Source organism: Magallana gigas, chromosome 4 (genome assembly GCF_963853765.1).
Source record: "Magallana gigas chromosome 4, xbMagGiga1.1, whole genome shotgun sequence".
NCBI classification, from domain to species: domain Eukaryota; kingdom Metazoa; phylum Mollusca; class Bivalvia; order Ostreida; family Ostreidae; genus Magallana; species Magallana gigas.
In genome coordinates, this window is record NC_088856.1 from 54,372,663 (window position 1) to 55,362,145 (window position 989,483).

General features: G+C 34.1%; 58 protein-coding genes, 25 long non-coding RNA genes and 1 other non-coding gene across 125 annotated transcripts in view; 39 read left to right on the forward strand and 45 right to left on the reverse strand.

The window, feature by feature from the left end:
* Positions 1–104,012, reverse strand: part of LOC117683192 (E3 ubiquitin-protein ligase TRIM71-like) — a 182,662-nt gene extending 78,650 nt beyond the window's left edge. The window contains exon 1 of the mRNA XM_066083053.1: positions 103,832–104,012. The gene's annotated coding sequence lies outside the window, so the exon portion shown is untranslated. The remainder of the gene's footprint in view (positions 1–103,831) is intronic.
* On the reverse strand, positions 838–8,580 carry LOC105334343 (tripartite motif-containing protein 3-like). The gene is made up of 4 exons (XM_011437740.4): positions 8,320–8,580; positions 3,826–3,955; positions 3,498–3,608; positions 838–2,678 (listed from the first exon to the last, which is right to left on the reverse strand). Exon 4 carries the CDS (start codon positions 2,653–2,655, stop codon positions 982–984), a length of 1,674 nt encoding a protein of 557 aa, XP_011436042.3. The 5' UTR covers positions 2,656–2,678; positions 3,498–3,608; positions 3,826–3,955; positions 8,320–8,580; the 3' UTR covers positions 838–981.
* LOC105334344 (tripartite motif-containing protein 2-like) lies at positions 13,095–15,563 on the forward strand. Its single transcript, XM_011437742.4, has 2 exons — positions 13,095–13,289; positions 13,741–15,563. Exon 2 carries the CDS (start codon positions 14,159–14,161, stop codon positions 15,383–15,385), a length of 1,227 nt encoding a protein of 408 aa, XP_011436044.3. The 5' UTR covers positions 13,095–13,289; positions 13,741–14,158; the 3' UTR covers positions 15,386–15,563.
* Positions 30,654–32,387, forward strand: LOC136274948 (uncharacterized). The gene is made up of 3 exons (XR_010713403.1): positions 30,654–30,845; positions 31,298–31,398; positions 31,610–32,387. It is a non-coding gene; the product is annotated as an uncharacterized lncRNA (long non-coding RNA).
* LOC105334340 (tripartite motif-containing protein 2) lies at positions 34,504–36,720 on the forward strand. Of its 2 annotated transcripts, none has more exons than XM_011437739.4 (2): positions 34,504–34,767; positions 35,013–36,720. In XM_011437739.4, exon 2 carries the CDS (start codon positions 35,032–35,034, stop codon positions 36,655–36,657), a length of 1,626 nt encoding a protein of 541 aa, XP_011436041.3. In that variant the 5' UTR covers positions 34,504–34,767; positions 35,013–35,031; the 3' UTR covers positions 36,658–36,720. The 2 variants fall into 2 exon arrangements, with proteins under 2 accessions (XP_011436041.3, XP_011436040.3); XM_011437738.4 differs by having other exon boundaries at positions 34,504–34,762.
* LOC105334339 (uncharacterized) lies at positions 44,128–45,902 on the forward strand. The gene is made up of 4 exons (XR_010713404.1): positions 44,128–44,353; positions 44,429–44,557; positions 45,449–45,528; positions 45,755–45,902. It is a non-coding gene; the product is annotated as an uncharacterized protein (transcript).
* On the forward strand, positions 57,972–63,898 carry LOC105342625 (uncharacterized). Its single transcript, XM_066083028.1, has 5 exons — positions 57,972–58,086; positions 60,106–60,194; positions 60,372–60,471; positions 60,712–60,806; positions 63,621–63,898. Exons 1-5 carry the CDS (start codon positions 57,981–57,983, stop codon positions 63,807–63,809), a joined length of 579 nt encoding a protein of 192 aa, XP_065939100.1. The 5' UTR covers positions 57,972–57,980; the 3' UTR covers positions 63,810–63,898.
* Positions 63,884–87,797, reverse strand: LOC136274949 (uncharacterized). Its single transcript, XM_066083027.1, has 8 exons — positions 87,361–87,797; positions 86,520–86,561; positions 85,964–86,094; positions 83,604–83,879; positions 69,038–69,130; positions 68,743–68,778; positions 68,581–68,634; positions 63,884–68,480 (listed from the first exon to the last, which is right to left on the reverse strand). The coding sequence occupies exons 1-8, from the start codon at positions 87,788–87,790 to the stop codon at positions 68,307–68,309; spliced, it is 1,236 nt and encodes a 411-aa protein (XP_065939099.1). The 5' UTR covers positions 87,791–87,797; the 3' UTR covers positions 63,884–68,306.
* Positions 87,872–95,328, forward strand: LOC136274957 (proprotein convertase subtilisin/kexin type 5-like). Its single transcript, XM_066083050.1, has 3 exons — positions 87,872–87,987; positions 90,005–93,296; positions 94,872–95,328. The coding sequence occupies exons 2-3, from the start codon at positions 90,276–90,278 to the stop codon at positions 94,911–94,913; spliced, it is 3,063 nt and encodes a 1,020-aa protein (XP_065939122.1). The 5' UTR covers positions 87,872–87,987; positions 90,005–90,275; the 3' UTR covers positions 94,914–95,328.
* LOC136274958 (glutamine amidotransferase-like class 1 domain-containing protein 1) lies at positions 96,544–110,398 on the reverse strand. 3 transcript variants are annotated; one of them, XM_066083054.1, is made up of 9 exons: positions 110,219–110,398; positions 109,875–109,951; positions 109,290–109,395; positions 108,463–108,570; positions 107,643–107,740; positions 107,363–107,456; positions 99,050–99,161; positions 98,734–98,766; positions 96,544–96,635 (listed from the first exon to the last, which is right to left on the reverse strand). In XM_066083054.1, exons 1-9 carry the CDS (start codon positions 110,268–110,270, stop codon positions 96,614–96,616), a joined length of 702 nt encoding a protein of 233 aa, XP_065939126.1. In that variant the 5' UTR covers positions 110,271–110,398; the 3' UTR covers positions 96,544–96,613. The 3 variants fall into 3 exon arrangements, with proteins under 3 accessions (XP_065939126.1, XP_065939127.1, XP_065939128.1); XM_066083055.1 differs by having other exon boundaries at positions 98,724–98,766; positions 110,219–110,390; XM_066083056.1 differs by lacking the exon at positions 98,734–98,766 and having other exon boundaries at positions 110,219–110,391.
* Positions 110,399–111,981: 1,583 nt separating this feature from the next.
* LOC105328550 (ankyrin repeat domain-containing protein 16) lies at positions 111,982–118,062 on the reverse strand. Of its 2 annotated transcripts, none has more exons than XM_034452249.2 (7): positions 117,679–118,062; positions 116,181–116,303; positions 114,438–114,535; positions 113,888–114,039; positions 113,267–113,425; positions 113,044–113,113; positions 111,982–112,740 (listed from the first exon to the last, which is right to left on the reverse strand). In XM_034452249.2, the coding sequence occupies exons 1-7, from the start codon at positions 117,972–117,974 to the stop codon at positions 112,592–112,594; spliced, it is 1,047 nt and encodes a 348-aa protein (XP_034308140.2). In that variant the 5' UTR covers positions 117,975–118,062; the 3' UTR covers positions 111,982–112,591. The 2 variants fall into 2 exon arrangements, with proteins under 2 accessions (XP_034308140.2, XP_065939107.1); XM_066083035.1 differs by having other exon boundaries at positions 113,035–113,113; positions 117,679–118,060.
* Positions 118,063–120,596: 2,534 nt separating this feature from the next.
* Positions 120,597–126,850, forward strand: LOC117683191 (E3 ubiquitin-protein ligase TRIM71-like). Its single transcript, XM_066083029.1, has 2 exons — positions 120,597–120,784; positions 124,718–126,850. Exon 2 carries the CDS (start codon positions 124,741–124,743, stop codon positions 126,391–126,393), a length of 1,653 nt encoding a protein of 550 aa, XP_065939101.1. The 5' UTR covers positions 120,597–120,784; positions 124,718–124,740; the 3' UTR covers positions 126,394–126,850.
* Positions 126,851–134,219: 7,369 nt separating this feature from the next.
* LOC136269749 (uncharacterized) lies at positions 134,220–139,538 on the forward strand. The gene is made up of 2 exons (XM_066083030.1): positions 134,220–134,447; positions 134,931–139,538. The coding sequence occupies exon 2, from the start codon at positions 135,761–135,763 to the stop codon at positions 139,418–139,420; it is 3,660 nt and encodes a 1,219-aa protein (XP_065939102.1). The 5' UTR covers positions 134,220–134,447; positions 134,931–135,760; the 3' UTR covers positions 139,421–139,538.
* Positions 139,539–139,540: 2 nt separating this feature from the next.
* LOC136274950 (uncharacterized) lies at positions 139,541–140,775 on the forward strand. Its single transcript, XR_010713406.1, has 2 exons — positions 139,541–139,761; positions 140,245–140,775. It is a non-coding gene; the product is annotated as an uncharacterized lncRNA (long non-coding RNA).
* Positions 140,776–141,178: 403 nt separating this feature from the next.
* On the reverse strand, positions 141,179–147,369 carry LOC136274951 (uncharacterized). The gene is made up of 3 exons (XR_010713407.1): positions 146,381–147,369; positions 142,895–142,947; positions 141,179–142,289 (listed from the first exon to the last, which is right to left on the reverse strand). It is a non-coding gene; the product is annotated as an uncharacterized lncRNA (long non-coding RNA).
* Positions 147,370–151,263: 3,894 nt separating this feature from the next.
* LOC117683239 (uncharacterized) lies at positions 151,264–151,980 on the reverse strand. The gene is made up of 4 exons (XR_010713035.1): positions 151,898–151,980; positions 151,677–151,787; positions 151,471–151,581; positions 151,264–151,346 (listed from the first exon to the last, which is right to left on the reverse strand). It is a non-coding gene; the product is annotated as an uncharacterized lncRNA (long non-coding RNA).
* Positions 151,981–167,654: 15,674 nt separating this feature from the next.
* LOC117683206 (uncharacterized) lies at positions 167,655–178,263 on the reverse strand. Its single transcript, XR_010712698.1, has 7 exons — positions 178,213–178,263; positions 177,987–178,117; positions 177,574–177,855; positions 170,756–170,848; positions 169,413–169,448; positions 168,784–168,837; positions 167,655–168,658 (listed from the first exon to the last, which is right to left on the reverse strand). It is a non-coding gene; the product is annotated as an uncharacterized lncRNA (long non-coding RNA).
* Positions 170,917–177,101, forward strand: LOC117687060 (uncharacterized). 4 transcript variants are annotated; one of them, XM_066083033.1, is made up of 10 exons: positions 170,917–171,483; positions 171,696–171,876; positions 171,990–172,091; positions 172,338–172,418; positions 172,577–172,761; positions 172,986–173,794; positions 173,950–174,006; positions 174,212–174,404; positions 174,493–174,624; positions 174,745–177,101. In XM_066083033.1, exons 1-7 carry the CDS (start codon positions 171,060–171,062, stop codon positions 173,965–173,967), a joined length of 1,800 nt encoding a protein of 599 aa, XP_065939105.1. In that variant the 5' UTR covers positions 170,917–171,059; the 3' UTR covers positions 173,968–174,006; positions 174,212–174,404; positions 174,493–174,624; positions 174,745–177,101. The 4 variants fall into 4 exon arrangements, with proteins under 4 accessions (XP_065939105.1, XP_065939106.1, XP_065939103.1 ...); XM_066083034.1 differs by having other exon boundaries at positions 174,272–174,404; XM_066083031.1 differs by having other exon boundaries at positions 170,918–171,483; positions 173,933–174,006.
* Positions 178,264–205,733: 27,470 nt separating the features above from the next.
* LOC117680618 (ankyrin repeat domain-containing protein 16) lies at positions 205,734–212,785 on the reverse strand. 3 transcript variants are annotated; one of them, XM_066083037.1, is made up of 7 exons: positions 212,436–212,785; positions 209,105–209,227; positions 208,221–208,318; positions 207,665–207,816; positions 207,071–207,229; positions 206,846–206,915; positions 205,734–206,528 (listed from the first exon to the last, which is right to left on the reverse strand). In XM_066083037.1, the coding sequence occupies exons 1-7, from the start codon at positions 212,729–212,731 to the stop codon at positions 206,380–206,382; spliced, it is 1,047 nt and encodes a 348-aa protein (XP_065939109.1). In that variant the 5' UTR covers positions 212,732–212,785; the 3' UTR covers positions 205,734–206,379. The 3 variants fall into 3 exon arrangements, with proteins under 3 accessions (XP_065939109.1, XP_065939110.1, XP_065939108.1); XM_066083038.1 differs by having other exon boundaries at positions 206,797–206,915; positions 212,436–212,784; XM_066083036.1 differs by having other exon boundaries at positions 205,736–206,528; positions 206,837–206,915; positions 212,436–212,780.
* A 1,973-nt stretch (positions 212,786–214,758) lies between these two features.
* Positions 214,759–220,212, forward strand: LOC117683190 (tripartite motif-containing protein 43C-like). Of its 2 annotated transcripts, XM_066083040.1 has the most exons (3): positions 214,759–214,910; positions 215,488–215,577; positions 218,084–220,212. In XM_066083040.1, exon 3 carries the CDS (start codon positions 218,107–218,109, stop codon positions 219,760–219,762), a length of 1,656 nt encoding a protein of 551 aa, XP_065939112.1. In that variant the 5' UTR covers positions 214,759–214,910; positions 215,488–215,577; positions 218,084–218,106; the 3' UTR covers positions 219,763–220,212. The 2 variants fall into 2 exon arrangements, with proteins under 2 accessions (XP_065939112.1, XP_065939111.1); XM_066083039.1 differs by lacking the exon at positions 214,759–214,910 and having other exon boundaries at positions 215,204–215,577.
* Positions 220,213–229,076: 8,864 nt separating this feature from the next.
* On the reverse strand, positions 229,077–229,805 carry LOC117683230 (major mite allergen Der p 23-like). Its single transcript, XM_066083424.1, has 2 exons — positions 229,676–229,805; positions 229,077–229,228 (listed from the first exon to the last, which is right to left on the reverse strand). Exons 1-2 carry the CDS (start codon positions 229,803–229,805, stop codon positions 229,077–229,079), a joined length of 282 nt encoding a protein of 93 aa, XP_065939496.1.
* On the reverse strand, positions 229,123–327,006 carry LOC136269742 (ankyrin repeat domain-containing protein 16-like). Of its 5 annotated transcripts, none has more exons than XR_010713418.1 (8): positions 326,580–327,006; positions 319,095–319,217; positions 318,257–318,354; positions 317,711–317,862; positions 315,892–316,050; positions 231,358–231,476; positions 229,676–231,095; positions 229,123–229,228 (listed from the first exon to the last, which is right to left on the reverse strand). XR_010713418.1 is itself a non-coding variant. In XM_066083080.1 (7 exons), the coding sequence occupies exons 1-7, from the start codon at positions 326,873–326,875 to the stop codon at positions 315,225–315,227; spliced, it is 1,047 nt and encodes a 348-aa protein (XP_065939152.1). In that variant the 5' UTR covers positions 326,876–327,002; the 3' UTR covers positions 314,459–315,224. The 5 variants fall into 5 exon arrangements, 2 of the variants coding, with proteins under 2 accessions (XP_065939152.1, XP_065939151.1); XR_010713417.1 differs by having other exon boundaries at positions 231,407–231,476; positions 326,580–326,996; XR_010713416.1 differs by having other exon boundaries at positions 231,398–231,476; positions 326,580–326,987.
* Positions 239,016–245,197, forward strand: LOC136274960 (tripartite motif-containing protein 3-like). The gene is made up of 3 exons (XM_066083075.1): positions 239,016–239,122; positions 239,696–239,785; positions 242,993–245,197. Exon 3 carries the CDS (start codon positions 243,322–243,324, stop codon positions 244,666–244,668), a length of 1,347 nt encoding a protein of 448 aa, XP_065939147.1. The 5' UTR covers positions 239,016–239,122; positions 239,696–239,785; positions 242,993–243,321; the 3' UTR covers positions 244,669–245,197.
* LOC136274961 (uncharacterized) lies at positions 252,611–255,624 on the forward strand. The gene is made up of 2 exons (XM_066083077.1): positions 252,611–253,284; positions 253,463–255,624. Exon 2 carries the CDS (start codon positions 253,506–253,508, stop codon positions 254,691–254,693), a length of 1,188 nt encoding a protein of 395 aa, XP_065939149.1. The 5' UTR covers positions 252,611–253,284; positions 253,463–253,505; the 3' UTR covers positions 254,694–255,624.
* LOC117680614 (uncharacterized) lies at positions 262,148–293,929 on the reverse strand. The gene is made up of 3 exons (XR_010713424.1): positions 293,779–293,929; positions 293,093–293,266; positions 262,148–262,231 (listed from the first exon to the last, which is right to left on the reverse strand). It is a non-coding gene; the product is annotated as an uncharacterized lncRNA (long non-coding RNA).
* LOC117688935 (uncharacterized) lies at positions 279,216–280,519 on the reverse strand. The gene is made up of 4 exons (XM_034468047.2): positions 280,229–280,519; positions 279,813–279,944; positions 279,592–279,719; positions 279,216–279,494 (listed from the first exon to the last, which is right to left on the reverse strand). Exons 1-4 carry the CDS (start codon positions 280,387–280,389, stop codon positions 279,469–279,471), a joined length of 447 nt encoding a protein of 148 aa, XP_034323938.2. The 5' UTR covers positions 280,390–280,519; the 3' UTR covers positions 279,216–279,468.
* Positions 285,891–287,649, reverse strand: LOC109617776 (uncharacterized). The gene is made up of 3 exons (XR_004601293.2): positions 287,518–287,649; positions 286,339–286,401; positions 285,891–286,005 (listed from the first exon to the last, which is right to left on the reverse strand). It is a non-coding gene; the product is annotated as an uncharacterized lncRNA (long non-coding RNA).
* On the reverse strand, positions 296,046–309,414 carry LOC105328547 (beta-galactosidase-1-like protein 2). 2 transcript variants are annotated; one of them, XM_066083062.1, is made up of 20 exons: positions 308,986–309,237; positions 307,548–307,837; positions 305,908–306,113; positions 304,065–304,133; positions 303,790–303,885; positions 303,204–303,312; positions 302,527–302,619; positions 302,023–302,104; positions 301,686–301,844; positions 301,171–301,314; positions 300,995–301,087; positions 300,785–300,835; positions 300,635–300,687; positions 300,154–300,303; positions 299,686–299,763; positions 298,748–298,838; positions 298,483–298,570; positions 298,034–298,148; positions 297,190–297,306; positions 296,046–296,545 (listed from the first exon to the last, which is right to left on the reverse strand). In XM_066083062.1, the coding sequence occupies exons 3-20, from the start codon at positions 306,081–306,083 to the stop codon at positions 296,423–296,425; spliced, it is 1,887 nt and encodes a 628-aa protein (XP_065939134.1). In that variant the 5' UTR covers positions 306,084–306,113; positions 307,548–307,837; positions 308,986–309,237; the 3' UTR covers positions 296,046–296,422. The 2 variants fall into 2 exon arrangements, with proteins under 2 accessions (XP_065939134.1, XP_065939135.1); XM_066083063.1 differs by lacking the exons at positions 307,548–307,837; positions 308,986–309,237 and adding an exon at positions 309,317–309,414.
* A 17,030-nt stretch (positions 327,007–344,036) lies between the features above and the next one.
* On the forward strand, positions 344,037–349,487 carry LOC117683189 (tripartite motif-containing protein 2-like). Of its 2 annotated transcripts, XM_066083069.1 has the most exons (3): positions 344,037–344,157; positions 344,725–344,814; positions 347,605–349,487. In XM_066083069.1, the coding sequence occupies exon 3, from the start codon at positions 347,628–347,630 to the stop codon at positions 349,281–349,283; it is 1,656 nt and encodes a 551-aa protein (XP_065939141.1). In that variant the 5' UTR covers positions 344,037–344,157; positions 344,725–344,814; positions 347,605–347,627; the 3' UTR covers positions 349,284–349,487. The 2 variants fall into 2 exon arrangements, with proteins under 2 accessions (XP_065939141.1, XP_065939140.1); XM_066083068.1 differs by lacking the exon at positions 344,037–344,157 and having other exon boundaries at positions 344,292–344,814.
* Positions 349,488–357,990: 8,503 nt separating this feature from the next.
* On the reverse strand, positions 357,991–359,499 carry LOC136274967 (uncharacterized). The gene is made up of 3 exons (XR_010713423.1): positions 359,342–359,499; positions 358,651–358,824; positions 357,991–358,233 (listed from the first exon to the last, which is right to left on the reverse strand). It is a non-coding gene; the product is annotated as an uncharacterized lncRNA (long non-coding RNA).
* Positions 359,500–361,020: 1,521 nt separating this feature from the next.
* LOC117683178 (uncharacterized) lies at positions 361,021–368,692 on the reverse strand. The gene is made up of 4 exons (XM_066083059.1): positions 366,316–368,692; positions 362,441–363,379; positions 362,066–362,251; positions 361,021–361,832 (listed from the first exon to the last, which is right to left on the reverse strand). The coding sequence occupies exons 1-3, from the start codon at positions 367,961–367,963 to the stop codon at positions 362,196–362,198; spliced, it is 2,643 nt and encodes an 880-aa protein (XP_065939131.1). The 5' UTR covers positions 367,964–368,692; the 3' UTR covers positions 361,021–361,832; positions 362,066–362,195.
* A 43,155-nt stretch (positions 368,693–411,847) lies between these two features.
* LOC117683198 (E3 ubiquitin-protein ligase TRIM71-like) lies at positions 411,848–414,700 on the forward strand. Its single transcript, XM_034452209.2, has 2 exons — positions 411,848–411,970; positions 412,972–414,700. The coding sequence occupies exon 2, from the start codon at positions 413,009–413,011 to the stop codon at positions 414,650–414,652; it is 1,644 nt and encodes a 547-aa protein (XP_034308100.2). The 5' UTR covers positions 411,848–411,970; positions 412,972–413,008; the 3' UTR covers positions 414,653–414,700.
* Positions 414,701–420,224: 5,524 nt separating this feature from the next.
* LOC136274975 (uncharacterized) lies at positions 420,225–423,581 on the reverse strand. Its single transcript, XR_010713435.1, has 3 exons — positions 423,469–423,581; positions 422,648–422,764; positions 420,225–422,357 (listed from the first exon to the last, which is right to left on the reverse strand). It is a non-coding gene; the product is annotated as an uncharacterized lncRNA (long non-coding RNA).
* A 998-nt stretch (positions 423,582–424,579) lies between these two features.
* LOC105346528 (beta-galactosidase-1-like protein 2) lies at positions 424,580–429,058 on the reverse strand. The gene is made up of 12 exons (XM_066083425.1): positions 429,051–429,058; positions 428,488–428,596; positions 427,808–427,900; positions 427,468–427,549; positions 426,667–426,825; positions 426,146–426,289; positions 425,972–426,064; positions 425,762–425,812; positions 425,618–425,670; positions 425,139–425,288; positions 424,684–424,761; positions 424,580–424,585 (listed from the first exon to the last, which is right to left on the reverse strand). The coding sequence occupies exons 1-12, from the start codon at positions 429,056–429,058 to the stop codon at positions 424,580–424,582; spliced, it is 1,026 nt and encodes a 341-aa protein (XP_065939497.1).
* Positions 429,059–450,511: 21,453 nt separating this feature from the next.
* LOC117683217 (uncharacterized) lies at positions 450,512–454,727 on the reverse strand. 3 transcript variants are annotated; one of them, XM_034452269.2, is made up of 8 exons: positions 454,157–454,725; positions 453,737–453,778; positions 453,267–453,397; positions 452,427–452,702; positions 451,231–451,323; positions 450,965–451,000; positions 450,804–450,857; positions 450,512–450,703 (listed from the first exon to the last, which is right to left on the reverse strand). In XM_034452269.2, the coding sequence occupies exons 1-8, from the start codon at positions 454,590–454,592 to the stop codon at positions 450,530–450,532; spliced, it is 1,242 nt and encodes a 413-aa protein (XP_034308160.2). In that variant the 5' UTR covers positions 454,593–454,725; the 3' UTR covers positions 450,512–450,529. The 3 variants fall into 3 exon arrangements, with proteins under 3 accessions (XP_034308160.2, XP_034308161.2, XP_034308162.2); XM_034452270.2 differs by lacking the exon at positions 451,231–451,323 and having other exon boundaries at positions 454,157–454,727; XM_034452271.2 differs by lacking the exon at positions 452,427–452,702 and having other exon boundaries at positions 454,157–454,726.
* Positions 454,728–462,267: 7,540 nt separating this feature from the next.
* LOC117683220 (glutamine amidotransferase-like class 1 domain-containing protein 1) lies at positions 462,268–469,354 on the reverse strand. Of its 3 annotated transcripts, none has more exons than XM_066083099.1 (9): positions 469,197–469,354; positions 468,845–468,921; positions 468,230–468,335; positions 466,532–466,639; positions 465,766–465,863; positions 465,485–465,578; positions 464,653–464,764; positions 464,332–464,364; positions 462,268–463,789 (listed from the first exon to the last, which is right to left on the reverse strand). In XM_066083099.1, the coding sequence occupies exons 1-9, from the start codon at positions 469,246–469,248 to the stop codon at positions 463,768–463,770; spliced, it is 702 nt and encodes a 233-aa protein (XP_065939171.1). In that variant the 5' UTR covers positions 469,249–469,354; the 3' UTR covers positions 462,268–463,767. The 3 variants fall into 3 exon arrangements, with proteins under 3 accessions (XP_065939171.1, XP_065939172.1, XP_065939173.1); XM_066083100.1 differs by having other exon boundaries at positions 464,322–464,364; XM_066083101.1 differs by lacking the exon at positions 464,332–464,364.
* Positions 469,355–471,055: 1,701 nt separating this feature from the next.
* Positions 471,056–477,875, reverse strand: LOC117682312 (ankyrin repeat domain-containing protein 16-like). 2 transcript variants are annotated; one of them, XM_066083086.1, is made up of 7 exons: positions 477,470–477,875; positions 475,970–476,092; positions 475,096–475,193; positions 474,550–474,701; positions 473,345–473,503; positions 473,120–473,189; positions 471,056–471,886 (listed from the first exon to the last, which is right to left on the reverse strand). In XM_066083086.1, the coding sequence occupies exons 1-7, from the start codon at positions 477,763–477,765 to the stop codon at positions 471,738–471,740; spliced, it is 1,047 nt and encodes a 348-aa protein (XP_065939158.1). In that variant the 5' UTR covers positions 477,766–477,875; the 3' UTR covers positions 471,056–471,737. The 2 variants fall into 2 exon arrangements, with proteins under 2 accessions (XP_065939158.1, XP_065939157.1); XM_066083085.1 differs by having other exon boundaries at positions 473,111–473,189; positions 477,470–477,873.
* Positions 477,876–479,619: 1,744 nt separating this feature from the next.
* Positions 479,620–485,300, forward strand: LOC117683197 (tripartite motif-containing protein 43C). The gene is made up of 2 exons (XM_066083067.1): positions 479,620–480,204; positions 483,252–485,300. Exon 2 carries the CDS (start codon positions 483,275–483,277, stop codon positions 484,934–484,936), a length of 1,662 nt encoding a protein of 553 aa, XP_065939139.1. The 5' UTR covers positions 479,620–480,204; positions 483,252–483,274; the 3' UTR covers positions 484,937–485,300.
* A 5,320-nt stretch (positions 485,301–490,620) lies between these two features.
* On the reverse strand, positions 490,621–550,045 carry LOC136274968 (uncharacterized). The gene is made up of 3 exons (XR_010713425.1): positions 549,896–550,045; positions 492,283–492,456; positions 490,621–490,882 (listed from the first exon to the last, which is right to left on the reverse strand). It is a non-coding gene; the product is annotated as an uncharacterized lncRNA (long non-coding RNA).
* Positions 497,859–512,188, forward strand: LOC117689677 (uncharacterized). The gene is made up of 5 exons (XR_010713429.1): positions 497,859–497,962; positions 500,361–500,423; positions 500,848–500,886; positions 501,189–501,233; positions 512,075–512,188. It is a non-coding gene; the product is annotated as an uncharacterized lncRNA (long non-coding RNA).
* LOC109618206 (uncharacterized) lies at positions 515,401–516,802 on the reverse strand. The gene is made up of 2 exons (XR_010713427.1): positions 516,380–516,802; positions 515,401–515,560 (listed from the first exon to the last, which is right to left on the reverse strand). It is a non-coding gene; the product is annotated as an uncharacterized lncRNA (long non-coding RNA).
* LOC136274970 (uncharacterized) lies at positions 517,699–532,205 on the reverse strand. Its single transcript, XR_010713428.1, has 5 exons — positions 532,089–532,205; positions 529,628–529,690; positions 529,165–529,203; positions 528,818–528,862; positions 517,699–517,817 (listed from the first exon to the last, which is right to left on the reverse strand). It is a non-coding gene; the product is annotated as an uncharacterized lncRNA (long non-coding RNA).
* On the forward strand, positions 532,232–537,329 carry LOC117687490 (uncharacterized). 2 transcript variants are annotated; one of them, XM_066083061.1, is made up of 4 exons: positions 532,232–532,883; positions 535,042–535,497; positions 535,637–536,807; positions 537,297–537,329. In XM_066083061.1, coding segments are annotated over exons 1-4 (2,154 nt in total). In that variant the 5' UTR covers positions 532,232–532,358; the 3' UTR covers positions 537,299–537,329. The 2 variants fall into 2 exon arrangements, with proteins under 2 accessions (XP_065939133.1, XP_065939132.1); XM_066083060.1 differs by lacking the exon at positions 537,297–537,329 and having other exon boundaries at positions 535,637–536,990.
* Positions 539,901–541,621, forward strand: LOC117687489 (uncharacterized). Its single transcript, XM_066083078.1, has 2 exons — positions 539,901–540,116; positions 540,276–541,621. Exons 1-2 carry the CDS (start codon positions 539,962–539,964, stop codon positions 541,288–541,290), a joined length of 1,170 nt encoding a protein of 389 aa, XP_065939150.1. The 5' UTR covers positions 539,901–539,961; the 3' UTR covers positions 541,291–541,621.
* On the reverse strand, positions 542,451–544,775 carry LOC105328187 (bifunctional 3'-5' exonuclease/ATP-dependent helicase WRN). The gene is made up of 2 exons (XM_011428956.4): positions 544,163–544,775; positions 542,451–543,488 (listed from the first exon to the last, which is right to left on the reverse strand). The coding sequence occupies exons 1-2, from the start codon at positions 544,723–544,725 to the stop codon at positions 542,555–542,557; spliced, it is 1,497 nt and encodes a 498-aa protein (XP_011427258.4). The 5' UTR covers positions 544,726–544,775; the 3' UTR covers positions 542,451–542,554.
* A 12,084-nt stretch (positions 550,046–562,129) lies between the features above and the next one.
* Positions 562,130–564,920, forward strand: LOC136274964 (uncharacterized). Of its 3 annotated transcripts, none has more exons than XR_010713419.1 (5): positions 562,130–562,206; positions 562,651–562,920; positions 563,219–563,584; positions 564,002–564,128; positions 564,707–564,920. XR_010713419.1 is itself a non-coding variant. In XM_066083103.1 (5 exons), exons 2-4 carry the CDS (start codon positions 562,909–562,911, stop codon positions 564,084–564,086), a joined length of 426 nt encoding a protein of 141 aa, XP_065939175.1. In that variant the 5' UTR covers positions 562,191–562,206; positions 562,651–562,908; the 3' UTR covers positions 564,087–564,128; positions 564,707–564,920. The 3 variants fall into 3 exon arrangements, 1 of the variants encoding a protein (XP_065939175.1); XR_010713420.1 differs by having other exon boundaries at positions 562,189–562,206; positions 563,219–563,554; XM_066083103.1 differs by having other exon boundaries at positions 562,191–562,206; positions 563,219–563,547.
* Positions 564,921–565,337: 417 nt separating this feature from the next.
* Positions 565,338–577,768, reverse strand: LOC117683180 (beta-galactosidase-1-like protein 2). Its single transcript, XM_066083426.1, is given in 18 exon segments — positions 565,338–565,451; positions 566,077–566,193; positions 566,892–567,006; positions 567,339–567,426; positions 567,605–567,695; positions 567,990–568,067; positions 568,441–568,590; positions 568,923–568,975; positions 569,072–569,122; positions 569,248–569,340; positions 569,422–569,565; positions 569,937–570,095; positions 570,813–570,894; positions 571,337–571,429; positions 575,644–575,752; positions 576,227–576,322; positions 576,498–576,566; positions 577,532–577,768. Coding segments are annotated over 18 exon segments (1,878 nt in total). The 5' UTR covers positions 577,708–577,768.
* Positions 577,769–587,916: 10,148 nt separating this feature from the next.
* Positions 587,917–603,088, reverse strand: LOC105328572 (uncharacterized). Of its 3 annotated transcripts, none has more exons than XM_034452238.2 (8): positions 602,604–603,088; positions 602,093–602,134; positions 601,615–601,745; positions 600,739–601,005; positions 599,988–600,080; positions 590,562–590,597; positions 590,397–590,450; positions 587,917–590,298 (listed from the first exon to the last, which is right to left on the reverse strand). In XM_034452238.2, the coding sequence occupies exons 1-8, from the start codon at positions 603,031–603,033 to the stop codon at positions 590,125–590,127; spliced, it is 1,227 nt and encodes a 408-aa protein (XP_034308129.2). In that variant the 5' UTR covers positions 603,034–603,088; the 3' UTR covers positions 587,917–590,124. The 3 variants fall into 3 exon arrangements, with proteins under 3 accessions (XP_034308129.2, XP_034308128.2, XP_034308130.2); XM_034452237.2 differs by having other exon boundaries at positions 600,730–601,005; XM_034452239.2 differs by lacking the exon at positions 600,739–601,005.
* On the forward strand, positions 603,078–610,388 carry LOC105328548 (proprotein convertase subtilisin/kexin type 5). 2 transcript variants are annotated; one of them, XM_034452174.2, is made up of 3 exons: positions 603,078–603,241; positions 604,057–607,335; positions 609,893–610,388. In XM_034452174.2, exons 2-3 carry the CDS (start codon positions 604,549–604,551, stop codon positions 609,980–609,982), a joined length of 2,877 nt encoding a protein of 958 aa, XP_034308065.2. In that variant the 5' UTR covers positions 603,078–603,241; positions 604,057–604,548; the 3' UTR covers positions 609,983–610,388. The 2 variants fall into 2 exon arrangements, with proteins under 2 accessions (XP_034308065.2, XP_065939130.1); XM_066083058.1 differs by having other exon boundaries at positions 604,090–607,335.
* Positions 610,389–610,570: 182 nt separating this feature from the next.
* Positions 610,571–615,578, reverse strand: LOC105339264 (glutamine amidotransferase-like class 1 domain-containing protein 1). Its single transcript, XM_066083427.1, is given in 10 exon segments — positions 610,571–610,704; positions 611,575–611,617; positions 611,904–612,015; positions 612,814–612,907; positions 613,107–613,204; positions 613,640–613,698; positions 614,565–614,689; positions 615,161–615,189; positions 615,192–615,236; positions 615,512–615,578. Coding segments are annotated over 9 exon segments (651 nt in total). The 5' UTR covers positions 615,564–615,578; the 3' UTR covers positions 610,571–610,704; positions 611,575–611,580.
* A 182-nt stretch (positions 615,579–615,760) lies between these two features.
* On the forward strand, positions 615,761–617,776 carry LOC105328549 (probable histone-lysine N-methyltransferase set-23). The gene is made up of 3 exons (XM_066083428.1): positions 615,761–615,897; positions 616,275–616,971; positions 617,676–617,776. Exons 1-3 carry the CDS (start codon positions 615,796–615,798, stop codon positions 617,774–617,776), a joined length of 900 nt encoding a protein of 299 aa, XP_065939500.1. The 5' UTR covers positions 615,761–615,795.
* Positions 617,515–710,355, reverse strand: LOC136275110 (ankyrin repeat domain-containing protein 16-like). Its single transcript, XM_066083429.1, has 7 exons — positions 710,087–710,355; positions 709,612–709,734; positions 708,743–708,840; positions 708,201–708,352; positions 618,873–619,031; positions 618,639–618,717; positions 617,515–618,343 (listed from the first exon to the last, which is right to left on the reverse strand). The coding sequence occupies exons 1-7, from the start codon at positions 710,353–710,355 to the stop codon at positions 618,195–618,197; spliced, it is 1,029 nt and encodes a 342-aa protein (XP_065939501.1). The 3' UTR covers positions 617,515–618,194.
* LOC136274963 (ankyrin repeat domain-containing protein 16-like) lies at positions 619,665–623,798 on the reverse strand. Its single transcript, XM_066083102.1, has 3 exons — positions 623,294–623,798; positions 620,849–620,971; positions 619,665–620,060 (listed from the first exon to the last, which is right to left on the reverse strand). The coding sequence occupies exons 1-3, from the start codon at positions 623,590–623,592 to the stop codon at positions 619,955–619,957; spliced, it is 528 nt and encodes a 175-aa protein (XP_065939174.1). The 5' UTR covers positions 623,593–623,798; the 3' UTR covers positions 619,665–619,954.
* Positions 632,079–674,962, forward strand: LOC136269630 (E3 ubiquitin-protein ligase TRIM71-like). Its single transcript, XM_066083070.1, has 2 exons — positions 632,079–632,386; positions 673,170–674,962. Exon 2 carries the CDS (start codon positions 673,193–673,195, stop codon positions 674,825–674,827), a length of 1,635 nt encoding a protein of 544 aa, XP_065939142.1. The 5' UTR covers positions 632,079–632,386; positions 673,170–673,192; the 3' UTR covers positions 674,828–674,962.
* LOC136274969 (uncharacterized) lies at positions 659,780–662,579 on the reverse strand. The gene is made up of 2 exons (XR_010713426.1): positions 661,790–662,579; positions 659,780–660,076 (listed from the first exon to the last, which is right to left on the reverse strand). It is a non-coding gene; the product is annotated as an uncharacterized lncRNA (long non-coding RNA).
* On the reverse strand, positions 690,294–691,319 carry LOC136274965 (uncharacterized). Its single transcript, XM_066083105.1, has 5 exons — positions 691,170–691,319; positions 690,970–691,083; positions 690,749–690,859; positions 690,543–690,653; positions 690,294–690,418 (listed from the first exon to the last, which is right to left on the reverse strand). Exons 1-4 carry the CDS (start codon positions 691,251–691,253, stop codon positions 690,555–690,557), a joined length of 408 nt encoding a protein of 135 aa, XP_065939177.1. The 5' UTR covers positions 691,254–691,319; the 3' UTR covers positions 690,294–690,418; positions 690,543–690,554.
* On the reverse strand, positions 691,958–693,975 carry LOC136274966 (uncharacterized). Its single transcript, XR_010713421.1, has 3 exons — positions 693,819–693,975; positions 693,135–693,308; positions 691,958–692,216 (listed from the first exon to the last, which is right to left on the reverse strand). It is a non-coding gene; the product is annotated as an uncharacterized lncRNA (long non-coding RNA).
* LOC136274974 (uncharacterized) lies at positions 694,535–697,421 on the forward strand. Its single transcript, XR_010713433.1, has 3 exons — positions 694,535–694,633; positions 695,152–695,227; positions 697,285–697,421. It is a non-coding gene; the product is annotated as an uncharacterized lncRNA (long non-coding RNA).
* Positions 694,994–705,024, reverse strand: LOC136274959 (beta-galactosidase-1-like protein 2). Of its 2 annotated transcripts, XM_066083074.1 has the most exons (14): positions 704,986–705,024; positions 704,084–704,176; positions 701,734–701,892; positions 700,299–700,442; positions 700,123–700,215; positions 699,919–699,969; positions 699,765–699,817; positions 698,867–699,016; positions 698,412–698,489; positions 698,027–698,117; positions 697,761–697,848; positions 697,307–697,421; positions 695,990–696,106; positions 694,994–695,359 (listed from the first exon to the last, which is right to left on the reverse strand). In XM_066083074.1, the coding sequence occupies exons 3-14, from the start codon at positions 701,861–701,863 to the stop codon at positions 695,237–695,239; spliced, it is 1,233 nt and encodes a 410-aa protein (XP_065939146.1). In that variant the 5' UTR covers positions 701,864–701,892; positions 704,084–704,176; positions 704,986–705,024; the 3' UTR covers positions 694,994–695,236. The 2 variants fall into 2 exon arrangements, with proteins under 2 accessions (XP_065939146.1, XP_065939145.1); XM_066083073.1 differs by lacking the exons at positions 704,084–704,176; positions 704,986–705,024 and adding an exon at positions 702,065–702,357.
* A 1,869-nt stretch (positions 710,356–712,224) lies between the features above and the next one.
* LOC117683204 (E3 ubiquitin-protein ligase TRIM71-like) lies at positions 712,225–718,305 on the forward strand. The gene is made up of 2 exons (XM_066083072.1): positions 712,225–712,402; positions 716,289–718,305. The coding sequence occupies exon 2, from the start codon at positions 716,312–716,314 to the stop codon at positions 717,911–717,913; it is 1,602 nt and encodes a 533-aa protein (XP_065939144.1). The 5' UTR covers positions 712,225–712,402; positions 716,289–716,311; the 3' UTR covers positions 717,914–718,305.
* Positions 718,306–720,589: 2,284 nt separating this feature from the next.
* Positions 720,590–871,645, reverse strand: LOC117683219 (glutamine amidotransferase-like class 1 domain-containing protein 1). 9 transcript variants are annotated; one of them, XM_066083096.1, is made up of 9 exons: positions 871,511–871,645; positions 870,816–870,892; positions 734,172–734,277; positions 733,232–733,339; positions 732,509–732,606; positions 732,207–732,300; positions 731,345–731,456; positions 731,019–731,061; positions 729,843–730,461 (listed from the first exon to the last, which is right to left on the reverse strand). In XM_066083096.1, exons 1-8 carry the CDS (start codon positions 871,560–871,562, stop codon positions 731,025–731,027), a joined length of 684 nt encoding a protein of 227 aa, XP_065939168.1. In that variant the 5' UTR covers positions 871,563–871,645; the 3' UTR covers positions 729,843–730,461; positions 731,019–731,024. The 9 variants fall into 9 exon arrangements, with proteins under 9 accessions (XP_065939163.1, XP_065939162.1, XP_065939168.1 ...); XM_066083095.1 differs by lacking the exons at positions 732,207–732,300; positions 732,509–732,606; positions 733,232–733,339; positions 734,172–734,277 and adding exons at positions 867,714–867,807; positions 867,982–868,079; positions 869,457–869,564; positions 870,295–870,400; XM_066083094.1 differs by lacking the exons at positions 731,019–731,061; positions 731,345–731,456; positions 732,207–732,300; ... (1 more) ...; positions 733,232–733,339; positions 734,172–734,277 and adding exons at positions 865,737–865,779; positions 866,082–866,193; positions 867,714–867,807; ... (1 more) ...; positions 869,457–869,564; positions 870,295–870,400.
* Positions 720,982–724,985, forward strand: LOC117683183 (uncharacterized). The gene is made up of 2 exons (XR_010713436.1): positions 720,982–723,367; positions 724,044–724,985. It is a non-coding gene; the product is annotated as an uncharacterized lncRNA (long non-coding RNA).
* LOC117683214 (uncharacterized) lies at positions 736,211–737,643 on the forward strand. Its single transcript, XR_010713430.1, has 2 exons — positions 736,211–736,454; positions 736,825–737,643. It is a non-coding gene; the product is annotated as an uncharacterized lncRNA (long non-coding RNA).
* On the reverse strand, positions 737,829–743,962 carry LOC136274962 (ankyrin repeat domain-containing protein 16-like). Its single transcript, XM_066083083.1, has 7 exons — positions 743,525–743,962; positions 742,026–742,148; positions 740,283–740,380; positions 739,733–739,884; positions 739,112–739,270; positions 738,880–738,958; positions 737,829–738,585 (listed from the first exon to the last, which is right to left on the reverse strand). The coding sequence occupies exons 1-7, from the start codon at positions 743,818–743,820 to the stop codon at positions 738,437–738,439; spliced, it is 1,056 nt and encodes a 351-aa protein (XP_065939155.1). The 5' UTR covers positions 743,821–743,962; the 3' UTR covers positions 737,829–738,436.
* LOC117683187 (E3 ubiquitin-protein ligase TRIM45) lies at positions 745,394–750,380 on the forward strand. The gene is made up of 2 exons (XM_066082087.1): positions 745,394–746,150; positions 749,425–750,380. Exon 2 carries the CDS (start codon positions 749,448–749,450, stop codon positions 750,378–750,380), a length of 933 nt encoding a protein of 310 aa, XP_065938159.1. The 5' UTR covers positions 745,394–746,150; positions 749,425–749,447.
* Positions 758,200–760,762, reverse strand: LOC136274973 (uncharacterized). The gene is made up of 3 exons (XR_010713432.1): positions 759,941–760,762; positions 759,727–759,816; positions 758,200–758,474 (listed from the first exon to the last, which is right to left on the reverse strand). It is a non-coding gene; the product is annotated as an uncharacterized lncRNA (long non-coding RNA).
* On the reverse strand, positions 761,429–766,392 carry LOC105345864 (ankyrin repeat domain-containing protein 16). Of its 3 annotated transcripts, none has more exons than XM_066083088.1 (7): positions 766,248–766,392; positions 765,397–765,494; positions 764,851–765,002; positions 764,247–764,405; positions 764,022–764,091; positions 762,121–763,710; positions 761,429–761,687 (listed from the first exon to the last, which is right to left on the reverse strand). In XM_066083088.1, exons 1-6 carry the CDS (start codon positions 766,358–766,360, stop codon positions 763,562–763,564), a joined length of 741 nt encoding a protein of 246 aa, XP_065939160.1. In that variant the 5' UTR covers positions 766,361–766,392; the 3' UTR covers positions 761,429–761,687; positions 762,121–763,561. The 3 variants fall into 3 exon arrangements, with proteins under 3 accessions (XP_065939160.1, XP_065939161.1, XP_065939159.1); XM_066083089.1 differs by having other exon boundaries at positions 763,973–764,091; XM_066083087.1 differs by having other exon boundaries at positions 764,013–764,091; positions 766,248–766,391.
* LOC117683224 (uncharacterized) lies at positions 795,515–797,336 on the forward strand. Its single transcript, XR_010712700.1, has 3 exons — positions 795,515–795,638; positions 796,480–796,653; positions 797,078–797,336. It is a non-coding gene; the product is annotated as an uncharacterized lncRNA (long non-coding RNA).
* Positions 797,700–799,567, forward strand: LOC117683241 (fibropellin-3-like). The gene is made up of 7 exons (XM_066082088.1): positions 797,700–797,730; positions 797,998–798,111; positions 798,286–798,312; positions 798,424–798,534; positions 798,630–798,740; positions 798,865–798,954; positions 799,369–799,567. Exons 1-7 carry the CDS (start codon positions 797,700–797,702, stop codon positions 799,458–799,460), a joined length of 576 nt encoding a protein of 191 aa, XP_065938160.1. The 3' UTR covers positions 799,461–799,567.
* Positions 825,845–837,500, reverse strand: LOC136274953 (uncharacterized). The gene is made up of 8 exons (XM_066083041.1): positions 837,065–837,500; positions 832,484–832,525; positions 830,830–830,960; positions 829,884–830,159; positions 826,933–827,025; positions 826,565–826,600; positions 826,410–826,463; positions 825,845–826,307 (listed from the first exon to the last, which is right to left on the reverse strand). The coding sequence occupies exons 3-8, from the start codon at positions 830,956–830,958 to the stop codon at positions 826,134–826,136; spliced, it is 762 nt and encodes a 253-aa protein (XP_065939113.1). The 5' UTR covers positions 830,959–830,960; positions 832,484–832,525; positions 837,065–837,500; the 3' UTR covers positions 825,845–826,133.
* A 113-nt stretch (positions 871,646–871,758) lies between the features above and the next one.
* LOC136274972 (uncharacterized) lies at positions 871,759–873,409 on the forward strand. Its single transcript, XR_010713431.1, has 2 exons — positions 871,759–871,910; positions 872,597–873,409. It is a non-coding gene; the product is annotated as an uncharacterized lncRNA (long non-coding RNA).
* A 123-nt stretch (positions 873,410–873,532) lies between these two features.
* Positions 873,533–881,080, reverse strand: LOC105337055 (ankyrin repeat domain-containing protein 16). 2 transcript variants are annotated; one of them, XM_066083082.1, is made up of 7 exons: positions 880,686–881,080; positions 877,963–878,085; positions 877,101–877,198; positions 876,666–876,817; positions 874,825–874,983; positions 874,600–874,669; positions 873,533–874,306 (listed from the first exon to the last, which is right to left on the reverse strand). In XM_066083082.1, exons 1-7 carry the CDS (start codon positions 880,979–880,981, stop codon positions 874,158–874,160), a joined length of 1,047 nt encoding a protein of 348 aa, XP_065939154.1. In that variant the 5' UTR covers positions 880,982–881,080; the 3' UTR covers positions 873,533–874,157. The 2 variants fall into 2 exon arrangements, with proteins under 2 accessions (XP_065939154.1, XP_065939153.1); XM_066083081.1 differs by having other exon boundaries at positions 874,591–874,669; positions 880,686–881,077.
* A 6,490-nt stretch (positions 881,081–887,570) lies between these two features.
* LOC117683250 (E3 ubiquitin-protein ligase TRIM71-like) lies at positions 887,571–893,114 on the forward strand. The gene is made up of 2 exons (XM_066083042.1): positions 887,571–888,418; positions 891,263–893,114. Exon 2 carries the CDS (start codon positions 891,286–891,288, stop codon positions 892,939–892,941), a length of 1,656 nt encoding a protein of 551 aa, XP_065939114.1. The 5' UTR covers positions 887,571–888,418; positions 891,263–891,285; the 3' UTR covers positions 892,942–893,114.
* Positions 893,115–898,448: 5,334 nt separating this feature from the next.
* Positions 898,449–900,635, reverse strand: LOC117683237 (uncharacterized). Its single transcript, XR_004597321.2, has 4 exons — positions 900,532–900,635; positions 900,324–900,434; positions 900,110–900,199; positions 898,449–898,561 (listed from the first exon to the last, which is right to left on the reverse strand). It is a non-coding gene; the product is annotated as an uncharacterized lncRNA (long non-coding RNA).
* A 1,298-nt stretch (positions 900,636–901,933) lies between these two features.
* On the reverse strand, positions 901,934–903,486 carry LOC117683225 (uncharacterized). Its single transcript, XR_010713422.1, has 3 exons — positions 903,332–903,486; positions 902,620–902,793; positions 901,934–902,202 (listed from the first exon to the last, which is right to left on the reverse strand). It is a non-coding gene; the product is annotated as an uncharacterized lncRNA (long non-coding RNA).
* A 1,069-nt stretch (positions 903,487–904,555) lies between these two features.
* Positions 904,556–932,566, reverse strand: LOC117683182 (beta-galactosidase-1-like protein 2). 2 transcript variants are annotated; one of them, XM_066083065.1, is made up of 19 exons: positions 932,369–932,566; positions 916,642–916,847; positions 914,121–914,189; positions 913,841–913,936; positions 913,316–913,424; positions 912,203–912,295; positions 911,702–911,783; positions 911,360–911,518; positions 910,622–910,765; positions 910,443–910,535; positions 910,240–910,290; positions 910,089–910,141; positions 909,609–909,758; positions 909,164–909,241; positions 908,463–908,553; positions 908,197–908,284; positions 907,749–907,863; positions 906,957–907,073; positions 904,556–905,428 (listed from the first exon to the last, which is right to left on the reverse strand). In XM_066083065.1, the coding sequence occupies exons 2-19, from the start codon at positions 916,815–916,817 to the stop codon at positions 905,306–905,308; spliced, it is 1,887 nt and encodes a 628-aa protein (XP_065939137.1). In that variant the 5' UTR covers positions 916,818–916,847; positions 932,369–932,566; the 3' UTR covers positions 904,556–905,305. The 2 variants fall into 2 exon arrangements, with proteins under 2 accessions (XP_065939137.1, XP_065939138.1); XM_066083066.1 differs by lacking the exon at positions 932,369–932,566 and adding an exon at positions 917,631–917,671.
* LOC117683194 (E3 ubiquitin-protein ligase TRIM71) lies at positions 918,320–921,102 on the forward strand. Its single transcript, XM_034452205.2, has 2 exons — positions 918,320–918,794; positions 918,952–921,102. The coding sequence occupies exon 2, from the start codon at positions 918,989–918,991 to the stop codon at positions 920,642–920,644; it is 1,656 nt and encodes a 551-aa protein (XP_034308096.2). The 5' UTR covers positions 918,320–918,794; positions 918,952–918,988; the 3' UTR covers positions 920,645–921,102.
* Positions 932,567–932,575: 9 nt separating the features above from the next.
* Positions 932,576–947,410, forward strand: LOC105346529 (HMG box-containing protein 1). Of its 2 annotated transcripts, none has more exons than XM_011455148.4 (13): positions 932,576–932,685; positions 933,833–934,041; positions 936,192–936,319; positions 937,023–937,221; positions 938,049–938,135; positions 938,679–938,815; positions 940,176–940,311; positions 940,812–940,969; positions 942,680–942,818; positions 943,207–943,264; positions 943,792–943,970; positions 944,744–944,898; positions 945,363–947,410. In XM_011455148.4, exons 1-12 carry the CDS (start codon positions 932,671–932,673, stop codon positions 944,877–944,879), a joined length of 1,581 nt encoding a protein of 526 aa, XP_011453450.3. In that variant the 5' UTR covers positions 932,576–932,670; the 3' UTR covers positions 944,880–944,898; positions 945,363–947,410. The 2 variants fall into 2 exon arrangements, with proteins under 2 accessions (XP_011453450.3, XP_034308103.2); XM_034452212.2 differs by having other exon boundaries at positions 933,836–934,041.
* Positions 947,411–950,335: 2,925 nt separating this feature from the next.
* Positions 950,336–951,502, forward strand: LOC136274976 (uncharacterized). Its single transcript, XR_010713438.1, has 2 exons — positions 950,336–950,986; positions 951,404–951,502. It is a non-coding gene; the product is annotated as an uncharacterized lncRNA (long non-coding RNA).
* Positions 951,503–957,390: 5,888 nt separating this feature from the next.
* LOC136269617 (ankyrin repeat and SOCS box protein 10-like) lies at positions 957,391–959,709 on the forward strand. The gene is made up of 3 exons (XM_034452225.2): positions 957,391–958,143; positions 958,481–958,784; positions 959,166–959,709. The coding sequence occupies exons 1-3, from the start codon at positions 958,069–958,071 to the stop codon at positions 959,609–959,611; spliced, it is 825 nt and encodes a 274-aa protein (XP_034308116.2). The 5' UTR covers positions 957,391–958,068; the 3' UTR covers positions 959,612–959,709.
* On the forward strand, positions 957,587–958,061 carry LOC136275111 (ankyrin repeat domain-containing protein 1-like). The gene is made up of 2 exons (XM_066083430.1): positions 957,587–957,939; positions 958,055–958,061. The coding sequence occupies exons 1-2, from the start codon at positions 957,587–957,589 to the stop codon at positions 958,059–958,061; spliced, it is 360 nt and encodes a 119-aa protein (XP_065939502.1).
* On the reverse strand, positions 959,482–968,571 carry LOC109618837 (uncharacterized). Its single transcript, XR_010713441.1, has 3 exons — positions 968,424–968,571; positions 964,418–965,457; positions 959,482–959,607 (listed from the first exon to the last, which is right to left on the reverse strand). It is a non-coding gene; the product is annotated as an uncharacterized lncRNA (long non-coding RNA).
* LOC117683223 (uncharacterized) lies at positions 966,692–968,344 on the forward strand. The gene is made up of 2 exons (XM_066083112.1): positions 966,692–966,840; positions 967,157–968,344. Exon 2 carries the CDS (start codon positions 967,215–967,217, stop codon positions 967,746–967,748), a length of 534 nt encoding a protein of 177 aa, XP_065939184.1. The 5' UTR covers positions 966,692–966,840; positions 967,157–967,214; the 3' UTR covers positions 967,749–968,344.
* Positions 968,572–969,473: 902 nt separating the features above from the next.
* Positions 969,474–974,886, forward strand: LOC136269541 (E3 ubiquitin-protein ligase TRIM71-like). The gene is made up of 3 exons (XM_066083043.1): positions 969,474–969,654; positions 970,238–970,327; positions 972,797–974,886. Exon 3 carries the CDS (start codon positions 972,820–972,822, stop codon positions 974,479–974,481), a length of 1,662 nt encoding a protein of 553 aa, XP_065939115.1. The 5' UTR covers positions 969,474–969,654; positions 970,238–970,327; positions 972,797–972,819; the 3' UTR covers positions 974,482–974,886.
* The last annotated feature ends 14,597 nt before the right edge of the window (positions 974,887–989,483 follow it).

Here is a 989,483-nt window from a genome sequence, read left to right on the forward strand (position 1 = left end):
AAATATACATTTGAAGGCCAAAATTCTCATTTATCAACATTAATTGCAGAATATGAAGATGCAATAAATATCTTGTTTTACTAGAATTTATGAAAATTGGATTTTATTTAAACAAATTATCGTATTATCGAGAAATATCTGCTGTGCTGTGGCACCAAAAACTTGTGATCTTGTAAAACTTTTCTCTGGCAACTTTAAAAAACAATCATCCTCTCTTCCGACCTAATGTTTAAACATTGAATCTAAAGATGGCCAATAACCAAACTTTACATATGAAGTTTCCTAAAGTAACTCACACAAAGTCATTAATTAATCAATTTGCTTATTGAAAATATCATTGATAAAATTATACGACTTGATCATTTATTTTTGTCTTTTAAATTTTTCAGTTTTCCAACTTGAAAGTTACAATTTTAAAAATAAAAACACAAATGTTTTACCAAAATGTAAGCACAAAGTTTAGTGTCCAAATTAAATACATGTATAAGTAGTCAATTGAGTACATTTGTAAATCAAGTTTGTTTTCAGTCAATTGTTCATGTACAATATATTTGACACATGTACATGTAATATTCTGCATACAAGAATTATTTTAGTAGAGTCAAATCTAAAAAATAGATCTAAGCACAGTTAATTTGTTGTCACATAATGGCATACATATTATAATTTTATGCACATACATATAAATATATTGTGAAATATAAGTTTTCTGACATATAATAAATATGAACATTTTATCTATTTGCAATATGAATATATACACATTTCTTTACATAGCATGTGGTCATATAATTCTATACAAATAATACTTTAATGAACATACATTATGACGTAAATATAGTTTTTTGCTATAAAATAAATATGACCAGTTTATCTATATACAATGTATGTACACGGTTTGTTTACCTTGTATATAAACACAACCGTTTATATTTAATTATCTACCCATATTGATTTTACAGATAATTATACACAGTTTGTTTACATGTAATATTGTATTTTTTTCACTTTACATGTGCCATACTCGGTCACAAAGAAGTTGTCTCTGGTGTCTACACATAAACCCCGTGGTTCCTGTAAATTGCAGCTGTTAATGTACCGGAGGAATTGTCCGTTCTGATCCAAGATGTGGATACGGTGTTTGTACCTGTCTGCTATCAGGATCTGACCCTGGCTGTCTGTTGTGATGCCGTGTGGACTAAATGATCCCTTGGTAGTAGAGGGAGGACCATTGTAGGTAAAACGGAGTTTCCCGGCCTGATTGACCACCACTATTGCACCTGCTCCACGGTCAGCCACACAGATATCTAGGTTTTTGTTCTCACTGATGTATTTAGTGTTGTACTCACCAGATGAATAGAGAGGTTGTCCTTTGTCATCGTACTGAATACTTTGTTTCTCTGTGGAGCCAGAGTAACACACAACTTTTGATTGTTCATTATCATCACTGTCCATGGCAACCAGGAGGTCACCAGAGGAGGTACTACAGAGATTGAGAGGTACCCACCCCTGTAGTCTGATTAATGTCTTTATCTTCTTATTCTTCATTTTGTTCACAGTTCCATCCCAGTAATCAGTATAAACTAAATCTCCACTCATTGTCACAGCAATGTCCAGTGGATAGTTCCCTGATTTGGTTTGTACTGACTTCACTAGTTCCCCCCTCAGGTTGTACAGTCTCAGGATTTTGTCATTACCACACACCCACATCTCCTCATCACTCAGACAGGACACACTGCGTAGTGTATATTGTCCATACTCGGTGTGTATCTGTGTGATGATCCGTGGTTCATCAATAAACGGTCTGTCCTGGAGAGAGGACTCAGCACCGGGAGACTCTACTTTGTAGGAGTATTCTTCTGTTTTGATGGATAACGCTGACAGAGAACAAAACTGTTGATAAAGCTGTTCTTTGTTGATATGTCGAGGTGTAAAACTTGGTAAGGACACTGTGAGTTCAGGAGGCAATCTTCTGAATTCATCATTCCTGGATTTGTAGGCAGAGACACGGCTGACATCGTTTGAGTCTAGTAACTTCTTCAGATCAGCAATGCTCTGTGTTATTTCAGAAATGGTATGTTTTATTTCATCTTTTCGTTTGTTAAGGATGTCCAGGTGTTTGGTGACCATATCTTTGAGATCAGATTTCAGTTTTTGTATAATCATGTTTATTTCTCTGTGCCAGATGTCTCCATGTCTGTCGATTTCTGTTGTTAATTTTTGGGAGTTTTCATTCAGAGCAGATTTCTGGACTGGAATAATGGATGCAATCTCTTGGTATTGAGGAAAAATGGATTTCTCTAGTTCTTGTAAATCTTTTTGAATGATTTCTTTCTTGCTGTGAATGTTTTTAGTTATTTCAATAAATATATGGCCATAGTGTTCTTTAGAGGAAGCACATAATGTACATACAGGAATGTCACATTGTTCACAGTAAAGTACACATAGTTTTGTGGAATGTTTTGGACACTTAGGAGTAGATCCTCTCTTTTCAAATGGCAGCACTTTGTGTTCTTTAGATAGATCAGAGAGATGTTCCCCCACACAGGCTTTACAGAGATGTATGTGACAAATGTCACAGTACATAGATGGGCTTGGGGTCTCACAGAGACGACACCGTAACACATTCTGGGCCCAATTACGTGAGGGGTCCATGCTCAGATTCTTTGATTTATGTTCTGAAAAAAAAATCAAAGATAATAAACTAAATGTCTCATTGTGGGATCTAAATTGTATGCAAGATATAGACTTAAGTTAAACAAGAAGCCTAAGGCCTTAACAGTCAGCTGAGTCTAATCGAATTCTGTTTAAGATTCACAGAATCGCAACAGAATAATTTTGTTTACATAACAAAGAAAAATAAACTGATTATTTTAGGCGCAAATATAGTTTTCAAAAACAGGATTCCTTTAAGAAATAAATACAAGGTTAACTTAAAAACTTTCGTGAGATATTAACCCCCCCCCCCCCCACAAAGATTATCAAATAATGTAAATAAGTCCAAAAACGTTTCCTAGTAGATTTGATCACGTGTTAACTAAGGTCAAGTAAAACTCGACAACATTGTCAGAACAATGGCAAACAAATAACAAAAAATTACCCACAGGCCTTGAAGGTCACCTGAGTACCAGAGCTCTTAGATGGACCTGTCAGGGAATCCAATCTTTGCATTTCAGAGCCTAAACCTTAATCCGAGAATCCTCGGATTATATAAACCCTATATTCATTTTAATTTTTTTATAGGACACACAATTATATTATATGTAATGCATACAACATGCATAAGTTTAATGCACAGCATATAATGCATAGGGAATTTAAGTTTTCAAGATAGAGTTAAAAATGTACTAGTAAACTTGTTAATGGACAGCACATATCCAACGGCCATTGGCTTCCCCATAGACTCAAATTACCTAAAATACAATACTGTAAAACCAATCTTTGCTATACAATTTCTAAACTTATCTGTCTTGTATTTCCCTTTAAGTTTAAATCACCTGTCTCTTCATTCAGTCAATCAATGGTGATTCAATCAGTGTGTGCAACCAGAAATCTTGTGCATGGATCAGGCTGGCAGAATAGTATGGTAGATGACACAGACCCTGTACCTGTATAATGAAGAAGATATATCTATATAGGTCAAATTCTTGTCATAATAAACAGAAAATGATTGAGACTTTTTTTTTAGAAATACAAAAATTTATATTCAAGCTTTCATAATTGCGCGGGTTCTGACGTTTTTCTTCAAGTAAATTATTAAAATCGTTAAAAAAGCCAGGAAAATGTCAGATATTTTGGACTAGTAACGCCCATGAAAACTCATACCTTATTTCTTAGATAATAAAGCAAATGTGCTGCAAGGATATCTTTGGACAGCAATTATAATAGATCCTGATAAGCCCATTGGGTTAAAGGACAGGTGTCACAGTATAATTTTCTTCTAAATACATTCTCTCTGAAAAAAAAATAATAAATCAGTTCATAACAATTTTCTCAAGCGACTAGTATAAGATAAGAACACACAGCTCAGTTAAGTGTGCTGGAAATCCCAGCTGCAGCCGATCTCCGAGTTTTGCCGATCTTTAATGAGATAAAAAAAAACCTCTGTGTTATTTGTCAGAGACGACCTAGTCAGCAATCGATTACATAGTAAACAAAGCGATGAACGAGAATTTTTTTTTCAGGGGATACTGAATTTGTTGCCAAAGATGTTTTTGAGCCTTCAATTTGAAATGAATCAGCATCAGATTAAAGTGAATTTATTAAAAACATGATTTTATAGAAAAGTCTAGCTGTATGAACCCTCACCCGAAAACAAAGAAGTGAGATTATAGAGTGTACAAGAATACATGTCGAATCGTGGGTTAATAAGAGTTTGTGAGAAATTTTGGGTACATAAGATACCGGTAATGGAAAATTATCAAAATAATAAGTACATAAATTACACTGAATCTGAAAATTCTGAGACTGATAATAGCAAATTATCATCCTGTCAGTCAGATAAGCAACAACTTCATTACAGATTCTCAATATCAGTTAAAAGTAAAGATGGAAATATGTTTAAAATGAACAGGTGCCCACCTCATCTGTGATCTATATTGATCCAGTCTTGCTGATCCAAAACATTGATTTAAATAACTAAAGTTTAATATTTATCTCAATATTTTTTTCTTATTCAACTTTGAACAGGATGAGTTAGATTTTTATTGTACAAGTATCGCATATATAGTTTTGTATGTGCTATTGTAACTAGGTTTTGACCCGTGCGTGCACGGGTTGACATATTACATATGATATCGGACATTCACGAAATAGATACATCGACACACCGCATTGTTGACATTTACATGTATATAACCAAGATTTAAAACTACAATAATGCTATTAATTTAACTCCATCTGCTTAGTTAGAATAATATGTGTCTCGGGAAATGCCTTTTATATACCTTTAATGTTGCAAACAAATTGCAGAATCGATGAAAAACGAATTTGGAGAAAATTAATGCAGCTGCATTGAAAAAAAACAGTCAAACCATTTATAAAAAACTATTTTGAGGCTGTAAATATCTTTCATCTAAAAATTTAATTCATATTAATGAAGAATTCAACACTTTTTCCAGAGACTTAAATAATTTTATTTTATATCTCTAACTTTTTCACCAACGTTTTTTACTCGCTTCAAATTTACACACCATGTTGACATTTGGAACTCTCAGGATTTTTCATATTTAATGCACTGAGTTAAAGTTACCTCCCGTATTTCCTTTGATGAATAAAATATATAGCAAATTTTTAATGAAAATTTACATGTATTTGTATTATCGTTTCTGAGTTTATCCATGCAAATGTGATATTGTGGAAACATAAACTAAAAAGCCTCCCGTGATTTAGCGTGAATGTAATGCGCATGCGCAAGATTGTAAATTTGAAAAAATCCAGATGAATTCCAGATTTTTTAAAGGAATTTTCGTTGATTATTAATTAGCGAAGCTTGATTGAGAAAAAACCCCAAATTGGTTATCTCCAAGTACCAATGATGTTTGAAATATAGAAAACAAAAGACAGTACTCTTCCGATTTATCGGTATTAAAGCCCAAAGTCAACAGAGAATGAGTCATAGACAACTAAAAAGTACTACTTAAAATGATCGTTATAAATTATTAAAGAAAAGATTAAATTCCCATTGATATTAAAAAAATTTAAGAAGTCTGAGATTAATACATTTCTAAAATTTGAACACTATGTAGAAAAATATTGATTCAGCTTTAATTGAATATGAAAATCGATGATTTCTTTCATTTATATTTCAGTCACAATTTAAAGTCTTGCATACATTAAAATGGCGTGGTATTATATTCAGACAAATGATGAATGCAACAACTCGTACATATCATGTTGCTTAAAGTAAACAGAAAAACCAAAATGATATCAAATAACACACTCAAAAATGAAATTAAAAGATGTTTGATTTGATAATATTAAGATTAAGGTAGACCCCTGATTTTGTGGACCTCAAGAAATTTACATATTTGCTCACATGTACTAATATTTCTGGTAATACCTCTTAATTCCAATCCTTTAATAAGTCCAATAAACTTAATTATTGTTTAGGATCCGGTTACATATCTGGTCATAAATACTAAGTCTCTATCACTAGCACTTATTATGTATTGACAAAACAAAATCTTTTCTTTGCCAATAATGATTTCATATTTTTGTGGGCTTTAACATTTGGGAAATCCAAAATCTGATACATTTTTTCCAATATGAAGTAGATACATGTAGGTCAAATTTAATTTAACAGCCATCACTATTTTTAGACGGAGGCTGTATAACAGCCTCCGTATATAGTGATTGTCATGCCTGTGATTTCAAATAATGAGGATTCCTTTAGCACCATCTAGCGGTGGACGAAACAATGAATGATTATGAGATTCAATGAATAAACATGGTGTGCTTCTTTGTCTCTACCGTATATCGTTCGCGTATTATCAATTAATCTCCCACGGAGAGGCATGGTGTTCTTTACAGCTGCACCCCTCCGCATCTTTTGATTCTTAACCTGCTACACCACTGCATTTTATATTGTGATTGTCATGCCCGTGACGTCAAATAATGAGGATTCCTTAAGCACCATCTAGCGGTGGACACAATAATGAATAATTATGAGATTCAATGAATAAACATGGTGTGCTTCTTTGTCTCTGTCGTATATCGTTTGCATATTATCAATTAATTTCCTGCGGTGACATATCTCTCTTAACAGCTGCCTCCAGTTCCCTCCCGCAAGTGATTTGGGAAGTCGGTGTATTTTACAAGCTGATAAGAGTGTCGTGCGTGAAAAAAAGGTAGAATTAACAAAAAATCTTGTATATAATGCTAACAATAGCTATAATATATATCATTAAAACTGGTACCATATAACTGAACTTGCGTTCTCTGCAGATTCAAAATAAATAACAAAATTAAGTTCATTGTGTTTATTGTGTCCATAGTCTTAACGAGAGAGAGAGAGAGAGAGAGAGAGAGAGAGAGAGAGAGAGAGAGAGAGAGAGAGAGAGAGTTTTTCAGTTATGAAAAAAGAAGTATACGAATTAAACTTCACAAACGCAGTATATCAATCTTTAAATCAAACATCACAAACAGTGTAAAATACATGTACTTCATTTTTAGACAAGTTCTTTTCTATTTGCTTGAAATCAAACATTACAAACATGTACAAAACTTCATTGTTAGGTATGCTTCCTTTCTCTTTACTTGAAATCAAACATCACAAACAGTGTAGAATACTTTATTGTTAGGTATACTTTCTTTCTCTTTGCTTGAAATCAAACATCACAAACATGTACAAAACGTCATTGTTAGGCATGCTTCCTTTCTCTTTACTTGAAATCAAACATCACAAACAGTGTAGAATACTTTATTATTAGGTATACTTCTTTTCTCCTTACTTAAAATGAAACTTTTTCCCTTATCTATGAAGGAACACATGTTGCACCTCGCACGTTGATTTGATTGACAGGGGTAACACGTGGACTCAGACTGAACTGCATGCTGGATTCAACCACAATGTGCTATATTCTTTTGTAGATTTTATGAATATATGATATTAGTATATTTCAAATGAATGTACGTAATATTACGCCTTAAACACTCTCTCTCTCTCTCTCTCTCTCTCTCTCTCATAATAAGAGAATATCTCAATATGCGACACTAATTAATCAAGAAACTCATTCTGTAAGATAGAAAAGGGGAGGGGGTGTTTTTTGGTTATATAAAATAATTTGCAATTTAGATCCCATCTTTTGTCGTCTTGAACAGGTGTGAAAATCTTGGGTTTGCAAATCACTCTGCATAGGAAATAATAGCGACTTAAACTAAATATACACAATAAAAGAAATGTGTACATAATAGTGTGTATTTTTTGAAAAGTAATTCCAGTTGTATACATTTAATAACATGTACAGTTTCCCATGTTATTTTGTGATGCAAAATAATTACACTTTGTGTATAATTAATAATACACAATCAAACTTGTTCAGTGTTTTTTGTGATTGTGTCACCTTCCTTTAAGATTCCGGGTAGGTGAAAGGGGTAACAAATAAAGATACTCGATAGAGTTCTACTAGACAAACATGATAGCAATTATGGAATATATAAATAGAATTGAAGTTGAACCGTTCATATGCAAAATATTGATCTTTACAAAATTCAACTGGAGATAAGTTGAATGCAAACATGTACAATCTAAACTTTCATATCTTGACGACTTTGCTATTACATTATAATACGTAAATAGTTAACTACGACTCTACAAACCTCTCCAACTCAACATGGCGGCATTCCATCTTACTCTCCTCCTGATCTGGCCGTGCCTGCTTAAAATCACGTGACTTGTTTAAGAAATCTGGGTCATAAAGGTTCTACGTGATCTTGGCATAATCCTGTTATTTACTTCGCAAAGTAAATAAGTTAGACGTTGTTGACGTTAACATCAAATCTATCTGGAGACCCGTGTACTCTGTTTCTCTCTTTCACTCTTTCTGTGCCTAATATCTACTCTTCCCAATATGTCATTTCGACTCCTGTCTTTTTCAGTCCGTACAACTTGTATTTATTTGTTCCGTGAAACCCAAACGGCTTAATAATGTAGATATAGATTTAAAGAGTATACAAAAATTTAATACCGACACAAACTCATTAAATAATGTGAAGAAATTGGAATGTATTTACATATGTAACGATTTTTCAAGTTACAAATAAAATAATCATCTAATAATTCGCGAGTTCGCTTACTAACGTTTTTCTACTAATTGTTAGACCATTATTAATCACCTAATTGTCTACGGACTTTTCCGTTTTTTCCCGATTACAACAATTGCAAAGAGCACACGGCGGGTGTGACCGGTCAGCAGACGATGCTCACTCCTCCTAGATACCTGACCCTACCTCCAATCTAATGGAGGTCCGTGTTGGCTCAAGGTTTGTATTTTGACCCTCACAAACAAATCAGATCATCAGCGTTTCGTTTTTCCTATCATGACATTTTCCCGATTTTGACATTTAACTCGGTTATGACATTCCCAATTCTAAAAAGGAGCACACGGCGGGTGCGACCGGTCAGCAGTGGATCCTCACTCCTCCTAGGCACCTGATCCTACCTCTATCTTTTTAAAGGTCCGTGTTGGTCTGCTTTGAATTGGTATTTTGTTTTATGGATTTTTGAGATGGTTGACAGTTTGTTATTGTCATTTTTTATTCGCTTAGGTTTCCTTCATAATAATCAAGTAATAAACAACAAATGCAACAAGGCCTGCGACTACCAATATAACACGCAAATATTATTAAGAATTTACTAGGGCTTACTTTGGTTTTTCGATTAAACAACTAACAAAGAATCAAATTGCAAAAGTCAACCTCTAATCAACTAACTGTAGACTATGGGTTTAAACAAACAATTCTGTTTGCTACCACTCTGCTTCACAACCAATATCAATTCACCAATCCGCGGTCAGTCAAAAGTCATCAAGCTTTAAGACACAATCAAAGTCACAAAAACACTATTAAGTCACCAAGACACAAGTTGCAGAAGCAGGGTTTAGAAAATAAGAGTTAAGTGGTGGACACGCTTTGGCGGATCCAAGTTTGTATATATATTTGGAGTGGAATAATATTGACTAATAACGTAACGAGTGAAGATATTTTAACGGGAATTTATTTTAGAGTTTACATAGAAATTAAAGTTTGACAAATCTTGAAATATTTAATTGAACCAATTCATTTCTTGAATGCGCGATTTTAGTTTTTATTGAAGATCGTTCCAGAACGGGGTCACCAAGAATGCGGGTTGATTAATTAACGTACGCCATTGTGGAAAGTGTAGTGCAAGTTCATTAATATGCATCTGGCAGATACCTTGGATTGGCAACTTTAGCTAACAATTACGAACAAATATGCGCATGTCCTCGCGACCTTAGATTACATACATTTTAGTAGTCTCGTATTGATTTGTTAAGCATAAAATACCAGATTGCCTCGACAACTCTACTGTATATATATGAATGCAATATGGATATGTTACATTAAAAGTTTAAAATTTATCAATTTAAACTTAACTATATCAGTTTATAGTTAAGTTTAAATTGAAATTTTTTAAAACTTTTAATGTAACAGATAGATGATGAGCGTACAGAACGATGACGGACTCCTACCACATTTATTATTCAAAACAGCCTTTAATCTGAAATTAATTATTTTTTAAGTGCTGCCAATTTTTACTTATTTTTACGAGTTTTATAAATCCGAAAAAAAAAATTAAATGCGTAAATTTTCTCTATTGGTTGGGAGAGAAAGAAAAAGAGAGAGAGAGGGGGAAATTTTTTGAAATGGAGTTGTCTGTCCTTTTTTTTCGCGGTAAATTGAACTGAGACGAGCACATGGTGTAGATCAATGATGAAACCCAGATTAATAGGAATAAGTAAAGTGTATATCACATATGAAATAAAAGTAAATGAATAAACACAATCATAATAATAAGGACTCGTTAACAGAAAAACGATTTTCTGATTTGTATGTGTGTTAACTGTAACAAAGTCACGGTGAAATCCCCCCCCCTTTTTTTTTTACCAGAGATGATTTTAATTTTTACGGACATGTCCAATTCGTAAAAATATTACGCGTAAAAATTCAAATCGCCCTATTTTAAGACAAATTCGTAAAAAATCACAGCAGTAAAAAATACCCTTTTACGGTATTGACATATAGAAATTAATTTTTAGAATGTTTTAAAAATTATAATGAAATTTGACTTAGAGAATGAATTTGAGAAAAGAGATAATCACGCATAGATATGAGATTGAGGGCTGGCATTAAATAGATAATATTTGATTTAAAAGATGAGTTTTCAAAAATATAGGTTAAGAAAACCATTTAGAAGAAAATAAATACTCGCTTGATGAAGAACCTCCACGGGATATTATCTAGTAAATGCAAGAAAAAAATCTAAAAATTGAGCTTTATATTTTAGAATTCTTTTGTTAGAAAGAAAAAAACGTCAATCTCTGATCATCTTTAAACTTTTTTTTTCTGATAACAAATAACAACATTAAAAAATGAAGCCACATGCATGCAATTCACCACAGAATCCATTTTGAAAATGCCATCAAGATGAGACGTCTTTAAAATTTGATCAGTGAGATTTTTTTTTTGGTAATGAATGAACACCTTTTTAAATGTCTATTTCGCAGGATTTCAAAATACCAGGACTGTTTGTTTCTTCAATATTTTCAAAGTAAAAACTCGGTAAAACCTTTTCAAATGGTTAAATGTTTAAACCCTCCCCCCCCAAAAAAATAAAACACCAAAAAAACCCACCAAAACACTTAGATTGTTAATACTTATAGTGAGCGCAGCTCGCCGGCGCGCAGCGCCGGCGCGAAGCGAGCTCTACCGGCAAGGCGTGTGTGAATAGAAAATTCGGACTATTTGAACATTCATTCAACGGATTTTTTTGGCGTCAGTAAATCGGACCAGTAATGCATTGTTTTAATCGTCCCTGTAATTATGGTTTCCCATTTCACACTCTCACGAGAACAAGATAAAAGACTATGTACATGCACTGTAAATAACACAACGCCAATTTCCATTACTTTTAAGACTAACGGAGTTATCGTCCTTTCGAGTGACGTCACAATGGATTTCTTACACATTGATCCGACAGAATTTTTCGGAGTCAGTAAATTTCGACCCACAATGCAATTCCTCAATGTCGGCCGATCTCACTAGACTGGATACCATCTCGCGAGAATCAAAGTAAAACTTTTGAGAAACAGATAAATTGTGTAATTTCCAGAACATCATTCTTTTTAAGTGAACAAAACAGTATATTTCGCGTAGTTTTTTTCTAGTGTGTTTTCAAAGAGACAGTCTACACTTGACCGACGTGAACTTTGACGTCACAATAAGGGGAAACTACTCTAAGTAGTAATTGTAAATCAGCTAAAATATAAATACCAAAATCTTCTCAAAATCTTGCAGAGCTAACGAATCGGGACATTTCTTCAGAGATAGGAAACAGCTTTAACTTGCTCTCATTTGGATGAATGCTCACATTTATTGTATTCACTATATTTACGGTAATTTCCAGGAACGTTTTTTAAATGGGGCGTGGCAACTGAACATCATTCAAAAAATCTTCACATGCAAAATGAAAAATAAAATTCTTAAAATCAGGAAAATTCTAATCGGGGTGAGGAATGGGGAGTGCGTGGTATGCCTTTAGCTCTTTAGCTGCTCAAAAGTGTCTTTATTTTCAGTACTATTTACGGTATTACATGCTCCCGGGGGATCCATTTTCCTTTTGTGATCAACAAATTGTTTTTATACGTTAATTTGATTTTTTTTTTAAACGGGGGAGGGGGGATCTGTGATAAGTCAATTTTTATTTGTAAGTTTAGGAAAAATGTCTGCTGCAAGAAAAGAGGAAATAAACTGCAATGTACATTTTGTTAAAATCTTTATTATTCAACAACATTTTATCCGAGATAAATTCTATACTGGCGTGCGACCAGTATATAAAAAATCTGATTAAAATCAGATCTTTGATCCGCTCCAACAAATTCTGATGTCGCTACACTTTGTTCAGCGACTATCAGAATTTCGGAGCGTTACAAAGATCTGATTTTAATCAGATTGGTATAATAAATAAATAAAAAATCTTATGAATTATGAATAATGAAAATTTACTGGAAAAATAGGTATATTTATTTTTTTTTTTTTGCATTAAAATTCATTTACTTTTCGTCACTACTTTTATTTTTCTTGATTTATCAAAATTCATTTTTGATTGCCTGCTGCGCTCGCCCCAACGGTCGCACCGTAAAACATATTATTCATTTATATCATATAAAAACCAATAACGCGGGTTATAAAGTGCAAAACAGTCCAAACCCAATATGTTACTTGTTTTCATGGAAGCTTTTGATGTAAGTTTCAGTGATACAGATAATGTGTTTTTCCTACACATGCCGTACATTTTTTTCCTGTTTGATTTTACATAGTCTAGCAGTATATACAAAACCACTATTTATGGCGCTTGCAAAGTTATTTCCGCAATTGCTAAATGTTCTTGTCATTTTCCGTACGGACACGGAAGGAAAGGTCAGTTCGATTGCCGATTTCTCTACAAAACCGCACACTATCTCATTCTTGCAGAACAGTTATGTCTAGCTTTGTGGTCAGAGGACGGGATTTGTACACAATTGTCTTGGCTTGATTGGAAAAACTTAACCGTACGTATATCTCTTCCTTCTATAGTTAACGGACCATTTCAATGCATAAGAAATGAATTATGATCGGACAATCGGTGATACAACCACAATGTTTTGTTTTGCTGTCGTTAAATGAATACAGATAGCTTGAATAACTCGTCTGTATAGTAAGTTAGGCCATTTTATTGTATCAATATCGCTTATCACTTAAATCGATATCATACTGCATTTAATTCAAATTACAGTATAACGGTTATAGCGAACACGCTTATAATGAATTGACGCTTACAGCGAAGTATATTTCATTTCCCAAGTCTCTATTTCATGTTGTAAACTTGACGGATATAACGAAATAGGCTTATACCGAAGTTAAATAACCTGTCCCTAGCACTTCGTTATACGCGTGTTTTACTGTACATTACATTCTTTGCCTAGTTGACATATAATCGGTTGTTTTTTTTATTTCCTTCAGGTTGATAAAGTAGGCGATCATGGACTCGCGGAGTTGGGCACAGGATGTGTTACGATGTCGTCTTTGCGAAACACCAGCCCCTCCTATGTACTGTGACCTTTGTCGCATACATCTGTGTAAAGGCTGCGTTGGAGAACATCTTTCCGACCAACTCTTACAACACAAAGTTGTTCCATTTAACGAGCGGGGATCGACTATTATATGTCCAAAGCATTCCCCTAAATTGTGTGAACTTTACTGTGAACAGTGTGACAATACTATTTGTGTGCTGTGTGCTTCATCTGAAGAGCATCAGTGTCATAAGTTTGTGGCCTTGATGAAAGCACTTGAAATCCAAAATTGAAATTTACAAACGGATTTGCATGAATTGGAAAATGTTCTTTATCCAAAATATCAAGAAACTGCATCTTCCTTCCCGATGAAGAGGGCTGATTTCAATGACAACTCAAAGAAACTAACGGAAGCTTTTGATAAACATGGCAATAAATTGCATATGGAGATAGATACCATTATCAAAAACAAAAAATCTTATCTTAAAGAAATGAATTTGAAATATAATACTGTCTTAAATAAACAAGAAGACGAAATTACTCGAAAGGTGTCTGAGATCACTCAGACCATTGCTGACTTAAAGAAATTACTGAACACAAATGATTTCAGGCAGGTATCTGCGTACAAATCCATGAATGCTGAATTTAGAAAATTGCCTCCACAAACTTCAGTTTCCTTACCAAGTTTTACTCCACAAACAATTAACAGAGAACAAATTCATCAGCAATTTGGCTTCATGTCAGAGTTAGTTATTAAAACAGAAGAACCAGAAAGACTGCTAATTAATGAACCAAAAGTGATCTCAGTCATCGAAACTGAGTTCGAAGAAAGTAAAAAATTACACAGTGTGTCCTGTCTAAATCAGGAAGAAGTATGGGCATGTGGTCAGGATAATATGATCAGACTTTACAATCTCAAGGGAGAACTAGTAAAGGCAATCCATACCAAGTCCGGAAATAATCCAGAAAATGTAACAGTCACGAGAAATGGCGATCTGCTATATACTGATGTAGATAAAAGAACTGTAAATATAGTGAAAAATTCACACATACAAAAACTGTTACGATTAAGAGGATGGAGACCCTTTGGTGTCACTAGCACTTTCTCCGGCGATCTTCTAGTTGCCATGGACAGTGACGACTATAAACATTCTAGAATTGTGCGTTACTCTGGTTCATTGCGGCTGAATTGTATTGAGGTAGATGAGCAGGGACAACCTCTATTTTCACCCGGCCGTTACATTAGATACATCGGCGAGAATAAAAACCACGATATCTGTGTGTCTGATTGGTACGCTGGAGCAGTAGTGGTGGTTAATCAGGCCGGAAAACACCGGTTTACCTACACTGGTCCTGCAACTAAGACAAAGGGGTCGCTTTACCCATACGGGATCACAACAGACAGCCAGAGTCGGATCCTGATAGCCGATGATAAAAACAACTGCATTCACATCATAGGACAAGACGGAAAGTTCCTCCGCTTTATTGACAACTGTGATTTACACAGTCCGTGGGGTTTGTGTGTGGACACGAACGATAACCTCTTTGTGGCAGAAAAGGAAGGTCAAATAAAAAAAATTCAATATTATATGTAAACAAACTCTCTGTCTATACTGTAAAAATAATGCAGTCTGCTGTATGATATATCATATATTGATCTGTTGCAATGCCATTTATTCTATTGTGAAACGTTTTGAATAGTGTTCTTAAAATAGATGAACCATAATTGTTGAGCGAATAAAATTATTCACCACCAAAAAAAAGTTGTTTGATGGAATGTGTCCTCCGGTAAATACACCGCAAAATATCGAAACATACATGCAATATGTACATAAAAATGAAACAATGCGTTAAATCATAATCATAAGAGAGAAAGAGTACCAGAAAAGATTCTGATGATTAAAATTGTGCATATTTCTCAATAAATCACTATAAATGTAATATGTATTTTCATTTGAAAAAATATGATACAATAAGGTTTTTAAAATTCACTTTACAAGTAATGTTTGTTTAGATCTATTATGGATCATTGTTTCAGTTTTATAGATATAAGGCAATTAAATGTAGATAAATCATCTAAAAATATTTTTTTACGGACCAAAACATATCATGCAAGGGCTCTCAATGTACAATAAGAAGCATACACTTAGTAAATTAATTCTCGGTCTTGCATATCATCTGATGTTTGTTTCATCAAATGTTGTAAGCCGAGTCTAACCGTAAATGTTTGATTATTGATTATTGATATTTTACATATTACACCTACTTTACGTCTAGGCGAAGGCTTGGGTGTAAACATGAAATTAGCTTACATATCAGAAAACGGTGACAGTTTCATTCATACAGTTTTTATCATTCAATATACTTCATTATACAACTTTTATCCACATGAAGAGTTTCATTACAAAACCTACGAAATAATTTTAAAAAATCTAATCAGTTTGATGCTCTAACAGTTTTTGAGAAATTCTACGACTGATTTTTGTTGATAACGCGCAATGAAACCTCTGTGAACGCGCTGTGCTGTTTTGTCATTGTGTCTTTTACTAATTAACAATTCTAAACTATTAGTGAGTCATAGGACTCTTTGACAATTTAAAATTGTTAATAATTAAAAGACAATGGAGTAAAACCTGTGAAATAAGTTAAAACTGTTTGAAATCCTAATAAGCTTCATTTAAGTTTTGATCCATGTTATTGCATCGACTAAATTAAGCTTAAAACTTACGAATTTTGATTCAACGAGTCCTTACTAAATACTTCATTTTCTCGCAGATGGTCTTTTTTGTATAATATAGGCTTTTAAAGCTAAAAACTTGTCTCATCTTGACTACTTTTGCCGTAAATCATCTGTTTGAGGAAAGGCTATATCATTGATAAACTAAGGTTATTTTTTTTTAAAGCTGCAAATACATATAGAATTTTTATATCATTCAGGCTCAAAATTCGAGTACGTTTTAATAAACTTTGTCCTTGATTATATTCGAGTTGTTAAACAGATCATAAAATAGCATTTTAAAGGTTAGATAATTGACTGAATTACAATATTTAAGGTGAACAAATTGTTTTAAGGGTATTTTTTTATTCTATCGTGTTTTATGAATGCAATTAATTTATAACGTGTGTTTGAAAAAAACCCGAAAAATTTACTTAAGTTGAAGGTGTTAATTCTTCCTTTGTTTCATTTTGCAAAAAATATACTTTGTTCATGATATCATTTGGAATTTCAAAAATATAAAAACACAACTACCATGAAGAAAAATATCGAAACAAAGTGTATTTAAAAAATGACAAAGTTTAAATCGAATACTAGTTGTTCTAAATCTCATGAGTATGAAATATGTAATTTGATAAATGTAACGGATATATCATAAATGCAATGTAAATATTTGTTTTTAAAAACATAATAACTGAACGGTTGCGAACACTAAAAAATGTTTTAAAGTGTTAAATATGGCTTTGTTGACTTACACAATTTTTACCTTTGATTATATTCAAATCTCAAAGTGCGTTTAACGATTGTTGACCCTGTTTTAAAAGTTCGGTTTTTTATGACCTAAATGTATATATATATATATATATATATATATATATATATATATATATATATATATATATATATATATATATATATATATATATATATATATCAAGTTCTGCTATTTAAAACTTTTCATAGTCATTGACTATTCTTTTGGTAGTCATTGGCTTATTCTTTTGGTGACCATTGGCTTATTCTTTTATTATTATATATTTTACAACACCTACTGATTTTAACTATCTGGTAGCTTTATTAAGATTTAATTTTATTGAAATAATTACCCACGTGCAAGTTCTAGACATTAAAATGATTCAAACATAATGGTACATGTATATATTTTGGGATTAATTGATAACAGCAATTAGAGTCGATATCTTGCACCGAAAATGACAAAAATCTCCAAATTTGTAGATATAATGCACTTTGACATGACAGTGATAATTCAAGACAAGATCTGGGTTTAAAGTAACATATTGAAGTAGAAAAATGCACATGATTTGTCATGTTGCTCTTTATTACTGAATGTTAATTGTTATACTTTCAATTTTGGTTTTGAATGGAGACAGAATAAGATTTCGAACAGTAATAAGACACTCTTGTAGTTTCACCTTGTACTTTTAAAGCTAACCGCTACCTTCGAATGTACATCCCTACGAACCTGTATATTAGCATTTGTTTAATATCTATTTACGCAATATAACTTGCTACCAATGAAATTATGTCGTCATGAACCCGGTACTTGGTATTTAGGCTACCAACAAAATGTGACCCTCAAGGGCTTAAAACGATCACACATATTAATATCCATATTACTAAGTCGTGTTTGTATCTTATATGAAAATAGTGTTTGCGTGAGAGCTCTAAACGTAGTTATTTTTGCGAAAAGTGACAATTTGAATTTTCACGTGTGAAAATTTTGACGAGAATAGGAAAATTGTCATTGTAGTTAAAATAAACCCGTTGTCAGAATTACAGGAAACACAATTGGATTTAAAGTTACATAGGGAAGTATAATTATAAACATAATCTAACAAGTTGCCCTGAAAACATCCATTACTGATTGTACTTGTTAACGTGTAACTTTATAGTTAAATGATAAAACTTTTTACTTTACTTAAAGTTCAAGCAAGCCCCCCCCCCCTTCCAAAAAAAAAAACCCGTTTAAGAATATTAGCCGTCTTTAACATTTAATTGTACCTTTGGCAACTCTATAAAGTGTGTAAAAGAGCGTAAATATATTGTATTGTCAATCCTTTTGTTACATAAAAAAAGAGAATTCGATTCGTTTATTGATATATTCAGATATAAGCTGATACTACCACTATGTATATTCAAGTGTGTTCAGAAACTCAGGATTTTGAATAAGATCAAAGAAACGACTTCTACTGCTAAAATTTACAATACAGGCAATCATCTCTTCGTCTGTTGTGAACACAAGACCGTCGAAATTCTTGCTGAACGGATATTTAATTGTTACAACTTAATTGTTAAAAAATGTTAGATTGCGCCTATACTTCTTTCAATTTTGTAGACATTGTTGTAATCAGCTAGTGTATCATGTATATAAAAGCCTGGATACACCTTTCCTCCATAACAGTCTTTATTTCATCCGCTTCACGTCAAGCACGTGTGTTGTTGATTTTAAAGACGTATATAAGATTTTTTATAATAAAAACCATAAGTTGCTTTGATATGAGTACTGAAATATATATCTTAAGGCACCCCCCCCCAAAAAAAAAAAACCAAAAAAAAAAACCAAATAAAAAACAAAACATTCTTTCTATTTGCTCACATTAATTGAAGAATATGTAAATGCTTAAAACGTTTGTTTTATCGGAAGTTATTAAAACACAGTTTTTGTTAACAAACTAAATATAATTTTTATGACTACTTTGATAGCAAGATATTGCCGCTACAGAACAGTACTAGTATTACAGAGGCCTTCTTTAGTTTTCATCGGTTGTTGTGCATTCTTGTAAACACAGTGTATTTATACATTTTATGAAATTGTTTCGATACCAATTAATAAATCAAACACAGCAAACAATATGCAGATAAACATATTAAGATATCTAAAAGAAAAATTTATCGTTTTTTTAATAGATTTTCTTTGTTCTACGTTATTTCAGTGTTGTCATTGTGCGTTTATGACATCATGCAAAAATGATGCTTTGTAGGAATTTGTTTTAAAAAATAAAATAACGTTAAAAGTAAAAACGTGCACGTTTTTGAGAACGTAACACAGAATAATGTTATTCACATTGTTAACCTTCTTAATGAGTCTGGTGTATTAATCTTTTGTAATACCCCAAATAGGTAATAAAAAATTAATGTATTTTGATATTTTAAGATGACCCACACTAAAAATCTAACGAAATATATTTTTTAACATGCAAGGTGGAAAATTATAGTACATAGTATATATCACATACAACAGACTTGAGAAAAATCGCTACTGAGTACTTTTTGAATAATAATTACTTTTACGTGCGGAAAATGACAATTTTTATATTATCCTATTGTAAATACATGTATACCTGTATTTTGGAATGGTCCCTAAAAAGAACCAGATTTTCTTGAAACATCGCAAATGTGCTGGAGTTATTATTATAGTTATATATATATATTAAATTATATATCGTTTAAAATAAAGATTTGCCATTGTAGTTTTTAAGTAAAAATCCCAAATTGGCATACTTAGACGATCAATATAAGGCACTTCAAGGTAATATATTCATTCATTTATTAAAAACAATACGCAAAGCATGACAATAATAACTTAATTAATGCATTAAAAATGAGGGATTTTTACAATATCTGAAATCTTCCCATGCCTGAAGCAGCATTTTTTCTAACAACAGAATAACCAGTAATTTAAACAATAGACAATATACGCCTAGACCTTTTAACAGCCCACAGATTGAAACATTCATTAACATAAAGATATTGCGAGTTAAAACAATATTTTCAGAAAATAGCGCTTGGTGTCATGTCAAGCATTTTAAGGAACTCATACGCAGAGTGACCAATCGTTGTATTGCGATGTACAGTTTGGTAAGTGATCCCTTTTTATACCGAATATTGAAAAGTAATGCATTGTAAGATGTAAAATCGAAAATACAGCAATGAGGTGTATCTTTTTTTTTAATTAAATTTTATAGATAAGAGAACCCTGCAATAGGAGGAATTATAAAACATATATCAACCAGGCTGAGTTTTTTATGTTCAAAACCTCATTCAAAAAGGGAAAATTTTGATATGTAAAATAACTTCATTGACTTTAGCGCATATGTTTTTTTCTGAAAAAAAGTATTTTGGAAATTTACATTTAAATTGTGGCACTTAATTTGGTGTTACTTTTTGCTGATAAAATTAACTTACCTTTTATTCGTTTGAGTTAAAGACCTCCTATTTGGACACGATGGCACATTCTAAAAAAGAGTTTGCAAAAAAGGATGTGAATAATTATATATACAGACGCATTTTCATTCTGCATGAAGTACATTCTCAAAACAAAATTATTCATATATAGTCACAAATAAAAAAACTCACAAAAGCAGCACAGACACCTTAAAGTAGAACGAGTATCGCAGTATGATGCAATCCGGATTTTTCAATATCAGTTTGACTTTTACATAATGTTTTTATACATCTAGTGTCGATTTTACTATGCTTCTCTCATGGAAACAACGTCAAAAATAAGCAATTAGACCGGCGTTGTGTCCACTAAATAAGAAATAGAAAACTAGACTCTTGTTGCTATAGCAACAAAAAGGTCGTCCGTTCCTCATGTATTTATCTGTACAAAAAATCCATTTCTCTTGTAAACAGAAAATTGATATAATATATACTGTAAAGGAATTCCCAAAAATTACAAATACAGAAAGACAATATGTCAATTTTTGAGTACTTTCTGTGACGACCGGAAAATACCCCTGATCATACAGAATATAGTAAACATATCTCCATATATTGCTTTGTCTTCCCTCAAAGTTGGAATGTTCAAGTTTTTGTTAGTTATAATTTCTCGTTGACAAATGGTTTTTGTCTCGGGACCAGAAACGAACAAACGAAAGTGATTTAAGAAATTGAAAGGACATATTTAGTATATTTACCTACGATACGTTACTGTTCATCACACTGAGTAAAAAGTTATAAAAAATCTAAATTTAAAAAAACAAAAAACTTCTATTTCTTGAATGCTTCGAGTAAAAACCAGAAGTGACGTACGACCAAATGAAACCCGTTAAACACATGTTCAATCAAATGTCCATTATCCTTAAAAGTTTTGTGTCTTGATCTATCACAGTTTCTGAGATCTTGTGGGTACTTTGTTTTTTAAAAAGAAGGCTACCTGAGATATTTGAGATGTCTCAACGGAAGTAAAACTTTTTTGTCCCATGTGTAGATGACCTTTTGTATTTCTATAGTTAAAATGTTACTTCAATGCTAAATGACCAAAATATTTTTAAAAAATCAAAATTGGGTGTACTTCCTCTGACGACCGGAAGTTACGCCGGATAAAACAAAATAGTGTTAACAAATGTTCATACATAGGTCTATTATCCCACAAAGTTTGGTTGTTCAAGTCGTTACCGTTTTTGAAATCTCATCGAAATAAGGTTTTTGGTCTCAGGACAGGAAATGGACAAGCGGAATGCTCAATGTAAATTGTATTAAATATTTCTTGTATACTTGCATTTTGTATATTATTTCTCATATATCTAACTATAAATATCAAAGGAAAACAGTTAAACTGATAAACAGCTCGATTTGCTTGAACTTTTCCGGTGTGGACTGGAAGTAACGGAAGGCAAACTGAAACCAATTAAACACATCTTCAATCAAATGTCTATCATCCGTGAAAGTTTCGTGTCTTGATCTCTTATAGTTTCTAAATCTCGCAGGTACAAAATGTGTTTTAGAAAAACTACCTGAGATGATTGAGATTTCTCACCGGAAGTAGAATTTTTTGTTGATTTAACATCGCATGTAGAGGTTTATACTTATATATTTAATTTATGAAAAATGAATTTAATGCGTAAAATAACTAGTTTTGAAGTGCTTCCGGTGACGACCGGATGTTACGACGAACAAAACAAAATAGATTAAACACATTTACATACTCAGATCTATCATCCCTCAAAGTTTGGTTGTTCAAGTCTTTACCGTTTTTGAGATCTTGAGGTGACACGCTTTTTCGTCGCGGGACAGGAAACGGACGATCGGAAGTTACGCCGGATAAAACAAAATAGCGTTAACACATGTACAAACATAAGTCTATCATCCCACAAAGTTTGGTTGTTCAAGTCGTTACCGTTTTAGAGATCTCGTTGAAATAAGGATTTTATTCTCGGGACAGGAAACGGACAAACGGAAGTGCTCAATGAAAATTTAATTTAATATTTCTTGTTTACTTGCCTATCTCACATTATTATTTATCAAAGTAACTTAAACAATCGAATGAAATCAGTTAAACGGATAAACAACTTGATTTGTTTGAACTCTTCCCGTGTGGACCGGAAGTGACGGTCGACAAAATGAAACTGGGTAAACACATCTTCAATCAAATGTCTATTATCCGTGAAAGTTTCTTGCTTCGATCACTTTCAGTTTCTGAGATCTCGTAGGTACAAAATGTGGTTTAAAAAAGCCACCTGAGATAATTGAGATATCTCACCGGAAGTAGAATTTTTTGGTTGATATAACATCGCATAGATAACCTATGTTTAGATTTGTACTTATATATTTATTATATGGAAAAGGAATTTAATGCTTAAATCAATTATTTTTAAAGTCCTTCCGGTGACGACCGGAAGTTACGCCGAACAAAACAAAATAGTTTAAACACATCTACAGCTGTAGTTCTATCATCCTACAAAGTTTGAATGTCAAAGTGCTTACCGATTCTGAGATCTCGAGGGAACAAGGTTTTTTGACGCGGGACAGGAAACGGACGACCGGAAATGAATTTTTAAATAATGAAAAAAAAGAGCTCGAGATATTATCAATGTCTATCATCCCTGAAAACTTTAGGGAAATCTATAGAGCCATCTCTGAGAAATTTTGCCGACAAAAAAGGAGAAAAAAAAAAGAACGAAAGAAAAAACATTACAATCACTATAAGGTCTTCCGTTGAAAACGGAAGACTTTTAACTAGACTCTTGTTGCAAAAGCAACAAAAAGGTCTTCCGCTTGATATACATGTATCAATTTAACTGTAAACATTGCTTCTCTCACATAGAAAAAAAGTGGATATGATAATTATTGTAAATGATATATCCAGACGTTACTTACATGTAAAACAACGAGAATGAAAAAAAAAATCAAGTTTTGAAGTACTTTCTGTGACGACCGAAAGTAACGCCGAAATAAACCCAAATGGTAACCATTTGTACAATCATAGGTCAATCTTTCCTCAAAGTTTTGTTGTTCACGTCTCTGCCAAATCTAAGATCTCTTTGAAATAATATTTTTTGTCTCGGGACCGAAACGGACGAACGAAAGTGATTAATAAAAACAAAAGCTGGTATTTCTCGTACATTTGCTTAATGTACATCACTGTTTATCAGGCTAGATGAAATTCCAAGAAAGTCAGTTAAACTTGTTAAAAACAGGATTTGTTTGAATCCTTCCGGTAAAAACCGGAAGTGACAGTTGACAAAATTAAACCCGTTAAACACATCCCCAATTAAATTCTATCAATCATGAAAGATTCGTGTCTCAATCACTTTCAATGACGAAAATCTCGCGGACATCAAATTTGTGAAAAGGAAAGCTACATAGAGATATTTGAGATATCTCACGGGAAGTAAAATTTATTTGCCAATTTAACATTTTATAGATGACATATGTAAGATTGTAAACTGATATTTTCATTTAATGTCAAATGAATAAAACAAATTTTTGAAGTGCTTCCGGTGACGACCGGAAGATACGCCGAACAAAACAAAATAGTGTATACACATGTACATACATAGGTCTTTCATCCCACACATTTTGATCGTTCAAGTCGTTACCGTTTTTGAGATCTCCAGGAATCAATGTTTTTTTGGCTCGGGACAGGAAACGGACAAACAGAAGTGCTCAATGTAAATTGTAACTCATATTTTTTTTGTACTTGCCCTTTCTACTTAATTTTTCACCGACTTCACTACAAATATCAAAGAGAAACAGTTAAACTGATAAACAGCTTTATTTGTTTAAACTCTTCCTGTGTGGAGCGGAAGTGACGTAAGACAAAACGAAACCGGTTAAACACATCTTCAATCAAATGTCCATCATCCATGAAAGTTTTGTGCTTTGATCACTTATAGTTTCTGAGATCTCGTTTGTACAAAATGTGTTTCAAAAAAGCTACCTGAGATATTTGAGATATCTCACCGGAAGTAGAATTTTTTTGTTGACTTAACATCGCATCGATAACCTATGCATAGATTTATACTTATATATTCATTTTATGGAACAGGAATTTTATGCGAAAAAGTAGTTATTTTTGAAGTGCTTCCGGTGACGACCGGAAGTTACGACGAACAAAACAAAGTACATGTAGTTTAAACACATCTACAGCTATGGGTCTATCATCCCACAAAGTTTAGAAGTTTAAGTCTTTACCGTTTATGAGATCTCGTTAATACAAGCTTTTTCAATGCCGTACAGGAATCGAACGACCGGAGATGATTTTTGACAAAATGAAAAATCATCTCGAGATATTGTCATTCTCTTTCATTTTAGAAAATTTCACATAAATCTATCCAGCCATCTCTGAGAAGTCTTGTGGACAAAAACTTGGAAAAAAAATGATAATAATAACTAGACTCTTGTTGCTATAGCAACAAAAAGGTCTTCCGTTCCTCATGTTTTAATCAGTACAAAAAAAATCTATTTCTCTTTTAAAAGAAAATATATGTAAAATATATACTGTAAAGGAATTCCAAAGAAATTATTTCTAAGGTAAACAAAACAAAAGACTAGGTGTCAATTTTCGAGTACTTTCTGTGACGACCGGAAGTTACGCCAAATCATTCAGAACATAGTAAACATATCTTCATACATTGTTTTGCCTTTTCTCAAAGTTTGGATGTTCAGGTTTTTGTTAGTCATAGTATTTCGTTGAGAAAAGGATTTTGTCTCGGGACCGGAAACGGGCAAACGGAAGTGATTAAGGAATTTAAAAAGTAGATATTTTTAGTACATTTACTTATGGTACGTTTCTGTTCATCACACTTAGTAAAATATTTAAAAAATCTTAAGTAGTTAAAAAAGTCTTCTGCTTGAATACTTTAAGTGTGAACAGGAAGTGACGTTCGACGAAATGAAACCCGTTAAACACATGTTCAATCAAATGTCCATCATTCATTTAAGCTCCGTGTCTTAATCTCTAACAGTTTTTGAGATCTTGCGGTTACTTTGTTTTTTATAAAAGAAGGCTACCTGAGATACTTGAGATGTCTCACCGGAAGTAGATTTATTTTACCATGTGTAGATGACCTTTTGTATTTCTATAGCTTAAATGTTATTTCCATGCAAAGTAAACAAAATATTTTTAAAAATCGAAATTGGGTGTACTTCCTGTGACGACCGGAAGTTACGCCGGATTAAACAAAATAGTGTTAACAAATGAACATACAAAGATCTATCATCCCACAAAGTTTGGTTGTTCAAGTCATTACTGTTTAAGAGATCTCGTCAAAATAAGGTTTTTTGTCTCGGGACAGGAAACGGACAAACGGAAGTGCTCAAAGTAAGTTGTATTAAATAGTTCTTGTACACTTGCCTTTTGTAAATTATAGTTCATCGAGCTAACTACAAATGTCAAAGGAATAAAGTTAAAGTGATAAACAGCTCGATTTGTTTGAACTCTTCCTGTGTTGACCAGAAGTGACGGAAGACAAAATGAAACCGGTTAAACACATCTTCAATCAAATGTCTATAATCCATGAAAGTTTCTTGCCTTGATCACTTATAGTTTCTGAGATCTCGTGGGTACAAAATGTGTTTTAAAAAATCCACCAAATTCAGATATCTCACCGGAAGTAGAATTTTTTTGTTGATATAGCATCGAATTGTTAACCTATGTATATATCTATACTTATATATTCATTCTATGGAAAAGTAATTTAATGCAAAAAAATATATTTATTTTTGAAGTGCTTCCAGGAACGACCGGAAGTTACGACGAACAAAACAAAAAAGTTAAAACACATCTACAGCCATGTGTCTATCATCCCCAAAAAGTTTTGATGTTGAAGTCTTTACCGTTTTTGAGATCTCGTTGATACAAGCTTTTTCAACGCGGGATAGGAAACGGACGATCGGAAATGATTTTCGACAAAATGAAAAAAACGCCTCGAGATATTGTCATTATCTTCCATTCCAGAAAACTTCACATAAATCTACCCAGCCATCTCTGAGAAATTTTGCCGACAAAAAAGGAAAAAATAATAATAATAACTAGACTCTTGTTGCTATAGCAACAAAAAGGTCTTCCGTTTTGATATACATGTGTCAATTTAACTGTAAGACATTGCTTCTCTCACATGAAAAAAAGTGGATATGATAATTATTGAGAATGATATATCTAGACGTTACTTACATGTAAAACAACGAGAATGAAACAGAAATCAATTTTTGAATTACTTTCTGTGACGACCGGAAGTAACGCCGAACTAAACAAAAATGTTCACCATTTGTACAAACATAATTCAATCTTTCCTCAAAGTTTGGTTGTTTACGTCTCAGCCAAATCTAAGATCTCTTTGAAACAATATTTTTTGTCTCGGGACCGGAAACGGACAAACGTCAGTGATTAATAAAAACAAGATCTGGCATTTCTCGTATATTCACTGTTTATTAGGCTAGATGAAACACCCAAGAAAGTCAATTAAACTTGTTAGAACATGATTTGTTTGAACCCTTCCAGTAAGAACCCGAAGTGACAATTGACAAAATTAAACCCGTTAAACACATTCCCAATCAAATTTCTATCAATTATGAGAGCTTTGTGTCTCAATCACTTACAATGACAAAAATCTCGAGGATATAAAATGTGTAAAAAGGAAAGCTACATAGAGATATTTGAGATATCTCACCGGAAGTAAACTTTATTTGCTAATTTAACATTATATAGATGACATAGGTAATATGGTAAACTGATATTTTCATTTAAAGTAAAATGAATAAAATATGAAAAAAACTCATTTTTGAATTGCTTCCGGTGACGACCGGAAGTTACGCCGAACAAAACAAAATAGTGTAAACACATGTACATACATAGGTCTATCATCCCACAAAGTTTGATTGTTCAAGTCGTCACCGTTTTTGAGATCTCTAGGAATCAATGTTTTTTGTCTCGGGACAGGAAACGGACAAACGGGAGTGTTCGATGAAAATGAAAGTTAGTATTTCTTAACCATTAGACAACAGGACTTTATTGACTATCAATTTGTCTTACTTTGTTAAACAAAAACAGTAAATCTCTTAAACAACATGGATTGTTTGAACTCTTCCGGTGTGGACTGGAAGTGACGGTTGATAAAATAAAAACGGTTAAACACATCTTCTATCAAATGTCTATCATCCATGTAAGTTTCGTGTCTTGGTCACTTACATTTTATGAGATCTCGCTGTCATAATATTTGTTTTAAAAAGACAACCTGAGATCTTTGAGATATCTCACCGGAAGTAAACTTTATTTGCTAATTTAACATTATATAGATGACATATGTAATATGGTATACTGATTTTTTCATTTAAAGTAAAATGAATATGTAATATGGTATACTGATTTTTTCATTTAAAGTAAAATGAATAAAATATGAAAAAAAACTTATTTTTGAAGTGCTTCCGGTGACGACCGGAAGTTTCGCCGAACAAAACAAAATAGTGTAAACACATGTACATACGTAGGTCTATCATCCCAGAAAGTTGATTGTTCAAGTCGTCACCGTTTTTGAGATCTCTAGGAATCAATGTTTTTTGTCTCGGGACAGGAAACGGACAAACGGAAGTGTTCGATGAAAATGAAAGTTAGTATTTCTTAACCATTAGACAACAGGACTTTATTGATTATCAATTTGACTTACTTTGTCAAACAAAAACAGTAAATCTCTTAAACAACATGGATTGTTTGAACTCTTCCGGTGTGGACTGGAAGTGACGGTTGACAAAATAAAAACGGGTAAACAAATTTTCTATCAAATGTCTATCATCCGTGTAAGTTTCGCGTCTTGGTCACTTACAGTTTATAATATCTCGCTGTCATAATATTTGTTTTAAAAAGACAACCTGAGATATTTGAGATATCTCACCGGAAGTAGAATTTTTTTGTTGATATAACATCGCATAGAAAACCTATGTAAAGATTTGTATTTATATATTTATTATATGGAAAAGGAATTTAATGCTTATAAATAATTATTTTTAAAGTGCTTCCGGTGACGACCGGAAGTTACGCCGAACAAAACAAAATAGTTTAAACACATCTACAGCTATAGGTCTATCATCCCTCAAAGTTTGGATGTCCAAGTGCTTGCCGATTCTGAGATCTCGAGGGAACAAGGTTGTTTGATGTTGGACAGGAAACGGACGACCGGAAATGAATTTTTAAAAAATGAAAAAACAGCTTGAGATATTATCATTCTCTATCATCCCTGAAAATTTCAGGGAAATCTATCAAGCCATCTCTGAGAAATTCTGCCGACAAAAAAAAGGGGGGGGGGAGAAAGAAACAAAGAAAAAACATTACAATCACTTGAAAACGGAAGACCTTAATAAAAATAACATTACAATCACTATAAGACCTTAATGATTAAAGCTAAAAAAAAACACCTCAGTTATGAATACAGAATAATGGAAATTCACGGTGTAAAAAAACATTGATTAACCAGGAACTAAGGTATGCCTAATAACAATAGATTTAAGACCTACATGTATTTTTAGCTAGCAATTTGAGGCTCGCTAAAATGGATTGAATTTAAATGACAAGATGAATCATTCCTAACCTTTGAGTATTGATTAAGTTATCAAATCATAAGTATATTCACAGCGTAATGATCCATATCTCTACAATAATGTATGATTAACAATTACATGTATTTTATATATATTGCAGGAAAATGTGTAAGGGTTTGGATTATCATTAACTACAAGCATCACAATAATCCCTAATACATAATTTACCAATTTTGATTATGAGCTAGTCCTTGATTACAAAATAATAATGTATATTGTTGTTGCTTTTTGCCCCTCCTTTTCCCTGTTTTCCTTAAGCTTAAACTAATTAACTTTTAGAGACAGAGAGATTCCAACATTGTTGACATTCTAAAGCGCTAACCTATAAAGAAATATAATTTTTACGGACATTTTTAAAGGTATACTTGCTATGGAACTTATAGCGTGAGAAGCAATCCGTCAAACATATAATTTTATTTTACCATATCCATTTGTCAAGATATTATTCTATATAATATTTACTATTAATGAAAGTTTAAGTTCATGAAATAAGTGAAATTTGCCAAATAGCCCATAAAAGTAGATCCAGTGTTCTGTGATGTCACACTTTTTTTGTAAAATTTTGAATTCTTTAAAAATTGTGCAAGGTAGTTTTATTTATTTTATGTGAATATAATCACATGGATGTAATTAGAGTTATTGGTAGGTTAAAGATATTGTCGCACTTAATTTTATACTAAATTTCCAAATTTTTATAGATCTGATCTATGCAAAGGGGAAATAACTCTTTTTCTGACTTTTCTCTCAGTTGTATGTTTAAATCCTATAGTTTTTCTTACTCCAACGATTAATTTTAAAATATTTTTGTAATTTTAGTTTTCTGATAAAATTGACATTAAAATTAAACAAGAACAACAAATTTCTGCCTACAAAATTTTACTTTTAACCAAAAAAAATACGGTTTTCTGATGCTAAAATATGCTTTAGTTTATGTTTATCTGGCATCTCAAAAAGTGTGATGACATGTATATTTTTTCTAACAATTGATGACAATTAAGTCTATTAAGTTGATATCAGTTTGGTTTTTCAACTTTCCTCAGAAAATTTTACGAGTATGGAGTTACCTTAATTTTTTTTGTTGTTGATGTATTCTGATATATCAGGCCCAATGAGCGTACAACTTGCGCATAAAATAGATGTGATATGGTTTAAACAAATGTGTATACTCTGTTTTGAACATTAAAGTCTTATTCATCAATAATTGACAATTAGTTTTATAAAGACGGACGTTTTGCCATCATTTTCAATTATTTTTTTTCTTTTTAATTTTTGAGGTTTGGAATTAAGTTGAAAAAATATATTAGATAAATCCACTATTCCAAGTAAAAAAAAAATATGCAAGATAGAAAAATGGCAGAAAAGAAAACATGTCAACATTACGTGTTCATTGCAATTTGTTACTTTTATCATCGAATCTTGTAGTATTCGTTGGAATTGTTAAATACGCAAAGGTGACAAGAGATGAAGCGATATTTTGAATTAGAGTGACGTCAAATTTGAAAGTAAATTTGTTTGTTGACTCTCTTATATATCTATCTATCTATCTATCTATCTATCTATCTATCTATCTATCTATCTATCTATCTATCTATCTATCTATCTATCTATCTATCTATCTATCTATCTATCTATCTATCTATCTATCCATCTATCTATCTATCTATATGTTCAGGGACAAATTGGTTACTCTGGAAAAACAGTGACAGTATTTGGATATGGATTGTTAGACTCGTGTGGACTTGTTTTTTTTAAAGTAAACAAAAAATATATCCTGACCGGCAAGTACTCTTTAGTAGTAATTACTTTAACAATATTTGAAATTATAAACCATTTACTCTTTAAAAAAAAGATATTTATTTAATAAAAAGCATAGTAAAGTAAATGAAAAGGAACACACTGAAATAGACACATAACTTCAATTTTATTCTATGTTTTTTTATGTCCTTTTTTACAGTAAGCAAGTACAGTACGCCAAACAGAATGATGCTAGGTACTTATTATGAGCCAACAACAGCTAATCTGAATAGATTTAAGAAATATGACTGCTCTTGCAAGGTAAGACCTACAATCGTTTGAATGCATAGTATTCACTTCTCACTATTAATTTCCAATTAATTTAAACCCGCCAGACAGTTTTGTAGCAAACTAAAATGTGAAAAACATATGATTTAATATTTAAAAATATGAATGGATAAATGAAAATAACTCAAATATTTGGAATTTTTAAAGATTTATATTTAAACATCTTGTAAAAACTTTTTTTAAGGTCGAGGTTAATATTCCAGAACAGCCTTTCTTTGGAGAACCTGCTCCCATTGGAGACAAATGTGTGATCACAGAGCGTGAATACAACTGTCATTTTGACGAGGGCTACTGCGCCCGACGACCATCTAACAGTTATGGACCGAGGTCACCTTGTCAATGGGTTGCTCCTACCACACCGTGTCCTCAATAATCAGACCGATAATATCAGACTCGTAGAATATTATTTCACAAGAATTAAAAGGATCGCTTGAAATAATTACTCTTTAATAACTACATTTACGACTGTTTTTGCCTGTGATAAATGTAACACTATGAGTCGCTTGTGTAAAAGATAGTAAAATTCATTTCCTCAATTAAACCTTACTCTAACCCTAACCCTGACTATTTAAAATTTGATAGTACAATTGCTTTAAGTTATAAGGAATCATTCTGTGAATATTATTAGATGACCAAGTACGGACGTGATTCAATCTATCATAAAGCCCTTTGAGCTTTGTTTAATTTGATAACGGTATTTAATTACCTCGAAATACTTGATATTGATTCCTTATTCCTTAAATTTTTTTTAGGTCCGAACTTATTGTTCTCAGATAAAACATACTCAGAATGCCGTTATTAAACAATGTGCTCTCTATTTTATCTTTTAAAAATATGTGAAATCAAACAGCCCAGTATCTTCATACATTTATTTTGAAGTTTGGTATCCCTGTATCATTTTGTTTAAAGTTTAGCAGCACTAAATTGAACAATGGTTTAAAAATTTACAATTACTAGTTCATCGTTGGATATGTGTTTCTTCTTATCTCTCTCTCTCTCTCTCTCTCTCTCTCTCTCTCTCTCTCTCTGACTGATAAGTAATTGAGAATAAAGACAATTTATTGATATCATTTCTGTCTTTTTAAGATTAAAAGGTGAACAATCTTTTTGATTGTTTTGATTGTAACAATCGTTTTGACTACATTTGGTTGCCACATAAAAGTGTTGATACTGCTTTTATATCAAACACCAAGTACTGGTTTTTATTACAAATCTTTCAAGTAAACAAGCATCATCAGCAAAAGGTAGTTTGATTAATACAAATCTTGTTGTCATAACATTTTATGTGTATGTTACTTCATACCAAGAGCAACACGTTAAAAAGTATATTGTTCAGAATGTAGGAATTATCTTTGTTTTGTCGTGCTATTGTGTTAATTACACGATTTCTAACTATTGCCATACGGCGAGTTATATCTTTGCAAAAATGTAACAAAGTCCAAACCATAGTCTATGCTTTGACATATAGTATTCTATATGAATACATATTCGTACATGTAACAGATATTAACCCCCCCCCCCTAAACTGTCATTAAAATAAATTGGCAAATACTATTATAAAAAATAAATTAACATGAACGAATAACACCTTTTTATTGTTAGTAGACATGTGCTGCATAAAAAAAACCAAACTAAAGTTACCTTGTAGACTATTTGCTCTCGAACAATAAGATGTCTTTTCACCTTCCACCAATTTTTTAAAATTATAGTATGGATATAACCGTGTTAACTCAAACCGTTATCCTTTCAATGCTAGAATGTAGTTTAGAAATAAAACAAGTACGGTAGCACCGTCTTCAATCAAAAATGGACATATAAAACATAGGAAAGTAGAGATGAAAAAATGACAAAAACAATCTGTCAACCATATCAAAAATCAATGAAATTAAATACAAATTCAAAGCAGAGCAACAGGTACCTCTAAAAAAGATAGAGGTAAGATAAGGTACCATGGTGGAGTGAGCATCCTCTGCTGACCGGTCACACCTGCCGTGTGCTCTTTGTCGTAATGGAGAAAAACAACAGGAAAGTCCGTAGATAATTAGGTGATTATTTATGGTCTTATAATTAGTATGAAAAAGACAGTCAGCATGCGTTCTGACAGCCCGTTCTGACATGCGTTCAGCATGCGTTCTAACAACCCGTTAAGAGATGCATTCATAAAGAACAAGCTTTAAAGAACGTTGATGCATAAACATTCACATCCAGGTTAAGTCAAATGAGTGTGTTCCTATTGATACTGTTTATGTAAAATTTATGCATTTGTCAACGATCGACTGAACATGGCTACCATCATTTTTTTATCGAAGTTTTATCTATTGTAGGTTTATATAACTTTTTAATATATCTATATAATGAGACAAAAAGTTGTTACATAGAATATCGATGCTTTTCTTTGTAAGGAATTTTGTATAAAAGCGATAAGCTTAAACTTAACATGCAGAGGTAATAACATCGCTAAAACTCAGAGTGAATGCAAATTTATATCTCTTACATATGCAACTTTTTTTGTAGACAAAGACATGTTAATTTATTTTATAAATAACAAGATATAAAAAAAACAACATACCAACAATATCCTTTGAATCACTGAATAAAAATAATCCCAAACAATTATGATGTTACATTGATAAATATTTCATGAATTTGTCAGACAATTTTTCGGGAATATGAAACAGTAAAAGAAAAATACATGTAATGGCCTTTTAATGAATGAAAAACCTACTTTGTTTGGCCCCCTATGCTTCAATTCACTAGTTCAATACAGTTAATGACTAGTGATCGGTTTTGAATAAGAACGTATGTTTCACTACAAAAAAATGTAAATAAAAAGACAGGCGGACATGAAAATTATGAAAATTATTTATAATATCTGCGTTTAAAGTGTGTTATTAACCTATTGCTGCACTTTTCCTGATTAATTTGTTTCTTCCTGCTACATCTTAAATAATTCATCTATTGTATAGCATACTACAAACAACCAATATTTTATTATCGCTGTCGCTACTAGAATGGTCTTGTCAGTTTCCGTATCTTAACGTAATCAGGAAAGGGCTGTTGCCAGTTTCCCTATTAAAACCAACGATTTACTGTTCTGATAGAACAGTGTGCTCTATGATACTTAATTAAGAACGTGATATATACGAGATCGTTATGTTGTAAAAGCTTTGCTGTGAGTTTGTGTCTCGTTTTTATAGTTTCTGGACGAGTGATTAGTAAAAGCAATCATGAATTCTATTTCTAATGAAAAAGAAGGAACGTTTGGTGTATCATCCATGGATTTTTCAGTGTTGTGCTTTAAAGTTATACTAAATAAAATGGCTTTTGCGTGGAAAATGTAAGGTACTATATAGCTAGAGTGACACTTGTGTATTAGGTTTCCCGTTTTAGATTAATTTGCATACACATAGTGATATCGTAAAGTCAAATTACCGTCAAATAAAATGAATATATTAATTGCAAGTTGTGTTGCTGTCCTAAATTAATTTCAATATTGTTTAATTGTTACATCGTAATGTCTTTATTTAGATTGTCTATGCATTGTTTGCTAGTTGACATCAGTGATAATATTTTTTTCCTGATTTCAGATTGATAAGATAAGCAACCATGGACCATCGTCATTGTGCCCAAGATGTTTTACGGTGTCGTTTATGCAAAACACCAGCCCCTCCTATGTACTGTGACATTTGTCACATACATCTATGTAAAGGCTGCGTGGGGGAACATCTATCCAACCAACCTTTACAACACACAGTTGTTCCATTTAACGAGCGTGGTTCGACTATTATATGTCCAAAGCATTCCCCTAAATTGTGTGAACTTTACTGTGAACAGTGTGACAATCCCATTTGTGTGCTGTGTGCTTCATCTGAAGAGCATCAGTGTCATAAGTTTGTTGACTTGACGAATGCACTTGAAAGGCATAAACAGATTGTACAACAAGATTTACATGAATTGGAAAATGTTATTTATCCGAAATATCAAGAAATTGCATCTTCCTTCCCGATCAAGATGGCTGATCTCAATGACAACTCAAAGAAACTGACGGAAGCTTTTGACAAACATGGAAAACAATTGCATATGGAGATAGATACCATTATCGCAAATTTAAAATTTGATCTTGAAGAAATGGATTTGAAATATATTACTTTCTTAAATGAACAGGAAGACGAAATTACTCGAAAGGTTTCTGAAATCACTCAGACCATTGCTGACTTAAAGAAATTACTGAACACAAATGATTTCAGCCAGGTATCTGTGTACAAATCCATGAATGCTGAATTTAGACAATTGCCTCCTCAAATTTCAGTTTCCCTACCACGTTTTACTCCACAAACAATTAACAGAGAACAAATTTATCAGCAGTTTGGCTTCATGTCAGAGTTAGTTTTTAAAACAGAAAAACCAGATAGACTGCTAATTGATGAACCAAAAGTGATCTCAGTCACCGAAACCGAGTTCGGAGAAAGTAAAAATTTACATAGTGTGTCCTGTCTAAATCAGGAAGAAGTATGGGCATGTGGTCAGGATAATATGATCAGACTTTACAATCTCAAGGGAGAACTAGTAAAGGCAATCCATACCAAGACCGGAAATAATCCAGAAAATATAACAGTCACGAGAAATGGCGATCTGCTATATACTGATGCAGATAAAAGATCTGTAAACATAGTGAAACATTTACATATTCAAAAAATAATCAAGTGTTGGGGATGGAGACCCTTTGGTGTTACTAGCACTTCCTCCGGCGATCTTCTAGTTGCCATGGACAGTGACGACTATAAACATACAAGAATTGTGCGTTACTCTGGTTCAATTCTGCTGAATTGTATTGAGATAGCCGACAATGGACAACCTCTCTTTTCATCTGGCCGTTACATTAGATACATCAACGAGAATAAAAACCACGATATATGTGTATCCGACTGGTACGCCGGAGCAGTAGTGGTGGTCAATCCGACCGGGAAACTCCGGTTTACCTACACTGGTCCTCCATCTAAAACAAAGGGGTCGCTTTATCCGTACGGGATCACAACAGACAGCCAGAGTCGAATCCTGATAGCCGATGATAAAAACAACTGTATTCACATCATAAATCAGGACGGATGGTTCCTCCGCTTTATTGACAACTGTGATTTACACAGTCCATGGGGTTTATGTGTTGACACAAACGATAACCTCTTTGTGGCAGAAAAGGAAGGTCAAATAAAGAAAATTCAATATTATATGTAAACAAAGTCTGTCTATATATAATGTGAAATGTTGTATAAACCAATAAACTGTTTTGAAAAACGATATATTACATCTAATAAATTAAGACTGTTGGCAAATGAACTAATGCCTGCACCAGAGTACTTGCGTACACCTTTGGTATTCCAACACGTGTGAGATCATGTCCATAAACTATAATTAAATTGTACCTAGTAAGTAATTATTGTGAAATTAATTAAAATTCTGCTTTCATTTTCGATAATCAAGCCTGAAATAGCAAAAATGAGATAAAGGTGGTGGACACGTTTTGGCGGATCAAGGCAGGGGTAATTTGCATCAAAATATATGCGTGCAATGAAGTAATATTAAATAATTTAGCTAAGAGTGAATACATTTACTGGGAACTTATTTAGAGTACACATATAAGTTAAGATTTGACAAATGTTGAATTGATAAAATGAGCCAATTCGTTTCTCAAATTTGCGATTTTAGTTCTGATACTTATTCACTTGCAAAACACGACCCCTGGCGATTGAATGGGATAGCACTTTCCTGCACGGGGTAACAAAGAACGCGGGCTGACTAATTATTGTAAGGCGGAAAGTGTAGGCCGAGTTTTTATGCTTCGCAGTTTGATACTTTGGATTGGACTGCGATAAATAAAAAAAAATGTGAAAAAATAAACTGGAATAATTTGATGCAATGTTAGTTTTTTAGGGTAAGAAGTAGTGTAGGGCGAGTTAACCATCAGGTAGATACTTTGAATCTGACAACTTTGGTTTAACATATGCAAATGAATATGCTGACACTATCTTTTTATATAATTTCATACATTTTAATATTATGGCAGATTGGTAATCAACCTTGGACATTGATTTGTTAACAGTGAACAGATTGTGTTTCTGATAAATGATGTAGGCATAAAACGGTGAAGTTGAATGGGGTGACCCCCCTTTTTTTCAAAACAGACTTTTATTTAAATTTATGATCAGAAACAATTATAATAATACAAATTATATCACGTTTGCCTTTAAAAACAAATTTAGAGAAAGATGTACTAAATATCTACGCACTGGTTTGATTTAAAATTAAAAAAAAGTTTATTTTTTGAGTCAGATGCAAAGTTTAGAAAAGCAACTGAGAAGAAATCGGTCAAAGTATATACAAAAATGATTTAAAAAAATATCGTCTAACATATTAAGTATTGTTTCAGTTTGTGTTGTGTTTATTCCCGCGCTTGCGCGGGGCTTCTTCTAGTTTGTTTTAAATTTATGTTAAGCAAATAAGTGTAAGTCCCATGGTCTTGCCAATGTCTTATGGTTCTGCTAAAGGCCAGTTTTTTTAGCCGACGTCTATTGCTCAGGCGAAACTCAGATAATCCGTCTGTTTAAGATACCTCGCGCCAACGTGCGATGATAAACTATACCAAGTTAATGTCTTCTGTGTTGAAAGCTGCATATGACAAAGCCCGGTGATATTGGAATATCAACAGTAGTTACTGTTAAGTTATGTTGACTTCCTTTGAAAAAATTTAAATGATATACAACTATTGTTTATACACTTATTCTAATAGAGCATTAGAAATCCGGTGTAAACGACATCGAACCTGGACTCGTTCTTTGTACGTTATTAAATAAGGTGTGGTATGGAAATTGAAAAACAAATTGGAAACATATACACTGGTCTATTTCGTTATATTCTGTACTGATAAATAACACGTTATGATATTTAGTGTGGAATTGTACATTCATCATTTGCTTTTCTCTGCATGATAAAGCACCACCAATATCAACCACTTGCCGTTTTAATATAGGATGCCTCCACAAGGTACCAATAACCTGGTACATTTCATTTTTTAAACTACAATGTACATTTATTTTCAGATTAACATGTAATTCTCGACATTTTCTCTGCTAATGTGCAGGGCCTTGATTTATTTTCGTGTATTATACACTTAATTTGCCTCATTTTTTTCAGGCCATGATTCTAGAAACCGTGGGAGTAAGACCGCTGGTATTGTTTGTAATGCACGTTGTATGGGTACACTTACAGAGTCACAGTTTACATTGTCAAAATGCTCCATTCTTTATTAAATTCCTGTTTATTTCCGTTTTTATTCAAACTCCATTGTTCCTTGCATAAAAACACTTCTCGCCATTACATAATAAGCCACCTGTTGACTTGTCGCGTGGTCAATGTTTGTTTAACAATTTCCGGTGATTCATGCACTTGTGTCGGACCCAGGTTTATCGGCTATTTGAAAAATATGTCCATCGTATATTTTCCGTTATGCAATTACTGTTCTCAAAAATGAAAATGAAAATCAGCACCATAATCACGATCAAAGAGGGTTAACATATTTCAGAAGCAAGACCTAAAATTAATCCAGTGCAACATTATTCTCCAAATCAGATGTTGCCTAATCCGGCCAAATTTTTCAGAACCACCCTCCGCCGATTAGACAAGTTTTACTGTATTGTGAAGTAAAATATTATGAAAAACCAAACCTTGTGTTATACGTATTTTACGTAAACTTACTTGCAGTGCCTCATGAAACTTCTTCAATCTTCACTTTTAATGTGTTAATTCTTCTCTTCTAATAGCCCTTCAAGATTTAAACAGTTCTCCGTAGATGAATTGAACAAGCATTGTTAACCATCAGAATATAGCCCACCAATAAGAAAATTTATTTATAGCGAGCGCAGCTCCCCGGCGCGCAGCGCCGGCGAGCAAAGCGAGCTCTAAGAACCAGTGTGCGCGGGAAAAAGAACGAGCTAAACCTACAGTTCATCATACAAATTTTTTTGTCTTCGTCCCATAATGCTCTCTAATGTTTTCACCCGTGGTCCTATGCCAAAAATGGCCGACTTTTAACGTGTAATTTACGGTGACTTAAAGTTTAAAGACACGTTTTGAGTGCTGCATATGCTTTGGCTAGATTCAAAAGATTTGTTATATGCTTCCAACCTTCGTATTGAGTGGAGAAACGCAAACAAAGACGAACAAAATCATGGATGACGTCACAGTGCACTCGCGCTATATTTCCCGCGATAAATTTAGAGGTGGATTAAACATCTGTAATGAGTGTACTAGCTATTTCAGTAAAGACTGCGATAACTGCCTCATTGACATATGATTTGTTTTTAATTTTTTTTTAATATAGAGATTATATAAATAAATACTAGCAAGAGCCATACTTTACTGTCATATCGATCCATTTTTAAGCTAATTGTACATGCATGTACAGAAGGCAGGTATACAAGTATATGAGTAGGGAGGAAACAAACAATAGGACATTTTGAACTAAATAAAAAGGAAAAAATGAAAAAAAAATAAACAGTTAAAAAATTTATGTAGATATTGCATATAGTCTGGCCATTAAATTTAAGTGGGATATTACACACCTACAAACAGGGGTCAGGCTCTCTCTCTCTCTCTCTCTCTCTCTCTCTCTCTCTCTCTCTCTCTCTCTCTCTCTCTCTCTCTCTCTCTCGGGGTAGGGGGTTGCGCTGTATGTATCATAACCATTAAAATTAATACCTTAACCATACTTATTGTAGAGAAATACTCTCTCAAAAATTCTTAAACGTTCGTTGATACCTAAATAACACTAGGTCGACAATGATGCAAGGTATTTGTAATTTTTGCTGCGCTCGCCAGAACGGTAGCACCGTAAAACATATTAAATTTTGAAATAGCTTTACAGAACTGTCCAGAATGCTTAGTAATCTTTATTACGTTAACTTAGCCCACCCCCTCTTTTTCAAATATGTAATTAGCCCGGTCTGTGATGTATATTCTTATGAATACTGCAAACAAATTCAGTATTGCACTAAAAAACATTAATGTATATTGGGTAACTTCCTTTGAATACAAGTACAAGTTATACACTTATTTAAGTAAAAAAAAACCAAACAAACAAAAAACTCTAAAATCTTGATATTTTGAACGCTTAAGTTTTTCATTGGTCTAAAATGTCACCCTTTTATTTTATAATGGAACGTGACAATTGAATAAATGTATTTGTCCCAATGGTGATGATTAAGGTTGATGATTTGTCCCAATGGTGATGATTAGGGTTGATGCTTTGTCTACTTATCTCGAAATTTTACATTATTCAATACCGAAACTGTTTTTGATGGGTTATTTTATTTGCAGTAGTTTTTCCTTTAAAACTCTTAAATTGGAGTAGCCTCGCTTTGAAATTACCTCACTGTGTTATGTCTGGAGCAAAATAAATGTGTCAGTTTCCAAAATTGCACAAACCTCTGAAACGTATATAATAAAAAAGCATCAAAACGTTGAAAGTAAACAAGGGTTCAGTGAAGATTTCAAAACACCATACAAAAGAGAACAGTGAGATTGAGAATTTTAAAGAGTTCGACCGCGTAAAAAATTATTGAGATGTAAAGTAACTATTAGTAATTCATATATTGACATGAATCATCGCTTTTTGTTGATAAGATACAACTAAAACGATGCTTCAGATAGTTTCTGATAGTCAACATCTAGGTAGTTTTTGGAAATATGTTGTAAATCCCATCGGTGCCAGTTGTGCCCCATTGTTAGCAGACTTATTCTTGTATTCTTACGAAGCAGAATTTATTAAAAAACTTGTACATGAAAAAATAAATCACTCGCTGTAGCCTTCAACTGAACATTCAGGTATATTGACAACGTATTATCAATTACGAATTATTATTTCCATACTTACGTCGACTCGATATATCACAATGAACTTGAAATAAAAGATACCACTGAGTCTGCGTGATGTGTTGCATATTTGGATATTTTAATGGAAATGGACATTAATTGATGTTAACCTAACAACAAAACTTTATGATAAACGCGATGACTTCAATTTTTCTATTGTCAGCTTTCTTTACTTATGTAGCAATATACCTTCGGCACCTGCGTAGTTTTTGTCTCTCATCTTATTTGATATACAAGCGCATACTCTTCGTATGAACAGTTTCGAAGGGGAGGCAAGCTACTGACAAACAAGTTGAGAGAACAGGACTATCAACAGCCTCGTTTGAAGACATCTTTTCGTAAGTTCAGTCGGTACAACGACTTTGTAAGCAAATACAATCTTCCACTGGGTTGCATACTGACTGCGGATTTTCATACTAATTGTTAGACCATAATTAATTACCTCATTGTCTACGGAGTTTTCCGATTGTTTTCCCGATTACGAAAAGAACACACGGCGGGTGTGACCGTCAGCAGAGGATGCTCACTCCTCCATGGCTCCTGATCCTAGCTACTTTCATCTTTTAGAGGCACGTGTTGCTCTGCTTTGAATTTGTACTTCGTTTTATGGATTTTTGAGATAGTTGACAATTTGTTATTGTCATTTTTTCATTCTAAAAAAAAAGGCCAAAAAGATAGTCGAACTCTATTATAGCTTGTGTTTGCATACGTACATGCACGAGTTGCACTAAATAGTTTTGCGCATAATTGACCACGGGGGTGTCATGGTCTGAATTATATTATTGTTGTAATGAGTTGCAAGGAGACAAGATACGGTGGCATTTGCAGGCAAGTATTTTACACACTTTTTGCAAAGTGGCGCTCCATATTTATTTTTATTATCTTTTCCTTTAATGATTCACATATTATACTGTATTCATAGGGAGTTGTTTCTTTACGTTCGTCATGTATAAATGTGACTAAATTGCCCTATGATATGCTTCATACGGCGAATGTGTATTTATATTTATTCACGGAGATTTTTTCCCTCAATCATCATTGGATTAAAACATAAGTCCAACTGTTACTCAATCAATTTTAATATTTCTTCAATATGTTCTCCTGACAATATTTTGGAATCCGTTTTCACTTTTACTTTAGTCAAGATACATATACAGATAGATAAATTATAAACGGCTTCATGTAAAATCACATGTTATAAATACACTACTTCTTATACACCCCAAATGTTAAAACATTGTAGTCAATTAATCACAAATCTCAGAAGAGATATTGATTATAGTTTTTAAACGCCTAGAAAGAAACACATAAACATTATTCAACACCAAAATCAATCTAAATACTCAGAAAACTATTTTAGGGTTTGCTATTTATATTTTCCTTGTTCGTTTTCCTTGTTTACCCTAATCATGTTATCAGAGCGTCAACAAGTATTAAGATAGCTAGCATTGACAAAATAGTACGTGTCATAGTGGTTTACTGAGTTAAATGAACAATTCTTGCCTTTAAAGTCAGTATGAAGGTAAAATAAAAATATTACGCTTACATAATCAATTAATCTCTCTATTAAAAAGTATATAAAAATGAATAAAAATTAAAAAGTCTAGTTTATTTTCGATTAGAATGTTACATTAAAAGAGTATCTTTTTTTCATGCAATGGATACATCTTTTTTCATTTCTTTAAATATCATGTAGATTAATGACATTGACAGAATGTTGGCGTGCTGAACGACATGCTTATTGCTGCAAAATTAATTGGACTTAACAATGATTTGTCACTTTCCCATGGTAAACGTTTTAGAATACGGAGTACAAAATATAAGCAGAGCAAATACGGACTTCTAGTAAAACAGAGGTAGGATCAGGTGCAATGGAGGGTTGAGAATCTTCTGCTGACCGGTCACACCCTCCGTGTGTCCTCGTTATCGGGAAAACCGAACAACCTGTTAACAATTAGGTAATTAATTATGGTCTAGAAATAAGTATGAAAAACGTCAGTCAGTATGTAATCCAAGAATGTATTTGCTGACAAGGTCGTTGCATTAACCATAGAACTTACAAAGCGATGACTTCAATAGAGACTGTTGATAGACCTTTTTTATCAACTTGTTTGTCAGTAGTATGCTTCCCCTCAGAAACTGTTCATACGTAAAGCATAATTACAAAAAGGGCCTGCTAACAGTTGGGCGTTATTGGTACCAATGGGAATTCAAACAGATAGTTTGAAGATCTGATTTCCAAATTTACATATATGTTCTCTATCAGAAACACAAACATCTTTTTAGTGAAAACTTCAAAGAATTTGTGTACAAAATCCAAATCGTGTTTAACAAAATAGTTTTGCAAATGACCGATAACAAGATAAGTAATTCTACGTGATCCGTTTCATTAAAAGATTATTAACATCAAAACTTAAGACATTTTTGAAAATTTATACACCCCACAAGATATATTAAAGTCTAGTCTTTTTGACAGCAGTAGTGGTAAGTTTCATTAAAAGAACATCCCTCAATGCTGTCAAAAAAGGCTGAAATTTAATATATCTTGGGGAAGGGGGTGGTTGTATAAAGTGTCAAAAATGTCGTAAGTTTTGATGCTAATCATTTTTGTAACATATTGGGATTCCGTTGCACAGTACTCTTAAAGTTTCCTTTACTGCTGTTAAAATTTTGGTAAGAGTAAAAGATGAGGCTACGTAGAGTGTTTACTAGAACCCGCTGTGTACCATTGTTTAAAAAAAACGGAAATAAGAAGCCATTGATATTTGATATTGCCTCAATATTGCTCTCTTAAACATGTTCAAGTCTTCAAAAAATGCTCTTTGCGTCCTCTGTATTAGAAACGTCTATGAATAAAGCCGTAGACTTTCCCAGAAACATTGAAAGTTAACCAGTGTTTTTAACATTTTAAAACGTGAATTTTAACAGGCTGGAGTTTGAAACATCCATTACCACACAGTTACTTCACTTTGTAACATTTGAACATCATTTCTGGAAATGAAAGGTTAGAATTGCGTCATCTCATTTTCATCAATAAAACGCTCCTTTTCACAATCGTTTACATTAGTCACGATTTCAGGTTGGAACAAGTTAAACACGATGCAGAACTTTGTACCATTGCTAGCGTTAGCCAATCTGATGTTTGTAGTGTACGGGTGTGAGCCGTATATTACAAGTGACCAAACTGTGTACTGCGAAGCTCCTTTAGGTAAGTGTTTTATTGTTTTATTGTATTGATCATCGATTAATTTGAGTTATGTCTTAACAAAATGAAGCCTGAAAAAAAACGCCAACAAACTACAAACAATAGATATGAACATTAACTGTTAAATAGGTCTAAACACATTGCCAAATGTAATTGCTAAATAGGAAGATATAATGGCCATACAAATGGAAATATTATCAATGAATGCAATTAAAAACGCTAAATAAACTAAAACAGTCAATTTACATGAACTATTAGTTAGCAAATAAACGTGTGTCATATTGAGTAACTTTTACTTAATATATGAATATATATCATTTCAAAGTAAGATCTAAGATGTTGACACATAAATGATAATTTTCCGTTTTTATTCACAAAGACAAACTTCATAGATAAAAAAAATGAAAATTAAAGACGTAATTTGCTTATTTAATATTTTGTTTTCATTACAATCCCCAGAAAGGCCAAAACTAGTAAAAACATAAAAAATATTACTTTATCATTAAAACACATGTTCACAAAAGTTACTTAATAAGAAACATTTTAATAATTATAAGTATATTGATTTTAAATTTTTATTGCTCAGCATTAATATATATAACAATGCTTTTGTTAAATATAAAATGAATCGAAAGTTACAATTCAACAGTGATTATGTCATCGCTACACTCAAAAGTTGTATCAAGGTTTATTTTGAATATCACCTGATAACAAAATAACTAATGCAAAAACAAAATTCGGACCTGAAATGTAATTCAAAATGTCAAAATTGTTACCTGTAATGTAAATCAAAATTTATAGTTTTCTTGAATTCTTTCAAATATGAAAATCAGTCTCCAACATAAATGTCTGCGTAATTAGATTATGTTATCTACTTATTCTTATTATTGACAGTATTCGTTGGAGTTGTAAACTGTGCCAAAATAGAAGACAGAGACGCAACATTCCGCGTTAAAATTACTTCTAATATCAAAGTAAGTTTCATCGTTCTCTTCTTATAACGTGTAATTTATCTATCTATCTATCTATCTATCTATCTATCTATCTATCTATCTATCTATCCATCTATCTATCTATCTATCTATCTATCTATCTATCTATTTATCTATCTTTCTATCTATTTCTATCTTTTTATCCATCCATCCGTCCATTTATTCATCCATCCATCCATCTTTCTATCTATTTTGTCTTTCTTGTCAGGGACAGGTTGGCTATATAGGTAAAACAGTAACGGTCATTGGATATGGAAGAGGCCATTCCTGTGGACCTACCGTACTGGACGTCAACCGGAAATACATATTTACCAGCAAGTTCTTTTTATTTATATAATAAATGACTATTTACATTTTTTTTCTATTAAATTTATAGACAACCTCTTCATACATTTAAAGGACATTGCCACAATTTGAGATCAAACTTGATTCTGTTTTTGCTTTTTTTGGTTTGAATTATTTACTTTTGCATTTTAAATGATTGACTACAAGTCAAATTACAGGCGGGATGCAAAGATAAGAAATGATTGTTATGTAAACAAAACTGGAGTATTTTATTTGCTTACAAATAATGCAAATAACAAATAATCATTTCTTTAACAAATTAGACAAACAAGATCATTTGATCCAGTATATCAAGTAATTATATTTTATACGAAACAAAACCACAACGTTCATTAAATACCTAACCAATACCATATGTGTGTAAAAAATAACAATACCAGAAATCTTTTTTTACATAACAAGGTGTTTCTTTGTATTGTGTTTGTAACTCAAACTTCTCAATTCTCAATAATCATTTTAAAACCCCAATTTTCCATAAAAGATTTTAACAATAGGAAAATGAAATTTGAAAAGTTTAAGCGGGATTCATGTCCAGGCCTTCTTAAAAAAATAAAATAAAAAGAATTCTAACTAACTTCGAAACAGAAAAAATGGGAAATAAATATACAAAGAATGCTAAATTGCCCATGGATTAGACCAAAATTTATTTTTCTTTTATTTCAGTTAGTCGTTACAGTTCGCCCAACAGACTTGAGATATATGAATATTTTGAAGCAACGCTAGAAAATCTGAACAGATTTAGTAAATTTGACTGCTCCTGCAAGGTGATAAAAAAGTTTTATCATTTAATTCAAAAACACAGGAAATGCATGGAAGCCATAGGATGTTTAACATTTATAACAATTGTCGAACCCTTTTCAGGTCGAAGTTGATCTTCCGTATCAGCCACTTTACGGAGAACCTGCTCCCATTGGTGACAAATGCCTGATCACTGAGCGTGAATTCGACTGTCATTTTTACGAGGGCTACTGTGCCCGACAACCATCTAACGTGAACAGCTATAGACAGAGGTCACCTTGTCAATGGTTTGCTCCGAACACACCATGTCTTTAAAGAACTTGTCAACACTTGAACATTAAAGTTCTACGAAAAGTAAACAATAATAACTTAACAAATAAGATCTTTGAGTTATATCTAGTCGCAATCTCATGTTTTACCATAAAAATTCAAAATTGATAATAGGAAGGAATGCGGGAAATTCCGTTCTGTTTCAATCAACAAATACGTTTTCTTTATGTCTATGTTGTTTACATGCATCAGATACTGTAATACAAAGTAGTGAAATTACTACGGATTCTAGGTTATTCAGAAATAAAACATTCTCATTATCCTTGATGCTTTATTTTTAATTCAATTATTAATCACTATCATAACGGAAAAAAACGCCACCAAGTATTAACACGGTAAACATTAAAATTTGACCTTTCAACTTACCATTTCAGTAATGCGTGTGTACTGATATAATTTTAATGATTCAAAATGCCAGAACACGTTTCGAGGAAGTTTCCAGACGGGGATATAGAACGTCTTTCTGATATTTTAGACCATATTACTATTATAGGGAAAAAATTATACACCAGGGTATACTCTTTGATTAAAATGTTCATGCAATAGAATAATTTTTGTTGAATTAATTCTATATTGTTTAACTTGTAAATAAATCCATTTTGAAATAGTTTTTAAACGCGCTACAGTACAGACCAGAAGTTTTCATAGTTAAGTATATATATCGTCAAAGTTTTCGGAGGTGGGTGATATGTATTTGGAAAACCACGGTGTGGTGATTTGGAAAATCTGATTGCACTTTGTAAAATTAACAGCATCAAGATGTTTTCATAAAGGTCACCTAGTTGTAAAACTGAAAAATAAGGATTAAAAAATCGTGCTAGATATTACCTCAATTTTTAATCACCTACTTTTGAAAGTTGATATACTGCTTTATATATGTACATAGATAAATCAACATTCAAAGGAAGCAATATTCGACTAAATTCAAGTTTCTTTCGAAGACTAATCGACGATTTTATACTAAAATGACCATTGCGTCTCGAATATGCAAGCTAATGAATAACTGTTACAAAAAGATCCCTTAATTTTTATTAATTGTCAATTACATCAACTTTAAATATAATGTCAAGCAGTGTTTTGAACTTATAAAACAATGACAACATTATTTTCTTTTTTTTAAATTCATGTCAACAAACTACAAATAGTTTCTGATTGATGAAAAAGCGAAAAGAAAATATAACGATAATTGATGAAATATAATACAAAACAATTATTACCAAGAAAAACACCGACGCGACTTGTAAGAGTTGTTTTTCTTTATAAATGAAAAGCATTATCTTTATAATTATAAACATGTAAGCAAATTATTTTAAATTCTTCATGGTAATTAAAAAGCACAGGATGAATTTCTGCCATTCAGTTAACTGAAATGTGACTGATCGGTAACTGAAAGGTGACTGAATGGCATAGTTATGCCATTCAGTCACCTTTCCAGATCATTCAGTTAACATTCAGCTCACTGAATGGCAGAGGTTTATCCTGTGAAGTGAAGTAAGGTCATCAATAATAGCAATTTTGTACACACGAATATTAAAAGAACTGTTATACTAGCAATCATTAATACAGATAAAAATATAGGGATTGTGAATACGAGTGTGCGTTACTAAAACGCAATATGGAAAATATTTTAATGTTTAACTATTTATTGCTTCATCGTATTGTATTTTTACGAACATTGAATGATACTCATGCACTGTGCCTACTGTTTACCTAAATATATTTAATATTATTACAAGGCTACATTTATTCATTGTAAATAAATACTTTTCAATACTAAAACAAGAAAAAAAAATACTTTTTTATAAAAATCGTTTGACACAACAAATATTAGACACATTTCTTCCAAGTCAATAGAGTATAAGTAGGGTTTACATATTCAGGACGTTGTAGAAAGAAACTAAGTGAGTTTATTTCTTTATTATTTTCGCTTTCCAAGTGCAACAGATAGTACTTTGAAGCTATAAAGATAAACAGAAGACAATGAGCATGACATTAAAGTTATAGATGTTCGTCTATTTGTGTAAAAATTGTATTTGATTTTATTTGGTATTTGTTGTTTTTTTTTGATCGAGTGTCAATTGTCAGTTAAATTTAAAACTGTAATACGCTTCTCACATGATACCAATTTTGAAAAACAGATGGTGTGAAATTTGATTTAAAATTGCTACCAATGGGACTATGCTTAACACACACAATGAAAAAAGCTATATACATTTCATAAAATTGTGGTTAAAAATATAACCCGTTTTAGCCTGTTATAATTTTACATTTTAATAGCACGTACAAGATACATGTATCATCCTTTTGATCGCTAAAGAAAAAAAAAATCATTTCTTCTATAAAACAAATGCGTAAGTAGGAGTTCGTCTTAAGTGAATTATCATTTTAATGTCATTTTAATGTCACATGTATCAAACAGTAAAAGTAAATAACTTTCTATCCATTTATGTAATTCGTTGTATACCTACGCCAGACTCTAACTAAAAAAACTTTTTATGATATGAGTGTAATTTGACCCCCATACTTCGCCATTTTTAAAAGTTTGTTATGTACATTAAATCATTTTGTGTATTTTTAGACTATTTGATATAATAAATGTATTTTACATTTTATTTGATTCATCTGCACTCACTGGCAGCATACGACGTTAGACAAGACGCTCTTTTGTAATCATATGACAGTGAGGGAAAACGTAACGGATTAGACGGGCGATTTGTTCCTAAGTCAGTCAAGAATTGACATTTTTCTTATATGAATTTTGAATTGAAAATATAGAACAATTTTGAACAAGAAAAAAGATTTTGACAGAGAAATTTAGTTTTAATAGATACATCTTTGATAAAATATTTTGTTTGTTTTAGCAAGATCTCAGTGTTTTCTGAATGAAATCTAAATTACATTAGTCGAAATATGCTAAAAATGCAAAAAAGGCAGGAAAAGGTTAACTTTTTGATGTAATTTCTAAAACTTGTACGCTTTTAGATCACATATGAAAATCATGAAAAAGACTTTAAAAGTTTATATTTACAAAGGAGGCAAAAGTGTAAAATAAATTGATGTTCATCTTAAGTTGGCATTTATATAGTCCTTTAATATAAATTTGGATTATCCAAAAAAGAACCAATTAAAATATGTCGTAAACAATATGCTTAAAATAGCATCTAGAACAATACATTGTTGTTAAAATCCATACAAATGTATTGTAAACAAACATGTTTGTATGAAAAAATAACAACTTTGTTTTCTTTTCTGTAAAGGCTTAAGCATTAAATATTTAATTTGGCACTCTTTTGATAAGATTTCTTATTGTAAATGTTTGAACCGAATAGAATACCTTGTGGAAGGGTAGTATGACTGGTGTGGCTGAAAAAAATGACACAGGTGTACTTCGTTGGCGCAGGTTTTATACTTAGATAGAAATGTGATTGTGATCAGATGACAGAATTGCTCCGTAGAACGAGATCTGAAGTGAGAGATTTTGTTGATGTGAGTCATGTACAAGTGAACACCGCTACAAAAGAACAAGTGAAGCTGGTAACGGTAAAACTAGTGAAACTGCGCAGAAAATTAAAGTCTTCTGTTAAAGGTACAGTTTCTAACCTATCACCGACCGCATCGTATTGGTTACTCAGTAAAGATCGAAAACACTGTCCAGTTTTTGTTTCCAACCAAGTTTTATATTTTTAAAAGCGCAATATTTTTAGAACTAGATTGTGACAAAAGACATTTCGTGGCTCCATTCAATCGACCTCGAAAGAAAATGACAGTCAGAACCCAACACAGTAGAATAAAAGATTTAGATTATCTAAAATACATGTCAACAAATTTCATCCAATACAGAATGATAGTAATTTCAGTTAAATTTTTTGTATTCTCACACAAAATCACTAATTATCCGCCAAAAATGATACAAAATATTAAACAATAAAAATAAATTTATAAATACTTAATTGAAAGGCTTTGCATTTTCTGTCGAAGGTTTTTTTAAAATCAATAATGAAAAATTACTATCGCTATGTTAAGCAGATAGGATTTTTTGCCGACGTGTTTAACAACATCTCGAAAGAAAACAACTGGTTATGGCAAGTAACTTGAGAAAATTTATCAATTTATTTCCATTCCAATAATCCTAGATCAAAGGCAAAGACATGTTATCTGGGTTAAGTCCTCTGTAGCTTGTAGCACTATTCATAAAAACATTTAGACTTTGCATGTTAGTTTGAATTTAAGTTATCATAGGAAAAATTATAAGCGATTTTCACGAATGCATTTGTAATTTATTTGACTTAGTTTTCTCTTAAGTGAAACCCCTTTCCTAGCAACGATCACAATACTTTTAAAAAGTATAGAAACATGCATCAAAAATCCCAAATTCTCATATTCAAAGTGATAATGTGATAGATTCAATGTGTCAAGCACAGTTCGAGTTGAGTCTGAGTAAGGGAATTGTTACAAAAATGTGTATCGTTAGACTTTTGCAGAATTAATTCTATTCGTGTGTTTTAGGTAATAACTATATTTGTGCAAAATAATTGTTTAGAGAGGTTCAATTTAGGTGTTCGTGTTCTATTCTATGCATTATATGACATTTCGCAGTTTAAAAGTACAGTTTACAATAGAGGGTAATGGCTATTGAAAAACAACAACGCATTGTATAAGCAAATTTCTCGTAAAAAAAACTGAACACAATTTCAAGTTGTCATTTACAATAGAATTAAATCATCAGGTTTATTTTGTAACAGAGGCTACATGCGCTTTTATTGGGGGGGGGGGGTTAACATGACGTTTTTAGAGCATTATTTAGATATGTTTTGATGTCATTTATTGCACTGATTGATATTAGTTTTACACATGATAACTATCATTTGCACTATGTTTTTAGATTCATACAAATGACTTGTTATCTTTGATGTGTGCATTTGTAAAGTATATTTAAATGTAATTAAAGTTTGTGTTAAATGTCATCTTGGTTTTACGGCAGCATTTGTTCATCTAATAGCTACAGAATTTGTTTATGAAGTTTTTATATTGATTGTTGATTTTAATCACCAAAACCGATAAGATATATCGTCTAGAACATATATGTTGAAATGAAATGTTAATTTGATATTTTAATTTATTGAGATCATTATAAACAAAAATCTGAAGTAAATGTAAAGGCCGCGTTTTATCGAACGTGTGGAATAGAATTCATAAAAGCTATGTCTATTCCTGATATAATTAGATCAGTTTTTGTTTTTGTTTCATTTCTTCTACTTTTTCATCTCATACTTATGCACAGTAAAGTTAAAATATAAAATATTAGTCATATGCTCATGGGATGTAAATTGGTTGAAAGTGGTATCATAAAAAGCGAGGATAAAGATACAAATCCAAGAGAGATACCCTCATTGTGATTTCCAAATTTGTTTTTAGGTAAAGTAAAGTAAAATATTGTTTTATCAGTATCTAATCTAGTTTTTATATATGTTCTGCACGTCATTTTTCATTTCATTCATTTTTCTTTCACAATGAATACTAAATTTTATTTATTGCCAAGTTGATATTCGGTTTTACGAAAATAATTGTACGATTAAATAAAGAATTTGCTGTTTGCTAATTTTTGTAAAAACTTTATTGATTTTTCCATGGTGTTCTTAGTTTGATGCGGGGACATATTAAATTTTATATATTTTTTTTTTAAATGACACATTAGTATATATGTACTTTTATTTTGGGTGTTTATTCTTTTGTCAGTATTAAATTAGACTATTCATAATATTACAACAGTTTTGATTAAATTAATTAATGATGAAACATGCTAACAAATAGCGGTGCAAACGCCTAATAGTTTTTCGTTTCACATTCGATAATATATGTATTCATGCTAACCAATAGTGATGCGAACGCCTAAAATTTTTTGTTGTAAACTCGATAGAATATGTATGTCTTCGAGGTCATCAGAATAACTTAACACAAATGACAAATGAGGGCTCTAATTTTCAACCCACCTTGAAAAGGTCCTGAAAGATCACGAAGATTACCCACAATGTTGTAGAGGAAATTAAATTGTACATTAAATATTTTTGTCATAAGTTTTAAATTTTTTTTAATATGATACAGCATTCATTGATTAAATTTGGATGAAAGTTTAGCTTGATTCCCATCAATATTAGTTTTAGTAAAAAAAAACAACTATAATGCGTCTTACGTTCATATTTTATTCCTTTTCCTTTTATAATGTAACTTTGTTAAATTCATTTTCTGACACGGCTATGCCTTTCTTTTTTTATCACATAAAGATTAAGATAAACATTTTATGAATAAACACATCATTTTCATAAATATTTTTTTCAAAAGATATTGATAATTCTTTTCAAAATTCCATAATCATCCTTTACATTCTTATGCATGTTTTTCTTATTGACAGCTAATCAACGGTTTAATTCATATAATAGATACAATTGTTTAATGTTCAAAAGCATACATCTGATTTATAATTAAGTACAGCTTCATGATATTAAAGGACTAAGTGCGGTTTTATGCAATTTTTGCCCCCAAAATCAAAGTTCTAGAAAGAGCTTTAAAATAAGGTGAAAGATAGTTAAAATCATATTGGAAATAAAGGTGTAAAAGGTTATCACCACAGTGACGTCATAATGTAGAAATGACGTCATGAATATTGCATTATTTTGATAAATTGATGTTTTGTGGCAAAATATGGGTGTTTTCCGATGAGTTTTCGACTGGGAAATATCGAGCGCAGGCTTGCTCAAGTACCATTTTTTAGTATGATATGTAAAACTATCTGAAGAAAAACATATGTTAAAATCGCAATTGAGCAGACCTGCGCTCTATATTTCCGGATGCAAAATATAGAGCAAAAATGAGAATATCTTCATTTGTTTGCAAATTTGCGGGAATTAGGTCATTTAGGTGACGTCATAGATAAGCAGCGAGTGAGCAATGATGACTAAAATAAAGATTAAAGTAATAGGCATCCTCTTTACAAGGATTTGTGAAGATTTCATTTTTATACGATACTATTTAAAAATTGGTTGAAATCGGGGGCAGATATTTGACCATACCGCACTTAGTCCTTTAAAGGTTGATCGTACTTCTAAATGAATATAAGTTTTTTGAAAAGTGAATCAATGAATTATTTCAAAAGTTTAAGAGCTAATCCATTTAATCAATTAATAATTTTAAAATTAATTTGAAGAACTTTATTTAAAATTTCATCAAACACATGCTCTGATTTTGGATATATAATTTTATTGAAAAGAAAGATGGGAAATATATACAAGAAATCTAATGATTGCAATGAATTATATTTAAATTTGAATTTTAAAAACACATACTTTTTCCTATATGTAATCTGTCCGTTAGACTTTTGGGATTCTGACGGTTTTATTTAAAAATTTCATTTAAGTGTAAAAGTAAACGTCTTTACATTACTGAATTAATTGATTATTTTGTTCTGTCTCAAAATGAAATCGAAATATGCATTTTGTCAATTCAATGATATCTTTTCGAAACAAACGGCTTAACATTTTGTATCAACAAATACCAATCATTAGTGCCATTCAACATGGGAATTAAATCTTCACAGGTGACCACCTTTGTGAATGACGCTGCTTTTTCACGAACCATACGTTTAATTCTATTTATTAATATTTGAAATGTTATTTTTCAAGTAGAGACATTGCAAACGATTTACAGTGCACTCATTTCATATTAATCAAAGACATATGTCAGCTCCTTAAATGAACAAGATTTATACCTTAAACATTTTTAATAGTATGTGCATACCTAATATGCTTTTAAATGCATCATAAACATAGTAAAACGTCTGGATTATCTCTAACAAATGTTATCTACCAATGGTAGAGATTTGATTCTGATTATGACGTAAATTAAAAGGTCGCCTACTGACAATTTGTTAAACACTTTCTTAAATACACTTAACTTAATATGATTTTGTGTTTTGTTAATGAGATAATGATAAATCCCCGTATACTTGATCTTTATTAGGATCTACCAAAACGTGATATACAATATTTCAATTTATTCTAATTACATAAAGAAGAAACGAATCTGAATATTTTCTCTGTAAAGATTTATATCTAAACAAAAAATATGTTCAACGAATCGATATTTGTTTTAACCTGACATTTGAATTCACTTAGTAGTAAGAAGGAGCAAAGATCCTAAACCAAAATTGTGAACCTTATAGCCCAAAGGTCAGGGCTTTGATGTTTGGATGGGTTTTATTGGTAATATAGTAAACGAATATATCACTTCTAAAATCTTTTCTCTACTATTTTGTAAAAGAAGGATAAAAAATTCCACTTTGAGTAAAAAAGAATTTTCAAATATTGATATAAAAAATTATATATAGATATATTTAAAAAAAAAAAGACATAAGAAAAATCACTTTATAGAACTACTTATAGGTATTCAAAATGTATGCTGAATATCTTAATAGTATTTTATTCATTAAATAAATGTAACATAGTACTGTATCGTATGTTTCCATTATTGGTAAAAGTTTTCATTCTTAATCACAATTTTCACAAAGAAAAAATGTTCATGCATGTGGATGCATTAATGTTCTTTAACACGGATTACAAAAACTGGTAGTAAATGTAATATTTATTGTATTGCATCAGATGTTATGTTACATGCGTAAGATTAGAAGCTTGCATACATCTACTACAGGTAGAACAAATTATTTTAAAGTATTCGTCCAATTCAAATTTAAGAATAGCATATACGCATTTTGTGTAGTTTTTTTTATGGTTTTATAGTAAACAAATCAAAGAAACAAAGATGGCCTTGAGGATGAAAAAGAAGAAAGAAATTAAATTATAATCCTAAAGTTGTATTTTTAACTATTCTCAAAAAATATCAATTCGTTTACGAAATTTATATTACCACATAAAGTATTATTAACATTATTCATTCATTTTATTTTATTGTGACTCAAGTCTATCAGAAACTTCTATCAGCGATCCATAAGTCTCAATATTTTTTTTAAATTCCCTCTCTTCAAAAACATCAATGTGAAAATGTTATTTATATAAAAGCATGTTTTTATTTTTTATGAAAAAATTAATGAAACCACAATACAATTAACAAAAGTTCTTAAAATATGAAAACGATAATAAAAATTTGTTGATTACTTCTAAAGATTTCTTTTGTATAAGCATAAAGCATTAATAAAAAAAAATTTAAAAAAAGACATTTTGTGAAGAAAAAAATTGTAAAAGCATGCGTAATGCAATTAAAGTCCATATTGATTATCCTATGGTTCACATTTTTGAAAATTTTATTTCTCAAAGTTCAATAGTTACAATAAATACCATCATAAAATAGTCGAAAGATGCTATGCAATTTCAATTATTATGCTTCAGATTTTATGTCAACATAACGAAATCACAATTTTAGAATAATAAAAAAAACCCTTTATTTCTAGTTAATATTTTTATTACATATGAATTATAAGAAATGCATTTTTGTTTTGTTTAAAAGGCATACATAGAAGAAAACAACCTAATACAATTAAGTAGCTTGTAAACATTCATGTACTTTGAAATTTTGATCATTTTTCGAAAAATTAGTAGCGAACACACTAATCAATGGGAACACACAATGGGATCTCTGCGCAGAGGTGCACAATCTTGAATTGGGTCCGTCGTCCTTAATATTTGTAATATGTTTATGCATTCATTTTACATTAATGTTTATAAGCTAGGCTGCATGTACTATGTTAATGTATACAACTTAAAAATTTTAACAAAAAACTGGTTTTTTTTTCATTTTATTTAACTTAGTTGGAATAATAATATTTGGCCGAGGGTAAAGAAATTTGATTTTACGAAATTAATCTTTTACAATATCAGGTCTTATTGCTCCTTGTTTTTCATAATTATTTCAAGGGTGTGTTTGTGTGCAATTTAATTGATTTTACGTGCATGATATTTCAGTATTGTGGCTAATTACAGAAGCGCAAAGAAAAAGAAAGAATGGATTGCATTTCATCTGATATTTTTTTCAATTTTAAATTGATATAAAAATTATCTGACAAGCATTGATCATACATGTATCAAAACGAAACTTGCCTTATATTATTCAAAATGAAACTTGCCTTATATTATTACTTGTTATTATAATTGCCTGTGATTTCAGCATTGCATTACATGTGTTTTTGCTTATTATAAGTGGTTGTAATTATTTTTCAAAAGGAGAACATATATGAATCAAGCATTGATCATTTATTTTCATAAAAACAACATTAGGGGAAATACCATCCTCATAGATAAGTCTAATTAAAAGTATTTGGAGTTATTTCTATTGAATTATGTCCTTAGCGATCTGTTAGAACTATAAAAGCAAGTATTAAAATAGGAAATAAACAGATTAAAGAAAGCAACAACGATATTTTTTTTTTAATCAATGACCTGCAAATTTGTTTGCATTTCGGTTTTTTTTATCTGTTTTGCATTAAACTGCGATGTGTAGAAGCAAATATCAATTCCTTGGCTGTAAGAGGCAAATAATTAGGTCAGTGTGTTAATACATTAATTTTATTTTTTTGTATGTAATAGGGCACGTCCTATTTAACCGCAATATGATGGAGCAACTTAGTCATATAATTTCATTCTGCAGTTATATGAGTGTATGCTTTATGAAATTAAATTAATATATTTAAGACTGCAAAACCGTATCACAGAATTTGAAATGGATGTTTGGTTTTGAATTTTTTGGGGGGCAATATTTAAATTCATAAACTGAAACTCATTTGAAACCAATTTCCATAAAAGTGAAATAACTATCATATTAAGACAAACTGATTACATTGATTTACTGTTTGACAATGACCTTAAACGTATCGCTTCTTAGTCGTGTAGTTAAATCTAATAATTTAAATTTCAACGAAGTAAAGAGATGACAGTTTTCATTGTGTAGGAAGTGACAGGCCTCATATATAAGGCTGATCACTCAAGTGCCTAGATCTTAGCTCGTTTGAAATCCGGAAGATGACACCACTGCACTTTTTCATTTTACTTTTATTTTACAGTGAAATTAATTCTTCCTGTACGGATCCAAGACATGATCAACAATATTATTGCGGTGTTCAGAATGGCAAGTACTTTATCAATTGCACTTATGTTTACTAAATTTCTACAATTTAGACTTAACATTTTAATGCTAAAAAATAAATAGCGTTAGAATCTACAAAAAATATAACGTTGGGATTAATCCAAACTGAATAGCTGATTAATTATTTCATAAAATGTATGGCTATTTTAAGTACAGAAAAGTAAGACAATTTTATGAAAAGAAAATAAGTTTCAACTTACGTTTACTTCGGCCTTTGTTCTGTAATTAACAAACTCTTGTCTTGAGGTGCGTAATATTGCTTCTACATACTATAAAGAATCTGACCGCAAGGACTGATAATTCGAAATTATTTTAGCCACAATAAAACTGCAAGGTCACTGTGGTGGACCTAGTCTGCATAATTAATTGTTGCATAAAATGTAGCTCATCATTGTTGGCATTTGGAATATGTTGGATTACTCAATAGCGCTTATATAATTGATATTGTAAGTCCACCAACTCCACCTGAATGTAGAGAATATTGTTAATAGGATCGGCAATTAAACACTAAAAGAGAGACCAGTCCCCATGATCATGATCAAGTAAAAATTTATATATTAACTTATTGTCTTGTGATTAAATAAAATAGTATTCAACTATGTCCATTTACATTAAAAAAAAAAACAACAAATTTAAGCGTTGTTTAATAATGTGCTCTAATTTCATTTATGTTTGAAACTTTATGTAAAAAATGAGTGATGATCCCAAGGCCTAATATAAAATTTATGTTAGGTGCAGGAGTGAAATCGACCTGCAAAGTGTAGTCTCCATATAAATTAATTTATTTTCAATTTGTATTCATTTATCTTTATTTGATGTTCATTTAAAATTGTTCTTAAATGGTCAAAATTTATTATTTCGAATAAGTCGCGAATAACTTTGTTTAAATATGACTTCAATTGTATTGTGTATTTTTGACTGTGTTATGCTTTCTTTCTTTAGGATAATGCTTTAATGGCACAACTCATGCCTAATTTTATTTCCAAAGTCATGCATAGTTGACTCTCTTGTCACATATAGTCGGCACATATTTAGTGTAAAATGTCCAGAAATATTTTTCATGATTAAAAAAATCAAAATGCAACGATGCATATATGCATGTGTCGACAAACTTATATAATTGCTTTAGAGATTTTATGGTCAGCTGTCAAAAAAGTAAGCATTGAAATACAAATATAAAGTGACAAGAATGAGTATCGTGAGTAATGGTTAAAACACGCTAGGCTAGGTTCCCTTTTAGATGCACTTTTAAGCGTTCACTGTGTATCATGTTATTAATTTTGTATCGATAGCGCAATTTAAATGATAATGCATTCACTTTAATTCAGAATTCATTTAGACAGACAAAAATGTTAGCAAGATAGATTCAGTTAACTTTGATTAACGTAAACATTCCATCAAAAATTCATGCATACAATGAAATATTAATCACAATTAACCGCATCTTATTTTTTTTTAATAACTTTTGTATTCAAATGGTTTATTTTGTTTAAGAAATATTCAAATATTGTACCTTGAACTGTAGATTTAAAAGAAAAGAAAATTAAACAACAAATTATTCAATATTATAAAAAAAACTAATAAAATTCAATAGCAAATATCTATAAGACAATTTTATTTATACAAGACATCTGTTTTATGCATACGGTCAAAATTTTGTAAAACGTCTATGAAATAAGTGATAACATATATAAATACAACCATTACTTATTATATATCACTAATGCATGGATCGTTTTTAATAACTATAAAACAGCTCAGCAATGCTTTATTTTAATCTGGAGATGTTTGTTATCATCAAATCTTATTCATTTAAAAGTTAAAAATAAGAAAGTATAAAGCATGTTTATAATTCTTTGAAACTGTTTCCTACTTACATGAAGTTTTACAAGCAAGGCAATTTGAAACCATTTCACCCGTGTTTGTGTTTTTTATAGTTTAATATAAAAAAAAAAATACCATCCCCTCTTTACTTTAAGATACTGTATTTCGTTTTTTCAGTCTTTACTGCAGTTGTTGATGCTGCCCGGGGCCCACTTGGCGACCCTTTTGATAGGAAGTATCGTGTGACCGTCAAACAAGTTTTTAAAGTAAGTGTTAACTTCAACTGAATGTTGTACTTTTTTTCTTTAGATGTCTAATGAAAAATGTCATGCAGTCATTCTTGATCATAATAACAAGATACCTTTGTTCATTTCATATCTGTATCTCATATTTTTAATGTTTTAGGTATTTTATATTAATTTGTCTTTTTGCGCATTATTCAGGGAGATGACGTTGCTCCAAATACAACAATAAATATCTATGGCAGACCACATTCTTGTGGCCCAACTATTTTAGATTTAAGACGAGAATACAATATCTACGGTAAGTGTCTATTATATATTTTAAGTGTTGTTAAAATATGAGTACACTTGAAATGAAAACTTTAAGTATTCATTGAAAGTAAACAAAATGTTAAGGTTGGTAATAATTTGTAATTCTATTAGACTGATACATCTATTGAGGAATCAAGTTCCGTCAGAGAGATTTCCTCCGAAAATGTCAGTAGGTCCTCTGTTGTATTGATTTATTGATTAATTCCTCAATCTCTTCCTTATGATTCAGCAAACAAAAATGGTCCACGATTGGAAGTTGTCAGTCATGAAGAAGTTCCGCCAGCTTACGTAGAGCGGTTGAAAATGTACGACTGTACCTGCCAGGTGGGAATGTTTGTATTGTATTAAATTGTATTAAAAGACCTTTAAGAAATTTGACCCTGATAAACGCCAACTGTTGTATCCCTGTTTAGCAATGACAAAGTAAGAAAATGCACTCAGAAGAACCTTTGTTTCTGGTGTAATTAGATTCATATATTTACATCCACGTTATAAAACAATATGAAGAAAAAAAGGTCAAGGATTTTTTAAATCTTCCTGGTGACTACTTTATGCATTTCATATGTAAAACTTAAGAATATTTTTTATGATCAAGTCGAATAAACTACAATGTGTACATTCTATTGGTATCTTAAACCCGGTCAAGTTGTTTTGAAAAGTTAATTCTTGACTGTTTAATTATACCTGTAGCATTCTAATATCTTTCACATAAGAGGCGGCTAAAACGAAGGAAATAGTATCATTTAATATATTAATCAAGCATATTATTAAGTTAACGATTGAATCTGATCAATCAGATTAGGGTGAGTTAACCATGCATCGGACACATACCTTGGATCGGACACCTTTGTTTATAAATATACAAATAAATGTGCATGCGCTCATGTGTTGTTTCGTATATTCCTGAATTAGAACTAATGAACTTTATAATTATTAAGACGTTGACAGTTACATTTTCAAAGAAATAGTAATATAGGCATCGTAAAATGACGTCAATTACGCTATCATTGAAAATTTCGTTACGAAGATTTTACACTAAAGCATTATTTGAATTACTGAAAATGCACTCTCTGCGTAAAATACGTAGAAAGAAGTAAGTTTTGAATCAAAATTTGATTAAAATAAGTCAAAGAAATTTGAACAATTAATGTCAAGGTCATTTTTGCTCCATATGTTCATTTCACCATGGATCGGACACAAATCAACCATGAATCGGACAGTTTTCAGTGCATGAATTCTTTTAATAATATGGAGATTATGTGCCCTTGTGTTCCTTGTGATATACTTTAAATGTGAAGTAAAATAAAAATTTAAAAAATAATTGATATTAACATTTTTCTCAGACCACTTAAAATTCGAGTTTTACGGACACAGCATTTTTTAGTCCAAAGTTCCTCTATAAGCTGGCACGATAAAGAACCCCTTATGATAAATATTCTTTTAAACAGTAGCACCAGTCTAAATTCCAATGTATGTAGATTTGAGGAATTACATTAAAAGAAATCTGAATAGCAATTGAATAAATTTATTTTTCCGAACCTTTGTGTTTTTGCATTAAAACCAGAAAATGTTAGTTTTAATCTCTACTTTTTTTAATCTTTAGCTGTCCGATGCATGGTACATATTGTCCGATCCATGGTGAAATAGTTCAACACTTTGCTTTATTTTCTACATTTTTAACAATTTCAAAATTTATTCTCCAATAATTAAGCAAGGGGAAAACCTGTAACTTTTTAAAAGTTTTATTTATATTTTGACGGTATTTAATGTGTGAACGAGGGGAAAATCCAAAGGTGTCCGATGCATGGTTAAATCACCTTATAATTTAAAGGTTATTCTTGATAAAATTGGTTAAATAATACTTATAATTTCTTAATTTGTGAGAGTATTAAACCTTGCGATAATATCAGCCTAAAATGCAGAAAATAAATGTCTTTAGTTTATTTGATCTATTTGTTGCACCATAGATACCCAGCAAATACAAGACTGTATATGAAAAAAAAACAATGATAAACGAGAACTTTTGATTTAGAACGAAAGATATTAAGGGAAAAAGTACGTTTTTGTGTCAATTTATAACATTCTACTTTAAAATATTGTTTTCAATCCAGAAAATTTATGATACATTAATTTTTATTAAAAAGAGTTACTAAAAGCACCATTAAATTCGTAAAAGTATTTAGTTGCCATATTGTTTTGGATCGCTCGTCAACTTCTTATTACGATCGATTGCTTTCTAGTCAAATTGTAAATTCTTCTAAATGTAGGGACTAAACTTTACATTTAAAAAAATCAAAAAAGAGAATTTCTAATACATTTATTTTTAAAAAGTGTATTACTAAACGTATTTAGTTGCCATATCTTTTTTGATCGCTCGTCAACCTTTTATTATGATCGGTTGCTTTTTATTCACGATGTATATTCTTCAAAATGTATAGACTTTGTATTTAAAAAATGAAAAAAAAAGAGAATTTACCACTAAAATTGGCGCAGGTGGTGCTGTTGCACTTTGCTCTCACATTAAATACTGCGTTATTCATACAAATTGCATACTAGAGTGCAGAAACATGTATTAGTTTCTACAAAAATACACTCCGTTCAAAGGCCTCGCTATCACTACTGTACATTCAGCAACAGGGTATGGTTGCGCATTTCCGATGATGTAACAACACTATATTCTACAGTTACAGAGGATTTTTGAAATATTTTTGTCTGATTTTCAAAAGGTTTTGTCTTTCATAGGATTTTTGTAATGTAACAGTGCATTGTTTTTCATATTTTCTTACGCGTGTCTGCAAATCGTTTTGTCCTATGTACATGTAATGTGCAACTAAGCTAAGAAGCATGATTTATAAATACGGTATTGTTAACATTAATGTAATTCTATTTTTATGTAACAACCAGACCTAGTGTATGCAGGAACTGATGTTTATCGTACTGTAAATTTTTCCCCTCACATTAACTCGGTAAAACGTTATGTATTCTTTTATAAAAATGATTAGATATTCGTGTATCCTATGATTCTTTAAGCTGAGATTACACTCTTCTAAACTTTCTGTTGGACATAAACCAGTGAATGATTTTAGATTGATTGTTAAGAACACCGTAAGTTTTTACTTTTTATTTATCCATGTACAGATTGACATACATAAGCCAAGTAATCCAAGTTCTGTGAATTACGAAGACGCCCCAGATAAATGTGTCGTTGCAACGCATGGAAGAGATTGTCAATTTCGAAATGGATACTGCAAGAAAACAAATAACCTGTGTTCGTGGGAACTCTTCCCAAGTGCGTTACAGACTACAAACTGTGTTCAAGTTTTATGAACCATTGCCAATTCATAGGACAATGAACAATAATACTCAATTCGGTGAACGTAAATTGTATCATTGATCATATTTTGTCTCATTTGTTTTCTTGTGATAAATAATAATTGTTTAACTACATTAAACATACAATAAATTGAATCTACAAACACATGATTCGTTGTATGAAAAATGATAATATGTGATTATAATTTTATTGTGTAAAATAGCATTGATATTGAAAAACACAATTAAAGAAGACATATCTAAGTGTCAGCTAAATGCCTTTAATGATATTTAAAGACAGCAGAATGTTCCCAAAGCTCGCTCTGGCTAATAATTGTGTCTTTGCATAATAATCAAACTTCACGTAGAAAATATTTTAAATATTTAAATATAAGGAACTCTTACTTTATTAATTATATTCATTTCTCAGTAAAGTGTCTATCAAACAGACAATGCACATTTTATTCCAATATTATATTCCCCATGCCCCTATTTAGTGAATTTCAAAGTGATTCAACAAGAAGAAATTTAAAATTTTCAGCCTACGGAATCAAAGTTTACGTCTGATACTAAATGACCCTAGATGTATAGAGTTAATTAAGATCAATTAAGCATCAAATTAGTATTTTATTTAAGCCTGACACATTTCGACACACACATTGTTATCAAATAAAAAATTGATTATAGAGAGTGAAATTTTAATGAAATGTTTTTTAACGATACACATTTTCTTTCTAAATTTTATTTAGGACAGACATAGACATAAACATTGTAAATATAACAAAGTAAAGAACATAAAAGCCAGTGTGTGTAAAACACTAATTGTCTATAAACCAACGGTCAAATTCGATACAATAACGTTTGTAATATCATATTATAAAAGCATACAGTGATTGTTTAAAAAGTATCTATCTTATCAAAAAATAGAAATGAAAACATTGAGCTTTTGAAAAATCTTTTTGATATCAAGTTCTGCTGTTTGAATGAAAGTAAAATTTAGTGAACGGAACCAATGACGTCTTTAAGAATGTTCGATTTAACATTACTAAGCTCATCATTTTCGAATTTATTATCATTAAAAGAAAAACAAAATGTGTTTTTACACCCAGTTATACCTATAAAACACATGATTCATTGTATGCTGCTCGACATGCATGTTTATTAGACTTTTCACTAAATTAAACTTTAATTCTTCCTGAAAGAAATTTTGCACTGTAAAAGTGCAGCTTTTGGAACAGGCTAGATATATTTATGCAAAAAGATGAATAAATTTACTAATTCCGACCACATGTGTACCACTATCATATGGTGTTTATAACCCAATCAATTGGTTTATCTCTGTCTTAATAACATCAGTGAAATAGATATCATTTGTGTAACCAAAATAAACGTCTTGATTGATTTATGATGAATGGCACGTCAAGTGATTAATGTACGTAAACATACTTCTGATGGAAAGGGGGGGGGGTCACTGTTCATTGACGTAGATTTTGTCGACATTGTAGTGATATATTTCAAAACATATTATTCACTTTATCACTCTTAAAGCAGCGTCACTCAAGTACTCTTGAATTTTAGATTATCTTTCTTTGCTGTGTGAATGTCGTCTTAAAAAACAACCTATACTAAAGTGTTTAATAACAACACACTCTTATACATAACAGTAATAGAACTGCATATAATGAAAGTAAAATTGATAAATCCTGTTGATATCAAGTTCTGCTGTTTAAAATATAAACAGACATATTTCGGTTTTTTTTTCTAAATTAAACATATGTATATTGAACAACTTTTTATAAAACATTTAAATCAGACATCTTAAGAAACTAAATCTCACAATGATAGGTATATAGTGCATTCTATCTCATGTAAGCTTTGTGTCTATTTAATACAACTCTAGCATTAATTTATATCTTAATAAAAGAATAACGAACGCAAACATTTAGTAATACTTGTATCTGACTAAAAGGATGAACATAACGGCTATAGATATCAACAAAACGGATAATAAATATATAAACTATATTTCTATGCATTGTAAATGCTTATTTAAGGCCTAATTTTCAAAGCATAAATTTCCTCCCTGCCACTCAACATTGCCATATCCACTCCGTGGTCATTAAAGAATCGTAATTACCTATTTTCAGAATTTAAACATGTTTATCAATATTTCAGAATTTAAACATGTTTATCAATATAACATAATACCTGTTATATCTATCTTAACCTTAAACAAAAAGATCAAAACCAATCATTAACTTTAATAATGACCAGCTCAATGAACAAATTTTAGAGGATTGACATCGATTACCTTACGGCATTACGTGAAATCCCAACTAATTAGGCTTTCCAGGTGTTATAGAGCTGTAAAAAAGCGTTTATCATTATTTTATTTTTTAATATTATTCAAACTGATACAAGTATTTTTTCCCACCGTAATAAATACCATTACTTGCTTTAAGAATAAGAAAATAAATATATATATTTCAAAAGTTCTACATTAACATTCTTTTTAATATTTGCATTAAATACGTATCATTCAAATAAAGCAGTGTGATGATAAAAATATGGACATTTTATTTTCCCCTGTCTGTAAATAGCATAACATATTTATTATCTAATGAAGTTATTAATAATTGTTTAAGAAAACATGACAATTTTTAGAAATAAGATAAAACAAAGACGGTGTTCTAGATCCTGACATGTACATTTTCTCTGGAGAAAGGTATTGTAACGGTAATACTTGAAATCTGTTAGACCATACCAGTGCGGCAACAATGATCTTTTTTGTAAATGAAATCCAAAATCATTGAAATTGGCTTTCTGTACCCAAACAATACTGCTTAAAAAAAGGAAAAATGCAATTTGGTTTTATGAGTCCCGGATAAGAATGCAATAGTGACAGTGATGCCTGAATTTCCTCGACTTCTATTTTATGCTTTAGGTAACAGACGCAAAATTTCTATGATTGGTGAGAGAGAGTATACACACACACACACAGAGATAAAGAGATAGATAGATAGAAAGATAGATAGATAGATAGATAGATAGATGATAGATACACTCCAAAAATATATAGTATAAATCCACACACGTAGTATTATATTGAAAAAATCACAACACTAATATTAAATAAATAATAAATAGTGTCAACCTTATAATACCTCTCATTTGTTTAAGATTTGAAAAAAAACATGTACATGGTGTAGAATAATTCAATGTAAATTATGATGGTGCTTCAGAAATTTATGATAATATTACAGTAAACAAAACATTAAAAGTATAGTGTTTATCATCATATCAAAATATCTAATATGAAATTACAAAAAAAGTCAGGTTTCGGTGCTAAAATGTTTTGAATGTCTTATTTTACCACAATAATGAGTTAGTGAAAATCACATAGCCGACATCTTGTGGGTAAACAATCAGACTTGAAATGGCGAATGTTAGTACCTGCTGCTATTTCTACATATACATAAGTCATACAGATTTGTCATAACAATAATATTTTTTCCAAAGAAAATACATTTCAACCAACATGTGTATTTATATTGTAAGAATAAAGTAAACACAAAATAGGGATCTTAACATTTATGGACCGTATATCATTCTGCTGCACTTTAAACACTATTGATCGTGCTAATATGTGTATGTGGTTCACTTTGAAAAAGAATACACATGTATTTTGCATGAGTGATGTAAAACATCCAACGAAATTAAATGTAAAAGCACTATTCCTGAAAATGAAAACAAAGCTTTGGTATTATATTTCCAAGTATTCCCTAGTGTTTGATAACCCTTGGTTTATATAAACTGTGCTTAGCAGATAAAACATTAACAAACCATCTCCTCCATCTCTTTGCCACATACGTTGTACATAATGCAAATTCAAAACTGATCAGGTAATATTTTCTTTAATTCTAGCTTCCATCACACCCGTAAGAATCACCAAAGAAAGAATGTCATTGTTTGGATAAATATAGATGATTGTTATAATTGTAAGAAGCATATATGTAAATGTAATTCAACAGTCGAATATGTAAGTTATAATTCATCTACGCTTTGCTTCAATCAGCTCCAAAAAATAGCAGCCGGCTTTCTGCTCACATAGAGTCAACAGGTAATCAAATATTTGCAGACAACAAAAAACAAATTTTACAAGTCATAGTTAGAATCAAAGTAAACATTGCTTGATCTGGATTGAATTTGATGACCAACACAAAGTTTGACCATCGTCATCTTCCGCGCTGTATATAGTTTATGGAAATTCTTGTTATAAATACCTACAAAAGGCATGACTTTAAATGTTCCCTGTCTCCGAAGCGGAGAAAATCAACTCCGCCATACGTTGGAATCGACTTACTCATACTTTTTTGTCTACTCTCTGGCGTGATGGATTATGTAAGGCGTTATTGTCAGTTTTGTTAAATTAACAAACTGTACAGTCAATCAGACATATACAAAACAAAAAAACCATCTTTCATTGTGCTTCCTTTCAAAGTGTTATATGTATTAATCATCGAAAAATAAGTCTGAAACAATTTGGGGTTCAAGGTACTGGCAAATACATTTTTTCTGATAATAAGTGTTATGACGATCATACTTGTACTCCTCCAAACCATGCCATATTGCTAATTCTTTTTGTCTTCTGTAAATGAAATCCAGTATAATTGAATCAGCTATCATCTGCAAAGACATTCATGCAAATACTTGAAGCATTTGAAATACTACTAAACACTAAATTCATTTTAGTTTTATTTCATTAACTAAAGTTAAAGCTCGGTACCTGTATTTCATCTTCATCCTTAATAATCCGTTTTAGAGTAGAAATGCAAAATGTCTATAGCAAAACAAATAATTTGCCAATCAGGAATTATGCAAGATGGAATAAACAATTGATAAATAATTTGAGTTTAAATAAATTATTTTTATAATGATGAGGTCGTACCTTACATGGTTCTGTGTCGTAGTGAAGGATGACTATCTAAATGTTAAAAACGAACATCAGGTCATTTTTTTTTATCAAATTTGACATAATTTGACAAACTTTATTATAGAATAAAACTAAAACGCAGAGGTAAGGAAATTATGTACGTTTAATGTTTACCAAAATGAATCGATTAATTTCATAATGTTTGTAAAGCGCAACGTATTTAATTGGCTTTTGTAGTAAATGATTATATTGGTCATAAGGTTTGCTAGCAGATTTTTAAATGGTGTATATTTATGCTCTACATAATTACCTCTTCAGGGGATCTCAAAAGTGGAAGAACCTTCATCGTTTTGTAGTTTTTACGCAGATATTTCCATGTTATTGTACTTAAAAGAGTTTCACTCTGCATAAAATAACAATATGAGTAGCTTGTTGTATGACAGTAATAATTATCTTACGAATAAACAACAAAATAACTTCATAATGTATACATTTTCTTGACATAAAATTTTGATAATTCTGTTTTACTTTCATGTCATTATCTTAAAAATAAATGATCTTTTTTTTTTAATTTGATCTCTTTTTCTTTTAAACTAATTTTAGGTGTTACATTATTAAAGAAATATTAATCATTATTCATTAACATATATACTAGTCATATCAGAAATTGTATAAATGGCGTTTTGGCAATAAAAAATGAAACAATTCAATACAGTTCATATTGTATATTATCGCTCCTTCCACAGCAACTACTAACTCTAAAGAGTACTGAAAGTGCCTTTTTTACTGATAATTTATGATATTTACTGATATTTTACTGTTATTGCTGAGAATTGCTGATATTTTCTGATAATTTTACTGTTATTACTGATAACTGCTGTTGGTTCTGATATTTAAGGTCAATATGTATTGATGCTTTTGCTGTGAGTTCTGATATTTACTGAGGTATGCTTGTGTAACTGAGAGTTGCTGATAACAGCTGAGAATATTCATTAACAGTCAGGGAATTATTAAGAGATTACGTTTAATTATTGTAACATCCAAATTGTTAAGATGTTATTTAAAATTAACGAAAAACAAATGCCGGGCATTTTCTGAAAAGAAAAATGAAAGATATAAGTTTTATCAACAGTTATTTCTTTTTTTTACAATCACTAAAAAATAGAATTGATTATTTTTGTTTCCAACGAAAGACCTTATTGGTTTCGTTATTGTTATCTTTTGGTTTCTTTATCCCTATTATTAAGGTCTTCCGTTTCCAACAGAAGACCTTATTGTTTTCGTACTGTTTATTAAGGTCTTAAGTTTTTTTCCGTGTGTTCGTGCTGTTTCTTCTTCTTCTTATTTTCCACAAATTTTGTGCACGCGATTTCTTAGAAACTATTCGGCCGATTTTAACCATTTTTTCACAAATGATTGCCAGAGGTCATAATTCTAGACGAAATTTTGATATTTTGAAATCGTCACTTCGAATACCGTGTTACAGCCGATTTTCTATTTTTTACGACCTATTTTGTACAGAGCTGATCTCAGAAACTCAGAGATATGAATACGAAAATTTCAGGATAGGTAGTCTATAGTTTGAAGTTGTGCACTTTTATGTTATTTTACGCCAGTGGCGCTATTTCTTGGACTCGCCTAGGCACGAAAATTGGGTACGAATTTTCATTCAAACTTTTCATTCGTTTTGATCGGTATCTTTTTATCCGTTGATATTTTGTTACAACATATATAACAAAAGGGGTAGAGAATCAAAAGTTCTTTTCTAATAAAATCAAGAAAAAGGGCTGGCCCCTTTATTTAGGGGCCAAGACACTAAGACACTTGTAAATTCTATTACGAATAACTTGAACATGATAAAGATTTTGTAATGCATTATAGAAGCAAAGTTGTTGATCCTAACAATATCTATCAGAAAAAAATCATTACCACGCCCATTTATAATGTAAGTAGTGATTTTTAGGGACCTAAGTACTTAAACTTTGACGCAATATGTCTAGAGAAGGAGACATATTTTGTTAAGCATTGTAGAAGAAAAAATGTCTGTATCGATGATTCTAATCGATTCCACTTATCAAAACACCACAGTAGGTCCCCATTAAGGATATAGAGGGCTACGCCCATAAAATATTCAATCATTTGTATCTCAAAAATGAACAACAATGTTCAGAAAAAGGGGCTGGCCCCTCAAATTAGGAGCCAAGACAATCGTAAAGTCTATTACATATACCTTCATAAACGATCAAGATCTTGTAATACATTATAGAAACAAAGTTGTTGATCGTTAGAATATCAGTTTGGAAAACTCACTGCAACATCCACTGATGACGAAATTATGGATTCTAAGGGACTAAAATCTTAAATCTTTTATATGCTGTATTTGAAAAAGCAAAACACTTTGTTAAGCATTTTAAAGGATATTGACAATCGTATACATTATCTGAAAGGGAGTGGTTGAGGGGGAATTCTGAAATTTCACTGTATTTTAATCGTATCGTTTAAAAATTGAACGGAAGTCCTACTCGTTACTCAGAACGAGATCATATCTAGTTATTATTAGGGTCTTCCGTTTCCAGCGGAAGACGTTATTGTTTTCGTTCTGTTTCTTCTTCTTATTTTTTCCTAAATTTTGTGCACGCGATTTCTAAAAAACTATTCGACCGATTTCAACCTTTTTTTTTTTTTACAGATGTTTGGTCATGATCTAAACTTCATACGTATATGTCATTTTTTTCATAGTCACTTCCGGTACCGAATTATCGTCCATTTGGTAATTTTAACCACCCATTTTGTGCAGCTATAAACTCGGAAACCATAAGAGATACGACTATGAAATTTTCAGGATAGGTAGTCTATAGTTTGAAGTTGTGCATTAATTTTTTGTTTTACGCCAGTTGTGCCATTTTCTGGAGCTCACCGAGGCACGAAAATCGGGAACAAATTTTCATTTAGAATATTCATACGTTTCGATCTGTATCTTTTTATCAGTTGACATTTTGTTAAGACTTATATAACAAAAGTGATAGAAAATTAAAACTTCTTTCAAACTCAATCAAGAAAAAGGGGCTGGCCTTTTTTTTTTGGGGGGGGGGGGGGCAAGAGACTCGTAACGTCTTTTACAAATTACATAAAAACGATTAAGATTTCGTAATGCATTATAGAAGCAAAGTTGTTGATTGTAGCAATATCTATCTGGAGAACTCATTGCAACGCCCATTTATTACGTAATTAGGGATTTGTATACATTATCTGAAAGTGTGTGTGTGTGGGGAAGGGGAGGTGTAATTCTGAAATTGTATCGATTATTCATAGCATGATTTAAAACAAAAATCGCAAGGAAGACCTACTCGTTACTCGTAACGAGATCGTATCTAGTTATTTTTCTTTTTTTCTTGCAAATTTTGTGCACGCAATATTTAAAAAAAGGCTCGACTGATTTTTATGAAACTTTCAGATATGAGAGATAGTGATCGAAACCTTATAGGGTTTTTATTAAATTGATAACGTCACTTCTGTTTTAGAGATATGGACGTTTTAGCGATTTTTAGAGGGATGGCTTGTTACTCTAACTTCTTCTAAACTATGAAAGACATTGAGTTCAAACTTCCAGGGATAGTAGACAAAAGATTGTAGATCTGCAATTTTATTTTCATTTTGATCTGGCTTGAAAGGCGCCGAAGCTCGCCTGGACCCGAAAATTGAGAATTAAAAAAAGTTTTTCTAGTTTTCTTTGTTTATCTTTTTTCTGAAAAATATTGTTATGTAAAAAAGTATATATTTACAGGACCTTACATTTGAAATCAATGACAAGGGGCTGGCCCCTCAAATTAGGGGACTAATGGTCTCTAAAGTCCTTAATAACTGTAGCGTTTTACTGAGGGATATTTTGTGAAATGTTATAAAAGCAAATATGTTTATCTCACAGTGATGTATCCAAACAACATAATGATTTTATCACTTGTTACGTAATTAAGGATTTTTAGGGGGCAAAAGTCTACAATTTTAATCACCCATATTGCAGAAATTTTAATCACCCATATTGCAGAAAGGAAAAAATTATTTATAATTCAATACAGAAGAAAAGTTGTTTAAAATAATGTTGTTAATAATATGCAACCATCAAAATTTCGTTAAACGGCCCCTAAAAGATGATAAGGGATCGGCCCTAAAACCTTCTTTTTCATATATCTCAAGAACGGCAACGACAGGAATGTATCTAAACGTTCAAAGTGAATTATATCAAACTACTATAAAACCGCATGTTACCTTTACATAGATGCTGCCGTTAATGCTAGACGTACAGCATTCATTCATATTAAAAACCAGTATCAAATAATGGGCAGTTTTAAAGCTTATTTTTAAGTAAAAGACTATTTATAATCTAGTGGTTTAAAGACTCTCCATGCTACGTGTAAACAAAGAAATTTTAATGCATGTAAAACCAGCTTTGCGCAGGTGAAAGATCAACACAATTTTAGAATAGTTTACGTAAAATTGGTAGAGAATATAAGTACTAATGTGATATGTGCTTGGGAAATTTACGGATTCACCCCGATTTTTGGCAAATCCCTTTTGATAAGTAAAAATGTGCATTTTTTGATGATTTTGTTGGTTATTTCAACAGTATCTTCCATAAACGAAATATATATTTCTTTCATAAGCAAGAACTTCAAAGTATATGACTAAATAAAGGATTTGTTTTAAAGATATGTATGATTTAATGTCAATAATCACCTATGCCGATGCGATTTAAATAGATCATTTGCAATTTTAGGTTTCGCCCGTCACGTGATTACAAAGAACATATGATGTCAAAAAAATGCATCAAATATAATGTTTAACATCGGTCTCAATAAATGTAACATAGATTTTAAGAGATACTCTCGGTCAAAGTATTTTTGCGATGATTCAAATGATATCTTTTTCCAGTCGTATTTTAGCATCGGGACGCCTTAACATTGCTACGGAAATTCTAAATACTTGTTGAACAAAATGTGTTAAGATTAAAATGGCCTTTTATTTAATATTAAGAAATAAGGTGCTGACCCCTCAAATTTGGGGATCAAAGGGCTCTAAAGTCTCATATCTATAGCCCTTTACTGAGGGATATTTTGTGAAATGTTATAGAAGCAAATATGTTTATCTTAGAGTTATGTATCCAAGCAATTCAATTATTTATCATATGTTATGTAATTAGGGGTTTTTAGGGGCCAAAAGTCCAAAATTTGATCACCCATATCTCAGAAAGAAAAAATATTTTAAAATGCAGTACAAAAGAAAAGTTGTTCAAAATGATGTTCTTAACAATATGCAACCTTCAAAATTTCGTTAAACGGCCCCTATCATGAGATAAGGGATCGGCCCCTAAAACCTTCTTTTCCATATATTTCTCGAGAACGGTAATGAATTTCTAAACACTTGTTGAACAAAATGTGTTCAGAATTAAATGACCTGTCATTTGATATCAAGAAAAAGGGGCTGGCCCCTTAACTTAGCTAGGGGACCAAAGGGCTCTAAGTTCTTTTATCTTTAGTCCTTTACTAAAAGCTATTTTGTAAAACGTTTTGGTTTTTTTTTTAATTATTATTCAGTGGTTACTTGTCTACATGAAAAGAAAAAAAAGAAAAAAATAGAAAGTGTAGGTGACAAAAGAGAAATAGAAAAGAATAGTCATATTGAAAATAAATTAGATGTCGGCATCAAAGATACCTTTCCAACTATCCCATAATTTTTCAAAATATTGTAATTTACAAGTTTGTATTGCAGCATATCTTTCATTATTGTATTATAGTTTTAAATGACAAAGGAAACCAATCAAGCATGGAATCTTATTTAACATAAGACAACAAAATATATATTGTTTCATATAAAGAATTATAAAATCAATGACTTTGTTATGAAAAGACAATGGAAGTTGGCTAAGTATGATATTAGACCTATTAAATCCGACTCCTTCAGAGGTATTTCCGTAAATATATAAACTAAGTTCACTCCACAGGGCATGTATTTTCTCACAGGAAATAAAAACATGTATAATAGTTTCAACATTACTTTTACAGAACCCACATCTGTCAGTAGTTTTGATATTAATTTGTTTTAAGGTAGAAGCCAACTGGAAGAATTTTGTGTAAAATTCTAAAATAAAGCCATTGTACAGAAGAATCATTGGTAGTTTTAAAACAAATCTTAAAAATGTCACATACAGTAAGATCTTCAACATTATAATCTGTTAGATCTGTTTTCCATTTGGTTACAGCAATTGGAACAACTACATTTTTATTCAAAACATTATAAATAAATAATTTCTGTACACTTTTTATGGGGAATAACTGTTTGAAAAAAAAATGGTATACATGGATTAGAATTTTTTTAAACAGAAGTCTTGTCAATATAAGACATTTTGAAAAAAAAACTTTAAAATTGCTGTTTTACACTATTGTATTGCATTGTACATATAACCTTGAGATTGTATTTACATTTAAATTCCTCAATATCTAAACAATTACAATTTTCATCATAAAAATCTTGTATAACCTTTACACCGGTCTTGTAACAGGCTTAAATAAAAACATATTTATTTGCTATGTGTATGTTTGAGTTGTACCACACTGGGGTATTTAAAAATTTTTCTTTTACCTTTAGATGATCCTGATAAGCAGTAATAAAACATAACCATGAATTTAACACATCTTTCCAAAAATCATTGTTTACCTGGTGTAAACATTCAATTACAAAACTATCACCAAAATCAAACAATTTCTGTAAAAAATCATTTCCATCAATGGTAAATAAAAAATCCATCCAAGATGTGTGTGATTTTGTAAGCCTTTTTATCCAAGAACACTTACGAGATGTTATCAAATTGTTAATGTCAACCATTTTCAACCCTCCTGACGAAAACTCCTGAGTAATGACTAACCTCTTAACTTTATCAATCTATGATTTCCACAAAAATTCAAAAATAGTTTTGTTAAGGTATGAAATTGTTTCTTTCTTTAGATTTTAGATTTGTAAAAAGTTATTAAAGCTGAATAAGATCTAATACGTGTTTATATCCTAACAATATAATGATTTTCTTTTGCGTTACCTAATAAGGGATTTTGGGGGTCAAAGGTTAACAAGTTTAATCTTTCCTAGCTTAATTGGAAGAAGTGCAAGTATTTAAAAAAAGCAATGTAAGTTTTACTTATAAAAAGCAATACAAAAAGCATAAGTATTTCACTCCTTTAAACATATCATGCTTTGTTCTCGAAAATCAAAGTCAATGGTGTCATGTTTCTTTCTAAAAATCGGACAGAAGACTTCCTCGTTGCTCGCAACGAGATTGTGTCTAGTTCTTATTATTATGTACATTGTATGTGGTTATTTATCTTAATGTATATTTTTTTCCTACTTGTTCTTATTCCAAGTTTTATTTTATCTGATTAAGGTACATCAATAACCTAGACATATTTTTAAGATACTGTCACAATATAGCGATTTAAATGTTTTGTTAAACTGTTTTTATCGTTCGATTGGGTTGTATAACATCGTAGCTCAGTAATTAAAGTATTGGGCCTCTGAACCGCAGATCATGAGTTCGAATCCGCTTGTAGCTTTTGTTCATGTTTACTGAATCAAATTTTCGAAAATGTAATTTTTCATTCAGAATTGAACATTTTTTCCTATTGAACTGATATACTTCTTATTCATTATAAAATCTATCTTTATCAAGTAATTTTCTGCTGATTTGAGAAAATATTTTAAGGTGTAGTGAGTCACCTTAACACAATTCAGCAAATGAATAAATTGCATGTAGAAATTATAGAAATGCTATATATCCCATCCCCGTGCGCGAATCCATTCGATACTACAGTGTTACATTGTATATCTAGAACATTCCATTCTACATTTGTAAAAATCTGTTCATGAAGATTTTATCACTTAATGTAATTGATAGATACTTGTTCATCTAATGATTCTCAAATTGGAGCGATCATTTTTTATTTATTGGACCGCGTTAAATCTATACTACTATATTAAAATATTAGACTAGAATTTTAGGGCTTTAATACCGACAAATCGGAAGAGTACTGTCTTTTGTTTTATATATTCTAAACATCATTGGTACTTGACAAATACCGATTTGATTTTATTTTTTTTTTCTCAATTAAGCTTCGCTAATTAAGAATCAACGAAAATTCCTTTTAAAAATCCGGAAAACATCTGGATTTTTTTTACAATCTTGCGCATACTCATTACATTCACGCCAACTCTCTAGGCTCCTTAGCTTTTGTTTCCACAATATCATATTTGCATAGATAAAATAAAAAAACGATATTACAAATACGTGTAATTTGTCATATTCTGTTCATCAAAGGAAATACGGGAGATAACTCTGACTGAGATCATATAAAATGAAAAATCCCGAGAGTTCCGAATGTCAATATGGTGTGTAAATTTAAAGCGAGTAAAAATGTTGGTGAATTTAACATGAATTCAGTTTTTAGATGAAAGCTATTTACAGTCTCAAAAATTTTTGTTGTGAATAATAATTTGACTTATTTTAATGCATCTTCATTAATTTTCTCCCAAATCGTTTCTGAGCAATTCTGCAATTTTTTGCTACATTACGTGTATACGGGAGGCATTTTAACTGTGGTGAAGGCCTGTACCGAGACACAGTTAGATTTACTACTAAGCAGAGTGTAGTACGTGAAAGTAATAGTATTATTGTATAGGCTTAAAGCTTGGTTATGTAAATGTCAACAATACTGTGTTTATGTATCTATTGCGTAAATGTCCGATATCATATGCAATGCCAACCCTTGCAAGCACGGGTAGAAGTCTAGTATAAATAAAATTAAGATGATTTTATCCTGGCCATAATTATTTATTTTGTTTCCAAAATAAAATCAAACACGTTTGTTTCACAGTGTATTTCCCGGCCACATTTGTTTAATCTGAGGTTGCAAGACATATACACAGGTGGCCAGTTTTCAAACCTTGCCGCTGTCACACCGTCGTGTATATAGTCTGAACGCTGTCTCTTAGTTCTGAGGGTCTCTTGATCCCAGACATACAAAAGATTTTTTTTCTGCATGCTTTTAAGCGTGGACATTAATTATATAATCATTGATTTATTAAGGAAAATCAGTTAAATTGTGTGTCCTTGTTTTCCAAACTTATATAGCCTCTGGTCATATTACCGCACACTAGTACATGAATAAAGTATTTGTACGAGAGAGAGAGAGAGAGAAAGAGAGAGAGAGAGAGAGAGAGAGAGAGAGAGAGAGAGATTAAATATTCTCAAGACAATGGTTAGCTCTTTACGGATATTACGTAATGTCATACACAAGGTGTCAGACTGACAATTTACAAGGTTGAATGGGGACATTTAAACTACCTGATCTGCTGAAAGTATGTATACTATACACAGATACTGCCTCGCTAATCTTTCTGTAAAGTACAACCTCAAAGACATTTTGAAAACCTGACTGGGCATCTTCTCTATTTTGACAAAAAATGATCATGTTAAGAAATATGGGTTTTTTTATTGTTGATAAAAAATTGTTCACTGCATTTAAAAATCAAAGTTCTTGTAGAGTCTGCCTTAAGTTACCAATTTTTGACCGGTGTAATGAAGAATAATGACCCCCGTAGAATAATGACCCCCATAGCTGAAGAATAATTGGATTTTTCTGAAGAAAAAAGACCCAGGGGTTATTTTTCTTCATGTTAAACATGAAGAAAAATGACCCCCGTAAAAAAATGACCCCCCCCCCCCCCCCGTAAACATGAATAGAAATTGGTTACCCCGTATCCAAGAAATGACTTTGAAATTATTTAATTTTTCACTCTGTTCAACTGATTTTGAAGTTATAAACACCAAACTTGTAAATAAATCGCTGTATATAGTTTTTCATATCCGTAGCAAGCACACGCAAAACATTGATTGTTAACAGTTACGTTCCTTTTCTCGTCGACATACGGCGGGAAATGACGCAAATAAAGAAAAATTCATACACAATGAGGATATTGTGTGATAATTAACGAACAATAATCATGAAAGAATAATTGTTGTAATGATATTATCATATTTATTGGTGAATGAATTGTCAATCGAAGAATGATACATGTATATATCTTTATGGAAAAAGACTAAGGGGCAGGTAACGTAAGAATATGAATACTTCTTATTTACATTTCTTGGGGAAAGTGATTTTTAAAAAAATCATTCTTCATTAGTTTTGTTTTCTTCTACGTAATACATGAACATCAATATTCTAAACATTTGTTGTAATGCTGTTTTGTGATCATGAATAGACTTTATTCTTTTGGAGCAAATTTGTGAAGAGTACCTGACTGTAGTAAATCTAAATAGATAATAAACACTGATCGATTATAATAAGAAAAGATTGTTTCTAAAAGCGTTGATAAGAGGTTAGGGCCCATGTTAGGGGTTTATATTCTGCTTGATTTTGATCACACGATCTTTATTGTATCCAAAATTACCAATGCTCATACAAACTATTGAATCATTAATCATCTTGATATTAACTAAACTAAAGTATGCCGAGGATAAAGTAAAATATTTTTTCTGTACGAGTACTCTCAGTCATTTGACGATTTTCCTTATTGGCCGTTAACCATTGCTTCTTCGCCTTTGCAACTTCGCACTCTCGCCTTCGAAACTTCGCGCTTTCGCCTTTTTAGCTCACCGAGACGAAGTCAATGGGAGCATATGCTATACCCCCGGCGTCGGCGTCCGGAGCGGGTTAAAGTTTTAGTTGCAGCTCCTGTATCTAAGCTATTACTTGTCCTCTCTTCACCAAATTTACATGAATGGTGCATCTGGACCTACTGAATCTGGTTCCTAACTTTCAGATGCTGGAGGAGGTTAAGGTTTTTGGGAGCAGATTAAAGTTTTTTGATGATGGTGTCCTTAAATAGCAATATCTAAGTTACTGCTGGTCCGTACTTCACCAAACTTGCATGGATGGTGTGTCTTATGATACTGATGCACCAGACCGGCTTGAGTGCTGAATCTGAGCTATAGGTTTCGGATCATGGAGGAGGTTAAGGTTTTTGGAGCTGGTTAAAGTTTTTGTTGCAGGTGCCCTCTAATTATTATGTCTTAGTTACTACTGGTTCTAACTTCATTAAACTTGTATGGATGGTGCGTCTTATGATACTGATGCACCTTGACAGGCTTGAATGCTGAACCAGAGCCAAAGGTTTATGATTCTTGATGAGGTTTAGTTTTTTGGAACAGGTCACATGTTTTATAGATCATAGCTTGCATAGTTGATTTAACTATATTATGAATGAAACGTAGAGGTTGCTTTAGATGCAGAGCCTGATCTCCATTATCAAGGATGCTAGAGAAATCTCCTACCTCACTCAAACCTGCTTGATAGAAAGATGAGGTTGTTGTTAAATAATATAACATGATTCCTATGATAAAGTATTGTATGATATGAAACACTATTGTTTAATAGGATACAATATAATACCATATGTTATATTGTAAAATGTTATCTGATACGATAAAATATTGTATCATTTTTTTTTAAATATTTTATGATATGATATTGTATCGTGATATTGTTATGTATATAATTGATTTTTATGATACAAGCGCATTATTGTATCATATGATACAATGTGTATAATATAATTGTATTATATAATATTTTACTTTATCCCATGATATTGTATCATTTGATATGATACAATGTTGTATCAAATTGTATTATATAATACAATATCGTATTATGTATCAAATATGATACAGTATCATACAATACAATATCATACTATGATATTTACATTTACTCTCTTTTATTAATTGCATTGGTTGATTTGAGTGATATTTACGCACAACACAGAAGACCCAATCACCAAATCTGGTGCGGATGAATACATTTAGAATTCCTTCAGTATTTCTCGAAGAACAGGAACTGACTCTTCTCGCGACTTCAAACCGGATAACGACCTTTTATTATACTTACGCTGATAAATATTTCATTGATGTAAATATATTTTTACAGTTAAATGAATTCAGTTGATTAATTTCTTAGTTTACCAAGAGCAAATTCATTAAATTACAGAAAGAAAAATAAAATTGTGTTATTAGAATTTAAAACGCTGTGCACTATTTTTGTCAGCATATTTCGGCTGTTCCAGTGGCCATTCCGTTAATTTCGCATAACTCGTTGAATAAGACAGCTTTTTAAAAACAAATCATATTTGCAGGAAGGAAATACATGTTTAAAAAACGTAAATATAAGCATTTAATCATTATTTTTTGAAAGATTAGGTCTTATAACTGCAACGAAGAGTGAAAAAAAAATTTCAATGCGCGCTAGCGCGCGTTATACAATTTGTATGCACACACCGTTGCAGTTATGAGACCACATCTTTCAAAATAAATGATTCAACGCTTAATTATACAATAAAATATTATATGTTTCAATGTTATGATGTATTATTGCAATATGATATTGTTTCATATAATACTAAATTTTATTATGTTTTATGATATTCTATTATTTGATCAAATACAATTATAATGTATAACATAATACAATGTCATATCATACGTTACAATATCATGTCTCACAATTTTTTACGGTTTTATATGATATATATTGTAAGTATGATAGGATGCAATTTTAATTTTATATTATTGTATTGATTAGCATATGAACATATGCTTATCATACAATTTTTTAACAGATTATATACGATATTGTGTCAAAAGAGAATCCATGAATATCCAAGAAGATAAAGGATGGTTTTCATATAATATGATAAAGGTGGTCTCATAAAGGTGATGCGTCATAAAGGTGATGCCTCGTCTCGGTGAGCTTTGTAATCTGTGATGAGATATGTTTTGTAATTGCGGAGCTCTCCATCGTTAAAAGGGTTCCGAGGCATATTTTGGAATTTTTTTTTTTTTATAAAATCAATCAAATTAAATTTTCCATGGGGATAGGGTCCGGACTCCCTCTCCCGTTTTACTGCGTAAAATTATTAATATTGAATTTTCCGGGGGGCGGACCCCCTCTAGATCCATGCATGAGCAAGGAGTGTCGCATAATGAAATTAGAATGTTGCTGTGTTTGGTCCACATTAAACAGACGGCTGGTAAGTGACAGGAGTCTGGAAGTGCATATGTACACATTATGGCGGACATTAAATTTTGAGTGGAGTAGATAATGATTAGGCCAGCACTGGTAAAGATATATGTTACATGTACACATTAAAATATTTATAAACATTCATAGTAAGCGCGTGGCCTAGCGCATGCGTACCAATAATAGCATGAATTAATCGGAAAATCTTGGCGAGTACGGTGCCTGTATTAAATTCTATGTAATCGACCGAGACTTGCTGAATGCAATCAAAAAAAGCGATGGCGAAAGTGCGAAGATGCGAAGGCCAGAGTGCAAAGTTGGGAAGGAGCGATAGTAGTAGGATTTTAATTTTCTAAGATATACCCCTTCTTTCACTTTAAGTTTATTTGAATATAAATTATAATTTCTGTTACTTTCTGTTAACTGCAGCAGTAAAAATTACAATAGTGTAAAGAAAAAAATATACTGAAAAACTTTAATCTACAAGGGGGTCATTATTCTACAGGGGTCACTTTTCTTCATGTGGAGTGTGCTCATTTTTATGAAAATGACACTTATTCTTCAGGCAAAGGGGTCATTTTTCTACGTAGAATAATGACCGGGGGGTCATTTTTCTGCGTAGAATAATGACCGGGGGTCATTATTCTACGTAGAAAAATGACCCCCGGTCATAATTCTACGGGGGTCATTATTCTTCATTACACCGGCTTTCTAATATTAAGTCTATAAAGTGATCTGTGTGCTTCCGAAGTTCAAACAAGCTATATGCCAAATAAATTAAAAAGAATATATAACTATATAAATTAATAAAACACAAAATAGTGTTAATACTAAAATATGTGTTATTTGTTAATCAAAAGACAATGTTTTGGGATTAAAACATTTTAATTAAATGACAGCAATAATTAGTACCAACAGAAATCTCAGTAAATATCAGTTATTATCAAAACTCACAGCAAAGGCATCAGCAAATATCATTAAATATCAGAACCAACAGCAATTATTACTAACAACAGTAAACTTATCAGTCAATATCAGCGATTCTCAGCACTAACAGTACTAATATCAGTAACTATCAGAAATTATCACCAAAAACTGGCACTTTCAGTACTTTTTAGAGCCAGTAGTAAGCTCCGATAGGATCCGGAAGTAGTTCTAATAGTAAGGATTTTGCAATTTTAAGTACATACATGTAAAAGAATGATGTCTTAACCATGTTTTCTTACTTAGTGATGCAATTTAGTTCTTTCAAAGACTTATAAATATCTATGAACATTGTGTAAACTGATATTCTTACTGGTGTGAAAAATGGGATGAATCGGTCTCGGCAATAGTAATTGGTTGCAAAATCAATACTAGTAAACGGTTAGTTTTATGAAATATAAAATGTGTAGTTTAAAGCAAGTTTGTTGCAAATTTTATGTTATTTCAATCGATCGCGAAGAATTTGAACCAGATAAATAGCATATTGTTGGTGCCGGAGGATCGTGAATAAAAATTTGTCAAAGGATGTTAACTATAATGATTGTTAAAGCAAACATGTTTCAAAAAGATGTTTCCCATTCAGCTTCTATTCAGCTTTGTTTTAGCACAAACAACAGTTATTATAATCAGTGTGACAAACAAAATTTAGAAATAGTTCACCATTTCAAAAATATGTGTACTATGATACAAAATACCGGTCAATCGGTCGGTTTGAATAGTGGTTAACCAGTATGACTGTTTTAAAACATTTATTAACGATAATTGACATACCTTTGGTACAATATTTCGAAAACAGCAGTGGACCATCAATGATACTGCGACAATGGGAACAATAACAAGCGTAGAGCAAACACCAGCTAGTGTTGCTTCTGTTATATCTCTGACGATGACAAGATAAACCAAGAGAGGCAACACGGCAAGAGCTGGAGCCCCCAACACGAGAAACCACCACAAACGAAACCAGAATATGTCAGTGTACAAAAAGTGCTTTTTTGTAAACGTGCTTGAGTTCAACTCCTCCACTATTTTACTGGACAATTCATCAATCTAAATGCGTAAGATATAAAAAAAATTACAAACCATTCAATTTTATTATAATTAAAAATGAAATTAAAATATACGTACTTATGAATCTGTGCGTATATGTGTGTGTTTTAGTACAGTGTTGTTCTTGCGCATGCGCATTGCATTCACGCATGCTCTTTAGTTTATGCTTTCACAATATCACATTTGCATGGATAAACTCAAAAACAATAATGCAAATACGTGAAAATTTTCATTAAAGAATTGCTATATATTCTGTTCATGAAAGAAATTACGGGAGATATTCTAACTCGTGCGTTTAATATATGAAAAATTCCGAGAGTTCTGAATGTCAACATGGTGTGCAAATTGATGTATCTATTTCGTAAATGCCCGACATAATATGCAATGTCAACCCGTGCACGCACGGGTCAAAGTCTAGTTTTCTTTTACTCTGATTATTCTCTATGTCCAGAGAAATGTGGTTACGTATCAAAATTGATACAGAATAATCAAGATTTATGATTTATGAAATTATAAAAATTTCCGGGTTCTAATCCATGGAAAATATTTATATTTTTCCCAAGGCGGAAGTATTGGAACACCTCACACATTTCTTACGTTATAATCCGGGGTACTCTCATCTCTACTGCAAACTTCCCATAGACTTTTTTACTTTGGACTGTGTTATTAAATCTGAAGGTAAGGGAATCATTTCAAATCAAATAATCTGGGGTTTTTTTTTTTTACATTATAGTGAATGGATGTAAGTTGGATACAAAAGGTATATATGATTATCGAGATTTTACGTAAAAGGTGGTGGAAGAGGACGCTTGGAACAAAGTATACCTCGAAAATCTTAGATGAATTTATTTGAACGTCATTCAATTCTATTATTTTTGGGTTTTTTTCTTTTGTTTTTCTTAAAACAGCAGCTCGTTTAAAAGTGTTTAAGGTTGGTTTTCACATGAATGACGTTAACTCTGATAATTCTGTACACACCTCATTGAAAATATGAAATAAATATTACCCGATAAGCTTAGAATTATGGTATACATCTTAAAGCAATAATATTGCATTAGTAGTGGACTTTATTATTTGCTGCATGTTTAAAAAGTTTTTATTTATAACTATTATATATACGCTTTAAAATATTGTATTTGTACGTGCACTTTTGCATTTTAACACAGGTTTTAAAGTAACGCACTCATAAGTTCAAAATGAAAATCATTGCATATCGTCAAATTCATTGAATGAAATGGGTGTATTCATGTTGTAAAAGTTGCAGAAAAAATGAGCATGTTGACCAATATTCTTTAGATTTCTATGTGCATCAAATATAAGTCAAAATTCAATAAATATCATAATCCAGTTAAACATTAAATACAAAATTCGTAAACTAAAGAATTTTCAAATTATGAATACGTTTGGGATATTTATACCAAACATCAGCCTTAAAACACGTATTAATTACTGGTTATGTCTATATTAAAAAGTTTATTTGTTCAAAGCGTTTTATTTTTTTTTTATATGTGGTACTTTCTTTATCAAGGGAACTTGTATTATTGAAACCATGTTGGTAATTTCATGAAAGTTCTTTTTTTTTCATTATAATATGTACCAACAATCATCATATTAAGTAGCTAAATGTAATTTTTCTGATGATATTTGAATATATATCTTAACTAATAATGTGTTACCAAAAAAATATTAAAACAATTTTGATAACATTAGGTGAATTGTAAAGTGCAAATTTAAAGTAACTCTATGTAAGAAGCCTCTTTGACATTGAACTCAACGTTATTTTTTAAAAAAAGAACTGAACTTTATTTATTTTACAACGATTCATAAGCAAGTTATACAACTTATATTAATATCTTTCGTTGGCACAGATGTTAGCGCGAGGGGGTCATTGGTGTGGGAAGAAGCCGGAGTACCCGGAGAGAACCCACGTGTCCAAGTGGGCGACCACCATACCCTATCACATACCACCACTGTCGATCAAGGGGATCGAACTCGGGTCGCAGCGGTCACTACGCTACTTGGACACCTTGTTGTCTTTTTGTAATAACATACCTAGTTTATACACCCAAATATATAATACGTACCTGTAGAGATCGAGTTTTATCCTTCACTCTTTTGCGTTCATTTCTATCTTCAAAGAAACGAGTTACAGGAATGCACCTCACGTCTCCCTGTATTCTTCGGATAACTCGCAACGGCATACCGTTTGACATATCTGAAAACATATATGCACAGACAAGTTTGTTTCATTGAATGACCCTTTAACCACAGCCAAGTCGTGGTTCAAAGATTCCTTTTTTATTACAGCACATTTCAGTAATCCTACGAAATTTAGTGTAAGAACATTCAATTTTTAAACCTTATTTATGTGAGCTAAAATCTCAAATAAACTTCCTTGTTTACATTTTGTCAGGCTTGCTTTTGTTTTGTATAGTAGGTCAATTCATTCGTTAACAATTTTTATTTTCAAGCAGTCGTGAGATTGTTCAGAGTCAATTGAAAATCTTTAAATAAAGGAAATTACTCTCAAGTAATAAGGTTTAAATAAATAATGAAAACAATTAATGTTATAATGATGAACAGTTGATTTTCAACTAACATATAACTTGTGGTTCCTCGTTTGAGTATAAGATCACTTACCTTGAAAAGAGATTACATTTGGAAGAATGCACCTTTCGTTCGCTGAAAAAAAAATGCACTCATAAAACACATATTTAACTTGACCTTGTTGATATTTTTTTTTTATTACTGAAAATGTGACAAGCTGACAAAACAGGCACCTGATCGAGTAAAATTGTAAGCGTGTGAGTATACACATACTCCTTTATATTAAAAACTTCTTTCAAATTATTGTGTAACCAAATTATAATCCATCTTTATATCAAAAAGCGATGTGTTTTATCCAGTGTTTGTATTAATTTTTATGCGTTTTATTTTTCTTCGGAGCTAAATCTACACAGAGAGCATATACTCCATGAACTAGGACAGACTTTTAAGCATTTCAAGTTATTTTGTTTACCTTTTGATTTTTAAAGAGTTGGCTGTTCCTTTTATGCGACATTCCAATCAACCATGATTTTTGTCTCGTTAATAGCTTTTTTATGTAATTTTTCTTTAACACTAGCTTCTTTTTAACCGCATGAACCACCATTTAAAACACGTTTGTACTCTGAGATATAAATCGATCATTAGGATTCTATTCAATGTAAAAAATTTAAATGAATTTTACCCTCAATCAATATCAAATTTCATATATATCTAAAGATCAACACTGATACCTAGATAGAAGCCGACCTATATTTAGTTCGTATATATAATAACAATTTAATCCCACTAGGTATCCTTTGATTATGTGCAATTCGTCTATGGTTTGGTGACTATTTAAACCATTCGCAATAAATTAATGTACAGAATATTATCAAAATATTACTTGGAAGAACATATAACTCAGAATAGCATTACATCAGCTAAAATTACTCACCCCCGAAAAGGCAGGCGTTGTAAATTTTGCATGCTATATCAGTGTCATTAAATGTTCCGTCGACATAGTTAATAGTCTGCAATTCCCGAGGCATTTCAATAGGCTCCAGTAATACAGGTATCAAACTGTTCTCACACTGTTTATGTGATGCCATGATTCCGTATAAAATTTCCATTTTGCAAAGTTGACTTTCTTTGAATTTCTGAGACACGAGATAAACTATTTTCATGCTCTTCTCGATGCCATCCAAAATGTTTTCCGTTACATGAACTCCAGGTTTGAAGTCTCTTAAGTGATATAAACACTTGAGCTGGTATTTGTCTTCCAGTTTCTGTAACAAAGAATAAGCTCGTTCTTCATCTTCTTGACAAAAAGACAAGAATAAATGAAAACCTTTTCCGTATGGTAAGGGAATTGGTGATACGTCCATTACTGGTTCTTTCTATAACCATAAGTTGCTAAGAATAACAAGTACTTTCGATATCGCCTTCGTGGAATTATACTGGATATTCCAAAGGCTACGTTAACGTTTTATTCTCTTTTTGTCACAGAGTGATGATGAAAACAATGTCTTTCTATGGAATTTTTGTGGTGGGTTTGATTGTTGGAGTATTTATAGACTGCATGGTAAGTTGTTTACACACATTAAACATCACCGTGAAAACAGTATTTTATAATTATCAAAATCAAGAAATTGTTCTGTGTTTTGTGTATTATGTCAAATAGTCTAAGGAAATGTTAAACTGATCTATATAGATCAGTAAAACTATATATACTGTACATGCAGTTATTGTAAACATACAATAATGTTCCTATATATATATATATATATATATATATATATAATAAAAGAAAAAAAGCAACACTAACTGCAAAACATAAGCGCTTTCATTGTTAAAAATCTTCAGACGTTTTACAGTCGTTAAAACTATGACGTCATAGTTTTAACGACTGTAAAACGTCTGAAGATTTTTAACAATGAAAGCGCTTATGTTTTGCAGTTAGTGTTGCTTTTTTTCTTTTATTATATTTTTACCGGACACTGAGAAAATTCTTTTGTGATTTGGATATATATATATATATATATATATATATATATATATATATATATATATATATATATATATATATATATATATATATATATATATATATATATCCAATGGGCCTTTGCCAATAATTGTAATTGTGTTTGTGCCAATAAAAGATTTGTATTTGTTCCAATACTAAAACTTGTGCAACATATATATACCCAAACTGAATTTCCTTCAATTGATCGCATATTGTTGAAAAGAAACTTTTTACTGACAAAGCAACCGTCAGCCGATTTGATATTTACAATTTAAAGAACGACAGAAATTGACTTTCACTTTTTGCATACCTATAAAAACCTATTCATTTTTAAAAGCATTTATAACACACACGTCATTTAACTTATTCATAAAGAAATCTTTGAATAGATTATTCAATATTAAATATATCGTTTGACTTAAACTTAAATGATTCAACGGAATCATATTAACAACCATTAAAATGACACCCAGGTATATGCATTATAATGGAATATTCAGTCACTAAGCAACATGGCTTTTTATTTGAAGTTGTTCTAATTCTCCTTTATAATGTTACGAATAATCGTTTCATTTTTAATGGTTATGAAGGTAAGATATAAATCAAATTTTAAATTATTTACATTCCCACTCCGATTGGGTTTTCGAAGATTGGTGAAGTCAGTAGGTTTCTTCTTGAATGACAATTTTTCTATATTCATTTGTTATCGACAATTCTTTTTAAAAACCAAAAAATAATTAACGCGACATTTTCATTTTAAATGAATGGCAATATTCATAAATCTGATTTGTAAAATGTTTTGATTAATGTTAGGCGATTTAATCATATCAAAAGATATGTAGTCCTTCATTTAATGCAAATGAGTAAGAATTAAGTAAATATAACTGTTAAACATTGATAATTTGAATGTTAATCATTTTGTTTCTCTATGCATATAATAGTTGTCTTTCTCAAAGGACTAAGTGCGGTTTTATGCAATTTTTGCCCCCCAAAATCAAAGTTTTAGAAAGAGCTTTAAAATAAGGTGAAAGATAGTTAAAATCATATTGGAAATAAAGGTGTAAAAGGTTATCACCACAGTGACGTCATAATGTAGAAATGACGTCATGAATATTGCATTATTTTGATAAATAGATGTTTTGTAGCAAAATATGGGTGTTTTCCGATGGTTTTTCGACTGGGAAACATCGAGCGCAGGCTTGCTCAAGTACCAGTTTTTAGTATAATATGTATAACTATCTGAAGAAAAACATATGTTAAAATCGCACTTGAGCAGACCTGCGCTCTATACTTCGGAATGCAAAATATAGAGCAAAAAATGAGAATATCTTCATTTATTTGCAAATTTGCGGGAATTAGGTCATTTAAGTGACGTCATAGATAAACAGCGAGTGAGCAATGATGACTAAAATCAAGATTAAAGTTATAGGCATCCTCTTTACAATGATTTGTGAAGATTTCATTTTCATACGATACTATTTAAAAATTGGTTAAAATCGGGGGCAGATATTTGACCATACCGCACATAGTCCTTTATTGACCACTAATTATCTATTGGTATACTGTTTTAAAGGTTGTAGGTATGACACAATGCGTCTTTCCGAGAGGATTATTGAATGGACGATGTGTTCAGTGTCCAGTGGATACACTTTATGAGTATGTAGAGTCGTATACCTACCAGAAGGTTGGAAACTGGTATTGGGGACATAACATCAAAATCGACCAAAGTTATTACAATTGTGTACAAGAATGTTCTCCAAAACATCCACATATCGATTCAAATAGGATGTGTAAATCCGGATGCACAGGTGATAAAATGCAGGTTGGACACAGGAAATTCTGTAATGATGAAAACATTAACGATGGTTTCTGCTATGTTAATGATTGTCCAGTACATTGCAAATGTTACCTTATGCAATGTTTTACAAAGTGTCCGCATTTTACAGTCAGTTATAATAATAGCTGTCTGGTTAAATGTTTCGATGAAAAACCTTAATATTTTAAACGGCGAATGCGTTAACCAGTGTCCAGAGGGATACGTTTTAGACATTGGAGTTTGTCAAATGACATGTTCAAATGGTCGGTTTCTTTTCAATAAAACATGTGTTGATAAATGTCCAAGAAGTATGGAGTATGTCGATGAGGACCGATGTGTTTCAGAATGTCCTTTTCAAAAGCTGTATCAAAATACATTATGTGTAAATAACTGTTCAGAACAGTTTGTTCGCGATGGAAGAACTTGTAAAACAGAGTGTTCCAAAGGTCGCTTTAAGTATAATCGAATATGTATGGACACGTGTCCCGATGACACACTACAAGAGCATGAAAACTGTGTTAAAAACTGTTCCAGTGACTTTTTACTATATGCATCAAAATGTTTAGAAACTTGTCCTCCTAATCATTTCATAGATAGAGCAAATAACGCGTGTGTAATAAGGTGCGAGGGATTTAAATATCATCAAATGAATAATGTTTTTTGCTTGAGTGATTGTCCTGAGAAAACAGCCAGATTAAATTCGACATGCGTTACCCATTGTCCAAAAACTCAACCATTTTTATACAACAAGTTTTGTTTTGCAAAATGTCCAGTTTCGTCCAGATTTTTCGAATTAAAGGTAGAAACAGGACATATAACATATGTTTGTGTGGACAAATGCAAAAAATACACATCTTCAGTCAGCAACATGTGTGTCGATGCCCGCTCTGTGGGGAAAGTCTTGTTTAGAGAGACTTGTCAAGAACAGTGTCCAGATTCAGATCCCTATAAAGTACATATGCCTGCATCCCTTCACAAACAACCTAATTTAACCTCAATCATGACTCTCACAAAACCAATTAACGCCTTTGTGATATGCGCGAAAGAATGTCCATCAAACTTTGTTCGGGACAATGGTGATTGTTATTTCGAATGTCCCACTATCAAGAAAAACATGACTTTTAACATGACATGTGTCCATCATTGTCCTGAGGATTACCCGTTTGTTTTGAAAGACAAAGAAAAAAATAGAAACATTTGCAAAAATCTGTGTGAAAAGGTGCGTTTTCAAAATGAATGCCTAGATAAATGCCCAGATACTTCTACATCGATACATGGAGGACAATGCGTACAGTGTGGCCAAATCGGGATGTATGAAGAAAACCAACACTGTGTAAATAGCTGTAAAGTTGTACAATTTGAAAATCGATGCTACAATACATGTCTTCCAAATGCTAAATTTGCACTTAACGGAACTTGTGTTCAGACATGTCCTTTAAACGCTAGCAAAATAGACGAACAACAACAGGATCTAGGCAGCCTTCTTGTTTGCAAGGAAAAGTGTCCCACAAATAAATTCACTTTTGGTAACCATTGTGTGTACAGTTGCCCGCAAACTAAAAGTCTCCCACTCAATGGCATATGCACGGCATGCCACGAAATTGGAAAATTCGACGATGGATCCATATGTGTTGATAAATGTCGACATCTACATTATGAGTTTCGCTGTGTTGATCATTGCCCCTATAAATTTAAGATATATAACAAGTCATGTGTCCGCAATTGTCCAATAGTGGCACCTTTGGTCGGTACGATTTTTGATAACTACACTCGCATGAATGAACAAGGATGTGTAAGGAATTGTAAAGAGGGTGAATTTATTGAGGAAAACAAATGTGTGTCCTGGTGTTTCAGACGCCAATTTATCTACAATAATACATGTGTAGAAAAATGTCCTGCGGAAGCTTCCTTTATCTCAGATAAATACATCAATTACTACGTTACAAATAAAGAGTGCTTAAAACACTGCAAAGACACACAGTATTTATTAAATTTTACGTGTTTTGAGAAATGCCCGCAAGGGTTCTATGGACATAAAAACCAGTGTATTGAAAAATGTCCAGAAGATTCTCCGTATATAAATCATGGACATACATGCGTTGAATATTGTCAAACCCTACGTAGAGGAATGAACTGCCTTGACACCTGCCCACAAGGAACTTACGAGTTCAATAATACTTGTGTGCATAATTGTCCTTCAAGCAAACCATATAATTACAAGAGTAAATGTGTGGATATTTGTCCAAATTTCATGATAAAGAAAATCTGTTATGAACAGTGTCCTTATGGACTAGTGGGATATCAGAGGAAGTGTCTTCTTCATTGTCCAACCGAAGCTAAATATAGATACAAATGGGAGTGTTTCATACAATGTCTAAATAATACAATACTTAATTTACAGAAATATGCTTGTTTCGATTCATGTCCAAATGGAAAGATTAAGTACCAGCAGTTGTGCTATGATCAATGTCCATTGCAAGCACCATATTATGTCAAAGGGGAATGCGTGGAATTTTGTGACGGTTATTTAAAAGGATCGAAGTGTCTTGAACATTGTCCACATGGGGATGTTGTTTTTGAAAAAAATTGTTTACTAAAATGCCCAAGGGAAGCTTCGTTCCTTGATAAGAATATCTGTGTTAGCTTTTGTCCACATTTTTATGACAACAATTTTAATTGCATAAAGGAATGTCCAAAAAATACATTTCCACATGGAAAGCACTGTACAACTGATTGTCCGCAGTATCTTCCTTTCACAAACGTATTCTATAATGGAAATAGAGAATGTGTAGAAAGGTGCGACACTTATGAATTAGCTACCGAAAATTACGAATGCATCTCAAGTTACACATGCTCTGGCGTTATATATGACGACACGTGGTGTTTCCAGACATGCCCCTCGCATACCTATGTAAAACGATCGTGGGGTAAAAACTTGTGCATCTCACTTACACCAGTGTATACAATGATTATTATTTTATCTCTTATTATATTAATAAACATAGCCTTGGGAGTTGAAGTTTGTTGGCATTATAACAATCCAGAACAGGTAAGAGTTTTCTTTTTCCCGTTTGTAACTGTTTATATCTTTCCTATAATGTTTATACCTTTCTCAATTAATATACATTTGTTGTTTGCACAAAAGAAAATATATTTTTTTTATATCTAATTTTTATGCCTATGATTTATAATTAACAAAACAATGAACGAAAGATCAATAATATGTATTCAATATTTTGTTTTTGTTGTAAATATGGAATTTATTTCATTAGTAAAGCAAACATTCTATGTTTTAAAAGCGTGAGGCCAAAGTAAAAATATTTAATCAATCCTGTCAAGCGAGTAAAAAATAAAATGTACACTAGGACAAAAAGAGAATCATCTGTTGAATTAGTTTTCTTTGGTTCTTTTTGCTCTTTGCTGACTATTCAAAACAATATGCTGCATAAAATGTTTATACATTTTCTCTGTTTTGTTAAGGAGGTTGGCACCTGAAATACAAGTAATGTCAATCATCCAAAAACATCTTGGATATAACGATGGGGACCTAAAATGATCATTTATTCTATTTGCGACCAACGCCACATGCCATTTTTTTTGGAAATGTAGGGCCCAAAACAGAAATGACAATTTTCCTGAAATTTTTGCTAAAATTTGATATGGAAATTGATAATTTGAAGAAAACAAACAAATATATATATATATATATATATATATATATATATATATATATATATATATATATATATATATATATATATATATATATATATATATAGTTTGAACTATAGTTGAACACATGTAGTGATTATAAAAGTAAAATCTAAGTCAAAGTTTAAAAATCCTTGCTTTACTGGTGGCTTCAAAGGCCAGTACATAATGAACATAACAACAGATGTTACAACATTTTGGAGTAATTAAATTATAACGCAAATAAAAACATTTCTAGTAAAGTCATCTTTCCAAAACTTTGCATACAAATAGAAATACATTTAATGTCTCAGGTAAAAATAAAAATGGGGTTTTACATTTACCATACTGGTCAAGATCTAGTAAATGATTTCAGATTTCAAAAAGTATATTTGGTGCTAGAGCCATTAAAGTGTCATATAATTATTCCTGCTTTTTCTATTTATAAAAGGGAAAGGTCGAATATAGAGCATTTTCTTGGAATTCTTTTTGAAATCCTGTAAAAAAAGAAAAGAAATCGTATTTATAGAGATTGTTGAGACTGTAATACTAATTTTGTCATAGCCTTTGGATTGGGGAAGGGGGGGGGGGGGGCTCAGACCTTCAGTCGCAAAAACTTTGGGATGGGTGGGTGGGGGGTCAAAAGATTTATACACAAAATGCTATGTGGCAAGTTTGTTGGAAAATGGAAAAGAAATTCTGACAAAGCCAAACATTTTTCAAAACTAATATAGACGAATGCATTGACAAATTATCAAATACACGTCAGTCTAATTAAAACAATTAAAAACGTTATTAAAATTACTTTAGCTCATTTAAGTCCAAAACAATTTTTGATAAAATATCAATTTTATATCATTAATAAACAAACAATAGTTACATTATGTAAGAAATGTTGATTTGTTTTTCAACTTCTGCATTTTATTTAATGTAGTGGCTACAAGGAAAGAACGCATCAAGAGCAACTCATTCATGAAAGAGATACACGCATACCCTTACGTTTCTGGAATGTACATGTATTTCTGAGAGCGGACGATCTTCGTGTTTTACAAGCTGACGAGGATAAGAGTTATTTATATCATTTATACAAATATGTGCAAAAATCTTTTCAAAGTAATGTGTATAAATTAAACAATGGCCTGTTAAGAGGATTAAGAGGAGTCTTTTAAGTCCATGATTAATTTATATACGAACATCCATTCTTCTTTACTTAGTTGTGCAATTCTTCGGTACAAATCTATATAACAGTGACTGTCTGTAGTTATATGCATTTTTACATATATCCTTAATAAGTTCTAAAAACATTAAATGCATTTCATACATGTATAAATCTCCTTTTAATCGATAAACTTCTACCTTTGTACATGTATGTGTAATTGTATACATGTTTGTATAACCTCGCTACTGATTGTTACGTGTATATTTAAACTCAAGTGTGCATCTCTTGTCAGTTTTAAAAGCACTTTAATCATCACTTAATTCTTTAACCATTGGTTTATTATTTAATTCATAATAGATTGTTCATTTGGATTTATCATATTTATATTTAACGTCTGTTCAAATTTATTTCTGTATATGCTTTGTTATTATATAAATAGTGCCTGTTTGGGAGGGTAACAGTTGAAATTGACACCCCGAGAAAACCATTGTCAACCGACGCGAAGCGGAGGTTGACAATGGTTTTCGAGGGGTGTCAATTTCAACTGTTATCCTCCCAAACAGGCACTATTTATTTTGTTATACTAAATGTCTTTTTTAAAAATTTTAAGAAAATTTTACTGCTTTTATATAGGAATAACGTGAATTCTACGGCGAACCGTACGCGCATAATTTTCGCGCATGTAACATTTTTTAATGTTACCCGTTGCCAAGTGCGTTGCTAACGCTGAGGGTAATAGTAAATATTATTAACTGCGTCTTAACCAATCAGATTTCAGTATTTAACATGAAAGTATAACAAAGATACATGTTTATCGATTGTAGCTCATGTTGTTAAGGTTCCATTGTGTATACTGTGGTAATGTTTTCTTATTCGAGTAATATTGACACTTTAAGACTTATTAAATTTGTCCTTATAAAAGGCAGATTGGCGGTACAAATAAAAGATTTCCGAATAATTTATCAAACATTGCTGAGGATCGGATATCATTAACACATAATTTGTGTATGTATTATTTTATTTTTTCACACATCTATACTAGTACACATGTAAAAATAATCCATGCACCTAGACATACCTCACGCTTCAAAGTATTTAAAATCGCTGTCAAATTGATGTTTTATTATTGTTATTTTTTTCAGAAAATAAATTTTAAGGTTCTTCAATCTTGATTCTTCAGGTATTATTATCATCCTAATTTCTGAAACGAACAATCTTATTTGAGCTCAAATGGGCACCGTTTACATGTGAAATAAACTGCTGACAACTGTTTCAAATAATATTCTATAATTTAAATTAACAAGATAATTAGTGGTTATCTTTTTACAAGTCACCACAACTGTAACGTGTCTCTAAAACTAAAAGGCAATGATGTTTATCACTTCCAAACGTCTTTTGAGGGCATCATGATCAATAAAATGTGCGCCTCTTATCCAATGATACTCAGTTTCCTGTTTCACTCGGTTTATTTCTATGTTGGTCAATTGTAGTTTGTAAACATAATATGTACGGTAAAGTTATGCTGGTGAAAGAGGCAACCTATAACGATAGAAATTAACATTGACAAACTGTTCATTGTGGTTACAAATATAATCCACATATTAAACTTATGAATTATTTTTTGTCATAAAATGCTTTCGTAAAAATACATCATTTTCAATATTGTTTTTGGCAAGTCATTTAACATAATCTAAGTGACAAATTTATCTATATAAAAAAAAATTGTTTCTTTTTTAACTGGAAATAATTATGTACACTGCATTAAATGTATTGACTTATATTGTCAGCTTCAAATTAACATTCAATTAAAAAAACAAAAATTACAAAATGCATGCAGAACAATAGTAAAAATATACCATTCGCTTAAGTAAGACAACAAAACTACTCTATTCACAAACACATTTTTTTTCTATGCTTTGATATTTTAAAGAAACCAATAAAATAATTTTTTACTAAGATTATAAATATTTAATGAGGGGAGGTAAATCGTCTATCGTCCAAATTTATGTTGTCATCTGATTTGAAAGCCGTTAAAATTGTAAAGACACCTTATATTTTTATATATTTTCACAAAGATAAATGAAGAAAACATAAGGATCGATGAAGAACGATACTGCAAAAATCCACTTATGATTTTAAGCATTTTTAGTTATGACAAAAATAGAAATATTCTAAAGACTATGACAGTCGTATTCTGCCTAATGTTCCAATGCCCTTGAATCAAGATTAATACAGAAAAAAAATTCCAGTGTCTTTTTTTCTGATAAAGATGTACTGTATCATCATCGCTTTTGAAAATTCTTGTAGTATTACTATTTAAGAGTCAAATAATTACTTAAATAATTTGGGTATCGGTGGGTTTCAAGTGTCAAGGTAAGATTTCAGTGTCAATGTATATTTGATGTCAGGTATTTTGGATATTTTAGCTGCCAAGGTACGTAAGAATTTAAGTAATATACGAGGGTGGTTCGAAAACTATTGAGACATTTTCTCTTATTCTTTTAGTAAAAATATAAACTCTTGAAATTTCACCAAAACGTAAATCCGGATAGAGTTTATCAAATGAATGTAAAAAGCTTCTTGTCCATGGCATAAATATAATTATCATTCCTGGTAATGTGACAAACATGCCTTCGTTTAGTGACCCGGCGCAACCGCAAGGTTTCCGCAACGTCATTTTAACGATTCTTATTGCTCCAGTGTTTTAAACACCTTTCAAGCGAACGGAAATAAGAATTGTTCTTTATTTCTTATCTTTTGTTTTCATTTCAAGATGTCATCACTTACATTTTCTCTCATGCTTGATTTTTAAATTTTTTTTTTTGGGGGGGGGGTTGATCGAGTTAATTTTACCCGAAAGTCTAATGACTGTGAATTTCTCCTGCAGTCATTTTGTACATATTTTTGAATTGTTGACAAGAGTTAGTATGTCAAAAGTACTTGATAATATTAGTCCCCTTGTCTTAATTCTAGTTAAACAATCAGTGAAAATAAAATATATGATGAACTGAAGCTCTTTATCCCTTGCCATCGTATAGTTTTTGTTTGGGTGGCCGTCTTCTTCTGAGATTTCCACCAGTTTGATGAAAATTCGCTCCACGTCTTGACGTCAAAATTTAATGTAAATTGTTGTCAGATTTCTATTGATTGGTAAATATATTTGCACCATATCCGTATTTCAACTCGAACATCAGTGAAACTTGATCAAAAGATAGTCGAAAAGAATAGCAAAATGAACATATTTAATTTTAATTATTTAATCATTAACTATAATTCTACGGACACTTACATGTATAAAGTAAATTATCAAGTTTTTCTCAGAGTTCATGGCTGCGCCGGGTACCCCGACCATCGACTTGTTTATCTACCGTCGTAAACAAAATATTAAATATTCTTTTAATATTACTTTAATTATTTCTTGGGTTTTGTCAGTGTTTATGCCAATTTTAACCAAAATTCGTCACTTAGAAAAGGAAATTTTTGAGTTGTCTCAATAATTTCCGAAGAACCCTCGTATGTGTCAAGAAGCATGGTTGTTTGATTGTATATGTGCTATATAGTTCAGGTCTTGGTATTAAAGTCTGCAGTGTAAGAGTTATATTTCATACTTATGTTTGGTATGCTTACATGTTATCACCTCATATCCCTGCTGCCTGATACTGCATGTTTACTACAGAAATCCAAATAAAGCATGAACCAAAGCTAAATAATAAAACTACTGTACAAAAAATTAATAAATACAAGCCTGTTATATCACAACATTTATTTATTTCAATCTCCGTAAAAAGACCTTGTAAACAATGAAAAAAACATCACTCAATAAAATGTGCAATAACAAATGAAAGTAAAAAAAAGATCTACAGAATAAATATGAAGCAAATAAGGTACAAAATATGTAAGGGGATCAAAGTCCTATTGCATAACGAAAGGTGGGGTGATGAATCTGTACCTACTTTTGCGCACACATTAGAGTCAGATTCTGTACAGCCATCAGGGTGGAGTGAGCGTTTTGTCCTGTTATAAGATGTCTGTCAATGATTACGTGTACAGCATCCATCTCACTATCTGTGGAGAAAAGTGAAAGTACAGAGAAACATGATTATAGTAATTCAACAGGAACATTTAGTTACATAGTAATTCAACAGGAACATTTAGTTACATAGTAAATCAACAGGAACATTCAGTTACATGTACATGTATTATGATTTTTTATAATACATAATGATTTGTTTTATCTGATTTTGTTTAGTTTATCAAAATTAGCATAAAACTATATGGTTTACATTTAAAAGTAAATCAAAACAAATGCAATATAACCTGTGTTAGCATATCTACAAATATGCGGACTAAGTATGTGTAAAGTTTACACTTAGATTGTTCACTGTAACCTTGCGTTACTGTAGTCTATATACACATGTACTGTCTCTGTAAGCTTGTACTGTAAATTCCTAATTAAACGCAAATATTAATATCCGCGTAAAATCGCAAAAAGCACATTCGCGGATTTTAGAATCTTGCCATGATTGTTTTTTCAGAGTTGAGAACAATAAGAAATAAGGTAAAAAGTTTCGCATTTGTGTTTTTATCTTCTAACAATTTATAACAAAACAGCTTGATCGCGAAATTAAGTACTCACGTAATATAAGGAATTTACAGTTACTGTATTTATGGGGCTGGGAATGAAAAGGTCAGGACTAACCACATTTAACTGTATTTAAAAGGTCATATTAAATGCAATTCATCTACCTGGTTTGAAAGGTATCATGACAATATAAACACTACAGAGCTTACACCGATCTTATTATAATAAATGGATCTCATTCCATTGCCCAATCAAGCAATGGAGGGAAACTTTAATATGAGCAAATAAAAATGACATTTTAATGCTTTCTTATCTTTCTTTTAAGTTTTTATACTATCTTCATCTTGTGGTACATCAACTTATTTCTATATGTGCCATAGGCGTCGGAACCGGGGGGGGGGGGGCTAGGGGGGGCTTTTTTTGCAAAGTTATACCTTACCATAAGAAACATAGCATGATAGAGGGTTCAGCCCCCCCCCCCCCCCCCCCCCCCCCACTTTTTCTCGCAGGATTACTTTCAATTTGCTTCCGATGCCAGTGTGTGCACAGATTAAGGAAGGAGTCTTTTCATTATCAATAATAAGAAATGCATGAAATTTTGACACAGTCAAACGGATCATATTACTTAATGATTCTATCAGTTTAATTAAATTTGACCTTTTTGTTTTCGGATAAAGGTCAGGTCAATGTCACTACCTTTTCCCTCAACGTAAAGAATGATAAAAATAAGTGTAGCTCTTTATAGTTCTGTAGACATTTGTTTAAGATTTGAAGATTCAAATCTTCAATGAAATCATAGACCATGAGAGTGTCTATCAGCTTATATTACTAAATTGGAATAAATATTTATATTAAAATTGATATTGCTTAGCCCGAATTTCCTCTAATTTTCTTAAATTTTGAAGAAATTTTGATTTTTTTTTTATGCTTCCAATAATGAAATATTTCTAATTTTTATGTATTATGAAGACTTTATATAAAGATATAAATTGACAGAAAAGCTAATATATTGACCATTTCATAAGAGAGAAAACTGATTTTAGTGATTTTTTCACAAAAATCAATGTATAGAATGGGCGCTTTAAAAAGCTTATAAAAATGTTATTTGATAGGCAAATCATATTTTAAAAACATGTTCTGAAACCCAAGTATCATATTATTAGTTCAAATTAGTAAAAAAAAATCCAACCTTATTGTTATTGTTTTAAAAATGCTAAAACAGACTCATTAAGGTCTTCCGTTTCCAACGGAAGACCTTTCTATTATTGTGCGGGAAAAAAATTAAGATTATTCTTATTAGGGTCTTCCGTTTCCGACGGAAGACCCTCTTGTTATTCTATTGTTTCTTTTCCTTATTATTATTTTATTTTTTATTTTTTTTCTGACTTTTTTCGAACGCTATTTCTCGTGAACTACTTGACCGATTTGCATGAAATTTACAGGACATGTGGAGCATCAAAAGTTCTTATTATTATAAAATTTCTGGCTAATGACGTCACATCCGGTTCGAGATTTTGAGGATTAAGTGAATTTTTAAGGACCATTTTGTCCACGTAACTTCTAAAAAACTAATTGCGATAGAAACGTGAAAATTTCAGGGATAGTAGATGAATGTCTGTAGATGATCCTATTTATTTGATATTTTGAAAAATGCGCAAGGCGGCGAAGCTCGCCCGAGGTCAAAAATTGGCACCAATTTTTTTAACGAAATTTTCGCACATTTTCGGCCCTAGCTTTTAATGTGTAAATATTTTGTTAAGACATGTAATGCAAAAGTTGTTTAGATTAACTAGGACTTTTATTTGATTTCAAGAAAAAGGAGCTGGCCCCTCAAATTAGGGGCCAAAAGGGCTCAAAAGTATTTTTGCAATAACTGTTTACTGAAAAATAATTTGTAGTCGATCATAGAACCAAAAGTGTTCATTGTACATCTGTTTATCTACAAAGTACCATACCTAAGTCATATGTTACGTAATTATGGGTTTCAAGGGGCCAGAAGTCCAAAATTTTGATCTTTAATATCTAGAAAAGGAGAAATATTTTGATAAGCATTGTAGAACTAAAAATACTTAGAATAATGTTTTTAACAATATGCTACCTAAATAATTTTTGTTGGTGGCCCCAGTAAGGATTTTAAGGGTCGGCCCCTAAAACACATTTGTTCAGATATCTTTAGAACGGTCAACAATTTCCGAACACTTGTTTAACAAAATGTGTTTATATTTACAAGACCTTTTATTTGATATCAAGAAATAAGGGTTGGCCCCTCAAATTAGGGGCCAAGAGGGCTCTAAACTCTTTTTAAAATAACTCTTTACTGAAAAATAATTTATTATCAATTATAGAAGCAAAAATGTTTATTGTACAGCTGTTTATCTATACAGTACCATACCTAAGTCATATTTTACGTAATTAGGGGTTTCAAGGGGCCAGAAGTAAAAAACTTTGATCATTAATATCTAGAAAAAGAGAAATATTTTGAAAAGTATTGTAGAACAAAAGTTGCTCAAAATAATGTTATTAATGATATGAAATCATTAAAAATGTTGTTGTTAGTGGCCCCAGTAAAGAGTTTAAGGGTGGGCCCCTAAAACAGAGTTGTTCGGATATCTCTAGAACAGTTAGCAATTCGTGAATACTTGTTGAAAAAAAATATGTTTGTTTTTCGAGACCTTTCATTTGATATCAAGAAAAAGGGGCCAGCCCCTCAAATAAAGAGCCAAATTTTCATAATAACTTATTTTAAAGCGATAATTAGTTATTAATCATAAAGCAGAAAATACGAGCTTATTATTCATAATTCAAAACTGAAATCCGTTCTAAAATCGGACGATGCAATACAGAGATATAGGGGTTTAAAAATTGATTTTTCCGGAAATTTTGATTCCACATTCTTGGTTAAGAAAATAGTTTTATGTTCAGAGTTAAATTAACTCGTACCTAAAATTATTCGATAATTGTTAAATCGTACTTTTACAGATTCGGATTTGTATTTGTTAAGTCGTTCTTGAAATCGATAAGGTTTGTTAATTCGTACTTTGCATCATTCGGATTTTGTTAACTCGTACCAAGAATAATTCGATTTTTTTGGTCTTAGTTTCTTATGTTTTTTTGTTTAAGAACCCTGCTTCTTACAGGAACTTCTAGCTTTACTTTCGACATTACCGGAAGACCCACTCGTTGCTTTGCAACGAGCTTTGCTCTAGTTTTTTTTTTATTTTTTTTTTCCTAGACGCGAACTTTGAGGCTTCATATCGTGCTCATTTCTGAACGGTTTTTGCTCCAATTTTTAGGGCTAATGTACTTTACAAAACACTATCTTAAGCAATTCATAAAATGTAGAATTCCCTTTCCGTTAAAGAGTTATTCCCCTTTTAAATTTTTTTAGGGCCTTTTGTTTCCAGACAAAGGCTCCGAGACTATGATAGCAGGGAATTGGAATCCAACGAATTTGAATAACAGAGACATTGTAGTTGTGCACATCTGTTTTTGTTTTTAGATTACGGTTTTTATTTAGGATAAGGTAGGGGGTCAAAAAACAGGATTCAAAAAAGTGCAAAAATTTAGACATGTTTTCCTTTATATCTTTTGAACGAAAAACATTTTGTTAAGACATGTAGAATAAAAGTTGTGCAAAATATCAAGGGCTTTCATTTGACACCAATAAAAAGGGGCTGGCCCCTTAAATTAAGGGCCAATGGCCCCTAAAAAATTTCGCTTAATAACTCAAAAACGGTTAGGATTTTGATATGGCTGTCGCTTGAAAAGTTGTTTGTTGGGATCTCATGAAGGTCGTTTCAATGTTATTTTGTAAGTGGTTTGTGTAGTATGAGTGTAAAAAGCTTTACATGTTAGCATGTACCTGTTTTTATTTGACAAGTTAACGAAAGACTTTGTGCGTACAACTGGCATGAAGTTACCGCAGAAAGTATGCTGGTTTATACAGGAGGCATTAATTCATAAGAATTTTTTTTTTTAGAGTACATGCTTTTTTTTAGGAGTTTAAGTCGTTAAGTTCTTATAGTGCACAATCCTTAAAACCGGGAATTGGAAAACAAAACATTCTTTTTCTTTTCTAGTAAAACACAAAATATGGAATGAAAAAATATATGCATTACCTTTTTGTTATAAACATCATGCATTCAAAATCTACCTTGAATCAGAGCTGTGTGTGTACCATTACGTAAGCTCTCCCTCGCCCGCGGCCGAGAAAGTCGGTCACCGTGGTCGCGGCTGGACTACCTAGCGGTCAGTGGTTATCTAATACACGAGAGTTGCGTCTCTCATATATGAATTTATTTAGCCGCGAACTCAAGATTTGTTTTAGTTTTGATTACACAAAATCTTTTGTGGATTAAACGATTGGATGTCAAGTAAGAAATACATGTAGTTCATTTAATTAATAAAAGCAATGTCATTCTCTAAAGCAATAATAGGCATAGATCAATTGTGGGTTTTTAGTTTAAAATAAAGAACTTCTATTTGATAGAGTAAGGTCATTATACTGCAAACTTTTCAAATCTTCCATGGTTCTGAGCTGTGCGTTTCTGTGCGTTGTACCTTTACGTAATCTATCATTCGCCCACGGCCGAGGAGATCAGCCACGGCTGCATTACCTAGCGGTAAGCGGTTATTTAATACACAAGATTCGCACACCGCGACTTACACTTACATGCATATGAACGTGTTTGAGTTAATATAGCCGTATATACAAGAACTGTTTTAATTTTATGTTATAAAGGTTTGTCCTACTTGTATATATTTAATTAAATATTTGAGTGTAAATGAATATTAATGAACGATATTACTCCATATCGGAAAAATCGTTAGACATAAACTAATGGTTGGTTGGTTTATGTAAACTACTTTAAAAACTGTATAATTAATGTTTTAAATCAACATCCCCCACCCCACCCCCCTCAAATATTAAACCTTTAAATAATGATCATCCCTCGCACATGGCTGAGGAGATCCGGCGCGAGTGGTTAAGTGATCCGCGGTCGGTTCGTGTTCTTCTACATGTACCTTATGACGCGTTTATGTTTCATATTTTGCACGGACACAACTTTATTTTATTATGTTTTCAACTATTATATAAGGAATAAGGAATCATTCTTTGAGTATTATGAGGTGATAATTTCGGTCGGGGTGTGATCAAATCCAATAAAGCCCGAAGGGCTTTATGATAGATTTGATCACACCCCGACCGAAATTATCATCTCATAATATTCAAAGAATGATTCCTTATTACTTATATTTATATAATTTTAAGCAATCGTACGATTATATATTTAAATACTAATAAGCAAACACCGCTGGCGCCTCGATTTGGCGTCATTTGTATTATGGGTTATATAGTACAAAATCAATACGTAGTGTTATCACAGGCAAAGACACTGGAAAATGTAAATATATTGGTTTAAGATAAAGTTATTTTACTTGCACAGTTGATTAAGCATTGATTTATACGATAGCGTACAAGGTAGTTTAAAAATCAAATCAAATTATAATCAAAGTTCCATGTTACATGTTTGCGGTAGGTGCTAGCACGATAAAGGAATGCCCTGAATTGAGGCATTCGATGATTATTTTAGAAAATATTCACATGAGTTTAAACAACTTTAGATTAGATTCTATCGGTGACCGGTCACATATTAATCACTTCTGTAGTTTCATTGTGAAAGCGAACTCATTGCTGCCCCCCCCCCCACTCCTCCCGCCCCGCTGACAGGTGCTCGCGCTGGATTTTTTTTATTGGAGAAAAGATCAAGATCTGTCGAAATTCATTTTTGGTGGTTTCTTCTTATGTGTAACATTTTGTTTCACTTTCCCACCCCTTTGTTTATTCGGCCAGTCTGTGTTAATTCAATTGCCGCATGCGACCGAGAATCTTGTGCCGCTTCAGCGCACACAGCTCAGAACATTTATAGCCCCAGGTCATCAATTGTTATGTAATTGAGTAACAGTTGGAAGGGTGATTTTACTACATAAAATAATAAAATCATAATATAATCTATTTTAATTGAGTACCATGCGTATAGATTCCCATAATAATTAATTTCTTTATTTCCTTTCAATGTTTACATTTAATTTTGTTCAAATAATTAATAAATTTCCTATCATTTAAATTGTGTGCTTTATCAAATTTTGATTCCGATTACCTTGAAGTCATTAATTTTCCATTGCCTTTTGACAAAAGAGAAACGCCTGACCATCCAATGAAAACAAATACACAGAGTTTGATTGACAGGTTCAGCCAGGTGCAGGTCTCGCCCGATGTCCGAGGTTATGTGTGCTGCTTGTACACAGCCGAATGGTCTCAGTAAGAGTTATCGATGTAAATAGATAATAAAAATGCATGCTTATCAAAACATGATCGTGCAAGTTAAAGTTGATTAAGGTTTGTTCCAATAGAAATCATGTTTCGCTAACTGTATTTAATATTTTTTATGTATAGCGAATTTTAATATTGTTTCAGTACTGAAACATCGCATGAAAACGTTAAATATACATGTACTCTGTAACTAGTCGTCTTTTAATACATATACCTTTCTTTTGTTTGTTAAAAATTCGTTCAATTTTGTTAAAGTAATGTAAAACACGGGCGCCATTTTGAAACAATTCACTTGTCAGAGAGTTCCGAATGAAATCTGATGAACGTTTCAAACGGTTCTAGCACGCTTTGCTCGAAACGATTTGCACTCTTTGCCCGAAACGCTAATCGGTTTACATGAAACTCTAAAAGGTTTACACGAAACGTTTCTCGCACGTTGGCCGCACGCTTTTTTGGTGTAGTAGTACGTTTTAGGGTCTGTAAATTTTGTCAGCACGCAATTCTAAACTTGCACATAGTCTTCTAAAATTTAGAAATATTTTAATATAGAAGTTATCTTTGAGAAAAGTTTACGTGTTTTGTAGGCGAGTTCAGTATAAAAAAGAAATACAATTCCTGACATGAATCATGAGTACATACTGTTTAATGTTTATAACAATGCTTGCTACCCTTTGAAAATTTAACTCGCCATTAAACATGATCTCATTTTTTAAACAATGTTTGAAACGATTACATAAACTCTGCTCGACAAATAGTTTTCCTAAAATATTTTCTTCCTTTCTTTTTTCAAAACACGTTTTATATACAGACTTTCAATTACAACACGTTTTTATAACAAAAGCAGAACTGAAAGTATAGTCATTATAATTGTAACATATATTTTCAACTCGCAGCAACAACGGAAGACCTACTCGGGGCTTTGCCACGAGCTCTGCTCTAGTTATATATATAATCGGCAGAAATTCTGAATTGCGCAACGTGATATTTTCCTACGCCAATATTACGCCAAAAATATAGTCCTTGTTCCATTTTAAACATTGATTACATTTTTCTATGCCAAGTTGTATGATAGTAAAAAAGAAAGAAAAATATACTATTCTAATTTCCTTTCATCTTGATTTAATGAACAATTAATCAAATTTACGTTTGACAAGTCGAAAACCAGAAAAGACTCCTCCCTTAAGAGAAAATACACTCAGACAACTACCTAATTATAACTTTCCCTGTTATCATTCATTTCTATCATGTGTGCTAATTAGGATTACTTACAAGGATATATATTTGTAATATATATACACACTGTTATATTGTCTACTAGAGTTAATGAATGGTTATAATCTATATACACACTGTTATATTGTCCGCCCTGATCCTTGATAAAATCTTCCACAATGACAGGAAGGGAAGAGAACTCCTGGGTCCTGGCAAGCTCAAACACAGAGGGCTGGACAAAACAACAGTCAAAATCGTTCTCAATAATATCAGTCTGTGTTTACTATCTTCAATCATTATTTAATTTTCTGAATAATATTTGGCCTTTCTGACCCATTTACATCAAAAGATTAATTTTTCAATTATGATATTCTCTCTCTCTCTCTCTCTCTCTCTCTCTCTCTCTCTGTGTACCTACCCCAGTCATACTGTAGTTCTTGAATCCCCAGGATTTACCATCGGGTGACATAACACAACAAAGGGCTGCAACTCCGCTTCCTATTGCACAAATTGGTTCTGAAAGATAGTTAAATAATCCAGTGAAATTAGCATGATCGAGATCTTTATTGTTTAAATATATTACATAAGATTTGAAAGATTCACAATTATTATGTATTATAAAAAACATTCAGTCTAATCAAGTTCAGATCCTCTGATCCAATGAACCTTGTGTAGCAGTGAGTGGATTGAAATATCTTTAAGTTATTTTAATCAGATTGTCAAAAATCTATCTTTGACAAACAACGGGACTTTTAAATATGTTTAAACACATTTTAAATATGTTTGGCACTTGGATGATCCATGATTTTCTTTTGTGTTTTGATGATGACAGGCATAGAATATATCAATGAATTGACAATTACTTGTGGTATAAAACCGACCTGGTTATTAACATTTTATAATATAATCAAGAGTAAAACAACAGTATATCAAATCTTAAATCCATGGTGTTGAATAAGTTAGAAATAAAATAATTTCACTTTTTTAATAATAACAAGTGTTACCATGATAATAATATTTAAGTGAGTAGAACGATGTAGATTCTTTTTTATATGCGCCGAGTACTTAATTCCACAATTCAATCATTTTGCATCAACTCTCTCTCTCTCTCTCTCTCTCTCTCTCTCTCTCTCTCTCTCTCTCTCTCTCTCTCTCTCTCTCTCTCTCTCTCTCTCTCTCTCTCTCATTTGATGATAAATATTATTCAGCAAATAGATGAAATTAGGTGTGCTTCTTACTTTTCTCCCTGATGAAGTGGTTGACAATCTGACTGAGTTCAGTGTTACTGGCCAAGTCATGGACTGCTCCAGGGGACGAGGGAATCAACAGGGCAGAGTATCTTGCCGCTAGAGAACAAAAAATAACCACTATTATACCATTAATTAAAACATGTATAACTGGGAATCGTAGAGTTCACATGACTGTACATCTACTTATTAAATAGGACAGAGTACCTTGCCGCTGAGGAACGAAAAATATATTACAGCATCATACATGTACACGTTTAGAGGGGGGATTCAAAGAATCTACATGACTTATGTCTACTTATCAAACAGGGCAGAGTTCATTGCTGCTGAAAAAATACAAAAATACTTTACAGCAGTACAACAAGGAGAATCCTGATGCATTATGTGTTGTCTAGTGTATAAACCTGACTAATAGGGCAGAGAACAATGCTGCTGAGGAACAAACAAATACATGTACATGTATTATATTACTGTACATTGCATTACAACAAAGAGAGTCACAGAACCATGATGTACACTGTGTAACCACTTAATCATGATTTTAGTCCTAGTATTTGGCCACTTAATATTGAAAAATAGTTTTCAGGATTAAAAAAATCTGTTTCAAAGGATATAATGTTAAATAAGCCACTAGATAAACATGTACATGTAGATGAGGCTGGTCTTATGGACAACTGTGTATAAAGGTACTCGGGTAGAGGCAACTCAGTGAACTTATTCAAAGTCTATAGGGTTGGATGAAACTGTACTAGCTCTTACAGTCAAAAGTTTAAAGGAGAATGGGATTAAATAAGGTGATTAAGTACACCTGTACTTACAGTCCACTGTTTCGAATGCTATGGGGTTGGATGAGGCTTTACTCCTGAACTCGTTGAACCAACGTCTATTGTTGTCATCCTGCTGAACGTACTCCACATTCTTCCCCTGAAACATGACATGATTTCATAATGGAGTAAAGGCTCAGGTTATAAGTACACCATCCAATACCTCAATATTACTTGTTTACATTTTTAAGAAATTAGAGGGGGTGATCTAAACAAGGGTGAAGCTCAAGATGCTTTTATTAGAAAATCAACGCTGGTTTACGACTAAGCCAAAGGTTAACCAGTACCTAGCCTACTATATGCACTATTATGCATGTGATTTCTCTGTAGGCTACATTTGTATGTGATCTGTACATGAGTGACAGAGTCTATATATCAAGATTTATTACTTATAATTCTTCTTTTTATATGTAACTAAATACAGTGACAGTTGAATAGCAGTGCTGCATGGTGGTCAGGTGGGAATCGTGGGATTGTTTAAGGAATGTCAGATTTATTTCACTCTATTCTTATAATCCTTCAACATCCTTCAAGTGTATGTACATGGCATAGAGATAATGGTTACATTGTAGAGCTTACGTGTGGCGAGGCTAGCTGTATGGAGAAGTTGGAACTGGCAAGTGTGTAAGCCTGGATAAATGACTGAGCCGATACACCTGTAAACACAGACAAAAACAGGATTTACATATACCATGTTCAGACATAAAATAGTATACACTCTTTACACTAAAATACATTTGACAGCTGTATGCACATACATGTATATTTACTGTAAATAGGGGGACCCGCCCACTCTTGACCGACAATATTATTGTTTTGAAGCGATACTTCTATGATAAACACTCGCTACAAAAACAACATTTAACCTCTCCATACATTATTTTGGTTTGTGTGTTTTCTACAACTGTAACTCAGATTCTCACCTTCAACCGCTGAACTTAAAACCATCAAACAATGTAGTCTGGGCGCAGACATCTTTCACAAATGGAAACTCGAACCCGATATAAATACATATAACAATGTGCTGTTGAAAAAAAAATTCAACACAAGGAACCGTTACAGATGAGACGTATTTTTAAAGCTCTTACATCTAATAAAGTGTTTGGAGTTTAATAACTCCATAAGGTAGAAAGATAATTTTTGTACGGAACTTTTTTTTTCGTTTTAGCGTGCGTTTGTTTACTTCTGGTTTCGCTTTCGGTTTGAAACATAATGAATGCACAGAGCCCATGTTCATTTGACTGGACAGACGGTTTGGAAAAATTCCCTGTATACTGTAGAAAGGAGGATGGAGTACAAGGAAAGGATTCAATGGTAAACTGATTTGTATTGAACACTGTCAGTGGAAGTGAAGCCCTCACGATATTTCTGCCACTTGCATCTACAATCTTGTGGTACAATTGAGTGTATTAAAACTTTTGCCCATAGACACCTGACGTTATATATCAAATATATATCCTCTACCTATTAACACGTGTATTATTAGGTAGAGAGTATGTATGTTTTATAACGTCAGGTGCCTGTATTTTTGTCATACTGAAAACGTTTGACTTCACTGATCAACATTAAAAATTTGTTAAGAAGACATGATGTTAAATGGCCTGGGATCACTTAACCAACATTTTCATTTTTTTTTTGTCTTAAGATTGTTAATATAGTAAATTAATATGATATGTATTTTTAGTTTCAGTATGTGAAGCACAACATTCCCGGTCCAGGCATTGATAAGGAAAAATTCCTTCCTGTTTTTATCGGTTGTTCCTGCCATGAGTGTATCAGTGACTGCCCTTGTGTGCAGAGATTTGGTCAGAATTACACTGAAGATGGTAAACTTAAAACTTCATATCTCGACGCAGACGAACACAAGGTGATGGTGGAATGTAACGGTAACTGCAGCTGTTCTCAAACGTGTGTAAACAGGGTCGTACAAGGTGGAGTAAAAGTGAGAGTCGAGTTATTCTGGACAGTAAGCAAAGGAATAGGGGTCAGGACTCTGGAAGATTTAGATCCCGGTGCGTTTGTCTGTGAATATGCGGGAGAAATCATCTCAAGTGACGAGGCTAGGAAACGGAGCCTAGCTCAACGGAAAGAAGACATGAATTATATTATAACCGTTAACGAACATTGCAAGAGTGGTGTGATAAAAACTCATGTAGATCCTAGAAACTTTGGCAATGTCGGGCGATTCCTCAACCACAGCTGTGATCCTAACCTAACAATGCTCCCAGTACGGATTGATTCTGAAATTCCATTACTTTGTTTGTTTGCAAAGAGGAAAATAAGCTCAGGAGAAGAGTTGAATTTTCACTACGGACTTTCCTCAGGAGATGAGAGAACAGTTTATTCGGACATTGATGGAAAAGAAAGTGGCTTAATACCATGTAACTGTGGTTCACAATCGTGTCAGGGTTATCTGCCCTTTGATAAGACACTATTTGATGATTGATGATAAAAAATATACTATAACTTTATATATTAATTATCAATAAATTCCAACACATCATAGAGTTGTTTTTTTAGCTTTAAATTATATTTAATATCCATGGCAGGATGATAAACCATGGTGTTCAAGTTTTTTGTTTTTAATACTGGATATTTTCTAATCTGTCAACTCTGGCATAAATATTAACAGTGCATGTATTATACAAACATTCAGTTTTTTCTACAAACAAATCTTGCTACAAGCTATCATTTTTTTTATAAGTTTATTCATAAAAAATCAATGCACATGTATAAAGTTAACATTGGTTAACATAAATATAGAATACACTGAAAAAAAACCCACAGACTCAATGTAATGAGAGAAGGAATTTTGTCTGAAGTCTAACACTGTGTAGGGGTATTCAAATGCATTCAGTATTTAACTTTGAATTAAACTGAGGTTTTCGGATGTATGAATGATGTCTAACAATGCTGTTTATCCTTATAAAGTTGCAGTATCAGAAGAGCGCATCAATGTACACACAATTTCAATTCAACAGCAACTGTATGGTCTAAAATTCCTCCTAATTCAGATTTTCCTGTTGATTTACAAAAAAATGTCTCCCATTTAAAAAAAAATGTGAGTACATGTTTACACATCTTTGCAAAACATCAATGAAGTCAAAACTTTGAACTGCATCTCTATGGTTTTCTTCCAGTAGTAAATGCTGCCTGCTACAAGCTTTGGTGTAAATCAGATTTTCAACATTCTGTCGTGCTATGGGCAGGGATCTAATTCATCCTTGCTATGGGCGGGGATCTAATTCATCCTTGCTATGGGCAGCAATCTTATTCATCCTTGCTATGGGCGGAGATCATACTTCCTGAAACAGACTGCAGATGTCTGGTTTCCTAGCCAACATGCCTTGTGTGAGGCTAGAGTTATCTGCCCTGATGATGGCTCCGTTCTCCAACAGATATCTACAAGTCTCTGAATGCTGACCACCTGCTGCAATGTGTAATGCTGCAAGGAAGAAGTGTACAAACTGATCATAATGCTTTTAACAGTTGTGTATTGAGTAGTGCTTCACATGACATTACAAAAATTACAAATTACAGGTAATTCATATAAACACATGAAGTAAAATATGATGTTACTAAAAAATAATGTTATTGAAAGTTTACTGCTCAAAAAATTGAGATAATCAATGTATACATATAAAAGTATAGATATATGAATTGCATGTCTTAATATTGTTTTAGAAGCCTGTAAATATGAAATAATTCTGTATAAAACCTTGCTTTGTTGACCGTGTACCTGTTCTACCTTTCGTGTCGGTGACATTGACATCAGCTCCGGCACACACCAAGTAGGAAATTACACCGAGTTGTCCTTCCTTAAACAAAATAAAAGTAGTTTGAATTGTATTAATGTTCCCTAACCCTTACTCCACCTCTCCTTACTTTATTTTGACTTTCAATCTAATTTTTTTTCCTTGCAAGCAATACCAGTGGCTTTAGAGAATTCAGTATTTAACACTAATTAGTACCTTGGCTGCAACAAACAGTGGCGTGAACCCTTTTGATGACCTTGAGTTGATATCGACCTTTAAGCTTTCCACCAGGAACTTCACGGACTTCAGACATCCCCCCTGAGTGGCCAGGTGGAGGGGTCCCAGGCCGGCATTGTCCTCACGACACAGGTCACCCTGTCAAACCAAAAACACACAACAAAATGACAACTCAGGTCACCGTGTCAAACCAAAATAATGATGACATACATGTAGCTGTATAAGATACAAGGCAGAAAAAATACTTCAAGTTCTTTTACTTGATATAATTTGGTGAGTTATCATTCAGTATTAATGGTCACTAGTTTAATAGATGTGTTGTTAAACAGACATCAAACTTGAAGATATTAAGATGGTCAGTAGCTGACAAGTGTTTTTAAGTTATTCTTTTTAATCTCGTTAAAATCATGAAACAGTCATGATCACATCAACTTAAAAAAGTGAATAGATGGAATTTGCACCGTCTGTATAAATTTTGTGAGATGATATCATTTAACCAAAAAGGTCTAAGACTATTGTTAATCTGCTTTTGTGCATGCATAAATTTTCAAAATGTTACTGTACAACTATATTTAGTTCAGGCTTAACATGTTTCCATACCTTTTGTGTTGAGATGAGAGTTTGAGCGACCTCCACATGGTCTGATTTAATGGCGTCCATCAGCGGTGTACTTCCTGAGCTATCCGTGGTGTCCACAGTAAACGGCCCGACGTTTAACAGGAAAGTCACCACGGAGTGGCAGCCATGTAGAGCTGGAATATACAACCCAGTAAGTGTACCCCACTACAGAGCTAAAGTTACACATAGAGTACAGAAAGAGGAAATACACAACATAGAGGACAGCCATGTAGAGCTGGAATATACAACACATCTAGTAGATTTATCCCATTACAGAGCTAGTTAAACATAGAGTAGAGAAAGACACTATAAAGTGGCAACCATGTCATTTTAAAACGAATCACAAATGCATTCATGTTTTATAGCATTTACATCATTAGTCTCAGAGTACACATTTCGCTTTAATCAACTGTTACAAGTACATGTATGTACTGGTATATATAATTTGAAAAATGAACTTGTGTTAGGGATCGCAATAATTCACAAAAATCCTTTGTTGAAGTGTATGACTTAGCATTTTATTTTTATTGACCTGCTGTATGTAGCGGGGTCCTCCCGTTCTTGCTGGCAGTGTTCATCACAGTGTTGTTATGATCATAGAGAAGGCGGACAATACCCAGGTGTCCTTCCCTGAAAACAAATATATTTTTAATGAAAAAATTACGGTAACTTAAAGAGAGACTGCTACAGTGGTCTACTGGTCTGAGAGCTACAGTACCGATCAGACCCACCCTAACAGAAAGTAAACCCCAACTAAACCCTGGGTTTACTTTGTGGGTTTACTCCAAGTTTAATAGTCAGAATGGACCCAGAGTAAACCCCGATCAGAAATATACCCCTTAAAGCAGACGCTTCATGTGTATTCGGAATATACAAGGGGCAGGAATTACAGGCAGTAAGATGGTAAAATAAAAGACGGGTCTGCTTCAACCACACTTTAGTGCTTAAAGTTGACCCTAAAAGCAATTCCCTTGTAAACCTAAAGTAAACCTTAAGTAAACCCAAAGTAAACCCCGAGTAGACCCAAATTTCCATGAAGCTGAATTCAGGTTAGTCAATTGTGCTGGAGATAGTTAGATTGATCCCTGGCCTTGACAGACCTAATTTGTAGATGGATTTTAAAGATGCGAAGCTCTCCCTTGAGTTTCTTTAAATGGTGGGCAAATGGCCCCGAGAGCCAAGTATACATGGGTTTAATTCTAAAGACCTGCACCCGCAGTTAGTAATACAGCGTACTCCGGATATATTGAAATTCAGGGGACCATGCAAATTATTTCAATATATCCGTATTTCAATATAAGCAAAATTGACTAACGAGAAGCCGCCATTTTTGAAAGTTCAATCCCGATGGAAGCATAGAAAACCAAACCCGAACAAATTATTTGGTAATCATTTAATCTATTAATCTAATCTAATCTATTACAGTGAAAAGATTAGTAATAATACATGGAATATTAGTCTTTGAAAGTTTGATTAAAATTATATCTGTAAGTTTTGTGAGTTTCATTTTGTTACTATCTTAAACCTCATCATAATCTCCGATCGCATTCTTTTACGTTTAGAGAAAAATCACCAGACTCTAACGCTTCAAATACTGTTGAACGCTGCTTGTGTATCATCTGAAGTGAACTCGCGATATCTCAAAATCCTTAGCTGTTTTGAATTTAAGCTTTGTCCTTCTATCAACAGCCATAACTAGTTCATATTTAGTGTCCGAAGATAAGGTTTTTCATTTCCATGGGGTTTGCATATTATGTTTAGCCTCAATACATCCATATACATAAAAACAAAAAACTCAACAGTGAATAAATTTCACGTTTTAAAAGAAGTATAAAATTACATGATTAGAACTTATAAATCAATTCACACCTTTGTATATCAACCGGTCAGTCTGGCATAATTACTTTCACCAACTGTGTCGACAGCCGCCTTGGAGTACTTCAATATAACCGTTATAATAACAACTAATTATCACCTATGGGGACCGATCAGTGCCTTCAATATAAGCGATATTTCAAAATAGCCGATTTCATTATTTCCGTTGAATCAATGCAAAGAAATTGAGAAGCAAAAACTGGGGATTTATTTCTATTTCAAAATAAGCGGAATTTTAAAATAAGCGATTTCAATATAAGTGGAGTAAGCTGTATATCAAAACTAATGGAAGAACAAATTACAGTCAATCCAATCTGAAAGTAAAAATGATCTGTTATATATGGGAACTTAAGAAGGTCAACATTTCACAGAGGAACTACATGTAGTATGAGCTACAAACCTGCATGCAATGTGGAATGGGGTCCATCCATCTTTGTTCTTCAGCGATACATTCGCACCAGACTTCAGAAGTTGTTGGATAACCTTAATACTGTCCTTTGTGCAGGCCAGCATTAGAGGTGTCCTGTAATAATATATTCTCAATCTGTATAACTACTTGTACATTGGGTTGGGTATACATTGTTCGTTTCATCAGATTTGTATGGCAATGCTTATCTACCATTTGCTAGTACCCTACGTATCAAATATTGAATAAATTTAAAGTTGGTTTAAGTTATCACAGAGAAAAATGATAGAGTTTATTTGCCAATCTTGGACTCATTCCATGGGAGTTCACATTTACCATCTACAGTTACTCTAAAATCATTGAATAGTCAATCACCTTGGTTCCCAGTCACCGTGGAAATGAGTATCAGTCACAATTTTCCCTGATTTTTTACTATAGTCTGTCCCAAGATATCCTGAATACAGATTTTGCTTAATTGCTTCATATTTATAAATACCTCAGGGTTCAAATGAATGAAAAATTTCGAAATACAATACAAAACAATGCTAAAAAATGTGATGTCTACGAGGATTTTGTATTTAGTATGATAACGTTGAAAAATTATGTGATGTATTCTGAGTGTATTCCGAATGGAGAAAAGATGTAAACAATACCCATTATAAATCTCCGTAAGGAATCTGTTTTTGTTCCAGTTAATTTTTCCGAGTGAAAGATAATAATGTGTCGATGAAATTATTTTGGAAATTATCCCTTTCAACTATTTCAATTTGAATGCACTTCTTTCACAGGTATGTGTATTTTTATTAAAAATCGTCCAAATGTGCTGCATGAATATCTTGGGACAGACTATTAACAATCACCATGGTTCCTGGGCTCTGACCCACTCGGTACCATGGTCTCTGGGTTTACACTAGATAGAATGTTCTATCGTTAAAATGACAGATGTCCTACGGACCCGGTTTAACGATAGAATTCATCCCATATACTCGCTTCGTAGCAAATAAAAAAATTATATCGCGCTGTATTTCACCTAAATTTTCATATGATTGGTCTCAAATACCTACAATGTTGCTCTTTTAGAATCTGATATTACCACATTAACTGTTTTGCAACGAAACCACTGCCACTTTTAACATCACGTTTGAAAATTCGCTGTTTGTGGTCGCCATGTTAATGATAAAATCCGAGACATTCCGAGTGCGATTTCCGACAAAATGGCAGGCAAATTCAAACGTGTATTTTAACAAAATACCTTGGTAAGACTCATGAAATGGATATTTTGAGGAATAAACTACATATGCATGTTCATTAAGGTTTGTTATGTATAAAAATGTGATTTTCCCCTGCAGATTATTTTTAATGGACTTAAAATTGACACGAAGCTGATCCGCTTCACGGCTGCTACATTGCAAGTATATGGGATGAATTTTTACTGTGACCTGAGCGTAGCCTTGTCACGGTAAGATTATTCTTTCTAGGTTTATACACTCACCAATCAGCCCTCTTTAGGCTGTCCACCTGCGCCCCGAACTGGAGTAATATCTGGACGCATTCCAGTTGACTCGCTTGAGCAGCCTCGTGTAAGGGTCGCTTGCCGTCAAGGTTGGATATTTCCACATCGGCACCGGAGAGTAACAGGTGCTCCACGAGAGCCGCATGGCCACATCTTGCAGCAATGTGCAGGGCAGTGTCTCCTGATTTTTCGTACGACGTATTCAGCGGAATTTCTGGGTTTTTAAAGTAATCTAAGTCACCATGTTGAGCTGCTTTGAAAAGATCATCTGTCATAACAGAGTGTGGTATGATTCTTGAGAAAGGAACTATGCAAGTATTCACTGTATTGACCAACTCACCAAGTTCGCCGCACCAATCTTTCAAATTTTATCGGAAATAAAAATAGGTCGGTTTGATGAAAAACCGAGCACTGTAGCTACCATTTTCCCGGTTTGTCATCTAACTGAATTTGAGAATTTGTACCTACATATTATAGGTTGCACACCAACTAATTTTTACTATATATTCTTACCAAAATTACGCAACTTTAGATACGGGTAGCGAGTTTAAAACAAACTTCTGGGAAAATTCTTCTTTACAACTTTTTTTTGGTGCGAGAAAAGGTGGGGGCAGGCCCCCCCCTGCCCCCCCCCCCCCCCCCCCTACGTGCCTGCTCTTTTGGAATTAAGTGGACAGAATGTAGGCTATGTTTGTCCACCTCTCGAAAAAAAAATAATTATAACCCTGTGCTTCGTTTGTCTGCTAAAACAAATGGTACATAGAGAAGATGAATAATATTGAATATTTATTGAACGATTACTATCTTATAATGGAGCCCTGCTCCAACATCAGAATCACCGACCCTGTAGCCATAACTTGGTAGAAGCCTCTTCATTTATCATCAGCATGTGCTTGTTTATCCACTGATTGTCCAACAGTTGACAAAGAAGATTTTGTTAAAAAAAATATGAATTGTAAAATTTTTACCCTAAAACATTATGGCCCCTGGGGATGGTAGTCATGAATTGCACAATTTATGCTCCACTATAAAATATATTGTATAAACTACAAAAAGAATGTATTATTATACGATTTATTAAGTAAAAGAATTCAATCACATTTTTATAAATATTGTGCCCCGAGAGGTTTTAACCGCATTTAATGTCTGCCTATAGCATGTCAGGATGCATGCTGTTTAATCAGCACATGAAAGATTAACGATCTAATATTTACTTTGGTTGGGGGGGGGGGGGGTTTATGTTATGTATAAGCATACTGGCTTGAACACTTTGAGTACAAGTAGACCAGTCTAATCGACTGTGCAGGCACCGTCCCTTGGTACTCTCTGTTTTCAGGCCACTTTGTTTCTGTATAGCTGTTGTATTCACTGATGTGTAAATCCTATACATATATTTCATTGTATTAATGAAACATTTTGCATATTGTTGCCTGGACATTGTGAGCAGTATTTCATTCATTATTTGTTATAATCATGATATTATTATTATTTTCTTTTTTTTTAATGTATATGCCCCCTGAGGGCCCTTGATTGGTGAATAAATAAATAAATATATATATATATATAAAGACTAACTGACGAAATAACTTATGAGTGAGCATTCACAATCTAATTAGAATTAGATCCTTCACGCTCCTGTCAAATACGGTTGCGTGAAGGATATAATTTTAATTAGATTGCAGGCACGTAGCATCGTTTTTGAAAGTGTGTGTTTGTGTGTGTTGGGGGGGGGGGGGGGGGCAGCAGACTCATCCAAAAAAAAAGGGGGGATAAAAAAAAAAGGGGGGATGTTACCAAAATCCTGAAAATCCTAATACGTTGGGGGGGGGGGGGGTATACAGGGTCACAGAAAAGTGGGGGGCCAACTCCATGTAAATTCAATTTTTTGAATGTAAAAAGAAAAATCTTTGCTGCGTGAAAAAGTGGCTGCCCCCCCCCCCCCCCCCCCCCCCCCGATGCTACGTGCCTGCTATTGATCATACTTAGCTGTTTCCTGCATCCCCTCTACCCCACCCCCACCCCCGATGCTACGTGCCTGGATTGGGGCATTCATAACTAACGTTATATGTTGCAACATTTACTGGTACATGTATACATTTGCAAGACTCAGATTGACAAAAAAATGTCGCAAAATAAACTAAATTCTTGGTTTGTCTATTTGAAAAAATCCATAATTTGATAGTACATTACGGATTCTTAAAGATATAATTGCAGGTAATCGGATAAAACCTATCTATGCTTCAATTATTTACATGATTTATTACTTGTATTTAATCAGGGGCGAAACATCTCAGAGCACGCGTGTAACGAGGGCGAAACCACCCAGTTCCTCTTATATAGAGACAGAGGACCAGTCAACAGACAGACATAACAGACGACAGTAGACCTGACGTGACGAAGTCGGAGAAAAACTAGGTCTGGAAGAAGAGATATAGAGACCTACACATCAGGGAGTTAAATTTTATATACCAACTCATAAGATTGGAGTCACAAAAGTGTTCTTCCGATCACACACATATTATAACATCAATTCTGATATGTCAAACGTTATGTTGAAGTTCATAAGCCAGACTTCATGTCTGTCGGCTAGTACATGTTTATCATGATACTCATTAACCTTTTCAATTTAACTAAGATGAATTAGATTATCTTTACTGTCCTTTAACAATTAACTATATGTAGCACAAAGTATCATGCGCGGATCCGGGGGGGGGGGGGGGGGGGTACGAGGGATATTTTTTGGCAGCGCTTAATGCTTGTTTCATACAGGAGGTATTCTAATGTGTATAGAAAATAGACCTCCTGTCTAAAACAGGCGCATGTGGATGTTTTCGGTAATTTCACTATGTATAACTAAGAAATGAAAAAAAACAACGAAAAGAGGGGATGTTTCGGACCCCACCCCACCCCCCACCCCGATCAGCGCATGATGTATTGAATCTCGTTTTGGGGTTACCCGGAAGTTTGATTTAAACCAATCACGTGATTTTTACAGGCTGCCAGGGAGAACCATCAACAAGGAAGTGTAAACAAATGGTAAACATTAAAGATATGTCGCCATTTTGAGTTAAAGGCCTTTATAAAGGTGTGTATAGTTCGTTAAATGCGTTAATTATTGTCAGCTGTTATTTTCTGATTGTTGAAAATTTAAATCTAATGCTTATAATCTTTAATTTGTTTCCATTGAGTATAAATGTTCTATATCAATGAATATTGCTGAAATGTAACAGCTTACTTTAATTGAAAATTAATGAAGAAAATATGAACAGATGTTTTGTTTGAATAACAAAAATGGACAAAAACAGCAACCTGTAGCATTTTTTAGGTCACCTGAGTCACTCAGGTGACCAATTGCAGTTGGTCTTCATTCGTCATCATAACTGTGTGTGTCGACCGTCATGCCTGCATTACACTGCATGTCTGCATTAAATAAACAATAAATCAACAAATTTTAAAAATCTTTTCTACACCGATACATACATGTATGAAGGAAATGCATGGTTATGATGTATACATAACACCCTCTACCAAAATTTTGAAATTCATTGCCCCTGGGTCAGGGGTTCAGACTCTTAAGGGTGGGGCGAAAATGACCATATAATAAAAATGTATTACATCTTAGAAAATCTTCCTCTTTATATAATCTCATACATGTATATATAAATGGTATATTAATTTTGTTAAAACTAAATTGTGAAATTCTTGACCCCTGGTCAGAAGTTTGGGTCCTAGAAAGGGGCCAATATATAGCCATATAGTGAAAATGTATTAAATCTTAGAAAATATTCTTCTTTATACTAGCTCCAACACATATGGGGAAAAAACTAAATGCATGGTTACTCATGAACTCCTTTGCCTAAATTGTGAAGCTCATGGCCCCTGGGTCAGAAGTTCAACCCGTAGGTGGGGGGAGGAGGCGGCAATATGGCCATATAGAGTTAATGCATATTGTGTTTTTGTCCCCCGCCGCAACGCGGTGCGGGGACATAGAAATGCCGGGCGTCCGTCCGTGCGTCCGTGTGTCCGTGCGTCCGTGTGTCCGTCCGTCACACTTTTTTGTAAGCGCTCTCATGCCTACAAATTTTGACGGATTTTCATTAAATTTATACCAAATGTATATACCACTATTACCTTGGTCAAGTTCGAAAATCAGCATTGGTCGATACTTTTTGTTGGAGTAATGAGACTTTGACCGCAATAATGACTCTGTTTTATCAAAAAATTGACCTTGTAAGCGCTCTCATGCTTACAAATTTTGACGGATTTTCACTAAATTTATACCAAATGTTTATACCACTATTACCTTGGTCAAGTTCGAAAATCAGCATTGGTCGATACTTTTTGTTGGAGTTATGGTACTTTGACCGCAAAGTACCATAACTCCTTTTTGTTGGAGTTATGGTACTTTGACCGCAATAATGACTCCGTTTTATCCAAAAATTGACCTTGTAAGCGCTCTCATGCCTACAAATTTTGACAGATTTTCATTTAATTTATACCAAATGTTTATACCACTAATACTTTGGTCAAGTTCGAAAATCAGCATTGGTCGATGGACTCGATACTAGTATACTGCTTGACCGGCGGGGGACCCAGGAATTCTATTCTTGTAAATTCTTCTTCTCTACTCTCACACATCTGTATGAAAAACTGACTTAGTAATTATAATTAAAATTATAAATTTCATGTCCCCTGGAGTATGGGTTTTGACTGTAGGGCCTAAGTGGATGTTTAGTGTAAAAGCATATATAATGTTTAAAAATTATTTTCTCTACTCCCACTCACCTGTAAGGAAAACTGAGTATAGAATTTTTTTAGACCAGGAAGCCCACTATGAAAATCATAAATTTCATGTCCCCCGAGGTAGGGGTTCTGACTCTAGAGCAGGGCCAAAATAGTCATATAGTGTTCAAGCATTTAAATGTTTAAGAAAATAGTCTTCTTTTAGACTTTACTTCTGCTGATACTGAATAAAAGCTGACTGCATTATCATAAAGAAGGAAAAAAGCCATCTATCATTTTTTTTTTAATTTCATGTCTCCAAGTGAAGGGATTTGAATCTAGGGCGGGGCCAAAACTCTCATTTAGTGTATGGGGTAGAGGTTCTTAATGCAGGGTGTGGCCAAAATGGTCAATTAGTGTTAATATATATAATGTTAAAAAAAAACATCTGCTGACACAAAAAAAAACTGACTGCATATTTAGAAAAAAAACTTAAAGCTGTCATCTTTAATGATATATTATGTCACCTACATATACATGTAAGGCAAGGGTTATGGCTGAGGTGGGGTTATAAATTTGTCTTATTATGTTCTCCTTCGTTTCACTCATCCGAACATAGAGTATTTCTATTCTAAGTATTTTATAAATAACAACAACACAGGTGTTAGAGTGAGTGAGCTATCAACCAGTTTATTCGCCGTAATATACAATCAGCATGCGACTTTAATAGCGATGAACTGGAATTAGGCCCAATAATTGTATATTTCCAAATATATCTACAAAATACAATGTAAATTTCATATATAAATACATATCAAGAATACTTCATCATATCCACATGTACCTATAAACAAAAACAAAAAAATCGTGTTCGAAAGGGTTGATTGCTCTTCGATGACCTGTCTTTACCTGATCGGTTCTATATATATACTACAACCAAACAACTACTTGTATAACTGCGCTAAAAGAAGTAGTCCGTAAAAAATACAACTTACAGAAATTTATTTATTTTATTCTGCTCAGGAATTTCTATGAAAGAAATAAGCAAATTCCCATTTTTAAAAAAGAGAAAGAATGAAGCTTCTATCAAAGTTAACTTAAGACATTGTAAAACCATTTGGAAAGAGTTCAGTTTATCTGTGAAAACATATGCACATAAAACATATCCTGAAAGTTTACAAATATGGGGAAATTATTTAATATCAGAATCTTGCATCTTTTCAATATCAGGTCATGCACTCTATTATAATTGTAAGTTTTTCGCAAAAGTTATAGGTTTCATTGTCCTTTTTGAAAGACTTCAGGTAGGGAGGTGGTCTGTACAATATTATAAATTTTCTAATCCAGAATTAAACTTCACTAAATACATATATGAGACTTAAACGAGTTTGTATGCGGTACTCATGCAGGTGACCGTCAAGGCCTATTGGCCTCTTGTTTATTAAAATAAAATCTGAACTGTAAAGGAATGGAATATTTATTAGTAACTAATGAAAACTCTATTTAAAAATTTATACAAAAATATATCTTTTTTTAAATATGCTACTATTTAGAATTAATATAATGAAATATGGTAACAAAATTTACAACAATTAAAGTAAAAAAAAAAATGCAAACAAATATATGTGTACAATATATTTTAATAGTAAAGATTGTTTGAATTTGTTTGATGCAGTAGTAAGTTTTAAAAGCAATTATCTATTATGAGATTTTTATGAAGACAAAATTAATGCACTTTTTAGAACTCATATTCATATATTTACATTTTCCAGTGTCTTTGCCTGTGATAAAACTACGTATCAATTTTGTACTATATAACCCATAATACAAATGACGCCAAATCGAGGCGCCAGCAGGGTTTGCTTATTCATATTCAAATATATAATCGTATGATGGCTTAAAATTATATAAATATAAGGAATAAGGAATCATTCTTTGAATATTATGAGATGATAATTTCGTTCGGGGTGTGATCAAATCTATCATAAAGCCCTTTGGGCTTTATTGGATTTGATCACGCCCCGACCGAAATTATCACTTCATAATACTCAAAGAATGATTCCTTATATAAATCTGTCTTTCAATAATGAAGTTGAGTTTCAAAAGAGATTCAGTGCTTCAAATTTATAAAGTTTAAATAAAAGGATAATGTATTTTCTCCTTAAACAGTTGTGTTGTTATTTGAAGCAAGATGATAGAAACATTTCTGTTAAGACTTTTTCTGATCTCATCTCACTTATTACATGTAAGTTTTATTGTATATATCATTAATCCAATTTTTGTGTTTATTTTTCAGAACATGAATAAAAGTGTCTGACCATGGACCCTGAGTACAACCTTCAGGATGTGTTACGGTGTCATCTCTGTGAGACCCCGGGCCCCCCTATGTACTGTGTCATTTGTAACAAATATCTGTGTAAAGCCTGTGAGGGGGACCATTTATCTGATCAATCCAAAGAACACAAAGTGGTACCATTTAAAAAGAGGGGATATACTCCAAAGTGTCAAAAACATCCCTCAAAAATATGTGAACATTACTGTAAACAATGTGACATTCCTATTTGTGCAACATGTCTTTCCTCTGAAGAACACAATGGCCATCAATTTATTGAAATAACTAAAACCATGGACAAGAAGAAAGAAATAATTCAAAAAGATTTACAACAACTAGAGAAATCCATTTATCTTAAATACCAAGAGATTGCATCCATTATCCCAGTCCAAAAATCTGCTCTGAATGAAAACTCCCAGAAATTAACAACAGAAATCGACAAACATGGAGAAGACTTGCACAGAGAAATAAACACCATTATCAGAAACATGAAATCTAACATGGAGGAAACGGACACCAAACACCTGGCTGTCTTAGACAAACAGGAAGATGAAATTAAACACACCATTTCTAAAATCACACAGACCATTACTGAACTAAAGACGTTACTGGACTCCAATGATGTCAGCCGTGTCTCTGCCTACAAATCCAGGAATGATGAATTCAGAAGATTGCCTCCTAAACTCACAGTGTCCTTACCAAGTTTTACCCCTCAGAAGATCAACAAAGAACAGCTTTATCAACAGTTTGGTTCTCTGTCAGCGTCATCTATCAAAATAGAAGAACATGGCTACACCATGGAATCTCCCGGTGCTGAGTCCTCTCCCCCGGACAGACCGCTCATTGATGTACCACGGATCATCACACAGATAAACACTGAGTGTAAACCATTATACAATGTGTCCTGTCTGAGTGATGAGGAGATGTGGACGCGTGGTAATGACAAAATCATGAGACTCTACAACCTCCGTGGGGAACTAGTGAAGTCAGTCCAAACCAAGTCAGGGAACGCTCCATGGGACATAGCAGTGACAAGGAGTGGGGATCTAGTTTATACTGATTACTTAGATAGAACTGTGAACATAGTGAAGAATACACAGATACAGACAGTGATCAGACTACAGGGGTGGGTACCTCGCGGTGTCTGTAGTACCTCCTCTGGTGACCTCCTGGTTGTCATGGACAGTGATGATGATAAACAAACAAAAGTTGTGTGTTACTCTGGCTCCACAGAGAAACAAAGTATTCAGTACGACGACAAAGGACAACCTCTCTATTCATCTGGTGGATATAACATTAAATACATCAGTGAGAACAGGAACCTAGATATCTGTGTGTCAGACGCCCGTGCAGTAGTGGTGGTCAATCAGGCCGGGAAACTCCGCTTTACCTACACTGGTCCTCCCTCTACTACCAAGGAATCATTCTATCCACTCAGCATCACAACAGACAGCCAGGGTCGGATCCTGACAACAGACTACTACAACCACCGTATCCACATCCTGGATCAGGATGGACAGTTCCTCCGCTACATTGACAAACGTCATTTACAGGAACCATACGGTTTATGTGTGGACACCAGAGACAACCTCTTTGTGGCTGAGTTCACAGGTAAAGTGAAAAAAATACAATATGTCTAGAACATTACACAGCAGTGTAACATTGTTTATATGTATTACATGTTGACAAACTGACTGTATATATTATACTTGTTTGTGTATAACAGTTAATTATCTGTATTATATAATTAGTTTATGTTAATAAATAAACACCTTCATATATTCTGTACATACCAACAATACTATTGTTTAGTTTCTCTATGTAAATCGTAACAAACTCATTGTTTTTGTGCAGTGATTTTAATGGTAAAAAAAATGACAGCATAAATATTTTACTTTCCAAACAAACTATTATATATACATGTGTGTGTATATATATATATATGCTTGTCATTAAAAGTTGAAAAGAATACAATCAAACATTCTGTTTAATGAACATTGTATATCAAGAATGAGAACAAGTGAATGTTTGAAGAAAAAAACCCATTTAATTTATGTCATTCTGTTGGATGAGTATATCATTGTGTATAATAAATGATTTGTGTACAATTATGTGATCTTATGTTTTAATTATTTTTATTACCTAATCAAAGGGATTTTGTTGTTTTATTACAAATTAAATATTTGCATTAAATATAAAAAAATAAATTGAATTTTCAGATTTAATTGGATGGAGCAAAATGTCTGAATGTTGGTATTATCAGTTGGAGATTTTAAACTCTGTAACATTTAATTCTAAGACTATTTTGAAGCAATGCTGATTGTTGCATCTGAAATGGAAAAAACATCCTCTTTGTCAATGGCCAGGTCTAATCAAGAAGTGAGCAATCTTGTTAGGTTATGGATCGATGAATTATTTTAGCCATACCCTGTAAGCAGGTTGCCCATTGTTATAGCATGACCCCTGTATATTTCCAGTTCAAAAGGTTGATGGGTCAATAGGTTAATATGTCAGTAAGTGTTCTGTCAAACTATTGTATTTTAAGACTTTAGTCATCGATGTTGGTAAACATTATGAAGATTAAACATGCTGACAAGTGGATGAGGTCAAAGGTCACAAGAAGCATAGGCGTGGGAACCCGGCGGGGGGGGGGGGCCTCAATATTTTTGAGGATTAGTCTAGCCCCCCCCCCCCCCCCCCCCCACTTTCAATTTGCTTCCGACGCCAGTGAGAAGTAAGACGAAGGGTTAATAAAATAGCACAATTACTCTTCATTTCAGTGTAAAATGCATGCGCGGATCCAGAATTTTTTTCCAGAGGAGGTCCGAGTCATATTTTCGGCAAATTTACTATATAAGTAAGAAATTTGAGTTTTTCAGGGGGTACCGACTCTCTCCCTCTCTCTATCCGCGCATGAAAAAATACAGAAATGTTAAAATTCACTGTTTAATGCAAATAAAAAAAAAACCCAGAGTCAAATTTACGAACTTATTTATTTTTTCTACAAAGGTTCAAATGTGCTGCAAATAACATTTCTGATGTATACAGGGTAACTGCAACAGGGATTTGAATGACTTGTTCAATCAAAATGAGCCTATACCAACGTATGGGCGGAGATTATAGAATAGTTGGCAATGAGGTTCTAGACAAGATTTTGGCGCAAACGGTGTCAATATGTTTGGAGTACTAAGTTAAAAGACTACAAAAGTCGATGTTTTGCTAGATAATAGAATTCTGATAGAAATGTTAGATATGTTATGGTATCAGGCACGTAGCATCGCTTTTCCAAGTTGAAGGGGACCAAGACTTGAAAAAAAACCCAGAAAACTCCGCTAATTTTAATCCGTAGGGTTCGGGGGGATGAGGGCTTTATTACAGGATGTAACTACGACCTTCTTGAACTGTTATAATGCTTTTCAATATAATTTCTATATTTTCTTACAGTGATAGAAAAGTAGAGACACAAGTTTATTTTTTGAATTATATAAGTAACTCTAAGTAATATGTCAGTAGGCAAAATAAGTTTAACCCCCCCCCCCTCCCGTAGCTATGTGTCTGATTTTATTTTTCCTGTTTCATATCTGCGTTTATCGTTCTTTTTCTTAGTGTTTCTGTGCTACATTTGTCTTATGCTAATAAATTCAAGATATTGTTATAAAAGACATTTTGGCTAAAATGTTTGATCGGACATAAAAAGTAATATTTGATACAATATTCGCTATTAACCGTAGTATATCATTTTCATTCCTCATTTCCTTATTCTCTTATCAATTTTTTACATACTTCCAAAAAAGTGGGGGGCCAACTCCATCATTATTCAAATTTTTATATGTGAATTTAATAAAAAAAATCCTTGCTGCGAGAAAAAGTGGGGGGGGGGGCGCCAGCCCCCCCCCCCCCCCCCCCCCGATGCTACGTGCCTGATTTTTATTTCAACAAAACAAAAAACCAAAGTGCTCTGATTAAGTTTTATTAAAATGTATGTAATAGGAGTTATCTCTCTTTGATCAGTCATGCAAATTAAATTTACGTTTAAGTGATATAAAGTAAAACTCGCATATACCTAAATGTAATCTACAATAAAAGGGTGAAAAATTCGACAAGAGCTTCAATAAATGAAAAGTTGTACAAAACTTTATATGATAAATGCAAACTATTTCCACATCTTTCCTCGTTTAATAATTTTAGACAAATATCAGACATTTGCTGGGTAAATTGACTCGAAATACCCCACGTGTTAGACCCTGGGAATCTTTTCCAAACTGCCACCCCTCCTCCAAGTACGGAAAAAAATCATTTAAAAATTAACTTAGTTTATTTCCGAAAGCTGCCTTTTTTGGATCTGAATTCGATATTCGACAAATCCAGCATTCAAAAAAGTATTCAACAATTTTAATAGTTTGCAGGGATATTGAGATGACACGTGCGCCCTATATATGCCAAGATATGCTTTCCTTAACTGCATCCACAAAATATACGAGAGTCAATTCAAAAATAAACGTAGACAATGTTGCTGTCTGTTTTATATTTTCCACGACAGGCATGCTCAACACTTTAGTTTATGCAAAAAAACATTTATTATATTGTTATCCGAAGCAGAATATTTTGTCGCAACGATGCACGATCAAGTCTAAAACATGACGTCAAGACACACACAGTTTGCCACAATACACCTATGTACCTAATCTATATACTAGTACATGTATACCCTAAGTATATTGCATTGGCTGATCTAGAGGACATTGGAGGGGGGTTCCGGGGTTTGAACCCCCCCCCTTCCTCTGGGACTTTTTTTTTCAAAAATGTTGATGCTTACCTAAAGATGGTTTTTCCTACCTTAAATATTTAATTACTGCCACTATCTTAAATAAGATCGTTTAATGCAATTGCAAATTAAACGCACTTAATTGATTTTCGACAAAATAAGGGGCGAGGTTTTTGGTAACCTTTCACCAATTACTGCAATTATAAAGAGGGGCACACATGGTGGGTTTCTCCTCTTACTCAAGCAGCCATTCCCAGCGTTTCTGCACTGAAAAGAACTGTTTTTAGACTCCAAGACAAATGTTATGCCTCCCATACAAAGAAAAGCGCCATGGCCAGTTCCACCAAGGCAAGAGCAAAGACCACCAGAAGTCTCAAGCAATTGAGTAGACGTAGAGGAAGGACCCTAGCTGCCGTCCGTCACACCTCAGTGTAGTCCACAACTGGTACCTTGTTCTCCGCCACATAATTTTCTGGCGGCCTCCATATAATTTTCTGGCGGCCGCCACATAATTATCTGGCGGCCGCCACATAATTATCTGGCGGCCGCCACATAATCATTTGTCGGCCGCCAAATAAAACCCGGCTTCCTGATGTGCGCGCATGTTTTAATGGGAGCTTTTTAGGAAGTTGTGGATACACTCTAGTTTATTAGTTTTATTAATTATTTCTGAAACTTGACATTAAATATCCATTGCAGAGCTTAGGATTTTGAAAAACTGGTTGAGTTGAATGTATAGAAGACTTTGTTGTTAGAATCTAGAATGAATTTTATAATACTTTGACGAAATGTGTAATTGCTGTAAAACAGTAGTGTAAGTTGTTTTTATGTGTAGTGGATTTATCCCGTACTGAACCCCAGTGTTTTGATAGACTTTTTATTTTTATCCCGTATGGAGCCTTCTATTTTTCAGTTTGGCATTGGTCAGCATAATAGACTCAAACTGGGTCATTCTACCCGCATTGCTAGGGCTTTTTAAGCACCCCTGCGAATGTTATTGTCATTTAAATTTTAGACCACGTGGTTAAATTTAACCCTTTAAGTTTCGCAGTAAAAATCGTGCTTCGTGTTTATAGTCTGTTTCCTATAATCAAGGTACTTGTAGTCAAATATAGGTTTATTGATTTTAAACTTTATCCTTATTAATTGGTGGATAAAACGTGTTCTAAAAATAAATGTGACAATACAAAAAATAGGGTTTTTTTTTACTGCTGTTGCTGTTGCAACAACTAACATGCATAGAGGAGATACCCCTAGGAATTGATTTGCGATCCGCGCCTGATCTTGTAATAACATCAAGAGTGAAAGAGACTATTCTATTTTATGCAGAATGTTCCTTGAGAATGGCTCGATATAATAAGTTTTTATGCAAAGCATTCACCCATTACTTTTTTTAAAAACATGGTATTGCACACAACAAGCATCAAAGATGGCTATGAATTTATTTAGCAACCCATTGTTTATATTTTCAACCACTCTACACGTGGTTGAACATGAACGATAACTCTGTTCTGAATATCATCGTTTAATTAAAAAAAATAACTGACAGATGGTGAAATAAGACATTCATCTTAAAAGATTTTGATGTTTTGTAATAGATGAAAGTAGGATATGATGTGAAAATCAACCAGTACTTACGTATTTCGAGAATACTATCCGAACACTTATACTTCCGCTCGAAATTTCACAGGAACTGAACAAATCTCGGTGCGCGGGGGTGTTAAGGAAGCATATGGATTCTGAGTTACATGTAATTTTGTGAAATCACAAATCTTAGTTATTATGTACATATTCAATTATCTAAGCAACGAAACGTAGACCAAAAGCAAATAAAAATACTGAAGTCAATTTTTTTTCAGAAATTAGTTTGTATTACGTAGATTTACACATTGATGACGTCATGACTAAAAGTTGAATGTCATGTGAATTTGATCGGAAAGCATTATAAACATATTCAAAATATAACTAATCTAAGAACTCTAATAAAATATTGTGGTGTGATTTATTGAGAATGGAACATAAGAATACTGGGAGAGATGATAGTTTTATCAATCATTCGCTAAAAGGTATGTAAATTTGCTTTTATTTCTCGGCCAGGCTTTCCTCTGTCGTTGTTTACGATATAAAAATCCGACTAGAACAACACTACCCCGCATATATTGAACTTGGAATTTTATATGTATCGTTAGTTTGATCAATGCTTAAATTGAAAAGTGCTGCTAGAATCCCATGTTGTGTGTTGTTTTGATGCAACTTGCCGTTTTCCGTACAAACTTCATAAAAGTTGGGAAGGTTTTACGAGAACCGAGTGAATAACTATTGAATTAAGAAAAACATAGGATTCTAGCAGCAGTTTTGATTAAACTGAGATGTTTTGCCTCCACTTAGTATGTTTATTTTATTTTGGAAACCACGGGGTAGTGTTGTTCTATCTCATTTTATGTTAAGGAATATACGTAAGCTATTTATAGTTGTCACGTGATAATGCACCAATGTGGCAGTAATGTACTACCCGATTTTATTGCACTGACATCTATTTCAAAGGATAATACTAAGTTTTTGATCGTATTCAAAATAGTTATTTGATTTCACGATTTTGAATATAACAGTCAAAATAAGACGCTAAATTGCCCATATGCTTCCTTAACACCCCCGCGTGAAGTCTCGTGAACTTTCATTCGAGCACCTCTGGATTTATTACATTCTTAGCAACGATAAAGAAAACATTCCGAACACATTCGCAGGGGTGATAAGGTTTAAAATTGGCAGCTGGACAGAGCGCACGATTTCCCCACACGGATCTGACCACGTGTGTGTATTGTAGAGTTTTGGTTCTTATCTTTGAATACATGTAGGTCAAAATATGTGTTTTGACACTTCCCCTTCCCCTGTATCTTTTGCCATGTGAATTTATGTGAATAATGTTTATAAAATGATTATAATGTCATATGTGATCTAGAAGAGTTGAATCTTATATTTAGGGTTGTTAGAAAATCACTTGTTATTTATGCATTATTCATATTGTTATAAATTGTTACCGTGTTTACAGAACAGAGGAAATTCAAAATTATATATTGTTATACGTTTACAGTCTATGTGGTTGTATTTAAAAGGCTATTTATGTACTTACGGGGTTGTAATATCATTATCTATTTGTATCTTTATCCTCCTGTTTCTGTAGTTCCTCTTTATTGAGTATTTTACTTGTTATTCTTGCACATGTATGCATTTCGGTTTTGCTGTGTCGAAGTTGACCTCTACTTCCGGGTCAAACTTCCTATTTTAGAGTTCACCCTCATAAATATTCATACCCGGTGAATTCCATTGAAATATTGACATCGTAAGTAAACAAAAATCGTATTTTTATATTGATACTTGATAAGTTGAATGAAAAGTAGTGTTTTTAAAGTTTAACTTTAATTGTTTGTGATTTTTATTCATAGAACTATGTTATTTGGGGTGTATTCCGTTTACTGTTAGCAAAATCTGTCTTTAGTATACGAATTTTAGAAGTGATAGGGTTTAACGGATATGAACGGGGTATATATAGCGCGAATCCGTTAATTTTCGTTAGTCTGCAATTTGGGGGGTTTTAAAGATGTAAGTAATTTATTTTATTGGAAATTTAATTGGGTTTAAGAGATTAGGTTTTGATCACATATTTCCATAATTTGGAAATCAGATCAATTTATCTAAAGTTAATTAGTGAATTAAAATTAATTAAGGTCATATTTTCAGATTAATATCTGAATCAGATCTTATAAACTTCTTTTGTGGGAATTGTTGTCAGTGTTTATATTTAAATCAGGATAGGTAATTTTAGTTAGGCCTAAGTCACATATTCAGAATTTTTCTGAATCAGACCAATTAACATTAAAGTTGTTGTGAATTTACTAGGGTATAAGTTATTAGGGTATTTCAGTGAATAAAAAGGGCAGGAATTTAATTAATGTTGTTTTGAGGAGGCTATCTATTTATTTATTTCTGTCTTGTAAAAGATAGTTTGTGTATCAATAAATTGTGAAACTTTACAGCAGACTCTTTATTTTATTTACTTATATTTGGGTTGGGTACTTGCCAGTAAAAGTACCTGGTGTCAGAGGAACAAATCAAACCAAAGTGTAGCGTTAGCACGTTACAGTATTTTATTTTGTAATTGCCTGGTAACTAAATCTCCAGACGGGGTAAGTTTGCTTTTATGTATTTCATTTTCACTTTTTTAACTCTTAAAGCTTATACGCAGGACAGTTAAGGCAACATTTTGCTTTTAAACAGCAGTAAAAGGAGGTCGTTTTGCTTTTGTCTATTCATTTCTGCATTATGAATAGTTCTAAACTATTTTGGGTGTTATTGTAAAGATATGGGTCTCCTTTACTTGACCATGTCTAAATTTGTCGGTCACGTGACATTTTAGGGTCACGTGGGCGTCTTTTAGACAAAAATCGTCAATGCTAAAATGAGACAAAAAGTTCAATGGCAAGGCAAAGAAATTTAAGAGTAAGTAATATGGCAACATATTCAAAATTATCCAAACATCATAGAAATCAATGCTCATTCAGTTGTAAAGTTTACTAGTTATGTATATTTCTTTAAAAACTGGCTACTTGTTCCTAAAATAGTGCATTTTTGTATATTTTCATTAAGATTACAAAGTAAACCTTCATCTATCAACAAATGAGCATCAATTTTTATAAAGAACTCGTTGTGACAATCACTGTTCATATCGAACACACCCGATTTTATTTTTCCCATAATTCTTTGCAACGTGCTTGGCCGACCCTAACAATAGGCGCTAAGTTATACCCGGCCGAGCTGTCCAGCAATTAAGACGTGCTTAGTGTGTGAAGGGGGTATCGTGTTAGAAGCCTGTGTGGCATGTTTTAGTTTCACAAGTTCAGCATTTGACGCGGACACGGATAGCTGACCGTGGTAAGTATTTATTTAGTTTGGTGTAGTTTATTTGTAAATTTTTGCCTTTTTATTAGTATTACGCAGTCGTCCTATAAAGTCACCTTGACCATTGTTCACTGTAGAGTTACCTGTGTGTTCACTGATGTGTGACTTTAGCGAGAGTGTTTAAATGGAATTCGTCTTTTTCTATAGTACAGTTTTTGCTATTGCTGTATAAAGAAACGGTGATTTAAAGGGCTATTTTCTATGCGTTATTTTATTTTACAATTTATGGTCACTTTTTCCACTTAACTACTTGGGCGGAAGTGCGTCACCGGAAGTCTCAGACGCCATATTGTTTACTGTAAACAAATAACTTACAATATTTTGAGATGTTGCCTTTAATATAATACTATTTATACATTATCATAGTTTGATACTATCAGTGAGATACTTATATGATGTATTATACAATATTGTTTTTATTATGGTGTTATGGTGTCACTTGTACACTTATTGTAGTGTCATATTGTTGATGTTGAGAAGATGAAGATGTGATGGTGTAGATGATGATGTTATGGTGAAGTCGATGACGATGCGATGTTCATGTTGATGACGACGATGATGTTATGGTGATGATGACGACGACGATGATGATGGTCATGTCGATGAAGATGATGTAGATGATGTCGTTCATGGTGACGTCGGTGATGATTATGAAGTAGATGATTATGGTGATGACGATGATGTCTTTTATGACTATGGTGTTGTAGTTGATGATGTTGACGATAGTGTCGATGATTATGATGGCGATGGTGATGATGATGATTGTGGTGACGAAACTACTCTAGTTGTGGTTGTCCGTAGTTGGTCCAGGACTACAGCCCCGGAGATTCGGACACTCTTCTAATTTATTTTTGGTCATTTGTATAAACATCATATTTTTTCTTGTTGAGTGAAAGGTGTGTGAGTGTTTGTGTGGTTTAGTGTTTATATTTCTATCTTTTCTTTCTTTCTCTTATTTTTTTTGTTATTAAATTTTGTTAAATTTAAGATGTCTTGTTGTTGTTTGGAGTAGCCTCCGCTCATCCCGTTACAATTGGTGGCAGCGGTGGGATGAGTTGACTCCTCCAGATACTACAAGATATCTTTATAAGTGAACAGTTGCCAAGGTTTATTTTATTTTTCATTTTTTGATCTTTTTTGTAGTACATGTAAGAGCAAGTGTAGGTCGTTGTTTCCTTTTCCCTTGGTGAGTACATTACGTTAGGCAGATTGTTTTGTTAAAAGTTGAGAAGTTAGTCCCTTTATGAGATAATTTTGAGGTAAGTTGGTCTGTCAGTCAATGCACCATGTCTACTGTCAAGGAGATGCTGGAGCTACTTGAAGTGGGGACCAAGATGGGGATGAAGGATGAAGACCTTCAACAATTCGTGAAGGACGAACAGGCCAGAATGCGGGACGAACGTGAGAAACATAGAGTCGAGAGACAGGAGGAGAGAGACCGCGACTTCAAACTACAGATGGAGAATGAGCGCGCCGCAAGAGAACATGATGAGCGAGAGCACGCCCGATTGAGAGAACATGATGAGCGAGAGCACGCCCGATTGATAGAAGAAAAGAGACATCAGCAAAAACTAGAAGAACTGGAACTTGATCACAAACTGCAACTCGAGAGATCTCACATGAATCCGAGTGTTGTGACTAAAGAGGAGAAAGAAACTTCTCAAGTGATAAAAGGACCAAAACTTCCTCCGTTTGAGGATTCGAAAGACAACATTGATGCGTACATTCAAAGATTTGAGATATACGCAACAACGCAGAAATGGAATAAAGACACGTGGGGGACTCATCTTAGCGCATTACTCAAAGGAAAGGCACTGGATGTGTTCGCAAGACTCTCACCCGAAACAGCACTTGATTTCAACGAGTTGAAGAACGCCCTGTTGAAACGATTTGACATGACGGAGGACGGTTTCCGCAAGAAGTTCCGATTTTCAAAACCAGACGGAAGTGAAACTTTTATGCAATTTTCTACCAGACTGGACAGTTACCTTGAGCGGTGGATTCAGCTGTCTAAGACTAACAAGACATTCGATGATCTGAAGGACTTGTTCTTACGTGAACAGTTTTTATTGTGTTGCTCGAAAGAACTTGCCTTATTCCTAAAGGAGAGGATTCCTACTTCGATCCAAGACATGGCGCGATACGCGGACCAGTTTGCTGAGGCCAGAACAGTGACATCCTCTTCACTTACGCAAAAACCGCTCTTTGACAGACGACAGCAGTCCGATAGACAACCGCCGTACAAAGATTCCGTGCAACAAAACCAATCTGGAAATGCAGTGAAGTGTTATGAGTGCGGACGACAAGGACATAAAGCCTTTAACTGCAACTTCCGCAAAAGTCCGAATAACAGGCCGTTTAATTCGAGCGAGAAACAAGAAACAACACCGAAACATACTTACCCTAGTGATTTTCAACGTGGGTCGTACAATAATGGGAACCATGGATATCCAGGACGCGGTAGAGGTCGCCAAGGAGCCGCGAGTGTCGTCGAGAAACATGGAAACTTACCGTGTGTTGGTGATTCGGTTGCTTTCTGTGAAACGGAACTGCCAGTTGTGGAGGGATGTGTTGGCAATAAACTAGTGACTGTGCTAAGAGACACAGGTTGTAGTGGTGCCGTTATTCGTAGAGAACTGGTAAACGATGATCAACTAACAGGGACATCTCAACGATGCAAGTTAGCAGACGGTCGTATTATTGATTCAGATGTGGCTAGAATTGATGTCGATACTCCTTACTTTACCGGAAGTGTTGATGCTTGGTGCTTTGATTCGCCTTCGTACGATCTTATTCTTGGTAATATTCGTGGAGTAAGGAAACCACATGAACCAAATCCAGCCTGGATTCATTCCGTTGAAAACATAGCAGCTGTTGAAACGCGTGCGCAACTGAAAAAGAAACAGTCTCCATACAAACCATTGAAAGTACCGGAAGCAATACGGGATGTATCGCCGGAGGATATCTTACAAGAACAACGAAACGACGAGACACTGAAAAAGTTATGGAGCTTAGCTGAGAGTGGACAGCTTAAACATTTCAGTGACGGCGGATTTTCAAAAATATGTGAACGGAAGCAAATGTTGTTCAGAGAATTTTGCAGTCCCAAAGTGTCCAGTGGAAAACTTTTCCGACAGTTAATCGTTCCTCGGAAATACAGAACTATCGTTATGAAGATAGCACATGAAACGCTGATGGGTGGTCATCTGGGATCAAAGAAAACAACCGACAGAGTAGTGTCCGAATTTTACTGGCCAGGAATTCAGTCAGACATTAGACGGTTTTGCAGATCATGTGACGTGTGTCAGCGGACTATTCCGAAAGGAAAAGTACCTGCAGTACCGTTAGGACAGATGGACTACAAGATCGATATGGGAGGCAAGCTGAAAACTTTCCACGCAAATCTTCTTAAGAAGTATGTTGAACGAGATACATTGAACTGTGGTGTTTTGTCAACATGTGCAATTTCACTCATAGACTTTAGTGACCTAGATGATGATGAACAACAGGACTCTATTCTTATGCCACCTGTTACTCAAACCGAAACAGCAAAGGACATAAAGTTTGCAGACAGACTAACACCAGATCAGTTGGAAACTGCTAAATCACTGTGTGATTCGTTCTCAGATGTATTTACGGATATACCTGGAATGACGAACTTAGTGGAGCATAAGATTGTTGTGACATCGTCTGAACCTGTGCGTGTGAAACCATATCCAATTCCGTTCAGTACAGAGAAAACAGTTACAGAAGAAGTTCAGAAAATGCTACAGTTGAATGTGATTGAGCCATCATCTTCCCCTTATTCAGCTCCAGTTGTCATAGCTCGGAAGAAAGATGGAACGAATCGATTTTGCATTGATTATAGACGACTGAACTGTGCTACGGTATTTGATGCAGAACCAATGCCCAGTCCAGAAAGCATATTTTCCAAAATGACCGGAAAGAAGTTTGTGTCAAAGATAGACTTAAGCAAAGGATACTGGCAAGTACCGATGGCTGACGAGAGTAAGCCGCTTACAGCCTTTTCCACACCATCCGGATTGTACCAATTCAGGACAATGCCGTTTGGTCTTGTAAACGCGCCGGCAACATTTAGTCGTATGATGAGAAAACTACTTCAAGGTATGAACGGCGTAGAAAACTTTATCGATGATGTCATTGTTTTTACAGATACCTTTGAAGAACATCTACACATACTGAAGACTGTGTTCGAACGACTCAGAGATGCGGGACTTACGGCCAGACCGACAAAATGTTTCATCGGATTTGACAAGATTGACTGTTTGGGACATATGGTGGGCAACAAGTGTCTAGAACCAGAACAGGACAAGATTGATGCAGTCAGAAATGCGCCAATACCACAAACCAAGAAACAGGTTCGTGCCTTCCTAGGCTTAGCAGGATTCTACAGAAAGTTTATTCCGAATTTCTCTGCGATAGCCATTCCACTTTCTGATCTTACGAAGAAGGGCCAACCAAATAAAGTTATTTGGACTGAAAGTCAGCAACGAGCTTTTGATACATTGAAACACATGTTATCAGAAAGGCCAATATTGAAGTTGCCAGAATTTAATGAAACCTTCATTTTACGCACGGACGCTGCAGATGATGGGATAGGTGCTGTGCTGTTACAGATGGAGGATGACGAGAAACTACCCGTAGCATACGCCAGTAGGAAACTTCAACCAAGAGAAAATGCATACGCTGTTATCGAGAAGGAGTGTTTGGCGGTAGTGTGGGGAATACAGAAGTTCCACCAGTACCTTTATGGACGCGAGTTTCTACTTGAAACTGATCACCAACCCCTGACCTACCTTAACAAAGCAAAGACAGAGAACTCCAGACTGATGCGTTGGGCTTTGCAGCTTCAGCCATACCGCTTTAGGATCATTGCAATCAAAGGAAGCGACAATGTGGGTGCGGATTACCTGAGTCGTCAGTGAGATGTATAGTAGACAGTACAGGTATGTATATAGGTTTTATTGTAAATACGTGAGAATTTTCAAAATTCAGTGATTGTTTATTTGAAATTGCAGGACAATTTTTTAAGGGGGGAGGTGTGTGACTCACTGTTCATATCGAACACACCCGATTTTATTTTTCCCATAATTCTTTGCAACGTGCTTGGCCGACCCTAACAATAGGCGCTAAGTTATACCCGGCCGAGCTGTCCAGCAATTAAGACGTGCTTAGTGTGTGAAGGGGGTATCGTGTTAGAAGCCTGTGTGGCATGTTTTAGTTTCACAAGTTCAGCATTTGACGCGGACACGGATAGCTGACCGTGGTAAGTATTTATTTAGTTTGGTGTAGTTTATTTGTAAATTTTTGCCTTTTTATTAGTATTACGCAGTCGTCCTATAAAGTCACCTTGACCATTGTTCACTGTAGAGTTACCTGTGTGTTCACTGATGTGTGACTTTAGCGAGAGTGTTTAAATGGAATTCGTCTTTTTCTATAGTACAGTTTTTGCTATTGCTGTATAAAGAAACGGTGATTTAAAGGGCTATTTTCTATGCGTTATTTTATTTTACAATTTATGGTCACTTTTTCCACTTAACTACTTGGGCGGAAGTGCGTCACCGGAAGTCTCAGACGCCATATTGTTTACTGTAAACAAATAACTTACAATATTTTGAGATGTTGCCTTTAATATAATACTATTTATACATTATCATAGTTTGATACTATCAGTGAGATACTTATATGATGTATTATACAATATTGTTTTTATTATGGTGTTATTGTGTCACTTGTACACTTATTGTAGTGTCATATTGTTGATGTTGAGAAGATGAAGATGTGATGGTGTAGATGATGATGTTATGGTGAAGTCGATGACGATGCGATGTTCATGTTGATGACGACGATGATGTTATGGTGATGATGACGACGACGATGATGATGGTCATGTCGATGAAGATGATGTAGATGATGTCGTTCATGGTGACGTCGGTGATGATTATGAAGTAGATGATTATGGTGATGACGATGATGTCTTTTATGACTATGGTGTTGTAGTTGATGATGTTGACGATAGTGTCGATGATTATGATGGCGATGGTGATGATGATGATTGTGGTGACGAAACTACTCTAGTTGTGGTTGTCCGTAGTTGGTCCAGGACTACAGCCCCGGAGATTCGGACACTCTTCTAATTTATTTTTGGTCATTTGTATAAACATCATATTTTTTCTTGTTGAGTGAAAGGTGTGTGAGTGTTTGTGTGGTTTAGTGTTTATATTTCTATCTTTTCTTTCTTTCTCTTATTTTTTTTGTTATTAAATTTTGTTAAATTTAAGATGTCTTGTTGTTGTTTGGAGTAGCCTCCGCTCATCCCGTTACACTCGTAAAAGGGAAGAAAATCATACCAAGTTTAATAATATCTATAGCCGTCTTGCACTTGAACTTTTGCATTTAATTTCTCAATTTAGAAGTCCTCTCAAATCAATACACATTTCAAACGCACAAGTGATCCCAAAAGGGGAGGTAACCCTTTGAGCGATAACTCTTTTGATATAGGCGCGATGTCATTTTATCACATAATCCGAATTAATTTTAAGATATGTTTCAACAGTACATTATGTAAATGGTTATTTAAACATAGTGCTTCTGTTTTATTTATTTTAAAAGAGACAAGATGGTTACGATGAATCGTCCGCATTTCCTCTGTTGTTTCATGGATGTAAACAAAAAACCGTTGTGTATCAGTTCTCTTGGTTAACCGCATTCGCGGAGTTATTGGTTTCTTAATATTTTTTAAGTAATGGGAGAAAAAAATATAAGAGCTAATTGTACACAATTATTTGAGGGATTAGATGTCAACAGAGACAAATGAAGCCCCTGATATTAATATACTAACTAAATTGTTCTCATAATATATATTAAAAAATAAGATATGGAGTATTTTTTCATTATTTATGTGCAGCCTTTGCCCAATGACTGCATATTCTATAGCACTGCTTGGGTCTGTTAATATTATTCTGGGGAGGGGGTTCAAAGGGGTAACTTTATTCTGTTTGCCAGGGGCCAGGTACCATGGTGTTTTACTATGTCAATTGTGAATTAAATTAGAATTTGCCACGGGGACTATACATGTAGATCTGCCCATGTAAGAGGCCTTTTTCCCACCCCCCCATAAGCAATCATCAGTATTCACCTTTGTATTACACATGTTACACTTGTAATTTAAACACTCATTAAAATTGACTTTCATTTTTATTCAACACATGCAGAATGATTAAGATTAAGAAGAGGGCGAGGGTTAGCATATCTATTCATTCACAAAATAAATTCTAAACGCTCATTTCTCATTACCGAGAAAGGAAAGAGAGTGTGTAAATCCTGCAACAAGGCGATCAAAAGCCATTTTTGGTTCACATCAATATATTGAATTTAAATAAGTCTGAATTATCCTATGTGAGAGACTCTCTCTCCCGCCCATTTACATACCATCCCCTTTCCACTTCTCAAACAAAATTATATATATAGAAACAATTATATTTGGTTCATTTGTTTTATTAATTCAAGAAGATAAAGGGACCTTCTGAAAAAAAATTCTGTGACAACATTTTAACCTGACATATGCATGCAAACTCAAAATTGCAATTTCTTTTTATGATGTTAATGTGTTTATTGTATGACTTCTTAGTTCTGGTCCTCTTCTCTCTTCAAAAACACAGTCTTCCTGTTCCTAAAGTTCAGGTTTTTCTTTCCATCATTTCATCTTGTATATGACACCAGGATAAGGGTGCGGGTAAATGATCACCAATAAGAACATCATTTATGTAAATCTCAAGACAAAGCAGGTACCAACTAAAATGAAAATTATATATATTTCAGTAAGTTTAACTTGTTATCAAAATGGCTGAAAGACTGAAATGGAGGATTTTCTACAATTTGATAGTCAATGGAATTTATTTATCTTAATAAACATTTCATTATGTTTAGATGTGCATTTAATTTTGCACAAATTCAAATTATACAGCTTTTCAGTTCGATCGATTTGAAATTATTCGCATCCTCACCCCTGATATGTGCATGATATTAGTTTAATTGCACCCCTTTATTTTACCCGGCCTGACCTTAAAAATGCACCTCTCTCTCTCTCTTTCTCTCTCTCTCTCTCTCTCTCACACACACAACTGAATCAGATTTGATTGGTTGATATCATATACAGAAATGCTGGTGCAGTCAGTGTGAATTAAAACATACCATGTATTGTTGATTTGTTGATGAGCAATATTCAAAATTGTAGATTAATAAATAACATAGGTTTATATCAATCATTTTTAAACTTTAAATGAAACCATTCGTACTTGAAAATACTTTTTTAAATTGAATTGTCTCATAAAATAATCAGATTGGTCATTATTTCAATGATAAATTATTGAACTTATACATGTATGTTATTTACTTACATTTTCTTCCAGCCTTTTTTTTTTCAAATCAGTGTGACGCTTTTCAAATTACTCTGCAAATAACAAAATATAATTATGAGAAGTCATACAATTTAATTTACATGCATATAAGGACATGTCAACAGTAATTTGAACATTTTTGTGAAAAGTCTACATATATTATGCATGGATGGGTAAAATGACCAACACTTCAAATTTTATTTGAAAGTTACATATGCACATTCTACACAAACAATACCATATATGACCATGAAGGGTGTTGCTAAAAAGCGGAACGGAAAACGGAACGGAAAGCGGAACGGAACGGAACGGAAAAACTTATCTAATGTTATTTACTTGATAGATTTGTTAATCATGCTAAACACATATGCTTTATGTCATTTTTAATACATTTTTTTTTAAATTAGGAATACTGAATTATTTATTCAAGAATAATATTATTAACAGTACATGCATTGACCACTATATTGAATTCTGTCCCAAAATATCCTCGATTCCCACCTTGCTGAATAAGTCTATACCTAAGGGTTCAAGCGTTTCCTTTCAGAAGCATGAACAATTCTCATCATTCCTTCTTTAAAACGTCAATCCTCTCTAGCTCATCAGCTGGTTTCAAAACACGGCTATAAATAAAGAAGTCTACAGGGTTTTGCATTTCAATAGACCCGGATGATAACGTTGAAAAGTTGTGCAAGGTCTTCTGAGTGACTTCCAAATGAAGAAAAGGTGTCAACATTTCCCATTATAAATCTCCGTAAGAAATCTGTTTTCGATCCTGTGAATTTTTCCGATTAAAATGATAATGTGTCAATGAAGTTTTCTTGGATATTTCTCGTTTCATCAATTTCAATTGCATCTTTTACAGGTATGTGTATTTTTTTAAAAACCATCCAAATGTGCTGCATGAATATTTTGAGATCGACAGACTATAGTCCCAACTTATAATCGGAAAATCAAACCAGGCAACGTATAGAGCTCTCTATTCGGATCATATGTATATATCTGCAGGAATGAACAACTGCCAAGTAATGCAAACGTAAACAAAATTGCATAGCTAAAAATACTAGTTTCACTAAGTACCAGGTATTTTAATGTATTTTATTTTGAATGTCGTCGCCGTACGGTTTTTTTCATCCTAATGATACTGTATCGCCTGTATGATTTAAGATCGTATAGAACCCCCAAAATTCAGTGTTGATGTAACTACATACATATATACATCATATTTGAAATATAAAAATACTCATAAAACACATGAAACGCTTTTACTAAGTGCCTACGTTACGCTTATGCCAGCAATACCATACAAGAAAAATAAGTAAAAAGTTACAGCAAACTTACTCGTTTAAACATGTTAATATTTCTCAACTCGTAAACATTTCGTACTCAACTAACGCCAATTGAATATAATGCTACATGTATATTTGATAGACACTTATAAGAATATCAATAAGACAGCCACATGTTGATAATCATTCATTAGATATGAATACATGATACAAAGTAAATCGTTTCTGGTCAGTCTATACCCTTTTAAAGCGATAAACGTGATATGATGTTTTCCGTTTTCCGTTCCGTTCCGCTTTCCGTTCCGTTTTCCGTTCCGCGTTTTAGCAACACCCGACCATGAAAGTAGATTCCTCATTCGGAGAAAATCAGATGGAGACATGCAGTCATTTGTTTATTATCATTTGGGTTCTTTTTATTACCAATAGTACAGCATCATAAGTATGAACCCAGGTGACAAGATTTCAAACAGTGTTATGGTAGTAATATACTGAGTTCTAAAAACAAACTAGTAATAATTAAGAATTAATGTGCATAAACATCTTAATATATCAACTGGATGAATGTGTAAAAAATACAAATGAACTGTCATGGAAGAATTTTTAACACAGTAGAAAGGTGTTATTGATCAGCTGTTCATCAATTTCCAGGAAATGAAATCAGCAATTTTTAGCCTGCACTGTACTGATTTTCAGAAAATCAAATCAGCTGTTTTCACACAGTCTTTGTATTGTTTACTTACAAATTGAAATAAAAACAAACAACTGTGTAAAGCTAAATATTGTCAGTACAAGTACTATGAACTGATTCGTGTCGATTGGTGAAAATGATCAACAATTTAACGGACTGGCAATAAAGATTTACAGTCAAGTCGTACACAGACCAACTCGTATACAGGTCAACTCGTATACAAAATTTTTCGCATAAAAAAACGAAAGTCAACTCGTATACAAAAATTTCAGCATGAAAAACTAAAAGTCTACTCGTATACAAAAAATTCCGCATATAAAATAGGTATGCTAAACCGAAAGTCAACTCGTATACAAAAAATTCCCGTACATTCATATACAATGAAAAATTGATATGAAAAATTACAATTCAGCTCCAATATTAATTAGTTTAATTAACCAGTATGTCTTTTTAAAGTAGGCAATAGATTGCTAGCCGTTTATCTGTCTATTTAATTTTAAATATGTTTTTATTGAATATTACAAAAGTCACATATATATATATAATTATTTAAAGAAATTTCATATGTGACTTTAATATTCACTTTTCACTCATTATATGAACAAACAATTTTTTAACTTATAAATCAATGGTATATTATTTACAGTTCGTCGACAGGAAACACACAGGTTCGTACCCTGTTGAAAGAAGTTTGGGAAATGACATATAAAAACGGAAAGTTGGATATATTTTTTTCAAACAAAATAATGAGGAGTATCTTAATTAGCCTTTGAGAAGACATCCGTTTGGAGAAGCAAGAAACACCGCACCGCACTTGTTGTTTTAACAATTATTGTTTTGATGTGTAGAAATAATTACCAAATAATAATGATTGGATTTACACAATTAATAATCGTTAATTTTTGTTGTAATTTCACATCGTTACCGAGTTTAATGATAATGCACAATTATACATGTATGAATTTACTAAGTTTTGTTCCTAACTTTTTGTATACGAGTTGACTTTCAAATTTTGGTGATTTTTTTGTATAAGAGTTGACTTTCGGTTAAATATACGGGGATTTTTGTATACGAGTTGACTTTCAGTTAGGTATACGGGAATTTTTTTGTATACGAGTTGACTTTCAACTTTTGGTGATTTTTTTGTATAAGAGTTGACTTTCGGTTAAATATACGGGGATTTTTGTATACGAGTTGACTTTCAGTTAGGTATACGGGAATTTTTTTGTATACGAGTTGACTTTCGTTTTTTTATGCGGAAATTTTGTATACGACTTGACCTGTGTACGAGTTGGTCTGTGTACGACTTGACCGGACACCGCAATAAAGCTACATGTACAATGTACATTGTATAGGCCTATAAATGTAAACAATGCAGTCTCTCCTCATGTTTTGAACGAAACAACATATTAAGTCGATCAGAAATGCATCAACAGTATAAAATTACAATAAAATAGTTATTGAGCTATCTGGTATATTACAAATACACTGTATATCTATTCTACATACCTGATAAATCATCAAAAGATCGCCATCATCGGGAATACCCGCTACACGTGTTTACATCGTCTGACGAGCGCTTTTGGGACGCAGATTCACACCCATACGACAGATGCGTTATGGAAATTCTTCGTATATTCACAGGGGCTCGTCACGAAGTTTTTTCAACCTTTTATATATACCACCTCTATACTATAAAATACACAAGGGAGGAATCAAAACTCGAAAAAATCGCTACCTCCCGATTTCGGTCGCCTCGCATTAAGTCTTCTCGGACGTTAAACCCTGCACTCTAGGTATCATTAGATCGGGAAAGGACCATAGTTTTTAGGAATACCTGCAAAATTTAAACATTGACAACAATTTTAGAAGTTTTCACGCATTTTCTTCCAGTTTACTCTCCGGTGACACTTTCTTCGATCAGATGTTGCGCACCAAATTTATTCATGCGCTCTCATTGGTTAATTTTGTTGATCAAGATAAATCGTACGTTGACTCGTATTTCAGAGGGATATTCAAATGATGAGTGAAGAAGTTCTTATTACGTGGTGAGTATATGTATTAATTTTCATATTTATGTAGAAATATTTTAACCATACCTCGGACATTCGGTAGGACGTGACTATGTATTTCTTGCATCAAAGCAAGTTTAAATATCGTTTGAAAATCCCTCTAAAATACAAGTCCGCGTACGAGTTATCTTGAGCAACATTGAATTGACCAATGAGAGCGCGACATCTGATCGAAGAAAGTGTCACCGGAGAGTAAACTGGAAGAAAATGCGTGAAAACTTCTAAAATTGTTGCCGATGATTAAATTTTGCAGGTATTCCTAAAAACTATGGTCCTTTCCCGATCTAATGATACCTAGAGTGCAGGGTTTAACGTCCGAGAAGAATTAATACGAGGCGACCGAAATCGGGAGGTAGCGATTTTTTCGAGTTTTGATTCCTCCCTTGTGTATTTTATAGTATAGAGGTGGTATAAATAAAAGGTTGAAAAAACTTCGTGACGAGCCCCTGTGGTATATTCTGATTGTTGTAAACTTATAAAAACACACATGAGTGATTCGTAGTTATATTTTGCTTATGGAGTATTAAATAAGCCTTCTCCTTTAAATCCATTCATTACTTTCCAAATGAAAGCTGAATACTATAAAACTAGTAAATAACAACACATTGTGTGGAATTAGCAACGACACGCTGCAGCTATTTAATATTTGGCATATTAAAGGTACACACACATAATTATGGCATAAAATTGGATCACATGATTTATTTATTTTAATAAAACAATTCTGAAAATTTAAACTTTCCGCTGTATACGTGTAGTCCTAAACTGGTATTTAACACCTGAGCAATTCTTTATATAGCATTGCTATAATAAACCGGTTCTTAAGAACCAGGTGACACAAACAGGTATTCGAATGAAAACCTTATATATCCGGATAGTTAATTCATTATTATAACAAGTAGAAATTGATTTCTGTCTAATTCGTCCCTCAAACGAAAGAAATCATATGTATTTTATGCTTAAACTGCTGTTTTCGGTATATGTTCTATATATGGTAATACAGAGGCGGGGCGTATATTATGACGTCATAACTCATTATCCCTTCATTAGCATATCAAAACGATGTGTTGCCTTATCTGTCCTGCGTATAAGTGCCACTTTATATTACTATAAATAGCGGACAAGAGTTGCCACGTGAATGTTACCTTAGCGTTGTATGTTTAACAGTGCCACGTGTATGCCACGTATATATCGCAATATTTGTGCATTATAGGCTAATAGTGTCATGTTTTGTTTAGATATGTAGTATATAGTGTAGTTTAACTACCTGTGCCGTTTGCTATGGTGTAAACATATATTTAAGTGTCGAGAGTTCACTTTGTTTAAATGTATTATACGGAGACCAGTTAGGGTCATTAATACATTGTACTCATGTAAGCATTATAATTAAAGGTCCCGGGGTTAGTCACATTCTATGCATGGACGAGGCTCTGTGTATTGGCCTGAGAGGTGATGGTGACTGACGGCCTATGGTGGACGACCGGAAGAGTTTCCGGTAGTTTATTACCTGGAGCAGGTGAACTGGTGGACACCTTGGATACAATGGACGATGATTCAGGGTAGCATGGTGATGGACGGAGATAGGAGGATTAGAGCCTAAGGACCGTCTCGCGTCGTATCTTGCCGACTCTTTATTGTATATTTGTAATTTTTGTATATAAATATTTTATTGTACATTGTATTGTTGTTGTTACTGATCACAGGCTCGGTCATGGTGACAGTAATTGTTCACGTTTTCCTCCATTATGTTCCAAAAATTATGAGTTTGAATTAGTTATTTTAATTTATATGTAGTATGCTAAAGTTCGGCTTTTTGCAATTGCCTGATTCTTTGTCATAGTTTTGCGAAATCCCGACCGGGACTGTTCTTCATAATTGTAGAAAATTGACACAACGGTATATTATGTGAAATAAGACCCCAAGAAAATTTATAAAAAACTACAACTAACTGGGAAAATCAAACCAACTATAATTAGGTATATAATTGAAATCGTTATGTTTATTTATTGTGTGATCAAAGGGAAAATCTATAAGTCGGACGGTATCTGTTATACAAGGTTTATAGAAACTCCGAAAACTCTCAAACTGTTGAATTACCGAACAAAGAGATGAAAACGTGAACAATTACAAATTCAAACTTTCAAGACCCCACCTTTCAGTGCTCTCAGTACTTTGATTTACCCAGAGAGACTGTGGCCGATTACGGTCTTTTTATTGTACTGCCTTTCATGTGATTTAGAATAAGAGTTTAACAACACAGTCATAGATGGATCTGCTTTCATTATAATATTGCCTGTACTAGCTGTCGTGGTCAATAAAGCTGACTTTAATCTGCGTTGGTAAATTCTTATTATACCAAAATTAAAACATATAGAAGGCAGTGCGTTCCTTTACTTATACATGTTTACTTAACATTCCTCTCAAGTTTAAGTTTTTTAATGTTAAGATTTCCTGAACGGGTGTTTAGTTCAGTTTTAAAAGTTCAGAATCAACTCTTAAATACCATGTTTTACAACAAACATGTATAATACAAGGCACAAAGTAATATAAAAATCATTCTTACTAGATTCTAACAACAAAGTCTTCTATACATTCAACTCAACCAGTTTTTCAAAACCCCAAGCTCTGCAATTGATATTTAATGTCAAGTTTCAGAAATAATTTATAAAACTAATAAATTAGAGGGTATCCACAACTCCCTAAAAAGCTCCCATTAAAACATGCGCGCGCATCAGGAAGCCAGGTTTTATCTGGCGGCCGCCACATAATAATGTGGCGACCGCCAGATAATAAGTGGCGGCCGCCAAATAATTATCTGGCGGCCGCCAGATAAAATATTTTTCTTAGTGGCACCAACGGGCTTCCGTATCACTGTGACTGTGATAAGACGATATAAAGATATGAGGATGCTTATAAGTAAAATAACTAAACGTAGCCTTGTATTTCTTGAAAACATTCTTATTTTTCCTCTGTACTTCTATGTTGAACATAAGTATTGGTAAGCGGGTCACCGTTTTAACAATTTTGAGTCTTCGTTATTTTAAAATGCCTGCATTATAATTTCACACATTTAAGCAGTGTAGTTAATGATTAGAAGGTTTTCAAACATGTTTCCCAATCATTTGAATGTTGTACTTTGAAACAATCTTGAAGCACCAGTATTGGTCCGGGTGTCATGCTTTTTAGTAATTTAGAATCTAGACTATCTTATGATGCTTGTATTAGTAATCTCACAAATTTTAGCACTGTGGTTCTTTAGAAGATTTTAAAACATGTTCCTTATATATTTCTATGTTGAACTTTGAACCCCTCCTGGGGCCCCAGTATTGGTCTGGGGGTCGTGATTTTAACAATTCAATTAAAGTCTACGCTATGTTATGATGTTTCTAAAGTAATATCACAAATTGTTTGAGAAGATCTGAATTTCTTTTAATAATTCCTTTCATATTTCAAACCTCTCTTGGGGCACCAATTTATTGGTCCGAGGGTCCAGTTTTAACAATCTAGAATCTGAGGAAGCTTGCATAGTAATACCACAAATTGAAGCATTGTAGTTCCTTGGAAGATTTTAAAACATATTCCCAATATATTTCTATGTTAAAACTTTGAACCCCTTTTCGGGCCCTGGTATTAGTCTTTAACAATCTAGAATTTTCACTAGATATGCAAGCTGCGGTGTAAATATTGGCATTTCCGGTGCAATTGATCTTGAGAAGAAGATTTCTTAAAACACGCGCCCTAAGACGGCGGATGCTAGGTGACCAGAAAAGCTCACTCGAATCTTCGGTTCAGGTGAGCTAAACAACTTACCTTTGCCTCTTCTTTATTCCATAGATAAATACGTCACAGAAGGAAAGAGTTGCCAGGACCAGAGCAGACAGTAGGCAAGATACCCAAGCTGTTGTCATGGGGAAAACAGAAATCAGAACAAACAATATCTTAATTTATATTAAGCGTTAGACTCATAACCAAGTTTCAATTATATAGTGCCCTGTCCCTAAGATGCATTAATTGTACTATCACATGATTCTGAATTCAATTTGAAAAGAAAGAGTACTTTTGAGTAAGATACACATTCATGGAAGTTGATAGATTTAGATAAATACCGCATACGAACGAGAATAAGTTAAATATTTTGTTGACCAATGTTTTCTTTTTTGAAGGGAACACGTACATTGTACTATATGTATTTATTTTTACTAAATGTGTCACGACCGCTTATGTTTGCAATATAATACTTTTATAAATATGTTGAATTATTATACTCCTTTGAGTAGAATTATGAATATCAAGTAATAAGTTAAGAATCGTACGGAAGTAGCGAGCAGTTCCTAACTGGAGATTGAAAATCGAGCACCTGACCACGTTACAGTTAGAAAAGGAGCACTCAGAACTGGACACGGCTATAAAAACGGGTAAACACATGATTTTGTTTACATAAGAAGTACACACACAGAACATGTGCCCACAAACTTTTTTAAAGTCAGTGTCTCAACATTTAGTAACTGATAAACTTAATCAACCAACCTGATGAGCAAGTTATGCCACTGAAACCGACGTCACGTGAGCAGTGAAAACTATTGACGTCATCAGTACAGTTCCCATGGATACACGGTGAGCTGGCACACTCATCGACATCTATAAATGGAAATAGAAGATCAAACTATATTATGACTGCAAATACATGTACATAATAATTAAGTGGTAGAGGTATATATTTGTTTATCAAATACTTGATTCACAATGAAGGCCTGCATATCCTGCATCACACAGACATCGGTAGCCATTGACGTTATCGGTACAGTTGCCATGGATACATGTTGAACTTGCGTATTCGTCAATATCTGAGTTTGAAAAGTAACAACAAAATACATTTGTACATTCTAATATGCGAAGTTGAGGTACGGTAGGTAAGGTAAGATAGCTAAGTGCAAAACTGTAAGTTATTCATTACCAGAAGTACAATCTGTTCCAGTAAATCCTGCCGTGCACACGCACGTGAAACCCCCGAGGTGAGGTAAGCAGACTTTAGTATGGGAACAACTTACAAGGGTTTATAAGACAAAAGTCAATCGGTGTAAAAATAGAATAACAACATAATTATGACAATAAATGATAGGAAACGGGAATATCTTATACAGTAAGAAAACTGAACAACTAACTTGACCCGCAATCTGAGGCCGGGTCGTAACCATGGATACCAGTGCACGTGTAGTTTGCTCCACTCTCAACGCACGTCCCTCCATTATAGCAAGGTCGGTCTGCAATCAATGTTTGAATGAGAAATATTTTTTTTTCATAGCCTTATACAGGCACGTAGCATCGATTTTGAAAGTGGGGGTGGGGGCAGACTCATCCAAAAAATATTGACCAAAAAAAAAAAAAAAAGGGGAAAAGGCAGTTCCCAAAAAATCTTCAAAATCCTAATCCGTGGGGGTGGGGGGAGAGGAGGGGGGGGGGGGAGGGGGGGTTGGCGTAGATTCATAACTTATAACTTCGATTTCTCTCATTTCTATTTCAATTGTTATACATACTCCCAAAAAAGTGGGGGGGGGGGGGGGGGCAACCCCCCCCCCCCTGATGCTACGTGCCTGATACACTATATAATAAAATCTTTAATGATGTCAAGGAAGTTCCTATCATGCACGTAGCATCGTGTTCGTGTGTGTGTGTGTGTGTGTGTGTGTGGAGGGGGGGGGGGGGGGGCTGATCCAAAATCCTTTCAAAGAATAAATTTTTAAGCTAAAAAAATATTCTTCATTTAAGATACCATTCCGTGGAGGGAATGCACAGTATCAACCTTTAATTCTAATATCAATTCCATATCACTATGCTGTATCCTCCTAAAAATAAGCAGCCCACCCTCAGCCCCCTGATGCCAACAGTATTTATACCAGGTACATGTATGCTGAAATTATCATGAACTTACAGCAATTAATAAATTATACATGCATGTTACGAAAGAGATACAAATAGGTAGCTAGAGTAGATTCAGAAAAAATATGAATCCTTTATTTATTCTTTCATACATATACATTTCATCTCTCATGTAATGTACATGTTAAGAACAGTTCGGCAGATTGTATTTATAGTTGCACAGTTTCAGCTTCCGGTCCCATCCGGTGTTTCCCTGGCACTGTTTCTGTGTCGCCCTCCTAAACGAACACACGTAGTAATTCTGGCAGTTCTTGGGGTCGGGGAACTCCCCGAAAGTGGAAGGGCAGGAAAAAGATTTGGAGTCTATAGAATGAAAATAACCGTGTACACGATTTCAGACTTGTGATATGATATGATGAGTAAATTAAAATTATTAAATATTTATTTTATTTTCGAAATATGTATTTTTATCCTCAAAAATGGATAATCACTTATATTATTTCAGACTTGTAAATTTTTTTATAAGACTTGTACTATTGTATTACACGTAATTTAAAATGTTCAAATTTAAACTTCTTTTATAGATGACTTTAGAAAGTACTATATGATTTCAAAAACTTTACATTTTCCATGGGGGAGAGGTCTGAAGATGCAGATATATAAAGGGAGTGTTTCTGATAGATGCACCAATGACCCCCCTCCCCCCCCCCCCTACACCACCCCCGGAAAAAAATCATGATTCGCGCAGGAATGCGGCTATACTCTGTCCCGAGTTTTTGCTTCCATTTGATATTTCGATTATAGTAAATACCTTTGTGCTCAAACTACGTTCATCCATTAATATGAAAAATGTCCATATTATCTGTTTTGAAACGCCCCCTCTATACCGCTTCAGGTTTTAAAACACATCTCAAAATACGGGGATTTTGCTATGCATCAGCCATTAAGAAGCCCGGATGATAACGTTGAAAAATTGCGCGAGGTGTCCCGAATACTTCCGAATGGAAAAAAGATGTAAACATTTCCCATTATAAATCTCCGTAAGAAATTTGTTTTCGTTCCTGTGAAATTTTATGAGTGAAATGGGGTAATTGTCAATGAAGATATCTTTGATATATTCCCTTTCATCGATTTCAACTGTACTTCTTTCACAGGTATGTGTATTTTTATTAAAAATCATCAAAAATTGATGGAAGCAATAACTTGAGACAGACTATAGCCATATATGAAAACATATGTCGTTTAAAATGTCTGTAAAAAACCTTTGGTGTCGTCTTGGAGTGTACAGTTAACAGTGGCCGCGTCTACACACGAGGAGTTGGCCTGACTCCAGGCCGTGCCGTACACACACGTCATGTTCAGCAGGTACCCGTGGACACACACCTGGTACATGGTACAATCGCTAGGGTGCGGGCTGAAGCTCCCGTGGCTGCAACCTTTGGTTAAAGGCATTTAATCTTGATGTTGCAATAAATCGTTATGTCGTAATTTGCGTTTTGGTGAAAACAAAATTATAAATTGTTATATATTTGTTGGTGGTAAATCAAATGTTGTAATTTACGTGAAAATGTTTATTTTCTTTCCTACTTATAATTTATACAAATTGTTTTGTTAAATAGATCGACATGCGCATGGTCTGAACTTGCTGGTGTAATGAAGATAAAACACCAATGATTTCGAAATTTCATTTATACTGGTAATCTAATTGCATCTAGAATCAATAGATAGTATTAAACTTGATTTTATTTGACTGATATATTGCTAATGCATGCTGAATTTACAAGAAAATATAACAAAAATGTTTTAAAGTTTTATACTAAAGACTGTCTTGCTAGAAATGTTTCGTTTTCTGAATATATACGTATCCAATGCAAGTATTGCGGTTATACTTCGGTTTATTCACAACAACATGCATGTAATGTTTTCTTTATGACCTTTACCATACCTTTTGTTTGTCCTTCCACAGAGCAGATTAAGCCAATGGTAAGGACGCACGCTACCAGAACAAACCTCATCTCACCGTCACTGAACATCATCCTCAATTTGTATCAAATCTAAACTAACGTGGGGTTTTTATACTGAGGGTGTTCGATCAGCAATCCACGCGTAACACGTGTTTATCAAAATTGTATGTAAACTATCAGTGTGGGGAATTTATGACTTAGAAATTTTACAATTGTACATGTACAACATATAAACCTAAGTATGTGTAAATACAGTTCTTTAGATTCGAGCACCTCAATAAATTGGTGCATATCATTGGTAGATGTTTGAACAGCTATGGACGTCAATAAATTGGTACATATCACTGACAGGTGCTTCCGTGTAAACAGCATGGACGTGCACAGATCTGATGACATCATAAACTGTATTGGCCAATATATCCCTGTTGGTAATATATTCATACACCATGAATTCTGCTAAATGTGTATATAAATATAATCTTCACTCGTCAATGTTTGATTACAAAATGATTACAATTGGTAAAAAATGCATGACTTTATCATTTGTTAATTTTTACTTTACATGTAGTTTTGAATATTTATCACTTTAATACCGCAGAAGTAGAGATAATAAACAAGAAAAAAATGTACTAAACACCAATGATAATCAGCTAAATTATCCAGTTTATCAAAATGTCATACATTCTATCAGTAAGTAATTTCCAGATAGCAAAACACTTGAAGTCTGATGAAAACAACTGTAGAAAGCCAGGCACCTACAAACAATGTAACTCAGTGTGGTGTATATGTCAAGGGCGCAATGATGGCAAGTATATTAATTATAACGATTCAGTGTGATGAGTATAATTAATGTTTTCAATGTATTTGTGTTTATATTGATCATGCAGGGTAAATCAGGGTTAGCTGATATCTATCCGGGTCCGTGTGTGATAGATCTCAGGGGAGGGGGGGGGGGGGTATCCGAGGGATAAATATGTTTGCTGGGGAGAGGGGAGGGGGTGGTTCCAAAGCATATTTTTGGTATTTCTACTATGAAGACATTTTACTTTGCTAGTGGAGGTCTCTTTTAGTCCCCTATAGAAATGTACACGTGTTTGTTTAATTCATAGAGGTAGGCACCTGTTTTATTCCATATAACAAATCAACCAAAATTAATTGTATTAATTCTATTTTTTTTTTTGGTTTGCATAAATGATTATAATAATTTCTAAGAAATAATAAATAATATATATAGTGAAATAAAAATGCCGGTTTAAAAAAAAATATTTATAAAATATAAACATCTTTTGTTTATTTTTTGTGGAATTCATAAAAAAATTAACAAAACAAGAGAAATTAGTATGCGGTATCGATCAATACAGAAAGAAATAGCATAACCAGCTCACACGGGTTATGCATTTTTTCTGCAATATCGCCACCTTTTTATCCCGCATGAATTACCAAAGAAAGCATTTCACTGTTTAAATGATCCAAGGTCTTTGCAATCATACTATTTGTAGACCCTTAAGGCTAATAGAGCTAAAAGAATTGAGGGAAGCAGTTTCTCCACTGTTTTGATAAGGCCGACAGTCGTACTCTCTTGGAATGGAGCGATATTTTATAAGTTGATCGATCAACATGCATCAAGCTATTACAAATAATACATTACCACAGATATACAGTTTAACAGTTTAATGAAATTTTTCAGATGTGAAGTTAGAAACAAATTTTTAAGGTACACAGTAATGTACTTAAAGTACATAATTGGAAAGTCAATTTGTATTCAATTATCGGCAAGAGACAAAAATCTTGTTAAAACTACAATTGAAACAAATTTCAACTTTCATAGCGTTTAAAACACAATTCTGATTGTATCAAACATTACACTTCTAGTTGACTGTAACAAATACCGGTAGACAATGAACTAAAGGAAATTGACGTTCCATATTTTTTAGTTTTATTAACAGTTTTATATCAGTACCATGTAAATGATAGATTATAGAGGACTTAATATATATGCATGATATAAAAAAAAAGTTTGGGTATTTACAATTTATCAAATTCAAATATTGGTACAACTTTCTATATATTGTATTTCTATTATCAAGATTGTCGAAAATCGTACATAACCTTGAAAAGTATAAAAGTCTTAAGTTGCTTTAAAAACACTGTACAAATTTGGACGGTGTAATGAATATAGTTCATTGGAAGACTGGTCCATAATTATAGAGCAGTTTACCGAAAATGTCTTTAATCATACGTACATTGTCGTGTATATATACCCTCTGTGAATTCAGGAGCAAGCTTTTGTCTGATCGTAGAGTCCGATTCAATTTGCAGATATTTGCAGTTGCTGTAAATACACTGAAACAAATCCAAGATAGATACTCTTCTGTATAAAAGACCCCATTCTACTGGAAGGCAGTGCAGATCAACAACCATTGGAATAACAAGATGTCCTTATTTCTATGTAACAAGTCAAAGTGCAGTTCCTTCTTCTAAAGGATTGAAGACAGTTGGATCATCTGCAGAAATAAGAAAAAAACAATACTCGATGATTTAATAATGATTTTAAAAAAGATAACTAAACACGTCTAATAGTGCGAATTAAAAAGAAGGGTAAATTTAAATCAAATTTATTTGAATAACGTTTACGTGTTATTCCACATGAACCTATTATGGCTATGGTTTGATGATAAAAAATTTAAGATTGAAATAAACAAAATCAGTAGTTGCAGTTCATATGAATAAACATACCTGTACATGTAGGTCGATTCCAGCTGTATATGTTAAAGAACGTGAAAAAAAAAATAACGTGTGGTTTTGAGAGCTAATTAGATTTGTACCAAAAACATACATCTGTCAATGTTAGAGCTAATTTCTTTCTTCTTACTCTACTTTGGAGTTGGACACGACATCCCCATCAGGAAAATGTGTGAATTCATCTACAAAAAGACATAAGTTAACTACATTTGGTTAGTATTTATTTTGAAATTAATTGCGATGATTGGTATATGCACTTTTTAAACTGACATACAATACCACATATATATCAAATGTCTTTTAAAGATATGTTTTATATACTAATAATTCTTCTTTTTTGTTTAATGATTATAAATTTATCAAACTAACCTGTCGGAGTTTCTTGTTGGTGAATATACCTATAAACATGTAGCTTGTTGTTGTACTCTGATCCAATAAATAAATGGTGAGTATTTACATCATACCCAAGGCCCCATGGTGTGAATGTCCCTGCTTGTTTATCATTACAAAATTGAGATTACATGGATGTTCGATATATCCATACTATAGTAGTAGGTAGAAATTCTTGTTATTTATTTTCCAACACTTACAAACAGAAGGATTCCAAAAAGAGAACGTTAGTCAGAAGCGAAACAATTCTTTGGCGATAAGAGGGTACCATCTGCATTAATACCAATGCATCGACCAGTTTCCACAGTTGATTGAATAGCTACCATTAGTTCCCCACTCAACACCAACTGAAGCTACACATGTGCTTGAAAATCATGTCCGAGCCCTTTCACACCCCCCCCCCTGCCGAAACAACTGGCATCAAAAATTGAAGTGACCTCGTATTTTTACAAAGGTGGGAAAATCAGGCATTTTACACGTTGTTTTTCAAATATGTTAAAAGTTATACTGTATGTAATTTCACGGCGTGTTAATTTAGAATGATTTTCTTGGTTCTAATTTGTGCAAATATGCATGTCTATTCACAAGACAATGGAAACTTGTTAATATCATGACGACCCGAGAATGTATACATGTATTCGTTTAGGGAACCCTGCCTTTTGGGGGAGGGGTTGGAAACTGCCGTTATATCACTCAATTTTAAAGAACTACCGTGCATTTCCATATAAATTAGCATTGTCAGACTAATAAAACTAATGCGGGTGCTGAATCATAGCTTAATTAATATTTCACTTTTATATTGGCGTTTTAGGGGCATAATTTTATAGATTCTTTATACCATACAAGCGTCTAAATAACTCATTTTACACAAAATTCGTTTTACATAGAAGCTTTGTTGGTTTACGACGATAAAACCAACTTTCTGGATAAGCTGCTGTATATTTTGCTGGGGCGGTTTGGACGGTCCGATACACTGTAATCGGGTCGCTGTTTGATGTTCTACGAAATATCAGAGGCAATCTGGGCTAATTTTGTATGCGCCATTGACAGCAAAATAAGAGAGGTGCCGGTGTAACGAAGAATATTGACCCGGGTTGAAAATTGACCCGGGGGGTCATTTTTCAACGTTGAAAATTGAGACCAAAATCGTGAAATTTATACCCGGGGTCATTTTTCAACGGTATAAGAAAGATTTTTCTAAACTCTGATGACCTCGACCCGTTGAAAATTGATCCTGTTGAGAATTGACCCAAACCTCAGAGTTTTGATATGAACTGGAACTTACTCTACACGGTTTAAATGTACAATCATGCACATATTTGAAAGTTTCAGTTTTAAAATGTACATACTGTCCGATACTTATGCGGACGTGGCTAATTTCTTTTAGGCTGATATGTCCAATTCATCATTTAGTTTTTAGATTGAAGATATGATATCCATTTATTATTACAATACTATGTAAATAAAGCTAAGAAGATGACCGTTTGCTTCGGAATGGAGCAGGCGAGTAGGGCTAGAATACTTTTTGACATAGATGACATGGTTTTCATTCCCTCATGTGACAGAATTTTAAGTTTAAACTTGTCAAAATCTCTGATAAATATATATAACAAACGTTATCGTCACTTTTAATGCAATTCAACAGAGCTCTATTCGACAGGCACCTGACGTTGTATATTTTTCTAATAACTGAAAATATATAACCTCTATTCTGCTTTTTTGGGTAAAGGGTATATATATTTATATCAAGACAAAAGGATATAATGTCAGATACCTATGCTTAATTTGAAGAAGTCAGAATATTTCACTGACAAAATAATAAATGAATGGTTGTCATATTTTTATCCTTTTTCATATATACTGTTTTTTTTATACGTATATATACAGCATATACATAATTACACATGTTTTTAATTTTTTACGACTTAAAACTAATTTTTCATAAACTCGTCTGATTAACTATTTTGAAGCACCATCCAATTTTCTGCATATACAGTTATAGTTCTTCTTAAAAATGCAATTTATTTCTATTATTTTGAGTTTTCAATTCAATTATTTACCTGTAAATTAGAAACACGGGCAACTGACGTGATATATTTTCTCAAAATTAAAAACATATACCCTCTACAGCAAAAATGTTATGAATTTTAAAAAAAGTAGGTTTGCATCTAAATATACAGTCGGAGGATTGTTGATCTAATTATATTAATGGTATATACATGAAAAGGTATGCGAAAAGTATACAACTGATAGATATGTTGTTTGGAGCAGCTGTATCAAGGAAAAATCCGAATTGCTTAAACATGTACAAATTGAAGCAACCAGGACAGTGACAGGGATCATAGTTAATTCTTCTAAAATAATTTTATATAGTGAGCTTAATTTGGAAACCTTGCAATCTCGAAGGGATAACCATAAATTAATTATATTCTACAAGAATATGAATGGTTTAGCACCACCAGATATGTTAATTTGAATTCAATCATATTTTCTTACTGAACATGCATATAATCATAGATCAAATTAGTTTTTTTACTATCTACCACTATATACTTATTACAATAGCTTTGCTTCGTCTACATGTAAATTATGGAATAATCTTCATGCAGAAAAGAAAATTTCATCAACTTTATCTTTCTTTTAAGTCAAAACTTAAAAAACAAAATATACCTAGAGCTTACAAACCTTTCAGTTAAGACAATAGGAACTATTATTTTACGTCAATTACGGAATAAAGCTAGTAAAGCTTACTTATTTAAGGATTTTTTTATCTGATGTGAGTCGATGTTTATACTGTGGGTCTGAATCTGAAGAAAATGTGATTTTTCCCCTGGATATCCAAGATACACTCAACAAAGAGACGAACTTTTTAAACAACTTATTGACATTAGTGTACCATTTTATATGAACTATATACTTTATGGTAGTTCTGATTTTTCATATAGATAAAATTGTAAAATTGTCTCCCATGTTTATACTTATATTAGATCTCCAAAGCGTTTTTGATTCTCTTAAGGTACACTGTTTAAACCTATTTAAGTATTATACCTGTATATTTACTTAATATACAGTTCCCTTTTATTTACTGTTCTTTTCAAATGGGCTGGATCATGAAAATCTCATTCTTATTTTTGTATCCCTACAAGCAGTTATAAATGAAGGTGATATGTTTGTTAATATAGGTGTGAGTGAACATGTCTACCAACAATATGTCATACAATCGTATATGATAAATATTCAGATAATTATTTAATATTCAAGTACCTCATGTCTTATATACATATTATACACACATTTAACACGTTTAAATTAAATTTATAATGTAGGTGGCTGTGATAGGAAGGTCAATCATCTATTCCAACGCTGCTGTATGATCTTCTACTACTTATTTCTTTTCAAAAAATGCAATTTACCAATTTATTGACGAAAACAATTTCTGTTAGTAAATTTATGATAAATTTTTGTGATCAAAGCAATTTAGAAACTTTAAAGCAAAATTCTATTGTCATCCTGTACAAAAATTAGGTTGCTAACTTGCTACAGATTCCATGAAGCAGAATTGTTAATGCCTAGAAAAATTAGCGATTTGATGATATTTAGTTACATCAGAAGTTATTTTAACGGAACAAATAAAACGCCAAAAATCGGATTCAAGATAAAGTTACTACAGCATTGTTCATGAAAGAGTACAATCATGTTAGCATATCATCATTTTGTAAACTGTTATTGGCTGGATGGGTGTGAATACAAAATTCAGATAGTCACAGTTTTAAAAAACTGAGTGGGTGCAAACACAAAAATCTCAATATGACATACTGTAATATTTTTTATTTACACCCACTCAGAAAATTCACAATGAACAATATCAAAGTTTTAATTTACTGTGTGAATGTAAAACCAAAATTAAATAATATGACGTATTGTAATATCTAAAATTATTTATATTTGTACACTTCTCTAGCAAATTAAAAAAAAGAGTTTTACTGAATTGAATATTTTAACGTGTAACCATGTATACTAATATTATTAAAAAACATATATTTCTTTAAAAATATATAGATATCACACAAAACATCAATTATACGCGATAAGTTTATTATGAATAAAATAGTTATTACATGTACATATTTAAAGGGATACTATGTAAATTCAAAAAATAATTATTTAAGTCTCATTTTAATCCCCCCCCCCCCGTTGAAACCTGTAAATCTAAAGAATAAATATATAAAAACTGATAATTTTTAATTAAATAAACTCAAGTTATAATATTGATTCGTTAATTTGTGCTTCTTTCCTGTTGAATTTTGAACCGGTTTCATGATCAAAATTCCACGATGCGGGTCAATTTTCAACGGATTAGGGTCTTTATTCAACACCTTTGGTCTCAATATTCAACGTGGAAAAATGACCCCCGGGTCAATTTTCAACCCGGGTCAAAATTCTTCGTTACACCGGCCACCAAGGCTCATTGTTGGTGAATTCTAATCTACACAAATCGATAGAACGCCAAAAAACTCCACTTTATGACTTAAAACACATCATAACAATTTTCCTTCAGGTTGCACAACACTATTAATTTTTACTATATATTTTTACCAAAATTACGCAAGCCATGTTTTGACGTGAACCTTCGGAAAAATAGTGTTGTGATACCTACCTCTTGTAAACAAATGGAATAGAACTTTATACAACGGGGTAACCGCGGGTTGACTAATTAACGACATGATGAAAAACATAGAACGAGTTCATCAAGCTTCGCGGGCAGATTCCTTGAATAGGACATATTGCGCGGGTTATCATTTAGTATATCGTTTAAAGAATGGTGTCCACATCACAGTAGGATAACCGTCGAAAACGTATCAATCCGCCTGAGGTTACCTTTGAGTTTTGTACGATATAATAACAGTTTAAAGGTCATGTGACTGTTTTCTATAATGAATAGCAAAAAATTAACTTATAAGGAATGAAATTAATAGCTACCAAATTTATACTACATGTAATATGAACTGGGTTGGGGAAGGCGTAAATTGGCCCAACCCAACAAAACTAAAATGCTTTAGATGGTAAAAGGCACTTTATTGAACTTTAGGTCGGTATGGGTGATTTCTGGGAATCCAAAAACTACACCCGAACAATCCGAAACCTAATTCCTCTCTCTTGACAATGGTGTATAACACAATATAAATAAGAATTGAAAACAATAGAAATTAGCACTTAAGCACGAGTGACATATGTCATAGAGTAAAACTTTAATATGAGTGAGTCAATTAAATCAAAGGTGAGGGTAAGAGTTAATAAAATAATTAAGCAATTATAACTGAAGTGAATTATTGTCTTGTACAAAGGGAAAGGCATATTTATGAATAGATAACAGTTACTCAAATTTCACTCCATGATAATAGAATGAGTATCTTTTGAATCCCTTCCTTATATATACATGTATAATAAATTTAAGAAACGTTTTCAAATATTTTTTTTACAAGTAAATTCTTATTATAGAGTGTGAAATTGATCTGGAAATATTTTTTCAGCATATTATCTTTTTTATGTTATAGAAGACATATATAGAGAGAACAATACGGTTTGTTCCCTGTTTTGCACACATTCGTAAAAATGTGTGCGAAATGGGAATTTGACCAGGTGAGATAATTGCTTAATTAATTGCTATAGTCTATATCCCAATTCCTGCAAGGGCAACTGACAATAAATAAAACATATCTACTCGCAATTTATATTTACATTTATTTTATGTTACAATATAACTTGCATAAAAGCACATTTACATAATAATTACCATCCATATTCATGAATTTGATTTCAGACATCAGTTTGGTCATGAACAATTTCATTATTTTTTATTTAAATAAGAAAGATTATTGCAAAAATCTTGAATTTGTAGCACCTTTGTTTATATTACTGCCTATAGGAAATACATATACACACTAAAAGTTTGAAGAGAAAAATTGTATATTAATAGTTAATTATTGCTTTTGCTGACATAAATGGAGGAGATGTGTCTAGTGAAAACGCTGCTTAATATTTTTCATTTATGTTGTTGCTTGAATAATCGAAGAAATAGACGAACTGTATGATGATAAATCGGCAATTTTATATGCTTCAAAAACTGTAAAGATTATGTCACAAAACCTATCGACATAATTCATGCATTTTCAGCCTTTTTCAGTTTGAGTTATATCGCATCAATATCAAAATATTATTTTTGTCAGATTTTTTTATGTATTTAACCTCTGATTTGAAAAACTAGAAAGTGACCCGCCATACATGTATACTAAAGCGGTGATGTCATAAGAACTAATGTCAAGGTCGCTACTTCAAAGATTGAAATATTTTGTAATAAAGATCTGTTTTCTTTCATCATATTCTTTCTGTTGATACCAAACAATCAATTATAAACATGCGTTTTACATAATTTGCAAATCGATTGTAAAAAGAGACACGGAGTACCCATATGACTGTCCATGTAGTATTCCCCTTTATCATATAATTATCCATTGAATCAGCTTCCAATTGGCTTTGGACCAGCAATTTTTCCTGATTCATTTTGTTTTATATTCAAGGTAAATGGACAAAATTTTTAAAGTCAAATCATCTAATCATTATTTTTTTTTATCAGTGTGCGGAAATTAGAGGCTTTTTAAATATATCATTATCTTTATTTTATCAAACGAAAAAAAATGGTGATAGTAATTAGACCTAAAACACAACACAATATCTATATTCTTCTTGTTTTATCGTTAAGGTGCTGACAAAACACAGGTAAATATCCAAGTAAAATCTTTGACCGAAAGCAGACTATAATTGCTATCACAACACAAATCACACCTATTGTTCTATACCCAATTATCAAATGTGTGCAAAACGGGAACACACCGAACAATACATACCCTTTTCCATATCACAGCCAGTATCAGCCCGAGACTCTAATATCAGCCCAATGGGTGTTATTGGTCGAAGGTCAATACAGGCTGTGATATGGAAAAGAGGTATCTACTATTCATATCTATTACATACTTAGCGTTCCATAGTACGAATGATCGTGCGAGTCAGAGGGGGTATATACCGTTCATTCGACGCTCTTCAGTAGACATAGTTGAAAGCGAGAGAACATGCTGCCCAAAAAGAAACAGAGATGCAGCAGCATTTATTTTTATACCTTAATATGATTATTCTATTATATCTGATTGGTCTAGAAAGTCACGTGACAGGGCGATTTCATAGGAATGAAAAAGCCGATATGAGCATACGATGTAAAAAAAAACATGATTAAATCAAAAATATTTAGTCATTATGATTCTCTTTATATCACAAAACCAATTTAACTATCTATGATTCGAAATTATGAAAGAAAAGAGAGACAGTTAAAATAGGAAATCAAACAATCACGACCTTGAATAATTGCGTTTGAAAAGTCAAATCAATGTTTATGAATCAACGTATTTTGTTTAATCATATGTTGTAGGTATTATAAAACGTTTATTGCATTAATGTTCATATGGCGAAGCCCTCGGTAAATATAATTTTTCTTGGAGTAATAAATCTTCTTATATTGTCAATTGTGGTCTGAAACAGAGATGCTTATACAGGGTAAATATACTAGTGGCATATTGAGGCTGATAAGTCGTGCAATGATAGTAAAACATAATTGCAAGATTACATGAGACATGTTGCCCAACAGTTTATGGTCACAGAACACACGCATATACAGCAACGATTCATCTTACGACCTTTAAAAATCGTGCATCACTCTTGCGAGTACACAAAACGTTGTAAAACGTTCGTACTATTGTTCGTGCGTTACACTGCGATGATTTGGATTGCATTCGGTCGCGTCTGAATAGTGTGCATCTCCACTATTTTAAGGAGACTTGATGCGAGCACTAAAACGCATGCAACGAATGAAAGACCCCGTGCAACGTATGCTAGAGCTCGTGCAACATATGAGAGAGCTCGTGCGAATCTAAAAAAAATCCGATCGCAAAGTGTTGTAAAGTGCTCGTGCGCCAATTGTGAAAAGGGCTTAAAGTGCAGCAACTACGACGGGCAAGGAAGTTAAACAGCGAAAAATTTGAATTTATATTCCATTCCTACAAACGTTGAACCACTCTGGACAATACTGTTAGCTTTCGATAATTTGCTGAAACACGAAACTATTTTAAAATATAAGTTAAAATTTTCATTTTGCCAAACCTTAATCATTTATTTATATAATTATATTTCTCATACCACATCAAAATATAAAAAATGGCTTGTTAAGATACATTTGAATCTGTATAGAAATTAAAATGTGATACAGTAATGAAATCTGTATCTCATGACTACCTACCTGGGGGTTTATGAATGATAAAAGGGGCATGGTCACGATTTCGGTCAAATTCTATATTTATGTTTTTATTATTAACAATGCTATAAAAGAACATTTCTAATGGTCAAATAAAATTTTAGATTATAAGCGAAATACAGAGCTCACAATTCTTTGTCATGTAAACAAGACTCGTGCCCTGTTTTTGTTTACATAGGTTCAATATACCAGTAAAAATCTTTTTCCAGCTTATTTGTTTATCCTTTTATTTATTTTAGGCATAGATAAACAGTTCCAAACGTTTAACACATTCGGTTTAGGTTTAAAACTGAAATTTTTACTTCAACATTAAAAATGTAAACAAATGCTTTGTTTACATAGCGAAGACTTTCAAGCTTTTAAAATTTTTATTGCTATTAAGTATGCCTTTCTAAAGCATTGTAAATATTAAAATTAGAAGAAGAATTTTGACCAAAATTGTGATCATGCCCCTTGAATATAGACTTTTTAATCAAATCGTTAAAAAAAACTTTAGATTTAGAAACTTAAAAAAAATATAATAAAACACTAGCGCTTTCTAGACATATTCTTTATTGTAAATGAAATACTCAGTTTTTGATATGCATTTATCTCCGATATTTTGAAACCTTTTAAACCTTTCATTTCTTTTGTTTTACCTCATGGATGTAACTCTATCTGTATACAAGATGCGTAAACAGTTTGTTTTAAAATAACTTTAAATTTATCTCGTCAATGTTTATAGAACAAATTATTTTTATAATTCTTTCTGTGTGTTATTAATTTTTTGATTATTAAAATTAAAACTGATGACTGTTGTATATTGTGCTTCACTGATATAGAAGCTATATCGCAATTTTTGTTATTGTTTAAAAATATTACCTCTGTGAAGACATTTGTTATGTGGGTTTTTTTTGCATACATACACAATAAATAGTTAGTTTTAATGTTGTCAATATAATGTTAGGTGAGACACCATTTAATTGGAAAAACAAAGCAATAAATTTTATCATATTTTGTTGAGTATTCCTCCCCCCCCCCCTTCTTTTTTTTTTTTGGAGATTTTTTGTTTTTGTACGGTTCTTATTAAGGTCTTGCGTCTTCAGCGGAAGACCTTACTGTTTTTGTACTGTTTCTCATTCTTCTATGTTATAATTTTTCTTCTTGGTAGTCACCCTTAATTTCTCAGCCATTTCTCAATCGATTTTAATGATGTTTACAAGGATGATGTCTTAGGTGAATGTCTCTTTGCATCCCTTAAACAATCCATAGGGTTTTTAGGATCATGTATTGTATGTTACAGGCAATAAATAAGGTTTATTAGATCTGACCCCTGGGGTCATCCCCACCCCCACCCCCACCCCCCCCCCCAGGAATTGGAAATGACCATATATCTCAGAAACTGTTAGAATCTTGACCCCTAAGCCATAAATATTCTTGTTCCACGTGTTAAGGGACATCAAATGGTATGTAGGTCATGGGCCCTGGGGTGGCCCTGACCCTCTCAAACAGGAAATCCCCAAATATCTTTAAAACGGTCGAGATCCCCACCCTAAACCATATATATTCTTGTTCCTTGTGTCAAGAGCCATCAGATGGTATGTAGGTCATGGGCGCCGGGGGTAGTCCTCCTGACGCCCCTCGAACAGGAAGTGCCCGAATATTTTGAAAACGGTCGAGATTTCCCCACCCTAAACCCTATATATTCTTGTTTCTTGTGTTAAGGGGAATCAAATGGCATGTTGGTCATGGGCCCCCTCAAACAGAAAGGGTCCGAATATCTTGAAAACGGTTAAGATCTCCACCCTTTAACTATATATATTCTTGTTCCTTGGGTCATATTGGTTCACCAGATATATAGTAAAGGACCCTTGGGGAACATTATGATACCTCAGAAATAAAATAATCAAGTTCTAAATCTTTTTGCCTGTAAAGTTTGACCCATGTGGGTCATCCCTACTCCCAATGATGGCCTCGGTTGTTTGGGAGACTTTATAAATGCCCCGATTATAATTACATCTTGTTTTACTTTAATTTTGAACGACAAATATGTGAATTTTATAAATTGATCTATCTAAATATAAGGTGTACGTTTTATATAAAAGGACCAGTAATCTTCTTAAAAAAGATTCCCTGAATAAATAACTACTTGAAGTTTAAAGATGAACAAACAAATAAATGGAATGGCTTACAATGTTATGATTAAAATAAATTGTGATATTTATCCCTTTATTTATAGAATAAAATCATCTGATAGAATATGAGGTTCTAAATACTGACAGATACATTTTTTATGATAATAGGTATTATGGCGCTTATACTTGAAGCTCCCTAAGCCATACGGTGTAGCCAACAAAGTTTGGTTATTGTTGATGAATTCTTCTATAAGAGATTTTGCCTTTTTCTGCAAAAATGAATATGAAATTGAAATCAGAAACAAAAATATAGATTGAATCATAGATATCAAAGGCGTAATAAAAGAGCTGTGTTCGAAAAGTTTGAATGTCAACTAAAGCAAGAAAGAGGTACCTGTATTTCCTCTTCATTTTCCAGTTTTCGCTTTAAAGCACAGATACAGAAATTCTACGAAACAAAGAGAATTGTACGATATAACACAAGTAACTAAAAATGATAAGTTCAACGAAATAATTTTTTAAAGCCATCCATCTTAGGTTCATTTTACGAGTATTCTACAGATTCTTATTTAGATTAACTTTTGTGTCTAAAAAGACTATTACTACTTTTTTGTAAAATAAACCGAGAAATCGCAAAGGGGGCTGAGAGCTTTTACGGTCAAAACCTATAAATGAATTCAGATCGCCTTTTCCAAGCTAAATTCCTAATTAGGTCATTATTGATTTGTTCCTATATGACTATTAAGAAAGAATGCAGAAAATAAAACATTTTCTTTACATTTCATTTAAAATAAGTATTCATAAATAATGTGTCTGGGTAAAATAATATTATAATAATATATCTTGATTTTCAAAACAGTTGTAATCATCCCACATAATAGTGTTTAAAGTGAAAAAATGAAAATGCATATTGAGAAAATTTCAGTTAAACATTCATAACCAATTCTAGTGGATATCGCATTGCAAACATTTGGATAGAACAAAATGAATTTATCGAGTAAAAAAATTAATAAGGTCTCGTACCTTGCATGGTTCTGTGTCGTAGTTAAGGATAACAATCTACAATAAAATTATTTTCACCAAATCACTGTCATCGTTTAATGTTCAACTCTAACCTAATGATATAACCAACTACTGAATGGCCAAATATTAATAACACGTACATTCAGATTAATCAGCATTTTCATACCAAATCATCAGTAAAGTGTATCTTTTAATCATTGTATATTTGTTGATCATAATACATGTACAACCTTCACCAATGATTATATAAAGATATAGAATAGAAACAAAATCGTTTAAAATGTTACTTTAATAATTTGCAATAATTCATTATTTTTACCATTTCTCAGATCTTACTCAACCACGGTATAGCCGACAGTAAATATCCATTCCGCGAATCGACAAAACCCATTATAACCAAGACAACTCTTAAATGCTCAACTGACATGAGAGTTTAAATAAATAAACTTTTTATGTTTACTTTAAAAAAATAGGAATGATATAATCATTGTTATGAAGCTTCTTTTGATTACATTCAGATATTCATACATATCTTTTTTACATACGACGCACGTGCAAAACACCAGTTTGACACTTTAATCTTTTTAATCTGTGCTAATTAGATTGTCATGACCATTCTCAAAACAAAGCAGTAGACATAAGACACAATTAATGTTAGCCTTGTAAAAAAATACCATGATTCATTGATGTAATATTATGACAAGTCAGATTACCGATCAAACACAACTGAAGTCTGATTTATATTGAATAAATTTGTACTCTACAATTCAATCGTAATGTCACACAATGGGACCAATTCAAACGTAATGTCAGGCAATATACCGCGCTTCTCATGAATACTGTATTGTACAAAAAGATAGATCAATATTGATATAAATTATGAAGTTCTACCAGTAAGCCAAAGATCAACTAATGACGTCGTTGACTATCCTTATCTCATGGTCTATAAAAGCAATTATCTTCAGAATTAATATAACAATGTATTTGGGTTTTTACATCTGAATTAAAACAGGTAGATATTCCAGTTTCTTGTAACTGCACCTCCCCTTGCTAAGATACGTATTTTTTCTCTCAACTCCAATAAAAATTTAGACTCAAAACCAAGAAATAGAGACATGAAGTAGATCTACTGGTTCTCACTAATGTGCCAGACTCAAAATAAGTCCTCAATCCGAAAGTAACTGTAAATACCGATTGGAAAACACAGCGGGAGCTAGATGGAATGTTTGGATACTGCCGACAAGTTTTTTTTTCTTTTTGCCGCGGTCTGATTCTTATAGCTTGCTTCGCTGCCCGGCGAGCTGGGCTCGCTAGTAGTATTTGTATAAATCAAAATCCGTTACCTCTTCTGAAGAACGTAAAAGGGTCAACACCTTTAATGTTTTGTAGTTGTCATGCAGGTACTTCCCAACGATGCGGTTCAAAACTGTTTCATCCTGTTCAATACACAGAATTATTTATAAAGATCTAATTTATATGATTTATAATACAATTTCAATGTTTAAGGATTTCGATCCCTAATAGCTTACTTCCTGTTAAAATCCCGAAAATTACCGATGATTGAAACATCGGTAATCTTCGGAAGATGTTAGAGTTATCGTTCTTGTTAACCGGAAGTCGTAGAGTTACTGTTCTTGATGTAAACACATGGCTGCTCCATTTGAGAAGACGAGGGATAAAAAAGGCCGGTTTGCCGCAAATAAAAAGAAAAGAGTTGTATCTGTACCACGTTATGTGAGAAATGAACATTCTTATACTTCTGCGAATATATCAAGAACGGATCAGCCGGAACATGCCGAAGGAGACGACAATTGGAAGGAAGGTAGACGAATTGTTGAGTTTGGTGTTCTACTATCAAATCTAAGACACTGTGAGGCTTGTCGCCTCGGACCGGTAGCTTTGACCTACGACAGCGTTGTAGGGGAACTCCAGAAAGGGCTTGGTGGTTATTTATACGTTAAGTGCAGCAATAATGACTGTAACCACGTCAACAGAGTACCCTACGGTAGCACCCACCGTGTTAAAAAACTAGGCATGCCCTGCTTTGCTGTCAATACGAAACTTGGAACAGGTAAATGATATTCACAAACACATACATGTACATACAAATGAATAAACATTTTTATCTTTTTTATTTTGTTCAGTATCCCATTACCATGTAACTATCATCTTATAAAATACAGTACATGTATAAATCTGCTGTTAGAAGATGGGCATAATTTACTTCCTACACACAAGTTATTTCAAAACACATTGTTAAATACATTGTATGATTTTTTTCAGCTATGATTGACAGTTTAGGTGGTCCAGATAGAGTAAATAATGTTTTAGCTGCACTGAATTTGAAGCCTATTAGTCAGAAAAACTTGAAGATGATTGAGAGAAGAGCAGGGAACTTTGTTGAATCTATAGCCAAGTCATCTATGTCCAAGGCAGCAAAAGATTCTTTTGAACTTGAGATGGAGTAAGAAATATTCTTTATTTTGGAAAAATCATATGTGTGATTTGCAATGTTTTAAAAAAGTTCATAGTTGGGGTCATAATATAAACCTAATTATTTTGTACATTTTTAATTAGAGATGTGGGTAATGAGGAGTCAAAGAAAGCACAAGAAGAAATGGGAGAGGAAATAGATGGCTTAGGTGTCAGTCTTTTTCATGATGCATCTCCAAGTGTAAAGTAAGAATTTGACATTAATTTGTGACAATGTAACAAGTTTTTGTACAGTTATCGAGTTTTTGTAATTGTAATTGTTCAGGATATACCTTATATTAAAAAAAGCATGTACATGATTGTTTATAAGTCAAAAGGCGTTGTAAATTCAAGTTTGTGAAGTCTTGGAAACTGGATGAAAAAAAATATTGAAAAATTAAAACATTAGAATGAAAAAAAATTATGAAAATTAAAACAATTTATTTATTTCAGAAAGCTAGTGTGTCGAGAATCTGCTGCCTTACAGTCACCTGAACTTTTAAAGGATGGAACTGATGTACCCGGTTCATCAAGGTAGAATCCCCCCCCCCCCAAAAAAAAAAACCAGCAAAAAAACATTTAGTTTGAAACAGTATGGTCCTATAGAATTTGGTGTCATTTATTTTTCTTAAAAGCCTATTACAATAAGTACAACTAGTAATAAAACATCTGAATTACACTATATTTTTTAGGACAGTGAAGGACATATTTAAAGGTAGAGCTAAGTTGAAGAAAAGAGCTCCCTGTCAGCCTTCACAACAGCAGTCTCTGAAGTGCAAGAAAAAACTAGTATCTAAATTCCCAACCAAGACCAGATCTGGCATGTCATGTGCAGTAGATACAGCATGGCAAAAACGTGGTTTTGATAGCCTCACCTGTAAGTTTAGCATTTTTTTTTAAATGTCCTGTCATAAACAACTAAAATCTTGAAAGATAAAAAATGCTCATATCAAACCCACATATTTTCACATGAATGTTTTACAGTAACCATGAATAATCTCTATTCATAAATTTCCACATTTGTAATACATTTTTAATGGTATTTTAAAAATACATGATTTATTGATCAAGTATTATTATGATCATTTTCATTTTTTGCAGCACATACTTTTTTTATGAGTAAAGCCAAGTATGGGAAAAAAGTTGTGAAAACAGTTGTATCTCACAGAACTTGTGGCACCTGTAAGTGGTGGCAGAGAAACCGTCCAGGTCAAGAAATCAGAAAACACAGATGTGTTCACAATCACACTGGAAGTGCCCGCCTCATGGAAAGTGTAAGTGGTGTGCAGGGTATAAAAGAACTTATAGATTCGGGTACACCTGTGGACATTCTTGAAGGAGATGGAGACAATACAATGATTTCTAGAATCAAAAGTGAACTTGGAATAACTATGAAAAAACGATTGGACAAAAATCATGTGATTAAGAACATTGGAAAAAGACTCTACGCACTTCATGGAACCAAGGGTGTGAAACTAAGTAAAACAGTTATCGTGCATCTGCAGAAATGCATTAAATATGCCCTTGCAAAAAATCAAACTAAAGACGACTTGGAAGAGAATCTGAAAGCTATATTGCCTCATCAGTTTGGGGATCATTCTTGCTGCGCTGCTCGCTTTTGTGGATTTAAACGAAATCCTTCTGAAAAGTACATCCACAGAAGTCTTCCTTACAAAGCAGCTTTGAAAAACGACCAACTTCGTCAGCATCTGCAGCCCATTTTTGATCAAGTGTCAGCACGAGCAGCCCAGTATGTGGACCTTGGCTCTAGTCAGCAATGTGAACATGCGAATAAAGAAGTCACCATGAGAATACCCAAGTCTCTACACTATGGCAACTCTGATGCGCTTGACTTTAGAGTACATGCGACAGCAGCCTTCATAAATGAAGGGAGAGGGTACATTTCAAAGGTAAAATTGCATAATTTGTTTGTTTTATTGTTCAATTTTTGTTTAACTAACTTTTATTGTTTGTTTTTCTGTTGAATTTTTTACAATGTTGGTTGGTTTGAATTTATTATTTTGTTGTTATTTATTAATCTTTTTTAGCATCATGTTGGTTTCAGCATCTAGCATCAGGTTGATTTCAACAACTGTCATCTCGACCACATTCATTGTAAACTGTAAGTGTTCTAATTGTAAAATTCTAGTTCATGTATTGATAATAATTTTTTTGAGCTTGGTATTACCTGGTACTTTATTTACACTTTATAACCTTTTAACTTTCTTAAAGATTTTGTTTTAATCTCAGCAAGGTAAAATGAATTTTATGAAACATACTGCTTAAAAAAAATAATGTTGGTAATATTGTAATTTTTTTTTGAAAAGGTAAATGAAAAAGCTGGTTTGTCACCTGGGAAGTTTACCAAGAAGTATGCAGCAAAACAGTTAAAGCATCGTCTGCAGGCAGAGGAGAGATCCAAGCTACCCTCAACAAAGAGAAGAAGAATCCAGTTGAAGCAGGAAAGAAATAATACGCAATGTGCATTTCAGGCACTCGAGGGTGACACATATCAATCAGGTATGTTTTATTTTAAATTATACATTGTTTTTATAAAACCAGAAGTTTATCAACTTCCATTCTTATCACATTAAAACATTTTTTCTAGAGATAGGATTAGAGGATGAGGTTGACATTGTACAGATACCGGATCCTGTTCCTCGTGGTGTCTTTAAACCCATCACATTATCGAGTGGATCTCCCTCCCTTGTGGTATTTGATTTAGAGACCACTGATCTGAGTAAGTTTATATAAACCAGAGGAGAATAAAAAGTTCCATATTTTAAAAAAAAATGTAGACAATAAATAAAACATAAATAAAAGTGTTTAGAACTTATGAAAATATTTTTATTCAATTCAGTTCGAGGAAGACAGATGCCACATATTACTCAACTTGCTGCAGTTGAATTGGATACGGGATCTCTGTACAACACATATATTCTTCCAAAGGTGCCCATTTCAGAGGAAGCAATGAACACGACTGGCATTGTAGTGAATTCCGACTTAGAAAAAATGACTGTCCACGGTAGGGAGGTTGATGCAGTTAACATTATATCTGGACTAACAGAGTTTGTGGAATGGATGAAGAATTTTTCAAATGTTATATTGGTAGCACATAATGGAAGGAAATTCGACTTCCCTGTACTTATGAGTACCTTACGCTGTTTAAACATGACAGACACACTGCTTCCTGTTGTTTCTGGGTTTATTGACTCCCTGAGTGTGTTCAAGAAAGCCTTTCCTGGACAGCAGAATTACAAGCAAGAGACACTAGTGAAAGCGGTACTCAACACCAGCTACGCTGCCCATGATGCTACAGAAGATGTTAAAACCTTAGGTTTGTTGATGAAGCAGACCAAGTTATTAGGTCCTGAGATCTTACAGTTTAGTTTTCCACCAATTTCTGTTCACCAAGGCCTTCTTTTTAGCAACGAGAAATCAAAAAACATAACGTCATTGCATGTTTTGATTGCTAAAGGTGTTGTGAAGCACAACACAGCAGAAAATATTGCAGGTTCAGGCTTGAACTTGTCCCACCTTCACAAGATATTTCAGAGAGATGGCGAGGATGGACTTAGAGCTACATTTGCTCAGAAAAACTCTGAAGGCCAGGCCCGGGTTTCCTCTACAAAGCGTGTTCTTGACTCTGTTATTCCAAAACTTGTGGAATATTTTGAAAAAAATGATGTAAACTGACATTATGAGAAATTGCAGATGATATTTTTGCAACTATTTTGTGAACTATATGCATTACTCTAGTTTCGTTGTTGAATTGGATACAGGATCTCTGTACAACACATATATTCTTCCAAAGGTGCCCATTTCAGAGGAAGCAATGAACACGACTGGCATTGTAGTGAATTCCGACTTAGAAAAAATGACTGTCCACGGTAGGGAGGTTGATGCAGTTAACATTATATCTGGACTAACAGAGTTTGTGGAATGGATAAAGAATTCTTCAAATGTTATATTGGTAGCACATAATGGAAGGAAATTCGACTTCCCTGTACTTATGAGTACCTTACGCTGTTTAAACATGACAGACACACTGCTTCCTGTTGTTTCTGGGTTTATTGACTCCCTGAGTGTGTTCAAGAAAGCCTTCCTGGACAGCAGAATTACAAGCAAGAGACACTAGTGAAAGCGGTACTCAACACTAGCTACGCTGCCCATGATGCTACAGAAGATGTTAAAACCTTCAGGCCAGGCCCGGGTTTTCTCTACAAAGCGTGTTCTTGACTCTGTTATTCCAAAACTTGTGGAATATTTTGCAAAAAAAATGATGTAAACTGACATTATGAGAAATTGCAGATGATATTTTTGCAACTATTTTGTGAACTATATGCATTACTCTAGTTTCGTACAGTAATTTGTAATTAATTTTTTTTTGAAGGTCAAGATTAAATTTATTTACATGAATGTCAAGGTTAAAAATAAATACCCAGTATTAGGTTTAATAGATTGAAAAAAAAAGTGTAAAACTTTTTTGTAGTATGCTGTGATGATATAATTTTTGAAGGTTTTATCAGTAATAGTTTTAAGTAAAGGTCGTCAAATTTAAAGGTCAAGGTCATTGAAAAACACCTCACTCAGTTATTTATGACATTGCTTCTTCATCATAGTTGTGATTATATATTATATTTCAATTTTTATACTTTTTTACTTATTTTATGAACATAAGTGATTTTGAAATTTTTGGGGGTGGGGTTAGGAATTTGTCAATAAAAAAAGTTTTCTTTGGTAAAAGTTTTCAAAACTGCTTTTATTTTTCTTTCTATATAATGTGCCATGTATTCATTACAAAATATCTTATGTCAACTCTTTGGTTTTCCTTACAGAAATGCACATATGATCAGTTGTAATATTTCTTTTATCAAAATAATTGAAGTTAATCTGACACAATCTCAGTTTTTCAAAGTTATTGGACAGTAAATGCTTCTAAACTTTTTCTTAACTAAAAAATGCATTAAAATGTTTTATACAAATCTGTGTAAAAACTGAATTTGATATCAATTTGCTCAAAAATGTGATGTTGTATTGATGTTTACTACTACTCATTATGACATTATCATATATCAATATATTTTGGTCAGATAAAAAAAAAATCTGGATAAATTTGTTTATTTATGAAGTATGTATTGAGATATTATTGTTTTGACCCAAAAAAATCACTTTTGAAAATTTTTGTATTAAATTGTATTACGGGCTGAATACCTTAATATAAGTGTTCGAATGTTGAAGTTTCAATGAAATCATAACGCAATGCTGGGTTTGTCTTCAGACATTGAAGACAAACAGAAAAAAACACTATGTAGCTAAAGAGAAATATGTCTTTCAACTAAATTTCAAATCAAAACAGCATCTATTCTGACACATATGCCAGTTCATGAAACACTAATAATATAAGAGCTAGAGGCCATACTTGTATAATTATTTTGTTTGTCAATAAACAAATAATGTACTTGTTTATCTTTTATATAAAAATGAAAATGTAAAATTGAACAAGTAAAGGACTTATTTTTAATCAGAGAATATTTATCTAAATTATCATTCATGCTTTTATTTCTATCTAAACCACAGTTCGATCAGACGGAGACATTCCGTACATGTATCTGTATAGTATCATGGAAAATAAGTTTTGCTTCATGATAGATACTAATTATATAATAAAAATTTGGAAGCGACATACCTTTAACGTTTTTTTCTTGACATAACAACAGTAGATAATAATAGAAATTGCGACTATGGGCACAACAACAAGTGTAGAGCAGGCACCTACAAGAATCTCTTCTGTTATGTCGCCTTCTCCGGAGATAAGAAAAAGCAGGAGCAGAATCGTGGCTAGACCCTAAACCCCTAAGGTGAGAGAACACCACAACCGTCTCCAAAACGATTGTTTATGTAGGAAGTAGTTTGTAGTGTACCTGCATGAGTTCAACTCTACCACGACATTGCTGCAAAGCTCATCAATCTATAATAGTGATTAAAAATCGTAACATGTGATAAAAATATCAAACACAGTACTTAGAAGGATGTGTTTGTGGGTGGGTGGGTGGACGTGTGTGTGTTGTTGATTATCAGCTAGTTATACAAAGAACGTACTTGTTGGGATCGAGCTTCATCATTTATTTTCTCGCGTTTCTCTATATCTTCAGAAAAATAAGTCAAGGGTATACCCCAGTTATCAGTGTCCTTCCTCCGGATAACTCGCAATGGAGTCCCATTTGCCAGTCCTTTCAAATATTAAAAGAAATTGCTATTTCATGACAGTTGTAAAGTTAAACTTAGCTTGAAATACAAAACTGTTTAAAAATACGTATTCTCTTACCATGAACTTGGATTATGTTTGGTAAAATGCAGTTTTCAGTAACTGAAAAAAAATATGTACACTTGAATAACATTTAATAATGAGCATAAGTCAATGTTAAAAAAAACAAAAAAACAAAAAAAACAAAAAAAACAAAAAACAAAAAAAAAACCCCAAAAATTATCTATTATTTCCAATGATTTAAATGGTGTTCATCTATTTGTGATAATGTGTGCATACGCCATATAAATAATGTAATAGCAACATTTTTATTTTAAAATGAAATTGCTTGCAATATGCAAAAAGCTTTAAATGATAGTCGTACAGTTCGCTACTTGCAGTACTTTGTTTACTCCATCGAAAGGAACGTTCTCTCAAAAAAAAAATTTAATAAATCATACGTAAATGAGCTGCTTAGTAAAACTGAGTTATTCAATGAACCCAACCTAATAATTTTAAATAAAGCGCTTTTTTGAAACGAACGTTTTATTTAAGAAAACTTTATTCGAAGTTTCATTAATTTACATTATTCAAATAAGGTTGTCAACTTCAAATTTAAACAAAATCTAACCTCCAAAAAGACATGCATTATAAACCTTGTTTGCTATGTTTGTTTCTTTTGAAGTTCCGTCAACATAATTTAAAGTTTGTAATTCCCTGGGCATTTCAGTTAATTCCAGTAAAACTGGAATCAAACTGTTCTCACACTGTTTGTGTGCCGCTGTAATTCCATACTCGACTTCCATTTTGCACATGGCACTTTCTTTAAATTCCTGAGATACAAAGTATACTATGTTCATACTCTTTTCTATACCATCCATAATATTTTTCACAACAGAAATTCCAGGCTGAAAGTCTCTTTTATGATATAAACATTTCAGGTGGTATTTATCTTCAAGCTCACTTAACAAAGAAAATACCCGTTCTTCATCATCATCACAAAAGGAGAAGAATAAGTGATAAAGTTTTCCGTAAGGTAGATGAATGGGGGATAAATCCATTGTTATTTTTTGTAGATATCAATTCGTAATACTAACAAACTTGTTATATTAGTAACTAAGAATAAACGGGTAGTTTCGATAATACATACGTGGTATATTTCACAATGTTTGGAAATTCCAAAGTCTACAATAGTTTCTGTTTAGTCTTTGAATACTAGAACTGTAAATCGCAACCAAAATGTCTTTCTACAGCATAACAATACTGAATCTGATTTTTTTTGGTTTTAAAGACTGCATGGTAAGTTACATACATGTAATTATGAATTATTTGATATCATGAACAAAAAAATTGATTGTTTACTTCGAACTTCAGCAAGATGTTTTGCGAATATTATTAACTTCACTCTATTAACTCGTATTTTATTTTTTTGAGAGGTGGGGGGGGGGGGGTTGTTATGTTTGATTATCAATGTGAAAATCAATATTTGAAATCAATATGATACTTAATAAAAACTCATGAAGTTGTAGAGTGATAATTATAACGGAAATACCTAATTTTCTTCTTAACCTATATATCGTCGCACTCTTTATATTATTCGCTTCATAAACCGGCGCACAATAGAATCAAAGTTTTAAACTTTGGGCATTTAAATTGATTCATACATGAAAACTCATTATTTTAAGATGGTTTTTTTGGATTAATGTCACAATTGCCGGTGTAAGATTAGTCTGTCCCGTGTAAGACAGCAGTAAGCTATTTTTTTCCACGGAGAACTGGTGATGTTTTATGGGGACCTATATGTAACTAGCCACTTGTTGAATATCAATAATAAGAAATCCCTCTTTACAGTTCAATTTTTAACATTCCATCTAATCAAGAATAAATTTAAGGTTATGAAACTTTTCAATCTTTGTTCTGGTTTCTGATTTGTGTGTCAATTGGTCAGATAAAATGAATAATATTATCAGAATAGTTGTTGAAATATATCTCTTATCATATATAACCAGATCCATATATAAAAAAATATAAAGCATGTTACAGTGTGTGTGTGTGTGTGTGTGTGCGTGCGTGCGTGCGTGCGTGCGTGCGTGCGTGTGTGTGTGTGTGTGTGTGTGTGTGTGTGTGTGTGTGTGTGTGTGTGTGTGTGTGAGAGAGAGAGAGAGAGAGAGAGAGAGAGAGAGAGAGAGAGAGTGTGTGTGTGTGTCTGTGTGTGCGTGTGCGTGTGTGTGTGTGTGTGTGTGTGTGTGTGTGTTCCTTTTAAATATTAACTACTGCGATGTATTCCTCAATGTTAAGTGCGAAATTTATATTTTTGGAATTATTTTTGGTAAGGATTTAATAAAGTGTCTACAGTAATTTTTGTTGCATACATAGACACATATAAGTTCACTCAATAATTTATGGTAAATAATACAGAAACCAGGACCGTTGCCAATGCCATTGAAATTATATATGTGACGCGAAATTTAAAGAATAAAGGTTACTTCTTAAAGTAAACTGAAACATGCGATTTTATCGTCATTTAAAAAGTGTGTATTCTTACTTTTTGTGTAATTATTATCTCTCCTTTTTTTGGAAAGGCACCATGCATTTATCCAAGAGGTATTTTAAATGGACGATGTGTAGAGTGGTGCCCAGTGGATACACTTTATGAGTATGTAGAGTCATATACCTACCGGAATATTGATAACGTATATTACAGACACAATATCAAAATCAACCAAAGTTATCACAGATGTGTTGAAGAATGTCCTCTCAAATATCCATTTATCGAATCCAATAGAATTTGTGCGTCAAGCTGTTTAGAAAAGAAAATGGAAGTCGGACATAGGAAATACTGTAGAGATGATAATATAAACAATGGTTTTTGTGATGTAAACGAATGCCCAGATCGTGAATTTAAATGCTACTTTATGCAAAGCTTTACAAGTTGTCCCGATTTCACCGTTAGTTATAATAACAGCTGTGTGATTGAATGTTTTGATGAAAAGCCGCTCATTGCCAACGGCGAGTGTGTGAGACAGTGTCCAGAAGAATATGTTAAAGAAAATGGGATGTGTCAAATTACTTGTTCGAGCGGTCGATATCTTTTTAACAAAACATGTGTTGATAAATGTCCAAAAAGTAACAAGTATATCAGCGAACTTTTGTGCGTTTTGAATGCCCTATTCAAAAGGTAATTGAGGACAATGTGTGCGTGAAAAACTGTTCAGAACGGTTTGTTCTTGATGGAAATGTTTGTAGAACAAAATGCCCCTCGGGTCTTTTTGAATATGAAAAATTGTGTGTAAAAACCTGTCCAGACAGTGCATTCTTGGAAAACGAAAAGTGTGTAGAAAACTGTTCTATTGGATTTTATCGATTTAAATCTCATTGTGTATCAAATTGTCCTCCGAACTATTTCATCAACGGATCAAGTAAAACCTGTGTTAATAAATGCGATGGTGTAAGTTTCTATCAAAACTACAATGTTTTCTGTCTTGGTGACTGTCCTGAGAATACAGCTACATTCAATTCTACATGCGTAACTCATTGTCCAAAAAGTCAACCATTTTTGCATGAAGGATTCTGTCTCGCAAAATGCCCTGTTTCATTCAAATTTATTGATAAGATAATAGAAACAGGCAACAAAATAACATACGTTTGTGTAAACAATTGTAGGAAATACATATCTCTTATCAGCAGCACATGCGTAAATGCCTGCTCGTCAAGGGAAGTTTTATTTGGAGTGACTTGTCAAGACCAATGTCCAAAGTCAGACCCCTATAAAGTACATCTGCCTGCAACACAATTGAAAGGAAAACTTAACATAACCTTGTCAATAAACGTCTCAAGTCCAATTAATGCCTTTGTTGCATGCGCAACACAATGCCCATTAGATTTTGTCATGGATAACGGCGAGTGTTTTGAGAGTTGTCCTGCCTCCAATAGAAGTATGGTTTTTAACTCGAGTTGTTTCCAACATTGTCCGAAAGATTTTCCGTTTATTACAAGAGAGGACAACAAATCTATTTGCACAGAACGCTGTGAAAAGTTGCAATTTCAACGTAAATGTCTAAATAAATGTCCAGACTCACACACCGTAATATACAGAGGAGAATGCGTTCTGTGCAGCGAACTTAATATGTTTGAACAAGACAAAAAATGCGTCAACAGATGTGACATTGTGCGTCATAAGAGCCATTGCTATAATACCTGTCCACGAAATGCTAAGTTTGTGTACAATGGAACCTGCATTGAGTCATGCCCTCAGAATGCTAGCAAAGTAAATGAGCAGCTCCACGAACACAAACCTATTAGCCTTCTTATATGCAAGGACAATTGTCCTACAGATAAGTTCATTTTTGGAAACAAATGCGTATCAAATTGTCCAAACTCTAGCCGTTTACCTCTTAATGGTAAATGCGTCGCGTGCCACGAAGTTGGAAAATTCGACGATGGATTAAAGTGTGTTGATATATGTGAAACACTACACTATAATAATAGTTGCGTTAATAGATGTCCTAGCTATTTTAAGATTTTCAACAAGACATGTGTCAGCACTTGTCCAAAAACAGAACCTTTTATTAGATTAAAGCATTTTGAATATTTAAACGTGTACGCATATGCATGCGTTGAAAAATGCGATAACGACGAATATCTATATGAAAAAGAATGTAGAAGGTATTGTCATATTAATGAGGCTATTTTGAATAACTTCTGTGTTAAAAGCTGCCCTACAGAAGCACCATATATCTCAGATACTAATATATCTAGAAGAGGTCGTAAAGAGTGTTTAATACACTGTAAAGATTCAGACTATTCACTAAATTTTACCTGTTTTAGAAGGTGTCCAAATGGGTATTATGGATATAAAAACCAGTGTTTTGAAATATGTCCTAATAACTCTCCGTATACCAGTCAAGACGGAAAGTGTCATTACAAATGTCCCACACTACGTCGAGGATTAACTTGCTATGATAAATGTCCACGAGGAACATTTCAGTTTAAGCAAACTTGTCTGCAGAATTGTCCTTCTGCGAAACCGTATCATTACAAAGACAAATGTCTGAAATTTTGTGAAAGCTTCGCATTACAGAGAACATGTTATAAACAGTGCCCAAATGGACTATTTGGATATAATAAGAAGTGTTTTCTACAGTGTCCACCCGATGCTAAATATAAATACAAATGGGAATGTTTTATGGAATGTCCAAAAAACACTTTACACGGTTTAATAAATTTCACATGTTATGACTCATGCCCGATTGGACAACTCAGATATCTTCAAAGGTGCATTGAAACATGTCCAAAGAGATCGCCATACTATTTCAATGGTGAATGTGTAAGATTTTGTGCCGGTTATTTGGATGGTTTGAAGTGTTATAAACAATGCCCAACCGGTAAGTTCGGTTATGCCGGAAAGTGCGTTCTGAGGTGCCCAGAGAGAGCCTCCTTTGTCGACAATAACAGGTGTGTCAGCTCTTGTCCGTATGTTCATGACGGCAAATTTAATTGCATGAAAGCATGCCCTGCATATTACCATCAGCATGGAAAGCAATGTAAATCTGGCTGTCCTCCATCACACCCTTTTACACGCTCTAATTACCAATCAAAATGCTTTGACAGTTGTTCTTTTAATGAACTTGCGACGGAAAACAAGGAGTGCATCTCACGTTCAAAATGTTTTAACTTCGTATATGACATTTGGTGTCTACAAAAATGTCCCTCTCAAACATATATACTCCGATCGGGGGATATAAGGCATTGTAAATCTCTAACAGCGGTTTATATCATGATTTGCATTGTATGTGTCTTGGTGATCATCACCATGATCTTTTGGATGAGAGTGGTTTACCATTGCATCAAAATACGACAGGTATGTCTATATCAACAGTGCTACTGCATAAAAATTACGAGTACTATTTATCTTTCAAAGTCTTGCAAAATATTGCACCCGGGATTTTCTTTAGAGAGATTTTAATAAATACTTATATTCATGATATGTAATGAAATCATATGTCTTTGCTATCATCCAAGAAATAGACATCTTCTGATCGTGAGTAACTTCTTTTGGTTACTGCAAAAATTCAGACGTTCGTAACACATGTAATTTCGTGTGAATTAAAGAACACCAATTCAAATATCAGGTAAAATAAATTTTGTTATACTAGTAATTATTGAATGGTGTCTCATTATACATGCACACATGTGCGTTTAAAGTCTAAATTACATTGTTGTAATCAACCGCAATCTTTCAGACGCAAATTTAGACATTTTTAGGGAAAGGGGGGGGGGGGTCCGTTCCGATGGAATGCCGATGATGGCATATTCCGGTAAATTTACTATGTGGATTTAAAGAATTTGAATTGTCCATGGGGTGGGGATTCAGATCCTCCCAATCTAGACTCGCAGGGCGGGGCATATCTTAATAAATTTACTTTGTGGATTTAAACAATATAAATTTTCCATTGGGTGGGGGATCTGGACCCCCCCCCCCCCCTCTAGATCCACGCATTGAACCAATGAGAGAACAGATTCCACTGACTGAAACTAAGATTCAACATAGATAACATTCACAAAACCTTGATTACCCTTGGTCATTGTTACATTTAAGATCATCATATACCAATCAATTTACCCTTCTTGATACTGTCAGTTTTACAGAGTGTGATCCTATTTTCAAGATCACCACACTGTGGTTTTCCAATTCCATATCACCACTCTCTGAAACTGATGACGTAATACGCATTTGATAACGTCCGCAGTTTAGCGCGTTTTAAAAGTTTGCGTTTCAAAATAGTTTTGTTGTGTAAGTAAACGTCATACAGTTGATTTTAAATGATATGTAATGAAATCATATGTCTTTGCTATCATCCAAGAAATATACATCTTCTGATCGTGAGTAACTTCTTTTGGTTACTGCAAAAATTCAGACGTTCGTAACACATGTAATTTCGTGTGAATTAAAGAACACCAATTCAAATATCTAGTAAAATAAATGTTGTTATACTAGTAATTATTGAATGGTGTCTCATTATACATGCACACATGTGCGTTTAAAGTCTAAATTACATTGTTGTTGTAATGTGTAAATGAGTCCAGTCGCTTCTTTGCTTGTCAATGCAAAATTAAAAGGCATACAATTTTTCTCAATCACTAATTAGATTTATATTTAATATCAAATGTCCCTACTTTGGGTAAATCAAAAGTGAATCTAGAATAACAAATGATTTGCAATGGAGGAGGAAAACCTAACTTCTGCTTAACTATTAGATAGACAAGTTCCAAGGACAGGTCGGCTCTATTCGGGCCCCTAACCCTGGCACTTGCTATCTTCCCTGACAAACTGTCAGTAATGTGTTTTACAAACAACTCTAATATACAATACCACAAAATAGAACAGCTTCGGCTCTATTCGGGCCACTGATCTAATTGTGTGGGTCCAGAAGTTTAATATAGTGTTTCTGTTACCTTCTCCTTCCACTGCTCAAACAGGAATGACCCCGACTCTCAGCTTCTCTCACTTATATACACATGGGAGAGTCCACTGGAAAGGGATGTCGGGTTATTCCATTATTAACATTGATTTATAATAGGACAAAATTCTTTACATTACCCACGCCTCTGGGTTAATTCGTCCCGAATGACAAAACATTTAAAACTTTTTTTTTTGTTCTTTTCTTTTTATTCAATGTTATCCACAAAAAAATGCAAACTTTAAAACTGCTTAAAAGTGGTTAACAAGTACAATGCTCATAACACTATCTGTGTTGAAGATGACAATTCAAAATTTAAAACAAGATCAATTGCTCTGTCGTGGTTTCTTTAATGTCAACCTCGCCCTCTCTGTACTTCCTGACAGTCTTTACTGAAATTTCTCTTCTAAACTCTGTTTGTGTACTAACGTCAATCTTCGCTTTCTTCGTTTGACAATCATCTACGTTGGGTTTTCTGACATCATCTGCTGATGTACGTTTCCCTGGAAGAGAAGGGGGTCGTTTTCTTGCGGAAAACACGGCCCACCATGAGATCCGATATCTCTTTATTGACTGTTTCTTTAATCTTATTTCCATCACTGGCACAAGTAGTTTCCGTTGAAAGTAGATCTCCTGGGTCTTGTGACAACCATTCTTCATCTTCTGATTCGTCCTCACTTGACACAATATTATTGGCATTTTCAGTGTTCTTCGCCTTTTCCGGGACTTCGTCTGTTTCAACCAGCTTCTGGCCCAATGCAATAGGACTTTCTGTCAATCCAGTGTGCGCTCTCTTCATATGTCTTCTGACATTACACTCTTTCTGGGACGTAAAATCGCAAAAATCACATGAATGCTCCTTCATTGCACACTCTACCACATGGGTGGAAAACTCAACATCACCATGGAAAACACTGGAACACATTGGACATTTCCTTGTCCCGCTTCTCTTTGTCATCTTTGTCTTCGCCATGCCTTTAAATCTAAAACGACAAAGAAAGAACATTAGGTATCAGTATTTAGTATGGCATATAGTATATAATATAATAACCAGTCTCATAATCTTTTAACCATACAGGGGGTCTTCTACTACGAAACTGTCTTGCAGGCAGTTCTTTTTCTTTGCAAGATTGTTGCTCAGTTTCATACTTCTGCTGTTCACTGACAACAACACTCTCGTTTTTGTAATTTGTATTTTCTATTTGAGCCTTTGTATTGTCGCTACATGTTTGATCTTGGAATGTTTCCTCTTTCTGCTCTTCAACACAGTCAGCCGTTTCACCAACTAACGTTTGTGGTCGTTTCAGTCTAATTCTATCAACATGTATGACTTGATTTGACTCACGTTGACCACAATTCACTTTGTATGTAACATCTGACATTTTCTTTATGATTCTATATGGTCCACGCCAATAGCTGGTAAACTTGGGCGACTGACCTGACTTCGTTCTTGGAAAATACACATACACCTCATCATTTTCCTTGAACTGTCCCCAGTTTAATTTCTTGTCATGGTAATGTTTTTGGCGAACCATAGCTTGCTCTGTATTTGCTCGGACAGTTTTATGTGCATTTTCAAGTATATCTTGCAATTGCCAAACCCATTCATTTTGAGGAACTGGTTTAATAGCGGAAGGTACATCATACATGATATCCAAGGGAGTGCAAACCTCTCTTCCAAGCATCAATGAATTTGGCGAAAACCCAGTTGTTTCATGGATGGTTGACCTATATGCCATCATGACATACGGTAAATGTTCATCCCAATCTGTATGGTTTTCATTTACAAAATTGCTAAGCATAGTTGTTAGTGTTAGATTGAAACGTTCCACCATACCATCCGATTGGGGGTGGTATGGTGTTGTATGTGTCTTTCTGATGCCCAACAAAGAACACATTTCTGAGAACAACTTGCTTTCGAACTGTCGACCTTGGTCCGAATGGATAACTGCTGGTGTGCCAATTCGACAGATCACTTCTTCCACAATGACTCTAGCTATTGTGATGGATTCCATATTTGGGATTGCAAAGCTTTTTGTCCACTTTGTATAATAGTCTGCAACTACCAAGATGTATTTGTTACCTTTCTTTGTTAAAGGTAACTCACCCAAAATGTCTGTCGCTATCCTTTCCAAAGGATCACCAGAATGTACTACTTTCATGGGTGCACATTTGGTAACATTGTCAGTCTTCCTTTTAGAACATAATTCGCACCCCGCTATATACTGACGCACATCTCGCTGTTAACCTGGCCAGTAGTACCTACTGCGAATCTTAGACAGTGTTTTCTTAATACCGAGATGTCCTGCTGTTTTCTCGTCATGATATTGGGTAAGAACTGTACGTCGCTCGGAGAATGGAACTATATACTGATAGAGAGTCTGATTAGACGACATATCTTCCCATTTACGACAAACAAGATTATCTTTGATGCACAATCTGTCAAACTGAGAAACCAGTGACTTCAGATAATGGTTTTCTGGCGATACTTTCTTAACACTTGGAAATGAACCTCCCTCTACCCATGCACGCAACTTCTGGAGATCATTTTCATTTTTCTGAGCCAACAACAATGACTGACCTTGCCCAATTTGGTTACAGTTTAGATTTTCACCTTCCCAATCACTGTGGTATCCGCACTGTTTACAAGGTAGTCTGCTCATGGCATCAGCATTTGTATGTAGCCTTCCAGGGCGATGTTCTATTCTGAAGTTGTATGTTGACAGTACATCGATCCAGCGTGCAAACTGTACTTCTGGGTTTCTGAATTGCATCAACCACCTGAGGGAACTATGGTCTGTTCTGACCAGGAATTTTCTGCCATAGAAGTAGTGCCTAAAATACTTGACAAAGTATGTCACTGCTAAAAGTTCCTTTCTAGTTACGCAGTATCGTCGTTCAGATTTTGACAAGCATCGACTGGCGTAAGCACAAACTCTCTCCTTACCATCGATTACTTGAGAGAGAACAGCACCTATGGCTTTGTCGCTAGCATCAGTATCTAAGATGAAATCCCTTTCAAAATCAGGATGTGCAAGTATTGGTTCATATGTTAGGAATTGTTTCAATTTGTCAAATGCAGTTTGACATTCCTCTGTCCACTTGAACGATTTGTCGTTTGTTGTCAAATCATGCAATGGTTTTGCAATGGTAGCAAAATCCTTCACAAATTTCCTGTAATAACTACAGAGACCAATAAATGACCTTACTTCTGTAACATAAGTAGGGACCTTCCAACCCTGAATTGCTTTGGTCTTGTCTGGACTTGTAGATATTCCATCTGAAGATACTATATGACCCAAAAATTCAACTTGTCTTGCAAAAAGAGTACACTTTTTCGGTTTCAGCTTCAATCCTGCACATTCTAACCGATTAAAAACTAGGGACAAATTCTTTACCATATCCCCAAAGTTCTTTCCAAAGACTATTATGTCATCTAGATAGATAAGACACATTTCAAATTGCAGTCCACGCAGAACTGTTTCCATCAACCGCTCAAAGGTTGCCGGAGCATTGCACAAGCCGAATGGCATTACAGAAAATTCAAACAAGCCTCGTCTAGTTGTGAATGCTGTTTTCTGTTTGTCTTGAGTGTCAACAGCAACCTGCCAATATCCTGAACACAGATCTAGAGTGGAAAACCATGTAGCACCCCTAAGCTGATCAAGAGAATCGTCTATCCTTGGCAAAGGATAGGCATCGTGTTTTGTAACATTGTTCAGCTTTCTGTAGTCTATACAAAATCTGGTGGTACCGTCCTTCTTTTTAACCAAAACTATATTTGATGCCCACGGACTACTAGATGGTTCAATGATATTTCGTTCCAACAAATCGTCGATATGTCCATCAACTTCTTTTTGCATATGAACAGGTATTCTTCTTGGGGCTTGCTTGATAGGAAGACTGTCTCATGTGTTAATTTTATGTTTAATTATGTCCGTCCGCCCTAAATCTCGATCAGACTTGGCGAAAGATGCGTGATAGCGCATAAGAAACTGACGAACAATCTCCTTATTTTCTGCTTCCATGTTCACAGTTGACCGTTCAAAGAGATCTTGTAAATGAACAGGCAGTTCCAGCATGGTAAGATCATCACTACCTTTTTCAGATAAAGCCATTACCTCAAACACTGGGTTCAACTCGGCAATGAATGTATCTTTCCTTAAATGTGTTACTTCATTGTGAAGATTCATAAGACGCACAGGTACTTTGTTTTCTGTGCTCCTGGTCACAAGAGTTCTCGCCACCAATGCTCTATCAGAGTCACAAAACTGTTTGCATGGTTCCACTATGCCAAGTATGGGGGTATTAGATTCTACGTTATTTACATTGCAGTATGTCATCACTTCACTCTTTGGTGGTATCCCTAGATTTTCACAAAGACTTACTCTGAAGCAACCAATTTTGCCTCTGTATTGACATGCAACTGCTTTTTCTACTTGACCAAACTTCAGTGTACACTTTTCCAGGTCCACTGCACACTTGTTAAGCCTTAGGAAATCTAATCCCAAGATTCCATCAACATTCAAATCAGCGACTACTATAGTATGGTCGAACAGCATTCCCTGTATAGAAAACTGTACCTCTTGTGTCACATAAACTTTTAATGGCGTACCATCTGCTATCAAAATATCTGTACTTAGCTTACTGAGTGGCTTGTCAGACAAAACATCAGCAATCATGCATTTTGACACAATGGTGACCGTTGCTCCTGTGTCTACCAAAAACCTTAACTGTTTGTCATACAGTCCTACCTCAATGAAGATACCTGACTCACCAGCTTTGTTTATGGCCTCTGATGCTCCACAATTAAGTTGTGTTAGATTTCCTTGGGGTTGTTCTTTGCTGTCTGTACATGACATTTCGCTTGGTTGCCTACCATGCTTTTGTCTTCGCTTTTGACCAGCTTGTGACGCCAGAAAATCTCTGCATTTGTTCTTCATATGGCCTGGTCTGCCACAAAAATAGCATTTAAACGTTCTGTTTTGCGTTGCGTTTTGTTCTCTCTTGTCTAACCTTGGCTATGAGGACAAATGCCCATCCTGCCTCTCTTTTAGTGATTTAACATCTTTCTTTAATAAGGATAAGGCATCTGTTATATCCTTTAACACCTTTTCAGTATTACTTTCTTTGACTTCACTGATGTCTTTTTCTGCTGCTCTGACATATCCCTGACTTTCCTGCATCTTTTTGTCAGCACTCTGAAAAGCTTGTAACTCAACCGCATGGCGCACAGCATCATTCAAATCTACTGGCCGCGCTTGTTTTATCCTCAACCTCATGTCAGGATCTCTCAAGGCATCAATGAACTGCTCTTTAGCCAGTATTTCCTTGAGATCAACTGTTGCGGTTGGGTATGCCAAATTTGTCAGTCTACGAACATCCTGCCCTAACTCTGGAAGAGACTCTACAGCCTTCTGTTTTCTCTCCCGCAGTTGAACCCTATATAATTCCGTCTGGTTTGTAGGTGCAAACCTTTGCTGTAGTGCTGAACACAGTGCATCGTAAGTACGCTGGTCGTTTGATGGCAGGTTTCCCAACACACCTTGTGCATTTCCCCTAAGAGATACTGCCAAATACATTCCTTTTTCAATCAATAACCAGCAATTCAACTCCTCACATACCTCAAAGTGTGACTTGAAATCACTCCAGTTCGTACTACCATCAAACGTCGCAGGCTTGATAAAATTTCGTTTTTGGTCGGCTTTATGAGGCAATTCAACATTTTGTGTCCTGTCTCTTTGCATATCGTCTGTAATCATGTTTTCATTATTGCGTGCCACGTGTCTATGACTGTGTATGTTTGGTGTATGCTCATGTTGATGTTGGCGTGTCATTTCGTATCTGTGTTCATCTTGGTTTGCCATATTTCTCTGGCCTGCCAAATGACTAGCCAAACCTCCATGGTCTGCCAAACGGTTAGCCCTTTCACTTTGGATTGCCGTTTGGTATTCATTTAGTCCGGTTATCGCACTTTGGCGAGGCATATGGTCTGCCAATTGACCACGACTTACATTTTGGCGAGGCATATGGTCTGCCAATTGACCACGACTTACATGCCGTTCAACTACTGGTGTTGAATGCCTATCTCTTGTCAACTCAAATTCCAGCTTATGTATCTCATCCTCTAGAAAGAATATCTCATCATCAATCAAATCATTTACGTTAGATGCCATGCCAAACAATATAAATTTGGCGAGCCAAAATAAAAATCAACTTAATAAATGCAAATAGTATAGCCAAAAAGAAATCAAACAAAGAAACGACCACCGCTGCCACCAAATAATGTAATGTGTAAATGAGTCCAGTCGCTTCTTTGCTTGTCAATGCAAAATTAAAAGGCATACAATTTTTCTCAATCACTAATTAGATTTATATTTAATATCAAATGTCCCTACTTTGGGTAAATCAAAAGTGAATCAAGAATAACAAATGATTGGCAATGGAGGAGGAAAACCTAACTTCTGCTTAACTATTAGATAGACAAGTTTCACCAAGGACAGGTCGGCTCTATTCGGGCCCCTAACCCTGGCACTTGCTATCTTCCCTGACAAACTGTCAGTAATGTGTTTTACAAACAACTCTAATATACAATACCACACAATAGAACAGCTTCGGCTCTATTCGGGCCACTGATCTAATTGTGTGGGTCCAGAAGTTTAATATAGTGTTTCTGTTACCTTCTCCTTCCACTGCTCAAACAGGAATGACCCCGACTCTCAGCTTCTCTCACTTATATACACATGGGAGAGTCCACTGGAAAGGGATGTCGGGTTATTCCATTATTAACATTGATTTATAATAGGACAAAATTCTTTACATTGTAATCAACCGCAATCTTTCAGGCGCAAATTTAGACATTTTTAGGGAAAGGGGGGGGGGGGGGGGGGGAGTCCGTTCCGATGGAATGCCGATGATGGCATATTCCGGTAAATTTACTATGTGGATTTAAAGAATTTAAACAATATAAATTTTCCATTGGGTGGGGGATCTGGACCCCCCCCCCCTCTAGATCCACGCATTGAACCAATGAGAGAACAGATTCCACTGACTGAAACTAAGATTCAACATAGATAACATTCACAAAACCTTGATTACCCTTGGTCATTGTTACATTTAAAATCATCATATACCAATCAATTTACCCTTCTTGATACTGTCAGTTTTACAGAGTGTGATCCTATTTTTAAGATCACCACACTGTGGTTTTCCAATTCCATATCACCACTCTCTGAATCTGATGACGTAATACGCATTTGATAACGTCCGCATTTTAGCGCGTTTTAAAAGTTTGCGTTTCAAAATAGTTTTGTTGTGTAAGTAAACGTCATACAGTTGATTTTAAAAAGAGTTTTGTAATTAAAACTTTTGATGAACAAGGGTATATAATAAATGTATCATAAAAACAGTAAATTGATCCAAAAAATAAACGGATTGCTATGATATCCATGAAACCCCCTACCCGGCCAAGTTGTGAAATCCATGGTCCCTGGTCCCTGTTTCCGGCGGTTGTAGGGCCTAGGCGGATCTGATATGACCATATCTATTGTAAATAATTATATCAAAATTTCTCTGCTCCTATATACATATCCATGTACATTTGAGAAGAAAAGATGGGTGGATGTTTAACCTTTAGATATGTTCAATACTTAAAATATGTTGACTCAAACAGCATTTACATTTCTAAATACTTGTATCCAAACAGTGTCATTTTTTATAACTTCAAGTCCTTTTTTATAGAGTGGGTCTGTGCACTATATATTTCTCACAGTCTACATTAAGTCTAATGGAAAACAAATCGATTTTAATCAACAAAAACATGGAGAGATAACCAATTATACATTAAAATATCATTTTGTATCCCAACGATCGAACGTTTCGAATAATTAATACAAATCCGTAAATTCGTGGCCAAAGTCACACATACACTGTAGTATATTTATACAACCTACTTATGTTGTGTCTGGAATGGTTCAGTGGCTAGAGCAGCATCAGACTTAAACTAACTTATATAAATAGGGTTTTATGATGTGGGTTTGAAAGCACCATACTTTAGGGCAATATTTTCCCCTATAGTTTGTTAAATATACATGTATTAAAAACTGACTATAGTTAGAATTTGTGGTTTTGCAAACTTATATCATATTGGATAAGTTTAATTGAAAAAAAAAAACAAATTCAAAATTGTATTTATTTAACGACTAAACTAAATGGGCAATTGCACTATCTATTCCCCCATCTTCTTCATGGTAATGATGATGTCCACGAAGTCCTCTACCTTAACTGTGAAATTCATTGTGTCTGGGACAGGGGGACAGGTCCTAGATCAATATAGCCATTTAGTGAAAATGTATTAAACCTAGAAAATCTTTTTCTCTACTCGGGTGGGGGGGGGGGGCTAAATCCATGGTTATTATGTTCACGATGTCCTATGCCTTAATTGTGAAATTCATGGTCCCCAGGACAGGGTTCAGGATCTAGTGCGGGGCCATGCAATATAGCCATTTAGTGGAAATATACTGAATTTCTTAAAACTCTTAAAAATCTACTTAAATTGTGAAATATATGGTCCCTGAGTCGAGATTTTGGCAATAAGACGACCCTAAATGAGTATGACAAACGCTAAAAATGTTCGTTTTCATGACATTGAAACGAATTAGCACTGAGGAAAATCATCTTGTAAAAGAACTCATATCGGTATTTTGAACCAATGTAAACAAAAATATGGCACAAGCTTTGTTTACATAACAAAGAATTATGAGCTCTGTATCCAACTCTTTGACTGACTAATGTTGGTTAATCATTAAAAATACATTCCCCTTTAATATTGTTTATATATTAACTGCATATTTTTTTTAACAGGGGGACAAGCTGGAAATCTTTAACTCAAAAAATCTGGATTGTAATGATGAGGCAAATCTGCATAAAATGACAGAATTCATTCAAACGTGAAATATTCGACAGCAGAGGTTTGGCAGTTTCAGAGAGAAACCGAGTGATAGAGAAACATTTGCGATATATGGTTTAGGAAAAACATCTTTTTTCATTTCCAGGTTTTTGGTACAAGATGAGAATAAAATTACGAGGGATTTAATATCTGAGCTCAAAGTTCAAGTGGGCTATTCTGATCACATTTTGTCTGTCGTCGGTCGGTCCGATTCTCCGTCTGTCTGTAAACTTTTCACATTTTATACATCTTCTCCAGAACCACTGGGCCAATTTTAACCAAACTTGGCACAAAGCACTCTTAAGCAAAGGGAATTCAAAGTTGTGAAAATTAAGGACCATGCCCTTTTCCAAGGGGATATAATTAGAAATTATTGAAAAAATTGAGCAATCAAATTTTTACATAGGATTATATAGAGTAAATCCTTAATAATCTTCTTCTCAGAAACCAATAAGCCAGGAACGCTGAAACTTGTGTGGAAGCATGATCAGGTAGTGTAAATTCAAAGTTGTGAAAATCATGACCCACGGGGGAAGGGTGGAGTCACAATGGGGGGTCGAATTTTTATATCGGAATATAATATTTTATCTTTAAAAATCTTTTTCTCAGAAACCAATCAACGATGAAAGCTAAGTCTTATGTTGAGGTATTCGCATGTAATGTAGATTCAAGTTGTGAAAATTATGAACACGGGGGTACGGTGGGGGTTGAATATCTACATAGGAATATAAAGAGTAAATCTTTAAAAAATCTTCTTCTTAATAACCAATCAGCCAGGAAATCTGAAACTTAGGTGGATGCATCCTTAGGTAGGGTAGATTCAGGTTTGTTAAAAACCCATGAGGGTAGGATGGGGTCACAATGGGGGCAAATTTTTACATAGGAATATATAGAGAGAAAATTCTTTAAAATTCTTCTTAAAAACACTTTTGACTAGAAAAGATGCAACTTAAGTGAAAGCAACCTTAGTGTAGATTCAAATTCCTCAAAATCAAAATCTTGAGAAGGCATGAAGCCACATTGGGAATCCAATTCTACAAAGAAAATCATTTCAATTATTCACAAAAACTGAAATGTTATCATATATGGTTTTAACTATTTGCAAGCATTTTGACATATTGTTGATTTTTTAAACGATTAAACTTTTGCCCCTTGACGATTCCTGGGCCTCACAAGGGGTTCAGAGTTTGATGTAGGTTTATATCCCATCTATAAACAATTCTTTAGGATCTTTTTTTAGAACTACAATGCTCGATATATGATATAACTATAAAATCATCTGGGACTGGATCATAAACACAAGAATATTCGGGGGGGGGGGGGGGGTTAGACTTTTATTTTTTTATTTATACAGGATTTACATGTAATATACCACATTGTCCACATATTTTTATTATGACTCCATTAAGCTGATTTTATCATGCCTACTGTTAGAAAAGGGCTTGATTATAAATATAAGAATTTTCAAGGAGGAAAATGGATTTTTATTTATACACGATCTCTATGTATAATTATACCACATTGCCCAGATATTTTGTATCAGGACTCCAATTAGTTGCTTTTATCATGCCTTGTATTGCCCAGGTGAGCGATGTGGCCCATGTGCCTTTTGTTCAGTCTGGCAATTGAAAACCTAGACGGAAGTCGCATTTATTTTTCGCGAGTCTCTCCTTATAGAAATGATACAGATAAGAAGTGTCATTATTTGCAAGAATTAGACTTTATTTATTCAAATTTCAACTTTTTCCAATCTTAACTGTTAATCATCGATTACTACGATCACGTCGAGAAAATGTCATCTTTGACGTCACGGAACCACGTGACATACTCTGATTGACCCGAATTTAAATTTAAGCACGATTTAAGACATGTTGTAATAGAATTAAGTAATTTAATAGGAATTTACACTGAGTTGTTGTTTACACGGATCGACTGACTTACGATTGACCGAAAAAATCATAAAAGAACTATTTAAACATTAATCAAACACCTCAAATGACGTCTTCTCCGTATATTTGATAGCCATGCATGTATTATTAATACATAAAGTAGCCAATGTTTTAGACAGTTTCCCCTTTTATAGTTACGTTTGTGAGCTTTTCCAGTGTTTATGTTTTTCGGATCGTAAAGTCTATATTCATACATTGAGTTATTTGTTATTTTTATGCTCATTAATTGTAAATTTTTCATTTTACCAGAGTCTCTTCTTAAAGATAAGGTTGTGGAGGTTATCTGTAAATGATTTGAGGAAATATATATTATTTGTATATGATGAAGGTATGAATAAATATCTTCTTACTTTCGCTTTACCTGTTGTAACCAAGGGCTGATGCATGTTGAATATTATAAGTCACCACGTGATTTCTCACCTAAGGTAACATTCTTTAAGGAGGTTGGCACCTGAAATAATAGTAATGTCAATCATCCAAAAACCAATTGGACACAAAGATGGGGACCAAAATATTCATTTATTTTATTTGTGACCCATGTCACATGCCATTTTTTAGAAATATTGGGCCCCAAACAGAAATGATAATTTTCCTTAATTTTTGGCTGAAATTTGACATGGAGATTGATAATTGAGAAATCAAACAAAAATTTATAGTTTGAACTATTATTTATTAATGTTTTATACAGTATGAAGTTGAATGCATTTAGTGACTAAAAAAGTTAAATCTATGTCAAAGTTTAAAAATTCTTGCTTTACTGGTGGCTCAAAAGGCCAGTACATAATGAACACAACGACAGGTGTAACAAAATTTTGTAGTCATCAAATTATAACGCAAATAAAAAAAATTATAAATCTTTCTAAAACGTTGCATACAAATAGACATACATTTAATGTCTCCTTTAAAAGTAAAAAAAAGTAGTAGTCACACCTCAAAAATTTGAGATATAGTTTGAAATAAGCTAATTTTAGGCCAAAATTGGAGTAGGGAAAAAATTAACTCCAATTTTGTATGAAATATAAGCTAGATATTCCAAAATATATCGATAGAAATATCAAAATATTGTTCAAATATGTTTTTAGAACATCATGAATATATCGTAATACACAAACTATCAAGGTTTGCTCTGTGTTGAAAATTAAGAAGCTAAAGTAACAGTAGACTAAAACTAGTGAGTTCTGAAAATTGTTCATTTCATTCTTGAAAACCTTCCGCCACAAAATATAGTCCCTTACTAAACTCTGTTAAATGTAGTTTTTTAAAATTAATTTTATTCAATAAAGTTTATTTGGCATTGTGAAATATAAATATACTACTAGAATTAATGTGATGCATTATTTTCAGACTAGAGTTTACCCAAAATGGCTACCCAAAACCTAAGGAGCGAACCTCTTTCAGACAATTTTTTTAAAATTCTTTGTACAAGAATATGGATATATTCAAACAAGACTATGTTTAAAAATATGGTAAAGCGTTTGACAAACCTGTTATAAATTACTTTTCTTCTGTTATTTTTATAATTATTATAATGATGCCAACTTTCCTAATACTCGCGATGTTTGGCAAATGGATATTGTTGTTGAAAATAATATAAAGTATTATTAAAAATAAATTTTAAAAAATGCCTAGTTCAATAAGATTTGCTAAATTCTGATGCTCCAACCACCAGTCCATTAATATTTTTTGTCACAAAAGAATGCGTTATTCAAATGCTATATACATTTTGCTACTTTGGCCACGAGTTTACGGGAATTGTTTTCCCGCAAAACGTCCAATATGTGGGATACGAAATGGAATTTTGAATACAAAATACAAAAACAATTTTAAAAATGAATTAGGATTGACATAACATTCGATATTTTTTACTATATTTTGGAATTAGGCACGACAAAAATGGACCTATAACAAAACAAAAGAAATTCGAACTAAATTTTTCAGATTTCGCTTTCCGCTAAAACATGATTGGCAGTACACTACTATAAAAATTGTAAGATTGCATTTTTAAGTCAATATAATTTTGCATATTTTCTGTTTATTATATTTCACTTGTTCATGCAGATGATCTTATGGCACACAATGCAAAAGTATTGAAAAATTACGAAAAACGATAAAAGACACAATATCTTAAACATTTTCTTAATTGACCTCATAAAATTTTCATGTCAGCAGAATAAGGTCAATATAAGAAGTTCAATACTTTAAATGTTGAAGTATTTTCATCATTCAGTTTTCTGTAGAATTGAATAAAAAATGGGCAGGGATTTGAGATCTGATAAAGAGAATTCAAACTGGAATTTTTTTTTTTAAAGTGACACGATGACTCAAAATAGATGTTTTATTTTTTTATTATGACAACGGAAATAAAAAAAAAAAGCTACTCGAAATTTCATCATTCGGAAGGTTTCACGCGTCATAAGTCATTGCATATCAATTTACAGGTCATTAAACCTCATCCGAAATCGCACATGTAAACAAATCGAGTTGGTTTGGACATTGGTTTATTGTCACGTGGTTGCGATTTCTGTCTAAACATATTTACAATGGGATTGACACCCTGAAAAAAGAATTGGAATTGGAAGCTATTCGGTGTATGTGGTAAGAAATATGCATTAATAGAGAATGCATCTTAATAAATATATAGTTCTTGAAGACCTCATGTTTCAATGAGAGGCTTCTGGCTCATGATATATGCCACGCTGCAGTATTTACATTCCCCTGTACTTGCGTGGCAATGAAGCGGAAGGAAAACTAAATAAAGCGTTGGCCCAACGCGTAATTCTATTTTTCTCTTTTAAGTTTTATTAATTTACTTTGAGACACCGTAATTTTTCAAAAGTTTATCTTTTCATATGATATATAAGATATGTGGAAATCGTGTAAAAATTCGATTTTTGCTGAACCATGGGTTTGCGTCACCGTGTACCTTAAAATGTTCACTAAATCGTTTTTTTATTACTTATATTTCATTTTATCACTTGCAAATACAATGTGTTAGCCTAGACCTTGACATTTAGCTATTGCATCAAAAATAAACATTCAGACTGTAATGTGTCTTTTTAATTCACATAGATTTTTTAACAGAATCAATTATATGTTATAACTGACAGTAATTCCTTTAAAATGTTATTATACCGAGCGCAGTGAGAGGCGGGCGAAGCCCGCCTCGCGAAGCGAGGATTAATGGTAACACGTATATATAAGAAAATCAGTGAAAAATGAAAGTTGAATCAGGGGTACTAAGGCCAAAAAAAATTTCTTCCAACCCTGGGCGCCGCCATGTTGGCAGCCAATTTGTTTTTGAAAAAAGTTAGTTCGATCATTGATTGACTGGTACTTATCGATGTTTATTGCCCCAAAACTCGATTAAATAAGTTCCAATGTTTCAAAAGAAGGTAATTTGAATTAAAAGAAATTAAAAAGGAATCAAGATAAGTTTCAATAGTGCTTCAATCAAGACACACGACTTGTTCTATGTATGTCTTATCAAATTATCAGATGGAAAATAATAACATCAACGTCAAGGACCTGATCTTTTAGATACTGAATAAAGTATTCAATTTTATTACATTGGCATTCATATGAATTAAATTGACGAACAATGAAAGAAGAAATAAAAAAAAAATTCGGAATCACGTAACTCTCTTCGGCTATTTCCGAAGACAAAACTTGAACGTTTTACGTCTGGATATGACGTCATAATGTAGACTGAGCACGCGACGATTAGTTTAACTTTGACGAATGATTTGAGTAGGCAACCATATGCTGGCGAATCCTACTGTGTGCGTTTTTAATAGATTTTATTATACAAAAATCAAACTGCACTGTGTTAAATCTGCGCTCGGTCCAACGGTCACACCGTTTACATATTAAGACATGTTTTAATACCGAGCGCAGCGAGAGGCGGGCGAAGCCCGCCTCGCGAAGCGAGGATTAATGGTAACACGTATATATAAGAAAATCAGTGAAAAATGAAAGTTGAATCAGGGGTACTAAGGCCAAAAAAAATTTCTTCCAACCCTGGGCGCCGCCATCTTGGCAGCCATTTTGTTTTTAAAAAGTTAATTCGATCATTGATTGATCACTACTTATCGATGTTTGTTGCCCCTAAACTCGATTAAATAAGTTCCAGTGTTTCAATAGAGGGTAATTCGAATTAAACGAAATTAAAAAGGAAACCAGATAATTTTCAATAGTGCTTCAATCAAGAAACACGACATGTTCTATGTATGTCTTATCAAATTATCAGATGGAAAATAAAAACGTTAAGGTCAAGGAACTGATCTTTTACATACCGAATAAAGTATTTAATTTTATTACAGCGGCATTCATATGAATTAAATTGATAAACAATGAAAGAAGATATAAAAAATAGTTCGGAATAACGTTACTCTCTTCGGCTATTTCCGAAGACAAAACTTGAACGTTTACGTCTGAAATATGACGTCACACTGAAGACTGAGCACGCGACGTTTAGTAAAACTTTGGCTAATGATTTGAGTAGGCAACCAGGCGGATCCTACTGTGTGCGTTTCAAATAAATTTTATTCTACAAAAATCACACTGCACTGTGTTAAATCTGCGCTCGGTCCAACGGTCACACCGTTTACATATTATTAAATACATCAATTTTATGGAGTTGGAGAAAAACACATGATATATCGTATAGTGGTTTAACGAGGCCGGGTCTAATTTGTTCTGCCCTAGATTTTTGGACGAAATTTTTTACATGAATTTCTGCTGATATAATTATTATTTTAAGATTAAAAAATAAGACATTTACCACACCGTTTGTTTAGGGGGTCATCTCAAAGTTTGTTAATCTTTAACATAGGACCCTATGGGATTTTGCTTGAAATGTATCAATTTTACATTTTTTTTAAACTTCTGCCCTAGGGATTCCTTTCCCTGCTCTACGTGTTTAAGTTATTGCTAAAAGACATCAAATGGTCAAATAAAAAAAACCCGTTTACCTCCTGGTTTGTTCCAGGGGTCTTATCAAAGTTGATTTTTGTATGCCAAATTTCCCAGATTTGTCAAAGAATGGCTATTTATTTTTTTGACAAAGGCGGAAAAGATGATCTATATAGTATAATTAAAACATTCAGACATATTTAAGTAATAAAAGAATATATAACATCACATATTAAGGGTCATTAATATAAAATACATGGTTACTGTTTTGAAATATATGAATTAAGCTATACTTAGGCGGGTTAAGAAAACGCAACAGAAGGCTAGGCTTGCTGAAACCACTTCACGTTTTCGACCCGACCCCAAATATAGCTTATACTTCGAGACATTTATGTTTATTCCACAATATAACATTAATTTTACGCATCAAACGAGCTATTTTCATCAAACTTCGCTGAATATCTGCAGTTGAAACTATCACGCCATGGCGTCAACCAAGCAAAAAGATGACGTCACAATACAAATGAAACGCTGCGCGAAAGCGTGCGTACTCGTTCTGTACTCGGCCTCGTTAAATCTATAACGTCATGGAAAAGTATATGACGTCACATCTTTATGACGTCATGGTATACAGACAGAGCAATTGCGATTATAGCGAGCGCAGCTCGCCGGCGCGCAGCGCCGGCGCGAAGCGAGCTCTACCGGCAAGGCGTGTGTGAATAGAAAATTCGGACTAGTTGCACATTCATTCAACGGATTTTTTGGGCGTCAGTAAATCGGACCAGTAATGCCTTGTTTTAATCGTCCCAGTAATTCCCTGTAAATATGGTTTCCCATTTCACACTCTCACGAGAACAAGATAAAGACTATGTACATCATGCATTGTAAATGAAATAATTCCATTACATAAGACTAACAGAGTTGTCGTTCCTTCGAGTGACGTCACAATGGATTTCTTGCACATTGATCCCACAGAATTTTTCGGAGTCAGTAAATGTCGACCCACAATGCAATTTATCAATGTCGGACGATCTCACTAGACTTGATTCCTTCTCGCGAGAATTAAAGTAAAACTTTTGAGAAACAGATAAATTGTGTAGTTTCAAGAATTTCATGCTTTTTAAGTAAACAAAACAGTATATTTCACTTAGTTTTTTTTTTAAAGAGACAGACGACACTTGACTGACGTAAACTTTGACGTCACAATAAGGGGAAATTACTCTTAGTAGTTATTGTTAATCTGCTGAAATATAAATATCAAAATATTCTCAAAATCTTGCAAAGCTAACGAATGGGGACATCTTTTTTTTTTTAATAGGAAACAGTTGTAACCTGCTCTCATTTTGATGAATGCTCACATTTATTTTATTCACTGTATATTTACAGTAATTTCCAGGAACGTTTTTTTTAAAAGGGGGCGTCATTCAAAAAATATTTACGAGCAAAATGAAAAAGAAATTCTCAAAATCAGGGAAATTCTAATCCGGGTGAGGAATGGTGAGTGCGTAGTATGCATAGGCGTCGGAACCGGGGGGGGGGACTTTTTTTTGCAAAGTTAGACTTAACCATTAGGCACAAAGCATCATAGGGGTATTAGCCCCCCCCCCCCCCCCCCCCCACACACACACTTTTTATCGCCGGTAATGTAATTGTTCCTAAATTCACCTTGAATGATTGAGAAGTTGGAGAAATAGGCATACTAGCCCCCCCCCCCCCCCCCCCGGATTAGGAATTTCATGATTTGGGGATTAAATCTGCTCAATGGAATCTTAATTTTCACATTTATTACATCCTCCCGGGGGGGGGGGGTCCAAAACCGTTTTTCTTATGTGATCAGCAAATTTTTTTTTATACGTAAATTATATTTTTTTTTTAAACGGGGGGGGGGGGGGGGCTCTATGATAAGTCAATTTTTTATATGTAGGTTTAAGAAAAATGTCTGCTGCAAGAAAAGAGGAAATAAACTGCAATAAACATTATGTTAAAATCTTAATTATTCAACAACATTGTATCTGAGATAAACAATCTTATAAATTATGAATAATGAAAATTAACTAGAAAAAATAGGCATGTTTATATTTTATTTTGCATTCAAATTCATTTACGGTACGTTGATTCTTTTATTTTTATTGATTTATCATAATTCATTATTTGATCACATGCTGCGCTCGTAAAACATATCAGAAAAATAATTGCAGTTCCTCCGTATGGACTTACAGTGGAAAAGAACAATGCATATTCAAATATATATATATTATTCTTTTTTACAATTTATCCTGACCTCTGACCTTTACGTCATTTTATTCGACCAAGGTACACTTTTTATTTTGAGGTTGTCCGATGTCTCTACGATGTTCAAAAGTTATGTGTTTTTAAAACATTAAGAAACTTAAAGGGGAATAACTGAAGTACTGAACCTTTATATACACACTCTTTCACACATGAATTTGAATGATGTCGTTCTATTTGCTCAAATTCACTCTCAATAAGAAGTATTTTCCGTTTCATGTTTTTCTTTGCAGTAACGGATTTTTAAATTTTTCAGTTTAAGTTTTCCCGGTCCAGGCATTGATAAGGAGGAATTCCTTCCGGTCTTTACCGGTTGTTCCTGCCATGAGTGTATCAGTGACTGCCCTTGTGTGCAGCCAGAGATTTGGCCAGAATTACACTGATGATGGTAACGCAGCGATGTTAAGGCGTCCCGATGCTAAAATAAGGCTGGAAAACGATATATACTTGAATCATCGCAAAAATACTTTGACCGGGAGTATTTCTTAAAATCTATGTTACATTTATTGACAACGATATTAAACATTATATTTGATGCATTTTTGTGACGTCATATGAACTTTGACGGGCGAATCCTAATATTGTAAATGATCTATTTAAATCGCATCGGCGCAGGTGATTAATGACATTAAATCATACATATTATTTTTTAAGAAAAATCCTTTGTTAACTCATATACGTTGAAGTTCTTGCTTGGGAAAAAAATAGATATTTCGTTTATGGAAGGTATTGTTGAAACATTCCACAACATCATCAAAGTAATGCACATTTTTACTAATCAAACGCGATTTACAAAAAATTAGGGTCAATCCGTAGGTTTCCAAAGCACGATTTACATTGGTATCTATATTCTCTACCAATTTTACGTAAACTATTCTAAAATTGTGTTGATCTTTCACCTGCGCCAAGCTGGTTTTACATACATTTAAATTTCAGTTGTTTACACGTAGCAGGGAGAGTCTCCAAACCACTAGTTTATAGGTAGTCTTTTACTTAAGACAAAACTTTAAAACTGCCGATTATTTGAAACTGGTTTTTAATATGAATGAATTCTGTACGTCTAGCATTAACGGCATCATTTATGTAAAGGAAACATGCGGTATTATACTGCTTTGATATAATTTACTTTTAACGTTAAGATACATTCCCTGAGAACTATCGACAGGAATGCAGATCGTGACGTCAAAGTTAATTATGACGTCATATCGTATGAAGTACAGGCAAGTGACTTTCTACATATTGCTGTAAAATCCATCGGGAAGCCTTCTTAACATGTCCGCGAAACTTAAAACTTCTTATCTCGACGCAGACGAACACAAGGTGATGGTGGAACGTAATAGTAACTGCAGCTGTTCTAAAACGTGTGTAAACAGGGTCGTACAAGGTGGAGTAAAAGTGAGAGTCGAGTTATTCTGGACAGTAAGCAAAGGAATAGGAGACAGGACTCTAGAAGATTTAGATCCCGGTGCGTTTGTCTGTGAATACGCGGGAGAAATCATCTCGAGTAACGAGGCTAGAAAACGGAGCCTAGCTCAACGAAAGAGGACATGAACTATATTATAACCGTTAACGAACATTGCAAGAGTGGTGTGATAAAAACTCATGTAGATCCTAGAAACTTTGGCAATGTCGGGCGATTCCTCAACCACAGCTGTGATCCTAACCTAACAATGCTCCCAGTACGGGTTGATACTGAAATACCATTACTTTGTTTGTTTGCAAATAGGAAAATAAGCTCAGGTGAAGAGTTGACCTTTCACTATGGACTTTCCTCAGGAGAAGAGAGAACAGTTTATTCGTACATTGATCGAAAAGAAAGTGGCTTAATACCATGTAACTGTGGTTCACAAGCTTGTCAGGGTTATCTGCCCTTTGATAAGACACTATTTGATGATTGTTGATGAAGAATATACTAGTATAACATGATATATGAATTATCAATAAATTCCAAAACATCATAGAGTTGTTTTTTTAGTTTTAAATTATATTTAATATCCATGGCAGAATGATAAACCATGGTGTTCAAGTTTTTTTGTTTTTAATACTGGATATTTTCTAATCTGCCAACTGGCATAACTATTAACAGTATACATGTATTAAACAAGTTAAGCAATCAATTTTTCTACAAAAAAATATTGCTACAAGCTATGATTTTTTTCACGTTTATTCATAAAAAAATCGATGCACACGTATAAAGTTAACATAAATATAGAATACATTGAAAGCAAATCCCCCACAGACTCAATGTAATTAGAAAACAAAAATTGTCTGAAGTCTAACACTGTGTATGGGGTATTCAAATGCATTCAGTATTTAACTTTGAATTAAACTGAGGTTTTCTGGTTCATGAATGATGTCTTACAATGCTGTTTATCCTTATAAAGTTGCAGTATCAGAACAGAGCATCAATGTCCACAAAATTCTAGTTCAACAGCAACTGTATGGTCTAAAATTCCTCCTAATTCAGATTTTCCTGTTGATATAGAAAAAAATGTCTCCCATTTAAAAAAAATGTCAGTACATGTTTACACATCTTTCCAAAACATCAATGAAGTCAAGACTTTGAACTGCATCTCTATGGTTTTCTTCCAGTAGTAAATGCTGTCTGCTACAAGCTTTGGTGTAAATCAGATTTTCAACATTCTGCCATGCTATGGGCAGAGATCTAATTCATCCTTGCTATGGGCGGGGATCATTCTTCCTGAAACAGACTGCAGACGTCTGGTTTCCTAGCCAACATGCCCGGTGTGAGGCCGGAGTTATCTGCCCTGATGACAGCTCCGTTCTCCAACAGATATTTACAAGTCTCTGAATGCTGACCACCTGCTGCAATGTGTAATGCTGCAAGGAAGAGGGGTACAAACTGATCAAAATGCTCTCAACAGTTGTGTATTGAGTAGTGCTTCACATGACATTAAAAAATTACAAGTTATAGGTATTTCATATAAACACTTGAAGTAAAATATGACGTTACTAAAAATGTACCGGTATATTGTTATTGAAAGTTTACTGCTTAAAAAATTGAGATAATCAATGTATACATATAAAAGTATAGATATATGAATTGCATGTCTTAATATTGTTTTAGAAGCCTGTAAATATGAAATACCAGTAATTCTGTAGAAAACCTTGCTTTGTTGACTGTGTACCTGTTCTACCTTTCGTATCGGTGACGTTGACATCAGCTCCTGCACACACCAAGTAGGAAATTACACCGAGTTGTCCTTCCTTGAAACAAAATAAAAGTAGTTTGAATTTTAGTAATGTTCTCTAACCCTTACTCCACCTCTCCTTACTTTATTTTGACTTTCAATTTAATTTTTGTTCCTTGCAAGCAATACCAGTGGCTTTAGAGAGTTCAGTATTGTAACACTAATTAGTACCTTGGCTGCAACAAACAGTGGCGTGAACCCTTTTGATGACATTGAGTTGACATAGACCTTTAAGCTTTCCACCAGGAATTTCAAGGACTTCAGACATCCCCCCTGGGCAGCCAGTTGGAGGGGTCCCAGGCCGGCATTGTCCTCACGACACAGGTCACCCTGTCAAACCAAAAACACACAACAAAATGACAACACAGGTCACTGTGTCAAACCAAACATAATGATGACATAGCTGTATAAGATACAAGGCAGAAAAAATACTTCAAGTTCTTTTACTTGATATAATTTGGTGAGTTATCATTAAGTATTAATGGTCACTAGTTGAATAGATGTGTTGTTAAACAGACATCAAACTTGAAGATATTAAGATAGACAGTAGCTGACAAGTGTTTTTATAAAGTTATTCTTTTTAATCTCGTTAAAATCATGAAACACAGTTCATATTCACATCTAAATTAATAAATAAATTTTGCGAGATGATATCAATTAACCAAAAAAGTTTAAGACTATTGTTAATCTGCTTTTGTGCATGCATAAATTTTCAAAATGGAACTGTACAGCTATATTTAGTTCAGGCTTAACATGTTTTCATACCTTTTGTGTTGAGATGAGGGTTTGTGCGACCTCTACATGGTCTGATTTAATGGCGTCCATCAGCGGTGTACTTCCAGAGCTGTCAGTGGTGTCCACAGTAGACAGCCCGACGTTTAGCAGGAAAGTCACCACGGAGTGGCAGCCATGTAGAGCTGGAATATACAACCCAGTAAGTGTACCCCACTACAGAGCTTAAGTTACACATAGAGTAAAGAAAGAGGAAATACACAACATAGAGGCCAACCATGTAGAGCTGGAATATACAACACATATATAGTAGATGTACGCCATTAGCCCATTACAGAGCTAGTTACACATAAGAGTAGAGAAAAACACTATAAGGTGGCAACCATGTCATTTTAAAACAAATCATAAATGCATTCATGTTTTATAGCATTTACGTCATCATTCTCAGAGTACACATTTCGCTAAAATCAATTGTTACAAGTACATGTACTGGTATATATAATTTGAAAAATGAACTTGTGTTAGGGATCGCAATAATTCACAAAAATCCTTGTTGAAGAGTATGACTTAGCATTTTATCTTTATTGACCTGCTGTATGTAGCGGGGTCCTCCCATTCTTGCTGGCAGTGTTCATCACAGTGTTGTTATGATCATAGAGAAGGCGTACAATATCCAGGTGTCCTTCCCTGAAAACAAATATATTTTTCATGAAAAAATTATGGTAAAATAAAGAGAGACTGCTACAGTGGTCTACTGGTCTGAGAGCTACAGTATCGATCAGACCCAACCTAACAAAAAGTAAACCCCAACTAAACCCTGGGTTTACTAAACTTTACTTTGTGGGTTTACTCCAAGTTTAATGACCCAGAGTAAACCCCGAGTAAACCCCGATCAGAAATATACCCCTGAAAGCAGACGCTTCATGTGTATTCGGAATATACAAGGGGCAGTAATTACAGGCAGTAAGATGGTAAAATAAAAGACGGGTCTGCTTCAACCACACTTTAGTGCTTAAAGTTGACCCTAAAAGCAATTCCCTTGTAAACCTAAAGTAAACCTTAAGTAAACCCAAAGTAAACCCCAAGTAGACCCAAATTTCCATGAAGCTTAATTCAGGTTAGTCAATTGTGCTGGAGATAGTTAGATTGATTCCTGACCTTGACAGACCTAATTTGTATATCTTGAATAGCAATTATTCCTTCTTATTTAAGGCACTCAGGGTGAAAAAAAAAACAATTTAAAGATGCAAGGCTCTCCCCTGAGTTTTTTGAAATGGTGGGCAATTGGCCCTGAGAGCCAAGTATACCTGGGTTTAATTCTAAAGACCTGCATCCGCAGTTAGTAATATATCAAAACTAATGGAAGAACAAAATACAGCCAATCCAATCTGAAAGTAAAATGATCTGTTATATATGGGAACTTAAGAAGGACAACATTTCACAGAGGAACTACATGTAGTATGAGCTACAAACCTGCATGCAATGTGGAATGGGGTCCATCCATCTTTGTTCTTCAGCGATACATTCGCACCAGACTTCAGAATTTGTTGGATAACCTCAATACTGTCCTTTGTGCAGGCCAGCATTAGAGGTGTCCTGTAATAATATATTCTCAATCTGTATAACTACTTGTACATTGGGTTGGGTATACATTGTTCGTTTCATCAGATTTGTATGGCAATGCTTATCTACCATTCGCTAGTACCCTACGTATCAAAAATTGAATAAATTTAAAGGAAGTGAACATGAAAAAATTATCAAGGGCTCAAATTTGTCTGTTTGATGTGTATAATGATATCTGAAAACCGTTTAGACAGAGCTTTCCTCAGTAAAAAGATATACCACTTAGAATAACTAATTCTTGCAATCCATGAGCGCTGCCATATTGTTAAAATCATTACCTCCCTGCTGGGTTATCTCTAAGCATCTAAGAGAGGGCAGCACTGATGCTGCCGTCAGTGAGACACATTGCATTTTTACACACGTGTAGTAACAGGGATAAAATGCCATCATCAAAATGTGAATGGAAACTTGAAAGGAATGTAAAGAGTTGTCATTTTAAACAGTGTTTATGGAGAAAGATTTTGGATCTCATAATGATGCATTCCCACCAGCAGTTAATGTGACATGTAAATAGAATGGAATGTCCGTGGATCAGTGTTATTGTGACCTATTTTTTCTTGCACTCGGGAATTTCTTGTTTATGAGTTTGAACATTATGTGTGCTACATAAATGAGCACACAAGGTGCATTGCACAGCATCCTGACTTTTAAAAAGTGTCTTAGTCCTGTTATTCTTTTGACAACATAAACAGAACCGGCGTACATATCATCAAGATCTTATGTAAAAAAAAAAAACAAATCAGAAAAATTTCCAGGGCATTTAAATAAAAAGTAACGGTAAGAAACCCCACATGGAAAATGGAATTACAATTTTATATTAATTTAAATTGAAATCTAAAAACAGCATTTTATTTATGTAAACACTGACCGCCACATGCATCTCCGTACAAACATCTGGAATGTGATGGTCTTATATTTCACAAATTAATTTATCTATATTCATTTTTTGTACAAATCATAAATAGTTATCTGAGGTTCATTTATAGAAATGTACTAAATCCTTGTCTTCTCATGACAGTACACAAAATTTTTCTTCACATCAAGGCATAATTTTTCTCCTCAACTTTTATTAACTCTGTACATAAACACTGGCCTAGTTCCAACATTGACCCAGTCACCAGCAGCAATGTGGCTCATCTACGTCAGAGAACAGATGTATGCTGGGGAATAATGGATTACCTCCATAAACCTTTCACTGGGAGTGTTAAATTGATAAAATCTCTTGATAGAAATAAACAAATAGGTAACAGACCTCATTTTTAAGTTTCAAAAGGCTTTTATAATTTATTAAGCAACAATTATTTTTTTCATGTTCACTTCCTTTAATGTTGCGCGGGGGTGTTAGGGAAGCATATGGGTAATTTAGTGTCTTATTTTGACTGTTATATTCAAAATCGTGAAATTAAATAATTATTTTGAATAAGATCAAAAACTTAGTATTATCCTTTAAAATAGATGTTATTGCAATAAAATCGGGTAGTACATAACTGCCACATTGGTGCATTATCACATGACAACTATAAATAGCTTACGTATATTCCTTAACATAAAATGAGATAGAACAACACTACCCCGCGGTTTCAAAAATAAAATAAACATACCAAGTGAAAGCAAAACATCTCAGTTTAATCAAAACCGCTGCTAGAATCCTATGTTTTTCCTTATTCAAAAGTTATTTATCCGGTTCAAGTAAAACCTTCCCAACTTTTATATAGTTTGCACGGAAAACGGCAAATTGCATCAAAACAACACACAACATGGGATTCTAGCAGCACTTTTCATTTTAAGCATTGATCAAACTAACGATTAGTATAAAATTTCAAGTTCAATATATATGGGGTAGTGTTGTTCTAGTCGGATTTTCATATCGTAAACAACGACAGAGGAAAGCCTGGCCGAGAAATAAAAGCAAATTTACATACCTTTTAGCGAATGATTGATAAAACTAACATCTCCCCCAGTATTCTTATGTTCAATTCTCAATAAATCACACCACAATACTTTATGAGAGTTCTTAGATTAGTTATATTTTGAATATGTTTACAATGCTTTCCGATAAAATTCACACGACATTCAACTTTTAGTCATGACGTCATCAATGTGTAAATCTACGTAATACAAACTAATTTCTGGAAAAAAATTGTCTTCAGTATTTTTCATTTGTTTTTGATCTACGTTTCATCGCTTAGATATTTGAATATGTACATAATAACTAAGATTTGTGATTTCAAGGAATTACATGTAACTCAGATTCCATATGCTTCCTTAACACCCCCGCGTGGTTTAAGTTATCACAGAGAAAAATGATAGAGTTTATTTGCCAATCTTGGACTCATTCCATGGGAGTTCACATTTACCATCTACACTTACTCTAAAATCATTGAATAGTCAATCACCTTGGTTCCCAGTCACCGTGGAAATGAGTATCAGTCACAATTTTTCCTGAATTTTTACTATAGTCTGTCCCAAGATATCCTGAATACAGATTTTGCTTAGTTGCTTCATATTTATAAATACCTCAGGGTTCAAATGAATGAAAAATTTCGAAATACAATACAATACAATGCTAAAAAATGTGATGTCTACGAGGATTTTGTATTTAGTATGATAACGTTGAAAAATTATGTGATCTATTCCGAGTGTATTCCGAATGGAGAAAAGATGTAAACAATCCCCATTATAAATCTCCGTAAGGAATCTGTTTTTGTTCCAGTGAATTTTTCCGAGTGAAAGATAATAATGTGTCGATGAAATTATCTTGAAAATTATCCCTTTCAACTATTTCAATTCGAATGCACTTCTTTCACAGGTATGTGTATTTTTATTAAAAATCGTCCAAATGTGCTGCATAAATATCTTGGGACAGACTATTAACAATCACCATGGTTACTGGGCTCTGACCCACTCGGTACCATGGTCTCTGGGTTTACACTAGATAGAATGTTCTATCGTTAAATGACAGATGTCCTACGGACCCGGTTTAACGATAGAATTCATCCCATATACTCGCTTCGTAGCAAATAAAAAAATTATATCGCGCTGTATTTCACCTAAATTTTAATATGATTGGTCTCAAATACCTACAATGCTGCTCTTTTAGAATCTGATATTACCACATTACTGTGACCTGAGCGTAGCCTTGTCACGGTAAGATTATTCTTTCTACACTTTATACACTCACCAATCAGCCCTCTTTAGGCTGTCCACCTGTGCCCCGAACTGGAGTAATATCTGGACGCATTCCAGTTGACTCGCTTGAGCGGCCTCGTGTAAGGGTCGCTTGCCGTCAAGGTTGGATTTTTCCACATCAGCACCGGAGAGTAACAGGTGCTCCACGAGAGCCGCATGGCCACATCTTGCAGCAATGTGCAGGGCAGTGTCTCCTGATTTTTCGTACGACGTATTCAGCGGAATTTCTGGGTTTTTAAAGTAATCTAAGTCACCACGTTGAGCTGCTTTGAAAAGATCATCTGCCATAACAGAGTGTGGTATGATTCCTGAGAAAGGAACAATGCAAGTATTGACCAAGTTCGCACCAATCTTTCAAATTTTATCGGAAATAAAAATAGGTCGGTTTGATGAAAAACCGAGCACTGTAGCTACCATTTTCCCGGTTTGTCTTCTAACTGAATTTGAGAATGTGTACCTACATATTATAGGTTGCACACCACTATTAATTTTTACTATATATTCTTACCAAAGTTACGCAACTTTAGATACGGGTAGCGAGTTTAAAACAAACTTCTGGGAAAATTCTTTACAACTTTTTTTTGGTGCGAGAAAAGGTGGGGGCAGGCCCCCTGCCCCCCCCCCTTCTCCCACTACTTGCCTGCTCTTTTGGAATTAAGTGGACAGAATGTAGGCTATGTTTGTCCACCTCTCGAAAAAAAAATAATTATAACCCTGTACTTCGTTTGTCTGCTAAAACAAATGGTACATAGAGAATTCGAAGATGAATAATATTGAATATTTATTGAACGATTACTATCTTATATTGTTATACTTTCATGTTAAATACTGAAATCTGATTGGTTAAGACGCAGTTAATAATATTTACTATTACCCTCAGCGTTAGCAACGCACTTGGCAACGGGTAACATTAAAAAATGTTACATGCGCGAAAATTATGCGCGTACTGTTCGCTGTAGAATTCACGTTATTCCTATATAAAAGCAGTAAAATTTTCTTAAAAATTTTAAAAAAGACATTCAGTATAACAAAATAAATAGTGCCTGTTTGGGAGGATAACAGTTGAAATTGACACCCCTCGAAAACCATTGTCAACCTCCGCTTCGCGTCGGTTGACAATGGTTTTCTCGGGGTGTCAATTTCAACTGTTACCCTCCCAAACAGGCACTATTTATATAATGGAGCCCTCCTCCAACATCAGAATCACCGACCCTGTAGCCATAACTTGGTAGAAGCCTCCTCATTTATATAATTATCATCAGCATGTGCTTGTTTATCCACTGATTGTCCAACAGTTGACAAAGAAGATTTTGTTAAAAAAAATATGAATTGTAAAATTTTTACCCCAAAACATTATGGCCCCTGGGGATGGTAGTCATGAATTGCACAATTTATGCCCCACTATAAAATATATTGTTTAAACTACAAAAAGAAAATATTATTATACGATTTATTAAGTAAAAGAATTCAATCACATTTTTATAAATATTGTGTCCCGAGAGGTAACCGCATTTAATGTCTGCCTATAGCATGTCAGGATGTTGTTTGATCAGCACATGAAAGATTAACGATCTAAAATATATATAAAGACTAACTGACGAAATAACTTTTGAGTGAGCATTCACAATCTAATTAAAATTATATCCTTCACGCTCCTGTCAAATACGGTTGCGTGAAGGATGTAATTTTAATTATAGATTGCAGGCACGTAGCATCGTTTTTGAAAGTGTGTGTTTGTGTGTGTTGGGGGGGGGGGGGGCAGCAGACTCATCCAAGAAAAGCCCAAAAAGGGGGGGGGGGTATAAAAAAAGGGGGGATGTTACCAAAATCCTGAAAATCCTAATACGTTGGGAGGGGGGGGGGTATACTTTTCACTTTAATCTTTATTTTCAATTTAATTTGTACAGGGTCACAGAAAAGTGGGGGGCTAACTCCATGTAAATTCAATTTTTTGAATGTAAATTTAAGAAAAATCTTTGCTGCGTGAAAAAGTGCCTCCCCCCCCCCCGATGCTACGTGTCTGCTATTGATCATACTTAGCTGTTTCCTGCATCCCCTCTACCCCACCCCCACCCCCGATGCTACGTGCCTGGATGGGGCATTCATAACTAACGTTATATGTTGCAACATTTACTGGTACATGTATCAAATATATTATTGCAAGACTCAGATTGACAAAAAAATGTCGCAAAATAAACTAAATTCTTGGTTTGTCTATTTGAAAAAATCCATAATTTGATAGTACATTACTGATTCTTAAAGATATAATTGCAGGTAATCGGATAAAACCTATCTATGCTTCAATTATTTACATGATTTATTACTTGTATTTAATCAGGGGCGAAACATCTCAGAGCACGCGTGTAACGAGGGCGAAACCACCCAGTTCCTATATAGAGACAGAGGACCAGTCAACAGACAGACAGAACAGACGACAGTAGACGTGATGAAGTCGGAGAAAAACTAGGTCTGTGGAAGAAGAGATATAGAGACCTACACATCAGGGAGTTTAATTTTATATACCAACTCATAAGATTGGAGTCACATAAGAGTTCTTCCGATCACACACATATTATAACATCAATTCTGATATGTCAAACGTTATGTTGATGTTCATAAGCCAGACCTCACGTCTGTCGGCTAGTACATGTTTATCATGATACTCATTAACCTTTTCAATTTAACTAAGATGAATTAGATTATCTTTACTGTCCTTTAACAATCAATTATATGTAGCACAAAGTATCATGCGCGGATCCGGGGGGGGGGGGGGGTACGAGGGATATTTTTTGGCAGCGCTTAATGCTTGTTTCATACAGGAGGTATTCTAATGTGTCTAGAAAATAGACCTCCTGTCTAAAACAGGCGCATGTGGATATTTTCGGTAATTTCACTATGTAAACTAAGAAATGAAAAAAAAAATCGAAAAGAGGGGATGTTTCGGACCCCACCCCACCCCCCACCCCGATCAGCGCATGATGTATTTAATCTCGTTTTGGGGTTACCCGGAAGTTTTATTTAAACCAATCACGTGATTTTTACAGGCTGCCAGGGAGAACCATCAACAAGGAAGTGTAAACAAATGGTAAACATTAAAGATATGTCGCCATTTTGAGTTAAAGGCCTTTATAAAGGTGTGTATAGTTCGTTAAATGCGTTTAATTTGTTTCCATTGAGTATAAATGTTCTATATCAATGAATATTGCTGAAATGTATCAGCTTACTTTAATTGAAAATTAATGAAGAAAATATGAACAGATTTTTTGTTTGAATAACAAAAATGGACAAAAACAGCAACCTGTAGCATTTTTTAGGTCACTCAGGTGACCAATTGCAGTTGGTCTTCATTCGTCATCATGACTGTGTGTGTCGACCGTCATGCCTGCATTACACTGCATGTCTGTATTAAATTAACAATAAATTAACACATTTTAAAAATCTTTTCTACACCGATACATACATGTATGAAGGAAATGCATGGTTATGATGTATACATAACACCTTCTACCAAAATTTTGAAATTCATTGCCCCTGGGTCAGGGGTTCAGACTCTAGGGTGGGGCGAAAATGACCATATAATAAAAATGTATAACATCTTAGAAAATCTTCCTCTTTATATAATCTCATACATGTATATATAAACGGTATATTAATTTTGTTAAAACTAAATTGTGAAATTCTTGACCCCTGGTCAGAATTAGTTTGGGTCCTAGAATGGGGCCAATATATAGCCATATAGTGAAAATGTATTAAATCTTAGAAAATATTCTTCTTTATACTAGCTCCAACACATATGGGGAAAAAACTAAATGCATGGTTACTCATGAACTCCTCTGCCTAAATTGTGAAGCTCATGGTCCCTGGGTCAGAAGTTCAACCCGTAGGTGGGGGGAGGAGGCAGCAATATGGCCATATAGAGTTAATGCATATTGTGTTTTAAATTCTTCTTCTCTACTCTCACACATCTGTATGAAAAACTGACTTAGTAATTATAATTAAAATTATAAATTTCATGTCCCCTGGAGTATGGGTTTTGACTGTAGGGCCTAAGTGGATGTTTAGTGTAAAAGCATATAATGTTTAAAAATTATTTTCTCTACTCCCACTCACCTGTAAGGAAAACTGAGTATAGAATTTTTTTTAGACCAGGAAGCCCACTATGAAAATCATAAATGTCGTGTCCCCCGAGGTAGGGGTTCTGACTCTAGAGCAGGGCCAACATAGTCATATAGTGTTCAAGCATTTAAATGTTTAAGAAAATAGTCTTCTTTTAGACTTTACTTCTGCTGATACTGAATAAAAGCTGACTGCATTATCATAAAGAAGGAAAAAAGCCATCTATCATTTTTTTTTAATTTCATGTCTCCAAGTGAAGGGATTTGAATCTAGGGCGGGGCCAAAACACTCATTTAGTGTATAGGGTAGAGGTTCTTAATGCAGGGTGTGGCCAAAATGGTCAATTAGTGTTAATATATATAATGTTTAAAAAAAACATCTGCTGACACAAAATAAAAACTGACTGCATATTTAGAAAAAAAACTTTAAGCTGTCATCTTTAATGATATATTATGTCACCTACATATGCATGTAAGGCAAGGGTTATGGCTGAGGTGGGCTTATGAATTTGTCTTATTATTTTATTCTGCTCAGGAATTTCTATGAAAGAAATAAGCAAATTCACATTTTTAAAAAAGAGAAAGAATGAAGCTTCTATCAAAGTTAACTTAAGACATTGTAAAACCATTTGGAAAGAGTTCGGTTTATCTGTGAAAACATATGCACATTAAACATATCCTGAAAGTTTACAAATATGGGGAAATTATTTAATATCAGAATCTTGCATCTTTTCAATATCAGGTCATGCACTCTATTATAATATTGTAAGTTTTTCGCAAAAGTTATAGGTTTCATTGTCCTTTTTGAAAGATTTCAGGCAGGGAGGTGGTCTGTACAATATTATAAGTGTACAATATATTTTAATAGTAAAGATTGTTTGAATTTGGTTGATGCAGTAGTAAGTTTTAAAAGCAATTATCTATTATGAGATTTTTATGAAGACAAAATTAATGCACTTTTTAGAACTCATATTCATATATTTACATTTTTCAGTGTCTTTGCCTGTGATAAAACTACGTATCAATTTTGTACTATATAACCCATAATACAAATGACGCCAAATCGAGGCGCCAGCAGGGTTTGCTTATTCATATTCAAATATATAATCGTATGATGGCTTAAAATTATATAAATATAAGTAATAAGGAATCATTCTTTGAATATTATGAGATGATAATTTCGGTCGGGGTGTGATCAAATCTATCATAAAGCCCTTTGGGCTTTATTGGATTTGATCACGCCCCGACCGAAATTATCACCTCATAATACTCAAAGAATGATTCCTTAAATATTCCTTATATAAATCTGTCTTTCAATAATGAAGTTGAGTTTCAAAAGAGATTCAGTGCTTCAAATTTATAAAGTTTAAATAAAAGGATAATGTATTTTCTCCTTAAACAATTGTGTTATTATTTGAAGCAAGATGATAGAAACATTTCTGTTAAGACTTTTTCTGAACTCATCTCACTTATTACATGTAAGTTTTATTGTATATATCATTAATCCAATTTTTGTGTTTATCAGAACATGAATAAAAGTGTCTGACCATGGACCCTGAGTACAACCTTCAGGATGTGTTACGGTGTCATCTCTGTGAGACCCCGGGCCCCCCTATGTACTGTGTCATTTGTAACAAATATCTGTGTAAAGCCTGTGAGTGGGACCATATTCTCTCTGATCTATCCAAAGAACACAAAGTGGTATCATTTAAAAAGAGGGGATATACTCCAAAGTGTCAAAAACATCCCTCAAAAATATGTGAACATTACTGTGAGCAATGTGACATTCCTATTTGTGCAACATGTCTTTCCTCTGAAGAACACAATGGCCATCAATTTATTGAAATAACTAAAACCATGGACAAGAAGAAAGAATTAATTCAAAAAGAATTACAAGAACTAGATAAATCCGTTTATCTTAAATACCAAGAGATTGCATCCATTAACCAAGTCCAGAAATCTGCTCTGAATGAAAAGTCCCAGAAATTAACAACAGAAATCGACAAACATGGAGAAGACTTGCACAGAGAAATAAACACCATTATCAGAAACATGAAATCTAACGTGGAGGAAACGGACACCAAACACCTGGCTGTCTTAGACAAACAGGAAGATGAAATTAAACACACCATTTCTGAAATCACACAGACCATTACTGAACTGAGGACGTTACTGGACTCCAATGATGTCAGCCGTGTCTCTGCCTACAAATCCAGGAATGATGAATTCAGAAGATTGCCTCCTAAACTCACAGTGTCCTTACCAAGTTTTACCCCTCAGAAGATCAACAAAGAACAGCTTTATCTACAGTTTGGTTCTCTGTCAGCATCATCTATCAACACAGAAGAACATGGCTACACCATGGAATCTCCCGGTGCTGAGTCCTCTCCCCCGGACAGACCGCTTATTGATGTACATCGGATCATCACACAGATAGACACCGAGTGTGGAGGATTATACAGTGTGTCCTGTCTGAGTGATGAGGAGATATGGATGCGTGGTAATGATAACATCATGAGACTGTACAACCTCAGTGGGGAACTAGTGAAGTCAGTCCAAACCAAGTCAGGGAACTATCCACACGACATAGCAGTGACAAGGAGTGGGGATCTAGTTTATACTGATTACAGTGATAGAACTGTGAACATAGTGAAGAATACACAGATACAGACAGTGATCAGACTACGGGGGTGGAGACCTTGGGGTGTCTGTAGTACCTCCTCTGGTGACCTCCTGGTTGTCATGGTCAGTGATGATGATAAACAAACAAAAGTTGTGTGTTACTCTGGCTCCACAGAGAAACAAAGTATTCAGTACGACGACAAAGGACAACCTCTCTATTCATCTGGTGGATATAAATACATCCGTGAGAACAGGAACCTAGATATCTGTGTGTCAGACTATGGAGCCAGTGCAGTAGTGGTGGTCAATCAGGCCGGGAAACTCCGGTTTACCTACACTGGTACTCCCTCTACTACCAGGGTATCATTCTATCCATACGGCATCACAACAGACAGCCAGGGTCGGATCCTGACAGCAGACAGTAACAACCGTATCCACATCCTGGATCAGGACGGACAGTTCCTCCGCTACATTGACAACTGTCATTTACAGCATCCATGGGGTTTATGTGTGGACACCAGAGACAACCTCTTTGTGACTGAGTACAACACAGGTAAAGTGAAGAAAATACAATATGTGTAGAACATTACACAGCAGTGTAACATTGTATATATGTATTACATGTTGACAAACTGACTGTATATATGATTCTTGTTTGTGTATAACAGTTAATTATCTGTATTATATAATTAGTTTATGTTAATAAATAAACACCTTCATATATTCTTTACATACCAACAATACTATTGTTTAGTTTCTCTATGTAAATCGTAACAAACTCATTGTTTTTGTGCAATGATTTTAATGGTATAAAAATGACAGCATAAATATTTTACTTTCCAAACAAACTATTATATATACATGTGTATATATATATGCTTGTCATTAAAAGTTGAAAAGAATACAATCAAACATTCTGTTTAATGAACATTGTATATCAAGAATGAGAACAAGTGAATGTTTGAAAAAAAACCCATTTAATTTATGTCATTCTGTTGGATGAGTATATCATTGTGTATAATAAATGATTTGTATACAATAATGTGATCTTGTTTTAATTATTTTTATTACCTAATCAAAGGGATTTTGTTGTTTTATTACAAATTAAATATTTGCGTTAAATATAAAAAAATAAATTGGATTTTCAGATTTAATTGGATGGAGCAAAATGTCTGAATGTTTGTATTATCAGTTGGAAATTTTAAACTCTGTAACATTTAATTCTAAGACTATTTTGAAGCAATGCATCTGAGATGAAAAAAACATCCTCTTTGTCAATGGCCAGGTCCCATCGAAGAAGTGAGCAATCTTCGTAGGTTATGGATCAATGATTTATTTTAGCCATACCCTGTAAGCAGGTTGCCCATTGTTATAGCATGACCCCTGTATATTTCCAGTTCAAAAGGTTGATGGGTCAATAGGTTAATATGTCAGTAAGTGTTCTGTCAAACTTTTGTATTTTAAGACTTTAGTCATCGATGTTGGTAAACATTATGAAGATTAAACATGCCGACAAGTGGATGAGGTCAAACGTCACAAGAAGCATAGGCGTCGGAACCGGGGGGGGGGGGGGACTAGGGGGGCTAAGCCCCCCCCCCCCCCACTTTTTTTTGCAAAGTTAGACCTAACCATTAGGCACATAGCATCAAAGAGGGTTTAGCCCCCCCTCCCACGGATTAGAAATTTCATAATTTGCATGGGGGGGGGGATTTGGGTAGAGAAACCAATTTTGGAAGTATAGGTATACTCCCCACCCCTACAGAATAGGATTTTCATGATTTTGGGAAATATATTTTTTCCTCAATATTTTTGAGGATTAGTCTAGCCCCCCCCCCCCCCCCCCCCACTTTCAATTTGCTTTCGACGCCAGTGAGAAGTAAGACGAAGGGTTAATAAAATAGCACAATTACTCTTCATTTCAGTGTAAAATGCATGCGCGGATCCAGAATTTTTTCAGGGGTACCGACTCTCCCTCTCTATATCCGCCCATGAAAAAATACAAAATGTTAAAATTCACTGTTTAATGCAAATTAAAAAAAACAGAGTCAATGTGTCAAAATTTACGAACTTATTTATTTTTTCTACAAAAGGTTCAAATGTGCTACAAATAACATTTCTGATGTATACAGGGTAACTGCAACAGTTTTGAATGACTTGCGTTATTTTTTCAATCAAAATGAGCCTATAACAACGGATGGGCGGAGATTATGGAATAGTTGGCAATGAGGATCTAAATAAGATTTTGGCGCAAACAGCTGTCTATAGTGTCAATATGTTTGGAGTACTAAGTTAAAAGACTACAAAAGTCGATGTTTTGCTAGATAACAGAATTATGATAGAAATGTTAGATATGTTATGGTATCAGGCACGTAGCATCGCTTTTCCAAGTTGAAGGGGACCAAGACTTGAAAAAAAAAAACCAGAACAATCCGCTAATTTTAACCGTAGAGTTCGGGGGGAATGATGGCTAAAATGTTTGATCGGACATAAAAAGTAATATTTGATACAATATTCGCTATTAACCGTTCCAAGGGGGTGGGGTTGCGGAATTATTTTGCATTTTAAAATCGTGTCCATTGTTAATATATTTTCACAGTAAACACGAACAAATATATTATCTTATTCTTTAGTATATTATTTTTATTTCAACAAAACAAAAAACCAAAGTGCTCTGATTAATCAATTTGATAAAACCTTTATTAAAATGTATGTGATAGGAGTTATCTCTCTTTGATCAGTCATGCAAATTAAATTTACGTTTAAGTAAATACTTAAATGTAATCTATAATAAAAGGGTTAAAAATTCAACAAGAGCTTCAATAAATGAAAAGTTGTACAAAACTTTATATGATAAATGCAAACCATGTCCACCACTTTCCTCGTTAAATAATTTTAGACAAATACCAGACATTTGCTGGGTAAATTGATTCGCAATACCCCACGTGTTAGACCCTGGGAATCCTTTCCAAACTGCCACCCCTTCTCCAAGTACGGACAAAAATCATTTAAAAATTAACTTAGTTTATTTCCGAAAGCTGCCTTTTTTGGATCTGAATTCGATATTCGACATATCCAGCATTCAAAAAAATATTCAACAATTTTAATATTTTGCAAGGATATGGAGATGACACGTGCGCCCTATATATCCCAGGATATGCTTTCCTTAATTGCATACACAAAATATACGAGAGTTAATTCAAAAATAAATGTAGACAATGAACATTGCTGTCTGTTTTATATTTTCCACGACATGCATGCTCAACACCTTAGTTTATGCAAAAAACACCAAGATTATTATATTGTTATCCCAAGCAGAATATTTTGTCGCAACGATGCACGATCAAGTCTAAATCATGACGTCAAGACGCACACAGTTTGCAATAAAACACCTATGTACCTAATCTATATACATGTATTACCCTAGGTATATATTGCATTGGCTGATCTAGAGGAGAGGGGAGGGGGTTCCGGGGTTTGAACCCCCATTTCTCTGGGACATATGATTTTTTTAATGAAATTTTGATGCTTACCTAAAGATAGTTTTTTTCTACCTTAAATATTTAATCACTGCCACTATCTTAAATAAGATCGTTTAATGCAATGGCAAATTAAACGCACTTTAAAATTGATTTTCGAAAAAGTAAGGGGCGAGGTTTTTAGTAACTTTTCACCAATTACTGCAATTATAAAGAGGGGCGCATATGGTGGGTTTCTCCTCTTACTTAAGCAGCCATTCCCGGCGTTTTCTGCACTGAAAAGAATTGTTTTTAGACTCCAAGGCAAATGTTATGCCTCCCATACAAACAAAGAAAAACGCCATGGCCAGTTCCACCAAGGCAAGAGCAAACACCACCAGAAGTGTCAAGCAATTGAGTAGACGTAGAGGAAGGACCCTAGCTGCCGTCCGTCACACCTCAGTGTAGTCCACGACTGGTACCTTGTTCTTGGAATGAGCGTCCACATTTTTGGCGGAAGCTGATGCAACCCAAGGGGCAATGGCCAAGGATCCGATAGAGTTGCAAATTAATAAGGATAGTTCAGCGCGTCGAGGAAATGGCTTTGGAATACATGAATCTACACCATCTGAAAATGCTTCCACACAAGAATATTTTTCTCTAAAAATTCTTATGTAAAAAAAAAAACGCCCCCCCCCGCCCCCCCCCCCCCCTTGTAGCCCCATCCTACTCCCAGTGAACATAATTAAACTGGAATCTACACCACCCGAGAATGCTTCCACACAAGATTGTAAATTGTAAACATTGTAAATTGTGTTAACATATATAAAGGCCTACTCTAAAGGGAATATAACATAGTAAATTCAAGTGTACGTTGCTTAAATGGTAAGTTGACGAACTGAAATCAACATTTTGGAAAATTAGAGGAAATTGACTTTCTATAATCTCTAATAGATTAGTACATGTATATCGGATCTTGAATTTTATTGCCATTGGAACTTTTACACCATCAACATTACCAAAGATTAAGAGCGTACTGGATGGTTACCCGAGTTACATGCAATTAGATGTATAAACAGTAAGATTTAGCAATAAGATGTAGCATGAATGTAGACATTGTATACACACGTTGTATTCATTTTATTTTTACAATATTTTATACCGATAGCAAAAAAAACTTCAAATGGTTTGAACAACTGTCTACATTAGTATCATCGTAATCTCTCTCTCTCTCTCTCTCTCTCTCTCTCTCTCCTCTCTCTCTCTCTCTCTCTCTCTCTCTCTCTCTCTCTCCAAACTTGCGTATATATACTTTTATAATAACCTGAAACAAATTAGAAGCATAAAAAAATAAATATAGAAGAATGTACATCAGTTATTTCCATTATTTTATTTTTTTTTGCAAATACTGGGTAAGCACCTTATAAGGCAATCTAAAACATACAGGCTGTTATATTTTTGGTTTAAACATTTATTTCAATGACTTTATTTTCAATTTAATTTAGTCATAATTGATTTTAAGTTTTTGTCTTGGTTTTGTTCAATTCAAACAAACTAAATTGCAACATCTACGTAACTATTTTAAATTAGATTTCCGACTATAGCCATATACTGTAGCCTAACTGTAATCCTCCCAAACTTTTTAACTTTCAAAACTATAGATTTGTACATCAATTTCCTGATTGTTGCCATAGAAATAATGTTTAGCTACGTTTCAACATGAAACTCCACCCAACCCCCTTAAACATTTTCACAAACATGAGTTACAACAAAAAGTAATGGATTTTTCAGAGTAACCTAATTTTGTAATTTGAAAATTCGGGTTTTAAAAATAAGGTTTAGATTCACTATGCACAAAACGTAGTCACGTCCCTAAGCTTGTAGATACATCTAATGTTATCTTGTCATAGATAAAAAAGACACAAGATTCTGTGTCATGATTTATTACCATTTTGTCTAAAAACAATGAAGTCAAATCTCTTTTTAGATTCTCCCAAAGTCGTATCCTCGAATGGAAATGGAGAGCGCTGTTCTTTTGACAATCTAAGAAATGAAAATTAAATAATCTTGATTTATATACATGACATAGCTAAAACATCGGTACAGAAAATTAATCATGATATTATTAAATTAAAGATGTATATTGCCAATCTTTGCAAATATCACTTTTCTCTGTTCTAACTAAATCTAGATCTATAGAGAAAAAACCCCAAATTTATCAGATAGCTTCAACTAGCACCAGAGTTCAAAACTGTGCGCAGGCTTTAGAAAGCTTTAAAACTCAATTTTTTTTTACTAATATTTACTACTTCACAGATGCGTACCTTCAAATTCCTGATCTTTACATACAGTGTATAACAATTCACGAATTACTGAATCTGTGGTTTTAGATTACTAGTATCAATGTGGAGGGACACTCATAAGCTGAACAATAATCTCATGGGCCAAATAGCTAACCGGAACCAAGTTTTTGTAATATTCTATTTCGAAATGTTTGAATAAGAAACTCTTTGAAAATATTGTCAAACTCTCGGCCAATATTAATTTCCTATACCCCAAGGTATCAAAGAAAACTAAAATGTAAAATGAACTATTAATGATTATTAAAAGTGAGAGGTCACTGTGACCTTGATAAGAGGATATAAAGATATGAGGATGCTTATAAGTAAAATAACTAAACGTAGCTTTGTATTTCTTGAAAATATTCTTAATTTTCCTCTGTACTTCTACGTTGAACATAAATTAAGTTACGCGGGTCACCGTTTTAACAATTTTGAGTCTTCGTTACTTTAAAATGCCTGCATTATAATTTCACACATTTAAGCAGTGTAGTTAATGATTAGAAGGTTTTCAAACATTTTTCCCAATCATTTGAATTTTGAACTTTGAAACCATCTCGGAGCACCAGTAATTGGTCCGGGTGTCATGGTTTTTAGCAATTTAGAATCTAGACTAAATGATGCTTGTATAGTAATCTCACAAATTTTAGCATTGTGGTTCTTTAGAAGAAGATTTTAAATCATGTTCCTTATATATTTCTATATATAATATATATAAATATAATATATTTTATAAAAAAATATATTTCTATGTTGAACTTTGAACCACTCATGGGGCCCCAGTATTGGCCTGGGGGTCGTGATTTTAACAATTTAATTAAAGTCTACGCTATGTCATGATGTTTCTAAAGTAATATCACAAATTGTTTGAGAAGATCTGAATTTCTTTTAATGATTCCTTTCATATTTCAAACCTCTCTTGGGCACCAATTTATTGGTCCGCGGGTCAGTTTTAACAATCTAGAATCTGAGGAAGCTTGCATAGTAATACCACAAATTGAAGCATTGTAGTTCTTCGGAAGATTTTAAACATATTCCCAATATATTTTTATGTTAAAACTTTGAACCCCTTTTCGGGCCCTAGTATTAGTCTTTAAAAATCTAGAATTTTCACTAGATATGCAAGCTGCGGTGTAAATATTGGCATTTCCGGTGCAATTGACCTTGAGACGAAGATTTTTTAAAACATGCGCCCTAAGACGACGGATGCTAGGTGACCAGAAAAGCTCACTCGAATCTTCGGTTCAGGTGAGCTAGGCAATTTACCTCTGCCTCTTCTTTATTCCATAGATAAATACGACACAGAAGGAAAGAGTTGCCAGGACCAGAGCAGACATTAGGCAAGAAACCCAAGCTGTTGTCATGGGGAAAACAGAAATCAGAACAAACAATATCTTAATTTATATTAAGCGTTAGACTCATAACCAAGTTTCAATTAGAGTGCCCTGTCCCTAAGATGCATTAATTGTACTATCACATGATTCTGCATTCAATTTGAAAAGGAAGAGTACTTTTGAGTAAAGATACACATTCATGGAAGTTGATAGATTTAGATAAATACCGCATGCGAACAAGAATAAGTTAAATATTTTGTTGACCAACGTTTTCTTTTTTGAAGGGAACACGTACATTGTACTATATGTATTTTTTATAAATGTGTCACGATCGGTTATGTTTGCAATATAATACTTTTATAAATATGTTGAATTACTATATTCCTTTGGGTAGAATTATGAATATCAAGTAATAAGTTAAGAATCGTACCGTAGTAGCAAGCAGTTTCTAACTGGAGATTGAAAATCGAGCACCTGACCACGTTACAGTTAGAAGAGGAGAGCACTCAGAACTGGACACGGCTATAAAAACGGTAAAACACAAGATTTTGTTTACATAAGAAGTACATACACAGAACCTGTGCCCACAAACTTTTTTAAAGTCAGTGTCTCAACATTTAGTAACTGATAAACTTAATCAACCAACCTGATCAGCAAGTTATGCCACTGAAACCGACGTCACATGAGCAGTGAAAACTATTGACGTCATCAGTACAGTTCCCATAGATACACGGTAAGCTGGCACACTCATCGACATCTTTAAATGGAAATAAAAACATCAAACCATATTATGACTGCAAATACATGTACATAATAATGAAGTGGTAGAGGTATATATTTTTTTATCAAATACTTGATTCACAATGAAGGCCTGCATATCCTGAATCACACAGACATCGGTAGCCATTGACGTTATCGGTACAGTTGCCATTAGTACATGGTGAACTTGCGCATTCGTCAATATCTGAGTTTGAAAAGTAACAGCAAAATACATTTATACATTCTAATATGCGAAGTTAAGGTACGGTAGGTAAGGTAAGGTAGCTAAGTGCAAAACTGTAAGTTATTCATTTCCAGAGGTACAATCTGTTCCGGTAAATCCTGCCGTGCACACGCATGTCAAACCCCCGAGGTGAGGTAAGCAAACTTTAGTATGGGAACAATTTACAAGGGTTTTAAAGACAAAAGTCAATCGCTGTAAAAATAGAATAACAACATAATTATGACAATAAATGATAGGAAACGGGATTATCTTATACAGTAGTAAAACTGAACAACTAACTTGACCGGCAATCTGAGGCCGGGTCGTAACCATGGATACCAGTGCACGTGTAGTTTGCTCCACTCTCAACGCACGTCCATCCATTATAGCATGGCGTTGCAAAGCAAGGTCGGTCTGCAATCAATGTTTGAATAAGAAATGTTTTTTTTTCATAGCCTTATACAGGCACGTAGCATCGATTTTGAAAGTGGGGAGGGGAGGGGGGTAGACTCATCCAAAAAATCTTGACCAAAAAAAAAGAAAGGGAAAAGACAGTTCCCAAAAAATCTTGAAAATCCTAATCCGTGGGGGGGGGGGGGGGGGGGGCGTAGATTTACAGCTTATATCTTCGATTTCTCTCATTTTTATTCCAATTGTTATAATTACATACTCCCAAAAATGTTGGGGGTGGGCAACCCCATGATAATTCAATTTTTACTATGTAAATTATTTAAGAAAATTATTTGGTGCGAGAAAAAGTGCCCCCCACCGATGCTATACGTGCCTGATACACTATATAATTATTTCTTTAATGATGTCAAGAAAGTTCCTATCATGCACGTAGCATCGTGTTCGTGTGTATGTGTGTGTGTGGGGGGGGGGGGGGGTCTGATCCAAAATGTTTACAAAGAATAAATTTTTAAGCTAAAAAAGTATTCTTCATTTAAGATACCATTCCGTGGAGGGAATGCGCAGTATCAACCTTTAATTCTAATATCAATTCCATATCACTATTCTGTATCCTCCTAAAATATGATACGGTGGGGGTGGGTGTGGGATGCTAGATATCCTGCCAACAGTATTTATACCAGGTACATGTATGCTGAAATTATCATGAACCTACAGCATTTAAAGGGGCATGGTCACGATTCTGGTCAAATTTCATTTTTCTGTTTTTATTATTTGCAATGCTTTAGGAATGCATTAATTTCTTATGATCAAATGAAATTTGGGTGCCATTGGTTGAGTTTTATGCAAGACACAGGGCTTCAATTCTTCGTCATGTAAACAAGGCTCGTGTCCTGTTTTTTGTTTACATAGGTTCAATATACCATTAAATAATCTTTTAAAGCGGGTTTGTCTATCTTATTATTCATTTTAAGCATAAATAAACAGTTCCTAACGATTAACACATTCATTTTAGGTCTAAAACTGGAATTTTCACTCCAACATTCAAAATGTAAACAAACGCTTTGTTTACATAGTGAATAATTGTAAGCTCTGTAACTCGCTTATAACTCATCAAATGACACTCAAATTTTGGTTGCCTATTGGAAATGCCTTACTGAAGCATTGTAAACATTGAAATAAAAAAAAATGATTTTTGGCCAAAATCGTGACCATGCCCCTTTACTAAATTATACATGCATGTTACGAAAGAGATACAAGGAAAGGTAGCTAGAGTAGATTCCGAAAAATATGAATCCTTTGTTTATTCTTTCATATTATATACATTTCATCTCTCATGTACATGTACATATTAAGAACAGTTCAAAAGATTGTATTTTTAGTTGCATAGTTTCAGCTTCCGGTCCCATCCGGTGTTTCCCGGGCACTGTTTTTGTGTCGCCCTCCCAAACGAACACACGTAGTAATTCTGGCAGTTCTTGGGGTCGGGGAACTCCCCGAAAGTGGAAGGACAGGAAAAAGATTTGGAATCTATAGAATGAAAAATAACCGTGTACACGATTTCAGACTTGTGAAATGATATGATGAGTAAATTAAAATTAATAAATATTTTATTATTTTCGAAATATGTATTTTTAACCTCAAAATGGATAATCAGTTATATTATTTCAGACTTGTAAATTTACTTATAAGACTTGTACTATTACACGTAATTTAAAAAGTTCAAGTTTAAACTTCTTTTATAGATGACTTTAGAAAGTACTACTAGTATACGATTTCAAAAACTTTACATTTTCCATGGGGAGAGGTCTGAAGATGCAGATATATATATATATATATATAAGGGGAGTGTTTCTGATAAATCCACTCCCAGCCATGCCCCCCCCCCTACACCACCCCCGGGAAAAAAATAATGATTCGCGCAGGAATGCGGCTAGCTATATATGAAAACATAATATTGTCATTTCTTTAAAAAACCTTTGGTGTCGTCTTGGAGTGTACAGTTGACGAGGGCCGCGTCTACACACGAGGAGTTGGCCTGACTCCAGGCCGTGCCGTACACACACGTCATGTTCAGCAGGTACCCGTGGACACACACCTGGTACATGGTACAATCGCTAGGGTGCGGGCTGAAGCTCCCGTGGCTGCAAGCTTTGGTCAGAGTACGTTTAATCTTGATGTTTCATCAAATCGTTATATTGTAATTAACGTGTGGGTGAAAACAAAATTATAAAATTAATTGTAACAGTAATATATTTATTGGTGGTAAATCAAGTTTTGAAATTTACAAGGAAATATCATTTTCTTTCCTCAGGAGAAGAGAGAACAGTTTATTCGTACATTGATCGAAAAGAAAGTGGCTTAATACCATGTAACTGTGCTTCACAAGCTTGTCAGGGTTATCTGCCCTTTGATAAGACACTATTTGATGATTGATGATAAAGAATATACTAGTATAACATGATAAATTTATTAGTATAGCATGATATATTAATTATCAATAAATTCCAAAGCAAAGAGTTGTTTTATTATTTAAATTATACATAATATACCTAGCAGAATTATAAAGCTTGGTGTTCAAGTTTTTTGTTTTTAATACTGGATATTTTCTAATCTGTCAACTGGCATAAATATTAACAGTATACATGTATTAAACAAGTTATAAAGCAATCAATTTTTCTACAAAAAATATAGCTACAAGCTATCATTTTTTTCACGTCTATTCATTAAAAAATCGATGCACACGTATAACGTTAACATAAATATAGAATACATTGAAAGCAAATCCCCCACAGACTCAATGTAATTAGAAAAAAAAATTTGTCTGAAGTCTAACACTGTGTATGGGGTATTCAAATGCATTCAGTATTTAACTTTGAATCAAACTGAGGTTTTCTGGTTCATGAATGTTGTCTAACAATGCTGTTTATCCTTATAAAGTTGCAGTATCAGAACAGGGCATCAATGTCCACAAAATTCTAGTTCAACAGCAACTGTATGGTCTAAAATTCCTCCTAATTCAGATTTTCCTGTTGATATAGAAAAAAATGTCTCCCATTTCAAAAAAATGTCAGTACATGTTTACACATCTTTCCAAAAAATCAATGAAGTCAAGACTTTGAACTGCATCTCTATGGTTTTCTTCCAGTAGTAAATGCTGTCTGCTACAAGCTTTGGTGTAAATCAGATTTTCAACATTCTGTCGTGCTATGGGCAGAGATCTAATTCATCCTTGCTATGGGCGGGGATCATACTTCCTGAAACAGACTGCAGACGTCTGGTTTCCTAGCCAACATGCCCGGTGTGAGGCCGGAGTTATCTGCCCTGATGACAGCTCCGTTCTCCAACAGATATTTACAAGTCTCTGAATGCTGACCACCTGCTGCAATGTGTAATGCTGCAAGGAAGAAGTGTACAAACTGATCAAAATGCTCTCAACAGTTGTGTATTGAGTAGTACTTCACAAGACATTAAAAAATTACAAGTTATAGGTATTTCATATAAACACTTCAAGTAAAATATGACGTTACTAAAAATGTATATTGTTATTGAAAGTTTACTGCTTAAAAAATTGAGATAATCAATGTATACATATAAAAGTATAGATATATGAATTGCATGTCTTAATATTGTTTTAGAAGCCTTTAAATATGAAATACCAGTAATTCTGTAGAAAACCTTGCTTTGTTGACTGTGTACCTGTTCTACCTTTCGTATCGGTGATGTTGACATCAGCTCCTGCACACACCAAGTAGGAAATTACACCGAGTTGTCCTTCCTTGAAACAAAATAAAAGTAGTTTGAATTGTATTAATGTTCCCTAACCCTTACTCCACCTCTCCTTACTTTATTTTGACTTTCAATTTAATTTTTGTTCCTTGCAAGCAATACCAGTGGCTTTAGAGAGTTCAGTATTGTAACACTAATTAGTACCTTGGCGTGAAACAGTGGCGTGAACCCTTTTGATGACATTGAGTTGACATCGACCTTCAAGCTTTCCACCAGGAATTTCACGGACTTCAGACATCCCCCCTGGGCAGCCAGGTGGAGGGGTCCCAGGCCGGCATTGTCCTCACGACACAGGTCACCCTGTCAAACCAAAAACACACAACAAAATGACAACACAGGTCACTGTGTCAAACCAAACATAATGATGACATAGCTGTATAAGATACAAGGCAGAAAAAATACTTCAAGTTCTTTTACTTGATATAATTTGGTGAGTAATCATTTAGTATTAGTGGTCACTAGTTGAATAGATGTGTTGTTAAACAGACATCAAACTTGAAGATATTAAGATGGTCAGTAGCTGACAAGTGTTTTTACAAAGTTATTCTTTTTAATCTCGTTAAAATCATGAAACACAGTTCATAATCACATCTAAATTAATAAATAAATTTTGCGAGATGATATCAATTAACCAAAAAAGTTTAAGACTATTGTTAATCTGCTTTTGTGCATGCATAAATTTTCAAAATGGAACTGTACAGCTATATTTAGTTCAGGCTTAACATGTTTACATACCTTTTGTGTTGAGATGAGGGTTTGAGCGACCTCTACATGGTCTGATTTAATGGCGTCCATCAGCGGTGTACTTCCAGAGCTGTCAGTGGTGTCCACAGTAGACAGCCCGACGTTTAGCAGGAAAGTCACCACGGAGTGGCAGCCATATAGAGCTGGAATATACAACCCAGTAAGTGTACCCCACTACAGAGCTAAAGTTACACATAGAGTAAAGAAAGAGGAAATACACAACATAGAGGCCAACCATGTAGAGCTGGAATATACAACACATATATAGTAGATGTACGCCATTAGCCCATTACAGAGCTAGTTACACATAAGAGTAGAGAAAAACACTATAAGGTGGCAACCATGTCATTTTAAAACAAATCATAAATGCATTCATGTTTTATAGCATTTACGTCATCATTCTCAGAGTACACATTTTGCTAAAATCAATTGTTACAAGTATATGTACTGGTATATATAATTTGAAAAATGAACTTGTGTTAGGGATCGCAATAATTCACAAAAATCCTTGTCGAAGAGTATGACTTAGCATTTTATCTTTATTGACCTGCTGTATGTAGCGGGGTCCTCCCATTCTTGCTGGCAGTGTTCATCACAGTGTTGTTATGATCATACAGAAGGCAGACAATACCCAGGTGTCCTTCCCTGAAAACAAATATATTTCTCATAAAAAAATTATGGTAAAATAAAGAGAGACTGCTACAGTGGTCTACTGGTCTGAGAGCTACAGTACCGATCAGACCCACCCTAACAGAAAGTAAACCCCAACTAAACCCTGGGTTTACTTTGTGGGTTTACTCCAAGTTTAATGACCCAGAGTAAACCCCGAGTAAACCCCGAAAGCAGACGCTTCATGTGTATTCGGAATAAACAAGGGACAGTAATTACAGGCAGTAAGATGGTAAAATAAAAGACGGGTCTGCTTCAACCACCCTTTAGTGCTTAAAGTTGACCCTAAAAGCAATTCCCTTGTAAACCTAAAGTAAACCTTAAGTAAACCCAAAGTAAACCCCGAGTAGACCCAAATTTTCCATGAAGCTTAATTCAGGTAAGTCAATTGTGCTGGTCAGGAGATAGTTAGATTGATCCCTGGGCTTGACAGACCAAATTTGTAGATGGATAGCAACTATTCCTTCTTATTTAAGGCACTCAGAGTGAAAAAAAAAACAATTTAAAGATGCGAAGCTCTCCCCTGAGTTTTTTGAAATGGTGGGCAATTGGCCCTGAGAGCCAAGTTTACATGGGTTTAATTCTAAAGACCTTCACCCGCAGTTAGTAATATATCAAAACTAACATGACTAATGGGAGAACAAATTACAGTCAATCCAATCCGAAAGTAAAATGATCTGTTATTTATGGGAACTTAAGATGGTCAACATTTCACAGAGGAACTACATGTAGTATGAGCTACAAACCTGCATGCAATGTGGAATGGGGTCCATCCATCTTTGTTCTTCAGCGATACATTCGCACCAGACTTCAGAAGTTGTTGGATAACCTCAATACTGTCCTTTGTGCAGGCCAGCATAAGAGGTGTCCTGTAATAATATATTCTCAATCTGTATAACTACTTGTACATTGGGTTGGGTATACATTGTTTGTTGCATCAGATTTGTATGGCAATGCTTATCTACCATTCGCTTGTACCCTACGTATCAAATATTGAATAAATTTAAAGTTGGTTTAAGTTATCATAGAGAAAAATGATAGAGTTTATTTGCCAATCTTGGACTCATTCCATGGGAGTACACATTTACCATCTACAGTTACTCTAAAATCATTGAATAGTCAATCACTTTGGTTCCCAGTCACCGTGGAAATGAGTATCAGTCACAATTTTCCCTGATTTTTTACTATAGTCTGTCCCAAGATATCCTGAATACAGATTTTGCTTAATTGCTTCATATTTATAAATACCTCAGGGTTCAAATGAATGAAAAATTTCGAAATACAATACAATACAATGCTAAAAAATGTGATGTCTACGAGGATTTTGTATTTAGTATGATAACGTTGAAAAATTATGTGATGTATTCCGAGTGTATTCCGAATGGAGAAAAGATGTAAACAATCCCCATTATAAATCTCCGTAAGGAATCTGTATTTGTTCCAGTGAATTTTTCCGAGTGAAAGATAATAATGTGTCGATGAAATTATCTTGGAAATTATCCCTTTCAACTATTTCAATTCAAATGCACTTATTTCACAGGTATGTGTATTTTTATTAAAAATCGTCCAAATGTGCTGCATAAATATCTTGGGACAGACTATTAACAATCACCATGGTTACTGGGCTCTGACCCACTCGGTACCATGGTCTCTGGGTTTACACTAGATAGAATGTTCTATCGTTAAATGACAGATGTCCTACGGACCCGGTTTAACGATAGAATTCATCCCATATACTCGCTTCGTAGCAAATAAAAAAATTATATCGCGCTGTATTTCACCTAAATTTTCATATGATTAGTCTCAAATACCTACAATGTTGCTCTTTTAGAATCTGATATTACCACATTAACTGTTTTTGCAACGAAACCACTGCCACTTTTAACATCACGTTTGAAAATTCGCTGTTTGTGGTCGCCATGTTAATGATAAAATCCGAGACATTCCGAGTGCGATTTCCGACAAAATGGCAGGCAAATTCAAACGTGTATTTTAACAAAATGCCTTGGTAAGACTCATGAAATGGATATTTTGAGGAATAAACTACATATGCATGTTCATTAAGGTTTGTTATGTATAAAAATGTGATTTTCCCCTGCAGATTATTTTTAACGGACTTAAAATTGACAATGATCCGCTTCACGGCTGCTATATGCAAGTATATGGGACGAATTCTTACTGTAACCTGAGCGTAGCCTTGTCACGGTAACGATTACGGTACATAGAATTACCGAAATACCCGGGATTTACCGAAATACCCAGTGAAAACACCGAAATACCCTTCAAAAACACAAAAATGCCCATTATTACGCCAAAAATAGTGTATGTTTAGTATTGTATATAAATAGTTATTGTATGTAAAGTTAATTTTTTTAATAAATCAGCCGATTTTAGTGGTTATTGACTAAAATGCAAATCAAAGATTTCGCTTGGCGTTGACATGTTATATTCGTGTGCGAGAGAAAGGAGCAATTCTGATAGAAAAAGGAATATTTATAGTATTATCATGTCAAATTATTATATGATATTACAAAATAAAAGCTGATAAACTGTTATTTTTAATTCTTAGTTATTTCATTCTGGGAAGAAAATTTCACACCTCTATTCGAGTGAAAAGCAATTCATGCAAGAGTTATCGTTCTTATCCCAATGTCTACACATGTTAAAAATCGCTATTTATGTCAAAATACTTACATTATCAAACTGAAAATTTGGGAAATACATTTAAACACTTAGATTCAAACTATGATGTTAAATATTTGTGCTCAAATGAGGCATTTTGGTGTTTTTGAAGGGTATTTCGGTGTTTTCACTGGGCATTTCGGTAAATCACGGGTATTTCGGTAAATCTAGTTACCGAAATTAGGCGAAAAGTTGTGATATTGATTAATAGTATCCCTCTTTACAACACAGACAGTTTTATTTAATTCTTATTCTATGATCATGTACACAGTTGACTGGAGAAAAAAATAATGAAAAAATCATATCAGGCAATAATAAAGGTATGCGACAAGCGTAAAAGCGTACACATGTATATTCCTTGGGCGTTTCGTATCTATAGACGTGTTGATAAATCTTACCCTGTATTTCTATCATAAAACGCTTCAGTGACAGGCGTAATAATCAAAATATTAAATTCTGATAGAAAACAAAACTTTGTCAAAGTTAAAAGGGATGACATACATATTATATCATACTCGTATCACCCGACTTCTTATAATATGATGAATCAATAGCAGCAATAAGTAAAGTTATGAACATAATTATAAGGCAAAATGTTAAGTCTATATGATTATATTCATAAATTATTTTATACAAATAAAAATGACATAAATAAAATGGCAAGCGTGCATATTAAATCGACAGTCGTAAGATTTCTACATAAGAATTCTCCCTTTATTTTTAAGCCATTTGCAATTTTTTTCCTTTTTATCTATGCTTGCTATTTAGTAAAGTAAAATAAAATACTAACGTAAGAAAAATATCAAATCATCTTCAGGTAAACGGTGGGCGTATGGATTCCGCCTATATTTACCCATGGTTTTTTTCTCATGTTGTGTTAATTCAAAAATGTGGTAAATTTTAATTAATCTGATCATTTATCAAGTTAGAAAACATAAAATATAAATAAAAAAATTAAAATCATCCACCGGGTAAGCGGCAGGCGTGTTCTCTTCTCGGCGGGCGTATGCATTCTGCATAAGAGTTATCTACTTTCCCGATTTTCACTGATTTTGTGTTAATTGATGAATTTAAAGTCAAGTTATTATTTCTATTATCGTTTATTAAGCTAAGTAAACTAAAATATCAAAGAAATAATTAAAATAATCCATCACATAAACGGCATGCGTATACATTTTCTTGGCAGGCGTATGATTTCTTCGTAAGAGCTACCAGCTTACCCGATTTTTACTTATTTTGTGTTAATTAATTAATATAAAATCAACTTTTGATTTCTATTATCATCTATTTAGTAAAAAGAAATAAAATATCAAAGAAAAAAGTAAAATAATCCATCAAATAAACGGCAGGCGTCTAGATTTCCTCGGCAGGCGTATGAATTCTACGTAAGAGTTATCTATCTTTACCAACATTGAACATTTTTGCTAATTTTGTGCTAAATAATCAATATAAAGTCAACATTTTGTTAATATGATACTTAATTTAGTTAAGTTAAATAAAATATCAAAGAAAATATTAAAATAATCCATCAGGTAAACGGCAGGCGTGTGGTTTTCTCTCGGCAGGCGTGTTTTCCCCGGCAGGCGTCGGCAGGCGTGTTTTAGTATGACCGCTCCACGAGAGCCGCATGGCCACATCTTGCAGCAATGTGCAGTGCAGTGTCTCCTGATTTTTCGTACGACGTATTCAGCGGAATTTTTGGGTTTTTAAAGTAATCTAAGTCACCATGTTGAGCTGCTTTGAAAAGATCATCTGTCATAACAGAGTGTGGTATGATTCTTGAGAAAGGAACTATGCAAGTATTGACCAAGTTCGCACCAATCTTTCAAATTTTATCGGAAATAAAAATGGGTCGGTTTGATGAAAAACCGAGCACTGTAGCTACCATTTTCCCGGTTTGTCATCTAACTGAATTTGAGAATTTGTACCTACATATTATAGGTTGCACACCAACTAATTTTTACTATATATTCTTACCAAAAGTACGCAACTTTAGATACGGGTAGCGAGTTTAAAACAAACTTCTTGGAAAATTCTTCTTTACAACTTGTTTTTGGTGCGAGAAAAGGTGGGGGTAGGCCCCCCTGCCCCCCCCCCCACTACGTGCCTGCTCTTTTGGAATTAAGTGGACAGAATGTAGGCTATGTTTGTCCACCTCTCGAAAAAAAAATAATTATAACCCTGTGCTTCGTTTGTCTGCTAAAACATATGGTACATAGAGAAGATGAATAATATTGAATATTTATTGAACGATTACTATCTTATAATGGAGCCCTGCTCCAACATCAGAATCACCGACCCTGTAGCCATAACTTGGTATAGAAGCATCCTCATTTATCATCAGCATGTGCTTGTTTATCCACTGATTGTCCAACAGTTGACAAAGAAGATTTTGTTAAAAAAAATATGAATTGTAAAATTTTTACCCCAAAACATTATGGCCCCTGGGGATGGTAGTCATGAATTGCATAATTTATGCTCCACTATAAAATATATTGTATAAACTACAAAAAGAATATATTATTATACGATTTATTAAGTAAAAGAATTCAATCACATTTTTATAAATATTGTGCCCTGAGAGGTTTTAACCGCATTTAATGTCTGCCTATAGCATGTCAGGATGTTGTTTGATCAGCACATAAAAGATTAACGATCCAATATATATATAAAGACTAACTGACGAAATAACTTAATTATGAGTGAGCATTCACAACCTAATTAAAATTAGATCCTTCACGCTCCTGTCAAATACGGTTGCATGAAGGATCTAATTTCAATTAGATTGCAGGCACGTAGCATCGTTTTTGAAAGTGTGTGTTTTGGGGGGGGGGGGGCAGCAGACTCATCCAAAAAAAGCCCAAAAAGGGGGGGATAAAAAAAAGGGGGGATGTTACCAAAATCCTGAAAATCCTAATACGTTGGGGGGGGGGGGGGTATACTTTTCACTTAAATCTTTATTTTCATTTTAATTTTTACAGGGTCACAGAAAAGTGGGGGGCCAACTCCATGTAAATTCAATTTTTTGAATATAAAAAGAAAAATCTTTGCTGCGTGAAAAAGTGGCTGCCCCCCCCCCCCCCCCGATGCTACGTGCCTGCTATTGATCATACTTAGCTGTTTCCTGCATCCCCTCTACCCCACCCCCACCCCCGATGCTACGTGCCTGGATTGGGGCATTCATAACTAACGTTATATGTTGCAACATTTACTGGTACATGTATATATTGCAAGACTCAGATTGACAAAAAAATTTCGCAAAATAAACTAAATTCATGGTTTGTCTATTTGAAAAAATCCATAATTTGATAGTACATTACGGATTCTTAAAGTTATAATTGCAGGTAATTGGATAGAACCTATCTATGCTTCAATTATTTACATGATTTATTACTTGTATTTAATCAGGAGCGAAACATCTTAGAGCACGTGTGTAACGAGGGCGAAACCACCCAGTTCCTCTTATATAGAGACAGAGGACCAGTCAACAGACAGACAGAACAGACGACAGTAGACGTGATGAAGTCGGAGAAAAACTAGGTCTGGAAGAAGAGATATAGAGACCTACACATCAGGGAGTTTAATTTTATATACCAACTCATAAGATTGGAATCACAAAAGTGTTCTTCCGATCACACACATATTATAACATCAATTCATATGTCAAACGTTATGTTGAAGTTCATAAGCCAGACTTCATGTCTGTCGGCTAGTACATGTTTATCATGATACTCATTAACCTTTTCAATTTAACTAAGATGAATTAGATTATCTTTACTGTCCTTTAACAATTAACTATATGTAGCACAAAGTATAATGCGCGGATCCGGGGGGGGGGGGGGGGTACGAGGGATATTTTTTGGCAGCGCTTATGCTTGTTTCATACAGGAGGTATTCTAATGTGTATAGAAAATAGACCTCCTGTCTAAAACAGGCGCCTGTGGATATTTTCGGTAATTTCACTATGTATAACTAAGAAATGAAAAAAAAACGAAAAGAGGGGATGTTTCGGACCCCACCCCCACCCCCCACCCCGATCAGCGCATGATGTATTGAATATTGTTTTGGGGTTACCCGGAAGTTTTATTTAAACCAATCACGTGATTTTTACAGGCTGCCAGGGAGAACCATCAACAAGGAAGTGTAAACAAATGGTAAACATTAAAGATATGTCGCCATTTTGAGTTAAAGGCCTTTATAAAGGTGTGTATAGTTCGTTAAATGCGTTTAATTTGTTTCCATTGAGTACAAATGTTCTATATCAATGAATATTGCTGAAATGTATCAGTTTACTTTAATTGAAAATTAATGCAGAAAATATGAACAGATTTTTTGTTTGAATAACAAAAATGGACAAAAACAGCAACATGTAGCATTTTTTAGGTCACCTGAGTCACTCACTCAGGTGACCAATTGCAGTTGGTCTTCATTCGTCATCATGACTGTGTGTGTCGACCGTCATGCCTGCATGACACTGCATGTCTGCATTAAATTAACAATAAATTAACAAATTTTAAAAATCTTTTCTACACCGATACATACATGTAAGAAGGAAATGCATGGTTATGATGTATACATAACACCCTCTACCAAAATTTTGAAATTCATTGCCCCTGGGTCAGGGGTTCAGACTCTAGGGTGGGGCGAAAATGACCATATAATAAAAATGTATAACATCTTAGAAAATCTTCCTCTTTATATAATCTCATACATGTATATATAAATGGTATATTAATTTTGTTAAAACTAAATTGTGAAATTCTTGACCCCTGGTCAGAAGTTTGGGTCCTAGAAAGGGGCCAATATATAGCCATATAGTGAAAATGTATTAAATATTCTTCTTTATACTAGCTCCAACACATATGGGGAAAAAAATAAATGCATGGTTACTCATGAACTCCTTTGCCTAAATTGTGAAGCTCATGGCCCCTGGGTCAGAAGTTCAACCCGTAGGTGGGGGGAGGAGGCGGCAATATGGCCAAATAGAGTTAATGCATATTGTGTTTTAAATTCTTCTTCTCTACTCTCACACATCTGTATGAAAAACTGACTTAGTAATTATAATTAAAATTATAAATTTCATGTCCCCTGGAGTATGGGTTTTGACTGTAGGGCCTAAGTGGATGTTTAGTGTAAAAGCATATATAATGTTTAAAAATTATTTTCTCTACTCCCACTCACCTGTAAGGAAAACTGAGTATAGAATTTTTTTATACCAGGAAGCCCACTATGAAAATCATAAATTTCATGTCCCCCGAGGTAGGGGTTCTGACTCTAGAGCAGGGCCAAAATAGTCATATAGTGTTCAAGCATTTAAATGTTTAAGAAAATAGTCTTCTTTTAGACTTTACTTCTGCTGATACTGAATAAAAGCTGACTGCATTATCATAAAGAAGGAAAAAAGCCATCTATCATTTTTTTTTTAATTTCATGTCTCCAAGTGAAAGGATTTGAATCTAGGGCGGGGCCAAAACTCTCATTTAGTGTATAGGGTAGAGGTTCTTAATGCAGGGTGTGGCCAAAATGGTCAATTAGTGTTAATATATATAATGTTTAAGAAAAACATCTGCTGACACAAAATAAAAACTGACTGCATATTTAGAAAAAAAACTTTAAGCTGTCATCTTTGATGATATATCATGTCACCTACATATACATGTAAGGCAAGGGTTATGGCTGAGGTGGGGTTATAAATTTGTCTTATTATGTTCTCCTTCGTTTCACTCATCCGAACATAAAGTATTTCTATTCTAAGTATTTTAAAAATAACAACACAGGTGTTAGAGTGAGTGAGCTATCAACCAGTTTATTCGCCGTAATATACAATCAGCATGCGACTTTAATAGCGATGAACTGGAATTAGGCCCAATAATTGTATATTTCCAAATATATCTACAAAATACAATGTAAATTTCATATATAAATACATATCAAGAATACTTCATCATATCCACATGTACCTATAAACAAAAACAAAAAAATTGTGTTCGAAAGGGTTGATTGCTCTTCGATGACCTGTCTTTACCTGATCGGTTCTATATATACTACAACCAAACAACTACTTGTATAACTGCGCTAAAAGAAGTAGTCCGTAAAAAATACAACTTACAGAAATTTATTTATTTTATTCTGCTCAGGAATTTCTATGAAAGAAATAAGCAAATTCCCATTTTTAAAAAAGAGAAAGAATGAAGCTTCTATCAAAGTTAACTTAAGACATTGTAAAACCATTTCGAAAGAGTTCAGTTTATCTATGAAAACATATGCACATAAAACATATCCTGAAAGTTTACAAATATGGGGAAATTATTTAATATCAGAATCTTGCATCTTTTCAATATCAGGTCATGCACTCTATTATAATTGTAAGTTTTTCGCAAAAGTTATAGGTTTCATTGTCCTTTTTGAAAGACTTCAGGTAGGGAGGTGGTCTGTACAATATTATAAATTTTCTAATCCAGAATTAAACTTCACTAAATACATATATGAGACTTAAACGAGTTTGTATGCGGTACTCATGCAGGTGACCGTCAAGGCCTATTGGCCTCTTGTTTATTAAAATAAAATCTGAACTGTAAAGGAATGGAATATTTATTAGTAACTAATGAAAACTCTATTTAAAAATTTATACAAAAATATATCTTTTTTTAAATATGCTACTATTTAGAATTAATATAATGAAATATGGTAACAAAATTTACAACAATTAAAGTAAAAAAAAAAATGCAAACAAATATATGTGTACAATATATTTTAATAGTAAAGATTGTTTGAATTTGGTTGATGCAGTAGTAAGTTTTAAAAGCAATTATCTATTATGAGATTTTTATGAAGACAAAATTAATGCACTTTTTAGAACTCATATTCATATATTTACATTTTCCAGTGTCTTTGCCTGTGATAAAACTACGTATCAATTTTGTACTATATAACCCATAATACAAATGACGCCAAATCGAGGCGCCAGCAGGGTTTGCTTATTCATATTCAAATATATAATCGTATGATGGCTTAAAATTATATAAATATAAGGAATAAGGAATCATTCTTTGAATATTATGAGATGATAATTTCGTTCGGGGTGTGATCTAATCTATCATAAAGCCCTTTGGGATTTATTGGATTTGATCACGCCCCGACCGAAATTATCACTTCATAATACTCAAAGAATGATTCCTTATATAAATCTGTCTTTCAATAATGAAGTTGAGTTTCAAAAGAGATTCAGTGCTTCAAATTTATAAAGTTTAAATAAAAGGATAATGTATTTTCTCCTTAAACAATTGTGTTATTATTTGAAGCAAGATGATAGAAACATTTCTGCTAAGACTTTTTCTGATCTCATCTCACTTATTACATGTAAGTTTTATTGTATATATCATTAATCCAATTTTTGTGTTTATTTTTCAGAACATGAATAAAAGTGTCTGACCATGGACCCTGAGTACAACCTTCAGGATGTGTTACGGTGTCATCTCTGTGAGACCCCGGGCCCCCCTATGTACTGTGTCATTTGAAACAAATATCTGTGTAAAGCCTGTGAGGGGGACCATTTATCTGATCAATCCAAAGAACACAAAGTGGTACCATTTAAAAAGAGGGGATATACTCCAAAGTGTCAAAAACATCCCTCAAAAATATGTGAACATTACTGTAAACAATGTGACATTCCTATTTGTGCAACATGTCCTTCCTCTGAAGAACACAATGGCCATCAATTTATTGAAATAACTAAAACCATGGACAAGAAAAAAGAAATAATTCAAAAAGATTTACAACAACTAGAGAAATCCATTTATCTTAAATACCAAGAGATTGCATCCATTATCCCAGTCCAAAAATCTGCTCTGAATGAAAAGTCCCAGAAATTAACAACAGAAATCGACAAACATGGAGAAGACTTGCACAGAGAAATAAACACCATTATCAGAAACATGAAATCTAACGTGGAGGAAATGGACACCAAACACCTGGCTGTCTTAGACAAACAGGAAGATGAAATTAAACACACCATTTCTAAAATCACGCAGACCATTACTGAACTAAAGACGTTACTGGACTCCAATGATGTCAGCCGTGTCTCTGCCTACAAATCCAGGAATGATGAATTCAGAAGATTGCCTCCTAAACTCACAGTGTCCTTACCAAGTTTTACCCCTCAGAAGATCAACAAAGAACAGCTTTATCAACAGTTTGGTTCTCTGTCAGCGTCATCTATCAAAATAGAAGAACATGGCTACACCATGGAATCTCCCGGTGCTGAGTCCTCTCCCCCGGACAGACCGCTCATTGATGTACCACGGATCGTCACACAGATAAACACAGAGTATAGAGGATTAGGCGGTGTGTCCTGTCTGAGTGATGAGGAGATGTGGACATGTGGTAATGACAAAATCATGAGACTCTACAACCTCCGTGGGGAACTAGTGAAGTCAGTCCAAACCAAGTCAGGGAACGCTCCATGGGACATAGCAGTGACAAGGAGTGGGGATCTAGTTTATACTGATTACTTAGATAGAACTGTGAACATAGTGAAGAATACACAGATACAGACAGTGATCAGACTACAGGGGTGGGTACCTCGCGGTGTCTGTAGTACCTCCTCTGGTGACCTCCTGGTTGTCATGGACAGTGATGATGATAAACAAACAAAAGTTGTGTGTTACTCTGGCTCCACAGAGAAACAAAGTATTCAGTACGACGACAAAGGACAACCTCTCTATTCATCTGGTGGATATAACATTAAATACATCAGTGAGAACAGGAACCTAGATATCTGTGTGTCAGACGCCCGTGCAGTAGTGGTGGTCAATCAGGCCGGGAAACTCCGCTTTACCTACACTGGTCCTCCCTCTACTACCAAGGAATCATTCTATCCACTCAGCATCACAACAGACAGCCAGGGTCGGATCCTGACAACAGACTACTACAACCACCGTATCCACATCCTGGATCAGGATGGACAGTTCCTCCGCTACATTGACAACCGTCATTTACAGGAACCATACGGTTTATGTGTGGACACCAGAGACAACCTCTTTGTGGCTGAGTTCACAGGTAAAGTGAAAAAAATACAACATGTCTAGAACATTACACAGCAGTGTAACATTGTTTATATGTATTACATGTTGACAAACTGACTGTATATATTATACTTGTTTGTGTATAACAGTTAATTATCTGTATTATATAATTAGTTTATGTTAATAAATAAACACCTTCATATATTCTGTACATACCAACAATACTATTGTTTAGTTTCTCTATGTAAATCGTAACAAACTCATTGTTTTTGTGCAGTGATTTTAATGGTAAAAAAAATGACAGCATAAATATTTTACTTTCCAAACAAACTATTATATATACATATATATATATATATATATATATATATATATATATATATATATATATATATATATATATATATATATATATATATATATATGCTTGTCATTAAAAGTTGAAAAGAATACAATCAAACATTCTGTTTAATGAACATTGTATATCAAGAATGAGAACAAGTGAATGTTTGAAGAAAAAAACCCATTTAATTTATGTCATTCTGTTGGATGAGTATATCATTGTGTATAATAAATGATTTGTGTACAATTATGTGATCTTGTTTTAATTATTTTTATTACCTAATCAAAGGGATTTTGTTGTTTTATTACAAATTAAGTATTTGCGTTAAATATAAAAAAATTAATTGGATTTTCAGATTTAATTGGATGGAGCAAAATGTCTGAATGTTGGTATTATCAGTTGGAGATTTTAAACTCTGTAACATTTAATTCTAAGACTATTTTGAAGCAATGCTGATTGTTGCATCTGAAATGAAAAAAAACATCCTCTTTGTCAATGGCCAGGTCTAATCGAAGAAGGGAGCAATCTTCTTAGGTTATGGATCGATGATTTATTTTAGCCATACCCTGTAAGCAGGTTGCCCATTGTTATAGCCTGACCCCTGTATATTTCCAGTTCAAAAGGTTGATGGGTCAATAGGTTAATATGTCAGTAAATGTTCTCAAACTATTGTATTATAAGACTTTAGTCATCGATGTTGGTAAACATTATGAAAATTAAACATGCTGACAAGTGGATGAGGTCAAAGGTCACAAGAAGCATAGGCGTGGGAACCCGGCGGGGGGGGGGCTCAATATTTTTGAGGATTAGTCTAGCCCCCCCCCCCCCACTTTCAATTGCTTCCGACACCAGTGAGAAGTAAGACGAAGGGTTAATAAAATAGCACAATTACTCTTGATTTCAGTGTAAAATGCATGCGCGGATCCAGAATTTTTTTCCAGAGGAGGTCCGAGTCACATTTTCGGCAAATTTACTATATAAGTAAGAAAATTGAGTTTTTCAGGGGTACCGACTCTCCCTCTCTATATCCGCGCATGAAAAAATACAGAAATGTTAAAATTCACTGTTTAATGCAAATAAAAAAAAAAACCTAGTCAAATTTACGAACTTATTTATTTTTTCTACAAAGGTTCAAATGTGCTGCAAATAACATTTCTGATGTATACAGGGTAACTGCAACAGGGATTTGAATGATTTGCGTTATTTTTTCAATCAAAATGAGCCTATACCAACGTATGGGCGGAGATTATAGAATAGTTGGCAATGGGGTTCTAGACAAGATTTTGGCGCAAACAGTGTCAATATGTTTGGAGTACTAAGTTAAAAGACTACAAAAGTCGATGTTTTGCTAGATAATAGAATTCTGATAGAAATGTTAGATATGTTATGGTATCAGGCACGTAGCATCGCTTTTCCAAGTTGAAGGGGACCAAGACTTGAAAAAAAACCCAGAAAACTCCGGTAATTTTAATCCGTAGGGTTCGGGGGGGGGGATGAGGGCTTTATTACAGGATGTAACTACGACCTTCTTGAACTGTTATAATGCTTTTCAATATAATTTCTATATTTTCTTACAGTGATAGAAAAGTAGAGACACAAGTTTATTTTTTGAATTATATAAGTAACTCTAAGTAATATGTCGGTAGGCAAAATAAGTTTACCCCCCCCCCCCTCCAGTAGCTACGTGTATGATTTTATTTTTCCAGTTTCATATCTGCGTTTATCGTTCTTTTTCTTAGTGTTTCTGTGCTACATTTGTCTTATGCTAATAAATTCAAGATATTGTTATAAAAGACATTTTAGCTAAAATGTTTGATCGGACATAAAAAGTAATATTTGATACAATATTCGCTATTAACCGTAGTACATGTGTATATCAATTTCACTCCTCATTTCCTTATTCTCTTATGAATTTTTTACATACTTCCAAAAAAGTGGGGGGGGGGGCAACTCCATCATTATTTAAATTTTTATATGTGAATAAATTTAAAAAAAATCCTTGCTGCGAGAAAAAGTGGGGGGGGGGGGGTGGGGGCAGCCCCCCCCCCCCCCCCCGATGCTACGTGCCTGATTTTTAATTAAAAAAAACAAAAACCAAAGTGCTCTGATTAAGTTTTATTAAAATGTATGTAATAGGAGTTATCTCTCTTTGATCAGTCATGCAAATTAAATTTACGTTTAAGTGATATAAACTCGCATATACTTAAATGTAATCTACAATAAAAGGGTGAAAAATTCAACAAGAGCTTCAATAAATGAAAAGTTGTACAAAATTTTATATGATAAATGCCGTATTCCCGAAGATCCACCAGTATACAGTTCCAGAGAAATAAACCAAGTGATGAAGGATTCCGTATTTATTGGACGAGATTCAACGATGGCAACATTATAACATTTTAACAGACAGACATTTTACGAAAAAGTCGGATATGGCCAGTAGTGGCCTCCGGACTCAAGACTCTGGGTGAGTCGGACGTGGCCGAGGCTGGCCGCCGTATTCCAGACTGCCGATTGACAATTGTACATAACTATTTATAAGAATATGAACAATAAGTATAAATTGACAAGTGATGACATAAGTAAGCTGAGTGAAAGGTTTACAAATATAAAATAATTAAATAAACTCGATGAGTCTTTGATGTCCAAGATATGAAAAACTGATAATTGCAGAATGTTGTTTGAAGAGATTAACAGTCCTTGAGACATGGCACTCTGTCTCTTTGAAATTCAATCAAACTAAATTGCAACATCTACGTAACTATTTTAAATTAGATTTCCGACAATAGCCATATACTGTAGCCTAACTGTAATCCTCCCAAACTTTTAAACTTTCAAAACTAGATTTGTGCATCAATTTCCTGATTATTGCCTTTAAGTTTGAAACAATTTTTAGCTATGTTTCAACACGAAACTTCACCCAACCCAGGGTTGGAAATTCACAAAAAATAGCAGCCAGCCACAGGGCTGGCTACTTTAAAAAGTTACCAGCCCTGCCCAAAATCTGCCAGTCCTGATAAAAAAGTTCATTATAATGAATGAACTATACATAAAGCTTAATATTTACATCTGTAACACAGGCCCCTCGAAATCTTTACTTTTACAAGTATTTGAAACCATATCTAAACATAACCCAAAGAATGCTTATTATTAAGTATGACATGCTTAAAAAAATTAAACTATTTATCTACATGTACTATATAATTATAAACCCTCTTTTAGAAGCCAGCTAACAATGTCATGATCATGAACTTTCTAAACAATTTCAAAGATTGACAATAATATGATATCAAATATTGAAAGGGATTAAATTAAAACAACTGTAAATAAATGTGATAAAAATTTATTTATTCGGTCAGATGCACTCCTTTTAACTTCTAATTGTGTTTTGGTCTCACAACACTATTTTTCTGTAGGTTCAATTTATCATGGTCAAAGCAAAATAATTCCAGATTTCTCGTTTGTTTTGAGGTGTTTTCTGCCAGTGACAGGGCTCTATTTTCAATGAGATAAAAACGGTTAAAACGCATATGTTTTCCGCTTTTGTAAAAAGACGAGGTAACTTGATATTCTTATGCCAATTACTTGCACAGGGGATGAAAATGCTTGTACTTGATTTTCAACCACATGAGTAACTTTGATGTCTCCGAGTAAACTTGTGTCTTTGTGTTTATTTGCTACTAAATCGTTTATGATTTATTGTTTTAAAAGTTGTAAAGGGAGATTTCGCCAGAAGACTGTTTAAAAGTTGTACCCACATCTAAATATGCGTAATTTTGGTCAGAATATATAGTAAAATATAATAGTGGTGTACAACCTATTCACCCTCGACATCGTTTACAATAGAGCTTCCCATGTGTTTCAACTGTACATCGGCGTCTTTTGTTTTGGTTGTATACTTTTTTTCCCCTTAGCGTCAATCAAGGAACGCTTTTTGGGAATCAACAAACTCAAAAACTTGCGCATCATCTAGCATGTTGCTTCTATTGCAATAGTGCCGAACAAAATTGTATTGCGAATACTGGTTGGCTATAATAATCATTCAGACCAATGAGCGAATAGATTACAACTTGTAGAGCTTACCTAATTCTCAAAGAAACCTAACAACCGACATTGTCTGTACTTTTTGTGAATGAGGTAAATAACTTAAAATAGAAATTGTCGGTTTTAAATTAGGAACTGGCTATTAAAATTAGCCCGACCGCCGGGCTGTCTTTTGAAGTTTCGCCCCCGCCCGCCTAAGAAACAGACCGTCTCGGGCGGTCGGGCGGGCTCTTATTTCCAACCCTGCCCAACCCCCTTAAACATTTTCACGGACATGAGTTACAACAGAAAGTAATGGTTTTTTCAGAGTAACCTAGTTTTGTAATTTGAAAATTCGAGTTTTAAAAATAGGGTTTAGATTCACTATGCACAAAAAGTAGTCAAGTCCCTAAGCTTGTATGTAGATACATCTAATGTTATCTTGTCATAGATAAAAAAGACACAAGATTCTGCGTCATGATTTATTCCCATTTTGTCTGAAAACAATGAAGTCAAATCTCTTTTTAGATTCTCCCAAAGTCGTATCCTCGAATGGAAATGGAGAGCGCTGTTCTTTTGACAATCTAAGAAATGAAAATTAAATAATCTTGATTTATATACATGACATACATTGTAGCTTAAACATCGGTACAGAAAATTAATCATGATATTATTACGTTAAAGATGAATATTGCCAATCTTTGCAAATATCACTTTTCTCTGTTCTAACTAAATCTAGATCTATAGAGAAAAAACCCCGAATTTAATAGATAGCTTCAACTACATGTAGCACTCAAAGTTCAAAACTGTGCGCAGGCTTTAGAAAGCTTTAAAAATCCAATTTTTTTACTAACATTTACTACTTCACAAATGCGTACCTTTAAATTCCTGATCATTACATACAGTGTATAACAATTCATGAATTACTGAATCTTTGGTTTTGGATTTCTAGTATCAATGTGGAGGGACACTCATAAGCTGAACAATAATCTCATGGGCCAAATAGCTAACCTGAACAAAGTTCTTGTATTATTCTATTTCGAAATGTTTGAATAAGAAACTCTTTGAAAATATTGTCAAACTCTCGACAAATATTAATTTCCTATACCCTAAGGTATCAAAGAGAACTAAAATGTAAAATGAACTATTAATGATTATTAAAAGTGAAAGGTCACTGTGACCTTGATAAGAGGATATAAAGATATGATGATGCTTCTGAGTAAAATAACTAAACGTAGCTTTGTATTTCTTGATAATATTCTTAATTTTCCTCTGTACTTCTATGTTGAACATAAGTATTGGTAAGCGGGTCACCGTTTTAACAATTTTGAGTCTTCGTTATTTTAAAATGCCTGCATAATAATTTCATACATTTAAGCAGTGTAGTTAATGATTAGAAGGTTATCAAACATGTTTCCCAATCATTTGAATTTTGAACTTTGAAACCATCTTGGAGCACCAGTATTGGTCCGGGTGTCATGGTTTTTAGCAATTTAGAATCTACACTATCTTATGATGCTTGTATAGTAATCTCACAAATTTTAGCATTGTGGTTCTTTAGAAGAAGATTTTAAAACATGTTCCTTATATATTACTATGTTAAACTTTGAAACCCTCCTTGGGCCCCAGTATTGGCCTGGGGGTCGTGATTTTAACAATTTAATTAAAGTCTACGCTGTTTCTAAAGTAATATCACAAATTGTAGTTTTTGAGAAGATCTGAATTTCTTTTAATGATTCCTTTGATATTTCAAACCTCTCTCGGGCCACCAATTTATTGGTCCGAGGGTCCAGTTTTAACAATCTAGAATCTGAGAAAGCTTGCATAGTAATACCACAAATCGAAGCATTGTAATTCCTTGGAAGATTTTTAAACATATTCCCAATATATTTCTATGTTAAAACTTTGAACCCCTTTTCGGGCCCTAGTATTAGTCTTACACAATCTAGAATTTTCACTAGATATGCAAGCTGCGGTGTAAATATTGGCATTTCCGGTGCAATTGATCTTGAGAAGAAGATTTTTTAAAACACGCTCCCTAAGACGACGGATGCTAAGCGACCAAAAAAGCTCACTCGAGTCTTCGGTTCAGGTGAGCTAAACAATTTACCTTTGCCTCTTCTTTATTCCATAGATAAATACGACACAGAAGGAAAGAGTTGCCAGGACCAGAGCAGACAGTGGGCATGATACCCAAGCTGTTGTCATGGGGAAAACAGAAATCAGAACAAACAATATATTAATTTATATTAAGCGTTAGACTCATAACCAAGTTTCAATTATAGTGCCCTGTCCCTAAGATGCATTAATTGTACTTTCACATGATTCTGCATTCAATTTGAAAAGAAAGAGTACTTTTGAGTAAAGATACACATTCATGGAAGTTGATAGATTTAGATAAATACCGCATGCGAACGAGAGTATGTTAAATATTTTGTTAACCAATGTTTTCTTTTTTGAAGGGAACACGTACATTGTACTATATGTATTTATTTTTACTAAATGTGTCACGACCGGTTATGTTTGCAATATAATATTTTTATAAATATGTTGAATTATTATATTCCTTTGAGTAGAATTATGAATATCAAGTAATAAGTTAAGAATCGTACCGTAGTAGCAAGCAGTTCCTAACTGGGGTTTGAAAATCGAGCACCTGACCACGTTACAGTTAGAAGAAGAGCCCTCAGAACTGGACACGGCTATAAAACGGGAAAACACAATATTTTGTTTAAATAAGAAGTACACTCACAGAACATGTGCCTACAAACTTGTTTACAGTCATTGTCTCAACATTTATTAACTAATAAACTTAATCAACCAGCCTGATGAGCAAGTTATGCCACTGAAATCGACGTCACATGAGCAGTCAAGGTCGGAAAAACACCTCGAATGTATTACCTAAGCGTCCATGACAACCCCCCTTTTTATAAAACTTGGTATAAATACAACACATTTTACAATCTGTTGAGATGTGAGCTATACTTCATTAAAGTAAACGATATACACTAAAATATGACACAGAAGCGACATACAAGACTGTCTAGCCGATACTTATTTTAATGGGAAGCGACTCCATTTTGTATAAAATTCTAACATCCGGTGATGTTAATACATTCGAGGTGTTTTCCGAGCTTGCCGGAAAGGCCCGAGAAGTTGCCATTGATGAGCAGTGAAAACTGTTGACGTCATCAGTACAGTTCCCATGGATACACGGTAAGCTGGCACACTCATCGACATTGATCTATAAATGGAAATAAAAACATCAAACCATATTATGACTGCAAATACATGTACATAATAATTAAGTGGTAGAGGTATATATTTGTTTATCAAATACTTGATTCACAATGAAGGCCTGCATATCCTGAATCACACAGACATCGGTAGCCATTGACGTTATCGGTACAGTTGCCATGGATACATGGTGAACTTGCGCATTCGTCAATATCTGAGTTTGAAAAGTAACAACAAAATACATTTGTACATTCTATTAATATGCGAAGTTAAGGTACGGTAGGTAAGGTAAGGTAGCTAAGTGCAAAGCTGTAAGTTATTCATTACCAGAAGTACAATCTGTTCCGGTAAATCCTGCCGTGCACACGCATGTGAAACCCCCGAGGTGAGGTAAGCAAATGTGACGGGTAGTTATTGGGGGTTTCAGCCACCCCCCCTTTTTTTGTTGATTGATATGTAATGTAGCAAGGGAGATAACTCCAGCGTGGAAGTCCGGAATACGGGGTGATGGGTTTTAACTCTTATATCTGCTGAAACCCGCCAAATAAATGTAACAACAGAATTCTCCTCTTCTTGTTTTTAGGTAAGAAACTGGTTTTATAACCTCAATCCATGTTCAGTACTATTTTCTTGATTGACAATATGTTTATATGTAAACATGCATGTCAATAGAATGGTTGTAAAACATTTTGTACCTTTTAAGATGCATTTTGCGAAGGTAGCACATGTATATGTACCTAGTCACGTGTCTATCGATCTAGTTAAAGAGCAGTAATTGGTTATTATAAAAGTATTTTCAATGAATATGTACATTATATCAATAGGGTAGATACGGGAAATTTAGTGGTAAAGATTACTTTAATATTTTTCTTGAAATTGTACATGGTAAATATGTTCCGGAATTTAGTGAGTTTTATCGTGTAGGTTTAGGTTTTAGCTTGCGTAAACTGTTTCCGGTTTGAGATAAATGTACACAAACACGAGAGGCTCCATATTTTGTGTATTGCTACTAGTTTAAATCCTCAGACATAATGACACGATTGTTAAAATTGATTAAGACAGTTTATATGAATATATCAGTAAGTTATCCATTTATTCTAGTCTTTTATTCTAGTCAGTTTATTTTGTAAATCCCCTAGACAAATTGAGTTGATTGTTTACAAATTCAGCGATTGTTTGTGATAAGTTTTAACTCTTATATCTGCTGAAACCCGCCAAATAAATGTAACAACAGAATTCTCCTCTTCTTGTTTTTAGCATCAGGACTGGGGTAACATTTTGGGGGCTCGTCCGGGATCCCATGATGTCGGAAAACATAACAGAGGAGATGCTGGAGGTGCGAGCAAAGCTAATGATGGCGCCATTAGAAGTCCTGGCAGAAATTCTGAAGGAATTTGGGGAGCCAGTGGATTCTGCGAAGGGGCGTTTCAAGGTGGCGATGCAAGCCGACAGATTTTTTATGAAGGAAATGGAGGGTGACCAAGCACAAACAACATTGTTAGCTGTGAAATTTGCATTAGAGAGTCCTGGCACATCAACAGACAAAACCGTGAAAATAGAAGCCTCTAATGAACCAGCAAGTACAAAGACTGAAAGTACATCAGCAGTGAAATTACATAAGGATTTTAAGATCAGTGGGCAAGTGGATTGCAAATCAGGGATTTCGTATACCAGCTTAATTAGACAGATTGAAACTGGTAAACAGAAGGGATACTCGGATGTGGACATAATAGATGGTGTAATAAAGGCAGTAGTCCCATCGTCAAGCCTGCGCAGCTACTTAGACGGAAGGCCAGACATAAATTTGGCAACCCTTAGAAGCATCCTTAGGGGACACTATGCAGAAAAGAATGCAACCGAATTGTACAGTGAATTGGCTAGTGCCACACAAAATCCAAAGGAAACTCCGAACGATTTTCTCCTGAGGGTTATGGATCTACGTAACCGAATCCTTTTTGCATCACAGGAGGATAGCCATGAACTCAAATACAGTCCAGAACTGGTGGCTGGACTCTTTAGACGGACCGTCTACACTGGACTAAGAGATACAACACTGCGTCATGAGATGAAAGCACATTTGGACAATGTGAAAATAACAGATGCAACGTTAATGCATGAACTGAACCAAATTACCATACAAGAGAGTGAAAGACATAACAAACTGCAAGCCAAACATTCAGTGTCTCAAATCAATTCTAACTCAGTGGAAATCAATGCTGTGAAAGAGGAAGTAAAGAATGATCTTGCCAGTGAAATTAAGTCACTAAGGATCGAAATGACAGCATTGAAGAAGATGGTTGAACAATCTCCGAACACAGCAAAGGCTCAACCAACACCTTCACGAAGCGGACCACGATCCTGTACAGATTGCCAGTCTGTCGGCAAGCGTTGCAATCATTGTTGGAACTGCGGTGGATCTGGACATCGTCGACAGGAGTGTCCAAGCAAGAAGTTCAAGCTCTCGGGAAACAGCAGCGGGTCGACCTAGAGGGACAAAGGGCGGCCCAACAAGAAAGTTGTCCCAACAACCGTCTAGAGCATCACCACAAATTTGAGAAATATGAAGTAAAGGAAATAAAAGGAAAAGTTAATAACATTGGGCCTAACCTTGTCAAACTTGTTAGTAAACCATGTCATGTATGTTTATTTTTGAATGAGAAACCTGTAAAAGTGTTATGGGATACAGGGGCTCAAGTCTCCCTTATGAACAAGTCATGGATTGGTAATCATTTTCCTGAATTGTATACGCATGTAAAGAATGTTGAAGACTTTTTGCAGTTAAAAGATGTTTCATTAGTGTCTGCATCTGGTTCAGATATACCTGTTGAAGGTGTTGTAACTGTTATGATGAAATTGTCAGAACATTGTAATGCTGTTCAGGTGCCTTTCCTTGTCACTAGTGTATCGAGCAATGAACCAATATTGGGATACAATGTCATACAACATTTATTACAAACTGTCCATAGTAATAATGCAATTGATCTGCTCAGACTTACTCTTCCTGCAGCCAATGAAGCACAAGTCAACGCACTCTACAAAGAACTCAAAGACAATGAAGATGAAACGCTTGGTACGGTAAAAGTAGGACGTCGGAATATTGTCGTCCCACAGCAGTCATCCATAGTCGTTAGTGTACCATTCAAAGGCAGACAACTCCAGCCTGGTTGTGAGGCTCTTTTCGTCCCATCTCACCAACTCGATGCATTGGGAATATCAACTCAGGAAATGCTTGTGGAGGTAAAGCCAAACCACGCCGGACGTGTGAAATTACTGTTGTGTAATCCTTCCAAAAATGACTCTGTCTTGTCTAAAGGTACTTTGTTAGGACGTTTTGAAAAGATTTGTTCATCCATTCCCTTTGGAATAGCAGGCTCGAGTAGCGACCATGTTCAGACCACAGTAAACCAAGTGAGTGCTGAGAACGATCCACCTGTTGATCTAACAGATTCCCCCCTAAATACAGAACAGAAAAGAAGAGTGGAGAGTTTATTAAGGGAGGAATGCAAAGCATTTACAGTCAATGATGACGACATTGGATGTGCTATTGATTTAGAGCTCGGATTGGAGTTGATGGATAAGGCGCCAGTACATAGTTCTTACATGGCCGTCCCTAGACCTCTCTACCAAGAAGTCAAGGACTATATATCCAACTTACTGCAAAAGCACTGGATTCGCCGATCAACTTCACCATATTCCAGTCCAATTGTTTGTGTGAGAAAGAAAGATGGATCACTCCGCCTATGTGTAGACTTTCGGAAGTTGAATGCCAAAACTGTCCAGAACCAGCACCCAATTCCACGAGTCCAGGATGCTCTTGATTCTTTGGGTGGAAGTCAATGGTTTTCTCTTCTTGATCAAAGCAAAGCATATCATCAGGGTTTTGTTAAGGAAGAGAGTCGGAAGTATACGTCGTTTGTGACCCCATGGGGACAGTACGAGTGGAATAGAATTCCATTTGGACTCACTGGTGCTCCAGGAATTTTCCAAGCCTACATGAATGAAGCTCTTGAGGGATTGAGGGACAAATGTTGTCTACCATATTTGGATGATATACTGGTTTACAGTAATTCATTTGAATCCCATTTGAATGACTTGAAGTGCGTGTTGACTCGTATAAGGGAAAAGGGTTTGAAACTGAAACCTAGTAAATGCCACCTGTTTCAAAAGCAGATACGTTACCTAGGTCACCTAGTCACCACGCAAGGACATACTGTAGACCCTACAGACCAAGAGGCAGTAATAAAGTTGAAGGATCAGAGACCTAAAACAGTTAGAGATGTAAGAAAAATAATGGGTTTTATTGGTTATTACAGGAGTTATATACCCAACTTCTCTCGCAGAGCTAAACCCATTTATGATTTGTTGAGGAATGAGAACGTCCCAACTCAATCCAATAAAAAACAGAAGAAAATGAAGTCACAGACATCCGGACAGAAGGGGTCATCAGTGCACATTACTTGGACGACTCAACATCAGAACATCTTGGAAGAGCTCATTGACATCCTACTCCACCCACCAGTGATGACATACCCTGACTTTGATAGACCATACACTCTACATATTGATGCATCACAAATGGGCTTGGGAGCGATTCTCTACCAGAAGCAGGACCATGGAAAGTTAGCAGTAGTCGCATACGCATCCAGGACGTTGACGCCTGCTGAACAGAACTACCATCTCCACTCAGGGAAATTAGAATTCCTCGCACTCAAGTGGGCCGTCACTGAACGATTTCGTGATTATTTATATTACGCTCCTCACTTCGAAGTGTACAGTGACTATAACCCTTTACGATATATTTTTACGGCCCCAAAGTTGGATGCTACTAGATTAAGGTGGGTGTCCATGTTGGCAGATTTTCGATTTCACATCCATTATAAGCCAGGTGTGAGAAACTGTGACGCCGATGGACTCAGCCGCATGCCACTTGATGTATCTCAGTTTACCGAAAGGTGTTCTCCAGATACAATTGATGCCATTGTGTCAGCAGTGAGACTAGATGAGCCTACCTGTAGCAGCATTAGCACACCTGTCAAGGAGGCTGAAGCAGTAGAAGAGCAGTTGATTCAGGGGGCATCCCTACCTATCATTGACAACAGTACTCTGGCAAAGGAACAGCGCAATGATGAAGACATAGGTACAGTCCTACTCTGGGTTCAGAAGGGGGAAAAACCTACCAAGCAAGTAACAAAGGGATGGAGCCCAGCTGCAAAGTGCCTACTGCGTGAATGGGCCAAATTGAAAGTAGAGAATGGACTGTTGAGAAGAGAAATTTCATACCCACGAGAGGGAATAATTCAACAGGTAGTGCTACCGAAATGTTTTCGGAAACTAGTTCTGAAGCATTTACATAATGATTTAGGACATTTAGGAGCTGAAAGAGTTTTGAGCTGTGTGAGGGATCGGTTCTATTGGGCTCATATGAGTTCCGAGATAGAGCGGTATGTCACTCAGGAGTGTCAGTGCATTAAGGACAAAAAGCCTCATGCCCAACGCAAAGCAGCACTGCAGCCAATTACCAGCACTTGTCCGTTAGAACTTGTGTCAATTGATTTTCTCCATTTAGAGCGCTGCAATGGTGGTTTTGAGTATATACTTGTTGTGATGGACCATTATACCCGCTTTGCACAGGTGTATGCTACAAGGAACAAGTCGGGAAAAACTGCTGCAGAGAAGATCTTCAACGACTTTGTGCTAAAATTTGGGATGCCAAGCAGATTACACCATGATCAAGGACGTGAATTTGAGAACAGATTTTTCTTTGAGATGCAAAGAATTTGTGGGGTCAAAGGCTCTCGTACCACACCGTACCACCCACAGGGGAATGGACAAGTGGAACGCTTTAATAGGACGCTATTACAGATGTTGAGGACTTTAGAGCCATCTTGGAAACTGGATTGGAAATCACATCTGAATAAAGTTGTTAATGCCTACAACTGCACGAAGAATGAAACCACAGGTTATTCACCATTCTTTCTAATGTTTGGGCGACACCCCACATTACCCATTGACTTGGTATTTCCAGAACTGCAACAGCCGACTAGAAAACAGACCTATTCCCAATATGTGGCTCAGTGGAGAGACCGCATGGAAGAGGTTTACAAATTGGCATCGCAACAAGCAGGAAGAATGACTGAAAAAGGAAAACAACAACATGACAAAGGACTTTTGAGTGCACGGTTACATCCAGGAGACCACGTCTTAGTGAAGAACCTTTTAGAGAAGGGAGGTCCTGGAAAGTTAAGATCATTCTGGGAGCAGGATATATATGTTGTTGTGAAGCAGGTGAATGAGGAGACACCAGTTTATGAAGTGAGGAAGAGATCCGGACAGGGTGGAATAAGGCGACTTCACAGGAACCTCCTGAGACAGTGCAACTCTCTACCAATAGAGTCCATGGATAACGACAGGAAATCCTGCAGACCAAAAAAACCCAGCAAACAAGACGTCCCAGTCTATGACGCTGACAGTAGTTCCTCAGATTCTGATGGATTCATTGAGATTACTGAAATCCCTCTAAATCCGAATGCCAAACCATTCACTCCGCAGCAGTGCAGGACAGGAAGTGACTCTTCAGATTCAGTTGTTGAAGTGAGGAATCCTACAGACAACCCCGTGGAACCTGTGTTGATTTCACACAGTTCAGCGGATAGTTTCCAGTCAGCTCATAGTTCAAGTGGTCTGGATGGTGGGGAAGATCCATATTTGCATGACGAACTAGTGGAAACAAATACCCCGGGTAACAGCGGCTCCAGTGGAACCGAAGACCACAGGTACAGACCAAGAAGAGCAACTAAAGTTCCCAGGAAACTCACATATGACCAACTGGGAAAACCATCGTTTGTACAAACCCTAAAAGTGGACTGCGAGATATTTGTGTAAAGTTGTGTTTTAATTTTTCTGTTTATACAGAGACTGCACTTTGTGATGATAAAGACTGTTCAAGTAGTATTTACTACTATCAGTGTGTTTTAAAGAATTAACATGGTGATGAAAGAGACTGTTTTAAGTAGTATGTACTACTCTGAATTGTAACCTCAGTGTTTTAGTTTCATATCTTTGTTTCTTTAAAGTCTCCGTTTGCAATTTGGCCAATTGTAAACATATTTGGTGTGTAGACTAGAACATATGTTACAAATTGAATGACATAGGTCAGTTGAATAATTGTGATTTTGATTGTCATGACAACAAATTTGATTTTCAGTGTTTTATTTTGTAAATGTCGGGGCGACATTCAGTTTTGAAGGGGAGTGTGTGACGGGTAGTTATTGGGGGTTTCAGCCACCCCCCCTTTTTTTGTTGATTGATATGTAATGTAGCAAGGGAGATAACTCCAGCGTGGAAGTCCGGAATACGGGGTGATGGGTTTTAACTCTTATATCTGCTGAAACCCGCCAAATAAATGTAACAACAGAATTCTCCTCTTCTTGTTTTTAGGTAAGAAACTGGTTTTATAACCTCAATCCATGTTCAGTACTATTTTCTTGATTGACAATATGTTTATATGTAAACATGCATGTCAATAGAATGGTTGTAAAACATTTTGTACCTTTTAAGATGCATTTTGCGAAGGTAGCACATGTATATGTACCTAGTCACGTGTCTATCGATCTAGTTAAAGAGCAGTAATTGGTTATTATAAAAGTATTTTCAATGAATATGTACATTATATCAATAGGGTAGATACGGGAAATTTAGTGGTAAAGATTACTTTAATATTTTTCTTGAAATTGTACATGGTAAATATGTTCCGGAATTTAGTGAGTTTTATCGTGTAGGTTTAGGTTTTAGCTTGCGTAAACTGTTTCCGGTTTGAGATAAATGTACACAAACACGAGAGGCTCCATATTTTGTGTATTGCTACTAGTTTAAATCCTCAGACATAATGACACGATTGTTAAAATTGATTAAGACAGTTTATATGAATATATCAGTAAGTTATCCATTTATTCTAGTCTTTTATTCTAGTCAGTTTATTTTGTAAATCCCCTAGACAAATTGAGTTGATTGTTTACAAATTCAGCGATTGTTTGTGATAAGTTTTAACTCTTATATCTGCTGAAACCCGCCAAATAAATGTAACAACAGAATTCTCCTCTTCTTGTTTTTAGCATCAGGACTGGGGTAACACAAACTTTAGTATGGGAACAACTTACAAGGGTCTTTAAGACAAAAGTCAATCGGTGTAAAAATAGAATGACAACATAATTATGACAATAAATGATAGGAAACGGGATTATCTTATACAGAAATAAAACTGAACAACTAACTTGACCGGCAATCTGAGGCCGGGTCGGAACCATGGATACCAGTGTACGTGTAGTTTGCTCTACTCTCAATGCACGTCCCTCCATTATAGCATGGCGTAGCAAAGCAAGGTCGGTCTGCAATCAATGTTTAAATGAGAAATGTTTTTTTTTCTTCATAGCCTTATACAGGCACATAGCATCGATTTTGAAAGTGGGGAGAGGGGGGGGGGGGCAGACTCATCCAAAAAATCTTGACCAAAAAAAAAGGGGGAAAAGGCAGTTCCCAAAAAATCTTCAAAATCCTAATCCGTGAGAGGGGGTTGGGGGGGGGGGGGGGTTGGCGTAGATTTATAACTTTTAACTTCGATTTCTCTCATTTCTATTCCAATTGTTATACATACTCCCAAAAAAGTGAGGGGGTAGGGTGGGAAACCCCATGATAATTCAATTTTTACTATGTAAATTATTTAGGAATATTATTTGGTGCGAGAAAAAGTGGAGGGGGGCAGCCCCCCCCCCCCCCCCCCCCCCCCCCCCCCCCGATGATATACGTGCCTGATACACTACATAATAATTTTTTTAATGATGTCAAGAAAGTTCCTATCATGCACGTAGCACCGTGTTCGTGTGTAGGTGTGTGTGTGTGTGTGGGGGGGGGGGGGGGGCTAATCCAAAATCTTAACAAAGAATAAATTGTTTAACCTGAAAAAATATTTTTCATTTAAGATGCCATTCCGTGGAGGGAATGTGCAGTATCAACCTTTAATTCTAATATCAATTCTCCATATCACTATGCTGTATCCTCCTAAAAATATGATATGGTGGGAGTGGGGGTGTGGGTGAGGGCTCACGAAAAAAAGTTAATGGAGGAGAGCAGCCCACCCTCAGCCCCCTGATGCTTAGATATCCTGCCAACAGTTTTTATACCAGGTACATGTATGCTGAAATTATCATGAACCTACAGCATGTAATGGGGCATGGTCACGATTTAGGTTAAATTTCATTTTTCTGTTTTTATTTGTTGCAATGCTTTAGGAATGCATTTCTAATGATCAAATGAAATTTGGGTGCCAGTCGTTGAGTTTTATGCAAGACACAGGGCTTACAATTCTTCTTCATGTAAACAAGGCTCGTGTCCTGTTTTTTGTTTACATAGGTTCAACATACCATCAAAAAATCGTTCAAAACTGGTTTGTCTATCTTATTATTCATTTTTAAGCATAAATAAAGAGTTCCTAACGATTAACACATTCATTTTAGGTCTAAAACTGGAATTTTCACTCCAACATTCAAAATTTAAACAACCGCTTTGTTTACATAGTGTAGAATTGTAAGCTCCGAACTTGCTTATAACTCATCAAATGACACTCAAATTTTGGCTGTCTATTGAAAATGCCTTACTGAAACATTGTAAACATTAAAATCGAAAAAATGATTTCTGGCCAAAATCGTGACCATGCCCCTTTAATAAATTATACGTGCATGTTACGAAAGAGATACAAGTAGGTAGCTAGAGTAGATTCAGAAAAATATGAATCCTTTATTTATTCTTTCATACATATACATTTCATCTCTCATGTAATGTACATATTAACATATTAAGAACAGTTTGGCAAATTGTATTTATAGTTGCACAGTTTCAGCTTCCGGTCCCATCCCGTGTTTCCCTGGCACTGTTTCTGTGTCGCCCTCCTAAACGAACACACGTAGTAATTCTGGCAGTTCTTAGGGTCGGGGAACTCCCCGAAAGTGGAAGGGCAGGAAAAAGATTTGGAATCTATAGAATGAAAAATAACCCTGTACACGATTTCAGACTTGTGAAATGATATGATGAGTAAATTAAAATTATTTAATATTTATTTTATTTTCGAAATATGTATTTTTATCCTCAAAAATGGATAATCACTTATATTATTTCAGACTTGTAAATTTCTTTTATAAGACTTGTACTATTGTATTATACGGAATTTAAAATGTTCAAATTTAAATTTCTTTTATAGATGACTTTAGAAAGTACTATATGATTTCAAAAACTTTACATTTTCCATGGGGGAGAGGTCTGAAGATGCAGATATATAAAGGGAGTGTTTCTGATAGATAATTTCACATGCAACAATGACCCCTCCCCTACACCACCCCCGGAAAAAATTCATGATTCGCGCAGGAATGCGGCTATACTCTGTCCCGAGGTTTTGCTTCCATTTGATATTTCGATTATAGTAAATACCTTTGTGCTCAAACTACGTTCATCCATTAATATGAAAAATGTCCAGATTATCTGATTTGAAACGCCCCCTCTATACCGCTTCAGGTTTTAATACACATCTCAAAATAGAGAGTCTACGGGGATTTTGCTTTGCATCAGCCATTAAGAAGCCCGGATGATAACGTTGAAAAATTGCGCGAGGTGTCCCGAATACTTCCGAATGGAAAAAAGATGTAAACATTTCCCATTATAAATCTCCGTAAGAAATTTGTTTTCGTTCCTGTGAAATTTTATGAGTGAAAAGGGATAATTATACCCGCACTTTCTAAAGAAAGTTCGGGTATATTGTTGTTACCCTGTTCCGTCCGTCCGTCCGTCTGTCACGTTTTACTTTCTCAAACTGCTCTTACATCTTATAAACCAGCAAACTGAACTCTTGGAGCTTGATTTGGGGTATCATGTAGTTTTGTAAAAAGGTTTCAAAAATTCTCTGTTAGTCCTGGGGGTCAAATAATTGGTAAAAAATGGCGTTTTTTCACAAAAAACCTTCTTCCTCGAACTCCTCCTACATTTTCAACAGTAGAAAAATCATCTTTTGGAATACGTTTTAGGGTATCCTATAGATGCGCAAGAAGGTTTCGGAATTTTCAATTTTGTCCTTGGGGTCATTTAATGGCTAAAAAATGACGTGTTTTTTTTTACAAAAAAACTGGTTTCAAAAACGTCATTTTTTTTTGGCAGTAGATAAATGATCTTCTAGAATATGATTGGGGGTGTCATATTGAGGTTGATCAGGTTCCAGAATTTTTTTCTTTTATTAAGGGGATCAGTGGGCAACAAAAAATGACGTTTTTTGGCCAAAAAAATATGGTTCCCAGAACTCCTCTTACAACTTTAGGAGTAGCTACGTCATCTCTTGGGATATAATTGGGGCTGTCCTATAGATGTGCAATAAGGTTTTAAAAATTTAAATTTCATCCAGAGAGTCAAATAGTAGCAGAAAATTGACGTTTATCACTAAAAAACAAACATTGATCCAAGAGCTCCTCTTATGATTTAATGGATAGACAATCATATCTTGGGATATGATAGGGACTGTTCTATAGATGTGCAGTAAGGTTTTCAAAATTTAAATATCATCCAGGGAGTCAAAAAGTAGCAGAAAATTGACGTTTATCACTTCAAAAAAACATAGATCCTAGAACTCCTTTTATGATTTAATGGATAGACACATCATATCTTGGGATATGATAGGAACTGTTCCATAGATGTGCATTACGGTTTTGAAAAATTAAATTTAAACCTGAGGCCCATTACCTACCGGTACATACCTGTTGATGCCCTTTAAGGATCAAGAATATATATGGTTAAGGGGTGGGGATCTCAACCGTTTTCGAGATATTCGTGCACTTCCTGTTCAAGGGGGGTCATGACCACCCCCGGGGCCCATGACCTACATAACATTTGATGCCCTTGACATCAGAAACATGAATATATATGGTTTAGAGGTCATGATTATAACAGTTTCTGAGATATATGGTAATTTCAAATTCCTGGGGGGTGGGGATGACCCCAGGGGTCAGATCTAATAAACCCTATATATTGCCAGTAACAGCCAATATATGATTATGAAAACCCTATATTATTATCTTTGTCCGTTTTCAAGTTACCATTTACAATAGAGTCTACGATTCTTCCTACAAGGTTCAATGTTAGACCCCACACCCTTTTGACACCCCCTCCCCCTCTCCCCCGAAAAGTGGTTGTCTAACCCAAAATGAGAAAAATCAAACCAGGGTGCACAACTAGATATGCAGGCCTATCATATCCTAGAGTTTTGTACAATTCTGTTCAGCCATCTCGGAGAAACAAGTTCAGAGCAGGAAAGAAGAAAAAGAAGATGAAGAATAATAATACATGTATTAAGAACCGTACAAAAACAATAGGTCTCCAAATTTCATTCGGGAGACTTAATAATATAGATTAAATAGAGATAGGATCATCAAACATCAATAATTTAAAGATAATTGACAATTTCTGATTCTAAGGGGGTCAGGATGACCCCTTCGGGTCATGACTTACATGCCATAATGATCTGATGCGCCTGCATGACCTAAGGAGGAATAATATCTTTGGATTTAGGTGGGGATCTCAATGGTTTTTATGATATTTAATAATTTATAGGAAGAGCACTTGGGATCATGACCTACATACCATCTTAAATGCCTTAAATTGAACAAAAAAACAATAATATAATATGTACATGATATATGATTCAATTTAAGAACCCAGATATAGATCATCAATCATCTGTTTTGTAATACTTCCTATGTATATATACATGTACATGTATTAGTTTGTGTTTTCAACTTTTGTTCTATACTATTCATGTTCATGACTGTAGTATGGCTTAGTCTTATTTTAAATTACATTAAAAAATAGTCAAATATATGACTTGGAACCCCCACTCCCAAACAAACTCAAATATAAACTGTTCTCTCCCCCCCCCCCTCCCTTGTCGAATGATCTATTAAAATCAAAATATAATTTGGGTGTCTAAAAACTTTTATAAACTGGTTAAAAAATGTTATTCTTAAAACCCCCTTAAAAATATCTTAAAAATAAAAAATAAATCTTTTTAAAAAATCTTAAAAATATGATCAGAGGTCATATTTCTACCTTGGGATCAATAAGTAGTATTCATTGACAAGTTAAAATTAATAACAATAGATGATTCAAATTATAAATGTTTATACTCCACATTCACCCCCCCCCCTCCAATCTAACCTGGTTATAGCGAGCGCAGCTCGCCGGCGCGCAGCGCCGGCGCGAAGCGAGCTCTACCGGCAAGGCGTGTGTGAATAGAAAATTCGGACTAGTTGCACATTCATTCAACGGATTTTTTTGGCGTCAGTAAATCGGACCAGTAATGCATCGTTTTAATCGTCCCAGTAGTTCCCTGTAATCATGGCAATTTTTATCACTTCACACTCTCACGAGAATCAGCAAGACAAATTTAGACAGTAAAAACAATAACGATGTAAGCGACATACAGTCGAACGAGACTGCAGGTATCACAACACTATTTTTTCGAAGGTTCACGTCAAAACATGGCTGAGTGAAAATAATTCCCGAGTTCCCCTTCGTTTTTAGAAGTTTTCCGCCAGCGACAGGGACTGTACTTTTTTTTGAGATAAAAAACAACATGTAAAATGCCTAATTTTCCCACCTTTGTAAAAATACGAGGTCACTTGAATTTTTGATGCCAGTTGTTTAGGCAGGGGTGTGAAAGGGCTCGGACATGATTTTCAAGCACATGTGTAACTTTGATGTAAACAAACTCTCGTGCCTTTGTGGATGGCTGTGTGTTTTTTGCTACTAAATTGGTTAGGAACAATTGTTTTAAAAGTTGTAAAGAGGAATTTACCCAGAAGTTTGTTTTAAACTTGCTACCCGTATCTAAAGTTGCGTAATTTTGGTAAGAATATATAGTAAAAATTAATAGTGTTGTGCAACCTGAAGGAAAATTGTTATGATGTGTTTTAATTCATAAAGTGGAGTTTTTTGGCGTTCTATCGATGTGTGTAGATTAGAAATCACCAACAATGAGCCTTTGTGGCCGGCACCTCTCTTATTTTGCTGTCAATGGCGCATACAAAATTAGCCCAGATTTCCTCTGAAATTTCGTAGAACATCAAACAGCGACCCGATTATAGTGTATCGGACCGTCCAAACTGCCCCAAAATTATACAGCAGCTTATCCAGAAAGTTGGTTTTATCGTCGTAAACCAAAAAAGCTTTTATGTAATACGAATTTTGTGTAAAATGAGTTATTTAGACGCTTGTATGGTATACAGAATCTATAAAATTATGCCCATAAAACGCCAATATTAAAGTTAAATATGAATTTAGCTATGATTCAACACCCGCATTAGTTTTATTAGAACCTGACAATGCTAATTTATATGAAAATGCACGCCAATTCTTTAAAATTGAATAATATAACGGCAGTTTTTCAACCCCTCCCCCCAAAGGCAAGGTTCGCTAAACTTGTACATGTATATATTCTCGGGTCGTCATGATATCAACAAGTTTGCATTGTCTTGTGAATAGACATGCATAATTGCACAAATTAGAACCAAGAAAATCATTCAAAATTAACACGCCGTGAAATTACATACAGTATAACTTTTAACATATTTTCATAAATCAGAGGCCACCGCGAGCACCATGGTTTTAATAATCGCTCATAACTTTTTGATATAGCTACAGAATTCAGTAAAACTTTCCACATGTGTTCCACAATAAATGTTTTTGTGTTTTCAGATTTTATTTTTGCGAGTGTAAAATAATAGATTACTTGCAGGTATCACAACACTATTTTTTCGAAGGTTCACGTCAAAACATGGCTGAGTGAAAATAATTCCCGAGTTCCCCTTCGTTTTTAGAAGTTTTCCGCCAGCGACAGGGACTGTACTTTTTTTTGAGATAAAAAACAACATGTAAAATGCCTAATTTTCCCACCTTTGTAAAAATACGAGGTCACTTGAATTTTTGATGCCAGTTGTTTAGGCAGGGGTGTGAAAGGGCTCGGACATGATTTTCAAGCACATGTGTAACTTTGATGTAAACAAACTCTCGTGCCTTTGTGGATGGCTGTGTGTTTTTTGCTACTAAATTGGTTAGGAACAATTGTTTTAAAAGTTGTAAAGAGGAATTTACCCAGAAGTTTGTTTTAAACTTGCTACCCGTATCTAAAGTTGCGTAATTTTGGTAAGAATATATAGTAAAAATTAATAGTGTTGTGCAACCTGAAGGAAAATTGTTATGATGTGTTTTAATTCATAAAGTGGAGTTTTTTGGCGTTCTATCGATGTGTGTAGATTAGAAATCACCAACAATGAGCCTTTGTGGCCGGCACCTCTCTTATTTTGCTGTCAATGGCGCATACAAAATTAGCCCAGATTTCCTCTGAAATTTCGTAGAACATCAAACAGCGACCCGATTATAGTGTATCGGACCGTCCAAACTGCCCCAAAATTATACAGCAGCTTATCCAGAAAGTTGGTTTTATCGTCGTAAACCAAAAAAGCTTTTATGTAATACGAATTTTGTGTAAAATGAGTTATTTAGACGCTTGTATGGTATACAGAATCTATAAAATTATGCCCATAAAACGCCAATATTAAAGTTAAATATGAATTTAGCTATGATTCAACACCCGCATTAGTTTTATTAGAACCTGACAATGCTAATTTATATGAAAATGCACGCCAATTCTTTAAAATTGAATAATATAACGGCAGTTTTTCAACCCCTCCCCCCAAAGGCAGGGTTCGCTAAACTTGTACATGTATATATTCTCGGGTCGTCATGATATCAACAAGTTTGCATTGTCTTGTGAATAGACATGCATAATTGCACAAATTAGAACCAAGAAAATCATTCAAAATTAACACGCCGTGAAATTACATACAGTATAACTTTTAACATATTTTCATAAATCAGAGGCCACCGCGAGCACCATGGTTTTAATAATCGCTCATAACTTTTTGATATAGCTACAGAATTCAGTAAAACTTTCCACATGTGTTCCACAATAAATGTTTTTGTGTTTTCAGATTTTATTTTTGCGAGTGTAAAATAATAGATTACTTGAAGGAAAATTGTTATGATGTGTTTTAATTCATAAAGTGGAGTTTTTTGGCGTTCTATCGATGTGTGTAGATTAGAAATCACCAACAATGAGCCTTTGTGGCCGGCACCTCTCTTATTTTGCTGTCAATGGCGCATACAAAATTAGCCCAGATTTCCTCTGAAATTTCGTAGAACATCAAACAGCGACCCGATTATAGTGTATCGGACCGTCCAAACTGCCCCAAAATTATACAGCAGCTTATCCAGAAAGTTGGTTTTATCGTCGTAAACCAAAAAAGCTTTTATGTAATACGAATTTTGTGTAAAATGAGTTATTTAGACGCTTGTATGGTATACAGAATCTATAAAATTATGCCCATAAAACGCCAATATTAAAGTTAAATATGAATTTAGCTATGATTCAACACCTGCATTAGTTTTATTAGAACCTGACAATGCGTATTTATATGAAAATGCACGCCAATTCTTTAAAATTGAATAATATAACGGCAGTTTTTCAACCCCTCCCCCCAAAGGCAGGGTTCGCTAAACTTGTACATGTATATATTCTCGGGTCGTCATGATATCAACAAGTTTGCATTGTCTTGTGAATAGACATGCATAATTGCACAAATTAGAACCAAGAAAATCATTCAAAATTAACACGCCGTGAAATTACATACAGTATAACTTTTAACATATTTTCATAAATCAGAGGCCACCGCGAGCACCATGGTTTTAATAATCGCTCATAACTTTTTGATATAGCTACAGAATTCAGTAAAACTTTCCACATGTGTTCCACAATAAATGTTTTTGTGTTTTCAGATTTTATTTTTGCGAGTGTAAAATAATAGATTACTTGAAGGAAAATTGTTATGATGTGTTTTAATTCATAAAGTGGAGTTTTTTGGCGTTCTATCGATGTGTGTAGATTAGAAATCACCAACAATGAGCCTTTGTGGCCGGCACCTCTCTTATTTTGCTGTCAATGGCGCATACAAAATTAGCCCAGATTTCCTCTGAAATTTCGTAGAACATCAAACAGCGACCCGATTATAGTGTATCGGACCGTCCAAACTGCCCCAAAATTATACAGCAGCTTATCCAGAAAGTTGGTTTTATCGTCGTAAACCAAAAAAGCTTTTATGTAATACGAATTTTGTGTAAAATGAGTTATTTAGACGCTTGTATGGTATACAGAATCTATAAAATTATGCCCATAAAACGCCAATATTAAAGTTAAATATGAATTTAGCTATGATTCAACACCCGCATTAGTTTTATTAGAACCTGACAATGCTAATTTATATGAAAATGCACGCCAATTCTTTAAAATTGAATAATATAACGGCAGTTTTTCAACCCCTCCCCCCAAAGGCAGGGTTCGCTAAACTTGTACATGTATATATTCTCGGGTCGTCATGATATCAACAAGTTTGCATTGTCTTGTGAATAGACATGCATAATTGCACAAATTAGAACCAAGAAAATCATTCAAAATTAACACGCCGTGAAATTACATACAGTATAACTTTTAACATATTTTCATAAATCAGAGGCCACCGCGAGCACCATGGTTTTAATAATCGCTCATAACTTTTTGATATAGCTACAGAATTCAGTAAAACTTTCCACATGTGTTCCACAATAAATGTTTTTGTGTTTTCAGATTTTATTTTTGCGAGTGTAAAATAATAGATTACTTGAAGGAAAATTGTTATGATGTGTTTTAATTCATAAAGTGGAGTTTTTTGGCGTTCTATCGATGTGTGTAGATTAGAAATCACCAACAATGAGCCTTTGTGGCCGGCACCTCTCTTATTTTGCTGTCAATGGCGCATACAAAATTAGCCCAGAACACTGTGCCGGATAATTATGCCAGTGCCAAGGTGGCATTTTTGCACCCGCTTAAGATGCAGTTTCGGAAAAATCCATGTATACCAAATGATAGACCATTGTCTTAAGAGGATAAAACCACTTTTGTATTTAGTGTGTTTCACCTGACAGGTGAGATATTTACCTTTAAAAATTAATATCCCATCGGAAAATGATAATTCCCATAGGAGAATTGGCTCTCCTACAGGAAATATTGACAATCCTATAGGATTTTTTGAAAGTCCTGTAGGAATTATATTTCCTGTAGGAGACTGGTAATTCCTGTAGGAATTTGATTCAGACATGTAGTTTTCCTATAGGATATTAAGTTTTCCTATCGGATTTTATCAAATCCTATCGGAATTGAAATTCCTTTAGGAAGTTCTTGTATTCCGATAGGAAATTTCAAATTACCTATAGGAATATTGATTTTCCTATGGGAAAAATTATTTTCCTATAGGAATTTATTTTTGAAAGGTAGATATCTTACCTGACAGGTGAGATACACTGATAACAAAGGTGGTTGTTAACTCTTTAAGCAATGGTCTACCATATGGTATATTTGAATTTTTCGATATATGTAGCTTAAGCGGGTGCAAAAATGCCACCTTGGCACTGGCATAATTATCCGGCACAGTGTTCCAGATTTCCTCTGAAATTTCGTAGAACATCAAACAGCGACCCGATTATAGTGTATCGGACCGTCCAAACTGCCCCAAAATTATACAGCAGCTTATCCAGAAAGTTGGTTTTATCGTCGTAAACCAAAAAAGCTTTTATGTAATACGAATTTTGTGTAAAATGAGTTATTTAGACGCTTGTATGGTATACAGAATCTATAAAATTATGCCCATAAAACGCCAATATTAAAGTTAAATATGAATTTAGCTATGATTCAACACCCGCATTAGTTTTATTAGAACCTGACAATGCTAATTTATATGAAAATGCACGCCAATTCTTTAAAATTGAATAATATAACGGCAGTTTTTCAACCCCTCCCCCCAAAGGCAGGGTTCGCTAAACTTGTACATGTATATATTCTCGGGTCGTCATGATATCAACAAGTTTGCATTGTCTTGTGAATAGACATGCATAATTGCACAAATTAGAACCAAGAAAATCATTCAAAATTAACACGCCGTGAAATTACATACAGTATAACTTTTAACATATTTTCATAAATCAGAGGCCACCGCGAGCACCATGGTTTTAATAATCGCTCATAACTTTTTGATATAGCTACAGAATTCAGTAAAACTTTCCACATGTGTTCCACAATAAATGTTTTTGTGTTTTCAGATTTTATTTTTGCGAGTGTAAAATAATAGATTACTTGAAGGAAAATTGTTATGATGTGTTTTAATTCATAAAGTGGAGTTTTTTGGCGTTCTATCGATGTGTGTAGATTAGAAATCACCAACAATGAGCCTTTGTGGCCGGCACCTCTCTTATTTTGCTGTCAATGGCGCATACAAAATTAGCCCAGATTTCCTCTGAAATTTCGTAGAACATCAAACAGCGACCCGATTATAGTGTATCGGACCGTCCAAACTGCCCCAAAATTATACAGCAGCTTATCCAGAAAGTTGGTTTTATCGTCGTAAACCAAAAAAGCTTTTATGTAATACGAATTTTGTGTAAAATGAGTTATTTAGACGCTTGTATGGTATACAGAATCTATAAAATTATGCCCATAAAACGCCAATATTAAAGTTAAATATGAATTTAGCTATGATTCAACACCCGCATTAGTTTTATTAGAACCTGACAATGCTAATTTATATGAAAATGCACGCCAATTCTTTAAAATTGAATAATATAACGGCAGTTTTTCAACCCCTCCCCCCAAAGGCAAGGTTCGCTAAACTTGTACATGTATATATTCTCGGGTCGTCATGATATCAACAAGTTTGCATTGTCTTGTGAATAGACATGCATAATTGCACAAATTAGAACCAAGAAAATCATTCAAAATTAACACGCCGTGAAATTACATACAGTATAACTTTTAACATATTTTCATAAATCAGAGGCCACCGCGAGCACCATGGTTTTAATAATCGCTCATAACTTTTTGATATAGCTACAGAATTCAGTAAAACTTTCCACATGTGTTCCACAATAAATGTTTTTGTGTTTTCAGATTTTATTTTTGCGAGTGTAAAATAATAGATTACTTGCAGGTATCACAACACTATTTTTTCGAAGGTTCACGTCAAAACATGGCTGAGTGAAAATAATTCCCGAGTTCCCCTTCGTTTTTAGAAGTTTTCCGCCAGCGACAGGGACTGTACTTTTTTTTGAGATAAAAAACAACATGTAAAATGCCTAATTTTCCCACCTTTGTAAAAATACGAGGTCACTTGAATTTTTGATGCCAGTTGTTTAGGCAGGGGTGTGAAAGGGCTCGGACATGATTTTCAAGCACATGTGTAACTTTGATGTAAACAAACTCTCGTGCCTTTGTGGATGGCTGTGTGTTTTTTGCTACTAAATTGGTTAGGAACAATTGTTTTAAAAGTTGTAAAGAGGAATTTACCCAGAAGTTTGTTTTAAACTTGCTACCCGTATCTAAAGTTGCGTAATTTTGGTAAGAATATATAGTAAAAATTAATAGTGTTGTGCAACCTGAAGGAAAATTGTTATGATGTGTTTTAATTCATAAAGTGGAGTTTTTTGGCGTTCTATCGATGTGTGTAGATTAGAAATCACCAACAATGAGCCTTTGTGGCCGGCACCTCTCTTATTTTGCTGTCAATGGCGCATACAAAATTAGCCCAGATTTCCTCTGAAATTTCGTAGAACATCAAACAGCGACCCGATTATAGTGTATCGGACCGTCCAAACTGCCCCAAAATTATACAGCAGCTTATCCAGAAAGTTGGTTTTATCGTCGTAAACCAAAAAAGCTTTTATGTAATACGAATTTTGTGTAAAATGAGTTATTTAGACGCTTGTATGGTATACAGAATCTATAAAATTATGCCCATAAAACGCCAATATTAAAGTTAAATATGAATTTAGCTATGATTCAACACCCGCATTAGTTTTATTAGAACCTGACAATGCGTATTTATATGAAAATGCACGCCAATTCTTTAAAATTGAATAATATAACGGCAGTTTTTCAACCCCTCCCCCCAAAGGCAGGGTTCGCTAAACTTGTACATGTATATATTCTCGGGTCGTCATGATATCAACAAGTTTGCATTGTCTTGTGAATAGACATGCATAATTGCACAAATTAGAACCAAGAAAATCATTCAAAATTAACACGCCGTGAAATTACATACAGTATAACTTTTAACATATTTTCATAAATCAGAGGCCACCGCGAGCACCATGGTTTTAATAATCGCTCATAACTTTTTGATATAGCTACAGAATTCAGTAAAACTTTCCACATGTGTTCCACAATAAATGTTTTTGTGTTTTCAGATTTTATTTTTGCGAGTGTAAAATAATAGATTACTTGAAGGAAAATTGTTATGATGTGTTTTAATTCATAAAGTGGAGTTTTTTGGCGTTCTATCGATGTGTGTAGATTAGAAATCACCAACAATGAGCCTTTGTGGCCGGCACCTCTCTTATTTTGCTGTCAATGGCGCATACAAAATTAGCCCAGATTTCCTCTGAAATTTCGTAGAACATCAAACAGCGACCCGATTATAGTGTATCGGACCGTCCAAACTGCCCCAAAATTATACAGCAGCTTATCCAGAAAGTTGGTTTTATCGTCGTAAACCAAAAAAGCTTTTATGTAATACGAATTTTGTGTAAAATGAGTTATTTAGACGCTTGTATGGTATACAGAATCTATAAAATTATGCCCATAAAACGCCAATATTAAAGTTAAATATGAATTTAGCTATGATTCAACACCCGCATTAGTTTTATTAGAACCTGACAATGCTAATTTATATGAAAATGCACGCCAATTCTTTAAAATTGAATAATATAACGGCAGTTTTTCAACCCCTCCCCCCAAAGGCAGGGTTCGCTAAACTTGTACATGTATATATTCTCGGGTCGTCATGATATCAACAAGTTTGCATTGTCTTGTGAATAGACATGCATAATTGCACAAATTAGAACCAAGAAAATCATTCAAAATTAACACGCCGTGAAATTACATACAGTATAACTTTTAACATATTTTCATAAATCAGAGGCCACCGCGAGCACCATGGTTTTAATAATCGCTCATAACTTTTTGATATAGCTACAGAATTCAGTAAAACTTTCCACATGTGTTCCACAATAAATGTTTTTGTGTTTTCAGATTTTATTTTTGCGAGTGTAAAATAATAGATTACTTGCAGGTATCACAACACTATTTTTTCGAAGGTTCACGTCAAAACATGGCTGAGTGAAAATAATTCCCGAGTTCCCCTTCGTTTTTAGAAGTTTTCCGCCAGCGACAGGGACTGTACTTTTTTTTGAGATAAAAAACAACATGTAAAATGCCTAATTTTCCCACCTTTGTAAAAATACGAGGTCACTTGAATTTTTGATGCCAGTTGTTTAGGCAGGGGTGTGAAAGGGCTCGGACATGATTTTCAAGCACATGTGTAACTTTGATGTAAACAAACTCTCGTGCCTTTGTGGATGGCTGTGTGTTTTTTGCTACTAAATTGGTTAGGAACAATTGTTTTAAAAGTTGTAAAGAGGAATTTACCCAGAAGTTTGTTTTAAACTTGCTACCCGTATCTAAAGTTGCGTAATTTTGGTAAGAATATATAATAAAAATTAATAGTGTTGTGCAACCTGAAGGCAGCTCCCTGCACACCATGTGACTATCACTGTGACGTCACTCACAAAGTGAAAGTAACAGGATGTAAACATTGCTAAAGCAGTAAGATTTTCTCACATATATACGTGTATTTTTACACACAAACGTATAAGATTAATAATATTTTATACGACCAACTTCAAAGTAACATAGTTGTGAATGTGATCGTTATATATTAACCATGTTAACGTATATAACCTGGATACCCCCCCCCCCCCCCAACACACACACCGAGCTGTTCGTTAATTTTAAAGGCAGGTTGAAAACAAGAGTTGTTTGCTAGAAGAAACTTTATCATAAAATAAATTGAAAAATTTTGTAATTTGATGTAAATATTTGATATAAAACCTATGTTGTAGTGCCCCCCCCCCCCCCCCCCGCCGAACATCCCCAGCAATCCTCCACTTCTAAAAGCACACAGTATCTTTTGCATGCATTCAATAACTTCTCATTTAATGCCTTAATTTTACACAGTGTTAATGTTGTGAAGTAATGCGGTTTATTATCGCAAATCCAACAATTGTTTACCAAACAAGAAGTACAACATACGGTAATGATCAACTGCATTTAGTGTAGGTGACAATTCAGTTGCAATTTGTTTTAATAAGTTAAAATTATTTGGTAAATGTATTCTAAATGTGCCCTGAATATATTAAGTAATGCATTAACATATGCAGGGAAGGTATAAACAAAATCCCCTCAGTTTATTGTTAACAAATAGTCAGATAATACATGTACTATGTTAGTGGGAATGTGATAAATTGAATGTTAAAGGTGAACACCGCTCGTAAATAGGCACCATCACACAGATACCTGGTATATCAACCCTTTGATTTTGTTATACTCGATTGCACACCTGAAACTCGTGACTGACATGTAGTATTCCTTTCGTGGTCTTTGGATTTTATGCATTTATTATTCTATGTGCATATTGTTTGTAAATAATGCATTGCCCAATTTATTTGATGTTAGTATTCATTTGGCTTGAAAAAAATGTGTAAAATTTGATAATTTCATCGCAACCGAATAACAAGGCGAGACAAGATGTGTGTCCACACAGGTGAGACCTCTACAGTGAAGTACTTTAAACTGTTCAGAGGTCTGCCCCTTATATAAGGGTTGTTGGGACATAGTGATGAAAAAGAAATATGGCCAACAGTGCCTTACACATATTTAACATGAATGTGCAGGGGATATACATATGCACTTCTGTATTTTAAGCATCGCCTGAGGAGGTGAGAATAAATTAATCGAATCCTTGGCTAACAAAGAGGATTAAGATGGTGCAATATTTTTGCCTAGCTATTGGTCTGAAGTGCAAAATATTTATTTAAAAGAAAATTTATTTTAAACAAGATCAAGGCCTTATGAGTCACTTGAGCATAAATGCAACCATGTTTAGGGTTCATAGAATAGGAATTTCATAATTGAATTATAATAACTGATTAATAATTATTTTCATGCAATATAATCAGCAAGAGGTAAATATCTTGCTCAAAAAGATTCTCAGAGTGATGATGGATCAAACAAATTAATTATTTTGATAGTTCAAATGTAACCAAGCAGTCAAGACAAGATGTTGGTAGTGAATCTGATGAATTTATTCATATAAAGAAAAACAGCTTTGACATACAAAATACATTACCTTAAAAAATGGGGAAAAAATGTTAACAGCTTCAAACTTAAAAAAGTTTTGTTATGTAATCCTTTTGGGGTTTTTTTGGGCTCTTACACAAGATAATGTACTTTTAAATTGAAAACAATCCATTAAGTTTGAATTCAGTAAAGCCTACTTGCTCATCCCTCTGGTGCACTTAGTTTGCCTGCTAGATATGCCAGGTATTACATTTTTTTTTACAGGTCAATGCATATTCCCCATAAGACCAATCGCCACTGACCCTCTCCCCCAATTTCATTTAATATCTTACACCTTCTACTCATTATTAAAGATATTGCAGTGTAAAATAAAATATAAATATTACATCGAGAAGATTAAAATGTCTTTCATGCCGAGTTATATTATTCAAACACAACAACAGGTGGATTGATACTTTTCTGCTTTAGTCTGATTGTGATATAGGCAACTTAATGCATTGGCTGTGCTGTGCAGATTATCTGATTACAAAAATAAATTGAACACGGTCAACATACCCTACTAGAAATTGGCAAATCTTAATGGCAATTAGAAACCTTATGAGCTAGATTTTGATTTAATGTAACTTAAATTGTATAATCATTGAGCTTAATTTCAAGTAAGCTGATGGAAAAAAATATATTTAGTTGATATTTCTTAATTCTCTGTAAATTACAAATACCCGGTACATGTACTGATATACATGTATTACATACTGATACTTAATTAAATGTTCTCTTTGGGCCTCATCAGTCAGGTAAGAGAACATATTTATAACCTGATACCTTCTTGGTGCAAAATTGATTAAATAAATTTGAAATATATATTGTTCTTTTATCACAAAATTTTCTTTAAATTACTAGTATACGTATCAATATTATACCAAAAAATTTCAGAAAAAGCACCAAGAAGGTTTCGGCCCTTATAAAAAAAACAACTGAAAGAAAATGTTCTCGACCAATATTAGGAAAGTTTCTAATCATGGCTGCTGGTTTGGAAGCTTATCAAATATTCATAAAATTTAGCATGATTCACTGTATAAAGACTTTTACATAAACATGTATATACATATTGATATATAAAGAATTTTTTTTTTTAGAAATGTTACTAAATTTAGTACAGTGAAATTAATTGAAAAAAAAAGGAAATGGAAATGATATGTATGTACAGAAGTTGTTTTCACCATGGATTTGTGTTATGTTAAATATACAGAAACATCATAAAGATAATTATGTGCATTAACTTTCCAAAGAATTTCAAAGAACTTGAAACAATAGATAAACAGGCAATACCATACGTCAATTTTATTTGTGTGTCACACAATATGCAAAAAAAAAAAAAAATAATAATATGGGTAAATTTGGAACTTTTTGAGTCATTATTGCAATTTTAATTACAAACAATATAAAAATATATAATTTTTGCTTATTCTAATTTTTTATGCTGTGAAAGTTATTACAAAAAGCTAAAAATAAGATCATCATAAAAATAATTGGATATATTTATATATTTACATTTGCAAATATGTTTCCTTATATGAATCTATAGAATAGCGAAAACGTTCAATTCTGTATGAACGTTTTTGTGACATCGCAATGATCATAGCACGCGCTTATCGCTTATCAGTTGGATTATTGTAAACATAAAATCTAGGTAATATTAATAGTTCTGAACGATTTGTCTTTCTCAAATGTAAATATATGTAATAAACAGCAATGTTAAAAAGTTCACTGGGATATGAAGTTGGTTGGTCACATGATCAAATCCTGTGAAGCCTGATGGGCTTCTAAGATTTAATCATGTTACCAACTAACTTTATATCCCAGTGAACTTTTTAACATTGCTGTTTATTTCTTAAATATACCGAATGCAATGTACATCAAATAAATATGAAATGATACTGAAACTTTTAGAAAACAAAGGGCCTATCAATGGTTCAGGAAAAAAAGCATGCAAAAAAAAAATGAAAGAAATAACCTTAAATCAAGTACATGTACTAGTGATATATCAAGCATTCAATTTGACCAAACAAGACAAAAGAATTTGAATAAAAGGTACTGAATGCATAATTTATTATTCGCATTTAATTGGATAAGAATGATCCATTGCAAATATTTGATTTTAACATGGAGAAAAGAACTGTGAAATCTGACAGTAAATACTAACTTCTAAAAGTCACTCACTTGTCTCATTAATATTTATAATACCTGTACATGCAAAGTACTTGGTTTAAAGTTAATATATTAAAATATAGAACCATAAATTAATTCAAACAAAAAACAACTAGCAAAATGAACAATAACTCTAAAAAACAACAACATTTCTGAAGACTAGACTACCAAGTTTCTATTAAACACAAAGCAAAAACTATTAACAAAAGAATGACTTCAGATAGACACTGTCCTTTCAACCTTGCCAGCCTACTAAGGATTAACTTGCTGTTCTATCATCCACTTGCTATCATCCACTGCAAGAAACTTATCCTAATCCAAATCCAAACTTATGAACTAAACCAATCTGAGAATGAAGCAGAACAGGGGCCTAGTACGTCAGATGAACACTGTCCTTTCACCCTTGCCAGCCTACTACAGGACTGACTTGCTGTCCTACTATCATCCTCTACAAGAAACTTATCCTAATCCAAATCCAAACTTATGAACTAAACCAATCAGAGAATGAAGCAGAACAGGGGCCTAGGACGTCAGATGAACACTGTCCTTTCACCCTTGCCAGCCTACTACAGGACTGACTTGCTGTCCTACTATCATTCTCTGCAAGAAACTTATCCTTATGAATTTACCCACCCTGAAAACAGAAATTGATGTATTGAAAATCAAACTACAAGACTCTTCATTTTATCCCAATTCACACCCCATCTTTGTCTGCAGGATCTAGAAGAAAAAAGGAAATACATGCATATATTTTTCAAATCTATATTTCAATAGATGAAATAAAAATACAATTAAATTTCATCTAAAAATTAAATACCATTTCTTTGGTCTTCTCTTGTGAACACAATGACCTGTTTCTTGCCATTGATGGTGGTTACAATCCTCCTACCAAGCATAGAGGGAGGCACTCTCATCCATGTTGGCTGCCCCAAACCAGTTTCAACACTAGATTGAAGTATATATATATAGTAGTTAAAAATATTATGTTTGAAAAAGCTCTCTGAAGTAGGTAAAGTACAAATGATATTTAAAACATACCTGAATACACTTTGCTGTGGTGCAGGTTGTGTAGGAAGTGTATTGGTTGTCGGTGGAACCAGTCTCAGGGGAGGATACGGAGCCACAGATGGTCCTGGCAACGAAACTGGCACTGTGGAGTCTTGAGATGATCTAAATAGTTGAAAAAAGATATTAAAAATCATTAATATATACATAAATGAAAATACCACAAATGTCTTTGAACAATTACAAAAAAAAACCTGCTCGACTACCGGTAATACAGTAAAACATGGTTATAATGAACATGCAAAATTGCTAATCCCTGGCACTTCGCTATAAGCGTTTTTTACTGTGTATATCACATCATCTTAAGATTTGAAATTATTATTTTGGCATCATTCACACTGAAATTTTATGTTTAAAATCATTCTTGAAAGAGAAGATTGAAGCCATACCCAGAGACATTAGGAAGAAGGTTCCTCATTTCTTCCTCTGTTGGTTTTCTTAGACGGGGTTTTGGGATCCGACCAGGCTTTTTGACAGTTGGTCTAAATCTAGGCTGCAACAAATTCTTAGCATTAGAAGAAATTTTCTCTGTCTTTTTGAAATCTTTCATAGAATTGTGTATTTGATTGCTACCCTCATTTGCTGCAATAATATGGTCTAATGCACTTAAAATATTGTCTAGTCTGTGGTTTTGAACTGATGGGTTGTTTTTAATCTGTTCAGCTATTGTGTTTAATTTCTGTTCAATGTGCTGTATCTTTAGTTCAGTACAATCACGTGTAGATGTTGAAGAATCAGTGTCCCTGCTACTTGCATATTGTTTTGACGAAAAGTCTGTATTGGCATTAGATGGATGATCTTTATGTGAATTAAGGTTGGCAAATGCATGTATTTTGTGCAAATGTTTACAAACATGACCATTTTTGTAATCCAGACAGGAGCATGAAAAAAGATGTTTACAAAGGTCGATGCAAGGAAATGTTTTACACTTGTTGAAGCAATACTTCTCACTGCATATGTCAACTAGTTTCTTTATGTCATACGTTGAATCAGATGAAGTAACTGTAAAAAAAAAGTCACTGATTTGAAAAATACAGGAATCTTCAATTTCTAAACTTCTCTGATGACGATCAAAATTATTAATATTTTCACCAGAGGGCAAATTATAACTTAAACGACGAAGTCTTGTCATGAACAGATTTTTTTCAATTTGTAAGAGGGTATCAACCAAAACATCAATCCGTCTATTGCGTTTTCCTTCAAAATATATAGTTTTAAGTTGATTGTGAAAACTTTCTACAAACATATTTGTATGAACATTTCCAAATTCCCCACTTCGAAAACATTTTGCCCAAATTTCTTTTCTGCTCAGGTAAAAATTCTGAAAGTAATGTAAAAATTCTTGATTAGATTCCTGAAGTTTTCTCAACAATTCCTGGACATAAGAAGAGAATAGATTTTCAGACTGTGCTTGTAAACAAGCACATAAATAAGTATAAATTTCTGCTTGTAATTCCTCATCTTTAATAAGTTGTCGAATCTTTTTTTTCCAATTTTCATGAACATGCCAATGACAAAGAAAATGTTTAAGGTCCCCCCCAAAAACTTTCTTCGCAGCATTCCAACCTGAATTGTCGTCATCTGTCATCAGTATATTAACTTTAGTATTAGGAGATTTCATTTTGACTGAGTTCAAAAAGACAGAGATTACATCCTCACTCTCTCTATTGCTAACACAAAATGCCACAGGATAACCATGCCTAAATTCATCTAAAACCAAGAGAGTTATCAATTTAAAAGAATAAACATTTGTCTTGTGGGTTGAATCCATACAAAGTATAAGTGAAGCAAATTTTTTAAACATTGCAAGCTGTTGTTTAGTCATTATTGCAAGCATAAAATCTTCCTTCTGTAGACCTGTCAATGGATCGTCAATGTTCTGCTGTTTGTACACTAATACTGGATTGTAAATTTCATTTCTTAATTCATTAACTTTCAAAAAGGTTGAAGTTGCATCGTCAGAATGTCTCATTACAGATGAGTCAACAATAGTTTTCTTTAAATTGTGAATAGTTTTCCTATCCAACAAATGATAGTATTTTAATTTACTTAAGTCGTCACGTTCGTTGCGTTAACCTACATTTTCTCGTATTCTGTCAAGTATAGTGTTTATTGGTATTTTCAGGGCTAACATTGTACAAATCTCGGACTTGACAGAATCTGGTAAAGGCAAAAATTTGCTTTCTTCAAAGGACAATGAGTGTGTATGCGATTTGATATACTTTACCTGAACAGATCCATCTGACTTAACTTTAACCGACATCCTCGAAGGACACAATTTCTGAATTTTGCAAGACCCTTTGATATTTTCTTTGCGTTTTCCTAAATAACTTTTACCCTTTTTTAAGTGAATACGTTTGACCCCATCCCTGTGACACACAAGAGTATAGGACTGACTGCCATCTTTGTTTACTTTATTTTTCCGCTGCTTTACATATCTGCTGTGTATTTTAATACTCTCCTGCTCTTTAAACTGTTCAAATAAATCAATACTTTCACAAGTTAGACTTTCAACATCTATACATGCTCCATGAAAATTTCGAAGGTGATCAACTAATGTATCCACATTATGAAACTTCAAAGCACATGTGGATATAGAACACAATATTTTTTGGCCATTTTCTTTCTCATGAGCCAACTTTTGGTGACGCATCATAGTTGCTTTGTTGTAAAAACTTCTATTGCACCTAGGGCATTTTGTCTGAGACCTTGAACTATCACCTTTGTCAACATACTCTCTACCATATGAATGTTCAGTATTTTGATTCTGTACTTTGTGGCTTTTAATATCTTCCAGCACATCTAAACTAAAAGGTTTGCAAGTTTTGGCATCAGATCTCCAATTGTAACTGCTTTTACCCGTATTATTGTCTGAAACACTGGCAGTGTTTTGCGATGACCCAGTTGGAGCTGTGTGTTCCTTTAATGCTGGATTTTCTATTACTGATTCATAATGCCCACCCCCAGCCCGTGTCCAAACCAAATGAATAATATTACCTGAGTTGTGAAAATTGTGTTCTAAAGTATTAACCACTGGATTTTGAGAATCCCCTCCTATAGTTACAAGTATGTTCAAATTTAACACTCTTGATAAAGCTAGTATGGATTCCTGCCCAGCAAATGTTCCTAATTGTCTTAAATTATTTAGATACCTGGTAGTTTCTGTGTCAGTCATGGGTAATCCATTTTCTCCATACAAATAAAACCTAAAGTCATCTAAGTTTTCCTGGATATGATTCACAGCCAATTCTCTCAATGCATAATGATGGTCTTCAGTGCCATATAAACCAAAACTAACAGAACGAAACAAACAGTTACCATCTCCCTGAATATGGGCCCTATACAAACCGTACTGATGCAAATATTCATCCTGTTGAATTACTTGCATTTGGTGTTCATCAACATTTTGAAGTTCTATTGTCTGAGTTTTACTTATTTCATGCAAAATGTTTTCTGTTGACTGAAGTTCCTAAGAAAATAGAAAGTAATCAAAATAAATATGATGCATCAAAAAAACCATTTGTAAACAACAAAAGAAATTTGAAACATTTGATTCACTTTTGTTCAAATAAGAAAAGTTTTTTGTTGAAGATAAAATGGTGGAATTTTCTATGTAATTTTCATACCATGAATTAACAAGACATTATAAGTTAATTTAAATCATATAAATGAGAGAAAAAAAAATTATAAGGCATAATAATTATAATAAATATATACTTTGTTTTTGTACTTCAAACAAAAATAGATTAGTTTGTTAATTTAAGGCAGTGACAAATATGCTATAATCCATTAGTCATACAAAAAGCCATTCAACTCTGGCAGTGATGGGAATTGAACCCATGTCTTAGACTGTCCATACACTACCTGTCCTGATGTTAGTTTGGTGCAGCAAAATATTATATTATGTTAGAAAGTTGCAAAGAATTTGGTAAGCAAAGTGTAAGCAAGACAAGGCAAGAAAAGGAAGTGATATAAAGTAGGCTAGTGCTTTAAACTTTATTAATGTATGCAGGGATTAATCTAGGGCATATTTTCAGCCTATATTCAGTACCCCCCCCCCCCCCCCAAAAAAAATGAGAAGATTTCCCCTAAATCTCCTCTTTTCCCCATTTGATAAGTAAATATTCTCCCTTTACTATATAAAAAGCTCATATATTATTGTTTTTCTTTTTATTGTGCTTATAGCTACTCCAAATGGGGTTAAATATGTAAGTTATGTGAGCATTTGAATTGTGTGAGCATTTTATGTTCTGTTAAAGGTCATAAAATGTTAAAATTCAATTACAGCCAGGTGGCTTTGGCCCTCTGGTCCCCTGAACAGGACTCTAACCCCAGACTGATTTTCCCAAAATCTCCAGAGAGGGTAGTTTTCCCCAAAACCTAGATTAATCACTGGTATGACTGATTTTACACCATCAATCTATAAGTATTTTTTAAGATAAACAAAGCACCGTGAGTTCCAAGTAAAATGTGCATAAAAGTGATAAAAGGGTGCAAGATAAATACATCTAAATATTGTTATTTCTATATATCAAGTGTTAATGTACAAAAAGAAAGCAGAAGACAAATAAGCAAGATAGAGTTATATATAATTATGGGGATCAAACCCAAATCTTCTTCTTCATAATCCTGCAATAATTTCAAACATCTTCATAAAAGTTACTATTCCAATCTTATCAAATCTTATCAGCAACATATTTGTTGTTCAATCACAAAAACATAACAAGAGTTACATGGGCCAAATTACTCACCTAAGCAATTATAAAATCAGTTTTATGGAGTCATATAAAAATATATGAACAATGTAGTAAAATAATCATGAATACAAAAGATTTCTTTATGTTAAATACTGAGTCCCTTTTGTAACAGGGTGATTTCATAGCCATATCACAAATATTGGACATTGCAGTTCTCAATAAGATCTTAAACATATCGAGAGACAAATAAGCCTTGACGGTCACCTGAGTACCATAGCCCATACACAAACTTGTCGAGGGGTCTCATATATGCATTTAATTAATTCTCAATCTGGAGTAGAAAAATTATAATATCGTAATGTTGACCACCTCCCTGCCTAAAATCTTTCAAAATGGACTATGAAATCTATCATTTTAGCAAAAAACTTCAAGATCATAATAGAGTGCATGACCTGATATTGAAAAGGTGCAAGACTCTGATAGAAAATAATTTTCTCATATTTGTTAACTTTCAAGATAGGTTTTATGTGTTTATGTTTTCACAGATAAACTAAAACAAGGTGGCTAGTAGACATGTTTTATTTAAAAAAAAAAACAACCTCCCATCCCCCATCCCCAGGGGCAGACAGAAACTTTCCTTGTGGGCATTTACAAAAAGAAACAGCTTTAAAAGGTATAATATGTTACTCACTTTAGCTTTTGAACATTCAACCTTCACGAACACTCATACCATCTTGCATTTATACCCAAATCATTTTACATGTACTGCTTATCAGTGATTTTGGTTATCCAATTATTACTTTACTACTAACAATTCTATTTGTTTATTTAGAAGGTTCAAAAATGGTTTTTGTTTCAAATAATAAAAGTACCTGCATAACTCCTTTGATCATACAACTTCTTAATTACATTTATACATCAGAACCACCCTCCACTGGATTAGACAAGTTTTACTGTAAATGCTGCTATGGGTTAAATACATTTAATGCATGCCCAGTGTGAATTATTATTTGTTTAAAATTGAAATGTAATTATTTACAATTATGAAATAAAAAAAGTTTACTTTGACAACAACATTGCACAAATTTTGATCAAAAAAGCCCAGGTGAGCTAAGTTACATCACTCCAAATTTGCCAGCATTTAAGTACCAAAAATATCCATTATTTTTTAAAATTCACAAACAAGTAACATAACTTGGGACAGTTTATCCTCTTTTATGAACTGCTCCAGTTTTGAAAGCATAAATTGACCCTTGTTATGTTATCAAGTATAACAAAGGTAGACATTAGATTCTTACCTTTAATGCAATTATGTACTTGGGTGAATATATGCATCAAGTACTGTAGACTTATAATAGACTAAAAAGTAATACATGTATTTTTTAAAAATATTTTTCGACACTTACTCCCTTATTACGACTACTTACTTGTAACTGGGCATCTGTCAATAAAGGTGGCAAAAGGTTTTCCTGTAACAAATAATTAAATATTTAAGGTGTGATAAAATGACCACTGCATTTACCTCAGTGTTAATTTTCCTTCTAATTATTAGCTTATATTCATTTAAGGAATGAAAGGCTAAATGAGTTTTCTTTTGACACCACAAACATTGAACACTGTCACAAAATTCACACTTGTTGATGTTACAGTTGCTGTTCCATTAATTGGATGTAACTGTCAAGATGTAACAGGACTTTTGAAGTATAAATCACATTTACAGACATGGCAAGACATTTAAAAATATTAATTCATATTAATGTATAGTAGTACATGTATTAGTATACCCAGTGTCTGGACTTTACCTGAGACAGGAATGGCAGATGCAGATCTTCACCAATGCAGTGGACAGGAGTCAAGAGAGCAATCTGTTAATTATTAACCAGCAAGAGTAACAATACAGGACTTTTTTTTTCACTTACAAATTGACTGCAATTTAAAAAATAGCAGGAGATAACAGGTATTGATACTATATACAAATAACATGGATTGAGACTATATATACTAATATTTTGAAACAGGAATAAAGAAATAAAACCATAAACCATCCTTCAAGCCCCTGAGATGGCTCAATTCTCCATCCTCTATTTAATTTGCTGTTTTGGTTTGGTGGGTTTTTTTATCACACTTATGCTATGTAGGAACATTATTTTCAACCAGACACATATAAATTTTAGTAAGGTTCTGCGCTAATTCTGGTAATAGCCATTAAACCTAATAAATTTCACCTCACAAGTTTTTGTTTCATCTAAATAATGTGTGCTGTTCTAATAAGATACATGCGTGACATATAAACAACAAAAAATGTTTACAAATATTCTTTCTTCCCTCTTACCATAGTCCAATGGAACAGACTGCCGGACAGTGTTGTCGCACTTTCAGATGTTGATCATTTCAAACTGGAGGTGGGCAAATTGAACCACCTCAGGCCTTAATTTTGCAAAAGTGCTTTTATGCCTTTTAGTTGTAGATACTATTTATCTTATCTTTTATCTTCACTAAAATGTAATAATATTACTATCCCCTTTTCATCCTGTTGAAATCTTACTTTACTCACTTCTATTATTCTTTTAACAAGCAGCGCACCCTACTCAGAGTACTCAGAATTGAGGGCGAGTAGTATCGAGAGATAGATAGAGATAAATAATAAATAAATAATAATTATATAGCTCATGAAAAAGCTATAGATATACTCGTTTGTAAAATCAACAAAAGAATATAATCCAATATAGTAAATCACTGAAATAGATTTGAATTTATGTATTCTAAAATATAATTTTAATCAATCACAAAGTAATCAAACAACTTAAGTTTTTTCTTCAATATTTTTTTTTGTACATGCCCATGTACCGGAGATATGGCAAAATAAATATTCCTTAGCTATAATGAAAAAATAAATCAATAGTTTCAAAGAAACAGATAAATATTTTTCTGTTTTAATAACTAATTACAATTAAATGACACTTGATTAAAATTGAACCTACCAAGAAGAAAAAACCTTCAAGATTCATTTCAGTTCGTCTACCCGCCATGTTGAAACGAAGTGAAAGAAGAGAAAGCGGAAGTCTGAGTGCGCATGCGCAACTGTGTAGCAGGGAGCTGCCGAAAGTTGAATCTCATACAGTCAATGTTACCTCTAAAGTTCACCTCAGTACACTTTCAATCAAAAATAATCGTGTGACGTCACAAACGTTTACACATTGATCCGATATATTTTTTCGGAGTCAGTAAATTTTGACCCACAATTCATAGTACCAATGGTTTCCAACCTCACGTTCCAACATCACGTTCTCCCGAGAATCAAAGTAAAACCTTTGAAAAGTTTATAAGATGTGTAATTTTAAGAACATCATGCTTTTTAAGTAAATAAAACAGTATACTTCGCATACTTTTATTTCTCAGGGGAGTTTTAAAGAGTAAGACGACACTTAACCAACGTCAGCTTTGACGTCACAATAAGCACTGATAAGGGGAAATTACTCTAATTGAAGTTATTGTAAATCTGCTGAAATGACCAAAATCCTCTTAAAATCTTGCAAAGGCTAAGATAAAGAACAGCTGACGAATAAGGACATTTCTTCAGATACAGGAAACGGTTGTAAATTGCACTAATTTGGATGAATGCTCACAAATATTTTATTCACTATAATTACGGTAATTTCCTGAAACGTAACGTTATACGTAGCAGCGCCTTTTTTTAAAGGGGGTGGGTGGGTGGATGGCAGCCTCATCCAAAAAATCTTTGCAAGCAAAAAGAAAAATAAATCATGAAAATTCTAATCCTTCAGCTCTTTAGAAGTTCAATGGTTTCTTTATTTTCACTTCCATTTATTACATGGGGGGGGGGGGGGGGGGGGGGGGCAACACCATGTTCTTTTAACATGATAAGCAAATATTTTTAAGCGTAAATTAAAAATAAAATTAAACATGTATAAATTGACGAAAATGAAAAAAATTTTAGCATGGGGGGAGCTCTATGATGAGTCAAGTTTTATATGTAAGTTTAAGAATAAATGTCTACTGCAAAAAAAAGGGGGAAATCAATCAATCAATCATAATCACAATCACTTTAAAAGAGGAGATGCAGTGCAATGAATATCTATATATTAAAATCTTTATTATTTAACAACATTGTATCTGAGATTAAACTATTGTTCTACATATAAATAAATAAATAAATTAAATCAAGTCTTATAAACTATGAATAATGAAAATTTACTGAAAAATAGGTATGTTTTATTTTTTGGCATTCAAATTTCACGTTGTTAATTTTATTTTAATATTTATTATAATTCATTGTTTGATCACATGCTGTGCTCGCCCCAACGGTCGCACCGTAAAACATATTAAAGATTCAGTCTTCTTAATACATTCTTACATGTGTACAGTAACAAATTTTAAATGATTGCTTTTTCTCTCGTGATTCACATTAACATTTTGGAAATTGCTTAATTCAATTTTTAAGATTTATAAACAAAATGTTATAAGCATCACTTCCATGTGTATTCGCCTATTTGTGGCAATTGTAAAGTCTCCTAAACAAAGCAGTGACATCATTAGGCTAGGATCACATGGATCAAATACTACTGTATAACATATGAATTAGGGATGAGGATCTCAGATCTCAGAAGTTAACAAAATATAGTGTATCATATCATTTCCTATTTCATAAAGGCGGGGGGGGGGGGAGGGGAGGGGGGGTTTAAAGACAACACCTGGGGGTCATTAATGTACTTTACACCATTTGATGCATCATAATGACATTAGAAGATATTTTGTATTTTCCTGTTTCGTAGGGTCAGAACAGTCCCATAAGGTCATGACCTACATTGTATTTGATGCATTATAATACATTAAGACAGAAATACTCCTTCCTTCCTATTATAACTCATATAAAAATGATAAGTATAAGTGTCTACACCTAGTCCTACTTACATGTAATACACAAATTTAATAAGAAATTGTTTATACAGGGTCAATATGGGGTCAACTCAATAGTGCATGCAGTCTGACAAATGAAAAAAAATAACTTTTGCAACTAAAATGACAGAAACTTTACAAATGCGATAGGATAGGTAACGATGATAAGCTTATTTAAGGTATTCGATGTATATATAATGTAGGGATATTGAACAATTTTGAATCATTTTAAAATAGTTAAATATTTATTGCTAGATAACTATGAAAGTGAAATGAAACAAATTCACATGCCAAACAACATATAAGAAGCCAGTCATTTTGCACCTTAAAATTTTTTTAAGAGTTATCTCCCCTTGATGGAAAACGGAAAATTTTAATTTTGTCAAAATATCTGAGGTAAATGATTCATTTTATTTCATATTTCAATAGAAAGAAAGTTTATGCATGTATTAACCAAAAGAGTTTGACAATTTATAAGTTACTTTTTACAATATCTTAATAAAACATACCTTGCCCATAGACTTCAATGCAAAATTCAAGGTTTAATTTATTAGTTAGTCGGACCATAATTAAAATTTCAAAAATTCCTTTGGTGGAGTATTTTTATTTGATAACAGCTTCAAAATGATATCATGATTAAGAATATCCGACCGTTCATTTATTAGGTGCAAAATGTGGTCGTTATACATCGAATACGATAGGTAACGATGATAAGCTTATTTAAATATTAAAAGATGATGATACAGTATGCTGTCAAAGGGAGATCACATTTAGAAAGTGAAAGTAGAACTTATAATATATTACAGTGAGGTCGCCTTTATCGAATCACTAAGTAAATTCGCGTTGATAGTACGTAACCAAGCCCGAGTTAAATTCATAATACAACATTGTTTTATTGTACCATACTTGACTCATAACATCATATATTTCTTTCCCAACAACCAATGATTAAAAAAAAATTATCGCTGTATTTTGATGAACGATGTTTTCTCCTTTAGCGGATCATTTTCTCCATTACCGAATCACGTGATATACAGCTGATTAGTTTTTGTTAGGGACAGTGTCGAAATATTTTTTTTAAGTTTTAATATGCTTTAAAGCATGAATAAGCAAAATGGAAATGCTAATATTTTGTTTCATTTTGAGTTAAGTGTTCATTCTATTGAAACCGACAATTCATGAAAAAATAACAATGAATTCAAAGGTAAAAAAAATGACTGCATGATTTGTAAACTTTGATCCACCAATTTATTAAAAATCAATTAGTTTTTAGTCATTGTAAGTCATCAATATTGTCATCAATATTGTATATGTATGCTGGCATCTCATTATATTGTGCTACTGCTACTACATGTATTATGCTTACCTAAATTGGTCAAAATCATAATGATAATCCAATTAAAACACAGTAATGAATTCCTTTAGCTGATCTTAATTAATCCTTTTCTGCATACGGAAAACACAGACATGTATGTATGGGTGTTGCTAAAACGCGGAACGGAAAACGGAACGGAAAGCGGAACGGAATGGAAAATATCATCACGTTTATCGCTTAAAAAGGGTATAGACTGGCCAGAAACGATTTACTTTGTATCTTTTATTTATATCTAATGAATGATTATCAACATGTTGTTATCTTATTAATATTCATATGAATGTCTATCAATTATAGCATTGTATTCATTCGGCTTTAGTTGAGTACGGAAACGGAAAAATCAAATGTATACGAATTGTGAAACATTAACATGATTAAACGAGCAAATTAGCTATAACTTTTTACTCATTTTTCTTATATATGGTATTGCTGGCATATCAGCGTAACGTACGCAGTTGGTAAAAGCGTTTTATGCGTGTTTTGAGTATTTTTATATTTCAAATACTAGTATGATGTACATGTATATACTTACATCAAAATTGAATTTTCGGTGTTCAAGACGATCTTTTATCATTCAGACGATACAGTATCATTGAGATGGAAGAACAAAAAAAACCGTAGGACTGACGACATTAAAAATTAAAATACAGTAAACATTAAAATACCCGGTAATTCGTGAAACTAGTAATTTGTGAAACTAGTATTTTTAGCAATGCAATTTTGTTTACGTTTGCATTACTATAGTCTGTCCCGAGTTTTTGCTTCCACCACTTTTTGCTTGTTATTTCAATAACAGTAAATACCTTTGTGCTCAAACTACGATCAACCACTTATATGAAAAATGTTCAGATTATCTGTTTTGAAACGCCCCCTCTACCGCTTCAGGTTTCAATACACATCCAAAAATTGAAAGTCTACGGAGAATTTGCATTGCATCAGCCATTAATAAGCCCGGATGATAATGTTAAAAAATTGCACGATGTATTCCGAGTGTATTCCGAATGGAGGAAATATGTAAACATTTCCCATTACAAATCTCCGTAAGAAAATTGTTTTCGTTCCTGTGAAATTTTATGAATGAAAAGGGACAATTGTTCAATGAAGATATCTGTTGAAATGCAAAACCCCGTAGACTTCTTTATTTTTAGCCGTGTATTTATACCAGCTGATAAGCTAGAGAGGACGTTTTAAAGAAAGAATAATGAGAATGTTTAATGCTTCTAAAAGAGAATTGCTTGAACCCAGAGGTATATATAAATATACAGCAAAAAGTGAATCGTGGATATTTTGGGACAGAATATTGTGGTCAATGCATGTACTGTTAATTTTGAGGAAATAAATATTCTTGAATAAATAATCTAATATTGCTAATCTTTCAAAAAAAATTAAAAAGGTACATAAAGTATATCGTTTTAGCATGATTAACAAATCTATGAGGGAAATAACATTAGATAAGATTTTCCGTTTTCCCTTCCGTTCCGCTTTCCGTTCCGTTTTCCGTTCCGCGTTTTAGCAACACCCATGTATATATACACGTGAACCCATCTAATCAAAGAGCTGGGTGAAACTAGTACCCGCTAATGAGACATGCAGACCTGTGTTGTGTACGTAACTTCAGACAAAGATCAGTCATTTGTAACATGCATGTATTTTTATGACCTATTCCTCAAATCCACTTGCACTATTTTATTAGTTAAATAACAGCTATAAGGTGGTGCAGGACACCTGCATATTGTGATGTACATGTATACTTTCTCTTGAGATAAACAATAAAGTATATTAAAATTGATTAAATATTTACCCCCCAAATAATGTTACCTAACATTGAAGCGCAATGGGTTTGAGCGTTTACATGTCTGTAAGAGCATTGGGGTCCAAGTTCTACCCCAAATTGCACATAAAGTGCTGCTCATGTCACGATGTGTATTATCATATGGGAAGGGATGTCATCCTTCAGTTATGAAAATTATAAATTTTAATTGTATTACCGGAGCTTGCATATAGCCTTCATTTTTAATTAAACTGGTACAAAACAGTGTTATTTAGGGGCAAACACATGGTGCGGGTATTACTGTCTAATGACAGCATCTAGTTGTTCAATGAAGATATCTTTGATATATTCCCTTTCATCGATTTCAACTGTACTTCTTTCACAGGTATGTGTATTTTTATTAAAAATCATCAAAAATTGATGGAAGCAATAACTTGAGACAGACTATAGCCATATATGAAAACATATGTCGTTTAAAATGTCTGTAAAAAACCTTTGGTGTCGTCTTGGAGTGTACAGTAAACAGTGGCCGCGTCTACACACGAGGAGTTGGCCTGACTCCAAGCCGTGCCGTACACACACGTCATGTTCAGCAGGTACCCGTGGACACACACCTGGTACATGGTACAATCGCTAGGGTGCGGGCTGAAGCTCCCGTGGCTGCAACCTTTGGTTAGAAGGCATTTAATCTTGATGTTGCAATAAATCGTTATGTCGTAATTTGCGTTTTGGTGAAAACAAAATTATAAATTGTTATATATTTGTTGGTGGTAAATCAAATGTTGTAATTTACGTGAAAATGTTTATTTTCTTTCCTACTTATAATTTATATAAATTGTTTTGTTAAATAGATCGACATGCGCATGGTCTGAACTTGCTGGTGTAATGAAGATAAAACACCAATGATTTCGAAATTTCATTTATACTGGTAATCTAATTGCATCTAGAATCAATAGATAGTATTAAACTTGATTTTATTTGACTGATATATTGCTAATGCATGCTGAATTTAAAAGAAAATATAACAAAAATGTTTTAAAGTTTTATACTAAAGACTGCCTTGCTAGAAATGTTTCGTTTTCTGAATATATATACGTATCCAATGCAAGTATTGCGGTTATACTTCGGTTTATTCACAACAACATGCATGTAATATTTCCTTGATGACCTTTACCATACCTTTTGTTTGTCCTTCCACAGAGCAGATTAAGCCAATGGTAAGGACGCACGCTACCAGCACAAACTTCATCTCTCCGTCACTGAACATCATACTCAATTTGTATCAAATCTAAACTCACGCGGGGTTTTTATACTGAGAGTGTTCGATCAGCAATTCACTCGTAACACGTGTTTATCAAAATTTTATGTAAACTATCAGTGTGAGGAATATATGACTTAGAAATTTTACAATTGTACAACATATTAACCTAAGTATGTGTAAATACAGTTCTTTAGATTCGAGAACCTCAATAAATTAGTGCATATCATTGGTAGATGTTTGAACAGCTATGGACGTCAATAAATTGGTACATATCACTGACAGGTGCTTCCGTGTAAACAGTTTGGATGTGCACAGATGTAGATATACTGTTCTGATGACATCATAAACTGTATTGGCCAATATATCCCTGTTGGTAATATTTTCATATACCATGAATTCTGCTAAATGTGTATATAATCTTCACTCGTCAATGTATGATTACAAAATTATGGTTAAAAATGCATGACTTTATCATCTGTTAATTTTTACTTTACATGTAGCTTTGGATATTTATCATTTTAATATCGCAAGAGAGATAATAAACAAGAAAAAAATGTAATAAAAACCAATGATAATCAGCTAAATTATCCAGTTTATCAAATTGTCATACATTCTACTAGTAAGTATTTTCCAGGTAGCAAAACATTTGAAGTCTGATGAAAACAACTGTAGAAAGCCAGGCACATACAAACAATGGAACTCAGTATGATGAATATGTCGAGGGCGCAATGATGGTACGTATATTAATTTTAATGATTCAGTGTGATGAGTATAATTAATGTTTTCAATGTATTTGTGTTTATATTAATCAAGCAGGGTAAATCAGGGTTAGCTGATATAGATCTGGCTCCGAGTATGATAGATCTCATGGGAGGGGGGGGGGGGGGGGTGTCCCGAGGGATATATATGTTTGCTGTTATGTTTGAGGGTTATCTACGTTTGCGCTGAAAGAGGGGGGGGGGGGGGGGGTCAAGGCATGTTTGGTACTTTTACTATGGAGACATATTTTTTTTTCTAGTGGAGCTCTGATTTAGTCCCCTATAGAAATGCACACGTGTTTGTTGTTTGTTTAATTCATAGATGCAGGCACCTGTCTATCTTCCATATAACAAATCAACCAAGATTGATTGCATTGATTCCATTTTTTTTTTTGTGTGTGTGTTCATAAATTCCAGATTTTCATGGATTTTAAAAAATAATACCTGGTATATAGTGATATAAAAAATGTGAGTTTTTATAAAATATATTTATGAAAATAAAAAGTCTTTCATAATTTTTTTTAATATAGTTCAACAGAGAAATTACAAAACAAGTAAAATTAGTAAACGGTATCGATTATAAATGCAACGATAGCGATTAGTACGGAAAAAATGAACATAACTTATATTTTTCTGCAATGTCGCTACCTTTATATATAGCATGAATCACAAAACAAGATGTTTTATTGTTTAAATGATCCAGAGTCTTTGCAATCAAAACAAATACATATATAGTACACACATGCAGTCTCAAGATAAGCCATATAAAGTATTGTAACAGTTGCATTTAAGAAAATTTATTACGATAAAAAGCATTCAATCATTCCAACTTTGAGGAATATCAGTACCTAGCGATGTGGCGTGTACCTGTACCGATGTAACCTGACAAGTTCTCAAATCACATGCAAGGTGTGAAACTTAATGAGACTCACTTCACCTTGAAATAGTTTATCAAATCAGCAGAAAATTACTCGATTATGACATAATGCATGATTGGTAAGAAATTAATTAAATAATAGGCAAAAAATGTGCAAAAATTTGGATAAAAAATTATTTTGAAAATTTTAATTTATAAAATGTGAACAAAAGCCCCCTCGCAGATTCGAACTCACTATCTGTGAACAAGAGCCCGATACTTTAACCAATGAGCTATGACGATATTCAACCAAATCGATTGAGTGTCTTAAACGTACATGTTTCGGTGTACATGTGATGTACCTTAATTGACAGACACTATCTTTTTAACGCTATTAAAATTACTGAAGATACATGTATATACAGGTCTGGGCTCTACAGAGGGTCTTTAAAAAGGAGTTCTAATGGATTTTTTCTGATGTCTACTTTGCGATTGTTTTTGTTGTTGTTTTTTTTTTTTGCAATGGAGGCTTTACTGCAAAACTTTACAAAAATAGCATCCTTCAGAAAAATTCAACTTTACGGTATTTTAAATAACAAAATTGCAATTCTAGTCTGGCTTTCTTTTGTTCCCCTACTTCTTTATTACTCAGTATATTGTGCTCAATCTGTAATCAAAATACTACTAGCTAACACATCATACATTAAATGCACTCAATTCAATGAATGCGATATTTCATCATTCTAAATGTTAACATGCAGCAAATATTCATTTGATCATATTATACAGACATTCGATGCAAAATGTCGATATACAACATTTCAAACAATTCGTTAAATACCACACTTTTTTTTCTTTTTTATCATTCAACCCCCTCCTGTCAGGGTATTTTTAAATCAGACTCAATGAGGTCGGGTTCGCGAAACAGACTCTGTTTGGTCGGGTTGGTTATACAGATTCTGTGGGGTAGCATGCAGAGTCGACTTCCTTAGTGACCACTTTCTCTCCCAGCAGAGGGGCATCAATAAAACTGACAGTACCACATGACTCGTGCTGCTCGAAAATTAGGATCTAAAAAATATAATAGATTATTTAAAGAAAAATTATATTTCTTTCATCTAAAATGAGAGCTATTCAAGAAATCGCAAACTATAAAAGCATAAACTAAGCTACATGTACACATTCTTAAAAAATGTACATTAAGCGAAAATTAAATTCACCAAACTGAGTTTTTTACTTGATTTTGACATGCAGTCATTGTTTTCAATTTGTTTTCAACTACAACTGTGCTACTGTTATTTACAACGTAAATATGAACATTTTAAGGTGGCTCACAACACCTTGATATATTTTCTCAAATTAGCAGACATTACTTGATTATGATAGATATCATAATGGATAAGAAATATTTAAGTCAAATAGACAAAAATATGTGCAATTTTGGATGAAAAATTACTTTTACGAAAATTTAATTCAGTAAACATGAACAAAAGCTCAAGGTGGATTCGAACTCATGATCTGCGGTTCAGCAGCCCAATACTTTAACAGCTTAGCTACGACGATATACAACCGAATTGAAAGTCTTTAGATATAAACAATTTAACAAAACATATAAATCGCCATCTTTTGACGTAGTGTCTTAAAAAGTATAAGTCTGGGTGTAGTGAGGTACCTTAACAAAGAAAATGAAAATTAACTAACTTATTCGTACGTACCTCATTTTGACCCTGTTTCAGCAGCGGGGCTGGAATATACAGGGTCCTCGTGGGCCCGACTTTCCAGTATCTCCCCAAGTTAAAGTTGTTCAGTATCACGATGCCTTTATTCCAACCCTGAAATACATAATACACACAGTTTTTGCATGCACAGATTCAGAGAATTTTTCCCGGGGGGGGGGGGATTCCGAAGGATAATTGTGTTTGCCAGGAGGGGTCCCTGTGGCATATTTGCGATAATTGTACTTAAATCTTATAATTTTCCTTTTCCAGGTGAGGGGGGTACCGCCCCGCCCCCTCTAGATCCGCGCATGCGTTACAATATAATTAAGAGGGCAGAATGGTTATTGTCATTCTTAATTTCCTTTGTAGAAAAGCTCTGTGTAGAGATAAAACAGAGCCTTTATTTCAGAACTAAGATATAAGGATTTTTTATTTACTGTTAGCTGTTAGTTTATAACTACAACATATCGTATGTGAAAATCTGCGAAAGACCTGATGATTATTGTGTTGTGTACCCAGCCTCCTGCAAGGAAATTTTCGAGCTTGTAAGTGAAGATAAAAAGAAGACTTAAAATAGAATAAAAAAATACAAATAAATTAAAAATCATCACAAAAATCTCCGTTAGGTATTGTTGTTATACATGTTTATGTTCGTTTTTGTTTTTTGTCAATTGGTTGTTTTTTGTCAGTTTGGTTGTTTTTTGTCAGTTTGGTTGTTTTATGTCGTTTTAACCTACATGTATATGTATTTAATTTGCTATTTTTGTTTTGTAAATCTAAAATATTTTCTTTAATGTTTAAATATTATGTGTATTTTGGAGAGGGGCTGTTCAATATTTACCTTCATATCAAGAAAAGTATCACATGGAGACGAATCTATATGTAACGTTGTCTTGGCAACTAGAGGTCCCCTCACACCCTCCACAGGTGACTTCCAATTGGAACAACGATGAAGGCTTATATAGGGAATAAATATCAACGAAACATATATATAACTACCGTACTAAATTTATCGTATGCTTTTGATTTTAAGATATGAACGATGATTTATTATCATTAGTATTTAATATTGCATCCATTTCCGGTTCAGCGCCATCTACACATACTGTCACTCACAAGATTTCTTTTGGATCGATGTTTCTTACCTCAATTATTTAAATCTACTTTATAATAAAACAATTTTTTAAAGTGTTCATACTTCATTTAACACTTTATATACATTTATCATTTCCTTGAGTGAATAAAAGCAATACAAACTAAACTTACTTAAAAATGAAAATTTCAACTTACCTGTCAAGGAATTTGGATTTGAAATCTAACGGAAAAATTCGCCATTGCTTGATTTCCTTTTCATCCAATTTTACATATCCACAAATGCCTTTGATACATAATAACGTTACATAACCAGTTTATAACCCTTTATATTTTGAAATCCATCAAATACACAAAGGTCATGAGCCGTAATGTAACATTTGAGATACTGACGGAAGATTTAACAGTGAAATTTTCAATATATTATATTTTAAGCATATATGTTTCGGTAAAGGCGTTTTACCTTTCCTCTCTTCGTTGAATCTATTAGATCCAAACTCAATATAATTCACTCGCCCGTGGTTTTCCACCAAGATCTCTAAACTGCTCCCATCCTAAATCAAAGTACTGAAAGTACTGAAAAGCGCTAACCTAGCTTGGTTCTGAGAAAATTTACTGTGTGCAAGCGTAGGCGGAAATGAGCCTTATTGAAATTTTAATTTATGTTTAATAAATATCAATTTAAAGTATCGAAGGCCAGATTTCTTTAAATATATGTTACTTTCTGAAAATGATGTGAATTAAAGCTGAACACGACTTGTATATGGATACTTGCCTGAAAAAAGATATGTTAAAATCACGAATTATACCTTTTGAACAGTAATTTATCACAGTTTTTTACATTTTCTTGCAAAGAATCGATTATATTTTTCTATATTTTAGCTTCTGAATACGCACTATATTTTTTCATCACTGCGTAGCATCCCGTGCTGATGTACGTAAGCCCCGCAAACCAATCGTATCTACTCGGCCATTTCCGTCACCCAGATAACTGGTTCCCTATACCTCTTACCAGTTTAAATGATGTATATTTCTGCTCATAGAGGGCAGTTATTCCTTGCACCGGAAGTAGAAGTCTAACGACAATAAAGCGCTGAGCTATGCTTAGCGCTTTAAAAAGCAGACAATTTTCATATTCATCCTATTTTATTCAGTCTAAGCCACAACTGTAAACTTTAAGCTTACGTAAGATTAACTTAGACTAAAGACCCATTGCAAAATGATAATATAATAAGATGTTATTCGAAAGAGATCTAGAGCTGATTTGCTAGAATCCACAGTTAGCCCTAGCTTATCCAAAATCTTACCGTCAATGCTATGTCATCAAACATTCGAGTTTCATAATCTAATAGCATACATGAACTACTTAATTTTAATATTAATTGTCTGAAGCGTACATACTGAGATCTGTCCCAAGTTGATCTTTTTATCTGTACTCAGCCAGTCGAGTACGGCTTTCTCCTCCCCATTGACAAAAACCTTCAAACGGAAAAAAAGATATCTTGTAATCATAAAACCAAACTAAAGCAAACCAATGTTTCTGCGTGGTCGATGCTAAATCATTAATTATATTGATGAATATACACATTTAAAATATAAAAAAAAAATCAGAAAGCAAAACTAATAAACACAAAAGTTTTAATGTGCTGATGATAATATCATAATGATGATCATAACGATATGGGTGGCACGGGTGGCTGGTTTAACATTATTTCAATATAGGTAGCTAATATTTTCAGATACTAGTATTTTTAATATTCTCAAGATTCAGGTTTGTTATTAAATCATTTATTCTGGCATCAAGACGGGTCCATCTACGGGCTATGATACCCAGGTGACCATCACGGCCTGTGAGCCTCTTCCTTTTACCTGTGCTCTGTCTTTGGGTATGTCTGTAAACGATAGTTCCGTTCCAGCCTGGATCTCTGCCTGGTATAAGATATAACCGAAACATTGGCCATAGCCCTGGTGGTAGTCAAGGTTCTCCATTAACGCCGGTTCTGTAGACGTCATTGGGGTCTGAACATCAAATGTAAATAAATGTCAATAAATACAAAAATTCACTCTAAATAATATGTTTGTATATGTAAACGTTTTGACATGTATGACTACAAAATATTGATGTACATGTTAATCTTAACATTATAAAAAAAGTTCACGTTACATTTAATCTATATTTTTGGTTCTTTTTCATTTGATGAAATTCGTGGCGACCTATACTAAGCTCTGCTACTATAGAAATTACAAGGTGCGATTTATCAACAGACATTAAGAAATCACATGTTTAGTAGTGAAAAGTATCATTAGTGGTCATTTTAGAAGATAGCTTAATGTTCTTTTTATTTCTTACCATTAGAGATAAAACTGTCCTGAAATCTAGATACTGGGATACTGCTATTTTACCTGCAAAAAAAAACGTGCGTGAAAACATTCGTAAAATAGCAACAAAGATACATCCCTCACATGATTTTTCTTATAGTTTTCAAAACAATAAACATACCGTAAGCTTTCTTTGGTAAATTAGGAGGAATTTCTGGCAAAGATGTTATTCCTGGAAATAGATACATGGAATGCTGAAACTTAAAAAATCAAAAAGAAAAAAGAAAATTGACTTTATCAATGATGATACAAGGTCGTCTTGATTTAAGTACATAATGTTGTAGAAATCTCCAAGACCTAACACCTTCATATAAAGGTATTCATGCATTACCCTGGGGTTTCAGCCCTTTCTCCAGGATAATTTCTCTTGCTCTCATATACTTTGGAGTGATGTCCCCTGCTTCCGACAATGGCGCGTCATAATCTGAAACAAAAGCAACATGATAATACTGGCCAAGAAAGAAAAATAGTGAACGGAAAAATTGTCCTATATATTCATGTACGTACCATAGCTGGTGACGTCAGGTTTATAGTGGGACCCCTCGAAGTAGTTTGCTCCCGCCATAAAGCCGAAGTTGGTCCCTCCGTGGAACATGTACATGTTGAAGGACCCCCCGGCGTCTAGCACCCCCGACAGACACGCCTCAAAAGCTGTCAAAAAATCGTCCATTTATACACCCATGTACATGACTATGACGTTCTAGACTCTCTTCAGAAACTCAATTTTAATTCGCTTTTATCATAATTGCTAACTGATTTGTACTGTAAAACATGTCTACAGCAAACGCACTTACAATGTGTTAACGCTTACGATGAAGTCAATTTATTTTCCTCTACTGTAAAAGCGTATGGCTAACTCAATGGATAAACATGTAATGAATATTGTTTAAAACGAAACGACATTGTTTGTTTGCAGCACTTCACTAAAAGTGTGTTTTACATGCATCATAAAAGGTTAACTTTGCACAAGCCATTCCTTTAATGTAATACATGTATAGATGATATCGTGATAGTCCGATTACCAGGGATATCTAGTCCTTTGTGGGGCTGTCCCCAGTGGTCAAACCAGCCGGGCCAAAACTCCATCACCATCAGAGGAAATTCGGGACTCCATTCCCGGATCATCCGGAACAGTTTGCTTCCGTCTTCCATGGAGGGAAAGTTAGCGGTGGGCAGGGCGTCTAAACATGCGATCAACAACACGGGAAAACGTAAAATCAGCAGTAATCGTGTTAATTCATTTGAAATTCGAGTAAACCATTATTATAACACATCTTTTCTAGAAGGGACATGCAGAATCATCGTTTAAAAGTTTAAATAACAATATATCATAAGTGGGTTTACTTTATGTGTTCATACATTTATAAAATGGAGCTCTCTTTAATCCAAATATATTCTCTGACGTCAAGAGGAGTTCCTTAATCCCATTGTTTAGTAGGATCTACAACAATAAAGAAAAAGTAGTAGTAACAGCAAATTAATAACTTTAAACCAAACAGGCGCGTAACATCGCGGGGGGGGGGGCTGCCCCCCCCCCCTTTTTGTTTCTTAAATTTACATACAAAAAAAATAATAAACATGGAGTTGGCCCCCCACTTTTATGTGACCATGTAAAAAATTGTGAAAATAAGGAAATTGAAGTTAAAGGTATACTACCCCCCCCCCCCCCCGATTAGGATTTTCAGGATTTAGGAAAGTATCCTTTTTTTTTTACCTTGTCAAGGTTATTTGGAAGAGTCTGGCCCCCCCCCCCCCCCCCACTTTCAAAAATGATGCTACGTGCCTGCAAAATACTATCCTTTCTCATTCTTAGTCTTGCTTGACCTTGATCTCAGCTTGAAAGGTCATGACCTCTTGACCTACCTCTCTAATGGTGTGTAGGTGATCAACCTCGGTGCTATAGGAACCAAACTCGTTCTCTACCTGCACGGCTATGATTGGTCCACCATTAGAACGCTATTGATAAAAAATACATGTATCCCTGATGATAAACAATAACAGAGTCATTGTATGGACATTTGAGAACCAGACTTACTGGTAGCAGACTTACTTTATGGGGTAAAAAGTTAAACAACGCTTTTTAACCTTTCAATTTTAAGTTTCGCTAGTTTTATAAAGTAAGTAAACAACTGCATTGTACACAGTAAGACTTACTTAGTATTATTAGTTACATGGTTTGTAGTTGACCTAATATGGTTTATACATGGTCAGTAAATTCCATATACGGCGAGAGCGGAGCTTGAGCCCCAATACAGAATTTACTGACCATGTATAAACCATATTATGTCAACTACAAACCATGTAACGATTATCTCTTACCCACTGCCTTTGTTTTAATGATAAAAAGTAAATAAAACAATGGAAATCAAGCTGTTATAATAAAATTACAAGTTTTACTTTGAGTATGAAACCTGACGTCATAATGCTCAAGGGGGTAACATTTTCTACTGACTATGTATGAAATATACATAGTCTCCACGTGACTGCCGTTAGCCAATGATTTTCTTACAATTTAGCAGGAGGTAAGATATATGTCGTACCTGTAGGTCGGTGATTCTGGGGATCAGATCATTATAGAAGCGTCTGACGGCCTCTACGTAAGGTGGATAGTTGCTCCGTACCTTTATGTCAGGGTCCTTTAGCAGCCAACTAAAAGACGCAAGTGTAAATACAACAAACACAAAATACAAGACAACAAACAACTAACCCTATAAAAGGTTTTGTGAAAATCTTCAATTTCAGTTTTAATATTTTAATATTTTTTGCATTGCATATTATTTTTATGTTATATATAAAAAATAGAAAAAAAAAAGATTTGATTTGCAGGTAAAAAGTATATCTGATCATATAACACGTTATACCTTTATATATAGTCTTAAGTCTAGCTATTAGAAATCCGCTTACCTTAATCATTCCCTTTATTTCTTGGTGTAAACTTATCGGTATGTATTCTTTTCTTCTCCAAGTAGAAATTTTACTTTCCCATTTCTTAGGTAGACAATTTACCTGGACATTCCATGTACCTGACCAATTCAATTCTCGGGTAGATACTTTACATGACCAGTTCTATTTTCCAGAAGATAGTTTACCTGACCGTTTCTATATCCAGGTAGATATTTACCTGGCCTGGGCATTCCTCCCCAGTCCCACTCGGCACAGATGTAGGGGCCTGGTCTAAAGATCACAAACAACCCCTCCTCCCCCGCCTGTCGGATGAACTCCCTGTTGTGGAAATATGATTATGGCATGCATTGAATCTCAGAGACGTTACATGTATGTGATCCTTTGTTGAGATGTAGAGTTAAGAGAGAGAGAGAGAGAGAGAGAGAGAGAGAGAGAGAGAGAGAGAGAGAGAGAGAGAGAGAGAGAGAGAGGGGTGGTAGTTGTTAGGTCAGACAAACCTGACGTCCAGAATTCCGGAATAATTAAACTCCCCCGGATACTCCTCGTGTAGGTTCCATGGTACATACCTACAATGTCAAGGTTGATTTATAGATAGACTGAAGCATATTTCACATGCATGTATATCAATTAGAGTGTATCACTGTATTGTATTATACTTTCATGTTAAATACTGAAATCTGATTGGTTAAGACGCAGTTGGTAATCCGTTCTATTACCCTCAGCGTTAGCAACACAGCGTAGGCAACGGGTAACACAACGAATTGTCACATGCGCGTAAATTATGCGCGTACGGTTCGTCGTAGAATTCACTTCATTTCTTTTTTAAAGCAGTAAAATTCTCTTTAAAATAAAGACATTCAGTATAATAAAATAAATAGTGCCTGTTTGGGAGGGTAACTGTTGAAATTGACACCCCTCAAAAACCATTGTCAACCTCCGCTTCGCGTCGGTTGACGATGGTTGTCTTGGGGTGTCAATTTCAACAGTTACCCTCCCAAACAGGCACTATTTATATAGTGTTATATCATTACTTGACTCGATAGTGTTTGGTACGTACAGGTGGTTTGAACATGTTTTATTGTATATATACCGGTAATATACAATGAGACTGAACACAAGTTCTAGCAACTTACTAGGTTCTCACCCTAATACAAAGAATTTACAATTGTCAAAAAACATGCCCTTAATAACGTGTTGTTCAAGTGAAGTCTCAGAAAAAAAATCACCAAAACAAAAAAATATTAAACAAACGCAAAGGTTAACAAGAAATGCAAAAAAAACAGGGTAGTGGAAATGGAGCAACTACTTTTGGAAAACTGTCCATTTGAAGGAGTACTAAAGCACAGTTGGTAAATAAAAAATAACAAGAAATATATACAAAATGTATGCAGACAGAGAAGTTGCATAAAAAGGATTAATTTGTGTGTAGATGAAGAGCAAATTGTGATGAATGATTCCTTATCTTTGCTTATATCTTATTAAATGACATGTATATTTTTAAACCTACAGAACAGTGCTATCTTTAAAAGAAAATACAAGTATTTGTAACAGTGTGTAATGATTGTATCGCAAGAAAGGCATCACAACATTGTAATTTTATCCCTGCTTAGTTTATACCAGTGTAATTTTTTGTCGTTTTTGTTACATTTTTATTTATTTATTGTTTTAGGTTTTTCAATGGACATGTTCCCGATAAGAGCTTAATTTTTTTTTTCCATTTTAAATAGACAAAATGCTTAACAGAGCTTTTTTTAAAAGATCAACTAAAATTTGAATGTCAAGTTTCAAGCGGGATGCATAGCATTTTATATTTTGTTAGTAAACAATGCTCGTGCCATGTTATTGTTTACATTTAGGGTTCTGGATACAAAATATCACTTTCATAATTAAATAAGATGTAAAACAAACAGAAGAGATTGTTTATTTCTGTGTACATTTAACAACGATTAGAACAAAAACATTTGAAATTTTTACTTCTATGCAACGAATGTAAACAAACGCATGCCACGAGCTTTGTTTTAAATTAGAGAATTGTGAGCCATACATCTGGCTTACAACACAGGTGCTTGTGGACTGAACCGTGCACTACACCCCCCCCCCCCCACTCCTTTCTATTTTTTTCCAATTTCTTTTATCAATTATCGTTAACAACCCCTTATTTATGTCTCCAGTCAAAAAAGAAATATCACGACTCTGTGGCATTTTATATTCACACTCGTTTCCCCTATATATAAAACAAATAGGGGAAACGAGTGTGAAATCAATATAAAATGCCACAGAGTCGTGATAACTCTGTTATTTTTCGGAAGGGGGGGGGTTGTATAAGAATATATAACTTACGTTTCCACGGTGTTAAGTCCACACGCCCTCATCTTCCGGAAGCGGTCCCTCCAGTAGGCCGGAACTACCCGGAAGAAGTGCATGGTCCCGCTAAAGATCCGCAGGGGTTTCCCGTCCAGGATAAAGTTCCCATCCTTGAACGTCAGGGCACCTGTGCTACAGTAGACCTCGGTCATTCTGGGTCAATCCTCGGAGGAAACAGATATCTAAAGGAGCACATGTGGAAAACATTGGGATTGTGTGTAACAAATCTTTTGAGTCTCGCCAAAGCAAATGCGGTACTCAAAACGTGTCTTCAATCTTTAAGACACCGTAAATTAAGTTAAAAATTAAGTTAAGTTAAGTTAAGTTAAGTTAAGTTAAGTTAAAAGTCGGCCATTTTGGCATAGCACCACGGGTGAATCCATTAGAGAGCTTTATGGGACGTAGACAACGTTCTTTTTCCCGCGCACACTGGCTTACAACTCGACAGCTGACATTCAAACTTCGATTATAATTTAGAAAACCTTTATTAAGCACTGTTACAACGAAAAAGAATCGAGAAAATTAAATTTAGCTCAAATCATTACCATGCTCCTACGATTGATGTGATATGGAACTCTTGTATATATTAATGTTGATAAAAGTACATGATAATCAAAATACTTTCACCTTTTTAGAATTTTTAAATTTTACAGTACATTTGAAGTTGACTTTAAAATATTTTAAAATTTTTGGGAAAAGTAAAAATTATTAAAGCCCCAGCGGTATGGAACTCATGACAGCTTCGTGGTAATAAACCTCTAACCCACTGCAACTACGCTGTTAAGTAACAATTCTGTGGGAAGGAAATTTCATAAAGGAGATGGGGAAATAAGATGGCGCAAATGCCCATTCGGTTTAGTAGTGAAATACAATTTTGAATTTATTTTTCCCCAATTAAATCTATTCAAATATATTATAATACAATTTTTCAAAGGCAAAATTTCTAACTACAGTCAGTTCTTAATATATCTAACAGAAAATAAGAAAAAAAAAATATTGTCGGAAATTTTAGTGGTATCGAACCCGTAACATTAAAACCCTAGATATATAATGTTAGCTTATGCCAGGTACTCTAACCACTGAGCCATTTCAGACACAACAAAGTGGGCTTTTTAAATATGTGTGACTCAGGCCACGAACTACCGGACTTGTATTATTTTTTCAAAACGTTCAATTGTTGGGATACAAAATGATATTTTTAATGTATAGTGTGTCATCTCTCCACGTTTTTGTTGATTAAAATCAGTTTGTTTTCCAATAGACCTTAATTAGACTATGAGAAAAATATGGAGCACGGACCCATTCTATAAAAGAAAATGCTTTGAAGTTCTAAAAAATGACAGTATTTGCAGCTTTTGATACGTATACGCCTGTTTGAATCAACATATTCCAAGTATTGAACATACCTACAGGTTAAAAATCAATGATTTGTTAAATATATATTGTTTTAAATGATTTTTAAAAAATCCATCAGATTTATTTATACTTTAATTTTTCAGTAGCCTGTCCGACCGCGTATGGGCATTTTACACGCCTTATCCACCCATCTTCTTTAAGTTATACTTGAGTTTAATGTTTTTTCGTAGGAATTAAGTTACAATATATCCTATACCAACTTTAAAATTGTTGTCTGTGTTTTGTTTTTTCTTAATATGTTTTGTGTTGATCTTTTTTTCGGAGGGGGGATGTGGATAAATTATGTTTCCACCGTGTTAAGTCCACACGCCCTCATCTTCCGGAAGCGGTCCCTCTAGTAAGGCGGAACTACCCGGAAGTAGTGCATGGTCCCGCTAAAGATCCGCAGGGGTTTCCCGTCCAGGATAAAGTTCCCATCCTTAAACGTCAGGGCACCTGTGCTACAGTAGACCTCAGTCATTCTGTGTCAATCCTGAGAGGAAACAGATCTCTGAAAGAGCACATGTGGAAAATATTGGGATTGTGTGTATCAGGCATGTACAATATTATGCAAAGTTACATAAGACTTGTTAAGAACTTAAAAAATATAAATTCTCATAAAAATGTTTGCTTTTGAAGAATCTTAATATCGGTAAAGGATAATTGATAAAGAGCGCTTTTAAGGGGAGAGAACATTAATTCATTGCCACCTGAATTCCCAGCACCCCCCCCCCCCCCCCCCAACACACACACACAGAAACGTTTTGTCACAGCCAAAACTTTCTTATTAAATTTACATTTAAAAGTGAAAAATAAAGGACCCCCCCCCCCTATCCCCACTTTTTGGGACCATGTGAAAATTGAAGAAAAAACAAGAAACCGAACAGTGAAATTGAGGGGAAACTAACCCCCCTTTCCCCCTCTCTTTGCTTGTAAAGATTCTTGGGTAACCCCCCCCCCCCCCCCCCCCACACACACTTTCAAAAACAATGCTACGTTCGTGCCCAAGAGAGGACATTTATCTTTTCGTTCAGTTATGTCAAGGCCATGGCGAAATGTTTGTGTAGTCAGGAATATGCACATTGTGAAGTAATTCGAATGTTAGAGCATATATACATACACGTGCGCGCGTTGACTAGAACCCTACACAATGTATTACCAATACAAAACAATAGAGTCAGACTCTTCAATGAAATTCACTTCATTTCCGTTTGTTTTGTTCTACTATTCTTTTTTTAATTCTGCACGTATGGACACTATTTATGCTATGTGACAGGAGTAAATAAAACAGTGTGACATGTCCTACCTTGTGTTGATTCAAACCCCTATCTATGTAGGTCAGACAAGTTAGTTAAACTTGTGCTACATTTCTATAAAGGTGTACATGCATGCACATGCATTACATTTTTTAGTCATAAGCATTTTTCAATTTTTTGTTCAATTTGATTTACGTCTCTATTAAATGAATAGTCAAAGAAAACACAGCGATACTGGAGTAATCAAAAAAGACATGGAACTATTTTGCAATACAAAGAATAATATTTTTAATTTTCAGCAATTTTATTTTTCTTCGTGAGTTATATATATATTGGAGAGAATTGATCAGTCTGTAAAACGTATTTTGTGTATAATTTGGCTAAAATTGTTAACGATAAATACAGTATTTATTTTATGTTATATTGTCCGCTGTGATCCTTGATGAAATCTTACACAATGACAGGAAGGGAAGAGAACTCCTGGGTCCTGGCAAGCTCAAATACAGAGGGCTGGACAAAACAACAGTCAAAATCGTTCTCAATAATATTAGTCAGTGTTTACTATCTTCAATCATTATTTAATTTTCTGAATAACTTTTGACATTTCTGACCCATAAATTTACATCAAAAGATTGATTTTCCAATTATGATACCCCCCTCTCTCTCTCTCTCTCTCTCTCTCTCTCTCTCTCTCTCTCTCTCTCTCTCTCTCTCTCTCTCTCTGATATGCATACCCCAGTCATACTGTAGTTCTTGAATCCCCAGGATTTACCATCGGGTGACATAACACAACAAAGGGCTGCAACTCCGCTTCCTATTGCACAAATTGGTTCTAAAAGATAGTTAAATAATCCAGTCAAATTAGCATGATCGAGATCTTTATTGTTCAAATATATTACATAAGATTCAAAAGATTCATAATTATTATGTATAAAACATTCAGTCTAATCAAGTTCTGATCGTCTGATCCAATGGACCTTGTGTAGCAATGAGCAGATTGAATGATCTTATTCAATCAGATTGTCAAAAATCGAACTCTGGAAAACACTTTTAAATATGTTTGGCACTTGGGTGATCCATGATTAACTTTTGTGTTTTGATGATGACAGGCATAAAATAAATCAATGAATTGACTATCATGACTTATGGTATAAAAACCACCTAGTTTATAACATTCTATTAATAAGAGATCAAGAGTAAAACAACAGTATATCAAATCTTAAATCCATGGTGTTGAATAAGTTAGAAATAAAATAAGTCCACTCCTCTAATTATAACAAGTGTCTCCATATTAATATTTAAGGGAGAAGAATAATGTAGATTCCTCCTTATATGCACCGAGAATTTAATTCCACAATTCAATCATTTTGCATCAACTCTCTCTCTCTTTCTCTCTCTCTCTCTCTCTCTCTCTCTCTCTCTCATTTGATGATAAATATCATTCAGCAAATAGATGAAATTAGGTGTGCTTCTTACTTTTCTCCCTGATGAAGTGGTTGACAATCTGACTGAGTTCTGTGTTACTGGCCAATTCATGGACCGCCCCGGGGGACGAGGGAATCAACAGGGCAGAGTATCTTGCCGCTGAGGAACAAAAATATACCACTATTACACCATTAAACATGTATATTATTTACATTATCCAGTGTCTTTGCCTGTGATAACACTACGTATCGATTTTGTACTTTATAACTCATAAAGCCAAGCCAGCAGGTTTGCTTATTTATATTTAAATATTTAATCGTATGATGGTTTAAAATTATATAAATATAAGTAATAAGGAATCATTCTTTGAATATTATGAGGTGATAATTTCAGTCGGGGCGTGATCAAATCTATCATAAAGCCCTCCGGGCTTTATTGGATTTAATCACGCCCAAACCAAAATTATCACCTCATAATACTCAAAGAATGATTCTTTAATAAATGGGAATTGTAGAGTTCACACGACTGTATATCTACTTATTAAATAGGACAGAGTGGCACTGAGGAACGAAAAATATATTACAGCATCATACATGTACACGTTTAAAGGGGGGGGGGGGGGGGAGTCAAAGAATCTACATGACTTATGTCTACTTATCAAACAGGGCAGAGTTCATTGCTGCTGAAAAAATACAAAAATACTTTACAGCAGTACAACATGGAGAATCAGGATTCATTATGTGTTATCTAGTGTATAAACTTGACTAATAGGGCAGAGAACAATGCTGCTGAGGAACAAACAAATACATGTACATGTATTAATCTATATTACTGTACATTGCATTACAACAAAGAGAATCTAAGAACCATGATGTACATGTGTAACCACTTAATCATGATTTTAGTCCTAGTATTTGGCCACTTAGGATTGAAAAATAGTTTTCAGGATTAAAAAATCTGTTTCAAAGGACAAGATGTTAATTAAGGTCACTCAGTAAACACTGTCATCTATTTTTCAGTACACCTGTACTTACAGTCCACTGTTTCGAATGCTATGGGGTTGGATGAGGCTTTACTCCTGAACTCGTTGAACCAGCGTCTGTTGTTGTCATCCTGCTGAACATACTCCACATTCTTCCCCTGGAACATGATTTCATAATGGAGTAAAGGCTCAGCTAGGTTATAAGCAGGCATGGGCAGAATTACTCAAAAATGTAATCGATTAATAATCGATTACATAGGGGGATAAACAATTTTTTTTAATAAATATTTTATAAATTGTATTATAAACAACACTTGAATAGCATTTTTTCATACAATATGCGCAGCACAATATGTTTATGTAAAGAGTAATCGAAAGTAATCGAAAAAGTAATTATAATTGCACTGAATCGATTAAATTATGATTACAAGTAATCGAAAATCTCTTCGATTACATATTACTGTCGATTACTTGAAAAAGAGTAATCATTACAATCGATTACGATTACGTTTACCCCATGCCTGGTTATAAGTACACCATTCAATACCTCAATATTACTTGTTTACATTTTTAAGAAATTAGAGGGGGTGATCTAAACAAGGGTGGAGCTCAAGATGCTTTAATTAGAAAATCAACGCTGTTTTACGACTGAGCCAAAGGTTAACCAGTACCTAGCCTACTATATGCACTATTATGCATGTGATTTCTCTGTAGGCTACATTTGTCTGTGATCTGTACAGGAGTGACAAAGTCATGAATCAGGAATACAATCCATAGAGTTCATAACATTTACATCTATATATCAAGATTTATTACTGATAATTCTTCTTTTTTCTATACTAAATACAGTGACAGTTGAATGGCAGTGCTGGTGGTCAGGTGGGATTGTTTAAGGAATGTCAGATTCATTTCACTCTATTCTTATAATCCTTCAACATCCTTCAAGTGAATGTACATTGCATAAAGATAATGGTTACATTGTAGAGCTTACGTGTGGCGAGGCAAGCTGTATGGAGAAATTGGAACTGGCAAGTGTGTAAGCCTGGATAAATGACTGTGCCGATACACCTGTAAACACAGACAAAACAGGATTTACATATACCATGTTCAGACATAAAGTAGTATACACTCTTTACACTAAAATACATTTAACAGCTGTATTCACATACATGTTTATGTTTACATATATTGTAAATAGTGGGGACCCGCCCACTCTTGACCGACAATATTATTGTTTTGAAGCGATACTTCTAAGATAAACACTCGCTACAAAAACAACATTTAACCTTTTCATAGATTATTTTGGTTTGTGTGTTTTCTACAACTGTTACCCAGATTCTCACCTTCAACCGCTGAACTTAAAACCATCAAGCAATGTAGTCTGGGCGCAGACATCTTTCACAAATGGAAACTCGAACCCGACATAAATACATGTAACAATGTGCTGTTGAAAAAATTTATTTAGCACAAGGAACCGTTACAGATGAGACGTATTTTTAAAGCTCTTACATCTAATAAAGTATTTGGAGTTTAATAACTCCATAAGGTAGAAAGTTAATTTTTGTGTGGAATTTTGTTTCGATTTAGCATGCCTATGTTTACTTCTGGTTTCGCTTTCGGTTTGAAACATAATGAATGCACAGAGCCCATGTTCATTTGACTGGACAGACGGTTTGGAAAAATTCCCTGTATACTGTAGAAAGGAGGATGGAGTACAAGGAAAGGATTCAATGGTAAACTGATTTGTATTGAACACTGTCAGTGGAAGTGAAGCCCTCACGGTATTTCTGCTACTTGGATGTACAGTACATCTACAATCTTGTGGTACAACTGAGTACATTAAAACTTTTGCCCATAGACACCTGACGTTATATATCAAATATATATCCTCTACCTATTAACACGTGTATTATTAGGTAGAGAGTATGTATGTTTTATAACGTCAGGTGCCTGTATTCTTGTCATACTGAAAAAGTTTGACTTCACTGATCACCATTAGAAATTTGATGTTAAATGGTCTGGGATCACTTAACCAACATTTCCTTTTTTTCCCTTAAGATTGTAAATATTATACAGTTGTTGACTGGGGTCGAGGGCAACAGTTGATCTGTCGGACCGGTTCGCAAACTGTTGCCCAAGGCCGAACGCCGCGGACAACAGTTTGCGAGCTGGTCCGACAGATCAACTGTTGCCCGAGACACAGTCAACAACTGTTTTGTTATACCCTTTCTAATCAATAACACGTTTTCGCGGAATGTGACGTCACCGGTCAACAGTCTTTTTTAACAGTCAATTTTAACATTTCCAATCTAACAGTTCCAGTCCAACAGTCAAAATGTTGAACTTTTTTAGGTATAGAGTTATATAGTAACTGTTTTACAGGGGTACAACAAAGTAAAATATGATATGGATCTTTAGTTTCAGTATGTGAAGCACAACATTCCCGGTCCAGGCATTGATAAGGAGAAATTCCTTCCTGTCTTTACCGGTTGTTCCTGCCATGAGTGTATCAGTGACTGCCCTTGTGTGCAGAGATTTAGCCAGAATTACACTGAAGATGGTAAACTTAAAACTTCTTATCTGGACGCAGACGAACACAAGGTGATGGTGGAATGTAACAGTCACTGCAGCTGTTCTAAAACGTGCGTAAACAGGGTCGTACAAGGTGGAGTAAAAGTGAGAGTCGAGTTATTCTGGACAGTAAGCAAAGGAATAGGAGTCAGGACTCTGGAAGATTTAGATCCAAGTGCGTTTGTCTGTGAATACGCGGGAGAAATCATCTCAAGTGACGAGGCTAGAAAACGGAGCCTAGCTCAACGGAAAGAAGACATGAATTATATTATAACTGTTAATGAACATTGCAAGAGTGGCGTGATAAAAACTCATGTAGATCCTAGAAACTTTGGCAATGTCGGGCGATTCCTCAACCACAGCTGTGATCCTAACCTAACAATGCTCCCAGTACGGGTTGATACTGAAATTCCATTACTTTGTTTGTTTGCAAATAGGAAAATAAGCTCAGGAGAAGAGTTGAATTTTCACTACGGACTTTCCTCAGGAGAAGAGAGAACAGTTTATTCGGACATTGATAGAAAAGAAAGTGGCTTAATACCATGTAACTGTGGTTCACAGTCTTGTCAGGGTTATCTGCCCTTTGATAAAACACTATTTGATGATTGATGATAAAGAATATACTAGTATAACATGATGTATTAATTATCAATAAATTCCAAAGCAAAGAGTTGTTTTTTTTTATATAAATTATATATAATATACCTAGCAGAATTATAAAGTTTAGTGTTAAAATTTTTTGTTTTGAATACTGGATATTAGAAATTTTCTAATCTGTCAACTGGCATAAATATTAATGCAGGGTTGTCTCTAGCTGCAATAATGTAGCCCTCTCCGATTTTTTATATCTGATTGCAGCTAGGTTGTCTCTAAAAATTGAAGTAGAAGGAGGAAATGAAAAAGTAGAAGGTGGTCAGGGGGTCTTGCTTATACATGTAGCTACATTGTGTTTGAAATGCAATAATAGATGGGTAATTAAGGCAATATAGGTGGGGGAATTCCCGGCCTCCCGGGTCTTAGAGACAACCCTGTACATGTATTAAACATGTTAAGCAATCAATTTTTCTACAAAAAAAATATTGCTACAAGCTATCAATTTTTTCACGTTTATTCATAAAAAAATCGATGCACATGTATAAAGTTAACATAAATGTAGAATACATTGAAAACAAAACCCCCACAGACTCAATGTAATGAGAGAAGGAATTTTGTCTGAAGTCTAACACTGTGTATGGGGTATTCAAATGCATTCAGTATTTAACTTTGAATTAAACTGAGGTTTTCTGGTTCATGAATGATGTCTAACAATGCTGTTTATCCTTATAAAGTTGCAGTATCAGAACAGAGCATCAATGTACACACAATTTTAGTTCAACAGCAACTGTATGGTCTAAAGTTCCTCCTAATTCAGATTTTCCTGTTGATATAGAAAAAAATGTCTCCCATTTAAAAATAAATGTGAGTACATATTTACACATCTTTGCAAAACATCAATGAAGTCAGAACTTTGAACTGCATCTCTATGGTTTTCTTCCAGTAGTAAATGCTGTCTGCTACAAGCTTTGGTGTAAACAGATTTTCAACATTCTGTCGTGCTATGGGCGGGGATCTAATTCATCCTTGCTATGGGCAGCAATCTTATTCGTCCTTGCTATGGGCGGGGATCATACTTCCTGAAACAGACTGCAGACGTCCGGTTTCCTAGCCAACATGCCCGGTGTGAGGCCAGAGTTATCTTCCCTGATGACAGCTCCATTCTTCAACAGATATCTACAAGTCTCTGAATGCTGACCACCTGCTGCAATGTGTAATGCTGCAAGGAAGAAGTGTACAAACTGATCATAATGCTCTCAACAGTTGTGTATTGAGTAGTGCTTCACATGACATTAAAAAATTACAAATTACAGGTATTTCATATAAACACATGATGTTACTGAAAACGTATAATGTTATTGAAAGTGTACTGCTCAAGAAATTGAGATAATCAATGTATACATATGAAAGTATAGATATATGAATTGCATGTCTTAATATTGTTTTAGAAGCCTGTAAATATGAAATAATTCTGTATAAAACCTTGTTTTGTTGACCGTGTACCTGTTCTACCTTTCGTGTCGGTGACATTGACATCAGCTCCTGCAGACACCAAGTAGGAAATTACACCGAGTTGTCCTTCCTTGAAACAAAATAAAAGTAGTTTGAATTGTATTAATGTTCCCTAACCCTTACTCCACCTCTCCTTACTTTATTTTGACTTTCAATTTGATTTTTTTTCCTTGCAAGCAATACCAGTGGCTTTAGAGAGTTCAGTATTGTAACACTAATTAGTACCTTGGCTGCTACAAACAGTGGCGTGAACCCTTTTGATGACCTTGAGTTGACATCGACCTTTAAGCTTTCCACCAGGAACTTCACAGACTTCAGACATCCCCCCTGGGTGGCCAGGTGGAGGGGTCCCAGGCCGGCATTGTCCTCACGACACAGGTCACCCTGTCAAACCATAAACACACAACAAAATGACAACACAGGTCACTGTGTCAAACCAAACATAATGATGACAAAGCTGTATAAGATACAAGGCCAAAAAAATACTTCAAGTTCTTTTACTTGATATAATTTGGTGAGTTATCATTAAAGGAAGTGAACATGAAAAAATTATCAAGGGCTCAAATTTGATGTGTATAATGATATCTGAAAACCGTTTAGACAGAGCCTTCCTCAGTAAAAAGATATACCACTTAGAATAACTATTTCTTGCAATCCATGAGCGCTGCCATATTGTTAAATTCATTACCTCCCTGCTGGGTTATCTCTAAGCATCTAAGAGAGGGCAGCACTGATGCTGCCGTCAGTGAGACACATTGCATTTTTACACACGTTTAGTAACGGAGATAAAATGCCATCATCAAAATGTGAATGGAAACTTGAAAGGAATGTAAAGAGTTGTCATTTTAAACAGTGTTTATGGAGGAAGATTTTGGATTTCAGAATGATGCATTCCCACCAGCAGTTAATGTGACATGTAACTAGAATGGAATGTCAATGGATCAGTGTTATTGTGACCTATTTTTTCTTGCACTCGGGAATTTCTTGTTTATGAGTTTCAACATTATGTGTGCTATATAAATGAGCACACAAGGTGCATTGCACAGCAACCTGACTTTTAAAAAGTGTCTTAGTCCTGTTATTCTTCTGACAGCATAAACAGAACCGGCATACATATCATCAAGATCTTATGTATAAAAAAAAACAAAACAGAAAAATTTCCAAGGCATTTAAATAAAAAGTAACGGTAAGAAACCCCACAAAGAAAATGAAATTACAATTTTATATTAATTTAAATTGAAATCTAAAAACAGCATTTTATTTATGTAAACACTGACTGCCACATCTCCGTACAAACATCTGGAATGTGATGGTCTTATATTTCACAAATTAATTTATCTATTCATTTTTTTTTTACAAATCATAAATAGTTATCTGAGGTTCAGTTCACAGAAATGTACTAAATCCCTGTCTTCTCATGACAGTACACAAAATTTTTCTTCACATCAAGGCATATTTTTTCTTCATAACTTTTATCAACTCTGTACATAAACACTGGCCTAGTTCCAACATTGACCCAGTCACCAGCAGCAATGTGGCTTATCTACGTCAGAGAACAGATGCATGCTGGGAAATAATGGATTACCTCCATAAACCTTTCACTGAGAGTGTTAAATTGATAAAATCTCTTAATAGAAATAAACAAAAAGGTAACAGACCTCATTTTTAAGTTTCAAAAGGCTTTTAAAATTTATTAAGCAACAATTATTTTTTTCATGTTCACTTCCTTTAAGTATTAGTGGTCACTAGTTGAATAGATGTGTTGTTAAACAGACATCAAACTTGAAGATATTAAGATGGTCAGTAGCTGACAAGTGTTTTTAAGTTATTCTTCTTAATCTCGTTAAAATCATGAAACAGTCATGGTCACATCAACTTAAAAATGTGAATAGATGGAATTTGCACTGTCTGTATAAATTTTGCGAGATGATATCATTTAACCAAGAAGGTCTAAGACTATTGTTAATCTGCTTTTGTGCATGCGTAAATTTTCAAAATGTAACTGTACAACTATATTTAGTTCAGGCTTAACATGTTTCCATACCTTTTGTGTTGAGATGAGAGTTTGAGCGACCTCTACATGGTCTGATTTAATGGCGTCCATCAGTGGTGTACTTCCTGAGCTGTCCGTGGTGTCCACAGTAGACGGCCCGACGTTTAGCAGGAAAGTCACCACGGAGTGGCAGCCATGTAGAGCTGGAATATACAACCCAGTAAGTGTACCCCACTACAGAGCTAAAGTTACACATAGAGTAAAGAAAGAGGAAATACACAACATAGAGGCCAACCATGTAGAGCTGGAATATACAACACATATAGTAGATTTAGCCCATTACAGAGCTAGTTACACATAGAGTAGAGAAAGACACTATAAGGTGGCAACCATGTCATTTTAAAACAAATCATAAATGCATTCATGTTTTATAGCATTTACATCATAAGTCTCAGAGTACACATACACACTAAAATCAATTGTTACAAGTATATGTTCTGGTATATATATATTGAAAAATGAACTTGTGTTAGGGATCGCAATGATTCACAAAAATCCTTGTTGAAGTGTATGACTTAGCATTTTATTTTTATTGACCTGCTGTATGTAGCGGGGTCCTCCCGTTCTTGCTGGCAGTGTTCATCACAGTGTTGTTATGATCATACAGAAGGCGGACAATACCCAGGTGTCCTTCCCTGAAAACAAATATAATTTTAATTTAAAAAAATACGGTAAAATAAAGAGAGACTCCTACAGTGGTCTACTGGTCCAAGAGCTACAGTACCGATCAGATCCAACCTAACAGAAAGTAAACCCCAACTAAACGCTAGGTTTACTTTGTGGGTTTACGCCAAGTTTAATAGAGTGGACCAAGAGCAGACGCTTCATGTGTATTCGGAATATACAAGGGGCAGGAATTACAGGCAGTAAGATGGTAAAATAAAAGACGGGTCTGCTTCAACCACACTTTAGTGCTTAAAGTTGACCCTAAAAGCAATTCCCATGTAAACCTAAAGTAAACCTTAAGTAAACCCAAAGCAAACCCTGAGTAGACCCAAATTTCCATGAAGCTTAATTCAGGTTAGTCAATTGTGCTGGAGATAGTTAGATTGATTCCTGACCTTGACAGGCCTAATTTGTATATCTTGGATAGCAATTATTCCTTCTTATTTAAGGCACTCAGAGTGAAAAAAAAACAATTTAAAGATGCAAGGCTCTCCCCTGAGTTTTTTGAAATGGTGGGCAATTGGCCCTGAGAGCCAAGTATACCTGGGTTTAATTCTAAAGACCTGCATCCGCAGTTAGTAATATATCAAAACTAATGGAAGAACAAAATACAGCCAATCCAATCTGAAAGTAAAATGATCTGTTATATATGGGAACTTAAGAAGGACAACATTTCACAGAGGAACTACATGTAGTATGAGCTACAAACCTGCATGCAATGTGGAATGGGGTCCATCCATCTTTGTTCTTCAGCGATACATTCGCACCAGACTTCAGAAGTTCTTGGATAACCTCAATACTGTCCTTTGTGCAGGCCAGCATTAGAGGTGTCCTGTAATAATATATTCTCAATCTGTATAACTACTTGTACATTGGGTTGGGTATACATTGTTCGTTTCATCAGATTTGTATGGCAATGCTTATCTACCATTCGCTAGTACCCTACGTATCAAATATTGAATAAATTTAATGTTGCGCGGGGGTGTTAGGGAAGCATATGGGTAATTTAGCGTCTTATTTTGACTGTTATATTCAAAATCGTGAAATTAAATAATTATTTTGAATAAGATCAAAAACTTAGTATTATCCTTTAAAATAGATGTTAGTGCAATAAAATCGGGTAGTACATAACTGCCACATTGGTGCATTATCACATGACAACTATAAATAGCTTACGTATATTCCTTAACATAAAATGAGATAGAACAACACTACCCCGCGGTTTCAAAAATAAAATAAACATACCAAGTGAAAGCAAAACATCTCAGTTTAATCAAAACCGCTGCTAGAATCCTATGTTTTTCCTTATTAAAAAGTTATTTATCCGGTTCAAGTAAAACCTTCCCAACTTTTATATAGTTTGCACGGAAAACGGCAAATTGCATCAAAACAACACACAACATGGGATTCTAGCAGCACTTTTCAATTTAAGCATTGATCAAACTAACGATACGTATAAAATTTCAAGTTCAATATATACGGGGTAGTGTTGTTCTAGTCGGATTTTCATATCGTAAACAACGACAGAGGAAAGCCTGGCCGAGAAATAAAAGCAAATTTACATACCTTTTAGCGAATGATTGATAAAACTAACATCTCCCCCAGTATTCTTATGTTCAATTCTCAATAAATCACACCACAATACTTTATGAGAGTTCTTAGATTAGTTATATTTTGAATATGTTTACAATGCTTTCCGATAAAATTCACACGACATTCAACTTTTAGTCATGACGTCATCAATGTGTAAATCTACGTAATACAAACTAATTTCTGGAAAAAAATTGTCTTCAGTATTTTTCATTTGATTTTGATCTACGTTTCATCGCTTAGATATTTGAATATGTACATAATAACTAAGATTTGTGATTTCAAGGAATTACATGTAACTCAGATTCCATATGCTTCCTTAACACCCCCGCGTGGTTTAAGTTATCACAGAGAAAAATGATAGAGTTTATTTGCCAATCTTGGACTCATTCCATTGGAGTTCACATTTACCATCTGTATTGTTTATTGGCTAAATTCAAATGAATTATAAGCTGTTGAAACATATGTACATAATTATAAATATATAATGCTACACTCTATCCAATCAAAATCAAACAGTTCGCTATTGACGTTAAACAATATTCAAAAAAAATATTATTCATACATGTACATTCATAGGAGGAGAGACCCTATAAATCAATAAATCAAATGATTATAATAATGATAATAATGATAATAATAGTAATATTAATAATAATAGTGATAGTAATAATACATCAGTTGGATGTACTAGTTATCCGACATCCCGTTTTTTACCTGCCTCACGCAGAAACATTGCGAGATGGCACAATTGTTTGCGATTATGAATGGCAAGGAGTTGAACTAACTTAAACATTGAAGGACGAGACCAGTAATATTTTTTTAAATACAATACCCGTAGACTTTTATAAAATGGACAGATAAGTATGAAATGGAATTCATCCTCGACTTCACCTAAATTACAATATTTACAGATACGCATCGATCTGACAGTTCCATTATATCGGCCTTGCTCTACCAAAAGCATATGCGATGACAGTCTATATTTTGTTAAAAGGACAACAAGGTTTTCCGGAATATTTTTACTCAAATAAAATTGTAACGAAAAAGTGTCAGGCAGATACTTGTACAATAAACATTTAGAGGATGACTCAAAAAATGCGTCTCTTTCCTGAATAAAAAAATCAGACAATCTCTGCTTTACAATTTTTAAGAAAACATTAGTGTTAGCCACATTTTGTGAAAGCCAGACCTCATGCATACCCAGAGATACTAATAATTCTCTGACATTAAAACACCATGTATTTGGTATCAACTGTGAGACCATTTCCTCATATACATTGCGTAATATACAATTTTCTGTTTTAATCAATTTCAACCAATACTTAATGATACGCAATTTACGTATAATACTCATAGGTAGACGACCTAACTCTGAATAAACCATAAAGTTTGACGTACATTTTTTAACTTTCAAAATTCTTTTACAAAAATTTGTGTGAACTCGTTCTATTTCATCACCAGAGTGAAAACCCCATATCTCGGAGCCATAGTTAAGAACGCTAGATACATAGGTGTCAAAAATGCTTAATTTAGTCTCAATATTTAAATAAGTTTCATTACATAGTTTTAGAATACCAAACATACATTTCCTACCCTGCATTGCAATTGTTTTCTGTGTAACATTAAAATTCCCATTAAAATTCAAATTGATTCCTAAATAATTGAAACAATTAACAACCTCAACATGCTTTTGGTCATAGGTCCAAAAATCATTTTTACACATTCTACCCGCATGTCGAAAAACAACTATTTTAGTTTTATCTGTGTTCACACCAATATTCCAATCATTACTAAATTGATACAATTGATTCAACATACCCTGTAGACTCTCCCTTGAATTAGCTATTAACACAGTATCATCAGCATACATTAAAAGAAAAAGCGAAAGGTCTCTGAAGTCAACAGGTTCACAACAACTTCGGATAAGATCCATTTCAAAATCATTAATATATAATGAAAAAAGAAAAGGCGACAAAGCCTCTCCTTGCATAAGTCCAGTTGTTGACGAAAAATAATTTGACAGTTCAGACTTATATCTGACACATGATTTTAACTCACAATAAATATGCTTAATAATACTTAACAACTTTCCCGTGACTCCATTTGTAGCAAGTTTGTATAATAACTTGTTTCTATTCACACTATCAAACGCTTTTCTGTAATCAACAAAACAACAATATAATTTCTTTTTCTTTTTCAAATATAAAGATACTAAACTAGTAAGTGCAAAAATAGCATCTGTGGTACTATGACCTGGCTTAAACCCAAACTGCGCATCGCTTATGATACCATTGTCGTCAGACCAGCGAAGTAATCTATAGTTCAACACTGTGGTAAATATTTTTGCCAGATTACTAACAAGAGTTATTCCCCTGTAATTGTTAACATCATTGGTGTTTCCTTTTTTAAGAAGTGGAATTATTACACCTATAGACCAGCTCCTTGGGAAAGTACCTGCATCCAAAATTTTATTAAAAAGTCTAACTAAAACTGGTAAAAAAAACTCTTTAAATTTAACAAAATATTCATTTAACAGGTGATCTGTTCCGGCAGCTTTACCACATTTTAATTTTTTTAATACTGAAAGTAATTCCTCCTCATCTATGGCTTTATCTAATTCACTAAAAACAGTATCAGTACTCCTCTGCTCAAAAAATGGACTTTCAATGTCTACAATATTTTCATCTACATTACAAACACTCTTAAAATATTGATAAAAAGCATCTAAATCTAAAGAGCTTTTAATTGTTTTTCTTTTCTTGAAAATCTTGTAAAACTGTTTTGGGTTGTGCTTTCTTAAATAGTTGAGTTTATTACCTTCGTGTCTGACAAACCTATTTCTAGTTCTAAGTACATGCTTTTTGTAGACACGTTTGTTTTCACATAAAGTGATACGATTTTGAACAGACCTTTCCCAATTAAAAATACGTAAGGAGCTTTTATAAACTTTACGGAGTTCTTTACACTTGTCATCGAACCATGGCTTATTACTACTGGAAGACTTAATGTCAATAGACGATCCACCTAAAAAGTTGGATACACTACAAAAAGGCATAAAAACACTGTTTAATATACTAGTGAAATTATTTACAACCTGATCTATACTAAGGATCCCACAGTCCATTTTTTCAAAAAGACTGTAAAAATCAGACACTTTACTGTGTAAGATAGATTTTATGGACTCAAAAGCTTCCTCATTCCATCTGTACACACTGCCTGCCGTTACATTACTACAGAAAATGTTATGATTGTCATAGCGTTGGTAGTTTTTAACATTATGAATACACACTTCAACTGGAGCGTGGTCTGACCATTCATTAAAATCTTTAACAGTAAAACTCTCGATGGCATCAAAATCATCCTTACCAACTAAAACATAATCTATGACACTCGAACCTAAATGGTTAAAAAATGTATATTTGCCCCGCGTGTCCCCGGAAACCCTGCCATTACATATTCTAAGACCAGAGGCTCGACATAATTCGAGTAATTTACGACCAAAATTATTGACATGTTTGTCTTCCGATCTACGTGAACAAGTATAATCCTTATCATATGACAAAAATGCAGGCATGTTATTTAACAAATTGTTAGCCAAAATATCATATTCAACATAATCTTTTGATTCACCCACACGACTATTAAAATCTCCAGCTAATATGATAACACCCATATCACTGTACTTCGCAATATCGCATAATAGAGTGTCAAAAAGGTCAATATCATAAGTAGTATAGAATACACTGTTTTCATGTGCAATGTAAACAAAACAAATATAAACGTCATTTTTATATATACCTGACAATTTTACCCATACCATACTGTCACCAACATATTTACAAACTGAAAAGTGAGGTAGTAGTTCGTCTCTTACCAGAATTACCATTCCACCCCCTTTGCCTCTGGTACGTGGGTACATAAAGGACGCATAACCTTGAGTAAGATGAGACAGGTCTAAAGTAGACTCACTGTTTACCCAACACTCTGATAAAAATACAATGTCATACGAAGAAAGAAGTTTACAAAACTCATGTTCACCTAACTTCTTTTCCAGACCTCTGTTCACGTTCCATGACACGATTCGGAGCGGTGGTCTATCCTCAGCGTCCCCCTAGCTCTGGGTGGGTGTCGGCGCGTCAGTACTACCTTGCGCGATTAACTGGTCCTCGCCTTCCATGGGTTGATCTTCAGGTGTACCCTTGTCCATATTACCGATCGGTGGCGCAGTCACAACGTGACTTCCAAAATACGTTGGATCCTCTGTAGGCTCTGTCTCGGGGTCGTAACGCTGACCGTTGACGTAAAGCGTATCTCGAACCATCTTCACATTGTCGCCACGGCTCCTATGGTACCGCATCGCGGGGTATAGCTCCCTCCGACGCCTCTCAATAGAGGTGGGATACTGTTCTCGGATTCCGTAGCCCGTATTGCGCAACCTGTGCGACCTACTCCTGACAGCGATTAAGTCTTTTTGGTAGAGAAATCGGGCAACAATCGGTCTATCTTGACCGCGGACGTATCTGCCAAACCGGTGGACGTTTCCGAATTGAATATGCTCGTCGATGCCTAGCTCATAATACAGAAAGGCGCGAAGCTTATCTTCCGTATCCTCATCCTTGGTCTCCCCTCCGATGCCAGTAAAAATGAGGTTCATCTTCATTGAACGACACTGTAAATCGGTAATCGATGCTTCGAGAGCTCTATAATCCCGTCTCATACTGTCTAGACTTTTACATAGCGACTCTATTGTTTTCTCGTGTCTCTTCAGGTCTCTCTCGTGATCGGTGTTCACCCCCTGTTCTTCTAGCTTTTCAACTCTCGCTGAGATTGCACTCACCGCCGCCGAGTTTTCCGTTAGCTTTCTTTCAACATCACTGATCCTGTTATTGAACTTTGCAACAGTCGCATTCACTTTTTCCAGTTTTTCTTCAATATGATCGATTTGGTCTAATTTAACTAACTTTTGCATAATCTTATCGAGTTTATCATTCTGTTCATTTAACTGAGAAATAATATCCCCACTAGGTTTTGTAGCCGCTTGAGTCTTTGGTGTCGAGGTGGTGGGTCCCAGGTGATCCGTTTTATTGGCTACATTTGGTTTAGTAAGTATCGGTGTCCCGTAAAGAACGTTGCTGGCCACACTGATGATGCTGCTTAACATAGACGAGTCATGGCTTTCCTGATCGGGCACCTGTGAACATTGCTCACTGCCGCCATTCTCGCCATTCTCACTACTGTCGGAAGTTTTACTTTTTCTTTTCCTTTTTTTGTGTTTATGTTGCCCCATTACACTTAAATATCAATGTTAGCACCAGCCAAATCAATAATACTCACTTAAGAGGAATGTAGATATGGAAAATAAAACTCCACAGCCGACAGGAAAGGTAAACTAGCTCCGACCCGGGAGCTACTCAAAACACGTCCGACCACCTCGACGACCACCATCTACAGTTACTCTAAAATCATTGAATAGTCAATCACCTTGGTTCCCAGTCACCGTGGAAATGAGTATCAGTCACAATTTTTCCTGAATTTTTACTATAGTCTGTCCCAAGATATCCTGAATACAGATTTTGCTTAGTTGCTTCATATTTATAAATACCTCAGGGTTCAAATGAATGAAAAATTTCGAAATACAATACAATACAATGCTAAAAAATGTGATGTCTACGAGGATTTTGTATTTAGTATGATAACGTTGAAAAATTATGTGATCTATTCCGAGTGTATTCCGAATGGAGAAAAGATGTAAACAATCCCGATTATAAATCTCCGTAAGGAATCTGTTTTTGTTCCAGTGAATTTTTCCGAGTGAAAGATAATAATGTGTCGATGAAATTATCTTGGAAATTATCCCTTTCAACTATTTCAATTCGAATGCACTTCTTTCACAGGTATGTGTATTTTTATTAAAAATCGTCCAAATGTGCTGCATAAATATCTTGGGACAGACTATTAACAATCACCATGGTTCCTGGGCTCTGACCCACTCGGTACCATGGTCTCTGGGTTTACACTAGATAGAATGTTCTATTGTTAAAATGACAGATGTCCTACGGACGCGGTTTAACGATAGAATTCATCCCATATACTCGCTTCGTAGCAAATAAAAAAATTATATCGCGCTGTTTTTCGCCTAAATTTTCATATGATTGGTCTCAAATACCTACAATGTTGCTCTTTTAGAATATGATATTACCACATTAACTGTTTTTGCAACGAAACCACTGCCACTTTTAACATCACGTTTGAAAATTCGCTGTTTGTGGTCTCCATGTTAATGATAAAATCCGAGACATTCCGAGTGCGATTTCCGACAAAATGGCAGGCAAATTCAAACGTGTATTTTAACAAAATGCCTTGGTAAGACTCATGAAATGGATATTTTGAGGAATAAACTACATATGCATGTTCATTAAGGTTTGTTATGTATAAAAATGTGATTTTTCCCCTGCAGATTATTTTTAACGGACTTAAAATTGACACGAAGCTGATCCGCTTCACGGCTGCTACATTGCAAGTATATGGGACGAATTCTTACTGTGACCTGAGCGTAGCCTTGTCACGGTAAGATTATTCTTTCTACACTTTATACACTCACCAATCAGCCCTCTTTAGGCTGTCCACCTGTGCCCCGAACTGGAGTAATATCTGGACGCATTCCAGTTGACTCGCTTGAGCGGCCTCGTGTAAGGGTCGCTTGCCGTCAAGGTTGGATTTTTCCACATCGGCACCGGAGAGTAACAGGTGCTCCACGAGAGCCGCATGGCCACATCTTGCAGCAATGTGCAGGGCAGTGTCTCCTGATTTTTCGTACGACGTATTCAGCGGAATTTCTGGGTTTTTAAAGTAATCTAAGTCACCACGTTGAGCTGCTTTGAAAAGATCATCTGTCATAACAGAGTGTGGTATGATTCTTGAGAAAGGAACAATGCAAGTATTGACCAAGTTCGCACCAATCTTTCAAATTTTATCGGAAATAAAAATAGGTCGGTTTGATGAAAAACCGAGCACTGTAGCTACCATTTTCCCGGTTTGTCATCTAACTGAATTTGAGAATGTGTACCTACATATTATAGGTTGCACACCACTATTAATTTTTACTATATATTCTTACCAAAGTTACGCAACTTTAGATACGGGTAGCGAGTTTAAAACAAACTTCTGGGAAAATTCTTCTTTACAACTTTTTTTTGGTGCAAGAAAAGGTGGAGGCAGGCCCCCCCCCTGCCTCCCCCCCTTTTCCCACTACTTGCCTGCTCTTTTGGAATTAAGTGGACAGAATGTAGGCTATGTTTGTCCACCTCTCGAAAAAAAAATAATTATAACCCTGTACTTCGTTTGTCTGCTAAAACAAATGGTACATAGAGAATTCGAAGATGAATAATATTGAATATTTATTGAACGATTACTATCTTATAATGGAGCCCTCCTCCAACATCAGAATCACCGACCCTGTAGCCATAACTTGGTAGAAGCCTCCTCATTTATCATCAGCATGTGCTTGTTTATCCACTGATTGTCCAACAGTTGACAAAGAAGATTTTGTTAAAAAAAAATATGAATTGTAAAATTTCAAGTTTACCCCAAAACATTATGGCCCCTGGGGATGGTAGTCATGAATTGCACAATTTATGCTCCATGCACTATAAAATATATTGTATAAACTACAAAAAGAATATATTATTATACGATTTATTTAGTAAAAGAATTCAATCACATTTTTATAAATATTGTGTCCCGAGAGGTTTTAACCGCATTTAATGTCTGCCTATAGCATGTCAGGATGTTGTTTGATCAGCACATGAAAGATTAACGATCTAAAATATATATAAAGACTAACTGACGAAATAACTTTTGAGTGAGCATTCACAATCTAATTAAAATTATATCCTTCACGCTCCTGTCAAATACGGTTGCGTGAAGGATGTAATTTTAATTATAGAGTACAGGCACGTAGCATCGTTTTTGAAAGTGTGTGTTTGTGTGTGTTGGGGGGGGGGGGCGCAGCAGACTCATCCAAAAAAAGCCCAAAAGGGGGGGGGGGTATAAAAAAAGGGGGGATGTTACCAAAATCCTGAAAATCCTAATACGTTGGGGGGGGGGGGGTATACTTTTCACTTAAATCTTTATTTTCAATTTAATTTGTACAGGGTCACAGAAAAGTGGGGGGCCAACTCCATGTAAATTCAATGTAAATTTAAGAAAAATCTTTGCTGCGTGAAAAAGTGGCTGCTCCCCCCCCCCCTCCCGATGCTACGTGCCTGCTATTGATCATACTTAGCTGTTTCCTGCATCCCCTCTACCCCACCCCCACCCCCGATGCTACGTGCCTGGATGGGGCATTTATAACTAACGTTATATGTTGCAACATTTACTGGTACACGTATCAAATATATTATTGCAAGACTCAGATTGACAAAAAAATGTCGCAAAATAAACTAAATTCTTGGTTTGTCTATTTGAAAAAATCCATAATTTGATAGTACATTACGGATTCTTAAAGATATAATTGCAGGTAATCGGATAAAACCTATCTATGCTTCAATTATTTACATGATTTAATATGTTTTACGGTGCGACCGTTGGGGCGAGCACAGCATGTGATCAAACAATGAATTATAATAAATTAATAAAATAAAATTAACAACGTGAAATTTGAATGCCAAAAAATAAAACATACCTATTTTTCAGTAAATTTTCATTATTCATAGTTTAATTATAAGATTTGTTATAATTTATTTATTTATATGTAGAACAATAGTTTAATCTCAGATACAATGTTGTTAAATAATAAAGATTTTAATATATAAATATTCATTGCACTGCATCTCCTCTTTTAAAGTGATTGTGATTATGATTGATTGATTGATTTCCCCCTTTTTTTGCAGTAGACATTTTTTCTTAAACTTACATATAAAACTTGACTCATCATAGAGCTCCCCCCATGCTAAAATTTTTTTTCATTTTTGTCAATTTATACATAGAAAATCGACTTACCATGGATTTGCCCCTCCACTTAAAAAAAAATAATTAATGTTTAATTTTATTTTTAATTTACGCTTAAAAATATTTGCTTATCATGTTAAAAGAACATGGTGTTGTCCCCCCCCCCCCCCCCGCATGTAATAAATGGAAGTGAAAATAAAGAAACCATTGAACTGCTAAAGAGCTGAAGGATTAGAATTTTCATGATTTATTTTTCTTTTTGCTTGCAAAGATTTTTTGGATGAGGCTGCCATCCGCCCACCCACCCCCTTTAAAAAAGGGAGCATGCGCTAGACAGATGAGAGTGGGATATTCAACGGACTGAGAAAATTAGAAATATGTAAGTTTTACTCATTTGTGCCTAATAGTGAAGGGTGAATTTTGCATTGACTGTGTTTAATGGACATACATTCGAAGATTCGCATGGAATTTATAGTGTATTCTACCCGAACACCTGTAATACTTTCTTAGCCAGGTGAGTCTACGCTCACCCCCGCACGCACGCTTTTCACTGTTTCATTGTTTATACCCTTGGTCGCTGTCCTTAACTTGTTTTGATTATGTCTTAAGTTGAAGACATAATTGAAGAAAGATACATATCATTACTAATCCTCTGGACGTTCCGAATGTAGATTTATATGTCCAAGTGTAGTATGTATAACATGGTTTTTGGGTGAAGATAAACTCGAACAACAGTGCCCAGCCAAGCGTATAGCGAACCAAAACAAAACAAAAGTGTACTGTGAACCTTCTTTGTGTAGTTTTTGTGTATCATATGTATGTATAAACTCGAGCAACAACCAAAACGAAAACGATCGGAATTCCGCTCCTCTGACTCTGAACCGTCACCAAGCACAACTCACTTGCACAAAAAAACGAAAGAACATATGAACATAACCCCAGCCATGTCACTGCACGGATCCATGCAGGACCCCAACCAAGTTCCTCAGGGCTCCTTTACACCAATGTCACCCTACCATCCACACCTCGCCCACATGGTACATCCCGGGACATTTCTGTCCTCTCCACCAAACACAAACGGGGTGGGGGTGGGTGTGCCTCAGCAGCAGTCCCAACAATCGGTACTAACAGACATCGATGTACAACGAATAGCAGTAGCTGTCAAGGGTCTCTTGGTTACAGAGCTAAACAACGCTATAGAACCGTTAAAAGATCAAATGATTTCATTGCAAAACGAAAATGAAGCTCTGAAGCACGAGATTGACAACCTAGAAATGTACAGCAGACGCAGTTGTGTCAGGGTCTCCGGCGTATCAGAGGAGTGTGAGGATACCGACCAAGTATTGTTGGACATCGCCCAGAAACTCGACGTTCCCCTAAAGCAGACGGACATTGAGGTGTCCCACCGGGTGGGACCAAAAAATCCGGCAAAACCAAGGCAAATCATTGCCCGTATCAAAAATTACGAGCTACGTCATCGCCTCCTCAAGTCGAGCAAAGACCTCAGAAACGTTACGGGCATGGACAAGGTCGCCATAAACCAAGACCTTACTAAAAACCGAAATAAGCAAGCCTACGAGGCTAGGCAACTCGTTAAAACCAGACAAGCCAAATCAACATTCGTTTGGGACGGAAAAATCTTCGTTATCGATTTTCACGACCGCAAACACAAGATCCTTAACCCGAAAGACATGAGCAATTTCCTTGCTCATATTGGAGGACGACAAACAGCGGACGGTTAAATCCTTCTCATGGTGAACTAACGCACATGAATTGCCACGCACATGATCGTTGTAAAAATCTTGGTATTTTTGGATCCTAAGATCCACTCATGATATTATATTGTGAAAAGCATTAATGTATGTGTTCAAATCGTATTCATTACTAACTCTTGACAAATTCTAAGTTTTTCATAAATTTGTTACAGTTATTACAAACAAAATCCTTTGTCTATAGTCAAACCCTTCATTACAGCACTCAAAAGTAAATAAATGTTTACTTTTGATTTGAATGTACATATTTTCCTTATTTTATTTTTCCTTTGGTTATATATTGAGTTGGAAACACAAAAGAAACCTAGAGTATCAACCTTAAGTGAAGTCACTGTTCTACATATCAAATTTGTATTACTTTTCCGTTTTTGTCAGCTCTGGATCCTGTGTAACCCCCCTTTTTTATTGTTATATGTATTTTTCACGCCAACTACCTAAACCATGCCAGTAAATAGTGTCACACACAGGATCCGGACAGGGTTATACAACGGTGCTAAAAAGAATAATGAGTATATTAATTTGCTTACTATTTTGATGGTCAACCTACTACTTAAGTTTGGGCCAAAATCAATATCACTAATCATATTAATATTATGCATATTACCTACACACACGACCATAATGCTACGTAATAACCAAAACTCAGCAAAATCAAACAACGAATCGAAATACTACGACTCCCGCCTTAACATGCCCCCACATAAATATACATCATCACTCACATGGACAATGACAATAATATCAATAACTATCTATATTTTACTTTTACTTTGCGGCGACATTGAACAAAATCCAGGCCCCCCAGTGATAGACCATGACAACGACAGCTCTCTAGACTCTCTTGATGCATACCTAGAGAAATCAGTTACTCTAATACACCTCAATGTTCAAAGTATATGTAACAAGCTTGATATAATTCAAGCAGAATTTGGGGGATTCGACATTATTACGTTAAACGAAACTTGGTTAGACAATAATACAACTTCTGAAACTCTAATGATCCAAGGCTTCCAAGAGCCATTTAGGCGCGATAGACGAGACGATAGATATGGTGGTGTGATGATATATGTAAATAGTAATATAATATGTAAACGCCGAACAGATCTAGAAGTTAACCAAATCGAATGCATCTGGGTCGAATGCTTAATTTACAAGAAAAAATTTCTTATTGGAACTTTTTACCGTCCACCGAATGCCGATAGGGAAAAATGGAATCTAATTGCATATTCTATGGAAAAAGCCAAAAACACAAACATAGAAAATGTACTAATCACGGGCGATTTTAATGACAATCTCCGCAACTCAAAAAATTGCAAAATTAGTGGCATTATTAAAGACATAGGAATGACTCAATTAATCTCAAATTCAACACATTTTACGGAAAATTCCGAAACCATATTGGATTTGTTAATCGTAAACGATACGGAAAAGATTGATTTCTTTGGGGTGGGTGAAAATGTACTTCCTAGCACTACACGCTACCACTGTCCTGTATATTGTGTTTTAAAACTTCCCAAATCATACACAAGGACATTCACAAGGAAAATTTGGTCGTTTGCTGAAACAAATTTTAATGATTATAAAACCAGCTTGCAAAATCAAGATTGGGATAGTATAATTTGGGATGATATAAATCAAGTCTGTAATGAAATTACAAATAAAATACTAGATTCTGCGTCAGCAAATATACCAAATAAGGTAATCACTTATCGCCCTAGCGACCCCCCGTGGCTGCACAATACAGTCCGCAAAGCAATAAGGCAACGCAAACGATTGCACAAAAAAGCAAAAAAAACGAAATCTCCAGCAGACTGGGTTAAGTTCAGAAAAGCTAGAAATGAATGTGTAAACAAAGTAAGGAATGCAAGACAAACATACTACTTAAAACTAGCAAACCAAATCAAATCAAAAAACCTGTCTCAAAAAGAATGGTGGTCATTATTGAAAAGAGTTAGTAATATTAAAAAACTTAACAAATCTTCTTATCCTCCTATCAAATTAAATGAAAATAGTACACCGACAAGCGACGATTTTGAAAAATCAACTATATTCAATACATATTTTTGTCTACAGTCACAAGTCAATGACGAAAATACTGATCTACCAGATAACCCAAATATTACTTCGCAGAGCACTATCGATAGAATCGTTATTTCTTCTCAAGATGTTAAGGACACTTCACAAATGTTAAATACTAGCAAAGCTACCGGCCCTGATAACCTAAATCCAATGCTTCTCAAACAAGCTCCATCAGAACTTACATATCCTCTTACTAAACTCTTCAACCTTTCCCTTCAAAACTCATCCTTCCCGAGTCTATGGAAAACTTCAAATGTTGTCCCAGTATTTAAAAAAGGATCAGCTAATATTGCGAGTAATTACAGACCCATCTCATTGTTAAGTGTACTTGGAAAGTGTATGGAAAGATGCATCTTTAAGCACATATATAATTATCTTCATTCTAATAACATATTAATTCCACAACAATCTGGATTCCGTCCAAATGATTCCACAATAAATCAATTACTATGTATAACAAACGACTTTTATCGGGCTATTGATCAAGGCAAAGAGATCAGAGTGGTATTTTTTGATATCAGTAAAGCTTTTGATAAGGTTTGGCATAAAGGTCTATTGTATAAACTTGAAAAAATAGGTATACGAGGAAACTTATTACTTTGGTTCCGCAGTTATCTCCATGATAGAAAACAATGTGTTGTTATTAACGGATCTCGATCAGAATTTATGAATGTCAAAGCAGGAGTTCCACAAGGTAGCATTCTAGGTCCACTCCTCTTCCTTATTTTCATAAACGACCTAGTGGTTGATATCGAATGCAACATCAAACTTTTTGCCGACGACACTTCAGTTTACATAACTGTTGAAAATCCATTTACGTCCGGAACTTTACTAAACTCTGACCTTGAAAAAATAAACGAGTGGTCGAAAAAATGGCTGGTATCCTTCAATCCTAACAAAACGGAATGTATGACTATTTCCCTTAAACTAAAGAAACCTTTTCATCCCTCATTAATATTCGACGATGTCCATCTCAAAGATGTAGAATCGCATAAACACCTCGGAGTAACTATAAGTAGCAATCTATCGTGGAACTTGCATATCAATGAAATTCTATCTAAAGCATACGCGAAATTGGGCCTAATGCGCAAGGTAAAATATATACTAGATAGAAATAGTCTTCAAAAATTGTACTTCTCCTTTATTAGACCAGTCCTGGAATATGCCGATATTATTTGGGATAATATACCAGAATATCTTAGTTTAAAAATCGAGAACATTCAGCTTGAAGCGGCGCGAATTGTGACAGGGGGTAATAAACTTGCCTCCAAAACTCTCCTATACAAAGAAACAGGCTGGGTTCCTTTATCTAAGCGTCGGGAAGACCATCGGCTTATTCTTTTGTTTAAAATGTTTCACGGCAAAGTTCCCAATTATCTATTAAACCTTTTGCAGACTCAGCTACTCTCCAATGAATCACATAATACACGAAGCACTAACTCAATACGAGAAATCTACGCAAGAACTAAGCTATATTACGACTCTTTTCTTCCCAACACCATACGACTTTGGAACACAATACCAAGCAATGTACAGAACAATCCTTCCATACTAAGCTTCAAAAAATATCTAAACAAAAACAAGATAACTGTTCCCGAATACTATCATATAGGGTCTCGCATAGGTCAAATACTCCACTCTCAACTACGTTTAGAATGTAGTACTTTAAATCTTTATATGTTCAATAGAAACCTTTGTCCATCCCCTTTTTGTTCGTGTGGGTCAGTAGAAAACACTGATCATTACCTTTTGCATTGTCCAAAATATGCTACAATACGAAATATAACAATAAACACACTTGCAAATTCTACAGACCCTAACTTACTACTCTACGGATCTAATTATCTAAGTATTGTAGAAAATGAACAAATTTTTCACACCGTACAAAGATTTATACTTGAGAGTAAAAGATTCAGCAATCATAATATCACGTAGAATGTTGTACAATAATAATACCTTTTTTCCGGGTTGCCTGTTTATCTTATTCCCACCACTTATATTTATATTTATGACAATAATTAATGGAAATCGGAAAAATCCTACGGTATCTCTATGATGTGTTAGCATGTATTGAGTTAAAATTTTACTGAAAACGTACACATAACTGGTGTAAGAAATAAAGCCACTTTTTCTTTTTTGTATGGCTGTGTTTGAACATTAACACGCGACTATGTATACTATATTTCTGTTCTGGTGTTTAACCAACGAATATATTGTAATATTCTTTTCATGATATTTTATTTTGTTGACTTTTTTCATTACCTTATAAAACGTGTTTCCAACTTTGACTTTTGACACATTTTCCTATTTTGTTCCTTGTACTTACATTTCATTCCACACCTCTCATTTCTGCAGTGTATGCAAGAGAGGGATTAATATAAGCCCTATGGCTTGTTTCCCGATCTTACTATTGTAATTTATCATCATGTAAATGTACTTGAATCTATAATGAATAAATATTGTTTAAACTAAAAAAGGGCGCTGCTACGTATAACGTTACGTTTCAGGAAATTACCGTAATTATAGTGAATAAAATATTTGTGAGCATTCATCCAAATTAGTGCAATTTACAACTGTTTCCTGTATCTGAAGAAATGTCCTTATTCGTCAGCTGTTCCTTATCTTAGCCTTTGCAAGATTTTAAGAGGATTTTGGTCATTTCAGCAGATTTACAATAACTTCAATTAGAATAATTTCCCCTTATCAGTGCTTATTGTGACGTCAAAGCTGACGTTGGTTAAGTGTCGTCTTACTCTTTAAAACTCCCCTGAGAAATAAAAGTATGCCAAGTATACTGTTTTATTTACTTAAAAAGCATGATGTTCTTAAAATTACACATCTTATAAGCTTTTCAAAGGTTTTACTTTGATTCTCGGGAGAACGTGATGTTGGAACGTGAGGTTGGAAACCATTGGTACTATGAATTGTGGGTCAAAATTTACTGACTCCGAAAAAATATATCGGATCAATGTGTAAACGTTTGTGACGTCACACGATTATTTTTGATTGAAAGTGTACTGAGGTGAACTTTAGAGGTAACATTGACTGTATGTCGCTTACATCGTTATTGTTTTTACTGTCTAAATTTGTCTTGCTGATTCTCGTGAGAGTGTGAAGTGATAAAAATTGCCATGATTACAGGGAACTACTGGGACGATTAAAACGATGCATTACTGGTCCGATTTACTGACGCCAAAAAAATCCGTTGAATGAATGTGCAACTATATAGTCCGAAGTGAAGCAAAGTTATATTATTCATTTTAATTTTATCTAGTTTATTTCTTTCTTTAACGTATGAACTTTGTTTACTAATTGATATTAACTCCTCATCTCTGACCTAAATTGTATTTGTTGAAACATAGTGAGGAGTTATTTTAAAGAGAGGAGTTGATTTTATTATTAGGAGTGAATTATGCACGTGATTGAGGAGTTATTTTAGAGACGTTATATATAAAGGGAGATTGGCTGAAGTTCAGTGCGGGTGGTTTTATCTAGCAGAGTAGTAGGTTAGAATTGCACAAGTTTTGAATGAATTTATACATATGTTTCTTGGATTATTACCTTTTATTAAAATTGTGAGAACCACGCAGACTTATTCTTTAAAAAGGAGAAACGTTGAGAAAATAGAAACGCTACAAGTGGTGGCAGCGGTGGGATACAATTTTAATATTGGTAATTATGGATTAAAGTGAAAATTTTTATATAATTTGATTAACTTTTGACGTGTGGAATTATTATTATTTTTGGAGGGATTTATTAATGCATAGTGCATAGTGATGGATTATCAAGGACGACAAAGATTTGTGAACTATTATGACATTGTAGAAAATGGAAATTTTATTCTCCTTGGACAAATTAACGTAAGTGACCGACGAGAGTGTCCCAATTGTTTTGTTATGTTCAAGACCAACGAGAATCGTCACTACATTATTACAGCAATCGGAAAGAAAAGTGAATTTTACAAATGTCCGTTCTGTGGCTGCAGAATTAAAGCATTTACAGAAACACGTGTGGCGTACCGATAAGCTTTCTGTGAATTCTTCTAGATTTAGTTGTTTGAATAGTAGTAGAACTTAGCAAGCTGGATATTTTTGTAAGTGCTGTTTTAGTGACACATGTTGTTTTACTTTGTTTGTTGCATATGCAACCAGAAAATAGTGACATGATGACTACGCCTCGAGGAACAACAAATATTCCGCAATCTTCACCGCGTACTGCCGTGCGTCGGAACTTGTTAACGGAATTCAATGAAGTTGATTCTCCTGTGTGTCCGATGTACAGAGAAGATTTGAATACCCCCTGTGTAGAAACAGAACTAGCAACAACCGAAGGTACCGCATATGTGAGCAATTCAACAGGATGGGGACAACTAATAGGATTTTGGTTCGGAGTGATTCCTATTTTTACAACTCTGTTGTATGTTGCCTACCAGTTCTTTCCTGGAGGAATAGTAATGTGGGCTACACGAGAACTGATCATTGTGTTAATGTTTGCGATTACTTTTGTGATATTAATTAGTGTAGTGTATAAATGCTGGAAATCAACTGGAAGATCAGGTGGAGGATATCGACAACGTTCCGTGCGGGGTGCGACTCCAAGAGGTAGAAGTGATTTTCTGGCAACTCCAGAAGTTACTAACCAGACTGAAAGTAGTGTCAACATTCCAGTCAAAAGGACATTTTCCGGAGATGGATCGACTACCTGGACTGAATTCTTCAGATATTTTGAGAACGTTGCTAATTTAAATCAGTGGACTGTACAAAGAAAGAGGGGTGTGCTGTTAACTACTTTACGTGGCCAAGCAGAGACATATGCTTAAGGACTTCCAGACAACACCATGGGCAATTATCAGCATTTGACAGAAGCTTTAAATCAGAGATTTGGATATACAGCTCTGAAGGATAGTTACATTGCTGAAGCAAAATTACGCCGAAAACACGTTAATGAGACATTTAGAGATTATGGACAAGCGATTGAAGATTTATTCAGAAGAGCTTATCCTGGAAACAGAGCATGCGTCGATGAAAACAGTTTAAAAACGTTTCTGGATAACTGTTCTGAAAATGAGGAGTTCCGAATGTCAGTTAAGAGGACGAGGCCGAAAACAATTCAGGAGGCAGTTACATCAGCCATGCAAGAAGAGTGTATTCGGGTAGGCGAGGAACGGTCATTGAAAAATTCTAAGACAGTTAGAAGGGATATCTACACAGTCAACCCAAAACAACTATCCCATGGAATTGATAAAAGTTATCAAAATGGAAAGAATTATAACACCAGAAAGAGATGTTATACCTGTGGATCATTAAGTCATTTGAGAAATCAATGTCCTAGTACAAATTCAGTTGCAAGGAGGGAGAATGGCGGAGCAGTTCCCCAGGGAAAAGACGCGCCGCCGAGGCAGTAGGCCATGCTACGTAGACTGGCCTGGTGCTAATTCTGATAACGATTCTTCATCTTCTAATTATCAAAGAACCACAACTAATGACAAACTCGTTGATAATGAAAATGGAAGAGATGTGTCAGTTAAGAGGACGAGGCCGAAAACAATTCAGGAGGCAGTTACATCAGCCATGCAAGAAGAGTGTATTCGGGTAGGCGAGGAACGGTCATTGAAAAATTCTAAGACAGTTAGAAGGGATATCTACACAGTCAACCCAAAACAACTATCCCATGGAATTGATAAAAGTTATCAAAATGGAAAGAATTATAACACCAGAAAGAGATGTTATACCTGTGGATCATTAAGTCATTTGAGAAATCAATGTCCTAGTACAAATTCAGTTGCAAGGAGGGAGAATGGCGGAGCAGTTCCCCAGGGAAAAGACGCGCCGCCGAGGCAGTAGGCCATGCTACGTAGACTGGCCTGGTGCTAATTCTGATAACGATTCTTCATCTTCTAATTATCAAAGAACCACAACTAATGACAAACTCGTTGATAATGAAAATGGAAGAGATGTGACAGAAGAATCTGAAGATTTCCCATCTTGTTATAAAATAAATGCAAGTAAAAACAAGAGAGGATTCTACGTTGATGGACTGATACAAGGTACATTTGTTACGTGGAAGGTAGACACTGGAGCGAAAAATACCTTCATAACAGAAGATATATTTAATAAAATTCCTCCAGAAAATCGACCAGTGCTGGAGCCAGCTAGAAAGAAGTTTGTGACTGCAAGTGGCCAAGATTTATATGTACTAGGAATAGCGCATATGACGTTAAACTTTGATGATTTTGAAACGGATTTAAGGGTATTCGTTGGTAGAGTTTCTCAGAATTTATTAGGAGCAGATTTTTATTCATATTTTAGATGTAATTGGGATCATGAGAATGGGGGATTGTTTGTTAAAGTTCCTGGTAATAATGCTTGTCTTAGACGTACCAACTGGATAATAGCAAGTCAGGACATTTCTGTGCCACCAGGACACGAAGTTGTTATCCAAACGGAATTCACTTACCCGGAGAACAGTGAAGGAATACCAGTTGTGTTATCAGAGTTTCTGCATAAACATAAGTTGCTGGTTGCAAGAACTCTGTTAAACGCAAGAACATTTAACGGATATTTAAGATTGTTTAATCTGGGAAGAGCAGTAGTGACAGTAAAACGCAATGCTAGAATAGCAATATTTTCTCCTGTTATTAAAGTTTCTAATAGTGAACGCCTGAATTCAGAGGAAGTTCATTTAGTGGAGGAAAAGAATCCAAAGGAATTACCTGCTCATTTAATTCCTGTGTATGAAAAAGGTCGGATTTACCTCTCTGATCAAGAGGCAAGTTTATTTAAGAAGTTTCTGCAGAAACGCGTTGCTACATTTGCTGATCCTAATGGACGCTTAGGACAGACAACTTTAGGAGAACATCATATTGTTCTGAATGACGAACGACCTTTTAAGGAGGCATCGCGGAACATGCCTTTATTTAAGCGTGATATTCTGAATAATGAGATTCAGAAATTGGAGGACTTGGGAATAATAGAAAAATCCCATAGTCCGTGGTCATCTCAGCTTGTTTTGATGCAAAAGAAAGACAAAACATGGCGCGTATGTGTGGATTATCGGAGACTCAATTCGAGAACGATAAAAGACGCATATCCAATACCAAGAATAGATGACAACTTGGACGCTTTAGTTGGATCGATGTGGTTTACCTCCCTAGACTTAAACATGGCGTATCATCAAGTACCGATGTCGGAGAGAGATAAGGAGAAAACAGCATTTGCGACTCCCAGAGGAGGACTTTACCAATATAGCGTCATGCCGTTTGGGTTGTGCAACGCCCCGGCGACATTCCAAAGGATAATAGAAAAAGCTCTTTGTGGATTACAGTGGAACATTGCTGTTTTATATCTTGATGACATTATTGTGTTTGGAAAAAGTTTTCAAGAACATTTAGAAAATCTTAATCAAGTTTGTGACAGACTGGACTCAGCAAACCTTAAATTAAAGCCATCGAAATGCTTTTTCTTCAGACAGGAAGTAGAATTTCTGGGACATGTAGTTTCAAGATATGGTGTGCACACAGACCCGAAGAAAATAGAAGCAATTAGGAACATACGAATTCCTAAAAACGTAACAGATTTACGAAGATTTTTAGGAATTATGTCATATTACCGGAAGTTTGTCAAAGGATTTGCAGAAACAGCTAAGTGCCTTCATGCTTTAACTAAGAAAAATTGAGTATGGAACTGGACGCCGGAATGTGATCATGCTTTTCACGAACTTCGAGATAAGCTTATACATTCTCCTATACTTGGATATCCAGATGTAGATGGTGGACCATTTGTGCTAGATACAGATGCTAGTAATGATGCGATTGGTTGTGTTTTGTCACAAATTCAAAATGGTGAAGAAAAAGTGATGCAGTATGCCAGCCGAACTTTGAATTCCCATGAGAAAAACTACTGTGTAACGAGAAAAGAAATGTTGGCTGTTGTTTTTTTTATAAAACATTTTAAGCATTATCTTCTTGGACGGGAATTTATTTTACGTACTGATCACGGTTCCTTAACCTGGTTACATAGGTTTAGAGATCCAGATGGCCAAGTGTGTCGGTGGTTACAGCAGTTATCGGCGTTTGATTTCAAAATTATTCACCGACCGGGAAAACGTCACAGTAATGCAGACGCTTTATCGCGTTTACCGTCAAATTATGCAAACGACAGTGAAGAAGTTTGTAGACAGTGCAATCGAAAATTAAGTGACATTTATGATGGAAAGCAGCAATCGCATATACACGAACTAAGGAAAGATATCAGTGAAAGTGGAATATGTGACCAAGAAAATATAATTTGTAATATTGTGAATTTATTTAGTGAGGACCATTGTTCTGAAGTAAAAAGCAAGAAGAAAGGACGCACGGAAAATAGACCAAAGCGAGCCATAAGTGTTGAGATGCCAGTAAACGAGTTATCGTACGAGAACATACGTAAGGCACAAGAGAATGATGACGGAATATTTCCTATTTTAAAGTTGCTTAAAATGGGAAAAGACAAACCCTCGTACCAGGACATTTCACATTTACACCCAGAGTGTAAATTTTGGCATGCACGTTGGGAATTGTTACGAATTCATAATGATGTTTTGTGTATTCTTTGGACAGAAAAAGATGAAAATAGACTGCGTATTTGTACTCCGAATAGACTTCGCGAGGATGTGATGTGGTATTTACACGATGCGCCTACCTCAGGACATATGGGAATTTACAGAACGCAGCAAAGAGCTTCATTTTCATCATATTATTGGCCGGGGATGAGACAAACTGTTCGTGATTATGTGAAGTCCTGTGAAGTATGTGAAGAACGGAAAAATCCTGGAAGAAAAAGACGACATTATATGGAAACCTATACCGTTGGTGGAAGATTTGAAAGAGTTGCAGCAGATATAGCAGGACCATTTCCTAAAACCGCAAATGATAATGTGTACATTATAGTTATATCGGATTATTTCAGTAAATTTGCGGAAACATTTCCAATACCAAATATGGAAGCAAAAACGATAGCTAATGTATTTTTCCGGGGCTGGATAAAAAGATACGGATGCCCATACGAATTTCACAGTGATCAAGGTGTACAGTTTGAAAGTTTAGTATTTAAACATTTGTGCTCTATGTTTGACATAGCGAAAACAAGAACAACTGCATTCCATCCAAGATCTGACGGAATGGTAGAACGACTCAATCGAACAATTAAAGATATGTTGTCTAAGTATATAAATGTGAAACAAACTGACTGGGACGATTATATTGATTGTGTTGTGATGGCATATAACTCATCAGTTCACGAAACGACTGGAATTACGCCTTTTCGCATGATGTTTGGTTCGGAGATGACTATACCCGTAGATTTACAAACGGAATCTCTGGAAATCGGAAAAGGAGAGAAAATATCGGAAACAAAATATGTGAAAAATTTGTGCAAAAATTTGGAGCTTGTACATAAATTCGCTAGAGAGAGAACTTCGGGAGCAGTGTGCAGACAAAAGAGACATTATGATAAAACAGCTGTGCGAAAAACTTATAATGAAGGTGATATTGTACGGAGATTTCAGCCCAAACAAATTGTTGGCACAAAACTTAAATTAGCTCGAAACTGGACTGGACCATGGATTATTACGAAAAAATTAAGTGATGTGTTGTTTGAAATTAGACATTCGAGAAAATCTAATCCCGTCATTGTCCATGCTGACAATATAAAATCATTCCAGATACGAAAAACAGCAGAGTTAAAACTGAAGCACCTCCTCAAATTCAAAGAGATGCCGAGCAAAACTGTCAACACGCCTGAGCTGGATCCCTCCTCAAATTCAAAAGATGCCGCCGAAACACCGCGCGTGGGAAAAGCTAACGCGCCAAAGACAAACCCGAAGTTGTGTATTCCAATTCAAGATCCTCCTCGAACTGACCAACCACGTGATCAACAGACCGTGGGTATGCCTAAGAAAACTATGCGGGGAAGAGTCATTCGCAAGCCAAAAAGATATTATGAAGACTGTATTATGTGATAAATGTGGAATTGTTTTTACCAGATTGGATAATTTTAAAAGACATTTCAACCATCAACACAAAGAAAATGTAAACTTATTTCAGTGCATGTTTTGTGATAAAGTTTTTAAGCGAAGAGAAAATCTGCGCAGACATTTTCACAATAGACATTATGATTACGATGAACAGCTGATAAATGATTTTGATTTGTGTTTTTAACTGTTTATTCCAAAAATCATGGATTTTAACGACAGAATTATTAAAAACCCGGATTACAGTGACATTTCGTCAGATGAGAATGAAGATGACTTTAATCAAGACAGTGACACTATTGCTTATTCTAACGATGAAAAATCTATGGATTTCATCATGATATCAGATGAAGAAGAAGACGATCAGCAGGAAGTGTACGAAGATACTCGTGAGGTTGTTGTGACACGATCAGTCGAACTAAGTATGACCAGTGTTTCGGTTATAAAAGATGGTGAGGTGATCAATGAACAAAGAACGATGGACATTAATGTTTGCGCAAACTTAGATAGAGAAAGTGCGAACATTTTAGCGCAAAGAACTTTGGAGGAAATTTCAATTTTTCTAGCGGAATTAAAGAGACGGAATTCAAATCCCGAGTGACATTTTGCATATATGTATATATATATATATGTATATATATCAGACTATTTTTAGTAATTGTATAATATTTTGTTTTGTTTTGTTTATCAATGTTTATTATTGTTTTGTCGGAGTCAAAACTTGTGCAGGGGGGAGTGAAGCAAAGTTATATTATTCATTTTAATTTTATCTAGTTTATTTCTTTCTTTAACGTATGAACTTTGTTTACTAATTGATATTAACTCCTCATCTCTGACCTAAATTGTATTTGTTATTTGTTATGAAACATAGTAAGGAGTTATTTTAAAGAGAGGAGTTGATTTTATTATTAGGAGTGAATTATGCACGTGATTGAGGAGTTATTTTAGAGACGTTATATATAAAGGGAGATTGGCTGAAGTTCAGTGCGGGTGGTTTTATCTAGCAGAGTAGTAGGTTAGAATTGCACAAGTTTTGAATGAATTTATACATATGTTTCTTGGATTATTACCTTTTATTAAAATTGTGAGAACCACGCAGACTTATTCTTTAAAAAGGAGAAACGTTGAGAAAATAGAAACGCTACAGAATTTTCTATTCACACACGCCTTGCCGGTAGAGCTCGCTTCGCGCCGGGGCTGCGCGCCGGCGAGCTGCGCTCGCTATTACTTGTATTTAATCAGGGGCGAAACATCTCAGAGCACGCGTGTAACGAGGGCGAAACCACCCAGTTCCTATATAGAGACAGAGGACCAGTCAACAGACAGACAGAACAGACGACAGTAGACGTGATGAAGTCGGAGAAAAACTAGGTCTGGAAGAAGAGATATAGAGACCTACACATCAGGGAGTTTAATTTTATATACCAACTCATAAGATTGGAGTCACATAAGTGTTCTTCCGATCACACACATATTATAACATCAATTCTGATATGTCAATGTTGAAGTTCATAAGCCAGACTTCATGTCTGTCGGCTAGTACATGTTTATCATGATACTCATTAACCTTTTCAATTTAACTAAGATGAATTAGATTATCTTTACTGTCCTTTAACAATCAATTATATGTAGCACAAAGTATCATGCGCGGATCCGGGGGGGGGGGGGGTACGAGGGATATTTTTTGGCAGCGCTTAATGCTTGTTTCATACAGGAGGTATTCTAATGTGTATAGAAAATAGACCTCCTGTCTAAAACAGGCGCATGTGGATATTTTCGGTAATTTCACTATGTAAACTAAGAAATGAAAAAAAAAACGAAAAGAGGGGATGTTTCGGACCCCACCCCACCCCCCACCCCGATCAGCGCATGATGTATTGAATCTCGTTTTGGGGTTACCCGGAAGTTTTATTTAAACCAATCACGTGATTTTTACAGGCTGCCAGGGAGAACCATCAACAAGGAAGTGTAAACAAATGGTAAACATTAAAGATATGTCGCCATTTTGAGTTAAAGGCCTTTATAAAGGTGTGTATAGTTCGTTAAATGCGTTTAATTTGTTTCCATTGAGTATAAATGTTCTATATCAATGAATATTGCTGAAATGTATCAGCTTACTTTAATTGAAAATTAATGAAGAAAATATGAACAGATTTTTTGTTTGAATAACAAAAATGGACAAAAACAGCAACCTGTAGCATTTTTTAGGTCACTCAGGTGACCAATTGCAGTTGGTCTTCATTCGTCATCAGACTGTGTGTGTCGACCGTAATGCCTGCATGACACTGCATGTCTGCATTAAATTAACAATAAATTAACAAATTTTAAAAATCTTTTCTACACCGATACATACATGTATGAAGGAAATGCATGGTTATGATGTTAAATAATACATAACACCCTCTACCAAAATTTTGAAATTCATTGTCCCTGGGTCAGGGGTTCAGACTTTAGGGTGGGGCGAAAATGACCATATAATAAAAATGTATTACATCTTAGAAAATCTTCCTCTTATATATTATCTCATACATGTATATATAAACGGTATATTAATTTTGTTAAAACTAAATTGTGAAATTCTTGACCCCTGGTCAGAAGTTTGGGTCCTAGAACGGGGCCAATATATAGCCATATAGTGAAAATGTATTAAATCTTAGAAAATATTCTTCTTTATACTAGCTCCAACACATATGGGGAAAAAACTAAATGCATGGTTACTCATGAACTCCTCTGCCTAAATTGTGAAGCTCATGGCCCCTGGGTCAGAAGTTCAACCCGTAGGTGGGGGGAGGAGGCGGCACTATGGCCATATAGAGTTAATGCATATTGTGTTTTAAATTCTTCTTCTCTACTCTCACACATCTGTATGAAAAACTGACTTAGTAATTATAATTAAAATTATAAATTTCATGTCCCCTGGAGTATGGGTTTTGACTGTAGGGCCTAAGTGGATGTTTAGTGTAAAAGCATATAATGTTTAAAAATTATTTTCTCTACTCCCACTCACCTGTAAGGAAAACTGAGTATAGAATTTTTTTAGAACAGGAAGCCCACAATGAAAATCATAAATTTCATGTCCCCCCAGGTAGGGGTTCTGACTCTAGAGCAGGGCCAAAATAGTCATATAGTGTTCAAGCATTTAAATGTTTAAGAAAATAGTCTTCTTTTAGACTTTACTTCTGCTGATACTGAATAAAAGCTGACTGCATTATCATAAAGAAGGAAAAAAGCCATCTATCATTTTTTTTTTTAATTTCATGTCTCCAAGTGAAGGGATTTGAATCTAGGGCGGGGCCAAAACACTCATTTAGTGTATAGGGTAGAGGTTCTTAATGCAGGGTGTGGCCAAAATGGTCAGTTAGTGTTAATATATATAATGTTTAAAAAAAAAAACATCTGCTGACACAAAATAAAAACTGACTGCATATTTAGAAAAAAAACTTTAAGCTGTCATCTTTAATGATATATTATGTCACCTACATATACATGTAAGGCAAGGGTTATGGCTGAGGTGGGGTTATAAATTTGTCTTATTATTTTATTCTGCTCAGGAATTTCTATGAAAGAAATAAGCAAATTCACATATCTAAAAAAGAGAAAGAATGAAGCTGTCTATCTAAGTTAACTTAAGACATTGTAAAACCATTTGGAAATAGTTCAGTTTATCTGTGAAAACATATGCACATAAAACATATCCTGAAAGTTTACAAATATGGGGAAATTTTTTAATATCAGAATCTTGCATCTTTTCAATATCAGGTCATGCACTCTATTATAATTGTAAGTTTTTCGCAAAAGTTATAGGTTTCATTGTCCTTTTTGAAAGATTTCAGGCAGGGAGGTGGTCTGTACAATATTATAAATTTTCTACTCCAGAATGAAACTTCACTAAATACATATATATATGAGACTTTGACAAGTTTGTATGTGGTACTCATGCAGGTGACCATCAAGGCCGATTGGCCTCTTGTTTATTAAAATAAAATCTGAACTGTAAAGGAATGGAATATTTATTAGTAACTAATGAAAACTCTATTTAAAAATTTATACAAAAATATATCTTTTTTAAATATGCTACTACCGTATTTAGAATTAATATAATGAAATATGGTAACAAAATTTACAACAATTAAATTAAAAAAAAAAACGCCAACAAATATATGTGTACAATATATTTTAATAGTAAAGATTGTTTGAATTTGTTTGATGCAGTACATGTAGTAAGTTTTAAAAGCAATTATCTATTATGAGATTTTTATGAAGACAAAATTAATGCACTTTTTAGAACTCATATTCATATATTTACATTTTCTCGTGTCTTGATAAAACTATGTATCAATTTTGTACTATATAACCCATAATACAAATGACGCCAAATCGAGGCGCCAGCAGGGTTTGCTTATTTATATTTAAATATATAATCGTATGATGGCTTAAAATTATATAAATATAAGTAATAAGGAATCATTCTTTGAATATTATGAAATGATAATTTCATCGGTCTATCATAAAGCCCTTCGGGCTTTATTGGATTTGATCACGCCCCGACCGAAATTATCTTCTCATAATACTCAAAGAATGATTCCTTATATAAATCTGCCTTTCAATAATGAAGTTGAGTTTCAAAAGAGATTCAGTGCTTCAAATTTATAAAGTTTAAATAAAAGGATAATGTATTTTCTCCTTAAACAATTGTGTTATTATTTGAAGCAAGATGATAGAAAATTTTCTGTTAAGACTTTTTCTGAACTCATCTCACTTATTACATGTAAGTTTTATTGTTTATATAATTAAACCACTTTTTGTTTGATTTTTCAGAACATGAATAAAAGTGTCTGACCATGGACCCTGAGTACAGCCTTCAGGATGTGTTACGGTGTCATCTCTGTGAGACCCCGGCCCCCCCTATGTACTGTGTCATTTGTAACAAATATCTGTGTAAAGCCTGTGAGGGGGACCATTTATCTGATCAATCCAAAGAACACAAAGTGGTACCATTTAAAAAGAGGGGATATACTCCAAAGTGTCAAAAACATCCCTCAGAAATATGTGAACTTTACTGTAAACAATGTGACATTCCTATTTGTACAACATGTCTTTCCTCTGAAGAACACAGTGGCCATCAATTTATTGAAATAACTAAAACCATGGACAAGAAGAAAGAAATAATTCAAAAAGATTTACAAGAACTAGAGAAATCCATTTATCTTAAATACCAAGAGATTGCATCCATTATCCCAGTCCAGAAATCTGCTCTGAATGAAAACTCCCAGAAATTAACAACAGAAATCGACAAACATGGAGAAGACTTGCACAGAGAAATAAACATCATTATCAGAAACATGAAATCTAACGTGGAGGAAACGGACACCAAACACCTGGCTGTCTTAGACAAACAGGAAGATGAAATTAAACACACCATTTCTGAAATCACACAGACCATTACTGAACTGAAGACGTTACTGGACTCCAATGATGTCAGCCGTGTCTCTGCCTACAAATCCAAGAATGATGAATTCAGAAGATTGCCTCCTAATCTCACAGTGTCCTTACTAAGTTTTACCCCTCAGAAGATCAACAAAGAACAGCTTTATCAACAGTTTGGTTCTCTGTCAGCATCATCTATCAAAACAGAAGAACATGGCTACACCATGGAAACTCCCAGTGCTGAGTCCTCTCCCCCGGACAGACCGCTCATTGATGTACCACGGATCATCACACAGATAAACACCGAGTGTAAACCATTATACAGTGTGTCCTGTCTGAGTGATGAGGAGATGTGGACGTGTGGTTGTAATGACAACATCATGAGACTTTACAACTTCCGTGGGGAACTAGTGAAGTCAGTCAAAACCAAGTCAGGGAACTATCCAGAGGACATAGCAGTGACAAGGAGTGGGGATCTAGTTTATACTGATGACAATGATAGAACTGTGAACATAGTGAAGAATACACAGATACAGACAGTGATCAGACTACAGGGGTGGAAACCTCGCGGTGTCTGTAGTACCTCCTCTGGTGACCTCCTGGTTGTCATGTACAGTGATGATTATATGCAAACAAAAGTTGTGTGTTACTCTGGCTCCACAGAAAAACACAGTATTAAGTACGACGACAAAGGACTACCTCTCTATTCATCTTATGGCATTAAATACATCAGTGAGAACAGGAACCTAGATATCTGTGTGTCAGACATTGGCGCCCGTGCAGTAGTGGTGGTCAATCAGGCCGGGAAACTCCGGTTTACCTACACTGGTCCTATCTCTACTACCAAGGAATCATTTAGTCCACTCGGCATCACAACAGACAGCCAGGGTCGCATCCTGACAGCAGACTGTAACAACGACCGTATCCACATCCTGGATCAGGACGGACAGTTCCTCCGCTACATTGACAACTGTCATTTACAGGCTCCATGTGGTTTATGTGTGGACACCAGAGACAACCTCTTTGTGGCTGAGTACACAGGTAAAGTGAAGAAAATACAATATGTCTAGAACATTACACAGCAGTTTATATGTATTACATGTTGCCAAACTGACTGTATATATTATACTTGTTTGTGTATAACAGTTAATTATCTGTATTATATAATTGGTTTATGTTAATAGATAAACACCCTCATATATTCTTTACATAGCAACAATACTATTGTTTAGTTTCTCTATGTAAATCGTAACAAACTCATTGTTTTTGTGCAGTGATTATGTATATATAAATTATGCTTGTCATTAAAAGTTGAAAAGAATACAATCAAACATTCTGTTAAATGAACATTAAGAATGAGAACAAGTGAATGTGAAAAAAAAACCATTTAATTTATGTCATTCTGTTGGACGAGTATATCATTGTGTATAATAAATGATTTGTATACAACTATGTGATCTTGTTTTAATTATTTTTATTACCTAATCAAAGGGATTTTGTTGTTTTATTACAAATTAAATATTTGCGTTAAATATAAAAAAATAAATTGGATTTTCAGATTTAATTGGATGGAGCAAAATGTCTGAATGTTTGTATTATCAGTTGGAAATTTTAAACTCTGTAACATTTAATTCTAAGACTATTTTGAAGCAATGCTGATTGTTGCATCTGAGATGAAAAAAACATCCCCTTTGTCAATGGCCAGGTCCCATCGAAGAAGTGAGCAATCTTGTTAGGTTATGGATCAATGATTTATTTTAGCCATACCCTGTAAGCAGGTTGCCCATTGTTATAGCATGATCCCTGTATATTTCCAGTTCAAAAGGTTGATGGGTCAATAGGTTAATATGTCAGTAAGTGTTCTGTCAAACTATTGTATTTTAAGACTTTAGTCATCGATGTTGGTAAACATTATGAAGATTAAACATGCTGACAAGTGGATGAGGTCCAAGGTCACAAGAAGCATAGGCGTCGGAACCGGGGGGAGGGGGGGGGGCTCAAATTTTTGAGGATTAGTCTAGCCCCCCCCCCCTTTCAATTTGCTTCCGACGCCAGTGAGAAGTAAGACGAAGGGTTAATAAAATAGCACAATTACTCTTCATTTCAGTGTAAAATGCATGCGCGGATCCAGAATTTTTTTTTTCAGAGGAGGTCCGAGTCATATTTTCGGCAAATTTACTATATACATGTAAATAAGAAAATTGAGTTTTTCAGGGGGTACCGACTCTCCCTCTCTATATCCGCGCATGAAAACATACAGAAATGTTAAAATTCACTGTTTAATGCAAATTAAAAAAAACCAGAGTCAATGTTTCAAAATTTACGAACTTATTTATTTTTTCTACAAAGGTTCAAATGTGCTACAAATAACATTTCTGATGTATACAGGGTAACTGCAACAGTGATTTGAATGACTTGCGTTATTTTTTCAATCAAAATGAGCCTATACCAACGGATGGGCGGAGATTATAGAATAGTTGGCAACGAGGTTCTAAATAAGATTTTGGCGCAAACAGCAGTCTATAGTGTCAATATGTTTGGAGTACTAAGTTAAAAGACTACAACAGTCGATGTTTTGCTAGATAACAGAATTCTGATAGAAATGTTAGATATGTTATGGTATCAGGCACGTAGCATCGCATTTCCAAGTTGAAGGGGACCAAGACTTGAAAAAAACCCAGAAAACTCCGCTAATTTTAATCCGTAGTGTTCAGGGGAATGGGGGCTTTATTACAGGATGTAACTTACGACCTTCTTGAACTGTTATAATGCTTTTCAATATAATTTCTATATTTTCTTACAGTGATAGAAAAGTAGAGACACAAGTTTATTTTTTGAATTATATAAGTAACTCTAAGTAATATGTCAGTAGGCAAAATAAGTTTACCCTCTCCCGTAGTTACGTGTCTGATTTTATTTTTCCAGTTACGTATCTGCGTTCATCGTCCTTTTTCTTAGTGTTTCTGTGCTACAATTGTCTTATGCTAATAAATTCAAGATATTGTTATAAAAGACATTTTGGCTAAAATGTTTGATCGGACATAAAAAGTAATATTTGATACAATATTCGCTATTAACCGTTCCAAGGGGGGGGGGGTGGTTGCGGAATTATTTTGCATTTTAAAATCGTGTCCATTGTTAATATATTTTCACTGTAAACACGAACAAATATATCATCTTATTCTTTAGTATATTATTTTTATTTCAACAAAACAAAAAGTCAACGTGCTCTGATTAATCAATTTGATAAAACTTTTACTAAAATGTATGTGATAGGAGTTATCTCTCTTTGATCAGTCATGCAAATTAAATTTACGTTTAAGTGATATAAACTCGCATATACTTAAATGTAAACTATAATAAAAGGGTGAAAAATTCAACAAGAGCTTCAATAAATGAAAAGTTGTACAAAACTTTATATGATAAATGCAAACCATGTCCACCACTTTCCTCTTTTAATAATTTAAGACAAATACCAAATATTTGCTGGGTAAATTGACCCGAAATACCCCACGTGTTAGACCCTGGGAATCCTTTCCGAACTGCCACCCCTCCTCCAATTATGGAAAAAAATCATTTAAAAATTAACTTAGTTCATTTTCGAAAGCTGCCTTTTTGGATCTGAATTCGATATTCGACAAATCCAGCATTCAAAAAAGTATTCAACAATTTTAATAGTTTGCAAGGATATGGAGATGACACGTGCGCCCTATAATATATGCCAGGATATGCTTTCCTTTATTGCATCCACAAAATATACGAGAGTCAATTCAAAAATAAACGTAGACAATGTTGCTGTCTGTTTTATATTTTCCACGACAGGTATGCTCAACACCTTAGTTTATGCAAAAAACATTTATTATATTGTTATCCGAAGCAGAATATTTTGTCGCAACGATGCACGATCAAGTCTAAAACATGACGTCAAGACACACACAGTTTGCCATTATATAAATAGTGCCTGTTTGAGAGGGTAACAGTTGAAACTGACACCCCGAGAAAAACATTGTCAACCGACGCGAAGCGGAGGTTGACAATGGTTTTCGAGGGGTGTCAATTTCAACTGTTATCCTCCCAAACAGGCACTATTTATTTTGTTATACTGAATGTCTTAATTTTAAAGAAAACATCACTGCTTTTAGATAGGAATAACGTGAATTCTAAGGCGAACCGTACGCGCATGATGCAACGGGTAACATTACGAATTGTTACATGCGCGAAAATCATAGGTATATTGCATTGGTTGATCTAGAGGAGAGGGGGGGGGGGGTAGGGGGGTTCCGGGGTTTGAACCCCCCTTTCTCTGGGACATATGATTTTTTTTTCAAACATTTTGATGCTTACCTAAAGATTGTTTTTCCTACCTTAAATATTTGATTACTACCACTATATTAAATAAGATCGTTCAATGCAATTGCAAATTAAACGCACTTAATTGATTTTCGAAAAAATAAGGGGCGAGGTTTTTAGTAACTTTTCACCAATTACTGCAATTATAAAGAGGGGCACACATAGTGGGTTTCTCCTCTTACTCAAGCAGCCATTCCCGGGGCTTTCTGCACTGAAAGAATTGTTTTTAGACTCCAAGACAAATGTTATGCCTCCAATACAAACAAAGAAAAACGCCATGGCCAGTTCCACCAAGGCAAGAGCAAACAACACCAGAAGTGTCAAGCAATTGAGTAGACGTAGAGGAAGGACCCTAGCTGCCTTCCGTCACACCTCAGTGTAGTCCACGACTGGTACCTTGTTCTTGGAATGAGCGTCCACGTTTTTGGCGGAAGCTGATGCAACCCAAGGGGCAATGGCCAAGGATCCGATAGAGTTGCAAATTAATAAGGATAGTTCAGCGCGTCGAGGAAATGGCTTTGGAATACAAGAATCTACACCATCTGGAAATGCTTCCACACAAGAATATTTTTAAAGATTTTTCTCTAAAAATTCTTATGTAAAAAAAAAAAACGCCCCCCCCCCCCCTTGTAGCCCCATCCTACTCCCGGTGAACATAATTAAACTGGAATCTACACCACCCGAGAATGCTTCCACACAAGATCGTAAATTGTAAACATTGTAAATTGTGTTAACATATGTAAAGACCTACTGTAAAGGGAATATAACATAGTAAATTCAAGTGTACGTTGCTTAAATGGTAAGTTGACAACTGAAATCAACATTTTGGAAAATTTGAGGAAATTGACTCTCTATAATCTCTAATAGATTAGTACATGTATATCGGATCTTGAATTTTATTGCCATTGGAACTTTTACACCATCAACATTACCAAAGATTTAGAGCATACTGGATGGTTACCCGAGTTACATGCAATTAGATGTATAAACAGTAAGATTTAGCAATAAGATGTAGCATGAATGTAGACATTGTATACACACGTTGTATTCGTTTTATTTTTACAATATTTTATACCGATAGCAAAAAAAACTTCAAATGGTTTGAACAACTGTCTACATTAGTATCATCGTAATCTCTCTCTCTCTCTCTCTCTCTCTCTCTCTCTCTCTCTCTCTCTCTCTCCAAACTTGCGTATATATACTTTTATAATAACCTGAAACAAATTAGAAGCATAAAGAAATAAATATAGAAGAATGTACATCAGTTATTTCCATTATTATATTTTTTTTTTTTGCAAATACTGGGTAAGCAGCTTATAAGGCAATCTGAAACATACAGGCTGTTATATTTTTGGTTTAAACATTTATTTAAATGAATTTATTTTCAATTTAATTTAGTCATAATTGATTTTAAGTTTTTGTCTTGGTTTTGTTCAATTCAAACAAACTAAATTGCAACATCTACGTAACTATTTTAAATTAGATTTCCGACTATAGCCATATACTGTAGCCTAACTGTAATCCTCCCAAACTTTTTAACTTTCAAAACTATAGATTTGTACATCAATTTCCTGATTGTTGCCTTAGAAATAATTTTTAGCTACGTTTCAACACGACACTCCACCCAACCCCCTTAAACATTTTCACGGACATGAGTTACAACAGAAAGTAATGGATTTTTCAGAGTAACATAGTTTTGTAATTTGAAAATTCGAGTTTTAAAAATAAGGTTTAGATTCACTATGCACAAAACGTAGTCACGTCCCTAAGCTTGTAGATACATCTAATGTTTTTTTGTCATAGATCAAAAAGACACAATATTCTGTATCATGATTTATTACCATTTTGTCTAAAAGCAATGAAGTCAAATCTCTTTTTAGAATCTCCCAAAGTCGTATCCTCGAATGGAAATGGAGAGCGCTGTTCTTTTGACAAATTAAAAAATGAAAATTAAATAATCACGAAATACTGAATCTTTGGTTAATTTTGGTTTACCAGTATAAATGTGGATGGACACTCATAAGTTAAACAATAATCTCATGGGCCAAATAGCTAACCTGAGCAAAGTTCTTGTATTATTCTATTTCGAAATGTTTGAATAAGAAACTCTTTGAAAATATTGTCAAACTCTCGGCCAATATTACTTTCCTAAACCCCAAGGTATCAAAGAAAACTAAAATGTAAAATGAACTATTAATGATTATTAAAAGTGAAAGGTCACTGTGACCTTGATAAGAGGATATAAAGATATGAGGATACTTATAAGTAAAATAACTATACGTAGCTTTGTATTTCTTGAAAATATTCTTAATTTTCCTCTGTACTTATACGTTGAACATAAGTATTGGTCGGCGGGTCACCGTTTTAACAATTTTGAGTCTTCGTTATTCTAAAATGCCTGCATTATAATTTCACACATTTAAGCAGTGTAGTTAATGATTAGAAGGTTTTCAAACATGTTTCCCAATCATTTGAATTTTGAACTTTGAAACCATCTTTGAGCACCAGTATTGGTCTGGGTGTCATGGTTTTTATTAATTTAGAATATACACTATCTTATGATGCTTGTATAGTAATCTCACAAATTGTGGTTCTTTAGAAGAAGATTTTAAATCATGTTCCTTATATGTTTCTATGTTGAACTTTGAACCCCTCCTGGGGCCCCAGTATTGGCCTGGGGTCGTGATTTTAACAATTTAATCAAAGTCTACGCTATGTTATGATGTTTCTAAAGTAGTATCACAAATTGTAGTTTTTGAGAAGATCTGAATTTCTTTTAATGATTCCTTTTATATTTCAAACCTCTCTTGGGTCACCAATTTATTGGTCCGAGGGTCCAGTTTTAACAATCTAGAATCTGAGGAAGCTTGCATAGTAATACCAGAAATTGAAGCATTGTAGTTCCTTGGAAGATTTTAAAACATATTTCCAATATATTTCTATGTTAAAACTTTGAACCCCTTTTCGGGTCCTAGTATTAGTCTTTAACAATATAGAAATTTTACTAGATATGCAAGCTGCGGTGTTAATATTGGCATTTCCGGTGCAATTGATCTTGAGAAGAAGATTTTTTAAAACACGCGCCCTAAGACGACGGATGCTAGGTGACCAGAAAAGCTCACTCGAATCTTCGGTTCAGGTGAGCTAAACAACTTACCTTTGCCTCTTCTTTATTCCATAGATAAATACGACACAAAAGGAAAGAGTTGCCAGGACCAGAGCAGACAGTAGGCAAGATACCCAAGCTGTTGTCATGGGGAAAACAGAAATCAGAACAAACAATATATTAATTTATATTAAGCGTTAGACTCATAACCAAGTTTCAATTATAGTGCCCTGTCCCTAAGATGCATTAATTGTACTATCACATGATTCTGCATTCAATTTGAAAAGAAAGAGTACTTTTGAGTAAAGAAACACATTCATGGTAGTTGATAGATTTAGATAAATAACGCATGCGAACGAGAATAAGTTAAATATTTTGTTGACCAATGTTTTCTTTTTTGAAGGGAACACGTACATTAATTGTACTATATGTATTTATTTTTACTTATTGTGTCACGACCGGTTATGTTTGCAATATAATACTTTTATAAATATGTTGAATTATTATATTCCTTTGGGTAGAATTATGAATATCAAGTAATAAGTTAAGAATCGTACCGTAGTAGCAATCAGTTCCAAACTGGAGATTGAAAATCGAGCACCTGACCACGTTACAGTTAGAAGAGGAGCACTCAGAACTGGACACGGCTATAAAAACGGTAAACACAAGATTTTGTTTACATAAGTAGAGTTTTGAAACTTTTTTAAAGTCAGTGTCTCAACATTTAGTAACTGATAAACTTAATCAACCAACCTGATGAGCAACTTATGCCACTGAAACCGACGTCACATGAGCAGTGAAAACTATTGACGTCATCAGTACAGTTCCCATGGATACACGGTGAGCTGGCACACTCATCGACATCTATAAATGGAAATAAAAAATCAAACCATATTATGACTGCAAATACATGTACATAATAATTACGTGGTAGAGGTATATATTTGTTTATCAAATATTTGATTCACAATGAAGGCCTGCATATCCTGAATCACACAGACATCGGTAGCCATTGACGTTATCGGAACAGTTGCCATGGATACATGGTGAACTTGCACATTCGTCAATATCTGAGTTTGAAAAGTAACAACAAAATACATTTGTACAGTCTAATATGCGAAGTTAAGGTACGGTAGGTAAGGTAAGGTAGCTAAGTGCAAAACTGTAAGTTATTCATTACCAGAGGTACAATCGGTTCCGGTAAATCCTGCCGTGCACACGCATGTGAAACCCCCGAGGTGAGGTAAGCAGACTTTAGTATGGGAACAAGGTTTTCTAAGACAAAAGTCAATCGCTGTAAACACAGAATAACAACATAATTATGACAATAAATGATAGGAAACGGGATTATCTTATACAGAAATAAAGCTGAACAACTAACTTGACCGGCAATCTGAGGCCGGGTCGTAACCATGGATACCAGTGTACGTGTAGTTTGCTCCACTCTCAACGCAAGCCCCTCCTTTGTAGCATGGCGTTGCAAAGCAAGGTCGGTCTGCAATCAATGTTTGAATGATAAATATTTTTTTTCATAGCCTTATACAGGCACGTAGCATTAATTTTGAAAGTGGGGGGGGGGGCAGACTCATCCAAAAAATCTTGACCAAAAAAAAAAAAAAAGGAAAAGGCAGTACCCAAAAAATCTTCAAAATCCTTATCGGGGGGGGGGGGGGGTGTTGGCGTAGATTTATAACTTATAACTTCGATTGCTCTCATTTCTATTCCAATTGCTATACATACTCCCAAAAAAGTGGGGGTGGGCAACCCCATGATGATTCAATTTTTACTATGTAAATTTAAGAAAATTATTTGATGCGAGAAAAGTCCACGCCCCCCCCCCTCCATGATACACTATATAATAATTTCTTTAATGATGTCAAGAAAGTTCCTATCATGCACGTAGCATCGTGTATCGTGTTCGTGTGTGTGTGTGTGGGGGGGGGGTGATCCAAAATCTTTACAAAGAATAAATTTTTAAGCTAAAAAAATATTCTTCCTTTAAAATACCATTCCGTGGAGGGAATACGCAGTATCAACCTTTAATTCTAATATCAATTCCATATCACTATGCTGTATCCTCCTAAAAATATGATATGGTGGGGGTGGGGGTCAGGTCTCACGAAAAATATCCTTTGCGAAAAAAAGTTGATGGAGGAGAGCAGCCCACCCTCAGCCCCCTGATGCTTAGATATCCTGCCAACAGTATTTATACCAGGTACATGTATGCTGAAATTATCATGAACCTACATGTACAGCAATTAATAAATTATACGTACATGTTACGAAAGAGATACAAGTAGGTAGCTAGAGCAGATTCAGAAAAATATGAATCCTTTATTTATTCTTTTATACATATACAGTTCATCTCTCGTGTACATGTACATATTAAGAACAGTTCGGCAAATTGTATTTATAGTTGCACAGTTTCAGCTTCCGGTCCCATCCAGTGTTTCCCTGGCACTGTTTTTGTGTCGCCCTCCCAAACGAACACACGAAGTAATTCTGGCAGTTCTTGGGGTCGGGGAACTCCCCGAAAGTGGAAGGGCAGGAAAACGATTTGGAATCTATAGAATGAAAAATAACCCTGTACACGATTTCAGACTATCAGATATGATGAGAAATTGAAATTATTATATTTTTTTTTACGAAATACCGGTATGAATTTTCAACCTCAAAAATGGATAATCAGTTATATTATTTCAGACTTGTAAATTTATTTATAAGACTTGTACTATTACACGTAATTTAAAATGTTCAAATTTAAACTTCTTTTATAGTACTATATGATTTCAAAAACTTTACATTTTCCATGGGGAGAGGTCTGAAGATGTAAATATATAAGGGAGTGTTTCTGATGGATCCACTCCCACCTATGCCCCCCCCCCCACACACACCATCCCCGGGAAAAAAATTATGTTTCGCGCAGGAATGCGGCTAGCTATATATGAAAACATATGTCGTTTAAAATGTCTGTAAAAAACCTTTGGTGTCGTCTTGGAGTGTACAGTTGACAGTGGCCGCGTTTACACACGAGGAGTTGGTCTGACTCCAGGCCGTGCCGTACACACACGTCATGTTCAGCAGGTACCCGTGGACACACACCTGGTACATGGTACAATCGCTAGGGTGCGGGCTGAAGCTCCCGTGGCTGCAACCTTTGGTTAGAAGGCGTTTAATCTTGATGTTGCAATAAATCGTTATGTCGTAATTTGCGTTTTGGTGAAAACAAAATTATATTTAATTGTTGGTGGTAAATCAAATGCAATTTACGTGAAAATGTTTATTTTCTTTCCTACAAGTTTATACTTTATATAAATTGTTTTGTTAAATAGATCGACGTGCGCATGGTCTGAACTTGATGGTGTAATGAAGACAAAACACCAATGATTTCGAAATTTCATTTATCCAGGTAATTTAATCGTATCTAGAATCAATAGATACTATTGTAGACTAAGTATAAAACTTGATTTTCTTTGACTGTTATATTGCTAATACATGCTGAATTTAAAAGAAAATATAACAGAAATGTTTCAAAGTTTTATACTAAAGACTGCCTTGCTAGAAATGTTTCGTTTTCTGAATATATACGTATCCAATGCAAGTATTGCGGTTATACTTCGGTTTCTTCACAACTACATACGTGTAATGTTTTCTTTATGACCTTTACCATACCTTTTGTTTGTCCTTCAACAGAGCAGATTAAGCCAATGGTAAGGACGCACGCTAGCAGAACTAACTTCATATCACCGTCATTGAACATCATACTCAATTTGTATCAAATCTAAACTCACGCGGGGTTTTTATACTGAGGGTGTTCGATCAGCAATTAACGCATAACACGTGTTTATCAAAATGTTATGTAAACTATCAGTGTGGGGAATTTATGACTTAGAAATTTTACAATTGTACAACATATAAACCTAAGTATGTGTAAATACAGTTCTTTAGATTCGAGCACCTCAATAAATTAGTGCATATCATTGGTAGATGTTTGAACAGCTATGGACGTCAATAAATTGGTACATATCACTGACAGGTGCTTCTGTGTAAACAGTTTGGATGTGCACAGATGTAAATATACTGTATTGGCCAATATATCCCTGTTGGTAATATATTCATATACCATGAATTCTGCTAAATGTGTATATAAATATAATCTTCACTCGTCAATGTTTGATTACAAAATGATTACAATTGGTAAAACTTGCACGACTTTATCATTTGTTAATTATTACTTTACATATAGTTTTGGATATTTATCACTTTAATATTGCAAAAGTAGAGATAACAAGAAAAAAAATGTACTAAACACCAATGATAATCAGCTAAATTATCCAGTTTATCAAATTGTCATATATTCTGTAAGTAAGTATGTTCCAGGTAGCAAAACATTTGAAGTCTGATGAAAACAACTGTAGAAAGCCAGGCACCTACAAACAATGTAACTCAGTATGATGTATATGTTGAGGAAGCAATGATGGCATGTATATTAATTTTAATGATTCAGTGTGATGAGTATAATTAATGTTTTCAATGTATTTGTGTTTATATTGATCATGCAGGGTAAATCAGGGTTAGCTGATATCTATCTGGGTCCGTGTGTGATAGATCTCGGGGGAGGGGAGGGGTATCTGAGGGATATATATGTTTGCTGGGGAGAGGGGAGGGGGTGGTTCCAAAGCATATTTTTGGTATTTCTACTATGAAGACATTTTACTTTGCTAGTGGAGATCTCTTTTAGTACCCTATAGAATTGCACACGTTTGTTTAATTCATAGAGGTAAGCACCTGTTTTATTCCATATAACAAATCAACCAAGATTGATTGTATTAATTCTATTTTTTTTTTTTGGTGTGCATAAATGATTATAATAATTTCTAATAAATAATATGTAGTGAAATAAAAATGCCGTTTTTTTAAAAACATTTTATGAAATATATACAACTTTTGTTCATTTTTTGTGGAATTGAGAAAATAAATTAACAAAACAAGAGAAATTAGAATACGGTATCGATCAATACAGAAAAAAATAGCATAACCAGCTCACACGGGTTATGCATTTTTTCTGCAATGTCGCCACATTTTTATCCCGCATGAATAACCAGAGAAAGCATTTAAAAGACCCAGAGTCTTTGCAATCATCCTATTTGTATAACCTTAAGGCGAATAGCGCCTTAAGCGAAAAGAATTGAGGGAAGCAATTTCTCTCTTGTATACCTTAAAGGGCGACAGTCGTACACTCTTGGAATGGAGCGATATTTTATAAGTTGATCGATCAACATGCATCGAGCTATTACAAATAACACATTAACGCAGACATAAAGTTTAACAGTTTTATAACATTTCTCAGAAACAATTTTTAAGGTACAAGGTAATATACTTAAAGTACTTGATTGGAAAGTCAATTTGTATTCAATGATCGGCAAGAGACGAAAATCTTGTTAAAACTACGATTGGAACAAATTTCAACTTTCATAGCGTTTAAAACACAATTCTGATTGTATCAAACATTACAGTTCCAGTTGACTGTAACAAATACCCGGTACCGGTAGACAATAAATGAAGTAAAGAAAATTGACGTTCCATTTTTTAAAAAGTTTTATCAACAGATCGTACACATCATTTTTATATCAGTACCATGTAAATGATAGATCATAGAGGAATTAATATATATGCATGATATAAAAAAAAGTTTGCAAATTTACAATTTAGCAAATTCAAATATAGGTACAACTTTCTATACATTGTATTTCTATTTTCAAGGTTGCCGAAAATCGTACACAATCTTGAAAAGTAAAAAAGTCTTAACATTGGACAATTTTAGTGTAATGAATATAGTATATTGGAAGGCTGGTTCATAAATGAAGAGCAGTTTACCGAAATTGTCTTTAATCATAAGTACATTGTCAAGTGTATATACCCTCTGTGAATTCAGGAGCAAGCTTTTGTCTGATCGTAGAGTCCGATTCATTTTGCGGATATTTGCAGTTACTGTAAATACACTGAAACAAATCCAACATAGATACACTTCTGTATAAAAGACGACATTCTACTGGAAGGCAATGCGGATCAACAACCATTGGAATAACAAGATGTCCTTATTTCTATGTAAAAAGTCAACGTGCAGTTCCTTCTTCTAAAGGATTGAAGACAGTTGGATCATCTTCAGAAATAAGAAAAAAACACTACTCGATGATTTAGTAATGATTTTAAAAAAGATAACTAAACACGTCTAATAGTGCGAATTAAAAAGAAGGGTAAATTTAAATCAAATTTATTTGAATAACGTTTACGTGTTATTCCACATGAACCTATTATGGCTATGGTTTGATGATCAAAAATTTAAGATTGAAATAAACAAAAATCAGTAGTTGCAGTTCATATTATTTAACATACCTGTACATGTAGGTCGATTCCAGCTGTATATGTTAAAGAACGTGAAAAAAATAACGTGTGGTTTTGAGAGCTAATTAAATTTGTACAAAAAAACTTACATCTATCAATATTAAAGCTAGTTTCTTTCTTCTTATTCTACTTTGGAGTTGGACACGACATCCCCATCAGGAAAATGTGTGAATTCATCTACAAAAAGACATAAGTTAGCTACATTTGGTTTGTATTTATTTTGAAATTAATTGCAATGATTGGTATATGCACTTTTTAAACTAACATACAATACCACATATACTAGTACATCAGATGTCTTTTGAAAATATGTTTTCTATACTAATAATTCTTCTTGTTTGTTTAATGATTATTTATCAAACTAACCTGTCGGAGGTTCTTGTTGGTGAATATACCTATAAACATGTAGCTTGTTGTTGTACTCTGATCCAATAAATAAATGGTGAGTATTTACATCATACCCAAGGCCCCATGGTGTGAATGTCCCTGGTGGTCTTATCAGTAGATGTGACAGGAACTGACCGTCCCTGTCTATCATCTGTACTGTGTTGGATTTACCATCACACACCAGTATGTGTGACAGCGCGTCAGTACAGATTCCACGTGGCTGTAGTCCTGATCCTGATGGATGTCCTGTGTAGGAGAAACGATGTCTTCCTCCACGCTCTGTCACCACTACAGCTCCAGACTCAAATAACACATAGTCAGACACCACGACATCCCCATTGTTGTTCTCTGTTATATAGTTAGGTTCTCTATACAGTTCCAGTCCAGTGTTGTCGTATTCTATGGTTTGTGAGTGTTGTCGGCTCTTGTTGTACCGGGTTATCATGCCTGTCCGTGTAGGATAGTTAAACATCCCGACTAGTAGATCTCCAGTGGACAGGGACCAGTAAACACACCGTGGTTTCCATGTAGATTTTGTTCCTCTTAAAAATATGGTGGTTTCCATATCATTTGACAGTTTGTTGATGTTATGCATCCTATCTATATATATCAGTTCACCCTCACTGTTTACTGTGTGTAATCCAGAATAATTCAGATATCTACATAAATCCTTTACACGACATTGAGTGTCACCTGTTGTGTTTGTCAAAATAAAATTGTGATCATCACTGACCCAGACCAGTTTTGATGATATACAGGAAATATGATAACAATGACGGACACCTGGAACTCTGAAAGAATGAAGTAACTCGGGAGAAGAAAATAGTTTTAGCAGACACTCGTTCTGTTGTTGTGGTTTTTCTCTCTCATTGGTTCCATTCCGTGATTCCATCCCATCAAAAATGTCCGGATTCAGATCTACAACATCAGGCAGTTTGATATAACATATTGATTAAAAATTATGGTTAAAACACAGTATATAGATATCGATCCATGCAATATGAGAGGACCATTTACTTTTGGTATTTATTTCACAAAGCGATATCTCTTTGTCAGCTCATTGATATCAGCAACATCAATATTGTCAGACTTTAAGGGGAATGTGTGGCCATCTTATATATCTGAGGATAAGAATGTAAACATTTCAACAGGTTTTTTTTTCTGCGCGAAACTGACCAAAACTGTTGCCAAAATATACCAAAGCAATAAACATGAAGTCCTACATGTCATTTTGTTTGAAAAGTATGTATACAAGAACAGGACAATGCCTTTTACAGTACCGATCAGACCCAACCTAACAGAAAGTAAACCCCAACTAAACCATGGGTTTACTTTCTGGGTTTACTAGAGTGGGCCCAAAGTAAACCCAGAGTAAACCCCAAGTAAACCCAGAGGGGACACAGAGAGTAAACCCCGATCAGAAGTATACCCCTGAAAGCAGACGCTACATGTGTATTCGGAATATATAAGAGACAGGAATCACAGGCAGTAGGATGATAAGATAAAATACAAGTCTGCTTTACACTTCAGTGCGTATAATTGACTCCAAAAGCAATTCTCGAGTAAACCCAAAGTAACACTGTAAACCCCGAGTAAACCCAATGTAAACCCTAAGTAGACCCAAATTTTCAAAAAGTAAACCCAAAGTAAACCCAGAAAGAAAACCCGGGGTTAAGTTGGGGTTTATTCCGGTGTTAGGTTGGGTCTGATCGGTACTGTAGATCTCTTCGAAAAGCTGTCGAACTGCGCATCTACAGCCTTTTTTTGAAGATTTAAAAATCTGAAAAATATGAAGGAGGTTCATTGGTGTCCTCTCTACAACCATTTGGTGAAAAAAGGTCTAAATTTGCATATTTAAGCTGGAACTTTATCCAAAAATAGGGTACCATATTTTTAAGATGCGCCTCAAAACTATCAATACCCACAAGATATATTTGTCTGTGTATATGGACAAACATTACAGATACATTTTCATTGAAATATAATGCATACTTTTCAAATTAAAGACAATCACTTTTAAGGACCCCTTCCGCACTTCTAAAAAGAATTTACTTAAGATTATACTTAAAGAACTGGGAAACAAACCATTAAACAAACAGGTATAAAAATGTATATCGAATAAAACACAGATTGTTTTGAATTGACATTTATTTATTTTCTATGAAAATATAACGTTAATGTGTTTCCATAGACACAGAAGTTCTAAGTACATGTGTAGACTGAACTTTTCTTGTTCTAAAAATAGATCCCATGCCGACTGATAAAAATAGAGTACCTTATTTTGAGGCAAAGTTACAACATAAATGTGAAGGATTTATACATTTTCTCAACAAATGGTGGTAGAGAGGACACCAATGAACCCCCTTCATTTTCTAAATCTTTAAAATAAGTATGTAGCTGTACAGTTCGCTAACTGTTCAAAGTGATAAAAAATGCAGTGTTCTGTTCTTGTATGCATAATTTGCAAACAAAACAACATGTAGAATCTCATATTGTTTGCTTTTGTATCTTTTGGCAACAGTTTTGTTCAGTTTCGGGCAAAAACAAGCCAGTTCAAGAAATGCCTACATTCTTACCCTCAAGTGTGCAAGATGGTCACACATTCCCCTTAAAGCTGAAGACCGCTCGTAAATAGGCACTGTCCGCCATATTTCTCTTTTACCACCGTTATCCATTCAAGCCCTATATAACACCCCTGCGAATGTTATTGTCATTTAAATTTTAGACCACCTGGTTTTATTTGACCCTTTCAGTTGCGCAGTAAAATTCATGCCTCGTGTTTATAGTCGATTTCATAGAATCTAGGTACTTGTAGTCAAATTTAAAATCTATAGGTTTACATCTCCGCTAGTTAAGGGTTTCCGATACACTACGCTTCTCATAAACATGGAGGTTTATTGATTTTAAACTTAATCTTCATTAATTGGTTGATAAAATGTGTTATAGAAATAAATGTGACAATACAAAAAAATAGTTTTTGTCTGCTGTTGCAACAGATGATATCCCTTAATAAAGATCCCCATAGGATTAATTTTCTATCCGCGCCTGACCTAGTAATAGCATCAATAGTGAAACAGACTATAATTTTTTATGTTCCTTGAAAATGGCTCGATATACTAAGTTTTTATGCAAAACCGACACCCATTATTTTTCTAAAAACATGCTATTGCACGCCACAAGTTTCAAACATGGCTATGATTTTATTAAGCAACTCAATGTTTATATTTTCAACCACTCTACTCGTGGTTGAACACGAACAATAACTCGGCTCTCAATATCATCGTTAATATTGATAACCACTAGATGGTGAAATAAGACATACATCTTAAAAGATTTTCATGTTTTAACATAAATCCAAGTAGGATATGATATGTAAACGACCAGTACTTACGTATTTTGAGAATATTATCCGAAAACTTATACTTCCGCTCGAAATTTCACAGGAACTGAACGAATCTCGGTAAAGTCTCGTGAACTTTCATTCGAGCACCTCTGGATTTATTACATACTTAGCAACGATAAAGAAAACATTCCGAACACATTCGCAGGGGTGTATAAGCTGGAGACCTCTTAGCAGTTTAAAGTATTTTGCTGTATTTACGAGCAGTGTTCAGTTTTAATTAAGGCAGATACTACATTTGTCTTCTGTGCATGTCTTTTTCCAAATTAGCATCATTGTTTATATGGTTTATTGCAAAAGATTTTACCGAAAATCAACGGTCTCAATAATGGATCTTTTCAATATGGAGACGTGCACATTAATAAGTTGATAACTATAGACATGCAATGTATTTATAATAAAACTCAAATGATGTTGATAGTCAAAAAGCAATAAAAACATATACTAGACTTACTTGTCAGAACATTCCGACGATCTATATATCTGAAAACACAAATTTTGTTGTTGTACCATGATCCGACAAAAAGACGGTGAGTGTTGACATCATAACCCAGGCTCTGTGGTCTAAATATTCCTGATGGTCTTATCAGTAGATGTGACAGGAACTGACCGTCCCTGTCTATCATCTGCACTGTTTTGGTTGCATCATCACACACCAGGATGTGTGAAAGCGCGTCAGTGCAGATTCCATGTGGCAGTATTCCTGATCCTGATGGATGCCCTGTGTATGAAAAACGATGTCTTCCTCCACGTTCTGTCACTACTACAGCATCAAAGTCAGACACCACGACATCCCCATTGTTGTTCTCTGTTATATAGCTTGGATATCTAAATAGTTCCCGTCCTGTGTTGTCATGAAGTATGGTTTGTGTCAGTTGTCCGCTCTTGTTGTATCTAGCTACCTCGCCTGTCCGTGTTTCCTCAATATACATCCCGACCAGAAGAGTCTCAGTGGACAAAGACCAAAACACACACCGTGGTCTCAAAAAAGAACTTGTGTGTTCTACAAACGTGGTGCTTGTTTTCATATTCTTTGAAAGTTTTTTAATGGTATATTGTTCATCTATATAAATTAATTGACTGTCATTGTTCACTGTGTGTGATCCGTCACCAATATATATATCATCACTACCCAAAATTTTCACATGCTGTGAAGTGAAAGTTTTTGTGTTTTTCAAGATCAAATTCTGAACATCACTGACCCAAACTTGGTTTGATGTCACACAGGAAATGTGATGACAACCATCAACACCTTCCACGTCACAAGACTGATGAAGCACAGGAGCAGACATCAATTTTAGCAAATATTCATTTCCGACGCGTTGGTTTCTTCTCTCTGTTATGTTGGTTCCACTCAGTGACTCCATCACATCCTCCTTTTTCAGTGACTCAGTCATGGAGAGCTGACTGGTGTGGAGTGTAAGATGTATCTGGCGGAGAATTGTCTTTATGGATAAAAGGAAGTGTAGCGGGCGGATTGCTGACTTTTCATATCTTTGTACATATCTCTGTAGGCTGACAATATGTCTGTTCATTTCTATCTTCTGTTCTAAACATCTGTGTTTAAAATCAAAGTCACCAAACACATTGTAAATGGAATCCTTTTGCATGTCATTAATAAAATCCATCAGTTTTTGGGCTTTTGTTAACATCCCTGATTGATAAAAGGAGAATTCTGAACAAACGGTTTTGATATCATTTCTAGTTTTTGTCAGGAGATCAAGTCTATAAAAGATAACCTCACTTCTAATGGTGTGAATAGTTCCTCTGTGTTGTTGTCGCTTTGTTTCATAAAGTTCTCGTGTGCTTATAATCTTGTGATACTTATGCCCAAAGCAAAAATCACACACGGGAACTTGACAATATTCACAGTACATTCTATAAAGATTTCTGGGATGTCTTACACAAAATTCTTGCTCTGAGATGTTGTTGGATTTATCACGAAATGTCATAACATTATGGTCTATTGTTTTGAGGTGCATCACCTTGTTTTCCTTACACTTTTTACACAGATCACATGGACACACTTCACAATAGTACTCTGTGGTCTCCGGACACGCAGAACACTGACGAACTTTATATGCTGCGCTCGCTGTTTCCATAACGTTGAGGGCTAGGTCCCAAATTCAAAACTTGTTTAGCAAAAATAGGGTATTTTTGAATTAGGTCTATCACATTCTTTCAGAACAGTTTCATAATTTTATAATTTCTAAGGGCCTGTCAATTAAACAATATTAGGATATTTTCATAAAAATACAGCACGTTGTTTTAACCTGAAAAAAATATCGAATAATAATTTATTAATTTAACAAAAAAATGCGCGTTTCTTTTGGGACAAAGTATAGGAAATCAGAGAGAGAGAGAGAGAGAGAGAGAGAGAGAGAGAGAGAGAGAGAGAGAGAGAGAGAGAGAGAGAGAGTGACTGCTAGCACTGCATTCTCTTTGAGCGCGTTTGATCATCAACTTCACCTAGAATTGATTCACGAAAGTAAGGAAATACTTTTGAAGTGCAAGTCCTTGATCTCTAGATCTTTCCCACTCTTTCTCTGTTAAACTTGTACTCTTGCTTTCTTTCTTATTGTTAACATATCATTCAGAATACTCTTGAACACAAAGTGTAACTGTTTTCTTTCTCTTTCTTCTCCATCATTTATGTACACTTGCTCTTCTTCTTTTAAATCTTTCTTTCCCAGATTTTTCAACTGAGCATTTCAAATAAGCACATTCATTTTTGGGGGGATTTAAACCTTTAACGATAGGAAACTAACATTTTATGCTGAAAGGGAGCTTCAAAGATGTTCATAGTAAAAAGTCGAAGCGAACATAGATACAGTACCCGCAACGTTATTTTTTACAAGATAAACGCGGCGCGTCTTTGAACCACAATGAACCACAATGAACCGTAATGAACCACAATGAAACCACAATGAACCACAATGAAACCACAATGAACTTGTATTAAGTAAATACGGTCATAATATGTTGGAATAATGACTACAAATGATTTTAAAAAATCTATTTTATGATTTTCAGGTAATTGCTGTTCAATTTTTAATAAAAAGTAGCTACAATTATATAAAAATATGAGCTATATTTTTTAGAATTTCATTTTGCTGCCGAACGCGCTTTTATGTTGATTCTGCTTTTAAATAAACCTTCATGATATACAAAATTAAATTTTAAAAAATATTGTTTATTTACTATTAATATAAAATGGAATTTCTAGGGAAACATTTTTGTATAAGACACAGTAAGACAATATTTTTATATTATGATTCTTAGTCATATTATCTCTCATTTAATTTTTTTTTTACACAATCCATATCAACAGAAATATATAATTAAATATATTAAATAAGTTTGGAATTTATGTAAATAAATTAAAACAATTTTACAACGAAAATTTCCAACGAAAAAATTACCGAACATGCTGGTTTGGTTACGTTTATATAACATATCTAATAAATGTAACCTGTATTACGGTATGGATATTCTGGGTAGACTTCTAATAAGTAATCAAAGTACATGTGCGTGTATTATCATTCAAATATTATACAAGATAAATATAAAATAGGTATCGTTACTTCAACGACACATTTCATGGCCGTAAGGTTACTGGAATAGTAGGCGGGGCCTAATCTAAACAAGTGTTAGTTACCTGGAGTGTCCTGGGTCTACCTAGATGCGTGACACTATACACCGAGAATTACGCAATAAATGATAAATATGGCGCGGAAGTCATCATATCCGTTGATTATAAATTTAGAAGAAAAATAAAATATAAAAAGAGATAAAATGAATTTTAATTTTAAATTATTCAAATAGGTTCGAATTAATATATTAATTAAATTGACTTAAAGTAATCCGAGTATCGCGCTACGTCATAATACGGATTTTACAATATTGGTTCGACTTTTACAAAGCGTTTTTGATACCCGGTATTGATTTTGCTTTACATCGCTGTTGTAAACAATGGCAATAATAAGCAATTAGAACGGTAATATGTGTATTCTATGAGAGATAGAAATGATTAATGTTGAGAAACTCGATTTTGTTAAAGTAAAATGAAAAACGAAGTTTCTGATTAACCAGGATCTCAGGTATGCTTATCTTCTTTGTTTTGACCCCCCCCCCCGAATTTTTCGTTTTCTTTTACTAAAACCGGTTTGAGGACGTTAGCTATCGGCAGGCATGTTCACGAAACTTTCCTGACTTAGGACAAAAGCTAGGAACATCGTAAGATCAATGTCAGGAACATTTTAAGTTAAGATATCCTAGCCTAATAAATGATTCTTATTTTTTCACATTTATTCGTACAGGTAGAATTTGAGAGACTTGTGCAGGGATAAATCAATAAACTTAAGAATTGATGTATCACGGCAGCTTTCGGCTTATTTATTTGTACAACATGTGTATTCTTTGAGTGTAAATAAAACGTTTATACTCTTGTCAGAATTTAGCGTTACCTGTACAAATACCAATTTCCCTTTAGTCTACAATATATAGAATACTAGTACACGTACGGGTTTAATAAGAAATAAGTTGTAAATTAACTCGAAAATAAACCGGCGCCCATAAATACAATTTATTCAACATCATGAATTTTTTAAAAGACTAATTTTTAAAATGAAGCGATAAAATTTAAGAATGATAACGCATGGCTTATATAAACTGGTGTTGAATTACTCTTTAACCAAGGACATTTGCTCTAACTTTAACAAATGATCTCGAAAAAATGGTCTTCACAATGGCTTGTGGAATTTAATTCATCCAAATAAAACTGGAAATGTAAACTTTACTCGTTCAGATACAAGTAGATCACACTCTGATATTTCCTTTGGTCATACAATAACTTAAATAGATCGGGGGCAAAGCCACTGTCATCTTGGACTAATTATTTAATCAAATGGTTTGTGTGTGTGCACTGGTACTGGTCTCCTTCTTAAGTGACATGTTGCTCCTTCAATACTTTGTTTGTCTACTGACACACAACGTAAATATTTCCTTGGCATTTTTTCCTTTCTTATATAAGCGTTTTACACGATTTATTTCCCAATCTTCTTTACTTTATCTGATGTTTATTACGTCACAGGAAATTTAACATTTATTTCATCAATCGTAAGGTATTGTGTAAACTTTACAAGATATTGATTATATATACTGTTTATCCTCAGGTATTAGATACCTTTAGAAGTGTACAATACTTCTTGGAAGACAAAGTTTTTTCACACCTGTTGTTTTTACCTGGCCATGAATACACGAGAGCTACATTGACGTGTGTATACTAAACACAGACCTCAAACAGATGTCGTGATTATTGTGAAAGAACTCTATACATTAAATTTGATTAAAATTGATTAATCATGCTCAACATGTGGGGATCAAGATGGATCCCATGCAAATAGAAAAGTAAAACAAACATATTAAATTCACACACACAAAAAATTATCCTAGAGGCCCCCCCCCCGCAAATTCAGTTTAGCGGGAAAAAAATTAGGATGAATAGGATGAAGTTTTATTTATTTGCATTGTTTGCAGCTATTTCTCAATCGTTTTATTTCCAATTTTTCTATTGCGAATAAGAGATTCTGTGTGTGTGTATATATATATATATATATATATATATATATATATATATATATATATATATATATATATATATATATATATATATATATATATATATATATCTCATACGTGTGGTGTATATTACCCGTGTGATAAACCTTTGCTATATCACACGGGTGATGCTATATCAAATACTTCCGGTCGGAACTACTTTTGACACAGCCCCTCGCTTCAACGCTTCAGTGACCTATTTTCGAAGATTTGCGAGTACTTTCAACATATAACTATATCTACTACAAAAATTAATATAAAATTGATTTTGTCAAAGATTTAAATTACAAATACGAAGGTAAACACATAACTGCGTAGCACAGGCGTCGGAACCGGGGGGCTATTTTTGCAAAGTTATTCATAACCGTAACCACAAGACCCTTTTTTCTTGTTTGACAAGATTTTTGATAAATTTAGCCCACTTCCAACTTTCAATTTGCTTTGTGAAGTTTATAAAACTACAAACTACGTTAACTATCAAGGAGTTCATCCTGACGACGCGATGAAAACAGAGCGCTCTGGTTGTGTTTATATACAAAAACTTACCGAAATAATGTTTCACAAGATTTTTATTCCACCACCAGTAAGCATCCTTATTCACTATTTTCAATTTCGAATCATAAGGCTAGCCTAGTGTTTATATCAACATGCATCAACAACTGTTCCTCGTTCGAGTCAATTCAAACTAACGAGCATTCGCAACTTTGTGTATGTCAACGAACTTGATTATTCAAGTCTTCTAATCGAAATTTCGATTTAATCAAGTGAATAAGCTCTAAGAAAAATCATTTAGAGCTAATAAATTATTTTAAGGTTTATTTCAGTGAAACTTTACATTAAAACAGTTAGATTTATCTCAGGAATGACGTACTAAATTGTATTGCGCAAGGTCACAATAGCCGCATAACACAACGTTGCATCATCGTTTTTAATCTTTGGAAAAAAAAACAATTTGGGTCACACAAGGGACTGTCTCAAAAGCTTCATAATATAAATCAAATTGTATGAGATAAATAGAACATCTATAATTGTGTGATTTTATACTTGCTTTATCCAACTCGTTGAAATGGTTATATTCGCTCGGCAAGCCTCGCAAATATATACACCATTTCAACTCGTTGGATAAAGCAAATATAAAATCACACAATATAGATATCCTCTATATATATATATATATATATATATATATATATATATATATATGATAGGATTCACGCACGATAGGATATGATTAACGCACGATAGAACAGTATACACGTACGATATGATAGGATTGATACACGATAGGAAAGGGCTCCGATAAACGATGTTCATGATAAACGTATAACTACGTTAAACGATCTTCACGACTAACCTGATAATGGCAGAATTTGAGAAAAAAACTCGTACAAATCAAGATATACAAAACATTTCTTGTTGTCAACAAATGCCCAGTTGTTGTAATCGCTGCATCATTTATATAATGTATTAAAATGACCAGTTATTGATTTTCTTAACAAATAACATGAAATTAAGTGATCCATTATTTGTATTGTTAACATTCTTTTCAATAGCGAAGAACCCAGCCGATCGCCGCGAACAATTTAGCCCGAGAGCAAATAACACGGAAAATAGCGGACTCAATGAAAATACAACTCCTGCTCTAAATAAATATAAAATCTAATACATTTATTTCTGTATAAAAAATGATGCATTAAAATAAATTATTAACACAGATTCACATTCCGCGTACGATTTGTTGACATTGTTTTCATTACCGCACACCAAAGCCGATCGCCGGGAACATTTTAGTCCCAGATCAAATATCACACGGGAAATATACATGTAGATGGTTCAATTAAAATAATACTTTTGTTTTAAGTAAATATTTATTATATAATAATAACTTTTCTTCCTAGAAACAATGATGCATTCTAAACGAATTACGTATTAAAGCTATACACGCTATAATTTGCGTCAATTTTGAATAAAGGGGAAAATGTATGTGTTTGATTACTAATAAAAGTTACCTTTATTCTGTTAATTATAATGCTCAATTCGATCACATAACAAATATATCAAATATTAAACAATAAAAAATATTTATTTTCCTGCCAGGAAAGTAATGCCTCCTCGTGAATATCAATCTATCACGTGATATCGACAGCTAAATTTAGCCTATCATACCAAAACTGGTGAAGGGTCAACATCTTCATAATTGTGATAGTTTCACAAAGGAAAGGATATTTTCAGTAAAGCATAAATTTGTCCGATATACGAGTACAAACGAAAGAAAAAAATACAAGCCTGCGAGTAGATATGAATACTTCCTTTAAAAAAATGACGTAGACCTGTGTTTTTCCCCAATGTGCTATTTATAGATCCTATAAGTGTTAATGCAGAAGTAAGGGTATCGTGAATGGCAAGCGTATTTTACTCATTATACATGTATGTATTTCAAATTAACAACTGTTAAGCATATTAAAAATCAAGTTGGATATTTAATTAGGCAAACAATAACGACCACCTAGTTCTCCGCGGACATGCGCAATGAGGTCGGTTTGCTCTTCCTTCATCAATATTCATGAAAAGGTATATTTTCCTGGCAGGAAAATAAACAATTAAAAATCTATATCTTTGTAACGAGATGGAATTCACCCTTGTAATTTACAGATTAAGGATAACTTTTATAAGTAGACAAACACATGCGTTTTCACTGTCATTCAAAATTGACGCAAATTATAGCGTGTATAGCTTTAAACGTCGTTATACATACAAGTTAATGTTTACACAGTTATACAGTCCGCGTACGATGTAATATATTCGATATACAGGTAAATATGTTACCTTGTTCCTAAGAACTTCGATTAAGTTTACAATTTTTCCACTTCCACTGCTTAAAGGTATAATTTACATGTACTACTGATTAATTTGATTTAAATAATTGAGAATTAAGTATCAGGATAGAATGCTAGATAGGAATTTACATTTTTTGTTCGATAAATATCCGTATACGGTGCATTGATTGACTCGTAACTTTGAAATAACTTAACTTGTTTTTAAAAAGGCATAAAACGAATAACACGATAGGATAAACGGAAAAACTGTTAAAATTAAACGATAATCCTGATAGGATTAACGCACGATAGGATAGGATTAACGCACGATAGAACAGTATCCACGCGCGATACGATAGGATTGATACACGATACGATAGGATAGGATTGTAAAGAATAACGTTGAGGGTACTGTACAACGGTTATCCAATCTTAACAAGGATACACAGGTTATCCAATCAAACAACGATACAACGGTTATCCAATCAAACAAGGATACAACGGTTATCCAATCAAAACAAGGATACAACGGTTATCCAATCAAACAAGCATACAACGGTTATCCAATCAAAACAAGCATACAACGGTTATCCAATCAAACAAGCATACAACGGTTATCCAATCAAACAAGCATACAACGGTTATCCAATCAAACAAGCATACAACGGTTATCCACTCAAAACAAGGATACAACGGTTACCCAATCAAAACAAGCATACAACGGTTATCCAATCAAACAAGGATACAACGGTTATCCAATCAAACAAGGATACAACGGTTCTCCAATCAAAACAAGGATACAACGGTTATCCAATCAAAACAAGGATACAACGTTTACCCAATCAAAAAAAGGATACAACGTTTACCTGATGCAAAGAAGGATACAACAGTAACACAATCAAAACAAACACAACTGTTACCCATCAAAACAATTTATGTCAAAAAACCAATATTATGATACATTTAAAAATTTATTTCTATATCTGTAATCATTTAATAACAATTGAGAATATATAATATTAAATTCTGAAAACTGAATATTGTACCCCAAAAAAATGAAATCATAATGACAGAGAAGGACGGGTAATTCATATGAAATAGCTGCCTTGCAAGGCAAGAAAATAGCCTCGAAAATTATGTATGTTGTAGAAAACATCTTAAAGTTGTATGCTAAAAAGCAAAAACGTCATGGACAAAGTGGTTTACCCTGCACAGTTCTGATTCTTCTTAGGAAATTATTCTATAATGTATATGAATGACACACAAAATCAAACGTATGATAGCAATAGATCTCCTGAGTGACCAAGAAAGAAAAAAGAAAGGTCAGCTGCCTTATGAACAATTATTGATATGAGTGATTTACTGCAAACTTCCTCTCGATTTCTGAATATTTGTAAATTTTTACTTATTTAAAGACCTAAAAAGAGATCGCACAATTCTTCACAATAGTTCGCGTATTAATTAAACTTAAAAGACAAAATACATACATATAAATAACATATGCCAAACAAATGCTGAATAGAAACAGCTAAGAATTCGATTGTTCAGCTACTTAAATCAATACTTGGTAAAAATCTTTATAATGTGACGGACAGTATAGTACACAAAGAATAGTATGTTTGATACATTTCTTTAAAATACCTTATTGTTTAACTTTCTTAACTTTTTTCATTAATATGAAAAGCAATATTCTGAGTTATCGATCAACAGTATAGACCTCATATTAGAAGTTGACGTTTTTATTATAAAAGAGTCTATTAAAAAGAAAATAACACACTGCTGCCTATATTTATTTAAATGGACCTGCTTTAGAGTTTCAATCGATCTGTTTTCATTTCTAGTGTCATTGAATTGAATGTGTAGTTTTCGCTTTTATTTCTCAGAAGCTTTGAATAAGTTTTATTTCCCGGTGTTTAAACCAGATTTTCCGAGTATTAATCAGGATTCTTCAGTATATAAATAAGAAAAAAGAAAAAGTGCTATAGGGAAACACCAAACTCGAAACAACAAATGTTTCCGTGATCAGTTTATGTTTCGCTTTTATTCAATGTGTCTCCAGGTGTTATGATTTTTAGCAGAATTAATTTGTCCAAAAGAAATAAACAAAAAAAAAATATTGAAATGTCATGTGTTATTAAAGATGGTTTGTTTCCCATACTTGAGTTACTTAATTCAAGTTCTATATCAGATACCAGATCCCCCCCCCCCCCCCCACACACACACACATACGCACAATCAATGAACTTATAGTAACATCGATTTCTTAACACTAAAAATAATGCACTTCAATGATCTAATATGTATGATTTCAATCTCTTGAGGAGTGCTTAAATAAATAAGAAATAAGATAGTTTCCATCTTACCTGAACATGAACACTCGTCATTCACCAATACGTCTTATTTGATTAAATGCCCGGCCTGCAATACTGCGCTTTAAAACATGGTTGTGACGTCAATTCTTTGTGGACACTTTCAGCAATTTCAAAGCATTATACAAATAAAATGATATTGGACTGGTATAAGAAAGGATGACGCTACATAACTTTGTTATATTAAGAAATTTAGTAGAAGGTTAAAGCGCGAAGCGGAACATTGAGTTCAAAATTATTTACAAATTTCTAGAACAAAACAATTTAGGCGCGCTTTGTGTCACTCGATGTCATAAAACGGTACTAGGCAGCGAGGAAGGCGTCCTTATTAAAATAGATGGGGCACTTTGGAATTTTTTAAACACTTTTTCCTATGAAATGGGAATTGATTTTGAATCCTAATCCATGTAACCGGCCACGAGGCATGAGTAGAAAAAAGGGAGATAACAATTTTAAACGTCTGATTCTTTTGCGATTTGGAACATATAGTGGATAACAGTATGTTTCATGAATGACAATTTAAAAGGGATAATTGGAAATATATAAAAAAGAAAAACAACTTCTTTAACTGTCCCAAACTGAATTCTGAATCTTTATGTTTTTCACAATACACACCGAATTGTAGTAGGAACGTGTCGAATTCTGAATTTCCTTTTGTAACGCATGTGTCTAGTTCAATTGGAATTTCTGGGCCCTTTCCTAGAGGGAAAAAAAACCTCGAATGTAGAAAGTAGGCCTTCATCTGTTGAGATGAATGAAATATGAGCTTGATGTCATTGAGTTTAACAATATACTTAAAGAGGTTCGATTCTCTTAAGGAAATTTACGTATTTACAGAGTTAAGTAAGTGACTAAATTTTGTTGCAGAAGGTTTTCAAGAATAAAATAAACATTTCTTTTTAACTCAGTCGTTTTTGGGAGTTGATTTTTAATCAACTCTCCTATGCAGTCACGCGGACAAACCGAAAGTGAAAAAGTGTTTGGACCCAATCACTTAATCAACACCGCTAAAAAGAAATAGTACTTTAAAATAATCAATAATCGATAAATTCGACGAAATGTATTCGTTTGTCTTATTTCCCTTTAGAATATGTATCTGAAAAGCTTGAAAATATTCAGAATTTGAAATGATACGATTAAATTCGAAAGTTATAGTAGTTGTATATATTCCTACGAAATCAGGTCAATCCAGAGGAAGTCTCGTTCAACCAGACGCTCGGCTGTCTCCGTAAATTTCCGACGAGCAGGGTTTACGGAGACAGCCGAGCGTTCTGGTTGAACAAGACTAATAGAGGCACCGAGCGCTTCCCGGGTAATGGAATTCGGCAAAATTCGGCTGATTCCGTAACGTTAACCTACATAAAAATCGGCCGAAAGATAAAATATTCGAATTTATAAAAATGGTTAATAATTGAAATAAAATGAGTAATTTCGGCCAAAAAAATTTACTGTGTATAGCGTTGATTTTTAGAATGACAATAGTTTTGGAACTATTTCCATTCGACACATATGTGTACGCCCCATGCTTTATTTTCCCGCCAAGCTTCGAAGACAAGACGACATTCTCAGACTCAGATTTGTCAACGTATCGTTCGAGGTTTCTCAACGGAAAGGTTTGTGTTTTATGTTTGTTTTAAATGCATATGAAACTGATTGTCTTAAAGTTATTTCGTTACATTTCTTACATGAAAAGTGAAGTTTGTAACAGTCAACAATTAAGCCTTTCTAAAGACACAGTCGCCACTGTTATTGTCATATACCATTTAGCTACAGCTACAGGCATAAGAACTAAAATAAAGAGTTATATTTTAGATATAATATTGTGCTGTTGACGAGGAAATCTTTATGTTGATTGAGGCTTTGCATACGAGTGATAGTCTAGAGTGTGTGTTTTAATGCTTGAAGTGATGATATGTGAATTGCTTTGTTTTTCTCGTGGTGATTATAGACTTTCATTGGGGTAGATAATCCAGAAATTCAGTCATGGAAAACCTGTTTTAAGGTATCTGATGTACAATTGACCAAAAAATGATGCCTGGTAAGGTAAATATTCATTGTACTTGTTTGATAGGGAAGGATATGTAGTTTCTAAAAATAGATGTTTTTCCCGCCAAATCACTATGGGGAAGTAATTCTACCTCTGCAAATCACGCATGGTAAAATACTACTTTTCTTTGTTGAAAACATGTGTAATCATTAATAATATTTATCAATAAAAATTGCCAACATATTATAATAAAAATAAAGTTTTTAAATAAATTGATTACCTTTATCAATATCTTTTTTTATTTTTGCGAATTTTTTTTACAATGACCATGACGACTCACGCGATTTTTACTTCCCCCCCTCCCCCCCCCCCCCCCCCCCCCCGTCAGCCGTCGCATTCATAATCCAACGCATATTCCCGTTACCTGGTAATTTTTCTGTTTTCTATTCATTTACGATTTAGAACTTGTAATTTTAGAATAAAAAATCTGAATTGTTCAGTTTCTTTTTCATTCAGCAAAATGCTTGCACAAAAAATATTGTTACTACTACAACAAAGTCGTGAATTGCGTGTTACATTGTGTGTAAAGCGTTACGAACAAAGCGTACGAGAACCGTGTGAAATGTTTTATAAGAATGTATTCCAAACCTTTTACTCGTAGAAAACAATATACATTGTATTATCTTTTACTCAAAATTGTATTTTTGTTTCAACAAAAAAAAATTAAGTCAGTTTTAAAATGGAGACTGCCGATAAAGTCTGACTACGATGTTTCCGTATCGGTACAATTGTGTAATGCACAATACATCAACATGCTTTACACAGTTATAACAAAATATGAATCAACCATTAATGACGCTGTGATGTTGTTATGAGCATGCATTTTTCACACGATAAGATTAAGTACAAATACCACACATAACATGCATCGGACATCGGCTATCTGGCTGAACCTGTCAATCAAATTTCGAGCATTTGATTTCATTGGATGGTGACGCGCCTTTTTTATGCAAACAGCAAAATGAAACGAATTGACTTTAAAGCAATCGGAATCAGTATCTAATAGTATTATTTGAATGATATAAAATCCAGCGATTTTGAAAAAGAGTAAATAATGTACCGTTCATGCACATACATGTAATATGAAATGCGAGAGAAGAAAATTGTTTGGAATCCCAATGAAAAAATGAATCAATGATTAGAAATTTCATTATTTGACTCTTGTTAACTTGATTTACGGAAAATAACAAGGATATGTTTTAACACAATAATTACAATAAACGTGTACAGGCATTTAAACCACGAAATCCGTATGAATGGTACTTATTAAAGTAGCAAATACGCCGTTATACAAATATTAGATCCGAAACACTCTGTTTGTATAAAGAAATTAGGTATACAAAAAATTGAACAAATTGAATAGGGCCATACGATTACCAGATTACCCCAATTCAAGTTATGCACAGCCACAATATCTACGAAATCCATGATTTAAATGACCTACTCAGTATTTTTCGACGAAATACGTGACTTGTGCACTGCAACTTTTACTCTATATATTAGATTGTTTCTTCACGTTATTGCAAGAGCGCCGCGGGAAAAAAATAACGTCGTACAACAGCAAATGACGTAAAGCTGCTACAACGTCACAATCACCGTAAGGGGGGAACGTTAAAATAACTCGTTTTAAAATTAAGAAAAAAGAATATTGCTTGACTTTATGCATCAATTGTTTATTCTTTATCGTTTATTATGTCAGATCAAAAATAGTGCGACTTTTGAACATTTATTTCAAGCTCCGTAATCTACCGAGCTCATCCCGGAAAATCCCGAGCTCTCTGGCTCAATTGTACATCGGATACCTTAAATCATAAGCAGATATTTATGTTTACCAGTTTTTACAAGTGTATTCATTATTTAGAATTTGGGTGTGTACACATAAATTATCCACATTTCACTCGTCATAGAAAATGGTAAAATAGAAATGCACAGATGTATATCTTGGACATTTGATAATAAATGAACTGCAAGTGTTGTATGTCAGGGAGATGAACTTTCAAGAAATGAACAATCAAGAGATGAATGAACAAGAAATATGAACATTGACACAAGAAATATGCTCTTACCATGCTCAAGATAAATCTCAATTGAAGGCAAAGTAGTTTTGAATTAATATCTTGTGCAAGAAAAGTAACAAAGTGTGGTTATTAACATGTTTCAGGAACTGAGGTGTTGAAAGTGACCATATATTAATCTTAATGGATGTATCGAGACGTGATAATTAATGTCGGGATATTCTCTATTGAGATCTGATTTTCATTAACTTGCACTGACTGATGGTTGATTCCTGTAGATCAATAAAGTGCAGCATATTTATGAGTTCAGAAGACCATTAATTTATTTCAAAATTATCTTTGTTTGATCAAGATTATTTATTCAAGTTAAAGTTATACTCCTGTAAAAAGAACTGAGGGGTTCACATTGCACTGATATTTCCCCTTAACATTGTACTGATAATTCCCCTTAACATTGCATTGATATTTCCCCTTAACATTGCACTGATATTTCCCCTTAAGATATATAACAGTTGGGGTTGTATAAAACAAAAATTCAGATAACTGCTGTTAACTTGGACATAAAGAATATGCATGGAAAGGCAATATTAATATTTTCCTTGTCGTGTGACTTTCCGACTGCTGTGGAATAGTTTGTGAACCTCTGGTTGTTAAACCAATTCAAAGTCGAAAAATAGCTTAGCTTAAGAAAAAAACATCCATGTTGTGTTAAGAAATAGTTGACAGAAATTGGAATTTAAATAAGTGTTAAAGAGAAATAATTAGAAATGAAAAGAAGTTGTAACTTTTCATATTTAGATAATGAAAGCCTACCAAAAAGGTCAAACTTAGAAGCTGATCAATATTCCGAATTAGGATTAACAGATGTTCAAGAACATAGTGTAGAAAGATATGAAGTTGTTGAGTCATTAAATACTTCGCTTGCTCATAATGTCATTTTTGAAAGAAGTGTTTTTGGCAGTTTTCACCAGGGTTCTGATAATTTTTCAGAGACAAGTAGGGGCCGGCAATGTGTTGCAAATGCATTGATAAGCATTCTGTACAGAGTTGCAAGTAAAAACACAGTTTTCTTTTGGGATAAAGAAGTAATTGATTACCTTTTAGTTGAAGGAGATTCTCTTTATAGGCAAATGAGGAAATACTGTTCACATTCATATTTGAATCCCGAGGACATTCCTCGAAAAGTGTGTTTTTATTCATGCCTAACAAATTCCTCCATTTCAACAACATTTGCGGGAGATATCGTAAACACATCTTCAAATGAATTTCCCTTTGTTTCATTGAAAACAGCATTAAATCTCTGTTTGAATGAAGCACCTCATGCTTGTATATTTCTTTGTAAGGGCGTTGCTTTAACAATTCATTATTCTGATACTTTTTTCCACGTTTTCGACTCCCATGCTAGAAACATTTGGAATAAGAATTCAACACAGTTTGAAGTTTACAAATTCAAGGTGCATATATTGAAGGACAAAAAAGCATTCAAGAGAAATGGCCCGATAGTATGTTTGTCTCATAAAAAACTCACCCGTTCAAACAAACTTGTTTGTAACACTTGTGGTACAACAGATATTCTGTCACAAGTCAATGATCATTGTGTATCCACAGAAAGTTTGTCAGAAGGTAATGATTACAGTAGTTCGGCAGAAATTTTGCTCCAAGTTAACGATTATAGTGCATCCATTGGTATCTCATCTCAACCTAATGGTTGTGGTAGTTCAACAAAAATTTCATCAGAAATTAGTGGTCCTGGTCAACCAGTGGAACAATCAATAATTGTTGATTTCCATAAATCTGTACAAGAAGGACCTATTCATGTATGCCAATGCTGTAAACAAACTTGGTTCAAAGAAAGTGTTTCGAAGGCTGTAAACATACCTGATGGCATCCTTCAGCAGTGCCAGGTAAGGAAAACTGATATAGTTTGTCGTACATGTAAATTGTATTTTAAAACTAATAAAATACCCCCATGTTCAGTTGCTAATGGTATGGCTTTTCCATCAAAACCAAAACTGAACTGACTGAACTTGAAGAACGACTTGTTTCTCCAAGAATTCCATTTATGCAGCTCAGAGAAAAACCCAGAAGAGGACAGTTAAGCATTAATGGAAATGTTGTTAATGTCCCAGCAGATGTCACTTCAACAGTTAAAAAATTGCACAGGATGATGTCAGAAAATGAAACTATTGCATTAAATTTCAAGCGCAGCTTAAGCTTCAAGCATTCTGTGGCCAGTGAAAGAATAAGGCCAAACAAAGTCTTTGTTGCAGCAAAGTGGCTAGTTGAAAATAGAGTTTTGTATAGAAGTGAAGGAATTGAGGTAAATCAGAGTTGGGTTCATTCATTGAATACTGAGGAAAGCAATATTACAAAAACAAGCTCTCTAGGAAATATTGATTTAAGCACAAGTGTTAATAATTCGGCAGGAGAGTCAAGTCTTCGAAAAAGTCAAAATGAGATAGATTCATGGACTGAAGACCCTGATCTTGATGACAGGCCCAGTGGAAATACTGATACCGTTTTGCAGAGTGTTGATTTTCGTGAGTTTAATGAAGTGTTGAATGTTGCACCTGGTGAACACAACAATCCTTTAAGTATGTTTCAGGATATTTTCTCTGAGTTTCTGGCATTTCCTACTATATATTGTGGAGAAGCTAGGCCAGACAACAAGTCTCGTAAAGTACCTTTGCATTACAGTACCATCTGCAAATGTGAATTGAGAAATGTTGACAGAAGATTTGCAAAGTGCATTCCAAATATCTTTTACAAAGCAAAGAAATTACAAATAAAACAAATCCAAGACAAAGTCTCGCTAGCAATTAGAAAATGTAAACTGCAAGGGAAGAAATTCACAGTAGCAGAGGTGTTGGATTCCATTACGGTAGACAAAATGGTTCATTTAAATGAAGGATATCATGTGCTGCGCAACCTTCGAGGTTCCCCGCCTTATTGGGAAAAAGCAAAAAAAGATGTTTTTGCTATGATGAAACAGTTGGGCATTCCCACTTGGTTCTGCTCTTTTTCGGCTGCAGAAACGAAATGGATTCCTCTCTTAAAAACACTGGGCAAACTCATTGACAATGTGACATATACAGAAGATGACATAAATAACCTTTCTTGGGATGCAAAATGTAGGCTTATAAAGTCAGACCCAGTAACTTGTTCAAGGTACTTTGATTACAGGTTCCAGAGATTTCTTCATGGAGTTTTGTTGCACAAAACACATCCTGTTGGGGAAGTTGTTGACTATTTTTTTCGTGTGGAATTCCAACAACGTGGCTCTCTTCATGTTCATATGCTCTTGTGGGTGAAGAATGCACCAAATGTATCTTCTGATTCTTACGAAAAAAATTCGCAGTTTGTTGATAGATATGTCTCTTGTTCAAAAAGTGGTGCAGATCCAGTTTTGGTTAATTACCAGACTCACAGGCATGCCAAGACGTGTATGAAAAAAAAAAAACCTATTTGTCGCTTCAATTTCCCAATTCCTCCTATGCCTAAAACCGTTACCTTGTCCCCTTTAGAAGATGAAGCTGTATTGCCAGAAGCAAAAGCAAATTACCAAAAGGTTTGCATGCTACTTAATTCAGATGAAATCAAAAATACTGATATGGACTTCAAAGAATTTTTATCAAAATTAGAAATGGACTTTGAGACATATACGTTGGCCATTAGATCATCACTGACACAAAGTAAACTTTTTTTTAAAGAGACAGCCATATGAAATTAGAATCAATTCTTATAATTGTACCTTGTTGAAAAGTTGGCTTGCAAATATGAATATACAGTTTATCCTAGACCCATATGCATGTGCAACATATATTGTTTACTATATCTCTAAGGGTCAGCAAGGGATGTCAAACTTGTTGAATAAAGCATGTGAGGAAGCTCGAAGAGAGGATTCAGACATAAGGCAGCAAGTAAGGCACATAGGGAATCAGTTTTTGTCCCATGTGGAAATTGGAGCTCAAGAGGCAGCTTATCTTGTGTTACAAATGCCTTTTCGCAGAACTTCCAGGTCTTTTGTGTTCATCAACACAAGTCCTCCAGATGAACGAGTCATAATGTTAAAGCCTAAACATGTACTGGAAGACATGAAGGAAGACAGCACTGACATTGAATCAAGCAACATTGTGAAACTCTATCAACAGCGACCAAAAAGTATTGAAAAGTTGTGTCTAGCAGACTTTGTATCTAAATTTTCTGTAAGATACAAAAAAAGGGAATCAAATCCTAATTTGATAAGTACAGATGATCTGCCAGAAACAGAATATATAGAAGATACATCAGATGATGTTGAGGATGATTCTGTGGACTTTGAATTACAAAAAAGTTACATGTTTAGAAATGGAACAGAAATAGTTCAAAGGAAAAAACAATGTATTTTAAGATGGGTGCACTTTGATGTAGAAACAGAACCTGAAAATTTTTACAGAGAACTACTGATGTTGTTCACACACTGGAGGAATGAAGTTAAGGACTTGAAAGGAAACTGTCTGTCTTTTGAAACTATGTATTTAAACAAAAAAGATGAAATAGATAGCAAAAGGGGAGAATATGAACCAAGTCGTGTTGTTGTTAACACTATAGAGGAGGCATTCCTGATGGGCAGTTCATTGGAAAATGATTGTCTTGATTTTGTGCACCTGAAAATGAGCATAATGAGCTTATTGACAGAGATAACGGTGATAGGCTTTGTCAAAAGTATGGGTGCTTCAACCCTGATCAAAATATGCCAAATTATGATATAGGGATAGACCTTGGCATAACAAGAAAGCAGCTTGAAAATGAACAAATCACTCAGTGGGGAGAAATAAATGATGATGATTACAGACAATTATTGAGAAATTTGAACAAGCAACAAAAAGAGTTTTTATACCATATTTTGCATTGGGTGAAAACAAAACCAGATCCACTCTATGTGTTTTTGACAAGAGGTGCAGGTGTGGGGAAAGGTGTTGTGACAAGGGCTCTCTACCAATGTTTACTGAAATATTTTTCTCATCTTACTTTGTGCACCAACAGGAAAGGCTGCTCACAACATAAATGGTGCAACCATACACTCATCATTTTGCTTACCAGTTGGGCAAGGTTTCAAATATAAGCCCTTAGACATGCAGCAGTTGAACATTCTTAGGTCTAAATACATGCACCTTAAAGTTATCTTCATTGATGAAATATCAATGGTTGGGCATGGCATGTTTAATTTTATTAATTTAAGATGGCAAGAGATAAAAGGTTGCAAATTAAAAAATGCTTTGGTGGAGTAAGCATTATAGCAGTCGGTGACCTTTTCCAGCTTAAGCCAGTAATGGATGGTTGGATTTTCTCACAACCATGCCAAAACTATGGACCTTTAGCGACAAACTTATGGAGAGACAATTTTCAGATGTACGAGTTAACAGAAATAATGCGACAAAAAGATGATAAAGAATTTGCTGAGATTTTGAACAGATTGAGAGAAAGAAAGCATACCACAGATGATCTTGCAAAATTAAAAGGTGCTTTGACTACTAATGACAGCAAACTTTCCAACATTCCTCATCTTTTTGCAACAAGGAAGGAAGTCTTTGGTTTTAATAAAAAAATCTTTTCACAGTCCTCATCCGAGATGAAGGTCGTTATTAAAGCTATAGATTGGGTAATTGGGTGTCCTAATGAAGCATTGCATCCAAGGATATTGTGCAAAGTTCCTGATGACAATTCGAAGACAATGGGTCTAGTATCTGATTTGCAATTGGTTATTGATGTGCCTGCAGAAATTACCAACAATGTTAATGTACAAGATGGTGTAACAAATGGATCACCTTGTATTGTTAATTTGGCTATCTTGTTCAGGACTCTGAAAGAGTAAGCATTGTTTGGGTGGACTTTCTTGAGGAATCAACAGGACAAAAAATCCGCACCGAACATTTCAGGCTTTATCATAATGGGATAGAAAGATCTTGGACCCCTATTTTGGAAATAACAAGGATATTCAAAATTCAAATAAATGGAGTATATCAAGTGAAAAGGCGCCAGTTCCCGTTGCAACTTGCTGTGGCCAAAACAATACATAGGTCTCAAGGGTCAACCATGCAGAATGCAGTTATCCATTTTGGAAATCGGAAAATTGATCATATTCATTATGTTGGTCAAAGCAGAGTGACACATATAAGAAATTTACACATACTTAGCTTAAATGAAAGCAAAATCAAAGTATCTACACTAGTATTGGAAGAAATGGATAGGTTAAGAAGTAAGTCACAAATATCTTTAAGCCTTGAAAGCTTTGATGTCCTGCCTCTATCAGTCACAAAAGTTGTATTTTACAACGTAAGGTCACTTCATCGTCATATGGTAGACCTTAAGAAAGATTTTACTTTGTTATCAGCAGATATTTTAGCTGTGTCAGAAACAAGACTTGGAGAGGCAGATGAAATTGACATGTACTCTTTAACTGGATTTACTACTTATCGCTTTGACTACCCTGGTACAGCACACAGGCCAGCTTATGGTTTAGCAATCTTTGTAAAGCAGTCTATACTGGTTAGAAATGTGTTCAGGAACCTCATTCACAATATTCAGGTTTTGTCGTTAGAGGTAGCTTGTGCTCACAAATGGTTGTCAATAAAGTTTTTGTATGTTCCACCAAAAACTTCAATTTCACATTTAAAGGAACTGTTAAGAAGCATAATAAGCAATGAACATTTTTCTCAGCCAATTCTTATAGCTGGTGATTTCAATTTTGATTCACATGTGTCTAAAGCTCTTGAGTGTTTCATGCTTGAAACATTTAATCTTAGATATTTAGAGACAGGTATAACAACAGACTATAATTCTGTGCTAGACCAAGCTTTTACAAATGTTGGAAATGCTGCTCTTCACTCATGGGGAACTTTGGAGTCCTATTATTCAGATCACAAATATTCATATGTTTCAATTAAACAAGAGATCAAAACTGTTCTTTAGTTAAAAGTGCTTTAAATGATATCTCCATGCTTAAAAAATCCATAGACAATTCTAACAAATTGTTTATTACTTTCATCTGAAACAATATATATTTGACCTACAAACTGCAAATTAAAAAATGCTTTTGTATTCTCTTATTGCAAGACTGAATTTTCAAATATTTACAAAACTTTAGTAATGGTCAATATAAAAAAAATCCTTTACATTGTTTCAATTTTAGCTTTTATATGCATTAAAATGTTGCATTTTTGTTTGAGCAACAACTTTCATTTTAATAGCTTCTTTATTTTAATATGAAGTATTTCAACATTCATAATGCTCTTCTTATTCAAAATAATTGATACTTTTTGTTCCAATAAAATGTACTCTAAATTTGATTGTTTAAAAAAAAAGCATTTTGAATTAATACAATTTAACTTTTCAGATGTTCAGCATCAAGAAACTGAAGGCTTCAAAGCCGAAGCCATATTCCAACTCACTTAAAGTAAAAGTGATTGCGGTCGGTGATAAGTCGACGTACACAACAGCCGATGGTAAAGAAAAACAGCTTGTTCCACTTGGGGTTGCAGATAAAGAGGACTCTATAAAAGTGTCCTTGTATGAAGTTGACAAATTACCATTATTGAAGGCAGGAGAATGCGTGGTTCGATCGAACTACGTATACAGAGCGGACCCTCATCCAACAATAGTGGTCACTGCAGTGACCAGAGTCATGAAAACCTCAGCCTTTGCGGTTCCAGAAGATGTCAAATTAACAGCAAAGGCAATTGCAAATCCTGCCCCAGCCAAAATCATAACGATCCACGATGCCAAAAAGAGCCCTATCAAATCCTTGGTATCGATTAAAGGACGAGTTATTTCGGTTTGTTTCAATACCTCTTCAATTTTAAATTCAATTTCTTAAATTTGTGAATATAAAACCTTTACCTGAATCTTTATCAATACATTGTTCAGAAGATTTTTAACAAGTTTTAAATAATTATGTCATTTCAACAATTTACTTTACTATATTTATCAAAATTTTATTTTTTTGACAGGGGGAAATAATTCGAACAGTACAAGTAAGAGGAACAGATGTCCAGGTACGGAATGTAAGGGTAAAGGATGGAACCAAGGAAGTAAAGGTGGCATTATGGCGTGACCAAGTCGATGGGTGCAAAGTTGGAGAATTCATAGAATTCTCTAATTTGGTGACCAACTCGTACATGGATGAGGTTTCCTTGTCAACAACACAAAGAACAAAAATACAGGTATGTTTTTTTTAAATACCCATGCAAACCATGTTTAAGGGGATGTATTAGAATTACTTTGTCTTTATGTATGTAGACACTAATTTGTCTCCCTATAAACTATTAAATCACAGCATGGATGAGTCTTAAATTATGTATATATTCATGTATGTTGAACATTGCCTAAAGATAAGTGCTTTAAATGATATCTGAAGATAATCACCTGCATTTTTATTAAGATGAAAAACATTCATTAGTTTGTAACTCTTTTCTTACCTTATTCTCTATATTGTACACTGATCATGAAAAGTAAGGCGGCTTACCCTTGCAATTTTTAAAATATCTATTCTAAGTTTACCAAAATTCTAATTTAATATTCAATTAGTTCTAATTTAATATAAAAATTTGGTCCCATTAATATTTCTTCTGCTCATTTCTATAACTCAAAATATGTGAACATTTGTGATTTCAAACTGTAATTTTGATGAAATGTATACAATTTCATGTATATACTTTATATGTACATTTTTTTTACTAATTTGAATGAATTTATGATAGAAATGTTATTACATCACTTGAGTCACTCACGTGACCTATTGCAATTGGTGTTCATCTGTTGTTGTCGTGATGTGCATCTTGTGTATCACTTGAACTTTTTGCCTTGAAAAGCTGTTACTTTAATGAAAGCCCTCTTTGTTCACCAGACCCATGTACGATGTGTATACATTCCCCAGATACACATGTGTCTGGAGCAGTAGCTTCGTTAGTTTACCTGTTTACCTGTGTCATTGTTTGGAATCATTCGTGTGTGAAGGGATATAATGTAATCAAAAAATGAATAATGAACATAGATCTGCCAATGCAAGCGTTTTAAGATATCATATTCATCAGTAAAAAGGCGACGGGAATAGCAAATTTTAAAATCCTTTAAAAAGAAGTCTGACTGTAACAAAATAATTACGGATACAGATTTCTAAACCTACAGTACTTACAATAACTAGTTACGTCAAAACATCACACCTATATCAATCATTTTGGCTGAAAAATCTTATTTATTTTGTATAGCTTGTAAGAAAATCTTCCTCTGAAGCCTCGTTATAGCCTAATTCTATTTTCCCTTGATTAGATTTCTCAAAGCAGGTAAAAATAGCCAGTTTGAACCAGCATAACACCCTTATTTTTGCATCAATTTTTTGCATGAAATTCTTGTAAATAAATTTAATGACATAAGTTTCACTTAGGCTGGGCTGCAGGTACCCATCAACAGTCATTAAAAGAGACCTATAAAAGGTGACTTGAAGAAAACGTCTTGTTTGATTTTTCATAATGAACTTCATATTTTGACTAATTAATGCAAATCTTGAATACTTCATTTTTTTTTCTTAAATTCTAACCAATTGCTATGTGGTTAGCTTCATTGTTGTCAAAATTTGATGCCAACTTCTCTTGACCATCTCCGATCCTCAGCAATGTTTAATAACTCCAAATTATCCGGATTTCTATTATCCATAGCATAAATCTGAATTTTATACAGACATTTGAATTATTATTTTAGTGTTAGTATTACCATCAGTCACACCACTACATGCTTTGTGTAGTGGATTCACAAGGAGCTACTTATCAATGAGTTATACCCGCCAGTGCACCAGCACTTTTTTTTCACACTTAGTCTCGTTTATTCCATTAAATCCATCGTAGGCAAATTTGCAATAACTTTGTTAAATGCTTTGATACCATCTAAAAATTTCATTTTATTTCATTTCACTTATAACGTTTAAAAGATGTGTAACACTTTTATGATGAAAAAAATACTTTGAGGCTGAGGATCAAATCCTCAATATTTGTTTCTAAACTTTAAATGACTCAATTATAAAACAATGCAAAATACTTATAAAAAATTGTATTGAAGATAATAAATTACAATTGAAAGGTGTACAAAAATGCATTTTAATTGAATTATATTGTAATATGAACAAAGGATCAAGTACATTACACACAAGATGAAGTGAATTTGTCTCTGAAATTATGAAAGTTTTTAATTTGTTTAATATTTTTTAACAAAAAATTTGTGAATTTTATTTGCAGCCATGTGATGCTCTCCCATCAATGCTAACAGGAACACTCATTGCCTATGAAAAATCTGAATTTGGAGTTTCCATTATGGTGGAAGACGGAGACAGATTTCAGACAGTTGGTATCCCCATAAATATGGTCCGTGACGCTCTCGAATGTGATGAGAATAGTGTTGAAGACACTTTATCCATTAGAATACCATTCAGTGTGGCAGTGGGAACCACAAACGGAATTGTCTCTTCATTTGCTTTAGTGTGAACTTTTTATGCACTGTTGGTGATTGCCATCCTGACCATATTTTGGGTTTTTTGCTTTATGATTATGCTTTTTCATGTATATTCAGTACTTTGCTGTATACTGTTAATTAAGATCTGAACTCAGATAAATGTTATGTTTAAATACTTTTCTGTATTTGAAATGCACGTTGTGCATTTTGAAATGTTGGAGAATTTTAGCACTTATTTAAACTGCTTGTTTTTTAAATTTTTGTTGTCACTAGATATATGATAGAGAATATTTTGCCTTTTGACATTCTGTAGTTTATTGCTTATAATTAAGCACTTCATTGTTACAGTCTGTATGACTTATCTGTTTTAAGTCAAGTGCAATATGAACACATCATTCACTGTATGTTCTGACACATTCCCAACAGCGTTTTACTCCTGGTTCATTTATTTTTCAAAATTCAAATGCACATTCTGTTTCTTTTCCATTATTATAATCTACAATTTTGCTGGACAAATTTTTCATCTAAAAAAAATAATTTGCTGCTCTATAATGTAAAACACCATGCATGCATCCACAATTTTGTTTGATGTAAATATTTTAGTGCTTTTATTTTTTTTTCAAATATTGGTAAATAATTCTTGTTTATTTGCTCTTCTCTATTAAATTTCTTTTTATACATTTGTATTTTAATACATTTTGATCAGGTGATCTGTTAATAAGTGCTCTTCAATTTTCAAAGGCTTCATTTTGTATTGGGACACAAACAACAAAAACCTAAAGCTTTGTTTAGTATGTACATGTATTAAAATCAAAGCATCACTAAGCCATATGTTAGAGGTCCTCAACATGTACCAATATACACTATTGTCACTATTTTCAGCATTCCTGAAATTTCTGTTATGATTCTCTATTTTCCCAATCATGTTGCTTTAACTGGACATACTTAAACAGATTACTCGTATTTTGCCATGTAATACATGCATTTAAACAAGTTGATAAGTTTTAATTGCAAAAAGTTCTCATTTATGATGATTTGGCTTCTTTATGTAAAAAAAAATATTATTTTGTTTTACATCTGCAGTATATACAAATTTTTTTATACATTGATTCTTTTTTATCCAAATACCATACTAGTCATATCAAAATCTGTCCTCTTGGGTGATTTTTAGTTTTATAATTTATTGATCTATTGCATTGTTTCAAATGCACTACCAGTATTTTTCTTAACATGTAATATTACATGTTTGCTGGTTTTTTTTTTTGTATTTCACCTATAAAACTACTGCCCTTTTATTAGTTATCAAGCTTTAAAATTGAACACATTGTATAATGTGAATGATTAAAACAGGGAAAATAGTTATTGAGGATTTTTATAAGTTCTAGAACAATAAAAAAAATTAGAAATTCCTTTATTTTGAATAAACATAATTCATTTTTTATTAATTTGAAAAAAAAATATTTGATCTTCATTCTGTTTAATACAGATTGATCATAATTCAAATAGTTTCCACTGAATACCAACTACAGTTTTATCATGATCTTTTAATTTAAGATACATGTAATATTGCTGACTAATTTGTTTATATTACAGCCAATTGTTTCTGTTTTTGTTCTGATATTATATAATTACCAATGTTCAATTATATTCCTGTTCACTTTTGAAAGCTACACAGACTGTTTTTCAGATGGTTTTCGGTCTTCCATACCTCATACCATCTCTGAATAAATTTGGTTTAACTGTTGATGATTGTTGTTCTACATATTTACTGGAATCATATTTAGCATTTCTCTCAAAATACATATTTTTCTCCTCCAAAAAAGTAAAAATCATGAAACGTTTTAATACGCTTCTCCCAATTGGGATGAGCTTAATCTTGATCAGGAATATTTCTAACTTATGGGTCAATGTCAAAGCAAACTTCTTTGAAATTCTTCTCATTCTATTGTCCATTATTTCAGCAGGACCCTTTGACAGGGTAACCATTTCAATGTTGTCTAGATATTAATGAACATGTACTAGTCCAAACATACCACTGGTATTAAATTTATGCAAGATCAACTCCCATTAGTACTTTCAGTACTTTGATTGAGTACTGTAACTGTCAGTGGCGTCGGAATCAAATTGAAAGGGGGGGGCTAGACTAATCCTCAGAAATCTTGACAAAACCCAATTCCCCCAACCATGAAATTCCTTTTCCGGGGGGGGGGGGGGGGGAGGGAGGGTTAGTACACCTTAATAACTCCAACTTCTCAATTTTTCAATATGTTTTCAAGGTCAATTTCAGATCAATTATGTTTACTGCAAGAAAAAGTGTGGGGAGGGGTTGAAGCTTCCTAATTTTCAGTAGACTCTTTACAGATAGTGTATGCGTTAGGATATCTTTATTTTGTTCTGAAAAAACTATTTAAACAATATTTAAACATTTCGATCGGCATATATTGGCATATTCAGCTTTTGTATCATAAAGGTCTAGAAAACATTAACTCCAATTTTTGCCTAAAATCATCTTATTTCATGCCATATCTAAAAATTTACATAATCAACCCATACTCTTATTTTTATTTTCTGAATTTATATGATTTTTCCTACATTTCTGTTATGATTAAACTAAAAGTTTGGGACTTTTAAATTAGTTTTTACATGTTGAAAATTTAAAGACATAAATCAACGTTTTTACAGTGCTTAATGTCAATATTTTAATTAGGTGATGAAAATGTGAACCTTTTCTTTATGGTAGTTTTAATTTTATTTATTTTAAATAAAATAAATATGTATTTGATGCCATGGTTTATCCGATAAAAGAAAATAGAAGGAAAAGAGTTTTATCTGTAAATTGCATTTTCAGTGCAGATAGGTCATGTTAAATGCACCGTAGTGTCGAAAGAAGCATATAGACCGCCAATTTTTGTTTTGCATTTGCAATTTGTCTGCACCGCTTGGTGTGTCATAGGACCGACGACATCCAAAAAATAAGCATTCAATGCTTATATTCATATTTTGATACTAAAACCTATTTGTATGAAATATTGTGTATTGCCGCTGTAAAGCCATTATTTGCACTCTTAGTCAGAGATATAAAACATACATGGAACAGCCATATAAACACAACTACTTTTTATACATAAGAACGTTACATAGGAACTGGTTTAAACACAAACTATTTTAAAATTGATCAAATACATAAAGGCTATGAGCCGTAATGTAAAATTTGATTGACTGATAGAAGGACACAGACAAGTTTATTTTGTTTTGAGAAGTATAAAATCCAAGAGAAAAAAACGGTTACAAAAAGATTTACAAGAATTAGAAAAAACAAACAAAAGTTGTGTGTTACTCTGGCTCCACAGAGAAACAAAGTATTCAGTACGACAACAAAGGACAACCTCTCTATTCATCTGGTAGATATTACAACATTTAATTTAGGGAGCCTAGATCCTTCACATGGCGTCGTAATTCTATACATATCATGAATTCAGTTGAAGATTACGCCAAGTGATGGGCAAAATCTGAAAAAGACGACATCGATACCTTGTCAGAATGTGTTAAAAGTATCAGATGTATATTAAATTAATCTCGTATTAAACGACTGAGAGGTCAAATGAAGACCATCTATCCTTCGGTTTTCAATAAAGCAGAAGTGAGAAAAGAGCTAGATAGATTGCACGATCAGTATATACTGGTCCCTGCTGATAAGGCAAGTAACAACATTGTCTTTGTTTGTAAGCCAAATTATATTAATTGCATTTTCAAAGAACAAGTTTTCGATTCTACACATGGTAGTCCTACTTACACTCATAGCAGCCTTTCCAAGCAGGAAATACGTCAAACTCATAAATTGGTTATGGATATCTTTAATATCCCCAATAAACAAAATGAATTTGATTTACCTTTTTTATACTGGATTCCGAAGCTTCACAAAAGTCCTTACCAACAGAGATATATAGCAGGTTCCAGTAAATGTTCTACCAAACCTCTCTCTTTACTCCTTACTAAAATTCTTACAGTAATGAAGGAGAAACTTCATGAGTACTGCATAACAATATACTCCAGAAGTGGTGTGAATCAGATGTGGATATTAAAAAACTCTAAAGAATTATTAGAAACTTTGAGATTACAAAATCTTACCAAAATCAATAGCTTAACGTACGATTTTTCAACGGTGTATGCAACCATTCCCCATGAAAAATAAAAATCTAGGCTTTTGATATCATGGCTATTGGTACTTTGCGGAACGGAACGGAACGGAACGGAACCAGTTAAGAGGCCCCAAAAGGGGAAACAAGATTTTTTTTAAACGTCATTATTTCAATTTAACTTATCGTAAATGGAAGATTGTTTTACAAATTTTGCTGTTTTAATGAACTGTGTATTACATAAAATATGCTACTCACTGCTCTATAAGTCATTACACGCTTCTTTCCCGAGAAAACCTAAAGTCACTAGTTGTTTTATGATGTTTGATTGACACTGTAAATATAAAGTTGAGGTTTAAACCAAACTCAATTAATCTGTGTGTGTAACGTCGATGAAAATTACTTAAGTAATCTTTCTTCTGAATAGATTTCTTCTGATTCCGTTCCGTTCCGCAAAATACCATTACCCGTGTGGATATTGGTATTTAACGGAACGGAACGGAACCGTTTAAAAATTTTGAAATATAAAATATATCATAACAACTACTAGCTGTTTGTTTATTTCTATGTTTTTTGGAGATAAATGAAGCAAACCAACAAATCATTTCATCAATTCAAACATCTTGCATATGTGCATATCACTCCTGTGTTGTGTACAGCTATAACTTTTATTTCATCTATGATACTACATTACTTACACGGATGATATTACTAGTTTGTCCATTAAGCTAGCAATAACGCAATGTGTAACCCATATTACGTAGAATTCTAAAATATAACGAGCACATTCGCAAGGAAAAAGTTTAATATTCATCACTTACCTTCTGTCTGAACAATTTTCTTCTGGTTCCGTTCCGTTCCGCTAAATACCATTACCCGTGTGGATATTGGTATTTAACGGAACGGAACGGAATCTTTCAAACTTTTTAAATAATGGAAAATATCATAACAACTACTCACCGTTCCTTGAATGTTTTATCAGATTCTTTAAAGATGAATGAGTCTATCAATCAAATCAATTCAGTCATCTTGTGTATTTGCTGATTATTAATTTCAGCGTTTGTGTGCGTGTGCTGCATACAACAACAACTCTGTTTTCATTTTTTTTATCAATTTCATATCATTGTCACGGCAGAACTAACTAGTTGGTTAATTAAGCTAGCAAAAACACAATGCTTATATCAAGTGGAATCATATTATACCAAAATCATTCGCAGCGCAGGGATAATATCGATAAAAATACTTGATAGTCTTATTTGAAATAAATTTGAATGAATGATGATATAACAAATGTTGTTACCATACTTATAAATAATTTTCTTCTGGTTCCGTTCCGTTCCGCAAAATACCATTACCCGTGTGGATATTGGTATTTAACGGAACGGAACGGAACGGAACCGTTTAAAAATTTTGAAATATAAAATATATCATAACAACTACTAGCTGTTTGTTTATTTCTATGTTTTTTGGAGATAAATGAAGCAAACCAACAAATCATTTCATCAATTCAAACATCTTGCATATGTGCATATCACTCCTGTGTTGTGTACAGCTATAACTTTTATTTCATCTATGATACTACATTACTTACACGGATGATATTACTAGTTTGTTCATTAAGCTAGCAATAACGCAATGTGTAACCCATATTACGTAGAATTCTAAAATATAACGAGCACATTCGCAAGGAAAAAGTTTAATATTCATCACTTACCTTCTGTCTGAACAATTTTCTTCTGGTTCCGTTCCGTTCCGCAAAATACCATTACCCGTGTGGATATTGGTATTTAACGGAACGGAACGGAATTTTTCAAAATTTTTAAAATGTGAAACATCTTTTTACAAAGGCAACATTTATTCATTATATAATAAATTATTTGATTTTTTTAGGAAGAATTAGCTAGTTGGTTAATCAAGCTAGCGAAAGACAATGTTTACATCAAGTCGAAGTTTATATCAAATCCATTTGCAGGGTTATAATCATTTTTAAAAATAAATACTTGATAGCCTTATGAGTGGGCTAACTTATTAAGTTGGGATTAGACTTTAATTGCGCTTCCTTGAATTAAAATTCTGGGAAGGAATTAGACAGTCCTTGTTAGAGAAACTCGAAGATTCTAGGTCAAACTGGATATACATGTATATCTTGAAAGACTGCCCAAAAGTATCGTCTACATTCACGGGCCGGTGTCTTCGGAATCAGCTTAGTGAGATTGGAGAGAAAATTCATTGGCAGTAGTTTGCGACAGGACCATGAAATTCAGAGTGCAATCTTGCAAATTACAATTTTAAGTAATAAGTAGATTTGCAATCGTACAATGTAAGTACTTTGCTATAATATATAAGCTTCTCTCCGCACATATGCATACAGACATGAAAATAAGCGTGCAAACTAAAAATACACTTGCCTATTATCATTCTTCTGAAAACTACATAACCCGTATTTTAATAGATTGTGTATTCACGTTTGACCTAAAATAATATTCCGCTGGCTGACTTTCTTAACTTTCTTTTTAAAAAGCTAACCTATATAGCTTGTTTGTTATACATTGAAATGAATAATGATATAACAAATGTTGTTACGAAACTTTTGAATAATGTTCTTATGATTCCGTTCCGTTCCGCAAAATACCATTACCCGTGTGGATATTGGTATTTAACGGAACGGAACGGAATCTTAAAAAAAAAATAATGGAAAATACCAAAACATCATTTTGGGATATAAGAAGCAAGCTAACATACCATTTCATTAATATAAAATTATAAATATCTTGTGTGCTTATCTTGTGTACAACGTTAACTTTTATTTCTGTTATGTCTTGTGCATATCTTATTTTGATTACTACATGTATTTTGTACGAAAGATTTTGTGTACGACTTGTTTGTTTATGGATGGAGTACCACTGCGCCATATTTCTAAACGCTCGATTACTACAGTTTTTTGTAAGCCTTGATTTCCACTGTGTAAGTGTTTTGACTGTTATAATTATGTATTATTAATCTTCTAGTGATGTAATTTACCTCTGTCTTTATTGTCAACTATGCTTAGTTTTGCATATTCTTGTTACCGATGGATTTTAGTTTACCATGTGCTTCAAGTATGGTGCGCCATTTCGTCGACAAACATTACATTTTGAACTTGATAATTACGTACTGTCAGTTTAATAAAGTAAATTGATTACGGTTTTAACTCATTATTTTCTATTCAATTAATGAATTTATTTATAGAATATATTTAAGATATGTTGCATTACTTAATTCTATGTGAAAGGTTTATTGAATTGTTTATCTATGGAAACCAATACCTGTCATTTTTATTTGTATTTTGTTTATTACAGATTCTTATTGCATTGCAGTTATATGTCAATTAAAATCTTTAATGCTTATTTTATGTCACATTTTGCACGAGAATACTTTAATCACAGTGGCTTGGTTGTTGGATAGTGAATTTCCTAATTATTTGTTCCCGAAGAAAAAATTGATTAAAATTGGTAATCGTATGTGTATTTTTGTGTATTGCAATAAATAAATTCACCGAACCCCCCCCCCCCCCCCCCCCCCCGTTTCAATCATGTTAAAAAAAGTGTATTCAATGCACATTAAAAAAAGTAAAGGGACGACACTCGCCATTTTGGATTTATAGGGAGTCCTCATTTCGAGCTATGTTTTAAACAAGTTCTTCCGTTTCTCCAACGATTTCTGACGATATATAGGTTGTAAAATGTTAAAATTACTTATTCCTATCGTCTGACTACATCTGTACGCTGCATAATAAACACACCTTTCCGAAATGTACTAGATACTTGCCAAACTTATCGAAAGCAACGGAAGTTTACTTTTGAGTGACGTAAATTCTCCATATAATCACTGAGATGTTCCGAAAATGTATGATAAATCTAGAGAGAGCAAAAATTCCGCGAAAAGATATTCCTCTTGGTTTATCCAATGCTTTCGGATCTCCTCAGTGATTACATGGAGAGATTGCATCAACTTCCGCTGCTTTCGATAAGTTTGGCGAGTATCTAGTACATTTCGGAACGATGTGTTTATTATGCAGCGTACAGATGTAGTCAGACGATAGGAATAAGTCATTTTAACATTTTACAACCTAGATCTCGCCAGTAATCGTTGGAGAAATGGAAGAATTTGTTTAAAACATAGCTTGAAACGAGGACCCCCTATAAATCCAAGATGGCGAGTGTCGTCCCTTTATTCTCTTTATATTTATAAATATTGAATAATTTAAGAAAATATGCGGCAAAAATATCTTGGGACAGATTATAATAAGTAATAGTATGACATGCCATAAGGGTAATCAGTTGTCGTTGTGATTCAAGTCTGTATGTTGATCTAGCGTTGGTGTGTGATTTGTGCTTTGAATTCATTTGTCTTTATATGTATATTGTAGTTTCTACCGTCGATGAGAGATTTATTTATTGTACATTGAATACACTTTTTAAACATGACTGAAACGGGGGGTTTCAGTGAATTTATTTATTGCAATACACAGAAATACACTTAAGATTACAAATTTTAATCAATTTTTTCTTCGGGAACAAATAATTAGAAAATTCACTATCCAACAACCAAGCCCCTGTGACTTTAATGATATGAAATCTCTGTTTTAAAGTTCGCACATATATAATTGTTTTCCCTTGGACTGAAATGTCACACTTTCATTGGTTTAAACATAGCACGTGCACATATCTCTATATTTGTTCGGTGAGAAATAATACTAGTATTAGGCAATATGGCCGTCATTGGCCGACGCTTCGTTACTCATTTCGACATTTCATTGAATTCAATACATAAACCGCATGCCGTAAGTTCTTAATGTATTTGGAGTAGTTGCCCTTTGAAATTCATTAAAATTAGAGTAGTTGCCCTTAGAATATTGACGTCACATTGTTTTGTTTGGAGGGGAGCAAAATGGCAGCGTCGATATTTGATAAAATCTCTGCAGAGGAAAGGGAGAAAACATTTAAAATTGAATAGGAACAAAACATTGTAAGTAAACATGGGTGAAGCAAAGATTTTTAAAGAGTATCTGAAAGGTGAGATTGAAAATTTTGAAGAGTTTAAATGAGTTAAATTGCACGAGATGTTAGACATCTTGTACATGGCTTTGCGTAGATCATCGCTATTTGTGAATAAACATGTCGCTTGATAGTCCTTGGGAAAACAAAACACTTATTAGGTTAGTTACTGATTCACTACGGAAATATATGGGGTTGATCAATCTCATAGATGGCGAGGCGTAGTGAGTCAGTAACTAACCTATAGTCTGTCCCAATATTTATGCTGCATATTTGAACGATTTTTAATAAAAATACACATATCTGTGACTGAAGTGCAATTAAAATCGATGAAAGGGAAAATTCCCAAGATAACTTCATTCACACATTATAATTTTTCCCTCATAAAAATTCACAGGAACGAAAACAGATTTCCTACGGAGATTTATAATGGGGAATGTTGACATCTTTTCTCCATTCGGAAATACTCGGGACACCTCGCGCAATTTTTCAACATTATCATTCGGGCGTCTTCATCTCCTTGACAATGGAAAAACCTCGTAGACTTTATATTTTCAGCCGTATATTGATACCCGACAAGCTAGAGGGGGCGTTTCAAAGGGGAAATCTTGGGATTTTTTCATACTATTGAATGAACATAGTCTGAACCAAGAGGTATTTATAAATATTGAATAATTTAAGAAATTATGCGGCAAAAATATCTTGGGACAGACTATAATAAGTAATAGTATGACGTGCCATAAGGGTAATCAGTTGTCGTTGTGATTCAACTCTGTATGTTGATCTAGCGTTGGTGTGTGATTTGTGCTTTGAATTCATTTGTCTTTATATGTATATTTTAGTTTCTACCGTCGATGAGAGATTTATTGGCCAATAAATACATTTCCGAATATTTTGTTTTATTATAATTCTATGTTAATTTCTGAAAGCAAGTTTTCGAGATTGTTTGTGCATATATGCGTCTGTCTGTCGGTGTATACACTTGTCTGTACATGAGCTTTTTTATCTTCAGTATGTGACTGTGTCTATATTATACTTATATTCTAAATCTCAAATGAAGTGAATATATGATGTGTATGCACTGTAAAACTATATATATAAGATGATGTGAATAACTTGTACATGAAAGTTCGAATAAAAAAAAATACTGAAATCTTATTGGTTTAGACGCAGTTGATAATTCGTTATATTACCCTCAGCATTAGCAACTCCCTTGGCAACGGGTAACACACAAATTGTTACATACGCGTACGGTTTGCTGTATAATTCTCGTCATTTCTATGTAGAAGCAGTAAAATGCTCTCTAAAATTAAAACATTCAGTATAAAAAAATAAATAGTCCTGTTTTGGAGGGTAACAGTTGGAATTGACACAATTGAAAGTATTAGATAGGCGTACATATTAACATCCATTTTAATAAAACTTGATTTATATACAACACAATCTATGATCTGTTGAGATCTGACATAGACTTCATTAAAGCCAACGATATATCCTAAACTATACCACGAAAAACGACACACAAGGCTGTTAAGTCTATCCTTATTTAAATGGGAAGCAACTCCATTTTGTATAAAATTCTAACATCCGGTAATGTTAAATAAATGCATTCATGTTTTTTCCGAGCCTGTCGGGAAGGCCCGAGAAGTTGCAATTAGACTGCATTGATTAGTAACACAAATTTACAAGCGGAATACAGAGACACATGATTAAGCACATTTAATCAACATTATGATAATCTGTCTCTTGCTGTATCATGGATATGAAAATTCAGTGACATGCAATCCATTTAATGTGCACATTATATTTTTAACATATAAAGCATGTAAATGTATATTTTGCCATGATCAGTGGCAGTTAATCTCTATTATAAAACTGATCGTACGAACAAAGCCCTGTGATGGCTTTAAAAAAATGTAAAAGATTCCGTTCCGTTCCGTTAAATACCAATATCCACACGGGTAATGGTATTTTGCGGAACGGAACGGAACCATGAGAAAATTATTAATAAGTATGGAATCCATATTCTTATATTACTATTTATTTTAATGTATTACAAATAAAGACATCAATTATTTTTGGAAATTATGTTATCCCTCAGAATATGTTTGATATAATATAAAATTCTACTGGATGTAAACATTGTGTATTGTTAATTTGATAAACAAACTCGTTAAATCTCCCGTAAACTCCCGTAACAAATACATGTTCGTTATAGATTGAATAAATGCCGTGCTTGTTATGATATTTTCCATTATTTAAAAATTTTTAAACGGTTCCGTTCCGTTCCGTTAAATACCAATATCCACACGGGTAATGGTATTTTGCGGAACGGAACGGAACCAGAAGAAAATTATTTATAAGTATGGTAACAACATTTGTTATATCATCATTCATTCAAATTTATTTCAAATAAGACTATCAAGTATTTTTGTCGATATTATCCCAGCGCTGCGAATGATCTTGGTATAATATGAATTCTACTTGATATAAGCAGTGTGTTTTTGCTAGCTTAATTAACCAACTAGTTAGTTCTGCCGTGACAATGATATGAAATTGATAAAAAAAAATGAAAACAGGGTTGTTGTTGTATGCAGCACACGCACACAAACGCTAAAATTAATAATCAGCAAATACACAAGATGACTGAATTGATTTGATTGATAGACTCATTCATCTTTAAAGAATCTGATAAAAAATTCAAGGAACGGTGAGTAGTTGTTATGATATTTTCCATTATTTAAAAAGTTTGAAAGATTCCGTTCCGTTCCGTTAAATACCAATATCCACACGGGTAATGGTATTTTGCGGAACGGAACGGAACCAGAAGAAAATTGTTCAGACGGAAGGTAAGTGATGAATATTAAACTTTTTCCTTGCGAATGTGCTCATTATATTTTAGAATTCTACGTAATATGGGTTACACATTGCGTTATTGCTAGCTTGATGAACAAACTAGTAATATCATCCGTGTTGAAATAAAAGTTATAGCTGTACACAACACAGGAGTGATATGTACATATGCAAGATGTTTGAATTGATGAAATGATTTGTTGGTTTGCTTCATTAATCTCAAAAGAACATAGAAATAAACAAACAGCTAGTAGTTGTTATGATTTATTTTATATTTCAAAATTTTTAAACGGTTCCGTTCCGTTCCGTTAAATACCAATATCCACACGGGTAATGGTATTTTGCGGAACGGAACGGAACCAGAAGAAAATTATTTATAAGTATGGTAACAACATTTGTTATATCATCATTCATTCAAATTTATTTCAAATAAGACTATCAAGTATTTTTATCGATATTATCCCTGCGCTGCGAATGATTTTGGTATAATATGAATTCCACTTGATATAAGCATTGTGTTTTTGCTAGCTTAATTAACCAACTAGTTAGTTCTGCCGTGACAATGATATGAAATTGATAAAAAAAAAATGAAAACAGAGTTGTTGTTGTATGCAGCACACGCACATAAACGCTAAAATTAATAATCAGCAAATACACAAGATGACTGAATTGATTTGATTGATAGACTCATTCATCTTTAAAGAATCTGATAAAAAATTCAAGGAACGGTGAGTAGTTGTTATGATATTTTCCATTATTTAAAAAGTTTGAAAGATTCCGTTCCGTTCCGTTAAATACCAATATCCACACGGGTAATGGTATTTTGCGGAACGGAACGGAACCAGAAGAAAATTGTTCAGACGGAAGGTAAGTGATAAATATTAAACTTTTTCCTTGCGAATGGGCTCATTATATTTTAGAATTCTACGTAATATGGGTTACACATTGCGTTATTGCTAGCTTGATGAACAAACTAGTAATATCATCCGTGTAAGTAATGTAGTATCATAGATGAAATAAAAGTTATAGCTGTACACAACACAGGAGTGATATGTACATATGCAAGATGTTTGAATTGATGAAATGATTTGTTGGTTTGCTTCATTAATCTCAAAAGAACATAGAAATAAACAAACAGCTAGTAGTTGTTATGATTTATTTTATATTTCAAAATTTTTAAACGGTTCCGTTCCGTTCCGTTAAATACCAATATCCACACGGGTAATGGTATTTTGCGGAACGGAACGGAACCAGAAGAAAATTATTTATAAGTATGGTAACAACATTTGTTATATCATCATTCATTCAAATTCATTTCAAATAAGACTATCAAGTATTTTTATCGATATTATCCCTGCGCTGCGAATGATTTTGGTATAATATGAATTCCACTTGATATAAGCATTGTGTTTTTGCTAGCTTAATTAACCAACTAGTTAGTTCTGCCGTGACAATGATATGAAATTGATAAAAAAAAATGAAAACAGAGTTGTTGTTGTATGCAGCACACGCACATAAACGCTAAAATTAATAATCAGCAAATACACAAGATGACTGAATTGATTTGATTGATAGACTCATTCATCTTTAAAGAATCTGATAAAAAATTCAAGGAACGGTGAGTAGTTGTTATGATATTTTCCATTATTTAAAAAGTTTGAAAGATTCCGTTCCGTTCCGTTAAATACCATTATCCACACGGGTAATGGTATTTTGCGGAACGGAACGGAACCAGAAGAAAATTGTTCAGACGGAAGGTAAGTGATGAATATTAAACTTTTTCCTTGCGAATGTGCTCGTTATATTTTAGAATTCTACGTAATATGGGTTACACATTGCGTTATTGCTAGCTTGATGAACAAACTAGTAATATCATCCGTGTAAGTAATGTAGAATCATAGATGAAATAAAAGTTATGGCTGTACACAACACAGGAGTGATATGCACATATGCAAGATGTTTGAATTGATGAAATGATTTGTTGGTTTGCTTCATTAATCTCAAAAGAACATAGAAATAAACAAACAGCTAGTAGTTGTTATGATTTATTTTATATTTCAAAATTTTTAAACGGTTCCGTTCCGTTCCGTTAAATACCAATATCCACACGGGTAATGGTATTTTGCGGAACGGAACGGAACCAGAAGAAAATTATTTATAAGTATGGTAACAACATTTGTTATATCATCATTCATTCAAATTCATTTCAAATAAGACTATCAAGTATTTTTATCGATATTATCCCTGCGCTGCGAATGATTTTGGTATAATATGAATTCCACTTGATATAAGCATTGTGTTTTTGCTAGCTTAATTAACCAACTAGTTAGTTCTGCCGTGACAATGATATGAAATTGATAAAAAAAAATGAAAACAGAGTTGTTGTTGTATGCAGCACACGCACATAAACGCTAAAATTAATAATCAGCAAATACACAAGATGACTGAATTGATTTGATTGATAGACTCATTCATCTTTAAAGAATCTGATAAAAAATTCAAGGAACGGTGAGTAGTTGTTATGATATTTTCCATTATTTAAAAAGTTTGAAAGATTCCGTTCCGTTCCGTTAAATACCATTATCCACACGGGTAATGGTATTTTGCGGAACGGAACGGAACCAGAAGAAAATTGTTCAGACGGAAGGTAAGTGATGAATATTAAACTTTTTCCTTGCGAATGTGCTCGTTATATTTTAGAATTCTACGTAATATGGGTTACACATTGCGTTATTGCTAGCTTGATGAACAAACTAGTAATATCATCCGTGTAAGTAATGTAGAATCATAGATGAAATAAAAGTTATGGCTGTACACAACACAGGAGTGATATGCACATATGCAAGATGTTTGAATTGATGAAATGATTTGTTGGTTTGCTTCATTAATCTCAAAATAACATAGAAATAAACAAACAGCTAGTAGTTGTTATGATATATTTTATATTTCAAAATTTTTAAACGGTTCCGTTCCGTTCCGTTAAATACCAATATCCACACGGGTAATGGTATTTTGCGGAACGGAACGGAACCAGAAGAAAATTGTTCAGACGGAAGGTAAGTGATGAATATTAAACTTTTTCCTTGCGAATGTGCTCGTTATATTTTAGAATTCTACGTAATATGGGTTACACATTGCGTTATTGCTAGCTTGATGAACAAACTAGTAATATCATCCGTGTAAGTAATGTAGTATCATAGATGAAATAAAAGTTATAGCTGTACACAACACAGGAGTGATATGCACATATGCAAGATGTTTGAATTGATGAAATGATTTGCTTCATTTATCTCAAAAGAACATAGAAATTAACAAACAGCTAGTAGTTGCTATGATATATTTTATATTTCAAAATTTTTAAACGGTTCCGTTCCGTTCCGTTAAATACCAATATCCACACGGGTAATGGTATTTTGCGGAACGGAACGGAATCAGAAGAAATCTATTCAGAAGAAAGAATACTTAAGTAATTTTCATCGACGTTACACACACAGATTAATTGAGTTTGGTTTAAACCTCAACTTTATATTTACAGTGTCAATCAAACATCATAAAACAACTAGTGACTTTAGGTTTTCTCGGGAAAGAAGCGTGTAATGACTTATAGAGCAATTAGTAGCATATTTTATGTAATACACAGTTCATTAAAACAGCAAAATTTGTAAAACAATCTTCCATTTACGATAAGTTAAATTGAAATAATGACGTTTAAAAAAAATCTTGTTTCCCCTTTTGGGGCCTCTTAACTGGTTCCGTTCCGTTCCGTTCCGTTCCGCAAAGTACCAATAGCCGATATCATCGACAGTTGTTTCTTCAATAAAAATGGAAGTCGTAAAAATGATTTCCTTGTCATTGGAAATTAAAAAAATTATCTTCTTAAAAGCCATTCTGATTGCACACACAAGTACTCTGAAGTTGACATTAAAAAGATGCTTGAGATTCTTTAAGAAAACATCTCTGTAGTTTTTATAAATCATCGATGGGGACCAATTGCTAGCAGATCTATTTTGTTTTCTTATGAAGCAGAATTTAATCAAAAACTTGTACGTGAAAAAAATAAATCACTCGCTGTGGCCTTTAACAATTAACAATTGTTATTTCCATTCTTACGTCGACTCGATATATCCCAGTGAACTTGAAATAAAAGATACCACAGAGTCTGCGTAATCTGTTTTATATTTGGATATTTTACTGAAAATGGACATTGATGGTAACCTAACAAAACTTTATGATAAACGCGATGACTTCAATTTTTCTATAGTCAACTTTCCTTAATTATGTAGGAATATGCCTTAATCACCTGCATATGATGCTTTTGTTTCTCAGTTAATTCGATACGCAAGGGCATGTTCTTCATTTGAACAGTTTCTAAGGCGAAGGGACCCTAATGACAAACAAGTTGATAAAACAGGACTATCAACAGTCTCGTTCGTTCTATGGTCGATACAACGACCTTGTCAGCAAATACAATCTTCCACTGGGTCGCATGCTGACTGACTTGTATTTCGTTTAATGGATTTTGAGAAGTTTGACGGTTTGTTATTGTCATTGTTTCATTAAATCGTCAGTGAGAACAAGAACCCAGATAATAGTAGTGGTGGTCAATCAACCCGTGAAACTCCGGTTTACCTACACTGCTCCTCCCTCTACTACCAAGAGATCATTTAGTCCACTCCGCATTACAACAGACAGCCAGGGTCGCATCCTGACAGCAGACTATAACAACGACTGTATCCACATCCTGGATCAGGACGGACAGTTCCTCCGCTACATTGACAACTGTCATTTATTCACACCATGGCGTTTATGTGTGGACACCAGAGACAACCTCTTTGTGGCTGTGTTAACAGGTAAAGTGAATAAAATACAATATTACATGTATCACATGTAAACAAAATGTGTGTATGTACTTAATGTAAACAGAATATGTTTATATACCACACATAAACTGATTTATCTGTGTGACAGTGTGTGTACTATGTACAAATGTAGATAGTATGTGTATATAGTAATAATGTTATCTAATTGTTCGCATGTATTTCATGTACATAACAAAAACAAGTGTATGATACTGTAAATCTATATAAATAAATTGTGAGTATATGTAATTAAAGACTGTTGGATTGTTACGTCAACTGCATTTAAATGAAATGTTTGCAATGCTATATAGCTGTTTTATATAGGGATCTGAAATGCATGGCCACTGAAAGTTTAACATACAGACGTCCCAATAAAAAAGATTTCAGACACAGACACATACCCTCTACCTAATAATTACACAAGGTATAACTATCGCTGCCATCTTGGATGACTGTATCATCAGGTAAAAAGGTATATATTCTTTTATTATGTGAAAAATACATGACATCAGGTGCCTTTGATTTCAGACTTCATATCTCTAGTTTTTGTTTCATTATACATGAATATAACTTCAGAATGTAAAAAATAATCATTGAAAAAGGAAAAATACTAAGGTACGTTGCATCGTTTTTTAAACAGGGAGGGGGGCAGACTCGTCTAAAAAAAAAATTGACAAGCCCAAAAAATAATCTCCAAAAGCCTATTCCGTGCCCGGGGGGAGGGGGAGAGCTGGCATTGTATATTATAAACGTCTTTAATGCCACATGTCTAAAATTTCACGATTTCCTTTGTTAGTACCTATCACGGTGTTTTTAATTTTACGGCCAATCGGTTTCAATTCAAATGAAGATTGGAAAACATATATGATACGCAATGAACATATTACCATACATTTTACATTATTTTTCTTTGGCATCACGTTAAGTTACTGTCCTAAATCCGTTAAGAACTATTAAAAAAATAATTTAAGTATTTTATCGAAGATAATACACACTATTGTATATTGCGCACCCAACATTTTAAGCATGAAAATTGAGGGGGGAGGGGGGGGGGTAATATGTTCAAAATCTGTACAAATTTATAATCAATTAATCTTAAAAGATCTGCTCAATGTGAATGCCAATTGCAAACAACCTGCAGGGTGTACAGGAATCTTTGGAGATGTCAAAAATAATAAGTGGCAATTAGGGCACGTCTTCACAACAATGGCTTCGATAGGGCCGCAGAGCTTAGGGGTGCTAAAAGATAAAGGTAAATCGAAGGTTCCGCTATAATTAGTTGTTTAATTAACATTAATCATACATAATATTTTAGCTTGAGTTTTTAAAATTGCTATAATTACGACAGGGAATTGGTTATTTAGGCCCCACTCAGGGACACATCTATCCATAACATCTGTAACGGCAGCATACACGAAGATTGCAATTACACAGTGAATATTCACGGTGGCTTAATGTTCACGGAAAAATGTCTGACTGTGAACATAGTGAAATTAAAACACCATAATGTTTTCCACGTCTACAGTGTCTATCTATAACTTCAATTTCAATGCTTCCAAAAATGTAGGGGGGGGGGGGGGACTCTATAATAATTCAATTTTTATATGTAAAAAATTAGTTGCTAATTAGTTGCTAAGGGGAGGGAGCCAGTCCCCCGCCCCCTCCCCCTCCTCATGGTACGTGCCTCATACTACATGGGTATGTAATTTCAAGACTATAATAAATGTTTGCATGAAATTGACATACGTATTACAGGTTTATTTTAAGATTATAATTATGAAACTGTTTCTAATTCAAATCCAGACACCTCAAGCACAACAACAGTTATATCCGTCATTCCCTTATTTCAAGAGATAATTTAATATTTTTCTTTTGGTGAATGAAAATAAATAAAATATTGTATCAGTGGATGTAACTTTTCATCAAAACTTTCCTGTCATTATTTTACATTCATTAAAAATTATAAAACTCATTTCACCGTAGCAAGATAATCAAAATCTTAGCAGATTATTCAAGGAATTGGTCGAGACATGGTTGAGGCAAAATCGGAGATTTCCGCCTTAGTATGGAACGGGATTTTCATTTAAGATTACAACCACTGACACCTGACGTAAGAAACATTATTTTAGTTCTGTACAATCGTATTACTTGTATAAAAAGAAATATCTTAAGGTCTGGCGCCGGTGTTGAAAGCAACATATAAAATGAATGATTTCCCTCTTTTGTAAAAAAAAAATTGAAAGGGCTCTAGCTTGAACTTATTTAGCGCACATGGCATGATGCACTTGTTACTTCGATATATGAACAAATTATCTGGCCTTTTTAGATAACGTTGAATGAAAATGCAAAATTTACAATGTAACAATTGCATTTGTTTATTGAAAGTTGATAAGAATTTGATAAAAAAATATATATACTTTTAGAGGTAGGGCGGCAGAAACAGTTATGTCTACAACAGCAATTTTGAGAAGGTATGCAATTGCAGAACATTTGGTGGGGGGGGGGCATCTAGTAGGCCCACTTTCATAACCGATGCAACATGTACAGGTATTTGTTGCATGCCTGTGAATAAAAAACCATATTCTCCTCTCTCACCATCTCGTTCTGGAAGCCAGTGGGCGAAAGTACACTGTCTGGGTATGCATATTGATCATATAGCGGCCCATCATATAGGTACTACTTTTTAAATGAAGTACCAATTCCAATTGATGAACATTAAACCAATAAAATGCTTTCTTTAGTGATTCATGAGGAATATGAAGGTGACGACATTGAAGAAAAAATACATAACCAGCGTATGTAATTTTTCTTCAATGACCGCTACCATCATAACTAACATTTTATTGTTTATACTAACACCATTCTTTTAACAGATTAATAAATTGATTGTAAAAAGTAAGTGAAATTCACTTAATTACTGTTAAATAACTGTACATCAGTACATTAGCTAAAAGAAACAGTCAAATCGTCTACTATGGGAATTTTAGTCTGATATCATCATGATAATTTTGTGACGTCCGTGATTTTTCTCATTACTAACTTTGGAATGGATGCTCGGGACAACAAAATGGCATATGGACATGTGCCATCCTCTAGTCTACTGATTCAAAAGACGTAGTGAAATGTTTGTGTAGTTATAATAATTTGGAATAAATCAATATACGTTAGTTCGGTTGAAGAAGCTTGCAATATCGTTTGAAGTATACACAAACGTATAAGTACATAATTATGCAATAACGTCGTATTCTCTTCAGATATGCATAATACTCTATAGTCTGTTTTCTATATTTTGTCAATGACGTTACATGTACATCTAACCAATGCCCTAATATGTATATATTTACTATCAGTGTTAATTTCATTTATGTTTGCATCGGAAATTTAAATCTGGGACGTTTAATTTTCTATGCATACATTTTGTTCAACTCTTTAATTTAAGTTTTTACCTGCGTTTGTTATTTATGTTCTGCGATTTGAACAACAACGTAACGTGTTATGTTTATTAAGTATGTATAGTATTTCTAGATCATAAACAAATTTATAATGTTGTTTAAATTGATGCATGCATTAATCAATGCAAAACATTCTGAAAGTGTTTATCACGAGATTGAAAATTTAAATCGTAGAAAAAACCTCTTGAAACAATGCTTTTATATCATGGTTTCATAGGTTGTTTGCTCACATACCAGAAGACTGGTCCTATAAATTCAGAACGCTTGTAAATCTTTTACTTCGATCACGTGATCACTACTATGACGAGAGAGTCCAGAAAGATAAATACAATCCCCGCCATGTTGGATCGCACAGGCTTGTTGTTTCTCTCTTAATCATTGATCCATTTTCTCGAATGACGATATAAATCGTGTACTTTGTGACATAGGTTTGTACATTGTTTTCCTGAAAAATTATTTTACAATCATTAAAATATTGTCTTTAAACAAATTTGTCACAATCAAGAATTTCAATGTGACCTTTCTTCGCGTTTTCTAATGCTTTTTTACATATTATATGTAATTATTGCGACTTAAATGTATATTTTGTCACTGCACATTATGTGTCGTTATCAGATGGTATATATACTCTATATATCATGTACGTACATAAACATGCAAACACAGATGGGCTTGTATATATATAATATATTGTATATTATTAAGGGTTTATCTACATATTAAAAACTACGTGCATGCAAATCTATATTTGTATATCATTACGTATGAATAATATTTGTAGATCATAAACATATTAAAATGTGGTTCAGATTGATGCATGCTTTGATTAGTCGATTACTCCAAACATGCTGAAGATGTTGATCACGTTGTTGAAAATAGCGAACACACGTTTCGCGGTCCTTGCGGGTACTGGTCCAGAAGTCATTGTAGATAATATGTATGTGCATGCTTTATACATGCACAGGTGACATACAATATATTGACAATAACTTCCAGTGCCCGATGCCGTCCTTATAATCCTATTCAGAGCGCGCATGTAAATATGCCGGTAGCTATTTACTTTTCGTCGATCACGTGATCACTATCAAGACCAGGTAAATGCATTACCCGTCATGCTGTATCGTACAGGTTTATTGTTTCCTTCTTATCATATATAAATCATTGATTCGTGTTCTCTTGGTAAACCGTGTTCTTTTTGACACAAGTTTGTACATTGTATTCCTGGAAAGGGGTTGTACACAATCATCAAAATACTGTCTTTAAAACAAATTTGTCACGTTAAAGAATATCATTGTGACATTTTTTCGCGCTACCTATTACTATAATACATACATGTAACATGTAATTACTGTGAGTTAAATATGTCCGTTGTTTTACTGCTCATTATTTGTTTTTATCAGATGATATGCATTACGTATCTGTCTTTCAGAATTCTATTTAAACCCATTCCATCATAGTGGCTGACCATGGACCCCTCTCGTAATTGGGCCCAGGATGTGTTACGGTGTCGTCTCTGTGAGACCCCGGGCCCTCCGATGTACTGTGACATTTGTCACACACATCTGTGTAAAGCCTGTGTGGGGGAACATCTCTCTGATCAATCCAAAGAACACAAAGTGCTGCCATTTGAAAAGAGAGGATCTACCCCTAAATGTTTAAAACATTCCACAAAATTGTGTGAACTTCATTGTGAACAATGTGACATTCCTATTTGTTCACTCTGTGTTTCGTCTGGTGAACATTTAGGACACGTACAAATTGATATTGTTTTGAAAAGTTTTGAAACCAAGAAAAAACACTTACAAAACGATTTTCAAGAATTAGAAAAAATCATTCATCCTAAATACCAAGAGTTTGCTAATAACATCTTAGTTCAAAAAGCTGATCTGAAAAACAACTCTCAGAAATTGGCAACAGAAATCGGCAAACATGGTGAAGCCTTGCACAGAGAAATAGACATCATTATTCAGAAACTAAAGTTTGATCTAGATGATATTGACTCTAAACACCTGGCCATCCTAAATAAACGGGAAGATGAACTCAGACGAACCATTTCTGAAATCACACATACCATTGCTGAACTGAAGAAGTTACTGGACTCTAATGATATCAGCCGTGTCTCTGCTTTCAGATCCAGGAATGATGAATTCAGAAGATTGCCTCCTAAACTCACAGTGTCTTTACCAAGTTTTAACCCCAAGAAGATCAACAAAGAACAACTCTATCAACAGTTTGGTTCTCTGTCAGCGTTATCTATCAAAACTGAAGAACATGGCTACACCATGGAATCTCCCGATGCTGAGTCCTCTCCCCGCAGACCGCTCATTAATGTACCACGGATCATCACACAGATAAACACCGAGTATGGAGGATTATGCAGTGTGTCATGTCTGAGTGATGAAGAGATATGGATGCGTGGTGATGGGGACATGATGAGACTGTACAACCTCCGGGGAGAACTAGTGAAGTCAGTCCAAACCAAGTCAGGGAACGTTCCATGGGACATAGCAGTGACAAAGAGTAGGGATCTTGTTTATAGTGATGTCAAAAATAGAACTGTAAACATAGTGAAAGATACACAGATACAGACAGTGATCAGACTACAGGGGTGGAAACCTCTCAATGTATGTAGTACCTCCTCTGGTGACCTCATGGTTGTCATGGACAGTGATGATAAACAAACAAAAGTTGTGTGTTACTCTAGCTTCTCAGAAAAGGAAAGTATTCAGTACGACGACAAAGGACAACCTCTATATTCATCTGGTGCCACTAAATACATCAGCGAGAACAGGAACCTAGATATCTGTGTGGCAGACGCCCATGCAGTAGTGGTGGTCAATCAGGCCGGGAAACTCCGGTTTACCTACACTGGTCCTCCCTCACTTACCAATGGATCATTTAATCCACGAGGCATCACAACAGATAGCCAGGGTCGGATCCTGACAGCAGATTATTACAACACCAGCATCCACATCCTGGATCAGGACGGACAGTTCCTCCGCTACATTGACAACTGTCATTTATACCTTCCATGGGGTTTATGTGTGGACACCAGAGACAACCTCTTTGTGGCTGAGTTAACAGGAAAAGTTAAGAAAATACAATATTAAGTGTGTATACATTGTTTATAGAAGTAGATTGTACAGACATATGTTTATCACAAGCCTCTGAATTTCTATCTAAATTTGTATTTAGAAATACGACTCTGAATTTCTAATAAGCCGTTATATATATATATATATATATATATATATATATATATATATATATATATATATATATATATATATATATATATATATATATATATATATATATATACACATATATATATATATATATATATATATATATATATATATATATATATATATATATATATATATATATATACACATTTCACAGCTTATTGGTAGAAATTCGTAAGTCTATAGAAGTAGATAGTTCTCTTACTATATTAAATATACAAAAGTACATTATTAAGCAAAGGAGGAGAGCTAATTCTATCACTAAAAAGAAATGTTGGTAATACCAAGTGTTTTACAGTACAGGAATCTTGAATGAATTGCCACTGAAAGTTTAATGTATAAACCTCCCGAGTCCAACTAAAGAGATTCGATCTTTGACCAAAGAGATCTCAGACTTGATGTTTCCTGCAGGTTGTTCATTTTTCATCGTAAGTAATGTCAGGCGGAAAAATATCATTCAGAAATGGAGCTAGAATTTAACTGTATGTAACTTCAAAACTAATAAATGCATGGCATCCGAAACTTTTTTTTTTATGATCATTTTTAATATAATTGTATCTAACTGAAATCCAGACACATCGATTAATAACAACAACAGTCCTATCTGTCAGTCACTTTGTTAATAATTATTGTTTCTTATAATTTGTGGATGAACGAAAATTACGATTGCATCAGCTAGTGCAGCTAGGGTAGCGTTTAATCGAAAGTTTCGTGTCATCTTTTTATCCTTTTAATTAAAAATGAATAATTAATTTCATAGTAGCAAGATATTCAATACAGGTACTTAAATAATAATATTTACTATGTACGAAGTCGTTTTCATAGGTTCATTACATTTTCTTGAACCTCCATAGGATAATGATGAAGACCACTTTTTCACAGTTTTAAAACATAGTCAGCACGTGTTTGTCTAATGTTCTCTTTTTAATGATTTTTGTACATTATATATTAAGCTTACGTTAAAATGAGATCAATAGACAAACATGCGCTTATGGTTAAACAGAGAAAAAAACTGTTTCTTCCTGTGCCTGCGTTTTCTGTTGTAAACGGTATAATTTGACCTGTTAAATATCATATAATTTTTGGTGTTCTTAAGGTCAGGACGATGATTTAGCTACCCGAGAAGTACAATTTTCACCTCGCCTCCGGTTCGGTGAATATTCGTGTACATCGAAAAAACAGCAATTTTTTCTTTCAATATGATTCAGCGACGATCTGATAAAGACTTGTTATCAAACGAAGATATTAGTTTGAAGCCAAAGACGAACAAATTTTAAAACGCGATTTTTAATTGGGCGATCTATTTTTAGTACAAAGTAGAGAAAATCAAAATTTGATGTAATATTGACCTCCTTGGTCACGTGCACGTGAATATAACTTTTTTTCTAGATTGTTGGATATCAGCCAATCAGAGAGCTAGTAATTAATCAATAATATGGGAATATAATTTGCAATGTAATTTATTACCCCGGGTAATTTTGTGAATATTAAACATCAGCCACGTGACATGTAACGTAGCACTCATTCTGCTTGGTGATATTTTTGTTTGGACTCGATTCCAATCTCAATTTTATTGGTCCTGTGCGTTTATGATTAATCTACTTTTTAATTGTTTTTGAACATGTAAATTCTTGACATCAGCCATTGGTTTACGATTATCAATGGACATTTATACCGGCCGATATCAGATATTTTGTATTAAAACATCTAAAAAAAAATGGCAACATGCCGAGAGAGAGAGAGAGAGAGAGAGAGAGAGTGTGTGTGTGTGTGTGTGTGTGTGTGTGTGTGTGTGTGTGTGTGTTTTCCATTAACTTTAGAACAGCTATTCTTATTTTATACCACTCATCGCAATATTAGTTCTACCCACATATATTTATGAATCTAATTCTCAATTAAGGGCAGTTAAGTCTTAATTCCAGATATCTGCAGAGCAGTAAGAGTAAGAAAACAACGAATTATTTTATTGCAACGCAGTTTGTATTGGAAATAGACCAAACTCTAGTAAAATTGAGCAAAGAATAAAGGTAACAATAGTGACCGATAAGGACCCAAAATATGGCGTCAAGTGCAGCCATTCTTTATATTAATTAAAGTAGATTCGTTCTGCACTTTTTGACATACATTGATATAGTTTTTTTTAAATATAATTATAAATAAGAAAGAAGGAAAAATAATAGAGAAACACCAAAATGGAAACACGAAATGTGTCTTTGATCAGTTGACGTTTCGCTCTTATTAAATATATCCTTCTTAAAATTTTAGCGGATTTTTTTTTTCATTCTATAAATAAATTTAAAAAAGAAACACTGAAATGACATGTGTAATAAAGATGGGATATTTGTATTGAAATAATTTACAATTTTTAGAACAAATCAAAAAAGGCACACTTTGTATCACTAGTTGTCATACGATCATACGACTACATGCAGTGAATAGTTGGTTTTGAATTTAAACCCCATCTAATGAATCCGAACAAGCTTTAAGACGCATGAGTAGAATATAGTGAGTTAACAATAAGAGGGGTTTGATTCTTTTGCTAATTGGAACATAAATAATTTTACGAGTTACGATTAAAAATTGGTTAATTAGAATTTTTTAATGAACCGTTCCGAACTGAATTCTGAAGTTTTAAAATTTTTCACCATACGTTACGAATTGTAGTAGGAACAAACTTTCTTCAAAGCCTGCGTCAAGTTTAATTGGAACTTCTAGGGACTTTCCTGGAAGGAAAAAAATCGCTGTAGTACTTGTAAATAGGCGTTTTATCTGTTGAGAAATTTTAAATATGAGCCTGAACTGCCTCAACTATATGCTCATGATTATATAACATAAGAGACATAGAAGGCTGTTTAGTCAATACTTCAATTGATGATGAGCGACCCAAATCTGTAAAAATATTTTTATATTCAGGAATATCATTTTTTAAGCTTTTGAAAAAAGAAAGAAAATAACTTTTGGCGTCCATATTTGTTGCAATTTTTGAGGTCCAATGATAAATTTGTTCTCAAAATATATTTCCATTTCTTGTAATCTTTGTTTTAACCTCTGACCGCCCATTTTATTTAGTATATTTGCCATCCGCACTCGTAATTTATTCATATGGCAAGTAATACAAAGAGTGAACATTTTCTGTGTGCAATTTTTGTGTTTTCAGTAAGATATAAGACTGTAATGGTTTATTGTGATAGATACTGAACTGTTTTGTTGCGTAAATCCCTTATTGACAATTGAGCTCAGGTCTTTCAGAATCGTTGCAGAATTTGTCAATTTAATTCCCGTGCCTTCTACAATACATTTTAAACTTATGTTTCTCATTATATGACTGTTGCATAAAAATTTATTTTCAGATAAAAATGAATGCTTATACCTATAACATTGGTGGTGATAAAATGTTCATATTAATTAAAAGTGTGATAATCAAGAGGTTCCAAATTTATCAAAGTCCTAAATTGAGCAATTTCACAATAAACAAAAGTACAACTTAATCTAACAAACGTGTAATTAGGAATATCAATCTCTCCACATGTTTACTCACACACTTTTAATATTTAACAATTTCGCCTACTTTTAATAAAACTGACCAATTGAGTTGAATTATAAAAGAATTCTGCAACAGAAAGCAATAACTCCGATCACATTTTGAGAACAGGAAATAGTCATTCTAGCCATGAACAACTCAAATAAACATAGTTCTCAGACCCAATTCTTGATTTGTAAGTAATTATGAACAATGACATTGATACTATGATGAATGGATAGGAAATGTTAATATGAATACTACTATATGTGTGAATTTCTTTCATTTAGTTCGGATAATCTATGTTTAAAATTAAAAGGTTGATAGAGCCAAACTTTAGATATTAAATAAATCAGTTTACAAATGATAATTGAAAATGTGGTCATTAATAAACCCTACAACACAAAAATAAAACAAGGTACATAAATCAAAATTATCCATGTTTAATATTCAACAATTTTATGCATTCACTTCCTTTTCTCTTTTTTTTATTTATTCATTCTGTCAATGTATATAAAATCATTGAAAATTATAAACCAAATTATCCTTTCAACGCTAATAACTCACCTCCTATATGTAAATGGTAATTAATCAATATGTCGATCCAGTACCATAGAATTAATTACATGTATAATGAATGTTTATCAAGTTAAAACTATTCATTAATCGCAGCCTGGTTTCACGCATAAATAAAAACGTTAAAAAGAGTTTTGCCAGCATTTATTTAGAGGCCAAACAAACAGATTCTTTAGATGTTTTTAAAATATCTGCGTTGCATTAGATTGAGGGGAGCAAGGTTATTAAATTAGGATTTCAAGGAATAGAACCAACAATTTCCAAAAAAATCCATTTGGAATTTGAGAATTGTTTACCTTAAATTGTGGTGATATACATTACATTTATTAAGACAACATTCCTGACTGCTGATACAAAAAACCTGAGTCAGAATAAAAAAGCGTTGCACATTCAATAAACATGGTTCTTGTTTCAAGGCACCATGCAGTTATATTTACATTCGTTTTAAAATATAATCTTTCACATAAAAAAATCTCTTCTTTAAAAAAAGATCAGGCACAACTTTTTAAGGAAGTTCATACATTTTGGAAAAGGGTAATACAGTACAATGAAGCAGGGGAAACCTTAATATACAATGTACCCTCTACCTTAAAATACACAAAGAACACATTGCTGCCATCTTGGCTTTATTATAAAGTGTCAAATCAGGTAGAATATTTGCTTAAAGACCATCAATAACGTTAGTTTGCGATCCTCTCCGTCTTTTAATCAGTTCTTCAACATCTTAATTTATAACCGATTTAACATAAATGCACTTCACCTGTCATTTGTAAAAATCACACCTTAATTGGCATCAACTGCAGTTTTATAAAGGGACTACATTGCAGAACAAATACATTATATGGTACACGCATACAGTCTTAAGATAAGACATATAAGTACTGTAACAGTCGCATTTAAGAGAAATTATTTCAGATAACAAGAGGCCCATGGGGCCACATTGCTCACCTGAGCAACAATGGGCGTTCAAAACATATTGTGCCGTATGGTCCCTCGGTAAAATAACAAAAAATAAATATTGTAAAGTATTCGAATTTTACACTTATTTTTGCATACACGTAATCTTTGACATTGTACCTTCATGAAATACTATTTTTTACCAGAATAAGAAATCCTACGCAAGATATAAAATTAAACATTTGGTAGGAGTACACTGTTTAGTTGTTAACTTCCAATTCCCTATATTTTCGTTCTGCCCCCCCCCCCCCCCCCCCCCACTTTGTAAAGCGGTCAAAATATATGAAAGCATATACGTACATTTTTTTCATCAACTACTTACTAGTTATTGTATTTTTAAAAAATATATAATAGTTATTGTTTTTTTATTTTACAAATCCTACATGTATAGATGTGAAGAAGAAAATTGTACCTCAATGTGCTAAATTTCTCAAAATAAAAACATTCAAAAATTTTATTTGTCTTCTCCATTATAATTAAATGACTGTTATTTACTTCGCGTACAAACCAGGATAATTTTCCGCTGTGATTTTTTCTTAGGAATAGCGATAATTACTTTATCCCTGCAACAGAAATGTGTCAGAACTATGGAAACTGTTTTAAAGATGTCGTTTTTATTTACCCGTGTCTGAAAAACTATCAAAATTGATGTAGATTTCACATTATTTATTGTATAAAGAGGGGGCCCCAGAGAGTAGGTATATACAGAATATCATTCTTTATTTTGTTTGTACAAGTATTTAACATAGGTACTCTAATTCATATAGAATTTCTAATGTTCAACCGAAATTTCAGCGTCAATCGTAGAATTATAAGCAAGATACAGAGCTCACAGTTCGCCTAGGTTTGAGTCATATTTTGTTCACATGAGTTTATTACATTCAGCTTAAGATTTTTAACTTGGTATTTTCTACCAGTTCACAAACAGTCAAGGATCACATGTACAGTAGGAGTAATAATGACGAAAAAAGGTTAAGTTTACAATACAATAAGTTGTTAAAGTTGGTTTCTGGAAGAACAGACTTTGAAAATTTTCTTAATAAATATTGACATTTTGTTTACTTTTTTAATCTTTAGTTTTTAAGATCTGTGTACAAACATAGAATTGTGAGCAAATCTCTGTATCTTGCTTATAATTCGAAGCTTAACACTCAAATATGGTTAGTAAATAGAAATTGTAAACAATTAAACGCAAGAAACATGCACTTTAACAAATAAAGAACACAATTTATTTTTTTGAAATGAATCATATATATACATGTATATACCTACATATTTCCGACAGCGATATCAAACTCTATTTAAACTGAATAAACTCGAGAAAATGCCGAGCATCTCAACAAAACCTATTGCATTAATCTACCATTACGCAAAAGATAATGCCGAATATTACCGATAGAATGAATTGTATTTCAGTACGTTTTTGTTATATCAGATTTTGCTTAATTTGCGCAGGTAAACAGTTAACTGTTTGATTTACCGAAGTGTCTGTTTGATTTGATACGTAAAAATCACGAAATACAGACGATAGTTCCCAGGTTACAAAGCATAAATAATGAAAACGAAACGAAAATCAGAACAAGCTAACACCAACGTCATGTGTGAAAATTGTCAACGCATTGAAATATTTAGCCTCAAGTTACTTTACAAAATCGGCACCAATATATTTTGCACGTTTCAAAAATGTCCCTTCATTCGCGAACTGTTGCACAACAAGCAAATTCATCATAGTCAGATCGACCCTTTTTCGTATAATGTCATGGCTGCTTTAAACAAAGAATCTCGTTTTAGAGGTATGGAATACGAGTCTTGGTAAAATGGGTATGCAAACCCGGGCCGTGGCAAAATAAAAGCCGGGGCAGATCGGCAATCGTCAATTCCAAATACGCATTATTTTGCAGCAATATTTACAGCAAATACAAATTTTGAAAAATTTAATTCAATGTATGTGAACAAAAGTCTCTGGTCTATATGCAATGGAGGCTTTACCGCAGAATTTCGCGAGAATAGCACCTTGCAGATAAATTCAGTTATACGGTATTTCAAAAACAAAATTATAATTCTAGTCTTGCTTTCTTTTGTTCATCGTCTTCTTTATTACTTGGTACATTGTGCTAAATTTGAAATCAAATATAAACAAATCATACAAAAGATGTACTCAATTTTAAAAATGCAATCATTCATCATTCAACATGTTAACATGCGACAAATAAATGTACTTTTTCTATTTTCGTTATTCAGTTGATCATATACAGACATTCGATGCAAAATGTTGATATAAAACATTTCAAACAATTCGTTTAATACCACACTTTTGTTCTTTTTTATCATCCAACCCCCTCCTGTCTGGGTATTTAATCAGACTCTTGAGGTCGGATTCGCTATACAAACTCTGTGTTGTCAGGTTGGTTATACAGACTCTTTGGGGTAGCATGCGGAGTCTACTTCCTTAGTGACCACTTTCTCTCCCAGCAGTGGAGCATCAAGAAAATTGAGAGTACCACAAGATTCATGCTGCTCGAAAATTATGATCAAAAAAATATTATAGTTTATTTAAAGAAAACTTTTAATTTTTTCATTTATGATGTGAGCTATTCAAGAGCATTTCAAATCTATAAGCATTAACTTATCTACAAAATTAATATAGAAAAATATACGTAGAGCAAAAATTAAATTCATCAAACTGAGTATGACTTTTTTTTACTTGATTTTGATATTCAGTCATTGTTTTTAATTAGTTCTGTTATTTACGACATTAATATGAACTTTTTAACAAAGAAAATGATTGACCAACTTATTCGTACCTCATTTTGACCCTGTTTCAGCAGTGGGGCTGGAATATACAGGGTCCTTGTTGGCCCGACTTTCCAGTATCTCCCCAAGTTATAGTTGTTCACTATTACAATGCCTTTATTCCTACCCTGAAATAAACAATTCACACGGTCATTGAATGCACAGATCCAGGATATTTTCCGGGGGGGGGGGGTCCAAAGGATAATTGTGTTTGCCAGGAGGGGTCCCCGAGGCATATTTGCGATAATTTTACTTAAATCTAATAAATTTTCATTTTCCAGGTGAGGGGGGTTCCGCCCCCGCCCCCTCTAAATCCGCGCATGCGTTACAATATATTTAAGAAGGCAGAATGGTTATTGTTCTTATTCTTAATTTCCGTTGTAGAAAAGCTCTGTGTAGAGATAAAACAGTACTTAAAATTTCAGAACTAAGATATAAGGATTTTTTATTTACTGTTAACTGTTAGTTTATAACTAAAACATATCGTATGTGAAAATCTGCGAAAGACCTGATGATTAATTTGTTGTGTACCCAGCCTCCGGCATGGAAATTTTCGAGTTTGTAAGTGAAAATATAAAGAAGACTTTAAATCGAATAAAAAATACAAATAAATTAAAAATCATCACAAAAATCTCCGTTAGGTACAGTGTATTGTTGTTATTCATGTTTATGTTCGTTTTTATTTTTTGTCAGTTTGGTTGTCTTATGTCAGTTTGGTTATGTCGTTTTAACCTATATGTATTTAATTTGCTATTTTTGTTTTGTAAATCTAAAATATTTTCTTTAATGTTTATATTATGTGTATTTTGGAGAGGGGCTGTTCAATATTTACCTTCATATCAAGAAAAGTATCACATGGAGACGAATCTATATGTAACGTTGTCTTGGCAACTAGAGGACCCCCACACCCTCCACAGGTGACTTCCAATTGCAACGATGAAGGCTTATATAGGAAATAAATATCAACGAAACACACACACACACACACACACACACACACACATATATATATATATATATATATATATATATATATATATATATATATATATATATATATATATATATATATATATATATATATATATTAACTACCGTACTAAATTTATCGTATGCTTTTGATTTTAAGATATGAACGATCATTGATTATCATTAGTATTTAATATTGCATCCATTTCCGGTTCAGCGCCATCTACACATACTGTCACTGACAAGATTTCTTTTTGATCGGTGTTTCTTACCTAAATTATTTAAATCTACTAGATAATAAAAAGGCTTTTAAAGTGTTCATACTTCATTTAACACTTTATATACATTTATCATTTCCTTGCGTGAATAAAAGCAATACAATCTAAACTTACTTAAAAATGAAAATTTCAACTTACCTGTCAAGGAATTTGGATTTGAAATCTAACGGAAAAATTCGCCATTGCTTGATTTCCTTTTCATCCAATTTTACATATCCACAAATGCCTTTGATACATAATAACGTTATATAACCTGTTTATAACCCTTTATATTTTGAAATCCATCAAATACACAAAGGTCATGAGCCGTAATGTAAAATTTGAGATACTGACGGAAGATTTAACAGTGGATTTATCAATATATTATATTTATATATATATATATATGTTTCGGTAAAGGCGTTTTACCTTTCCTCTCTTCGTTGAATCTATTAGATCCAAACTCAATATAATTCACTCACCCGTGGTTTTCCACCAAGATCGCTAAACTGCTCCCATCCGAAAAATGCAGCCAATTTTCATATTCATCCTAAATATTTTATTCAGTCTAAGCCACAACTGTAAACTTTAAGCTTACGTGACATTAACTTAGACTAAAGACCCATTGCAAAATGATAGTATAATGTTATTCGAATGAGATGTAGATCTGGTTTGCTAGAATTCACAGTTAGCCCTAGCTTATCCAAAATCTTACCTTTAATGCTATGTCATCAAACAATCGAGTATCATAATCTAATAGCATACATGAACTACTTAATTTTAATATTAATTTTAATATTAATTGTTTGAAGCGTACATACTGAGATCTGTCCCAAGTTTATCTTTTTGTCTGTACTCAGCCAGTCGAGTACGGTTTTCTCTTCCCCATTGACAAAAACCTTCAAACAGAAAAAAGATATCTTTTAATCATAAAACCAAACTAAAGCAAACCAATGTTTCTGCATGGTCGATGCTAAATCATTAATTATATTGATGAATATACACATTTAAAATATAAAAAAATCAGAAAGCAAAACTAATAAACATAAAAATTTTAATGTGCTGATGATAATATCATAATGATAATAACGATATGGGTGGCAAGGGTGGCTGGTTTAACATTGCTTCAATAGGAAGACAATATTTTCAGATACTTTAAACGATCTTAAGATTGTGGTTCCATTTATAAAACGTTTTATTCTGGCATCAAGACCAGCCCATCTACGGGCTATGATACCCAGGTGACCATGATGGCCTGTGAGCCTCTTCTTTTTACCTGTGCTCTGTCTTTGGGTATGTCTGTAAACGATAGTTCCGTACCAGCCTGGATCTCTGCCTGGTATAAGACATAACCGAAACATTGGTCATAGCCCTGGTGGTAGTCAAGGTTCTCCATTAACGCCGGTTCTGTAGACGTTATTGGGGTCTGAATATCAAATGTAAATAAATGTCAATAACTACAAAAATTCACTCTAAATAATATGTTTGTATATGTAAACGTTTTGACATGTATGACTACAAAATATTGATGTACATGTTAATCTTAACTTTATAATAAAGTTCACGTTACATTTAATGTATATTTATGGTTCTTTTACATTTGATGAAATTCATGGCGACCTATACTAAGCTCTGCTACTATAGAAATTGCATGGTGCGATTTATCAACAGACATTAAGAAATCACATGCTAAGTAGTGAAAATTATCATTAGTGGTAATTTTAGAAGATAGCTTAATGTTCTTTTATTTCTTACCATTAGAGATAAAACTGTCCTGAAATCTAAATACTGTGATACTGCTATTTTACCTGCAAAAAAAAACGTGCAACAAAACATTCGTAAAATAGCATAAAGTCCCTCTCATAATTTTTCTTATAGTTTTTAAAACAATAAACATACCGTAAGCTTTCTTTGGTAAATTAGGAGGAATTTCTGGCAAAGACGTTATTCCTGGAAATAGATACATGGAATGCTGAAACTTAAAAAATCAAAAAGAAAAAAGAAAATTGATTTTATCAATGATGAAACCAGGTCGTCTTGATTTTAGTACATAATGTTGTAGAAATCTCCACGACCTAACACCTTCATGTAAAGGTTTTCATGCATTACCCTGGCGTTTCAGGCCTTTCTCTAAGATAATTTCTCTTGCTCTCATATACTTTGGAGTGATGTCCCCTGCTTCCGACAATGGCGCGTCATAATCTGAAACAAAAGCAACATGATAATACTGGCCAAGAAAGAAAAATAGTGAACGGAAAAATTGTCCTTTATTATCATATGTACCATAGCTGGTGACGTCAGGTTTATAGTGGGACCCCTCGAAGTAGTTAGCTCCCGCCATAAAGCCGAAGTTGGTCCCTCCGTGGAACATGTACATGTTGAAGGACCCCCCGGCGTCTAACACCCCCGACAGACACGCCTCAAAAGCTGTCAACAAAATCGTCCATTTATACACCCATGTACATGACTATGACGTTCTAGAATCTCTTCAGAAATTCAATTTTAATTCGCTTTTATCATAATTACAAAGAGATTTGTACTGTAAAACATGTTTACAGCAAACGCGCTTACAATGTGTTAACGCTTACAATGAAGTCAATTTATTTTCCTCTACTGTACAAGCGTATGGCAAACTCAATGGCTAAAAATATAATGACTATTATTTAAAACGAAACGACATGGTTTGTTTCGGGCACTTCACTAAAGAGCGTGTTTTATATGCATCATAAAAGGTTTACTTTGCACAAGCCATTCCTTTAATGTAATACATGTACATGTAGATGATATCGTAATGGTCCGATTACCAGGGATATCTAGTCCTTTGTGGGGCTGTCCCCAGTGGTCAAACCAGCCGGGCCAAAACTCCATCACCATCAGAGGAAATTCGGGACTCCATTCCCGGATCATCCGGAACAGCTTGCTTCCGTCTTCCATTGAGGGGAAGTTAGCGGTGGGCAGGGCGTCTAAACAGGCGAACAACAACACGGGAAAATGTGAAATTAGAAGTAATCGTGTTAATTCATTTGATTCGTGTAAACCGTTATTATATTACACATTTTAAATTTTCCAGAAGGAACAAGTAGCATCATCGTTTAAAAGTTTTATTAAATAAATTTCATAAGTTTGTTTACTATTCTATACTCTGTCCCAAGATATTTTGGATTCACGTTTGGCTTAATTGTTTGATATTTATTATTACCTCAGGATTCAAACGATGTTCATTCAAAAGTATGAAAAAATTCCAAGATTTCTCAGTCAAAACGCCCCTGTAAGCTTATCAGGTTTCAAAACAATGCTAAAAAATGTTATGTCTACGGAGATTTTGCATTGCAGCAAGCCCGGATGATAACGTTGAAATATTTCGCGATGTATTCCGAGTGTATTGATGTAAACATTCCCCATTATAAATCTCCGTAAGGAATCTGTTTTCGTTCCTGTGAATTTTTCCGAGTGAAAGATGATAATGTTTCAATAAAATTATCTTGGAAAATATCCCTTTCAACTATTTCAATTGCACTTCTTTCACAGGTAAGTGTATTTTTATTAAAAATCGTCCAAATGTGCAGCATAAATATCTTGGGACAGACTATAGTATGTGTTCATACATTTATAGAATGGAGCTCTCTTTAATCCAAATATATTCTCTGACGTCAAGAGGAGTTCCTTAATCCCATTGTTTAGTAGGATCTACAACAATAAAGAAAGAGTGGTAGTAACAGCAAATAATAACTTTAAACCAAACAGGCACTTAACATCGCAGGGGGGGGGGGGGCTGCTATTGACAGGGGGCTTTTTATTTTACCTTGTCAAGATTTTTTTGGAAGAGTCTGGCCCCCCTCCCACTTTCAAAAATGATGCTACGTGCCTGCAAAATACTATCCTTTCTCATTCTTAGTCTTGCTTGACCTTGATCTCACCTTGAAAGGTCATGACCTCTTGACCTACCTCTCTAATGGTGTGTAGGTGATCAACCTCGGTGCTATAGGAACCAAACTCGTTCTCTACCTGCACGGCTATGATTGGTCCACCATTAGAACGCTATTGATAAAAAATACATGTATCCCTGATGATAAACAATAACAGACTCATTGTATCAACATTTATGACATTCTGGAACCAGACTTACTTGTAGCAGACTTACTTTATGGGGTAAAAAGTTAAACAACGCTTTTTCACCTTTCTTATTTTAAGTTTCGATAGTTTTATAAAGTAAGTAAACAACTACAGTGTGCATAGTAAGACTTACTTAGTAGTAGTAGTTACATGGTTTGTAGTTGAACTAATATGGTTTATACATGGTCAGTAAATGCCATATGGAATTTATTGACTATGTAAAAACCATATTAGGTCAACTACAAACCATGTAACGATTATATCTTACCGACTGTCTTTTTTAATGATAAAAAATAAATAAAACAATGGAAATCAAGCTTTTGTAATAATATAATAACAAGTTTTAATTTGAGTACGAAACATGACGTCATAATGCTCTAAAATAACATCATAATGCTCGAAAGGGGTAATTTTTTCTACTGACTATGTATGGAATATACATGGTCTCCACGTGACTGCTGTAAGCCAATGATTTCTTACAATTTAGCAGGAAGTAAGATGTATTGACGTACCTGTAGGTCGGTGATTCTGGGGATCAGATCATTATAGAAGCGTCTGACGGCCTCTACGTACGGGGGATAGTTGCTCCGTACCTTTATGTCAGGGTCCTTTAGCAGCCAACTAAAAGACGCAAGTGTACATACAACAAACACAAAATACAAGACAACAAACAACTAACCCTGTAAAAGGATTTCGTGAAAATGTTCATTTTCAGGTGTTTTTTTTTTGTTATATATGTATTAAATAGAAAAAAAAGAATAATATGATTTGCAGGAAAATTAACAAAGTATATCTGATCATATAACACGTTATAATTTTATACATAGTCTTACCATAAGAATTTCCCTTACCTTACTCATTCCCTTTATTTCCTAGTACATGTATAAACTTACCTGTAGGTATTCTTTTCTTTTCCAGGTTGAAATTTTACTTACTCATTTCTTAGGTAGAGACTATATACCTGGACATTCCATGTACCTGACCAATTCAGCTTTCGGATAGATACTTTACCTGACCAGTTCTATTTTCAAGAAGATAGTTACCTGACCGTTTCTATTTCCAGGTAGATATTTACCTGGGCATTCCTCCCCAGTCCCACTCGGCACAGATGTAGGGGCCTGGTCTAAAGATCACAAACAACCCCTCCTCCCCCGCCTGTCGAGAGAGAGAGAGAGAGAGTTTATTAGAAAGAGAAAGCGAGGTTATGAAAGACCAAGAAAAATCATAAACAATGAGACACACTAAAAATAAAGTCAGAGAGAGAGAGAGAGAGAGAGAGAGAGAGAGAGAGAGAGAGAGAGAGAGAGAGAGAGAGAGAGAGAGAGAGAGAGAGAGAGAGAGGTATGTTAGGTCAGACAAACCCGACATCCAGAATTCCGGAATAATTAAACTCCCCCGGATACTCCTCGTGTAGGTTCCATGGTACATACCTACAATGTCAAAGTCAATTAAAGATAGACTGAAGCATATTTCACATGGTATATCAATTACAGTGTATCACTGCATTGTGTTATATTATTATTACTTGACTCGATAGTGTTAGGTACGTACATGTGGTTTGAACATGTTTTATTGTATATATAATATACAATGAGATCATTGTAAATATGATATGCAATGAGATCATTGTATATATAATATACAATGGGATCATTGTATATATGATATGCAATGGGATCATTGTATATATGATATGCAATGAGATCATTGTATATATGATATACAATGAGATCATTGTATATATGATATGCAATGAGATCATTGTATATATGATATGCAATGAGATCATTGTATATATAATATAAAATGAGATCATTGTATAAATGATATGCAATGAGATCATTGTAAATATAATATACAATGAGATCATTGTAAATATAATATACAATGAGATTGAACACAAGTTCTAGCAACTTACTAGGTCCTCACCTTATACAAATAATTTGCAATTGTCACAAAACATGCCATTAATAACGTGTTCGAGTGAAGTCTCAGAAAAAAAATCAACAAAACAAAAAAATATTAAACAAACGCCGCGAAGGTTAACAAGAACTGCAAAAACAGGGTAGTGGAAACGGAGCAACTACATGTACTTTTGGAAAGGAGTACTTAAGCACAATTGGTAAATGAAAAACAACAAGTAATATATACAATTTGTATGCAGACAAAGAAGTTGCCTAAAAAGGGTTATTTTGTGTGTAGATGAAGAGCAAATTATAATGAATGATTCCTTATCTTTGCTTATATTTTATTAAATGACATGTTGTATTTTTAAATCTAGAGAACAGTGCATTGTATATTTAAACTGATTTAATATCTGTAGAAGAAGTAGTATTATAAAATAAAAGTACTGAGTTCACTTTCACTAGAATAGTGGAGAAAGTAGAATAGCGTCCCGAATGTTCAGAGTAAAGATTGTAAAGACGATAAAATAAAGAAACTGACACCGAACGCAGGGAAACTCAAGACCTGTCGACTGTTTCATTGACGTTGCTACTAAACCGTTAGACACTGGGATTGGTGATGAACATTACGAAGCACATGTATACGAGTATTTGTAACAGTGTAATGACTGTATCGCAAGAAAATCATCACCACAATGTAATTTTATCCCTGTTTAGTTTATACCAGTGTACTTTTTTGTCGTTTTTGTTACATTTTTATTTATTTCTTGTTTTAGGTTTTTCAATGGGCATGTTCCCGATAAGAGCTTAATTTTATTTATTTTTCTATTTTGAATAGACAAAATGTTTAACAGAGCTTTTTTTAAAAGATCAACTAAAATTTGAATGTCAAGTTTCAAGCGGGATACATAGCATTTTATTTTTTGTTAGTAAACAATGCTCGAGCCATGTTATTGTTTACATTTAGGTTTCTGGATACAAAATATTACTTTCATAATTAAATAAGATGTATAACAAACAGTAGAGATTTTTTATTTATGTGTACATTTAACAAGCGATTAGAACAAAATCATTTGAAATTTTTACTTCTATGAAACGAATGTAAACAAACACATGATACAAGATTTGTTTGAAATCAGAGAATAGTGAGCCATACATCTGGCTTACAACTCGACAGCTGACATTCAAACTTCGATTATAATTTAGAAAACCTTTATAGAGCATTGTTACAACGAAAAAGAATCGAGAAAATTAAATTTAGCTCAAATCATTACCATGCTCCTACGATTGATGTGATATGGAACACTTGTCGTTATTAATGTGGATAAAAGTATATGATAATCAAAATACTTTCACCTTTTTTGAATTTTTTAATTTTACAATACATTTGAAGTTGACTTTAAAAATGTTTTAAAAATTTTTTGAAAAGCAAAAATTATAAAAGCCCCAGCGGTATTAATTTCATGACAGCTTCGTGGTTATAAACCTCTTAACCACTGCACTACGCTGTTAATTAACAATTCTGTGGGAAGGAAATAACATAGAGTTATACTTGAATTTAATGTTTTTTCATAGGAAGTAAGTTACAATTTATCCTATCTATACCAACTTTAGAATTGTTGTTTGGTTTTTTTTTTTTGGGGGGGGGGGGTTCTTGATATTTTTTTATTGTTTTGATCTTTTTTTCGGAGGGGGGAGGTATAAGAATATATAAATTACGTTTCCACCGTGTTAAGTCCACACGCCCTCATCTTCCGGAAGCGGTCCCTCCAGTAGGAACTACCCGGAAGTAGTGCATGGTCCCGCTAAAGATCCGCAGGGGTTTCCCGTCCATGATAAATTTCCCATCTTTGAACGTCAGGGTACCTGTGCTACAGTAGACCTCGGTCATTCTGGGTCAATCCTCAGAGGAAACAGATCTGTAAAAGAGCACAGGTGGACAATACTGGGATTGTGTGTATCAAAAATGTACAATATTATGCAAAGTTACATGTATAAGACTTGTTAAGAACTTAAAGAATATAAATTCTCATAAAAATGTTTGCTTTTAAAGAATCTTAATATTTGTAAAAGAAAATTAATCGATAGCGCTTTTTAAGGGGAAAGAACATTAAATCATTGCCACCTGAATTCCAGCACCCCCCCCCCCCCCCTTCCAACACACACACAAACATACACAGAGACTATTTGTTTTTTCTCAATTAATTTTACATTAAAAAAGTGAAAAATGAAGGACCCCCCCCCCCTATACTTTTTGGGACCATGTAAAAAATAGAAGAAAAAACAAGAAAACGAACAGTGAAATTGAAGTGAAACTAACCCCCCTTTCCCCCTCTCTTTGCTTGTAAAGATTCAACGATACCCCCCCCCCTCCCCACTCTCAAAAACAATGCTACGTAGGTGCCCAAAAGGGGACATTTATCTCTTTCGTTCAGTTATGTCAAGGCCACGGCGAAATGTTTGTGTAGTCAGGAAAATGCACATTGTGAAGTAATTCGAATGTAAGAGCATATACATATACATGCGTTGACTAGAACCCTACACAATGTATCAACAATAGAAAACAATAGAGTCAGACTCTTCAATGAAATTCATTTCATTTCCGTTTGTCTTGTTCTGCTATTCTTTTTAAATTCTGCACGTATGGACAATATTTATGCTAGTCTGTGATAGGATTAAACAAAACAGTGAGACATGTCCTACCTTATGTTGATTCAAACCCCTATCTATGTAGGTCAGCCGAGTTAGTTAAACTTTTGCTCCACATCTATGAAGACGTACATGCATGCGCATGCATTTCAGTTTTTAGTCATAAGCATATTTCAATTTTTTGTTCAATTTGATTTACGTCTATTAAATAAATAGTCAAAGAAAACGCAGCTAATATCCAATGAAAGAGATACTGGAGTAATAAAAAAAGACATGGAACTATTTTGCAATACAAAGAATATTTTGAATAGGCGACAGCAATTTTATTTTTCTTCTTGAGTATATATATGTAAGAGAATTGATCAGTCTGTAAAACGTATTTTGTGTATAATTTGGCCAAAATTGTTAATGATAAATACAGTATTTCTTTTAAACCTTGTTGTTATCTGATTTTTATTTTTTTTTCCTGGTTCATATTTTTATTTTTTTATTTTTGCATTCTCTTTAGATACGTTGTATCCTTGCCCCAGGTCCCTGTTTGTAGGTGTTAAATTTCCTATATTCTAACTTAATGGTTTGACAATATGTTTATATTTCTCTTTAATTCTTTTTTATTCATTTCAAAATAACCTACTTTTTTAATCTTCCCTACATATAATTAATGTACATGCATTGGATAGATATGACAGTAACGTATGGTTCTTGCAAGTATATATTTAATCTCTCTATCAAACAAAAAACAAAAAACACCATCTGAGGCAGTTATGCAGTCTATTCTTAAAAGTTTATAGTCTATGTTTGATCCACCGCTAAATTTATCGCGGGAAATATAGCGCGAGACACAATGTGATGTCATACGTTAAAATCTAAAAATGGAATTATGTGAAAAATGTCTTGGGTCTCAACAAAGTATAGGTGCGTTCAGAGTTCACGAGATTATTACCAACGGCAAATTCGGTCACCAATGCCTACAAATGGTTCCCAATGGTAGCAATTGGTTACCGTTGTTGACATTGGTGTACCTAATTTCAATTTCAAATGAGGTCACCAAATCTACCAGCAGCCTAGAGTTTAGGCAAGTTTGGTAGGTGACGTCATTACGCTAATTCAACAGCGCGGGTTATAAGATGCCTTTATATACTGATGTAAATAAAGACTTTAGAATAAGATATATGCATATCTTATTGAGTGAATTTTTTGAAGACAATCTACGACAACCGAGGGCTTCTAAAACCCGCTTCTTTACCCAGAAACATTATATTATTATAGAAAGTATGTGATAGAGAACCGGCATTTTGATATTCGAGCTTTGACTTTCGGTAGGAGGTTACTATTTCTTGCATCAAATCAAGTGAAAAGGATGTTGATATCGAGTGAAAAATGCACCGTTGTCGATTTCAAAGATCCATGGCTGAGTGACCAACAAAGAAGTTATTGATAGGCTTATGTCCCATTGCTGTTTAATACAACTTCCTAAAGTCCAAGCTCTTGTTAAAATTGATTCTAATTCATATACTTTTTTGCTGGCGTTAAATATTTCCTATCAATTTTGCAATTAATCTTTACTTTTTTGTATTAATGATGGATTGGTAGTCATTTTGTAGACTTCTTTATATAATTGGAAATTTAACAAAATTGTCATCAAATTTTTGTACTATTATGACTTTTTAAGCATAATAAATCACTCAGTGAATCTGTTTCAAAGAAAAACAGCCACACTTCACAGAGGAAAGGTATTTTGTTTTGTTTTCAACTGTTTTATAAATATGTTCAGATGGTTACAATTGTGATAAACTTTTGGATTTTTGATGCTTGTCGATTGTAATAACAAGTCACTCGTTACATTTAAGCAGGCTGAAGAACGTATTTTAAACCAATTCTTGGTTGTTGTTTTTGTTTGGGTTTTTTTGCGAAGCTTCAAGAAAATCGACCATCTGGTTCTTTTTAGGGACCATCTCAAAATACAGGTACATTTACTGTTGGAATAAAAAGTAAATTGTCATTTTCTGCACTCTAAAGTGATGAAAAATATTACAATAGCAATTTTCCTCAAATTGTAATGTGAAATTACTTCTATAATTTTCTACCTTATATGTTCAAAATACTTAAATATGCTGCCTGTTTTTAAGTTGGAGACAATTAAAAACACTTAAAATGCACCAAATTTTGCTATACATTTTTAAAAGGTATTATAAATGTAGATTGGTATAATGAATCTATTATAAAATTAAGAAAAATAACTCCGACAAGATAGCTTTACTCTGTGTTTACCATTTCAACAGCGTACGATTTTTACTCCTTCTCTTGTGTCATATTTTAAAACATACTCCTTCAAAGATTCATTTTGTCATAAAAGTTATAAAAGCACAATGGCAACATTCAGAGTTTTGAAAAATTCTTTTAAAAATCTAAATATTGTTATCCGTATTTTGTTTATTGTTTTCAATTTTATAAATGATATGAAATAAGTCATAAAAAGTATAATACACTGTATTTACTAGAATGCCTCAAAACATGCAACTATAAAGTTACCCTCCTTAAAAATAACTTTTTATACATGTACGAATTGTTACATATTTCCAGCAAAATCGTTGTCTGAATGAACAGTATATTCAAGTGCGTAAAACATGTAAGACCAATTCAGACACCAACATTTCAACGGCACTATTTTTTCCCCTCACATCCATACTTAAAGTGTCTGTAATTAAAGACAAATTAAAGACTTTTTCTTACATGTAAGACTATTGTCACTCGCAAAAAAAAAAAACTGCCATCAATATGGAACACGTGCCAAAAGCATCAATTTCTTGTTTTGAGGTTTTGTGTCTAGTAAATAATTATATTTAGTATTGTTTTAATTTATCTGTGCTATTGTTGAGTAGACTTCTAAAATTTTATAAAAAAGTATCATTTTTCAAGACTTTCAAATATTCTTTTTATCAGGATGAACACTTAATGTTTTTAAAAAATAATGTATTTATTTTTACAATTTTATATTGAAAGGTATTGATTCTTTCAAAGGTTTCGGGAGCGACAAGATGCGTTTTTCCAAAAGGAAAGTTGAATGGACGATGTGTGGAGTGTCCAGTGGATACACTGTATGAGTATGTAGAGTCTTATACCTACAGTGCTATTACTCCGGATCATTGGTATAGGAGGCGGATTATCCGGAACGACCAAAGTTATCACAAATGTGTCAAAATATGTTCTCAAAGATTTCTTTTTATTGGCTCCAACAGAGTATATGATTTGAGTTGTAGAGGAGAAGAAATGGTGGTCGGAAATAGAAAATTCTGTAGAGATGATAACGTTAATAATGGTTTTTGTGTAATTACGCATGTCAAGTACACGGATTCAAATGCTTTTACAGGGAGTGTTTTAAAAGATATCCTGTTTTTACTGTCAGATACAATAATAGTTGTGTAATTGAGTGTTTAAATGACAAACCGTACATTTTTAACGGCGAGTGTGTTAGCCAGTGTCCCAAAGATTACCTTTTAGACAAAGGAGTTTGTCAGCTGACATGCTCATACGGCCAGTTTCTTTTTAATAAAACTTGTGTTGATAAGTGCCCAGGAAGAATGGAGTTTGTCGATGACCACTTATGTGTTTCAGAATGTCCAACTCAAAAGGTTATTCAGGATAAAAGGTGTGTGGATAATTGTTCGGAGCAGTTTGTTCTCAATGGAAGATCGTGTACTACAAAGTGTCCCTTGGGTCTCTTTGAACACAATAAAACATCCGTTAAAACTTGTCCGAACGGCACATTTAAAGAATACAAAAAATGTGTGAATAACTGCTCCAGTGGATTCTATAGATATGAATCACATTGTGTTTAAACATGTCCTCACGACAATTTCATAAATGAATCAAATAAGCTATGTGTCAACAAGTGCGAGGGTCTTAAATATTATCAACAGAAAAATATGTTCTGTTTGAATGCCTGTCCCGAAAAAATGGTCGAACTTAATTCGACATGCGTATCTCATTGTCCCAAAAGTCGACCATTTTTACACAAGATGTCATGTCTTGCAGAATGCCCGGTTTCGTCCAAGTATTTTAAACAGAAAAAAGAACCAGACAACATCATCACTTATACTTGTGTGGAAAAATGCAAAAAATACACATTGGCAATCAGCAACATGTGCACTGATGCCTGCTTTTCAAAGAAGGTTTTGTTCCAGGGGACTTGTCAAGAAGAGTGTCCAGATTCTGATCCTGTGAAAGTACATTTGCCTGCAACACATGTAAACGAGCTCAATTTGACAACGTTTGTAAATTTAACAAAGCCGATAAATGCATTTGTGATCTGTGCGAAAGAATGTCCATCAGATTTTGTTCGAGACAATGGCGAATGATATGTTGAATGCCCCATGGCCGAGAAAAGTAAGACGTTTAACTTGAGTTTTATCCAAAATTGTCTCGAAGAGTATCCGATTATAATTAAAGAAAACAATAGGAGTATTTGTACAGACCGTTGTGACAAATTGCGTTATCAACAGTTTTGCATAGACCAGTGCCCAGACTCTCATAATGCTATATACAGAGGGGAATGCGTACAATGTAGTCAAATTGGTATGTATGAAAAAAATCAACAATGTGTAAATAGATGTGAGGCTGTTAATTTGGAAAATCGATGCTACAATAATTGTCCCCAAACTGATAAATTTATGTATAATGGAACCTGTCTTCGTTCTTGTCCTTCAAATGCTAGTAAGACAGATGAAAAGCATCGGGAGCCAAACAACTTTTTTATTTGCATGGAAAACTGCCCTTTTGAAAAATTCACTTTTGGAAACAATTGTGTATCCAAATGCCCCGACAGCAAACGACTCCCAGTTGATGGTGAATGTATGGCATGCCATGAAGTCGGAAAATATGACGATGGATCAAATTGTGTTGATATATGTCAGAATCTTCATCACGAGTATCGCTGTGTTGATAATTGTCCTAAACAATTTAAAATATTCAACGAAACATGCGTTCGCTATTGCCCCAAAATAGCACCTTTTAGCACTTCGATCCATGATTACAATACAAACATTATTTAATATAGGTGTGTTAAAAGTTGTCATAAGGACAAACCATACCTAAACAAAAACAACTGTGTAGGATGGTGTGAAGATGACTACTTTATTTCATACAAAACGTGTGTGAAAAAATGTCCAGTAGGCGTCCCCTATATCTCAACCAACTATGTTAAAGATAAATTAAATAAAGATTGTTTAAAACACTGCAAGGATTCAGATTATTCACTGAATTTTTCATGCATGTGAAAATGTCCAAAAGGACTCTTTAGTCATAAAAGACAGTGCCACCACAAATGCCCAAATGATTTTCCGTATACCAGTCAAGATAACACATGTGTTAAGAGCTTTACTACTCTTCGCCGAGATACGAGGTGCTTCGACAAGTGTTTAAGTAAAACATTTCAATATAATGGAACCTGTGTGCAGAAATGTCCTTTCAGTAAACCGTATAATAACAAAGGAAAATGTGTGAAGGTTTGTCCAAATTTCTTTATAAAGAAAACATGTTTTGAACAATGTCCCTATGGGCTAGTGTGATATCATAAGAAGTGCCTTCTTCAGTGTCCACCCGAAGCCAAATATAGATATAATTGGGAATGTATTTTAGAATGTCCAAAACATACTGTTCAGAGTTTGATTAAATATACAGTGTACATGCTTTGACACATGCCCGCATGGACAACTCAAACATCTTCAGAAGTGCGTTGGTATATGCCCAAATGAAGCACCATATGATTTCAAAGGAGAATGTGTGAGATCTTGTGCCGGTTATTTGAAAGGTTTTAAGTGTTACAAGCAATGCCCAAATATGTTTTCCTTTGCCGGAAAATGCATTCTGAAATGCCCCAAAGAAGCTCCTTTTGTAAATAATAAGGAGTGTGTACACGCATGTCCGTATGTCCACGATAGTCATCTGAATTGCATGAAAGAATGCCCCGAACATACTTATCGGCCAGGGAAGCAATGCAAAGCTGGTTGTCCACCAGAACGTCCTTTTTCAGGTACTCTTTTTAATCCAAAATGCATGGATAGATGCGGTAAATATGAGCTCGCCTCAGAAAACAAGAAGTGCATTTACCGTTCAAGCTGTTCCACTTTTATATATGGCATGCGGTGTTTACAGAAATGTCCACCTCATACTTATCTACTACACTCGAAAGATGAAAAAAAATTGCAACTTGCTAATTACAGTCTATGTTATGGTTGGCATCTTATTCTTCATTGTGATTATAGCCATTGCTTTTGTGATACGAATTTTTTACCATTGCTGCAAAACTCAAGGGGTAAGTTTTTTCTTCTAAAATTATACAAAGAAATTGACGTGCATAATTTGAAGCATGTTTTAATAGTCCCATCAGTTAATAGCCACGTATACTTTCATTACTTATTAGGTTTGTTACTAACTATCTTCTGAAATCTATCGGGTTGATCAATCTCATAGATGGCAAGGCAAAGCCGAGCGGTCTATGAGATTGTTCAACCCTACACATTTTTGTAGTTAGTCAGTAACAACCCTAACATAACTGTTTTGTTTCCCCGCGGACTATCAAGTGACACATTTATTCATAAAAATTGATGATCTTTGAAAACCCATGTACAAGTTGCCTAACACCTCGTCCAATTTTACGAATTTAAACTCCTCAAAATTATTAATCTCACCTTTTAAACACTCTTTGATAATCTTTGCTTCACCATTGTTACTTACAATGTGTTGTTGCTTTTCAAACGTTTTCTACCTTTCCTCTGTAGATGTTTGAGCAGATCTTGACGCTGCCTTTTTTCTGCTCCAGACACAACAATATGACGTCAAAATTCAAATAGCTACTACTGTAATTTTAAAGAGCTCAAATACAGCTACTCCAAATAGTTTAAGAATTTAAGAAATGAAGTTTTATATCAAATTATATGAAATGTTGAAATGAGTTCGCGAGCGTCGGCCAAAGACGGTCATATTGCCGAATATTAATTCTCACAGAAAGGACTTGGAGATTTAACAGACAGTCACGTCCTATGTTTAAACCAATAAATGTTTGGCATTTCAGTCTGAGGGCAAACAAGTTATGAGAAAGATATTGTTTATAACTAACCTATTATATTAAGACTACAGATTAGGTGTTTTGTCTGCCATTGTCAGAATATGAACGAAGTATAGAGCCGTTATTGTAAAAATAATATATTCATTAAAAATGACACAGCCTATATAAATTCATTTGTTTTTACATTAAACATTCTTCCCACGATTTTCTTAATCAGAATCTTTTATTTTCTTTTACAGAACGAACAATATAGAATCTTAAACTCGGAGGATTTGGAATGTGATAACGAGCCAAGTTTAATAACATTTTTACTATTAGTTAGTACCTTCAGCAATAAAAAAGAAAGAGAGAAATTTATATTGATGGACAGGTAACACATTCACAAAACATTGAAAAACATTTTTACTTGTACATGCTATAAAATGTCAGCAGTTTTCCAGCTAATCTTTCCTGTTTCACAGCTATTGTACTATCAATAAACTGTTAAGACCCGTGAGCCTAATATAAAGCCTCTGATCAGAAACATTTGGTGTAACGTTAGAATCGGACCATGGTTCAAAGTCGCTGATTATATAAACAAACATCATTTCTAGGTCTCCTTTATCGAAAAATCATTGTATATTTTAAGTTTTAATTTTAAGCCTGTAAAGATTTGTTCAATTATTATCCATAGTGATTCCGAATTGTCTATACATGCTCTTTTAGCTGTTATATGTATAGAGATGATTGCTTATCTACTGACATTGATTCAAATGGACAATGAATGTAAGAGATTTCCTAAATCATATTGTTGCATATAGTACAAAAAAAGAAATTTATACTTAACATTCTTAAAAATCTCACTCAAATTGAATTTTAGAAAATCAATAATAACCTTTTGGGTAATTAAGTAATTTTGATCAGCAAGATTAAAACAACTGAATCTTAGATTAGCCGGATCTCTGTGCATTTTCAACCATTTCTTTTACTTTACTGAATATTGAGAATCTAATTATTTTTGTTGAATGTCTGGTTGACAGTTATTTGCTTAATCAAAATTAAAGTTTCAAATGAAGTTAAATGAACTAATTTTTATATTTATTAATTTTCCATTATCTTAAATACCATAAAATTTTTAATAACATTATTGTGAAAATTAATGACTTGAATATTTTGAAAAAATATCTTGTCATCCTATGTGTTTTTATCCGCTGTAACTTAAACTGGAAAACTGTATTAATTGAAGAAAGTTGGTTTTTTAAAAGAAGAAAATCGCTTTATGTCACCTGTCTTTTAATGAAAAGTAAAATCTGAGCACCTATCGCATACATGTTGAAAAACGTATTTAATTTCACAATAATATTGTATTACACGATATTGAAATATTTTGGGTTAATCATATTTTGTTCTTCGATTTTTTTTTTATCATGCATTGATTTGTACTCGAAAAGAAAAAATAAACAGGAGGTCTTTTTGGTCTTGTTACGACTTCGCCGTATTTTATACATCGAACATATAACGAATACATTTGTTGAAAAAGTACCCCCTCATGAGACTTTGAGGCAACGTTTATATATATATATATATATATATATATATATATATATATATATATATATATATATATATATATATATATATATAACAGAATGCGACAGTCCAAATTAAATAAATTGTTTACTGTTAGTGCTTTCAGCCATGTCGGCTCTTCAGACAGTTATACATGTATACAGTATACATGTATAATTGTCTGAAGAGCCGACATGGCTGAAAGCACTAACAGTAAACAATATATTTAATTTGGACTGTCGCATTCTGTTTTATTAATTTAGATATGTTTTGCTGCACCAAGGCTTAATTTATCTAATATGTATATATATATATATATATATATATATATATATATATATATATATATATATATATATATATATATATATATATATATATATATATATATATATAATCCAAAATGAGTAAAGTTAATCCACACAAGTAATAAATAATAAAAAATAACAGAAAGCCGATTCAAAACTCTACCGGTTTCATTATAATCTTCAGGAGTTTTGAACAATCACCATAGATACATAAGATACATACATTTCAAATGATCATTGTGACGTCATATAACATCAAGTATATGTTGCGCTTTTCAGAGTTCATTATGACGTCATAGTATAAGCGTTTTGTAATAGTACGGGAAAAACATATAATATATTCAAATATTCTATAATTGTACAAGAAAAACATAAAATATATTCAAACATTCATAATTATAATGCATTCAGTTTTGGTTTATATAATGAAATGAAATGTTTTTCTTTTGTTTCACGCTCTTTTTCGGTTGTTGCTTTATAAAATTTATAGATAGGACACACTGTAAAGTTCGGAAAAATGTTCTTGGCACAGTTTCTGATATGTCCGCTAACAGCCGTGCACTGGTATTTTGTTTCACGAATTTGTTGTCGGTGGACGGTCATTCGATGTCTGAGGGTATCCCCGGTTTGACCAATATAATTTTCTCCACATCCTGCACATGTTATAACGTAGATAAGATTGGAACTTTCACATGTAATAGAGGAATGTATATTAAAATTTCTGCCGTTTTTGAACTTGAATTGGTGGCCTTCTTGTAGGTAAGGGCAGGTTGCACATCTTGGCTTCTGACATCTACGGACATCTGGTGTTTCTTCGATATTTTCAAATTTGGCACGGGTTAAAATCTTTTTCAGAGACGGACTTTGTCGTTTACTTTTGATGATCTGAAATTTGTTTAAGACTTCATTCATTTTTTTATCACGTTCTAAAAGTTGAAGGTTGCTTTTTATAATTTGGTAAAACTCTTGATTTTTCGGGTTGTGTGTTGAGACGTATGGAATAACACATTTTTCTGATTTATCTTTTATCTGTAGTAGCTCATTTCTATCATGGCATGTGGCTTTTTTGATTCCATGTTCAACTAGTGATTTGGGGTAGTTCCTTTGTTGTAGCAGGTAGCGTAGTTCACTTAGTCTGTAATTCAGAAGATTTTTGTCCGATATTATAGTATAAAGGCGCCTGGCTAAATTATAAGGTATGTTGTTCTTAATGTGTTTTGGATGGCACGAATCATAAACAAGGTATTGTTTGGTGTCCGTAGGTTTATAATATATATCAGTAATAATCATGTCCTCTCTTTTTATGATCATAACATCAAGAAATGGGAGTTTTTGTTCGCTACAGTCCATTGTAAATTTCAAATGGTTGTTTAAATTGTTTAAAATATTGTAAAACCTATTTAATTCATCCTTGGTTTTAGTCCAAATTATAAAACAGTCGTCCAAAAACCTTTTCCATGATTGTTGTATGAAAGTTTTAAATTCAACACTAAATTGGTCCTCCAGGTTTTTATATAACTTTTCCTTCAGAAATCCTAGTACAAGTGTAGCATAGGTTGGGGCAACTTTAGTTCACATAGCTGTTCCAAGTTTTTGTTTATACGTTATCCCATCAAAATTCATGAAATTGTGTTCCAGAACGAATTTTAAACTTTGTAAAATGAAAGGCTTGGTGAAACGGTCATGGAGTAGGTCTGGAAATTTGTCGATCCAGTGTTCAATAGCTTCTAGTTCGAGTTCATATGGGATGTTAGAATAGAGGTTGGTCACATCAAATGATACTAAAATGGCATCTGGTTGAACGTTCTCAGGAATGGAATTTAAAAAATCAACGGTATCTCTAATATAGCTTTTAACTTTGGACACGTACGGTTTTAATAATAAATCCAATAAATTGCTGATCCTATGCGTCTCACAAGATGGTCCTGCAACTATGGGTCGCAGTTTTAAATCCTCAGGTTTTGAAACACATACATATGTAGAGAATGATTCTTCACACAAGTTGCTGATAATCTGACTTTTATGAACCTTCGGGAATCAGTAAAAGTTGCTTGTCTTAACATCAAAAGATAACAAGTAATTTATTTCCTTTTTTGTTAGTTCTTGTCCATATTCCTCTATAATTTTACTTAGTTTGTCCATAACATTTTTTGACTGGTGATTGGCTTGTTTTTCATAGTAAAGTTCATTTTTTAATATGGAAAGACACAGGTGCTTATAATGATCCCTGTCCATTATAATTACTGCATTGCCTTTGTCAGCTTCTTTTATGATAATATTGTTGTCCTTCTTTAAATTTTCAATGGCCTCCCAGTCTGATCTTCCTGTATTATCAAATGGTTTTTTTTCTATCAACACTGTCCTTAGGAAATTTGGAGATATAATCAATGAATTTATCAAGGTTCTGGTTTCTACCTCGAGGGGGAACGAAATTGCTAGGGTTTGAAACGATGGATTCATCAATGCATTCCTCGTCTAGGAAAAACTCTGCTAATCTTAGTCTTTTACAAAATGCTTCAATGTCGTTTGTCATTTCCTCTGTATTATTCCTACGTGGGGTCGGGGTAAATTTAAGCCCCTTTTCAAGAACTTTAATTTGTTTTTCTGTAAGTGTTTTATCAGACAAGTTTATAACTTTAACGTCTCCTTGATTAGCAGTAGTTGAACTTTTTTTCGCTACGTAATTTGGTGTTGCCTTGGGCCGAACTCTTAGCAATAGAAAATTGGCTTTGATGACTTACGTACCGATGAGGCCTTTCGTGAAATGGAATTCTTGGTCTTCTGCTGTAGGAATTACCAAATCCCTTGAATGTGTTGATTGTAGGTCTGTTTTGATCTTTTGAATTGCGATTTTGACCGTCATTAAAGTTGATTCTATTGGGGTAATTTTCAGAGCTGTTTCTCGAAGACGTGGTAGCTCTTTGATCGTTCCAGTGGTTTTTTCTTGGGAAGTCATCCGTGGTTTTTTTGAAGAAAGGATTTTTACCGCTGAATTCTTCTTTAAATTTTCTTTCAAATGCTAATAGCCATTTTTCGGATTTTTGCTTTCTGGGTTTACTTTGGGTTTACTTGTTGAAAATTTGGGCCCACTCGGGGTTTACTTTGGGTTTACTCGAGACTTAATTTTAGAGTCAACTTTACGAACTGAAGTGTGAAGCAGACCTGTTTTTTTTATCTTCTCATCCTACTGTCTGTAATTCCTGCCCCTTGTATATTCCTAATACACATGTAGCGTCTGCTTTCAGGGTATACTTCTGATCGGGGTTTACTCTCTGTGTGCACTCTGGGTTTACTTGGGGTTTACTCTGAGTTTCCTCTGGGTCCACTCTAGTAAACCCAGAGTAAACCCAGAGTTTGGTTGGGGTTTACTTTCTGTTGGGTGGGTCTATATATATATATATATATATATATATATATATATATATATATATATATATATATATATATATATATATATATATATATATATATGTGTGTGTGTGTGTGTGTGTGTGTGTGTGTGTGTGTGTGTGTGTGTTATATTCAGTAGTGTATTCTCACTATATAGCTCTATATAGACTTATAGTCAATAATTGTAATATTAGCTCGTCCGAAAAATATTGACCGGTCAAATTTTTTTTGATATTGACCGGCTAGGAATAATATATAGAGAACATTCCCTGTATTTCAAATAATCGCCTCTGATTTGTTGATTCGTAAACGATGACGTAAATAACTCTTCGCGACACCAAAACAAGGTGACGTCATAATAAACAGTCAGTCAAGGCAAGTAAACAACGGACGCGCAACGCGACAGTTTGCTATCATAACCGACATAAGGATTTGCGAATAACTGTGAATTAAAATCAAATAAAACATATGTATGCTAATTCTTACGGTCGGCGGAATATCACCAGTGACCGTTTGATGCTGAGGATATTTTGGAAATGAACTTTGCACAAAATTGAATTCGTGAATTCTTTGTTGAGCTGAAAAAAATTACGGCGATCTGTTTTCAATATACTTTCTTAAATTTTGGTTTGCTTCTTCATATTACAAAACAAATATTGACTGTGTTTTCGGGCAGCATTGATTATATTAGCCCCCTTTAATTTATGAGATCTCTTGCTATGTGTGGTTTAAAAAGTAGAACACTTATAGTCGGAAAAAAGGGAAAATATTTTTAGATTGTAGACTTTAGATTAAAGGTATATTTTCTTATAATTAAAAGAGGTATAAATAGTGGGTGTATAATTTAAGACAAATTAACAAAATACATACCATTAAATAAGTAATTGTAGCACATAAAACAAAAAAACTCTTAATTTAATCTTTGTTGCTTGCTATATTAATCAATGTTCGTTTTAATGTTTATGAACGGATATAGAGCAAATTTGCCACCAAAAGAGATTATTAAAAAGGGAACAAATACAACTCTGTAATTTTGTGACTCAGTATTTCTTTGTACATTGTTAGATTTAGTTGATGCAGTAACGTTCTTTAAAAGGTTTCCAATTTTATCCGAAACACAAACATTTAATATTTTGATAAAGCAAAAATTATTGTATGATAATTGTAAATTGTTAATTTAAGATATTGATTAAGATTTGTTTTTAAAATTTCTAATATATGCAAAGTTAACGCTTTTAACAGCAAAATTAACAAATGCTGTAGGACATTGTCATTTCAGGGATATTTGTCATTTCAATACACTTTCGTCTTTTAGCGCACATTTTCATGCGTGTCTTGCAAAAAATGAACTTAATTTCGAAAGTTTCGAATCTCATTTATTTCGAAGAGCTACAATAAAGGATTTGTAAATCAGATTTTAAAAATTAAATAAAAACTTTGAGATAAGTTTTATTTATTTACATGCACTACCACACGGTAAATTATAAATTTAAAACATTAAAACATGCATTATCTCTGAATTCATAGGTGTAATATTGGTGCGAAATATTTACCGATGGGAGAAAGATCAGCTGAGTTTCTGATGAGTGACATTAAGATATCGATGAAGAATTCTTTTAAATCATGAATATGACTGGTTTTGTCCGTTATAAAGTATAGAAAAAAGTGTAAACCTATGTCTAATAACATTTTAAAAAAATCACTGTATATTCCAACTAACCCGGACATCAGGAACATTAACAATTAACTTGGTTCTTCAATCGATAAGATTGTATAAATTATTTGATCTATTGGTCACCCCATATATATAATCTACATAGATTTTGCTTACAATGCATTGTTCAAAATCTAAATTCAGTTTAATTAACTAAAAAGTCAATGAACGAGAAGGCAAATTCAGACTTGTTTTTATTTTCTATCTACAAAATTCCTTTAGAGATGAACGGAAGTCTTACTGCAAATAGACTGGAAGTCAATGAAACACCTACTAGTATTTAATATGCAAGACATCTGTGAATAACCCGTCCAGATTTTGACCTCGGCTCGCGCATGAAGTTCGGTATTTTTCAGGTGGTAGATTGTTGAAATAAAATTCACAACTTTTCAATACTGGCACATTGCGTTTGGGAACTTTACTTTCGATTCAACCTTCAACCTCTTCTATTGATTAATGAACCTGTCCACCAACTGAATTGTCGACGGCGTTGTGCATTCAGTTACGTAACTCATTCCACAAATCACTATCACTATTGAACCCGAGCAATAATATTTTGATAAATAAAGCTATTTGTTTATTTTCTTTATAGAATTTGGTTTATACATAGAGAACTTAAAACGATTTAATGCGGTTTTTTTTATAATATATATTTACTGAAATGCATTAAAAGTTTCTGTACTATTTTCTTACGCGTAGACTCAATTCATGTGTTCTGTGCGTGCCTTCCAGTTTGAGACTTCGACTGACAGTGAACTAATAGACGGGATCAATTGACCCCGTCTAAAAATGACAATTTTCTCCACATGGTAATTGTAAAGTATTGCCTTTTGCAAAGAACTTCGTGTCAACTTGGTCCTAATTTTGACTAACTTTGAGACCTCAACTCAACACAAACTTTTATTTTATTTATATTTTTTTTAATAATAAGAATAGTTTACAAAACAAATCAAACCATAAACAAAAAATAAACAAACAACACGTCAAATACATCAATATATGATATTCATTTCATACTGACTGTATTGATGTTGTAGATACTTGGTGTTGTCAACGCATGCAGCCATTGCTTTGTAGTCAAAAACTACTCTTGAAGATATAATATTTGAGAATTTAACAACTGATCCAATTTTTTAACAAGAAATTAAATATACGAAGAAAGGATTGTATAAAGGCTTTGACAAGTGCTCTAAATCAGATGTAATAATGGGGAGAATGCACCAGAAAAAAATATTTACCGTAAACTTGACAAAGAAAAGGATTATGTAGATATCAATTAAACTGAGCCTACCAAAAAAAGAATTCTTCAATTTTTTATGATAAGAATAAGATTTGTTTTCAAGACTGAATGTAAGGGTACTAGTATGTCCTTAAACTGATTTATCTCAAAAAAGGGTGACCAATACATCGTTGGTAATATATTAATGGCGATGTTATTGGCAGGGCTGTTACATGTATCAATAGGTACTCGAACAAATCAAATCTGGGCAATGTATCGCCATATTATGAGCATGTCTCATTAGCTACATAATTTCTAATAAACGACACAAAATCTCCTCTTTCAACAAGTTGCTAAACGATAAAAAATGCAGAGTGATAAAATCTAGGGTATAATTTATATTTAAAAGGTCAACTGCTCAAGTGCATGTAATTGTGCGAATCTTGGATGGGTTATTTTTACAAATATATCCGCGCATGCCCTTTTAGAACCCATCTTCACTGTTATATCTTTGATCACAATATAAGCTATGGTCACTTTAAATGGGTAAAAGGCTGTTAGAAGAACACATATGTATACAATAATAACTGTGTTATGTGAAAGAAATAGAATTTTTACAAACAACAAAATATGTCACATAGACAATCCTTTCATCTCTTATAGAAATGATTTTCATAACAATAATTTAAAGTGCTTATAGCACTGTAAGGGGTAAGATTTTTCAATAAACTTCACTCTGTACGGAAAGTATCCGGATGGGTTTTATGGACTAAAAAACAGGTCCTAAACTATATCCCACTAATTTCCGTATCTTAACCATGATAACCTATGCGTTAAGAGCTTTTATAGATTACATCGAGGTATAAATTGTCACAATTTGTGTTTACATTGATCATTTTCGTAAATAGAATATTTGCATATACAGAAAAATGCATTTAAAAAAGAGGCTTTTCCTCTATAGAGTTACTTTTTGTATTTTCACGTGGACAATTTCATTTGCATGAAAGAATGTCAGGAATACAGTTACTTACACGGAAAACTTTTTAAAACTGGTTGTTTGAATTTTTTTTCTTTAAGAAAATGCATTGACACAGGTCGAATGCTTCAAAAAATGCAATGATCTTTAACTTTCTACAAAACAAAGCAATTCGATTTACAGACTAGACTGTATTTGTTTTATATGACGACATATTGTGTTATCAGAAATATCCCTGTGACACTATATACTTCGATCAAGGTAACAAAAACGTGTTACTCATTGATGCCAGCTTACGTAATGATAGGCATTCTATCGTTTTTTGGGAGTATTACCATAATTTATGGAATTTAAGTCGTTTACCATTACTACAAAGAAGACGTTAATTCTGTATCTTTTTTTGTACCAATCTGTTGTTACTAGAGTGTTGTAATTATTTTTTAAAGAACACTTTTGTATTATGTGATTGAATGCGCTTTTGACAAAACATTAACTTGTTTCAAGCGTAAATAACTAATGCTAAATAATTAATAATTGAATTAAATTAAATAAATAAATAATAATTATTTTATCGATAAAAATTGAGAAAGTTACTTAAGTAAATTCACATAGATTTTATTTAGTTATGACTTTTACACAACAATATGTAGGTCAACACATCATCAAAGTTCATAAAAAGAACAGATCAATGTATAATCCTGTCCGAATTGATATTTATATAGTATATAAATTTATTTATATTATTATATATAATAATTGAATAACATATTTTTAGGGAAAAAAATAGTTAAATATGCTTACTTATCTATCAATAGCAATACAATAAATGTGATAGGGATTTGTCAAAGTTACTGTACAACAACAGTTAGGAGAGATACTTGTAAATTCCAAATGGCATTAAAATTCTCAAATTGAAATAACTGATGGCGTATTACAATGCCTTTAATTCATTTTATAATTTAGGTAAGTGACTGATCTTAGTTTAACATAGAAACGTAACAGTTAAAATGTCTGTATTAATTAAGCTTTACATGTATAATACAGTATTCTTGAACAAAGATCAAAGAAAACATATATATATATATATATATATATATATATATATATATATATATATATATATATATATATATATATATATATATATATATATATATATATATAATAGTATATAACACTTTATGGAATACAAGACAACAAATCATAAGTCCATTTATACTATAAATATATGGTGTAGGCGCAGAAATATATAATATAAAGTAATTTTGATATAAAAATTATTTTCGCCTAATAAGGCGCCCCAGTCAAAGTTGATTAGCAAAAACTCATTGCGATATAATGTAAACACAATCGTAATTTGTTTGTAAAATATTAACGTTAACTAATTTGATTTTGTCATTGTTTGCAAGAAATAAACAAATTAAGCATTTTAAGCTTATTAATGATTTCTTCCTGTTGCTCTACTCTCAGAAGAATATTGGGTCCCTAAATGCCGGACCGCATGTGTGAATAAGTAAACAGAAAGAAAGCGAGCAGCTAAAAGCTTATTCAACATAAAAAACCGGTGAAAACTATAGTAGGTCATTTGTTTTAGCAAATACGTAAGATAAACGAATACCTTTGAAATTCATCGATTAGCTTCATCCAATTGCACCCACATTAGTTTACAAAAGTTTTAGTCTTGGAGATAGGTTTCATTTATCGTAAGACATGTAGAGTGTTTGGACATTTTAAAAACACAAAAAGATACACTGTGTTTCAGTTTTCTTTGTAATAAGCATTAATTATTGGAAAACAAGTCTGAAAGAAGACTCGGCTCAAGGCACTGGCAAATACATTTTTTCTGAAAATAAGTGTTATGACGATCATACTTGAAGTCCTCTAAACCAAACCAGTTAGCCAATAAAGTTTGATTTCTGTAAATGAAGCTCAGAATAATGGAATCAGCTTTTATCTGCAAAGAAATGTATGCATATAGTTGGAGCATATATCAATGTGTTGAAAATTAAAATCATTTTTCTTTTATTGAATCAAAACTAAAGGGTAAACCTCACCTGTAATTGGTCTTCATCCTCAATTCTCCGTTTTAGTGCAAAGATACAAAATTTCTGTTAAAAAATCCAAACATTATACTAATCATAAAGTGGCTGAGATCAAATTAAAAAATTATTTAACAAGTAATTGAAACTCAAATATATTTCATAGTAATAATTACCTTACATGGATCTGTGTCATAGTTAAGGATGACAACCTACATTTGAAAGACGTACTTCAAGTCATTTTATCTTTTATACAAATACGATTTTTGGAAAAAAATAAAATGCAGGATGCAAACAAAGAGGACAAGAAAGAAATTTTATCTATTTAAAATGTTAACCAAATTTGATATTATATAGTCAAACCAATTGATATGAAAGAAATATATATATATATATATATATATATATATATATATATATATATATATATATATATATATACCTCTTCAGTTGATCTTAAAAGGGGAAGAACCTTCAATGTTTTGTAGTTTTCACGTAGAAATTTCCATGTTATATTAATGAGAAGGGTTTCTCTCTGGAGCAAATAAAACAACAGTATGACTATTTAGTTATATGACAATAAAAATATCTAATGAATAAAAACCTTAGTGGTTTTGCATGTGAAACGTAGAGCCTCATATGTCTATTCAAAAGCAAAATTCTTAGAACAAAAAAAAGGAGACAGTTTAACATTAAAGTATTTACGTGTATAGCTCTGCTTATAGAATAAAGAGAGTACTTTGAAATAGACATGTTACTCGGATTTTCGCCGACATTGGGTGGATAGGGTTTGGTTTCTTTGAAGATGTCGACTACGTTTCTTCAATATCGGATGCCCTATGTTTGTGTTAATATCTAACGATTTAAACAAATAAGAATTTACAAAAATAATATATGTACATAATATTATAATTCTCAGATTAGGATAACAATAAGATATATTTTAAGATCAGATTTGGAGATAATGAGCAATGTTCGAACTTAAAAGTCCAAAGAAAAATTACAAATCAGGAGCAGAGGATCAAGTGCCATGGAGGAGTGAGCATCCTCTGCTGATCGACTAATAATGGCCTAATAATAAGCATGAAAAAGTCAGCATTCGACCTATCGTAAGATAGTATTTGCTGACAAGTTCGTTGTATCGACCATAAAACTTACAAAATGACGACATCAATTAGACTGTTAATGGTCCTGTTTTATCAACTTGTTTGTCAGTGGCTTGCTTCTTTTAAGAGACTTTTTATACGTAGAGCATGCCTTAGCGTATCGAATAAACAGAGATACAAATTTCAATATGAAGGCGATGAAGGTATATTGCTACATATTATACTAGGTAAAGAAAAGTTGACGATAGACAAAATAAAGTCATCGCGTTTATCATAGAGTTTTGTTGTTACCCTAAATGTCTTTTTCTAGTAAATTCTGACTAATAAACGAAAAGAAATACCAGTTACAAGAAAGCCAACGTTGAAACAGTGTATTTTTTTTTTACTGAATTCGCTCCTGAACAGATTGTACATAAAATAAAATTTAAATCGAAAATAGCTCAAAAGTAGGCAAAATTGTATTATATTTACATTTAGAGATAATTCTTCTGTGTTTTCTCTTCCAAGGATTTTTTAATGAGAAATGACCTACCTCTGGTACCTTGAAGCTGAAACAACAGCAGACAACGATAGATACTGCAACAACGGAAACAATTACAAGTGTAGAGCAAACACCTGCTAGTGTTTCTTCTCGTATATCTCCGACGATAACAAGAAAAACTAGAAGCGGTAGCACGGATAGAGCAGGTGCCCCCAACACGAAAAAGCACCACACACGAACCCAGAAACTGCTATTGTACATATAGTAATTTGTTGTAAACTTGTCTGAGTTCAACTCCTCTATAATTTGACAGCATAATTCATCTATCTGAAAAAACATTATATCGACTTACTATTTAGACAATTTCAACAACTATTAGATTATCATGCACCATGTATCTTAATCAGTCTACTAGTGTATTGTGTAATGTATAACTGTAAGCTTGCGTTTTGATTTAATGCAGTCATGGATCTTTTTACTGAAAAGTTGAGAGCCCTCTCTATTCCATTGCTCAACTAACTGAACTTTCAGGCGCCTACAGTAAAACCGGTTTGACGTCACCTACAACCTCCAACTTAATAGAGTTTTGCCTACAAATATCAACATCCCAGGTTCTTTCCGCTGACAGTAGTTAACATGTCACTACTAGAAGTTGGCATCAAATGTAACAGGATGGTTAGGGTTAGGATAGAAATAATCGTTTAACCAGGTGATCCATGCATTACATCTTGATATGATACGACTATTCAAATCAAGTTACGTATGGGATCCGACAGAAATTGCGCTAGAATTATTTTTTTCTGCATGTACCTTTTACAAAATAATATTTTCATTGTACTTGTACTTCAACATTTGTTCATTCACATGTATATGCAAATATATTGAACCTACTTGTCGAGATCGAGCTTCATCTTTCACTCTTTTGCGTTTGTTCATATCTTCAGAAAAACGAGTTTCAGTGATACACCAAACAGTCTTTTCTATTCTTTGGATAACTCGTAAAGGCATACCATTTGACATGTCTGACATAAGCAAAAGAAAATTGTTCAATCCAAAAGCCCCTGAAGTTTGCCTAGTTGTTAAAAAAATAAATTTCTTTTAATTATTTTTGTTGTAATTCTATGTAATTGTTTAAAGAAATAGATGTTAATTTCCTAAATTTAATCATGTGGTTTTGTTTCAATGTTTTCTATTTAGAAAGACACCCAATCAAAACTCCTACCAAAACTTACTTATCACTCATAATCAATCGTAGATCTTTTAGAGGCATTTTTTTAATTTAAAACTAATTTAAATTAAAAATCCATAATGGCTTTAAACTTACACTATGCGGTGTAAGTTGAGGCTATGAAATTACTTACCTTGAAATGAGATTACATTTGGGAGAATGCAGCTTTCGTTTGCTGAAAAAAAACTCCTGCATTAATTTTCGTTACTTATTTCCGCAATTGTATGCTCTCTGAGCGATAGTCGATGGTTTTGATTCACATCAGTATAGAGATTTTAAATTATGTGTATGTATTTTAGGTCAAAATGCATATTTACCTACATTGATTAAATATTTATATAATTACATAATTAACAAAAGACAAGAGTTGAGTACCTTATATTTATTTATCTATATAAATATATTTATTTTTTTATCCAAAAATGTATGGTTAGATTGCATTGATATTTCATATATGATGTCTTTCGAATATCATGTAAATATAAGCAACAGTTTTATCAACGCCTAGTAATGAAATTTCTTAATCATCAACATATTACAATTTATTGCGTACCTCCGAAAAGGCAAGCGTTGTAAATCTTGCTCGCTATATCAGTTCCCTCTAATGTTCCATCAACATAGTTAATAGTTTGTAGCTCCCGAGGCATTTCAATTGATTCCAGTAAAACAGGAATCAAGCTGTTCTCGCATTGTTTGTGTGACGCCGTGATTCCGTATAAAGTTTCCATTTTGCACAGCTGACTTTCTTTGAATTTCTGAGACACGAGATAGACTATCTTCATGCTCTTCTCGATGCCATCCAAAATATTTTCCGTTACATGAACTCCAGGTTGGAAGTCTCGTATGTGATATAAACATTTCAACTGATAACTGTTCTCCAGTTCCTGTAATAAGGAATATGCAATTTCTTCATCTTCTTGACAGAAGGACAGGAATAAGTGGTAACTTTTTCCGTATGGAAGAGGAATCGGTGATAGTTCCATGATCATATAACTACGAGTTACTAAGAACAACACCTACTTTCGATATCCTATTCGTGGAACCGATCATGTTGTTTGGAAATTTTCCAGGCTATGTAATTTACTCTAACGTCGTCGAGTAAAAAATCGATAACAAACAAAATGTCCTACTACAAGATTGTCGTTGGTGTGATCTTTGGAGTTTTTAGATATTGCATGGGAAGATATTTATACACATTAACAATTTAAATGATTTAAATTTCTGAAATACTGTTATACCCAAGCCATGTATTGTTTATTCGCTTGACTAATTTTTTTAACTTACATAGCAACCATGAGTTGATATAGTCTACTCAAATGCTAGATATAATCTCCATTGTGTCATAACATACAGGTTATTCTTTTTTAATGTGATCTTTAACTAACTCACTTATCTTAAAGACGTTTGAAAAAGATAGAGCAACACAAATGACTTAACACGATACATCATGGACCCCCAAAAACACAAATACTCTCAAATGTTGAAATAATGCATCAAAATATTCCTTCAGGAGACTGGTGTACAACAAACTAATCATCAGATCTGTCTTAAACTTTGGCATATGATATATGGCCATAAACTCAAATCTTTAGCTTTAAAATTTGATCATTTTTCTACAGTGTATATCTTTGTGCAGAGGCGAGTTCAACAGAGCAAGCGCTCGCGAGCGCTCGCCAAAATTCCCTATACCCGCAACACAAATTTTGGCGAGCGATCGCGAGCGCTCGCTCTGTTGAACACGCCTCAGATTTCATCTTCTTAAGTAGATTAAATAATTCTATAAATAGACTCGACCATCGAGTCCTCTTTGCATATTGACAGGCGATATGCAACGAAATTAGATCATCGTTTTGTTTGTGCTAACTTGTAATGAATGATAATCATTAATTTTGTTATGGTTTCTTTGATTAACTGAAAATCAACACTTTACTGTTTTATAGGCCTTGGATTTGACACCATGCGTCTTTCCGAGGGGAAAGTTGAATGGACATTGTGTGGAGTGTCCAGTGGATACGCTGTATGAGTATGTAGAGTCATTTTCCTACCAACTCGTTGTAACTGGATTTTGGAGGCATCACATTAAAAAAGACGAAAGTTATCACAGATGTGTTAAACAATGTCCTCCAAAATATCCGTATATTAGTTCCAGTAGAAAGTGTTTATCGAACTGTTCGGGTAATAAGGTGCAAAGAGGAAATAGGAAATATTGTAGAGATGAAAACATTAACAATGGCTTCTGCAATGTTAATGATTGTCCTGTGCAAGAATTTAAGTGTTACTTTATGCAATGTTTGACTGTATGTCCTTTTTTCACCGTCACTTACAATCATAGCTGTGTGATTGAATGTTTTAATGATAAACCGTTTATTATCAACGGCGAATGTGTGAAAAAGTGTCCTGAACGATATGTTTTAGACAATGGTGTCTGCCAAATGACTTGTTTAAATGGTCGGTATAATTTCAACAACACGTGTGTTGATAAATGTCCTAGAAGTAAAGAATATGTCAGTGATAACGTATGTGTTTCAGAATGTTTACATCCAAAAATGTTTCAAAATAATGTATGTGTAGATACCTGTTCAGAAAGTTTTGTTCTCGACGGAAGGGACTGCAGGACAAAATGTCCCTCCGGTCATTTTGAGTATCAACAAAAATGTGTAAAATTCTGCCCAGAAAGTACACTGGAAGAAAATCAAAAATGTGTAAAAAACTGTTCTAGTGGATTTTTTCAAGTTGATTATCCTGAGAAAACAGTTGAAGTCAATTCGACATGTATAAGTCATTGTCCGAAACGTCAACCGTTTTTACATGGGAAGTCATGTTTCTCAAAATGTCCGGATTTGTATAGCTTTGTAGAAAAGAAATAGGACCGGACAATTCATTGACGTATATTTGTGTAAAAAAGTGTTTAAAATACTCATCTTCAGTAAGTAACTTATGTGTTGATGCCTGCTCTTTGGGTGAAGTCTTGTCTCAAGAAATTTGTCAGGAAGAATGCCCAAATTCTGATCCATATAAAGTACATCTGCCAGCAACTTTATTAGAAGGAGAATTAAATATAAGCACATCTTCTTACATAACAAATCCAATCAATGCATTTGTAGTTTGCGCCACGGAATGCCCATCAAACTTTGTCAATGATAATGGTGAATGTTATGTCGATTGCCCAAATGCCAAGAAAAATATGATTTTTAATTCAAGCTGTTTGCAACATTGTCCTGAAAATTACTCGTTTATTATAAAAAAGAACAACACTTATTTATGCACAAGCTACTGTGAAAATTTACGCTTTCGACACACATGCTTAGATAGATGTCCGAAATCTCATCCAGCAGTATATAGAGGGGAATGCGTACAATGTAGCCAAATTGGAATGTATGAACAAAATCAAAAGTGTGTTAACAGATGCGACGTTGTTCGTTTCAAGGACCATTGCTACAATTCATGTCCACAGGTTGCTAAATATGTGTACAACGGAATTTGCATTGAGTCATGTCCTTCAAATGCTAGCAAAGTAGATGAACAACATCATGGTCTATACCGACTCCTTGTTTGTACTGATAAATGTCCTGTTGATAAGTTCATTTATGGCACAAATTGCGTATCCAATTGTACGAATCCAAATACTGCACTACATAGAGGGGAATGCATACAATGCAGCCAAATTGGATTGTATGAAGAAAACAAAACTTGTGTGAACAATTGCAACGTTGTACGTTACAAGGACCATTGCTACAATTCATGTCCACAGGTTTCTAAATATGTGTACAACGGAATTTGCTTTGAGTCATGTCCTCCAAATGCCAGCAAAGTAGATGAACAATATTCTGAGCAATTAAACATTTTTGTTTGCATGAAAGCGTGTCCTTCAGATAAATTTTTGTTTGGAAATCATTGCGTACACAGTTGTCCTGATAGCAAACGTCTACCAATTCAGAGTAAATGCATGGCATGTCATGAAGTTGGAAAGTATGACGATGGATCAAAATGTGTCGATGAATGTCCAGACCTTAGGAATGAGTTTCGCTGTGTATCTAAATACTGCCCTCAAAATTTAAAGATATTCAACAAAACATGCGTTCCTCATTGTCCTGCTATGGCGCCCTTTGTAAGTGACATAACTAGTGGTTATCTATCTCAGTTTGAATGTGTTGAAAGCTGTAAGGATAAAACATATATGAAAAACAATAGATGTGTACAATGGTGTGGTTATGACTTTTACGTTTACAACAAAACGTGCATCAAAAAGTGTCCGGATGACGCGCCATTTATCTCAACTTTGGAGGGCTATATTAACAACGACGAGTGTCTACAGCAGTGCAAGGAATCATATTTTTCTTTAAATAATACGTGTTTGAAAAAATGTCCGGAAGGGTACTTCGGTAACGCTCACCAATGCATTCGAAGTTGTACATCAAAGAATCCGTATAGGTATGGTAATATGTGTGTGCAAAGTTGTCGTACTCTTCGCATAGGAATGAACTGCTACGATAAATGTCCTCCTAAAACATTTCAGTATAATGATAAATCGTGTGTGCAGGATTGTCCATCAATAACACCATTTAATTATAAAGGCAAATGTGTACAGGTTTGTCCATATTTCTTGATAAAGAAAACCTGTCATGAAGAGTGTCCTTATGGACTAGTGGGATATCAAAAGAAGTGTCGTCTAAAGTGTCCAACCGAAGCAATATATAGATACAAATGGGAGTGTTTTAATAAATGTCCAAATAATACCATACTTAATCCACTGAAATCAGCATGCTTCGATTCATGCCCACTCGGAAAGTTAAAGTATCAGCAGATTTGTTATGATCGATGTCCATTGCAGGCGCCGTATAATTTCAAAGGAGAATGTGTGAAATCTTGTGACGGTTATTTGGATGGTTTCAAATGTTATAAACAATGTCCAACAAGAAGGTTTGTTTTTAATGGAAAATGCATTCCAAAATGCCCCCAAAACGCCCCTTTTGTAGACAGTAAGACGTGTGTGAGCTCTTGTCCGCTTTTCCATGACGATAATCTGAATTGCATCAGAAAGTGTCCTAAATATTCTTATCCACACGGAAAACACTGTAAAAATGGCTGTCCATCATCTCTCCCTTTTATAAACCCTCGTTATGATCATGATGAATGTTTAGAAAAATGTGATAGTCTCAAATATGCTACAGAAAACTACACTTGCATATACCATTCAGAATGTACTGCCTTTATCTATGATGATATGTGGTGTTTTCAGAAATGCCCCTCTAATGCCTTTATACTACGATCGAAGAATAAACTTTGTAAATCTCTGAAACCAGTCTACATAATGATCTGCATTTTATCCGTAATAGTTAGTATCAACGTTGTATTTGGAGTGAGAGTTCTTTGCCATTACATGAAAATGCGATTGGTAAGTTTTTATCACGCACTATACAGATTATCACTACTAACATTTTGTGGATTAAACTTACTAAAAAATATTAGTCACATGTTTCTAACATTATTATAAAACATATGTTGTATCTCAAAGAGTAACCACAAATTAAAAATTGCATTAAGCAATAGATAAGAAGGGAAATGTGATTAATATATTACATCAATATAACAAAAGTTTATAATGTTGTAGCAAGAGGACGCTATAATAACTTTCACCTATAGCATCTGTTACATTTTTGCCATTTGAATGGAAATACGCCCTTATAAGTTTCATATACAAACCAAATGAAGAGGTTTTTTCTTTTTGTTAATTTTATCAGAAAAATTTTATATTGTCGTATAAATTTACAAACAGGAGCAGATTATATGGCAATCTTTTATTTTCTTCAAATTGTAACTTTCGTACTGGAAATGGGATCATTTATTGAATGCAATATTCATAACAAGAATATAAGTCGTTGAAGTTAATAAATACACTGGAAAATGTTTGGTGGCAGGGGATAGTTTCGAAGGAAAGACCAAAATCAAAATTTTGAAATAAAAGGAAAACCTGAGGTTTGGCTGGTTATTTGAGGGATATAAATTGCTAGAATATTTATTGCATTCATTTTGTGGATAGAGGAGCTCATGTCAATTTCACTGATATATGACACTTTAATACTGGTAGCACTTTTCATCAGATATGGAATGAAAATGCGAAACTGGCCAAAATTTTCACTTTCGGTTTTGTGCTTGAAAAGTAGGATGGGTTCAGAACACGAAATGTCACTCGAAAGGAAAGTGATAAACCCCCCCCCCCCCACCCTCACCCATCAATTGGTGATTATTTGCATGGGTATACATTAAGCTACCGTTCATATGGTAGTTTGTGGCAGTTGCTTGGGACTGGAGCGTGGTGCTGGACCCGTGAAAATGTGAAAAAAGGGCAATTTTTCAGAAAATTTTAAGACCGTCCCTGGCTCTTCTATATAGTGCTTTATGTAAGTTGTACTTGTTTTATTCTGAAATGTTTAAAAATTCTCAAGAGTCGGGACCATGTGTCCCCTGCATGTAAACCAATTTTAGAAAATTTAAAAATCCACTAAAAACTAAATCACATATATAACACTATCTGCCTCACATTTCCTCGACCAAAAAACTATCCCATGCCACCTTTTCAATGATCAATATCAGGGCCCAATATCCAAAAAAAGAGACTCAACTGGATATATATTATATTCTCTGGTGTATATGAAATACATTGAACTTTTACTCATGATGTTGCCTATAAAATTAATATCACATTTCTCTTCAAGGATAAAAAACAGAGAATCGTCCGGTCGGAGAATGCTGGCTTTACCGAAGAGGTCAACCTACTTGAAATTATTGAAACGTGAACTTAACACCAACAATGAGAGAGAGAGAGAGAGAGAGAGAGAGAGAGAGAGAGAGAGAGAGAGAGAGAGAGAGAGAGACAGGCATAGAAATTGGGACTCTTTCCTTATCTAATGGAATATAAAACCCTAAAGCTCGTTGTTACATTTTAAAAATCATGGAGGATTTACAACGTGTCGTTTTTGTAATGATTTTACATATTGAAGAAACTTCTCATTGTGTGCCTATTTTGACGAAACAATCGAAATCATGATCCACTCTATATGTGCATGTTTTCTTTACGAATATTTGTATATTTACATGTAAGATGGTAGTTTATCAATGTAATTCGAAGTCTTTAGAATTTACATCAAGGTTATCCTGATCGTTAATTTTCATTTGATTTTTTCTTGCGCGTCCGGTTGTTCCCTAATTATAAAACGTATCATCTATCTATCAAACCGATGGCTCATTTTGTCAAAGTCAAAGAAAAAATAGATGTAAACTTTAAAAAAAGTTATATGATAATGGGCATTTAACGTGGTACGTGACGGAACAGATTACTTTATGTTTATCAAAAATCTTCCCTATCAAGACAAAGTATATACAATTTCAGATAGCAAGCTCTTCTGATAAGAATTCTGAAGATAGAGACAGTGTGTGCAGACAAATTGAGTAACGCGCGTTAACCTATAACCTACCCAGTCGTGTTATGTTGTTTAAAATGCCTTAGTTTCTCTTTGCTTCAACGCCAAGGGGATTTTATTAATTAAAAACACTGCATTACTTTATACATGTATCGATGGGATAATTTACTGTGTTATGCCTGTCACCTTTTTTTTTTAAATCCAATCACTCAAATATTCAGATTCTTCAGAAAAATCCAGTTTATGATTGGACCCCCCCCCAATCGGCCCTTACCCTCATATTTTTTTTCGATTTTGACAAAATATTGGTTTTCTCCTTTCAAATAATTTTGCTTTGTAACACAATTTGCAATATATGCTATGAATGCTTAACAATGGGTTTTATCATGTTCCTTTTTTTTTTTTTTAGAAAAATACAATACAAAATAAATAGTCCATCGGCCTTTTACATTTTCGTGTGTAAAAAAAAATGTACGAACGTCAGTTTGTGTTTGGGCACGTTTAATGTGAAATGTGTGAACTCTATTATTCTTACTGCAATTTTAGATGTTACGGTGCCTGATTAAGATGGTATGGGACACTTCCATTTTTTGACGTACTATTTATTGAATAAACAATAAAATAAAGTGTAATTTTATAAATAATTTCTTTCCCAAAACTGTAACCCAACAGCATAGCGCAGTAGGTTAGAGAGTTCACCAAGAATCTGAAATTCATGAGTTCGAAAAACGCTTGTATTTTTAATTTTGTTTACTTTCCAGTTATTTTTTAAACGAAATTTAGTTAATTATTGTAAAATGTGAAAATTCTAAACCGGTGAAAGTATTTTAATTACATGTATAATGTAATTTAATCCAAAATCAATATATCGACAGATGTCCCATACCACCGCACCTCCGTGTTTGATATTTTTGTGCACGTTCATTGTAATATATGTTAACTCTATTATTCTTATTGCAATTCTTATGTATATCTGTTAGCTAGGTTTGTCAACTTTCCATACGAACCAGCATTTTAAATTCGCCATCAATAATGTATTACATGTAGTACTGAATGTAAAAAAAAATGCTAAGCATCACTACAAATAAATATGTTCAACATACCTGTATATACTAGTTTTTGGTTTAATCTGTCATTTTGACGCAAATATGAATCACTAAGTTTTAAGATCTCTTTAGTTGATATGTACTAGATGTATTTTATTATACATTTACCTTCTTAAAAACAAATAATTAAGACAGGCTTGAACACACAAAACTTTTAATTTTGCTTTATTTCCTGTTTAACAAACTGAGCAGAAAGCGCCCTTGGTATTAAAAACATCAATGTAAACATAGGTAATCACAGATTACAAAGCTCACCGAGACGAGGCATCACCTTTATAACTTAAGGCATCACCTTTATGAGACCACCTTTATCATATTATACAAAAATCATACTTTATACTCTTGGATACTGTTTTGACACAATATCGTATATCATATATTAAAAAATTGTATGATAATCATATGTTCATTTCATACGGTATTATAAGACACAATGTTTATCAATACAATAATATAAAATACAATATTGCATCCTATCTTACTTGCAATATACAATCATATAATACAATAAACTACTGTAATAAATAATGAAACAATATGAGATTGTAACATATGATATTACATTGTATTGTGTATAACACTATTACATTTGATCACATAATACAATATCATATCACATAATACATCACAATATTGTAACATATGATATCATATTGTATAAGATAGTATATTGTATTGTATGAAACTGTATCATATTTTATACATATTATGATATTGTATCATATGATACTATATATACCTGCAACAAAAAATTTAACCAGGTCCGGACGCCGACGCCGACGCCGGGGGTATGGCATAAGCTCCCCCCGACTTCGTCTCGGTGAGCTAAAAACACTTTCTTATGTGTTGTCATCAACTGAGCAACCCTGCTATTTCTATTTGATCATATTGAACAAGCTTATGCCAAACTTGTTTTTCATTTTTTGTTTCATTTCACAATATACAAAGCCACACAACGTTACGAACATGATTGTGCTGAAACTTTGCTCCTTTTTACAACGCAGAAAACAAACACAAAACAACTGATCATGACTCAGGTAAACATTGTTTATAAAGATTGAATAAATGTACGAAACAAAGAAGATTTCTAATTTTTTAACAAAACATTCTTCAGTATTTGCGTGTTCCAGTGTCTTTGTGGCTGATACGGATGAGTCCAATACATTTCCTCAATGACACAAATAACGTACATGTGGGCAGCAAGCGGGGTTTGTATTATAATACGAAATGAAAATAGTTAAAAATGTCTATAATTTAATATGAACCGTACAATTGCTAAAAACTGTAGAAATCTAAATAAAAACTTAAAGGAATCACTTTTTGAAATTTTTTTGAATTTTTTTTTATTATGAGGTGGTTATGCCGTGATCAAATCGGATAAAAAGCCCTTTTGGGCTTTTAATTATTTGATTTGATCACGACCAACCATAAATCACCAATTAATAATCAAATTCCTTAACTAAAGTCGTTACATTTCACTTAACCTTGCAATCACCATACACCTGGTTACCGACAATGGTCCATTTTAAGTATCACAAACAATATAAGCGTACAGTATGGCCATCGGTTTCTTGTTTCACGTTGCGTTTGTTCCAATTTTGGTCAAACTGTACATGTAGTCAACATAATGTGTAATGTTATGCTGGTGAGTGGGGTAGTCTGTAACAATAGAAACCATTAACTAAGATACACAGCAAACAATTTACAGAACAGAACAACAAATATATTTTTCAAAAAAGCGCTTTAGTAAAAGATTTATAAGCAGGTATTTTTTAGAATAGAGAAAGATTATGAATTTATTCAATAATTCAGCAATGCAATGTTATATTACCATCATTTTTAAATTCTGTAGGAAGCTTTACCAGTACAAACATATACACACAGGTAGATGAGGAAAACCAAAGATAATGAGAGATGCTGCTTTTATCAACTTGTGATCAAGGTATGACACTTTTTAGCAAATGTACTTCTTCCAGAAGAACTTGTTTGTTTATTATAATGTTTTTTACTTTAAGTTTTTATTTTTTTCACTTTTTCAGATGAACGTCGGGTGTCTTATAATTGAGATGTTCGGTAGGACAATTAAGTGGCATTTTTACAGGTTTGGGGCTATACAGGTGTTACATACGTCAGGTGTTGGGTATGAAAGGTTGCCATGTATTTAGTATGTATTTTACTTTCTTATGCTTACATGTTATCACCTCATATCCCTGCTGCCAGATACTGCATGTTTACTACAGAAATCCAAATAAAGCATCAACCAAAGTTAGTGTATCAAAATATAAAACTAAAATGAAATAAAAATAAAATACAAGCCAGATTTATAACGACATTTATTTCAATCTCAACTAAAAAAAGATCTTGTAAACTCCAACAGTAAAAACATCATTCAATAAAAAATGCAATAACAATGAAAGTAAATAAGGATATACAGATCTATGTTCACATGAAGCAGACAAGGATACGGGGATCAAAGTCCTATTGCATAACGTGAGGTGGGGGGAGGGTGAATCTGTACCTACTTTTGCGCACACATTAGAGTCAGATTCTGTACCGCCATCAGGGTGGAGTGAGCGTTTTGTCCTGTTATGAGATGTCTGTCAATGATCACGTGTACGGCATCCATCTCACTATCTGTACAGAAAAAAGGTGATAGTTTAGTTTATTGAAATTAACGTAAAACTTCATGGTTTACATGTAAAAGCAAACCTAAAGTGAAAATGAATATACACATTATCAGTGTGAACATACTTATCAATACAAATATATATATGTATTAGATTGTTCACTGTAATCTTGCTTTACTTCAGAGTATATACACATGTACTTTCTCTGTTAGTCGATCTGTATAATGACTGGGCTGGGAATGATAATGTCTGAACTAACCACATTTAACTGTATTTCAAAAGTCACACTAATTGTGATATTCATCTACCTGGTTTTATTGATAACATGACACTGCAGGACTTAAATGGATCTTATCCATTGCCCAATCAGGCAATGGAAAGAAACTTTAATATGAGCAAGTTAAAATGAAAAATGTATTTATCATATGGCAATTAAATGCTGTCTATAGTTATCTTTAAAGTTTCTAAAATGTCTCCCCCCCCCCTTATTCTTCTATATTCTTCTATATGTGCACAGGTTGAGAGATAAAACAGAAAACAGACAACAACTATTAACCTTCCATGGTAGCTTTCACTTCCATCATGTACTGTATGCTAATTAGGATAATATATACACATTGTTATACTGTTATATTGACCACCTAGACATTATGAATTGTTATAATCTATAAACACACTATTATATTGTCCACTAGAGATTAGGAATTGTTATAATCTGTATACAGACTGTTATATTGTCCGCCGTGATCCTTGATAAAATCTTCCACAATGACAGGAAGGGAGGAGAACTCCTGGGTCCTGGCAAGCTCAAACACAGAGGGCTGGACAAAGTAAAAATTGTTTTTAATGCTATCAGTAAGTTTTACTATCTTTAATCATTATTTAATTTTCTGAATAACTTTTGACATTTCTGACCCATAAATTTACATCAAAAGATTGATTTTTTCAAATTATGATACTCTCTCTCTCTCTCTCTCTCTCTCTCTCTCTCTCTCTCTGTGCGCATACCCCAGTCATACTGTAGGTCTTGAATCCCCAGGATTTACCATCGGGTGACATAACACAACAAAGGGCTGCAACTCCGCTTCCTATTGCACAAATTGGTTCTGAAAGATAGTTAAAAAATCAAGTCAAGTTAGCATGATAATGGTCTTTATTGCTCAAACATATTACAGAAGATTGCAAAGATACATAATCATTATATATACAAAACATTCAATCTTATCAAATTCTGATCCACATATCTAATGAACCTTGTGTAGCAATGAGCGGAATAAATGATCTAATTTTCATCAGATTGTCAAAAATCTAATTTTGAAAAACAGCTGGGCTTTTAAATATGTTTGGCACTAGGATGATCCATGATTAACTTTTGTGTTTTGATGATGACAGGCATAGAATATATTATATATCAAATAATTGACGATTACTTGTGGTATAAAACCCACCTGGTTATAAACATTTTATAATATAATCAAGAGTAAGACAACAGTATATCAAATCTTAAATCCATGTTGTTGAATAAGTTAGAAATAAAATAATATCACTCCTCTAATAATAACAAGTGTCTCCATATTAATATTTTTAAAATGAGAAGAATAATGTAGATTCCTTTTTATATGCACCAAGAATTTAATTCCACAATTCAATCATTTTACATCAACTCCTCTCTCTCTCTCTCTCTCTCTCTCTCTCTCTCTCTCTCTCTCTCTCTCTCTCTCTCTTGATGATAAATATTATTCAGCAAATAGATGAAATTAGGTGTGTTTCTTACTTTTCTCCCTGATGAAGTGGTTGACAATCTGACTGAGTTCTGTGTTACTGGCCAGGTCATGGACCGCCCCAGGGGACGAGGGAATCAACAGGGCAGAGTACCTTGCCGCTGAGGAACAAAAATATACCACTATTACACCATTAAACATGTATAAATGGGAATCGTAGAATTCACATGACTGTATATCTACATATTAAATAGGGCAGAGTACCTTGCCACTGAGGCACGAAAAATATATTACAGCATCATACATGTACACGTATAAAGGAGGGGTTGGGGTCAAAGAATCTACATGACTTATGTCTACTTATCAAACAGGGCAGAGTTCATTGCTGCTGAAAAAATACAAAAATACTTTACAGCAGTACAACAAGGAGAATCAGGATTCATTATGTGTTATCTAGTGTATAAACTTGACTAATAGGGGAGAGAACAGTGCTGCTGAGGAACAAACAATTACATGTACATGTATTATATTACAGTAATTACACAATTCACTTAGGATTGAAAAATAGTTTTCAGGATTAAAAGATCTGTTTCAAAAGATATGATGTTAATTAAGGTCACTCAGTAATTTAACACTGTCATGTATTTTACATGCCTATAGAGATATACATGTAGATGAGGCTGGTCTTGTACTTATGGACCACTGTGCATAAAGGTCAGGGTTAGACACTAATGGTAGCCTGCTAGCCCGGTAGCCCGCTAGCCCGGGACAACTGAAACTTGAAGTCGGACTACCAAACAAGTCATAATGGGTGTCCTGTGGGGCTCCTGAAATTTTAAATACCATACTACCACTGAAAGCAATGTGTTAATATATTTAAAATGTAATACATAAATTCAGAATATTCGCTACTGAGATTTTGAATCGTCGGTGTGAGATAACTCGGTCTCTCTACTATGTTATTGTTTTGACATTGTTTTGGTCCAATCGACTTACCACAAATCTTGATTATCAAAGTGTTTGAAACGTTTGTGAATAAACAGAGTGAAACGTTTGTGAATTAACAGAGAATCCAAGCGGTGCATCGACGTAGACAATGGATTTGAGAAAAATATGACATTACTTGGAGGATCAAGAATACCACCGATGGTTCTACCACTAACTTAACAGGGTGTCAATTTTCATATAAAGATTTGGCAGTCTTATGGGTTCTTACTCTTTAGAATCTCTTTATTCAGGAACAATAGATGGATTCGCATGATAGAAATCTTAAATTGGTACCAGTACTTCTTTTAAGTAAAAATTTGACAGATAAATATAGGTCTACTTGCCTATATAGAATTTGATTCTTCCATTAAGGTAAACAAAAATCATCTTACTTTTAATTAATAAAGTTACAATTTGTCTCAAAAATTCAGCCAGAATGCAGGAGGTTTTTTTCCAAAATTGTTCCAGGGGTGGCCCTCAGTAACCCCCCCCCCCCATCCCCCCAGAAGGAGGGAGAAACTCCCTCCCACACCTACCCACCATATCGCTCTGCAACTCGGCTAGCAGTAAGAATTAAAATTTGGTAGCCCTGCAGGCAATTATGCATTTTAAGTTAGTGTCTACCCCTGAAGGTACTCGGGTAGAGGCAACTCATTGAAATTATTCAAAGTCTATGGGGTTGGATGAGACTGTACAAGCTCTTACAGTCAAATGTTTAAAGGAGAATGGGAATAAATAAGGTGTTTAAGTACACCTGTACTTACAGTCCACTGTTTCGAATGCTATGGGGTTGGATGAGGCTTTACTCCTGAACTCGTTGAACCAGCGTCTATTGTTGTCATCCTGCTGAACGTACTCCACATTCTTCCCCTGAAACATTACATGATTTCATAATGAAGTAAAGGCTCAGGTTATAAGTACACCATCCAATACCTCAATATTACTTGTTTACATTTTTAAGAAATTAGAGGGGGTGATCTAAATAAGGGTGGAGCTCAAGATGCTTCAATTAGAAAATCAATGCTGTTTTACGACTAAGCCAAAGGTTAACCAGTACCTAGCCTACTATATGCACTTTTATGCATGTGATTTCTCTGTAGGCTACATTTGTACGTGATCTGTACATGAGTGACAGAGTCATGAATCAGGAATACAATTCATAGAGTTCATAACATTTACATCTATATATCAAGATTTATTACTGATAATTCTTCTTTTTACATGTACTAAATATAGTGACAGTTGAATGGCGATGCTGGTGGGAATCGTGGGATTGTTTAAGGAATGTGAGATTTATTTTTCTCTATTCATATAATCCTTCAACATCCTTCAAGTGCATGTACATGGCATAGAGATCATGGTTACATTGTAGAGCTTACGTGTGGCGAGGCAAGCTGTATGGAGAAATTGGAACTGGCAAGTGTGTAAGCCTGGATAAATGACTGTGCCGATACACCTGTAAACACAGACAAAACAGGATTTACATATACCATGTTCAGACATAAAGTAGTATACACTCTTTACACTAAAATACATTTAACAGCTGTATTCACATACATGTTTATGTTTACATATATTGTAAATAGTGGGGACCCGCCCACTCTTGACCGACAATATTATTGTTTTGAAGCGATACTTATAAGATAAACACTCGCTACAAAAACAACATTTAACCTTTCCATAGATTATTTTGGTTTGTGTGTTTTCTACAACTGTTACCCAGATTCTCACCTTCAACCGCTGAACTTAAAACCATCAAGCAATGTAGTCTGGGCGCAGACATCTTTCACAAATGGAAACTCGAACCCGACATAAATACATGTAACAATGTGCTGTTGAAAAAATTTATTTAGCACAAGGAACCGTTACAGATGAGACGTATTTTTAAAGCTCTTACATCTAATAAAGTATTTGGAGTTTAATAACTCCATAAGGTAGAAAGTTAATTTTTGTGTGGAATTTTGTTTCGATTTAGCATGCGTATGTTTACTTCTTGTTTCGCTTTCGGTTTGAAACATAATGAATGCACAGAGCCCATGTTCATTTGACTGGACAGACGGTTTGGAAAAATACCCTGTATACTGTAGAAAGGAGGATGGAGTACAAGGAAAGGATTCAATGGTAAACAGCTTTATTTTTAACACTGTCATTGGAAGTGAAGCCCTTACGATATTTCTGCCACTTGCTTGTACAGTACAAATGTACATCTACAATCTTGTGGTACAATTGAGTATATTAAAACTTTTGCCCATAGACACCTGACGTTATATATCAAATATATATCCTCTACCTATTAACACGTGTATTATTAGGTAGAGAGTATATATGTTTTATAACGTCAGGTGCCTGTATTTTTGTCATACTGAAAAAAGTTTGACTTCACTAAACAACATTAGAAATTTGTTAAGAAAACATGATGTTAATTAATGACATTACTTAACCAACATTTTCATTTTTTTTTTGTCTTAAGATTGTAAATATAGTAAAATATGATATGGATCTTTAGTTTCAGTATGTGAAGCACAACATTCCCGGTCCAGGCATTGATAAGGAGAAATTCCTTCCGGTCTTTATCGGTTGTTCCTGCCATGAGTGTATCAGTGACTGCCCTTGTGTGCAGAGATTTGGCCAGAATTACACTGAAGATGGTAAACTTAAAATTTCTTATCTCGACACAGACGAACACAAGGTGATGGTGGAATGTAACAGTAACTGCAGCTGTTCTAAAACGTGTGTAAACAGGGTCGTACAAGGTGGAGTAAAAGTGAGAGTCGAGTTATTCTGGACAGTAAGCAAAGGAATAGGAGTCAGGACTCTGGAAGATTTAGATCCCGGTGCGTTTGTCTGTGAATATGGGGGAGAAATCATCTCAAGTGACGAGGCTAGGAAACGGAGCCTAGCTCAACGGAAAGAAGACATGAATTATATTATAACCGTTAACGAACATTGCAAGAGTGGTGTGATAAAAACTCATGTAGATCCTAGAAACTTTGGCAATGTCGGGCGATTCCTCAACCACAGCTGTGATCCTAACCTAACAATGCTCCCAGTACGGGTTGATACTGAAATTCCATTACTTTGTTTGTTTGCAAATAGGAAAATAAGCTCAGGAGAAGAGTTGACCTTTCATTATGGACTTTCCTCAGGAGAAGAGAGAACAGTTTATTCTGACATTGATAAAAAAGAAAGTGGTTTAATACAATGTAACTGTGGATCACAATCTTGTCAGGGTTATCTGCCCTTTGATAAGACACTATTTGATGATTGATGATAAAGAATATACTAGTATAACATGATACTGTGGAATCATTTAAATTCGTGGGGGCCAATTTTCGTGGATTGTAGGTTTTTTGCTTATTTGTGGGGATGTAATTTCGTGGATGTGTTAGTTTTCAGTTTTAATAACTCTTTCAAATCTTGTTTTCATGGAGGACGTAAATTCGTGGTGGAGGGCTACCCACGAAAATCACGAAAATTGGGCCACCAGGAATTCTAATAATTTCACAGTATATTAATTATCAATAAATTCCAAAGCAAAGAGTTGTTTTTTTTATTTAAATTATATATAATATACCTAGCAGAATTATAAAGCTTGGTTTTCAAGTTTTTTGTTTTTAATACTGAATATTTTCTAATCTGTCAACTAGCATAAATATTAACAGTGCATGTATTAAACAAGTTAAGCAATCAATTTTTCTACAAAAAATATTGCTACAAGCTATCAATTTTTTCACGTTTATTCATAAAAAAAAATCGATGCACATGTACATGTATAAAGTTAACATAAATATAGAATACATTGAAAACAAAACCCCAACAGACTCAATGTAATAAGAGAAGGAATTTTGTCTGTAGTCTAACACTGTGTATGGGGTATTCAAAGGCATTCAGTAATTAACTTTGAATTAAACTGAGGTTTTCTGGTTCATGAAGGATGTCTAACAATGCTGTTTATCCTTATAAAGTTGCAGTATCTGAACAGAGCATCAATATCCACAAAATTCTAGTTCAACAGCAACTGTATGGTCTAAAATTCCTCCTAATTCAGATTTTCCTGTTGATTTAGAAAAAAATGTCTCCCATTTAAAAAATATGTAGTACATGTTTACACATCTTTGCAGAACATCAATGAAGACCAAACTTTGAACTGCATCTCTATGGTTTTCTTCCAGTAGTAAATGCTGTCTGCTACAAGCTTTGGTGTAAATCAGATTTTCAACATTCTGTCGTGCTATGGGCAGGGATCTAATTCATCCTTGCTATGGGCGGGGATCATACTTCCTGAAACAGACTGCAGACATCTGGTTTCCTAGCCAACATGCCCGGTGTGAGGCCGGAGTTATCTGCCCTGATGACAGCTCCATTCTCCAACAGATATCTACAAGTCTCTGAATGCTGACCACCAGCTGCAATGTGTAATGCTGCAAGGAAGAAGTGTACAAACTGACCAAAATGCTCTCAACAGTTGTGTATTGAGTAGTGCTTCACATGACATTAAACAATTACAAATTACAGGTATTTCATATAAACACATGAAGTAAAATATGATGTTACTAAAAACGTATAATGTTATTGAAAGTTTACTGCTTAAGGTGGGTCCCTACTCAGAAGGTCATCAATTTAGCAGATATAATAAGCTTTAAAATCGAAAACGATATTTATTCGGATTTACCGTTTTTTGCCCTAATTTTTAATGTTTAATTGATAATTCTGAGTTTGATAGAAGCAGTCAAGTGTAAATAATGTCTACAAGTAGATAAAGGTTTTGATCTTATTGAGTCCAATAGTTGGAAATCGTGAATTTTTGTACTGAGATTTTAGTATGTTTGTGTCTATATATACAACGGAAAGGTACTGTTTATCCAAAAAATTAATTTGTACTCAATACATGTAGTTTTAAAAGAAGAATTTTAGGGTTTATCTAAGCAAAGAAATAAAATGCTGTTTTCTGATGTATTTTTAAATTGTGTTCGTTACACTTTTTTAGCTGCATTTGATAAGGGGGTATATGTGTTCTAAAGGTCGTAGAAAAAAAAGAAGCATGTGAAGTACTATATTTTTTTTTGCTTTTTAGTTGCAGTAGACATAAATCTAATATTTTAAAGTTTAAAAAATGGTGTTTAACCATAAAATTTTTAAGATAAGTTAAAAAATGTGAAATTATGTAAAAATGTTGAAATAGCAGTTTTGTAACATTTCATTTTAAAATTCAATTCTAATCAATCAAATAATGATAATCACACTTGTTATTACTTTCTTATATATTTAATGATTAATTAAAACATTTGAATCTTTGTTTTGCTTTGATATTTTTTTTAATATTAGCCAATTAATGATTTTGGTTGAAATCATGTGATCGAAGAAGGGGGTATTCATCTTCTGGAGACTCTAGTGATAAAAGTAAATAGTTAAGGCATGTATTTTTTGGGCTTTTTTATTACATAAGGTATTATTCTACTTGATTAATGAAAAAAAACCTTACTTTAACCACAAAAATCCTGAGTAGGAACCTACCTTAAAGAATTGAGATAATCAATGTATACATATAAAAGTATAGATATATGAATTGCATGTCTTAATATTGTTTTAGAAGCCTGTAAATATGAAATAATTCTGTAGAAAACCTTGCTTTGTTGACCATGTACCTGTTCTACCTTTCGTATCGGTGACGTTGACATCAGCTCCGGCACACACCAAGTAGGAAATTACACCGAGTTGTCCTTCCTTGAAACAAAATAAAAGTAGTTTGAATTGTATTAATGTTCCCTAACCCTTACTCCACCTCTCCTTACTTTATTTTGACTTTCAATTTAATTTTTGTTCCTTGCAAGCAATCTCAATGGCTTTAGAGAGTTCAGTATTGTAACACTAATTAGTACCTTGGCTGCAACAAACAGTGGCGTGAACCCTTTTGATGACCTTGAGTTGACATCGACCTTTAAGCTTTCCACCAGGAATTTCACCGACTTCAGACATCCCCCCTGGGCAGCCAGGTGAAGGGGTCCCAGGCCGGCATTGTCCTCACGACACAGGTCACCCTGTCAAACCATAAACACACAACAAAATGACAACACAGGTCACTGTGTCAAACCAAACATAATGATGACATAGCTGTATAAGATACAAGGCCAAAAAAATACTTCAAGTTCTTTTACTTGATATAATTTGGTGAGTTATCATTAAGTATTAATGGTCACTAGTTGAATAGATGTGTTGGTATACAGACATCAAACTTATATATTAAGATGGTCAGTGGCTGACAAGTGTTTTTATGTTATTCTTTTTAACCTCGTTAAAATCATGAAACAGTCACGATCACATCAACTTAAAAATGTGAATAGATGGAATTTGCACTGTCTGTATAAATTTTGCGAGATGATCTCATTTATCCAAAAAGGTCTAAGACTATCGTAGCTGCAGGACTGTAGCTCCCGGTCTGAAAATTTCGGACGGACGACCTGGGAGCTACAGTGCCTCCCATAGTAAAAAACTGCAATTTACTGCGCACAAAAAAATGCGCTTGTTTTGGACCGATTAATCTCATTTACGATCACATTCTGTACAAATATTTGATCCCAAAAAATTCCTCGGACATTTTACTACAGATATCATCACTTCACTTGCCTCTGATATTCTTTTAAACACCATCAGCAGCCCTGTAAATTAAAGTGGTGCAAGTTTGTTTACATTTAAAAATGGCGACTCTCGATCTCGACGTAAATTAACATACTTCATTTTCCGAGGTCGGTTATCATTTTCAAGAGAAAGTCTGAGGCAAGTAAAGTGACGATTTCAGTAGTAAATTGGCTGAAGAATTTAATGGTACTAATTTTTTTTACAGAATTTGTGTGAAAATAAGGTTAATAAGTCCAAAACTAGCGCAATTTTTTGTGCGCCGTAAATTGCAGATTTTTACTATGGGAGGCACTGTAGCTCCCAGGTCGTCCATCCGAATTTTTTCAGACCGGGAGCTACAGTCCTGCAGCTAAGACTATTGTTAATCTGCTTTTGTGCATGCATAAATTTTCAAAAGGTAACTGTACAGCTACATTATATTTAGTTCAAGCTTAGCATGTTTCCATACCTTTTGTGTTGAGATGAGAGTTTGAGCGACCTCCACATGGTCTGATTTAATGGCGTCCATCAGTGGTGTACTTCCTGAGCTGTCAGTGGTGTCCACAGTAAACGGGCCGACATTCAGCAGGAAAGTCACCACGGAGTGGCAGCCATGTAGAGCTGGAATATACAACCCAGTAAGTGTACCCCACTACAGAGCTAAAGTTACACATAGAGTAAAGAAAGAGGAAATACACAACATAGAGGCCAACCATGTAGGAATATACAACACATATAGCAGATTTAGCCCATTACAGAGCTACATGTAGTTACACATAGAGTAGAGAAAGACACTATAAGGTGGCAACCATGTCATTTTAAAACAAATCATTAATGCATTAATGTTTTATAGCATTTACGTCATCATTCTCAGAGTACACATTTCGCTAAAATCAATTGTTACAAGTACATGTACTGGTATATATAATTTGAAAAATGAACTTGTGTTAGGGATCGCAATAATTCACAAAAATCCTTGTTGAAGAGTATGACTTAGCATTTTATTTTTATTGACCTGCTGTATGTAGCGGGGTCCTCCCGTTCTTGCTGGCAGTGTTCATCACAGTGTTGTTATGATCATAGAGAAGGCGGACAATACCAAGGTGTCCTTCCCTGAAAACAAATATATTTTTAAGGAAAAAATTACGGTAAAATAGAGAGAGACTGCTACAGTGGTCTACTGGTCTGAGAGCTACAGTATCGATCATACCCAACCTAACAAAAAGTAAACCCCAACTAAACCCTGGGTTTACTTTGTGGGTTTACTCCAAGTTTAATAGAGTGGACCCAGAGTAAACTCCGATCAGAAATATACTCCTGAAAGCAGACGCTTCATGTGTATTCGGAATATACAAGGGGCAGGAATTACAGGCAGTAAGATGGTAAAATAAAAGACGGGTCTGCTTCAATCACACTTTAGTGCTTAAAGTTGACCCTAAAAGCAATCCCCTTGTAAACCTAAAGTAAACCTTAAGTAAACCCAAAGTAAACTCCGAGTAGACCCAAATTTCCATGAAGCTTAATTCAGGTTAGTCAGTTGTGCTGGAGATAGTTAGATTGATCCCTGACTTTGACAGACCTAATTTGTATATCTTGGATAGCAATACTTCCTTCTTATTTAAGGCACTCAGAGTGAAAAAAAACAATTTAAAGATGCGAAGCTCTCCCCTGAGTTTTTTAAATGGTGGGCAAATGGCCTTGAGATCCAAGTATACATGGGTTTACAAATGTAATTCTAAAGACCTTCACCCGCAGTTAGTAATATATCAGAACTAATGGGAGAACAAATTACAGTCAATCCAATATGAAAGTAAAATGATCTGTTATATATGGGAACTTAAGAAGGTCAACATTTCACAGAGGAACTACACGTAGTATGAGCTACAAACCTGCATGCAATGTGGAATGGGGTCCATCCATCTTTGTTCTTCAGCGATACATTTGCACCAGACTTCAGAAGTTCTTGGATAACCTCAATACTGTCCTTTGTGCAGGCCAGCATAAGAGGTGTCCTGTAATAATATATTCTCAATCTGTATAACTACTTGTACATTGGGTTGGGTATACATTGTTCGTTTAATCAGATTTGTATGGCAATGCTTATCTACCATTTGCTAGTACCCTACGTATCAAATATTGAATAAATTTAAAGTTGGTTTAAGTTATCACAGAGAAAAATGATAGAGTTTATTTGCCAATCTTGGACTCATTCCATGGGAGTACACATTTACCGTCTACAGTTACTCTAAAATCATTGAATAGTCAATCACCTTGGTTCCCAGTCACCGTGGAAATGAGTATCAGTCACAATTTTCCCTGATTTTTTACTATAGTCTGTCCCAAGATATCCTGAATACAGATTTTGCTTAATTGCTTCATATTTATAAATACCTCAGGGTTCAAATGAATAAAAAAATTTCGAAATACAATACAATACAATGCTAAAAAACGTGATGTCTACGAGGATTTTGTATTTAGTATGATAACGTTGAAAAATTATGTGATGTATTCCGAGTGTATTCCGAATGGAGAAAAGATGTAAACAATCCCCATTATAAATCTCCGTAAGGAATCTGTTTTTGTTCCAGTGAATTTTTCCGAGTGAAAGATAATAATGTGTCGATGAAATTATCTTGGAAATTATCCCTTTCAACTATTTCAATTCGAATGCACTTCTTTCACAGGTATGTGTATTTTTATTAAAAATCGTCCAAATGTGCTGCATAAATATCTTGGGACAGACTATTAACAATTACCATGGTTACTGGGCTCTGACCCACTCGGTACCATGGTCTCTGGGTTTACACTAGATAGAACGTTCTATCGTTAAAATGACAGATGTCCTACGGACCCGGTTTAACGATAGAATTCATCCCATATACTCGCTTCGTAGCAAATAAAAAAATTATATCGCGCTATATTTCACCTAAATTTTCATATGATTGGTCTCAAATACCTACAATGTTGCTCTTTTAGAATCTGATATTACCACATTAACTGTTTTTGCAACGAAACCACTGCCACTGTTAACATCACGTTTGAAAATTCGCTGTTTGTGGTCGCCATGTTAATGATAAAATCCGAGACATTCCGAGTGCGATTTCCGACAAAATGGCAGGCAAATTCAAACGTGTATTTTAACAAAATGCCTTGGTAAGACTCATGAAATGGATATTTTGAGGAATAAACTACATATGCATGTTCATTAAGGTTTGTTATGTATAAAAATATGATTTTCCCCTGCAGATTATTTTTAATGGACTTAAAATTGACACGAAGCTGATCCGCTTCACAGCTGCTACCTTGCAAGTATATGGGATGAATTTTTACTGTGACCTGAGCGTAGCCTTGTCACGGTAAGATTATTCTTTCTAGGTTTATACACTCACCAATCAGCCCTCTTTAGGCTGTCCACCTGCGGCCCGAACTGGAGTAATATCTGGACGCATTCCAGTTGACTCGCTTGAGCGGCCTCGTGTAAGGGTCGCTTGCCGTCAAGGTTGGATTTTTCCACATCGGCACTGGAGAGTAACAGGTGCTCCACGAGAGCCGCATGGCCACATCTTGCAGCAATGTGCAGGGCAGTGTCTCCTGATTTTTCGTACGACGTATTCAGCGGAATTTCTGGGTTTTTAAAGTAATCTAAGTCACCATGTTGAGCTGCTTTGAAAAGATCATCTGTCATAACAGAGTGTGGTATGATTCTTGAGAAAGGAACTATGCAAGTATTCACTGTATTGACCAAGTTCGCCGCACCAATCTTTCAAATTTTATCGGAAATAAAAATAGGTCGGTTTGATGAAAAACCGAGCACTGTAGCTACCATTTTCCCGGTATTCCTTATAACTGAATTTGAGAATTTGTACCTAGTCCTACATATTATAGGTTGCACACCAACTAATTTTTACTATATATTCTTACCAAAATTACGCAACTTTAGATACGGGTAGCGAGTTTAAAACAAACTTCTGGGAAAATTCTTCTTTACAACTTTTTTTTTGCCTGCCCCCCCCCCCCCCACTACGTGCCTGCTCTTTTGGAATTAAGTGGACAGAATGTAGGCTATGTTTGTCCACCTCTCGAAAAAAAAATAATAACCCTGTGCTTCGTTTGTCTGCTAAAACAAATGGTACATAGAGAAGATGAATAATATTGAGTATTTATTGAACGATTACTATCTTATAATGGAGCCCTCCTCCAACATCAGAATCACCGACCCTGTAGCCATAACTTGGTAGAAGCCTCCTCATTTATCATCAGCATGTGCTTGTTTATCCACTGATTGTCCAACAGTTGACAAAGAAGATTTTGTTAAAAAAAATATGAATTGTAAAATTTTTACCCCAAAACATTATGGCCCCTGGGGATGGTAGTCATGAATTGCACAATTTATGCTCCACTATAAAATATATTGTATAAACTACAAAAAGAATATATTATCATACGATTTATTAAGTAAAAGAATTCAATCACATTTTTATAAATATTGTGCCCCGAGAGGTTTTAACCGCATTTAATGTCTGCCTATAGCATGTCAGGATGTTGTTTGATCAGCACATGAAAGATTAACGATCTAATATATATATAAAGACTAACTGACGAAATAACTTATGAGTGAGCATTCACAATCTAATTAGAATTAGATCCTTCACGCTCCTATCAAATACGGTTGCGTGAAGGGTATAATTTTGATTAGATTGCAGGCACGTAGCATCGTTTTTGAAAGTGTGTGTTTGTGTGTGTTGGGGGGTGGGGGGGGGGGTGGGCAGCAGACTCATCCAAAAAAAGGGGGGGTAAAAAAAAAAAGGGGGGGGTGTTACCAAAATCCTGAAAATCCTAATACGTTGGGGGGGGGGGGGTATACTTTTCACTTAAATCTTTATTTTCAATTTAATTTTTACAGGGTCACAGAAAAGTGGGGGGGCCAACTCCATGTAAATTCAATTCTTTGAATGTAAAAAGAAAAATCTTTGCTGCGTGAAAAAGTGGCTGCCCCCCCCCCCCTGGTGCTACATGTACGTGCCTGCTATTGATCATACTTAGCTGTTTCCTGCATCCCCTCTACCCCACCCCCACCCCCGATGCTACGTGCCTGGATTGGGGCATTCATAACTAACGTTATATGTTGCAACATTTACTGGTACATGTATATATTGCAAGATCGACTCAGATTGACCAAAAAATGTCGCAAAATAAACTAAATTCTTGGTTTGTCTATTTGAAAAAATCCATAATTTGATAGTACATGAGGGATTCTTAAAGATATAATTGCAGGTAATCGGATAAACCTATCTATGCTTCAATTATTTACATGATTTATTACTTGTATTTAATCAGGGGCGAAACATCTCAGAGCACGCGTGTAACGAGGGCGAAACCACCCAGTTCCTCTTATATAGAGACAGAGGACCAGTCAACAGACAGACAGAACAGACGACAGCTAGTAGACGTGATGAAGTCGATATAGAGACCTACACATCAGGGAGTTTAATTTTAGTTACCAACTCATAAGATGGAGTCACAAAAGTGTTCTTCCGATCACACACATATTATAACATCAATTCATATGTCAAACGTTATGTTGAAGTTCATAAGCCAGACTTCATGTCTGTCGGCTAGTACATGTTTATCATATGATACTCATTAACCTTTTCAATTTAACTAAGATGAATTAGATTATCTTTACTGTCCTTTAACAATTAACTATATGTAGCACAAAGTATCATGCGCGGATCCGGGGAGGGGGGGGGGGTACGAGGGATATTTTTTGGCAGCGCTTAATGCTTGTTTCATACAGGAGGTATTCTAATGTGTATAGAAAATAGACCTCCTGTCTAAAACAGGCGCCTGTGGATATTTTCGGTAATTTCACTATGTATAACTAAGAAATGAAAAAAAAAAAAAACGAAAAGAGGGGATGTTTCGGACCCCACCCCCCCCCCCCACCCCCCATCCCGATCAGCGCATGATGTATTGAATCTCGTTTTGGGGTTACCCGGAAGTTTTATTTAAACCAATCACGTGATTTTTACAGGCTGCCAGTTAGAACCATCAACAAGGAAGTGTAAACAAATGGTAAACATTAAAGATATGTCGCCATTTTGAGTTAAAGGCCTTTATAAAGGTGTGTATAGTTCGTTAAATGCGTTAATTATTGTCAGCTGTTATTTTCTGATTGTTGAAAATTTAAATCTAACGCTTATAATCTTTAATTTGTTTCCATTGAGTATAAATGTTCTATATCAATGAATATATTGCTGAAATGTATCAGCTTACTTTAATTGAAAATTAATGAAGAAAATATGAACAGATTTTTTGTTTGAATAACAAAAATGGACAAAAACAGCAACCTGTAGCATTTTTTAGGTCACCTGAGTCACTCAGGTGACCAATTGCAAATGGTCTTCATTCGTCGTCATATGGTGTGTGTCGACCGTCATGCCTGCATGACACTGCATGTCTGCATTAAATTAACAATAAATTAACAAATTTTAAAAATCTTTTCTACACCGATACATACATGTATGAAGGAAATGCATGGTTATGATGTACACATAACACCCTCTACCAAAATTTTTAAATTCATTGCCCCTGGGTCAGGGTTCAGACTCTAGGGTGGGGCGAAAATGACCATATAATAAAAATGTATTACATCTTAGAAAATCTTCCTCTTTATATAATCTCATACATGTATATATAAACGGTATATTAATTTTGTTAAAACTAAATTGTGAAATTCTTGACCCCTGGTCAGAAGTTTGGATCCTAGAACGGGGCCAATATATAGCCATATAGTGAAAATGTATTAAATCTTAGAAAATATTCTTCTTTATACTAGCTCCAACACATATGGGGAAAAAACTAAATGCATGGTTACTCATGAACTCCTCTGCCTAAATTGTGAAGCTCATGGCCCCTGGGTCAGAAGTTCAACCCGTAGGTGGGGGGAGGAGGCAGCAATATGGCCATATAGAGTTAATGCATATTGTGTTTTAAATTCTTCTTCTCTACTCTCACACATCTGTATGAAAAACTGACTTAGTAATTATCATTAAAATTATAAATTTCATGTCCCCTGGAGTATGGGTTTTGACTGTAGGGCCTAAGTGGATGTTTAGTGTAAAAGCATATAATGTTTAAAAATTATTTTCTCTACTCCCACTCACCTGTAAGGAAAACTGAGTATAGAATTTTTTTTAGACCAGGAAGCCCACTATGAAAATCATAAATTTCATATCCGCCGAGGTAGGGGTTCTGACTCTAGAGCAGGGCCAAAATAGTCATATAGTGTTCAAGCATTTAAATGTTTAAGAAAATAGTCTTCTTTTAGACTTTACTTCTGCTGATACTGAATAAAAGCTGACTGCATTATCATTAAGAAGGAAAAAAGCCATCTATCATTTTTTTTTTAATTTCATGTCTCCAAGTCAAGGGATTTGAATCTAGGGCGGGGCCAAAACACTCATTTAGTGTATAGGGTAGAGGTTCTTAATGCAGGGTGTGGCCAAAATGGTCAATTAGTGTTAATATATAAATGTTTAAAAAAAACATCTGCTGACACAAAATAAAAACTGACTGCATATTTTAAAAAAAAAACTTTAAGCTGTCATCTTTAATGATATATTATGTCACCTACATATACATGTAAGGCAAGGGTTATGGCTGAGGTGGGCTTATAAATTTGTCTTATTATTTTATTCTGCTCAGGAATTTCTATGAAAGAAATAAGCAAATTCACATTTTTAAAAAAGAGAAAGAATGAAGCTTCTATCAAAGTTAACTTAAGACATTGTAAAACCATTTGGAAAGAGTTCAGTTTATCTGTGAAAACATATGCACATTAAGCATATCCTGAAAGTTTACAAATATGGGGAAATTATTTAATATCAGAATCTTGCATCTTTTCAATATCAGGTCATGCACTCTATTATGATTGTAAGTTTTTCGCAAAAGTTATAGGTTTCATTGTCCTTTTTGAAAGATTTCAGGCAGGGAGGTGGTCTGTACAATATTTTATATTTTTTACTCCAGAATGAAACTTCAGTAAATACATATATGAGACTTAAACGAGTTTGAATGTGGTACTCATGCAGGTGACCATCAAGGCCGATTGGCCTCTTGTTTATTAAAATAAAATCTGAACTGTAAAGGAATGGAATATTTATTAGTAACTAATAAAAACTCTATTTAAAAATTTATACAAAAATATATCTTTTTTTAAATATGCTACTATTTAGAATTAATATAATGAAATATGATAACAAAATTTACAACAATTAAAGTAAAAAAAAAAAAAAACCGCAAACAAATATATGTGTACAATATATTTTAATAGTAAAGATTGTTTGAATTTGTTTGATGCAGTAGTAAGTTTTAAAAGCAATTATTTATGAAATTAATTAATGCACTTTTTAGAACTCATATTCATTTATTTACATTTTTCAGTGTCTTTGCCTGTGATAAAACTACGTATCAATTTTGTACTATATAACCCATAATACAAATGACGCCAAATCGAGGCGCCAGCAGGGTTTGCTTATTTATATTTAAATATATAATCGTATGATGGCTTAAAATTATATAAATATAAGTAATAAGGAATCATTCTTTGAATATTATGAAATGATAATTTCGTCGGTCTATCATAAAGCCCTTCGGGCTTTATTGGATTTGATCACGCCCCGACTGAAATTATCTTCTCATAATACTGTGGTTTCATTAATTTTCGTGGGTATCAATTTTCGTGGATTTTCTGAAAACCACAGTTTCAAGGATACGTAATTTCGTGGCCAATGATCCTATCAATACAAAAGGTTAGTTGAAATTGAACTTCAATGAACATTTAATTTCGTGGATCAACTTAACAACGAAATCCACGAAAATTGGTATTCAACGAATATTGATAAAACCACAGTACTCAAAGAATGATTCCTTATTCCTTATATAAATCTGTCTTTCAATAATGAAGTTGAGTTTCAAAAGAGATTCAGTGCTTCAAATTTATAAAGTTTAAATAAAAGGATAATGTATTTTCTCCTTAAACAATTGTGTTATTATTTGAAGCAAGATGATAGAAAACTTTCTGTTAAGACTTTTTCTGAACTCATCTCACTTATTACATGCAAGTTTTATTGTTTATATAATTAAACCACTTTTTGTTTTATTTTTCAGAACATGAATAAAAGTGTCTGACCATGGACCCTGAGTACAGCCTTCAGGATGTGTTACGGTGTCATCTCTGTGAGACCCCGGGCCCCCCTATGTACTGTGTCATTTGTAACAAATATCTGTGTAAAGCCTGTGAGAAGGACCATTTATCTGATCAATCCAAAGAACACAAAGTGCTGCCATTTAAAAAGAGGGGATATACTCCAAAGTGTCAAAAACATCCCTCAGAAATATGTGAACATTACTGTGAGCAATGTAACATTCCTATTTGTGCAACTTGTCTTTCCTCTGAAGAACACAGTGGCCATCAATTTATTGAAATAACTAAAACCATGGACAAGAAGAAAGAAATAATTCAAAAAGATTTACAAGAACTAGAGAAATCCATTTATCTTAAATACCAAGAAATTGCATCCATTAACCAAGTCCAGAAATCTGCTCTGAATGAAAACTCTCAGAAATTAACAACAGAAATCGACAAACATGGAGAAGACTTGCACAGAGAAATAAACACCATTATCAGAAACATGAAATCTAACGTGGAGGAAATGGACACCAAACACCTGGCTGTCTTAGACAAACAGGAAGATGAAATTAAACACACCATTTCTGAAATCACACAGACCATTACTGAACTAAAGACGTTACTGGACTCCAATGATGTCAGCCGTGTCTCTGCCTACAAATCCAGGAATGATGAATTCAGAAGATTGCCTCCTAAACTCACAGTGTCCTTATCAAGTTTTACCCCTCAGAAGATCAACAAAGAACAGCTTTATCAACAGTTTGGTTCTCTGTCAGCGTCATCTATCAAAACAGAAGAACATGGCTACACCATGGAATCACCCGGTGCTGAGTCCTCTCCCCCGGACAGACCGCTCATTGATGTACCACGGATCATCACACAGATAAACACAGAGTATGAACGATTATACAGTGTGTCCTGTCTGAGTGATGAGGAGATGTGGGTGTGTGGTGGTGACAAAATCATGAGACTGTACAACCTCCGTGGGGAACTAGTGAAGTCAGTCCAAACCAAGTCAGGGTACGGTCCACATGACATAGTAGTGACAAGGAGTGGGGATCTAGTTTATACTGATGCCTATGATAGAACTGTGAACATAGTGAAGAATACACAGATACAGACAGTGATCATACTACAGGGGTGGAGACCTTGCGGTGTCTGTAGTACCTCCTCTGGTGACCTCCTGGTTGTCATGGTCAGTGATGATGATAAACAAACAAAAGCTGTGTGTTACTCTGGCTCCACAGAGAAACAAAGTATTCAGTACGACGACAAAGGACAACCTCTCTATTCATCTTCTAGCATTAAATACATCAGTGAGAACAGGAACCTAGATATCTGTGTGTCAGACAATAGAGCCCGTGCAGTAGTGGTGGTCAATCAGGCCGGGAAACTCCGGTTTACCTACACTGGTCATCCCTCTACTACCAAGGAACCATTCTATCCATACGGCATCACAACAGACAGCCAGGGTCGCATCCTGACAGCAGACAGTACCCATAAAAACCAGCGTATCCACATCCTGGATCAGGACGGACAGTTCCTCCGCTACATTGACAACTGTCAATTTCGTGGTCCATGGGGTTTATGTGTGGACACCAGAGACAACCTCTTTGTGGCTGAGTACCACACAGTTACAGTGAAGAAAATACAATATGTCTAGAACATTACACAGCAGTTTATATGTATGACTATATATTATACTTGTTTGTGTATAACAGTTAATTATCTGTATTATATAATTGGTTTATGTTAATAGATAAACACCTTCATATATTCTTTACATAGCAACAATACTATTGTTTAGTTTCTCTATGTAAATCGTAACAAACTCATTGTTTTTGTGCAGTGATTATGTATATATAAATTATGCTTGTCATTAAAAGTTGAAAAGAATACAATCAAACATTCTGTTTGATGAACATTAAGAATGAGAACAAGTGAATGTGAAAAAAAACCCATTTAATTTATGTCATTCTGTTGGATGAGTATATCATTGTGTATAATAAATGATTTGTATATAATTATGTGATCTTGTTTTAATTATTTTTATTATCTAATCAAAGGGATTTTGTTGTTTTATTACAAATTAAATATTTGCGTTAAATATAAAAAAATAAATTGGATTTTCAGATTTAATTGGATAGAGCAAAATGTCTGAATGTTTGTATTATCAGTTGGAAATTTTAAACTCTGTAACATTTAATTCTAAGACTATTTTGAAGCAATGCTGATTGTTGCATCTGAAATGAAAAAAACATCCTCTTTGTCAATGGCCAGGTCCCATCAAAGAAGTGAGCAATCTTCTCAGGTTATGGATAGATGATTTATTTTAGCCATACCCTGTAAGCAGGTTGCCCATTGTTATAGCATGACCCCTGTATAGTTCCAGTTCAAAAGGTTGATGGGTCAATAGGTTAATACGTCAGTAAGTGTTCTGTCAAACTATTGTATTTTAAGACTTTAGTCATCGATGTTAGTAAACATTATGAAGATTAAACATGCTGACAAGTGGATGAGGTCAAAGGTCACAAGAAGCATAGGCGTGGGAACCGGGGGGGGGGGGGCCTCAATATTTTTGAGGATTAGTCTAGCCCCCCCTCCCCCCCCCCCCCCACTTTCAATTTGCTTCCGACGCCAGTGAGAAGTAAGACGAAGGGTGAATAAAATAGCACAATTACTCTTCATTTCAGTGTAAAATGCATGCGCGGATCCAGAATATTTTTTTCCAGAGGAGGTCCGAGTCATATTTTCGGCAAATTTACTATATAAGTAAGAAAATTGAGTTTTTCAGGGGGTACCGACCCTCCCTCTATATCCGCGCATGAAAAAATACAGAAATGTTAAAATTCACCGTTTAATGCAAATAAAAAAAACCCAGAGTCAATGTTTCAAAATTTACGAACTTATTTATTTTTTCTACAAAGGTTCAAATGTGCTGCAAATAACATTTCTGATGTATACAGGGTAACTGCAACAGGGGTTTGAATGACTTGCGTTATTTTTTCAATCAAAATGAGCCTATACCAACGTATGGGCGGAGATTATAGAATAGTTGGCAATGAGGTACTAGATAGGATTTTGGCGCAAACAGTGTCAATATGTTTGGAGTACTAAGTTAAAAGACTACAAAAGTCGATGTTTTGCTAGATAATAGAATTCTGATAGAAATGTAAGATATGGTATCAGGCACGTAGCATCGCTTTTCCAAGTTGAAGGGGACCAAGACTTGAAAAAAAACCCAGAAAACTCCGCTAATTTTAATCCGTAGGGTTCGGGGGGGGGGGGATAAGGGCTTTATTACAGGATGTAACTACGACCTTCTTGAACTGTTATAATGCTTTTTAATATAATTTCTATATTTTCTTACAGTGATAGAAAAGTAGAGACACAAGTTTATTTTTTGAATTATATAAGTAACTCTAAGTTATATGTCAGTAGGCAAAATAAGTTTACCCCCCCCCCTTCCCGTAGCTACGTGTCTGATTTTATTTTTCCAGTTTCATATCTGCGTTTATCGTTCTTTTTCTTAGTGTTTCTGTGCTACATTTGTCTTATGCTAATAAATTCAAGATGTTGTTATAAAAGACATTTTGGCTAAAATGTTTGATCGGACATAAAAAGTAATATTTGATACAATAATCGCTATTAACCGTAGTATATCAATTTCACTCCTCATTTCCTTATTCTCTTATAAATTTTTTACATACTTCCAAAAAAGTGTGGGGGGGGGGGGGGGGCAACTCCATAATTATTCAAATTTTTATATGTGAATTTTTAAAAAATCCTTGCTGCGAGAAAAAGTGGGGGGGGGGGGGGGCAGCCCCCCCCCCCCCCGATGCTACGTGCCTGATTTTTATTTCAACAAAACAAAAAACCAAAGTGCTCTGATTAATCAATTTGATAAAACTTTTATTAAAATGTATGTAATAGGAGTTATCTCTCTTTGATCAGTCATGCAAATTAAATTTACGTTTAAGTGATATAAACTCGCATATACTTAAATGTAATCTACAATAAAAGGATGAAAAAATCAACAAGAGCTTCAATAAATGAAAAGTTGTACAAAACTTTATATGATAAATGCAAACCATGTCCACATCTTTCCTCGTTTAATAATTTTAGACAAATATCAGACATTTGCTGGGTAAATTGACTCGAAATACCCCACGTGTTAGACCCTGGGAATCTTTTCCAAACTGCCACCCCTCCTCCAAGTACGGAAAAAAATCATTTAAAAATTAACTTAGTTTATTTCCGAAAGCTGCCTTTTTTGGATCTGAATTCGATATTCGACAAATCCAGCATTCAAAAAAGTATTCAACAATTTTAATAGTCTGCAGGGATATTGAGATGACACGTGCGCCCTATATATGCCAGGATATGCTTTCCTTAACTGCATCCACAAAATATACGAGAGTCAATTCAAAAATAAACGTAGACAATGTTGCTGTCTGTTTTATATTTTCCACGACAGGCATGCTCAACACCTTAGTTTATGCAAAAAACATTTATTATATTGTTATCCCAAGCAGAATATTTTGTCGCAACGATGCACGATGAAGTCTAAAACATGACGTCAAGACACACACAGTTTGCCATAATACACCTATGTACCTAATATATATACATGTATTACCCTAGGTATATTGCATTAGCTGATCTAGAGGAGAGGGGAGGGGGTTCCGGGATTTGAACCCCTCTTTCTCTGGGACATATGATTTTTTGGGAGTTGATTTGTAATCAACTCTCCTATGCAGTCACTCGGACAAACCGAAAGTGAAACAGTGTTTGGACCTCAGCATAAATCATTGCTCCTGACAAGACTTAGTTCTTGAAAATAATTGATGAATTCGATGTAATGTATGCTAAAGCATTGTTTTTCAAGGAAACTTATTGACAAATACCTTAAAAATAGTCAGATTTTAAATGGTACGAACAATTTAAATATTTTTGTAGTCGTATGTATTCCTACGCCAGAGTTCAATATAGTCTCGTTCAACTCGACGCTCGGCTGTTTCCGTAAACCCTTGTCGGAGATTTACGGTGTCAGCTTTATTGCTTGGATCCATACAATTTTCGAGAAATATTTCTACCACTGATACATAGTTTGATTGAATTAATTTTATCTTTAAATATTATTTAACATGATTCATATGGAGGTTTCTCGACATTCTAGTCGAAAAAATTCATATAATAAAAATATGCATAATTCAAATTAGAAACTACGTATACATGTACTTGTCATGCAAAATAACATATCAATGATTTTAAAATAAATAAACATCGACAAAATCAACTCCCGTCAGTTCTTCAGTACTTTGTTTCTTCTTAAATTTTGATGCTTACCTAAAGATGGTTTTTTCTACCTTAAATATCTAATTACTACCACTATCTTCAAAAAGATCGTTTAATGCAATTGTAAATTAAACGCACTTAATTGATTTTCGAAAAAATAAGAGGCGAGGTTTTTAGTAACTTTTCGCCAGTTACTGCAATATTAAAAAGGGGCGCACATGGTGGGTTTCTCCTCTTACTCAAGCAGCCATTCCCGGCGTTTTCTGCACTGAAAAGAATTGTTTTTAGACTCCAAGACAAATGTTATGCCTCCCATACAAACAAAGAAAAACGCCATGGCCAGTTCCACCAAGGCAAGAGCAAAGACCACCAGAAGTGTCAAGCAATTGAGTAGACGTAGAGGAAGGACCCTAGCTGCCGTCCGGCTGGTACCTTGTTCTTGGAATGAGCGTCCACATTTTTGGCGGAAGCTGATGCAACCCAAGGGGCAATGGCCAATTAAGGATCCGGAGTTGCAAATTAATAAGGATAGTTCAGCGCGTCGAGGTAATGGCTTTGGAATACATGAATCTACACCACCTGAGAATGCTTCCACACAAGAAGATTTTTAAAGATTTTTCTCTAAAAATTCTTATGAAAAAAAACACCAAACGCCCCCCCCCTTGTAGCCCCATCCTACTCCCGGTGAACATAATTAAACTGGAATCTACACCACCCGAGCATGCTTCCACACACGATTGTAAATTGTAAACATTGTAAATTGTGTTTACATATATATAGGCCTACTGTAAAGGGAATATAGTATATTAAATTCAAGTGTACGTGGCTTAAATGGTAAGTTGACGAACTGAAATCAACATTTTGGAAAATTAGAGGAAATTGACTTTCTATAATCTCTAATAGATTAGTACATGTATATCGGATCTTGAATTTTATTGCCATTGGAATTTTACACCATCAACATTACCAAAGATTTAGAGCATACTGGATGGTTACCCGAATTACATGCAATTACATGTATAAACAATAAGATTTAGCAATAAGATGTAGCATGAATGTGGACATTGTATACACACATTGTATTCATTTTATTTTTACAATATTTTATACCGATAGCAATAAAAACTTCAAATGGTTCAACTGTCTCCATTAGTATATCATAATCTCTCTCTCTCTCTCTCTCTCTCTCTCTCTCTCCAAACTTGCGTATATATACTTTTATAATAACCTGAAACAAATTAGAAGCATAAACAAATAAATATAGAAGAATGTACATCAGTTATTTACATTATTATATATTTTTTTTGTAAATACTGGGTAAGCACAAATATACAGGCTGTTATATTTTTGGTTAAAACATTTCAATGAATTTATTTTCACTTTAATGTAGTCATAATTGATTTTAATTTTTTTTTCTTGGTTTTGTTCAATTCAAACAAACTAAATTGCAACATCTACGTAACTATTTTAAATTAGATTTCCGACTATAGCCATACTGTAGCCTCACTGTAATCCTCCCAAACTTTTAAACTTTCAAATCTAGATTTGTACATCAATTTCCTGATTATTGCTTAGAAACTATTTTTAGCTACGTTTCAACACGAAACTCCACCCAACCCCCTTAAACATTTTCACGGACATGATTTACAACAGAAAGTAATGGATTTTTCAGGGAGGGGGCTGATCCAAAATCTTACAAAGAATAAATTTTTAAGCTAAAAAAAATATTCTTCATTTAAGATACCATTCCGTGGAGGGAATGCGCAGTATCAACCTTTAATTCTAATATCAATTCTCCATATCACTATGTTGTATCCTCCTAAAAATATGATTTGGTGGGGGTAGGGGGGAGGGGATGTGGATGTGGGTGTGGGTGATGTCTCACGAAAAATATCCTTTGCGAAAAAAAGTTGATCGAGGAGAGCAGCCCCCTGATGCTTAGATATCCTGCCAACAGTATATATACCAGGTGCATGTATGCTGAAATTATCATAAACCTAAAGTAATTAATAAATTATACATGCATGTTACGAAAGAGATACAAGAAGGTAGCTAGAGCAGATTCAGAAAAATATGAATCCTTTATTTATTCTTTCATACATATACATTTCATCTCTCATGTACATGTAGATATCAAGAACAGTTCGGCAGATTGTATTTATAGTTGCATAGTTTCAGCTTCCGGTCCCATCCCGTGTTTCCCTGGCACTGTTTTTGTGTCGCCCTCCCAAACGAACACACGTAGTAATTCTGGCAGTTCTCGGGGTCGGGAACTCCCCGAAAGTGGAAGGGCAGGAAAACGATTTGGAATCTATAAAATGAAAAATAACCGTGTACACGATTTCAGACTTGTGAAATGATATGATGAGTAAGTTAAAATTATTACATATTTTTTATTTTCGAAATATGTATTTTTATCCTCAAAAATGGATAATCAGTTATATTATTTCAGACTTGTAAATTTACTTATAAGACTTGTACTTTTACACGTAATTTAAAATGTTCAAAGAAATTGGGCGCACAAGATTATAAGTTTGCAGGAATCATCGACACGAATCAATAGTGATTAAAATGTCTATATAACCTGGAAAGGCTATGTACAGATTTGAACAAAAATTAATTACTCAAACTATATCATGTTGAGGGTTGAAGTACATGATTGTCTATTTCGGCTATTAAAAAAAACCTCACAAGCTTTCTAAAAATGGCAATGACAGGGTAAACCAATAACTAGGGTAGTTATATTGGAAATGTTAATACATACATATTTTAATTCATTTATATCGTATATCTTAATAAACTAGTACTAAGAACAGAAAATAGTGTTCATACGGCAGAAATCAATAACGGCAAATTAAAATATACCGGTATTCTATAATTCAACATAATGTTATATCAACATACATTTAAAAACAAAAAAAGTTTTAAAAAAATGAAAAAGGAGTCACCGGTAGGATTTGAACCCCAAACACCGCATGTATGTATTCACTAATCCAGGACGAAACCATTGAGCCAGTGCGTGACTTAACAATGTGCGGTATAAAGTATTGTTTAAAACAACATTGTCATATCCATGGACTTTGTTTTTTATCCTCCCAAAAATATTTTGAAAAAGTACATAATTAGTCATCTCTGGGTAATCTCTCCATCTTTTTTTAAAAAGCGACATCTTTAATGTTGAAATATGTCATCTTTGAACGTTTCAAATTTGTGGAGAGAAGACCCAGAGACAATAAAATCATTTAAAAACAGCTGTAAATAAGTATGATTTTGCATGAATTGTATCGTGTTGCTATATTTAGACCCATATTATGATAAAACCTTTTGCATTACAAACATTTTTCTACCCATTTCACGTCCAGCAGAAACCAAATAACGGTTATAATTCGGAAAATGTGCAAAATTAATGATGAAATTTCCACTCTCCTTGTGCGCCCAGATTCCTGCCGAATCTACATCTTAAGCGCCCACTTTCTTTAAACTTCTTTTATAGGTGACTTTAGAAAATACTATATGATTTCAAAAACTTTACATTTTCCATGGGGAGAGGTCTGAAGATGCAGATATATAATGGGAGTGTTTCTGATGGATCCACTCCCACCCATGCCCCATCCCCCCACACCACCCCCGGGAACAAAATCACGATTCGCACAGGAATACGGCTAGCTATATATATGAAGACATATGTCGTTTAAAATGTCTGTAAAAAACCTTTGGTGTCGTCTTGGAGTGTACAGTTGACAGTGGCCGCGTCTACACACGAGGAGTTGGCCTGACTCCAGGCCGTGCCATACACACACGTCATGTTCAGCAGGTACCCGTGGACACACACCTGGTACATGGTACAATCGCTAGGGTGCGGGCTGAAGCTCCCGTGGCTGCAACCTTTGGTCAGAGTACGTTTAATCATGATGTTTCATAAAATCGTTACATTGTAATTAACGTTTGGGTGAAAAGAAATTTCAAAACTAATTGTGAAATATTTGTTGGTGATATAAAATCAAATATTGAAATTTACAAGGAAATATCATTTTCTTTCCTACTTATTATAACTTATATAAATTGTTTTGTTACATAGATCGACCTGCATGGTCTGATGAAGATAAAAACACCAATAGTTTCGAAATTTCATTTATCCTGGTAATCGCATATAGAATCAATAGATACTATTGTGGACGAAGTATTAAACTTGATTTTCTTTGACTGATATATTGCTAATACATGCTGAATTCAAAAGAAAATATAACAGAAATGTTTCAAAGTTTATTACTTTTAAAGAGGCAGTCTACCATAGAACCATGCAAATGGCTATCAATGGAAGTATATCGAAATTTCATGAGACTTGACACAGATATTCATGATAACCTAACTTGATTATAATGAGAATGATTTTTATTACATTACATCAGTAACTATGGAAACGGATGGCACTTGGGTTTTCCCCTTGTTCTATTTATAGAACTTTTGAAAAATTAGACAGCATGCAATTCTTTTTAGTTTACTGGAAATATTACACACTGCAATTGAATGAAACCCGTTTCTTCACATTGTGAAAACCCATAGGTATTCTGAATAATAAGGAATTTAAATTTCTAAACACAATACACAAAGATATGTGGGCCTTAACTTCATGAAAATACTGAAATTTTACCAAAATTGACCTATTTGCACTAAAACTGGCATAACTGCCCAAGAAACGCATCAATTAATATAATATTTTGTCAGCTTATATGGTCTTTATTTGTCTTTAATCTGGTTGAGGGAATTTGGTTGCAAATGAAATTCAGTGGAAATTTTGGGGGTTGGGTGGATTTGGGAGGGGGTTGGGGTGGACATGGTGCACTTTTATCTAGGGTAAGAAAAATGCTATTACATAATTATTTAGATTTTCCTTGCCAAATAAAACAAGTAGTAATGGAGAATTAAGTAGTCTTATAGATTAAACACACAGAGTTACTATGAATTGCCCTCAGGCGGGGGGGGGGGGGGGCTGCAATTGAAAGGAAACTTGGACCATTAAGTTTGTCACCTAACAGCGACGCGCAGTGGGTTAGAGGGTGTACTACGAATCTGTAAGTCATGAGTTTGACTCCCGCTCTGGGTTTTTACAATTTTTACCTCTCCAAATATTTTTAAAAGCTCTTTTTTGGTTAAATATTGTAAAATTTGAAAATTTTAAACCGGTGAAAGTATTTCAATCATAATGTACATTAATCCATATTAAAATCGAATTATGTCCCACAGCACCTCAATTTATATAAGCATCCGCTTTGACATAAAACTGTTAAAATACAATAACAATGGATTTCATGTTACATGTATTCAAATTTAAATGAATGTACATATCAATCATTTTTTTTATCATATACATTTGTATTTTTGAGCAGAGTTTACAACATAAGTATATTGTTAAGATGATATCTGAGAAGAACACAGCAAATAACAATCTTTTATAACTTAATAAATATAAACCTGTTTAATATTCATGGATTATTTGTTACAGTTATAAACTTCAAAATGTACATATAACCACCTGATATGAAAAAAAAATCCTGAAAAGCCTACATGTAACACTCATTTATAAGAAATACTTGTAATGAGCCTTTGCTTCAAATGGAGCAAAAAGCAAAGACCAAATTATTGCAGTTATTTTCATGAAATATGAAAAGCCATTGTTTACAAAGCTATGAAATAAAATATGCAATACAACCAAATTTCAACCTACAATGAATACATCGGAAAGAGAATTTTAATTTCAGAAAAAAAGATACAAAATCAGTGAATTGAAATATTTATTATTCAGTTACATACGAAAAAAAGACAGAGATGTGCAATTAATTTAAATTTAGAAAGTTATCATCATCAATTAATACATGTATCCCTATTAGCCAAATAACATCATCAATAATACATGTAGTGCTATTTGTCAAGTAAAATCATCAATTTATACATGTAGCAATAGTGGACAACTATTATCAATTAATACATGTATCACTTTTGGCCAAATAACAACATCAATTCATACATGTAGTGCTATTAGTCAAATAAAATCATTAATTTATACATGTAGCCGTATAAGACATCTATTTTCAATTCATATGTGTAACACTGTTAGACAAATACATGTATTACCATCAATTTATACATGTAGCACTAATAACCAAACACCAACAATTCACACATGTAGCACTTATCTTTTAGTCAAATAAAATCATAAATTCATACATGTAGTGCTATTGAACAACCTTTATCATCATTCATACATGTTGCACTAAAAGCTAAATAACATTATTGATTCATACATATAGCACTGATAACCAAACAACATCAATTCATACATGAATCACTATTTGCCAAATAACATCATCAATTTAAACATGTAGCAATTTAAGACAACAATGATCATTAATTCATGTATGTACATGTTTCACTATTGGCCAAATAACATCATTAATTCATGTAGCGCTGTTAGCCAAATACATGTAACCTCATCAATTCATACATGTGGCGCTACTAGTCTAAGAACATCATCAATTCAAACGTATAGCACAATTAGCTAGCCAGGTAACACCATCAATTCACACTAGTGCTATAAGTCAACTTTTATCATCAAATCATTCATAAAGTTTACATCCTCAACTGATACACGTAGCGCTATTGGCCAAATAACAATCAATTCATATCTGTAGCGCTATTAGTACAAAAACATTATCAATTCATATATGTGTAGTGCTAATAGAGGACTAACATCACCATTCGTACATGAAATGCTATTATAGAACAGACAACATCAATTCATATATTAATTATGTAATGTTTTTAGCAAACTTACATCATCAATTCCTTCTTGTAGCACTATTAGACAAATAAAATTATCAATTCATACATGTAGCACTATTAAATAACTAACATCATTAATTCATACATGTAGAGCTACTAGCCAACATTCATACATGTAGCACTTTTGGCCAAATAACATCATCAATTCATACAAGTGATGTTAGACAACTCTTATCATCAAATCATTAATGAAGTGCTATTATCTAGCTTACATCCTCAATTGATACATGTTTGTCTATTAATGGCCTAAAATAATCAATTTATACCTGTAGCGCTATTAGAAGACTTACGTCATCAACTCATACACATGTAGTGCTATTAGAGGACTAACATTATATAAATAGTGCCTGTTTGGGAGGGTAACAGTTGAAATTGACACCCCAAGGACACCATTGTCAACCGACGCGAAGCGGAGGTTGACAATGGTTTTCGAGTAGTATTTAACATATGAATTCATGCATGTATCACAATTCTCTTTGAATACTGAAGTTGATCAAGATTCATAGATGGCTGTGATTTTACAGGGGAGTACTTTCCATATGACAATAATTTCACAGCTTCATTTAAGATTTCATGCTCTGTTCTTTCATCTTTGGACTGATCAGACCCCACAGTTTTCTGAGATGACAGAAGATCAAAATCTGAAAATAAATATATACCGGTATATTCATTAAAATATATGTATTCAAAGTATTAGACTAAACTCAGCTGTTGGATACACACATATATGTACCACTATAATACACATGTAAAGCATTGACAGCTTTAATAACAACTATATGACATTTCAGAAAAAATTATGCATTGTAAAATTTACATATGATAATCATTTCAAGTGGCAGCCAATCTTTGAATGACCTCGATCCCTAAGATGATCACAGTGACTTTTATCTACATTTAGCATTGTCCTTGTGCCTGAATCACATTTAAACTCATTGAATTGTAAAACTGAAATTCAACCATACAGTTCAAGAAACATATATACCACCCATGCGGCAATAATGAAAAGGGTCAAAAAATTCATATTTGGAATATCTATGATAATCTATGATAATAATGCCAAGTATGCGTCATTAATCATCTTGTACATCATGTAATATTTTTTCACTGTTATACCTCTTGGGTTAGCGTCCATTGCTTCAGAATCTGTAGTTCTCTCTAATAAACAGCATATTTCTACAAAAGAGTACATTTAATGTATATCTAATATACCGGTAATGTATATGTAGTCTATATATTAACAAAAATATAGCCAACCCATATCAAAAAAAGTTACAAAAAAGTCATGACTTTTGAAGGCTTAAATAGTTACAAAAAAGTCATAACTAAGTCATGCAACTTTGGAACCACTACTTCTAATCGGTTCCAAAGTTGCATCATTTAGTTACTCTGTAATTAGGTACAAAAAAGTCATGACTAAAATATAACTATCAACAATTTATTTCATAAAAGAAATCAAGATCAGGCACAAAATAGTTATAAAAAAGTTACAAAATAGTTATGTTTTAAATAAGAACAAATACAGGTATACTTAAGTTATACATTTAGGCACATATTAGTTATATTTTTAGGTACATCAGAGTTATACAATGAGTTACATTATAGTTATAGATATAGGCACATTTGAGTTACATTTTAAGGTACATTAGAGTTATACTTTGAGTTACATTATAGTTATAGATATAGGCACATTTGAGTTACATTTTAAGGTACATTAGAGTTATACTTTGAGTTACATTATAGTTATAGATATAGGCACATTTGAGTTACATTTTAAGGTACATTAGAGTTATACTTTGAGTTACATTATAGTTATAGATATAGGCACATTTGAGTTACATTTTAAGGTACATTAGAGAGTACATCATCGGTGACCCACGTGTGATTCACATCGATTCTCTCCATCATCACCCGTGGGTCACCAAGAAAAAAACGAATCTTACTATCTGCAACCTTAGGACTAGGCCTGCCGCGCATGCGCGAAATTTTGTAAACATCCTGTAGTTCGAGTTTGTTCAGATAGAATCGAGAGTATGTCGGTATGTTATGCTACATCCATTTTAATGATATATTACACATAAACCTTATCTTAAATAATAAATAAACATTGTTGGTAACACCGTGATCTATATAGTGTACCCTTTTCGATCTCGAATGACCCTGAACTTGTAATATTTATAACGTAAGCATAAACCAGGGACGTATACATGGTACATTCATCCTTGCATAAACGTAAGCATCGCAAGAAATATTATTATGTTTATAAGGCTTAATTTTGATAAGGGACTCGTGCATACACATACATTCCTTATAAATTAACAAGTAGAATGAAGAATAAGATATTTATTTCAAATAATGAACCCACAGGGTGTATAACAAACATAAAATATATTTGGAATTTGATGACATAACAAATGAATCTTACTATCTGCAACCTTAGGACTAGGCTAATGCGCATGCCCATAAACTGGTTCATTCGCATATCTCTTCTACTTTCAACATGGCGCCAGCTATGAAGTTGCAAAGATTTGAAGTGATGATTTTCTTGATGGTTAGTTATTTATCTCAATTGTTTATAGATTTAATTGAACAAAAACATTAAAACAAGCTTTACACTATCTTTTAATGATGATAAATTGTACGTATATCAGTTAAACAATGTAGTTTCAATGAAATAAGTTTTACGAAGCGACCGTGGGTCTCGAGAAACATATAAATGGTATAGGCCTAGTCATATATGTGAATCAGTGCAGGCAAACTTTAGAACATAGATATATGTATGCAAACATATACAATTACTTATGTATTACGTCATATATACGTATTTAAATGCAGAGAGTATATGCATCCAAGAAATCAATTAAGGTAATTAAACACTATAAGTATATTATGTACTGTTCATGTACATATAGTTTAATTGTACTACAGGCCTCTAAATTTCTATCAATAAGCTGCTTAAAGGGCATATCGCATGTTTCTAAAGTATACGACATTATACATTTTTTGGCATCCTTGTGTATCTAATAATTACTCCTAACAGTTTGTTAACGGTATAAAAGCGGTAATTAGCCATAATATCAATTTAAATTAGAGCCCCGATCGTTTAAAAACTCGTTAATTAGATAGCGTGTCACGTGGTACAGTGACGTCACATGCGACCTTCTTCGAACAGCTGATTGTAAACAAATTGTAGGATTAGCATTATCTTCTTTAAATTTTGACATTCATTCACCATATAAGTTGTTTTTTTTTACATGCTGACTAATTAAAAGAATCTTATTAATCAGTCGTACATGTTTGAGCCACTAGTACGGATAAAAAACGATGATATTGCCGAAAAAGCGACGATGAAGTCGGCAATGATGATCAAATTGATCGACGTGTAAACATTGTAAACACAACTTAGTAAGGATTGTAGCTCAAATAAATCTGTTAAAGGTGTTTATTTATTAAAATCTACAACAGTCTTGGTTTTTGGCGTTCCTAACGACTCAGAATGTTCATTATTGTAAAACTGTGGTGCACAAGAAGTTTGTTTCTTCGGCAGTAACTGGTCACAACTTTCTAAGGTTGTTTACTCTATATTACACTGGATTATAAAAACAGGCAAGAACGTTTTCCTTAATTATTGTTTATTTCTGTAAGATCCCATCTCCGTATTTTTTTTATCCATTTACGTATAAATGTATATCAGCAAACTTTGTCTATTTCTCGCGTAAACAATCAATATCGACAACTCGATCCATGACTTCTCCCACAAAAAATAAAACTCACAGAAATCTCACCTACCGTACTAAAATTATGATTTCTGCAGAGGTGAGCTACATGTATGAATGAAGAAATCATGTATACAAAACAGATGCATACATGAATGTATCGTTTGACAATAAGAAAAAGAAAACAGCTAATGAAGCGAGGCGGTATCCAAAATGGCGTCCCCTCTCGTTATTTTTATCCGATGAACTTGCGTTTTGTACACAGGCGTAACTTCTATTTTTTTCTTTTTGAGAAATAAATACGATTTATTTATGAAACTATAAATACAAAAATGTACCATATAATTAATAACATATGAATTGAATGTTTATTTATAAATCCTCTCGTCGACAGATAGACCCCTATTTGTCACAAGATTTCCGCATACTTTCGTAAGGGAAACTTAAAAAAACAACAGTCCAAATCCCCATTTTCGGTGGCTAAATCACCCGCAGGAGGCACAGAACACCATCATGTCCCGTTATCGGCAATTTAATAGGTGATATTTAGTTTAATTGTCGGTTAAATCTAATCCGATTACAAATATGGCTAACAGCACCTTCTCGCTCGAGGTCGCATATGACGTCACACATCATGGCGGGTAGATCGAGAGAGAAAATATGCATATCGCGACATTTGAATTTCATCGCTTTCAAACTCACGAATTAGGCAGAATATTTTATGAAAACGTTAATAAACTTCATTTTTAACGAGTATAGAATGATTTTATTTAAAAAATTTCGAAAATTGAAAAACATGCGATATGTCCTTTAATGTAGGAGAAGAGAAGTATTTATACCCTATCTGTATTTGTATTTATATATAGATAGGGTATATATGATCTATATGATTATCTTTCTCTTCTACATTTATCTGCTTATTTATAGAAATTAAGAGGCCTGTGATTGTACAGAGTATTTGTCTCTAGGAAGTTAATTACAATCAAAAGTGGCTTTCACTTCATAGTTTTATTATTCATTTATCATAATCATTTCACATTACTGGGAATCTCCTATCAATATGTCATTGTATAACATGGTATACATCAAACAGTCAATATATCTCTGAAGGGTTGCTGTCTCAAGTTCACAGTTGTACGGTCTTGTAACCTGCCAAATAAAATGGGACCAGAGTGTGTTTGTGCCTCGTCACTTATTGTTGTCTTTAAATATTTAAAAAATACTGTTTAATAGGTAGTATTCCAGATAGTTACAGTGGACGGAATGATGGAAGGCAGTGGAGGCTTCTTTTTGCCTGTATGTATTAGAATTATTCAATACTAAATCTGTATATTCTTATTCCTTGTCATAACAAGTATAAAGTGTTCAAGTGGCCTCATATCTGCCAGTTTTATACTTAAATCTAGTCAGTAGTGTTCTAATACAAAATTAAAAGCTTCGTTTTCTGACAATAAACTGTCAGGTTAAAATAATATTATCATTAATAACATAATTAATTAACCTGATTGGATGATAGTTTACTGTCAAACATACCAGTAATTATAAGTTATAAATAATAATTTTAAACGTTTACATTGATAGTATTAACTTGACTTGTATCTTATCAAGTTTTTATCCAAGAGAATTTATTTACATTGGTTTTATTTCCTAAGGCTTAAAGTATGTGTGTCTCTCTTATTTTGTATATATAACTCTACTACTTGGACTACTTTTATTACAGAATACTGGAATGGGGTCATTGCAGGAAATTCTACCAGAGGTTTGTTACATGCACCCCTATCCCATCAGCTAAAATTTAAAGTCATATAAACATAATCTGTGTAAATCTTTCTCCTGATTGAGTTTTAAATGTGTATTGTCTTGATTTCTATGCTGCATGTTAATATTGTATTGATATATTTTTATTTAGATTTTCTCTCCTTTACTAGTTCTTTCAAAACACTAGTTTACAAACAGATAAGATTTTTAAAAAAATTATTTTAAAAAATACAAATGAGTCATTGTGTAGCATAAACTACATGTATCCAGTATTCTTATTATTCTTCCATATTTACTTAATAGACAGATAGGCCTGCTGAAGATTTCCCTATGAATAGATCAACACAGGTGAGTATTACAGTTTTGCATGTTCATGATTTTATATCAGGATTATTGAAACAATGAAACTTGATGGAATAATTTGCTATTTTGCAAAAATGGCGTAGACATTAATGCAAAAATAACTTATTTCATTAAACAATTGTGATATCATCCTGATATATTTCAAAAACCATAGTCCAAATAAATCGTACATTGATATATATATATGTACAGTGTACTTGTGACAAGGTTCTGTGGGCTTTCTGATCACTTTTTGTTCAGCGTTTGTTGCTCTTTTAAATTAAAATATTACCTGAGTCCCTCAGGTTATGTATTGTTACCAATGTTTTAATGCTCCTACAAACAAATTTTAGTGGAGTATATTGGAATCAACCTGTCTGTCTGTCTGTAGTCAATTTTTTTGTCATATAAAACTTGAAAACTTCTCCATAGAATCATAGACTTTAACCTCACCTGAGCTGTACGCTCAACTGGGCTATTCTGATCGCTTTAGTTCTAGTATTTGTCCATCTGTCTGTCCTAACTCCTGACTTTGTTCACTTAAAACACATTGGCCTATTGTTTTATCCCAAATTACAATTTTTTTGTTGCTAATTTGACTTATAATACTTCTTATACATCATGATATAGTGATTTTCTGCTGTTTTAAGGAAGCTCAATGTCAACAAATTAATATTGATATAAGTTGCAGAACTTGCTTATCAATCATTGTAAAGTAAATAAAGTTTAGTTCTAAAAAAAAAACCCAAAACAAAGAATTTTTTTCATCATAAAAATTATATTTTTCTTTCAACCTTTATATTGAAATGATATAAAATGAAATTTTTAGATGGTATCCATGCATTTTACAAAGTTATTGCAAATTTGCCTATTTAAGATATGGATATAATGGATTAAAGAAACAAGTTGAGTTTTAAAAATAGTAATAATGGCTATCTATACCAACAGGTTTATAAGTGGGAGTGCTCTGTGGATCTACTTCGCCATGCATGTAGTTGTGTGACTGATGGTTATATTAGCAGTAGAATACTAATTAAAATTGTCTGTATAAAAGTCAGATTTATGGTACAAATTAATTTAGAGTTATCGAACATTGCTGAGGATTGAAAATTGTTAAGTATCAATTAAAGAAAAAATCCATAAATTTTGACTATTTCATTAAGGTATTTTCCTATAGTTAGCTAACTTAGATGAAGTTGGGAGGAACTTATGCTATGCCCCTGGTGTCGGTGTCCGGACCTGATTAAACTTGTTGTTGTAGGTCTTGTATCTAAGTTATTACTTATCATATATCCACCAAGCTTGCATGGATGATGCATCTGGACCTACTTATGGACTTGGATGCTAAACCTGGGCCATGAATTTCAGATGCTGGAGGAGGTTAAGGTTTTTGAAGCAGGTTAAAGCATTTGGAGCAGGTGCCCTCTGATGATTATATCTTAGTTAATACTGGTCGTAACTTCACCAAACTTGCATGGATGGTGCATCTTATGACACTGATGTGCCTGACAGGCTTGAATGCTGAATCTGAGCCATAGGTTTCATATGATGGAGGAGGTTATGGTATTTAGAGCTGGTTAATCTTTTTGAAGCAGGTGCCCTCTGATGATTGTATCTGACTTATTACTCGTCCTAACTTCACCAAACTTGCATGGATGGTGTGTCTGATGATGCACCTGACAGGTTTGGATGCAGAATAAGAGCCATAGGTTTCGGATGCTGGATGAGGTTTAGTTTTTTTGAACAGGTCACATGTTTTTTAGATAATACCTTGCATAAGTAATTGAACTAGAATATAAATGAATCACAAAGGCAGCTTCAGATGCAGAGCCTGATCTCCATTCTCAAGGATGCTAAAAAAATCTCCTTCCTCACCCAAACCTGCTTGATAGATGTGTTTGTTCTTAAATGATATAACATGATACCTATGATATAGTATTTTATGATATGATACACATATATTTTTATGATACAATATTATATCGTATATTATATTGTAAAAGGTTATATGATATGATATTGTATCAATTTTTTGTTTAATATGATATTATATCATGATTTTTGATATTCCACTGTGTGTTCTTACGCCACGTGACGTCATAGTTAATCATTACGTAAGTTTAGACGGTTGATTGGCGTAGAATGAAAAAGTAAATAATTAATTCAGTTGAGGGGTGTTGAGATATAAATTTGAAACATTTAATGTTGTTTCAGTTATTTGCCATGAATTCATAAAAAAATGTTAAAAAATGAATGTCTGTTTGTTAAACTTCAAGGAACTTTAATTCCATGCGTAACGTTGTTGACGTGTTGTAAATAATGTGTTGTGCGGCTCACAATCACAATTTTTACAGAAATAGCTGGGATAAACAAAATACTTGGTAAAACATGTGATAAAAAGAATCTCTCATGATTTGCGATGGTATATGATTTTTATCCAACGAGTTGTGTGTTTTCTATCCCCTTGCCAAGGCTCGGGGATAGAAAACACACAACTCGTTGGATAAAAATCATATACCATCGCAAATCATGAGAGATCCTATATATATAATAATGTATCATATGATATATTGTTTTCCCTTGGACTGAAATGTCACACTTTCATTGGTTTAAACTTAGCACGTGATTGGCTCATATATCTCTATATTTGTTCTGTGAGAAATAATATTAGGCAATATGGCCGTCATTGGCCGACGTTTCGTTTACTCATTTCGACATTTCATAGTATTTAATACATAAACGGCATGCCGTAAGTTCTTAAAGTATTTGGAGTAGTTGCCCTTTGAAATTCTTTAAAATTAGAGTAGTTGCCCTTAGAATATTGACGTCATATTGTTTTGTCTGGAGCAGAACAAATGGCAGCGCCGAAATTTGCTCAAATCTCTGCAGAGAAAGGGAGTTTCCGGCTCCGCCTCCGGCTCGTGCACTATGTATAAAACCCTGACTACTATTTAGGCATAGTACATGCACAACACAACACTATTATATAAATATAATATCATATGTAACAATATTTTGATTTATTATGTGATATAATATTATGTCACATAATACAATATTTTATCATAATTTAATTCTGATTGTAACGCCTCATTTGATTAACTTAACAAATTCATATATATATCGTATAACATAACTTGCCTACATCACAATACGATGTGCATGCGAAACGTATTAATCTGCTTGACGTTACGTTTAAATTTTGTACAGATTATCATATTTAAACTAATTAATGGGCTTTATTATTTGATTTAAATAGAAGAAAATTAAATTATAACCCCTTAGGAATAATTTTAATTTCTACCTATGTTATACGAGTTATTTATACAAGTATAACATAACTTGGAACAATTTAGGATTTTTAAATCATAAACTGCTCCAAGTTTTGTTATATCGTATAACATAGGTAGAAATTAAATTCATTTCTTAAGTAATCATGTACTATGATATTGTATTATGTGATCAAATACAATAATGTATAACATGATACAATGTCATATCATGTTACAATGTCATGTTACATCATTATTTATTACAGTATTATATGGTAATATATATTAGTATCATAGCATGCAATATCATATATTATTGTATTGATAATCATTAATATCTTACAATACTGTATGAAATGAACATATGATTATCATACAATTTTTTTTAACATATGATATACGATATTTTGTTAAAACAGTAACCATGAATAACCAAGATCATTAAGAATGATTTCATATAATATGATAAAGGTGGTCTCATAAAGGTAATGCCTCGTCTCAGTGAGGGTTGTGATTTGTGATTACCTATGTTTATATATTATTTGCTTCTTTATGGTGATGGTCCCTAATATTGTTCTACTAATCTCTAAATTCTTTAATGGTAGTGTATGGAAAGTCATAGACATGGGTTCAATTCCCATCACCACCATAAATTATTTTGATGTTGTTTTACTCTGGTGATGGTTTTTGTGTATAATTTATTCAATTTTGTCTACTGAAGTTTCATTGAATTAACAAATTAAAAATTTTTGAGGCATGATTTTGCCAATGTATAATGGTACATATATTTTATTATAGATTTCGGATCCTGACTCTCTAATTAGTAGTATTAATAATAATGAGGTTATTTTGCAAGTGGTAGATAATTCTGAGCGAGAGAGAACCCGACAGGACGAATATCTAGCTTCCTATGGACTATATAGACAACCTATCATAGGTGACGGAAATTGTCTTTTTCGGTCTGTTAGTCTGGCACTCTTTGGAAATCAAAATCACCACCAAGAGCTTAGAAATATTGCAATAAATGAGATAGAGCAAAATTTAGGCTTATTTAGAAATTTCTTTTTTCATGATAATGGTAATTCAATGTTGGATTCAGAAATTCAGCAGGAATTAAATAATCTTAGACAACTAGCTACATTTGCTGGACAAGAGTCAATATTGGCTTTATCTAGAAGATTAGGAATTACCGTATATACTCGCCTATAAGTATTGTTCGCCTATAAGTCGGTTGCCATTTTTCAAGTTTATTTTCAAGATTTTGCCATTGACCTTCTTATAAGTCGGGTAATTTTTTCTGGATAATCAGTCTACAGATTGCCAATCAAATAAGCACATTTTATCAAGCATGACTATATTCTAGATAAAAAATATTGGTGTTTGACCCCTCTGTTATCATTTCTAGATGCAATGCATTTTAAAAGTGTTGTGTTCAGTTAAGACATCATAACTTTCGATTTTGGAGGCCATTTTTTTTTTATTGATACACTGATGAAAACTTGGTGCAAGCTATAAAAATATTTAAAATACTATTGAAAATAAAATGACAGTGATTTTGATCCCCTGTTGATTGATTATGATGGTATAGCCCCTTTTAAAAGTGGTGTGCTAGCTTGTGTTGTTTTAGGTGACATGCCACCTACAGCCACCAGTATAGCTGTTATCACCTCATGTGTAATTTATTATGAATAATTATAAAACGATCTTTATTTTTTTTAACAGACCAGCAATTATTCTTGTGTTTAATTTTTTAAGTATTAAACAGAAATTGCTGTTTTGTAATCCCACTAGATCGCTTTTAGACGCCATGTTTTTTAATAGTTTTCTGTAAACAGAGTTATCTTTCTTGAAGTTTGTAACTTACGATTTTGGACGCCATTATATTTTTTAAACACTCATTACAACTAGATTATAGCTCAAAAACTATTTTAAATGCTACTGGAAATAAAATGACAGGGATTTTATCCCCTACTGACTGATTAGGGTTGGCAATTAGCCTCCTAAACTCAGTGTTGGCTTGTGTTGTTTTAAGTACAGTTATACCTACAGCTATTATCACCTCAGGCGTAAATAATTGCCTGTTTAAATAAAAAATACTATCGAATACACCTTGTTCATATTTTAAGAAATACAGTTGAAACTTTCAATGTATTTATTAAGTGTTTATCCTTTTAGTAATTAAAAAATAAAAATGTCAAGTATAGGGATAGCAAGTCAAAAGTTGGAAGCAAAATGGCACCCAAAAACGAAGTTTTACTCAGTGGAAAAATTATCTGATTGTATGTCATGCCTATAAGTCGGACCCCTACTTTTTATTCAAATGTCTACTCCCAAAATACCGACTTATAAGCGAGTATATACGGTAATGTTTTAGTTACTGTTGGTGGTGATGTTGACAACCAAGACATAGTTACATTAGAACATGACTTTAGCAACTCAGTTTCTAGGATTCATTTAGTTTGGACAAGAGCGGGGGGAGGACATTATGAAACCGTGACTGAGGCTATTCCTATCCATCAAGAAATATTTGTGCCCTCAACTGCAAAAAGTTTTTATCATTGGAATTTAGACCCCTCAGCATGCAAAAAGTTTGATTTAGATTCTTTGAAAACTAAAACACAAGAGACGAATACTAATCAAACACCGGAATTGCCAAGACAGACAGACTATCTAAAGACAGTTCATTCCTATGACAAAATCCCACATGACAACCAAAAAAATTCTTTCAAAAATATGTGTAGAATTTGCAAAAAAACTTTTCATGATAAGGCAAACTTGAACCGCCATGTGAAGAATGTGCACGAAAAAGAAAATCAATGGAGAATGTCATGCATTGTTCCATCATGTGACTTATCATTTTTCCATGTTGATGATCTAGTTGGCCATTTAATAAGTTCTCATGAGGCAGAAATCGAAATTGAAAATCTAAATTTTGAAAATGTAAATACTTTTGAAAAATTTTTGGCTGATGAATCTTTGAATAAAAATACAAGATATGTTTTGCACCGACCAAAAACCCTCAATAAGGATGGTTCTCAAAGGTACACTCTTGTTTGTCATAGGGATGGCAAAAGACGTATTAATGACTCCAAAGATAGACAGAGAAGGGAGAATAAAAAGGGGTCTTGCAAACTAGATGGAGTGTGTTTATCCAGATTTTCTGTTTTAATAACCAGGGAGGGAACAGTTAAAGTAAAATATATTAAATCTCATACCCATTCGACAAGTTTTGAGGAAAGTAAATATCTACCAATTCCGGATCATATCAAGTCAGAAATTACAACTATGTTAGCCTTAAAAATTCCAATTAATACAATTCTGGATAAGGTTAGGGAGAAATTCAGTGACAGGAACAACCGTGACGACTTGACAGACATGAAACATTATCATTTGATTGACAGAAAAACAATTCACAACTTAAAGCAAAAAATAATTGACCCTTCTGTTATCAGACATAGTGACGATGCTACATCTACTTATTTGAGAGTAGATGCTTTACAGAGAGAAAAGTTTAATCCTGTTTTAGTGTTTAAACAACAAAATGTAGATGACGAGACAACTGGACTTAGTAAGGAAGACTTCATGCTGGCTATTATGACTAAACAACAACTAGATATGTATGAAAAATTTGCCCCCATGATTCTTTGCATGGATTCCACCCATAAGACCAATATATATTCATTCAAGTTAATTACACTTTTGGTTATTGATGAATTTAGACACGGATATCCGGTTGCAATTTGTATTTCCAACAAAGAAAATGAGCAGGCTATATCTTTATTTCTAAATGCAGTAAAAAGAAAATCTCCACAAACAAAAGTAAACATTTTGATGACAGATGATGATATTGCTGGGTGGAATGCAGCTAAGAGTGTTTTTGGACCAGATCTGCAACATTACCTGTGTATTTGGCACATTCACAAAAACTGGCGTCTTAAAATTCAACAATATATAAAAGATAGGGAACAGCAAGCAGAAATTTATTGTTTGTTATGTGCTGCAATGGATGCTAAAACCAAAGTTTTGTTAGATAAATACTTGGATATTTTAGTGCAAAAATTATCGTGCACAAACCAGGCTTTTCTTAAATATATTAATGATTTTTACTTTTGTAGAAAGGAAAAGTGGGCAATGTGTTTTAGAACTGGTGAATATTCTAAGGTAAATACAAACATGTTTTTGGAAAGCTTTCATAATCAGTTGAAAACTGTGTACTTTGAAGGGAAACGAAATCGTAGAATAGATATACTTCTTGAAACATTGTTACAGATAGAAAACAACTTGTATTTCAAGCATTTGGCCGCTAGCAAATTTAGCATCCCTTCAGACGAAAATATTCAGACAGCTGATAGACACAAGAGTAGTTTTGAAATTTCAGATTCCTCAGTTTCTCAAGTTAATGAAAACACATTTTCAGTTATGTCAAAAGGCAGCTTATATACAGTTATTGTAAATTCTAAAAAATGTTCTGAAAAACATTGTTACTCTAAGTGTAAAAAGGTACCATGTGTAGATTTGTGTCGGCATATTCTTGTTTGTAACTGTTTTGACTATGGTGAAGGAAACATATGTAAACATATTCATAAGGTCCAATCATTACTCTTTTGGGATAGAAACAGATGTGAATCAGATGATAAGTCAGAAACTTGTATTCAGACAAGCAAAACGGTCACAAGTCCATCACAGGAAAACTCTTATGCCTCCAGCAACTCACAGTCTATGAAGATTAGAGGTATACAAGATAGGCTGAATGAAATTATGTCTCAGGTCAATAATAGCCCCTTAGTTCAGCAACATAGGCTAGATAACATAATTACAGCATTAGATCACATCATTTCTGCCAATAATGGATGTGAAAAACTTCCAAACTCTCTCAAAGAGTTTAAGAAAACAGAAAAAATGTCATCAGTAGCTAAAAATGTGTTACAGCCTCGTTTTAGGTCAACAAATAAAAATCCTGGGAGAAAAACTAAAAAACCACTGAGCAAACCATCTCAACAAGAAAAAGATCAGTTAATAGGAAAAATTAATCAAGAGATGGAACAAGAACCCAGTTATTCCCAAGGTCAAAGGTCAGGTCCCTCTGTAGCACCATATCCACCTTTAAGGCTAGTTCCAACTACTGAACCCACTGTTCTTCAACCACAAAGTCAAGGTCCAATTATAAATCCCACTACAGCTCAAGGTCTACCATCTTGGTTTAGAATTCCTCCTTCCTTATATAATAAGAAGATAACAATTAAACAAAGTGATGGCAAAACACAAGATATAGTTTTTACAGGTGGTCAAAACAGTACAAATGTAGAATAAAATCTTTGTTGGCTTTTAGGGATGACATAAGACTGATGTAGGTGACACGAAAATGACCTATAGTAGGTTTTTCTCTCTCCAGATTTTGTTGTTATCTCCTTTGTGGGCGGCAAGGTCTGGAGGATGACAAAACAATACAACAGACTAGAACTCTCTCTCTCTCTTCAGACTTGTCTATCATTTCATTTGTTTACCATTCTTGTTGTTTTGTTCTTGTGTTATTTTTGTTCAAATGTTGAAAATAATTACTTTATTTTCATTTCTAGTTACTTAACTGCAGGTGTTGACTTGAATAATATATGTGTATTGATCTTTCATGGTTTAAAAAGTTTGTGATAGATGGTTGACATCTGTAACCAGCATCATGTCAGTCCAGTAGCAGACTGGCAATGGTGAACAGACCAGTGCTGAGTTGCAGCTTGTTTTTCCAAATTTTAATGTGCTCCAAGTTAACAGTTAAAAACAAAAATAAGTTTCACCTGCCCGTATTTGGCATGCAGATTTGTTAGTTTACTAACATTGTTTTAGGTTTAATTTATGTTAATTCCCTACTAACCAGGCCCCTTATACAGTTCAAGACTACATGTAAAGATTCACTATTGTTGCTTCTTTTTTTCCAGAAGTTGATAAATGCTTTGACTTTATAACACAGATTGATACATGTATAAGTTTTAAGACGTCAATAGCCAAATGGAGATAAATACAGTTATTGGTGTGCACTTTTTGTGTATGTTTTCTGTCTGATAGATAAGAGTATGGGCCGAAACTTTCCTGGTTGCATAAAATCATTTTAAAGAGTAATGAATTTATTAAAATCTACCAATAAGTTTTATTATGATAATTTGATATGCATTTGGAATTGGGGGGGGGGGGAGGGAGGGTTGTTTTTTTTAATATTATTAAACGGAACCAGGAAGGTATCAGGGAATTTTTGATAATTTTTAGTGTAACAGTTTGATCTCTTACCTGACTGATGAGGCCCAGAGAGACAAATTGTAACACACATATATTAACAGCTTTAATATTATAATCTATTTTTACTTTTTATATTAAAGATTAAAAGATGATTGGCAGTGTTGATAAAAACAAGAAGAATAGACATCTTCAGTGAAATTTTACCAAAAAAAATTGTTTTTAAGGTCAGACGACACGTTCCTCGAGAATCTTTTTGTATCTCCTCGTAATGAAGAGTTCCAATAAAAAATATTAATTTCATAACTACTTTTAAAATGATCAAAATTTACGTGGATTTGATTAAATGTCTAGATGGTCGAGTGGTTAGAACCGTGGCCGCTCACTGCCAGTAGCGTAAAGGTTTTAGAGGTCGTGAGTTCAAAGCCCCGCCCTGGCGGAGATATAGTTCTAATATAGTGAATTTCGCTCTGCTGCAGATTTATTTATTTTTATATCAGCAATTCAAGTGTATTTTCAAGAAGATTATATAGGAAATTGCATACTCTAGTATTTTGCAGAAATGCCTGGTAAGGTACCCTAATTTTTTGCAAGAAAGCTTGTCAAAGTAGTAGTAAACCATTAACAAATTCCTGGAAAAAGTTATCTAAAATTGAGGAACGTGTCGTCTGACCTTAATTTATGGACGTTCATTTCGAAATCATAATTTCATTGTTCAAAGAAGGATATATGCTTTTAATTATTTTATACGAATCATTTTGTACTTTTTATGAGAGAGTGGAAAATATGTATTAGTTGCAAGTAAACCAATGTAGAGTTTAGAATTTGGTGTCAATAAATACATGATAATATGTAATAAATCATGTCCAGTAATGTCAATAAAACGTTTAATTTTTTTGATATAATTTTGGAAAATAAAAAACAACTTTTGTTCATGTTATTTAAACCTATAAGCTATAATTGTATAATGTACAATACACATTTAACACTACAAAAAGTCAACATTGATGTGATGGTGCATTTTAAAAAAAAAATAGGTTAAGCTGAAAGTATTTGCAGAAAAATCATTCATTGATAATGCATATTAGGGTCATCAAAGCTGTATTTCCTATTATCTGTATACATAAATGAATTAAATACAAATGCATGTTCATGTTTGTATATACATGTATTAGGCTATATGCAAGTATTCATAATTAAAGTTAGTGTCCATAGGTAATGGCCTTTAAAAAATATTATTTACCATGAATATGTCTTAACACGCATAAAAGATTAATTATACTTTGGGAAAATATAGGAAAGTCAAACTGTTCTACATGCATTCATTTATGTTTAAATAATTTCCTTCCACAGGCTACCATCAGACTCAGGTGAAAATATGGATCATCTCAATCATCTGAATAAAAAATATTGCATTGTGAAGAGTTACCAATAGTTTGTTTGAGAATAATGCCATACTTTGTCCTATTTATCATATGAATAAATTTATTGTTTTGATATGCATATCATTATACATATCATATTGGTAATGTTCTCAGAATTGTAAGTTCAGAGACAAGAGAAATAAACCAATCACAAGCTGTGATACATCATAACCACATCTAACTTTGAGAGGATCTGGATTATCCCGGCAAGATTAAAAGAAGAGATAATATATTTGATCAGAATGACAAAGTGTTGAATAAGTCTAATGAGTGCTCTTTGGAGGCTGATGATGTAATATCTGAAATTTTTAATCTTTTATGATCCAATGTGTCAGATATTCTGATACATCATCAAATTGTTATTTCAAATTCTTCTGCAGATAGAGAAATTAACAATATTAAAGAGTATGAAGGTGGCAATATATTGCAGAAAAAAATACATAGCCCACATTATTTTTTTCTGCAATGATTGCTACCTTTATAGCCCACATGAATCGTCAAAGAAAAAAATGTTTATTTATAGGTAGACTTAGGTAACTGCTATACTTTATACATATCGTCAAACATTGTTATACATGTTATATATTACTTTAATTTCTTTGCCAGAAAATATTTTTATTCTTGTAATACTTTTATTTTAAATTACAATGCCCAGCCCCCTTAATAAAATGGTGCGATATGCTACATGTATATCCATAACATTTTTTTAATAGATCATACATGTAAACAAACCGAGCACAATGTTTCTTTTTAATAAGTCAATGATATATTTGTTATGTCATCAAATTCCAAATATATTTTATGTTTGTTATACACCCTGTGGGTTCATTATTTGAAATAAATATCTTATTCTTCATTCTACTTGTTAATTTATAAGGAATGTATGTGTATGCACGAGTCCCTTATCAAAATTAAGCCTTATAAACATAATAATATTTCTTGCGATGCTTACGTTTATGCAAGGATGAATGTACCATGTATACGTCCCTGGTTTATGCTTACGTTATAAATATTACAAGTTCAGGGTCATTCGAGATCGAAAAGGGTACACTATATAGATCACGGTGTTACCAACAATGTTTATTTATTATTTAAGGGTGTATTCTGCTCATTCACGAAAAAAAACCTACATCAAACTTTTTAGATGCTTATGATTTTTTAAAAGTACTATTCCTAAGGAATAAATTGAAAACAAGAAAAGTGTATGTTCGTTTTTATTTAAGAGAGATCCGACCCTCAGAACATGGGCCAAAAATGGTGTATTGAAATTCTCATATAAATAGCAATTTGACCAGAAATTCCCTCTAATTTAGAAAATAAAAGCAGATTTCAGTTTTGCTTACTTAAAAACATCTCGGAGTTTATTTTTGGACAAATTTAAAACTATGAAATAACTTTTTTTGATAAGTTATGCCCAAAAATGTGTGTTCCCCAAGTAAAATTGGAGCATGTTTTTCGTTGCAAATATGGTAAATAAACCTAAGTAAGACAGTTTTCTAGAATTTAACTTTTTATGAAAGTATTTGTATACTTTCTTTACATATTATGGTTCCAACTGAAGGCATAAAAAGTGGGGGTTAGTGTGCATATAAGAAAAAAATATTGTTGGTTACATCCCCACCCCCTATTTCCATTGAAGCATTTTATGGTAACAAAATAAGCCATTTTTGCAGCAAAACATACACTTTTATTCGCCAAAATTTTAAAACTGGTGAATTTATCTTCAATAACAAATGTAATTATGTAAAGTTAAGTATTTAAAGAATATATAGTAGACATACAACAAAATAAACTTTAAAATAATCATTAAAATAGTGCTTATAAACCATCTTCTGGGTGTGACCTTGACCTTGGTGTGAATAGCATGGAATGAGATAAGGTATTTCTTGCTAATTATATGTTCTAATTCATCAAAGTTTTTAAAATAATGTAATAATTATGAAATTAAAAATTCATTGGTATTTTTCTTTGAAAAAAATAGCAGCTAGATGCATAGATTTTGAATGACAGTGTTTTCTCAATGAATTCAAGCAATGACATGGAATGAAAAAACTGCAACTTCAAAATGGATTGATGTTTGATCAATAAGTTTTAACAAGTATATACATTCTAGGTCAGAGCATATATTGATAGTTCATATACATACAATTACATGTATGATATATTCTAATAAACTGTTTACTTAGATTATATTGTAAATAAACACACATCAATATATGGTTGCATTACAATACTGTCTTGTCTATTGATATAAGAAGTTGCACGTTACTTCATCTGATCAGTTGAAAAACATTTGTTTTATGAAAATTCCCTAAATGACAAAACCATTCCATTCAGGTAGCTAGAATATAGACATAAATTGAACACTTTATAGCGATGAGTGATTCAAAATATACTATCAGTAGAATTTATCAATTTATCTTTATCAGGATTATTTTTTTTTGGAGGGGGGGGGGGGGGTGTTGTGTTGTGTTATATCAAACAGTACATACATGTTCTGGAACTATTAACTAGTTCAGGTATAATGAAAATCAAAGGCAGTATATACACTTCTGATATAATGAACTTTAACTATCACTTCTGATATAATAGGCTTTAACTATCACTTTTAAAAGTATATCCAAAATGTTCAGCAAGCGAATGTACTGATCTTTGATGACTTTGTTACTCTTGGTCCACTTCCAAACTCTTTTGACAAAACTTGTTGTGTGCCCTCTTCCTCTACTAAATGCTATTAGAACTGCATAGTTCAAGTCACTGACAGCTATTTTTCTATCCATACACTAAGTGATTCTCTTCATTGACAACTGTTCATGTGAAAAAGTTGCACTTAGCAGAGAGAATGATGCCTTCTAACTGTTCTGTGAATCAAAATTGACTGATCATACAAGTCTTTGAAGGGATATGACAGTAAAGCATCATGAGCAGCATAGTTACAATGTAAGAAGATGAAACTAAAGTATGTCGGGTATAAGATGGCAACCTTGGGAATTGTGACCTCAACAGAAGCTTTGTATCAACAAATCCTGCAACATGTTTTTTAAAAGCATCCATCTTTCCAACTGCTAAGTTAAACATGGTGTTGACTAAAGCATGGCCGTCTTAAGACTTGATGCTATGCCCAGTAAGACTTGATGCTATGCCCAGGAAGACTTGATGCTATGCCCAGTAAGACGTGATGCTATGCCCAGTAAGGATGGCTCAATGTCCTTGTCAATGAAGTCAACGAAGTACTCTAAAGCAGAGGAAATTTGCTGGATTGAACAGGTTTGCCTCTGTGGAACATTGACCACCTTTCACAGTTAGGACTGTCTCTTCAGATGCAGAGGAAGAAATTGGAAATTTTGTTTGGACAAAACAGTGCCAGTGATCTTCTCATCATGCTGCAGCTATCTGGATAACTTGCAATTACCACCTGTTAAACAAAAATCAATACATAATAAGCAAAATTATGGTTAACTTGCTAGTTTTCCGCTTTAGACTAGATAGGCAGAAAAAATGACATTTTAAAGGTTAAATGTCCATGCCCTTGTGTACCAAGTTAATCATTAATTCGCCACATTTAATATTTATTGTGACTTATATTGTATTAGTGCTGCAAAAAGTATAGTACATACACACAATGCTTTAATTTCTTAGACTCTGTTGTATATCTTTACTATAAATATATATGATATACAAATGTAGCTCTACATGAAAATAGACATTTTATTATATAAATTTAAATGCAAGATTCTCAGAAAAAATATTGACCATTTATTTATTGATGATTTATTTTAAACTATTGACTGGCTAGAATATATTTAGAGGATCATCTTTAAAAAAAAAAACCCTCAATAAATCAATACTGATTTGTAGATAAGCTGCCTCCTTTCATATTTCTTTGACTGCATTTGACTTGACACTATTAAAAATGATAAAACTGAAGAATAACTTTCTAGCTATTATTTCCTGTTTATTAGCAAGGTTTATTTCTATTGTAGACTTGCCGAAATAAAAATAAAATGAAAATAGTTACTATATAAACATTCAAATTTTGTGTTTCTCATAAAATAGCCATTTCGGTAACCTCATGGGCCGCCATATACACATGTATCGCCTGCTTGTTTTGATCTATAAGATTATCATATATATATGCAATACTTGAGTTTGAAGAAAATTTATATGATGGGCATAGTGTAGCATAAACGTTGCCATTTTGACTATACTAAGTGTAAAAGCACTGACGACTTACATTTTTGCTGTAAACTATCTCGATTTCCTCTACTGGAATTTCCTCTGACTCATTTCGCTCGTTAGTTGCAGTTCTAAAATAATTTTTTTGGCGATTATTATGTTTGAATTTTTTCCCCATCTTTCCTCGTCTCTCAGTTGTCATTTTCGGAGGACTCGTACTGCTGTTCACATCGCTTTGAAACGAAGCGACCTTTTCTTCTTTCGGATTTCCCTCTCCATTGTTGTTCGCGCCGACTATGGTATGTCGTAAATGACATAATTTTACATATTCCTTTGTCACTTATGCATTTAATACGGGTTTATTGTGTAAAAGATGATTCATTTAATTTATTGTAGAAGTTTTGTTGAAAATTGTAAGAAGTTGAATTTTACGACATGTTCCTCTATTGAGACCCACTTGGGGTAAAAATTGATGACAAGAATACACCCTTAAGATAAGGTTTATGTGTAATATATCATTAAAATGGATGTAGCATAACATACCGACATACTCTCGATTCTATCTGAACAAACTCGAACTACAGGATGTTTACAAAATTTCGCGCATGCGCGGCAGGCCTAGTCCTAAGGTTGCAGATAGTAAGATTCATAACAAATATATCATTGACTTATTAAAAAGAAACATTGTGCTCGGTTTGTTTACATGTATGATCTATTAAAAAAATGTTATGGATATACATGTAGCATATCGCACCATTTTATTAAGGGGGCTGGGCATTGTAATTTAAAATAAAAGTATTACAAGAATAAAAATATTTTCTGGCAAAGAAATTAAAGTAATATATAACATGTATAACAATGTTTGACGATATGTATAAAGTATAGCAGTTACCTAAGTCTACCTATAAATAAACATTTTTTTCTTTGACGATTCATGTGGGCTATAAAGGTAGCAATCATTGCAGAAAAAAATAATGTGGGCTATGTATTTTTTTCTGCAATATATTGCCACCTTCATACTCTTTAATATTGTTAATTTCTCTATCTGCAGAAGAATTTGAAATAACAATTTGATGATGTATCAGAATATCTGACACATTGGATCATAAAAGATTAAAAATTTCAGATATTACATCATCAGCCTCCAAAGAGCACTCATTAGACTTATTCAACACTTTGTCATTCTGATCAAATATATTATCTCTTCTTTTAATCTTGCCGGGATAATCCAGATCCTCTCAAAGTTAGATGTGGTTATGATGTATCACAGCTTGTGATTGGTTTATTTCTCTTGTCTCTGAACTTACAATTCTGAGAACATTACCAATATGATATGTATAATGATATGCATATCAAAACAATAAATTTATTCATATGATAAATAGGACAAAGTATGGCATTATTCTCAAACAAACTATTGGTAACTCTTCACAATGCAATATTTTTTATTCAGATGATTGAGATGATCCATATTTTCACCTGAGTCTGATGGTAGCCTGTGGAAGGAAATTATTTAAACATAAATGAATGCATGTAGAACAGTTTGACTTTCCTATATTTTCCCAAAGTATAATTAATCTTTTATGCGTGTTAAGACATATTCATGGTAAATAATATTTTTTAAAGGCCATTACCTATGGACACTAACTTTAATTATGAATACTTGCATATAGCCTAATACATGTATATACAAACATGAACATGCATTTGTATTTAATTCATTTATGTATACAGATAATAGGAAATACAGCTTTGATGACCCTAATATGCATTATCAATGAATGATTTTTCTGCAAATACTTTCAGCTTAACCTATTTTTTTTTTAAAATGCACCATCACATCAATGTTGACTTTTTGTAGTGTTAAATGTGTATTGTACATTATACAATTATAGCTTATAGGTTTAAATAACATGAACAAAAGTTGTTTTTTATTTTCCAAAATTATATCAAAAAAATTAAACGTTTTATTGACATTACTGGACATGATTTATTACATATTATCATGTATTTATTGACACCAAATTCTAAACTCTACATTGGTTTACTTGCAACTAATACATATTTTCCACTCTCTCATAAAAAGTACAAAATGATTCGTATAAAATAATTAAAAGCATATATCCTTCTTTGAACAATGAAATTATGATTTCGAAATGAACGTCCATAAATTAAGGTCAGACGACACGTTCCTCAATTTTAGATAACTTTTTCCAGGAATTTGTTAATGGTTTACTACTACTTTGACAAGCTTTCTTGCAAAAAATTAGGGTACCTTACCAGGCATTTCTGCAAAATACTAGAGTATGCAATTTCCTATATAATCTTCTTGAAAATACACTTGAATTGCTGATATAAAAATAAATAAATCTGCAGCAGAGCGAAATTCACTATATTAGAACTATATCTCCGCCAGGGCGGGGCTTTGAACTCACGACCTCTAAAACCTTTACGCTACTGGCAGTGAGCGGCCACGGTTCTAACCACTCGACCATCTAGACATTTAATCAAATCCACGTAAATTTTGATCATTTTAAAAGTAGTTATGAAATTAATATTTTTTATTGGAACTCTTCATTACGAGGAGATACAAAAAGATTCTCGAGGAACGTGTCGTCTGACCTTAAAAACAATTTTTTTTGGTAAAATTTCACTGAAGATGTCTATTCTTCTTGTTTTTATCAACACTGCCAATCATCTTTTAATCTTTAATATAAAAAGTAAAAATAGATTATAATATTAAAGCTGTTAATATATGTGTGTTACAATTTGTCTCTCTGGGCCTCATCAGTCAGGTAAGAGATCAAACTGTTACACTAAAAATTATCAAAAATTCCCTGATACCTTCCTGGTTCCGTTTAATAATATTAAAAAAAACAACCCTCCCTCCCCCCCCCCCCCCAATTCCAAATGCATATCAAATTATCATAATAAAACTTATTGGTAGATTTTAATAAATTCATTACTCTTTAAAATGATTTTATGCAACCAGGAAAGTTTCGGCCCATACTCTTATCTATCAGACAGAAAACATACACTAAAAGTGCACACCAATAACTGTATTTATCTCCATTTGGCTATTGACGTCTTAAAACTTATACATGTATCAATCTGTGTTATAAAGTCAAAGCATTTATCAACTTCTGGAAAAAAAGAAGCAACAATAGTGAATCTTTACATGTAGTCTTGAACTGTATAAGGGGCCTGGTTAGTAGGGAATTAACATAAATTAAACCTAAAACAATGTTAGTAAACTAACAAATCTGCATGCCAAATACGGGCAGGTGAAACTTATTTTTGTTTTTAACTGTTAACTTGGAGCACATTAAAATTTGGAAAAACAAGCTGCAACTCAGCACTGGTCTGTTCACCATTGCCAGTCTGCTACTGGACTGACATGATGCTGGTTACAGATGTCAACCATCTATCACAAACTTTTTAAACCATGAAAGATCAATACACATATATTATTCAAGTCAACACCTGCAGTTAAGTAACTAGAAATGAAAATAAAGTAATTATTTTCAACATTTGAACAAAAATAACACAAGAACAAAACAACAAGAATGGTAAACAAATGAAATGATAGACAAGTCTGAAGAGAGAGAGAGAGTTCTAGTCTGTTGTATTGTTTTGTCATCCTCCAGACCTTGCCGCCCACAAAGGAGATAACAACAAAATCTGGAGAGAGAAAAACCTACTATAGGTCATTTTCGTGTCACCTACATCAGTCTTATGTCATCCCTAAAAGCCAACAAAGATTTTATTCTACATTTGTACTGTTTTGACCACCTGTAAAAACTATATCTTGTGTTTTGCCATCACTTTGTTTAATTGTTATCTTCTTATTATATAAGGAAGGAGGAATTCTAAACCAAGATGGTAGACCTTGAGCTGTAGTTGGATTTATAATTGGACCTTGACTTTGTGGTTGAAGAACAGTGGGTTCAGTAGTTGGAACTAGCCTTAAAGGTGGATATGGTGCTACAGAGGGACCTGACCTTTGACCTTGGGAATAACTGGGTTCTTGTTCCATCTCTTGATTAATTTTTCCTATTAACTGATCTTTTTCTTGTTGAGATGGTTTGCTCAGTGGTTTTTTAGTTTTTCTCCCAGGATTTTTATTTGTTGACCTAAAACGAGGCTGTAACACATTTTTAGCTACTGATGACATTTTTTCTGTTTTCTTAAACTCTTTGAGAGAGTTTGGAAGTTTTTCACATCCATTATTGGCAGAAATGATGTGATCTAATGCTGTAATTATGTTATCTAGCCTATGTTGCTGAACTAAGGGGCTATTATTGACCTGAGACATAATTTCATTCAGCCTATCTTGTATACCTCTAATCTTCATAGACTGTGAGTTGCTGGAGGCATAAGAGTTTTCCTGTGATGGACTTGTGACCGTTTTGCTTGTCTGAATACAAGTTTCTGACTTATCATCTGATTCACATCTGTTTCTATCCCAAAAGAGTAATGATTGGACCTTATGAATATGTTTACATATGTTTCCTTCACCATAGTCAAAACAGTTACAAACAAGAATATGCCGACACAAATCTACACATGGTACCTTTTTACACTTAGAGTAACAATGTTTTTCAGAACATTTTTTAGAATTTACAATAACTGTATATAAGCTGCCTTTTGACATAACTGAAAATGTGTTTTCATTAACTTGAGAAACTGAGGAATCTGAAATTTCAAAACTACTCTTGTGTCTATCAGCTGTCTGAATATTTTCGTCTGAAGGGATGCTAAATTTGCTAGCGGCCAAATGCTTGAAATACAAGTTGTTTTCTATCTGTAACAATGTTTCAAGAAGTATATCTATTCTACGATTTCGTTTCCCTTCAAAGTACACAGTTTTCAACTGATTATGAAAGCTTTCCAAAAACATGTTTGTATTTACCTTAGAATATTCACCAGTTCTAAAACACATTGCCCACTTTTCCTTTCTACAAAAGTAAAAATCATTAATATATTTAAGAAAAGCCTGGTTTGTGCACGATAATTTTTGCACTAAAATATCCAAGTATTTATCTAACAAAACTTTGGTTTTAGCATCCATTGCAGCACATAACAAACAATAAATTTCTGCTTGCTGTTCCCTATCTTTTATATATTGTTGAATTTTAAGACGCCAGTTTTTGTGAATGTGCCAAATACACAGGTAATGTTGCAGATCTGGTCCAAAAACACTCTTAGCTGCATTCCACCCAGCAATATCATCATCTGTCATCAAAATGTTTACTTTTGTTTGTGGAGATTTTCTTTTTACTGCATTTAGAAATAAAGATATAGCCTGCTCATTTTCTTTGTTGGAAATACAAATTGCAACCGGATATCCGTGTCTAAATTCATCAATAACCAAAAGTGTAATTAACTTGAATGAATATATATTGGTCTTATGGGTGGAATCCATGCAAAGAATCATGGGGGCAAATTTTTCATACATATCTAGTTGTTGTTTAGTCATAATAGCCAGCATGAAGTCTTCCTTACTAAGTCCAGTTGTCTCGTCATCTACATTTTGTTGTTTAAACACTAAAACAGGATTAAACTTTTCTCTCTGTAAAGCATCTACTCTCAAATAAGTAGATGTAGCATCGTCACTATGTCTGATAACAGAAGGGTCAATTATTTTTTGCTTTAAGTTGTGAATTGTTTTTCTGTCAATCAAATGATAATGTTTCATGTCTGTCAAGTCGTCACGGTTGTTCCTGTCACTGAATTTCTCCCTAACCTTATCCAGAATTGTATTAATTGGAATTTTTAAGGCTAACATAGTTGTAATTTCTGACTTGATATGATCCGGAATTGGTAGATATTTACTTTCCTCAAAACTTGTCGAATGGGTATGAGATTTAATATATTTTACTTTAACTGTTCCCTCCCTGGTTATTAAAACAGAAAATCTGGATAAACACACTCCATCTAGTTTGCAAGACCCCTTTTTATTCTCCCTTCTCTGTCTATCTTTGGAGTCATTAATACGTCTTTTGCCATCCCTATGACAAACAAGAGTGTACCTTTGAGAACCATCCTTATTGAGGGTTTTTGGTCGGTGCAAAACATATCTTGTATTTTTATTCAAAGATTCATCAGCCAAAAATTTTTCAAAAGTATTTACATTTTCAAAATTTAGATTTTCAATTTCGATTTCTGCCTCATGAGAACTTATTAAATGGCCAACTAGATCATCAACATGGAAAAATGATAAGTCACATGATGGAACAATGCATGACATTCTCCATTGATTTTCTTTTTCGTGCACATTCTTCACATGGCGGTTCAAGTTTGCCTTATCATGAAAAGTTTTTTTGCAAATTCTACACATATTTTTGAAAGAATTTTTTTGGTTGTCATGTGGGATTTTGTCATAGGAATGAACTGTCTTTAGATAGTCTGTCTGTCTTGGCAATTCCGGTGTTTGATTAGTATTCGTCTCTTGTGTTTTAGTTTTCAAAGAATCTAAATCAAACTTTTTGCATGCTGAGGGGTCTAAATTCCAATGATAAAAACTTTTTGCAGTTGAGGGCACAAATATTTCTTGATGGATAGGAATAGCCTCAGTCACGGTTTCATAATGTCCTCCCCCCGCTCTTGTCCAAACTAAATGAATCCTAGAAACTGAGTTGCTAAAGTCATGTTCTAATGTAACTATGTCTTGGTTGTCAACATCACCACCAACAGTAACTAAAACATTACCGTATATACTCGCTTATAAGTCGGTATTTTGGGAGTAGACATTTGAATAAAAAGTAGGGGTCCGACTTATAGGCATGACATACAATCAGATAATTTTTCCACTGAGTAAAACTTCGTTTTTGGGTGCCATTTTGCTTCCAACTTTTGACTTGCTATCCCTATACTTGACATTTTTATTTTTTAATTACTAAAAGGATAAACACTTAATAAATACATTGAAAGTTTCAACTGTATTTCTTAAAATATGAACAAGGTGTATTCGATAGTATTTTTTATTTAAACAGGCAATTATTTACGCCTGAGGTGATAATAGCTGTAGGTATAACTGTACTTAAAACAACACAAGCCAACACTGAGTTTAGGAGGCTAATTGCCAACCCTAATCAGTCAGTAGGGGATAAAATCCCTGTCATTTTATTTCCAGTAGCATTTAAAATAGTTTTTGAGCTATAATCTAGTTGTAATGAGTGTTTAAAAAATATAATGGCGTCCAAAATCGTAAGTTACAAACTTCAAGAAAGATAACTCTGTTTACAGAAAACTATTAAAAAACATGGCGTCTAAAAGCGATCTAGTGGGATTACAAAACAGCAATTTCTGTTTAATACTTAAAAAATTAAACACAAGAATAATTGCTGGTCTGTTAAAAAAAATAAAGATCGTTTTATAATTATTCATAATAAATTACACATGAGGTGATAACAGCTATACTGGTGGCTGTAGGTGGCATGTCACCTAAAACAACACAAGCTAGCACACCACTTTTAAAAGGGGCTATACCATCATAATCAATCAACAGGGGATCAAAATCACTGTCATTTTATTTTCAATAGTATTTTAAATATTTTTATAGCTTGCACCAAGTTTTCATCAGTGTATCAATAAAAAAAAAATGGCCTCCAAAATCGAAAGTTATGATGTCTTAACTGAACACAACACTTTTAAAATGCATTGCATCTAGAAATGATAACAGAGGGGTCAAACACCAATATTTTTTATCTAGAATATAGTCATGCTTGATAAAATGTGCTTATTTGATTGGCAATCTGTAGACTGATTATCCAGAAAAAATTACCCGACTTATAAGAAGGTCAATGGCAAAATCTTGAAAATAAACTTGAAAAATGGCAACCGACTTATAGGCGAACAATACTTATAGGCGAGTATATACGGTAATTCCTAATCTTCTAGATAAAGCCAATATTGACTCTTGTCCAGCAAATGTAGCTAGTTGTCTAAGATTATTTAATTCCTGCTGAATTTCTGAATCCAACATTGAATTACCATTATCATGAAAAAAGAAATTTCTAAATAAGCCTAAATTTTGCTCTATCTCATTTATTGCAATATTTCTAAGCTCTTGGTGGTGATTTTGATTTCCAAAGAGTGCCAGACTAACAGACCGAAAAAGACAATTTCCGTCACCTATGATAGGTTGTCTATATAGTCCATAGGAAGCTAGATATTCGTCCTGTCGGGTTCTCTCTCGCTCAGAATTATCTACCACTTGCAAAATAACCTCATTATTATTAATACTACTAATTAGAGAGTCAGGATCCGAAATCTATAATAAAATATATGTACCATTATACATTGGCAAAATCATGCCTCAAAAATTTTTAATTTGTTAATTCAATGAAACTTCAGTAGACAAAATTGAATAAATTATACACAAAAACCATCACCAGAGTAAAACAACATCAAAATAATTTATGGTGGTGATGGGAATTGAACCCATGTCTATGACTTTCCATACACTACCATTAAAGAATTTAGAGATTAGTAGAACAATATTAGGGACCATCACCATAAAGAAGCAAATAATATATAAACATAGGTAATCACAAATCACAACCCTCACTGAGACGAGGCATTACCTTTATGAGACCACCTTTATCATATTATATGAAATCATTCTTAATGATCTTGGTTATTCATGGTTACTGTTTTAACAAAATATCGTATATCATATGTTAAAAAAAATTGTATGATAATCATATGTTCATTTCATACAGTATTGTAAGATATTAATGATTATCAATACAATAATATATGATATTGCATGCTATGATACTAATATATATTACCATATAATACTGTAATAAATAATGATGTAACATGACATTGTAACATGATATGACATTGTATCATGTTATACATTATTGTATTTGATCACATAATACAATATCATAGTACATGATTACTTAAGAAATGAATTTAATTTCTACCTATGTTATACGATATAACAAAACTTGGAGCAGTTTATGATTTAAAAATCCTAAATTGTTCCAAGTTATGTTATACTTGTATAAATAACTCGTATAACATAGGTAGAAATTAAAATTATTCCTAAGGGGTTATAATTTAATTTTCTTCTATTTAAATCAAATAATAAAGCCCATTAATTAGTTTAAATATGATAATCTGTACAAAATTTAAACGTAACGTCAAGCAGATTAATACGTTTCGCATGCACATCGTATTGTGATGTAGGCAAGTTATGTTATACGATATATATATGAATTTGTTAAGTTAATCAAATGAGGCGTTACAATCAGAATTAAATTATGATAAAATATTGTATTATGTGACATAATATTATATCACATAATAAATCAAAATATTGTTACATATGATATTATATTTATATAATAGTGTTGTGTTGTGCATGTACTATGCCTAAATAGTAGTCAGGGTTTTATACATAGTGCACGAGCCGGAGGCGGAGCCGGAAACTCCCTTTCTCTGCAGAGATTTGAGCAAATTTCGGCGCTGCCATTTGTTCTGCTCCAGACAAAACAATATGACGTCAATATTCTAAGGGCAACTACTCTAATTTTAAAGAATTTCAAAGGGCAACTACTCCAAATACTTTAAGAACTTACGGCATGCCGTTTATGTATTAAATACTATGAAATGTCGAAATGAGTAAACGAAACGTCGGCCAATGACGGCCATATTGCCTAATATTATTTCTCACAGAACAAATATAGAGATATATGAGCCAATCACGTGCTAAGTTTAAACCAATGAAAGTGTGACATTTCAGTCCAAGGGAAAACAATATATCATATGATACATTATTATATATATAGGATCTCTCATGATTTGCGATGGTATATGATTTTTATCCAACGAGTTGTGTGTTTTCTATCCCCGAGCCTTGGCAAGGGGATAGAAAACACACAACTCGTTGGATAAAAATCATATACCATCGCAAATCATGAGAGATTCTTTTTATCACATGTTTTACCAAGTATTTTGTTTATCCCAGCTATTTCTGTAAAAATTGTGATTGTGAGCCGCACAACACATTATTTACAACACGTCAACAACGTTACGCATGGAATTAAAGTTCCTTGAAGTTTAACAAACAGACATTCATTTTTTAACATTTTTTTATGAATTCATGGCAAATAACTGAAACAACATTAAATGTTTCAAATTTATATCTCAACACCCCTCAACTGAATTAATTATTTACTTTTTCATTCTACGCCAATCAACCGTCTAAACTTACGTAATGATTAACTATGACGTCACGTGGCGTAAGAACACACAGTGGAATATCAAAAATTTATCCCATGAGTGATATCCACCGTATATTGGGATAAACATGTGATAAATTGCAATATCATATGAAACAATATCATGTGATAAAAAATATCCAATACAATATCTTATAAAACAATATTGTAACATAATTTACAATACTATACATCACAATATCATGATACAATATAATATCATATTAAACAAAAAATTGATACAATATCATATCATATAACCGTTTACAATATAATATACGATATAATATTGTATCATAAAAATATATGTGTATCATATCATAAAATACTATATCATAGGTATCATGTTATATCATTTAAGAACAAACACATCTATCAAGCAGGTTTGGGTGAGGAAGGAGATTTTTTTAGCATCCTTGAGAATGGAGATCAGGCTCTGCATCTGAAGCTGCCTTTGTGATTCATTTATATTCTAGTTCAATTACTTATGCAAGGTATTATCTAAAAAACATGTGACCTGTTCAAAAAAACTAAACCTCATCCAGCATCCGAAACCTATGGCTCTTATTCTGCATCCAAACCTGTCAGGTGCATCATCAGACACACCATCCATGCAAGTTTGGTGAAGTTAGGACGAGTAATAAGTCAGATACAATCATCAGAGGGCACCTGCTTCAAAAAGATTAACCAGCTCTAAATACCATAACCTCCTCCATCATATGAAACCTATGGCTCAGATTCAGCATTCAAGCCTGTCAGGCACATCAGTGTCATAAGATGCACCATCCATGCAAGTTTGGTGAAGTTACGACCAGTATTAACTAAGATATAATCATCAGAGGGCACCTGCTCCAAATGCTTTAACCTGCTTCAAAAACCTTAACCTCCTCCAGCATCTGAAATTCATGGCCCAGGTTTAGCATCCAAGTCCATAAGTAGGTCCAGATGCATCATCCATGCAAGCTTGGTGGATATATGATAAGTAATAACTTAGATACAAGACCTACAACAACAAGTTTAATCAGGTCCGGACACCGACACCAGGGGCATAGCATAAGTTCCTCCCAACTTCATCTAAGTTAGCTAACTATAGGAAAATACCTTAATGAAATAGTCAAAATTTATGGATTTTTTCTTTAATTGATACTTAACAATTTTCAATCCTCAGCAATGTTCGATAACTCTAAATTAATTTGTACCATAAATCTGACTTTTATACAGACAATTTTAATTAGTATTCTACTGCTAATATAACCATCAGTCACACAACTACATGCATGGCGAAGTAGATCCACAGAGCACTCCCACTTATAAACCTGTTGGTATAGATAGCCATTATTACTATTTTTAAAACTCAACTTGTTTCTTTAATCCATTATATCCATATCTTAAATAGGCAAATTTGCAATAACTTTGTAAAATGCATGGATACCATCTAAAAATTTCATTTTATATCATTTCAATATAAAGGTTGAAAGAAAAATATAATTTTTATGATGAAAAAAATTCTTTGTTTTGGGTTTTTTTTTTAGAACTAAACTTTATTTACTTTACAATGATTGATAAGCAAGTTCTGCAACTTATATCAATATTAATTTGTTGACAATGAGCTTCCTTAAAACAGCAGAAAATCACTATATCATGATGTATAAGAAGTATTATAAGTCAAATTAGCAACAAAAAAATTGTAATTTGGGATAAAACAATAGGCCAATGTGTTTTAAGTGAACAAAGTCAGGAGTTAGGACAGACAGATGGACAAATACTAGAACTAAAGCGATCAGAATAGCCCAGTTGAGCGTACAGCTCAGGTGAGGTTAAAGTCTATGATTCTATGGAGAAGTTTTCAAGTTTTATATGACAAAAAAATTGACTACAGACAGACAGACAGGTTGATTCCAATATACTCCACTAAAATTTGTTTGTAGGAGCATTAAAACATTGGTAACAATACATAACCTGAGGGACTCAGGTAATATTTTAATTTAAAAGAGCAACAAACGCTGAACAAAAAGTGATCAGAAAGCCCACAGAACCTTGTCACAAGTACACTGTACATATATATATATCAATGTACGATTTATTTGGACTATGGTTTTTGAAATATATCAGGATGATATCACAATTGTTTAATGAAATAAGTTATTTTTGCATTAATGTCTACGCCATTTTTGCAAAATAGCAAATTATTCCATCAAGTTTCATTGTTTCAATAATCCTGATATAAAATCATGAACATGCAAAACTGTAATACTCACCTGTGTTGATCTATTCATAGGGAAATCTTCAGCAGGCCTATCTGTCTATTAAGTAAATATGGAAGAATAATAAGAATACTGGATACATGTAGTTTATGCTACACAATGACTCATTTGTATTTTTTAAAATAATTTTTTTTAAAATCTTATCTGTTTGTAAACTAGTGTTTTGAAAGAACTAGTAAAGGAGAGAAAATCTAAATAAAAATATATCAATACAATATTAACATGCAGCATAGAAATCAAGACAATACACATTTAAAACTCAATCAGGAGAAAGATTTACACAGATTATGTTTATATGACTTTAAATTTTAGCTGATGGGATAGGGGTGCATGTAACAAACCTCTGGTAGAATTTCCTGCAATGACCCCATTCCAGTATTCTGTAATAAAAGTAGTCCAAGTAGTAGAGTTATATATACAAAATAAGAGAGACACACATACTTTAAGCCTTAGGAAATAAAACCAATGTAAATAAATTCTCTTGGATAAAAACTTGATAAGATACAAGTCAAGTTAATACTATCAATGTAAACGTTTAAAATTATTATTTATAACTTATAATTACTGGTATGTTTGACAGTAAACTATCATCCAATCAGGTTAATTAATTATGTTATTAATGATAATATTATTTTAACCTGACAGTTTATTGTCAGAAAACGAAGCTTTTAATTTTGTATTAGAACACTACTGACTAGATTTAAGTATAAAACTGGCAGATATGAGGCCACTTGAACACTTTATACTTGTTATGACAAGGAATAAGAATATACAGATTTAGTATTGAATAATTCTAATACATACAGGCAAAAAGAAGCCTCCACTGCCTTCCATCATTCCGTCCACTGTAACTATCTGGAATACTACCTATTAAACAGTATTTTTTAAATATTTAAAGACAACAATAAGTGACGAGGCACAAACACACTCTGGTCCCATTTTATTTGGCAGGTTACAAGACCGTACAACTGTGAACTTGAGACAGCAACCCTTCAGAGATATATTGACTGTTTGATGTATACCATGTTATACAATGACATATTGATAGGAGATTCCCAGTAATGTGAAATGATTATGATAAATGAATAATAAAACTATGAAGTGAAAGCCACTTTTGATTGTAATTAACTTCCTAGAGACAAATACTCTGTACAATCACAGGCCTCTTAATTTCTATAAATAAGCAGATAAATGTAGAAGAGAAAGATAATCATATAGATCATATATACCCTATCTATATATAAATACAAATACAGATAGGGTATAAATACTTCTCTTCTCCTACATTAAAGGACATATCGCATGTTTTTCAATTTTCGAAATTTTTTAAATAAAATCATTCTATACTCGTTAAAAATGAAGTTTATTAACGTTTTCATAAAATATTCTGCCTAATTCGTGAGTTTGAAAGCGATGAAATTCAAATGTCGCGATATGCATATTTTCTCTCTCGATCTACCCGCCATGATGTGTGACGTCATATGCGACCTCGAGCGAGAAGGTGCTGTTAGCCATATTTGTAATCGGATTAGATTTAACCGACAATTAAACTAAATATCACCTATTAAATTGCCGATAACGGGACATGATGGTGTTCTGTGCCTCCTGCGGGTGATTTAGCCACCGAAAATGGGGATTTGGACTGTTGTTTTTTTAAGTTTCCCTTACGAAAGTATGCGGAAATCTTGTGACAAATAGGGGTCTATCTGTCGACGAGAGGATTTATAAATAAACATTCAATTCATATGTTATTAATTATATGGTACATTTTTGTATTTATAGTTTCATAAATAAATCGTATTTATTTCTCAAAAAGAAAAAAATAGAAGTTACGCCTGTGTACAAAACGCAAGTTCATCGGATAAAAATAACGAGAGGGGACGCCATTTTGGATACCGCCTCGCTTCATTAGCTGTTTTCTTTTTCTTATTGTCAAACGATACATTCATGTATGCATCTGTTTTGTATACATGATTTCTTCATTCATACATGTAGCTCACCTCTGCAGAAATCATAATTTTAGTACGGTAGGTGAGATTTCTGTGAGTTTTATTTTTTGTGGGAGAAGTCATGGATCGAGTTGTCGATATTGATTGTTTACGCGAGAAATAGACAAAGTTTGCTGATATACATTTATACGTAAATGGATAAAAAAAATACGGAGATGGGATCTTACAGAAATAAACAATAATTAAGGAAAACGTTCTTGCCTGTTTTTATAATCCAGTGTAATATAGAGTAAACAACCTTAGAAAGTTGTGACCAGTTACTGCCGAAGAAACAAACTTCTTGTGCACCACAGTTTTACAATAATGAACATTCTGAGTCGTTAGGAACGCCAAAAACCAAGACTGTTGTAGATTTTAATAAATAAACACCTTTAACAGATTTATTTGAGCTACAATCCTTACTAAGTTGTGTTTACAATGTTTACACGTCGATCAATTTGATCATCATTGCCGACTTCATCGTCGCTTTTTCGGCAATATCATCGTTTTTTATCCGTACTAGTGGCTCAAACATGTACGACTGATTAATAAGATTCTTTTAATTAGTCAGCATGTAAAAAAAAACAACTTATATGGTGAATGAATGTCAAAATTTAAAGAAGATAATGCTAATCCTACAATTTGTTTACAATCAGCTGTTCGAAGAAGGTCGCATGTGACGTCACTGTACCACGTGACACGCTATCTAATTAACGAGTTTTTAAACGATCGGGGCTCTAATTTAAATTGATATTATGGCTAATTACCGCTTTTATACCGTTAACAAACTGTTAGGAGTAATTATTAGATACACAAGGATGCCAAAAAATGTATAATGTCGTATACTTTAGAAACATGCGATATGCCCTTTAAGCAGCTTATTGATAGAAATTTAGAGGCCTGTAGTACAATTAAACTATATGTACATGAACAGTACATAATATACTTATAGTGTTTAATTACCTTAATTGATTTCTTGGATGCATATACTCTCTGCATTTAAATACGTATATATGACGTAATACATAAGTAATTGTATATGTTTGCATACATATATCTATGTTCTAAAGTTTGCCTGCACTGATTCACATATATGACTAGGCCTATACCATTTATATGTTTCTCGAGACCCACGGTCGCTTCGTAAAACTTATTTCATTGAAACTACATTGTTTAACTGATATACGTACAATTTATCATCATTAAAAGATAGTGTAAAGCTTGTTTTAATGTTTTTGTTCAATTAAATCTATAAACAATTGAGATAAATAACTAACCATCAAGAAAATCATCACTTCAAATCTTTGCAACTTCATAGCTGGCGCCATGTTGAAAGTAGAAGAGATATGCGAATGAACCAGTTTATGGGCATGCGCATTAGCCTAGTCCTAAGGTTGCAGATAGTAAGATTCGAAAAAAAACAGTGTGCTTTTAATTATATATGCAAAAACTCTTTGACCTTTATCTTATCCAATGAAATCTCCCTTTACATTTATCGATGCTCTTCTGTATTGGGAGATACGTTAGTCGATACACATGGGAGGTCAATGGCGGAAAAAGGTACCGAGAAAATATGCGGCTTATGTAGAAATACAATTAAAGATAAAAAATCGTATAGATTAGTGTCAACACATGAAGATTTCTCAAGGATATTCAAAGAACTCAGTTTAAATGTTAAAAATTATGTTTGCAAATTTTGTGTAAATAAACTTAATAGACTCGTGACGATCGACGACGATATCAAAACAAGATTGACAAAACTGTACGAGAAGAGAAACGAACTATTTTCAGAAATAAAGGAAACTGTTATTAGTAAAGCGCATTTACGTACACCTGTTAGCAACAAACGAGAAAGGCAAAAGAACACACCAACACCACGGAAGCCAAAGATCAGACGATTGTTGCCATTCAATTCCCCTGAGGTTAGGGCTGCACCAATTGATAAACCTCCTGCAGAGCGGTCTATTTTACCGCATGAAAAAGAGCCGTGGATCAAACGTTTGGATCAATCTAGCACAAATGATGCCTCTACGCAAACAAAGACTTACCATGAGAAAGACTTTGATGTCAAAGTAAGTTCAATTATATTACTTACAAATAAGGAAAACAAAAAAATTGCACACACTAACATTATGTACATGTAACATATTTAACAGTTTTTATTCAGGCTTCAGGTTATATGCGCAAATTCAGAAATTTTCCAGGGGGGGGATGTCCGAAGGATAATACTGTGTTAGCCGGGTAGGGGGTGTGGTGGTCTGAGGCATATTTGCGACAATTTTGCTGTATTAATTAAATAAATATTTATTTTCCAGGGGTTGGGGGTCGCCCCCCTCCCCTCTAAGTCTGCGCATGAGGTTTTCTGTTTCAGTCTAAAGACAAAGAAAATAAGCACCACCTTCAAATTTACCTGGTCAGTGTAACCCTGTCAATCAACTGAATTGATCGAGGCCCCAGATTGGATTATAGAAAATGATTGACATTTGTTTAATCGTCCTATGTATACCATGTCTAGTGCTCATGACAATCATGCAATTAACTTATGTCTTTTGATGCTTAATGTGACGCCATGTCTTTTAGCACTATGACAAGAAAAAACTAGTGTTTGACAGAGACTAATTTTTCTGCTATTGAAAATAGTAATTAAAAATTTACTTGTACTTGGTTATGTACAATACCAAACGCGCTGATTACCAGCAGTCTGTCAAATTCACATGACGCCGATCATCCATGAAAACGTCCTTTTATTAATAAAGATCTTGAGAATATAGAGAACATAGAATTAAATTGAATCAAATATTGCGTCCACGATTTATAACCTTAGTTATCATATTTCTTTGAAAATATCATCACGAGCCGAAACCAGAAAGGGAACAAGTACAGACAACTCTGGTACATGCGTTGTGCACTTTAGCAGCTGATCCCCAAAGTAATACAAACATACGCTTATCACTATTGAGTTGTAAAAGTCAAAAAGGTTAATATATAAAGATTTGGCCTCCATTTGCTGATTTGACTCCCATTTGGTGGTCAATCGCCCATGTGATACATGTACTTCTAATATGAATTTATCTACCTAATGGTGGTTTAACTTTTTTTCATCTCAAATTACATATTTTTGGGCATTATGTCAAATAATAGGACAAGTAATTTGGCAAGTTAATTTTAAAATATTACATTAAATATTCTCTTTTTAACAAATTATTTGTGTGGGTTTATTGAACATGCATTTAAAAATATGATCACATGACATGGATTGCATGCAGGAGGTCGTTATAAATCAATGTGTCTGTGTTTGTTCATACGACTGATTTTTTTCGGAATAGGACATAATCTCAGTTATTTTGACTTCTACTTTCAATTTCATCATATGGAAATTTCCGAAAAATGAAATACATGGAAGAAAAAATACAAAACAAAGATCTTCACAGACAGACATACCAAATGGGGGTTGAGTGGGCCGGGGGTCAAACCTGATAAATGGATTTTTCGAAAACTTGGGAAAATGGTTAAGGATGTCAAATAGAAAGATTACAATTTAAGTAACACATTTGTCTTTAATTTTTTTAATTATTCTTAGTAACTTGTTATTTTGAATTTTAATTGTTGATTTAAAAGTTTAAAATTTTTAAATAGGTGTATTTTAAAAGTGAGAGCACATGGCTTAGTGGTCATGGGCGTTAGGCCAGTAACCGAAAGGTCGCTGGTTCAAACCCCGCTGTGGTCAATTGATGTTGTGTGTTGTGCACTTAGACAAGGCACTTTATATACATTGCCACCCAGCTGAAATTGGGTACCAGCTTACGCTGGGGGTTAACCTGCGATTGACTGGTGTCCCATTCAGGGGGAGTCCAATGACTCTCATCCGCTTAGCACCACGGAAACCTGGGATAAGCACCGGCCTTATGTGCCTTCATGGCACGGAGAAGGATTTAATTAACTAACTTATTTTAAAAGTGAACAATTTTTTTTTAAGTACATGTTTATTGATATATTTGGCCAAATTAATAAAATATCCATGTTCCTCACTTTCACTAATTTGGGGTTGGCTGCCATTCAATCCGCTTGCGGTGTACCTATATTCTGTCTAAAACTATAGTTTTTCGATGAACCTTTCAGTTATTGAATCTTTGAATTTTTGGTGCTACACAAAACAATGAAGCCCATGTGTGATATCTCCATTCTGTGGAGTGGTTACATATAAAGTAAATTTGACTATTTTTTTTTCAGATCATGGCAAAGTATGGAAGTAGTCATAGATCATCAATAATTTCTGATCCCACCCAGCAAGCAATATGTAAAGCTATGCTTAATGGTAGGACGAGTTTTGTACACCATATGATGAAGTCAGACCAGTACAAACAAGCTGTGTTGCAAGAAGTGTGTAAGCACATACACAAAGAAATATGTGAAATTTGCAGAAAAGAAGAAAATCAACTTCACTATCATACAGAAATTGCAGACTGGGAGAGTCTTTTGCATTATTTAAAGGGAAAAGCCCCTGTCACTGTTAGGCTCTTACAAAGTGTTTTATTGAAAGATGCATCAGAACAAGAAGTGAAAGGTCATAAGGTTATAAGCCTTTGCACAGGATTTTCAGTCTTTTTGTATAGCAGAAACCACACTCTATCAAGACTGCAATACACAATTGGACTGCTGTTGGATCAATGTGGAGCCACAAAAGAGGTAGGTTGATTATTTGGATAGTTTTATTTTTCATCTTACATGTATTGAAGGAAAACAAAATATTAATTTCTATCTCTTTAATTACTGTTGTTTCAGTGTTTGATATTGTACATAGATTGAATTTTTATTTTTTATATAGGCTATATCTATATTGCATGACCTAGGATTCTCGGTTTCACCAAGTGCATTGCATAGGAAAAAAAGAGACATAGTTCTGAAACAAGAGGAGAGAATTGACAATACAGTTGAAAGATATGTGTCCGAGAGGCGAGATATTATGACTTGTGAGAAAATCATAAAGGACTATGAAGACACAAACTATCAGCTGACTGAAAAAGTGGAAGGTCCAATTCAAAGTCCTAGAATACCAGTATGCAACATGCACTGTACTTTGTTATCAAATGGGTGTGGTGCACAACTGAATGCTTTTACAACTTTAGAGCTTTGGGATTGCTCCAGAACAGCTTTTTCAAGTACAAAGCTTTCAAGTGAAGTTACTTTTTCAATGAATTACAGAAACATGCACACTACTAGTGCCATGCAAAAACCAGAGACTGTAGTTTTTGATACAAGAGTGAACAAGGTGTCCAACACAGAGACACTTAACTCATCAGGAAATCAAGAAAACCTTGTGGCATATTTAAAGAAGAAGATGTTAAGAAGAAAAGACAATCCATGCATACCCATTGAAATTCTGGGGGACAATGTCGACATTCTCATTACTCCTGCAAATATGACTTCAGACAGACAAAGGAAATCATGGCATTGGTTTCTACTTCTGGCTACCCAGAAGAGAATAATTGATCAGGAGCTCCCTACAAATAAGCCTGTAGCCGACATAGAAACAATCAGTAGTTGTGTGTTTTTTCCATCTAAAGTGGAAATTCTTGATTTTCAAAGAAATATCCAATTTCATGTTGCCCGAATCTTATCAAATTTTATTGGAGAACTCAAATCATTCGAAAAACTTCTTCCAAACTATATACCACACCCACAAATTGAAAAAACGTCCCAGAAATCTGTGTTTATAAACTGTGACTTAATTGACGAGAGTGAAAATTCTTCCGATGGAATGATTAGAATAATGCAGAGAGTTCACTCTCTAGCTGTGCCATTCATTGACGGAACCGTTGAAAAAGTAGTTCTAGGAGGTGATGTTTTGACAAACGAACGTGCTATGAGTGCACAACAAGCGATGAGAAACAATGAGTCAAGCTATGAAAAGCTTCTTGGTGTAATACATAGACCTGAGGGACTGCACAGACAGATGAATTTTCTGATGGTATCATGGGTTGTAGTTGGTTATCTTTGTGAGTTTTGTTTTGTTCTTTCATCAGTTTGTATAAAGTTTTGCATGTTAAGAGAAATTTCAATTTCAAATCTTATCATACATCATGATTTCATAAATTTTAATTTGCTTTGCAAAAATTTTCATGCAAGACTTTATTAAATGTTTCATATTTTTTAGTTCTTTATTCTAGCTTGCAAGTTGGTTCAAATCATTGTATCTCAAAATTTTTCTTTCCAAAAAAAGGTTGGATAAACAAATATATTAAAGATAAATTCTAATTATAACTCACCAGAACATAAATAATATCAAATATCTAGCATTTTGAATAAGCTCTTCAATTTAGGTATTGCTTGTTTTTAATTGATAATTGATAATTTAAAAGAGAAAATTTTTTTGGAGGGGAGAGGTATGAGATCAACAACTAGATTTGGCCAAAGTACATGAATTAACTATGGTATTTGTTATTGTCATTGTTTGTGTTTACACATTTTTATTCCATTGTGTTTAGAGATGTTTCACCATTGAAGTTTGAAGGTTACAGTTTTTAGCTCACCTGAGCCAAAGGCTCAAGTGAGCTTTTCTGATCACAATTTGTCCGTTGTCTGTCGTCGTTGTCGGCGTTGGCGTTGTAAACTTTTCACATTTTCATCTTCTTCTCAAGAACCACTGGGCAGATTTCAACCAAATTTGGCACAAAGCACCACTAGGTGAAGGGGATTCAAGTTTGTTCAAATGAAGGGCCACGCCCTCTTTAAAGGGGAGATAATTGAGAATTATTGAAAATTTGTTGGTATTTTTCAAAAATCTTCTTCTCAAAAACTATTCGGCCTGAAAAGCTCAAACTTGTGTGGCGGCATCCTCAGGTAGTGTAGATTCAAGTTTGTTCAAATTATGGTCCCCAGGGGTAGGGAGGGGCCACAATGGGGGGATCAAGTTTTACATAGAAATATATAGACAAAATCCTTAAAAATCTTCTTCTAAAAAACTATCAGGCCAGAAAAGCTCAAATTAAAATGGGAGCCTCCTCAGATAGTGTAGATTCAAGTTTGTTCAAATCATGGTCCCCGGGGGTAGGGTGGGGCCTCAATGGGGGGATCAAGTTTTACATAGGAATATATAGAGAAAATCTTTAAAAATCTTCTTCTAAAACATTATTAGGCCAGAGAAGCTCAAATCAAAGTGGAAGCTTCCTCAGGTAGTGTAGATTCAAGTTTGTTCAAATCATGGTCCCCAGGGGTAGGGTGGGGCCACAATGGGGGGATCAAGTTTTACATAGGAATATATAGAGAAAATCTTTAAAAATCTTCTTCTAAAAAATTATTAGGCCAGAAAAGCTCAAATAAAAGTGGAAGCTTCCTCAGGTAGTGTAGATTCAAGTTTGTTCAAATCATGGTCTCCGGGGCTAGGGTGGGGCCACAATTAGGGGATCAAGTTTTACATAGAAATATATAGAGAAAATCTTTAAAAATCTTCTTCTAAAAAACTATCAGGCCAGAAAAGCTCAAATTAAAATGGAAGCATCCTCAGGTAGTGTAGATTCAAGTTTGTTCAAATTATGGTCCCCGGGGGTAGGATGGGGCCACAAGAGGGGGGTCATGTTTTACATAGGAATATACAGAATTTTTTTTTTAAAATCTTCTTCTCAAAAACTATAAGGTCAGAAAAGCTTAAATTTGAGTGGAAGCATCCTCAGATAGTGTAGATTCAAGTTTGTTCAAATCATGGTCCCTGGGGGTAGGTAGGGGCCACAATTAGGGGATCAAGTTTTACATAGAAATATATAGACAAAATCTTTAAAAATCTTCTTCTTAAAAACTATCAGGCCAGAAAAGCTCAAATTAAAATGGAAGCATCCTCAGGTAGTGTAGATTCAAGTTTGTTCAAATTATGGTCCCCGGGGGTAGGGTGGGGCCACAAGAGGGGGGTCATGTTTTACATAGGAATATATCGAAATTTTTTTAAAAAATCTTCTTCTCAAAAACTATAAGGCCAGAAAAGCTTAAATTTGAGTGGAAGCATCCTCAGATAGTGTAGATTCAAGTTTGTTCAAATCATGGTCCCCAGGGGTAGGGTGGGGCCACAATTAGGGGATAAATTTTTATATAGGAATATATAGAGAAAATCTTTAAAAAAAATTCTTTTCAAAACTTTATGGCCAAGAAAGCTGAAATTGTAACCATCCTCAGATAATGTAGATTCAAGTTTGTTCAAATCATGGTCCCTGGGGGTAGGGCGGGGCCACAATGGGGGATAAATTTTTATATATAGAGAAAATCTTTAAAAATCTTCTTCTCAAAACTATAAGGCCAGGAAAGCCCAAATTTAAGTGGAAGCATCCCAAGATCGTAAAGATTCAAGTTTGTTTGAATAATAGTCATGGGGTATGGTGAGGCCACAATGGGGGATGAATTTTTACATAGGAATATATAGAGAAAATCTTTAATATCTTCTTTTTAAAGACTATTTGGCCAGAAAAGCCTAAACTTGTGTAGAGGCATCCTCGGATAGTGTAAATTTAAGTTTGCAAAATCACAGTCCCTAGTGATAGGGCTGGGCCGTGACGGCAGTTTGAATTTTTACATAGGAATATATAGAGAAAAATCTTTAAAAATATTCTGGGAAAGTTTTCGGTCCAAAACTCAGTACTTAGTGTGAAAGCACAGGTTATGCAGATTTAAGTTTGATGAAACCATGATTCCCTAGAGAAAAGGGGGGCCACGAAATGGAGGGGGGGGGGGGTAAATTGGAATAGAGAAAAATCTTCTTTCAGGTACAACAACAAAAGGGGCTTGGTATTTACCCAAAAAAAGAGGTGGATAAAAATTGACAGATTTTCTATTTTTTTTAGCAAGATCTACTGTACTTAGTTGTCAAGATATTTTGATACTGCAATGCTAATTTGATCAGAATTAAGGCAATTGTTGCTCAGGTGAGCGATGTGGCCCCTGGGCCTCTTGTTGGTTTACTAATTTCTTGGGTAAGTCAATTTGTTTTGGCAAACATCAGGTATCAAAATGTTTATGTAAAAAACATGTTGATTAATTTATTTATTTTTTGGAAACATAGAACTAGGTAACGATTAAGTTAAAATTTTTGTATCAATCATATATTACAAATATTATACTTGAGTAAGCAATTTAACAGTATAGTGTTGAAAATCAATATGTGTCAGCATGTCAGGTTTAGATATTTTCAATTTACTTCAGAGTGTATATCAAGAGTTTTACAAAGAAGAAAGCAGCAGCGATGGGGGCAGTCTCTATCAACTTAGAAACCTAATCAACAGGAGAAATGTATCTGGAGCAGAGCAGGTCACTAAAGATTTCAGGTAATAGATATGTTTGTATTATCTTTATGTTTAAAAACATAATTTTTCCATTTTATGTTTGCTTAGATACTTTTATGTTGGCCAAACAAGATTATGTGCAATTTGTCCAGCTATAAGCAAGATACAAAGCTCAAAGGATTTTCTTTATTACCTATTTAGGTCACACATGAACTTTGTGGTGGATGCAATGAGTGGATATGTGGTTGCAGCATTTATGAGCCTACACAGCATGAATGATATGGATGACAAACCTGGCAGCTTTCCATTATTCTCCCTCATGAATGAAAATCAGAAAACAGACTGGTTATATGATCAAGCCGATTTAGTAATGGATGTTCTAGGAGTTAAAGATACAGCATATATAGATGAGCTAAACGAAAACATCAAGCAGTTAGATATAGACTGTAATAAACTTTGTGAAATGAAGAGTGCAACTGGTTTTCAGTGTGCATTGTGTGACAAACACTATGTAACAGAGGGCCACTTTAGGAATCATCTTAAAAAGAAGCATCAATGGCAGTTCCATGAGAGTACTTTGACAAAAAGATCCGACAGTGTTGTATCAAGTTTTATAAGGATGGCTCTATTGCTAGTCGACACTTGTGATGCCTACAGGATGGGAGACGGTGAACGTTGTCTTCGGAATGCTAAATTTGAATGGATGTATGCAGGTGCGCTTGGACATACTAAATATAAGTTGTGGCTGTGGAGATATATTGCCTCTTTTGTTGCGATACTCAGCCCAAAAGAAAGTTTCGAATATAAATGGAACATATGCCAGAATTTGATGGGAGGAGTGGACCAAAATATACCGAATGATAACTGTGTGGAACTACAGATCAAAAAGATAAAATCTCAGCTGAACACACAGGGTTCAAACAAGTCTTTCAATTCTGCCAAGGTAGTTACAATGTCCACACAAGTTATTGATAATATGAAACAAAAACTTATGCAAGTAAACAATACAGTGAGAGCTGGGAGGAAAAGACCACAGGTGGACAAATCTGTGGATATCGGTCGAATTGCAGAATGTGTACTCAAAAATGGACACGGTGTTGTAAAGGATTGGCCATCGTTCAGTAAATTTAAAGACCCACTATCCAAGCTTGATCCTAAATCCTTGCATCAGTGGATGGGCACGCAGAAGAAAATTGCTTCTAAATCGCTGCAGTGAAATGTTAACATTGGTCCTTTTTCACCTAGACTCTCTTGTATGTTTTGACTGAATATACATGTCCATATGTTATGTGTTACACACAATATCAATATTACAAAACTTATTGCATTGCAGTATCTTATTATCAATTATGTGATATGAATCAGAACTATTTCATTGATACACATATCTGACTGTATGAATATGTTGCAGTGATTTTCAAATTAACTTATAATTTATAAGGATTAAAATCTCTAATCCTTGGTAATCGTAAAGTTGCAATGTTTACTTTGACCAATAAGTATGACCTTGTCCTTTATGCTAAAGAAAATAAACCAATTAAATTTTATGTTGTTGCTTTGAATAGGTCAATACATTTGCAATTCCTCTTGGGTAATTTCTATACCATGTACCAGGTAATGAAATACATGTACTAGAAACTCTTCCAACAAAAGATATTTCAGTTGGAAAAAATCTGGTAATCCCTCATTTAATTTTGAAAAAAAAATGCATGCAAGTGTATTAAAATATTTTACTACATGTACTTTTATTAGGACGAAAAGATATCGCACAAAAAAAAGTTTCATCGCTCCCAGTTATTTTTTCCATCTGGAATAGCCTTTAGCCTCTTGAGTAATTTTCAATGTCAAACAAGTTGCATTGGATAAAGTAAAGAAATAAATCTGGCTAATACAGGAAAAAATGTATGGAAGGGTTAGAAGGCACTTTTTATATGTTTTTTTTTAAGGTAGGAGAGGGGAAATATTTAAATGTGAAGGTGGGGTAAAATGGAAAGTGCCTGTCCCTTTACATTTATTCTTGGAATAGCCACATTTATTCTTGAAATAGTCAAGAAGAAAAACTAGAAACATTGTTTCATTCAGCTAAATCCTTCCATGATTTCTAGTTCATCTGTTATAAGTTGAAACAGGAATAGACATTAACAGTTACTAAATGCAAGTGTTTAGAATTATTAAAGCACGAGTATACTGTGTAGCAAAAAATATATTTAAAAAATCCAGTTCACCCCTATCCATAAAAAAAGTAAGGGTTTTTCTTTCAGAGGAATGTGCCCCCCCCCCCCATATCCTTCCTCTAAAATTTTTTAGCAACTTAATTTTTGAAAAGCCATTTAGAATTAATGTCTATCCCACTAAAAACAAGTTGTGAAATCAATGTTCAAGTGATAAAGAACAAAGTTTAATTCATAGATTTAAATGGTTTATATTACATGTACATTGTTTTAAATTTTATAACAGTGAAACATTGGAAAAAAGCTTTCTTACTCCAACTCTGGATATGTATCATCTATATCAAGTACATCATCACTTTCTAAGTCTGTGCTATCTGACATGCAAGAGTTGTCATCACTAGAAACATCATCACTTTGAAATAAAAAATATGGATGTTGATACAGTTCACAACAGTCACCACTGCAATTACAATTTTGGGAACATATATCACAACATAAATGTTTTACAAGTTCTACATTAGGAAGCGAATCATATGATTCCAATATTTGAAGTCTACGACACTTATCTTTATTTTCAATATATGTCTTCATGTCAGCTTCAAGTTTATGAGTATGTCTACTATTATAAAGAAGCAGATGTAAGGACTGACTACCATCACGGCCAGCACGACCAAGCTGCTGAACAAAGCTATCCATATCTTTAGGAGGACTATAATGTACAACATTGTTTACTCCTTTGTAATTCACTCCCATACCTGCAGCACTAGTAGCAATTAAAACTCTAATATTTCCATTATCATCATTCATGTCCTCTCTAATTGTTTCCTTAACATTTTCAGATGTACATGAATGAAACATATTAACAAATTCCATTACAGAGTTGTCTAACACCATTAAAAATGCAGTGTATATGTCTGCACAAATTTTTATGCTTGAACAAAAAATAAGTGTTCTTGGACAGTCTTTTTTTCTCGTAGATAAATCATGTGTCAACCAGCCAAATGTTTCATCGATGGGCACAGTGTTTTTTAACTTTTGAACAAATAACTTTATGTTCTCTCTATCAGGACTGTCAATAATGTCCACACAGTTGTTTAAAGCCAGTCGCTTCTTAATCACTTTTCTTGCCTCCTTGCTAGCAGTGGCTGTAATCACTAGGGCTGGACAACTTATCAATGACCTGATCTCACCTGTCCGTGAAAACCATTCCCTGAAAGCTTGTCCATGTTTTGTATTTTCACCCCTAAAAATAAATTAATAAAAAAAAGTAAATACCTCTTAAGTTAAAAGTATGGTACATGTACCAGTAATACAAATCCTACACACATTCAATTTTTTATCTTTAATTTTTGAAACTTGGGCCAAAATAATGAAGCACTCTGAGACCACTGCATGAGCAGTATATATTCCCTACTGGAATCCCCCATTCCTCCCATTTCTTACTATTTATTAGTCCCCTACAGGTTTCACCGTAGCCTTCCACGCTTTTTTCCTCTAAGCGTTTAAGGAATAAATTAAACTTCCTATGTAGGTTCAAGTTGTCAAACTACAGAACAACTTTTGTTTCGTTAGATCGACAGATGATATCCGAGAAAAATAATTATTTACATACCATATTATGGGGATCAAAATATAAGAAACAATAAGATATCCACCTTCAAGTTATTGCCACAGATTTCCTTGGCAAAATAATACTGTTTGCATTCATATAATTTAATACGTAATTAGTATAAATTAATTTGGCCGAGGTGTCAACATCTTGGTGTTGCCAAGGTGGCAACACTCATTGGCCGAAGTGTCTGTCTGCCAATCAATATCCCCCTTCAAAAAACACCTCTCCCTCTTTTGAATTTGTTATGCCATTGCCCTTTCAACATAACTTGTAATAACTACTGTTTAATATTTTTATATACTTACCAATGAACAAGAGTGTGGGCTTCATCCACAACGAATAATCTAAAGGATTTGGATCCTGACAACATATCCCGCCATTTATCGTTCTGCAGTATAGCTTCTGGTGACGAAAAGACAAATTGGTATTTACCGTCGAGTATCGAGACATCCTCAGACTTGTCTTTGCCAATGAATGTGGCGGTAAACCCCTTTGATGCTAAAAGATCCGTCTGTTCCTTCATAATGGACAAGAGGGGACTGATAATAAGAACTTGTGGTTGCACATCCAATGAATTGCTATATTCATAAAAAATAGGGAAGGCCATGTAGCACAAAGACTTCCCACCACCTGTCCTAAGAGAGAGGAACACATCCTTCTTTGCCAAAAGACTGTCGATAGCTTTTTCTTGTTCTGCGCTCAATTTCTCTACTTCAAATATTTCCTGCAATGTTGTTATGCAGGGCGCCGCCATTGTTACTGTACTTCCAAATATCGTCAGTAAGGCGTTCAGTAATTGGTTTGATATTTTCAGACTCTCCGAGTAAAAACTTGCTCGGGTGCAATTTGATTGGTTTATTAGGTTCATGCATAATTCATGAGAATCACGCGAAGTAACTTCGAGACAACCACGGGTTTGAGGAAACTTGTGGACTCAAAACCGTGGTTTGCGACGATGTTTGAGGAAACTTGTGGACTCAAAACCGTGGTTTGCGACGATGATATTAACAAAAATATAGCCAATTAAATCTTATTTCTGATTTTCATACACAATATCTAATGTACATATACAAGTATCAATTGGATATCCCAAATGTTGATTAGTTGAACTCTCAATAGACATATTGTAAAATAACTAAATATAAAGTGTAGATGATTAAAGATTTTTAACCATTAAAAGACACTGTTATTATCAGTTAATCTAATGTTGTCCAGCTAAATAAGTTTTTAGCATGAATACAAACTATAATGCTATCTTGATGGGACAAATACATTAACCATTTGAAATTCCCTTTGATTTTTAAGACATTTTTATGTATAAACCTGTTTTTCTCTTAAATACTTAAATGAAAGATCCAGGCCTGGCATGCCCCCCCCCCTCCCCCCTAAATATCTTTGGACAACATTTGTTCTTACATGTAGTACTCCTCAACTCCTTTGTATTTATATTTTCTGTTTCATATGTAATGTACAACAAAGTTTTATGAGTTGAATACATCATAATAATTCAGTCAATCAATTGTGTAAAAAACACACCTTTCAACTCCTCCTTCAGATCTGTATTAATCTTGATACAGTTTTCTCTCAATGCGTTTTCTGCGAACACCTATTAATGGTAAAATTCCAAACATCTGATCATTCTGATGTGTCAATTATGCATTAATTTCCCCGTAAACGTTGGTTCATTTAACAGAGTTTTTGTTCATAATCAAAACAATAATTTATCAGTGACAACAGGTAAGGAAATTGAGATCAAGCATGGGTTTATAAAAGCACTAATTCATTCCTTGAATAATAAAAATAGGTTTTCAAATTTGTATGAGTATTTCAACAAGTAAATTTTAAGTTTAGAACACTATACCACTATAAAAACTGAACTGTATATCTTTTCCATAGATATATAGTCTAATCAAATTGGGAGGGGGGCAGTTTTAATCTAATATTGATGTGCATTTATTTTATGCATACATACATGTAGTTTGTCCTAGCAATATTTACTGGTACACATAAGAGTACTGTTATATAAATATTTTTGGTTTGTTAAGAATTATGTCATTGGGTAAAGGCAATTTTTTCTTACCAGAACCAGTTGGAAAATGTGTGCTCAGCTTCATCCATATCTCTCGGCTTTGAATGAATGTAATTCCACTCGCGATTATGCCAGATTGAGATTGTTTATGTAGTGAATGACACCATGTTCTCCTTTTCCTTTTCCACTGAATTTCATATTCCTGCCTGTGTTTAGCACATGTACGCCCGCTGAAAATTGACAGCCTCAACCCATGCACACCAGCACGATGATTCTGGTATTTGTACAAAATCTGACTCAGAGGTACATTTAAAAAATCTCAAGTGTGCTGAAGTGTTTTTCTTACAATCCTAAAGTATATTATCTGCTTTCTCTTTACAATTTTCACCAAAACTACATTTCAAACCATCCATTTTGTTGACATCTGGCTTTCTCCAATCATTCTTCTTTATCTTCTTTACACGAGAGTTCCACAAAGGGAGATAATTTAATTTGTAAAAATCCCGAATTTAAACACCGGAATATAAGCTTAATATTTATTTCTTCTTCTTCTTCTTCCAGTAATGTGCCTGGCACCAAGGTTGGGCATTATCGCACATGATTAAAAGGTTAAAATCATGCTGAGGAAGGCCTCGTTAAAATCTGGTTAAAATCTTCAATTATTACAATGGGTAGGATCTGGGGCTGATTCGGGCTTTGAAGGCCTCGAGTGAATCAGCTGTCACTATGGCTGGTGAAAGTGAGTTCCAGATTACTACTCCGGCTGGAAAGAAGGAGTCCTGATAACATTTTAAGTGGCAAAATGGTTGTAGGAACCTCATAGTATGTCCTCTAGTATTACAGCTGTTTACAGGATGTAAATGACTAGATGGTATGTCGATGTATCCATTCACAATCCTGTACATCATGGTGGCTCGTGATGTTATCCGCCTGGACTGCAGGGTATCAAGATGGAGATGATTGAGCATGGATGTTACGCGGCTCTCCCTGCTATAGTCGCCCATGATGTATCGTGCAGCTCTTCGTTGTACCGCCTCTATCTTATTGATGTGGGTCTTGTTGGTATGATCCCATACTGTAGAGGCATATTCCACCTGAGGTCTCACTAGGGTCTTATAGCTGGTTGCCTTGATGGACCGTGGGCAACCAGATAGGTTGCGACTCAGGAAAGCAGTGGTGTTGTTGGCTTTCCTGGTAATGTTGTTAATATGTGGTCCCCAGTTGAGCTTGTTGTCGATGGTAACACACTTAGGTACTTTGCTTTGGTGGTGAACTGCAAAGTTTGGCCATGGATGGAATAATTGGCTTCGATTATACGCCTTTTGTTGGTGATGCGTATTACTTCACATTTCTCTGGGTTGAAGCTCATCAGCCACTCAGACTCCCATACTTGTAGTTGGTTTAAGTCTTCTTGAAGAGTGATTGTGTCCTCCTCATTAACTATCCTGCGGTACAGCAAGCAGTCATCAGCAAAGAGCCTTGCTGTTGATTTGACTCGGGATGGTAGATCATTGATGTATACCAGGGACAGTAGTGGACCAAGCACTGTGCCCTGGGGTACTCCAGATGTTACAGGAGCAGCTGATGACATCTCTCCATCAACAACCACTTGTTGGCTTCTGTCAGATAAGAAGCTACTGATCCACTCCAGGGTCTGTCCTCTCACACCATAGTGCTCCAGTTTGAGGGCTAGTCGATGGTGGGGGACTTTATCAAAGGCTTTGCTGAAGTCAAGTAAGACTGCATCTACCTGTTGGCGTTGGTCGAGGCTACTTGCTAGATCATGGATAGTTGTTATCAGTTGACTTTCACATGATCGTCTCTTCCTAAAACCATGTTGCTGGTCTGAGAGGATGTTATTTCTCTCCAGGTGATTGATGACATGGCTATGGACAATATGCTCTAAGGTCTTACAGCATATAGATGTTAGAGACACTGGACGGTAGTTAGATGCTCTGGATTTGTCTCCTTTCTTGAATAATGGTGTGACATATGCAGTTTTCCAATCATCTGGGACTTTCCCTTGGTCTAATGATGATTGGAATATGATGGTTAGTATAGGAGACACTGATGTAGCCATTGCTTTCAAAAATCTGGCTGATATGTTGTCTGGTCCACTAGCCTTGTTTGGGTTCAGGTTTTGCAATAGTTTGAGGACACCTTTTTCTGTGACTTTGATGTTATTAACCCCTGGATAGGTTGATTGGCCAAGGTCCAGCAGGTTACTAAGTGACTCCGTATGGAAGACAGATGAAAACTGTTGATTCAAAATCTCTGCCTTTTCCTTTGGACTGGAGTGAAGCAAACCCTCATTCCGCAAGGGGGAGACACCTGAACTGTCACAGCGCTTACTCTTGATGTACGAGTATAGCTTCTTGTTTGAATGGCCCTCCTCGCCTAACATGTTGTTAATATATTTGAGGTATGACTTTCTACACTCTTTTCTGTTGGTACTCTGGGCCTCCCGATATTTTCTCCAATTTCTCCAATTTGCAACCAAATTCCCATTCAAATATATTTTTTTATGGATAATTCTATTGTTTGAACCAAGAAACTCTAAATTTAAAACGATTCTTGAGGTTTTATATCCTACTAAGAGAAGTAGTGTGTTTTGGAAATTACCTACTGTAGTTTCATTAATTTTCGTGGGTATCAATTTTCGTGGATATTCGGAAAACCACAGTTTCAAGGATACGTAATTTCGTGGCCAATGATCCCATCAATACAAAATGTTAGTTGAAATTGAACTTCAATGAACATTTAATTTCGTGGATCAACTTAACAACGAAATCCACGAAAATTGGTATTCAACGAATATTGATGAAACCACAGTATCTTATTATAATATTTGATCATCTAGCTTAAAATCAACGAATGAATTAAAAAATATGTGTGCACCAAATCAAAGGTATTTTTATCAGATGTTATGTGAATCTGACTCCATGTATGATTAAACTCTATTTAATACTTAAATGACTCTATGAAATTAGCCTTATTCATGCATGAAATTTATTATGAATAATGAGCTAAAAATAGAAATGGTCTTATCTGGGGGATTTCAGTGGTGCAGATAAATTTAACCATGAAAATTTGATAAAATAGACAATATACTTTAGATATATCCAGATAAACTATGAAAATTAATCTACACCCTTCATTATAAAATTTTGATTTTGCATGGTTCTATCGTAGACTGCCTCTTAAGACTGCCTTGCTAGAAAAGTTTCGTTTTCTGAATATATGTATCCAATGCAAGTATTGCGGTTATACTTTGGTATATTTACATTATCCAGTGTCTTTGCCTGTGATAACACTACATATCGATTTTGTACTATATAACCCATAATAAAAATGACGCCATATCGAGGCGCCAGCGGAGTCTGCTTATTAATATTTAAATATATAATCGTACGATGGCTTAATTAAAATTATATAAATATAAGTAATAAGGAATCATTCTTTGAATATTATGAGATGATACTTTCGGTCGGGGTGTGATCAAATCTATCATAAAGCCCTTCGGGCTTTATTGGATTTGATCACACCCCGACCGAAATTATCACCTCATAATACTCAAAGAATGATTCCTCACTGGCGTCGGTAGCAAATTCAAAGTGGGGGGCTAGACTAATCCTCAGAATTATTGAGAAAAAAGTAATTCCAAAAATCATGGAAATCCTAATCCGTGGTCCGTGGGGGGTACCTACACTTCCAAAAGAAAGAAAAAAACTTATCCAAAAACTTATCCGGGGGGGGGGGGGGGGGGGGGGCTAGTATGCTTCTGAATCCAACTTCTCAATCTTTCAAGTTAAATTAAGGAACAATAATCTTTCCTGCGAGAAAAAGTGGGGGGGGGGGGGCTAAACCCTCTCTCATGCTATGTTTCTAATGGTTAGGTATAACTTTGCAAAAAAAGCCCCCCCCCCCCGGTTCCGACGCCCATATTCCTTATTCCTTATTCATTCACAACTAGATGCATGCAATGTTTTCTTTATGACCTTTACCATACCTTTTGTTTGTCCTTCCACAAAGCAGATTAAGCCAATGGTAAGGACGCACGCTACCAGAACAAACTTCATCTCACCGTCACTGAACATCATCCTCAATTTGTATCAAATCTAAACTTACGCGGGGTTTTTATACTGAGGGTGTTCGATCAGCAATCCACGCGTAACACGTGTTTATCAAAGTTTTATGTAAACTATCAGTGTAGGGAATTTATGACTTAGAAATTTTCCAATTGTACAACATATGAACCTAAGTATGTGTAAATACAGTTCTTTAGATTAGAGAACCTCAATAAATTAGTGCATATCATTGGGAGATGTTTAAACAGCTATATACGTCAATAAATTGGTACATATCACTGACAGGTGCTTCCGTGTAAACAGTATGGATGTGCACAGATGTAGATATACTGTTCTGATGACATTATAAACTGTATTTGCCAATATATCCCTGTTGGTAATATTTTCATATACCATGAATTCTGCTTAATGTGTATATAATCTTCATTCGTCAATGTATGATTACAAAATTTTGGTTAAAAAGGCAGGACTTTATCATTTGTTAATTTTTACTTTACATGTAGGTTTGGATATTTATCACTTTAATATTGCAAAAGAGATAATAAACAATAAAAAAAATGTACTTGTAACAAACGAGTATGGCATAGATGTACTTCGTTTATTGTTGATATTATTATTATTATGGTGACGCTCCTACAAAACATAATACACATATAAACTTCACAATCATAAAGCATCACAATTGATTCAATTACTATAATGACACATATGTTCAAGTACGAAATATTGTTTTTCTAATTATCTTATATTTAATAAATGATGGTCATAAAAAGAAATAACCCTATTACAATATTGAATATGCAATGTTGCAGATTAAAAATATACTCTGACAATATGTAAATGCCATAGTCAATAATTTCTCAAGTACACATGTACCTACCCTAAATAAGGGTGAAAGGAACTGTATTACATGTACTGGTAGATAATATCTGAAACAAACCATTTAGACATGTAACTATGCAAAATATGCATGTCTATAATTGTATAAAAATATATGTAAAATCAATATCACTGTACCCTTTTCAAACATTAGTCTGTATTCAAATCATGAGTACAATTCACTGTGAAACCTTTAAACTTTGTAAACTTTCTTGATAATTTCAACATATACTCTCATCTGTGATACAATGATTACTTTGATATAATTACTGATAAAAAAACTAACTTTACTTCAATACAATATAGTAGCAGTACAATTATTTTACTTACAAAAGTTTTCTCAACTCACAACTGGCCTCAGCAATGGTCACAAACAAAATGGCTATTGTCCGAAATTTATAATCTCTATGATAATTGAAAATCTAACAAAATCAATTTCTTTATAAAATTGCTTTCAAAAAAAACTATTAATATCCATACACTATATGAAAAGTACCTTACATTATCATATTCAAAATAATACTAATTCACATATGTGTTCAAAATGTTTAAACCATTTTCCTATAGATTAACTAACAATATTATGATGTAATAAAATAAAACACATCTTGTTACATAAGCATCCGTAGCCTACTGGATAAGACAGTGGTCATCACTTCCAGCGGCCAGGGTTCAATCCCCAGTTGAACCTCTATATTTTTTATTTGAATTTTTAAACTTATATATAAAATATGTATTTAAAAAATATAAGATATACAATTCTTCATCTCACATATTCCCCCACTTTGTTATTGCTGCCCTCAGCAATGGAACAAATTTTGTTATAAAACAGGATGAATACATTATGAGGTGAGAAAAAAAATTTCCAGTCAGTCATAAAAAAATTCATTCATATGAACAGTTTATACAGCATGAAAGTAATACACAATTAATACTGTTTCCACGCTTCATTCAACTTTGTTGCCAATGCAGTTCCTAAGTTAACAACTGCATCACTAAGTTCTTGAAAGTTTTTGTTTTGAATCACAGTCCTTTGTACAGACACAGTAGATTTAGGAAGACGATTCGGATTTGAATGTTTTCCAGCGGTAGCTCGCGTGGAACGTCTTGGCAGAACAGTTGGCTGTTCTGTATCACTTGCTGTATTTACTGTTTCTTCTTCGATATCTTCATTTTGGTCGCAATGCATCACCTTGAAATAGGAATCTTCCTCATCGGAGTCATCAGAATTTGTAACTGGAATTTCCACATCTGGTTCCTCTGTAATAATTTCACCGGTGTTAAGAATTTCTCTTCTGTTCACATTTTTCACTGGTCCTGAACCATCTGCTAACTGAATAGAATATACGTTATCACTTAATGCACTAATGACTTTATAAGGAGTGGGGTCCCACACATCTTGAATCTTATTCCTTCCTTGCACACGATTTCGGATTAACACTCGGGTTCCTACAGGAATAACACTTTCTTTTGCACTTTTGTTATAATGTTCTTGTCTTCTCTCTGCATTTTCCTCTAAATTTTTCCGTGCGTGATTAAATGCAATTCCAAGTTTCTCTTTATGGTTGGAAAGGTACTTATCGATGCTGTCTGGGTCTGGAGTAGATATTCCTAACAAATGGTCAATGGGTAACACTGGTTCACGACCGAACATGAGAAAATATGGCGTATATCCAGTTGACGAATGAATTGTTGAATTGTAAATGTACACTAATTCTGGTAGATGTTCCGTCCATTTCCGTTTCTGTTCTGGTGATAAGGTCTTTAACAAATTATGCATAGTTCTGTTATATCTTTCAACTTGTCCGTTTCCTTCCGGATGATATGGGGTGGTTCTACTTTTGGAAACATGATACATATCACAAAGTTCTTTGACGATGGAACTCTCAAAGTTTCTCCCTTGATCACTGTGAATTCTCCTTGGTATGCCATAATGGAAAAACCACTCTTTGATAAGAACTTTTGCCACTGTCAGTGCTTTTTGGTCTTTCGTCGGAACAGCTTGTGTGAACTTACTAAAAATGTCTGTCATGACAAGCACATTCTCTCTGCCATCAGATGAAGGTTCCATTATAGTAAAATCTATCGCTAAAATGTCCTGTGGCTGATATGCTAGTAAACTAGTTATCGGTGTTCGTATAGATGGAATAGGAGCTTTGGCTACCATGCATCTTTCACAGCTTTTACAATACAGTTCTACATCTTTCACCATGGTTGGCCAGTAGCACCGTTTCTGAATTAACGATAGTGTTCTTTCACATCCCTGATGTCCTGCATGGTTATGGAGAGATTCTAACACATGATCCTTCAATATGGTTGGAAGCACAAGTTGAGTTATTAATCCAGTTTCCATTTCTATGGTTCGATACAAGATATCTTCTTCAAACTTTAATTTGTCTCTTTGTTTCAGAAGTTTCCTAACGTCTTTGTTTTCTTGCTTCAACTGTACTGTAGTCGGTTTGGTAGAGGACCTCAACCAGTAAATAACACGGCTAATCAATGGATCATTCTGTTGTAATGACGCTATTTCTGCTGTTTCATATCCTGGTAACGTTGATGTGGCATCTATTCTTGATTCTGCATGTATGGCGTTAACAGAAGTAGGCGTAACAGATATTTCCTTCGATAAATCCATCAATGGGGAACTACACACGATACTCTGAACTGCAGTTTCAGAATGACATGTCACAGTCCTAACTTTTGGAATAGGTTTTCGACTTAATGCGTCAGCATTTCGATTCGATTTTCCAGATCGGAATTTCACCTCAAAGTTGAACTGTGCTAATTGGCTAGCCCATCTCATTTCCGTAGCTCCTAACTTTGCAGTCTGAAGATAACTCAATGGATTGTTGTCCGTACAAACTATGAATCGAGATCCAAGTAAATAATCACGAAACTTCTCTGTTACGGCCCATTTCAGAGCAAGTAGCTCTAACTTCATGGAACTGTAGTTGTTCATGTTTCGTTCTTGCGGTCTAAGTGTTCTTGATGCATAGGCAATAACAACTTTGCCATTTTCCTGTTGTTGTGATAACACGGCACCAAGACCATCCATACTTGCATCAGTTTCTACGATGAATTCACGTTTAAAATCAGGATATCCAAGTACTGGCGAAGATGTAAGTTTCTGTTTTAGAGTTTCGAATGCATCATCACATTCTTTTGTCCACGACTCTGGAATGGAAATCCGTTTCACTTTCTTTTTCTTTGTCGACTTCTTTCCACCAGATGTAAGTTCATGTAAAGGTCTTGCGATTTTGGAAAAGTCTTTCACAAAGCGGCGGTAATAACCAGCCATTCCCAAGAAAGATCTCAATTCTTTTTCTGTAGTTGGTTTAGCCCACGATTTCACAGCTGCTGTTTTATCTGGGTCAGTAGAAATTCCCTCAGATGATACAATATGTCCTAAATATTTAACAGATTTTTGGAAAAACCAGCATTTTGAAGGTTTCATTTTGAGTCCATGCTGTTTAAGTTTAGAAAACACAATATCGAGTCTAGCAAAATGTTCTTCGATAGATTTTGAGAAAACTAAAATGTCATCAAGATATAATAACAGAATTTCAAAATTTTCTTCACTAAAGCAAGCCTCCATCAGTCGCTGGAAAGTGGCTGGACTGTTGCACAGGCCAAAAGGCATGCGAAGGTATTCATAGAGTCCTCCGGTTCCAACTCTGAATGCTGTCTTGGGAATTGATTCCTCATCCATCTCCACTTGATAGTATCCTTGTGCCAAATCTATGGAACTAAAGTACTTAGCACCATGTAACATTTCAAGAGTCTCTTCTATCCTCGGGAGGGGGTATGCATCTTTGATGGTCTTCTTGTTCAATTGTCTATAGTCGACACATAGCCTTATACTTCCATCCTTCTTGCGGACAATAACGATGGCTGATGCGAAAGGACTGTTACTTTTTCTGATGATTCCTTGATCCAACAGCTTACTCAAATGTTGTTTCACTTCCTCCAATTGATTGGGTGGAATTCTTCTATGTGGTACACGAATGGGTATTTCGTCAGTTAATTTGATCGAATGTTTAACTAGAGATGAATGTCCCAAATCAGAATCATTTTGACAAAATGCATTGGAATGTTTCTTTAATAAAGCGTCAAACTGTGCTTTCTGTTTTTCAGTAAAGTCTACATCACCAATGTGGAATTCTACATCAGATTTCACATTTATATTGTCTTCTGCTTTTTCATCGATATCACAATGATCCTCTGTTGACTTTACTATTTCTACTTTATGCAAAGTTCCAATTCTGCTTTTGGGTTTTAGCCAAATATCTTCGTTTCCTAAATTTAAGACACGAACAGGAATCTTTCCATTCTTTACCTCACTTAGTGTGTCTATTACAGAAATATTTCGTGGTAATGATCCAGTTGCTCCTTGAATCGCTTGAACAGCTGCTACCATTTCTTCTCCTCTCCGATTTTGACGCGTTGAACCAATGACGACTTTCATTGAACAAGCTGGAATTAAAATGTCTTCTTTTCCTGCCACTTTCACAAATGATAACCGATCACAGTTCTCTGTTAAATCAAACACTGTTGATATTCTGTTCCAGTTTTCTTCTTCTTCTCTGTTAATGTACGCAGGTGTAGTGTTATCAGTTTTCAAAACACGGTTAACATATTTCAGAATATTGCATCCCAGAATTCCTTGGACAGAACTGGAATTAGTATTTTTGGATACAAGAAATCCAACACTATGAAAAACACAACCAAAAAGTTCAATGTCAAGTTCTACATAGCCTATGTATGGAATGACAGTATTATTTGCAGCAACTAGTTTCAGGAGTCTTTGAGTATCTCTAAGTTCAACGTTTGGAAAGAATTTTCTATATACAGTTTCACTCAATGTAGAGACTTCTGATCCCGTGTCTAATAAAAATGTTACATTAACTAGTTCATTCAGTTTTACTTTTGTTGTAGGACACTTTGAAATACTGATTTCACTTTGAATGCTTTGGTGTTGTAAATCTGTTTCAGAGTCTTTCCTGAGTGGCCCCTCATCAGTTAGACTCCCCACTGAGAGGGTGTGCCTTTTGGGTGATTCATTGGTCCTTCTTCTTTTCCACGATTATAATATCCTCTTCCGCTATTATAATATCCTCTTCCATGTCCTCTTCTGTTAGAGTAACCTCGGTAGTTTTGGCCCCTGTATCTTGGAGAATAGTTTGGTTTCTGTTTTGTCATGGACATCAGCATATCTATTTGTTTCTGTTGGTGTTCTAACATGTTTTGTTGACATTTCACAAGTTCTAACAGATCTTCGCTGATCGGAGTTTCAGTTGATACTTTGTTGACTTTAACTGATGGTGTATCATCAACCCACTGTAGCATCCTCTGTCTGAATTCAATAAACGGTAATTTAGGGTTTTCAAATGCAAATCGACGCACTTCTCTCTTGATCTGTGAATCCATGATACCATCTATGAATTTATCTGTCACAACTTTGTCCATGGTTTTCATATCACAACCCTCTTTCTTCGCAATCAATGACGCTAATTTCATGAGAGCCAGAGAATATGTTTCTAATGTTTCACCATCGTTCTGTTTTCTCTCGTAAAATTTATGACGAAGTTGAGTTACAGTATCTTGCACTTTATAAGTGTCTTCAATGATTTTAAGAATATCCTCTGGAGTTTTCTTCAGTTCTGCTGGTCTTAGACGAACTTCTGTTTTAGCAGATCCAATGAGGTGGTCATTGATGAATTCAATTTTTCCTTCTGTTGATGGAATACTCAGTATATGTTCTCTCATATCCATTAGCCAATCGTCCACATCCGGATCACTGTCATTTTCAGGTCTTCCTGCAAACTTACTCAGTTTTCGTTCAGATTTGATGTATACGGTAGGCTGTTTCTGCTTCAGTTGACTTTGGGCAAGCTCCATAAGTGTAAACTTCTCTTTCATTTTCTTAAACTCGGCCTCAATTGCAGGATCCATCGCTGATTTCACAAACACTATAAACTATAGTAACAAAATGTTCCTCGACGTCACCAAATCTCTATCCTGATTCGATGTCCCAGCTCTTCATAAAATGTTGTAAGTTCCTCTCCTCAACATCAGTGAAGAAGTCTGGTGAGCCATCATCGAAATCCCACTTCTGACACCATTGTAACAAACGAGTATGGCATAGATGTACTTCGTTTATTGTTGATATTATTATTATTATGGTGACGCTCCTACAAAACATAATACACATATAAACTTCACAATCATAAAGCATCACAATTGATTCAATTACTATAATGACACATATGTTCAAGTACGAAATATTGTTTTTCTAATTATCTTATATTTAATAAATGATGGTCATAAAAAGAAATAACCCTATTACAATATTGAATATGCAATGTTGCAGATTAAAAATATACTCTGACAATATGTAAATGCCATAGTCAATAATTTCTCAAGTACACATGTACCTACCCTAAATAAGGGTGAAAGGAACTGTATTACATGTACTGGTAGATAATATCTGAAACAAACCATTTAGACATGTAACTATGCAAAATATGCATGTCTATAATTGTATAAAAATATATGTAAAATCAATATCACTGTACCCTTTTCAAACATTAGTCTGTATTCAAATCATGAGTACAATTCACTGTGAAACCTTTAAACTTTGTAAACTTTCTTGATAATTTCAACATATACTCTCATCTGTGATACAATGATTACTTTGATATAATTACTGATAAAAAAACTAACTTTACTTCAATACAATATAGTAGCAGTACAATTATTTTACTTACAAAAGTTTTCTCAACTCACAACTGGCCTCAGCAATGGTCACAAACAAAATGGCTATTGTCCGAAATTTATAATCTCTATGATAATTGAAAATCTAACAAAATCAATTTCTTTATAAAATTGCTTTCAAAAAAAACTATTAATATCCATACACTATATGAAAAGTACCTTACATTATCATATTCAAAATAATACTAATTCACATATGTGTTCAAAATGTTTAAACCATTTTCCTATAGATTAACTAACAATATTATGATGTAATAAAATAAAACACATCTTGTTACATAAGCATCCGTAGCCTACTGGATAAGACAGTGGTCATCACTTCCAGCGGCCAGGGTTCAATCCCCAGTTGAACCTCTATATTTTTTATTTGAATTTTTAAACTTATATATAAAATATGTATTTAAAAAATATAAGATATACAATTCTTCATCTCACATACTAAACACCAATGATAATCAGCTAAATTATCCAGTTTATCAAAATGTCACACATTCTATCATTAAGTAATTTCCAGGTAGCAAAACATTTGAAGTCTCATAAAAACAACTGTAGAAAGCCAGGCACCTACAGACAATGTAACTCAGTATGATGTATATGTAGAGGGCGCAATGATGGTACGTATATTAATTTTAATGATTCAGTGTGATGAGTATATAATTAATGTTTTCAATGTGTTTGTGTTTATATTGATCATGCAGGGTAAATCAGGGTTAGCTGATATCTATCTGGGTCCGAGTGTGATAGATCTCATGGGAGGGGGGGGGGGGGGGGCTGTTCCCGAGGGTTATCTACGTTTGCTGAAAGAGGAGGGGGTGTTCAAGGCATGTTTGGTACTTTTACTATGGAGACATATTTTTTTTCCTAGTGGAGCTCTGATTTAGTCCCCTATAGAAATGCACACGTGTTTGTTGTTTGTTTAATTCATAGATGCAGGCACCTGTCTATCTTCCATATAACAAATCAACCAAGATTGATTGTATTGATTCCATTTTTTTTTTTTTTTTTTTTTGTGTTCATAAATTCCAGATTTTAATGGATTTAAAAAAAATAATACCTGGTATATAGTGATATAAAAAATGTAAGTTCTTATAAAATATATTTATGAAAATAAAAAGTTTTTCATAATTGTTTTAATATAGTTCAAAAGAGAAATTACAAAACAAGTAAAATTAGTAAACGGTATCGATTATAAATGCAACGATAGCGATTAGTACGGAAGAAATGAACATAACAAGCTTTCGCGACTTATATTTTTCTGCAATGTCCCCACCTTCATATCTCGCATGAATCACAAAACAAGATATTTTATTGTTTAAATGATCCAGAGTCTTTGCAATCAAAACAAATACATCTATAGTACACACATGCAGTCTCAAGATAAGCCATGTAAAGTATTGTAACAGTTGCATTTAAGAGAATTTATTACGATAAAAAGCATTCAATCATTCCAACTTTGAGGAATATCAGTACCTAGCGATGTAGCGTGTACCTGTACCGATGTAACCTGACAAGTTCTCAAATCACATGCAAGGTGTGAAACTTAATGAGACTCACTTCACCTTGAAATAGTTTATCAAATCAGCAGAAAATTACTCGATTATGACATAATGCATGATTGGTAAGAAAATTAATCAAATATTAGGCAAAAAATGTGCAAAAATTTGGATAAAAATTATTTTGAAAATTTTAATTTATAAAATGTGAACAAAAGCCCCCTCGCAGATTCGAACTCACTATCTGTGAACAAGAGCCCGATATTTTAACCAATGAGCTATGACGATATTCAACCAAATCGATTGAGTGTCTTAAACGTACATGTTTTGGTGTACATGTGATGTACCTTAATTGAAAGACATTATCTTTTTAACGCTATTAAAATTACTGAAGATACATGTATATACAGGTCTGGGCTCTACAGAGGGTCTTTAAAAAGGGATTCTAATGGACTTTTTCTAATGTCTACTTTGCGATTGTATTTTTTGTTTTTTGGGGTTTTTTTTTGCAATGGAGGCTTTACTGCAAAACTTTGCAAAAATAGCATCCTTCAGAAAAATTCAAATTTACGGTATTTTAAATAACAAAATTACAATTTTAGCCTGGCTTTCTTTTGTTCCCCTACTTCTTTATTACTCAGTATATTGTGCTCAATCTGTAATCAAAATACTACTAGTTAACACATCATACATTAAATGTACTCAATTCAATGAATGCGATATTGCATCATTCTAAATGTTAACATGCAGCAAATATTCATTTGATCATATTATACAGACATTCGATGCAAAATGTTGATATACAACATTTCAAACAATTCGTTAAATACCACACTTTTTTTCTTCTTTTTTTCAACCCCTAGCTGCAATAATGTAGCCCTCTCCCGATTTTTTTTTTTTTTTTTTTGGGGGGGGGGGGGAGAGGGCTACAACTCCATAGGATCTCCGTAATGGTGCAAGTGCGGGAGTGATTCACTCCCGCAACGATTTCGTCTCAAATCGTATATAAATGACAATAACATCTGCAATTCTTACCTGAACTCAAACATTGTAGATGTCTATGGCATAAATTAATCCAAAAATATCAGATATAGTCCATATATCGGTTATTTTCGTGTATGTCAACAACGCAAGTTGAATTTGTCCGCCATGTTTACTGACCTTGACCGGTTTTATTTTGGGACAACCAATGAGAATTTAGGAGCGGATCTTGAACTGAATCTAGGAATTCCCCTAATTTAAACATAATTAACACGGTAAATATGAATTTTCCATTAAATACCATTTCCTTAAATGATGTTTTAGTGATAGAACGAGGTAAGATCGATTATTTATACTGACATTCACGTTATCAAGCCCATCAAAACTCCAAGCGTAAATCCCATAAAATCACGCGAGAACTGTCATGGCTGCTGAAAAAGACAACTGGTAAACATGCTGATGTGTTTTATCTGGTTTTGATTTATATACGGTTAGTTTGTTCAATCTGAATTAAAAAATCATTCTATCCAAAGAAAGTCAAATATAAAATCGATCTTTTCAGACCGAAGTCAGCCGCATTAAAAAATTAATTTTGCACCATTACGGAGATCCTATGGAATTGTAGCCCTCTCCAGTAAACATCAGATATAAAAAAATCGGAGAGGGCTACATTATTGCAGCTATTCAACCCCCTCCTGTCAGGGTATTTAATCAGACTCATGAGGTCGGGTTCGCGAAACAGACTCTGTTTAGTCGGGTTGGTTATACAGACTCTGTGGGGTAGCATGCAGAGTCGACTTCCTTATAGGAATGAGAGTACCAATGCACCGGATGTTGACATCAGAGAAGTGTTAATACAAGATTGAGCCGAGCAGAAAAAGGTAGGGCTTAGGTGATTGGCTGAATAAGTTGTTGAAATAATGATCATTTTAAGGTAAAATTATCAGTGTTTAAATTAAATGATGAAATGAGGAAGTACTGCAGAGAGTAAAGAAATTAGAGGGGTTAAAGTGGGAGGTGGGTGTCATTTTAGAGACTTGGGTTAATTTGCTGCGGATCACTGTAAGTTGTAAACAAGTTCAATTTTGACCTATAAACGCCATGGGACCATATATATTTCTTGTGATTTTGTGTCAGTGCTCGGAATGAACTTTCAGAATTTACCAAGGATATGTCTGTAAGTAATATAGCAAAGTAGCTAGGGGTGTTTAGGTTAACATTGAGTTCTATGGGAAATTAATTGGTACTCTTTTTCCTATAGAGAGCCTATTTTCCCCTTGTCGTGTGACTTTTTAAGGATAAATAGTTCCATAGGAAGTTTAGTTCTGTTGATATTTGATCATGGAAGATTTCTTTGAACAGTTGAGACTTAGAATTTTGGAAAAAAGTGAAATTCAGGGGGGACCAGGGGGGTGTTTTGTATGGAAAGGCGCCACCACTGCCCATGGGTATGGAGTGTTAAGAGTGAGATGGCCAGAGGAGGGACCAAAGTTTGAGAGGGTTCATAGGGCTATTCTTATGGCACAGATGCGCTTGACCCGATCACAGTTTCCAGGTGGAAACCTGGAGGTCAGCCATCTGTGCCATAAGAAGCTTTGCGTCAACGCCGCCCACCTCGTCCTGGAGACGCATGAAGTGAACCAGGAGAGAAACCACTGCAAAGCACAGGGGTTCTGTTGCAGGGCCCACCATCCCCATTGCATTCTACCATGTAATTAGTTAATATGTATTGTAATACACAATTTAATCATATTTTGAATAATTATGCTCAGAATGCCTCTTCATTTTCCCTCGGGCTCGGGATTCAGAGAGCATCATATTTTTCTGGTATTTAATTTCCTCTTGATGCTTTTCATATAACTTGTAGAGTTTTTTACGTTTAACCACCCTTTTTGTTTTGTATAGAGTTGATTTCTGATATTTTTTACTAGTTTCATGGTTTTTTTGAATGTCTTGTAGAGACTTGTCCACCGAGCCTCCACTGGGTATGGCACAACCCACACCTGCACATAAGCTGCAGATGGAGTCACCTGGACCATTATTTGAAGAGTGAGCAGCACTATGAGCCCTACCCGCAAAGTTGCGAGTAAAGGTGACATTACGAGGTAAAGATCGCCGAAGAGTGCGATTGAAGCTTTCGACCTTCTGAGAGTTGCTGTTCTTGATAGTTTTGTCCAGAATGGCTGGAGACAACCTCTTTGAGATGCAAGCACGAAGCAAGTTCTCGTTCTCCGAAGCGTGAGGTATTTCAAAAGTTGAACCTAGATATGTACTTTTGCTTACCCAATTAACTATTCCCCCATTACATACTAAAGAATGTTTCCTGCATAGAGCATGATCACCCATGTAACACTGCACAATTGCATCCACAGCATATGAGAGCTTGTTTTTCATCTTATGGCCATCACCAGCATACATGTCATACGCTTGATTGATCTCGGCCGTGCATCTATCTACTGCATCGAGGGCAAAATTATGCAAAAGTTTGGTTTTCTCAGCTTTCGTTCTGCAGGGCATGACCTGTAAGAGCTTTTCATCTCTTTTTATAGATTTCCTGATACTTTCGGAGAGATGCCGAGTATCCAGGTAATGCACTGGCTTGACCTTGTACAGCCCATCCTTGAAGAGGGAGTCTGCAGCCCGCCCAGCTGAGCTGTCTGGATCAGTTGTTACCCCCTTAACCTCGATACCATCTTCACAGAGAAGTTCGGCCATCCCCTCCCTAGCCCATGTAAACTCATCCCCTATAGTATGCTGCATGGGGAGGTTAGCGCCGCACTCCCCCGGACTACAAGAGTGGTTAGCAGATGCCGCATCCCGTAAGTGACCGTGCTTTGAGCAAATTTTATTTTTCGTTATCAATTTGATAATTTGATGTTTTGCAGTTACATTTTCAGCGACAGAGTAGACAGTCTGTGTTGCCGGCTGGAATGGCGTCTCACCGACCCCCGAGTACAAGGGGTTGTTGTACATGCCGTCGCACTGCACGTCTATAGACTGCGGCGACTCTTGTCCCCTAATGGTGTTGACGTCAACCAACTGGCGACACCTGCGACTCATGTCAGCTGTATTTAGGGTCTCAATTTTAGCCAAAACTTTGTTACTGGTCTTTTGCAGGGACTTACGGGAAGGAGCAGGAGTGTTAGTGGAAAGCAGTATTTTCCTCATTCCATCATTACCAAGGGGTGTTTGGCTCAGCCCGACCTGAAGGGAGTAATTAAGAGAAGCTGGTTTTCTGCCGGGTGCACTGGTCTCTACTTCTGTAAAGAGGTTGTGTCTCTTCGATGTGAAGGGACACATGCCGCATTTGAGCCCCATCCGTGTGGCAAGCCCTCGCCTTTCCTCGGTGGCCAGGTTCCAGGTCAGGGATCCATTGCAGCCTGGATTCTGCTCCTGATGGCTCCGAAAGGCTTGGTTCCACAATGCACCGGTCTTCCCCAAGTGCAGTAATCTGTTAGAATCTGTCTCCGCTCTACAATAATTGTAACTGATGTTTACATAGTGTGTAACTGTGTGTGTTGTGAAGATGGGGAAAATTTATTTTAGAGTTACCCCCCTTAGACTAGTTGTAAATTTTGTAGATTTTTGAAAATAATGTAATTTTACATAAACTGCTTTGAAACCCATTTTTCTGATACACGTGAGGTGAATGATTTATAAATACATGTTTTATCACCCCAGATTACATGTAGTGACATGTAGCCACATGTAAAACTGAAAAAATGGACCTACTGTCCGAGAGCCCCATTTTATTGGCCATAAAGGGTTCTAATTTGTAAAAAAAAATGTTAATTTCACAAAAGTTTATGTAAAATTGTGATTTCTATTCATTTTAGCTGACAAAAGATGACTTACTGCTCAAAATTCTGGTCTTGATGATTTTTCACTTCACTTTTACAGGCATCCCCCCTTGGTCTCAGGAGATGGTAGTTTCCCGGACGCTGGACCATTTCCTCCCTCTCTGATGCAGATGGGGGGTTGTTAACCAGATCTGTCATCTCAGAAGACAACCTTTTATATGTAGCTGGTATGTAAGCCTCCTGGCGACTTTTTTTCCCCTTGTTATGAGGGAGATTTTGGGCTTTGAATCCATAGGAATGTCCTTTTTGAAATTTTGGCATGGTGAAAATTAAGCCTTTTCTGAATGCAAATTCTAAATTCCTAATTAATTGTTGATGCTGTTTCGCACTAGGGAGATTAAGCTGTTATACTGTATCCGAAAATTGGGCTATTGTTTATCTGTGAATGATTTATGTAGCAAAAGATGGGGGCACCGGCTATTATTTTAAGCTCTGCCATGTAGGGGGGTGGTAAAAGTTTTATCTCCTATATTAACTGCAGGGGGTCAGAGATAAGGGATGATTTGCTCATCAGCTTTCCAAATAGTAAACAATTCATAAGAATACAAATTTTTACTAATTTACTCAATGTAAAATTCTTAATTTTGCATCTTAAATTGACATTTCAGTCATTTCGATTCATTACTTGAAATCTGGGTAGAATCCACCCTTATTGAAAAATCATATCCAATTTGTTCATAACACCCTTAAGTACAAACAAACAAACACATTCATTCAAATTTTACATGTATTTTATTTCTTACAGACATCAAAAAGCAGTTTATTCATTCTGGATTTCACTGTCGGTCCACTCTCATCATACGATTGCCGAGGGAGAGAGCCTCGTACTCGGATGAGCACAGCATACATGTCTCTGCAGATCCAGGACTCATGTTTCACACACAATAAGAGGTATGTATAAGGTTCATGAAAAACACAAATTTGCCTAATTCTGAGGTGAGTAAAATTATGAGTATAGGAATGAGAGTACCAATGCACCGGATGTTGACATCAGAGAAGTGTTAATACAAGATTGAGCCGAGCAGAAAAAGGTAGGGCTTAGGTGATTGGCTGAATAAGTTGTTGAAATAATGATCATTTTAAGGTAAAATTATCAGTGTTTAAATTAAATGATGAAATGAGGAAGTACTGCAGAGAGTAAAGAAATTAGAGGGGTTAAAGTGGGAGGTGGGTGTCATTTTAGAGACTTGGGTTAATTTGCTGCGGATCACTGTAAGTTGTAAACAAGTTCAATTTTGACCTATAAACGCCATGGGACCATATATATTTCTTGTGATTTTGTGTCAGTGCTCGGAATGAACTTTCAGAATTTACCAAGGATATGTCTGTAAGTAATATAGCAAAGTAGCTAGGGGTGTTTAGGTTAACATTGAGTTCTATGGGAAATTAATTGGTACTCTTTTTCCCTTAGTGACCACTTTCTCTCCTAGCAGAGGGGCATCAATAAAACTGACAGTACCACATGACTCGTGCTGCTCGAAAATTAGGATCTAAAAAATATAATAGATTATTTAAAGAAAAGTCAATTTTTTTTCATCTAAGATGAGAGCTATTCAAGAAATCGCAAACTAAAACCATAACCTAAGCTATATGTACATTAAGCAAAAATTAAATTCACCAAACTGAGTTTTTTACTTGATTTTGTACATGCGGTCATTGTTTTTCATTTGTTTTCAACTACAACTGTGCTATTGTTATTTACAATGTAAATATGAACCTTTTAAGGTGGCTCACAACACCTTAATATATTTTCTCAAATTAGCAGACATTACTTGATTATGATAGATATAATAATGGATAAGAAATATTTAAGTCAAATAGACAAAAATATGTCCAATTTTGGACGTAAAAATTACTTTTACGAAAATTTAATTCAGTTAACATGAACAAAAGCTCAAGGCGGATTCGAACTCATGATCTGCGGTTCAGCAGCCCTATACTTTAACAGCTTAGCTACGACGATATACAATTGAATTGAAAGTCTTCAGATATAAACAATTTAACAAAACAATTAAATCGCCATCTTGTTACGTAGTATCTTAAAAAGTATAAGTCTGGGTGTAGTGAGGTACCTTAACAAAGAAAATGAAAATTAACTAACTTATTCGTACGTACCTCATTTTGACCCTGTTTCAGCAGTGGGGCTGGAATATACAGGGTCCTGGTTGGCCCTACTTTCCAGTATCTCCCCAAGTTAAAGTTGTTCACTATTACAATGCCTTTATTCCAACCCTGAAATACACAATTCACACGGTCAATGAATGCACAGATCCAGGACATTTTTCCGGGGGGGGGGGGGGGGGTCCGAAGGATGATTGTGTTTGCCAGGAGGGGTCCCCGAGGCATATTTGCGATAATTTTACTTAAATCTAATAAATTTTCATTTTCCAGGTGAGGGGGGTTCCGGCCCCGCCCCTACCACCCTCTAGATCCACGCATGCGTTACAATATATTTAAGAGGGCAGAATGGTTATTGTCATGTAGAAAAGCTCTGTGTATAGATAAAACAGTTACTTTAAATTTCAGAACTAAGATATAAGGATTTTTTATTTACTGTTAACTGTTAGTTTATAACTAAAACATATCGTATGTGAAAATCTGCGAAAGACCTGATGATTAATTTGTTGTGTACCCAGCCTCCGGCATGGAAATTTTCGAGTTTGTAAGTTCAGTTTGTAAGTGAAGATAAAAAGAAGACTTAAAATCGAATAAAAAATACAAATAAATTAAAAATCATCACAAAAATCTCCGTTAGGTACAGTGTATGTTTATGTTCGTTTTTGTTTTATGTCAGTTTGGTTGTTTTTTTTTTGTTTAATGTCGTTTTAACCTTCAAGTATTTAATTTGCTATTTTTGTTTTGTAAATCTAAAATATTTTCTTTAATGTTTATATTATGTGTATTTTGGAGAGGAGCAGTTCAATATTTACCTTCATATCAAGAAAAGTATCACATGGCGACGAATCTATATGTAACGTTGTCTTGGCAACTAGAGGTCCCCTCACACCCTCCACAGGTGGCTTCCAATTGGAACAACGATGAAGGCTTATATAGGAAATAAATATCAATGAAACATTATTATAACTACCGTACTGAATTTATCGTATGCTTTTGATTTTAAGATATGAACGATCATTGATTATTATTTGTATTTAATATTGCATCCATTTCCGGTTCAGTGCCATCTACGCATAATGTCACTGACAAGATTTCTTTTGGATCGGTGTTTCTTACCTTAATTATTTAAATCTACTAGATAATAAAAAGGCTTTTAAAGTGTTCATACTTCATTTAACACTTTATATACATTTATCATTTCCTTGAGTGAATAAAAGCAATACAAACTAAACTTACTTAAAATGAAAATTTCAACTTACCTGTCAAGGAATTTGGATTTGAAATCTAACGGAAAAATTCGCCATTGCTTGATTTCCTTTTCATCCAATTTTACAGATCCACAAATACCTTTGATACATAATAACGTTACATAACCAGTTTATAACCATTTGTATTTTGAAATCCATCAAATACACAAGGGTCATGAGTGGTGATATTAAATTTGATTGACTGACAGAAGGTTTAACTGTAGAATTATCAATTAATATAACATTTTAAATATTATATTTTGGTAAATCCGTTATACCTTTCCTCTCTTCGTTGAATCTATTGGAACCATACTCAATATAATTCACTCGCCCGTGGTTTTCCACCAAGATCTCTAAACTGCTACCATCCTGAAAAAGCAGACAATTTTCATATTCATCCTATATATTTTATTCAGTCTAAGCCACAACTGTAAACTTTAAGCTTACGTGAGATTAACTTAGACTAAAGACCCATTGCAAAATGATAGTATAATAAGATGTTATTTGAATGAGATCTAGATCTGGTTTGCTAGAATTCACAGTTTGCCCTAGCTTATCCAAAATCTTACCGTCAATGCTATGTCATCAAACATTCGAGTTTCATAATCTAATAGCATACATGAACTACTTAATTTTAATATTAATTGTTCGAAGCGTACATACTGAGATTTGTCCAAATTTGATCTTTTTGTCTGTACTCAGCCAGTCGAGTACGGCTTTCTCTTCCCCATTGACAAAAACCTTCAAACGGAAAAAAGATATCTTGGAATCATAAAACCAAACTAAAGCAAACCAATGTTTCTGCATGGTCGATACTAAATCATGATGTTAATGAATATCTACATAGAAAACAGAAAAAAATCAGAAAGCAAAACTAATAAACACAAACATTTTAATGTGCTGATGATAATATCATAATGATGATAACGATATGGGTGGCAAGGGTGGCTGGTTTAACATTATTTCAATATAGGTAGCTAATATTTTCAGAAATTTTTAATATTCTCAAGATTCGGGTTTGTTAATAAATCATTTATTCTGGCATCAAGACCAGCCCATCTACGGGCTATGATACCCAGGTGACCATCACGGCCTGTGAGCCTCTTCTTCTTACCTGTGCTCTGTCTTTTGGTATGTCTGTAAACGATAGTTCCGTTCCAGCCTGGATCTCTGCCTGGTATAAGATATAACCGAAACATTGGCCATAGCCCTGGTGGTAGTCAAGGTTCTCCATTAACGCCGGTTCTGTAGACGTTATTGGGGTCTGAACATCAAATGTAAATAAATGTCAATAAATGCAAAAATTCACTCTAAATAATATGTTTGTATATGTAAACGTTTTGACATGTATGACTACAAAATATTGATGTACATGTTAATCTTAACATTATAAAAAAGAGTTCACGTTACATTTGATCTATATTTTTGGTTCTTTTTCATTTGATGAAATTCACGGCGACCTATAACTAAGCTCTGCTACTATAGAAATTACATGGTGCGATTTATCAACAAACATTAAGAAATCACATGTTTAGTAGTGAAAAATATCACTAGTGGTCATTTTAGAAGATAGCTTAATGTTCTTTTATTTCTTACCATTAGAGATAAAACTGTCCTGAAATCTAAATACTGTGATACTGCTATTTTACCTGCAAAAAAACGTATAAGAAAACATTCGTAAAATAGCAACAAAGATAAAGTCCCTCTCATAATTTTTCTTATAGTTTTCAAAACAATAAACATACCATAAGCTTTCTTTGGTAAATGAGGAGGAATTTCTGGCAAAGACGTTATTCCTGGAAATAGATACATGGAATGCTGACTTTATCAATGATGACACCAGTTCGTCTTGATTTTAGTACATAATGTTGTAGAAATCTCCAAGACCTAACAACTTCATGTAAAGGTGTTCATGCATTACCCTGGGGTTTCAGGCCTTTCTCTAAGATAATTTCTCTTGCTCTCATATACTTTGGAGTGATGTCTCCTGCTTCCGACAATGGCGCGTCATAATCTGAAACAAAAGCAACATGATAATACTGGCCAAGAAAGAAAAATAGTGAACGGAAAAATTGTCCTTTATTATCATATCTACCATAGCTGGTGACGTCAGGTTTATAGTGGGACCCCTCGAAGTAGTTTGCTCCCGCCATAAAGCCGAAGTTGGTCCCTCCGTGGAACATGTACATGTTGAAGGACCCCCCGGCGTCTAGCACCCCCGACAGACACGCCTCAAAAGCTGTCAAAAAATCGTCCATTTATACACCCATGTACATGACTATGACGTTCTAGACTCTCTTCAGAAACTCAATTTTAATTCGCTTTTATCATAATTGCTAACTGATTTGTACTGTAAAATATGTTTACAGCAAACGCACTTACAATGTGTTAACGCTTACAACGAAATCAATTTATTTTCCTCTACTGTACAAGCGTATGGCAAACTCAATGGATAAAAATATAATGACTATTGTTGAAAACGAAACGACATTGTTTGTTTCTGGTTCTTCACTAAAAGTGTGTTTTACATGCATCATAAAAGGTTAACTTTGCACAAGCCATTCCTTTAATGTAATACATGTATAGATGATATTGTGATAGTCCGATTACCAGGGATATCTAGTCCTTTGTGGGGCTGTCCCCAGTGGTCAAACCAGCCGGGCCAAAACTCCATCACCATCAGAGGAAATTCGGGACTCCATTCCCGGATCATCCGGAACAGCTTGCTTCCGTCTTCCATGGAGGGGAAGTTAGCGGTGGGCAGGGCGTCTAAACAGGCGAACAACAAAACGGGAGAACGTAAAATAAGCAGTAATCGTGTTAATTCATTTGAAATTCGAGTAAATCATTATTATAACACATCTTTTCTAGAGGGGACACGCAGAATCATCGTTTAAAAGTTTAAGGTAACTATATACCTATAAAATTATGGGTTCAAAGTTAAAAAACTTAACTGTTTTTAACTTATTGGACTTGAATTCCATCAAAAAATAAATAAAATATATATGTATCCATACTATTTAAGATGTAAGGTAATAAAAACCAAAGGCTGAAATTATAATCTTAAAATCACACTTTTTCTTGTTTAAAAATTAAATAAAAGTGGATGGATACTTGTTTATATATTTAAATTTATTGCTTACTATGCCAGAAAACTAAAATTAATTAAAAAAAAAGAAAACATTGTTTACATTAGAAAAATTATAGCATTTAGATATATCACTTAGAGAAAAATAGAAAAGAGTTATTTCCCTTTGTCATTATTGAATTATGTCGAATATAAGGATGAAAAACGCTTATAAAATATCTCCAAGTAAACACTGATTTGAGTTTTTGATGTGCACCTATAATAACTTATAAATTACAAATCTACTTGCAAGAATTTTAATGAATTCATGGTTTATGTAAAATGTATGACGTCACAGGAGGGTGGATTTACTTTAAATAACAATATTTCATAAGTTAGTTTACTATATGTGTTCATACATTTATAAAATGGAGCTCTCTTTAATCCAAATATATTCTCTGACGTCAAGAGGAGTTCCTTAATCCCATTGTTTAGTAGGATCTACAACAATAAAGAAAGAGTGGTAGTAACAGCAAATAATTAACTTTAAACCAAACAGGCACGTAATATCGGGGGGGGGGGGGGGGGGGGGGTGGGGGGGGCTGCCCCCCCCCCCCTTTTTTCTTAAATTTACATACAAAAAAATTAATAAACATGGAGTTGCCCCCCCCCCCCCTTTTTGGGGGACCATGTAAAAAATTGTGAAAATAAGGAAATTGAAGTCAAAGGTATATACTACCCCCCCCCCCCCCTCTTCCAGTTAGGATTTTCAGGATTTTGGAAAGTAACCTTTTTTTTTTCCTTGTCAAGATTATTTGGAAGAGTATGTGCCCCCTCCCACTTTCAAAAACGATGCTACGTGCCTGCAAAATACTATCCTTTCTCATTCTTAGTCTTGCTTGACCTTGATCTCAGCTTGAAAGGTCATGACCTCTTGACCTACCTCTATAATGGTGTGTAGGTGATCAACCTCGGTGCTATAGGAACCAAACTCGTTCTCTACCTGCACGGCTATGATTGGTCCACCATTAGAACGCTATTGATAAAAAATACATGTATTCCTGATGATAAACAATAACAGAGTCATCGTATGGACATTTGAGACATTTTAGAACCAGACTTACTGGTAGCAGACTTACTTTATGGGGTAAAAAGTTAAACAACGCTTTTTAACCTTTGAATTTTAAGTTTCACTAGTTTTAATATGTTTTACGGTGCGACCGTTGGGGTGAGCACAGCATGTGATCAAACAATGAATTATAATAAATTAATAAAATAAAATTAACAACGTGAAATTTGAATGCCAAAAAATAAAACATACCTATTTTTCAGTAAATGTTCATTATTCATAGTTTATAAGATTTGTTATAATTTATTTATTTATATGTAGAACAATAGTTAAATCTCAGATACAATGTTGTTAAATAATAAAGATTTTAATATATAAATATTCATTGCACTGCATCTCCTCTTTTAAAGTGATTGTGATTATGATTGATTGATTGATTTCCCCCTTTTTTTTTGCAGTAGACATTTTTTCTTAAACTTTCATATAAAACTTGACTCATCATAGAGATCCCCCAATGCTAATTTTTTTTTCATTTTTGTCAATGTATACATAGAAAATCGACTTACCATGGCTTTGCCCCTCCACTTAAAAAAAAAATAATTAATGTTTAATTTTATTTTTAGTTTACGCTTAAAAATATTTGCTTATCATGTTAAAAGAACATCGTGTTGTCCCCCCCCCCCCAGCTAAAGAGCTGAAGGATTAGAATTTTCATGATTTATTTTTCTTTTTGCTTGCAAAGATTTTTTGGATGAGGCTGCCATCCACCCACCCACCTCCTTTAAAAAAGGCGCTGCTACGTATAACGTTACGTTTCAGGAAATTACCGTAATTATAGTGAATAAAATATTTGTGAGCATTCATCCAAATTAGTGCAATTTACAACTGTTTCCTGTATCTGAAGAAATGTCCTTATTCGTCAGCTGTTCTTTATCTTAGCCTTTGCAAGATTTTGAGAGAATGTTGGTCATTTCAGCAGATTTACAATAACTTCAATTAGAGTAATTTCCCCTAATCAGTGCTTATTGTGACGTCAAAACTGACGTTGGTTAAGTGTCGTCTTACTCTTTAAAACTCCCCTGAGAAATAAAAGTATGCGAAGTATACTGTTTTATTTACTTAAAAAGCATGATGTTCTTAAAATTACACATCTTATAAGCTTTTCAAAGGTTTTACTTTGATTCTCGGGAGAATGTGATGTTGGAACGTGAGGTTGGAAACCATTGGTACTATGAATTGTGGGTCAAAAAAAATATGTCGGATCAATATGTAAACGTTTGTGACGTCACACGATTATTTTTGATTGAAAGTGTACTGAGGTGAACTATAGAGGTAACATTGACTGTATGTCGCTTACATCGTTATTGTTTTTACTGTCTAAATTTGTCTTGCGGATTCTCGTGAGAGTGTGAAGTGATAAAAATTGCCATGATTACAGGGAACTACTGGGACGATTAAAACGATGCATTACTGGTCCGATTTACTGACGCCAAAAAAATCCGTTGAATGAATGTGCAACTATAGTCCGAATTTTCTATTCACTCGCTAATATGTTTTACGGTGCTACCGTTCTGGCGAGCGCAGCAAGAATTACACATACCTTGCATCATTGTCAACTTATAGTTTTATTTCGGTATCAACAAACGTCAAAGAATTTTTGCTCTACAATAAGTATGCCAAAGGTACTAATTTTAATGGTTATGATACATACAGCGCAACCCCCTACCCAGAGAGAGAGAGAGAGAGAGAGAGAGAGAGAGAGAGAGAGCCCTGTACCTGTTTGTAGGTGTGTAATTTCCCACTTTTAAATTTAATGGTCTGACTATATGCAATATCTACATAATTTTTTACCTGTTTATTTTTTCATTTTATTCCTTTTTATTTAGTTTTAAATGTCCTATTGTTTATTCCCTCCCTACTCATATACTTACCTGCCTACTGTACATGCATGCACAATTAGCTTAAAATGGGTCGATATGACAGTAAAGTATGGCTTTTGCTAGTATATATATATATAAAATCTCTAAATAAAAAAAAGATTAAAAACAAATCATATATCAATAAGCAGATAAGGCAGGTATCGCAGTCTATACTGAAATAGCCAGTACACTCATTACAGATGTTTGATCCACCTCTAAATTTTTCGCGGGAAATATAGCGCGAGTGCACTGTGACGTCATCCATGACTTTGTTCGTCTTTGTTTACGTTTCTCGACTCAATACGAACGTATGGAAGCATGCAACAAATCTTTTGAGTCTGGCCAAAGCATATGCGGTACTCAAAACGTGTCTTCAAACTTAAAGTCACCGTAAATTACGCGTTAAAAGTCGGCCATTTTTGGCATAGCACCACGGGTGAAAACATTAGAGAGCATTATGGGACGTAGACAAAAAATTTTGTTTGATGAACTGTAGGTTTAGCTCGTTCTTTTTCCCGCGCACACTGGTTCTTAGAGCTCGCTTCGCTCGCCGGCGCTGTGCGCTAGCGAGCGCAGGCTCGCTATTACCAGATTTGTGTTTACTTTGTGCACTACAATTTGGTTAGATAATCGAATATATGCCAATTATCAAACTTAAGGCTTTCATGTGATTATTTCTTTATCTGGGCAGGATGACTCTAAATCCTTCTTATCCTAAGTGTGATGGACTAAGGTACCTTAGGCTAAGCCCCCACCTCCCCACCCCGGTTCCGACGCCTATGCTACCACTGAGCATTAATAAAATGTTAAACAGATTTATTAAAATATTTTGATAAACACAAAGCCGTTTGGGTTTTTTTCATGTAAATACAATTATGTTTTATCATTCCTTTACCTTTTAATAATGATCATTAAAATCAGTAAACAATAGATTGTGTGTCTTTGTTATTTCTCATTTTCTTCCTTGTTGTTACCTGTGTTTTAATCATTTTCCTCTGTGACATCAATTTTGTTTTTAATCTTTTTAATTTTTGTATGCTATATAGCGTTGTAGACGTGTGCCCTCACCCTTTTCTGGTGTGTGATATCCAATATTATTGAAAGGTTTGACCACGTATGCAACTATAACAAATACATGTACAATGTAGATATTTTAACAGTTTATTTTTTTTCTTTTATTTATTCATTCAGTACAAAATGACGTGGCTGCACGTAGATCTAATAATGATTGGACTTCTCTGTTTTAATTATTTTTTGTCACCTACCTACATGTAACGTATGCATATATGATTGGATCAATATGACAGTAAATTTAGAATATGGAACTTGCATGTGTATTTACTAAGCATAAAAATTATCAAAACAAAACTTATTAGCCAAAGAGACACCATTGACACTGATACTGAGTACTTCCTACACGTTACATCCAGATGCTTGATCCACCTCTAAATGTGTCGCGGGAAATTAAAACGCGAGATCACTGTGACGTCATTCTTAACTTTCTTTTGCTCGACAGTTTTCGTAAATTGTCGGACAAATTCGGGGAAGGAAATGACGTCATATGTCAGCAAAAGTTCAGATAGGTACATTTTTTTAACGTAAGCATATATGCATATGTGCTGTTTACTTCAATTTTATAAAAGGATTTTTTATTGTTTAATGAAAATGATGTATGCGATTTAGAGGTAAGAATTTTCCTTAGAAACGCTTCCTGTTCCACCATGTTGCTATGCACCGCAAAGGATCATTGGGATAGTAGAACTTTTTCACGTGGCCTCATAAAAATTTCTTTGAACAATGTGCAGATTTCAACTCGAATTTCCTCCGTACGTACACGTTGTCTATGGAGCTCGCTTCGCGAGCGGCGCTTCGCGCCGCCTCGCTGCGCTCGCTATTATTAGTTACATGGTTTGTAGTTGACCTAATATGGTTTATACATGGTCAGTAAATTCGATATGGGGCGAGAGCGGAGCCAGAATTTACTGACCATGTATAAACCATATTAGGTCAACTACAAACCATGTAACGATTATATCTTACCCACTGCCTTTGTTTTAATGATAAAAAGTAAATAAAACAATGGAAATCAAGCTGTTATAATAAAATTACAAGTTTTAATTTGAGTATGAAACCTGACGTCATAATGCTCAAGGGGGTAACATTTTCTACTGACTATGTATGGAATATACATAGTCTCCACGTGACTGCCGTTAGCCAATGATTTTCTTACAATTTAGCAGGAGGTTAGATATATTGAGGTACCTGTAGGTCGGTCATTCTGGGGATCAGGTCATTATAAAAGCGTCTGACGGCCTCTACGTACGGGGGATAGTTGCTCCGTACCTTTATGTCAGGGTCCTTTAGCAGCCAACTAAAAAGACACAAGTGTACATACAACAAACACAAAATACAAGACAACAAACAACTAACCCTATAAAAGGATTTCGTGAAAATCTTCAATTTCAGTTTTAATACTTTAATTTATTTTGCATTGCATATTATTTTTATGTCATTTATTAAAAAAAATAGGGAAAAAAATGATCGATTTGATTTGCAGGTAAAAAGTATATCTGATCATATAACACGGTATACTTTAATACATAGTCTTACCATAAAAATTACGCTTACCTTACCCATTCCCTTTATTTCCTGGTATAAACGTACCGGAATGTATTCTTTTCTTCTCCAGGTAGAAATTTTACTTTCCCATTCCTTAGGTAGACACTATACCTGGACATTCCATGTACCTGATCAATTCAATTACCGGGTAGATACTTTACCTGACCAGTTCTATTTTCAAGAAGATAGTTTACCTGACCGTTTCTATATCCAGGTAGATATTTACCTGGGCATTCCTCCCCAGTCCCACTCGGCACAGATGTAGGGGCCTGGTCTAAAGATCACAAACAACCCCTCCTCCCCCGCCTGTCGGATAAACTCACTGTTGGGGAAACATGATTATGGCATGCATTGAATCTCAGAGACGTTACGTGTATGTGATCCTTTGCTCAGATGTAGAGTTAAATTGGAGAGAGAGAGAGAGAGAGAGAGAGAGAGAGAGAGAGAGAGAGAGAGAGAGAGAGAGAGAGAGGGGGTAGTTTTTAGGTCAGACAAACCTGACGTCCAGAATTCCGGAATAATTAAACTTTCCCGGATACTCCTCGTGTAGGTTCCATGGTACATACCTACAATGTAACGGTTGAATTAATGAAGATAGACTGAAGCATATTCCACATGCATGTATATCAATTAGAGTGTATCACTGCATTGTGTTATATTATTACTTGACTCAATAGTGCTAGGTACGTACAGGTGGTTTGAACATGTTTTATTGTAATTATAATATACAATGAGGTCATCACCACATTGTAATTTTATCCCTGTTTAGTTTATAGCAGTGTTCTTTTTTGTCGTTTTTGTTACATTTTTTTATTTATTTATTTCTTGTTTTAGGTTTTTCAATGGGCATGTTCCCGATAAGAGCTTAATTTTTTTAATTTTTTCCAATTTGAATAGACAAAATGCTTAACAGAGCTTTTTTAAAAGATCAACTAAAATTTGAATGTCAAGTTTCAATTAAGCAGGATACATAGCATTTTATTTTTTGTTAGTAAACAATGCTCCTGCCATGTTATTGTTTACATTTAGGCTTTCTGGATGCAAAATATCACTTTCATAATTAAATAAGATGTATAACAAACAGAAGAGAGTGTTTATTTATGTGTACATTTAACAACGATTAGAACAAAAACATTTGAAATTTTTACTTCTATGCAACAAGTGTAAACAAACACATGACACGAGCTTTGTTTTAAATCAGAGAATTGCGAGCCATACATCTGGCTTACAACACAGGTGCTTGTGGACTGGTCCGTGCACTACCCCCCCCACCTAACTTCTTTCTATTTTTTTTTCTATTTTTTTTTTCGATTTCTTTTATCAATTATCGTTAACAACCCCTTATTTATGTCTCCAGTCAAAAAATAACAGAAATATCACGTACGACTCTTTGGCATTTTATATTCACACTCGTTTCCCCTATATATAAAACAAATAGGGGAAACGAGTGTGAATATAAAATGCCACAGAGTCGTACGTGATATTTCTGTTATTTTTCGGAAGGGGGGTTGTATAAGAATATATAAATTACGTTTCCACGGTGTTAAGTCCACACGCCCTCATCTTCCGGAAGCGGTCCCTCTAGTAGGCCGGAACTACCCGGAAGTAGTGCATGGTCCCGCTAAAGATCCGCAGGGGTTTCCCGTCCAGGATAAAGTTCCCATCCTTGAACGTCAGGGCACCTGCGCTACAGTAGACCTCGGTCATTCTGTGTCAATCCTCAGAGGATACAGATATCTAAAAGAGCACATGTGGAAAATATCGGGATTGTGTGTAGCAGGCATGTACAATATATTTTGCAAAGTGTCATAAGACTTTTTAAGAACTTAAAAAAATATAAATTCTCATAGAAATCTTTTATTTTAAAGATCTTAGTATTTGTAAAGTATAATTAAAGTATAATTAATAGATAGCGCTTTTAAGGGGAGAAACCATTAAATCGCTACCTGAATTCCCCCCCCCCCCCCATACAGACCTTTTCTCGCAGCAAGAAATTTCTTAATTAAATTTATATATAAAAAGTGGGACCATGTGAAAAATTGAAAAAACAAGAAAATGAACAGAGAAATTGAAGTGATAATAACCCCTCCCTTTCCCCCTCACTTTGCTTGTAAAGATTTTTTGTACGAGTCCCCCCTACTTTCGAAAACAATGCTACGTATGTGCCTGAGAGGGGACATTTATCTATTACGTTCAGTTACACCAAGACCACGGCGAAATGTTTGTGTAGTGAGGAAAATGCACAAGTAATTCGAATGCAAAAGCATGCATACACATGCGTGGACTAGAACCTACAAATACAAAACAATAGAGTCAGACTCTTCATCAATGAAATGCATTTCATGTTCATTTCTCTTGTTCTACTTTTCTTTTTAAATTCTGCACGTACGGACACTATATATGCTAGTCTGTGCTAGGATTAAATAAAACAGTGTGACATGTCCTACCTTGTGTTGATTGAAACCCTTATCTATGTAGGTCAGACGAGTTAGTTAAACTTGTGCTACATATCTATAAAGGTGTACATGCATGCACATGCATTACATTTATTAGTCATAAACATATTTTAATTTTTTGTTCAATTTGATTTACGTCTATTAAATAAATATTAGAGAGAATAAATCAGTCTGTAAAACGTATTTGGCCAAAATTGTTAACGATAAATACAGTATCTATTTATTTTTTAACCTTGTTGTGATCTGATTTTTCTTTTTTTTCCTGGTTCATATTTTTATTTTTTTTATTTTTGCATTCTATTTACGTACGTTGTATCCGTGCCCCCAGGTCCCTGTGTGTAGGTGTTTAATTTTTTATATTCTAATTTAATGGTTTGACAATTCGTTTTTTTCTCTTTATTCTTTTTTATTCATTTCAAAATAACCTATTTTTTTATCTTCCCTACATATAATTAATGTACATGCATTGGATAGATATGACAGTAAAGTATGGTTCTTGCAAGTATATATTTAATTTCTCTATCAAACAAAAACAGAAAACACCATATGAGGCAGTTACGCAGTCTATTCTTAAAAGTTTATAGTCTATGTTTGATCCACCGCTAAATTTATCGCGGGAAATATAGCGAGACACAATGTGACGTCATACGTTAAAATCTAGAAATGGAAACATGTAAAAAATGTCTTGGGTCTCAACAAAGTATAGGTGCGTTCAGAGTTCACGAGATCGTTACCCACGGCAAATTCGGTCACCAATGTCTACAAATGGTTCCCAATGGTAGCAATTGGTTACCAATGTTGACATTGGTGTACTTAATTTCAATTTCAAATGAGGTCACCAAATCTACCAGCAGCCTAGAGCTTAGGCAAGTTTGGTAAGTGACGTCATTATGCTAATTCAACATGGCGGGTTATAAGATGCCTTTATATATTGATGTAAATAAAGACTTTAGAATAAGATATATGCATATCTTATTGAATGAATTTTTTAAAGACAATCTAAGACAACCGAGGGCTTCTAAAACCCGCTTCTATACCCAGAAACATTATATTATTATAGAAAGTATGTGATAGAGAACCGGCATTTTGATATTCGAGCTTGGACTTTCGGTAGGACGTTACTATTTCTTGCATCAAATCAAGTGAAAAGGATGTTGATATCGAGTGAAATATGGACCGTTGTCGATTTCAAAGATCCATGGCTGAGTGGCCAACAAAGAAGTTATTGATAGGCCTATGTCACGTTGCTGTTTAATACAACTACCTAAAGTCCAAGCTGTTGTTAAAATTGATTCTAATTTATATACTTTTTTGCTGGCGTTAAATATTTCTTATCAATTTTGCAATTAATCTTTACTTTTTTTATATTAATGATGGATTGGTAGTCATTTTGTAGACTTCTTTATATAATTGGGAATTTAACAAAATTGTCATCAAAGTTTTGTACTATTATGACTTTTTAAGCATAAAAAAATCACTCAATGAATCTGTTTCAAAGGAAAACAGTCACACTTCACAGAGGAAAGGTATTTTGTTTTGTTTTCAACTGTTTTATAATTTAATTCTGGGTGTAACGCGCTTTCTGATTGGCTAAAAAATTATTTTATATCGTATAAAGAATGTTGCCTACGTCATAGTAAGACTAACGTCAAAAACGTATCAATACGCCTGACGTTACGTTTGAATTTTGTATAATTTTACGTCATTTTAAAGGTCAAATGACCGTATTTATCTACAATGAAGAGAAAAAAAAATTAAATTATAAGCAATGAATTAAATATTTATTAGTTTTATACGATATAAAATGGTTTGAAACAGTTTACGCTTTTTTATTAACCGCTTCGCGGTTTATAAAGCGTAAACTGCCTCAAACCATTTTATATCGTATAAAACAAATAAATATTGAATTCATTCCTTAAATAAATATGTTCAGATGGTTACAATTGTGATAAACTTTTGGATTTTTGATGCTTGTCGATTGTAATAACAAGTCACTCGTTACATTTAAGCAGGCTGAAGAACGTAATTTAAACAAATTCTTGGTTGTTGGTTTTTTTTTTCGAAGCTTCAAGAAAATCGACCATCTGGTTCTTTTTAGGGACCATCTCAAAATACAGGTACATTTACTGTTGGAATAAAAAGTAAATTGTCATTTTCTGCACTCTAAAGCGATGAAAAATATTACAATAGCAATTTTCCTCAAATTGTAATGTGAAATTACTTATATAATTTTCTACCTTTTATGTTCAAAATACTAAAATCTGCTGCCTGGTTTTAAGTTGGAGACAATTAAAAACACTTAAAATGCACCAAATTTTGCTATACATTTAAAGTATTATAAATGTAGATTGGTATAATGGATCTATTATAAGATTAGGAAAAATAACTCCGACAAGATAGCTTTACTCTGTGTTTACCATTTCAACAGCGTGCGATTTTTACTCCTTTTGTCTCATATTTTAAAACATACACCTTCAAAGATTCATTTTATCATAAAAGTTATAAAAGCACAATGGCAACATTCATAGTTTTGAAAAATTCTTTTAAAAATCTAAATAATGTTATCCGTATTTTGTTTATTGTTTTCAATTTAAAAAATATGAAATAAGTCATAAAAGTATTTTGTTTATTGTTTTTAATTTTAAAAATATGAAATAAGTCATAAAAAGTATAATACACTGTATTTACTAGAATGCCCAAAAACATGCAACTATAAAGTTACCCTCCTTAAAAATAACTTTTTATACGAATTGTTACATATTTCAAGCAAAATCGTTGTCTGAATGAACAGTATATTCAAGTGCGTACAACATGTAAGACCAATTCAGACACCCACCAACATTTCAACGGCACTATTTTTTCCCTCACATGCCATACTCTAAGTGTCTGTAATTAAAGACAAATTAAAGACTATTACTTACATGTAAGACTAATGTCACCCGCAAAAAAAAACATATTGAACACATCAATATGGAACACATGCTGAATGCATCAATTTCTTGTTTTCAGGTTTTGTGTCTAGTAAATAATTATATCTAGTATTGTTTTAATTTATCTGTGCTATTGTTGAGTAGACTTCTAAAATTTTATAAGAAGTTATATCATTTTTCAAGACTTTCAAATATTCTATTTATCAGGATGAACACTTAATGTTTTAAAAAATAATGTAATTGTTTTTACAATTTTATATTGAAAGGTATTGATTCTTTCAAAGGCTTCGTGTGCGACAAGATGCGTTTTTCCAAAAGGAAAGTTGAATGGACGATGTGTGGAGTGCCCAGTGGATACACTGTATGAGTATGTAGAGTCTTATACCTACAGTGCTATTAATCCGGATCATTGGTATAGGAGGCAGGTTATTCGGAACAACCAAAGTTATCACAAATTGGTCGAAGTATGTTCTCAAAAACATCCTTTTGTTGGCTCCAATAGAGTATGTGTTTCGAGTTGTACAGGGAAAGAAATGGTGGTCGGAAATAGAAACTTCTGTAGAGATAATAACGTTAATTATGGTTTTTGTGTAATTAACGCATGTCAAGTACACGGATTCAAATGCTATTACATGGAGTGCTTTAAAAGATGTCCTGTTTTTACTGTCAGTTACAATAATTAGCCAGTGTCCCAAAGATTATGTTTTAGACAAAGGAGTTTGTCAGCTGACATGCTCATACGGCCAGTTTCTTTTTAATAAAACTTGTGTTGATAAGTGCCCAGGAAGAATGGAGTACGTCGATGGCCACTTATGTGTTTCAGAATGTCCAACTCTAAAGGTTATTCAGGATAAAAGGTGTGTGGATAATTGTTCGGAGCAGTTTGTTCTCGGTGGAAGGTCGTGTACTACAAAGTGTTCCTCGGGTCTCTTTGAATACAATAAAACATGTGTTGACACTTGTCCGAACGGTACATATAAAGAATACAAAAAATGTGTCAATAACTGCTCCAGTGGATACTATAGATATGAATCACATTGTGTTAAAACGTGTCCTATCGACAATTTCATCAATCAATCAAATAATTTATGTGTCAACAAGTGCGAGGGTCTTAAATATTATCAACAGAAAAATGTATTCTGTTTGAATACCTGTCCAGAAAAAACGGTTGAAATTAATTCGACATGCGTATCTCATTGTCCCAAAAGTCGACCATTTTTACACAAGATGTCATGTCTTACAGAATGTCCTGTTTCGTCCAAGTATTTTGAACAGAAAAAGAACCAGACATTATTATCACTTATACCTGTGTCGAAAAATGCAAAAAAATACACATTGTCAATCAGCAACATGTGCGTTGATATCTGCTCTTCATGGAAAGTTTTGTTCCAGGAGCCTTGTCAAGAAGAGTGTCCAGATTCAGATCCTGTGAAAGTACATTTACCTGCAACACATGTAAATGAGCTCAATTTGACCACTTTTGCAAATTTAACGAAGCCGATTAATGCATTTGTGATCTGCGCGAAAGAATGTCCATCGAATTTTGTTCGGGACAATGGCGAATGCTATGTCGAATGCCCCCATGCCGAACAAAGTAAGACGTTTAACTTGAGTTGTATCCGAAATTGCCCTGAATAGTACCCGATTATAATTAAAGAGAATAATAGGAGTATTTGCACAGACCGTTGTGACAAATTGCGTTATCAACAGTTTTGCATAGACCAGTGCCCAGACTCTCATAATGCTATATACAAAGGGGAATGCGTACAGTGTAGTCAAATTGATATGTATGAAGAAAATCAACTATGTGTGAATAGATGTGAGATTGTTCATTTTGAAAATAGATGCTACAATGATTGTCCCCAAACTGATAATTTATGTATAATGGAACTTGTCTTCGTTCTTGTCCTTCAAATGCTAGCAAGGTAGATGAACAACACCACGAGCCAAATAACTTTATTGTTTGCATGGAAAACTGCCCTTCTGAAAAATTCACGTTTGGAAACAATTGTGTATCCAAATGCCCCAACAGCAAACGACTCCCAGTTGATGGTGAATGTATGGCATGCAATGAAGTCGTAAAATATGACGACGGATCAAAGTGTGTTGATATCTGTCAGGATCTACATCATGAACATCGCTGTGTTGATAATTGTCCTAAACAATTTAAGATATTCAACAAAACATGCGTTCGCAATTGCCGAAAAATAGCACTTCTTATCAATTTCATCCATGATTACAATACCCACATTATTGAATATAGGTGTGTTAAAAATTGTCATGAAGAAAAACCAAACTTAAACAAAAACAACTGTGTAAGGTGGTGTGACTTTGGGGATTTTATTTTAAACAAAACATCTGTAAAAAAAATGTCCAGAAGACGCCCCCTATATCTCAAACAATTACGTTAAAGATACGTATAATAAAGATTGTTTAAAACACTGTAAGGATTCAGATTATTCACTGAATTTTTCCTGTATTGGAAAATGTCCAAAAGGACTCTTTAGTCACAAAAGACGGTGCCACCATAAATGCCCAAATGATTTTCCGTATATCAGTCAAAATGACACATGTGTTAAGAGCTGTACCACTCTTCGCCGAGGTACGAATTGCTTCGACAAGTGTCCAAGTAAAACATTTCAATATAATGGAACCTGTGTGCAGAAATGCCCTTTCAGTAAACCGTATGATAACAAAGAAAAATGTGTGAAGGTTTGTACAAATTTCTTTATAAAGAAAACATGTTTTGAACAATGTCCCTATGGGCTAGTGGGATATCATAAGAAGTGCCTTCTTCAGTGTCCACCCGAAGCCAAATATAGATATAATTGGGAATGTATTTTAGAATGTCCAAAAAATACTTTTCAGGGTTTGGTTAAATATACATGCTTTGACACATGCCTGCATGGACCACTCAAATATCTCCAGAAGTGGGTTGGTATATGCCCAAAGGAAGCACCATATGATTTCAAAGGAGAATGTGTGAGATCTTGTGCCGGTTATTTGAAAGGTCTAAAGTGTTACAAGCAATGCCCAAATATGTTTTCATTTGCAGGAAAATGCATTCTGAAATGCCCCAAAGAGGCTCCTTTTGTAAATAATAAGGAGTGTGTACACGCATGTCCGTATGTCCACGATAGTCATCTGAATTGCATGAAAGAATGCCCCGAACATACTTATCAGCAAGGGAAGCAATGCAAAGCTGGTTGTAAACCAGAACGTCCTTTTTCAGGTACTCTTTTAAATCCAAAATGCATGGATAGATGCGGTAAACATGAACTCGCCTCAGAAAACATAAAGTCCATTTCACGTTCAAGCTGTTCCACTTTTATATATGGCATGCGGTGTGTACAGAAATGTCCACCTCATTCTTATCTACTACACTCCAAAGATGAAAAAATTTGCAACTCGTTAGTTACAGTCTATGTTATGGTTGGCATCTTATTCTTAATTGTGATTAGAGCCATTTCTTTTGTGATACGAGTTTTTCACCATTGCTGCAAAATTCAAGGGGTAAGTTTTTTCTCCTAAAATTATACGAACAAAATGACGCGTATTTTTTTTATATATATTTTAAAGCATGTTTTAATAGTCCCGTCAATTAATAGCCACGCATACTTTCATTACTTATTAGGTTTGTTATTAACTATCTTCAGAAATATATCGCGTTGATCAATCTTATAGATGACAAGGCGAAGCCGATCGGTCTTTGAGATTGTTCAACCCTATACATTTTTGTAGTTAGTCAGTAACAACCCTAACACAACTGTTTTGTTTCCCCAAGAACCATCAAATGAAACACTTATTCATAAAAAGCGATGATCTACGCAAACCCATGTACAAGATGCCTAACATCTCGTCCAATTTTACTCATTTAAGCTCTTCAAAATTATCAATCTCACCTTTTAAATACTCTGCGAAAATCTTCCCTTCACCAATGTTTTGCTGCTTTTCAACTTTAAACGTTTTTCTACCTTTCCTCTGCAGATGTTTGAGCAAATCTTGACGCTCTTTTTTTCTGCTCCAGACACAACAATCTGACGTCAAAATTCAAATAGCTACTATTGTAGTTTTAAAGAACTCAATGGACGGCTACTCCAAATAGTTTAATAACTTAAGGAATGAAGTTTCTAGATCAAATTATATGAAATGTTAAAATGAATACGCGAACTTATCTTTCGTGTTTCACAGCTATTGAACTATTTCATTTTATTTAAACCAAATAAAATTTTTCACCGAAAGGACTTGAAGATATATCAGGCAACATATATCCTATGTTTAAACCAATGAAAGGTTAGCATTTCAGTCCGAGGGGAAACAAGTTATGAGAAGGATATAATAGGTTAGTTATATACAATATCTTTCTACAGATTGTGTGTTGTGTCTGCCATTGTCACAATATGAACGAAGTATAAACCCGTTATTGTAAAACGAATGTATTTATTAAAAAATGACATAGCCTATATAAATTCATTTGTTCCTACTTCTAACATTCTTCTCACGATTTTTTTAATCGTAATCTTTTATTTTCTTTTACAGGACGAACAATATAAAATGTTAAACTTGGAGAAGTTGGACTGTAATAACGAGCCAAGTATAATAATGCTACTAGATTTTTTAATATTGGTTAGTACCTTTAGCAATAAAAAGGTCAAAGAGAAATTTATATTGAAGGACAGGTAACACATTCACAAAACATTGAATTACATGTTTTCTTGTACATGTGATGAAATTTCAGCAGTTTTCATACTAATCTTTCGTGTTTCACAGCTATTGAACTATTTCATTTTTTAAAAACAAACAAAATTTCGTTGGCATTTAATTTCGTCATATCATAATCTCGGTTAAATATTCGTCATAGATTTTATTTAGTTGGTTTATAATGCCAACGAAAATAAAGAAATATATATTTTAAATATGTATATATCGTATCTTAGTTCTCAATCAACTTTACTTATGTTATAATGGGAATCATAAGAATTTGTTAGGGATCAATTTTCGTGGGTACCTATCATCAACGAATTAACATCCTCCACAAATTGATAAATTGGTGTAGTAAAATCATATTTCCTTTTGTAAGTATAAGAATATACACGAAATTACCTTTCTACAAATCGGTAAAATTTAAGCAATCCCCGAAAATTGGTCTCCGCGAATTTTTAATGATTCCATAGTTCAGGAAAGCTTGTGAACTTTGTTGTTTTCATCTCAGTTAATTATCGGTGTATTATTTTGTTAATATCTTGTATATTCCTGTATGCTGTCTATGCTGTTGTTTATTGCCTAGTAGCATTCATACATTATCTTATCGACCGTTTATACATTTAAAATATTTCTGAACAACTCTCTTTTTAATGCAAAGGTCAAAATAGTATTTCAACAAAATGTTATGTGATGTTTTTGTTATAATTGTAAGATATTCTTTTATCGTTTATTTAATTATGCTTGAAATGATCTTAATTAGTTTTAAGGTAACAATTACGTCGGAATCTACAGATTTGTTGCACAATGAAAAATTACTTTATTGTCCATTACAAATACCTACAGTGATAGACATAACATACAAAATTTCTTTCTTTATACACAACACTATGAATAATAACATAATACATTTCAATTACTAATTGTCTATTGAACATTTCTAAAACTTTAAAATCATGTTGTTTTATTGTGTTTATATAGTCTTTGCAAGAAAAGTTGACTATGGAATTAATTTTACTACAATTTGTGATACGAATATCAGTGTAGATCGAACGTATTCCATTCAGATCTGGCTTCAACTTCGCATACGTCTGTGCAGTTTTTTTTTATATTTTTATACCTGTTCATATGTAGATAATATAACTTTTTAAAGTATATTTGTTTCGTATACACAAAATAAACATTACCAGTAATATTGATAAACAGCAGAAGGAAAGTGGCAAGAAAAATGTTTATTATTGAAATTACCAGAGTTTTCCGCTACACTTCATGATAATTCTTTATATCAGTTTACTTGAGTCACAAGATCTGAATGAATTCTTAAAACATTAAGTAAAGTTTGATTACAAACAAAGAAGTATTATATCTCTATATCTTCCTTATAACTCGACTTAAATCATTTAAAATTTGATATACATGTACATGTAGCAGTGGAAATGCCCAAATCATGCCCAAGTTTCTATGACAGATTTTAAAAAATGACAATTTTCTCCACATGGTAATTTTAAAGTATTGCCTTTTGCAAAGAACGTCGTGTCAACCTGGTCCTAATTTTGACTAACTTTGAAACCTCAATTCAACACAAACTTTTATTTTATTTAATTTTTTGATAATAAGAATAGTTTACAAAATAAATTAAACCATAAACAAAAAATAAACAAAAACACGTCAAATACATCAATATATGATATTCATTTCACACTGACATATATACTTGGTGAAATACTTGGTGTTGTCAATGCATGCAGCCATTACTTTGTAGTCAAAAACTACCCTTGAAGATATAATATTTGACAATTTAACAATTGATCCAATTTTTTTAACAAGAAATTAAATATACGAAGAAAAGACTGTATAAAGGCTTCGAAAAGTGTTATAAATCAGATGTAATAAAGGGGAGAATGCACTAGAAAAAAATATTTACCGTAAACTTGACAAAGAAAAGGATTATGTAGATATCAATTAAACTGAGCCTACCAAGAAAAGAATTCTTCAAATGTTTTATTATAAGAATAAGATTTGTTTTCAAGACTGAATGTAAGGGTATGTCCTTAAACTGATTTATCTCAAAAAAAGGTGACCAATACATCTTTGGTAAAATATTAATGGCGATGTTATTGGCAGGGTTGTCACATGTATCAATAGGTACACGAACAAATCATATATGGGCAATGTATCGCCATATACTGAGCATGTCTCTTTAGCTACACAATTTTTAATAACCGACACAAAATCTCCTCTTTCAACAAGTTGCTAAACGATAAAAAATGCAGAGTAACCAAATCTAGCGTATAATATATATTTAAAAGGTCAACTGCGCAAGAGCATGTGCAAATCTAGGATGGGTTATTTTAAAAATATATTCTCGCATGCCCTTTTAGATCCCGTCTACACTGCTATATCTTTGATCACAATATAAGCTATGGTCACTTTAAATGGGTAAAAGGCTGTCAGAAGAACACGTATTTTTACATTAACAACTGTGTGGTGTTGTGTGAAAGAATAAAATTCTTACAAACAACAAAATATGTCACATAGACAATCCTTTCATCTCTTATAGAAATGATTATCATAACAATAATTTAAAGTGCTTATAGCAATGTAAGGAGTAAGATTTTCAATAAACTTCACTCTGTACGGAAAGTATCCGGATGGGTTTTATGGACTAAAAAACAGGTCCTAAACAATATCCCACTAATTTTCCGTATCTTAACCATGATAACATATGTGTTAAAATTCTTTCATAGATTACATCGAGGTATAAATTGTCAGGATTTGTGTTCACATGGATCTTTTTAGTAAATAGAATATTTGCGTATACAGAAAAATGCATTTCAAATAGAGGCTTTTCCTCTATAGATATTAAAAACTTTTTGTATTATCACGTTGACAATTTCACTTGCATGAAAGAATGTCAGGAATATAGTTACTTACACGGAAAACTTTTTAAAACTGATTGTTCGCAATTTTTTTCTTTAAGAAAATGCATTGACACAGGTCAAATGCTTGAGAAATTGCAATGATCTTAACTTTATACAAAAAAGCAATTGCATATACAGACTAGACTGTATTTGTTTTATATGACGACATATTGTGTTATCAGAAATGTCCCTGTGACACTATATACTACGATCAAGGTAACAAAAATGTGATTATTATTGATGCCAGTTTACGTATTGATAGGTATTGTAAATTCCAAATGGCATTAAAATTCTCAAATTGAAATAACTGATGGCATATTACAATGCCCTTAATTCATTTTATAATTTAGGCAACTGACTGATCTTAGTTTAACATAGTAACGTAACAGTTAAAAATGTCTGTAATGATTAAGCTTTACATGTATAATACAGTATTCTTAAACAAAGATCAAAGAAAACTCATATTATAGTATATAACACTTTATGGAATACAAGAAAAGAAATTATTAGTCCATTTATACTATAACTATATGATGTAGGCGCAGAAATATATAATATAAAGTAATTTTGATTTACAAATTATTTTCGCCTAAAAAGGCGCCCCAGTCAAAGTTGATTAGACATATAAAACTCATATTGCGATATATTGTTAACAATATATTGTTAACACAGTCGTAATTTGTTTGTAAAACGTTTACTAATTTGATAATTGAGCATTTTAAGCTTCTTAATGATTTCTTCCTGTTGCTCTACTCTTAGAAGAATAATGGGTCCCTAAATGCCGGACTGCATGTGTGAAGAAGTAAACAGAAAGAAAGCAAGCAGCTAAAAGCTTATTCAACATAAAAAAAAAACGATTCCAACAAATTTTAGAAGAGCTTCAATGACGGTTCAGTATCGATGAAAACTATAGTAGGTCATATGTTTTAGCAAATACGAAAGATAAATGAATACCTTTGAAATTCATCGTTTAGCTTCGTCCAGTTGCACCCACATTAGTTTACAAAAGTTTTAGTCTTGGAGATAGGTTTCATTTATCGTAAGACATGTAGAGTGTTTGGACATTTAAAAGACACAAAAAGACACAATGTGTTTCAGTTTTCTTTGTAATAAGCATTAATTATCGGAAAACAAGTCTGAAAGAAGACTTGGCTCAAGGTACTGACAAATACATTTTTTCTGAAAATAAGTGTTATGACGATCATACTTGAAGTCCTGTAAACCAAACCAGTTAGCCAATAAAGTTTGCTTTCTGTAAATGAAGCCCAGAATAATGGAATCAGCTTTTATCTGCAAAGACATATTTGCATATACGTGGAGCATATCAATGTGTTGAAAATTAAAATCATTTTTCTTTTATTGAATCAGAAGTAAAGGGTAAACCTTACCTGTAATTGGTCTTCATCCTCAATTATCCGTTTTAGTGCAAAAATACAAAATTTCTGTTAAAAAAATCCAAACATTTTAATAATCATTAAAGTGTCTAAGATCAAATTAAAAAAAATTGTTTTACAAATAGTTGAAATTCAAATTTATTTCATAGTATTAATTACCTTACATGGATCTGTGTCATAGTTAAGGATGACAACCTAAATTTGAAAGAGGTACTTCACGTCATTATTCTATTTTTCATTCAAATGTGCGCAGCTATGTTAAGGCTGCCCGATTTTAAATTTTACAGTGATATGTAAAAAGTCACTTGTCTGTACTTCATAAGATATGACGTCATAGTTAACTTTGACGTCACGATCTGCATTCCTTTCGATCGTTCTTAGGGAATGTATCGTAACGTAATAAGTGATATTCATTGTGCATAACAAAACCGCTTCATTACTTTACATACACAATGTTGTAAATACTAGTGATACTAAATCCCCCTGCTACGTGTAATCTAATGAATGGTGATATGTATATGCATATAAACAAGAGGCCCATGGGCCACATCGCTTACCTGAACAGCAGTTCCTTGTAACATTCTATGTCGTAGCATATGCTTTTTCTATTTTAAACATTGAACCCCTTTCTGGGGCCCCAGTATTGGTCCGAGGTTTATGGTTGGCTTTAACAACATAAATAGTAACATAGGAATAACTAGAGCAGAGCTCGTGGCAAAGCCACGAGTAGGTCTTCCGTTGTTGCTGCGGGTTGAAAATATGTGTGATATGGTGTCAAACGATTATAATGACTAAACTTTCAGTTCTGCTTTTGTTATGAAAATGTGTTGTGATTGAAAGCCTGTATATAAGACGTGTTTTGAAAAAGAAAGGAAGATAATGTTTTCGGAAAACTATTTGTCGAACACAGTTTGTGTAATCGTTTCAAAAGTTCTTTAAAAAAATGAGATGTTTAATGGCGAGTTAAATTTTCAAAGGGTAGCAAGAATTGTTATAAACAGTATGTACTCATGATTCATATCAGGAATTGTATTTTTTTTTAACCGAACCCGCCTACAAAACACGTAACCTTTTCTATTGGATAACTTCTTTATTCAAATATTTCTAAGTTTTTGAAGACTATGTGCAAGTTGTTGAATTATTACGTGCTGACAAAATTTAGTAATTAGTAAAGATTGATGGCTTCCCTGAACTTTTATACAGGGAAATGTGTGTCGTCCGATATTATTCAATGATACGAGTAGACTTGGACATTCAAAATAATATATAATCAGCTAAAGAAAAAGATCAGCGGGAGAATTTATGCAAAAGCGAGCATCTAAATTTTACACCAGATGGTGCTGTTTCATAGAGACGCCGCTATGTAATTAAATAACCTTATTAACAGAAATGAATATAACTTCTCTCGACAATGTAATAATATGCAAAATCGTTATTTTTATGTCCGTGGGTTGACTAAATAAATTGAAAAAAAAACTTCAATTGCGCTTGCGTAAATTGGAATTCTGGGAAGGAATTAGACAGTCCGTGTTAGAGAAATTCGAAGAAGTTATGAAACTGGTCAGTTTCTAGATCAAACTGCGCATTGATGTATTAAAGGACTATCATGGGTATCGTCTGTACCCACGGTCCGGAATCTGTATGTGCAGTCATACATTGTATGTACATCGATACACCTTTACCTCCCCACCTACAGACATACAAATTAGGGTGCAACCTTCATATACACATGCATAGTATTATAGTGCTGGAAACTATTTATCTTGTATTTTAATATATTGGGTATTCATTGTTCAGCTAAAATTAGTATTCCACTGGCTGTAGCTAACCTTGTAAGTAAATTAAGTTGCATTACAACCTCATAATACACAACTTCAATTAAAAGTTTTTTTTTTTAAATCAATTTTCATACAATTAGCAATAAATAAAATCACCAATAACGCACATCTATCTCACTTAAGTGTAACTCTGAGAAGCGCATATATATCTGGGAGGCAGATATGTCGCTATATTATAGTCTGCAAGTCAAGTGAATTATCATGGTCTTTAAAAGAAATAAAAAATCTGTCGACACTTGCAGTACTTTGATGATTTCTATTGCGATTGACTGCATTGCATAATGTAGTCGTATTTCCCAAGAACAAAATGTCCTTCGACTTCAAACTTTTGATTATAATACATTATGAATTATTATGTTCATAACTATAGAAGTTTAGCGTGTTTAACAGGTTAATTTATTAGCCACATTCTCAGGTTACGATTTCACATCTTCAATGTGAAGATGATTGACTTCGAATAATAGACTTATTGTTTATAAAAGCACCCTTCCAACTGTTACTCAATTACATATGTTCTGAGAAGCGACACAAGATCTTCGGTCGCACGTGGCGATTGAATTAACACAGACTGACCAAATTAACAAACGTGTGGGAAAATGAAACACGTTGAGGAGAAAATGTTACACATAAGAAAAAGTGACCAAAAATGATTTTCGACAGTTTCGGGGATCTTTTCGCCAATTTAAAAAAAATCCAGCGCGAGCACTTGTCAGCGGGGCGGGATGAGGGGGGACGCAGCAATGAGTTCGCTTCCACACTGAAACGAGCAACCATGTAGAAAAGACTACAGAGTGATTAATATGTGACCGATAGAACCTAATCTTAAGTTGTTTAAAACTCATGTGAATATTCTTTAAAATAATCATCAAATGCCTCAATTCGGGACAATTCAGGACATTATTTTATCGTGCTAGCACCTACCGCAAACATGTAACTTTGATTATAATTTGATTTGATTTTTAAACTACCTTGTACGCTATCGTATAATTAAATCAATGATTAATCAACTGTACAAGTAAAATAAATTTATCTTTTCATCTTAAACCTATATAATAGTTGAAAACACAATAAAATATAGTTCTGTCCGTGCAAAATATGAAACATGAACGCGTGATAAGGTACATATAGAAGAACACGAGCCGACCGCGGATCACTTGTGCACTCGCGCTGGATCTCCTCGGCCATGTGCGAGGGATGATCATCATTTAATAGTTGTGTGTGGGGGGGGGGGGTTAAATTTTTTTTAGATATACAAACCAACCATTAATTTATGTCTGACGATGTTTCCGATTTGGAGTAATATCGGTCATTAATATTCACTTACACTCAAATTTTTAATTAAATAAATACAAGATGGACAAACTTTTATAACATAAATTTAAAACAGTTCTTGTATTTACGGCTATATAAACTCAAACACGTTCATATTCATCTAAGTGTGCGTTGCGGTGTGCGAAACTTGTGTATTAGATAACCGCTTACCGCTAGGTAGTGCAGCCGTGGCTGATCTCCTCGGCCGTGGACGAAGGATAGATTACGTAAAGGTACAACGCACAGACACGCACAGCTCAGAACCCAGGAAGATTTGAAAAGTTTGCAGTATAATGACCATATTCTAACAAATAGAAGTTCTTTATTTTAAACTTGAAACCCACAATTGATCTATGTCTGATATTGCTTTAGATTGAGAATGACAAAGCTTTTATTAATTAACTGAACGATTTCTGAAATGACACCTAATCGTTTAGTCCATAAGCTTTTATGTGTAATTTAACTAAAACAATTCTTGAGTTTGCGGCTAAATAAACTCATATTTGAGAGATGCAACTCTCGTGTATTAAATAACCGCTGACCGCTAGCTAGGTAGCCCAGCCGCGGGTACTGGTCAACACGTATTACTTTTTACCCTCATATTATGCAATACCCGAACACAAAAACAGTTTTATGAGATCAATAAAGTCACAAACAACATTTTTGCAGCGACGCCCATATCGAAAAATTTACCGTTTTAGAGTTATGAGGCAAAGACTTTTAAGGGATCTAGACCCCTCATTTTAGGGGCTAGCCCCATTTTTATGGTATCAAAGGAAAGCTCTTAATATTCTGCACAACCTTTGTTCTATATGTGACTAGAAAAAAATTACAACTAAAAAGTTATTGAGCAAAGATATAAGCAAAATTTAACATTTTTTGAAACATAAATTTTGATCTTATTTTTTAAGAAGTAAACGTGGGTTAATCAAACATGTAAAACTAGGAGGACAACGTTCAAGATGTCTACATTAAAGTAAATTAAAACTACTTGCTACGGATCAACTCGGAGCCTTTGCAGGTACACGAGACCCACTAAAAAAATATTCAAAGGGGAATAACTCAAAACCGGAAGTAACGATTACACAATCTTTTGTTCTATAGTAAGCTATTGTCATTTCCAATAAACCCTGAAAATTTGAATAAAATCTAATGACAAACAAGCGAGATATTACAGTTAAAAGAAACGTCTAGAAGAAAAAGAAGAACTAGAGCAAAGCTCGTTGCAAAGCAACGAGTGGGTCTCCCGTTAATGTCGGATGTAAAGCTGGAAGTTCCTGTAAGAAGCAGAGCTCTTAAACCAATAACAAGAGTGACTAAAATAAAAAGATGAAAATAATCGAATCATTCCTGGTACGACTTAACAAAATTCGAATGATTTTAAGTTCGAATTCACAAAAACCTTTCTGATTTCAAGAACGACTTAACAAAAAAATCCGATGTGTTCAAGTACGACTTAACAATTATTTTTGGTACGAGTTAATTTTATTTTGAACATTAAGCTATTTTCTAAACCAAGGACGCGGAATCAAAATTTCCTGAAAAATCAACTTTTAAACCCCGATATCGTCCGATTTTAAAACGGCTTTCCGTGTTAGATTCAGCTTAATAACCTTTACAAAACACATATCTCCTTTTCAAGATAATACTGATCAAAGTTTTTGACTTCTGGCCCCTTGAAACCCCTAATTATGTAACATACGACTTTAGTATAGTCCTGAATAGATGAACAGCTGTACAATGAACATTTTTGCTTCTATAATTAATAACACATTATTTTTCAGTAAAGAGTTATAAAATAAAGACTTTAGAGCGCTCTTGGCCCCTAATTTGAGGGGCCATTCCCTTTTTCTTAATATTGAATAAAAGATCTTATAAATATAAACATATTTTGTTTAATAAGTTTTCAGAAATTGTTGACCGATTTGGAGATATCTGAACAACAGTGTTTTAGGGGCCGACCCTTAAACTCCTTACTGGGGCCATAAACCATAAATTGTAAGGTACAATGTTCTAAAGAACATTATTTTAAGCAACTTTTGTTCAACACTGCTTTTCAAAATATTCTTCCTTTTTCAAGATATATAAGATCAAAGTTTTGGTCTTCTGGCCCCTTGAAACCCCTAATTACGTAACAAATTTTTAAAATAAGGTATTGTGTAGATAAACTGCTGTACAATGAACATTTTTGCTTCTATAATTAATGACAAATTATTGCTCAATAAAGAGTTATCATTAAAAGACTTTAGAGCCCTCCTGGCCCCTAATTAAAGGGGCCAGCCCCTTTTTAATTAAACAAAACAAAAGCTCGTGTAAATCTTAACAACTTTTGCATTACATATTTTAACAAATTATCTACAGGTTAAAAGATATTTCGCAAAACGTGTTAAAATTTTGCCAAAAATTTTGGTGCCAATTTTTGACCTCGGGCGAGCTTTGGCGCCGTGCGCATTTTTCACAATGTTAAATACAGAGGATCATATACAGACATCCATCTACATATCCTTGAAAGTTTCACGTTTCTATACCCTTTAGTTTCGGAGGAGTTACGTGGACAAAATGGTCCTTACAAATTCACAAAATCTTCAAAATCTCAAACCGGAAGTGACGTCATCAGGTTAAAATTTTATAATCGCAAGCACGTTCTATGTTCTATCAGTCCTGTAAATTTGGTGAAAATCGACCAAATAGTTTTTGAGTTATAGCTCTCGAAAAATGTCAGAGGAAAAATATAGAATAATAATAAAAAGAAACCGTAGAATAACAAGAGGGTCTTCCGTTGGAAACGGAAGACCCTAAAAATAATAATGAAGAATTTCCAACAGAATCAGTACAAGGTCTTCCGTTGGAAACGGAAGACCTTAAAAATGTGTAGCACTGCGGCGGGACCGCACGTACACAGCCTGAAAAACTGAACGTAGAAGAGTTCCACTTTAAGAGGTATACCTCTCAGACTGTACAGAACATCAAGAAAGATAACTCTTGGTTCCACTACATTAGAGTTTACACAATTTGAGGATCCTTGCATAGTAATCTCACAAACTGTAGCATTATAGTTCTCGAGAAAAAAAAATTAAAATATTGCAGCTAAAATTTTCAATATATCTTTCTATGTTAAACTTTGAACCCCAGCTTGGGGTCTCAGTATTAGTCCAGTGCCAAAGCTTTATTTATTTGGAATCTACATAAATATTTAAGGATGCTTGCATAGTAATCTCACAAGCTGAAGCATTATAGTTCCCTAGAAAAAGATTTTTAAACATTTTCCCTCTATATTTCTATGCTTAACTTTGAACACCTCTTTGGTCCCCAGTATTAGATCGAGGGTCACGGCTTTTATAATTTCGAATCTACACTATTTGAGGATGCTTACGTAGTTATCTGACAAATTGAAGAATTGTAGTTCTCGAGAAGAAGATTTTTAAAAAAAATCCATATACACTTCTACCTTTAACTTTTAACCCATCTTGGGTCCCAAGTATTAGTCGAGGGGTCACTATTTTAAAACTATCGAACCTACATTATCCAAAGTTGTATGCATGATAGTAATCTCACAAATTGAAGCATTGTAGTTCTCGAGAAGAAGACTATTTAGCATGTTACCTTTATATTTCTATAATAAACTTTGAGCCCCTCTTGGGGCCCCAGTATCACTATTTTACCAATTAAGAATCTACATAAGCCAGGGATGCATGCATAATAATTCCACAAACTATAACATTGAAGTTCTTGAGAAGAAAATTTTTAAGCGTTTCCTTTATATTTTTTAAAAATGTTTATATTTTGAACCCCTCTTGGTGCCCCATTATTTGTCCGGGAGTCACATTTTTTACAAATTGAATCTACATTATTATAGGATGTACAGGTATGCATAGTATTATCCGAAACGGTTGCATTATAGTTCTTGAGAAGAATATTTTAAAACATTTTCCTATATATATGTTAAAACTTAAACCCCTCCTGGGGCCCAACTGTTTGTCCGGGGGTCACGATTTTTACAATTTAGAATCTTCACTATATATACAATCTTTTGTGTAAATATTGGCATTTTTGGTGCAGTAGTTCTTGAGAAGAAATTTTTTAACCATTTTCCTTTGCAGTTCTTTGTTAAACCTTGAACCCCGCCTGGGGCTCCAGTTTTGGTCCGAGGGTCACGATTTCTACAATTTAGAATCTTCACTATACATATCAAAGGCCGGAACGCCCAAAAGGCCTCGAGCTGACATTTTCTTTAATATAGGTATCATTAATTTAAATTTATGTACCAATAGTCGTATATCAAATATTTTGTGTAACTAAATTCGTACATATTATAGTATTTATTGCCAAGCAGACACAAATACACATAAAACATGGGTTCATCAACAAGAGTTCACAATAGCCCTCGCATGCACCGGGACACATCCGTCCTCGACCAGGGAGCGCGTGAGATAGAGATCCCTGCACGCTGCCTGAGTTAGGTCGTACGTACAATAAGTCCAAAAATATCACAATATGCAACTATATTTTTATTTGCAATTTTAACATCACCATGTGATTGTATACTCAGTATATTTCCTTATAAAATACGTAGTGATACATTTGTAATACAATGAATCATAACTCATCATGGTTAGAAAAAAAAATCGAAAAAATTTCAAAGTTCAAAAATAAATTATCTTCTTTCTGCTTTAACACTCTTTGAACACATTTTACGGGTTGATCATTTGTATACGAGGGAAAAACATTAACAGTGTTTCCCTAATTATAATAAAACATACTTTTATATATTCAATTCCCGTGTAAAACAAGATTATCTTTGGGGTGGTTGTTTACAAATACGTCCACACCATGCGTTGATCTGCTGTATCTATAATGCTCAAACAAACTAGCTGCAATATGCAACAAAATCACAAGATAAATTTATCGCTTACATTTATTTTGGAGACCGTGCCCGATAACAAATAAATTTACATATTAATTTTTATTTTTATCGAGCACGGTATCCAAATAAAATGTAAGCGATAAACTAAAATAACATTTAGTGAATTTTTACACCTTATCGTATTCATCCGTCATTTCTTGATTAAACAACCTTATATTCTTATGCAATGAGTTGTCAATAATCAGGGAGACACAGTTGGGTATTTTAGTGCACAATTTAGTTGAATATATGGAACAAAAGTCATGTAAACATTTTTCTATGTATTTCTATGTTAAACTTTGAACCCCGCCTGGGGCCCCAGTTTTGGCCTGAGGGTCATGAGTTTTACAATTTAGAATCTTCACTATATATACAAGTTTGTGTGTTGATTTTGGCATTTCTGGTGCAGTGGTTATTGAGAAGAAGATTTTTTAAAAACATGTTTCCTATGTATTACTATGTTAAACTTTGAGCCCCGCCTGGGGCCCCAGTTTTGGTCCGAGGGTCACGATTTTCACAATTTAAAATTTTTCACAATATATACAAGCTTTTATGTAAAAATTGGCCTTTCTGGTGCAGTGGTTCTTAAGAAGAAGATTTTTAAAGACATACACCCTATATTCACTGTTTCGCAATGATCTCCCTTTTGAAAAGGGCCGTGCCTTTTATTTTAACAATTTATAATTCCCTTTCCATAAGGATGCTTTGTACTAAATTTTGTTAAATTTGGCCCAGTGGTTTTTGTGAAGAAGTCGAAAATGTGAAAAGTTTACAGACGGACGAACGGACGACGGACAACGGGTGATCAGAAAAGCTCACTTGAACCTTCGGTTCAGGTGAGCTAAAAACAGTTTGGCGCAAGTGAAAGATAAAAACAATCTTAATATATTTTACGTGAAATCGGGAGAGAAAATAAATACCAATGTGAATCTTGCTGGGGGAAACCTACCGATTGACCCGATTTTGTGTAAATCGAGCCTAAAAGGTAAAAATGTGCCTAATTTCGATGGCGGTGCGACATGTTTTGGCAATATTGCAAATAAACGAAATATTTACATGAACCCCCAGCAAGAACTGCAAAATACATTACCTATTGAAGGATTTTACATAAAAATATTTTTTATTTAATGTCATTATTCGCTTGCGCCGATGCGATTTTTATAGATTATTTACCGCTTTAGAATACACCCGTCACGTGCTTAAGAAAAATATATGACGTAACAAAAATACATCAAATTTAGTGTTGGATGTCACTGTTAATTTGTGTAATAAAAGTTTAAAGAAACTCGCTCGGTTAAAGTTATAATTTTTCGATAATTAGAATAGTATCATTTTTCTATATATATTTGGCTTCGGACAGCCTTAACATAGCCGCGTGATTTTTGGAAATACATAGTATTGGAATTTTTTTTAAAACGGCAATGCATGGCACAAATAAAGAGAACAAGAAAGAAATTTATGTATTATTGATGTTAACCTAATCAGATATATTACAGTCAAAACAATAGATAGGAAAGAAACATATATACATACCTCTTCAGTTGATCTTATAAGGGGAAGAACCTTCAATGTTTTGTAGTTCTCACGTAGATATTTCCATGTTATATTACTGAGAAGAGTTTCTCTCTGGATCAAATAAAACAAGAATAATTATGACTTATTAGTTATATGACAATAAAAATATCTAATGGATAAAAACCTTTGTGGTTTTGTATGTGAAGTGTAGAGCCTTATATGTCGATTCAAAAGCAAAATTTTCAGAACCAAAAAAGAAAAAAGGAGAGAGTTTAACATTAAAGTATTACATGTATAGTCATGCTTATGGAATAAAGAAGGGAGTTTGAAATATACATATAACTCGGATTATCCCCGACATTGGGTGGATAAGGTTTGGTTTCGTTAAAGATGTATACAACATTTCTCAAATATCGAATGTCCTATGTCTGTGTTAATATCTAACGATTTAACAAATTAAAATATACAAAATATACAAAATAGTAGTTTCTTTACTTTTTATACCTAATATGATAATGCTCAGATTGGGATATTTTAAGATCAAGTTTGGAGATAATGAGCAGTGTTCATTATTTACTGTATTTACTGTATTCGCCCCTGCAGAGATTGTACATCAAAAAAATATATATATAACTGAAAACAGCTTAAAAGTATGCAAAGTTGTATTCCTTTTTTTATTGAGAGATAATTTTTTTGTGTTTTCTCTTTTTATTTTCTTACACAAAGATTGTTTTATATCTTTTAAGGAGAAATGACCTACCGCTGGTACCTTTAAGTAGGAACAACAGCATACAAGGATAGATACTGCGACAATGGGAACAATTACAAGTGTAGAGCAAACACCTGCTAGTGTCTCTTCTTTTATGTCTCCGACGATGACAAGAAAAACTAGAAGCGGCAGCACTGATAGAGCAGGTGCCCCCAACACGAAAAAACACCACACACGAACCCAGAAACCTTCATTGTACATATAGTAATTTGTTGTAAACTTGCTCGAGTTCAACTCCTCTACTATTTCACAGCATAGTTCATCAATCTAAAAAACATTATATGTACATACTATTTAAACAATTTCAGCAACTATATGGTTATCATGCACAATGTATCTTTATCAATCTACTAGTGTTTTGTGTATTGTATAATTGAAAGCTTGCGTTTAGATTTGATACAGTAATGAATCTTTTTACTGGAAGGTTGATACCCCTAGGCCTCTAGTTCTTCAACTAACTGAACTTTCTGGCGCCTGTGGTCGAATCGATTTGACGACACATACCCCCAACCTAAATGATTTTCGCCTACAAATATCAGCATTCCAGGTTCTTTCCACTGACAGTAGTTATCATGTTACTACATCAAATGTAATTGAACGGATAGTGTAAGGATAAAAATAATAAAGTGCATCGTTTAATCAGATGATTCATGTCTTACAAACTCGATATGATACGACTGTTCGAATTAAGTTATTGTTATACTCAAATTTAATTACGTCTTTTCGAAACACCCTTATATTCGGAATATGAATCTCAGTTTGATATGACACACCGCTGGAATTAGTTGTTTTATTTCGTGTGCCTTTTCGAAATTTGTGTTTTCGTATGATTTGTACTAGAATATTTGTTCATATAAGCAAATGTATTGAACCTACTTGTCGAGATCGAGCTTCATCCTTCACTCTTTTGCGTTTAGTCATATCTTCAGAAAACTGAGTTACAGGAATGCACCAAACAGTCTTCTCTATTCTTCGGATAACTCGTAAAGGCATACCATTTGACATGTCTCACATACAAGCAAAGAAAAAGTTTTAATCCAAAACCCCCGAAGTTGTCCTTATTGTTAGATAAAAATTAGTTTCTTTCCATTTTTGGTGTAATTCTATGTAATTGTCTTAAAAGAAATGTATTATAAATTTCTTCAATGTAATCATGTAGTCTTGTTACACAGATTTCTACCTAGAAAGGCATCCCATCTAAAATCACCCCCCCCCTTCCAAAAAAAATCACTTATCACTCAAAATCAATCGTAGATCTTTGGAGACATTTTTAAGAAACTAATTTTAATGAAAAAGTCATAATGAAATTTTATTTACACTGTTGGGTATAAGTGAAGGCTATGAAAACACTTACCTTGAAATGAGATTACGTTGGGAAGAATGCAGCTTTCGTTTGCTGAAAAAAACTATACTTCAGAAATCATGCATTTAATTTGAGATATTTTGTTTTCGTTGCTTATTTCAGCAATAGTATGCTCTTTGAGAGATAATTGATAGTTTTTATTCACATCAATATAGAGAATTTAAACTATGTGTACATATCTGAGGTCAAAATACGAATAGATCCCTTTTCAATATAAATGCATAATTATTGACCTACACTGAGTAAATATTTGTATATTTACTACAACATGATTAACTAAAGAAAAGAGTTGAGAACATTTCTAGAAAGATTTTTATAGGTTTGTCTAACAATGTATGGTTAAATTGCATTGTTATTCCATATACGATATCTTTCAAAAATCAATTAAATACAAGCAACATGTTTATCAAGGTATAGTAATGAAATTTCTTAACTATTAACGCGTTACAATTCCTTGCATAAACACAATATGAGAGACAATGCATCGGTTGGAATAACGTACCTCCGAAAAGGCAAGCCTTGTAAATTTTACATGCTTCATCTGTCCCATCTAATGTTCCATCGACATAATTAATTGTCTGCAACTCTCGAGGCATTTCAATCGGCTCCAGTAAAACAGGAATCAAGCTGTTCTCGCACTGTTTGTGTGACGCCATGATTCCGTATAAAGTTTCCATTTTGCACAGGTGACTTTCTTTAAATTTCTGAGACACGAGATAAACTATCTTCATGCTCTTCTCGATGCCATCCAAAATGTTTTCCGTTACATGAACTCCAGGTTTGAAGTCTCTTAAGTGATAGAAACACTTTAGCTGATATTTGTTTTCCAGTTCCTGTAACAAAGAAAATGCAATTTCCTCATCTTCTTGACAAAACGACAAAAATAAATGATAAGTTTTTCCGTATGGTAGAGGAATCGGTGACAGGTCCATGATCAGTTACTCCTGTAACTATGAGCTACTATAAATAGCACTTACTTTCGATATCACCTTCTTGGAATAGATCATGATGTTTGGAAATTCCCCAGGTCATGTTATTTTCTCTTTCGTTGACGAGTAAAAAAATCATTAAAAAACTAAAATGTTTCCCAACAACATGATCGTCGTGGGTTTGTTTGTTGGAGTGTTCAGATGTTTCATGGTAAGATATTCATATGATTATATGTATGCGGCAATTTGAATTATCTAAATTTCTGAATTAATAGTCCAATCCACACTTTGCAAAAGTTGTTCCCCTTTGCGGGGTCAACCCAAAGGTCAAAAGGGAAAAAACAACTTTTCCCTTCTTTATGCAACCAAATATTTGGGTGCCCTGTGAAGAAATCTCTCAGAATTTAATTTATTCCTTCAATGTGTGAGTTGCCCCAACTTGGGGCAATCCCAATTCACAGCGGAAACGGATTTCTAATGTCAAATGACGAAGTTACAACCCTCTAAACTACAAAGGCTACAGTGAGAAATATATGGGTTTTTTACCCAAAGATGGCGGCCAAGCGACATATTTTTTGTAAAGTGTGGAATGGTCTATGTTATACTTCTGCCATCTTTGCTTATACATTAAATTAACCAGACATAGCAACCATAGGTTGATGTTTTTATACAACTAAGTTATGACACATGATAATCTGTGTTGCACAATTAGTCTACAAAAATATAAGATATAAGCTGTAATAACAAAGGTAAAATTATTCCAATTATATCTTTATTTAGATCATCTTAACAGCGTTTAAGAATTTGATTCAGTGACTCAAATGACTCTACACGATATTTTATGGACCATTATTCTAAAAATGTCGGAAATATTAAAATATGCCTTAAATTACCGACAGACGAAACGCAGTAGGATTTGACAACATGGTTATTTTTGTGCTAGGTTCAATAATAATCATATTATTTTTTATGTTGATACCAATTATGTTTTTTATACTTAAAAATCTAAACTATACTATTACAAAGGCTGCGGATTTGACACGATGCGTTTTTCCGAAGGGATTGATGAATGGCCATTGTGTGGATTGTCCAGTGGATACACTTTATGAGTATGTACCGTCTTATTCTGACCAAATCGTTGGAACTGGATTTTGGAAGAAAACCATTACTAAAGACGAAAGTTATCACAGATGTGTTAAAGATTGTCCGCCAAAATATCCATATATTAGTTCCAATAGAAAATGTGCATGGGGCTGTTCGGGTAATAATGTGCAGAGAGGTAATAAAAAATACTGTAGAGATGAAAATACAAACAATGGCTACTGCAATGTCAATGATTGCCCTGTGCAAGAATATAAGTGTTACTTTTTACAATGTTTTACTGAATGTCCTGCATTCACCGTCATTTATAATAACAGCTGTGTCATTGAATGTTTTGATGATAAACCGTTCATTGTTAACGGCGAGTGTGTGGAACAGTGTCCAGAAGGATAAGTTTTAGACAATGGTGTCTGTCAAATGACTTGTTCAAGCGGTCGGTATCTTTTTAACAAAACATGTGTTGATAAATGTCCCTGGAATAAAGAATACGTCAATGATGGCATTTGTGTATCAGAATGTCCACTTCCAAAGCTGTATCAAATTAAGATATGTGTAAATAACTGTTCAGAAAGTTTTGCTCTCGACGGAAGGAAATGCATGACAAAATGTCCCTCCGGTCATTTTAAGCATCGACAAAAATGTGTAAAAACCTGCCCGGAAAGTACATTGGAGGAAAATCAAAATTGTGTAAAAAACTGTTCTAGTGGATTTTTTCAAGTTGATAATCAATGTGTTTCAACATGCCCGCATGATTATTACGTCAAAGAATCGAGTAAAACGTGTGTCAAAATGTGCGATGGTGTTAAATTCTCTAAAAACAATAATGTGTTTTGTTTGAACGAGTGCCCTGAGAAAACAGTTGAAGTCAATTCGACATGTGTAAGTTATTGTCCAAAACGTCAACCGTTTTTACATGGGAAGTCATGTTTCTCAAGATGTCCGGATTTGTTTCGATTTGTAGAAAAGAAATTAGGACTGGACAATTCATTGACATATATTTGCGTAGAAAAATGTACAAAATATTCAGCTTCAATCAGTAACTTATGTGTTGATGCCTGTTCTTTAGGTGAAGTTTTGTATGAAGAGATTTGTCAAGAGCATTGTCCATATTCAGACCCTTATAAAGTACATCTTCCTGCAAACTCCTTAGAAGACGAACTCAGTATAAGCATGTTTTTAAACTTCACAAGTCCAATAAATGCGTTTGTAGTTTGTGCTAAGGAATGTCCATCAAACTTTGTCATGGATAATGGTGAGTGTTATGTCAACTGTCCTAGTGCCAAAAGAAATATGATTTTCAACTCAAGCTGTCTCCAACATTGCCCTGAAATGTATCCGCTCATCATCATAGAAGACAATAAAAATGTGTGTATGAACCATTGTGTTGCGTTGCGTTTTCAACAGACATGCATAGATCAATGTCCGAGCTCACATTCCGCCATACATGAAGGAGAATGCATACGGTGCACAGAACTTGGGATGTATGAGCAAAACCACAAATGTGTAAATGAGTGCGACTTTGTTCGGTTTGAGAACAGTTGCTACAACAAATGTCCTCAAAATGCAACATATATATACAATAAAACGTGTGTTAAAGCATGTCCTTCGAATGCTAGTACTATAGATGAACAATATCGCGAAGGATACAACCATCTTGTTTGCACGGACAAGTGTTCTTCAGATAAATTCATTTCTGGAAACAACTGTGTAACTAGCTGTCCAGCCAGCAAGCGTCTACCATTCAATGGTACATGTATGGCGTGCCACGAAGTCGGAAAATATGACGACGGATCAAATTGTGTTGACGAATGTCCAGACCTCCATCATGCGTTTCGTTGTATATCTAATTACTGTCCTAATGACTTAGCAATATTCAACAAAACATGCGTTGCGGATTGCCCTGTGACAGCACCTATTAAAATTGGTATTGGTTGGAGTTCCCAGTCTCCATATAAGTGTATTGAAAGTTGCGAAAAAGGGAGATTTCTTTATAAAAATAGATGTGTATATAGTTGTGAAAATCCTCATCAATTCATTTTCAACAATTCATGTGTTGAAAAATGTCCTCAGGATGCTCAATTAATTTCAAAACATAGAAATTACGATGATGTAAAACTGTATTGTGTATCACAATGCAAGGAAACGGAATTTTTATTTAATTTTACGTGCGTAGAAAAATGCCCGGATGGGTACTACAGTAACAGACAGCGATGCATGCAAGGTTGCCCTACTAACAATCCCTATAAATACGATAAACGTTGTGTGCAGAGCTGTCAATCTCTTCGTGTTGGCATGAATTGCTACGATCATTGCCCTCACCGAACCTATCAATATAATAAAACATGTGTACAGAATTGTCCTTTGATTAAACCATTCAAGTACAACGACAAATGTGTGGATGTCTGCCCATTTTTCTTGATAAAGAAAACCTGTTTTGAGCATTGCCCAAGTGGGTTAATGGGATATAATAGAAAGTGTCTTCTACAATGTCCAGACAAAGCTAAATATAGATACAAATGGAGGTGTTTCAAACAATGCCCAAACAATACCATATTTATTTCAATGACTTCTACATGCTCTGATTCATGTCCACATGGAAAGCTAAAGTATCAGCAGAATTGCTACGATCAGTGTCCAATGCAAGCGCCGTATAATTTCAAAGGAGAATGTGTTGAATCTTGTGACGGCTATTTGTACGGTTTGGATTGTTATAAACAATGTCCACCAAGGCTGTTTGTTTATAAAGAAAAGTGCATTCCTAAATGTCCAGAAAAGGCTTCTTTTGTACTTAGTAGAAATTGTGTTATTTTCTGTCCGTTTGTCCACGACGCTCACCATACCTGTATGAATAAATGCCCCGAAAACACATATCCTGATGGAAAACGCTGTAAGAATGGTTGTCCACCATCTCTTCCGTTTACGGACTCTATTTACGAATCAAAATGCATTGAAAAATGCAGGAATTACGAACTTGCTACGGAAAGCAACAGGTGCATTTCAAGCTCAGACTGTTCCAGCTTCATATACTACTCATGGTGTTTTCAAAAATGCCCATCAAACATTTACTTACTTCGTTCGGGAGATAAAAAATATTGCAAATCACTGATACCAGTTTATATCATGATTGGTATCTTATCTTTCTTTGTGATTACAGCCATATCCTTTGGGGTTAGAGTTTTCTACCATTGCAACAAACTTCGACGGGTAAGTTTTTTAATTATTAGAAGTTAAAACTCATTTTTAGAACTCACTTTATGTTCATACTTAATGTTTAGAACAATTCATTACACTTTTCTATACGAAAGTTAAGACATATACACGTCTTCTTTACATGGCACGCCAAATTCACAAAAATAAGCTGATCATAGTTTCGCAGTCGATAAACTAGGTTAAAGGGGCATGGTCACGATTTTGGTCAAATTCTATTTTTTTGTTTTAATTATTTACAATGCTTTAGAAATGCATTTCCGATGACAAAATGAAATTCGAGAGTCAGTAGTGAAGATATATGCAAGATACAGGGCTCGCAATTCATGTAAACAAGGCTCGTGCCCTGTTTTTGTTTACATTAGTTTAATATACCGGTAAAGTTCTTATTCAAGCTGATTTTCCCATCTTCTAATTCCTTTTAAGCATAAATAAACAGATCTTAACGTTTACCACATGCATTTTTGGTCTCAAACTGGAGTGTTCACTTCACTTCAAAATGTAAACAAAAGCTTTGTTTACATAGCAAAGAATTGCAAGCTCTGTAACTCGCTTATAACTCAACGAATGACACTTAAATTTCGGTTGCATATTAAAAATGCCTTACTGATGCATTGTAAACATTAAAATCGGGAAAATAATTTTTGACCAAAATCGTGACCATGCCCCTTTAAACAGAAAACTACAGTTAACGACGATAATCTGTATTTCTTATCTGTAAACCAGAGTTCAGGGGATCATCTGTTTCGGTGGTGTTAAACTATAATTAACACTGAAAACAACCATTTGCGATTGCAAAATACATAATTCATCTGATAAATATAGTATCACGATTGGATGTGAAACTATGATTAACAACTCTTAACCATAGTTAACGAATGCAAATTATAGTTTACAGATGTGAATCTATATTTATCAGCAAAGTCTTTCGTTAGCGTTATTTGCAGAAAGATAAACTTCTGATCATAATTCGTTAACTATAGTTTGCAATCGTTTAATATGGTTTTGCTGATGAAAACTATAGTAACCGAATCGTTAATTTTAGTTTACGAGTAGTTAACTATAGTTTACGGTTCGTAACTATAATTAACAATAAAATATTGCTAACGATAGTTTAGCCTCCAAAAACTATAGTTAACAGTCGATAAACCTAGTTAACCATCTGTGAAACTTATTTGCACTCCTTTAATCTATATTTCACATCTCTCAACCATAGTTAACGCGATCATCTCTGTCTCAGGAAGTGTAAAACTATAATTAAGACTGAAAACAACTATAGATAACGAATGTAAAATATAGTTTACAGATGTGAATCTATATTCATCGACAAAATATATTGTTTACGTTATTTGCAGACAGATAAACTTAGATTATTCATTCGTAAACTAGTTTACAACTGTTAAATTTAGTTTTACAGATGAGAACTATAGTTATGAATCGTTAACTATAGTTTGAGGTTACTAGAGTTACCAGTCGATAAACCTAATTTATCAAATGTGAAACTTTGTTTAGCTCATTTTTGTGTATTTGGCGGGCCATATATTTAAGGAATGTCTTTCTACCACACGTTAAGTACGAACAAGCGTATGGCAATCGATATGAGACCTCATTTTCTAAAGTTATAAATGTGACCAGCGGTATCTTCTCTTTCTAACTACCTGGCAATCAAGGCAAGCCACAAAACACATGCACACTTCACAGTCTTTGACAGTGTTTGAGTTAGATGCATATGATAGGATCAATGCTAGCAATACACATAGTTTATAAATATACATCTTTTTTTTTATAATGATAATAATTCATCAATAACTGTCTACTAATATCATTTTTGATGTTTAACACAGTAGTGAGGTATTGAGCCCAAGCTTCGACAAGGGCGGATTTGAAAATTTAATATTAAAATTACTGTATACAAGGAAGCATTCGTCGTTCCACGTTTTATTTTCGCCCCTTTAGCACTAGTTTTCAACGGGCAAATTCAAGACTTACCAAATTTAAAACATTTTTTTTACTGTAACAATTTTAAAGAGAGTCTATCACATAACTGTGTCTGAGCAATTTGTGTGTGTGTGTGTGTGTGTGTGTGTGTGTGTGTGTGTGTGTGTATATATATATATATATATATATATATATATATATATATATATATATATATATATATATATATATATATATATATATATATATATATATATTAACACGCGTTAGTTTGGTTTTCTTATCTGTATTCAAATTTTTAATCGAGCAATTGTTGACAATTATATAAATATAACAAATAAGGAAACATTCTTTGAATTTTATGAGATGATAATTTCCGTCAGGGCGTGATCAAATCTATCATAAAACCCTTTCAGGCTTTACTGACAGAATTAAATCACTCCCCGATCAAAATTATCACCTCAATATTCCCAAAGAATGATTCCTTATTCCTAAAATATAATATGCATAAGAGAGAGAGAGAGAGAGAGAGAGAGAGAGAGAGAGAGAGAGAGAGAGAGAGAGAGAGAGAGAGCTATTCATTCAATATTACTTATTGGCTTCTTGTTTTTTAAAGGGCGTAATTAAGAACAGGATCCAGCCTGGGGATAATGGCGACCCTACCGAGGAGGTAAATTTACTACAAATGGAAGAAACGTGTTCGTAACGTCAGCAATACGTGTGTTTCTAGTGCCGGGGAGAGAGGCATGCAGTACACGAATCAAAACAGTGACAGAATGTACTGCAACATTTATTTGAACATGTATGCATTCCATCAAAGTATCATAATATACCGAAATGATTCACATAGGCCTATTTTTTCACTTTATGCTTTTTGCACAAACCATTGTTTTAGGCTCGAGAATCAAGGAATTAGAATGTACCAGTATTGTAAATAAATATGCTTCGTTAATAGCAGCCGTTCTATCTGTGATTGTGGATTTCTTGTTTTGATAGAATGTTTTTTAAGAAAATGATATTAGGAGATTTTATTCATTTTATCTACTATTTACCAATACATTGAATGCTCCCTTAGAGATCCGTGTACATGTATTAGCTCTAAACTTTACTTCAACTTTTATAAAAGAAATAATGTACTAAACAATTCCAATATGTGTGTTCAAAATTTCAAATAATGCATACACATGTATATATATTTGTTACAATTGTATGACTTGTCCTTATTATTATAGGCACTGGTCTTTTCCGATTGTCCATGGATTGCATCGCATCACACGAAAAATAAAAACATGCTAAATATGGTCACTTGTACGATTCAGTTTCTTGGTTCAAAGTAACTAGAACATTAATATTTCAATGTTGGTCAATGGCAGCAAGAGTTGTTGTTTATGTGATGTGTAAAGTTATGCTGGTGACCGAGGAGGGAACCTATAACAATAGAAATCATTCAGTGCCACTGTAAATCATTGTAAGTGCTTTGAGTCTCCTTTATTGTTAAATGGTACACATTATTAAAACAATTTAATTATCACTTAGATAATGTATTGATATATTTATTGTAATTTTAATTTTTTTTCAGTAATCTTTTTTTTCCACACCAATGTTTGAGAAAATAAAAAAAATGGAAAACATGGAAAAAATGAATCAGATATGTTTGCATTGTTGGATTGATAAACAGAAAGATCCAACTGTAAAACAAAGAACAGCAAATTAATAAGGGGATAAAGGAGTGGTAAACATTTTGCCAACAACATTCAATTCTCAATTCACGGCAAATTCACAAATATTCTTTACTTAAACAAAAAAGCAAGTCATAATAAGTGTTTCAGGTTATGATTTGAAGTGCATGGGTTTACTAAATATATAACTTATAGTCTTATATAATAGGTATCAGAGCAGTTGTAATGTACTTATTATTAAGTACAATGTAGTATACCGTCTTCCTAATTATGCTGAATATGCTTAAATTTTTATGGTACAAAGTATTTACACAGAAAGATTTTGGAATATGGTTAATCGATTCCAAACTGGGGGTGGGGGGGATTTTTGCGCCTTATGTTTCAAGTCGTTGTATGTGATGCACTTTACATAAACATGTAGCTCTGTGTTATGCCCATACAGCTACAGATGTGTAGGTAAGTCAGGAACTGAGTAAGAGTCATATGTCAGATTTAGGGTAAAATAGGTGTTAAGTGCCACAGTTGTTGGATTATATAGGAATCATGTAAGTCAGGTCTTGGGATTACAGACTGCAGTGTAATAAGTACTTCATTTCATACTTATGCTGGGTATGCTTACATGTTATCACCTCATATCCCTGCTGCCAGATACTGCATGTTTACTACAGAAATCCAAATAAAGCATCAACCAAAGTTAGTGTATCAAAATATAAAACTAAAATGAAATAAAAATAAAATACAAGCCAGATTTATAACGACATTTATTTCAATCTCAACTAAAAAAAAGTTCTTGTAAACTCCAACAGTAAAAACATCATTCAATAAAAAATGCAATAACAATGAAAGTAAATAAGGATATACAGATCTATGTTCACATGAAGCAGACAAGGATACGGGGATCAAAGTCCTATTGCATAATGAGAGGTGGGGGGATGAATCTGTACCTACTTTTGCGCACACATTAGAGTCAGATTCTGTACGGCCATCAGGGTGGAGTGAGCGTTTTGTCCAGTTATGAGATGTCTGTCAATGATCACGTGTACAGCATCCATCTCACTATCTGTGGAGAAAAAAGGTGATAGTTTAGTTTATTAAAATTAACGTAAAACTTCATGGTTTACATGTAAAAGCAAACCTTAAGTGAAAATGAATATACACATTATCAGTGTGAACAGACTTATCAATACGAATATATATATGCATTAGATTGTTCACTGTAATCTTGTTTTACTTCAGAGTATATACACATGTACTTTCTCCGTAAGTCGATCTGTATAATGACTGGGCTGGGAATGATAATGTCTGAACTAACCACATTTAACTGTATTTCAAAGGTCATACTAATTGTGTTGTTCATCTATCTGGTTTGATAGGTAAAATGACAGTATACACACTGCAGGACTTAAATGGATCTTATCCATTGCCCAATCAGGCAATGGAAAGAAACTTTAATATGAGCAAGTAAAACTGAAAAATTTATTTATCATATGGCAATTAAATGCTTTCTATAGTTATCTTTAAAATTTCTAAAATGTCTTCATCATGTGCTACACCCCCCCCCCCCTTATTCTTCTATATTCATCTATATATGTGCACAGGTTGAGAGATAAAACAGAAAACAGACAACAACTATTAACCTTCCATGGTAGCTTTCACTTCCATCATGTACTGTATGCTAATTAGGATAATATATACACATTGTTATACTGTTATATTGTCCACCTAGATATTATGAATTGTAATAATCTGTAATCACATAGTTATATTGTCTCCTAGACATTATGATGTGTTATAATCTGTATACACACTGTTATATTGTCTCCTAGACATTATGATGTGTTATAATCTGTATACACACTGTTATATTGTCCACCGTGATCCTTGATAAAATCTTCCACAATGACAGGAAGGGAAGAGAACTCCTGGGTCCTGGCGAGCTCAAACACAGAAGGCTGGACAAAACAACAGTCAAAATCGCTCTTAATAATATCAGTCAGTGTTTACTATCTTCAATCATTTTTTAATTTTCTGAATAACTTTTGACATTTCTGACCCATAAATCTACATCAAAAGATTGATTTTACAATTATGATACTCTCTCTCTCTCTCTCTCTCTCTCTCTCTCTCTCTCTCTCTCTCTGATATACATACCCCAGTCATACTGTAGGTCTTGAATCCCCAGGATTTACCATCGGGTGACATAACACAGCAAAGGGCTGCAACTCCGCTTCCTATTGCACAAATTGGTTCTGAAAGATACAGTTAAAAAATCAAGTCAAATGAGCATGATCGAGATCTTTATTGTTTAAATATATTACATAAGATTTAAAAGATTCACAATTGTTATGTATTATATTACTGTACATTGCATTACAACAAAGAGAATCAAAGAACCACGATGTACATGTGTAACCACTTTATCATGATTTTAGTCCTAGTATTTGGCCACTTAGGATCGAAAAATAGTTTTCAGGATTAAAAAATATGTTTCAAAGGATTTGATGTTAATTAAGGTCACTCAGTAATTTAACACTGTCATGTATTTTACAGGCCTATAGAGATATACATGTAGATGAGGCTGGTCTTGTACTTATGGACCACTGTGCATAAAGGTCAGGGTTATACACTAATGGTAGCCCGCTAGCCCGCTAGCCCGGGACAACTGAAACTTGAAGTCGGACTACCTAACAAGTCATAATGGGTGTCCTGCGGGGCTACTGAAATTTTAAATACCATACTACCACTGAAAGCAATGTGTTAATATATTTAAAATGTAATACATAAATTCAGAATATTCGCTACTGAGATTTTGAATCGTCGGTGTGAGATAACTCGGTCTTTCTACTATGTTATTGTTTTGACATTGTTTTGGTCCAATCGACTTACCACAAATCTTGATTATCAAAGTGTTTGAAACGTTTGTGAATTAACAGAGAATCCAAGCGGTGCACCGACGTAGACAATGGATTTGAGAAAAATATGACATTACTTGGCGGATCAAGAATACCACCGATGGTTCTACCGCTAACTTAACAGGGTGTCAATTTTCATATAAAGATTTGGCAGTCTTATGGGTTCTTACTCTTTAGAATCTCTTTATTCGGGAACAATAGATGGATTTGCATGATAGAAATCTTAAATTGGTACCAGTACTTCTTTTAAGTAAAAATTTGACAGATAAATATAGGTCTATTTGCCTATATAGAATTTGTTTCTTCCATTAAGGTAAACAAAAATCATCTTACTTTTAATTAATAAAGTTACAATTTTTCTCAAAAATTCAGCCAGAATGCAGGAGTTTTTTTTTCCAAAATTGTTCCAGGGGTGGCCCTCAGTAACCCACCCCCCCCCCACCCCCAAGAAGGAGGGAGAAACTCCCTCCCACACCTACCCACCATATCGCTCTGCAACTCGGCTAGCAGTAAGAATTAAAATTTGGTAGCCCTGCAGGCATCCATGCATTTTAAGTTAGTGTCTACCCCTGAAGGTACTCGGGTAGAGGCAACTCATTGAAATTATTCAACTTATTCAAAGTCTATGGGGTTGGATGAGACTGTACAAGCTCTTATAGTCAAAAGTTTAAAGGAGAATGGGAATAAATAAGGTGTTTAAGTACACCTGTACTTACAGTCCACTGTTTCGAATGCTATGGGGTTGGATGAGGCTTTACTCCTGAACTCGTTGAACCAGCGTCTATTGTTGTCATCCTGCTGAACGTACTCCACATTCTTCCCCTGAAACATGACATGAATATTACTTGTTTACATTTTTAAGAAATTAGAGGGGGTGATCTAAACAAGGGTGGAGCTCAAGATGCTTCAATTAGATAATCAACGCTGTTTTACGACTAAGCCAAAGGTTAACCAGTACCTAGCCTACTATATGCACTTTTATGCATGTGATTTCTCTGTAGGCTACATTTGTATGTGATCTGTACATGGGTGACAGAGTCATGAATCAGGAATACAATTCATAGAGTTCATAACATTTACATCTACATCTATATATCAAGATTTATTACTGATAATTCTTCTTTTTTCTATACTAAATACAGTGACAGTTGAATGGCAGTGCTGGTGGTCAGGTGGGAATCGTGGGATTGTTTAAGGAATGTCAGATTCATTTTACTCTATTCTTATAATCCTTCAACGTCCTTCAAGTGTATGAACATTGCATAGAGATAATGGTTACATTGTAGAGCTTACGTGTGGCGAGGCTAGCTGTATGGAGAAGTCGAACTGGCAAGTGTGTAAGCCTGGATAAATGACTGTGCGGATACACCTGTAAACACAGACAGAACAGGATTTACATATACCATGTTCAGACATAAAGTAGTATACACTCTTTACACTAAAATACATTTAACAGCTGTATTCACATACATGTTTATGTTTACATATATTGTAAATAGTGGGGACCCGCCCACTCTTGACCGACAATATTATTGTTTCGAAGCGATACTTCTAAGATAAACACTCGCTACTAAAACAACATTTAACCTTTCCATAGATTATTTTGGTTTGTGTGTTTTCTACAACTGTTACCCAGATTCTCACCTTCAACCGCTGAACTTAAAACCATCAAGCAATGTAGTCTGGGCGCAGACATCTTTCACAAATGGAAACTCGAACCCGACATAAATACATGTAACAATGTGCTGTTGAAAAAATTTATTTAGCACAAGGAGCCGTTACAGATGAGACGTATTTTTAAAGCTCTTACATCTAATAAAGTATTTGGAGTTTAATAACTCCATAAGGTAGAAAGTTAATTTTTGTACGGAACTTTTTTTCGATTTAGCGTATGCTTACTTCTGGTTTCGCTTTCGGTTTGAAACATAATGAATGCTCAGAGCCCATGTTCATTTGACTGGACAGACGGTTTGGAAAAATATCCTGTATACTGTAGAAAGGAGGATGGAGTACAAGGAAAGGATTCAATGGTAAACTGTTTTGTATTGAACACTGTCATTGGAAGTGAAGCCCTCACGATATTTCTGCCACTTGCTTGTACAGTACATCTACAATCTTGTGGTACAATTGAGTGTATTAAAACCTTTGCCCATAGACACCTGACGTTATATATCAAATATATATCCTCTACCTATTAACACGTGTATTATTAGGTAGAGAGTATATATGTTTCATAACGTCAGGTGCATGTATTTTTGTCATACTGAAAAAAGTTTGACTTCACTGAACAACATTAGAAATTTGTTAAGAAAACATGATGTTAATTAATGACATTACTTAACCAACATTTTCATTTTTTTTTTGTCTTAAGATTGTAAATATAGTAAAATATGATATGGATCTTTAGTTTCAGTATGTGAAGCACAACATTCCCGGTCCAGGCATTGATAAGGAGAAATTCCTTCCTGTCTTTACCGGTTGTTCCTGCCATGAGTGTATCAGTGACTGCCCTTGTGTGCAGAGATTTGGCCAGAATTACACTGAAGATGGTCAACTTAAAACTTCTTATCTTGACACAGACGAACACAAAGTGATGGTGGAATGTAACAGTCACTGCAGCTGTTCTAAAACGTGTGTAAACAGGGTCGTACAATGTGGAGTAAAAGTGAGAGTTGAGTTATTCTGGATAGTAAGCAAAGGAATAGGAGTCAGGACTCTGGAAGATTTAGATCCCGGTGCGTTTGTCTGTGAATACGCGGGAGAAATCATCTCGAGTGACGAGGCTAGAAAACGGAGCCTAGCTCAACGGAAAGAAGACATGAATTATATTATAACCGTTAACGAACATTGCAAGAGTGGTGTGATAAAGACTCATGTAGATCCTAGAAACTTTGGCAATGTCGGGCGATTCCTCAACCACAGCTGTGATCCTAACCTAACAATGCTCCCAGTACGGGTTGATACTGAAATTCCATTACTTTGTTTGTTTGCAAAGAGGAAAATAAGCTCAGGAGAAGAGTTGAATTTTCACTACAGACTTTCCTCAGGAGAAGAGAGAACAGTTTATTCGGACATTGATGGAAAAGAAAGTGGCTCAATACCATGTAACTGTGGATCACAATCTTGTCAGGGTTATCTGGTTATCTGCCCTTTGATAAGACACTATTTAATGATTGATGATAAAGAATATACTATAACATGATATATTAATTATCAATAAATTCCAAAGCAAAGAGTTGTTTTTTTAATTTAAATTATATATAATATACCTAGCAGAATTATAAAGCTTGATGTTCAAGTTTTTTTTTAATACTGGATATTTCTAATCTGTCAACTGGCATAAATATTAACAGTATACATGCAGGGTTGTCTCTAAAAATTGAAGTAGAAGGAGGAAATGAAAAAGTAGCAGGGGGTCTGGGGGTCTAGCTTATAGCTACATGTGTTTGAAATGCAATAATAGCTGGGTAATTAAGGCATTATAGGTGGGGGAATTCCCCACCTCCCGGGACTTAGAGACAACCCTGTACATGTATTAAACAAGTTAAGCAATCAATTGTTCTACAAAAAAATATTGCTGTTCATGTTTATTCATAAAAAAAATGATGCACACGTATAAAGTTAACATAAATATAGAATACATTGAAAGCATATCCCCCACAGACTCGATGTAATTAGAAAAAAAAAATTGTCTGAAGTCTAACACTGTGTATGGGGTATTCAAATGCATTCAGTATTTAACTTTGAATTAAACTGAGGTTTTCTGGTTCATGAATGATGTCTAACAATGCTGTTTATCCTTATAAAGTTGCAGTATCAGAACAGATCATCAATGTCAACAAAATTCTAGTTCAACAGCAACTGTATGGTCTAAAATTCCTCCTAATTCAGATTTTCCTGTTGATTTAGAAAAAAATGTCTCCCATTAAAAAAAAATGTGAGTACATGTTTACACATCTTTGCAAAACATCAATGAAGTCAAAACTTTGAACTGCATCTCTATGGTTTTCTTCCAGTAGTAAATGCTGTCTGCTACAAGCTTTGGTGTAAATCAGATTTTCAACATTCTGTCGTGCTATGGGCGGGGATCTAATTCATCCTTGCTATGGGCATGGATCTAATTCATCCTTGCTATGGGCGGGGATTTAATTCATCCTTGCTATGGGCATGGATATAATTCATCCTTGCTATGGGCAGGGATCTAATTCATCCTTGCTATGGGCATGGATCTAATTCATCCTTGCTATGGTCGGGGATCTAATTCATCCTTGTTATGGGCATGGATCTAATTCACCCTTGCTATGGGCAGGGATCTAATTCATCCTTGCTATGGGCGGGGATCATACTTCCTGAAACAGACTGCAGACGCCATCATGCCTGGTGTCAGGCTAGAGTTATCTGCCCTGATGATGGCTCCGTTCTCCAACAGATATCTACAAGTCTCTGACTGCTGACCACCTGCTGCAATGTGTAATGCTGCAAGGAAGAAGTGTACAAACTGATCAAAATGCTCTCAACAGTTGTGTATTGAGTAGTGCTTCACATGACATTAAAGAATTACAAATTACAGGTATTTCATATAGACACATGAAGTAAAATATGATGTTACTAAAAAGTATAATGTTATTGAAAGTTTACTGCTTAAAGAATTGAGATAATCAATGTATGCATATAAAAGTATAGATATATGAATTGCATGTCTTAATATTGTTTTAGAAACCTGTAAATATGAAATAGTTCTGTATAAAACCTTGCTTTGTTGACTGTGTACCTGTTCTACCTTTCGTATCGGTGACGTTGACATCAGCTCCTGCAGACACCAAGTAGGAAATTACACCGAGTTGTCCTTCCTTGAAACAAAATAAAAGTAGTTTGAATTGTATTAATGTTCCCTAACCCTTACTCCACCTCTCCTTACTTTATTTTGACTTTCAATTTAATTTTTGTTCCTTGCAAGCAATACCAGTGGCTTTAGAGAGTTCAGTATTGTAACACTTATTAGTACCTTGGCTTCAACAAACAGTGGCGTGAACCCTTTTGATGACCTTGAGTTGACATCGACCTTTAAGCTTTCCACCAGGAACTTCACCGACTTCAGACATCCCCCCTGGGCAGCCAGGTGGAGGGGTCCCAGGCCGGCATTGTCCTCACGACACAGGTCACCCTGTCAAACCAAACACACTTGATATAATTTGGTGAATATCTTTCCTTGTAAAGAGTTATCATTAAGTATTAATGGTCACTAGTTAAATAGATGTGTTGTTAAACAGACATCAAACTTGAAGATATTAAGATGGCCAGTAGCTGACAAGTGTTTTTAAGTTATTCTTTTTAATCTCGTTAAAATCATGAAACAGTCACGATCACATCAACTTAAAAATGTGAATAGATGGAATTGCACTGTCTGTATAAATTTTGTGAGATGATACCATTTAACCAAAAAAGTCTAAGACTATTGTTAATCTGCTTTTGTGCATGCATAAATTTTCAAAATGTAACTGTACGGCTATATTTAGTTCAGGCTTAACATGTTTCCATACCTTTTGTGTTGAGATGAGAGTTTTAGCGACCTTTACATGATCTGATTTAATGGCATCCATCAGTGGTGTACTTCCTGAGCTGTCCGTGGTGTCCACAGTAGACGGCCCGACGTTTAGCAAGAAAGTCACCACAGAGTGGCAGCCATGTAGAGCTGGAATATACAACCTAGTAAGTGTACCCCACTACAGAGCTAAAGTTACACATAGAGTAAAGAAAGAGGAAATACACAACATAGAGGCCAGCCATGTAGAGCTGGAATATACAACACATCTAGTAGATGTACACAATAAGCCCATTACAGAGCTAGTTACACATAAAGTAGAGAAAGACACTATAAGGTGGCATCCATGTCATTTTAAAACAAACCATAAATGCATTCATGTTTTATAGCATTTACATTCAGTAGACTCAGAGTACACATTTCCCTTTAATCAATTGTTATAAGTACATGTACTGGTATATATAATTTGAATAATGAACTTGTGTTAGGGATCGCAATAATTCACAAAAATCCTTTGTTGAAGTGTATGACTTAGCATTTTATTTTTATTGACCTGTTGTATGTAGCGGGGTCCTCCCGTTCTTGCTGGCAGTGTTCATCACAGTGTTGTTATGATCATACAGAAGGCGGACAATACCCAGGTGTCCTTCCCTGAAAACAAATATATTTTTAATAAAAAAATTACGTTAAAATAAAGAGAGACTGCTACAGTGGTCTACTGGTCTGAGAGCTACAGTACCGATCAGACCAAACCTAACAGAAAGTAAACCCCAACTAAACCCCGGGTTTACTTTGTGGGTTTACTCCAAGTTTAATGGAGTGGACCCAGAGTAAACCCAGAGAGTAAACCCTGATCAGAAATACATGTATACCCCTGAAAGCAGATGCTTCATGTGTATTCGGAATATACAAGGGGCAGGAATTACAGGCAGTAAGATGGTAAAATAAAAGACGGGTCTGCTTCAACCACACTTTAGTGCTTAAAGTTGACCCTAAAAGCAATTCCCATGTAAACCTAAAGTAAACCTTAAGTAAACCCAAAGCAAACCCTGAGTAGACCCAAATTTCCATGAAGCTTAATTCAGGTTAGTCAATTGTGCTGGAGATAGTTAGATTGATCCCTGGCCTTGACAGACCTAATTTGTATATCTTGGATAGCAATTATTCCTTCTTATTTAAGGCAAACAGAGTAAAAAAAAACAATTTAAAGATGCAAGGCTCTCCCCTGAGTTTTTTGAAATGGTGGGCAATTGGCCCTGAGAGCCAAGTATACCTGGGTTTAATTCTAAAGACCTGCATCCGCAGTTAGTAATATATCAAAACTAATGGAAGAACAAATTACAGCCAATCCAATCTGAAAGTAAAATGATCTGTTATATATGGGAACTTAAGAAGGACAACATTTCACAGAGGAACTACATGTAGTATGAGCTACAAACCTGCATGCAATGTGGAATGGGGTCCATCCATCTTTGTTCTTCAGCGATACATTCGCACCAGACTTCAGAAGTTCTTGGATAACCTCAATACTGTCCTTTGTGCAGGCCAGCATTAGAGGTGTCCTGTAATATTAAATATATTCTCAATCTGTATAACTACTTGTACATTGGGTTGGGTATACATTGTTCGTTTCATCAGATTTGTATGGCAATGCTTATCTACCATTCGCCAGTACCCTACGTATCAAATATTGAATAAATTTAATGTTGCGCGGGGGTGTTAGGGAAGCATATGGGTAATTTAGTGTCTTATTTTGACTGTTATATTCAAAATCGTGAAATTAGATAATTATATTGAATAAGATCAAAAACTTAGTATTATCCTTTAAAATAGATGTTAGTGCAATAAAATCGGGTAATACATAACTGCCACATTGGTGCATTATCACGTGACAACTATAAATAGCTTACGTATATTCCTTAACATAAAATGAGATAGAACAACACTACCCCGCGGTTTCAAAAATAAAATAAACATACCAAGTGAAAGCAAAACATCTCAGTTTAATCAAAACCGCTGCTAGAATCCTATGTTTTTCCTTATTAAAAAGTTATTTATCCGGTTCAAGTAAAACCTTCCCAACTTTTATATAGTTTGCACTGAAAACGGCAAATTGCATCAAAACAACACACAACATGGGATTCTAGCAGCACTTTTCAATTTAAGCATTGATCAAACTAACGATACGTATAAAATTTCAAGTTCAATATATACGGGGTAGTGTTGTTCTAGTCGGATTTTCATATCGTAAACAACGACAGAGGAAAGCCTGGCCGAGAAATAAAAGCAAATTTACATACCTTTTAGCGAATGATTGATAAAACTAACATCTCCCCCAGTATTCTTATGTTCAATTCTCAATAAATCACACCACAATACTTTATGAGAGTTCTTAGATTAGTTATATTTTGAATATGTTTACAATGCTTTCCGATAAAATTCACACGACATTCAACTTTTAGTCATGACGTCATCAATGTGTAAATCTACGTAATACAAACTAATTTCTGGAAAAAAATTGTCTTCAGTATTTTTCATTTGTTTTTGATCTACGTTTCATCGCTTAGATATTTGAATATGTACATAATAACTAAGATTTGTGATTTCAAGGAATTACATGTAACTCAGATTCCATATGCTTCCTTAACACCCCCGCGTGGTTTAAGTTATCACAGAGAAAAATGATAGAGTTTATTTGCCAATCTTGGACTCATTCCATGGGAGTTCACATTTACCATCTACAGTTACTCTAAAATCATTGAATAGTCAATCACCTTGGTTCCCAGTCACCGTGGAAATGAGTATCAGTCACAATTTTTCCTGAATTTTTACTATAGTCTGTCCCAAGATATCCTGAATACAGATTTTGCTTAGTTGCTTTATATTTATAAATACCTCAGGGTTCAAATGAATGAAAAATTTCGAAATACAATACTGTACAATACAATGCTAAAAAATGTGATGTCTACGAGGATTTTGTATTTAGTATGATAACGTTGAAAAATTATGTGATCTATTCCGAGTGTATTCCGAATGGAGAAAAGATGTAAACAATCTCCGTAAGGAATCTGTTTTTGTTCCAGTGAATTTTTCCGAGTGAAAGATAATAATGTGTCGATGAAATTATCTTGGAAATTATCCCTTTCAACTATTTCAATTCAAATGCACTTCTTTCACAGGTATGTGTATTTTTATTAAAAATCGTCCAAATGTGCTGCATAAATATCTTGGGACAGATTATTAACAATCACCATGGTTACTGGGCTCTGACCCACTCGGTACCATGGTCTCTGGGTTTACACTAGATAGAATGTTCTATCGTTAAAATGACAGATGTCCTATGGACCCGGTTTAACGATAGAATTCATCCCATATACTCGCTTCGTAGCAAATAAAAAAATTATATCGCGCTGTATTTCACCTAAATTTTCATATGATTGGTCTCAAATACCTACAATGTTGCTCTTTTAGAATCTGATATTACCACATTAACTGTTTTTGCAACGAAACCACTGCCACTTTTAACATCACGTTTGAAAATTCGCTGTTTGTGGTCGCCATGTTAATGATAAAATCCGAGACATTCCGAGTGCGATTTCCGACAAAATGGCAGGCAAATTCAAACGTGTATTTTAACAAAATGCCTTGGTAAGACTCATGAAATGGATATTTTGAGGAATAAACTACATATGCATGTTCATTAAGGTTTGTTATGTATAAAAATGTGATTTTCCCCTGCAGATTATTTTTAATGGACTTAAAATTGACACGAAGCTGATCCGCTTCACGGCTGCTACATTGCAAGTATATGGGACGAATTCTTACTGTGACCTGAGCGTAGCCTTGTCACGGTAAGATTATTCTTTCTAGGTTTATACACTCACCAATCAGCCCTCTTTAGGCTGTCCACCTGCGCCCCGAACTGGAGTAATATCGGGTGGACGCATTCCAGTTGACTCGCTTGAGCGGCCTCGTGTAAGGGTCGCTTGCCGTCAAGGTTGGATTTTTCCACATCGGCACCGGAGAGTAACAGGTGCTCCACGAGAGCCGCATGGCCACATCTTGCAGCAATGTGCAGGGCAGTGTCTCCTGATTTTTCGTACGACGTATTCAGCGGAATTTCTGGGTTCTTAAAGTAATCTAAGTCACCATGTTGAGCTGCTTTGAAAAGATCATCTGTCATAACAGAGTGTGGTATGATTCTTGAGAAAGGAACAATGCAAGTATTGACCAAGTTCGCACCAATCTTTCAAATTTTATCGGAAATAAAAATAGGTCGGTTTGATGAAAAACCGAGCACTGTAGCTACCATTTTCCCGGTTTGTCATCTAACTGAATTTGAGAATGTGTACCTACATATTATAGGTTGCACACCACTATTAATTTTTACTATATATTCTTACCAAAGTTACGCAACTTTAGATACGGGTAGCGAGTTTAAAACAAACTTCTGGGAAAATTCTTCTTTGCAACTTTTTTTTGGTGCGAGAAAAGGTGGGGGCAGGCCCCCCCCTGCCCCCCCCCCCCCCAACAACGTGCCTGCTCTTTTGGAATTAAGTGGACAGAATGTAGGCTATGTTTGTCCACCTCTCGAAAAAAAAATAATTATAACCCTGTGCTTCGTTTGTCTGCTAAAACAAATGGTACATAGAGAAGATGAATAATATTGAATATTTATTGAACGATTACTATCTTATAATGGAGCCCTGCTCCAACATCAGAATCACCGACCCTGTAGCCATAACTTGGTAGAAGCCTCCTCATTTATAATCAGCATGTGCTTGTTTATCCACTGATTGTCCAACAGTTGACAAAGAAGATTTTGTTAAAAAAAATATGAAATGTAAAAGTTTTACCCCAAAACATTATATGGCCCCTGGGGATGGTAGTCATGAATTGCACAATTTATGCTCCACTATAAAATATATTGTATAAACTACAAAAAGAATATATTATTATACGATTTATTAAGTAAAAGAATTCAATCACATTTTTATAAATATTGTGCCCCGAGAGGTTTTAACCGCATTTAATGTCTGCCTATAGCATGTCAGGATGTTGTTTGATCAGCACATGAAAGATTAACGATCTAATATATATATAAAGACTAACTGACGAAATAACTTATGAGTGAGCATTCACAATTTAATTAGAATTAGATCCTTCACGCTCCTGTCAAATACGGTTGCGTGAAGGATATAATTTTAATTAGATTGCAGGCACATAGCATCGTTTTTGAAAGTGTGTGTTTGTGTGTGTTGGGGGAGGGGGGGGGGGCAGCAGACTCATAAAAAAAAAGGGGGTGGGGGGGGTAAAAAAAAAAAGGGGGGGGGGGATGTTACCAAAATCCTGAAAATCCTAATACGTTGGGGGGGGGGGGGTATACTTTTAATCTTTATTTTCAATTTAATTTTTACAGGGTCACAGAAAAGTGGGGGGGGGGGGGGCAACTCCATGTAAATTCAATTTTTTGAATGTAAAAAGAAAAATCTTTGCTGCGTGAAAAAGTGGCTGCCCCCCCCCCCCCGATGCTACGTGCCTGCTATTGATCATACTTAGCTGTTTCCTGCATCCCCTCTACCCCACCCCCATCCCCGATGCTACGTGCCTGGATTGGGGCATTCATAACTAACGTTATATATATGTTGCAATATTTACTGGTACATGTATATATATTGCAAGACTCAGATTGACAAAAAAATGTCGCAAAATAAACTAAATTCTTGGTTTGTCTATTTGAAAAAATCCATAATTTGATAGTACATTACGGATTCTTAAAGATATAATTGCAGGTAATCGGATAAAACCTATCTATGCTTCAATTATTTACATGATTTATTACTTGTATTTAATCAGGGGCGAAACATCTCAGAGCACGTGTGTAACGAGGGCGAAACCACCCAGTTCCTCTTATATAGAGACAGAGGACCAGTCAACAGACAGACAGAACAGACGACAGTAGACGTGAGTAAGTCCGCTGATACTAAAACAAGTCCCACGGGGAAAACAAGTCCCACGTAAGTCCCACGTAAGTCCCACGGCAAATGCAGCTATATATCGATATAATTATGATTGATTATGATTAAATGTGATAAAATAATTATAATTCACACAACAAAATATTTTTATAAGCTTTTATTACGGATTTATCGACGAAAAATCAAAGATGTTGGTAAAGGTAGATAACTCGTACGTAGAATTCATACGGTAGCAGAAGAAATCTATATGCCCGCCGTTTAATTGATGGATAATTTTAATTTTCTCCAACAAAATAAAATCTAATAGCAGTAAAAAGTTGACTTTATATTCATTAATTAACACAAACTAAGTAAAAATCAGGTAAATAGACAACTCATACGCAGAATGCATTCGCCCGCCGAGAAAAGAGCACTCCTGCTGCTTACCTGATGGGTTATTTTAATGTTTTATATTTTCTAACTTAAAAATGATCATATCAATAAAAAAAATTATTATGCCTTCACTGAGGCTTTTATGATAAATTATAATACAGTGAAAGATTTAAGAACTAGTCTATACGAAACACACAAGCCTGAAGGAATGTACATGTGTACGCTTAAATTACCCTTGTCGAATACCTACCTATATTAATGGATATGATTTTTTCATTACCTTAGTGTTTTTTTTAATCAACTGTACGTACGAGGGTTGTTAGAAAACTTCGCGGACAGTGATTTACGGCAAAATTACTGTGAACTTTGTAGGATGGCGTATTTTTATTAAATGACTACCATTTGAAAATAAGTATGCAAAAAATCATGTGAATTTTATTTTTTTTCCCAAAAGATACAGCGATTTTTACTTTGCGTGAATTAGATTTACGGAGCAACATTTCATATTTCCACGAAGTCAGGTGACGTCAAACAACTGAAAGTCAAACATGTTACTCTTTTTCAAAGTGAACACCTTTCAGTTCCACACACTTTTTAAGATATTTAACCGATTTATAAAATGCACGTTCATACCATTATTTGTCAAGCATTTGTATAATGCCTTTTGTGCCATATCGTAGATCATTTAGGTCCAAAAATTTCTGTCTACACAGTTTCGACTTCAGATGAGGTAAATAAGCGAAATCTATAAGTGCAAGATCCCGGCTGTATGGGGGGGGGGGGGGGGGGGAGGGGTGCTGCAAGGGCTAAAAAAAACCCAGTTTTTCCATCTTTTAACCTCTGTGATTCAAGTTGTAAACGTTTTTCCTATAAAAAAAAATAGTAGCATTCATATATGAACCCTTTGGTCTCCATCGGAGATTTTCCTGCGTGCATACAAAATTAAATGACGGCCCGGTGCTCCAAGATGTCCATAAATATAACAGACGTCAAAGTTTTTGACTCATTTTTCAAGCGTTGTTCGTCCAAGTTCGGCGATAAAACGGTCAGAAATTCTTCAACTTAAAACTTTCATAAATTGACCCTCATAAGTTATTGTGATGTCATATGAAATAAATAAAAATAAAAAATATTTTTATGCACTTCAACGGTACATTTTCTTAATAAGGAAAAATGCGTACAAAATATAAAAAATTTAAAAAAACCTGACATGCTCCGTGAAGCATATTCATCAAATAATTAAGCTGTATATTTTTTATGGTGCATTTAAAACAAACAAAACGTTTCATATTTCTTAGAAAATAAAAGTTAAATCTGAAAAGTTTCGCTAGTATCATGTAAATAGTCCGCTCACAAGTCAACTTGTCCGCGAACTTTTCTAATAACCCTCGTATACATGATTATTATTAATATTAAAACGTAATAAAAACCATCCGTTTATCCAGAATATTTTTGAGGGGTATATTCAGGTTTGTTAAGGGAGGGGATCGAGGAAATTTAAGAAATTTAATTTGTTCCACGGGGGCGGAACTCCAACTCCCCCTCCCCCACCCCCGAATCCCATCTAGATTCAGCTCATGAAAAGTATGTGATCGAAAATCATCTACAAAGCCAAAGAAAAATTCTTACATCTTCTCCAAGTTTTTCAAGATGTAAACAGTTACTAACATTGTACAGAACTGATTGTGTATATACGAAAATGTGCGTGCACTTTGCTTTAAACGTATATTCTTTCTCCATATAAATTTACTTAAATTATGAATTTTGGAGAACAAATAATTATAAAATCTGGAATGCTTACACAAGTACGTTAGCCTGTTCTTTTTCATTTCTAGATCTAAGACTTTCACTGCCTAGTTCACTAAACTATATGTAAATCTTCAAGTCCTGATTTTGTTTCTAAAAACAAACATTACATACGTCATTTATAAGACTGTAGCAAAATTTTACATTGCATGATATCAGTGTAACGAATGTAACCGGGTATATTTTGGTTTCAATTTTCAATGGAGGAAAAAAAAGCACCCGGTTCTATGTTTAACGTTGTAAAATGATTCAACTCAATGACATGGCAATCTTCTTGGTTAATATATGTCTGGTATGTTTCGTAAATAATAGTGAATTATACTTTCCTTTACAAAAACAATTTTGTTTTTCTGTATTTTATAAGCTTCTCGAAGATAGTAACACACGTTTAAATGTTTATGGTTATGAATGTACTATAGAAATTATACTTAAGTTTGACTAGTTAAAACACTGATGGCTTATAATATTTTTTGATTAAGTGTTCAGTGTAAGTGTACATGAGATATATAAAGATTGAGTGTTATTCGTCTTCAATTTCATATAGATTACGTAAAGATTACATATAAGTTTTAATTGGGTGTCAGAAACTCTGATAATTCTGTTGCATGTAGCGACCTTGCTCTATCAACGGGAATAATAAAAGTGGACTGCATAGTATTTTGAAACATAACTTTTTTGTGTTTCGTAGATCTACATTTGAGAGAGAGAGAGAGAGAGAGAGAGAGAGAGAGAGAGAGAGAGAGAGAGAGAGAGATGGTGTGGGGGCTGTGTACACGTTGTGCTTCACGGTCGTCTCCCAATATACAGGTAGGTAAAGGTCTATTGTTTCTTAAGCGACAAAAAACCGTTCAATTCACACAGAATATACAAGAAACTAACACGTGTATATATACACGTGTATAGGTAGAGCCAACGATTACCAATCATCTTTGGACATGTAGCCCCCCCCCCCCCCCCCCCAAATATTATAGTAAAGTAGTAAAGGAAATAATGAGCAAGTTATTTTGTAATTAGTAAATGATTTATAGAGATAAAAAAAATACATTAATCAACTTGTTCGTGTTCAGATTGTGGTCCCGCTTCTTCTTTTTTTTTCTTTTCTTTTTTTATACAAAACTCTGCGTGTAACCGTTTGAGGGAAAGTGAAGTGATAATTGTTTGTCGTATGAAAAACATATACACATGTCAATAAATAAATGTATATACATTAAAAAATCAATAATATTTGGTAATGCAGCCATGCATTATTCTTGCATTATTCTTGACTTTCTTTTATCAGGGACGTATATACGTCCCTGTTTTTATCAAATGTAAAACATTTCTCGACCTTCGATTCATTCTGTTCAGTGTGATTCATTAAAATTGTCGGAATGACATTTTGCTTTTCGAACATTTAGAATGTGAATGTTGCAGTGGAACTCTTACCGACTCGCTACAAAAATATTAAAATATGTCTATCAGTTTGAAAATGATTGATATATTGGCACAGATTTTTTGTGCATGTCCTATAGCTATTTATTTATTTTCCTACACATTCAATCCCGTTTGCTTGATAGTTTTCTCTATACATGTATTTTAATTGTATTGAAAATATACATGTACTAGAACAGTTAAACGCAGGTTCAACTACATATATGTATATATATAAGTATTTTTCTCTCTCGATGTTTGTATGGTTTTTCCGTTCATGAAGAGAGAAAGAAAGAAAGAAAGAAAGAAAGAGAGGTGGAGGATGGAGAAGACAGAGAAAGAGATGAAGTGAAAGAAGGAGGGAAGACAAAGAAAGAGAGAAAGAAATGCATGTTTATAAATTTAATATGTATACAAGTACATACTTGTATACATATACGCTTGTGTGATTCTAGCTGTTATTATGAATAATTCGATAAAATAAGAAGTCGAAAACATTTATTTCAGTAGAAAGTTACTTTTAACATATGTATAGATTTCCATCGATTTCCGAATAAATTGGGGGAATATAATGGAAATTTCGAGAAAACAGCTTGATTCCTTCAGCAAACAACTATATATTTATACTTGTTTTCAAAGCCTTCTCTTTTATCATAAGGGTTTCGAAAAATATGACGATCTCTGCTGGTTTCTATTTGTGAAACACGATTTTTCATTCATCGTGTAGAAAAACACATTTAAAACCGAGTTGGTCTTTAGACCCAAAGATCGTGGAACAGTCTCGTGAACGGTAAACTGCCGTAGACTAGAATGCATGTTCTTGCTGACAAAAACAATTTGATAACAATACATCTATATGTTAGTATAACTCATGAACTTCCATCAAATATTTATTTCAGTCATCATTCTTTTTTCTTTTCTTTTTTTTTTGGAGCAGATGCAAGATTTTTTCTTTTACTTTTAGGAAGATTTTTACCACTAACAGACTTTTCATGAGCTGATCTAGATAGGATTCGGAAGATAGGGTGGACCCCCCCCCCTTCGGAAAAAAAATCAAATTTCGTAAATTTTCATCGTAAAGTGACCAAAAATATGCCTCGACCCCCTCCCCCGACAAACCTGAATACCCCCCCCCCACCCCCCAAAAAATACCCTGAATGAACGCATGAATTTACTGGGTGGGTTTAAATACAAAATTTACACATGTCGGAAATTTTGTATTTACACCCACCCAGTAAATTCAAAATTTACAACATGACAGTTCTTAGAGAGAACAGAACTGGGTCAAACTTAAAAGGAGTGATATATATACGGACTATATAAAACTCGTATCACCCAACTTCATGTAATATAATAAATTAATCACAGCAATAAGTAAACTTCTCTTCTGAACATAATATAAGGCAAAATGTTAACTTTACAGCCATCTGAAATAATTTACAAATAAAATGACATAACTATAAATGGCAGGCGTACATTTTAAATCCACAGTCGTAAGAATTCTGTGTTAGAGATTTCCCTTTACTTTTAAGTCATTCGCGCTTTTTTTTTCTTCTAAATTTGCGTAAAGAAATTAATAATTTTATCTATGCATTTTTTAGTACAATGAAATAAAAGACTAACATACAAAAAAAAAAAAAAAAAATACAATAAAAAAATAGCAATTAGTTGTTTAGATTATGGATTCTGCGTAATTTTTTTTTTACTTTCATGATTTTTACTAATTTAGTGAGTGTTAATCAATAAATGTGGTATTTTTTTTTTTATCAATATTAATATGATCATTTTTTAAGTTAGAAAATAAAAGTAAAACATTAAGATCGCCCATCAGGTAAGCGGCAGGTGTGCTCTTTTCTCGGCGGCGAATGCATTCTGCGTATGTGTTGTCTACTTACCCAACTTTTACTTAGTTTGTGTTATTTAATGAATATAAAGTCATTTTTTTTTATTGCTATTAGATTTTATTTTGTGAAAGAATATTTGAATTATCCATCAATAAACGGCGGGTATACAGATTTCTTCTGCTGCCGTATGAATTCTACGTACGAGTTATCTACCTCTACCAACATCTTTGATTTTTCGTCGATAAATCCGTAATAAAAGCTTATAAAAATATTTTGTTGTGTTAATTATGATTATTTTATCACATGTAATCATAATCAATCATAATTATATCGATATATAGCTGCATTTGCCGTGGGACTTATGTGGGACTTACGTGGGACTTGTTTTCTCCGTGGGACTTGTTTTAGTATCACCCGAGTAAGTCGGAGAAAAACTAGGTCTGGAAGAAGAGATATAGAGACCTACACATCAGGGAGTTTAATTTTATATAACAACTCATAAGATTGGAGTCACAAAAGTGTTCTTCCGATCACACAAATATTATAACATCAATTCATATGTCAAACGAACTGTTGAAGTTCATAAGCCAGACTTCATTTCTGTCGGCTAGTACATGTATGTGTATCATGATAACGTTACTCATTAACCTTTTCAATTTAACTAAGATGAATTAGATTATCTTTACTGTCCTTTAACAATTAACTATATGTAGCACAAAGTATCATGCGCGGATCCGGGGGGGGGGGGGGGGGGGGGGTACGAGGGATATTTTTTGGCAGCGCTTAAGGTCAGACGACACGTTTCTCAATTTTAGATAACTTTTTCCAGGAATTTGTTAATGGTTTACTACTACTTTGACAAGCTTTCTTGCAAAAAATTAGGGTACCTTACCAGGCATTTCTGGAAAATACTAGAGTATGCAATTTCCTATATAATCTTCTTGAAAATACACTTGAATTGCTGATATAAAGATAAATACATCTACAGCACAGCGAAATTCACTAAATAAGAAATATAACTCCGCCGGGGCGGGGATTTGAACTCACGACCTCTAGAACCTATACGCTTCTGGCAGTGATTGGCCACGGTTCTAACCACTCGACCATGTACAAATATAACCAAATTCAAGTAAATTTTGATCATTTTTAAAGTAATTATAAAATTAATGTTTTTTATTGGAACTCTTTATTACGAGGAGATACAAAAAAGAATCTCGAGGAACGTGTCGTCTGACCTTAACGCTTGTTTCATACAGGAGGTGTTCTATTGTGTATAGAAAATAGACCTCCTGTCTAAAACAGGCGCCTGTGGATATTTTCGGTAATTTCACTATGTATAAATAAGAAATGAAAAAAAAACCGAAAAGGGGATGTTTCGGACCCCAATCCCCCCACCCCGATCAGCGCATGATGTATTGAATCTCGTTTTGGGGTTACCCGGAAGTTTTATTTAAACCAATCACGTGATTTTTACAGGCTGCCAGGGAGAACCATCAACAAGGAAGTGTAAACAAATGGTAAACATTAAAGATATGTCGCCATTTTAGAGCTAAAGGCTTCTATAAAGGTGTGTATAGTTCCTTAAATGCGTTAATTATTGTCAACTGTTATTTTCTGATTGTTGAAAATTAAAATCTAATGCTTTTAATCTTTAATTTGTTTCCATTGAGTATAAATGTTCTATATCAATGAATATTGCTGAAATGTATAGGCTTACTTTAATTGAAAATCAATGAAGAAAATATGAACAGATTTTTTGTTTGAATAACAAAAATGGACAAAAACAGCAACCTGTAGCATTTTTAGGTCACCTGAGTCACTCAGGTGACCAATTGCAGTTGGTCTTCGTCGGTCGTCATGTGGTGTGTGTCGTCCGTCGTGCATGCATGACACTGTCTGCATTAAATTAACAACAAATTAACTAATTTTAAAAATCTTTTCTACACCCATACATACATGTATGAGGGAAATGCATGGTCATGATGTACATGAAACCCTCTACCAAAATTTTAAAATTCATTGCCCCTGGGTCAGGGGTTCAGACTCTAGGGTGGGGCCAAAATGACCATATTATAAAAATGTATTACATCTTAGAAAATCTTCTTCTTTAATCTCATATATATATATATATATATACCGGTATATATATATTAGTTTTGTTAAAACTAAATGCATGTTTATGATGTCCATGAAGTATTTTACCTAAATTGTGTAATTCTTGACCCCTGGTGAGAAGTTTGGGTCCTAGAACGGGGCCAATATAGCCATATAGTGAAAATGTATTAAATCTTAGAAAATATTCTTCTCCAACACATATGGGGGAAAAACTAAATGCATAGTTACTCATAAACTCCTCTGCCTAAATTGTGAAGCTCATGACCCCTGGGTCAGAAGTTCAACCCGTAGGTGGGGGAAGGGGGCGGCAATATGGCAATATAGAGTTAATGCATATTGTGTTTTAAATTCTTCTTCTCTACTCTCACACATCTGTATGACAAACTGACTTAGTAAATATGTTAACTAGGATGTTCTCTACTAAAATTATAAATTTCATGTCCCCCGGAGTATGGGTTTTGACTGTAGGGCCTAAGTGGATGTTTAGTGTAAATGCATATAATGTTTAAAAATTATTTTCTCTACTCCCACTCACCTGTAAGGAAAACTGAGTTCATAATTTTTTAGACCAGGAAGACCACTATGAAAATCATAAATTTCATGTCCCCCGAGGTAGGGGTTCTGACTCTAGAGCAGGGCCAAAATAGTCATATAGTGTTCAAGCATTTAAATGTTTAAGAAAATAGTCATCTTTACTTCTGCTGATACTGAATAAAAGCTGACTGCATTATTATAAAGAAGGAAAAAAAGCCATCTATCATTTTTTTTAATTTCATGTCTCCAAGTGAAGGGATTTGAATCTAGGGTGGGGCCAAAACTCTCATCTAGTGTATAGGGTAGAGGTTCTTAATGCAAGGTATGGCCAAAATGGTCAATTAGTGTTAATATATATAATGTTTAAAAAAACATCTGCTGACACAAAATAAAAACTGACTGCATATTTAGAAAAAAAACCTTTAAGCTGTCAGCTTTAATGATATATCATATCACCTACATATACATGTAAGGCAAGGGTTATGGCTGAGGTGGGCTTATAAATTTGTCTTATTATTTTATTCTGCTCAGGAATTTCTATGAAAGAAATAAGCAAATTCACATATTTAAAAAAGAGAAAGAATGAAGCTGTCTATCAAAGTTAAGACACTGTAAAACCATATGGAAAGATTTCAGTTTATCTGTGAAAACATATGCACATAAAACATATCTTGAAAGTTAACAAATATGGGGAAATTATTTTATATCAGAATCTTGCATCTTTTCAATATCAGGTCATGCACTCTATTATGATTGTAACTTTTTTGCAGAAGTTATAGGTTTCATTGTCCTTTTTGAAAGATTTCAGGCAGGGAGGTGGTCTGTACAATATTATCTATTATGAGATTTTTATGAAGACAAAATTAATGCACTTTTTAGAACTCACATTCATATATTTACATTTTCCAGTGTCTTTGCCTGTGATAAAACTACATATCAATTTTGTACTATATAACTAATAATACAAATGACGCCAAATCGAGGTGCCAGCAGGGTTTGCTTATTTATATTTAAGGTCTTCCGTTTCCAACGGAAGACCTTACTATTATTCTGAAAAATTTTCAAATTTCTTATTAAGGTCTTCCGTTTCCAACGGAAGACCTTATTGTTATTGCTTTGTTTCTTTTTCCCTTTTATTAGGGTCTTCCGTTTCCAACGGAAGACCCTCTTGTTATTCTTCGGTTTCTTTTTAGGGGTTGAAATTTTGTTGCTTTTTGTATTATAACCTTTAAACTAAAAATATTTTGTTAATACATATAGAACAAAAGTTGTTTAGAATAACGAGAGCTTTCATTTAAAATTAAGAAAAAAGGGCTGGCCCCTATAATTAGGGGTCAGCAGCTCATACACGTATTTTTCTGATAGCAAAAATCGTTATCATTTTATGAAAAAAAATTAATTCAGTTATTGTTAATATATTAAATAATGTCATTTGGTATCAAATTAAACAAGTTCTGTGCTATATTTTTTTCAAATTTCATAAAACAAATATGTGAGAATCGTACATGAACGAGTTAATATGTCTACCTAGACACACAAGCGAACAAATGCCACATTAAGGCCCAGGCATTTACTGCATTACGTTGTGTTGCGTCTTAGATAAATTGTTGTGATTCAATTTCATTTTTTTCATCTATATCATTTATGAATTCAATGAACACACATTATTTAAACGTTCTATGTGCAACTATTTGTCGGGGCGCCCCTGTTTGTAACCCCCGCGCGCGCGCCAAATGTAAACAGTAACGAACGGCATTGTAGAAAAGAGAGAGCCGTAATGCAGAAGAGAAGTTGTGTATTCTTTCGGTGTACACATGCATTTTCAATTTACTGTGAAACATATGAACATGCACAGGGAACAATACTACATATTTGTTTAAGGAGGATATTTTTCTCGTGTGAATCGTTTACGAGGAAATTTTGACAGCCACACTTCTGTCGACGATCAGCCGTTGATAAGCTACGAGTAATAAAGGAGAAAAGATGGACATTAAAGTGTGTGATTTATGTGGATGTTACTGAAGAAGGTGAGGCTTTTACTCCTTTTAAAGTTTCTTGTTAACTGGTTAAAATTTAGTATATAGTATAGATGTACATGTAAGTACGTGCACACTGTTATATGTTTTTGTTATGGTGTGGGTGTTTGTTTACTAACGTGTAATTTTTACATGTTTCATGGATGATGGAGACTCGCTCGAGGTTCATGGGGGACTGGAAAGGGTAACTTAATTTATCTATTTAAAAAAATAACAGATTGTGAATTTTCAACTCAAAATTCAAAGCAGGGTCTAATTAGAAACATATCATATATTTTTGTGCAGAAAACTCCAAATGTAGTCATGAATACCCTGTAGACATAACTTCAAGTAAATAAAATTGTATACTTCAGACTTCAGAATTAAAACATGACTTTAATATCTTTATGATGCCAATCATTGTATCATTAAAGAGGTTTAGCAGACCAACGGGTACCCGGTACATGTACTTGTACATGTAGGTTACAAGTTAGAACTATGCCTACCATTCTACCATTTCACATAATTTTTCTTGTTTAGCAGTTATGATGTGTACTTAAATTGTCCTTGTTAATGTTTTAAATGTAATTTTTTATTCTCTTTTTTTAATCTGACTACTGGCAGTACTGGCGTGCAATCAGTTCTCGCCGAGGACCATTTCTCGCTGGTGCACTGTTATTTCGTATTTTCGTATATAATTTTATGTGTTGATAAAATGACGTAACAATGCACTGGTGAGAAATGGTACTCGGCGAGAACTGATTGCACGCCAATATTGATTAATTACAGACAAAAACTGAAGGTTGCGAGTGTTATTTTTTATTGAACAACATTGTTTAAAATAATTCTTTATATATGTGACGATCAGACCAGTTTGAATACCAGTGCCAGATAGCTCAGTTGTTAGAGCACCTGACTAGAGATTCAGGGGGCCCAGGTTCAAATCCCGGTTTGGTCCTTCATTATTTCTACCATCCTGTTACAATATTGGTGTTGTGACCAACCCCTGGAACTAACAGGTTAACTCGATCCTGCCAGGGATGATCTTCGAGGGTGAAGATCATTTAAGGGGGAGGAATGTGACGGTCAGACTGGTTTGAATACCGGTGCCAGATACATGTAGCTCAGTTGGTAGAGCACTTGACTAGAGATTCAGAGGGCCAGGTTCGAATCCCACTTTGTTCCGTCGTTATTTCTCCCATCTTTTACATATACATGTATATCAGATATATGACAGATGATTAAGAGTCATCACATGTTTTGCAAGATGCAATAAGTGTTAAAAACCTTTACTTTACAACAGAATACATTTAAGTGAATATTTATGTTCCTTGTTATTATTTGGTGTGGTTTTCTTGACAGTGTCGCATAAACAATTTACCCGCTCCTAAAACACAAACTTTCTTTTTGTGGAATCAGCTTACCGCTGATTGGCTTCTGTTGCGGCAGACAAATAAGATATGCACGCACAAAACACAATGAACTTATCAGAGAATGAGTTGAGTTTATTTAAACTGTTGGAATTTGGGTATTTTTTAAAAAAATGTATACTTGTGACAAAACATATATGTGGTACATACAGCTGTAGCTTTATGAAGAAAATTTTGGTTAGACCATATGTACCTATCATGCAAGTAAATGATATTTACAAAAAACTTGCAATTTATGGCGCACGAAATATACGGTAGTTTTATAAAGATTGACATACATGTAATGTACCACATTCTGTGAAAAATAATCTATTAAAAATTCTTCATTAAGTTTACTCATACATGTTTTATGCTTATTACACGTAGTATTGTTTTTAAAACATGTAATTTATAAGAAAATAAACAAAAACCCTCGCAAAATTTATTTGCCAAAAAAAAAAAAAACACAGTAGAATTGATAAAAAATGGTATACCAGAAGCTAATACTAGTACATGTACTTTGACGCTGTTCGGTGGGTAATATTCGTTTGTAATTGACTGTTGCACTATAAGTACGGTAATAAACTCTCTCTCTCTCTCTCAAACTCTCTCTCTTTCTCAATTTGATAAGTGTTTATACCTATGAAAATTTTTTAATATTATATTATGACTTGAGATGCAAATTTTTGATCTTGTACTGCCTAAATGTTATGTCATGTATTGGGATATGTCATACTTATTACACTGTATGGTCAGTGTATTTTTTACAGAAATACTATGCATATGTTAATGTAAACACAGCTATTACTAGTACATGTATGTAAACACAGCTAATTATTTTTTTTATTTATTTCAGCTCAAAACGGACTCTTGTTACCACATGGCTTTTACCGGTACCTGTTGATTCTTGTGGGTCAGCTCCTGAGATTAACCTGTCACCTCTATCCACATGCATATTCCTTGTGTTCTACAGACTATTTACCGGTAATTCAAATTAAATCCGATAATGCATGAACAATAATGGAACTTGAAGAAAGCATCATGCCATGTTGTGGTTTGTGTTTGATAAGAAATTATGAAAACAAAATTAAGGCTGTTTAAAGAAATTCATAATTGCTGTGAAAATTTGTTTTTCAATAAAAGTATACAATTATGTTTCCTTTATTTTTTATTTCATAAAGATATTTATGTGTTTACATAATTGAACCCCCCCCCCCCCCCCTTCTATTTAATTGTCTGCATTAAGATTACATGTAGGATATGTAAATGTACATTTGACTTTGAAATAACATCTGCTATGATAATTACTTTTGAAATGAACAAGAAACAACCTATTTCTACCTTTCTAAGGTATATATGCATAAAAAAGTAGAAAAGCATGTCAAATTTGAACATTTTTCATTGAAATCAACTCTGTCTCCAGCTACCTGGGTGTGTTTGAATTTAATTCTAATTTAAGGCAGATGTCTAACTTGTAGGTTGTAACTTACTGTTTTAGCATGGTTAGAAGGAGACTAGATATCAGAATAGATTAGATATTCACTAAATATGATTGTTAGCTTACTTTTTTCATGAAAACAAGAAATCACAAGCAGGACAGCTGTCTATTTGTTAATTAAAATGGTACAAATCATACAATAAACAAATAAAGATCAAATTTTAGAATCATTGATGATTGTTTTCAAATATGTGTGAGAAATTACTCAAGGAAATTGCCACACGTTTCATAAAATTAGGTAAAACATTTCAAACCATGACTTTTTATGAAAATCAAAAGATTGGGGGGTGGGGGGTATACATATAAGGGTATTTCTAAGTGATGTGAAGCTTTTATCATGATTATATCATGTAGGCATATGTTGTATTGAATAAGGTTTCTTTTTAAAGGTGGTTGAACAAAAGTTGACCTCTAAAAGGTCAGGTAAAGATGTTTTACTATGGAGAACCCTGTAAATCTGTGTTTACTAAAGGAAATTGGAAATGGTGGGTTCACTTAAATGGCCATATTTTTATAAAACCTCAATGGAATTGGCAATATGTGGTATTCTTTTTCTCAGAATTGCATTAGCTTTCTTATTCTAAGACAAACCGTCTTTTCATAAAAATGTTAGTGTACTAAGTTAAAGGTACAAGGAACAGTTTCGGATAAAGTACTGTCAAAATTTTTGTAAAATTGAGAGTGACTGTACTTGAAGGTTTATCATTGTTGCGTAGATTCATGAAATGAATTTTAATGATTATCAATAGTTAGAGGGATGTCTCTTGTTGGAATTGGTAAGCAATATTAAGGCTCCTAATTTTAAGTACATGAGAAGCAGAAATAAATTGTGAAACTTGCGGCTATGACAGATATGTTGACTTTACAGTGAAATTGAAGGTTACAAACGGGAGGTTATATAACATGAAATGTAGGTGGATGGGATATTATATGCCTATTTAGTATTTACTGGGTATGAGGACAATAGCAAGTTTATTGTCCCCCAAGACAGCAACTATTTAATGAGGCAAAGCCAAGGGAAATAGTTGCTGTGGAGTGGGACAATAAACTTGCTATTGTCCGAATAGTCAGTTAATTGGTATTTCATTATACAGAAGAAAACTTTATTTGTCAGCGATGCAGAATTTCTTGATGATAAACAAATTAGAGTTAAATCAAACTTTGTATTTAATGCGGCGATCTTATTAGGTCAGAGGTGTTCCGAGTTTAAGGTGATATGGGACACTTCCATGTTGTGACGTATTGTTTATCGAAATATAAAACAATAAAATGAAGTGTAATTATATAAGTACATGTAGTTTCTTTTCAAAAATGGTCACCTAACTCCTTAGCACAGTGGGTTAGAGGGTTTACTAGGAACCTGTAAGTCATGAGTTCGAATCATGCTGGGGTTTTTACAATTTTTACCTTTTCAAATATTTTTAAAAGCTATTTTTTGGTTAAATATCGTAAAATTTGAAAATTCTAAACCGGTTTTCAATTATATAGTACATGTACTTTAATCCACATTAATATCGACAGATGTCCCATACCACCTTAAAAAGGAGGGAAATCAAATTCTGCTGATGAATAGTTTTGATGACTATTCACCATGGGCAGTTAGCATGGATACTATTTTAAATTAGATAAAAAGGCATGTTTATGCGGGCGCCTTCTAGTGATCAATTTGTCCGTCTGTCCATCCGAGATGGCTTGACAGGAGCATAGCTTCTCTCCCCTTGGCCCAATCTGGCTCATACCTCATCCACAGGGTTCCTTTGGTTGAAGGATGTGCAGTGACCTTGAACCATGTTTTTAGGTATAAGGTTAAGGTCATAGCAGAATTATATATATAAAATCCTTGTCTGGGGCATATCTTTTTTCCCTTTGGTCCAATCTGGCTAATACTCACAGAGTGTCTCTATGGTTAAACGATGTGCAGTGACCTTGCATGAAATTTCTAGGTAACGGGTGAAGATCATATCAGATCATGCAAAAATCCTTTTTTGAGAGCATGTATAATTTCTACTAACCCCTATTTGGCTCAGACTTCACATAAGCAGAGCTTTTGAGTAAAGGGTGAAAGGGTGTGTAGTGACCTTGAACCTATTTTCAGTGAAAAGAAACTGTGAAGGTCATAGCAGAATTATATTTTTAAAAATCCTTGTCCGGAGTATATCTTCTCTCCCTTTGCTCCATTCAGCGTCATACTTCACCCACATGATGCCTTTGATCAAAATATATGCAATGACCTCGAATGATATTTGTAGATGAAGAGTCAAGGTCATATCAGATCACACAAAAATCCATATTTTAAGAGCATAGATATACTCTCCTTTTAGCCCCTATTTGGCTAATATTTTACCTTTACAGAGTTTATTGGTTAATGGCGTGCAGTGACCTTGAACCAAGTATGTCAGTGTGAAGGTCATAGCAGATCTTTTTAAAATTAGTTTTAGACAGTAGATTATTTTCCAATTATGCTTAATCTTGGTCAGATTGAACAAATATGCATGTATGTTAGGGGGAATGAAATTGAATTAAAAGTTCTTTGCCAGCTGGAAAAATTTCAAGTTATAGGTCAAGGTCAAAGCAGAATTCTCTGAAATAACATAAGCGGGGCCCTTTGAAATGTTCACCATTTCAATGTTGTCTGGTTCATAGTAATTTTACATAAAAAATATTCACAGAGGTACAGTAAAGTAAACTTTACATCGATAAGTTTCTGACAATTAATGACGCAACGAGCACACAGTACGAAAGGTCAACCCTTTGAAAAGCAGTGAAGTGGAAAATTTGCTCAGAATTATGTTTTAAACAAAATTGATTTTTTACGTTAATTTTAAATTTGCATTCTGGGTTAAGAAAAAAGATGTTAGTTCAAGGTAAAGTAAACTTGTACCTAAAATGAAGTACGATGTGTTAAGTCGTACTTAAACACATTGTTTTTTTTTGTTAAGTCGTTCTTGAAATGGTTAAGGGGTTTCGGTTAAGTCGTACTTAAAAACATTCAGATTATGTTAAGTTGTACCAAGAATCATTCGATTTTTTTTATCTTTTTGTACTAAGGTTTCTTTGTTACTAGATTAAGAACTCTGCTTCTTAGACGTACTTCTAGCGTTGCTTTCGACATTAGCGGAAAACCCACTCGTTGCTTTGCAACGAGCTTTGCTCTAGTTATTAGGGTCTTCCGTTTCCAACGGAAGACCCTCTTGTTATTCTACGGTTTCTTTTTCTTTATTAGGGTCTTCCATTTCCAACGGAAGACCCTCTTGTTATTCTACGGTTTCTTTTTCTTTATTCTTATTAGGGTCTTCCGTTTCCGACGGAAGACCCTCTTGTTATTCTATTGTTTCTTTTCCTTATTATTATTTTATTTTTTATTTTTTTTCTGACTTTTTTCGAACGCTATTTCTCATGAACTACTCGACGGATTTGCATGAAATTTACAGGACGTATTGAGCATCAAACGTACTTGATATTATAAAATTTCTGGCTGATGACGTCACTTCCGGTTTGAGATTTTGAGGATTTAGTAAATTTTTAAGGACCATTTTGTCCACGTAACTTCTCAAAAACTAATTGCGATAGAAATATGAAACTTTCAGGGATAGTAGATGAATGTTTGTAGAAGATCCTATTTATTTTATATTTTGAAAAATGCGCAAGGCGGCGAAGCTCGCCTGAGCTCGAAAATTCGCACCAATTTTTTACACGAAATTTTCGCACATTTTCGGCCCTAGCTTTTAATGTGTAAATATTTTGTTAAGACATGTAATGCAAAAGTTGTAAAGATTAACTAGATATTTCGTTTGATTTCAGAAAAAAGGGGCTGGCCCCTCAAATTAGGGGCCAAAAGGGCTCTAAAGTATATTTGCAATAACTCTTAACTGAAAAATAATTTGTTATCAATTATAAAACCAAAAATGTTCATTGTACATCTGTTTATCTAAACAGTACCATGTCTAAGTAATATGTTACGTCATTAGGGGCTTTAAGGGGCCAAAAGTCCGAAATTTGATCTTAAATATCTAGAAAAGGAGAAATATTTTGATAAGCATTATAGAACAAAAAATGCATAAAATAATATTCTTAACAATATGCTTCCTAAAAAAATTTTGTTGGTGGTCCCATTAAGGATTTTAAGGGTCGGCCCCTAAAACACATTTGTTCAGATATCTTTAGAACGGTCAACAATTTCTGAACACTTGTTGAACAAAATGCGTTTATATTTACAAGACCTTTTATTTGATATCAAGAAAAAGGGGCTGGCCCCTCAAATAAGGGGCCAAGAGGGCTGTAAATTCTTTTTTAAAATAACTCTTAACTGAAAAATAATTTGTTATCAATTACAGAACCAAAGATGTTCATTGTACATCTGTTTATCTATATGGTACCATACATATGTCATATGATACGTAATTAGGGGTTTCGAGGGGCCATATGTCCAAAACTTCGATCATTAGTATCTAGAAAAGGAGAAATTTTTTGATAAGCATTATAAAACAAAAAATGCTTCAAATAATGTTCTTAACGATATGGTATCTAAAACATTTATGTTGGTGGCCCTGGTAAGGAGTTTAAGGGTCGGCCCCTAAAACACAATTGTTCGGATATCTCTAGAACGGTCAACAATTCGTGAATACATGTAGAACAAAATATGTTTATATTTACAAGACCTTTCATTTGATATCAAGAAAAAAGGAGTGACCCCTCAAATAAGGGGCCAAAAGGGCTACGAAGACTTTTCATAATAACTTATTTTTTGCGATGATTTGTTATTAATCAAAATAACAGAAAATAAGAGCTTATTATTCATAATTCAAAACTGAAATCCGTTCTAAAATCGGACGATGCAATACAGAGATATAGGGGTTTAAAAATTGATTTTTCCGGACATTTTGATTCCACATTCTTGGTTAAGAAAATAGTTTTATGTTCAGACTTAAATTAACTCGTACCTAAAATTATTCGATAATTGTTGAATCGTACTTTTACACATTCGGATTTGTATTTGCTAAGTCGTTCTTGAAATCGATAAGCTTTGTTAATTCGTACTTGGAATCATTAGGATTTTGTTAATTCGTACCAAGAATAATTCGATTTTTTTCGTCTTAGTTTCTTATGTTGGTTTAGGAACCCTGCTTTTTACAGGAACTTCTAGCTTTACTTTCGACAATACCGGAAGACCCACTCGTTGCTTTGCAACGAGCTTTGCTCTAGTTATTCTTTTTTTTCTTTTTCTGACTTTTTTGGAGCGTTATTTCTCAAAAACTACCCAACCGATTTGCACGAAATTTTTAGGAGTGATAGAACATCATCGTCGCTACATATTATTAATTTTTTGCATGATGACGTCACTTCCGGATTCAGATATAGACGATTTTGTAAATTTTTAAGGGTCATTTTGTCCACGCATCTCCTCCGAAACTAATCAAGATACAAGCTTGAAATTTTCAGGGGTTGTAGATGAATGTCTGTAGATGTACCCCCTTGCTTCCAATTATGAAAATTGCTCAAGGCCTCGAAACTCGCCTGAACCTGAAAATAAGCACCAAATTTCTCCACGAAATTTTTGCACATTTTCTGTAATACCTTTCGATGTGCACATAATTTGTTAAAACATGTAATGCAAAAGTTGTTTCAATTTTCACGAGCTTTACTTTGATATCAAAAAATAGGGGCTGACCCCTCAAATTAGGGGCCAAGGGGGCTCTAAAGTCTTCTTACAATAACTCTTTACTGAACAATAATTTGTTATCAATTATATAAGCAAAAATGTTCATTGTACAGCTGTTTATCTATACAGTATCATACTTAAGTGATATGTCACGTAATAAGGGGTTTGAAGGGGCCAGAAGTTCAAAACTATGATCATTAATATCTGAAAAAGGAGAAATATTTTTAAAAGCAATGTAGAACAAAAGTTGCTTTAAAGGGTGTTCTTTACAATATGCTTCCTTAAATGTTTTTGTTTATGACCCCATTTAGGAGTTAAAGGGTCGGCCCCTAAAACACATTCGTACAGATATCTCGAGAACGGTTTACAATTCATGAACACTTGTAGAACAAAATATGTTTATTTTAGCGAGACCTTTTATTTGATATCAAGAAAAAGGGGCTGGCCCCACAAATTAGGGGGTACAAGGGCTACTAAGTCTTTTTATGATAACTCTTTTCTGACCAATAATTTTATATTTATTATAAAGCAACAAAGCAGCTTTTATTAAGCTTAATTAAAAACTGAAATCTGTTTTAAAATAAGACGATGCATAACAGAGTTATCGGGGTTTAAAAATTGATTTTGCCGGAAATTTTCTTTCCGCTTCCTTGGTTTAAAAAATAGCGTAATGTTTATAGTAAAATAACTCGTACCAAAAATAATTGTTAAGTCGTACTGAAAACTATTCGGATTTTTTTGTTAAGTCGTTCTGAAATCAAAAAGGTTTTTGTTAAATCGTACTTAAAATCATTCGGGTTTTGTTAAGTCGTACCAGGAATAATTCAATTTTTTCATCTTTTTATTTTAGTTACTTTTGTTATTGGTTTAAGAGCTCTGCTTCTTACAGGAACTTCCAGCTTTACTTCCGACATTAACGGAAGACCCACTCGTTGCTTTGCAACGAGCTTTGCTCTAGTTATTATTAAGGTCTTCCGTTTCCAACGGAAGACCTTATTGTTTTCGTTCGGTTTCTTTTTCCCTATTCTTTTTTTTTCTTACATATTTTGTGCAGGCGATTTCTCAGAAACTACCTGGTCGATTAACATGAAACTTTCAGATCTGATAGATATTGCTCTGAACCTTATTGGAAATTTTTTTTAATGGTGACGTCACTTCCGGTTTTGAGATATTAACAATTCAACGATTTTTAGAGGGTCGGCTTGTCCTCGAAGGTTCTCATAAACTGAAAAAGATATTGAGTTCAAAATTTCAGGAATGATAGTCCAAAGAATGTAGATTTGCAATAGGGCATTTATAGTTTTTCAGCGCAAAAAGCGCCGAAGCTCGGTGGGGCTCCAAAAATGAGATAAAAAAGCGTTGTGATTTTGCATGGTTTTCTTAATTTATCTTTTTTTTCCGGAAATATTTTGTTAAGACATGTAGAACAAAAAAGATTTATGTTTCAAAGATCTTTCATTTGACATCAAGAAAAAGGGGCTGGCCTCTCAAATTAGGGACCTAGAGTTCTTGAAAGTATTAGCTCTATAACTCAAAAACGGTTAAGATTTCAATATGGCTGTCGCTGCAAAATATGTTCATTATAATCTTTTTAATGTCGTAACAATAATATTTTGTTCGTGTATTGCGTAATGTCAGTGCAAAAAGCTAAACTTGTTACCATGTATTTGTGTTTTATTTGGCAAATAAACGGGGTATTTTTGCGTATAACTGACATAAGGGATACCAGTTTACATACGGAAAGTGTATAAACATTTTAGTTATTAAGGTCTTCCGTTTCCAACGGAAGACCTTGTACTGATTCTGTTGGAAATTCTTCATTATTATTTTTCTTCTTCTTTTTCTTCTAGACGTTTCTTTAAACTGTAATATCTCGCTTGTTTGTCTTTAGATTTTATTAACCGGGTTTTCCAACGGAAAAATCCGGTTATTAAAATGGTGAAAATGGCGGGCGGGCGGGCGGGCGGCTGCCAAAAGGGTACCCTCATTGTACGGATAACTCCTCCTACAGTTTTCAAGATAGGAAGTTGTTCTTTTGCAGATCAATTGTACATATATCAGAGGTGTGCATATTGCTAGGATTTTGATTTCCGATAATTTATCGAAAAAATACCAGCTTTTGAACTTAGTCATTTTTGGGCAAAATATTGCATATAGGGTACCCTCATTGTACGGATAACTCCTCCTACAGTTTTCAAGATAGGAAATTGTTCTTTTGCAGATCAATTGTACATATATCAGAGGTGTGCATATTGCTAGGATTTTGATTTCTGATAATTTATTGAAAAAATACCAGCTTTTGAACTTAGTCATTTTTTGGCAAAATATTGCATATAGGGTACCCTCATTGTACGGATAACTCCTCCTACAGTTTTCAAGATAGGAAGTTGTTCTTTTGCAGATCAAATGTACATATATCAGAGGTGTGCATATTGCTAGGATTTTGATTTCTGATAATTTATCGAAAAAATACCAGCTTTTGAACTTAGTCATTTTTTGGCAAAATATTGCATATAGGGTACCCTCATTGTACGGATAACTCCTCCTACAGTTTTCAAGATAGGAAGTTGTTCTTTTGCAGATCAAATGTACATATATCAGAGGTGTGCATATTGCTAGGATTTTGATTTCTGATAATTTATCGAAAAAATACCAGCTTTTGAACTTAGTCATTTTTTGGCAAAATATTGCATATAGGGTACCCTCATTGTACGGATAACTCCTCCTACAGTTCTCAAGATAGGAAGTTGTTCTTTTGCAGATCAATTGTACATATATCAGAGGTGTGCATATTGCTAGGATTTTGATTTCCGATAATTTATGAAAAAAATACCAGCTTTTGAACTTAGTCATTTTTTGGCAAAATGTTGCATATACATGTAGGGTACTCCATTTCACTGGATAAGGGTTGACATGGATTATGGATGCAGTTTACATAAAAGAAAACCCGGTTTGCTGTCACATTGACAGCTTTTCACTTGTTCAAATTTTTAGGGTTTATTGGAAATGATAATAGCTTACTATAGCACAATATATTGTGAAATCGCTACTTCCGGTTTTGAGTTATTCCCCTTTAAATATTTTTAGTGGGTCTCGTGTACCTGCAAAGGCTCCGAGTTGATCCGTAGCAAGTAGTTTTAATTTACAAATCTTTAATGTAGACATCTTGAACGTTGTCCTCCTAGTTTTACATGTTTGATTAACCCACGTTTACCTCTTAAAAAATTACATCGAAATTTATGTTTCAAAAAATGTTAAATTTTGCTTATATCTTTGCTCAATAACTTTTTAGTGGTAAATTTTTTCTAGTCACATACAGAACAAAAGTTGTGCAGAATTTTAAGAGCTTTCATTTGAAACCTTAAAAAAGGGACTAGCCCCTAAAATGAGGGGTCTAGATCCCTTTAAATCTTTGCTTCATAACTCTAAAACGGTAAATTGTTCGATATGGGCGTCGCTGCAAAAAATGTTGTTTGTGACTTTATTGATCTCATAAAACTGTTTTTGTGTTCGGGTATTGCATAATATGAGGGTAAAAAGTAATACGTGTTGACCAGTACTCGCGGCAATTTGGCCAAGTGAACGTAACTCTCCCTCGCCCGCGGCCGAGAAAATCGGTCACCATGGTCGCGGCTGGGCTACCTAGCGGTCAGCGGTTATCTAATACACGAGAGCTGCGTCTCTCAAATATGAGTTTATTTAGCCGCAAACTCAAGAATTGTTTTAGTTTTGATTACACATAAAAGTTTATGGACTAAACGATTAGGTGTCAATTAAGAAATCGTTCAGTTAATCAATAAAAAAGCAATGTCATTCTCAATCTAAAGCAATATCAGACATAGATCAATTGTGGGTATCAAGTTTAAAATGAAGAACTTCTATTTGATAGAATATGGTCATTATACTGCAAACTTTTCAAATCTTCCTGGCTTCTGCGTGTCTGTGCGTTGTACCTTTACGTAATCTATCCTTCGTCCACGGCCGAGGAGATCAGCCACGGCTGCACTACCTAGCGGTAAGCGGTTGTCTAATACACAAGTTTTGCACACCGCGACGCACACTTAGATGAATATGAACGTGTTTGAGTTTATATAGACGTAAATACAAGAACTGTTTTAAATTTATGTAATAAAAGTTTGTCCATCTTGTATTTATTTTATTAAAAATTTGAGTGAAATTGAACATTAATGAACGATATTCCTCCAAATCGGAAACATCGTCAGACATAAATTAATAGTTGGTTTGTATATCTAAAAATTTTAACCCCCCCCCCCAAATATTAAATGATGATCATCCCTCGCACATGGCTGAGGAGATCCAGCGCGAGTGGACAAGTGATCCGCGGTCGGCTCGTGTTCTTCTACATGTACCTTATCACGCGTTAATGTTTCATATTTTGCACGGACAGAACTATATTTTATTATGTTTTCAACTATTATATAGGTTTAAGATGAAAAGATAAATTTATTTTACTTGTACAGTTGATTAAGCATTGATATAATTATACGATAGCGTACAAGGTAGTTTAAAAATCAAATCAAATTATAATCAAATTTCCATATTACATGTTTGCGGTAGGTGCTAGCACGATAAAGGATGTCCTGAATTGTCCTGAATTGAGGCATTTGATGATTATTTTAAAGAATATTCACATGAGTTTTAAAGAACTTAAGATTAGATTCTATCGGTCACATATTAATCACTCTGTAAATTTTCTACATGGTTGTTCGTTTCAGTGTGGAAGCGAACTCATTCCTGCGCCCCCCCCCCCCCCCCCCCCCCTCCTCCCGCCCCGCTGACAAGTGTTCGCGCTGGATTTTTTTTAAATTGGCGAAAAGATATCCAGATCTGTCAAAAATCATTTTTGGTGACGTCTTCTTATGTGTAACATTTTCTCCCCAACGTATTTCATTTTCCCACCCGTTTGTTTATTCGGTCAGTCTGTGTTAATTCAATCGCCACGTGCGACCGAAAATCTTGTGTCGCTTCTCAGAACATATGTAATTAAATAACAGTTGGAAGGGTGCTTTTATAAACAATAAGACTATTATTCAAAGTCAATCATCTTCACATTGAAGATGTAAAATCGTAACCTGAGAATGTGGCTAATAAATTAACCTGTTAAACACGCTAAACTTCTATAGTTATAAACAGAATAATTCATAATGTATTATAATTAAAAGTTTGAAGTCGAAAGAAATTTTGTTCTTGGGAAATACGACTCATCAAAATACTGCAAGTGTCGACAGATTTTTTATTTCTTTGAAAGACCATGATAATTCACTTGACTTGCAGACTATAATATAGCGACATATCTGCCTCCCAAAAATATATGCGCTTCTCAAATTACACTTAAGTGAGATAGATGTGCGTTATTGGGGATTTTATTTATTGCTAATTGTATGAAAATTGATAAAAAAAAAACAACCTTTTAATTGAAGTTGTGTATTATGAGGTTGTAATGCAACTTAATTTACTTACAAGGTTAGCTACAGCCAGTGGAATATACTAATTTTAGCTGAATAAAGAATACCCAATATATTAAAATACAAGATAAATAGTTTCCATAAATACTATGCATGTGTACGTATATGAAGGTTGCACCCTGATTTGTATGGATGAAGGCGGGGAGGTAAAGGTGTATCGATGTACATACAATGTATGACTGCACATACGGATTCCGGACCGTGGGTACAGACGATACCCATGATAGTCTTTTAATACATCAATGCGCAGTTTGATCTAGAAACTGACCAGTTTCATACATTCTTCGAATTTCTCTAATTTGTCTAATTCATTCCCAGAATTCCAATTTACGCAAGTGCAATTGAAGTTTTTTTTCAATTTAATTAGTCAACCCACTGACATAAAAATAAGGATTTTGCATATTATTACATTGTCAAGAGAAGTAATATTCATTTCTGTAAATAAGGTTATTTAATTCACTTTACATAGCGGTGTCTCTATGAAACAGCACCATCTGGTGTAAAATTTAGATGCTCGCTTTTGCATAAATTTTCCCGCTGATATTTTTTTTTAACTGTTTATATATTATTTTGAATGTCCAAGTCTACTCGTATCATTAAATAATATCAGACGACACACATTTCCCTGTAGAAAAGTTCAGGGAAGCCATCAATTTTGACTAATTACTAAATTTTGTCAGCACGTAACAATTCTAAACTTGCACATAGTTTTTTAGGCGGTTTCGGTTTTAAAATCAAAGGCCTGAAGGGCCACAATGGCGTCGAGTTAAAGTTAATTTGAAGAGTAAAAACCTAAATAATTTTTTAAACAAGTGAAAAGCTGTCAATGAGACAGCTAACTGGGTTTTCTTTTTATATGTGAACTGTATCCATAATCCATGTCAACCCATATCCAGTGAAATAAAGTACCTCATATGCAATATTTTGCTAAAATAAGACTAAGTTCAAAAGCTGGTATTTTTTTTCATAAATAATCAGAAATAAAAATCCTAAAAATATTCACACCTCTGATACACGTACAATTAATCTGCAAAAGAACAACTTTTTATCTATAAAACTGTAGGAATAGTTATCCGTACAATGAGGTAACCCTATATGCAATATTTTGCTAAAAATTGACTAACTTCAAAAGCTGGTATTTTTTTCACAAATTATCAGTAATGAAAATCCTAGCAATATGCACACCTCTGATATATGTATAATTGATCTGCAAAAGAACAACTTCTTATTTTGAAAACTGTAAGAGGAGTTATCCGTACAATGAGGGTACGCTATATCATATGCAATATTATGCCAAAAAATGACTTAATTTTTTTTTCATAAATTATCAGTAACCAAAATACAAGCAATTTTTTTTCATAAATTATCAGTAACCAAACTCCTAGCAATAAGCACACCTCTGATATATGTATAACTGATCTGCAAAAGAAAAATTTCCTATCTTGAGAACTGTAGGAGGAGTTATCCGTACAATGAGGGTACCCTATATGCAATATTTTGCCAAAAATGACTAAGTTCAAAAGCTGGTATTTTTTTCATAAATTATCGAAAATCAAAATCCTAACAATATGCATACCTCTGATATATGTGTAATTGATCTGCAAAAGAACAACTTCCTGTTTTGAAAACTGTAGGAAGACTTATCCGTACAATGAGGGTACCCTATATGCAATATTTTGCCAAAAAATGACAAAGTTCAAAAGCTGGTATTTTTTTCATAAATTATCGAAAATCAAAATCCTAGCAATATGCATACCTCTGATATATGTATAACTGATCTGCAAAAGAACAACTTCCTATTTTGAAAACTGTAGGAGGACTTATCTGTACAATGAGGGTACCCTATATGCAATATTTTGCCAAAAAATGACAAAGTTCAAAAGCTGGTATTATTTTCATAAATTATCGAAAATCAAAATCCTTGCAATATGCATACCTCTGATATATGTTTAATTGATCTGCAAAAGAACAACTTCCTATTTTGAAAACTGTAGGAGGACTTATCCGTACAATGAGGGTACCCTATATGCAATATTTTGCCAAAAAATGACCAAGTTCAAAAGCTGGTATTTTGTTTTCCATAAATTATCAAAGAAATTTTTTTTCAAAAAAAATAGAAAATGTTATTTATCACATAACTAATAAAATTACAATTCATTACAAATTTGCTCACCTAATTCTTAAAAAGTTTTGAATTTCAATTGAAAATTTAAGTTTATAGTAATATCTTAGGAGTTAAAATTTTTTTAGATTTTTTTTCTCTATTTATATGGAAATAAATATTTAAATTATTATTGTGTTTAATTCTATATATTGTATACTGCTGATAACCACTCTGTCTCTTATTATCAATTTCATCTAAAATTCACAAGGATCCAAATGACACGGGCCGAAAAGATCGGGGGTAGATAAAAGAAAGCACCCATTCACGTTGTTTACAAAGTGAAAGTAGTTCACTAGTTGGTTTATGTAGATGTACTTATCGCTCGATTAGGAAGTTTTGTTTCTACAAGATCAAACATTTGTGCATTGTCAATTTTCGATATGGATACAAAATCATCTATTTTGCAGGCTAGTACTTTTCATAACCAAATTGAGTATGTAAGCCCAGCTATCGCATGTGTCTCGGTGCTAGTGTATTCATCCGCTGAAACCGAGACATATTGTTTTCAATAAAATGTGAACATTTTTAAAGACGGCAACCATTTCGAATCTGCAAACTTGTTTTGTTGACGTACAGTTCTGCTCGAAATTGAAGTATGTCATCTATTTTTCTTGAAACACATACGAAAACTTTGCACTCATTTGAGTTGTTTGGCTCCTAAAAATGTAACTTCCGGATGTACGATCCCTAGATGGCTTTCGAGCTTCGCTCGACGCCATAAAAAATACAATTCCTGATATGAATCATGAGTACATACTGTTTATAACAATGATTGCTACCCTTTGAAAATTTAACTCGCCATTAAACATCTCATTTTTTAAAGAATTTTTGAAACGATTACACAAACTGTGTTAGACAAATAGTTTTCCTAAAACTTTTTCTTCCTTTCTTTTTCAAAACACGTTTTATATACAGACTTTCATTCACAACACGTTTATATAACAAAAGCAGAACTGAAAGTTTAGTCATTATAATCGTTTGACACCATAGCACATATATTTTCAACCCCCAGCAACAACGGAAGACCTACTCGTGGCTTTGCCACGAGCTCTGCTCTAGTTTTATAGTGAAACACATTATGGATAAAAGAACTGCTTCTATGCAATGCATTTGAGTCGCATTTAAAATCTAGCTGAATTCCGAGCTGTGTATGTGAACAATTACGTATCTGATCCCTTGCCTGCGGCCGAGGAAATAGGTCGCGGCTGGACTAGCGAGCGGTCTGCCGTTATCTAATACACAAGATTTGCGTCTTTCTGTAATGCACACATTGGTTTTATTTATGTAGCTGCAAACTCAAAAATTACGATTTTAATGATTTTGATAGTAAATAAAAAGATTATACCTTTACCTACTACCACAGACAAGTGTACATGTACTAGCTTGCGTTCGGAAAGTGTTTATAAACAGTTTAATTCTTTTCTAGGGAAACACATAATGGGTAAAAGAATTGCTTCTATGCAATGTATTTGAGTCGCATTTAAAATCTAGCTAACTGTATTCCGAGTTTCATGTATGTAAACAATTATACGTATCCGATCCTTGCCAGCGGCCGAGGAAATGGGTCGCGGCTGGACTAGCGAGCGGTCTACCGTTATCCAATACACAAGATATGCGCCTTGCTGTAATGCACACATGGGTTTATTTAAGTAGCTGCAAACACAAAGACATCAGATTTTAAAGAGTAAATGAAAAAGGATTATACCATTACCAACGAAGTATTGCTGTTTTGCTCTCGTAATTAAAAAAAAATAGATAGTATGACTGTCATTGAAAAAAAGGCGTTCTTTGTGATCTTGTCTATGTCATGAAATAGTTTTTTTGTTGGAAAATAAAATTCAGTTATCAAACTGCAAACATTTCAAACCCACCACGTTGAGTGTACAATATCATAACGCGGGCCGAGGAGATGCCGCGCTAGTGGACAGCCGATTCGCTGTAGGACACATGCTTCTCGTGTTTATACGTTATCACACATTCCAATGCTCATTGATTCGTTGTTATTTTCATTTCCAATTATATTGGTTAACGATGCCACAAACCATTGATTTAAATCATAGTTCGTATAATAAAGGAAAAAGCTGCCACCAATGAATATAATACGTTTTACAGTCGTACGATTTGAAATGTAAATAAATTAACTTGTGTCCTTTTGTGACATTTTGCTGCTGAGAATTAAATGCATTACACTACCAATTTCAACAAAATATACGCGATATTCAAATAAATATCTGTAATCCATGATAATGTGATACTTCATTTGGCTAACAAAATATTAGAATTTTGTATGTGTCATTATGAGAGAGAGAGAGAGGGAGAGAGAGAGAGAGAGAGAGAGTTAAGCAGGATGTAGTAAGTAAAAGTTGAAATATATTTAAAAAGCGTTTGAGATAAGGCAGCTTAAGAAGTAAAATGTTACATGCTTGCGGTAGGTACGGGCACAATAAAACTAACCATTTTTAAACAAGTTGAAGTTTTATTTATTCAGGCCGTTAAATAATAAGGGTCACAATATTGGTATAACCTCTTCTCAATGGTAGTCAGATTCATTAAAAAGCATACTCATTGCTGAATTTATTCATTTACTAATTATTTTTTTTGATTCTGAAAGAATATGTGAGTTTTAAAAATGTACATTCATTGTAAAAGTTTTGATTGTATTCGGACAGTTGAAGATCGAGTAGCGAACACATGGTTAAAAATACTACTTAGTAGATTAATTCTCTAATACAAATCGAATTGGCTTTAAAATTTGCATATTCAAGCACACTTAAATAGTTAATACATAAATTATATATAATTATATTAATAAAAACGTCTGTATGCTGTATTATGTATTTTACTGTCTGATTAGGACTGTTCTTCCCCAAAAAGAAGCGCTCTGCAATCGCGTAAAAACGTTCTGTTAAGTACAACACCTGATTGGAGTACATGCTTATATACATTTTTTTTAAAAATGTGTACGTTTAACTAAGCGAAATTGTAGATCTCATGGAGTCAATAGGCAAATCAAATTCACCAATCAGGCAATAGCAGTTATCTAATGCCTATGATTGATAATTTTACAAGGTAAATTAATACATGTCAATATGAATTTTAAAGCACCCCCTGCTCCCCTGTTCAAAGCTCCCGTTACCTGCATTCTTTTATTAACGATTTTTGTGCACACATTTATTCGGTAATGGCTCAAATTTTGTTACACTGGCCCGATAAGAAGATGAAAGGATGACCCCTAAAATTTCTTTCCAAAATATTTTAAGAACGGTCTCAAATTTCAAACACTGGTTAGATAACATATAACTTATTTTGTACAAATCTTATGTGCATGAATAACAATGTTCCTGTAACTTAACAAGCAATGACACTTTTTTAGATCTGATAGTTTCTGAATTGATCATTAAAATAAATTATGTTAGACGGCCCATGCAGTAAGTTCTTCTAGTCGAGTTTTTCGTTCAACAGCACATCGATTGTGAAATTTTAGCGGGGTTTACAGGGTGAAACGACCACGAATTTTGACAGATTTGGCTACAAAGAGTTTAAAAGAGATGGACACAAAACACAGATGCGATTATATCTTGTAGGAGATAAAAAATGATTAATCTATGTTTGCCATAAATACAAATTTTTATTAAAGAATATTTTAACATTTGGATCCGCCGAATATTTCCATTTCCCTTCATGGTTTGGTGCCTGATTTGAAATAACGTTTCGAGGTATAATAAGTTGAGAAATTTCTTTAAGCTGCATGTTCCGATTTGTCGGCCATTACAGTATCAAATAATTTTCCTTGCAAACCAAATGAATGATCTTACAAAGTTATAGACGTATTTACACGGAATTGCTCTCCTTTCAACGTTAGAAATATTCAAAGTAAATAAAAATAAATTTTGGGCATACAACCCCCCCCCCCCAAAAAAAAATTCATCATTGGAATGTTTAAAAAAGGAAACCGTTGGGTTTCATCCTCCGAATGATTGGGTTTATTCATCCTGCATGTTTTGCAATGATTATTAACAACGTAGACATCAAAACTATTAATGAACAAATGTACACTGCTTTAATCTTGTTTAAAAAGTCATGCCGTATATTTTATGTGTAATAATATATTATATAAAAAAGACAGATTACAATCATACTAGCTTCGACGTAAGGGGACAGTTTAATATATTGGATTTCATCGATCTTATTTACGGTACCAATTTTCATTTAATGTTTTTTTTCTTTGAAACAATAAATCCATAATGGAATACATACAATGGAATTACTTATTGAATAAAAACATCGTTATTGATAATTTTTCAAACATCCGATTTACCTGAAAAGTGCATGCTAAACCGTAAATTGTTAAACAAAACATCAAAAAGTCAACAGGTGGCTGAATTACCTAATGGCGAGAACTGTTTTGATGCAGGGAAACAATGGATAAATATTAATATAAACTAGAGCAAAGCTCGTTGCAAAGCAACGAGTGGGTCTTCCGTTAATGTCGGAAGTAAAGCTGGAAGTTCCTGTAAGAAGCAGAGCTCTTAAACCAATAACAAGAGTACCTTAAATAAAAAGATGAAAAAAATGGAATTATTCCTGGTACGACTTAACAAAAACCGAATAATTTTACGTACGACTTAACAAAAACCTTTCCGATTTCAAGAACAACTTAACAAAAAAAAATCCGAATGTGTTACAGTACGACTTAACAATTAATTTTTAGGTACAAGTTAATTTAACCAAGAACTTGATACTAATTTCTTAACCAAAAACGCGGAATCAAAATTTCCGGAAAAATCGTTTTTTGAACTCGTTTATCTCTGTAATGCGTCGTCCGATTTTAAAACGGCTTTCAGTGTTAGATTCAGCTTAATAAGCTCTATAAAACACATATTCATTTTTGATTTGATCAGAAAATTCATTTTTTCGAAAAATTTGATTCCCTTCTGGTTTCGACCGGAAGTGACAGATTTTCATTTCCAGCCTTATTACAGAGGTAAATCGATTAAATCATAACCATTGAAAATTTCAAGCCTCTATCTTTAAGCGTTTTTGAGAAACGCCGCGGACAAAATGACTTTTTGAAAATTTTAAAAATGACGTAACGTAAAAACAGAAGTGACGTTTTCAAAGAAACTTCACAAACTTTGAGGTATTATAGTTGCACACAACCTCTGAAAATTTCATTAAAATCGGTTGTAAACTTTTTGAGTTATAAAGCCAAAAAGGAGTCAGAAAAAAAAATAAAAAGAATAATAATAACTAGAGCAAAGCTCGTTGCAAAGCAACGAGTGGGTCTTCCGTTAATGTCGGAAGTAAAGCTGGAAGTTCATGTAAGAAGCAGAGCTCTTAAACCAATAACAGAAGTAACTAAAATAAAAAGATAAAAAAAATCGAATTATTCCTGGTACGACTTAACAAAATCCGAATGAGTTTAATTACGACTTAACAAAAACCTTACTTATTTCAAGTACGACTAAACAATTATTTTTGGTACAAGTTAATTTTACTTTGAACATTACGCTATTTTTTAAACCAAGGACGCGGAATCAAAATTTCTGGAAATATCAATTTTTAAACCGATATCTCTAATGCATCGTCCGATTTTAAAACGGCTTTCAGTGTTAGATTAAGCTGAATAAGCTCTACAAAACAGATATTCATTTTTGACTTGATCAAAAAATTCAATTTTTCGAAAAATTTGATTCACTTCTGGTTTTGACCGGAAGTGACTGATTTTCATTTCGAGCCTTATTACAGAGGTAAAACGACTAAATCATAACCATTGAAAATTTCAAGCCTCTATCTTAAAGCGTTTTTAGAAACGCCCTGGACAAAATGACTTTTTAAAATTTTTTGTTTAAATGACGTAACGTAAAAACGGAAAGGGCGTTTTCAAAGAAACTTTAGGATCTTAGAGGCATAATAGTTGCACATAATCTCTCAAAGTTTCATCTCAATCGGTTATAAACTTTTTGAGTTATAAAGCCGAAAAGGAGTCAGATACAAAAGATGTCACCTTTGACCTTCCAAACTGTGCTTGTTGCACCATCAAATGTCAGAAACTTAGAAATGTAAAGTTTATTATATTTCTGTGAATATTTCCTATGTAAAATTACAATGAATAAACATGCTATTCCATCTAACTGTGAAATAGTTTCTATGCTACATTCACCAGCAGCATACGATTTCCCTTTTTTTAAACTCGGAACACCTCTGGTATAATCCGATCACAGCATTAAATTCAAAGTCCGATAATTCTAATTTGTTTATCATCAAGAAATTCTGCATCGCCAACAAATAAAGTTTTTTTCAGGATAATAATTAAGATACCTATAGCTATTTACTGACAGAAAGACAGACTGAGACTGTTGTGTTGTGTGAGGATGACAGACAGTTTATTGTCCCCCTCAACAGCAACTATTTCACTTGGCTTCGCCCATGAAATAGTGGCTGTCTTGGAGGACAATAAACTTGCTATTATCCTCATACCAAGTGAATAGGTATATAATGTCCCATCCACATAAATTTCGAGTTATATAACCTCCCATTTGTAACCTGCAATTGACAAACAGTGTAAAGTCAACACAACAGTCTTAGCCGCAAGTTTCACTATTCAATTCTCATGTACGTATTAAACATTAGGGGTTTTCATATTGCATACCAATTCCAACAAGGGAGATCCCTCTAATGATGATCTTTAAAATTCATTTTATGAATCTTAGCAACACTCATAATCCTTCAAGTGCAGCATCTCTTAAGGTGGCTCAAAACACCTTGAAATATTTTCTCAAATCAGCAGAAAATTACTTGATTATGATAGATATCATAATTGATAAGAAGTGTTTAAGTCAAATAGGCAAAAAATGTGCAAATTTGGATGAACAATTACATTTTCAAAAATTTAATTCAATAAACAGTAACAAAAGCTCCAGGCGGACTAAAACTCAAACGCTTTAGAAACCCAATACTTTAACCATTAAGCTATGATGGTATACAACCCAATCGAACGATATTATGAGTTCAACAAAATATTTAAATCGCCATCTTGTGAAGAAGTGTCTTAAAAAGTATAATTCTAGGTGTAGTGATGTACCTTAATTTTACAAAAATATTAACGGATACTTTATCCGAATCGTCCCTTGCTACCTTTAACTTAGTACATTTTATGAACAGATGTCTTTGTCTTAGAATAAGAAAGCTAATGCAATTCTGAGAAAAAAGTATACCACATATTGACAATTCCATTGAGGTTTAATAAACATATGGCCATTTAAGTGAACCCACCATTTCCAATTTCTTTTACTCAACACAGATTTACAGGGTTCTCCATAGTAAAACATCTTTACCTGACCTTTTAGAGGTCAATTGTTGTTCAACCACCTTTAATAAGAAACCTTATTCAATACAACATACATCTACATGATATTATCTTGATAAAAGCATCACATAACTTAGAAATGCCCTTACATGTATACCCACCACCTATCTTTTGATTTTCATAAAAAAAGTCATGGTTTGAAATCTTTTACCTAATTTTCTGAAACTTGTGGCAATTTCTATGAGTCATTTCTCACACATATTTGAAAACAATCATCAATGATACTAGAATTTGATCTTTTTATGTTTCTTGAATGATTTGTAGCATTTTAATAAATAAATAGACAAGTATTCCTGCATGTGATTTCTTTTTTCCATGAAAAAAAGTAAGCTAACAATCATATTAATTAAATATCTAATCTATTCTGGTTTATTGTCTCTTTTTAACCATGCTAAAACAGTAAGATCAACAAGTTCAACATCTGCCTTAAATAAAATTAAATTCAAACACACCCGGGTAGCTGGTGGAGGAGAAATCCATTAAAAATTGTTTTTTTTTCTACTTGTTTATGCATATATACCTTAAGCGGGTGAAAATAGATTGTTTCTTGCTCATTTCAAAAGTAATTATCATTGCTGGTGTTATTCAAAAGTCAAATGTACATTTACATATCCTACATGTAATCTTATGGAGAAAATTGGAAAGAGTTGGGTGATTTTTCAACTATGTAAACACATCTAAATATCTTTATAAAATAAAAAATGAAGGAAACATAATTGCATACTTTTATTGAAAAACAAATTTTCACAACAATTATATTTCTTTAAACAGCCTTAATTTTGTTTTTCATAATTTCTTATCAAACATGAACAAACCACAATAGGACATGATGCTTTCTTAAAGTTCCATTATTGTTCATGCATTATCCGATTTAATTTGAATTACCGGTAGATAGTCTGTAGAACACAAGGAATATGCATGTGGGTAGAGGTGACAGGTTAACCTCAAGAGCTGAAACCACAAGAATCAACAGGTAAAAGCCATGTGGTAACAAGAGTCTGCTTTAAGCTGAAATTAAAAAAAATAAATTACGGTAGCTGTGTTAACATACATGTACTTGTAATAGCTGTGTTTACATTAACATATACATAATATTTTTGGAAAAAATACACTGACCATGCAGTGTTATAAGTATGACATATCCAAATATATGACATTAACATTTAGCCAGTACAAAAACAAAAATGTGCATATCAAGTCATAATATCATAACATTAAAATAATTTCTTGGGTATAGACATATCAGATTGAGCGAGAGCAGGAGTGAGCGAGAGAGTTTGTTTTACTTGAAGTGCGACAGCAATATTTCAATTCATAAACTACAAACTTTAGGAATATTACCAATCCAAACAGTGTCAAAGTATAAGCTTCTGCTACGTGTATACCATGTTTTGTCAATTCTACTGTGGTTTATTGCGAATAAATTTAGCGAGGGTTTTTTTCTTACAAATTACATGTTTTAAAAACAATACTATGTATAATGCGCATAAAAATGAGGGATTAATAATACATGCTCATTTTAAAATTCAATGCATTTTGGATTTCTTTTACAAGATCGAGATATTTTTGTCACAAAATTAAGTTGCCCTCTGACAGTTTCATGAGTCTTTGCCAAGATTAAAAGAGAGAGAGAGAGAGAGAGGGAGAGAGAGATCTGAGGCACATGCAGTAAAAATTATTTACATACTATGTTGATGTGATATGCATGTAAAGCTTACCTAAAATGAATCAATATGTATAAAAGATAATCTAATCTCTCAAATTACAATGATTCTGTGAAATACTTATATCTTGAGAAGACTGTTTAATAGATATCATGGAACATTGACCTAAATTCTGAGCTTGATATAATATGAAATTTGAGACTTTACATGCCTGTTACACAAGCAATAACCATATATAACAGAGAGCGAGACAAAAGGTCTAATTTTAATTAGATTGAATAATTACTTTGTCAAATATATTTATTTAATTAAACACAAGCCTGAGTTTTTTAATTTATAAATTAAGTGAAGGCGATATGGTAAAGATCTGCTATAAATATTTAAGGTAAAGTTATCATCATGCAAACATGCACTCTAATTACAACATTCTATTCTTGTGTACCCGAGGACTCCCACCGCTTTTAATTTTAAATTCTTCATGCAATTTACTACTGATATCCTCTCTTCACTTGCCTCGGATAGTCTTTTAAACACCATCACCAGTCCCGTAAATTCATGTGGTCCACTTTGTTTACATGTAAAAATGGCGACTCTCGATCTCGATGTAAATTCAACATACTTGATTTTCCAAAGTCGGTAGCGTGTTTCGGAGAAAGTCTGAGGCAAATAAAGAGGCGATATCAGTAGTAAATTGCATGAGGAATTTAATGGTACTAATTGTTTTCACAGAATTTGCGTATAAATAAGGTAAATCAGTCCAAAACTAGCGAACGTTTTTCTGCGCAATAAATATACATGTACAATTTTTTCAATGGGTGGCCCTGTAGCTCTCCGGTCTGTCATTATTTTTTTCCCGGAGAGCTACAGTTCTGCAGCTACCGTGAAAATACACTGGACAGATAATATTCTGAGATTCCGCTGACTCTAACGCCCGCTTTTATATTGTGACGTTCTTCAAAAGCGGAGGTTAGCGTCAGAGGAATCTCGGATTAGATTGAAAAGTGCAAATAATCTGAAAAGAAAAAGTCAATACGACATATCCTGTATTGAAAAATACCTTTATAATCTGTCATACGTTAGTTGAGCTGAAATTTCCACTATCGACGTCTTGCAGGCCTTGCTTCTTTTAAAAATGTAGACACACCGCTATCAGCTGTTTGTTCGCAGTCAAAACATGGCGAGTTGAAATGGGGAATCGTACGATATAATTATTTCGATTATAACTAATAAGACTAATAAAAATTTACAACGTAATTATCGATCGAAATAACGAAATTGTATCGAAAAACACTTTATTTAACTATTAAAAAACAGAGTCCGGTTTTATGACCTGCACGAATTGTTTTCAGCAGGAGTTACTTTCAGTGTGAATTTTACACTATTTTTTAAACCAAGAACACGGAATCAAAATTTCCGGAAAAATCAATATTTAAACCCCGATATCTCTGCAATGCATCATCCGATTTGAAAACAAATTTCAGTTTTGTATTAAGCTTTGCAAACTCTACAATATGCATATAATTTTGTGTTTTATATATAGTTTAATTATCAGTACGAATTGTTTTCAGTAGAAATTACTTTCAGTGTGAAATGTGCACTATTTTTAAAACCAAAAACACGGAATCAAAATTTCCGGAAAGATCAATTTTTAAACCCCGATATCTCTGAAATGCATCATCCGATTTGAAAACGAATTTCAGTTTTGCATTTAGCTTTGCAAACTCTACAACATGCATATAATTTTATTATTCGCTTAAAAAAATGAAAATTCCGAAAAATTAGAATCACTTCCGGTTTCGACCGGAAGTGACAAAATAATTTTTTTTGTAAATTTGCCATAAGTAAATCCACAGATTTACAATCACAGAGAATTTCAAGTCCTTATAAACAACCGTTTACGAGAAAAGTCCTGGACAAAATCACTTTTTGAAATTTTTAAAAATGACGTAACTAGAAAACGGAAGTGACTTAATGATTGAAAGTTTAAAATCTTCAAGGGACAACTATTTAACATAATTCCTGAAAATTTCTTGCAAATCGGTTGAATAGTTTTTGAGATATAAAGCAAAAAAGAAGTCAGAAGGAAAAACAAGAAGAATAATAATAATAAAAAAAAACAATAGAATAACAAGAGGGTCTTCCGTTGAAAACGGAAGACCCTAATAATAGAAAGAAACAATAGAATAACAAGAGGGTCTTCCGTTGGAAACGGAAGACCCTAATGAGAATTTTATTTTTAAAGAAAATTGAGCATTTTGACAGAATAATATGCAACTCTGTACGTGTAGCCATACAACAGGGATAACAAACGATATCGGCAGTCTTACTCTCACAGTATCCTGAATCACGGCCTGAAAAAAATTGGGTGAACTAAAATCTAATTATCTAATTTTTGCAATTCATAACAATACTTTACGGTATTAAGTGGACGGACTACGGGAGATAACTCTCACTAATTACATGTATAAGCAGTAGGCTTTTTCATTTCGCCGGTTAACAGAATAGACAGGATCCGGATTGCACAAAAAAAAATTAAACAAAAATTATGGGAAAATGTCAAGGGGCTGAATAATGTCGCAGGATTGGGCAGCATGCCGTAATACACAACATCCGGATTCAACGAGTTTCAACATGTACATAATTTTTTCATTGAAATATGGCTTAACTGACCGGGAAAACTACTGCAACGTATATTATTGCACACATACTTAGCATAACCATCGTTTACAAGCGTACAATTATTTTATTGAAAATCGGACCAAGCAGCTTTAACATTAAGATTTACATGTGTAAGACACTTTATTTGTCATGTGCATGATCATGTGCATTAATTATTTTCAATACCTGCTTATTCTTCACAATGATCTCCAATTCCATTCACAACTGCTGTCATTCAAAATCACATGAATTAAACAAAATTTTAAATTTTGTGTAGATCTCAACTGTTATATATCCAATAAATCTATTGATTTTATCATGTATTACGTAATTAGGTAATAACGTTTTAAGGGGTCAAACTTCATTCAGAAATTACCATTTTTCCTTCGTAAACATTCATAGGATCGAAAACAGATTTCCTACAGAGATTTATAATGGGGAATGTTTACATATTTTCGGAATATCTAGCACAATTTTTCAACGTTATCATCCGGGCATTATAATGGCTGATGCAAAATGCAAAATCCCCGTAGACATTTTTTAGCCGTGTATTTAAACCTGATAAGCTAGAGGGGGCATTACAAAAAGGAAATCTTGGGATTTTTTCATACTATCGAATGAACATCGTCTGAATCAAGAGATATTTACAAATATCGAATAATTTAAGAAAATGTGTGGCAAAAATATCTTGGGACAGACTTTAGGTATAATACGTTTATATATCCTTACAATATAATGATTTTCTCATGCATTACCTAACTAGGGATATTAGGGGCCAGAGGTAAAAAAATTAATCTTTTCTATTTCAATTGGAAGAAATGGAGGTATTTAAAAAGGCAACGTAAGAGAACTTATAAAAAGGCTTACAGGAAAGCATTAGTACTTCACTCCTATTTCCATATCATGTTTTGTTGTCGAAAATTAAAGTCGATGACGTCATTTCACCTTCTAAAAATCGAACGGAAGACCTCCTCGTTGCTCGCAACGAGATCGTGTCTAGTTTTTTTTCTTTTTCTTTTTTTTCTGACTCCTTTTCGGCTTCATAACTCAAAAAGTTTTCAACTTATTTAAAGGAAACTTTCAGGGATTATGTGCAATTATAATGCCTTAAAGATGTTAAAGTTTCAATAACAACGTCACTTCCGTTTTGACGTTACGTTATTTTTAAACTTTAAAAAAAGTCTTTTTGTCCGCGACATTTCTCAAAAACGCTTTAAGAAAGAGTCTTGAAATTTTCTGTGGTTATGAATTTGGCAATTTACATGTGCAATAAGGCTGGAAATAAAAATCCGTCACTTCCGGTCAAAACCGGAAGTGAAACAAATGTTTCGAAAAAATGAATTTTCTGATCAAATCAAAAATGAATATGTGTTTTATAGAGCTTATAAAGCTGAATCTAACACTGAAATCCGTTTTTAAATCAAACAATGCATTAAAGAGATATCGGGGTTTAAAAATTGATTTTTCCGGATATTTTGTTTCCGCGTCCTTGGTTTAAAAAATAGCGTAATGTTCAAAGTAAAGTTAACTCGTACCAAAAATAATTGTTAAGTCGTACTTGAACACACTCGGATTTTTATTGTTAAGTCGTTCTTGAAATCAGGAAGGTTTTTGTTAAGTCGTACTTAAAATCATTCGGATTTTGTTAAGTCGTACCAGGAATAATTCGATTTTTTCATCTTTTTATTTTAGTTACTCTTGTTATTGGTTCAAGAGCTTTGCTTCTTACAGGAACTTCCAGCTTTACTTCCGACATTAACGGAAGACCCACTCGTTGCTTTGCAACGAGCTTTGCTCTAGTTATTTTTTTTTCTTACGCTTTTTTGTACAAGCGATTTCTTGAAAACGGCTTTACCGATTTTCGTGAAAATTTTAGATCTTGTAGGTATTGATAAAAACCTTATATATAATTTTTTATTTTAATGACGTCATTTCCGTTCGGGAGATATTGACGTTTTAATGATTTTTAGAGGGTCATTTTGTCCTGCTATCTCCTCCTAAACGAAAAAAGATATTGAATTTAAATTTTCAGGGATTGTAGACAAAAGATTGTAGATGTGTTTAAAGGCATTTATGGTTGTCTGGCTTCAAAGGCGTCGAAGCTCGCCTGGACCCGAAAATCGAGTTTGAAAAAACGACGTCATTTTTAATGGTTTTCGTTCTTTATCTCCTTTCCTGAAAATATTTTACTATAACATATAGAGCAAATAAAATTTATATTTACAAGAGCTTTCGTTTGATAACAAGAAAAAGGGGCTGGTCCCTCAATTTAGGGGCCAAAAGGGCTCTAAAGTCTTTCTTCTATAGCCCTTTACTGAGAAATATTTTGTAATATGTTAAAGAAGCAAAAATGTTCATCTTTCACTAAAAAAAACCATACATTATAAAAATTTTATTCTGCATTACGTAATTAGGGGTTTTAAGGGACCAGAAGTCCAAAACTTCGATCGAATATATCTCAAAAAGGACAAATATTTTGAAAAGCAATATAGAATAAAAGATGCTTAGAATGATGTTTTAAACAATATTCAATCATAAAATGTTTCGTTATCTGGCCCCAATATGGAGATTAGGGGTCGGCCCCTAAAACGTCCTATCCCAGATAGCTCTAAAACGGCAAAGAATTTCTAAACACTTGTTGAACAAAATATGTTTAATATCAAAAGAACTTTCGTATGATGCCTAGAAAAAGGGGCTGGCCCTTCAATTTAGGGACCAAAAGGGCTCTAAAGTCTTTCTTCCATAGCACTTTACTGAAAAATATTTTGTTATATGTTTAGGAAGCAATATATTCATCTCACATTTATTTAACAATATATTATAATTATTTTATCATGTGCTCCGTATTAAGGGGTTTTTAATGGGTTTTAAGGGGACAGAAGTACAAAACGTTGATAACATACCTCAAACAGAACAGATATTCTAAAAAGCATCATTTTGAAAATCAATATAGAATAAAATGCTGCGAATGATGTTCCTAACAAAATTCAACCATCAATTTTTTTTATTGTTGCCCCGATAAGGAGATAAATGGTCAAATATCAAAGTCAAGGTCATATAACCTTCAAAAAATCGCACGGAAGACCTCCTCGTTGCTCGCAACGAGATCGTGTCTAGTTATTTTTTTTTTCTTCTAGACGCCAACTTTGATCCTTAATATCTCGCTCGTTTGTTCACCGATTGTTTTGAAATTTTCAGGACTGATAACATGTCGCGTGATGTTGTCGTTGCATATTTTAGTTGAGGAAAATCCCCATCTGGTATTGAGTTATTCCCCTTTTAGTAAAAATTTAACGACTTCTTTTGTCCAGGGGGGTTTAGCTATAACGATGACTGGCAGAGTCTCAAAGATGGGCTGGTTTGGAAGCTAATACATTGAATTTGTGCGAGATATATTTTAATTATTATTTAAATGCAAATAAAAGGGGTGGTATAGATGTTGAAACAAAGGTAAGAAAAAAAATCAAAAAAATTCGCGTATTTTCCGTGTTAGTTTTTTACCTGATAAAAATTTGTTATAACATGTATTTTAAAAGATCTTGGTCTTACCAAGACCTTTCATTCAGTATACAGAAAAAGGGGCTGGCCCCTATAATTAGGGAGTTAGATGCGTCAAAAGTTTCTTGTCAATAACTTGTAAAGGAATAAAAATTTCTAATGCATTATTGAAGCAAAGTTGTAAAGAAATTAATTTTGAATCCTTCCGTGGTATTCAATTTAATGTTTTCGTAATTTATAGCCAGTATTTGCAGAAACAATTGTTGTCAGTTCGGTCCATTTTTGTGGGGGTGTGCACGTTTAGGAGGTTATGAAAGGGCTTTTTGTAATGCACTAACTGATACATGCAGCGCGCAAAAACAATTCTACATAAAGTTCCCAAATGTTTTTATTCATATGTACATATTCATTTCATAATGATGAACCTCTTTGACCTTATTTTTGTTGTTTGTTTCATAACTGTGCCCCTTTCTATATTTAGATGCATTACGAGACTCAGGTAACCGATCGATAGAAGAGTCGCTAGCTGTATTCAGGCCGTCGCCTTGACGACAGTGCATATGCTTGTAGAGCTGGACGTACACATGTTTAACGCCCCACTGTGTTACTGTAACAGAGACATTTTGAATTGTTTCAGTACTGGGAGATGTGTTAATAAAATGGTTCGAATGCATGGTAATTAAACTCAACTTTTCTACAGTACGTATACACGGCCGTCATATAAAGCACAATGTGTATTACTGACATGACAAATGTACGCTGGCAATTTAAACGAACGCGGGATTGCTCCCGATAGAACATTTCTTTTAAAGCAAAACAAAATACTGATTTCCGATAGATATAATATTATCATCGTGGAGATGATTTTAAAAAGTGAACTTAATATTCGTATACGATAATATTTGAATCCAAGCCCGCTATTTTTAAGTAACGGGTATTAGGGATATTAATTATGACTTGCCCCGCGTTTCACGTTTTTTACTTGCAATGCATCTACAAACGAAAATACCAAACAACCTTCGGCAGCAATTTATAAATTATTTATTACATACTAGTACACAATATTAAAGAGATAATTAACTAAATTGTGCTTTATAATTGTACTCGCTATCATCCGTGGAAATAATGGCATGGAAAAAATGTTGTTCAATGTTTATAAAAAACGATGTAGCCTTAGCAATCGAAAATAATTAACAAACTGTATATTGATAGATTGACACATTAACAAACATTCAGACCCGCAATGTATTTTTTGCAAATTCTATAAAATGTAGACTCAATAAGTGAATTTTTCCGTTTGGGGTATTTTGAATCACATGTGTACACTATGTGTACATGTACATATAGATTAATAGCCATATAGATAAACACTTTCAGTGTTGAATTTTTAAAAGATATTTTGTATTTGCAATGCAATGCAATGCAAGGGCTAATAAATTCGAACAATGTACATACGGTAGGGATCGAACTGATACTGGTTCTGCTTGTTCTACAAACAGCGAATGAAATGTAAAGTATTAGGGTGTTATTTTTTAAACAAATAAGTATTGCTCTCTTAAAACCTTGCATTACTAAACAAAGTATTTCATCGGAAGCATTATTAGTTACCTTAGCTGCATATATGTAGCTTTCCGTCTGGAAAAATTGAGTACCATCCGAAATTTTTCATACAAGGGCTATACAGACTTGCAGCTAACATTACCTTAGAATTTGCCGCTGTTCATAAATTCATTAAAAGACGCGCAGATTCAAGTGGTTATATGTCGTTTGATATGGGATTTATGATGTCTATTTATATTATTTTAATTAAGGACAGACGGACGAGACGTTCCTCAATTTTATATAATTTTCCTTGATATTTCATTCCTTATTTATTAACATTTAAACCTGTTAATTCCAAAAAATTTCGAGCGGAAGTATAATTGTTCGGATAATATTCTCACAATACGTAAGTACTGGTCGATTTTCATATAATATCATTCTTTGATTTATGTTAAAACATCAATCTCTTTTAAGATGTATGATCATCTTAGGAATGTACATGTATCCAGAGGCGGATCCAGCAATTTGAAAAGGGGGGGGGGGGTTCCATTTGATAAAAACCAATATGTGCAAAATTCATCATTTGTCAATAAACAAGGACTTTTTGAACGTTTTCCGTGCGTATACAACTGTATTTAATAAACATTTATCTCATCACTATTTAATTCACATCTATTTCAACAGCAGAGTGCACTGCATTATTAAGCGTTTTGCCGTTTAGGTTTAGGTAAGGAAGATTTGCATAATATCTAACCTAAAAAAACTCAAGTCTCCAGCAATGAGAAAGTGCGTCTATGTTTGATAGAAAAGAAACACTAAGAAACAAAAAATAACTCAGAATAATTACGACAAACTATTATAAAAATTCATATTTTGGTAATTTTTTTATGTCTTTGATGTTTATAAATTCTTAACTGTTTATCGATTTTGATGTTTAAAATAAAGGTCTAAATGATAGAATATGACAAAAGAATGGGAATAATTTATCTGCTGAATAAATGATGCGTGTGAAATGCAATGGTAAAAGCTATTGTCGTCCCAGGGAACTTGATGTGACCTCTGTAATGGGTGCGCTACATCATCTGGCACTAGTACAAATGCGATCATATTTAGAAAAGTTTTGGAAAGGTGGGCATTTTAAATAAAAGTAAATATTCCAATTATATGAATTTATATTTGTTTTAATTAATCCAAACTGATGATTCTTTGTTAATGATGATAATTCAACACAAACTATTACTTACATTGTACTACTTAGACAATGTGTATCATCTTGTTGCGATGACACCTCCCTCTTTTTTTTTTTGACCTTTCAAATATGGCAATCTATTTTTAAATCAGGATTACACACGTGCAATGTGAAAAGCCCTTTTAATTGAACACTCTTGCTCATTGTTGCTTATTACATCCCATATAACGTTTTCATCAATTATGAATATAAATGTTGACACATTAAAGATGCATCGTCAGGCAATTATTAATTCAAGCTTGTGGATGCCCCCCCCCCCCTCCCCCCCACACTTTTTCTCACAGCAACTAATTTTTTTAAAATTTACTTATAAAAAATTGAATTATCAAGGATGTAAAAAAATTTATATAAAAATAAGGAAATTAGGATTGAAATTGAAGTTATACACATACTACGCCAGCCCCCCCCCCCCCCCCAGCCCCCCCCCCCCCCCCCCCCGGATTAGGATTTTGAAGATTTTGAGAAAGTCTTTTTTATTTTTTTTATTTTTTTGCTTGTCAAGATTTTTTGGATGAGTCTGGCCCCCCACTTTCAAAAAGGATGCTACGTGCCTGCATAAAGATAACAATATTCAAGGGCCTTCCGTCATTTTCAATCCATGATAAACATAATAAAAAAGACTCTCAAAATAAGAAAATAGACGCAAAGTAAACTGCATTCACGGCATATGTTCACATTGTATGATGTGTCTCAAAATTCCTATTTTGGACTCGTCCACTATAACTACGAAAAAATTAATGAATGAGACATTCTGATTCTGGCGCGGAGTCTTGTAAATGAAATTTCCATTGATCTGACTGGATTTTTCCGTGAGGGTCGGGGTAGGTATAAAAACAAATTTAATCGTTCAAAGTTTTGAATTGTTAACAACGATATATCAGATCGAATGTTTTAGAACGATTTATAAATCCAAAATACAGTCATTTTTAATCGGTTGACGCGTGAGCATATGTATTAAGTAGGCGGGCATCCTTACACCCTATTAATTGAAGACAAATGAAATCGCGTCCAGCAGAACTCCCTGGCATTTTAGTGTATGTTATTATGAATTTATGATTTTGTTTGTTAATAACAATTCAACATCAATTATTAATTAACAATGTACACTCTTGTACGCTAATACACAATTTTGTTGCGATGACCCCCCTCCCCCCCCCCCCCCCCCGGCCATTATACCTATTTTTAAATCAGGATTACACACGTGCTTGCATGTGCAGAAGACAATCTGGAACTTAACTGATAACTATATCATCTCTTTGGAAATTTATTTCTCCGTAAGCAAATACGTGTAGTAACTGATACATGCAATTGTGAAAACCATAGAGGAATGCATGATCTGCGCATAATAACTAACTGCTTGATACAATATTTCTTTTTTCCAACATTCCACTTCATAACGGAAATTACTTATTTTCTTTATTCCCCTTTTCAATAAACAAAACAAACCAACAGACCAAATTGATCCAGATAAATATAATTATCATAAATAAACCTAAAAAACAAACAACACTTTCATCCTTCACCCACAATATTGCCTTTTCGATATTTGTCATCGTGGTAGATCCGTGTAACCATGCGCGGATCCAGAAAATTTTTCCAGGGGGGGTCCGAAGGATAATTGTGTTTGCCAGGGGGGTCCGAGGCATATTTTCGCGATAATTTTACTATGTAAATTTAATAAATTTTCATTTTCCAGGGGGGGTCGGGACCCCCCCGACCCCCCCTCTAGATCCGCGCATGCGTGTAACAATCTATTAAGTAGGTGCTTGCACGACATAGAACCGGCCCTTGCTGATCAACGTTTTCATTAACGCATATAAAGGAAAAAAAAATATTTAGATTTTTTCTTGGATTTATTTTGATGTTAATAAAAAAGAGAAGAAATTAGTTCTCAGTCTCACTTTATGCTTGTTTGTTAGCGGTTAATCTAAGTTCATTTTGTATATCCTTTTGTAATTTAAAAATATGCGATGTAAATCTTTTTTCCATGCAATATTTCGTATAAAACAACGAAGAGTAGTATCTTGAAACTTCATTCAAAATTTTATTAGACCTTTATTGTAAAATGCTAACATTGAAAATTGTGCCCGATTTCTTTTTTTTTAAGGTAAAACTTTATTGATTAAAAAAACCTGATTCTTTGAGACAAAATAAATTGACATAATCAGTTTGACATTCTCTAAGTGCAGGTCTGTAGCTCTTAGTCTGAAAAAGAATCGGATGGACGACCTAGGACCCTGATCGTCCATCCAAATTTCTTGAATATTGCCATTTCTTTCGTACGCGGACGCATGTTGGCCGAATACTCAACGAGACTAAATGGTTCGTATTTTAAGTTTTAACTGCGTTTAAAGGTAATATTGGAATTCCGATAATTTTGAAAATGATTTATTAAATAAAAATGGTTAAAATTACCGTTAAATTACCGGCATCGGTCTTCCCCATGCGCGAATCTAGAAGAGTAGGGTGAGGGTTCCAGACCCCACCCCACCCCCCGCAAAATTTCTTTCCATTACATGTACAATATAAAATTACAAAAATATGCCTCGGACATCCCCAGGCAAACTTAAATAACCGTCAGACACTCAACCCCCACCCCAGGAAAATTTTTCTTATCCGCGCATGCCCCCCTCCCTCCCCCCCCCCCCGGTCAAAAAACAAAATTATTCTTCAGAACCCCCTGTAAAATTTCCAGGATCTCCGCATACATTCTAAAAGATTCATTGGCCCTTGCTTTTGATAAAAAATGCGAGTAAAATGTTTGGTCTTTTTACGTTCATACCAGTCATACCCACTGTGTGATTATAATCGTCGTCCATATTCTGTGTATATTGAGTCAATTATGATGATTAGATAAGTTTCTCAAAATAAAATGCACATGCAAAAAAACAACATGCGGCGAATCAAACTTCAGACAACTTTTAAAGATCTGTATTTGCTTATATGCATGTACTTTGTTTCTATTACACAGTGTTTATACATCTAATATTGCACCATGGTCAGGTATCAATTTTTGTATTACGTCACAAGTATGACGCAGCTACGACGGAAGACCTAATCGTTGCTTGCAACGAGCTCGTCTCTAGTTAGATATATAATCGTATGATGGCTTAAAATATTAAAATATTATGAGATGATACTTTCGGTCAGGGTGTGATCAAATCTATCATAAAGCCCTTTGGGCTTTATTGTATTTGATCACGCCCCGACCGAAATTATCACCTCATAATACTCAAAGAATGATTCCTTATTCCTTATATAAATCTGTCTTTCAATAATGAAGTTGAGTTTCAACAGAGATTCAGTGCTTCAGATTTATAAACTTTAGATAAAATGATAATGTATTTTCTCCTTAAACAATTGTGTTGTTATTTGATGCAAGATGATAGAAACATTTCTGTTAAGACTTTTTCTGAACTCATCTCACTTATTATATGCAAGTTTTATTGTAAATATATATTATTAATCCAATGTTTGTTTGATTTTTCAGAACATGAATAAAAGTGTCTGACCATGGACCCTGAGTACAACCTTCAGGATGTGTTACGGTGTCATCTCTGTGAGACCCCGGGCCCCCCTATGTACTGTGTCATTTGTAACAAATATCTGTGTAAAGCCTGTGAGGGGGACCATTTATCTGATCAATCCAAAGAACACAAAGTGGTACCATTTAAAAAGAGGGGATATACTCCAAAGTGTCAAAAACATCCCTCAAAAATATGTGAACATTACTGTAAACAATGTGACATTCCTATTTGTGCAACATGTCTTTCCTCTGAAGAACACAATGGCCATCAATTTATTGAAATAACTAAAACCATGGACAAGAAGAAAGAAATAATTCAAAAAGATTTACAACAACTAGAGAAATCCATTTATCTTAAATACCAAGAGATTGCATCCATTATCCCAGTCCAAAAATCTGCTCTGAATGAAAACTCCCAGAAATTAACAACAGAAATCGACAAACATGGAGAAGACTTGCACAGAGAAATAAACACCATTATCAGAAACATGAAATCTAACGTGGAGGAAATAGACACCAAACACCTGGCTGTCTTAGACAAACAGGAAGATGAAATTAAACACACCATTTCTAAAATCACACAGACCATTACTGAACTAAAGACGTTACTGGACTCCAATGATGTCAGCCGTGTCTCTGCCTACAAATCCAGGAATGATGAATTCAGAAGATTGCCTCCTAAACTCACAGTGTCCTTACCAAGTTTTACCCCTCAGAAGATCAACAAAGAACAGCTTTATCAACAGTTTGGTTCTCTGTCAGCGTCATCTATCAAAATAGAATCTCCCGGTGCTGAGTCCTCTCCCCCGGACAGACCGCTCATTGATGTACCACGGATCGTCACACAGATAAACACAGAGTATAGAGGATTAGGTGGTGTGTCCTGTCTGAGTGATGAGGAGATGTGGACATGTGGTATTGACAAAATCATGAGACTCTACAACCTCCGTGGGGAACTAGTGAAGTCAGTCCAAACCAAGTCAGGGAACGCTCCATGGGACATAGCAGTGACAAGGAGTGGGGATCTAGTTTATGCTGATTACAAAGATAGAACTGTGAACATAGTGAAGAATACACAGATACAGACAGTGATCAGACTACAGGGGTGGGTACCTCGCGGTGTCTGTAGTACCTCCTCTAGTGACCTCCTGGTTGTCATGCACAGTGATGATGATAAACAAACAAAAGTTGTGTGTTACTCTGGCTCCACAGAGAAACAAAGTATTCAGTACGACGACAAAGGACAACCTCTCTATTCATCTGGTGGATATAACATTAAATACATCAGTGAGAACAGGAACCTAGATATCTGTGTGTCAGACGCCCGTGCAGTAGTGGTGGTCAATCAGGCCGGGAAACTCCGGTTTACCTACACTGGTCCTCCCTCTACTACCAAGGGAGCATTCTATCCACGCGGCATCACAACAGACAGCCAGGGTCGCATCCTGACAGTAGACCATAACAACCACTGTATCCACATCCTGGATCAGGACGGACAGTTCCTCCGCTACATTGACAACTGTCATTTAAAGCGTCCATTGGGTCTATGTGTGGACACCAGAGACAACCTCTTTGTGGCTGAGTGGTTCACAGGTACAGTGAAGAAAATACAATATGTGTAGAACATTACACAGCAGTGTAACATTGTTTATATGTATTACATGGTGACAAACTGACTGTATATATTATACTTGTTGGTATATAACAGTTAATTATCTGTATTATATAATTAGTTTATGTTAATAAATAAACACCTTCATATACCGTATTCTGTACATACCAACAATACTATTGTTTAGTTTCTCTATGTAAATCGTAACAAACTCATTGTTTTTGTGCAGTGATTTTAATGGTAAAAAAAATGACAGCATAAATATTTTACTTTCCAAACAAACTATTATATATATATATATATATATATATATATATATATATATATATATATATATATATATATATATATATGCTTGTCATTAAAAGTTGAAAAGAATACAATGAAACATTCTGTTTAATGAACATTGTATATCAAGAATGAGAACAAGTGAATGTTTGAAGAAAAAAAACCATTTAATTTATGTCATTCTGTTGGATGAGTATATCATTGTGTATAATAAATGATTTGTATACAATTATGTGATCTTGTTTTAATTATTTTTATTACCTAATCAAAGGGATTTTGTTGTTTTATTACAAATTAAGTATTTGCGTTAAATATAAAAAAATAAATTGGATTTTCAGAATTAATTGGATGGAGCAAAATGTCTGAATGTTGGTATTATCAGTTGGAGATTTTAAACTCTGTAACATTTAATTCTACGACTATTTTGAAGCAATGCTGATTGTTGCATCTGAAATGAAAAAAACATCCTCTTTGTCAATGGCCAGGTCTAATCGAAGAAGGGAGCAATCTTCTTAGGTTATGGATCGATGAATTATTTTAGCCATACCCTGTAAGCAGGTTGCCCATTGTTATAGCATGACCCCTGTATATTTCCAGTTCAAAAGGTTGATGGGTCAATAGGTTAATATGTCAGTAAGTGTTCTGTCAAACTATTGTATTTTAAGACTTTAGTCATTGATGTTGGTAAACATTATGAAGATTAAACATGCTGACAAGTGGATGAGGTCAAAGGTCACAAGAAGCATAGGCGTGGGAACCCGGCGGGGGGGGGGGGGGGGGGGGCTCAATATTTTTGAGGATTAGTCTAGCCCCCCCCCCCCCCCCCCCACTTTCAATTTGCTTCCGACGCCAGTGAGAAGTAAGACGAAGGGTTAATAAAATAGCACAATTACTCTTCATTTCAGTGTAAAATGCATGCGCGGATCCAGAATTTTTTTCCAGAGGAGGTCCGAGTCATATTTTCGGCAAATTTACTATATAAGTAAGAAATTTGAGTTTTTCAGGGGGTACCGACTCTCTCCCTCTCTCTATCCGCGCATGAAAAAATACAGAAATGTTAAAATTCACTGTTTAATGCAAATAAAAAAAAACCCAGAGTCAAATTTACGAACTTATTTATTTTTTCTACAAAGGTTCAAATGTGCTGCAAATAACATTTCTGATGTATACAGGGTAACTGCAACAGGGATTTGAATGACTTGCGTTATTTGTCAATCAAAATGAGCCTATACCAACGTATGGGCGGAGATTATAGAATAGTTGGCAATGAGGTTCTAGACAAGATTTTGGCGCAAACGGTGTCAATATGTTTGGAGTACTAAGTTAAAAGACTACAAAAGTCGATGTTTTGCTAGATAATAGAATTCTGATAGAAATGTTAGATATGTTATGGTATCAGGCACGTAGCATCGCTTTTCCAAGTTGAGGGGGACCAAGACTTGAAAAAAAACCCAGAAAACTCCGCTAATTTTAATCCGTAGGGTTCGGGGGGATGAGGGCTTTATTACAGGATGTAACTACGACCTTCTTGAACTGTTATAATGCTTTTCAATATAATTTCTATATTTTCTTACAGTGATAGAAAAGTAGAGACACAGGTTTATTTTTTGAATTATATAAGTAACTCTAAGTAATATGTCAGTAGGCAAAATAAGTTTAACCCCCCCCCCCTCCCGTAGCTATGTGTCTGATTTTATTTTTCCTGTTTCATATCTGCGTTTATCGTTCTTTTTCTTAGTGTTTCTGTGCTACATTTGTCTTATGCTAATAAATTCAAGATATTGTTATAAAAGACATTTTGGCTAAAATGTTTGATCGGACATAAAAAGTAATATTTGATACAATATTCGCTATTAACCGTAGTATATCATTTTCATTCCTCATTTCCTTATTCTCTTATCAATTTTTTACATACTTCCAAAAAAGTGGGGGGCCAACTCCATCATTATTCAAATTTTTATATGTGAATTTAATAAAAAATCCTTGCTGCGAGAAAAAGTGGAGGGGGGGGGGGGGGGGGGGGCGCCAGCCCCCCCCCCCCTCCCCCCGATGCTACGTGCCTGATTTTTATTTCAACAAAACAAAAAATCAAAGTGCTCTGATTAAGTTTTATTAAAATGTATGTAATAGGAGTTATCTCTCTTTGATCAGTCATGCAAATTAAATTTACGTTTAAGTGATATAAAGTAAAACTCGCATATACCTAAATGTAATCTACAATAAAAGGGTGAAAAATTCGACAAGAGCTTCAATAAATGAAAAGTTGTATAAAACTTTATATGATAAATGCAAACTATTTCCACATCTTTCCTCGTTTAATAATTTTAGACAAATATCAGACATTTGCTGGGTAAATTGACTCGAAATACCCCACGTGTTAGACCCTGGGAATCTTTTCCAAACTGCCACCCCTCCTCCAAGTACGGAAAAAAATCATTTAAAAATTAACTTAGTTTATTTCCGAAAGCTGCCTTTTTTGGATCTGAATTCGATATTCGACAAATCCAGCATTCAAAAAAGTATTCAACAATTTTAATAGTTTGCAGGGATATTGAGATGACACGTGCGCCCTATATATGCCAGGATATGCTTTCCTTAACTGCATCTACAAAATATACGAGAGTCAATTCAAAAATAAACGTAGACAATGTTGCTGTCTGTTTTATATTTTCCACGACAGGCATGCTCAACACTTTAGTTTATGCAAAAAAACATTTATTATATTATCCGAAGCAGAATATTTTGTGGCAACGATGCACGATCAAGTCTAAAACATGACGTCAAGACACACACAGTTTGCCACAATACACCTATGTACCTAATCTATATACTAGTACATGTATACCCTAAGTATATTGCATTGGCTGATCTAGAGGACATGGGAGGGGGGTTCCGGGGTTTGAACCCCCCCCCTTCCTCTGGGACTTTTTTTTTCAAAAATGTTGATGCTTACCTAAAGATGGTTTTTCCTACCTTAAATATTTAATTACTGCCACTATCTTAAATAAGATCGTTTAATGCAATTGCAAATTAAACGCACTTAATTGATTTTCGACAAAATAAGGGGCGAGGTTTTTGGTAACCTTTCACCAATTACTGCAATTATAAAGAGGGGCACACATGGTGGGTTTCTCCTCTTACTCAAGCAGCCATTCCCAGCGTTTCTGCACTGAAAAGAACTGTTTTTAGACTCCAAGACAAATGTTATGCCTCCCATACAAAGAAAAGCGCCATGGCCAGTTCCACCAAGGCAAGAGCAAAGACCACCAGAAGTCTCAAGCAATTGAGTAGACGTAGAGGAAGGACCCTAGCTGCCGTCCGTCACAACTCAGTGTAGTCCACAACTGGTACCTTGTTCTCCGCCACATAATTTTCTGGCGGCCGCCACATAATTATCTGGCGGCCGCCACATAATCATTTGTCGGCCGCCAAATAAAACCCGGCTTCCTGATGTGCGCGCATGTTTTAATGGGAGCTTTTTAGGAAGTTGTGGATACACTCTAGTTTATTAGTTTTATTAATTATTTCTGAAACTTGACATTAAATATCCATTGCAGAGCTTAGGATTTTGAAAAACTGGTTGAGTTGAATGTATAGAAGACTTTGTTGTTAGAATCTAGAATGAATTTTATAATACTTTGACGAAATGTGTAATTGCTGTAAAACAGTAGTGTAAGTTGTTTTTATGTGTAGTGGATTTATCCCGTACTGAACCCCAGTGTTTTGATAGACTTTTTATTTTTATCCCGTATGGAGCCTTCTATTTTTCAGTTTGGCATTGGTCAGCATAATAGACTCAAACTGGGTCATTCTACCCGCATTGCTAAGGCTTTTTAAGCACCCCTGCGAATGTTATTGTCATTTAAATTTTAGACCACGTGGTTAAATTTTACCCTTTAAGTTTCGCAGTAAAAATCGTGCTTCGTGTTTATAGTCTGTTTCCTATAATCAAGGTACTTGTAGTCAAATATAGGTTTATTGATTTTAAACTTTATCCTTATTAATTGGTGGATAAAACGTGTTCTAAAAATAAATGTGACAATACAAAAAATAGGGTTTTTTTTTACTGCTGTTGCTGTTGCAACAACTAACATGCATAGAGGAGATACCCCTAGGAATTGATTTGCGATCCGCGCCCGATCTTGTAATAACATCAATAGTGAAAGAGACTATTCTATTTTATGCAGAATGTTCCTTGAGAATGGCTCGATATAATAAGTTTTTATGCAAAGCATTCACCCATTACTTTTTTTAAAAACATGGTATTGCACACAACAAGCATCAAAGATGGCTATGAATTTATTTAGCAACCCATTGTTTATATTTTCAACCACTCTACACGTGGTTGAACATGAACGATAACTCTGTTCTGAATATCATCGTTTAATTAAAAAAAATAACTGACAGATGGTGAAATAAGACATTCATCTTAAAAGATTTTGATGTTTTGTAATAGATGAAAGTAGGATATGATGTGAAAATCAACCAGTACTTAACGTATTTCGAGAATACTATCCGAACACTTATACTTCCGCTCGAAATTTCACAGGAACTGAACAAATCTCGGTGAAGTCTCGTGAACTTTCATTCGAGCACCTCTGGATTTATTACATTCTTAGCAACGATAAAGAAAACATTCCGATCACATTCGCAGGGGTGATAAGGTTTGAAATTGGCAGCTGGACAGAGCGCACGATTTCCCCACACGGATCTGACCACGTGTGTGTATTGTAGAGTTTTGGTTCTTATCTTTGAATACATGTAGGTCAAAATATGTGTTTTGACACTTCCCCTTCCCCTGTATCTTTTGCCATGTGAATTTATGTGAATAATGTTTATAAAATGATTATAATGTCATATGTGATCTAGAAGAGTTGAATCTTATATTTAGGGTTGTTAGAAAATCACTTGTTATTTATGCATTATTCATATTGTTATAAATTGTTACCGTGTTTACCGAACAGAGGAAATTCAAAATTATATATTGTTATACGTTTACAGTCTATGTGTTTGTATTTAAAAGGCTATTTATGTACTTACGGGGTTGTAATATCATTATCTATTTGTATCTTTATCCTCCTGTTTCTGTAGTTCCTCTTTATTGAGTATTTTACTTGTTATTCTTGCACATGTATGCATTTCTGTTTTGCTGTGTCGAAGTTGACCTCTACTTCCGGGTCAAACTTCCTATTTTAGAGTTCACCCTCATAAATATTCATACCCGGTGAATTCCATTGAAATATTGACATCGTAAGTAAACAAAAATCGTATTTTTATATTGATACTTGATAAGTTGAATGAAAAGTATTGTTTTTAAAGTTTAACTTTAATTGTTTGTGATTTTTATTCATAGAACTATGTTATTTGGGGTGTATTCCGTTTACTGTTAGCAAAATCTGTCTTTAGTAGACGAATTTTAGAAGTGATAGGGTTTAACGGATATGAACGGGGTATATATAGCGCGAATCCGTTAATTTTCGTTAGTCTGCAATTTGGGGGGTTTTAAAGATGTAAGTAATTTATTTTATTGGAAATTTAATTGGGTTTAAGAGATTAGGTTTTGATCACATATTTCCATAATTTGGAAATCAGATCAATTAATCTAAAGTTAATTAGTGAATTAAAATTAATTAAGGTCATATTTTCAGATTAATATCTGAATCAGATCTTATAAACTTCTTTTGTGGGAATTGTTGTCAGTGTTTATATTTAAATCAGGATAGGTAATTTTAGTTAGGCCTAAGTCACATATTCAGAATTTTTCTGAATCAGACCAATTAACATTAAAGTTGTTGTGAATCTACTAGGGTATAAGTTATTAGGGTATTTCAGTGAATAAAAAGGGCAGGAATTTAATTAATGTTGTTTTGAGGAGGCTATCTATTTATTTATTTTCTGTCTTGTAAGAGATATTTTGTGTATCAATAAATTGTGAAACTTTACAGCAGACTCTTTATTTTATTTACTTATATTTGGGTTGGGTACTTGCCAGTAAAAGTACCTGGTGTCAGAAGAACAAATCAAACCAAAGTGTAGCGTTAGCACGTTACAGTATTTTATTTTGTAATTGCCTGGTAACTAAATCTCCAGACGGGGTAAGTTTGCTTTTATTTATTTCATTTTCACTTTTGTAACTCTTAAAGCTTATAAGTGCCACTTTATATTACTATAAATAGCGGACAAGAGTTGCCACGTGAATGTTACCTTAGCGTTGTATGTTTAACAGTGCCACGTGTATGCCACGTATATATCGCAATATTTGTGCATTATAGGCTAATAGTGTCATGTTTTGTTTAGATATGTAGTATATAGTGTAGTTTAACTACCTGTGCCGTTTGCTATGGTGTAAACATATATTTAAGTGTCGAGAGTTCACTTTGTTTAAATGTATTATACGGAGACCAGTTAGGGTCATTAATACATTGTACTCATGTAAGCATTATAATTAAAGGTCCCGGGGTTAGTCACATTCTATGCATGGACGAGGCTCTGTGTATTGGCCTGAGAGGTGATGGTGACTGACGGCCTATGGTGGACGACCGGAAGAGTTTCCGGTAGTTGATTACCTGGAGCAGGTGAACTGGTGGACACGTTGGATACAATGGACGATGATTCAGGGTAGCATGGTGATGGACGGAGATAGGAGGATTAGAGCCTAAGGACCGTCTCGCGTCGTATCTTGCCGACTCTTTATTGTATATTTGTAATTTTTGTATATAAATATTTTATTGTACATTGTATTGTTGTTGTTACTGATCACAGGCTCGGTCATGGTGACAGTAATTGTTCACGTTTTCCTCCATTATGTTCCAAAAATTATGAGTTTGAATTAGTTATTTTAATCTATATGTAGTATGCTAAAGTTCGGCTTTTTGCAATTGCCTGATTCTTTGTCATAATTTTGCGAAATCCCGACCGGGACTGTTCTTCATAATTGTAGAAAATTGACACAACGGTATATTATGTGAAATAAGACCCCAAGAAAATTTTTAAAAAACTGCAACTAACTGGGAAAATCAAACCAACTATAATTAGGTATAAAATTGAAATCGTTATGTTTATTTATTGTGTGATCAAAGGGAAAATCTATAAGTCGGACGGTATCTGTTATACAAGGTTTATAGAAACTCCGAAAACTCTCAAACTGTTGAATTACCGAACAAAGAGATGAAAACGTGAACAATTACAAATTCAAACTTTCAAGACCCCACCTTTCAGTACTCTCAGTACTTTGATTTACCCAGAGAGACTGTGGCCGATTACGGTCTTTTTATTGTACTGCATTTCATGTGATTTAGAATAAGAGTTTAACAACACAGTCATAGATGGATCTGCTTTCGTTATAATATTGCCTGTACTAGCTGTCGTGGTCAATAAAGCTGACTTTAATCTGCGTTGGTAAATTCTTATTATACCAAAATTAAAACATATAGAAGGCAGTGCGTTCCTTTACTTATACATGTTTACTTAACATTCCTCTCAAGTTTAAGTTTTTTAATGTTAAGATTTCCTGAACGGGTGTTTAGTTCAGTTTTAAAAGTTCAGAATCAACTCTTAAATACCATGTTTTACAACAAACATGTATAATACAAGGCACAAAGTAATATAAAAATCATTCTTACTAGATTCTAAAAAAGTCTTCTATACATTCAACTCAACCAGTTTTTCAAAACCCCAAGCTCTGCAATAGATATTTAATGTCAAGTTTCAGAAATAATTAATAAAACTAATAAATTAGAGGGTATCCACAACTCCCTAAAAAGCTCCCATTAAAACATGCGCGCACATCAGGAAGCCAGGTTTTATCTGGCGGCCGCCACATAATTATGTGGCGGCCGCCAAATAATTATCTAGCAGCCGCCAGATAAAATATTTTTCTTAGTGGCACCAACGGGCTTCCGTATCACTGTGACTGTGATAAGAGGATATAAAGATATGAGGATGCTTATAAGTAAAATAACTAAACGTAGCCTTGTATTTCTTGAAAACATTCTTAATTTTCCTCTGTACTTCTACGTTGAACATAAGCATTGGTAAGCGCGTCACCGTTTTAACAATTTTGAGTCTTCGTTATTTTAAAATGCCTGCATTATCACTGTCGTGTATCCGCGCCGGTAGTGACATGTTTGGATAACGTGAAAATGGCGTATCATTTGCAAAAACAATGAGTGTTGTGTCTTTTTTCTATCGACAACGAGGTAAATATTAATTGAAATATCGTAATAGTTATTCATATTTTTCTGAGGGTTTTGCAGTTGAAAAAAGTGTGCGTTATTTTTGTTCATCGTTAATAAAAACGACCTATTTGTAGGAATAGCAATGGTTAATGTGTCATTTTAACGCTAAAACCAAGAACTATTTCTAGATTACGTAGATAATGTAACACATACTAAAAATCTGAAGCAGCCAAAATTAATTTTAAACATTACATTAACCAAATAAAATCAAACCAATGTCTTTTTAATACATTAATATGTATAAAAATAGCAATAACTTCATGCACCTGCTAAAGAAGTAGCACGGTTTGGATAAATAAATTATTCCGGTTTGGATGCTAAAATATATATTGTGGAAATGGTACGGTTTGAATAATAGAAAGTTAAAGCATTTTTGATATTTTAGACATAAATAGAGCAGTTTGCATTTTATCGGTGTGCAACCGAAGATGCATCTTTTTAAAAAATAGTGGACCATTCAATTACACAGCATGTAAAAGATGTATTTAAAGTCAGGTAAAAAGAACTTAATATACAGACGGTGAATTTTTCTTCCCTACCCGACATTTTTATAAACGTGATGAAACCAAAATGCTTCCACATGTTCGAAGGGGAAAAATTGAAATTGGACTAAAACTGGATGACTAAGTTCATTTCTTTAGACAAGCATGTTTTTTTTCCTCTGATAAAATGGCATATTTAGTATATAATTGATCAGAAATTGATTATTTAACGCATAAGGAATCATTCATTGATCGAGTATCATGAGTTGATTATTTTGGTCGGGGCGTGGTCAAATCCAATAAAACTTGAAACGAAATTATCACCTCACAATATCCAAAGAATGATTATCCTTAATATATTAATTTATTTCCTAGCAATTGTACGATTAAATATTTGAATATTAATAAGCAAACGTCATTTGAATTTTTTGGACTGAGTATGAACAAATTGATATATAGTGTAATCACATGAAAAAACACTGAAAAATGTAAATATAGTTATATCAATTTTTTTTTTACTGACATCCCAAAAGAATACCTTCTTTAATTTTGAATTATAAAGAAAATCTGAGTTAAAACTTGAGGAACACAATAAAATGTAAAAAAAAAAGTTTTTCACCTTTAACCTAAAAAGCAATACATCATATAAACACCTTAACAGACACCTATCTACTACTTTTATGGCAAACGACTGTATGATGTGTTTTTTATAGTTATTCTAAATTGATATTTATAATCGTGAGGTAAGTTGAACGGAGAACGTGCTTGGTAAGAATATTATGAAAGTGAGCCTCGTTGACATTCAATACCAAGCCTGTACATCGCTAAACGAAGAAAATTCTACGATTATTTCACTCCCAGTGATATAATACAAAGTACCATAGATGTCTGCCAAGTCATAGAACCATTTTAACAAGACCTTGGACTTTCAGTAGGACGTTGCTATCTATTTCTTGCGTCAAAACAAGTTATATACACCGACTGCATAGTCTTAGCTCAAAAGCCAGACAAATCTTGTTGATTTCAGAAAGCATGCAATGAAATAAACGCCTAGGTCACATTGCTGTTTGACAGCAACTACCCAAAGTCCAAGCTCTTGTTAAAATGGTTTTATATTTACTCTGTTGTTAGAAATAGTTGGTCCAAAAAATTCAAGTGATGACGAGACCTAAATATTTACATTCTACTGTGTTTTTCCATTAAATTCCGTGATGTTTAAATGCCTCTAAATGCAACAAGTAGTGAAAGGTCAAATTGACGAGTTTTATTATGACGTCACAAACGTTGAACGCTGTAAACTGCAACGTCACAAGCGAAAATCAAAGTTCACGCTTGTGGCTGTTACTGTGGCTCTTCCATTAATATTAACTTACCCTTAGGATAAGATAGGAATTTTAAGGTATGAATCACATTTGCAGACAAGGCAAGAAGTTAAAAAAATGTAAATATAAGCATTAAATCATGATTTTTTGAAGTATACACTCTCATAACTGCAGCGGTGTGTGCATACAAATTTTCATAACGCGCTAACGCGCGTTACTCAATTTGTATGCACACACCGCTGCAGTTATGAGAGTGTATACTTCAAAAAATCATGATTCAATGCTATAATAAACGCCATATTATATGTACATTTATTCAATCATAATTCTCACCAGAAAATCAAAACGATAAATACTTATCAATGTATATCAAGAAGTTTAGGTGACTCATGCGGGAAATGAAGGTGGCGTTACTGCAGAAAAGGTACAAAACCCACGTTAGTATTTAACATGAAAGTATAATGAAGTTAAAAATTTGCCAAAGCGCAGTTGTTAGGCTGTTGCAAAACTAAAAAGTTGTTTGGGAACGTTTCCATTTTTAAAAATAATAGACAAGTACCGGTATGATGTTTGGTAAGTTAAATACTCTGTATCAAAAGTGAATTCTTTTTCATTTTCATGAAACCCATACCAGGATACCAATAAAAATATCCACGTTATCACGGTTTGTTCTGTGCAGTGTATCTATATATTATATCGTTTCAATTTTAAAAGAGAAAAAAAATATTTGTATCAGATGATTTTACAGACTTTAAACTTTAAAGTTGGTATAATTCTGTATTTGGCTGATCTCTTTTGATTTTTTCACGTTTTCAAGTTTAAAGCCGATAACGTTATAGAATCATAACTTAATTGAAACTGTCGTAAACAAATGTTTTTTCTGTGTCGGTAAAGATTTTGGTAAGACTGAATCTTTCGAAATTAATATGAATAGAAAATTATACAACAGAATTAACATATATGTAAAGCACTCTGTATGCAATTTTTATAAGCCAATTGCAAGTTATTTGGAGCTTGTGTAAATTTGAAATTCAAATTACGGTATATTAAGTTCTGTTGACTTAAATGCACGAGTCTTAAATAACGTGTATGTTTATTTTTTTAAACAATGTGACTTCAAATGTCTATCACATGACGATATCCATAATACTGAAAGCATGCTTTGCAGTAAGGGCATGTAAGTCGCACAGTAGCGATGCTATAACCCCTTTGCGAAGGGATAATTAAAAGAACTGTTTAAACTCGCATATTAACCACATCCAAACCGTATCAGATGCGTATCCAAACCGTTCCTATTTTGAAAAACAAGGTCATCCAAACCTGTTCCGTTGTTCACAATTAATCGACATAAACTGCTTATTTACATAATTTTAACATGAACTTCGTAGAACTTAAAGATTTTTTATGCTTTTAAATAGATCTGACGATCTTTTTAATGTAAAAGTAGACAATGTTAGCCTTAAATAACACGAAAACTTATCAAGAAGCAAACAGAGCCACCATTTTCACTTTATCCAAACACGTCACTACCGGCGCGGATACACGACAGTGATGGATCTGCTTTCGTTATAATATTGCCTGTACTAGCTGTCGTGGTCAATAAAGCTGACTTTAATCTGCGTTGGTAAATTCTTATTATACCAAAATTAAAACATATAGAAGGCAGTGCGTTCCTTTACTTATACATGTTTACTTAACATTCCTCTCAAGTTTAAGTTTTTTAATGTTAAGATTTCCTGAACGGGTGTTTATTTCAGTTTTAAAAGTTCAGAATCAACTCTTAAATACCATGTTTTACAACAAACATGTATAATACAAGGCATAAAGTAATATAAAAATCATTCTTACTAGATTCTAACAAAGTCTTCTATACATTCAACTCAACCAGTTTTTCAAAACCCCAAGCTCTGCAATAGATATTTAATGTCAAGTTTCAGAAATAATTAATAAAACTAATAAATTAGAGGGTATCCACAACTCCCTAAAAAGCTCCCATTAAAACATGCGCGCACATCAGGAAGCCAGGTTTTATCTGGCGGCCGCCACATAATTATGTGGCGGCCGCCAGATAATAAGTGGCGGCCGCCAAATAATTATCTAGCAGCCGCCAGATAAAATATTTTTCTTAGTGGCACCAACGGGCTTCCGTATCACTGTGACTGTGATAAGAGGATATAAAGATATGAGGATGCTTATAAGTAAAATAACTAAACGTAGCCTTGTATTTCTTGAAACATTCTTAATTTTCCTCTGTACTTCTACGTTGATCATAAGCATTGGTAAGCGGGTCACCGTTTTAACAATTTTGAGTCTTCGTTATTTTAAAATGCCTGCATTATAATTTCACACATTTAAGCAGTGTAGTTAATGATTAGAAGGTTTTCAAACATGTTTCCCAATCATTTGAATGTTGTACTTTGAAACAATCTTGGAGCACCAGTATTGGTCCGGGTGTCATGCTTTTTAGTAATTTAGAATCTAGACTATCTTATGATGCTTGTATTAGTAATCTCACAAATTTTAGCACTGTGGTTCTTTAGAAGAAGATTTTAAAACATGTTCCCTATATATTTCTATGTTGAACTTTGAACCCCTCCTGGGGCCCCAGTATTGGTCTGGGGGTCGTGATTTTAACAATTCAATTAAAGTCTACGCTATGTTATGATGTTTCTAAAGTAATATCACAAATTGTTTGAGAAGATCTGAATTTCTTTTAATGATTCCTTTCATATTTCAAACCTCTCTTGGGGCACCAATTTATTGGTCCGAGGGTCCAGTTTTAACAATCTAGAATCTGAGGAAGCTTGCATAGTAATACCACAAATTGAAGCATTGTAGTTCCTTGGAAGATTTTAAAACATATTCCCAATATATTTCTATGTTAAAACTTTGAACCCCTTTTCGGGCCCTGGTATTAGTCTTTAACAATCTAGAATTTTCACTAGATATGCAAGCTGCGGTGTAAATATTGGCATTTTCGGTGCAATTGATCTTGAGAAGAAGATTTCTTAAAACACGCGCCCTAAGACGACGGATGCTAGGTGACCAGAAAAGCTCACTCGAATCTTCGGTTCAGGTGAGCTAAACAATTTACCTTTGCCCCTTCTTTATTCCATAGATAAATACGACACAGAAGGAAATAGTTGCCAGGACCAGAGCAGACAGTAGGCAAGATACCCACGCTGTTGTCGTGGGGAAAACAGAAATCAGAACAAACAATATCTTAATTTATATTAAGTGTAAGACTCATAACCAAGTTTCAATTATAGTGCCCTGTCCCTAAGATGCATTAATTGTACTATCACATGATTCTGCAATCATTTATAGTCTGTCCCAAGATATTTATGCTGCACATTTGGGCGATTTTTAATAAAAATACACTTACCTGTGAAAGAAGTGCAATTGAAATAGTTGAAAAGGATATTTTCCAAGATAATTTCATTGACACATTATCATCTTTCACTCGGAAAAATTCACAGGAACGAAAACAGATTCCTTACGCAGATTTATAATGGGGAATGTTTACATCTTTTCTCCATTCGGAATACACTCAGAATACATCGCGCAATATTTCAATGTTATCATCCGGGCTTGCTGCAATACAAAATCTCCGTAGACATCACATTTTTTAGCATTGTATTGAAACCTGATAAGCTAACAGGGGCGTTTTGATTGAGAAATCTTGGAAATTTTTCATGCTTTGGAATGAACATCGTTTGAATCCTGAGGTATTTATAAATATCAAACAATTAAACCAAACGTGAATCCAAAATATCTTGGGACAGAGTATAATATTTATTCGTTTGATGAAATATCGGCGCTTCTGATTGGTCGAAAAATTTCTTTGATACCCGCATCAATAAAATTTTTGCCGGATCTACTTTTCTCAACTGCTCTGATCTAACACTATTTATAGAACGGGAATTTCCAAGATAAACACTGTCAACAAAATGTAAAGTTGTGCCTGTTTTATTGTTAGCAAACAAAATGCAACCTTGTGAATATAAAAACTTGAAAGTTTAACCTTCAAAAATAAACAAAACACATTACTTGATTCACGAAATGGAAAATTAAGCATCTTCTCACGATTTCGTCTGCTTGAGATCAATCAACATTTACAGCGAGGCTGGCTGTTCCTTTTCCAGGAATATTATAACGAACATATATGCCTATACACTTTCACGGTAACACTGCTGTTCAAATTTGGTAACGATAATTTTTAAATTTACACACGGACATGATCGGTCATCAGAATAAGCGTCGTAAAGAAAAGCTATGAGTAATGCATCAACTCCTTCGGCGCATTCCAAGCAGCAGATATACCATTTAAGTACATCAATGGCTATCTAGTTACCACACCGTTTACAAAAGTCGCTTATGCATACTATTCTTTGTCGACATATTAGCTATTTTCGTCCACGATCGCCTTTACTTGGATGGTTATGTCCAGTTGCATATATTCCAGCGATCTCACATGAAAACTAGTTTTATCACGAGTTTTTCTGCACAATGAATCAAGCTATCGCATGTATTTTCCTTTCGTTTTCAATTCAGCCGGCTCAGATTTTAACACACTATTTGTGTTTAACCCATTAAATTTGCATCAGCTGAAGGCGCATCCATTTTGAATATTGTTGCTGTTGTTGTTTTGTATTCCTACGCGCCGCTTCATTTACATTATTTACATTTTTAATCAATGACACTTCACATTTTTTTTATTTGAAAATGTTTTATTAAATGATAAGAAATGAATATAATAATTTTTCTATTGATCGACGTATCAAAGAAAAAATTGACCGGAAAACTTTTTCATCAATGCGCTACGCGCATTGATGAAGTTTTCCGGTCAATTTTTTCTTTGATACGTCGATCAATAGAAAAATTATTATCTTCATTTCTTAATTCAATTTGAAAAGAAAGAGTACTTTTGAATAAAGAAACACATTCATGGTAGTTGATAGATTTAGATAAATAACGCATGCGAACGAGAATAAGTTAAATATTTTGTTGAGCAATGTTTTCTTTTTTGAAGGGAACACGTACATTGTACTATATGTATTTATTTTTACTAAATGTGTCACGACCGCTTATGTTTGCAATATAATACTTTTATAAATATGTTAAATTATTATATTCCTTTGAGTAGAATTATGAATATCAAGTAATAAGTTAAGAATCGTACCGTAGTAGCGAGCAGTTCCTAAGTGGAGATTGAAAATCGAGCACCTGACCACGTTACAGTTAGAAGAGGAGCACTCAGAACTGGACACGGCTATAAAAACGGGAAATCACAAGATTTTGTTTATATAAGAAGTACATACACAGAACCTGTGGCCACAGACTTTTTTAAAGTCAGTGTCTTAACATTTTGTAACTGATAAACTTAATCAACTAACTTGATGAGCAAGTTATGCCACTGAAACCGACGTCACGTGAGCAGTGAAAACTATTGACGTCATCAGTGCAGTTCCCATGGATACACGGTGAGCTGGCACACTCATCGACATCTATAAATGAAAATAAAAAATCAAACCATATGAGGACTGCAAATACATGTACATAATAATTAAGTGGTAGAGGTATATATTTGTTTATCAAATACTTGATTCACAATGAAGGCCTGCATATCCTGAATCACACCGACATCGGTAGCCATTGACGTTATCGGAACAGTTGCCATGGATACATGGTGAACTTGCGCATTCGTCAATATCTGAGTTTGAAAAGTAACAACAAAATACATTTGTACATTCTAGTATGCGAAGTTAAGGTACGGTAGGTAAGGTAAGGTAGCTAAGTGCAAAACTGTAAGTTATTCATTACCAGAAGTACAATCTGTTCCGGTGAATCCTGCCGTGCACACGCACGTGAAACCCCCGAGGTGAGGTAAGCAGACTTTAGTATGGGGACAAGGGTTTCTAAGACAAAAGTCAATCGCTGTAAAATAGAATAACAACATAATTATGACAATAAATGATAGGAAACGGGATTATCTTATACAGTAATAAAACTGAACAACTAACTTGACCGGCAATCTGAGGCCGGGTCGTAACCATGGATACAAGTGCACGTGTAGTTTGCTCCACTCTCAACGCACGTCCCTCCATTATAGCATGGCGTTGCAAAGTAAGGTCGGTCTGCAATCAATGTTTGAATGAGAAATATTTTTTTCATAGCCTTATACAGGCACGTAGCATCGATTTTGAAAGTGGGGGGGGGGGGGGGGGCAGACTGATCCAAAAAATCTTGACAAAATAAAAAAATTAGGGAAAAGGCAGTTCCCAAAAAATCTTCAAAATCCTAATCCGGGGGGGGGGGGGGGGGGAAGGGGAGGAGAGGGGGGTTTGTGTTGGCGTAGATTTAAACTAAGTAACTTATAACTTCGATTTCTCTCATTTCTATTCCAATTGTTATACATACTCCCAAAAAAGTGGGGGGTGGGCAACCCCATGATAATTCAATTTTTACTATGTAAATTTAAGAAAATTATTTGGTGCGAGAAAAAGTGGGGGGGGGGGGGGGCTGATCCAAAATCTTTACAAAGAATAAATTTTTAAGCTAAAAAAAATATTCTTCATTTAAGATACCATTCCGTGGAGTGAATGCGCAGTATCAACCTTTAATTCTAATATCAATTCCATATCACTATGCTGTATCCTCCTAAAAATAAGCAGCCCACCCTCAGCCCCCTGATGCTTAGATATCCTGCCAACAGTATTTATACTAGGTTCATGTATGCTGAAATTATTATGAACCTACCGCAGTTAATAAATCATACATGCATGTTACGAAAGAGATACAAATAGGTAGCTAGAGTAGATTCAGAAAAATATGAATCCTTTATTTATTCTTTCATACATATACATTTCATCTCTCATGTACATGTACAGATTAAGAACAGTTCGGCAAATTGTATTTATAGTTGCATAGTTTCAGCTTCCGGTCCCATCCGGTGTTTCCCTGGCACTGTTTTTGTGTCGCCCTCCCAAACGAACACACGTAGTAATTCTGGCAATTCTTGGGGTCGGGGAACTCCCCGAAAGTGGAAGGGCAGGAAAAAGATTTGGAATCTATAGGATGAAAAATAACCGTGTACACGATTTCAGACTTGTGATATGATATGATGAGTAAATCAAAATTATTAAATTTTTATTTTATTTTCGAAATATGTATTTTTATCCTCAAAAATGGATAATCACTTATATTATTTCAGACTTGTAAATTTTTTTATAAGACTTGTACTATTGTATTACACGTAATTTAAAATGTTCAAATTTAAACTTCTTTTATAGATGACTTTAGAAAGTACTATATGATTTCAAAAACTTTACATTTTCCATGGGGGAGAGGTCTGAAGATGCAGATATATAAAGGGAGTGTTTCTGATAGATAATCTCACATGCACCAATGACCCCCCCCCCCCCACACCACCCCCGGAAAAAATTCATGATTCGCGCAGGAATGCGGCTATACTCTGTCCCGAGTTTTTGCTTCCATTTGATATTTCGATTATAGTAAATACCTTTGTGCTCAAACTACGTTCATCCATTAATATGAAAAATGTCCAGATTATCTGTTTTGAAACGCCCCCTCTATACCGCTTCAGGTTTTAATACACATCTCAAAATAGAGAGTCTACGGGGATTTTGCTTTGCATCAGCCATTAAGAAGCCCGGATGATAACGTTGAAAAATTGCGCGAGGTGTCCCGAATACTTCCGAATGGAAAAAAGATGTAAACATTTCCCATTATAAATCTCCGTAAAAAAATTGTTTTCGTTCCTGTGAAATTTTATGAGTGAAAAGGGATAATTGTTCAATGAAGATATCTTTGATATATTCCCTTTCATCGATTTCAACTGTACTTCTTTCACAGGTATATGTATTTTTATTAAAAATCATCAAAAATTGATGGAAGCAATAACTTGAGACAGACTATAGCCATATATGAAAACATAATCATATGTCGTTTAAAATGTCTATAAAAACCTTTGATGTCGTCTTGGAGTGTACAGTTGACAGTGGCCGCATCTACACACGAGGAGTTGGCCTGACTCCAGGCCGTGCCGTAAACACACGTCATATTCAACAGGTACCCGTGGACACACACCTGGTACATGGTACAATCGCTAGGGTGCGGGCTGAAGCTCCCGTGGCTGCAACCTTTGATTAGAAGGCATTTAATCTTGATGTTGCAATAAATCGTTATGTCGTAATTTGCGTTTTGGTGAAAACAAAATTATAAATTGTTATATATTTGTTGGTGGTAAATCAAATGTTGTAATTAACGTGAAAATGTTTTTTTTCTTTCCTACTTATAATTTATATAAATTGTTTTGTTAAATAGATCGACATGCGCATGGTCTGAACTTGCTGGTGTAATGAAGATAAAACACCAATGATTTCGAAATTTCATTTATACTGGTAGTCTAATCGCATCTAGAATCAATAGATAGTACTAAACTTGATTTTATTTGACTGATATATTGCTAATACATGCTGAATTTAAAAGAAAATATAACAAAAATGTTTTAAAGTTTTATACTAAAGACTGCCTTGCTAGAAATGTTTCGTTTTCTGAATATATACGTATCCAATGCAAGTATTACGGTTATACTTCGGTTTATTCACAACAACATGCATGTAATATTTCCTTGATGACCTTTACCATACCTTTTGTTTGTCCTTCCACAGAGCATATTAAGCCAATGGCAAGGACACACGCTACCAGCACAAACTTCATCTCTCCGTCACTGAACATCATACTCAATTTGTATCAAATCTAAACTCACGCGGGGTTTTTATACTGAGAGTGTTCGATCAGCAATTCACTCGTAACACGTGTTTATCAAAATTTTATGTAAACTATCAGTGTGAGGAATATATGACTTAGAAATTTTACAATTGTACAACATATTAACCTAAGTATGTGTAAATACAGTTCTTTAGATTAGAGCACCTCAATAAATTAGTACATATCATTGGTAGATGTTTGAACAGCTATGGACGTCAATAAATTGGTACATATCACTGACAGGTGCTTCCGTGTAAACAGTTTGGATGTGAACAGATGTAGATATATTGTTCTGATGACATCATAAACTGTATTGGCCAATATATCCCTGTTGGTAATATATTCATATACCATGAATTCTGCTTAATGTGTATATAATCTTCATTCGTCAATGTATGATTACAAAATTTTGGTTAAAAAGGCATGACTTTATCATTTGTTAATTTTTACTTTACATGTAGTTTTGGATATGTATCACTTTAATATCGCAAAAGTAGAGATAATAAAAAAGAAAAAAATGTACTTAACACCAATGATAATCAGCTAAATTATCCAGTTTATCAAAATGTCATATATTCTATCAGTATTTTCCAGATAGCAAAACACTTGAAGTCTGATGAAAACAACTGTAGAAAGCCAGGCACCTACAAACAATGGAACTCAGTATGATGTATATGTCGAGGGCTCAATGATGGTACGTATATTAATTTTAATGATTCAGTGTGATGAGTATAATTAATGTTTTCAATGTATTTGTATTTATATTGATCATGCAGGGTAAATCAGGGTTAGCTGATATTCATCTGGGTCCGAGTGTGATAGATCTCTTTGTGGGGGGGGGGGGGGGTCCCGAGGGTTATCTACGTTTGCTGAAAGAGGGGGGGGGTTTCAAGGCATGTTTGGTACTTTAACTATGGAGACATATTTTTTTTCCTAGTGGAGCTCTGATTTAGTCCCCTATAGAAATGCACACGTGTTTGTTGTTTGTTTAATTCAGAGGCAGGCACCTGTCTATCTTCCATATAACAAATCAACCAAGCTAACACATCATACATTAAATGTACTCAATTTAATGAATGCGATATTTCATCATTCTAAATGTTAACATGCAGCAAATATTCATTTGATCATATTATACAGACATTCGATGCAAAATGTTGATATACAACATTTCAAACAATTCGTTAAATACCACATTTTTTTCTTTTTTAGCATTCATCCTTCTCCTGTCAGGGTATTTAATCAGACTCATGAGGTGGAGTTCGCGAAACAGTCTCTGTTTGGTCGGGTACGTTGGTTATAAAGACTCTGTGGGGTAGCATGCAGAGTCGACTTCCTTGGTGACCACTTTCTCTCCCAGCAGAGGGGCATCAATAAAACTGACAGTACCACATAACTCGTGCTGCTCGAAAATTAGGATCTAAAAAATATAATAGATTATTTAAAGAAAAGTTTTCATCTAAGAAGAGAGCTATTCAAGAAAAAGCATAAACTAAGCTACATGTACAAATTTAAAAAAAAAAATGTAAATTAAGCAAAAATTAAATTCACCAAACTGAGTTTTTTACTTGATTTTGACATGCAGTCATTGTTTTCAATTTGTTTTCAACTACAACTGTGCTACTGTTATCTACAACGTAAATATGAACATTTTAAGGTGTCTCACAACACCTTGATATATTTTTTTCAAATTAGCAGACATTACTTGATAATGATAGATATCAGAATGGATAAGAAGTATTTATGTCAAATAGACAAATATATGTGCATTTTGGATGAAAAATTACTTTTACGAAAATGTAATTTAGTAAACATGAACAAAAGCTCAAGGCGGATTCGACCTTATGAGCTGCGGTTCAGAAGCCCAATTCTTTAACAGCTTAGCTACGACAATATACAACCGAACTGAAAGTCTTTAGATATAAACAATTTAACAAAACATTTAAATCGCCATTTGTGACGTACTGTCTTAAAAGTATAAGTCTGGGTGTAGTGAGGTACCTTAACAAAGAAAATGAAAATTGACTATAACTTAATCGTTATACCGTACCTCATTTTGACCCTGTTTCAGCAGCGGGGCTGGAATATACAGGGTCCTCGTGGGCCCGACTTTCCAGTATCTCCCCAAGTTAAAGTTGTTCAGTATCACGATGCCTTTATTCCAACCCTGAAATACACAATACACACAGTTTTTGCATGCACATTCAGAAAATTTTTCCCGGGGGGGGGGGGGGGGGTTCCGAAGGATAATTGTGTTTGCCAGGAAGGGTCCCCGAGGCATATTTGCGGTGATTTTACGTAAATCAAATAAATTTTCATTTTCCAGGGGAGGGGGGGGGGTACCGCCCCCGCCCCACCTCCCTCTAGATCCGCGCATGCGTTATACAATATATTTAAGAGGACAGAATGGTTATTGTCATTATTAATTTCCTTTGTAGAAAAGCTCTGTGTAGAGATAAAACAGAGCCTTTATTTCAGAACTAAGATATAAGGATTTTTGGGAGTTGATTTTAATCAACTCTCCTATGCAGTTACTCAGACAAACCGAAAGTGAAACAGTGTTTGGACCTCAGCACAAATCATTGCTGCTGACAAGACTTAGTTCTTGAAAATAATTGATAAATTCGATGTAAAGTATGCTAAAGCATTGCTTTTCAAGGAAACTTATTTATAAATACTTTGAAAATAGTCAGATTTTAAATGGTACGAACAATTTAAATATTTTTTGTAGTCGTATGTATTCCTACGCCGACTAGAGTTCAATATTGCGTGGATCAATACAATTTTCGAGAAATATTTCTATTACTGATACATAGTTTGATTGAATTAATTTCATCTTTAAATATTATTTAACATGATTCATATAGAGGTTTCTCGATATTCTTGTCGAAAAAGTCCAAAAATTCATATTATAAAAATACGCGTAATTCAAATTAGAAATTACATGTACTTGTCATGCAAAATAACATATCATAGATTTTAAAATAAATAAACATCGACAAAATCAACTCACATTAGTTCCTCAGTACTTTGATTTATTTACTGTTAACTGTTAGTTTAAACTAAAACATATCGTATGTGAAAATCGGCGAAAGATCTGATGAATAATGTGTTGTGTACACAGCCTCCGGCATGGAAATTTTCGAGTTTGTAAGTGAAGATAAAAAAAAAGTCATCACAAAAATCACCGTTAGGTATTGTTGTTATATATGCTTAATATGTTCGTTTTTGTTTTTTGTCAGTTTGGTTGTTTTATGTCGTTTTAACCTATATGTATTTAATTTGCTATTTTTGTTTTGTAAATCTAAAATATTTCCTTTAATGTTTATATTATGTGTATTTTAGAGAGGGGCTGTTCAATATTTACCTTCATATCAAGAAAAGTATCACATGGAGACGAATCTATATGTAACGTTGTCTTGGCAACTAGAGGTCCCTTCACACCCTCCACAGGTGACTTCCAATTGGAACAACGATGAAGGCTTATATAGGGAATAAATATCAATGAAACATTATATAACTACCGTACTGAATTTATCGAATGCTTTTGATTTTAAGATATGAACGATCATTGATTATCATTAGTATTTAATATTGCATCCATTTCCGGTTCAGCGCCATCGATATCTACACATAATGTCACTGACAAGATTTCTTTTGGATCGGTGTTTCTTACCTCAATTATTTAAATCTACTAGATAATAAAACAGGTTTTTAAAGTGTTCATACTTCATTTAACACTTTATATACATTTATCATTTCCTTGAGTGAATAAAAGCAATACAAAGTAAACTTACTTAAAAATGAAAATTTCAACTTACCTGTCAAGGAATTTGGATTTGAAATCTAACGGAAAAATTCGCCATTGCTTGATTTCCTTTTCATCCAATTTTACAGATCCACAAATACCTTTGATAGATAATAACGTTACATAACCAGTTTATAACCCTTTGTATTTTGAAATCCATCAAATACACAAAGGTCATGAGTGGTGATATTAAATTTGATTGACTGACAGAAGGTTTAACTGTAGAATTATCAATTAATATAACATTTTAAATATTATATTTTGGTAAATCCGTTATACCTTTCCTCTCTTCGTTGAATCTATTGGAACCAAACTCAATATAATTCACTCGCCCGTGGTTTTCCACCAAGATCTCTAAACTGCTCCCATCCTAAAAAAGCAGACAATTTTCATATTCATCCTATTTTATTCAGTCTAAGCCACAACTGTAAATTTAAGCTTACGTAAGATTAACTTAGACTAAAGACCCTTTGCAAAATGATAGTATAATAAGATGTTATTCGAAAGAGATCTAGAGCTGATTTGCTAGAATCCACAGTTAGCCCTAGCTTATCCAAAATCTTACCTTCAATATTAATGCTATGTCATCAAACATTCGAGTCTCATAATCTAATAGCATACATAAACTACTTAATTTTAATACTAATTTCTGAAGCGTACATACTGAGATCTGTCCCAAGTTTATCTTTTTATCTGTACTCAGCCAGTCGAGTACGGCTTTCTCCTCGCCATTGACAAAAACCTTCAAACGGAAAAAAGATATCTTGTAATCATAAAACCAAACTAAAGCAAACCAATGTTTCTGCATGGTCGATGCTAAATCATTAATTATATTGATGAATATACACATTTAAAATATAAAAAAATCAGAAAGCAAAACTAATAAACATAAAAATTTTAATGTGCTGATTATAATGTCATAATGATGATAAATATATGGGTGGCAAGGGTGGCTGGTTTAATATTGCTTCAATAGGAAGATAATATTTTCAGATACTTTAGACGATCTCAAGATTGTGGTTCCATTTATAAAACGTTTTATTCTGGCATTAAGACGGGTCCATCTACGGGCTATGATACCCAGGTGACCATGATGGCCTGTGAGCCTCTTCTTTTTACCTGTGCTCTGTCTTTGGGTATGTCTGTAAACGATAGTTCCGTACCAGCCTGGATCTCTGCCTGATATAAGATATAACCGAAACATTGGCCATAGCCCTGGTGGTAGTCAAGGTTCTCCATTAACGCCGGTTTTTTACACGTTATTGGGGTCTGAATATCAAATGTTAATTTATGTCAATAAATACAAAACTTCACTCTTAATAATATGTTTTTATATGTAAAGGTTTTGACATGTATGACTACAGTACATTCGTGTACATATATTTACATTAAGTGTATCTCCCCTTATATTTGCATCTGAAATCTGCGACGTTCAATTTTCTATGAATACACTTTGATAATTCATGCGCCATGAGCACAAATTTATAAACATCCTCACGTGTTTTGAGTATATCTATTTCTGTAAGATTAAATGAAACTTTCAATCTAGATCTGAAATCTAACGGAAAGATTCGCCATTGCTTGATTTCCTTTTCATCCAATTTTACAGATCCACAAAATAATACCTTTGATAAATAATAACATTACATATGTTTATTTTTGGATGTCCTCGGTCCTATGACACACCAAGCGGTGCAGACAAATTATCATACAACGCTAACGAGCAGTATTCAATTTCTCTGCACCGCTTGGTGGGTCATAAAACCGATGACATCCAAACATAAGCATTCAATGCTTAAGTAAGTCTTAACATTAAGAAAAAGTTCAAGTTACATTTAAGTTATATCTATGGTTCTTTTTAATTTGATGAAGTTCATAGCGACCTAAGCTCTGCTGTTAGAAATGACATAGTGCAATTTATCAACCGACATTTAGAAATCACATGTTTATTAGTGAAAATTATCATAAGTACATGTAGTCATTTTAGAAGATAGCTAAATGTTCTTTTATTTCTTACCATTAGAGATAAAACTGTCCTGAAATCTAAATACTGTGATACTGCTATTTTACCTGCAAAAAAAAAAAACGTACAAGAAAACATTCGTAAAATAGCAACAAAGATAAAGTCCCTCTCATAATTTTTCTTATAGTTTTCAAAACAATAAACATACCATAAGCTTTCTTTGGTAAATTAGGAGGAATTTCTGGCAAAGACGTTATTCCTGGAAATAGATACATTGAATGCTGAAACTTAAAAAAATCAAAAAGAAAATTGACTTTATCAATGATGACAGCAGGTCGTCTTGATTTTAGTACATAATGTTGTAGAAATCTCCAAGACCTAACACCTTCATGTAAAGGTTTTCATGCATTACCCTGGGGTTTCAGGCCTTTCTCCAAGATAATTTCTCTTGCTCTCATATACTTTGGAGTGATGTCTCCTGCTTCCGACAATGGCGCGTCATAATCTGAAACAAAAGCAACATGATAATACTGACCAAGAAAGAAAAATAGTGACCGGAAAAATTGTCTTATATTACCATGTACGTACCATAGCTGGAGACGTCAGGTTTATAGTGGGACCCCTCGAAGTAGTTTGCTCCCGCCATAAAGCCGAAGTTGGTCCCTCCGTGGAACATGTACATGTTGAAGGACCCCCCGGCGTCTAGCACCCCCGACAGACACGACTCAAAAGCTGTCAACAAAATCGTCCATTTATACACCCATGTACATGACTATGACGTTCTAGACTCTCTTCAGAAATTCAATTTTAATTTGCTTTTATCACAATTGCTTACTGATTTGTACTGTAAATCATGTTTACAGCAAACGCGCTTACAATGTGTTAAGGAAGGAGTCTTCTCGTTATCAAACATATTTCTTATAATAAGAAATTAATGAAATTTTGACACAGTCAAACGGATCATATTACCCAATGATTCTATCAGTTTTATCAAATTTGACCTTTTCGTTTTTGCATAAAGGTCAGGTCAAGGTCACTACCTTTTTCCTCAGCGTAAAGCATGATAAAAATAAGTATGGATCTTTGTAGTTATGTAGACATTTGTTTAAGATTTGAATATTCTATTCTTCAATGAAATGAGAGAATATCAGAATGTCTATCAGCTTATACTACTAAATCGGAATAAATATTTATACTAAAATTGATATTGCTTTGCCCGCATTTCCTCTAATTTTCTTAAATTTTGAAGAAATTTTTATTATTTTTTAATGCTTCAAATAATAAAATATTCATGATTTTTATGTAAAATGAAGACTTCATAAAAAGATATGAATTGACAGAAAAGCTTATATATTGACCGTTTTATAAGAGAGAAAAACTGATTTTAGTGATTTTTTCAAAAAAATCAGTGTATAGAATGGGCGCTTTAAAAAGCCTATAAAAATGTAGTTTGATAGGCAAATCATAATTTAAAAACATATTCTGAAACCCAAGTATCATAACATTAGTTTACATTAGTGAAAAAAATCCAACATTAATGTTATTGTTTTTAAAATGCTAAATCAGACTCATTAATCTGCAGCAATTCTGAATTGCGCAACATGTGATATTTTCCTACGCCAATATTACGCCAAAAATATAGTCCCTGTTAGATTGTAAACTTTAATTACTTTTTCTATGCCAAGTTGTATGATGATAAAAAAGAAAGAAAAATATTCTATTTTAATTTCCTTTCATCTTGATTTAATGAACAATTAATCAATTTTACGTTTGACAAGTCGAAAACCAGAAAAGACTCCTTCCTTAACGCTTACAATGAGGTTAATTTATTTTCCTCTACTGTACAAGCGTATGGCAAACTCAATGGATAAAAATATAATGACTATTGTTTAAAACGAAACGACATTGTTTGTTTCTGGCAGTTCACTAAAAGTGTGTTTTACATGCATCATAAAAGGTTAACTTTGCACAAGCCATTTCTTTAATGTAATACATGTAGATGATGTCATAATAGTCCGATTACCAGCGATATCCAGTCCTTTGTGGGGCTGTCCCCAGTGGTCAAACCAGCCGGGCCAAAACTCCATCACCATCAGAGGAAATTCGGGACTCCATTCCCGGATCATCCGGAACAGTTTGCTTCCGTCTTCCATGGAGGGGAAGTTAGCGGTGGGCAGGGCGTCTAAACAACACGAGAAAACGTAAAATAAGCAGTAATCGTGTTAATTCATTTTAAATTCGAGTAAACCATTATACATGTATATTACACATCTTTTCTAGAAGGGACATGCAGAATCATCGTTTAAATTAAATAACAATATTTCATAAGTGGGTTTACTTATATGTGTTCATACATTTATAAAACGGAGCTCTCTTTAATCCAAATATATTCTCTGACGTCAAGAGGAGTTCCTTAATCCCATTGTTTAGTAGGATCCAGGCTTGGGGTAATGCTAAATGTAATGGTAATGCATTGCAATGCATTACATGTTTTCAAAGTAATGCTAGTAATGTGTAATGCCACAAAATTAGCATTACAAGTAATGGTAATGTAATTCATTACTTTCCAAAATCTAATGTAATGCTGGCATTACATGGCATTACTTTGCATTACAATGCTTATTTATGCGTGTTCACTTTAAAAAATGTGATGAATAAATGAATACTTGAAATTGAATTTGACTAATTTATTTTTTCCGAAGAAAGAAATAATTCTTGAGATAAAAATGTTTTAATTGTATTATTAAAAAAAAGATTTTTAAAAATTCATTTTTGAATTGTTAATATTACTAAATATAACAGCACAATTTCATAACATTTTTAAGAGTGTTGTTATTAAGAGTTTTTAATCATTTAAACAATTTACTCCAATTAGTTTGCACTTCAATAAGAAATGTGTTAACAACACACTATGCCCCCCAGGATAATCTAAGTATCAAAACAATCTATTGTTATAAGAAGTGCTAAACTCCCCAATCCCCTTCCCTTCGCTATGTCCCAATAGAATAGGAGACAGACATGCACCTATGAAAGCAAAATGAATGCACTGTCCATCCATGATGAAAATCAATATCACTTCCAATATTACAACCCATTTGAAAATAATTTTACTTACTTATTCTCTCTCTCTCTCTCTCTCTCTCTCTCTCTCTCTCTCTCTCTCTCTCTCTCTCTCTCTCTCTCTCTCTCTCTCTCCTGTATATTAAGTACACTGTACATTAGTTTGGACTGATAGAAAATACAAGATTCATGTATTTTTTCTATTATTGCACTTGATATATCCTAAGATAAAGATCGTCAAACAGTACTTTTCAGTCCAAGCTTCGACTGCTCCTGTAAAACATTTATTTAGTATAGCTGGGAAGATTTTCAAACTAACAGGATGCAGTTAAAAGATCATTAGATGAACCCTTTGAAACTTTGATCATAAAGTGCAACAGCAATCTTTTGTCTTAAAGTGTCCTCAATAGAAAGAAATACGATTCAAATACAGTATCTTAAGAAATATAACCCGGAAAAACCATCTGTTTATGAATTAATACAATTAAGTGTCCAAAATTATAAAGATTTGTGTAATCTGGGGAAATATCTCTATTTAGCTTTTGATAACACATTATTCCTTAAATTGTTTTTTGTTATGCATGTAATTCTGTGTCTCTATTTCGTATCCTACATTGTATCAAGCCAAATGTCTATAAAAATCATTTTACTTATGTAATATGTTGTTCATAATGCCACAAGATGAATACATATTGAGCAAATAAAGAATGACTCTTGTATATATAGTCATTGAATTTAAACCTGATACTGAGCTGAGCTGAGCTGACCTGTAGATATGTTAAATAGTGTTTTATATTTGAAACATTTGCAAAAACTCTTTATTAGCTTTACTTTTTTAAAACAAAGTAATGGTAATGGTAATGCATTACTTTACTCATGTAATGGTAATGTAATGCATTACTTCAAGAAAATCAAGTAATGGTAATGGTAATTTAATGCCCAAATTCATGAAGTAATGGTAATGTAATGCATTACTTTACAATGTAATTCGCCCCAAGCCTGGTAGGATCTACAACAATAAAGAAAGAGTGGTAGTAACAGCAAATTATTAACATCAAACCAAACAGGCACGTAACATCGCGGGGAAATTGAAGTTAAAGGTATACTACCCCCCCCCCCCCCCCCGATTAGGATTTTCAGGATTTTGGATAGTAACCTTTTTTTTTTTTACCTTGTCAAGATTATTTGGAAGAGTCTGGGCCCCCTCCCACTTTCAAAAACGATGCTACGTGCCTGCAAAATACCATCCTTTCTCATTCTTAGTCTTGCTTGGTCTTGATCTAACCTTGAAAGGTCATGACCTCTTGACCTACCTCTCTAATGGTGTGTAGGTGATCAACCTCGGTGCTATAGGAACCAAACTCGTTCTCTACCTGCACGGCTATGATTGGTCCACCATTAGAACGCTATTGATAAAAAATACATGTATCCCTGATCATAAACAATAACAGAGTTATTGTAATGTATCCCTGATCATAAAAAATAACAAAGTCATTGTATGAACATAAGTGGCATTCTGGAACCAGACTCACTGGTAGCAGACTTATTTTATTGGGTTAAAAACAACGCTTTTCCACCTTTTAATTCTAAGTTTCACTAGTTTTATAAAGTAAGTAAACAACTACATTGTGCATAGTAAGACTTACTTAGTATTATTAGTTAACTAATATGGTTTATACATGGTCAGTAAATGCTATATGGAATTTACTGACCATATTATGTCAACTACAAACCATGTAACGATTATATCTTACCGACTGTCTTTTTTTAATGATAAAAATAAATAAAACAATGGAAATCGAGCTTTTATAATAATATTACAAGTTTTAATTTGAGTACGAAACATGACGTCATAATGCTCTAAAATGACGTCATAATGCTCAAGGGGGTATTATTTTCTATACTGACTATGTATGGAATTTACATACACAGGGAAAAGTGGCTCGCAATGAAACATAAGATATACATTTTCGCATGAATATCGTGCAAAAATTTAATCGTATGATATTCGCATGAAAATTATGTCAAAATCGCATGTAGTTTTCGCATGAAATTCATGCGTGTTACTTTTCGTCTCTTTCTCATGCGAAGAATTCACGTGAACTTCATGAGAATTTCATGTGATATTCATGTGAGCCACTTTTCCCTGTGTAGTCTCCACGTGCCTGCCAATGATTTCCTTACAATTTAGCAGGAGGTAAGATATATGACGTACCTGTAGGTCGGTGATTCTGGGGATCAGGTCATTATAGAAGCGTTTGACGGCCTCTACGTACGGGGGGTAGTTGCTCCGTACCTTTATGTCAGGGTCCTTTAGCAGCCAACTTAAAAGACACAAGTGTACATACAACAAACACAAAATACAAGACAACAAACAACTAACCATATAAAAGAATTTCGTGAAAATCTTCAATTTCAGTTTTAATATTAATATGTTTTGCATTGCATATTATTTTTATGTTATATATAAAAAATAGAAAAAAAAGAAAGATTTGATTTGCAGGAAAAAAGTATATCTGAGCATATAACACGTTATATAGAATAATACATACCTTTTTCCATATCACAGCTTGTATCAGCCCGAGACTCCAATATATCAGCCCGAGGGCCGAAGGCCCGAGGGTTGATATTGGTCGAGGGCTGATACAAGCCGTGATATGGAAAAGGGTATCTATTATTATATTTATTACATACTTAGTAATAAATTTAAAAAGAAAACCCATCAACTTAAACAAATTGATTATTCATATTATTTGAATAAGGTCTGGACATGTACATGTATTTATTTTGATAAAAATATGAGTTAATTTTGTTTTAACAAACATGAAGCTTCATAACGGAATTTCATCAGGTTTTAAAAGTTGACTGCTTTAAAACATTTGCTAGCATTTGAAGTTTTCAACTGCACTTAAAAATGTCGATTGTAACTGAAAATGTTTTATTTTTCGTCTGTAAACATGCAAAAATGCCGAAGCGAAAAAAGGCAGAGGAGTTCCGCAAGGGGTGTGATACGGATCCGTATCAGCCCTGGAGGGCTGACAACCTGTCTCAGCCCCGGAGGCCGATACGGATTTTGTGATGTCATCTGTATCACATGTGCAAAAAACCGGTATTTATTACTAAGTATGTAATAAACTTTAATACATAGTCTTACCATAAAAATTACGCTTACCTTACTCATTCCCTTTATTTCCTGGTGTAAACGTACCGGTATGTATTATTTTTTTCTCCAGGTTGAAATTTTACTTTCCCATTTCTTAGGTAGAGACTATACCTGGACATTCCATGTACCTGAACAATTCAATTCTCGGGTAGATACTTTACCTGACCAGTTCTATTTTCAAGAAGATAGTTTACCTGACCGTTTCTATTTCCAGGTAGATATTTACCTGGGCATTCCTCCCCAGTCCCACTCGGCACAGATGTAGGGGCCTGGTCTAAAGATCACAAACAACCCCTCCTCCCCCGCCTGTCGGATAAACTCCCTGTTGGGGAAATATGATTATGGCATACACTGTAATCTCAGAGACGTTACATGTATGTGATCCTTTGTTGAGATGTAGAGTTAAAAGTTGGAGAGAGAGAGAGAGAGAGAGAGAGAGAGAGAGAGAGAGAGAGAGAGAGAGAGAGAGAGTTTAGGTCAGACAAACCTGACGTCCAGAATTCCGGAATAATTAAACTCCCCCGGATACTCCTCGTATAGGTTCCATGGTACATACATGTACCTACAATGTCAAGGTTGATTTATAGATAGACTGAAGCTTATTCCACATGCATGTATATCAATTAGAGTGTATCACTGTATTGTAATATATACAAATAGTATGGAGACAAAGAAGTTGCCTAAAAAGGGTTATTTTGTGTGTAGATGAAATTATGATGAATGATTCCTTATCTTTGCTTATATTTTATTAAATGACATGTATATTTTTAAATTTAGAGAACAGTGCATTGTATATTTAAAGTGATTTAATATCTGTAGAAGAAGTAGTTTTATAAAATAAAAGTACTGAGTTCACTTTCACTAGAATAGTGGAGAAAGTAGAATAGCGTCCCGGATGTTCAGAGTAAAGATTGTAAAGACAATGAAATAAAGAAACTGATACCGAACGCAGGTAAACTCAAGACCTGGCGACTGTTTCATTTAAGCAATAGTTGACGTTGCTACTAAGCCGTTAGACACTGGGGAGTGGTGAAGAACTTTACGAAGCACATGTATACGAGTATTTGTAACAGTGTGTAATGATTGTATCGCAAGAAAGTCATCACCACATTGTGATTTTATCCCTGTTTAGTTTATACCAGTGTACTTTTTTGTCGTTTTTGTTACATTTTTATTTATTTTTTGTTTAAGGTTTTTCAATTGGCATGTTCCCGATAAGAGCTTAATTTTATTTTATTTTTCATTTTAAATAGACAAAATGCTTAACAAAGCTCTTTTTTTTAAAGATCAACTAAAATTTGAATGTCAAGTTTCAAGTTTAAATTTTTGTAACGTAAACAATGCTCGTGCCATGTTATTGTTTACATTTAGGTTTCTGGATACAAAATATTACTTTCATAATTAAATAAGACGTATAACAAACAGTAGATATTGTTTATTTATGTGTACATTTAACAAGCGATTAGAACAAAAACATTTGAATTTTTTACTTCTATGCAACGAATGTAAACAAACGCATGACAGGAGCTTTGTTTTAAATCAGAGAATTGCAAGCCATACATCTGGCTTACAACTCGACAGCTGACATTCGAACTTCGATTATTATTTAGAAAATGTTTATAAAGCCTTGTTACAACGAGAAAGAATCGAGAAAATTAAATTTAGCTCAAATCGTTACCATGCTCCTACGATTGATGTGCTATGGAACACTTGTCGATATTAATGTGGATAAAAGTACATGATAATCAAAATACTTTCACCTCTTTTGAATTTTTAAATTTTCACAGACTTCAGACATCCTCCCTGGGTAGCCAGGTGGAGGGGTCCCAGGCCGGCATTGTCCTCATGACACAGGTCATGATGACATACATGTAGCTGTATAAGATACAAGGCAGAAAAAATACTTCAAGTTCTTTTACTTGATATAATTTGGTGAGTTATCATTAAGTATTAGTGGTCACCAGTTGAATAGATGTGTTGTTATACAGACATCAAACTTGAAGATATTAAAATGGTCAGTCGCTCACAAGTGTTTTTAAGTTATTCTTTTTAATCTCGTTAAAATCATGAAACACAGTCATAATCTCATCTACCAGTACTTAAAAATGTGAATAGATAGAATTTGCACTGTCTGTATAAATTGTGTGAGATGATATCATTTAACCAAAAAGGTCTAAGACTATTGTTAATCTGCTTTTGTGCATGCATAAATTTTCAAAATGTAACTGTACAGCTATATTTAGTTCAAGCTTAACATGTTTCCATACCTTTTGTGTTGAGATGAGAGTTTGAGCGACCTCTACATGGTCTGATTTAATGGCGTCCATCAGCGGTGTACTTCCTGAGCTGTCAGTGGTGTCCTCAGTAAACGGCCCGACGCTTAGCAGGAAAGTCACCACGGAGTGGCAGCCATGTAGAGCTGGAATATACAACCGAGTAAGTGTACCCCACTACAGAGCTAAAGCTAAAATACATAGAGTACAGAAAAAGGAAAAACACAATATAGAGGGCACCCATGTAGAGCTGGAATATACAACACATATAGTAGATTTAGCCCATTACAGAGCTAGTTACACATAGAGTAGAGAAAGACACTATAAGGTGGCAACCATGTCATTTTAAAACAAATCATAAATGCATTCATGTTTTATAGCATTTACGTCATTAGTCTCAGAGTACACATTTCGCTTTAATCAATTGTTACAAGTACATGTACTGGTATATATAATTTGAAAAATGAACTTGTGATAGGGATAATTCACAAATAACCTTGTTGAAGTGTATGACTTAGCATTTTATTTTTATTGACCTGCTGTATGTAGCGGGGTCCTCCCATTCTTGCTGGCAGTGTTCATCACAGTGTTGTTATGATCATACAGAAGGTGGACAATACCCAGGTGTCCTTCCCTGAAAACAAATATATTTTTTATGAAAAAATTATGGTAAAATAAAAAGAGACTGCTACAGTGGTCTACTGGTCCGAGAGCTACAGTACCGATCAGACCCACACTAACAGAAAGTAAACCCCAACTAAACCCAGGGTTTGCTCTGTGGGTTTACTCCAAGTTTAATAGAGTGGACCCAGAGTGTACACAGAGAGTAAACCCCGATCAGAAATATACCCCTGAAAGCAGACGCTTCATGTGTATTTAGAATATACAAGGGGCAGGAATTACAGGCAGTTAGATGGTAAAATAAAAGATGGGTCTGCTTCAATCACACTTTAGCGCTTAAAGTTGACCCTAAAAGCAATTCCCGTGTAAACCCAAAGTAAACCCGTAGTGGACCCAAATTTCCATGAAGCTTAATTCAGGTTAGTCAATTGTGCTGGAGATAGTTAGATTGATTCCTGACCTTGACAGACCTAATTTGTAGATGGATAGCAACTACATTGTATTCCTTCTTATTTAAGGCACTCAGAGTAAAAAAAAAACAATTTAAAGATGCGAAGCTCTCCCCGGAGTTTTTTAAATGGTGGGCAATTGGCCCTGAGAGTCAAGTATACATGGGTTTACAAATGTAATTCTAAAGACCTTCACCCGCAGTTAGTAATATATCAAAACTAATGGGAGAACAAAATGCAATCAATCCAATCTGAAAGTAAAATGATCTGTTATATATGGGAACTTAGAAGGTCAACATTTCACAGAGGAACTACATGTAGTATGAGCTACAAACCTGCATGCAATGTGGAATGGGGTCCATCCATCTTTGTTCTTCAGCGATACATTCGCACCAGACTTCACAAGTTCTTGGATAACCTCAATACTGTCCTTTGTGCAGGCCAGCATTAGAGGTGTCCTGTAATAATATAATCTCAATCTGTATAACTACTTGTACATTGGGTTGGGTATACATTGTTCATTTCATCAGATGTGTATGGCAATGCTTATCTACCATTCCCTAGTATCCTACATATCAACAATTGAATAAATTTAAAGTTGGTTAAAGTTATTACAGGAAAAAAATGATAGAGTTTATTTGCCAATCTTGGACTCATTCCATGGGAGTACACATTTACTGTCTACAATTACTCTAAAATCATTGAATAGTCAATCACATTGGTTCCTAGTCACCATGGAAATGAGTATCAGCCACAATTTTCCATGATTTTTCACTAAACAATCATCATAGTTACTGGACTCTGACTCACTCGTTACCATGGTCTCTGGGTTTACACTCACCAATCACTGAATCAGCCCCCTTTAGGCTGTCCACCTGCGCCCCGAACTGGAGTAATATCTGGACGCATTCCACATCGGCACCGGAGAGTAACAGATGCTCCACGAGAGTCGCATGGCCACATCTTGCAGCAATGTGCAGGGCAGTGTCTCCTGATTTTTTGTACGACGTATTCAGCGGAATTTCTGAGTTTTTAAAGTAATGTAAGTCATCATGTTGAGCTGCTTCTGTACCTACCATTTTCCCGGTTTGTCATCTAGAGAATTTGTACCTACATATTATAGGTTGCACACCACTATTAAATTTTACTTTAAATTACGCAACTTTAGATACGGGTAGCGAGTTTAAAACAAACTTCTGGGAAAATTCTTCTTTACAACTTTTTTTTGGTGCGAGAAAAGGTGGGGGGCAGCACCCCCCCCCCCCTACTACGTGCCTGCTCTTTTGGAATAAAGTGCAGGCACGTAGCATCGTTTTTGAAAGTGGGGGGGGGGGCAGACTCATCCAAAAATTCTTGACAAGCCAACAAAAAAAAGGAAAATTTTAAGTTTCACAAAAAAGGTGCCTATAGCCTATAGCATGTCAGGATGTTGTTTGATCAGCACATGAAAGATTAACGATCTAATATATATATATATATATATATATATATATATATATATATATATATATATATATATATATATATATATATATATATATATATATATATATATATAAAGACTAACTGACGAAATAACTTATGAGTGAGCATTCACAATCTAATTAAAATTAGATCCTTCACGCTCCTGTCAAATACGGTTGCGTGAAGGATCTAATTTTAATTAGATTGCGGCACGTAGCATCGTTTTTGAAAGTGTGTGTTTGTGTGTGTTGGGGGGGGGGGGCAGCAGACTCATCCAAAAAAAAGCCAAAAAAGGGGGGGGAATAAAAAAAAAAGGGGGGGATGTTACCAAAATCCTGATAATCCTAATACGTTGGGGGGGGGATACTGTTCACTTCAATCTTTATTTTCAATTTAATTTCTACAGGGTCACAGAAAAGTGGGGGGCCAACTCCATGTAAATTCAATTTTTTGAATGTAAATTTAAGAAAAATCTTTGCTGCGTGAAAAAGTGGCTGCCCCCCCCCCCCCCCCTGATGCTACGTGCCTGCTATTGATCATACTTAGCTGTTTCCTGCATCCCCTCTACCCCCCCCCCCCACACCCCCGATGCTACGTGCCTGGATTGGGGCATTCATAACTAACGTTATATGTTGCAACATTTACTGGTACATGTATCAAATATAGTATTGCAAGACTCAGATTGACAAAAAAAAAAAGTCGCAAAATAAACTAAATTCTTGGTTTGTCTATTTGAAAAAATCCATAAGTTGATAGTACATTACGGATTTTTAAAGATATAATTGCAGGTAATCGGATAAAACCTATCTATGCTTCAATTATTTACATGATTTATTACTTGTATTTAATCAGGGGCGAAACATCTCAGAGCACGCGTGTAACGAGGGCGAAACCACCCAGTTCCTCTTATATAGAGACAGAGGACCAGTCAACAGACAGACAGAACAGACGACAGTAGACGTGATGAAGTCGGAGAAAAACTAGGTCTGGAAGAAGAGATATAGAGACCTACACATCAGGGAGTTTAATTTCATATACCAACTCATAAGATTGGAATCACAAAAGTGTTCCTCCGATCACACACATATTATAACATCAATTCATATGTCAAACGTTATGTTGAACGGTTCATAAGCCAGACTTCATTTCTGTCGGCTAGTGCATGTTTATCATGATACTCATTAACCTTTTCAATTTAACTAAGATGAATTAGATTATCTTTACTGTCCTTTAACAATTAACTATATGTAGCACAACGTATCATGCGCGGATCCGGGGGGGGGGGGGGGGTACGAGGTATTTTTTGGCAGCGCTTAACGCTTGTTTCATACAGGGGGTATTCTAATGTGTATAGAAAATAGACCTCCTGTCTAAAACATGCGCCTGTGGATATTTTCGGTTATTTCAGTATGTATAACTAAGAAATGAAAAAAAAAAACGAAAAGAGGGAATGTTTCGGACCCCACCCTACCCCCCACCCCCCACCCCCACCCCGATCAGCGCATGATGTATTGAATCTCGTTTTGGGGTTACCCGGAAGTTTTATTTAAACTAATCACGTGATTTTAACAGGCTGCCAGGGAGAACCATCAACAAGGAAGTGTAAACAAATGGTAAACATTAAAAATATGTAGCCATTTTGAGTTAAAGGCCTTTATAAAGGTGTGTATAGTTCCTTAAATGCGTTAATTATTGTTAGCTGTTATTTTCTGATTGTTGAAAATTTAAATCTAATGCTTATAATCTTTAATTTGTTTCCATTTAGTATAAACTTTCTATATCAATGAATATTGCTGAAATGTATATCAGCTTACTTTAATTGAAAATGAATGAAGAAAATATGAACAGATTTTTTGTTTGAATAACAAAAATGGACAAAAACAGCAACCTGTAGCATTTTTTAGGTCACCTAAGTGATTTAGGTCACCTGAGTCACTCAGGTGACCAATTGCAGTTGGTCTTCATTCGTCATCATGACTGTGTGTGTCGTCCGTCATGCCTGCATGACACTGCATGTCTGCATTAAATTAACAATAAATTAACAAATTTTAAAAATCTTTTCTACACCGATACATACATGTATGAAGGAAATGCATGGTTATGATGTACATAACACCCTCTACCAAAATTTGGAAATTCATTGCCCCTGGGTCAGGAGTTCAGACTCTAGGGTGGGGCGAAAATGACCATATAATAAAAATGTATTACATCTTAGAAAATCTTCCTCTTTATATAATCTCATACATGTATATATAAACGGTATATTAATTTTGTTAAAACTAAATTGTGAAATTCTTGACCCCTGGTCAGAAGTTTGGGTCCTAGAACGGGGCCAATATATAGCCATATAGTGAAAATGTATTAAATCTTAGAAAATATTCTTCTTTATACTAGCTCCAACACATATGGGGAAAAAACTAAATGCATGGTTACTCATGAACTCCTCTGCCTAAATTGTGAAGCTCATGACCCCTGGGTCAGAAGTTCAACCCGTAGGTGGGGGGAGGAGGCGGCAATATGGCCATATAGAGTTAATGCATATTGTGTTTTAAATTCTTCTTCTCTACTCTCACACATCTGTATGAAAATCTGACTTAGTAATTATAATTAAAATTATATATATCATGTCTCCTGGAGTATGGGTTTTGACTGCCTAAGTGGATGTTTAGTGTAGATGCATATATAATGTTTAAAAATTATTTTCTCTACTCCCACTCACCTGTAAGGAAACTGAGTAAAGAATGTTTTAGACCAGGAAGCCCACTATGAAAATCATAAATTTCATGTCCTCCGAGGTAGGGGTTCTGACTCTAGAGCAGGGCCAAAATAGTTATATAGTGTTCAAGCATTTACATGTTTAAGAAAATAGTCTTCTTTTAGACTTTACTTCTGCTGATACTGAATAAAAGCTGACTGCATTATTATAAAGAAGGAAAAAAGCCATCTATCATTTTTTTTTTGATTTCATGTCTCCAAGTGAAGGGATTTAAATCTAGGGCGGGGCAAAAACACTCAATGACATATATGGTGTATAGGGTAGAGGTTCTTAATGCAGGGTGTGGCCAAAATGGTCAATGAGTGTTAATATATATAATGTTTAAAAAAACATCTGCTGACACAAAATAATCAAAGTACTGATAGTACTAAAAAGCGCTAACCTAGCTTGGTTCAGAAGGAAATTTACTTTGTGCAAGCTTAGTTAGAAAGAATCGATTTGATTTTTCTATATTCCAGCTTCTGTTTAGGCAATATATTTCCTCATCACTGCGTAACTGCAATGATGTATATAAGCCCCACACCTTACATTGTAGATTCACAATAGGCGGAACTTTATATTCACAATAGCCCGTGCAACTATGTGCGTAAACCCCTGAATCTGGTTCCCTAGCCAGTTTAAGTGATGCATATTTCTGCTGATAGGGGCAGTTTTTTGATGCACCGAAAGTAGACGTCTAAAGACAATAAAGCGCTTAGCTATGCTTAGCACTTTAAAAACTGACTGCATATTTAGAAGAAAAAAAAACCTTTAAGCTGTCATCTTTAATGATATATCATGTCACCTACATATACATGTATGGCAAGGGTTATGGCTGAGATGGGGTTATAAATTTGTCTTATTATTTTATTCTGCTCAGGAATTTCTATGAAAGAAATAAGCAAATTCACATATTTAAAAAAGAGAAAGAATGAAGCTGTCTATCAAAGTTAAGACATTGTTAAACCATTTGGAAAGAGTTCAGTTTAATTTATCAATGAAAACATATGCACATAAAACATATCTTGAAAGTTAACAAATATAAGGAAATTATTATGCCTCCCCCCCCCCCCCCCCCGTTTGAAAAAGGCTGATCTGTCTGGTGGTCTTTCGGTCGGTCGGTCCACTAACAGTTTCCGTTCATTTTCTTCGCAGAGAATGAGCATATTGAAATGAAATTTGGTATACAGGTTTATCATGATAACATCTAGGAGAAGTTTGATATTGAGTACGATCGGGCAATTATCGACAGAGTTATGCCCATTGGACATAAAAAAATTCCAATTATTTGCCGTTTCCGCTTATTTTCTTCGCAGAGGATGAACATATTGAAATAAAAATTGGTATACTGGTTTATCTAAATAATATCTAGGTCAAGTTCGATTTTGGCTACGATCGAGCAATTTTCGACAGAGTTATGGCCCTTGGACATAGAAAAATTCCAGTTATTTGCAGTTTCCGTTCATTTTCTTCGCAGATGATGAACATATTGAAATGAAATTTCGTATACAGGTTTATCATGGTAATATCTAGGTCAAGTTTGATTTTGGATATGATAGAGCAATTTTCGACAGTTATGGCCCTTCGACATAGAAAAATTCCAGTGATTTGCAGTTTACGTTCCTTTTCTTTGTGGATGTTTCCAAGGGAGGGGGGCATAAGTGTTTCACAAACATCTCTTTTTTTATATCAGAGTCTTGCACCTTTTCAATATCAGGTCATGCACTCTATTATAATTGTAAGTTTTTTGCAAAAGTTATAGGTTTCATTGTCCTTTTTGAAAGATTTCAGGCAGGGAGGTGGTCTGTACAATATTAAGAATTTTCTACTCCAAAATAAAACTTCACTAAATACATATATATGAGACTTAAACAAGTTTGTATGTGGTACTCATGCAGGTGACCGTCAAGGCCTATTGGCCTCTTGTTTATTAATTAAAAATAAAATCTGAACTGTAAGGAATGGAATATGTATTAGTAACTATAAAAATTTATACAAAAATTTATCCTTTTTTAAAATATGCTACTATTTAGAATTAATATAATGAAATATGGTAACAAAATTTACGGCAATTAAAGTAAAAAAACAAAAAGAAACGCAAACAAATATATGTGTACAATATATTTTAATATTAAAGATCGTTTGAATTTATTTGATGCAGTAGTAAGTTTTAAAAGCAATTATCTATTATGAGATTTTTATGAAGACGAAATTAATGTACTTTTTAGGACTCATATATTCATATATTTACATTTTCCAGTGTCTTTGCCTGTGATAAAACTACGTATCAATTTTGTACTATATAACCCATAATACAAATGACGCCAAATCGAGGCGCCAGCAGGGTTTGCTTATTCATATTCAAATATATAATCGTATGATGGCTTAACATTATATAAATATAAGTAATAAGGAATCATTCTTTGAATATTATGAGATGATAATTTCAGTCGGGGTGTGATCAAATCTATCATAAAGCCTTTCTTGCTTCATTGGATTTGATCATGCCCCGACCGAAATTATCACCTCATGATTCTCAAAGAATGATTCCTTATTCTTTATATGAATCTGTCTTTCAATAATGAAGTTGAGTTTCAAAAGAGATTCAGTGCTTCAAATTTATAAAGTTTAAATAAAATGATAATGTATTTTCTCCTTAAACAATTGTGTTGTTATTTGAAGCAAGATGATAGAAAAATTTCTGATAAGACTTTTAATGAACTCATCTCACTTATTATATGTAACTGTTATTGTTTATATATGAATTAAACCAATTTTTGTTTTATTTTTCAGAACATGAATAAAAGTGTCTGACCATGGACCCTGAGTACAACCTTCAGGATGTGTTACGGTGTCATCTCTGTGAGACCCCGGGCCCCCCTATGTACTGTGTCATTTGCAACAAATATCTGTGTAAAGCCTGCGAGAAGGACCATTTATCTGATCAATCCAAAGAACACAAAGTGGTACCATTTAAAGAGAGGGGATATACTCCAAAGTGTCTAAAACATTCCTCAGAAATATGTGAACTTTACTGCAAACAATGTGGCATTCCTATTTGTGCAACATGTCTTTCCTCTGAAGAACACAATGGCCATCAATTTATTGAAATAACTAAAACCATGGACAAGAAGAAAGAAATAATTCAAAAAGATTTACAAGAACAAGAGAAATCCATTTATCTTAAATACCAAGAGATTCCATCCATTATCCCAGTCCAGAAATCTGCTCTGAATGAAAACTCCCAGAAATTAACAACAGAAATCGACAGACATGGAGAAGTCTGGCACAGAGAAATAGACGTAAAGACGTTACTGGACTCCAATGATGTCAGCCGTGTCTCTGCCTACAAATCCAGGAATGATGAATTCAGAAGATTGCCACCTAAACTCACAGTGTCCTTACCAAGTTTTACCCCTCAGAAGATCAACAAAGAACAGCTTTATCAACAGTTTGGTTCTCTTCTGTCAGCGTCATCTATCAAAACAGAAGAACAAATCTACACCAGGGAATCTCCCGGTGCTGAGTCCTCTCCCCCGGAGAGACCGCTCATTGATGTACCAATCTACACCAGGGAATCTCCCGGTGCTGAGTCCTCTCCCCCGGAGAGACCGCTCATTGATGTACCACGGATCATCACACAGATAAACACCAAGTGTTTTCCATTATACAGTGTGTCCTGTCTGAGTGATGAGGAAATGTGGACGCTTGGTGGTGACAACATCATAACACTGTACAACCTCAGTGGGAAACTAGTGAAGTCAGTCCAAACCAAGTCAGGGAACACTCCATACGACATAACAGTGACAAGGAGTGGGGATCAAGTTTATACTGATTACAATGATAGAACTGTGAACATAGTGAAGAATAAAAAGATAAAGACAGTGATCAGACTACGGGGGTGGATACCTCGCGGTGTCTGTAGTACCTCCTCTGGTGACCTCCTGGTTGTCATGGGCAGTGATGATGATAAACAAACAAAAGTTGTGTGTTACTCTGGCTCCACAGAGAAACAAAGTATTCAATACGACGACAAAGGACAACCTCTCTATTCATTTGGTTACATTAAATATATCAGTGAGAACAGGAACCTAGATATCTGTGTGTCAGACTTTTACAACTGTGCAGTAGTGGTGGTCAATCAGGCCGGGATTCTCCGGTTTACCTACACTGGTCTTCCCTCTACTACCGAGGGATCATTTATTCCATTTGGCATCACAACAGACAGCCGGGGTCGGATCCTGACAGCAGACCATAACAACCACCGTATCCACATCCTGGATCAGGACGGACAGTTCCTCCACTACATTGACAACTGTCATTTACAGCATCTATACGGTTTATGTGTGGACACCAGAGACAACCTCTTTGTGGCTGAGTTATACACAGGTAAAGTGAAGAAAATACAATATGTCTAGAACATTACACAGCAGTGTAACATTGTTTATATGTATTACATGTTAACAAACTGACTGTATATATTATACTTGTTTGTGTATAACAGTTAATTATCTGTATTTTATAATTAGTTGATGTTAATAAATAAACACCTTCATATATTCTTTACATACCAACAATACTATTGTTTAGTTTCTCTATGTAAATCGTAACAAACTCATTGTTTTTGTGCAGTGATTTAAATGGTAAAAAAATGACAGCATAAATATTTTACTTTCCAAACAAATTTTATATATATATATATGCTTGTCATTAAAAGTTTAAAAGAATACAATCAAACATTCTGTTTAATGAACATTGTATATCAAGAATGAGAACAAGTGAATGTTTGGGAAATAAAACCATTTAATTTATGTTATTCTGTTGGAAGAGTATATCATTGTGTATAATAAATGATTTGTATACAATTATGTGATCTTGTTTTAATTATTTTTATTACCTAATCAAAGAGATTTTGTTGTTTTATTACAAATTAAATATTTGCGTCTATTTTGAACTGCCGGTCAATAGACTGCGATCTATTGGACCAGCAACGTATATCAGAACGCGTGTATCTTATAGTGTTGACCTTATAACTGTAATTTTAAATATAAAAAAAATTAATTGGATTTTCAGATTTAATTGTAATTGTAACATTTAATTCTAAGGCTATTTCGAAGCAATGCTGATTCATCTTTTCAGCTGAGGTGAAAAAAAACATCCTCTTTGTCAATGGCCAGGTCCCATCGAAGAAGTGAGCAACCTTCTTAGGTTATGGATCGATGATTTATTTTAGCCATACCCTCTAAGCCGGTTGCCCATTGTTATAGCATGACCCCTGTATATTTCCAGTTCAAAAGGTTGATGGGTCAATAAGTTAATATGTCAGGAAGTGTTCTGTCAAACCATTGCATTTTAAGACTTTAGTCATCGATGTTGGTAAACATTTATTTATGAAGATTAAACATGCTGACAAGTGGATGAGGTCAAAGGTCACAAGAAGTAAGACGAGGGGTGAACAAAATAGCACAATTACTCTTGATTTCAGTGTAAAATGCATGCGCGGATCAAAAATACAGAAATGTTAAAATTCACTGTTTAATGCAAATAAAAAACAAAACAGAGTCAATGTTTTAAAATTTACGAACTCATTTATTTTTTCTACAAAGGTTCAAATGTGCTACAAATAACATTTCTGATGTATACATGGTAACTGCAACAGGGATTTCAATGACTTGCGTTATTTTTTCAATCAAAATGAGCCCTAACCAACGGATTGGCGGAGATTATAGAATAGTTGGCAATGAGGTTCTAAATAAGATTTTGGCGCAAACAGCCGTTTATAGTGTCAATATGTTTCGAGTACTAAGTTAAAAGACTACAAAAGTCGATGTTTTGCTAGATAACAGAATTCTGATAGAAATGTTAGATATGTTATGGTATTAGGCACGTATACATCGTGGACCCCCAAAAACTCTAATACTCTCAAATGTTGAAAGTATGCATCAAAATAATTCTTCAGGAGGCTGGGTGATCAACAAACTAGTCATCAGATCTGCCATATGATATATGGCCATAGACTAACATTTAGTAAAGACAAAACTAAAATTTTCAGCTTTAAAATTAGATCATTTTTCTACAGTGTATATCTTTGTGCAGATTTCCTCTTCTTACGTAGATTAAAATACTGTAAATAATTGACTCGACCATCGAGTCCTCTTTGCATATTGACAGGCGATATGCAATAAAATTAGATAAAGAACATCGTTTTGTTTGTGCTAACTTGTAATGAATGATAATCATTAATACTGTTATGGTTACATTAATTATGTTTCTTTGATTAACTAAAAATCTACACTATACTGTTTTAAAGGCCTTGGATTTGACATCATGCGTCTTTCCGAGGGGAAAGTTGAATGGACATTGTGTAGAGTGTCCAGTGGTATGTAGAGTCATTTTCCTACCAACTCGTTGTAACTGGATTTTGGAGGCATTACATTAAAAAAGACGAAAGTTATCACAGATGTGTTAAAGAGTGTTCTCCAAAATATCCGTATATTGGTTCCAGTAGAAAGTGTTTATCGAACGGTTCGGGTAACAAGGTGCAAAGAGGAAATAGGAAATATTATAGAGATGAAAACATTAACAATGGCTTCTGCAATGTTAATGATTGTCCTGTGCAAGAATTTAAGTGCTACTTTATAGAATGTTTGACTGTATGTCCTTTTTTCACCGTCACTTACAATCATAGCTGTGTGATTAAATGTTTTAATGATAAACCGTTTATTATCAACGGCGAATGTGTGAAAAAGTGTCCAGAATGATATGTTTTAGACAATGGTGTCTGCCAAATGACCTGCTTAAATGGTCGGTATAATTTCAACAACACGTGTGTTGGAAAATGCCCTAGAAGTAAAGAATATCTCAGTGATAACGTATGTGTTTCAGAATGTCTACATCCAAAAATGTATCAAAATAAGTTATGTGTTGATAACTGTTCAGAAAGTTTTGTTCTCGACGGAAGGGACTGCAGGACAGAATGTCCCTCCGGTTATTTTGAGTATCGACAAAAATATGTAAAATTCTGCCCAGAAAGTACACTGGAAGAAAATCAAAAATGTGTAAAAAACTGTTCTAATGGATTTTTTCAAGTTGATAATCAATGCGTATTAACTTGCCCGCAAAATTATTTCGTCAACGAATCGAGTAAAACATGCGTTACTATATGCAAGCAGGTTAAATATTACGAAAAAAATAATACTCTTTGTTTGAATGACTGTCCGGAGAAAACAGTTGAAGTAAATTCGACATGTATGAGTCATTGTCCGAAACGTCAACCGTTTTTACATGGGAAGTCATGTCTCTCAAGATGTCCGGATTTGTATAGATTTGTAGAAAAGAAATTAGGACTGGACAATTCATTGACATATATTTGTGTAGAAAAGTGTTTAAAATACGCATCTTCAGTAAGTAACTTATGTGTTGATGCCTGTTCTTCGGGTGAAGTCTTGTCTCAAGAAATTTGTCAGGAAGAATGCCCAGATTCTGATCCATATAAAGTACATCTGCCTGCAACTTTATTAGAAGGAGAATTAAATATAAGCACATCTTCTTACATAACAAATCCAATCAATGCATTTGTAGTTTGCGCCACAGAATGCCCATCAAACTTTGTCAATGATAATGGTGAATGTTATGTCGATTGCCCAAATGCCAAGAAAAATATGATTTTTAATTCAAGCTGTTTGCAACATTGTCCTGAAGATTACTCGTTTATTATAAAAAAGAACAACACTTATTTATGTACAAGCTACTGTGAAAATTTACGCTTTCGACACACATGCTTAGATAGATGTCCGGGCTCTCATCCCGCAGTATATAGAGGGGAATGCGTACAATGTAGCCAAATTGGAATGTATGAACAAAATCAAACGTGTGTTAACAATTGCGACTTTGTTCGTTTCAAAGACCATTGCTACAATTCATGTCCACATGTTGCTAAATATGTGTACAACGGAATTTGCATTGAGTCATGTCCTTCAAATGCTAGCAAAGTAGATGAACAACACCATGGTCTATACCGACTCCTTGTTTGTACTGATAAATGTCCTGATGATAAGTTCATTTATGGCACTAATTGCGTATCCAATTGTCCGAATCCGAATACTGCACTACATAGAGGGGAATGCATACAATGCAGCCAAATTGGATTGCATGAAGAAAACAAAACTTGTGTGAACATTTGCAGCGTTGTACGTTTCAAGGACCATTGCTACAATTCGTGTCCAAAAGATGCTAAATATGTGTACAACGGAATTTGCTTTGAGTCATGTCCTCCAAATGCCAGCAAAGTAGATGAACAACATTCTGAGCAATTAAACATTTTGGTTTGCATAAAAACGTGTCCTTCAGGTAAATTTTTGTTTGGAAATCATTGCGTACACAGTTGTCCTGATAGCAAACGTCTACCAGTTCAGAGCAAATGCATGGCATGTCATGAAGTTGGAAAGTATGACGATGGATCAAAATGTGTTGATGAATGTCCAGACCTTAGGAATGAGTTTCGCTGTGTATCTAAATACTGCCCACAAAATTTAAAGATATTCAACAAAACATGCGTTCCTGATTGTCCTGCTATGGCGCCCTTTGTAAGTGACATAACTAGTGGTTATCTATCTCAGTTTGAATGTGTGGAAAGCTGTAAGGATAAAACATATACGAAAAACAATAGATGTGTACAATGGTGTGGTGATGGGTTTTACGTTTATAACAAAACGTGCATTAAAAAGTGTCCGGATGACGCGCCATTGATCTCAACTTCGGAGGACTTTATTTACAACGCAGAGTGTCTACAGCAATGAAAGGAATCGTATTTTTCTTTAAATAATAAGTGTTTGAAAAAATGCCCGGAAGGGTATTTCGCTGACGCACACCGATGCATTCGAAGTTGTACATCAAAGAATCCGTATAGATATGGTAATCTTTGTGTGCAAAGTTGTCGTACTCCTCGTCTAGGAATGAACTGCTACGATAAATGTCCTCATAAAACTTTTCAGTATAATGATAAATCCTGTGTGCAGGATTGTCCTTCAATAACACCATACAACTATAAAGGCAAATGTGTACAAGTTTGTAAATATTTCTTAATAAAAAAAACCTGTCATGAAGAGTGTCCTTACGGGCTGGTAGGATATCAAAAGAAGTGTCATCTAAAGTGTCCATCCGAAGCAAAATATAGATACAAATGGGAATGTTTTAAAAAATGTCCAAATATTACCATACTTAATCCACTGAAATCAGTATGCTTCGATTCATGTCCCCATGGAAAGTTAAAGTATCAGCAAATATGTTATAATCGATGTCCATTGCAGGCGCCGTATAATTTCAAAGGAGAATGTGTGAAATCTTGTGACGGTTATTTGGATGGTTTCAAATGTTATAAACAATGTCCAACGGGAAGGTTTGTTTTTAATGGAAAATGCATTCCGAAATGCCCCCAAAACGCTTCTTTTATAGACAGTAAGAGGTGTGTGAGCTCTTGTCCGTATTTCCATGACGATTATTTGAATTGCATCAGAAAGTGTCCTAAATATTCTTATCCACACTGAAAACACTGTAGAATTGGCTGTCCATCATCTCTTCCTTTTATAAACTCTCGTTATGATCATGATGAATGTTTAGAAAAATGTGATAGTTTCAAATATGCTACAGAAAACTACAGTTGTATATACCATTCGGAATGCAGTGCCTTTATCTATGATGATACGTGGTGTTTTCAGAAATGCCCCTCTAATGCCTATATACTACGATCGAAGGATAAACTTTGTAAATCTCTGAAACCAGTCTACATAATGATCTGCATTTTATCCGTAATAGTTAGTATCAACGTTGTATTTGGAGTGAGAGTTCTTTGCCATTACATCAAAATGCGATTGGTAAGTTTTTATCACACACTATACAGATTACTACTACTATTATTTTGTGGATTAAACTTACTGAAAAATAATAGTCAAATGTTTCTTACATTATAATAAAACATATGTTTTATCTCAGAGAGTAACCAAAAATTAAACATTGCATTAAGCAAAAGATAATAAGGGAAATGTGAGTAATATATTGCATCAATATAACAAAAGTTTATAATGTTGTAGCAAGAGGACACTATAATATCTTTCAAATTTTAGCATTTATTATATTTTTGCCATTTGAATGGAAATGCGCCCTTATAAGTGTCATATACAAACCAAAATGAAGAATGTTTTTTTCTTTTTGTTAATTTTATCAGACAAGTTTTATTTTGTCATATAAATTTCCAAATTGGTGATGAATTTATTTTTTTCAAATTTAAACTTTTGTACTGGAAATGGGATCATTTAAGGAATGCAATATTCATAACAAGAATAAAAGTCGTTGAAGTTTATAAATACACTGGAAAGCGTTTTCAATTATCAATATCAGGATCCAATTTCCAAAAAAAAAGACTCCAACGGATATTCACTGGTGTATATGCAATACATTGAAAAGGGAGGGTTACACAAACATTACATTAAGAACTTTTACTCAGGTGAATGATGTTGCCTATTATATTGATATCACATAAATAAAAATAAGGATAAAAAACAGAGAATCGTCCGGTCGGAGAATGCTGGCTTTACCGAAGAGGTCAACCTACTTGAAATTATTGAAACGTGAACTTAAATATCAACAATAAGACACATGCATAGAAATTGAGACTTATCTAATGGAATATAAAACCCTAAAGTTCGTTGTTACAATTTTAAAAATCATGGAGGATTTACAACGTGTCGTTTTTGTAATGATTTTACATATTAAAGAAACTTCTCATTGTGTGCCTATTCTGACGAAATAATCGAAATCATGATCCACACTAAATGCACATGTTTTCTTTACGAATATGTGTATATTTACATGCAAGGTGGTAGTTTATCAATGTAATTCGAAGTCTAAAGAATTTACATCAAAGTCACCCTGATCGTAAATTTTCATTTGAATTTTTCTTCCGCTTCATTGTTCCCTAATAATTAAACGTATCATCTATCTGTCAAACCGATGGCTCATTTTGTCAAAGTCAAAGACAAAAAAGATGTAATCTTTAAAGGGGCATGGTCACGATTTTGGTCAAAAATTATTTCTTTACAATGCTTCAGAAAGGCATTTTTAAAAGACAACTAAAATTTGAGTGTCATTCGTTGAGTGATAAGCAAGTTACAGAGTTTACAATTCTTAGCTATGTAAACAAAGCTTTTGTTTACATTTTGAACGTTAAAGTGAAAACTCCAGTTTTAGACCTAAAATAAATGTAGTAAACGTTAGAATCTGTTTATCTATGCTTAAAACGAATAAAAAGATGGAAAAATTAGCTGAAAAAGAACTTTAGCTGGTAAATTAAACTAATTACGTAAACAAAAACAGGGCACGAGCCTTGTTTACATGACAAAAAATTTTGAGCCCTGTATCGTGCTTTAAACTGTACTAATGACTCTCAAATTTCATTTGGTCATTGGAATGGCATTCCAAAAGCATTGTAAATAATAATCAAAGTACTAAGAGTACTGAAAGACGGGGTCTTGAAAGTTTGAATTTGTAATTGTCCTGGATTTCCTCGAATATGCTTCCAAAATTTATAAGTTCGATTTAGTTGCTACATTCAATGTTCATTCGGCTTTTTTGCAATTGTCTGATACTTGGTCTAAATTTTACTCAATCCCGGCCTTCATAATTGTAGAAAATTGGCACAACGGTATATTATGTAAAATAAGACCCCAAGGAAAATTTTTAAAATTTACTACTGACTGGGAAAATCAAGCAACTATATCAAAGTAGATAATTTTAATCATTAGATTTATTCTATTTTGTGATCCAAGGGAAAATCCACAAGTTGGACGGTATCCGTAATAAAAGTTTTATGAAAACCCCGGAAACTCTAAAACTGCTGAATTAACAAACAAAGTGAACATTTGTATACTGATAAGAAACACAGGCACCTGACGTTAGAAATATTTTTTTTTACAATAAGATTCCAAGAACTTTGACAATAAGAAGCTTTGTCACGGTCGCCATTTTGATATTTAAGACCGACTTATCTGACACGATTTTCTTCATTTGCGATTCCTGCAAAATTAATAGGTAAAAATAAATCCGTTTTTGTGTAAACTCGTGCATCACCTTCACGAATTACAACCTTACTTTGAGAACTACAAGAACAACAGCAATCTTGTGTAAGTCATTAATTTGAACCTGATAGTGAACATGAACATGAACCTGCAAATATTTTAAGCATGTTTTATTTATTAACTATTTACAAAAACTCTTTATTTAGTTTTTAAATTACTTTTTTAAAACTTATTGACTTTTCACAAAGTAATGGTAATGCATTACTTTACTCATGTAATGGTAATGTAATGCATTGCTTCAAGAAAATTAAGTAATGGTAATGGTAATTTAATGCCCTAATTCATGAAGTTATGGTAATGTAATGCATTATTTTACAATGTTATTCACCCCAAGCCTGTTTCCAAACAAGCCGGAAAACATGAACATTAACAGTTAACTTGATTCTTCAATCGATAGGATTGTATATATTATATGATGTATAAGTCTTCCAAAATGTATAATCTATTATAGAGTTTGCTTACAATGCATTGTTTGAAATTTAAATTCAGTTTAATGAACGAAAGAGCCAACGAACGAGAATGCAAATTCATACTTGTGTTTATTTTCTTTGTACAAATTCCTTTAGAGACGAACAGCAGTCATACCGCAAGTAGACTGGAAGCCAATGAAACACCTATTTAATTTGTAAAACATCTGTGTATAACCCGTCCCGATTTTAACTTCGGCTTGCGCATGAAGTTTGGTAGTATTAAGGTGAACGATTGTCAAAATAAAATTCACAACTTTTCAAAAATGGCACATTGCGTTTGGGAACTTTAATTTCGATTCCACCATCAACCTCTTCTATTGATTAATAAGCTCATACACCAACTGAATCGTCAACGGCGCTGTGCATTCAGTTACGTGTTCCCGTTCCACATTTGAACCCGAACAAGAATATTTTGATCAATTAAAAACTATTTGTTTATTTTCTAAATTGAATTTGTTTAAACACAGAGGACTTATTTAATGAGTGTTTTTATAATTATACATATTTACTGAAATGCATGAAAACTTTCTGCACTATTTTCTTACGCGTAGACTCAATTCGTGTGTTCTACGCGTGCCTTCGGGTTTAAGACTTCGGCTGACAGTAAACCAATAGACGGGGTCACGTGACCCCGTCTAAAATCAGAAAAATAGAATTTGATCAAAATCGTGACCATGCCCCTTTTAAAAAAGTTATATGATATTAGGCATTTAACGACAATTTTATCAAAAATCTTCTCTATCAATACAAAGTACATGTAAATATAATTTCAGATAGCAAGCTCCTGTAATAGACAGAGTGTGTGCAGACAAATTGAGTAACGCGCGTTAACCCAGTCGTGTTATGTTGTTTAGAATGCCTTAGTTTTCCTTTGCTTCAACGACAAGGGGATTTTATTAATTAAAAACACTACATTACTTTATACATGTATCGATGGGATAATTTGTATATTATGCTTGTCACCTTTTTTTTTAAATCCAATCACTCAAATATTTATTCAAATTCTTCAGAAAAATCCAGTTTAGGATTGCAATAGACGTTGGACCCCCCCCCCCCCCATCGGCCTTACCCCTCATTTTTTCGATTTTGACAATATACTGATATTCTTCTCCTTTCAATACATTTTGCTTTGTAACACAATTTGCAATATATGCTATGAATGCTTAGCAATGGGTTCTATTATGTACCTTTTTTAAAGAAAAATACATTACAAAATAAATAGTTCATCGGCCTTTTACATATTCTTGTGTAAAAAAAAATGTATGTACGTCAGTATATGTTTCATAGTTTTGTGCTAGTTTAATGTGACATGCGTGAAATCTATTATTCTTATTGCAATTCTAGATGTTACAGAGCCTGATTAAGATAGTATGGGACATCTCCATGTTTTAACGTACTATTCTCGAATAAACAATGAAATAAAGTGTAATTTTATAAATAATTTCTTTCCCAAAACTGTAACCAAACAACGCAGTGCAGTAGGTTAGAGGGTTCATTAAGAATGTGAAATTCATGATTTCGAAAAAACGCTAGTGTTTTCAATTTTGTTTACTTTCCAATTATTTTTTAAACGAAATTTAGTTAAATATTGTAAAATGTAAAAATTTTAAACCGGTGAAAGTATTTTGATTACATGTATAATGTACTTTAATCCAAAATCAATATATCGACAGATGTCCCTTAAGGTTTTGTCCATACGTACGTATTTGTTTGATATTTTTGTGCAAGTTCAATGTAATATGTGTTAACTCTATTATTCCTATTGCAATTCTGTGTGATAGAGTACCTGACTAATTAAACTGTCCGTGCATTCTTATGTATATCTGTTAGCTTAAATTTGTCAACTTTTCGTACGAACCAGCGTTTTAATTGTCAACGATTAATGTATTACAAGTAGTACTTAATGTAAAAAAAAATGTAAAAAAAAAAATGCTACGCATCACTACAAATAAATATATTCAACATACATGTATATATATACTAGTTGTTTGTTTAATCTGTCATTTTGACGCAAATGTGAATCACTAAGTTTTAAGATCTCTTTAGTTGATATGTACTAGATGTATTTAATATACATGTATTTTCTTATAAACAAATCACTGTTAATTTTGCTTTATTTCCTTTAAAGGGACTTGGACACGATTTGACTTAAAATTTTCAAATTTTATTTTTCTATTTTCACTGTTTATACTGATAAATATAGAAGTTTATAATGCTCTGTCAAAATCTGAAAGTCAAATATAAAGTTGAAAGCAAGATACAGAGTTCATTATTCTTTGTTTTGTAAACAAAGCTCGAATATTGTCATTTTTTACATATGCGTTGTATTGGTGTAAGTTTCAATCAAATGTATCTTTCTTTTGTTGATAATAGTGTATATGAAGATATTGAATAGTTTAAATTGTTTTTTTTACATGTCATTTTGTCGAAAAAAGGTAAATCTCTACATTACATTTTTTGTAAACAACTATAAGACTCGAGCTTTGTTTACATAACAATCAATTCTTACCTCTGTATCTCGCTTGTAACTTGACTTTAACATTCAATATTTTGGCCAATCATTTAAAATGCACCAGTAAACAATTTTATACATAAAAAATAAAAATAAAATTTTTGATCTCAAATCGTGTCCAAGTCCCTTTAACAAACTGAGCACAAAGTGCACTTGGTATTAAAAACATCAATGTAAACATAGGTTATCACAGATTACAAAGCTCAACGAGACGATGCGTCACCTTTATAAGGCATCACGTTTATGAGACCACCTTTATCATATTATATGATAATCATAATTTAATCTTGGATATTCATAGATACTATTTTGACACAATATCGTATATCATATGTTAAAAAAATTGTATGATGATCATAAGTTCATTTCATACGGTATAATAAGATACAATGTTTATCAATACAATAGTATAAAATACAATATTGCATCCTATCTTACTTACAATATTCAATCATATATTACAATATACTACTGTAATAAATAATGATACAATATGAGATTGTATCATATGATATGACATTGTATTGTGTATAACATTATTGTATTTGATCACATAATACAACATCATATCACATAATACATCACAATATTGTAACATATGATATCATATTGTATAAGATAGTATGATATTGCATTGTATGAAACTGTATCATATTTTATACATATTATGATATTGTATCATATGATACTTTATAATTTGATACAACATTGTATCATATCATATGATACAATATCACATGATATAGTAAAATATTATATAATACAATATCATATTATACAATATTGTACCATATGATTGAATATTATATATAAAAATATCATATAATAGGACAATATCATATAATAGTACAATTTCCAAGTCCTTTAAGTCCATAATTAGGTCCAGATGCATCATCCATGCAAGTTTGGTGAAGATAGAACAAGTAATAACTTAGAAACAGGACCTGCAACAAAAACTTTAACCAGGTCCGGACGCCGACGCCGACGTCGGGGGTATGGCATAAGCTCCCCCGACTTCGTCTCGGTGAGCTAAAAACACTTTCTTATGTATGTTGTCATCAACTGAGCAACCCTGCTATTTCTATTTGATCATATTGAACAAGCATATGCCAAACTTGTTTTTCATTTTTTGTTTCATTTCACAATATACAAAGCCACACAACGTTACGAACATGATTGTGCTGAAACTTTGCTCCTTTTTACAACGCAGAAAACAAACACAAAACAACTGATCATGACTGTAAACACTGTTTATATAGATGGAATAAATGTACTAAACAAAGAAGATTTCGCATTTTTTAACAAAACATTCTTCAGTATTTGCGTGTTCTAGTGTCTTTGTGGCTGATACAGATGAGTCCAATACATTTCCTCAATGACACAAATAACGTACATGTGGGCAGCAAGCGGGGTTTGTATTATAATACGAAATGAAAATAACTAAAAATGTCTATAATTTAATATGAACCGTACAATTGCTAAAAACTGTAGAAATCTAAATAAAAACTTAAAGGAATCACTTTTTGAATTTTTTTTTATATTATGAGGTTGTTATGCCCTGATCAAATCTGATAAAAAGCCCTTTTGGGCTTTTAATTATTTGATTTGATCACGACCAACCATAAATCACCAATTAATAATCAAATTCCTTAACTAAAGTCGTTACATTTCACTTAACCTTGCAATCATCATACACCTGGTTACCGACAATGGTCCATTTTAAGTATCACAAACAATATAAGCGTACAGTATGGCCATCAGTTTCTTGTTTCACGTTGCGTTTGTTCCAATTTTGGTCAAACTGTACATGTAGTCAACATAATGTGTAATGTTATGCTGGTGTGTGGGGTAGCCTGTAACAATAGAAACCATTAACTAAGATACACAGCAAACAATTTACAGAACAGAACAACAAATATATTTTTCAAAAAAGCGCTTTAGTAAAAAATTTATAAGCAGGTATTTTTTAGAATAGAGAAAGATTATGAATTTATTCAATAATTCAGCAATGCAATGTTATATTACCATCATTTTTAAATTCTGTAGGAAGTTTTAACATTAAATATGCACCAGTACAAACATATACACACATGTAGATGAGGAAAACCAAAGATAATGAGAGATGCTGCTTTTATCAATTTGTGATCAAAGTATGACACTTTTTAGCAAATGTACTTCTTCCAGAAGAACTTGTTTGTTTATTATAATGTTTTTTTACTTTAAGTTTTTATTTTGTACATGTACATTCACTGTTTCAGATGAACGTCAGGTGTCTTATAATTGAGCTGTTGGGTAGGACAATTAAGTGCCATTTTTACAGGTTTGGGGCTATACAGGTGTTACATACGTCAGGTGTTGGGTATGAAAGGTTGCCATGTATTTAGTATGTATTTTACTTTCTTATGCTTACATGTTATCACCTCATATCCCTGCTGCCAGACACTGCATGTTTACTACAGAAATCCATTAAAGCATCAACCAAAGTTAGTGTATCAAAATATAAAACTAAAATAAAATAAAAATAAAATACAAGCCAGATTTATAACGACATTTATTTCAATCTCAACTAAAAAAAGATCTTGTAAACTCCAACAGTAAAAACGTCATTCAATAAAAAATGCAATAACAATGAAAGTAAATAAGGATATACAGATCTATGTTGACATGAAGCAGACAAGGATACGGGGATCAAAGTCCTATTGCATAACGAGAGGAGGGGGGTGAATCTGTACCTACTTTTGCGCACACATTAGAGTCAGATTCTGTACGGCTATCAGGGTGGAGTGAGTGTTTTGTCCTGTTATAAGATGTCTGTCAATGATCACGTGTACAGCATCCATCTCACTATCTGTGGAGAAAAAAGGTGATAGTTTAGTTTATTAAAATTAACGTAAAACTTCATGGTTTACATGTAAAAGCAAACCTTAAGTGAAAATGAATATACACATTATCAGTGTGAACAGACTTATCAATTCGAATATATATATGCATTAGATTGTTCACTGTAATCTTGTTTTACTTCAGAGTATATACACATGTACTTTCTCCGTAAGTCGATCTGTATAATGACTGGGCTGGGAATGATAATGTCTGAACTAACCACATTTAACTGTATTTCAAAGGTCATACTAATTGTGTTGTTCATCTACCTGGTTTGATTGATAACATGACAGTATACACACTGCAGGACTTAAATGGATCTTATCCATTGCCCAATCAGGCAATGGAAAGAAACTTAAATATGAGCAAGTAAAAATGAAAAATTTATTTATCATATGGCAATTAAATGCTTTCAATAGTTATCTTTAAAATTTCTAAAATGTCTTCATCATGTGCTACACCCCCCCCCCCCCCCCCCCATTCTTCTATATTCTTCTATATGTGCAAAGGTTGAGAGATAAAACAGAAAACAGACAACAACTATTAACCTTCCATGGTAGCTTTCACTTCCATCATGTACTGTATGCTAATTAGGATAATATATACACAATGTTATACTATTATATTGTCTACTAGACATTATGAATTGTTATAATCTATAAACACACTATTATATTGTCTACTAGAGATTAGGAATTGTTATAATCTGTATACAGACTGTTATATTGTCCGCTGTGATCCTTGATAAAATCTTCCACAATGACAGGAAGGGAAGAAAACTCCTGGGTCCTGGCGAGCTCAAACACAGAGGGCTGGACAAAATAGTCAAAATTGTTCTCAATAATTTCAGTCTGTGTTTACTATCTTCAATCATTATTTAATTTTCTGAATAACTTTTGACATTTCTGACCCATAAATTTACATCAAAAGATTGATTTTCCAATTATGATATTCTCTCTGTCTCTCTCTCTCTCTCTCTCTCTCTCTCTCTCTCTCTCTCTCTCTCTCTGATATACATACCCCAGTCATACTGTAGTTCTTGAATCCCCAGGATTTACCATCAGGTGACATAACACAACAAAGGGCTGCAACTCCGCTTCCTATTGCACAAATTGGTTCTGAAAGATACAGTTAAATAATCAAGTCAAATTAGCATGATCGTGATCTTTATTGTTTAAATATATTACGTAAGATTTAAAAGATTCACAATTATTATGGATAAAACATTCAGTCTAATCAAGTTCTGATCGTCTGATCCAATGGACCTTGTGTAGCAATGAGCAGATTGAATGATCTTATTTAATCAGATTGTCAAAAATCGAACTCTGGAAAACAACTGCACTTTTAAATATGTTTGGCACTTGGATGATCCATGATTAACTTTTGTGTTTTGATGATGACAGGCATAAAATATTGACCATGACTTATGGTATAAAACCCACCTAGTTTATAACATTCTAAGAGATCAAGAGTAAAACAACAGTATATCAAATCTTAAATTCATGGTATCAAATAAGTTAGAAATAAAATAATTTCACTCCTCTAATAATAACAAGTGTTTCCATATTAATATTTAAGTGAGAAGAATAATGTAGATTCCTCTTTATATGCACCGAGAATTTAATTCCACAATTCAATCATTTTGCTTCATCTCTCTCTCTCTCTCTCTCTCTCTCTCTCTCTCTCTCTCAGTTGATGATAAATATTATTCAGCAAATAGATGAAATTAGGTGTGCTTCTTACTTTTCTCCCTGATGAAGTGGTTGACAATCTGACTGAGTTCCGTGTTACTGGCCAGGTCATGGACTGCTCCGGGGGACGAGGGAATCAACAGGGCAGAGTACCTTGCCGCTGAGGAACAAAAAATAACCACTATTATACCATTAAACATGTATAAATGGGAATCATAGAATTCACATGACTGTATATCTACTTATTAAATAGGGCATAGTACCTTGTCGCTATGGAACCAAAAATAACCACTATTACACCATTAAACATGTATAAATGGGAATCGTAGAATTCACATGACTGTATATCTACTTATTAAATAGGACAGAGTACCTTGCCACTGAGGAACGAAAAATATATTACAGCATCAAACATGTACACGTATAAAGGGGGGGGGGGTCAAAGAATCTACATGACTTATGTCTACTTATCAAACAGGGCAGAGTACATTGCTGCTGAAAAAATACAAAAATACTTTACAGCAGTACAACAAGGAGAATCCTGATGCATTATGTGTTATCTAGTGTATAAACTTGACTAATAGGGCAGAGAACAGTGCTGCTGAGGAACGAACAAATACATGTACATGTATTAATTAATATTACTGTACATTGCATTACAACAAAGAGAGTCACAGAACCATGATGTACACTGTGTAACCACTTTATCATGATTTTAGTCCTAGTATTTGGCCACTTAGGATTGAAAAATAGTTTTCAGGATTAAAAAAATCTGTTTCAAAGGATATGATGTTAAATAAGCCACTAGATAAACATGTACATGTAGATGAGGCTGGTCTTATGGACAACTGTGTATAAAGGTACTCGGGTAGAGGCAACTCAGTGAACTTATTCAAAGTCTATAGGGTTGGATGAAACTGTACTAGCTCTTACAGTCAAAAGTTTAAAGGAGAATGGGATTAAATAAGGTGATTAAGTACACCTGTACTTACAGTCCACTGTTTCGAATGCTATGGGGTTGGATGAGGCTTTACTCCTGAACTCGTTGAACCAACGTCTATTGTTGTCATCCTGCTGAACGTACTCCACATTTTTCCCCTGAAACATGACATGATTTCATAATGGAGTAAAGGCTCAGGTTATAAGTACACCATCCAATACCTCAATATTACTTGTTTACATTTTTAAGAAATTAGAGGGGGTGATCTAAACAAGGGTGAAGCTCAAGATGCTTTTATTAGAAAATCAACGCTGGTTTACGACTAAGCCAAAGCCAAATGGAGCACCATTGAATATCCTCAATCGAAATGCTGGACAAAACAAAAAGGGCATCAACATGTAAAATAAATTCTCCATCTTCCTATACAATTAATGTTTACAAATATGCCCCTTTAACAAAAACGTCAACCATCAAAGTCCAATGTTTATCTCAGACTATCATACTAAATGACAAACAGTAAGTACAAAGGTACTGACACATTTTTCTACAGTTTCTCAATTAGTTTTTCCATGATTTTATTTTGGTTCTCATGCATTTCCTTAAATGCATTCAGGAACTTCTCATCCCTTTCCTTAAGATATTCTGTGAGCTCGTTACTACATTTCCTCTTCTTTGGGGGATCTTTCTCAGTGCATGAATTTTCTTCACTGTTATTTGTTTCCACTGCCCCTAGAGAACTCATTAGCAAAGGTGGATTAAAGCCAGGATCGTCATGTAAGAGATCATACATTTCTGACTCGTGGAGAAATGGTTTTATTCTTTTGTTTCCGGTCTTTTTTTTCTCTGCAATATAATTTCTATATGATCTTCTCAGAGAATAAAACTTCTCTCTACATTGTTCAGGACTAGGAATTTTTTAGGATTTCAGTGCTTCTTTTAATTCCTTTGCAACTCCGTTCCACATGTTCTTTGTAAAATTTTCCTTCCTTTCCTTCCGAGCTTTTAAAACTGTTAGCAGTTCTTTCGTGTCAGAAAATCTCCATTCATATCTGGATTTTTCAGTTTCACTACTATCTTCCAAATCAAAATTGGCTGGCGTGGTATCCTCCGTGTTATTTTCTTCCACTGTTTCAGGATTTTCTTCATGTTCTATCCTCGGGTGTGTCTGGTCCTTTGAATTCAAATTGCGCAAAACAACTTCTGGAATATGTACTTTTCCATTAACAAAACAGATATAAACTGGATCTTCAGGTAAGTCACCAGGTAGCATTGACGTTAGATCTTGAGTCACCTCTTTTAGATCTGTAATTATTTAAATAAACCTTTGAGTAATAAACGCACGCAGAGTCCTATAACCATATAACACGTAGGCCTATAACTTGACTATAACCATGATAACATGTGCAAACAACGAGTAAGTCAAAATTTAGAGTTTCTAAAGACTTTTAAAAGCCATTTTACCCCTTTCAGCTAACATCCTCTATGAAATCATAACTCAATTGCGTTTCTTCGAACATTTCCACAATTTCAGAGTTAACATTTTAAATATCTTCACAATAAACTTCATTTTCGATTAGAAATGTATGTTATAACGTTACAGTAGGCCTATAACAGAGATGACAGATTTGCATCAATGAAATGTACGGAATTACATCTTTTACTATACTTACGATCAGATAGATATTTCACGTCCTCTCCTCTTATTATAAATTTTGCAATTTTCTCTCTAATTTTCATTTGGAGTGGAATAATTTGCGACGAAATGTCGCACACGCTACTAGGCACGTTCGTCGCCATTTTTATCGGTGACACTAATTAACGAAAATCCCGCGTTGGTAAATCTACCGCGAATGTGGTTGGCCTGCAGAATCGGTTACCAATAAAAATTACCATTGACATACTTTGGTACCAATGTTTTGCCAATGGTAGATTTTTCTACCAATATCAACCAATGGAAGAATTGTGAACGCACCCGATGTAGTCTGGGCGCAGACATCTTTCACAAATGGAAACTCGAACCCGATATAAATACATATAACAATGTGCTGTTGAAAAAAAAATTCAACACAAGGAACCGTTACAGATGAGACGTATTTTTAAAGCTCTTACATCTAATAAAGTGTTTGGAGTTTAATAACTCCATAAGGTAGAAAGATAATTTTTGTACGGAACTTTTTTTTTCGTTTTAGCGTGCGTTTGTTTACTTCTGGTTTCGCTTTCGGTTTGAAACATAATGAATGCACAGAGCCCATGTTCATTTGACTGGACAGACGGTTTGGAAAAATTCCCTGTATACTGTAGAAAGGAGGATGGAGTACAAGGAAAGGATTCAATGGTAAACTGATTTGTATTGAACACTGTCAGTGGAAGTGAAGCTCTCACGATATTTCTGCCACTTGCATCTACAATCTTGTGGTACAATTGAGTGTATTAAAACTTTTGCCCATAGACACCTGACGTTATATATCAAATATATATCCTCTACCTATTAACACGTGTATTATTAGGTAGAGAGTATGTATGTTTTATAACGTCAGGTGCCTGTATTTTTGTCATACTGAAAACGTTTGACTTCACTGATCAACATTAAAAATTTGTTAAGAAGACATGATGTTAAATGGCCTGGGATCACTTAACCAACATTTTCATTTTTTTTTTGTCTTAAGATTGTTAATATAGTAAATTAATATGATATGTATCTTTAGTTTCAGTATGTGAAGCACAACATTCCCGGTCCAGGCATTGATAAGGAAAAATTCCTTCCTGTTTTTATCGGTTGTTCCTGCCATGAGTGTATCAGTGACTGCCCTTGTGTGCAGAGATTTGGTCAGAATTACACTGAAGATGGTAAACTTAAAACTTCATATCTCGACGCAGACGAACACAAGGTGATGGTGGAATGTAACGGTAACTGCAGCTGTTCTCAAACGTGTGTAAACAGGGTCGTACAAGGTGGAGTAAAAGTGAGAGTCGAGTTATTCTGGACAGTAAGCAAAGGAATAGGGGTCAGGACTCTGGAAGATTTAGATCCCGGTGCGTTTGTCTGTGAATATGCGGGAGAAATCATCTCAAGTGACGAGGCTAGGAAACGGAGCCTAGCTCAACGGAAAGAAGACATGAATTATATTATAACCGTTAACGAACATTGCAAGAGTGGTGTGATAAAAACTCATGTAGATCCTAGAAACTTTGGCAATGTCGGGCGATTCCTCAACCACAGCTGTGATCCTAACCTAACAATGCTCCCAGTACGGATTGATTCTGAAATTCCATTACTTTGTTTGTTTGCAAAGAGGAAAATAAGCTCAGGAGAAGAGTTGAATTTTCACTACGGACTTTCCTCAGGAGATGAGAGAACAGTTTATTCGGACATTGATGGAAAAGAAAGTGGCTTAATACCATGTAACTGTGGTTCACAATTGTGTCAGGGTTATCTGCCCTTTGATAAGACACTATTTGATGATTGATGATAAAAAATATACTATAACTTTATATATTAATTATCAATAAATTCCAACACATCATAGAGTTGTTTTTTTAGCTTTAAATTATATTTAATATCCATGGCAGGATGATAAACCATGGTGTTCAAGTTTTTTGTTTTTAATACTGGATATTTTCTAATCTGTCAACTCTGGCATAAATATTAACAGTGCATGTATTATACAAACATTCAGTTTTTTCTACAAACAAATCTTGCTACAAGCTATCATTTTTTTTATAAGTTTATTCATAAAAAATCAATGCACATGTATAAAGTTAACATTGGTTAACATAAATATAGAATACACTGAAAAAAACCCCACAGACTCAATGTAATGAGAGAAGGAATTTTGTCTGAAGTCTAACACTGTGTAGGGGTATTCAAATGCATTCAGTATTTAACTTTGAATTAAACTGAGGTTTTCGGATGTATGAATGATGTCTAACAATGCTGTTTATCCTTATAAAGTTGCAGTATCAGAACAGAGCATCAATGTACACACAATTTCAATTCAACAGAAACTGTATGGTCTAAAATTCCTCCTAATTCAGATTTTCCTGTTGATTTACAAAAAAATGTCTCCCATTTAAAAAAAAATGTGAGTACATGTTTACACATCTTTGCAAAACATCAATGAAGTCAAAACTTTGAACTGCATCTCTATGGTTTTCTTCCAGTAGTAAATGCTGCCTGCTACAAGCTTTGGTGTAAATCAGATTTTCAACATTCTGTCGTGCTATGGGCAGGGATCTAATTCATCCTTGCTATGGGCGGGGATCTAATTCATCCTTGCTATGGGCAGCAATCTTATTCATTCTTGCTATGGGCGGAGATCATACTTCCTGAAACAGACTGCAGACGTCTGGTTTCCTAGCCAACATGCCCGGTGTGAGGCTAGAGTTATCTGCCCTGATGATGGCTCCGTTCTCCAACAGATATCTACAAGTCTCTGAATGCTGACCACCTGCTGCAATGTGTAATGCTGCAAGGAAGAAGTGTACAAACTGATCATAATGCTTTTAACAGTTGTGTATTGAGTAGTGCTTCACATGACATTACAAAAATTACAAATTACAGGTAATTCATATAAACACATGAAGTAAAATATGATGTTACTAAAAAATAATGTTATTGAAAGTTTACTGCTCAAAAAATAAAGATAAACAATGTATACATATAAAAGTATAGATATATGAATTGCATGTCTTAATATTGTTTTAGAAGCCTGTAAATATGAAATAATTCTGTATAAAACCTTGCTTTGTTGACCGTGTACCTGTTCTACCTTTCGTGTCGGTGACATTGACATCAGCTCCGGCACACACCAAGTAGGAAATTACACCGAGTTGTCCTTCCTTAAACAAAATAAAAGTAGTTTGAATTGTATTAATGTTCCCTAACCCTTACTCCACCTCTCCTTACTTTATTTTGACTTTCAATCTAATTTTTTTTCCTTGCAAGCAATACCAGTGGCTTTAGAGAATTCAGTATTTAACACTAATTAGTACCTTGGCTGCAACAAACAGTGGCGTGAACCCTTTTGATGACCTTGAGTTGACATCGACCTTTAAGCTTTCCACCAGGAACTTCACGGACTTCAGACATCCCCCCTGAGTGGCCAGGTGGAGGGGTCCCAGGCCGGCATTGTCCTCACGACACAGGTCACCCTGTCAAACCAAAAACACACAACAAAATGACAACTCAGGTCACCGTGTCAAACCAAAACAATGATGACATACATGTAGCTGTATAAGATACAAGGCAGAAAAAATACTTCAAGTTCTTTTACTTGATATAATTTGGTGAGTTATCATTCAGTATTAATGGTCACTAGTTTAATAGATGTGTTGTTAAACAGACATCAAACTTGAAGATATTAAGATGGTCAGTAGCTGACAAGTGTTTTTAAGTTATTCTTTTTAATCTCGTTAAAATCATGAAACAGTCATGATCACATCAACTTAAAAATGTGAATAGATGGAATTTGCACCGTCTGTATAAATTTTGTGAGATGATATCATTTAACCAAAAAGGTCTAAGACTATTGTTAATCTGCTTTTGTGCATGCATAAATTTTCAAAATGTTACTGTACAACTATATTTAGTTCAGGCTTAACATGTTTCCATACCTTTTGTGTTGAGATGAGGGTTTGAGCGACCTCCACATGGTCTGATTTAATGGCGTCCATCAGTGGTGTACTTCCTGAGCTGTCCGTGGTGTCCACAGTAGACGGCCCGACGTTTAGCAGGAAAGTCACCACGGAGTGGCAGCCATGTAGAGCTGGAATATACAACCCAGTAAGTGTACCCCACTACAGAGCTAAAGTTACACATAGAGTACAGAAAGAGGAAATACACAACATAGAGGACAGCCATGTAGAGCTGGAATATACAACACATCTAGTAGATTTATCCCATTACAGAGCTAGTTACACATAGAGTAGAGAAAGACACTATAAAGTGGCAACCATGTCATTTTAAAACGAATCACAAATGCATTCATGTTTTATAGCATTTACATCATTAGTCTCAGAGTGCACATTTCGCTTTAATCAACTGTTACAAGTACATGTATGTACTGGTATATATAATTTGAAAAATGAACTTGTGTTAGGGATCGCAATAATTCACAAAAATCTTTTGTTGAAGTGTATGACTTAGCATTTTATTTTTATTGACCTGCTGTATGTAGCGGGGTCCTCCCGTTCTTGCTGGCAGTGTTCATCACAGTGTTGTTATGACCATAGAGAAGGCGGACAATACCCAGGTGTCCTTCCCTGAAAACAAATATATTTTTAATGAAAAAATTACGGTAAAATAAAGAGAGACTGCTACAGTGGTCTACTGGTCTGAGAGCTACAGTACCGATCAGACCCACCCTAACAGAAAGTAAACCCCAACTAAACCCTGGGTTTACTTTGTGGGTTTACTCCAAGTTTAATAGTCAGAATGGACCCAGAGTAAACCCCGATCAGAAATATACCCCTTAAAGCAGACGCTTCATGTGTATTCGGAATATACAAGGGGCAGGAATTACAGGCAGTAAGATGGTAAAATAAAAAACGGGTCTGCTTCAACCACACTTTAGTGCTTAAAGTTGACCCTAAAAGCAATTCCCTTGTAAACCTAAAGTAAACCTTAAGTAAACCCAAAGTAAACCCCGAGTAGACCCAAATTTCCATGAAGCTGAATTCAGGTTAGTCAATTGTGCTGGAGATAGTTAGATTGATCCCTGGCCTTGACAGACCTAATTTGTAGATGGATTTTAAAGATGCGAAGCTCTCCCTTGAGTTTCTTTAAATGGTGGGCAAATGGCCCCGAGAGCCAAGTATTCATGGGTTTAATTCTAAAGACCTGCACCCGCAGTTAGTAATACAGCGTACTCCTGATATATTGAAATTCAGGGGACCATGCAAATTATTTCAATATATCCGTATTTCAATATAAGCAAAATTGACTAACGAGAAGCCGCCATTTTTGAAAGTTCAATCCCGATGGAAGCATAGAAAACCAAACCCGAACAAATTATTTGGTAATCATTTAATCTATTAATCTAATCTAATCTATTACAGTGAAAAGATTAGTAATAATACATGGAATATTAGTTTTTGAAAGTTTGATTAAAATTATATCCGTAAGTTTTGTGAGTTTCATTTTGTTACTATCTTAAACCTCATCATAATCTCCGATCGCATTCTTTTACGTTTAGAGAAAAATCACCAGACTCTAACGCTTCAAATACTGTTGAACGCTGCTTGTGTATCATCTGAAGTGAACTCGCGATATCTCAAAATCCTTAGCTGTTTTGAATTTAAGCTTTGTCCTTCTATCAACAGCCATAACTAGTTCATATTTAGTGTCCGAAGATAAGGTTTTTCATTTCCATGGGGTTTGCATATTATGTTTAGCCTCAATACATCCATATACATAAAAACAAAAAACTCAACAGTGAATAAATTTCACGTTTTAAAAGAAGTATAAAATTACATGATTAGAACTTATAAATCAATTCACACCTTTGTATATCAACCGGTCAGTCTGGCATAATTACTTTCACCAACTGTGTCGACAGCCGCCTTGGAGTACTTCAATATAACCGTTATAATAACAACTAATTATCACCTATGGGGACCGATCAGTGCCTTCAATATAAGCGATATTTCAAAATAGCCGATTTCATTATATCCGTTGAATCAATACAAAGAAATTGAGAAGCAAAAACTGGGGATTTATTTCTATTTCAAAATAAGCGGAATTTTAAAATAAGCGATTTCAATATAAGTGGAGTAAGCTGTATATCAAAACTAATGGAAGAACAAATTACAGTCAATCCAATCTGAAAGTAAAAATGATCTGTTATATATGGGAACTTAAGAAGGTCAACATTTCACAGAGGAACTACATGTAGTATGAGCTACAAACCTGCATGCAATGTGGAATGGGGTCCATCCATCTTTGTTCTTCAGCGATACATTCGCACCAGACTTCAGAAGTTCTTGGATAACCTCAATACTGTCCTTTGTGCAGGCCAGCATTAGAGGTGTCCTGTAATAATATATTCTCAATCTGTATAACTACTTGTACATTGGGTTGGGTATACATTGTTCGTTTCATCAGATTTGTATGGCAATGCTTATCTACCATTTGCTAGTACCCTACGTATCAAATATTGAATAAATTTAAAGTTGGTTTAAGTTATCACAGAGAAAAATGATAGAGTTTATTTGCCAATCTTGGACTCATTCCATGGGAGTTCACATTTACCATCTACAGTTACTCTAAAATCATTGAATAGTCAATCACCTTGGTTCCCAGTCACCGTGGAAATGAGTATCAGTCACAATTTTCCCTGATTTTTTACTATAGTCTGTCCCAAGATATCCTGAATACAGATTTTGCTTAATTGCTTCATATTTATAAATACCTCAGGGTTCAAATGAATGAAAAATTTCGAAATACAATACAAAACAATGCTAAAAAATGTGATGTCTACGAGGATTTTGTATTTAGTATGATAACGTTGAAAAATTATGTGATGTATTCTGAGTGTATTCCGAATGGAGAAAAGATGTAAACAATACCCATTATAAATCTCCGTAAGGAATCTGTTTTTGTTCCAGTTAATTTTTCCGAGTGAAAGATAATAATGTGTCGATGAAATTATTTTGGAAATTATCCCTTTCAACTATTTCAATTTGAATGCACTTCTTTCACAGGTATGTGTATTTTTATTAAAAATCGTCCAAATGTGCTGCATGAATATCTTGGGACAGACTATTAACAATCACCATGGTTCCTGGGCTCTGACCCACTCGGTACCATGGTCTCTGGGTTTACACTAGATAGAATGTTCTATCGTTAAAATGACAGATGTCCTACGGACCCGGTTTAACGATAGAATTCATCCCATATACTCGCTTCGTAGCAAATAAAAAAATTATATCGCGCTGTATTTCACCTAAATTTTCATATGATTGGTCTCAAATACCTACAATGTTGCTCTTTTAGAATCTGATATTACCACATTAACTGTTTTTGCAACGAAACCACTGCCACTTTTAACATCACGTTTGAAAATTCGCTGTTTGTGGTCGCCATGTTAATGATAAAATCCGAGACATTCCGAGTGCGATTTCCGACAAAATGGCAGGCAAATTCAAACGTGTATTTTAACAAAATACCTTGGTAAGACTCATGAAATGGATATTTTGAGGAATAAACTACATATGCATGTTCATTAAGGTTTGTTATGTATAAAAATGTGATTTTCCCCTGCAGATTATTTTTAACAGACTTAAAATTGACACGAAGCTGATCCGCTTCACGGCTGCTACATTGCAAGTATATGGGACGAATTCTTACTGTGACCTGAGCGTAGCCTTGTCTCGGTAAAATTATTCTTTCTAGGTTTATACACTCACCAATCAGCCCTCTTTAGGCTGTCCACCTGTGCCCCGAACTGGAGTAATATCTGCACGCATTCCAGTTGACTCGCTTGAGCGGCCTCGTGTAAGGGTCGCTTGCCGTCAAGGTTGGATTTTTCCACATCGGCACCGGAGAGTAACAGGTGCTCCACGAGAGCCGCATGGCCACATCTTGCAGCAATGTGCAGGGCAGTGTCTCCTGATTTTTCGTACGACGTATTCAGCGGAATTTCTGGGTTTTTAAAGTAATCTAAGTCACCATGTTGAGCTGCTTTGAAAAGATCATCTGTCATAACAGAGTGTGGTATGATTCTTGAGAAAGGAACTATGCAAGTATTCACTGTATTGACCAAGTTCGCCGCACCAATCTTTCAAATTTTATCGGAAATAAAAATAGGTCGGTTTGATGAAAAACCGAGCACTGTAGCTACCATTTTCCCGGTTTGTCATCTAACTGAATTTGAGAATTTGTACCTACATATTATAGGTTGCACACCAACTAATTTTTACTATATATTCTTACCAAAATTACGCAACTTTAGATACGGGTAGCGAGTTTAAAACAAACTTCTGGGAAAATTCTTCTTTACAACTTTTGTTTGGTGCGAGAAAAGGTGGGGGCAGGCCCCCCCTGCCCCCCCCCCCCCTACGTGCCTGCTCTTTTGGAATTAAGTGGACAGAATGTAGGCTATGTTTGTCCACCTCTCGAAAAAAAAATAATTATAACCCTGTGCTTCGTTTGTCTGCTAAAACAAATGGTACATAGAGAAGATGAATAATATTGAATATTTATTGAACGATTACTATCTTATAATGGAGCCCTGCTCCAACATCAGAATCACCGACCCTGTAGCCATAACTTGGTAGAAGCCTCTTCATTTATCATCAGCATGTGCTTGTTTATCAACTGATTGTCCAACAGTTGACAAAGAAGATTTTGTTAAAAAAAATATGAATTGTAAAATTTTTACCCTAAAACATTATGGCCCCTGGGGATGGTAGTCATGAATTGCACAATTTATGCTCCACTATAAAATATATTGTATAAACTACAAAAAGAATGTATTATTATACGATTTATTAAGTAAAAGAATTCAATCACATTTTTATAAATATTGTGCCCTGAGAGGTTTTAACCACATTTAATGTCTCCCTATAGCATGTCAGGATGCATGCTGTTTAATCAGCATATGAAAGATTAACGATCTAATATATATATAAAGACTAACTGACGAAATAACTTATGAGTGAGCATTCACAATCTAATTGGAATTAGATCCTTCACGCTCCTGTCAAATACGGTTGCGTGAAGGATATAATTTTAATTAGATTGCAGGCACGTAGCATCGTTTTTGAAAGTGTGTGTTTGTGTGTGTTGGGGGGGGGGGGCAGCAGACTCATCCAAAAAAAAGGGGGGGGGATAAAAAAAAAAGGGGGGGATGTTACCAAAATCCTGAAAATCCTAATACGTTGGGGGGGGGGGTATACAGGGTCACAGAAAAGTGGGGGGCCAACTCCATGTAAATTCAATTTTTTGAATGTAAGATCTCTACCCCACCCCCACCCCCGATGCTACGTGCCTGGATTGGGGCATTCATAACTAACGTTATATGTTGCAACATTTATGGTACATGTATATATTTGCAAGACTCAGATTGACAAAATAATGTCGCAAAATAAACTAAATTCTTGGTTTGTCTATTTGAAAAAATCCATAATTTGATAGTACATTACGGATTCTTAAAGATATAATTGCAGGTAATCGGATAAAACCTATCTATGCTTCAATTATTTACATGATTTATTACTTGTATTTAATCAGGGGCGAAACATCTCAGAGCATGCGTGTAACGAGGGCGAAACCACCCAGTTCCTCTTATATAGAGACAGAGGACCAGTCAACAGACAGACATAACAGACGACAGTAGACCTGACGTGACGAAGTCGGAGAAAAACTAGGTCTGGAAGAAGAGATATAGAGACCTACACATCAGGGAGTTTAATTTTATATACCAACTCATAAGATTGGAGTCACATAAGTGTTCTTCCGATCACACACATATTATAACATCAATTCTGATATGTCAAACGTTATGTTGAAGTTCATAAGCCAGACTTCATGTCTGTCGGCTAGTACATGTTTATCATGATACTCATTAACCTTTTCAATTTAACTAAGATGAATTAGATTATCTTTACTGTCCTTTAACAATTAACTATATGTAGCACAAAGTATCATGCGCGGATCCGGGGGGGGGGGGGTACGAGGGATATTTTTTGGCAGCGCTTAATGCTTGTTTCATACAGGAGGTATTCTAATGTGTATAGAAAATAGACCTCCTGTCTAAAACAGGCGCATGTGGATATTTTCGGTAATTTCACTATGTATAACTAAGAAATGAAAAAAAACAACGAAAAGAGGGGATGTTTCGGACCCCACCCCACCCCCCACCCCGATCAGCGCATGATGTATTGAATCTCGTTTTGGGGTTACCCGGAAGTTTGATTTAAACCAATCACGTGATTTTTACAGGCTGCCAGGGAGAACCATCAACAAGGAAGTGTAAACAAATGGTAAACATTAAAGATATGTCGCCATTTTGAGTTAAAGGCCTTTATAAAGGTGTGTATAGTTCGTTAAATGCGTTAATTATTGTCAGCTGTTATTTTCTGATTGTTGAAAATTTAAATCTAATGCTTATAATCTTTAATTTGTTTCCATTGAGTATAAATGTTCTATATCAATGAATATTGCTGAAATGTAACAGCTTACTTTAATTGAAAATTAATGAAGAAAATATGAACAGATGTTTTGTTTGAATAACAAAAATGGACAAAAACAGCAACCTGTAGCATTTTTTAGGTCACCTGAGTCACTCAGGTGACCAATTGCAGTTGGTCTTCATTCGTCATCATGACTGTGTGTGTCGACCGTCATGCCTGCATTACACTGCATGTCTGCATTAAATTAACAATAAATCAACAAATTTTAAAAATCTTTTCTACACCGATACATACATGTATGAAGGAAATGCATGGTTATGATGTATACATAACACCCTCTACCAAAATTTTGAAATTCATTGCCCCTGGGTCAGGGTTCAGACTCTAGGGTGGGGCGAAAATGACCATATAATAAAAATGTATAACATCTTAGAAAATCTTCCTCTTTATATAATCTCATACAAGTATATATAAACGGTATATTAATTTTGTTAAAACTAAATTGTGAAATTCTTGACCCCTGGTCAGAATTAGTTTGGGTCCTAGAACGGGGCCAATATATAGCCATATAGCAAAAATGTATTAAATCTTAGAAAATATTCTTCTTCATACTAGCTCCAACACATATGGGGAAAAAAACGAAATGCATGGTTACTCATGAACTCCTCTGCCTAAATTGTGAAGCTCATGGCCCCTGGGTCAGAAGCTCAACCCGTAGGTGGGGGGAGGAGGCGGCAATATGGCCATATAGAGTTAATGCATATTGTGTTTTAAATTCTTCTTCTCTACTCTCACACGTCTGTATGAAAAACTGACTTAGTAATTATAATTAAAATTATAAATTTCATGTCCCCTGGAGTATGGGTTTTGACTGTAGGGCCTAAGTGGATGTTTAGTGTAAAAGCATATAATGTTTAAAAATTATTTTCTCTACTCCCACTCACCTGTAAGGAAAACTGAGTATAGAATTTTTTTTAGACCAGGAAGCCCACTATGAAAATCATAAATTTCATGTCCCCCGAGGTAGGGGTTCTGACTCTAGAGCAGGGCCAAAATAGTCATATAGTGTTCAAGCATTTAAATGTTTAAGAAAATAGTCTTCTTTTAGACTTTACTTCTGCTGATACTGAATAAAAGCTGACTGCATTATCATAAAGAAGGAAAAAAGCCATCTATCATTTTTTTGTAATTTCATGTCTCCAAGTGAAGGGATTTGAATCTAGGGCGGGGCCAAAACACTCATCTAGTGTATAGGGTAGAGGTTCTTAATGCAGGGTGTGGCCAAAATGGTCAATTAGTGTCAATATATATAATGTTTAAAAAAACATCTGCTGACACAAAATAAAAACTGACTGCATATTTAGAAAAAAAAATTAAGCTGTCATCTTTAATGATATATTATGTCACCTACATATACATGTAAGGTAAGGGTTATGGCTGAGGTGGGGTTATAAATTTGTCTTATTATGTTCTCCTTCGTTTCACTCATCCGAACATAAAGTATTTCTATTCTAAGTATTTTATAAATAACAACAACACAGGTGTTAGAGTGAGTGAGCTATCAACCAGTTTATTCGCCGTAATATACAATCAGCATGCGACGTTTAATAGCGATGAACTGGAATTAGGCCCAATAATTGTATATTTCCAAATATATCTACAAAATACAATGTAAATTTCATATATAAATACATATCAAGAATACTTCATCATATCCACATGTACCTATAAACAAAAACAAAAAAATCGTGTTCGAAAGGGTTGATTGCTCTTCGATGACCTGTCTTTACCTGATCGGTTCTATATATATACTACAACCAAACAACTACTTGTATAACTGCGCTAAAAGAAGTAGTCCGTAAAAAATACAACTTACAGAAATTTATTTATTTTATTCTGCTCAGGAATTTCTATGAAAGAAATAAGCGAATTCCCATTTTTAAAAAAGAGAAAGAATGAAGCTTCTATCAAAGTTAACTTAAGACATTGTAAAACCATTTGGAAAGAGTTCAGTTTATCTGTGAAAACATATGCACGTAAAACATATCCTGAAAGTTTACAAATATGGGGAAATTATTTAATATCAGAATCTTGCATCTTTTCAATATCAGGTCATGCACTCTATTATAATTGTAAGTTTTTCGCAAAAGTTATAGGTTTCATTGTCCTTTTTGAAAGATTTCAGGCAGGGAGGTGGTCTGTACAATATTATAAATTTTCTACTCCAGAATTAAACTTCACTAAATACATATATGAGACTTAAACGAGTTTGTATGCGGTACTCATGCAGGTGACCGTCAAGGCCTATTGGCCTCTTGTTTATTAAAATAAAATCTGAACTGTAAAGGAATGGAATATTTATAAGTAACTAATAAAAACTCTATTTAAAAATTTATACAAAAATATATATTTTTTTAAATATGCTACTATTTAGAATTAATATAATGAAATATGGTAACAAAATTTACAACAATTAAAGTAAAAAAAAAATATATGTGTACAATATATTTTAATAGTAAAGATTGTTTGAATTTGTTTGATGCAGTAGTAAGTTTACAAAGCAATTATCTATTATGAGATTTTTATGAAGACAAAATTAATGCACTTTTTAGAACTCATATTCATATATTTACATTTTCCAGTGTCTTTGCCTGTGATAAAACTACGTATCAATTTTGTACTATATAACCCATAATACAAATGACGCCAAATCGAGGCGCCAGCAGGGTTTGCTTATTCATATTCAAATATATAATCGTATGATGGCTTAAAATTATATAAATATAAGTAATGAGGAATCATTCTTTGAATATTATGAGATGATAATTTCGTTCGGGGTGTGATCAAATCTATCATAAAGCCCTTTGGGCTTTATTGGATTTGATCACGCCCCGACCGAAATTATCACCTCATAATACTCAAAGAATGATTCCTTATTCCTTATATAAATCTGTCTTTCAATAATGAAGTTGAGTTTCAAAAGAGATTCAGTGCTTCAGATTTATAAAGTTTAAATAAAAGGGTAATGTATTTTGTCCTTAAACAATTGTGTTATTATTTGAAGCAAGATGATAGAAACATTTCTGTTAAGACTTTTTCTGATCTCATCTCACTTATTACATGTAAGTTTTATTGTATATATCATTAATCCAATTTTTGTGTTTATTTTTCAGAACATGAATAAAAGTGTCTGACCATGGACCCTGAGTACAACCTTCAGGATGTGTTACGGTGTCATCTCTGTGAGACCCCGGGCCCCCCTATGTACTGTGTCATTTGTAACAAATATCTGTGTAAAGCCTGTGAGGGGGACCATTTATCTGATCAATCCAAAGAACACAAAGTGGTACCATTTAAAAAGAGGGGATATACTCCAAAGTGTCAAAAACATCCCTCAGAAATATGTGAACATTACTGTGAGCAATGTAACATTCCTATTTGTACAACATGTCTTTCCTCTGAAGAACACATTGGCCGTCAATTTATTGATATAACTAAAACCATGGACAAGAAGAAAGAAATAATTCAAAATGATTTACAAGAACTAAAGAAATCCATTTATCCCAAATACCAAGAGATTGCATCCATTATCCCAGTCCAGAAATCTGCTCTGAATGAAAACTCCCAGAAATTAACAACAGAAATTGACAAACATGGAGAAGACTTGCACAGAGAAATAAACACCATTATCAGAAACATGAAATCTAACGTGGAGGAAACGGACACCAAACACCTGGCTACACTTAATCAACAGGAAGATGAAATTAAACACACCATTTCTGAAATCACACAGACCATTACTGAACTGAAGACGTTACTGGACTCCAATGATGTCAGCCGTGTCTCTGCCTACAAATCCAGGAATGGTGAATTCAGAAGATTGCCTCCTAAACTCACAGTGTCCTTACCAAGTTTTACCCCTCAGAAGATCAACAAAGAACAGCTTTATCAACAGTTTGGTTCTCTGTCAGCGTCATCTATCAAAACAGAAGAACATGGCTACACCATGGAATCTCCCGGTGCTGAGTCCTCTCCCCCGGACAGACCGCTCATTGATGTACCACGGATGGATCATCACACAGATAAACACCGAGTATGGAGAATTATACAAAGTGTCCTGTCTGAGTGATGAGGAGATGTGGACGCGTGGTGATGACAAAATCATGAGACTCTACAACCTCCGTGGGGAACTAGTGAAGTCAGTCCAAACCAAGACAGGGAGCACTCCACGGGACATAGCAGTGACAAGGAGTGGGGATCTAGTTTATATTGATTACATGGATAGCACTGTGAACATAGTGAAGAATAAAAAGATAAAGACAGTGATCAGACTACGGGGGTGGACACCTCTCAATGTCTGTAGTACCTCCTCTGGTGACCTCCTGGTTGCCATGAACAGTGATGATCCTAAACAAACAAAAGTTGTGTGTTACTCTGGCTCCACAGAGAAACAAAGTATTCAGTACGACGACAAAGGACAACCTCTCTATTCATTTGGTTACAGTAAATACATCAGTGAGAACAGGAACCTAGATATCTGTGTGTCAGACGCCCGTGCAGTAGTGGTGGTCAATCAGGCCGGGAAACTCCGGTTTACCTACACTGGTCCTCCCTCTACTACCAAGGGATCATTTAGTCCAGCCGGCATCACAACAGACAGCCAGGGTCAGATCTTGACAGCAGACTGGTACAACAACCGTATCCACATCCTGGATCAGGACGGACAGTTCCTCCGCTACATTGACAACTGTCATTTACAGATTCCATGGGGTTTATGTGTGGACACCAGAGACAACCTCTTTGTGGCTGAGTTAAACACAGGTAAAGTGAATAAAATACAATATGTGTAGAACATTACACAGCAGTGTAACATTGTTTATATGTATTACATGGTGACAAACTGACTGTATATATTATTCTTGTTTGTGTATAACAGTTAATTATCTGTATTATATAATTAGTTTATGTTAATAAATAAACACCTTCATATATTCTTTACATACCAACAATACTATTGTTTAGTTTCTCTATGTAAATCGTAACAAACTCATTGTTTTTGTGCAGTGATTTTAATGGTAAAAAAATGACAGCATAAATATTTTACTTTCCAAACAAACTATTATATATACATGTATATATATATATGCTTGTCATTAAAAGTTGAAAAGAATACAATCAAACATTCTGTTTAATGAACATTGTATATCAAGAATGAGAACAAGTGAATGTTTGAAGAAAAAAAACATTTAATTTATGTCATACTGTTGGATGAGTATATCATTGTGTATAATAAATGATTTGTATACAATTATGTGATCTTGTTTTAATTAATTTTATTACCTAATCAAAGGGATTTTGTTCTTTTATTACAAATTAAATATTTGCATTAAATATAAAAAAATAAATTGGATTTTCAGATCTAATTGGATGGAGCAAAATGTCTGAATGTTTGTATTATCAGTTGGAAATTTTAAACTCTGTAACATTTAACTCTATGACTATTTTGAAGCAATGCTGATTGTTGCATCCAAGATGAAAAAAACATCCTCTTTGTCAATGGCCAGGTCCCATCGAAGAAGTGAGCAATCTTCTTAGGTTATGGATCGATGATTTATTTTAGCCATACCCTGTAAGCAGGTTGCCCATTGTTATAGCAAGACCCCTGTATATTTCCAGTTCAAAAGGTCGATGGGTCAATAGGTTAATACGTCAGTAAGTGTTCTGTCAAACTATTGTATTTTAAGACTTTAGTCATCGATGTTGGTAAACATTATGAAGATTAAACATGCTGACAAGTCGATGAGGTCAAAGGTCACAAGAAGCAAAGGCGCCGGGGGGAGGGGGGGGGGCTCAAATTTTTGAGGATTAGTCTAGCCCCCCCCCTTTCAATTTGCTTCCGACGCCAGTGAGAAGTAAGACGAAGGGTTAATAAAATAGCACAATTACTCTTCATTTCAGTGTAAAATGCTTGCGCGGATCCAGAATTTTTTTTTCAGAGGAGGTCCGAGTCATATTTTCGGCAAATTCACTATATACATGTAAGTAAGGAAATTGAGTTTTTCAGGGGGTACCGACTCTCCCTCTCTATATCCGCGCATGAAAAAATACAGAAATGTTAAAATTCACTGTTTAATGCGAATTAAAAAAAACCAGAGTCAATGTTTCAAAATTTACGAACTTATTTATTTTGTCTAGAAAGGTTCAAATGTGCTACAAATAACATTTCTGGTGTATACAGGGTAACTGCAACAGTGATTTGAATGACTTGCGTTATTTTTTCAATCAAAATGAGCCTATACCAACGGATGGGCGGAGATTATAGAATAGTTGGCAACGAGGTTCTAAATAAGATTTTGGCGCAAACAGCTGTCAATAGTGTCAATATGTTTGGAGTACTAAGTTGAAAGACTACAACAGTCGATGTTTTGCTAGATAACAGAATTCTGATAGAAATGTTAGATATGTTATGGTATCAGGCACGTAGCATCGCATTTCTAAGTTGAAGGGGACCAAGACTTGAAAAAAAACCCCAGAAAACTCCGCTAATTTTAATCCGTAGTGTTCGGGGGGATGAGGGCTTTATTACAGGATGTAACTTACGACCTTCTTGAACTGTTATAATGCTTTTCAATATAATTTCTATATTTTCTTACAGTGATAGAAAAGTAGAGACACAAGTTTATTTTTTGAATTATATAAGTAACTCTAAGTAATATGTCAGTAGTCAAAATAAGTTTACCCTCTCCCGTAGTTACGTGTCTGATTTTATTTTTCCAGTTACGTATCTGCGTTCATCGTCCTTTTTCTTAGTGTTTCTGTGCTACAATTGTATTATGCTAATAAATTCAAGATATTGTTATAAAAGCCATTTTGGCTAAAATGTTTGATCGGACATAAAAAGTAATATTTGATACAATATTCGCTATTAACCGTTCCAAGGGGGGGGGGGGGTTGGGTTTCGGAATTATTTTGCATTTTAAAATCGTGTCCATTGTTAATATATTTTCACAGTAAACACTAACAAATATATCATCTTATTCTTTAGTATATTATTTTTATTTCAACAAAACAAAAAGCCAAAGTGCTCTGATTAATCAATTTGATAAAACTTTTATTAAAATGTATGTGATAGGAGTTATCTCTCTTTGATCAGTCATGCAAATTAAATTTACGTTTAAGTGATATAAACTCGCATATACTTAAATGTAATCTATAATAAAAGGGTGAAAAATTCAACAAGAGCTTCAATAAATGAAAAGTTGTGCAAAACTTTATATGATAAATGCAAACCATGTCCACCACTTTCCTCTTTTAATAATTTAAGACAAATACCAAACATTTGCTGGGTAAATTGACTCGAAATACCCCACGTGTTAGACCCTGGGAATCCTTTCCGAACTGCCACCCCTCCTCCAATTATGGAAAAAAATCATTTAAAAATTAACTTAGTTTATTTCCGAAAGCTGCCTTTTTGGATCTGAATTCGATATTCGACAAATCCAGCATTCAAAAAAGAATTCAACAATTTTAATAGTTTGCATGCAAGGATATGGAGATGACACGTGCGCCCTATAATATATGCCAGGATATGCTTTCCTTAATTGCATCCACAAAATATACGAGAGTCAATTCAAAAATAAACGTACACAATGTTGCTGTCTGTTTTATATTTTCCACGACAGGTATGCTCAACACCTTAGTTTATGCAAAAAACATTTATTATATTGTTATCCCAAGCAGAATATTTTGTCGCGACGATGCACGATCAAGTCTAAAACATGACGTCAAGACACACACAGTTTGCCATTATATAGATAGTGCCTGTTTGAGAGGGTAACAGTTGAAACTGACACCCCGAGAAAAACATTGTCAACCGACGCGAAGCGGAGGTTGACAATGGTTTTCGAGGAGTGTCAATTTCAACTGTTATCCTCCCAAACAGGCACTATTTATTTTGTTATACTGAATGTCTTAATTTTAAAGAAAACATCACTGCTTTTAGATAGGAATAACGTGAATTCTAAGGCGAACCGTACGCGCATGATGCAACGGGTAACATTACGAATTGTTACATGCGCGAAAATCATAGGTATATTGCATTGGTTGATCTAGAGGAGAGGGGGGGGGGGGGGTAGGGGGGTTCCGGGGTTTGAACCCCCCTTTCTCTGGGACATATCATTTTTTTTCAAACATTTTGATGCTTACCTAAAGATTGTTTTTCCTACCTTAAATATTTGATTACTACCACTATATTAAAGCTGCTTGGTCCGATTTATTTTGTAATTACAGTATCAAAATTTGTTCCATACAAATCATTTATCTCAGAAAGTTATGGACTTTCTCCTTTTTACACCAGCAGAATCAGTCTCCTTTCAAAGTTAGAAATATTCAAAGTAAATAAAAATAATTTCTCTTTGGGCAAACGAAAAAACAAACCAAAATGCATCACGGGAATGTTTAGAAAAGGAAACCGCTTGGTTTCGTCCCCCGAATGATTGGGGTTATTCAACCCGCATGCTATGCATCGATTGTAAAGAAAGCAGACTTTGGAAATATTAGCGAACAAAACGTACACAAGTTTATTTGTAATTTGTCTGATCATTTCGACCTTTATTTAGAGCGATGTCAAAGTCGTAATACAACCATTCCCGTCTCGTCGCCAGGGGTGAAATTTAACATGAGGCGAAATAACGCGGTACCTTTTAATGTCGTTTGTTTTGTTAGCAAATTTTGTACGTATTTTTCTTCATTGAAATTTGGCATAATTGACGGGTAAAACTACTGCAATGTCTATTATTATACATATATTAAGCATAGCCATCGTTTAAAAGCGTGCATAAAATTTGATATAAAATCGGACCAAGCAGCTTTAAATAAGATCGTTCAATGCAATTGCAAATTAAACGCACTTAATTGATTTTCGAAAAAATAAGGGGCGAGGTTTTTAGTAACTTTTCACCAATTACTGCAATTATAAAGAGGGGCGCACATGGTGGGTTTCTCCTCTTACTCAAGCAGCCATTCCCGGCGTTTTCTGCACTGAAAAGAATTGTTTTTAGCCTCCAAAACAAATGTTATGCCTCCCATACAAACAAAGAAAAACGCCATGGCCAGTTCCACCAAGGCAAGAGCAAAGACCACCAGAAGTGTCAAGCAATTGAGTAGACGTAGAGGAAGGACCCTAGCTGCTGTCCGTCACACCTCAGTGTAGTCCACGACTGGTGCCTTGGTCTTGGAATGAGCGTCCACATTTTTGGCGGAATCTGATGCAACCCAAGGGGCAATGGCCAAGGATCCGGAGTTGCAAATTAATAAGGATAGTTCAGCGCGTCGAGGAAATGGCTTTGGAATACATGAATCTACACCACCTGAGAATGCTTCCACACAAGAATATTTTTAAAGATTTTTCTCTAAATATTCTTATGTAAAAAAAAAAAAAAAACGCCCCCCCCCCCTTGTAGCCCCATCCTACTCCCGGTGAACATAATTAAACCGGAATCTACACCACCCGAGAATGCTTCCACACAAGATTGTGAATTGTAAACATTGTAAATTGTGTTTACATATCTATAGGCCTACTGTAAAGGGAATATAACATATTAAATTCAAGTGTACGTGGCTTAAATGGTAAGTTGACGAACTGAAATCAACATTTTGGAAAATTGGAGGAAATTGACTCTCTATAATCTCTAGTACAGTAGTACATGTATATCGGATCTTGGATTTTATTGCCATTGGAATTTTACACCATCAACATTACCAAAGATTTAGAGCATACTGGATGGTTACCCGAGTTACATGCAATTACATGTATATACAATAAGATTTAGCAATAAGATGTAGCACGAATGTTGACATTGTATACACACATTGTATTCATTTTATTATTACAATATTTTTTACCGATAGCAATAAAAACTTCATATGGTTCAACTGTCTCCATTAGTATCATCATAATCTCTCTCTCTCTCTCTCTCTCTCTCTCTCTCTCTCTCTCTCTCTCTCTCCAAACTTGCGTATATATACTTTCATAATAACCTGAAACAAATTAGAAGCATAAACAAATAAATATAGAAGAATGTACATCAGTTATTAACATTATAAAATATTTTTTTTGCAAATACTGGGTAAGCACCTTATAAGGCAATCTGAAACATACAGGCTGTTATATTTTTGGTTTAAACATTTATTTAAATGAATTTATTTTCACTTTAATGTAGTCATAATTGATTTTAAGTTTTTTTCTTGATTTTGTTCAATTCAAACAAACTAAATTGCAACATCTACGTAACTATTTTAAATTAGATTTCCGACTATAGCCATATACTGTAGCCTAACTGTAATCCTCCCAAACTTTCAAAACTAGATTTGTACATCAATTTCCTGATTATTGCCTTAGAAACAATTTAAAGCTACGTTTCAACACGAAACTCCACCCAACCCCCTTAAACATTTTCACGGACATGAGTTACAACAGAAAGTAATGGATTTTTCAGAGTAACCTAGTTTTGTAACATGAAAATTCGAGTTTTAAAAATAAGGTTTAGATTCACTATGCACAAAACGTAGTCACGTCCCTCAGCTTGTAGATACATCTATTGTTATCTTGTCATAGATAAAAAAGACACAAGATTCTGTGTCATGATTTATTACCATTTTGTCTAAAAACAATGAAGTCAAATCTCTTTTTAGATTCTCCCAAAGTCGTATCCTCGAATGGAAATGGAGAGCGCTGTTCTTTTGAAAATCAATCTAGAGAAAAAAAAACCTGAATTTATCAGATAGCTTCAACTAGCACTCAAAGTTCAAAACTGTGCGCAGGCTTTAGAAAGCTTTAAAAATCAATTTTTTTACTAAAATTTACTACTTCACAGATGCGTACCTTCAAATTCCTGATCTTTACATACAGTGCATAACAATTCACGAATAACTGAATCTTTGGTTTTGGATTACTAGCATCAATGTGTGTGTGTGTGTGGGGGGGGGGGGGGGGCACTCATAAGCTGAACAATAATCTCATGGGCCAAATAGCTAACCGGAACAAAGTTCTTGTATTATTTTCTATTTCGAAATGTTTGAATAAGAAACTCTTTGAAAATATTGTCAAACTCTCGACCAATATTAATTTCCTATACCCCAAGGTATCAAAGAAAACTAAAATGTAAAATGAACTATTATAATGATTTAGGTCAATGTGACCTTGATAAGAGGACATAAAGATATGAGGATGCTTATAAGTAAAATAACTAAACGTAGCTTTGTTTTTCTTGAAAATATTATTAATTTTCCTCTGTACTTCTACGTTGAACGTAAGTATTGGTCGGCGGGTCACCGTTTTAACAATTCTGAGTCTTCGTTATTTTAAAATGCCTGCATTATAATTTCACACATTTAAGCAGTGTAGTTAATGATTAGAAGGTTTTCAAACATGTTTCCCAATCATTTGAATTTTGAACTTTAAAACCATCTTGGAGCACCAGTATTGGTCCGGGTTTCATGCTTTTTAGCAATTTAGAATCTAGATATCTTATGATGCTTGTATAGTAATCTCACAAATTTTAGCATTGTGGTTCTTTAGAAGAAGATTTTAAAACATGTTCCTTATATATTTCTATGTTAACTTTGAACCCCTCCTGGGGCCCCAGTATTGGCCTGGGGGTCGTGATTTTAACAATTTAATTAAAGTATACGCTATGTTATGATGTTTCTAAAGTGATATCACAAATTGTAGTTTTTGAGAAGATCTGAATTTCTTTTAATGATTCCTTTCATATTTCAAACCTCTCTTGGGCACCAATTTATTGGTCCGAGGGTCCAGTATTGATAATCTAGAATATGAGGAAGCTTGCATAGTAATACCACAAATTGAAGCAGTGCAGTTCCTTGGAAGATTTTTAAACATATTCCCAATATATTTCTATGTTAAAACTTTGAACCCCTTTTCGGGCCCTAGTATTAGTCTTTAACAATCTAGAACTTTGACTAGATATGCAAGCTGCGGTGTAAATATTGGCATTTCCGGTGCAATTGATCTTGAGAAGTAGATTTTTTAAAACACGCGCCCTAAGACGACGGATGCTAGGTGACCAGAAAAGCTCACTCGAATCTTCGGTTCAGGTGAGCTAAATAATTTACCTTTGCCTCTTCTTTATTCCATAGATAAATACGACACAAAAGGAAAGAGTTGCCAGGACCAGAGCAGACAGTAGGCAAGATACCCAAGCTGTTGTCATGGGGAAAACAGAAATCAGAACAAACAATATCTTAATTTATATTAAGCGTTAGACTCATAACCAAGTTTCAATTATAGTGCCCTGTCTCTAATATTACTTATTGGGTTCGTTACTGACTGTTTACAGAAATTTGTGGGGTCGGTAAAGTCCATAGAAGGCGAGGCGGGGTTTGATATGTAAACAAACAAAAGATAATATATAACGATTAAATTCATAGCATAATTCTCTAATTTTTTACCTTCCTCGTCAGTTGTTTGTTCAAACCTTGATTGTAGGATCATAATCATAATATTACGTCACGGGCAAAGGGGGATCACTTTAGATATTTTGGGGCTTAAAATTAAAGGTATGGTTGAACGTTTGTGTAAAAAATCAGCTCAAATAACGTTACGTCCGCCATGTTGCCGTTTAAATTTTGACGCTTGCCCTGTAAAGAAATATATTTACATTCTACTGTGTTTTTCCATTAAATTCCGTGATGTTTAAATGCCTCTAAATGCAACAAGTGGTCAAAGGTCAAATTGACGAGTTTTATTATGACGTCACAAACGTTGAACGCTGTAAACTGCAACGTCACAAGCGAAAATCAAAGTTCACGCTTGTGGCTGTTACTGTGGCTCTTCCATTAATATTAACTTACCCTTAGGATAAGATAGGAATTTTAAGGTATTAATCACATTTGCAGACAAGGCAAGAAGTTAAAAAAAATGTAAATATAAGCATTACATCATGATTTTTTGAAGTATACACTCTCATAACTGCAGCGGTGTGTGCATACAAATTTTCATAACGCGCTAACACGCATTACTCAATTTGTATGCACACACCGCTGCAGTTATGAGAGTGTATACTTCAAAAAATCATGATTCAATGCTATATTATGAGGCAACCACGTGACGCGATTCATCCAATGACGTCGAGACATTCTAGTCCGAGGCAAAACAAGATGCATTAATTGTACTATCACATGATTCTGCATTCAATTTGAAAAGAAAGAGTACTTTTGAGTAAAGAAACACATTCATGGAAGTTGATAGATTTAGATAAATAAAGCATGCGAACGAGAATAAGTTAAATATTTTGTTGACCAATGTTTTCTTTTTGAAGGGAACACGTACATTGTACTATATGTATTAATTTTACTAAATGTGTCACGACCGCTAATACTTTTATAAATATGTTGAATAATTATATTCCTTTGAGTAGAATTATGAATATCAAGTAATAAGTTAAGAATCGCACCGTAGTAGCAAGCAGTTCCTAACTGGAGATTGAAAATCGAGCACCTGACCACGTTACAGTTAGAAGAGGAGCACTCAGAGCTGGACACGGCTATAAAAACGGAAAAACACCAGGTTTTCTTTACATAAGAAGTACATACACAGAACCTGTGCCCACAAACTTTTTTAAAGTCAGTGTCTCAACATTTTGTAACTGATAAACTTAATCAACCAACCTGATGAGCAAGTTATGCCACTGAAACCGACGTCACATGAGCAGTGAAAACTATTGACGTCATCAGTACAGTTCCCATGGATACACGGTAGGCTGGCACACTCATCGACATCTATAAATGGAAATAAAAAATCAAACCATATGAGGACTGCAAATACATGTACATAATAATTTAGTGGAAGAGGTATATATTTGTTTCTCAAATACTTGATTCACAATGAAGGCCTGCATATCCTGAATCACACAGACATCGGTAGCCATTGACGTAATCGGTACAGTTCCCATGAATACATGGTGAACTTGCGCATTCGTCAATATCTGAGTTTGAAAAGTAACAACAAAATACATTTGTACATTCTAATATGCGAAGGTTAGGTACGGTAGGTAAGGTAAGGTAGCTAAGTGCAAAACTGTAAGTTATTCATTACAAGAAGTACAATATGTTCCGGTAAATCCTGCCGTGCACACGCACGTGAAACCCCCGAGGTGAGGTAAGCAGACTTTAGTATAGGAACAACTTACAAGGGTTTCTAAGACAAAAGTCAATCGCTGTAAAAATAGAATAACAACATAATTATGACAATAAATGATAGAAAACGGGATTATCTTATACAGAAATAGAACTGAACAACTAACTTGACCGGCAATCTGAGGCCGGGTCGTAACCATGGATACATGTGCACGTGTAGTTTGCTCCACTCTCAACGCACGTCCCTCCATTATAGCATGGCGTTGCAAAGCAAGGTCGGTCTGCAATCAGTGTTTGAATGAGATATTTTTTTTTCATAGCCTTATACAGGCACGTAGCATCGATTTTGAAAGTGGGGGGAGCAGACTCATTGGCGTAGATTTATAACTTATAACTTTCTCTCATTTCTATTCCAATTGTTATACATACTCCCAAAAAAGTGATAATTCAATTTCTACTATGTAAATTTAAAAAAATTATTTGTTGCGAGAAAAAATTGGGGGGGGGGGGGGCAGGCCACCCGCCCCCCCCCCCCTTGATGCTATACGTGCCTGATACACTATATAATAATTTCTTTAATGATGTTAATAAAGTTCCTATCATGCACGTAGCATCGTGTTCGTGTGTGTGTGTGTGTGGGGGGGGGGGGAAACTGATCCAAAATCTTTACAAAAAATAAATTTTTAAGCTAAATAAATATTCTTCCTTTAAGATACCATTCCGTGGAGGGAATGGGCAGTATCAACCGTTAATTCTAATATCAATTCTCCATATCACTATGCTGTATCCTCCTAAAATTATGATATGGTGGGGGTGCGGGGGTGTGGATGAGGTCTCACGAAAAATATCCTTTGCGAAAAAAAGTTGATGGAGGAGAGCAGCCCACCCTCAGCCCCCTGATGCTTATAGATATCCTGCCAACAGTATTTATACCGGGTACATGTATGCTGAAATTATCATGAACTTACAGCAATTAATAAATTATACATGCATGTTACGAAAGAGATACAAGTAGGTAGCTAGAGAAGATTCAGAAAAATATGAATCCTTTATTTATTCTTTCATACATATACATTTCATGTCTCATGTACATGTACATATTAAGAACAGTTCGGCAGATTGTATTTATAGTTGCATAGCTTCAGCTTCCGGTCCCATCCGGTGTTTCCCTGGCACTGTTTTTGTGTCGCCCTCCCAAACGAACACACGTAGTAATTCTGGCAGTTCTTGGGGTCGGGGAACTCCCCGAAAGTGGAAGGGCATGAAAACGATTTGGAATCTATAGAATGAAAAATAACCGTGTACACGATTTCAGACTTGTGAAATGATATGATGAGTAAATTAAAATTATTAAATATTTATTTTATTTTCGAAATATGTATTTTTATCCTCAAAAATGGATAATCAGTTATATTATTTCAGACTTGTAAATTTATTTATAAGACTGGTACTATTACACGTAATTTAAAATGTTCAAATTTAAACTTCTTTTATAGATGATTTTAGAAAGTACTATATGATTTCAAAAACTTTACATTTTCCATGGGGAGAGGTCTGAAGATGCAGATATATAAATAAGGGGAGTGTTTCTGATAAATCCACTCCCAGCCATGCCCCCCCTACACCACCCCCGGGAAAAAAATAATGATTCGCGCAGGAATGCGGCTAGCTATATATGAAAACATATGTCGTTTAACATTTCTTTAAAAAACCTTTGGTGTCGTCTTGGAGTGTACAGTTGACAGTGGCCGCGTCTACACACGAGGAGTTGGCCTGACTCCAGGCCGTGCCGTACACACACGTCATGTTCAGCAGGTACCCGTGGACACACACCTGGTACATGGTACAATCGCTAGGGTGCGGGCTGAAGCTCCCGTGGCTGCAAGCTTTGGTCAGAGTACGTTTAATCTTGATGTTTCATCAAATCGTTATATTGTAATGAACGTGTGGGTGAAAACAAAATTATAAAATTAATTGTAATATATTTATTGGTGGTAAATCACGTTTTGAAATTTACAAGGAAATATCATTTTCTTTCCTCAGGAGGAGAGAGAACAGTTTATTCGTACATTGATCGAAAAGAAAGTGGCTTAATACCATGTAACTGTGGTTCACAAGCTTGTCAGGGTTATCTGCCCTTTGATAAGACACTATTTGATGATTGATGATAAAGAATATACTAGTATAACATGATATATTAATTATCAATAAATTCTAAAGCAAAGAGTTGTTTTTTTTTAATTTAAATTATATATAATATACCTAGCAGAATTATAAAGCTTGGTGTACAAGTTTTTTGTTTTTAATACTGGATATTTTCTAATCTGTCAAATGGCATAACTATTAACAGTGCATGTATTATACAAACAATCAGTTTTTTCTACATGTATTAAACAAGTTAAGCAATCAATTTTTCTACAAAAAAATATTGCTACAAGCTATCAATTTTTTCACGTTTATTCATAAAAAAATCGATGCACATGTATAAAGTTAACATAAATGTAGAATACATTGAAAACAAAACCCCCACAGACTCAATGTAATGAGAGAAGGAATTTTGTCTGAAGTCTAACACTGTGTATGGGGTATTCAAAGGCATTCAGTATTTAACTTTGAATTAAACTGAGGTTTTCTGGTTCATGAATGATGTCTAACAATGCTGTTTATCCTTATAAAGTTGCAGTATCAGAAGAGCGCATCAATGTCCACAAAATTCTAGTTCAACAGCAACTGTATGGTATAAAATTCCTCCTAATTCAGATTTTCCTGTTGATTTAGAAAAAAATGTCTCCAATTTAAAAAAAATGTCAGTTCATGTTTACACATCTTTGCAAAACATCAATAAAGTCAAAACTTTGAACTGCATCTCTATGGTTTTCTTCCAGTAGTAAATGCTGTCTGCTACAAGCTTTGGTGTAAATCAGATTTTCAACATTCTGTCGTGCTATGGGCAGGAATCTAATTCATCCTTGCTATGGGCATGGATCTAATTCATCCTTGCTATGGGCATGGATCTAATTCATCCTTGCTATGGGCATGGATCTAATTCATCCTTGCTATGGGCAGGGATCTAATTCATCCTTGCTATGGGCATGGATCTAATTCATCCTTGCTATGGGCAGGGATCTAATTCATCCTTGCTATGGGCGGGGATCATACTTCCTGAAACAGACTGCAGATGTCTGGTTTCCTAGCCAACATGCCCGGTGTGAGGCCGGAGTTATCTGCCCTGATGACAGCTCCGTTCTCCAACAGATATTTACAAGTCTCTGAATGCTGACCACCTGCTGCAATGTGTAATGCTGCAAGGAAGAAGTGTACAAACTGATCAAAATGCTCTCAACAGTTGTGTATTGAGTAGTGCTTCACATGACATTAAAAAATTACAAGTTATAGGTATTTCATATAAACACTTCAAGTAAAATATGACGTTACTAAAAATGTATATTGTTATTGAAAGTTTACTGCTTAAAAAATTGAGATAATCAATGTATACATATAAAAGTATAGATATATGAATTGCATGTCTTAATATTGTTTTAGAAGCCTGTAAATATGAAATACCAGTAATTCTGTAGAAAACCTTGCTTTGTTGACTGTGTACCTGTTCTACCTTTCGTATCGGTGATGTTGACATCAGCTCCTGCAAACACCAAGTAGGAAATTACACCGTGTTGTCCTTCCTTGAAACAAAATAAAAGTAGTTTGAATTGTAGTAATGTTCCCTAACCCTTACTCCACCTCTCCTTACTTTATTTTGACTTTCAATTTAATTTTTGTTCCTTGCAAGCAATACCAGTGGCTTTAGAGAGTTCAGTATTGTAACACTAATTAGTACCTTGGCTGCAACAAACAGTGGCGTGAACCCTTTTGATGACCTTGAGTTGACATCGACCTTTAAGCTTTCCACCAGGAATTTAACGGACTTCAGACATCCCCCCTGGGCAGCCAGGTGGAGGGGTCCCAGGCCGGCATTGTCCTCACGACACAGGTCACCCTGTCAAACCAAAAACACACAACAAAATAAATGACAACACAGGTCACTGTGTCAAACCAAACATAATGATGACATACATGTAGCTGTATAAGATACAAGGCAGAAAAAATACTTCAAGTTCTTTTACTTGATATAATTTGGTGAGTTATCATTAAGTATTAATGGTCACTAGTTGAATAGATGTGTTGTTAAACAGACATCAAACTTGAAGATATTAAGATGGACAGTAGCTGACAAGTGTTTTTATAAAGTTATTCTTTTTAATCTCGTTAAAATCATGAAACACAGTTCATAATCACATCTAAATTAATAAATAAATTTTGCGAGATGATATCAATTAACCAAAAAAGTTTAAGACTATTGTTAATCTGCTTTTGTGCATGCATAAATTTTCAAAATGGAACTGTACAGCTATATTTAGTTCAGGCTTAACATGTTTTCATACCTTTTGTGTTGAGATGAGGGTTTGAGCGACCTCTACATGGTCTGATTTAATGGCGTCAATCAGCGGTGTACTTCCAAAGCTGTCAGTGGTGTCCACAGTAGACAGCCCGACGTTTAGCAGGAAAGTCACCACGGAGTGGCAGCCATGTAGAGCTGGAATATACAACCCAGTAAGTGTACCCCACTATAGAGCTAAAGTTACACATAGAGTAAAGAAAGAGGAAATACACAACATAGAGGCCAACCATGTAGAGCTAAAATATACAACACATGTAGTAGATTTAGCCCATTACAGAGCTAGTTACACATAGAGTAGAGAAAGACACTATAAGGTGGCAACCATGTCATTTTAAAACAAATCATAAATGCATTTATGTTTTATAGCATTTACATCATCATTCTCAGAGTACACATTTCGCTAAAATCAATTGTTACAAGTACATGTACTGGTATATATAATTTGAAAAATGAACTTGTGTTAGGGATCGCAATAATTCACGAAAAATCCTTGTGGAAGAGTATAACTTAGCATTTTATTTTTATTGACCTGCTGTATGTAGCGGGGTCCTCCCGTTCTTGCTGGCAGTGTTCATCACAGTGTTGTTATGATCATACAGAAGGCGGACAATACCCAGGTGTCCCTCCCTGAAAACAAATATATTTTTAATGAAAAAAATTACGCTAAAATAAAGAGAGACTGCTACAGTGGTCTACTGGTCCGAGAGTTACAGTACCGATCAGACCCACCCTAACAGAAGGTAAACCCCAACTAAACCCTGGGTTTACTTTGTGGGTTTACTCCGAGTTTAATAGAGTGGACCCAGAGTAAACCCAAAGTATATACAGAGAGTAAACCCTGTTCAGAAATATACCCCTGAAAACAGACGGTTTATGCGTATTCGGAATATACAAGGGGCGGGAATTACAGGCAGTAAGATGGTAAAAAGACGGGTCTGCTTCAACCACACTTTAGTGCTTAAAGTTGACCCTAAAAGCAATTCCCGTGTAAACCTAAAGTAAACCCAAAGTAAACCCCGAGCAGACCCAAATTTCCATGAAGCTAAATTCAGGTTAGTCAATTGTGCTGGAGATAGTTAGATTGATCACTGGCCTTGACAGACCTAATTTGTAGATGGATTGCAACTATTCCTATTTTATTCTTTATTAAAGATGCGAAGCTCTCCCTGAGTTTTTTAAATGGTGGGCAAATGGCCCTGAGAGCCAAGTATACCTGGGTTTAATTCTAAAGACCTGCACCCGCAGTTAGTAATATATCAAAACTAATGGGAGAACAAATTACAGTCAATCCAATCTGAAAGTAAAAATGATCTGTTATATATGGGAACTTAAGAAGGTCAACATTTCACAGAGGAACTACATGTAGTATGAGCTACAAACCTGCATGCAATGTGGAATGGGGTCCATCCATCTTTGTTCTTCAGCAATACATTCGCACCAGACTTCAGAAGTTCTTGGATAACCTCAATACTGTCCTTTGTGCAGGCCAGCATAAGAGGTGTCCTGTAATAATATATTCTCAATCTGTATAACTACTTGTACATTGGGTTGGGTATATGTCATGGTGTGTAATTTTGAGTAACGTGTTTTAGAGTTAACTCATGCCAGATGACAATTAATTAGCGAGGGTCAGTCTACTCTCCTAATTATCCCCAATTAGTCAATGTAATTGTTCTGAGTAATTATCATGAGTACTGTGCCTCACTTTCATTAATTATCTTTTAGAATATAAATACAGTTAGAAATTTATTCAATTCAGTCAGAAACTTTCGACCGCTACCTCATGTTGCTTATGTCTTTATACTGACTATCTAGTTGACTGTCCACCAGTCTGTCAGAAAGACTAAGCAACATCGAGCTAAATTTCAATCTGACTCATTTCGGCCGCTACCTCATGTTGCTTATGTCTCCATACTGACTATCTAGTTGACTGTCCATCAGTCTGTCAGTAAGACTAAGCAACATCGAGCTAAATTTCAGTCAGACTCTTTCGGCCACTATCTCATGTTGCTTATGTCTTCACACTGACTATCTAGTTGACTGTCCACCAGTCCGTCAGTAGACTAAGCAACATTGAGTTAAATTCATTCTGACTCATTTGGTTTTTTTAAGAAATATTTATTTTTATCCTGTTCTTTTGACTTTATTCTATTTGATTCTTGTTGATATTTTATAAGTTAATTAAAATCACTTAATCAATAAATTGTGAAACCTGCCTTCGAGTTATAGCTCTATGCATATTCGACTTAGAGGTCAATTTAAGCCTATTTACTAGGCTGACCCCCTGTCTCTTGGGTTGGGCCTATACAAGTTAATTCCCCTTATTCTATAGTGCCCTTTCCCCTCGGTGACATATACATTGTTCATTTCATCAAATTTGTATGGCAATGCTAATCTTCCATTCCCTAGTACCCTACGTATCAACTATTGAATAAATTTAAAGTTGGTTTAAGTTATTAGAGGGGAAAATAATAGAGTTTATTTGCCAAATTCATTCCATGGGAGTACACATTTACCATCTACAGTTACTCTAAAATCATTGAATAGTCAATCACATTGGTTCCCAGTCATCATGGAAATGAGTATCAGTCACAATTTCCCCTGATTTTTCACTATAGTCTGTCCCAAGATATCCTGAACACAGATTTTACTTAATTGCTTCATATTTATAAATACCTCAGGGTTCAAACTATGTTCATTCAAAAGTATGAAAAATTTCCAAGATTTCTCAGTCGAAACGCCCCCGTTAGCTTATCAGGTTTCAATACAATGCTAAAAAATGTGATGTCTAGGAGGATTTTGTATTAATTGCAGCACGCCCATATGATAACGTTAAAAAATTACGCGATGTATTCCGAGTGTATTCCGAATGGAGAAAAGATGTAAACAATCCCCATTATAAATCTCCATAAGGAATCTGTTTTTGTTCCTGTGAATTTTTCCGAGTGAAAGATAATAATGCGTCAATGAAATTATTTGGACATCATTCCTTTCAACTGTTTCAATACGAATGCTTTTCTTTCACAGGTATGTGTATTTTATTAAAAATCGTCCAAATGTGCTGCATAAATATCTTGGGACAGACTATAAACAATCACCATGGTTACTGGGTTCTGACTCACTCGTTACCATGGTCTCTGGGTTTACACTCACCAATCACCCGTCTTTAGGCTGTCCACCTGCGCCCCGAACTGGAGGAATATCTGGACGCATTTACTTAAGTTGACTGGCTTGAGCGGCTTCGTGTAAGGGTCGCTTGCCGTCAAGGTTGGATATTTCCACATCGGCAACGGATAGTAACAGGTGCTCCACGAGAGCCGCATGGCCACATCTTGCAGCAATATGCAGGGCAGTGTCTCCTGATTTTTCGTACGACGTATTCAGCGGAATTTCTGAGTTTTTAAAGTAATCTAAGTCACCATGTTGAGCTGCTTTGAAAAGGTCATCTGTCATAACAGAGTGTGGTATGATTCTTGAGAAAGGAACTATGCAAGTATTGACCAAGTTCGCACCAATCTTTCAAATTTTATCGGAAATCAAAATAGGTCGGTTTGATGAAAAACCGAGCACTGTAGCTACCATTTTCCCGGTTTGTCATCTATTTGCCACTATTAATTTTACTATATATTTTTACCAAAATTACGCAACTTTAGATACGGGTAGCGAGTTTAAAACAAACTTCTGGGAAAATTCCTCTTTACAACTTTTAAAACAATTGTTCAGCCATCCACAAAGGCACGATAGTTTGTTTACATCAAAGTTACACATGTGCTTGAAAATCATGTCCGATCCCTTTCACCCCCCCCCCCCTCTTGCCGAAACAACTGGCATCAAAAATTCAAGTGACCTCGTATTGTTATTTTTACTAAGGTGGGAAAATCAGGCATTTTACACGTTGTTTTTCATCTCATATAAAAGTACAGTCCATGTCACTGGCGGAAAACTCCTAAAAACGAAGGTGAATTCGGAAATTCTTTTCCCTCAGCCATGTTTTAAACCTCCGAATAAATAGTGTTATGAGACCTGCACCTTTAGTGAAATAACTGTTTTTGTTTTTAGGTTTCAGGCACGTAGCCTTGGGCAAGGGTTTTTTTGAGAGCATGTATAATCTTAACAGAGAAACTGAAGGTTTAGGGATACTACCCCCACTCCATTCAATTCTCCATTGAACATTTTTGGAAAGGAATCTGAAAATTTACTCAGAATCTCGTGTAATTATAGATCGATATTAAAAGACAATCTGCGAAGTAAAATACATGGAAATACATATATACACAGGCACGTAGTATTTTGAAAGACTCATCCAAAAAATCTTGACAAGGAAATAATAAATCCTTGCTATGACAATTTGTCAAAAATGGCATTAATTGGGTCAAAATGGCGGTCAAAATGGTCGACAGGCAAATTCTATAATTCTCTTTAGTCTTAAAAATTGTCTTAAAAATTGAGGTAACAAACGATTATAAATTGGTTCAGCATAACATTTTATCATAACCATGGTGTGCTGAGTCCAACAAAATATGTTGATCGCGATAAATAGTTTAAATGGTGGACAGCCAGATTTCATCATTTTTCTTCTCACAGTCAACAATACAAAATCACAAATTGGTCTAGTAAACATACATGTATTTATCATAATAAGGTTGTGCCAAGTTTGATGAAATGTGTTGGTCTTGATGAAACACGTTTATTTTGTCAAAATGGCAATTTAAATTGGCCATGTATACTACTAGTAGTAGCCAAATTTCATTAATCTCTACTAAAGGCCTCTTAAATAGGGAAAATGTTTGAAAATCATAATTGCAATACTAATGATGTAACTGACAATCAAATTTGAACACTTGTATTAATAGAAAAAACTCCACCAGCTTTTTATTTGGAAAAAAAAAATTAAAATTCTGTTTTTCCTTATTAATCTACAGTATATAATTATGTTCTTTATACAATCTTTTTTTTTTTAATGATAAGATTGTGATTTCATTTTGTAACTGTTTTTACCCTGGAAGTAGGCACGTTTACATTCACATATAAAGGTTCTGCAACCTGTGGGGCAGTTGCAAGCTATCAAATCTAAGGAAGCTTTAGGTATAAGATCTTAAGGTCATTTGTTCCAGCAACAAACAACCAACACTTAATTTTCTTTTATCCCATCGGCTGGGCATGGTAATATGGGCATGCTTATATATATATATATATATGCCTGTCTCCCTATCATTACCTTGGTGTGTGTTTGTTTCATAAGCATCCTAAGTTGGGACATATTCCCGGGCTTTGAATATAGGAAGAAAGCAAATCAAACCGTGTCATTGACAATGTGTCTTGGTTATCCATATAACTAAAGAACTTCCCGAACTCTTTGATTTTCTAGTCAGTTAATTCCCCTTTTCTTTCTTGTTTCTGTTCTCTTATTATGTCAATTTTCTCGATATGCTGTAAATATAAGAAGTTGTGTCACACCAGATCAATGAATGAAATGAAAAAAGTGCTAATTCAAAGTTCTATAAAAGGGGAACATTTTCTCTTCAACAACATTGACAGGGATGTTTATTAGCTTTAAAGAGGTCCATACATCCATCAGCAAACTTAGTTGTGAGGATATGTTGCAAATTAACGCTGGCATGGTCTAGCATAAAAAAGCCTCAACTTTTCCTCTGAATATGGACACCCATTGATATACTTTCCTCAGCACATTTGGCCAAACACATGTTAACAATTTTGCAAGAGGTTCTCTTATCTCTTAACGAATACATAGACAGCTTGATAATTAATCTTTATACAATATATAAATTGTCCCTAGTAATGTTAAACAGAGTAAAATTCTTTGGGTTGCCCAAAACATATTGCGCATACTTATTACTATATATAAAGCTGTTAATCTCAGCTCATTTTGAATCACGAGCTTTTCCAGTCTATATGATGATATATTAGTTAGAAAGAAAGGTATTAAAGGAAGAGGCAGACATATACTAGAATAGTTCTTCATGTCACACACTGTTCCTAAGTACCTGATTGTATCTCTGTTATCATATAAGCTTATGACATCGATGTCTTTAAAGCCTAAACACCATTTTATAGTGCAGAAATATTTCTCTTCTCTCAAACTTTGCTTTGTAAGCATTTGTTGTATTTCACGAACGTGCAGGTCGAAGAAATCGGTACTTAAAGTGTAATTTTAAAACCCCCAGAAAGGTTCAGGAACAAGACAGATATTGAAAAGCATTTACACAGAATGTTTAAATAAAATACCGGTATACGCTTTAATAAGACAAAACGTAAAAAAAAACAATTTTTAGTAAAATGTAGAACTGTTCTTTTTCTTCGTTAAGGTGTTCCAATCTAATTTTTATGTGCATATTTGTATAATGTTATACTTACACGGTTCATCCCCGTAAACGGCTTTAAATGAGAAGTATGAATTCTGGCTGTCGGCCATTTTGAAACGCCATTTTGACCCCTCCCCTCCCCCCCCCCCCCCAAAAAAAAAACACAATTTTTGGGAGTTGATTTTATTCAACTCTTCTATGCAGTTACTCTAGCGAACCGAAAGTGAAACAGTGTTTGGACCTAAACACAAATAATCACCGCTGACAAAACGTAGATCTTGAAAATAATAGATACATTCGGTGTACTGTATGCTTTACAAAAATGATTGTTTTTCAAAAGAAACGTATTTATAAATACCTTGAAAATAGTCAGATTTTATATAATATGAACAAATTAAATGTTTTTTGTAGTTGCATTTATTCCTACACCAGAGTTAAATATAGTCTTGTTTAACCAGACGTTCGGCTGTCTCCGTAAATCTCCGACAAGCAGAGAGTCTCTCTTGGTTGTCGGATCTTAAAGGAGACTGCCGAGCGTCTGGTTGAACGAGACTAGAGTTCAATATTGCTTGGGCCAGACGTGTACAATGTTTATAAACATTTCGATTTCTGATAAACAGTTTGATGGAATTAATTCTATCTTTAAATATTACACAACATGATTCATACGGGTTTTCTCGAAATTCTTGTCGGAAAAGTTCGAGAATTCATATTATAAAAATGTGCAAAATTTAGATACAGATTAGAACCTACTTGCCAGGCAAAATAACATATCGTTAAGTTTTAAAATTGATAATAATCAATAAAATCAACTCCCGACAGTACTTCAGTACTTTGATTGTAAAAGTAAGCATCTATCGTCAAACTCGGTATATCCTAATTATGAATAAAAACTTTTTGTTGGACCGGCCTATAGTTGTTTTAATGCTTTGTTTCTTGTTAAAACCTTTAATAGAAAGTGATGAAATCTGGCTGTAGGCCTTTTTAAATCGCCATTTTGACCTTTTTTACGGAATTTCAGTCATAGCTAGCTCATTTCTGAAGACTCAGTATGTCTTAGTTATATTGAAAAACTTTGCTTGACCAAATTAAACTTGTTGGTCTCATCCTTTTTCCTGTTTTAAGAGACTTTAAAGAAAAAAAATATGAAATCTGGCTGTCCGCCATTTTGACATAAAAAGCATCGCTTTAGTGGAAACCAGCATGATTACTCAGACTTAGCACGTCTTATTTATGATTTGAAAATTTATATAAAGAATTATAATTGTTTGTTTCTCGCTTTTTCACCATTTAGGAAACTAAAGGGAAAAAATAAAAATTCTGGATGTCCTGTCCACCGTTATAAATCGCCATTTTTTAAAGATAATTTACGACTTTTTCTTAAAAATGGCATATTATTCCTGACTATACACACCTAAGTTATGATTAAAAACTTAGCTGGACTGAATATGCATTGCTTTCTTCACGCTTTATGTCTATTTTAGAAATATAAGACGAATTAACAAAATTTTGTTATCCGCCATTTTAAATCGCCAACTGAATTTGACCTAATTAACCACCTTTGTGGAAAGCCAGCATACTTTGTAAGACTCAGCACACATTGGATATGATAAAATACTATTTTGGATCAACTCAGTAGTGTTTGTCATTATTTTTTCCCATTGAAGAGACTTTAAGATACAATTTTGAAGATTGGCTGTCCGCCATTTTGAATCGCCATTTTGACATTCATTATCGAGGGCCAGCATATTATTTTAGACTCAGCATACTTTAATTATGATAAAAATCCATGCTGGACCAAATAATAATTATTTGCCGTTAAAACGAATTTCTAGAGCCCTTTTTTAGAAATGAGGACTAGACTAATATTATTGCAATTAAGACTCATATTGACAAAAAATGTCGCAAAATAAACTAAATTCTTGGTTTGTCTATTTTAAAAAATCCATAATTAATGATAGTACATTACGGATTCTTTAAGATATAATTGCAGGTAATCGGACAGAACCTATATATGCTTCAATTACTTACATGATTTATTACTTGTATTTAATCAGGGGCGAAACATCTCAGAGCACCCAGTTCCTCTTATATAGAGACAGAGGACCAGAACAGACGGCAGTAGACGTGATGGAGTCGGAGAAAAACCTGGTCTGTGGAAGAAGAGATATAGAGACCTACACATCAAGGAGTTTAATTTTATATACCAACTCATAAGATTGGAATCACAAAAGTGTTCTTCCGATCACACATGTACACATATTATAACATCAATTCATATGTCAAACGTTATGTTGAAGCACAGGCACCTGAATTTTTATCAATCAGTCGCTTAATAAGTCATATATCGAAAAATTCTACCCCTACTATACATATAAATACATATATATTTACATATAGTAGGGGAAGAATTTTTCGATATATGACTTATTAATTAGCGACTGATTGATAAAAATTCAGATGCATGTGGTTGACGTTAATAAGCCAGACTTCATTTATGTCGGCTAGGTAGTACATGTTTATCATGATACTCATTAACCTTTTCAATTTAATTAAGATGAATAAGAGTATCTTAACTGTCCTTTAACAATTAACTACATGTAGCACAAAGTATCATGCGCGGATTCGGGGAGGGTGGGGGGGGGGGGGTACGAGGGATATTTTTTTTGACAAGCGCTTAACGCTTGTTTCATACAGGAGGTGTTCTATTGTGTATAGAAAATAGACCTCCTGTCTAAAACAGGCGCCTGTGGATATTTTCGGTAATTTCACTACGAATAAATAAGAAAAAAAAACCGAAAAGAGGGAATCTTTCGGGAGCCCCCGCACCGATCAGCGCATGATGTATTGAATCTCGTTTTGGGGTTACCCGGAAGTTTTATTTAAACCAATCACGTGATTTGTACAGGCTGCCAGGGAGAACCATCAACAAGGAAGTGTAAACAAATGGTAAACATTAAACATATGTCGCCATTTTAAGTTAAAGGCCTTTATAAAGGTGTGTATAGTTCGTTACATGCGTTAATTATTGTCAGCTGTAATGTTCTGATTGTTGAAAATTTAAATCTAATGCTTATAATCTTTAATTTGTTTCCATTGAGTATAAATGTTCTATATCAATGAATATTGCTGAAATGTATCGGCTTACTTTAATTGAAAATTAATGAAGAAAATATGAACAGATTTTTTGTTTGAATAACGAAAATGGACAAAAACAGCAACCTGTAGCATTTTTAGGTCACCTGATTCACTCAGGTGACCAATTGCAATTGGTCTTCATTCATCGTCATGTGGTGTGCGTCGTCCGTCGTGCCTGCATGACACTGTCTGCATTAAATTAACAATAAATAAACTAATTTTAAAAATCTTTTCTACACCCATACATACATGTATGACGGAAATGCATGGTTATGATGTACATGAAACCATCTACCAAAATTTTGAAATTCATTGTCCCTGGGTCAGGGGTTCAGACTCTAGGGTGGGGCCAAAATGACCATATGATAAAAATGTATTACATCTTAGAAAATCTTCTTCTTAAATCTCATATATATATATATATATATATATATATATATATATATATATATATATATATATATATATATATATATATATATATATATATATATACTGGGTCAGAAGTTCAACCCGTAGGTGGGGGAAGGGGGCGGCAATATGGCCATATAGAGTTAATGCATATTGTGTTTTAAATTCTTCTTCTCTACTCTCACACATCTGTATGAAAAACTGACTTAGTAAATATGTTTACCAGGATGTTCTCTACTAAAATGATAAATGTCATGTCCCCTGGAGTATGGCTTTTGACTGTCGGGCCTAAGTCGATGTTTAATGTAAATGCATATAATGTTTAAAAATTATTTTCTCTACTCCCACTCACCTGTAAGGAAAACTGAGTAAAGAATTTTTTAGACCAGGAAGCCCATTATAATAATCATATCATGGGGATTTTTATGTCCCCCGCGGTAGGGGTTCTGACTCTAGAGCAGGGCCAAAATAGTCATATAGTGTTCAAGCATTTAAATGTTTAAGAAAATAGTCTTCTTAACTTCTGCTGATACTGAATAAAAGCTGACTGCATAATTATAAAGAAGGAAAAAAGCCATCTATCATTTTTTTTATTTCATGTCTCTAAGGGATTTGAATACTGCCAACTGCATATTTAAAAAAAAAACTTTAAGCTGTCATATTTAATGATATATCATGTCACCTACACATACATGTAAGGCAAGGGTTATGGCTGAGGTGTACGAAAGCCGAGAAGGATCATTCGAGATTCGAGATTCAAAATACGAGATTCGAAATATCCTAGCGACATCAAACTGTTCTAAATAAAACTCATCCGTGCATGCTCTTATATACAAATAAATGCTATGTTCACTTCTCCCTACCAAACTATATAATAATGCAGTGTGCTTCGCGAATCATAGTGATTTTGTTTGCCCTGGTGCATTTCCACCTGATGCGTTTGAACCCTGGGGTATTTCACCACCAGTAATAGTTTAAAAACCGGGTTTATTCACCCCTTTTGTGTAAAAATGCGGTTATGGTAGAGAACTTTAAAAGCGTAGCTAATTTTTCCTGTGGGGGGGGGGGGGGTCCTAGGCCAATTTTAAATAATTTTACTATGTAAATTTGATAAGCTCCAATTTTCCCGAGGAGGGGGTCCAGATCCCTTGACCTTCTCCCTTCTAGATCCGCGCATGAAGATTAGTACATGTATCTAAATAATCTAATTATAAATAATCAGTCCGGTTTCACCAATAAATATAAGCATTACTTATCGTTTTTATGTATGCATACAGTCATACACTAGTACTATGAAGATAAACAAATCATTGAGATATTATCACATCATACGGAATTAATAATTAATACATTTTTTTTTCCTTTTCCTCAGTAGACATCTTACTATGAGTCTTAATTTTGGAATTGTTTTCAATATAGAAGGATACCTACTCTCTACAATTAAAGGTAGGGATGATAGGGTGCCAATTTGTTTACATTGCCGAATTCTTGTGCAGAGAACAGTAAATTTTTTTAAAAATTTGATTGTGCATAAATATTTCAAAATTAATTGTTGTACATGTATTTTGTTATAATTTATTCATTGAGAAAGAATAAAAGGTACAGACAGGCATATGTATCACAACCAAGTTAAGTTTCTCTGTAGTTTCCTACCCCCCCCCCCCCCCCCGCACCAAAATTAACAATAATTACATATAAATCATACAAATGTTTACTTTGTTTATAAGTTAATCTCTTAAGATGTAAATAAGCACTGCAAACAAAGATGTGTGTGTATTTAATTCACTACTACATTACACTTAGCCAGATAAAATGTAATCAGGGTGAAGCTACAAGGGGCGAATGGTGCAAATTTACCAATTTGTCGCCATACACACAGAACATCAAATAAAGAAACTGTGAGTGGTGTGTGGAATGCATAAAAGATGGCGGCAAATTATCTCAAATAATCAGTGCAAAAAACTAACAAATAGGCTGTTATTTGTTACCTATCCCGCAAAAACATTGATAAAAAATGTTATCGTCACATAACATAGCCGATTAAGTTAATGTGTACATATGGTCAACGTACATGTGATTCTAATATACAAGAAAGCGGACGTATCAGGCGGGGATCCAGAAAATAAAATTTCAAAAATGATCGGTTGAATTACATTAAATGCTTTGAAAATTGTATTAAACTATCGCACGGGTCAAAATGCATATTAGAAGCTATGTACGGTGTAATATTGGAAACGTTCATTTTATATCAATATGTAGTATTACCTATTATAACAAATGAGAGTATTGTCACCGTGTGAAAAATACTTATTTCGAGTGACATAATGTTTCTTGATTTAGTGCTAATTATTTCTAATTAGACCTTCACCGCCGGACATTAACATGTCACCTGTTATTGAACAAATTATTAATCCTGTGTAATCCTTTTAAATAATTATCTATTGTGTCAAGAGTAACTCTCTTTATTTACATCTGTATGTATGTTTTACCTATAAATTAGTCGTTATCCTCAATGATCGTCAGTTGGAGACTGGACCTTGTATTGTCCATGCCGACTGCATAGATCGTGTAGAAACGACAAGTTTGGATCGTTAATAAATCGTTATTAGATAAACCGACTTGTGTATTTCTACCGGTCATATTTGGTGGAGAATTCCTAAGGGTAAAGATACCCGGGGCTGCTACAAATACTTTGTAGTAGTCGGATCCCAGTACCTACTCACAGCAGCGAGCAATCCCCAGTCCATGGATTTCTTCTTCCCCCTAAGCCCTGCGTGGATGCATCCAGTCCGGCCGCGCTTCCCTCTACAACCGTGTGGACGCTGCGGATTAAGGCATGGATGGAACATCTGCAGCGCCATTTCATCTCAATGTTTCAAGTGCGGTAGAGAAGGACATAATGCGCGGATGTGCAGAACTAGGAACTCCGGAGCTGCCATCAACGCCGTCTCTTCTATTCCAACTCGCACAATTGGAACGCAAACAGAAGAAGTTGGGAAAAGAAAATCGGACAGAAAACGAGCTAGGGATAAAGAACGCATAAAAGAATTCAACAAAAATCGAAATGAAAGAAACAATTTACGTGAAATGCCTTTTGCAATCGTAAATGTTAATGAAATTCATAGTGAAATGATAGAAACAGAAATCGAAAAATATAGGCAGCTGGCGGCATCCAAGAAAGCAGAGGCGGACTTTTGGAAACGTAATCGAAAAACCCTCGAACGTCAAATGTTGGAAAAAGACAATACCATCAAGAAACAGAATGAAGAACTCGGTGCCCAAAAAGAAGATCTGGCGGGAGCGAGGATAAAACAAGCAGAGCTCCAAGTCGCATTGCAGGCTTTACAAGACAAACTTGAATTAATGCAATCGAAAGAAGATAAAAAAGCATCATCAGAGAGAGCAAGAGCTTCATACCGCGCTCAATACGGACCAAAACATCATCCGGGACAACATTTCCAATTTTCCGATTGCCCATTCATGTACCGGAAGTGCTACCGGGAGTGCAAAGAACCATCGGAAACACGAGGACGTGTTTCAGGGGGCGAGAGGGTATTGTCACCGTGTGAGAAACACTTATTTAGAGTGACATATTGTTTTTGATTTAATGCTTATTAGTTCTTATTAGACCTTCACCGCCGGACATTAAGATGTCACCTGTTATTGAACTAATTATATATCTTGAGTAATCCTTTAAATTAAGTATTGTATGTGTCAAGAGTAACTCTATTCATTTACACCTGTATGTATGTTTTACCTATAAATCAGTCGTTATCCACAATGATCGTCAGTTGGAGACTGGACCTTGTATTGTCCATGCCGACTGCATAGATCGTGTAGAAACGACAAGTTTGGATCGTTAATAAGAGGGTATTGTCACCGTGTGAAAAATACTTATTTCGAGTGACATAATGTTTCTTGATTTAGTGCTAATTATTTCTAATTAGACCCTCACCGCCGGACATTAACATGTCATCTGTTATTGAACAAATTATTAATCCTGAGTAATCCTTTTAAATAATTATCTATTGTGTCAAGAGTAACTCTCTTTACTTACACCTGTATGTATGTTTTACCTATAAATTAGTAGTTATCCACAATGATCGTCAGTTGGAGACTGGACCTTGTATTGTCCATGCCGACTGCATAGATCGTGTAGAAACGACAAGTTTGGATCGTTAATAAATTGTTATTCGACATACCGACTTGTGAATTTCTACCGGTCATAGTATAACACAACTGCCACAAGCAATACATGACCTTTACCGGCACCACCTCCCTCCCCATAAACAAAATGAAACAATTGTCGTTTTATTTGCTAAAATGTGTGTGGTACAAGATTGGATTTGAAAAAAGAGTCGTACTTTTAAAACTAATTTTGTCGAATTTTTTAGATTCATTTGGTTATATTCTAGTCCAGTTAGGTAAATAGATGCACCAGCGCAGCTCTAATATATATAATCAGGCCATAAATTCAAAATATTTTCAAAAATTAATAGCTTTAAATCTAGTGGATAAAAATAAGGAAAGCAAGTCGAACTCGATGAGTGCTAATACCTGTGTTGAATGAATGGTACAGTAGGATATGTGCAAAAAAGTCCCGTCTACTCTTTCCTATCCTATATTTATTGGAATATTAAATCCGATTATAAGAGTCATAAAAACCAAGTACGGATATGTACCTGTTTATCGAAAGTAAAGCTACTCATAATTTATCTACAGTGCATCGTTATGGAGCTACACAGAAAGTTTTATATTAATTTGCCGAGCCAAAAAAAAAAACCCCTGGAAAACGAAGAGAAAACAAAGTGGGGACAGAATAACTGACAAATTAATCAGGACTATATAGCCCCCCCCCCCCTCTTGAAATGTGTATACTGAAAACAGATTATTGAGTACAACATCCGCACACAATTTAAAGAAAATTTCATGGTTTTTTAAAATCATTTTCGCTAGCTAATGTAAGACATCACATATTACCCAAACCGGGCCCTCACGGAATAGGAAATGCATGCTAGGTGATGAGAGAGAGAGAGAGAGAGAGAGAGAGAGAGAGAGAGAGAGAGAGAGAGAGAGAGAGAGAGAGAGAGAGAGTCGATGTAAATCACAGGTGCGCTAGTACTGTTAAAATTAAAAGCTTGCTAGTTGGTCTGTCCTACCCTAGCTACCTCCTCTCTTTTCACCTTTTAGAGGCTTAATTATTGTCTATATTCTAAATCAAAATTGAATTTGACACTACAAAACTCTCTCTCTCTCTCTCTCCTCTCTCTCTCTCTCTATCATGTCGACAATGGCATTGCCATACCCTACACTACACTATTATTATCTGGATTGTTGGCGTTGAAGTTGTATATCATTATATCTTCTAGGGTTTTAAACTTTATCATAACCTATATTTTGACATGTCGATTATTTCATTGAGTTTCGTTTCATAGCTAAAAAAACCACACTCAGTTTTAATTATTTAGATTAAACAGATCTTTCTTCGCGAGCCTATTTTACACAGTTGGGGCGAATACAGTTCGGGTTAAAATTGTTCGGGGGGAAATACACACAGGGCAAACAAACCACTAAGATTCGCAAAGCCAACAATTGAATCCACTAATTGAATTGTTTATACTGTGTAGGGTTAATTCATCAATGCCAATTTAACCATTTTATAACCACCATATAAGAGCTATTATGACATTTATTTGTAGGAAAGAGCATGTACGAATGATCTTTATTTAGAACAGTTTGATGTTGCTAGGATACAGGTTTCAGATCCATGATTTGATTGGTTTATTTAAATATTGAATCTCGAATTTCGAATCTTGAATCTCGTATATCGAATCTCGTATTTTGAATCTCGAATCTCGAATGATCCTTCCCGGCTTTCGTAGAGGTGGGTTATAAATTTGTCTTATTATTTTATTCTGCTCAGGAATTTCAATGAAAGAAATAAGCAAATTCACATATTTAAAAAAGAGAAAGAATGAAGCTGTCTATCAAAGTTAAGACATTGTAAAAGCATTTGGAAAGAGTTCAGTTTATCTGTGAAAACATGCACATAAAACATATCTTGAAAGTTAACAAATATGGGGAAATTATTTAATATCAGAATCTTGCATCTTTTCAATATCAGGTCATGCACTCTATTATGATTGTAAGTTGTCCTTTTTGAAAGATTTCAGGCAGGGAGGTGGTCTGTACAATATTACAAATGTTCTACTCCAGAATTTAACTTCACTAAATATATATTTGAGACTTAAACGAGTTAGTATGTGGTACTTATGCAGGTGACAGTCAAGGCCTATTGGCTTCTTGTTTATTAAAATAAAATTTGAACTGTAAAGGAATGGAATATTTATTAGTAACTAATGAAAACTCTACTTAAAAATTTATACAAAAATATATCTTTTTTAAATATGCTACTATTTAGAATTAATATAATAAAATATGGTAACAAAATTTACAACAATTAAAGTAAAAAAAACCGCAAACAAATATATGTGTACAATATATTATATTTACATTTTCCAGTGTCTTTGCCTGTGATAACACTACCTATCGATTTTGCACTATATAACCCATAACTTCAAATGAAGCCAAATCGAGGCACCAACGGGGTTCGCTTATATTTAAATATTTAATCGTATGATGGTATACAATTATATAAATATAAGTAATAAGGAATCATTCTTTGAATATTTTGAGATGATAATTTCGGTCGGGGTGTGATCAAATCTATCATAAAGCCCTTTGGGCTTTATTGGATTTGATCACACCCCGAACGAAATTATCACCTCATAATACTCAAAGAATGATTCCTTATTCCTTATATAAATCTGTCTTTCAATAATGAAGTTGAGTTTCAAAAGAGATTCAGTGCTTCAAATTTATAAAGTTTAAATAAAAGGATAATGTATTTTCTCCTTAAACAATTGTGTTGTTATTTGAAGCAAGATGATAGAAAAATTTCTGTTAAGACTTTTTCTGAACTCATCTCACTTATTATATGTAAGTTCTATTGTATATATTATTAATCCAATTTTTGTTTTATTTTTCAGAACATGAATATAGTGTCTGACCATGGACCCTGAGTACAGCCTTCAGGATGTGTTACGGTGTCATCTCTGTGAGGCCCCGGGCCCCCCTATGTACTGTGTCATTTGTAACAAATATCTGTGTAAAGCCTGTGAGGGGGACCATTTATCTGATCAATCCAAAGAACACAAAGTGGTACCATTTAAAAAGAGGGGATATACTCCAAAGTGTCAAAAACATCCCTCAAAAATATGTGAACATTACTGTAAACAATGTGACATTCCTATTTGTACAACATGTGCTTCCTCTGAAGAACACAGTGGCCATCAATTTATTAAAATAACTAAAACCATGGACAGCAAGAAAGAAATCATTCAAAAAGATTTACAAGAACTAGAGAAATCCATTTATCTTAAATACCAAGAGATTTCATCCATTATCCCAGACCAGAAATCTGGTCTCAATGAAAACTCCCAGAAATTAACAACAGAAATGGACAAACATGGAGAAGACTTGCACAGAGAAATAGACACCATTATCAGAAACATGAAATCTAAGGTGGAGGAAATGGACACCAAACACCTGGCTACACTAAATCAACAGGAAGATGAAATCAAACACACCATTTCTGAAATCACACAGACCATTGCTGAACTGAAGACGTTACTGGACTCCAATGATGTCATCCGTGTCTCTGCCTACAAATCCAGGAATGATGAATTCAGAAGATTGCCTCCTAAACTCACAGTGTCCTTACCAAGTTTTACCCCTCAGAAGATCAACAAAGAACAGCTTTATCAACAGTTTGGTTCTCTGTCCGCGTCATCTATCAAAACAGAAGAACATGGCTATACCATGGAATCTCCCGGTGCTGAGTCCTCTCCCCCAGACAGACCGCTCATTGATGTACCACGGATTATCACCACCGAGTGTAGACGATTATACAGAGTGTCCTGTCTGAGTGATGAGGAGATGTGGACGCGTGGTGATGACAACATCATGAGACTGTATAACCTCAGTGGGGAACTAGTGAAGTCAGTCCAAACCAAGTCAGGGAACCGTCCACAGGACATAGCAGTGACAAGGAGTGGGGATCTAGTTTATACTGATTACGATGATAGAACTGTGAACATAGTGAAGAATACACAGATACAGACAGTGATCAGACTACGGGGGTGGATACCTCTCCGTGTCTGTAGTACCTCCTCTGGTGACCTCCTGGTTGTCATGGACAGTGATGTTGATAGAAAACAATCAAAAGTTGTGTGTTACTCTGGCTCTACAGAGAAACAAAGTATTCAGTACGACGACGAAGGACAACCTCTCTATATATCTGGTAAATATAACAGTAAATACATCAGTGAGAACAGGAACCTAGATATCTGTGTGTCAGACTATAGAGCCCATGCAGTAGTGGTGGTCAATCAGGCCGGGAAACTCCGGTTTACCTACACTGGTCCTCCCTCTACTACCAAGGAATCATTCTATCCACTCGGCATCACCACAGACAGCCAGGGTCGGATCCTGACAGCTGACAACAACTACCGTATCCACATCCTGGATCAGGACGGACAGTTCCTCCGCTACATTGACAACTGTCATTAGAATCCATACGGTTTATGTGTGGACACCAGAGACAACCTCTTTGTGGCTGAGTACTACACAGGTAAAGTGAAGAAAATACAATATGTCTAGAACATTACACAGCAGTGTAACATTGTTTATATGTATTACATGTTGACAAACTGACTGTATAAATTATACTTGTTAGTGTATAACAGTTAATTATATGTATTATATAATTAGTTTATGTTAATAAATAAACACCTTCATATATTCTTTACATACCAACAATATTATTGTTTAGTTTCTCTATGTAAATCGTAACAAACTCATTGTTTTTGTGCATTGATTTTAATGGTAAAAAAATGACAGCATAAATATTTTACTTTCCAAACAAACTATTATATATACATGTATATATATATATATATATATATATATATATATATATATATATATATGTGTGTGTGTGTGTGTGTGTGTGTGTGTGTGTGTGTGTGTGTGTGTGTGTGTGTGTGTGTGTGTGTGTGTGTGTGTGTGTGTGTGTGTGTGTGTGTGCTTGTCATTAAAAGTTGAAAAGAATACAATCAAACATTCTGTTTAATGAACATTGTATATCAAGAATGAGAACAAGTGAATGTTTGAAAAAAAACCATTTAATTTATGTCATTCTGTTGGATGAGTATATCATTGTGTATAATAAATGATTTGTATACAATTATGTGATCTTGTTTTAATTATTTTTATTACCTAATCAAATGGATTTTGTTGTTTTATTACAAATTAAATATTTGCATTAAATATAAAAACATTAATTGGATTTTCAGTTTTAATTGGATGGAGCAAAATGTCTGAATGTTTGTATTATCAGTTGGAAATTTTAAACTATGTAGCATTTAATTCTAAGACTTTTTTGAAGCAATGCATCTGAGATGAAAAAAAACATCCTCTTTGTCAATGGCCAGGTCCCATCGAAGAAGTGAGCAATCTTCTTAGGTTATGGATCGATGATTTATTTTAGCCATACCCTGTAAGCAGGTTGCCCATTGTTATAGCATGACCTCTGTATATTTCCAGTTCAAAAGGTTGATGGGTCAATAGGTTAATATGTCAGTAAGTGTTCTGTCCAACTATTGTATTTTAATGTTAGTAGACATAATAAAGATTAAACATGCTGACAAGTGGATGAGGTCAAAGGTCACAAGAAGCATAGGCGTCGGAACCTGTGGGGGGAGGGGGGACTAGGGGGCATAGCCCCCCCCCCCACTTTTTTTTTTGCAAAGTTAGACCTAACCATTAGGCACATAGCATCATAGAGGGTTTAGCCCCCCCCCCCCCCCACGGATTAGGAATTTCATGATTTGCATGGGGGGGGGGATTTGGGTAGAGAAATCTATTTTTGGAAGTATAGGTATACTCCCCACCCCTGCAGATTAGGATTTTCATGATTTTGGGAAATATATTTTTTCCTCAATATTTTTGAGGATTAGTCTAGCCCCCCCCCCCCCACTTTCAATTTGCTTCCGACGCCAGTGAAAAGTAAGACGAAGGGTTAATAAAATAGCACAATTACTCTTCATTTCAGTGTAAAATGCATGGGCGGATCCAGATTTTTTTTTCCAGAGGAGGTCCGAGTCATATTTTCGGCAAATTTACTATATAAGTAAGAAAATTGAGCTTTTCAGGGGGTACCGACTCTCCCTCTCTATATCCGCGCATGAAAAAATACAGAAATGTTAAAATTCACCGTTTAATGCAAATAAAAAAATACCAGAGTCAATGTTTCAAAATTTACGAACTTATTTATTTTTTCTACAAAGGTTCAAATGTGCTACAAATAACATTTCTGATGTATACAGGGTAACTGCAACAGGGATTTGAATGACTTGCGTTATTTTTTCAATCAAAATGAGCCTATACCATCGTATGGGCGGAGATTATAGAATAGTTGGCAATGAGGTACTAGATAGGATGTTGGCGCAAACAGTGTCAATATGTTTGGAGTACTAAGTTAAAAGACTACAAAAGTCGATGTTTTGCTAGATAATAGAATTCTGATAGAAATGTAAGATATGGTATCAGGCACGTAGCATCGCTTTTCCAAGTTGAAGGGGACCAAGACTTGAAAAAAAAAACCCCAGAAAACTCCGCTAATTTTAATCCGTAGGGTTCGGGGGGGGGATAAGGGCTTTATTACAGGATGTAACTACGACCTTCTTGAACTGTTATAATGCTTTTTAATATAATTTCTATATTTTCTTACAGTGATAGAAAAGTAGAGACAAAAGTTTATTTTTTGAATTATATAAGTAACTCTAAGTAATATGTCAGTAGGCAAAATAAGTTTACCCCCCCCCCTTCCCGTAGCTACGTGTCTGATTTTATTTTTCCAGTTTCATATCTGCGTTTATCGTTCTTTTTCTTAGTGTTTCTGTGCTACATTTGTCTTATGCTAATAAATTCAAGATGTTGTTATAAAAGACATTTTGGCTAAAATGTTTGATCGGACATAAAAAGTAATATTTGATACAATAATCGCTATTAACCGTAGTATATCAATTTCACTCCTCATTTCCTTATTCTCTTATAAATTTTTTACATACTTCCAAAAAATTGTGGGGGGGGGGGGGCAACTCCATCATTATTCAAATTTTTATATGTGAATTTTAAAAAAATCCTTGCTGCGAGAAAAAGTGGGGGGGGGGGGGGGGCAGCCCCCCCCCCCCCCTCCCCGATGCTACGTGCCTGATTTTTATTTCAACAAAACAAAAAACCAAAGTGCTCTGATTAATCAATTTGATAAAACTTTTATTAAAATGTATGTAATAGGAGTTATCTCTCTTTGATCAGTCATGCAAATTAAATTTACGTTTAAGTGATATAAACTCGCATATACTTAATTGTAATCTACAATAAAAGGGTGAAAAATTCAACAAGAGCTTTATTAATGAAAAGTTGTACAAAACTTTATATGATAAATGCAAACCATGTCCACATCTTTCCTCGTTTAATAATTTTAGACAAATATCAGACATTTGCTGGGTAAATTGACTCGAAATACCCCACGTGTTAGACCCTGGAAATCTTTTCCAAACTGCCACCCCTCCTCCAAGTACGGAAAAAAATCATTTAAAAATTAACTTAGTTTATTTCCGAAAGCTGCCTTTTTTGGATCTAAATTCGATATTCGACAAATCCAGCATTCAAAAAAGTATTCAACAATTTTAATAGTCTGCAGGGATATTGAGATGACACGTGCGCCCTATATATGCCAGGATATGCTTTCCTTAACTGCATCTACAAAATATACGAGAGTCAATTCAAAAATAAACGTAGACAATGTTGCTGTCTGTTTTATATTTTCCACGACAGGCATGCTCAACACCTTAGTTTATGCAAAAAACATTTATTATATTGTTATCCCAAGCAGAATATTTTGTCGCAACGATGCACGATCAAGTCTAAAACATGACGTCAAGACACACACAGTTTGCCATAATACACCTATGTACCTAATCTATATACATGTATTACCCTAGGTATATTGCATTAGCTGATCTAGAGGAGAGGGGAGGGGGGTTCCGGGATTTGAACCCCTCTTTCTCTGGGACATATGATTTTTTGGGAGTTGATTTGTAATCAACTCTCCTATGCAGTCACTCGGACAAACCGAAAGTGAAACAGTGTTTGGACCTCAGCATAAATCATTGCTCCTGACAAGACTTAGTTCTTGAAAATAATTGATGAATTCGATGTAATGTATGCTAAAGCATTGTTTTTCAAGGAAACTTATTGACAAATACCTTAAAAATAGTCAGATTTTAAATGGTACGAACAATTTAAATATTTTTGTAGTCGTATGTATTCCTACGCCAGAGTTCAATATAGTCTCGTTCAACTCGACGCTCGGCTGTCTCCGTAAACCCTTGTCGGAGATTTACGGTGTCAGCTTTATTGCTTGGATCCATACAATTTTCGAGAAATATTTCTACCACTGATACATAGTTTGATTGAATTAATTTTATCTTTAAATATTATTTAACATGATTCATATGGAGGTTTCTCGACATTCTAGTCGAAAAAATTCATATAATAAAAATATGCGTAATTCAAATTAGAAACTACGTATACATGTACTTGCCATGCAAAATAACACATCAATGATTTTAAAATAAATAAACATCGACAAAATCAACTCCCGTCAGTTCTTCAGTACTTTGTTTCTTCTTAAATTTTGATGCTTACCTAAAGATGGTTTTTTCTACCTTAAATATCTAATTACTACCACTATCTTCAACAAGAGGCCCATGGGCCACATCGCTCACCTGAGAAACAAGCGGTATGATAAAATCAGCTCAATGGAGTCATAATACAAACTATCTGGACTATGTACAATAATTCATGTAAATCCTGTATAAATAAAATCCATTTTCCCCTGGATATTCTTATGTTTATAATCATTAGTCCCTTTTCTAACAGGATGATTTTATAGTCATATCATATGTTGAGTATTGCAGATCTAAAAAAGATCCCTAACAATAGTTTATACATGGGATATAAACGTACATCAAACTCTGAACCTTCTTGTGAGGCCAAAGAATTGTCCTGGGGCCAAAGTCTTAACAATTATAAAGAATCATCTGGCTGATTAGTTTCTGAGAAGATTTTTAAAGATTTACCCTATATATTCCTTTGTTAAACTTTGACCCCCCCCCATTGTGGCCCCACCTTACCCCTGGGGATCATTATTTTCACAACGTTGAATCTACACTACCTGAGGATGCTTTCACACAAGTTTCAGCTTTCCTGGCTGATTAGTTTCTGAGAAGAAGATTTTTAAAGAATAACTCTGTTTATTCCTATGTAAAACATCGAACTCCCATTGTGGCCCCAACCTACCCCCAGGGGTCATGATTTTCACAACTTTGAATCTACACTACCTGAGGATGCTTCTACACAAGTTCCAGCTTTGTCGGCGAATTAGTTTCTGAGAAGAAGATTTTTAAAGATTTACTGTATATAATCATATGTTAAACTTCGATCCCCCATTGTGGCCCCAACCTACCCCCAGGGGTCACGATTTTCACAACTTTGAATCTACACTACCTGAGGATGCTTCCACACAAGTTCCAGCTTTGCCGGCGAATTAGTTTCTGAGAAGAAGATTTTTAAAAATTTACTGTATATATTCCTATGTTAAACTTCGATCCCCCATTGTGGCCCCACCCTACCCCCGGGGGTCATGATGTTCACAACTTTAAAATTTACACTACCTGAGGATGCATCCACACAAGTGTCAGCTTTCCTGTCTGATTAGTTTCTGAGAAGAAGATTTTTAAAGATTTACTGTATATATTCCTATGTTAAACTTCGATCCCCTATTGTGGCCCCACCCTACCCCCAGGGGTCATGATTTTCACAACTTTAAAATTTACACTACCTGAGGATGCATCCACACAAGTGTCAGCTTTCCTGTCTGATTAGTTTCTGAGAAGAAGATTTTTACAGATTTACTCTATATATTCCTATGTAAAACGTCGATCCTCTTTTGTGGCCCCACCCTACCCTCGGGGGTCATGATTTTTACAAATTTGAATCTTCACTACCTAAGGATGCATCCACACAAGTGTCAGCTTTCCTGGCCGATTAGTGTCTGAGAAGAAGATTTTTAAAGAATTACTTTTTATATTCATATGTTAAACTTCGACCCTCCATTGTGGCCCCACCCTACCCCCAGGGGTCATGATTTTCACATCTTTGAATCTACACTACCCGAGGATGCTTCAACACAAGTTTCAGCTTTCCTGGCCGATCAGTTTCTGAGAAGAAGATTTCTAAAGAGTTACTCTATATATTCCTATGCTAAACTTCGACCCCCCATTTTGGCCCCATCCTCAGGTGAGCTAAAAAGGTTAAGTTTACAATTCAATAAGTGGGTTTCTGGAAAAAAAGATTTTGAAAATTTTCGTAATAAATATTGACAATTTTTTATACTTTTTTAATCTTTAGCTTTTAAGATCTGTGTACAAACATAGAATTGTGAGCAAATCTCTGTATCTTGCTTATAATTCGAAGCTTAACACTCAAATATGGTTAGTAAATAGAAATTGTAAACAACATGCACTACATGTATAACAAATAAAGAACACAATTTATTTTTTCGAAATGAATCATATATATATACATGGATATACCTACATATTTCCGTAAGCGATATCAAACTCTATTTAAACTGAATAAACTAGAGAAAATGCCGAGCATCTCAACAAAACCTATTGCATTAATCTACCATTACGCAAAAGATAATGCCGAATTACCGATAGAATGAATTGTATTTCAGTACCCCTACATCAGATTTTGCTTCATTTGCGCAGGTAAACAGTTAACGTAACTGTTTGATTTACCGAAGTCTCTGATTGATTTGATACGTAAAAATCACGAAATACAGACGATAGTTTCCAGGTTACAAAGCATGAATAATGAAAACGAAACGAAAATCAGAACAAGCTAACACCAACGTCATGTGTGAAAACTGTCAACGCATTGAAATATTTAGCCTCAATTTACTTCACAAAATCGGCACCAATATATTTTTCATGTTTCAAAACTTCCCTTCATACGCGAACTGTTGCACAACAAGCAAATTCATCATAGTCAGATCGACCCTTTTTCGTTTAATGTCATGGCTGCTTTAAACAAAGAACCTCGTTTTAGAAGTATGGAATACGAGTCTTGGTAAAATGGGTATGCAAACCCGGGCCGTGGCAAAATAAATGCCGGGGCAGATCGGCAATCGTCAATTCCAAATACGCATTATTTTGCAGCAATATCTACAGCGAATACAAATATACTAGTCCATCAAATATCCTGAAATTTAATGAGATTGGCAGATTAATAACTGCCAATCTTTTGTTTTGCCCAGGCAAAGTCTTGCCTACCCATTTTACCGGATGCCGAGCCCGATTGAAACACGCCTTTCCTTTATTATTATTTTCGTAATAACTTCGATTTGAAACAAAATTATCCCTTAATTTTTGCAATTTATATTTTCCTTCCCATAAGGATAATTTATGCTAAACTACGTTGAATTTGCCTCGGTAGTTCTTGAGAAGAAGATTTTTAAAAATGCACCCCCGTTTTTACGGTTTCAAGGTTTTCTCCGCTTTGAATACAGATCGGACTTTAATTTTTGCAATTTATATTCGCCCTCCCATAAGGATGCTTTGTGCCAAATTTGGTTGAAATTGGATAAGCAGTTTTAGAGAAGAAGTTCAAAATGTAAAAAGTTTACAGACGGACAGACGGACAGACGGACAGTCGGACGGACGGACAGACGGACGGACGGACAGACGGACGACGGACAAAATGTGATCAGAATAGCTCACTTGAGCTTTCAGCTCAGGTGAGCTAAAAAGATCGTTTAATGCAATTGTAAATTAAACGCACTTAATTGATTTTCGAAAAAATAAGAGGCGAGGTTTTTAGTAACTTTTCACCAGTTACTGCAATTTTAAAAAGGGGCGCACATGGTGGGTTTCTCCTCTTACTCAAGCAGCCATTCCCGGCGTTTTCTGCACTGAAAAGAATTGTTTTTAGACTCCAAGACAAATGTTATGCCTCCCATACAAACAAAGAAAAACGCCATGGCCAGTTCCACCAAGGCAAGAGCAAAGACCACCAGAAGTGTCAAGCAATTGAGTAGACGTAGAGGAAGGACCCTAGCTGCCGTCCGGCTGGTACCTTGTTCTTGGAATGAGCGTCCACATTTTTGGCGGAAGCTGATGCAACCCAAGGGGCAATGGCCAATTAAGGATCCGGAGTTGCAAATTAATAAGGATAGTTCAGCGCGTCGAGGTAATGGCTTTGGAATACATGAATCTACACCACCTGAGAATGCTTCCACACAAGAAGATTTTTAAAGATTTTTCTCTAAAAATTCTTATGAAAAAAAAACCAAACGCCCCCCCCCCTTGTAGCCCCATCCTACTCCCGGTGAACATAATTAAACTGGAATCTACACCACCCGAGCATGCTTCCACACACGATTGTAAATTGTAAACATTGTAAATTGTGTTATCATATATATATGGACCTACTGTAAAGGGAATATAACATATTAAATTCAAGTGTACGTGGCTTAAATGGTAAGTTGACGAACTGAAATCAACATTTTGGAAAATTAGAGGAAATTCACTTTCTATAATCTCTAATAGATTAGTACATGTATATCGGATCTTGAATTTTATTGCCATTGGAATTTTACACCATCAACATTACCAAAGATTTAGAGCATACTGGATGGTTACCCGAATTACATGCAATTACATGTATAAACAATAAGATTTAGCAATAAGATGTAGCATGAATGTGGACATTGTATACACACATTGTATTCATTTTATTTTTACAATATTTTATACCGATAGCAATAAAAACTTCAAATGGTTCAACTGTCTCCATTAGTATATCATAATCTCTCTCTCTCTCTCTCTCCAAACTTGCGTATATATACTTTTATAATAACCTGAAACAAATTAGAAGCATAAACAAATAAATATAGAAGAATGTACATCAGTTATTTACATTATTATATATTTTTTTTGTAAATACTGGGTAAGCACCTTATAAGGCAATCTGAAATATACAGGCTGTTATATTTTTGGTTAAAACATTTCAATGAATTTATTTTCACTTTAATGTAGTCATAATTGATTTTAAGTTTTTTTCTTGGTTTTGTTCAATTCAAACAAACTAAATTGCAACATCTACGTAACTATTTTAAATTAGATTTCCGACTATAGCCATATTGTAGCCTCACTGTAATCCTCCCAAACTTTTAAACTTTCAAAACTAGATTTGTACATCAATTTCCTGATTATTGCTTAGAAACTATTTTTAGCTACGTTTCAACACGAAACTCCACCCAACCCCCTTAAACATTTTCACGGACATGATTTACAACAGAAAGTAATGGATTTTTCAGGGAGGGGGCTGATCCAAAATCTTACAAAGAATAAATTTTTAAGCTAAAAAAAATATTCTTCATTTAAGATACCATTCCGTGGAGGGAATGCGCAGTATCAACCTTTAATTCTAATATCAATTCTCCATATCACTATGCTGTATCCTCCTAATATAATATATGATATGGTGGGGGTGGGGGAGTGGGTGTGGGTGAGGTCTCACGAAAAATATCCTTTGCGAAAAAAAGTTGATCGAGGAGAGCAGCCCCCTGATGCTTAGATATCCTGCCAACAGTATATATACCAGGTGCATGTATGCTGAAATTATCATAAACCTAGAGTAATTAATAAATTATACATGCATGTTACGAAAGAGATACAAGAAGGTAGCTAGAGCAGATTCAGAAAAATATGAATCCTTTATTTATTCTTTCATACATATACATTTCATCTCTCATGTACATGTAGATATCAAGAACAGTTCGGCAGATTGTATTTATAGTTTCAGCTTCCGGTCCCATCCCGTGTTTCCCTGGCACTGTTTTTGTGTCGCCCTCCCAAACGAACACACGTAGTAATTCTGGCAGTTCTCGGGGTCGGGGAACTCCCCGAAAGTGGAAGGGCAGGAAAACGATTTGGAATCTATAAAATGAAAAATACCCGTGTACACGATTTCAGACTTGTGAAATGATATGATGAGTAAGTTAAAATTATTACATATTTTTTATTTTCGAAATATGTATTTTTATCCTCAAAAATGGATAATCAGTTATATTATTTCAGACTTGTAAATTTACTTATAAGACTTGTACTATTACACGTAATTTAAAATGTTCAAATTTAAACTTCTTTTATAGGTGACTTTAGAAAATACTATATGATTTCAAAAACTTTACATTTTCCATGGGGAGAGGTCTGAAGATGTAGATATATAAGGGGAGTGTTTCTGATGGATCCACTTCCACCTATGCTCCCCCCCCCCCACCGGAAAAAAAATCATGATTCACACAGGAATGCGGCTAGCTATATATGAAAAAATATGTCGTTTAAATTTCTGTAAAAAAAAAAAACCTTTGGTGTCGTCTTGGAGTGTACAGTTGACAGTGGCCGCGTCTACACACGAGGAGTTGGCCTGACTCCAGGCCGTGCCGTACACACACGTCATGTTCAGCAGGTACCCGTGGACACACACCTGGTACATGGTACAATCGCTAGGGTGCGGGCTGAAGCTCCCGTGGCTGCAACCTTTGGTTAGAAGGCGTTTAATCTTGATGTTGCAATAAATCGTTATGTCGTAATTTGCGTTTTGGTGAAAACAAAACTATAAATTGTTATATATTTGTTGGTGGTAAATCAAATGTTGTAATTAACGTGAAAATGTTTAATTCTTTCCTACTTATGATTTATATAAATTGTTTTGTTAAATAGATCGACATGCGCATGGTCTGAACTTGTTGTAAATAATTTTTTATCCAAATTTTTGCACATTTTTTGCCTATTATTTGATTAATTTTCTTACCAATCATGCATTATGTAATAATCGAGTAATTTTCTGCTGATTTGATAAACTATTTTATGGTGAAGTGAGTCTCATTAAGTTCCACACCTTGCATGTGATTTGAGAACTTGCCAGGTTACATCGGTACAGGTACACGCTACATCGCTAGGTACTGATATTCCTCAAAGTTGGAATGATTGAATGCTTTTTATCGTAATAAATTCTCTTAAATGCAACTGTTACAATACTTTACATTGCTTATCTTGAGACTGCATGTGTGTACTATAGATGTATTTGTTTTGATTGCAAAGACTCTGGATCATTTAAACAATAAATTCTTGTTTTGTGATTCATGCAAGATATGAAGGTGGCGACATTGCAGAAAAATGTAAGTCGCGAAAGCTTGTTATGTTCATTTCTTCCGTACTAATCGCTATCGTTGTATTTATAATCGATACCGTTTACTAATTTTACTTGTTTTGTAATTTCTCTGCTGAAATATATGAAAAAAAAATTATGAAAGACTTTTTATTTTCATAAATATATTTTATAAGAACTTACATTTTTTATATCACTATATACAGCTGATATACCAGGTATTATTTTTTAAAATCCATTAAAATCTGGAATTTATGAACACAAAAAAAAAAATGGAATCAATGCAATCAATCTTGGTTGATTTGTTATATGGAAGATAGACAGGTGCCTGCATCTATGAATTAAACAAACAACAAACACGTGTGCATTTCTATAGGGGACTAAATCAGAGCTCCACTAGAAAAAAAATATGTCTCCATAGTAAAAGTACCAAACATGCCTTGAACCCCCCCCCCCCTCTTTCAGCAAACGTAGATAACCCTCGGGAACCCCCCCCCCCCCCCCAAATAAGATCTATCACACTCGGACCCAGATAGATATCAGCTAACCCTGATTTACCCTGCATGATCAATATAAACACAAACACATTGAAAACATTAATTATATACTCATCACACTGAATCATTAAAATTAATATACGTACCATCATTGCGCCCTCGACATATACATCATACTGAGTTGTAATGTTCATAGGTGCCTGGCTTCCTACAGTTGTTTTCATCAGACTTCTAGTGTTTTGCTACCTGGAAAATACTGATAAAATGTATGACATTTTGATAAACTGGATAATTTAGCTGATTATCATTGGTGTTTAGTACATTTTTTTCTTGTTTATTATCTCTACTTTTGCGATATTAAAGTGATAAATATCCAAAACTACATGTAAAGTAAAAATTAACAAATGATAAAGTCGTGCATTTTTTACCAATTGTAAACATTCTGTAATCAAACATTGACGAGTGAAGATTATATTTATATACACATTAAGCAGAATTTATGGTATATGAATATATTATCAACAGGGATATATTGTCAAATACAGTTTATGATGTCATCAGAACAGTATATCTACATCTGTGCACATCCAAACTGTTTACACGGAAGCACCTGTCAGTGATATGTACCAATTTATTGACGTCCATAGCTGTTCAAACATCTACCAATGATATGCACTAATTTATTGGGATGCTCGAATCTAAAGAACTGTATTTACACATACTTAGGTTTATATGTTGTACGATTGTAAAATTTCTAAGTCATAAATTCCCCACACTGATAGTTTACATAAAACTTTGAAAAAAACGTGTTACGTGTGGATTGCTGATCGAACACCCTCAGTATATAAACCCCGCGTAAGTTTAGATTTGATACAAATTGAGGATGATGTTCAGTGACGGTGAGATGAGGTTTTTTCTGGTAGCGTGCGTTCTTACCATTGGCTTAATCTGCTCTGTGGAAGGACAAACAAAAGGTATCGTAAAGGTCATAAAGAAAACATTACATGCATGTAGTTGTGAATAAATAAGGAATCATTCTTTGAGTATTATGAGGTGATAATTTCGGTCGGGGTGTGATCAAATCCTATAAAGCCCGAAGGGCTTTATGATAGATTTGATCACACCTCGACCGAAATTATCATCTCATAATATTCAAAAAATGATTCCTTATTACTTATATATATAATTTTAGGCCATCGTACGATTAAATATTTAAATATAAATAAACAAACCCCGCTGGCGCCTCAATTTGGCGTCATTTGTATTATGAGTTATAAAGTACAAAATCGATATGTAGTGTTATCACAGGCAAAGACACTGGATAATGTAAATATACCGAAGTATAACCGCAATACTTGCATTGGATACATATATTCAGAAAACGAAACTTTTCTAGCAAGGCAGTCTTTAGTATAAAACTTTGAAACATTTCTGTTATATTTACTTTTAAATTCAGCATGTATTAGCAATATATCAGTCAAAGAAAATCAAGTTCAATACTTAGTCTACAATAGTATCTATTGATTCTAGATGCGATTAGATTACCAGGATAAATGAGATTTCGAAATCATTGGTGTTTTTATCTTCATCACACCAGCAAGTTCAGACCATGCAGGTCGATCTATGTAACAAAACAATTTACATGTATATAAATTATAAGTAGGAAAGAAAATAAACATTTTCACGTAAATGACAACATTTGATTTACCACCACCAATTAAATATCTAACAATTTATAATTCTGTTTTCACCAAAACGCAAATTACGACATAACGATTTATTGCAACAACAAGATTAAACGCCTTCTAACCAAAGGTTGCAGCCACGGGAGCTTCAGCCCGCACCCTAGCGATTGTACCATGTACCAGGTGTGTGTCCACGGGTACCTGCTGAACATGACGTGTGTGTACGGCACGGCCTGGAGTCAGGCCAACTCCTCGTGTGTAGACGCGGCCACTGTCAACTGTACACTCCAAGACGACACCAAAGGTTTTTTTTTTCACAGAAATTTAAACGACATATTTTTTCATATATAGCTAGCCGCATTCCTGTGTGAATCATGATTTTTTTTCCGGTGGGGGGGAGCATAGGTGGAAGTGGATCCATCAGAAACACTCCCTTTATATATCTGCATCTTCAGACCTCTCCCCATGGAAAATGTAAAGTTTTTGAAATCATACAGTCCTTTTTAAAGTCATCTATAAAAGAAGTTTAAATTTGAACATTTTAAATTACGTGTAATAGTACAAGTCTTATAAATAGATTTACAAGTCTGAAATAATATAACTGATTATCCATTTTTGAGGTTAAAAATACATATTTCGAAAATAAAAAATATGTAATAATTTTAATTTACTCATCACATCATTTCACAAGTCTGAAATCGACTACACGGTTATTTTTCATTCTATAGATTCCAAATCGTTTTCCTGCCCTTCCACTTTCGGGAAGTTCCCCGACGCAGAGAACTGCCAGAATTACTACGTGTGTTCGTTTGGGAGGGCGACACAAAAACAGTGCCAGGGAAACACCGGATGGGATCGGAAGCTGAAACTATGCAACTATAAATACAATCTGCCGAACTGTTCTTAATATGTACATGTACACGAGAGATGAAATGTATATGTATGAAAGAATAAATAAAGGATTCATATTTTTCTGAATCTACTCTAGCTACCTATTTGTATCTCTTTCGTAACATGCATGTATGATTTATTAATTGCGGTAGGTTCATAATAATTTCAGCATACATGAACCTAGTATAAATACTGTTGGCAGGATATCTAAGCATCAGGGGGCTGAGGGTGGGCTGCTTATTTTTAGGAGGATACAGCATAGTGATATGGAATTGATATTAGAATTAAAGGTTGATACTGCGCATTCACTCCACGGAATGGTATCTTAAATGAAGAATATTTTTTTTAACCTTAAAAATTTATTCTTTGTAAAGATTTTGGATCAGCCCCCCCCCCCCCCCCCCACTTTTTCTCGCACCAAATAATTTTCTTAAATTTACATAGTAAAATTGAATTATCATGGGGTTGCCCACCCCCCACTTTTTTGGGAGTATGTATAACAATTGGAATAGAAATGAGAGAAATCGAAGTTATAAGTTACTTAGTATAAATCTACGCCAACGACCGCCCCTCCCCTCCCCCCCCCCCCCCCCGGATTAGGATTTTGAAGATTTTTTGGGAACTGCCTTTTCCCTAATTTTTTTATTTTGTCAAGATTTTTTGGATCAGTCTGCCCCCCCCCCCACTTTCAAAATCGATGCTACGTGCCTGTATAAGGCTATGAAAAAAATATTTCTCATTCAAACATTGATTGCAGACCGACCTTACTTTGCAACGCCATGCTATAATGGAGGGACGTGCGTTGAGAGTGGAGAAAACTACACGTGCACTGGTATCCATGGTTACGACCCAGCCTCAGATTGCGGGTCAAGTTAGTTGTTCAGTTTTATTTCTTTATAAGATAATCCCGTTTATTATCATTTGTTGTCATAATTATGTTGTTATTCTATTTTTACAGCGATTGCCTTTTGTCTTAGAAACCCTTGTCCCCATACTAAAGTTTGCTTACCTCACCTCGGGGGTTTCACATGCGTGTGATCGGCAGGATTTACTGGAACAGATTGTACCTCTGGTAATGAATAACTTACAGTTTTGCACTTAGCTACCTTACCTTACCTACCGTACCTTAACTTCGCATATTAGAAATGTACAAATGTATTTTGTTGTTACTTTTCAAACTCAGATATTGACGAATGCGCAAGTTCACCATGTATCCATGGCAACTGCTCCGATAACGTCAATGGCTACCGATGTCTGTGTGATTCAGGATATGCAGGCCTTCATTGTGAATCAAGTATTTGATAAACAAATATATACCTCTACCACTTAATTATTATGTACATGTATTTGCAGTCCTCATATGGTTTGATTTTTTATTTCCATTTATAGATGTCGATGAGTGTGCCAGCTCACCGTGTATCCATGGGAACTGCACTGATGACGTCAATAGTTTTCACTGCTCACGTGACGTCGGTTTCAGTGGCATAACTTGCTCATCAAGTTAGTTGATTAAGTTTATCAGTTACAAAATGTTAAGACACTGACTTTAAAAAAGTTTGTGGCCACAGGTTCTGTGTATGTACTTCTTATGTAAACAAAATCTTGTGATTTCCCGTTTTTATAGCCGTGTCCAGTTCTGAGTGCTCCTCTTCTAACTGTAACGTGGTCAGGTGCTCGATTTTCAATCTCCACTTAGGAACTGCTCGCTACTACGGTACGATTCTTAACTTATTACTTGATATTCATAATTCTACTCAAAGGAATATAATAATTTAACATATTTATAAAAGTATAATATTGCAAACATAAGCGGTCGTGACACATTTAGTAAAAATAAATACATATAGTACAATGTACGTGTTCCCTTCAAAAAAGAAAACATTGCTCAACAAAATATTTAACTTATTCTCGTTCGTATGCGTTATTTATTTAAATCTATCAATTTACATGAATGTGTATCTTTACTTAAAAGTACTCTTTCTTTTCAAATTGAATGCAGAATCATGTGATGTTACAATTAATGCATCTTAGGGACAGGGCATTATAATTAAAACTTGGTTATGAGTCTAACGCTTAATATAAATTAAGATATTGTTTGTTCTGATTTCTGTTTTCCCCATGACAACAGCTTGGGTATCTTGCCTACTGTCTACTCTGGTCCTGGCAACTCTTTCCTTTTGTGTCGTATTTATCTATGGAATAAAGAAGAGGCAAAGGTAAATTGTTTAGCTCACCTGAACCGAAGATTCGAGTGAGCTTTTCTGGTCACCTAGCATCCGTCGTCTTAGGGCGCGTGTTTTAAAAAATCTTCTTCTCAAGATCAATTGCACCGGAAATACCAATATTTACACCGCAGCTTGCATATTTAGTCAAAGTTCTAGATTGTTAAAGACTAATACTAGGGCCCGAAAAGGGGTTCAAAGTTTTAACATAGAAATATATTGGGAATATGTTTAAAAATCTTCCAAGGAACCGCAATGCTTCAATTTGTGGTACTACTATATGCAAGCTTCCTCAGATTCTAGATTATTAAAACTGGACCCTCGGACCAATAAATTGGTGCCCAAGAGAGGTTTGAAATATGAAAGGAATTATTAAAAGATATTCAGATCTTCTCAAAAACTACAATTTGTGATATTACTTTAGAAACATCATAACATAGCGTAGACTTTAATTAAATTGTTAAAACCACGACCCCCAGGCCAATACTGGGGCCCCAGGAGGGGTTGAAAGTTCAACATAGAAAAATATAAGGAACATGTTTTAAAATCTTCTTCTAAAGAACCACAATGCTAAAATTTGTGAGATTACTATACAAGCATCATTAGATTGTCTAGATTTTAAATTGCTAAAAAGCATGACACCCGGACCAATACTAGTGCTCCAAGATGGTTTTAAAGTTCAAAATTCAAATGATTGGGAAACATGTTTGAAAACCTTGTAATCATTAACTACACTGCTTAAATGTGTGAAATTATAATGCAGGCATTTTAAAATAACGAAGACTCAAAATTGTTAAAACGGTGACCCGCCGACCAATAGTTATGTTCAACGTAGAAGTACAGAGGAAAAATAAGAAAATTTTCAAGAAATACAAAGCTACGTTTAGTTATTTTACTTATAAGCATCCTCATATCTTTATATCCTCTTATCAAGGTCACAGTGACCTTTCATTTTTAATAATCATTTATAGTTCATTTTACATTTAAGTTTTCTTTGATACCTTGGGGTATAGGAAATTAATATTGGCCGAGAGTTTGACAATATTTTCAAAGAGTTTCTTATTCAAACATTTCAAAATAGAATAATACAAGAACTTTGTTCAGGTTAGCTATTTGGCCCATGAGATTATTGTTCAACTTATGAGTGTCCCTCCACATTGATACTAGTAATCCAAAACCAAAGATTCAGTAATTCGTGATATGTTATACACTGTATATAAAGATCAGGAATTTGAAGGTACGCATCTGTGAAGTTGTAAATATAAGTAAAAAATTGATTTTAAAAGCTTTCTAAAGCCTGCGCACAGTTTTGAACTTTGAGTGCTAGTTGAAGCTATCTGATAAATTCGGGAGGGGGGGGGGGGTCTCTATAGATCTAGATTTAGTTAGAACAGAGAAAAGTGATATTTGCAAAGATTGGCAATATACATCTTTAACGTAATAATATCATGATTAATTTTATGTACCGATGTTTTAGCTATGTCATGTATATGAATCAAGATTATTTAATTTTCATTTCTTAGATTGTCAATAGAACAGCGCTCTCCATTTCCATTCGAGGATACGACTTTGGGAGAATCTAAAAAGATATTTGACTTCATTGTTTTTAGACAAAATGGTAATAAATCATGACACAGAATCTTGTCTTTTTTATCTATGACAAGATAACATTAGATGTATCTACAAGCTTAGGGACGTGACCACGTTTTGTGCATAGTGAATCTAAACCTCATCTTTAAAACTCGAATTTTCAAATTACAAAACTAGGTTACTCTGAAAACTCCATTACTTTCTGTTGTAACTCATGTCCGTGAAAATGTTTAAGGGGGTTGGGTGGAGTTTCGTGTTGAAACGTAGCTAAAATTGTTTCTAAGGCAATAATCAGGAAATTGATGTACAAATATAGTTTTGAAAGTTTAAAAGTTTGGGAGGATTACAGTTAGACTACAGTTTATGGCTATAGTCGGAAATCTGATTTAAAATAGTTACGTAGATGTTGCAATTTAGTTTGTTTGAATTGAACAAAACCAAGAAAAAAACTTAAAATCCATTATGACTACATTAAAGTGAAATTAAATTCATTGAAATGAGAGAGAGAGAGAGAGAGAGAGAGAGAGAGAGAGAGAGAGAGAGAGAGAGAGAGAGATTATGATGATACTAATGGAGACAATTGAACCATATAAAGTTTTTTTTGCTATCGGTATAAAAATTGTAAAAATAAAATGAATACAATGCGTGTATACAATGTCTATACTCATCTTATGCTCATACAATGTTCATGCTCATCTTATTGCTAACTCTTATTGTTTATACATGTAACTGCATGTAACTCGGGTAACCATCCAGTATGCTCTAAATCTTTGGTAATGTTGATGGTGTAAAATTCCAATGGCAATAAAATTCAAGATCCGATATACTAATCTACTAGAGATTATAGAAAGTCAATTTCCTCTAATTTTCCAAAATGTTGATTTCAGTTCGTCAACTTACCATTTAAGCCACGTACACTTGAATTTAATATGTTATATTCCCTTTACAGTAGGTCCATATATATATGATAACACAATTTACAATGTTTACAATTTACAATCTTGTGTGGAAGCATTCTCGGGTGGTGTAGATTCCAGTTTAATTATGTTCACCGGGAGTAGGATGGGGCTACAAGGGGGGGGGGGGGGCGTTTTTTTTTTACATAAGAAGTTTTAGAGAAAAATCTTTAAAAATATTCTTGTGTGGAGGCATTCTAAGGTGGTGTAGATTCATGTATTCCAAAGCCATTTCTTTGACGCGCTGAACTATCCTTATTAATTTGCAACTCCGGATCCTTGGCCATTGCCCCTTGGGTTGCATTAGCTTCCGCCAAAAATGTGGATGCTCATTCCAAGAACAAGGTACCAGTCGTGGACTACACTGAGGTGTGACGGACGGCAGCTAGGGTCCTTCCTCTACGTCTACTCAATTGCTTGACACTTCTGGTGGTCTTTGCTCTTGCCTTGGTGGAACTGGCCATGGCGTTTTTCTTTGTTTGTATGGGAGGCATAACATTTGTCTTGGAGTCTAAAACAATTCTTTTCAGTGCAGAAAACGCCGGGAATGGCTGCTTGAGTAACCCACCATGTGCGCCCCTCTTTATAATTGCAGTAATTGGTGAAAATTTACTAAAAACCTCGCCCCTTATTTTTTCGAAAATCAATTAAGTGCGATTAATTTGCAATTGCATTAAACGATCTTATTTAAGATAGTGGTAGTAATTAAATAATTAAGGTAGGAAAAACCATCTTTAGGTAAGCATCAAAATTTTTGAAAAAAAAATCATATGTCCCAGAGAAAGGGGGGTTCAAACCCCGGAACCCTCCTCCCCTCTCCTCTAGATCAGCCAATGCAATATACCTAGGGTAATACATGCATATAGATTAGATACATCGGTGTATTATGGCAAACTGTGTGTGTCTTGACGTCATGTTTAAGACTTGATCGTGCATCGTTGCGACAAAATATTCTGCTTGGGATAACACTATAATAAATGTTTTTTGCATAAACTATGGTGTTGAGCATGCCTGTCGTGGAAAATATAAAACAGACAGCAACATTGTCTACATTTATTTTGGAATTGACTCTCGTATATTTTGTGGATGCAATTATACTGGCATTTAATGGGCGCACGTGTCATCTCCATATCCTTGCAAACTATTAAAATTGTTGAATACTTTTTTGAATGCTAGATTTGTCGAATATCAAATTCAGATCCAAAAAAGGCAGCTTTCGGAAATAAACTAAGTTAATTTTTAAATGATTTTTTTCGTACTTGGAGGAGAGGTGGCAGTTTGGAAAGGATTCCCAGGGTCTAACACGTGGGGTATTTCGAGTCAATTTACTCAGCAAATGTCTGGTATTTGTCTAAAATTATTAAACGAGGAAAGTGGTGGACATGGTTTGCATTTATCATATAAAGTTTTGTACAACTTTTCATTTATTGAAGCTCTTGTTGAATTTTTCACCCTTTTATTATAGATTACATTTAAATGTATGCGAGTTTATATCACTTAAACGTAAATTTAATTTGCACGACTGATCAAAGAGAGATAACTCCTATCACATAAATTTTAATAAAAGTTTTATCAAATTGATTAATCAGAGCATTTTGGTTTTTTGTTTTGTTGAATTAAGGAATGAAGTCAATATTTATTTGTTTTTTGTTTTTTTGAATTAAAGAATGAATTCAATATTTATTTGTTCTATACGATATAAAATGGTTTGGGGCAGTTTACGCGTTATAAATCGCGAAGCGGATTATAAATAAGCGTAAACTGTTTCAAACCATTTTATATCGTATAAAACTAATAAATATTGAATTCATTGCTTATAATTCAATTTTTTAACTCTTCATTGTAGATAAAAGCGGTCATTTGACCTTTAAAATGATGTAAAATTATACAAAATTCAAACGTAACGTCAGGCGTATTGATACGTTTTTGACGTTAGTCTTACTATGACGTAGGCAACATTCTTTATACGATATAAACCAATTTTTTAGCCAATCAGAAAGCGCGTTACAACCAGAATTTAATTATTTAAAAATAATATACTAAAGAATAAGATAATATATTTGTTCGTGTTTACTGTGAAAATATATTAACAATGGACACGATTTTAAAATGCAAAATAATTCCGCACCCCCCCCCCCCCCCCTTGGAACGGTTAATAGCGATTATTGTATCAAATATTACTTTTTATGTCCGATCAAACATTTTAGCCAAAATGTCTTTTATAAATTGAATGTATTAGCATAAGACAAATGTAGCACAGAAACACTAAGAAAAAGGACGATGAACGCAGATACGAAACTGGAAAAATAAAATCAGATACGTAGCTACGGGGGGGGGGGGGGATAAACTTATTTTGCCTACTGACATATTACTTAAAGTTACTTATATAATTCAAAAAATATTTGTGTCTCTTCTTTTCTGTCACTGTAAGAAAATATAGAAATTATATTGAAAAGCATTATAACAGTTCAAGAAGGTCGTAGTCCTGTAATCAAGCCCTCACCCCCCCCCCCCCCCCCCCCCGAACCCTACGGATTAAAATTAGCGGAGTTTTCTGTGTTTTTTCCCCCAAGTCTTGGTCCCCTTCAACTTGAAAAGCGATGCTATGTGCCTGATACCATAACATATCTAAATTCTGTTATCTAGCAAAACATCGACTTTTGTAGTCTTTTAACTTAGTACTCCAAACATATTGACACTTGATTGTTGTTTGCGCCAAAATCTTATTTAGAACCTCATTGCCAACTATTCTATAATATCCGCCCATACGTTGGTATAGGCTCATTTTGATTGAAAAAATAACGCAAGTCATTCAAATCCCTGTTGCAGTTACCCTGTATACATTAGAAATGTTATTTGAACCTTTGTAGAAAAAAAAATAAGTTCGTAAATTTTGAAACATTGACTCTGTTTTTTTTGTTTTTTTTGCATTAAACAATGAATTTTATTATTTCTGTATTTTTTCATGCGCGGATATAGAGAGGGAGAGTCGGTACCCCCTGAAAAACTCAATTTTCTTACTCATATAGTAAATTTGCCGAAAATAAAACTCGGACCTCCTCTGGAAAACAAATTCTGGATCCGCGCATGCATTTTACACTGAAATCAAGATTATTTTAATTGTGCTATTTTATTCACCCTTCGTTTTACTTCTTGTGACCTTTGACCTCATCCACTTGTCAGCATGTTTAATCTTCATAATGTTTACCAACATCGATGACTAAAGTCTTAAAATACAATGGTTTGACAGAACACTTACTGACATAGTAACCTATTGACCCATCAACCTTTTGAACTGGAAATATACAGGGGTCATGCTATAAGAATGGGCAACCTGCTTACGTGGTATGGCTAAAATAAATCATCGATCCATAACCTAACAAGATTGCTCACTTCTTTGATGGGACGTGGCCATTGACAAAGAGGATGTTTTTTTCATCTCAGATGCAACAATCAGCATTGCTTCAAAATAGTCTTAGAATTAAATGTTACAGAGTTTAAAATTTCCAACTGATAATTAAAACATTCAGACATTTTGCTCCATCCAATTAAATCTGAAAATCCAATTTATTTTTTTATATTTAAAATTGCAGGTCAACAAAAATAATTAAAACAAGATCACATAATTGTATACAAATCATTTATTATACACAATGATATACATGTACCCATCCAACAGAATGACATAAATTAAATGGGTTTTTTTCAACAAACATTCACTTGTTCTCATTCTTGATATACAATGTTCATTAAACAGAATGTCTTTTTTTAATGATAATAAAAATAAATAAAACAATGGAAATCAAGCTTTTATAATAATATTACAAGTTTTATTTTGAGTACAAAACATGACGTCATAATGCTCTAAAATGACGTCATAATGCTCGAAAGGGGTATATTTTCTACTGACTATGTATGGAATATACATGGTCTCCACTGTTGTTAGCCAATGGATTTCTTACAATTTAGCAGGAGGTAAGATATATTGACGTACCTGTAGGTCGGTGATTCTGGGGATCAGGTCATTATAGAAGCGTCTGACGGCCTCTACGTACGGGGGATAGTTGCTCCGTACCTTTATGTCAGGGTCCTTTAGCAGCCAACTTTTAAAAGACGCAAGTGTACATACAACAAACACAAAATACAAGACAACAAACAACTAACCCTATAAAAGGATTTCGTGGAAATCTTCCATTTCAGTTTTTTTGTTATATATAAAAATTAGAAAGAAAAGTGCAGGAAAATTAACAAAGTATATCTGATCATATAACACGTTATAATTTTATACATAGTCTTACCATAAGAATTGCGCTTACCTTACTCATTCCCTTTATTTCCTGGTATAAACTTACCTGTAAGTATTCTTTTCTTTTCCAGATTGAAATTTTACTTACCCATTTCTTAGGTAGAGACTATATACCTGGACATTCCATGTACCTGACCAATTCAGCTTTCGGGTAGATACTTTACCTGACCAGTTCTATTTTCAAGAAGATAGTTACCTGATCGTTTCTATTTCCAGGTAGATATTTACCTGGGCATTCCTCCCCAGTCCCACTCGGCACAGATGTAGGGGCCTGGTCTAAAGATCACAAACAACCCCTCCTCCCCCGCCTGTCGGATAAACTCACTGTTGGGGAAATATGATTATGGCATGCGTTGATGTAATCTCAGAGACGTTACATGTATGTGATCCTTAGTTGGTTAAGTTGGAAAGAGAGAGACAGAGAGAGAGAGAGAGAGAGAGAGAGAGAGAGAGTTTATTAGAAAGAGAAAACGAGGTTATGAAAGACCAAGACATCATAAACAATGAGACACACTAAAAATAAAGTCAGAGAGAGAGAGAGAGAGAGAGAGAGAGAGAGAGAGAGAGAGAGAGAGAGAGAGGTTAGTTGTTAGGTCAGACAAACCTGACATCCAGATTTCCGGAACTCCCCCGGATACTCCTCTTGTAGGTTCCATGGTACATACCTACAATGTCAAAGTCGATTAAAGATAGACTGAAGCATATTTCACATGGTATATCAATTACAGTGTATCACTGCATTGTGTTATATTATTATTACTTGACACGATAGTGTTAGGTACGTACATGTGGTTTGAACATGTTTTATTGTATATATAATATACAATGAGATCATTGTAAATATGATATGCAATGAGATCATTGTATATATGATATGCAATGAGATCATTGTATATATGATATGCAATGAGATCATTGTATATATAATATAAAATGAGATCATTGTATATATGATATGCAATGAGATCATTGTAAATATAATATACAATGAGATAATTGTAAATATAATATACAATGAGATAATTGTAAATATAATATACAATGAGATTGAACACAAGTTCTAGCAACTTACTAGGTCCTCACCCTTATACAAATAATTTGCAATTGTCACAAAACATGCCATTAATATAACGTGTTCAAGTGAGGTCTCAGAAAAAATTTCAACAAAACAAAAAAATATTTAACAAACGCCGCGAAGGTTAACAAGAACTGCAAAAACAGAGTAGTGGAAACGGAGCAACTACATGTACTTTTGGAAAACTGTCCATTTGAAGGAGTACTTAAGCACAATTGGTAAATGAAAAACAACAAGTAATATATACAAAATGTATGCAGACAAAGAAGTTGCCAAAAAAGGGTTATTTTGTGTGTAGACGAAGAGCAAATTATGATGAATGATTCCTTATCTTTGCTTAAATATTTTATTAAATGACATGTTACATATTTTTAAATCTAGAGAACAGTGCTATCTTTAGAAGAAACGTTTTATAGATAAAATAAAAGTACTAAGTTCACTTTCACTAGAATAGCGGAGAAAGTAGAATGGCGTATCACAGTCATCGTCCCGGATGTTCAGAGTAAAGATTGTAAAAACGATAAAATAAAGAAACTGATACCGAACGCAGGTAAACTCAAGACCCGGCGACTGTTTCATTTAAGCAATAGTTGACGTTGCTACTGAGCCGTTAGACACTGGGAGTGGTGAAGGACTTTACGAAGTACATGTATACGAGTATTTGTAACAGTGTGTAATAACTGTATCGCAAGAAAGTCATCACAACATTGTAATTTTATCAGTGTTTACTTTCTACCAGTGTACTTTTTGGTCGTTTTTTGTTACATTTTTATTTAGTTCTTGTTTTAGGTTTTTCAATGGGCATGTTCACGATAAGAGCTTAATTTTATTTTTTTTCCATTTTAAATAGACAAAATGCTGAACAAAGCTTTTTTTTAAAGATCAACTAAAGTTCATATGTCAAGTTTCAAGCGGGAGGATTAGAATTATATTTTTTGTTATGTAAACAATGCTCGTGCCATGTTATTGTTTACATTTAGGTTTCTGGATACAAAATATGTTGACTTTAAAATATTTAAAAATTTTTTGGAAAAGCAAAAATTATAAAAGCCCCAGCGGTATTGAATTCATGACAGCTTCGTGGTTATTGCTAGCGTTCTCGAGAGCTAGCAACTACGTTAGTCTTTTTCACTGGAATTCGCTTGCTCGACTCCATAGTGGGGGATTCTGGGAAAACTGCACTATTGTAGATAAACTGTACCATTTGAATTTCGTTTTATCATCTTCACATGAAGTTTTGTGTTTTATTGTAAATGTCAAAAAGTAACAGTAGCTTAGGTCTTATTAAGCAAAGTGTAATTTTAAATATTATAATACATAGCTAGCTTTAAATTAAATTCCTCCAAGCTCGGAAAACCGTGAACCTCGGAGATGTTTTCCGAGCTTGCCGATTGCTACAAAACAGTACCATTAGTCTTGAAAATTTTCACCTCGAAATTGAAATTAAAGTAGATACATAATGATTAAGGCACAGACAGTGATCTATGACATTGCCAATGTGAATCCCACTCTATAAAAAATTCACAATTCTAAATTGAAACTCCACTCCAGCATAATTCCAGTACACCACTGTGCCTTCCTATTGTTAATTAATCGATTCAGAAATTTAAACCAATGTTTTAGAGATCTGCTTCTGTGTTTTATGATTGCGACAACGCTAGCTCACCGATCTTTTTAAAAGATAAGCTTGTAAACCTCTAACCCACTTCACTATGCTGTTAGGTAAAAATTCTGTGGGAAGGAAATAACAAAGAGTTATACTTGAATTTAATGTTTTTTCATAGGAAGTAAGTTACAATATATCCTATACGAACTTTAAAATTGTTGAGTTTTTTTTTTTTATATTTTTTTGTGTTGATCTTTTTTTCGGAGGGGGGATGTTGTTTAAGAATATATAAATTACGTTTCCACCGTGTTAAGTCCACACGCCCTCATCTTCCGAAAGCGGTCCCTCCAGTAGGCCGGAAGTAGTGCATGGTCCCGCTAAAGATCCGCAGGGGTTTCCCGTCCAGGATAAAGTTCCCATCTTTGAACGTCAGGGCACCTGTGCTACAGTAGACCTCGCTCATTCTGTGTCAATCCTCAGAGGAAACAGATCTGTAAAAGAGCACAGTGGAAAATATTGGGATTGTGCGCAGCAGGCATGTACAATATTATGCAAAGTGTCATAAGAATTGTTAAGAACTTAAAAGGAATATAAATTCTCATAAAAATGTTTGCTTTTTAAGAATCTTAATATTTGTAAAGGATAATTGATAGATAGCGCTTTTTAAGGGGAGATAACATTAAATCATTGCCACCTGAATTCCCAGCACCCCCCCCCCCCCAACACACACACACACACACACACAAACACACACACACACACACACACACACACACACACACACACACACACACACACACACACACACACACACACACACACACACACACACACACACACACACACACACACACACACACACACACACACACACACACACACACACACACACACACACACACACACACACACAGACTATTTGTTTTTTCTTAATTAGATTTACATTTAAAAAGTGAAAAATGAAGCCCCCCCCCCATCCCCACTTTTTGGGACCATGTGAAAAACAGAAGAAAAACAAGAAAACGAACAGTGAAATTGAAGTAAAACTAATCCCCCTTTCCCACTCTCTTTGCTTGTAAAGATTCTACGATACTCCCCCCCCCACACACACTTTAAAAAACAATGCTACGTACGTGCCTAAGAGGGGACATTTATCTTTTTCGTTTAGTTATGTCAAGGCCACGGCGAAATGTTTGTGTAGTCAGGAAAATGCACATTGTGAAGTAATTCGAATGTTAGAGCATATACATACACGTGCGCGCATTGACTAGAACCCTACACAATGTATTACCAATATAAAACAATCTAGTCAGACTCTTCAATGAAATTCATTTCATTTCCGTTTGTCTTGTTCTGCTATTCTTTTTAAATTCTGCACGTATGGACAATATTTATGCTAGTCTGTGCTAGGATTAAACAAAACAGTGAGACATGTCCTACTTTGTGTTGATTCAAACACCTATCTATGTAGGTCGGCCGAGTTAGTTAAACTTTTGCTCCACATCTATGAAGACGTACATGCATGCGCATGCATTTCAGTTTTTAGTCATAAGCATATTTCAATTTTTTGTTCAATTTGATTTACGTCTATTAAATAACTAGTCAAAGAAAACGCAGCTAATATCCAATGAAAGAGATACTGGAGTAATCAAAAAAGACATGGAACTATTTTGCAATACAAAGAATATTTTGAATAGGCGACAGCAATTCTATTTTTCTTCTTGAGTATATACATGTATATGTAAGAGAATTGATGAGTCTGTAAAACGTATTTTGTGTATAATTTGGCCAAACTTGTTAACGATAAATACAGGTGTTTTTTTTAACCTTGTTGTTATCTGATTTTTTTTTTTTTCCTGGTTCATAATTTTATTTTTTTATTTTTGCATTCTCTTTAGATACGTTGTATCCTTGCCCCCAGGTCCATGTTTGTAGGTGTTTAATTTCCTTTATTCTAACTTAATGGTTTGACAATATGTTTATTTTTCTCTTTATTCTTTTTTATTCATTTCAAACTAACCTATCTTTTTTAATCTTCCCTACATATAATTAATGTACATACATTGGATAGACATGACAGTAAAGTATGGTTCTTGCAAGTATATATTTAATCTCTCTATATATCAAACAAAAAACAAAAAAACACCATCTGAGGCAGTTACGCAGTCTATTCCTAAAAGTGTATAGTCTATGTTTGATCCACCGCTAAATTTATCGCGGGAAATATAGCAAGACACAATGTGACGTCATACGTTAAAATCTAGAAATGGAAACATGTAAAAAATGTCTTGGGTCTCAACAAAGTATAGGTGCGTTCAGAGTTCACGAGATTGTTACCAACGGCAAATTCGGTCACCAATGTCTACAAATGGTTCCCAATGGTAGCAATTGGTTACCAATGTTGACATTGGTGTACTTAATTTCAATTTCAAATGAGGTCACCAAATCTACCAGCAGCCTAGAGCTTAGGCAAGTTTGGTAAGTGACGTCATTATGCTAATTCAACATGGCGGGTTATAAGATGCCTTTATTTATTGATGTAAATAAAGATTTTAGAATAAGATATATGCATATCTTATTGAATGAATTTTTTGAATACAATCTAAGACAACCGAGGGCTTCTAAAACCCGCTTCTATACCCAGAAACATTATATTATTATAGAAAGTATGTGATAGAGAACCGGCCTTTTGATATTCGAGCTTGGACTTTCGGTAGGACGTTACTAGTTCTTGCATCAAATCAAGTGAAAAGGATGTTGATATCGAGTGAAATATGCACCGTTGTTGATTTCAGAGATCCATGGCTGAGTGGCCAACAACGAAGTTATTGATAGGCCTATGTCACATTGCTGTTTAATACAACTACCTAAAGTCCAAGCTCTTGTTAAAATTGATTCTAATTTATATACTTTTTTGCTGGCGTTAAATATTTCTTATCAGTTTTGCAATTAATCTTTACTTTTTTGTATTAATTATGGATTGGTAGTCATTTTGTAGACTTCTTTATATAATTGGGAATTTAACAAAATTGTCATCAAAGTTTTGTACTATTATGACTTTTTAAGCATAATAAATCACTCAATGAATCTGCTTCAAAGGAAAACAGTCACACTTCACAGAGGAAAGGTATTTTGTTTTGTTTTCAACTGTTTTATAAATATGTTCATATGGTTACAATTGTGATAAACTTTTGGATTTTTGATGCTTGTCGATTGTAATAACAAGTCACTCGTTACATTTAAGCAGGCTGAAGAACGTAATTTAAACCAATTCTTGGTTGTTGGTTTTTTTTGCGAAGCTTCAAGAAAATCGACCATCTGGTTCTTTTTAGGGACCATCTCAAAATACAGGTACATTTAGTGTTGGAATAAAAAGTAAATTGTCATTTTCTGCACTCTAAAGCGATGAACAATATTACAATAGCAATTTTCCTCAAATTGTAATGTGAAATTACTTATATAATTTTCTACCTTATATGTTCAATATACTAAAATATGCTGCCTGTTTTTAAGTTGGAGACAATTAAAAACACTTAAAATGCGCCAAATTTTGCTATACATTTAAGGTATTATAAATGTGGATTGGTATAATGGATCTATTATAAAATTAGGAAAAATAACTCCGACAAGATAGCTTTACTCTGTGTTTACCATTTCAACAGCGTACGATTTTAACTCCTTCCCTTGTGTCATATTTCAAAACATACTCCTTCAAAGATTCATTTTGTCATAAAAGTTATAAAAGCACAATGGCAGCATGCATAGTTTTGAAAAATTCTTTTAAAAATCTAAATATTGTTATCCGTATTTTGTTCATTGTTTTCAATTTTATAAATGATATGAAATAAGTCATTAAAAAGTATAATACACTGTATTTACTGGAATGCCCCAAAACATGCAACTATAAAGTTGCCATCCTTAAAAATAACTTTTTATACATTTACGAATTGTTACATATTTTAAGCAAAATCGTTGTCTAAATGAACAGTATATTCAAGTGCGTACAACATGTAAGACCAATTCAGACACCAACATTTCAACGGCGCTACCCCCCCCCCCCTCACATGCCATACTTTAAGTGTCTGTAATTAAAGACAAGTTAAAAACTATTACTTACATGTAAGACTAATGTTACTCGCCAAAAAAAAACCTGCCATCAATATGGAACACGTACTGCATGCGTCAATTTCTTGTTTTGAGGTTTTGTGTCTAGTAAATAATTATATTTAGCATTGTTTTAGTTTATCTGTGCCATGTTGAGAATACTTTCAAAATTTTATAAAAAGTTATATCATTTTTCAAGACTTTCATATATTCTATTCATCAGTATGAACACTAAATGTTTTAAAAAATAATGTATTTGTTTTTGTAATTTTATATTGAAAGGTATTGATTCTTTCAAAGGCTTCGGGTGCGACAAGATGCGTTTTTCCAAAAGGAAAGTTGAATGGTCGATGTGTGGAGTGTCCAGTGGATACACTGTATGAGTATGTAGAGTCTTATACCTACAGTGCTATTAATCCGGATCATTGGTATAGGAGGCAGATTATTCGGAACAACCAAAGTTATCACAAATGTGTCGAAGTATGTTCTCAAAAACATCCTTTTGTTGGCTCCAATAGAGTATGTGTTTAAAGTTGTACATGGGAAGAAATGGTGGTCGGAAATAGAAAATTCTGTAGAGATAATAACGTTAATAATGGTTTTTGTGTAATTAATGCATGTCAAGTACACGGATTCAAATGCTATAACATGGAGTGCTTAAAAAGATGTCCTGTTTTTACTGTCAGTTACAATAATAGTTGTGTAATTGAGTGTTTAAATGACAAACCGTACATTTTTAACGGCGAGTGTGTTAGCCAGTGTCCCAAAGATTACGTTTTAAACAAAGGAGTTTGTCAGCTGACATGCTCATACGGCCAGTTTCTTTTTAATATAATTTGTGTTGATAAGTGTCCAGGAAGAATGGAGTTTGTCGATGACCACTTAAGTGTTTCAGAACGCCCAACTCAAAAGGTCATTCAGGATAAAAGGTGTGTGGATAATTCTTCGAAGCAGTTTGTTCTCGATGGAATGTCGTGTAATACAAAGTGTTCCTCGGGTCTCTTTGAACACAATAAAACATGTGTTGACACTTGCCCGAACGGTACATTTAAAGAATACAAAAATGTGTCAATAACTGCTCCAGTTGATACTATAGATATGAATCACATTGTGTTAAAACGTGTCCTACCGACAATTTTATCAATCATTCAAATAATTTATGTCAACAAGTGCGAGGGTTTTAAATATTATCAACAGAAAAATATATTCTGTTTGAATACCTGTCCAGAAAAAACGGTTGAAATTAATCCGACATGCGTATCTCATTGTCCCAAAAATCGACAATTTTTACACAAGATGTCATGTCTTGCAGAATGTCCTGTTTCGTCCAAGTATTTTGAACAGAAAAACGAACCAGACAACATTATCACTTATACCTGTGTCGAAAAATGCAAAAAATACATATTGTCAATCAGCAACATGTGCGTTGATGCCTGCTCTTCATGGAAAGTTTTGTTCCAGGAGACTTGTCAAGAAGAGTGTCCAGATTCAGATCCTGTGAAAGTACATTTACCTGCAACACATGTAAATGAGCTCAATTTGACCACTTTTGTAAATTTAACAAAGCCGATAAATGCATTTGTGATCTGCGCGAAAGAATGTCCATCGAATTTTGTTCGGGACAATGGCGAATGCTATGTCGAATGCCCCACTGCCGAAAAAAGTAAGACGTTTAACTTGAGTTGTATCCGAAATTGTACTGAAGAGTACCCGATTATAATTAAAGAGAATAATAGAAGTATTTGCACAGACCGTTGTGACAAATTGCGTTATCAACAGTTTTGCATAGACCAGTGCCCAGACTCTCATAATGCTATATACAAAGGGGAATGCGTACAGTGTAGTCAAATTGGTATGTATGAAGAAAATCAACTATGTGTGAATAGATGTGAGGTTGTTAATTTTGAAAGTCGATGCTACAATGATTGTCCTCAAACTGATAAATTTATGTATAATGGAACCTGTCTTCGTTCTTGTCCTTCAAATGCTAGTAAGATAGATGAACAGCATCACGAGCCAAACAACTTTTTTATTTGCATGGAAAACTGCCCTTCTGAAAAATTCACTTTTGGAAACAATTGTGTATCCAACTGCCCCGACAGCAAACGACTCCCAGTTAATGGTGAATGTATGGCATGCCATGAAGTCGGAAAATATGACGATGGATCAAAATGTGTTGATATATGTCAGAATCTTCATCACGAGTATCGCTGTGTTGATAATTGTCCTGAACAATTTAAAATATTCAACGAAACATGCGTTCGCAATTGCCCCAAAATAGCACCTCTTAGCATTTCGATCCATGATTACAATAAAAACATTATTGAATATAGGTGTATTAAAAGTTGTCATAAGGACAAACCATACCTAAACAAAAACAGCTGTGTTGGATGGTGTGAAGATGACTACTTTATTTCAAACAAAACGTGTGTGAAAAAATGTCCAGTAGACGCCCCCTATATCTCAAACAACTATGTTAAAGATACATTTAATAAAGAATGTTTAAAACACTGCAAGGATTCAGATTTTTCACTGAATTTTTCATGTATGGGAAAATGTCCAAAAGGACTCTTTAGTCATAAAAGACAGTGCCACCATAAATGCCCAAATGATTTTCCGTATATCAGTCAAGATAACACATGTGTTAAGAGCTGTACCACTCTTCGCCGAGGTACGAGTTGCTTCGACAAGTGTCCAAGTAAAACATTTCAATATAATGGAACCTGTGTGCAGAAATTTCCCTTCAGTAAACCGTATAATAACAAAGGAAAATGTGTAAAGGTTTGTCCAAATTTCTTTATAAAGAAAACATGTTTTAAACAATGTCCTTTTGGGCTAGTGGGATATCATAAGAAGTGCCTTATCCAGTGTCCACCCGAAGCCAAATATAGCTATAATAGGGAATGTAATTTAGAATGTCCACAAAATACTGTTCAGGGTTTGATTAAATATACATGCTTTGACACATGCCCGCATGGACAACTCAAATATTTTCAGAAGTGCGTTGATACATGCCCAAAGGAAGCACCGTTTGATTTCAAAGGAGAATGTGTGAGATCTTGTGCCGGTTATTTGAAAGGTCTAAAGTGTTACAAGCAATGCCCAAAAATGTTTTCCTGTGCAGGAAAATGCATTCAGAAATGTCCTAAAGAGGCCCCTTTTGTAAATAATAAGGAGTGTGTACATGCATGTCCGTATGTCCACGATAATCATCTGAATTGCCTGAAAGAATGCCCCGAACATACTTATCGTCAAGGGAAGCAATGCAAAGCTGGTTGTCCACCAGAACGTCCTTTTGCAGGTACTCTTTTTGATCCAAAATGCATGGATAGATGCGGTAAATATGAGCTCGCCTCAGAAAACAACAAGTGCATTTCACGTTCAAGCTGTTCTACCTTTATATATGGAATGCAGTGTTTACAGAAATGTCCACCACACACTTATGTGCTACATTCCAAGGACAAAAATAATTGTAAATCGTTGATTTCAGTTTATATCATGATTGGAATCTTATCCTTCATTGTTGTGGTAGCAGTTGCTTTTGTGATGAGAATTTCTTACCAGTGCTTTAAAATACAGGGGGTGAGTTCTCTTCTCTTATAAAATTCCTGTTGTGTTTTACATGATATTTCATAGTTAAATGCTTTTCTTTACTAAACTTGACATGGGTTTCCTTGTTGATCTACTTGAAATAGAACGTTGCATTTAAAAAATCTTCAAGATCTGTTTAATTGCAACTCACATATTAATGACGCAGACATTGAAAATAATTTTCCATTCAAACTACATGTAGTTTATCACAATTACTTCCAATTTTCAATTAATTGATACATGTATGTATTAAAAAGAATAATATAAATAATGACTGAAAAAAAATCTTTTTTTTTAAGCATTGTGTGCATATATTTTTCTTTTATTCTATATAAGACAATCTATTTCTCTTTTTAATTTCTCAACGTCAGTTGTATAAACATTCTCAACCCTTTTTCATAACTGATGATTTTCCTTTTCTTTTACAGCAAATCCTAAACTCGGAAAAGTTGGACTGTAACGACGAGCCAAGTATATTACTGTTGCAAGATTTCTGTCTATTTTTTGTTTTCCTCAACAATAAAGGAAAAGAGAATTTTATATTGAAGGACAGGTGACATAATCACAAACATTATTGCACTACATTTTTGCATCATGTACTTTAAGTTATTTTGTGCAGCTCTGGCTTTAATGAGGCCGAGTAAAATTCAATTACAAATACGTTTCTGTAGCTTTTATTTAATTCATGAATTTGTTGGTATGTCATTGTAACAAAGTATATTGATTTTTGTAATGTATATACAGAATAAACATTGTCAGTGATATTGATATTTATAATAGAAATTGTATCTTTATATGTCGCTTGTGATACGATTCATAATATTCAAAATTCGATCAAGCTTTAAACATGATCAAGCCATGTCTGTTATTATGCATTCATTCTAGGGATGGCAATTTTCTCTACGTCGTTAGTATAATTTTTCCCTCTTCCAAAAAATATGTGTCAACATTGTTCTTCTTTAGACTATACTTTAGAGATTTAAATTAAAAACTAACTTTTTATTATATTTTTTAACATAATTATATGTTGGTTAACATTCCTGACTACCATGAATGCGATCTAGTGTCGATCAAAGTTATACGGAAGCGTATCGGGGCCTACACTTTCTGTATTATAACTAATAGGTAAGACACACAATACACAAGTGTAAGCATCGATACGCTTCCGTAAAGTAAAGGACGAAATTGAATAGCGAGTAAAAAGGTTAACAGCATTCGAAGTACATGTTTCAAACTAGAAATTAAACTCTGTGATTGTTTATGTATTTCTATAATTTCTATGCATTGATCAGTCATTATTAGTTTGAGATTACCTTATACAACTCAAAAGAAGTTTAATTTTCTATACAGCTTATTCAGGTAATTGTGATATTTAGTTTTTCCCTCTGGAAACGAACAAGCGCACTTATCTGAAAACAAACGAGCGCACCTATTTAAAGTCACAAGAAATAAGTTTTATCGCTGAATTTAGTCTATATAAATAGCACGAACCTTTAAACATAGTAAGGGTCAGCCAACATTCGTGATTTTGTATAGTAAATCGAGGACGGGCATTCATTTCAACGCCTTTCTTTACTGTCAGCCTAAACGTGTACAAACTTATGGAAAAGACAAACGACGCATCTATATCTATACTACTATATTAAAATAAAAGACTCGAATTTTTGGTCTTTAATACCGAGAAATCGGAAGAATACTGTCTTTTGTTTTATATATTTTAAACAACATTGGTACTTAAAGATTATCAATTTATTTTTATTTTTTCTCAGTTAAGCTTCGCTAATTCATAATCAACGAAAATTCCTAAAAAAAAATCCCGGAAATCACCTGGATTTTTTGGATTTTACAATCTTGCGCTTGCGCAATACATTCAGGCTAACGGGATCTTTAGTTCATGTTTCCACAATATTACATCTGCATGAATAAATACAAATACCGTAAATTTTCATTGGACTTTTGCTATATATTCTGTTCATATATAATAATGATTTCTTATGAGAGAAAGTATAAAATAACAAATATACATTTCAACTAAGTACTTACTTTTGTCTTCGTGATGACAAAAAATATTTGATTACATGCAAGAAAGTTACATTATATTTGTAAGGAGAGTGAAGATAGAATATGTTTTATCGTAAAAATGAATAATGTCCTACGAACCCAGTTTTACGAAGAAAATACGTGTACGTTGGTGAAAAGGTATTGAATTCTTTCATTCTATGGATGGAAATATTTAGTTGAAAGGTATTTGCAGTCTCAAAAAGATTTGTTGTGATGAATTTGACTGTTAATTTCAAGGCAACTTCATTAACTTTCTCCAAAATCGTTCCGGAGCGATTCTGCAATTTTCTGCGACATTACGGGTATAAGGAAGGCATTCTAACTGTGGTGAGTGCCTTTTTTTCCGAGACACATTTAGATTAATCAAACTAAGGAAAGCGTAATGAAATTAATAGCATAATTGTTGGCTTAAAGCTTTGTTTTGTAAATGTCAATAATAAGGTGTGTCGATGTACCTATTTCGTAAATATCCGATATGCAATGTCAACCCGTGCACGCACGGGTCAAAGTCTAGTTATACATTAAGTAAACTCACGTGAAAATAAGAAAGAACTATATATGAGTTAAATTTGGCCCCCATAATTCGCCATTTTTAAAAGTGTTTCGGGTAAAATAAATGTTATGTTATATTTTAGAAGATTTGATGTAAAATAAATTTTTCACCTATTTATTTATTTTAATTGCACTCACTGTCAGTATATGACGTCAGAAGTGACGCTATTTCTATATTGCAATCAAAATTGGCCAACAATTTACATTTTTCATATCGTTTTATGAATGGGAAATATACAGCGCATGCTTGAACAAGGAAACTTTTTTGTCACTTATTAGCCTTAGATAGATACATCTCTAATTAAAATATTTTGTTTGTTCAAGCATGCGCTTTATTTTTTCTGAAAGAAAAATTGCTTGAAAATAAGCTGTTTTATGCTAAAAATGCAAACATGGTGGAAAAATTGTGGTCTTTATGATGTCATATTTCTAAATTGTGGGCAGTTGTATCGAAATGAACATTATGTAAAAACATCACATATACATATACAAAGAAAACAAAGGATTACAGTAAAATGATGATGTTCATTTTAAGGGGGAGGGGCATTTTAGGCTCATATCATATATAGTCCTTTGTACAACATTATGTTGGTACTTAAGAAATGAAAAGTTTATGTGAAGCTAAAGGCTTTTCCTATTGCAAGCGAGAAGTATTACCCGCGTGACCCAAGTTTAACCCACGTTCTATCAAGGAAGGCGTTTGTCAAATGTGCTCACTGTAAAACACTGACACTTAATTCGTTTTCCATCGACTTTGTACGGTCAGAAATGTTTGTTTTATCACTTTGTGACTTCAAAGTTCTTTTTGATTTTTTTCTCCAGACATAAAATATAATTAAGTTTGATTCAGCACACGCGTCAATCGATCCACCAACATACTAGTTCATTTCATTTATCAACAGAAGTGCGTTGAAAAATTGTCCATCGCATATGCCATATCATTTAAAAGGAACATGGGTTTGATCATGTGATTGATATTTGGACGGTCTGAAGTGTTATCAGCAATTTCCAAATTGCTTGTATATGCTGGAAAATGAATTTCACAATGTCCAAAAAACTCTTTAATAGCGAGCGAAGCGAGCTCTAAGAACCACTGTGCGCAGGAAAAAGAACGAGCTAAACCAAAACAAACAAAATTTATTTCTTGTCTACGTCCAATAATGCTCTCTAATGGTTTCACCCGTGTTGCTTTGCCAAGAATGGCCGACTTTTAACTCGTAATTTACGGTGTCTTAAAGTTTAAATACACGTTTTGAGTACCGCATATGCTTTTGCGAGATTCAAAAGATTAGTAACATGCTTCAATACCTTCGTATTGAGTCGAGATGCGTCGTTAACAAAGACGAACAAAGTCATGGATGGCGTCACAGAGCCCTCGCGCTATATTTCCCGCGATAAATTTAGATGTGGATCAAACATCCGTAATGAGTGAACTAGCTATTTCAGTATAGACTGCGATACCTGCCTCATTGAAATATGATATGTTTACATTTTTTTTTTAGCATAGAGATTATATAAATACATGTATATACTAACAAGAGCCATACTTTACTGTCATATTGATCCATCTTTAAGCTAAATGTGCATGCATGTACAGAAGGCAGGTAAGTATATGAGTAGGGAGGAAATAAACAATAGGACATTTTGAGCTAAATAAAAAGGAATAAAATGAAAAACTAAACAGTAAAAAAAATTATGTAGATATTGCATATAGTCAGTATAGTCAGAGCATTAAATTTAAAAGTGGGGAATTACACACCTACAAACAGGGACCCTCTCTCTCTCTCTCTCTCTCTCTCTCTCTCTCTCTCTCTCTCTCTCTCTCTCTCTCTCTCTGGGGGTAGGGGGTTGCGCTGTTTGTATCGTAACCATTAAAATACTCTCTCAAAAATTATTTGACGTTCGTTGATACCTACTTGTTACTTTTTTTTACCCCTTTTTTACGACTACAATTTTAAATGTATGAAAGAAGGTCCAAAATTTGGTTACAATGTTACAATGGAAAACACTGTAAAGCTGGTTGTTAATATTATTTCCCATTTCTAAAATGTGTATTTCTATATGTTGAATGCGTAGAAAACTGCTATAGTCTTTAGCTTGCTTAAGAAACCAACATTTACATCTAAAGATTAGACTGCGTAGACTTTAAAAATAGCGACATATGGTGTGAACAGATGCATCTGTGAAACCAATATACCACACGATCCAGAAAAGAAGAAGAAGAACAGTTTACATAGTAATATGTATTTCGTCTATATTTGTAAGTATCACCATAACTCTTAGAATCCGAGCTGTTTACAATTACATAAAAATAAGACGAGTACGTTTTAAAATAATAACAATATTTCTTGAACACACATTATCTTAAAAAGCAATGGTCTAAACTATAGACTGTTATTATAGAGTAGTTAAAGTAGTGGGTTTTTTTTTGTTTAATAAAATGTCTTCTACAATAGAAAGGAAAAAGTACTCATAATTTTAAGATTTGATAAGAAAAGAAGCTATTCTAATCACAATTTTTATAACAACAATGAAAAACATAATAACATAATGTATATCAACAAAAGATTACCTTAATAAAGTGAATACTCATAATAATAGATTGTTTATGGAAAAAAGTCATATATGATATTGCGTTTTATTGAAAATGCATTTTAACATATCAAGAGCGTCAAAATGACATTCATGCTGTTAACATAAGTTATTTTTTAACTATGATTTTCACAAGAAACTGATGTTCGTGTACAGAGCTTGGTGTTTTTTAGAACAAAAATCAAGCCAAATACAACACCGTTAAGTGACGTTGTTTATCAAATATGGATAATTGATTTAACAAAATATCAATAATTAAAAAAAAAACAACAAGAATTTACGTCAAGTCAGTCTGCGCTTGCATTAATATTACCTATACATATTTCATTGAAACGTTTAATGTAAGAGAATAACGTAAAAACGATATTTCAGAGCACTTAGTTTTTTCTGCCTTATATTCCTTTCTCAAAAGATAAAAACTATCTAGACTTTAGTATATATTTTTATCCATACTTTTTACAAATATTGGTTAAGTAGCGCTTTGCATTTAACATGTTGCATTGTTTTCCTTATTATTTTATATAGATATACACTCGTGGGAATGTCTCTAATATATATTCCATAGGTATGTCCACCTCTATTATAGTGAAGCAGACTGTATTCTTTCTTCCATATTTCGATTTATACATTTTATTTTTTTTTAATCAGAAAAATATTTGGTGTTTTTTTTTATTTCTTTTTGTTTGTTTACACATCTCATATGTTTGTTACCCAAAAGAGAGAACAAAAAGCATTTTTGCTTGTTTTCTAATCTGTTTGTATACTTTGTTAATTTGTTGTCCGTGCGTATTGATAAATTCAATAAAAGGTTGCTTATACTAACTAAAGCCTTGTTAACGAGGTTCGTTCCTCTGTTTTTAGGTAGCCATATTGGATTACCTCCATTCTGAAAATGCTGCATCATATATTTATTCTGCTTTAGAATAAAAGATAAAATTGCTACAAAAACGACATTTATAAAAAAATAATATGTACATCCTAAAATTTTTAAAATATGAATCTAATGTTTAAATAGTTGACCTTAATCATAAGTAAGATATTAAATGCCCAAACGGAAAAATGGATACAATGTTAAACGAAGCGTAACTGTTCTTCAAAATTGCTCAAATCGTGCTCACACTTTTTTTTGATATATAAATCTTTATTCTCTTTTTTGTGTTCTTATAATTGGTGCATGTGTTGCTAAAAACTCACAAAAAACGACGGGGAATGCCTCGTTTGACCACAGAAAAGCGTGGCAGGGCAGTTGGTATGGTCTCCGCAGGTTGCTCCTTTAGAGAGGTTAGAATTGATTTTTGTTTAACGATTACCTGTGATATTGGCTAAAAGTGATGCAGCATGCTTACCTAATAAAAGAAATGTCTTTTTTTTAGTAGTCACAGTGTACAATTGGCACCACACGTAAATTGCAAGGTTGTACCGGAAATTTGTACAAACCGGAAGTGCGAGTGACCGAGAAAGAATTTCAAAGCGCTGCGTAATTACTAAGCGACAAAGACAGACATATCGCATTTATCCGAGCAAATGGAGGCCACACCTGATATTGATATGTGAATCACATAATAGAAGGTACCAATGTTTCATAAACAGTACTAAAAGCAACTGGTCAATAAGTTTGCAACAAATGATGTTTAATTATCTGTATTATAATAAACTATTAAAATAATATACTAATTTATCTTTGTTAAGTTCAGATCTAAAACAATTAAAGAAATAGTAAGTGGTGCGTTAGCAATTTTGCCTAGTGTATGGGCATATTTAGCTTATATTTCATAAAAGTCTAATATAAAAATTGACTCAATCTCTGCTAATATTTGCTTATTTCATGCCATATCTTAAAAATTTACATAATAGACCAATACTTTTGATTTTTGTCTGAATTTGTAAAAATTTTCCGACATGCTTGTTATAATATAAGTAAACGTTTAAAACTTTTAAATTATTCTATTGCTTGTTGAATTAATAATGACTAAAAACAGCAAATTCTTAGTGCAAAAAGGTCAAAATATTAATTAGGTGATGAAATTTTGAACATTTCCTTTATTATAGTTTAATTTTATTTACTATAAATCGAATAAATATGTTTTTGATGCCATGATTCATTCCGATGAAAAAAAATATAGAAGAAAAAGCGATTTATTTATTAATTGTACTTTCAGTGCAAAAAGGTCATGTTAAATGCACTGTAGCGACGATAGAAGCAGATAGATCCCAAATTTTTGTTTTGAATTTTGGTTAGGCGGTGAGTGTAGAATTTTAAAAAATACTTCAAAAAAAACATTAAGACTTTTGAAAGCAGGATCCAACCTCATTATAATGCAAATATTGCAACATTAGTAAAGAGTACACATAAATTAAATTTTAACCAGGCTTGGGGCGAATTACATTGTAAAGTAATGCATTACATTACCATTACTTCATGAATTTGGGCATTAAATTACCATTACCATTACTTGATTTTCTTGAAGTAATGCATTACATTACCATTACATGAGTAAAGTAATGCATTACCATTACCATTACTTTGATTTAAAAAAGTAAAGCTAATAAAGAGTTTTTGCAAATGTTTCAAATATAAAACACTCTTTAACATATCTACAGGTTCATGCTCAGTATCAGGTTCAAATTCAATGACTATACAAGAGTCATTCTTTATTTGCTCAATATGTAATCATCTTGTGGCATAATGAACAACATATTACATAAGTAAAATGATATTTATAGACATTTGGCATGATACAATGTAGGATACGAAATAGAGACACAGAATTACTTGTATAACAAAAAAACAATTTATGGAATAATGTTGCGGTTATTAAAAGCTAAATAGAGATATTTCCCCAAATTACACAAATCTTTATAATTTTGGACACTTAATTGTATTGATTCATAAACAGATGGTTTTTCCCAGTTATATTTCTAAAGATACGGTATTTTAATTATATTTCTTTCCACTGAGGACACTTTAAGACAAAAGATTGCTGTTGCACTTTATGATCGAAGTTTCAAAGGATTCATCTTTTAACTGCATCCTGTTAGTTTGAAAATCTTCCCAGCTATACTAAATTAATGTTTTACAGGAGCAGTTGAAGCTTGGACTGAAAAGTACTGTCTGACGATCTTTATCTTAGGATATATTAAGTGCAATAATAGAAAAATACATGAATCTTGTATTTTCTATCAGTCCAAACTAATGTATAGTGTACTTAATATACAAGAGAGAGAGAGAGAGAGAGAGAGAGAGAGAGAGAGAGAGAAAATAAGTAAGTAAAATTATTTTCAAATGGGTTATAATATTGGAAGTGAAATTGATTTTCATCATGGATGGACAGTGCATTCATTTTGCTTTTAAATGTGCATGTCTGTCTCCTATTCTATTGGGACATAGAGAAGGGAAGGGGATTGGGGTGTTTAGCACTTCTTATAACAATAGATTGTTTGGATACTTAGATTATCCTGGGGGCATAGTGTGTTGTTGACACATTTCGTATTGAAGTGCAAACTAATTGGAGTAAATTGTTTAAATGATTAAAAACTTTTAATAACACCACTCTTAAAAATGTTATGAAATTGTGCTGTTATATTCAGTAATATTAACAATTCAGAATGATTTTTTTAAAAAATCTTTTTAATAATACAATTAAAACATTTTTATCTCAAGAATTATTTCTTTTTTCTTAAAAACAAATTCAGTCAAAATCAATCTCAACTATTCATTTATTCATCACATTTTTTAAAGTGAACATGCATAAATAAGCATAGTAGTGCAAAGTAATGCCATGTAATGCCAGCATTACACTAGATTTTGAAAACTAATGAATTACATTACCATTACTTGTAATGCTAATTTTATGGCATTACATATCACTAGCATTACTTTGAAAACATGTAATGCATTGCAATGCATTACCATTACATTTAGCATTACCCCAAGCCTGATTTTAACTACATTTGTTTTTTTTTTTTTTTGGGGGGGGGGGGTTCATTCAAGTCAATTAAATTTAGTTGCTGTGGGATAAAATGATATTCCATACTCTAGCAATACAGCCGATAGATACCGATGCAAAATTTATATTAACGGTATTAATAAGCTTGTTAAGTTAATATCTCTACACACACGAAAAACCTAATCTTTTTGCTAAGTCTTGTTGCATTTAAAAGCTGTAGAGTGAATCGGACACATAAAAACACCAAAAGACACATCTTTGATGGTGCTTCAAAACAAAGCGTTATGGTCATTAATTATCAAAAAACGAGTCTGAAACAAGCCTGGGTTCAAGGTACTGGCAAATACATTTTTTCTGATAATAAGTGTTATGGCGATCATACTTGAAGTCCTCCAAACCAAACCAGTTTGCTAATAATGTTTGTCCTCTGTAAATGAAAGCCAGTATCATGGAATCAGCTTTTCTCTGCAAAGACATTTATCCAAATACTTGTAACATTTCAAAGTCTATTGATAACTAAATTCATTTTGTTTTTCTTCTATTGAATTGTAAGTTTAAGCTTAGTACCTGAATTTCGTCTTCATCCTTAATATTCCGTTTTAAAGCAAAAACACAAAACTTCTATAAAAAAACAACATTTTAGCAATCACGAAATGCATAAGATTGAATTAACAATTTGGAAATAGTTTAAGTTTCAATTAGTTTTGATAACAAGTTCGTACCTTACATGGATCTGTATCGTAGTTAAGGATGACAACCTAAATTTTAAAGGCTTACTTTCATTCTTCATTCAAAAAAGATTTTTGAAAATTAATGAAATTTTAAAAAACTACAAATTGGTAATGTAGGACGAAACAACGAGCAGAGGAAAGAGATGTACTATTTTTTAACTAAATGTATTCAAATTATATTCTGAATAATTCAATTCTATCATAAAAATATGTCAGTCATCATAAGATATATATTTATTTCAATTTACTTTTTTTAACCTTGTATTACATGAACAAATAAACAAATGATAGGATAATGATGCACTTCTTCGATTTTTGGCGTGACCATTGGACTTTGGAGTCTTACACATATATTTTACCTCCTCAGTTGATCTCACAAGTGGAAGAACCTTTAACGTTTTGTAGTTTTCACGCAGATATTTCCATGTAATTGTACTGAGAAGGGTTTCTCTCTGCATAACAAAGATAACAATATGAATAGTTTTTCGTATAACAGTAACAAATATCCATTGAATAAACAATGTTAAGTTTTTACATGTTTGAAGCATATTTTAGATAAGTTTTTTTTATAAAACATGCGAAAAGGTTGGGGACAGAGGATGTACCGTCAAATGCAATAGTACCTTAAAAACGTTTTATTTCATTATGTATACATTTACATGAAATGCATTTTTAAAGTTGTGTTCCATTAATATGGCCTTATCTGAAAAATTAATAAGAGATTTTTTATTTAAATTTCTTATCATAAGTTTGAAAGATTACAGTAATAAAGAATTATTTATCATGGTTACTTAAACAAAACTTGAATTATTTCAGAAATTGTATCAATGGTGTTTTTGACCAAAAAAAAATAACCTTTTCGTACAGTTTATTCCTATGACAATTATCGCCCCGTAACATGCGTCCTTGTTATCGGTCTAATAGTAAATACTCTACAATTTTAATGTACATACTGGAATGTTAAGCCAGATACAAAGGAGACAAAGATGGAAGAGACTCCGGGATATTTTATCCTATTTTCTAGAAATGTCAGATTATTTCACTTGAGAATCAGGCAGATAGAAAATTAGTTCATAGACTCTCCCTTAAGCCTATAATTAAATTGTTTTCTTAGAGCACTTTGAGCTGCAATTCGACAAATTTGTTTTGCTGCAAAAACATGCTCATATAATACATCATAATGCAACTTAAACATGTATGATAAATGAGATGAAAACAAATCCTTACATCATATCTATACAATAGAATATTTAGCAAATTTTCATAAAGGATGACAAAAATGTAAATTTGCTTCAGTCTAAGCTTTTTAAGGTCAAGATCTAGTAAATAAAAGGTGCCTAAAGGTTTTAACAATTTAAGATTTGGTAAACACAATTCTGTGTTAAACTGTAATTCTCAATGAAATGTGAAGGAAATAAGAATAGCATTTGGTGATAACGAACCGTGTTCAAATTCAAAAGTCGAAAGGAAAATTACAAAACAGGAGCAGAGCAAACACGGATCTATAAAAAAAAATAGAGGTGGACCCAGGTGCCTCTATTGACCGGTCCCACCCGCTGTGTGTTCTTTGTCGTAATCGGGTAAAACGGAAAAGTCCATAGACAATAGGTATAGTCTAACAATTATCATAAAAAAACGCCAGTCAGTTTGCAACGCAGTGGAAGATTTATATGCCGACAAGGTCATTGTATCGACCTTAGAACTTACAAAAAGATGACTTCAAACGAGACTGTTGATAGTCCTGTTTTATCAACTTGTTTGTCAGTAGCTTGCTTTTCCTTATAAACTGTTCACGAAGAGCATGCCCTTGCGTATCGAATTAACTGAGAGACACAAATTTCGGAGTATTGTCCATTTTTCATTAATCTAGAATGATTATTGTCTCTTAAAAAATAGAAATTGACCCCCTCCAAAAATGATGCCAAATTGAATACAGATATAAGGATTTCTTTTCCGAATATTAAAAATAGAATGTATAAAAATTGTTTCATTTTCTACAATATTCTTTATTCTTTATAATAAAGTACGGAAAAAAGATTAATCATATTAATTATGACGTCGTAATGGTTATAGCACCATAAAGACACAAGAATCGAGTATTAGAAATTGACTTTAAGGATGACCTTTTCTCAGGATAAAAAATATTTCACTGAAGATAATAAAAAAACCATTTATTAGGTGTTATAGACCGTTGCTTGTAGTGTTAGTTTTCACTTTTAACAAAGTAGGTCAATGACTTACTTATTTAGTTTATGGTCATTAAAATCTTCTTGAAAATTAAAAAAAAATCCTAAAAATGTTACACTGTAGTTGAGATGTTCTTAATTGTGAAAATAATGCAAATTATTCAGCATTTTTAAAATTCAATTTCATTTAACAATGAACTACAGTTTATGAATGGTAACGGCACTCATTAGATACAAAGCATTAATTTTTCGCTAACAATTTTTAGAAACATTTCAATCCGACTTTCCTCTATCCGTTTTCAAATCCCCATCCATTTTTGATTCAGTTTAACAAAAAACTGAATGATGATAACACTAAAACATCTATAGTATTAAACCACTTAAACTGACCTTATTATTTATATGAGGTCAATGATAAAAATTTTGAGATATTGTGTCTGATTGTTTTTAAGCTTTTTATAATATTTTTGCATTGACTGTCATTCAATTATCTTAATGAATACCTGAGATAATACCAACAAAAAATTTTATTCACTTACCGAAAAAACTCTTACTTTTATTAGTATTTTACTGCAAAAATGTGTCAAAGGTAAAACAAAATCTAAAAAAATTAGTTCGAATTTCTTCTGTTTAGCTATAAGCCAATTTTTTCAGCGTAATTCCATAATAAAGTAAAAATATCGAATGTTATGACTATAATAATTCATATTATAAATACTTTTTTGTGTTCAGAGCAAATTTTAATTTTGACAATTAACTTTATTTGAATTTGACAACTCAAACCCTGAGTAAAGAACATCCTTAATTGCTTTTTCCAACAACATAAAATATAAATATGGCTTACGAAAGTTTTAACATCAAACTTTTGTTTCTTATTTTGTCTTGTTCAATTCAATTCTACGTTATTTTTTTTTTACTTAGGCATGAAAATTGCAGCTCATATTACTGAAAGATTTTCTGAATCTGCTCCTAAACAGAGAACACACAGTAAAAAATGGTAGAAATATACAAATATATATATATATATATATATATATATATATATATATATATATATTGGTTCTTCACGTGCTAACTGTTGTTGCGTTCATTTCCTTTTTGAAAATTAATGATAAGTTATATACCTTTGGTACAAATTGGCAGAACCCGCAGTAGACTATGATAGATACTGCGATGATAGGAACAATTACAAGTGTAGAACAAACACCTGCTAGTGTATCTTCTGTTATATCTCTGACGGTCACAAGGAAAATCAAGAGTGGCAACACGGCAAGAGCTGGAGCCCCCAACACGAGAAAACACCACAAAATACGCCAGAATATGTCATTGTACAAAAAGTGCCTTTTTGTAAACGTACTTGAGTTTAAGTCATCGACTATTTCATTGCACAACTCATCAATCTAAAAATTTAAGATAATAACAAAATATAAAATATCAATTATGTAACATTCATTATAAATACTACTGATATATTATATGCATATGTGTGCTTGAATTTAAAAAAGTTTTTGATTATGATTTGAAGTGTAAATCATTGTTTCTCAGACGAATTTACATTAAGGTCATTCAATTCTTTCTTTGTTTCTGTTTTGTCTTTAGTATAAAAACAACTAGTTAACTGGATAAATAGCTTTGGAGCAAGATTTATTAGGATGTTTACTAGCTCTTAGCTAAGAAAATAAAACCAACAATTCAATTTCAAGGTTATTCCACCCATTGTTTTTGATACAATAGAAATTATGGATAGATCACATTATTTACTAGTCAGTGAGCAAACTTGGATTATAAATATCTTACTACTAAATGTTGGCCTCAACCCCTGTATTATATTACTGTTTTGTATCTTTAATAATTTTTATGACCCATTGACAAGTTAGAAGGTTTTTCTTTGTGTTTGATATTTAAATCAATATTTTGGCTAATTCTTTGTTAAAAAAAATATAAAATTATGACAAGTTTAAGGTGCCCAGTTTAAGCTGCACTATGTAGGAAGTTTCTTTAAGATTGGATTTTGATGCATTGTTTTATACTAGTATACTTTGTTTATTTACACAGATATATGAAACCTACTTGTCGAGATCGAGCTTCATCTTTCACTTTTTTGTGTTCATTCCTATCTTCTAAGAATCGAGTTACAGGGATGCACCAAACAGTACTCTTTATTCTTCGAATAACTCGCAATGGCATTCCGTTTGACATATCTGACAAATATAAAAAATACTGTTTGTTTCATTCTTATGTCAATTAACTATTAACGTAGCCAGGTAAGATTTGAAGATTATTTTCTTGACATTCAACTTAAGAAATTCTACAAAAAGTTAGTGTCAAATAAGATAGCATGTCGATATTGTCATTTTTTGGATGTTGATTTTAATCAAATCTCCTATGCAGTTACTCTGGCAAACCGAAAGTGAAACAGTGTTTGGACATAAGCACAAATCATCACCACTGACAATATTTAGTTCTTGAAAATAATGGATAAATTCGATGTAATGTATCTTGAAGCATTGGTTTTTAAGAAACTTATTTATGAATACCTTGAAAATAGTCAGATGTTAAATAGTACGAACAATTTAGATATTTTTTGCAATCGTATGTATTCATACACCAGAGTTCAATAAAGTCTCGTTCAACCATCGGCTGTCTCCGTAAATCTCCGACAAGCAGAGTCATTCTATATCTAGAAGTCTCGTAATCAAGTTATCACGTGACCTGGTCCATACAATTTTTTGAATATTTCAATAACTTATACATAGTTTGATGGAATCAATTCTATCTTTAATCATTACACAACACGATTCATACGAGGGTTTTTCTCAAAATTTTTGTCGGAAAAGTCTGAGAATTCATATTATAAAAACGTGCGTAATTCAAAGACAGATTATAAACTACTTGCCAAGCAAAGTAACATATCGTTGATTTTAAAATAAATAAAAATCGATAAAATCAACTCCCGTCAGTACTTCAGTACAGTAAATTTTCCTGTTTACATTTTGTCAGGCTGCTGTCGGTCCGAATACAGTCTGTCCCAAGTTTTGTCCGTATATAGTCCGTCCCAAGATATTTATGCAGCACATTTGTACGATTTTTAATAAAAATACACATACTTGTGAAAGAAGCAAATTGGAATCCAGGAATATTTCCAAGATTTTTTTACCTCGTAAAAATTCCCAGGAACGAAAACAGATTTTTAACGAATATTTATAATGGGGAATATTGACATCTTATCTCTATTCGGAAGTCACTCGGAATACCTCGCACAATTTTCAACATTATCATCCGGGTACTTTCATCTCTTTTGTAATGTAAAATCACCGTAAATCTTTTTATTTGAAGCCGTAATTGAAACCTGAAAAGCTAGAGGGGGAGTTTCAAAGGGGAAATCTTGGGAATTTTTCATACTATGAATACGTCTGAACCCAGAGGTATTGTAAATGTAGAATAATTTTAGAACATATGCGGCAAAGATATCCTGGGACAGACTATAGTAAATCAGTTTATCTGTTGGCTTCTTAGTAGAGATCGTACAAAGCCTTATAGGAATTTTTTTTTGAAAATTCATTCTAATAAAGAAAGTGTTCTTCAAGAGGGAGAAGGTAAGACTTTAATGAAAACATTAATGTAATAATGAAAAAAATTGAAAATTAAAATACAGATAATGAACAGTTGACTTTGAATTAAAAAGTCATAATGTAAACTCCTTGTGTGAGTATTAGTCACTTACCCTGAAAGGGGATTACGTTTGGAAGTATGCAGCTTTCATTCGCTGAAAAAAAAATAAAAAATGAAAACTCTATTCATAATGCATGCATTTCAACTAGGGATACCTTGTTTTCGAAATTATATATTATTGGCATGAATTTACATTAACCTGTTATTGTTTCCTTTATTTCTTAAAACTTCATATGTTGTTAACTGACAAACTAGAATTCTACCCGATCTAGTCAAACGACCTTCTTGTGAATATGTACACACATTCCTTTATCTTGGAAAGAACTTTCAGATGCATTTTTTGACTAATTAAATATCAGTTTTAATTCAAGTAACGATTATAATTTTTTTAATTTAATCACCGTTATCGTTTATATACTTCTTGTATTGACTTGTTATTTCTTCAAAACTAAAATTACATGGACTCCGTGGACTTGTGCAGATGACGCCAGACTTCTAAGTAGCTGTAGTTATCATGATAAATTCCAGCTATAGACAATAATTATAATTTACGCACTTTTAATAACTTTATTCTATGAATAATTGATTAAATGATTAAAGGATAGAAGAAAATATAAACAGTAACATATTTTTATAGGTGTTTCATGCGGGCTATGACAGTAGTATAGTATTTCTCAGTCACTATCACTGATGATATCCGTGGGTTGCCGCTGGACTTGCCTGTCGCCTCGTCTAGCACATGTCCTCTCTCGCTGGCTGCAGGCGGTAGAATCCTCGCTCGTGCAGATTCCCCGCGTGGTGACGTCACGGGTTAATAGATAGCCCGTACGGGGAACGAGTCCACAAACACTACACTCCCCTCCGTTTTCCTTGAGGGGAGTAGGTCCACATCTAGAACCACGGGACCACCAAATAACAATGGGCGTGGGAACGCCATCCCAGCAACAGCCGGGATAACTTCCAGGGAACCAAGTCCCACCTGCGGTAACACCAATCCCAGCAACAGCCGGGATACTAAGTCACTAGAGCAGGGCCCGTCCAAATGACAAGGGCCTCTACACACAAAAAGGATAATCCAGGGACATTCCAAGTCGTTCTTAGGTTACGGGTTCAGTCCGGGAAGGGCAGCTCTACTACGTCTGATCCACGAGACACGCCCTGCACAATCCAGATGGCGACGGCATCTCCCGTGCGTCTGTCACCCTAGTCTGGACACCAGAAGGGAGATACTCCAAGTTTGGTGCTGCTCCTAAAGGCTGTCCTCTTCCAACTGACTCCCTAGCAAGGGAGTTCCTAGTTGCAGGAACATGGACATCCTCAACCGCTGTCTCAAGACTGCTTCCTGGTATGTTCAGCTTGGCTGTACTGGCAGTCCGAGCTGCCATGACAAACAGATCATTCGAGACGGCCCCCTGGGTTGGGGGCCAAGAGTCTCCCACTATGTCATCCTTGCCCTTGGCCTCAGGGCACTTGGATTCCGTAGGAACCACCTTGCTGCTCAGCACTTTCAGCCGACAATTACTGTCCATTGGAGTAACTTCCTCTTCAGGGACATCAGGATCTGTGGAGAAGGACTTCAGCAAGTTTGGTCTCCTGTGTCGCATCCTACGCCTACCACGCTTCCTCCTGCGCCTTATGTTGGGACAAGGGGCGTCCTTGTCCACAACACATGAGTCATCTGCAGGGTGCTTCCTTAAACTGACCTCATCATCCTGGGTTAGTAAGCACACAGTGCGAAGCTGCCCCCTGGGCGCTTGACTGCAAGTCTTGGTCTCTTCATCTGCAACTCCTTGACAGGCACCACGGCTACGCAGGGAGTGATCTACAACCTCCTCAGCGCTTCCTTCCGCCTTCCGTCTAAGGACAGCAGGACATTCTTTACGGAAATGCCCAGTCTTTCCGCATCTGAAACACTGACCTGTCCTTGGGCCAGGTTGCCATCTAGGGAAACAAGTCGTCGGGATCCCAAGCCGGACCGAATCGAGAACTTCCTTTAGGGTCTTCTCAAGATGCTGCACTCGGCTTTTCAACTCCCGTATCTGACTCTCGGCTTTCCCATCTCTTTTACTTGACTCCTCATCTACAACCAAACTCCTCACTGCATTGTAGCCATTGCATGAGGGTCTGCCCCGTCGGGAATGCCGGTAGAACTGCATCCGGTCTACAGCCTCATCGACAGTCTTGGGCTGGCCATCCAGGGCATACAGGCCTGCCTCCCGGTCCTCTGCCCCATAACACAGGCGGGGTATAGCCTGAGTGTGAACATCCGGTAGCTGGGGGAAGGCACGAGTAGCCAACGTCAGTACTCGGTCTGACCACTGCCTCAGGGACTCACCACTGTTTTGGACTGCTGACTGGAAGTTGAGCTGGTGGGCCAAATCAGGTGCTGCTGAGCCAAAGCGCTTGTCAAACTTCCTCAGGATGTCGGCGAAGCGCAAATCAGGGCTGGTCTCCAGTAACAGAGTGTAGTACTCACTAGCGGTTCCTTCCAGGAAGAAGCAGAACTGGTCGTGTTGCTCACTCTCTGTCCAGCGCTGGCTTCTTGACAATCTAACAAACTTGTGCAGGAATGGCTTCCAGCTGGATCTCCCATCAAAATGCAGATCCTTATACCTCGGCCTACTCCAGGTTGTCGGAATGTGGTAGCTGGTGGGCGGTGCAACAAACTCTTGGAGGTTGTAGCGCGCTGCAGGGGTCTGCACATCTCCAGGTAAACCATAGGCTGCTGCTGGTCTCCACGAGTATTCCGGGGGATGGATATACGCTGCGGGTATCCGCGCGTAATCCGAGGGACATTGAGACGCTGCGGGAATCCGCGCGTGACTTACATTAAAAGGTCTTTCAGTGGTGGGGGGCATATATGTATGTGCCATTCTCCCCCCTCCTTCACCCCCAAAATGACAAGGTTGGGAGGGGACCTCAGGTATTAATACAGGATAACTACTAGGCCAATGATCCGAATACCGGCCCATAACAAACGGGCCTGGCGAATACCGATCATCTTGATGGCCACCACTGAGCTGAGACTGTGCATCTGGGAAAGTGGGGTTCTGGGTGGGTGGAACCTGGGGCTTTAAGTCAACTGCCTGAAGTGGTCTATCATACTGCTGCCCCTGACCTACATCCCTAGACTCTGGTGTAACCCCTTGTGAATAGACAGGTTGGCTATCTGAGGACTGGCATCCGGGCCGTGCTGACGGTGCAGGCCCGGTGGGCATTGGATAACTGGGGGTTGAATCCCGGGTAGTAAGGGGGTCAAAATCCAACAAATTTGGGGTTTGCCCCTGAGGCTCAGGTGGGCATAAAGTAGTATCCCTGACAGTAGGTGCCTCCCCAGGGTTAAGGGCCACATGGGAACATTGTGACATGGGAACCCCTAAATAGTCACTAGGTGGAACAAAGTCCTCAACACCAACTGGCGAACTTAAACCCTTGGCCGACAAACAAACAGGATCTATAGTTTCACCCCTCCCCCTCTCAAATCTTTCAAGAGACTCGACCCCAACATGGGGAGGACCTATGTGATCACTGTGGGGTGCTCTCTCAACATAGCCTACCCTAACATGACCTGTAGTGCCTAAGTCTTTGGGTTGCTTAACAATACTTACGGGATCTGGCCCGTACACACAGCCGGGCCTAATATCCCGTGACAACTCATCCCTACCCTGAGCCATAGACATAAATCGGGGGGATCTCTCATCCAACCCCAAAGCAAACAGAGCCTCTTCAAATGACATGATGATAAATCAAACAAGTAGCACAAACAAAGCTAAAACTGGCTCAATGTTTACAAAAAATAACAGGAAAGCTGACCACGCGAGGGCCCCCAAAATGGCGGCCTCAACGCGATTTACTCAAACTCCCTAAACAAAATGATACAGGCTTACTCTACGGGAAAAAAAATTTCTCGGAATTAACTGGCAAGTCCAGGGCCTCGAGTTGGGCGCCAATATAGTATTTCTCAGTCACTATCACTGATGATATCCGTGGGTTGCCGCTGGACTTGCCTGTCGCCTCGTCTAGCACATGTCCTCTCTCGCTGGCTGCAGGCGGTAGAATCCTCGCTCGTGCAGATTCCCCGCGTGGTGACGTCACGGGTTAATAGATAGCCCGTACGGGGAACGAGTCCACAAACACTACAGTAGCAATCATTGCAAGCATTGTAACAGCGGTTATGTATTTTGTCTGCCACCTTCCTTCTTACCCGCACCATAGAAAGCATTTTGATAAAAAAAAAAATGTACGTATCTGCGCTCTTAGAGATAAATCAATAGTTTTGATTCGAATCAATATAGAGAATTTAAAAGTCTATCGCCTTCGATCAATATTAGGTGTAGTATACATGTAAATCTAATGATCAATACCGATCCAAAGATATTGACCTACATTTAATCTGTAAAATATGACATGATTTACAAAAGACACGCGTTCTTTATTTAAAACAAGTTATTCTAATTACTACCGGCAAGGTATGCTTAGATCTTGTGCTCGATGTCTTTTGAAAATCCTTAGCAAAGGCGCAACAATATATTTAAACGTATAGAGTACGTATTATATCTCACTTATCAAAACCTTACTTTGAAATAACATAAAACACAGAATGAAAAACAATACATCAGCTGGAATTGCTCACCTCCGAAAAGGCAAGCGTTGTAAATTTTGATGCTATATCTGTTTCACCGAATGTTCCGTCAACATAGTTAATAGTCTGCAACTCCCGAGGCATTTCAATCGACTCCAGTAAAACTGGAATCAAACTGTTCTCACATTGTTTATGTGCCGCCATGATTCCGTATAAAATTTCCATTTTGCAAAGTTGACTTTCTTTGAATTTCTGAGACACGAGATAAACTATTTTCATGCTTTTTTCGATGCCATCCAAAATGTTTTCCGTTACATGAACTCCAGGTTTGAAGTCTCGTATATGAAATAAACACTTGAGCTGGTATTTGTCTTCCAGTTTCAGTAACAAAGAATAAGCTCGTTCTTCATCTTCTTGACAGAAGGACAAGAATAAGTGATAAGATTTTCCGTATGGTAAGGGAATTGGTGAAACGTCCATTATTAGTTCTTTCTGTAACCATAAGTTGCTAAGAATAACTAGTACTTTCGATATCGCATTCGTGGAATCAATAATTATACTGGATATTCCAAAGGCTACGTTAACGTTTTATTCTCTTTTTGTCACAGAGTGATGATGAAAACAATGTCTTTCTATGGCATTTTTGTGGTTAGTTTGATTGTTGGAGTATTAAGAGGCTACATGGTAAGTTGTTTACACATATTAAGCATTATCAAATAATGTAATGCAAAAACAATACTTAAGAACTGAAGCAGGTGTTTTGTATTTTGTGTATCAATTTTTGAATACTGGTACTTAAGCAATATACATATATACGTAAGCTGATTATATGTTCTTCAGTTTATCGCATATTGTTATAACGAAACTTTTTACTGACAAAGAAATCCTTGGCCGATTTAATATTTACCATTTAACAGACGAAAAAAATGACTTTCACTTTGTCCATACCTACATGTATATAAACCCATTCATTTCTAAAAGCAATCATAACACATAAGTCATTTAATCAACTCAAAGAGTAATCTTTAAATAGATCATATATCGGTTAAAATTAAAAATTAAACGGTTCAACATAAGTAAGGTCTTCCGCTTCCGCTGTTCCTTTAAGGGACGTGCAGATTCAAGTAGTAATAAGTCATTTGACATAAGGATTTATAACGTCAATTTATATTGTTTTCAATAAATCTATTTCATTATTTTCAAACTTTTCAATTAAATGAAAGCAGTTATATGTTATATGGCATAAGGATAACACTATCCAACGCCTTTCCGTCATTTTCAAGCAATGAAGGGACTCTCAAAACAAGAAAATAAACGCAAAGTAAACTGCATGCATGGTACATGTACATGCATGCTCCAGAGAATTCACGTTTCTATTTTGGACTCGTCCACGGTGCAAAAATTATTTGAATGAGACATTATGGTGCGAAGTCGGACTGTCCTGTTAAATGAAATTTCCATTGGTTACAATTGATTCTTTCATTGGATGGGGTGTTATTCAAAGTTTTGAATTTGTTAAAAACGATATATAGGAGCGAATATTTTAGAAAGGACTTATTTATCTATCACAGTCAATTTTTTAATCGGCTGAAGTGTGAGCGTGTACATTATAGTAAGACACGAAACTTACACCCTATTCAAGACGAATGAAATCGTCCAGCAAATAGAAAACACTTGGCTCCGAATTAAAACTGCCTGCCATTTTAGTTCTTTCTGTTAACTTTCCAGACTGTATGTAAATCTACACTTATAATTTTGTTTATTAATAGTAATTCAACATCAATTATTGATAAACAATGTACATTAATCAATCAATAAACAATCTTGTTGCGATGACCCCCCTCCCCCCGGCCATGATAAATATTTTTTTTAATCAGGACTACATACGTGCTTGCATGTGTTAGTATATAAATATTGCCTGTTTGGGAGGGTAACAGTTGAAATTGACACTCGGGGTGTCAATTTCAACTGCTATCCTCCCAAACAGGCACTATTTATTTTATTATACTGAATGTCTTAATTTTATATATGTTTTTACTGCTTTTATATAGAAATGACGTTAATTCTACGGCGAACCGTACGCGCATAATTTACGCGCATATAACAATTCGTTGTGTTACCCGTTGCTAAGTGTGTTGCTAATGCTGAGGGTAATAGAACGGATTATCAACTGCCTCTTAACCAATCCGAATTAAGTATTTAACATGAAAGTATAATAAAAGTCATGCAATGTTAACTATCAGTTACCGATATAACCTCTTTGGAAATGTATCTCTCCTTTAGTAAGTAATAACTGATAATTGTGAAAACCTTATAGAGTAATACGTGATCTGTGCATAAGAACTGCGGTGATAAAAGATTTCTTTTTTCAAACATGCCTTTGGTCTATGATAATAAGAAATCATGCTGGAATTTCAAATGGGAAATTACTCCGTTTCTTTATCCCCCTTTTCAATAGAGAGAGAGAGAGAGAGAGAGAGAGAGAGAGAGAGAGAGAGAGAGAGAGAGAGAGAGAGAGAGAGAGAGAGAGAGAGAGAGACTGTCCTTTCAGATTGATATCATAGTATCGATAACTCCGTTTGTGTACAAATCGAATATATATACATTATTAGTAGAGTATACTAACAAGAGGCCCATTGGGCCACATCGCTCACCCAAGCAACAATGACTTTATATTGGCAATCAAAAATATTTTGCCATATGGCCCCTTGGTAGAATAACAATTAAAAAAATACCGTAAAATATCCAAATTTTACACCTATTTTTGCATACACTTAATCTTTGACATTGTACCTTTATGAAAAACCATTTTTACCAAAAATAAGGTCCTATGCAAGATATTAAACTGATTAAAATTTTGTTTGGTAGGAGTTTACGGTTAACCTCCGGTTCTCTTTATTTTAGCCCCCCAACCACTTTACAAAGAGATCAAAATATATGAGAGCATATAGGTACATCTTCTCCCTCTGTTACTTACTAATTAATGTATTTTATTTTCTAAAAATTTCTATACGTGAAAGAAGAAAATTGTACCTCAATGCGCTCAATTCTCGAATCAAAAACATTAAAAAATTCAATTGCTCTTCTCCATTATAAATGACTGTGTTTTACCTGGCGTGAATTCATTTCGTATGACGTTTCATAACCTTACTCACTTGACTGATGAATAAACTATAAAATTGAACAATGTTGTCACATGATAATTAAGTCAATGTACTTACAGGCATATTGCTCTAATGTACTAAGGCCCATCCATTATTTTCATCTTCATTTTAAAAAGAGAACAAATGGCTACAAACAAAGATGCTTTCCCGCTGCAATAATTTTAAAGAACAACAATAATGTTTTTATCCTCATAATAATAATGTGTCAGAACTATGGCATCTTTTTAAAAGACTTTGTTTTTATTTACTTGTGTTTAAAAAACTATCAAAATTGGTGTAGATTTTATATATATAATTCATTAAAGAAGTGGCATCAGAAAGTAGTTGCTGCATATCATCCTTTTAAGATCAATTCTATGTAAGAATCAATGATTTATAAAAGGGCCTGGCCACGCATAGTCACCAGTTTTCCTTATATTTCATACATGGACACACCTAGGTGTAAAACGCAAAAAATCCACTATTAGTTGGTTGCTGGGGGTAACCGTTGCCATGGTAATCGAGGCTAAAGATGGGAAAGTAGCAAAACTAACCTACTTTGAAGCCATATTAGAAGGTTTTGCCAACTAATGTAAACTATCAAAGACATAAAACAGTCTTTGTCCTATTTTCAATTATTTAATTATTTAAGAAAATTGATGGAGAAACCAATACTTTTAAAATGTTACCATGGAAACCGTTACAAATTTTTGAAATCAGTTTTCTGCGGTTTTTTAATAAACCCAAATAGGAAACTGTTAAATTTTTACATCCATATCAATGTCCATGCAATATATATTTTATCATGAAAATTGACATCTGTTGCTATGGCAACAAGGCAAAATTAAGAAAAACTGAGAAATTGACGATTATTTTGATATGCTTTCATTCCTGATTTTAGAATTTATTTGCAATTGTTTTAGTTGGAACTTTTAAAAATGTATCTTAATTTTCATTATACACCACAAAAATCTTTGTTATGCAACAGAGAAGTGTCGTTGCTATGGAAAATTAAGTTGCCTAAAAAATCACACAGATTCTTACTTTTTGAAAAGTCCATAGCAACGTCAGTTATTTTCAGAAAATATCAGATTTTTTTCAAGTGTCATTAAAGTTAAGGACATACTTTATTTTTTTCTCACCATTTGATTTTATATATTTATTCATTATAAGTGAATAATATCCATTTAAAGATGCCTAGAAATATTTTCCTTATTTTTAAGCTTGTTACCATAGCAACGGTTCTCAATTTTCACATTTAGATTTTTAATTGCACAATCATAAAAGTGTTTACCAAAAAATCCAAAAATTGCAATTTTTATTCAAATTAGATGAAGAAAACAGTTTTTAAAATTTCTTTTTAGTAACCATGGAAACACTCTAAAAATATGCGTTTCTTCATGAATTTTTTTCTTTCTTTTGAAAAATGACAACAAATTGATATAACTTATTCTACCCTGGAAACCACAAGTTCTGCACATTACTCACAATATGTTCTCAAATAAGAATTAACATGCCATTTTTACATCTTTACCCTCAGTTACCATGGCAACAGGATCACATAGCAACAAACAATGGTGTAAGGCTTTTTTACTCACCAAAGTCTATCAAATTGTCAAGTATGAAGAAAATCCGTGACTATGCGTGGCCACCGAATTTTGATTCTTACATAGAATTGATCTTAAAGCAATACATTTCTAATGATTAACCAAAATATCAGCGTCAATAATAGAATTATAAGGAAGATACAGACCTTCATTTGGTTTGAGTCATGTTTTTGTTTACATGAATTTATTACATTCAACTTAAGATTTCTAAACTTGGTATTTCCATGACCGCAGCGTGTAAATTTATGTTGTTTCAAAGAAGCAAGTTTTTACATCAAAGAGGTTTTTCCTTTAAAAAAAACAAGAAATCGAGCACAATATTCAGTGTTCTTATGTTACAATTTAGGTGTATAATAAAATTGTGTGCAAAGTTCTAAGTTACAACTCTTCATTGTTTTATCCGAAACGTTGCATGGAAAAAATATTTACCGAGCATTGTTATAAAATACAAAAAATATGCTAAATGAGCTTAGATTTACAGTTTACAAACAACCGTAAAAAGAGACTGAGAAAACTAATTTCTTCTTATTTTTTTAATCAAAAGAAATTCAAGATAAAATCAAAAGATATAATTTCTCTTTATGAGTGAATGAAAACACTGACCAGCAAGGGGTTCTATGTCGTGCCAGCGCCTACCTGATCCATTGTAACATGGGTCTTTCGACTGTTTAAAAAGCTTGCTACTTTCTTTTTGGGGCTTTTTTGTTTGTTTTCGTTTTAACCTCACCTGAGCTGAAAGCTCAAGTGAGCTTTTCTGATCACCTTTTGTCCGTTGTCCGTCTGTCCGTTCGTCTGTTCGTCTGTAAACTTTTACATTTTGAACTTCTTCTCTAAAACCACTTGGCCAATTTCAACCAAATTTAGCAAAAAAACATCCTTATGGTAAGACAAATATAAATTGCAGAAAGGAAAGACCGATCTTAATTCAAAGCGGAGAAAACCTTGAAACTGTAGAAAAAGGGGTGCATTTTTAAAAATATTCTTCTCAAAAACGTAATATTTTATTCCTTACGCGTACACAGATTGGTCGAATTCTCACTGAGACAAACTGGTTCGTATTTTATCTTTCACCTGCATTAAAAGGTAATATCGGCATTCAAATAATTCTAAAATGATTAATTAAATAAAAATGATTAAAATAACCAAATGAAAAGATCTCGGTCCTCCCCCTCCCTGGAAAACCACATTATTCCTCAGAACCCCCTTTAAAAATTTTCAGGATCTCCGCAAATACATGTAACTATTTTTTAAAAGAATCATTGCCGCGTTTGATTAAAAATGCGGGTAAAATGTACTGTCTTTTGATCTTTATACCGGGCGTATTCACTGTGTAAATATAACTGTCGTCCATGTTATTATGTCTATATTTTGACAATTATGATGATTAAATAAATTTCTTAAAATAATTTGCACAGCAAAAAACAACATGCGTATAATCAAACTATAGACAACTTTTAAAGATCTCTAATTACTTATACAGTATATTACAATTAGTAGTTATGTTCTTGTCATCAATCGTCTCGGCAAAGATGCACAAAAATTTGTACAATGTTCGAAGAAGAGGGGGCCCAGAAGTTAAAAAAAAGATGTCTATGCTTTAGTATTATAGGAAAAAGACATTACACCAAAAGTAATTTAGATCCAATCAAGTGATGCTGCTTTAGAAATAATTGAAATGGTACCGATATGTTTACATATTCAATACGATGAACAGGATAAATAACATTTCTGAACATGCATCTCTAAAGAGTTTACAAGACAGTTATGCAAACATAAAACAATCGATACAAATTTTAAAAATGAGTTCTAGACAATCCCCGAGCAACTGATAAAAAAATGACTAACCAAACCCAAGAGTCCTATGCCCAAGATAGTTTCATCCCATCTAAGACTAAAATACATGTATAATCCTAATTAGGCTTCATGCATTATTAGGAATATGATAACACAACATATCGATAGTACATGACAATGTATGATCGTATATTAATTAACTTTACTGTATATATACTGTATATAGCATTAGTTTGTTTACTAAGGGTCTATACATCTAATATTGTAACATGGACCGGTTTCAATTTTGTATTACGTCACAAGTATGACGCAGCTGCGACGGAAGACGTAGTCGTTGCCTGCAACGAGCTCGTTTCTATTTCATTGTAATAACTTTGAAAAGACATGAATACACCTTCTCTATATCAAATACAGGCGAAAAATTATCAGATTATTAATGGAATTTCCAGACACTTAAGACCGGGGAACATTAACCGGCAAGATCGGAAATATACAGATTACGTCAATTTTACCTGTTTCAGTCAAAACATTTAAAATGGGCGGGAACAAATAACCGCGGAAGTTTGAGAAAACAATGGATTGAAACTACAGTTGTATTTTCAACCAACCCATTTCTAACTTGCTTAGCTATATGAGTTGAAGCGATCGAAAACATTTTATTAAATATCAGCAAAGCGATTGATAAACATTCTATATCATCAATAAGTATATAAAGGTAATCAGCAAGTATGAGAAAACTCCAATTCGGGAGATATTTAACTCAAGGCAAAGCATTGTCTGATGACATCAGAATATAAGTCGTCACAAGTGTGTAGTTAGATAAAAACTTAACGCCCATATCTATTCTTACAAATATACCTAGCAAAAATGACTACATATTTTAATCTGGGTATAATTTTAATTTATTCAGTCGGAAATTAAACTATTCTCCTCACGGAATAAACCCCGTTTCAACAATGGCCCCACTTGATTTCATACTTGTTACGATTGATTCTCTGAAGTCATCGGACACAGCTTTACTTTGCGTACAATATCCCAAAATGTGGATCTTCCTATATTTTCTGATTATTAAACGTATATATATATGCTAATGGATGATGAAAAAAACTTTATCAATCGCTTTGCTGATACTAAATAAAAGATTTAATTTTTATAGTAAGTTAGAAACGCTGAGGTGGATCAAAAATACATTTCATATTACAACAGTTTCAATCCAATGTTTCTCAGACATCCGCATGAATTTGTTTCCACCCATTTCAAATGTTTTGACTGTAACAGGTAAAATTGACGTAAGCTGTATATTTCCAGTTATTGTTCCGCGGTCTTAGCAACAAATGTGAAGTTTAGAGAAATCAGTGGCTTTCTTTTTAAATGAGAATTTTACCTATATGCTAAACTATTTCCTATTGCATTTCTTTTAATTAACAAGAATAAAGAAAACATTCAATTCCCTACAGTAATAATTGGAGCTCTTATTTTTGTGAAATAAATGTAAATCCTTGTCAATCTGTTTTCTTAATGTTTGTGCTGTTACCAAAGGAAATTTTGATGTATGATTCCAACCATTGTTGGTATACCGTATTTTACAATAGGAGTTCAGCAATACAGTTTTGCATATAATTACATTTCGTTATTACAAATAGTAATCTGACTTGTTTATAATACATACTATGGTGTTTGTGGTAAACCATAATTACAAAATGACAAACACTGCCATTCACTTTCGTTAAACGCCCCATTCAATTTTGATTTTGAATTTTTTGTTTTTTAAACAAATGACATTTTAGATTCGACATAGATTTATAATCGGTCAGTGGTCCAAATCATTCTTAATTTCTAGGACAGATGAAGATTAAATTTATTTCTCAGATATTTATTCTAAAGACACACAATACAGAGTGACTGGCATATATATTAGTACATAGTTAGCTTGATTTCAATACATAAATTAATTGTGCTCATTTTCGTTATAATTTACAAATACTGACTGTGGTTGAGGCAACATTGATTATATTAGCCCCCGATCGACGAAGTATTGCCCGACGCGAAGCGGAGGGCAATACATTCGTCCTAAGGGGGCTAAATAATATAATCAATGTTGCCCGAAAACTCACTCAACATTTGTGTTGTTATACTAGTATGAGGAAACAAACCAAAATTTGAGAAAGGATTTGAAAACAGTTCATTTTCAAAATATTGTCGGCATCAAACGGACACTGGTGATGTGTGCATATAAATTTTCATAACGCGCTAACGTGCGTTACTCAATTTGTAAGCACACACCGCTGCAGTTATGAGACTGTATGTTTCAAAAATCATGATTCAATGCTATAATATCTATTATGATAGCAAACCGTCGCATTGTGCGTTCGTTGTTTACTTGCCTTGACTGATTGCCTATTATGGGGTCAGCTTATTTTCGAGTTGCGAAGAGTTATTTACGTCATCGTTTACGAATCAACAAATCAGAAGCGATTAATTAAAATAGAGGAAATATTCTCTGTATATTATTCCTAGCCGGTCAATATATATAGAATATCACACTGTTGTTCTGATCTCGGCCCTGGTATCAGCCCGAGCGGTTGGTATCGGCCCAAACCCGAAGGGCGCGAGTCGATACCATCCGAGGGCTAATACCATGGACGAGATCAAAACAAAAGTGTGATGTTTTTTATATCGTATATCTAAACAAAAAAGACTGTTATTCAAATTCAAATTCCAAATAAGGAATATAATTTATCATGAAAAAATCTATAGATTATTCTTTGTTTTTATTTCTTTTTATATGTGTTAAGAACTGTAAGAGTTGTCGGACTTTGTTGACAAACCATCGTTGTTTGAAATACAGTAGAAAGGAGTCTATCATTTGAGATGAAACACTATCTACTAGAATTCAAAATTATCGAGAGAGAAACTTCCATCCTACGCAACTTTGTAATGAGTCAAATTCTTTCACTCGGATTTCGTATCGTAAGATTCCATTTATAAAAATTCATTCTGTTATATCAAGTTGTTTGAGAACGTTCATAAGCGCGTCCATTACTTTAATCACTTAATTTTTACAATCTTAACTCTGATTTTCTAACATTAAGTCTCGTTCCATCCTTCTTTGTACCTCCATAATTTAAATGTTGAGAGATATTCAATACAGCTATTATTCTAAATACACAACCGTTGTGTAGGTAACATCCCTTACTTAGATACATATCACTCTTTGGTGCTTTTTTGTATAATTATTTTTCAATGTTAAAGCAATAAATAAAAATATTCAGACGTGTAAGGTGATGCGTATAATTTATTTGTTATTCTATCGTTATTTCACAAACTAGTCTTAATTTAAAGCAGAGATATTTGGGGATAGCGATTTTAAATTTGAGGGCAATACACCCCCTTTACGACGGGCTTACACAGAGAAATATCAGCCCCGAGGGCGATACAGCCCTAGCTTTTGGTTGCAGTCTCACCTAGTCAAAAGACGTGTATCAGGGCTGATACACTACAAGGTATATGATATTAAAATAATATTGACCGTTCAATATTTTTTCGGACGAGCTAATGTTACAATTATTGACTTCTCGTCTATATAATGTTATATAGTGAGAATATACTACTAAATATAACAATGAAGGATATCTCAGCATATTGTCCAGTTAGATGAATGTACAAACTTAGTAACTGATGAGAATTTGTTTCGATTTTTTTTTCTAAAATTGGATCGGTGCAAATTATTAAGAGTAAGTATGAGTGCCAAACGTTAAATAAAATGCGCTACACAAATAACGTATTTGTTGTAAATTTAATGGTTGTTTTTATTATCTCTGTTTGTTCCTCTTATGTTTTAAAATTAGATTGTGCATATTGTTTTAAAGGTTGTAGGTATGACACAATGCGTCTTTCCAAGAGGGTTATTGAATGGACGATGTGTGGAGTGTCCAGTGGATACACTTTTTGAGTATGTAGAGTCGTATACCTACCAGTTTGTTCAAGAATGTTCTCCTAAACATCCATTTATCAACTCCACTAGAATATGTATATCGAGTTGTTCTGGAAGTACAATGCAGGCCGGACAAAGAAAATACTGTGATGATGAAAACATTAACATTGGTTTCTGCAATGTTAATTACTGTCCATTAAACGATTTCAAATGTTACTATATGCAGTGTTTTACAAGATGTCCGAATTTCACTGTCCGCTATAATAATAGCTGCGTAGTTAAATGTTTTGATGATAAACCGTTCATTTTAAAAGGCAAATGTGTTAGCCACTGTCCAAAAGGATACGTTATAGAAAATGGAGTCTGTCAGATGACATGTTCAAACGGTCGATTTCTTTTCAATGAAACATGCGTTGATAAGTGTCCCAAAAGTAGGGAGTATGTCGATGAGAACCAATGTGTTTCAGATTGTCCAACGCAAAAGCTGTACGAAAATACATTATGTGTAAATAACTGTTCAGAGCAATTTGTTCTTTATGGAAGATCTTGTAAAATTGAATGTTCCAGTGGTCTCTTTAAATATAATCGAATGTGCGTGAACAAATGTCCAGATGATACTTTACAAGAAAATCAAAACTGTGTTGAAAACTGTTCCAGTGACTTTTTTCAATATGCATCAAATTGTTTAGCAACTTGTCCTCTTGACAATTTCATCGATAAATCAAATAACACATGCGTCAACAAGTGCGAGGGATTTAAATATTATCATAAGAATAATGTGTTTTGCTTAAATGATTGTCCAGACAAAACGGCTAAAGTACAGGTAAATTTGACATGCGTTTCCAATTGTCCCAACACTCAACCGTTTTTATATGACAGGTCGTGTTTTGCAAAATGTCCAGTTGCGTCCAAGTTTTTCGAACTAAAGAGAGAACCAGGCAACAAAATAACATATACTTGTGTTGACAAATGCAAAAAATACACATCTTCCATCAGCAATATGTGTGTTGATGCCTGTTCCTCAGGAAAAGTCTTGTTTCGAGAGACTTGTCAAGAACAGTGTCCAGAGTCAGACCCTTTTAAAGTGCATTTGCCTGTTTCACTGCAACAGGAACCCGATTTAACCCTCATCATGAATCTCACAAGACCAGTTAATGCTTTTGTGATCTGCGCGGAGGACTGTCCATCAAATTTTGTTCGTGACAATGACGAATGTTATCTTGAATGTCCCAATGACAATAAAAGTAAGATCTTTAACATGACTTGTTTCCAACAATGTCCTGAGGAGTACCCGTACGTAACTAAAGAGAAAAATAGAAATATTTGCACAAATCATTGTGAAAGATTTCGATTTCAACAGGAATGCTTAGATAAGTGTCCAGACACCTATACATCAATATATAGAGGAGAATGTGTACATTGTAGCCAAATTGGGATGTATGAAGAAAACCAACAGTGTGTAAATAGCTGTAAAGTTTTTCAGTTTGAAAGTCGATGCTACGATAAATGTCCTTCTGAGGCTAATTTTGCATACAACGGAACTTGTGTTCGAACATGTCCTTTAAACGCTAGCAAAATAGATGAACAAAAATACGATATATATACCTTATTTGTTTGCATGGATTCCTGTCCTACGGATAAATTAATTTTTAAAAACCATTGCGTGTCTAGTTGTCCAAACTCCGATACTGCAATATACAAAAGAGAATGCGTACTATGTAGCCAACTAGGGATGTATAAAAACAACCAACACTGTGTAAATCGTTGTAAAGTTGTTCAATTTGAAAATACATGTTTAAACAACTGTCCTCCAGATGTAAAATTTGCACACAACGGATCTTGTGTTCAGATATGTCCTCTAAATGCTAGCAAAGTAGACGAACAGCAACACGATGTAGGCAGCCTTCTTCTTTGTACGGAAAAGTGTCCTACAAATAAATTCACCTTTGAAAACAATTGTGTATTCAGTTGTCCGCAATCTAAAAGTCTCCCACTCAACGGTATATGCACGGCATGTCAGGAAGTTGGAAAATTCGACGATGGATCAAAATGTGTTGATAAATGTCGACACCTTCATCATGATTATCGCTGTGTTGATTATTGTCCTTATAGATTTAAGATATATACTAATTCATGTGTCCGCAATTGCCCATTAGTAGCACCTTTGCTTGGTTTAATTTCAAATAACTACACTCACAGGAATGAAGAAGGATGTGTTGCAAATTGTCGAGAGGGTGAATTCCTTGAAGAAAACAAATGTGTGTCTTGGTGTTTCAGTCGCCATTTTATCTATAATAATACATGTGTTCAAAAATGTCCTACAGGTGCGCCCTTTATCACAGATAAAAATCTTAATTACTACATCAGAAATTATGATTGTCTAAAACAATGTAAAGACACACATTATTCATTAAATTTTACTTGTTTTGAGAAATGCCCGCATGGGTTTTATGGGCATAAAAAGCAGTGTATCAAAAAATGTCCTGAAGATTTTCCGTATATCAACCATGAACATACATGCGTTGAAAATTGTCAAACCCTTCATCAAGGAATGAATTGCTATGATACGTGCCCACAAGGAACATACCAGTTCGGTGAAACTTGTGTGCATAATTGCCATTCGAGCAAACCATATAATTACAACAGTAAATGTGTGGATGTTTGTCCGCACTTCTTGATACAAAATACCTGTTATGAACAGTGTCCTTATGGACTAGTGGGATATCAAAGGAAGTGTCTTCTAAAGTGTCCAACCGAAGCCAAATATAGATACAAATGGGAATGTTTCGTACAATGTCCAAATAATACCATACTTAATTTACAGAAATATTCTTGTTTCGATTCATGCCCTAATGGAAAGTTTAAGTACCAGCAATTTTGCTATGACCAATGCCCATTGCAAGCACCATATTATGTCAAAGGGGAATGCGTGGATTTTTGTGACGGTTATCTAAAAGGATCGAAGTGTCTTGAGCATTGTCCTCATTTTTATGACAACAATTTTAATTGCATTAAGGAATGTCCCAAAAATTCATATCCACATGGAAAGTTCTGTAAGACTGATTGTCCGCAGTCTCTTCCGTTTACAGCATTGTTCCCAAGTATAAACAACAGATGTGTAGAAAAGTGCAATAATTATGAATTAGCTACCGAAAATTACAAATGCATCTTAAGTTCACAATGTTCTGGCGTTATATACGACGACACGTGGTGTTTTCAGGCATGCCCCTCGCAAACGTATATAAAACGAACAGATGGTAAAAACTTGTGCATCTCACTGATACCAGTGTACTTAATGATTTGCATTTTATCTCTTATTGTATTTATTAACATAGCATTCGGAATTAAAGTTTGGTGGCATTATTACAATCCAGAACAGGTAAGAGTTTTCTCTTTTTTCGTTTGTAACTGTCTACATCGTTTTATGTGCATAACTTCTTTTTTAAACAACATACATGTATTTTGCGCAAAAGAAAACAAATATTTCTTTTCATATAATTTTCGGTCAATGTTTTTAATACAATAAACAATCGGTTCATATTCAATATTTTCTTGTTAAAAAAGGAATTTATTTCACGACTGACGCAAAATTTCTACATTTTAAAAGTGTGAAACGAGTACGAAAATAAAGGTTCAAAAGGACAAAAAGAGTATCCTTTATTTATTTAATATTCTTTGGTTTTATTTTTTTCTTATTTTGCTCTTAGCCCACTATCTAAAACAATAACGTGATGACTTCAATATTTCTATAGTCAACTTTCTTACTTACTTATGTAGCAATATACCTTAATCACGTGCATATGGAATTCTTGTCTCTCTTAATTCGATACGCAAGGATATGCTCTTCGTATGAACAGTTTCTTAGGCACCTATCAACAGTCTTGATTAAAGTAATCTTTTCGTTCGTTCTATGGTCGATAAAAGAAACGACCTTGTCAGCAAATACAATCTTCCACTTGGTCGCATATTGACTGACATTTTTTATAAGTATTGTTAATTACCCAACTGTCTACGGATTTTTTCCGTTTTTCTGATTGTGAGATATTGTAAGAAAAGTGAATTTTATTCAATTTCTGTTTTTTATGTAATTTAGTGGCTGCAAAGGAGGGACAAATCAAATGAAACTCATTGAAACATATTTTATTATAAACCAAAATTGTGGTATTAATAGAAGAAAGAGATACATCCACAACCAGAGAAGGTCGCTCTATTCCATACCCTTACATTTCGGGACTTTTTCTGGAAAGTACAGTCTGTATTTTTTGAAAGCATTTCATCTTCATGTTTTACAAACTGAAGAGAATTGAAGTTTCTTTAATCATCGGAACAAACTACAGCAAAATCATTTAACATTTTAAAGTGATGTGTTTTAACCAATATCCTGTTCATTAAGCGTCTTTGAACTTAATATGTAATTTTCTATGAACTTATGAACTTCTATACTTTAAAAATTGTTTAAATCATTGGTACGTGTCTACGTAATTGTGTTGTCTGTCTGACGGTTTTTTGCGTTTTTACATATATCCTTGATAGCGAGCGCAGCTCGCCGGCGCGCAGCGCCGGCGCGAAGCAAGCACTACCGGCAAGGCGAGTGTGAATAGAAAATTCGGACTAGTTGCACATTCATTCAACGGATTTTTTTGGCGTCAATAAATCGGACCAGTAATGCCTTGTTTTAATCGTCCCAGTAATTCCCTGTAAATATGGTTTCCCATTTCACACTCTCACGAGAACAAGATAAAAGACTATGAACATCATGCATTGTAAATAAAATAATTCCATTACATAAGACTAACAGAGTTGTCGTTCCTTCGAGTGACGTCACAATGGATTCCTTGCACATTGATCCCACAGAATTTTTCGGCGTCAGTAAATTTCGACCCACAATGCAATTTATCAATGTCGGACGATCTCACTAGACTTGATTCCTTCTCGCGAGAATCAAATTAAAACTTTTAAGAAACAGATAAATTGTGTAATTTCAAGAATATCATGCTTTTTAAGTAAACAAAACAGTATATTTCACTTAGTTCTTTTCTGGGTTTTTTTCAAAGAGACAGACGACACTTGACCGACGTGAACTTTGACGTCACAATAAGGGGAAATTACTCTAAGTGGTTATTGTAAATCTGCTAAAATATAAATACCAAAATCTTCTCAAAATCTTGCAAAGCTAACGAATGGGGACATCTTTTTTTTTTTAAATAGGAAACAGTTGTAACTTGCTCTCATTTGGATGAATGCTCACATTTATTTTATTCACTATATATTTACAGTAATGAATTTCCAGTTACGTTTTTTAAAAGGGAGCGCGGCAGCATTATTCAAAAAATATTTACAAGCAAAATGAAAAAGAAATTCTCAAAATCAGGGAAATTCTAACCCGGGTGAGGAATGGGGAGTGCGTAGTATGCATTTAGCTCTTTAACTGCTCAATGGTATCTTTATTTTCACTCCCGGGGGGGGGGGGGGGTAATCATGCTTTTCAAGTAAACAAAACAGTATATTTCGCGAAGTTTTTTTTCAGTGCGTTTTCAAAGAGACAGACGACACTTGACCGACGTGAACTTTAACGTCACAATAAGGGGAAACTACTCTAAGTAGTTATTGTAAATCTGCTGAAATATAAATATCAAAATCTTCTCAAAATCTTGTAGAGCTAACGAATCGGGACATTTCTTCAGAGATGGGAAACAGCTGTAACTTGCTCTCATTTGGATGAATGCTCACATTTAATTTATTCACTATGTTTACGGTAATTAAGGTCTTCCGTTTCCAACGGAAGACCTTTCTATTATTGTGCGGGAAAAATTATTTTTCTTTTTTTTTTTTTTCTTCCTAGACGCGAACTTTGAGGCTTCATATCTTGCTTATTTCTGAACGGTTTTTGCTCAAATTTTCAGGGCTAATGTACTTTACAAAACACTATCTTAAGCAATTCATAAAATTTAGAATTCTCCTTCCGTTAAAGAGTTATTCCCCTTTTAAAAATTTTTAGGGCCTTTTGTTTCCAGACAAAGGCTCTGAGACTATGATAGCAGGGAATGGGAATCCAACGAATTTGAATAACAGAGACATTGTAGTTGTGCACATCTGTTTTTGTTTTAAGATTACGTTTTTTATTTAGGAAAAGGTAGGGGGTCAAAAAACAGTTTTCAAAAAATTGCAAAAATTTAGACATATTTTCCTTTATATCTTTTAAACGAAAAATATTTTGTTAAGACATGTAGAATAAAAGTTGTGCAAAATATAGAGGGCTTTCATTTGACACCAATAAAAAAGGGCTGGCCCCTTAAATTAAGGGCCAATGGCCCCTAAAAAATTTTGCTTAATAACTCAAAAACGGTTAGGATTTTGATATGGTTGTCGCTGGAAAAGTTGTTTGTTGGGATCTCATAAAGGTCGTTACAATGTTATTTTGTATGTGATTTGTGTAGTATGAGTGTAAAAAGCTTTACATGTTGACATGTACATGTTTTCATTTGACAAGTTAACGAAAGTCTTTGTGCGTACAACTGGCATAAAGTTGCCGCAGAAAGTATGCTGGTTTATACAGGAGGCATTAATTCATAAGAATTTTTGTTGTTGTTGGAGTATACCCTTTTCCTTTAGGAGTTAAAATTATTGTTGTTAAGTTCTTGTAGTGCACAATCATTAAAAACGGCAATTGTAAAACAAAACATTCTTTTTCTTTTCTAGTAAACTACAAAATATGGAATTAAAAAACTCTATGCATTACATTTTAGTTATTAACTCCATGCATTTAAAATCTACCTTGAATCAGAGCTGCATGTGTGTGTGTACCATTACGTAAGCTCTCCCTTGCCCGCGGCCGAGAAAATCGGTTACCATGCTCGCGGCTGGACTACCTAGCGGTCAGCGGTTATCTAATACACGAGAGTTGCGTCTCTCATATATGAGTTTATGTAGCCGCGAACTCAAGAATTGTTTTAGTTTTGATTACACAAAATCTTTTGTGGATTAAACGATTGGATGTCAAGTAAAAAATAGTTCATTTAATTAATAAAAGCAATGTCATTCTCTAAAGCAATAATAGACATAGATCAATTGTGGGGTTTAAGTTTAAAATATATAACTTCTATTTGATAGAGTAAGGTCATTATACTGCAAACTTTTCAAATCTTCCTTGGTTCTGAGCTGTGCGATTCTGTGCTTTGTACCTTTACGTAATCTATTCTTCGCCCACGGCCGAGGAGATCAGCCACGGATGCATTACCTAGCGGTAAGCGGTTATTTAATACACAAGATTCGCACACCGCGACTTACACTTACATGCATATGAACGTGTTTGAGTTAATATAGCCGTATATACAAGAACTGTTTTAATTTTATGTTATAAAAGTTTGTCCTACTTGTATATATATTTAATTAAATATTTGAGTGTAAATGAATATTAATGAATGATATTACTCCAAATCGGAAAAATCGTTAGAATAAACTAATGTTTCGTTTGTTTAAGTAAAGTACTTTAAAAACTGTACAATTAATGTTTTAAATCAACACCCCCCCCCCCCCCCTCAAATATTAAACCTTTAAATGATGATCATCCCTCGCACATGGCTGAGGAGATCCGGCGCGAGTGGATAAGTGATCCGCCGTCGGTTCGTGTTCTTCTTCATGTACCTTATGACGCGTTTATGTTTCATATTTTGCACGGACACAACTATATTTTATTATGTTTTCAACTATTATATTGGTTTAAGATGAAAAGATAAATTTATTTTACTTGTACAGTTGATTAAGCATTGGTGTATACGATAGCGTACAAGATAGTTTAAAAATCAAATCAAATTATAATCAAAGTTCCATGTTACATGTTTGCGGTAGGTGCTAGCACGATAAAAGAATGTCCTGAGTTGAGGCATTCGATGATTATTTAAAAGAATATTCACATGAGTTTTAAACAACTTTAGATTAGATTCTATCGGTCACATATTAATCACTTCTGTAGTTTTTCTACATGTTCGTTTCATTATGGAAGCGAACTCATTGCTGCCCCCCCCCCCCCCCCCCCCGCCCCCTCCTCCCGCCCCGCTGACAGGAGCTCGCGCTGTATTTTTTATTTTTTTTGGCGAAACGATATCAAGATCTGTCGAAAATCATTTTTGGTGGCTTCTTCTTATGTGTAACATTTTGTTTCACTTTCCCAACCGTTTGTTTATTCGGTCAGTCTGTGTTAATTCAATCGCCACGTGCGACCGAGAATCTTGTGTCGCTTCAGCGCACACAGCTCAGAACATATATAGCCCCGGGTCATCAATTGTTATGTAATTGAGTAACAGTTGGAATGGTGCTTTTACTACATAAAATATAAATAAAAAAATCATCCAGAAAAAATGTTACCGTAACTCAATAGTCAATACCAAAAATAAAAATCCGTATGATTACAAACTGAAATCGGTTTTTCAGTATTCGGCGGGATTTGATTTTTCTTCTAACATTAGTATTTTTATTGGTTTCAGAGAATACGATGTAAAAATACAAACAGGAAATAAATCTGATATTATTTACATTGATAATGTTGAAAAATATTTAAAATTAAATTAGTCACATTCGTTAGAAAACAATGTTATACAAACATCCGATAATTTTTTTCCTATGTCGTATCATTCGCGTAAATAAATATGTTCTGTACATATCCATGTACCTCAGAAAAAATTCAAATGATTAAACAAAAAAGAAAGTTGTAATTACTATTTCGGATTTTTTTCAAAGTAATTTAACATTGTATTGAAAAGAACAAGAAATAAAAATGATTTAAATTTTTGACTCAATCTTCGTATATATTACCGGCGCTCCTTACATGTATAACGGCGTACAGTGTATATAGATTATCATGATCTATTTGAATTAAGTTCCATTCGTAAAGATTCCCATAATAATTAATTGCATGACTGTGTACATTGTAGGCAAATCCCTGTGCGTTTATTACGTCTTGTTTTCCGTTAACAGTGGTTTAAGTAATTAAAATAATTACTTGTAAAAATATCTGTAATCGGGATTCCAAAGAACTTACTTCCCGCAATTCATAGAAATGATCAGTATGTTTTCTTTCTATGTTTAAATTTAATTTTGTTCAAATAATTAATAAATTTTCTATCATTTAAATTGTGTGCTTCATCAAATACTGATTCCAATTACCTTGAAGTCATTAATTTTTCCATTGGCTATTGACAAAAAAAGAGACGCTTGACCATCCAATGAAAACAAATACACAGAGTTTGATTGACAGGTTCAGCCAGGTGCAGGTCTCACCCGATGTCCGAGGTTATGTGTGTCGCGAGTGGTCTCAATAAGAGTTATCGATGTAAATAAATTAAAAAAGATACATGCTTATCAAAACATGCTCGTGTAAGTTAAAGTTGATTAAGGCTTGTTCCAACAGAAATCATATTTTGCTAACTGTATTTAATATTTTTTATGTATAGCGAATTTTAATATTGTATGACTGTAGTCATTTTACCGGTAACGAATCAGTATGCGGTTTCTCGTGCATGCAACTATTATTATCGGAATTCCAAATGTTTTTATTTTTTGTTTAAATCGCGTTTCTTTGTCCTTCTAAACTGTATCAAACCCGAAAAAATAAAGGATGAATTACGGAGACAGTAATTTCAACACCCCCTCCAGTTTCCTAGTTTTGAATTCGTTTCCCAGTATCGAATTAAGCGCCCTTTATCACTTCTGACCGAATATTTTGAGGCGAATTAATTTCAAAAATATTCTAGAGGTACATGTTAATGGACTTATAAATGAACAAGGAAAAACATTTGTGGGAATATGTCATTTAAACAAATTATATGATCGTTATTTTTATCATACCGTTTTCCGGTCAAATTGAAACTGGACTTGAACAGTTTTCATTTCCGTTACTTTATAATATTGAATTTTCATACAAACACTTTATAGTAGTAATTGATGATAAGTAGTTGCCATTTTCCTTTGTTTTTCCCGTATATCTATCAATTTTTGCAGCCAAATAATACTTCTGTCGCAATGAACCGTAACTAGGAAAACTACACGTGGTTCTATTTGAAGTCGTAATTTCATTCAAAGCTCCATTATTATTTGATATGATGTATTATCTTTTTAAATGAATTATATTTACTAATTATTCACGAAATAGGGATCAATAACAAACTTATTTTCATAGTTAGGCTTAATTGTTTTCACACTTTCGTTTTTTCTGCTTTGAACATCCGGCAGCCCATATCTGGGGCACATTTTTAATTTGTAAACAATTCGGTAAATAATCGTGCAAATGGCAAACACTGATATAATATTTATTTCTATGTTATAATCACCTAGCTAGAATTTTTTAAAACCTCAACTTTGTCTTCCACCAATAATTTTTCTAAAAATTATTCGATACTGGCAAATATTCGTTACCGGTAAAACTGTACCAGTACTGAAACATCGTATAAAACGTTATATATACATGTACTCTGTAACAAGTCGTCGTTCAATACATATACCTTTCTTTTGTTTGTTAAAAATAAATTCAATTTTGTAAAAAGATAAGTATATCATTTCTTCTAGATTTTTTTTTCATGAAAATACCTACAAGAGAGTTTTGCCAATCACAAACAGTTTAAAGTACATGTAATGTAAAACACGGGCTCCATTTTGAAACAAATTGTCAGAGAGTTCCGAATGAAATCTGATAAACGTTTCACACGCTTTGCTCGAAACGATTTAAACGCATTGTCCGAAATTCTGCACGCTTTGTCCGAAACGCTAAACGGTTTACACGAAACGCTTCACGATTCACACGAAACGCTAAACGGTTAATACGAAACGTTTTTCGCACGTAAGTCGCACGCTTTTTTTTGTTGTAGTAGTACGTTTCAGGGTCTGTAAATTTTGTCAGCACGCAACAATTCTAAATTGCACATTGTCTTCAAAAATTTACAAATATTTAAATAAAGAAGTTATCTTAGAGAAAAGGTTACGTGTTTTGTAAACGGGTTCGGTTTAAAATTAAAAAAAAACCCACAATTCCTGACATGACACATGAGTACATACTGTTTATTACAATGCTTGCTACCCTCTGAAAATTTAACTCGCCATTAAATATCTCATTTTTTAAATAATGTTTGTTACGATTACATAAACTGTATGCGACAAATAGTTTTCCTAAAACATTTTCTTATTTTCTTTTTCAAAACACGTTTTATATGCAGGCTTTCAATCACAACACGTTTTTATAACAAAAGCAGAACTGAAAGTTTAGTAATTATAATCGTTTGACACCATATCACATATATTTTCAACTCGCAGCAACAACGGAAGACCTACTCGTGGCTTTGCCACGAGCTCTGCTCTAGTTTTTAGGAATGTTTTTTCAAAAGGGGGCGTGGCAACATCATTCAAAAAATCTTCACAAACAAAAAGAATTTTTTTTTCTCAAAACCAGGAAAATTCTAATCGGGGTGAGGAATGGGGAGTGCGTAGTATGCCTTTAGCTCTTTAGCTGCTCAAAAGTGTCTTTATTTTCACTACTATTTATTACATGCTCCCGGGGGATCCATTTTCCTTATATGATCAACAAATTTTTTTTATACGTAAATAGATTTTTTTTTAAATGGGGTAGGGGGGACTCTGTGATAAGTCAATTTTAATATGTAAGTTTAAGAAAAATATCTGCTGCAAGAAAAGAGGATGTACATTATGTTAAAATCTTTATTATTCAACAACTTTGTATTTAAGATAAATTCTATATTGGCGTGCGACCAGTATATAAATAAATAAAAAATCTTATGAATTATGAATAATGAAAATTTACTGGGAAAAAATAGGTATGTTTTTATTTTGCATTCAAATTCATTTACTTTACGTCACTACTTTTATTTCTATTGATTTATCATAATTCATTTTTTGATCACCTGCTGCGCTCGCCCCAACGGTCGCACTGTAATACATATTAAGTTCTTAAAGTATTTAATGCATTGCATACATGTATAAATCTTCTTTCAATGTATAAACGTCTACCATTCTACACTGTGTGTGTAATTGTACATGCATAAACTCGCTAATAGTTGTAACGTGTATTTGTAAACTTAAGAGTGTATGTCTTCTCAGTTTTAAATGCACTTTTTATCATTGGTTTTTTTATTTTAACCATTGGTTATTTTTTTTAGTTTATAATAGATTGTACATTTGGATTTCTTTTCAAATTAGTTAAGTGGACATCATATCGCAATTTGTAGAAAGACATGTAAATCCAGAGGCCTTAATAAACAAGTCTCCAGCAATGATAATGCGCTTTTTTGTCAAATTTATTTGAATAGATGCTTCGTTATAGATACTTGTGTCTCGATTGTAGCTTACGTTGTTAATGTTCCATCATGAATATATTGTAGTAATGTTTCCCTTTTTAGCTCACCTGAGCTGAAAGCTCAAGTGAGCTATTCTGATCACATTTTGTCCGTCGTCCGTCCGTCCGTCTGTCCGTCTGTCCGTCTGTAAACTTTTTACATTTTGAACTTCTTCTCTAAAACCGCTTATTCAATTTCAACCAAATTTGGCACAAAGCATCCTTATGGGTGGGCGAATATAAATTGCAGAAATAAAAGTCCGATCTGTATTCAAAGCGGAGAAAACCTTGAAACCGTAGAAAAAGGGGGGTGCATTTTTAAAAATCTTCTTCTCAAGAACTAATTAGTTCAATTCAACGTAGTTTAGCATAAATTATCCTTATGGGAAGGAAAATATAAATTGCAAAAATTAAGTGCTAATTCTGATTCAAATCTGAGTTATTACGAAAATAATAATAAAGGAAATGCGTCGGGCTCGGCATACGGTAAGAATTACCTACGGTAAAATGGGTAGGCAAGACTTGGTCTGAGCAAAACAAAAGATTGGCAGGTATTAATCTGCCAATCTCATTAAAATTTCAGGATATTTGATGGACCAGTATATTTGTATTCGCTGTAAATATTGCTGCAAAATAATGCGTATTTGGAATTGACGATTGCCGATCTGCCCCGGCTTTTATTTTGCCACGGCCCGGGTTTGCATACCCATTTTACCAAGACTCGTATTCCATACTTCTAAAACGAGGCAGCCATGACATTATACGAAAAAGGGTCGATCTGACTATGATGAATTTACTTGCTATGCAACCGTTCGCGTATGAAGGGAAATTTTTGAAACATGCAAAATATATTGGTGCCGATTTTGTGAAGTAAATTAAGGCTAAATATTTCAATGCTTTGACAGTTTTCACACATGACGTTGGTGTTAGCTTGTTCTGATTTTCGTTTCGTTTTCATTATTTATGCTTTGTAACCTGGGAACTATCGTCCGTATTTCGTGATTTTTACGTATCAAATAAAACAGAGACTACGGTAAATCAAACAGTTAACAGTTTACCTGCGCAAATTAAGCAAAATCTGATGTAGGGGTACTGAAGTACAATTAATTCTATCGGTAATTCGGCATTATCTTTTGCGTAATGGTAGATTAATGCAATAGGTTTTGTTGAGATGCTCGGCATTTTCTCGAGTTTATTCAGTTAAAATAGAGTTTGATATCGCTGACGAAAATATGTAGGTATATACATGTATATATATGATTCATTTCGAAAAAATAAATTGTGTTCTTTATTTGTTATACATGTAGTGCATGTTTCTTGTGTTTAATTGTTACCCTACAATTTCTATTTACTAAACATATTTGAGTGTTAAGCTTCGAATTATAAGCAAGATACAGAGATTTGCTCACAATGTTTGTACACAGATCTTAAAAGCTAAAGATTAAAAAAGTAAAAAAATTGTAAATATCTATTACGAAAATTGTCAAAGTCTGTTCTTCCAGAAACCAACTTATTGAATGGTAAACTGAACCTTTTTAGCTCACCTGAGGATGGGGCCACAATGGGGGGGGGGGGGGGGTCGAAGTTTAACAAATGAATATATAGAGTAAATCTTTAAAAATCATCTTCTCAGAAACTAATCGGCCAGGAAAGCTGAAACTTGTGTGGAAGCATCCTCAGGTAGTGTAGATTCAAAGTTGTGAAAATCATGACCCCCGGGGTTAGTTTGGGGCCACAATGGGGGGTCGAAGTTTAACATACGAATATAAAAAGTAAATCTTTAAAAATCTTCTTCTCAGAAACTAATTGGCCAGAAAAGCTGAGACGTGTGTGAAAGCATCCTCAGGTAGTGTAGATTCAAAGTTGTGAAAATCATGACCCCCGGGGGTAGGGTGGGTCCACAATGGGGATCAAAGTTTTACATAGGAATATATAAAGGAAATCTTTAAAAATCTTCTTCTCAGAAACTAATCAGCCAGGAAAGGTGACATTTGTGTGGATTCATCCTCAGGTAGTGTAGATTCAAAGTTGTGAAAATCATGACCCCCGAGGGTAGGGTGGGGCCACAATGGGGGATCGAAGTTTAACATAGGAATATACAGTAAATCTTTAAAAATCTTCTTCTCAGAAACTAATTGGCCAGGAAAGCTGGAACTTGTGTGGAAGCATCCTCAGGTAGTGTAGATTCAAAGTTGTGAAAATAATAACTCCTGGGGATAGGTTGGGGCCACAATGGCGGGTCGAAGTTTAACATATGATTATATAGAGTAAATCTTTAAAAATCTTCTTCTCAGAAACCAGCCAGGAAAACTGAAACTTGTGTGGAAGCATCCTCAGGTAGTGTAGATTCAAATTTGTGAAAATCATGACCCCTGTGGGTAGGTTTGGGCCACAATGGGAGGTCGATGTTTCACATAGGAATAAACAGAGTAAATCTTTAAAAATTTTCTTCTTAGAAACTAACCAGCCAGGAAAGCTGAAATTTGAGTGAAAGCATCCTCAGGTAGTGTAGATTCAAATTTGTGAAAATCATGACCCCTGGGGGTAGGTTTGGGCCACAATGGGAGGTCGATGTTTCACATAGGAATAAACAGAGTAAATCTTTAAAAATTTTCTTCTCAGAAACTAATCAGCCAGGAAAGCTGAAATTTGAGTGAAAGCATCCTCAGGTAGTGTAGATTCAGAGTTGTGAAAATAATGATCCCCAGGGTAGGGTGGGGCCACAATAGGGGGGGGGGGGTCAAAGTTTAACAAAAGATATAGGGTAAATCTTTAAAAATCTTCTCAGAAACTAATCAGCCAGATGATTCTTTATAATTGTTAAGACTTTGGCCCCAGGACAATTCTTTGGCCTCACGAGAAGGTTCAGAGTTTGATGTACGTTTATATCCCATATATAAACTATTGTTAGGGATCTTTTTGAGAACTGCAATACTCAACATATGATATGACTATAAAAATCATCCTGTTAGAAAAGGGACTAATGATTATAAACATAAGAATATCCAGGGGAAAATGGATTTTATTTATACAGGATCTACATGTATTATTGTACATTGTCCAGATAGTTTGTATTATGACTCCATTGAGCTGATTTTATCATAACTATTGTTCCTCAGGTGAGCGATGTGGCCCATGGGCCTCTTGTTTGTGTTTTATTGTATATGGCATTAAATCAATTTAACCCTTAACTTGTGTAAGTATTTTAAACACGTCTATACTAGAACACATGTTAAAATAATCCATGCACCAAGACATTCCTCAAAGATATATCTCACTCGTCGAAGTATTTAACATTGCTGTCAAATTGATGTTTTATTAAAAAAAAATTCATAAATTTTGAATAAGTTTCTTCAAGTATTGTTATCATCCTAATTTCTGAAACGAACAATCTTTCTTGAGCCTTTAACTCAAATGAACACCGTTTACATGAGAAATAAACTGCCGACGATCCAATTAAAAATACAGGTATAACTGTTTCAAATAATATTCCATAATTGAAATTGACAGGATGATTAGAGATTATCTTTTCAAAAGTCACCACAACTGTAACGTGTCTCTAAAATTAAAGGCAATGATGTTTATCACTTCCAAACGTCCATTGAGTGCATCATGATCAATAAAATGTGCGCCTCTTATATCCAATGATACTCAGTTTCCTGTTTCACTCGGTTTATTTCTATGTTGGTCAATTGTCGTTTGTAAAAATAATATGTACGGTAAAGTTATGCTGGTGAAAGAGGCAACCTATAACGATAGAAATTAACATTGACAAACTGTTCATTGTGGTTATAAATATAATCCACATATTAAACTTATGAATTATTTTTTGTCATAAAATGCTTTCGTAAAAATACATCATTTTCAATATTGTTTTTGGCAAGTCATTTAACATGCTCTAAGTGAAAAATTTATCTATAAAGATTGTTTCTTTTTTAACTGGAAATAATTATGTACACTGCATTCAATGTATTGAGTTATATTGTCAGCTTCAAATTAACATTCAATTAAAAAAAAACATTCTGTTTTACAAAATGCATGCAAAACAATAGTAAAAATATACCATTCGCTTCAGTAAGACAAGAGGCCCATGGGCCACATCGCTCACCTGAGGAACAATAGGTAAGACAACAAAACTACTCTATTCACAAACAATTTTTTTTCAACGCTTTGATATTTTAAAGAAACCAATAAAATAATTTTTCACTAAGATTATAAATATTTAATGAGGGGAGGCAAATCGTCTATCGTCCAAATGTATGTTGTCATCTGATTTGAAAGCCGTTAAAATTGTAAAGACACCTTATATTTTTTATATATTTTCACAAAGATAAATGAGGAAAATACAAGGATGAAGAACGATACTGAAAAAATCCACTTATGATTTTAAGTATTTTGAGTTATGACAAAAATAGAAATATTCTAAAGACTGTGACAGTCGTAATCTGCCTAATGTTCCAATGGCCCTTGAATTAAAATTTATACAGAAAACAAAATTACATTGGGTTTTTTTCTGATAAAGATATAATGTATCATCATCGCTTTTGAAATTTCTTGTAGTAATACTATTTAAGTGTGAGGTAATTACTTTAATAATTTGGGTATCAGTGGGTTTCGGGTGTCAAGGTAAGATTTCAGTGTCAATGTATATTTGTTGTCAGGTGTGTTGGATATTTTACCTGCCAAGGTACGTAAGAATTTAAGTAATATAAGAGGGTTGTTCGGAAACTATTGAGACATTTTCTCTTATTCTTTTAGTAAAAATATAAACTCTTGAAATTTCACCAAAACGTAAATCAGGATATAGTTTAACAAATGAATGTAAAAAGCTTCTTGTCCATGGCATAAATATTATTATCATTCCTGGTAATGTGACAAACATGCCTTCGTCGAGTGACCCGGCGCAACCGCAAAGTTTTCGCAACGTCATTTTAACGCTTCTTATTGCTCCAGTGTTTTAAACACCTTACAAACGAACGGAAATAAGAATTGTTCTTTATTTCTTATCTTTTGTTTTCATTTCAAGATGTCATCACTTACATTTTTCTCATGCTTGATTTTTTTTAATTTTTTTTTTTTTTTTTTTTTGGGGGGGGGGGGGGGGTCGATCGAGTTCATTTTACCCGAAAGTTTAATCACTGTGAATTTCTCCTGCAGTCATTTTGTACATAATTAGAATTGTTGACAAGAGTTAGTATGTCAAAAGTACATGATAATTAATCCCTTTGTCTTAATTCTAGTTAAACAGTCAGTGGAAAGAAATATGATGAACTGAAGCTCTTTATCCCTTGCCATCGTATAGTTTTTGTTTGGGTGGCCGTCTTCTTCTGAGATTTCCACCGGTACCAGTTTGATGAAAATTCGCTCCACGTCTTGACGTCAAAATTTAATGTAAATTGTTGTCAGATTTCTACTGATTGGTAAATATATTTGTACCATATCCGTATTTCAACTCGAACATCAGTGAAATTTGATCAAAATTTAGTCGAAAAGAATAGCAAAATTAACATATTTAATTTAAATTATTTTATCATTAACTATAATTCTACGGACACTTACATGTATAAAGTAGATTATCCAGTTTTTCCTCAGAGTTCATGCCTGCGCCGGGTACCCCGACCACCGACTTGTTTATCTACCGTCGTAAACAAAATATTATATATTCTTTTAATATTACTTTGTTTAATTATTTCTTGGGTTTTTTCAGTGTTTATGCCAATTTTAACCAAAATTCGTCACTTAGAAAAGGAAATATTCGAGTTGTCTCAATAATTTCCGAAGAACCCTCGTATGTGTCAAGAAGCATGGTTGTTGGATTGTATATGTGCTATATAGGTCAGGTCTTGGGGTTAAAGACTGCAGTGTAAGAGTTACGTGTATATTTCATACTTATGCTGTATATGCTTACATGTTATCACCTCATTTCCCTGCTGCCTGATACTGCATGTTTACTACAGAGATCCAAATAAAGCATCAACCAAAATTAATGTATCTAACAACAATGTGGAAGGACAAAGAATCAAATGAAAAGAAGCCTGTTATTTCACAACATTTATTTTTTTTTAATATAAAAAAAAAATCTTGTAAATCATGAAAAAAAACCATCACTCATAAAATTGCAAATAACAGTGAAAGTAAATGAAGATATAAATGTACAGATTGATGTTCACATGAAGCAAATAAGGTACAAAATATGTAAGGGGATCAAAGTCCTATTGCATAACGAAAGGTGGGGTGATGAATCTGTACCTACTTTTGCGCACACATTAGAGTCAGATTCTGTACCGCCATCAGGGTGGAGTGAGCGTTTTGTCCTGTTATAAGATGTCTGTCAATGATCACATGTACAGCATCCATTTCACTATCTGTAGAGAAAAATGAAAATACAGAAAAACATGATTATAGTAAATCAACAGGAACATTCAGTTACATAGTAATTCAACAGGAACATTTAGTTACATAGTAAATCAACAGAAACAATCAGTTACATGTACATGTATTTTGATTTTTCATAATGATTCGTTTTATCTGATTTAGTTTAGTTTATCAAAATTAGCATAAAAATATATGGTTTACATTTAAAAGTAAATCAAAACAAATGCACTATAACCGGTGTTAGCATATCTACAAATATGCAGACTTAGTATGTGTAAGAGTTTACACCTAGATTGTTCACTGTAACCTTGTGTTACTGTAGTCTATATACACATGTACTGTCTCTGTAAACCTGTACTGTAAATTCCTAATTAAACGCAAAAACTAATATCCGCGTAATTTTTTTAGAATCTTGCCATGATTGTTTTTTCAGAGTTGAGAACAATAAGAAATAAGGTAAAGAGTTCTGCATTTCTGTTTTTATCTTCTCGCAATTTAAAACAAAACAGCACGATCGTAGAATTAAGTACTCGCGTAATATAAGGAATTTACAGTTACTGAATTTATGGGGCTGGGAATGAAAAGGTCAGGACTAACCACATTTAACTGTATTTTTAAAAAAGGTCATATTAAATGCCATTCATCTACCTGGTTTGAAAGGTAACATGACAATATATAGGGCTTACACAGATCTTAAATGGATCTCATTTCATTACCCAATCAGGTAATGGAGGGAAACTTTAATGTGAACAAATAAATATTACATTTTTTAAATGCTTTCTTATCTTTCTTTGAAGTTTTTACAATGTCTTCATCTTGTGGTACATCAACTTATTTCTATATGTGCACAGATTAAGAGACAATTACAAAATTATAACTTTCCCTGTTATCTTTCATTTCTATCATGTGTGCTAATTAGGATAACTTACAAGGATATATATTTGTAATATGTATACACACTGTTATATTGTCTTCTAGAGGTTATGAAGTGTAATAATCTGTAAACACATTGTTTTAATGTCTTCTAAAGATTATGAAGAGTTATAATCTGTATACACACTGTTATATTGTCTACTAGAGATTATGAAGTGTTATAATCTGTAAACACACTGTTATATTGTCTACTAGAGATTATGAATTGTTATAATCTGTATACACACTGTTATATTGTCTACTAGAGATTATGAAGAGTTATAATCTGTATACACACTGTTATATTGTCTACTAGAGATTATGAAGTGTTATAATCTGTATACACACTGTTATATTGTCTACTAGAGATTATGAAGTGTTATAATCTGTATACACACTGCTATATTGTCTACTAGAGATTATGAAGTGTTATAATCTGTAAACACACTGTTATATTGTCTACTAGAGATTATGAAGTGTTATAATCTGTATACACACTGCTATATTGTCTACTAGAGATTATGAAGTGTTATAATCTGTATACACACTGTTATATTGTATTCTAGAGATTATAAATTGCTATTATCTGTATACACACTGTTATATTGTCCACCATGATCCTTGATAAAATCTTCAACAATGACAGGAAGGGAAGAGAACTCCTGGGTCCTGGCCAGCTCAAACACAGAGGGCTGGACAAAACAAAGTTAAAATCTTTTTCAATAATATCAGTCTGTGTTTACTTTCTTCATTCATTATGATTCTGACCCATGAATTCACATCAAAAGATTGATTTTCCAATTATGATACTCTCTCTCTCTCTCTCTCTCTCTCTCTCTCTCTCTCTCTCTCTCTGATATGCATACCCCAGTCATACTGTAGTTCTTGAATCCCCAGGATTTACCATCGGGTGACATAACACAACAAAGGGCTGCAACTCCGCTTCCTATTGCACAAATTGGTTCTGAAAGATACAGTTTAAAAAATCAAAGTACTGAAGTACTGACGGTAGTTGATATTATCGATTATCATTTAATCAAAATCAACGATATGTGATTTTGCATGACAAGAGGTATCAGTAATCGAAATATTGCTGAGAAAATGTATGTACATGTATTCAGGCAATATTGAACTCTTGTCTTGTTCAACTAAACGCTCGGCTGTCTCCGTTTATCTCTGACAAGCAAGAGAGACTCTGTTTTGTCGGATATTAACAGAGACAGCCAAGCGTCTGGTTGAATGAGACTACATTGAACTCTAGTGTAGGAATACATACGACTTTAAAAATTATCTAAACTGTTTGTACAATTTAAAATCTTATATTTTCTTGGTATTGATAAATAAGTTTTCTTGAAAAACAATGCTTCAGAATTTATCGATTATTTTCAAGAACTAAGTGTTGTCAGCAGTTTTGATTTGTGCTTAGGTCCAAACACTGTTTCAGTTTCGCTTTGTTCGAGTAAGTGCATAGGAGAGTTTATTAAATTCAACTCCCAACAAGTCAAGTTAGCACGATAATGGTCTTTCTTGCTCAAACATATTACAGAAGATTGCTAAGATACATAATCATTATATATATAAAACATTCAATCTTATCAAAATCAGATCCACATATCTAATTAACCTTGTGTAGCAATGAGCGGATTAAATGATCTAATTTTAATCAGATTGTCAAAAATCTTATTTTGAAAAACAACTTTGGCACTAGGATGATCCATAATGAACTTTTATGTTTTGATGATGACTGGCATAAAATATATCAATGAATTGACGATTACTTGTGGTATAAAACCCACCTGGCTATTAACATTCTATAAAATAATCAAGAGATCAAGAGTAAAACAACAGTATATCAAATCTTATATTAGTGATGTTGAATAAGTTAGAGATAAAATAAATTCACTCCTCTGATAATACATGCAACAAGTGTTTCCACAATAATATTTTAAAAGTGAATAGACTAATGTAGACTCCTTTTTATATGCGAGTACCTAATTCCGCAATTCAATTGTTTTGCATCAACTCGCAAGAATATGAAATTGCAAATGCCAAATTTTCATCATAAATTTATCTTGTATACATCTGTTAAAAAAAAAAAAAGCATGATTTTTTAATTTTTGAAAAGCAATTCATGCGATTTTATGTGAATATTAATTCCTTGTGTTTATTTAAGAATTTACAGTATTTGCTCTCTCTCTCTCTCTCTCTCTCTCTCTCTCTCTCTCTCTCTCTCTCTCTCTCTCTCTCTCTCTCTCTCTCTCTCTCTCACACACACACACACACACTGGATGATAGATATCATTTGGTAAATAGATGAAGTTAGGTTAGGCATGTCTCTTACTTTTCTCCCTGATGAAGTGGTTGACAATCTGACTGAGTTCTGTGTTACTGGCCAGGTCATGGACCGCCCCGGGGGACGAGGGAATCAACAGAGCAGAGTACCTTGCCGCTGAGAAATGAAAAATACATTACAGCATCATACACGTTTAAGGGGGTCAAAAAATCTACATGACTGTATATCTACTTATTAAATAGGGCAGAGTACATCACTGCTGAAAAAATTGAAAAAAACAGGAGTACAACAAGGAGAATCATGATGCATAATGTGTTATCTAGTGTATAAAATTTACTAATAGGGCAGAGTGCAGTGCTGCTGAGGAACAAACAAATACACTTTATTGTATAATTATATTACTGTACATTGCATTACAACAAAGAGAGTCACAGAACCATGATGTACACTGTGTAACCACTTAATCATGATTTTAGTCCTAGTATTTGATGTACATGTGTAACCACTTAATCATGATTTTAGTCCTAGTATTTAATGTACATGTGTAACCACTTTATCATGATTTTAGTCCTAGTGTTTGGCCACTTAGGATTGAAAATAGTTTTCAGGATTAAAAATCTGTTTCAAAGGATATGATGTTGATTAAGGTCACTCAGTAATTTAACACTGTCATGTATTTTACAGGCCTATAGAGATATACATGTACATCAGTACATGTAGATGAGGCTGGTCTTATGGACAACTGTGTATAAAGGTACTTGGGTAGAGGCAACTCAGTGAACCTATTCAAAGTCTATGGGTTTGGATGAGACTGTAAAAGCTCTTACAGTCAAAAGTTTAAAGGAGAATGGGATTAAATAAGGTGATTAAGTACACCTGTACTTACAGTCCACTGTTTCGAATGCTATGGGGTTGGATGATGCTTTACTCCTGAACTCGTTGAACCAGCGTCTATTGTTGTCATCCTGCTGAACATACTCCACATTCTTCCCCTGAAACATGACATGATTTCATAATGAAGTAAAGGCTCAGGTTATAAGTACACCATCCAATACCTCAATATTACTTGTTTACATTTTTAAGAAATTAGAGGGGGTGATCTATAGGGTGGAGCTCAAGATGCTTCAATTGCCTACTATATGCACTATTATGCATGTGATTTCTCTGTAGGCTACATTTGTATGTGATCTGTACATGAGTGACAGAGTCTATATATCAAGATTTATTACTTATAATTCTTCTTTTTATATACACTAAATACAGTGACAGTTGAATAGCAGTGCTGCATGGTGGTCAGGTGGGAATCGTGGGATTGTCAGATTTATTTCACTCTATTCTTATAATCCTTCAACATCCTTCAAGTGTATTTACATGGCATAGAGATAATGGTTACATTGTAGAGCTTACGTGTGGCGAGGCTAGCTGTATGGAGAAGTTGGAACTGGCAAGTGTGTAAGCCTGGATAAATGACTGAGCCGATACACCTGTAAACACAGACAAAAACAGGATTTACATATACCATGTTCAGACATAAAAAAGTATACACTCTTTACACTAAAATACATTTGACAGCTGTATTTAAATTTAAATTTAAATTTAAACATATTTTATTGAGTAATCAAATGGATTAGGCAACAGGCAAAGCCTATATAAACCCTCTCCAAAATACAAAGTCAAGAAGTGGTGTTATAAAATAATCATAGAATATAGTATATAGTATGTAGTATAATTTACCAGTTTACAGAGTGATATACATTTTGAATACTAATATACAAAGATAAAGATATAATATACAAGATTGTATACAAGACAAAGGATAATTGGATAATAAATAATAAGCTTGACTTTTGTCATATGATGATAAATTAACTTGTTGTTTTACATATACACAACTGTACATGAACACATGAACACAGCTGTATGCACATACATGTACCGGTATATATAACTGTAATAGTGGGGACCCGCCCACTCTTGACCGACAATATTATTGTTTTGAAGCGATACTTCTATGATAAACACTCGCTACAAAAACAACATTTAACCTTTCCATAAATTATTTTGGTTTGTGTGTTTTCTACAACTGTAACTCAGATTCTCACCTTCAACCGCTGAACTTAAAACCATCAAGCAATGTAGTCTGGGCGCAGACATCTTTCACAAATGGAAACTCGAACCCGACATAAATACATGTAACAATGTGCTGTTGGAAAAAAAAAATTATTAAGCACAAGGAATCGTTACAGATGGGACGTATTTTTAAAGCTCTTATATCTAATAAAGTGTTTGGAGTTTAATAACTCCATAAGGTAAAAAGTTATTTAATTTTTGTACGGAACTTTTTTTTTCGATTTAGCATGCGTATGTTTACTTCTGGTTTCGCTTTCGGTTTGAAACATAATGAATGCACAGAGCCCATGTTCATTTGACTGGACAGACGGTTTGGAAAAATATCCTGTATACTGTAGAAAGGAGGATGGAGTACAAGGAAAGGATTCAATGGTAAACTGTTTCGTTTTGAGCACTGTCAGTGGAAGTGAAGCCCTCACCATATTTCTGCCACTTGCTTGTACAGTACATCTATACAATATTGTGGTACCGTTGAGTGTATTAAAACTTTTGCCCATAGACACCTGACGTTATATATCAAATATATTTCCTCTACCTATTAACACGTGTATTATTAGGTGGAGAGTATGTATGTTTTATAACGTCAGGTGCCTGTATTTTTGTCATACTGAAAAAGTTTGACTTCACTGATCACCATTAGAAATTTGATGTTAAATGGTCTGGGATCACTTAACCAACATTTCCTTTTTTTTTCCTTAAGATTGTAAATATTATACAGTTGTTGACTGGGGTCGAGGGCAACAGTTGATCTGTTGGACCGGTTCGCAAACTGTTGCCCAAGGCCGAATGCCGCGGACAACAGTTTGCGAGCTGGTCCGACAGATCAACTGTTGCCCGAGACAGTCAACAACTGTTTTGTTATACCCCTTCTAATCAATAACATGTTTTCGCGGAATGTGACGTCACCGGTCAACAGTCTTTTTTAACAGTCAATTTTAACATTTCCAATCTAACAGTTCCAGTCCAACAGTCAAAATGTTGAACTTTTTTAGGTATAGAGTTATATAGTAACTGTTTTACAGGGGTACAACAAAGTAAAATATGATATGGATCTTTAGTTTCAGTATGTGAAGCACAACATTCCCGGTCCAGGCATTGATAAGGAAAAATTCCTTCCTGTTTTTATCGGTTGTTCCTGCCATGAGTGTATCAGTGACTGCCCTTGTGTGCAGAGATTTGGTCAAAATTACACTGAAGATGGTAAACTTAAAATTTCTTATCTCGACACAGACGAACACAAGGTGATGGTGGAATGTAACAGTAACTGCAGCTGTTCTAAAACGTGTGTAAACAGGGTCGTACAAGGTGGAGTAAAAGTGAGAGTCGAGTTATTCTGGACAGTAAGTAAAGGAATAGGAGTCAGGACTCTGGAAGATTTAGATCCCGGTGCGTTTGTCTGTGAATACGCGGGAGAAATCATCTCAAGTGACGAGGCTAGAAAACGGAGCCTAGCTCAACGTAAAGAAGACATGAATTATATTATAACCGTTAACGAACATTGCAAGAGTGGTGTGATAAAAACTCATGTAGATCCTAGAAACTTTGGCAATGTCGGGCGATTCCTCAACCACAGCTGTGATCCTAACCTAACAATGCTCCCAGTACGGGTTGATACTGAAATTCCATTACTTTGTTTGTTTGCAAATAGGAAAATAAGCTCAGGTGAAGAGTTGAATTTTCACTACGGACTTTCCCCAGGAAAAGAGAGAACAGTTTATTCGGACATTGATCGAAAAGAAAGTGGCTTAATACCATGTAACTGTGGATCACGTTTGTGTCAGGGTTATCTGCCCTTTGATAAGACACTATTTGATGATTGATGATAAAGAATATATATACTATATTAATTATCAATAAATTCCAAAACATCATAGAGTTATTTTTTTAGTTTTAAATTATATTTAATATCCATGGCAGGATGATAAACCATGGTGTTCAAGTTTTTTTGTTTTTAATACATGTACTGTTTATTTTCTAATCTGTCAACTCTGGCATAAATATTAACAGTGCATGTATTATACAAGCAATCAGTTTTCTCTACAAACAAATCTTGCTACAAGCTATCATTTTTTTTTTACAAATGTATTCATAAAAAAATCATTCCACATGTATAAAGTTAACATTGGTTAACATATTAAATATAGAATACACTGAAATAAAACCACAGACTCAGTATAATGAGAGAAGGAATTTTGTCTGAAGTCTAACACTGTGTAGGGGTATTCAAATGCATTCAGTATTTAACTTTGAATTAAACTGAGGTTTTCTGGTTCATGAATGATGTCTAACAATGCTGTTTATCCTTATAAAGTTGCAGGCTCAGAACAAAGCATCAATGTACACACAATTTTAGTTCAACAGCAACTGTATGGTCTAAAATTCCTCCTAATTCAGATTTTCCTGTTGATATAGAAAAAAATGTCTCCCATTTAAAAAAAAATGTGAGTACATGTTTACACATCTTTGCAAAACATCAATGAAGTCAGAACTTTGAACTGCATCTCTATGGTTTTCTTCCAGTAGTAAATGCTGTCTGCTACAAGCTGTGGTGTAAACAGATTTTCAACATTCTGTCGTGCTATGGGCAGGGATCTAATTCATCCTTGCTATGGGCGGGGATCATCCTTCTTGAAACAGACTGCAGACGTCCGGTTTCCTAGCCAACATGCCCGGTGTGAGGCCAGAGTTATCTTCCCTGATGACAGCTCCATTCTCCAACAGATATCTACAAGTCTCTGAATGCTGACCACCTGCTGCAATGTGTAATGCTGCAAGGAAGAAGTGTACAAACTGATCAAAATGCTCTCAACAGTTGTGTATTGAGTAGTACTTCACATGACATTAAAAAATTACAAATTACAGGTATTTCATATAAACACATGATGTTACTTAAAACGTATAATGTTATTGAAAGTGTACTGCTCAAGAAATTGAGATAATCAATGTATACATATAAAAGTATAGATATATGAATTGCATGTCTTAATATTGTTTTAGAAGCCTGTAAATATGAAATAATTCTGTATAAAACCTTGTTTTGTTGACCGTGTACCTGTTCTACCTTTCGTGTCGGTGACATTGACATCAGCTCCTGCACACACCAAGTAGGAAATTACACCGAGTTGTCCTTCCTTGTAACAAAATAAAAGTAGTTTGAATTGTATTAATGTTCCCTAACCCTTACTCCACCTCTCCTTACTTTATTTTGACTTTCAATTTGATTTTTTTTCCTTGCAAGCAATACCAGTGGCTTTAGAGAGTTCAGTATTGTAACACTAATTAGTACCTTGGCTGCTACAAACAGTGGCGTGAACCCTTTTGATGACCTTGAGTTGACATCGACCTTTAAGCTTTCCACCAGGAACTTCACGGACTTCAGACATCCCCCCTGGGTGGCCAGGTGGAGGGGTCCCAGGCCGGCATTGTCCTCACGACACAGGTCACCCTGTCAAACCATAAACACACAACAAAATGACAACACAGGTCACTATGTCAAACCAAACATAATGATGACAAAGCTGTATAAGATACAAGGCCAAAAAAATACTTCAAGTTCTTTTACTTGATATAATTTGGTGAGTTATCATTAAAGGAAGTGAACATGAAAAAATTATCAAGGGCTCAAATCTGTCTGTTTGATGTGTATAATGATATCTGAAAACCGTTTAGACAGAGCCTTCCTCAGTAAAAAAGATATACCACTTAGAATAACTATTTCTTGCAATCCATGAGCGCTGCCATATTGTTAAATTCATTACCTCCCTGCTGGGTTATCTCTAAGCATCTAAGAGAGGGCAGCACTGATGCTGCCGTCAGTGAGACACATTGCATTTTTACACACGTTTAGTAACGGAGATAAAATGCCATCATCAAAATGTGAATGGAAACTTGAAAGGAATGTAAAGAGTTGTCATTTTAAACAGTGTTTATGGAGGAAGATTTTGGATTTCAGAATGATGCATTCCCACCAGCAGTTAATGTGACATGTAACTAGAATGGAATGTCCATGGATCAGTGTTATTGTGACCTATTTTTTTTTGCACTCGGGAATTTCTTGTTTATGAGTTTCAACATTATGTGTGCTACATAAATGAGCACACAAGGTGCATTGCACAGCAACCTGACTTTTAAAAAGTGTCTTAGTCCTGTTATTCTTCTGACAGCATAAACAGAACCGGCGTACGTATCATCAAGATCTTATGTATAAAAAAAAACAAATCAGAAAAATTTCCAGGGCATTTAAATAAAAAGTACCGGTAACGGTAAGAAACCCCACAAAGAAAATGAAATTACAATTTTATATTAATTTAAATTGAAATCTAAAAACAGCATTTTATTTATGTAAACACTGACTGCCACATCTCCGTACAAACATCTGGAATGTGATGGTCTTATATTTCACAAATTAATTTATCTATTCATTTTTTTTTTACAAATCATGAATAGTTATCTGAGGTTCAGTTCACAGAAATGTACTAAATCCCTGTCTTCTCATGACAGTACACAAAATTTTTCTTGACATCAAGGCATATTTTTTCTTCATAACTTTTATCAACTCTGTACATAAACACTGGCCTAGTTCCAACATTGACCCAGTCACCAGCAGCAATGTGGCTTATCTGCGTCAGAGAACAGATGCATGCTGGGGAATAATGGATTACCTCCATAAACCTTTCACTGAGAGTGTTAAATTGATAAAATCTCTTGATAGAAATAAACAAAAAGGTAACAGACCTCATTTTTAAGTTTCAAAAGGCTTTTAAAATTTATTAAGCAACAATTATTTTTTTCATGTTCACTTCCTTTAAGTATTAGTGGTCACTAGTTGAATAGATGTGTTGTTAAACAGACATCAAACTTGAAGATATTAAGATGGTCAGTAGCTGATAGCTGACAAGTGTTTTTAAGTTATTCTTCTTAATCTCGTTAAAATCATGAAACAGTCATGGTCACATCAACTTAAAAATGTGAATAGATGGAATTTGCACTGTCTGTATAAATTTTGCGAGATGATATCATTTAACCAAGAAGGTCCAAGACTATTGTTAATCTGCTTTTGTGCATGCGTAAATTTTCAAAATGTAACTGTTCAGCTATCTTTAGTTCAGGCTTAACATGTTTCCATACCTTTTGTGTTGAGATGAGAGTTTGAGCGACCTCCACATGGTCTGATTTAATGGCGTCCATCAGTGGTGTACTTCCTGAGCTGTCAGTAGTGTCCACAGTAGACGGCCAAACGTTTAGCAGGAAAGTCACCACGGAGTGGCAGCCATGTAGAGCTGGAATATACAACCCAGTACGTGTACCCACTACAGAGCTAGTTACACATAGAGTACAGAAAGACACTATAAGGTGGCAACCATGTCATTAACAAATCATAAATGCATTCATGTTTTATAGCATTTACGTCATCATTCTCAGAGTACACATTTCGCTAAAATCAATTGTTACAAGTACATGTACTGGTATATATAATTTGAAAAATTAACTTGTGCTAGGGATCGCAATAATTCACAAAAATCCTTGTTGAAGTGTATGACTTAGCATTTTATTTTTATTGACCTGCTGTATGTAGCGGGGTCCTCCCGTTCTTGCTGGCAGTGTTCATCACAGTGTTGTTATGTTCATAGAGAAGGCGGACAATACCCAGGTGTCCCTCCCTGAAAACAAATATATTTTTAATGAAAAAATTACGGTAAAATAAAGAGAGACTGCTACAGTGGTCTACTGGTCCGAGAGCTACAGTACCGATCAGACCCACCCTAACAGAAAGTAAACCCAAACTAAACCCTGGGTTTACTTTGTGGGTTTACTCCAAGTTTAATAGAGTGGACCCAGAGTAAACCCCGATCAGAAATATACCCCTGAAAGGACGCTTCATGTGTATGCAGAATATACAAGGGGCAGGAATTACAGGCAGTAAGATGGTAAAATTAAAGACGGGTCTGCTTCAACCACACTTTAGTGCTTAAAGTTGACCCTAAAAGCAATTCCCGTGTAAACCTAAAGTAAACCTTAAGTAAACCCAAAGCAAACCCCGAGTAGACCCAAATTTCCATGAAGCTTCATTCAGGTTAGTCAATTGTGCTGGAGATAGTTAGATTGATCCCTGGCCGTGACAGACCTAATTTGTAGATGGATAGCAACTATTCCTTCTTATTTAAGGCACTCAGAGTAAAAGAAAGTAAAAATGATCTGTTATATATGGGAACTGAATGGTGGGCAATTGGCCCTGAGAGCCAAGTATACATGGGTTTACAAATGTAATTCTAAAGACCTTCACCCGCAGTTAGTAATATATCAAAACTAATGGGAGAACAAATTACAGTCAATCCAATCTGAAAGTAAAAATGATCTGTTATATATGGGAACTTAAGAAGGTCAACATTTCACAGAGGAACTACATGTAGTATGAGCTACAAACCTGCATGCAATGTGGAACGGGGTCCATCCATCTTTGTTATTCAGCAATACATTCGCACCAGACTTCAGAAGTTGTTGGATAACCTCAATACTGTCCTTTGTGCAGGCCAGCATTAGAGGTGTCCTGTAATAATATATTCTCAATCTGTATAACTACTTGTACATTGGGTTGGGTATACATTGTTCGTTTCATCAGATTTGTATGGCAATGCTTATCTACCATTCGCTAGTACCCTACGTATCAAATATTGAATAAATTTAAAGTTGGTTTAAGTTATCACAGAGAAAAATGATAGAGTTTATTTGCCAATCTTGGACTCATTCCATGGGAGTTCACATTTACCATCTACAGTTACTCTAAAATCATTGAATAGTCAATCACCTTGGTTCCCAGTCACAGTGGAAATGAGTATCAGTCACAATTTTCCCTGATTTTTTACTATAGTCTGTCCCAAGATATCCTGAATACAGATTTTGCTTAATTGCTTCATATTTATAAATACCTCAGGGTTCAAATGAATGAAAAATTTCGAAATACAATACAATACAATGCTAAAAAATATGATGTCTACGAGGATTTTGTATTTAGTATAATGATAACGTTGAAAAATTATGTGATGTATTCCGAGTGTATTCCAAATGGAGAAAAGATGTAAACAATCCCCATTATAAATCTCCGTAAGGAATCTGTTTTTGTTCCAGTGAATTTTTCCGAGTGAAAGATAACACTTTGGTTACAATGGTTAGGAATCTATTACATGATAAAATCAAATTCATCATTAATATTACTGATACTGAAACGGAGCGGCCAAGTTACCGCTTCCGATTGATAACACTATGGTTACAATTACCAATAATCTATAACATGTAATGTAATAATCAAATTCGTCATTAAAATACTGATAGTTGGACGGAACGGAAAAAATAACCGCCTCCGATTGATAACACTCCGGTTACAATGGTTAAGAATCTATAACATGTAATGTTATAATTAAATTGATCATTAAAAGTACTGATACTGAAACGGAGCGGCCAAATTACCGCCTCCGATTGATAACACTCCGGTTACAATGGTTAAGAATCTATAACATGTAATGTTATAATTAAATTGATCATTAAAAGTACTGATACTGATACTGAAACGGAGCGGCCAAATAACCGCCTCTGATTGATAACACTCCGGTTACAATGGTTAAGAATCTATAACATGTAATGTTATAATTAAATTGATCATTAAAAGTACTGATACTGATACTGAAACGGAGCGGCCAAATAACCGCCTCCGATTGATAACACCCCAGTTACAATGCTTAAAAATCTATAACATGTAATGTAATAATTAAATTGATCATTAAAATACTGATACTGAAACGGAGCGGCCAAATAACCGCCTCCGATTGATAACACTCCGGTTACAATGGTTAAGAATCTATTACATGTAATGTAATAATTAAATTGATCATTAAAAATACTGATACTGAAACGGAAAAAAGAACTTAGATCACACCACCTAAAAATCAACATTTACATAATATATTTTGTAATGAATAAATTCACTGTGTAAGAAATACATGACTGATTGTTTTAAACAAAAATCAATATCTACAGACATTTAATTTTTTTTATTGAATACATTTGTAATATAGATGATACTAAGAAATTTCTGTTTTCACATCAGTAAACTAAGGGCAATTAGTAATGCCCTGTTTAACATTGACTGTGAAAATCAGGGTTAGTTGATGAATTAGTAGTGACTAAGGCTACTTTTCACTGTTTCTCTAAATTCCAAGAATTAAAATAATTCCGAATTTAAATAATACTCTGTTCTTTATATAACAGTTGTAACTGGGTCAAAGGGTTGGACTAATGCCTCCACAATACACAGAAATACAGGACTAAATTTATTTGTCATTTAGCTATTCTTACAATTACAAAACATCTCATCTATAAAATGTATGAACACATAAAGAATTAAATTTAATAAATTGGATCTAATTCAAACTAATAATGGCACTTTACAATTTTTATTCTACATGTATATATTTTAATATTATAAACTAACTTCATTGTGAATATCAGTGGGCCCCTATAAACTATTGTGGGCTTGTATAACTTGAAAAGTTGGGAGCCCACATGTCCCCTGGGTTTGAAAATGTTATTTGCAACCCTGTGGACCCGGTTTAACGATAGAATTCATCCCATATACTCACTTCGTAGCAAATAAAAAAATTATATCGCGCTGTATTTCACCTAAATTTTCATATGATTGGTCTCAAATACCTACAATGTTGCTCTTTTAGAATCTGATATTACCACATTAACTGTTTTTGCAACGAAACCACTGCCACTTTTAACATCACGTTTGAAAATTCGCTGTTTCAACTTTGTGGTCTCCATGTCACTTAATGATAAAATCCGAGACATTCTGAGTGCGATTTCCGACAAAATGGCAGGCAAATTCAAACGTGTATTTTAACAAAATGCCTTGGTAAGACTCATGAAATGGATATTTTGAGGAATAAACTACATATGCATGTTCATTAAGGTTTGTTATGTATAAAAATGTGATTTTCCCCTGCAGATTATTTTTAATGGACTTAAAATTGACACGAAGCTGATCCGCTTCACGGCTGCTACCTTGCAAGTATATGGGACGAATTCTTACTGTGACCTGAGCGTAGCCTTGTCACGGTAAGATTATTCTTTCTAGGTTTATACACTCACCAATCAGCCCTCTTTAGGCTGTCCACCTGTGCCCCGAACTGGAGTAATATCTGGACGCATTCCAGTTGACTCGCTTGAGCGGCCTCGTGTAAGGGTCGCTTGCCGTCAAGGTTGGATTTTTCCACATCGGCACCGGAGAGTAACAGGTGCTCCACGAGAGCCGCATGGCCACATCTTGCAGCAATGTGCAGGGCAGTGTCTCCTGATTTTTCGTACGACGTATTCAGCGGAATTTCTGGGTTTTTAAAGTAATCTAAGTCACCATGTTGAGCTGCTTTGAAAAGATCATCTGTCATAACAGAGTGTGGTATGATTCTTGAGAAAGGAACAATGCAAGTATTGACCAAGTTCGCACCAATCTTTCAAATTTTATCGGAAATAAAAATAGGTCAGTTTGATGAAAAACCGAGCACTGTAGCTACCATTTTCCCGGTTTGTCATCTAACTGAATTTGAGAATGTGTACCTACATATATAGGTTGCACACCACTATTAATTTTTACTATATATTCTTACCAAAGTTACGCAACTTTAGATACGGGTAGCGAGTTTAAAACAAACTTCTGGGAAAATTCTTCTTTACAACTTTTTTTTGGTGCGAGAAAAGGTGGGGGCAGGCCCCCCCTGCCCCCCCCCCCTTTCCCCACTACGTGCCTGCTCTTTTGGAATTAAGTGGACAGAATGTAGGCTATGTTTGTCCACCTCTCGAAAAAAAAATAATTATAACCCTGTACTTCGTTTGTCTGCTAAAACAAATGGTACATAGAGATTTCGAAGATAAATAATATTGATTATTTATTGAACGATTACTATCTCTTATAATGGAGCCCTCCCCCAACATCAGAATCACCGACCCTGTAGCCATAACTTGGTAGAAGCCTCCTCATTTATCATCAGCATGTGCTTGTTTATCCACTGATTGTCCAACAGTTGACAAAGAAGATTTTGTTAAAAAAAATATGAATTGTAAAATTTTTACCCCAAAACATTATGGCCCCTGGGGATGGTAGTCATGAATTGCACAATTTATGCTCCATGCACTATAAAATATATTGTATAAACTACAAAAAGAATATATTATTATACGATTTATTTAGTAAAAGAATTCAATCACATTTTTATAAATATTGTGTCCCGAGAGGTTTTAACCGCATTTAATGTCTGCCTATAGCATGTCAGGATGTTGTTTGATCAGCACATGAAAGATTAACGATCTAAAATATATATAAAGACTAACTGACGAAATAACTTTTGAGTGAGCATTCACAATCTAATTAAAATTATATCCTTCACGCTCCTGTCAAATACGGTTGCGTGAAGGATGTAATTTTAATTATAGATTGCAGGCACGTAGCATCGTTTTTGAAAGTGTGTGTTTGTGTGTGTTGGGGGGGGGGGGGGGGGGGGGCAGCAGACTCATCCAAAAGAAGCCCAAAAAGGGGGGGGGTATAAAAATCAAAGTACTGAAAGTACTGATAGGCGGAAGCATGATTGCAAGTTGTCAATGTCATAATGTTATTATAACTATTTCCTCCTTAAGAATTAGTTGATAACAGAAAACACTATTCTAATATGTCAGTTAAGGTATATATATGTAATAAATGTGGAAATACTCAGTTACTGCACCAGATTAGTCTAGATCATGCCTTAAATAAAGATTATATGAGAAAAGCAATTGAAACATCAAAACATTTATTTTGTTAAGTACATTCGTATAACAGTTCATACTGATATGCAAGCTGAAATTACAGGTATGCATTTTCAATTATTATGCTGATATATTAAAAATGTTCATTTTGACATCTAAATGATGAAAAAATATTATAGTATTAATATTCAGTAAAAACTGAACATCTGAAACTGCAGTATTTCATTCTTTATAATTATGTTTCACCAAAATACAGAAGTTACATTTGTACATCACTTGATTACAGTATTTTACACAATCAAGTAGTCTGTGTGTCACTTTGCTTACATGAGAAGCAATAGCCATTGAGAAATCAGCTTTATAGAATTATACACAAAATATCTGGTAGTGTGTAGTAAAAAAGGTAATCAATAAAGAAATTTTTAAGTTTTCTTAATATATTCTAAAGTTTAACAGTAACAGGATGATTTCAACGTCATTTTATATGTGGAGAATTGCAGACCTCTAAATGATCCTCAGATTGCAGTTCATACATTTTGTTCACAAATGTTTGAAACTTAGAAAGAATGTATTTACTTACTGTAATGTACACCAAACATATTTTACAAAGATCAAACATATATGCAAATGTTGAGAATTACAATACAATGTAAAAGCCCAGTAATTTATGGATAGCTATAGATTGATATTCAATAATGTACAAATATGTGTCCTGTACAATTGCTTGATGTTTTACTGTCAAATCACAATAACTTTTTAAGTTTTTAATTTTATTACTAAAGGAATCTCTAAGAGAACTTCCCCCATTACAGAACATAGACTTCCAAAGAATCCCTTTATAGCTGCATGCCGTAAATGTGTTTTTGGAAAGCGTGTAATCCTGGTGTGTGCCATTTGTGGTAACAACAATTTTAATTCACTAGTGTTGTCTTGCATCCATTATACCAATGACAACTGTCTTTTTCAGCAGGATATTCTAAACTGTGTTGATGAAAAATAAATAATGGATATGTTATCAAGCAATATTTCATTACAAAATACTTGACCTCCAATAAAGAAAACATGGATTTAAAAATAAAATAAATCTATAAAATATTTTGAATTTATGTCTGTTTTACCTTAAATAATTGATTTTCAAAAGTATACATGTATTTTGCAAATAAAGGATGAGATATATAAGAAGATCACAGGATATGGATTATCAATATTTGTAAGGTTATTTCGATATATTATATACAATTAATGGAAAATGAAGTGATTGAACTGTAAATGAAAGTTTAATTTTTTTCTCCAAAATTCTACAGTTTATAATTGCATTTAAAACAAGAATATTTACTACATTATTAAAGATATGACAACAAGATATCTGTTATTCAATGCTCACTAGTGATACCCCTGCTCTGATGTGTATACAAAAAAGCATAGTTAACATTACATGTAAGGGGAAGTTGACATCAAATATTTTGAAAAATGAATCCTACCGTATGGCATGCCTTAATTAACAAAGACTGAGTTAAAATTTCAAGCATCTGCGATTGTTGCTGAGATATCTTTGACAAAATTTGTGTTATAGACAAACAGACACACAAGGGTAAAAAAAATATACCCCCTCTCCTTCCGAGCATGGGTATAATTAGTTCATACTTAAACAAGAAAACCAGATAGAATATCGTAATTAAATTTAGTTGTATTTACTAACCTTGACAATGGTGTTAAGGCCATTAAGATGAGGATTCCAGCAAACTTTTTAGATGCCCTGCTTCCATTTAGAAGTTGCAAACATGCAATGTTTGTCCCTCTTTAAAAGTGCTGAACTGGGAAGAAAACCCTGCATTTACAGCATCCGTCTTTTTCTTTGTTTTGCTTGAAGTTTGCTTAGCGCCCAAATTTATATATAATTAGCAACTCTCCCCTTCACCAGAGATGAAGAATGATGTGGGGCTCTCATTGTCTCCTCTTGTCAGTTAATGTTAATCAGTTTCTTTACATTCATCTGAAAGAACATACATATGTAACAAATATATATATGTTAGGTCATTATCTACAACCATTGTCAGGTATATAATTGAGTCTTTTTGGAATTGCAATTAATCATGAACATGGTAGATCAAAGACATACTGGTATATAGTCCAAGTTCTCATATTTTAAAATTAAAAAAAAAAAACATGCAGTCATCAAAATTATCATATAAATTATGATGTAAAGAAATTTCCATAGGAAATTTTAGTCACTTTCATTATATAGTAATGATAACGTAATTCTGAGATACAAGTAAATACAGTAGATAAAAGGATAAATCATGTTAATTTTATTTAAATGTTCAATTAAATATCTTTATAATAGCCTATCTGGAATATTTTTTATATCAACCAATCAATTGCATCTTGTATGATACCTAAAAGATATATTTGAGATATTATTAGAGAAAATCCATTTGCATTATTCATGAGTCATTTTAAAACCAAGCTGAATATTGTAACTTTTTGTAAGCAAAATGAATGGACCCTATATCACACAGTGCAGTACGTAACGTATTATAAAATTATCATATGAAGATATAGATCTGCAAAGATGTCACAAAATATTAAAGGTTTAAAATAAGGAAACGTACGTTATCTTCCATTGTATGCGATTCCATTGTGCTAAATTTGAATCCTATACGCCTCGCCATGTACAGTATTCATGCATAACTATAGACCGACATTTCAGAATTATCGATGAATGCTCAACACAAACAATATAGATTCTTTCATAAAATTTATGTACTTATCCGAGATTTCTCTGATTCTAACCTCCGCTTTTATATAGTGACATGTCTCCCCCGCACGTCACAATATATACAAGCGGGGATTAGAGTCAGAGGAATTTCGGATTAGGAATGTACCAGTTCCTCGATCAACATGATCAAGAAAACGTTATCACCATTATTTCAACATGAAAATCTAAAATGATGAAGCAAACGTTTATACAATGAGAAATAACACATTAGTTACCTAACTTACCTTACGTATATATGTCGAAGATGGACAGTCACCAGTTGTTCTCAACGTGGGTTTGTTGACAAAAATTTTACACTGCAATTTGCAATATTGTCTGAGATTACTACGCGAAACTTTAGTATGTTTACAAATAATTTATAGGCATGATATCATTCTAAAAATCTTTTTAAATAGAATTATACACACCGTTGTTTTTTTAAAAAAAACATTCATTACCTGTTCCCCTATTAATTTTTCCATATGTACTCATAAACACGCAATTTCAAATTGAACTATTTTTCCCTCGCAATTCCATCTACACGCATCAGACGAATGCTGGAGAAAACGTACCCAGGAGAAAACGTACCCAGGAGAAAACGTACCCAATTTATAGGGTACGTTTTCTCCAGGAGAAAACGTACCCGGGTACGTTTTCTCCAAGAGAAAACGTACCCTATGAAAATAATAAATAATGGTTTTCATGGATATTCTTAAATGAAACAAAATAAAATATACAATGAACATTTGTAGCATTTGTTGCTGTTGTTTTTAAATGCATAGTCACGTACTTAAATTATTAAGACAATAATTTGTAACATATGTGTATACACGAAGATGGCCTGAGCAGTTTAATTGGTCGACAATTAATACACCATAAACGAGACCGTTAAATAATTAGTTTTTATTGCAATCTCATTTGGAGAACTAAATGATGAGTATCTCAAGAAGTCGATATCGCGTTATTTTTTTTTTTTTTGCATTTTTTGAAATTTATCTATAAAACAAAGTTGCTTAATAAAACCAAGTTCACATGGAAACTACTACGAAATGTAACAGTCAACAGTCAATTTGCTTCTGACGCCACTGACATGCTGCTCAGGTATTTAATTGATTATCACTATAATTAAAATCAGGGGATCTCGCATGGAGAAACTCAAATCGGTAAGGCTACCGATAAATGGATAATTAGAAGAAATAGTCAGATAACACTTTATGACAGGTCATTATTAAATTCGTACTAAAATAAAAGTTAATTGCTACAATTATCATAAAGATATTATTCATAAAATGAATAATATATTTCTATACATCTATGCATTGAAATATGCATTAAAGTAGCATTTGAAAATTATTTAATATGTCCAACCCCTTTAAAATTATAAAGTATTAAATTCATATATCTATAAAACTCTTACATTTCTGTATATTTATTATGCAAAATAGTATTTAAAACTATTAAGTAGTATAATTATGATTTTCATAGGGTACGTTTTCTCTTGGAGAAAACGTACCCGGGTACGTTTTCTCCTGGAGAAAACGTACCCTAGAGATTGGGTACGTTTTCTCCTGGGTACGTTTTCTCTTGGGTACGTTTTCTCCTGATACCCATCAGACTCCGTGCTTATCCTTTGTTTATGTCGTATACCATCGCAAGAGTTATCGTTCGTTCCTGTACTATCAAAAACGTAAACTCATAGATCTGCCACTTGCTATCTTTCTATTAAGCATTTTCAATGGATAATTAAAACGATGAAGTAAAAATTTAGAGACATACCACAGTCCTATTATCAAAAACGATGTTTAAACGAACGGTCGAACGGTGGTGGTGGTGGTGGGAGGGGGGGGGGGGGGGGTGGGGTGGTAGAGAGTTGTATGCCCTTAGTTGAAATAACATCCGATAGATTTACCATGAAAAAGGGCAGGAATTTGACCTTTGACGTAGAAGGTCATAAAAGCAATTGCAATAGGCGCTTCCGCCTAAAAAGGGGGGATGTTACCAAAATCCTGAAAATCCTAATACGTTGGGGGGGGGGGGGGTATACTTTTCACTTAAATCTTTATTTTCAATTTAATTTGTACAGGGTCACAGAAAAGTGGTGGGCCAACTCCATGTAAATTCAATTTTTTGAATGTAAATTTAAGAAAAATCTTTGCTGCGTGAAAAAGTGGCTGCCCCCCCCCCCCCCCCCCCCCCCCGATGCTACGTGCCTGCTATTGATCATACTTAGCTGTTTCCTGCATCCCCTCTACCCCACCCCCACCCTCGATGCTACGTGCCTGGATGGGGCATTCATAACTAACGTTATATGTTGCAACATTTACTGGTACATGTATCAAATATATTATTGCAAGACTCAGATTGACAAAAAAATGTCGCAAAATAAACTAAATTCTTGGTTTGTCTATTTGAAAAAATCCATAATTTGATAGTACATTACGGATTCTTAAAGATATAATTGCAGGTAATCGGATAAAACCTATCTATGCTTCAATTATTTACATGATTTATTACTTGTATTTAATCAGGGGCGAAACATCTCAGAGCACGCGTGTAACGAGGGCGAAACCACCCAGTTCCTCTTACATGGAGACAGAGGACCAGTCAACAGACAGACAGAACAGACGACAGTGGACGTGATGAAGTCGGAGAAAAACTAGGTCTGGAAGAAGAGATATAGAGACCTACACATCAGGGAGTTTAATTTTATATATCAACTCATAAGATTGGAATCACAAAAGTGTTCTTCCGATCACACACATATTATAACATCAATTCATAAGTCAAACGTTATGTTGAAGTTCATAAGCCAGACTTCATTTCTGTCGGCTAGTACATGTTTATCATGATACTCATTAACCTTTACAATTTAACTAAGATGAATAAGATTATCTTAACTGTTCTTTAACAATTAACTACATGAAGCACAAAGTATCATGCGCGGATCCGGGGGGGGGGGGGGGGGTACGAGGGATATTTTTTGGCAGCGATTAACGCTTGTTTCATACAGGAGGTATTCTAATGTGTATAGAAAATAGGCCTCCTGTCTAAAACAGGCGCCTGTGGATATTTTCGGTAATTTCACTATGTATAACTAAGAAATAAAAAAAAAAAAACGAAAAGATGGGATGTTTCGGACCCCACCCCCATCCCCCACCCCGATCAGCGCATGATGTATTGAATCTCGTTTTGGGGTTACCCGGAAGTTTTATTTAAACCAATCACGTGATTTTTACAGGCTGCCAGGGAGAACCATCAACAAGGAAGTGTAAACAAATGGTAAACATTAAAGATATGTCGCCATTTTGAGTTAAAGGCCTTTATAAAGGTGTGTATAGTTCGTTAAGTGTTAATCATTGTCAGCTGTTATTTTCTGATTGTTGAAAATTTAAATCTAATGCTTATAATCTTTAATTTGTTTCCATTGAGTATAAATGTTCTATATCAATGAATATTGCTGAAATGTATCAGCTTACTTTAATTGAAAATTAATGAAGAAAATATGAACAGATTTTTTGTTTGAATAACAAAAATGGACAAAAACAGCAACCTGTAGCATTTTTTAGGTCACCTGAGTCACTCAGGTGACCAATTGCAGTTGGTCTTCATTCGTCGTCATGACTGTGTGTGCCGACCGTCATGCCTGCATGACACTGCATGTCTGCATTAAATTAACAATAAATTAACAAATTTTAAAAATCTTTTCTACACCGATACATACATGTATGAAGGAAATGCATGGTTATGATGTATACATAACACCCTCTACCAAAATTTTGAAATTCATTGCCCCTGGGTCAGGGTTCAGACTCTAGGGTGGGGCGAAAATTACCATATAATAAAAATGTATAACATCTTAGAAAATCTTCCTCTTTATATAATCTCATACATGTATATATAAACGGTATATTAATTTTGTTAAAACTAAATTGTGAAATTCTTGACACCTGGTCAGAAGTTTGGGTCCTAGAACGGGGCCAATATATAGCCATATAGTGTAAATGTATTAAATCTTAGAAAATATTCTTCTTTATACTAGCTCTAACACATATGGGGAAAAAACTAAATGCATGGTTACTCATGAACTCCTCTGCCTAAATTGTGAAGCTCATGGCACCCTGGGTCAGAAGTTCAACCCGTAGGTGGGGGGAGGAGGCGGCAATATGGCCATATAGAGTTAATGCATATTGTGTTTTAAATTCTTCTTCTCTACTCTCACACATCTGTATGAAAAACTGACTTAGTAATTATCATTAAAATTATAAATTTCATGTCCCCTGGAGTATGGGTTTTGACTGTAGGGCCTAAGTGGATGTTTAGTGTAAAAGCATATAATGTTTAAAAATTATTTTCTCTACTCCCACTCACCTGTAAGGAAAACTGAGTATAGAATTTTTTTAGACCAGGAAGCCCACTATGAAAATCATAAATTTCATGTCCCCCGAGGTAGGGGTTCTGACTCTAGAGCAGGGCCAAAATAGTCATATAGTGTTCAAGCATTTAAATGTTTAAGAAAATAGTCTTCTTTTAGACTTTACTTCTGCTGATACTGAATAAAAGCTGACTGCATTATCATAAAGAAGGAAAAAAGCCATCTATCATTTTTTTTTTAATTTCATGTCTCCCAGTGTAGGGATTTGAATCTAGGGCGGGGCCAAAACACTCATATATAGTGTATAGGGTAGAGGTTCTTAATGCAGGGTGTGGCCAAAATGGTCAATTAGTGTTAATATATATAATGTTTAAAAAAAACATCTGCTGACACAAAATAAAAACTGACTGCATATTTAGAAAAAAAACTTTAAGCTGTCATCTTATGTCACCTACATATACATGTAAGGCAAGGGTTATGGCTGAGGTAGGCTTATAAATTTGTCTTATTATATTATTCTGCTCAGGAATTTCTATGAAAGAAATAAGCAAATTCCCATTTTTAAAAAAGAGAAAGAATGAAGCTTCTATCAAAGTTAACTTAAGACATTGTAAAACCATTTGGAAAGAGTTCAGTTTATCTGTGAAAATATATGCACATAAAACATATCCTGAAAGTTTACAAATATGGGGAAATTATTTAATATCAGAATCTTGCATCTTTTCAATATCAGGTCATGCACTCTATTATAATTGTAAGTTTTTCGCAAAAGTTATAGGTTTCATTGTCCTTTTTGAAAGATTTCAGGCAGGGAGGTGGTCTGTACAATATTATAAATTTTCTACTCCAGAATGAAACTTCACTAAATACATATATGAGACTTAAACGAGTTTGTATGTGGTACTCATGCAGGTGACCGTCAAGGCCTATTGGCCTCTTGTTTATAAAAATAAAATCTGAACTGTAAAGGAATGGAATATTTATTAGTAACTAATGAAAACTCTATTTAAAAATTTATACAAAAATATATCTTTTTTCAAATATGCTACTATTTAGAATGAATATAATGAAATATTGTAACAAAATTTACAACAATTAAAGTAAAAAAAAAAAAACGCAAACAAATATATGTGTACAATATATTTTAATAGTAAAGATTGTTTGAATTTGTTTGATGCAGTAGTAAGTTTTAAAAACAATTATCTATTATGAGATTTTTATGAAGACAAAATTAATGCACTTTTTAGAAATCATATTCATATATTTACATTTTTCAGTGTCTTTGCCTGTGATAAAACTACGTATCAATTTTGTACTATATAACCCATAATACAAATGACGCCAAATCGAGGCGCCAGCAGGGTTTGCTTATTCATATTCAAATATATAATCGTATGATGGCTTAAAATTATATAAATATAAATAATAAGGAATCATTCTTTGAATATTATGAGATGATAATTTCGGTCGGGGTGTGATCAAATCTATCATAAAGCCCTTTGGGCTTTATTGGATTTGATCACGCCCCGACCGAAATTATCACCTCATAATACTCAAAGAATGATTCCTTATTCCTTATATAAATCTGTCTTTCAATAATGAAGTTGAGTTTCAAAAGAGATTCAGTGCTTCAAATTTATAAAGTTTAAATAAAAGGATAATGTTATAAACAATTGTGTTATTATTTGAAGCAAGATGATAGAAACATTTCTGTTAAGAATTTGTCTGAACTCATCTCACTTATTATATGTAAGTTTTATTGTATATATCATTAATCCAATTTTTGTGTTTATTTTTCAGAACATGAATAAAAGTGTCTGACCATGGACCCTGAGTACAGCCTTCAGGATGTGTTACGGTGTCATCTCTGTGAGACCCCGGGCCCCCCTATGTACTGTGTCATTTGTAACAAATATCTGTGTAAAGCCTGTGAGGGGGACCATTTATCTGATCAATCCAAAGAACACAAAGTGGTACCATTTAAAAAGAGGGGATATACTCCAAAGTGTCAAAAACATCCCTCAAAAATATGTGAACATTACTGTGAGCAATGTAACAGTCCTATTTGTGCAACATGTCTTTCCTCTGAAGAACACATTGGCCATCAATTTATTGAAATAACTAAAGCCATGGACAAGAAGAAAGAAATAATTCAAAAAGATTTACAACAACTAGAGAAATCCATTTATCTTAAATACCAAGAGATTGCATCCATTATCCCAGTCCAAAAATCTGCTCTGAATGAAAACTCCCAGAAATTAACAACAGAAATCGACAAACATGGAGAAGACTTGCACAGAGAAATAAACACCATTATCAGAAACATGAAATCTAACATGGAGGAAACGGACACCAAACACCTGGCTGTCTTAGACAAACAGGAAGATGAAATTAAACACACCATTTCTGAAATCACACAGACCATTACTGAACTAAAGACGTTACTGGACTCCAATGATGTCAGCCGTGTCTCTGCCTACAAATCCAGGAATGATGAATTCAGAAGATTGCCTCCTAAACTCACAGTGTCCTTACCAAGTTTTACCCCTCAGAAGATCAACAAAGAACAGCTTTATCAACAGTTTGGTTCTCTGTCAGCGTCATCTATCAAAACAGAAGAACATGGCTACACCATGGAATCTCCCGGTGCTGAGTCCTCTCCCCCGGACAGACCGCTCATTGATGTACCACGGATCATCACACAGATAGACACCAAGTGTATACCATTATACAGTGTGTCCTGTCTGAGTGATGAAAAGATGTGGATGCGTGGTGATGACAACATCATGAGACTGTACAACCTCCGTGGGGAACTAGTGAAGTCAGTCAAAACCAAGTCAGGGAACGATCCATGGGACATAGCAGTGACAAGGAGTGGGGATCTAGTTTATACTGATTACTGGGATAGAACTGTGAACATAGTGAAGAATACACAGATACAGACAGTGATCAGACTACGGGGGTGGATACCTCACGGTGTCTGTAGTACCTCCTCTGGTGACCTCCTGGTTGTCATGGACAGTGATGATGGTAAACAAACAAAAGTTGTGTGTTACTCTGGCTCCACAGAGAAACAAAGTATTCAGTACGACGACAAAGGACAACCTCTCTATTCATCTGGTGGTAACTATAAATACATCAGTGAGAACAGGAACCTAGATATCTGTGTGTCAGACCATGACGCCCATGCAGTAGTGGTGGTCAATCAGGCCGGGAAACTCCGGTTTACCTACACTGGTCCTCCCTCTACTACCAAGGAATCATTCGATCCATTCGGCATCACAACAGACAGCCAGGGTCGCATCCTGACAGTAGACCGTAACAACGACCGTATCCACATCCTGGATCAGGACGGACAGTTCCTCCGCTACATTGACAACTGTCATTTACATCGTCCATGGGGTTTATGTATGGACACCAGAGACAACCTCTTTGTGACTGAGTTAACAGGTAAAGTGAAGAAAATACAATATGTGTAGAACATTACACAGCAGTGTAACATTGTTTATATGTATTACATGTTGACAAACTGACTGTATATATTATACTTGTTTGTGTATAACAGTTAATTATCTGTATTATATAATTAGTTTATGTTAATAAATAAACACCTTCATATATTCTTTACATACCAACAATACTATAATTGTTTATTTTCTCTATGTAAATCGTAACAAACTCATTGTTTTTGTGCAGTGATTTTAATGGTAAAAAAAAATGACAGCATAAATATTTTACTTTCCAAACAAACTATTATATATACATGTGTATATATATATGCTTGTGATTAAAAGTTGAAAAGAATACAATCAAACATTCTGTTTAATGAACATTGTATATCAAGAATGAGAACAAGTGAATGTTTGAAGAAAAAAACCCATTTAATTTATGTCATTCTGTTGGATGAGTATATCATTGATTATAATAAATGATTTGTGTACAATTATGTGATCTTGTTTTAATTATTTTTATTACCTAATCAAAGGGATTTTGTTGTTTTATTACAAATTAAGTATTTGCGTTAAATATAAAAAAATAAATTGGATTTTCAGATTTAATTGGATGGAGCAAAATGTCTGAATGTTTGTATTATCAGTTGGAAATTTTAAACTCTGTAACATTTAATTCTAAGACTATTTTGAAGCAATGCTGATTGTTGCATCTGAAATGAAAAAAACATCCTCTTTGTCAATGGCCAGGTCTAATCGAAGAAGGGAGCAATCTTCTCAGGTTATGGATCGATGATTTATTTTAGGCATACCCTGTAAGCAGGTTGCCCATTGTTATAGCATGACCCCTGTATATTTCCAGTTCAAAAGGTTGATGGGTCAATAGGTTAATACGTCAGTAAGTGTTCTGTCAAACTATTGTATTTTAAGACTTTAGTCATCGATGTTGGTAAACATTATGAAGATTAAACATGCTGACAAGTGGATGAGGTCAAAGGTCACAAGAAGCATAGGCGTGGGAACCCGGCGGGGGGGGGGGGGGGGGGGGGGGGCTCAATATTTTTTAGGATTAGTCTAGCCCCCCCCCCCCACTTTCAAAATAGCACAATTACTCTTCATTTCAGTGTAAAATGCATGCGCGGATCCAGAATTTTTTTCCAGAGGAGGTCCGAGTCATATTTTCGGGAAATTTACTATAATTATAAGTAAGGAAATTGAGTTTTTCAGGGGGTACCGACTCTCCCTCTCTTTATCCGCGCATGAAAAAATACAGAAATGTTAAAATTCACTGTTTAATGCAAATAAAAAAAAACCTAGTCAAATTTACGAACTTATTTATTTTTTCTACAAAGGTTCAAATGTGCTGCAAATAACATTTCTGATGTATACAGGGTAACTGCAACAGGGATTTGAATGACTTGCGTTATTTTTTCAATCAAAATGAGCCTATACCAACGTATGGGCGGAGATTATAGAATAGTTGGCAATGAGGTTCTAGACAAGATTTTGGCGCAAACAGTGTCAATATGTTTGGAGTACTAAGTTAAAAGACTACAAAAGTCGATGTTTTGCTAGATAATAGAATTCTGATAGAAATGTTACATATGTTATGGTATCAGGCACGTAGCATCGCTTTTCCAAGTTGAAGGGGACCAAGACTTGAAAAAAAACCCAGAAAACTCCGCTAATTTTAATCCGTAGGGTTCGGGGGGGGGGGGGGGTGAGGGCTTTATTACAGGATGTAACTACGACCTTCTTGAACTGTTATAATGCTTTTCAATATAATTTCTATATTTTCTTACAGTGATAGAAAAGTAGAGACACAAGTTTATTTTTTGAATTATATAAGTAACTCTAAGTAATATGTCAGTAGGCAAAATAAGTTTACCCCCCCCCCCCCTCCAGTAGCTACGTGTCTGATTTTATTTTTCCAGTTTCATATCTGCGTTTATCGTTCTTTTTCTTAGTGTTTCTGTGCTACATTTGTCTTATGCTAATAAATTCAAGATATTGTTATAAAAGACATTTTAGCTAAAATGTTTGATCGGACATAAAAAGTAATATTTGATACAATATTCGCTATTATCCGTAGTACATGTGAATATCAATTTCACTCCTCATTTCCTTATTAAAATGTATGTAATAGGAGTTATCTCTCTTTGATCAGTCATGCAAATTAAATTTACGTTTAAGTGATATAAACTCGCATATACTTAAATGTAATCTACAATAAAAGGGTGAAAAATTCAACAAGAGCTTCAACAAATGAAAAGTTGTACAAAATTTTATATGATAAATGCAAACCATGTCCACATCTTTCCTCGTTTAATAATTTTAGACAAATATCTGACATTTGCTGGGTAAATTAACTCGAAATACCCCACGTGTTAGACCCTGGGAATCTTTTCCAAACTGCCACCCCTCCTCCAAGTACGGAAAAAAATCATTTAAAAATTAACTTAGTTTATTTCCGAAAGCTGCCTTTTTTGGATCTGAATTCAATATTCGACAAATCCAGCATTCAAAAAAGTATTCAACAATTTTAATAGTTTGCAGGGATATTGAGATGACACGTGCGCCCTATATATGCCAGGATATGCTTTCCTTAACTGCATCCACAAAATATACGAGAGTCAATTCAAAAATAAACGTAGACAATGTTGCTGTCTGTTTTATATTTTCCACGACAGGCATGCTCAACACCTTAGTTTATGCAAAAAAAATTTATTATATTGTTATCCCAAGCAGAATATTTTGTCGCAACGATGCACGATCAAGTCTAAAACATGACGTCAAGACACACACAGTTTGCCATAATCCACCAATTTTTACGGTGCTAGGGAATTCGTCTGCATGGAGCTGTATATCCGCCGTGTGCAGTACGGACGGGGTGAGGGAATGTTGGCGTCGAAGGTATAAGTAGTATAAGGTTGAGGCGCGCTGTGGGCCGTAAGGTAAAAACGAAGGGTAGGTTTGCCGTATTCCCGAAGGTCCACCAGTATACAGTTCCAGAGAAATAAACCAAGTGATGAAGGATTCCGTATTTATCGGAAGAGATTCAACGATGGCAACATTATAACATTTTAACAGACAGACATTTTACAAACAAGTCGGATATGGCCAGTAGTGGCCTCCGGACTCAAGACTCTGGGTGAGTCGGACGTGGCCGAGGCTGGCCGCCGTATTCCAGACTGCCGATTGACAATTGTACATAACTATTTATAAGAATATGAACAATAAGTATAAATTGACAAGTGATGACATAAGTAAGCTGAGTGAAAGGTTTACAAATATAAAATAATTAAATAAACTCAATGAGTCTTTGATGTCCAAGATATGAAAAACTGATAATTGCAGAATGTTGTTTGAAGAGATTAACAGTCCTTGAGACATGGCACTCTGTCTCTTTGAAATCACATATAGAGTCCGAAAAGTGTCAATCACTAAATAAATTATAATAAGTAACTTTGTAAGAAATAAACTGTGAGAAAATATTACGAAACAGATGTTGAATTTTAAAAGTAAAGTTCAAAATAAAGTTATAATTAAACAGTGAATTTTGCACGGTGATATATGTACCTAATCTATATACATGTACATGTATTACCCTAGGTATGTTGCATTGGCTGATCTAGAGGAGAGGGGATGGGGTTCCGGGGTTTGAACCCCCCTTTCTCTGGGACATATATTTTTTTCTCTAAAATTTTGATGCTTACCTAAAGATGGTTTTTCCTACCTTAAATACTTAATTACTGCCACTATCTTAAATAAGATCGTTCAATGCAATTGTAAATTAAACGCACTTCGAAAAAATAAGGGGCGAGGTTTTTAGTAACTTTTCACCAATTACTGTAATTATAAAGAGGGGCGCACATGGTGGTTTTCTCCTCTTACTCAAGCAGCCATTCCCGGTGTTTTCTGCACTAAAAGAATTGTTTTTAGACTCCAAGACAAAAGTTATGCCTCCCATACAAACAAAGAAAAACGCCATGGCCAGTTCCACCAAGGCAAGAGCAAAGACCACCAGAAGTGTCAAGCAATTGAGTAGACGTAGAGGAAGGACCCTAGCTGCCGTCCGTCACACCTCAGTGTAGTCCACGACTGGTACCTTGTTCTTGGAATGAGCGTCCACATTTTTGGCGGAAGCTGATGCAACCCAAGGGGCAATGGCCAAGGATCCGGAGTTTCAAATTAATAAGGATAGTTCAGCGCGTCGAGGAAATTGCATTGGAATACATGAATCTACACCACCTGAGAATGCTTCCACAGAAGAAGATTTTAAAAAAAAAATTTCTAAAATCTTATGTAAAAAAAAAAAAAAACCGCCCCCCCCCCTTGTAGCCCCATCCTACTCCCGGTGAACATAATTAAACTGGAATCTACACCACCCGAGAATGCTTCCACACAAGATTGTAAGTTGTAAACATTGTAAATTGTGTTAACATATATATAGGCCTACTGTAAAGGGAATATAACATATTAAATTCAAGTGTACGTGGCTTAAATGGTAAGTTGACGAACTGAAATCAACATTTTAGAAAACTAGAGGAAATTGACTCTCTATAATCTCTAATAGATTAGTACATGTATATCGGATGTTGGATTTTATTGCCATTGGAACTTTTACACCATCAACATTACCAAATATTTAGAGCATACTGGATGGTTACCCGAGTTACATGCAATTACATGTATAAACAGTAAGATTTAGCAATAAGATGTAGCATGAATATAGACATTATGTACACACATTGTATGCATTTTATTTTTACAATATTTTATACCGATAGCAATAAAAACTTCATATGGTTCAACTGTCTCCATTCGTATCATCATAATCTCTCTCTCTCTCTCTCTCTCTCTCTCTCTCTCTCTCTCTCTCTCCAAACTTGCGTATATATACTTTTATAATAACCTGAAACAAATTAGAAGCATAAACAAATAAATATAGAAGAATGTACAACAGTTATTTACATTTATTTTATTATATATATTTATTTTTTTTGCAAATACTGGGTAAGCACCTTATAAGGCAATCTGAAACATACAGGCTGTTATATTTTTGGTTTAAACATTTATTTCAATGAATTTATTTTCACTTTAATGTAGTCATAATTGATTTTAAGGTTTTTTTCTTAGTTTTGTTCAATTCAAACAAACTAAATTGCAACATCTACGTAACTATTTTAAATTAGATTTCCGACTATAGCCATATACTGTAGCCTAACTGTAATCCTCCCAAACTTTTAAACTTTCAAAACTAGATTTGTACATCAATTTCCTGATTATTGCCTTAGAAACAATTTTTAGCTACGTTTCAACACGAAACTCCACCCAACCCCCTTAAACATTTTCACGGACATGAGTTACAACAGAAAGTAATGGTTTTTTCAGAGTAACCTAGTTTTGTAATTTGAAAATTCGAGTTTTAAAAATAGGGTTTAGATTCACTATGCATAAAACGTAGTCAAGTCCCTAAGCTTGTATGTAGATACATCTAATGTTATCTTGTCATAGATAAAAAAGACACAAGATTCTGCGTCATGATTTATTCCCATTTTGTCTGAAAACAATGAAGTCAAATCTCTTTTAAGATTCTCCCAAAGTCGTATCCTCGAATGGAAATGGAGAGCGCTGTTCTTTTGACAATCTAAGAAATGAAAATTAAATAATCTTGATTTATATACATGACATACATTGTAGCTAAAACATCGGTACAGAAAATTAATCATGATATTATTACGTTAAAGATGAATATTGCCAATCTTTGCAAATATCACTTTTCTCTGTTCTAACTAAATCTAGATCTATAGAGAAAAAACCCCGAATTTAACAGATAGCTTCAACTAGCACTCAAAGTTCAAAACTGTGCGCAGGCTTTAGAAAGCTTTAAAAATCCAATTTTTTTACTAACATTTACTACTTCACAGATGCGTACCTTTAAATTCCTGATCATTACATACAGTGTATAACAATTCATGAATTACTGAATCTTTGGTTTTGGATTTCTAGTATCAATGTGGAGGGACACTCATAAGCTGAACAATAATCTCATGGGCCAAATAGCTAACCTGAACAAAGTTCTTGTATTATTCTATTTCGAAATGTTTGAATAAGAAACTCTTTGAAAATATTGTCAAACTCTCGACAAATATTAATTTCCTATACCCCAAGGTATCAAAGAGAACTAAAATGTAAAATGAACTATTAATGATTATTAAAAGTGAAAGGTCACTGTGACCTTGATAAGAGGATATAAAGATATGATGATGCTTCTAAGTAAAATAACTAAACGTAGCTTTGTATTTCTTGAAAATATTCTTAATTTTCCTCTGTACTTATACGTTGAACATAAGTATTGGTCGGCGGGTCACCGTTTTAACAATTTTGAGTCTTCGTTATTTTAAAATGCCTGCATTATAATTTCACACATTTAAGCAGTGTAGTTAATGATTAGAAGGTTTTCAAACATGTTTCCCAATCATTTGAATTTTGAACTTTGAAACCATCTTGGAGCACCAGTAATGGTCCGCGTGTCATGGTGTTTAGGAATTTAGAATCTAGACTATCTTATGATGCTTGTATAGTAATCTCACAAATTTTAGCATTGTGGTTCTTTAGAAGAAGATTTGAAATCATGTTCCTTATATATTTCTATGTTGAACTTTGAACCCCTCCTGGGGCCCCAGTATTGGCCTGGGGTCGTGATTTTAACAATTTAATTAAAGTCTACGCTATGTTATGATGTTTCTAAAGTAATATCACAAATTGTAGTTTTTGAGAAGATCTGAATTTCTTTTAATGATTCCTTTTATATTTCAAACCTCTCTTGGGGCACCAATTTATTGGTCCGAGGGTCCAGTTTTAACAATCTAGAATCTGAGGAAGCTTGCATAGTAATACCAGAAATTGAAGCACTGTAGTTCCTTGGAAGATTTTTAAACATATTTCCAATATATGTCTATGTTAAAACTTTGAACCCCTTTTCGGGCCCTAGTATTAGTCTTTAAGTTAAATATTTTGTTGACCAATGTTTTCTTTTTTGAAGGGAACACGTACATTGTACTATATGTATTTATTTTTACTAAATGTGTCACGACCGCTTATGTTTGCAATATAATACTTTTATAAATATGTTGAATTATTATACTCCTTTGAGTAGAATTATGAATATCAAGTAATAAGTTAAGAATCGTACCGTAGTAGCAAGCAGTTCCTAACTGGAGATTGAAAATCGAGCACCTGACCACGTTACAGTTAGAAAAGGAGCACTCAGAACTGGACACGGCTATAAAAACGGGTAAACACATGATTTTGTTTACATAAGAAGTACACACACAGAACATGTGCACACAAACTTTTTTAAAGTCAGTGTCTCAACATTTGGTAACTGATAAACTTAATCAACTAACATGATGAGCAAGTTAAGCCACTGAAACCGACGTCACATGAGCTGTGAAAACTATTGACGTCATCAGTACAGTTCCCATGGATACACGGTGAGCTGGCACACTCATCGACATCTATATAAATGGAAATAAAAAATCAAACTATATTATGACTGCAAATACATGTACATTATAATTAAGTGGTAGAGGTATATATTTGTTTATCAAATACTTGATTCACAATGAAGGCCTGCATATCCTGCATCACACAGACATCGGTAGCCATTGACGTTATCGGTACAGTTGCCATGGATACATGTGAGTGTTGAACTTGCGTATTCGTCAATTTCTGAGTTTGAAAAGTAATAACAAAATACATTTGTACATTCTAATATGCGAAGTTGAGGTACGGTAGGTAAGGTAAGGTAGCTAAGTGCAAAACTGTAAGTTATTCATTACCAGAGGTACAATCTGTTCCAGTAAATCCTGCCGTGCACACGCACGTGAAACCCCCGAGGTGAGGTAAGCAGACTATAGTATGGGAACAAGGGTTTTAAAGACAAAATGTCAATCGCTGTAAAAATAGAATAACAACATAATTATGACAATAAATGATAGGAAACCAGATTATCTTATACAGTAATAAAACTGAACAACTAACTTGACCCGCAAAGCCGGGTCGTAACCATGGATACCAGTGCACGTGTAGTTTGCTCCACTCTCAACGCACGTCCCTCCATTATAGCATGGCGTTGCACAGCAAGGTCGGTCTGCAATCAATGTTTGAATGAGATTTTTTTTTTCATAGCCTTATCCAGGCACGTAGCATCGATTTTGAAAGTGGTGGGGGGGGGGGGGGGGCAGACTCATCCAAAAAATCTTGACCAAAAAAAAAAAAGGGTTAAGGCAGTTCCCAAAATATCTTCAAAATCCTAATCCGTGGTGGTGGGGGGGGGGGGGGGTTGGCGTAGATTAAAATCTTATAACTTCTATTTCGCTCATTTCTATTCCAATTCTTATACTTACTCCCAAAAAAGTGGGGGGTGGGCAACCCCATGGTAATTCAATTTTTACTATGTAAATTTAAGAAAATTATTTGGTGCGAGAAAAAGAGGTGGGGGGCAGACCCCCCCCCCCCCCCCCCCGATGCTACGTGCCTGATACACTATATAATAATTTCTTTAATGATGTCAAGATAGTTCCTATCATGCCGTAGCATCGTGTTCGTGTGTGTGTTTGTGTGTGTGTGTGAGGGGGGGGGGGGGGGGCTGATCCAAAATCTTTACAAAGAATATATTTTTAAGCTAAAAAAATATTCTTCATTTAAGATACCATTCCGTGGAGGGAATGCGCAGTATCAACCTTTAATTCTAATATCAATTCCATATCACTATGCTGTATCCTCCTAAAAATATGATATAGTGGGGGTAGGGGGGAGGGGCTATGTGTGGATGAGGTCTCACGAAAAATATCATTTGCGAAAAATAAGTTGATGGAGGAGAGCAGCCTCCCCTCAGCCCCCTGATGCTTAGATATCCTGCCAACAGTATTTATACCAGGTACATGTATGCTGAAATTATTATGAACCTACAGCAATTAATAAATTATACGTGCATGTTACGAAAGAGATACAAGTAGGTAGCTAGAGGAGATTCAGAAAAAATATGAATCCTTTATTTATTCTTTTATACATATACAGTTCATCTCTCGTGTACATGTACATATTAAGAACAGTTCGGCAAATTGTATTTATAGTTGCACAGTTTCAGCTTCCGGTCCCATCCAGTGTTTCCCTGGCACTGTTTTTGTGTCGCCCTCCCAAACGAACACACGAAGTAATTCTGGCAGTTCTTGGGGTCGGGGAACTCCCCGAAAGTGGAAGGGCAGGAAAACGATTTGGAATCTATAGAATGAAAAATAACCCTGTACACGATTTCAGACTATCAGATATGATGAGAAATTGAAATTATTATATTTTTTTTTTACGAAATACCGGTATGTATTTTCAACCTCAAAAATGGATAATCAGTTATATTATTTCAGACTTGTAAATTTATTTATAAGACTTGTACTATTACACGTAATTTAAAATGTTCAAATTTAAACTTCTTTTATAGTACTATATGATTTCAAAAACTTTACATTTTCCATGGGGAGAGGTCTGAAGATGTAAATATATAAGGGAGTGTTTCTGATGGATCCACTCCCACCCATGCCCCCCCCCCCCCCCACCATCCCCGGGAAAAAAATTATGTTTCGCGCAGGAATGCGGCTAGCTATATATGAAAACATGTGTAGTTTAAAATGTCTGTAAAAAAACCTTTGGTGTCGTCTTGGAGTGTACAGTTGACAGTGGCCGCATCTACACACGAGGAGTTGGCCTGACTCCAGGCCGTGCCGTACACACACGTCATGTTCAGCAGGTACCCGTGGACACACACCTGGTACATGGTACAATCGCTAGGGTGCGGGCTGAAGCTCCCGTGGCTGCAAGCTTTGGTCAGAGTACGTTTAATCTTGATGTTTCATCAAATCGTTATATTGTAATTAACGTGTGTGTGAAAACAAAATTATAAAATGAATTGTAATATATTTATTGGTGGTAAATCAAATGTTGTAATTTACGTGAAAATGTTTTTTTTTCTTTCCTACTTATAATTTATATACATGTAAATTGTTTTGTTAAATAGATCGCTATGCGCATGATCTGAACTTGCTGGTGTAATGAAGATAAAACACCAATGATTTCGAAATCTCATTTATCCTGGTATTCTAATCGCATCTAGAATCAATAGATACTATTGTAGACTAAGTATTTAACTTGATTTTCTTTGACTGATATATTGCTAATACATGCTGAATTTAAAAGAAAATATAACAAAAATGTTTTAAAGTTTTATACTAAAGACTGCCTTGCTAGAAGTGTTTCGTTTTTTGAATCTATATACGTATATAATGCAAATATTGCGGTTATACTTCGGTTTAATCACAACTACATGCATGTAATGTTTTCTTTATGACCTTTACCATACCTTTTGTTTGTCCTTCCACAGAGCAGATTAAGCCAATGGTAAGGACGCACGCTACCAGGACAAACTTCATATCACCGTCATTGAACATCATACTCAATTTGTATCAAATCTAAACTCACGCGGGGTTTTTATACTGAGGGTTTTTATACTGAGGGTGTTCGATCAGCAATCCACGCGTAACACGTGTTTATCAAAATTTTATGTAAACTATCAGTGTGGGGAATTTATGACTTAGAAATTTTTCCAATTGTACAACATATGAACCTAAGTATGTGTAAATACAGTTCTTTAGATTAGAGAACCTCAATAAATTAGTGCATATCATTGGTAGATGTTTGAACAGCTATGGACGTCAATAAATTGGTACATATCACTGACAGGTGCTTCCGTGTAAACAGTGTGGATGTGCACAGATGTAGATATACTGTTCTGATGACATCATAAACTGTATTGGCCAATATATCCCTGTTGGTAATATATTCATACACCATGCATTAAAAGTATTTTCCAGGTAGCAAAACATTTGAAGTCTGATGAAAACAACTGTAGAAAGCCAGGCACCTACAAATAATGTAACTCAGTATGATGTATATGTCGAGGGCGCGATGATGGCAAATATATTAATTTTAATGATTCAGTGTGGTGAGTGTAATTAACGTTTTCAATGTATTCGTGTTTATATTCATCATGCAGGGTAAATCAGGGTTAGCTGATATCTATCTGGGTCCGAGTGTGATAGATCTCATTGGGGGGGGGGGGGGGGGGGGTCCCGACGGTTATCTACGTTTGCTTAAAGAGGGGGGGGGTTCAAGGCATGTTTGGTACTTTTAGTCCCCTATAGAAATGCACACCTGTTTGTTTAATTCATAGAGGCAGGCACCTGTCTATCTTCCATATAACAAATCAACCAAGATTGATTGTATTGATTCCATTTTTTTTTTTTTGTGTTCATAAATTCCAGATTTTAATGGATTATAATAAATAATACCTGGTATATAGTGATATAAAAAATTCGAGTTCTTATAAAATATATTTATGAAAATAAAAAGTCTTTCATAACTTTTTAAATATAGTTCAACAGAGAAATTACAAAACAAGTAGAATTAGTAAACGGTATGGATTATAAATGCAACGATAGCGATTAGTACGGAAGAAATGAACATGACAAGCTTTCGCGACTTATATTTTTTTTTGCAATGTCGCCACCTTCATTTCTCGCATGAATCACAAAACAAGATATTTTATTGTTTAAATGATCCAGAGTCTTTGCAATCAAAACAAATACATCTATAGTACACACATGCAGTCTCAAGATAAGCCATGTAAAGTACTGTAACAGTTGCATTTAAGAGAATTTATTACGATAAAAAGCATTCAATCATTCCAACTTTGAGGAATATCAGTACCTAGCGATGTAGCGTGTACCTGTACCGATGTAACCTGACAAGTTCTCAAATCACATGCAAGGTGTGAAACTTAATGAGACTCACTTCACCATGAATAGTTTATCAAATCAGCAGAAAATTACTCGATTATGACATAATGCATGATTGGTAAGAAAATTAATCAAAAAATGTGCAGAAATTTAGCATCCTTCAGAAAAATTCAGATTTACGGTATTTTGAATAACAAAATTGCAATTCTAGTCTGGCTTTCTTTTGTTCCCCTACTTCTTTATTATTCAGTATATTGTGCTCAATCTGTAATCAAAATACTACTAGCTAACACATCATACATTAAATGTACTCAATTCAATGAATGCGATATTTCATCATTCTAAATGTTAACATGCAGCAAATATTCATTTGATCATATTATACAGACATTCGATGCAAAATGTTGATATACAACATTTCAAACAATTCGTTAAATCCACACTTTTTTCTCTTTTTTTTTTCAACCCCCTCCTGTCAGGGTATTTAATCAGACTCATGAGGTCGGGTTCGCGAAACAGACTCTGTTTGGTCGGGTTGGTTATACAGACTCTGTGGGGTAGCATGCAGAGTCGACTTCCTTAGTGACCACTTTCTCTCCCAGCCGAGGGGCATCAATAAAACTGACAGTACCACATGACTCGTGCTGCTCGAAAATTAGGATCTAAAAAATATAATAGATTATTTAAAGAAAAGTTATATTTTTTTCATCTAAGATGAGAGCTATTCAAGAAAAAGCATAAACTAAGCTACATGTACAAATTTTTAAACAAGTGAAAAGCTGTCAATGTGACAGCAAACCGGGTTTTCTTTTATGTGAACTGTATCCATAATCCATGTCAACCCATATCCAGTGAAATGGTGTACCCTATATGCAATATTTGGCCAAAAAATGACTAAGTTCAAAAGCTGGTATTTTTTTTCATAAATTATCGGAAATCAGAATCCTAGCAATATGCACACCTCTGATATATGTACAATTGATTTGCAAAAGAACAACTTCCTATCTTGAAAACTGTAGGAGGAGTTATCCGTACAATGAGGGTACCCTATATGCAATATTTTGCCCAAAAAATGACTAAGTTCAAAAGCTGGTATTTTTTCATGAATTATCGGAAATCAGAATCCTAGCAATATGCACACCTCTAATATATGTACAATTGATCTGCAAAAGAACCACTTCCTATCTTGAAAACTGTAGGAGGAGTTATCCGTACAATGAGGGTACCCTATATGCAATATTTTGCCAAAAAATGACTAAGTTCAAACGCTGGTATTTTTTTCATAAATTATCGGAAATCAGAATCCTAGCAACATGCACACTTCTGATATATGTACAACTGATCTGCAAAAGAACAACTTCCTATCTTGAAAACTGTAGGAGGAGTTATCCGTACAATGAGGGTACCCTATATGCAATATTTTGCCAAAAAATGACTAAGTTCAAAAGCTGGTATTTTTTTCATAAATGATCGGAAATCAAAATCCTAGCAATATGCACACCTCTGATATATGTACAATTGATCTGCAAAAGAACAACTTCCTATCTTGAAAACTGTAGGAGGAGTTATCCGTACAATGAGGGTACCCTTTTGGCAGCCGCCCGCCCGCCATTTTCACCATTTTAATAACCGGATTTTTCCTTTGGAAAACCCGGTTAAAAATGTACATTAAGCAAAAATTAAATTCACCAAACTGAGTTTTTTACTTGATTTTGACATGCAGTCATTGTTTTTCATTTGTTTTCAACTACAACTGTGCTACTGTTATTTACAACGTAAATATGAACATTTTAAGGTGGCTCACAACACCTTGATATATTTTTTCAAATTAGCAGACATTACTTGATAATGATAGATATCAGAATGGATAAGAAGTATTTATGTCAAATAGACAAAAATATGTGCATTTTGGATGAAAAATTACTTTTACGAAAATTTAATTTAGTAAACATGAACAAAAGCTCAAGGCGGATTCGAACTTATGATCTGCGGTTCAGAAGCCCAATTCTTTAACAGCTTAGCTACGACAATATACAACCAAATTGAAAGTCTTTAGATATAAACAATTTAACAAAACATTTAAATCGCCATTTTGTGATGTACTTTATTAAAAAGTATAAGTCTGGGTGTAGTGAGGTACCTTAACAAAGAAAATGTGAAATTGACTATAATTTAATCGTTATAACGTACCTCATTTTGACCCTGTTTCAGCAGCGGGGCTGGAATATACAGGGTCCTCGTGGGCCCGACTTTCCAGTATCTCCCCAAGTTAAAGTTGTTCACAATCACGATGCCTTTATTCCAACCCTGAAATACACAATACACACAGTTTTTGCATGCACATTCAGAAAATTTTTCCGGGGGGGGGGGGGATTCCGAAGGATATAATTGTGTTTGCCACGAGGGGTCCCCGAGGCATATTTGCGATGATTTTACGTAAATCAAATAAATTTTCATTTTCCAGGGGAGGGGGGGTACCGCCCCCGCCCCACCTCCCTCTAGATCCGCGCATGCGTTATACAATATATTTAAGAGGACAGAATGGTTATTGTTATTATTAATTTCCTTTGTAGAAAAGCTCTGCGTAGAGATAAAACAGCCTTTATTTCAGAACTAAGATATAAGGAGTTTTTATTTACTGTTAACTGTTAGTTTATAACTAAAACATATCGTATGTGAAAATCGGCGAAAGATCTGATGATTAATGTGTTGTGTACACAGCCTCCTGCATGGAAATTTTCGAGTTTGTAAGTGAAGATAATAAAAAAGACTTAAAATCGAATTTAAAACACAAATAAATTAAAAATCATCACAAAAATCTCCGTTAGGTATTGTTGTTATATATGCTTAATATGTTCGTTTTTGTTTTTTGTCAGTTTGGTTGTTTTATGTTGTTTTAACCTATTTTTGTTTTGTAAATCTAAAATATTTTCTTTAATTTTCATATTATGTATATTTTGGAGGGGGCAGTTCAATATTTACCTTCATATCAAGAAAAGTATCACATGGAGACGAATCTATATGTAACGTTGTCTTGGCAACTAGAGGTCCCCTCACACCCTCCACAGGTGACTTCCAATTCGAACAACGATGAAGGCTTATATAGGGAATAAATATCAATGAAACATTATATAACTACTGTACTAAATTTATCGTATGCTTTTGATTTTAAGATATGAATGATGATTTATTATCATTAGTATTTAATATTGCATCCATTTCCGGTTCAGCGCCATCTACACATAATGTCACTGACAAGATTTCTTTTGGATCGATTTTTCTTATCTCAATTATTTAAATCTACTTTAAAATAAAACAAGTTTTTAAAGCGTTCATACTTCATTTAACACTTTATATATATTAATCATTTCAATGAGTGAATAAAAGCAATACAAACTAAACTTACTTAAAAATGAAAATTTCAACTTACCTGTCAAGGAATTTGGATTTGAAATCTAACGGAAAAATTCGCCATTGCTTGATTTCCTTTTCATCCAATTTTACAGATCCACAAATACCTTTGATACATAATAACGTTACATAGCCAGTTTATAACCCTTTGTATTTTGAAATCCATCAAATACACAAAGGTCATGAGTGGTGATATTAAATTTGAATGACTGACAGAAGGTTTAACTGTAGAATTATCAATTTATATAACATTATAAATATTATATTTTGGTAAATCCGTTTTACCTTTCCTCTCTTCGTTTAATCTATTGGATCCATACTCAATATAATTCACCCGTCCGTGGTTCTCCACCAAGATCTCTAACCTGCTTCCATCCTGAAAAAGCAGACAATACATATCTTCGTTACAATTTTGAACATGTATTATCCAGTCTAAACCACCGCCCTATATTCTTTAAGCGTTATGAGTTTAAGTTAGACTACGATCATTTGACCCATTACAAAATGATAGTATATACAAATAACGTTACATTATTTTGGTTATGTCATTATTGATACCAATATGTAGGTCTAGACATCATCATAACCCTTAGTGCCATTCATAATTGCAATCATGGTTATTGATCATAAATCGATTTCAAAAGTCATTGCAGGGTATTAAACTTTCTCTGGAAACGAAAGACCTAACAAAACAACTAAGGAAATTGCTAGTTTGTGTTGAAAGCAGCAACCAACGTTCGATATCATTATTCTACATTAACTTACGGAAAGAGGGTGAGATTGCATGAATCTTATTAAATACAAGATCTAATATTAGAATGAGATCTAGATCTGGTTCACTAGAATTCACAGGTCTTTACCCCCAGCTTATCCACAATCCTCCCTTCAATGCTATGTCATCAAACCTTTGAATCGCATAATCTAATAATATGTACATGAACTATTAATCTTAATGATAGTTATATGAGTGTCTGAAGCGTACATACTGAGACCTGTCCTATGTTGATCTTTTTGTCTGTACTCAGCCAGTCTAGTACGGCTTTCTCTTCCCCATTGACAAAAACCTTCAAACGGAAAAAAGATATCTTAGAATCATAAAACTAAACTAAAGCAAACCAATGTTTCTGCATGGTCGATAATCATGATGTTAATGAATATCTACAATGAAAACAGAAAAAATAAGAAAGCAAAACTAATAAACACAAAAATTTAATGTGCTGATGATAATATCATAATGATGATAACGATATAGGTGGCAAGGGTGGCTGGTTTGACATTATTTCAATAGGAAGGTAATATTTTCAGATACTTTAAACGATCTTAAGATTGTGGTTCCATTTATAAAACGTTTTATTCTGGCATCAAGACGGGTCCATCTACGGGCTATGATACCCAGGTGACCATCACGGCCTGTGAGCCTCTTCCTTTTACCTGTGCTCTGTCTTTGGGTATGTCTGTAAACGATAGTTCCGTTCCAGCCTGGATCTCTGCCTGGTATAAGATATAACCGAAACATTGGCCATAGCCCTGGTGGTAGTCAAGGTTCTCCATTAACGCCGGTTCTGTAGACGTTATTGGGGTCTGAACATCAAATGTAAATAAATGTCAATAAATACAAAAATTCACTCTAAATAATATGTTTGTATATGTAAACGTTTTGACATGTATGACTACAAAATATTGATGTACATGTTAATCTTAACATTATAAAAAAGTTCACGTTACATTTAATCTATATTTTTGGTTCTTTTTCATTTGATGAAATTCGTGGCGACCTATACTAAGCTCTGCTACTATAGAAATTACATGGTGCGATTTATCAACAGACATTAAGAAATCACATGTTTAGTAGTGAAAAGTATCATTAGTGGTCATTTTAGAAGATAGCTTAATGTTCTTTTTATTTCTTACCATTAGAGATAAAACTGTCCTGAAATCTAAATACTGGGATACTGCTATTTCACCTGCAAAAAAAAACGTGCGTGAAAACATTCGTAAAATAGCAACAAAGAAAAAGTCCCTCTCATAATTTTTCTTATAGTTTTCAAAACAATAAACATACCGTAAGCTTTCTTTGGTAAATTAGGAGGAATTTCTGGCAAAGACATTATTCCTGGAAATAGATACATGGAATGCTGAAACTTAAAAAATCAAAAAGAAAATTGACTTTATCAATGATGAAACCAGGTCGTCTTGATTTTAGTACATAATGTTTTAGAACTCTCCAAGACCTAACACCTTTATGTAAAGGTTTTCATGCATTACCCTGGGGTTTCAGGCCTTTCTCTAAGATAATTTCTCTTGCTCTCATATACTTTGGAGTGATGTCCCCTGCTTCCGACAATGGCGCGTCATAATCTGAAACAAAAGCAAATTAACATGATAATACTGACCAAGAAAGAAAAATAGTGAACGGAAAAATTGTCCTATATTATCATACGTACCATAGCTGGTGACGTCAGGTTTATAGTGGGACCCCTCGAAGTAGTTTGCTCCCGCCATAAAGCCGAAGTTGGTCCCTCCGTGGAACATGTACATGTTGAAGGACCCCCCGGCGTCTAGCACCCCCGACAGACACGCCTCAAAAGCTGTCAACAAAATCGTCCATTTATACACCCATGTACATGACTATGACGTTCAAGACTCTCTTCAGAAACTCAATTTTAATTCGCTTTTATCATAATAGTCCAATCCACACTTTGCAAAAGTTGTTCCCCTTTGCGTGGTCAACCCAAAGGTCAAAAGGGAAAAAACAACTTTTCCCTTCTTTATTCGATGTGTGGGTTGCCCCAAGTTGGGGCAATCAAAATTCAAAGGAAAACGAATTTCTAATGTCAAATGACGAAGTTACAACCCTCTAAAATACAAAGGCTACTGTAAGAAATATATGGGGGTTTCCCCAAAGATGGTGGCCAAAGGGACATAACTTTTGTAAAGTGTGGATTGGTCTATTGCTAACTGATTTGTACTGTAAAACATGTTTACAGCAAACGCGCTTACAATGTGTTAACGCTTACAATGAAGTCAAAAATCGTGTCTAAGTTCCTTTAAAACGAAACGACATTGTTTGTTTCCGGCACTTCACTAATAACGTGTTTTACAAGCATCATAAAAGGTTAACTTTGCACAAGCCATTCCTTAATGTAATACATGTATAGATGATATCGTGATAGTCTGATTACCAGGAATATCTAGTCCTTTGTGGGGCTGTCCCCAGTGGTCAAACCAGCCGGGCCAAAACTCCATCACCATCAGAGGAAATTCGGGACTCCATTCCCGGATCATCCGGAACAGCTTGCTTCCGTCTTCCATGGAGGGGAAGTTAGCGGTGGGCAGGGCGTCTAAACATGCGAACAACAACACGGGAAAATGTGAAATAAGCAGTAATCGTGTTAATTCATTTGATTCGTGTAAACCGTTATTATATTACACATTTTAAATTTTCCAGAAGGAACAAGTAGCATCATCGTTTAAGAGTTTTATTAACAATATTTCATAAGTTTGTTTACTATATGTGTTCATACATTTATAAAATGGAGCTCTCTTTAATCCAAATATATTCTCTGACGTCAAGAGGAGTTCCTTAATCCCATTGTTTAGTAGGATCTACAACAATAAAGAAAGAGTGGTAGTAACAGCAAATAATTAACTGTAAACCAAACAGGCAGGTAACATCGGGGGGGGGGGGGCTGCCCCCCCCCCCCTCTTTTCTTCTTAAATTTACATACAAAAAGAATAATAAACATGGAGTTGTCCCCTCACTTTTATGGGACCATGTAAAAAAAATTGTGAAAATAAGGAAATTGAAGTTAAAGGTATACTACCCCCCCCCCCCCCAATTAGGATTTTCAGTAATTTGGAAAGTAACCTTCTTTTTGTTTTCCTTGTCAAGATTTTTTGGAAGAGTCTGGCCCCCCTCCCACTTTCAAAAACGATGCTACGTGCCTGCAAAATACTATCCTTTCTCATTCTTAGTCTTGCTTGACCTTGATCTCACCTTGAAAGGTCATGACCTCTTGACCTACCTCTCTAATGGTGTGTAGGTGATCAACCTCGGTGCTATAGGAACCAAACTCGTTCTCTACCTGCACGGCTATGATTGGTCCACCATTAGAACGCTATTGATAAAAAATACATGTATCCCTGATCATAAACAATAACAGAGTCATTGTATCAACATTTGTGGCATTCTGGAACCAGACTTACTTTATTGGGTTAAAAACAACGCTTTTCCACCTTTTAATTTTAAGTTTCACTAGTTTTATAAAGTAAGTAAACAACTACATTGTGCATAGTAAGACTTACTTAGTAGTATTAGTTACATGGTTTGTAGTTGAACTAACATGGTTTATACATAGTCAGTAAATGCCATATGGAATTTACTGACTATGTATAAACCATATTAGGTCAACTACAAGCCATGTAACGATTATATCTTACCGACTGTCTTATTTTAATGATAAAAAAATAAATATTTACATTCTACTGTGTTTTTTTTCATTTTATATATAAAAATAAAAATTCTGTGATCTTCAAATGCCTCTAAATGCAACAAGTAGTCAAAGGTCAAATTGACGAGTTTTACTATGACGTCACAAACGTTAAACGCTGTAAACTGCAACGTCACAAGCGAAAATCAAAGTTCACGCTTGTGGCTATTACTGTGGCTCTTCCATTAATATTAACTAACCCCTAGGATAAGATAGGAATTTTAAGGTATGAATCACATTTGCAGACAAGGCAAGAAGTAAAAAAATGTAAATATAAGCATTAAATCATGATTTTTTAAAGTATAAACTCTCATAACTGCAGCGTTGTGTGCATACAAATTTTCATAACGCGCTGACGCGCGTTACTCAATTTGTATGCACACACCGCTGCAGTTATGAGAGTGTATACTTCAAAAAATCATGATTCAATGCTATAATAAAACAATGGAAATCAAGCTTTTATAATAATATTACAAGTTTTAATTTGAGTACGAAACATGACGTCATTATGCTCTATAATGACGTCATAATGCTCGAAAGGGGTATATTTTCTACTGACTATGTATGGAATATACATGGTCTCCATGCGTCTGTTGTTAGCCAAAGGTTTTCTTACAATTTAGCTCGAGGTAAGATTTATTGACGTACCTGAAGGTCGGTGATTCTGGGGATCAGGTCATTATAGAAGCGTTTGACGGCCTCTACGTACGGGGGATAGTTGCTCCGTACCTTTATGTCAGGGTCCTTTAGCAGCCAACTAAAAGACGCAAGTGTACATACAACAAACACAAAATACAAGACAACAAACAACTAACCCTATAAAAGGATTTCGTGGAAATCTTCCATTTCAGTTTTTTTGGTTATATATAAAAAATAGAAAAAAAGAATGATATGATTTGCAGGAAATTAACAAAGTATATCTGATCATATACCACGTTATAATTTCATACATAGTCTTACCATAAAAATTACGCTTACCTTACTCATTCCCTTTATTTCCTTGTATAAACTTACCTGTAGGTATTCTTTTCTTTTCCAGGTAGAAATGTTCCTTTCCCATTCCTTAGGACATTCCATGTACCTGAACAATTCAGGGTAGATACTTTACCTGACCAGTTCTATTTTCAAGGAGATAGTTTACCTGACCGTTTCTATTTCCAGGTAGATATTTACCTGGGCATTCCTCCCCAGTCCCACTCGGCACAGATGTAGGGGCCTGGTCTAAAGATCACAAACAACCCCTCTTCCCCCGCCTGTCGGATAAACTCCCTGTTGAGGAAATATGATTATGCCATGCATTGATGTAATCTCAGAGACGTTACATGTATGTGATCCTTTGTTGAGATGTAGAGTTAAATTGGAGAGAGAGAGAGAGAGAGAGAGAGAGAGAGAGAGAGAGAGAGAGAGAGAGAGAGAGAGAGAGAGAGAGAGAGAGTTTTTAGGTCAGACAAACCTGACGTCCAGAATTCCGGAATAATTAAACTCCCCCGGATACTCCTCGTGTAGGTTCCATGGTACATACCTACAATGTCAAGGTTGATTTATAGATAGACTGAAGCATATTCCACATGCATGTATATCAATTAGAGTGTATCACTGTATTGTAATATATACAAAATGTATGCAGACAAAGAAGTTGCCTAAAAAGGGTTATTTTGTGTGTAGATGAAATTATGATGAATGATTCCTTATCTTTGCTTATATTTTATTAAATGACATGTATATTTTTAAATTTAGAGAACAGTGCATTGTATATTTAAACTGATTTAATATCTGTAGAAGACGTAGTTTTATAAAATAAAAGTACTGAGTTCACTTTCACTAGAATAGTGGAGAAAGTAGAATAGCGTCCCGGATGTTCAGAGTAAAGATTGTAAAGACAATGAAATAAAGAAACGGATACCGAACGCGGGTAAACTCAAGACCTGACGACTGTTTCATTTAAGCAATAGTTGACGTTGCTACTAAGCCGTTAGACACTGGGAGTGGTGAAGAACTTTACGAAGCACATGTATACGAGTATTTGTAACAGTGTGTAATAACTGTATTGCAAGAAAGTCATCACCACATGGTAATTTTATCCCTGTTTAGTTTATACCAGTGTACTTTTTTGTCGTTTTTGTTACATTTTTATTTATTTCTTGTTTTAGGTTTTTCAATGGGCATGTTCCCGATAAGAGCTTAATTTTATTTATTTTTCCATTTTGAATAGACAAAATGCTTAACAAAGCTTTTTTTAAAAGATCAACTAAAATTTGAATGTCAAGTTTCAAGCGGGATACATAGCATTTTATTTTTTGTTAGTAAACAATGCTCGTGCCATGTTATTGTTTACATTTAAGTTTCTGGATACAAAATATCACTTTCATAATTAAATAAGATGTATAACAAACAGAAGAGATTGTTTATTTATGTGTACATTTAGCAACGATTAGAACAAAAACATTTGAAATTTTTACTTCTATGCAACGAATGTAAACAAACACATGCCACGAGCTTTGTTTTAAATCAGGGAATAGCGAGCCATACATCTGGCTTACAACACGACAGCTGACATTCAAACTTCGATTATAATTTAGAAAACCTTTATATAAAGCATTGTTACAACGAAAAAGGATCGAGAAAATTAAATTTAGCTCAAATCGTTACCATGCTCCTACGATTGATGTGATATGGAACTCTTGTATATATTAATGTTGATAAAAGTACATGATAATCAAAATACTTTCACCTTTTCAGAATTTTTAAATTTTACAGTACATTTGAAGTTGACTTAAAAATGTTTTAAAATGTGTAGATGAAGAGCAAATTATGATGAATGATTCCTTATCTTTGCTTATATTTTATTGAATGACATGTATGTTTTTAAAGCTAGAGAACAGTGCATTGTATATTTAAACTGATTTAATATCTGTAGAAGAAGTAGTTTTATAAAACAAAAGTACTGAGTTCACTTTCACTAGAATGGTGGAGAAAGTAGAATAGCGTCCCGAATGTTCAGAGTAAAGATTGTAAAGACAATGAAATAAAGAAACGGATACCGAACGCAGGTAAACTCAAGACCTGGCGACTGTTTCAGTCAATAGTTGACGTTGCTACTAAGCCGTTAGACACTGGGATTGGTGAAGAACTTTACGAGGCACATGTATACGAGTATTTGTAACAGTGTGGAATAACTGTATCGCAAGAAAGTCATCACCACATTGTAATTTTATCCCTGCTTAGTTTATACCAGTGTACTTTTTTGTCGTTTTTGTTACATTTTTATTTAGTTCTTGTTTTAGGTTTTTCAATGGGCATGTTCCCGATAAGAGCTTAATTTTTTTTTTCCATTTTGAATAGACAAAATGCTTAACAGAGCTTTTTTTAAAAGATCAACTAAAATTTGAATGTCAAGTTTCAAGCGGGATGCATAGCATTTTATTTTTTGTTAGTAAACAATGCTCGTGCCATGTTATTGTTTACATTTAGGCTTCTAGATACAAAATATCACTTTCATAATTAAATAAGATGTATAACAAACAGAAGAGATTGTTTATTTATGTGTACATTTAACAATGATTAGAACAAAAACATTTGAAATTTTTACTTCTATGCAACGAATGTAAACAAACGCATGCCACGAGCTTTGTTTTAAATCAGAGAATTGTGAGCCATATATCTGGCTTACAACACAGGTGCTTGTGGACTGGACCGTGCACTACCCCCCCCCCCCCCCCCCACTCCTTTCTAAAAAAAATTCTATTTTTTTTTTCAATTTCTTTTATTAATTATCGTTAACAACCCCTTATTTATGTCTCCAGTCAAAAAATACCAGAAATATCACGACTCTGTGGCATTTTATATTCACACTCGTTTCCCCTATATATAAAACAAATAGGGGAAATGAGTGTGATTATAAAATGCCACAGAGTCGTGATATTTCAGTTATTTTTCGGAAGGGGGGGGGGGTTGTATAAGAATATATAACTTACGTTTCCACGGTGTTAAGTCCACACGCCCTCATCTTCCGGAAGCGGTCCCTCCAGTAGGCCGGAACTACCCGGAAGTAGTGCATGGTCCCGCTAAAGATCCGCAGGGGTTTCCCGTCCAGGATAAAGTTCCCATCCTTGAACGTCAGGGCACCTGTGCTACAGTAGACCTCGGTCATTCTGGGTCAATCCTCAGAGGAAACAGATATCTAAAAGAGCACATGTGGAAAATATTGGGATTGTGTGTAGCAGGCATGTACAATATTCTGCAAAGTGTCATAAGACTTTTTAAGAACTTAAAAAAATATAAATTCTCATAGAAATCTATTATTTTAAAGATCTTAGTATTTGTAAAGTATAAGTAAAGTATAATTATAATTAATAGATAGCGCTTTTAGGGGGAGAAACCATTAAATCGCTACCTGAATTCCCAGCCCCCCCCCCCCCCCCCCCCAAATACAGACCTTTTTCTCGCAGCAAGAAATTTCTTAATTAAATTTATATAGAAAAAGTGAAAAATGAAGGAGTTGCCCCATCCCCACTTTTTGGGATCATGTGAAAAATTGAAAAAACAAGAAAATGAACAGAGAAATTGAAGTGATAATTACCCCTCCCTTTCCCCCTCACTTTGCTTGTAAAGATTTTTTGGACGAGTCCCCCACCCCCCTACTTTCGAAAACGATGCTACGTATGTGCCTGAGAGGGGACATTTATCTATTACGTTCAGTTACACCAAGACCACGGCGAAATGTTTGTGTAGTGAGGAAAATGCACAAGTAATTCGAATGCAAAAGCATGCATACACATGCGTGGACTAGAACCTACCAAATTGAATACAAAACAATAGAGTCAGACTCGTCATCAATGAAATGCATTTCATGTTCATTTCTCTTTGTTTTGTTCTACTTTTCTTTTTAAATTCTGCACGTACGGACACTATATTTATGCTATATATGTGCTAGGATTAAATAAAACAGTGTGACATGTCCTACCTTGTGTTGATTCAAACCCCTATCTATGTAGGTCAGGCGAGTTAGTTAAACTTGTGCTACATATCTATAAAGGTGTACATGCATGCACATGCATTACATTTATTAGTCATAAACATATTTTAATTTTTTGTTCAATTTGATTTACGTCTGTTAGATAAATCCCGTCTGGGTGTTCGATGCTACAAAGTGCTCTGATCCCTCCTCTGGTAAAAGTAAAAGGGAACATAGAACAGATCATCAAAACAACGAAGGAGATGGGGGCGGGGGCGGGGGGGGGGGGGTACAAGTTTAGAATCGTACTGGACAAACATGCCGTATATATAAATCACCATATGCCATTGCTAATCGTGGGTGTATTAGGAAAATCCTAATTCGGATGCAGATGTCTGCATACATGAACATTAGTTTGAACTCTACACATTTAGCACTGATTTCCATTTTTTTTTTTTAAACTCTTTACTTAAGTTTTTCCTGCGTTTGTTAATAATGTTATGTACTATGAAATATACAAAACAACGAAAAGTGCTATGTGCCTGGTTCATACCCATTTCTATGTAGGTCGGCTGGATTTAACTTTTGCTCTTTCCTGAAACTTTTCAGATGTTCATGTAAATATATTTACATTTACTTTCTTTCCCTCTATTAAATTGCATTGATAGATTTGAGTGATATTTACGCATAACACAGAAGACCCATTCACCAAATCTGGTGCGTAGGAATACAGTATTCCTTCAGTATTTCTCGATGAACATGAGATGACTCTTCTCGCGACTTAAAACCGGATCACGACCTGATATTATACTTATGCATGCACTGAAAGTCATTGAAAATAATATGCATGTGCATGTTTTATACATGCACATACAATATATATTTACAGTAACTTCCAGCGCCCGTGGCCGTCCTTATCACATCTCCAGTTAGCCGTTTCCCAGGATCCAACAATGTAAATTGGGATTAGGGTGAGCGTAATATCGTAACAAATCCTTGATGTCGTGAAAAATCCTGTTGAAATTATGTTTTTATATCATGGTTTCATAGGTTGTGTTTGTTCACATACCAGAAGACTGGGCCTTTAAATTCAAAGCGCTTGTAAATCCTTTACTTCGAACACGTGATCACTACCAAGACGAGAGAGAATCCCCGCCATATTGGATCGTACAGGTTTGTTATTAAATCTTTGAATCAGGTTCTCTATATGACCTTTATTCGTGCTATCTATTACTATTACATATTACATGTAATTACTGCGACTTAAACATGTGTTATTGCACATTATGTGTCGTTATCAGATGATTGATATAACTTATTTGTCTTTCAGAATTCTATTTAAACCCATCCCATCATAGTGCCTGACCATGGACCCCTCTCGTAATTGGGCCCAGGATGTGTTACGGTGTCATCTCTGTGAGACCCCGGGCCCCCCTATGTACTGTGACATTTGCCACATACATCTTTGTAAAGCCTGTGTGGGGGAACATCTCTCTGATCTATCCAAAGAACACAAAGTGCTGCCATTTGAAAAGAGAGGATCTACTCCTAAATGTCTAAAACATTCCATAAAATTGTGTGAACTTCATTGTGAACAATGTGACATTCCTATTTGTACACTCTGTGTTTCGTCTGGTGAACATTTAGGACACAGACAAGTTGATATTGCTCTGAGAAGTATAGAAACCAAGAAAAAACATTTAAAAAAAGATTTACAAGAATTGGAAAAAATCATTTATCCTAAATTCCTAGAGATTGCATCTAACATCCTAATTCAGAAAACAGATATGAAAAACAACTCCCAAAAATTGACATCAGCTATCCACAAACATGGAGAAGTCTGGCACAGAGAAATAGACACCATCATAGAGAAACTGCAATCTGATCTTAATGAAATGGATTCTAAACACCTGGTCCTCCTAAATATAAAGGAAAATGAAATCACACACACCATTCCTGAAATCACACAGACCATTACTGAACTGAAGAAGTTACTGGACTCCAATGATGTCAGCCGTGTCTTTTCCTACAAATCAAGGAATGATGAATTCAGAAGATTGCCTAAACTTACGGTGTCCTTAACAAGTTTTACCCCTCAGAAGATCAACAAAGAACAGCTTTATCAACAGTTTGGTTCTCTGTCAGCGTCATCTATCAAAACAGAAGAACATGGCTACACCATGGAATCTCCCAATGCTGAGTCCTCTCCCCCGGACAGACCGCTCATTGATGTACCACGGATCATCACACAGATAAACACTGAGCGTGGAGGATTACGTAGTGTGTCCTGTCTGAGTGATGAGATCTGGATGCGTGGTAATGACAACATCATGAGACTGTTCAACCTGAGGGGGAAACTAGTGAAGTCAGTCCAAACCAAGTCAGGGAACTGGCCATGGGACATAGCAGTGACAAGGAGTGGGGATCTAGTTTATACTGATGACATTGATAGAACTGTGAACATAGTGAAGAATAAAAAGATACAGACAGTGATCAGACTACAGGGGTGGAAACATCTCAGTGTCTGTAGTACCTCCTCTGGTGACCTCCTGGTTGTCATGGTCAGTGATGATGATAAACAAACAAAAGTTGTGTGTTACTCTGGCTCCACAAAGAAACAAAGTATTCAGTACGACGACAAAGGACTACCTCTCTATTCATCTGGTGGAGATAAATACATCGGTGAGAACAGGAACCTAGATATCTGTGTGTCAGACTATAAAGCCCGTGCAGTAGTGGTGGTCAATCAGGCCGGGAAACTCCGGTTTACCTACACTGGTCCTCCATCTACTACCAAGGGATCATTTAGTCCACGTGGCATCACAACAGACAGCCAGGGTCGGATCCTGATAGCAGACTATAACAACGACTGTATCCACATCCTGGATCAGGACGGACAGTTCCTTCGCTACATTGACAACTGTCAATTACACGGTCCATGGGGTCTATGTGTGGACACCAGAGACAACCTCTTTGTGGCTGAGTACAGAGGTAACGTGAAGAAAATACAATATTACATGTAAACAAAATGTGTGTTACTATGCAAGTAAAATGTGTGTATGTACTTTATGTAAACAGAATATGTTTATGAACCACACATAAACTGATTTGTCTGTGTGACAGTGTGTGTGCCATATAAAACTTTATATATTATGTGTATATGTGTTTATAACAATAATGTTAACCAACTGTTCGCATGTATAACATGTAAATAACCCCAAAAAAGTGTATGGTACTATACATGTTTGTAAACAAATTGTAAGTATATGTAAATAAAGTCTTTTGTGAAAGTTGGTTTGTTACGTCTACTGCATTTAAATGAAATGTTCGCAATACTAAGTGTTTCATATAGAGATCTGGAATGCATGGCCACTGATAATTAACATACAGACTTCCCAATAAAAAAGAGATTGGATCCTTGTGACAGAGATTTCAGACACAGGCACCTACCCTCTACCTAATATTCACGCAAGGCAATCATCGCTGCCATCTTGGATGTATAAATTATCAGGTAGAGGGTACCGGTATATATTTTTTATTGTTATACTTTCATGTTAAATACTGAAATCTGATTGGTTAAGACGCAGTTAATAATATTTACTATTACCCTCAGCGTTAGCAACGCACTTGGCAACGGGTAACATTAAAAAATGTTACATGCGCGAAAATTATGCGCGTACGGTTCGCTGTAGAATTCACGTTATTCCTATATAAAAGCAGTAAAAAAATTTTAAAAATTTTAAAAAAGACATTCAGTATAACAAAATAAATAGTGCCTGTTTGGGAGGATAACAGTTGAAATTGACACCCCTCGAAAACCATTGTCAACCTCCGCTTCGCGTCGGTTGACAATGGTTTTCTCGGGGTGTCAATTTCAACTGTTACCCTCCCAAACAGGCACTATTTATATATTATGAGAATAATATATACCGGGTTAACCAGGTGCATGTGATTTCAGGTTTGATGTTTCCAGTTTTTATATCATTATATTTAGCTTCAAAATGTGAAAATTATGATTCAGAAATGAAAAATACTACACGTGTATGCATCTTCAAGACTCGATAAATGTATGAAAATCAACATCCTTTTTACCTTTTTTTTTGGAATGGTCATTATGAAACTATCTACCAGTAATTCAAATCCGGACACATCAAGTACAACAGTTGTATCCGTCAATCACTTACATTGTATTTTAAGAGATAATTTTTATATTTTGTGTGTATGAAATAAATGGAAAATTGTATCAGTGGATGTAACGTTTCATCAAAACTTTCCTGTCATTTATTTCCATTCATTAAAAAATATAAAAATCATTTCATCGTAGCAAGATAATCAAAATCTTTGCAGATTATTAACAGCTGATTCATGTAAATGATCGGGACATAGTTGAGGCAAAATGGGAGATTTCGATCAGCCTGAGTATAGGACGGGATGTTCATCTATGATGAAAACCACAGGCGCCTGACATTAAAGATATTATTATAGTACTGTACCGAGAACAATCGTATTACATATCTATACTTGTAAATTAAGGCATTTTGCAAATATTTAACTACACAATACCTACACCAGAGTACTTGCTTACACCTTTGGTATTTCAACACATGCGAGATGATGTCCGTAAGGTATAATTGAATTTTATCTGATAAATAATTATTGTGAAATTAATAAAAAACCTACTTTTTCGATAAACAAGCCCGAAATAGCAAAAATGAGAGTAAGGTTGGAGACACGCTTTGGCGGATCAAAGTCATGGATAGTCTAGATCAAAATATATACTTGTGTAATCGTATAATGGTTATTGTAAAGTCACGGCACCAATGTAATTGTATAGTAGTTACTGTAACGTCACGGCACCAATGTAACCGTATAGTGGTTATTGTAACGTCACGGCACCAATGTAATCGTACAGTGGTTATTGTAAAGTCACGGCACCAATGTAATCGTATAGTAGTTACTGTAACGTCACGGCACCAATGTAATCGTATAATGGTTATTGTAACGTCACGGCACCAATGTAATCGTACAGTGGTTATTGTAAAGTCACGACACCAATGTAATCGTATAATGGTTATTGTAACGTCACGACACCAATGTAATCGTATAGTAGTTACTGTAATGTCACGGCACCAATGTAATCGTATAATGGTTATTGTAACGTCACGGCACCAATGTAATCGTACAGTGGTTATTGTAAAGTCACGACACCAATGTAATCGTATAATGGTTATTGTAACGTCACGGCACCAATGTAATCGTATAATGGTTATTGTAAAGTCACGGCACCAATGTAATCGTACAGTGGTTATTGTAAAGTCACGGCACCAATGTAATCGTATAGTGGTTATTGTAACGTCACGACACCAATGTAATCGTATAGTGGTTATTGTAACGTCACGGCACCAATGTAATCGTATAGTGGTTATTGTAACGTCACGGCACCAATGTAATCGTATAGTGGTTATTGTAACGTCACGGCACCAATGTAATCGTATAGTGGTTATCACTTTTTATCATCCATGATATTCTTACGTCTCTAGTCGCTAAGTTAAGTCAGTCTCAAATCCGTCTGTTATCAGTCTAATTCTCCGTAACAATGAAAATGTTCTAGAAATTAATATCAACGCTCAATCACTCTATCAAATATTTACGTATATTTCAAAATCACACTAACTCTTCTCCAAGTTATTTATTAATGAGCAAATGTTATATACACAAATATACAGTTATACAAACTTCCCGTTATCACCATCCTTACCAAGTTACAATGTAAATGTAAGCCTGCCTTAAGGTTAATTGAAAGTCCAAGTAACCCAAACCTAAGCCAACCCACTTAGCACGGACCAAACGCCTAGCATGCTGCACAATGGAAATTTACGGGACAATAAACAAAATACTTAGCAAGGCAATAAACGAGACGGGAAATGGAGACTGGGCCCCACCCAACTACCCGGGGAAGTGAGCTGACTCGAATCTTAGAGAAGATTCCACGTCAACTGCCGTACTAAGGCAAATCCTGACTTTATATATGTTACAATAAAAGTTTAAAATTTATCAATTTAAACTTAACTATAGTCTGTCCCAAGATATTTATGCTGCACATTTGGACGATTTTTAATAAAAATGCACTTACCTGTGAAAGAAGTGCAATTGAAATAGTTGAAAGGGATATTTTCCAAGATAATTTCATTGACACATTATCATCTTTCACTCGGAAAAATTCACAGGAACGAAAACAGATTCCTTACGGAGATTTATAATGGGGAATGTTTACATTTCTCTCCATTCGGAATACACTCGGAATACATCGCGCAATATTTCAACGTTATCATCCGGGCTTGCTGCAATACAAAATCTCCGTAGACATCACATTTTTTAGCATTGTATTGAAACCTGATAAGCTAACAGGGGCGTCTTGGAAATTTTTCATACTTTTGAATGAACATCGTTTGAATCCTGAGGTATTTATAAATATCAAGCAATTAATCCAAACGTGAATCCAAAATATCTTGGGACAGAGTATATAACAGTTTACTATGCTATATACATGTATAACTTGTTGTCATATTTTAAAAACTATTAGTAAATTATTAAATTAAGTCATTCCCGTGTTTCTGTTGTTTGGGTTTGTTTAGCCAATGTGTTTTCACGCTTAAATTTGGTATGCTGACCATCAGTCCTTTCATTCATATAAAGTCTCTTTTAAACTGACCATACGTTTTTTTACCCAGAGAGACTGTGGCCATTCACGATCTTTTTATTGGAATAAGAGTTTAACACCACAGGCAGTTAAATAGTTACATTTTTATGGCTACGAATGCTAGTACTAGTCCATGCACTTATCCTAGTTTATCCTTATAAAGTCATAGCATGACCCGCTCTCATTATAATATTGCCTGTATTAGCTGTCGTGGTCAATAAAACTGACTTTAATCTGCGTTGATAAATACTTATACCAAAATTTAAAAAAAATAAAGTTGTTTGTTGGGGGCACGTCTAGTAAGCCCACTTTCAAAACAAATGCTACATGTACAGGTATATACGTAGCATCGAGGGAGGGGGGGGGGGCTGACCCCTCACAGCAAACATTTTCCTTAAATTTACCTTAATTAAAAATTAAATAAAGTTGGACCCCCCCCCCCCTTTTATGGGAACATGTGAAAAATGGAAGAGAAAGTAAGGAAAGTAAGGAAATTAATATTGAAAATGTAAAGGTATAGTTTAGAACCGCTACCCCCCCCCCACCACCCACCCACCCTCCCCCCCCCCCCCCACCCACACACACACGGATAAGGATTTTTGAAAAGTTGGATTTTTTTTTGGGGGGGGGGGGTAGCCTGTCAAGATATTTGGGATCAGTCTGCTCCCTCCACTTCCAAAAACGATGCAACGTGTCTGATGTACGTACAGGTATACGTTGCATGCCTGTAAACAAAATACTAGTGCCGTACTCTCCTCCCTTACATCCTCGTTCTGGGTAGAGTCTATTACTGGGGCGGAAGTAGACGATCTCTGTCTGGCTATGCATATATTGATTATATAGGTACTATTTATTAAAATGTAGTAGCAATTGGTAAACATTACAATATAATGACTCTAACTTTGGAGAGGATGCATGGGGCAAACAATTGCCCGTGGACATATACAATCTTCAAGTCTACGGATTTAAAAGACGTACATGTAGCGGCTGTTTGTGTAGTTATAATAATTTGGAATAAATTAATATACGTTAGTGCGGTTAAAGATGCTTGCAATGTCGTTCGAACATACGTATAAGTACATATGCAATAACGTCGGATTCTCTTTAGAAATGCATAATATTATATAGTCTATTTTTTATAGATTGTCATGGTGGCTACATGTACGAGGGTCAATCAAAAAATACGAAGACTTTTGTCATAGTTATGTTACTTAACGTCGTATCATTACTAAATTTGGTAGACATAATTTAGCAATAGTTTCAAAGAATTTGCAAGGAAAAAAGTTAATAAATTTCTTTATTTCTAAGAATTATTTAGAATTTAATCCTGCAAATATGAGGTCACGGCGCACGGTCAAAATTTGTGTTATGTCAACAATAAACCATATAATGTTGAAAGTAATATCTCTATAAATTGGGCATAAAACCAAATAATATTGAAACTTCAAATTTAGTATAGTCATTGTATTCTATGTACCAAATAATGACGGGATATATTGTTTTGTCGAACAGATATTAGTAACTAAAGACAGATAGTCCTCTTTAGAGTTGATTAAAACATCGACGTCGTCGGACGTCACGGCGCAACGAGAAGTACAAATAAAATGGATCTAACTCAGGAAAAAGTCGATAGAAGCTGTGAAAATGCTCAATGGTGCAAAAAATAAGTCAACAATTATTTGCAAGTTTGTGTTTAACTGTAATAAATTTTGTGAGGGTGGTGGTCATTGTATTTTGAATATAAAACAGTCCGAAAGAGAGTAGAATATCTGTTATAGCATTGAATGATTTATTTTTGACGTCGTCGTGTCAATAACTGCCGTCAGGTGAGCAGACAAATTGAATAACGCGCGTTAGCGCGTTATGATAATTTGTCTGCTCACCTGACGGCAGTTATTGACACGACGACGTCAAAAATAAATCATTTAATGCTTATATTTACATTCTCTTACTGAAGAAATCAATTGTTTACTTAAATAAATCGACATAAAGTGCAGATAACGGAGGAAGTAAATTAGTAACAGCAAGAACAGCTGTTTTGTCAAACCGGTTTAAACTGGTTTTTACAAAGACTGTTGAGATGAGATCGGCGAGCATGAAAATATAATCCATGATAAATAACTCTTAAAATATTGCTTTTAACAATAAAGTCAACTTTTTTGTTGAAGAATTATAAAACATGGTGTTTTTTCAACATTCATGAAATGCATTTTTTAACCGATAACTTAGAAATCACTGTTTGAGAACTACTTATGTAAATTACTCGTAAATTCATACGCAGTGAATAGGTGTTGCATTTAGAGGCATTTAAAGCTATACACGCTATAATTTGCGTCAATTTTGAATAAAGGGGAAAATGTATGTGTTTGATTACTAATAAAAGTTACCTTTATGCTGTTAATTATAATGCTCAATTCGAACACGTAACAAATATATCAAATATCAAACAATAAAACATATTTATTTTCCTGCCAGGAAAGTAATGCCTCCTCGTGAATATCAATCTATCACGTGATATCGACAGCTAAATTTAGTCTATCATACCAAAACTGGTGAAGGGTCAACATCTTCATAATTGTGATAGTTTCACAAAGGAAAGGATATTTTCAGTAAAGCATAAATTTGTCCGAAATACGAGTACAAACAAAAGAAAAATATACAAGCCTGTGAGTAGATATGAATACTTCCTTTAAAAAAATGACGTAGACCTGTGTTTTTCCCCTATGTGCTATTTATAGATCCTATAAGTGTTAATGCAGAAGTAAGGGTATCGTGAATGACAAACGTATTTACTCATTATACATGTATGTATTTCAAATTAACAACTGTTAAGCATATTAAAAATCAAGTTGGATATTTAATTAGGCAAACAATAACGACCACCTAGTTCTCCGCGGACTTGCGCAATGAGGTCGGTTTCGCTTTTCCTTCATCAATATTCATGAAAAGGTATATTTTCCTGGCAGGAAAATAAACAATTAAAAATCTATATCTTTGTAACGAGATGGAATTCACCATTGTAATTTACAGATTAAGGATAACTTTTATAAGTAGACAAACACATGCGTTTTCACTGTCATTCAAAATTGACGTAAATTATAGCGTGTATAGCTTTAAACATCACGGAATTTAATGGAAAAACACAGTAGAATGTAAATATAAATATTTGGTCAAAAAATAAGTAACGTAAATCGACTTTCAGGGTTATCTTTACTGTAAACTAAGAAATACACGGTAAGAAAATGAAAACTTTAATGAACTAACTTATGATTCTCGAACACATGTGTGCAAATAAGATGTTAAGTGGTTCAGTGCCATTTTAAATTGGAAGGAGAAAGGCACAATAGACTAAGCATGATATAAAGATGGGGTATATCTATAAACTGTGCATGTTTAATCTTGACGTCATGTTTTGAACGTTACCGTGCGCCGTGGTGACAAAACATGTTGTTTTTAAAAAGGGGTAACAAAAATACCGTTTCATCAAATGGACTAAAACTTCGCATATCAATAACATTAGTGTCGGTGCAAAGATTAATCTGTTAAGTATGACTTTCATGAAAAACATATGATAGACAGCCACATTGTCTTCGTATTTTTTGATTGACCCTCGTACATGTAACCACTGTCCCAGTATGTATATATACGATCATCTGGCCGGGGGTAGGGGAGTACTAAGCGGACTCCGAGCCGTGGCTTGAGACGATGATATTTTAAATGATTTGACTCCTATACAAATCCAATGCCTGATTGTTATTTATATGATGAAATAGAATTACACTAGCAAAACAACATGACGTGACTTACCTAGTGTTGATTCAAAACCCCTATCTATGTAGGTCAGGTAAGCTACTTCAGAGGGGTACATGTACGTGCATGCACGTATCAGAATATATGTTTATTTTTTGCTATTTATACACCAAAATCGCCAATTTTAAATGATCAAATTACAATATAAAAAAGAAAGACGTTAATTTAAATCATTTATGAAAAGTAGTATGGTACACGCATATAGTTTCAAATGTTGAGTACTATACATGTTTGTATTACAATTACATACGCGTATTGATGTATTGTTTTATTGTATAAGATTCAAATAAACAGTGTTTTTTTCATTAATTAAAAAAAATTTACAAGCAGAATTTTTAATGTGATTTGATTAAGTTTCTATTTAAATTAGGAATTTAAAAAACTTGCACATTGGTGTAACGAAGAATTTTGACCTGGGTTGAAAATTGAATATTGAGACCACAGGTGTTGAATAAAGACCCTAGTCCATTGAAAATTGACCAACATTGTTAAACTTTATCAAGAAATAGGTTCCAAATTCAACAGCAAATGAACACATATTAATGAACTACATATCATTCTTTGACTTAGTCAATTTAAAAAAGAAATACATTTCTTCATATCTATTCTTTAAATTGGTATAATTATTTTAACAGTTAGCATATAAAATATTAGATATTATAAATAACGAGTCTCTCAAAAACATGAATCAGTTCAATGATTAGTTCTCGATTTATCCGTTAACCCTTAATGTATGCAAATATTTTAAATATAGTGAGCGTTTAGCGTATATATAATCGCTGTGTTTTGTGTTTTTATATTTTTATGTGATCATGCGTATGGGTAGGTACTAGTATGAGGCACAGTCCCTCCATGTAGAATATTCAAGGTTTATCTGGTTACACACTCACGAGAAAGTGTCTGAAAATCCTTTACGTATATACAAAATTTAAATCGCTTTGAGCAATTAATTAGTTCCAGTTCAAACTTTTCAAAACTTTGTTGTTGTGGTCAATTTTCAAAAAGGTCATTTTGAATACAGGAAATAAAAAAAAATTAAAGCAATTGAAAAAAATGACCCCAGGTATAAAATTTCACGACTTTTGGTCTCAATTTTAAAAAAATAACGTTGAAAAAGCACCCCCGGATCAATATTCAACTTTGAAGAATGACCAGGTCAATTTCAACCCAATATTTTTCTTAATGATGTGTCCAGCTATATCACGTTGGACAACTGTGCTAAGGATTTTTGCAGCGTTAAGTAATTCATCTCGATCCTGACTTACATCGATCCTTCTTAATTACATTTTGTACATGTAGGCCCCCTATAGTATTTGTGTAATTTTTAGGGGGGTCTCTTTGTAACGTTATGTGTTTATTTGTAACTTTGAAACACAGTAATAAGCTTGACTGAACATGCTCATACGCAACACTACAATCCAAAATACACGCGTGCATGCGTAACAGCCATTCTCCAGAAATGGTTCCAAATATGGGATTGCTTTCAGTGAAAAATGAACTTTTGATATTCGTGTTTTAATTGTAATAATATTGAAGTACAACTATTCGTCGATATAATTATAAAATTTGACTCACCAAAATTTCTTCGTTCACGAAATATTTGATTTTGAAGACCATATTAAAAACCCTGTTACGGAAGTCAGAAGTGAATTAATGCAACTTATCCTCGGCCTGTACAATAACAGTAAACATCAATAGCCACTTTGTTTGATATCATATTGAATACGAATGACATATCTGACAGAATCATGAAGAATTTAAATTTAAGGGGAACATATTTTCAAAAATATCTTTATTTTAAGAAAATCTTTATTTTCAACAATAAAAAAGAAAATAATGCATCATCTTTCATTCAAATTCAAATGTAAACTAGGAACAATTTCATATGTTCAATGATTTTAATTAAAATATTGAAACAACAGAACATTAAAAAAGAGATGTTGAGAAATTGTATATCACAAATTGATGTCAGAGGGCTTTTTAAAGATAATGGCCCAAAGTTACGGAAGTTAGCAAATGACCTTTTTCATGGAGAATATTTTTTCCAATACATTTTACAACCAAATATTAGAGAATAAAAATCAAATACAGGTTATTTATTGTAGAAAATACATTTTTAACTTAATAAGCACGCTTTTTAAAAAATTTCTCTCCTTTAATTAGTATGTAATCAACATTACATAGATTTAAAAATGTTGACATGAAATATCTGTCTAAAATAGTGAAGTACCTAATTGTATTAAAATTGCATGGTCTGATGGATGTACCAAACACAATTATGAAATATACCGGTAAAAAGTCAAACATATAAATCAGTTGTCTTTTTATATTTGATAAAAAGCTTGGATGGTTCGTTACGGATGTCAGAGATTATCATTTCACAAATATCTACTCCTATGATGTTTTAAATAGTCATGAAATTTATTGGTTATATCTTTCTAAACTTCCTTTTTTATGTGGAGGAACTGGGGTCTTATCCCCATTAAAATATGGGTTGACTGAATCCACATCTCACCTTTTTCGGATTTTCACTTATGTTTCTCCATGTTTGCCTGCTTTGCATTAATGTATATACGCATATAATGTATTAATGCATATATACACATATGTATATGTATTGTTACTAATAAGTCAACTAAATAAGGTCTGTTTTTCGCAAGTATATATAAACTCTTACTAGTTTAAGTTTCAGGTATTAGTTCTTAAAAAAACTGACATCCGTAACTAATCATGTTTAGAAAAAAAAATCATGAACAGAGTATTTATCAAATATTCTGATCCGGGAATAATACCATTTCGATATAAACATGCGTGCATATTAATACAATCTTGAAAAGCCAAATATATTTTGGTCACCTGATATTTTTTTTTTTATCAAATCATATGTTGTAGAAAACAATAGGCTTGATGCACTATATTTCAAAAGAGTAAACTTTAAATAGCATATTTCGCTAATATTACATGAAAAATGACCACTTTGTTGATTTTAAAAATAAGAATAGATTATCCGTCTTGGAAAATATACATAAGAAGCACTGGAATGAACAGATGCCAAATCTGTTTTTTCCCCTGATATCCGTAACGCTGCAGCAAATATTTAAAAGATATTGTCAAATAATAAATTGTCTTAGGTGAATTGGTTTTAATCTGCAACTGATATATCTCTTGCAAATAAAAATAAACTAAAACAGATAAATCCACACATAATGATTCATAATTGTTCGATAGTTTAGCACACTCTCATAATATTTTTCTCAAAAATGCACTTTGTATCAAAATATTAATTGCTTCAGTTAAGAATATCAAAGTTCCTTTACTTTCTAAACTCATGTTCTGTTTCGCTGAACAATCCAAATTATTATCGATGGAAAACCGAGCCATATATCACTGATTGAAAATACTGTTACGGATGTCATACGTTACGCCGGTCAGGGGTTTTAGTAAATTTTCCTCTCACTGTACCATGCTATTACATTATTTTTCTACAGATGATGATAGATAGCTTTGGAACACTGTGTTCTCCAAAGGCATCATGAATAAGTTTTTCAAATGCCATGAATTTAGTTGAAAATGGCGTTACGGAAGTCAGGCTTTGAAATGCGTCAAACTCAATTTTCAATTTTATAATCGATGATTAAAAAAACACATAGATTTTCGACTGTAAATTGTATATATTTTTCTTTTAATATGCCTATGACATTCAATTACTATAATATCAATAGATATTGTTTTGAATATCATCGCTTACTATTAAGTCAAACACGTGTTACGGAAATCAGGACTGTTTCAGCGACAATATATAAATCGGGGGGAAAAAAGAAAGAAAAGATTGTTATCAACAGGTGTTTACTGACAAAACACGCTATGTGATGCTGAAATAAAAAATGAGTTTTAATTGTCTCTTTCATCACCGTGATGCTATTTAGTATTGTAGTAAAATTGAAATATTCACGTGCGACATGCTGAAAAATACACAAACCGATTTTTTATTGAAATAATTTGACATTATTGGACACTTCAAATGCATATTGTTTGGTATCAAAATTTGTAATTTTTACTGTAGATATCTCCTGAGAAAAGTATCAGCCAAATACATTTAACGGCAAATAATAATTTTGTGATGAATGCTGGCGACAACATTATATCATAATTGGAACCATTTCTGGAGAATGGCTGGTGTACTAATATACATGTACATGAAATTACTAAATCCGCCCCTTGATTACGGCCAACTTACGTGTGAAAAATGAAGATAGATCCGCCACCGCGCTCATGCTTGTCTACGTTCAGAAGATGATGTAATCCTCACTTTCTCATTGTGTCACCGAGACTGCTATGTAAATCAATGTTTATGCTGAGTAAGATACGATAATTTACAGAGTTTCTATGCAAAGTGGAAGAAAATAAAGCTAGGAAGATGTTTGTGTTTTCAAAATCACTATCCGATATCCGAACCAATCAAAACGAATGGATAATCAAGTGCGACCGTTATCCACCAATCAAATGCTTTGTTTGTAATCGCTTACCTGCCCGTACAGAATGGCGTCAGTTGGAGTAAGTATCTCACTTTGTGTATTTTACTACGTTAGTTTTCTCGGTATTGCAGACATTTGTGCAGTACACAACTTCAGGAATCGTTTCTCTCCGTACAGAGACCATGGCACAACAAACTGACAAGCGAAATTGCGTGAATAACTAATTTACGAAGCGAGAACGAAATTCCGTCCGCGTTTGTAAAAATACAAAAGTTGTAAAAGTTGCATTTAATCAACAACATAACCACCGGCTGCTCTTAATACTGTCAACAGCATGTCTGATTTTGCGAGATGCATTGACGCTCATAAGAAGGAATAAGATTCAGCCCTTTTTTCGGAAAATCGAGTTATACCTGTTTTTATAGAAGAAAAGGGGGGGGGGGGTATATTCAAATTTTGAAACTCTGATAAGGTTGGTTTACGCTTGTGTACACCTTTTTGAAAGGAAAACACAGCACAGAAATCAATGATGCGTGAATACTACGTACAGTTGTAGAGAAGTTGTTTGCTTCATTATGTTTGACACCTCATTAAATTAGTTGCACCACAACCATTATAACGTTACAGCTGTATTGTAACACGTTTACTTGTAGGCGGATCCTGAGGAGTGAAACATTTATTTATAATAATTAAATAAGTATATTATTCATTTATCATAATCATAAATCACTTTGTTATTGATTTTAAAATCAATAACAATAATAATCGTGGAGTGATATTTTAATGTTAGTTTTATTTTAAGTCTTTATTATGATCATGTTTATTTTCTGTTGGAGCAAAATTTAAAAAAAAATGTAAGAAAGGAGGGTTTTCTTTCTAATAATAATAAATATATGAGAAATATACAATTATTGCATCTAAAAAAAATTTAAATACTTTATTGTGGAATAAATAAATATAGATGCTTGTTAGTATGGAAATATATCAACAGACTCTTTGGTCAATAATAATATAAAAGATGTAGTACTGGAGAAGATAATTACTGTACTGTACATTTTGTGTTGGTACCAGTAATTGAGGTTAAGGTCACTTAAGATTGAATGACAAGATATAGCAAGTAAACTTCATACTCAACAACCTAAAGCTCTAAGTCAATGCAGGCACTAATGATAAATACTGTGGGAAGTTAAAATTTTGGATGCTCATATCGTTTCCTCCTTGCACAGGAGCCGACACATTCCAAGCGCCCCCACGTTGCCACGGAGAGGCTAAAGGAGTTCCTGAACGCCCCCTCCCCAACCAAACAGAAGTATTGCCCGGTCCAGGGGTGCTCCAAGGTCCTGAGTAGTGACCCGGGTCTGCGGTACCATATCCAGGCTCACCACAGCCACCACCAGGAGTATGTGTGTAGCAAGTGTAACAGGAGCTTCAAAAGGTACATGTGCTACTCCTTCCCTCTTGTGCATGCGTGTATACAGTAAAACACGCTTATAATGAAGTCCCAGGGACGGGCAATTTAACTTCGTTATAAGTGTTATTCGTTATATCCGTCAAGTTTACAACATGAAATAGAGACTTGGGAATGAAATTCACTTTGCTGTAAGCGTCAATTCATTATAAGCGTGTTCGCTGTAACCGTGTTTTACTGTATGTTGTTTTACGTTTTTTTTTTTACATATTCAATGTGTAAGAGTGTACATTAAACCTTTTACATTCAAAATGGACTAATGGTCAAATTTGGCTGTTAAGCCATTTTTAATTCATTATAGCATTGTTTAAAGTTGACGATTTTAAGTTCAATTATAATGAATAATCCGATCAAAATTAAAAGAACCTGCACAGAAGCTTGACATCCATGCAAAGATATTCATATACAGTACATACAGTTCTTATCCTTAATATGTATTTTAGTTTCATTTTTCATTCATAAAGCAATTTTTAAAAACATATTTTCCCCCAAAATAAGTAAAGTGTCCAGATGATTATAATCATTGGATTAGTAACTGTGACAGTTTTCCTTTGAACTGACGAGGACCCTTGACTGCCAGGTAATTATTTAAAGACAAATTGAATATTTAAAAAATGATAATTACATATGGGAAGCATTCAGGGTTGTCAATAAAGATAATTTGTTGGTTTTAAATAAATAATGTGGTTTCATCAATATTCGTTGAATACCAATTTTCAAGGATTTCGTTGTTAAGTTGATCCATGAAATTAAATGTTCTTTGAAATTCACTTTCAACAAACATTTTGTATTGATAGGATCAGTGGCCACGAAATTATGTATCCTTGAAATTGTGGTTTTCAGAAAATCCACGAAAATTGATACCCACGAAAATTAATGAAACCACAGTAGTCAATACTTTGATGCATTTAATACGTATATTGCTACAGATTATGTCTTACTTTGTATATTATGTATTCTTGTATCTGATGAGCCATTTGGCTTAAGGAATAAATAAACTGAAAGAATTAGCTACAGGAGGGGAATTCTGGTCATTAAAATGTTAAAAAACTTGCCACTGTAGATTTTATAAAAAAAAGCAAAATAAGTTATAAACTTTAACACGGTTTCATGAAATCTCCCTAGAATAAGAAATAATGTGCCCTTAAACTGCTTACATATAATGTAGGTTGAGTAAATTGAGATAAGAGTGAGAAGTTCTCACAGACTACCTGACAATGAGAGGTGTGTTTACCTGAACTCAGGTGTGAATGTGTTATAATATGACAAGTGTTTGGGTGTATATGATCAACAGGTGTGGAAACATTTCTTGGGTAGATATACCTACACGTACATTGTACATGTATATGTTTCTCAGGTGTCCACACAGAGCTAACTCAGAGATAACATGTCATGTAGAAAACATGGAGATAGAGAAACACAATTTTGTAGACTGATTCATATTCTCTTGCCTTTTTTGCCATTTTTTTTTCATAGATTTGTAAATACTAGTATATAGAAGAAAATATGACCTGCATTCAAGATATAGGGGCCCAGCTTGTAGCCCAGCAGCTATAAATCCTTTAGAAGATATATCTAGCTCTGCTGAACTTGACAACTCATTTAACACTGTTTAACAGCTAGGTCTCTGTTTTGAGAAGAAGAAACACCACAATTCTATTGACATGTTTCTAACACCACAAGTCTATTGACATGTTTCTGACACCACAAGTCCATTGACATTTTTCTGACACCACAAGTCCATTGACATGTTTCTGACACCACAAGTCCATTGACATGTTTCTGACACCACAAGTCTATTGACATGTTTCTGACACCACAAGTCTATTGACATGTTTCTAACACCACAAGTCCATTGACATGTTTCTGACACCACAAGTCCATTGACATGTTTCTGACACCATAAGTCCATTGACATGTTTCTGACACCACAAGTCTATTGACATGTTTCTGACACCACAAGTCTATTGACATGTTTCTGACACCACAAGTCCATTGACATTTTTCTGACACCACAGGTCTATTGACATGTTTCTGACACCACAAGTCTATTGACATGTTTTTGCTTGGGATATGGTTTGTTACTTCTATAGCTCACAATGTATTGTTAACTTCAGTTCCAATGGTTTGAAGTATCATCTGAAGAAACGGGCGGGGCATTGTCAGGAGACAGAGGCTGAGGCAGGGGGGAAACTGTCACCCACAGAAGAAGAGGGACCGACATCACAGAACCAGGTGGAAACAGGTGAGTCAGGGGGAAAATTGTCACCCACAAAAGTAGAGGGACCCACAACACAGAACCAGGTGAAAACAGGTGAGGCGGGGGGGGGGGGGGGGGGGGAACTGTCACCCACAGAAGTAGAGGGACCCACAACACAGAACCAGGTGAAAACAGGTGAGGCAGGGGGGGGGGGGGGAACTGTCACCCACAGAAGTAGAGGGACCCACAACACAGGTCCAGGTGAAAACAGGAGAGAGCCACTGTAAAGGTAAAACAGGTAATTAAAGAAACAGTAAAATGGGTAAAACTCAATAAAATGGTCAGATTCAAGCTAAAAAAATATATATACTTACTGCACAGGGGCCAAGCCCGTTTTAACATTAATTTCAATGTCACCATAAATAAAGATCTTATTTATGGTAACATTGAAATTAATGTTAAAACGGGCTTGGCCTCTGTGACTTACTGTAATGAAAAGTCAAAGTATAACAGGCAAAACTCAAAATCGATGCAAACAGGTAAAGATGTTGAGATACAGAGAAAATCCTGGTCTAGCGGAGAATTCTAGACTAACAAAAGTCAAAAATGGGTAACAGTTTAAATTCAATAGTTGTTCAGAGCAAGAGAGTATATAGAGTTAATGATCCTATATTTTATATTAAAAGTACTAAATTTTTTAGGTATATGTTTTGTACTTTTGATTTCAATTATTAATAATTCCCAATAGCACCAACAATCCGGAGACAGTCTTCATCCATCCCCAAACCTCTCAACCTGATTGGTCAACCCTCCTTGTCCACTCTTGTAACCAATGACAACGTTAATCAGAACGAGGCTGAGAGTCGACTCATCGAGTTCGCCAATATTGCCACTAGTCCCCAGAGTCCCCTGATGCAGTCGGCTCCCCCTAAAATCTGGGATAAAAGGTCAGTTTTGTGGGCTAGCAGTCCGATTTGTTGGTCCCCACACCCACTAAAAAAAGCGTGAAAGGACTATGTGCGGTATGGTCAAATATCTGCGCCCGATTTTAACCAATTTTTAAATCGTATCGTATAAAAATCAAATCTTCACAAATCATTGTATAAGAGGATGCTTATAACTTTAATCTTGATTTCAGTCATCATTGCTTATTCACTGTTTATCTATGACCTCACCTAAATGACCTAATTCCCGCAAATTTTCAAACAAATGAAAATATTCTCATTTTCGCTCTACATTTTGCATTCGGAAGTATAGAGCGCAGGTCTGCTCAAGTGCGATTTTAACAAATGTTTTTCTTCAGATAGATATACACATTATACTAAAAAATGGTACTTGAGCAAGCCTGCGCTCTATGTTTCCTTGTCAAAAAACCATCAGAAAACACCCATATTTTGCTACAAAACATCAATTTATCAAAATAATGCAAACTTTGTGACGTCATCTCTACATTTTGACGTCATTGTGGTGATAACCTTTTACACCTTTATTTCCAATATGATTTTCACTGTCTTTCACCTTATTTTTAAAGCTCTTTCTAAAACTTTGATTTTGGGGGCAAAAATTGCATAAAACCGCACATAGTCCTTTTAAGCTAAGAAATCTCTGCAACTACCTGTATTAGAACTTTTGAAAATTTTTTAGTACTTTTATCAAATTCTAAATTCTACTGTTAGCTTGTACCATGAATAAGTACATATAGGTATATAAATCTGTCTCATTTTTCACAAAAGACAGTGGACAGAATCTAATAGCATAATTTGTTATTTTGTAGCCCTGCTATGAGACATATCAAGTTTCCTGACTCCAACATTCCTACTGCTTCAACAGTGTCCAGTCAAACACCCAGAGATGATAATGGGTCTGTGTGCTTGTTTGTTCTACTTAAATTTAACAAGATTTTCTACTGAACTAGGCTTTATAAACTGCAATCGCTCTTCTAGCATATTCCATGATGTTTTCACATCATGATATTTCATAATGTTATACCATGATGAATCTGCTGAACAATTACATTCCATTGTACCATGATCACTTGGTAATTTTACTAAGCTTCAGGGCTGCGTTTTACAATGGGACTTATGACTTACGACTAAATTGATAAATTTATGCTTATTCATCAAAATCTGATAAATGTTTTAATTTAATGGCTGAAAAATATGATTACAGAAATCATAATAAGGGTAAATTGAATGTTTTTATATAAAATTTTGTAACACATAGAGCATTCCATGAGACTGAAAGTATTTACGACTTTATCGTAAGTTCTTTTGTAAAACACAGCTCAGGTTTACACCAGTGTGAACTACTTTACTTACTGTACTTACCTGAAACTTATAAACTGCACTGATTTGCACCACTTTGTTCTGTTTTTATTCATGTGTGACTACTGTACTGCTTTCAGAAACTACTTTGATGACGGCAGTGATCCGAGTGTCACAACTACTTCACCATTTCCTGGTTGTACCAGTGCTCAATCAAACGCAGAGGAGACCTGGTCTCATAGCTGGCCAAAAGCAGTGTGGCGCTGTTTTATCAAAGGTACAATATCTAGGAGGCTGTGTGTGAACGGTTGTAAACCAGTGTGTAGCTGTTAACACGTTATGTTTGTTATTTAAAGATAATACGTGTCCATCAGATTGGATCTGATTCTGGTCATGCTAGTGGTATAAAGGTTTATACAGTCATGAAATATTCAGAAAAGACTTTAAGCACCTTTGGGCTGCTAAAATAGGGTTATAGCTGCTGAACTTTGAAAGCTTTGAAACAGTCAAGTGTATCATATTCCAGTTCCCTCTACTTGATACTGATTGAAATTAAAAAGAAGTCATCAACTTGTGGTGTCATTTAGTTAGCTTAATGGTTAATTAATATAAAATGGAATATTAATCAGCTTGACTGGGAGAGCATTTGTGCACACAGTAATCTACCCTCTAGGTTTATCATTAAAAGACAATTTTTGTTTTGTTTTAATACTGTAGCTGTTAGGTGTATTTCATGGAAAAACTTAGCAAGCAAGTGGTATGAAGTTTGGTAATTAAGTGAACAAGTCTTACTCTAGGATAATACTGTAGTTTTACTGTAAACGTATTATATTTGGCGTGTATGATATTTGGCGGAAATTAGTTTTTGGATAAGTTGGCTTAGATTTGATTTAGCGTATTCCTGAATGTGACTGTTCTTATACATATATGAATGGCATTTAGGGATGTACTTGATTTAGTGGATGCCGCATTCCGCCAAAAGCGCTAAATAGAATACACAGCCAAATGTAATATGTTTACAGTAGTTTGCTCATTAGTCTGATAACATCAGAAACTCGCATTGCTTGCATTGACAATAAGAGTTATCTTCTCTTTATGCATGCAGTCATGATGTTAAGGTAAGTGTTGAATGCTGTTGTGCACCAATCACATGTTTTAATACAGAATTGTTGTAATTAACAACACAAACGTTTTATTGTAACATTTGTTTTGATTGGTCAAATAGCTAACTTCACCTAGTGTAATTGGTCAAATGCACCCGTATTGTAAAAGGGGGATATTTTAAAGAGCAAAGTACCGGTATATTGTGATTATAAAACATGTATTCTGATACACTATACAAATACAAACGAACCTACTGATCTATCTATGTGCTAATAAAAACATAGTTTTTCAGCAAACAAAATCATTTCCTCAATGGAAAATGGTCTTTACATCCCATAATCTAATGATAAAAGGTTTGGTATCTCATTGGTTATCAAATACACACATTAGAATGACCTTAGCACACACCATGTTATGTTGAAATTCTGAATAAGGAAATAAATTGAGCCTTTCTTTTAATTTAAGGCAAAGATTTGTTTTAATTCTGAAGTCGATAATACCTCTTTTACCATCTTATCATTTCCATTTCACAGACACCAGAGTTCATTTTGTGGGAGGAAGTGCCAGACAGACAAGGGAATTGTGGGATTGGCAGTCTGTGGAGCAGCTGGCTCTACAGGAGAGGATCGCATCACAGGCGGCGGGGGCGGACAGCAAGCCAGGTCAAAGGTCAGGGTCAGATATAGAACAATTTTAACAAGACCTTAGTCTTTCAGTAGGATATAACTATCTATTTCTTGTGTCAAAACAAATTAAAATGACGCGGGTTTCAAGCGAATTATACACCAATTGTGTAGTCTTTGCTAAAAAGCCACACAAATCTTGTTGAGCCATGATTGAGTGCCAGCAATAACATAGACAGGCCTACCTCACATTGCTGTTTGACACAACTATTTTTAAAGAGTCCAAGCTCTTGTTAACATGGTTCTACGTGTATATAGTCAGCAGTAAGGGAGTAATGAGTGGGTCAGATCTTTTATGTACTACATGTATTATGTGATTGATGCCAACTTTAAAGTTGATTTTATGTTTGTGAAACTTCACTTGAGATTGAATTGTTGAATTTTTTTTTATAATAAACTTTCTAGATAAATTATTGCATTAATTTACAAGGATTGTTTGCACAAAAGGAGAAATTAAAATCCTATGTGTTTGATCTTTCGTTATAGTTTTGGTGGTAGTGGTTTACGCCTGTGCTCTATCAACAAGAGGGCGGACACCATAGACAATAAGGGACTTCGCCTGTCTTTCTCCACCGGCGTCACTGACCAGCCCTCTCTTCAGGTGGAATGTGAGGAGGCTCACCCATTCTTTGTCAAAGATAAAGGTATGAACTCGTACACTCCCTATATAGAAATGGGGATTAGGACCAGGAAATATTTATATACAATTGAGGCATAGAATAAATGCTCAGGTGGATATGATTTTGTGGATAGATGATTCTCTTGGATTACAGAGTTATTGGCGGGAACATAAACTAATTACTAAAACCGATTTGGTTTGACTTTTCCGATCGCGTCGCGTTCAACTTTTTCAGCTACGTCATACATAAACAATAATCCATTTAAATAATTCTTCATTTAGTTTACTACTGTTAATAATTGTAGCTTTACCCGCCCCAAACTTTCTCCTATTAAACAACCTTTAACCGTACTCGGAAAGCGGATCAAGAACTGTATTTTTTATGTATGTAAACAAACCAGTGTTCATGTATGGAGCGGGTGATCGGGGGTTCAGAGACAGGTAAAATAAAGAAATCTGCAGTAAATGGTTTGTGGATATTTTAGTATATATATTTACACCGAAAGCGATAGGGCAACAGAAGAGAAACGAATCGGACACTTGCCTAATGAAGCGCACATGCACAAACCTCCTTGCACTCTCCACTTCCGTCTCGTTCTTTCACACCATCGTTCAATACTTTTATTGACTGTCGATTGCCGATCGAAAGGTGTAGAAATCGAGGAATTCATACCAATACTCTGTCCCAAGATATTTTGGATTCACGTTTGGCTTAATTGTTTGTTATTTATAAATACCTCAGGATTCAAACAATGTTCATTCAAAAGTATGAAAAATTTCCAAGATTTCTCAGTCAAAACGCCCCTGTTAGCTTATCAGGTTACAATACAATGCTAAAAAATGTGATGTCTACGGAGATTTTGCATTGCAGCAAGCCCGGATGATAACGTTGAAATATTGTGCGATGTATTCCGAGTGTATTCCGAATGGAGAAAAGATGTAACCATTCCCCATTATAAATCTCCGTAAGGAATCTGTTTTCGTCCCTGTGAATTTTTATATCACTTTGACTGGCAAGTAAGTAGGTAATACATGTGCATTATACATTTACGGTATTTACATGAAATGAATGCTTAGCACATGCAACTTTTAAATATTATATTTTTTATAACGCCGTACTCTGGACCGTAGCTTCAGGCTATGGTTTAACGCCCGTTTACACAGAGAGAGAGAGAGAGAGAGAGAGTTTAGCACAGAATTTAAACATACGGGATAGTCGATTTTGAATGAATAATATTGGGGGGAAATAAACTGTTCTGAGAAATCCTTCAGCTCTGGCATTGCATAAGCGTATACTGATAACTCGGCCTAAAAATAGGAGTTAACCAATCATATAGTTTTCACACCGGCGGCGTGTATAATTTATGCATGACGTAGCTGACAGAAATGATCGTGACGCTATAGGAAAAGTCAAACCAAATAGGTTTTGATAATACAATGTATAAATAAAGAATACAAAAATATTCAAGAATTTGTTCCTTCGGAAAAAGAGAAACTAAATTGATTCTGTTGCTGTCAAATCTTTTTAGTTCAAATGAGGCAACAACGAACAAACATCTCAAAGACTTGAACAAGTTTTCTTAAACTCTGAATGGACCTGAGTGTACATCGTTGTTTTATAGTCCTTATATCCACATATCTATTTGTAACATGACTATAAAGCTTGTATCATTGTGTTGCTTTCTGACTTAAAATGGTTGTTCTAGTATCCTTGCATACTTTTTGATCTTTACAGGTTGGTCGTCCATTAACCCAACCTTGACCTACGATAGATACGGCATTCCCTGTAACGTCCTCAGTGAGCTGGACCTGTGTCTCCCTCCGGATCATCCGGATGCCAATCCGACTGACGATGTGTTCCACACCATTCAAGGGTATAGTGTATAACGATCTATATATATGTATGATATTGCATTCTCTCGGTAGAATACTTGTTTACTATTTTACTGCATATTTCAACAATAGCAAGTTTATTGTCTCACAAGACAACTATGTCTTGTAACAGAGAGTAACATGCTACTGTCGGAATAGTCAGTGATTAGATCTGTTATTATACCAAATAAAAAATTGTTTGTCAGTGATGAATAGTATACTGTTGATAAGCAAGTTCTTGTCATCTTGTGAAACAATCTTGTAAACATTACAAAAGGATTTAAGATTTTAAATGGGAGGGACCATGAATGCTGTTATTAAGTAGTTTATGTGACAGTGTAAACCAATGTGTATGGTTGTTTAAGTTTGTTGGTGGGATTTTCTTTTCAGATTTGAACTGACCCCACAAGATCATTCCGCCGTGTTTGCTTTAAGCAGTATGGCAAAGGTAATTTCCTTTCTCTCTTTGTGGGAACAACAAAACAGATTCATTGTCATTGATATAATTATTAGTATAATAACATGAATAATAAATGTACTGTGCATTCCTAATTAGACGTGAGGAATTACTATCCGCATAGAATCATGAGAAGCACAACCTGCAGATTTTAAAATCTTGCATTTATTTTTTGGACATAATAAACTACATAAAACTATGATAAAAATTCGGCATTCGCGATTTGGTGGAAAATGAATGAATTGCTGAATTAAGTACATGCGTAAATTAAGGAATGTACTGTTTTATAGGGATAGAAGACCTGTTTCAGATTACAGCCTTAGGCACCCTTGGGTGCATTTGTTATTTGAGCACATCTTGGCTTTAAGTATGAGGTTAAATTTATTTAACTGACGCAGACTTATAAATGGATGGTGTACACTTTTCTAGATGTACACTTGTACTAATGTACTTTTACTGAGTACATGAATGTGCACTTAAAAAAGATGTACACTTGATGTATCAATCATTGATTTTAGCAAAAACGTGATTCCGACTCCACCTCTAGCCCCCAGTCTGGATCTGGGTCACAGACCAAAAAGAGGCAGCTCAAAGAAGAGGAGGGGAAGAAGCCCAAACGACCAATGAATGCATTCCTTCTGTTTGCCAAACGGCACCGAGTCACTCTAACTCAGGACCACCCGGGAAAAGATAACCGGTATCACTGTTTGATTCATTCACCAATGGGAGATGCCCAGGGTTGTCTCTAAAAATTGAAATAGAAGGAAGAAATAAAAAAAAAATAAAGGGGGGGGGGGGGGTTCTGGTGGTCTTGCTTACAGCTACTTTTTGTTTGAAATGGAATAATAGCTGAAAAACTAAGGCATCATAGGTGAGGAAATTCCCGCTCCTCAGGTCTTGTAGATAACCTTGGTTGCTTCTTTATAATTTTTCAGACAGGTTTCCACTTTCCTATCTAAATTTTGTTGTTTTGTTTGGGGGGGGGGGGGGGGAATGGTTATTTTCTGCAGTTTGTAAGCATTGACTTGTGATTAAAGATGTTTACTTTTTATAATAACAAACATCAAATCGTGTGAGGTGTACTCGCTGTTGACTGGAGAGTTATTGCCCTCAGACTGTCAGCCTATGTGTTTGGTTTGCAGTTTTTGGGAAAGAATGCCATTTAAGTTATTGAATATTTGTGAAGTAAGGTTTCTTTGCACTTTCATTCTTTTTTGACAGTTTGTCACAACATAAAGTGTACCGGGTAGATGTCATGTTACTTGTAATAAATCACAATATGTGGGGACTACAGAGTTCATGTAGATTAGTGTAGATGTCATGATGTCATGATATCACAATATGTGGGGACTACAGAGATTAATTCCATAGGAAATCAAAAGTCTGATATGCCCAAGATTATGGAATTAAATTATGTTGTTAATTATTCAGGAAGTCATGACTATGAACTTCTGGATTCGTTCATTGCAGGGCCATCAGTGTCATCCTAGGAGAAATGTGGAAAAACATGAAGGAGGAAGAGAAGTTAAAGTATGAGGAAGAAGCTCGAGTTCTGGCCGAGAAGCAGAAACAAAAGCACCCCAACTGCTGGAAGAGGAAGAAGTAGTCACCGCCATCTTCTTTATGTAAGTAAGTCAAGGTCTCAGGTCGAACCTTGACCCACTTTGTTAGTTTGGTTGATCAGTGACTTTCACAACAAAGGGTATGTTATGCGGGTGCTAATTGTGGCAGTGAAAACCATATCCCTGAATATAAAGTTGTCCAAATTTGAACTTAAAATACATATACATACACTGTTTGCATGCATATTTACAGCCACTGAGTATTTCCTGTATTATTTCTTTAAAAATCCTACTGTGTTCATAAAACTACTGACAAAATCTCATTATGTAGATTAGTCTGTAACCTGTTATTTGCACATGAACTATATAGAAAACAAGAAAAAGATGTTTGTCAGCCCCAGATTTTTCCATTTCCCCATAACCCTGGATAGAATAGATATGGGGGTGGGGGTGGGGATGTGTCCATGCCCCAAGTTTCTATTGGTCAAACAAGGGAAATATACACATCTTTTATATTTTTTTTGCAGATGGCTCTCTCTGATCTCAATGACATCCGTGACACACTGCCAAATCACTGTGCTCTACCGTTTATTTATTCCATTTTGTACCTGTTATACATGTAACCTTTATTATTTTTTTTATTTTTTCAATGTTCAATCCAAAGGTTATCTACCTTTAAAGATAGATTTATATACCTAGGTATATCGTTTATATTGAAAGTGCTAAGAGAAACTGTGCCATTATACAGTCAAGGCAGGTCTTCTTTATTTGGTGGATCTACATCTTTTTAAAACAGTTGAATGCCATTAAAGGAGTAATTGAATACTTTGTGAGATACTGGGGATACATAATTTTATCTATCTTTGATTTTGGATATAATTTGTGGCCTTTTTTCCGGAGGTGATAGGAGGGCTGTTATTGAACCAGCACAGCACATGTCGGTCCTTTTCTAGCATTTGTAAGGTTTCCATCAAACCAAGTTTATTATTTTGTATCAAGCATGTCTACGATATGATTTATATGATCTCAGTGACTGTTGCATTGTCAAACAGAGCTCTAGTCCTTAATATCACAGACACAAGAACCCATTCTTCTCTCAGGAGCTGAATGACCCAAGGAAATTTTTGTGCAAATTAAGAAATAAGACTATGACAACTCTTGCTAGTATTATTCAAAAAGATTGTCAAGGTATTAAAAATGCAATAACTGTCAAGTGTAGTTTTAGTAGGAGTGACACAGATGTATGATAAATCCAAAAATTCCATTACCATTTCCACGTGATTTTAACCCTTACATGTAGTATAAACACCTAAAACTATGTACCATTTTATGTCTATGAGACTTTTTAAAAAATGTATTCAAGCCATTAATGAGAACATTCCAGCTTTTGCTGTAGAGTTTTAATACATAGTTCCACCCATTTATTTGTTTTACACCAGAAAAGGCAGCCTCATCATAGCCACCTAGTGGGTCATTTCTGTATACTCAATATTATAGGTCAAGGTCTTTTAATAGGATTCGATGGTCGAAGCCACTTTTAGACTATTTTTATAAATGTACAGCAATATGAGCTGTATTTTTTAGAATTTTATTTTGCTGCAAAAACCTGCTAGCATGCTTAGTCTGCATATAACTTGAAACTTTTATGATAAATAAGATTTGAAAAAATCATTAACTTTTGTCAATATTTCTCTTCTAAGGAATATATAGCAAATCAATTTTTGTACAGGATGACAATAATTCAATTTTGCTCCAAATAAGGCTTCTTAACAACCTTTTCCACAAAAAAATTGGCTAACTGAAATTTATAAACCATGATATTTTCGTCATTTTAGTAGAAAATAACGTTTTAGTAAAAAAAAAAAAAAATCAACATGAAAAATGCAGCTAATATTGCTTTAAGAAGAGGAGCTCTGTATGAGATATTGGGAAATGATCAAATTGTAAAGCTAAAATATTTGGTTTTGAATAGGAAAGGTGATTTATTCGAATTATTATTTTTTCTTCATGAGAAACTGTTGGAAAAGTTTGATTTCAACCTCGTATGAAGTTATGTTCATTTCAACCTTCAATATGTGTTCTCTTTTCACTGAAATTCTTAGGCAGCACAGCTGGCTATAAATGGTTACCACTATGTTGTACAATGGTTACGATCTACCACTATGTGATACAATGGAAAATTGATTGCTTCTCTCTTTATTAAGTACTAGGTATTGGCAGAAAACAGCACTCCTTACTGGTCCAGACTAATAGATGTAGGCCTGAATTTACTTTTCAACACATAATGTTGACATGGGTGAAAAGAATTTCCAATACGAGAATAAAATTATTAAATAGATAATTATTAACCTCCAGACTGGAGCCCAGTAAAACATATTGGACCAACAACACCTAAAATTTGAATGTAGATAAAATAATCATTTGGACATACAGATATAGGACATCCAATACTCAGCTAAGACTAAGAAATCACCCCGATATGCAAGGAATAGTCCCAAAGTCTCATCAAGTGATCAATTTCAAAGCTCATTTAGAGAAAGAGGACATTCCAATTATTTTTTTATATAGCTATATATATTTATTTATTCACCAATCAAGGGCCCTCAGGGGGCATATACAAAAAAAAAAAATAATAATAATAATATCATGATTATAACAAATAATGAATGAAATACTGCTCACAATGTCCAGGCAACAATATGCAAAATGTTTCATTAATACAATGAAATATATGTATGGGATTTACACATCAGTGAATACAACAGCTATACAGAAACAAAGTGGCCTGAAAACAGAGAGTACCAAGGGACGGTGCCTGCACAGTCGATTAGACTGGTCTACTTGTACTCAAAGTGTTCAAGCCAGTATGCTTATACATAACATAACCCCCCCCCCCCAACCAAAGTAAATACACTGCATAATATATCTGTATATATAACTATAACCATTATATTCCATCTTTAAGAATCATTTCACTGAGTTGTACAAGTACTTGTAGATCTTCAGTTGTCATAAGCCAGTAAAATTTTTGGTTATTGTCCATATATTGAAAATTTTTACAAGAGTCATTAGCTAATTTGTACAGAGTATCTCTTAATGCCTTATTATGATCACATGAGAATAAAAAATGTTTTTCATCATCCACTGATTTGACATTACATCTATTACAGTATCTTTCTTGTCGTGGAATGTCTTGATATCGTCCTCTTTCAATATTAAGTCTATGAGCGGAAATGCGAAAACGAGTTAAACTTCTCCTCTGCTCAAAATTTTTAAGTAATCTTAGGTAGTTCTCTTGGCCAAAATTTTGCTTAAAAGTGCTGTAGCAACTTAGTTTTTTGTCAGCGTGTATAGTGAATTTAAAATTCCATTCTTTAATAAAATATTTAAACAGATAGTCTCTAAGTGCTCTTTTGAATTTTTGTTTTGTTACTGACTGTAAATTGTTTGTGCCATCAATGCTGTTAGTTAAAAAATGAATTGAGCCATACCAGGAGGGAGTATTTTGTTGAAACAACTGTTTTGATTCACAATAAGCATTATACAAAAGTGGAAATGATTGACTTTGATTCTCAAGTCTGTACCAATAACTTAACATAGATCTAATGATATCAAAATGTAAGGGAAATCTTCCCAATTCAGATAGAACAGCAAAGTTTGTTGCAGATTTATGTACACCAAGTATCGATTTGCAAAACTTAAGATGCAATTTGTCACAAAGTGTGTAGAACCTTTAGATGTTTGTACTTTTTTTCTTTGAAAAAATTTACGGCTGGTTTTTATTTTTGTACATGTATATTTATAATAAATTCCATTATCCGCTAGGGATGTAAAAACTTAGAAGCTGGTATTTATTATGTTTTCATATTTTATCCTAGTTACTTGCCTAGGGCTTGGTTCTCCAGAATTTAACCATCAAATTCTATACAGTGCTCAAAGTAAAAGCAAATAATGTTGTTAAGAATAACAACCTGAGGTGTAGTTATAAATTAACTAGAGATGATTTTTTTATCTGTGTATATTTTGAAACTTTTATGTATTGTTCTTTCTGTGCAATATCAAAAGTAAATATGATTTTTTTTTATAACCATGCAATTTTGTGAATTTAATCCAAAATTAATATTGATCGACTGCCATGTTTTATCAATTGACATATCGTCTAAGCTAGCCTAGGGAGACAATCTACCTTTTAGAGAATCGTCTCCCTTGGTGAGTGATGGTGGAAAAATAATAACTGAGCCTTGTTGAGAGAAAAAAAATGTGAAAGTTTAGTATCATTTTTTTTTATCATGTATGCAGTCTTATCAATGCTAGAGAACTTGTGATTTTTATCAAACAATGTCAATGAGTGAAATATTAAAATACTGAACTCCATAAATAGCAATTGTCCCTGATTACAAAATTTTTGTATTATGTTGGTTGTTAGATTTTACAAGCTATGAAGGTTGTTCATGAGAGTTAGGATTGTAGACTTTTGTTATGTTTAATATATATATCTATCATCTAGTCTTGCTTTCAGTGCTATGGAATTGCTAATCTCTTGCTTGAGTTGTTGATTGCCAATCATTGAGAGGCCCTCAAGTGAGAGGGTAGGGAATTGCTCAGTTTTGTAGAGAGATGCTTCTTAGAACATGTTTATATTCATAATGTTAAGCCTTTTATAAATGATAATTTTCTGTTCATAAATGAATGATGCTTTAGTCTATTAATTTAATGATTTTATTTGATAATGAAGATTAGGCATGCCACAGATATGGACGGTAATAAATAAATTATTTTTAACAAAACATTACGATCCTTGTTTATTCCTGACACTGATGTCTGAATGCCTGCCTGGCAGCACACTTAATGCAGCTAGGGTCTGTTTCGATTATAACCCATTACCCTTGTCAATAAGAATGCGAGATTAAAACATACATATTTGTTCACTGTATCTTGACAAGTTCTGGTTTCATATATTTTGTAAATGGAGCATTTTTATTTGCTTTTGAAGGAGATATGAATGTTTTGCTTTTTGCTGTGTGCAATTTCTTTTTTTTTTATATTTGCAACCTTTTATATTTTTAGGTACCGTTAAACTGAAATTTTTGAACAGAAAAATGTTTCCTTTTCTTGAAATGCATAGAACTGTCTCAATTCAGTCATTTTATGAGTTATTTTATGAGTTCTTTAAATTGTAATTACCCAGTATTGCAGTTTGTATTACATTTGGTAACTGTAATTTTAACTATTTAATGAATATAACAACTTTAAGAATTTTCTTTTCTAGATATTACAGTGAATGAAGTGTAAATGTATGGGAAGGGAGGGAGATATAGTTATTCATCATGTTCATTTTTCAGTCATGCCACCAACTTCTGTTTAACAGTATAGACACATTGAATTTTCCTGAGCTAGCAAAGACAGTAATAAAGCTGGCGTTTTTATTGTCAAACTCTTCTGTTTTGGTATTTAAGTATTTAACTTATGGTTTTGTAATTTCCTTTGATTTGTTTAATTCTCAACTTAAGGTGGAAGGCTACATCGTCACAACATGTCTGACTTCCGTTCGAAACGCCATTGTGTTCCGGATTGATAACATTATGTCGTGGTACAAAATAGCTATACACCGTTTAATTGAACTCTTCTAACTAAGGAGATAAGATAGGAAATCACCAAAACGCTTAGAAAATATGTCAATTTTCTTCCTGTTTAAAGCTTTTAACTAACATTGATTATCAGCTGTTTTGTACGGAAAACGTGGAATCTAAATAATATACAGTTTCCCTGCTCTGCTGCTATATTGGCAATACATTTTTGTCATGTCATCTGCAACAGACGATCATACATATATGACGGATTATCGATATAGGTAAGCAGATGTCAAATTTTCATTTAAACTATATATGTATGATGAATATAAAACGAAAGTACCGTAGTACGATCTCTTGAATTGATTCTAACTTTCCAAATTAAAAAAAACATTTGCAGTAAAAGACTTTCATTGAAACTTTGACATTAAACTAATGTATTTTGATTAACATAAATACAGCTAGGTAGCAATAGCAGTGGAAGCCCGGATTTGCAAGCCAAATGAGGGAATGACAGAAGTCTGAAAAGGAGCATGTTTTTCATTTCCACACATGCATGTGTATCACTATGGACATCTAATGTATGTATTAATATGCGTATGGTTGTTGTTTATAATTGCTATTGTATATAAAAAAGTAAAAGGCAATTTATAATATAATTAACTACTTATATTTTGTTTTAAAGAGTTAAATATATATAATGCATTCATCAAAAGTATAATTTTTCAGCTTCAAACATTATCAGAAGCACTACTAATCTTATATCTACATATTTAGCATAGACTTGTTCCTTTTTTTAATTTTTCTTCGTGATTTTTCTTAATTAAAAAATTGATCCCAAGATATTTGAGACCATGTAAAATAAAGAAAGACAACTCTTAAACAGGATCTTTCATACCAAGATTTTTGCAATAATTAAGTATTTCCTTTAATTTTTCAATTTCATTCAATTTCTTTTCTTCATCCCATTGACCGACGAATATTGTTTATATTTTCAGGCTTTTGTGGGATTTTGTCCAGCAGTTTGCCTTAAAAGAATTTTTTTATATTTTAGTTTCATATTTATGTGGATTCCAATAAAAATCATACAAACTTTATTCATGATTTTTTTATTTTTCATTTCTAAACTTAATAACATTTCACTTTCATAAGAATTTTAAAACAGAAATATTTAAAATTTTGATAAATAAGGGGTTATCTGGAACCAGATTGATATTTTTAAAATTCTCTAGAAAATAGTGTACTGTATTTTGAGGTCTATTATTGTTGAATACTGTGCCTAGTATTGGTAACAAATGCATGCAACAAAAATCTCCTACACTTATTTGGTGTAGAGATCCACCTTAAGTTATGCCAATTCCAATTGATTTCTCTCTCTCTCTCTCTCTCTCTCTGAGAGTTATCCTTCTTTGCACAATTCATTAAAATGTCATGTTTGTAGGTTAATGCAAATGCTTAACCATACAGGTATTATATAAATACATGTATTTTATCATAGACACCCGACCCACATTCCCATAAAGATCCGCTCAGGGGCAACACATGTAGTGGTACATGTATTAACTATAAATGTACGAAGAAGTCCATCGCGGTTTGGTTATTGTATTGATATATTTTATTCATTTCCTGTTGGTCAGCGCTGCGAAGTCTTTCAAAAAGTTTGGCGTGGGGAGTGGATTTATTTAGCTCTTTCCGTGTGAACGGATTTGATACATGAAGACTAAGACTAAAAACTGGGGTGTTAATGTGTAACTCTTGAAGCTACAAAGATTGGGGGAATTATTCCAGGGCTTTGTTCAGCAGAGTGGACGTTCCAGACCTTGTCTGCCCAAGTCAAGATGCCCTAGCCCTTACCAGTGCTCGCTGTATTGTAGGACAACACCCCTCCCCAATGCATCCCCCAACACCCCACCCTCCTCAGGGTGATTTAACCATGCATCGGACACATACCTTGGATCGGAAAACTTTGTTTATAAATATACAAATAAATGTGCATGCGCTCATGTGTTGTTTCGTATATTCCTGAATTAGAACAAATGAACTTTATCATTATTAAGAATTTGACAGTCACATAGTTGTGTTGCGAGAAAGGAAGGGATGTAGTGTTTGTTATTTACATTACGTATTCTAAGAGAGATAACTCTATGCTATCCCCTACTGTGTTATGTTGGGTTATTGCCCCTTAATATGTTTTACGGTGCTACCGTTCTGGCGAGCGCAGCAAGAATTACACATACCTTGCATCATTGTCAAATTATAGTTTTATTTAGGTATCAACGAACGTCAAAGAATTTTTGAGAGAGTATTGCTCTTCAATACGTATGCCAAAGGTACTAATTTTAATGGTTATTATACATACAGCGCAACCCCCTTACCCTACCCAGAGAGAGAGAGAGAGAGAGAGAGAGAGAGAGAGACCGGTACCTGTTTGTAGGCGTGTAATTTCCCACTTTTAAATTTAATGGTCTGACTATATGCAATATCTACATAATTTTTTTACCTGTTTATTTTATCATTTTATTCCTTTTTATTTAGTTCAAAATGTCCTATTGTTTATTTCCTCCCTACTCATATACTTACCTGCCTACTGTACATGCATGCACAATTAGTTTAAAAATGGATCGATATGGCAGTAAAGTATGGCTCTTGCAAGTATAAATTATATATAAAATCTCTATATTAAAAAAAGATTAAAAACAAATCATATGTCAATGAGGCAGGTATCGCAGACTATACTGAAATAGCCAGTACACTCATTACAGATGTTTGATCCACCTCTAAATTTATCGCGGGAAATATAGCGCGAGTGCACTGTGACGTCATACATTACTTTGTTCGTCTTTGTTTACGTTTCTCGACTCGATACGAAGGTATGGAAGCATGTAACAAATCTTCTGAGTCTCGCCAAAGCATATGCGGTACTCAAAACGTGTCTTCAAACTTTAAGTCACCGTAAATTACGAGTTAAAAGTCGGCCATTTTTGGCATAGCACCACGGGTGAAAACATTAGAGAGCATTATGGGACGTAGACAAAAAATTTTGTTTGATGAACTGTAGGTTTAGCTCGTTCTTTTTCCCGCGCACACTGGTTCTTAGAGTTCGCTTCGCTAACCGGCGCTGCGCGCCGGCGAGCTGCGCTCGCTATTATGTGTGACGTTGTTTCCGGTTTGAATAAAGGTCTTCAATGACGAACCTGTTTTATTCATGGTCTAAATCTGGTTAATCCGTGTGCGTAGCATACAAGGACGCTACAATCCTCATTCACTATTTTCAATTTTTAATCATAAGGCTAGCCTAGTGTTTGTTTTATTAAACATCATGCATCAACAACTGTTCCTCGTTCGAGTCAATTCAAACTAACGAGCATTCGCAACTTTGTGTATGTCAATTAACTTGATTATTCAAGTCTTCTAATCCATTTAATCAAGTGAATAAGCTCTAAGAAAAATTATCTAGAGCTAAACAATTATTTTAAGGTTTATTTCAGTGAAACTTTACATTAAAACAGTTAGATTTACCTCAGGAATGACGTACTAAATTGTATTGCGCAAGGTCACAGTAGCCGCATAACACAACGTTGCATCATCGTTTTTAACCTTTGAAGAAAAAAAACAATTTGGGTCACACAAGGGACTGTCTCAAAAGCTTCATAATACATCTATAATTGTGTGATTTTATATTTGTTTATCCAACTCGTTTAAATGGTTATATTTACATTCTACTGTGTTTTTCCATTAAATTCCGTGACGTTTAAATGCCTCTAAATGCAACACCTATTCACTGCGTATGAATTTACGAGTAATTTACATAAGTAGTTCTCAAACAGTGATTTCTATGTTATTTGTTAAAAAATGTATTTCATGAATGTTGTAAAAACACCATGTTTTATAATTATTCAACAAAAAAGTTGACTTTATTGTTTAAAGCACCATTTCAAGAGTTATTTATCATGGATTATATTTTCATGCTCGTCGATCTCATCTCAACAGTCTATGTGAAAACCAGTTTAAACCGGTTTTACAAAACAGCTGTTCCTGCTGTTACTTATTCACTCCCTCCGTGATCTGCACTTTATATCGATTTATTTAAGTAAACAATTGATTTCTTCAGTAAGGGAATGTAAATATAAGCATTAAATGATTCATTTTTGACGTCGTCGTGTCAATAACTGCCGTCAGGTGAGCAGACAAATTATCATAACGCGCTAACGCGCGTTATTCAATTTGTCTGCTCACCTGACGGCAGTTATTGACACGACGACGTCAAAAATGAATCATTCAATGCTATAATATTCGCTCGGCAAGCCTCGCGAATATATACACCATTTCAACTCGTTGGATAAAGCAAATATAAAATCACACAATATAGATATCCTCTATATATATACATGATAATCAATCAAACTCTAATAGATCTATATAGGATATCTCATGATTTGCGATTGTATATGATTTTTGTCCTACGAGTTGTGTATTTTCTATCCCCGAGCCGTGGCAAGGGGACAGAAAATGCACAACGAGTTGGATAAAAATCATATAAAATCGCAAATCATGAGATACTCTTTTTATCACATGTTTCACCTCATTTTTTTGGTTTAATCTTAATTTTTTCTATAAAATTATAATTGTTAGCCGCACAACATATTTACTACAGGACGTCAACAACTTAACGCTCGGAAAAAAGTTCCTTAAAGATTAATATACAAACATTTAATTTTTGAGCATATTTTTATAAATTCTTAGAAAAAAATAAAGAAGATGGGGGAAGAAGATGGCACAAATGCCCATTCGGTTTAGTAGTGAAATACAATTTTGAATTTATGTTTCCCCAATTAAATCTATTCAAATAAATTATAATAAAACTTTGCAAAGGCAAAATTTCTAACTATAGTCAGTTTTTAATATACATGTATTTAACAAAAAATAAGAAAAAAAAATATTGTCGGAAATTATGGTGGTATCGAACCCGTAACTTAAAAACCCTAGATATATAATGTTAGCTTATGCCAGGTGCTCTAACCACTGAGCCATTTCAGACACAATTAACAAAGTGGGCTTTTTAAATATTATGTGTGACTAAGGTCACGAACTACCGTACTTGCATTATTTTTTCAAAACGTTCAATTTTTGGGATACAAAATGAAATTTTTTATGTATAGTGGGTCATCTCTCCACGTATTTGTTGATTGAAATCGGTTTGTTTTCCAATCGACCTTAATTAGACTATGAGAAAAATATGGAGCAAAGACCCACTCTATAAAAGAAAATGCCCTGAAGTTCTAAAAAATGACAGTATTTGCAGGTTTTGATACGTACACGCCTGTTTGAGTCAACATATTCCAAGTATTGAACATACCTATAGGTTAAAAATCAATAATTCGTTAAATATATATTGTTTTCAATGATTTAAAAAAACCCATCAGATTTATTGATACTTTAATTTTTCAGTAGCCTGTCCAACCGCGTATGGGCATTTTACACGCCTTATCCACCCATCTTCTTAGCATTAAATGCTTCTCATTTATAACTCGACACTTTTCAAATGAGTTGTTTTGTTACTTTTTCATTCTACGTTAATAATCCGCCTGAAGCTACGTAATGTTTAGTTATGACGTCACCTGGCGTAAGAACACACAGTGGAATATAAAAAATTTATCCCATGAGTGATTTCCTGCGCATATTAAGATAAACATGTGATAAAATAATGAATCAAACTTTAATAGATCCAATAATTAATCAAACTTTAATAGATCTTATAACATTAATGAATCAAACTCCATTAGTTCTAATACTGATGTGTGTTGTTGACAGTTTTGAAACTTCAAAACTATATAACAGAAAAAAACTAGCGCACTTCAATATAATTTATTTCATTTCAAGTGTGTCGCCAGTTTCTTAATATATCCGGAATTTCATTAACGTATATTTACTCCATATAAAATGCATGCCTAAAAGTAACAAATACAATGCATGTACATTTACCATAATAGCGAGCACAGCTCGCCAGCGCGCGCCGGCGAGCTCTAAGAACCAGTGGGCGCGGGGAAAAGAACGAGCTAAACTTACAGATTCATCAAACAATTTTTTTGTCTATGTCCCGTAATGCTCTCTATACTCTGTCCCGATTTTTTGCTTCCATCACTTTTTGCTTGATATTTCAATAATAGTAAATACCTTTGTGCTCAAACAACGTTCATCTGCTAATATGAAAAATGTCCAGATTATCTGTTTTGAAAAGCCCCCCTCTACCGCTTCAGGCTTCAATACACATCCCAAAATTGAAAGTCTACGGAGAGTTTGCATTGCAACCGCCATTAATAAGCCCGGATGATAACGTTAAAAAATTGCGCGAGGTATCCCGAGTACTTCCGAATGGAGAAAAGTTGTAAACATTTCCCATTATAAATCTCCGTAAGAAAATTGATTTCGTTTCTGTGAAATTTTATGAGTGAAAATGGATAATTGTTCAATGACGATATCTTGGATATATTCCCTTTCATCGATTTCAATTGTACATGTATTTCTTTAATTCATAGGTATGTGTATTTTTATTAAAAATCATCATCAATTGATGGAAGCAATATATATACTATAATGTTTTCACCCGTTGTGCTATGCCAAAAATAGCCGGTAATTTACGGTGTCTTGAGGTTTTAAGACACTTTTTGAGTACCGCACAAGCTTTGCCAACATTTCAGGAAATCATTTGATTACGGTATATTATCGGTCGAGTAACCCCAGTACACTGATGTATTCGATATATCTCACATGCATATGTCTTGTTAGCTTATGGTTTTTTAAGTAAAATGTTAGTCATGACAAGCTTTGTCGATTTATCTTCGAAAAGAAGTTGTTGTTTGTTTGTTTGTTTTGTTTTTTTGGTTTTTTTTTTTTTGGGGGGGGGGGAGGGGGGGTGTGTTGTTGTTGTTGTTTTGTCTTTGGAAACGCCCCCTGGATCTCATCTTCCCAAGTCAAGGGTTTCTGATCCGCTCCGCTTTATGTAGAGAGGAGCGGATCAGAAACCCTTGACTTGGGAAGATGCCTGGATCCATGATAACGCAGAGTCCGTATACAGAGAGCTATTTATAGAAATCTGTTTAGGATGACGATAAACACAACCATTAATTGGAGCTCCGACTGCTTACAGACGGTGGTTCGGTCAAGTACTCCTCACATATACAATGGTTGACAAAGCAGCAGAGCTTTATCATGCTGTGTGTGAAAATAATGCGGACAAAATCCTAGAACTTCTGGACAGCGGGGCCAATCCGAATGAATATTATGACGACATGGAGAACATCAGTTCAAGCTCCATCCTCCATGTCTGTTGTGGAAAAGGACATCTCGAGTCGATTCGGGTCCTCGTGGACAGAGGGGCCGACATCATGTCACGTGACAAATGGCGGATGTCACCACTGATCCACGCCATCATGCCCCAGTTTACGGAAGTGGTTGAATTCCTGGTAACAAGATGCCCGGATGTTGTCAATATGTGCGATAAATTTGGTAAAGCTCCATTACATTATGCCATTGAGTCAGACTGTGTGGCAATGGTGAACTTGTTGATTTGTAATGGCGCGGATGTAAACATTGGGACAATGAAAGGAATTACCCCTCTCATGTTGTTGTGTTCTAAATCTGACGTACAGAATATGACTCAGAGATGATGCGTCTACTGATAAACCATGGAACCTTAGTTAACTTGAGGGACTTGGCGGCCAAACGCAGTGCTTTACAAGTATATGTACTATAAGCATACGCTAATATCGTCAATCATTTTTATAAATGTAACTTTCGTCACAATTTTCTGTTGTAACATTATTTAACGGATTTACAGAACCTTAAGGAGGCTGGATGGTCAATAAAATGCCTATTTACTTTAAGATTTCAATTATCCTGATATTTTGGCCGGCATAAACAATTAGATATAAATCCAAAATATTTTGCTCTCAAATTTAATATTTAAAATTTTAAATATTTTCTTAGAGGTCTCTGCCCAAGGAGATTTATACAGTATTAAAACGGTCATGAACATCCAATCCAGTCCCTATTTTTACACAACGCACATTTTTCAGTATGCCGCTCTTAAGCTGAAAGTTGAAGCGGTCCAGATTCTGCTAGAGGCGGGCGGTGACCCCAATACTCTGGACGGGGCCGGGGGAACTCCAATGACTAACGTGATCCGCCAGTGTGTGAGAGCTGACGGGACCATCCGTACCGACGACTGTCTGACCATTGTCCTGATGCTACTCCACGCCGGAAGTGATGTCAACATGACAACCTGTGAGGAATGCTGTCCGCTCATGGTGGCCTCGATTTTGAGGTGCCCGACTTTGGTCAAGTTTTTCTTGGATCATGGCGCGAATCCCGGTATTCGATGTAAGTTGGACATGCATTTTTTCATGATTAAACCATTCTAAAACCGTTGTCAAAAATAAAGTGACTTTAATGTCACTGGATTTTATTTGGATCCTTATATCAATCTCTATAATTCATGTTAATTTTTTTTAAGTTGACCCTTAAAGCTTACATTTCTAATATATAAGTTTAATTAATTTAATATATTTTATTTTGAAAAGTTAAAAAAATTAAATATGAACCCTTTACATGTATCTAACCAATATGTCACGTAGACTTATATAATTATATAATATCGTCATGAGGCAATAATAATGGATATTTATGAGAACAATTCTTGTTGTTTCCTTTGAAATGAAACTGATAAACGATAAATTTAAAGCATAAAGTGGTCAATTTTAGTTGCCTGTGGAATAACTCCCATTCTGCCAGCCGTTTGTAACCACGACACCCAGACGATCAGACTTTTGCTTGAATACAACAGTCCTATCAATCTCCCAGGCCGAATCGTCAGGCGGAGAGAGGAGTTCTACTTTGATCCCTGTGAGCTGGCCATCCACTTGGGTTTCTTTGACGTAGTGGAACTGTTATATGATTATGGCTATAACCTATCGAAGTACCCGTATCTAGTTGATCCTATGGGCACTATTGATACTCCTGCGGCGCTCAAAGAAAATACCCTAGCTCTAGGGCAGCTATGTTCGCTAGCATCTAACCCTCATTCGTTGTTTAAAGTTTCAGCTCTAACTATTCGTAAAGTTTTACAGAAGAATTTACACGACAAAGTCAGACTGTTACCTCTGCCATCATCTTTACAGGAAGACTTGCTTTGTTTAGCTGCTCACTGACAAAAAATAAATAAATAAAACAATGGTCAATGAAAGCCTTGTCATGAATTAACAAAAACTTATATATAAATTACTCAATTGACAATTTTGAAGCACCCCCAAAAAATACATTTGTAAGAGTTTACTTTGTTGATAACATGTTATGAATATTAGTTTGATTGATTCGTAATGTTATTACAGACAAAGGCATGTTAAGTTGTTTGTTTTTACATGTAAGTGTATAATTGACTTATCATATTTCTTTTTGAACATATGCATTTATATGTATCACCCATTTGTTTTGAAGGACATCTAGCGATATTGTTGAATAAGGAAATGTTGCTTTCGGTAAATATAAACAAGAAAATGCTTTCTTTGACGATTCAAGCGGGCTATGAAGGTAACGATGATTGCAGAAAAAATTAAATGACCCGCTGACGCGGGTTAAGTATTTTTTTTTTGTAATGTCGCCACGTTCATATCCCTCATGACTCACCAAAAGAAAGCATTTTATTATTTCAATAATCATGACCTTTAAAAGAGACCAATCTTCCCATATTGTTTGTACTTATATTCTGTGTGGGATATAATACACTAAATGGACTGAAGTAAATAAAATTGAATTTTGACTGGATATTGTTTTAAACATAAATCTGCATAATTGCATATCAGATGTAACTATAGTTTGTAAGACTGATACCCAAAAGTTTTGAATATATCGAGGAACCTATCTCCGTAACGGTGAGGTTACAGAAAATCTTGTTTACCAAAATATGTTACATTCTTCTATCAGTTGATGTCGCTCAAGGTTTGAAAAAAGCTAAATGTACCCCATCTTCGCTAGCCAAGGGTTTTCGGTCCACTTTGCTCCCCATAAACCCTTGGCGGATTTCATTGCGAAAACTCGGTGATGTGGTGGCGCTATCTAGCGAGCAACTTGAGTTGCGCCCCTTGCATATTTACATTTTAATCGAATTAAACAACGGGTTATATGTACACTACGGCATTAATACAACTTGAAAACATGTTGACTACCGAATATCGGAACATAATTAACGATGCTATTAAATACGAATTAAGTTATAAACTAAGAAAAGCATGGAATGTTTTATTCATAGTGTTTTGTAAGGACCTGTACCAGGAGTGAAAAAGTCGCGATTTATATCAAAGCTTTCATGTCATAAAACCAGGTATCGTTGTCGTAAATAATGTGAACCAAAGAAATTTAATAAAATAAATCTCATTGAACCTTTAAAAGCAATAACCATAAGCAGGAACGTATATACTAACGGGATGGGCAGCTTCTACATTCGCCATGTTTACTTCCCATGCTATCACGCGAGCCTTGACAAGTTTGTAGAACAACTATGTTCAATCCCAGTAAAATATATAGGTATTTTAATCCATTTGCTAAAAAAAATTCATTTTGGTTGTACAATGGACAAAATTTATTCCAGCACACTTTGCGACAAATTGCATCTTAAGTTTTGCAAATCGATACTTGGTGTACATAAATCTGCAACAAACTTTGCTGTTCTATCTGAATTGGGAAGATTTCCCTTACATTTTGATATCATAAGATCTATGTTAAGTTATTGGTACAGACTTGAGAATCAAAGTCAATCATTTCCACTTTTGTATAATGCTTATTGTGAATCAAAACAGTTGTTTCAACAAAATACTCCCTCCTGGTATGGCTCAATTCATGTTTTAACTAACAGCATTGATGGCACAAACAATTTACTGTCGGTAACAAAACAAAAATTCAAAAGAGCACTTAGAGACTATCTATTTAAATATTTTATTAAAGAATGGAATTCTAAATTCACTATACACGCTGACAAAAAACTAAGTTGCTACAGCAATTTTAAGCAAAATTTTGGCCAAGAGAACTACCTAAGATTACTTAAAAATTTTGAGCAGAGGAGAAGTTTAACTCGTTTTCGCATTTCCGCTCATAGACTTAATATTGAAAGAGGACGATATCAAGACATTCCACGACAAGAAAGATACTGTAATAGATGTAATGTCAAATCAATGGATGATGAAAAACATTTTTTATTCTCATGTGATCATAATAAGGCATTAAGAGATACTCTGTACAAATTAGCTAATGACTCTTGTAAAAATTTTCAATATATGGACAATAACCAAAAATTTTACTGGCTTATGACAACTGAAGATCTACAAGTACTTGTACAACTCAGTGAAATGATTCTTAAAGGTGGAATATATAATGGTTATAATTATATATACAGATTTATTACGCAGTGTATTTACTTTGGTTGGGGGGGGGGGGGGGTTATGTTATGTATAAGCATACTGGCTTGAACACTTTGAGTACAAGTAGACCAGTCTAATCGACTGTGCAGGCACCGTCCCTTGGTACTCTCTGTTTTCAGGCCACTTTGTTTCTGTATAGCTGTTGTATATTCACTGATGTGTAAATCCTATACATATATTTCATTGTATTAATGAAACATTTTGCATATTGTTGCCTGGACATTGTGAGCAGTATTTCATTCATTATTTGTTATAATCATGATATAATTATTATTTTTTTTTAAGAATGTATATGCCCCCTGAGGGCCCTTGATTGGTGAATAAATAAATATATATATATATATAGGTTTTTAAGCGATCTGGTTAGACCATCGTTGGCGAGGCACTGTACTCGAGAACTTGTGTCTTAATTTGTTAAAAGCCCCGAATGATTTACCTAAGATCACACACGTGTTTTCTTTTAAAGTTTATATTTACAAGCACTGCGATTGGACCAGCTACTCGCAGCTGCAGCCAATCATAAAACGGAGCTCGTCACCGAGTTTTTGCAATGAAATCCGCCAAGGGGTTTATGGGGAGCAAAGTGGACCGAAAACCCTTGGCTAGCGAAGATGAATGTACCCTACATCTTTGTATTTTAATATAATAAATATTTAATTGAATTGAATGCTGAAAAAACAATAATAGCAGTCATACTTGTTGGCTGTATATTTGTTTTCGATTGAATGCTATGGATGTGAATTTTAAAACGAGTTACAAATAACATGTAAAATACCGTACACTCTGACTGACAGTTTTCATCCAAATAAAGGAGTTATCTCTCTTTGATAAGCAATAATTCATTGAAACGTATAAAATATAACCACTATTTCGGAGTGCATTAAAATACATTGAAGATCGTCTTAATAAAAACCTGGTTTCCTAATCATGATTTATTCAGCTTAGTTTTAGAATTCTATCTCCGTAGATTTTTAGTGCCTCATCAAGAGGAGCATGGTAAAGCTGTACATACCTATAGAATATATATACATGGTATACATACATGTATGTATATATATATATTCTACATTAGCAAGTAACTCAATTTTTAACCTAAAGTACAGAATCTGTTTTTTAAATACTTAACTTTTTCTTAATTATAAATGACAGGTTTTATCTATAAATTCATACTTTTAAAAAAATAAAAATTCAGTTCAATTTACTTTCTTAAATGAATGGAAACAAAAAAAATTTGAAACTTTCCTAAGATTTAACCTATGTGTGTTCCTAAGATAATTCAATTTTTACCATGTAAATTTAAGAAAACTATTTGGTGCGAGAAAAAGTGGGGGAGGGGGGGGGGGGGGGCAGGCCCTCTCCCCCTGATGCTACGTGCCTGCTCATTTAGAATTAAGTGGACAGAATGTAGGCTATGCTTGTCCACCTCTCGAAAAAAAATGTATTATAACACTATGCTTCGTTTGTCTGCTAAAACAAATGGTACATAGATAAGACTTGATGAATAATATTGAATACTTATTAAACGATCACTATCTTATAATGGAGCCCTGCTCCAACATCAGAATCACCGACCCTGTAGCCATAACTTGGTAGAAGCCTCCTCATTTATCATCAGCATGTGCTTGTTTATCCACTGATTGTCCAACAGTTGACAAAGAAGAGTTTGTTAAAAAAAAATATGAATTGTAAAATTTTTACCCCAAAACATTATGGCCCCTGGGGATGGTAGTCATGAATTGCACAATTTATGCTCCACTATAAAATATATTGTATAAACTACAAAAAGAATATATTATTATACGATTTATTACGGTAAGTAAAAAGTAAAAGAATTCAATCACATTTTTATAAATATTGTGCCCCGAGAGTTTTTAACCGCATTTAATGTCTGCCTATAGCATGTCATGATGTTGTTTGATCAGCACATGAAAGATTAACGATCTAATATACATATAAAGACTAACTGCCGAAATAACTTACGAGTGAGCATTCACAATCAAATCAAAATTAGATCCTCCACGCTCTCGTCAAATACGGTAGCGTGAAGGATCTAATTTTAATTTGATTGCTTGCAGGCACGTAGCATCGTTTTTGAAAGTGTGTGTGTGTGTGTGTGTGTGTGTGTGTGGGGAGGGGGGGGGGAGCAGACTCATCCAAAAAAAAAAAGCAAAAAAAAGGGGGGGATGTTACCAAAATCCTGAAAATCCTAATCCGTTGGGGGGGGGGGGGGGGGTTGGTTATACTTTTCACTTCAATTTCACTGTTTATTTCCTTATTTTCAATTCAATTTTTACAGGGTCACAGAAAAGTGGGGGGTCAACGTTAATTCAAGATTCAGATAAAAAACACATAGAGATAAATGGTGTTTATTAATTTTAATCATAGCTTGTTTTCTTTGTGATATATATATACGTTTGTTGTTTATTTATTTTTTTTTTCAATAAAGGGCAATAACTAGAATCCGTTACAGGTGCGGATCCAAAATTTTAACTATTTTAAAAAACCAATGAAAATGAATTTCTTTATACTACAATGTACAATTACCTTTATTCAATATTGTGGAAATGAACTTGACAACAGGGAATGTTTATCTATTAAAAAAAGAAAATGAACAGCATATCAAAACATCAGCATATTTTGACCCCCCCCCCCCATTTTTTTTGGTGGTATTGTTAGGCTACATAAAATTTGCAAATTTATAAATGATTTGCAACATATTCTTGTATACATTTTATAGTCTGTCTCATGTTACAGTTTCCAGCCATTTTTTTTATGAATTTTAAAGATAATACCGGTACAAATACCTGACAAATTGAAACAAGGGGAAAATTATAATTTTGTCATTCACAATTTGATTCTTCACTATTTTTACCTGGAAAAATTAACATGAAAGAAAACAAATTAATAATGGAAATTTTTTAAATCTTTCTTCATTCCGAAGTAGTTGGGACACCTTCCACACATTTTCAACTTACTCGTCTGGGTACTCTTCATTTTGGTAATTTGGTAAAAAAAAAAAAAAGTATTATGATTGATTGATAATCAAAATATTTTTTAAAAAATGGTGGAAGCAGAGACTTTTGACAGGGTATAATACATAACTGTGTGTTTTTATATTTTCCCTTAACAATGTATTTTATTAAAATAAATATTTCAGAAATACCAGGTTCTGGTCAGAAACACTATGGCTGTTTCAACTGTCCTTATAGAGTAAGACAGAAGGATAGGCACATAATATCGTCTAGAAATAGAGCTTTTATTGCCAAATTAACAGGAAGGACTCCATCACACAGTGACTTTCTCTGTAACAAATGCAGACGTATGTGCCAGCATCACATCAAAAAGAAAACCAGTATCCCCAGCAGGGTACAGCAGGTTCTAGCACAATCCACTGAAGCTCCTCCATTCCGAGTCCTCCATGCGTTCCTCTCCCATTTCCCAGCACAGCTAGAGGACATGCTTCATGCTGCATGTGCAAGCGCCAAGGTCCAAAGCTGGTTGTCGTCCCAGTAGGTGTAAGACATCACATCTTCATCACTAAAGAGGTCATCATCCCTGCTGGAGCTCGCTGCTGTCCAAACCACCTACAACAGAACATAGAAAATCTCAATCCTTTATCTGATTCTACTTTGTTTAATAAATCAGGAATCACAGAACTAGTTAAGTTTTTGCGGAATGTGGTTTTAAAGAAGGAGAGGACAAGATTAGACTTTGATAGCCGCGGGAATCTTGCTCAACAGATTACCAAAGTCTGCTTGGAATTCCAAAAACAGCCTTTGAGAACTTACTGAAGTATGTTGAGGGGAAAGTGAAGGTCACTCCAGTAAGAACAGTGCAGACAACCTTAGCCATATTTCTAATGAAATTAAGAGGAGAGGAGTCAAATCGAATTCTGTCCACTCTATTCAACCTATCCAAATCCGGTGTACATAGAGGTGTGAAATTAATACAAACAGCACTGATGAATGGTGGATTTGTAGCCGAAAATCTGGGATTTGGACATGTTACCTGGGAACATATAATTCAGGAGCACACAAGACCTCTGGCCCAGATGATTCTTGGTGATACAGTTTCCCAGCCAGCAATACTTGTCCTTGATGGTACTTATATAAATATACACAAACATGGCAATTTCAAGTTTCAACGACCACAGGGGCCAAGCCCGTTTTAACATTAATTTCAATGTATCCATACTTTATTTATGGTTACATTGAAATTAATGTTAAAACGGGCTTGGCCCCTGTGTCAACGACAGTCATTCAGTCTTCACAAAGGACGGCCACTGGTGAAGCCAATGATTATTGTGTCCACAACAGGTTACTTTGTGTCAGTACTGGGTCCTTATATTGCTAGAAACAATGATGCTACAATCCTTAACCACATAATGCACAGCAACCTTGAGGACATTCGGAGCTGGGTACAGGAGGAGGACATATTTGTGGTTGATCGTGGATTTAGGGATTCCTTGGACTGTCTTGAGCAGATGGGGATTAATGCCAAAATGCCTTCATTCCTGAACAAAGGCACAGGGACCAAGCCCGTTTTAACATTCATTTCAATGTAACCATTATGGTTACATTGAAATTAATGTTAAAACGGGCTTGGTCCCTGTGAACAAAGGAGATAAGCAGATGTCTACAGAACACCAGTCGATAAGTGACAAAGGTATGGAATATAATTAGTATCAATATATCTTTCAATATAAGATATATTTGTAAAATAAATTAATGCATGTAAATAACCTACTAATCTAAATACCGGTAGTACCATTCATGTTTAAGTAATAAAAGAAAACCCTATTAATAATTATGACTATATGTTCCATATTATGTTTCACAGATACGTTGGGTTGTTGAGTCTGCTAACGCTAGGATCAAGCAATGGCGTTACCTAAGACACATCCTACCTTCCAGTCAAATTCCCTACATTGGTGACTTTGTCAGGATTGTATGTGCCATTTGCAATAGGCAAGTTATTACTAAATAATATAAATATATAAAGATAATATATATAAAAATCTACAGGGTCTTTTATTTATGAATTTATCAAAACTAAAACTTGCTAGACTTTAATAAATTTTTAATAAATATTTTTTTAAAAATTGAGTATCAATTATACATGTATTTCTATTATTTTGCTATGAATATGTAATACAGTTATATCAAATAGATCAGGGATTTTTCTTCTTACAACTTTTAAGCCTTGTATTTTTTTAAATACAGTTTAGTTAAAAAATACACACATGATATACTCATTACTTACTTCCATTTTACTTTAATTCAGATACCTAAAACCCCTTGCTAGTGGAGACACTGAAGAAGACCAGGTCCTTGGTGCAAAAATGGTTTTTCTCTCCAAGCAAGTAAATACCCTTCAGTATCATATACATGTAGAAGAAAACCATCTGGACAGACGATCAGTATGCTGGAAGGAGATTGATGACTTACTGGACTTTCCAACCATGGATGAGGAACAACTTGGAGCCATCACATGCGGTGTATACCAATTGCGTCTATCACCATCCTATGCCCAAGAACATGTAGAGGGAGAATGCAGCATCAAAGTCCACAGAGAGGAGCCAGGCCTTCTTCGTGTAAAACTGCAGAGTCGTCACGTGTCATCAAGATCCTACCTATTGTGGATACAGTATGGTGAGGGTGAAGTCAAGGCTTGGTACTGCAAGTGCAGGGCTGGTGCTCGTGTTGTGGGTATGTGTTCCCATGTTGCTGCCATCCTTTGGTATCTGGGACATGCTCGCCATCAAAGAGATGAAAAACTGGGAGTGCGAGACTGGGGGGAGTTTGTTGATGATGCCACACTGGTGGATGACTCTGACAGCTCCAGTGAAAGTGATGAAAGTGGACCAGAGGAATAGATGTGTGACAAGTATGTCCAGTTTAAGTTGTACATTTACCTGAGTGTACAGTTCTGGGTTTTTCTCATTGTATGTTGACTTTGAGAAACTAATGTTTTGTTTCATTTTTTAATCTGTACTGATATATGAGAGAGAGAGAGAGAGAGAGAGAGAGAGAGAGAGAGAGAGAGAGAGAGAGAGAGAGAGAGAGTATTTTATTGATGAGAGTGAGAGAGAGTTAAATTTCACTTGTATCATGCATAAACAATTGATATGTAAATGATTCAATGTATTATTTCTGCAGCAATTTAATGTTTTATTACTCAAATACTTTGTAGATATAATTGTAATAACTGTAATGTCAGGAAAAATGCATGTTCATACATATCCTGTTACTCCTGTAATTAATTTTTATAAGCTATATAATCAACCATGACCTACTGGCATCTAATTTATTCATCTTTCCTCGCAAATATTATCTATATCAATTGAATACACATCATCGTTGTTATTAGTTATTTCTGGGTTATGGATAATATAATGATTAAGAATTAGCATATGTTTTGTTTTATTTATCGACACTGACTGACTTGATCAGTAAGCTTATAAAAAATAACCTACTATAAAAGTATAGCTATAAGCTTCATAAGAAATAGACAAATTAAATTAAGAAAATATCGATGTTAAAATACTTACACTTTTCATGTGGATTGTAGCTAGAACACTGATGATCGCTGCAAATGTTGTTGTCAAAAACTCCCGAGTAAATTCGAGTTGACAATGTTTTTACAGGAAGCGGTGTCGATTCAGTTCGTTACTGTGCACATACATGTATGGTCCATGTGTATCAATTAAGAGCACCCAGAAGGATAATTTGAATAATTTATTGAGTTTAAAAACTGATTACAGATTAATCCTTTCTAATTATACATTCTGAATAAACAAATATTTTAATTATTATAATTGAGATAATAATTGCTCTTTAGTGCATCAGCCATGTTTATCTACCCTCGATGTAACATGTTAACCATATTGTTATTTGTAATTTTACCGCAGCATATTGCAATAGACAAAATTATTAACACATTTATTTATTTTGATTTCCCTGCACACATATCTTTCAATCATTTGCTGAATAATGCATATGCATGTACACAGCACTGTGCATCGTGATCATTTTCATGCAAATAAGCCGACTTGACAATTAATAAATAACACCATATTTAACAACGTTATACAAGAAAACTATGAGATATATATTAAAAAAAAAAAACATTTCCGGGAAGCACGTATTCTAGAGAGTATATAATGGTACAATTTTCAATATTTGAAACTAGGCCAATTTTCATGGTTTGTGGGTCGAGTTCTTTAAGAAAAATCTGCGCTGCGTGAAAAAGTGGGGGGGGGGGGGGGCAGGCCCCTCCCCACCTCCACCCCACCCCACCCCCGATGCTACGTGCCTGGATTGGGGGATACATAACTTAGACGTTATATGTTGCAACATTTACTGGCATCAAATATATATATATATATATATATATATATATATATATATATATATATATATATATATATATATATATATATATATATATATATATTTGCAAGACTCAGATTGACAAAAAATTGTCGCAAAATAAATTCTTGGTTTGTCTATTTGAAAAAAATCCATAATTAATGATAGGCTAGTACATTACGGATTCTTAAAGATATGCCGCCCTATAATTGCAGGTAATCGGATAAAACCTATCTATGCTTCAATTATTTACATGATTTATTACTTGTATTTAATCAGGGGCGAAACATCTCAGAGCACGTGTGTAACGAGGGCGAAACTACCCAGTTCCTCTTATATAGAGACAGGGGACCAGTCAACAGACAGACAGAACAGACGACAGTAGACGCGATGGAGTCGGAGAAAAACTAGGTGTGGAAGAAGAGATATAGAGACCTACACATCAGGGAGTTTAATTTTATATACCAACTCATAAGATTGGAATCACAAAAGTGTTCTTCCGATCACACACATATGATAACATCAATTCATATGTCAAACGTTATGTTGAAGTTCATAAGCCAGACTTCATTTCTGTCGGCTAGTTCATGTTTATCATGATACTCATCAACCTTTTCAATTTAATTAAGATGAATAAGATTATCTTAACTGTCCTTTAACAATTAACTACATGTAGCACGAAGTATCATGCGCGGATCCGGGGAGGGGGGGGGGTACGAGGGATATTTTTTGACAAGCGCTTAACCTGTTAACGCTTGTTTCATACAGTAGGCTAGTTGTTCTATTGTGTATAGAAAATAGACCTCCTGTCTAAAACAGGCGCCTGTGGATATTTTTGGTAATTTCACTATGTATAACTAAGAAATGAAAAAAAAAACGAAAAGAGGGGATGTTTCGGACACCCCCCCCCCACCCCGATCAGCGCATGATGTATTGAATCTCGTTTTGGGGTTACTCGGAAGTTTTATTTAAACCAATCACGTGATTTTTACAGGCTGCCAGGGAGAACCATCAACAAGGAAGTGTAAACAAATGGTAAACATTAAAGATATGTCGCCATTTTGAGTTAAAGGCCTTTATAAAGGTGTGTATAGTTCGTTAAATGCGTTAATTATTGTCAGCTGTTAGTTTCTGATTGTTGAAAATTTAAATCTAATGCTTATAATCTTTAATTTGTTTCCATTGAGTATAAATGTTCTATATCAATGAATATTGCTGAAATGTATCAGCTTACATTAATTGAAAATTAATGAAGAAAATATGAACAGATTTTTTGTTTGAATAACAAAAATAGACAAAAACAGCAACCTGTAGCTTTTTTTAGGTCACCTGAGTCACTCAGGTGACCAATTGCAGTTGGTCTTCATTCGTCATCATGACTGTGTGCGTCGTCCGTCGTGCCTGCATGACACTGCATGTCTGCATTAAATTAACAATAAATTAAAAAATTTTAAAAATCTTTTCTACACCCATACATACATGTATGAGGGAAATGCATGGTTATGATGTACATGAAACCCTCTACCAAAATTTTGAGCCATATAGAGTTAATGCATATTGTGTTTTAAATTCTTCTTCTCTACTCTCACACATCTGTATGAAAAACTGACTTAGTAATTTTGTTAACCTGGATGTTCTCTACTAAAATTAAAAATTTCATGTCCCCTGGAGTATGGGTTTTGACTGTAGGGCCTAGGTGGATGTTTAGTGTAAAAGCATATAATGTTTAAAAATTATATTCTCAACTCCCACTCACCTGAAAGGAAAACTCACAGAGTAAAGAATGTTTTAGACCAGGAAGCCCACTATGAAAATCATAAACTTTATGTCCCCCGAGGTAGGGGTTCTGACTCTAGAGCAGGGCCAAAATAGTCATATAGTGTTCAAGCATTTAAATGTTGAAGAAAATAGTCATCTTTACTTCTGCTGATACTGAATAAAAGCTGACTGCATTATTATAAAGAAGGAAAAAAAGCCATCTAACATTTTTTTTTTAATTTCATGTCTCCAAGTGAAGGGATTTGATAGGGCGGGGCCAAAACACTCATCTAGTGTATAGGGTAGAGGTTCTTAATGCAAGGTGTGGCCAAAATGGTCAATTAGTTTAATATATATAATATTTAAAAAACGTCTGCATGCTGACACAAAATAAAAACTGACTGCATATTTAGAAAAAAAAACTTTAAGCTGTCATCTTTGATGATATATCATGTCACCTACATATACATGTAAGGCAAGGGTTATGGCTGAGGTGGGGTTATAAATTTGTCTTATTATTTTATTCTGCTCAGGAATTTCTATGAAAGAAATAAGCAAATTCACACATTTAAAAAAGAGAAAGAATGAAGCTGTCTATCAAAATTAAGACGTTGTAAAACCATTTGGAAAGAGTTCAGTTTATTTATGAAAACATATGCACATAAAATATATCTTGAAAGTTAACAAATATGGGGACATTATTTTATATCAGAATCTTGCATCTTTTCAATATCAGGTCATGCACTCTATTATGATTGTAAGTTTTTTGCAAAAGTTATAGGTTTCATTGTCCTTTTTAAAAGATTTCAGGCAGGGAGGTGGTCTGTACAATATTATAAATTTCCTACTCCAGAATTAAACTTCACTAGATACATATATATGAGACTTAAACGAGTTTGTATGTGGTACTCATGCAGGTGACTGTCAAGGCCGATTGGCCTCTTGTTTATTAAAATAAAATCTGAACTGTAAAGGAATGAAATATTTATTAGTAACTAATGAAAACTCTATTTAAAAATTTATACAAAAATATATATTTTTTTAAATATGTTACTATTTAGAATTAATATAATGAAATATTGTAACAAAATTTACAACAATTAAAGTAAAAAAAAAAGGCAAACAAATATATGTGTACAATATATTTTAATAGTAAAGATTTTTTGAATTCATTTGATGCAGTAGTAAGTTTTAAAAGCAATTATCTATTATGAGATTTTTACGAAGACAAAATTAATGCACTTTTTAGGACTCATATTCATATATTTACATTTTCCAGTGTCTTTGCCTGTGATAAAACTACGTATTGATTTTGTACTATATAACCCATAATACAAATGACGCCAAATCGAGGCGCCAGCAGGGTTTGCTTATTTATATTTAAATATATAATCGTATGATGGCTTAAAATTCTATAAATATAAGTAATAAGGAATCATTCTTTGAATACTATGAGATGATAATTTCGGTCGGTCTATCATAAAGCCCTTTGGGCTTTATTGGATTTGATCACGCCCCGACGGAAATTATCACCTCATAATACTTAAAGAATGATTCCTTATTCCTTATATAAATCTGTCTTTCAATAATGAAGTTGAGTTTCAAAAGAGATTCACTGCTTCAAACTTCTAAAGTTTAAATAAAATGATAATGTAATTGTCCTTAACAATGGCGTTGTTATTTGAAGGAAGATGATAGAAACATTTCTGTTAAGACTTTTTCTGAACTCATCTCACTTATTACATGTAAGTTTTATTGTATATATAATTAAACCAAATTTTGTTTGATTTTTCAGAACATGAATAAAAGTGTCTGACCATGGACCCTGAGTACAGCCTTCAGGATGTGGTACGGTGTCATCTCTGTGAGACCCCGGGCCCCCCTATGTTCTGTGTCATTTGTAACAAATATCTGTGTAAAGCATGTGAGGGGGACCATTTATCTGATCTATCCAAAGAACACAAAGTGGTACCATTTAAAAAGAGAGGATATACTCCAAAGTGTCAAAAACATCCCTTAAAAATATGTGAACTTTACTGTGAGCAATGTGACATTCCTATTTGTGCAACATGTGCTTCCTCTGAAGAACACAACGGCCATCAATTTATTGAAATAACTAAAACCATGGACAAGAAGAAAGAAATAATTCAAAAAGATTTACAACAACTAGAAAAATCCATTTATCTTCAATACCAAGAGATTGCATCCATTATCCCAGTCCAGAAATCTGCTCTGAATGAAAACTCCCAGAAATTAACAACAGAAATCGACAAACATGGAGAAGACTTGCACAGAGAAATAAACACCATTATCAGAAACATGAAATCTAACATGGAGGAAACGGACACCAAACACCTGGCTGTCTTAGACAAACAGGAAGATGAAATTAAACACACCATTTCTGAAATCACACAGACCATTACTGAACTAAAGACATTACTGGACTCCAATGATGTCAGCCGTGTCTCTGCCTACAAATCCAGGAATGATGAATTTAGAAGATTGCCTCCTAAACTCACAGTGTCCTTACCAAGTTTTACCCCTCAGAAGATCAACAAAGAACAACTTTATCAACAGTTTGGTTCTCTGTCAGCGTCATCTATCAAAACAGAAGAACATGGCTACACCATGGAATCTCCCGGTGCTGAGTCCTCTCCCCCGGACAGACCGCTCATTGATGTACCACGGATCATCACACAGATAAACACCGAGTATAGAGAATTAGGCGGTGTGTCCTGTCTGAGTGATGAGGAGATGTGGACGTGTGGTGATGATGACAAAATCATGAGACTGTACAACCTCCGTGGGGAACTAGTGAAGTCAGTCCAAACCAAGTCAGGGAACCATCCATGGGACATAGCAGTGACAAGGAGTGGGGATCTAGTTTATACTGATTACAGTGATAGAACTGTGAACATAGTGAAGAATACACAGATACAGACAGTGATCAGACGACGGGGGTGGAGACCTCACCGTGTCTGTAGTACCTCCTCTGGTGACCTCCTGGTTGTCATGGACAGTGATGATCATAAACAAACAAAAGTTGTGTGTTACTCTGGCTCCACAGAGAAACAAAGTATTCAGTACGACGACAAAGGACAACCTCTCTATTCATCTGGTGGATACAGTAAATACATCAGTGAGAACAGGAACCTAGATATCTGTGTGTCAGACTATGACGCCAGTGCAGTAGTGGTGGTCAATCAGGCCGGGAAACTCCGGTTTACCTACACTGGTCGTCCCTCTACTACCAAGGTATCATTCGATCCATTCGGCATCACAACAGACAGCCAGGGTCAGATCCTGACAGCAGACTATAACAACCACCGTATCCACATCCTGGATCAGGACGGACAGTTCCTCCGCTACATTAGCAACTGTGATTTACAGTGGCCATGGGGTTTATGTGTGGACACCAGAGACAACCTCTTTGTGGCTGAGTACATCACAGGTAAAGTGAAGAAAATACAATATGTGTAGAACATTACACAGCAGTGTAACATTGTTTATATGTATTACATGTTGACAAACTGACTGTATATATTATACTTGTTTGTGTATAACAGTTAATTATCTGTATTATATAATTAGTTTATGTTAATAAATAAACACCTTCATATATTCTGTACATACCAACAATACTATTGTTTAGTTTCTCTTTGTAAATCGTAACAAACTCATTGTTTTTGTGCAGTGATTTTAATGGTAAAAAATGACAGCATAAATATTTTACTTTCCAAACAAACTATTATATATACATGTGTATATATATATATGCTTGTCATTAAAAGTTGAAAAGATTACAATCAAACATTCTGTTTAATGAACATTGTATATCAAGAATGAGAACAAGTGAATGTTTGAAAAAAAACCCATTTAATTTATGTCATTCTGTTGGATGAGTATATCATTGTGTATAATAAATGATTTGTGTACAATTATGTGATCTTATGTTTTAATTATTTTTATTACCTAATCAAAGGGATTTTGTTGTTTTATTACAAATTAAATATTTGCGTTAAATATTAAAAAATTAATTGGATTTTCAGATTTAATTGGATGGAGCAAAATGTCTGAATGTTTGCATTATCAGTTGGAAATTTTAAACTCTGTAACATTTAATTCTAAGACTATTTTGAAGCAATGCTGATTGTTGCATCTTAGATCTGAGATGAAAATTAAAAACATCCTCTTTGTCAATGGCCAGGTCCCATCGAAGAAGTGAGCTATCTTCTTAGGTTATGGATCGATGAATTATTTTACCCATACCCTGTAAGCAGGTTGCCCATTGTTATAGCAAGACCCCTGTATATTTCAAGTTCAAAAGGTTGATGGGTCAATAGGTTAATACGTCAGTAAGTGTTCTGTCAAACTATTGTATTTTAAGATTTTAGTCATCGATGTTGGTAAACATTATGAAGATTAAACATGCTGACAAGTGGATGAGGTCAAAGGTCACAAGAAGCATAGGCGTCGGAACCGGGCTAGCCCCCCCCCCCCCCCTACTTTTTTTGGCAAAGTTACATGTAACCATTAGACACATAGCATCATAGAGGGTTTAGCCCCCCCCCCCCCCCCCGGATTAGGAATTTCATGGTTTGGGGGAAAAAATTTGGGTAGGGAAATCTATTTCTGGAAGTATAGGTATACCCCCACCCCCCCCCCCCCCCTCCCCCGGATTAGGATTTTCATAATTTTGGGAATTAGGTTTTTTCCTCAATATTTCTGAGGATTAGTCTAGCCCCCCCCCCCTCCACTTTCAATTTGCTTCCGACGCCAGCGAGAAGTATGACGAAGGGTGAATAAAATAGCACAATTACTCTTCATTTCAGTGTAAAATGCTTGCGCGGATCCAGAATTTTTTTTCCAGAAGAGGTCCGAGTCATATTTTCGGGAAATCTACTATATAAGTAAGAAAATTGAGTTTTTCAGGGGGTACCGACTCTCCCTCTCTATATCCGCGTATGAAAAAATACAGAAATGTTAAAATTCAATGTTTAATGCGAATAAAAAAAAACCCAGAGTCAATGTTTCAAAATTTACGAACTTATTTATTTTTTCTACAAAGGTTCAAATGTGCTACAAATAACATTTCTGATGTATACAGGGTAACTGCAACAGGGATTTGAATGACTTGCGTTATTTTTTCAATCAAAATGAGCCTATACCAACGTATGGGCGGAGATTATAGAATAGTTGGCAATGAGGTTCTAAATAAGATTTTGGCGCAAACAGCAGTCGATAGTGTCAATATGTTTGGAGTACTAAGTTAAAGACTACAAAAGTCGATGTTTTGCTAGATAACAGAATTCTGATAGAAATGTTAGATATGTTATGGTACCAGGCACGTAGCATCGCTTTTCCAAGTTGAAGGGGACCAAGACTTGAAAAAAAGCCCAGAAAACTCCGCTAATTTTAATCCGTAGTGTTCGGGGGGGGGGGGGGGATGAGGGCTTTATTACAGGATGTAATATCTATATTTTCTTACAGTGACAGAAAAGTAGAGACACAAGTTTATTTCTTGAATTATATAAGTAACTCTAAGTAATATGTCAGTAGGCAAAATAAGTTTACCCCCTCCCGTAGCTACATGTACGTGTCTGATTTTATTTTTCCAGTTTCGTATCTACGTTCATCGTCCTTTTTCTTAGTGTTTCTGTGCTACATTTGTCTTATACTAATAAATTCAAGATATTGTTATAAAAGACATTTAGGCTAAAATGTTTGTTTGGACATTAAAAGTAATATTTGATACAATATTCGCTATTAACCGTTCCAAGGGGATGGGGGGGGGGGGGGGGGGGGTGCGGAATTATTTTGCATTTTAAAATCGTGTCCATTGTTAATATATTTTCACAGTAAACACGAACAAATATATTATCTTATTCTTTAGTATATTTTTTTTATTTCAACAAAACAAAAAGCCAAAGTGCTCTGATAAACTTTTATTAAAATGTATGTGATAGGAGTTATCTCTCTTTGATCAGTCATGCAAATTAAAGATATAAACTCGCATATACTTAAATGTAATCTATAATAAAAGGTTAAACAATTCAACAAGAGCTTCAATAAATGAAAAGTTGTACAAAACTTTTTATGATAAATGCAAACCATGTCCACCACTTTCCTCTTTTAATAATTTTAGACAAATGCCAGACATTTCAACCTTCAATTAACCTTAGTGTGTTCCTAAGATTTGACCTAAGTGGGTTCCTAAGATTTGACCTGTGTTCCTAAGATTTGACGTAAGTGTGTTCCTAAGATTTGACGTAAGTGTGTTCCTAAGAGTTAACCTAAGTGGGTTCCTAAGATTTGACCTGCGTTCCTAAGCTTTGACATAAGTGTGTTCCTAAGATTTGACCTAAGTGTGATCCTAAGATTTAACCTAAGTGTGTTCCTAAGATTTTAGGCACGTAGCATCCGGGGGGGGGGGGGGGGGGGGGGGGGGCTGCCCCCCCCCCCCACACTTTTTCTCGCACCAACTAATTTTATATTTTCTTAAATTTGAATTATTATTCATGGGTCCCCCCCCCCCCACTTTTTTGGGAGTACATGTATGTATAAAAATTGGAATAGAAATGAGAGAAATCAAATTATAAGTTATAAATGTACGCCATTTTTTTTTCAAGATTTTTTGGATGAGTCTGCCCCCCCCCCCCCCAAACTTTCAAAATCGATGCTACGTGCCTGGATTTTACTTAGGAAAAAAAGGTTAGGGATCTTAAGATGTAGCTAGACGGTAACTTAGGAACTCCTAAGTAAGGATATCCACACCTACTAAAATCATTCCTAGTTTTCATATTAATTTATAGAGCTAGAATTTCAGACTTGTTCAAGGATAAATCATAAACAATTCACTAGGGAAAATTATACATGTACATTGGTACGATAGGCCTAAAACCAGTAATTTTTATACATTGCTTAGATTTATTTTAGTGACAAAAGCAATTGTGTTAACAAAACCTAAAATCAAATTAACCGCTATATTGTGTAAAGAAATTATGTATTGGGACAGCTTTTGGCTTACAAGCCAATGATTATAGAAACAACAAATGCATGTTTTAGTGTAAATTAACATTTGAACCAAAGGTTCGGCCTAACGAAGAAGCTCAAATTTAGCATAGGTAGAAATACTTTATCTAAAAAGTACATGACTTTTATTCGACCTTTAATTATTATCTTCAAGAGAGTCCCTTTTTTTAGAAACAGGTTGGATGCCTCTCTCAGACAGCAGAAAATTAGCAAAATTGAGCACAATGTATAAAATTCATAATAATTTGGTACCGGACTATTTCAAAAATAGTTTGCTTTCTACCAGGACTTTAGAATCGAATTACAATACACGCAATCGTGAAGACTATACTATTCCAAAATGTAGACTAGAACTAGAGACGAGCTCGTTGCAAGCAACGATTAGGTTTTCCGTCATAGCTGCGTCATACTTGTGACGTATTACAAAAAATTGATAGCTGACCATAGTACAATATTAGATGCATTTTGCACGATGATACTACATGTTTATAAGCAAATACAGATCTTAACACGTTGTCTTTAGTTTGATTCGCCGCATTTTATTCACAGAGTGGGACTGTGGTTATGCCCGGTACGAAGGTAAAAAGACCATTGGCAAACGTTTTACACGCATTTTTATCGAACGCAAGCGCCAATGAATCTCTTAGTATATATGCGGAGATTTTGGAAATTTTACAAGGGGTTTTGAAGAATAATTTTGTATTTCGAGGATGGGGAACATGCGCGGATCAGAAAATTTTTCCGGAGTGGGGGTTGAAAAGTCATACGGCTATTTGAGTTTGCCAAGGGATGTCCGAGGCATATTTGTTAAGTTTATAATGTACAAGTAATTGAAAGAAATTTCGCTGGGGGGGGGGGGGGTCTGGAACCCTTCCCCTTCTAGATCCGCGCACGGAGAAGACCAATGCCGGTAATTTTACTATAATTTTAACCATTTTTATTTAATTATTCATGTTCATAATTATCAGAAAACCAATATTACCTTTCAAAGCAGTTAAAACCGAACATTTTACAAACGCCCCCTTTTTTACCTGTACAAACTTCAAAATGATGCCGCTTGTCAATCAAGTTTGAAACAATAGCACCCAGTTTGATTGACGTGATCGTCCGAGCGTGATCTTGCCAGGTCCGCGGATTTCTGTTTACTAGCAATTAACAACGTTATCTTTGATATCTTCCGTCATGAATTAAAAAGGGAGAATTGAAAATTGATTTTTAAACATTACCAGTATTAAAATTGATTATGAAAAATAATTATTCAGTGATTGAAAATACGCACAATTTATATTTGAATTATGTTGAATGTGTGTGACCTAATAAATTCCACGAACATGCATGGACAGCTCCAAAACATATAAAATTTTCTTTTCACAACAAACGCACACTGTGCTACTAAACCTATATTTACTGGTAATTCACTCAGTTGGAAGTTGGTGCATGTAAACGTCACTCCATGGAAAACGAACTCCATTAATTGTCGACGTATAATGGCTGTCTTTACATTCCACATTCTTACTGATCGTATGGTTTTCTTATACTATTATAATTGTTAAAATTAAGTTTTTAAACCATGTCAAGTGCTAAACACAATGTACTGAGTTAAACTTTTATAGCAGAATTAATTTACGGCATTTTTCAATTGTGCTTTACACACGTGTGCTTAGAGAAAATTCGGACGACACATACCATTTCCGTATAAAATCGCTTCGTATGGTCATTAGAACAATAAAATATTTAAACTAAGACCAATTCTGACTAATTCTTTATTTCCTGTGTATTAATTTGCCTCCTGTGTATAGCGATTAGCAGCGTTCACGACCACAGGTAGACAGCAAGCCCCGGAGGCTTTCACACCTCTAATAATTAAGCCCCGCCTTCACCTGAGATTTACCATCCGGTAAAAATGTTCGGCCTTTAAAAAAAAGAAAGAAATCGGGCACAATTTTATGGTCTAATAAAATTTCAAGAAACAAATCTTCATTGCTTTATCCGAAATATTGCATGAAAAAAAATGTACATCGCATTTTTTAAATTACAAAAGGATATTCAAAATGAACTTGGATTTACCGCTAACAAACATGCATAAAGAGAGACTGGAACCAATTTCTTCTCTTTTTTTTTTTTACATCAAAAGAAATTCAAAAATAAATCAAAATATATTTTTTCTTTGTATGCGTTAATGAAAATGTAGATCAGCAAGGGGTTCTTTGTCGTGCAAGCACCTACTTACATATATAATGTAACAGATTGTTACACGGGTCTACAACGATGACAAATATCGAAAAGGCAATATTGTGGGTGAAGGATGAATGTGTAGTTTATTTTTGAAGTTTATTTTTTATACATGTAATTATATTTATCTGGATCGGTTATGTTTGTTAGTTTGTTTTGTTTATTAAAGAGGGGAATAAAGAAATGAGTAATTTCCAAGCACGTAGCATCGTTTTTGAAAGTTGGGGGGGGCAAACTCATCCAACAAATCTTGACAAGCAAAAAAAGAATTTTTTTTTTTAGAATTTTCCAAAATTTTCAAAATTTCAATCATGATTTCATGATTTTCATACCATTTTTTTTTACATGCTACAAAAAATTGGGGGGGGGGGGCAACTCCATGATAATTTTATTTTTTATGTAAATGATAAAAAAAAATAGTTGCTGCGAGAAAAAGTGGGGAGAGAACATCTTTATGTCATATAACATGTGAAACTGATTTCATTCCACCCACAAGCTTGAAATAATGAAATAATTTTAATGAAAACAATATAAATAGACGTCATAAATCCCATATCAAACGACTTATTACCACTTGATTCTGCGCGTCTTTTTAATGAATTTATAAATAGCGGCAAATTCTAAAATGTATTTTTAAGGTAATGTTAGCAGCAAGTCTGTAGAACTTGTATGAAAAATTTCGGATGGTAGTCAATTTTTCCGGGATACAGACCGAGCGGTACATATATGCCGTTAAGGTAACTAAGAATGATTCCAATAAAATACTTTGTTGAGTAATGCAAGCTTTTAAGAAAGCAATACTTATATTTGTTTAAAATATAACACCCAAATACTTCGTCTTACATTCGCTATTTGTAGAACAAGCAGAACCAGTATCAGTCTGACCGGCCTCACCATATACATTGTTGGAACTTAATTGTCCTAGCATTGTATTGCTCTGCATGTACACAATTTCTTTTAAAAAATTAAACACTTAAAGTGTTCATCTATATGGCTACACATAACGTACACACGTGATTCAAAATAACCAACACGGAAAACGGTAAAGAATTCAGTCATTGAGTCTACATTTTATAGAACTTGTAAAAAAAAAACCACATAGCGGGTCTGAATGTTTGTTGATATGTCAATCTATCAATATACAGTTTGTTAATTATTTTCGATTGCTAAGGCTACAGCATATTTGATGAACATTGAACAACATTTTTTCCATGCCACTTTTTTCCATGGAAGATAGCGAATGTATACAAGTATAAATCATTTATAAAATCTATTTAATTACCTCTTTAGAATTGTGTATGCAATAAATAATTTATAAGTTGCTGCTGAAGGTTGTTTGGTATTTTCGTTTGTAGATGTTTTGCAAGTAAAAACCTGAAACGCGAGGCAAGTCATAATTAATATCCCTAATAACCGTAACTTAAAACTAGCGGCTTTGGATTCAAATATTATCGTATACGAATATTAAGTTCACTTTTTAAAATCATCTCCACGATGATAATTATATTATATCCATCGCAAATCAGTATTTTTTTTTTTTTTTTTGCTTTAAAAGAATTGTTCTATCGGGAGCAATCCCGCGTTCGTTTAAATTGCCAGCGTACATTTGTCATGTCAGTAATACACATTGTGCTTTATAAGACGGCCGTGTATACATATTGTAGAAAAGTTGAGTTTAATTACCATGCATTGGAACCTTTTTATTAACACATCTCCCAGTACTGAAACAATTCAAAATGTCTCTGTTACAGTAACACAGTGGGGCGTTAAACGTGTACGTCCAGCTCTACAAGCACATGCACTATCGTCTGGGCGACGGCCTGAATACAGCTAGCGACTCTCCTATCGATCGGTTACCTGAGTCTCGTAATGCATCTAAATATAGACAGGGGCACAGTTATGAAACAAACAACAAAAATAAGGTCAAAGAGGTTCATCTATATGAAATGAAAATGTACATATGAATAAAAACATTTGGGAATTTTATGTGGAATTATTTTTGCGCACTACATGTATCAGTTAGTGCATTACAAGAAGCCCTTTCATAACCTCATAAACGTGCGCACCCCCACAAAAATGGACCGAACTGACAACAATTGTTTCTGCAAATACTAACTATAAATAACGAAAACATTAAATTGAATATTATAGAAGGATTCAAAATTAATTTCTTTACAACTTTGCTTCAATAATGCATTAGAAATTTTTATTCCTTTTTAAGTTATTGACAAGAAACTTTGGACGCCTCTAACTCCCTAATTATAAGGGCCAGCCCTTTTTTTGGCATACCGAATGAAAGGTCTGAGTAAGACCAAGAACTTTTAAAATACATGTTATAGCAAATTTTTATCAGGTAGAAAACTAACCCGGAAAATACGCGATTTTTTTTGATTTTTTTTCTTACCTTTGTTTCAACATCTATACAACCCCTTTTATTTGCATTTAAATATTAAATAAAATATATCTCGCACAAATTCAATGTATTAGCTTCCAAACCAGCCCATGGTTGAGACTCTGTCAGTCATCGTTAAAGCTAAACCCCCTGGACAAAAGAAGTCGTTAAATTTTACTAAAAGGGGAATAACTCAAAACCGGATAGGGATTTTCCTCAACTAAAATATGCAACGACAACATCACGCGGCATATTATCAGTCCTGAAAATTTCAAAACAATCGGTGAACAAACGAACGAGATATTAAGGATCAAAGTTGGCGTCTAGAAGAAAAAAAAAATAAGAAGAAATTTGAAAAATTTTCAGAATAATAGTAAGGTTTTCCGCTCCCAGCGGAAAACCTTAAATATTCAAGAAAACGTTTGTTCCTGACACGATCAATAAATGGTATAGTTTAAGTTTAATCACCAGAAATAATTTCTCGTTTAGAAGTTTCAAAAGCAGTATTCAATTAAACCAAACTAAACCTCCGTTTTATTATTGCTTCGGCAAGAGACGACTTTACGTTATTCATACATAGTTCTGCACATGCATCTTAAACTTTGACCTTTTCAGAAAAATATTATTGAAAGCCCTATTTGCCAATGTGGATTACCAGAAAATTCTTATCATTAATTTTGTTTGTTTGTTGTTGTTTTTTGGGGGTTTTTTGGATGTAAGAAATATACCAATGCACGAAATGAACTGTTTTCAAACATTCTAAATTTAAATCAAATCAACGTTATTAATTGTCATTTACTTGTGTGGGGAGATGAATCTTTGACTGTCAAACCAACGCATCTTTTTAGCAGTTCAAAGATTTATCAGAGATTGTCGTAGATTCTCGTAATTTCAGTCTTACTGCCTAGACTAAATTCAAACGGGACTGGGTTTTTTAAATACAGGTACGTTTGTTCCATAATCATGATAATTTAACTATTTTTAAGTTATATCCATTTCTTTGTACTTTCCATAAATGTGTAAATTGTTATACTTAATAAGAACCTCGTAAGTTGTTAGAACTTGTGTTCGAACCATTTGTATATGTTTATGCAATTAAATATGTTCAGACCATTCTTAACTAAAAGGTAAAGACAAAAATGAAACTAAAGATTATTTGCAAAAATGACAGCAATGCTTGTTCACAATTTAAGATCAGCAATTTGTCCGAAGTAAACTTAGGGACTTCTTTCAGCCTTGCCATTAGCGTGTAACACTTGGTAGCAATGCGTGCAAAGGCAGTAGAAATAATTGTATCAGAAAAAACCATGGTTGAAATTGATCTTTTCTTTGATATCTTATACGGCATAAAGTCCTACGATTAAACCAAATTAAGAAAATAAGTACCTGTTACACAAAGGGACCGTGCATATTCTCCAGGGAGACGGCAAAGGCGTTCTTCGCGATATTAAAGTAATTTGCAGTTTTATATTGTTGAATCACAGGGGCATCGTATCCGCTCTACACTCTATGACATATATATAATAATACATGTATATTATTATATATATGTCATAGAGTGTAGAGCGGATACGATGCCCCTGTGGTTAAACTGAAATTTTTGAGCAGTAAAATGTCCCCTTTTCTTGAAATGCATAGAACTGTCTTAATTCAGTCATTTTATGAGTTACTTTATGAGTTCTTTAAATTGTAATTACCCAGTATTGCAGTTTGTATTACATTTGGTAACTGTAATTTTAACTATTCAATGAATATAACAACTTTAAGAATTTTCTTTTCTAGATATTACAGTGAATGAAGTGTAAATGTATGGGAAGGGAGGGAGATATAGTTATTATCATGTTCATTTATCAGTCATGCCACCAACTTCTGTTTAACAGTATAGACACATTGAATTTTCCTGAGCTAGCAAAGACAGTAATAAAGCTGGCGTCTTTATTGTCAAACTCTTCTGTTTTGGTATTTAAGTATTTAACTCATAGTTTTGTAATTTCCTTTGATTTGTTTAATTCTCAACTTAAGTTATGCCAATTCTAATCTCTCTCTCTCTCTCTCTCTCTCTCTCTCTCTCTCTCTCTGAGAGTTATCCTTCTTTGCACAATTCATTAAAATGTCATGTTTGTAGGTTAATGCAAATGCTTAACCATACAGGTATTATATAAATACATGTATTTTATCATAGACACATTTAATGGTAATGTATTAACCACAAATTTACATGTATGTAACATGCGCGGATCCAGATATACTAGTATTTTCCCAGGGGGTCCGAGGCATATCCTCTGTAATTTTGCAATTAATGTAAATTTAAGAAATGTGATTTTTCCGAGGGGATGGGGTCTGGATCCACCCGACCCACATTCCCATAAAGATCCGCTCAGGGGCAACACATGTAGTGGTACATGTATTAACTATAAATGTACGAAGAAGTCCATCGCGGTTTGGTTATTGTATTGATATATTTTATTCATTTCCTGTTGGTCAGCGCTGCGAAGTCTTTCAAAAAGTTTGGCGTGGGGAGTGGATTTATTTAGCTCTTTCCGTGTGAACGGATTTGATACATGAAGACTAAGACTAAAAACTGAGGTGTTAATGTGTAATTCTTGAAGCTACAAAGATTGGGGGAATTATTCCAGGGCTTTGTTCAGCAGAGTGGACGTTCCAGACCTTGTCTGCCCAAGTCAAGATGCCCTAGCCCTTACCAGTGCTCGCTGTATTGTAGGACAACACCCCTCCCCAATGCATCCCCCAACACCCCACCCTCTTCATATACATATACATGTACCAATATATAAATGATACCCGTTGCTAAGTGCGTTGCTAACCCTGAGGGTAATAGAAAGGATTATGAACTGAATAGTGCCTGTTTGGGAGGGTAACAGTTAAAATTGACACCCCGAGAAAACCATTGTCAACCGACGCGAAGCGGAGGGTAATAGTAAATATTATTAACTGCGTCTTAACCAATCAGATTTCAGTATTTAACATGAAAGTATAACAATCTTTGTTGTTATACTTTCATGTGAAATACTGAAATCTGATTGGTACTATTACCCTCAGCGTTAGCAACGCACTTGGCAACGGGTAACATTAAAAAATGTTACATGCGCGAAAATTATGCGCGTACGGTTCGCTGTAGAATTCACGTTATTCCTATATAAAAGCAGTAAAATTTTCTTAAAAATTAAGACATTCAGTATAACAAAATAAATAGTGCCTGTTTGGGAGGATAACAGTTGAAATTGACACCCCTCGAAAACCATTGTCAACCTCCGCTTCGCGTCGGTTGACAATGGTTTTCTCGGGGTGTCAATTTCAACTGTTACCCTCCCAAACAGGCACTATTTATATAATGTTACTCACTGGAAAACCATCAGCCATAAAATCTAAGAATTTGGGATTCATCGAATTTTTGCATTCATGGCGCGTATTAATTCTATTGGCAGTCAAAGACACGGGGGAGACTTGTACTCGATACGCGGTGTACAGGTTCCATTGAGAAAAGCGTGCATGTTTCCTGTGTACAGGTGACATATTGGTTTTACAGGTAGACATTTACCTGACATTCCTGATTGACAGTCAATCAGGCTACTGTCACCAGCGACCTTTCCCACTGAATAATCAGCCGATACCATGAAACGGGGCCTTTGTTCAAATTTCTGCTCGGTCATGGAAGATGGTTCAGTCAAGTTGAACATTTTTTGTCTATTGCATCACACCCTCACCTTGTTCAACAACGATTTTCTAAATTCATTTTTTTTTAACTTTCACACCTATTTATCTTTGATTTATGATGATAGACTCTGATATATCCACGCTCAATTTATCTCATAAATTTACGATTCATGGCGATGTTTGAATCCGTCAATAAATAAAGAATCCCTTGGTACTAGTACAAAGTCATCTCTATCTCATTTGTACGACATTGAATATCCATAAATCATCAATAATTGACAATTTACATTAATACTTAAATTTCGTAGAAAACGAATACTCCGTCAGAAGAAAATAGACACTATAAATGTCTGATTGGAAAATATTTCAACGGAAACAAAATCCCTACGTTGGCGTCTTATTAACAGCATCCCTGATCCATGGAAAGTGTATAAATTAAAAAAAAATGTCGAAGTTGTAAATAAGCCATATAATATTAATCTCTACCTTTATGATCTCTATCTCTAGTTTTTCTATTTTCTCCACAAACACCCCCGGTCCTTTCCTAAGTATTTTGATTTCTTTCTCACAGAGAGAAAGAGAAACAGTCAGAGAGAGAGAGAGAGAGAGAGAGAGAGAGAGAGAGAGAGAGAGAGAGAGAGAGAGAGAGAGAGAGAGAGAGAGAGAGAGAGAGAGAGAGCTTAATATATTTCCATCAAAACTCAATTCCTTTACCCAATAGCCGCTGCAATTGATAATACAATGTATTCACAATCATACTAGAAAATATGTACAGTGTACATGTACATGTACTAATATCTTAAACGATTAAGAGAATGAAATACGATAATCATTGTTTATCGAGTAATTATTGTCGAACGGAAATAACAATTGTTGTTATTCAAGATACTAAATTTGTTGTAGATAAACAACACCCTATTATCACCAAGCATGTGGCGTTATTTCTTCTTATAGTAAGTAGTTTATTAATTATAGTGACATGTGCATATTATGTACAATTGTGCCGTATGATACAAAATTTATAACAACTACTTGTACATGAATATTGGGCACCCGGCCCATTGGGCCTATAAGTCACCTTTGTAATATTAACAGTTTGGTTCATCACGCTTTATACAAGGTGTATCAATTATTAACTTATATTTGGGTTATGGTACATATTAAATCACAATGTAACATCAAAGTTTATATCCTGGAATGAATACATTATCTATAAAGAGATTGTCTCCGAATTCGGAATGCTTTTACAATACTTATATGCTTATACTAATCAATATTTGAATGTCGAAAGGAATAAGAATTTAACCGATCGAGTCAATTTCTTCCCCTGAGAAAGTGTCCACAAAAAGCTCAGGTCTTTATTCTTCAGGTGAATCATTTTAATGGCTGTAAGAAGAAATCGATGTAAAAAATAAATAAATGATAAAATGGCGACCTTCGCCGCCAAAGGTGACCCGCCCACGAGTTCGGGGTTTTACGGAAAGTACAGCGGCGCTCAAAAATACCATTTACTTTAGTCAATTAACTGAAATTATTTTTTTTTCTCCATATATAATCCCTACAATGTATGTGTTTAAGTCAGATTCATTCTGATAATCAACTAGGTTACTCTTTTTAGTTTATCTCATTGTGCAATAAATATTACAGAAGAGGAAGAGGCAGTAATAATGGCATTACTACTCGTAAAATTCGATTCACAAATATTAATCATACTTTTCATTTACTAAAAAATCAGGTACCGCGTATAATATTTTAATTATTTAGACAATTTGATGTAGTATACTATTTTCATATATACTATTTTCATATCAATTTTTTACATACTCCCAAAAAAGTGTGTGGGGGGGGGGGAACTCCATGATAATTCAATTTTTTTATATGTATGTTTTAAAAAAATTGTTGCTGCTAGAAAAAGTGGGCCCCCCTGCCCCCCCCCCCCCCCCTGATGCTACGTGCCCGAATTGAACCATACATTTTAATTTTTTGTACAACCTTGAAAAATATTGGGGTTTTTCTTAGAACCAACTCAAAAGCTTTAAATCATTGATTATTTGGGCATAATTTTAGGGAATAACTGTACATGGAGATAAATCTGATACGTTTATCTGTTGGCTGAATGAGCAAGAGTAAAACAAACAACATGACCAAGACGTCTGGTGATAGGAAACTGTGGCGGTGGAGAGAACCAGAATAGCAACGCGGATATATCAATACTCTCTCTCTCCCCTCTCTCTCTCTCTCTCTCTCTCTCTCTCTCTCTCTCTCTCTCTCTCTCTCTCTGTGTGTTTTTGCTATTTCATTAAAAAAAAATTATTACTAATCTAACACGGAATTTATTTTATAATTTATTGACATGAGCTGACATTCGTACGATTTTTGTAGTAGATATTGATGGGTGTCATTAACGTAACTATACGTTTATTGTATACAATATATTAAAAAATAAAACAAAGTCCACATTTCCATTATTTCTTAATCACTGTTGATTATTATAATATATAATCAACAGTGATAAAGAATATATAATCAACAGTGATTAAGAAATGTTGGAAATGTAGATTTTCTTTTTATTCTTTGTCGATTAATTTTAAATTAATGTGTGACATCCTCCTCCATTCTTTTTTGGATTATATACAGTAATCTCCGGATAGTAAAGTTTATCAGTGACATTATCTCCGATATCATCTACATAATTTCTTCGTATCAATTCTATGTACATGTACAATCAATGCCAGACAAACAAAACGTACGGACCGTAGATTTTTTTCAACTGGTTTATTTTCCCAATGTTCATAAAACAGAAGCCAATCCAAGATAAGTATAGCTCATTGCCTTTACATGTAATTGCATCATAACATCCGGGGCCCTGCTGTGGCTTGGTGGCTTCTCAACTCAGACTACACTCATCACAGAGCGCCCTGTTCTATCCCACACCTGTGTGTTTTCGTCAGTGATTGACGAGACAAAGTTTTGCCCTGTGACACGTCCTTCTCCTGTGTCAGGGAACGTCTCAAGACTCGACATTTGTCATCACTTTCGTAGATCCGTTGTACAATCAAAATAACGTTAGTTTTGAGAAAGATTGAATTGATATTTCGTGAAAACTTGATAAGATGTTACTAAGTCTCACAATATTTAATAGAACTGTAGC

What these genes read in the sequence shown, in the direction of transcription:
- LOC117683204 (XM_066083072.1), top strand. Translation starts at nt 716,312, where the DNA reads ATGGACCCTGAGTACAACCTTCAGGATGTGTTACGGTGTCATCTCTGT.
- LOC117682312 (XM_066083085.1), bottom strand. Translation starts at nt 477,765, where the DNA reads ATGACAGATGATCTTTTCAAAGCAGCTCAACATGGTGACTTAGATTAC. An exon ending in GACCCCGCTACATACAGCAG is followed by an intron (nt 474,702 to 475,095) that starts GTCAATAAAAAT and finishes TGTATATTCCAG; the next exon opens with CTCTACATGGCTGCCACTCC. An exon ending in CGATACGAAAGGTAGAACAG is followed by an intron (nt 471,887 to 473,110) that starts GTACATGGTCAA and finishes TCTTCCTTGCAG; the next exon opens with CATTACACATTGCAGCTGGT.
- LOC136274958 (XM_066083054.1), bottom strand. Translation starts at nt 110,270, where the DNA reads ATGTCTGCGCCCAGACTACATTGTTTGATGGTTTTAAGTTCAGCGGTT. An exon ending in AGCATTCGAAACAGTGGACT is followed by an intron (nt 108,571 to 109,289) that starts GTAAGTACAGGT and finishes TTTGTTCTCTAG; the next exon opens with CGGCAAGATACTCTGCCCTG. An exon ending in TCAGGCAGCAGGGATATGAG is followed by an intron (nt 96,636 to 98,733) that starts GTGATAACATGT and finishes CTATCGTTATAG; the next exon opens with GTTGCCTCTTTCACCAGCAT.
- LOC136274965 (XM_066083105.1), bottom strand. Translation starts at nt 691,253, where the DNA reads ATGGAGGGACGTGCGTTGAGAGTGGAGCAAACTACACGTGCACTTGTA. An exon ending in GGCCTCAGATTGCCGGTCAA is followed by an intron (nt 691,084 to 691,169) that starts GTTAGTTGTTCA and finishes TCTATTTTACAG; the next exon opens with CGATTGACTTTTGTCTTAGA. An exon ending in CGGAACAGATTGTACTTCTG is followed by an intron (nt 690,860 to 690,969) that starts GTAATGAATAAC and finishes TTTCAAACTCAG; the next exon opens with ATATTGACGAATGCGCAAGT.
- LOC136274957 (XM_066083050.1), top strand. Translation starts at nt 90,276, where the DNA reads ATGATGAAAACATTAACGATGGTTTCTGCTATGTTAATGATTGTCCAG. An exon ending in ATTATAACAATCCAGAACAG is followed by an intron (nt 93,297 to 94,871) that starts GTAAGAGTTTTC and finishes TATTTAATGTAG; the next exon opens with TGGCTACAAGGAAAGAACGC.
- LOC105328547 (XM_066083063.1), bottom strand. Translation starts at nt 306,083, where the DNA reads ATGACCGAGGTCTACTGTAGCACAGGTGCCCTGACGTTCAAGGATGGG. An exon ending in CAAAGGACTAGATATCCCTG is followed by an intron (nt 301,315 to 301,685) that starts GTAATCGGACTA and finishes ATTTTTTGACAG; the next exon opens with CTTTTGAGGCGTGTCTGTCG. An exon ending in TCAACTTGGGACAGATCTCA is followed by an intron (nt 298,839 to 299,685) that starts GTATGTACGCTT and finishes ACTTTGATTTAG; the next exon opens with GATGGGAGCAGTTTAGAGAT.
- LOC136275110 (XM_066083429.1), bottom strand. Translation starts at nt 710,355, where the DNA reads ATGGTAGGTACAGAAGCAGCTCAACATGATGACTTACATTACTTTAAA. An exon ending in CCCAGAGACCATGGTAACGA is followed by an intron (nt 709,735 to 710,086) that starts GTGAGTCAGAGT and finishes ATATTATTACAG; the next exon opens with GACACCTCTAATGCTGGCCT. An exon ending in CCATTCCACATTGCATGCAG is followed by an intron (nt 708,841 to 709,611) that starts GTTTGTAGCTCA and finishes ATTTGTTTTCAG; the next exon opens with GGAAGGACACCTGGGTATTG.
- LOC136269617 (XM_034452225.2), top strand. Translation starts at nt 958,069, where the DNA reads ATGATGCGTCTACTGATAAACCATGGAACCTTAGTTAACTTGAGGGAC. An exon ending in CCAAACGCAGTGCTTTACAA is followed by an intron (nt 958,144 to 958,480) that starts GTATATGTACTA and finishes CACATTTTTCAG; the next exon opens with TATGCCGCTCTTAAGCTGAA. An exon ending in CGCGAATCCCGGTATTCGAT is followed by an intron (nt 958,785 to 959,165) that starts GTAAGTTGGACA and finishes GGTCAATTTTAG; the next exon opens with TTGCCTGTGGAATAACTCCC.
- LOC117687060 (XM_066083031.1), top strand. Translation starts at nt 171,060, where the DNA reads ATGGCTGCTCCATTTGAGAAGACGAGGGATAAAAAAGGCCGGTTTGCC. An exon ending in CAATACGAAACTTGGAACAG is followed by an intron (nt 171,484 to 171,695) that starts GTAAATGATATT and finishes GATTTTTTTCAG; the next exon opens with CTATGATTGACAGTTTAGGT. An exon ending in GATGTACCCGGTTCATCAAG is followed by an intron (nt 172,419 to 172,576) that starts GTAGAATCCCCC and finishes TATATTTTTTAG; the next exon opens with GACAGTGAAGGACATATTTA.
- LOC136275111 (XM_066083430.1), top strand. Translation starts at nt 957,587, where the DNA reads ATGGTTGACAAAGCAGCAGAGCTTTATCATGCTGTGTGTGAAAATAAT.
- LOC136274964 (XM_066083103.1), top strand. An exon ending in ACCGGTCTTCCCCAAGTGCA is followed by an intron (nt 563,548 to 564,001) that starts GTAATCTGTTAG and finishes TCACTTTTACAG; the next exon opens with GCATCCCCCCTTGGTCTCAG.
- LOC136274963 (XM_066083102.1), bottom strand. Translation starts at nt 623,592, where the DNA reads ATGACAGATGATCTTTTCAAAGCAGCTCAACATGGTGACTTAGATTAC. An exon ending in AGCCTAAAGAGGGCTGATTG is followed by an intron (nt 620,972 to 623,293) that starts GTGAGTGTATAA and finishes TTAATATTACAG; the next exon opens with GACACCTCTAATGCTGGCCT. An exon ending in CCATTCCACATTGCATGCAG is followed by an intron (nt 620,061 to 620,848) that starts GTTTGTAGCTCA and finishes ATTTGTTTTCAG; the next exon opens with GGAAGGACACCTGGGTATTG.
- LOC117683187 (XM_066082087.1), top strand. Translation starts at nt 749,448, where the DNA reads ATGGACCCTGAGTACAACCTTCAGGATGTGTTACGGTGTCATCTCTGT.
- LOC105328550 (XM_066083035.1), bottom strand. Translation starts at nt 117,974, where the DNA reads ATGACAGATGATCTTTTCAAAGCAGCTCAACATGGTGACTTAGATTAC. An exon ending in GACCCCGCTACATACAGCAG is followed by an intron (nt 114,040 to 114,437) that starts GTCAATAAAAAT and finishes TGTATATTCCAG; the next exon opens with CTCTACATGGCTGCCACTCC. An exon ending in CGACACGAAAGGTAGAACAG is followed by an intron (nt 112,741 to 113,034) that starts GTACACGGTCAA and finishes TCTTCCTTGCAG; the next exon opens with CATTACACATTGCAGCAGGT.
- LOC136274949 (XM_066083027.1), bottom strand. Translation starts at nt 87,790, where the DNA reads ATGGACGTATCACCAATTCCCTTACCATACGGAAAAGGTTTTCATTTA. An exon ending in ACGACACAGAACCATGTAAG is followed by an intron (nt 68,635 to 68,742) that starts GTACGACCTCAT and finishes GTTTTGCTATAG; the next exon opens with ACATTTTGCATTTCTACTCT. An exon ending in AGGATGAAGATGAAATACAG is followed by an intron (nt 68,481 to 68,580) that starts GTACCGAGCTTT and finishes ATGTCTTTGCAG; the next exon opens with ATGATAGCTGATTCAATTAT.
- LOC105342625 (XM_066083028.1), top strand. Translation starts at nt 57,981, where the DNA reads ATGACACCACTGCACTTTTTCATTTTACTTTTATTTTACAGTGAAATT. An exon ending in CCGTCAAACAAGTTTTTAAA is followed by an intron (nt 60,195 to 60,371) that starts GTAAGTGTTAAC and finishes CGCATTATTCAG; the next exon opens with GGAGATGACGTTGCTCCAAA. An exon ending in ACGAGAATACAATATCTACG is followed by an intron (nt 60,472 to 60,711) that starts GTAAGTGTCTAT and finishes CTTATGATTCAG; the next exon opens with CAAACAAAAATGGTCCACGA.
- LOC105334343 (XM_011437740.4), bottom strand. Translation starts at nt 2,655, where the DNA reads ATGGACCCCTCACGTAATTGGGCCCAGAATGTGTTACGGTGTCGTCTC.
- LOC105334344 (XM_011437742.4), top strand. Translation starts at nt 14,159, where the DNA reads ATGAAGAGGGCTGATTTCAATGACAACTCAAAGAAACTAACGGAAGCT.
- LOC136274953 (XM_066083041.1), bottom strand. Translation starts at nt 830,958, where the DNA reads ATGTCAAACGGAATGCCATTGCGAGTTATTCGAAGAATAAAGAGTACT. An exon ending in TCTGCCAATTTGTACCAAAG is followed by an intron (nt 827,026 to 829,883) that starts GTATATAACTTA and finishes TTTGTTATGCAG; the next exon opens with AGAGAAACCCTTCTCAGTAC. An exon ending in TTGTGAGATCAACTGAGGAG is followed by an intron (nt 826,601 to 826,932) that starts GTAAAATATATG and finishes TTTAAAATTTAG; the next exon opens with GTTGTCATCCTTAACTACGA.
- LOC117683198 (XM_034452209.2), top strand. Translation starts at nt 413,009, where the DNA reads ATGGACCCCTCTCGTAATTGGGCCCAGGATGTGTTACGGTGTCGTCTC.
- LOC136274962 (XM_066083083.1), bottom strand. Translation starts at nt 743,820, where the DNA reads ATGACAGATGATCTTTTCAAAGCAGCTCAACATGGTGACTTAGATTAC. An exon ending in GACCCCGCTACATACAGCAG is followed by an intron (nt 739,885 to 740,282) that starts GTCAATAAAAAT and finishes TGTATATTCCAG; the next exon opens with CTCTACATGGCTGCCACTCC. An exon ending in CCCTCATCTCAACACAAAAG is followed by an intron (nt 739,271 to 739,732) that starts GTATGGAAACAT and finishes TTGGTTTGACAG; the next exon opens with GGTGACCTGTGTCGTGAGGA.
- LOC136269749 (XM_066083030.1), top strand. Translation starts at nt 135,761, where the DNA reads ATGTCTACTGTCAAGGAGATGCTGGAGCTACTTGAAGTGGGGACCAAG.
- LOC136274960 (XM_066083075.1), top strand. Translation starts at nt 243,322, where the DNA reads ATGGACAAGAAAAAAGAAATAATTCAAAAAGATTTACAACAACTAGAG.
- LOC117683223 (XM_066083112.1), top strand. Translation starts at nt 967,215, where the DNA reads ATGGTTTTTCTCTCCAAGCAAGTAAATACCCTTCAGTATCATATACAT.
- LOC117683189 (XM_066083069.1), top strand. Translation starts at nt 347,628, where the DNA reads ATGGACCCTGAGTACAGCCTTCAGGATGTGTTACGGTGTCATCTCTGT.
- LOC117688935 (XM_034468047.2), bottom strand. Translation starts at nt 280,389, where the DNA reads ATGAAAGATTTCAAAAAGACAGAGAAAATTTCTTCTAATGCTAAGAAT. An exon ending in CCACAGCAAAGTGTATTCAG is followed by an intron (nt 279,720 to 279,812) that starts GTATGTTTTAAA and finishes ACTTCAATCTAG; the next exon opens with TGTTGAAACTGGTTTGGGGC. An exon ending in AAGAGAAGACCAAAGAAATG is followed by an intron (nt 279,495 to 279,591) that starts GTATTTAATTTT and finishes TTTTTCTTCTAG; the next exon opens with ATCCTGCAGACAAAGATGGG.
- LOC136269742 (XM_066083079.1), bottom strand. Translation starts at nt 326,875, where the DNA reads ATGACAGATGATCTTTTCAAAGCAGCTCAACGTGGTGACTTAGATTAC. An exon ending in GACCCCGCTACATACAGCAG is followed by an intron (nt 317,863 to 318,256) that starts GTCAATAAAAAT and finishes TGTATATTCCAG; the next exon opens with CTCTACATGGCTGCCACTCC. An exon ending in CTCTCATCTCAACACAAAAG is followed by an intron (nt 316,051 to 317,710) that starts GTATGGAAACAT and finishes ATGGTTTGACAG; the next exon opens with GGTGACCTGTGTCGTGAGGA.
- LOC136274961 (XM_066083077.1), top strand. Translation starts at nt 253,506, where the DNA reads ATGATGTCGGAAAACATAACAGAGGAGATGCTGGAGGTGCGAGCAAAG.
- LOC105328572 (XM_034452237.2), bottom strand. Translation starts at nt 603,033, where the DNA reads ATGGACCTGTCACCGATTCCTCTACCATACGGAAAAACTTATCATTTA. An exon ending in ATGAAGCTCGATCTCGACAA is followed by an intron (nt 601,006 to 601,614) that starts GTAGGTTCAATA and finishes AATGTTTTTTAG; the next exon opens with ATTGATGAACTATGCTGTGA. An exon ending in ATGACACAGATCCATGTAAG is followed by an intron (nt 590,451 to 590,561) that starts GTAATTAATACT and finishes TTTTTTTAACAG; the next exon opens with AAATTTTGTATTTTTGCACT.
- LOC117683219 (XM_066083091.1), bottom strand. Translation starts at nt 871,562, where the DNA reads ATGTCTGCGCCCAGACTACATTGCTTGATGGTTTTAAGTTCAGCGGTT. An exon ending in TTTAAGTTCAGCGGTTGAAG is followed by an intron (nt 870,893 to 871,510) that starts GTGAGAATCTGA and finishes CTGTGTTTACAG; the next exon opens with GTGTATCGGCTCAGTCATTT. An exon ending in ACTCTAATGTGTGCGCAAAA is followed by an intron (nt 721,008 to 731,344) that starts GTAGGTACAGAT and finishes CTTCTAATAAAG; the next exon opens with TTGCAGGCAGATGTACTTTA.
- LOC117683178 (XM_066083059.1), bottom strand. Translation starts at nt 367,963, where the DNA reads ATGGAAACAGCGAGCGCAGCATATAAAGTTCGTCAGTGTTCTGCGTGT. An exon ending in TCGTCGGAATGTTCTGACAA is followed by an intron (nt 363,380 to 366,315) that starts GTAAGTCTAGTA and finishes CTGATGTTGTAG; the next exon opens with ATCTGAATCCGGACATTTTT. An exon ending in CCAACAAGAACCTCCGACAG is followed by an intron (nt 362,252 to 362,440) that starts GTTAGTTTGATA and finishes GTCTTTTTGTAG; the next exon opens with ATGAATTCACACATTTTCCT.
- LOC117683182 (XM_066083065.1), bottom strand. Translation starts at nt 916,817, where the DNA reads ATGACCGAGGTCTACTGTAGCACAGGTGCCCTGACGTTCAAGGATGGG. An exon ending in GGACTTAACACCGTGGAAAC is followed by an intron (nt 914,190 to 916,641) that starts GTAAGTTATATA and finishes TTGACATTGTAG; the next exon opens with GTATGTACCATGGAACCTAC. An exon ending in AAATCCAAATTCCTTGACAG is followed by an intron (nt 907,864 to 908,196) that starts GTAAGTTGAAAT and finishes TCCCTATATAAG; the next exon opens with CCTTCATCGTTGTTCGAATT.
- LOC117683190 (XM_066083040.1), top strand. Translation starts at nt 218,107, where the DNA reads ATGGACCCTGAGTACAACCTTCAGGATGTGTTACGGTGTCATCTCTGT.
- LOC117683217 (XM_034452269.2), bottom strand. Translation starts at nt 454,592, where the DNA reads ATGATCATGGAACTATCACCGATTCCTCTTCCATACGGAAAAAGTTAC. An exon ending in ATGAAGCTCGATCTCGACAA is followed by an intron (nt 452,703 to 453,266) that starts GTAGGTTCAATA and finishes ATGTTTTTTCAG; the next exon opens with ATAGATGAATTATGCTGTCA. An exon ending in AGGATGAAGACCAATTACAG is followed by an intron (nt 450,704 to 450,803) that starts GTGAGGTTTACC and finishes ATTTCTTTGCAG; the next exon opens with ATAAAAGCTGATTCCATTAT.
- LOC105345864 (XM_066083087.1), bottom strand. Translation starts at nt 766,360, where the DNA reads ATGCTGGCCTGCACAAAGGACAGTATTGAGGTTATCCAAGAACTTCTG. An exon ending in CCATTCCACATTGCATGCAG is followed by an intron (nt 765,495 to 766,247) that starts GTTTGTAGCTCA and finishes ATTTGTTTTCAG; the next exon opens with GGAGGGACACCTGGGTATTG. An exon ending in GACCCCGCTACATACAGCAG is followed by an intron (nt 765,003 to 765,396) that starts GTCAATAAAAAT and finishes TGTATATTCCAG; the next exon opens with CTCTACATGGCTGCCACTCC.
- LOC117683230 (XM_066083424.1), bottom strand. Translation starts at nt 229,805, where the DNA reads ATGTACCAGGTGTGTGTCCACGGGTACCTGCTGAACATGACGTGTGTG. An exon ending in ACTCCAAGACGACACCAAAG is followed by an intron (nt 229,229 to 229,675) that starts GTTTTTTAAAGA and finishes TTCATTCTATAG; the next exon opens with ATTCCAAATCTTTTTCCTGT.
- LOC117683191 (XM_066083029.1), top strand. Translation starts at nt 124,741, where the DNA reads ATGGACCCTGAGTACAACCTTCAGGATGTGTTACGGTGTCATCTCTGT.
- LOC136269630 (XM_066083070.1), top strand. Translation starts at nt 673,193, where the DNA reads ATGGACCCTGAGTACAACCTTCAGGATGTGTTACGGTGTCATCTCTGT.
- LOC117687490 (XM_066083060.1), top strand. Translation starts at nt 532,359, where the DNA reads ATGGCGGAAAAAGGTACCGAGAAAATATGCGGCTTATGTAGAAATACA. An exon ending in AGAAAGACTTTGATGTCAAA is followed by an intron (nt 532,884 to 535,041) that starts GTAAGTTCAATT and finishes TTTTTTTTTCAG; the next exon opens with ATCATGGCAAAGTATGGAAG. An exon ending in AATGTGGAGCCACAAAAGAG is followed by an intron (nt 535,498 to 535,636) that starts GTAGGTTGATTA and finishes TTTTTTATATAG; the next exon opens with GCTATATCTATATTGCATGA.
- LOC136269541 (XM_066083043.1), top strand. Translation starts at nt 972,820, where the DNA reads ATGGACCCTGAGTACAGCCTTCAGGATGTGGTACGGTGTCATCTCTGT.
- LOC105346529 (XM_011455148.4), top strand. An exon ending in ACAGAACCAGGTGGAAACAG is followed by an intron (nt 936,320 to 937,022) that starts GTGAGTCAGGGG and finishes AATTCCCAATAG; the next exon opens with CACCAACAATCCGGAGACAG. An exon ending in GACAGCAAGCCAGGTCAAAG is followed by an intron (nt 940,312 to 940,811) that starts GTCAGGGTCAGA and finishes CTTTCGTTATAG; the next exon opens with TTTTGGTGGTAGTGGTTTAC.
- LOC117683194 (XM_034452205.2), top strand. Translation starts at nt 918,989, where the DNA reads ATGGACCCCTCTCGTAATTGGGCCCAGGATGTGTTACGGTGTCATCTC.
- LOC105346528 (XM_066083425.1), bottom strand. An exon ending in GAGAGCTCCATTCTATAAAT is followed by an intron (nt 426,826 to 427,467) that starts GTATGAACACAT and finishes TCGCCTGTTTAG; the next exon opens with ACGCCCTGCCCACCGCTAAC. An exon ending in GAAAGGCCTGAAACGCCAGG is followed by an intron (nt 425,813 to 425,971) that starts GTAATGCATGAA and finishes ATCTATTTCCAG; the next exon opens with GAATAACGTCTTTGCCAGAA.
- LOC117680618 (XM_066083036.1), bottom strand. Translation starts at nt 212,731, where the DNA reads ATGGCAGATGATCTTTTCAAAGCAGCTCAACGTGGTGACTTAGATTAC. An exon ending in AGCCTAAAGAGGGCTGATTG is followed by an intron (nt 209,228 to 212,435) that starts GTGAGTGTATAA and finishes ATATTATTACAG; the next exon opens with GACACCTCTAATGCTGGCCT. An exon ending in CGATACGAAAGGTAGAACAG is followed by an intron (nt 206,529 to 206,836) that starts GTACACAGTCAA and finishes TCTTCCTTGCAG; the next exon opens with CATTACACATTGCAGCAGGT.
- LOC105328548 (XM_034452174.2), top strand. Translation starts at nt 604,549, where the DNA reads ATGACTTGTTCAAGCGGTCGGTATCTTTTTAACAAAACATGTGTTGAT. An exon ending in ATTGCAACAAACTTCGACGG is followed by an intron (nt 607,336 to 609,892) that starts GTAAGTTTTTTA and finishes TGTTTTTTAAAG; the next exon opens with GGCGTAATTAAGAACAGGAT.
- LOC117687489 (XM_066083078.1), top strand. Translation starts at nt 539,962, where the DNA reads ATGTCAGGTTTAGATATTTTCAATTTACTTCAGAGTGTATATCAAGAG. An exon ending in CAGGTCACTAAAGATTTCAG is followed by an intron (nt 540,117 to 540,275) that starts GTAATAGATATG and finishes TTACCTATTTAG; the next exon opens with GTCACACATGAACTTTGTGG.
- LOC117683250 (XM_066083042.1), top strand. Translation starts at nt 891,286, where the DNA reads ATGGACCCTGAGTACAGCCTTCAGGATGTGTTACGGTGTCATCTCTGT.
- LOC105328549 (XM_066083428.1), top strand. Translation starts at nt 615,796, where the DNA reads ATGAATGCTCAGAGCCCATGTTCATTTGACTGGACAGACGGTTTGGAA. An exon ending in TACAAGGAAAGGATTCAATG is followed by an intron (nt 615,898 to 616,274) that starts GTAAACTGTTTT and finishes ATGGATCTTTAG; the next exon opens with TTTCAGTATGTGAAGCACAA. An exon ending in AGAAAGTGGCTCAATACCAT is followed by an intron (nt 616,972 to 617,675) that starts GTAACTGTGGAT and finishes ATCCTTATAAAG; the next exon opens with TTGCAGTATCAGAACAGATC.
- LOC117683241 (XM_066082088.1), top strand. Translation starts at nt 797,700, where the DNA reads ATGGGGTTGCCCACCCCCCACTTTTTTGGGA. An exon ending in CACCCCCCACTTTTTTGGGA is followed by an intron (nt 797,731 to 797,997) that starts GTATGTATAACA and finishes CATTGATTGCAG; the next exon opens with ACCGACCTTACTTTGCAACG. An exon ending in AGCCTCAGATTGCGGGTCAA is followed by an intron (nt 798,112 to 798,285) that starts GTTAGTTGTTCA and finishes TGTGATCGGCAG; the next exon opens with GATTTACTGGAACAGATTGT.
- LOC117683220 (XM_066083099.1), bottom strand. Translation starts at nt 469,248, where the DNA reads ATGTCTGCGCCCAGACTACATTGCTTGATGGTTTTAAGTTCAGCGGTT. An exon ending in TTTAAGTTCAGCGGTTGAAG is followed by an intron (nt 468,922 to 469,196) that starts GTGAGAATCTGG and finishes CTGTGTTTACAG; the next exon opens with GTGTATCGGCACAGTCATTT. An exon ending in TACAGCTTGCCTCGCCACAC is followed by an intron (nt 468,336 to 468,844) that starts GTAAGCTCTACA and finishes GTAATGTTTCAG; the next exon opens with GGGAAGAATGTGGAGTACGT.
- LOC105337055 (XM_066083081.1), bottom strand. Translation starts at nt 880,981, where the DNA reads ATGACAGATGATCTTTTCAAAGCAGCTCAACATGGTGACTTAGATTAC. An exon ending in AGCCTAAAGAGGGCTGATTG is followed by an intron (nt 878,086 to 880,685) that starts GTGAGTGTATAA and finishes ATATTATTACAG; the next exon opens with GACACCTCTAATGCTGGCCT. An exon ending in CACTGTTTGTAGCAGCCAAG is followed by an intron (nt 874,670 to 874,824) that starts GTACTAATTAGT and finishes TTTTGTTACAAG; the next exon opens with GAAGGACAACTCGGTGTAAT.
- LOC105334340 (XM_011437739.4), top strand. Translation starts at nt 35,032, where the DNA reads ATGGACCATCGTCATTGTGCCCAAGATGTTTTACGGTGTCGTTTATGC.
- LOC136274959 (XM_066083073.1), bottom strand. Translation starts at nt 702,194, where the DNA reads ATGCATTGCAATGCATTACCATTACATTTAGCATTACCCCAAGCCTGG. An exon ending in CAAAGGACTGGATATCGCTG is followed by an intron (nt 700,443 to 701,733) that starts GTAATCGGACTA and finishes TTTTGTTGACAG; the next exon opens with CTTTTGAGTCGTGTCTGTCG. An exon ending in GAAAGGCCTGAAACCCCAGG is followed by an intron (nt 699,970 to 700,122) that starts GTAATGCATGAA and finishes ATCTATTTCCAG; the next exon opens with GAATAACGTCTTTGCCAGAA.
- LOC117683197 (XM_066083067.1), top strand. Translation starts at nt 483,275, where the DNA reads ATGGACCCTGAGTACAGCCTTCAGGATGTGTTACGGTGTCATCTCTGT.
- LOC105328187 (XM_011428956.4), bottom strand. Translation starts at nt 544,725, where the DNA reads ATGAACCTAATAAACCAATCAAATTGCACCCGAGCAAGTTTTTACTCG. An exon ending in GCCCACACTCTTGTTCATTG is followed by an intron (nt 543,489 to 544,162) that starts GTAAGTATATAA and finishes ATTTATTTTTAG; the next exon opens with GGGTGAAAATACAAAACATG.